The sequence below is a fragment of the Hippocampus zosterae genome, chromosome 9 (genome assembly GCF_025434085.1).
Source record: "Hippocampus zosterae strain Florida chromosome 9, ASM2543408v3, whole genome shotgun sequence".
Classification (NCBI taxonomy): domain Eukaryota; kingdom Metazoa; phylum Chordata; class Actinopteri; order Syngnathiformes; family Syngnathidae; genus Hippocampus; species Hippocampus zosterae.
Window position 1 is genome coordinate 13,022,748 of NC_067459.1, and position 1,104,378 is coordinate 14,127,125.

The following is a 1,104,378-nucleotide window of genomic DNA, read 5'->3' on the forward strand; positions in this document are numbered from 1 at the left end:
CTAGTGAACATGTAAGCCACAAAACGCCCATAGTTCACTAGTAAGATCATTTTGACGCTTGCTAGTGAACATGTAAGCCACAAAACGCTCACTAGTTCACTAGTAAGATCATTTTGAGGCTTACTACTGAACATGTAAGCCACAAAACACCCACTAGTTCACTAGTAAGATCATTTTGAGGCTTACTAGTGAACATGTAAGCCACAAAACGCCCACTAGTTCACTAGTAAGATCATTTTGACGCTTACTAGTGAACATGTAAGCCACAAAACGCCCACTAGTTCACTCGTAAGATCATTTTGAGGCTCACTAGTTGACATGTAAGCCGCAAAACGCCCACTAGTTCAATCGTAAGACATTTTGAGGCTTACTAGTTGACATGTAAGCCGCGAAACGCCAACTAGTTCACTAGTAAGATCATTTTGACGCTTACTAGTGAGCATGTAAGCCATAAAAAGCTCACCAGTTCACTAGTAAGGTCATTTTGACGCTTACTAGTGAACATGTAAGCCACAAAACGCCCACTAGTTCAATAGTAAGAGCATTTTGAGGCTTACCAGTGAACATGTAAGCCACAGAACGCTCACTAGTTCACTAGTAAGATCATTTTGAGGCTTCCTAGTGAACATGTAAGCCACAAAACGCCCACTAGTTCACTCGTAAGATCATTTTGAGGCTTACTAGTTGAAATGTAAGCCGCAAAACTCCCAATAGTTCACTAGTAAGATCATTTTGACCCTTAGTAGTGAACATGTAAGTCCATAAATGTGCCCACTAGTTCACTAGTAAGATCATTTTGACGCTTACTAGTGAACATGTAAGGCCATAACTGTGCCCACTTGTTCACTAGTAAGATCATTTTGAGGCTTACTAGTTGACATGTAAGCCACAAAACGCCCACTAGTTCACTCGTAAGATCATTTTGAGGCTCACTAGTTGACATGTAAGCCGCAAAACGCCCACTAGTTCAATCGTAAGACATTTTGAGGCTTACTAGTTGACATGTAAGCCGCGAAACGCCAACTAGTTCACTAGTAAGATCATTTTGACGCTTACTAGTGAGCATGTAAGCCATAAAACGCTCACCAGTTCACTAGTAAGGTCATTTTGATGCTTACTAGTGAACATATAATCCACAAAACGCTCACTAGTTCACTAGTAAGATCATTTTGAGGCTTACTAGTGAACATGTAAGCCACAAAACGCCCACTAGTTCACTCGTAAGAGCATTTTGAGGCTTACCAGTGAACATGTAAGCCACAAAACGCTCACTAGTTCACTAGTAAGATCATTTTGAGGCTTACTAGTGAACATGTAAGCCACAAAACGCCCACTAGTTCACTCGTAAGATCATTTTGAGGCTTACTAGTTGAAATGTAAGCCGCAAAACTCCCAATAGTTCACTAGTAAGATCATTTTGACCCTTACTAGTGAACATGTAAGTCCATAAATGTGCCCACTAGTTCACTAGTAAGATCATTTTGACGCTTACTAGTGAACATGTAAGGCCATAACTGTGCCCACTTGTTCACTAGTAAGATCATTTTGAGGCTTACTAGTTGACATGTAAGCCACACAACGCCCACTAGTTCACTCGTAAGATCATTTTGAGGCTTACTATTTGACATGTAAGCTGCAAAACGCCAACTAGTTCACTAGTAAGATCATTTTGAGGCTCACTAGTTGACATGTAAGCCATAAAACGCTCACCAGTTCACTAGTAAGGTCATTTTGACGCTTACTAGTGAACATATAATCAACAAAACGCTCACTAGTTCACTAGTAAGATCATTTTGAGGCTTACTAGTGAACATGTAAGCCACAAAACGCCCACTAGTTCACTCGTAAGATCATTTTGAGGCTCACTAGTTGACATGTAAGCCGCAAAACGCCCACTAGTTCACTCGTAAGATCATTTTGAGGCTTACTTGTTGACATGTAAGCCGCGAAACGCCAACTTGTTCACTAGTAAGATCATTTTGACGCTTACTAGTGAACATGTAAGCCATAAAACGCTCACCAGTTCACTAGTAAGGTCATTTTGACGCTTACTAGTGAACATATAATCCACAAAACGCTCACTAGTTCACTAGTAAGATCATTTTGACGCTTACTAGTGAACATGTAAGCCACAAAACGCCCACTAGTTCACTCGTAAGATCATTTTGAGGCTTACTAGTTGAAATGTAAGCCGCAAAACTCCCACTAGTTCACTAGTAAGATCATTTTGACGCTTACTAGTGAACATGTAAGCCACAAAACGCCCACTAGTTCACTCGTAAGATCATTTTGAGGCTTACTAGTTGAAATGTAAGCCGCAAAACGCCAACTAGTTCACTAGTAAGATCATTTTGACGCTTACTAGTGAACATGTAAGCCACAAAACGCCCACTAGTTCACTAGTAAGAACATTTTGACGCTTACTAGTGAACATGTAAGGCCATAAATGTGCCCACTTGTTCACTAGTAAGATCATTTTGAGGCTTACTAGTTGACATGTAAGCCACAAAACGCCCACTAGTTCACTAGTAAGATAATTTTTAGGCTTACTAGTGAACATGTAAGCCACAAAACGCCCACTAGTTCACTCGTAAGATCATTTTGAGGCTTACTAGTTGAAATGTAAGCCGCAAAACTCCCACTAGTTCACTAGTAAGATCATTTTGACACTTACTAGTGAACATGTAAGCCACAAAACGCCCACTAGTTCACTAGTAAGATCATTTTGACGCTTACTAGTGAACATGTAAGGCCATAAATGTGCCCACTTGTTCACTAGTAAGATCATTTTGAGGCTTACTAGTTGACATGTAAGCCACACAACGCCCACTAGTTCACTCGTAAGATCATTTTGACGCTTACTAGTGAACATGTAAGCCACAAAACGCCCACTAGTTCACCAGTAAGATCATTTTGAGGCTCACTAGTTGACATGTAAGCCGCAAAACGCCCACTAGTTCACTCGTAAGATCATTTTGAGGCTTACTAGTTACATGTAAGCCGCGAAACGCCAACTAGTTCACTAGTAAGATCATTTTGACGCTTACTAGTGAACATGTAAGCCATAAAACGCTCACCAGTTCACTAGTAAGGTAATTTTGACGCTTACTAGTGAACATGTAAGTCCATAAATGTGCCCACTAGTTCACTAGTAAGATCATTTTGACGCTTACTAGTGAACATGTAAGCCACAAAACGCCCAATAGTTCACTAGTAAGATCATTTTGACGCTTACTAGTGAACATGTAAGCCACAAAACGCCCACTAGTTCACCAGTAAGATCATTTTGAGGCTCACTAGTAGACATGTAAGCCGCAATACGCCCACTAGTTCACTCGTAAGATCATTTTGAGGCTTACTATTTGACATGTAAGCTGCAAAACGCCAACTAGTTCACTAGTAAGATCATTTTGACGCTTACTAGTGAACATGTAAGACATAAAACGCTCACCAGTTCACTAGTAAGGTCATTTTGACGCTTACTAGTGAACATGTAATCCACAAAACTCTCACTAGTTCCCTAGTAAGATCACATTGAGGCTTACTAGTGAACATGTAAGCCACAAAACGCTCACTAGTTCACTAGTAAGATCATTTTGAGGCTTACTAGTGAACATGTCAGCCACAAAACACCCACTAGTTCACTAGTAAGATCATTTTGAGGCTTACTAGTGAACATGTAAGCCACAAAACGCCCACTAGTTCACCAGTAAGATCATTTTGAGGCTTACTAGTTGACATGTAACTGCAAAACGCCAACTAGTTGACTAGTAAGATCATTTTGAGGCTTACTAGTGAACATGTAAGCCACAAAACGCCCACTAGTTCACTCGTAAGATCATTTTGAGGCTTACTAGTTGACATGTAAGCCGCAAAACTCCCACTAGTTCACTAGTAAGATCATTTTGACGCTTACTGGTGAACATGTAAGGCCATAAATGTGCCCACTCGTTCACTAGTAAGATCATTTTGAGGCTTACTAGTGAACATGTAAGCCACAAAACGCCCATAGTTCACTAGTAAGATCATTTTGAAGCTTGCTAGTGAACATGTAAGCCACAAAACGCTCACTAGTTCACTAGTAAGATCATTTTGAGGCTTACTACTGAACATGTAAGCCACAAAACACCCACTAGTTCACTAGTAAGATCATTTTGAGGCTTACTAGTGAACATGTAAGCCACAAAACGCCCACTAGTTCACTAGTAAGATCATTTTGACGCTTACTAGTGAACATGTAAGCCACAAAACGGCCACTAGTTCACTCGTAAGATCATTTTGAGGCTCACTAGTTGACATGTAAGCCGCAAAACGCCCACTAGTTCACTCGTAAGACATTTTGAGGCTTACTAGTTGACATGTAAGCCGCGAAACGCCAACTAGTTCACTAGTAAGATCATTTTGACGCTTACTAGTGAACATGTAAGCCATAAAACGCTCACCAGTTCACTAGTAAGGTCATTTTGACGCTTACTAGTGAACATATAATCCACAAAACGCTCACTAGTTCACTAGTAAGATCATTTTGAGGCTTACTAGCGAACATGTAAGCCACAAAACGCCCACTAGTTCACTAGTAAGATCATTTTGACGCTTACTAGTGAACATGTAAGCCATAAAACGCTCACCAGTTCACTAGTAAGGTCATTTTGACGCTTACTAGTGAACATATAATCCACAAAACGCTCACTAGTTCACTAGTAAGATCATTTTGAGGCTTACTAGCGAACATGTAAGCCACAAAACGCCCACTAGTTCACTAGTAAGAGCATTTTGAGGCTTACCAGTGAACATGTAAGCCACAAAACGCCCACTAGTTCACTAGTAAGATCATTTTGACGCTTACTAGTGAACATATAAGCCACAAAACGCCCACTAGTTCACTCGTAAGATCATTTTGACGCTTACTAGTGAACATGTAAGGCCATAAATGTGCCCACTTGTTCACTAGTAAGATCATTTTGAGGCTTACTAGTTGACATGTAAGCCACACAACGTCCACTAGTTCACTCGTAAGATCATTTTGAGGCTTACTATTTGACATGTAAGCTGCAAAACGCCAACTAGTTCACTAGTAAGATCATTTTGAGACTTACTAGTGAACATGTAAGCCACAAACGCCCACTAGTTCACTAGTAAGATCATTTTGAGGCTTACTAGTGAACATGTAAGCCACAAAACGCCCACTAGTTCACTAGTAAGATCATTTTGACGCTTACTAGTGAACATGTAAGGCCATAAATGTGCCTACTTGTAGTGCTAGTGACATTACACTGTACTTGCATTACATGCAAATAAGGATGATTACGAAAACATGTATCAACAACGGTATCCTATTGGCTGTACGTTTCAAAATAGTATCATCCCACCAGTCAGGGCTCATGATTTTGGACATTCTGTGCCCACTTAGTTTTTTAGAACAACAATGGCGGACAGCGTCCTGAGACGTATTCGGCGAAGGTGCAGGGCAATAGAGAGTGCCTGTCATCAAGGGTCTGCCGGTGAAAGTGAAGCACGCGCGATAAACATTTCAATTGCTAATTTAAGAAGAGTTCGTGACCAGTTTAGCGCTGATACTATTCAAAATTTGATTCAAAGTCTAATAGATCTCCGATCTGTCATCATTGCGGGACCCGCTCCTAATGGTGGACGTGTTTGTTCCCATGTGGCACATCGTTTGCACACAGGTAAAATGGCTACCATTTTTTGTCATTGCTTTTTTGTATGTATTTTTATTCGAACTACACACGAGTTTTACTGACGACTTGCTGTGACTTAATTTCTATCACCCTGTCAAACGTCGTTTTATACCGGTGGTTTTCCTGCAAATCAGTAGACTATTAAGTAACACGATGGCTATACACTTTTAAGCAATAACTAGTGATCTTTTAGTTATTCAATTAAGTTTGAATTATTGTTTTTCTTGAGTAAAATGGTTAGAGAAAATAGCTGCTCGTGGTTTTGAAGCTGCATATATTTTTATGTACATCTGTGTCTATATGCCTGTACTGTATACAGTATATAAAAAACACGTAGTGATTCATTTGCTTGAATTCCTTAATCCTTTTATTTCCATACTTTAGGTAGACGAGGAAAACCAGCACTTGACATTACAAGGGATCAAATTGAACTGCTCCTCACTCAGGGCTTTACAGTGAGAGCCATCACTGGGATGTTGGGTTGTTCCTCTTCGTACCTGCATAAAAAAATGAAGTTTTTTTTGGTTTCAGCCAGAAATAGATTTACTCCCATTCATGATGTTGACCTGGAGGAGCATGTCAGAAGATTGCACAGCCAATTTCCCAGGTCAGGCTCGGAAGCAAGTGTTCTGCTACATACTCTTGTCCCTTCATGTATATATCATTATATTCATTGTGAAAGTGTACTTTCTTTATTGTGTTGTTTTATGAACCTGTTGCAGATGATGAGGGCATACCTGCGTGCTAATGGTATTGTAGTACAAAGAAAAAGAGTTCGAGAAATCCTCAACCGTATTGAGCCAGCTGCTGCAGCCCAAAGATGGAGCCAGACTGTGGCTAGAAGAACATACTATGTGCCATTCCCCAATAGTTTATGGCACATAGATGGGCATATGCGTCTCATTCGGTAATAAGGGATCATCTTATATTTGTACTCGTGGGAGCATTAGAAAGCCATATTGTATGGACAGCACAGATTAAATTGAATTTTATCATTTGTATATCCAAGTTACACAAACTCCAAATTGCCTCCATGTAGTCTTAAGTGCACAGCAATATCATCTCTACCGAGATGATATTTCAAACAAGATATGAAACTTGATTGTTTTCTTGTATTTAATCATTATTCTTTTCATGTTTGTTTTACAGGTGGGGGTTTGTGACACATGCTGGCATTGATGGGAATTCCAGGCTAATAACGTACCTCAACTGCAGCACAGACAACACAGCTTTGACAGTGTTGAAATATTTTGTCCAAGCCACCTGCCTGCATGGGTTACCCTCCAGAGTAAGATCCGATCATGGTGGTGAAAACACTGGTTGCTCTTTTAATGAACCTACTGCAGGGACAAGCGCACGCAAGGCAATGTGCCAGGCCAGTCTGTGCACAATCAACGTATCGAACGCCTTTGGAGAGATGTTTTTCATCAGGTTGTGCACTACTTTTACAAGCTGTTCTATTCGTTTGAAGATGAACAAGTACTGAACCCTGAAGATATCATTCACAAAATGGCACTACAGATTGTATACAAGCCAGAAATTGAAAAACGACTGTGTTTATTCAAATGTGGTTGGAACAACCACAGAATGAGAACAGCAAACAACCGCACTCCAACACTCTGTAACTCCTCTCGGCAGGTACAAAGACAACATGCTTGGAGACACGTAGGGCAAACGTCGCATGCCCGCAGCCTGGTCATAAAAATCGATGCAGATGTTGTCGCGGAAACCCAGGACAGGAACTTCATCTGCCCTAGAGATGAAGACGAGAACGTCTTCAAATCTGATTTCAACCATTTTCTGCCATTGGACACAAAAAAAGTCAATCAAACATAACATCTGGACAGTATTTCACCATCTTCTCGTGTAACAAATTTAGGGTATATGAACATAATGTAAGGAAAAAGATTTGCATTTCATTAAAAGTTTCTAACAACCCTTTCTTGAGTGAAGACAATTAAAAAATAATTGTCTTCAAGTGGTAAAACATCCGACTATAGCACTTTATCAGTCCGTCAAAGTAGTGAAAATTTTAAGTGTGCCATTTTGTTTGTGCAAGGTATTTAATAATTTCTGCAACAAAGGCTTGATTAAGTTACCCTCAATCATATTCAAAACCATTTCCCAGCTGTAGATGGTATCCTCCTCTGTCTGCCGATTATTGGTTCCTCTGTCACTAATTATAAGTGAGAATGGCTTTGAAGGCTGCCTTTGACAGAGGTTCCTGCATGTTGGTGAACAGGGGCAAGAAAGCGATCCAGTTTTTCTTGACTAGGTCCCACAACTTTCCGTATGCATTCATTCCTCCGTGAACTGGTGTTTCATCTTGGCCGTTCTATAATGCAACAGTGAGAACATATGCAGAGTGTATTAGTCTATAACAGTTTTGAATCCCTGATATACATTTGGAGTTTTTCATAAAACGCATAACTGGGCCCAAATTCATATGACCGTAGGGTATGTAGTCATAATTATGTTTTTACAATAGCTTTCCATTTTTAGCAGTCATGACCAGGTCAGAAAGAGGAAAACCCCTATACGCACACCTTTTCATGATTTAATTTCATCTGTCTCTTGTTTCAGCAATGAGAAACACATTTCTAACTGATATTCAGCTGGGACCTCTGTCATTTGTAAGAGCAACATTATTTTTGTCCTGAGAATTGGAAACACGAGTATTGCCGATTCTGCAAAACCGGAAATGTTGGAAAAAGTAAGCATTCGTGATAATTTTTTACTCCTCTAGATGGTACTCTTGATTTGAAGATAAACACGAGTGCAGTGGAAATTTAATATATTTCCACTGCATCTTTATGTAGTTCCTGATTGGTTTGTGTGCGCCTATTGGGTAGACGGAACTACCCAATAGGCGCACACAAACCAATCTGGGGCTACATTTAGATCGTGAGTGCCATATAGAGGAGTCAAAAAAATAATTACTTCATGAAGATTCATTTGTCCATCACGATTTGTTGTTGATTCAAAACTAACATTTCAAAATATAAGTTAGTCAAGGCAGGGTCTGATTGAAATCTACATATTTACATCACCTCAGTGACACTATTTCGTAGCAGTTAAAAGTTGAAATCTTTCTTTCCTTTGCATGTTTTTACCTGCGGTAGATGTAATGCTTGACAACATACGCATAGATTTTTGGCATGTCTTCAACTTCGGCACTAAATATTCCTGGGATGCCACACTCAGAAATCCAGTCCCCCAAGTCACATTGGAGTGCTATCAGGTCCTCATTTGTCTTGCGCTGTTGAATCTGAGAGACAGGAGTGGGAACAACGCAGCCGAGTCACAGACTGAACTTTCTTTTCATAGAGATAAACAGCAACTGGTAGCAGTTTGTTTGTTTGTTTGTTTGTTTTTATTGAGCATATGTAGTACACACAATAACAGGTTGACAAAGGTCAAACAAAATTATAAAAGGAAAATTAGAAATAGTTAAAAGAGAAAAAAAACACACATCACAGTTATATGCTCAAAGGAGTAGGAAGAAGTAAATAACTTATCTAGTCCTACCCCTTATTATGTAACTGAATTGTTCATTTTTCAAAACAAAAACATGAAAAACTACATATCATTAAATATTTTTACCCTTGTGTATACTATGCTATTCTATTTCTACACCTTTTGGTTTGTATATATATAGTTATTCTTTCTTCTTTTGTATTTCAATTTTCTGATATTCATTATAATTAGCATTCCTTGAATACAATTGTTAAGTTGATCAAAATCCAAAACAAGAACAAACAGTTATATTACTATATTTTATAAGTATATCAAATGTATCTATTTTAATTCAGATTCATGTACCGGTAGTTATTTTGGACTAATCTTTTGAATTTGTTTTTGAACTCCTCCAACGATTTGCTCATTTTCAGATCAGTTTCAGGCTTATTCCATAGATTGACACCAATTACTGATACACACCTTTGCTTAATGTTTGTTCTTGTTCTGGATTTTTTGTATTGATTAGTGCCCCTTAGATGATACCAGCTCTCTCTAATTTCAAAAAGCTGCTGGATATTTTGGCAAAGGAGGTTGTTATGTGCTTTATACATTAATTGAGTAATTTTGTAGTCAACCAGGTCGTACAATTTCATTGTGTTTAATTTGATGAATATTGGATTTGTGGGTTCTATATATTTCGACCTGTTGATTATTCTGATTGCTTTTTTTGTCATTTTAAAACAGGGAGTGTGTTCGTTTTACAGGCTTTTCCCCATATTTCTACACAGTAGGTCGGATATGGGAGTAATAATGAGTAATATAATGTATACAAGGAGCTCTTATTCCACAGATCTTTCGTTTTGTGGAGTATCCCGATAGTTTTGGATACTTTTCTTTTTATGTTATCTACGTGTGGCTTCCAGGATAGTTTGGTATCTATTACTAGTCCAAGAAACTTATATTCATAGACTCATTCTATTTCAATTGAATTTATCTTTATTTTAATTTGGTCTTTAATTGGTCTTGTGCCAAAAACAACTAGCTTAGTTTTTGTTAAATTTAAAGATAATTTTTTTTTGTCGAACCAGTTTTTTAATTTTGTCAATTCGTTTTCTACAATTTTCAGGAGTTGTTTTATATTTTTTCCAGAGCAGTAAAAGGTTGTGTCATCAGCGAAAAGGGCGCATTTGAATTGTTTTGACACACTACAGATATCATTAATATATAAAATGAACAGTTTTGGTCCAATCACTGACCCCTGAGGCACTCCATGGATAATCTTCAGTAAGTTGGATTTTTTGTTTTTGAACTGCACATACTGATATCTGTTTTCTAAATAACTTTCAATCCATTTATGTGCTGTGCCTCTGATACCATATCTCTCTAATTTTTTCAATAATATAGCATGGTCTATAGTATCAAAAGCTTTTTTTAGATCTAGAAAAATCCCGGCCGTGTATTCTTTATTATCTATATTAGTGGCTATTGCTTCCACAAACTCCATTGCTGCCAATAAGGTGGTCCGTTTTTCTCTGAAGCCATGTTGATTTTCACTTAATAGCATGTGTTTATCAATGAAGTTATCGAGTCTGCGAGAAAATAATTTTTCTAATATTTTTGAAAATTGTGGTAACAGTGATATAGGTCTATAATTTGTTATGAATTGTCTTTCACCATTTTTAAAAATTGGAATAACTTTAGCTGTTTTCATTTTTGATGGAAAAATACCGACTTTAAATGACAGGTTGCATATATATGTAAAGGGTCGCACTACAAGTTCTATAATATGTTTTACTATTGACATATCAATATCAAAAGAGTCGGTTGACTTTTTACTTTGATATGTTTTTACAATATTTAATATTTCATTTTGATTCACAGCAGTAAGAAACATTGTGGAAGGATTTTTTTCTATGTGTTTATCTATTTCTAAAGAGTTTATTGGATCGGGAATTTGTTTTGCTAAGTTACTGCCGATATTAACAAAATATTCATTAAATTCATTTGCTATTTCTGCTGTTTCCTCAATAATGGTATTTTTGTCTTTCATAAAATACTCCGGATAATCTACTTTATTAGAGTTATCTCTAATAACATGATTTAAGATTTACCAGATTTCTTGAGTGTTGCTTTTATTTTGCTCTAATAATGCATGAAAATGGTGTTTCTTACTAGCTCTTATAATATTTACTAATTTGTTTTTATAAGTCTTATATTTTGTTTCAGCTTCATTAGTTCTGGATAGAAACGATTTGTATAGATTGGTTTTCTTTTTACATGCATTTTCTATGCCTTTTGTTATCCATGGCTTACTTTGTCCATTGAACTTTCTGGTGACTTTAATTACTGGGAAATGTTTATCGTATAAGGAGGTTATGGTTGACTGAAATGCTTCAAACGCAGTGTTTGGATCATCATTTGTGTAGACCTCAGACCAATTTTGCTTGTCTAGGTCGAGCTTAAAAGCTGCAATGGAATGTTGGGTTCTGAGTCTTATTTCTGATGTATGGGTTATTGGTTTTGTTTTTCTAGCAAAGTAATTGTGTAGGACTACAAAGACCGGTAGATGGTCACTTATATCAGTTATGAGAAGTCCACTTTCCTTTTTGTGATCAATCTTATTTATAAATATGTTATCTATCAATGTGGCCGTATCCACTGTTATTCTGCTGGGTCTCAGAATGACTGGGAATAGACCGTTGCTATACATTGTATTTATGAAATCTGTTGTTTTTTTGTGTCCATTTGGCTTTAATAAGTTGATGTTAAAATCGCCACATATTATTCGTGTTTTCTTGTCATTAGAACAACTAAGCATATCTGTCAGTTTTTTATTAAATGTGTCTAGACAGTATCCTGGTGTCCTATAAACGCAACTTAAAATAACATTTGATGCATTTTTCATGTGTATTTCCAAAGTTAGACATTCCATTAGATTCTCAGTTGTGTTTGTCAAGCTCTCAATTTTGCAGCATTTCAGTGTTTTATCTACATATATTGCAACTCCCCCTCCTTTTTTGTCTTTCTTATGAGTTGCATACATTTCATATCCATCAATTTTCATTTCACTTGTTTTTTCATTATCAAGCCAAGTTTCTGATCTGGCAATAATTGTAAATTTATTAAATGTAGTTAAATATTCTTCGATTTTGGTGAAATTTTTGTATAGACTTCTACTATTTATATGTATCACTGAAAATGTATTTTTCAGTTCTACATTTGAGTTGAATTGTTCATCAGTATAATACTTTGAGTTTGTGATGCTGTGATTATGATTGAAGAAATTATTGTCTGGATCCAAGTTGTTCTCTGGATCGAATGTCTTATGTTCAGCGTAATCAAAGATTTTAAAGTCCATGTTTGTGTTGTTTGTTTCCTATATGTATTTAGTCATTAAGTTTCGTCTGGTGGTAATCAGCTCTCAGCATCTTGAAGTGGAGCCCTTTGAATTGGAGTACTGGTGCGGGGGTGGACGATGAGTTTGTCGTGCCTCAAGTAGGCAATTTCCCCTCTTTCACGTGCCGCTTTTAGTTTTGGAAGCAATTCTTTTCTTTTTTGACGTACAGTATCTGTATAATCTTCATTAATGTAAATTTTGGTGCCTTTTAAGTATTTTGCTCTCTGTAGTATCATTGTTTTGTCCTTATATTTTTCAACCTTCACCACGACTGGTCTTGGTCGAGGTCTTCCCGATTCGTATCTCCCCGTGCGGTGGACTCTTTCCACCTCGATTGTCTCCTTTAATTGCAGTTGGTCCTTGAAGATTTTCTGCACTTTTTCCTCCGTTTCGGTCCATGTTTCTCCTTGCCTTTCTTCAATTCCATCGATTATCAAGTTATATCTTTTAGATTGTCCCTCTAAGTAGTCCATCTTGTCAGTTAAAACCAGCATACTGTCACATACTTTATAGATTTTAGTTTGCATGGCTTTGCAATGGTCAGTTCCATTCGTTTGTTGTTTTTTAATTTCATCAACCTCCTTTTGGGTAAAATTAAGACTTGTTTTCAGTTCTTGAACTTCCCTGGAAAAATTGTCGAGTCGTGTGTTTGTTGAATCCAGTATCATCTTTACAAATCCTTTGAAGTGATCCTGTTGTTGCTGAATAAGTGCTGTGAACAGTTCTTTTTGTTGCGTGAGTAGTTCGTTGACTTGCATAAGTGTCATGAATTCTTCGTCCTGTTTAATATCTTGTCCTCGTTCGGGCGGCATTTTTCAGGTTTTGTTGCTAGTCGGCTAAAAGTTTGACTCTTTACAAATACATCTTTAAATGACAATCATGATGTACCCTTTTGACTTTGCTTTGCACATCTTGGTCAGGCAGCACATGCCAGTCAAACTGCTCCAGTGTTGGCTCCTGGCCGCACATCAACTGGAAGAGGCAAGGATTCAGGGCCTTAATGCATGGACCACCATGAGCAATTGACCAAGCGATAAGGTTGCCACCTTTCAAATATTTTTGCTGGTCTAGAGCCGTTTGGTCATAAGTAAGAAAGACCTGGCCAGCCTTTCCTTCAAAAATTCCGAGGGAGGTCTGTACCTCTATCATCAGGAGTCTAGGATAAAAGTCAAAAGAAAAGGGTTTCTTTCAGCCATTCATTCATCTTATGAATTGCTTTGCAGCCGTGCTGGAGCTCATCCCAGCTGTCTTTGTGCGGTAGGCGATGTACACCCTGAACTGGTCGTCAACCAATCGCAAGCTACACTGAGACGAACAACCATTCGCACCTGCTTACAATTTGGAGCAGTCAACTGGCTGGCAACCAGTTTAGGGTGCTGTGCGCATTGCGCCTGAAGACAGCAGGGGTAAGCTCCAGCACCCCTGTGTTGAAAATGGAAAATTAAAACCGGCATTCATACCTGAAAAACTCCCGCTGTGGTCCCCCCATATCATCTGCATCTTCTCCTACAAACTCTATGTGTGGTGACTGCATCCAACAGAAAGTCACTCTGGAGATTGCTTTAATGGCACTCTCCAGAAGCTTACTCCTTCTGATACAGATGGTGGATACCAGATTGCCAGAAATGTGATCCTCGTGAAAATTCCTCAAAATAGTGGCAAGATCCACTTCTTCCTAATGTATATTAAAAGAACAGTATATTAGAATTGAATGGCAAAACAATGGCAGAGAGAGGCAACACATTATTTCCACTTATGAATATTTAAAATGCAGTGTCATAAACAACTCCTGGAAAAAAAACATTTTGGCCTATGTTATGTTTGAAAGAGCTCTAACTTACTGATGGAGGACTGTCATTTTCATAAGCAACTGCCATGAGGTCATCATCTGACCTCTCTTCTTCAGAATCATCAATAAAAAAGTCATCCTCACGAGTCCTAAAAATCAGATTACCCAAATCATAATTACATACTGGAACTCCAGACTCTCAAACCATTTGCATCATAGATGTACTGCATTTTGATTTATCTACAGATGTATTGTGATTTAATTCATGCAAGTGGATCTCCTTAATTCCTTATTCATTCACATTGGTGTGACAAATCATGTATTTGCTTTCTGTATTTTCCATAGAGTTTTGCTGGATAAAAAGCTTCTTATGTTCAAACCTTCATAAAGGACAAACCTTTCTCCAGATTGTTAATAAGAAAGGGCTGTTGAACTATCTGTCAATATACAGGGCACAGCACAAGTGTTGAGGACAGAACAGAAATTGAATAGAATTCCGTGTCACATATGGTACATGTTTCTAAACCTACAAAATACCTGTTCATTGATTCCAAGCGTGTCGCTCTGTAAAATACCTTCAAAAGTACAAATGGTGCATGTTATAATGTGAAAACATGAACATGTCTGCAGTCATATTTTCAGAACATATGACAGATTATCTATAATCTCCATGTGGGGATATACCTCTGGGGTCCCTGCATTGAACCGCTGTGCAGAATCCAAACTTGACTCTAAACTTGGCTCCTGTTGGAAAGAGTTAGACTTACATCCAGCTGTCTTTTTTGACGTGAACACCGAGAGGGTGCCTTTTAATCTCCAATTGTAACCATTTAGCTCACAATTGCCTCCAGTCTGAATTATTAAATATAAACTACAACATTGTGGACAAATACTTACTTGACAAGAGTCCAAGCCTGTGCTTGCTGAGCTTCCATCATGTTTCATCGATGAGGACAAATCTATGGCATTGAAGGGCAAAGACTGAGAACTTGCATCGGAATTGTTGTTAGATGTGACAAATGACAAGTGAACTGGTACTGCAGGAGCAGAGGGCATGACCTGAGGGACTGCAGGTGAGGGCAGAGATATGATACCTGATGATGCAGGGGGTCGAGATTGGGTACTGCGTGAGACCTCAGGTCTGGTGGCTGTTGAGGTAGCAGTAGGTGAAGCCATCAATGTTGTGGATGGTGGAGGAGGAAAATACTGGGGAATGCTCTCGTGTTCAGTTGGCTGGGATGTCTCTGGTACAGCGCGAGTATTTTCAAATTCAGTGATCTATGATGACAAGACAAAGTCTTATTAATCAGTCAGAGTGCTAATATCCAAAATGAATGTTTGATCAATACAAAGACTAACCTCTAACGGCAGTGTAATATTGGTCTGGGGAAGAATATATATTCTGCTTCTGCCAACTGTTGTTTTGAGGTCCTTTAAAGTGTTTGCCTGAATTCTAGTCAGACGCCTCGACTTATCAGCTCTTGCGAGATGAAATCCAAAAACATTTAGGCTAACTGATGAGAAGCTTTGACAGATGTAATTATTAAACTCTGCGAGACTCCATGAAAGTTGTGCATAACACTCGGGGGAGTTTGTTCCTTGCAGATCATGACTTGGGATCCCTGGAAAATAAATACCCATCCCCCAGAAAAAAAGAAAAATCAAACATATGAGCATAATATTTACAATAAAAGCACAAGGGTATGTACTGTTTCTATGTTTGAGGTCACTTATACCCTTACCCACCGTTTTATCCATGACAATAACATTAAGTTAATTGGAAATACCAATCTTGACATTGCTAGTGTTTTTTTTAAACAATACAAACAAACATTGCTTTTCTTTAAAGCATAAGGATTTTCTGAGTGACCTCGAACTTTTGAACATTAGTGATATGGCTGGCAACCAGTTCAGGACTACACATCCAATGAAGCAATAACAGTAACAAATGGGTGTGGGGGGTAAAAAATACAATCTCACTGTGAAAAACTGTCATGTGTGCATTACCCAAACCAATTCTGGTCAGTTTGCAGCATTCCGAATGAGGCGGGAGTACAAGATGATCGGAATTCGGCAACAGGAATAGCCTTACTCTCCAGACTCCGTGTATCCCATGAACAAGTGTTTGCGTTTCTGTATACAGGAACAGAATATGCAACTGTCAATTGTACCTTCAGCAAATTGGGTACAGGTATTCTAATCTCAAAATAGCCAAAGACGTTCGGGCATATAATCTTCGATTCCCCTCTCATTATTATATACTTACACTCAGTTACACAGTACCAAATGAAAGGCATATGGCCCAAACTATTTCATTTTTATCGTATTATTCATAACATTGATTGAAACTCATGCAATAGCAACATTTATAGAGCCAATAAGGTTTGTCAAAGTTAGCCTACCTGCCGTCGGGCGTGCTCTTCTTCGTCTCCGAAAAGTGCTTCTTGTGGCTCGCAATAGATTATTGTCGTCCATCTGCACCGACAATTCTCGTCTTGCAACGTTAAGAGCGTTCCAGACTGACACCACTTTCGGTGGCAGATTCAGCTGAATTGCCGCTCATATCTGCAAGAGGCCTGCCAAATAACTTCGCTGCTTATAAGACGTCTACTTTCAGCCGATTTGGGTGCCTGACTAATCCGGAATAGGAGCGGATCCCTCAAACGTATACCAAAAGAAATTGTATTATAAAAATGCTTTAGTTACAAAATAAGGTCACACGACCAATAAAGTACAACATAAAACGCTGGTAACAAAATTACCGGGATAAGAATGAGGGTAACAAAAAGTTCTTGCAAACAGCAAGGGAAATTGCAAATGAAAAATCACAACAAAATGCTTACAGTGTTTCTTATTTATTACCGAATTTCACGACCATAAGGCGCCATTAAAAGTCTTAAATCTTCTCCAAAATGGACAGGACGCCTTATGGTGCGGAGCGTCCTTTATATGCGCTGAGTTCCAAAATCTGACTGACAGCCGACACGCTGTTTATATAGAGAAAAGGCGGAAGTGACTGTGGCCAGGCATGCAGGAAAGAAGTCGGCCAATCAGGGAAGGGTGGGCGTGTATATATACATATATGGAGAGACAGAGAGAGAGAGAGAGAGAGAGAGAGAGAGAGATTACAGGCAAGCTGGGGAGCAGTCCGCCAATTGTGAAGGGTGGGCGTGTAAGTGGACGCTAAAGGGACGCCGCAAGCCAGCACCAACACTTGTATAGAGTGTGGCAATGTGCATTGTTGCAAAACAACTCCGGTTTTGGTTTCTAAGAACCCCTGAAAATAAATTCGACAAAGAGACACGCCTACGAAGCTCAGTTCAAACTTAAAGCCACCGGATATGCTTTTGGCATGCGTGCCCATCTCACAGCAGCGGTGAAAAACCAAGTCAAGCAAATGAACTCTGAGCTTGCCTTATTCCCGGAGGCTTGACTAAAGAACTCCAACCGCTGGACATTGGCATCAACCGGGCGTTCAAAGTAAAGTTGCGAACGGCATGGGAACAATGGATGATGGGTGGCAAACACAACTTTACAAAGAGTGAGAGGCAGCGCTTGGCGAGTTACACCACAATACGCAACAACGAGAGGGAACGCGGTGTTTTTGATGGATTACGGTACTTGCACAATTGTTCAATTCTTTCTACACACACACACACTGCCACCATGTTTTGCTCTGTTCTTTACTTTCAAATGTGGGAAAGCTTCACACGACAGAAATGTTGACTTTGCTGTTGCTGCTCCTTCTTTCCGCTCGGCAATGCGTAGCAACTCACACTAGCATGTGATGCATTCAATGACAACTGAGATGTGCAGTCCTCTGCTTCTGATACAGAGGATGAGGACTTTGATGGAATTCTGGATGATGATTGATCGAAAAACGTGAGAACATTGTACGATGGCTAAATAAAATACACCCGAACTCAGTTCTGCTTTCGTTGCCTTTTTAAAAACGTGTTTTTAGCTCGTATCTGTATGTCTTGGCATGCTACCGTGTATGCTTCAAGCTAACGTGCTAGCGTGCGCGCATGCATGCCGTATGTTTAAGCTGGCGTATGTTTTACCACTGTAAAACTGCGCCCATTGGTACAGTGCGGTCTGTATATGTGTAAAATACAGAAATGTCACCCATTAATGAGACTGCGCCCAACCGTACGGTGCGTCGAATAGTCGTGAAAATACGGTACATATGAGAATTTTAAATGTTGGTATATATTTTAGCAATCATCATGGATGTTGCCATGTTTGATTTGCTTTCACTGGCCACATAAAATAATGTGGCAGGTCAGATCTGGGCCCTTGACTTTGACACCTATGCTGTATAGCAGGGGTGCCCATTTGGTAGATCCTGATCGGTAGATCAGGATCTACCGATTAGGATCTACCGTTGCTCTATAAATACATCTACGTTGGATACGTAGGATCTACGTTGCTCTATAAATACACCAGAAACAAAACAACAAGCGCGCTGCAGAAGTCCACGCCCATGTCTGTTTTCCCAGCCACGGCTGCTCGAGACACCAAAAACGGATACTTAAAGAGTTTATGAATGGAAAGTTTACTTTTAAAAAGTTGCCAGATTGCTCCACTGACAAGACCAAAGTTACCTGTTCTTCTCTCTATATATATATCATACAGCACTGGGGAAGCGCTTGCGCTTGTTTGTACGGCCGGCAGTTTTGAATACAGTGCACATAACGAACGCTGGTGTCCGGTGTCTCGTTATTCTTCAACAAACATACAGAAACAGACTGCTGTGTTCAAAGCAAACTTGAGAAAAACGAAGTATGCAACCATGGTTTAAATCCACTATAGGCTGAGTACTAGTTTACCTTAGATGTGCACTTTATAATGTTATATTGCTCTGTTTTGATTTCATAAAAAAGGCTGTTAAAGCAGCTGTTGTGTAACAAAATATTTTTTCACTGTTGTTGATGGACAGTAATATTGTGTGAAAGATTATGTGTGAATAACTGTTCCACGTGAAAAATGTTCATGTAAAATCGAAAATCGAAATTGTTATTTCAGTAAATATTTGCATTTGGCACATAGAAACCTGATTCATGATTCCATGTTGATGAGAGCATTAAAATGGGGAAAAATAGGACAAAAAATATAAAAGGAAATTCAGAAATAATAAAAAATGTGTGAGTAATCATGATTAATTTTTTAGTTCATTTGAGTTAATTATGACAGTTGCATTTTTAATTAGATTAAATATTTTAAACGTTTGACAGCTCTAATATATATATATATATATATATATATATATATATATATATATATATATATATATATATATATATATATATATGTATAGGGTGTCCATAAAGTCTCTTTACCATTTCAAAAATGTATTAAAAATGCAATTGATTAGATATTTCATTCAGATTTGTTCTATTGTAACATAATATATATACAGTATATCCATCCATCCATCCATCCATCCATCCATCCATCCATCCATCCATCCATCCATCCATCATCTACCGCTTATCCGGGGCCGGGTCGCGGGGGCAACAGCTTTAGCAGGGAAGCCCAGACTTCCCTCTCCCTAGCTACTTCTTCCAGCTCTCCCCGGGGGATCCCGAGTCGTTCCCAGGCAAGCTGGGTGACATAGTCTCTCCAGCGTGTCCTGGGTCTTCCTCGGGGTCTCCTCCCGGTGGGACATGACCGGAACACCTCACCGGGGAGGCGCTCAGGAGGCATCCGAATCAGATGCCCAAGCCACCTCATCTGGCTCCTCTCGATGTGGAGGAGAAGCGGCTCGACTCTGAGCCCCTCCCGGATGACTGAGCTTCTCACCTCATCTCTAAGGGAGAGCCCGGACACCCTGCGGAGAAAACTAATTTCAGCCGCTTGTATCCGGGATCTCGTTCTTTCGGTCACGACCCATAGCTCGTGACCATAGGTGAGGGTTGGGACGCAGATCGACCGGTAAATTGAGCGCTTCGCCCTTTGGCTCAGCTCCTTCTTCACCACGACAGACCGATACAACGTCCGCATCACAGCAGACGCTGCACCGATCCGCCTGTCGATCTCCCGCTCCCTCCTACCCCCACTCGTGAACAAGACCCCAAGATACTTGAACTCCTCCACTTGGGGTAAGATCTCCTCCCTCACCCGCAGGGGCCACTCCACCCTTTTCCGACTGAGGACCATGGTTTCAGATTTGGAGGTGCTGATTTTCATCCCAACCGCTTCACACTCGGCTGCGAAACGCAACAGCACCACATCATCTGCAAAAAGCAGGGATGCAATACTGAGGCCCCCAAAACGGACCCCCTCAACGCTTCGGCTGCGCCTAGAAATTCTGTCCATAAAGGTTATGAACAGAATCGGCGACAAAGGGCAGCCTTGGCGTCCTACCCCCACTGGAAACGATTCCGACTTACTGCCGGCAATGCGAACCAAACTCTGACATCGGTGGTACAGTGACCGAACAGCCCGTATCAGGGGGTTCGGTACCCCATACCCACGAAGCACCCCCCGCAGAACTCCCCGAGGGACACGGTCAAACGCCTTCTCCAAGTCCACAAAACACATGTAGACTGGTTGGGCGAATTCCCACATACCCTCAAGGACCCTGCTAAGGGTGTAGAGCTGGTCCACTGTTCCACGGCCGGGACGAAAACCACACTGCTCAATCTGAGGCTCGACTTCCTGACGGACCCTCCTCTCCAGCACCCCTGAATAGACCTTACCAGGGAGGCTGAGGAGTGTGATCCCTCTGTAGTTGGAATACACCCTCCGGTCCCCCCTTTTAAAAAGAGGGACTACTACCCCGGTCTGCCAATCCAGAGGTACTCTCCCTGTTGACCACGAGATGTTGCAGAGGCGTGTCAACCAGGACAGCCCCACAACATCCAGAGCCTTGAGGAACTCCGGGCGGATCTCATCCACCCCTGGGGCCTTGCCACCGAGGAGCTTTTTAACCACATCGGTGACTTCAACCACAGATAGGAGAGCCCACCTCAGAGTCCCCGGGCTCTGCTTCCTCCAAGGAAGACGTGTTGGTGGAGTTGAGGAGGTCTTCGAAGTACTCTGCCCACCGGTTCACAACGTCCCGAGTCGAAGTCAGCAGCGCCCCATCCCCACTGTACACAGTGTTAGTGGTGCACTGCTTCCCCCTCCTGAGACGTCGGATGGTGGACCAGAATTTCCTCGAAGCCGTCCGGAAGTTGGCTTCCATGGCCTCACCGAACTCTTCCCATGCTCGGGTTTTTGCCTTGGCGACCACCAAAGCTGCGTTCCGCTTGGCCAGTCGATACCCGTCAGCTGCCTCTGGGGTCCCACAGGCCATAAAGGCTCGATAGGACTCCTTCTTCAGCTTGACGGCATCCCTTACTGCTGGTGTCCACCAGCGAGTACGGGGATTGCCGCCACGACAGGCACCAACCACCTTACGGCCACAACTCAGATTGGCCGCCTCAACAATAGAGGCACGGAACATGGTCCACTCTGACTCAATGTCCCCCGTCTCCCCCGGAACATGGGAAAAGCTCTGTCGGACAGTGGGAGTTGAAACTCCTTCTGACAGGGGATTTCGCCAGACGCTCCCAACAAACCCTCACAATACGTTTGGGTCTGCCAGGACGGACCGGCATCTTCCCCCACCATCGGAGCCTACTCACCACCAGGTGGTGATCAGTTGACAGCTCCGCCCCTCTCTTCACCCGAGTGTCCAGAACATGCGGCCGCAAATCCGATGATACAACTACAAAGTCGATCATCGAACTGTGGCCTAGGGTGTCCTGGTGCCAAGTGCACATATGGACACCCTTATGTTTGAACAAGGTGTTCGTTATAGACAATCCGTGACGAGCACAGTCCAATAACAAAACACCACTCGGGTTCTGATCGAGGGGGGGCCGTTACTCCCAATCACGCCCCTCCAGGTATCACTGTCATTGCCCACGTGAGCATTGAAGTCCCCCAGCAGAACAAGGGAGTCCCCAGCAGGAGTACTCTCTAGCACACCCTCCCTCCAAGGACTCCAAAAAGGGTGGGTATGCTGAGCTGCTGTTTGGTGCATATGCACAAACAACAGTCAGGACGCGTCCACCCACCCAAAGGCGGAGGGAGGCAACCCTCTCGTCTACCGGTGTGAACCCCAATGTACAGGCACTGAGCGGGGGGGCAATGAGTATGCCCACACCTGCTCTGCGCCTCTCACCGTGAGCAACTCCAGAGTGGAAGAGAGTCCAACCCCTCTCGAGAGAACTGGTACCAGAACCCAGGCTGTGTGTGGAGGCAAGTCCGACTATATCCAGTCGGAACTTGTCTGCCTCACACACCAGCTCGGGCTCCTTCCCTGCCAGAGAGGTGACATTCCATGTCCCAAGAGCTAGCTTCTGCAGCCGAGGATCGGACCGCCAGGGTCTCCGCCTTTGGCTGCCGCCCAGCTCACATTGCACCCGACCCCTTTGGCCCCTCTCATGGGTGGTGAGCCCATGGGAAGGGGCACCCACGTTGCCTCTTCGGGCTGTGCCCGGCCGGGCCCCATGGGTGTAGGCCCGGCCACCAGGCGCCTGCCAACGAGCCCCACCTCCAGGCCTGGCTCCAGAGGGGGGCCCCGGTGACCCGCGTCCGGGCAAGGGAAACCTAGATCCATTTATTTCAATCATCATTGGGGTCTTATACCTGTATATGGGAAGGGGCACCCACGTTGCCTCTTCGGGCTGTGCCCGGCCGGGCCCCATGTGTTTAGGCCCGGCCACCAGGTGCCTGCCAACGAGCCCCACCTCCAGGCCTGGCTCCAGAGGGGGGCCCCGGTGACCCGCGTCCGGGCAAGGGAAACCTAGATCCATTTATTTCAATCATCATTGGGGTCTTATACCTGTATATGTACATACATACATATATATATATATATATATATATATATATATATATATATATATATATATATATATATATATATATATATATAAAATGAGAGAGAGAGAGAGAGAGAGAGAGAGAGATTAATCAAAAGTATGAATTGTTTTTATAAAATCACTTCTGTACTTTCTTCTTCCGCCATTGAGACTGAACGGGGGCTATTTTTTTTAATCTCTCAACCTGTCCAAGAAGCCTCCTCCCCGGCCGCATTCGGCCGCCGAGCTGGCCCGCTCTCCGCCGCCGAGCCCGCCCGCTCTCCGCCATTGAGACTGAACGGGGGCTTTTTTATCTCTCAATCTGTCCAAAAGGCCTCCTGCCCGGCCGCCGAGCCGTCCCGCTCTCCGCCACCAGGCCGGCCCGCTCTCCGCCATTGAGACTGAACGGGGGCTTTTTTTAAATCTCTCAATCTGTCCAAGAGGCATCCTGCCCTGCCGCACTCGGCCGCCGAGCCGTCCCGCTCTCCACCACCAGGCCGGCCCGCTCTCCGCCATTGAGACTGAACGAGGGCTTTTTTTATCTCTCAATCTGTCCAAGAGGCATCCTGCCCGGCTGCACTCCGCCGCCGAGCCGGCCCGCTCCCCGCCATTGAGACTGAACGGGGGCTATTTTTTTAAAGCTCTCAACCTGTCCAAGAGGCCTGCTGCCCGGCCGCACTCGGCGGCCCCCTCTCCGCCATTGAGACTGAATGGTGGCTTTTTTTATCTCTCAATCTGTCCAAAAGGCCTCCTGCCCGGCCGCTGAGCCGTCCCGCTCTCCACCACCAGGCCGGCCCGCTCTCCGCCATTGAGACTGAACGGGGGCTTTTTTTATCTCTCAATCTGTCCAAGAGGCATCCTGCCCGGCCGCCGAGCCGGCCCCCTCTCCGCCGCCGAGCCGGCCCGCTCTCCGGCATTGAGACTGAACGGGGGCTTTTTTTATCTCTGAATCTGTCCAAGAGGCATCCTGCCCGGCCGCACTCGGCTGCCGAGGCGGCCCCCTCTCCGCCGCCGAGCCGGCCCGCTCTCCGCCATTGAGACTGAACGGGGGCTTTTTTTTATCTCTCAATCTGTCCAAAAGGCCTCCTGCCCGGCCGCACTCCGCCGCCGAGCTGGCCCGCTCTCCGCCGCTGAGCCGGCCCGCTCCCCGCCATTGAGACTGAACGGGGGCTATTTTTAAAAATCTCTCAATCTGTCCAAGAGGCATCCTGCCCGGCCGCAATGGGCCGCCGAGCCGGCCCGCTCTCCGCCGCCGAGCCGGCCCGCTCTCCGCCGTTGAGACTGAACGGGGGCTTTTTTATCTCTCAATCTGTCCAAAAGGCCTCCTGCCCGGCCACCGAGCCGTCCCGCTCTCCGCCACCAGGCCGGCCCGCTCGCCGCCATTGAGACTGAACGGGGGCTTTTTTTAATCTCTGAATCTGTCCAAGAGGCATCCTGCCCGGCCGCCGAGGCGGCCCCCTCTCCGCCGCCGAGCCCGCCCGCTCTCTGCCACCAGGCCGGCCCGCTTGCCGCCATTGAGACTGAACGGGGGCTTTTTTTATCTCTCAATCTGTCCAAAAGGCCTCCTGCCCGGCCGCCGAGCCGGTCCGCTCCCCGCCATTGAGACTGAACGGGGGCTATTTTTTTTAATCTCTCAACCTGTCCAAGAGGCCTGCTGCCCGGCCGCACTCGGCCGCCGAGCCGGCCCGCTCGCCGCCGCCGGGCAGGCCCGCTCTCCGCCGCCGAGCCGGCCCGCTCCCCGCCATTGAGACTGAACGGGGGCTATTTTAAAAAATCTCTCAATCTGTCCAAGAGGCATCCTGCCCGGCCGCAATGGGCCGCCGAGCCGGCCCGCTCTCCGCCATTGAGACTGAACGGGGGCTTTTTTTTATCTCTGACTCTGTCCAAGAGGCATCCTGCCCGGCCGCCGAGGCGGCCCCCTCTCCGCCGCCGAGCCCGCCCGCTCTCCGCCATTGAGACTGAACGGGGGCTTTTTTTATCTCTCAATCTGTCCAAAAGGCCTCCTGCCCGGCCGCCGAGCCGTCCCGCTCTCCGCCACCAGGCCGGCCCGCTCTCCGCCATTGAGACTGAACGGGGGCTTTTTTTAAATCTCTCAATCTGTCCAAGAGGCATCCTGCCCTGCCGCACTCGGCAGCCGAGCCGTCCCGCTCTCCACCACCAGGCCGGCCCGCTCCCCGCCATTGAGACTGAACGGGGGCTATCTTTTTTTATCTCTCAACCTGTCCAAAAGGCCTCCTGCCCGGCCGCTGAGCCGTCCCGCTCTCCACCACCAGGCCGGCCCGCTCTCCGCCATTGAGACTGAACGGGGGCTTTTTTTATCTCTCAATCTGTCCAAGAGGCATCCTGCCCGGCCGCCGAGCCGGCCCCCTCTCCGCCGCCGAGCCGGCCCGCTCTCCGGCATTGAGACTGAACGGGGGCTTTTTTTTATCTCTGAATCTGTCCAAGAGGCATCCTGCCCGGCCGCACTCGGCTGCCGAGGCGGCCCCCTCTCCGCCGCCGAGCCGGCCCGCTCTCCGCCATTGAGACTGAACGGGGGCTTTTTTTTATCTCTCAATCTGTCCAAAAGGCCTCCTGCCCGGCCGCACTCCGCCGCCGAGCTGGCCCGCTCTCCGCCGCTGAGCCGGCCCGCTCCCCGCCATTGAGACTGAACGGGGGCTATTTTTTAAAATCTCTCAATCTGTCCAAGAGGCATCCTGCCCGGCCGCAATGGGCCGCCGAGCCGGCCCGCTCTCCGCCGTTGAGACTGAACGGGGGCTTTTTTATCTCTCAATCTGTCCAAAAGGCCTCCTGCCCGGCCACCGAGCCGGCCCCCTCTCCGCCGCCGAGCCGGCCCGCTCTCCGGCATTGAGACTGAACGGGGGCTTTTTTTTATCTCTGAATCTGTCCAAGAGGCATCCTGCCCGGCCGCACTCGGCTGCCGAGGCGGCCCCCTCCCCGCCGCCGAGCCTGCCCGCTCTCCGCCATTGAGACTGAACGGGGGCTTTTTTTTATCTCTCAATCTGTCCAAGAGGCATCCTGCCCGGCCGCAATGGGCCGCCGAGCCGGCCCGCTCTCTGCCATTGAGACTGAACGGGGGCTTTTTTTATCTCTCAATCTGTCCAAGAGGCCTCCTGCCCGGCCGCAATGGGCCGCCGAGCCGGCCCGCTCTCCGCCGCCGAGCCGGCCCGCTCTCCGCCGTTGAGACTGAATATTGGCTTTTTTTATCTCTCAATCTGTCCAAAAGGCCTCCTGCCCGGCCGCTGAGCCGTCCCGCTCTCCACCACCAGGCCGGCCCGCTCTCCGCCATTGAGACTGAACGGGGGCTTTTTTTATCTCTAAATCTGTCCAAGAGGCATCCTGCCCCGCCGCCGAGCCGGCCCGCTCTCCGGCATTGAGACTGAACGGGGGCTTTTTTTTATCTCTGAATCTGTCCAAAAGGCCTCCTGCCCGGCCGCCGAGCCGTCCCGCTCTGCGCCGCCGGGCCGGCCCGCTCCCCGCCATTGAGACTGAACGGGGGCTATTTTTTTAAATCTCTACACCTGTCCAAGAGGCCTGCTGCCCGGCCGCACTCGGCCGCCGAGCCGGCCCGCTCTCCGCCGCCGGGCCGGCCCGTTCCCCGCCATTGAAACTGAACGGGGGCTTTTTTTATCTCTCAATCTGTCCAAGAGGCCTTCTGCCCGGCCGCAATGGGCCGCCGAGCCGGCCCGCTCTCTGCCATTGAGACTGAACGGGGGCTTTTTTTTAATCTCTCAATCTGTCCAAAAGGCATCCTGCCCTGCCGCACTCGGCCGCCGAGCCGGCCCCCTCTCCGCCGCCGAGCCGGCCCGCTCTCCGCCATTGAGACTGAACGGGGGCTTTTTTTTAATCTCTCAATCTGTCCAAGAGGCATCCTGCCCGGCCGCACTCGGCCGCCGAGCCAGCCCGCTCCCCGCCATTGAGACTGAACGGGGGCTTTTTTTAAATCTCTCAATCTGTCCAAGAGGCATCCTGCCCTGCTGCACTCCGCCGCCGAGCCGGCCCGCTCTCCGCCGCCGAGCCGGCCCGCTCTCCGGCATTGAGACTGAACGGGGGCTTTTTTTTATCTCTCAATCTGTCCAAGAGGCATCCTGCCCTGCCGCACTCGGCCGCCGAGCCGGCCCGCTCTCCGCCGCCGAGCCGGCCCCCTCTCCGCCGCCGAGCCGGCCCGCTCTCCGGCATTGAGACTGAACGGGGGCTTTTTTTTTTATTTCTCAATCTGTCCAAGAGGCATCCTGCCCGGCCGCACTCGGCCGCCGAGCCGGAACGCTCTGCACCCCCGAGCAGGCCCGCTCCCCGCCATTGAGACTGAACGGGGGCTATTTTTTTTTATCTCTCAACCTGTCCAAGAGGCCTGCTGCCCGGCCGCACTTGGCCGCCGAGCCGGCCCGCTCTCCCCTGCCGGGCCGGCCCGTGCTCTCCGCCGCCGAGCCGGTCCGCTCCCCGCCATTGAGACTGAACGGGGGCTATTATTTTTAATCTCTCAACCTGTCCAAGAGGCCTGCTGCCCGGCCGCACTCGGCCGCCGAGCCGGCCCGCTCTCCGCCGCCGGGCCGGCCCGCTCTCCGCCGCCGAGCCGGCCCGCTCCCCGCCATTGAGACTGAACGGGGGCTATTTTTTAAAATCTCTCAATCTGTCCAAGAGGCATCCTGCCCGGCCCCCTCTCCGCCGCCGAGCCGGCCCGCTCTCCGGCATTGAGACTGAACGGGGGCTTTTTTTATCTCTCAATCTGTCCAAGAGGCATCCTGCCCGGCCGCAATGGGCCGCCGAGCCGGCCCGCTCTCCGCCATTGAGACTGAACGGGGGCTTTTTTAATCTCTCAATCTGTCCAAGAGGCCTCCTGCCCGGCTGCAATGGGCCGCCGAGCCGGCCCGCTCTCCGCCGCCGAGCCGGCCCGCTCTCCGCCATTGAGACTGAACGGGGGCTTTTTTTATCTCTCAATCTGTCCAAGAGGCATCCTGCCCGGCCGCACTCGGCCGCCAAGGCGGCCCCCTCTCCCCCGCCGAGCCGGCCCGCTCTCCGCCATTGAGACTGAACGGGGGCTTTTTTTATCTCTCAATCTGTCCAAAAGGCCTCCTGCCCGGCCGCCGAGCCGTCCCGCTCTGCGCCACCAGGCCGACCCGCTCTCCGCCATTGAGACTGAACGGGGGCTTTTTTTTAATCTCTCAATCTGTCCAAGAGGCATCCTGCCCTGCCGCACTCGGCCGCCGAGCCGGCCCCCTCTCCGCCGCCGAGCCGGCCCGCTCTCCGGCATTGAGACTGAACGGGGGCTTTTTTAAAATCTCTCAATCTGTCCAAGAGGCATCCTGCCCGGCCGCACTCGGCCGCCGAGCCAACCCGCTCCCCGCCATTGAGACTGAACGGGGGCTTTTTTAAAAATCTCTGAATCTGTCCAAGAGGCATCCTGCCCGGCCGCACTCGGCCGCCGAGGCGGCCCCCTCTCCGCCGCCGAGCCGGCCCGCTCTCCGCCATTGAGACTGAACGGGGGCTTTTTTTATCTCTCAATCCGTCCAAAAGGCCTCCTGCCCGGCCGCCGAGCCGTCCCGCTCTCCGCCACCAGGCCGGCCCGCTCTCCGCCATTGAGACTGAACGGGGGCTTTTTTTAAATCTCTCAATCTGTCCAAGAGGAGTCCTGCCCTGCCGCACTCGGCCGCCGAGCCGGCCCGCTCTCCGCCGCCGATCCGGCCCCCTCTCCGCCGCCGATCCGGCCCCCTCTCCGCCGCCGAGCCGGCCCGCTCTCCGGCATTGAGACTGAACGGGGACTTTTTTTTAATCTCTCAATCTGTCCAAGAGGCATCCTGCCCGGCCGCACTCGGCCGCCGAGCCGGACCGCTCTGCGCCGCCGAGCCAGCCCGCTCCCCGCCATTGAGACTGAACGGGGGCTATTTTTTTTATCTCTCAACCTGTCCAAAAAGCCCTGCTGCCCGGCCGCACTCGGCCGCCGAGCCGGCCCGCTCTCCCCTGCCGGGCCGGCCCGCGCTCTCCGCCGCCGAGCCGGTCCGCTCCCCGCCATTGAGACTGAACGGGGGCTATTTTTTTTAATCTCTCAACCTGTCCAAGAGGCCTGCTGCCCGGCCGCACTCGGCCGCCGAGCCGGCCCGCTCTCCGCCGCCGGGCCGGCCCGCTCTCCGCCGCTGAGCCGGCCCGCTCCCCACCATTGAGACTGAACGGGGGCTTTTTTTAAAATCTCTGAATCTGTCCAAGAGGCATCCTGCCCGGCCGCACTCGGCCGCCGAGGCGGCCCCCTCTCCGCCGCCGAGCCGGCCCGCTCTCCGCCATTGAGACTGAACGGGGGCTTTTTTTATCTCTCAATCTGTCCAAAAGGCCTCCTGCCCGGCCGCCGAGCCGTCCCGCTCTCCGCCACCAGGCCGGCCCGCTCTCCGCCGCCGAGCCGGTCCGCTCCCCGCCATTGAGACTGAACGGGGGCTATTTTTTTTTATCTCTCCACCTGTCCAAGAGGCCTGCTGCCCGGCCGCACTCGGCCGCCGAGCCGGCCCGCTCTCCGCCGCCGGGCCGGCCCGCTCTCCGCCGCCGGGCCGGCCCGCTCTCCGCCGCCGAGCCGGCCCGCTCCCCGCCATTGAGACTGAAGGGGGGCTTTTTTTTAAATCTCTGAATCTGTCCAAGAGGCATCCTGCCCGGCCGCACTCGGCCGCCGAGGCGGCCCCCTCTCCCCGCCGAGCCGGCCCGCTCTCCGCCATTGAGACTGAACGGGGGCTTTTTTTATCTCTCAATCTGTCCAAAAGGCCTCCTGCCTGGCCGCCGAGCCGTCCCGCTCTCCGCCACCAGGCCGGCCCGCTCTCCGACATTGAGACTGAACGGGGGCTTTTTTTAAATCTCTCAATCTGTCCAAGAGGCATCCTGCCCTGCCGCACTCGGCCGCCAAGCCGGCACGCTCTCCGCCGCCGAGCCGGCCCCCTCTCCGCCGCCGAGTCGGCCCGCTCTCCGGCATTGAGACTGAACGGGGGCTTTTTTTTTATCTCTCAATCTGTCCAAGAGGCATCCTGCCCGGCCGCACTCGGCCGCCGAGCCGGACCGCTCTGCGCCCCCGAGCCGGCCCGCTCCCCGCCATTGAGACTGAACGGGGGCTATTTTTTTTTATCTCTCAACCTGTCCAAGAGGCCTGCTGCCCGGCCGCACTCGGCCGCCGAGCCGGCCCGCTCTCCCCTGCCGGGCCGGCCCGCGCTCTCCGCCGCCGAGCCGGTCCGCTCCCCGCCATTGAGACTGAACGGGGGCTATTTTTTTTAATCTCTCAACCTGTCCAAGAGGCCTGCTGCCCGGCCGCACTCGGCCGCCGAGCCGGTCCGCTCTCCGCCGCCGAGCCGGCCCGCTCTCCGCCATTGAGACTGAACGGGGGCTTTTTTTATCTCTCAATCTGTCCAAAAGGCCTCCTGCCCGGCCGCCGAGCCGTCCCGCTCTCCGCCACCAGGCCGGCCCGCTCTCCGCCATTGAGACTGAATGGGGGCTTTTTTTAATCTCTCAATCTGTCCAAGAGGCATCCTGTCCTGCCGCACTCGGCCGCCAAGCCGTCCCGCTCTCCACCACCAGGCCGGCCCGCTCTCCGCCATTGAGACTGAACGAGGGCTTTTTTTATCTCTCAATCTGTCCAAGAGGCATCCTGCCCTGCCGCACTCCCCTGCCGGGCCGGCCCGCGCTCTCCGCCGCCGAGCCGGTCCGCTCCCCGCCATTGAGACAGAACGGGGGCTATTTTTTTTATCTCTCCACCTGTCCAAGAGGCCTGCTGCCCGGCCGCACTCGGCCGCCGAGCCGGCCCGCTCTCCGCCGCCGGGCCGGCCCGCTCTCCGCCGCCGAGCCGGCCCGCTCTCCGCCATTGAGACTGAACGGGGGCTTTTTTATCTCTCAATCTGTCCAAAAGGCCTCCTGCCCGACCGCCGAGCCGTCCCGCTCTCCGCCACCAGGCCGGCCCGCTCTCCGTCATTGAGACTGAACGGGGGCTTTTTTAAAATCTCTCAATCTGTCCAAGAGGCATCCTGTCCTGCCGCACTCGGCCGCCAAGCCGTCCCGCTCTCCACCACCAGGCCGGCCCGCTCTCCGCCATTGAGACTGAACGAGGGCTTTTTTTATCTCTCAATCTGTCCAAAAGGCCTCCTGCCCGACCGCCGAGCCGTCCCGCTCTCCGCCACCAGGCCGGCCCGCTCTCCGTCATTGAGACTGAACGGGGGCTTTTTTAAAATCTCTCAATCTGTCCAAGAGGCATCCTGTCCTGCCGCACTCGGCCGCCAAGCCGTCCCGCTCTCCACCACCAGGCCGGCCCGCTCTCCGCCATTGAGACTGAACGAGGGCTTTTTTTATCTCTCAATCTGTCCAAGAGGCATCCTGCCCTGCCGCACTCCCCTGCCGGGCCGGCCCGCGCTCTCCGCCGCCGAGCCGGTCCGCTCCCCGCCATTGAGACAGAACGGGGGCTATTTTTTTTATCTCTCCACCTGTCCAAGAGGCCTGCTGCCCGGCCGCACTCGGCCGCCGAGCCGGCCCGCTCTCCGCCGCCGGGCCGGCCCGCTCTCCGCCGCCGAGCCGGCCGGCTCCCCGCCATTGAGACTGAAGGGGGGCTTTTTTTTTAATCTCTGAATCTGTCCAAGAGGCATCCTGCCCGGCCGCACTCGGCCGCCGAGCCGGCCCGCTCTCCGTAACTCGTTTTTTGTTTTTTTCCCCGCGTAATTAAGAAAAAGGTTTCAGAGAGATGACGGCGGGTGCGCACTCGGCCGCACCCGCCGAGCCGGCCCGCTCTCCGCCATTGAGACTGAACGGGGGCTTTTTTTATCTCTCAATCTTTCCAAAAGGCCTCCTGCCCGGCCGCCGAGCCGTCCCGCTCTCCGCCACCAGGCCAGCCCGCTCTCCGCCATTGAGAATGAACGGGGGCTTTTTTTAAATCTCTCAATCTGTCCAAGAGGCATCCTGCCCGGCCACACTCGGCCGCCGAGCCGGCCCGCTCTCCGTAACTCGTTTTTTGTTTTTTTCCCCGCGTAATTAAGAAAAAGGTTTCAGAGAGATGAAACAGGTGAATTGCTTTGACATTTCTTCCTGGCACCATCTCCTCGACAAAAAGTGCCACTCACCTTCTCCAGCGTAGCCACGAGGAGCATGGACAATGTGACAAGATGCAGCACGGTCAAGGATATGAGGAGGAACACCATGGCTGAAGTTTCTATAATAAAACCAAAAATACATCTTATTATTGGGCAGTACCTTGAGGAAGTGGCGCAAGTGGGCCCGTTTATGAATCACAGCTCAGCTTCCTCATAAAATGTCTCCAAGATGAGGGGTGGACTCCCGACAAAAGCCTCGATCTCGTGACTCTCTCCCCTCAACATGTTTTATTTATTCGGGTAGTTACGAAGACGCTTCCCCCTACTCTCTCATTTCACTTTGGTCTCCATGACTTCACAACCCACTTACTCATAACTTTTTTTTTCCACAAGGGCATGAGCAGTAAGATTGTGTCTTATGCGCCCCTCACCCCGAGCTTAAAAAAAACATTCTAAAAGTCCCTTTATTCCAAACAGGAACAGCGATTGAGACAAGCTGAGACCAGAGAGAAACTATCTTTCTCTGTTGTCATTTACAGTGCGACCATGGATTTGGGATTTACAGTTAGTTTTAAAATTGAGATTTTCCACTGAACTTCATATTCATTGCATTAAGTACATGTTATAGTGTTAGAAATGGATGTAAGTCAAGGTCCAACACATTTTTTTCCTTTTTTTAAGGAAATTACCTGCAAGCAGGCACAAACAGATATGAGCTTGCTGAGAGGGTGGACATTCTTGGTTTGCATTAGCATTTTATGGACACAAGGTGGACCTTCACTGAGCAGCATGGATCGCTGTATTGTGTACTGTTTAACCAATATATTTCCAATCTGAAAATATCCGAATATTTACCGGACCATGAGCGGTGGATCAATGTATTTTCTTTTCAACAAATCTATTGTGTTCGTTCCCACTGAAGAAAAAATGCTGGTCGTAATGTTTATCAAAAAGAATGTTCACACTCCCAGTCACACCAAGGGACAATTTAGAGTGTTCCATGAACCTATTGTGCATGTTTTTTGAATGTGGGAGAAAACTGGAGTACCCGGAGAAAATGCAAACTCCACCCAGTTGGGCCGGAGCCGGAATCGAAGCATGAACCTCCGCACTGTGAGGCAGACGTGCTAACCAGTTCACACCGTGACACCCTCATGTTCAATTTCATTTGAAAATAGAATGTACATGATCAAAATGGCTAATTTTCTGCTGGTATATGTGCAAAACTCAAAATCTTCAGCCACTTATAATTAGACTTCAGAGTTTCATTATTACAACGTCATCAGGCGCCGACAGGTATGGCATAGGGATGTGAATCTCAGCACTCAGGACGATTCGATACACATCTCAATGCACTACCTGCGATGCGATACTTAAACAATACATGGAATTTTCTGGCGACACGATGCGATATGTTTCACCGTCTTCACGATGTGATACGACGCGATACACATTTAGTTCAAATCAATGCGATCCGATACGATACAGTGCAATTTGTTGTGATATTGTGCAATTAAACATGATGCAAATACGCAAAGAAAAAAAGTTAAAAAAAAGATGGAATTCAGTATGGTATTGCAAAAAGTAGACCACTTTATTCCTTATAAACAGCAGAATGTGTAAAACAACTTATTTAAGCCCTTTCACAATTGGGTTTTGTGCAAAAGTGGTGCTGCCGTTGTATGGTTCGTAGTGCGACATTCTTTGCAAATTACGGAGCTTTTATCAATCTTTCCGTCTTTCTTTTCGAAGCCGTAGTATTTCCAAACATAAGATCTGAATGTTGCGGAAGCATTAAATACGGTAGTTGTAGTAGTTGTGTACTGGACTGTATGTGACTGTATGTGACTGTATGTGACTCGCGGCTTCCGTCCGTATTCAACACAGAATAGTGATGGTGCATTCATTGCGCCTAGGAAAGGGCAGATAGGTGACGTTTAACATGAATAAAACGGCACTTGAATCGGATTTTACCGATAGCCACCAATGCATCGTGATGAATCTCGATTTCACCCGTCAATCGCGTCGTACCCAGTGAATGAGCCGATGGACTCGCATCGCGCACGTGCGCGTCGATGCAGTAGCGGCTCTGGGGGGGGGGGGGGCATTCTGCCCCCCCCCCCCCCCCCCACCTCCGAGCATAGATTACGCAGTCGCGCCGAGTCGCTGAGGCGAAAGGTGGAGCCAAAATGCGTGTCTTAACATCCTCGTCGGACCCTTTAGTGCGCTGCACCCTTAAAAATGAGCGGGAAAATGAGAAGCAGTCTGCAGAGAAGCAAATTATCACGACACGGGTCCTGTTTTCGACACACCATTTATATTTTCGACATAAACTCACAAAACGAAAGCTCCCAACAGTAGCATTAGTTATTCCAATTCCTCTTCATTTAAACATTTAACTTTAAAAATGAAAAGAAAAACGGACATTACATCATATTTCTATATGAAAAAGAAACAAATTGATCCCGACACAAAGAGAGAGTCAGATGATGATGGTGGTGAAAGGTCTGAAGAGGAGCAAGTTGAAAGCACCAGAGAGGGAGAGTCAGAGGACACTAGATTCATTTATTTTCAGAGCGAGGACACAGAGCAGGAAAGATATCCAAATGAAGATCCTGAGAATGAGGAAGACGACACTACAATAGAAGTGGAGTGTGAGACACAGACAGAAGATATTTGCGCTTCAACAAGCACTGGACCATCAGGTATGTGATGCTAAAAAGAACACGATCCTGTTCTATGTGTGTGTGTAACTTTTTTAGTCCACGTTTTTATTTTTATTTAACAGGAACAATATATAAGACATTGCCATTTGCACCAGCCACTGTCTAAATTTGGTTCTTGGTCCTTTCTTCTTTCTACGTACATTCTTGCTGCTGGAGGCTGTAAATTTCCCCATTGTGGGACGAATAAAGGATATCTTATCTTATACAGTTAAAGCTATCCCAGAGGTAGAGCAGTTCTTCTATTTACTAGAAAAACTGTATGTGTTCACATCTGGATCAACTGTCCATTCTAAATGGCTTGCCATACAAAGAGATATGTATGAAGGTGCACCAAGAGAGCTCCAGCATTTAAGTGACACTCGATTTATCATCGCATGTCGATTTATAGCTCTATGTAACATCATGGATCGACTGCCTGCCCTGAAGCGACTCCTGCAAGAGATTGCCGCAGAACGTCATGGTGAAAGATCTGTTGAGGCTCGAGGTCTGCTAGCACAGATACATTTTGAATTCACAGTGCATCTTGTTGTGCTTCGTAAAGTGTTTGGAGAAACAAAACCTCTCTGATATGCTGCAGTCTTCAACACTTGACATTTCCAAAGCTGTAGATTTAGTTGAAGCATTAGTTAAGAAATTGAGTGATTTCAGGCAAGAGTCGTTTTTTGATGATGTGTGGGATGATGTGTTGAATGTTTTTGGGCAGTGTGATCCAACACCACCAGCTGAAAAACGACCAAAAACACTCAGCTCAAAACTCAGCCAGCACTGTGTACTTACCACTCTTGGGCAGATAGAGCCAGAAAGAGATAAGGACTGGTTTCGTACAAACCTTTTCTACCCAGTCATTGATCTTATGCTTAGTGAGCTTGAAAGATGATTTTCAAGTAAAAACTGCGAAATCATGAACAGCATTCCAGCATTCCAGCTCTAGATACATTCCTCAAAGAGAAGGATCTGTTTTCATTTGCAGAACTGTATAATTCAAATATTGAGGACCTGGGGCATGAACTACATCAGTTCAAAAGAATCTTGGAAAGAAAAATCCAGGCTGGGATGCAGAGACCCTCGATTACAGTGCAGCTCATATAGTTCATTGAACCATACAAAGACGTTTTTTGGAGCTGTCAGGTTGGTCCAATTTGACACTCAGGAATAACCAAAAGGAGGAGACAGGAGACTCGATTCTGGTACCAGGAGGGAACGAGGAGAAGCGTTGGGTTTCAGTTCTCGGCACGTAACCCTAACGATCTATCCCTTCACCTCCTCATTTATTGGGAAAGCTACTACATAGGTGTGTCCAACCTAAAGGGTGGGGGCTGTTGAACACACACTGAACTTGTTTGACTATGTGTGTGTATGTGAGTGCAATTTACGTACATGTGTGCAATAAGGGTGTGGAAAATAATCGATATTAATCGATACATTGATGCGCACGTGCGCGATGCATCGGCTCATTCACTGGGTACGACGCGATTGACGGGTGAAATCGAGATTCATCACGATGCATTGGTGGGTATCGGTAAAATCCGATTCAAGCACTGTTTTATTCATGTTAAACGTCACCTATCTGCCCTTTCCTAGGCGCAATGAATGCACCATCATTATGTTGCGTTTTGTGTTGAATACGGACGGAAGCCATGAGTGTACATACAGTCCAGTACACTACTTGCGAAACACTATGGAATTTCGCGCAAGCAGCAGCGAGGAAACTACTTTATTTAATGCACCCGCAACATTCAGATATGTTTGGAAACTACAGCTTCGAAAAGAAAGATGGAAAGCATGATAAAACCTCGGTAATTTGCAAAGAATGTCGCACTACGAAGCCATACAACGGCAGCGCCACAAATATGCAGACCACTTAAAACGATGGCAACACATCACCGACAAGGTTTCCGCCCCCTCCCCGTCCAGTTCCTCGTTGGACACCGGAGAACCTTGGCAAACCAGGTCAGGATCAGAAAATAATCGCCTCTTATTTTGGGGGTGCCCTTGCAGCTCACTGTGACCGCGCAAGGAAAAACTATATATGGATAGTCATCCATACTTTTGGACATTTCATTTTGACACTCGGTGAGAGTGGTCTGTGTACGCTACAATACACACAGCAGCTTTGGGGCTGTGACTGCCACATTGTTTCAATTGTATTTTTTTCTGTCCTATGGAGATGGATATTTCATATAAGACACTCAGTGAGTAGTCTGCTTGTGTTTACACTACAGCAACAGCTGTGAGTCTCAGGTGCCAAATTGTTTGTTTTCTTTGCACAAAACCCAATTGTGAAAGGGCTTAAATAAGTTGTTTTACACGTTCTACTGTTTATAAGGAATAAAGTGGTCTACTTTTTGCAATACCATACTGAATTCCATCTTTTTTAAAACTTTTTTTCTTTGCGTATTTGCATCATGTTTAATTGCAAACACAATATCACAACAAATTGCACTGTATCGTATCGGATCGCATTGATTTGAACTAAATGTGTATCGCATCGTATCACATCGTGAAGACGGTGAAACGTATCGCCAGAAAATTCCATGTATCGTATAAGTATCGCATCGCTGGTAGTGCATCGAGATGTGTATCGAATCGTCCTCAGTGCTGAGATTCACATCCCTAGTGTGCAAATGTCACATAAACATCACGTTGCAGCTGGTGTTGATGTCTCCATTCACTGTTCACCCTTGCTCACGGTTTAGTCTTAACAGTTATCTCTTCCCAACCACGTCCTCGGAAAGGTGGTTGCGACCCTAACCTTTCACACAGTACAGCAAGCAAAAGTGATCATATAATGAACAATATATAATGATTATAGATGTGAGTAAATAATAAAGGATATATCTTTATTGAAAGCATAAGCGTTCTTCATTGCAGGCAAAGCCAACTAATGATTGCAAGCATAAGCATTCTTCTTTGCAAGCAAAATCAAACTATCATGACAAGCAGAAGCATTCTTCTTTGCGAGCATAAAATGGCGACGCTATAATCAATCGAATAATACGCAAATGTATGATTACTAAAAAATAATAAATCCAACATTCCCCCCTGTTCATCCTACATTTGCTCGTATCATCACACAGAACCTTCCCGACGGACTTTATTCAGTGGAGTCATGCCGCACACGAAAACATAGTTACCCTTAGGGGCAGGGAGCAAAACGACCAAAAACCATCCATGACCCCCTGATGCCGAAGCGAAATCACGTCATCACCCGAAGAGGCATAAACAACCTCAGAATCACTGCCATCAAACAACAACAGAGGATACATCTCATTCACTTTAGACGTCGTGGGCGCGACAGCTGTAGTAATAAGCCGGATAAGCAGCACTCTGATACAGGGAATGCAACAGCATCCACACAACGTCAAGACAGCTGCAAAAAGAGCAAAAGAGATTAGTACATAAAACACCAAATCCTTGTACTCTCCGAAGGCCTTATGCCACCACTCCGCCCAGAAGGACGTAGTCACGCCGGAATGGGCCCTTATTTTGCGATTCAGGGTGCGGAGGCCTTCAATGGCCTTGGTGAGGGCGCCATCAGGAGCGGTGTTGTAAGGTATGAACGTACAACACTGGTCACCAAACATCGCACATACTCCATTGGTCTCTGCCAAGAGCATATCAACCGCGATGCGGTTCTGAAACGCCATCGGGGAGGTGGCCGCCAATTGCTCTTTTATAGCCAAAACGGCTTCCTCAATAAAATTTCTGACCTTCTGGACATTGTAGTGGAGGTAGTTGATCCTGTCAACATTCTTATTAGGGGTAACCCAAATGAAAATGGATTCCCAAACGGCAGCAATCTGGTTAACCAACTTATACTCATCTGGCACGCCACAAGGAACCCCAATTGCGTCTATATAGGTGGGATCGCCATCCCTCCAGGAGGCGTCACGCCGGAACCGGAGAAGGCTACTCTCCGTCATCGACGATAACGCAGCCCCCTGTATATCCTCCGCTGTTGTTGGAAACACAGTTACTGGCAAAAGCAGTGATACCAATGCGCAGACACCAGAAAATGAAAAACTATCGTCCGCAATAAGCATCATTTGCCTTCAAAATCAGTAGAAGGACACTACTGCATCACACTGTATCCGCAGTAACATAAAATAAAAATAAAATAACAAAAGAATGAAATATAGCTCAACTTTCAGCAGAGAATAACTATATTACTGTCGGGTTGTTTTCCTTTCTCCTTTTACCACCAAAGAAAAGATCCTAAACGCATAAAATCACCTAAAAAATGTATTTAAAATCCATATCTGAACCATTACTACCAAATTAATGCACCATTTGAACTAGAAATAAATCAATAAACGGTAATAAATTCAATTTCAGTACACAAATCACTTCAACCTCCAAAACAAACCCAAATAAAACAAGTTGTGCTCTTTTCTATCACTCATGGTGTGTTCACTTCTCAATTTGTATTTTTTATTTTCATAATGAGATCGACTAGATCGATTATAAATAAAATACTTTTGCCGCCAAAACAAAAAAGTATACAACAATTTGTGCCGAAATGTGTTTCTTCATTTCCCTTCCCTAGATCATCTAGATCACAGGTGTTAAAGTCGGAACCCCATGTACTTATGTGGCCCGTGAAAGCAATTGACGCGCATCAACTTCCATAAACCCTGCTAAAATCTGTACTGAAATGCCAAAATTCTATATGAATAATGTCGAGATTTTGTGATAATTTTGTTATCTGTTAAAACACTCAACCAAAACAATAATTGAACAAAATATGACTGGCTTCAGAATTGGCAGAATTCATTCATATGTAGTTGTTAGTAAATAATTTCATCATTGTATTTCTGATATATCCACTCCATGTACATATCTTTGTATACAGCGATGGTTGATTCAAGTTGCTCTATAAACACAGTTGAGTTGAGTTGTACAATTAATAAAATATAACCATTTAATCAAATTTCACCGTCGTACCGGCCCACCGAAGGAAGGTGTAACCCCAAAGCGGCCTATGACACAGATGAGTTTGACACCACTGGTCTAGATCTATTCGCAAAATGTAGGTTATTATTAAAAAATACATCTCCTTTCACATGTGCTAAAGGAGAGCACAAATACCATATAAAAAAGGAGAACAGTGTGATCATATAACAGGAAATGACATGCCACCACTGATATTCTAGCATGTCGACAGAAACACACCCTAAATGAGTGCAAAGGTGTCTTGAAACTTCTTCCGCCGGTCTTTTGATGTTCCCAGTAACTAAAATACTGTGCCCATCGCGTCACCGGACTTCGCTCACCTTCATCAGTGGATGTTTCTGTCGAGATGACCATTTTACAATGTCCATCAAACGGTGTGGTCATCAACACTTCAAAGAAGCACACTGTTTCTTCTTCATGTTTCGAATCAGAGCCATGTCTGCTGGAACCTGCTGTGAAAAAGCACAATCGTCCAATAAAGGTTCATTTTTTTTTTCTCTAAACGTTCTCACATATTGTCAACCGAATCAGCTTCATTTCCTAGTTCACAATTTTGTAGAAATTATCAGTAATTTATATAGTCTCCCAAACAATAGTTCAAACAAAGAAGAAAACACCATTCTCATAATATTAACATATAAGTCAATTCAATTTCTTTAATTGAATTTTAACCATATACTTCCAGACTTGCTACCAATCCTGCAGATTGTGGATGGCAGGAGCAATAGTGTCTCAAATAAAATGTGAAACATGCATTCTATTTTATCAATTTTCGACCCATTTTGGAAAAGCCTCAACCAAACCCCGGCAATATGGAATCCCCTCATTAATTCAACGAAAACCATGTACATTATCTGAAATGGAGATGTAGTTCAAAATGTACCGTATTCCAACATTGGTTAAAACCATAGGTTGTATCATGTTTCCGAACCAGAGTCACCATTCCCCTTGCCAATGCGTGAGATAATCCATGACACAAAAAAGAAGTTTAGGTTCACTGCCCAATTTGTTGCCGCATATAAAACAGAAGTGAACTGAACCCAAAACGTTATCATGTTGCTGTTAGTCAGCAAGTCCCCCCTCACAAAAAAAAAATCGCTGCCGTGTGAGCCGCGTAAATATCACAACTTGATACAACAACGAACAACATTCGTCACACTAAATTAACAATACTTCACGTGTTGTACAACATACTCTAATTCACAAGGCGCAGTCACAACAATCGCGACCTTAACAAAGAAAGTAAAAAGAAATTTTCCATGTCTTCGTCAAAAAGACCTTCAAGCATTAGAAACAAAAGCCAAATGAGCTCCTGCTGCAGGCATCGCACGTCAAATCTCGAGTCGCTCGACAGTATGGACCCTGACGACTTGGACATCAAGATGGCCGTTGGCCACCATGCTGACCAGAAAATGTGTGACCCACTTGCTGTGTCAGTCATTGGTTCAAAAAGAGGTTCAAAAGCAAACCACAAAATAACTATACAAATCAGTTCAAAGCCAACAGACTGATGAGATGTCGTAATGTAATGGGGCACTAATCTTGAAAAGAGACGCATAAATATGCTACCGTATGTGCTCAAACAGCATGTGCACAAGTGAAAGTTGCATAAACCTACCTAAAAACGCGTTTGTCCATATCTAGATTTCTCCCTTCGCCCGTCAAACCGAGATATATACAAAAAAACGACCCATCACTATACGAAGCAATTCATTCAGTCATTCAATGTCCGATCCGCTTTATCCTCACGAGGTCCGCGGGGGGGGGGGGGGGGCCTATTCCAGCCATTCCAGCCATCTCCGGGGAGTAACAGGGGGACACCCTGAACTGGTCGCCAACCAATTACAGGGTACACAGACAAGCACAACCACCCATTCCCATGCTCACACCTAGGGACAATTTAGAGTTTCCAATCAGCCCGCCATGCATGTTACCGCAACATTAATATTAAACAAATCAACACACACACAAAACGGGAGATTTGACGAGATGAGTTTGTTGTACTTCCCCCTACAACCTCTCAAATCACTATTACCTGTTTACATTCCAACAAACAAACAAACAAACAAACAAACACCCATCAGGAAGCAATAACAAGGTAGCACGGTTAAGCACTGTGCATTATTCCAGCGTTAAATGGGAACGACATAACAACATAGACACACAAAATAAATGCCATCCAGGCGACAAAAAACGTCATGCTAGTGTGCAACAGCTCATCCCTTTTTTTTCCCCTAGCACTCTTCCAGCATGCAGAGTCCGCACCATACACTGCTCAAGGCTGCCAAAAGGCTTATCTATGCCACAACTGTCTTTGGTAAACACCACCTAGGGTGCGTGATTCTCAAAAATGCCACTGTTGACCTTAAAACGTGCAGTCATACTAATTTAACGAAGCCAATTGTAAATTATTCACACGTGACCCTGAAACATGCTGATTAAAGCTGGAAGATTTTGCTCTTGTGACGAACGAAATTAGAAATCCAGCCCGTGTATGCACAAATGAGACATGTCTTAAAATCTGACGGGTTTTTTTATGACTCAAACCAACAAGAATCGCTGTTGCAATCCCAGTGAGCACTGCTGCTTGCGAACAGAGTTTTTCAACATTAAAGCTGGTGAAAACATACCTCAGGTGCACCATGAATGAGGATAGACTAACTAATCTTGGGATACTGAGCATTGAGTCTAAAAGGGCAAAAGCACTAATTCTTGACTCATTTGTTGATCGTTTTGCCAAAAATCATAAAAATCGCAGAATACCGTTACTGTAAGGGTAGGGCAGCTTAAGAATGTAATTATTATACTGTTTTTCCATTTCTCATCACTGTAATGTTATGAGTGCAATGTTTTCAAAGTTTGATTGAATAAAAAGTCAAATAAGTCTTTTTTTCCCTGGGTTGAATGTGCCCCCCTATCAAAACCCCTGGCCCCGGCATGGCCACCTCAGTGGAACTGATCTAGAACCGCCCATGCATCGATGTATCGATTAATGTCGATTATTTTCCACACCCTTAGTATGGCGGCCTCGGTCAAACGCTCCCTAGTATTATCCCTGTTTTTGTCATTTTCGTTTGTTTTTGGCGACCCTGAGCGGCTTACTTACACGAGGGAAAAGTTGCTGCGCATTGGGGAGTCTACGCTCGGTCTTTTTTCACCAGCACACGAAAAACCACAAGGTTTTTCGGAGCTAATCGCGAGCGGGGCGGCTGCGCTGTACGGAGCATGGAAACGCCGCCGGAGGAGGGGGAAGCGAGCCGGCGTGCTCGTCAAGCTCCGGCAGCGCGGATTTCGAACCCCGCTCCCATCGATCCATCTTGCTAATCTACGATCGTTGCCAAACAAGATGGATGAACTTCTTATCCTCACAAAGACCAACAAAACCTTTGCACGTTCTGCTGCGCTCTGCTTCACTGAAACCTGGCTCAGTGACCGCCGTCCGGATTCCGCGCTACATCTACCCGGCTTCCGCCTCCTCCGAGCCGACCGCGACACGGAGCTATCAGGGAAATCGAAAGGTGGTGGGATTTGCTTCTATATCAACGAAAAATGGTGCACTGATGTCACGAAGCACACTGCAGCCCGGACCTGGAGTCGCTCTCTTTAAACTGCAAGCCATTCTACTCGCCACGTGAGTTCACCTCCTTTTTACTAGTCAGTGTTTACATTGCGCCACAAGCTAACGCTAACACGGCGATACAAACGCCAGCCGAGCAAGTAATCAAACTCGAACTAAAATACCCAGAGTCATTTTGGACGATTTTAATAGAGCACATCTTAACCGTGAACTTCCCAGATATAAGCAGCACATCGACTGTCTCACCAGAGAAGGCAACATTCTAGACCACTGCTATACAACAATCAAAAATGCATACCGATCAGTCGCCCGGGCAGCATTGGGTCTTTCTGACCACAATTTAATCCACTTAATACCTACATACAGACAGAAACTCAAATGTGTTAAACCCAACCGGTTTAACACAAGACTGTGAAAAAATGGACAGATGAAGCAAAGCTAGCTCTACAAGAATGCTTAGACTGCACTGATTGGGGCATCTTTGAAACTTCAACGGGCACACTGGATGAATACACAGACACTGTAACATCATACATCAGTTTCTGTGAGGACATGTGTGTACCAACGAAGTCCTTCCGCTCCTTCAACAATAACAAGCCATGGTTTACTCCCAAACTCGGGCAACTCAGGAAAGAGAAAGAGGCCGCATTTAGAAGTGGAGATCAGGCACTGTACAAACACGCCCGAAACCAATTGACAAAGGAAATTAACATCGCTAAGAGAAGCTATGCAGAGAGGCTGAAAAACCAGTTCTCGGCTAACGACTCTGCATCTGTATGGAATGGCCTGAAAGCAATCACTAACTATAGAATGCCATCCCCCCAAACGGCGAACAATAAGGGTCTTGCTAATGAACTAAACGTTTTTCTGCCGATTTGAAAAGGACACCCCCATTTCCCACACACACCCACCTCTACCAGAAACCACTCTACCTACCCCCCCCCCCCCCCCCCCACCACCCTCTTTTTCTCCACTACAGATCCACCAACAGGACATGAGACGGCACTTCAAGCAGCAAAAGATCAAGAAAGCTCCGGGGCCCGACAAAGTGACCCCCTCCTGCCTGAAAGTCTGCGCTGACCAGCTCGCTCCGGTCTTCACACAAATCTTCAACAGATCCCTGGAGCTGTGTGAGGTCCCATCCTGCTTCAAACAGTCTACCATCATCCCAGTTCCCAAGAAATCGGCAACATCGGAACTGAACGACTATAGGCCTGTCGCCCTGACGTCTGTGGTCATGGAGTCCTTTGAACGCCTTGTGCTGAACCACCTAAAGAACGTCACTGGACCCATGCTGGACCCTCTCCAGTTTGCCTACCGGTCAAACAGGTCTGTGGAAGACGCAGTCAACATAGGTCTCCACTACATCCTCGAGCACCTCGACAGCACAGGGACCTACGCAAGGATTCTGTTTGTGGATTTCAGCTCTGCGTTCAACACCATCATCCCGGAACTCCTCACCCCAAAACTACTCCACCTCAGTGTGTCCCCTACGATCTGCCAGTGGATCCACAGCTTCCTGACGGGACGGACACAACAGGTGAGACTGGGAGCAACAACATCATCAATACGCACCACCAGCACTGGAGCCCCACAGGGATGTGTCCTCTCTCCACGAATCAATCCTGTGTTCTTCCATTACAGTTTGGTTTGGGGCCGCCACAAAAAAGGACAAAATCCGACTTCAACGGACAGTTAGGACAGCGGAAAAAAAATCATTGACACCGCCCTACCCACTCTTGAGGACTTGCACACTGCAAGAATCAAGACAAGGGCACGGAAAATCCTCCTGGATCCCCCGCACCCTGCCCACCACCTTTTTCAGCCACTCCTCTATGGCAGACGCTACAGATCCATGCGCACCAAATCCAGTAGACACTTAATCAGTTTCTTCCCTCTAGCCATTAACTCCTTAAACAGTCACTGACGTAGTCACTCTTCTTGCACTACAAAATGGTACTACAAAACTACTGGTTACTCTAAAATGGTTCAATGATTTTGTTGTTTACGATGATACTAGTGCAGCGTGTTATACCGGAGACAAATTCCTTGTGTGTTCTACATACTTGGCCAATAATGATTCTGATTCTGCGACATTTTTATGAAGTTTCTGATTACAACACCAAAGGCATTATATCGCGCTATCAACCCCTACATTATTATTATTCATATTTCAATGAAAAGACTGAGACAGTCTGGACAAATCTCTGATCTCATCACCATAAGTAGTGGCTTTTTCTTGCAATTTCTTGCATTATACGATACAGTGCCATGTGTTCACATTTAAGGTCCTGATAGTGGAAAGACATGGTCGTTCTGAATATGAACACATTAACCCTTTCAGGGACAGCGGTTACTACAGTGGACAGTTTATCGTGTTACTTGGTTACAGGGTGCATCAAAGGGTTAATTTGCAAGAGTAATAGAAAATGCATCATGTATTCTTACCAGTTTGCCGGTATGCTTCGGAGTTTTGTCCCAAGAGGTGATGTTAATAGACCTTCTGTGCTCTTTTCGAGGAGAGTTGGAATGTGTAGCGACATTGGAGGAGTACTCTACACCCATTTCCTCTATGCTTCACCCGTCCGTACCTCCCCTCCTCCCTCTCCTCATTGTGGCCCTCCCACTCATAACTGTGGTCTGGAACAAAATCAAATTCCCCCAGATAGGCGCAATCTGCGGCATCCGCTCCCCTCCCTCTTTTGAAGAAGTATGAATGCAGTTTGTAAGGAGAGAAACGAAGTCTTCGAAGACAGCCACAAGTCCACAGGGAGGTGAATGAAGGCAGGAAGTTCAAAGTGGTCGGAGGCGGCAGCCCATTTTGGATGGCCAATGTGCAGGAAGTATCGGCCCACCCAAGACAAAACACACGCGCGCGCAGGCATGCACGCTACTAATGAGCGAGGGAAAGTTGACAACATGATGCTCAAATGTACAGGCAGCGTCGAAATTGTCATGCAAGCATAACAAAGGAGTTGTGACTACAAATAGTACAACTAGAATACAGTAATCTACTCACTTTAGTTTTGCTTTTTTAAACAATAAAGAACATTAAATTGATTTACTTTATTTTAGCTTTATTCCACCTTTTTTTCTTCCTTTAAAAATGACTTACTCCTATACACTATATATAAAGTATTCTGACAATTTTATTTGATTTAAAAATAAAGTAAAATTATTAACCCCCTGACAGTTGACAAAGGAATGTTGCTGTGACATGGATAAAAATAAATAATTCGCCACTCGCAAAAGTTCTGATTATTGTTTTATTTTCTAAAAACATGTTGACAGTCAATCCTATGCTGATTTTGTGTAAGGACGTAAGAGGCTACCACAATAATAAACAGATTGTTAAACTGAAATCATTATCATCTTTGCAAAGGCAAATTATGGGAAAATAACTCGTTTTGGATCATATTAAATTGTACGGGTGTACCAAATAAGTCTTGCGTTGGCCCCTTTTTTCTTTCCTTATCAAAACCTAAGTGACCTCAAGAGGGAATGTGGCCAAAAAGAATAAATATCGACAATACAAAAACTCGTCACATAATATTTACATAAATGTAGGACGCGTACGATATATAGAAGATACCTTAACGAGCATTAAAAAAGTTAGGGAGCGTATAAAAAAGAACAATCTGTGACATCACAATAAATGTTATAGGTCTGTCCATTCCAGGCCTCAAAGTGCTCATTAGACATAATCCAGATGCGAATATATATATATATATATATATTTATAATGAATACAGAGGAAAGTAGTATTGTACCTCCTCATAAAGTATTAGTACACTCTGGCACTTTGTTTTTTGTTTTTTTGTTTTTGGTCGTACCCGAGTCCATCAGTCGTATAGTCATCGTCGTATGCTAAACGGAGAGAGAGAGGTGATGTCGGGACAAAATGGTGGCGGCGCTCAGGTCCGAGGCATCCGTCCGTTGGTGGAGGTGGGGGGCGTCACTCCTTCGAGGCCCCGCATGCTGTGCCGCCGCGTGCTTGCACATGTGCTTCATGAGGTAGGTCTCCTGCAGTACAAGATGTGCAGATGATGTGGTATGCTTTGGATGGTGAGTGAAATAAGATTAAAAAAGGTCAAAGCGAATTTCTGGGGCTTACAGTATGTGGCAGTGGGCACTTCGTCATGTTATTTGCATGCTGGAGCCTAGCCCAGCTGTCTTCGGACAGTAGGCGGGGTATACCCCGAGATGGTTGCCGGCTAATCACAGGGCATAGACGAACAACCGTCTGCGCTCACACTCACACCTCGGGACAATTTACAGTGTTCCATTAATCTGCCATGCATGTTTTTGGAATGTGAGAGGAAACCGGAGTACCCGGAAAAAAGTCACGCACGAACAGCGAGAGCGTGCAAACTCCACATGGAATTGAACCCTACACCTCTGCACTGTGATCTGTTAACCGCCCGTCACCCACCGCGCCACCATGATTTTTAGAAACTCAAAAATTAAAAACACAAAACAAAACAAAATTTAAGCATGATGGTCGTCATGGCTTTCTCACCGAGGTGTACGCTCTGTCGCACGTGCTGCAGCAGAAGGCCCGAGCCGTCTTGATGGCATGGGCGGAAAGGTGCATCTGCAGCGATGCTGCGTCAGAGTATGCCCGGAAACAGTTGTTACACTTGAACGCCTTGTCTTTGTTGTGGTGCCTCTGGTGTGACTGCAAACAATATGTCACAAAAACACAATATTTCCATCTATCCATCAAATTTCTGCTCCGCTTTTCCGCTCGAGGGCATCCTAAAGCCTATCTCGGCTGTCTTTGGGCAGGAGGCGGGGGACACCCTGAATTGGTTGCCAGCAGGGCACAAATAGACAAACAACCATTCACTCTCACACCTCGGGAGAATTTCGAGTGTTCCATTAATCTTCCATCAATGTTTTTAGAAAGTGGGAGGAAACCAGAGTACCCAAAGAAAACCCACGCAGGCACAGGGAGAACATGCAAACTCCACACAGGGAGGTCGCAGCCAGAATCAAACCCTGCACCTCTGTACTGGGAGGCCAAGGTGCTAACTATATACAGTATTTGATATATTTGATTATATATTTGGTGTTGTAGTGGCAGTTTACCTGCAGATTAGATAGTTGAGTGAAGGCCTTCTCACATCCGGGTTGGAAGCATTTATATGGACGATCCCCCGTGTGGATTCTGGGTGAAAATTCAAAATGTAGTGGTAACAACAAACCATGCCAAAATCCCTTTTTTTTTGGTGGTCTTTTACACATGAATGCCACTGAAACACTATTTCATTCGCGGAGATCTATTGCGGCGAAAAGAAGAAAGGTGGGAGCATCCAACCTGGTGTGCTGCTGCAGGTGCGAAAGCTGTCGAAAGCACTTCTCGCAGTAGGCGCATCGGTACGGCTTGAGGCCCAGGTGGATGCGCAGGTGCTGCGCCAGGTACGGGGCGTTGGCAAACGTCTTGGTACAGTGAGGACACTTGTACGCCTTGGCCTCCGTGTGAGTCTTCGAGTGGATCTGCATGTCCGACTTGGAGAAGAAGGTCAGCGGGCACACTTTACACCTGTGGATGGGATACAGACGCAACGGGTGATGCGGTATGCTTTAGATCACGGTCCATAATTGGACAAGATGTGGTATGCTTTGGATAAAGGTAGATAAGTGTAGCATGAAAGAATCATATCGCGATAACATGATGTGGCGAGCTTTGTTTGGGCAATGGAAGATACATTACATAGATAGCATGTTGCGGTATTGCTTTGGCTCATGGTAAACTGACTAGCGGACTGACGAAGACGTAACATGGGATGTGTTATGCTACGCATCTAGCTAGCTAGCTATACAGATAGATAATGCATGATGTGGAATGTTTTCAATCATGATGTGGTATGCTTTGGATCATGAGCTGATCCCTTCCACACCACTTGCATTGGGACGAAATACAATCTTTCAGAAAAGAAAAGGCAAAATACAAATAAAACGACAAAATAAAAATATGTGCTGGTCCGTGTAGTTTTGTCTTGTCTGAAAACATATGATGTGGTATGCTTTGGATCAGGAGCTGCTCCTCTTTATGGCTAAATACCATACCTGTATGTTTTCTCTTTGGCAGTGATGCTAATGGCTGACTGGTCATTGCTGGACGCCAGAATAGGGTACGGCACTACCAAAAGCGAAGAGCCGTTCTCTGCTTTGATTTTCCGACGTCCTTCCTTCGGTGGCTTGGATACTCCGAGTAGACCCATGAGACCTCCGTTGGTTCTTCCAGGCTCCATCCCGTGAGGGTTGGGGAAGCTGGAGAGCAGGTGGGGTGTGGAGGCGCCAGAGGGTGGCGTGGATGGGGAGATGACCTCAGAGTTGTTGAGGTTTCCCGTTCTGGATGCCAGCGAAACGCCTGAAGGACGAGAGGACCTGATAACAATGCTGTGTTCAAGGAAACTGGGAAATCGGATGTACCGTGTTGCATATATTTGACCACTCCACATCTTCAAAGCGTGAGTAGTTTTATTTTATTGCTGTACCGTCACCTGAGAGGTGGTTTGCCCGAGCGGGGTGCTCGATGAGCTGACGCCAGTCCTCCCACAATCCCCTGGCTTTGATGGCCGCTTTATCCTCCAGGTTTAAGTTAACGTCGCCGAGAATCCGACCTTGAAGACACGTCATCAGCATTTGTGGTGCACAGGCAGACAATTGATGGTTACAAAAAATGCACAGAAATAACAAATTGATCATGACTCAGTTAGTGCTTTGTTTCCAATGCAAAAGCAGATCTCACTTTGACTCATCAGTCGTCTCTCATTGAAGAATCCAGATATTTGCGAATATTTACTGTTGAGAGGCTGAAATTGTGGAGATAATTACGAATATATAATTCGTAAGGCGCACCGAAAAGTCTTCTATTTTCTTAAAAGCTCACAGCGCGCCTTAATATCCGGTGCGCCTTGTGTATGGTCATTACGGTAATATGTCGACCCCAAAATGGCTCCTTGCTGGAGACATGCTTACAATGTTATAACTTGCTGTTGGTTCAGTGAACTGTGTCGCTGCTTTATTGAATACGTTTTTGTTGCAGCTCACAAAAAAGGAGCGCTGTGGTGGTGTTTTTTTTAATGCACACTTTATTAATGGTTTTCACCGTCTCAACAAATACTGGTACGTCTTTGTTGGTCTCCGTGCCTTCTCTTCTTTGTTCGACTCGAGGGGCGTTCATGACCGCCTTGAAAAAACTTAAATTAACCATTCCTTCAATGAAACTACGAAAATTATAATAATGCATCAAAACAGAAAATCAAGCGAGGAAGTCACAAAATAAATTCTATAGTCCCCCTACAGAATTTATTTTGTGATTTCCTCGTTTGTGAATACATAAACACTTCTGAGGCAGTCCAGTCTCCTACATGTTACTGACATTTGATCGTTCTGTTGGAGCTACGCTTAAGGAAATGCCATGGGGGGCTATAGCATTTATTTTGTGAATTCCTCGCTTTTCTGTTTTGGTGCATTTTTGTCAATTTTTGTTGTTTCATTGAAGTAATGTTAAGTTACGTTTTTCGGAGGCGGCCATGAACGCCTCTCGAGTCAAAAAGAAGGAACATTCTTCCATTGTAGATTGCGCTTTATAAACCAGTGCGTCCAATATATATATATATATATATATATTTTAAACAGCCCATTCATTGAAGGTGCGCTCATAATCCAGTGCGTCTTTTCGTGCGGGAAATACGGTAATCAAATAACTCTTGCACCTCTAAAAACTACATCTTGTATTATTATGAGCCACAGTCATATCACGCACAATTTGAGCTTTACTCCTTGTGCATAAACGCAGGAAAATAAAACTTGAAATAATGATTCCATGAAAATGTATTCGACATAAAAGTTACATGCAAATTGGATCCAACGGCGAAAGCAAGTGCCACGTGGAAGTACAGTGACGTGTGACGTCATGGTGAAAAGGCGGATACTTAATGGTGACAAAGGTACCCGTGAGTGAGCTGGAGGTGGGCCGGGCGGGGCTGGCATGTAGGACGACGTCCGGCTGCTGGGCTTTGGACGTCACATGCTGGCCACCGTCCGGGGAGAGCAAGGGCTGCTGGGAAGGCAGCGTAACAGGAGCCGGATGAGACGCTCGAATCTTCTCCGCCATCAGCTGTTCCTTCATTCCATCAATGGAGAAGACTTAATAGGATATTGTACAAAAAGTCTCTTTTCTTTTTGTATTTTGTCACGGTTGCTATCCCTAAAAATAGTCCCGTTTGAATACAAAGCCTTTTTTTTTTGGTACGACTCCCGACTGAATTCTGTGATCACGTTGCCAGGTAACACTACATGAATAAACCGAGATTTATATGCACTGATGTATGCAAAAACACCTCATGACATATTTTTCCTCTGGAAAATGTAAAAGGCGAGCAGACTTGAAACACTCACCTGAGTGACAGCCATGGCGGGTGGCGGGGGCCAAAAATAGGGACTGTTAAAGCGAGGTTCAGCCATTCTGGAATACAATGAGAAGCGGGGGGGGGGGGGGGGGGGCAAACACAAGTTCAAAATGGATAGTTGTTCGAAGGGACTGCTCTGGGAATGGACTCAATTTTTTTTTAACTGAGCATCCATTCATATTTCATAAAGGTTGAATGGGCCCACGCACCTTCTGCAAACGTCATATGAGCCCGTTCAAAAGGACGAAATGGCCAACTTCGTGTCTGAAACTTTAAAATCGCCCATCTGCAATTTAGCACAACCCACTTGTAATTTTGCATCACCCGTCTGACATTTTAATGTCACTATTCCAATTTAAGCCTCACCCAGCTACAACTTAACATCACCCATCTGCAATGTTGGGTCACCATTTATAATTGAGCTACACCGACCTGCAATTTAACATCACCCATCTGAGATTCAGCAGCATTCATCTGCAACTACACCATACTTGAGTAATTTTGGGTCACACATCAGCAATGTGGCATAACCAAATGTCTCCAAGAGCGAGAAGAACCTTGATCTTCAGTTAGCTTCTTGCACGGACAAGGAGAAGAGACCAAGAGGCATCCATGCCTGTTAGATATGCAATCACGTGAGTGGCGCTCTTGTTTGTGGAGGAGGGGGGGGGGCCTCAGTGTCAAAGCGTTATCAGCGTAAACACAGGCATCACAGACATTATGTCCAATAACTGACGAGGGAACGCAGCAGTCAAAAAAGGTGAGTGAAACAAATAATAGCCTCGCCATAGCTTTCTATGTATTAATAGTGCATATTTTGTGGCCTTTAAAAAAGCATTGGTGATTCATGGTATTTTGACAAGAATGAAGCATATGCACAACAAGGCTATTGCAATCATGCAAATCCCGCGTGGAGGACTAAGATCACAGGACTGTACCGTTTTTCGTTGTGAGGCAAAAGTTGAACATTTGGATTTGAAGCAGCCATTTTGAGTTTTGTTTTTTTTTTGGGGGGGGGGGGGTTATCTTAAATGATGACAAGAGAAAATAGAACAAAAGTGACAGCTGTGTTGGCAAAACCTAAACTTAATTTCATTGGATTCATGTTAGTCAGCTACGTATGGTCAAGCTTTGCAGCTGGACCCCCCCCTACCACCTCCTCAACAAAAAAAAAAATGAATGGTAGTCCCCCCCAATCCCCGTCTGTGTGGGTGTGAACCATAAACATTATATTGCACCACGTGTAATCCTAATCTTAGGTTTCAATCATCCAAACAACACTTTTTAGCCTGGTCTGAAAGGCATGGTGCTCAAATTTGGCTGGCTAGAAAAGACAATACTCTTCATCATACTGTAACTCCATATGATTAACTTTTCTCCATTCAAGTAACAATGGAAGCGCTCACCCTGATGTAATCATCCAGTCCTATCCAACCAAGGTAAAATAAAAATGAAAATGAAAACATATTAAAGGAAAAACTAAAACCCAAATGAAATAAAAAAAGTATCATGGTTTCGTAACTCCAAATTTTCAACTTCCGTTGAGCGGATCAACGGTTACATTGGACTAAAGCCGTATCCTTGACAGAATTAGTATAGGTGACTTATAATTTCCCCACCTCCCTCTATTTTTAAATCCATTACACCAAAACCTAATCTCAGTTGTCATGACTGCAAAATTTTGGATGATGAGAAACTGAGTACATTCACTGTATTTCCTATGCTTCTTCAAATCGTAAGGGCAGACCCGAAGTTACCCAGTCTGTACACTACATCGCGTACTTCAAAAGCGTTTCAGTGGAATATGACAAGAAATGCACAGCGTCGGTGGAGAATTTTTAAAGTGTCGTGCAAGTCCCGCAAGTTATAGGAGCCTGAAGAAGGTGAAAGCAATCCACTGCGTCCACCATCATTAGACAAATATTTCATACAGGGGGTGGGGGGTGGGGTATAGGACCAATGTTTTTTTTTGTTTGTTGTTCTTGGCTGGCGTACGCAGCCCAGTGTTATGCCTCAGCTAAAGCAAACACGCGCAGGAATGGTCCAAGAGTGCCAAAGTATGCAATAGAAATGTTTCCAAAAGACTTAAAAAAAAAACTATGGAAGGAAAAAAAGGGGGTTTTTTTTGTGCATGCAAAAATTAGGTTCTGCACATCTGGACCAGATGTCAAGACAACCTCAGCCTACCATAGAATCGAATAGTCGTATTACCTCCAAGCATAGTGGAGGGGCAAGAGGTACAAGGGACCTTGGGTTATAATGGTCCCTGCATTATGATTGGCTACTAGAACTAGTTTACACAGCAGTATAAGAGTACGTCAACATACGGCACAAAAGGGCCAGCTCATTTAGCACACCAATTTCTGTTTTTCATTGGATTCTTTTACATTCATGGCTTACACGTTTTAAGTTTTTAGTGTAGTAAAGTCATAGACCAGTGGTACTCCGATTTTTTACACCAAGTACCACCTAAAAATAAATCTTAGCTCTGTGCCAAGATCATGACCAACAGTATTACACTTAAATGTTCATACAAAAAAAGAAAGACATTTTATTCCCATGGTGGTGCCTTTACGATAAGAGTGACTCAACTTTTTTTTTTTTTTTTAAATAATAGGAGCCATAAATAGTCTGGATTTTTTTGTTAGTTTTTTTTTTTTGCTTTAGTTTACAAGTGGAAATTTGAAGTTCAAGCACTGTGACAGTGAACTAAATTCAACTCACTTCAACAATGAGCACTACTTTGGCAATTAGTGATTAATTCATGAAAAAAGAAGCTTCCAGTTGTTTAATACCACTGGCCATTTAGGTTTAATGTCAAACTAAACAAAAAACTAAGAGGAATACACGATTTGTATTTTAAACAACATAGCTTTTCCTGGGGAAATTCTGCTTATCTTAATGCTAACAAACCATATAAAATGGCGAGCATTGATACGAGCTGTTTTAGAAGCAGCAGACAGTTGAACACAAACGGTGGAGCAACACAAGTAGACTAATAATCTAAAAGTACTCAAAATTGATTTTTTTTACACAAATTCAAGCCATTAAAAACACATGTATTAAAAACAGAAAGAAGGGAAATAAAATTACATGGCCTAAGTGTAGTGTCTTTAAATTGTATGACGTACTATCACGACTGTCACACGGTGACTACTGAGCGAAATAAATTTCCCACAGCACTGATAGGAGAAGCAATGTCACGTGATTACCGTTATGCAACCAGGGATGGCTAAGTGGGTGTGTCATAACTAATTGACATCTTGAGTCAGGTATGTCTTAACCTCCATGGCAGAGGCTCCGTCGAACCCCTGAGACAGATTCACCTAACCCCTAGGGTTCGACCGAACCCAGATTAAGAACCACTGCTTTATGCACTACGCTAAATGGGAAATATTACATCCTGAATGACTTACATTGGAAGTGGAAGAAACACGATTCTTCTTTCTAGGTGTCTGCATCACTATACTATAGTGCCCGTGGCCAAGGCAGCGACACTAGAAGGAGCTCCTGGTACTTTAATAATGATTCGATTAAAATGTATCGCACAGAAAAGCTAGATGAATATTCTAATTAATTGCTCACTAATAAACATTTCTTAAATATGAAATGTGAATGTGTGGAATTTAAAAGCAAAATATTGTATGCAGCGATGGCTGTCTGAAAGTGCTCTATAAATACAGCTGAGTTGAGTTGAGAAAATATAACTGAGCCGTACTAAAGCAGTGATTATTCTATGTACCACTAGAGGGAGCCTGTGGACCACATTGTGAGACTCAAACTATAATCGACCTTCAGTTAATGTACAAGTACGGGTTAAAACAATAAAATAAATACGAAAGTCCTGTCAGCCGAACATCATTTTGGTGTCTATGAATCAGGAAATAGCTTGTTTGTTTTTTTTTTTGCCAGAAAACGCAGAGGTTGAAGTCAAGGGGACACATAAAAAAGTTAAAAAAAAAAAACACTGTAAGAAGAGTAAACTAGGGTCAAATTATAATTAGGTTCTAACATATTTAATTGGCCAATATTAGTTAAAAATAATAACGCTCCCAACAATTTTTTGCGTTCTAACATCTCCCTCAAAACGGGTGGAAAGTTAGACAATTTTTGTCCAGTTTCCTCTCTTGGGTGCCGTGGGCACCATGTTGATGACCCCTTGTATAGTCTTTGACTAACCTAACAAAGGGGAGAAAGATGGACTAACCAAACGGAACCCTCACAAGAATGGAAACAACAAACAATAAAATAAAAAAAGAATGAAAAGTTGCAAATTAACTCAAAGTTACAAAAATTCCTGACATAATAATAATTAAAAAAACACCCATCCCTTTATTCCTTAACAAAAATAATATGGGATTACAGTAAAATAAAAAACACATTTAAAATAATTTATAGAAAGTAATTAAAAAATAGAACAAAAAATAAAAATGATAAGGTAAAAATAAAAATGATAAGGTAAAACTAAAATGATAAAATTAAATAGTAAAATAATACAAAAATAGCCACGGCTCAAAATAACTTATTTTTGAGGAGCAGTTGATAAGCAATTATTTAATTTGAGGAGATGCGATCTAACTTTGAGGAGCCATTTTTGGCAGGTTAATCCCAGTGACCTAAAGCAAAGGTTTTGTCAAACAACAAAAAGATGACATTATCACAAATTAATTTCCCTTTTCAATGTAATCATTTTTTTTAAATTCACATTGTCAATTGAAGTAAACTATTTTCTTGTCTAAAAACATTATCAGTCGGTCAAGTTCAAACAGGAGGATCAGTTTCGGGTCAACCTTAATATTTCTAACTGGGTTATAAGGTCCTATAGAAAAGTTAAATTGGTTTAAAAAATAAAAACATGAGCGTGCTGTCATGTAATTTTGAGAACATTTATTTGTATAAAAAGTTATAATAAAAACTCAGGCCTCTATTGTGAAATCAAATAACATTAGTGATGTCATATCAATTCAATATACTTCAGTATATTAAGATATACTTTTATCTTTCAAACTACTCATCTGGCTGACATGCACTGTAATTCATATTTGGTTTCTGGTCCTGTTTAGCTGTGAGTATAATATTATTAATACTTATGTGTTTAATTTTCTGTAAAGACTTTTTTGCTGTTCAAAATTGAATATGTTTCGTTTCGATGTGGTTCCAGCAAGACCTCTGTGAAAAGTGTATTTAATCAGTTAATTCTGCTGTTTCGCGAATACATGTGAATCTTGTGTCATCTTAGCAATTACCATGGCTTCTCGGTCTTCTGTTAACGACTACTCGTCATCCCTCCGTGAGAATGATACAGGTGTTGATAACTGAGTTGGGTGCAACTCTGCATGTGTTTAGCCGCACTAATAGCCAGCTGAAGCTTGTTGTAAGTTAGCGTCCAGCCCAGTCCAGCATTTTTGGGACAGTCTCTGTGGTTCAATTATTGGAAAAACGTAGACATCTATGATTCTATGTTTTTCTATTCTGTGTGTTTAACAAGGTCTGAAATGTGAATTTTGACACGCAAATTGTGATACAAAACTGCCTCAAATTGTACATATAGACATATTTAGATAGATAGATAATTGCAAATCATTTAAAATTAAATATAAACATAAATAAAGTAATAACATGACATAATACAATCAATAAGCGCAGAGGGGAATATATTTGTATTTAAATAAAACAAAATAGAGAAAAGGGCAAACAAAAACAAAACGTTATTTTTAAGGCTAAATAATATAAACGTAACAAAGAAAGGGGCCTAAAACAAACTGAAAAAAAATCTTAATTAAAAAAACATGGTATGGAGAAATAAAATCTGCTTGGTTTTGGGTTCCTGTTGTACAACCATCATCATCAATGCAGGAATACACAATAATTATTACTATTGCGAGGCGATTTGGAGAGAGGCGGTAATCTTTAACGGATATCAATATGAATAATAATCATCATGAAATTAAAATCTAGAGCGCCATCTAATCAAGCCGCAACGTTGCATCGTGATGCTGCCTAGTTGCAGCCTGCCGTCTCCTCTGCTTTGCTTTTGGGCCAAAATGAGACAAAAGAGAAACAAAAATGGCAGCCCCTTCCTCGCTTTTATTTTTATAAGCAGCGGGCGCCGTCCACGATCGTGAGTGGGCCCAGGCGAACATTTGTACTCGTGCACGTCGGGTAGCTGTTTTTTCTCTTTCGCCTTGTTGACTCGCATTTTGCAGCTTTAAATATCCCGGCTGCTTCAAGGGGGGAAAAAACAGCCCTGATGACACTTCCTCCCACAAACACGACGCCTTTCATGGAGGATATGCGGGATCAACATTCTTCATGAGCACCCACTGGATGCAATGTAATGTCATGAAGAGAAATAAATAGATGTTTTATCACACGGGCGCCGCAGGGTGGCTGGTTTTTTTTTTGGGGGGGGGGGCAACTTAGTTCTTGCACGACTTGCGTAACGACGATGCTAATCCAGCGAGATCAAGGCTCGGCGACGTCGAAGAGAGATTTAATTGTATATATGTATTTGTTTTTGGAAGGAGAAGCCTCATACATACCTGCTAGAGTGAGCGCGCAGGCGGTGATTCTTTGGGCAACAATCGCTACTCGTCTTCTTTTCGTGTCGATTTGCAGTCAGGCGGACTTCAAACCTTCCGGGTCGCCTGTTGTTCACTTCTGGGTCCTGTAGGAGGCGAACCCCCGGCAAAAAGATTTTTTTCCTCCTCGTTTTTTTCTCCCTCTCCTTTTAACCCATGTTATGCCAAATTTTGGGGGGGATTTTTGGGTTGAGAGGACGATGTGAAGGAACGTGAACGCGCTGCCTCCATGCAAGAAATTCTGGACGTGAACGCGCGCCCGTGAGCCGGGCTGATGCGCGCACATCAGCACCAGGTGGCGCTCATGACACGTGACCGACCGAGCAGGTCACGCGAGGAACGTCATCACCATTATGATTACACTGGTCAATCTTATTTTCTTCTAATGACTTTGAAAACGGAATTTAGCGCATTTTTGGGGGTACTGAACCCAAATCTGAGCTCAGATTTACTCAACTCAACTGTATTTATAGAGCACTTTCAAACAACCACCGCTGCATACAAAGTGCTGTACATGGAGCAATTCACATATACAACAAACAGTAAAGCAAATTGGTAACAAACACGATAGAAAGCACTCGTTTTTTTCACTCTATCAGGTCACGTTGTTTTGCAATCGGCATGTTCCATACTGATGGATTTGCTAATTTTGCTCATGAGTTGAATGCCACATAATCTTCCACAAAAAGAGATTCAAAAAAAGCAGCTTTAAACTAGGTAAACGAAACAAACAAACACGCTTTATCACCACAGCACGTCAAATTTGGCCTAATACAGTAAAGCAGTTTGTCTTGATTGATCTGGAGACTGGTTTGGCAACAGACAATATACTCAACTCTGCCTCGCCTTAGCTATGAAAAGAAAAGAGCAGGGATAATTGATGGTCCTCAGAGGAGAACATCACTTAAGAACCACCACTTGGTGACTACAATGACAGATTACTTGCGCAGCCACCTGAGTTGACTTTTCCCAATAAACTTGGCAACATAAGGCTGCATCCAATAGTATGGGAACGACATGGTTCCTTCATTTTTGTTGTGTACTAAGGACATTTGGGTTTATCAATCAAAAGGTGAATATGAGACAGAACAACTGAAGGCAGAACACCATTTGTTTGAAGCCACCCATTTATCAAATGAACAAAAGTTTGGGAATATGTGACCGAAAGGATGTTTACTAGTTGCTCTGGTGGTGATGTTTTAGATTTATTGCTTAAAAATTAGATTGCGCTCTTGGGCTTTGGGTTTCACCTGTGAAAACGGCATTCGCTGTGAAGCAAAAATGAAGACCAGAGAGTTGTGTATAGGAGAAAAGCAAACCATTTTGAAGCTGAAAGAACTGAGGAAAAAACAACCAGAACCATCGACAAACATTGGGCGAAGCCATTACAACAATTTGGAATGTCCTGAAAAATAAAGAAACTCCCGGTGTACTGAACAACAGACATGGAACATTCTTTTTTTGTTGTTGTTGCTTTGAAGTTTGACCTCTAAAAGCTTGCTCAATATGGATTTGTCATTATATTGCAATTTCTAACTACTGTATGACATTTCAGAAAAAAATCCACCTGTTCCAGAACCTAACAATTCATAAATATGACGAAATATATGACTATATTACACATTTTATTTCTACATTATTATTATTATTCAAACTATTAACTATTAAAATCTGCTAGAGAAAAAAAAACAAGGGCAGATTCAGAATCAATGTGAAAAAAATCAACTTGAAATGTTAAATTGTGTCTCTGAGAATCCATCCATTTTCTAGTCCGCTTATCCTCACGAGGGTCGCAGGGTATGCTGGAGCCTATCCACAGCTGTCTCTGGGCAGTAGGCAGGGGACACCTTGAACTGGGCGCCAGCCAATTGCAGGGCACACATAGACGAACAACCATTCACACTTAAAATCACACCCAAGGACAATTTAGAGCAGGGGTGCCCATTAGGTAGATCCTGATCTACCAGTAGATCTAAGACAGGTCCCAAGTAGATCCGAGGAGTGTCGAGGAGAAAAAAAACAACCAACCATTTGTGTCTTTGTACATGTTAGTAATATATTTTATGTGTTAATATACACTGCACACTAATCATCTTATCTGTCTCATTTTCACACAAAAAATACTTAAAAAATAAAACAAAGCAGGTGAATCTTAAATTTACGGTGGCGCGTGATTATGTCACCGGAAGTTGTTAGCGCTCAGCAGTTTGCAATTGCAGCTTGTGATCAGAGCTGTTGCGCTCCATCTTTTATCGTCATGATTCTCATTCAGAGTTTGCTTCGTGTACAATTCACCGAGGGCACGAGCAAAGAATAGGACTCTTGGAGGGCCCAGGGAAGCACTTTAAAACAGTACGTGTGAGCTACGATAAGTTAACAGGCTGCAAAAGGACGTTGCATGCCTCCGTTTCAGGCTGTTTCTCATCATGGCGTACGCGCGTGTGCGTGTGTGCGCGTGTGCGCGTGTGCGCGTGCCGGTAAGGGTAGATCCCGGGAGGTTAGTTGATCGAAAGTAGATCTTCGGTCCAAAAAGTTGGGGCACCCCTGATTTAGAGTGTCCAATTAGCATACAGGTGCATACTTTTGGAATGTGGGAGAAAACCGGAGTACCCAGAGAAAGCGCTTTCACAACAGCTTCAGCTGTAACAAAGCGCCTTACAGAAGATTTAACATAAAATAATGACATAGAACGAATAACCTAAGACATACAGTATGTTGACTTGATCTACAAGGGTTTTTCAAGGTTTTTCAAGGTATGAGATCTTCCGTCAATTTTGGGTTTTGCAAGCTAAAAACTTGAGATTCAAATGCTGTGTGGTGCCTATGCACTCGACTCATTTCAACAACAGCAGCAGTTTGATAGATGGTGAACAATTTCTACACACCAAAAAAAAAGATGTTTATTGTGGGAGGGTTTTTAAGACTTTTAAACCAAATTAGCGTTTATTTTTTAATTCAATGGTGTTCAATCTCATATTCTCCATGTCACACACAGAATTGGGCTGAGATGAATAGAAAGTAACACACTACGTATTTCTTTCTGCGACTTTGGAAAGAGCTTCAGGACACAACTCAGTCTGAGGCATTTACATAACGGACACACTAACTGGAAGTCATATACTGTATCTCACAAAAGCTCCAGAGAGAAGAAAGACAAGTAATGTTCTTTTAACTCATTCACTCCCAAAGACGTTTTTAAACGTCTTTTCAGACTTGGTCCAGAATTGGCTGGCACTGAATGAGTTAAAAAGACAATTGTCCGCAGCACTGTATTTCGCCCTATTTGGTTCAGCTGTACTCAAATTCTCAAAGCTCGACCGATTCTTGTTGCTTCGATATTTGGATGATGTATTGTCCTGTTTTGTGTACGTTTTATTCGGTAATTTGCTTACAGTAAGTCTGCTTGATGAGTTTCACCTTCATTTCAACGATTGAACATTTTACTGATACTAGATTTCACAAACCATTATTGAGAGATCATTCATTTTGTATTGTCTGTGAATAAAGACTAATATAACTGCCATACCAAGAAGCCAAGAGAGGAGCTGAGCGACAGTATATCTGCATGTTTGACGCAATCGTGAATCCCACGATTTCCAGCCAGGTTGCGCCTAACTGCATCCAGGCGAGAAAGCCTTAAAAGTACTTGATTGTGGCAGTGTTATCATTAATTGTATTTATTTTATACAAATGTGACACATACATATTTTACAGTTACACCTTTTTGTAAACAAACCCTCATTTGAAAACAATCAAAATGAATGGAAGAGACCTGATATTGCTTAAAGATTTTATACAGTAAAGGAAACCAAAAAAAACATGCAAAATTTGAATAATTACAATGTCTGTACATCAACAAAAATAGACGTGAAGAAGACAAAGAGATAGTAAAACCCTACCAGACCTGAGGGTATTAGCATGCAGTTGCTTGAACAAGTCAAATAATTCCCTCTCTCTGTTTCCCCTCTCACCTTGTTTGTCTTGACACGCTCGTCTCATGGGCCAGCGAGTTGCCCGACTGGTTCCCTGAGCCTGTTCAAACAGTGCCACGCCCTTCACTGCTCCAGGTGCAAGCGAGCAAGGCGCCCTGGGAGGCCACAAGGTAAGGTGGAGTGTAGGGGGCGGTCGGGGGGTTATTAGCAACAGCAAAAAGGGGGTGGGGAGAGAAGAGAAAGAGAGCGTGTTGAAGAGCTCCGGAGGGACATGCGGCTCTGAAGACTCCCACGGGGGCGACCAGGTAATGAAAACTCACAATGGGGGGGCATTTCTTTCTTTTTTTTTTTTTTTTTAGAGTTTGTGCATGTCCACTTGACAATGTTTTGTTGCTGATTGAAGTGAATATCACTTGCGGGTATGTGTCAACTTTGTGGGGCCGTCAAGGACATAATTCAGGATTAGCTTTCAAGCACACGCTACTGAAATGATCTTGCGGACATTGTTGACATGTTTTTTTTGCTTGCACACAAAACTAAAATCCTCTCACACCACTACTGAAATGCATTTTTCAGTGTACGAACGTATTTCAGGTTGATTTCGGAAAGGATTTCAGTAGCGTGAAGGAAAGTGCTTCAGTAATGTGTGAGAGTGTTTCAATAGTGTGTGAGAGTATTTCAGTAGCATGTCTAAAAGAGTATTTCAGTAGTGCATGTGAGAGAATAATACAGTAGCGTGTAAATGAAAGCATTTCAGTCGGTGCGAGTGTGTTTTAGTAGAAGTGCCTGAGAGAGCATTTCAGTACGCTTTGAGTGAGGTTTTTGGTAGTAGAACTTTCAGTAGTGCGTCTGTTTTAATAATATGCCCGAGCGCATTTCAGGAGTGCATGTGAGAGCTTTTCAGTTGCATTCGTGAGACAGTTGCAGTGGAGTGTATGACAGTCTTTCAATAGTGAGTGTAAGAGCTTTTCAGCAGCGTGCATATGGGAGTGTTTCAGTACAATGCGATAGCTATTCAGTTGCATGTCTGACAGCAATTGTGTGTCGTGTGATATGAGAGTATGTCAGTCATGCAAACAAAAATTTCAGCAGTGTGTATTAGCTTATCAGCATTTTTGAGAACTTTACAGTAATTTTTTCTACGACAGCATTTCAATAGTGTGTGTGCTTGTCAGTTGCATGCAGAAAAAGTGTTCCGTGAGTGTAAGAGCAATTCGGTGGCGTGCATGAGAGCGTTTCAGTTGTGAGGACCTTTCAGTTGTGTCTGAGAGCGATTCAGTAGTACATCTAAGTGTGAGAGCATATACATCGTGTGGAGAAGGATTTCAGTCATGTGTGAGCTTTTCAGTAGCATGTGTAAGAGCATGTCAGAATTGTGTGAGAATAACTTCAAGATGGCGCCGTAGTTGGTGGCCCACTGCAAGAGCTCTGCTTTTTTTCTGGTTGTTTTTGTCTTTTGCATTGTCGTATGGTGTTTGTTGTTCTTCGTGTGGACCCGTTGTGGACTGTTTTCAGCGTTTTGACCACGACATTTGTCAAAGAGAATCTGTGCTCGGTTAGTTGGGCCTTCCGGTACCAGCACTGGTTTTGATGGAGGGGCACGTCGACGCGATTAAACTGTCACTGCTTGATAGCCCCAGTGTGTTTTTGCCCATCTAAAGGGCATCATTTTTCACAGCCCTGCTTGGTTCAGCGGAGATGTCGACGCTGTTGGACAGTTTGCATTGGTCTGGCTGAATGGAGCGCAGATGATATTTGGAACTGAGAGTCGCCACTTGCAATTGAAGCCGATGTAAAATAGACAGGAGAAGTGGGCCGCTGCGGATTTGCAACTGGGAGTCGCGGCTTGGAATTTGAAGCGGATTACGTGGGACAGGAGAAGTGAACTCATCTCTTTTCGTCAATGGACGCTACAGCTTCGTGTTTGCTTTCAAAACTTAGCTTGTAACAGACATTGAGCACATTTTCAGCATGACGTCTCTGATCCACTGGTGAAAGGGCACTTTGATCCTCTCCTCTTTCATCTATAACTGCTTCAGACAACAAAGTGTATGCAGAAAAGTGGTGAAGATTGCACGACTGTCTGTGTCCTATGTGTTGTGTTGTGTTATTTTTGTTATTTTGACTTCAAAATGGCGCCGCGAGAGTGGCTCCCTTTCCAGCAGCTCCTTTATTATGTTTTCTACTTCTTTCTTTCATAACTTTGCTGCTGTGAATTGTGAATTTCTCCATTGCGAGACTAATAAAGGTTTTCTTATCTTATCTTATTTTAGCGTCAATGGATGCAACATCTTCTTGTTCGCTTTAAAGTAACTTGTAGCCGACGTGTGGGACGTCATGCTCTGATCCACTGGTGAAAGGAGACTTTGATTCTCTTGTTTTTTTCTTTCTTGCTTGCTTTGCTTCCTAAAAAGGCAAATTGTGTGAAGTATAAACAAGATGACTCTTGTTTAAGTCTAAGTCAAGTCACTTCGATACTGAGTCAAGTTGTTCCCATGTTTTTGGACAGCAAGTCACAATTCCTAAAAATAGTCTTACTTGAGTCCCCCTCACTGGAGTCTGTGAGAATATATAATTTTTAGAAAGGTTTCTACGTGCGTTTCAATCTTGGACATGAGACCATTTTAGTCTTGTTGACTAAATAATGACTCTGATGCTCCCTCACAGTAAACAGTGCAAAGTTCAAGTATTGATCTCCAAGCCCAGGATGACAAGTGCCGAAATAACGATTACCTTACTGGTCTGCCGAAGCGTCTGACACTCTCCAGATCGTGCACCTCGAGACGAAAGTGGCAAACCTGTTTCGAAGCTGCGCACGTGTCGTGTACCCGCAGACATGGACGGCGTGTTGGACAGTGCGTCGGTGTTGTGCGTCTTCAAGCTTGTGTGCAACCTCCTGTGCCTGCCCTCGCTGGCGACATCGCGCAGTCCCGTGGGATTTTGCAGCTGCTGCATCCTCATCTTCACTGACTTCCTACTCACAGGTGAAGATTTTAAAACTGTCCATTTACAAACGTACACGATAAATCGTTGAAAACGAAATTTCCTTCAATGCTTCCAAACACCAGGTCCAATGAAGACAACATGTGTCTTTGATGTTCACAAAACCCAACAGCAAACTTGCTGCTGCAAACTGAGGATTTGAAATTGTTCATTTTTGAGGACTAAGTTGCCTTCATTGCTTAAAAGAACACACAAGATCTACCAAAGTGTCTCCAAAACATAGTTACGGTGAAGAATTCTCTGGTCACAAATGCATGTTCGGCTCTTTGAGGACTAAATTACCTTCAGTGTTGACATACACAGATGACATTCATTGAAGTGTCTTGGATTTTACAAAAAACACACTTGTTAGATTTTTATAGCAGTGATTTAAGAAATGCTGCTGAAAATGCCATCAAATCAAATATCAGTTTAAATTTGTTTCAATTCTTACAAAAATGTGAGATTGACTGAAGTTCTTCGATTGTGCAAAATATTTCTATTCAATGAAGACTTAAAATCGTGTGCTTACAAATGTGAGTTACGTTCTACACACAAAGTGTCTTTTGCGTTTACAATACATATTCGGTTCAGATGTTTGTTTACAAGTTAAGCTTAGTGGAAGACTAATGTGTCTTTGATGTTTGCAAAAGACACGGGCCCTTCGAAAGTGGCTTTGATGTTTACAATAACTGTTTTCTGTCTCTTGTGGGTGTTGGCCTCTCCATCTTGAACCTATACTGGAAGTTGAGTGGAAACGTACAAATTGTGTCTTTGTGCAGTTTACCTGAGCTTCCTGGGCCTCTTTGAGTCGTGGCTCGTCGAGCTCGTTCCACCGCCGGGCGTCATCGCCCTGCGCTTCCTACTCTTCTTGAGCCACACCTATGGCGCCATGCTGATACTCATCACACCCCTTGTCGCTGTAGAGACCCTCGGCAAATTCCTGTGGAAAACGGGAGAAGAAGAAGACGACGACGACGAGGATGAAGGCAGGGAGGAAAAAGGTGGCTGGCAGTGTCACGCGATCAGTTACCTGTGCTGTTTGTCGGTGTGGGTGGCGGTGGCGCTCAGCTTGCGCTGTGGATGGAGGTTGGAGGAAGCCAGGGCAACGGCTTGTTTGGCTAGCGGCGGCTCTTTGATGCGGTGCCTGCCCAACCTGCTGAGTCCCCTGCCCAGCGCGATGCGCCCCTGCTGGAGTGTGGCTTTGCTCTACTTGATCCTGATCCTGCTCACCTGCTCGCTTCTTCTTCTCACACAAGTGATGGCGAGCGACAGCCGACAATGTTCGTCTAAGGAGACAGTTTGCATGACGGCGCCCCTTCAGATGCCGCGCAGGAATGGGCGGAGGGGTTCAAATTTGCCACTGGCCTTGCTGGCTGTGCTCGGCATCCTGGTGCTTCCGCTTTACCTTGGTGTCAATGTCCTCCTGCTAAGGAGCGTGGAGACCCTCCTGGAGGCCTGCATCAGCTTCTTTTTGGCGTCGGTCTCGCGAGGCTCCAACACAGATATCGTCACGTTGGTGTGAAGCGATCGCACGTCGATTGGAAACGGATTACGGGATTAAGGGACAATGTTTACATGCGGGGACTAGAATGCCGGTAAGATGCTGACAAGGAAAGTTGAGGGCGGCTTGCTGGCTAAAGCCTTGGAAGATTATTGGTCACTTTGAGGACCACAACGTAATGACACTGGTGTTCAGTAATAAAAATATGATTAGTATCATGCAGAACTTTGTTAGGTTGATTGAAGATTCTGAATTGTATATACATTTGACTGTGTGTGAATGGTTGCTAGTCAATATGTTTCATGTGAGAGGTTGGGGACCACTCTACCGTGTATTGAATAGTGTGAAGTCCTGCTCTGAGCAATTGCACTCCCCCTCTCTCCAACAACTGCGTATAGATGCCACAAAATGGTGGAAAAGCACTACTTTTAATAGCTAACATGGAACTCATTTCAACATAGTTGCTTTGCACCGAAGCATTGGACTGACTAACTAAAGCTCCTTCCCTCACTTCATCATAGTCCATCGGCACCAAGATTCCACAAGATGGTACCAAAACATTGGACGATCGAAATGAAGCTCCTCTTCTACTTCAACATAGTTCCTTGGCACCGAAGCATTGGACTGACTAACCGAAGTTCCTCCCCCTCACTTCATCATAGTTCATTGGCACCAAGATTCTACAAGATGGTACCAAAACATTGGACGATCGAAATGAAGCTCCTCTTCTACTTCAACATAGTTCCTTGGCACCAAGATGGCTCCCAAGCATTTGATTGTCAAAATGGAACACCTCTCCTCAATTCAGCAAAGTTCCTATGCACCAAGACCACTCCAAAGTAAAGGATGGACTAAATGAAGTTCCTCCACTCAGTACAACATTGTTCCTTGGCACCAAGATGCCACAAGGTGGCATCAAAGCATTGGACAGTCTAAATTAAGCACATTTCTTGACTCCAACATAGTTTTGGGGCACCAAGGCAGTGTAAAGCATTGGACCAAGTGAATGTAGCTCCTCTTCTCACTTCAACATACGTAGTTCCTTGACACGAATATGTCACGAGTTGACTACAAAGCACTACCACTCACTGAGACAGATTGTCGAAATGAAGCTCCTCTTTTTGCTTCAACATAGTTCTTTGGCACCAAGCTGAACTTTATTTGACAATAAAGTTGTACTTGACTTGAAAGCTAACTGTGATAGCATAATAGAAAGAGGAAGAATGAATAGCAATGATTAAAAAAAAACCCAAAAAATCCAGTGAGGACAAAAAGGGATAACCAGGACTAATTGTTCTGATGATGTTTTTGACTGTTACAACAATCCTATCAGAAAATATAGAAAAAAAAGAAGGAGGATGCGCTTATCACGCTGGACGACTGATTAGCACGTCCGCTTCACAGTGCAGAGTGCAGGGTTCCCTGCCTACGTCCCGAAGACAGCTCGGATAGGCTCCAGCATGAAAGTGGACCGATGCGCTAATTGTTCTGTTACAACTTCAAATGATACTGCTTTTGAAGAAAAACTCAATTTAAATAATCAATCAAAAGGTCACAAAAGAGAATGCAGTCAGAACTTAATTACATCGAAATCAAACACAGGCGACACTGATTTGTCTGACAAAAGAAGGTGTGGCCAATGCAATCTGTTTACACACACTGTAACTTAGTGAGTCACAGGTGCGCAACCCCCCGCACCCTCCAAAAAAAGGGTGGGGGGTGGATAAAACCATAGCACAGCAGATTAAAGACGAAAAAAAGTTATACAATACAAAATTAATGTCAAAGTATAACAATTATTTGGAAAAAAATAAGAATAAAGTGTAATCCATGATTTCAGAAATTAGGAAATGTAGTATGAAAAAAAATGATATTTCAAAATAAAATCAGACATCAGTTTTATTCATTCATTCATTCATCTTCCTAACCGCTTGATCCTCACTAGGGTCGCGGGGGGTGCTGGAGCCTATCCCAGCGGTCTCCGGGCAGTAGGCGGAGGACACCCTGAATCGGTTGCCAGCCAATCGCAGGGCACACAGAGACGAACAACCATCCACGCTCACACTCACACCTACGGACAATTTAGAGTGTTCAGTCAGCCTGCCATGCATATTTTTTGGAATGTGGGAGGAAACCGGAGCACCCGGAGAAAACCCACACAGGCCCGGGGAGAACATGCAAACTCCACACAGGGAGGCAGGAGCTGGAATCGAACCCGGTACCTCTGCACTGTGAAGCCAACGTGCTACCACTGGACTACCGGGCCGCCCAGTTTTATTTTACACTTTTTTTTTTGCTTCATAAAAAAGTGTAAACTGATTGAGCAACACAGTTTACTAGTTGTTACTAGTGGTTAGCACACCCGCCTTACCCTTTTTGAGTCGAGGTTTGGATCTCTACTGTGACCTTCCTGTGTGGAGTTTGCATGTTCTTTGTGTCGCTCCATCTAACCCATGTTCATTGAAGACTGCAGGTTTGAATGTGAGTCTTGTTGACATGTGACCTGTGATTGACTGGCAACTAGCCCGCTCGGAGCGGTTCCAGCTCACCAGTTGACCTTAATGAGGACTGAAGTGCTTTAATAAAATGGATGGGTGACTGGTATTTTTTGTATTAAATTTATTTAAACATGAAGTGTACTAGTTTTCTTGACTCTCCTCACATTTACTTGTATTTTATTTTTTTGTTCAAAATGTCAAACTTAATGCAATATTACGGTATAGGAAATTTGTTATATTATGCATGCCAATTTCGTATGATGTTAACTTATTGAACAGAAGGTTGTTTTTTTTCACCCCACACACAGTAATTATAAATTAAATTTCAACAGAATAAAAACATGCTGTTACATTTTTTTATTTCACCCATAAAGACCTCAAAACAAAACATGATCAGTATTTTTTTAGAATGCATGCCATTTAATATGTATACCAGTTTCAGATTAAATTTATTTACTTAACTCATTTAGTACCAACCAATTCTAGACCAAGTCTGAAAAGACGTTTAAAAACGTCTTTGGGAGTGATGAGTTAATTTTTAACTGAAGGAAATAAGATTCAAGATTTTTTTTCAACTGTAAAACAGTTTAAAATGCCACAACTGTTCTATAAATCATTGAATGCATTGAATTGGCAATACATTAAGGAAATGCGAATTGAATATGAACTCAGATGGGCTCTGAGGTCTGCAGACTCAGGTCGATTAGTGGAGCCCAGGTTTCAAAGCAAACATGGTGAAGCGGCATTTAGCTGTTCTGCTGCACGCAAATGGAATTGGAAGCGAAGTCAGCCCCAAGTGTAAGTGGTTTTACATTAGTTTTTCTCCTTTTGTTTGATTAAGCATTTTTAAAATCAATTTCACTCTGTTCTTCAAGTAATCTCAGAAAGCTACTTTTCATTTCTTTCCTTTGCTCTGAAATTTCTTTAAATCTTCTAGTTGCAAATGTGCTTCAATGTGGTCAATATGTAAGTATTTTTGTTCTCTCTGCATTGCGAATGTCTTCATTCTTCTGTTTGTTAATGCTATGTTGCACTTTTGGTTGCGTGAAGCACATTGAGGTGCCCCTATTTATGAAATGTGCTGCATGAAGTTGCCTCACCGTTTTTTTTTTTTTTTTTTTTTAGCAATCCAAAAAAAATAATCAAAAATGTAATTAGCAAAACTTCTTCTGTCTGATTGATATCTTCACCAATTTTGGATTCAATTTATGTAGCTAATTTTCAATAGTAAAACTGATTGCATAGTTTTTTTATTCTTCATAAAGAGCCCGAAAACGAAAAAGAAAAAAAAACATGCAGTTTATTTTTGATGAAAAGTATCCCTCTTGGTTTTTAGCAGAGTGGATTAAATTTCGAAACAAAAAAAGGAAATTGAATTCTACAAATTTTGTATGTTTGATTTTTGCGTCACAACTTGAATGTATCCAAATAAGGATTTAGCAAGTAATGTCAATACAATGTGATTTTTAAAAAAATTTTAAATAAACAATTAAAATTTTGAAAATGTCATGCTTTTAAATTGTGAAGTGCCGCAAGTAGCGTTTGAACTTGTTTCCATAGTGGCCGGTGCATGCGGTTCCTGGGCGATCATTGTTGCAAATGTAAACAAAGAAGAATCTGAACTCACCCATGACACAAACCACCAACTCCCAGCGCTCGCTAGCAGAATACAAATGTGCGCAGCAGAGGGCGCCACGAGTTTCCTCGGGAAGCCTGATGATGGAATGCGAGGGGCGACGGGGACACTGGAGATGGGAAACCGACAATTTCCTGTGTTGAACACAAACTGACATCACACGGGAATAATTGATGTCCTACTTCCTCTTCGTGGTTATTCCAAAGCATCCCACGCATCAACCTGATGTATTTTTAATGTTAAATGAAAAAAAGTAAAAGTTGCATCTCGCCTCTTCAACATAAATCACACATGAAAAAAAAAAAAGATGAAAAAGCGGACTCTCTCCCTCGGGACACCTTACAGCCATCAGACAGGAGTTACAAAGAGAACATCAGTGACTTTTTAATGGACAGTTCCCCCTCGGGTTAAGGGTGTGTGTGTGTATATATAGATGTGTATATACTGTATATATTGCAGGGTGAGATGCTGCTTCTTAGATACGGTATAAAAAGAATCGAGTCGAAGACGAAAATGAAACCGCTTGTTGAGTTGGAGTAAGAATGGCGCAAGACTGCGTTTGATTCAAGTGTGAAATAAGGCAACAAGATGTTCTCATCTGAAATGTGAGGCCTCAAATTTCATGTGTGTGCGCCCAATGACAAATCTTCACAAGTAATAAGATAATAACGATGCTGGGCCAGGAGACTTCCACAAGAGTACAAAGGCAGAAATATACCGGTATATCCTGACAAGTATATAACCTGAAAAGCATGCTGTCACAAGGATCACGTGTCCTCATTAGTGGCCCCTTACATGCACACATCCTGACAGGGACACTTCTTAAAAGATATTTAATCAGAATTATACCTTCCTTACAAGTACACAATTCTGCGTCTACGTCCTGACGAGGATGCATCTTGACGCATCCGTGCGACGAATAAATCCGAACAAGTTTATGTAAGGGCGCCGATAAGGATACTACGGTACTTTTCAAACATGTCCTGAGAAGGATTCACACCCTCAAATGTATACATTCCGGACAAGTACACATTCTAACAGCAAGTTGTCTAGAAAAGGAGGTATCCTAACACGATGGGTCCACAAAAGAACAAACAGGCACACAATGTGTACAACTCTATCCTAGGTAATATCCTGACAAAGATACATGTCCTTAAAATGACACATTGTCATTATATTATATAGCCATGAACTGATTTAAGATACTACGGGATGAATTTCCATGACAATTTTCACACGTGCACCAGGGACAGGGTAGCTAAGGGATGCATCCGAAAACGGTCTAATCCCTCATAATCCGTCCGCTTTTTCCTTGACGTTTGTGTCATTTAGTAAAACAGCTCGCTATAATCCAGACTGGAACGAGAGTTCCCGTTCCCGAGTCTCGTGAACTGCGCCGACACCAGACACTACTGTTCAAATTAGGTGATGAAAACGACAGACACGAAGTGGATTTTTAGCAGTCATTTATTGTACATTAAAATACATTTCCCCACAGTGGAGTGTTTACAAGCCGATGGGAGCACAGCGGCCATCATTCAAGGACACAATCATCAATAGAATCATAAAAGTGTCAGATGTGACATCATAAACCTTAAATGTTGATTTAAATTCATAAATGTTTGTTTTTCTGCCATCCCCGCTGCCTCCACAGCATCACACATTTAGCGCATTTTAAATAGCGAGACGCAAAATAGTCAACGGGAACATCGATGAGGTGTCGCCAACGTGCGGGTGCGGGGGCCTCAAGAGTCGTGTAACCTTTCAGCTCCAGCGTCCCGAGTGGTTGAGCCCCGTGTTGGTTTTTAAAGCAAACGCATGGTTTCTACTAATCAGAAACGTAAACCTGACAGATCGGTGCAAATCAACATCAGCAGAAGAAAAAAAAAGAAATAAGCAACATTCCAAACTGTCAGTCGGACTATCCTCGTGAGCTGACAAACAAAGGTGCAAGATGGCAAAAAGAACGATTGTGGACAAGGTTTGTTCCGTAAAATTCCAAAAGGTCGAGATGGGCTTAATGAAGGACACACACACACATCGAAATCAGCCAGCATGCTGGATTTGGCCCGTGGGAGCAGAAGCTCTTAGGACTCGTGTACACATTAAGCCTGTGGTGCTCGGGGGCACGTGGGGCCAACTGACATGTCCGAATCATCTGTGATTTTGTCACATGGATTAACGGGGATATCTCGCACCACTAAGCCACGATTAAACATAACGAAGACGGTTTTCTCTAGCTACATCAAAAACCACAGTTGGACCACAGAACTGGAAACGGAACTCAACTCCAACAAAGCCAAGGTTCTGTTGGATCAGTAAGCACAACAACTCATTAAATGGCACTGAGAAAACACCATGACGTGGTCCTACCAGGGTGAGTAGTTTGACTTCATTTCAACTATTAGAGTTGGTAACAAATCAATTGGCATTGTATTACTTCCCAAGGGGAATTTCCAGTTTGAAATGAGAGCAACTTGGAAGTCAACTGGCGCACCAGTTTTCAAAGTTACGAATGTCACGCAACAAACTCGAAGTACTCCCAGAACTTGGCGGTTTTTTTTGTGTCCATTTTATATTTATGCGTTATATATTTAAGTGTTTTATTTATTTTTTTGCCCACACAAATAGTTACTGTAATTAAGACTTGAGTAAGGTGCTCGCATATGCCGCATTCCCACTTATCTACCAATTCATGTTAGGGACAAGAACGGGCCTCTGTCGTAAACCGAGGACTCCCCCTATGTGAATCCATGGTAGAAACTCTCATGGGGTGTGTTGGTGTGGGGTGCGTACAGGCACCAGTGCATCATTTTTCCCTCAACAGCAGTGTCATTTTTCATGGAAAGTGCAGACGGTGGGCGACATGAGTGAGGTTCCACTCGGGGAAAAAAATAAATACCCTGCCACTAAATGGCCAACCAATCCAAGAAGTAGTCCGCCTTTCAAATCTGCTCAGGTCAATCGGTCGCAGGCCCCATTTCACAACCGGGGACATTGCTTGTATCCTTTTTGTGACACTTTCGCTGACCACCAGCAGAGATTTGACATCAGTGGAGTGCCACAAGGAAAAAAAGAAAGAAAAGTTAGTCCACTTCCCACCCGATGTTAGCTGGAATCCAGTCCAGCTTTCCCGCCATCTCCAACAAGTGGTAGGAAAGAGATGATCGCAGCCCCATTTCACCCCAGGGGAAATTCCTTTGCCTCCATTTTGAGACATCTTCAGTGACCACTCAAAAGGTATGTTAAGAGTCAATTTTCACAAGGGAAAAACTGACAACTCCCACTTTCCCATCACCCGAAACAACTTGAACAAAACAGATGATCAAAGGCTGATTAACCTCCAGTGACAGACCGTTCCCTTGCCTCTATTTTGTGTTCTCTTGAGTGACAGACAGCCATCATCGTCAGACATCAGTGAGGCTCTAAATGGGAAAAAAACCCCAACAACAAAAACACCAAAACAAAGCAGGGGACATCATGACTGACTGATGACCAATCGGCATTTTGGTCAAAGTCAGCTTGGATAGATTCGAATGTATTCACTACTTTAAACGCGATAAATGGAAGCGACGTGGATGATTGCAGCCCAATTTCAGCCACAGAAACAACACTTTGCCTCCATTTTGCGTCGGATCTAAAATGGAGTCTTTACATAGCAGATATACACTTCAAACGCAACATTTTCAATTTTGAAATCCACATCGGGTCAATCAAATGGAGGTCGGTCACACGGATCTCTTAAAGGCGCACAGTGTTAATCCGGAGCGGCTGCACGTTCTTGCCATTGGCGTGGCTCTGGCCCGGACTGAAGTAAGGGAAGACCTTCATGGGGAATTTCTCACGGTAGGTGTACAGCCAGGACATGTCGTCTGCGTTGTAAAAGGTTAGCAGGCCTTTGGGGTAGTCCAGGTACACACCCACCTTCTCCAGCTTGCTCTTGACATTGAGACGGGTCCAGGGCTCGGTGCAGGCACTGTACTGGTTGCCGTCGTGCATGACGATGCAGTAGAAGCCGCGGCCCGGTTGGATCTGGATGCTGCCCTTGCGGCTCACCGTTTCGCTCGCCACCCCGATCATCCACTGGGTCTTCTCCGACACCATCACCTCCCAGTAGTGGGCGCCGGATGCGAAGCCCTCGGCGCCCAGGACGGACACCTCCACGTCGAAGCGGCGCGGCGAGTCCTGTAGCGGCTGCGGATGGAGATTGCCGTAGGCCACGATGGTACAGTCATCGGACAGGATCAGTCTTTGGTGGGCGGTGATTGGGTCCAGCGTCAAGGCTGCGGGCACTGACAAATACAAACAGAAGGGTGAATTGAGAACTAAACCGTCTTTGCTCCAGTTGAAGGGGTCCCCCTACAGTTTAAACTCTACTTCATGGTTGCATTTTTTTGATCCCATCAAAATCATTTTGGAAATAAAATTAAAGTACATTACAATAACATTAGCCCACTGCGGTTCATGCAAAATTTCAAGCAAAGCTGAGTGCAACAGAAGACAAAGGAAGAAGGCAAATTTGAGCGCGAACATGCTAACAGACTGTTAGCTCCAAAGTTGTGTCTTATTGTGTAAAATTGTAAAAGGGCTGCAACTAACTCTCTGTTTAAGAGTTTAGCATAGATACTAGCAATACTACCAAAACAGAAGAGGTGTCCTGGCTTATTCCCAAAAATGTAAGAAACTGAAAATATGTATTGGACACTAACAATGCTACACACCATTCTGTCTTGAATTGTTTCTCTATCGTGTTGGAAAATTGTGTACAATCACTGCAAGCAATGCCCCATGGTAGAGTTCAGAACTAATAGCACAGCAAATATTGGTGCTGCCCTGGATGGTCCAAAATTGAAGATGATGAAAATGTATGCTAACATACTATAGTTGAGTTTAACACAGATGCTAGTGCTAATACGACACACAGTGTACTGGCAGCAAATAGCGAGAACTACGTGTTTACGTGCCAAGAAAGTCTGATGCGGAACCCAACGTTGTTTGACTTTCGGTGGAGTTTAGCACAGATGCTAGCAAGATAGCATAAACACAAAAAGTGTCATGTCTGGTCACCACAAAATAAAAAAATAAAAATAAGCGCAAATATTCTAATGGAACCATGTGTGCGGTAAATGTTGTACAAACACAGCAGGCAATTCCCAAAGGTAGTCTTTAAGACAGGCGTGAGTGCTAACACTGCACAAAAGGATTTCTGGCTGGTGCCAAAACAAATACAGTACTATATACAAACCACAACAGTGAGAGCTGAGGTGTTATTCTCTCTGTCAGCAACCAGCATTTTTTTTTACCCAGGTAGAATTACACTGCTCCATTCTGTGGCCTCAAACAAAAAAGATAAAAATGCAAATCTGTCGTCTGTATTTATAGTTACATTATCAATTACCTGTCTGGCATGTGCATTAGTGCAGGTCTGTGTGAAGGGAGGATCAATTTGGTTCAAAGTTTTTCTTACTGACGCTGGGGAATATGGTCTGTGAGAGTGAAGGGAATGATACATGCTGATTATACGCTGTTTACGCTGCAGGGAAACATTGTCCGCTATCGTCTTGATATTCCGTGCACTCTACCAGAAAAAGAGGTCTTCTCTTTTTCAGGGAAGTGAACTCACAAAAGAAAAACCATCAACATCACGGCAGCCGAAAAAGGCGATCATGGTGTACGCTTCGAGCTCAAAGATGACTGATGGCTTGTTATTGTGCAGCACACCCGCCTGGCAGCTTCACTTCTATGTAGCAGCATTGAGAGCCAAGTGCCATTTGGTGTGCGAGCAGAAACAGAAGTAGAAGTAATTGATGGGATGAGAGTCGACGCTAGGAGAGATTTGATCCTGCTTCTAATGTGGACAAAAGTGGTCAAGTGTCGGAGAGCAACACAGTTCGTGCTACATATAAAAGTGAATTCCCCCTCGTGCAGACGTTCCGCGTGAATGAGGCTGACATTGAAAAGTTCACGTGGAATATTCACTCTTTAAAGAAGAATCAGAAGTTTGACATGTGTTGACATGTCACTTTTCTCACTCTGTTGTGGAGAAACCAATTGTTGCTGCCCAACAAAGTCACTTTCTACCTCACACTAGACCACAGGCCAATTGAGGCCAGATTTTGTGTCCTGGAATTTTTGACACACTTTCAAATGATACAAAAGAGGCTCAGGTTAAAAATAGCTAAGTGGTAAATTGAAGTGGCTGGCACCCAGTCGGCGGACAAAAAGGAGCCTTTGCCACTTTTGCGATTTGCTCGGTGTTTGTTAACAGCCATTTATAATTCACAATCCAAAGCGAGTTAGCTGCTAAACAAACAATGGATGAAGGATGATGGCAGAGCGTCTTTGTCTCATCTCTGGCAACTGCTGCTGATGGATTGGAACCAATTGTTCTATTTTGCCGTCAGTCAAGGAGGGGGTGGGGGGGGGGATGCCTGGCCTCCTCTTTCGCTGGTAGCTGGTTGACTAACAAAAATTCCTCTGAACATGATTTGAATCATGTTCTGTTAGAAAGAGTGATGGAGTAGGGCAGAGGTTCTCGCGGCACTGTTACCCTCTGGATTCGACTGCCATTTCGCAAGCTAAGGTCGGAAACCACAGAGAGAGTCCAGGATCAATTCTTAATGGTGTGTATTTGTGTAGAACAAGAGTTTACAGCAAACTCAAAAGCCACAATTCCAACAACCAGTGTGATGCGGTACCAGGATTGAGGTCTCTGTTGTCAGATAGTGCAACTGTAACCGTTGTTCCCGGCTTATCAGTACCGAGACAGCACCTATGCACTGCTCCAACAATAGTTCATAACTTATTTTGACTCGTTTTCCAGACTCTGAGGCGTTACTGCCACAAACAGTTCCTACTTCCTACTGACTTTCATGACAACGGCGTCCTGAAATAATGTCCAATCGCGAAATAAGGTGCCCCAAAAAAATTAATTACGCTGGCACTGTATTCTATGGCGCTTGCTGCCAGCTGTCAGCAGCGGCTACGCTAATGGCTAGCAGCGCTGGGGAGTTGATATAGACATGATATCCCTTCTAGAACACTTTTTGAGCAGTCTGTTGGATGGTTGACAGCAAAGCATCACTTCCTTGCCCTGTGCTTTTGACGCTATTTATGTAACTAACAGAACAACGTTGACTTCACTTCCAACTGCAGCGTGGCGAGCTGAACCGTACATTCACCTTGCCTCTGCTTACCTGGAGAAATATCCTGAAAGAGCGACTTCCAGATGGTGTACTGCAAAGGCCCCATATATTTGGAGGTCGGGAAGTCCTCATAAGTCAAATTGGTCTCATGGATCTTGCCTTTGATCCTGTGACAGAAACAGATCAATGCCGGTCGAAACCAGCTCAATTGCCTCTTGCTAATAATGCAACGTCTCGCTCGACACTTGGGTGATTAATCTCCTGCATCGGTGTAATGCAATTCATCAGCATTAATTGATTTGACTGACTGAAGGGGGTTAGATGATGATCTCAACTCCTGTAGGACCTTGTGAGTGGGTTACTACTTCTTGCACTGAAACCAGGGCGCATAAGGAGATTCTGCATGTTTGGAGGGCTATAATGCCAGGCGTGAGATAAAAACTTTGGACTGTACATAAAGACCTGGAATATACCATAAAATAGCGGTGTGAATCTCTCCAATAAAAAAAAACAAAAAAACAATTCGATACACATCTCGATACTTGGGGAGTGATATGATTCAAGGACAGTTTAGCTGAACCCTTGCAGTGACAGCCGTCACTACATTGGACAGTTTATCAAGTTAACAGGTGCACGAAAGGGTTAAAGTAGAACGATTTGCTTTTGTTCAATCCAGTGGCATTACCATTAGATTTGATGTAGTACGGCTTGGTTTGAGAGAGGATGATGCGACAGGTTTGTTATTTTAAAATACGAATGAACTAGACCAGGGGTGCCCATTAGGTAGATCCTGATCTACCGGTAGACCTAAGACAGTTCCCAAGTAGATCCATGGCGTGTCGAGAAGAAAAAAAAACAAACAACCATTTGTGTGTCTTTGTACATGTTATTAATATATTTTTTGTGTTAATATACACTGCACACTAATCATATTATCAGTCTGATTTTCACAAAAAAAATATTTTAAAAATAAAATAAAGCAGGTAAATCTTAAATTTACGGTGGCGCGTGATTACGTCACCGGAAGTTGTTAGCGCTCAGCAGTTTGCAATTGCAGCTTGTGATCAGAGCTGTTGTGCTCTATCTTTTATCGTCATGATTCTCATTCAGTTTGCTTCGTGTACAATTCACCAAGGGCACGAGCAAAGAATAGGAATCTAAGAGGGCCCAGGGAAGCACTTTAAAACGGTACGTGTGAGCTACGATAGTTAACAGGCTGCAAAAGTGCGTCGCATGCCTCCGTTTCAGGCTGTTTCTCATCATGGCGTGCACGCGCGCGCGTGTGCGTGCGTGTACGCGCGCGCATGCGCGCGCGCCGGTAAGAGTAGATCCCAGGAGGTTAGTTGATCGAAAAGTAGATCTTCGATCCAAAAGGTTTGGGCACCCCTGAACTAGACACTAAGTGCATAGAGATGTGGTATTTCCTTCGAAAGATCTCTCTCTCTCCAATAAAGGACAATTTGATACGCATCTTGACAAATTTGAGAGTGGAACTTTCAATTTGTTTTGATTCAATGCACTCCCATCTTGAAAATCAAAACATATCTTCCAATTCAAATAATGTTTTGTTAAACTCCTACAACCTACCTCTTTCTCCAATAAATTTCAATTAAAAATCAATGCATGTTTCCTATTATATCTTATTTCTTTTACCAAGACATTTTGGATCACTCTAATATTCCCAGTTGGATCTCAAAAGAATCACATATATTTTCTTCTATTTGTCCTTCATATGAAAAGAAATGAAGTAGATAATGAGCAATATTGCCGATTCAAAATGTTTATAGAGACAATTTAATACTACTAGCTCGATAACTAATCTCACGTTGCTGCAGAGCGATGTGATACAGTTCAATTAAAATGTCTTCTATGAACCGGCCCAGATTAAACATGACAGCTGTTTTTCGGGGACTAAGACTCCATCTGTGAAAGGATTATTAGAATTTGTCACACAAATCACTACTAGATCCGAAATGTAAAATTTTGACAGGAGTCAACTGTCGGATAGATCTTCAAACGTGGACATTACCCTCACTCTTTGTTCTTCGGATAACGCTGACTGCCTTACCTCTCGGATGTGACGGACACCCCCTCGAGGAAGTCGTGTCGCCCCGCCTCGTTGAGGCGCTCCTGCAGGATCTGGATGCCCTCCTTGACGTCGCGCAGCTGCTGGCTATAGCGCTGGATCTTGTGCTCGATGTCCGTGAGCTTGCGCGCCGTGTCCATCTCCAGTTCTTCCAGCATGCTCTTTTGACGCTCGCGCAGGAAGCGGTGGAGGCGCTCAAAGGCGTCGCCGATGGTGGCGCGGAGACCTTTGGCTGAGGACTGAAAAGGAGACACAATCACAACTCACTCTTAGCTATCTACAATGAGTGTTCAAAACACTGGACGTGACTTCGGGCTTCAACAATTATGGCAAATTCGGCCATCAGAAAATGGTCACACAGCTTATCCTTGGTGAGGTTTTCAAGAGCTGCAGGGAAAAAAAAAAGACAGGCTCAAGTCATGTGGACAATTTGCAGCAGGTGGGAAAGCAGAACATTTGTGCTCACAGATTTGAGGGATAAAGGGATCTCAAGGAGAATGAGTCATCCGAGTGTCTGAAGCGATGAAACAAAAAGCAGCCAGGAGAGGTTGTCAAGTCTAAGTGGCCAGGAAACAAAACAGGATGCTCTTGATTAAATATTTGGTTTACAGATTTTTCGACTATCTTGCATTGCCTTCCAAAGCACTTTTTTTAAATGGATATTTATATGCCTGTCTTTTTATCCACCATGTCTCCAGCATCTGTACTCACAACAAAAACTTAAAATAAATCCCTAGAGCATCCAATTATGCACTTTCTTCAGCTTGTGTTTTGTTCAGGGATCCCTGCGAAGTGAGCGTGGGCAAAAATTGGCTATGCCCTAGTTGGATGACAGTCAACATCCGTCACTGAGCGGGATTCGATCCCATGCTGGTTGCAGAAAATGTAAATTATCACCACACCGACATTGACCTTCAATCTGGATGTACACCAATTTAATGGGCCCTTCTTTGGCCCCATGTGCCACCCCTTGACAGCATTTTGAGGAAATCAGTTTTCGTCTCGTGATGGGTGTTCACACAATCGTTGCAGCTTCACACGTTCAGATTATTCGATGCTCACATTTTATGCCTTTTGATGCTTGGTAGTAATTAATGGGGATGTTACTGAGATACCATACAGTAATCCCTGTCACCTTTGGAGTGCTGACAAGTAAGCCGTGTAGACATGGACCAGGTGTTCCTCCGATGAGACGTTCCAATGTCGTGTCATTATTCTTTGCAAGATTGCAATCATTCAGGCACTTTGTTGCAAAAAATCTACTCTGTCTGTAGATATTATCGATCTCTCCTCTGAACTTTAAAATGTAATTACAATCGCCAAATAATTCCCCTCTTTTTCTTTGAGTGGGGGCAGGTACGATCTCGGTGGGAGCCGGATAAATGCGGCAATTCGTCAAAGAGTGCGACAGTTATGACATGAGGGCGGGCTGCGTCCCAGCATTCCTCGCTTGTTGATGAGTGGAGTGGGCGGATGAAGCGGCTCCATGATCAGTCTGGCTGACATCCCGCTGAGGCCCAGCAGAACGCGATGGTGCCGAGCAGGTGTCTGAAGCCCTCGGAGATGAGACGCTGGCTAACTTTCGGGCGAGTATGCAATTATCGAGAGAATCCCTTGCGGGTAAGTGACGAGATCACGATGTCTATCCCTCAGAGAAGGACTCTAGAAACATGTTTTTGCAATGTAGTATGAGGTTGCCATCTTTTAAGCAAGAGTTCTCTTCCATCTCGCTGCATGCAGAAATAGGCACTGTCGGCAACAGTGAACCACACTGAGTGGAAAATGAAACAAGCGGTCCTTTTAGGCGAGGAAGGAAAATAAGGAAACAAAAGAGAGACTTTCCAAAATGGCTCAGAGACGAATATGGTGACGACGTGGCCAACATGCAGGCAGGGGCAAATGTATTGGAAATATAACGAGATTAGCGTAGTGAAGATTGGACGAAAGGAGCGCATCCCGCAGTTAAGGGACGTCAGTTGGTGTTGTTTGGACCGAGATGCTTCGGTCTTGATGTGTGTAGTGTAGTGTCGTGTGCAATTGCCACTGTCACTCCAAACGTCGAGGGAAGATGGCATTTCTTGAGGAAATCATGTATGCTTCTTTCTGCCATCGATGACACCAAACAACTGTGCACCCACAGTGTTCAAATGAGCATCACTCATGGCAACAAGTGTGTGGATGATTCATTATGTTTTTGGCTTGTTACAATGTCTGGTTGGACATTTAGCCAGTAGCAATTGAGCAAATCATCGGTTGATGGCGGGGACGAATTGTAATTTAGCAATCTGACGAGTGACGATTACAGTTTTGGTTCGGCTTGAAATCATGACGGGTGGCCCGGCCGCTGGCAAATGACGACCGGCAAAAATGTACTGATTTGCCCACGTCTGAACACGCTAACGTGTGGTCCATTGTCAATTATCATACAGGATAGCCGATTAATAATCCATCCGAGCTTCTCTTCTGTTTAAATTTGTTGCTTTGAAATTGAAGAGCGTGTTATTTGTTTGTTTGGGTTTTTTCAGGTTTAGTTCCGTTTTTTTTAAGGAGAATTGTCTCACCTTTGTCTCAGTGAGTTGTCTTTGCAACAGCTGCAGGGCCTCAGTGTGACCCTTCTCGCTGTCCTGCAGATTAGCCAGCTGCTCCTTCATCTCCCTCTGCAACACAAGCAAATGACAAGCAAAGGGAGGTCAGCAACCTAGGATCAGGCATAAGAGTCTAAGATGAACTAAAATATAATATAAAAAATAATAATCTGTGATTCATTTCTGGCTTGCTCGGATCATGCCTCCTGGTCAGCTACATTGAAATGTTAATGAGTATTTTCAGCTCTGTTTATCTAACTATCGTTTTGATTGTTGCTCTTGCTCGCTCATCTTCAGCACAGATTAAACCCCACAGCTATGAAACAAGGAATGCGGACAAGAGAGCCAAGATCGCGTGAAATCACAGGGGACGTCGGAGGAAAGTGGGTCTCGTTTCTCGTCGGGGCTCATACTGGTTACGCTCAGCCCTACTTGGGTCTCCTCACGCAAGGAGCGGGACTCGGCGGGGGCTGGCTGAGGCTGCTGTCAAAAACAATGCAGGTTTACAAAGATCCCAAAAACTGGAGCACACATCTGGGATGAGCAGATGTCTTTTCATTTTTTAATTGGTACCCGGTTAAAGTTGTTTGGTTCTGTTTTGTTATCTTATTGTGTATTCCACCTTTCCTGGTTGGATGGTTTTATTTAAATGCTTTATTGGGTTCAGAAACTGTACACTGACCATCATCCAAGTCTTTTACCCATCGTATGACTCTATCAAACAGGTGTCAGCCCATTTCTTCATTTCAGATGCAATTTCCGATAAGTGTCGGTGTCAAAACTGGAAGTACCAGGGTCTAGTGGGTGGAAAAAAAAACGCACATAACTAAGAAACCAAAGTCAGAATATTCAACTTCTTTAACCAGGCTGTATCCAAGCCTAAAAATGCCCTGTTCTAATGGTTCTACTGACTCAGCCAGCTTGGGGGGTGGGGGGGTTACTGCATAGGTGTAAAACAGTGCCAAGGGTTCTTGAAACTTGTCACTCCATAGCTAACCAACCTTCTTGACAGAATTTGTCACAAATGCCAAGGCAGAAGTAATTACATCACAGTCAAACCCATATCACATGTTGAAAACCTGCAACACAGACCAAGATACCAAAATAACCAGACTGTTTGGCAGGGGAGCCAGATCGCACATATGTCGTGAATGCATGTCCCATCTGGCCTATATCAAGGTTCTATTGAACAGAGCGTCACGTGTTCCGAGGTCCCGGTCAACTTGATATGACATTTCCAAAACAAACCGAGTGGTCCAGGGTTTACATTAGCGTGGTCACGGGAAAAGGGACAAAGTAAAATTGTATTCCAAGGCCCCATTTTACTTGTAATCAAAGGGATTGAAAAGAACCAGACTGAATGGCTGGACCAAAAAAAAAATCCCTCCAGACACACACCATATGTATTTTTTTCACAAATCTTCCTGAAAGAGTGAGCTGCAAAGGATTGTGGACACTTCCAGACTGGCCACCTGCCTCCTGGGGAACGTGAATTAATGTGCACGTTGGTGACGTCTAAGTTAGCATCTTTTCATTGAAGTGGTTCTAATTCCATTTAATTTTCCAAAGTTGAGGTAATCATACCGTCTCGTCTCTTCGCTCAGTTATCACCACCCTTCAACCCATGCTCAGGCAAATGGAGGGGCGGGGGTGCCGAAAATCACTGAAGGTACTCAGCTGAAATAAATGAGGAATAGATCTCTGCTGACAGAGGGAAACCATAACAATTTAAAACATCTAATAGGACGCATTCAATAAGAGTACTTAAAACACAAAAGCTATTAATTAACGTTTTGTGGAAACTGAGCTGAACGGCTCGTTACAAAATTCATAGAAACACGCCGGCCGACTATCGTTAAAAAAATGCTGCATTTTTCCCCTCAAGGACACGACTAGAGGAAAACAAACGGCTGCTATACAGGGCGGGGCGGGGCAGTGTAGAGCGTGACTATCCATGTTAATGATGCCAGTGCGGCAGCTGACAGACTGACCGAGAAAATGTGCTCCTCTGCTGTGATGTGATGTGAAACAACGAGGAACTGACTGGTGCAAAAAAAATTTGCAAGAATAACCGGGGGGAAGCAAATGGACTTGTTACGAGGTAAAAATGACTGAAATCCCAAACTAACTAATTTGTAACTTCATTTTACAGGTAAGAGCATTTTGATGTGTTGCTGCGATAGCCCCCACTAAAACACAGGCAGGTCATTTGTCTATTCACTGTTGACACTGCTGACCATCAACTTTGGCTTTGCAACCTGCCCGCCGCAGTCTGGAGGCTCATTAAGCAGAATTGTTAAGATGTCTAAAAGTAAGCTAAAATATTAATAAATTATTTTTATCATTATTTATTGGAAAATGAAAATACATGGTGACAATAGTAGCCCGGTGATCCAGTGGTTAGCGCGTTGACCTCACAGTACAGAGGTACCGGGTTCAATCCCAGCTCCAGCCTCCCTGTGGGGAGTTTGCATATTTTCTCCGGGCCTGTGTGGGTTTTCTCCGGGTACTCCGGTTTCCTCCCAAATTCCAAAAACATGCATGGCAGGCTGATTGAACACTCAAAATTGTCCCTAGGCGTGAGCGTGAGAGCGGATGGTTGTTCATTTCTGTGTGTCCTGCGATTGGCTGGCAACCGGTTTGGGGTGTCCCCCGCCGACTGCCAGCTGGGACAGGCTGGAGCAGCCCCCGCGACCGTTGTGAGGATAAAGCGGATCGGAAAATGAATGAATGGTGACAGTATTGAAAATTAAATGCTTGGTAGGTTAACAAAACCCTGAGAGCTATCAAGAAAGGCATGACTTACGGTAGCAACGGGTGGATACAGAAAGTGAACCCACCCAGACATTTTCTTTGGTAGCGCAAAGCTCTCGTTTTATTACGACGTCCACAAGGAATTGGATGTGAAGTGATGGTGCGCTGCAGATGCCCGGAGAAAGATAAAAATCAGGTGGCTATATCGGAAAAGGGACATGGTTTTTTTTGTGTTGACTTGGCTAGTTTGTCTTTTGGTCTGGTGTTGAACCAAGTCTCTCACCTGTCCGTCCGATCAGGCCCAACACCAATCTGAAGTGACACTTGGCCAGCATGTCAGCTTGCAGAAAAGGTGCAAAACAAAGAGGTAATTTTTTTTAATGCGGATGACAGAGCCGGTTAGCCTCACTAACTTTGGCTATTCCTATCTTCTTAGTTTTAAAAGACTGCAACCATGGGACTGGTGCTGAGGAACAAGAGTAGTGCCGTGAAGCGAAGCTTTATCTTGGTCGCCAAAATGTATGTCCAAAAATGTGCGGGCAATAACTGTGTGATAATGAGAACTTTATAACGCAACATTCAGTCACGCACCAACGTCAGCGCGTTTGTGTTGCTTTACATCTCTCGAGTTTGTGTGGCGGTGCGTTTTCTCCAGTTCAGTTTAAAACGCTTCTCTAGCATTCAAAAAGAAATATGCATCTCTATTGCCCCATTTACAGTACATCATGAGTACATCACTGTTGACATCCAAGAATAAGAGATGCATTCCTTTATTTCGAGTTTCCCTGAGACAAGATTACCGGGATGAGGAATAAATGCTAACCAATTGTCAGATCGCATTGTTTCATTTTTGGAGACGTGACGGTAATAATGTGGTCCTTCCCTGATGACTGATGTCAATTTCAAGGCTCACCGTCATTCTCGGCTCCGTGCTGAAGGGCTTTATTCAATATTTATAGCGTCTGAAAGTGCACGCTTCCCTGTGGCCATGCATTAAAAGCCAACACAAATCCCTCTCACCGTCCATACTGATGCCAGCTTTATTATTCTCCCCCCAGCACCTTCAGGAAGTATAGGAAAGCGTTGGGTCAGTAGAATGAAGAATCAAACAAAACATGCACTTTCACAGGCCTGAATAAGGATTTTTAAAGGCCGCCAGGGTGAGAAATGGGCTCTAAATATGATCTGCCATCCCATGGACTTAATTCATACATTCATACATATGTAGGTTGACCCAAGAGGATTGCTGCAAAACTGGCACACCACTAGGATTATTTTCCTTTTTTGGAGGTAAGATGGTTATTTAGTCGACTATACAGGGATGAATCGCTTTATAGTTTCCTGATAAACTGTGATTAAAACTTCAAATGGTTACTGTATTACTATTGAGTACTTTGACTCCAGTAATTATTTGGAAGACTACTCTTTCACTTGTGTCACCATTCGTAAAGCCTTTTCACACTGCACTTGGTGTTTGCATGTGCTTGCAGCCTACCAGGAAGTAACAGCGAGGCTTTTTCTACTGGTTGGACTACTGCTGTTAGCACTCTGAAGTTACTCTGCCATCCGCCTCCTATTGGGTGCGCCTCCTGCAACACCAGTCGCGTTTTGATTTGAACACTTTTCAGTGCAATGGTGCGGCAATCGTCCATCTCGACACAACGTTCCATCCTCAAGCCAAGCCGCGCCTCCACGACGAGTGAGTTTCTCAACCGTGCAGTGCACGCGGCTAGGTGCAGCGCGAAAAGGCTTTAAATGAGACTACTCTTCATTGAGAAACATTTTTGGCTCCTCGATGAACCTCTGCATTCTTGTGACCAATAAGAGGCCAGTTACTGTGGCTGGCTGTTACACATGTTCGGATCTTGCATGAAGAATGATTTTTATTGCTGCCATTAGCGATTTCTATTCCGAAAAAAAAGGGCCAACAGGCAGCCAGTTCACCATTAATTAAAAACAATAATAAAAATAAAAAATCTTGTCATTTTTAGGTACACGTTAAGTATTTTTTTTATTGGGCGAAGCATGATAATACCGATCCCCATTATAATTTGTCACTAACACTTAGATGTCAAACTCAAGGCCTGGGGGACAAATCCGGCCCGCCTCGTCATTTTATGTGGCCCGTGAAAGCAAATCATGTGTGTTAACTTACTAAAATCTAAACCAAAATGTCAAATTGTCGTGTGTAAAAAACAACGTTGATATTTTGTAATAATTTTGTTACCCGGATTACACTCACTGGAACAATAATTGAACAAACTATTGGAATTGACTTGACTGATTTCAAAACTAGTAATCTATTAATTTGTTGTGTACAAGTACCATATTTTCACGACCATTCGGCGCACCGTATGGTTGGGCGCAGTCTCATTAATGGCTGCTATTTCTGTATTTTACACATAGGCAAAACGCACTGTATTATTGGGCGCAGTTTTATAGTGGTAAAACATACGACAGCTTAACCATACGGCATGCATGAGCGCATGCTAAAAACCCGTTAGCATGAAGCATACGGTAGCATTCCAAGACATACAGATACAAGCTAAAAACACGTTTATAAAAAGGCAACGGAAGTAAAACGGAGTTCCGTTGTATTTTATTTAGCCATCGTACAATGTACTCACGTTTTTCGATCAATCATCACCCAGAAATCCATCAAAGTCCTCATCCTCTGTATCAGAATTGAACAATTGTGCAAGTACCGGTAATCTGTCAAAAACGCCGTGTTCCCTCTCGTTGTCAGAGTCACTCTCATTGCAATGTGGCTCCACAGAAATGATGCCGGCTTTGCCAAAAACTCGAACAACAGTGCAAGCAGACACGTTCGTCCAAGCAGCCACAATCCATTCGCAAATTGTGGCGTAACTCGCTCAGCGCTGCCTCTCACTCTTTGTAAAGTTGTTTGCGCCATCGATCATCCATTGTTCCCATGCTGTTCGCAACTTTATTTTGAACACCCGGTCGCAACTTTACTTTGAACGCTTTACTTGACTTGGTTTTTCACCGCTGCTGTGACATGGGCCCGCATGCCAAAAGCATAACCAATGGCTTGAAGTTTGAACTGAGCTTTGTAGAATTTATTTTCGGGGGTTCTTAGAAATCAAAACCGAAGTTGTTTTGCAACAATGCACATAGCCAGACTCTATAAAGGTATTGGTACCTGCTTGGGGCGTCCCTTTAGCGTCCACTTACACGCTCAACCTTCAGCGATTGGCCGACTTCTTTGCCGCATGCCTGTCCACAGTCACTTCCGCCTTTTCTCTATATAGACAGCGTGTCGGCTGTCAGTCCGGTTTTGGAACTCAGCGCATACACAAGAAACTCCACATCATAAGGCGTCCTGTCCATTTTGGAGAAAATTTAAGACTTTTAATGGCGCCTTATAGTCGTGAAAATACGGTAATCATTTTGTCGTTTCACTGTCATAACAGCCCTCCGAGGGAAGACACAACTCCAAATTGGCACGCAACTAAAATGAGTTTGACACCCCTGTCTTAACGGCTCTGGAACAACTGGAACTAGACCAGGCAGTGACATTTGTGCAGAAAGAGGTGATGAGAAGAGATGCTATTGCGGCCCCCATGCAGTCGTCAGTTTGTAGGGCGCACCATGCAAATGATGACCTGGGGCTCTGATGTTCTACTTCACAGAGTGAGGAAGCTCACGCGGTATGCAAATGCAACAAACCAAACTGGAATAGCCAAAGAAAACAACACTGTGTGTCAGTTTTTTTGCCATTGCTGAACTGCAAGAAGATATTTTTGAACTACTGATAAACTTGAGCCCCTTTCACACTACCTTTTCCTCACATGCTGCTGCAGAATGGAGTGCCATCTAATTATGGGATTGCGGGATGCTGTCTGTGAGAAAGCGCAAAAAGAGCTGCGGCAGCATCCTACTTTGCTGGGTTTGGCGGAAGAGGTTGAACTTGTGAACGGAGCTGTTTTAGCAATTTTGGAGAGCTCTGTGACTCTGTGTGAAAGAAGTTTATGATGCTGGACTGGAAATGCTATACACAATGATCTGATAATGTCACTGAACGCAAAAGCTGTATGTGGCTCATTATCCAACGGTTTAACCAGGTGTGTCAGATGGGTTTCAGGAATGGTGTCACAAAACGTAAAAAAAGCGGCATGTTTTATATAAGTGTTGCACCAGCTGCAGTGTTTGAGGAAATGCAATTTATCCTCATCCTGGCAAATAAATGAAGAAGAATACTGCCATGGCAGACTCTCACATTCCTGTAATGTATGTGTGAGAGTAGCAGAACTTGTATTCTAAGCAATTTCTCCATTTTCATCCATTGCTACAATAGATGCAACCACTATTAAAAATATTGTTGAGAATATAATCCAACCTCATCCAGTGTTGTGGCCAAGGACCGGCAACCAGAGGCCAAGGCCAAGGACTTGGAAAATTTTCTGGGGCAAGGACAAGGCCAAGGACCAAGGACTGATTTTGAAACTGAGGCCTAGCCAAGGACATTTATAAAACAATGCTATCATACCACACCCCTCCATCATAACCCCTTGCACTCCCTAACGCTTGAATGAAGTGTTTTTATTCAAATAGTAGAACAGTCAGTGTACGTGTGTTATTTATGCTGAGAAAAAAAATAAAATATGGTATACATTTATGAATTAATGTTTTAGTGCAATAGTTAATAGTAAATCAACACTCAACAGACATTACATGGCACAGAACACAAGTTGAGAAATTACTTTGCATAGAAGTCAATCACTGACTGCAGAAAAAAGCGGTAATCTCTCAGTGATAATTTTACAGTTTACCGGCAGCGAGTCCCATGGACTCGCTGATCAGAAAAGTATGAGTGTCATTCTGGATTGAGAGAGTCTGAAAGGGCCTACTTATTCAATTGCATATGATAATAACACAAACAACAACATACACATACAATGATAAACAAATGCTGCAAAAATTTAAATAATTCAGGAGCAGGCCTGAGGATTTCGGAAATTCATGGTAACCGTTTTTCGGTTCCGTCGGATTACCCAATGGGAAACCACGATAACAAATGTTGGGTTCCGTAAACGTTCATCATGGGAACCCATTTTTCTATTTTGACTGATATTGATAATCAAGAATTCCGAAATTCAAAAGTATAATATTTCAAGGGTCAATGTTCGAAAACTATGCATTAATAATGAACATTACATCAGCAGCTGTGTACTCCAAGTTTATTCCAAAAAATAAATGGATCAAAAACTGGTGTACTCGTGTGGCATCATCAGAGTATTTTTTCCAATCTCACACTGCAAAGATGAATTGACTGGTAATCATTAATACAGGTAAGTATTGATGTGGCTTGACATCCTCTTCCCAAGACGATGCATGTGTATTCTATGATCAATTTGACGAAAGAATTTAACACACGTCATCATGAGTTCTACCAACAGTTAACATTAGCATTACTACACCTTGTGACAAATGTTTTATTCATAAAGTTACCATGCTGCAACCAGTAAATTATAGAATAACCAATACTGTTTCATAATATTTTTCACAGCGATTAGCCTACAAATCTAATGACCAATTTGCCTCGTAATCGTCCTTGCGTCGTATTTCGCTCTCGCGTACTGTGCATACGTCACAGGTGAGTTTAGTGATACACCCTTTGGACGATTCATACGAAAAATCAGACAAGCATTCCCCATTTCTTAAATATCATAACGCAGAGGTAACGAGATGGCTAAATCTCTAACCATTATCCGAGTACAACTATTATTACCACTACCACTAATGCTACATCAAGTAATACCTTCAACTTCACAATAATAAATAATTAAATCAACCATGATTTTAAACTATGTATTATCAATATTCATTATTCCAAACATGAGAAAGCATTCAGCAAACATAACTGGAATCGAGCAAAAGGACTCCAAATCCTAACGGCCAAACCCAGAAGTGAAGTGCCGACATTATTGACTCCAGCTGTAATGCAAATTACTTGGTTAAAACAAACATTCTAGTGCGACCGCACAAACGTGACGACTGTGCAAAAGTAACTAAATAAAAGACACCACTGTTACAGAAAGGCTTTACACGCTATTTAAACTGCCGATCGCGAACGCAGCAATCCGTGACTGAAACTAACTGTGATGCCGCTCTTTACACGTAGCGCTGTTACCCGTCAGTGGCAGACCCGCCCCTCTTAAAGCGACAGAGTTAATCCATCAATATGGGTTTCCTTCGATGGAATTTATTAGAATTACTCGTGATTTTTTGCGGTCCTTATGCAAAGGGATTCAAGGCTCTAATTCCTCATTGTGTCAGAGGACCGGCATTCCGAGGCCAAGGCCAAGGCCAAGGACTTGACTCTTGAGGCCGAGGCCAAGGACCAAGGACTTGACTCTTGAGGCCAAGGCCAAGGACCAAGGATCGGTCCTCGAGGCCAAGGACCGGCTCGAGGAACACATCTCTGACCTCATCTTAAATTCACATGTAGACAGAGTTGTTGATCAGTGTCTGAACATAAAAGTTCATTTTTCCAATGTAAAATGTCTTTTAACAAAGAACCGAAGAGGTGGCCAGGTGAAGTCCACGTGGAGATGAATGCACAACATGGCTTTCATCTCACCGAGGTGGGGGGGCAAATGCCCTGAAAATGACCCTGAGATGCGTTTGACTGCCAGAGGAATTTCACAACAACCCAATGACTGCCAGAAACATATTTTTTCCCTGTAAAGCCTCTTAGGATTAGTCAGACCTCTAGTAGTCAGCATGTTATTAATATAAAACCATGTAGAATGTGTCAGGAACACAAATCACCCGGTGAGGAAGCGTGATGCTGCTTCAGCCTGATGGAATGGACGCAGCCAACTGGTCATTACACTTTAGTGGTCAGCAATAAGCAGGCCTCTGTTCCCACAGAAAGAGCTGACCAAATTAAGTGCGTGTCTGGCACTCCTGTCGCTCGGTTCCTGCAACCAGCCAATGCATTTTCATAATTAAGTTGCACTGTAAAATAATGCCATGTTGATATTTTCAGTGCAGCGTGCACTCAGAAATGTTAAAATACTGTGGTGACTTTTAATCATATGCAATTGTTATTTTGGCTGCAGTCATAAGGTACGACCATATGTCTACAACTGTTTTAGTTGACAAAATAATTCCTCACACCGGTTGGACTTTTCCACCTATAATTTTCCATGGGGATTCTTATTTTCTTAATTTAGTACATCCATCCATTTGTTTTCCAATCCACTTATCCTCACGAGGGTCGCGGGTGTGCTGAAACCCATCCCAGCTGTCTTCGGGCACTGGGTGGGGGACACCCTGAACGGGTTGCCAGCCAATTGCAGGCACACATAGACAAACAACCATTCACTCACAATCACACTAAAGGACAATTTGGAGTGTCCAATCAAACTGCCATGCATGTTTTTGGAATGTGGGAGGAAACCAGAGTACCTGGGGAAACCCAGCGCAAGCACGGGGAACATGCAAACATAACCCAGCGCAAGCACGGGGAACATGCAAACTCTACACAGGAAGGCCGGAGCCGCAATCGAACCCTCTACATCGGCACTGTGTGGTGGACGTGTTTACCAGTCGACCGTTATGCCGCTAAATTAGAACACTTCTTCTCAAGTACTGGGGCGGGATTCTCTGAGAGTACGTGATGCGATGCCAGGACGCTCTTTTTTTTTTGACAAACTTGAATAAAGTGCAATTGCACATCCAGTACAGTAGGTAGCAGTGGTGCTCTCATTGTCAGAGTGTAAACAGGAAGTACGAGCTCAAAAGTATTTTTTGCACTGTACACACACAGCATAGAGCAGGAGATGTGAATTGCAGTGAACTAACTCTCGCGAGACACCATGCAAAAATCTGTCCCAGTGACGAAAAGAAAGGTCAAAGGAGACAAAAACAATGTTAAGGAAGTTATTCTTTGTTGATCTACTGTATTTTTTTATAGTTAATCTATTCTTTTTTCTTTTCTTTAATATTACTAAGGACACAGTTTGAGGTAGAACTATACTTAGAACAATTTATTAGACAAATTAACTTTATAGTCGCAGTAGCAAGTTGGGGCGGTGCAAAATATTTTCTTCTTCCGAGGGTCCCGTAACAGAAAATAGCAGTGAATTAGAACAACTTTGAAGTCAGCATAATGGAACGGATCATTTTGGAGCATCCAATGGATTTGCCATATCAGTAGTACATTTGTACGGGCGACCCAGACTCACAGGCGAATAATTAGCCCTTACAGCGAGAGCTCATAATAAAATGCTGCTTATATTAAACTGCTGCATACATTTGAACTGATCGCTTGAACCATACCCATGCTAAAGAAATGCCTCGTACTCGCACTGCCGCAGGGGAGCTCATTTGTTATTCAATGACACTTAAGCAATAATTCACAGCCGCGTGACAGCCTCCACTTATTAGCCTGACCATCAACCTAAATGGGTATGAGTACCTAATGGCATTATGGCTAATAGGAAAGTATGAGGGACTGCAAAGCTCGTCAAATGGCAATTAGGACAAATTGGTGATTGAATTGCTACGGTTAACTTGGAAAATGCTGACTACACACAACATAAGGTACACTTTTGTCCGATGGATGTTAAATTTGGAATTCAAATTCATTTTTGGCCGGCAATAGCCCAGTTTGTAGTAACATACAAATGCAAAGCACCGCACTGAAAGGTTCCTGTAATATTTTGGCTCTCTGTTATCTAGCTATCACCTATCGACGGCATCTTTTGAATTGGCTCTTATTATTTTTTCTGCATATTTACCTCACGTGTCTGGCTTGTGGTGTTCAAACTAAGAGTAAAAAAAAAACCCGTGTTCCTTCCACGGCTGGTAATTAGCCCAACACTGCTCTTGCATAATGTGACAAGGTTTCCCCTGAGACTGAAAACAAGAATGCGGGAGCGCCCCGAGCTGTGCCCGAGTCATGCGGTGTTCCTCTAAAGCATGACTTGAGCTGGAAACACAGGTTGACAAGCAAACAGAAATTTGCCCTCACTCCCTCAGGTTGACAAAAGAGACGTTGAACAGGTAAACCACCTCCGGCTTCAATTGTGGAAGGAGACGGTTGAGCGACTGGGAGCCCGAGTGAAGACTTCCAACAGCAGCTGGTCAAATGAAATCATCTGCTGCAAACCACAAGGAAGGGGGAATTACAACAGATTACAGTGCGGCCTTGCCCACTACCAGGGAACAAAGGTCTCTCTAATCTGTTTTAATTCTCCGGCTAATCAAGAATTCAGCAGCGGGTCCGCAATCCCGAACAAAACATTAAGGTGACACGGGCAAAACTCATAAGGTACATATTTTTGTCCTCGACTTTCTTTACCGGGCTGTCCGCCTCAAAGGGAGGTAGAGTGAAAGCAACATCCCCCGCTGTCTGCTCACATGCATTTAATGTCATCCGGGCGCTGCTTTCGCTACTGATCTGCATCATATTACATTGAGGAAAGGCCTCAACACTAAACCTCGCTTTAAAATGTGAAACTTGAAGAGAACACACTGATGCTTTCCATTACGCGGTCTGTCGGGATTGACTGTAATTACAATGAAAATCACCCGCAAAGTGTTACATTTTTGGAGTTCAACATTTTGGGGAAAAATTGAGGACTCAACAAGTCTCCGGGGGTTTGGATGTAGCACATCGCACCAGGCAACAGCAAATCTGCTGAGACTTCAGCTCACACTTTATCTCAAAAGAAAATTCCCACCAAAAAAAGCATTTTTACTGCGTCAATGATGCGTGTTTTGATCAGCGGTGAGACGCAATTTCAGAAACACCGACACTACTGACAGTTTTGCTTCCCGTTCTTCCTCGAATATATGTTCTTGTAGGACTCGTTTTTAATGCGGTGAAATAACCCAAATTTGAATGCAAGTCGGAATGCGCCCGTATCCATCAATTAAAAAGAACTAATGTTATAATCACAGTAAATATTTGTAAGAAAAACACTTGCGGGCCATAATTATTTAAAAAAAAAATCAAATGATAAACTGTAAGAACCCACCTAACCGTGCCAAGTTGTACTGCATAACTATGCTACGCTACGTTGCTAAGGCGATAGTAAAGTCAGACCAATTAATATTTGTAAGAAACAGACTCTTACGCCATCAATATAAAAATAAAAATGGCAAATATAGCGACAGCTAAACATTCTTTCTTGTATCATTGCTTTCTTCTCCGTATTCTTGCACCACTGAGCAAACGACCATTGAGGCAATTTGTCACCTCGAAACATTGTATGTCATTACCGTGGTAAAATGAGACACCAATTGTGTCTTACGTTGACAAAGGTTTTACAATGGTGACAGACAAATAAATCCCCATGAAAAAGGGAAATTGCGTTGAAATTAAAACAGCGTGGAAGTCAACTTGTGCTGGACAGACCTGGGGCGCTTGTGTTTTTTGCGCCAGTAATGGGCAGCATTTTTCACAACCCCGATTTGTTCAGTGGATATGTCAGCGCTGTTGGACAGTCGACGTTGGAGCGGCTGGATGGATGGCCGCTGAAGTTGAGGAGGAGGAGAGAGGAGCGTTGGCGAAGAGCGCCGATGCGTATTTGGAACCGTGAGTCGCCGCTTGGAATTGAAATGGATTTCCATGGGACAGGAGAAGTGAACCAATCTCTTTTTTCGTCAATGGATGCTACAGCTTCTTGTTGACTTTGAAACTTAGCTTGTAGCCGACGTGTGCACATTTTGAGCATGACGTCTCTGATCCACTGGTTAAAGGACACTTTGATTCTCTCCTCTTTCATCTCAAACCGCTTCAAACAACAAAGCGTGTGACGGAAAAGTGGTTAGGACTGCACGACTGTCCGTGTTTTATGTTATGTTTTGTGTTTATTATTTTACTTTATGTTAACTGTTTTGTAAAGCGCTTTGTTACAGCTGCCGCTGTTGTGAAAGCGCTATATAAATCAGCATGTATTGTATTGTATGTATTGTACTAAATTGACTTGGGAGGTTACACATGCAGTACGCCGTATGATCAATATCCTCAGAGTGCACATTGGTCAGATGTTGCTTTTAGCTCCCTGCCGTCTTTGAAACCATCATAGCAATCTTTTATGCCTTCTATTAAAATGGCTTTCTAGGCGCATGCATGTTACTAATGCAATACGCAACATTTCTAATGCACAACAGATACACCAACTTCTGACTCTCACTTAAGCTAAGCTCGGGCCAAAAGTAATCATCTTAACAAGACAAAATGTTGCCTTTGATGGATGCGCTACCGGCTCCACTTTCTCGGATAAGTGCTTCTGTTTATCTCTTAATCTACGACGATACGTGCAGAGATAAACAGTCAGTCCTGCTACGCGCATCCTGTGTGTTGTCAGGAAAAACAACTTTTCACTGAAAGAGATCCTTACGACTTCAAATTTTCTCATGGGATGTGACTTTCTGTTCATTGGGATTCAAATTCTGTTAGATGTCTGAGTCAAGGTGAACAGTGGCGGTTTGGCAAGAATGGTCCCACATCCCACTTTTATTCACATTTAGAAGAAGCCAGAGTACAACCTGAAAATATTGAAATTCAATTAAAAAAAAAACTGATGTGCTGAACCACGATAAAATATCGGACGACTGTACATTTTTTTCTTGTGTAAGTGTGTGTGTGTGTGTGTGTGTCCTTTATTTATTTTTGCCTGAGCAATCTTTTTAACTCATTCAGTACCAGCCAATTCTAGACCAAGTCTGAAAAGACGTTTAAAAACGTCTTTGGGAGTGAATGAGTTAATACCGAATCACTGTCTGTGCCGGGCAAAGTCGATTGCTTTGCTAAACAGATAGGATTGAGATTATCTCATTAGTCACTGACATCTGAAAGAAATTCTCGCAGCAAAAAACGCAAAAAAAAGGGAGAAGACTAAACGAACCAGAGGTAAAGCTGATGAGAAAAAAAAAATAGAAGGGTAGGCAAGGTGATGCAAAACCCCAAGGGTGGTGGGGGCGTCATCTGTGGGTGCCCTTGAGAAGGCCTGACTCATTACTGCGGAGGCACAGCCAAGCGTGGCGGCAGCGGCGGGAGCAAGAGTCGGCAGAATGAGTGGCAGCCTGGAAGAACACTTAAAAAAATAGGTGTTGAAGACCGCCAGCTGCGGCTTTGATGCGGGTGGCAGAAATGCAAATGCGCTTTCATATTTCATGTGTCTGAAGGACTGGTAAGGAGTCAACAGCAATGGCGTTCAAAAGACATGACATGCGAGGTGCATCCGGATGCTTTCGATGGCAGAACCGCATGGGTGGATTCACCACAGCAGTCATTTAAGTCTCCAGAAGCGTGGGCTTTATTCTACCACACAGCTGCCTGATGCTCTTATTCCTTCACATGCCGTCCACTGGATCTATCTAACTCTCCAAATATGCTCGAATACGCAGCCCAGCCCACCCAGCCAACTCCATCATGCATCTGGTTGTTTACTGCTGTCAAGTAGAGAGCAAAGACTTTTTTCGGGTCAACGGACAGTAGGAGCGCTTGGTCACACACACAGTCTCAATCATACAATTAGGGAGATGGGACTGACAAGCGTCGTGCCACAAATCTTTTTTTTTTTTAAATTAGGAAAGCCACAGTCACCGAAGCACGTAAGCCAGTTGCTAAACTCCAAGAAAATCACGATTACAATATTCACACAGGAGCTGCTGCCATCCACGGATCACGGCCAGACACTCACCTTGCGTGTGTTTTCATTCGTTGAAAGTTCTTTCTATATTGCACATTTTCATCTGTTGCGGGTGGGTGTGGAAATAATTCCCCGCAATGAAAAGGGGCTCACTGTATACATTTCTGCCAGTAAAGCGTATATAACAGAGAAGGGGGGTTCGAGTTGCTATTTTTTGGACTTGAGAATAGCTTGTGAAAAACTTTGGAACAACTTGAGTTGACTTGGAACGGCATCAGTTATTGAAGCAACTCCAAAGGTAATGATTAATTTTAATTAATGGATTATTTAGTCCAGAACATTGGCGAAAAAGGGATGGCAAAACACATGATTTGCACCTCACGGGATGAAGACAACAACAATGAGAATGTCAAACTTCATTCGTCATTACAAACCCACAGAGGGGTAAGCTAATATCACAGATTAGCAAGCAAGAAGAATATTAGTTCAGGACCAGTACAAGATAAGTGTTGTTAAGTACAGCTAAGTCATGTAAATCACGGTGGGATGACTTCCGAGATCCGAACTACTCGTTTAAACTGTGGCGTTTCCATTTGCATAGTCATGCAAATTGCCCTTCAGCCCGCCCCCCCTACCTCCTCCACCCTCTATTTAATAACGAGTTGAAGCGATGATGCATTTCGAAAGGAGCTTCTATGTGCCGAAACACAGAGGTCAACAGCTGAATGCCAACGAAGGGCCTCCTTCATAGGTGGACATAAATTGGATATATATGCAGACTACTAACATTGTCCGTGAATCTGCAAAGTTGTTTTGAGTAACGGTTCTTGTTTCTCCATGTGACTTTAATTTAATCCTGCTTGAAACAGGAAGCATAAGGTAGACATTTGTGATCATAGAAATTCAGCATGTTAGAGGTTTCATTTATTATGCATGGCAATGATATGATTATGATTGAGAAGCGTTGGCTCATGTCTCGAAAATCACTCGTACCCAAATCGGGTCCTTGAGAGCCCTGATTAAATCTCCAAAAGATCTGAACCCATTTTTTCACTTGGTTGGTCGTGCTTTATTGCCAAAGTCTTTCACAAACTCTCGTAACTCAGCTCCAAAAGCTCTGTTCTTTAAGATATCCTTTATTTGTCCCGCAATGGGGAAATCTTTTACTGAATGTACCGTGGATGAAGAAGGGAACGCCCCGAGGGCATCCATACATCATATTCAAAAGGTTGTTTCATGTTCACCTTCTCATAATGAAATTACTGGATCTGTTCCAGTTTGAGGCAGGGTATATTTCATGTTCAGAGTTCTCACACTACACTGCACTGCACTGCATCACCCTCCCTTTGTGTTGAATTCACTGGCGGGTTACGCTGTGTCCTTTGCACTGGTATGATGACACACTGTTTACACAGCAGACAGAGCATCTTACTGTATCATCATACCACCTTGTATTATCAAAAAGACATATCAGGGTTGACCTTTCCAAACGGTACGGACTCTAGTCAAATAAATGGAACCATACCGTTGTTGGGATATTGGCTTTTACTCTATGTTGAGTAGTCAAGTGAACCTAAACAGTTATGTGATGGGTGAATGTCTGCCAGATGTGTTTATTTGTATGCGTTGCCATTGGGAGCTTTTGAAGACACGATTGAGCATTGTAAATTTGGATGCAGGATGCAAATCAGCGGGAGGCAAAGCCACCGCATGCAAGACGCCTCAAGGCCGCAGGTCAGCCGAGTGACATGCCAGGCTAAGGAGATTATAAGTCTGCTACAGAGCAACCCGAGGCCGCCCTCTTTGGTGGCCACCAGCAAGCATAACATGCGGTCAACGTGGACAAGTCGTCAAGGCAGGGGGGTCCTCGGTTTATATCGCCGTTCCGTTCCTATAGTGGTAACCTACATGAGTCTGTAACCCGGAACTGACCGTAGTCTATTACTAACACATTTTAACGTTCCAGTGTAGGCACGTTTAAAGTAGATGTCGGTTTGAAAACATTTATAGGCCGTATCCCCGTAAACTCCCCGCCCTCAAATTTGGTCTGAAACATGTCTTAACCCGATAATGCCTGACCCATCAAGGAATAGCAAGAAAAATTTGATTTTGGGGAACTGAGATGTTCATTAACACTTATAACAATATCCACACAAATACTTATGCCATATCCTGCTGCTTTTGATATTTGTCTTATCACATTAGATCTGAAAATGATAATTTGGGGAAAATCATATTTTAAACGTGCAGTCTAAAATTTGATACTGATGGTTTAATCTATATATATATTGCGCGTCGTCCCGCACGCGGTCTGTCCTTCCGTCTGTCCCTTTTCAAAACGTACCTACTTCACCGCGCCGCTGCGCACCGCCACTGCGCACCGCCACTGCGCCGCTCAAGCAGTGGCTCACTACGATCGCGCGGGCATCTTAGCGAAAAAATGTTGTCTACCCACAAGCATTGCAATGAAATTGTTAGTTATTTAGTGGAGCTATACATCTCTTTATTTTCGCGATATGCAATGAAGATGAACAAAAAGTTGAACCAAGCAACAACACTTTTGTGGGCCGAAGGCCCACCTTACCAGCCTTCCGCAGGAACTAGCTGATGAGCCGCCCGGAGGGCGGCGAACCACCACCTTACCAGCCTTCCGCAGGAATTAGCTGATGAGCCGCCCGGAGGGCGGCGAACCAGCTAGTGTAATATAAAGAATGAATTACATAATGAAAATGTAATCATGATTTCACCCCAGCATTTTCCTCATTGAGATGTCAGCTTCAACAAATTGATAGAAAGCTCACATTATTTCGATATTTGCGGTTCACATTTACTGCAGCGCGGTTTCTTCTGTTGCGTTTGTATTTGAATGCACCTTGCGTCTCGCTGCAGGCGTCAGGTGTCAATGTTTCATGTCACGTTCCCGTCATGACACTGTCCATTTGAACCACAAGGGTTGAACGTATCACAAACGACAATACAAATATGAGCTAACTGGCACCTGCCAATGACCCAAGAGTCCAGCCTGCAACACACACACAATAAATCCCCTCCTGCGTTCGCTTACAGTTTATAGATCGGCACCCAAGCGGCCTCATACATATTGTGTTTTACAACAGTAGTCCCATCAGCAATCAGAATACCACTGCGACTGAAAACAGAAAAACACGGAGTCTCTGTTGGCAAAATGTAGAACGGGCCATGGGCTGAATGGGAAGCTGGGCATCATAAAGCAAATCAATAAAGGCTGGTTAAGTGAGATGTTCGTTAACGTCGCAAAGTACACATCTAGACGTGGATATTTACTTATTAAATATATATAGTAAGGATTTAACCTGACATCCCTTCCGCCCTGTGTGTGCAGTGTGAAAGACGGGCCGAGTTGAAGCACCGGTGCTGTATGCACCAAGAGAATTATGCCCTCGCGCTGTGTGACCAGATGAAATTTTTACCAACACACGAGGGCAGTTGCGCCTATAATTTGTCGCAATATCGAGCCCTGATATTGCCTATGCATGTTTTTTTAATTATTTATGCATATTAAATAAATACACTTGTACAACCAGGAGAGAAAAAAAACATGTCACTGTTCCCTGCATTGATGGATTTCTGTCCTGCAAGCTGTTGTTCTTCTTTCTCTTATTAATTCGGATTTTATGGGAGCAACCTGCGCAAAACAAAACCCCGGGCCATGTTTAGACCAGTACAACAACGCCAGGTTTATTTTTGTTTTGTCTTGGAACAAGGCTTGCGAAAGGAGACCAACAATGGCACACGCCAGATAAGCAAAACCACAAACAGTGTCCGAACCTCTCTATCGTTCATCTTGCGCGCAGAGTAGATTGATTGGTCATAATGTCTGCAGTGTGTAGTGTCTACCGCATGCATGGAAATATATTTGCGGCCCTGATCATGAAACAAACCACAGTGAGTCAGTGGAGGACGTGCTTGTTGAGACGGTGATTCATTGAAATGATGATGCAAGCTCACGGCACAAAAGGTAACAGAGGACCACTGCTGCGCACATCAGTAGTATTCGCTCATAGGTATTCTGTTATATGGATGCTATACCTTATAAAAGGTGTCTAGAATCCTAAATGCATGTACCCATTTTCTATTTTTAGGGTCATACCAGCAGACCTTAGGCACCAGTTAGTCACAAGGCACATTTCCACATCCGTGGACGTCAGCCCTTTTCCGAGTCTTAAATAAACCTAACGGGCATCATGTTTTGGGAAAACAGGAGGAGGTTGGAGTACCCGGAAACCAAAGAGTTGGGATTCGTTTTTAATCATACCTGAAAAATATCAGAAATAGTCCGTACCTCCGAGCACCCCTCAAGAAATATTTGAACAGTGAGAGAATCTTATCAGAACCCCCACATATACCGTGTTTTCCGTTCTACACGGCGCTTCGGAGTGCAAGGCGAAATTTCAACGAATGGCCTTTTTTTAAAAACAGTTTTCATATATAGGGCGCACCGCATTATAACGTACATAGAACAGACGTTAAAATAGTGGCTCCAGTTGCATTGCGTATCCACTAGATGGAGATATGTCAAAGTGAAAACAATACAATATAGCTTTTTTTTAATGTAGAACTTTCACAACCACTCCCTTGTTCGAAGACAACTTCCTCCTTCAGGTAGCAACGCCTTGAAAAAAACCTCCACAAGGCATCAAGTGAGTTCCAAAAGCCAGACCATTTCGCTGTGAGAGCATGCCACTTACTATTGGTAATATGAACAGGAAAAAAATGCCATTGCTCCACAGCCTGAACATGTAATTCTGGCACTTGAGCATTGTTGATTGGTTGTGCCTGCAGGCAAGATGTTCTTATGCATGCTTCTATCCGACAGGCCGTTCCTATTCACTGGCTGGCAAGGATTAGGAAATAAAAGCAAACAAGCTGACCACATTTGTGATGTGAAAGATTTCTTCGAGATAAATCAACACTAAATCCAAGACTGTGCTTTGGTGTTTTTCCCTGTAGGAGAATTGCCACTTGAAGACACTTATCGGCTTAAAACTGACCACGGGAAATTGCTTTGTTCCCACAGTGCTCATACTTCCTTGTGCCGCAAATCTGGGACGCCTCCAAGGCTCCGGCCAGAATACAAAACGGCAGATTGTTGAAGAGCTTCCCGAGCTGCGGGACAAGCTGCTTGAATCCGAGGGAAGAGAAGCATCATCATGTGCTGCGCCTGGTGACATTTCCTCTACCGCTGATTGATTTGAACCTTTCTCTGGCTTCACACAAAGGCTATTCCCCGGGCTGTCCAGATGAGCACACGCCAGGGATGAGGAATTTCAAATCATTTCCTTGATCGACTAGGGGTGAGAAAATAATGTTGAATTCAAAGATTATTTTTTTTTCCAATGCTGATTTTAATGAGTAGCATTGCTGTTGGAAAGTTCAACGTTTTCTTTCGGACATAAGTAGAAACTGACCCTTTGGGGAAAATAGATTTGAACACCATCCTGACTAAAACAACCAGAGGAAGTACCTTGATATACAATTGGCCGAAATTTGCCCCCACCCTCCACCCAGCTTTTTCGAGTACAAGACATCGCTTGTATTTTCTTCCCGTACTGTACGGACCGATCGACTTATTACCAAGATACGTAGTGAGCCATGACTTTTGGTGGACCATTACACCTCGAGCAATTACACACTTGGTTTCACTGTTATAACCCACCCCCCCCCCCCTCCTGACCCCTCCGCTCCCTGGTTGAATAAAACCTTCGTGGATGAACAGTAATACAACACAAAACACTTGAACCAATTGTAAAAGACCATGTACAAATAAATGTCATTTCGACTTGGAGCAACATCGTGTGAAGATGGAAGCTCAGGAAATGTGAGCCTCGCCCTTGGGAATGACCAGTTCTGTGCATGCGTGTGTGTGCGTCCTACCTGGATCTCCTCATAGGCCTCGTCAATGGTGGTAACCTGATGCTGCTCGTGGAGTGCCGGCTCGTCGCAGAAAAAGCACACCAGGCTCTTGTCGGTGAGGCAGAAGAGTTTGACCTTCTCGTGGTCCTTGCAGGGGTACGAGCTGCGCTGAGCGTTGAGGATGGCGTCGAGCGGAAAGGCTGAGTAGCGCTCCACGATGTTGGACAGCTTGAGGCTGGGCGACAGCAGCGGGTCGGGAAAGGTGCGCCGGCACTCGGGGCAGTCACGCGCGCCGTGCGGCTCCTGCCTGCTCCAGTGCTCGGTGATGCACTTGCGGCAGAAGTAGTGCTCGCACCCGAAGCTGACTGGATCCTGGTAGATGCTGAGGCAGATGGAACACAGGAGCTCGTCCTTCAGACAGCAAGCCATTTGCAAAAAAAAAAAAAGGGGAATGTCGCACCACACTATGGCACGCTTTAATCCTCAGTTGTGTGGGTCATTGCCAGGGGAGAGGTACAATTTGCAATCCTTTGGTTTGCCGCTGTTTTTTTTTAATCTCTGTTCGAAGACAAGAAAGAAATCATTAACCATGGCACCATTTTTGGTTAAACATTACCTCCAGTTAAAATGTCAAATGTCATGTCAAATGTCACTGTCATTTTTCAGCAGCATGCGATCGTGTTCAGTTGGAATTCTACACCGTAATCCAGCCTGTAACCGAGCACTAAATTCAACAAAGAGGAACATGATACAATAAAGGACAATAATGGAGGACATTTGGTGTTCTTGTAGCCATACGGCTCTTCCATTGAGCAAATCGAAGAAACTCTTGTCCTCTCAGACATACACAATTCATGTGTTTGACAGTGGCATACTGTGCGCTAAGTGCAGTGTGAAAAGGCCTTTGCAATGGACCTCCGTATATTTGCAGAGAATCTGAACTCATACATCAAAGCAGTCGCATCACAAGGTGCCACTGTACATCGTTATATTGCATTACTCGTGCTTACTTAGTGTCAATTATTCGCAATACTTCACTGCTCGTGATCAGCCTCCGTCCCTATCCCAAAAAATAGCTGCTCTTCACTGGCGGTAATCCATTAAATTCAGTAAATTATTGATTAAATTGTGTATTGTCAATAACAACATAAAATAAAATACAAACATATGAAAACGTTTTGATAAATAGATTAAAGAATCGTAATCAAAATGATTACAAAAAAAGAGTCACAATTCAAGGCAGGGTAAGAAAAGACAGTTCATCGGGGGAATTGAGGCAGGAATAAACCTTCTTATGAAATGAGAACGATTTAAAATACCTGTTTACATGCATTTTTAATTACAACTGTCCAAATTCAACTTGCAGGAGCCAACTGACGAGCACCTGCAATGTCTTTGCTACTCCGCTATATATAATAAACCTGAAGTCCCTTTTTCGTGGAGTTTATTATCTTTGCTAAATCAAAGAATGACATACGCACGCGCAGGGGAAAAATTCTGGGTCACTTATTCGACTTTTGTCCGGCTTTTTCGCTAGTAAACCAGATTTGTCAACACAAGCGGGTACGGCCAGCAGCAACAGTGGCGAAGGGGGAAGGAGATGAGACCGGGCAGAGCACCTTTAAATAGTCCTTTAACAAGCAACACGTGAAGCCGGAAACCTTAAGAGGTCGCACAAAGGATTAAATACAATATCACTTCGACTGTTAATATTGGAATAACCCGGAAAAAAGAGAAAATATTTGCCTTACCACGGGATATGTAAAGATATCGACAGCTTCTCCGAGGCAAGTCTCCACCAGGAAGGAGAGCAACAGACAGCGGCAACAGGCGCAACCAACTGGCCGCAAAAACGAGGGGTGGTCATGGGGCAAATGTATTACTAGGACATTAATAGCTGAAAATTACTGTTAAAAACCAATGGCATTCAAATTATATATTTTAAAGTAAATTGGCCACGGAATTGTCCTTGCGAAATAATGCAATTCAAACTTTATTCTCCTATCACCCCCGAATATTTGAACATTCCAGATTACCTCCAGGTTAGTCTTCAGGTTTGCTGGTAAGAAAAATTAAACGTAGTGACACAGGCGAGCTCAAATTTATCACGACGAAGCAACGTTTTAACTTTTAAGACAGTTGGGTTGAGATATACAATGGGCAATCGAACGCTTTTCAAGTGCTTTATTCGTCACGAAGACTGCTGTTTGTGCTTTTATCCAGCAAGTGGCAGCATGATCATACCAAACCCGTATTTAAAGGGACAATGTGCGCGTGAGTTGCAAGGAGGGCAGGTTTTGTATTCACATCGATGGCTCTTTGGGGTGCCTGTCCACCTATGAACATTGAAATTAAAAATTCCAAGTTAAACATTAGTTTCTGAAAAAAACATTCTTCACTGTCTTGCACCAAACTGTGATAAAACACCGAAGATAATTCACACAATACAATACATCCTGATTTATATCGCGCTTTCACAACATCTGCAGCTGTAATAAAGTGCTTTACCAAACAGTTAACATAAAATAAAATAAACACAGCAAATAGCATAAAAACACGGACAGTCGTGCACTCTTAACCACTGTTTGAAATAGTTGTCGATGAAAGAGACAATCAAAAGTGTCGTTTCACTAGTGGATCAGAGACGCCATGCTCAAAATGTGCATCTGTCTGCTACAAGCTACCGGTACATAAAAATAATTTTTTAAAAAATTTAAACACTCACTGGTAATGAGATTTAGCATTGTTGACTTATCGGTGGTGGGTATTTGTGATCAATGACGTGAAGCTGCAATGGAATATTTTATGGGCACGCACTTGAAGTTAAAAACCAGTGTTTTCTTTTTATGGCTGGCAGGAAATAGGCTTCAAAGTATGTGTAATTCTTGATATTTGGGATATTTCAAGAAAACATCGAGCAGCTGTGTTAATAAAACACATGGGAACTGGATAAATTGGGGTTGAGGATTTGCTTGTCTTCTTTAAAACAATGGGTTTACTGTCACCAGTTATGCTCAACAAAATTAGACAAGGTGAACTGGGGGCTGCACATTCAAAAATTGAACATGACGAAAGCAGACTTCATGTACTCCATTTATGTACTCCATTTATAGACACACACACACACACGCGTGCGGTAAGGATAGTCTTTGTCTTCTATATTGCCTTGATCATAAGAGGTAAAAAAATATTCCTATTAGGCCCGATAGGCGTGTGCAAATCCCACTTTCGGAGGCGTTCACACATTTTATTCCATACTCTCCTGCTCAGGCAACTCTTTTTCTGCTTCCTGTTTTGGGATACTGAAAGTCTCTTCCTCCTGTCTAAGGCGGAGCACTGAGTCTCCTGGGGGTCAGGGTGAGCCTCTGTCACCTATATTGAATGTGATATTGACATTAACATGCGGGCCGGTGCTCAAGGGGCATAAATGGACACTGGACCCTGATGGGGAATGCTGAGATTGACAAAGGGCTAAGGTCAACTGAAGATCTCCAATGGACTCCTGGCTGCTGTGTGAAGAGCTGGCTTGTCGTCACCGCCATGGGCAGAATCACAACTGACATCCGTCTGTAGCAAGCTGCTTTGTTCCCCTGGCGAGTTCGCCGTGAAGGAAAGCTGCAGAGTTTCGACCTGCAGCAGATGGAGGGAATCAGCATCTCGTTGTTTCATGTCCGTTACAATGAGACACAAGATGAGAATGACTCACTTCATTGCCACTCTCATGGCTTTCATTCGCGGTGTCTTTAGGACGACAGTTCGCTGTGCCTGTGAGAGACAGAAGATCAAGAAATGTAATGTACCGCATGGCTTCAATTGTATGCTAAGCAAGCACTGAATGCAGCATTGTAATACAACCAGTTAGTCTTTTTTTGTTTTACTTATTTTTCAGGTTTAAAAAAAAAATTAAAATAGAATATTTTGAAAAATCATTTACATATTTAAGTGTTTTTAGTTTTTGCAATTTCCAAATAGTTTTTCTTTTTAATTTTCATCAGGTTGATTTAATTCATATTTTTAGGCTGTTTTTGTTTTCATCATATTTTTTATTGACAAAATGTGTTATTGAGTTTAACTTCTTTAAAATAAACAAACAAAAACAAAACAAAAAAATTAATTGCTGCAATTAATTATTATGAATTATTTTTAGTATTTTTACAAGTGTTTTATTTTCTGAAATTGTAGTTTTTAATAATTTAGTGGTTCTCAAAAATTTGCCGCAAAGCATCACGTACAAAAGAAATACTTGGCTCTGCAAGTTCCAGCAAAATGACCCACATTGAAATGCAGTAGCGTAGTAGGCCCAAGTGTTCATAAACTCATGGCAGGTTTTACTCCTACAAAGTATATTTATTTAATACAATCGTATGCCAACACTGAAACTGTGCTTGAATATAGGATGATTAAAAAACATTTCTTTTTTATTAAAAAAAAAATTCAAATCGTTAAATACTGGACCTAAATAAATGTTTGGAAACAAATCTTAAAGATTAAACGCAAATGTACATTGTATAAAAGGCAAATACTGTGCTTGAATAAATGGCAAATTTTAGAGAATAAATCCAAATATATTATACCTAAAAGGCAAATACAACAGAACTGTATTTGAATGCATTGTGCTGGATTAAAAATATTTTTAAAAAACGTTGAAGCCTCACAAAACAAACCCCAAAAATGTGTGGAATTGCCATTTAGTGAACTATTTTGCCAATATTGCACAGAAACTTTCCTACAAGACAGTAAGTTGCCATTTCCTGTTCTTTCATGAACACTGAATGCCCCAAAGGAAATGTCAAAGACAAAGCCCACTCTTTCACACATTGTGCAGTTTATGAAAACACTCACTGCAGGAAGATGTTTGTAGAGTGACATTATCTGGCAGTCTGTGGGTATTACTGGATTAATTTAGGATATAGTATGTAAATTTGGAATTAGTGTATGTAATTGCTATTTAATTAATTAGATAGCGCTTAAGACAAAAACTTTCCTAGGTCCCAATAAAGTGGTAATGTTCATTAGCCGTTTCTTCTTTGTCAGCAACGCTACCTTTCATAAAAAAAGACAAGAAAGGCAAATAAATACAGACCTTTGGTCCAGGTGGTTTTATAAAGGACCAGCAGGACGATGGCGACAATGATGAAGAACGTGACTGTGGCGACAATGCTGGAGACTGCTGCAACTGAGGTGAATAGAAAGAGGGACATATTTTAAAGGGGACATATTATAGAAAATTCACCGGGCAAGGTTGAGTGCCACACTGTCAAAGCCGTAAGGTAAGCAGAGCTGCATGGAGTTTTATCAGAAACCAAACACTAATCTGGTGTTTGGTTTCTCATCAACTCGCATACTGTACTGTTATTACTGTTCAGTGAAGTCGTCATATTTGTGTTGGACACTACTTAAGAACAATTGATGATGACTTTGGGGACTTTTGTGGGGGGAGGGGGGGGTTTATTTTATTTTATTTTTTTTAGACAGCAGTGTTAGCAGGTTCTTTATACTGTAGAAAACGGGAAAACAATAAGATTTAAAATGCGTCTGTAAAATATGTTAATTTATTTGAAAAACAAAATAATGCATTCATATATTTGTAATAGTCCTAAATCTCCCGCCTACTGCCCGAAGACAGCTGGGATAGGCTCCAGCACCCCCCGCGACCCTAGTGAGGATCAAGCGGTTCGGAAGATGAATGAATGAATGAATGAATTAAACTATGAATGAGTCTATGTAATGAAATAAAATTTTATGAATATTTTTGTTAATTATTTACAATAAATCAATTACATTTTTTACATTTAAGAGATGTTAATTCAAATGCATTTGAATTAACCAATTGTAGAGAAAAAAACGGGTGAAATTAATACAACAAAAAAAAATCCAGGATTATTGATAACGCAGATGCTCGCGAGACTGAATTGGAGAGCGGCATGAGCCGCATATGGTCTGGCTCACTTTCTTGAAACGGGGCTGCCCCCTCAATACAAATTCTGGGCTTTAATTCTTGAACCTTAATGTATTTTGACAAAAGCATGACACACACACACACACACACACACACACACACACACACACACACACACACACACACACACACACACACACACACACACACACACACATTATGAAATGTGTTCAATAATTAAATTGTGAAAAGAAATTAAGTCTCCTTCAAATCACATTTTCACAGGTTAGTGGTTACTGACCCAGTTCACCATCAACTCCTGTTTTTTGCGTCAGTGAGGATGACAGTGAACCCTCCAAAGTAGCTGGTCCAAAGAAAGGATCTACAGTCCCTCCTGAGACCAGGCTCGGTGTACTCGTAATCGTAGTCTGATTGCGATGTCTGCTCGTGTGCGTGAGTGGCAGCGGGCCAGGCTCGCAAACCGTATCCGACGTAGAAGTGCCTGCTCTTAACACAGGCCTTCCGTGACAGCTGCACACAAAACAAGAGTGATAAGCAAGCTGTGAAAGAGTCACACATTGTCGTGATCACGTTCCGCTAGTGTCCACCAGATGGCAGAGGCGTTCCTGGTTTTCCTGCTGCGAACCAGTCTGGCATGAAGATCGTTGGGACTATTTAAGGACCTCATGGACCCATGTCAAACTGTAGGATAAAGCGCTTGTTTTTCCCTGCAATATTCCCGGGTTATTGTCCAGCATCATTATTTGTACTTTGTCAGAACTTGCACCTATTTTTTATGAATAAATATTTTTGTTTGATCAACTTTCCTGAGTCTACGTTTGTAGGTTCCGATTCTGTCCGGAACCTTCCAGACTGCCCGTCACACATAGCCAAGGGGGCTCTTCACTCACTTTGTATGATGCCAACAAGGCTCTGTTGCGGAGGACGTGTTGGAGAATGTCCCTTCATGGCACCGTTTGCACTTGACATTTGAGTCAGCCGTACCTGCAAAGCACAACACAACATCATCCGATCTACAATTTCTACTGGTGAAGAACTGCATCATCTTACTGAGATATGTTTCTCATATTCTGGTTGCATGAAATGGCCACACTGCTGTTCTTTCATTGTATTTTTTAAAATGTTTAAAAAATGTTTTTGAAACAATTTGGTATATTTTAATATTGAAATAAAGGCAGTATACAGTAATTGGTGGCTACTATTTTCAAGTCTCTGGAATTTGACACCATTTTACAATTTTTTTCGGTTACTATTTTATTATCTACACAGAACTCAGACAATCATAAAAATTAAAATCAATAGACTTATATTGAATTTGCTATTGCAGTAATCCTATGCATATTTGCAGTTCACTAGTTGCAAAGTCTGTTTATTTTCCTGTGGGATCTATCCCCACCAATAGGATTAAAAACTCAAACCTATTTGTGTTTTTGTGGCCGTTCTCATACGCAATGGCACCAAAGCCATCTAAACAGGCAAATCGTACATGCAGTAATTTCTTCAAGGAAATATGTCTAAGTGAAACATCTCAATATAGACATAAGCTTTGTAAGTCATGGAGGAGCGAGGTTTAGCCTGGGTTGCTGTGGAGAGTCCTGTTCATATAAATGCACTCTTACGGTGCATTTTTTCCAAATCAAATAATCTATAAAACAGGTAGTTTAAGAGAAATGTTGCAAAATTCACTTGTAACTATATTTAAATGTTGTGACGACATAGATTGTGGTATAGTTACAATTTAAACTTTCATTCTTGGGTCATGTCACTTATAAATTATTTTCTCTCCGTTTGCAGCAGGGCTGGGAACCCTGTTACTGTATTCTCAAATTCCCCTCCCCTTTTTTTTTTCAACCCATGACTAGCACTAGCTCGATTGTATTTTGATGAGTGGCCTGTGTATAATGACTGTTTTGTCATGCACACAAAAAAATGGTGAGAATCATCACACCTAGCACAGAGACTCCATAACCAGCTCTGCAGGACGTGTGGGGTTGACAGGCAGTGCAGTGTTGCTCATCAGATTCCATGATGCAGTACATGCCAGGTCGACACACGCACTTGGACATGACAGTGGAGGAGCAGGCAATGGCAAACTGCAGGCCTTTGTCTTGTCGTACACATTGAACGAGAAAAAAAAAAACATACTCTACAACCAAGTAAATACCTAAAATATGGAGGACATTCGTAGCTACTCACGAGTTTTGCATTTAGCGCAAGGGAAGCAGTTTGGTGCGTAGTTCCAGTTCTCCATATACTGCTCACGTTCACACGGCTCACACACACTCTCTGATGTCCCGCTGCACTCGCGCGTCAGCCGCCACCCTTTTATATATACACGTGTGTTCAAAATGAACGTAATTTAAATGTAAAATACTATACAAGTAATTTAAATTTTGAAGTACTATAAAAAATATCCTTTATACATGATGATTGGAGCAAATGACTGCAGTATTATTATCTCATAGCTTATCAAGTGTGTGCATGTGTTCGTTTCCCGGGGTAGGCATTCCTAAACTTACCAGGAGGACACTTTTTGCAGCACAGGCCCAAAGACTCCAACAAATATTCTCGGTCCGGGTTGTTGCAGTTTTTATGAGAGTCTGCATGGTAGGGCAGTGATAACACCTGCTGGAAAGGACAAAAATTGTTTAAGTTCTGTAACTTGCTGTCGAGTGCAGACCTCTGCCGAGGCTGGACAATTCTCATTAAAATGAAAAGAAAATACCAAGAAATATGCTGTTTTTGCTCTTGCCGAGGTAATAAGACACAATAAAATAGGATGACAAAATTTCAATTATGGGAAAAATCCACAACTTCATTTAAATTAAAACACAACGTGCGGACCGGGACACGTTCTGCTTGGTATCTTAGTTACTGACCCATTTCATTAACTGCACATCCTATCTGTTTGCTCCATTTTTATTGATCAGCACTACGCAAAAGCCATAAAATCAATGTTACATCACAATCTGGAAATAAAATCAGAATGGTTCACTTGCAGACACATTTTTGAAAATAAGCTAACAGAGAAAAAACTATTTGGACAAGCAATTAAAAATAAATATTCCACCTAAAAAAAAATTGAATAATAGAATCTCTGAAAGAATGTGCTCTAGAAGTGGACACATTGAGAAAGAACACGTTTTCAAATAACCTCATTCATCCTTTTTTGTAGAGCTAATGACCGATGCGGGAGGGGCTTGAAACAGTAGCACACCATCTTACAAAAGCTAAAGGAACCGGCATAGAGGCAGCCTTTGTGCTTCACCTGAGGAGTCATTGTGAACTTTTTATCTCCACCATCTCTGCGACCCGGGAAAAAAAATGCTCAGGACTATTTCCTTGCTAACTTGCACCACAACAAAATACTGAAACATTTAGCTGACGAATGAATATGCTGACAGCAGCAAAAGAAATTGTCGTGTGACAGGAAGCTGAGGCGACAACCGAGAAGCCCTCCATTTACAGGAGTGCTTTTTTTTGGAGGGGGGTGCGGGGGGGCTGAATGCTGAAGCTCACAAGACTCCATATTTAAAAGATAAGCAAGTGCATTCCAAACTTTAAAGTGGACACCCGCAGTATTGAAATTGTCTTCATGACTAACTTAACCTGACAGACAAAAGTACCTAATTTTTAACAAGTCCAAAAAGTAAAGCAAGTATTACTTAAACCATATTTTAACGACAACAAACTTGCAAAACATCCAAACAAAAGCAACACACCTTGAACGCGTGCACATCCAGCAAAATCACCAGCAGCACAAGTGCGTCCTTCATCGCGTCTTGTCGGAACATTCGAGGGCCGGCGAAGTGGTGCAAAAACGTCTGCGGGTTCCTTGAAGTGATTGACTGGAGGAAGGAAATACTGTAAGGCTGCCACTCACAATCAGCCGCTCTCATGTTTGATCTCCCCTCACCCCACACACCCGTGTGTTGAACTGAGGGTAAAAATGGCACACATCGCTCTGTTAAAATTGCCAGAACTCAGCAAAGTGTAAGATTGCAGTTCATCTCATACAGCAATCATATTGCAAGTTTGCGATTGCAAGTCTCGCAAAATAAATAAATTAAAACCCAGAATAACTGCTCATATATCAAGTACAGGAACTTGAACATTGGATCACTCTAAAGGCACCCCTGTAAATGGATGTGCGACATCGGGGGCGGGAAAATATTTTTTGCGGTCATTTTACAGGACGTGCAAAATGGGTTACAATCAGAACTGGGTGACGGATGTGCCGGCAGCACTCAGCGGTTGACTTGGTTGGTGCACTATTATGATGACGACAGTCATCACTTCCTTTCGAAAAAGATGTTAAATTCTTCACTTAACCTTTCAAACTGATTATTTCTTCAAATAGCAGCCGGTCTAATGGGAAGTAAATCTTCTCCATCCTCCTATTTATATTCTAATTAGGTCATTTATCATTTGATTTGTGATTCAACTACAGAATACGGCAGTTAGCTGAGCAGTAAATCCCCTCCTCCAACCCCCCAGCTGCTGCGCCTCCCTTGAAGTCATCTTTCCTCCTGTGAAAACTTGTGACATCATCGAGGATTTACAGCACATTTACAGTGCGTATCTCGATCAAAAATAGTCAATTTTGTCTTGCTATAGAGGCCAACAGCACAATCAAGGATGTTTTGCTCCACTTACATCTGTAGTGTTTGCTGAGGGTTTAAAAAAATGAAAATAAATTCCACTCTTTTGAGCATCTCCAAAGATCTTACACATAGACCAGCTGGCAAAGCCACATGACAGAGGTTCAGTTATTTTTGTGCTGACAATAATAGATTGTCTTACGAACACACACACGCGCACACGCACACACGCACACACACACGCACACACACACACACACACACACACACACACACGTTTCAAAATGCCTCAACCCACTCTTATGAAATGTTGCAAGCCCCCCAAAAAAAACAAAACCCTGTGTCAAAATCGTTTTTTTTTTCTGTCTTCCGTTCCCAGAGTTTCATAACGCTCAGACGTTTTTGCTTCACATCCCTGAAGCTGCTGACACACACTACAATGTTGAGGATGTTGGTTGCACTTTTAGTGCAGTTAACATCTTATAGCTACTTTAAATAATTCTCAACTTGATCTACTTTAAAACTACTTCCTTTAAAGTGAGAGACCGTAAATTGAACCTTAGATGATGATAAAAACAATGATGATGGCATACTATCTTGAGTGCCATCTCAGGTCAGTAACCTCTTTTCTGGCAAGATCACATGACACAGGAAAAACTCAGGGAAATTGTCACCTATTTGCAGTTATGGATTCACAACTTGACCAATCTAAGTTCTGTATACGTATATGACTTCATTTTAATGGTAATCTTGTAAAAGAAGTTTGGAATATTAAAGCGTACAGGGATTTATAGTTGAAACTATTAATAAGATGTTGGGGACAATTGATGACCTTCATAATCTACTTTAGGAATCTGGAAGTCTGGTGAATCAGCCAAGCCACTTTCCAAGTTGTGTTAATGCTGGCTCCTGTGCTAATGCTACATTTGTTATCGTGTTTGTACAAGAAGCGGCACTGGTTAGCACGTCGGCTTCACAAACCAGAGGTGCTGGTTTCGATTCTGGCTCTGGCCTTTGTGTGTGGACTTTGCATGTTGTTCCCGTGCCTGCGTGGATTTTCTCCGGGTCCTCTGGTTTCCTCCCACATTGCAAAAATATGCATGGCACGTTGGGCACTCCAAATTGATAATGCGTTCGAATGATTGTTTGTCCATGTGTGTATGTATGACAACCAGTTCAGGGTGTCCCCCACCTGCTGCCCAGTGACAGCTCCGGCACACCCATGTGAGGATAAAGCGGATCGGAAAATGGATGAACTTTACCATGTTCTAAAAAAATCAGCATGTTTATTTGACTTGACATATAAGAATACACATTTATAATTTCTTGTAAAACTGACTATTGAGGCATGGTACAATAGTAGTTAACCTGTTTGCCAGGCAATGAGAGGTTCGGCGTTGGAAAGTTGGCTCGGGCCCTCCTGTGTGGAATTTTCACATTGTCTCCATGCTTGCATTGTTTTTGGATACTTCAACTTCCTCACACAGTCCAAATGTATGTTAGGTCAATAAGTCTCCACATTGTCCATAGATGTATGTGGATGTGAGTATGAATGGTTGGTTGTCAACATGTGCCCAAAGGTAGGCTGGGTTAGGTTCCAGCTCACTCGCGATTTGGCCAATCCAAGCATCTATCCATTCTCTAATCCGTTTAGCCTCACAAGGGTCGCGGGCGCGCAGGATCCTATCCACCTGTCTCCGAGCAGTAGGCAGGGAACTGGTTGGGAACTGGTTGCCAGCCAATCGCAGGGTACACATTGACAAACAACCATTCACACTCACATCCACATAGATCTATGGATCAATTTTTGGAGTGCCCAATCAACCTGCCATGCATGTTTATGGAATGTGGGAGGAAACCGGAGTACCTGGAGAAAACTCACGACACAGGGAGAACATGCAAACGCCACATAGGAGGCCAAAACCAGAATCGAACCCTACACCTCTGCACTGCGAGGCTGATATGCTAACTGGTAATCCACCGTGCCGCCCTGATGACAAGCATTCAAAAAAAATGGTTGAGGGAAAATACTTTTGGGGTCTGTCAGCTGTTAGTTGAAGGTCGAGGTCGTCTTTTTTTTCGTTTGGGCGTGAAGTGTTGGAAATGGTGACGGGCTAACGGAGTGAGAACTGGCGCTTGGTCCAACTTAAGACTTTTGGTCACCTGATCCTGAAAAAAAAAAAAAAAAAAATCAAAGGAATTGTACAAGACTGCTCTATAAATGACATTGGTCTTTTCAGATTGACCAGGCGTACCACCTAATGAAGTCAGAGTAGAAAGCCTTACTTACCTCTTGCTCAGTGCGCTTCTCCAGGTGACTTCGTAGGTCAAGGTTGCTGGGTGGTTTCAAGTAGCTCCGAAATGTGTTGGACCGACCCAAAAGGCAATGCTGTGTAAAAACAGGGACGGGACATGAAACCAGCTAATCATGCTGCATTTATACAATGTGCTAAAGAGTTTTTGGCAGACTAATTTAGTTACTTTACTGATTACTTTAAAAAGTAACTCAGATATAGTACTTCAGTGACTAATTGAGTTTAAGTTAGATTGCAAGATATTTGAATAGTTACATTCAGCAGATACCGACAACCCTGCTAAACATAAAAATGGCCTGGTTTTGTCACCTCGTAATTGAACGTGCATTTTTAACAGTGACATTTAAGAATCCTCTCCGTAAGTCGTCACCTTACCGTGGCGGAAGTGTTTTGTGTGCCAATGATCCGAGGAGCTACCGGTAAGATGTCTGCGTTGAGGGACCAGACAAAGCAGGGTTCAAAAAACCCCAATGATGAATACAAATAGTGGATCTAGCTTTCCATTGCCCAGAAGTGTAACGAGGGTCCCCCATCTGCAGCCAGGCCTGGAAACGGGGCTCGTTGGTGAGCGACTGGTGGTCGGGCCACAGGAGGATGAGTCATCAACGCACTGAAAACGGGCCCCGACGGATTTGTGACATCTATATTCAACCTACAAATATGAGTTTCACTTTCACGCGTGTTCCGTAATGTAGTTATTTGTTGAGAACCTTCAGTGAGTACCCTTGTGGTAGGAATCAGATGTCGTCCTGTATTTTATTTTTCATACATTTTAAATTTAGTTTGAAAAATTGACTGGAGAAAAAAAATAATGTGTAGATTTGTTTATGATTGAAAATGTGCACAATTTGGAGTAAAGCATTACTGAGTGATGCGTGACCAAAATCACTGGTGCTCAATCCATTTTACTTACAGAGGGTAACCCCAAACTATCGGTTGAATCAAAGCTGCTGCGGCGATGTGCTTTGTAGTCGTAAGATGGTAGCAGAGTGGAGCTAGGGATACTGACCCTGAAAAATGACCACACACACGCACACGAACGCACACATGCACACCACACCAATGAACAAAACCAACCACATGTGACATACATCATTTTGCCCCAAAATAACACCTTCAATGTTATGTTCTTGAAACTCTACTAGCATTATTTGCATTTTCTTTTCCTGTCGGTATGGAACACTTGGGCAGGAAAAGAGCAAACACTGTACATGTAAAAATTGTGTGATATTACCTGACAAGAGCTGGTTTCTTTGTAGTGTGGGGGTGTGAAGATTTTGGCTTTCTGCACACGGGACAGCATTCCCCAGGGTGAACAGGGACAGGGAACAGTCTACTGTTCAACTTGTACAAGAAGGTGCCTGGATAAAAAGTAGCAGGGATGAGCATTCTCAGCACATTGCACTCGTCAGTTGTCATAGCTGCAAAACAATGACGCATCTTACATTGATGATTATCTGCATCGGCAATCGGGTCATCAGTGTCTGCAAACAGTGACAGGACAGACTGCTTCTCTGGGGAAAATCTTTGAGGAGAACCGCGTGATAATCAGCGTCAGGTGAGGACGACAACAAAGGGAAAACCAGTGATGGCGGGATACAGGAACTCACTTGGCTTGGGACTTGTGCACGCATTCGCTTTCATTTTGCATTCGGAAATCTTGCAGTTCCTCGTAGAAATCATCCGAGCGTCCTTGCAGGGACTTCTCCACATCAAGGACACCTGACAGACAAAGGACAGAAGTCAAAAAGTTCAAGTCTTTTTTTTCAATTTTCCAAAATGGAGGTCTTGATGCTTAAAGGGGACAATCACTTTCTCCTTCACTGCATAATGTGCTGTTATGTTGTGTGCCCATGGCCACCTGGGGGCAATATAAAACAGAAATACAGATATACTGTATTGGAGTATCAGCTCCTCTTGGGGCTTCTTAGTACGGCAGTAATATATATATAGAGTGTGTGTGTGTATATATATATATATATATATATTATTTTTTTCCCCCTTTAGAGGATAGAGAATACATGCCTGCTAGAACTGTTTTATTGTCTACGCGTATCGTTTGTGTTCAGATACCCATTGCTTCAAGGGTAAGAACACTGCCACATAGACACGAAGGGCTGTGCTAATGAGTAAAAATGAAATACACAGCTTGCTTTTTTTCCTTGCTCATTCAAGGAGAAGCTGCACGAGTTAGAAAGTTCAGGCTCCACCTATGTTTTGTATATTATGTATATTGTGGTAACCAAAGCTGGACTTGCCATTGGCTCAGCAGTATAAGGGGCAGGTTAGGCACTTGCAAGAGACACAACCGGCCATTTAAAATTGGCTAATTTTAGCAAGACAAGACATAGAATTCTTGATCCTTGGGGTATTTTGACTAAAGCATGTTACAGACAAGTGATTAAGAGGTTTAAATTAGCAGGGGACATGCACAATATGCCTCCTTTAAACCTTATAACTGTGCTTTTAAAAAGGAACTAAACCCATTAGAAAGGCGTACCTGCTATCCAGTCATATCCAAGTAACGGCCGCAGTTTATGGCTGCTGTTTGAGGCCAGTTCCTCTGAGTGTTCACCATTCTGAAACGTGACCCGAGCACCCTTCCGCTGAACACAAATAAATAAATAAATATAATTCTTCCACAAAAAAAAAAAAATCTTAAAATGTTTTGAGACAAAACTGACCACATGGAAGTAGGAACTTATCATATTTCTTTCGGTGGAATTTCTATAAACAAGGCCCATAACAGTTTTATTTTTCATTTATCTAAGATATTTTATTTCTTGCTCTACATTTCAATGCCAGTGTTCAATATTCTTGAGAATAAATAGTTAATTGCTGTCCGAAAGAATGCACTTCAACTACTCTGCTTCAATATTATATTAGTAGCATAAAAAAAAAAAAACATCAATGATACTTCTATGACTATCATTTATCATGATAGTTTCTGAGAAAAGATAACATCCTTAAACATTTGTTATGGTGACAGATGTAATCATGACCCATCACCCATAAAAAAATACAATTAAAAAAAAAATATTGCGGCGATGTCATACGTATTTGCTCACCCGTTCTTTGTTGCGATGTGCAAGACATGACTTAACATCAGAAGATCCACTGTCGCCATCTTTGTGTGGTGATATTTCTGATGGTTGGGCACGTTGAGCAGCCAAAGATGGTGATGAGATCAAACCTCGAGTGCCCATTTGTTGCGCACACGTATCTGAGACATTCCAGATTTTTTTTAAATTCAGACCATCAGGCAGGAAAATGTTAGCTCTTTCCAACTTTGTGTTTACATTGTATGCAATTTTTTAACAACTTTATCTTCCCCAATGCCCAAGAGGATTGTTTGAATTGTAGCTTTGGTTGATTTTATGTTCGCATTGCAAAAAAACGTTTTCTTGCATCACCAGTACACAAAAGAGAGCAAGAGAGGCATGTTTACATTGATTCAACTAAGCAATGCAATTGGACATTGTTGCATAACAAGGTTCAAGTTTCATTCATATTTTGAAAAAGGGGCGTTTGTTTCAAAAGCATATTTGATCTGTCATGAAAATAAAACATTTATCTTATTTCTGCGTAAATTGTTGCGGGGGGGGGGGGGTGTTTTGATGCTTATTTTGGTATAAACGAAGCAAATCCCGGAAAAATAAACTGTCTGGCAACCAGGATACCCTGCCCACTGTCCGAAAACAGCTGGGATGGGCTCCAGCACACCCGCGACCCTTGTGTGGACTAGGTGTTTAGATAATGGATGAATGGATGGGTAACAAAAACGGGTTTTGAAAACCTTTGACAATTCCGTTTTCCTTAAGGGAAGACAGTTTTGTGCAGTATCGCGAAGTATATTTTTGTGCTAAATAACCACACTTGTTTTTAACGTAGCCCCATGTTGTATGTAATTAACTTAAGTGTAAGTTTCCACAAACAAGACATGCAACTCGTTGTCGATGCTTGATTTTAACAACGTACCTCAACTGCTTTCCACCTTTTCCCTCTCACTCAAACTTTCTGCCCACGAATTGTATGTCAAATGGTGATTACGTTATCAAAACGAACGTCGTTACACCCTAATGACATCATTTTTAAGGACAATACGACATCAAAATCACGTATATTTTTCTTCCGCTTTTAATAATGACGCCGTTGACTGCGCTTCGAACCGCAACCCCCTCACTATCACCATAGCAACGAGCGAACCCGGCCATCTGATTGGCTAACATTGACTAACAGAAGTTACCCATCATGCTTTGCTGTGAACGCCCTTAAAGATGCAGACGCGTTGAAATAAAAAATTTTTCAACGTCAGAGGGCACTCTTGCAGATGCCCTTGATTGATTCATTGATTTTATTTTACAAGAAAAGTATAATGATTTAAACATAAGATTTTTTTAATTAACTGTTTTATGGGCTATCATCTTTACAATACAATGCAATCTTTAATCCATATATCTTTTTCAGCCATTAATAAGATAAGCATGTCTCCTTTTCCTTCGTATGTTGAAGCCAGATGAATTTGCTCATTCTGAAAATATGACGAAAAAGTGACTTTGGTTGCCGCTGAATGTGAAAATGAACACTCTTTCCTTTGTGACATTAAAAGCTAAATTAAAAGTGACTCCTTCTCAACTGAATACACTCGTTTGGCTCCATGTCATGAAACAGTGTCTACCTAATTTATTCATTCATTCATTCATTCATCTTCCGTACCGCTTGATCCTCACTAGGGTCGCGGGGGGTGCTGGAGCCCATCCCAGCCGTCTCCGGGCAGTAGGCGGGGGACACCCTGAATCGGTTGCCAGCCAATCGCAGGGCACACATAGACAAACAACCATCCACGCTCACACTCACACCTAGGGACAATTTAGAGTGTTCAATCAGCCTGCCATGCATATTTTTGGAATGTGGGAGGAAACCGGAGCACCCGGAGAAAACCCACGCAGACCCGGGGAGAACATGCAAGCTCCACACAGGGAGGCCGGAGCTGGAATCGAACCCGGTACCTCTGCACTGTGAAGCCGACGTGCTAACCACTGGACTACCGGGCCGCTCTACCTAATTTATTGTATTTTCAAATGTATTTTATCGTATGACAAATTTGCAGTAGAAAATAAAAACGATCATTCACAGCTCTTCTTTTGATGGGTTTAGGAGTGATTTGCAACACTTTCTAATAGAGGCACGGGGAAAACATGCAAATTTCACACAGGAAGGCCGGAGACGCAATCGAACCCACGACCTCTACACTGTGAGGTCAATGTGCTAACCACTGTCCCACCGGGCCACCACAAGTATAATGATAATCTTATTAATTAGGACGCATGAAATTGCATTAAAACTCGCTGGCATATCATGGCAATTGTGTTTGCTTCGTGAACGGAGTGTGAAGACAGCAAGATACAGGCTTGCTGATCACTGGCGTGTTAGAAAGGGTGTTGTGAACTGGTCCATGTCCATGAATTCACATTAACGTTAGCAGCTGTCTTCCTTGCGATAAGAATGGGCATATTGATGGTTACGAAAAACATAACCTGATAGTGGTGAATTATGTCTGAAGGCCCAGGGCCTGCCACTGGGTGTCTGTATATTAGATGTTTTGTTTGAGGCAAACACTCAAGTCAATAGTACAGTGAAGTTCACGTCGGCGAGCAACACGTTGCTCTGCAAAACGTCTTGTAAAAGTGAGGTAGAACAGTCCATCATGGCTTCACCTACATTAAAGGCGTCCATCCGTGGCCTCACGAATAATATACTGTGCTGCAGGTGCTGCCGGGTCACGACCACATAATGATACGCCCCGATAGCCGCCCCTCCGCCTTCCCCGCTGAGCCACTGATGCGAAGCGGCGGGGCCAAGATGCCCACTCAATATTCCGGTCACGGTTCGCCAAGCAGGCCCAGTCCCGTTTTGATTAGTTGACCACAGCGGCGCCCGGTTGCACCCCATTATGAGGCGACGGTGCCAGTCACCAGGTTGTATATTCCTCCCTGTCTGTCCAATTAAACCACCCGCTGGTGGGCTACGAACAATTATATCCTGCCACCGTCGCTCATTAGGCACAGATGAACAACAACAACATAAATTTAAAAAAAAAAGAAAAGAAAAAAAAACACACTAATTTCTGTGAAGCAAGCATAGCAGAGTGTCATTTCAGTCGTGTGTCAGGAGATCAACAATGTCATATTTGAACATTCTATTGGACAGTCTAAAAAGGTAAGATTTGTTAAAAGTGAAACGACTCACTCTTTAAAGATGCTGCTCAATAAGGATCCTTTTCTCCTCTTGATATCACAAGTTTTTAACAGATGTTAATTTCATTATATTGCAACATTTTCCATACTATTAGACTTTGTTGTGTGTTTAATTTGTTTACATGACGATTGTATTCCCATACCATGATAACTTTTTTCCTCGTGCTACATTTTACTTGTACAAGTCCAACTTTTTCTTCACTAAAATTCTCATTTTCACTCTGTTGGTATTACGATTTGATTAGTAAATTTTAAATTAGTAAAATTATGTTATTTTTTTGTCATCGCACTTGACAAGGAAAAAAATATATAATTTTGAATGATTTCATTCACATCAAGATTCTTTCCCTTGTAATAGTACAACACTTTTCTCAGTATAATGACTTCTAATCTTAAAATAAAAATAAAAAATTCAAATTTGGGATTTTTTTTTCTTTTGAATGTCATGTTCGTGATATCAGAACAGGTTTCTCCGTAAAAATATAACTTTATTCTCTTTGTATTTTTCATTTTCATTCGCTCACCATTCTAATATTATGGTTTTATTTGAATAAATGACCATCTTTTTTCTCAATAATGCGACTTTTTTTTCTCAGAGATTATTCTCCTATTTTCAGAACATTTATTTTCGTAGCATTAAAACTTTTTCCCACAAAAAAAGTGGATGTTATCCTTTTAGTATTAGGATGACTTTTACCAAACAATACTGTATTGCTTTATTTTCATAAAATGCAATTTATTTTCTCTAATTGTCTGCTGTTATATTGCAACTGCTTTCTCCTGTATGCATTTTATAATATACTTTATTTTTGCAGAAAAACTTTTTTTTTTTAATTTGTAATTTTACAACAATTTCTCTAATACATAGTACCGGTAATGGTACATTTTGCCTACTGCATCCATATCCATCATGGCTTCACATACATTGAAGCCTTGCATCTGTGGCCGCAATCGTACAATGCTTTTAAAATGATAATGAATCCTCATCGCGATGTTTTTCTCAGGTAAAATTATATTTTTATCATTAAAATCAGTATCGCTACTTTTTCTTTTTTTAAATGTAGTTTTATTTTACATTGGGAGGAATAAAAATGAGGAAAAAGCCAAATACTGTGCAAATGAGGCATTTCCAATTCAGTGGATGAAAACACATTTCGGAAAATAACTGATGGACATCATTTCCCGAAAGCCTCACTTGTCATGGGCACAGAAGGAGGAACTTCAATTGTATTGCGTCTCCACACACTCATTTCCTTGGATTTATTGTGAGATGAGGCGGAAGGCCATCTGAATAATCTGAGGGAGGGGGGGTGCGGAGGGGAAGGAGGATGACGAGATGAGAAGGTTGAAAGGTTGGAGGAGCAGGAGGCAGGTGTTTGGTGAGCGATTGGTTGAGCAAAAGGTTCCAGTGAGATAACGAAAGGCGAAGGCATCGATTCTGCGCGCCGTCCTCCTGTGTTGGTGCTGTGCGGATGCCATTAGGATGAAGGAGATTAGCGCTGCCACAATGTGAGGAGAAGTTTGAAAGTGGAATGAGTCATACTGGGGGTTTTAAGACACACTTATTTCGCTATTGTCGTATTTCTTATTGCAGCAATACGTTCCTGGACATTCAAGCACTACCTTAAAAAAACAATATGTGGAGGAATGTTGCCGTTTTTAAGGTTTCTATGAATTTGTAAGCAGAACCTTGAACCCAGTATTTGTTGGTAAAATTGCATCAGCTCTGGCCACAAGAAAATTAACATTTTATATTAACAGATAACAAGCTAACAAATTGGGTGGAGCCATATTGTTAATTCCAGATCATCTTGTCTATCAACACAAAAAGTGTCGCAGCACTAATGCAAAAATGATAACAGTTGCTTAGGTAACAAGATGAGTTCCTGAGTAGCGAAAGCGCTCAGGCAGTGAAATAAGAATTTTACAACACACCCTCTAGTCGTGTCAGAATTTGAATGAAAATGGCAAAAATGCTAAAATGACAACACAGCAAGCAAGCGAACAAGAGGGGGTAAGGCAGATCAGTGAATGAAATCATCCTTCCATACAGCAAGATAGCAATCTGAGGACAGAAGGCGCTTGAGCAGACAGCAAGATAACGTAAGTACAGAGTGCGCTAAAGCAGAAAAAACAAAAAAGCATTTTCCATCATGCATTATAGAAGCGCTGCGTCATATTGATCAGAATTTGAAGATCATGGCCTTCAGCATGTTTGGAATGAAAATTGATACAACGCGAAAACTAAGCTAAGGCATAAAAGTTTTGATGTCTTTCCCTGCAGTCAGGTAAGATATCAAATAATTATTGATCAAATGCTATAAGTTGGCCTGCTAGCACGCAGAAAGCAATATTTTGGCCAGTGTGGTGCCATCACGACAGAAGAGTTACAACGCAAATTGTGATTAATGCACGCTCACGCATTTTCCCGCTGTGTGGTCAGCCATGTTCACTGCGCTGTTTTGTTTCCTGATTGATGGCGGGCAAGAGGAGGACGCTTGCTCGGTAGTCCATCAGTAGCGTGACCTCATTTAAGCTTTATATGCCACTGCGGGTCTGCTTAATAGGCCGTACGCCTCCACGAGACCTATTAAAATAGCGTGCAGTAAATCAGCAGAGGAGAAACACAACTGTTAATGGTGCCCTTCACTTGGTGGCTGAGGGCTGCACACAGACTTGTAGAAGGTCACAGGTGGGCCCATTCCTGCAACACTGTTATTCTATTCAGGCTGATAGTTGGGAATGCAAAATACAGTAGGGCCTTGACTTAAACTAAAATAAAATAAACCCATTTTACCCCAAAATAAACCCATCTTTACCCATTAAAATGAATGGAAATGCCATGACAGGGGACCACACATAGGGAATGGGCTGGTTTGCAAATAGTCATACCTGAGTTTTCGACCATAATCCATTCCAGAAGGCTGTTCGAAAACCAATTTGTTCAAAAACCGAAACCACGCTCTTTAAAAAAAAAATCTTGATTGAACACGTCTGCTCACAATGGAACGCTACACGAGGAAGCGTGTAAGGAAGGCGAGAGGAGTCAAGTGGCACATTCAAGTGTGCTCAGTTTGATTGAGAACCGATTTTCGTTGTAATCCAAGGTATAAAAAAAACTCAAAATTTTTGGTCGAAAAGTGATTTGGTCAAGTACAGAGATGTTCGAGATACGAGGTTTGACTGTAGCGAAAATTTGTGTGACAGCCAGTGAAATGCATTGGGAGGATTTTTTTTTCTACCGAATTCTTAAAAAAAACTAACAAAACAAAACACTGATTACCATTCAACATGCGTTTTCCACAAAAACAACAAAAAAAAATCAAAAAAAAGAAGAGAAAGAATGGGCAAAATCGACCCCCCAAAACCCCAACTAGCCTTCCCAAATATTTTAATTGAAAATTATTTGTAAAAAAATTAAAATAAAAATGCTACTGGTATGTAGTCAAGTCAAGTCAACAGTATTTATAGAGCACTTTCAAACAGCCATCGCTGCATACAAAGTGCTGTACATGGAGAAATTTAACATGCACAATAAACAGTAAGACAAATCGGTAATAAAAGGCGGTAGAAAGCACCAAGCAGTAAAATCAAGAACAAATCTAAGTCATGCTGAGTCGAATGCCAAAGAATACAAGTGAGTTTTGAGGAAGGCTTTGAAGATGGGCAGTGAGGAGGCTTGCCAAATGTTCAGTGGGAGGTCATTCCAGAGAGAGGGACCAGCAACAGAAAAGGCTCGATCCCCTCTGAGCATCAGTTTAGTTCTTGATACTTCTAACAAAGTCTGGTCCACAGACCTGAGGCGCCGGGCAGGTGTGAAGGGGTCCACTAAACTGTTAGAGCCAACAAACATTTTTGTAATGTGTATTTTAGAGATGCTGCTGTCGAATATTATTTCAATAGATGATTCAATCGAATTTTCTGTTGGTAAATTGATATTTATATTAAGATGTACTACAAAATCAGGATTTCACATTATTTTTGATCAATGGATTATTGTTGGTTTTTTGGCATTGTTTTATAATCAAAAAACTGATTTTTAAATTTTATTTAATTATTTCCATACTCTGCCTTTATTCTCTTTATTTGAAAAATATTACTTAATTCGAGTATAATTGCAGTGTTTTTCATCATTATTTCTTGAAATATTCCAACTTTTTTTCCCCCCTCATAAATATTATACCCTTATTTCTTGTAATATTCCGACTTTGGTCTAAGAGTCCTGCAAAAGTATTTCCCAAAAAACAAGATTTCATTCCACGATTGTTGCAATGTTTTTCACACAACATTCTCAGCCTTTTCTGATAAATGCTCGATATATTAGACAATGTTAGATGAGCAAAAGTACTTTTTTCTGCAAATATTAAAACTTTATGTCTCATACCTACCCAACTTCGTCATTAGATTTGAAAGTTTTTCCACTAATTGACATTGGTTGTTGTCGCTTCGTCATAATCGGCGATTGCTTTGCTTTGGAGAACGATACAAAAATATTGCTAGTTTACATAAAAATAAATAATCCATGATGACACTCAATAATAGCACGAGATGATTTTGCATCCAAGCTCAGTATTTTTCCTTTGTCCCCTCTAGCTTAACGTTTGGAAAGACATCATCAACATCCTAATTAAAAAGCTTTTAGAGTTTCTGTCCATAAACATGATTAGTGTTGGGATATTACGACAATGACCAACTGGAACAAGTGGCACGTGAGCAGATGCTGCTGCAAAGAAAAACACAGCTGGTCGCAAAGCAGCTGGAGGCAAAAAAAAATAAAATAACAATAAACAGTGAGAGAGAGAGTGAGAGAGCGAGAGAGAGAGAGAGACTTTTTAAAAGCACTCACGAGAGGAGAAATGCATTAGTCTGCAAGAAGAAAACAGCTTTTGATGTCTTTTTTTTCCCCCTTACATTAAAGTCATTTTTGATGACAGTGTTCCAGGAGGCCTCATTTCAAAAAGGACAATGCCGTTTAAAAGTACAGTATAGTGTCAGAAAATGCTTTTACCCAGCTGAGCACTTGAGCGGGATCACTAAGTTTTTGTCATTTTTGGATGAAATGCCACATGAAGAGAGAAACGGCTTATCTTTCAGATGAATACTGGTCAAAATCAAGTTTATATTCCAATTTTGACAGACGGATGGCAGACGTTTATTGCACCCAGTGGTTTTATTTGATTCAAGAGGGGGAAAATATAATTCATGTAAATGTAATATTTAAATAAATGGACACTTATGAAAACATATTGAGAGAATGTTATTTTGAGCATTTTGTGATGTAAGGCTTTATTCTCATATTTTAGAAAGTTGTTAAGACTTATTTAGGGATACATAAATTCATATTTTTGTATTTTCACAAGCAAATGATGATTCCTGAAAGAAATTAAAAACAAATTTGACAAATAATTTATTCTCAGGAGTTTATGACAGATTCAAAAAAATCAAGAATTTTAGTCAAAAATATTGGAAAACAATTCTCATAATATTAAAACGTTTTGTGTTAAACCTCAATAACTTGATTTGATGAATATAGTACACATGTCCCCCCATAAATTCATACAACTTAATTCTAATATATTGTGACTTTTTTTTTTTTTTTAGAATTCAGATTTTATTCCAGTAGTATTATTCTGCCCCACCCCTTGCACTATTAGAGCTTTGTTATTATATAACTATTATAGGGTTTTTTTTCCCCCGGGCCCCCCAAATTACTTTATCCTTGTCAAGACTTTTTTTTTCCCCTAAATTATTTTTGGACAAATACAACATGATGATAGCCATATGTCTTATGTTAAGAGTGACAAGAGATTAAATAATATCCAGAAGTGCATAAATAGTATATTTATATAAATATATACAGTATATTGATACATATACAGTATACTTATCATATGACAATATATTGCATCGCAGTCAACATAGGGTGGGGGTGGGGCGTGGACAGATCATTTACATCTCATATTATCCATCCCTTATCCAAACCGGTTTATCTTTACGAGGGTCGCGGGCGTGCTGCCTCCTATCCCAGCTGTCTTTGGACAGTAGGCGGGGGACTCCCTGAATGGGTTGCCAGCCAATCGCAGGCCACACAGAGATGAACAATCATCGGCGCTCACACTCACACCTAGGTACAATATTGAGTGTACAAATAGTCTGCCATGAATGTTTTTAGAATGTGGGAGGAAACTGGAGTACCCGGAGAAAACCCACGCAGGCCCGGGGAGAACATGCAAACTCCACACAGGAAGGCCGGAGCCGGAATCAAACCCTGCACCTCTGCGCTGCGAGGCAGACGTGCTAACCTGTAGCCCACCATGCCGGCCGACCTAATATTAATTCCAGATAAATGATGTAGGTGGGTATGTATATATTACTCATGACTGGAAGTCAAACAAAGGACTGGACACGATGAATATTTGAGGAAAAGCTTCCCCTCTGCTCAATGAAATCCAGTCATCAAATATTAAATGTGTTGCAAAGCTCCACTTGTCTTCCCGCTGGGCTGCTGGCCATCACTCATCATGCCGCGAGCTTACAGCGTTCACGTCTCACCAATTCATACAAAGCGTAATGCTGCATAGTAATATACGATATGAACACTCGCAAGGTCGTTTCTCATCTGGTCTTCGTCTGAGCAAGTACTTAATCTTGATGATCAGCTAATTAGAGCATTTAATCGGGTCCCATCATGCCAGTCACAGGGGACGATGAAATGGTGATGGGCCAAATTTTCCAAACCTCTCTCCATATGATGCAGTGCAGTTGCACGCCACTGCAACCCCCCCACAGTGGTCTCTCAAAACTGAACATTTTTATCTTTATAAAGGCAGAGGATTTGGTCATAGTCTTATATTGCATCTCAAAAGATTGTGTTGGTGTACCTAATGCTGTGGCCATTGTGTGGAAATGTCGAAGGCGGGACGAGGTCAGTTTATTTGATGAACCTCATTCGTTCACAAGGGAAGTGTCATGTCCCTCGCATATATAAAACAGCAAAACAGGATTTAAAAAAAATGCAATCTGTTAAAAATATGATGCCTATTTTTTTATTTATTTTCACAATCATTGGTTAAAAATGTCCATGTGACCAATGCATGACTTTTGTGTTTTTAAACTATATGGATCTCATAATTAAAAATAGTGTTTGACATTAATTTTGAAACAATAATTCACAAATAAATATTGAGCAACGTGAGACAATTGAAAAGGTTGTGAACTCTATGCACAGACACAACATAACATCAATCGTTGCTTTCTACTACTCGTCAAGCTGGTAAAAATGATGGATAAAAAGGATGCGGATGATGTCAAATCTTTGTGAAATGAAACCACCAATCTGAAACGGCTGCTCAGACATTTTTGAAGCATTGACTGAAATCGAGTCAGTAGTAATTTGTTGTTTTTTTGCAGGGGTGTAGGGGGGGCTGGGAATGGGTGCTCAAACGCAAAGTCAACGTCAGTCAAAGCTAACTCCATGCGGACTTTGTGCTTGTAATAATCTTTGGAACTCATCCACGTTACATTTGAATAAATATTTTTTAGAAAATATCGGCAACATGTACTACTGTACGTGACAATAATGTGTATAAATATTAAGAAATTCAATTTAGATTTTTAAAATACCTTCTTATTTATGCATTTCAAATAAAAACAAACAAAAAAGACTGAGTTTTCACAACTCCTCCCTCAGCTCATCTGAACTGCACTCACATGCGTTGTTCAACTTAAGGATAAAGAATATCTGGCCGTGAATACTGTTGAACTGTCTGTCTATGTGTGTTGCTGCTCCTTTGTATTCAATCTGTGGCGTTGTGTTTTAGCACCGAAACATACGTGCTAATTAGCGTTAGCCTTAAGCTAAACGATGTGGTTGTTATAAATTGACAGTAATTTTCTTAGTTTCACGTTTCGGCTGAACTTCAACATGGACTGGCAACAAACAGCTTGAAGAATCTTTTTTGAAGAAGTGTTCACGATTTAAGCTGACATCGTGAAAAACTTGTACGTGGAGTTACTCTCGCCTCAAACACTAGTGCCTTAAAAAAAAAGTACACAATTGTTTATATGATATTGAAAATACATGTACATGTAGAAATACATTGACATAACATTTACCAAGAAATATTAACAATAAGAAAAATACGGACGGAAAAAGAGGTCTATTTCAACTCACCTGGAGTTACGCAAACCCACACCCTCACACACACACGCTCTCAAACACACACACACGGTCCCAGCATTCTTCTTATCAGTAACACACCTTCTTCCTTCCCTCTCCCTCTCTCTCTTTCTCTCTCTCTATCCGTCGCCTCCCTTGTCACCCCCCCGAGCGGCACACGGGCTCACAAGTAGATCTCACCCTCGAGAAAAACGCAGCACGGACTCATTTCTCCACGCACCAGCTCTGAGTGGATGCTCACTCAGCAGGGGTGTTTTGAGATATTAGCGCGCTGTGTGTGTATGTGCGCGTGTGTATGTGTATGACTGGGTGAGAGTGTGTGTGTGGTGCTGGGGGGAGGGGAGCGGCTCGCCCACCTTCACCATCCCCGTTCAAAGGTAAGCTGCCGTTCTTCGTTACCGGGGTGACCGCTAATAATGATGATAATGAGAGGAGTGTCACTGAAAGGTGGTTGGAAAAGTAAATATTAGGTGCTATTCTTTCATCTGGTCATTAAAAACATTAATTTATATTTGTGGCGCTTTCTAAGATTCATGGCCCCGTTTTGACGAACACTGAGTGGTGAGCTTACTTCATGTCGGAGAATGGACAACTTTTAACCTTGAAATATGTTACCGTGACATAAGTGCACTCAGACCGTTAAAAAAGGTCATTGTGCACACTTTTTCTTATTTCGATTTGTAGAAATGATCCTAAAATCGGCAGTTGCTTTTGTTTATTTTCGCCTGAAATGTCACAAAGTGGTAGAAGTTGTTTGTAGTACATGCATCCAAGTCCTGAATGTATTTTGAACAATCTATGTTGCCTTGCAAGTCACCAGGATCCTTAAAAAACACATTAAGAATGCAGATGAGTTTTTCATATATATGAACTGTTTAGAAATAAATGTGTGTGTGTGTGTAAAACACACACACACACATATACACATAGAGAGAGCCATGGGAAATACTGTAGTCTCTCCAGCATGTCTTGGGTCGTCCCCGGGGCCCAGAACACCTCACCAGAGAGACATCCAGGAGGCATTCTAATCAAATGCCCGAGCCACCTAATCTGGCTCCTCTCAATGTAGAGGAGCAGTGGCTCGACTCTGAGTCCCTCCCGAATGACCGAGCCTCTCACCCTCTTTCCAAGGGAGAGCCCGGACACCCAGCAGAGGAAACTCATTTCAGCTGCTTGTATCCAGGATCTTGTTCTTTGGGTTACGACCCGGAGAGGGCATTCCACCCTTTTCCGACAGAGGACCGTGGTCTCAGATTTGGGGACGCTCATTTTCATTTCAACGGCTTTGCACTCAGTTCTAGTGAGAGTTGGAGAGCACGGCTTTAAGATGTCAACAGAACCATCTGCAAAAAGCAGAGATGCAATAGTGAGGACCAAACCAGACGCCCTCAACTCCTTGGCTGCACTAACCCTCAGTGGAAGCAAATCCAACATACTCTAGGCAATGCCCACCAAATCCTGACATAATGGTACAGGGAATGAACGGTTTGGCACACCGTATTTGCAAAGCACCCCCCAAAGAACTCTCAAAGGGACACGGTTGAACGCCTTCTCCAAATCCACAAAACACATGTAGACTGGTTGGGTCTACATGTTCTTGGCACCCTCAAGAACCCTGCCGAGGTTGTAGAGCTGGTCCACTGTTCCACGGCCGGGACGAAAACCACACTGCTCCTCCTGAATCTGAGATTTAACATCTCAACTGACTCTTCTCTCCAGCATCCCCGAATAGACCTTACAAGAGAGGCTGAGGAGTGTGCTTTCTCTGTCGTTGAAACACACCCTCCGCTCCCCCATCTTGAAAAGAGAACTACCAGCCCAGTCTGCCAAACCAGAGGCACTGTCCCTGACGTCCATGCGATGTTGCAGAGGCGCGTCAACCAGGACAGCTCCACGACATTCAGAGCCTTTGGGAACTCCGGATCTCGTCCACCCCCAGTGCTCTGCCCCCAAGGAGCTTTTTAACTACCTTGGTGACTTCAACCCCAGGGATAGGAGAGCCCACCTCGGCATAAATAAATAAATGCATACAAACACACACACACACAAACAAGTACCCGGTATCTATGTGTATTATAGAATTATGTATGATCTATCAGCAGCAATAGAATTACATTTGAAATATCGGACTCCATCACCCATCAATCATCCGAACCGCTTATCTTTCAAATGTACACAGCTAAACTGATAGATTTCTATGCAGAAAGTCAATTTAAGTGCTCCAAGGTTTTTTGTTTTTTTTTAAACACAGGTGCTGGGCATTAAAAACACATTGTGACAATATGTTACACAAGGCCTCCATTTCATGTCTTATAATGGCAGACAGAAGCGTCTCAATGCATTCTGATGGCTCTCTAGCAAGAGTGCCCTTCCGGCTCACTTTTCATTACTAAATATGCGTCCATGAGTATACATGAGTAGGGCTGTCGAGGGGGATTGTGGGGTGAGGGCGCTAATGGCCCGGCACGGTGTGACCCTGTCATTTACTGTCAGGCCAAATGACAGTGGGCCGTGATGGAAAAACAGGTGGTGCACAATACAACAGAATCAATCAGCAGTGGCACACCGCTGATTGGCATTGTCCTTTCGTCCACCCCAGCCGCACATGCTTCATTGTAAAATTGACTTTACGCGCTTATAATTATGATGTATGCCAATGAACGCCATTGAAATAGGCTTATGGCTCAAAGCCTAATGCTAATGTGTGTATGTGTGTGTGTGTGTCTATGCATGTGAGAGAGAGTTTTAATGGTGAAATCAAAACATTCAATTCGACACCCAAACTATTCAAAGCACATGGAGGGCGGTGATAAGTATGTCATGTTCTACATTGGGAGCATTTGTCTAACCATACACTGAGAAAGGAACAAAAAACTCTGTACTTACTCCAATGAGAAGTAAAGTATATGAGTATAAAGTGAACTCAAGCGTTCCGGTCATGATGAAACTTAATTTACTGACCAAGGAGGCAATGCTTTAAAAAGTGACATTTTAGCTTCCATATGAGTAAAATTAAGTTACGGCTGAATGATATTGACAAATAATCTAATTGCAAAATGTTTTTTAAATGTCAATATTGCAATTGCTATTGAATATGCGATTATTTTTTTGAAGGTCCTCTTCCCATGTGTGTGTGTTTTTTTTAAACAAGCAATAAATGAATCTACATTACAATATACAATATTTGATTTATTATACATCAATGGGGCGGCATGGTGAGTGACTGTTTAGTACGTTTGCCTCACAGCGCATAGGTGCAAGGTTTGATTCTGGCTCCGGCCTTCCTGCGTGGAGTTAACATGTTCTCCCTGTGCCTACGTGGGTTTCCTTCCACATTCCAAAAACATGCATAGTAGATTAATGGAACACTCGAAATGGTCCCTCGGTGTGAATGATTGCTTGTCTCTTTGTGCGCTGCGATTGGCTGGCAACCAGTTCAGGGTGTACCCTCAGGGTGTACCCTCACGCATACTGCGTGAAGACAGCTGGGATAGGCTCCGGCACGCCAGCGACCTTTGTGAGGATCAGCGGATTAGAAAATAGATGGATGGATATAGTTTAGGTACGATTTCCGCTCAAATAAAGGCAAATGAACCACATGAATATGAAAGACTTAATAAACACTTTGACTTGCAGTCTTTTAGATGTTCATTACAACAATTTGAAGTGCGGCATGAACAAAAAATCAGTATGTCATAAACTAGATTACAACTCAGGGGAAGAACAGGAATCTTGAGCACATGCATCTGATAGCTATATAGAACACTAATAACGAAAGAATCCAAACAAATCTACGGTTATATCACTTCAATTTTTCACGTTTCATAAAACAATGAGACATAAACATCCGAAGCACTGAACACATCAAGACACTTCCTCACCCAATTTCCTCGCCCACCTTGGAACTGCATAACATCAACAGGATTCTTAAAAAAAAAAAAAAAACATCATCAAGAACTCAATGAGGCTGTGGAATACAACTCTGGAGGCGTGAGGCAGATCCTGAACAGTCATCTGAATGGCGAGGGCATTAACACCTACGCCCTGCCAGTAATCAGATACCCCGCTGGGCTGGCATAATACCCTGGCCACTGGAAGACATGCAAGCCACTGATATCAAAACAAGAAAGCTCTTTTTAATGCATAGACGGTTGCACCCCACATCCAGCATCCTGAGATACTGAGGTTAGACCCAAAGAGCAGAAAGAGGGATGGGGAGCGTGGACGAGTGAGCGTCATGGGCACCATCAGGAAACAACAAGCCTCCAAGAACACATCAAGATGATGGCCCCCGAGGGGCAACCTGCTTTTGGAATAACTTGGGGAACTTTGGGAATAATTTGGGAATAAGCCCAGTAAGGAGAAGGAGCCAGATGAACTGTCATGGAAAGACAAGCCTCCGCATGGCATGTACGAATAAAAAATTGCATGAATCACAGCAGGGTGTAAGATACTGGTGGACAAGGTATAGGAGCGGCATAAGCAGGTAGCAGGAATAGCGAACCGCAACATCTCTACCAAATATGGATCCAGACTGGTCAGACTCAGAAGACAACAGTCGCGATCGAGTCACGTAGAAATCCCAAATGATAGCAACATCCGGAAAAAGGAACATTTAAAGCTGAAGAAATGCCAAGGACTGATGGAAGAACTCGAGAAAATGTGGAGCGCATAGGAAACAGTGGGGCCACTGGTGAATGGGACTCTGGGGGCAGGAAGCCCCAAGCTGGGTGGATGGCTTCGGCAAATACCAGGAACAACATCCGACATTTCAGTGCACAAGAGCGCAATACTGGGATCGGCTAAGATCCTGCGCAGACCCCTCAAGCTCCCATCCTTTGGAGAGGACATGAACTTTAAAAAGATACTAACATAAAACTAGTCACTCCTTAATTGTTCCAGACCGACAGGGAATGTGAAAAGGAATGAAAAAGTGTGCCATGTACAGTACAGCGGTAGCATCACTTACAAACACCCCTACTTTGAGGTTTTTTTTTTTTGCTTCGTCAGAACTTTGTCTGATGAAAGTCCACTCGCTTAACACCAACACAGGCTAATGAAACTAGCATTGACATTGTCATGATAATGAACGTTTAAACAACTGATATTTGCACACAGACGGTTTAGCAACACATGCAGACAGATAATGTTATTTAGAGGAACTGGCTGTATTATTATACATGAGTTGTGAAACTGATTACCGTAATATTCCTCTGTCCAATTTAAAACCCAAGTTTAAGACTGCCGCAACATCAACAGGGTGGTATCTACAAAGGCCACTGGGAGAAAGCTGCATAACTTCTGTTTTCTTTGCATTTAAATTCAAGTCAAACCCAGTTCCGTCCAGGCCTTGATTTGCTCCAGGCAGGACAAAAGTGACCTTAAGGATAAAGCGTTCTTTCTGCTCGACCGAACATAGATCTGACTGTCTTGGTGAACGCTAGATCACAGCAAAAAAAAAAAATACAATCATGCTTGAAATATGTGACACACCAATTGGATGTGACATTTACAATTTGAAAGAAAGTACAAGTAAGTGTTATACATGGATGTCTGGAAGCCAACTTCATGAACCCAAGTAATATTTGTCTGACAGATGTTTGTAAACCGTTTTGTTTGTGAGCAGAGAATCCACCAAGAGATTCTCACCTCAAATGCTCCTTGCTTTTTCCTTTTTTTTTTTTTTTTTTTTTACAGAGGCTCCAGTTAGAGAATGGGCAAATCAGAAAGCCAAATGGACATCATGGAGAAATCCAGTAAACCTGGCAAACGTGGCTGGACGGTGGCAGAAATTGGTCTATCTGTGCTCCTGCTGCTGGTCAGCTGTGCCCTGGCCGGCCTGGTGGTCCTCTACACATCCGCGTTGAAAGGTACCGATAATACGTCACATCTTTCGCTCTCACTTATTGCTTGGAAAAGTGTATGTGTGTGTGTGAGAGAGAGAGAGAGAGAGAGAGAGAGATTTCAAAACAACAAATAGGTATTCCTCTACTCTGTATAAAATACTTGAAATAAAATAAATACAAGTAGTTCCCCCAAAAAATTTCAGAAAAAAAAAAGATAGCTTTTCAGGGAGTAACTGTTTCAATTCATTAAATTGATGGTAAATGTGTTTTAACATACAGCAGAAAGTTTTATAGGAAGGTAGTAGGTACTCTTGCATTCATTTTGAAATGAGTCACGACTCTGTATTAAATATAAAATATATTAATCACGAGAAGCACTTCATGGTCAAATTTTGTATAACGTTACAGGTGCATACAATATTAGATATAATTTGTATTATGTATCTCAGTTCAGAGAGGCCAGAATGAGTGTGACCGCAATAACGTTGATCAGACAAAAACACACCATGTTCATTTCATGTTTGCCCAAAATATGAGTTCATAAACTTTCCTTCATCGAACTCGTTCATGTACAACACTATAGTTCATGTAAATAGCTTGAGAACCACTGGGGAAAAAACAAAACAAAAACAAAAGCTACCATGCTAATTATGTGCAATCCTCACTTTGAGAATTTTAAACAGTTGTGCTTGTGAGATTCTCACAATTTATTTTTAAATCCCCCTTCCAGAACAATCTCAGCATTCGAGCGTTTCGCGGAGCTCAGCAGACATGGGAGGTGAGCGACTGTAAAGCCCAGACAGTGTGGGATAAGTGCTATCACACGGGGAAGCGCCACCGCGCTAAATACTCTAAAGTCTCATTGCTGCCAAGTCAGCAGCGCGGCACAAAAGTCAGTGCCGACGCACCAGAGTCCACTGTGCCGCCAATACTTCGCAAATGCTTTTCACAAGCTGTCTATGAGTTCACTCAGTGTTCCTTTTGGTCAAACGGCATTCACTACTTTAAGGGAGATATTTTGTGTGATTTTTTTCCATTTTTTTAAGAGGTCATATTACGTGAAATAGATTCTCAGGGCATTGAATTAAATGCAACTGGACAGCTGTGTTTTTCTTAGAAGACATTTCGCCTCTCATCCAAGGAGGCTGCATCAGTTTGTGGTACAAGAATTGGTAAGGCCAGCATCAACCTAAGATGGGATTGGTTGGAGGGACACCCTAAACACTCGTGTAATATGTTTTGGAGGGGGAATGCAAAACGAGAGTCATGAAGATGCCTTGAAGAGAGACTGTCGAGGCAGATGAAGCTTACTAGCACGAGACAAACAGAGCAGTCCAGTTGGGCACTTCCAAGACCCAAATAATAGCATAAAAGCCATTCAAAAGTCATTTTGACATATTATGCCCTCTTTCAATGAAAGCTTAACACTGTACTTTCAGAATCCCCCCCCCACACACACACACACACATTATTAATTAGAATCTCACCGAAAGTAAATATTTTTGTTTTAAGGCAAACTGGTACAAAGTTTGACCTTCCAAGGTAGCAAGTTCATTGTCTCCACCCAGGTCAGCTGCGTCACTCCAAACTCGACACCGTGTGCACAACTGCAGACTGCGTTACAGCAGGTGAGGCCTTCAAAAATTAAAAGCATGTCATACAAATAAGTCTTATTCCGACACCCCCCGCCTGTCTTCCCATCAAAGCGTCGCGGCTCCTGCAGAACATGGATGCGTCGGTGAAGCCCTGCGATAACTTCTACCAGTACGCCTGCGGGGGCTGGCTGGAGCGCCACGTTATCCCCGAGACCAGCTCGCGTCACAGCGTCTTTGACATCCTCAGGGACAAACTGGAGATTGTGCTCAAAGGTCAGGTTGTGGCCCTTCATTGGTTCGAACAAACCACGGGATTGCGCCATGGTCCTCAAGCAAGAGATTTTATTAAAGAGCAGGCTTTTCTGTGGCTCTGTGGGGGTGAGGAGCTGTGTGATAAAATGGGATAACATTTTTGGAAAAGGCTGGGTTGGTGGTCTAAACTTGAACAGGAGACAGCAAACGGTTGTCTTTTTTTTTTTAAACATTTTAATTCCTGACGGTGAATTAAATCCTAATCGAAAAACAGAAATGATTCAGAATGTTTAAAATTCGATGATATATAGTAAAATCATATGAATGAATACATGGTACTGTATTTGTAAATATGTACAGACCGTGCAAAGAGTATAGGTCGTCCAGTTTATCTCCAAATGAACTAAAGTGGGTTAATTTTTTTTATTAGACTTAGTAATTTCTTAAAAAATACAAATATCATACTGACTCTTGGAAATATTATTATTGTTCTGTCCTGTTTTTAAAAATTATGAACAATGTGTTAAACAATCTCATTGAATCACTGCTCTGCACATACATATTTTTAAATATGTCGTTTTCATTCCATTAAATTTGATTACCGGTACATTTAGCTCTGTTTAATTTTGAAGGGAAAAAAAGTTAATTATTTATTTCTTTGAGTTGTTTTACATATTGTATATTTAGCATTTTTAAAGGAATCAAGTCACACTGCATCACTGCCTTGCCTTAAAATTTAAAAAAGAATAATAAAATGCATATGAATATTAAAACTATGCCCCAAAAAAAGACCAACATGATCATTTTCTAAAGAAACAAATTATTTCAAATAACTGCTCTATATTAAATATTTGTAGTTTGTAGTTGTAGCCTTTTTTAGGGGGGGTCTTCTTGCATTAATTTAGCAAACGAATCACCTCTGAATTAAATATAAGCCCGATGCCAATGGTGATCGTTACTTCCCACGAAAACAAAGCCGGTGACCGTATGTTGTCGCCTGCCTTTCAGGTGCTTTGGAGACGCAGAGCGAACAAGACAGAGATGCCATCAAGAAAGCCAAAATCCTTTACAGCTCCTGCTTGAATGAGAGTAAGCTCATCAGTCGTCTGCATCTAAAAGATAGAAAGTGATTTTATTCCAGCAAGTAACCGGATGAAGCTTCTAGAGTTGAAAACTTCAATATTTGTATCAATAAAATCATCCTGATTATGATGACTGAAACTTGAAAGAGATCTGAGATGGAGGTCGTTTTAAAGAAAATATGTTGGGGACAGGTGTTGCATTGGAACTGTGCAGGTGTCCCTAATGTTTTGACCGCTTGATTTATTTAGGCCTCATCGAGCAACGTGATTCTCAGCCCCTCCTGAGGCTCATCGACACTATTGGCGACTGGCCTGTGACTTCTGATGACTGGAACGCCACCTCTGGTAAAAACAAAATGTCCAACTAGTTGACTCGAATATCATTTTGTGATTAAGAATGACTTTATCGCAAAGAAGGCATGTTGCTATAAAAATGATAAAATAGTTAAAACTGAACCTGTGCTCTGTATTAAATGGAAAAATGTGTTCATGAGTTCTTTACAAAAAAAAATAATTACTGGTCTGTATTTAATGGATAGAAAATGAATACATATTTCATATTAATTGACTTCTCAGAATTTAATTTAAAATGTGAAATTATAATATAAATGATAAATCATTGTTGGTTTGTGTTTTTTGTTATTGTAAAGTGTCCTTTTATTATAAATAACATGTATTATTATTATTATAAATAAATAAAGTCAAAAAACACTATATTGAAAGACTGATCCGTGTTAAATTTTTATATACATTTTAAATGAAGCAACTCACATTGAATCATAATCAAAATATTTTCATGACTTTTTTTGCCTTTTCTTTTTTGACATTTTGATTAAACCGATTAAAGTGCAATTTAATCAAATCAATTTAACAACTCAAATCAATCCATCCATTTTGTAAACCATTTAGCCTCATTTGGGGAAACCCACAGGACGTCCTGTGTAGAAATTTGGACCCTGAATCATAAGAACTGTGTGGCGGATGTGCAAATCCCGAGTACACCATGCTGCCTTACACTGCAAAATGTTCTTTTTAATTATCTGATACTCGCACGGTCCAAATCATCCGTACCGAATCTATGATCTCATTCTTGTCATTTTTATTGAACCTTGATAGAAATGTGAGCACTCTATGGGTTATACTATATTTGATTTTACTGCAGAAGAAGAATGGAACCTCGAGGACACTCTGGCCACAATGACATCTCGCTTTCACAAGAAGGCGCTACTGGACATGTACGTGTGGACCGACGACCGGGATTCTCGGCGCCATATTGTTTACGTAAGATCGACATCCCTTTATCATCGACATGTATTCGGTCACTTCATGATGCCAATTTCCTTAGTGAGCCAAAAGTAAACCAACCTACTGTTTAAAGAAGATTATTGCGCCTATTATACCACGCCCCAAAATTCAGACCGTTCTCAGGTGTATTAACTCATTCAGTCCCAAAGATGTTTTTAAACATCTTTTCAGACTTGGTCCAGAATTGACTGGTACTGAATGAGTTAAACACTTTTTCACTTGTCACACTCTCGTAGAAATCACTTTTTTTTCTGTCTCATGTAGAGTCTGGTTTTTAACATGTCCTTTGAATGCATTATTTATTTGAAATATTTTTTTTTCATGAAAGAAGACTTTTCTGACACATCAACTACTTATGTTATTTTAACATTTTGAATCTAGAAAAAAGGAAAGTCACTGTAACATTATGTTATGGTATATAAAAGTATATAATTTATTTTGTTTAGATTGACCAGCCAGGACTCGGGATGCCTTCAAGAGATTATTATTTCAATGATGGAAACTACAAAAAGGTGAGGCACTAAAGGGCAACAGCATACACGTTGTCATTACCATTACAAATGTCACCGTAGGTTCGAGAGGCCTACCTCCACTTCATGGTGGCCATCGCCAAGATGACACGGGAGGACAGGAATCTGACACAGGACGATGAACGCGTGTGGGAGGAAATGATGCAAGTGTTGGACCTGGAGACGGACATTGCCAACGTGAGTGCGACGATAAACGCGAAAAGGGAGGCGCTTTCATACCTCTGGAAAGCAGGAATGGATAGATCATAAAATCGACTCATACGCACTACTGTTACATTTTCAGGTGGAACAACAAGCTGTAAACATTTCATGGCACATGTTTGGCAGCGTTTGTACAATGACACCGATGATTTCCCTCCATCCAGGCCACGTTGCCGGCTGAGGAACGCCAGGATGTCACTGTACTTTACAACAAGATGACGCTGAACGAGCTGCAGAGCACATTCAGCTTTAACGTGAGTGAGGACTGTGGGTCTGGCTCAGGAGATAACACACAGGACGGCGAGAAGCAGTTGATTACAATGCTTCGCTCGGACAAAAGAAAGTAATTAACACGAATGTTGCGAGGGGAATTGTCGACAGCGGGCTGGTACACGTGATTAGATAATCATGTCTTTGTCTTGAGAGTTGCTGAAACAGCCCGCGGCTCATTTTCCAGTGTTTGTTTTGTCACCGACAACAATTAGATGTCACGGTCATGAGGCCGCGTGACAGCAGCTGCCGTTCGTCCGATGACTTTATATGCTGGATTCATCATGTCATTTGCTGTCGATCGCTGTATGTAACCTCTCATCGTGTTGCTAGAAAACATTCGCAATTTAGCATTACCCATTTGTGCCTTTTCTAACTTTCCAGCAAACTACAGGAAGAATTTGAGGCTTTTGTATTTCCGATGCCTAAAATGCATTCTCACCAGAATTTTGGGGTTTCTGTTGAAGCCTCTAAAAGGCGATTTATTATTCAGAAGACTAGGACTAAATAACGCCTGGTCCTTAAAAGAAACCTCTTTTTGCATTTCAGGGGTTTAATTGGAGACGGTTTATTCAAGGCGTGCTATCCAGCGTGTCTCTCGATGTGGAGTTGGAAGAAGAAGTGGTGATCTACGGCTCGCCTTACCTGGACAAGATGAACGAAGTCCTCGCCAGACATAGCGTTCGGTCAGCAAAAGGCACTCATGCAAAGAAAAACAAAGAAAGTGAAACACACCAATATAGTAATGCTTCATCTGTGCAGAACTATGCAGAACTATCTCACCTGGCAGCTGGTCATTGACAGAATTAACAGCTTGAGTCGTCGTTTCAAAGACGCCAGGGCCCGTTACAGGAAGGTAGACTCCGCTGCAACAAAAACCTCAGTTAGTGAATCACTTAGTTTCCGCTAATTTCACATTTGTGTGCGTTTCAGACTCTGTATGGAACAACAGTGGAGGATGCCTGGTGGCGAGAATGTGTTCGTTACGTCCAGAGCAGCATGGAGAATGCCGTCGGAGCGCTGTACGTACGTGAGACTTTTGCCGGAGAAAGCAAACGAATGGTGAGGAAAGTCTCATTTTCTCCCCACATTTACATTGGAAACAACAGAGAGAAACAATTTAGATGAGGACAACCGGAAGGAGTTTGCATTACCCATCCATACTTTTCAAAACCGCTTCACCTGTTCAGGGTCACGGAGCGCTTAAGCATATCACAGCTGATTCGGGGCAAAAAGCGGACAACACCCTGGACTGGTCGTCAATCAATTACAGGGCGTGTTGTCACTATCATCCTGGTTTGTTCATGTTCCTAGGTCAGCGATCTCATCGGGAAGATCCAGACAGCGTATGTAGAAACACTGGAGGAGCTAAGTTGGATGGATGCACCTTCCAAGGAGAAGGCCAGAGAGAAGGTAGTCTTCATCTGTTCATCACTGCAGGCATTAGCCTGCGCCCATGTGAGTCTTGGTCATGCGGGAGCCGTCCAAGCAGGGAGTGTTCCCCGTCTCTGGATGCCTCCTTAATCTTCATTGGACCTCAAGGCAATACAAGCCCCTCTATGCCTAAGTCTGCTCTGAGGTGTCCTCTTGTTTGGGTTTTCCATGGAATACCATCAACACGGAAGCGGAAATTTTTAAACTGGAATAAGGCCTCTTCCAAATGAGTGTAAAAATCGGATGCGTATCGGATACAGTGTGTGCCAATGCAAGCACAGTGACTTATCCTGTCCATGTGAGATTGATGGACAGTAATTCTTTGTTTATCGCGGGGGTTATGTTCTAAAACAAAACCCGTGATAAGCGAAATCCGTGAGGGAGTGATCTTTATTTTTCAGAATTGTTAGGTATATAATTTAATACGGTTTGCAATGAAACCAAAGATTAAACCTTTTTTCAGGCCCAAACATTTTACAAAATATCTCACAGTTTTTAGAAATACCGTAGAAAACGTTTCATTGACATTGTGGGTTTTGTCATGGAGAAAATTGGCAAGCTGAACAGCGATGAGGCGCGGACACTGTTGACATTAGTCTACAGTCCACAGTCAGGATGCAGAACACTGTTATTAAAATAATAATAAATATTATTTTTAAAAATCTAAAAACATTTTTTTCAAAAAGCAACAAAAAAAATCTGTTAAACAGCAAAGCTGTGAAAGATGAACCGTGTTATAGTGAGGGACTACTGTAATCGATACATAGGTGGGTGGCGAATACACAACTGTCTGCACAAATGACACACACAAAAACAACAACATTGGGGTGTTGTCATGTGTTGATTTACAGCTATGTCAGATATGGGTCATTTCAAATACTGTGTACTGTACAAGAAAATATATATTTTTTTAAACAGCCCCCCTCCTCACCCAAATAGAGTGCATACTGTACAACTCATTGACGATCACTACATGCATGCAGATGTTGAAAATTTTCAGCCTAATTGTGGTGTTATCTCCTGCAGGCCATGGCCATCAAAGAGCATATTGGCTATCCGGATCACATTCTGCAGAAGAGTAACCAGAAGCTGGACCAAGAGTATGCTCACGTAAGAATACAGACACTGTGTGTTAATGGAGAAAATTACTAATGAGAGAGAGAGACAGAGAGATGCTTGCATCCACTCATTTGTACTGCTTTCCCCACTCAGTTGAATTTTAGCGAGGAACACTACTTTGAGAACATTCTGGAGAACCTCAAGTCTGAAGCCCACAAGAGTCTCAAAAAGCTCAGAGAGCCAGTGGATCCCAACTTGTAAGTTAACACTCAATGAAAGATGAAGGCTCAAGAATGTTGTCTGGAGAAATCCTTGATGAGAGAATTCCAAACATTCCTTCTCAGGTGGATCATCGGACCGGCCGTGGTGAATGCTTTTTACTCTCCCAACAGAAATCAGATCGGTAAAATCTTTCATGATGATGGCTCTGAATAGCGTCTTCATTTCGGCTCATGTGCACCTTCATGTGCTTGCCAGTGTTTCCCGCAGGCATCCTGCAGCCACCTTTCTTCAGTAAAAATCAACAGCAGGCTCTGAACTTTGGTGGAATTGGAATGATTATCGGTCACGAGATCACACACGGATTCGATGACAACGGTAAGGCTTGCTAAATGGTGGCTACTTTAAATGCAGAAATGCCCCTAAAACATGTTGCTATCTCTTACTACTATTAAAAATATGTGGCAACCAAAGGGCTTGAATGGCAGCAGAGAAACTCGCACTGTTGCCTCCTGTTGCAATAATATCCCCCATTTTGATTCTGCCATGGATCGCTCTGAGCACCGCACGTTGAGACCTCTGAAGTACTCCAGTTTAGTCTGCATAATCCAGATTTTCATGGGGACAGCAATTTACTCTGGTTAAATCAGGTTTTCTCAGAATGCTTCAGTTTTCTCTGTGCGCTCCAGATTTGTTTGGGTAGCCCAGTTTCTCCAAGTAGACCACTTTTCTTCAGGAACTCACAGTTTTCTCCTTGTTTTGTCTGAAGAATCTATTTGGATGCGTCAACTCCGGGTTTCCTGGGTTAGTCTGGGTTTCTCTCTGAACTGCAGTTTTTGCCATGTAGTCTAGTTTTCACTGGCAAGTCAAGGGGTTAAATAGATCACTTTTTATCAGTGGACTCCAGATTTCTTTGGGTACTCGCGCTCTTTCTGTGTACTTCAAGTTTCCTTGGGTTATGGGTATTCCATTTTTCGCTGGTACTCTGTCACACCCCTCCCCCCGCCCCAAGTACTTAGGTCTACGGCCACTTTTTGCTTGTGGGTCACCGCTCCTTAGTGATGGGTTATATCAGGAGTGGGCAATTATTTTCCCGGGGGGGCCAAATGAGAAGCAGAAAATATTGTGGAGGGCCGGGCCAAAAGTTAGAAATAGAAATAGAAAATAAAGAAGATAGCACAATGTCTTTGTATGCCAGTAATAATGTAACATTCTCCTCCACCATCACACTCGGCACCCGTTCTCCTCAAAGATGTGTACTGAGCCCCCTGTTGTTCACGCTCTACACATTTGACTGCTCTCCGACTCTTATTAGCGGTCCAGTTTGCGGAAAGTTTTTAACATGGTAACAATCAAACCATTCTAGGAAATGTTCATTTACTCGAGCCACAAGCAATTCACTCTGAGCATGGAAATTGACAGAATTGGACTGAGTAAGAATCGCTTCCTTGTTTTTCAAAGTCTCATAGATTTGAGTATTTCCGACTCCCGGCGTCTCCTGAATGTTTCGTACTTTGTTACCCGCTTCGTTTAATCAGATACATATCACTTTCCCTTGCATGGTCATTACTCTCTCCCTCTTTCTTCATCTTCCCCTCCCTCCCAGTGCTCTGCAACTTGAAGTAACTGCGCCACCTGGTGTTGAAATACTTGTCATTACAAGTCCAAACGAAATGAATGCAATCAAACCTTAATTGTGCACCAATCTTCGGCGGGCCGGATTAAAAAGACCAACGGGCCAGATCCGACCCATGGGCCGTTGTTTGCCCACCCCTGGTTTATATGCAGAGACAAAATGTCATTGTGTATTGTACGTGTGACAAAATGAAATAATCTAGATGTGAGGATAGCACCAGCTCAAGATGTACTTGAATTAACGTACCATACTTGTTTTTTTCCATGACAGGGCGTAGTTTCGACAAGGACGGCAACATGCTCAACTGGTGGAGTAATTACTCTGCGGAGCATTTCAAGGAGCAGTCACAGTGCATGGTACAGCAGTACGGCAAGTTCAACTGGAAGCTCGCGGGTGGACAAAATGTCAGGCTTGTTCATGAGTATAGATCAACGACATCGGGGATGCGTTTGTGTGCATTCATGGACTTGTCATTGTAGGTAAGCGGAATCAGCACTTTAGGGGAAAACATTGCAGACAATGGAGGGGTGCGGCAAGCCTACAAGGTGGGCTGTGACATGAGTAGATCACCGCGTGATTTCGAGGTACACAAGACATGTGAGATGTGTTTTGAAAATTGACGATTTGTTTACAGGCTTACCTGAAGTGGGTGGAAACAGAAGGAGAAGAGCCTCGTCTACCCGGTTTAGACATGGATCACAAGCAGCTGTTCTTTCTTAACTTTGCCCAAGTAAGCAAAGAAAACAAGGATACATGATATTTTGGAGGTGCACCAAGAATCTGAGGCATTTAGCAGAGTATTGGTACTTTTGGACAAAAGGCCCATTCACAACGCGAAATGATCACTTTACTTCATTCAGGTTTGGTGCGGTGCATATCGGCCGGAATATGCCAGCCAGTCCATCAAGACGGACTCTCACAGTCCGTTGGAATACAGGTGAGACGTACAGTACATGCCACCACTGTTAAATAATTTATAGCTGGCCACAAAGTAAGATAAGTCAGTATTTGAAATCAGAGAGTTGTCGGTTGTGTCGTTTGTCAGGAATGAAGCTTTGTCAAATGGTCAAGTTCAGGGGTCATAGGAAGGTCTCTAGATGGTATGGTGAAAGAGTGGTTGGCGTTGTTTCGGCACAACTAGATGATCCCTAGTTCGATCATCCATCCATCCATCCATTTTCTGATCCGCTTGTCCTCACAAGGGTTGCGGGGGCATGCTGGAACCTGTCTTTGGGCAGGAAACGGGGTACACCCTGAACTGGTTGCCAGGAAATCGCAGGGCACACAAAGATGAACGACCATTCAGCTCACAATCCACCTAGGAACAATTTAGAGTGCTCCATGACCCTACCATGACAGCTAAGGAATGTGGGAGGAAACCGGAGTCTCGGAGAAAACCCACGCAGGCACTAGGAGAACATGCAAATACCACACAGGAGGGCCAGAATCGAACCCTGCACCTCTGTACTGGGAGGCCAACACGCTAACCAGTCGAACACTGGGCTCCCCTAGTTCGATTCAGTTTTTCATTTTCTTGTTGGAGTTTACATGGTCTTCCCATTCTTTGGTGTGGGTATTTCAAGGACTCCATTTTCTCAAGGGACTCCAATTCGGTTTTCTCCATTTTCTCCAGAAACTCCAGTTTTTTTTAGGATGTTCCTGGCTTCCTCGGGTACTCTGCGAAAGTCTGGGGATTTCAGTATTCTCTGTGAAGTCCTGGATTCGTAAAGTTTTCTCTGAGTGCTCCAGTTTTCTCTGGGTGTTTGGTTAATTTCCAGTCAGTTACTTTAAACAAGATGACTTTCTGTGTGCAGTTTGATGTTCTTCTCAAGCATGTGTGTGTGAAGTACAGGTAATTTGGGTTTTCCTCTAAGACTAAAGGTTGTAGCAACCTCTGGTTTTCTTTCGGGACACTAGGGCTCTCAGTTGACTCGGGGTTTCCAGGGAAAGAAAGTTTATTTGGGTACTCTGGTTTTCTCTGGATACTCTCTGGGTTAAATTTTCAGCCTTTAAAGATGGATATTGCAAACTCATCTTGATGGGTTTTTTTCTCCTTAGGGTTCTCGGTTCGCTGCAGAATTTTGAAGCTTTCTCAAAAGCGTTCCAGTGCCAGAAAGGCAGTCCAATGAACCCAGAGCAAAAGTGCCGCGTCTGGTAGAAAGTTTTACACTTCGTTTGTCATATTTCCTGTGACGGCGGGCTGAAAGGAGACACTGTTTTCATGCTGACTGTCCTGCAAAAGGCTCATTTATTTGAGGTGACACCATGTACTGAGGTCACTGTTCTCATATTTGCAACCGGTGACATTGTGAGTTCGTGTCATGGCTTGAAGGTCAACTCACGAAGCAACGCTAACATTTTGTGTCAAGCATTTTCTTCTGGGAATTGTCCATGCAAATCTGGAGAGCAGATCTTTGTGATTAATGTTTTCATTTGAGCGCTGCAGAGTGAATCACGGCACGCACTCGCAAAAGTAATGGAAACATCAGCGGCGACAAGAGAATTAGTTCCGCCCAGTGAGTTTGCCTAAGTGCAGCAAATTACCTGAGAGACTTAAGACTTCAGTCTTTGCAGCTTTTACCACAAATTAACATTCAAAATGAGCTGCAGCTTTTAACGATAAGTCAGCAAATATTTCAACTCTGCCTTTTCGGAAGCTTTCTGAGTGCTTCAGACATACTTCAACTTTAGGGAGTAATTGTAGTGAATCAAAATCGAAAGCACTAGAACAGTTCGAAGAATCTGTCTGACCCATGATTGGTTTGAATTTTAATCGATGGGTTGAGGGGAAAAAAATCTATTAAAATGGTTAACAGTACAACTCAAACATTTTCATACAGTACAAGTACCCGTTTTATGTAGTTAACTGTCAATTGTAAGGTAAAAACAATCACTGCTTAAAAGCAAGGTAGCAAACAGAATTTCCGTTTGCCTTATCATAACTGATTCACCACCAAAAAAATGTCACACAAAACCTAGTTTTTGTTACGATTGGGAGCAGGGCGTTGTGGATTTCTTGACTAACTTGTGCTTTTAGTCAAATTTTGAGTCGTCTGTGCATGGACCTGTCGAGTTCTAAGAGTCTGTTGTGTATTCAGGTTTGGTAACTGACTACTTTTTAAATCGTAAAACAAGTGAAACATTGATTGTAGCCAAGATGTCGTACAAAAAAAACAACAACAAAAAAATAACAACTGCTACTACTACTTCAACAACAACAGCAAACAACAACTCTTGCGCTAGTTATCGCAAGGATGGCTTTTGGGGATAAATTTCCTCCCTGCCGTCATTAACATCCCTTGTCGCTTATTAATTGTTGATTCACATCAAAAAACATCAACTACAAAGGACAACAAAAACAACTGCCTACGATTATAAAAATGGTGTCACTAAAGACACCTGAACTGTACCAATGTATAGAAAAAAAATGCTTTATTCGATTTTAAGTACCGCTTTTGGGGATAAAGTCCCTTTGTCGTCATTACCATTTTCATTGTTGGCTTATCATCGCCAATTCCCAAAGAAATGTCAAAGCAGCATAAAAAAATTAAGCAGACTATGACTGTCTTGTTTAGTCCCGTTTTTGTTAGAACTGGGATTGGGGATTTCAAGATTCTACTTTCCAATCATCCGTGTATCCACTGTATTAAAATATATAATAATAGTAATCATAATGGCAGTGTTTTTGAAGCACTGTTAGCATCTTCTCTCTGCTTCAACTACTGCATATGAGATGACAAGGCTACATTTGTCAAATTAGTACAACAAGACTAAGCTAATACCTGACTCTTTGCCTTTCGGACACAAGCAATTACACATGATGGGTGGAATGATCAGGCACAAGCCAGCAGATGACGCTCATATTGATTTAATAGAGATGAAAGGACCCCGAGGCCTTGTGACTGCCAATAAGAACCTGGACGAATGGCGCTGGGACTGTTATTTTCTATCTTTATTAGCCAGTAATGGAAGGAGAATCAAAGCCGAGCAGAGGAGGAGGGGTGAGAGCGTGTAGAGTGGGGTGATCAATGTTGCTTCTGTGCTACAGAGAGCTTGCAAGCAAGTAAGAAAGAAAGAAGAATGACATTCAGGATGCCTTGTGACCGTTTTATCTGAATGTGCTCTATTCTACAATATAGGTATTAGATATAAATAGGTGTTAGTGTCTTTGTTTGATGTTCTATACAGCATCACTTACATAGAGACGCATCAGGTTATATCCAAATGGTGAAAGTGTGTTGTTAGGACCAGCCACATACTTTTTTTTTTTTTTTGCTATAGTAACACACAATATACAGTACCTCCAACGGAACTACAGTATATCTGAAAATGTAAGAGGAATTTATTTATCATTTTATGAGATTGCATTGTTGCTTTGCCAGATAGAAAAAGGTATCATAAAATCATGTTTTATGAATGCTTGTGCTGTTGATTTGATTTCTACGACTGCTATTTTTGTGATGCTACTCTGTAACAATTGCCATTAAAGTGAATGTCCCAACAAAATGATTTCAGTGTGCCGGATTATTACGAGCGTGATCACGTGAAGGCCAACAGGCAAGCAACAGACTTTCAATGATGACGCCGGTGCTGTTAAATTGTGAAAAAGACCCACATACGTCACCCCCCCCCTCCCCCCCAAAAAAAATCAAACTGAAAGCAACCAACTGGGATTTGAAGCTATGGCCTTGATTTTATTCACATGTTTTTCAAAACAAGGTGAGACAATAATTTGTGTCCGGTGGAATGTCTCATTTTGCACTTAATTGGATGAGATTTGACTCACGCTTGATGAGTGACGTCCTCAACGGGTGCAAACGTCGTCATTGCACTGCAAAAAGAAAGTACAAAGTTGTCATTTACTGTATGTACAGTATTTACACATTACACATTGAATAAGAGCTTTGATTTCCCTCGCAACCTCACACTTTGAAATTCACTTTGATTTAGATGTCAGATTCATACATTCATTCATTCATTCATCTTCCGTACCGCTTGATCCTCACTAGGGTCGCGGGGGGTGCTGGAGCCCATCCCAGCCGTCTCCGGGCAGTAGGCGGGGGACACCCTGAATCGGTTGCCAGCCAATCGCAGGGCACACAGAAACAAACAACCATTCGCACTCACACTTTGAATGAATTAAACTATGAATGAGTCTATGTAATGAAATAAAATTTTATGAATATTTTTGTTAATTATTTATTCATTCATTCATTCATCTTCTGAGCCGCTTGATCCTCACTAGGGTCGCGGGGGGTGCTGGAGCCTATCCCAGCTGTCTTCGGGCAGTAGGCGGGGGACACCCTGAATCGGTTGCCAGCCAATCGCAGGGCACACAGAAACAAACAACCATTCGCACTCACACTCACACCTAGGGACAATTTAGAGTGTTCAATCAGCCTGCCACGCATGTTTTTGGAATGTGGGAGAAAACCGGAGCACCCGGAGAAAACCCACGCAGGCCCGGGGAGAACATGCAAACTCCACACAGGGAGGCCGGAGCTGGAATCGAACCCGGTACCTCTACACTGTGAAGCCGACGTGCTAACCACTGGTTACCGGGCCGCCCCAGATTCATACAGTGAACTTGAAATGGGACTTCCTGTGGATTAGACGTTTGTCTTCAAGTGCTTTCCCTCTACGACTGCTGCACAGTTAAGAGGTAGGGCCTGCAGGCTGAATAAAATATGCTACAGTCGACCACAATGCGCTCATCTGGCTTTCCAAATACAAATTCTGGACATATTTTACTAGAGTGAGATAGGCCTTACTAAACTAGAGATAAGCCTTTTTTCAACTGCTGAGTATAAAAGAACAGAAAAGGGCATATTTTCTTTTTCCTGGTGAAAAGAGCGAGCCTTTTTTTTGTATTTTGTAGTTTGGCGTCAGGTTTGGCGCTGGGTGACAAAATCTTTTAGTCAATGTGGGTAAACAGAATGAAAATCTTTGAGTGTAGTTAGCCCGGACTTTGCAAGTTTATGTGGTGGCGATGCCGCGTGTTTTGTCATTATCTTGCTCGTTCATGCATACACACGATAGCGACATTACAGCCCAAATAAACATAACACGTTAGCCATCTGATGAAAATTGACTGTTGAGCAGTGTACCAGTAATTCATGCATGTTTCTACATTTTCATCCATTCATCCATTTTCTGGTCCGCTTATCCTCACAAGGTTCGCGGGGGCTGCTGGAGCCTATCCCAGCCGTCTTCGGGCAGTAGGCGGGGGACACCCTGAACTGGTTGCCAGCCAATCATAAGGCAACACATAGATGAACATCCATCTGCGCTCACACTCACACCTAAGTACAATTTAGGGTGTTCAATCAGCCTGCCATGCATGTTTTTGGAATGTGGGAGGAAACCGGAGTACCGGGAGAAAACCCAAGCAGGCCCAGGGAAAACATGCAAACTCCACACAGGGTGGCCGGAGCTGGAAATGAACCCGATAGCTCTGCACTGTGAGGTCGACGCGCGAACCACTGGACGGAGAAAACCCAAGCAGGCCCAGGGAAAACATGCAAACTCCACACAGGGTGGCCGGAGCTGGAAATGAACCCGATAGCTCTGCACTGTGAGGTCGACGCGCGAACCACTGGACCACCCGTGGTTCATCCGTTTCTACATTTTATTCTTTGATTATATTATTCAATAAAATGCAGGGTCAGTAGGCACAGTATTATTGCCTATGAATCGTGGCGTAACCTAACAAGATGTGAAAAGCAAATATTTTCCGGATGAGGAGCATTAAAAGATTTTGGCTTTTTACTATAAATGAAGACATTTCAAGCACCCACAGATAAAACACATTTCACAGATGACTTAATCATGAAAAACAAATGTGTCAAGTTAAGTTTTGAGAAAAAGTGGAATTTTTCGGGATTAGCTGCTGACCTCTACACATTCACAAGCCCTCCCTCACAAGGCAAGCGTGTCCGCTAGCTTGTGACGATGTGACTCGCACTTGTTTTCTTTAGCATTTGGAGCGCACGCTGCAACAACGAAGTCTTTTGTGTTCTGAGAGGATGCATGTAGACCCTCAGAAAGGTCGCCGGGAGGGCGGGGGTGCTTGGAAGGAACATGGGCACAACGTTAAATCGGTGAAGGTCACAAGCGATCTGACGAAACTGATGGTCACAGGACTGACTAACGCAGCGTGTCTCAACCTTTATCAACAACGGGCCTCTATTTTACATTAGAAAAGTCCTACAGCCCACCACCAAACATAAATGCCACACGGTCTCATTGTTTATACGTGCATCATCGGAGAGAGAGAGAGCGCGAGAGAGAGATTCCTTTACAAAAAACTTTGATATCAAGGATATTGCAAATTGTATAAATTTGACCATGTGTTTGTTCTCAGCCATTTATCCAATATTCTGGACATCCAGCTTAAGGTGCATGTGCAAGAAGCAATGTGTCCTGGGACTAGTCGTGCCACTTTGTCATAATCGTGTGAGAACTAGTGAGGCCAAACTGTGCATTGGTTGCCAACTAAGTGATACCAGTACTACCAATGACAAGAATATTTGATGAGATCACAACAAGCACTTCACTAGTCGTGCTGTAGGTGGACATTCAAGTGAAATCAACATTTGAGCTTTCTGGGGAGGATTTTGCAAATATTGTTTTGTCCTTACTATCTGCATCACAGATATCGATCACAAGCGTTCGGTAATTAGCTCCTCAGCTGAGCACAATTACTTAATATTACTTTAGGCGTTTCTTCCACATTACCAAGCAAATCGCAGCTTAAATGTATAATGGGGGGGGGGGATTATTATCTTTCTGATGATTAAAAGCATGAAATAGTCCCATGCCTTGGGGAACGAATGAAAACAATGGACATTTAAAAATAAACAAATAAATAAACATCAGTATCCTGTTGAAAATTTTGTTTGTGACTTAGCCCAAATGTGTTTGTTCCGATAAAAGCATGTTGAGGAAGGTTTTTGTCAAGCAAATGCATCTCATTTTGAGAGAACCTGTTCAAAAGCTAGTGATGAGAATATGGCAATACAGTTGAAGCTTGGGCTGCCCACGGACATAACAGAATGAAAAAACCCATCGTCCACTGACCTCAACCATATTTAAAGGCTGTGGAGCACCCTCTAAGGAGAACTCAAGGTAAAATTTTCTTTCCAATAATGTAGGTCCTTTCTCGTTTTCAAAACGAGGATACGAATGATTGGCCGGTTACTGCGGTTCAGTGTGAGATAAGGACATCCGTCACCATCTCAATATCAATCCTTAACTTTGAGGAACCAACTTTGCACAAAATCTATTTCTCCATCTACAGTATCATGGATATAATGGCACTAATCCATTGAAGTAATTTCCAGTTTTTGTGGTCTGACGGGCTGTGACGAGTCAGTTGCGACCGTGATATTTTCTGTAGGGGAGGCCGGTGGATGCGTGCAATGGTGCTGACGTAAAACTTCACGAGATTGACGTGTGGGTTGTTGAACACATGTTTTTCCTGCTGTTCCATTTCACCCCACCCTGGGAAAGTCCCATCTAGGAAATCCACAATGACAATGACACTTTTTGTAGAAAAACCATAATGTGTCTTACCACTGGCCTCTTGCCTTCTGTCGCATTGGATGAAATGGACAACGCTGTTGCAATGTCCTCCAAAGGTACATAGTCTCCTGGGGAGTCTTGGATGAAGTGGAGCAAGGTCTTTTCCCCCCCTTGGCAATCAGAAAAGATATATCGGATGTGATCCATTCCATGACTTTTAGGGAATACAGTGAACTCTCGTTTATCGCGGGGGTTACGTTCCAAAATGGACACGCAACTGGCAAAAATCCATGAAGTAGTCTGTGTCACTACTGCTAAAGGTTTTCTTCCTAGTTTAGAACAACTTGACAAGTCGAGCAATGTTCAACAGCATTTATTTTCCACACGTCCAACGCTGATGAACACCATTTTTGGGGTGGAAAAATGACAAAAATATACAATTACACGATGTACCTATATACATATACCTATATACCATATACCTACATGCATCTCAACAACATAAAACACACATTAGTCATGGCTACTTACCGTTTCGCCTTCTGAACAGGAATTTAAGAGTAATTGGAAAAAAAAAATCAAAGCTCTTGCTGTATGCACCTCACACTTTCGTTTCTTTCCTCACGAAACTCCTTATCAACATGAACCACTTCCTGCCACACAATGCAACTCTCTAGTATAACAGTAGGGGCCACAATAACCTAAATAAACGTGGTGCCGTTGTCATTTTACCCTCATGCAGAAAGGTACATTACTACCACAAACTTGGCATCACGACAGTTACGGCAAGCTTTTTTTTTTTACAATTTCACAATGCAAAACAATAATATATAATGAAATGAAAGATCAAAACCTCTGTTTTTTGCAAACATAAATTTGGCAAGATGTACAGAGAGTAGGCACGGATTCTTGACATTGGTCTGCAGTCCCTTAGCCAATCAGGATGCAGAACACAATGCACTGTAAAAATAAATCAATAAATCCATCCATCCATTTTCCAATCCGCTTATCCTCACGAGGGTCGCAAAGGTTACTGGAGCCTATCCCAGCCGTCTTCGGGCAGTCGGCGGGGGACACCCTGAATCGGTTGCCAGCCAATCGCAGGGCACACAGAGACGAACAACCATCCACGCTCACATTCACGCCTAGGGAAAATTTAGAGTGTTCAATAAGCCTGCCCTGCATGTTTTTGGAATGTGGGAGGAAACCGGAGTACCCAAAGAAAACCCATGCAGGCCCGAGGAGAACATGCAAACTCATCAAAGGTGCATTCGGCAATACGCTCCAAGAGCATTGATTCATTCCAACCGATCAGAAACAATGTTCAAATGTGTCGTTTGGCTGTTCAGAGTCCCTAAAAAAAGGAGTACCTGGGCCAGAGGGTCAGGCCGTACAAGGAAATAGTTGAAGCACGAGTTACTGATTTTATGCTGCGTTCAGAAATTAATGTGAGCATGGCATGCTCTGGCCTCAACAGCACACAAGGACAACGAAACATCGGCTTAAAAAGTACGGTTTAGTCGTTTTAGTTTAAAATGGCTTAGCTTAATCACAACAATACAATCCTGGCAGGGTAATGCACCTTTTGTAAATCTTTGTTGTGGAAGGCGTAAGTTAGTTGCCATGACTACAGTTAATCTTTTAGTCTTCTAAATGGAAGACATGGTGGTGGGAGAGGAGTTACTTTGCTTCAATAGAGGCATAAATCCACCCCGCAACCTTACTTTGCCGAAATTCACCTATCGCAGGGCATCATGGAATGTATCGCCCATGATAAATGAGTGAACGTTGAGTCTCAGAGAGGTAAGGCAGGTTAAGACAATTTCAAGACTTAAAAACAAGAATCTTCATGCAGAATCTTGTAATTAGCTCTAAAGTGGACAGGCAGTCAGTGGAGGCTTACTGAATATAGTCTACCACCACCACTAGTTAGAACACATCCTCCAAAAGTGGTTAAGGGCAGACACAGTCGCCATTGCATTTTCAATAATTTTATTCAAGAAATTGTGGAAAAATGAGATATTCACCACTGAATTATTAGTAACAGTTTTTTGTTTTTCTTGTAGCATAGTCACAATATGAACTAAGCACCAATATTGGAAGAAAACACTTCTATTCATTTAGACTCTCATTTTATATGGAACAGCACTGCCCACTTGTGGCTGGACTTCAACACACTGTTACTCATTAAATGATATAACTATGCCTCCATCATTCCCCTACTCAGGCTGCCGTGTTTAGACGAGTGGTGGCGCATAGCACATATTCTTGGAATTAAAATGTTTGACTTGATTTGCGCTTTAAAGAGTTGACTTATTTCAGTGGTTTACTTTTTTACGTTTTTCATACTTGTTTTTAAAAGTTAAAATGCTCATTTGCCAGTACAGGTCATAAAGATTGATGATGGACATTTGAGTCCATAATTAATCAACTCAATTTATAACATTTCCCGTAGGGATTTTTAAAAAAAATTTGAATTAGAACGCTTGTGAACGTTTCTTGTTGCAGTGTACCTTTGGCTACGATGAGCATGCCTCCACTCTGGAGCAGGTCACCTGAAAAGTTGCCCTGGATGCCGTCAGCGCTGGCCTGCGTCGTGTGATGCAGCAGCAAAAGAGGCAAGAGTCAGTGTACGTGCCGGCAACGGTGGAAGAATTACACCAGCATGCAACTAAACACAGCTACCTTTGAAGCTACTTCTCGTACTTTCTTCCCCAGCGCAGCAGGACCCACGCTCAAAACTGTATACCTAGCAAGTTAATGAAAGTAGAGCATGAGTGAGCAGTGAGTGATTCTCAACTATGCAATGTTTAATAAAGTGGTAGCTTGATGAGATGATGAGCTTTTGCTCAGACACTGTTCAGCTTTGTCATCCGAGAAAAAAAAAAGAACAAAAATGAGCTTCAGATATTTCGCCTCGAGATGGCGGCAGAAACTTGTGAAAGTGTAGGAAACCTATGTTGACTGCCACTTCAAATTTAAAGTTTACAGCAAAACTGAAACAGGTGATTACACTTTACGTCTTGAACCCACACACATCATTGTGTCTTATGAAAGTCTGCGAGCTTCATGTTAATAAACTGAGGCAGTGGGACCTGCAGCGTTAACACAACCTTAGATTTTGTAGGATTACCAAACGCGTGGTGCAGCGTGTTCAAGGTCAAACTGGATCGACACACCTTTTGAAGCCCAAATCCTTGTAGCAATTCTTTTGCTCATCAACATAGATTGCTAAAAGGAAAAAAAAACATGTTTTGGTTATTTATTTCATGAGAGTCACACTGGGGGCAGTGTAATAAAAACAAAGACACAGACAAAGAAGAGTTCTACCATATCTTCAATAAGCGGTCATTTTTCGCAAAGGATAAAGACGACATGCTTGTGAGCTCTGTTATATTATGTTGTATGTGTGTTGCGACGCTTTTTGTGACCTGTTGCCTAAATATAATACATTTTATTTATAACGCTTTCAGAACAGCTGCAGTTGTAAGAAAGAACTTCTAACTGGTTACAACACGAAGCTATTTTTTGCCCTTATGTGGCGATTTGCAATTATTTTAACCATGAAGCAAAACAAAATTTATTCAGGCAAGACTAAATAATATGTACTGTACTGTATATACAAATTGTATTGGTGGCGTATTGGTTTCGCATAGTCAAGCGAGTAGTTAACGGTATGTTTGAAAGAGTCAAGTGACACAAATATCTCTCATGAACCAAAATATAGTCATGGGAAAAATTAAGAGACCTATAAAAAAATAAAAAGTATGTTACATTAAAACTACTCTGACAAGTACAATTTCTGTAAAAAGTTACTTAAGTAGTTGAAATGAACTAAATTGTGTTTGCTTTCATCAACAAAACAGTGCATGGCAATAACTCCAAAATAAACATTATAAAGGATAAATCTGCAAGCATTTGGAGCCCACATTTTAAAAGTTTATAATTGCCTATACATGTCAGAAGATGGAGACAAAGCACTGCTTTTGTCCAAATTAAGCCGCTTAATTCAACCAAGTCTCTTGGAACCAAGATCGCATCAAAATCATACTTCTGAATGACCGAGCCACAAGTGTGTCCCGTGAATGCCGCTTACATCCTTTAAAGAACCCCAACTTTTTGAACTCCTCGAGGCCCAACTCCTCAGGCCCGATGCCCACGAGCGCCACGCCGTTGGCGCTCAGGTCAGGCTCCAGCTTGCTGATCTCGGCCGCCGTCCAGCGGCACACTTGGCAGCCGAAGCGTCGCAGGAAGAACAAGACCGCCGGCCCGTCCTGCCACAGCGACTGTAGCTCCACACTCTGTGACAACACAGAAGCACAAAGTCCGATACCACTGCCATTTGTTCCCAGTGGTGGAAGGTACAAATATTTTGTGACGTTACTTGATACTTGATTTTTTTTGTCAAGTTAGGAAAAGAAGGGAACAAATTTGGGTGCAGAGGCGTTTCATCCTGCCGAAACATCATTATGGGTATTGAAAATGAATTCATCGAATGTTTCTCCTTTTTTATTCCAGTATTTCAACATATTCCTTTACTTACAGGAGTTGAATCTGTCGTTCTAAGTATACTGCAGTATTTTATTACAAAAGTGTGTCTACTTTTGCACTAAGTACAGAGGGTGAGTAATGTACTTTTGCTGCCACCTCCTGCCTGTTTCTATGCATGTGAGCAATACATAATCATGATAACAAGTCAACCCAAAGAAACACTTGACACTGATTATCCTCTATGTGAAATATAATAGCAACTATTTGCCAGCAGGACTCAAACGAGGTGGTGGCAAGTAACGTGGGTTCAATACTGTATCTTTAAATGGAAACTTAATTGAAATACAACCTGAAGAATTTACTCGATGTAGTTTCATTTTTTAATTACTTTTGTGTCTTACCTCTCCAGTGTCCGTGCTCTTCAACAAGTTCTTCCCGACGCGAACAAGATCGATGTTAGCCATGTTTTACAAAAAATAAAGAAAACAGATAAAAGCAGTGGGGTTGTGTCAGGGAAAATATATCACACACAGTTGTTGCAAAACAACCACTTCCTGGTATATATATACTGTATACTGAGTTGTGTCGTCCAATCGTATTAGGCTAGCTAGTAAACGTCCAATCATATTAGCCTATCTGAGAAGCAGTAGCAAATCAGAATGCAATGAAGGGGATGAAAAGAGGCGGGACATTCACAAATGATATAAATGTGAGCTCGTGAGTTGAGCTTAGGTAAGGTGGTTTACGACATGAAAGTACTGTAGGTCTCTTTAACGCAACGCCATTTTTGCAGTGTTTTATTATATTTTGTTATGGCTGGTTCGAAAAATATTTAGTAAATGGCAAAAGCAAGTGTTTTACGTCACTCACGGGGATCATTCATTCATATAGTCACAATCATTTTGTTATATATTTTTTATTTTTTGATATGCATGCTACAATGTGATGTACAACAGGTTCGATTTTTACCATATTTTTCTCGATTTTTTACGTTGTATATTGTGTTTGTATTATTTTAAAAACATATTTTGTTTTAAAATATATTTCCCCCAGATTAAAAGATGTTTCATAGATTTTTTTCTTTACAGAGCGTGAGAGCATAAACCTTTCAGAGTCAGAATCAGAATAATCTTTATTGGCCAAGTATGTAGAACACACAAGGAATTTGTCTCCGGTATACACACGCTGCATTAGTATCATCGTAAACAAGGACATGACAAATAGGTATGCAAGGACATTTCGTAATGTAAGTGAACTGTAGTGCGGTGGTACCACCCAGTGACAACTGTGAGACAATGTGCAAAGTATCAGGCAGAGCTAAAGTGAACAGTGGTAGAATACAATACTATGACAGTTTGTACAGTTGGTGCAGAAAAGCATTGAACCATTTTAGAGTGACCAGTAGCAGTATTTGTAGTACAAGATGAGTTACTATGTCAGTGACTGTTTAGGGAGGTAATGGCTAGAGGGAAGAAGCTGTTTCAGTGTCTACTGCAGGGGTGGGCAATTACAGTATTTTCCCGGGGGGGCCAAATGAGAAGCAGAAAATATTGTGGAGGGCCGGGCCAAAAGTTAGAAATAGAAATAGAAAATAAAGAAGCACAATGTCTTTGTATGCCAATAATAATTTAACATTCTCTTCCACCATCACACTCATCACCGGTTCTCGTCAAGGATGTATACTGAGCCCCCTGTTGTTCATGCTCTACACATTTAACTGGTCTCCGACTCTTATTAGCGGTCCAGTTCGCGGAAAGTTTTTAACACGATAACAATCAAACCGTTCTAGGAAATGTTCATTTACTCGAGCCACAAGCAATTCACTCAGAGCATGGAAATTGCCAGAATCGGACTGAATAAGAATCGCTTCCTTGTTTTTCAAAGTCTCGTAGATTTGATTCTTTCCAACTCCAGGCGTCTCCTGAATGTTTCGTACTTTGTTACCCGCTTCGTTTAATCAGATACATATCACTTTCCCTTCCATGGTCATTACTCTCTCCCCCTTTCTTCGTCTTCCCCTCCCTCCCTGTGCTCTGGAACTTGAGGTAACTGCGCCACCTGGTGTTGAAATACTTGTCATTACAAGTCCAAACGAAATGAATGCAATCAAACCTTAATTGTGCACCAATCTTCGGCGGGCCGGATTAAAAATACCAACGGGTCGGATCTGGCCCGCGGGCCGTAGTTTGCCCACCCATGGTCTACTGGATTTGGTGCGCATGGATCTGTAGCGCCTGCCTCCCTTTGTCTTGATTCTTGCATTGTGCAAGTCCTCAAGAGTGGGTAGGGCGGTGTCAATGATTTTGTCCGCTGTCCTAACTGTCCGTTGAAGTCGGATATTGTCCATTTTTGTGGCGGCCCCAAACCAAACCGTGATGGAAGATCACAGGGTTCATTCGATGACTGCCGTGTAGAACTGTCGTAGCACCTGCTGTGGAAGGCCATGCTTCCTCAGCAGCCTCAGGAGGTACATCCTCTGCTGGATGGAGATGGTGTTGACTTCCCACTTCATATCCTGGGAGACTGTGATTCCCAGGAACTTGAAGGTCTCGACGGTTGACACAGGGCAGTTGGATAGTGTGAGGGGCAACTGTGGAGAAGAATGTTTCCTGAAGTCCGCGATCATCTCTACAGTCTTGAGCGTGTTCAGCCCGAGGATGTGTCGGCTGCGCCAGAGCTCCAGCTGCTCCACTTGTTGGCGGTACGCAGACTCGTTGCCGTCTTTGATGAGACCGATGACCGTGGTGTCGTCTGCGAACTTTATGAGTTTGACAGCTGGATTTGTTGAGGTGCAATCGTTTGTGTAGAGGGAGAAGAGCAGTGGAGAGAGGACACATCCCTGTGGGGCTCCAGTGCTGGTGGTGCGTGTTGATGATGTTGTTGCTCCCAGTCTCACCTGTTGTGTCCGTCCCATCAGGAAGCTGAGGATCCACTGGCAGATCGTAGGGGACACACCGAGGTGGAGTAGTTTGGGGGTGAGGAGTTCCGGGATGATGGTGTTGAACGCAGAGCTGAAACAGAATCCTTGCGTAGGTCCCTGTGCTGTCGAGGTGCTCGAGGATGTAGTGCAGACCTATGTTGACTGCGTCTTCCACAGACCTGTTTGCCCGGTAGGCAAACTGGAGAGGGTCCAGCAGGGGTCCGGTGACGTTCTTTAGGTGGTTCAACACAAGGCGTTTAAAGGACTTCATGACCACAGACGTCAGGGCGACAAGCCTATAGTCGTTCAGTTCCGATGTTGCCGATTTCTTTGGAACTGGGATGATGGTAGACTGTTTGAAGCAGGATGGAACCTCACACAGCTCCAGGGATCTGTTGAAGATTTGTGTGAAGACCAGAGCCATCTGGTCAGCGCAGACTTTCAGGCAGGAGGGGGACACTTTGTCGGGCCCCGCAGCTTTCTTGATCTTCTGCTGCTTGAAGTGCCATCTGACGTCCTGTTTCGTGGATCTGTAGTGGAGAAAAAGAGGAGGGGGGGGGGGTGTAGATAGAGTAGTTTCTGGTAGAGGTGGGTGTGTGGGGGAAATGGCGGTGTCCTTTTCAAATCGGCAGAAGAACATGTTTCGTTCATTAGCAAGACCCTTATTGTTCACTGTTTGGGGGGATGGCATTGTATAGTTAGTGATTGCTTTCAGGCCATTCCATACAGATGCAGAGTCGTTAGCAGAGAACTGGTTTTTCAGCCTCTCTGCATAGCTTCTCTTAGCGATGTTAATTTCCTTTGTCAATTTGTTTCGGGCGTGTTTGTACAGTGCCCGATCTCCACTTCTAAATGCGGCCCCTTTCTCTTTCCTGAGTTGCCCGAGTTTGGGAGCAAACCATGGCTTGTTATTGTTGAAGGAAAGGAAGGACTTCGCTGGTACACACATGTCCTCACAGAAACTGATGTATGATGTTACAGTGTCTGTGTATTCATCCAGTGTGTCCGTTGAAATTTCAAAGACGCCCCAATCAGTGCAGTCTAAGCATTTTTGTAGAGCTAGCTTTTCTTCATCTGTCCATTTTTTTTAAATTTTTTCTTCTGTCTTTCAACCGGTGTAGCACATTTGAGTTTCTGTCTGTATGTAGGTATTAAGTGGATTAAATTGTGGTCAGAAAGACCCAATGCTGCAGGGGCGACCGACTCTGGTGAAACGGTCGATGTGCTGCTTATATCTGGGAAGTTCATGGTTAAGATGTGCTGTATTAAAATCACCCAAAATGATCAGGGGTGACTCTGGGTATTTTAGTTCGAGTTTGTTTACTTGTTCGGCTAGCGTTTGTATCGCCGTGTTAGCGTTAGCTTGTGGCGCAATGTAAACACCGACTAATAAAAACGAGGTGAACTCACGTGGCGAGTAGAATGGCTTGCATTTTAAAGACAGCGACTCCAGGTCCGGGCTGCAGTGTGCGTCGAGCTTCGTGACATCAGTGCACAATTCTTCGTTGATATAGAAGCAAATCCCACCACCTTTTGATTATTATTTCTAATAAAATATGAATTTCAATTTTACATCTGTTTCCTTGAACTATATTTGGTTTCTTTTGAAATGAAATATTTCCTCCAAATTATTGCATCTTAAAAGAAATCGGAACAATTTTTGTTTTTCAAAATTTAAATCAAGCAATTAATTTTTTAAACAAACAATTTGGTCTTGTTTCTCCAAGATAATTTTATATTTTAGAATATTACAAACATTTATTTATATATACCGTATCTATCATAATAATTTGGGGGTTTTAACATTTAGTTTTGTGGGTATCCCGCACTACACTGCATATATTTTTATATTTATTTCCTTCCAGCCTAAACAACTTGCACGGAGCAGTTATGTGTTGAAAACGCAAAGACAGACGTGCGGCGGTGCTGATGTTGCAGCGGGTGTGTGACGTCACGGAAGAGACCGGCAGGAAGAGGCTGGGGGCAGGAGGGGCGGCAGTTAAAGGGAGTGACTGCATCAAAGGAACCTAACAGCACCTAGCATGGCTCCCGTAATCCATCTGACACCTCTTTTTATAAACCACCATGGTCGCTCTGTAGGCGTCGCGCGGCTATAAAGCCTGACAAGGTAATTATCTATTTTTAATATACACCTCTTGTCTTTTTGCGTGGTCTCTCTCCTTTGCGTAACTACATCGATGGATTAATTTGAATTTGACCGGTAAACACGAGCTTGTCTTTGTATGGTGTGGTGCGCCATTAAATCCAGTTTCCTGCATGAAATATTGAAAAGGAAGCAGGCTTCGCGATGCCGCATACACACTGGGCGAGCACATGGGTAATGCGCAGCTACATGCGCATTGGTGTCTGCAGTGTCCTCCTGACCGGTGTACTGCCCACCCCCGTTCCCCCGCCCCCTTATGACCATGAGCAATGACTTCTGGAGCCGTCCCACGTCTCTATTTGTGCCAATAATACTTCTTAATTGATCATTCAAACACCTACTACAAACCAGTGGGGGCAAAAATACACACACTCGTTATACTTAAGTCGTACAGATTCAACTCATCTATTTACAGTGACTAAAAGTTTAAAAGTATTGCGTATGAAATGTATTTATGGTGGAAAAATATGTAAAAATATAATATTTTTCCTTGTCAGTTACATACAATACCCGTTTTGATTGCTTGGCACAGTGGAAAAAAATAAGACTTCTGATGATGACAATAATTTCACTGAACAGAGGTATTTGAAGGTGATAAAAATGTTTAAAAAAATAGGAAGTGGAATAATTAAATATTTAAACTATGTAAAGTGTGTAAAAGCTTCAGTAAAAATAGGGCAAACAAAAACTATCTTCATCTCAGTATGCATGTATTTTGTTGCCTGTACTGGGTCTTGTTTTTTTCTCTCTCTCTGTGGAACTGAGCTTCAGCTATTCAAACAGAAACGTATCTACTTACAGTACTTGAGCTTGTCCTATTATGCTCTAAGATGCCTCAAGCTGGTGCCAAGGCTCTGGCTAAATGGAAAGTTGTAGACTAATTGGTGTTTAGTAATGTTGTAAAATGAGTTTGAAATGATGAAGTGTTTTGGAATCAAAGTATGTGGTACATTTATAGTTTTTAAACAATTGAAATTATTAACATGTTTGAAGGGGGTGTCAATTAGTCCATTTTTTTTGTCGCAGCAGGACTTGTCTTTGTCCCCTGAAAAGAGACTCTGTTGACTGTTAATTCTCTTCAAGCCGGAGCTCAGTTGGTGTAGGTCTTGTGTCTGTTGTGACCTTTGCTCACTGTGCTGCAGAGTAAGCTGCGTTGAGAGCGATATGTCATCTCCGGGCATGGGTACCCCCAGCGATCCCCTCCTGGCCAGTCCCGGCATGGGGAGGCTACCCTCGACTCAAGATGGACTCTGGAGGAGCTCGTTGCCCAAGACGGCAAGCTTCCCAACATCCTCCACCCGACTCCTCAGTCACCGTGCCAACAACTTCCAGCGGCAGCCTAAGCGGCGGAAGCTGATCCGACCTTCCCCCCCTCCGCCACCCAACACGCCGTGTCCCCTGGACAGGCTAGACCTCAGCGAGCTGCCCCCAAGACGTGCCTTCCAGGACCTACTCTTCAACGGTTGCATCTTGTTCGGGATCGAATTCAGCTACGCCATGGAGACGGCTTATGTGACACCCGTGCTTCTGCAGATGGGCCTGCCTGACCAGTTCTACAGCTTGGTGTGGTTTATTAGCCCCATTCTTGGTAAGTTGGGATAAGGGCCGAATACTAGCTACCATTCATTCATTCATTTTCCGATCCGCTTATCCTCACAAAGGTTGCGGGTGGTGCTGGAGCCTATCCCAGCTGTCTTAGGGCAGTGGGCGGGGGACACCCTGAACCGGTTGCCAGCCAATCACAGGGCATACAGAGACAAACAACCATCCGCGCTCACAATCACACCTAGGGACATTTTGAGTGTTCAATGAGTCTGCCATGCATGTTTTTGGAATGTGGGAGGAAACTGGAGTACCCGGAGAAAACCCACACAGGGAGGCCAGAGCTGGAATTGAACCCAGTATCACTGCACTGTGAGGTCGACGCGCTAACCACTTGACCACTGGGCCGTCGACGAGGTACCAGAGTTTTACAAACTTGTGATAGCTGTAATCTACCTAGCCGAACTGTTTTTAAGCAGTAAATGGCTATACACAAGAGTTTAATTGCGTATAGCCATTATTGGCGAGAAAAGCAGTGGTCTACCATGGTCACATGCCAATCACAGGGCACGTAGTGGTATGACTTATCCCATGAATACATATATATTAGGGTTACAGATGATCTGGAACCAATCCAGGACTATTTACACTCCAGTATGTGCCCTGTAATTGACTAGTGACATGTCCTGGGTGTGAAATATTTTCAGAAATTGAACATTGACCAGTCCATGGTTTGTCACTGTCCTTGTAACGGTGACCAGTCCGGTGTTAGTCAATGGCAAGGATACCAATGTGTCTCTGTATACCATGTGATTGCCTGGTGTGCGGTCCATTGGTTGTCTAAATGTACACTGCTTCCGTCTGGTATGATGGGTCTTTGAAAGGTGATGTATTACATCGAAATTGTTATCCCAGCAGAGACAACACACCCTGGACTAACCGTCAGCTTCACACAGGGCAGATCCACACAGACTATTATTCATACTCAAATTCACACCAAAGGGCCAATGCAAGACGATGCAAACTGGACCCTAAATCTGCAAATCCCTGTGTCATGATTATTATTCTGCCTAATGTTGTGGCCTGTATTTGTTTTCAAGGATTCCTGGTTCAGCCTCTTATTGGAGCTTGGAGTGACCGTTGCACATCCCGGTTTGGACGCCGGAGACCGTTTATTTTCGCTTTGGCAATAGGTAAGACACACTAGTGTCTCTGTGATTTAGCCTTGCACTGTTGAGTAGGGACTTGAAAGAGATGTAGAGAGTAGGCGGTGTGTTGCTTTTTTAATCCCTCATGTGGATTATGGAATAGATCATCCATGAAAAGCACAGAGAAATCGTTTATTAAGGCTTCCTGTCGCATACGAGTGCAGATTTTGTGTGTGTGGGGGCAGGGGGTGGTTGCACCCCAAACTAGTATTCGTATTTCCTTCCAGGGGCGTTGGTCGGTCTAACTCTGGTGCTGAACGGGCGGGACATCGGAGGAGCGCTGGCGGACACGGCTTCTAATCACAAATGGGGTATAATACTGACGGTGTGCGGTGTGGTACTGATGGACTTCAGTGCAGATTCAGCAGACAATCCGAGTCACGCCTACATGATGGACGTGTGCTGCCCAGAGGACCAGGATCGGGGATTGAACATCCATGCTCTGCTGGCAGGTGGGCTTCGGGTTGACTCATACTTCATCCTAGACTAGCTCGACAGCTAGCGCAAGTGCGTTGTACACAATACGATTTTTAATATTTCAATGATTTTTAAGATATGGGAGAGAGGGCTAAAACATAGGTCAATTATTGGTGTGTGCGGTTTAGGTCTATCTCAGATTAGCTTTAAACCGTAGGTCATGAGTTGAGATTCAAACCCCTGTTTGCGGGATGCCAAACAAATTTGTTTCATTTGACACAGGACTCGGAGGTGGCTTCGGGTACATCGTGGGCGGCATTAACTGGGACCAAACCCATTTCGGAAAGTCAATGGGAGGTCAGCTGCGGGTCGTCTATGTTTTCACCAGCATCACCCTGGTGATCGCCACAGCCATGACTCTTACGAGTATCCCCGAGCGAGTGTTGCCAAAGAGCCAGCCCTCCAGCAAAAACCATCTGAAGAGCCCCAACCTTCTCCTTCCTCTGTCCCCGCCTGCTCCACCGGGATCTGAGCTGGCAGGGGACGACGAGAGCGAAGGAGGTCACTATGATTATTGCTTGTCAAATTCGAGCCACCCTGACTCTTTGGCGCATTCCTGCAGTGCCAACGCCCGCCTCTGCGCCGGCCTCACGAGCCCCATATCACCCATGAGCCCCCTTACGCCAAAATATGGCAGCTTTATAAGTCGGGACAATTTCCTCATCGGTATCAATGAATTTGCCTCCTCACTGGGGACTTCCTACATAGACTGTGTTCTCATAGACTGCTACGCGGGGCAACAGACACCACAGGGTCTCCTGGCCCCTAAATCTATATCCATGCCTCCGGGTGACGCCCCTCCCCCAGAAGAGTCCACCCAGGCAGAGAGGCAACTCGATAGGGTGTGTCAACCAGACACAGAAGGTGCCCCACAGTACCAAACAGCATCTCAGGTCACATCGGTGCCGCAGCCCGGTCCAGAACCACGTCGAGGGTCCACCACCGGAATCCTGAAGCGACCCCAGAGTCTGGCACTCACGGAGGAGCCTATAGCGACCCAGATCGTCGGGATGGAGAACGGACGTAGGAGAACTGTAACATTTAGCCACCAGGTAGAAATAATTCAAATTAAATTCATATCGTTACCAGTGGCAGTACCCGACTACCAAATTAGATTGGCAAGGCAGCATTTATAGGCTGTATCTGATCGGTTAAAAAAAATAGTCAATAGAAATTCTACAAAGTGAAAAAAATATATTTGTCAGAACAAATTAATACTTCGTACAGTTTAATGGTACAAATATTATAATTTCGAATGTACATGTCGGTCAGTGCTTCTGATAGTATTTAGGCCAGGAGGCAAAGCCTTGATTGCACTGACGGTCTGCTCATGTATTTTATCCACAAACGCACTTCTCAAACTCATACTATTTGTTTTCTGTGTATGTGTGTGTGTGTGATGCAGGTTGCAAACATTTTGCTGAATGGCTTGCGCCACGAGAGCGATCTAAGCGAGAATGCGGAGACGGGGGATTCTCACATGTCAATGAAACTCTTGTGTATAGCCATTTACCGGATGCCTCCCTCACTGCGCAGCTTATGCACTAACCATTTTTTGGGTGAGTGAATGAAATGGACAAAAAAATTTGCCGTTTAGACTGAAGTCCATCCAATTTCTCGAGCGCTTGTCGTTTATTAAGGTGGTTGGTGGCATTGAAGGGCTAACGTATAAGCATCATTTTCGCGGTGTTAGAATCCTTAAAGCATCACATCTGTAAACAGAAACAGTGACACAACACATAGATAATGTTAACATTCTCACTGGCATATATTCTTTATCCTCTGTAAAGAACAACAAATATGACTGCAGCTTACCGAGTTGTAACCATCTCCATGTACAGTATATCGGTATGTCTGTATTATACTACCCCGAGATGGCCAATATGTGCACACCAGAAGGAACAGCACAATGGCTATTGAATTATTGAAGCAAAACATGGGGCAACAAATGTTTCACTCATTTACCGGTACTTTATATTTAATATTATATATAAATTAGTGGACAGTGATCACTTGCTATTTTGCGGTTCGTTTATCGCGGCTTCAGTGCATTGCCGATTTTTTCAAACATATTCATTAACATGACTTAAAGCTATATACTAATAGATTAAAACATGTATAAGTTCGGTTAGGTTAGGGTATGAATACCAAAATACAGTAAACATATACATATAGTACTGTATATGTTGCTCTATGTGACTGTTTTGCTGACTTCCGCTGCTTCTCGCGGACCGTTTGGGGACTTTTTGTGGAATTAATTTATTTATGTATTTATTTTAATTACGACAAAATTTGCTTCTACATGCATGTATACCATTACATTTGGGCTACATGTACCTAAATGGGTGGTTGGGGGGGGGGGGGGGGGGCGCTACTTCGCGTACCGGTATTTTCATTTATCATGGGTGGTTTAGGTCCCCTTTAACCACGTTAAACGAGGGATTACCGGATACCATTGTTGTAAAAACTGTTTTTGGAAAGTACTATTAGAGAGTGCAAGCGGGCATTTCTCCTTCTATTCGCATAGCGTTCGGTTCGGAGGGTCCACTGTGACATTTAATTGTGAAGTCCCATTGAGGATACAGTACAGTATGTGTCCTGCTGTGTTCTTGCAGGCTGGCTGTCCTTTGAAGGCATGCTTCTCTTCTACACGGACTTCATGGGGGAAGTCGTATTCGAAGGTGACCCCAAAGCGCCCCACGACTCCGACGCCTACCAGCGCTACAATGCCGGGGTCAGCATGGGCTGCTGGGGCATGTGCATCTATGCATTCAGCGCTGCTTTCTACTCAGGCAAGTCTCCACACTCGCCACACCTCCGAGCCTCGTCATGTACACATTTTGATTTATCCTAATTCTGTCCTAATCTGCCTTGTTTGTTGTATATTTCCAGCCATATTGGATAAACTGGAGGAGCGCTTCTCTCTGCGCACGCTCTACTTTTTTGCGTACCTGGCGTTTGGACTGGGTACAGGTCTGGCCACGTTGTCCACCAACCTCTACGTGGTGCTGTCCCTTTGCGTCACCTACGGGGTGCTCTTCTCTTCGCTATGCACACTGCCTTACTCACTGCTGTGTGATTACTACCAAAGCCCTCAGGTCAGTCCCAGGATTGCATGGGTGATCTTATTGAAGATTCTTGTGCAGCAGACACACACACATACATACACACACACACACACACAAGCCAGAAAGCAAAACACACTTATGGAGTTTAGAACCTTATTAGTCTGAAGTCTAATGGGATTTGCTGACATCATCTGTGGTAATACTTTCAACTATGCGTAGAGAGTTTCCATTGTCCTGAGAAGGTTACTGAGTAATATGTAACCCTATTAAAAGGCATTCAGCGCATTTGCAAAAAGGTTGGTGTCAATTCCTAATTTCAAAAGCCAGTCAAAGCCCCTGTAAATGGAAGATAAATGTCTCAGGGCTCCAAACTGCCTCTACGTGGTGGTATTTTGCCCCTAAAATGTCAGACAGGGCAAGTAAATCTACTCGTGCTGTTCGCGCATGTGCAACCAGTAAATGTACTTTTTAAAAAATTATTCCTTTTTTATTCTTGATTTTTTTCCCCGACAAATCTCTGCTCAACACTTTGGTCCATTTATCAGTAAAATAGTAAAAAATAATGGAAATGTGAATATTTGGACATGGTTATTTACAGTGTGCGCAAGCATATGATACTTGCTCCACTAAAATTTCTGGTTGCCCTCCGAGTAAAAAAAAAACTTAGTCTGGAGCCCTGTGTCTTCTAAATTTGACACGCCACAGAAAATAGTGTTGTTGCCAAATTTGAATGATTAAAAAAAATCACCAAGTATATAAGATGAGGCATGAAAACTGTCAAATCAAACCATTTGTACCCCCTCAAAAGCTGAATGCATGTACCGGTAACTGCTCTCTGCTAAAGAATGGATGCTACTTCTTATAGCATCTTTCTCATGCCGACACATCACTATCTTTGAGCTGTGAAAATATACCGACTCAAAGCCACCAGGGGCCGGAATACAGTCTATAGAGTATTCCACTGGGTCGATGCGAGGCTTTTCACACCACAAGAGGCGTTAGCCACCAGCTAGCTCACCAGCTAACATGGGCCAAGTAATTATATCTACGGCTATGTTTTTACAGCAGGACGTAATGCCCAAATCGGATTTTATACAAACTTTTTATGTGCTGGTTTGCGTTACAAAAACTAATGTGAATCCAACGCATCCATGATATAAAATGCATGCGCACAAAGCACAATGATGAGTAATGTTCCCCCAAAATAAGATGTCAGGTTGTGCAGTTTTTTATTTTTAACAGAAGTAAATATTTCTACTTCATTTTATCATCTCATATCACTAGAGTCGTGAGACGAGAGACATATTTTAGGGATATGAGGCAAGGCTCCTCGACCTCCTCATTTAAGGAAGACGTCTACTAAACATGACTTCAAGTCATTATTGCATATGATCAATGAAACCTATATCAGGCTGAATTCCTGCGATCACCACAAATGTTTACTTTATGCTTCCCGTTTCTAGTAGGAAGAACCAAATAACTTAACCAATGGGTTAATTTTTATTACTCTCAGAACATTTGACCCAAAAATATGACCCAACAATTTGGTTACTCTTAGAAAAATAACACAGAAATTTTTACCCAACACCAACACCCCATGAATTGAGTTAATGAAATAACCCACCTGTTTTTAGAGCGTTTTCTCTGCGCCTCCACCTTTCAGTTCTGCGGCTCATCCGAGGAGGGCACCCGACGCGGGATGGGGGTAGACATCTCACTGCTCAGCTGCCAGTACTTCCTGGCGCAGATCCTGGTCTCTGTGGCGATGGGGCCCCTGACGTCACTTGTGGGCGGCGCCCAGGGGGTGATGTACTTCGCCAGCCTGATGTCGTTTGTGGGCTGCGCATATTCATCCCTCTGCGTTGTATATCAGCTGCCCGCCGCGGAGGGTGAGCCCGCCGAAAGCGAGACATGGCCGCTGCTGGCGCAAATTTAGTCCCGATAGGACGCATCCTGCCGCGCACTGTACAGCACAAGCAGGCAATTTTACAGCTTTCAACGACACAGCCAGACAGACATTGTGTTCATACAGTGTGTGCGCTCATGCTCATGCGTTTGCATTCACTTTTGCATTTTGTATAGCATCCCCTTAGGATGGGAATCACTACTTTACAGCAGGGGCGGAGAACGTATAGATAGACCGAAGCTGGAGCACGTAAGCGAGGCTAGCTGGCTGAGTACACAAAACCCACCTCACGCTAGTCACATAACCCAAAAATGGGATGGGCAAATTCCTGCTCAAGATATTCAATAGCTACATGTGATTTTTAAAATGGACAAATGGGTGAGATTATTTGTAAATGAAACTAAACAAAATTATCACTCATATAAATGTAAAATGTTCACTGTCATTAGCCTCATAGAATACTTGCCCAAATCTTTAATTTTTGGTGGGGGGGGGGGGGGGGGGCTGGGACAAAGAAAAAAAAACAAGTCAACCAATGGGAAGAATGCAATTGCCTTAAATCAAACTTTGTGAATTTCCATATCCTGGATGTCATATAATCTAGGACGAAAAAAAAAATCTGCAAGCAGATTGCCATTTTTCTGCTATTGTGACAGTAATTTAAGTGATTAAGGCAATCATACTATTAGGCTACATTCCCCCTCTCATGTTTTGATGACCGGTATTCCGTTCTGATGAACGTATTTCAACTTTTTTGTGTTGATATTTTATTGCATTATTTACAATAAATAATTCACAAAAAAATAAAAATGCAAAATTTTTCTACATTTTTCAATTAACCAATTATTTAATCAAATATATAACATGAATTGTATATTTGACATTTTTTATTGTACCATTTTTATTTCATTTACTATAAACTAACAAATTAGTTTGTTTATGGGTAACAATCACATGTAAATATAAAAAAATCTGAATGCAATTATTTAATTGGGTTTAGTACTTTTTTAACCACATTCATGCAACAAATACTATGGTAATGTTGATAATTCAACCACCCAACATGTATATTAAGGGAAAAAGTGGGCCGCACTTGTGTCCACAGACCATAGTTTGCCAACCCTGCCTGAGAAAGTTGGTTAGTGGACGAACAACAGCATACCGGTGCATATTGTTTTGCAGAAGATAAGTGACAAAAAGTGTATGTGATGATTCTGGACTGATTTGAATGGCATAACTTCATCCAAAGCCTGAATTGGGGTCAGCTCCCTTTCATCCATCCAACCATGCTCCTTTGCCATTGTCCTCATTCGAGTCACGGGTGAGCTTGTCGTCCCCCACCCCTGAAATATTACTCTTCATACATTTGTTTTTCTTTTCATTGGTTGTCTTGCATGAGCTGCAATGTGTTTGATTAGCATGAGCACAGCAAGACACAAACACACTTGGATGTGTGTTCGGGATCCTCCCCACCCTCCCAAAGTTTCTGTCACTCCGAAAGCCACAATGCTGCATACGCTGGTCATATGCTGTGACCTTCCCTCCTGACTGGCCAGTGTAATAATGGCAGTCATTCTTGTCATTATCAGGAAGAGGAGAAGTTGAAACTGGGGTGTGAACATCAACATTGAGAAGAACACACAGACATCCCCCCCTCCTCCACTGAAGGTGGACAGCACTGAGCGCCAAAGACTCTTTTGGGTGCATTAAAGCCAGCAGCAAATATCACATTGAATACCATTTGGAAGCCATTTTTTTCCTATTCAAACACAGGCAAACATCCCAATTCAACAATTTGTAGAAACCATCACTGATTAATGCTTCATCAGCAGAATGTCAATATTTGACTACATACACACAAGAAGCTTCCTTTTTTTTCTTTCATGAAAAAAAATAGTATTTCCTTTGTTCAGGATGTTTAAAAAAGCCTTTTGAAATTAAAATCGATCGTTTTTGGACTCGTGTCAACTGTTTCGTCATCCATTTTGATTTGAATGTGCATTTGAGCCTGAATTACCCATATGCGCCATTCGAGGGAGCCAAAGGACAATTGTAGTAGGCCCTCTTTGCCATCGTCACAATAGCGGTTGTGGGCTTGGAATCATTCCCTTCAGCCTACACCTTAATCAAAGTTTATTTTATTTTTTAATAAACTACAGGGTTAACCCAACAGTCAAATGAAAACTCGTCTCCAACCATTACTAGGAAGTGGTAATCACATCATTACAATTTACTGGATCAATATGGTTTACTTTAATATTGAGCGAATATCGGTATTTTAAAACGAGAATTTCACAAAATTAATACAAAGCACGTCTTCCAGTCCATCATTTTGTCCCATGGTAATGGCATAACCTATACCCATTACATTACAAGAGCAACATAAAATGGCAAACTCACCATATAGCAGACAAGGAGCACAGGATGTTTGTTTGCTCCTTTCTGCGTCTCTAGGACATTTTGATGAAGTGGGTCAAGTGACGTCATCTAAATGAGGCGCTGTCAGTCATGTCACGAAAAAGAGACACGCAGTCTCAAGACAGACACACTACTCAAGACATGCTGTGCACACACCATACATTCGCCCACTACACATTACAGTAACACATCATATACACTCTGGGCTCTAAAAACGGAGACACACACACACACACGGTGGACATTCAAGAAAAACTAAACCATACACACCAACACGCAAGAGTAGAAAACTAAGTAAAAAGACATTTTATTTGTTTGAGAATATACAAAGCAGTGGATGAAGTAACCCGATGTCACAGCTGGATGTTAAAGAGAGGCAGTCTTGGACACAAAAGCGGGTTACCCAGCCATAAATGTAAACTCCGTAAGAAAATGGGGAAAACAAACAAAAAAATGTAAATGGTACAAACCTGCGTGGAATGCATATAGAACAAACGAGACCAAAGCGTTAAGATTTAAGAGGGGTTAATTAACGTCGGCAAAACAACAGAAAGCCCACCCCAACCAAAACGGTAGTGGCGTGGAGGCCCTTAATTTCATGAGCACCATCTGTTATGTTAACAGGGCGGCCGAGGATTAACTAGCAGCTTAAACACCAACAAAAGATTACGCATCGACTAATAACGTTTATTATTATTAGCCCCAGCTTAAAACTTATCTTTGGTCCTTGACGTGAACGTGAGCAGCTGCCTGAACATTTAAGCAATCGGCTGGTCAGAGCTGACTTGAAAGAGGTTGTGCTTGCAAACAGAAACAAGGAAATGGAAATCAACTCGTGTCATAGAATGGCCCCGTTTTGCACACGTACAAAAAAACGCTCATTTTAAAGACCAATAAATAACATCTTGTAGAAAGAAAAATAGGGAAAAGAAAAGGGCCACAATGTTTCACAACTCCAGTGCAATGTGAGAACATGGGAGGGAAAAAAAGGGGGGGGGGGGGAGTTGGGGTAACCTAGAAAAAGCACAAGCTCTACAACACCATGTTGACCAGTAAGACTGGGCTGCATACAGAACTGCCAATTTTAAGCCTTCACTTCCGCCTCTTTTGAGTCTCCGTTTTCCTCTGTCTTCTGTTTTTTGGTGTCCACTTTCTCCTACCAAGCAAGGAGGACAGCGAAATGTAATGAATTGTTTAAAACAAAACTTGAAAAATTCCCAAGTGTAAAATTGATTGAAATGTGGAAGATGAAACCTTAGACAAATGGAAATGTATAATTGGATTGAGGTAAGCGTAGGAAATACCTCAATTTGGGAATTTTTGTGGAATTCTTCAAAACATATGATTTCTGGAATGTTTCATTTTGTGTGAAGTCACAATTATTTAAATCCAACTTTTTGTGTTTTTTTTTTTTATGTTGTACTCATCAACAGTTTTGAAAACAATTGACCGGACGGGTCTGGTCTGTTTTCCACAGCAAAAACAGCTGTTTGCAAATATTTTACTGTGACTAGACAAAACAAAATCAGGTAGTCTGCTTTCATGAAAGACTACAGAAATTAGATATTTATTGTTGGGGGCTGAAATCACCAGGTTTGGACAATTTTAAACTAAATAATGGTGCTAAATGATTATTCCATTGTTAAAATAGTTTATGATTATAATTGATGATAATTTACTTGTTGAATAATCAATTCATTTGACACACTAGTTAATAATTTCTTTCATGTATGTATAAGGAAATGTGCTGTTTTTTGAAAGATTTTGGGGGATTGGTGGATTAAGAGGTTTGAATTGGTTGAGAAATGTAGAATGCCTTTTGTAAGGATTAGGTGGGGTGGTGTAATTGAAGCAGTTTGAATTTGCCAAGAAATCTTGAATTCATTAAATTTCACCTGAAATATGGAAAATTTCTTTAGAAAAATTTGGAATTGGCATATTTTGAATTTTTTCGGGGCAGTGAGGTGTCAATTGGTTTCGAAACTGGGGTTTAAAAAATCCTGAAATATGGTGACGCTGGAGACCGCACACGTGACCCACCTCCTCTTTATCGGCAGCACGCTTCACAGGCTGTGCATCCGTCTCCTCGGCAGGGGGCGCCTCTTCCTCTGCAAAAAAAAGAAAAAAAAGAAGTCGCATTAGTGTTATTCAAACAAACTCAAATGTCAGTTCAAGGTAATGAGACTAATAACAGGAACAGATAGTAAAAGGGTACCATCTCCATTCTTGTGCTCTTCCTCTACTGCGGCATCCTCAACTTTGTCACTGTGGTCTGCACCATTCTGAGGGAGCAAAATGTAAAATGTAGTCCTGGTAGTTGGAATAATACTCCACAGAAACATGAAGGAAGAGAAAAGGGTGCATGGGGTGCCTTCTTCTCTCCAGAGGATTAAAAATCAGAAGCAGCAGGCTCTCTGGGAGGACACCCCAAATGGAGGAGTCTCGCTTGCCAACATCTGTGCCATTTTCCACAAGGCACACAAAGAGCACGCGGCCCAGGCAGAATGGCGACACCTGCACGACGAGGGGGCTTCTCGCCATAAGACAAAAGCACCCCGGCCCCGCCTTTCCCTCTCGCCCGGCGAAAGCTGCCAGCAAACTCACAGTTCCATTAGCAGGTGCGTCCCCGTTGTCTGTCTTCTTCTCCTCCTCCTCCACTTCAACTTCTTTCTTCTCTTTCAGCTCCTAAAAGGGGGGCGGAAAGACCATAAAAATGTGCCATCGTTCTTCTTTCCGAGTTTAAGTGCCGGTTTTACCTCAACCGTGCTTTAGGTCTGCGACGTTTAAAATCGATTAATTTGTCAGACAAATTAAGTGGGGGGGCGGGGGGGGGGTGTCTCGCCTCGCTCTCCGCGGCGCACGCGCGTGAGACGTCAAAGGGCTTCTCGCGCTTTTCCCGCCCACAGTAAAAAGCACCGGCTGCTTTCTCGAGGGCCCTTTTGTCTATGTTCAACACGAAAAAGGCAACATACACGCCATGAAACGCCTGGTTCTCGACTAAAAACGACACACGAGGCTTAAAAACACTCAAGAACAGTCCCTATTCGACGGAGGCGTCGAGGTTTATTTGTAATCGCCCTTTTAACACGATGCACTTGCCAAACCGCCATTTTATCTGTTTAAGAGCCAAGGGGTGACCCGTAGCTAACATTTTCAACTTTATCAACTTTTTAAGCATAAAAGGCGACGAGTCGGCGTGAGGACAAAATGAATGAAACGCACCTTGGCTGTAACCTCTGCAGTTGCGGTGGTGTCAACAGCTGTGTCGGCCATGTCTACTTTTACAGTGAGTTGATACGATTGTTTTATTCCTGATTTGGGGGGCTTTTGTCGTCGTCGTCGCGGATACGAGTCCAGTGACGCCGAGAGAGAAATGATGTCTGCCCGTCTTCGCTTTTTCAGTGGGAGCTGCTTGAAAACCACTCTTGTTGGAGGCAGAAGCTGAACTCGGCGCCTGATTGGGCCGCAGCAACGCGTCTGGCGTCTGATTGGAAAAGCGCCACGCCAATTCTCGGATAAGCACCCGCCTTTCAGGTCAAGTTATCGTTGATTGGTCAGTGATTTTAAAGCGCCGCTTTCCTATGACGGTTTTTTTGGTGGTTTTTGCGTTTTTTAATTCAAACAATGGATGCAAGTTGTTAAAGTCGCCAACCACTTATTGTTTATACGCACTTTTAACATTAAACGTTTGTTTTAAAGACACGATGAAGATCCAAAAATCCAGACCGACTATTTTGTATTTACTTTTTAGCACACTCTGCGAAGACTGGTGTCAAATTACACTTGAGGAGGAACTATGTAAAGCAGGAGAGTATGGTTTGAAGTTTGAATCTGTAGAACAATTGTTCATTTCTCTCTAGAATTTAGAATGTTCTCGCTGACAACGTGGACCTCTTTGAAAAGTTGTCTCTGGATTTTTTAAAGTACCGTAGTAATGGTTTGAGTTTTGGGAAAAATAGTGATTAAAAATATAAATGAATTCACGTTTAATTCAAACGCCAGTGGAAGATATTAAACGTTAATTCAGTTTACAGACCAAATGAAATGCCCAATATTAAACAAGCAAAAAGGTTTTTAATTGTGATGTGACCACGGCAACTTTTTCAATGCTAGCTTTCGATGGTTATTGGTGTCAAATTACACCAAAACAGAAAGTGTCTGCATAGATGTGCTGGTAACAAAAATTGGCCAGGGAATAGGAGTTGGTGGCAGCACTCACTTGGCTCATAATAATCATTTTATGTGTGTGTGTGTGTGCGTGTGTGTGTGTGCGCGCGCGCAGGGGCGGGGGTAAAGGCCGTAATTTACATGACTTAAAATTGTCAGCCAACCTTGCATTGTAACATTTCTAAAGAGGATGTTGCCAAATCAAATGTATCCCTAATCTTCCATTAATTATATGTGCATTAAATGTGTTTGCATTTCAAGGCTGTTATTTGTGGCATACGTGCTGAAAGAAATACAAATTTGCTACTTCAAAAAGTCGAACCTAGTTCTTTCTGTGTTCTTATAGAATTTAACGGCAGTGAAAACAAATGATCTTCTTCCTGTTAATGACTAAGCTTTATAACCCGACCAACCAGTTTTTTTTCCTTCCTTAAGTTTACTTCCGTTCTTCAACTGGCTCATCCAACTGTTAAACCAAAGGAAGTGACAACAGGCACACCGAAGGCCTTTCACTGTAAATTACCAAGCGGAACAAATAGCTTTCAAGGCAGATACGAATCTGCAAATTTTAATGCTGTGTCACCTGCAATTATTTTCTCCTCATAAAAAAAGTAAACATCTACCATTGTTTACCAGCTGTTGTTCAACTAAAGCCGCTTTCTCACTGCCTGTAAAATCCGGCCTTTTCTGTGTTGCAGCACTGATGCGGAAAGGAAGTCGACCCAGCTTCGGCGGTAGTATCAGAAGCCTCTTTCACACAAAGACCCAGCAAAACCCAGACTCTAGAAATACTCATGCAGTTGTAAACAAACACAAATATACAGTAATGTATTTTATTGATGGTGGACAGTCAAAGTGGAAATTACGTCTATTTGCGTCACAGCGTTAATCGCTTTTTGTGGTTTGGATCGGGATATTCCAATTGAGCACAATTACCATGGGTTATCCCAAAGGTTTCCCAAACCGAATTTCGACCTTGACCCGAATATTGACTGCGTGTACAGTAAATGTAGTCAGTGCTTTCAAAGAAAAGCCTATAACAGACAATATCAGCAGTCCTACGTAAAATATTGCTACATCACACACATTCACAAGCTGGTTGCAGTTTTTCCGTTTATGTAAATTAAAATAAATTAAATGCAAAATTCTTGGACTTTGGTTCGCAGGTTGGATTAGTTGGTATACTGCTAACTTTGGACACTGTGGGGATGGGGTTCAAATCCTGGTCAGGTCCTACAGCCCACCCATGGAAAATGGATGGGTTGCATTAGGAAGGGCGTCTGGTGTTCAAGATGTGCAAAACATATCATGTTACTTGTTTAGGTGAAAGTTGCTCGATTGTCTTTTTAACCACAGCTATCCCGATAACCTGGTAAGCCATTTATTAGTAACTTTAACTCATCATTGTGAGTAGTTTCTACCCCATTTGGATCAAAATCTTGACCTGGTGAGCTGGGTGAGCTAAACCACTCAATTTGATGAAAATCAATGAAAAGTAACACTACTATTCATTGGTTATTCTCATGCACCGGGCCTGCTCTGCGTAATATGTGGCAACAGACTTGAAGACAGACACAGTGCCCCCAAAAAATAAAAAAAATGCTACACGGTATACTCTGATTCCATTTCTCCTATCTTATCCTTGTGAAGGAAGATTATGGACTTTCGGGTGTAATTGTTTCCCATTTCCCCAAGATGAGAACAGCTCGTTGAAGAGAAACAAGTGCAGGGCTTTCACTAATTCCATCAATGACATTCATTCAGTTGTATATTGTTATATTGCTTTATTATAAAACCTATTGCTTGCAGAATTGCCTCTCACATAGCCCTACAAAGACCTTCTGGTACAACAAGCTCAGAAGCCGGAAATTCGGCAAGTCAAATTCCAAAACCCCATTCCATGTTTGTACCTTATATACAGATCACAGACACGAGGGTGGATGATCTTTAGATACACAATGTCTAATTACACCGCTGTTGGATGGCAACAATTGCGTTCACCACAAAAGGCCTGGGAAAATGAACGTTGGGCACTTAACTTCACACCCATGTTCCAACAATGCAGAATTCAAGTACGTATACCGGTACGTCAGAATCGCTAGGCTCTGATACAACCTTCAAAGAGAGAAAATTGCCTAATTGCCCCTCCCCACTCCCTCCTCCTCATTCCGTGTGACTGTAAGTTGTACTGAACAAAGGGCACGAAAGAAAGATGCAAACGTCAACTTTAACCGGCAATGTAAAAGCGACGAGAGGCCTAACAGAGGCAGGATGACACATGTGTGAGCATGCAAAATATTCAGAACAGACGCTGACAACAGTTAATTGAGTGCATGTTGCCATGTCACTGTTTCAAATATTCACTGAGTTCTGAGTTGAGGGCAAAGGCAGCCAATTTTGCAGGATGTTCATTTAAAAGAGGCTCATGCAGTATGTTTGTGCAGTTGACTGCAGCATTAAAGGCCACAAATTACGAGTAGCATGTTTCACATAGTATATTTGTTTCAAAATGTTTTTTTAACTTACCCCAAGCAAGATATCTTGTCAAAAGCGTCTAATTTTAGCATGTCTCCTGGGATCCTCACCACCCTTTTTTTTTCTTCCTAAATCTGCCGCCTCCCCGCCACTGCTGCAACCGCCCGCAGATTTCAAGGAAGCCTTCGGGGCCATAAGCCTATTTAGTGACTCACCTCGCCTTCAGAAATATAATGACAAAAAATAATTACATGCAGTGTTCAAAGGCGGCTGGCAGGCTCTGGGACCTCTTTCATCACTATGTCATTTGGATTGCTGACTTGTGCACAGTAAAGAATAATCACTTTTGTTTTTAAATATATGATGCATTTTTAGTCATCTGAAGGCCACGATACATTCATGAAAAAATATGATGCAGTCATCCTCGGTTTACAGCGGTCCTGACATAAAACATTTTGAGGTTACCACAGTAGTTTGTAATTTGATTACTTTACGTTAAAGGCCTCAGGATGTTTTATGTACCAATATCTACTGCAATGATGAATTTATGATTGCACTGCTAAGTAAATGAACAAATTGTGACGTCAGGAAAATTTGGGTTCTATCACCACATTAGGGATTGAAGTCTGCCGTAAATTGAGGACCCACTGTACATTTAGCTAAATGCAAAATGATTCATATGTTTGCCAGTTTTTGTTGTTGTTAAAATCCATTTGATCTGTTAATTGGGTATATTTTGGTTGTAAATGGCCCAAGGTGTTTTTAAATGTTGCCAAAAAGTTGTAGATGAAAATTATTTCAACACTCTCTCAAAACATGAATATCCAATGTCTTACAGTCTGTTAGACGTTATACTAGACTGGTGCAATCGCCAGGAGAAATCCATCCATCCATCCATCTTCTACCACTTATCCGGGGCCGGGTCGCGGGGACAACAGCTTTAGCAGGGAAGCCCAGATTTCCCTCTCCCGAGCTACTTCTTCCAGCTCTCCCCGAGGAGGGGAGAGCAGGATCCCGAGGCGTCCCAGGCCAGCTGGGTGACATAGTCTCTCTAGCGTGTCCTGGGTCTTCCTCGGGGTCTCCTCCCGGTGGGACATGCCCGGAACACCTCACCAGGGAGGCGTTCAGGAGGCATCCGAATCAGATGCCCAAGCCACCTCATCTGGCTTCTCTCGATGTGGAGGAGAAGCGGCTCGACTCTGAGCCCCTCCCGGATGACCGAACTTCTCAGCTTATCTCTAACGGAGAGCCCGGACACCCTGTGAAGAAAACTCATTTAGGCCGCTTGTATCCGGGATCTCGTTCTTTCTGTCACGACCCATAGCTCGTGACCATAGATGAGGGTCGGAACGTAGATCGACCGGTTAATTGAGAGCTTCGCCCTTGGCTCAGCTCCTTCACCACGACAGACAGATACAACGTCCGCATCACAGCAGACGCTGCACCGATCCGCCTGTCGATCTCTCGCTCCCTCCTGCCCTCACTCGTGAACAAGACCCCAAGATACTTAAACTCCTCCACTTGGGGAAAGATCTCCCCCCCCCCGACCCGGAGGGGGCACTCCACCCTTTTCCGACTGAGGACCATGGTTTCAGATTTGGAGGTGCTGATTTTCATCCCAATCGCTTCACACTCGGCTGCGAAACGCTCCAGTGAGAGTTGGAGAGCCCTGTTTGAAGGAGCCAACAGCACCACATCATCTGCAAAAAGCAGGGATGCAATACTGAGACCACCAAAACGGACCCCCTCAACGCTTCGTCTGTGCCTAGAAATTCTGTCCATAAAGGTTATGAACAGAATCGGCGACAAAGGGCAGCCTTGGCGGAGTCCTACCCTCAATGGAAACGATTCCGTCTCACTGCCGGCAATGCGAACCAAACTCTGACATCGGTGGTATAGTGACCGAACAGCCCGTATCAGGGGGTCCCGTACCCCATACCCACGAAGCACCCCCCACAGAACTCCCCGAGGGACACGGTCAAACGCCTTCTCCAAGTCCACAAAACACATGTAGACTGGTTGGGCGAATTCCCACATATCCTCGAGGACCCTGCTAAGGGTGTAGAGCTGGTCCACTTCCACGGCCGGGACGAAAACCACACTGCTCCTCCTCAATCTGAGGCTCGACTTCTTGACGGACCCTCCTCTCCAGCACCCCTGAATAGACCTTAGCAGGGAGGCTGAGCAGTGTGATCCCTCTGAACACACCCTCCGGTCCCCCTTTTTAAAAAGAGGGACTACCACCCCGGTCTGCCAATCCAGAGGCACTCTCCCCGTTGACCACGCAATGTTGCAGAGGCGTGTCAACCAGGACAGCCCCACAACATCCAGAGCCCTGAGGAACTCTGGGGGGATCTCATCCTCCCCCGGGACCTTGCCACCGAGGAGCTTTTTAACCACATCGGTGACGTCAACCACAGAGATAGAAGCACCTAAGCACCTAAGGGTCCTCAGACTCTGCTTCCTCCAAGGAAGACGTGTGTTGGTGGAGTTGAGGTCTTCGAAGTACTCTGCCCACCGGTTCACAACGTCCCGAGACGAAGTCAGCAGTGCCCCATTCCCACTGTACACAGTGTTAGTGGTGCACTGCTTCCCCTTCCTGAGGCGTCGGATGGTGGACCAGAATTTCCTCGAAGCCGTCCGGAAGTCGACTTCCATGGCCTCACCGAACTCTTCCCACGCTCGGGTTTTTGCCTCGGTGACCACCGAAGCTGCGTTCCGCTTGGCCAGTCGATACCCGTCTGCTGCCTCTGGGGTCCCACAGGCCATAAAGGCTCGATAGGACTCCTTCTTCAGCTTGACGGCATCCCTTACTGCTGGTGTCCACCAGCGAGTGCGAGGGTTGCTGCCACGACAGGCACCAACCACCTTACGGCCACAACTCAGATTGGCCGACTCAACAATAGAGGCACGGAACATGGTCCACTCTGACTCAATGTCCCCCGTCTCCCCCGGAACATGGGAAAAGCTCTGTCGGACAGTGGGAGTTGAAACTCCTTCTGACAGGGGATTTCGCCAGACGCTCCCAACAAACCCTCACAATACGTTTGGGTCTGCCAGGACGGACCGGCATCTTCCCCCACCATCAGAGCCTACTCACCACCAGGTGGTGATCAGTTGACAGCTCCGCCCCTCTCTACACCCGAGTGTCCAAAACATGCGGCCGCAAATCCGATGATACAACCACAAGGTCGATCATCGAACTACGGCCTAGGGTGTCCTGGTGCCAAGTGCACATATGGACACCCTTATGTTTGAACAAGGTGTTCATTATGGACAGTCCGTGACGAGCACAGAAGTCCAATAACAAAACACCACTCGAGTTCTGATCGGGGGGCCGTTCCTCCCAATCACGCCCCTCCAGGTCTCACTGTCATTGTCCACGTGAGCATTGAATTCCCCCATTAGAACAAGGGAGTCCCCAGCAGGAGTACTCTCCAGCACACCCTCCAAGGACTCCAAAAAGGGTGGGTATGCACAAACAACAGTCAGGACCCGTGCCCCCATCCGCAGGCGGAGGGAGGCAACCCTCTCGTCTACCGGTGTGAACCCCAATGTACAGGCACTGAGCCAGGGGGCAATGAGCATGCCCACACCTGCTCTGCGCTTCTTACCGTTAGCAACTCCAGAGTGGAAGAGAGTCCAACCCCTCTCGAGAGGACTGGTACCAGAACCTAGGCTGTGTGTGGAGGCAAGTCCGACTATATCCAGTCGGGACTTGTCTGCCTCACACACCAGCTCGGGCTCCTTCCCTGCCAGAGAGGTGACATTCCATGTCCCAAGAGCTAGCTTCTGCAGCCGAGGATCGTACCGCCAGGGTCTCCGCCTTTGGCTGCCGCCCAGCTCGCATTGCACCCGACCCCTTTGACCCCTCCCACGGGCGGTGAGACCATGAGAAGGGGGACCCACGTTGCCTCTTCGGGCTGAGCCCGGCCGGGCCTCATGGGTGTAGGCCCGGCCACCAGGCGCTCGCCAACGAGCCCCACCTCAAGGCCTGGCTCCAGAGGGGGGCCCCGGTGACCCGCGTCTGGGCAAGGGAAACTGAGTACCATCGATTTTATTTTTCATAAGGGGCTTTGTGAGCCGTGCTTTTTCTGGTCCCTCACCTAGGACCAGTTTGTCATGGGTGACCCTGCCAGGGGAATAAAGCCCTAGACAACTTAGCTCTTAGGATCAGGAGAAATGTAATGCACTATTTAAAAATGAACTCCAATCTAAAATCTGTAGTTTGACTGTGTATGTATCTTCATAATAAAACAAAAATATTTTAAATGTATGGCGTAGAAGTGTTTTTTATACAAATATTTACTATAATTATGACTTTACAGTGATACTGCATTAATTTAAGTTACACCATATTCCGACTTATGTACGTAATATATTTGTCGTTGTAAGCCGAGGAACCCTGTCCATGAAATTAGCTTATCGTGCCTATCATGAACGGACCCACTAAAATGCTTCAAGAAGCTATGCCTGAAAAGAAATGGGAAGCCGGCCATTTTGGTGTGAAACACCCATTTTGTGGTCATGTTGAGTTATTCTCATTGTGCCAATCTCTTTTTTTCGTCAATGGATGCTACAGCTTCTTGTTGACTTTGAAACTTAGCTTGTAGCCGACGTGTGCACATTTTGAGCATGATGTCTCTGATCCACTGGTTAAAGGACACTTTATATGAGTCTCTCCTCTTTCATCTCAAACTGCTTCAAACAACAAAGCGTGTGACAGAAAAGTGGTTAGGGCTGCACGACTGTCCATGTTTTGTGTTATGTGTTGTGTTTATTATTTTACTTTATGTTAACTGTTTTGTTAAGCGCTTTGTTGCCGCTGTTGTGAAAGCGCAATATAAACAGCATGTATTGTATTGTATTGTTTATGGAACATGATAGCAAAGATTAATGACTCATAATAAAACACAAATCTCTAAGAACTCAACTTCACGCTGTTAAAACATGACCAAAATGCAAACATAAATAGAGGACCTATCTATGATAAACATGAGTCAGGCTGAATATTTAGGGATTTATCGAGTAATTCTGATGAGGTTTTATTTGGACTGTAGTCCAAGAAAAGTCAAATCAATGATAAGATTGTCTCTGCAAATTTGAACCCTCTGAGGAAAGTGCAGATTGCGAAGCTTCTAATGGCCTAAGTGCCTACAATAGAGACACGGGAGTTACTCAGGGATGGCAGAAGGCATTACTCACTCACCAATCTGGAAGAGTGGAAAGTGGGCACCAATAGAATCAGGCGGATGAGTGAAGGTTTGGGGGAAGGGGGTGGGTGGGGTGTCTGGATGGATGAATTGTGAGATAATTTCCTCTCCTTCCTCCTTTGCCTACCGCAACTTGTTTCCATCCATTTTTGTGCGGCTCAATGGAGGCTCTGTGTGCAGTCCATGCGCAGGTAGCCAGCAAAGAAAGCAAAAGACATGCAATTGTACAAACAGTTTAACTGTCTACCGCTTTTTCCAGCTGCACGAGGGGAGGGGGGATGGGCGGAGGAAACATGGCAAAAGGCGAAAAGGATCATTCACAAAAAAACAAACCTCTCTATATTTGCAAGTGTGGAAATATTATTTCAAGACCCCGACTGTTCTCCCACGCAGTGACATGATCAGGATGGCAAGTCGGTTTCAAGCGCCGATATTTCACCTCCATTTTATGAGCACAAAATGCCTGACCTGACTTGTGGAATGTCAGCACTCCAAGCAAAGTAGGGGCCCGTCAAAGAGCAAGGGTCAGGATTAGGTTTGGGGGAAGGGAGGGTGTGGCCTGATAATTGGAAGAATTGGTGGCTGCAATCTGAGCTCTTTTGTTTTGAACTACGGGGGTCCTGCATGGTTCAGCGGCCTTTCTCCTGTCGTCAGGCGATTCCTGCGGTGCTCGGAGGACAACATAAAGTTGACTTCTCACTTGGGATCACAGGGGGCTTGACTGATAATGTCTATTACTATAATAATATCGAAAGTCAAAAATACATTCAAATATCCGTATGGAACAAACAGAAATTACACTCACAACAAGCAGGAGCGTGTTTCTCAACCTTTTTGGAGCCGAGGCATAAATTTCACATCGGGAACACTCCTCCCCCCCACCCACCATTTTAGGTCCAAATAACTTGAGATTGGATAATTTACTGAGGCACACCTGATGATTTCTCGATGCACACGGTGTGACACGTGACACGGAACACCGGTTGGGAATCACTGCAATCGACATTTAGACACGTGTCATTGGTTTAACATTGACCTGCGTGAAAATAAATTATTCAAACATAGTGCAGTGTGAGTTTTTATGGTTTTACTTTAATACACCATCCCTGTAGATGATAAAATAAAAAAAGATCAAGGGTGAAGAATCTCAGGCCTGTGCACCATATGCGCGTTGCGATGAACTTGACAGGGCCCACGACGCAATTCTAAAAACACATTAAAGCAGCGAGGAACGGGCACTCGCACTCCAAGACGAGGGTGCGCTAAAGTAGGGAGGAGCATCAGCGGGGACTTAAACGAAATTGGAGCTTCATGAGAACGCCTTTGAACATCTTCAGGGTGGAACCTTTACGTTGGTCTGAAGTTATGACCAGTTGTCAAACTTTGCCTCCACGCTCAACCCACACGCAGTGATAAAAATGCAAATGCTTAGCAACTATGCGTTGCCTTTCCGTCTAGTATATTAGCTTAAAACTTGGTGAGAATCAGGGCAACACAGGGTACTGGGAAAAGACCAAAGCAACTTAAAGATGTCACCTTCAAACCAAAATGTCAGCTTCTAATGTCTTTTCAGACATTCATTCCTGAGAATTTTTTTATGGGTTTATTCAGGACAGACATCCCTATCAAATATTATACAAATCTGCCAAATTTGGCGAGTTTACTCATGTTCAAAATAGGAGCAAATATTACTTAATTTTAGTTGTCTAAAATATTGCTTCGCTGGATTTTCAGCAATAGTTGCAACATGCGAGCAATATCAATTTTTCAACTAAAAGTGTGTTCTCTGAAAACAGATACCTGGAAACCAGACTATGTGTGGCTCAGGAGACGATGACAACATTCCCAAGGCGTGTGCGGCGGATCTTGCTGGTTGACTCTCTTGTTTCACGTTGCTTCCAAGGATTAATGCTTTGATGAGGATTTGCAGAATGCAAGAGTGTGCCTGTTTGGAACTGCTCCAAGAACAGAAAAAGGATTTAAGATATATTTGCTATCGACTTAGAAAGATTGAAATGACGCATTTTGCTTTTGGAAAAATGTGGTTGTATATAAACTTGTAGAGTCATGTTTTTGGCTTGGACACTCATCAATTACATGAATGACAATTGCAGTTTTGGGGCTGTTGATTGCTCTCTCCAATTTGGTTGCTGGTAAACCTAAATGAAAAACAAAAGGGTACGAGTGCTTGTTCTTTGCCTTTTTTTGTGTGATCGCTCCACCAAAGGACACCAGTGATGGAAAAGGGGGTTAATTTGACTGTGACCATGACGAACCAAAAATGAAACTGGCTGTGTTGCACTCCAGCAAATCTTGTGAGACTTCATCCCAGGGAAGATTTAAAAGATCAACTCCCTGCAGTTTTAGGTTTTATTTATTTCTTTATTGCTTTTGCTGTGTTGAATAATTTTGTGGAATCCGATTCCTTGGAATAACAGAGGAATCCTGGGTATCTTCCTCCTTTCCTCTAGGAGGGCAACGTAAAACACCAAGGAACATGCCACCGGGCCAAGTTTGTAGGCTTTGTGACCAAGGCAACAACCGAAAACAGCCATAAATCAAGAAGTCTCCTATGCCTTTCTGCCGTGCTGCACGTCCATAAATTGTGTGATTGTTGTTAGTTTTTTTCTCATGAAGAATTTAACTGGAAAAGTTGCGGTGAACTATGTCTTTCTCCTTTGTGAACTACTTGAGATGAGCGCCATCCACTTTCTTCACCTCTTAGCTCCACCCTCCCCGTGTCTGTGTGTAAGTGGAAATTTCCAGTAATTCTCCGAGCATGGCAAGAAGCGCTCCTCCTCCCAGTCTCCTCCCGCTTCTGCGATTTTCCCGCCTTCCAGCTTTTACCTGCCCCCAGACATCATGGCCCTTCACACTTGTGCAGCCACGTTGGAACAACTTCATGCTGACACAAAACTACGGTGAAAGAACAACTGTTTGTTTGGAATGGCTCACCAATCCTGCTCATAATTTCTGACACTCATAACAAACAATAATTCTGAATGTTTTTACAATTTCAAATGACCACTTTGATACCATTCCGATCCTATCACTGGTGGGGCTATTTGTAGAGCAGACTCGTGGGCTACTCATATAGTCCTCCTTCATGACAATTTTTGCGCACTTGCTGCTGCAAGAGGTTCAAGCATTCACCTCATGCAATACCTTAACAAGAGTAAGCGTGCCTTGGCTGTGCTGTACAAAAAAAAAAACTTCAGACAAGAGGCAGCTGGAGGAGAACTTTAGTGTGTGCGCTCGTGGCATGAGGCGCGCTGACCTTAGCTCCATTGTGCAACTCCAACAAAGAGCCATCTGCACAGCAACCATAGCAGCGACGCGAGGGAGTCGCGCACACAGAGGAGAGAGAAGGGGTGGGGGCTTTTGGAAGTGAAAATAAACAACAACAACAACATGAATTCATAGATGCTAGAAGTTATCAGAAAACAAAGACGGGACTTTCTTTCCTCTGTCAGAAGACAAGGAGAGCTGCAGCTGCAACTCAAGTGCATATTTCCTGTCTGCAGCCTGATACAAAGAAGTCAAACCGAAACCAAATATTACGCCACAGAGGCAAGGTTCTTGCTGAAACTCCAGTTACACGTGCAAATCTGTACACGCCACATGTTTGCACAAAGACAAAATGGTGCCGGGGATATCTGCGAAGATCTCTAAATGTTTCACAGGTAAAAACATGACAGTCGGGATTGCTTAGCAACAGCGGGAAGAAAAGAAATACATCGGGAGAAACCCGCCGTGCTGCCACCCAGCGGTCGACATTTGCCACATGTCGTAGAATAATTTATAGGAAAGAGATGCAGAACACGATATTTGCATAGATAAAGATTGACTTGATTTAGTAGGGCGGGGGGGGGGGGCGTTTGAAAATGTTTCCACCAATCTGATTGGCTGGGAAACGTGCTCATGGTGTGTGGTTGCCTAGCAACACCCCCTGAGATTTGGGTGAGAGGGTAGAAGGGAGGGTGGGAGTGCTGGTGGCTGCGGTGGCAGTAGCATTGGCTGCGGGGTGGGGGGGTGCTGTGTTATATACACGTCAAGGGGAGGGAAGGGCTCCGGGTGCAGGCGGAGGAAACTACCTGGCAACAATCCCAAATAAACAAACAAGGACGAGGGCAACGAGGGAGAACGACTGGGAATTTTTTTTTATTAGCCAAGATAGTAGGGCAACAAGGTCTTTTCCACTCCCCAACAACAAGACACTGCGGAAAGACGCATAGAGTTCATGCAAGGGTGCTCAGTCTCTCGCGCCTCCCCCAAAAAACACTTTTGGTAACTGGTGTGGTTCCACGGCAGAAAAGTGAAGAATCCAGACAATCAAGCCAATCAAGGTGTACAAATAGGAAGTTGCTGAGCAAAAAGGAGAGGATAAAGTTACTGTCGAGGGGAGTGCTTGGACCGTAGATTTCACTACTTTTGCTATAGGTAGAGCCTGCTGGAGGAGGAGGAGGTGAGTCCAGGCGGGCATTGAGGGCTCTTTGTCAGGAGCAGGAAATGAGACTGGTGTTGCGATTAACAAGGGAAGGTTTCTATGGAGATGCAGGGCCGTGTGCAGGGAAGGACGAAGAGGAGGAGGGGTTGGCGGCGAGAGTAGAATTTCAAAGACGCCAGTCTCTCTTCCATCACGTTTCTCTGCTCGCTGTTTCCACGGCGCCCCCTTTTATCTGATGTAATCTATTTAAGCCGAGGCTGCAAGTGGGTTGATCTTAAATAAGCCCACCAAGCCATCACTCCACCATTCAACCTAATGGTAGGAATAGTAGTTCCACATCCTCCCCAAAAAAAAAATCTTTAAAGCAACACGAGCTCCAGTCGATTACATCAGATTGACCCATTTATGTGCGCTGTCTTGTTTGAAGTATTTGATGCAGCATTTCAGTGATATTGTCTTGAATGCACAACCACGCCGCTCTGTTCGCTTGACCAGAGGATATTGAGGTACCAATTCAATATCCCGATAAAGTGACATGACTGAGTTTTTCAAGATACAAGCTGTCATTCTTCTGACACTTTGTTTTGACTGGCAAATGAAAATTTGAGATATTGTACGAGAACTGAAAGGTGGCCGCTCAACTCATTTCACGACAAGCATTCGTTTGGTAGTTCGCCCAAAAAGCTGTTTCAAACTGCTTATTTCGTTCCTAGTTGACATTAACTGTCGAACTAAGTCTGAAACAAAAAGAATAATGCCTTGCTTATTTAAAACAACCACATATCTTAGCCATACTTGAGTCCCTTTATCTTAATGCTAACAAATAATGTATGCCCTGTCTCACAGTTCTAAAGTTTGGTCTTCAAATCTTCACTTGAGTTTTCTCCTACATTCTCCCTCTTTTTCTCACATTCCACAAACATCCCTGTTGGGATTGATCAAAGAATCAAACTCTTCCATAGTTGTGAATGTGAAGGGTTGTCTGTCTATGTAGGTGCCCTGTAAAGGGATAGACACCAGCCCTTGCAACTGCAATCAGGACAAGCGGCATAGAAAATGAAAGATCAAGATTAATTTTTGAAAATGTTTATCTAAATGCAGCCAAAATTGGATAAACCAAACACAATCAACACACAGTGATGAAAACTATTGCATTGAATACCCAATTTTGATCCAAACTAAGACAATACTCCCCGCGACCCTAGTGAGGAAGAAGCGGTTCGAAAGATGAATGAACGAATAATACAATACTGAAACAATCCTATTTTAAGACTTCAAAATTAGGAGTTGTGGCTTTCATTTTTTTTCCTCGATTAAAAATTTGGCAACATTTTCCCCATTTTATTGTTTTCTACAAGAGTGGCTTATTACTGAAATACTAAGGTTATATTGTTTCTATTGTTGGAGGATGCCGTCAAATAATAAGAAGTAAAAATAAGGTGTGCATGTACATTATGTGTGTCTTTCACATCCAACTGCATGAGTTTTTGCTCTTAAAATCCACACTCGGGTCTGAACACAATTCTAATCCAAGCATTAGAAGTGATTAAAGCTGTGAGTTGACACTTCAATCACATTTTGATTATTCTCCCCACCTTTGCCAATTGTCATTGTCCAAATATTTTAAAACTGTCTGTGACCTTTAAATCCCAAAAATAGCAACAGGCTTGTGAATTGTTTCGCAAAGCCGGTGGTACAAATATAGCATCCAAAAATAAATCACTGCCTTGAGTTTTTCAGGAAGCTGCTGTTTGGATAAGATGACATTTCAAATGGCTGTAGAATAAAAGACCAGAATAGAGATTTCTCACACTGAGGTTCGACATAAACATTGTATTTACTCTCATGTATGCTACAGTGCAAAAAAACATTCACTATAGTTCCTGAACAAACTGTACATTAGCATGTTTCTTAGGAAAGTTTTTCAAATTGAGGCATGCCACGATAGAACCTTAGGGGTGGTGCAGCAATTTGGCAATAATAAAGAAAAACTATGTTTTCAAACCTGCGAAACTTCGGCTACACTCAAAGCAAACCAGTATATCTAGTATATTTTTAGACTATTGTGTTACTATTGTTTATCTGCACATTTTTTCCAAATGTGAGGCACACCGCAAAAGTTGCAGCAGCTTGAAAAAAACAAAAATTCTATCATCAAAACCTGTTAATATTTATTTATAATATCTCTCTATCCCTCCTCCCCCCATTGTTTATCTCAGTGGCTCTAGCGGAAGTGTGATAGTGTGTGTTTGCGCGCACGCGCGCGTGCGTGTGTTTTCACGTAGAGCGCATCAAAATCAAAATCTCAGCATGTCAATTAGAATGACAAAAGCTTTTTGCTGCCCCCAACCTTTGTGTTGGGGCATAGCAGCCAATGTCACGCATGAAACAGTGTACTTTCACAGTCTGGTCCAAAGCCAGATGGCCGCTTACACATTAAAAAGCACAGCTGGTTTCTGTAGCGCGTCTTTATAGCTCATATTGATATCTAGATTAGAATGAATTAAAAAAATAATAAGCACCAAAAAAATGGACGAAAATTATACTTTGAGTGTCGACACTACTCGTCAAAAGTTAGGGATATTGAGAATTTCAGGTGGAATTTCAAGACGAAGCTAAAATACACTATTACTTTTATAGGTTAGCTTCATTTGCCACTCTCTAAGCTTTTGAATGCCGTTCAGTGCTTATATCACAACTTGATGTTCTCAAACAAGGAGCTGAATGGCAAAATTCAGAGCAGGTAATAGATGCGTGAATATCTTCAAGGATGTCTGCTTGTCTTTTTCTGTGACACTTCCAGTCACTCTCAATTTCTGTTGTTCCAGTAGGTTCATCCTGAAAGTTAACGCGCAATCCAAAGATCACTAAGTTTTTGTGAGTACTGTACGAGTACAACACAGCGTCAAATCTATGGCCCGGCGGCCAGATCTGGCCCACGAAAGTAAATCAGGTGTCGGCCATGGTTTTGTTTTATATTTCAGCTCCCACTGGAGAGAAGGGCGTTTCCCTCCAGCAGGCGCACAGTCACTAATCTCCCGCGTTAACCAGCTGCCTATAACCAGTCTGGTGTTCTGTTAATAAACATTTGTTATCAACTCTTATCTCTGCCTATGTTTTTGGAATCTAATTCTGTTCTGGAGCATTCCAGACACCCCTGGTATACAAGCTACATTAGAAATGACCTTTTCATCAGACCTGACATAGGGAACTACCACTCAGATCTGTGCCGTCACTGTTTCCTCTTGAATACGTGGGCTCGTTTTGAAGATTTTTGTTGCCAACTTCAAGTCTGAATTCTCTCTTTGCGTAACCTGGAAGGAAAATGAAGACCATCACACACAATATAACCGTTTCCTAAGTAACATAGACTGTTAAAAAAAAAAAACAGTTAAAAAAAATCTGACTCACCCCTTCCAATATTCTTCTGCGGAGTTCCCCCTGAGAGAGCGGCCGCTCTTCCTCATCCGCGACAAGCAAGTCGTCCGGGTCACAATCCACACTAGGGAGGTCAGAAAACACATCTGTCAGCACAAAGCCTATAAATGAAACTGTATCTGCACAAAATGTGAAATAATCTTATTTGAAATAAAAATGTAAACCTCTGGACTGAAGGTTGAATGATAATATTCTCCTGGAGTGTCTTTGGGTTTTGGCCAAAAAGACATTTGGGAAGATTGGGATTGCATGGATGGTAGTCTTTGCCGTTTTCCTGTAATTGTAAATAAAACAATAGTTATGCTGCGCAAGTGTGCAGAGTGGTGATTTTGTACGTTAAAGGGTGGGGCGTAAAACACATAATGGGAAACTGACAGTATTTTCTCAAAGCGTCCAATTACTATACATAAACATTTATTTCGACTTCCTGCTTGATGCTGAGTGTGATTGGCATTGTTTTGGATATGTGTGAATATTATTCCACGAATCCCTGACTGTGGATAGAATGGTGATGAATGACGCACGTATGCAAGGTCACCCCTCACGAGCCATCTCACTGAAACATTTCTGGCTGTGCCTCTGCAAGTTGTTGACTGTCTCTCAATGTGCTGTGTGATGGACTCCCAATCAATCCAGAGTAGAGTCTGCCCTTTACCCGAACTCAGCTAGGATACTGTCGGTCCCAGCTCCCTTTGACCGATAGTGTGAAAAACACGTGTAGAAAACGGATGGATAATAATACAAATAAAGTCATTTATAAAATGTATTATTTCATTAAATATAGATTTTTCAACAGTCACGGTCCCTGGGCTGTTTGAATGACAAAGTATGGTTCCTTCACACACATTAATTTCACACTTTCACACATTTGCATTACCTTGTTATCGAGGAAAGCCTGTATGGTGAGGAGCTGGTTGGTCTTCTGCTCCACCAGACCCAAGTAGGGCATAATATTGGTGTCACTGATGGAGTCCTCCATGTCACATTCCACTTTAGACACAATACAACTCACTCCTGTGAAAATCAAACAAGACTCTTTCCTACTCTGTATTACATAAATGCATATTAACTGGTGACATTATTAGGTACACATGTAGGTTCAAGTTTAAGCCATTGATGTATTTGTGTGATGATATCTACAGGGGACGCCAGACCTGTTTTAACCTCTTCCAGCACTTTGCTTAAGACGGCGGTACGGTTTTCAAAGTCCTCAGTTTGCGACTCTGTGTCTTTCAGCCGTGCATCGATGTCCCTCAGCGAAGCGTGATGGTCCTGCTCTTGTCGCAAACCTCTCATTTGAAATTGCTCCATCTCTCTCTGGATCTGTATTCGAAACACATTGGATGATGTGGAGTAACACGCATATGGTGTGGTGGTGTGGCCATGGTTTGAGATACAGCTCACCTGGCCGATTTGATCCCGCAGAACCTCAGCTTCATTGTTTTGCTCATTTACAAAGTTGAAAAGTGCAAAGTTACGGTCTTCACCTGCACAAGAAAACAGCAAAATACCCTGTGAAATATGCAAAATACATGACACAAGCAGTATCAGACATTTTAAAAGTCACCAAAATATTAGAAACGGCTAGCAATATGATGCAGTCCAGCTCTACACAACTGCAAACAATGAAAAATAAATTAAACATTTGAAGCTCAGGAAACTAATGCATTACATTTCAGAACTTTTGGCTCATGTCAAAGTAACCAAATAGGGTTCCTTGCTTGAGTGAGTGCTACAAATATGCCCTGATCACATCTGGCTCTCGACTCAACAGTATCGCAGAAGCTGACGTTAGACATACCTTGGATGAAACTGTTGACAAGCAATTCCGGATCAGCCTCTCCTGTCACAGACTGAATTCTCTGGAAAAACGCCTCCAAGTCATCTGGCGACTCCTCACTCAAGTCTTTAGTTCCCTGCTCCTGCAGACCTAAGACTGATAAATGTAACAACAAAAAAAGTTAGATGAGAAGACACAATGAGGGAGAGTGATAGGCAAACTTTCACAGCATCGTTTCAAATACTGTATATCTCTGACCTTGCTCTGTCACATCCTGGCCCATCTTCTCATTGTATTTGGTGGTGATAAAGTCTCTGAGGCCAGACTCATGTGAAATAACCCTCTCCAGCTCCCTCATCTCTGTGTTGTACTGGGCAAGCTCCTTGTCTGCTTTCTCTCGCATCATCGCCAACTTGGACTGAGCCTCCACTCTAAATGCACAAAATATGACCACGACTATCACATCATGTGTGTTTGTTATGCATAGTCATAAGTAAGGGCTGAGTTGGAGTCCATGTGGCACCCGGCAAGGTTCAGTCCAACAGGGGTAGGAAAAATTATGTGTGTAATAATAAAATAGGAATGTATTCTCATTTTTAAATTGCATATTTTAATTAGTTATGATAAATGAACCGATTGTAGTATGGAGTGTCAAAAATAGTTTGTTAGTTTGTTAATAATGAATTTCAGTGACGTGGTTATAAAATTACCCATGCATCTGGTATCATAGTCTAGTATTTCTTACAAACAAATCAATGCCAAAATCGATGTAGAATTTGAGGAGTTATAATTACCAGTCATGTATTGGGAGCATAGCAGTGGTGAATGGAAGGACTCCCGCTTCAAGATGGCGGCTCTGTCGTCATTCCCTCAACCACACGAGGCTCACTTTACATTCAAAATAATCGGTGTGTTGAATTTAATCAATTCTATTTTGTCAAGTATTTGAACAAAATAAAATCATATAAATGCAGTTCCGTTTTTCAAAGTAGATAATCTAATTGTGATGAAATAAAAAGTTACATTCGACAAAACGTTTTTGTTTTTTCAGTGTCGTGGTTAGCTACAATATGTATATAGCTGTGCGCTCCTTCTACCATTGGGCCAATGGAGCACAACACTGCCACATGCTGGCAATGGCAAGGTACTTTCTTGACCCCATTGTGCTTTCCCACTTTTCTGGCTAATCAGAAAGACTCAATAAGTTACACATATGAATTAAGTGTCCTGTAATAGCCAGTTAAACGTCAACATGTGCAGTACATGTGTGATACAACATGTATGTTTGGCACTGCAAAGACAAACAGCAATGTTGGTTGTGTGAGTGCAACTGCTTGGTAATTTATGGAATGCAACGCCTGTTTTCCCTTCTCACAGGGTTAGGGTTAGTAAATTCAGTTTTTTTTCATGAGTTTTAATGATGAACTCATTGACATTATTGGATTGAAAAAACCCCGATGTAAAGCACGGACCAGATAATCACAATGGAATAAAAATGATTTGATCAAATCATTATCATTTTTTAAACTCGACACATGTATTTATTGTTTTTTTAAACTCTTCACATCTATTGGGAAGAGGACAGAAAACCATAAATTTTCCTGCTGTGACCTGCACGTTCCTGCTGAATCGATACTTTGCAGTGAAGAAACAGCTTTTCGTTACAGTTGGGTGAAAACATCTTAAGCCCAAATTTGGTCCATTTCATTTTTTTAAAAAAACAGATCTACATTATTGGTCAGTCCTCTGGTGGTGTGTGTGCAACTTTTACAAATTATTGACCAATCCAAAGTATTAAAAACGGACTCACTTTTTTGATGATGCAATGCTAATGGCTCAACAAACTTTTTTTTGATGATGCAATGCTAATGGCTCAACAAACATGGATTTCTTTGTGTTTGTTTTGTGAAAGTGATGGCTTTACACATGCAAATTTCATCCAATGTCAGCAAGATGATCTGGAGGGGTGAGAAATATCGTGATACAAAACCAGTTCCAGTATTTGCACCTTTTTCCCGATGCCAAATATATATTCCAATACAAGTGTCTGCATGGCCTTCGTGCCCTTCCTTGTTATACTTTCTATCAAACAAAATTTGTAGTACATCTAAAACCTTGTACCTTGCATCGTGGGCTGCAGTCGACACATTGATTGCTTGAACGGTCTTCTTCCTGACATCCTGGAGCTCCTGCAGCAAGCAAACAATTACAACTAAGAGCCAGGGAAAATGGTGTTTTATTTAACACCTGTGTTGCTAGGATGCTGCAGGTCCTAGGAAATATGCTGAGATGTTCACCTGGACCAGCCTGTCTTGTAGCCGCTGGAAACGAACACGCTCAATATGAAGAGTCTGCAGCTCCTCCCGAAGGTGACTGTTCTTGGTCAGCTGCTCATTAAATCGAGTTAAGGCCTTAGGAGACACATTTGAGTTGGTATTTTTATGCTAGTATGTAAAGGCACACAGCTAATTTGATATTTGATATTCACTCCCTGCAGTTTGTTCTCCATTGTGCGTATGGCCTCCTGATTCCGCCTGTGGGCAGACCTTTGGATGTCACTTGTGTTGGCATTCTCTTTCCTCAGCTTTTTCAGCTTAAACTCCATGTTTGAAATCTGCCCACATGACACACAAAACACAATCTGACTTAAGGGAGACAAGTCATGCATTCCCCATAATTTAAAATAGTTCTTGGATGTAAAAAGCTCAAAACATCAAAAAGCACACTGTTCACAATCTTTTTGTAGCCTCACTGAAACAAATCTGCTTTGAGATGGTGGTTATGTCTTATGTCACCTCTGCTGCGAGGACTACGTGAAGTACGGTAAGTTTGTTACAAGTGGCGGAACCACATTGTGAGCCCTAATTTAAAAAAAGCAAGTGTGAAATGTGAATCAAATGAATGAAACAAGTACAAAAAAACTCAAACTTCAAACTCACTTGTGAAGGCAGAACTTCATCACAAAGTGACGGAATTACATCTTGTCAATTAGTACGCGTACACATATTGCCAAAGACAAATACCCTCTCCCACCAATCAAGAATGTGCTGTTTCTCAACATTAATCACACTTTGATTAGCTTTTGGCTCTGTCATGAAAGTGTTTCATAGTTGTTCGTCTGTCGTTTCGAAAAGGCTCCGGATCTTCGCCTATCCTAGCATCGTAGTCATGGGCGGAAGAAATCAATGTGTATATTTATTTTGTGTGTGTGTGTGTTTATGTATTATGTAGCTTTGCTGTACCATTCGGTCAAAGTTGTGCTTACACAGGCAGCTCGGGAAAATGTTACTTAATTGTTTAATCACTCTTGACAGGTGAATAAGCACACCAGAAACTCGACTGTCATTCACCTCTTTTTGCAGCTCTTTTTGATGTTGCATTTCCTTCTCCAGCTCCCCCTCCAGGCGGTCTCTCTGCTCCAGCAGCACTTGAAGGCTCTCTGCATCCCTTTTGTCCTTCTTTTGACGGGACAAGCTCTTATAAGCACCAAGCTTATGCCGAAGCTCCTCCTGCTCGGCAGTCAGCTTCTCTATCTCCTGCCTTTCAACAAAAACACAGAGTCATTTGGATGAAAAAAAAAAAACACTGATGAAGTTTTCTTCTCACTGTTGTTTGCACATTTGCTGCCGGGCCTGAATGCTGTAGGCTTGCCTGTCTGCATCCAAGATCCGGTACTGTCTCAGCAGCTTAGATTTCTCTAATTCTGTTGAAGAAAATGACACCCAAGTTTCTGCACATACTGTATATTCATAGTGGATCTTGACGTGAGGAACACACATGAACACCAGCAGTCGCCTTTATACAGCACAGTACTGCTCCACTATTCAGTGAGATTTCATCCAAGAGTTGTCAAAATGTACATTCTAAAATAACAAGTGACTTTAACGGCTCTTGTATTAGATATCATTGTGCAAGGGTATGTGATGCTGTGACCTTAGAAATGTTCTTCAATATTTAGCTCAGTATTACCTGTACTATCAGCATCGACATCATTACTGTCTGAGCGGCCACTTCTGGTTGCTCTTCCCCTGGACATGTTTACACAATACTCTAAAGGACACAAATGGTTGAAAACATTAAATCATTATATCAAAAACACAGTGAAGCTGCCGTCTTGTTTCCCCCTACATATTTGAATTTACCGGGTGTTTATCTTCAAGTATGGCATGGCGGTATTGGTATGACGTTAAAATTACCCAGGTGAAAAAAGCTCATTAGTGTGGGTAGCTACAAACTGTACTACTAAAATACTTGGTTAAAAATTACGCTAACTGTCAGGGTGTTCGTTTGATACTCGAATAGAAGTAATCTTACCCGATTTAAAAAAAGTGAAAACCCGGGGCGTATTCTCAGTCGTATTTTCCTAGAGGAGAGCGGAAACTTGAGTTGTTAGTAACTGTCGCTACGTTGCTTGAAACTTCATTTCCCAGCAAGCACTGCGCGAGCAGCAAGCACCAATTTGGTGGGTGAACTTTTTAACTCGACCATTATCCTTATTTTGTATTTTTTGTTTCACTATCTGTATTTTGACTCATATTTGAAAAAAAATGGTTAAAAATATTCACATTCACAACTACACCAAATGAGGATTTATTTGTGCCAGATCCACGCAGTAATGGGTATTCGTGGAGTGGACAAACGTTGAAGGCTCCATGGGAAATTGATAAAGCAGCCCGTACACGTTTTGTTAAGGTGTGAACTGTGTCAAACAAGCAAAATCCAAGTACAGCCTGTTTGTTTTAGCCCACGTGATGTGAATAAAATACCTCACCGTATGTATGATGTGATCATCGATATATTTCACACATTGACAAAGTGGACACAAAGGGTTACAGTAACATTAATATTAATGCAATTGCCACATACAAATAGATGTTATTACAAATGTGGAATACAGTGCTGTTAATGGGCTTGCTGAGGCTGTGGGTCCTCATTCGCTGGCATTGCACCTTCCAAAAAAGTGCAGAAATACTCCAAGGTATTGAGCTCCGGCTTCCTCAACAATAGGTGACATTTTGGGAAATAGTAGGCTGCCACTAGTCCAAAGTTGCTGACCATATTAAAGGAAATCAGAATAGTATACCTGTTCCTTTCATTCATACCCATATAGATGGGAATAAACGTCACCCAAATCATGCAGTAGATTAGAGTTGAAAAGGTGATGTCCCGGGCAAGGTAGTACTGGTGTGGAGGTTTTGTTGCCATGAAGGTGCACATGAATGACATAAGGGCCATTAAAACGTTGAGGCCTTGCATCAAGGCCAGTCCGACCATTGGTATCACCGGGCATGACAAGAAAGCCCTCAGGAAATTTATTTCCATATGGGCCACATGCTTCGAGAGTGAGGGCCCTTCTTGGATGAACCAGCCACAGAAACCGGCCTGTACGGCACAGCAGATGATCAAAAACAGCCAGCAAGCAGGACCTCGCAGTGTCTGTAGGTGAGAGGCAGCCTTGTCGTGGAACTCTGCTATTATGAATATCTGCGTTAGGAAACAAGCGAAAATATAATTTTTTTTCAGTTCAAGTACAGTAAATATATTTTTTGATGATGGATGTGTTCACTGTTGGAAGTTCCACTGTACAATATAACTTAACGTCATTTTTCACATCACCTGTAGTGAAATGGCTGCGATAACAGAGAGGGCAATGGTTTGGAAAATGGAGATGAGGGGCAGCTGAAGGTGACACAGCGCGTCACCTGGCTGACCCAGGAAGAGCGCCAGGCTGAGGCAAGCTCCCACCAGGCTGAAAAGCACAACAAAAGCCAAAGGTCCGCCGGAGGCCGCGACTATGGGGGTCCTCCAGTGCCGCAGGAGCACAACAGCCACGCTGACCTGACACAGCAGCAGCAGTGCCCCGCCCAGTGCCAGATGAAGTGCGGCAGGTTTGTCCCAGGACAAGACATCAAAGGTTGGTTCAGTGCAGTTAGTGCTCAGAGTCTGTGACCATTGGCCTTTAGGGCATGGGGTACATTGGATGTCTTCTAGGTATTGGAAAGCATAAAAAGTAAACCCTCAAATATCAAGTTGCAGGGGAAACAAATTCCTTGACATGTGAACATGAACAACAATTCCACTTTATTTCCCTCAAATGTCGACAACAGGGCTATCGTGGTTATTGAATTCATTCCTAACATGTAATGAAATAAAAGCAACTGACCTCAACCCTTAAGTTACCTTGTCCGCTTGCATATTGCAATATGACTAATATTGACTAATACAGTATTGTACAAGCCCCTCCCATCCTTCCAAACATTCAACTTTCAAACATTTGGTACTTTTAAACAATTTTTTTTTGACAATACCTCCACAAGTCCAAGTTTTGAGTTGCACACCATTCGTGTAGTATGACCTTTTGATACATCATGCGAGGCAGCATACATTTGATATATTCATTTAAACATAACTTCAAATGTATTATCCAAATTAAGGATTGCAATTTATCTGTCAAAATATCCAACCTGGTTTAAGAAAAAACATGGAGAGAAGCAGGTTTTGCTCCATCTTAGATTAATGAAGTGGGAATCATTGATCCTCATTAAAAGAATAAGTTGAGTTGTATTTTAGTTTAATCGTTTCAAAGAATTGAGAGGGAAAAATATTACCTTTATTGGCCTGATAAGTGCCCGGCAGACAGTCAATGCAATCAAAACAGCACGAATGAAAGCCTTTGACTCTGCGGACTTGGCCGATCCCACATGCTGCTGAACAGGTGGACTCCGGGACCTGCAAAAGTGATGGCATTGCAGTTTTGTGTGTGTGTTTTATTTCTGATCTTAAATGGGAAATTTCATGGGAAATGTACTTTTCAAATGCTTCTACACAAATATTTGGACCTCTGGACTGTGATATGTGTTCTCATATATTATGTGTGTACCACATACATAATATGTCCGCTGCAAGGGTTTGTTTTGAATTACCTGTGAGTTTTCAGTGTGCCATTTGATAAGAGACTTGTTGATCGACAGGTCTTCATCAAAGCTTCCAACAACTCGAAAATCCAAATGTGAGTCGGTCCAGATCCACTCGATGACGCCGTAACCCATGTTGGGGTTCCCACTACTGTCAAAGACTAAATGTTTACCATTAATATCAAAAGACGTGTTCTGTAACACTCGTAGCAACTGCAAAAGAAAGGAGAATAATTAATAAAAATCATGAATGAGTTATTTAGGGGCAATAATTTGTTGGTATCAAAATCAGGTTCACCTTCCACGGAAGAATTCTGGTCTCGGCATCCCATTTGCAGGTGGTGGTGTTGCATCCCAACATGTTGTGCAATGACTGTGCAACACTGTAGATAGCGGCATACACACTAAAAGACGCTCTCTGCACTGCAGCGTTCATGACTAAGCTCATGTTTGCAGGTGATAAATTCCAACATTTCGGACAGGGATCGTTGGGAGTCGGTGCATCAGAGGACGTTTTCTTCTCCTCACTCAGTTTTGTAAAGAGCGCCTCCGTGTATGCTGGGAGCAGATCCAGGGTTTGCGTTTTGTAGGTGAATCCGATGATGGTACCGATGGTTTGGATGTCGGGGATGGATGTCAGGCGACTGTGAACGACCCAACTTGCGCTGGCGATCCACACGCCCTTCATTTTCCTCTTGATAACCTGTGAATGATCGCTACAAAATGTAACCCTTACATACAGTATGTCAGTTCGTACTATGGGTGGTTGTGCAAAATAAATAAATAAATATGGCAATTCAAAAGATCATGACAAACCACATTTAAAGTGCCGATAAATAAGTCATTAAATAAAGACAAATATCAGTAATTAAAAGCGAACGCCATGAAATACAGACATTTAAAGAAAATAATTTAAAAATATTTTTAAATAATTATGCCATATTGATGTAAAAATGAAAGTTGAAATAAATACATTCGTTTGATTATATTGGTTCAATATCATGGAGCCCCTAAAGTTACAGGTGGGGGAGGGTGGGGTGCAAATATGTTTCTCATCATGTTGAAAACATTTGTAGTCCGAACAAGAAAATGTTTTCTTCGAATGAGAAACTCTGAAAAGAAGATGTGAGGCACCATCCAAATCTTGTTAGCAGTTTTAAAACTGCTCACGCCCCTGTAACCCTTTCAGGGACAGCGGTTACTACAGTAAAGAGCTTATCATGTTATCAGGTTACAGGGTGCATAACAGGGTTAAATTACCGTAATTGATTCATTTATATTTAATAATGTCAATGCCCTTATATTCATTTATTTTGGTCACCAATAATGCGCCGGATATGACAACTGCCCTCAAAGTTTTGTTTTTATGATTCATCAGCTATGAAAAAAAATTAATTCACTTTTTTCCAAGCTGTTGATGATACGTCTACATGCATTTGGGTAAACGTTTGAAACACAGGGACGGGTGGGGGCAGTGATATGAAGTAAGGTATGAAATATGGTCTGAACAAAACAAAAGAAAAAAGAAGTCGTGGTGTCACTGCAGTTGGTGCGGAGGTCTGGTCACATTTACTGCCACCCACCAGGCCAGAAGTGTAGCCCCGCGAAAGAACATCTCTGTCCAGTAGGTGGCAGAATAACACTAGCATCCACTGCTGTCACTGATGCACTTTACCATCGAGACTCATTCATATGCAAGTTGGAGAAAATTGACTTAGAAAAGGAACGGATCGTTTATCATTATAGGTGCCTGTATGTTTTGCATGAACATAACTTGCCTCTTTAAAGAAGACCTCAGCTGGGTCTGGAAGAGAAAAGACCAACACCACTTTGACATTGGTGGCTTGGATGTTATCGACGATATTTTTGACTGCTTTCACGGGGTCAGTGTAGACTGGAATCATGCCCTGGTAGGCCACGCATGTCGACGTGGTCTCGGCTTTTTTAGTGAACTCTTGTGCGCCTTGTTGGCCGTACTCTTCATCGCTGCCCACGACCGCCACCCAGTTCCATGCGAACTCCTTCAGCAGAAGCACGATGCCGTTAATCTGCCACGTGTCACTGGGTACTGTACGGAAGAAGGACGGGTAGACTCGCTTGTCGCTGAACTTGTCGCTTGTGGCGCCAAAGCTGATCTAAAGTGGAAACAGTCATATATGACTCTTTCAGTATCAATCAAATGTTCCAACATGATCTGAACTTGTAGTTTATATCACAATATATATGAAAAAAACAGTTGGGTTGATGTATGACTAAAGTACAGACAAATGTTGTACATCTGCTGTCTTTAAATTGGTAATTTTTTTGGTCATGATTATTCTTAGGCCAAATAAATCCCAATTTCAAGGACTTTTTATTAATCAAATTTTAAAGCAGTTCATTGTATTTCAAATTGACATGTGGTAGTAGTTGGAAGCGTGATCCAACTTTTGTTTAAATGTAAAACACTATAACTGCCCAAAGCTTCTTGTGCAGTGTGCGGGATTTGGCAGGTAGATTTCCAATCTCTGTCTCTCACTATTCTTTTACAACAACATCTAACTATATTTATAATTTCACATACACATGTGAATAGGATACGTTTGGAATGCATGTCAGCTTTCACAGCGTAAATGATTGCAGCGCAGCTACGAATCAAGTACTTTCTGCCGTGGTCGCTTGGTGTGCGGCGGGCCTTAGCAGCATGCAATTTGGTCATGAGTTGACCCACACAATATTCTCGAAAGGGCTTGCCAAAAAGGACCCCAGGAAGGCTGCCATTTTGTTTTGAAGCGGCCTTTTTAGGGTCATTAAGATGCCTCCTCGTGGAAAATTTTAGGTGTCATCATTTTATTTGGGAGGAGCACAGAAGCAAATTTCGGGCCTGTTTATCACTGTGTAGGTAAGTTCACTGCACTGCATCATATTGCGCAACTTCAACACAGTTCAAAGAGAATGTTGATGAGGAGCCAAACCTGCGGCATCAGAAAAAATCCCAGAAGTTTTCCAATGACTGACACCATTTCAGAGTTGAAGGGCCCAATCACAGCAACCACGTTGGTCTCGTAGTCAGTGTAGTTGCACTCCACAGACAGCTCGCCGCTATTTTTTGCCGTCAGGAAAGAGATAGTGGGCCTTACAACAACGGCGGTCTGTTTGCACGTGTCATGAATTTCATAACCCAGCTTGATGCCCGGGAGCAGCGCTTGGTTGGCGTTGACGTCGTCCACCGTATATTTCATCACCACTGCAAGTCCCAGTTCAAGCTCATTCAAACTGGGAAGAAGGCAAATCAAAAAGCCTTTTTGTAATCCCTATAAAGTCCTTTAAATATTCACCCACAACACCAAATTGCTGGCTTCCCCAATACAAACTAATTTAAACTTGTCAAGCTTTTAAAGCCATTCCAGCCTGAAATATACATTACCAGTATAAAAAACATATAATTACAAAACGAATGAAAATGCCATTTTGATCCCACTCTTAACTTACAAGAATAACAATTGTTATTCTCTCCTAATCGTCCACCAGATGCTGCTATTTTCCCCGCACAATTTCACCTGTTACAGTTTTATTCAAGGGTGCCTTGCTCCTGGAACGATGAGTATGGATCAATGTATGCAAAAAGAAAGTGATTGCATATGTGACTGACATCTTAAACATTTTTTTTCCTTTGACGCCCACGCTCTGCACGCCCAACAATTTCATTAAGAAACAGCTAAAATCCCTCAAACAAGACAAGCAGATAGATTTCAGGCTGAAATTCTGCCAGAGATGAACATTAAAAATGTATGGCACGCTATCACCGCCGGCTCTCTTAAGTGGTAATCGCAGGATGTTGCATGTATTATGCCAGCCGAATACCTTTCACAGCTGATGTCGTTCGGTTCGGTCCTTTGGCTGAGGTTGCTGGTCAGCTGGTTAATGGAAAAGAGGCCACCCAGCATAATATCTCCAGATAAATTGAACAGGCTCGTGGAAATGTTCTGAAACCATACAGGTGAAGTCACGCAACACGCCAGCCTCAACGTGCAGAACAGAACCAGCAGATTCAAAGATACAGCCATGTTTCTTATAAGCAGTGTCGAATGAGGCTACAGGGATGAGGTCAGCACTTGCAGGTGTACCATGCAACCTTCTGGGATGCAAATTCACCTGTAAGATGAGTTGTAGCATTGTCCCCTCCTTTTTAACATGAAGTATTAGGTGAGGCCATAAAGTTGTTGTCTGGCAAACTAAAGGTTGCTGGTTCTACCCCCGAACTCCTAAGCAACCCTGTAAATTTTATTTCAGAAAATATTGAACTGGTTGAGTCCTGGACCTGCGAGTGACGAAATTTATGAGTTTTTCAAGAAAGATTTGAAATATAGGTACTATTTAGTGGCAGTCAACATTCAAAAATTAGGTCAAACACTCGTTTCAATCAATTTATTGCTAATCCCAGTTAAAGGTTACTGTCCCACTAAACATAAAATAAGGAGAATTAGGAATGTATTTAAAACTATCATATAACTTTGACTGTGAAAAACCCGTTAGCTTAATGCTAACACGAATGTAAAACCTTATACGTAAGATAACAAATAGTATCAATGTTGCAGTTTTATTAACCCTTTAAGCAATGGATATTTGACCACAAACGGTGAGGCAAAACATGTAGACTGACAATATAACCAACCCTCACATGCATATATTATTTATCCTCTATGAAAAACAACTATCTTGTTCTTTCCAGACACATCAATTCCACACAAACCACAGAATTGCTAACGATTGAGCAATCGATTTACTATGCCCATTTCTAGTTAGAATTTGTCACATGGCATCACATATGTCAGCATCACCAATCATTGTGTGAATATGTGCCCAGGGACAATCATAGAACGACTGTTGCTTTTGTTTATACAGCCGGTGCTCAACTCCCCACGACATTTTCCTGACATTTGTTTGTGGTTTGTTGTTGATTCTCTTCTCTCCCGAGAGATGAGCACAAGATTTTATTTTGAAATTATACACGTGACTACGCATCGTTGCCAATTACTGAAATGAGATTCCTGTCGAAAGAGCAAAAAAAAACAACAACAGAACAGATCAGGGCCGTGAAATAATGCAAATGTATTTGGAATGTCTTCTTCAATTTATTTTGTTTTGTCTTTCCTTTATTGTCTAGCTTTGCATGAATGTTTGCATATAATGCTCACCCTTGCAAGCAAAGTGATACATTTCCTCCCAGTAAATTTACATAGATATACACAAGACATAGTTTATTTTTCTAACAACCATATGCTTCCTCTGTTTTTTTTTGATCGCTCCAAGTATTCTTCATAGACATGGAGATTATTTTTCTTTGTTAATTTCATTTTCTCCAAGAAATTGCTGTGTGTCCTCACCTACGCACTTGTGACCTGCGATTGCAGTGTTTGCAAACAACCATTATGGTTTTTAATCATGTACCTTTTCGGCTGCTTTGAAGCTGTATCAGCTCCAGGAAGGGCTTATTCAGAGATATACAAAGAGGTATTCTACTCGCTATCTCATTTTGGTATCTTGACGTAAGCCAGGCGATGAAATTCAATGATTTTCTTTGGTGCAACTTGTCTGTCCTTTTCTCCTACTGCATTGTAAACCGTGAACCACAAATGGCTCCAGCCTTTAATTTATGTGCAGAAACGGTTTTCATTGCTCATCAACCTTTTTTTTGGGGGGGGGGGGGAGTGCCATTTGTGTTTTATTAGCATCGTGTTAATTCACTGTCCTTCTACACAACTGGTGATGGATTCTATTTAGTATCTGGTTGGTGTGTCTATCGAATTATCTACCGCAAGCTTAACAGTAAAATGATTCCTCTTTGAGGCCAGGTTTCTTTGCTCTCCATTTAAAAATAAAAATAAATAAATCAGAAAGTAGCCCAACCAACTGTTGTTGCATGAATGTAAAAAACCCCAATTTAAATCTGTATAATACTGTACAAACATATTTTGCTCTTGCAGTGAATCTCATTAGATTGTGAAGCCATAACTAACAATGACGCCGATAAATTGTCTAGAAAATAGATGGATGGAAAATAAAATTGAAAACATAACATTTACACTCGTTATAATAGAGTCAGAGAATATTCTGCCAACGGTATCTGAAACAAATAAAAAGTAAATCACCAAACAGTTTTTTTTTCTCATTTAACAATAAATAATTGAAATGTTAAACTTTGGTTTAAGCTTGGTTTTAATCTCAAACTAAAAGTGCAGGCCAGGGAGTTACGAGGGTCAGAAGCATCTATTATAAAATTAAGTGAAATTTTAAATCTCTTACCAGAGGACAGCTTGCAAACATTGCATGATGAACCACAGAAAACAGGTGAGCTGTGATGTAATTACCTGAACCCATTGACACTGTGATGTCATTTTCAGGCGACGGCAAGAAGCAGTATGGCCGCCCTTTGAAATGTATAAAAGCGGGTGGCTCTTGCTGCTTAAATCATATTCCATGAATGCAATATTAATCAGAATACCGTGATTAGACTCGTGGGAGCACATAGAAAATATCACTGTGGGATCTTGCTGTATAGAACTCAGCCACTAGGTGTCAGATGTGTGTCTTATATCTGCTTCACCTGCAGAGTTCACACACACTTTGCTGGTAAATTTCTTGGCTTAAAAAAAAACAATCAAAAACACATAGCTAGTAAATATATATTTGAAGAAAAGCTGCAGGCCTGACATTTTTGGTGCTGCAAATACCAGCCAAAAGTTGGTGCGGCTGTGTTTGTGCGGCCATGCAGGTACGCGGTGTGGCGATCTGATAAGAGATAATCACCTTGAATCTGAAAAAATATGTTTTGCCATACTGGTCTCTGATTGTAAACACTTCCATGCGTTAACCTGCCATAGAGGCAAAATGATTGCACAATACATCAAGATTGAGAGCACATTGATGTTCTATTGCAAAAAGGTAACATGGATCTGCTTCGGTCTTCGCAGAATGTGTCCTTCCATGAGAAACAACTAGGAAAACCAACTATTCTCTCTTTCTCTCTCTCTCTGACTTCCTTTTACCCCTCTTTCCTGTCATTACCCCCCCCCCCCCCCCCCCCCCACACACACACACACTGCCCGCCTAGTGGCCGGATCAGACTCGCTCTGTAATCTCCATCGCTGTCTTGAGAAACACTGGACCCGTTGTTGACATGCTGGCCTCATACCCCCACAGGCGCTGACAAATTATTAGCCAGCTCCTCTGTGCACAGTCGGGGCTGTTAGCTAGCCTGTTCCGGCCACAGAATGCTAATCTGCGCTCGGCTCTTTGCCGAAATCGCTGGAGGAAGCCTCCAAAAGACAAGCACCTGTTGTTGTGTAATGGGAAAATTTTGAGCAAAACTGTTCCGGAAAATCTGCCTCAAAAAGTCAAACAAATCTTAGAGTTCAAATCATGAAAGTTTTACTTGTTGCAAACAGTTTTTTCTTGTTGCCAAGAAAACCTTGACAACACTAACGAAAACCCAACATTCGCTACATTTGCCAACAACCAACACATTTGCCCCTCAGCGAGATACAAACTTTAAGTCATCAGCAGTGTCCCATAGGTTGTTTATGTTTCTATCCTGACTCCCTGATGTTTATGGAGGGGCTTGACTGATCATTGTGAGGATTGGGAAAATAATTGCTTCTCATCACTTCACTTACTTCATAAAGTTGTTCAGTTTTTTTTTAGTAAAAGTATCATATACTTCACGAGTTCAAGAAGTTTTGACTGCATTTGACCATTCAACAAAACACAATCCAAGTGACCACTGGGAAATGGTAAAGCCTTTAACAAAATGCACGAGGAAATAAAAAAAACTCACTCGCAGCCATTCCCTTCCCTTCTCAAACACACACGAGGAGGGAATAGATTGGAGCAAAATGGTTGTTTGTGACCTTCTTAGTGTTTTTAAACTATTACATCAAGCAGGAACATTTTCATCCGAATATCGGGCAAAATTAGCTTGCAAAGAGTAATTTCTTGACAGAAATACAGCTAAGATATGTGATACTGGCTCGCCACAGAGCTCAAATGTGGCTTTTTAATTTTTGTATTTGTCGGTGGCAATATATAGAATATGAAAAATCAAATAATGCAAATAGGTGATTTTTTTTCTGTGATACAACAGATGGATTTGTTCAAAATAAAACAAATCTGGCAATAGATGAATTTGCAAATGCCAAACAGTGAATATGTCGATGTCCACTTGTGTTTTTTCTCCCTATGTGAAGAAGCAATGCGTCCCATAAAATTGCAACAAATTGGATGTCAACCAGCTCCACATAATCGATTGTGTTCCACTCTATTGTGAAATGAGGTGCTACTCTTTAAAGCAGTTCATATGGTTTAAGATTATGCTCCTAACAATCTCGAACAGAGTCCCAACGCTTGTTTCGCACCTGCAAAGGGTTAAACAAAGCATCCCTCCACCTCCCCCTCCCAGCTGTAAAACTTGTTCTTCTTCGTGTCTTTTAGCCTGCGTGTGTGCATGTGTGCTTGGTGAGTGTGTTGCAACTTTGTGCACATATCCACATGTGCAGAGATGCCAACATGATATATGCACAACAGCTACAACATTCTGCATGACACAGTGAGATCTGATACAAAAAGCTGGATCAAATCTTTGAATTCAGTTAAAATTTGGTAAAAAATATGAGTAGCTCATGGTAATGAAGTACAGATGGACACCACAACTCCACGGGTCCTTTTTCCACAACAACTACTACTATTTCTAAAAGATTTTTTGACTTAATAGATAGTCAATTGCAAAAATCGACCAATGAACCCTACTAGACCAGTGTCAGCATTTTCCACGGCCGCACAATAACCTGAAGGCCAGGGAATGCTCTTCGTTGTCCTTGAAACCCTTTCTCAGTTAAAATAGGGATTAAGTAGTGTTGGAACTGATAGATGTGATCATATTGTAAGTGGTGCTCTCTGGGCTTTGTGCAGTGGGAATTTTTATGGGGCAGTTGAAAAATGTAAGTAAAAGGGAGCTCAAAGTTTTACTTTGAGCTCCAGCTCACAAGGACACTCCTGTCTTTGGGTAGGCCCTTAATTACTAAATCCGGCAATGCAGTCCATGTACAGCACTTTGTATGCAGCGATGGCTGTTCGAAAGTGCTCTATAAATACTGTTGACTTGACTTGACTTGACATTCCACAGTTCAATTTTTACATTGCTATTTGATAATGGTTTGACAGATTTTTGAAAATATTATTTATTTTTCTAATCATATTACCTGAATATAATATATATAAGCATAGATATAAATCTATCTATCTATCTATCTATCTATCTATGTATCTATCTATCTATCTATCTATCTATCTATCTATCTATCTATCTATCTATCTATCTATCTATCTATCTATCTATCTATCTATCTATCTATCTATCTATCTATCTATCTATCTATCTATCTATCTATCTATCTATCTATCTATCTATCTATCTATCTATATATCTATCTATCTAAATAAATATAAAACACAATATTTTATTTGTAACAAAATAATAAATAACATTTAATAATAAAGTCAATGAAAAAAAACAAAAAAAAAGTATAATTAAAACAAAAAAATTACCAGCATTTACAAGTAGGACTGCTGTCAGTTTTTGATGAACTAGGTGTCCTCCATTTCAAGATGTGCAACTGAAAATAAAATAAAACAGATTGGTTGCATGCTCATCGGATCGGCAACACAAATAAAAGAATGAGCATCACCCTTGAGCCCTCGCAGCACCGCAGTGATTAATTTGTCTGTCCTTGGACTTGTTCTCTTCCTGTTGCACAACACTTGTTTGACCTGCACACATTGGTACAGCAAAGGCATTAACTCTGACTTCCCATTAGTAACTAAGATGTGGTGTCCTCACTCACCTTGCAACGTACAACCCATTGAGGTATGATTTCAGATTTTTGCGATAGCAAGGTGAGGAAGTATAACGAAATGGAACGTTAACACTGAAACAAAATACATAGCTGTGATATTACTTACTTAAATTACTTCCCCCCCTCTTTTTTTTTTTACCCTTTCCAGACAGAACATATGCATTGCATCATCCAGGATGAGGCGAACAGATCCCCTTTATTGATGATACACTAACAGCACTTGAATTTCAAGTGATCATAAGTGCTCGAGCAGAGATAGACCTCGCTTTCTATCTGTCCTGTTTGACTCTGAAAGTGCCGGTTTTGCGTTACGTCCCAAAGCAAAATGATCGTTATCATCTGTCCTTCTCTGCTCTGTGACTCATCGGGCAACGAATGCGTGATCTCACAGTTAGTCTGCTTTACTGCGGTGATATTTTATTGATTATTCGATAATTACCAGCTGCAGCCATTCATATGAGTCATTTCCCGTGGATGGTAAAATGAAACTAAAAACTGTGCACCATCAAAAAAAAAATTATTTTGAAACGTTGATGTGATGCAACGAGACAGGTCGTGTGTTGTGTGAGGTGTACATTTCGTACAGGGCGATTTAAATGTGCTGTGTTCTGTTCCACAATGGGTCGCGAGAGGCTTTCTGGAAATTCTCCAGAGCAGTAGACAGAAGCCCCGAAAACAATGACATATAGTGTGTATCCAGATGAGGGACTCCCATAAAGGCGAAGTCTCATTTGAAGTGAGGCGGCCCCGGTTGTAAGCAGCTGTCAAAACATCCCCTGAGTGGGTGGCTGGATTTAAACAGTGAGAAATTGTTGTCAATGCCGAGGGTAACTCTTGAACGATGGCGGAGAGCGGCGCGAGCCAGCACTGTGGAATTTTACCAGGTCAAACCTTATGTAAGAACGACAACAGTCATAGGATGGAAGCGGAGTGTGGCGCAGTCAGATGGGTGTGATGCGATGATACCTTGTTCCCCCGGATGATATTTGTTGACGGAAATAATGAGTTGTCATTTATTGTATCTTGTGTCGAAAGTGTTGGCATGTCTTCCTTGTCCCCTCTTTTTGTACGTTGAATATTTTTGATTTATTTTGTTGTTGCTTGCATGGCTGTCAAATACGTGAGTCACACTTCAAGCCTGCCGGTAATCGGATGATTTGATGTGCCTTATAAATCAGATGCATGAGTCAATAATTGCTTCTTCCTGTGAACTGACAGAGATCAGCATCTGCTGCGCACATCACACGAGGACGGCCCGTCTGTTTATAGAAACATACCAGCTGCTGCGGTCCTGCCCTCGGGGTGTCTGTCCTCCTAAGCACAGGTTAGGAGCTGTCGCAGCCCGCATGCCTAGTCATCTCAGGCAAATCTGTCTCCAGTCTCCTGTCCTTTTCGTGCCTCAAAAAGCCAACATAAATACATGCTTTCACGTACACCGTTTCATCTTTTCGAAGTGAGTGAGTCAAAGCCAGTAATTTCAGTTGCAGTTTTTTGTATTTGGTATGTTCCGCTGCCCGAGTGCATTGTCTGGGTTAATTTAATACAACCAACCGGCGATCGCTTTTCTATTCAACTTATTGGAAATGATTCCCGTTGATTTGAACCGTTGTTCGACTTTGGGAAGTGACCTTGTGTGGAGTTTGCATGTCCTCCCTGTGCTTGTTCGGGTTTTCTTAGACAGCTCCAACAACATACACGTTAGAGTCATTGAAGACTCTGAATCCGGGGTCTCAAACTCAATTTACGTGGTGGCCGCTGGAGATAGACTCTGGGTTGCATAATATTCCACAATAAAGGGGTTGCATTATTTTTTAAAAAGTACAATTAATTCAATCTTATCAATATTTATCAATAACAGTTCAGAACATTAATGGTTCTTCAGAAAATAAACAAGATTGCTGACCGACCTTGTATCTCCCTGTTACTTTGCATACTCCTCAGCATGTCCAGTTGAGCACCGCTACTGAAAATGCCCCTTTTTGTGAGGTTTGAGTGCTGACATGGCAACCATATCCAGAAAATATGGCAACGGTGGTGACATCAATGATATAGAAATTGGAGCCATGAACCTTCAGACAGTAGCAAGAGGTTGACACTGAATGTAGGCTAGGCTATGTCCGTCCATCCATCCATTTTCGGAACCGCTTTATCCTCACAAGGGTCGTGGGGCATGCTGGAGCTTACCCCAGCTGTCTTCGGGCAGTCGGCGGGGGACACCCTGAACCGGTTGCCAGCCAATCGCAGGGCACACAGAGACGGACAACCATCTGCGCTCACACTCACACCGAGGTACAATTTAGAATGTTCAATCTGCCTGCCATGCTTGTGCACAAGCACAAGAACAGGGAGAACATGCAAACTCCACGTAGGAAGGCCAGAGCCGGGCTCGAACCCACAACCTCTGCACTGTGAGGTCAACGAGCTAACCACTCCAACACTGGCCCGCCACCTAGGCTATGTAGTCAGGTTCAAGGAAAAAGTACAATTCCACAGAAAAGCTTCCAAACATAGACTTTGATAATCCCACTGAACTTTTAGTTGTTATTTCTTCCTCTTCATTAATAGTCACAAGTTTTGTTCCTCTCGGGTTGGGGTGGGCAACTCGGATCTTCGAGGGCCGCTTTCTTGCATGTTTTAGATGGTTCCCTCTTCCAACAAACCTGATTCAAATGATCAGAATTGTGATCAGGCTTTTGAAGAGCTTGCTGATGCCCCCGCGACCCGACGCCTGATAAGATGAAGAAAATGCCTCAATGGATGTACAGAAGAATGGCTTGCTTGATAAATCTTGGTCGTGGTCCTGAATGATTAGCTAACAAACTAATGCGTCCTTATTAATGCACATTACTGAATTAGTGATTACATAAATCCGATTTATTAAATATCAAAATCAAATTTAGACCTGTGGCCAATTTTTCCTTTTTATATTTTTGATCAGAGTCAATCATTTAAATCTGAAAAATCAGGCGATTGGAATAAAACACATAGTCCAATAATCTGTGATATTCTCATGTCATTTGTGACTGACAATTGAAAACCGAAAGAACAATTCATATGTGGATGGACTTTTACTCACAATTTTGGCAAAATGTATTCATCGTAATCTATTTCTCAGACTGTGCCTTTCACAAAGACTCGAGCTCGATGGAATTATGAGCACAACTGTGTGCGCTCCCACAATACAGACACGGAATCCCGCAATCAGATCGTTACATTAGATGTCTGATATGTGCCAGCGCCTCATGTGACGTGCAAAATGCCTGTAAGGCGGCAACCATTGCTCTCAACATGACAGGGTGGAAGAAATGAGAGTAGAGTGTCAAGTTTTTTTTTCACACTGCACTTGGTTTTCATGGTGCTCGCGGTAGGGTGGTGTGCAGGAAGTCGCAAGGATGAAGGCAGCCTGGCGGAAGCATGTCTATATTTGGCGCTGGTTGCTAAGATACCAAACAAGTAGTAGCCTGGCACCTTTACCCGCTGATCTGTAGGTAAAGTTGGAAAGCTCGACCATTTTTATTGTTAAAAGTTCTAAAATCCAACATCTCTTAGTGCCTAATTTATCACGTGATAAGACGTCATTTTACTTTGTGTCCATTTGTCAGTGTCCCAAAGCTTGTTATTGTTTTGTCCATTTTCTGCAAGTTGTTTCAGCTTTCCGAAATTAACGTTGATCATTTCCTGCACGTTTCCCATTGTGAACCTTGCACGCAGCACCTACACAATGAATGGTTTGTTCGACGCTGCATTGCGCACTACTGAGTGCAGTGTGAAAAGGCCTTTATATTTGACATGCCTGTCCAAGCTTTTTCCTATTGTACTCCATTTCACACAGGCAGCCTGGTGCTACTATTTCATGGAAAAAAAAAGAAGCTTGCTTAAGGGGACAGTCAACCACAAATTTTTCTTGACAATATATTCCATGCAAGCCTACATATCGAAATGTGAAAAAGCGTTCTGATTGATCTCACATTTGTGGAAAATGAGTTATACAGGAAAATCCACCTGTTATTTGTCCGTCATAAGGAGTAGTAATTTTTCCAGTTGCTGTCCCCTGAAAATGGCATTATGTATAAAATGACACCCAGTTGCTCAGGGCTTAGGTAACAACCAATCATGGTTCAGCTTCGGAAAACAGTTGAAACCCGATGAGGACGTTACATATACTGTTTTGGGAACATTTTTAAGGGGCATGAAAAATTCTCCAAACCGTCCATGCAACACGAAAAGGGTTAAGTGCTAACGCTGCTCCCAGAAGGAAGATCTCCATCTCGATTCAAGCACGGGCTCCTCTTGATGCCTGAGGTTGGGGCCTTTTGGTGTGCAATTTACACGCTCTGTCAATGCTTGCATGGGTTTTCTCATGGTACTCCCCCCCACAAAAGTGTGCATGTGAAGTTAATTGCCAGTCAGCTTGATCGCCCCATGTGCAAACACAAGATCTGGCTTTTGTCTTCCCATGGAGGTCGAATGGGTTAAATGTTGAAAGTAAATGACTGTAAGATGTACATGTGACAAAATAAAGAATGGCGATCGTGAATTGTGAACTGAGTGGGAAATGATCCCCTTTACACTACCTATAGGCCACCCTCCTCAGCAAAGTCAAGGAACAAGCCATACATGCAGCATGTATAGCCAGCCTTGTTCTGTTTGCTGCCAATGTCTACTTGTAAACAAAAAATAGCACGGTACATCCAGAACAGAAAGATCCTTCTCTGTTGAAACCCGGTCAGCTGCGTTACAGTACTGCTGGCAGGAGTCTCCGTGTTGCTCAATGGAACAGCACTGTCACTTGACTATAAAAATCTTCAAACATGGAGAAGCGGGCTTCTGTTGACTTAGCTTTTTTTCTTCTTCACAACTGCTACCCAGTACCACACACATCTGAAAGTAATAAGCTCAAACATGGGTCTCGTAATTTATTCAGAAAGATGACTCATTTTGTGCTCTTGAGACGGAGGTTTTGCGTCACTCTGGTGATCTTACAGGAAAATCCACATTGCATTACTCTAGGCAGGCGACAATACCAGTCATCACCACGATTACACATTGGTAATAGCCCTCAGCATGACAGCCTGAGTACAGGTTGGTGTTGGGCAAAAAGTTCTTTGCATTGGACTGTCACTGAAGACTGTTGAGTCCATAAACATTGACACATTCAAGAAGAATTATCTCAAACGCCACAGTTCGTTTATCTTATCCAAAGACCCACGTATAACTTTCTATTTGTCTACTACGGTACTCGATATGACCATTATCAGTCGTCCTTATCCTCAGCCATAAGAATCACAAACTGTACTTGCATCTGCTATCACCTCCCATGAGGAACGAGTGTTCATATCTAAGGCAGCGCCAAATCTGTCACCGTGTAAATCATGGGTGCCTAAATCCGGTACTCGACAGCCCCTACCCAGACTGTTTTAGATATCTTTCTCTTCCAACACACCTAATTCAAATGGTCAAGAGCCTTATCGGTCTTCTGCAAAGCTTGTTGATGTCCTGATCATTTGAATCAGTTGTGTTGGAGGAGGGAGACATCTAAAACAGACCCGACAGGGGCTCTTGAGGACCGGACTTGGGCACCCCTGTTGTAAATCACGAACCCTCACTGCAAACCCTCCAACTGTCTTTCGTGTATGGAATAACAGCTTACACATCTTTCGATTTACAGCAGGCTTGCGTGTCAAGATGCATGCTGTGTCATTGCTATAAACCTAAAAGAAATGGGGAAGCGGGAGGTGTTAAGAGTCCATGCTTCAATTGCAAAACACCTGTATCTGACTCATGCAGGGTTAATCACACACACCTAACAGTGTGGTCCTGCTTAACACTAAGGGACAAAATATGTAGGCAAACTGCATGATTTTACGACACCGGTGTCTTTTGTCCGTACTTATTGGCTCCAACAAATGTTTTCATTGGTCTTTGCAGAGTTTTGCGAAAACTACACAATTTGCTTGAAACGTTTTGACATCTTGGACACGAAGAAAGAACCCATTAAATTGGTATGGATTTGGACAATAAGAGAAAGTATTGACTTGATAAATTTCCGAATCTCTGAGACTTAACTTGGTTTCTGATATAGGGTATGCACTGAGCAGCCTGGTATTGACAAGTTAAACTGTTCTATTTCAGTTTTTTTCCAATTGAAAATACTTCCATAGGCATTGCAACTCAAGATGACAAACTTTGAGAGGACTTTAATATTAGTGGGTTAGGCAAGGCTTACAGTAAACTTATACTAAAACGATCAGACAATGTTTATATCAGCACATGCTTTTCTGACAAGTTCTGGTTTCTTATCCATCAATCCATCTTCTTCCGCTTATCTGGGTTTGGGTCGCAGACTTTCCTCTCCCCAGCCACTTCGTCCAGCTCTTTCGGGTGAATCCCAAGGCGTTCCCAGGCCAGCTGGGAGAGAAAGTCTCTCATGTATAGCCTGGGTCATCCCCGGGACCTCCTGCCAATGGGACGTGACCAGAACACCTTCCCAGGAAGGCGTCCAGGAGGAATCCTAACCAGATGCCCGTACCACCTCATTTGGCTCCTCTCAATGCTCGCACTTTGGTGAGGGAAGGAACTTAGTTCCTTCTACACCATGACAGAAATAAAGAGCTGCACCGCTCCACCTATCTATCTCCCGCTCCATTCTTCTTTCACTCATGAACAAGAGCCCAAGATATTCGAACTCCTCCACTTGGGGCAGAATCTCATCTTTGACCTGGTGAGAGCATTTCACCCTTTTCTGAGTGAGGACTATGGCCTATGATTTGGAGGTGGTGGTTTATTATGACTAGGCATTTATTGCCTTTGTCACTTAACAGATGAATTTGTAGCGTCTACAGTAGCGGTAAAATTAATCCCAAGTCACCACTGCAGGGGGAGCCCCAGAGAAAAACCGGACAAAAGGATGTTTCTTCATGTTACTTTAATAGTCAAGTGAGTTTTGTTGTTAATTGATTTAATACAGCCAATTTTGTCCATTGTATTCACGCGATGAGTAATTAGTTTGGCCGAGTTACCAGTTGAGTTTGGTGACGCAACATCCACGTTGATTGAGGCTAGTTGCTTGACAAGGGCATGGCGTGCGTTCACCTTAAAGCGACCTGTATGAGGACACCAATTTGCTCTGGGCAAAAAAGCAAGATCCACTTCCTCTTTTGTTTGTAGAGTGCCACATCCGTTTCTCGTGTGACTCCGATTCCGATGTTAAATGGGTTAAAATCATACTACTTTACTTTGTAAAAATGAGGCTTGCGGTCAAGACCAGTCAAGATGTCATAGTGATGTCATCATGCGATTAATGATGAAGTTAACGTGTGTTACTTCAGCATGTATGTGGAGATGGTGTCAACTGCGCTCTTCCTTGAAAGACCGGTTTGGGCCTCAGTCTGTGAGTGAATAGATGACGGCCCTTGGTGGTTGGCAGCTCAGCATCCAGACATGCAAGAGCAGCTGCATGGGGATATGCTATACTGACTGTCATGCATTTTACATTTCACACAGGGTCTCTCTCGCTTGCTCTGGTTTTCTGAGACGAGAGCGCTTCCTCTCATGTTGCCCATGCTCATATTTCCATTCGCCCTTGTGTTTGCGTGTTGAATAAAATCAATTCAAACCTCATATATTTTGTTCGGAGCAATAAAAATAAAGTGTTACAGGAGGAAGGTGCACCAAGCAATCGGGTTCCGTACACATGATGAGTAAGACTGAGTGACAAATGCCATTATGGGAAGCAGTCGTTGCGGTTCATTAGATGGTAAATCGCAACACACCTGGATAGTGCACACTGTGACGGGGAGAAGCAGATTTAAGAGGTGATGCATATACTGTGTGTGCGTTTGTGCGTGCAGAGGGGTGCGTGTGCTGAGGGTAAAGTGGATGGGTGACTCCACTGGAATGTGGCGCTGAGTCAGTCCGCCTGTAAGCCACGGCCATGTTTGCTCTGTGGACTTATTCACACTCGGCGACCCAGTCTGAGGGTGGGGGCAGGGGTGGTGTTGGGGAGGGACGGCAATAGCCTCAAGCTGGATTTCCGGCAAGACCCTCAGAATTTCAGGGAATAGAACTCCAGGAAATTCATGGCCCACGCATCATGCCCTTGCTTTCGGATACTTTGTCCAATTTGCATAATTTGTGTGGAGCTTTTTGATAGACATTTGTGAGCTGGGTCAGGGGTGTGACCCACCCAAAGTCTGTTGGAATAGGTGCCATCTAAGCAGCGGATAGCACAAGGACAATTTATTCGGCATCATCAATGCCCATTCTTAACAATTAGCATATCAACATGGTGGGATGATATTGTAGCGGTGGTGACACCCTGCACTTCTCCACGTGCTTGTAAATAGTTGTATGAAGCTAAAAGTTGCTCTTTATTTTTCTGGTCATCAGTGTTTATGTGTTGTCTTTGAGATGGAAGCAAAGGAACAGAGATTCAAGGGATGAAAAGGAACATTGTTGATGAAAGGATAGAAGTGCCATATCAGCTTCAAGGTTGGCTTAGGCAGGCAGACAGTGTGTTGGCTGACTGGGCGGAAGCTGTGGTCGACAGCAGCTCCTGAATGACTGTGCATTCTGTTATCACTTGTGAGAATAAAGCAACTAAAGAGCATCTGCAAAACCTGTCGTCCTTTTAATGGAAATGAGGGCATTACGATATGCTTAATGTTGACTGCTGGCTAACATCTTAATTTAATGAAAAATCTGGCCATTTCTTTTGAATCCAATAATAATAATAATAATAATAATACGATAATATAACTTTGGTCACTTGGAAGCGAAGGCAACTCACAATTGTCTGCGTCTTTGGGATTTTTATCCGGGAGAACTTCAATCTCCTCAGAAAGTGGTCGGATCGACAGTTATAGACATTAAAGCTGTTCATAATTTACAAATTTACAAATGTGTGTGGTCAAAACCAAGTTGGGCTGAGAAACACACTACACATTAGCCAATCCGGAAGCTGCTTGAAGCTCGAGCTGTTTCTGACATCACAAGAGAAGCATGGTTGTGTTGATTGTATAACCACCCCAATAAAAATAATAGTGAGGATTGCAACCGTAATTTAGTTAGCATTCAAACTAACATTTAGCCAACATTCTTCAATTTCTTCGACAACTACGCTTTCTTCTTTGTGTTTACCCGCAGTTTAGGTGCAATGTGATGCTATGCTGCCTTTCAGAGGTCACTATTGGTACTACAACAGATGGTTTGGTGAAGGTGACTTAATTGTTGGCAGAGTTATGGTCATCTGTGTGGTGTGCTGTGTTAGTCATCTTGACTACACCACGCACTAAAATAAAAATAAAAACACACTGCTTTTTCCATCAAGTAAAAATTGCTGCACACAACCCATGATTGATTCACAAATTAAGAAGTAAAACAGCCATCAACCATGACAGTAAACCAAATCAAAATAGACATTCTGAATTGGATTCGCTCGTTTTTTAAAAAAAACGTGACAGACCGTTAGGTTAGTATTCAATAGTTATCACATCCATATGTCATATGAGAAGATGACGATCCACAAATGATCCTGGAGGACCCCACCATCAAGCCTCAAACATACAAATGTTTCAGCAGTGTTCACTTCCCAGCCACCCAGCGCTGTTGAAAGTACATGTGTAGACAGCCACGTTAATCACACGCCTGTATAACACATCCCTTTTTAGCTCTATATTTCATGTGTGAGTGCGCCTCTATCTGTAGGCAGTGCAGAACACCCCCGACACGAGTACACACACACACACACGCACACGCACTTCCACACTACTTGAACCCTACGGCAGAATGCCAAAGAGCTGGAGGAATGTGACCCCGTGACCTTGGCTTGCAGACTTCCACATGGAGACCGGACACTCGGATGGGTGGGGTATGGTGGGTTTGGGGTGGGGGGGCACTTGGAAAGAGGGGGCCAGAATAGCCACGGTGTCTGGTAACGGCAGACATACAGTGTTTGTAAACCACGGACATATGACACATGCAGTCTGCAGTGCATATAGGCACATGTCTGTGTTGGGTATAAGCGCAAACTTGCACAGGTGGTGGTGAACATAGTTGCTCATGTTTGAGGTTAGAAGGCAAGAGATGACTTTTCGGATCATAACGTTTGTTTTTAGTGGCAGAGTCAGTGCAGGATCACCTTGTACTTGCATGAATCCCGACTTTCCTGTTTCTGTACAGTACCTCAGATGATGTGGAAGTTTTAAGCGGCAAGCGTGATTGTTTCGTATAGCCCTCTGTGTGGTCAGGCCTTGGCAATTTCCATCAGACAAATGCCACGATGAGGCAGTAAGAACACTTTGTGATTTTTAATTTTTTCTTTTTTTTTGCAGCCAATCAACAAAGAAAGCGAATGATAGTAAATGTGACCAAGGTATGCGATCCTGGCATTCGATTTTTTATTTACCATTTGCAAATTTCTAAAACTCACATAAGATTACAAATATAATTCATAGAAATGATAGAAATCAAAATGTTTTCTGGGGTTATAATATAATGATCTATATTCACAGTGATGAGGTTTCCGGTCAAAACATACGATTTATGTACAATTCTTGCACTTGTGTGCATGCACGCTCACTCCTAAATGCATGCTTCAGCACTTGCACTTCATGAAGCACACAATGAACATATAGTGCCAAGCGGTTGCACAATATGCTGACCTGTTTTTCGTTCCTTCCACTGACTACATGCAGTGGGGATCCAAGTCATGCATCAAAGATGGTAAAGATTAGGTGTGCCCTTGTTGACAGATCTATCTTTATACTGTACTGCACAAAGAAGGGAATGCATGTTGATTGAGCATGCGTTCGCCAAAAAGCAGGAAAAGTGGAGCCATTCCATTCAGGCGGAGATGCGTTTAGAAAAATGGTGTAAATCAATTTTCTACACTTCTCTGAGACCTGCTACAGCTAAGCCCCACCCTCATCGCTTGGTGAAAGGATAAAGATACTTGTGACCGATCAGGTCCAACCAGTCACTGGTGACAAACATTCAGCGTTGCCCCACTATAGTCTGACAAGCTAGTCTCCAAGAGCCATTCAGTGTTACACTTTGATTTTATAAGTGAAATGACATGACTTCAGAGATTTTTTTTTACTTGAAACCATTCAAAGATAATCGACAGATCCAGTTTTATGTTAGTGTTTAACAAACTACAATTTGTTTTGAAGTGGCTAATGTGATGAAAGTCAATTAATAGATGATATCAATGCTATTATTCAGGTCGGTACAGCAGTTGCGAGCCTTTTTTGCAACATGGGCCATTTTCACGTTGATATATTTCAACGGATTGGCCTACAATTAAACAAAAGCCAATGATTAAAATTAAAGTTCACTATTAACGCTGAATGTAGTAATTCATGGGAGCTCTGTGTCTGTTTTTGACTTCCGTGAGCCGGCCAGTCTCTTTCAGTGTTCCATAGCATAGCTTGTTGTAGGAAGAGACATTGGCTCCCCCTCTCCAAAAGAAATTATTCATTCATTCATTCATCTTCCGAGCCGCTTGATCCTCACTAGGGTCGCGGGGAAGAAATTATTTTTCACTTATATTTTAGGACAGGCCTTCCTTCATATTTGGCAAGGGAACAGGCTACCAATTATACGGTTTTATGCTGCACCGTGCACACAATGTTATAATCTATTTTCTAATTTCTATTTTTAATCTATTTTCTAATTCTATCTTTTTGTTATCATCACACAGTTGCTGTCCGCTGATTATTATACAAGACATTTTGGTGTCGAAAAAGGATCTTCACAGACACTGCATCAGATGTATCAGTTAATCTAGCATGAAGAGGCCTGTGCCTTTGATCCATAAATTAACTCGATATTTCTCCTAGCCTGCGCACCTTCACACAGCGACACGACATCCCACAATCGGATAATTAAATAATTACAGTGCTTGATGAATACAACAGTGTCAACATCACAGGGCAGAAAAGGACAGTGAAGCTTTAAACTTCACATCCCTTTTCCAGCATTGCACCCAGGCGATCTCCCGCCTCCGTTACACATCAGATTGAAAAAAACAAGCTGGGAAAAAGACAAGCATTGTGAAAAGTGGTTTCAACTCAGAATTGGCACATCAGAGCAAAAACAGAGGGCCCCGCAACTATCCACCTATGGCTAATGCAGGCAAATTAAGTCTTTTATACATGACACACTGACGTCACCACACATCCAATTATCTGATGGTCCGAAAACCGTGTTGATGTGTGAACACGCAGAGACGCCAATGATCGACTTTGTTGAGTTCTTTGTGGAAGGCACAGGCAAAAATAAGTAAAGCTCTACTGTTAGTGTTATTGTGTGGAGAAAAAAAAGACAGGTCAGGCAAAAAAAAAAAAACCCCAAACAAACTCTGGTCGACTTTGTTGCTCCACTTTGCGACTGTGCCATTTCAAAGAAGAATGACGTGGTAAAAAGATGGAAATGTACATATTTTATTGGCAGCGTGAAAGGGGCCAGTGTTTTATAGGCCCACGTGATTGCAGACACTGCACTCAAAGTACTGAACAGCAGAGTGATAGAGTGACAACTCCTTGTGTGTGCGTGTGTGTGTGTGGTTAGTACTTGTGACCTGCTGGAACACAAAGGTGCAGAATCTACCTGAGGCAGACGGTCTGGTGCCAGAAGATTGTAAAGCAATCAGATGGAGGTAATACAGCTCTCCGTCTATCATATAGCTGACAGGGCAGAAAAGGAACGTGATGTCGATGCAGAGACAAACAGCTTTTGAACCCCCAACTTCTCTCGCAATCTGGCAGTCTGCATTTCGGAATCTCTCCATCACTGTCATTCCAGAAACAGACTCCCGATGTGGCTTCACACCGGGTAGAGTTACCAGTCGCGACCGTGACACTGTAATGGTGTTGAGTGTTGAACGACAATGCTTTATGTAGACTTGATTGTTTCACCTCCATTTTGTATGATCAACTTGTTGTGAATACCGGCGGGGCCATGCTAACAGCAGCCGCGCACCATCTATTCAGGTCCACTATTGAGGGATGCCACTGTCTCCATGGCAACGAGTCAAACAAACAACGTGTGGGTTTTGTATGAAACACTAGACTTAAATCAGTGGGCCTCACGAAATGCAGTTTGCGGGAAGAGACGGTCTGCACCCTCCCGGTGTTTCTGACCACGTTCCTGCCCTTGTGAGAGATGAGTGGGAGTTTGAGAAGCTGTCAAAACGCTAACCACACTGGGGGAAACTGTAAACAAAAGGCTTGGCCTTGCTTAAATCCAACACAGCAGCAAACTTTGATGGAAGGTTTACTGAGGTTGTCGAAGGGTGAGACAATTTATGGAAGCTCCTACTTTAAAGTAGGGCCTGACCGATTAACCGGCCGGCCAATTTATATGGCCGATATTAGCTCTGTTAAAATTGGTCCCATCCTTGACATACAGTACAAGATCCTTTTTTCCATGATCATGCTCATATCTCCAAACACGTGTATCTCAAATCATTTTTTGTCATTGAAATCAATAGAAATTCCATTATTCCATTCCATCCTCCCAACAAAACATTTTTGGACATGTTTGTTTTGTTTTGTTAAGAAAACTAGCACTCTCTCTCTCTCTCTCTCCCTCCCTCTCTGTAATGAAATAATTAAAAAGAATGAAACCCTTTTTGCCACATTGAATGCTTCCATTCACTGAATATTGCGGTGCTCCTTCTGATGTGCACACCTTGGTCACCCACAATACTGACATAGAGAGACACAAATGAAGAGGAGTTTCACAACTAACTCTGTAAGCTGCAGAAATAGTGACTACTTGATTCCAGTGCAGATGTCTCTTTTAATTGTTGAATCTTGGTGTTTTAAGCTGCTGTCTTGGCCAGGATACCCTTGAAAAGGAGCTCAACTGTCTCATTGGGACCGACCTGGTTAAATAAAGGCAAATCGCATCAAACAAATGTTTCCAACGATTCATTTTTGTGTCGCGCTTGTCCTCATTAGGGTAGCCGGTGAACAAACAAGCACTCACGCACAACTTAATGTTTTGGGAATGTGTGAGGAAGCCGGTTTAACCGCAGAAAACCCGTGCTAGCATGGAGAGAACATGTAAATGCCACAGAGAAAGGCCAAAACACAAATTCGATTTCTGAGCCTCAGAACTGTGAGACCAGTAGGACACTGTCCTGCCGACATTCATACTGTAATATAGATCTTATATTTCGTTTTATTTGATTTGACTTTTTGTGCTGATATGTGAAAATGTGTTTTTAAATGTTAACAAATCCAGTGTTTTTAAAAATGATTATTGTATGATTTTTTAGGGTCTCTCACACGCACACACACACACACACACGCACACACACAATAGGAGTTTAGGGTCAGAAGTGGGCTAAACCCTGGACTGGTCACTAGCCAATTGCAAGGTGCTTGTTTTTTTCGTTTGTTCGTTTTTGTTTTTTCTTTAATGGTCAGGGTTCTAATTGGTGAACAGTGCAGCTGCAACTGGTTGTCTGTACTTCCTTGAAAATAGTGATGACAAACATGGCTCCGCCCATGGTCTGTTGAGTAATCACTGCTCTGCTCAGTTCTCTCTCCAGGAAAGAGCGTGCGTGCGCTGCGTGCATGCATGTGTGTGTCTACGTGTGTGTCACTGTTGGTTTCTTTTGTGTGTCAGATTAGATTTCAATGTGTCCAATCAAGAAACACTCTGGAAGCTATGAGGCGATTTATACACACCCACACACACCACATGTATTTTGTTTGGGTTATAAGAGTGCAGGGTTGCTTTTCTATCAGGTGTAATCACAAGCGCTTATCTTCATGGGGTGGAAGGGTTGGAGGGACGGAGGGAGGCAGGGCGGTAGGTGGTGGGGTGTGGGTTATCAGCTTTGCTTGCACAGGCTGGAGGCGTGTACGCAAAGCGACCGGGGGACACAGTGAGATGAAAACAGGAAACGGAGGCGAGGTGCTAAAACGCACACGCAACACTTTTATGTTCACACACTTGTTATGCATTCTCTTGAGTATGATGATCACCATTTCTGCTTCTGTACATTCTGTACAGTCGTGCTCGTTTTGGATGGCATACTGCCAAACAATTTGTAGTACCACAAGATGTGTATTTTTTTCTCTTTTGAATTGGTGTAACCCTGTCTTGCATCATTCTGAGAGAATCTTCTCATATTTCAGTTACCTTCTGTTGCTTCCATGTGGAAAAAGTCTCTTAGTAAGAAGCTCCTGTGCTGGATGTCATAACATTGCATACATGAGGTGTCAGTAGCGTGGATATGCTCGCTATCGCACACATATGGAAATTAGACCCTACTTCAATCTAGGAGATGAAGTGGGGGCGGGGGGGAAATGACTGTGGTTAGCAAATACAATAATAATGGGAAAAATAACAAATTGCAGTGGGAGGAAATCAAATGAATCTTAACATTCTCTATGATCATTATGAAGTGACCAACATACCATAATCCTGCAAACTCCAACCTACAAGACAGTATAATTGTGATTAAATTAGGAAATACGTAGAGAGCCAATTCTCCAAATTAATTTCAACTCTCAAATTGCGAACAATAAACAATTGAAAAAGTCAAGTGAACATGTCGTATAATAAGAGGATGTTGCATTAGGCGGATATGGTTGTCATTTTAAATGATCAACATTTTAGGTGAGTGCCTGACAGAGGTGAAAACAGTTCACCTTCCTGAAGTGTTTTTCCATTCAGTGTGAGTGTTTGCTTGTTTTTTTTCCCCTTCCCCGACAATCACCTAGCAAGAACGGGGCTGTTTTGCAACATAGACGGGACGCGCTGTTCCAGTTGTCAACAGCGTGTATCCAAACAATCAGTTTTTATGAATGGCTCTCGGTAGCATCACAAACAGATATCTTGGCCCCGTTCAGCTATTCAAAAGTAAAAAATTTCCACACTGCCTCGCCCTGGCATGAGGAGTGACACTTGTGACTTGTGAGTCTGCTTTGGGTAAGCATTTCCTGCAAGAGGAGACCCGATAGTGTGTCCATGTCCCAAAAGCTAAACTGCCATTTGAAGCGCATGAGTCAAAGCTTTTGTGGTCACAGTGGGTGGCTTCCCTTCTGTGACTACACCCGGAACCATCCCTCTCAATCTCCCTCGTACGCCTCCTCCGTAACTCCCTTTTTCCATCTGAATCACCCGTCCAGTTTAGCTGAAGTATGTTTGGCTCCTTTAGAAATTCCTCCTCCTCCTGAGCCGACCATCATTTGGCCGAATTCATTAATCACACCAATACTACACCGGCTTGGCGCAATATGACAGGGCCGTGTTTGCCAATTTACAGATGTGTCACATGAGAGATCAGCATTACGTTATGTGGACACGTGCCCGTGCAAACACAAAAGGCCGGTAGATGACAGGGTGTGGTGTTTGCAAGGTGTGAGGGACAGGCCAGCTGGTCCGTTGCATTTATTTGCATCTTTCATCATGACTAAAATAAATTCCGACACTGCGTGTAAGCTGTCAGAGCTGCCGTTAGCCACAGTGAGTGTGAAGTCAAGAGTTGCAATTTGTTCAGCGCTGACGTTTACTCTTCATTTGGAAAAGACTTAACAAAGTAATATTTTATGTGGATTTGTTGGTATTCTAAAGGTAAGTTGCAGGCAATCTTTAAAGACTATGGTTGTACAAATGTTGTGACTTTTTTTTTTTCCATTGTGACGGCCGATAAACAATGTCCTTTTAATTTAAAATTGCTGGAGTTAAAATTCAAAGGCATCTAAAGTACTCTAACGCCTATTGAAGAGGCTGTTTTTTTTTTTTTTTTAATCAAGTCAAGTCTTACGGAAGTCCGTCTAACCTGAATAAAAGCGATTTTGAATTGGATGAAGGCTTGCTCCCTTTACATACGAAAACAGAAAAACACCATTGGCCTTTTACTCCCATGCACTGATTGTGTTCGAATTAATGTTTCGCAATTACCCAAGTCAAGGGTCAGAATCAGTCTGTGGGTTTGTTCAACGCTACAAGGCATGGAGATGGTGGATTTGTTTTCATCAGAATCCGCTCGCTCCGCGGTTGACTCGCACTCAGTACAGAGTGACCACCGCCTCTTGTCCAATGTCAGCTGGGATAGGGTCCATCTCACCCACAACCCTAATGAGGTCAAATGCTACAAAAATCGATGGGGGCGGGGGCATTAAAAAATGTGGATTTGCTCAAATTCAGAAGGACATTGCCAATGACACTAATTTCAGGTCATTTTCAAACAACTTCAAATGAGCTCCTCGGGCTACCAAACTGGTTGGCTCTCTCTCGAATTTCTGCGCATAAAACTATTACCATACCAACCAACTTCTGATTGAAGTTTTCAAGAATTGACTTCCTGGAGAGGAATCCGTTCTAGTCTTTTGAACGTGGCTATTAGAAAGGAGCACTGGTAGACAGGATGGCTCGGTGGTAATTGAACGGTTGCCTATTGTCACCTACAAACGTAGAACACGCATCACACCTAAGTGCTCATGGAAAATTACACGTTTTAATCAGAGGCTTTGTGGTGGTATATCCCTTCGAGCAATTTTCAGGGAATCAAAGCTGCTTTTTAATTGGCCGGGGTAATTATTAGGCAGACAGGCATCCCCGAGGGCCATCGCTTCCGGTTCATTATGTTGGCTCTCCTTGAAAAGTGTATTAGAAAACCCGACTATTTAGTCACTTTTGCTTCCTGTTCATTCTTTTTTTTTTTTTCGTTAGAGAGTACTAACACAGCTCTTTTAACTGGAGCAATGTATCACAATATGTCTAGACCGCTCGCCATGAGTCTCTATTTAAAGGCAGTCCCTCAACCCAAGCTGGCGTGAGGTCAGGGGGACACGTATGCGAGTGCGATATCTCTTGGAGATGTGTAAAAAGACACTCTCTTCCTGCACCCTTGAAATATGTGCCTTGATTCAGGACTCAGCGAACGCATGTAAAGCCCCTTTTTTTGTGTAAACGCATAAACGGTCACGTGGCTTATTACGGCATACCTTGTTTGCAAGTGTGCTTACGCGTGTTTCTGTGTACACAACCAACTTGGTAAAGAAGTAAAGAGGCACTTTGTGCTCCGGGAGCTCATTGCACACCTCCCTAAATGCCTTGAGGCTCCAAGGGGCCTCGCAGTGTTTGGTCTGGGGCGGCTCTGCGGCTGATCGATGTCCTGTCGAGTGACCACAACAGTGAGTAGGCGACAGCGTCTCCAGAGGTAGTTGGAGGGGCGCAGATGTGGACAGAGTAAACTGAGATTCCCGAGACAAAACATTGGCTCGACTCAGTGAAAGAGTGATCTTCCACGTGAACATGGACAGAAAACGGGTCGTGTTTCAAACGCTCTTTCCAATTTTGTTGAGCGGAAGCCTCTTGAATTTGCTTAAATAAAGAACAGATAACATATATACAGTAGATATACTGTATATATAATTTTTTTCCACAGTTGGGAATAATCTGCTGGCTCCAAGATAATTAAAGCCCTTCTAAACCCCAGACACTATGTTCTTGACACTTGCTTGATTTACAAAATGGCGACGCCTTTGTTTTGCTTAGTTTTTTTTCTTTTTGGTTCTCATCGTTAAGGTAGAGGTCACGGTAAAGCTTTAATCTTTTACAATGGGGGATCTGTACAGTCTCTTTCATGACCAAAAACAGTCAATGTCTCAAAGATAGGAATGTTAATCATCTTGAAATGCAACCATGAGGTTTGTAACAGTACATGTATGCCGTTGCATTTTTTTCTGTCCCAAATTTTCATTGCGGTCTAAAAGATATTAGGTGAGAGACAGCTTCACACTTTTGTCAAACGCTTCCAGTGTATGTCGTCGCGAGCAATGTGTTTTTGGCAGTACATCGTACAGTATCTCAAGAACATGAACACGAACTAATGGCTCTTAAACTGGAGCCAAAGCGCTCACAAATGTCAATGGCAATTTAAGTTCCACATGCTGTACTTAACCAAGTTTTCTGTCTTCTCGAGAATGTTTGGTGGGTTTCCAAATCACAGGGTGTTCAAATTTGTAGGTACCACAACACTACATTTTGCTGTTGTGCCAAGTGGTTGGCGGTTTCCTGATTTGTCAAGCATATAGCGGTTAGCGCATCGCCTCAAGGCTGTAACAGCCCTCAAATTCCAATGAGGGAGTTAAGGCTTGGGGTGCGCATTACCGCACGCGCTTGGTTGCCTTAATGGACTGTTCTTCTCAAATGTATGCATCTGCACAGCTTCTTTTCTTGTCAGACATGGAAAATTGCCGCCGGACCGCGTTGTAAAATTGCATGCGTAATCCGTGATGTAGATTGTTTCTGTGATGAGGAATTAATGCCCCTGCCACAGGTAGCCTGGTTTACCCCCCTCAACCGAGGCCCTCGTCTCTTGTTAGACTGGAACAAAAAGCCCTCTGACACGGCAAATAGTGTGTCCCAAATAATTCAAAATCCGCCATCCAGAAAATGTGGAAACAAGACGTATCTAGCTGACAGAGCAGACCATCCATCTTTTCACGTTTTCCTGCCCTCTTGCCTCGCCATGAAAAAGAGAGCAGTCATTTCTTAACCCTGTGGCGATGCATTTATACTGAACCGCATCACAAAAGCAACCACCCCCCCCCCCCCCGCCGCCCCCCTTTGTGATGGCAATCCTGCTGATTTCCTTGCTCCACATCTGAAATCTTTATCAGTTCCTCAAAGGAGGCTCTGGTCTCTGATGTGCGATTTTAACATCACCCATGGGAAATGGAAGGAGGATCGAGATCCCCCCCTGGCTCAGGATTGTTACTAGAAGATTGATTGATTTTAGGTAATTTTTTTTTTCCTTTGTAGGCAACATCAAGGCGACCGGAAGCCTGCGATAGTCATTGGTCAGGTGCCAGAAACTCCTGTTTTGGCTGTTTGAAACACAGGCCGGAGAGTGCATCTGTTCACGGTCCTTTTCAGGACTGTTCAGGACTGCTTAATTGCTAAAAGATGTTCGCGGTGCTGCTCAATATTAGCTGTGGGAAAAATGTGCCGGAAACAAGGCATATTTGGAGTCGCTTTCCATCTGCTTTTAATCCAGCGGCGCGCACACACAACAGCTGGCGAGTCGCAGAGCAGCGTGACGTCCTCCTTCACACCACAGCTGTCATTTTCACAGCTTTTCCCCAGACGTCAGGCACCGTAGGGAGGGTGTGCGGTTTTAGCGTGACTACGAATGGAATCTTATGTTCCCATGCACTTTTAGTGTCGCCCAAACCATTACGACGTGAACTCATCTTCAACGCGAGGATTACTAACGACTGTGATTCGCAAGACGTGCTCGCCACTAACTCCCCCGGCTTATGTCTTGGAGACAAAACACACCCTGTCATCATCAACAAGGCGGGCTGGCTTGGACCAACCCGTTTGTAACACTGTAAACCACTCAGTTTGACAATGTGGAAGGCATGATGCAACGATGAGTTGTATCAGGGCTCTGTTTGTATTTCTCTCTAGAATAGAGAAATTCTTGAATCGTGAGGCACTTTACAATCCGATCACTGCGTTTCCCATCAGCATTTGTTAATGGGGGGGAGGCGTGATTAAGAAGCGAAGCATCTCAATGAACTTGCTCACAAATGTGCTTTAACAAGGGTTTGCGTTTGGGTGAGCGATCGCAGCCCCCACCCCTCGCCTTGTGATTGGTTTCCATGGAAGGAAACAAATGTGTCTGTAGGAGGCTCTGCGAGACAAAACCACAATCGAGCTGTAATGTACTGCAATGTGTCATCAGCCTTGAAGTGCACACCTGCGCCTGTAGCTTGCATAGAGCAACTACTGTATCAGCGATGACAAGACATGAGCTCAATTTATGGTATGCTCACACCATTTGTGAGTTAATGAATGCAAGATGATATTCGGTGAACTGAGGATTTACTTTATTGTTGAGCAACTTTCTGGCAAGCTCGCATACGTTGTTTTGCATTCTCTGTGCTACGGTCTTCCTACTCTGAATGCAGTGGCAGCGCCAAAGTCGACAGCCTTGAAGTCATACAATTCGGAGTTTAAATGAATTGAATTGAATTAATTCAGTACAATTAAATGAGTGTTTCTGGAAAAAAAAATTTTTTTTTAAACTGCTTAAAATCGTCAGGGATCGAAATGTGATGACACATACGACTTTGTTACCGCGGATGGACTCAACTTCCAGGCACACTTGTCCATCTGCACATTCGGTGCAGAGTTCATGGCAAGGACATCGCTGAATGTTTTACTGCACGTAGTTTAGCTTATATTTACAGTTGTTAAAACATTGCCTGAGTATTTAATTAAGATTTATATGATAACAGTTCCATTGTAAACTGTGCATAGTAAAATCCACCCTCCACAAACGGGCCATTTTGTAGCTATTAAACCTTCAAATGAGGTGAGGAAAAAGGAAATGATTCCTCTGCATAAATGCTGATGTCACTTTTTGGTTGAGATTTTTTTTTTTAATGTCAATAAAGCCAAGATAAGTGGCAATCAGACGCCCGTTCACACACCGTGCTGCTCGATAGGCTCTCATGCTTGACGTCACCTTCTAAGCCTACCTGCTCGTGTGTTTGTATCTGCGTGGACTTTGGCCGTTGGCCGAATATGCATGCAATTTAATAACCTCGGAAGGCTGGGGCAATCGATGCTCTGACCTCCATTGTGAAGAAATCATTTACACTGGTGAGCCAACGAGACTCCACCCTTCCACAATGTAGCGCTGCATTTGTATTGGAATGCCACAAAAGGGAATTCCTTCCTGTGTGCCATCTTGAAAGGAAGCAAACTAAAAAGATGACATTTTTGAAGTGGTGAGGGAGGTGATGTGTGAGTCACAATGATGAAGGAGCTGCTTAAGTGTTGCTTCTTGTGCCATCTCACACTCCCTCCCTGTCTCCCCTTATAAGGTGCTTCCTGCGAGTGATTACATCATGATGCAGGCAAGTGGGCTGGTGAGCGAGGCTGCTGAAAAAAACCCAAAAAACCCGAACACTGAGCTGACATACCTCATTTTTGCTGGAATATGTTGCAATAACAAGAGCAAACTGTACTGTTATAACACAATTGCATCTTTTATATTATGAATCACACTTACAATACAACATTTACTAGCAGACTACAGCGCACCCCCATTCTGGCCTCTGAGGAATCCTAGAAACATGCTCAAAATTAGAAAGCGTCCATGTCAGGATCTTCAATGTAATGATAAGCCTTTGGGGTTTAGCCCCCCCTGTGCTTGAGTTGTAAAGCATTTACAAACTTAGACACAAGAACACTCTGTTCTCTCAACACATACACACACCTCAGCTTTAGGCCACTATTGATTCAGCACATGAGGTGATTGTCGCTATTGTTTGGATGTGTTTGAATAGCAAGCGTGTCACTGCGCGGGTTTGTTTAGCCTGGTTCAGTAAGGGCGACATAGTTAATAAACCACTGCGTCACTGCAAAGTAGGCTGCACGACTGTAAACTGACAGTATGGGAGCATTGCATGTGACTACGGTCACATTAGTTACACACAGACAAGTTAAAGAGAGCCGTTGACCAAAACTTTTTTTCATTGTGGAGGTAATATTTTAACATAACTCAAAAATGTCTACAATAATATGTTCTATGGTGTCCTACTAGTTTTAAAATGACATCACAATTTCTCAGGGCTCAGGTAATGATCAATCACAGCAAAGGTTGAAAACATCACATGACCAAACTAAAAAATAAAATAAAAATAACAGGTGGCAAATTTGTGCCAGCAAGTAGGCTGGACAAGCGTTAAGCAGATCTACGTTGTGGCGCAAGTTTGGAGTCATCGATATGGCTGGAAAGTGGATCACGATATAAGTATTTGATTTCAGTCGATATCGATAATTATTTTTTTCTAACCTATTTAAAATGTTTAAAAATCTCATCGATTTAAGGTATAATAAAACATAATTACTCAGATGAACTATACCATTCAAAATATCTAGTGGTAAAACAAAAACAATGCACATTCACTTAGTATTGCAGTGTCATGTGCACTGTTGTTTACATCCATGATCCCGGCTGAAGCGGTGCGGTAAGTGCTTATTTGAAAAAGACGCTATACCCCATCATTGCTACAGTTACAAGAACCTTCATTGTCACACAGACTCATGATCGGGAGTGGAAGGCGGTCTCCAAGTGCCCACTCCACAGTGGCCGACTTTGCATCATCCGCAAGTAGAGTTTTTGCAGTTCGACCAGCCACCAGCACGCATCTTTGAAAATACCAAATGAAAGAAAACTTCTCCCATGTGTACACTTAGACTGAATTTTGTGCTGGACTTAGCTAGGCAAAAAAAAAAAAATAATCAAAAATTGAGGCCAAAGTCTCTGCTGCTTTCCACCTATCTGCTTACTTTGTTCTTTCAACTCATTTGGACATGGTGTGTCTTAACATTAAATTAGGCCAATAGCAAAGAGGATCAGCTAGAGAAAAAGGCTCGAGGCCATCAGATAAGCTGCGCTGCAAAACAATGTAGGCTTTGTGCAGCTCGCAGCACACTGCATGTGTGCAGGTACAATAAGTGCGTGCTATTGTGGTTGTTTTCATTGTAACAAAGCCATGTTGGAGGGTAAAGTTATGCATCACATGCAAAGCTTGCACTTAGAGGAGAAAACGTATGTTAACAAATGTACGAATTTGAACGGTACAATGTCCTGTCATGCAAGCACTGCATACATGTGTGATGAATGAATATCATTAAATAAAATAAATTAAAAAACATTTTTTAATTTTTTTGGCGTGGTTGTCGTCTTGTATAAAGGGCACTGAACTGGAAGACAACGTGAAGTTTAACAAGCTGATACCGACCACCCCTGCCCGATCGTGCCCCTGGAATATTTTAAACATCTCACCAGAACCTAGCACGAACCATATCGACCTATCTGATTGTAGGATGCTGTATGACTGCACCAGGAAGTCCCATAAGGTCTATGCTCTCCTGAGTGCCATTCTAGTTATAAAAGATAAAAGTCAAGGCAAGACGGGTGGTTTTATTTACACAGCACATTTCATACACAGCTCAATGTGTTTCACAAAAGCAAAGGCACAACACCTAAGAGCATTTCCAAATACAACAGTGAACCACAGTCTTTTTATTTATTTATTATTATTATTTTTTACTTGAGTCATATTCTTCTAAAATAACAGTACCCTTACTTGAATACAGTTTTTGGCCACAGTAGTTCGCCTTGATTGCGTATAATACAACAAATATTAGCATTATCACTTTTTTTCTGTAGCCTCTTGCATAATTTGGCGAGCTGGATGTGATACCCCCCCCCACCCCCCGCCCCGCCAAATAAACAAATAAATAAAATAAAAGGACGTGTGCGCCTTTAAGGGTGAGCGTGCGACAGTGGGGAGGGCCAGGGCGTCTCTTGACTGGAGCTCCTGCCTGACAGCCTATAAGACGTCAGCTCGTTCCCATTCAACACTTTATCCAAAAGTGTCACAATCTGTACGGGTGGAGGGAGGGGTGGGGGGGAGCGTCAGCCATTCGTAGTCATCTACTGGTTCCCCGATGTTAACTCCAAATTATCTGTACGTTGCAAACCCACCGGAGCCATTTTAGGAGCCCGAAAAGGAGTTTTATCGGAGCATTACAAAAGGGCGCCTTTTCGGGTGTGGGGCGATCTTGGAGCAGTTTTTCTTGGTGAGTGCTGCAGTTTGAGTCGTGTAAAGTGCGCGCGACTTTGTCTCCCCATGTTCGTGTGAGTATGTGTGTCTTGATGCCAGGAGTCATCGAGTGATGCAGCTTATGAGGGGGTTCACCTTCTGCCCTCTTTTTAGATTTTTTTTTAATTTGCTGTGAATTTCGGAGATGGATTGGGACACTCAATTACGAGCGTCTTCCCAAGCTACGAGAACAGCCTTAAAATATTAATAAGAGATATATTCCGACATCACAGCGTGCTCTTGTTATTAACATTACATTGACTTGTTTAGTTTACAATTGATGCTCCTCAAACATTGCTGCAAACATCCTTGTATGTGCTGTTTATGATGCATTACAATTTAATTTCTCACAATGATGCATCTCAGTGTACGTGCGTCTCGCCAAACGTGAGTGTGTGTCTTTGCGTGTGTGTGTGTGTGGTGGTTGCGTGTGTTCCGTGGCGTGACTCAGCCTGGTTGCTAAAAGGCTTTTTAACCACGATTGTCTAAATCCTGTAAAGTGAGGGGGTGTGCGCTGCTGCGTGCTTGCCGCACAGGTAAAGCGGGTATGGTTGCTCGGAAACCGCTGCAGGGGTGTCGTGCAGCGGTGGGTGCGGGGGTGGGGGGTAACTCCCTCTCTTTCTGCAAGTCAGAGCGTGCCTGATTTGTGGTCACATTAGCTGCGGAGAGAGGGGTTTCACCATCCTTTTAGGGTATGGGGCATGTTTCTGGGCTGTTAGGAAAGGGTCTGCTTTTGTATCTCTTGTCACGCGACTATTACAAATGGGGAATACACCTGTCCATTTCGAAACAAGTAGCTCCAGGAGCTTCCTTCCGTTTTCTAAAATTGCATGCGCCAACAATGCATCAACTAACCTAGGCTCATGCAGGAGCAAAGTTATAATTACAGTCAATCTTTGCATGAAAAACATTTGTATTCCACAATAAATTTAAAAAGTAAACTGCAATTACGGTAGTAACTGCAGCCCGATGACGTATTCTTACCCCGCTGTGCAAACTAGTTTACTGTGTGCTGTTTGTAACCTCAAGCATGACTGTTTGTGTCTTATGTGTTGTGTTGTATTATTTTGTCATCTTATGTTAACTGTTCTTTTGATGGCGGTGCGGGCACCCGCAGCGGCTCCTCTTGTTGTCTGGTTGAGAGGGAAGAAATTTCTTCTGTGCTCTATGTTATATAGAGCACATTTGACACTAAACTTGTACTTGACTTGATGTTTTATGTGGGTAATGTAAGGAACCCCTATGTGTACATAATGTTAGACTTCGATGCCAATGTACTCTGAGGACCCTCTGTTTCTCAAATGTACATTTGAAGACCCCTTATCATGAGCCAAAAAGAGGCGCTTGGGATGAATAATTTTAGTACCTGGTCCACCATAATAATAATAGTAATGCATTTTATTTAAAAGCACCTTTCATGCCACCCAAGGACACGAGAAAGAAAATGCAACGTAAAAATTGGTTGCATGATTTTAAACTGAACCCCATAGACTCATAGAACACCTGTATTTTCACCAAAAAGACATTGTCGTGTGCTGCAGTAGTTGAACAAGGATAGTTCAAGGGCCACACAATTCCTCTAGATCAGTGGTCACCAACATGGTGCCCGCGGGCACCAGGTAGCCCGTGAAGACCACTTGAGTAGCCCGCCAGTGCCTGGACATTGTGATTTGCTAGTAGAAATTATGATTTAAAAATGCAAACATTGGCAGTACTGTGAGACATTTCGAAACACGATCAAAGTCTGACAATTTAAATCATCAAGTATTAAAAATAACACATCCTCATATTATTGAAGGTATTTTGGACAAATATGTTATTTCAGACGTGTATCAATTTGGTAGCCCTTCACACAATCGGTACACATGAAGTTGCTCTCACCCTCAAAAATGTTGGTGACACCTGCTCTAGATTCTAGACGATTAACATGCACCCCCCACAGCCATAGAATCTATCAGTCTATCTATCTATCGAGCTAGCTAGCTACCTAGCTAGCTGGCTACCTAGCTATTTGTATGTAATACGTTACACGGATAGACTCAACAGCAGACAACTTAGAACCCCTGTTTCTTCAGCATGTATGCCTTTGGCCATGCAAAAATGGTATCTGCAGGCCCAGCATTAAGATACTGAGCCTTATCACGTGGAATGTTAACACTGCAGTATCATACAGTGCATACAGTACAGGGTGGTACATCAAACACACAGATGGACTTTTGGAAATCCTACTTTTTGATCACATACGTCTTTGGCCTTGGGGAAGGAAACGTTCGAGTCCAATTCTCAGCCCTGATGAGATGATGTTAGTGTGGATTGTACCAAGGAACCCTAGCAGCTGTTCCTTGACTATGTACTGTACTCTTTTGGCATTGGAAAAGGTACTTTAGATATAATTAGCCTGATTGTGTGGTAGATTTGGTTAGGTCGTACCGAGAGTGACAGGGGAATCCCCATTTTTAAAAAGGATTGAATAGCTTCCTTGATCGGAACGCTTTTAATGGCCAATTTTATGTGTGGACTGTTTTTATTGATCCGTTCCTCTTATCTGTTGTTTGATTTGATTGCTGTTCTGTTTACTGTTGCAAATGAAACGTGCATTATAAATACAAAATTGCCTCTTGGGAAAATGTACTTCCAGCTCCAGTAATTATCTTTATGGGGTACAGGAGGTTAGCAACAAGGACAGTTATGGACTTCTTGAGTCCCTCTTGCATGACCGTGTACCTTTTGTGCTAAGGAAAATGGATCTTAAAGTACAATAACTCACACAAGGGGGTGATAAATTTACATAGCTTGTACTGAGAAGAGACCAAAAGTGTTGTATAATTTTAGCCTCAGAAAAAGGTCCCAGGTGGTCTAATAGTCCCACAACACGGTTCAAAGGGGCAGATTCTACCTACAGTGATGCTGGTGGACTCACGAAGTATACTAATCAGACGGAACGATATGGAATGATAAATTATAGCTTGCAGAACACAAATAGATTCCATCTAACCCCATTCTCTTGCCTAATGATCCAAATGAAGTGGTTCCGCACTCTGCATTGCCACGTGTCGTTTGTTTTAATCCTGCTGCCTGTAAGTGCTCCGGTGGTTGAGTGCCAGGATGAACTGTCTTTGCACCTGTTGCAAGAGGAAGCACAAGCCCCTGGGGTTCATTATCAAGGATCATATTGCTTCCCGTCTCCCCCTCCCTGGCCCGCCGAACCTTGTCAACAGACCTGGGGGGCAGCCAGGGGTGGATGGCAACGGTATGCCTCTTTGGCGTTGTTTGGCTCCTACCGATGCCCCCTGTGCTTCCTGTTGTTTTAGGGCTTTGTTTCCTAGCAGCTGTCATTGCTGCGCATAAATATGCCTCACGGGAGACAAGGAATGAGTTTTTACAAGGGTGGTGGTGGTGGTGGTGGGGGGGGGGGTGTTTGGTGATGTTATTCTCACTCATCACGCCGGCATTATAAAGAGGACTGCTCGTCTGTGGACGCTGCACAGGTGATGCCGTATAAACAGTCTCAAAAAGACATCGGCTGCTTTCTGTCCCCCCCCCCCCCCGACAGATTGTGAAATACTAAACAGGTTAATCCGGTCAAATCGCATCTGGATTTTGCCTCAAGATATATTTGTGACCCCAGTAAGTGACAGGGGGACAAAATCGACATGCTGTTCAGGTCTCCTTCCCCCAGAATATTGTAGACATAGTTTACTCAGCCCTGACACATACTCGACATGACACAAACATTCAGGTCATTTGACATAAGGAGTTGTTGCAACATCAGGTGCCGCTCTGGTAACAGGAGCCCCTTCCAATGCACTTCAGGCCCAGCCGGATTGCAGCAATGGAAGCACTCAGCTACTTTTAAAATGCTCTCTCCAGTCATGACAGGCAGGGATAGGGACAGAACTGACGTTATATTTGTCAACAGCGGTGACAGATGTCGAACGTTTGTTCAACCTCTGAAGTCATTTTTATTTTTTTATTTTTGCTAAAGTCAACTCATATGCCACCCTGGTCAATATGAATCAATATTTGCGATGTGCTTTCTCTCTAAACATGTCTTTCCCGCTCTTCAGTGTAACTGCTTTTGCATTCAGGTTTCAGTCTTTCCTCTGTGATTTATGGACTTGGGTGGGGGCTCCCTGTTGCAGGTACAAAAGTGTCAGTCAGCCGGGCCGACGATCCGAGAGTTTCCTGGCTTTGATGCGACCCGAGTGTGCCTGGAGCATGTCCACAGTGGGCCTGACTGCCCAGGAGACATCTTTTCCCGTAGAACACCCCTTCCTGCGGGGCAGCTACTATCACAGCATGGCTGGATCAAAGTCATCGTGGAGCTATACCCACGACCTGGACAAGTGAGTACGCTGGGAGAGTTCCGATACGGAGTGGGGGGCGGAATGTTACGTGGTTGAAGTGGGTGGTAGTAATCGTTTTTATCCTTGACAGCTTCTACTTCACAATGAAATCAGAACACACAGATCACAGCTCTCATCGCCAGCACAAGAGTCCGCCATCGCTAAGTTACGAAAGTAAGAGTCGTCTTTTTTCAATTGCATACTTTCTGCTCTGTCAGACAAATGCATCTTTGCTTTTATTCTTTCATTGGCTCACCGTACTTGTTTTTTGGAACATTGCCCACATTGAAATCGACTGAGTACAACAATAGGTACAACTGCACCATCCAATGAGATCTGAGAGCAAAAACAATGGCTGGAATGCCCACAGTCTCAGAACGGTTGTCATGAAACAATGCAATTATTATGATTGTGGTTTTAGGTTTGCTTTTCATGTTTTGGTGACCTTATTTAGTGACGTGATTGGTTAGAAACACCTCGAGGAATTTTAAACAACCACAACCACAATGACGGAAGAGAAAACTCGTGTGATTTTTCTTCCATCACACGAGTTTTTCTCCCGTGTGCAGTGAAGAACATGGGTCACAGTGTTTTTTTGTTTTGTTTGTAACGGGATCTCGATTCAAAAATTGATACCAAATTTTCCGATCTTGATGAAGTTATACATGTTGAAATTTGTATCCACAAATACATTGAAGCCCCCCCACCCCCACCCCCGAGACCTCAGTCCTATACAACCGCAATAATAAAATGATATCCCTGACCGTGTCAATCAGCACTCATTATCTTTATGAGGACAAAACTCTTTTGTTTTCTAACTGCGCACAGTAATCTCCTACATAGTCACCGTTCACCATTCAGGAATTCAACAATTAGATTTTTGTTCGTAGGTTCTCAGATATTTGCGGCAGAACTCACCTCTTTTTGTGGTCTTTATGAAACGCTCGAAGATGCAACAAGATTCCGCCAAAGCCCACTCCTTAAGAGGAAAGTAGAACAGTGATTGATATTAAAAAAGTAAATAAAAGCATGTTGAAGTGACAATCTTTGAGGCTAACAAAATTTAGCCTCGATTGTTAATGGAAGTGGAGAGTCTTTGGTACACTCACCTGTCCATTTTCAAGATCAAATCAACACCTAGCCGTTTATTTTTAACACTGGAGAACCTACGGGGTCAAAAATGCTGTCCTTAAAACCCCAAAGGGTCAGATTTGGGGCTAATCCTAAATTAGGATTAAAGCATTGAATGTTTGAAAAAACATATATTTTGGTGTTCAGTGAACATAGCAGTCATTAAATGTATAATTCATCATTTTCCAAAGAAGAAAAAGGTTCTTGGATTCTCCACGGTTAAAGAGGAAGCCAATTCCAAAATCTCTTGACAGTAACATGTTCTACACAGCCCCACTATTCTGATCTATCTATTCTGTTCATATCGTACACAAATTCATGTGTACTTTATGAATTAAGCAGCAAAATCGACCATTTTCTATCCATTTGGGGGTGTGGCCATCTTGCCACTTGCTGTTGACTGATAATGACATCACAGTTGAGCAATCATGATGTCATTTTCAGTCGACAGCAAGTGGCAAAATGGCCGCACCCTGAAATTGAACATATTGTACACAAAAGTTTGGACTTGACTTCCCATTTAAACTTCATGTTTTTAAAATGGGTTAAATTTGTCATTGAAATTCAACAATTTCAATGTGCCTGCGCAATACCTGAAAACACTCTTTTGCAGTCTTTGTTTTTTGTCTGATATTGTTGGTTTGCTTGTTAATTTTTCCTGTAACTTCTCCTTTTCCCATTCTCTTCTGAGTTTTTCTGATTAGACAAGATGTGGAAAACAAACTATTTCAGGATCATAGTGCGTTATATTACAGTTGAAACTATCAATGTAGGCAATTTTAAGCATTTCTGGAGGGCGGGGGGAATCAATTACCCATGGTTTTGAATTTTGGTTGTTAACTTTATAGGTTGCATTGTAGCGCGTATCTGTTTCCATGACTAAGGTTCGACTGTGTCTTTGTGGTTCTTCTGTCAGGGCATAAACACAGTTCCAGCATCCTGAAATTACCTCTCAAGAAGCTTCGGCCTTCCCATCTTTCCCTGTCCTGTAGCGCTGAACCATCCACGCCGAGTCCGGGCGATGACGACCAGGTGGTCTCCTCATTCCAACATCTCTCGATGTACGAGTGCAGCAGTCCGCCGCAGACTCCGGACAGGTGCTCCAAGCCTCTGCCGCCCATCCCGCTGCGTCGTGACATCTCATCCGAGCAGGCCATGGACAACGAGGTGGAGTCCTTCACCAGCACGGATGAGAGCTGCTGCCTGGTGTCGGATCAGTGTTCCAAACCCTCTCCTTTTCGGACCGGACTCCCCAGTCGGAGAAGCTTAAGGGACTGCGGACAGATTAACCACGCTTACTATGACGGGCCTTTAAGTCCGAGGCAACCCCAACCTCAGCAGCTTCCCGTGCATCGCCCCCAGCAGAAGGAAATGCAAGATCATCGGCTTCAGGAACTACCAGCGGTTTGCCAACGGCAGCGGGACAAAACTCAAAAGAAACTACATCGTTCTAAGTCCGGACCAGCCGGATCTTTAAACAACCCTTGCCAACTGCGCTCCAAATACTCCGCCCTCAACACAGGTCACAAAATGGAGGTTCCTCCACCGATTCCGCCGCGACCAACCAAGATGTCAGGTCCCGCACACTCTCAGAGAGGTAGTCATTCAACGTTATTCTAATTATGATGATTGTGTTTGCAGGTTTGTTTTTCATATTTTGGTTACTTTATTTGATGAAAGGGCGGCCTGGTAGTCCAGTGGTTAGCACGTCGACTTCACAGTGCAGAGGTACCGGGTTTAATTCCAGCTCCGGCCTCCCTGTGTGGAGTTTGCATGTTCTCTCCGGGCCAGCGTGGGTTTTCTCCGGGTGCTCCGGTTTCCTCCCACGTTCCAAAAACATGCATGGCAGGCTGATTGACCACGCTAAAAATTGTCCTTAGGTGTGAGTGTGAGTGTGCATGGTTGTTCGTCTCGGTGTGCCTTGCGATTGGCTTGCAACCGGTTCAGGGTGTCCCCTGCCTACTGCCCGAAGACGGCTGGGATAGGCACCAGCACCCCCCGCGACCCTGGTGAGGATTAAGCGGTTTGGAAAATGGATGGATGGATTATTTGATGATGTGCTTGGTTAAAAAACATCTTGAGGAATTCAAAGGACAACCACAGTTGAGAAGCTGTTCGTCTTGCTATGCATTATGGAGCACAGGTCATAGTTCTCATTGCATCCTGTTCATATGTGAGCGACATTGCTTGACTCTCAACACAGGCCAAAAAAAAAAAGTACGGTATATATATTTATGAAGATATGACATTTTCCCATTTGTGGAAAGTTATTACTGATGAGATGTTTTGCCATCTTCTGAACTTGGAGACACTAGGTTGAAATGACAATATCATATGCAAGGTCGTGTGGTGAGAAATCATTTTGGTGAAAGCGTTTCTTAATATTTTCAGTTTTTCAGCACCCATCGATCCATCTTATATACCGCGCTATTTATCCTCTCTAAGCTTCGGGCGAGTGCTGGAGTGTACCCTAGACTGGTCGACAACCAATCGCAGGGCACATACAGTGTAGACGCACAAATATTTATGGTCACATTAACACCTTAGGACAGGGGTGTCAAACTCATTTTTGTCGCGAGCCACATTGTAGTTACGGTTTCCCTTAGAGGGCCATTATGAACTTGACATGCTTGATTTGCTTTCGCGGGCCACATAAAATGATGTGGCAGGCCAGATTTGGCCCCCGGGCCTTGACTTTGACACCATACCATAGGACAATCTAGAGCAGGGGTGGGCAACTCAAATTCTAGAGGAGGCCACAATTTTTCATCAACACGACTGGAGGGGCCACATAGGACCATGCACTTACTGTTTCCTCATATTTGAATCGCAACCCCCTTTGCACGATATACTTTTTAAGACAAGTGTTGCACTGAGCTTAAGAGTGGGCATTTTTTGTCACTTTTGATCTCTTGCGAGTTGTGAATGCAACTCGTGAGCTCGATGCTTGCACAGGCTTACTACATAGTTATTCGAGTCGTGTATTCGTGCACGCCACACGCGCACATTTCTCACTGGACAGTCTTCGTTCGTGTTTGCCGGCTTCCGCCTCCGGGCGACCTTTGCCGTCCACCGTGCCCCTGCCGAGCTGCCGTGCCTTGACTCCGGTTGCTGGGAGGAGCTGTGCTCTGCACACACACGTTTTCTATCAATGCTACTTTTTGTGCTTCTTCTGCGCTGCTCACTCGGAATCAAAATTTAGCACTGACATTGTGTCCAAAGTAGCCGTGTCAAATTCACAGGCTATGTCCTCTGAAGGCCGCATGTTCGGCCGCATGACGTCATTTCAGGTGCGACTACACTGCACGTGGTTTCAGAATATGTATTAAGTCTGTCCAAATTCCCAACAATCAATGCCTTCCACAGAGGCTACAGAAGGAGGAACCTTTGAAGGTCTCAAAGGGCAAAGCCCACGATTTGTCCTTCTAGAATTTGGAAACCCACGTGCGGTCGACTTGCGCCGGAAGCGACATCATGCGGTCGAAAAATGTGGCTGAAAAGGCGGCCTTAGGACCTTGCAGCCTGTGAATTTGGCCACAGCCTTTGTTGCTGCGCATCGAGTGCAGCACACATTCTCGTTTGCGATTGGTCCGTTTCGTCACATGCTGCGATGATGTACTCAGCTTCACCTAACTAGACTCTTCAATACACAATAGCTATTGTTGCGGCCTTACAGGTATTTTGCACGTCACATGAGGCGCTGGCACATATCAGGCACCTAATCTGATTGCGGGATTCCCAGTCAGCATTGTAGTTGTGGAAGCGCACATGGATGGTGCTAATATTCCATCTACCTAGCTTCTGTGTCAAAGGCGGAGTTTGATAAATGGCGGGTCGACTGATACAGATATGATGTGAACATTTTGCCCAAACTTTGAAGCCTGAAATGTGGCAAAAGGCCAAAAAGTTCAAGGGCGGCAAATATTTGTGCATTGTACATTTAAAAACTGCATAAAAATTGGTATGCAATTAGAGGCAAAGTTACAAAAATGGTTGAGGAAGCAGACCAGGGTTTGAGTCCACGCCCGCCTGATGGCTATAATCATATTTGCAAGCAAATGTTCATTAAAATGTGCTGTCCCTCATTTAATAAATACATAAACAGTAAAAAGTCACTTAAACAGACATATTGTTGTGATCGGATCGGTGATCAGCTGTAGATTTTTTTGAAATTAGCTGATCGCCACCAAAAATCCTAATTGTGTGAAGCCAAGAAGCTATCCATTTGCAGTTTTTGTGCTCTTTTAGAAAACAAAAATGCCCCAAGATGTGGCCAAAGCCGCGTCTTAAGGAATTGGTGTCGAGGATGCGATACAGTGCGACTGAGAGACACTTTGTTTCAGGGAGGAGCTATGTTTAGCCTGGGTTGTTAGTGGAAGTTACACTGCCCCTGAAACTCACCTATTCACGTTGTGCTCTTTCTGGCAGACACCCGCCGCTGGTCAGCAGAAGTGTCATACAGCGATGAGGACAAACCCCCAAAGCTGCCTCCGAGGGACCCCTTGTCCTTGGGCACCTCCCGCACTCCTAGCCCCAAGAGCCTCCCGACATACATCAACGGCGTGATGCCCACCACCCAAAGCTTTGCACCGGACCCTAAATATGTCAGTCGGGGTTTACAGAGACAGAACAGCGAGGGATCGCCGTGCATCCTGCCTATCGTGGACAAAGAGGGAAAAAAGGCCAGTAGTACACATTACTACCTTCTGCCTCACCGACCCACCTTTGTGGACTCCAAGTCCGTTGAAAAATTCCTACAGACGTTGGACAGCCCGGACTCGGAATGGGACTGCCACACCAGGCGGAAAGCGCCCGTGGATCTAGTTTAAGGATTCTCGCCAACTGCTGCTTTTTAGTTTTGAGCCCGTTAGGTATTGAAGGACATAGGGTACGAGTGCACTGTATCCAGTTACTGCTGACGCGGCTCACCACGGGGTTGCGTTCAACAACTTTGAAAGATTCTACAGTCCGGAAGGTGCAAGCGGGTCTTGAACCATGTCACTCTCAGTGTTTTGCGTCCGGATGGTTGACTGTGATGGGTAGGGGCTTTTTTTTCCTTATTTAATTGTATTTTTTTTTTAATGCTGCTTTTTATCTCAACCGGGACAAAAGGTCAGTAATGTAACCACGTGACACTTACTAGGGATGGGCATAATAATCGATTTCTCGCTCATGAGGTAAAATGAATCACGTCTCGAAGCAAGTGAGGCAAAAATAGAGTGCGCTACTCCAAACATAAGGAAATTGAAAAAAAAATATTCAATGTATTGCACAGAAATAAAAATTGAATAATTTAGGTTCAAACAGCAATAACAAAATAATATATATCTACCTAACAGTTTAATACAACTGAAGAGTACTTAGAAATGTTCTGTACTGAATTAAAAAAAAAGGTTTATGCCACTGTAACTTCATGCACTGTTTGAATATTTAATTCAGTTATTTGGACAAAGTATGGATGGATCGAATTATTTATATACCACTAAGGGAAGTCTGCGAAATTACTGTCGTAAACAATATGACACTAACATGGAACAAGGAGTTCAGAACATTCATTTATTTGTGTGGCGGGGAGAAAAGGTACATTTTCCCCCCATTGTTGATCAATAAAATTGAGCCCATCCCTAAAATCTGAAGTTATTTTAGGGTCAGATGAAGGATTTTAGCACACGAGTATCTACTGTATGTTTGGGTATGATTATCATCATATACAGGTATATATTTTTTTGTTTTTGCTGATGTTTTGTTTTTGTTGTTTTTCCCAACTTGCCCGTAGCTTCGCATGAAAGTCAAGTGCAGTTTCTGTAGCCTCAAAAAAAGCCATATCACATCCGTAACAGAACTCTTCCTGGTTCATCTGCCACCTTTGCTTTGTTTTTTTGGGGGGGGGGGGCATGTGCAACCCAGCGAACGTGGGTTATGTGGCCATAACTGCGCTTTCACATAAAAAAATAGTTTTCGAATGAGAGTGTCAGATGTTAAAACTCAGCACCACCATGTCCCACCATTCAGGCTTAAATTATTTACAGTGGCTCTAAAAAGTCTACACACCCCTGTTCAAGTGCTAAATTTTTGTCCAAAAAAAAAAATAAAAAGAATTCAAAGCTGTGGCTACTGGCAAAACAATTGAAAAGAAGAATTTTTTTTTAGAGAGGAGAAGTAAAAAATAAACTGAAATGTATTTGCACAAGTGTGCACACACTCTTATACCTGGAGATGTGGCTGCGGTAAAAATGATCTCCCACCTTTTTGAAGTGCCTAAAGCAGAAGCTTGAACATTTTTATGCTCACACTGACCGCTGATTGAAACGGTTTATAACTACCTACACCTCGATTAAGGCCCCAGTTCCATCCAAAGAAATTATTTATCTTGGTCTCATTAAAAAACTAAATTTGAATTGGGTGTTTAGACTTTTAATATGCACTCCACATTGGCCCTTTTATGGTTCTGATACTACCTCCAAAAGGCAAAAAAAATGTTCAAATTGACTCCAACCACCCATTACAGCCAGTGTCCGTCATCCTGAGTGTCGTTTGCGTGGGTGTTTTTTTCCACGATCATATTTGTTACTGCGTTTTTTTTTTGGGGGGGTGGGGGGGTGGGGGTTGCATTTGGAGGTTGCACAGAGAGCGTCGCCTTGAAGCTGGACATACACTGTAAAATAAAGGCACATGCAACGCAGTTACGAAAAGCACATTGTTAGCGTTGTTTTTAGCATTAGCATTCCTTGCCCACCTATGGCGCAAAATGCCTTTTCCTGATTTGTTTTAATGGTCGGCAACAGTAATAAAGCCACTGACAGACACCGCAGGGCTTAAGCGGTACAAATGAACCCTATCAATTGTTTACTTTGACGTTCTATTGCGGGCACTTAACTCAGTGTGAAAGTTGCAATTTCAAATTAACATTTTATATAGTGTATGCCCAGCTTTAGTGAATGTATTCTTACTGAAATTCTTTTTTTTTATATTTAGCTGTCAAGCTGTGAGTCATTGTTTGGAACACATTTGCTACCTCCCTCGATACGAATCCTCCATTTCACATTGTCCGCTTTTTGGGGGGATGATCTTATCTTCTTCTTTTTTTTTAAGGAGTGTTAGGGCCACACGGAAAATAAATGTAATTTAGGAGTTAAAAGTAGTCATCTTCCAAATAAATTAATATTTAGTTCACATAAAGTTGAATACCTGTGATTGGCTGGCAACCGATTCAGGGTGTCCCCCGCCTACTGCCCGGAGACAGCTGGGATAGGCTCCAGCACCCCCCGCGACCCTAGTGAGGATCAAGTGGTTCGGAAGATGAATGAATGAATAAAGTTGAATACTGAGAGGATAAAGAAGCGGCGGGCAACTCCAGTCTTTGACTCTGCATGTTTTAGGTGTTTTCCTCTTCCAACACACCAAATCAAATGATCAGCAAGCTCTTCAGGAGCCTGATAACGATCCTGATCCTATGAATCAGGTGTGTAGGAGGAGGGAAACATCTAAAACATGCAGGATAGTGGCTCTTGAGGACCGGTGTCGCCCAACCCTGCAATAAAGTGATTTTTTTTAAAGTAGGAATATCGACAATAGTGTGATTACAATCAATCACATATAGCCGTTTTTCCTTCACAATGGACTCCGTGCCAGGAATGTGATTTTTTTTCTCCCTCTTTTTATATTTATTTTTGTCTCAGAAATATACCGTCTTTATTCTCATAATAGTGTTTTTTTTTAACTTTTTAAAAACTTCTCCCAAAAATAATTTTCATCTTAAACACCCCCCAAAACTTTTCACAAATTTTTGTTTTACATCCCCCACCCCAAAAAAAAACTTTATTCTCAAAATAGAGTGTGATCATTTTTTCTTGATATCCAAAAAAATTGAACTTTTCTTCTCGTAGTACTCTATTGTCATGTTGTTTTCCCCATTCCATTGTTACCCTAATACTCCTTGATAAACCAAAAAAACAACAGATGTATGAGGTTCATTGTGTGCTGTGAGTAAAGGGAGGATGACCTCTCTGAAAATGGACGTGGTCTGACTTCAACAATTGAGCAAGAGGATGAGTGTTTAGGGTTTACCTTCAGCGCGTGGACAGTCTTTCCAGTTCTGCTCATGCATTCCTGCCTGACATGATTGCAGTGGGTGTGGCCTGAGAGACTTTGGCTGCTGGCGGCCGACATAGAGAGACAAAAAGAGAGGAGAAAAAAAAAAATATATATATATATATATATATATATATATATATCATGTTGTTGCATTACCCAATGAACACATGCGGATGATATTGTAAATGTAGCACATGTATCGAAGAACACGGTGTTCACTTTGGGGGGGGGGGGACTGCTAACTAAGGTCAATCGGTTATCGAAGTATACATGTTTTTATTTTATTTTATCTGTTCACAAATATTGTTGCTTGGACTTCAAAAGTCAGCCCCACCCCTCCTCTGAGAAAAAAATGTTTACATCAAACACTGGTACTATTTAATCTTAAAAGGTATTCAAATGTCTTATAGGAAATAACGAAAACCCCCCAACTGTAGACGAAATAACGAAGCTGTGGTGAAGACATGCACTGGGAGAGTTCAGTATGCTGTGTACAGTATTTAACGATTCCATTTGTTTATTATACATAGATTTTTTTTCAAAGGAAAGCAAAATAAACTATTTATATGAATTGCTTTCAGTCTGCTTGGCCTGGACTAATGCACACATACACACACACACACACAAACGCATGCACGCACGCACGCACGCAAAAACACGCACACACATAAGCACACTTTTGCACGCACGCGCGCGCACACACGCAAGCAAAAACACGCACGCACGCACACACACACAAGCACACACACACACACACACACACACACACACACACACACACACACACACACACACACACACACGCCCTGCTTTACTTTATTGTGACTGGCCTCCATCCAGAAAACGACCGAACAAAGGCTGACTGACTGACAGGTGTACAACAGCATTGTCATCCACTTCCTGGTTCACGTCCCATCGGATGCACCCTCCACACTCACGCGCGCGCACTTTAAAAAAAGGATTCAGTGTGAAATAATATAATTTTCGTTTTGGACATGCGCACACACACGCCAGCCTTTCTTTTACTGGCCCCTAAAAGGATTGCTATGATAACCATAGCTTGGCCGGTTATCATCGACACTGCAACCTACTAAATTTTTGATTTGGCGATGTGTGGTATTAGAAGGTGAGGTTAATGGCTGGTGAGGCATTGATTGCGAACGAAATGCATATTTACTGTATTACTGTTGGGTAAAAAAAACCCAAACAACTATGGTGCATGCTTTGGATTACATTCAAAAGAAAACTATCAAAGTAATAATCAAGCGGCCTGCATAGTGTCCCTGCCCTCAATTCATGTATCGAAACATAGCACATGTACTTCTTAATTTGAACGTGCACGTGTGCAGGTAATTTGTTTCTCAATTATGTCGATGTGGGGTTGGACACAGTTAATATTTAACGGCGTTACACTGCAAACTGCTGTTGCCTGGTTAAACATTTTCCACTCAGGTCAGGAGAGAAAAAGATCGCAAATGACGTTCATTAGTACAAAATGCCTCTCACATTAGACAACCACTACTTACAGGACGCCGACTATCATGTTGACCGAAAATAAGTCATGAAACACAGTCAGTCCAGAAAGAAAGAAAGAAAGACAATTTGTACCATTGAATTCAGCTGCGTGGTCATTGTTTCGATGCTGTCGTTTCATTGGTCCAGTCTGCCCTCTAGTGTTTAATATTTGTTACGACAGGAAGGGCGCGCGCCAACACCATTTCTTTTCTGTTATTTCGAAATAAGAGTTTGTCCTAAAAAAAAAGACTTTATTCTCAAAATACAACTCCCCTGGAAATCTAAATTTACGTTATTTTCATATAATTTTGGTGTTTTATCAGAAAAAATATATGATTGCTAGAATACTGTGATTTGGTTAGCGTGATTTTTTTTCTTTATTCATATATTATGAATATTCATGTTGAAAAAAAATCAACCCCCCAAAAATAATTATTTTTGTTATACTAAATATTTTAAATGTAGGAAAGTATTTTTTTACAAATGTTTACTAGGCGTAAAAATGAAATTATTCATTCCTTCATCTTCCGAACCGCTTTATCCTCACTAGGGTCGCAGGGGGAGCTGGAGCCTATTCCAGCTGTCTTCGGGCAGTAGTCGGGGGACACCCCGAATTGGTGGCCAGCCAATCGCAGGGCACACAGAGACAAACAACCACGCACGCCCACGCTCACACCTAGGGACAATTTAGAGTGTTCAATCAGCCTGCCGCGCATGTTTTTGGAATGTGGGAGCAAACCGGAGTACCTGGAGAAAACCCACACAGGCCCGGGGAGAACATGCAAACTCCACACAGGGAGGCCTGAGCTGCCTCTGCACTGCGAAGTCGACGTGCTAACCACTGGACTACCGGGCCGCCTAAAATGAAATTATCTTAATATAAAAAAAGAGTGCTTTATTTTCTCACCCCTAGAAAAAAACATATTTGCACACATTTCAATTTAAATGTTACCCGATTCTCATGTGAAATTTTGTATAAGGGGATCTAAGGGGAAAAAAGGTTGCTTTATCCTAAAACAAAATTAAAAACAATACATAAAATAAATCCCATCAATACTATTAGTGCACTTTTGTTTAATTATTTTTCTTTTAATATGAAACCATTTAAATAAAAATATACTTTTATTCATGTCTGTTTTTATGTCAAAAATGATAATTTTACTGTAAAAAAGTACTGTACAGGTTTTCCTCACATCAAGAATTTTATTAACTAGTCACAAAATATGTGTTTTTATATGGGGAAAAATGTGGATGTTCATATACCAGACATTATTAGAAGTACCAAGGACTAAACTGAGGCTCAGAGGGGATAGAGCCTTTTCTGTTGCTGGTCCCTCTCTCTGGAATGACCTCCCACTGAATATTCGGCAAGCCTCCTCGCTGCCCATCTTCAAAACCCTCCTCAAAACTCACTTGTATTCTTTGGCATTCGACTCAGCATGACTTAGTTTTGCTCTTGGTTTTACTGTTTGGTGCATTCTACCGCCTTTATTACCGATTTGTCTTTGTGTTTATTGTGCATGTTAAATTGCTCCATGTATAGCACTTTGTATGCAGCGATGGCTGTTTGAAAGTGCTCTATAAATACCGTTGACTTGACTTCACTTGACAAAAATGGACTATTTTCATTTCGTGACTTCCTACTGTATGTGGGGAAAAATGTAACTTTATTCTGATAATATTATGACTTTGTGTGTTATCTTATAAACTAAAAACGTACGAGTTATGAAAAACATTTATTGAAAAGAAAAGACAATGTAAATGAATGCAATTTGAAGCCATAAATCAACAGATAGTTTGTGTCTTCAGCAGTTTCTCATAATCCATAGCTGAGGTTCTACACCTCGGGACGTTTTGTTGTCACCTGCAGGGACAAAAAGAAAGTATACTGATTTCAGCATGGCTGAATGTGACACTGTTATTGGTCTTAAATTTATTTCAACAAACAGAACCAAGAATACTGCACTTGCCATCAATAATTTCTGGATGCGATCTGAACCTTTCACCTGTGTAAGTATCTGCTCGTCCCAAATTGTGACGTCCTGCACACAGCCCAAAAACATTTGCCCTTAAAATTGTTCCCCCCCCCAAAAAAAGTAAGTCAAAATACACTTCCTGGTGGCTGTGAATAACATCGTGAGGACATCAGAGCTATTTGATTTATTGAATGATTGTTGTCTATGCTTTGAGACAACCATGACATAATTTTTTAAAGAAAACATCAAAATAATGGAAATACAACATTTGTAATTTCATGACAATAAAGCATTTCAAGGAAAGAGTTATTAATTTATACGACTAAAGTAGACAAAGTAGAGTTAAAAATAAAAGTAAGCGAGAACAATTCATATAACATTATTTATTTTTAATTTTTTTCCCCTCTCCCTACCCAGCGTTTTCCTTTCTGAAGTCTGATTGTAATTTCTCCATTGCGGGACAAATAAAGGATATCTTAATTATGAGAATAAAAAGGAAATGTGACAGGACTGAATCAAAGTAGTCTTCCCCAAAATCCAAAAATCCTCTTTTCCTGAAAAACCCAATTTCATCATTCTCATCAAGAAATCTCCCCTCATATCTTATCAGATGTTTTTAGGACTTGGATGAAAACTATACGTTACGATCCTAACCCACCAAGTTCCAGAATGCCTCTTTTTGAGCATAAAGTGAACCAGAAGGACCGTCATGACAATCAGCAGGGCCGCTGCCAGTGATCCAAAAAGAGCTCCAAAGAAGCCCGGACCCCAGCGGGAGCGGTCACACCTTAAGCCGCAGTACTGCCGTATATCTGACTCATAGCAACTACAGGGGAAACAAGCAAACATGCACATAACTCCTATCACTGCCAAAGGCATTTATTCACTCAACTGTACGGGGCATTTATTTGAGAGACTACAGGGATAAGGCGTTTATTTTCTTTCAAGTCGAGTATACGTGTCATTTGATTAAATAACATGGATTGGGGCTTTTTGTTTTTGCGTACTAATTCTAACTCAATTATATACGGTGGCAAGATAATTCATTGACAATTAACTACGAACTGAGGTTAATATCGGAGGTAAAGACATTCATTTGTTAAGTGGGCAAAGCACCCAGGTGATTAATGGGGGCACGGCGTCTAATGGCACTGAGGCCACGATCTGAGGTGAGGCGTTTGTTTTTTCTTAAATGGATGACACAGCAGATGATTAATTGAAGCGTGATGTCAAATGGCATGGAGGCTATTTTGTTCGGTAAGGCATTTATTTAAGTCAAAGAATCACGAGATGATTTAGTGAGGCATTGCTTCTGTTACAATTGAGGTTAGTATCTGAGGAATGGTGTTTATTTGTTCATATGGGCAGAGCACAAAGTGATGAAGTGAGGCACGGAATCTAATACTGTAGGGTGAAAGCAATTATCTGAGGTGAGGTTTTATTTCTGAAACTGGATGATGCACCAGGCGATTAATTGAGGCACGACATCGACCCCCCCCCCCCCCCAAAAAAAACAAACTCTGGTTATGAGATCACAGAATGTCGTAATAAAATCTCAATACTGCCCCCATGGGACAGTAAGCATCTAAAACTCGAACTCTAAAAAAGAATGTATAGTTCCTGTGACTTAGACAGTTATGGTCTGATCAACAGGTCAACTGAGCTTTTTGAGTCTTCAATGAGCCTTACAAGCATGCATTTGGAATGCGCGAGGAAGCCGGAGTACCTCAAGAACATGAAAACCCCTCATAGGCAGGCAGAAATTCTAACCCAGAACCTCAAACATATAAGTCAGATGTGCAGTTGATCAGAAAAAAAAAATCCCTACCTCCTTTAGCAACTTGTCGTTGAAATTTAATGACTCTGGTGAGAACAAATCATTATAAGCATCCCAAAAAGTGATCTTGATCAGAATCAGAATCAGAATCATCTTGATGTCCAAAGTAATATTAGCTTTTCAAGTAGGAATTGCTGCAGTATCTGGAAGTGAGGAAGAACAAAAAAGTACCCAGATAGAGGGGTATAAAAGCAAAACAACATACGCAAATACTCTGTACAGGGGGTCCTTGCTGTTTGACAGAGTTTTGTTCTAATGGGAGTGACATAACGTGAGGAACATATCGCGGTCTACCACTGCTAAAGTAGTAGTAAAACAATCAAATCAAAAGGTCTATCTATGGCAGTGTGCCATTGTTCACCAAGTATCCCCTGTAGTTGTACATTGAAGTTGTACAACAGAATCCAGAACATTTATTATTACTTTTGTCTAGGGTGGAGTACAACTGGGTGGATTTTTGATCCCCAAATTAAAGCCTTCATAGGAACGTGATACTCTGTCTGATGCTGCATCGCTCTGTAAAAGAGGCTCTCAACAGGAGTTGATGTATTACCTCACTTTTAATTATTAGTTGACTCTGTGCTTCAAACATAATATAGAATGTACAAAAACAGTCTCTATGCGCTGCGGTGACATCACAAGTCATCACGCTTCCGCCTCCACATTTTTTTCCGGTTCCGTCCGTGCCGCTTGGGCTCGCCGACGCTCCGCCTCCGTCACTGTCATGGGATGGAGGGGGAAGAATCCCGCTAAACCTGAGGTAATAGAAATGGTTACTTTTAGAAATGTCTTAAGAGTTGGGTACAATTCACGGGCGAAGAAATTTAAATAATTTGCGTATGGGAGACTTATTCGTCTGTCATATCATTCAAATGAATATATCCATCACCTTATATAGGTATCAGGTACACCAGAAGACTATTGAAAGACCATTTGCCTTGAATAAAGATGCCCTATTTTCACTGATGTGGTCAGAAGATTGAACTAATGTTTACTATGTACAGCCCTCGAGCTTTGTTGATTGATATCGTTTTATTTTTGACAATATTTTTACTTTTGTATATTTAGAGCTTTTTTAAAAAAAAATCAATCAACATGTTTATTGCTGCATAACAGTTTTTCGTTTTTTTTTCTCAATACAGCTCTCGTATGGAATTGTGTTACCTAACATTGTGCCCAGTCAGTATAAAACCCAACATGATCTCCAAAACGCTAGCAAACAGCGAAACATAGAGGCACCTAAAAGTTTGGCCACTGGCTTGGTAGGGTGCGCGCCACAGCCGATCCAGTACTTGATGCGGTCCGAGTTGAAGCTGACCAGCTTCTCGTTGTACACGTTGGGCAGCGGGTCGTAGGTGCCCAGCTGCTCGATGTACTTGCCGTCCCTTGCCCGCTTGTTGTACGCCGCCACAATGCGGTAAAAGGGTCGGTTGGCTTGCTTGTGGCCCGCCAAAGCCATGCGGAGGACCACATATCCACCGTGGTATCGCTTTAAGAGCTGCGAGGCTGCAACAGGAGATTGGGTTTCAAGTTATTTTTATTCCCCCATGAGGCAAACCATGTGAAGTACAGTGAACCCCCGTTTCTTGCGAGGAATATGTTCCAGATCCACCTGCAATATGTAGGTGAAAATTTACAACACATTTAATTTTTTTTTTTTTTAAAGCTGAGACCCTCCAACATGATTGATGGACATTTAAACTTAACACGCTATTTATATACATTGTAAATCTATTTGACCACACTCCAAAAATTGAAAGCTAAATGCATATATTAAAACACACACACACACATACATCTAGATCAGTAGTTCTTAACCTTGTTAGAGGTACGGAACCCAACCAGTTCATATGCACATTCACCAAACCCTTCATGAGTGAAAAACAAAAATATGATTTTTGACAAATTCAATACATAAAAAACACATTTATTAAAAACTGAAAAAATTAAATACAATTTCAAGACATAAGTATACGTTTTTTTAAAATTTACGACGTACTATCACGACAGTTACACGTTGATTACTGAGCAAACTAAATTTCCCGCTGCACTGATTGGACAAGCAATGTAATGTGATCATCTGCAGCCAGCGATGGCCAAGCGGTCGTGTCATAACTAATTGACATGTTGAGTCGGGTGTGTCTTAACCTCCATGGCAGAGGCTCCATCGAACCCTTGGGACTGATTCACTGAACCTCGAGGGTTCGATCGAACCCAGGTTAAGAACCACTGATCTAGATGAAGGGGTCTCTGGTGAGATGGGTATTGGCAAGTCTGTGCTTGAGCGCTTGGCCACGAGCTCTGATACAGCGAGAGACGTAATTACTGTATTTACCTCCATTCATAGAAAAAGCGATGAAACGATCAATTGCAGAACCCATTCCAATGCTGTTGCTACTTGTGGGGAGATGACATTGTGTGGGCCTCTTTTTTTGTTCTGGGGAGTTATACCCAGTTTACTCATTCAGTGCAGATTGCCTCACTTCTTGCCGTTTCTCTACATTTTTATATTAGGACCATTTTGCCTCATGTTTTTCTTTTGTTTATTGGCGAAACTGATATAAATCTATATAAGATATGGTTTGACAATATTCAAAGAAGGGTTCTTTATTAATAAACGTATCATGTTTTTATGCAATTCCTTTATTCTGGAAAAAAAACGGGTTGAAATTTCTTCATATTTGTCAGACTTTTTTTGGGAAAATAAAATGAATAGTATATATTTTGTGTGTCCGACAGGGATACTGACGGTTTCATTATGTATTATGCATTGTTCCAAAAGTGTAATGGTTGGTGTTATAGGCTTCCATGTCCCGATATGAAAAACAAAACAAAAACATTATTGCTTTGTAAAAAACACAAAACGCAAATGATGAACTTCTTGTTTTATCTTGTGTAACAACTGCACACTTTACACAATGCAGGGGGTCCTCGGTTTACGACGCTACCAAGACAAAGGCTCCGAGGTTGCGTTTGATTGCTTTTCATCATGCATTTATCATACAGAAAATCTAATGATATTTTGACTTTACATCTGCGTTAACGTATGCTCCAAAAAATCGAGTTTAAACGTCACATGTTTGGAAACTCAGGACCTCCCCTGTGGAGGGTCTTCTAGATTCTGTGTGCAAAATGATTCATTTTTAGAAACTTAAATACAATACTCACATAGATGGACCATGATACCTGCTGAATAGTTTGAAAATCCTGCAACAGAGGAAGATTATTTTTTTCAAATTCCGTTCCAACGGCGTATTGTTTACGTAGCCTATAGCTCTGCCGAGCTAAACAGCAAAAAATGAAGTGGAAAATTGAACGGAATACCTCTGAAGTCTTGAATGGCGTGGGGAGCAGCACAGTGTGTCCAGTTAATAGTAGAGTTGAGATTTTAGGCAATATCAACTGCTTGTTTTTGGTCGTGCTGTCCAAACCGAATGTGACATTTGTCAGGGCGCAGCCATGTTTCAACCGGAATTTGCGTCGGTCTTTCCGGAAAAGTGGTTTATAGGTTTCCAGGACGGTAGGGGGCAGTGTTGGGCTGCTAAACCACAGTGCTGGAAATAGCCCCATAATGTACACGAATAAGTATTTTTAAAAAATATTTATCCCGAATTATGAATAATATAAAATATTTTAGTGTATCAATTAATTCAAATATACCTTAAGAAAAAAATGATTTCAAGAGATTGGGTCCTTTTCATATTTTTTGTTTTTATATTGGTCAAATGTTATATTTTTAGTCAGAGATGCAAGTAAACTTTTCTGCGGGATTGTTTTGGGGGCGATGATTCAGAATCTGTCCTCTTTTTCTTTTATTTAGGACATAGGTTAATAATAATAATAATAATAATAATAATAATAATAATAATAATAATAATAATAATAATAATAATAATATGTAGTACAGAAATATCCATCCATCCATTTTCTGATCCACGTTATCGTCACAGGGGTCGTGGGCGTTGCTGGAGCATATCCCAGCTGTCTTTGGGCAGTAGGCGGGGGACACCCTGAGCCGATAATATATTTAGTAATATATATGAATCAAAGGTTAGGTTCAGCAACAGGTGGGATTGGTTTCTGAAACATCATAGCTATATATAATGGTAACATCCATATTGCTCAAGCTTTTACAGTTCAAACTTAACCCAAAAATATCAAAATCTAAAAAAAAATGGATTGCTATAAAATGAAATGCGTTTTTTGTTTGTTTGTTTAAATCTGACTCGGAATTGTTTTTCGGGACAAAAAGCCTCTGATAAAAATGAGTTGTTGACCTGCAATCTCACAGTGCAGAACAGCAGGGTGTCCTAAAGGTTAGTGCATCTGTTCTAAGGTTTGAGAGAGGCTCAAACCATTTCGAAGACTTGGGTTGCTTTATTAAAATAGGGGGATTCAAAGTGAAATTTGAATGTGAAGTGTAAATATTTTTCCGGAGAAGAAAAAAATAATTTTATTTTCCTTTCGCTGTTCCTTGTCATTCAAATTTTGTTTTCAAGGAAACATACCCGTTTTTTTTCCCCTTTGGCGTGGTGAAACAGAATTAAAATTCCAGTTTGTCATGTGGGTCCATTGCAAAATGAATTGCCCACCCCCGGTGAAAAGCAACAAGGCTAAACGAATATGGCAACAAAGACGGAGCCTTGTTCGGTTAACTGGCTCGATTTGGGATAGTATCTAGGCTTCACATTATCAGCATATTTTTAGATCCTCCGACATTCAAAAAAAACATGCATGTTAGGTTCACTGGAGGGTGAAGAATAAAATGTGGTTAGATGGGAATGAGTGCATGTGCACTGCGAGTGACCGACGGGCAGTACTGGGTGTTCTCTCCCCCAAAGTCAGATCGGTAAAACCACAGACCTGAAAACAAACTTGATAGAAAAAGAATAGCTGTGTTTTAAAAAGGGTCTATGGGAGTCCAGAAACTTCTGCGGAACAAACTTAAGAAAGTCATATGATTATTTAAAGTTGAAACCCTGAATTCCCATCAGACTTAATGTGCTTGTGTGCGCTCTGCAATGAGACCTGTTTTTATATTTGTGCCACAAAAAGAAAAGCCCAGTGATAGCGCTAATTATACAAAAGGCTGGGTGCTGGCACCAGGTTATTTCTTGCGTGCCTGTGAGCGAATCCAAGAAGCAGTGGTGATTAGCAGCATATGCATCTGGGGATCAACAGCAACACAGTACCAACCACGCCGCTCCAGCTCATTTCCATACATTAATTCACCCGTGTACATTTGCTAATTCTGTCCAGCGTGTAGCGATAAAGTGTTGGATCACACAGAGGAAATCTTTCAAAGTGGCCTGTGACACTGAAATAAACACAATGACTAATATTCTCGGGTTTTCGCTGTTTTAACTCACAATTTGATCCTGTCATTTCAAGCATGCTAAAATGCAAAGCCACACCCTAGCAGACGGGCCAATCACAGTGCAGAACAGTACACAGGTCCGAAGCTGACCTTGGCGAACACCTTTCAATTAAATTGACACAATTTAAAGGAAAAAAAGTCAGTTTTTTTTAATAAGTCAAGTGAACCGATAAAACGTGCAAATGCAACCCTTGAATTAAGCTATGCAACATTCTTCATAGTCATTTAAATTCAGTAAAGATCAACAGGCACACCTCTGTCTGCTCTGATGTAAACACTGTGTGTTATTATATATTTTTAGTAACACTGTCTTGTAACAATCAGATGCTGTCATTCGCAAAAATGATAAAAATATGCAAATAATGTGAAGCCGAGTTACTATCCCAAATTGAGCCAGATAAGCGAACAAGGCTCGGTCTTTGGTGCAATATTCGTTTAGCCCTGCTGCTTTTCACCAAGGGTGGGCAGCTAATTTTGCAGAGGGCCCACATTAAAAAACTGGAAAACTTGTCGAAGGCAAACTAGCCAACCTAAACTTTGTCTATAGTATTTATTTTGAAAAAATATATTTTCTTGTTTCAATATTTGAAAGAATTACTACAACTGTAGATATGGTATGTACTGTTAGACTTAGGAAACACATTAAAAAAATTGAACACAATTACATCTTTACGCATTACAATATTATATATATTAGCCGTTCCTAGTCAGAACTCCCAAATATATAGAAGTGGGTTGTTTAATATTATCACCAATGACCTATGATGATACAGTGATGACTTAGAATAAACGCAATGCGTACAATATATGAAATTAATTGCATTGAGAAATCTTTTTGACCCTGTTCCCTCCATCGTGTAGGAAATCAGAATGTTACTGGCGTTACCACTTCTGTAATTTTTTTTTTAAAGTCTATTTTGGGACAAATTGCTGCTCGAGGGTTTGGAAAAGTCACTAAAAGCATAGCAAAAACGATGCTCAGTTGGCAACACTTCAGCCACAAGTCAGAGCTGTTGCTCATTACCTTGTTTGTGCTATTGTCCACAGGGGTGCACATTAAAAAAAATAACGTACCACTCATTTTACATTTTATTTTGATTTCATAGTTACTATGAGGGCCGGTCAGATACAGTGGGATGGCCCCGGGACTGTTTTTTTCCCCCCAGATCTGCTTAAATAACAAAGAGAGACCTAAACAGCTTTACAGAACAAGTGTTTCTCTCCAGTATCTTCTGTGTCTGTCATCATGACCATGCAGTGGTTGACTTTTGCTCAGTCATCTGTAAATGTAATGGCGGGCATCCAAGACCTTTCCGACATGGCACGCACTGACCCAGCACCCTTCTTTGATGATTCAGAGGAGTGAGGGCATACTTCAACATCTTAACCGATCATTAAAATGTCAGAAACAACACAAATAATGAAGAAAAAAAATCACCATGTGCATGTTTTTCTGGTAGTGTGAGGTGCACACGAGATGACCAACACATCACACCACCACAAATTGATATCGCCAACCAACAGTCAACTGCATCCTTCCCTCACCAAAGTGTGGATATATCAAAGATAATAAGGATGACATAATGCTTGCTTTCTCGCAATCTCTCCCAGTCTGACTCTCCTTCTGGTGTACGTGACCCAAACCGGAAGGAATAATTACAAAATATTACATGAAAGAGTAAACTCAAACAAAGATGATATATTTCTGTTGTCATGGCAACCAATCAACGGTAATACCAGCAGCAGCGCATCTGCAAAGGTGTGGAGTGTAACAGTGTTGATCATTGACTTTAATTGCACTTGAAACATAAAACAAAGTGGACAGTCATAACACTGACATGCAGACGGTATATTCATGACACTTGTCAATGATGTGATGCCATCAAATGATGACATCGAGGAGCCATCGTCTCACTCCCCCAAAGCATTTCCACCTCCTGTTTCCTCACTGGAATTTCTGGTGGGAGGTGTTAGCATGTAAACAGAAGAGCCAGGACCTCTGAACGTGCAATTTGAGGAATCAGGTGAATCCACAAAGGTGGACTGGTGGTCCAGTGGTTAGCGCGTCAACCTCACGGTGCAGAGTTTGTGGGTTTGATCACGGCTCTAGCCTCCCTGTGTGGGGTTTACATGTTCTCCCTGGGCCTGCGTGGGTTTTCTCCGGGTATTCCGGTTTCCTCCCACAATCCAAAAACAAGCATGGCAGGCTGATTGAACACTCAAAATTGTCCCTAGGTGTGAGTGTGAGCGCAGATGTTTGTTCGTCTCTATGCGCCCTGCGATTGGTTGGCCACCGGTTCAGGGTGTCACCCGCCTACTGCCCGAAGACAGCTGGGATAGGCTTCAGCATGCCCTGCGACCCTTGTGAGGATAAAGCGGATTGGAAAATGGATGGATGGATGGAGGCGAGTCCACAGTCAATGCAGTCGGCTCATTTTTCACAAAACACGTCAGTTGTCAGCGAAACGTAAGTCATTGAGTGACAGATGGAAAAGATCAGTACTGTCGTGACGATTCCAATGAGGGATGAAAAAACACTTCCGTTCATGCTTAATCCATCGGTTTTGTTTAATTTTCGCACCATTTGCCCAGCAAAACGGGCATCCGTCAGTGATGGATTGACAGACCTTCCGTCAGCATTTCAGCTCAGCAGCTAAACACAATGGGGTGGCTGTCGTTATTTATTGAGACTTGTGAGATACATTATTTAAACATTCAACCCAGCTCGTTGCTACTCTGTTTGAATTGGGAGGTGTAACATTTACAATGTCCAGATCCTTTTCGTGGCAGACTGGAGGGGAAATAATATGTGCAGAAGCCCCAATCCAGCCTGTTTTAGATATTCCCATCGCTCCAACGCACCTGATTCAGATGAGAGATTATTAACTGGCTTGTGCAAGGCTGACTGACGTGCTGATCATTTGAATCAGATGTGTTGGAGCAGGGACACAGGACAGGACTTTGCTCTAAACACACGTCACGCTATCGGATAATCGATCATGATAATATTTTCAGAAACATACGACAATCAGACCTTTGCTGACTTGGATTGTAGGAGAGGAAATGCTCAACTCCTGCATTTCGCTTGAGGAACAACAACTACACGGGATAAGTCTTAGCAAACCAACACTGCCTATTATGTGTTGGGTCTTGGAAGCTAACTCTAGCTAACAATGGAAGAGAGGCGGATCCCTGGACAAATAGCATGTCAATATTTAGTATTAGTTATACATTGTCAAAATTTTTAGTTCCCCTCTTACTTTATCTGGTTTCGTTGTGAAAAACCGGAGGGCTTTCCGAAATCAAACCTAGTTTGGAGGGTCCCAGAATGCAGCAAGACGGGGACAAAGGAAGGAAGAAAATTCTTCCGCCGAAATGAGGGAATTCCACAAATTGCTGTTTTGTCGCAAAGTAATCCTGTTACTACTGCCAAGAATTGGAAACGGTGTAAATATGGAAATAAACCGTTCATGTGGCTGTAGCTTACCAAGCGCACACTGCTCGCTTCAGATATACTTTATAATAGGCTGCTGCAATACAGTACGTGCTATTTCCGTGAGCCCCTTCCCCAAGATTTTGCAACATTTTATACAAAGGGGAAAAAACACCACATTTTGCATCATGTTGAAGTATAAAAATAAACATTTTGTCATATTAAATTGCTCACTTCAGATACAGGGTGACATCTGTGCAGGTAACGTACAGTTAACATAACCAGTATGACCATCCCTAATTAAATGGCTGGCTTTTTTTGGGGGGGGGGGGGGCAACAAAGAAATAAACAACTCAAGTTAAATAATTTGTAAAAGTTATTTCTCCAATAAATTTGAGTTGTTAATCTTTTCAAGAAGGAAAGTGAAGGGGTTTCAAATTCTGCTCGGGTTTGCACACAGCATTTTTCAATCAGTGGTCTGTTTTCCTCCCACATTTCAAAAATATACAGTACATTTGAGATTAATTGCGGGAAAAATTCTCCATGCAATTATTTACACTACAGTAGTCTGTCTTTTCGTGCTCTGCAATCGGTAGGTGACCAGTCCCGGGTGTACCCAGTCTCTTACTCACAATCATCTGAGATGGGCCTCAACTCACTCACAGGTGATGACAAGCATGATAAAAAAATGGATGGACAAAATGTGCTGTTCTTGTAAACACTTGTAAATTATATTTTTGTTGCGGCAAGCTTTTTTCGTATCATTTCCGACTCATTTTAACTCCAACTCGGTCCATGTTGTTCCATTGCTTGGTATGGGAGCATTCCGTCAAATGTGTGCACGGGGCTTGATCTGACTTGATTTCACACATAGGAAAGCACACAATGAGTGGCAAGCATGTCATCAAGGCTGCATCTTGACGCTAATACCTTCTGTTGCCAAGCGCCCAGGTGACAGCTGGGTTGACTGTCTGGTGAAGGGTGGCGGGGCTGGCAGACGCAATTTGCGAAGGGGGTTTGTTAGTGAAAAGGTGACACTGCCATGGGTGCACCTGGGTTCCTGGTTCACCAAAAATACTATGCCATTGAGTGCGTTTAAATAGTCCGTTCAGAGCCAAATCTTTCTTGAAAAATGTTCCCTAAAGTTGGAACTGTCATTAAAACTTTTGTGCTTGTTTTTTTTTTTTTTTTGGTCCAGAGTGTTTCAAAGTTATACTCATCCCCCTTATTATTGCCAGTAATCATGCAGATGAGTGTGCTCTTCGGTAAGGCCATGTTCGGTACTGTTACTGGGATATTGCGATCTTTAGTAGGCTCATATGGTGTACAACAAATGACATTTTAGATGTTCAAAGTTCCTTTTGGCGCTTTGTCTATTGACACAAGCCGGATAAGGAAGTTGCTTGTGCTTATACTGGATTTGAAAACCTTCATTAGTTAGTTGTTTATTTTTTTGCTATTCACGGCAGAGCTGTTGATCCCCACAAATTCAATGTACACTAGTTAACTTATGTTTATACTTGAATGGCAATTCTCCATCTGTTTTGCATACCGCCGCTCCTCATTAGGGTCATGGTTCAGCTGGAGCCCAGCTGATTTCGGATGAATAGTGAGGACAGTGGATCCTCATTTGACGAGGTTCTTGACCATCTTTCTGCTTTCCATTTTATTGTTTAACCCTTTGAGGGACAGCGGTTACAACAGTGGACAGCTTGTCATGTTGCAAAGTGCATGAAACGGTTTTCATCCAAATATTTGCTGCAATTATGACTTGCTCAACAAAATGGATGGATGTGACTTGAAAGAACGTCTACTTCTACATGGCGACAGTTTGAACAAATGATTCCACACACAATGAATCTCAATGGGAACTTTTGTTAAGCCACCGCTGTCTTGCAAATGTGCAGTTCTTGCATTTGGTCAGTTGTACACAAGCTAAACTACCAAAAGGCACGTGAACATTCATCATCTTGAGTTCATTCCGCCGCGTAACAAATGACTGTCAGCTGCAGTCTGACAAACGAAGACAGCGCATGAATGTGTTGTACAAACGATTGCGTAGCAACACGAAGCCCAATTGCCTTAAAGTAATTTCTTGATGCAATAATCTGCCCCCGCCGTTGTATTTTACTCCACTGACTGCTTGTCTTTATTAGGAGCCTTAATGCTTGCTGATGTGGCCTATCTTCAAACAGGAATGCTAATGGTATGGCCCTCAAGCGGTGCGATCGGGCCCGGTCCCGGCCCACTCTACTGCATAGAAGGCAATAAAGACATAAGGAGGATTAGTGTTGTGTTCCTAACAAAGTGGATGCCAAAGAGCGAGAGGGCCAAGCCCATGGGCTCCACCGCGCCCCTGCTGCACTCATTGACACCCCGTCCCCCCGAACGCCGCGACTTGGGTTTCCCCCGAGGTCCGCTCTCTCTCGGGGTGCTCTGTGGATGTGCGATAGACTCTCGAGTGGGTGAACTTGTGTCGTCGCTAAAAGAGGCAGCGAGGACGCCGACAGATAATCCACGGCTTAAGCAGGCAGCTCTGCAGCAACTTTCCCCTCTAAAACAAGAGAACATATGTTAAAACAGTTCAAATTTAATTCAATCACAGAACCGCGCGGCACATATCTGCTGCGAAACACTTTCACACAAGCCGGGAGAGGAGGCTCCCACTCTTGACTAGGAGGTGGAAAAATAACATCCGCAAGCATCGTGGCGTGATACATACTTTATCGTCCAGAGGAGCAAATGAATGGATGGAATGGAACACACTACTCGAAAACAGCCAAACTCGACATCTTGATGATGTAGCTACAGTATTTGCGATAGATTTTTCGCCTTCGTTTGAATGAACGCGATCTGTGAAATTACACGAGTATTTTTATTTCATGAAATGACATTTTAAGCTTAAGAACTGCGCGCGTTGGAAGAATAACTTGTCACATGGTACAAGAAGTCACGCTCATTTAAGGCCGTGTTTACCGTTTTTCGTTAGATGGTTTGATTTTCGTAAACTAGAACAGTTTTTGCCCCCCCCCCAAAAAACAAAACAAAACAATTAAAAAAAAAAAAATATATATATATATATATATATATATATATATATTGCGCGTCGTCCCGCACGCGGTCTGTCCTTCCGTCTGTCCCTTTTCAAAACGTACCTACTTCACCGCGCCGCTGCGCGCCGCCACTGCGCCGCTCAGGCAGTGGCTCACTACGATCGCATCTTAGCGAAAAAATGTTGTCTACCCACAAGCATTGCAATAAAATTGTTAGTTATTTAGTAGAGCTAAACATCTCTTTATTTTCACGATAAGCAATGAAGATGAACAAAAAGTTGAACCAAGCAACAACACTTTTGTGGGCCGAAGGCCCACTTTACCAGCCTTCCGCAGGAACTAGCTGATGAGCCGCACGGAGGGCGGCGAACCAGCTAGTGTGTATATATATATATATATATATATATATATATATATATACATACAGTATTTATATACATACAGTGTATATATATAATCATATATATTTATTATGATTTGATGATGATCCAAATGGCAGGTAATAAACAACCTTAGATTGTGCAACACTGTAATATGTCATTGCGTGGACAGCTAATCATGTTGTCAAGTTACAGGTTATCATTATTGGTGCATGGAAGGGTTAAAAGTCAACCAAATTCTTTTTGTGTTACTCTCAACAAAAAAAAATGTTGAGAGGTTCCTTTGTCCACATGTTCAACAATAAACATATTTCCGAGTGTTAAAAGACAGCTGGGATAGGCTCCAGCACCCCCCACGACCCTAGTGAGGATCAAGCGGCTCGGAAGATGAATGAATGAATGAAATTGGCTTTGTAGAAGTGTCCTCAGCTTTTAACCGACATAAGAGATTTCGAGGCGACAAATTAGCACAACTGCATGCTAATACGTAGTCACACGCCACGAGAGAGCATGGTCGGTTGCCACTGTACTTACAAATTTTGGTTTGATTATTTTAATGTTTTGGCCTCAAATAGTAACTAATTATGGCTTTGCTACTGTGCTGGTGTAAGTTAGTGATACATTAGGACTTGCATTAAAATGTCGTGTTGTTGCCACCATAGGAACAAAACTTTGCCGTAAACAGAGAGACCCTCTGTATTGTCCAATGAAACACATATCAAACTTTTTCCTTGAACCTGCCATGCGCTCCTTGGCCTCTTTGGGGCAGTGTGATGCAGAGCATGCATGGAGACTCATGTACATATTTACATAGATAATAGGAACACATTATTAATAATTTTCAAAGATTCGGAAGAATATATGACAGTGACTATTGTTATATTACCTGTCTGTATTTGTTGCCATACCATTTGTGTATGAATATTCATTATTTGAAAGGATATCGCTCCTGCAACTTAACGCTAATTTTCTATTTGCCTGCTAATAGGACTTCGCAATCCTTGCTAGCACTAAGACCGGTAATGTTTCTAAAACGCTGTTTGTGTTTTATTTAAATATACAATGTGTGTAAATAATGTTGTGGCTTTAGCTTTACAATCAAATCCAACTGATTGAATCACTATTTTGTTATGTAAATGTATTGTAAATGAAATGTATAAAAAAAAAAGAAGATAGTGCCAGGCGAAGTAAGCAGCTGCTACCCACATTTTGCCTTGAAAAAGCTCGGCATGACAGATCGCTGTCTCGGGCTAAACGCCTCTTTAATGCTCCGTTTTGTAGAGTAGGTAATGACATTTACACAGCATACGCGCACATATGGAGGCTATTTATGCTCACTGGAAGGCCCCATCCCGACTTGTCTTGTTGTGGGTCGTCTTCACTCCTCGAGTTGCATACGGCGGCCCGAAGTGTTCGTTCAGAGAACAAAGGCCTCGCTTGGCTAATACTCGGCTAAGTTTACATGTTCATTCACACTTGATTACGGAGGAAGTCCTGACATACGCAATTGTTTCAGTATGTCAAGTGGTCCTCCATGAAAAGAGGCCTTCAACACGACACCAATGTGATGTAGAGCAGCGCTCAGCGGCGCACTTAACCTCCACCAAGGTTTAAACTGTGAACAAAAACATGGTGGGGAGTTGTGACTGTTTTATTTATTGATGTATTTTTTTTTACCCTGTCAAGAATAAGGCAGGAATAGGCTCGGAATTCCTGACGCAAAAACAAATAAATACTTAAATTCACAAGTTACTTTAAAGTGCAGTAAAGAGAAGATGAGGCCATTTGTTAATTTGCATTCTACTTCTTGGTTTATGGAAAACAAAGTACAACATGAGGATTTGCTAATAAAATCCAACAAAAAATTCATTTCAAATATGGATTCATGGCATTTTTTTGTAGAGGAACAAAAAAAACAACAACAATTTTTCAACTAAAAGCAGAAAAATATGCCAGTGCTATATTGTATCCGCTTATGGATGCATTAGGATTGGAGAGACAAAATTCCACTCGTGCCATGTGACTCCAAAAGAAACAAAAATTCGCTTTTGTGTCACTTGTTCCCCTCATCTCAAACGAACAGTTTAAACTAAGAAAGGGATATCATTCAATCTGCAACTGTCACGTTCCGTGCCTGCCTGCAGGGGGCGGGCTTTCTCTCCGCCGACTGCACACCTGTTGTTCATTTCGGGATGATTATGCTTCCTTTATTAGGAGACTCCGGCAGTTTACTCACTGCCGGAGAATTCCACGCCGTGCCATATTGCTCTCGCGCTCGATCTCGCTATTTTGTCATTTGACCAGTTGCCTTTTTGCCTTACGGCCGTTACTCTTGTTATTCGCGTTTAGCTCCTAGATTTTGTATTACTCGTATTTCCGCCAATTCAGGCCCTCCTCGCGTCGTTTTGTTTTCCGCGAGCGTTTTCAGTTGTAGTATCCTTCTTTGTTATTCCTGGTCCTTATTTGACCAGCGTTTTGTGTTACCGTTTTTCCCTGTCGGGCTCTTTCTGTTTCTTGTCATTAAAGACACTCTTTTTCTTTGACAAGATTTTTTCGTTGTCTGTTCTCCGGGGATCCAACCCTTTATTTCATTGTTCTGCACGGAGCGATAGTTATCGCTTCGGGCAGAACGTGACAGCAACACTGCAGTTACTTCATCAGAGTCCATTTATTCCAATTTATTTTTAGTTTCTGGCAACTCGGCAGCAGTCGTGGTGCACCAAATTTAGGCGAGAAATTCTCAAAGCTTTCCCCTCCCCCTGCAGCACCGAGGGAGTAAAAGGCATGCAGGTGTTGTCTATATTTACCTGAGTAAGCCTTTATAGATTAACAGCGTTTCGCAGCTCCTGTGCTCAACTCCCAAATTAAGTACAATGCATTTGCTTCATCCCGTCCTCTTTACAAACATGTATGTACATGTACAGATATGCTGAATGTCGATTATATTTTCAAACAATTTTGCTTAAAATATTGGAATGAAAACTGACTTTTTTTCCTTTGTGGTTGTCATGGGCTACACTGGCAGTGGAGGTTTAAAAAACAAATCCTACCTAATAATAATTTAGTCCTTTTTTAAAATTGTTATAATCATTAATATCCTTCATTCAAACTCTCGGTACACATTTGATTCCCACTTTAAAAGGGTAGTGTGATGTGTCCCTATGATTGGAAGTGTTCACAGTGCTCCCAGAAGTGGCACTACTGTCCTATGCAGATAAGAGTTGCGGGTGCAATTTGCTCACACTGCGGCCCCCTTTTTTTATGATTATTTTTTTTGAATATCAGTGCGGCTGTAACATCAGTGAGGTGACATTCGCGGCCGCCGCCATCAAGATCCAACGGTAGCCGTGCTGCTCCCGCAATCAATTATCCATGCATAACTCCCCCCTGCCAGTGTGTGTGACATGAATCAGTCTCCTCTGCCTTGATTCTCAAGAAAAAGACAGAGTCTTTCATTTGAACCTTTGGAGGAGTGGATGAAACTTATATTATTGATGATATTTACTGAAATATCATCAATACTGAAATACAAAAAAACTTTACTGAAATACACTTATAATGATATTTACTGAAATCATTCCAGTACACAATTAAAGAAGAATGCGTTCGTTGTCACACAGGCTTGGCCACAATGGGAAGAGGCCCCCAACCCCCCATCCCCCCAGCTCTGTGGGTGAGTGTGTGTGTGTGCGCGTGTGTGGAGGAGAAGGAGGAGGAGGAAATAGATTTCACAGCACATATTGCTCCTATCAGACTTTGAGACCACTTGAGTTGTTTTATGATTGTTATCATGCTGCAGCACACATACAGGCTCCACACTCGTGTCCCTCCCCAAATCGGGACCAAACGAGGCTAATTTGGATCAGCACCGCATTGTACACCTAAACCAATGAGACATGATTCCCTAAAAAGGCAGCATACAGCCTTTAACCCCCACCCCCCATTCCAACAGCCTGACAGAGTTGGTGCACCACCCGCTGTGCACATTATCCAAAAAGTCAAAGACACACACACACACACACACGTTCTGAATATTGTACACAAAAAATTAATGGATCACTTGTTCTGAAATCAGTCAAGTCACCGATAACAGTTTTGGTCAATTTTTGTTCAAGTGAGTGTAAACGGGGTCAGTAATCTCAACGTTAATTATTACACATGACCATTTGACTTTTCGGTACAGATTTTAGCAAGGAACATGCACGATGACACACATGATTTGCTTTCACTGGCCACATAAAATGACGTGGCGGGTCAGATCTGGCACCGAGGCCTTGAGTTTGACACCTGTGATTTGGAGTGTTCCATTCACCTGCCATGCATGTTTTTGGAATGTGGCAGGAAATTGGAGTACCCATAGAAAACCTACCCAGGCACAGGGAGAACATGCAAACTCCACACATGGATGCCAGAGCCAGAATCAAATCCAACATCTCTGCATTGTGAGGCGGACGTGCTAACTAGTCAACCATCTTACAGCCCTTGACTAATACACTTAATCCTAAATATATTTCATCCACGGCCACTCCTCTTTGACGCAAAAATCCACATAGCTTGCCTGCCCTTGACCTGTGATCTCCCTTGCTAACGGAGTGAATTTTGGGGTTTCGTAAGGGCTCCCGCAGGCAGTTTTTACTACTCCCACACAGTTTTTCTTGTCAAGAAATTATGAACTTGTTCAAAATGATGCCATACATTTTGAACAAGTTCAAGATAAAAACATTTTTCTTCTTGCAACCTTTCATGAACCTTGACAAAAACACCCACATTTGCTACAAGCATTTGCTGCTCAGTTTGAGTCTCCTTATCAGTGGTCCGTATTGAGTCTAGAGGTCCATAATGATGTGGTGGCAGTCAAAAACATGCTAGAATTCCATCATTTCCTTCTTTTTTTGACGGTCAGAAAGCTGAGCCAAGTGGGGGTGGGGGTGCGGGGCGGGCATGCCATTTGGAGCGGCATGTTTTGATATGGACCAATGCGGAGTGAGCAGGGAAAGTGGGCCCCTGTCTGGGAGAAAGGGCTGCGGCTCTGCTATGGAGCTTAAGTCTCCATCTCTCCTAATAAAAAACACTTAAGCCAAACAGCCCCCCTCTGCCTGCGTCTGATCCCGCCAGCTACCTGCAGGCCCTCCACACAGCACATTTAATAAGAATAATAATGTAAGAAGAACGCTGTCCTCCGTCAGCAGTGCAGGTCGCAGCGCAGTATTCCGGGAAGGCCTCTCTGGATTTTTTTTTTAAAAGACATTCCAACAAACTTCAAGCAACACATTTTGTTTATTGAGTTGGTTTCTTTGTCAACCAGCCTCCTCAAGCAGCCTTTCGCTTGTGTAATCCTCATCTCTGCTTCCACAAAAGCCAGAGCAGGGATGTAATGAAAGACTTTTTGCTTTTTCCACAGGAATATAAAGTGGCATTTTTATTTGTTTTGCCTCGTGTTTGATTCCCGGTAATGCAGACAATCATCAGGCATGGGGGGGAGTTAAGTGCATTATAAATCAGCCAAAGAGAGAGAGCGAGAGCGAGCCACCTCGCTTCTTCTTCTGCTTCTTCTTGGAGCTCATCCTGATGCCTCTGCCGCTGCCACTTTAGGTTATGTGAGGAGTAAAGTACTTTAGCGGAGAGCGTGGAACTGCTCCACGGCGGGGCTCCTTTGCATATCAAATAAACGGCGAGGCTGGATTGCGCTGCCAACCAGGACAGCGATATGTGCACTGAAAGGTGCCCTCAAAGAGGGAGAAGAATAGAGATGGCGGCGACGTGCGACATGCGAGCGCAATCGGAAACACTCACAGGCAGGTGAATATGCTAATTGCCGCCATTCAGCACTGGCACTGTCATTTGTGACTTTTCACGTTTTGATGAATGAATATATTTGACTTGCTTCTCCTTTATTGGGGGGAAAATAAGAAGCCAGATCTGGATTTTCCAGCGTTTTACAGTTCCCCCCACCACCCCTTCTTCTGTGTCCTCAATCCACGAGGTAAAAAAATTCCACACACCACAAAGCATCCCAGGGTCCGGCAAACAAACAGTTGTACGGATGTACCATTGATTTCACATTCACACGTCTGGACTTAAAGAGACTATGGGATTGCCCGTAGTGAATCCCCCAATCTTTGTGCGACTCACACTCTGTCAAGTTGACATCCTCTCCCTTCTGTAAACTCGCAAGATTATTCACTCAACAGGATCTCCCTCTGCCTTTCATCCCACCAACGACAGGCCAATGCGGCCGCTGACAGCCCAGCGATAGCATACACATGGAAATGAGCTGGGGTGTGGAGGGGAAATGTTGGGTGCTGTTTGTCAAGAACGCTGGAGGAAGCTTTCAGGGTTCAAGGAGGAGGCGCTAAATGCCCCTTTTCCACTGCGCGGTACCCACTTGCTTCGCAGTCGCCATTGTCGCCTCGTTCGCCAATTGAAGATACTAGAACTCAAGAACATACATGCGCATGCTACATTAGCTTGGCTGTGGTGCTCCACAGTCTCCACCCAGCTGGAGGGGCCCCATTTCTTGTTGTCCTCTCAGATAAAATCTGTTTCCTTACAGTGGCCAAGCCACCACTGCTAAGTGCTTATTGGTCGAGATGGTTGATCCTCAATGTATTTGAGGATGCACAAAAAAGAAAATGCATGCTAATATTAGCTTAGCCACAATATTGTCCTATACAGGCTACATTTTGCCGCACCGTCTTTTCTTGCCTTCCCAAGTCTTCTGGCTGAAATTTGGACACATGTCTCCTGCTGTTGGACAAATACTGATACTGCCAAGTGCTATAATGTACAGTTTCTCATAATCTCAAGCAGAATTGCTGCCCATTTTCTCACTGCCCTCAGTCTCCCCTTGGCATAAAATTTGTGTAATTACTGTGGTCAAAACAAAAATTCGGCAAGGTGAAGTCACTGCCGGTCACTCATTAGTGGAGCATTTGTCATCAGTGCCATATTGTCCAAAAACAAACAAACACTCGTGCTAGTGATGGATGTGGTATACTCCATAGTCTCCATTTTGCTGCAGAGGTCCATTCTTTTTTTTTTTTGCCCTCTCTGTCCACTTCAATGACATTTGGGCAACAAGTCCCCCTTTTCCACTGCATGGTACCTACTCGGTTTGACTTTCTATTGGCAAAAATAGAAACTGCCCACTACCGAGATATTGTTTCTAGTACCTTACGCCTGTTTTGCTGACGACTGACAGAAACATGCTCCGCCTGTCTCATGTATTTGTTCGGCAGCTGAATACAAGCAGGATTGCTTCCATCCACTATATATGGAAAAATGTTGTGCTTTTGTAAGCGATTTGGATTGGATTCTCCCCTTGGCCAAAATCCATCGCGGCATTCTGGTTAAGGTAAGCCATTTTAAACTTCAAATTAAAACTTATTGGTGTTTCAGGAGTTAAAACAGTAGCAGGAAGGCAACATCGTGCATAACAGTTCAATAGATTGGCCAATAAGGTGTATGTGAAATGTGTGTAAAGCTGTTTGATGAACCTGTGTCGGATGTATAAACACAGATTTGTATTGCACTCCATTTACCATTTTAATCAAAATTGATTTTTGATGTTTGACCGTGACTTGTTTTTTTGGGGGGGTGGGGGGGCTGACGAACTGACAAGAGACGGACTGGCGGACTGGTGAAATTTACTGACAGAAACGGAAGTGCGTAGTGGAAGTAAGCCTGGCTGACGATTACAGTTTTGAAAAAAAAAAAGACTGACAATGACCTATGAGTTCATACAGTTAGACTTATTGTGGTCTACAATGGAAAAAAAAAAACCCAACTTTGCATCTGCCTGGTCATCACTCGAGTGTGGGAACGAGCATCATCTGGCGGCAGGAACACCGAGATGGAAGGATGAATTCAGTTGAAAGATCCAGCTGTTAGGCCATCCAAACCCTGGGAAAAGTCCCCCGCTGCTTTTTTTTTCTCTCAAATGTACAACCGATCACCTCGTGTTGAACGTCAGGCCGACTTATAAATGCCTCCTAACATGTCGGAACAGGTGGAAGTGGGGGGTAGTGTCGGATGTGGGGCGGGGGGGGGGGGGGACTTCTTGGCAAAGGCTGTAAGCGTCTCAATGCCAGGGGACATCTTACTGCCAACATTTATGTGTCCGCTTTGCACCCTATCCCGTCCGCAGAAGCCATTTTAAAACCTCATCTAATGAACTACCGGTGAAATACTTTGCAATTGTAAAATTTGATTAACTGCTCAGGGTATATTTTAAGTAACACTCTTCACTGTCATATAAGTGTAAAAAGAAGCGAACGGGTTATCAGTAAAATGTCAGCTACAGAAAACATTTGTATATATCGTATTAGAATACAATTGGGACAAAAGTATTGGAACACCATATTGAGTTAATTAGACAAAGTTTTACTGTTATAGATATGAATCTGCTCACCTCATCTTGTTTTTTTTTTATATCTCAACGTTAAATAATTTACTTTTAGATCATTTTCCTTTCTGGTGTTGATGTTCTCTTTTTTTGCTTGTTGTTTAAAATTGCTTGTTAGTGGCTGTTGGAACACAAAGAAAAACTCAAACATGAAGATTTGCTGACATCATTGCGACTTTAAAGGCAATCTCCAAACCTCTCGAAATGTTTGAATTTGGAATTGTATGACTCAATGGGGGCGGCGGCAGGGTGTACAACTGGTTAGTACGTCGGCCTCACAGTACAGAGGTGTAAGGTTCGATTCTGGCTTGTGCGGAGTTTGCATGTTGCCTGCATGGGTTTTCTCCGGGTATTCCGGTTTCCTCCCACATTCCAAAAACATGCATGGAAAGTCAATGGAACACTCTAAATTGTCCCGAGGTGTGATTGTGAGCGCGAATGGTTGTTTGTCTATGTGTGCCCTGCGGTTGGCTTGCAAGCAGTTCAGTGGTTACGCCACCTCCTGCCCGAAGACAGCTGGGATAGGCTCCAGCACGCCCGCGACCCTCATGAGGATATGCTGATTAGAAAATGGATGGACGGATGACTCCATTGCATCTGACTTGAAAGATTTTCTCGTATATTTAAAATTGTCACCACCTTCATAAGTTCCTTGTGAAAGAAAAAGCGCACTGAGGTGTAATAAAAGTCAAGATGCAATGCAGAAATCTGCTTCTGTGGTGCAATGCGGTCGAGGCCATGTACATCAGCGCACGTATTGACTGTTTCTTTTCTGTAATGTTTCAATGAATACAACAAACAGCCGGGTCCTCCATTCCAGTTTTATCCATGACCTCTGAAATGAGACTTTATGTTTCATACAAACGGCATCTTGGTTACATCAATAATCCTGCAAATGAAATCGATTTCCCCTCCCGCTCTTGCAATTCTGATCACAGCTGGGCTCCCCATATGGAGTTTTAATGGGGTGGAGCACCCTGAGCCTGATCTAAGGCTGGAGAATTCTGGGCACACCACAACATCAAATCCCGCTGTAATTACCTTCATGCAAACATGGGGGTCCTCTCCCAGCACAATATGGGCTGAAGAAATGGGATTTGTGCTCATTGTTTTTGATGCAAGAATTGATCTTGAACATTGTTTGGTGCAATTTAGCCCGACGCTGAAGAAAATGGCATGCTTTGTGCGTGACACACAAATGGCACACAATGCCACTCGCTTCTGGGTGGCTCATCTCCATTTTTGACAGCAGTGACTCTACGGCTTATCGGTGCCTTTTCCACACGGCGACGAGATCATAGATCTTGACATGCGTGCATCGTCGTCCCCTCGTCGTCATTCATCTTTTTCAAAACGCCTTTTTTACACACGGCCCATGGTGCACAAGATAGTGTTTTTGTTGTTGTTGAGTAGATTATGCTATCTGACATGAGGCTATTGTCTTAATTCCCTTAAGGGCCTGCGCTGAAGCTCAATGACGGAACACGCACGGAAGGCCAGGCGCTATCCTGTCTTCCAGATATCCCTATCCCATCATGCACACCCCGGCCTCGCTTCTTCTCCAGCAGGTGGGGGTGGTCATGCACCATGCAACGCGGTTATGGGCTTAAGTCTCAAATCTACATACTGAAATGACTTGGGCTTTGGAGCACAATGCCAAACTTGCTGGAAGTCTGATGAGTTTATTTCATCCATTCCCAGAGCGGATGGAGGGCAAGCAAGCAGGGAGCGAAATAGAAGGTGTTGCATACGTTCCCGGGAAAGTTTGACGAGCGTTCCCGGCCCGCTGCCCCTCGGTGACTTGCTGTCCATCTGCTGCAGGGTATCAGGTGTGTTATCTCCCGACGCGCCCCTGGGAACTCCCGGCAGATGAGTGTGTCTACGCCGTTCGCCGGCTCTTGTAAATGACTCACTAAACAGCTCTGGCCGGGATTCCGCATGCGGGAAAAAATCAATTACTTGCCCGCTTTCCTCCCCAAGCCCCTACCCCACCGCCCCACCCTCCCCCTTTTACATTTTACAGTCCATTTTCAGCATGCTGGGGCCAATTACAGCTAGCAGAAAGACTACTCTTTATGTCAGGCCCGCGATGACCTCCATCTTAATGCGCCAACAACGAGTGTCAATGCGCCGCTTTCCCCGCGCCTTTCGCCACACACCGAGTGGCGGCGGCGTGTCCGGGGCCCCGCCGCTCCTCGGACGCCGCCCGACGCTTTGACAGGCCCCCTAATGAAAGCTGATTACCAGGAGGCATCTATTAATTTGTCCTTAATCACGACAAAGAGAGTGTGTGGCTAACAGCTGTGAAATGGCAGCCGCCGCGCGGAAATGAGGCTCGGGGACGAGGGGTTAGGGCCCCCGCGCCGTCATTAAGCGGTCGCCATTGTGCGCGGCGGCTCAGGGCTTAGCCACAGGTAACTCAATAAGATAACACTGGCACTCTGCTTTTGTGCGAAGAGCCACAGCTGTGAATCCCGGCTCGGCCCCGGCCATGAATAGAGGGATATTGCTTTGCATGCTCCGAGCGGGAGGCCGCAGCTCCTGTGATGCAGGTGAGAAGCTGACGGTAACACTTTTAAACCCGTGCGCTTCGGGCGTCTTAAGAGGTAAAGTCAATCAGCTGTACCAAACGCGCCACCATTTTGGACAATCATCCATGTCTATTGACATGCAAAATGAGAACCGCGATAGAAATTCTGCCATCTTTTTTTTTTTTTGTTGTCACAGAGGTGTCCATTTAACAATATGTTTGTTATTGTGCTCACCTGACCAAAGTAATAAGAAAACAATAACCGCACACATTTTCGCTTTTCATTGTTGATAATATTTCACTTTCCAGACTTTTTCAATTGAAATCAATAGCCTGCCCGGTATTTTTTTTCTATTCCTTCTGCTTTAGACACGGTAGTGGTACAATTAATTCATCTGTACTTAGATTAAAGTTTCTGCGACCACTCTCACAATCACGCAGAGGACCCTGTTAGATTTCTCATCTAATCACCAATACAAAAGGTATTAATAAAATACAACTATTTTCGAGACATATATTTTCTGTGGGATATAAATGTTGCGTTTTGGGGGGTAATTTTTTTAAAGTAATGAATTATAAAAGTGAAATTCCCAATCTTGCAATATGTGACAAATGGTTGACCGATTAAGCAAGGATCAAATTTGGATTCATATGTCAAAATAAAAATACAACAAACTGCATGTATAACCTTGACAAATATGTTATCTATTTATTTGTATTTTATTTTTTATTTATGTCACATAACATAAAAAATATGTATTTGATGTATTTATTATTTTTTTAAATAATGGATATGGGACCCGATTATTAGAAAATACAAATTTTTTCAATTCATGATTCATTTTGTTATGTATGTGTGTAATTTATCTTACATTTACCCTAAATGAGCAAAAAAAAATACATTTGAGCATCTTACTGACTGTATTAACTTATGTTATTGCAACCGTGTACTGGATGTGTTTTGACAAACATCCAAGCAAAGATACCATAAAAACACAAATTAGTTTAATTCAATTATGACCAAAACATACATATGCTTCCGAAAAATGTATGTTAGATTTAATTAGAAAAAAATATCTGCTTTCAAAAATGGCATCAGAGTGTGTGCGGAACCCCTTCCGTTAAACTTCCGGCTGCACTTGGGATATTGGTCATATTTTAACAAACTATTCGTGCATTGGTGGACGATCCAAGATGCATGTGATGGAGTGTCGGAATTGAGCGTTAATGTCACACTGATATTTTATTGGGGGTTGCCGAGTCCAAGAGTGTGCCTGCCTCGACAAGTTTGTAAAGTCCAATTTGCAGCTAATGTGGAGGTCGCAGCAGCAGGCGCAGAGGGCGTAGTACGACATAATGGCTGTGCTAGTGTAAATATTGCTTTTAGGCAGAGACACAATTGGGGGGCAAGCGGAGAGAAATTTCCATAGAGTAGATCTATATACGGCGGCGCCACTGGAGGCCTTTTGCTAGGGCAGAATAGATTTTCCATTCCGGTGTGTCACATTAGATTTTCGGAGGTGCTCAGTGGCACCTCCGTAATGAACCTTTTTATTTATCCGCCCCCTCTCTCATGAATGAATAAGGAGCTGCTCCCCAACTGTGCCCAGCCGGGAGGAGCGGGCAGAGGCGATGTAGAGCCCCGGGGAATGCAGGGGAGGGTTAAACCGCCATTACTGTGACACACACACACACACACGCACACACACACACACACACACACACACATGCACAGCCTCCCCACCTCCGCTCCCTGGGGTCCTGATCTGACACTCTATTTACACACACATTTACACAGTCGACTCCCTCTCTTTATAAAGCTGACAGCTACTTAAGCGCTACATTACTTGCAGGCAGCTACTGGCCATTGGCGGCCTGCCTTGTCCCTCGGTAATGACGGTGCAGAGATGAAGCAACAAGGAGAAGCTGTTAATGGCACAACAACGGACTTTGAGCTGGAAAAAAAACAAACAGACAAAAAAAAAAACCAACCAACAGCACATAAACGGGGTAACATTTCAACCAAGAGATTCAATTCGAATGATAGCTGGCATACATTGGTGCCTAAAGTTTCTCTTTGTCCACTCACACACAAATAAAAATGTTTCTAGCCATTGCCGAACACAATTTAATCACTAAACTTGTCGGCTTTATTTGTATAGACCATTATTCACAAGGGTCAACTCATCAAAGAGCTTCACAGGCCCACAGTTAACAAGGACTGGTGACACCCTTAACAACATTTAACATGAACTATGGCACTGTAGAATGTTAATTAAAACCGCATTACAGTCCATTTAAGAAGATGAAGTGCCACGGGTAGACACTTTTGGGGAAAGTGGTTCCTACTCAGCTGCATGGTCGGTTTAATCCTCCACGACAACACTTTCGGGGAAGTGGTCTATACCTTAGCACGAGTCTTGTCCTGGGGTCCCGGGTCGGTGCAGAATCTGTACAACAACAGCCTCATTATTGATCATTGCTACCTAGCCCCCTCTCTAAGCAGGAGAGGAGTGGGGAGGAGAGAGGAGAAGTGGCAGTAAAACAGGCCAATGTGTGGCTTAGCTAAATGTGAGAGTGTTAAAATAAGTCTTACGTCAAGATTTAAACATTTCTACTGAAGAATCCACTGTAATGTTTGGAAAGAAGACATTCCAGGGTACTGGAGCCCAAATAGAAGATACACGAGAACCTGCAGACTTCATTTTAGCTGTCAGGGTCACCAAAAGACAAGCATAGTGCAAAGAGAGGTGTGTGTGCGTGTGTGTGTGTGAGTGAGAGTGTATATGACAAACACAAAGCTGCATTTGTGGGACAAGCAAGAAAAATGTATCTATGTAACCATATGATATATGTATACTTGTACCTATGTATGTATAGCGGTGTATGTATGTATGCCTGTACATGCGTTCATCGTGTAAATATCTGTTTACCCATTAACACACAAGCAGATAGAAACACAATGCTTTGGCAACGTGAGCATGTTTATCCATTATGTAGGGATATCTCTGTCCACTGACAAACACACAATATAAACAATACTAACGGCCATATATTCTTTTTCCTCTGGAAAGAGCAATCAATATTAATCCTGGCCTGTTTATCCCTTAATGCAGGGGTGCCCATTAGGTAGATCCTGATTTACCGGTAGATCTAAGACAGGTTCCAAGTAGATCCGAGGAGTGTCGAGGAGAAAAAACAAAAAAACAACCATTTGTGTGTCGTTGTACATGTTAGTAATATATATGTTTTGTGTTAATGTATGCTGCACCCTAATCATCCTATCAGTCTAATTTTCACCAAAAAATGTTTTAAAAATAAAATAAAGCAGGTAAATCTTGAATTAACGGTGGCGCGTGATTACGTCACTGGAAGTTGTTTGCGCTCAGCAGTCTGCAATTGCAGCTTGTAATCAGAGCTGTTGCGCTCTATCTTTTATCATCATTATTCTCATTCAAAGTTTGCTTCGTGTACAATTCACCGAGGGCACGAGCAAAGAATAAGAATCTTAAAACTGTACGTGTGAGCTACGATAGTTAACAGGCTGCAAAAGTGCATCGCATGCCTCCATTTCAGGCTGTTTCTCATCATGGCGTGCATGTGTGCGTGTGTGTGCGTGGCTGCGCGCGCGTGCCGGTAAGGGTAGATCCCGGGAGGTTAGTTGATCGAAAAGTAGATCTTCGGTCCACAAAAGTTTGGGCACCCCTGCCTTAATGCGTACAGTACATATGCAGTCATACACACACTGCAAAATGCATTTTGTATCCAGTCACGCAGTGACCGTGTACATCTTTTTGTCCATTCACAGCTAAACAGAAAAATCAGTGTGAGAGTGGGGACCTCATACTGTTGCTGTCTGCATCCATGCTGATCACTGCATGTGAGGAGAGTTTCCACGTGTCCTTGGTTCAAGTCAATCCTCTCCCGGAGTCACTCACAGTGTACATATCTGTCTTGGCTCACTGACTTTGGGCATTGTTACACAGGTGGCAAAAACTCTGTCTCAGCACCTCCTCCTCCTCGTAGACTCATCTGAGTCCGGTGCAGCGAGGCGGTTAGAGTAGCAATGGCTGGTCAGGGCCCCCGTGTAACCCCCTAGCATCCACAGTGTTCATTTCCCTTTCATCTTGAGTGTGAAATTGCTGCCGGTGCAGCACTGACCTGAGCATTAAGAGGTCAACTATTGAAATCTGATGTGCGCTTCTCTGGCTGAGAGACTCTGACACGCGGAGGGCAAAGACAGGGAAGGGAGGGAGTGGGAGATGGGCATAAAGAGTCATCCCAACTTGTTATAAGTTGTATTTTCTCAACAACTTTTGGGTGAAAAAAACAAAAAACAAAGCACAGAATACATTTCATGTCGAGTCATTTTCTTGGCCCTGTGGAGAACTATTACTCTACCTCTACCATGGCGGTTTTCAGCGCCACTGTTTCATTGTACGAATGAGGCACGGGCTCCGGAGAAAGATTACCCGTGAACTATAAACAGAATAAAAGACTGGCCATGAATGAGCGATTGGAAATAATGATGGGCAACCGGTCCAGATTTTTACCTAACCAATGTTAGATGGAATGGATTCAAATTTACAGATTACCCTAATTAGGATTAATAGCAAAATGAAGAAATTAATGGTTGATAAATTGCCTGGTGACCAGTTCAGTCTTTATTCAAGTTGGCTGCTACAGACTCCAGCTCAAAAATTCCCAAAATGGGAGAATACAGAAACGAGGATCTTCAACCATTCCCATTCCTCTTTGCACAATCTCAATAAATCATCCAGCGACCTGAATCCTCTCCTCTGCACTCTCCTCTTTAGCCCACCTCCAAAGGGTTTTAATGGGTTGAGGTCTGGGGACTGACATAGCCATGGAAAAGCTTGAATCTGAATCATGTGTATAAGTTTCAGTATTTGAGTATACTTCACCAAAAAGAAATATATATATGTATTTCTGTATATAAAGAAATGTATAAATGTATATATAAGAAATGTATATATATATATATATATATATATATATATATATATCTCAATATATATATATATTGACTGCCGACCAATCCAAAATGTTTAAGTCACTTGGGATAGATTCTATTTTACCACTGACCTTGAAAAGGATTAACGGTGTGAACATATGATTGCAGATATTGACTGACGAAACTATCCAGACTGTATCACACTCCTTGCCCCAAGTCAACTACAGGTTAGAAATGTATCTTTAGACCACACTTGTTTGGTAGAATTTTGCGAAGTTGTCACACTATCTACTACTTAAGTCATGAGAGTCATAACTCAGCCACGTAGATCGCATTTCATTTTCCATGTGCAGCAATGACGTGACGTCATTTTTAGCCAATGTCTCCATGAAATGAGGAGATTGAATGATGTTACCTCCCCAAGACATTTCTACTTCCTCCCGCCTCGCTATTCTGGGAATTTGAGGTGATAAAATGAGGCCCGACACGCGGCACCATATTGATTTAGTTGAGTTGTTTTTTTGGTGCATGTCACTCAATGTCGTGCTTTTTGCGTATGCATGTCACATCGCGGACGCGTTGCATTCACATTAGATGTTGCATTTGTTTTGATAATGTGAATGATGACATAAAAAGATCGGATTTGGCAAGAAATCCAAATTTGGTGCTTAAATACTTAGCGCTTAAAAGACTCCAAGTCAAAGTGTTCGATAAATAAACAACTGTTCTAAACTGTCCTTTATCTTAATTCTTGGTTCGTTTAACTTTGTTTTAGCACAAGCCTAACCGTCAAGACAAAAACATCCATCCATCTTCTAATCCGCCTAACCTCATGAGGGTCGAGCGCGTGCTGGAGCCGATCCCAGCTGTCTTCGGGCAGTAGGCGGGGGACACCCTGAACTGCTTGGCAGCCAATCGAAGGGCACACATAGAACAATAACTAATCACAACTTGGAATGTTTCATTAATCCGCCATGCATGTTTGTGGAATCTGGGAGGAAACCGGAGTACCCGGAAAAAACCCACGCGGGCACAGGGAGAACAACTCAACACAGGAAGGCCGGAGCTGGAATCGAACCCTGCACCACTACACTGTGAGGCTGACGTGCTAACCAGTCGCCCACCATGCTACCCTAAAACCAAAACAGTTCAGCATATTCTGTTGCTGTTTATGATAATACAGATTAGTTTATTCCTTGTGCAATAAATAAATCACAGTCATAATATTGAGGGAACAAAATCGCAATTTGATATTTCAAAATGGTTCAATCCTCGTCTATGCACACTGAGTGGACATCCACTCAGTGTTTTCATGGGAAGAAGAAGAAAAGCAAATCCATGAAGGCACTTTATGAATGTTAATATTTGATATGGTTTAGTACGCAGACACATGTGTGTTGTTTGGATGCCACCACCAAGTTTGCTGTGTTGAAACATTGCGTCTGTCTTGCAAATGTTCTCTCCACAGCCAGGGCATTTGCATGTCTGCGTAAAAAGACAAACTTTTTGGCCGCCTTCCACCCGCCTATGTCTCCAACGCCAGGTTCTGCTTTTTTAAAGTCGATTCGACACCTCTGCTCAAATGCGAAGGCATGCGCGATACGACGAGACTCTTGTCTCATCTCTCCCATGGGCTACACTTTCATCCCTCTTTCTGCTGCGGACCACCCTAAGCCCAAATAAGGTGTTTGTGCCTTCAGTTCTGCCTTCTTGACTCTGAAGAGTTTAGAACGTGCCAAAACTTTGCACCAACCCCCCCTACCCATATCCTTCTGCACACACACACGCGTGCGCACGCATGCTTTGACTCAAAGGGTAATCACAAATAAATAGCATTTTTGGCGAGGAGCACAAGGAGCCTATCTCAGGAGCAGATAACTAGTAGATGCGATTCCTTAGATAAGAAGCAGTAATTTGGCTTTTAGAGATCGCCGCGGGGGCCGGCACTGATTTACTGTGTATACGGGAGCTCCCCCCCCCCCCCCACCACATTTTTATCTCTCCTGTTGAAGAGCTTTTCATCTGTGCCTTTTTTTTTTCCGTATGTATTTTCCCCCCAGAAGGAGGTGAGATCACAAGGCAACACAAGGCGAGAGAGTGGCGCCTTTTAAAAAGCGCACTGGACAAAATACAAATATTTGAAAATGTATTTCATGGCAATTATGTCAGGTTTCATGGCCTTGGCACAGCACTGAGGCGCAGCCTGGATGCCTTAATTTGTATAGAAATTGTAATCATTTGTTCATTTCAAGGTGAAAATTGCATTTTTTAATTTAAATTGTATCCTGCGTGATAGGCTATTATCTAGAAAAATTGTCTGTGTGTATGGCGCTCTGTGCCCCGTCGTCATGCCTGTTTGGTGCTCACTTCTCCTGTGAAAGGGCTTATACAAGCGAGTCTCCTGACTGAATGCGCCCAACTCACTCAACGGTGTGCTCATTTCCATTTGGGTTATTAATATTAATTAGTTGCAGAGCACAGAGGTTTTCCATTTTGAAGAGAAATGGAGCCAACCAGGATTCAGTGAGATTATTATTTTTTTAAATCTTTGCACTGATTTCCTAGATTTACAATTTTACTTGGACTTTCCACCCGCTATGTATAGCAACCGCAGGTCATAATATTAGGTACACGTGCACAGTCTAACGCGTGTTTCCTGTGCGCTTTTATAAAAAGTCCTGAGCGTGGTGGTGCCTCTTCCAATCATTTTTGTTTCTTTTACCCTTTGTAAAGACCTCATCAAAACATTGCCAATCCTGGTGGAAATTTACAATAGATTTACATAGCGGCATATTTAAAGGCACACGCGAGCATACTTTTCTGGCTGCGCCTATTTTTCCATTCACTTGTCATTGGTGCACCTTCGTGCCCATCGACTTAAGCACTTTTCTTCTGATACTCATTTCAGGAGGATCTTGATAGGTGAAAGAAACATCATACTGCAGTTGAAGTTTGAATGCCGTCACAATATACAACAGAGGCCCCCATTACGTAGAAACGTGTGCTACTAGTTTGCGAAGGGAGTGTCGGTAGCTTTCATGGCCTTAATTACTGTCGTTTTTATGCTAATAATATACCCCCCTGTCAACGATATGGAAAAAAAATTAACTCACCGCCTATCATACATTATGAAATTTGTCACTTGTGCAGCCATTCATTGTTAGTTGTAGTTATCTGTTGCATGTCTCACCGTGTATCCTGTAATTTATGGGTTCATGCAGTTATGCAAGGAACACTAAAATAATTGTAAGCATACAGTACTTTAAAATCAATCAATCAATCAAATGAAGCAGGTGGATTATTTGGACTTGACCAATTTATAAGTACCATAGCTCACATGCTCAAAAATGTCTGGGCACCCAGAATGCCACACATACTAATAATATTACAAATGAGACTTCCAGAAAGTTTTATAATATATAAAAGACAAGACTACACATTTGTGAAAAAAAAAATCTGATATTCAACAAACTATGACATAGGAGGTTTCGGTAGTTTATGATGCTCTCCAAACACTGCCAGACAGCATGAAAAAACAAGCATTTGGAGTTTTTGGAAAGAAAAAAAAGCTTACATTTAGATGGGTTCGGCTCGTAGTGAAGCGCGGTGTATCATGACCAGTATTATATTTAATCATTTATTTTCATAATGTTTCTATCCTGGTCAGGATATGACTCAGTGAAACTAAAAATGTTGGTCAACTGTAGAGCAGGGTAGTTTTTATTGATGGAGCTCCAAACATGCATTCAGTCATAAGCACAATGTTCTGCTTTTATTTCTTTTATCATTTGTGAGTCTGTTAGTTGAAATCTAATAAACTGTCTATTGACAGTACTGAGTGTTTTGTCATTTGAAAATGTCCAACATTCCAAGTAGAGCATCCTAATGACAATAAAACCTATAAGGGAAATGAAATGGCATTAATCTGTGACAATGCCTCACTGGAAGATCACATTAGCCCCCCCCCCCCCCCCCCACACACACTTTTTACTTTTTACATGACAGATTATCTATGTGTAATACTCAAGCGGGTTAACCTTGAAATTCAAAACATCCCGAATGGTTCCCGAAATAAGATTTGCTTGCCCGTATGCAAACGAGAAGCAAGCAGATATATATATGCGCGCCTGCACGGGATCCTCGGAGGTGACGAGCACAAAGCCGAGGCTCAGGTACATGGCATATGCTGGCATAATTACAGGATTTGTGGGGGATTATTATACTGTAAGTGCTTTCATGGCGACAGCTGGAAGCTTTTTTTTTTTTCTGCTCCCCACGACACATAATCTTGGAGAATAAAACCAAGACCCCCAGAGCATCTCTTAATCATTTCTTAGCATACCTGCACACGGCTGGAGCCTCTCACACTCGGTGAACGAGAATAGAATCAGAAAATATGATAGATCCGTCTGGGGCAAAACAGAAACACTTTTATTTGAAATTAAAATGTATCTGCATGACGCTGAGATAAAGTTTTACATGTGTCTACTTCCTGGTTTATTCCATTGTACGTCAGTTGAGTCGCATTAAAGCCTAATTTTCATGCAAATTTTGACCTATGGGAACTTTCCATCTGTCTGTCTGTCTGTCTGTCTGTCTGTCTGTCTGTCTGTCTGTCTGTCTGTCTGTCTGTCTGTCTATATATACTGTATATAACAAAACAATGAAATTGACCACATTCAGGGACATAAAGGGTACTATTTTCATCGGCTGGCGCAGATAAAAATCTTCATTTTAAGCGCCAGGGAAAGTCTAGCTTCCCATGTTTGGGAATTTGGCAGACTGCACTACACCTCAAAGCTATTTTTTTTATTACATGCCCTCGGCAAAAATGAAAATTTGATGATGGAAAGTAGACCAGAATTCAGTATTTTGAGCGGCTAATAGCTGATCTTAGTCGAATTGCAGGTGGTGTCACACACAAACGCACAATCAAAATTGCAAGGCGGTCTCCAAGTTCCCACTCCACAGTGGCCAAGTTTATGTCATCCGTAAGTGGAGATCTTCCTACCCTTCCTTCCAGCGCCTCTCTCTGCTCTGAATTTAAAGGGAATGAGGGCAGCCGCTTCATTGGATGGCAAACAATTCGGCTGCGTTCCCTCCAACAATGGCACACAGCAGTGCGAACGCCCCCTTTGACCTGCACCCGCCGAGAAAAACTCCATCCAAGCACACAGTTAGACTGCACATTGTGTTTATGTCATCACTCCATGTATTAATAAAATCAAATGTTATTAAATGCAAATGTTGTCATTCGAAAATACTATTTTATTTGTCGAAGGCTGGGAAGGTTACTGGCATCTCTCCATGTTCTGAGTTGTGAGCATGGTCATGGGACAAAACTAACTTCATATGTCAAGGCACCACTGTATTTAAATTTTTTTTTTACAATGTTGAAATGAGTCTCAGAAACAGAACCAGTAGTGGTGAGCTAATATTTTTTCTGAGCGCTTTATTTATTTATTTATTTTCACATGTTTTTTACATCCAGACATGGCCCCACTTCCTCCCTGAGTAGTTAGTGTCCTCCATGGCATGGCTGTCAAGAAGGCGGCAGGTTACTTATCGAGCAGGGCCAGGTTCAGGGGCCCCAAATGAGATGAGAATCACATCTCCCCCTCGCATGGATCATTTCAGAGTGACTATGACCGCGCTGAGTCTCCGAGCGATAGAGCCCTCCTGGCCTCTGCGCCAAGGCTCAGTACTTTTTTTTTTTTTTTACCCACACCATCCCACCTCTCATTTCCAGCCCTGTGATGTAAACAAACCCATTACCATCAGGGGCAGCGCAAGAGGCCCCCGGACCTGAGGACGCGGCCCCCAGCTAAGCTACCGTGGCACTGAACCACCACATCACCACTTCTTCAATGGCCACATGTCCACGTCGAGGCGGCAGAGGAGGAGTCAGGATCCCTGGGCACTTTTATCTAAAACCTTCCTAGAAGAGAGGCGAGGGGAAAAAGGGCTCTTGTTGATCCTCAGCTCCTGTAGTCAATCAATTATTGGATCAAAGCGGGCGGCGGGCCAAAGCTCTGTGGCGCAGTGACGCCTGAGCCGCCACCTCGTCCATTTGGAGTGACAGGCGCGCGGCGGAGTGGGGACAAAACTGCAGGGACGGTTAATCTGCTCAGGCACGACGCTAACTTTGAGTGGAAGAGATGAGGGGTGACGCGGGTGACAAACAATGCACGGCACCTCCACAAGGCCAACATTGCACATCTGCTTTGGACCTGCATCCATCTCCTTTCTGTAACGCTTGTCCTTATTCAGGTCGCGGGTGAGCTGGAGCTTATGCTAGCTTACTTTGCAGCGACACCCTCGACGAGTCACCAGTCAATCGCAGGCCTCGAACAGATATTCACACTCACGTTTGCACCTGTGGTAGGACAACTGGTACAGACGGATTTTGCCAAATCCTGTTTTGTCTTTTTTTGAAACAGTCCCGCCGCCCGTTTTTTTAAAGTCCAGTCAGCAAGCCAATTGTTCGGGCCATGTGTATGCCACTCACAAAGTTGTCATAGCGACACATAAGATCAAGCAATTAAAAATGAATTTAACTGTTAAATTCCTTCTGACTTACTTTCACATTCACGTTTTCAATATAACAAGAACAAGACTGCTTTCGTGTCTAACAATCATGGGTAATGTAGCCCTGCTAGCCTAATGCCGCGGTTGCTCGTCAGACCCAACTCGAGCTGAGATTTTGGGGTGGCATATTTCCATTGTTAAAATGTGAGAGCGACGCGAGGTAAATAGCAAAGCCAGCTTCCAAGAGCTGGCTTTTGGAGAGCTGTCCATGTTATGATTCATGTGACAATAAAATTCATATGAGCTCATCAGCAGGCCTTCATGCTAGTGCTATGACCTTCTTGTCTACTTAAGCTTATGTAAGCTTTTGTTAAATTGTTAATTATGATGATTTTATGTTTGAGCATTGCAGTATAGTCTTTCATGTTAAGGTTACCCAAATTATAGTCTCTTTAATAATTTCTTAAACATGTTTATATTGAGAGTGTCTTATTGGCTAAAAGAAAGCAGGAAGTGATTTGGTAGCCGGAAGAAGGTGTTCTCGTTGGTACTGCGGGGCAGACGTTGGAAAATAAAAGCTGCGTTCAAATGAAGTGCATCTCTCCTTTTGCCCTTTTTTTTTCGTAGAGCCATCCATTCGAAAGCTACAAAACCCTCAACTTACACTTAATTTAGGCTTAAAGTTTATTTTTTTTCCAGACAATGGTCTTTTTTTGGGGGGGGGTGAAGAATGGCTTCATTTTATTTTTCATAAATTATTTTTTTCTTCCAGAAAACTATACTTCTATTCGATGAAATTCATTCTTGTAAAAATACAACTTTTTTTCCTCAAAGTGTTATAACTTTTGACCAAACACGGGTCCTTAAAAAATAATGAGACAACAACACTTGAACTTTTAACACGCTGGGAATCATTTGTGGCTGTTCAAAATTCAAGCCAAGAAAACAAAGAAAGATAATAATTTGACTGAATAGAGTAACATTCTCTTCAGTTGAGGAGCAACAGGGGTTTATTTAGATAAGTATTTCCTATATTAGATTTCTCATCTCATATAAAGTGTTGCTTTTGCTCTGTTCCATTAAAGTGCAAATGAACAACAACACGCATTGAATTATTTCTCACTGCGGAAGCATCTCTCAGCCAGCAATCACAACCCGATTTGGACTCATCAACACACGATTCTAATCATGATAATTAGATAATGCAGAGCTAAGAGCACTTCAAGGATGATGTGTGATGCGGGCGACAAGCAGCGTTGGCGATAAAATAAACACTAAGTGAGCTCAGATGTTGGACATGCAACATAAGACGTGTTGCACTGACAGCATAGCAGACAGATTTGTAGACAACATTCTTGTGGTTACACGCTGACTGACTTCCTACAGCTGCAAAGGCGCTGCGGACGATGTTCTTGAAAACGCAGCGTGCGGTCCAACGCGCTTATATCCTTGTCATCATTTCAATGAGTCACTTCCGTTGTCATGAAATACGACCCACAATGACCATTAAAGCAACACATTGCACAAGTTAAATTGTCATCTCCCCCCTCCCCTCATCTTGCAATTTTGTTTTTTGTAAAGTTATCAATTGATTCTCATGATCAGATGTACATCACAACTTGATCTGGGTAACTTTGCAATTTTGTTGGTGTAAAATTCTTATTTTCCACTCCCTTTCCCTAGAAAGGAAAACTTTGCAGGTGTTCTGACAATTACAGTTTTTTTTAATCGGGTTTCCCTCAAAACGCTTCCACTTGACCGCAATTACAACTTTGAAAAATTCTGACTTCATAAATCTGTTTCTCATCAAGACACTCAGTCAAGTTGACTCTCCCCATATTATTATTATTATTGTTATCGTTATTATTATTATTTTCAGCATCCATCCATCCATTTTTCGATCTGCTTCTCCTCACAAGGGTCACAAGGGGTGCTGGAGCCTATCCCAGCCGTCTCCGGGCAGGAGGCGGGGGACACCCTGAACCGGTTGCCAGCCAATGGCAGAACACACACAGACAAACAACCGTTAGGGCTCACACTCACACCCAGGGACAAGTTGGCCAATTAACCTGCCATGGATGTTTTTGGAATGTGGGAGAAAACTCATGCAGGCACAGGGGGAGAACATGTAAACTCCACACAGGAAGGCCGCAGCCGTGCCACCATTATTTTCCACCCATCCATTTTCCAATCCACTGATCCTCACAAGGGTTGCGGGGGGTGCTGGAGCCTATCCCAGCCATCTTTGGGCAGTAGGCGGGGGACAACCAGAACTGCTCGCCAGCCAATCGCAGGGCACATATAGAGACGAACAACCCATACCAATCCACACACACATCCACATCGTCAGTGAGTGTGAACCAACCCCACGCTGCCCACTTACAAGACAGGGGAGTGTCATGACTACAACATCAGTGACTCAATTGATAACCCCGAAAATTGGAAATAAATCAGTATGTTACCGTGGTTGGCAGTTAAAAAAAAGTTTCTATCTATCTATCTATCTATCTATCTATCTATCTATCTATCTATCTATCTATCTATCTATCTATCTATCTATCTATCTATCTATCTATCTATCTATCTATCTATCTATCTATCTATCTATCTATCTATCTATCTATCTATATCTATATAATATAGATGTGCATACATATACATTTTTACACACACATAGACTTTTCAGGCAGATGTCACACAAAGTTGCAGTTTGATTTGAATCGGGATCTTTATTTGATGACAGTTACGCCAGTGTTACAGTAAGCACACCCACAGGCTGAAGGTCGTAAATACCAATACATGTTTTCCCACTAGTCTAATATTCATAGAGCAGAATAAATTATACCATGATAATATACACACATACACACACGCGCACACATGCCAAACAGAAAAAGCAAGAACTCAGAAAGCAACTAAACTGGTTAATTCAGCTCATCGGGGCATCGGGGAGGAATAAGACGCTTTAAATATCCAAATGTTTATTGAGAGTTAGAAATGAGTTTGATACACTAAAGACGACTCTAATTCATTTTTTTCTTGTCTTTTTTTTATGTATTCACAAGTTCACAGCAGAAGCAGGTGATTCGGTGAGTACGAATCCACGCCACTCAGATTTTGTTTTTGTTGCGTTGTTGTTGTTGAGCAGAGGGCGCGTAAACATGAAAAATGGTCCAGTCCTATCTGGCCAGCAAGTAAAAAGCTCCGCCAAGTGCTCCCGTCGGGGTCCATATAAGCAGTTTTTGGTCCTTTCATTTGGACCGCATCTCCAGGGGAATTAATTCCAAGTGTTGACACATTCTTCTTGCCAAAGCGGGATTCAAATGCAATTAAATACCAAGATCAAGAAAATTAACAGACAGCCAACAGACAGTTAAGGTGAAAGGTAACGTTTTGTTTTAGTATAAAACATAGTCTTGAGAAACAAAGAGACTGTACACATTTGAAAAGTTTAACACCCCAACCCCTCAAAAAAGCAATTAAATGACACATGAGGAAAAACAGTTGGTCCTAGATGATGACGGATGAAGGCTTTTTTTTCTCATATTCTTTTGTACATCGGACGTATGAAGATTTACCTATAAAAGGGACAAATTGGTCACAATAATATGATATTCCCATTTTTTCATAGTTTTATTTTCATCAAGTTGTGTAAGAAGATGACATCCTTTTCATGTAATATTTAAACTTTCTTTCCTCATGTTACAATTTTAGTTGTGTGAAATTGCAACTTTGCTTTTTTTTGGTAAAATTACAACAGAAATGTCAGTTTTTTTCTTGTCATATTCCAATTTAAAAAACATTCTTGTAGAATTCTTAACTTGTCAAGTTTTTTTTTAAAATTAGCGTAATGTAATGGAACCGGAAGGATGCAATCTTAGAAGAAAAACACAATGAAGAACACAAGAATTCCAAATTTCACGAGTCCAAAAATTTGGAAGACTTCAAGGAAATATAATTGCAATGTTTACGGAAACGTTTCCTTGGAATTACAACTTTTTTTTGCCCTCAAATTTTTTTATAATGTATAAAATTCATTTTCATAAAATTATGACTATTGTCCTAAATGTAAGTATTTTTTTCCTTAGATGTTAACTCTTGTAAATTGAAATCTTTTTCTGGTAACAATTTAACTGCATCAATTCAGATTTACAATTAACATATTTTAATAGAAACAAACTATAATAATAATTTATGGAGAATTATTTCAAATTTTTACCTCCCAAAATTGTCGGGATAAATTCGCTACGTTCCCAAATTGTAGCATTTTTCTCATGAATTTGAATACCTCTTTTGTTTTTAATCCTAGCAAATGATTTGTTATGTTATATTTTTATGTACATTAATTCTTGTTCAATTTGATCTTTCTTTGAAATCTAACACTTGATTCATTTTCTCCTGCAGCTATACTTTATTTCGGAAGAACTTTATTCTCACAAAACGAGCCTTGAACTTTTCTCTGACTATTCCACCTTACTTATTGTAAAATGTAACTTCGGTGATCACAGCTTGACTTTTACAAAACCATATCTTCAGAGTTCTACCCTGACAATAGTCCAAATGAATTCTCCTTAATGACGACTATTTTTGTTGACTTCGTTGTCGTAAAAAATGATGACGCGTTTCTCTCGTGGACTCTTTCCAAAGTGGAAAGTGTTGGAATGCTTTCGAGATGTTTTTCGGAATGTTTTGGAAGGAATGCGTGTCTTTTGCGGGGCCAAGTGAAGGTGCCTGATTTTAGATTGGTGTGATTTAATCTACTTTAACAATGGCAGATGGGATTTCGTGTCATGTGGTCTGGCTTCCATATTTCCAAACAAAATACATTCATGTCCCCAATTGCTTTTCCCCAAACAAAGCCCCCCTTCCACATGGAACGCAGCTAAGGATGGGATGGAGGTTGGAGGGGGGCGGGGGGTGGCTATTGGCCACCGAAACACTGCTTAAAATTCCCTGCAGAGTCCCTCCAGCCAGACTTCCCACAGAGTGGCCAAGTGCTTTTGGAATGTCATGATGGATATGAAAGCGGGAAGGTCAATTAACCCCCCACACAAAAAAAGAAAAAAAAATGGAGATTGGGGGTTGGGGGGAACAATCCTCCTCCTCCTTGTGTAATCAAAGAACATCATATTAACAACATTCATACAGCAACAATAATATTAACAGTATGAAAAAAGCAGAGAAAGTAGTTGAAATGAGATCGTTAACTACTATCAACATCATCAAAGTCATCAAAGTGGCTCCAAGGTGTTGGTCGAGTGGCGTGCCGCCCTCGGCGGGCTTGGGGGGGACAGGGGAGGGCTTCAATAAGCCTGACCCGTCTCCACCTGCAGCAGTCCCAACACGGCCGAGTGGTCACCCAGCTTCATCCTCCTCTGGGTGGACAAACTCACGTTCTTGGCCAGGTAGTCCACGGCAGCTTGTAACAAACACAACAACAAGCCACCTTCTTTGAATACATGATAGGGGCACAGTGGAGCAGAATGGAGGAGCAACTGAAATCTTAGCTTTGGAGCCACTACTAGAGCTGACTTGAAATATTGCCGTGAAAATATTTAAAATTTTGTATCAATCCTATCAAATGTTTCCATTTTTTAAACACTCTTGTCATATTGATATTACTTTTTTGCATAATTGTGCACATTTTGTCTTGCAATTTAGGATTTTATTTCGTAAAATTATTTTGTAAAATTTTATAATGTTGCAATTTTTAAAAAATCTGTCTCAAACATGCATTGTCCTTATTACGGTAAAGGTAAATTTATTTTAAATTATCTTATTTTTATTAGATTTACTAAATGTGTCACAGCTTTTGTAAATTATCGTACTTTGTACATTTTTAAAAAATGATTTAAAAACTTTTTTTGTAACATTGCATTCCAATTTTCTTCAGCTGACCTTTTTTTAAAACCTTTTTTGGACATTTCAGACCATCAGTGATTCTTCCGTCATCATTTCAGGCCGTTGCGGTTTGCAACAACCAAAATCGAAAACAGACTTACTATGTCAAATGGACACACAGTGGGGGGGATAGACACACACACACACACACAGCGTGGTCTGTGGGACTGAAAGTTATCCAACAATGTACGTTAAACTGTTTTTTTTTGTTTTTACAAATATGAACGCACCCTATTCTCAAGACCAGTTTACATCAAGTCTGTGGCAAAACACAACTGTGTGCAAGGTTTGAGTTTTCTCTCTTTTGGAATTTTCATAGGTTTGTGTCGATAGAAATAGGGGTTTTGTGCCGAGTGAACACAGCAGACTTGATTTCTTGCCAATCAAAGCGGCTACGTCTCTCCAAAGAGCGGATGATGTCAGTGCTGTGATTGACAGGTGACCGATCGGACATGTATGCTAGTCATCCGGGTCATGTGACATGCACTCTTCACTCTAAGGGATTAATGTGAAAAGAAATATTTTGTTTTTTAAAAAAATGTTGGCAGGCCGCTGGCATGGAATATGCGCAGCCTGGTCGAGCCTCCGTGCTGTCATTCAGCAACCCCCCTCCCCCCACAGCCCTCACCAGCCTTCACTATAGCGCGCGAGTGTGCATGCCAGTCTTCATTGCACTTGGCATCTGCAATTTCATGCCCTCCACACTCCACACACGGCCGATCATTTTCATCATCCGACGGCGGCTCCCCTTCCATTCATTAGCCACTGCGCTCAATCAGCGTCTTAATTAACCCGCCATCAGCTTGCATCCGCTTGACGCTACGTGATGCATCCGTGATGCAATGTGCATGCACGGAGAGGCGGGAGAGAGCTTGGAAAGGAAATACAAACCAATGGCGCTCGGGGAGGCGTGCTTGGTTTTTACCTTGGTGAATGGCTGCGACAGCATCAGTCAATTATGCTAATCTAATAAAGCTAACTCTTTCCTGCCCCCGGGCTGTACTAATGTGCGTGTGTGCGCGATGGAGGCGAGAGGAAAAGGTGGGCAAGAGGACATGGCGGCCCCGAGGGCGTGCCGCTCTTTGAAGTGGCCCTCTTGCGCTTTCCCATCCAAGTGGAGAGGGATGTGACTAAGGCATGATGGGGGGGCGAAGGAGTCAGGGGGTCCTTTATCAAGAGCATGTGTCTCGGCCTCCACTGGCTAAGGTGCAAAGGTCAAGGTGGTCTCTCACATTTATCATTTCTTTTAATTTTGCATATATATATATTTTTTGTATTATCTGCACTATTATTGTAACTTTTGCATTTTAATAGTATACTTGGTATTTTTGCATTCTACTTAACATTTGCTTTTTTAATTTAAAGTTCCTGTTCGATATTTTGGTTATTTGAAGTGGTTTCACGGCCAGCGAGGCAAAATGTAAGAAAGGAAATGTGGGCTGGAGAGTGCTTACTCTGGCCGTATTGGCTGTACTGGTAGCCGGCGGCGGCGGCGACGGGGTCCACGCTGTAGCTAGTGGCGCTGTAGGTGGGGGGGCAGTAGGACTGCGAGGAGGCCAGGCTGTCCACCCCCTTGATGGAGTCCGAGCGCTGACTGCAGCTGGCTGAAATAGGGTTGGAAGCGTCCAGGCTCCCGTGCAGCGGCGAGATGGAGAAGTCGTGCTGCGGCTGTGAGGGCACCGCGCTCCCATTGCTTAGGATACTCATCACCTGTGGGCATGCCGAAAATAAATATACATACATACATTATACATTTGATATGAACTCATTTTTCAAAATTATGGCAACACTGAGCTTTGAAGACTGCGTGTTTGCTATGTTTGGACCCGATACACCAACACAACATTTTCACCCAGGGTGAGCTGGAGCCGATCCCAGACGACTTTGGGCAAGAGGCAGGGGATACCCCGAACTGGTAAACAGCCAATTGCAAGGCAGATCAATCACTTCCCACTGGACATTCCTGTCGAAAGGCACCGCTTCCACTTGGAATTAAGCAAAAGGAGGACGAAGAGGCCCATCTTTTTCTTCAGGACGAGTCGGGGGCCGATGGGGGTTGAGGGAACAAGAGCGACTGTTTCCATGAGCTGGCGCTGGCACAGAGTGTTCCGCTGAGGGACACCGGGGACCGGGGGCGATAATAAACCCGCGGCCCGAGCCGAAGCCGGCGGCACAACAAGCGCCGAGGGAGTCTCTAATCCCTCGCCCCCGAGCCCATCGTCTCATGAATAGTAATGGGTTTGGAACTGGTAAATGATCCCCTCAGATCCCTGCGCGGAGTCGAAGAGGCCCAGTGATTCTGTAGGTTAGGGCTCGGCCCTGCAATATGACGGAGTGCGCATTATTTCCACTGCATAAAGCTTCCAATTCAATATTCTAGATTATTGTAATAGCATGTGACATTCGCCAGAGGAAGCGCTCAGAATGTGTTCAAATGGGAGAGATTACTGACGGTTGTGCTCCACCCTCAAGCACCTTGTTGAAGAGGCATAAGGAAAGAGGCTGGATTTTCAAAAAATGTATTGTGGTTTGGATATATTACTAAATAAATACAAGAAAAATATGCATAATGGAAAAAAAGAAAAAACTATTTAATGTAATGAAAAAATAATAGAAATTTAAAATAAAACAAAAATCATGTTTATTTTAATCACGTTTTAATTATTGTACTATTTTTTTTAAAAACTTCAATGGTGAATGCTGAATGCTGCTGAAAAATGAATATCAATAAATAAATAAAATGAGGAAAAAACAGGGAACACACAGGAAACAGTTAGGGTTTTTTTGAAAAAAAATTGTCGTTGTCCCTTTTTATGAAAAATTCAGGATTTGTACAACAATGTCGAAGAAAAATTACCTTCATTTGCATATTTCTGATGTACTAGCGTTCTTAGTATGGAAAAAGACATGTTTCCCTGGATTGGTATGCCAAAATCAAACAATGAATTAGAAAAGAAACCGCAATAAAAAAAAAAACTAAATAGAAAAAACACTATTAAACAAGAAGACACTTTCAATGTATAAGCTTTAGTCCTTATCCCTTTTGCCCTTCCTTAGTTCAAGTTAATGAGCAAAAATCTGGAATCTGGAATTTCTCCATTGCGAGACTAATAAAGGTTTTCTTATCTTATCTTAAAAAAGTTATCTTTTGTAAGTCTTTTATTACCTTATGGTGTGTTTTCCCTGGTTTATATATTGCATTACATTTATTTTCAACCATTCACTGGTTAAAAAAATATAATGTTAAGTATAACGTAGTTTGAGAGCTGGAACGGATTCATTGTATTTGCATTCTTTTCAATGGGAAACATTACCTTGATTCATGAATGTTTGAAGTTAAAAACAGGCTCGCAGAACCAATTAACTTGGTAACTTGAGGTTCCACATGCACATGTACATATAATGTATACACAGACATACTGTATCCACACATACAAAAATCAAACGAAAAATGTAGCAAAAAAAAATTAAGAAAACAAATTATCAAAAATTTGCTGAAAACACTCAATCCTATCCAAAAGACAATAAGTTACAAGAAAATTTCTCAAAAATTGCACAGCAGACAATGATTGTATGGCACTGTTTGAAAAAAAAAAAAAGTAAAAAAAAACCCAGACTCATGATCACCACATGCTTCCCTCCCATAGCGGGCAGGCTTTCCTCTCAACATCAGGTTCATGTTGAGTTTGGCTACGCTACGCTGACCTGTGACCCCTCAGCTGCTAAACCAATTAGGCCCTCGCGGAGGCCGCCGCGGCACACACACATATGCCAGCGAGCTAACACAGGAGGAATCGAGTCTTCACTAGATTCATCACAGCCTTCGGAACGCTGAAGCGTTCTCACAAATTGCTGCGTTCATTCCCACGTGATGGGCCATTACGCCCGCGTGCTGTCTCGCATCATGAAGAGGGAGATTCACAAGCGGTAAGAGTCCAGGAGACGCTTTGACAAAGTGTCCTGCAGGGAGAGTCCAATTTAGCTTTTAATTGAAGCTCGATTGCATCGCTCTCCTGATGAAGCGCAATGGCCAACAATTGCTGTAATTAATATTCACGCTCATAAAAGTTCTTCAAAAGAAAATGTATGGCTTATCTCCAGAAAGATTGCACTTTTTTTTCTTTTTTTTGCTATTTTAGTGGATCAGGATGGGTCAGACAGAGCCGTCAGTCCTTCTCAGGAAGAAAATTTTTGCCTTTAATCGATTTATTTTTTGTTGAAGCAGCAAAGATAAGCACTTTTTTCATGGCACCCTCAGGAACTTTCGGTGAAAAATACTAGTTGGTATACTCCAACAAGAATTGAGCAAAATTTCCAGTAAAAAGGCATCAGAATTCTGCTTTTTTCCCCCTTTTTCTTTTTGTGACTTAAAAAAGCAAATTTTATCCATCCAAAAATATTTGCGGTGGTGATATTTTCCACATTGATGATTTGGGAGCCCATTTTCGGTAAAAATCACAGGGGGAGCAACGATCTTACAAAAACTGAGCGGAAATTAAGTCAGCTCAAATCAACATTAACACTTAATCCACCAAATGCTGCATGTAAATAAAAACCAACATCGGGATTGGAAACAATTCCACAAAAACGAAAAACAATTCGTCAATGACAATGGAAGACTTACATTTGTCCATCATCAAAAGGGCTTATATTTAATACTGTACCAAATTGTTTTTGTCAAGTCAAGACTTATTCAAATGACGTCAATAATAATTGCTAGATTTGTCGTTGATGTGCTTTTGTGAAACATATCCAAGTTAAAAACATAAGTTCAAAGTAATTTTTTTGGGGGGCAGAAGTTGTGGCAAAATGTTTTGAGAGTTTGAGAACATGTTTTTGTGAAATGTCCTCATCATTTTTTTAATTGGAGACATTGGTTTAAAAAAAGATTGATCAAATGACTGAGTTGGAAAAATCACCTCATAAAAATGATTTTCGGCATACACTCAGTAAAATTCTCAGCAATGGTATACTTCTTGATATGTTTATGTGCCAATTTTTTAGCATGAAAGTTGCACCAAAGTATGACAACCAGATATTATTGTTCCTTTTTTTATTTTTATTTTTTGTCAGACTTATTCACAGCCCCAATCTCCTTCCTCTTCCTCAGCCACTCGTTTGTTGTTGGTGGTGGTGCGAGTGCTGCTTGGGGAGATAATGCGAGCCAGGACTTTAGTTTAAAGGACATTGCTCCGGGCTGTTCCCTCTAACCCCCCTCCCTCTCCCCTCTCTACAGATAGATTACTTTAAAAATAATAACAAAAAAAGTAATTAATTCTCTCAAGTTGTTAGCCCCGCAGCCTGCGGAGAATTGTAAATTGATACAATGTGCATCCTTTCAGATAAATAAATAGCGTACTTGAGGCACATAAAGAGCTCCTTTCAAAGCTCGCTTCTCATGTTTGCAACAGTCACGTTGCTTTTTTTTTTTTTTTGTCTGTGCAGATGTTTGACGAGTTGTTCTTTGTGTGCATTCTTGTCCCGAGTGGAAATTAACGCAAAATAAAGACACACATGAACACCCTGTCAAATACAATTCGAGAGTGATGTCAGAATTTTTTTCGCATCTGCAGCAGTGTGTGTTTTAAAGGTATGTAGAAAGAGGGCAATTGTGCTCGAGACATTTTTATTGAGCACTTGCAGCAGTGAGTGTCAAAAATATGGAAGACTGGAAATATAAGAAGGAGGACAGAGCTGCCCGAGCCACGAATAAAACATGACTTTGAAATGAAAGACGTGCAATGATGCTATTTAAAGTGGAATTTGCAATTATTTACTTATGTTCTCATACCTGCAGTAGTGTGTTTTAAAGAAATGGGGAAATGTGAAAACCAAGAGGAGGGACATTTCGTGTTTAAAAAAAAAGACGTAAGAGTGGGGCAAAGGGCAACAGAAGGAGGGCATGGGTCCTTGAGACGCAAAAAGAAAGTGATATTAAAATGAAAAACTTGTGAATTGCGGAGTGAAATCTGCTGCGTATCCACCCATACAGACACCTGCAGCGGTGTGTGTGGAAAAAGGGGAGAGTGGAAATTTGAAGGCCTATACAAGGAGGGCAGGGGTGCTCGCGACGCGAATAGAAAGTGACGTTGAAAAGAAAGACATGCAATAACACGATTTCCAATAGAATTCTGGAATGAAACCTGCAGCTTTTTCTCCCAATAAAACACCTGCAGCGGCGTGTGTGTGTATAAAAAGGAGAGTGGAAATGCAAAAGGGCAACATAGAAGGCCAGGAGTGCCCGAGATGTGAATAGAATGTGATACTGAAAAGAAAGACATGCATTTTGGGAATGTAAAACAGATTTATGGAGTGGAAGCTGGAGCATTTTCCAGCATCGACAAGCTATAAAAGAAGGGAGGGAGAAAATGTGTCGAGGAGGGCATTGGCATTCGAGACACGAACAGAAAGAGATATTGAAATGAAAAACTTGCAGAAATAGGGTTTAAAATACAATTCCAGAGTGAAATCGGTTTTCCTTTCTTCCCATTTGAACAACTGCAGCAGCGAGTTTCAAATAGGAAGGAGAGGAGACATGCAAAGGCGCTGGTACTCGAGGCCGATGGAGAAAGTGAGATTGAATTGAATTGAAAAACTTTGATGACCCATTTCATGCATCAATAATGATAACCTGTAACCTGATAAGATGATAGGCTGTCCACTGTAGTAACCTCTGTCCCTGAAAGGGTTAAAACTGTGAAGCAAATAATTCTGCAGTGATATCCTTATGTTCCCATCCAAACACCTCCACCAGTGTGTTTAAAAAAAAAGTGTGAAAATTGGACGGCTAAAAAAAAAAGTGCAGCAGGGATGAAAGAGAAAGTGATATTGACATTTTAAAAAATAAAAAACAAAACACTTGTATTAACACTGCTAAAAAGACAATTCTGGATTGAAATCTGCAACTTCTGCTCCCAGCTGCACCAATGTATGGCCTAAAGAGGCGACCAGTGGTGATCGAGATATGAAGAGAAAATGATCTTGAAAAGAAAGGCTGTTCAAAACACAATTCTGGAGCGAAAATCTGGAGCTTTTTTTTGGAGCAGCTGTAGCCGTGTGTGTGTGTGTGTGTGTGTGTGTGGTGTGTGTGGTGTGTAGAAAAGAAAGCAGAGAAATGTGACGAAGAAGATTACGGGTGCTCAGGGTGGGAATAGCAAATGGTCTTGAAAGAGAAACAGGCATTAATGCTATTAAAAATTCTAGAGTGAAAGCTTTTTTTTTTTAGAACCTGCAGCAATGTATAGCAGAAAGAGTATTTTATACCGAAAAGAAAACCATGGCTTAACACTTTGAAAACACAATCCTGCAATGAAATCTGCGGCTTTTTTTTTTGGTCTCGCACCTGCAGCGGTGTGTGTGTGGGGCGGGGGGAAATGGAAGAGTGGAAATGTGACAGCCTATTGAAGAAGGGCAGGGGTGCTCGAGACGCGAAGAGAAAGTGACGAGTGCGAGGAAGTGGAGGCTTTTTTTGGGAGGGGGTTGAGGGGTGGGGAGTACAAAGACTCCTGTAGGACTGCGCTGGCCTGAGGGCTCGCCTGCCTGGAGAGCTGATAGCGAGAGCCCCTCTGTTCCATCCAGCACAGCCGCAGCTCCACAAATACTCTTAATCTGCGCAAGACTGGATTAGTTCCCTCTGTCACCGATAGCTGCGGCGCTCTGCCCAAATGAAATGCCCCCGAGATGTACCTTTAAGTTAGGCAGAGGTCAAAGGAGGCCAGACGGGAGGTGGGGGAAATAAAATGAGCGCTGGCAAAATACGCAGCGGTTATCTGAACGCCCCAGAATGTAGCATCTCAGCACCTTCGCAGATGGCGAGCGATTAACTGGAGATCGGGCGCGGGTGATGCTTGAATTGCAGATCAATATTGGGAAGGGCTCGTCCTCGGGGCGTCACGTTACGGAAGTGTTTGACTTTGACAAGGGGCAGCGAACTATTCCTGAATGCACGGATGCAATCAGCGAAAGGGACATTAGCAAGTACAATGGCCCTTTACACTCAAAATGGTCAACTTTTCAATCCGTTTTTCGGAGTTGGAAAGAGTAGATGTCGCATTTTTGGGCAATTGTGCTTGATCAATAGTCGCTTTTGAGAATTACTCAAAAAAATTCAACTTTAGCATTAGCCATGACACGCTGACGCCATGACACAAAAAAACGGAAGGTTACGTATTGACGGATGCCATAAATAAACAATGACTATTTATAAAAGTTCATTTGTGACTTGTTCCGGACAATCATTCATCAACATATTTCAAATAATGTTTAAATCTATCGTAAAATGTGGTGTGATTTTTTGAAATATTTTTTTCCATAGTTGTCTTTTGTAATTAATCAGCCACATGTTTATAATTTGTGCTGTATTTATTCATTTTTGTTAAAATGTTTTCAAAATAATTCATGTCCTGTATAATTTATATACGGCCTCTATTTCGTCCTCATATACTGTCCCACACCCAATCGAATATATTTATGAATATATTCAAAGCATATTTATAATACCAATTTCTTTAATATTGTTGAAATGGCATATTATAAGAATTATTTGAACATACTGCATCATTGACATACAGACATCCATTTTGACTTATTATGGTTCCTTGCTCTCGACAGGGACTCATCCCGAAATGATCAAACGTAGGCACAGTTTCTCCGAGCGTCACCACCTTCAATAAGAGGCCCAAATGACCTTATCTAAGAACTCCCAACTATCTAGGAGTCAACTCCTGCTTCCCCCCATCTCCCCCCCCCCCCCCCCCCCCTCACATGAGATGAGGACGGCCAGCCCAGCAGGCACTCAGGCCCCTCATCTGAGCAGACAAAATGACTATTTAAAAATAACAGCGATTGCATAAATTGAATTAAAGCGTTTTGGTCACGGTGGAGGTGGCGCCGTGGCCGGGGAGGGAATGGGGGTGGGAGGGGAAGGGAGAGAGGGGAAGGGGGTGGGACATTGGCAGGCAGCAGATGATGGGCTTTGGCCCGCATGCCACTGCCTTAATTGGCCGCGGCACATTAATAACAAGTGAAAAGTGTCTTCCACCAGGAATGAGAGGTAGAGTAAGGGGGGTGGGATGGAGGGCTCTTTGAAGAATGCAGTGTTGGGGTGGGGTGCTAATTGTGTTCAATTAAGTGGCTGATTGGCACTGACAGAAAGTGGGCATTGACACGAGGGGCGCAGATGAGGATGATTAGCAGCCGCTGGAACAAGCCGTCACTCTTCACAACGCCTTTCCCCCCCAGAGCCGCTTCAGCCCCGCCCCTCCCCTCCAGTACTCCCAGACTCCCAACCACCCGACAAAAAAATAAATAAAAGTAAAACTATTTTATATTCATCTTCAATTAGATTGATTGTCTGCATTTCACATCTCCATATATTCTGAAGAGTGTAGTGCAGTATGGCGCCATTTTTCTTTTGAGCTACAATGCTGCTGACTATTCTTGCTGCTGCTCACATTCACCTCTGTATATAGAGTGCAGTTTCCACCGTATTATGAAATGTTGATAGCGTTAAGTGCCAAGAATCATCATTTATGCATTGCGTACCCTCCCTATGCATTTTTTTTCGGCGACGGTGCAGCTGACCATTCTTACCGTTGCTATCATTGACGCCTCTCGATAGAGTACGGCACCTAAGATGCCATTCTGTTTCTGCGTTATCATTCGCGAATCGCTGCTCTTTTTTTCCACCTGCTACCTATTCACGCCGGTTTCCACATTATTGCCTGAATATATATTACGCATACTGTAATGTGATATACGACTTGCCTATGATTATTCATGTAAGTTATCATATTCGTGTCGTTAATGGCTACATACAATGCCCTAGCCATGCCCGCTGCGACTCGCATTCACGTTTCAATGTGTCGTGTAGGACTGTTCGTGTTTATTTCATTCTCAACTGATTCTATTTATTTATCAACTGATTCTATCCTATTGCTCGTCATGCTTTTGTTCACATTCACATCTGTGTATATAGCATGACAAACTCTCTCAAAATGTGTTATTCATGCGTGATGTCTTATTTTAAATCTAGTTTGAAAAAAATCCCTCGCATTATACATTACACATACTGCCCATCATATAGTTTCTTTCATGACATCTAATCTTATCTGAAAAATAAAAGTAGAAGCAGGAAACAATTTCACTGCATTTGACACCAAATATCAACAAAACAATTATTTTAAAACTACAATTTTTTAAATAATAGCAGTATTTCTTTAACAAAAAATGTTCTTATTATTGTAATACACTAATGCATCAAGCACCTACATACCCGACCCCAAAACATTAAAACTAACACACATCCCTCTACCGCCCCACACACACACACGCATTTGTATCAACCTTTCTCGTAATGCCGTAACATCTGAGCGAGCACAGCTGTCCACTAACCTCTTAAACACACCCCAGTACGAGCTATAAAGTCCCTGCCCCGCACTAACCAGAGGTTAATGTCGTCTATTGGGCTGCAATTGGAGAATGTGTGAGGAGCAGTCGTCTATTCTTTGCTAGTGATATGCTTGAGTAACTATGGGATGGATTCAGCCACTGGGAACAAGAGAGGCCCCCTTTCAAGCGAACACGCGCGCGCACACACACACACACACACACACACACACACACACACACACACACACGCGCGCGCGCGTGCTTCTAAATTAAATGGCAGATTTTCTGATTCCAGGAGAGTGGTTTTGTCGTGTGTGTGTGTGTGTGTGTGTGTGTGTGTGTGTGTGCGCACGCGCATGTGTGTGCAGCAGCAGGAGGAAAAGTGAGGCGGATCGAGAAAAGGTTGGAGAAAGATGAGGATGATGGGGAGAAGGAAGAGGCGGGGGGTGAGTGGAGGGGGGGGGGTTGTTTGCTAAAACCAGCAGGGGCCAGGCTTGGTGAAAAATGTCAGGTCAAATTGTTCTTGACAGTGTTAATATCTGCACCTCATAGCCATAATTACATGTAAATAAATAGTGAAATAGCTCTCAGCTGGAGACTGAGTAGGGCGCTACCGCCGAGCAACAAAACCCAGCTGAGGTCCGGCCAAGTGGGCTCGTTTTATTGGCCGGCCCAACACTAGCTTTGTGAATAAACTTTGGCGCAAAGGGGGGTCGCCGCCATGAAAGTTTAGGTGAGAGAAGAAGGGGTAAAAAGTCAGGGCGCAGTATCAATCACATCAATGCACCTGTCAGAGTGGCATCTGGAACTAACAGGAAGCACATGAGGCGCGCGCGCACACACAGAACATCCGAGAGATGGGCGGCAGGTTCACAGCAAAACCAACCCTGTGGACATTCCCTGATAGTGTCTTGCTCACCTGACCTTTGAACCCTCAGCGGAAGAGAAAGGGGTCAGCGGTGACGCTTCACCTGCCTGCTAACCAGCCAGACAAGTGAATGCTGTTGGCTCTCGGTGCAGAAAGACTTCAAACATTCATTGAGTGACAAATAATGAGCTCGTATTTGTTTGTGCTTATTAGTTAGTGAAAAATGTAACCGGTAGAGCAGTCGGGTATATTTTGAACCTGTCTAAAAAATGGAAAACATGTTCAAACATAAGGGTGGGGTCCATACATGACAGATGGCACCAGGACATCCCTAGGCCACAGTTCGATGATCATTGCACTTGTAGCTGCTTTTCTTGGACACTCAGGTGAAGAGAGAGGTGGAGCTCTCAACCGATTTTCACCTGGTGCGCTGGTGCTCTGTTGCTTGTAATGGTGGAGAAAGATGCCCTCCCAACCTGGCAAGCCTAAACATATTATGGGGGTCATCTGGGAATGTCTGACCCAATCCCATGTCATAAGAACTCCCACCTCTGGTCGAACTTGGTCACTGAGGCAAAAACTCGCATGCGGCCATGGAGAACAACTTCCAGATGGCTTCATGGAAATTTCGGTCCACCATGTGGCATCTTAGGAGGAAGACGCAGTGTGCTAATGTGTGGAGCTGTTTTGCGCAGCTGACCTCAACTCGGGAAGTTATGTGGATCTCCTCAATTCCGCCTCTGAAGAAGGTGCTTTCCTATCTCTATAGTTGAAGTCACCAAGGTGGTTCATAAGCTCCTCAGTGGATGAGATTTGATCTAATACCACCCCCCAAAAAATCTGGTGTTTTTAATATGAGTAGTCTGTAGAAACTCTTAATAAAGGTCCTGATAGGGTAAAATGATGCCAGCAAAAGTCACCTTCAACCTCAAGCGTGCGGACGAGCCAGTTCGAGAGCACAGTATCACCGGCGTCTATTTTAGATAGCATCCAAGTTTGTGCCACCACTGTCAAAAAAAAGGCAGCAGTAGCAGGCCTGTGCACCTTATAGGCATCGCGGAGGCGTGGGACACACAGCCATGTGAATCAGTCGCAGTCATTTTGCTCCTTAAATCCCCATCTTCTAGGATTTACCCAAATTCATATTGGCTGCCTCGCTGAGATAAATGTAAATCACATTCCCCTTATATTTATTATTTATCGGGATGCGGCAGCTCACTTTCAGCGGGAAATATCTCACACTTGCACACAAACACCCTTGCATTTAAATAGCATTTTTATTGTCCGCCTTAGCCTTTCATCTGGGCGCTGCCTCTCCAGGGGAGAGACGTTTCGGAGCTTGGGAGGAAGGTGGCGGTGGAGGTGGGTGGGTGGTGATGGGTGGTGAGGGGGGGTCGGTAGTGAGCGCACCATGACATGCAGCCAAATGGAGAGGAAGGCAAGGTTGCTAGGTGAGAAATGAATGAATGAATGCGCCACGGCAACATCGGAATATTTGGGAGAAGCGGCTTCGCTCGGTTGCCCCGGAGACAAGGGGAGGGCTAAATCTTTTATCAAATTATTATTAATACCTTCAAGCATCCTCCACCAAACATAGAATAAAGAAACATTTGTAAGAAAAATTAGGATTACAATTTGGGGATGATCTGGATAAAGGTGAAGATGTGTTTATTTATTGAAAAAATTGTATTGCAAAAATATTCATGATCAGAATTTTTTTATTGTAAATTACAAAAAAAAATGTAATAAAAGCTATTTTCTGTTGTTTTAAATGTTTAGCCTTGGCGGCCTTCTCATCTATGCTAGGTGCCCTTTTAGCCATTATTATTTAATATTTTTTTTAATTTTGAGTGAATTTGTTTGTGTGTTATTTCACAGGATTACACTATCAGATCATATCAGATACTTTGTACAAAACACGGTGGAAGTGTGGTGCAGCTGATTGGCGGAGGTCTGCGCTCCATAGGCATCATTCTAGTTAAACGGGCTGATATTAATAGAAGCAGCTGTTAAATCTCTGCAAATGTGAGCATTTAGCCGACTATAAACATACACGCAAGCACACTACTTGTGTCGTGCACGTACGTGATGTCACAGTCAGCGCAGGTTTGCTCAGAGTTCAGAACTATTGCAAACATAACAGGCAGAAGTAATAATCTGTGCGCAAACAGTATAGCCACTGGATATGATTTACAGTCCCTGGATTCTCTTGGCAGCTGCCGACAGCGGGTGTCTTGTTTAGTCTTTTTTTTTTTTTTTACAGAAAGCCTCTTACATCTTCTGTTTTTTAAATCATTGCCAAATTGAAACAGCATTTGTTTTAATGGGACTTCTAATTAACCACTACGTACACCCCCATGGTTCATGCGACCCCCCCCCCCCCTAACCCTCACCCGCCCTCCTTGCTGAGAGAGCGGTGGTGCTGTGAATGCAGGCGGGCAATGTGCTCATCCCCTTTGATTTGTTGTCAGCGGCGGTTGCCAGCTGACACAGTGCCCGGTGAGAGGCTTAATGCCCAAGTTTTAATACTATGGGAGACTAGTCCAATTTACCCTCCCCACCCCCATCCACAACCCTGTCTCTCATTGGTATTCAGGTAGAGGGCGTCTTGTTCGAAGTAAGGCAGAATGAAGCATACTTCACCCCCCCCCCCCTCTTCTTCTCTTCTTTTTCCATTTTTGGCAGTGACAAGAGCTCTTAAAAATAATTCATCCCATCTTTTTTTTTTTTAAAGCGTCTTCGTAGGCTAATGGAGGAGAAGCAGCTCAGTTTGGAGTCTCCCCTGGCTTATCTCGCTCAGACAGTTGTGGGGAGTCGCTGGTGAGCACGGTGTCAGCGTGCGTTGGTGCGGTGCAGGCGGGCAGGCGGGCAAGCCCCGGGACATGGATCAAAGGGAGGCAGGGGTGAGAGCTGCACACTGCCTCTGATCCCGTGTACGTGTGTGTGTGTGGGGGGGGGGGGGGGGGGGGTGAATGCCCTGCCCACTCATACAGCCCAAAGGCCATACATCCCTGTCATTCCAAAACACTTTCATAAAACTCAGGGGAAATAAAAGTTCATTTCCATCAAACTTTGTCAAATTCCTTCATCAAGACTGTCACGAAATCTCGAATCGCTATGGTCGAATAGCGGTGTCGGATATGGACCTAGTAGTCACCGATGATGGAGTGCAGGTAAGGCATAACTCCGAAGTGGCCCGTGACAAAAAATGAGTTTGACACCCCTGCTGTAAAGCCCACTAAGATTTCGTTGAAACTATGTTAATTCCCAGTGGCTGCAGAAATAAAAGAACATGACAAGAATGAACTTGTGTGTGGGTCTATGTGTGTCGGTCGCCTGCTGTGCCTCCAAATGACCAACAAGCAAGACAAGGAAAAGACTGGGGGAGTCATTACTGTTGCCCAGCCATGTACATCCCCAAAATGAAAATGGCCAACACTTTCACTTTTTTGGGGGATAGCTTTTCCACTAGCTGTAATGGGGGACAAAAAATAGTGTGCTGTCGGGATAGGTTACGGGATTGGGAGAGATGCGGGGCTCCTGTCGGACCTTGCTAACGCTGCAGGATTCCATTACAGACTTGGCGACACGCCACCGCAGCCCATTTGCTCGGAAGCAGAGATTGTTTTTTGCAGCAGCATAGGGCCCGATAGTTCACCCTCCGCAACGCACATGCCTATCTCCTACCAACAGACGCAACAATACTAAACGCTGATTTCCATTGTAATGGATTGCTCGTCATATGTTTTCCTCATCAAGAGATGTAAATCATGACGAATTAGCTCAATTTGGAATGTATGAGAAAGTATCTTTAATTGTAAGCCAGCTGCACTAACTGGTGACGTGTTAGCACGTTTGTTTGCGCACTCGGCAGGACGCCGCAACCGCCGTGAACTTTGATTCCGCTGCCAGTGGGAAGGTTTCGTTCCCATGCTGAGAGACTGATGGGAATGCTGCACGGCCTTGCACACAAGCGTGGCTTGACGCATCAAAACATCCACCAAAAAATATCCAAAAATCCACATTTCAACACAGCAACGTAACAAGAAGGGAGCTTGGTAGAGCACAGACCACTGCCAAGGTCCAGCGAACCTAATTTGAAAACATTTAGCCACACATCCTGCAAATGCACAAGGTGGTTGGTTAATTAAAACTAAGCTACCGGTACATTTGCTGTAAATCATCAGCTCGAATAACATTGCTGGTCAGCACACGGTTTATTCTAACCACCTTTGAGCCCAATTTAGAAAAGTTTATTTTGTATTTGGGTTCGTAAAACAACGAAATGGTAATATCTGTTGTCAATCAGAAACTCAAAAATATTTGTCAGCTCTTGCATTATTAAAACAATGCATTGTCTTTGTCAATTATTTAAACATATTCCAGATTCAAAGATTTGTATTTTGTTTGATGAAACAAAGTAATGGCTACACCTATCGTCAAAAATAATTAGAGAACTATACAATCATTTTATAAAGGTTGTTGTAATGTGGGCCATTCAAACAAATGGTGACAGCTATTTTTACATATCATACATCTCCAAAATTGTCAATACCTCGATACAAAAAAGTTGTCACTCATTTGCTAGCTAGCTAGCAGATGGGTTAACTAACTAACTAACTAACTAACTAACTAACTAACTAACCTCTCTGGTTTGGGTTTTTAAAACAAAGTAATGGCTCAATTTATATAAAGCATAAATAGAACATAATGTTTTGGCTGCGGTAGAGGAAGGAAAAAGCAATATTTACTGTACATTTTTTAGCTAGTTAGCTAAATAAACATAAAAACAAGAAAATATACAAACATTATTCATTGACTAAACAGTGAATACAGTATATATATATATATATATATATACGCAGTATATATTTATATTAAAGTGCCCTTGGTGTTCCTGGTGCTTTTCTGCAGGTTTTGCAGTGGGAGCATTAGCAGCTCAAGCCCCCTGCGTCACGATTAACAATCAAACACGCTGTGAGCCGCCGTGTTATCCCCCTCCGTAGCTCCAGCAAGAGAGAAAATCTCCCTTTGTCACAAAATCCTCAATTCTTTCTTCTTAAAAAAACAGTAATACCAAAAATCTGCTTTGAGAAATATTTTAAAAGGGGTTGGGGTGGGGGTGTGGGGGATTCAAATAAAACACACGTGAACGATGGGGGTAATTGTGGACAAATGCGGCATTGAAATTCATTTTCAACTCTTTACGCACCATTTCAATCTTATTTTCTGCTTGTTAACCGCATCTTGTCGGCAAGGGTGGGCAAGGCTGGCCAGTCTTGATGGGTAATTGTGTATAATTCACTCCTTACACACGAACTGCATCATTTACAAATCATTTCTTTGCTACTCTGCGCCACTTAAAGCTAAACCAAGACCATGGCACCCGAAGAGGTTAACTCCTGGCATTCTTTTTTATGCAGGGAATAATAGGCCCCAAAATGGATTTAAATCGTAAAAATAGTACCCAACGTCTTGGCAAGTGCTTGAAAATAAAACAGAAAGGAAATAAGGGGGTCGGAAAAAAAGAGACTGGAGTCTTGCGGGTGCAGACAATTACACCAAGAAGATTACGGGTCTACATTTTTAAGCTTGAGCTAATTATTTCATCTCCATGTGCTCTGGCTGCGACGCTCAGGATTTAGACATCCCAGGAAAGTGGCTGTTTGGAGCGGCTCGAGCGCTCGCTGTCTACTATCAAGATGAATTTTAATTTGTTGATATTAATTCAATTGTTTTACCAATGTAGCAATTTGGAGACACTGGCATAAATCCAGGCGCTTTGGAAGACGGACATAAGAACCCACATTGGTAGTACATACTACCGAATATTTTAATTGCAATCAAATACAATGACATAATAATTCTTACAAGTGAGGAGAGTAGAAGGAGGGGACTGACCTGCGGGGAGAGCCCGTTGCCGACTGCGTTCATGTGATTGCTGGATGCTGAAGGGGTCATGAAGGAGTCGGAGTAGCTGGAGAAGCTGTGACGGTTGGATGACAGGCCATAGGCAGAGCTGCTGTCACTCAGGCCCCCTTGGTGCATGGAGGACGGCGGCAAAGGCTGAGGTCTGTGCAAAGTACTGCCCTCTGACGGGGATTAGAAAAAAAAAATCATGCACATATAAGCGAGGATATCAAGAGAAGGGCAAAGTAATGAAATGTAACGTAGTCACACCCACCCACACACACACACACACACACACACAAAAACACACACGCACGCACTACTTACAAAATGGGATATTTGTCTTTCAGGTTTAATTTATGGAAAGTAGAAGGATGCATTGGTGATTTCCTCATCTCAAACAATTCATTGAAACCAAAGTTAAAAACCATGGTGGGCACGGCACAACAAAAAATGTCAACAACTCAAAAGCTCGTCATGTGCATTTGAGCAGCAATTACAGCTTGACAACGATGTCTCATGCTGTTCACACGTCGACTTATTATCTGCTGAGGCATGGCATTCCCTTCTTCTTGAAAGGCAGCTCTCAGGTCACTGAGGTTCTGAGGTGCAGAGTTTCGAGCCTCTACATGTTGACTCAGCTGATCCAACAGGTTTTCAATTGGCTTTAGGTCTGGAGAAAGCGAAGGCCCTTCGATTTGAGGTACACCAGTCTCCAACAGCCCTTCCCTGATGATGCGATGAGCTGGGGCATTGTCATCCAGGAAGATGAAATCAAGCCCGTGGCACTCGGGTGCCTCTCGCCTCCCTCAAACGTGCCTGGAGTTGAGTGGCATTCATCATCCGTTTTCTCAGGGCATTGTTCACAATCGGCATGTGATGTGGCCAAAGAAGGTCCCCTTCTACATCTTCCTGTGACTCTTCCAATCTCTCGGTATCTCTGCTGCGACTTGCTGATGACATTCTGTGACACTTTAAGCTCAGTGGCCACTTCTGTCTGAGAATGTCCCGTTTGAGGCATCACAACGGCAAGGGGCCTGTTGATCCATTGTTGGGTATCATCTTGGCCTCATGATGTCAAAATGTGAACAGCATGATGAGGACAATTGTTTAAACACCAACTCTCATTGAACCAGGACATTTATTGGTCGATTCAAGGATCAAAATACCTGTTGGGAATTTTACAGCTCAGGTCCTCATGAGAGAACAGCAACTTGTGCAAAAAGAACTGAAACCTTTAACACTTGGACAAAAGGTAAAAAAAGATTTACCTGTGAAGGTTTGAATATATTTTAGTCTCTTCCTGAAATTTCACCTGAAAGCCAAATATCCCTCAGGTCTGGAGTTATTTGGGTGTTTATCTAGGTTCTTTTGCAACCTCCTGGATAAGTCGTCGTCACACTCTTGGAGAAATTTTAGCTGGAATTGTTTGCCACCGTTCATAGTTTTATTCATTTGTGCATAATGGCTCCTAAAGCGGTTTGCTGAAGCCGCAGAGTCTTGGACATGGCTTTGTAACCTTTTCCAGAATGAAAGATTTCAATTTCTTTTTTTCTAATTTCTTCTTCAATTTCTTCAGATCGTGGCGCGATGCGTTTGTTTATTGAGAGCCATCCATCCATCCATCCATCCATTCATCCACTTTCCAAACTGCTTTATCGTCACACGGGTCGCGGGTGGGAGGTGCTGGAGCCTATCCCAGCTGTCTCCGGGCAGTAGGCGGGTGACACCCTGAATCGCTTGCCAACCGATCGCAGGGCACACAGAGACGAACAACCTCCAAACTCACAGTCACACCGAAGGACGATTTCAAGTGTTCCATTAACCCGCCGTGCATGTTTTTGGAATGTGGGAGGAAACCGTAGTACCCGGAAAAAAGCCAGGCAGGCACGGGGAGAACATACAATCTCCACACGGGAAGGCGGGAGCCTGGATCGAACACAAAACCTCTGCACTGTGAGGTTGACACGCTAACCACTGGATCACTGAGCCACCCCGCATTACATATATTGGTTCATTAAAACAAAATAGGGCGGCCCGGTAGTCCAGTGGTTAGCACGTCGGCTTCACAGTGCAGAGGTACCGGGTTCAGATAAATGCTAAAATATGACAACAAAATGCACTCACCCTGCGATAGTGTGGTGCCGGGGTAGCTCGCCTCCGGGAGTTGGTACGTGGGTAAAGTGGGCATGCCAGTGGGTGGGAATCCGCCCGGAAGCAGGTGGTTGAAGGCAGCGAGCTGATTGGCCCCAGCCTGTTTACGCCATCTGGCACGTCTGTTGCTGAACCACACCTGAAGGAGATGTCAGGAAAACAATGAGATTTGAAAGAGCTTCTTTTCCCTATCAACTACAATGCATCTGCGTATGCTTGAAAAGTTTCAAGTCAATCCAGAAAAAAAATTCTATTGCTCTTGACAAAGTTACCAGTGAGGAAATGAAGAGACCACAGTAAGCTAGTTTACCCCGGCAGTTGGTGCCTTCATAGAAAGGTTGCAAAAAGTTGTATCGGTCATAATAATAGTGCTATTTCAAATGTGACCGCTATTTCGAAAGCCGAAAGAGAAGCCTCGCCAACTGTAGTCTAGACCAGGCATATCCAGCTCCGGTCCTGGAGGGCCACTGTCCTGCCTGTTTTCCATCTCTTTGGGCTGCAACACACCTGATTCAGACGATCAGCTCATCAGCCAGCTCTGAAGCAGCCTTAGAACAATCATGATTATTTGAATCAGGTGTGTTGCTCCTGGGAGAGCTGGAAAACAGGCAGGACAGCGGCCCCTGAGGACCGACTTTGGACACCCCTGGTCTAGACAGACAGCGCTCCTGAAATGAGCAGCGCACAATATCCTTTCCCTGAATGAAAAGCGCCCCCCCCCCAAAAAAAAAGGAGGAGTTCTTTAGAAAGATTTACACATTTTAAAAAGGCTTCTGCTTCAACAAAACATGAATATAATCAGGGCTTGTGAAAGGAGCCAGCAACCTGTTCCATTTAGCCGAGACAAGGCCCGGCCTTCCCTGCGTGCTCGGGGGTTGAAGGACATTGATCTATGCCTCGCACAGGCAATTCATCAGAGTTTAATACACTGTCAGCGCAGTTCATCTACTGTTGTGTTTCAAACGGCCCAGCCCATTGTGAGCGCACATGAAAAAGGGGGACAAAAGCCCCTACATACGCCAACCAGAACAGTGGGCACAAAGGGTGGGGGCGTCCCTTTTTAAACAGTCCTTCAAGAGGGACACTTTCAAGGGGACTTACACTTGCAGCTTTTTTTTCTTCAAGAAGAGGGGGTGCCTCTTTTTGTACACACAAACATACACATAACTCATAAAAAAAAGGGCCTACACGGGATCTGCGCCGCATTTGAATGTGTGAAAAAAGGGACTTTTCGAGAGGGTGAAAGAGGAGAATTCAGTGAAATCTTCATCTGCTGTAGCCTCAATCAGCGCCTGCAAAACAAATGTGATGTGCGGCTCCAGTCAAGTAGCTCCTATTGGGATGTAGTGAAGCGTGCTCGCAGGTCTGAACTATCCAAACTCCAACTGGGCCAGACAAACAGCTGCCTCGCCCACCCCTCGCTTCGACACACACTCCCCCCCCCTCCCCCTCTTCTTCATCCCGCAGTGCCACTTCACCTCCGACCTCATCCTCTCACCCCAGCCCTCTTTTATGTTCGCTCTAACTTCCTTCCCCCCTGTTGTCATCCAAGACAGAGCGAGGTGGTGTTTCATCATTCGAGCCACAAAAACACTTAAACGTTCCACTTTTGTTCTTCTTGCCACGAACGCCTCACGATGATGATGATGATGATGAGAAGGAGGAGGATGAAGCCCAGATTCATACATTCTTCTTCCATATGTAATCGGACACACCTATTGTTTATGCTTGCTTTCCAACTTTCAAACCGGATATCTAGGCTTCTTCGTTGCATGAGGGAAGGATTGACATGGCATATTTTTGAAATAAAAATAAAGTGCACTATATTTCTGTTTAATAAGAGCTATTATTATTGTTAACTAAGATGAGAGGTCAAATTTTATGTAAATTTCCCATTTATAGATTAACATTGGCAGGATAAATGTGCAAAACAAATTTAAATCTTAATCAAATTAAAAACAATTGATGCTTATTTATTTTATAATAATAATAACAATAATAATAATGTTTATGATGGTATTATTAATACTGATTAATTTAATATTAATTATATTATTATTATTATTTTAGTTTAATCTTGTCCTTTTGTACATAAGCTTGACAAAATGTTCCTTAACGTTCCCAATTAGGGATTCTATTTAATAAAATAATAGTTTAAAGAACACAAAAAGCTATACAGATAAAACCATTTAAAAATTTGATATTTTTACAATATTTTTATTTTTGTTACATCAAGCCTAACGTGTTTGTTTTTCCATTACGTGAAACAATATTTGGAAGTGTAAGTTTGCTGAGGTCCCATTAAAACGTGACTGAAATGATCCAAGTTCCTTTTCATCGCTTAAAAGTTCAACATGCAAAATGAAGGCGCCAAGAGATGAGCATGAGGCTCTTTGACACCACAAACCCACACATGCACACACAGCCCCAAGCCGCGGATTTGAAGCTGCTCTCTGGAACCGGATCACAAAGTCACCTTGGACCACGATTTCTCTGCTCGGCTCTCCCCAATCCGGTTTAATTCTCAGCAGCGGCGTGAGGGAGAGCTCCCTCGCCACTTGCGTATCTACCTGCACGTCGGGCCTCCTTCTCCAAAGCGCTAAGAAGGTTCCTGGCGTCTTTGCGCTCCGGACAAGGCGAAGACGGAAGATGGCTTCCGAGCTTAGCTCTGCTGCAGGAAGCGGAGAGATGGAGGCGGACCAAAGGTGAAGGTTGCAGAGCGCGTGCAACACGCACTTCCCATACAGTGCGAGTATCCTTCACTCTTGAATGCAGTTCAAAAGTGCAGGAAACAATGGCCACACTTGTTGTGGTTTTGTCTGTGTATCAACATGTGCTCTCGCCATGCCTTATGCCGCTGCTCCCTCACTCTCATCCACTTGCTACATTCTTAAAGGGCCTACGCACCTCATGGCACGAAAATTAGGGCACGAGAAGTATTTTATACACATGGTATGCTGACAATAATTTGGAGTGATCTGGCACATTTCCCCGAAAATATGGGGGTTCACTGCACCTGTACTGGTTGCTCAGTGCAATGCAACCATAACGGCAACAGTAATATAAGCAAAACAGAATGCCGCAAAGCCTCCTGTGTTAATGTAAAGAGACTCACCACCCTGTGGCAGTACAGTTGACTCTGCACGCCCAAATTGCAAAATATGACTTATGCGGAACGTCACAAAACCAAAGCGGAAAACATTTTGGCGGACTTCCTGTATGAGCATGCTATCATGCCATATCACCGCCATTCCGTCCAAATAGTTCTCAGTCCTTACATATGTTTTCGGCAATTATCTTGAAACAAGTATAATGTCTTTTAAAACTAATCCTCACTGAATTCACTCCACGGGGTCTTTAAAACATTGCAGAGGTTTTATGCTGGGAACAGTGCTCGTTTGCGCATGGCCTTAGCCTCCAATTCAAATAAAGACATTTGCCTTTCAATCGTCCATTCACCCTCAGCCAAAAGGATCGATTGATGGCAAGCTGCCTCCGTGTCTCCTTTGATATCGTCACTGATCTGAGACAGTCCTCGCGTTGTGCTAGCGAGCCGTTCGTCTTCAATAGACGGATCATACGTCCTCCCCCCCCCTGTAAATTCCCCGTTCAGCCGATCCTCCATGAAGGATGCTGTCAAAAGAAGGCAAGTACACAACCGGCTGTGTGACGCCTCTCAGGAGCCAATTTGCGACATGTTGCTACAGATGAATGGCGAGAGGCGAGATAATGACAAAACAAAATATCCAGCCCCAACACATGGGGTGGGGGGGTGGGGTGACGCAACAAGACTCAACACACAAACACTCTTTCAGTCTCCTACCACGCAATATCACTTCCTCACCCGCTTTCCCTCATCCCTCCCGCCTCCTCTCTCTTCCTCTCGCCGCCTTCCAGACTGCTGGCACTATGCTAATTAAAGTAGCTAGGAGTGTGAATTTGAGAGGAGAGTGGGATTAACTTGATAAGTATCAGAAGCACTGTACCAAAGTCATTTAAATTCTAATAATAAGAAAGTGTTAGAACATTCACTCTGACGCACGGCAACAATTTCTCCCAACCCCAATCTACATAAATCCTATTTGTGCCTTTATGAAACATAAACCCCACACTGGCGGGAATACAGTTTGCCTGTTGGGTTCGGCTGCCGCCACTCGACTCCATTGTGATCTTCTCTCTTTTTTCGCTGGTGGGCGATTGATAGTGAAACAATCGCTACTTTGTTATGCATCCCTTTTGGTTTATGTTGCATATGAATTTGAGTCTCAGCCGCAAAGCCGCACTTAATAAATGAATCAATCAGAGTTGCATTTGAAGTCTTACAAAGCCTTCCCTGAAGAGTGCGAGCTGAGGGAAGAATAACTGACATTCCTCAAGTTTCACATCAGGTGTGATGGCGGCGTAACGCCCAACGTTTTTTCCACAAAAGGTCAAAAACCTGTCTGATATGCATTCATGATGTAATGAACACATGTCCCAATACTTTTGTACACGCTGTCTTCGTGCGCAGAGGCTCCAGAGATGCAGTACACTTGTGTCCATTAACGTGTCCCAATATTTTTTTTGCACACACGCAGAGGTGCTTCATCACCGGGTGTCCCAGTATTTGTTTTGTTCCCCACTTAGTGCATACCAACACTTTTTTTTGGTCTATATCGCATATGTGTTGAGGAAAGTCATCGTATACCTCCCCCATTACCCGCCACCCCCCAGACAAACACAGACCAATTGGTGAGCACAAGCTGGAGATAAAGTGAGAAACTCCCCCCACACCCCCACCCCAAAAATTGATTTTCATGCTTCGTAAAAGGCGATGCTTATAACCTATTAGATTCCCCTAAGTATAATAGCGACATGCAGAATGTTTATTGGTAATGAAAGAGGATCTCTTGTGACAGACTCGGCGGCAGAGTTTGAACAGTCGCCCAAATCTGAACTGGCTCGATCTAAATGGAAGAAATGTGATTTGCTTCATCTATGAGACTTGATTGAATGCAGCTGATTGGTCTTCATCGCATCCCCCTCATTGGATGCGACACAAATGACTCTCAAATAACCACCTGATTGGCATTGACGGATTGATGATCTCATTCAAAACGTTTTTCAACAAATAATCCCTATGTTCAGCTCCCATGTGTTTTGAAATCCAAAAATCACACTTTTGCCCCGCTTCTATATTCATTTTTTTACCCGTGTCTTCCAGGACGTTTTTACCATGATCAGCCATCTAAAATGTTCTTTCCTTTTACATTGAAGTCTAAAATTCATCCCCAAAAAGCTACAATAAGTATATACGTTGTGATTTTTCCACTTGGTTGAAGTGGAACACACACACACACACAGCCGCCTATAAATTCTTGTAATCAACATGATGTAAATATGGATGAAATTACCTGGTAAACATAATATGTTTATCAAAACTGAATATGTTTTATCATTAAGATTCCTCAAAGTAGGCCCTGTTTTCTACCCCCACAGCTCGAAGTCTTTGATAATACCCGTGCTTCTGTTGACATGACAGTTGATATCTAAAGGGTAAGATACAGCAGGGGGCCGAAATCCCTCCCACTATTGCGGGCGTTCAACAGCTCGCACGGATCATATCCCACAATTTGTCAGTTGGGGTCATAAAACGAAGGAGCGCTGGTAGTTGCTGTTGAAAGCGACAGCAGAGGTTGATAAAGATGGATGGGAGAGGAGTGTGGGGGTGGGGGGACAAAATGACAGGCTGGGGCAGACACAAGGGAGTATGCTCCTGTTTATGAGGTGGTGAGTTTGTGTTGCGAGTCAAAGCCTAACACCACAATCCCAGAATATATTGACGGCTCAGGCCTCCAGAGTCACAATTACTTCCTGCGCTGGAAGGACCTCCGAGATCATCAACATGTAGTGGTTTGCTGTCAGGGACAGCGAGGCCTACTCAAAGGCAATGACATACATTTTAATCCTAAATTCTAATATCTGCTCCGTGTAATTGTAACCAGTTATGCATCTATTCTTTTCATTTTGTTACATTTCTTTTCGTTGCACTACTTCGACTATTTGAGAGCAGAGAGAATAGCTTTTCATGAATTTGATTGGCTATACTGATTTTGTTTTTTGTTTATTTCACCCTGACATGTACCCTGTAACCTGATAAGATGTCCACTGTAGTAGCCGCTGTCCCTGAAATGGTTAATCCTTCAAATTAAAAAAAAAATGAAGGTAGCCAAATCACCGCAAGCCACTTTTAGTATGTTTGATGACCAGCATACAACACGCTGCATTCAAACGTGACTTTGCCCGCCCAGTGATTTTGCTCTTAACCGTACCCGAAACAACTTTGGCACCCACTGACATCTGGGAGATGCGTCATTGCAGCTGTGCAGGAGAAGGCTGGCTTTTCAGGCCAAAGGGTCTCCTGTTTTCTCCCATCATTTGGGCACCTTTGCAAAGGCCCAGCTGGTGCCTTGCTTCATTGTGAAACGCACATGTGCTTTCCATCAAAATTCATATGTAAACAACCAGAAGCATAGCCCTCGGCAAAACTCAAACCAGGTCCCAGAGACTTCAGTTCGCTTGAGACATTTCGACATGAATTTTCTTGTATTCTGTTGAATTGAAATTTTGAATCGAACGTGTACTCATCATTGGGAATGTCAGTCTGAGAGAATAAAAAACAAAAAATACAGGTCTGGTAAAATTAGTTTACAAAGATTCTGAGGACAACTTCATAAACAAGCCTTGAAATGATTTCCTCAGCTTTTCACATGACATTTAAATTATCACTATACAAAATAATTTTTAGTGTGACATAGGTTTCCGCACGACGTTAGCAATATGTCAAAAGGCTTTATTTGTTGCAGTGAATGAACAGCAAATTTCAACAAATGTGTAGCTAGCAGCTAGTAAGCTAACAAAATATGGTAAAATCACCCATGTGAATATGAATAAGTAAATTATAGTTTGTCACTTAAAATAAAATCCAGTCCAGTTTTATGAAGAACAAAGACATATTTTGTGATAGATTTTTGGAAAATGTAGGCTCCAAAGCCAGTATCAGATGACAACATGCAAATCGATACAAATCTTCACCATAAGCAACCCTACAAAGCAAAACAACAACAACAAAAAACATCATGAAAATATGCCCGAAAACACATGGGACGTCTCTCATTGTGGTTTTAGGTTTTAGGGAACATTGTGAACAGCCCTTGGAATTGCCTAATTGCTACCAAATTTTGAATTGCATCTACTAAACAGATGTGCGACACTAAACCACAAAACATGTGAGTTTTTGTTATCGCACGTGGCTGTCGCATGGCAGCAAAGTTTGATGACTCTCCATAAAACGCTTAAGTCTAATAAGTCAACCCCGCAAGGCCAAACCAAATCTCGTGTGTTTGATGAAGGTCCACGCCCGGAACACATCATGAAATGTATTCTCTACAGATGCAGACAAACTCACATTGTCCTGCCTTTCATCCGTTTATTTATTTATTTGTTTTCAAACCAATGAGTGATTTCAAGTGGAGCAGCTGTGTCCTGCACATGGACATTCTGTCACTCTCACGACTAAAATTCAAAAAAACAAATAAATGCCATGTCACGCAATACAACAAAATGGACAAAGACATGTGTGCAAGCTGTTATTCCAACGGATGAACACTTAGCATGCGCTAACACACTTGGAGGGGTTCAGACAGAGTGTGAATGATTGTGGTAAGAAGAGAGGGCTGCCCCAGAAAGCCCCCCAACCCTCCACCCCAACCGGTGGCTGATTGATTAATGTTGTCGGGGCAAAGGGGTCCCTGGAGAGGATGAGGAACCCCGTGTGATATGTGGAAGGTTTTACGAGCAGCGGCGAGCTTGAAAGTGATGGGATGAGATCCTGGCCAAACGGCCGGAATGAGAAATCCATCAGGAATGCGTTGACTTTCTCTCCTCTCACCTCCCCCAACTATGGGAGAACAGCTGCCGCTATAACTCTACTGTAAATATTTTCCCTCGCTGACACACAGCTGCGTGGCACCCAAGCAGGCAGGCAGGCAGCTCGCAGGCTTTTTATCCAATTGGACTACAATACTGGAGGCTCGTGATAAGCATGGGAACTTCTTTAAAAGCAATGCGCAATGCAAGCTATACTAGTGTAACAACAATTGCATTTGTCCGGATTAGCATCCTATCAAACTACATCTACATACATAAAGCGAGAATTATGATTCTAGTGTGGAACTGCAGACATTAGCCTGGCTATCCAAAGCTCATTGTAGCATTAAATTAAAACTGGTACAATGGTCTGTAAAATCACTGTCATGGCGATTTTTTTGTTTTTACAATAGTATGTGTCCCACAATTCTAGACACAGTATTCTGATTAATATTGCAATTGTTGAATATCAATTAAGCAGCAAGATCCACCCAATTTTAATCTTCTCAGGGGGCGGCCATTTTGCCTATTGCCGTCGCATCACAGCTGTTCAGGGTTCAAAGTAATGACCAATCACAGCTCAGCTGTTTTCTGAGTTCTGTCATGCGATGTTTGCAATCTGAACTGTAATTGGTTGTTACCTGAGACCTGAGACAACATGCCCTTGTGACACTTGTGAGGCAAAGCGTATCATAAAATAGATGGATGGATGGAAATTATCACTCTAAAATATAATCCTGTATAAAATGTAAACAATCAAGCAGTTTGTAAATCATGATTAATTCATTGCGATTCCTTCTGGTGTGCGGGACTTAGGAACCAGTGCGTAGTAGAGTACATTCATGCAAATGACACAAACAAAGCAGGGTTTCACATCTACTCTAAGTGACTCGGTAAGCTGCAATAATATTACTAGTTTGGAGAGGATGAAGAATATATGGCTTTATGTGAGTTGTTATATTGCCTGTCTACATGTGTTGGTGCAACGTTTGTGATATCCATTGCTTGCATTACTTTAAACCAGCCAAGTCGAGACTGTTCATTAGCATTAAGCTAGCAGACTTTATAGCAAATTGTTACACAATGTGTAACAATTTTTCTTTCAGGTTTAGTTTTCCAGTAAACTTCGGCTGCCAGTAAAAATAAATCAATAGTAAAATAATCCTTCACTAACTGCCACACTGCTGCTAGTTGTTCATGTTGTTGTTGACATGTTCAAACAGATTCCGATGAGCGTACGACAGTCATGCAATTTGTCAAATGAGTAAATACGGTCTTAAAGTCTGAAATGGAAGGCTTGAAAATGCTAAATTAACCTCGGGTCTAATTAAGACGCATGTTCAAAATGGGTTAAAAGCATTCTTATGAGAATTATGTGGGAATTTTTACCCCCAAAATTAAAACACTTCAAAAACACAGCAGACATACCCTGAACATGACATGGTTATGATTCCCAGCTTTAGTTTATCCAACCATTCATTTTCGAAAGTGTTTGGCCTCATTTGGGTCACAAGCAATGTTCTCTCTAATTTTCCATGCGACTGAGCATTCACACAAACTCCCCGAGCTTTCCATGGACCACAGTGAGCAGCAACAGACATACACACGGCCAAAATCACACCTGTCCAAAACCTGAGATTCGAACACGTTAGATGATGTTACCCCCCACGACCCTTGTGAGGATAAGCGGATCAGAAAATGGATGGATGCATGGATATTCCATGAGTGCTGAGGGGATGAAAACAGTGCACAATTGTGCACACACACATGTTAGAGATAACAGTGGTCATACATTTACTTAAGTTGTCTGTAATTTTTGTTTTAGGATTTAGGTTAGGTTTTGGGCATTCGGGGATTTGGGTTAGATTTGGGATTTAGGGCTGGGATTAGGAACTCCAAGTAACTTTCATTGGACTTCAGGCCTCTGCCAATGCCAAATTTTGGATGCTCTGTTTTTTGATGATGAGAATATGTGCTTATTCCTAAAGGATAATGATCAGTCATTATGATTGGAGGGGATGGACAGCTCCAATGATGCCAGAGTGACTCAAACAGCACCTTTATCTTCATCCTCATCAATATCTAATGGCCTCAACTAAATTTTGGACAGCGTATTTTGTGCAAACCTAATAACTACGTGTGCCCTGCCATTTACTACAAAACATCAACAAAAGAACAAAGCTTAATATTGGTGGGCAGGTTGCACTCTACCTGCACCCTGGCCTCTGTCAATTTGGTCCTCTGGGCCAGCTCCTCTCTGGTGTAGATGTCCGGGTAATGCGTCCTCTCAAAGGCCTTCTCCAGCTCCTCCAGCTGCTCGGCAGTGAAGGTGGTGCGACTGCGCCTTTGCTTGCGCTTCAGCGGCAAGTCGGGCTCGGAATCCACGTCGGAGCCGTCGTCTGTGCGGCTACCTGAAGAAAAGCATGCAGGGGGTTCATTGGTGTCATCAAGGTAGATGAGCAAAAGACAAGTATGTGAAGGCGCATGAGGGACCGTAAAACAGTACATTAGGCATTGTAATGCCACTGAATGTGGGAAAGGAGAGCCACGGTGACTGATGCTCATTGAAGCCAACACCGGTAGAGCAGTAAAATACACGAACACAATGAGTACACGCCACACCACCAGGCCCCACCTCCGAAAGGCACATCTGTATAACATTATGCATCTGTGTGCCCTATACAGTTACAATGTTTTTATTTGATCATTAATTATTAGAGAAGGTTAGTTAGCTGTTGTTAATCAGGTACGTTATAATTATGCAACAACAGTGATGTAATTAAACATGTGCCCCAAATCGTCTTTGCAGATGATCTTTCATTTCATTCGCGAGTTGAACTACGTCATCCACTAGTTAAAAATCCCGACATAGTTCTGAGGGAATAGAGAATGACTGAATGATTCCGTTTGGAATTCTTCATCCATTCCCTACGTCCTAATCATGATATAAGGATTCCCAGTGTCTTTTATAGTTTACGACGAGGTCTATGTAGAACTAATGTAGAACGTCTATGCATTTTATGCTCGATAAAAAAAAAAAAAATTTAAAAAAATTGGAATCAAAAATACAAAATCAAAAGAATTCCCAAAAAAAACCAAGACACAAAAGTATCGAGCTGAAAGTCTGAATGGACTCACAAAGTGGAACATGACAAGTTCGCCAACAGAAGCAGTGACCTGACAAAGACAGCAAGAGACCAGAGAACGAAGTGCAAGCAAAGCGACGAGACAATTGGGAACACCTGCACAGGACACGAGCGGGAGCTGGCAAGAACAGGTAAAAACAAAACTAACAAGAAAGACTTGAAAAAAGCCCCAGGAGGACGCAAAAGAAAACATGACACCTGTTTTGGTGACTACATGTCATGACATGACAACACAAAGACATTACGACAAATAGCAGCCACAATCTCGCTTCATAACAGGGAAGTTGATTGCTTTTCAAAAAGCAAAAATGGTTTCTTCCATTTTTTGCTCCATGCCTAGCTCTGATTTGTGAGCATATCACATTCATGAGTCTAAAATAATTGCTTTCAAAATCGTCAGCTGTCAACAGAATGCTCTTGTTTTGGTTCTTACGGTGATTGTGCAGGGGTGGATCTATTCCAGTGGGATACAGGGCCATGACCACCCCAAAATTTTCCTTTTTTAAAGTTGCATCATCACCTTTCGCAGAAACCAGTGCTGTGACAGTTTTTCAAAATAGTCATCATATATAAACACGATATAAGAGCTTTATCCATCGACCTTAGTGTATTAAAGCATAAATGCAAGTCAGAGAATGTCACTGTCCAGTAAGCGGTCTTCAGAGGAAAAATTCTACCCGATCTCCCAGATCAGAAATTTTCACCTATCGTGGGTGTGTCTGGAATTTATCACTCGTGATAAAGGGGGGTTCACTACTCATAATCTGTGATGATTTATTTGATATAAGGCTCAAAGAGTGGGTGGGGGTGGTGGGGTTGCCTGAGGAAGTTAAAGCGGAATGCCGGAGCAGGGGAGGGGGCATAGCTGGGTAGTCGGGTTAATCTGCGCGGGCCACCTTGCTGCTCCTCGGCTCAACTTGGCCCAGGGCACACTGCTTATACACATCCGCAGTGTTTGAGTGTGTGTGTGTGTGTGTGTGTGTGTGTGTGTGTGTGTGTGTGTGTGTGTGTGTGTGTGCGCACGCGTTAACATGCAACACAATATCGCGGCAAAACCATTCAGCCCAACGCTTGTGTTTGCGTCTGCTGTCATTAAGTGAATTAGAACACATTTTACACGACTTTTCAGGCATTCGGCTAAGCCGACTTTTTGCTCGAGGAAGGGAGATACGGCACAAAGCGGTACAATCCGGGCCCAACAGGGACGTTTTTTGACAGCAAAACGCGCATTACCATCGCGCATTACCATTAGAACTGAATTTAGAAAATTGCATCATTTTCACCTCCTCTGCACGTCTATTCAGACTCCATGGCCCCTTTCATTTCATGTCACAAAATTCTTATTTTCATAATTTCCTCATTGAGACAGTGACAAGGCGCCGCTGACGTGCCAGTGTTGCTGCGGGCCTTGTTGGATTGCATCACGCACAGTCCAGAAAAGTGTGGGAGAGGGAGAATAAAAGGGAAGACGTGCAAGAGGAGACACCGGATTCTCGCTCATGACACCATTCAGCTCAAATCAAAGACGGAATGGTCACCTAAACCATTGTTTTCATTTGTGGCACTCTTCAGCGGCATCTTTCAGCACAGGTGGACAAAAGAACACTCCGACAAAAAACAACTGTGAGAACAAAAGAGCAACAGAGCTGGCAGAGTCTCAAGGCCGGCTCCAGAGTTTAATTAAACAAGGAATTAGGGGATTATATGGAGACTATCATCACAGGCCACTCCACCAACATTTCTTTTTTTTTTTTGTCCCCCCTGAGCTCGCGCTCGACGATTCTCTGCGGATTACAACGTGGCCGCCGGACATGAGGCCGCATTCATTAAATCAATTCTTCAGTTTTATCCGGTTTAATAAAAACCGATTCTTGGAACGCACGCCGCCCTTGAACATACAAAAGTTGAATATGTACATACACCGCGTATCCTTTTGTTGGTTTTTATGAGGATGCGTACATCCGTCGGCTCGCTAAGTTGCCGTGACGACACTTGAGACCGGGCCCGGATCGCTTTCCAAAGTCACCCCGACGTCCTACCGGGGGGACACGTCGTCGATGCGGACCCGGGGGGGGGACTTCAAGAAAAAAACCCAAGTCTCCTCACATCCTTTGTCTTTTTTGAGACTTTACTTTGCGGGGAACCTGCAGCGGGCCCCCGGTGTCACATTCAGCCTTACACCGGGCTAATGACTGATAACCCTCGACAGCTGATAGCATGTACGGCGGCTCTCCATTAAGCCCTTCAGAGCCAACACATCTGCTCTTAAACATGAAGCACAAGCGCAAGGTCAACAGGCCTGTCTGTAATGAGGACGGAGGGGAACGGGAACACGCTACACACCCACACACATCACGCATGCAGCCCCCAGCTGGGACTGCATGTGAAAGTAAGAATGGACTCCCAGCCAAGGCCTTGGTAATAAAGTGAAAAAAAGTTCCATTGACCCAATTTATGTATGTATGTATGTATTTATTTATTTATTTATTTATTTATTTATTTATTGTGGGGTAGCAGGAGGTCGCTGTCCATGTATGTCCAAGATTTTTGGAACGAAGTGTTTTCAGCTGAAAAATAACAAAAACAATTGTTGTATGCGCTCTCAAAGTTCCTTTTGGGACCAGGATGGGAGTCTAAATGTTAAAGGCCAAAGATAAGCATGCATCTCCAAATGATGCGAGTTTGGAGTTTTGATCAGAAAAACACCTCAAATGTGTTGATTTGTTGTATCGTAACTGTCAAAGCCTTGGTTGAAGGATTTTAGATAATAATAATAATAATAATAATAATTTTAGATGAAATATTGGATGCGCTCCTGGAGTTATGTTGCTTGTTTTTTAGTTAGAAAAATGTCACTGTCCAGTGAAAAGCATGTATTTCAATATGTTGATGTTTTTTGCTTTTTTAATCTGGAAAAATGACAAAAAAAATAGTTTTCTTTGTGTACTGTAACTGTCGGGTAACGACTATGAGTGAGTGAAAGGTCTGTATGTGCTCTCACAGTGCTATTTGTTTTTTTTTAGGGAACAAGCCATGACTGTCCAATGAAAAGCATGTAAAATGTCCATATTTCGTAATTTACTTCGTGTTCTTTCAAAAACTTGCATGGCAGGCTGATTGAACATTCTAAATTGTACCCGGATGTGAATGTGAGCGCAGATGGTTGTTCGTCTCTGTGTGCCCTGCGATTGGCTGGCATCAGGTTCAGGGTGTCCCCCACCTACTGCCCGAAGACAGCTGGGATAGGACTAATTTTTTTAGGGATTTTTTTTAAATTCAAAATTATATATATATTTTTTGTAATGGTATTTCACATAAAAACTCAAAGTCAGTTTGGAGATACATAGGTCCACCACCACCTTGCTACGTGACAAATTTCCTTTGCGGTGGTCACAACTGGCAATACAGTACAATGAGATAATGCCAGCGAACCGGCTACTGCTGTTACGACAGGACGTCTGCAGGCCACAACGCCTCCCTTTTTCAGTGTGTTTAACAGCTAATGACAACATTTTAAAATCACGTCTTGCGTTTTGTTTTGGAGCTCTACCCTCATTCACCGGTGGGAATCATCCCATAAGCGAGCAAACAAGACTCCCACGGGGGGTGTCGAGACCTATCCGTTAATGGTCCGCTGTGCAACAAAAAGGTACATACCGATTAGACGTTCACATAATACCAGCGCTCAAAGGGTTCATTGGATATTGATAAACCTCTCTAGCGTCTGTCGTTACTTACATGAAGTCCAATTAGAATCTAATTATGCACCATCCAGTGGGCATGATTACTGCACAGCGCTTTTCTAAACCTACAGGGGGCCCCTGTAGGTTTACCGCCCTGCCCCCATCCCCCAACCGTCGCCAAACATTGATTTCTAATCCCGGTCAACTCTTTGTTTTGCTAAATGCTTGATTAAGACAGAGAATTGACTTGGAGCTACATTAAGAATGTAAGGATAAGGGAAGTGGTTGTTACAAATCACATGTGGTGTAATAAAGCATTTACAGCTGGTGTATAGGGAAATTGATGAAAAAGACACATGTGTGAGCTAATTAAAACTACTGCTCACGAAGCAGTGTCTTAAAATTATGTCAAACGTGTTATTTCTTACAGAAAGTTGTCAACGGCAGTGTCTGCATTTTTTTTTTCTTTAACACACATTGTCGCTGAGAAGTGCTTCACTCCTGTGTTGCATGAAGTTGAACAACTGCCATTAAACTGCGTTTGCAACCCAGGACTCAAGATTACACTCCTCGATCAACATAGCGTTATTAAAACACTTTTTATTGTTTTTATTTTCTGGTATTACATTGTGGGGGCTTGCGGGGGATGAGGGGGTGATATTTGTGTCTCTTCACGGTTTCAGTGAGAATCGCGCAGCAAAGCTTGTTTAAAAAGGATCATTTGCAGAACTTGGGGCAAAATAAAATGAGGTCGTCCACATGCAGTATCCCAATTTTCTGAATTGAATTAAGGATTCATGTGGACAAAACAGTGAACAAGGTCCAACAATATGTGCAGTGCCACGTTTCATTTTAATTGGGCTTTTAAGCTCAGTCGGAGTCTTTTTGAAAGATTGGGTTTGCTAGTTCCTCTAGTTTGAAGGTGAACTTGACGTTTAAAGGAGCCCCCGCGGATTCCCCTACCCCCCACCCACCCCAGTCTCCTCACACTCCAGATGGGATTCTCATCATCTTCGATTCCTCAAACTCCAAAACACCCTCTGACACACCACAATAGTTGAATCAGCTCTCAGAATGATGTAGTGTTATTCCATAACTGTGTCAATCAAAACTCATCTTTTTTTTTTTACAAAGCCTGATTTTCTATTCATTTATTTATTTTACTATTCCATTGGCTCTCATCCCATTCTGCAAGTGTAGAGACAATGTGTATTTCATCTCAAGGAACTATGAAATGTCAGATCATCTATCATACGAACCTGGGTCGAAAGTGAGTTCCCAAGTCATTTATCTACAACCCAAAACTTACCTAATTTTACAGCCTGCAGTAGGGATGGTTTCTGACCATTTTAACTTTTTTTCTCCCCAGAATAAAACCAGGAACCATATCAAGAGATCAGCTTTGATAACTCAGACCTGCATTTATGGTCACCAACTAGATTGAAAGTACAGTTCTTTGACCATCAGGATTGAACCAGGAACTTTGGGGCTGTTTACACACCTCTGGTTTCGAGTCAGTATGGTCAACGGACTGGTCAGTTCATTTCACTGGTTGGGTTTCTTTTAACAGGCGACCCGGTAGTCCAGTGGTTAGCACGTCGGATTCACAGTGCAGAGGTACCGGGTTCGATTCCAGCTCCGGCCTCCCTGTGTGGAGTTTGCATGTTCTCCCCGAGCCTGTGTGGGTTTTCTCCGGGTGCTCCGGTTTCCTCCCACATTCCAAAAACATGCGTGGCACGCTAATTGAACACTCTAAATGGTCCCTAGGTGTGAGTGTGAGCGTGGATGGTTGTTCGTCTCTGTGTGCCCTGCGATTGGCTGGCAACCGATTCAGGGTGTCCCCCGCCTACTACCCGAAGACATCTGGGATAGGCTCCAGCACCCCCCGTGACCCTAGTGAGGATCAAGCGGTTCGGAAGATGAGTGAATGAATGAAGGTTTCTTTTAACTTCGAGCATATCAGAATGCACCGCAACAAACGGTGTGACATTGCGCCATAACCATCTAGAAGCAATTATTAGGTGGTTAATTAGAGCAAATGAATGACATGGAGGGGACAGGGGGTTGCGACTTTTGTTCTTTTACAAATCCATACGAATCGCTAAAGGGGGAAATAGAATAACTTGATTGACGAAAGCTGCGAAGTTGAAATCGTCCGAAATGTTCCAGGTGCTTTTGATCAAAATTTTGCGTTTGTTGTTTAGTAATTGTAAAATAGCATTTCATAATTTAGCAATTGCTTAATTAGACCTGAGCAACAAAAATCACCAAGGGAAAAAATTAACTTGAATTTGATAAAAATGAACCAAAGTGGCAGGTATTTTGGATCATATCCAAATATTTCTGTTTAAGTGTTTCTTCAATGGCCTTAATTGGCGACTTCAAGGTTGCTTATTAAAACCAAAGGAACCTCATAAAGGGGGAAATGCACTGAAAAACAGACTGCTTTTGCTCACAATGCAGCTTTTGTTGTTTGATTAGTATCATCTTCATAAGATGGATTTTTTTCTTTACAACCTTTGTTGGATTTTGCAGGCACACCTGTAATTACAACCTAAATTTGGGTATGCTGAGATGAGAGAGAGAAAAAAAAACAAGAAAAACATGTTGTTGAAATACATGAAAAAACAAGCTTGTGCCAGAGGCTTCATCTCGAGTACACCTGTGAATTAAAAAAAAAACTCCTTGTTCGCCAAGCCGCCATGTCCTCAGTATATCAGCCGCACCTTTTGCGCACTATCCGAAACGTGGGGACAAAAACAGACAGGGCTTTGGCAGCGCGGCATTAGCTCATAATGGCTCATTTTGAAAAGCATATTAGTTCCAGCATAATTACGACGAGGCCTTGCACTCTGTGTGTGTGTGTGTGTGTGTGTGTGTGTGTGTGTGTTTTGCAGGCATTCACAAGACCATCCTGTGAGCTCCGAGTCACACCAGTTGACTGTGACTGACAGCAGATTTAGCTCAAAATGTTTTCTTCCTGCCTCGTATCCCACAGGACAAAAATAACATGGCGTCTTTTCTCTCCCTTTTTATGTTGGCTTGTTTATTTTTGTGCCTACCTTTTGTCGTGCCTGATACCGCAATTATACTTTTTGTCAGTCAAGGGGTGGGGGGGGTGGTGAATATCAAAAGGCCTAATTATGCAAACAGGCACCAGATAAGCGATGGGATCTGCTATCTGTGACATGCATCTGTCTCTGTGCTGTCTCTGCTGCTTCGGGCCTGCATATAAACAGGCCCGCCTGTCCTCAGGACTGCATGCGATTCAAGCACACAACACTGTGGGATGTTTTGGGGGCGTGAGGTTTGGGGAGGCGGCATTGGCGGTGAATGGCGGTGGGGGTGAATCAACATCAAATAACTAACAACTTCCCCAATTTGCATTTTTGGGAGAATGGCATCGTCGGCGAAGGCACGTCATCCCAAAGGGGGTGCCGCAGAGTGAAGGGGACGGCACGATGCATCGCAGATAGCGACTTTGCGCCACGGCGACGAGATCGGCGATAAACGCGATACTTTGAAAGACAATTTTCGCCATGAAGAACCTCCCGCGGTTATCTTTTAGCGGGAGGGAAGACAACAACAACAACAAAAACTATCTCTACCTTGTCTTGTTTCAAAAGTGCTCAACTATTTAAAAGAGTTCAGTTGAAACAACTTTTTCTTCAAACTGTGAACACACATGCAATAGGTCAAAAGCCATCATTTAAAAAGGCCATATACAAAAAATATATATTTTAAATAATTATACATCTCCCACATAATTAAAAGAAATAAACTGTACAAAAAACACTGGATGCATTGTAGTAGGCTATCTGTGAGATATGTGCTTTTAAGTGGTGGGGCCTACTTGCGAGTGTCTGGGCGTGAGCTGTGGCCGAGAGCAGCTCCTGCGGGACTAAGCTCAATGTAAAGCAAGGAGTTTTGTTAATATAACTCAGTCATAGCTTTCTTCTTCTACTCTTTTTCTTTTATTTTAAGTATTGTACTGAATGGAATGAGAATTTTCCATGATATTTACAAGATCATTTTGTACAACATAAAAAGAATAGAGTGTCCAGGAACACACTGTTCAATATGCAAGGATCAATAGGTATGCGGGTATGATCGTAGTTTTGAGTAGTTGAGTTTTGGTAGTTGAATAAATTCTCTCTATCCATCCATTTTCTAATCCGCTTATCCTCAGGAGGGTCGCAGGCATGCTTTAGCCTATCCCAGCCGTCTTTGGGCAGTCGGCGGGGCACACCCTGAAGTGGGTGCCAGCCAATCGCAAGGCACACACGAACGAACAACCATTGGCGCTCATAGTCACACCTGGGCATACTAAACAGTCGACACGAGTACCGCCTGAACAAATACTAAGTTTTGAGATTAATAAAGAGTCACATTAATTAATTAATTAATTGCTTGATTGATTAATTAATCAATATCACTTAATATCATACTCGGCCAGCACTATTGGACATAGAAACATTTCCCTAGAATGACAGTCTGTAAAAATACTGAATCTGCTCAGAATGGTCACATCAACTTGATCATGATTTTTGAAAATTTGATGATGGATACTGGAGTTTTTGTCTGAAAAAAAAATTACCTTTTGGGAAACGTTTTCGTCTTATATTGCCAAGAGAAATTATAGTCAATACCCGTATTGTAATTAGAGTAAACCAGTAAATTTAATTATTTCTCAATGTATCTCTTTGACGCTTTCATTTTGACTGCTAATCAGGGAAAGCCTTTCCCAACTGCCTGACAGGTTTTTGTGAAAAATATCCTCCAATCAGGCCGTACGGACCAAAATTCCAATGTGACTGTTTCAAAAGGCATCATTTGGGCTAAAAAATTTGACTTAAATAGTGCAAATGGAACATTATTTATGAAAAAATAGGTGGACACTGGAATTGGTCGTGTACTTTCGCAAACTATTTTTTAATGGATTGACTGGTTATGCGTGATTGTTTTTTTTCTTTTGTTTTTTAATTATTTTTGAAAATACCAGACAGCCACTTGTCACACCTGTTCTCATCACAACGACATCTGCATTTTAAAATGAGCAAAAGTAGGACTTTTTACAGCAAAAATGTCCAAACTTTTCTTCTGTGGTACATTCTTTCGTCTGTCTTTAAGAAGAGAGGTAAGAACGATGGGAGTCTCTCTAATCTTCTCACAACAAACAATTGAAAAGCCCCCTGTTTCTGGGGTTTGGGGTCCGAAGCGGGAAGGGGGGAGGGGGGGTTGCAGTGTGAGGAGCAGCCTGAGCGATGCTCTTTTATGGCTCTTGTCAGTGGGAAGAAGGCGCGGCGCGTCCATGAGAGCGCACGCTAGCGGTTGGCGCTCACCCCCCGTTCGCTGGGCCTCCCTGCCTTTTCAGCCCGCTGAGACAAGCTCCTCGGGGGGCCATTAGAGCATGAATAGGTGCCTGACAGGCCTGTGCAGCACCGCAGGGCATCCATAAACGCTGACATATTGACTCCCCATGCCTGGGCGCTGCCCAAGTGTGAAAACGTGACGGCCTCGAAGGGTGGTGGGATTCTCTCTTTCTTTCATTTACAACCCAACTAATAAAAAGTATTTGAGCACCACCGCGGAGGAAAATGCTGTTTGTACACAGCGATGCCATTGTAAACAACGTTGTCTTTTCTATTGTTACGGAAGCGCTGCGCTCGCACTGTAGTGCGACTGCTTAGTCATTTTCCCTTCTGTTCCACTCACAAGAGTACAATATGCATTTATTCACGTTTGATCCTCATTTGAAAAGATATGCATTGTTTTAAAAAATTGAATTGTGGGATGGATATATGCTAATTCCACTCAATTCAATAAAGAAAGCATTCTATTTGGTTCTATAAACCAGCATTGCATCCACTCAAATCTGAATTCAGCTTTTTTAAGCCTCAATTATTTGCAATCACCATCTTATTAGAAGGTATCACATGTATCCTAAACGGAATGGAATCAAACGGAACAGCGATTGCACAAGTTCAACCCTCCACACATCCTTAAAAATATATCTACTGCAAAGATAATTTCAAGACATCCGGTGCAATTAATTATCATGAAAACACTTCTGAAATCATGAAAATCATTATTCTATTTTTTTGAGGAGTGGCGGGGGGGGGGGTGTTATTTGGTTAATTAATCAAATTCTATAAATTTCTCTTCGTGGTACAGAACACCTTGAATGCAAGGCGGCCAGCCCAATAATCCTCATACATGGCACACATTTGTTTCATGGATATGGTAAAATATGATTTTTAAAAAATGTAATGACATTTTTAAGCCCATTCCATCATATTTTGCATATTTGGGAAATTAGCCCAGAATTGTTTTTTTCAACAAAAAAAAACGTGTTTACCAAAAATTGGATTTACCATGAATAAAAACCCAAAATGCATTTTCCCTCAAAGATTATTAAAAGCTATTATACTAAAATTGTGCCACAAGTAATTTCCTGAAAAATTGCTTTTTTAATAAAATATTTCAAATTTTATAAACCTAGTGCAAAATAATTAACAGTGGAGTTTTTAAAAGTGGCTGCCTGTGGAGGTCTCACAGTTGCAGTCACCTGGCCAAAAGAGCTTCTTACAATACAAAATTACAATTTAAAAATCAAGCGGGCATTTCTCAAGAGTATAGAGGAATGCACACTGGACCTTCTTCTTTTTTTTTTGTCTGTGCCTGAAGTAGGTATTCTCAATTTCTGGGCAGGGAATTTTTGGCTATCAAAGTTTGACTGAGAAATTCAACTCAGCACTGCATGTCCATAAAACGAGGAGACGAATGTCTTTGAAAGCGATAAAAAAAAAGCAAAAAGGTAGTTCTCAAAAACCACCGATTCAAAATTGCATACTCAATTTTAATTCATCTCTTCTTTTATTATTTATAATTTTATGTGTGGTTTTATTGTTTTTGTTCATGGCTGTAAAATGTCCTTGAGTGTTTTGAAAGGCGCTTGTAAATAAAATTGATTCATATTATTATTATTATTATTATTTTATGTTTATGTTTGTTCCCAGCGAGGAGCTGATTTGCTGGCTGCAAATAGATGTGGCACAGCGCCGCATATTCTCCGGGGAGGCAATGAGTGATGATGCAGAAATAAGCCCATTAGTTTGGGAAAATTGGGGGTGCAGGGGGAAGGACAAAACAGTGCAAAGTTGTTGGACAATTTGAACACATTTGTGATTGGCTACACTCATGGGGGGGGGGGGGTCGAACGTGTTTGCAGTCTTTTTCTAGCGCACGGCCAATTAAAACAAATGAATATGGTGGCCCATCAGGAGCATAAAATGGAAAATGTTCTGGCGCTAAGTAGCATAGGCTAATGGGCATTTTTAAAGACTAGCGAAGCATGGTGGTGGTGGTGTGTGTGCTAAACCTAATTATTGTTGCACATTATGCGGCCCTCTTCCCGTATTGTAATAAAATTAGCCCCAAAACGCCTTTTGTCTGTTTGGAATGCAGCGTGAGCAGTCAAGACTTTGACAAGCCTCGGCGGCGAGGTGAATCGCTTGCAAAGTGCGCCGTCTTTTCAATAAATTACGTGCCTCCTGACCGGCTCATCTGATTTAACATGGACATCATAAAAGCCGGCGTGGCGCTGACTAATTTCGCCAAATCTACCATTTTGCCGGAATAACGACAGCTTAATCAGCACGACAAACATGCATTTGCGCCAGAGGTCCTGCTTATTATTTTTTATTATTACTACTCCAGAAGATTCCCTCAGACAGGCGGGGAAATCTAATGCCAGCGTCTTTTGATGTGCTTCGCGTTACACCCAAACAGCCACTTTCACGATAACAAATGTCGTACAAATTAAATAGACCTCTCTGTCTGTCAAGCGGCGCTCATTATTAAAGTCAAAGACAAGCATGATCCTTCTTGCTTCCGATTTTATGGATTCAAAAACTTTACAGTCATCTTCCCAGCAGGGAAGATCATCTTCGCACCTCAAAGAAAAAACAAAAACAAAAACAACAACAAAAAAGGCGTTTGTCATCGCTTGACGTCGACTGTCACCCACCAAACACGTCTGATAAATACCTCGTTGGTCGGACTGACTGTGATTTACGGAATTACACGGTGAATTAAATCGTGTTTATCACAGAAATTGCTCGTTGGCTGCAATGGAAACATGGTCAAAAGATAGAATGCGTTGTGCCTCAGAGCAAAAAATGCAAGATAATATTGTACATTTGTTTGTCTTCTTTTTTTATTTGACGCTGTGAAGGTTCTCTGTCTTTTTAAACAATATTCATGATTGTCTTTAGTGGTGATGAGGTCAATCAGTTCTGCTTTTTTTTTTGTAATTGCAGTCTAACGACGTATCTACATCAGCTGCTGTTTTATTGTTTTTAAAGAATGGATATTTCTTACTCCAACTTAACTCTAGAATACATAAACCCAAACAATCCATCCATCCATCTTCCGATCCGCTTATCCTCACAAGGGTCGCGGGCATGCTGGTGCCTATCCTAGTTGTCTTCGGGCAGTAGGCGGGGTACACTCTGAACTGGTTGCCAGCCAATCGCAGGGCACACAGAGACGGACAACCATCCGCGCTCACACTCACACCTAGGGACAATTTGGAGTGTTCAATTAGTCTGCCATGCATGTTTTTGGAATGTGGGAGGAAACAAGTACCCAAAGAAAACCCATGCAAGCCAGGGGAGAACATGCAAACTTCACACAGCGAGGCCGGAGCTGGAATCGAACCCGGTACTTCTGCAATGTGAGGCCAATGTGCTAAACAGTCATCCACCGTGCACTTAATGTTTGCTTTCTTCCGCAGCAATTTTGTGCCATCCTTGAATGATAATTATTCAAGCGAGCCCTTTGCACTTTGGGGACAAAAACACTATCGTAGGCCGTTATTTAGTCTGTTACAAACTACCTTTGTAGTTGGTTTAGGATAGTGGATCTGTTTGACATGCATTGAAAACGGATTAGCAAAAAGGAAATATATTAAGTGCATGTACAGTATTTTGTATTCATGCTATTAAAATAGCCATTTTATTGTATATCTGGTCCAGAGGTGTGTGATCCTATATGGCCCCCCCACAGTGAGTTTTGGGTTAAAAGCGTCAAGCAGACACTTCCAGTTCAAAACAGTATCTCCTAAGCGCTCCCTTCCAGCGTTCCCTCTCTAGTTTTCTCCCATTAAAACGCCATCTCCCCTTCACATGTCTCTCCTGGTGAATCAGCCATGAGAGGTAAATAAATGGCCTTTGGGGAGGCGTCGTCCTTCTTGTCAAGACTCATATCCACTCGAGAGCCGCTCGTTGTCAACTCATTCCTTCGGGCCATTTCCTCCTCTCACTGCAGTCTAATGCAGGCCAGCCTGCGCGATCGCAGTCGAGGTAATACTCCCCAATCAAGATTCATTACAAGGACAAGTGTGCGAGCGTGATGTCCACCGCAAGTGACACAAGACTGAAGAAATAAGCCTGCTCCCTTGTTGCAAATTGGATTGCCAATACAGCCAACAGATGCTGGGAGAAAGTGGAGAGAAAGACAATGGGGCAGAAAGTAAGCCACTGTAATGACTCCACTTGGTAAACTAACACAGTATTGATCGCCTTCTCCTTCTTGTTTGTTTAGAAAAGCCTCATCCCCGCTAATAGCTGTCTTAGAGTGTAATCTCTCCCTTGTCCTCCCCCCACATTATGTGGCTCTTTTCAGAGTGGAGGTCCAATGCGGTGCTGGGCTGCGCGGCAATGGGAGTGCCAGCCGATTGTTTGCTAATGTTGACACCTGCCAGAGCCGGCTCGCTCTATTCGGGGGCCCGCCAAAGCCTCCGGAGGGATGCCCCCCCCACCCCAACCGGCTCCTAACACCACTCCGCCACCCCTCTTTAGCCAGATTAAGAGCAGGGTTGCCGGGGTCACAAATCAGCGGACTCCCTCTGAAGTTGGGAGGCACCAAGCCAGAGAGCGAGAGGACTCAAAGGAAACGCTACAGAGGGGAGGGACACGAGGAGGCAAGAAGGATCAAGACTGACAGTCCATTGTCCACTCAAAAGGAGGCGAAGAATGTATCGTCTTGGCTGCTGGCCCCCTTCAGAAGTATATCAACACAGGCGCCCACTTGAGCACACTGCATGTTTTGTAAAGGTGTGCTTTTTAGTTTCTGTGTTAGTCCTTAACCAATACAGTATTAAAAAAAAAAAAAGACATGACAAGGGAATTGCAGAGACCAATGGATCACATCGGTCCACACACATATTGGTGCCAAGAGAGTTTCAACGATTATAGAGTATTTTCATTTCTCATTGTTTTTACCATTTACGCACATATTATTGGTTGACTCATTTCATCTTCTTTTTTTTTTTTTTTTACAATTTCTACTCCTGTCTTGTGTGTTTAGAAATAATCCACACATGAAGGAATATTTGATTGACTATGTCACAATATTTAGACCAACCAAAAAAAAATTTTTTTTTTCATCCACGTGACCATGAGAGACAGTGCCCATGTCCCTGTTGCTCTTCCTTTGCAGATGTACATTAATGCAAAATGTTACCCCCCCCCACACCCCCACACCCCTCAAAAGAGAAAGAGAGAGAGAGAGAGGGTTCTAAACTAAAGCAGAAGCGGCCTGTCCCCTTTTTAAAAAGTGCTGCTGTCCAGCCTTATCGTGTCAGTTTGAAGGCCCCCATTCAAAAGTATTCATGCATCTGCCTTTGAGGCACAATGGCCGCTAGTTTATAAACTGTCTGCCCCGGCAGCCAAAGGCTTTGGTTCCTATTGTTTTGGTCCCCTTAATAAACTTTTTGGAGGAGTTCATCAACTTGCCTGAATGCAAGATTCAAGACAGAAAATAACAGAAAGGCCTTTTCTTTCCTCCCCACCTCTTTCTCTCCTCCCGGCGCACAACAATGGTGAGAGGAGGCTGTCAGACATCACACAGCCTTTTTTTTTCCAACTCTCTCTTTCCATATGGCAATACAAGAAAAAAAAAAGCATTCACCCACAAAAGGAAAGAGAATGGAACCTCTTGAAATGGAGAAGAAAGACAATGCTACTGGTGTGTGTTTTTCCAACATAAACTGCTCAAGAAAGCAAGCCCAAATTTTCAAGAAAATGATATGTTTTAGCAAAAAGAGGGTGGCTATTTTTCCCCCCTGGGTGTGGCCTTCATCACGTGCACTGACCTTGTGGGGCTGAGTTGTAAGAATTTGTAGTTTGAGGGCAAATCACACACCATCCGACTCCTGAACAAATGACATCGCGATCTGTCAACCGGATGATGCAAGATTTTTTTTTTTCCTTTTGGTCTCCCACTCACTTGAACGTTTACACGGTGCAATACCTCTGCAACCCACAACACTTGAATAGTCAAATGCCTGGATCATGGCACATTGTATAGCGTACATATTTTTTTCCCCCCTCTAAATAGACAATTACTAATTCTGAATTCAAATACCCTGCTGTTTTTTTTAATTGTCACTGTTTTAATCTTTTTTTTATTATATAATTTTGGGTCAGTGGAGGGCAAGTAGCAAAGTAAGCATTTTGTAAACATTTAATAACAACAAAAATTCCCGAACCTTGAATCCAACGTTTGCTGCCATGCTATGCGCACACGTTATGACAAAAATGTATTCGCAATCAATCGATGTCCATCGGTTGAATGCATGCACATACTTCACATTTATGAGCAAATGGACAACATATCTGAGACAAATTCATTTTTGAAGGACCCCAAAAAATGTTTGCTTCAATTGAAAATGGCCGACTTCTCTAATGTGGCTTCCTGAAGCTTTTTTTGTGGGTCTACCCATGTTAGACATGCCTAACAAGTTGCTAAATGAAACTGGCTTCCGAGGCTGACTTTTCCAAATTGTGCAGCTTTACAATTATAGCAAGAAGAAAAAAAACTAAGCAATGTGTCATTTTGTTCTCAGTGTATAGAAAATGACCAAAAATTATACTTGTTGTGCAATAAAGTGTCATTTTGGCTGTAAGCCATTCATACTCCGTTACACCTTTAAACTATGTGGCCGATGTTAAAAGTCTTTAATAGACATCTGCTTTAATTAATTTAATAGTCAATTAAAACAAGGCTCCACTGCATGCATGCTGCCCTCTTCGCCTGCTGGCCGCCTGACAACCGTAATTGATCTAAAAGCCAGTAAAGCGGACGAGAAAAGCTTTTAAATAAAAGCCCACTGTGGTCCAATTCAACAACCCCACCCCACCCCCACCTCGCGGCCCTCCCGGCTCCTGCCTCCATTCCCCACCACCATCTGACCCAAAAATGCCTTGTTGGCTGGCCCCAAAACATGCCGCCTACTGTTTCCCACCGATGCTCCCAGCGCTCTTGAACACCCTAATTAGATGTGACAAGTTCAACGAGCCGGTTTCGCGGGAGGAAAAGCCGCTCAGGTTATGATTTCCGAGTCGGAGCCACAAGGGATCGTGTGGACAGCTGATTCCTGTCAGCCTCATTCATCTTCTCACAGCCAATTAAACATCAACGCTAACAAAGCGGCCGACGATTAAACGCCTCCGAGGAGGCGAGATGGAAGGCTTGGCGGCAGGGAAGCTGACAGAATCATACTCGGAGCTGTTTCTAATATGATGTCCCTCTCATGGGGCCTCAATAAGCTGCCCAAAATATTAGAAACAGATCTCAGCGTGACGCAATCCTCGCAACCCGCTATAACAAGCACGTTGATGAATTCATAGCTCTTTGACAGCGACAATCAAAATGGAACCTGATTATTTTTGTAAAAGCAGGACATTTGTTACAAGTCTTGCATTGTACTTCAGCAGATACTGCAAGTGTGTATGGATTATTGCATCAGTGGCCGATCTATCCACATAGAAGCGCTGTTCAAGGAACATTTTAGGACAGATTTAATGGTTGGGAATAACTTTTGATTAATCTTATGATGAATTTAAAATGTATGTGGGTTTGATTGTTGATTAATAGTATACACTAGTTGGCTGTGGCCAGCAGAGGCGCTGTTGATTCAGTTGCAATGGGAACGTTACCTGAAGAAGAACATAAATTCACCTTGGCTAATTTTTGAACACCACTTAAAGTTTATGGTTCATGTTTTTTTTAATTTGATGTGTGAAGAATAAAACTTGATATAATGGGCTTGTATTGTTATTGTTTTTTTCTTATATATAATTTTTTTCCAATGTGATGCTAAATACACCGTCTAATATAAATGTCTAATATACACACAAATTTTCATAATGTATCATCTATATTGACCAATATTTACAAAAAAAAAATTATGAAAAAAAAAAGAGAGTGATTCTAGAAATTGCATTAATTACTGACAGAGTCGTTATAAATGTTATAGTGTGTATTTTCTTTAGGGCTGTACAAACATTCATCACATGGACCTCTTTTCGGTGTACCAAAAAAGCAAACTTTAAATGAATCGATATGTAAGTGCAGTCCTGATCTGCTGTATTTTGTGCATGATGTTAGTAATCTGCTTGAGTGTCGTTATTTTTGCAAATTATTGACCCATCTAAAGTGCTGAAAGTGGGTCGCATTCTTTTAAGGATGTAATGTTAATGGCTGAAAAAATAAAAATAATTTGGAGGTAGAAGAATTGGTCCAAAAACATTTCTGCCATGACAAAGAGTAAAATAAGTGCTCTTAATGAAGGCAGTTTGTTGATTAATTAAGAATAACACGCTACTGAATGTTTCCACATGTATGATTTAATGTTTTACCAAAAAGCTGAACAGTGCTGTTTTAAAAATATATTTGCACATTTGGTGCCCATCCCGAACAGAAACACTCATAAAACCTGTGAAGGAATGCTTGCAAATCGCAACATCCTTTTAGGGTTTTTATTACGAAATTCCTCTCCCCGTTTTGATTGAAAGGTAGCGTTGACCAAGCGGTTTGCAGGTTTGTCTCACAGTTCTGAGGTTCTGGGTTCGAATCTTGCCTCAGGGCTTCCTGTGTGGTGTTAGCATGTTTCTCCCGGTATACTCCGGCTTCCTCTTACATTCCAAAACAAGCGTGTTCGGTTCACTGAAGACTTTAAATTGTTCACAGGTGTGAATGTGGGTGGTTGTTCGTCGATATGTGCCCAGAGATTGGTACCCTGCCTGTCAGCTGGGCTAGGATCCCTATCGAGGACAAATACTGTGGATATTTGGACTGTGGCCAGAAGAGCAGGTTGGGAAGTTCATCTTGCATTTAGTGAAAATTGGAAAGGAAATCAAACACAGGCTTATTTTGTTTTGCGACAGGATACCTGGAGGGGGCGTCACTTCCTATTTAATTGGTCTCACATGGCGTGAAGACCCCAAACACACTACTCCATCCAGAGTGTGCGAATTGAATTTTGGTTGGGAAATAAAACGATGCTCTTTAACATCATAAGGCTGGTGACATCACACAAACGTGTTGTGTTGTGCTTCTTTGGGAGCAAGAAGTGTTAACCTTCAAGTGCTTGCCGACAATACGCGATCACAAGCCACCTCCCCTCCCCGTCGACGAGGGGAGAAATTGAATCCCTTTAAGTTATTAAGCAGGAAAGGATTATAAAAGGCTCTTTATAGAAATGAGCTAGAAATCCCCATGTCTTCCTCTGTGTACACTTTTTAAATTTCCCACAAGAAGCCAGGGAAGGAAGATTGGCTCTTTTCATGCAAAGAAACCACAAGAGATTGAGAGGGGAACCTTTTTTTTCTTCTTCTTCTTCTAGTCGTCGTCCCACATGGTAAGCGTGCCACTTTAATTAATAGACAGCCTTGAGAGGTATCACTGTCAGCCGGGATAATGGCAGCAGAGTGTTTGTGCCCCCATGAATATTTGTGATGTGATCAAAGTCAAATGGCAGCGCAGAAGGAATCCAAGCCTGCTCCCCCACCCCCCTCTTTTTATTTATTTTTTTAGATATATATTGCTGTCGATGCTTAAGCCGCTGACGCTGAAATGTCACTCCGGGTACGTTGAGCCTGTACCCCCACTTCCCCTCTCACGAGTGCTCCTTTCATTTTTATGCTTTGCTGGACTCAACATACTAACACTTTTTCCAAAACAATGTTTTAATAAAGAGCTGTCATTGCATATGTTCAGCTGTCACCACAAAAAAAAAAAAAATCACATCCATTTCAAGCAAGGACAAACCTGTCCTCTCGAGACTATATTCTCATTTATTGAACATAGATATGGTGCAACTATCCAAGAAATGTTGATTGTTTTTATACATCATGAGCATTTGTGAATTTTTTGTCATCCGTGATGTTTTAGTGGGTTTACGAATCACACGGCGAGCCGGGCTAAATACGCATGTTGGCGCCACTTTTGGTCCACATGCCCTATGTTGAACTCTTACTTATGGCGTCAATTAATGAAACCACGATACAGACAGAGCACCCTTTCTCACATTAATCACATTGGAACTGCAAGAATGAAGAGAAGTACAGAATATGTATTATGTACTTTTTTTGTTAATTTAAAGCTTAAATGAGAAACATGAGAAATGAGAGCAAAACTACAATCTTTTCATTTTAGTTTATGCACTGGTAAATGTAGATACATCCAAAATAAGAACGTAGGCTTGATTACCATTGTCAGAAAGATATTAATGATCGTCATCGGTAGCTGTTACGGTACAATTAGCTGAAAGGAATATTTATTATTGCAGCAGTGATTTGACGTGAGAAAAAGTTCTTGCATTTGGGCGTGGTTGGAAACTTTAATTATCGATATGAAAGGAGTGAAAAATGTAAAGGTGCGTGTGAATAGATTTAATTATGACTGAAGTTCTGTAGTTCCGTTCAAAAAGTGAACTGCAACATTCTATACATTCACTTCTGGTAAAATGAAATATTTCATGGATTAGTGTGAATATTTAAATGTTGCACGATGTATGAATAATGTATACAATATATTGATATACTGAACACATTGTACCTTTAAAAATGCAGGTGTATGGGTTTATATATTAATGTATAATGTTCATGTACAATGAATATAAAAGGAATATTTCTGACTGTGTACTATCTCTTTTTTTTTCAATACTGAGCAGTGCATGTATTGGGTGTAAAATTTTGTCTTGAATCAAAAAAATCGTTTTCATTTGACAAACCGAATGGAACAATTTCAATTTCAAATCTCTGTACGACTGAATCAAATCGCATCCCGTGTATCGACGAATCAGATCGAATCGTCTTGAAAAGGAAGACAAACAGCAGCTATCAATCAGTTTCAAGATGCTGCTGATTTGTTCTTTCCTTGAATGAAATTAAATTGGATGGTTCGGCCTTTGGAGAGCTTTTTCAAGTTGTTGCATGTTAATAAACATGGGCAAAAGCTACAGCCATACCACATCGAATCTACTCGTAAAGTCACTAAATCGGACTGCATCGCATCGTTGTGTTTCAAAATCGTTACATCAATCTATTGTATGTATCGAATCGTCTTGTGTAGGGAGAAATATTATTATGATTATTGTTGTTATTATTATTATTTCTTCTGCTGTCGTTGTTGTGATTATTATGATTTTTCGGTGTCTGGTGTCACCGCATGGTGCGATGTAAATTCCAGTGCGAAGTGACTTGAGTGTGTGCGCGGGGCCAGGGGAGGTTAATCCGAGTTTAATGCAGTGAAGCACAGCGCGGGGTCGGCGCTATGATGGGTATGTTATCTCTGCCCACCATTTGGGTGCTCTCCCCTCTCCGTTCTCAGCCAAGCCAAATAGCTCGCGAGGATGAAGTTGTGCTCTCTCTCTCTTTCTCTCTCTCTCTGATTCCTCCGCGCCCGAGGAAAGAAAACGTTATTAATAGCTAAATAACTCGCCCATACTTTCACTGAATCTCTCTCACACACTGTTCCAGATGGATTTGTTTGAAGTGCGCTCCAGTCCCCCCCCCCAACCACCAAAACCCCTGCATGTGCCCACTCCCCTCCACCACACACACACACACACACATCATCGTTCTCCATTCATTCAAAATATAGCCAATGTTGACGTTTAGAAAAGGGAAGCTTGTGCGTAAAAAGGACAACCCGCAATCAAATAATACTTTGTTTGTACCACCCCCCAATTAAATTTCAACCATGCCGGTGTGCTCCCCAGCCCACCCCTCGCACCTTTCTGTCACTTGCCCTCCCTCAAACTGGGAAATAATCCCACCTGGCATCTGTTTAATTAGACTGAGGACCTTTGCTAATCCCGCGATTTGCTCGAGTGTCCATCGCCTGTCGCCGCGTGCGTCACTTGCGCGTATGGCAGATGTGCATCATGCAAAAATAATCGTAACAGTAACAAATAGCAGTAAATATATCAATGACAATAAAAGATGACTTTCTGTGATATAAATATACCGGCCAATATTTAAAAAAAAAAACAATGTGCACGGCAAAATAATAGAATTAAATAATGGAAATTATGAGTTATTTCATTATTGAATATGTTATATATATATATATATATATATATGTATATGTATAGTAAAGGTGAAACATGTAGACTCTTATGGATAGTCTAATTGTAGTTTCGTTTTTATTTCATGTTGTATTCTTTTTTTCGTGTCTCTCGATGTGCAGGGAAGTTGATATCATGACCAATAAATCACAATAATTTTTCACATTTTCAAGCACTTGCGTGCTGCATAAATTCACGTCTCAGATTTGTGGTGTAAATAGCTACTACGGTTGTCAGTGCCATAAATAAACCAATATATTAATTCATTTTTTTAACCTGATAAAGACAATATATGGAATATGTTTTTCAATCATAAACAGTAGATGATTTTTAGAGAGTAAAAATAAATTTTAACGCCTTTTAATCGATATAGTGTGCTGCTGTGCAATAAAGACAACTAAAATATTAATTACATTACGCACAATTTGGTTTTGTTTTTGTTTTTTTTTTACACACGGAGGAAAATCCAGTCGCATGTCATTTTCAGGGATTAAACAGGCCTGCATCTGTGCTTTGTGTTTGTGTTGTAAAACTGCAACATAAAATGTTTCTCCTGCATGGTAAAATGTTTTTGTTTCCTGCTTAATGTTATGATTATTTTGTGAATTATATTTTACAGGAAATCCTCGGGGCCATTCGAAAAAATAATAATAACAATAACATTTGGGAGCGCAAATGGCCCCGAACCCATATTTTGCACAGCAGCGCTTTCCACCCCTCTGATCTGTCATTAAAAGAGAATGACACGACGGTAATGTGGTTAGCAGCTTGAGCCGCCATTTTTAATGAACTCCAGATTAGTGTTGGGATAATTCCGTGATGTAACCTCCAGAACACGCACAACAAACAACTCGACAAATAAATAAAACCAATTTAAAATCTGGAGACGACACCCCCCGCACCCCCCTCAAAATATATATATAATAAAATTGTGAGAGCGAAAAGTGGATGGAGGAAAAAAAGAGCCCTCATGAATGTTTTGCGCCCAGGGCGAGCCACGATGTGAGCTCGGCTCTGAGATGAAAGTGAAAAGAAATAAAAGACTGCGTTTAATCTGCTTGAAAGCCCCTCTCCGCTCATAGAAGGGGGCCGCGCCGCGCGCCGCGCGCCGCCGGAGTGAGCGGCTGATTGGGGATAAATACATTTGAGAGCGTGCCTGCCAGCGATTACAGCCGGTGTGAACACGTCGTCACCTATTCAGACGAGCTGCGTCTCCGCTGCTCCCCGCTAATAAGTATTAACATTATGATTCTTATTAAAAGCCGTTTCGTCTGCTTTTTATAGCCACCTAATTCTCTCTTCTGATTTCAAAACACACGTATTGCACAACGGGGACAAAACAGCAGCCAAGGGAATTGGAAATACACGTGGTCATGCGTGCATGTGGACGCTTGGAGCAGAATCTGTCCTCGTGGAGAGCGGCGTGGGGCAGGGGGACCGGACTGTGCGGGCGGAGAGGGGGGGGGGGCGTTAAATAGCGAGCGTTTTCGCACCATCAACTGATTCCACTCCATCGGTCCAATACATAACATTACAGAACTATCTAACAGCGGGGCGTGTTGAATCATTTATCTCCTTTTTATGGGTCCCCCTCGCTGCTTTTATGCAAAGTTTCCTGGCGTTTGTTTGAAGGAGCGTTGACGTGCCATGCGGTGCGGCGCTTCTCGCTGTTCTGCTTTCCAGGATTTTGCTTTTTTTTGTGGCTCCGTGGAAAAAGAACAAAAATATGAATGGAAGGGAGGTTTGTTGAGGGTCATCTCCAAGTTGAAAAGGGGAGTGTAGTTGCTTGGCCTTTATTGTTGTTATGCGCATTATATTGAAATCCGGCCCCGAAACGCGCAGGCTCCAGGTGCACGCTTTGGCTTTGAGTAATTACGTACGCGTGAACCCGATTGAAAATGGAAAGATGACGGAAAGAAATATTCTGCATGAAAGATTTTAAAAATGGTATTGTAGTTATTCTATATTTTATTGATCATTCTAATTTTAGTCATTTCCTACACTTAATAAAACGATTTCATGAGATTAGCCGGTTCTCATAATGAGGAATACATTTTAATGCAACTCCTCTGCGTCGACTATGTTATCACGTCCAAATTTAGGACGTTTGCTTAATTACGCACGAGTGACCAAGAAAAAAAACAGTCGAAATCACCGAAAATTAAAATATGTATTCATGATGTTTTTGAATGCAGGACTTTTATTTTTTATAGGCATTTTGGGGCGATTCTAATTGAATAATTATGCGCATATATTCAGGTCCAAATGATTTTTTACATTTACAGTAATGTTATAAAATATAACAACGATGTCTCCTTTTGGCCGGAAAGAAAATAGAATACAAAAAATGTAAGCAAATTACATTATTTATATTTTCAATGTTCTTAAATAACTGTCATATGAGTACTTTTGTCCACAGATTGGCTGTGATACCTTTCCCTTCCTTTTCAATTTAATTTACTAAGTCGACTTCACCTATAAATGTCTCAAAAATTTTACTGCGAATGTAATGGAGAAAAAATAACATGCAGCTACATTATAAATGGAAGAATTTTTATGAACTACAAACGAGCAACTAAACGTCCATTCAAATGTAACAAGTGGTGAAAATGTGACCTTGGGTCAGCAGCCGTTTGGAGGGGCGGCGGGGGGGGGGGGGGGGGGGGGGCTTTCTTTGCGAGGGGAGGGGTGGTGGGTGGTGGGGGTCAAAGCAGCACACCGCGATGAATGGCTGACCGTGTGAATGAATGAGGCGCAATTGGCCAACACAAATTAATTTCCTGCCGCTAAATACCTTCCGTGCCAAGGCTCTCATAAATAATGGAGTGAATGAGCAAAAGGAATCAAGTCCCACGAGGACGCCTCGGAGGAAGTGCATTTGGACATATTTGGGCAAATCTTCCCCTTCCGAGCCAAGAGGAGGCTGACAAGACATGCAAGTGGTGGATAGAGAAGCCGTTAAGGGCCCATAAGGTTGCTAACTTACATTTATCACCGAGGATGCCATCGATGCTATGCTTTGTTTTCTTTTCTCCGTCTTCGTCCTTCTTATCACAGTCATCCTCGTCATCTTTTTTGCCAAATCGGGCCCTCAAAACGCGGCTGATGGAGCTCACTAATGGCAACAAGAAGGTAAATGGGTGATTAGCCCTTTTCAAACCCACAACACAACCAGATCATCTCATTTGAAGAAGGACACTAAACAAAAGTCAAGCATATTTTGTTGGTATCTTTTTTTTCTCCTCTTTTTTTCTTTTCATCAAGCAGTTATGACGACAAGCGATGCTGCACTTGTAGGCTCCTATGATAAGGTTATTAAAAGAAGAATTGCAGCTTACCAGATGAAGCCTCACCTGAAGGAACTGTGCTTCTGTCGCACACCCCGTCCTTCAGCAGCTTATCCCGGATCTCCCAGCTGAACATGCCCGGGTTCTCTCGCTTGTACTCCTCGATCCTCTTCTCCACGTCGGGAGTGGCCACCTGCTGCAAGTTGCATGGACAGAAGGGTGGGGGTGGGGAGCAATTTAATTGGAGCCATTTCATGGTAGGATATGGATTCATATATTGTTAAAAAAAAGTACAAGTTGTTTTTTGCTGATACCTTTATTCTTTGTTGAAAATGTGGGGAAGCATTTTCCCATTAAAAAAAAAACACCAGCCATTTTGTTGAATTGCCCAACTGATTTTTTTTCCGTTTTGTTTCCTTGAAATTTGTGTTCACGCAGATTTTTTAAAACCAGTCTATGTATGATTTAGCGTCAAAACACTTGTCAAAGTCCGTCATTTCAGCTAAACATTTAAGTCATGCACTATCACTCAATTTTTTTCATGCAAATGGAGAATTATACAGATATCATTCATTACAACCAAGGAATCATAGCTGATGGCTATGATTATTAAATTGTGTGGGTGTATCTAATATTATTACTGGTGACGATATAATATTATAACAACTATTATATATGAGCTTGACTTTTGCCACCAGAGCAATATTTAACCAATTACATTCTGAAAATATAAAAAATGAACACATAAAATCATAAAATATTAATATTTTTTTAAGAACACAAAATGTCATAGTCGATCGTGGACGTGCACGTATCATGTTGTACACAAAGACAGTGACCAGATCAATTCAAACTGTTATTACTTTTTACTACACCAATGAATAGGGCGAATAAAAAGGAGCCAGTGAAAGAAAGTTGCAATGAGGATGCAATTACAATCGTAATGATTTCGACTCGATTTCTTTATTCTCATTGTACGGTATATGGTCACAACAAAGATATTCTGTTGCATGGGATGCCATTGGAGTGCCATCTAAAATATATACATACGAATGAATATTTCTGATCTAATTGTCTAATGTAGCGGACGAATAAATAACAAGCAGGCTGCGAAGGAACGAAACTATTTTTTTTTTTAAATGCTTAATGCTTTTATATGCTTCCTGGTGTACCTAATGATATGGCTGGTCTCAACAAACGAATTACACAAGCAAATGTGTGAAAAATATTACAAAACCAGAAGGGGGGGCGGCGGGGGGGTGTTTCCGGTTGTTTCCCCTTATTAATTACACCATTATATGGCGTGGATAAAGGCTGACGTCACTGGTTACTATGGTCATAATGTTGGTAATAATATTGAATTGGATGCGCACAGGTGTACTTAATATTGTGTCCGCTGAGTGCACGCATTCCTCGATGGATTGGTATCCCCGCCCTGCTCCGCACACTCACCCTGGGCTTGCTGCCCCCGATGGCCCCCGGACGGATGGAGCCGGTCTCCTGGTAGCGGCACAGGATTTTGGACACGCAGCCGTGCGAGACGCGCAGTTGTCGCGAGATGACGCACGGCCGGATGCCGTGGTGGGCCATCTCCACGATCTTGTGGCGAATGTGGTTGGGCAGGGGTCTCCCGTTGATGAACACGCCGCCCAGCTGGTTGACCCGACCCTGGCCCAGTGGGGTGGAGACTGCGTGGGCAGCAACACACAGATGTAAATAAAATAAAATAAAATAAAACAGCACAAAAACAGCACATAAAAACACCTCGCTTGTTTAATTTCCTTTTTTAATTTTAGGCACAGATTCGGCGTGTCACGCTACATGCATGCACCCGAGCGCACTCCACGCGCTCCACTCCCACGAGTGGAGAGCCAGAGAAGAGGATGACACTTTGCCACCTTGATTATTCCTAGTCATGCTGTCCAAATATTGATGTGATCCTCCAACGGTTCTCCCGTGGCGTATTCGCCATTTGCTGCGGCGGCCCTCTCGAGCAAATCCACGACTAACTTGCGAAGCCAGACGCGCGTGTGGATGTGTGTGTGCGCGCGGGTGTTTCCCTTCGCCACTTGAGCACGAACTCGGCCCTAATGGGAAAACGATTGCCATAAATGCATGCAAATATAAAAAAGTGGTCTTCACACGCATCCTCCTCATCGCCCCACGGTCGTATGCTGTCGCCAAATTAACAATTAGATTGCCTCTTTTGGCGGTAACGTGTTTTTTAATGTTATTAAAACCGACACTTATTGTGATAGGTGCTTATGACACATCTACAACGGAAAAAATGGCTATTTGGGGTCAGTTCAAATGCTAGATTTGGGACGAAATAGAAGAATGTTGTATCACATAATCGTTGTTGTTTTAAAATTGGTTTACGATTTTAAAAAAAAGCAAACAGGATATATGGAGATTACTTATTTGAAATTATAAGAGAGTTAAAAAAAACTTGACCTTCATGCACATGCCACCCCCAAAAAAGACTGATGTGTCCCCAAAAAAAAGCTCATTTGTGATCCCTCACACGAAATCCACATGAACAGTACAAGAAATAACACCAAATGACGATTTTTGTTATGATTGCAAGCACTTTTTTTCATTCAAAAAACGTTTTTTACTATTTATATTATTATTCAATTATATTTAAATATATTTAAATATCAAATTATATAACCAACATTTTTCACATTTCTTTTTTTAAAAATGCAGTACTAATTTATCAAGTTCATGATAAAAAAAGACTTTTATGGGGATAGACAAGGCCTTTATGGACATGAGATAAATGGTCAGATGATGTCAGCATTAAAGGAAATATGGAATACAATAGAAGTTTTTAATGTGTTGTTTGAAATACAAACATGTTTTGTAATTTGTTTCCTTTTTGCACTACTCTTAATTAAACACGTGACCTTCATGTACTTGCGTAAAAAATTGCAAACATACAGGATATATAAATAGTTTTTTTTTCGTTTGGTTTACTTTCTTTCATTCGTTCTTATTTTAATCTTACTACAGTCTAAATAACTGCAAACGTGTGACCTTCACGCAAATTTCTCGAAACCACCCCACAAAGTCTGTCCACTCACCTTCCAGAGGGAAGCCGGTCCGAGGGTAGTTCTGACCCGGCGTGGGGCGCACCATCCGAGGCACTGTTCCGGGTAAAGTAGCCATCCTGCAGCTACTCGCTCAGCAGCACCGCCACACACACAAAAAACAAACAAACAGGAAGGCCTCGAAGCTGCTTTCACAAAGTCCAAAACGTCTTAGATTGGGTGTGTGGGGGTGGGTTATAAAAATATTCAAAATGAAAAACTATGCAGCGAAATTCCAATGCCAGGTGGGGTTCACGCGAGGTTCACATAAGATGAGAGAGGTGGGGTGGGGGGGGGGGGCAGTATTTCAAAAGAAAACAGCAATGGTCTTTACAAAATAATTCTCATGAGTCAAAAAGGCGATTAGGAGTTTGGCAAAAGCAGGCCCTCCTGTCCCGTTGGTGCATTTGGCGTGAGTGTAATGTCTGCTGGTTGCGTGGAAGTAGTTGAAGTGGGCAACTTTGGTGCACACGTCGTGGGAGGAGGCAGACGCGCGTTCCCATAGGCTGCCGCGGCCTTCTCCTTTTCGCATTCAAAGCCAGTGGGCTCAGCCTGCAGAGCCGCCGACCAATCACAGGGCCCCGTTGGACATTTCCAATGCACCGCTGCCACCACTACCACCATCCTCATCCTCATCCTCATCATCATCCCCAGCAGCCTTCTCAGCCTCCATCACATTAGAGCCTTCATGCACACAAGAAGCAACTATTCAATGGAAATATTATTTTGAAATGGAATTCGCTCTTTCCCAGTGTCTGCCGCCATGGCAATTAAACGTGGGCTATATCGCTTAAAAAGCCATTATTCGCATAAAATATGTAGTTAAGCACTTTTTGGGGGGTTAAAAGATTTACTATAAAACAAACACAAATTTTGTTGAATGTCAAATAACAAGTACAAAGAATGTATATGTGATATGAATTCATTTTGCATGAATTGCCCGTATCAAATGCATTATGGAGATAAAATTCAGGTTGAAAGTTTAAAAAACAACATTACTTAACACGTCATTATTCTATGTATAATATTTCTTACGATTAATCAATGAAAAGCATAAAACACTCAATAAAAGCATCTCGAGTAAATGAAGTCAGCATTTTAGGGCAACGCCAAAATTGTGCAAATTCACTTTTGGACTTGTCAATTATTTCAAAATCCAATTTTTATTCTATAAGAAATTGGATCATTTCAGCATTTAGGAGGGTGCGGCTATTGACAACGGGTTGATGTTTCCCTGGAGAGTAATTGCTTCATCATTGAATATGTATATACAGTATATTATTTTGTTTTGTACATACTGTATGTATGCGCGCGCGCGCGTGTGTGAGAGAGAGAGAGAGAAAGAGACACACGCACACACACGCACACACACACACACACATACGCACACACACGCCCGCGCGCGCGCGCGCACGCACGCACGCACGCACGCACAAACACACACACACACACACACACACACACACTCCGTGCAGTTGTGTGTGTCAATTGCCGTGCACAGGCACTCCTGGTGGAGGGCAAATTTCCACAAAACATTTTTCGCCAGCGACAATTAGGGGAGTGTGCTGGGGGTGAAATGGCGATTTCACATATGCAGATGCAGCGTGAGCCCAAGTGGGGAGGATGCAGGAGCCCCGTCCTGACCCTCCAAACTGTGTTACTCAAAGAGAGAAAGGGGCAGGGTCATCAATCATGTGACAACCATACAACAGTGCTGTCATGGCGAGTTAATGTTGGTTTTACAAACAAATACAGTTACATATTGTCAAAACAGGTACGTGCAGCCTACTTTTCCTTTGGAAGCTTCCTGCAAAACTGCTGACAATTCTTGCTGCTTAGTTTTTACAGAGGGCGACGATGCAACTGTAAATCGCTTGTCATGGAATAAGCTAAAAAGAAACTAACTGTTCTTTGTATTAAAATGTGAAAATGATCTAATAAGTGATGTATTCACCATGATGGGGGAGTGTAAAGGCAGGTCAGGTGGAGAATTGCTACGCGGAGGGGTGTCTCTTCACATAAACACAGCTAACATTGAAGTGTACTGTACATCATATTCTTATTGATAACATTATCTTAAGGTTGCTTTAGCCATATTGGAAAGTACTTTGTACAGAAGTATATAAAGAGAAAACAATGAGTTCCAAACAAACACATGTAGGATGAATCCTTTGCACCAGTGAGTTCTAAGCACTGTGCCATGTTATGCCACATTATGATCAGGTGTGCCATGAGAAACTGCCCAATTTTATCGAAGTAGGTTGAAAAGGATTTATTTGCTACAAGTAACGTATTTTTGTTCATCTCTCGATGCTAGCATCAAATCGAGAATAATGAAATGTTCTTCAACTGAATGGCAGATGGTATTCATTCACCTGTTGCCATTCATACAACAGAATTATACAGTTTTGTTCCAACGAAACTCGCTCAGATTTTTTTAAAAGAATGTCAGTAATTTGACATGGGATCATCATTATTTCAGTATATCTTATAATTTTTCTGACATTTGTGTTCATGTAAAATACATGCAGTATCTCAATAAAGGTTGGGAAGCACTGCTTTAAATTGGCATGCTTTCTCTTCTTCTGAACTTCATTATTGTTTGTGCCCAGCGGAAGCCTTGTGCGAAGCACAAGCTAATCGTGTGCATAGGTAGAGTTTTCTTTTCAGGGTATTTTCATGGACAGGCACAGTTAAAAAGGGGTATTTGTGCCGTTGTGGGAGTGAACAAAATAGACTTGCTTCCCGGCCAAAGGAAGGGGCTCCTCTCATTTTCTTTGAAATCATCTTGCCAGATGCCCTCACGCTTTGACATTGTAGAAGAATAGACTCTGTACGCAAAGTATGTTTTTCGGAACTGCAGGCAGACCACCACAGGTGGATGATGGGAAGTCAATGCCAATGGTGCACTTGGAGACCACCTTCCAACGCGCATCTATGACCATGTGGGAACATCACCCCACCAACAGCTGTATAATATTTGATCTATTCCTCTATCTCATTCTAAAATCCTCAGATCAAAAAGCCCAGAAAACAAAAAGCCGTCAATGCTACTATTTGATCATTAACATTTGCTTGGTCATGTTTCTCCTGGCCCTCAAAGGACTGATTTTAGATAATTACGTGTCCAAAGTGAGAATTTGTGAGTGTTTTTGTTCCAACTTTTGATTGGAATCAGTCAACAAATTTGGACCGTTTGTTCACATTTCCTGAAATAACATTTAAAAAAAAAACTGAGTGCTTGCATATAAAGAGAAGTGGTTGGGAAACCGCACTCTTATACATTTCACAGCTTGTTAGAAATGTTCCTTTCAAGCTCATCAATTCTTCTTCTAGTGGAATTGTGTCCACTAGTGGGCGACTGAGTTTTTTTTTTGTTTTTTTTCCCTTCCTTTTTCATCTTCCTCCCTCTTGAGCACACAAACACTCTGCAATCTTATCTCCATCTTCAAACGCTTGCGTCTTCTTATTTGCGTCACAGCAAATTAGCAAAGTTTCTTTTCATGCTTGTAGGTGTCATGTTTTATCTTCGTATTGTTCAGTACAAAGCAAAGTAGAAGAAAAGGGACACCATGAAAAGATTTGTGTCGTTTGCGAGCAGATGAAAAGGGAGAGATGGTTTCCATTTCTTAACTGTCACACAAATGGAATAAGGAGGGAACCGCTGTAAACATGAAAATGTAAAAACTATAGATGTTGTATTCACCATGACGCCTGGCATATGACTGTGTGTGCTTCATCTCAGCATGGATGAGGGGGATGGATCAGTTCTGTGCTTCTCGCACTTTTGTTGACTCTGTGTGTAACTCATTGCAATAATTGTAGTTTTTTTTACTCTTAATTGGGTCATCAGAATTACTTTGGGGTTACTGTTGGCTATATACCCCCAAATCACAATTCTAACAGGAGCTGGCTGGATTTCAGATTGACCCAGAAAACAGGCAAGTTTCCACGGATCAATTTTTGTGGGGAAAAAATAGACAAAAACATCTGAATACACTTGTTATGTTATTTTGGAAGGAGGAGACTGTTTTTCACTGGAGGGGGTGTTATCTTTCTACCCTCCTTAATTAAAGTTCAAGCAAAATAAGCACTTTTGTTTGTTTACAGTGCATTCAGAATAGAGTATATTTTCATTCATATTGATATTTTACTCATATTTATATTTACTAATTTTCAACCACACACTGATTAAAATTTGAAAAATATACATCATAGAATATTTTAATTTAATAATCATTTGGACGATGGAACAGGTTAATTGCATTTCCATTTATTTCAATGGCAAGAGTTAATTTGATGTACAACTGTAAGTATTTTTTAAATTCATTTAAATAATGTCTATATACATTTAGTGCTTAAGTGCAGTCCTCATGTTTACACAACGTTCTTTTGTGAGACACGAAAAATTGAAGTGGTAATGCTACGGGGTTGGTTGCATTGTTGCAATCTCAATCTTAAAACGGACTGACTTGGGTCCACTACACTTGTTCAGTTGAATTTTGTGATGTTCTGTGCGCTTAAAAGACTGCGCGTGTTTTTATGTCTAATAAATTAGACATTGATTTCATGCTTGCATGTGCTTGTGTTATGTTAAAGAAAAGGTCAGGATCACCTTGAAAAAAGAATTTTTAATCACAATAAAATAGAGGGGAAAACAACACCGCTAATAGATTCTAAATTGTTTAGGCCTATTTTATACTGCCTGTGGACGGCATGGCAGACATGCTAAGCACTAGTACACCGCGCCGCCAGATCAGAAATAGTTTGCTGCTTGGTGCTTTCTGCCGCCTTTATTATCATTTCGTCTTACTATTTATTGTGTATGTTAAATCGCTCCATGTACAGCACTTTGTATGCAGTGATGGCTGTTTGAAAGTGCTCTATAAATACTGTTGACTTGACTTGACTTGGCAATAACTCTGTTCATGTAATTTCTATGGTATTACTGTAGCACAAGAAAAGCTCCCTCTGACCCCTTCAGTCAAAACAAAAAACACATGAATTCTATCGATGAGCTGAAGTCTGAGAATTGCTGATGTGATGTAGGTTCAATCTCGAATTCTGCATTTTCCCCAAAAAATATTAGTGTGTTTCCAAATGGGACAAACTTCACATGGTTGTGAAGTTAGAGTGTTCACTTGATCTCAATGAATAGTCGTCCTCAAGGGATACCGGTAATTCCATTCGTATGAAAGACATAAATAGTCCTCCACATTGACCAAAAGAGACGGACTTGTGCTTAAAATATCAACTTGTAGCATTCTTCTCATAAGAATGCTAACTGTGATAAATTGGCACTCTAAAATGAGGATGTTATAATCAGGATGCAAGTTTTTGCCGCTCTTGCACTGACAAGAACGCTAACTACCATGCAATTTAAATGGCCAGACTTGTTTGCGCATCCTTGTTAACTTGTTGAGACAGCTTCACATCTGCTTGGAATTATCCATCACTTCCTTGTTGGAAATATATTATTATGACTGAGGGGAGGAGAGGCGTACAAAGGAGAAATGTCACTTTAGGTTGTAATTGAATGAATGAGACATGATAGGAGCCACGCAGGTGAGACAAGGGACCTAATGAGGAAATGTTACCCTCGACTACTTGAGGTCGGTTGCGCTCAAAGCTGGGTGCACTCACACGTTTATAAAACAGCAGCATATACACCCAAAATATGGCAAGTAACTGCCCTCAGCAAAGATGGATATGATAAACTTGATCAAAAATGGCCACCATAATTGGAGCATTACAAACAAGGCACCAACTCCAGGGTGGACAGTTATAATCCCAGGGGCCTGCTGCAGAACTCAGAGAGATCCTTGAGATGCCTGCTGCCAACATGGCCAAGGCATATGCCCATGCATTGCCTTTGATGAGGAAAGTCGCTCCTGCCAACATGGCCCCCACGTAAGACACTCCAGTCTTACTGCATAGCAGTGACACAATACACCAAAAACCTATACCACCCTCTGTTGATTGCACCACAGCACCAGTAAACAACAGCGGCTAATTTTGGAACTAACAAAAAATTACAAAAAAAAGTCCTGAAAAAGTTCAGACCAGGGGTCACCAAGAATGTGCAATAAATAGCTTCCGGTTCTTTGGTTGTCATCGCGGGCAGCACGGTGGCTTAGTTGTTAGCACAATTCGCTCACAATTGGGCTCTAGTGCATTTTTATAGCTCTTGTTATTTTCATTAGGGTGGCGGGTGAGCTGTAGGTGATTGGGCAATTGGAGGGATGCACCTTGGACTGCTTACCAATATCACTATCCCAATCAAAATCACTTGTTGGGCACATGGAGTTCAACAACCACTCACATCTATGGACAATTATTCAATTGTCCATGTTGATTTTTTTGATGGGGAGGAAAGTCATTTAAGAACTTGGGACTTTGATTCCCAAGATGGCGCCCGAGTAGGCAGCCTTCGGCAAGTGCTCTTCAAGAGCCTTGCTTTTTTGTTTTTTTTTTTGTTCTTTTTTGCTGTTTTTGTATTTTGTTTTTTCACATGTTGTTTGTTGTTTCATTGTGTGGACCTGATATGGACTGTTTTCAGTGCTTTTTGGCCACGACATTCGTCAAAGGAGCAGTATCTGTGCTTGGTGGTTGCGCCTTCTCGGCAGCACGCCTGTACCAGCACAGATTTTGATTGGGAGGAATGTCGGCGCCATTGACTGTCGGTGCTGGACAGACCTGGGGCGCTTGTGTTTTTTGCGCCAGTAATGGGCAGCATTTTCACCGCCCCGATTTGTTCAGTGGCTATGTCAGCGCTGTTGGACAGTCGGCGTTGGTGCGGCTGGATGGATGGCCGCTGAAGTTGAGGATGAGGAGAGAGGAGCGTTGGCGAAGAGCGCCGATGCGTATTTGGAACCGTGAGTCGCCGCTTGGAATTGAAATGGATTTCCATGGGACAGGAGAAGTGAACCAATGTCTTTTTTCGTCAATGGATGCTACAGCTTCTTGTTGACTTTGAAACTTAGCTTGTAGCCGACGTGTGCACATTTTGAGCATGACGTCTCTGATCCACTGGTTAAAGGACACTTTGATTCTCTCCTCTTTCATCTCAAACCGCTTCAAACAACAAAGCGTGTGACGGAAAAGTGGTTAGGACTGCACGACTGTCCGTGTTTTATGTTATGTGTTGTGTTTATTATTTTACTTTATGTTAACTGTTTTGTAAAGCGCTTTGTTACAGCTGCCGCTGTTGTGAAAGCGCTATATAAATCAGCATGTATTGTATTGTATTGTATTGTATTGTATTGTAAGAACAGGAAGAACATGCAAACAGTTGATTGAAATCACTTTTCAAACTGTTCGCTGCACAGTGTGTGGCGGAGTCGAAAAAAAAAGACATTGTGGGTGTGGGAGAATAACATGTGTCAAGTTGACATGTGAGTCTGCTGTTTGACATACGAGAGCAAAGCATAATTCAACGTGTTGATCAAACACGGTCAAAAGCCACTTATAGAGGGCAGCTGCCTGCAGATCCCCAGAAGAACAACAAGAGTGGTTTGTTTTACCGAGTGACTTGTTGGTTTTAGGACAACGGAAGTAAACACCAAAGGTGATTTTTGCCTTGCCTTGCCTTACCGCAGGAATACATGTAACCAGTTTCCTCACATCTAAGTATAAACAGAAGGTGTAATCTCTGTTCATATGAAAAGCAAAATCCGATGTCGTTTGACAGTTTTTGGACCAATCAGCAACTATTGCACAGGCAGGAATTATGTGCGTGGTTTTGATTGAGATCCAAATCCAAACAATAACAGATAGAAGGTGTTTGCCGTACATTCTGGCACCAGGTGATATGAAAAACTGAATCAATCTACTCAAGACTGATTCTGAATGTTGTGTATACAAGTTATTATAGTTAATGAAACGAATGAAACAAAAATTGAAAAAATATTTTTGTTAATGAAATAAATAGAAACAAGAGTCTTTCAAAAAAACAAGAATGACAACAAATTAAAACTATTAAACTGGTCAACACATTTTACATTTTTTTTTAAATCAGAGATCAGAGAGAGCAATTGTAATAGTAATATAATGTATTGTATATTTTATATGATAGGGTATAATTTTCTTTGTACCAATGAATCCCGATCAGTGCCATTGTGGGACCAATTTAGTACCTCTGCTTGAGTCTGGATCCGATCAATCCCATTTGTGCGAGCATGGTATCATCATATCACAACGATCTGTGACTTGAATAAACACATTAACACCCACAAAAAATCTAAACTACGGTGAAAGCATGGACCATGAAATACGATCTACAGTGTAAACAATATGCAAGGCTGACCAACACTACATTTTTAGCCCCTCCACCCGTTTCTTCACATTCTGAGAGACCCCTTGAATAATGAAAAAAAAATAATTATAAAACGGTTACAGTAGACCCTCTTATACTCACGGTTCAGCACCCTCTGATTCACCTATTTCGGGATTTCTTTTCTCCAATTTTTTTTAAGCTTGGTTTGGTTCAGGGCTCAGATCTTCTCCCCGTGAATAACGGGGCTTGGTTGAAACTAAATCAACAGCGCCTCGGGTGGTCATGCTTTCAACTGATTCAAAATGACAACATTCTCAATTAAATGGATGGAACAAATATTAATAGCTAATCAGCATTTTTGTCGATATGTACGGGTGGGATTAGCTGGATGGGTGCAGGGTGCTTGGGCCGTGATCTAAAGCAGGGCAGGGGACACATCCTGTCGCTGTTCATCACGTGTGTCCGTGTCCTAACGAGCAGGCCATATGTGCACCACCCGGTGGCGTGAGATGGAGGATGAACGGGAGCAAATCAAGGTTGCCCTGCACTGCGAGGCGGCTAGAATACAAGATGCTCTGATAAAATGATGCTCGGAGCAGCCAATCAGTTCATGCCAAATGTGAGCATTTGTCTCATAAGGAAGCTGGAAGGAACTAGGAGCCAACAAGCGGAAAATACGAGGCACATGACAAAGCACAGATGACAATGGGCTATTTTCGCTCCACAAAAGCAACAATGCCTTTTTATTCCTCAAAACAAAACAATATATTGTAAAATATGTTCATCTGTGTCCACACTTTTAACATCCCAGCAGAAGTACCTGTTCTCTTTTCTACAGTCACAGACAAAAACAATCTGACCTTTATTAAAAATGCATTTTTATAAGCATGGTCATGAGTTTCAAGTTTGATTCATAGTCTGATCTTGTGTCTTTGATGATTCGCCTCACGAACTTTTTAAAATGGTGAAGAATGAGTCACACCTGCCGACAACAACCCATAGATAAGAGAGCTCCAGCTACAGTGTCTTCAAATGGATCTAGGAAGTCAGACAAGCTACCAACTAGATGTGGCAGCGGTAAAATAAACAGCACCTACGGAAAGGTAAACCATGTTTAGATCACAGGGTTATAATAGTTTTGGATTTTCATTCATTGTTATCAGTTTTTATTTCATTTTGACTTTTTTGGGTGAATCAAGTGACCTGGAGGAAGGTGGCATCTAAAACATGCTGGATAGGGGTCCTCAAGGACCGGGGTTGGACACTCCAATTCTAAGCAGCTCATGTTTGAACTCTTTTCATTTGAAATACAGAAAACAACTTTCTAACATAAGAGGAAGTTGACACTTGAATTTTCAGCATGCCCAGTGGCATTGAGTAAATAGTTTTCAAGAATGATGTTTTATTGTTAATGTTCGATGTGAATTATTCACTTTTACAAGAGACAGAAGACTTGTGTTCATCCACCACTATTATTATTATTATTATTGAATTATTGTCCACTCACTGTTGGTGTATTTCATTCAACCCCGTTTAAAGTCAGTTCAATAAATTTTAAGCCAGATAGCCTTGACCAGTGTAATCACGAGTTGAAGTGCAGCATCTGTTCTGCACCAACTGTACAAACTGTCATCGTATTGTATTCTACCACTGATCACTTTAGCTCTGCTTGATACTTTGCACATTGTCTCACTTACATTACGAAATGTCCTTGCATACCTATTTGTCAAGTCCTTGTTTACGATGATACTAATGCAGCGTGTTATTCCGGAGACACATTCCTTGTGTGTTCTACATACTTGGCCAATAAAGATGATTCTGATTCTGATTCTGTTCACAGAAAATGCTTATGAGCTCAATATTCTTTATCATGTGCTTGTGACTAACATTATATATTTAACTCAAAACATATACATTCATTCAGACGTGGCGACATATGAATGCTTCATTTTAACTGATAACACAGACACGCAAGCAAAATAAAAAGGTGTAAAATAATTCAACGTCATCCGTTTCCTTTATACGTACAGTATGTCACAATAGTTCACACTGAACACCAACTGCTGACAACCGCTTTGGACCATCAAAACCATGTTTGGTTTTCCACTTTCACAAAGAGCACATTCTCTTAAATCCCAATGAAAACAGTAAGAACTAAAACAACGAGATTCGCAAAGAGCCTTTTGATTTGGTTATGACTTAGGACACAGCAAAATGTGTGACTAACTACGTCAAAAGAGCGGTCTGGGGTAACGGGGCCCAGTAAGTCAGCAATTACAAAGACAATAAATAGACTCTTACAGAAACTGTGTCAAACAATGCCCTGAACAGCCTACTCGTGGCCATGTGCTATTAAACATACAATTCCAGCTACAACACATAAGAAATTGATCTAAACGAACAACTCCTGTCACATCATAAAATAATATGTCAAACCGCATGGCTTAGGTTGTCCAAATGTCGGTTTTCGAACTTTGCACCCAATCCAGTTCAGTCACTGTTTTGTTGTTGTTGTTGTTTTTTTTAATTCATGTAGATTTGTACATGTGAGGCAAGGTCATCTCTGCAAATTTTTTTATTGTTATGACTTTGTATTATTTTTTTCATAAGCTTGGTCCCTGCCCCACCAAGGTCCAAAATCCCATCTGAATCTACTTTGGTAAACTAACTCCACTCTCTAAGCAGCCATCTTAATGCAAGCATTGTACGCCACATGAATGACCAAGAAACTGAAATTAATAGATGAAAATTATTATTAACTATTTACTATAATTACTATTAACCACTCTGCCCTATCAAAAGACATCCATTGCCTAGATGTCAAAACTGCGCAAATAATAAATCTCAAGCACATCGTCCAGCATATTTTTAAAGCACAAAATTATATTTTCAAGCTTTCCATCAGCCCTGAATCAACCATGGGGACTTATAGACCATTAAAAATATGCGTTTGTGACCGTTGTGTGGAAATGAAAAAGGAAGTCACAATTGCTAATGCGACTCCACAATTTGCATGTCAAACTGCAAATGTAAAGAAAAATACTTTGCTGGGTTTCACTGGGGGTTGCTGGCAACACTTTATTACAGCAGCTAGCGTAATAATCCATTTTACGTCCAATTCTGTGCCTGTGTGTGTGAGTGTGTGCGTGTTTGTCTGTCTGTCATGTGACAGGAGCAAGATGTTTGGGTATCACGCTCTGATGTGCATGTCAAATCCACTTGTCCTCACACACAAGCTAGCAGTGTACCACTTGGATAGCAGAGGTCCGACCAGAACGCCGCTGGGATGGAAGTCGCAACCTACCACAGACAGACTTTGGTCCTCTTACTGACTATAGAACCGCTGTGAGTTTCTATTCCAGCTATGTATGCCAACATTGAAAATTGCATTGTAAAGTTGCAAGTGGGAAGTCATGTTTAACAAACAGGCAAACAAACTATTTAACTCAAATCAAGGCTTTCAAACCTGAGTGAGAGTGTCAAATCAGGCAAGCCTGTGTTGCAGCTTCACACAAAAGTAAGAATGTTAAACAAGGTTTTAAAACGTGCGTTTTCAGGAAGGGTTAAGACTTTCAGCCTTAGTTAGGGTTTCAAAAAAGGGTTCGGGTTTGAAATCAGAGTTTTAAGACACTTTTACACAAGTTGCGGTAGAGGTTTCAAAGGTTTCAAGACAAAGTTAGGGTTAGGATTAGAAATCAATACTTAAGAGTAGAAAGGCTTTTTCCTCTTTCTTCGCCGTACAGCTGAACTGTTCACCTAAAAAGGGACTAAGTGTTGCTCATCAACAACGTTGCTGTTCACTGAAAACAATGGACTAGGTCAGCTTGAATGTCATATTTTTCCATTCGGTATTCACAAAAGCACAATTACAATGACTGAGTTTTGCTAACAAACTGGGATGTAAAACATTGTCTCGTGAACTCAGGCTGTTGCCAAGATATTTAAAGTGAACAACATCATGTCTCTTAATTTCATGCCCAAAAACTTCATTGGTGGTGTCAACTATCGTTTGCCTTCGTTGTGGATAAGATGTACTGTAGCTGTCAGCAGTCCTGACAATGTAATTATTTTTATTTATTCTTTTTTTTTTTTACAGTGTACACAACAAAAATGAGTGCGGTTTATAACAGACTGCGTTAAATGGTGCCAAATATAATACAAACAATAAAAAGATGGGCTGTGTCCAAATGTGCACACTATTCCCTAATAGAGCATGATTAAAGGGTCACACCATTTCGAAGGTGTGTCTGAGTGTCCAAAAGAAAAAAAAACTGTAGTAGACTGAAAATTACTCACAATGGACTTAGAAAAATAGTAGGCATCGATGGTCACTCAACAGTCGAATAAAAACCACAATGCACTACGAGCATGAAAACAACATGCCGTTAGTAGAAATATCAACGTGATACAGTTACTACACACCATGGAAACAATGAAATCATTTTATTTAATTGAAATATATGGACAGCAAAGAAAATAAAGTACAGTTTCAAATACATTTTTTTGATTGAAAACAAATAGTCTGAGATTTAAATGCGCTTATGCGTCATGACATGTACGAGAGCGATCATTTCAGTTGCCCATCTCTATAGTTACAGCTAAATAAGTGGGAAAGGGGGCACTATGGTCAAATGAGCTAGGTAGTTTTTGGCCCGCCAGATTTTTCCTGCTTCGTTTTATTGACTGAAGGGTGAGAGCACATGCTTATTCATTCCCATGAAAACAGTACATTTTTGCTTTAATCCTGCAGCTGCAAGATTACTAAATTTTAGCGCGAGGAAAAGAGAAGTCTCTTTGTTAATGAAGATAAAAGTAATGCATCCATTTGGCATGCTATTAAAATTAGTTTCACCACAACCATCTGAAAGATCACTTGATCGCCCCCCGCCTGTGACCAAATCCCATCTTTTCATTAGGTGCTCCCTGCGAACAGAACATCTATCAGACACTCAAGATGGACACAGATACTTAAAAAAAGTTTTAAAAAAGCAAAGGGCATCACAAAGAAATCACAGAAGACGAGTCACACAACGCCTGTTATTGAAAAGTGACATTCTTCTTACCAAGTCTGCTGGAGAATAATGTAGGCTACATTTTAGTTGTTTACCACTCCAAAAAATTCATACTTAAAGGAATATGATACAATAATATATGACCATAAATGTTGTTGTGCTCAGGCCCTGTTCATTTTTACTCCCCTTCAAGCTTATCCGCGACCTTTTTTAGCGACATAGACAATGATTTTCATTTTTACTGCATAAAGTATTAAACTATTATAAGTTCCTATTATTTGTACAAAATACTCATTACCTTGTATTTTTTAATTGTTCAAAGTCCAATTGGATTGCGCAATTTTCAAAACAACCTCAAAAATGTAATTTCTTTTTACAGTCAAACTTGGATTTTACTATTCGGGGCCAAGGGTTGTCCTATAGAGCCAATTGTACATAATGGACAAAATACTTTTTTGTGGCATCAATACATCCAATACAGTACAAAAATACTATGAATCAATCTCGAAACTGTTTGAATAGTTTTAGATTTATCCAAACATACCTTGTTGGTCGCGTTCTGGTCATTTCCATGAGCCACGATGTTAGCGATTTAATACCTCTGATCCAACTAGATGCCATTGATTTTTAAAAAACAACAACTGTGTACACTCTAGTGAACAACAAGGACTTTAAAATATAGTTGTAATCGGTTTCCTTTTGGTTAAAAGTGGGCACAGCAGAGGCAAAGCGTACAAGTTGATATAAATCTTATTTTATTTATGCAGTCAAAGTTGAAATTGGAAATTTCAGAATCAGGAAAACAAAAACAATCTTGAAAAGCTTCCTTTTATTTACATTAACCCAACTAAAATGTTTTTAGTTAGTGGCGGACACAAATGGCACTGAAGGTTGACTAACAAATGTTGATAATACAGAATGAACAAGTTTATTTAAAAAAAACTCAGCATTTAAAAAAAAATTGAGGTCAATCAAAACAAGCTTCAAGAAAAAGTGCATCTGCTTGTATCTACCCTATGCCATGAAGACATTCAGCCTTCCTCTGTGGGTTCATCCATTCTCCTGTTTGTTCGGCAAAGTAATCAATTCAACACATGGGACAATCGATCAGACTATCACGCACAATGACAGGCAGTGATGAGACTTACAGTAAAATACAATTTAACACTTTCCAGTGCTAAAATGAGAAAACATCTTGTGCGGTTATTTGTGGCGTGCAAGCACCATGCCCAATAATTGTTTGGGATTTTTTTTTTCTTATAATGTGCCGTAGAAAAAGTATTTGTTTGGTGCGGTGATGAGGAAGTAGCATCAATGAATAGCCGATTACCAAGGTTCGTCAAAGTTCGGGAGCCTGTCTGATACCTACTAGTAACACTAAGTGCTGTGGTAGGCCTCCATGAGACCAAAGGGAACATGGTTTTCATCAATTTTAAGCAAGCCACATTTGAGTCCATTTTTAAAACTCTTCTAAAAACAAATTTTAATTCTTTGGATTTCAATTCAACATCAGACATGATGTTATTTTTGTGTTTTGTTGCGTTTACTGGTTTTATGCTATTTATTTATTATCATTTTTGAACTGGCTTTTGTTTTTTTGCCGAATTTTTATTGTACAGCAATTTGTATGCAGTTTGGATGTTTTTAAAGTTAAATTAAGTTGAGTTGAGCTTAGCTGAGTTAGTCCTATGATTAACTTACTAAATGAGTTGTGAGCCCTTTTTTGAATAAGCTTTTTAATTGCTTGGGTACAAGAAGTTGTTGTGCCCCTGTCTAATGTGAAATGAAACAACCAAGTCAATCTTTTTTTGTTTGCATAGTTCCCAAAATGTGCCTCAGTGTCGCTCTGAATTTTGCCAGATTGTGATGTAACAGCCCTTACAAGTCCATGACTTGGCGGCTTGAAGAGCTGGCAATTTTATGTGAGTACAATCATGTCATAGTTAAAAGGTAAGCAGGACTGCAGCATGAACCTCTCATACATACTTGCATGTTTAAAGTCATATTTGTGTACTGTACGCTATATTCATGCGCGACATGTAGTGATCGGTACACAAATTTGTAAGTGTAATTCTACAGCTAGTTGATGAAGTGCTGCTTCCTTGGGAGAAAATACAAATGCTGCTTTTAATTTGTCTTCACGGGGGCTTACATTTCTTTTCAGAATGTGAGCTATGTGAGAAAAGGTAATTGCCCAACTGGTCCCAGCACTCGAACTCCAACCCAGACATCATGGCAATCAAAGTCACACTCTACATTGGCTCTATAGTAGGGATTGGCGTGGTGAGCAATGTCTTATTTACATATTTTACATAAGACACAGCCATCATCCCGGAAACTCTGGATTTCAGCTAATGTTCTATGTGGATGTTAAAAGGGGAATTTCAGACATGCATGACAGAAGTACATTGGCAAAACAATCAGCGAAAAAAAAAAGATCTGTCCTCTCTGGCATCGTTTTGGGCTTCTAATGTGATTTGCCAGAAACTACTACGCCTGAGGGAAAACAACCAATCAAAGACAGACGGCATGACCAACAAGTAGTCGATCATTTGCCGTGCACTCGCAAGCTCACTTGTGACAAACAAGCACGTCTTGTGCCGGGCTGTTATCTTGGACTTCGCATCTTTGCTGAATCTATTTTGGAATATCTGCATCTCTCAAATACGTGAATAACAGAAAAAAAAACCCCATTCATTATTCATGTAATTATACATGTGGTATAAGGCTCAATGCCCTGCAATTGGTGGGGACCTGTTCAGGGTGTACACTGCATACTGCATAGTAGGTAATAGGGATGTGAATCTCAGCACTGAGGACGATTTGATACACATCTCGATGCACTACCAGCGATGCGATACTTAAACGATACATGGAATTTTCTGGCGACACGATGCGATACGTTTCACCGTCTTCACGATGGGATATGATGCGATACACATTTAGTTCAAATCAATGCGATCCGATACGATACAGTGCAATTTGTTGTGATATTGTGTGTGCAATTAAACATGATGCAAATACGCAAAGAAAAAAAGTTTTAAAAAAGATGGAATTCAGTATGGTATTGCAAAACGTAGACCACTTTATTCCTTATAAACAGTAGAACGTGTAAAACAACTTATTTAAGCCCTTTCACAATTGGGTTTTGTGCAAAGAAAACGTAAACAATTTGCCACCTGTTGCATCACAGCTGTTGCTGTAGTGTAAACACAAACAAACTACTCACTGAGTGTCTTATATGAAATATCCATCACCATAGGACAGAAAAAAAATACAATTGAAACAATGTGGCAGTCACAGCCTCAAAGCTGCTGTGTGTATTGTAGCGTACACAGACCACTCTCACTGAGTGTCAAAATGAAATGTCCAAAAGAGTCATCCATATATAGTTTTTCCTTGCGCGGTCACAGTGAGCTCCAAGGGGACCCCCAAAATAAGAGGCGATTTTTTTTCTGATCCTGACCTGGCCAAGTTTCTCCGGTGTCCAACGAGGAACTGGACGGGGAGGGGGCGGGAACCTTGTCGGTAATGTGGTGCCATCGTTTTTAGTGGTCTGCATATTTGTGGCGCTGCCGTTGTATGGCTTCGTAGTGCGACATTCTTTGCAAAGTACCGAGGTTTTATCAAGCTTTCCGTCTTTCTTTTCGAAGCCATAGTATTTCCAAACATAAGATCTGAATGTTGCGGGTGCATTAAATGAAGTAGTTTCCTCGCTGCTGCTTGTGCGAACTTTCATAGTGTTTCGCGAGTATTGTACTGGACTGTATGTACACTCACGGCTTCCATCCGTATTCAACACAAAACGCAAAGTAATGATGGAGCATTCATTGCGCCTAGGAAAGGGCAGATAGGTGACGTTTAACATGAATAAAACGGTGCTTAAATCGGATTTTACCGATAGCCACCAATGCATCGTGATGAATCTCGATTTCACCCGTCAATCGCGTCCTACCCAGTGAATGAGCCGATGCACTCGCATCGCGCACGTGCGCATCGACGTATCGATTAATATTGATTATTTTCCACACCCTTAGTAGGTAAATGCTTAAAACCCATGCAACGCCTGAGAACAATGTAGTACCGATATTGTTCGGATTGTGTCGATTGTTCGGGGTTATTTCGTCCATGGATCTCCAATTGACATGAAGTGTGGCAAAAACCGCACTATGTATCTTACGTTACAATGTCTGTCGGTGTGTAAGCGATACGTTTTCGAACTTAGCTCAGCATTAAAGCATCCCTTCAATGAAACTATGGATTTGTGTTGATGTTTTACTGTTCATTGTTGTTAACTTCTTTTTACTGCTTACAATTAATGCCTGAGGCCTATCTGCAACACGGATGACCTTAAAACCTTTGACATTTGAATGTTTTTTCTTGTCTATGTGTTAAAACAGCTTTCAAAAGGTGTAACTTTAAAACTTGACTTTAAAATCGGATTCCCATTTATTCTTGTGGGAAATATTTGAAAACTGGAACTTAAAGGAGGTTGCATCCCAAATTGTATTGCTCATTGTGCACATAATATACACAACCAAATTTGAACCGACACAGTTTTACGAAAGCAAGGCCGAAGTGAATCAGAGCATCTCTGTTATATGTTTGAGAGTTATACGGCAGTTCAGCACTATGTGTATAAGAAGTAAATATAGTTTAGTTTATCACATCTTATTTGACGTCAATGACGTGACAGAGCCGCAGGGCCCATTTGCTGTTTTCCGAGTAAAATATCTGATCATCTGAGCGTCCCAAACTGAGCTGTCACAGGCGATTAGCGGAGGAACAATTCGTATTGGTATCCCAAAGAGCATGGGGTGCTCACGAGAGAGCGCCGGCCACAACTGGAATCAATGTCACCGTTCAGATCATCACGCATTGCAGATTCACCATGTAAGATGCATTTGGTGTGCCGCCTCGCCGTCTAAGACCTCCATTCATTTGCAGATTTTATTTTTTTCCCACAAAAACTTGGTCAGCCTAATAACGACATTTTCCTTAGGAAACTTCAGCCCTTGCCTTGCGGGGTCCAGAGCGTTGTGTGTGTCACGATGTTTATCGGGCCAGACAAAGAAACTGCGTCCATCCAAAATGTTTTACTAAACTCGCCTTGTAATCTTGTTATTCCTTTCGGTCAAACCCGTGTGTGAGTAATGTGTGAAAATAAGTATGTAAATAATGTAAAGCGTGTTTTGCAGCGCTGGTCAGTTGGATATTTTGACATTTTTTCTATGGTTTGTTGAAGAATCGCTGTTTTTACTCATTGACGGTGCATTCAAAAGATGCGAGGCCTCCTCCAATGGAGTCATCTCGTTACCTCTGCATGCCGCGTCCTAGACGCATAATTTCCAAATAATGTGCGTTTTTGGGACGCAAGGAAAATTCTCAGTCAAAACAAAACAAAAAAAACACTATGGCAGGCCTTAGGATTTTCACAGTTACCGGTAGCGTGTCGTTTCTGTGGCGTCATTTTGACAGGACTGAAAAATCGTTTCCCATAAAAGTCACCGCACACAATTTGACTGTACGCGATCAAATCTCACTGTGCCCGTATATGTGTTTGTGGTGTGGTGTTTGAGTGAGTTTCTTCTAATTTACTTTCGTTTTGTTTTGTTTTCAGCGTTGGGGGGGGGGGGGGGTGGGGGGTGGGGGGGGGGAGACCGATAACGTTATGTGCGCATGCGGGTTGCTATTTTAGTCCGCAAACTGAGAAATCGCGCAGATGAAAGTTTGAGATGGTGGCGAAAAAATACACACAAATGTCTACTAATTAAGACATGTAAGAAATGGGAATGCCAGTCTGATTTTTCGTATGAATCGTCCAAAGGGCGTATCACTAAACTCACCTGTGACGGCACAGTTCCGAGGCATGTTGTTCATTGTATCTACAGTCTAATCGCTATGAAAAATATGATGAAACAGTATTGTACTGGTTGTAGCATTGTAACTTTATGAATAAAACATTCGCCAAAAGGTGTTGTAATGCTAATGTTAACTGTTGGTAGAACGAACAATGACGTGTGGTAGATTATTTCGTCAAATTGAGTCGATTACTACGGAGCCCCTAAGGGGACATGGAAGGAAAAAAAAAAACTTTGCGAGATCTCGCATTACTTTGCGAGATCTGGCAAAGTTTTTTTTTCCCTTCCATGTCCACTTAGGGGCTCCGTACACATGCATCGTCTTGGAAAGAGGATGTCAAGCCACATCAATACTTATCTGTATTAATGATTGCAAGTAAATTCATCTTTGCAGTGTGAGACTGGAAAAAATACTCTGATTTTGTGGTATGCTATATTCATGATGCCATATGACTACACCATATTTTGATTAATTTATTTTTATGATTAATCCTGGAGTACACAGCTACTGATGTAATGTTCATTGTTAATGCATAGTTTTCAAACATTTACCCTTGAAACATTATACATTTGAGTCTCACAATTCTTGGTTATGAAGATCAGTCAAAATTGAAAAATGGGTTTCCATGATGAACGTTTATGAAACCCAAAATTAGTTACCTTGGTAATCCAACGGAATCGAAAAACGGTTACCGTGAATTTCCGAAATCCTGCTACAGTACATATTTTTTTCCGCAACGATCGCAGTTTGACAATCACCGCCATTGTTGTTTTAATCTCGTGTTAAGTAATCTCATGTGACGAGTTAAAGCAAGTGTTGCGAACAAGTGTTACGAAGGTTTATTGCGGAGATATCGCAGAGGAAGCAGCTAAAGTTGGATAGGTTTTTTTTGCGATAATAAGTTGACTTTGAGAAAGCCTTGCATCATTGGAAGCAGAGTAGAAGAGAGGAGAATTTATGAACTCAAAGACTGAACCATGGGATGAAATAAGAACCTATTTCTCAGCAAATCCTGTATGCCTGAATTATTAAATGTTTTGCAGCATTTGTTTATAAGAAATAAACCTATTATCAATGTACGTATATTGTTGTTGTTTGTGTAATTATCATATGCAATTGAATAAGGAGACCATTTCAGAATTTGAAATTTGGGACTCTCTAAATGCATAATGGGACTCATACTTTTCTGATCAGTGAGTCCCTGGGACTTTCTGGGGTTACACTGTAAAATTATCACTGCCTATGTTGATATATTTCATGAGAAATCTTTAACTGTTTCCATGGAGCTGTTTAAAGTGATTAAATATACTCATATGCACAATTGTTTCACACCACAGAACTCAACATCACTAAATAAATAATACAAAAATGATAAGTTACACTGTATGATAGTTGGCCCGGCATGACTCTTTCCCACACAGCTTTATAGTAAAAGAGGTTAATCCCCATGTTACACCACTGGCAGCAATTATCCTCCTTATTTAGTGATAGATACAGCGCTAATGTAACCAATTTCGAACATACATTGCATAACTAACTGTTTTCACAGCAGTTTTGATTTACATTGGGTCCTGTAAAATATAAAATATGTCCCGGAAGCTTGTTTTTTTTAAATTGAGGTTTGAGCAGACATGGCCGTATACGATATGCATCAGATATTTACCAAACTAATTAAACAGGCAGAGTTTATGTGCCAGTCAAATGGCAAAAGGCTATATTGCAAGACTTGTAGCTAATGCTAGTACACTAGTTCTAAGGCAGATTCTGTGGCCACAAGCTTTCACGAGTGGCCATGGTTTTGCGGCAATTCAAATTTCGAATCGAAGTTGCAAGATGTGGCGACGTTGCATGTTCTAGTCAGTCAAAAGAGCACGGACACTCTCACAGAAGCGAAAAATCCATTTGTAAGCACGCAAGACACGGCCACTCACCACGCAATGCCAAGTAATAGAAATAGAGTCCAATACACATATTGTATTGTACAAACAAACCTAACCATATTTATAATTTCATACATACCTGTGGATGTAAGTGCGAAGCTTGTGGTAATATTATACGACAGTGGTGTCTGTACTGCGTGGTTACATTTAAAAGAATGGGAGCGAGCACTGGCTTTCAATGCATCCCCCTTTTTCCATCTTTATTTTTGGCCATATTTCTTTCTGCAGCAACCTGCATCTTCCTTGACTGACACTCAGTCTTTTATTGATTCAAAAGTGATATGGTCCAACATACTGTTTAAGGAGGATGGTCGAGTTCGAGTTGGATCTGGAAGATTCACACATTGTGCCCCAGCCCTAAATCAGCTTTTTATTTTTTATTTATTTATTTGTTATGAACTAAACAACAACAGAAAAGACAAGTCAGTGGTGGTTTTCTATAATTGGCTCCACCGGATCCAGCAGCTGGCCCTCTGGTAAAAAGTATTTAGTCTCTTCTTGGTCAAAATGCAGAAAGAATGTGCATTGCAATGCTTATACAGCTGTTTTTGGTGTAATTTCCTTTGTGATAATGTCATGTGTTTGTTTGTTGTGCGGCAGTTTATTATTTAAATTGAGACCTGTAAAGTCCGCTTAGCAACTAAAGTTAAAAACATTTTCTCAAGGAATCTGTCAATTATCTGCCAAACAGCTTTTTTTCTCAAATCAAAGTATAAAATCGGTCAAATGATATGTCCGATCTCAAAACCCACATAAATTGAGGTACCGCTGTCCCAGACATAATCTGTCTTCAAAAAAAGCGCCCTGCACCCTGGATAACATGCAAACATGCTCATACTATGTCTTCTCTTCTCTCATCAGTTATTAATCATAACCACAAATTTCCACAATAGAAATAAACAGAACGAAGAAATAATCCAAAATCGATAATGCACAGGCACACGTGCAAACTATTTTATAAATAATTTGATCGCTTCTGCTTCCAGTTATCCGTGATTACCACCTCATTTTACAATGGAATGATTTGGAATAATTGAGGGTAAATAAATAAAGAAAGAAAGAAAATACAGTGTTCCCTCGTTATTTGGCGGTTCGTTTATCGTGGCTTTAGTGCATCGCTGATTTTTTCAAACATATTCATAAAAATAATAATAATAATAAATAAAGATTTTTTTTCATATACATGGAGTACATACTGTATATGTTGCTCTATGTGACTCACAGTTGTTTTGCAGCTTCTCGCGAACCGTTTGGGGACTTTTAAAAATATAAATACCTGTATATATTTTTTTTTTTACCTGTATATGTTTATTGGACGCTACTTTGCGGATTTTCGTTTATCGCGGATGGTTTTGGTCCCCATTACCCGCGATAAACGAGGGATTATTGTAAAGGCGGTGGCATGCTTGGTCCCTCATTGACACGTTAGTGCATTTTGCATGTGTCAAATAATTTATGCTATGAATTTCTCTCATCAATGATTCATGATGAGAGAATCATGATTTTTTTTACAATAAAAATCAACAGAATGACGAAAAATGATTAATAAAGTGAGATGTGCACGTCTCATAAGTAAAGTGGTTTAATCTCTGCCAGTTATTCATAATGGCCACCTTGTATAATAGAAATAAACATAGAGTCTACAACAACAATCTCGACTTGAATCATGAGGCCACGGGATTCTAAGTTCGTTCAAGTTCTTTATTCAGTTTCTAATGCTAAACACAAAATCTGTCCCATCGTCGCACCTCTGAAGTTTTGGGATCATCTTACTGAGACTTGGCAATGAAAACATCATGAAGGTGAGAGAGGAGCACAAAATTCAATATAAATAAATTTTCATATTTTACCATCCTGCCTGGATATGTTTTCATAAATCTATCCATACACTATGTATGAAGACAGCAGGATATTTTCAGAATGACAAAAAAAAAGGCCCCATCTCTTTTTGTATCTTGGGTGACCGCTCCTCACAGAAAACACACCGATGCAGAAAAACAAGCTTTACACAACACGAGTGTGAAATAAGCATGTTCCGAGATCGCATGGGTAGCTGAGCTGGTGGTGGGCACAAATGTCAACATCACGCATGGCAGTGACCCCTCTATTCACCATCATCGGCCAATTCTGGGAAAAACAAAAATCAGCCTTTCATTACCGCCGAGTTCCTGGAAGTGATTTAAAACGAAATCTGCTGGTGATATAAGGCAACACGAGGGGAATACAAATAACTGAAAGGGTTGATGTAATACATGGAATATATTCCTCAAGCAATCCACCACACAATATTCAATGATAAAAGCAATGTATTTCTTTGCTTCTTGTTTGTTTACGTACCTTCCATGAACACAACCGGCAGCACTGGACCGCAAACATTTGCTTTTAAGTACACATCGGCACTTTACAGGAAACAGCCCACAACAATTAACAGATTTAACACGATGAAAACAATGAATCTAATATATATTATATTAATTGTTATGAATATATGTGTGTACACACCATTTGGTCTCTGCTTTTGACTCATCAGAGTTGTGAACCTAGAAAACACACACCATTAGTGGCACACACTGGAGCGAGGGGCTACTAAAGTACCCGGGTAGCAGTTCGGGGTATTTGTGTCTTGCTCAAGGACCCACTAGTCGTGGGAAGTTGACAGTGGATAGTCTATTGATACATCATCTCAAGCGCTGTCCACACGTGATGAAGCAGGTTTGTTTCTGCCCACATTCTTCTGCTGCTTGATGAATTGAACTAGGATCCCTTCACGCTGGAAAGTGATGCATGTCGATCTCTCACTCCATTCTTCCTTCATTCAAGGACAACACCAAGATACTTAAACTTTTCAACTTGGGGCAAGATCTAATTTCTGACCTGAGGGCAATTGAGGCTATCCAACCTTGGACCATGGCCTAAGAATTGGAGATACTGATTTTCATACCACCCGCTTGACACTTTTCAGCAAGAGGTGAGGGATTTTGGATCAGTGAGACCCACAGATCCAAATCATTTGAAACATGAGACATACTCGTGAAGTCACCAAACCGGGCCCTCTAAGTACCTCAACTGAACCTAGACATTCTGTCCATAAAAACAATGAACAGAATCAGTAATAAAGGGCAGCCCTGGTAGAATCCAACTCTCACGAAAAACAAATCCGATTTTTCGTCCAGTAATCAGGACCAAACACTGACACTGGTCATACAGGGTCAGGACAACCCATATCAGAGGGGGGCAGGATCCCATGACACCCCACCCGCCAGAACTGAACAAACACACATGCACATTCAGAATGCTGCTGAGGACGTAGAGCTGGTCCACTGTTCCATGGCCAGGGCAAAAACCACATTGCGGCTCCTGAATCTGAGATTCAATTTCTTGATAGAACCTCTTCTCCAGAAGCTCTGAATCAACTTTACAAGGGAGGATGAAGAGTGTGTCCCCACTGTAATTGGAACACATCCTCCAGGACCCCTTCTTCCAAGAGGACCACCATCCCGGTCTGCCAATTCAGAGGCAATGTCACTGATGTCCATGCAATGTTGCAAAGGTCTATCAACTAGGACAGCCCCACAGATTAGCTGTACATGTTTCCTTTTTAGAGCTTCTCACTAACGATTATCTTAAAAACCATCTTTGTAAAACTGACACACATTTTAATGTCTCACCAGCCATGAACCTTAACCAATAACCACACGCCACTGCCTGGTGGTCACTGGTCATTATTGATTTTTCGTCAATCCATTAATTTTCTAAACCGCTAATCCTCATAAGGGTTGTGGGTGTGATGGACTCTATCCTGCTGTCTTCAGGCAAGGCTAAACGGGTTTCCAGCCAATCGCAGGGCACACATAAACGAACAACTGTGCGCACCTACACCTAGGGACAATTTTGAGTGCACCATTAACCTGCCATGCATGTTTTGGGAATGTGGGAGAAAACCGGAGTACCCAGAGAAAACCCACAAAGGCACTGGGAGAGCATGCAAACTCCACACTGTAAGGTCGTAGCCGGAATCGAACCCGACACATCTGCACTGTGAGACCGACGTACTAACCAGTCACACACTGTGACGCCATGAATGAATTTTTAATGCATTGAAGGCTTACTCACGGAGCATCCCCACGCAAATCATTGAGTACTGCCTCCATCTATCGAAATAAAGTGTGTATCGCAATCACGTCTGACTCAACATAATCACATTACTGTTACGTCTGCTCGCATATTTATGACTTTTGATTTTTACTCATTAGTAGTCTTTTTCATAACCAGATTTACAAAGCAAACTTTATTTTAACCGAGCACACAAAATGAATGAACGCTCATCTCGTATCCCAACAAACATTATAGAAGAATTTGCTTAAATGACAACAAAACAACGTGTCCGTTTTTACGATAATTTTTGTGTACAATTTGGAAGTAAAACGAGATGCACTTGGTTCCGAGTAGACTCAATTCACATTGGTAAGAAGTTAACAAAGGTCACATCGCGGCCGCAGTCGGAGGATAGAGTGGAATAAACTGGCAACCCAGTCCAACTTCACTGCTCACTGAAATTAGCTTCCTTCTCTCGCGTCATTTTTTTGTTGCACCTGTCGAGCTCGAAACTCAGTCATGGCCGGAAAGAGAGCCTTAGTTATCCTGTCCAAGGGTGCGGAGGAGATGGAGACAGTTATCCCGGTGGACATCATGCGAAGAGCCGGGGTTTGTAACTTTGTCCTTGGGATACTTTGATTTTTAGCGGTTAGCAAGCTAACGCTCGCATTCTGGAAGTTCTTGCAGCAGTTATACAGTGACTCCACTTGTCACAACGAAGCATACAGTGCACCGATTGAAACGTTTTATCGCGTGTATCTCTGCAAAGTGTATATTTTATGTGCAAGTGGCAGTTTATAGTGTCGAGCACTTGTTTTAATCCTGTACTATTAGTACGACGGAAACCCGAAACTGTCAAAGGTGAACGATACGCTGGAGTCCTTTTACGACTGTAAAAATAAATCTGTTACCATTATAGTAACACTGCCACGAAGCCACTGTATGCTATGCACTGTAACAATGCCATGACCACATACTGTAGTGTCATTGGCCAAAACTTCATGTGCGCTGAATAATGTAATATTAAAAACGTGAAGTGAGGGTAATATGATGCCAATTGATGATGTTTGCACAATACCATTACAGATTACAGTGACGGTGGCAGGGCTGACGGGTAAAGAGCCGGTGCAGTGCAGCAGAAATGTCATGATCTGTCCCGATGCAAGCTTGGAGGATGCAAGAACAACGGTTGGACTGAGCGGGTTCCTGGAAGTTAAACTATGTAAAGACTTTGAACCCCTGTTGAGTTCTTGTGTGATGTCTATCTCAGGGCCCCTTTGATGTGGTGCTTCTTCCCGGGGGAATGCCAGGTGCGCAAAACCTGGCGCAGGTGAGAAATCCGCAGAACGCAATTCATATTCGGTGACTTTTGCAATATCTTGAGAACATCTAGTAAAATCTGACTTTTGAAATCTTTGGCTCCAAAAGAGATTCTAATAAAATCAATGAGAAATATTCAGCTCTTTGTCAACAATGGAATCTCTATTTGAAAATTGTGCTCCATTCATAAAGTTGCCCAAAACTTGCCTCACATCATATGAAAGGTCAGCAAATCTCGCCAGACTTTTAGCTCAGTGACCATCAAAGGATCAATTCTGCGTGAACATTTTATGGGGGCTTTTTGATGTCTGTGGGGTTTTTTTTCTCAAAAGAAGCGGCATCAATATCAAATTAAAAACTACCGGTAAATAAAAATAGGCGTTGAGGAGTTCCCAAATTCTTGGGTAAGAAGTACAGTACATTACAATACATTTTAATTTACATCACACTGTCACAACAGCTGCAGCTGTAACAAGCACTAACAAGTACTGCAAGCTGAAAATGTGCATTGTGCAAAAAATACCGCCAGCCAGTGACTAATGAAATTTACAAACACAGCAACAACACAATAAAATAATTGGGGGAGTGGGCGAGGGGAGGTAATTATAAACATGTTTCTTCTACTTTGTTTTATTTTTCTCCCTTTGTTTTTTTTTGGGGGGGGGCATTTTGTTGTGGATCATGTATATGGGGGGTTTTGGGAGGTCATCTATTTATTTTGTAGAATGTTTTTGCAAAACAACTCACCCTCAACGTGCTGATGGAAAAATTATGGCCCACTCCATCATTTAAGTTGCCTAGCCCTGGTCTAGCATATTCAGACAACATGTACATGAATACACCCCATAGCACATATACAGTGAACAATGAACACCCTCATTAAAACATTAAACATTAAAACCCATGTTACATGATTGTATTTAGTTACTTTATTTCACACAAACACTTTCACTTAAGACTCATTAATAGTATGAGGTAGCAAACCAGCACACGATAAAAAATGTTCAGGAAAACAGGCAATTGTAATTTTAGAGTAGACTACAGGAAACTGCATTAGGAGAGAAGCCAAGGCATACTTTTACTTTTCCCGGTTGCCGGCAAACAGAAGAAATGCAAGACCATATGCAGACCAAAAAATAACCATTATCAGTGAATTTAAACCTAACAACAACATCAAGGATCCACCAGCTGGTGCCAAAGTAATAAGATAAGGTAAGAAAACCTTTTATTAGTCTCGCGATGGAGAAATTCCCAATTCACAGCAGCTCAAAAGCAGTGATTTTCAAAGAATAAGTCAGCATAGGTTCACCCTACAAAAAATGCAAATATGCAAATTCACAAATGTCGAAGTCACAGCACAGTGTGTTCTGCCTGTGATTCACCGTGCATCTGCTTTCTTCGCTGTCTCATTCTCTCTCTCTTTCTCTTGCAGTCTCCTGTCGTGAGCGAGGTGCTGAAGGACCAAGATGGCAGGAAAGGCCTCATTGCGGCCATCTGTGCAGGTGCAGTCAACAATAAACAGACAAACAGTTCGCTGGTACAAACATGGCCCCGCCAGTTTGTTGCAATGTTAAAAGTCCTTACGAAATTCGCTGGTTTGATGACCAAATTAGCTGCATAACTCATGGATCAAATTAAATCAAATAGTCTATCATTGTAGGCTATGTTCTGGTGTTGGACTGCAACCCCAATTCCAATGAAATCGGGGTGTTGTGTTAAACCGGAATAAAAACAGAAGAGAATGATTTGCAAATCATGCTCAGTAACTGTGCTCATCTCAAATCCAAAGTGACGCAGCACCTCAATCAAGAGGTATCCGTTAGTCATTGCAGGAGTTTACAAAACTAAAATTCAAACCCAATTTCATGACAAAAAATGTACAGAAAAATGAATTACTTTACAAATATGTTCGTCTGTGGCAGGAAATGATTTGATTCCAAATGACAAATATGAACATCTCCGGCAGCGAATGACTTGAAAAATGTTACGCTTTATGAAAACTATGATCTTCATTTTGCTTGTAAATGGCACTTTATGGCTAAATCTACCTTTCAAAAGTCTTAACATAATATAAACATTTGGATAATTTACAAGTAATTAAATAAAACATTCTAAAGTATTTAAAAAAAAAACCTTAAGAGTGTTAGCGGGTGAACAAGTTTCAATTACGCACTGTGCATGATGTGGCTTTGGCTAGTACAGTTTCGTATTTAGGCAGCATCAGGCACTTGGACTATCAGTGTGAATTCAGCCTATTTAAATGCTCCTGTAATGGCTTCCTTAAATACAAAGACACTCAAAGGACATTATGATTAGGGACTCCAGCGACCAATATGGCAAAGTAGATTGAAGAATGTCCTAGAAAATAGCCGTAACACTCACAGGAACTGACTGTATAATGAAGCTGCCAGTAAGAAGGTCCCATGCCAGAATGTATTCCTGACTGAAAATACTTTTTATTTTTTATTTTTTTAAACTGGGTGACCGTTGATGTTTGCATGCAAAAAAAAAATAATAATAATAATAAATTGCATATGTGTGCGATCAATCTAATGGTAAGCACTTATATCTGTCTGCCTTCCGTCCTTTTGGGCGGTAGGATTAGCCGTAACAAGATTTTTTTGCAGTCTGCAGTCCTGCCTGGAGAAAGTGTAATAATTAGACTGCATGGGATGGCCGCCAAGGGGCATAATCAATAACTTTCTATTTATTAACAGTTTTTCGATGAGCTCACTGCAGTGCTTGGCCTTTGCCGACGGTAATGCAGCAGCATTCACTGTCTTCTGCCACCGCCTCGCCCCCTTTTTCATATACGCACACACACACACACGCACACACATATGTGTGTGTGTGTATATATATATATATGTATATATATATATATATATATATATATATCATTGTGGTACATTGTGTAAAGTGGCTGAATTTCTTAAAACTTACCGATGTCCTATTGCTGATGACTTGAGAATGGAAAAAGGTAGAATCAAACTTTTTCTCGTGAAAGAAGAGTCTTATTTCATTTGGTGGATTTAATGTAAAAATAATCATAGAATACTATCTGCGGGTTTTGAAAAATCGGTCAAAATGCTCTAAAATGGCTGGCATTCTCGGGTTCTGATCAGTGCTAGTGACTGGCATTGAATAAGTGAAAAGGCTTCACGAGCCTGGAATAGATTGCCTACGGTATTTCTAGTGGGTAATATTGTTTTGAAATTGGAAGCATTTTCGAAGTCAGTCAGTGTCACGGATTGGATTGTGTTTGATTTGGAGGTTAGACTGTATTTGACTTTGGCAATCAGTACTTTCTGCTTCTATGCCGTTTGCCTTGCCCGCAAAGCTTGTATCCAAATGGCATTAGGATGAAGCACTGGAGCGATGCACATAACACAAATGGCTGATGAGTCATTTTATGTAACAGAACATTAATAAACCCTAACGGCTTCTCTTCCCCTCCCATCGCAGGTCCCACAGCTCTTTTGGCTCATGGCATCGGCTACGGCAGCACTGTGACCACACATCCGGCCATGAAAGACAAAATGATGGCTGGAGGTGAGATCATAATCAACAACCCTAATTCCAAATGCTAAGAAAACGAGCAGCTCGTGATGTTCATATTTTGCTGCAGAAAGTCATGCCCTACTCCACAAAACTGGAAAAGGGGAAAATGTCATTATACCATCGAAGGGGCAAGTCGATTAGCAAGGTGTCATGACCTGACAACAATGACAGCACCTACAAAAATGTATTACGGCCACTTTTTCCGCTCATAATCACACCATGGGACAATGTAGAGTGTTCAATTAAGCGAACATGTATCTATTTTATCAGAGAGGACAGGCAGCAAGAAAACGGTGTCCTGTTGTCGAGTTCAGACTGTGAAGCATAAAATATGCAGGGTCCATACTGAGGGTGTTTTTATTATTTGTAACCATATCTTCTCAAATATTACAATAAGTGATATTGGCAAACCTGCTCAACCGTGCACACAGGAGTTGTTTAGTCACCGTTATGATTACAAGCTTGGCACAAATAGAATTGCGACTAAGTACTAGTTTGGCTAATAGAATGTCAAATGCTGTTCAAGCTACCGGTAAGTAAATACCCTGCTGTGGAACAAGGTAATCAGAGATTATACAAACTGTACTGTATCTGTACTGATTGGTTATACTAGATACCGCTTAGTCTGCCCTTGGTGGTAATTGATGTGGAGCTTCTTTGCGGTATTCTATAAAACAGGAGTCTTGCACTCAATTTATGTGGCGGGGTCGCTGGAGATAGTCTGTGTTTGACCTGGGCTTCATCAAATATTCCATGGACAGCGTGAATGTGACGTGGAGCAAAAGATAGGCCATTAAGGATGGAGAATCTGATGAAATTCCCAAGAGTTCCCAGCAAAATTAATCTGGGGAATTTGGGAATAGTATGCATAATGTTTTTTTTTGTATATGTATTAAAAGACATAATGCAAAATAAAGCATGACATTTCAACAGATTTATTTCTAAGTACAACTTAGTATATATATACCAGTATATATAAGATTAAGATTACCTTTATTAGTCTCGCAATGGAGAAATTCCAGATTCACAGCAGCAAAGTTATGAAAGGAAGAAGCAGAACAACAAAAAAATATTTTTTTTGATTGAACGATCAGTTATTTCATTGAAGAAGAGAAACATCTTGAATTGCAAATTACTTATCAATGGGCACTTGCATGAAAATCAGGATTTTTTTGAGGAGAAATTATATTCCCCAACTTTTTTTTTTCTCAAGTTATCGATACTCATTCACTATCAACCCTTCCAGTGATTTGTTGGTGGTAAATAAGAGCCAAACTTGAGTTGTGTAAACCTCTAGTTTATTCACACAAATACCCATAAATAGCTGGCAGTTCCCATGTAAAGTTCCCAATTTTGCTATTTCCCGTACTTTCACAAAGCGATCCTCAATGCAGCAAAGTAATAGATAATGATCTTTAAAAAACAGCAGGTGGCACTGTCATACAGCAAGACACTGTGAATCACTCAGAGATGAAAGCAGTTGCTGAATTTTGACAGAACACACGAGTAAGAAACTAGGTCAGTTGCATTGGCCTGTGCCCATCTTTTCAGTGTGGTGGTCTCAGCCTGTTGCACGAGTTTCTCCCTTCCCTTCATCCTCATCCTAAGTATTTCCCTTTTGTCTGTTTTTAGATCACTATAAATATTCCGAGGCTCGAGTGCAGAAGGACGGCCATTACATCACCAGTCGTGGGCCCGGAACCAGTTTTGAATTTGCCCTGGCGATCGTAGAGGAGCTTCTGGGGGCTGAGATTGCCGCTCAAGTCAAGGCTCCGCTCATTATGAAAGAGTGACTGTAGACAGACGCTTCACCTCCACTCACAGACCACAACTTCTAGGCACACCCGCGCAATCTGGTACATGCGCTGTCATAAAATTGTGACCTTTGCAGCTGCTTTCGTCGAGCCATTTTCTATACTGCTTAACATGTTCAGGGTCACTGGAAGCTGGAGTCTGTCCATGCAAACATCAGACGAAAGGCAGACTACAACCTGGACTGGCTTACAGTCAGACATCATATGGTACATATCGTAACCATTCACACTCACATTCACGGCAACACTTAGTGAGATCTTAATTCATGCTGCCTGCATTGAAGTCAAGCAAATAAAATACATCATCGGTTAAAAGATAGACGAATGTTTGATTCAAATTTGAATCAGAGGTCTTTATTTGACAATTGTTTTTATTGATTTTTTTTTGTTTTGTTTTGTTTTGTGGTTGCACTTTAACCCCCATGCCCCCACAGCTAATTTAGGTAACAGAGAGATGACAGACCGCTCTTAGTTTGATGCAGTGCAGTTGTACACACACTGCAAACTACAACTGCAAGAAGTGAATCGATACTGTATATTTGTAAAGGCAATTTTTTTGCATTGGTGGTTCTCTTTCATTCCGGTCTGAAGACTCTTGTACAGTCATCCTTCGCCCAGTCATGGTGCACTATTCACCTTTTTCACCTTATCCCAGCACTGTATTTGCATTTTGGTATGCTTTCTGACTCACCCATAAATGCCACAAGATGCCGCCAAAGCGCTAGTTAAAACGGAATCAATCTCTTGGAAATATTTTAAAGTAATACATATTGCCGAGAAACAAGCCTTCTATTTGGGGAGGATCTTAGCCTGGGTTGTTCCTGTAAGTTACAGAGAGTTTTTGAATTGTATTCATGTAGATGCGCTCTTCTGGGTCATGCTTTCAAAATCAAATCTGTCCGCCTTTTATTTTTTTAAGGGCAATGTAAGTGGAGTTTGAAATCATGTTACACTGTTTTAATATCATAGCTTTTGGTCAATTTAATAACAGATTTCAAGGGGGATGTCAGTTACAGCATTTGCGATTCATGGGGGATTACTCTATGACCATACTGTAGAGAAATTGTTTAAGAAGCTCGTAGTTACTTCTTATCATTTCAGCATTTTCTAAATTTGTTTAGTACAGCTGTTGGAGGACTTCATAAAAACTGAAATTGTCCCTAAGGGGAAAAAAATGTCCAGATTTAATAATATAGTCTGTGAGAGAAGAGTGCTCCTCCTTGAAACCAACCTTGATTGCCCTTTCATTGTAAACTATAATATGCCTAATCATTGCACAGAACAGCACTTCTGAATAACCTTCAATAAAATCAGGGTTACAGCAATTTGTGCCACGTTGATGTTTTAGGGGGGGAGGGGGTGGATCAATGCACAATGCATTTTTTTGGAATGTGGGAGGAAACCAGAGTACCCAGAGAAAACCCACGCAGGCATGGGGGCAGAACATGCAAACTTCATACAGGAAGGCCGCAGATGGAATTCGAACAGCGCACCTCTGCACTGTGAGACTGGCCGGAGTGCCGCCCCAAAATATTCATATACAATCAATTTTAAATTAAACATTCCAAGCCCATATTTTATATCTCCTGTCATTTCACAACATTCCAAGACTAATTGCAAGGAAAATGACACAGATGGAAAGACCAATAGGAGGATGACTAGGCTGGGGTGGATGCTAATATGTTGACAACATTGATCATGTGAAATTGCACACCTAATTCAATTAAACACACTTCAAGCAGTTGAGGGTTTTAATCATATGAAACACGGCTAGGGAAGCGGTCCTCCTTCAAATCTTGTCCTGGTTGGTCGATACAAAACCCTCCTCATCAGCAGCGACAACCACGTCACTAAAACCTTTATAGCTGTCTAGAGGAAGAGAAAAGAAGTGAGCCTGACTCAGAGCACAAATTACATCATCAAACCAATTGCTCTGACCATGGGTCGACCAAAGGTAAATCATCTAATCTATTTTTCTAATGAAAAGTGGACCGTTGACCCGGATGAATCATTATAATAGTTAAGGGGGAAGTCGACCCATACATTTTCTTTGCAAGAATATGTGAAAAGTGGTAAAATGGGCACCTCCTGAGAGGGTTAAAAACGAATGGTTATTGCTGCTTAAATCATATCCCACAAACGAATACAAATCAGAATGCCATGTTTAGACTAGTGATGGCACATAGAACATATTGTGAAGAAATGTTTTGGGTTGACTTCCCCCTTTGATCACTTGTTTTTCTTGAAAACAAAAATACGAAAAATTTGTCAGGTTTTCAAAACAGTCTCCCACTTATTTCTTCACGTTTTGTTGAGCAACCTTAAAGCTATTGCCCTCTGCACAATGGAGGTCACCGCGTCTTGAGTTGTGAATAGCCTGCATTGGCACACTGGCTGTCGACGCCTAAATATAGGCTGCAGAATGCAACGTATTGTGGGGCGCCACTGAGAAACGCGGGAAGTGGAATCCAAATAGACTGACGTGTAGCCTGCCCAATGGTGAGCCTCGCTGCGGCTGCAGTTGTTCTCGTAACGGCCAATGACTGCTCGCCCGCAGCCTTAATGGGCGGGGCTCTTCACAGCGCGTGGTAGTTGTGTCAAGAGAGCGACGCAAACCAGACGCTCCTCCTCACCGGGAGCAGAAAGACATAAAGGGAGCAATTTCGCCAAAGGTAAACACATTTTACTATTTGCTTCTGTGCGTTGGGCGTATTCACGTTCTGTATGTGCTGTATGGTTTTGCTCCGTTTTAACACCGTCTGGGTTATACGCTCGAATTTACGTCGCGTTAATCACGGCAGGCGAAACGGTCGTGGCACTGCTCGCCCAACTGTAAACAAGTAACACGCGTGTTGTAGCCATTGAAACAACCACTGTTGGTCATTGAACCATTTTTGTTCCACCGTTCCGTGACTATCGTACCGTGTGGTTTCAAGCAGCCCCATCGTCATGGTTTGGCATCCTCTGCTCAGATCAGATGTGGGCAGACGGAGCGTAAACGGGAAGCCCGAGGTGGCGTCCACGTCCGTGAAACTAAAGGCACTCACGACGTGATGCCCCCTCCCCGTTCGCCGTGTATTACCCCGGGGAGAGTTGTCGTGCAGATGCGAGCTGACACGGAGACTTCAGCTCCGGGAGGTGTCCGTTCTCCGGACTGCAGAGAGGCCAGGTGATCGGTTCAAACGTCACCTTGACAACAGGACAACGCGCAGTCCACGTTGCGCACCAAAGCATCATTGCAGAAAATCTCCAGTGTTCAATAAAATCGGGGGTTACCTGCACATGACGAATGGTGGTTCATGGTGTGGCAAAGAAGTTCCAGGACTGGTAAAATACATTTTAAATCCAAAATACATTTTAAATCCAAAGTACACGTATCCCCTAGTAGTCTAATGAGTTTTACCAGTGCTCTAACCTGGAAGTCTCCTTATATTGGATCCTCCGCAGTTGCATTGTCGGCAATCTTGATGTCGGCCATATGGCAAGCCTTAACGGTTACAAGGTAAGTTTTGACAAACCAAATTACATTTCTAGATAACAATGTCTTGACAGAGTGGATGATACCCCTGCACCGAAGAATATCAGCAACATGACTATGACTTTGAACTTTTGACTGTCTTGCTTGCTTCATCGTCGGTGACTTCAGGCTCTTCCATTGAAAGCTCTGGCATCTGGTCTGCTGGGCCTCCTTGAACATATGATGCATCACTGCATGGTGATGAGTCTCCAAAGAAGTCTGCCCTCATTGGTCCATCATTACTCACTCTGGTCATTGCTTGATCGAACAAATATATGTGCCATATATACTGTAGAGGAGTACAGTGCTTAGGTCACAGTTATATATTATTTTTCAAATGTTGACTGTGATGGGGGAAAATGTTTTTAATTTCAAATACGTACCTTTGACTTTCCAAATGATGAGCATGATATGCGGCCTTGTCTCACATAAACTGCTTCTGTTAGCATTGCAGTGCCACCATCTTCTCTTACTGTGCACGTAGCAAGCAGGAATAAGACAGATTTTTTTTTTTTTTAAAGACATCACTCACAGTGAAACTCGCAATTATTCTCTTGCGGGTTGAGTTGCTGGAAACCACCTTCGTCACTATGAGGAGAGTTTCACTGAGGCATTGAACTGTATTTGCTCAGATCTTATTGTACATAAGGTAAATTGCTTGGAACGGAGATCGAACGGCAATTGTAAATTACATTTGAACAGATAAGTTAAAAATAGTACGCCTGAATTTCTCCACCAGATCTGTTCATATGATCATTACAGGAATGGCTAGTTCATTATTTTTCTTGCGCGGGTAAATACAATACAATGCATGCTGATTTATATAGCGCTTTCACAACAGTGGCAGCTGTAACAAAGCGCTTAACAAAACAGTTAACATAAAGTAAAATAAATAAACACAACACATAACATAAAACGCGGACAGTCGTGCAGTCCTAACCACTTTTCCGTCACACGCTTTGTTGTTTGAAGCAGTTGTTTAAATGCCACGAATGTACTCGTTTGACGGTGAAATTGACTGCAGAGATAAAATAAACAACTGAGATTTGTGCTGTTGTTGCTGTGTAAATGTATTTTGAGTGGTGAAAAATAGCAATTATGACAGACTGCCGTAATGAAGGCCTTATTTCATTGATCTGCTTGTGTCTTTTCAGCAAAACTGGTGAAGTAGGATATTGCCATAGTTAGATAGTGCTGACTGACGTCATCCAATTATGTACAAAATGCTTGTCGGTGGACAGCGACAATGGCCTTGAACACAACAGGCCCAGCTGTGTGCCCTATGAGGGAGCTGTGCCCCATATCGACAAAAAATAGAATACTAGTTTTCAGTTGGATATTTGTTGCACACAACATGTTAGAATTATTCTGCTTGAGCAGCTGTGCAGGGAAGAGCTTGGAGGCATGACTCCCTATTTCTTGATGGGGCGTGCACGGTGGGGGTGGGGGTGTAAAAGTCGCAATGACTGAGTCATGGCTTTAGCTAATGATGCAATTAGAACAGCACTTGGTGTTTCCTGATGAGATCCGCTACTTTCGTAGGCCCGCACACGAGGAAGCCGGGGCTCGCTGCATTCAGCGGACGCATTTCAAAAGGCAATTGGCAGTTTGCAAGCAAATGTTATTTCATCAAACGTCGACATTTTTATTGTCATCCGTCGCAAATTGGTTACTGACATTTTAGCGCCTTGCCGTTCTCGCAAAAGGGTCATGAACTCATCACTCGAGACGATGCATCATCTCAGACCATGTGGCTTGTCACCCAGCGGACGTTTTGAGGGTATTTCACAACTGCTTTTATTTATGGCTTGTTGGTGGTGGACATTGTTTCACTTGCTTAGATGACAAACTATTTGAGATTGGTTCCAGCCAATTCGTGCCCTCAGTTTTTACCTTAATTGCGTCAAGGCCTACAGATTTGGTACATAGATAGGATTTGAGTATTTAGCATTGAATTGTGCCCATTGTGACCTTTCAGTTTTCTCGCCACCGTCCTGTAAAACTAAAAGCTCATAATAGACACATTTACAATTGCAAGTAGGGTTTCGTAGGGTTAGCTGACATCATTTTGCTCTTTGTGAGCCACTGCACGACTTCCAAAACAAAAATAAGGAAACTCCCAACAGAGGTCTCCTACCCGACTCCCTACAAACATACATGGGAGAAAATGTTGAAAACAAAATGGGTGCCACCCAAACAGCTACCTCAAATTACTTTTTTAACGAATACAGCGTACAATTATCGTACTTATAGGCCCCAGATTGGTGACCCATGCCCCAGGCATTACTGCTGTCTAGGACAGTGTTTCTCAACCTTTTTGGAGCCAAGGCACATATTGCACATTGGAAAAAATTTAATGGCACACCACGAGGCAAAACGATTCACAAAAGGTAAGGTGTGTGCAAGTTTATTATGTAGGTTCAGTCATTTAGTGGAAGAGTATTTCATTGTTTTGCCTGTCATTGTGCGTGGTTTATATCGATAAATTAACAAAAAAAAATGTGAACTAGAAAATACTACACATTTTTGTCTACGTAATTGACTGGATAATTTTCCGCGATACACCCGATGCTGTCTCACGGCACACTAATGTGCCACGACACACTCGTTGAAAATCACTGGTCTCGGATATTAAAATCACACACTTGCGATCTATATTTTACAGTATTTCGGAAACAATTTATGCTTGAGCTATTTTAGGTGTTTAAATATGTTTAAGAAAAGTGATTTGTTTTAGTTGAAATGTGCCTAGTGTGGGAGAGGTGAAACCACACAAAAAATAAATGTCTCTTTTTTGCAGTTGTCACTAATTGCAAGTAGATCGATTCTTAAAAAAATAATGTGGGTTCGCTTTGTACTCAAATCTGCCCATCCTTCATACCGACAGTGGAAAAAGTGCTCTGATTTTATGTATTTCCAGTGACCTGAGCAAAATGGAACCTTCTTGCTATGTTTAGGCAAGACCACAAGCACCCATCGAAGCAGGCTAATGCAAATTGTTTTGGCAGTTTGAGATGTGATAAAAAAAAAAACACACTGAACGTGTCCTCCATATTGTCTCTGCCCATGGAGTTTTGTTCTCCCCCCCCCCCCCCCCCCAATAACCCAAACTGCATACCAGTAGCACCTATACTTCATCATTTTATTAGATGCAGTTGCAATACAAAGTAAGTGAACCCTTTGGAATTACCTGAAAATCTACATAAATTGGTCATAAAATGTGTTCTGAAACGATGAACTTTGGTTGGTTTGGTGTATGGATTGTTATCGAAACATTGCCAAGTCCATCCGATTGCAGAGGGTCCTCAGTCTACTGTGATGCCGACTAAGGCTGGGTAATTGTGGGTGCATTTCTCTGCTTAAAATTCACATTCCACAAACGCTAAATTAACCAGAATGGCCGCATAGAACGTATTGTGAAGAAAATGTTTGGACTTCCCCTTTAACTTCTTTGATTTGCCTTTGAGAAGATTTCCTGTTTTTTTAATTAAATGATATTTAATGGTGATTTTCATGTTGGCTTCTCTCCATTAGTGTGCAGAACGACGTGATGTGTTTCCAAATTGCCGGCATGTGAAAGTATTCTGAAAAAAAGTGGTCAAATAACGTATCAATGTGCCGAGATGGACAGGCATTGAGGGGAGATGACAGTTTTGAGTAGATTTGTGGTAGTTAATAAATGCTCTGTTTTGAAAGCAATAAATAATCCGCTTTATTCATCCTGATTTCAATATCCAAATAATTGTATCGCCTTTTTCCCCCAATCATTGTCTAGCCTGTGTACCGATAAGCTCCCTATACTCTTGCTGTTCTAGAAGACCATCAACCATAATTTTTGCGGCAAACCCTGCATCCATTTCAGAGGTTTGACTATTTTCCTTAAGAATTTTCCACACTGCATGGTGCAGTAGAGGCTCTTTAAATTTCAACTTTGCAGCAGTTGTCATGTGTGATCTGCAGGCAGCGATTCTATGTGCTCTGCTCATGGCGTGTACCATAACAAATGGTGGTTCATCTATCAATCATACTTAAGGCAAGGAGGTAGCTTTTTGTGGTGTCATTTTTTTTATTTATTCAAAGTGGGCAACTCAACCAGTAATTCATTGCTTGTTGGAGAATCAATCGGTATTCTATTTTTATTTGTACATTTTGAGTAGATTTTTCGTGTCCAAGATCATCAGAATGTTTAAACTGTCACTTGAAACATTGGCAGTAGAGTCACTGAAGGCTTCATGATGGCGAGAGTTTGACCCTGGAACTTGCCCTTTTTCCACGTAACCGAATCTGCACTGATAGTGATCCTGCAGATCAGAGCGTCCTGAATTGTGTGCGTATTTCTATCCCCCTCGTGACCTTGATCAACCTTCGGACACAAAACCATAAAAGAGTTTCCTGAAAAACACATTTATAATTAAAATAACAATTCGGTCATTTTTAGTAGTCCGGAGGACCACAACTGGATATTCGGGCATGTTCATTTTTACTTAAGCATCTTTGTGCCGAGTCACGGTGACGACGTCATCCAGCAAACCGTCTCAATATCCCCTTTGAATGTGTACCGTAGTTGCGAGGGACTATTTTGGACGATTCATTGTTTCAAAATAAACAATGGTTATTACAGACGAAATTGCTTACCATAATAGAAAGCAATTGGATATCAAACTTGATTATGCTGAATGAGTTTGTCGTACAAAAAAGTCTGCCTGTATTAATTACTCTGTTCATGTGTTTTCTCACCCGGGAATGATGAGTCACCACGCTGCGGGCTGTTTTAACTCTGATAAACTTCAGGGAAGTGACTCTAAATCACGCACACCATTCAAATGAATATTATTGGTGGATTTTGTTCCTCTTAAAACACCCAACATACATCTGTAAAAGACAAAAGTGAATGAGAGAGGTTTTGTGGTCATTGGGTTCTAGCTTTTGTAAGTGTCTTTCCTTCTACGCACAAATCCACTTCTCTTATTGATAATGGCAAAGAGAACTAACGTTCAACTGTCTGGTGATATCTTGTTCGAGTTGATGCTGATACGGCTTGTTTCCAGAAAAAAGCAGTTCTTTGGACGCAAGGGCAGAAACATGAGTGTTGAGGGCAAATGTGTCAAGCCCGTTCCCGCAGGAATTCTCTTTTTTTTCTTTCTTTCTTTCTTTTTTGTACAAATCAGCAATACACAGGAACTGCAGGTGCAGTCATTCCGGACGTTGCTGGAAAATAAAACTCCTCGCTAACATGGTGCTTAGCATTTTGTACAATTTCCAAATGAAGCATCCTTGAAAATTATATGTTGCATTTTAGAGGGAAAGTGTTGTTTGAGAACTAAAACAACATGCCATGGCGAACAATCAGAAGTAGGGATGCAACGATAGTATTAAAACCAAAAATCGCAAAACAGTACTTGGAAGATACAAACTTATTGTGTTTTTCTTAAATCACGATACAACCCTTCCAATTCTCAGAATTTTAGGCTTCAATCAAATACAGCCTTTTATGCTAACAGTGCTACCAAACTTAACTCATTCAATCCCAATGACATATAAATACGTCTTGAAAACCCGCTGCGGCTCCTTACCCATGACGTATTTATACGTAATTTGCTTTTTCTTTTTGCGCCATAGTGTGCAGACGGGTGTTACGCAGCCTCAAAGGATCAGGCTTGTCTGCATTGTCAATCGTTTAAAATCTGTCCAGCAGGTGGCTGCGTGTGAAGGGATCAGTCAGGATCACCATGCAGAGTAAGCAGTGGAGGGGAATGGATGCATGGGCGGAGTTGTGTCCGGTGGAGTAGCGTGTCGTTCGTAGAGGGTGCATTCGAACCACAGTGCTGATGGAGAAATCAAAACAATTAACCCATGAGGATTGCTTTTGGGGAAGAAAATCTTCCACTATGACTCGGGAGAGGATTTTTTGAAAGTATCAGGATGCTTTCGTCTGCCCAAAACATAAGAAGCAGCCCTCAAAAGAGGCTCCGTGTGCATGAACATCGTCTGCCTCATGCAAACGCCACATCGCAGCGAAAGTGCCTTCGCAAAAAGCAAGCGAAGTGAAACCAGAATGCGCTGTAAGACAGGTTGTATCGTGAGTAGGAGAGGAGGAATCATGGCAATTGTGACGAATAATCCTCAGATTGAGGACCCCCTAAATGTATTTAAATTAGCAGTATGGGAGCATTTCGTCTACTTGGTTGCCATCAGAGATGCAAGTTGTGTAGTTGACCAAACCCAGGCTATTCGCTGTAAGTGCTACAAAAGGTTTCTCTAAGTCACGTTCAAAACATTTAACATGAGAATGCACCTTCAAGGACAAAAAATGACGTATTGAACTGTGCATCAGAAATCGAGATACAAATGAAATCTTAACTTTGGTGTATCGTTGCAGCCTTAATTAGAACCAATCACTATATACGGTCGATGGACTTGAACAATGCTGCTCCTTTAAAAGAACAAACATTGTTATCCTCCAATGGCTGAGCACCTGATGGGACCTTGGCTCCGGGCCACTCCAAAAGCCTTGTCCCGGAGCCCAACTTCCCGTTCGGCCACCTGTCCAACTCATGACTACAGCAGTCGGATCTGAAAAATCAATTAATAAACTTCCGACTCGCGCTGGGACTGCCTGTGCCATCCTTTTCCACTGAACAATGCAGTCTCATTATGTTTCCAGTATCAAACATTTTTTTTCAAGGTTCCCAAGAACTGATCCATACATTTTGCCACTGTTTCATAGAGATTCTAATCACATGGTGATGACAGTACCAGAGGGTTGGCGGGAGACATGTTGCAACTTTGGTTTTTAATCAACAGAAAACACATTAAACCACTTTTTTTCCCAACATTCCTGAACCGTACAATGACTACCTGAATGAAATGATAAAGATTGATGAGAATAGAGATGACAATGAATACTTTGAGGGTCTTGAATTCGACAGGTCTTTTGGGTTGACTTTCAGTTAACCAACTGCCCTGTTCACACAGTTGCAACCAATCCCGCAAATACAGTACCGGTACTTGAAGGGCAGTGACAATTGCTTTCTGCACAATGGGGTGGGGGAAGTAAGTCTTGGTTTTCCCTGACTGACCCCAGGCCTGTCCTTTCTCAAATTTCTCACACGGTTAACAGGCTTCTTATACGACTTCAGAAATTGGGAAATTCACGGCTTACTTTTAACATAGCTTATTCTGTCTACTTTTCTTTCATATGTAACGGCAAAATCAAGCGAGGAAAAAGTTGTCTTTGACGGACTGGGAAATGGGCTCATGCTTCAAGCTGCGCAGTTTAATTTGACACGGTATGGGTTCCATAAATGTTTATCAGGCTTGCATTTCCACCGTAAGTTTTGTAGGTGGCTATCGATGTTACTTTGACGACATAATCACATATGAATGGAACCTTTTTTTTCCTTGTCATTTGAAGCTACCCTTACCATGCTGCTCTGACTGAGACGCCAGGCGCAGGCCTCTGAAAAGTGTTTTAGTATCGATTTGCAATTCGGGGACCAAAAATGCATACAGAATTGATCCAAACCTTGCCGCTTGGTGGACATGAAATGTTTGTTCTGATATTACGCTGGTAGCACAATGCCATCAATTTGTATGAAAATGGAGATGAAAAGGGGTAAAAGAAAGACCCTCTAATAAAACGGTGCATGGTTGTTTTTCCACTGGGGGGGTTGGGGGGTGTTCATATTAGTCAACTTTGAGACACTTTGGGTGAAAGTGAATTTCGCACCACAAGCTTTTCTCTTCGCTCTCCTGCCCACTTGTTCTTCCTCAGTCAGTTTCACTGAAAGCTTACTTCAGTGCTGACTGTGCACAGGGAGGTGTGTCCGTGTGTGTGAGGAGGGAGGGGCATTTCCTCTCATGCATATGCCCTCAGCTCACATTTATTCGTGGTTCTCCTTTCGCCTCTTTCTTCCTTACTCATTGTTCCGCATGCTTGTCTTGTCACTTGTTCCCATCTTGCTCGTGTCAGATGCTCACATGCTCGTCACACTCGGGCACACAATTTCAGTCGCACGGCATCATACGCGGCGCCCGCGAGAGTTGTGTCATTCATCGTCTCATCCCACCTCCCGATCTTCTCTCCATCTCCCCGCTCATTGTTGGCGAATACTGAGCTGGTGTTCCTCCATTGCTCGAATAATTTACATTTATTCCTCGCTTTCACTCACTGCGTCAGGAATCCGCCGCAACCTGAGGTGGGTTTTTACCCCCCCCCCCCCCCCAAAGCATAATTTCTGCCTCAGAGGCTGCATACAGCCACTGTCTCTCTCTCCCTCTCTCTCTCTCTCTCTCTCTCTCTCTCTCTCTCTCTCTCTCTCTCTCTCTCTCTCTCTCTCTCTCTCTCTCTCTCTCTCTCTCTCTCTCTCTCTCTGTCTACTCATTCTATGTATCTTCCTCTTTCGTCCCTCTCTTGCTTCCTCACGTAAGTCTGTCAATGAGAGTCAGGATGCTACGGCCTGCCCGTGCTACATTTGTACACGGCAACATTTAACGCTGGTGCGCAGTAGCAAATCGGAGTGGTTCTTCTTGAGCGGTCGGGGGTGTCTCTGTGGATGTCAGTACGCTTGGTAGGGCTGCTGCATTGAAAACAGACTTTGCATACCTTATTATGCTGCTCTGTACTTGTGTCTCTCTCCATCATGTTCCGTTTTCTGAATCTCTGTCATGTTTTATGCATGTGCTACCGTTTCAATCCTCACCAGAGACTTGGCATGTAGGCCTTATTGAACCTCCAAAATAGAGAAAGAGAAAGTCCACATGTTCAAACATCTGCATTTAGGCAAGAAGGCGTGATTCCTTCTCGCCTCAGATGCCCTCCTGATACTGCTGCTGCTGCTGCAGTTTTATCTGTTGCAGTTGCCAGCAACACCCGGAAAAGAAGCCCAAACTATTCTATATGAGACGGAGAAAGATCATTTTAGACGAATGGCTTGCTGTGTTTATGTTTTGGAAAATATCAGAGGCTGATTGTCGCAGGAGCTGAAAAGTGTGTGTGTGCGTGCGTGCCCACATCTTTCCGTCCCTTGTATGTGCTATTTTACTCACGGTTTCCAGTATGCCTACTTGCACTGGATGGGTTACGATCCAAGCAAAATCCAAAGGAGAGGCCGGCAGCAAGGGTTCTGTTTGGTGCAGGAAGCTGTTGGAAGCAACTGTATTAACAAGAGGAAAATGTTACATGACTACAAAGTAGTCGAGGGTCGTCATAAGAGTTTGGGAATGGGGATAAGGTCAGGGTTAATGTTTGGCTTATGTGTTAGAGTGGGCAGATGGGATGAGGCGTAGCTAATGGGTGTCAGGGCAGTCCTGGTTTTCAAGAAAGTCTTCACCTGTATTAATTGCTCTGTTCATGCATTTTCTCAACTGGGAATGATGAGTCACTACGCTGCGGGATGTTTTTAACTCTGATAAACTTCAGGAAAGTGACTCTATATCTTACTCACCATTCTAATGAATATTATTATAGTTGGATCTAAATAATTGGCATAGAAATATATTGAATACATAGGTGCTCTTTAGTGTAATTTTGAGAACATTTATTGTGTAGATCTCAAAACACAGGACTGTATTGTTAAACTCACATTCGTAACATTATATGCATTCAATATACACTATGCATCCATTTTTTAAATTCGATTATCGTCAATACATTTCACCTTCTAGGCCACTCCTCCCGGGTGACGGACGGGATGCAATAACATTTCCTATTTAGCTTTTTGTGTCGCATTATTTTGCATTAATGATCTCTCTGGATACTTATAAAGTGCCTGCTAGTTTGCTGATCAAAGTTGGATTCGCAGATCACAACTGACGATAGACCCAATAGTAGAAAAGTGACACGATAAAACGTTAATGGATTGTCTTCGCGATATAAATATATATGTACCGTCATATGGCTCAGCTCTACTTTCAGCTGTCACTTAAATACTGGCTTGTAGCTTTGGTCCTCATATTAGTGTCCTCATTTTTTAGCTGAACTGTTTGATGGACCAAAATTTGTCTGCAACGGATTTAGGTGCGCACCAGCGTTCCAATGATAATATTTGAGCCAGTAAACGAATCACGCCAGAGACGATCAAACCTCAAGTACGAACTGATCACAGTACTTACTGTTTGTTCCCCACCATGAGTCGTCAACACAATGAAGAGCATCTCTTAGTCATTTTGAGTGACCACTTCAATGTACAAGAGGTCTCTTTTAATACAGAGGCGGCTGCACGTATACCGTGTCAGATGAAAGCATAAAATAGTTATGGATGTCCTGTATGGATGACCACAAAATGAATCAGACAGAACACAAGGATTTGTTGTTTTTAGCAATTTCCGCGTGTCTTTATCAGTGAGGTTTGTTTTGGCTTGACTCTTTCACTTTGAGGCATTGCTGCGCCCGAAACAATTCATGCATACTTTATGAATTGTATGCAGGATATTTTGCTGGGACATTTCAAATGATTTCTGCAGGGTTTAAGGCAAACTAGCACAAAGTTTTGAAAATAGCATTGTGTCAACTATAAACAGAATTATTTTTTATTTTTTTTCAATAACTAGTCATACTACCCAAAGTGTTTTGGTATGCATCCTTAGTCACTCAAGTCTGATATTTCATACTCAAATTCAATGCCACTCTCTTGTACTTGTCGAGACACATTTTCAATCCAAAGTTACACTCTTACACACTGTAGTGTCTTCACTGTCCTTTGATCGGCAACATCATCCGAAGCTTGCTAATCGAATGTGTTGTGAGCCCAAAAACCAACGTATGGTATTACCTCAACTTCCTCTTCAGTGCATAACTAAGTCTAATCTTCGGAATTCATCAAAAATGTAAACATCATAAATATATCTCTTGGCCTCACGGGTCAGTATATTATTTGAATAACGCAAAATTTTTGTTGCATCGCCAGCTCTAGTACAGTGTAAAGACAAAATCCGTTCGACCGTAACTCAGTTCTGCTAGTGCTCATGCATTCAAAGTCAAGTCTCATGTGAAATGTCTAAAAATAAAGCCAGAGTCAATTGCAAGCTGTTAGCGATGTTAACCGAGGCTCCCTCCGATTGACGAGTGACGAGCGTAACTGAAACATCCATCGAGGTTTAATGCTCGAGTGGCAGAATCACTGGGGTGAGAGGCTGACACTGACTGGCCACTGGCATCTTTTGACATTTTCGCTCATCTCAATGCTACGCTAATGTAGGTCCTGACACTGTTTATGGCTTTGGTCTGCTGGATGCTCGAGTGGGGGTCTTTTCCTAAAGTGAGTAATCATTCTGCTGTTGAGATTTCATGTCCCATTTAGCTTCATTAACCTGTTTTCTAGTTCCCATGCGGCATCACCATCTCACAGACACACACTGGAACCATATTTTGTCACACTTGAATTTGGCAGGTGGGCTTCAGGCTTTAATATATTCAACACCTGCCCTTCCTAATCGTCTTAATACACTATACCTTGAAAGGAATTTTCTTAAATCTGCTGTAGGTTTTATCGTGTCCAAAAAAAAAAGCTGTTTTACACGATTAGGACTTTTGGGGCCAATCATCAATCAGTTCAACTTGCGAACATCACATGTCCAAACTCATAAAAGGAGGTCAGCCGCCGTGATTCGTCATCACTTGAGCCCCGAGCAAGTGGCAAAATGGCTGCCCCCTGCAAGCTATAAAAACAGGGTGATTTTGCTGCTTAAAGTCATATTCCACAAACACAATATTAATCAACACTAGCAAAGCCGCGTAGAACATATTATTGTAAAGTACATTTTTGAATTAACTTCCTCTTTAACACAATAAGCACACTCACGCAGGAGCGACTGCCGGCCACGGATCATGGCCAAGCCCTCACACGCAGACTTGTCATAACTTTAGCCCACCGACCAACTTCAATCAGGCTAACCACCATCACATGGGGTGGCCCACAGGGCCGCACCTCTAAAAGGCACATATCAACCACGCAGATGTTACATGTTTTGCACAGTATTTTTGAATAATTTTATTTTATTTTTTTTTATTCTGGCAATTGTTTTTTTCCATTGCTATGTTTAAGAAATGTTTCTTTTTTTAAGTTCAAATTCCACATTATTACAGTTGAAAAAAAAACTTTAAAGCCTGTGGGAGGAATAAAACTATGGGGGAAAAAAGTTTAATTTGGTCTCTCTATTGCAGAAACTTTTTCTTATAGCGGATGGGTCTGGAGCGTATCCCGTGTAGTCACCGCATAAGCAACTGACTGAGGCAATGGTTCACGATTACGGCAGCGCTCCTCCTAGCAGTATTTCACATTCTCATATTCCTGCTGTTGGTCTCCAATTTTATCAAGGTTAATGTAACAGCACAGATGGCATTGGCCGCCCACGACATGACCTGGACACGTTGCCCAGACACGGTGGATCAAAGTAAATGCCGTGGCCACGTTTACCCCAGGGTGGCATAAATCAGTCAACAAATGCGTTTATCTTCAACAATGATTGGTTTTGACACATACCGTGGGCAAGGCCCGCGGCATTTATTGAGACATGAATAAACAGCACCACGTTAACCCTTCATGCCTCAGGAAACCTGGCGCCCGCCATTCTCATGCTTGGCCGCACAGGCACTAAGGAGCTTCTGTAGGGCGTCTGATGTAACACGGGTCTGTGTGTACAGAAGAAAATAGGATTGTCAGCTCTTTTTTATAGGTCCTATAGAAAGTCAAAATGTAGCCGGCCGTGCTTCGATTCATATACTACACTCGGTCATTGTGCAGCGAATGTGACCATTAAGATTGTCCTACTTATCGACAGTAGGTCTGGCGTTTTTATCCATCGCGCTGTAGCTGCCCTGTTGGCATTGTTCGAGGCTAATACTCCACTCTATAGTGCACGGGATAGCGGTCAAGAAATACATGCTACTAAGCAGCGGCAAGAGGCAGGACCTGTCCATTTACTAAGGCCCGTTCGGTATCAAACTTTCTGTCGCTCTGTTCCACATAAAAGGGCATCTCTGCCAATGCCAACGAATACAGTGTCTCATGAAGGCGAAACGTGTGAGAAAAGAGCAGCTGCACAAGTCTCGTGTAAGTGTGGGAAACTCGCGACCCTGCTAAGTCAAGTGTGAGCGAGTCAAACCGCTGCTGCGCACACACGTATGCTGGATGTGTTCAGACGAACGGAAGGGAGCGTGTGCAATTGCTGCTTCTGAAGTGGAGGATTTCATCTGGCGTCTGCAACCGATCCAAAGGTTGAAGCGTCATGATTTGAACAGCGTGAATGCAAGTGGACAGTAGAAAATGTAATTGCTGTTCTCCTTTCTCTCGGGTAAAGCTAATCTTTTTCTGGAGAATCTGTTACTTTATTATAAATTTAGTTTCATGAAAAACTCAAGGTCAGTCAAGGTCCATTGAATCAATCCGGCTTCATCGTGGGGGGAAATGTTCCAGACTCGCCTGCCATAGGGGAAAACCTGCCATTTTGGTAGTCCATATGAAAACATTTTTAGTTTTTATCTGCCCACATGCTTTCAACAAATTGGAATTTATTCAAACACGCTTACACGCATGCTACACTAATTTGAACACAAAATGTTGCAAGTATGTATAGAACAGGGGTGCCCATTACATCGATCATGTTCGGCAAGTAGCTCATGGACTCGTCACAAATCAATCTGAGGGGTGTAGAGGGGGAAAAAAACCACAACATGTGTCTCTGTGCATGTTAGTAATATATTTTTTGTTGTAATGCACACTGCACTCGAATAATTCTATCATCGAATCATTCTCACTTTCACAAAAAGTATTTTAAAAATAAAAAAAAGCATGTCATCTTTAACCTACGGTGACGTGGAACTGCGTCACCGGAAGTTGTTAGCGCTCGGCAGTCTGCAGTTGCAGCTTGTGCTCAGAGTTGTTGCGCTAATCTTTCATCGTTATCATTTTTCTCATTCAGTTTGTTTTGTGCAATTTACAGAGGGGACGGCAAAGAATGGGAATCTGGAGGGCCAAGAGAAGCGTTTTTAAACGATACGCGTGAGCTACGATCATTAACAGGCTGCAAAAGTGCGTCGCATGCCTCAGCGTCAGACTGTTGCTCATCATGGCATGCGTGTGCACGTGCGTGCATGCGTGCGCGGTAACGGGTCGATCCCCGTTGATTGAACAGTAGATCTTTGGTCAAAAAAGTTTGGGCACTCCAATATAAAAAATACTGTCCGTGTTAGTGTCTGTGAGACATGAATGTGCCTTTCAGAGGTGGTGGCATGAGGTGTAAACGTCCGAAAGTCACCCAGGCTTCTGTGGAGTATTAAAAAAAAAGCATTGCTCTTTGTGTTGCCTAGTTGCAATATAGCTTGTTAGTAATTTGAGTGGAACAAGAGTGTGTTCACTTCGAACGTTTTATGAGAGCGGCGTCCCTTCTTAAAAGAAAGTGTTTTAAATAAGTGACTCTAATAGATGCTGACTCAGATGTGGTGACATTTAATAATACCCAAGTATTCCATACACTTTTCGAACATCAAAGTCAAACGGGGACAAATATGCACTTTGAAAGTGGAAACCTTGTCTGATTATTAATGGAGGTGGGTGAGCACAACACTCGGGATGCAATGTCATATGTTGAATGTCTATCTACTTATGGCAGGCTTGTCCGAAGTCCGGCCCGCGGGCCAAATCCGGCCCGCGGTCGAATTTCATCCGGCCCTCGGCCCCTGTCATAAAATCAGTGCCGTCTGGCCCGCAGGTTGGGCGCAATGGAACACGTGTTGCATTGACTGAGGTCTCGTAGACTGGTGAGTGATGTTTCATAGAGTACTGCTTCCCTCTAGTGGCTAAATGATTAATAGCATTCACTAAATGAGTAATAGCATTTAGACACTAGAGGGCATCACTCACGAGTTAACAAGATATCACTCCGTGTTTATATTGACTGATATGTCATATTTCAAATGATCCTTGCAGTTGTGGATATGTGTATTGCTTGTTCATTTCCCTGTTGTTCGAGTCAAAGGTTTTGTGACTATTGAAAAGTCATGGTGATACATTTTATGTTTCAAATCAATCAATTTGCACTCAGGAGACTTCTGTTTAAGAAAAAGTCAAGTGAATAAGCAGTTGCATGTGATATACCTGTTTCAAATGAACCAAAAGAAATTCTTAAGATTGTTGAAATTAAAATAAAAATGGAAATGTGAAACAGACTGGCTTACTAAAATTTGCTGAACAATATTGTTGTTCAATGTAAAGAATGTCAGCCAAGGTCGGCCCTCCGACATTTTACCACATAAAATCTGGCCCCCTTGGCAAAAAGTTTGGACACCCCTGACTTATGGCTTATTGTGTGTGTGTGAGTGTGAGGGCTGTCCATCCTTGACAAAATGATCACTTTGAGTGAGCAAAATAGCACGCACTATGTGAGCGAGGAGTGCTGTGTGTGGGTTGTTGTACAATTTTTGTAATTTGCTAGTTCATTGCATCAGTTTCCCTCTGTTTTACTGTGCTAGAGCCAAGCCAGGAGACAGTTGTCCAGTGCACAAAATAAAAAAGTAGTATTGCGGTATCTTCTTACATGGCGGTCGCAAGTCTCTTAAATGTGAATCATTTGAGAAATGCAACTGTCAAAATGAGGGTCTTTGGAGAATCGGGCCGGCTTTTGGCACACTTCTCAACGTGATTTCAGACAGCATCAACGGATTAAGACGTCTAGAAGTTTATCCTTTGAAGTTGAGCCACATGTTTTCTCAAAATACGATGTCCAAGTACTTAAGTCCAAGCGAGAGTGTTTCAGTTTCATCGTATTGTAGCTCCTTTACAACCGCGGCGCCGGCCACATGGCCAAAAGGGGTTGGAATGTGGTTGTAGACAAGCACTAACCAAAATGTATGCACTGGTAATGTTTTAATTACAGTCAGTAGTTGAATAACAAACAGCAAGTTCAGCTCTAATTGATGCATTATTAACAAGTGTTACATTATCCTGATGATCCGAGATAATCTGCAGTAGCCATGCGGATGGTTGAAAAGATGTCTTGCCTTGATGAAACGCGCTTCATTTTTCAGTTTTACCATAGCAGGCTTACACTCGTTTTGTTTTTTTTCCATTTCCTTTTCCATCCTCTTGATCTGACTCTCATCTGGAGCCGGAGCAGATGACGTTTTTGAATTTAGATTTGTATCTGATGGGACTGTGGTATGTTGATACGATTGTATAAACGGCGAGAACTGATATGTGTTAATGTATGTTGATTTCGTTCGTCAGTATCGCTGTCACCGTACGTGTTAGGGTCTGTCAAGTGAACGCACACAAACGCAAAACATATACTTGGAGTGGATTTAGACCTCGTGAGCATGTCGTGGTGGTCCAACATCTACATTTTGGGGGCCACTTTACATGACCGTTGATTGACAAAAAGCAGGTGTGCACACTTGGATGCTAGCTAGCTGCCGGATGCTTGTCAATTGTTATCAAAGGGCAGAGGAACGTGTGTGTGTGCGCACGTGTGTGTTTCAACTTCTTACAAAAGTGGTTGTTTTCCAATGCGTTTAAAGTACTCGTATGAGATTGGTCAACATCTGTTTGTATTTAACAATGACAAAAGTCCAAATGTTCCCTAAAACATGATTACCCGTATTAAAGGGATTTGAACCAACCCAATCATGGCTTACCTGGGGGTCACTGTTATTTAGTCTATGTTGACTACTTTTTTTCTCTTCAGTGAGGGTTTTATATTCCTGCTGCAGTGTGCTAATGTCCTGTCTTGGCGGACTGCAGCATTTTCCCCTCTCCGCAGTGAGAGCAATGGCCTACACGGGCCCTTAAAGCCATAAAGGCTGGCCTGTTCAATTCCGCTTCAGTCTTTCCGACTGTCCGTGTCTCTGTGATTTACACACGTATCGGATGGTGTTTCTGTTGAAGCGCCAGTTTGTTCTGCCGGGATAGGCTATAACTCTGCGCAAGAGCTGAAGAAAGCGAACACACCAAGTGCTGATTCATCTTCCTGCTGTCAACGGTACAAGCATCTTGGGATCATTCATCTCGTATTGTATCATAACGAGGAAATTGTGCACTCAAATTCAGGCGGTATTTCATGGATTATTATGGACACAAATTGGCCTCTGCTGGGGGGTTTTGTCGTGTGTGGTGTTCAAGTGGTGCGCCCTTTTGTCCATTTGGCCTTTGTTTCGCTGTTCTCTTGTACCTCTTTGGAAGTCGTACCACAATTTTAACAGGCAAGACAAAACCCGTGTGCAATTCTGTGACCTGAGTATGGAATAGAGACTCACATCTGCCTTAAACATTTCAGGTCGTCTCTGAACGGCTCGGGTTTGCCAACCACGGTTCAACAAGTTAATTTGTGTGGCGTTCGTAAACTCGACAACTCCTTTTGTCGGGACGCCTGTAAACCGAGGACCCCCCCGTAGGTGTTTTCCAAGCAGGAAGGCAGGATTAGGACTTTGTTGTATTTTCCCCTCTTTTGCAAGCAGCACAAATTCAGAAAGCAATGGCTCTACAACTTGAGAGAGTGGCATAAAACAACAAAACGAGGATTAGAAAGGCACTGCCACGGATTTATACGTTGGCATGTTTGACTTTGATCCTAAAAATGAATATCCCGGATTCTGTCGACGAAACAAACCCGCTGCGTTGTCCGACTGAACTGCCATGTAGGATATCCCTGGCAAACGTCTGTTCTTCTGCAGCCATCTGCTTGGATCGCTGCATGTTTACCGCTGCTGCCAACATACTACACAACTCCGTATGGTGCTTTCCAGGCCAGCACCGCCTGCCTGTTTGCCTCGCTCACGTAAGCCGCGTCTCAAGAGGGAACTCGCTCAGGCTGGGTGTGGGTGGATTTAGGGATGGGAGGCATGTGAAGAGCGGCCTTTTGTGACTCCATTTTGCATTTTGTTTTGAAGAGACAGAGGTGGATGAAACAATTTCTACGCCGCCTGCACCTGTGTTGTTCCTGACTTGTTTGTTTGCGTCCTTGTTTTGCGGCTTGCCATCCAGGCAGTTCTGCTCGCTCGCTCATTATTATTGTATTTGTCATCTTTTGCAGTAGCGTAACACTGCACTCCAACCATCAAGAGGGATGTTTTGCTCTGAAATGTGTAATCAGTTGTTGAACATAGAATAGCCATCTCTTTCTCTGGACTGAAATAGTTAACCGTTTCCAAGATTCCACATATACAGTTGGAGAGCAAAGCTTTCGGGGCCTCAGGCCTTCTTCAGATCAACAGCACCACTGTATTTATTAAAAGCGCACACGCATGCACACACAAGCAAAGACGCAGTGCTTGTGTGGGTGTGTTACGACATTTTTTTTACTGGTAACTGAGAGAAGATGCTCAAGATCAGTCAATGGTTGAACAGGCCGGGTCAACTTTTTTCAAACCTGGGTTAGGCTTTTAAAAAAGAGTTTGGGTTTCAAATTTAGATGTTAGTATTTATTTTATTATTTGAGTTTCACGATGTGTGATTTGGTTAAATATTAGGGTTTGAGGGGCTTCAAATAAGAGTACAGTAACAGCTTCATTTTGGGGTTTTAAAATGGGTGTGAAGCCTGGATTAGCATTTGAAACTTTTTTTTCTAGAGTTGTTTTTGTTGGAAAATACTGTGTGTGTGTGTGTGTGTGTGTGTGTGTGTGTGTGTGTGTATACACACACACATACATATATATATATATATATATATATTGGGCTCAATCAAAGGAATGTTTAGAATTAACATTTTTAGTCCAGGTTTAAAGTTAAAGTTAAAATGTGGGTTTCAAGACAGAGGTTGCATTTCAACCCTTGTGCGAGATTTGAAAAAAAAAGGATTGGGGTTTCAAGCCAATGTTAAGACTTCACAGTCGGTAGGGGTTCGAACTTGGGTAGAGTTTCCACTTCAAGTTTCAAGCCAAGGTTATGATTTTGAGTCTCAGTTTCAAATAATAATAATAACAATAATAATACATTTTATTTGTGGGCGCCTTTCTAGAAACTCAAGGACACCTTACAACAAGCAGTTAAAATCACGAGTACAATGTTAAAAACAACATCAAATAAGAAAAAATAAATACAACAAAAATAAATAAATAAATAAATAATGGCTTTATGGTCTGAGTGAATAGGCTTGTCGAAACAGATGTGTTTTGAGGCTGGATTTGAAATGTGTTAGTGAGTCTGAATTACGAAGGTCAGCTGGGAGGAAATAGGAGTTTGAAGCCATTTCATATTGCTCCACTAATGCTTGTGTGTGTGTGCGTGCGTATGTGTACTCTATATATGTTAAGTAATATGCTACTGTATTTGGGGCATGTCAACATACTTAATATATAGTCAAGTCTTTTAACTTTAAGTACAGATCAAACTGGTTTGACAAATGCATTACTATAATCCTACATTTGTACTCCCATCTCCTGTCTTCACATTTTTCTTCGTACCTAGTGTCTTTGTCAGTTTGCAGCTTTCAATTTAAGAAAGTGCACCCTGGCCCATTAGTGTGTTAAATCTGTAGCCTCCAACTTGGGGCCAAGATGAGTGTGTATTGTACCGCAGTGCTGCAGTCCCAGTTAGAAGCAGCATCAGCATCCTGTCCAGCTCTGCAGCTCATTCCAGGCATCTGTGCTGCAATGCAAGACAACACGCAACGGTCACAAGCTTTGGGCAACATCCAGATGAATGAAAACACTTAAGATGAGATGAAAAAAAATCATGCCCCACACCATATGGTATATTTCCGTATTCAATGAAGATGTGCATCATTTGTTACTATTTTGTAGTAACTATGAACTAGTAACTAAGCGCTATATAATATTGGAGTTGTCATGTCCCTTTTAGCAACTCATGTTAGATGCATAATATAACACAATATTCACAGGCATGTGTTTTTTTGTCTTTATTATTGATGACTAATGTTTCTGCACCTTTTACTGAGTTGGGAAGATTGATGAATGTATATTGAAGTCACCATTGACATTAGCTATTGTAAAAGCATGAGCTTTTCCAGGGGGTTACTCGACAACTTTGTGCTTTTGATGTGTGCGGAGTAGATTCTGCCAAAATTGGCAGGGGGAAAAAAAAAACAATTAACTTTTCAACAAAGTTATAGGCCCCTTCTGCCAGAGAGCCTGCTTTGATTTCTGCCAACACAACCCACTCCAACTCCTGATGCCTCCACAACGACAGATGACTTTGCAGTCCTTGTCGTAAATATGCTTGGAGGTCTTTTATCCATCAGGGTCATGCCATCATCATCGCCGCTGTCATCACCTGATGGTTGGGTTGGCCGCCGTCCCTTTTTATGCCCTGATTGAAATGAATGGGAAAGGGAACGTTAAAAGAGTCCTTGGGAACCTTGGACGACATATTTGCCATTCAGGGGAAAAATTGATGGGAGTGGAAAGTCACCTTTCGCGTTGTCGTTAGGGTTATGGTATGCGCTTAGTCACCGATGAAATAAAGTAGCACAAGATGCTCATCCCATGGCTTTGTCGGGGTGACGGATACCACTCTGCTTTGTCCTCTGCTGTAAGCATAAAGAAAGGTCAGGTGTCCCTGATGAGAATTTATGTGCGTCTCACAGCTCAACTTCCCAAGTCCAAAACAATCCTCGCGACCTTAGAAATAGTAATCTTGGAAAAGTTAAATGTACAGTTCAGATATGTTTAGATACAGGAAAATGCCAATATATTGGGGCATAGGGACAGAGTCCTACTGCGAATACAAAAAAAAACAAAAAAAAAAAAACATTTAACGCCCCACTATTTGCCTTCACTGTATAATAAATATTGGCATTAAAACAAATGGCAAATTATTTGATTTCTAAAAAGTTAAAAAAAACCCTAATGTGGTTGTTTGTATTTCTTAATATGCAAAAACAGCACTCTATAATACTGTATTCTATAAAATCATAGCGTAAATAACATATTTAAATCGAATATAAATAACTGTACTATTTGTGCCTCATGATTTAATATAATAATAATAATACATTATATTTATGATTGTATGAAACAGCTTGAACCCTCTTTGTTGATAAATTGTCAACTATTTGCCAAATTAGCTTGTGAAGTAAGTTTTTAACTGGGTTGCTGGCCTGATAGCTCAAGTTTGCGCTTGCAAATCAAAGCAAAAAAAATAATCTGAATGACAGGGCATATTAAAAAAAAAACTTCCATGTCGGGTCACTTCTAAGGCACTATTGTATAGTAAACAAGTAGAAACCTACCAAATTAAACCCAGTGACAGGGAACATAGCAACTTCCTCCTCATAAAACACAATGAAAAAAGCCAGGCTTGGGTGATGTTGGCTAAAATGCGGTCCAATGAGGTGTGCCCATATCATGCATTCAGAAAGTTCCATGTGCAATTTGTCTACTACAGTCACGGCGTATTTTCCCATATTTTACAAGTTTTGAGGTGGTGGAGAGTTGATGTTTAAGTGCATTACCTAACCAAACACTACCGTAGCAGCCAGGCACTTCACCCTCAGTAAAACCACCCTCTCAGCAGCACTGACCTGCTTCTATGGCTGACGCGTTGAATTATTCATTGCATTGTGTCACCCAAAAGCATTGTTAGCTGTAGTTCTCTCTGTTATGCACATTGCAACCATAATATAAAACTCATCAACATAGTGATAAATGTAGGTGATTCCTTGTTCTTGCTTTATACCTCAGTTTTGTTTTGTTTTTTTAAATATAGTTGGGATGTTCTTAAGAATAAATAGATATTCATGGTACGTATGCGTGTCCTTTGAAATCCAGGCACTTTTGGCTCTTGCTATAGATACACAGACCAAGCTGATGTTTGGCAGTTCCACTTGGATCTGCGGTGTGAGGAGAGGCCTCCATCTAGTGGCAGAAATGTTTCTGAGAAGTTATTAAGGGGTGATTTTTTTTTTAAATTTTAAACACATTTTTTGTAGTCATTTAGGCTCATGATGGAAGTTGCTCAATACCTTCTACACTTTACATTCTGCATTTACTCACCAAACCAATTTAGCATTATATCCTGGGATTGACACATCAACCATTGTAACGTCCATCCATCCATTTTCCGAACCGCTTGATCCTCACTAGGGTCGCGGGCGGTGCTGGAGCCTATCCCAGCCGTCTTTGGGCAGTAGGTGGGGGGGGACACCCTGAATCAGTTGCCAGCCAATCGCAGGGCACACAGAGACGAACAACCATGCACACTCACACTCACAGTTAAGGACAATTTTTAGCGTGGTCAATCAGCCTGCCATGCATGTTTTTGGAACGTGGGAGGAAACCGGAGCACTCGGAGAAAACCCAAGCAAGCCCGGGGAGAACATGCAAACTCCACACAGGGAGGCCGAAGCTGGAATCGAACCCGATACCTCTGCACTGTGAAGCCGACGTGCTAACCACTGGACTACCGGGCCGCCCCATTGTAACGTGTTTGTCCAAAAACAAGCAAAACAAATTTGAAGTGGATTTGACTTAATACTTAATTGAAGATGGAAGCGCTGACCTTTTTCTGTTGCTCTCTTTCCCTGGCAGAGGCCCACATTGGCGCTCGCGAGACTGTCTCTTGCGGTTGCCGTGAAAGAACAGCACCCTTGACGGGCTGGCCACGCTCCCTTCCGCCTGCTTCCATGTATCCTGAATCGACAACAGACTCCCCTGCTCGCCTCTCCCTTCGACAGACGGGTTCACCTGGAATGATCTACAGGTGAGTCCCGAAAGACGGTTGACTATATGTGCGTTTGTGCGTATGTGTTAGGTTTTCCTGTGAGGGCCACATAACTCTTCGCTTCTCTGATAGGGGTCAGTTTGTAAGAAAAAGTGTGACTGCAAAAGTACCTAAACATAAAAAAATTCCAGAAGCCTACACAAAATCAAATAACCTTTTCTGGATTTTTCATAGAACAAAAGTCAGGAAATAAATAATAACACTATTAATGAAATAAATAATAACTATATAGTATAACCCTCACCAGGTTCTTCACAGAAAAAAAGCCAATAAATAAATGACACCATTTATGAAATAAATAATAATCACCTTTGCTCTGATGAAGTTTATGCATGACACCACTTTGCAGCATCGTGCTTGCTGGTGGATTAGACAGTGTATCTGAAACCCCGTTCTTCCATCTCCCGGTTCGTGCGTCCCTATTAGAACCCCGAGACGCGCCCACCATACTCGGAGCCCCTTCAGTTGTGTTGCTGGCCAGCTTTGACCAACCCAGGTCTAACACTTCCATAGTTTGGTGCACTTTGCCGAAAATATCCTCCCCCCGTCGTAGTCCCTTTGAGAATTTTGAGGGCTGCCAGCTCCTCGCACTTTCAAAGTTTGCGCTAACTCCACGAATAAAAATTTGCATGGTGGCTTTGCTTGTTTTTTTTTCTGACCCCATCATGACGATGTAATCATTCACATTTGACACATTTGGTCCAGTTGCTGTTACTTATGCCGAGTCCAAATCCTTTTCGTCATGGGATGGGATTCAACTGTCAGGAGTGCTTTTTCGGTTCAAAATAAAACATACAGCAAATGCTTGATCATCCACATTGTCTTGCCATTAATTATGGGTTAGTGTCACAGTCACACACATGTACTTTGTCAGCATCAAGAGTCCACTAAGACAGTTTGCATGTTTGTGTGACACTTGCACTGTGGACTCACTTTGTTTGTCAAGATGAACCTGCACTCTCTTATTTGGATAGCAAGTTGCGCCATTGATTTTTAGACTGGAGCATTGAGATGTTGAAGTTTCAACTGTTGCTATTAGAGGGCCAGTTCGTCATATTATGATGACCAGTTTGGATTTTTGTTCGTCCCGTAAATGTTTCGACTTGCTGTATTGTTACTCTGAATTTCCGCTTGAAGCAACTATGCATCCTCTCTATCCCCGCATTGTTCACTCCACAGGCTCACATTACCACCGTAACTAACCTCTTTCCTTGCATGCTTACATTAACCGGCACCCTGACTTCTGCTCTTTTCTCCTGAATGCCTTCAGTGCTCGATATGGAAGTCCAAAACGACAGCTGCAGTTCTACAGGTATTTGTCTTTCTCTGTATCTATCCTTCACCGCCACTATTTCACATACATTTCCATTCCTAGGCCAAAATTCCATTCCCTACTATTGACTTTTTCTATGTGATCAATATATGGATCCGATAGGGCCAACCTTTGATTCAGTTAGTTCTCCCATACAACTTTTTCAAGTCGCGATAATTGTGTCATGGTTATGAGCGATCAAATGTTACTTTGACGTGTGTCTTGAAGTGACGCAGTTGTCACTTTTTTGTGTATTTTTACAAGTGTAAAAAGAAGTAAACCCCTGTAAAATCAGCAAAACATTGTCTTAACTTTGGAAGCAAGTGCACATCACGGTGTCTATTGGGTTTTGGCATTTGAAATTCTACATACAGGTATGTAATTTTTTCTTGGGTCCAAACGTGTCCTCCACTCCTTGCTGAAAATCTCATCTGGTTGGTGTTTTTTGTGCTCAGGCAAGAGAAATAAAACATTACTTTGGCGCCATCTGTTGGATTTTAATAAAATATCATTATTTTGCCCACTTATCCATCCTCGTGTGTGACTTGAAAGTCCGGGCCAGCCTTTTGAGGGATGCGGGCATCAGGCGAGTAAGAGAGTAAATTTGTCTGGCTGTCATTTGGCTAAAGCGTGTTGAGTGACTCATTCTCAGTTGTGGCCAGTGGCAAGTCGTATGTGAATATGCGCTTGTGTTTATTTTATTACCTTTGCTCAATAATACAATTGTAAGTGCACCGGGAGCTCTGTCTCTCCATCTACGAGTGGAGGAATTACAATTTGTTTTCACTAGCGGCGGTGTGCTGTATTAAATTCGCAAGCAATGTTTATTTTATTGGTTTATTTTGTAACTGCAGCCAGTTGCATGTTTTACCAGGCGCTTTGATGATAATGATGGCAATGAAATGATCTTTGAATGTTGTGTTTCCTCTACGCTTACCCTCCTTTCTCCTGGCTTGTACTTACTACTGCTCGGCAGTAACAGTATGCAGGCAAAATACAAGTCACAAAATCATCTCGGGCTGCAGCTATTGTATATTTTGGTATTTGAATATCCTACTGAAAATGCGATTGAATAATTGGACCCATGATTTTCTGCTCATCTGAATGATAAAAAGAGCAGACAATGGAAATGCTTGTAATGATCTCATGATTTCTAGCCTGGCGCCTTGCACTTTTCTGTCCTTTTTATTTCCTGTTTTAAGTGCACAACTGTCTAACTCGCTGCTTCCCCTTCTTCTCCAATCGATACAACTTTGTTCTCTCCGTTGCTCCGACGAGCCTGGTGGGCTAATGTTTGCTTAATCTGATAATGCAGTGATTGGGTTGTACTCACAGCGTCATAATTAATGTCCCACACCTTACATTAACCTTAACCTCAACATTCCTCAGGATGAGGAATATGCACCAGTCAAAAAAAAAAATCAATGTTCTGGAGAAAATAATACATGAATACTGGACCTCACAATTTCGGTTTGGCTTTCGTCAGTCAACCACTTTACAGCGACTGAGTGCTTCCCGATGTGAAATAGAAGTAGGCTGACCTTTGATCTGCTGACAAAAACACAGAATGATTCAAACTTCCAGATGATTCGCAGCTCTTTCCACAAAATGTGTTTCCATGCTGCCAAGATTGCCCAAAGCCTGGATTTCAACCCTTGACCTCTGAACTGTGAGGCGAAAGTACTAACCAGTCGTCAAGGAACTTGCACAGTATGTCAGGGCTCCACTGTAATTGATTATTGGGTTGGTACTTTGACATTCATTCTGAATCCAAACAAGTTGATTCTGACCTTGACCAGAACCTACGCAGCTATCTACAGTATCTTCACCAGTGTGGTTGTGACGCGGTTGGGTCATGTTTTGCGGTTTGTCAGTCTCTAGCTGTCCTCATCCGAGCGCGACGGGGTTTGCTCAGCACTTGTGTTTGTCTGTTTTCGACACGCGCTCAAGCCTGCGTAGCTTGATTATCGCGCTGCTCTAAGTAGTCTTTCCTGTGCAACAACAATCAGAAGCTTTTAAGCGCAAAAAGCTTTAGTGAATAATTCAGTGCTGATATTATTTGCTGAGGCTAGCAGAAACGGGGCAGAGCCTCTAAACGCCGTAAATGGATTTCTTCCACGAGATCTCCCCGGGAGAAGGGGGTGAGGCGAGGTGTTGCTTGCGGTGGTAGATAGTGGTCCGAGTGGTGAGGGGAGGAAAGGGATGCGCGCTCCCTTACTCACTAATTGGTTTAGACGTTTCCAAGTAAGACACTCCCAGTTTGGGTGGACCTACTTTGTAGGTCTGCAGTGCAGTGTGGCTTTATAAGCTCAGACTCGCACCATCCAATCTTGCTCATGAGCCGACCCCAAAGAAATCGGGTGAGTTTGAGGAACGATCTTTCCGCCAGAGGCCATCGTTCGTGAGCATGTGCGAAGGATGAACTTTTCCGCGTGGAGCGTGCATGCTGCCTAGTTTTCAAGTACACTTAAGTTTGTCCACATGGAGAGAACACGATTGATTCCATCACACGTGACAAGTGTCTTAATATTGTCGTCACGTTATAGTTCCTACTCAAAGAATTTCTGGCACTTTTAATGTGATTATTAGGACTTGATAGTAGATTCCATGTTAAATGCACATGTATAGTTGTAACATAAAAAAAATATATTGAATTCCATTCAGTCAACACTACATAGCGCTGTTTTTTTTTGTTTGTTTGTTTGGGTTTTTTTTAACTGATTCACTGTCAACCCATGGTAAACCAACGGACCTTTTCACTTCTATGGCTGTCAATGGTAGTGAATTAATAACCTTAAATGGAAAATACTACAAGTTTTTTTTAATTATCATTATTTTTATTATTATTGATAGCTTAGTACGTTGTGGTGCTTTTTCAAATCATGTACTTGAGTATGTGATTTAATCTGGTATGCGCTACGAAGTTCTGAATGTCCACAGCTTGTAAATGAAAGAATTGACATCCATTTGTTTGTACAACTGCAAAGTATATGTTCATTAAAATTCCAGTAGAGGTGCGTGCTGTTCCCATGCGTGATTGGCGTAATCAATACAGTGCTCTGTTGATATATAGAAAGTGTTGGATTCTCCTTGAGAATCAGATAGGCATGATTATTAAATGAGAGATGAAGAGATGTTAACACAAAGTGGTCTGCACTCAGCTTTTCAGCAAAAAAAAAAAAAACATCAAGAACAAGTGCAACATTTATTTTCGGTCTTGCTGTCGTTTGTGTATTTCAATCAAAATGTGATTCTCCCTTCTGTTGCCCACTCTTGAGCCGGATTGTGTTCACGTTTTCGCTTGCTGCATGTCTGGATGTCTTAAATGGCATGTGTCCTGTTTCTTGAGCACTTGAATGCTGCCTATCGGTGTCACCTTGCCCGTGGCGCACCTGTCAGGGGAGGGAGAGGCGGGCGTGGGGGGGCTGGGGGGGCCGTGTTGATTACAGGATGCATGGTCATTGTAAAGGCCGGAACACGAGAGCTCCGTTCTAATTGGAGCAGGTACTATTTAAGGGAGATGGACCCTTCACTCCGTCTGTGTAGCTGCTTCATAATTAGTCAAGGAGGCAAAACAGGGTTGACATGTTTACCGGAGGCTATGCCGGTAGCCCCCAAGGGGTCCCAAGCACGCTCAAGTCCGGTCACTGTCCTGCTGAAAACCTGCAGATCCCAAAACCGTCAGCGCCGAGCAGCGGCATTCGCAAGAGCAACAGCAGCAGCAGCGGAAAGATGCTGTCCATGACGTACAGTGAGAGCATCCGGAGCGGGATCAACCGCTACCACTCGGACCAGGGGCTCAACCAGCCCCCGAGCAGGACCGCCGACCAGGGTGAGCTGCAGCGACTGCGGGAACAGAGGATCGCTGCTCAAGTGAAGAACATGGAAGACTTCTTGAAGATGAATGGCCTGGCCCTGGAAGAGTGCGTGTCCTATCAGACGGGCATGAAGTACAGGTAAGAAAACAGTATTCGGGATCAGCCAAGTTTATCCTCAGAGGAGGCCAGATGTTTGAGGCTTGGCGACACACCTAGGTCTGAGTAGATTGTAGGATTTGGTTTAAAATGGAACTAAAATGTCACTTTTTGTGGGGGGGGTCTTCTGGTCTGGGCTTATTGGTTGTGGTTTCATGTCATCATTGGCTTAATTGCATATTTGCCAAACTCCCAGTGCGTATGTCTGGAAAAGTCCATAAAAGGAGCGGTGGCTTGTTCTGTTCAAATTTCTTATGTCGGCGTTAGAATGAAGTTCTGACGTTGGACTCATCGGATGAATGCCATAGTCCAATAAACTGCTTGTGACGTTTTGATTGTCGTGAAGATCCCTCCTTGCTGTTATTTTGAGACGATGCCTCACTTCCTCTGTGCAAACGGAACTGTCATAGCAAAAAGTGAAAATTACATTTTGAATGACTATTTGGCGCTGTTACGGAGCAACCAAATGGGAAGTAGCTTGGTACTTTTTCCCACTGGTCCAGTCCGATTCAAATGGCATGGTCGGATCTGGTGGAGTTCAGTCCTGATCGAGAGCTACAGTGCCATCAGATCACTTCGCAGTGTACTTCAGTTTGTGCCTTTTCCACATCACAGTACAACATTTGTCTGGGACAACCACCTTAACAATCATTTCCTCCATTTTTCTTCATGCTGTTTTGAAAGTCCAACTTTGCCAAATTGATTTGTTGTCTCTGCTGAAATCACTCTGCCACCATCTCTCCTAGTAGATGTGCCGAGAAGTCATCACAGTGCTCTGCCAGCCAAACTGAACACGCCACGCTGCCTCCTGATGCGGCATGACGCTGCACTGTGACAGTTAGACAGTCAGCAGTTTTCTACTTTCATGTGTTGCGCCCATCAGTGAATGCTCAAACTTCCGCTCTCGCTGTGGCTTCCTATATCCAGAATCAGATCAGTGCCTCATAAAACGGCACCAATTCCACTCCTGTTGGACTGTATAGAAAATAGCCGCGCCACAATTCGGAACATTTTTGCATCATCGCAAAGTACAACATTCTTTTGCACCCACAAACAAATGAAAGAGCAAACGCAGTTGAGTGGGTTTTTACGAATACTGTCAGGCATGACTGTTGCTGCTGCTGCAGTTGGTGTTCCCAGGGATCAGTGACCAGAATGTATATGTGCTCGACTGCACAAAGGGTCTTGAGTGGTCCTTGAGGCTTGTATGTCATGAAAGCTGGTTTATCTTTCACATTTTTACAACCGTGGATACACTGTATCAGTGTGTTACTGTCAGTATAAATCATTTACTCTAGTACTACCCTTCTCTCATTTTCTTACATTCATCATTTATTTATCACGACAAACCACACTCACTGGGCACAAGTTTGGGAACAACACATGTCCGTGAGATCATTTTACAACAATCTTCACAACATTTGGGGGGTTGACCTGTGCCCCGCCAACAAACGATGGTCAGTCAAATCATTGTCCGCTTCACTTTGTATTTTACACACATGCACTTACTGTGCATCCCCAAGCACACATACACACACACAAAATCCAAAGAAAATACAAACTTTTGCAATTTTTTTTTAACAATATATTTTCAGTTGACTCTTGCTATTCACACAACCTGCAAATAGTGAAAATCTGCATATAATTGACACCCATTGGAATTATTTTATGCATTACACTTTTTTTTTACAGGCCTCAAAAAATACATTTGGGTCGGCCCCTACGGCCCGGTGGTCCATTGGGTAGCGCGTCAACCTCGTAGTGCAGCGGTACCGGGTTCAATTCCAGCTCCGGCCTCACTGTGTGGAGTTTGCATGTTCTCCCCGGGCCTGCGTGGGTTTTCTCCGGGTTCTCTGCTTTCCTCCCACATTCCCAAAACATGCATGGCAGGCTGATTGAACACTCTAAATTGTCCCGAGGTGTGAGTGTGAGCGTGGATGGATGTACGTCCATGTGTTGCCCTGCGATTGGCTGGCAACCGGTTCAGGGTGTCCTCCGCCTACTGCCCAAAATTGGCTGGGATAGCCCCGCAACCCTTGTCAGGATAAAGCGGTTCAGAAAATGGATGAACGGATGGGTCGGACTGTTGATGTGACAAAGTGTTGCAGCCTAGAATTTGAGGTCAGGGGCTAGTCTTTTTGGCTGTTTGCATCTTCCCCATGCTAATTGTTGTCATCATCCTGAGTGTTTTCATTTTGTTTGTGAGTGTCACCATGTCCCGTTTAGTGCGACCGTAGCCTCCCCATTTTCACTTTCCACAACACTTGACACACAAGCTACATTAGTTGTTTAAACTTTGAGGCGCTGTCGCAAAATGCAGCCACGAAATTCCTCGCATACCAGTTACAGTTTATTGGGCAGCACCAGTTCTCTCCGGATCACATTTTTCAACGTATTAATAATACTCAGCTGTCATTATGAAACTGTTTAACTTACTGTGTGACAGTGGTTTGACAGTTTGTTCGACTGTGCATACAGTGGATTCAGACGCCTTGATTGTATTTTGACACCAGGGGGCAGTAGAGCATAGTCCCCTGTCTGCCTTGATGTCAGACAACATCTCTGATGGAAATAAATGCTGGCAGGTGACGTTTGGGTGTTTGTGAGTCGTCTTGGATTCCTCCTTAAGATTTTCCTGTCTGGATTAATCTGATAATTTGTCCAAATATTAAAGTCTGAAGGCTTTATTGGCACAAGAAGTGGAAAGTGCAGCAAAGTCGAACTGAAGTTGTCGGTAGACAATTAACATGTTTTGCAATTTCTGTGGCACTGCGACAACAGAGGCCACCTGTGATGGCAAGGACAGATTTTGACATGACATTGTCATTGTCAAGGTTTTGCACCGGAGTAGACTCAATCCGTTCTTAAACTGTGAAAAAGTCCTTATACAGAAATCCCCCACATGAGAGGGAACCAAAGTACCCGGAGAAAACCCACACAAGCACTCTGAGAAAATGCAAACGCCACACTGGAAGGCCGAAGCCGGTATCGAACCCTGAACCTCCGCACTGTGAGGCGGACGTGCGAACCATTCGATCACCGTGCCGCCTATCAACATTTTTATTTCCTTTTTTCGTGGAAACACTTTTAGTGAATGTTTTATCACTGTTTTTGGATCATTTGTAGTTTTTTTTAATTGCCTTTTAAATTTCTTTATTTATTTGTTGTTTTGTGGGTGGGACTTAATCATGAGGTCACCAAGAGTGTCGGCGCCTCACGGATCGCTAGTTGCCCATCCCTGGTCTAATATAAAATTATTACTTTGCCGCCAACTTGTGACATCATGCTGCCAAGAAACAAATATAAAGTGGGTTGAAATGTCACTAAGACTGCTCATTACTCTGCCTAATATTAAAGTAGCGCTTTGCCACTATCTTGTGGGATATATTAGTAATTATAAAACTTTTTTTATACAGTTGGTATCTTAAAAAAAACCCTCCCAAGTTGAGTCACTTAGAAGTCAAAGTACTACCGTATTTAATACACATAATTTGTGTGTATACATTAACTATAGGGATGAATCTTGGGGCTTTTTTTAGGTCCTTCCAGTTCACCCATTTCTGTGAATATGCAATATGTTAAAATGGAGTGCCAAAAGGCACGACTTACCTTACATAATTACATTATATAAGGACTGAGGTCTTCCCTGTCCTCTTTTTGCCTTTCTCGGTTCTCCAGCTCTATTAGGTATGTCATAGGGGACAGCGGCAAAGACGAATTCCTGCTGAGCTCTGCTGTACGCGTCTGCAGGGAGATCTCACGTGCTCTCGGGAGAGTTAGGAATCGAGTCAACGGCTGCTCACAGATGTGACCAGCGTGTCTCCCTCGCGTTGTATCAGGAGGTCCCGGATTTAGTTGAACAAAGACGACTGTTATTTGGTCTTTTTATAATGGCTATGTGACTTTGGAACTTGCAGATTAGCAATTAGCTACATTTAGCATTTAGTGTCAATAATTAAAAAAACATTTTTTTTTCAAGCCACTTTGGCAATGGCAATGTTATCCAAAAACATACACATTTACTGAGACCGGCAGGCTTTCAAAGCTGCGGCGACCAGAAAAGACCCAGTTTCATCATAATCAGAGAAGACAAAACCCTGATAGTGTGGGAGCCTTTCTCTGTGCAGCGGCGAGGCCCCCACTTTGCATCGAATTGAGGTGAAGATGTACTAATGAAGTAAGAATTTTTTTTTTCCCCCGGCAATTTACCGGGGAACATTGTGGTTATTAAATAATCGATCCATCCATCCATTTTCTGATCCACTCCATGAAATGAAGAGGAAAAAAATGTGGCAGTCAAGCTTGGATCGTATTTACTTCTGTTAAGACTGCTGTGTGTCGCCGTCTTTTGCGTGTCACTCGACATTGTGCTTTGTGCACACGTGGGTCATGTCACAGATGAGTTCAGTTAACATTAGAGGTTGCATTTGTTTTTCTAATGGGAAGGACAACACACAAAGAATGCATTTAACACAATAACCAGAATTGGGCATCACGCCCCGCCTGTCTGACCGCGACGTTTCGCTTCTGGCATGAAAACGACATGTCACTGGCATATTCTTCTGCACCTCGCCCTGAAATCAAATCACATTCCGCAATCGAGGAATGATGGATTGCTGCGGGGGCACGATAACAGCAACTTTGGGGAAAGATTTGTGCGCGTAGCAAATTCGAAGGAATTCCTAAGGGGTAAAGTACAAATTAAAAGTGATGACGAAATTGTCCAGATTTCATTTTCCTCTGCTGAAGTGATTCCAGGAATGCTTAGCAGACACTTCAGGATACGTTAGAACGTCTGTCAGTCATTTCTGTCATACTGTCATTCTTCACGTCACATTCTGTTAACTCCCTTAGACCCACTCACCCTTCCACGTTTGTTTGTATACACACACACATACACACACACACACACACACACACACACTGCTGTTGCCCCCCGCCCCCACCTCAAGAGATTCCCTCTTGCCGGGTTTCCTCAAATCCTGACTAATGCCCTTCAAATATACTCTGAGAAAGTCTAAGTAAAACCGTCAGTTGCACAGCTGGCAGACGCTCACACATGATAGCGCTTTAATCCAGAGCGTGTGCTGCGCTCATAATCACTTTCTGCCATGCTTGATGTCCTGGCCCATTCCTGTCCAAGCTTCCTGAGGAATGATACAAAGTAGGGATGCCCCGATCCGATCGTGTGATCTGAAATTGAGTTTGATCACGTTATCCGGCATCGAGTAACAAATATCAGTTTTATTATTTTCCAAACCAGCAGTACCTTAGTTTTATGTTCCACAATGTTCCAGTTAGTGTGACACGCACATGCCGCAGGCACGTCCTCTGCTGCGCACAGCTCTCTTGCAGGCATAGAGACAGAGCGATGGGTTTGTCTTCGTGGCTTGTTTGGAGGGAGAAGCGAGCTGAAAGATGCTCCGAAATAAGAGCCTTGTCTCATATGAAGAAGCATCCTCACTCAAAGAGGTGAGAGAGCTGAGCGTGTGACAGACAGGTTAGCGATCGTGACACGTCCAAATGAAAGATCTCCAAATAGAAGTTTAACGACTGGGCATTATTTGGTGACTAGCAAGCTTGTTCCCTGCTGGTTGCATTTTATGAGGTCCTAAATCAATGGACAGCGACGCAGCTGCATGGACACAAGTCTTTACACTTTCATAAACCGTCCTGCACGTTGATAAATTTGTGTATCACGTTAACATTCATTTTCGTGCATATATAAACAATGATCCATATTATATTAATCGGTTACACTTCAGCTCTGGACGCGCTTATTTTGTCTCCTTCCAATGTCAGGCTCCTTTTGGTGCTTGTGCCGACTGCAACGTTAATGCTAGCTAGTACCAATAGCCCATCTATGGCGTTTGGGTGTGGTTTGATTGAATACATATTGAATAGCTCTCTTGTGGAAGTGGCAATAAAGCCTGCCATGCATGTTTTTGGAATGTGGGAGGAAACCGGAGTACCCGGAGAAAAACCATGCAGCCCTAGGGTGGGGCGGAACGTGCAAACTCTACAGAGAGAGGCAGGAGCTGGAACTGAATGTCTGCGCTGCGAGGTTGACGTGCTAATCACTCGCCAATGCACACGTATTGTAAAAAAATCACGGGAAAATGTCCCCAATATGTATTGAAACAATGATGATCTTCATTGTACTCACACATTTACTTTGTGTGAAATCCTTCTGTTGTGTGATTTACCAGTCGATTGACAGATTACCTTTGGTACCTCCTAACATCTCGCTCGTGCAATATCATTGAATGGTTCTGCCCAATGCCTGGGACGGATACATAACGATACATTGTTTGTTGTAAATAATATTTTTCAGACAAATAAAATTAGATTCCAATTGTCCTTGGCATTCCAAATGGCGTCTCAGGGCACCGCAACCGAAAAGTTGCTGACGGCAACTTTTCCTGTCAAGTGTCACATGAGTATCAAACGTCATTGCTTTTTAAAAATATATATATTTCGTTTTTATTAACTGCACGTCTACCATCCTGACGCCATGGGTGCTCTTTGCATCAGTCCCACTCTTGCTGTTGGAAAACTGATTCCAAGAGCCAGTGTCTATTTTTAGAGATAATGCTGCTGTTGTACCGAAGGATGACTCGTCGTGACAGGGCTCCCTCTGTGGTCAGAGTGCCTTCTAAATGCCCCGTCAATTAAAGCGACCCATCTCCCTTCGCTTGCCGCTTTGCCGCTTGCACGGAAAAAGTGTCTGTGGGAGGGGGAGGGGTTGGGCGTCGGACGGTTGCTCGTCGGAGCCGTACCTCTTCCTGCATTGCCGACATGTTCTCCAGTGGCCTCATTATGGTCCAGCAAGCGTCGTCTTGCCAAACAGAGGCCGGACATGCAGCGTAACACAAGAGAAACCAAAGCGTTTGCCATGTAATTGTGCTTTTCATATATTGGTAATAAATATTTTGCTGTACACTGCATGAACTAGGCTTTAAAAAAAAACCCAAAAGGGAGTAATGACATTTTATGCAGCCTTATCTGTCAATAGAACAGGAAATTTGACTAGATGAGATTTCTTTGAAACAGGTAAACTAGCTAGTTTCCAACAAATGTTTTAAAAATGCTGCCATTTTGTAGACCAACACCGATGGAATTATGGTTTTATTTCGTATGTTTGAATGTCCAGAAAGTATTTGGTACAATAGATACAAGACTGTGTAAGCTGTAGCTGTGATCAAATAGTGTGTGCGCGTGTGTGTGTCCATACAGTATATAGACCTTTCCCATCTCTTCCTCCTCCACACTGTGAATAAAACGGGGGCAGGGGACCTATCGGCGCTCTGCATTTGCTCACTAGTGCGATTGTGAGAGATTTTAGGATCAGTAGATTTTCAGATAATCACCAAGTACTTACAGTAAAATAACAAAATTACAATACAGGTCGGAGGAGACTGGGATTTGATCAGTATCATTTCCTATTCCTCAGCAAAATGACAATGAGTTGTGCAATGGCCTGGTGGGAATTCGGAGTCACCTGACGCACGCGTGGCTAATAAGCAACTTAACACATGTACTCTAAGTGATTATGTCAAGATCAGATTCACATGAATATTCTCGTGTCAAACCGTGAATTCGTACCATGTTTCCTGCTGCAAAAGCATCTTTATTACTCGGCGTGAAATAATTTCCCAATAGTAGTGTTGTAAAAAAGATATTTTATTAATGTGTGCGTATCGCTGCCTGGGATTTAAAAAAGCGGAAACATACATTTTATTTGAGAAGGAGGTCGGAGATGATTTTATTATTGGTGCGTCACTAGCGTTGTAGTAGTTTACATGCCTGTCTTCTGTGGAGGCATCACGGGTTCACTTCCCCCACACTCAGACTGTGTAAATGCCTCAGCTCGCTGCAACCCTGAAAAGGATAAGCGGTTTATGAAAAGAGATGGATGATAATTCATGCTATAATTTGTTGCATTCCTGGCAAACTTTGTTTTTGTTATTTGTAAATGAAAAATAGCTTGTCTATGGATTCATTTAGGTGATTGATCACTTGCCCCTCGCATGCTTGTATTGATTTGTGTATCTCCCATTGTGCTGCGGCTCAATAAATGTGCAGATTCTCCAGATGCAGATGGATCAAACAAAAAAGGGGGATGAGAAATTATTTAGTCAATCATCACTTGGGTTCAGTATACTACATCGTATGTAACAAGACCAACACCTAGAATAGCATTTCATTTAAGACACATCATCTCAGGCTGGATTTAAGCCTCAAAAATCAAGTGAAACGGTTGGCAAAATATTTATTTATTTATTTATTTGCGTTTGAGTTACACTCGGGATGTAGGTCACGGCATCATAAATGGAACTCTGGAAATGTATCGTCCCAATGTGGATGCAGCATAAACGGGCAGATCATAAATCCAATGTGTACGGACACGTTAGCCACAGCTAGTAATACTGTACGTCCGCAGCATGACTTACTCGTAACTGAGTGTTACTATCTCAGTAAATGTCAAAGGTTTTATTTATCAGAATGTGCATTCAATAAAAATAAAAAAGTGTTTATAAATGTAATTGCCTGTGTCGCTCCTGAATCCTCTTCACTGCCGAAGTTGGTGGTTATTAATTTTCGTAAAGGTCCTGAAGCCCAAGGTCACAGGTCAGTGTGACCCATTATAAGTCTAACCCCGAGGGATAAAAGCTCACGTCAGTCATGCCTTCTGTCTCTGATTGGTTGTTATACATCAAGTGTGGCGGTTTCATAAAAGTCTAATTAAAATTACAAGGTAGGGTCATATCATTTTATTAATGTACTCGTCTCAGGTCAAACTGACCGTTTTAGCTAATGTAATACGTGTTTTTTTTTTTTTGGTGTTTGTGTGTGTTATTTTTTATTTTTTAAGTGCAAACTGCTCCTGATACCGTATTTTCCGCACTAAAAGGTGCACCTAAAAGCCTTCCATTTTCTTAAAAGCTCACAGTGCGCCTTAAAATCCGATGCGTCACGTGTATGGTCTTTATGGTCATATTTTGACCCCAAAATAGCTCCTTGGTAGAGACATGCTTACAACGCAGAGTTCAAACTTAAGGCGATCGATTACGCTGTAGAACACGGAAATAGAGCAGTGGCATAAGAGTTAAATGTTAACGAGACAATGTTATAACTCGGTGTTGGTGAAGTGAATTGTGTCGCTGCTTTATGAAATACGTTTTACTGACATCTGAATGTTCTGTTGGCATTTCCTTGAATGTAGCTCCATCTAGTGGATGCATTGTAGATTGCATCTTATAATGCGGTGTGCCCAATGCATGAAACAAATTCTAACAAAACTGTGCTGTTGTTTACATCCATGTTGTCACTGCCTCCTTGTGACACTTGTGTAGGTATTAAAACTTTCATGCACACTGTAACGTGACAACACGATAAGATGTCCACTGTAGTAACCGCTGTCCTTGATTGTGTTAAAATGCAATTTGGGATTCTGACTATGCAACTTGTTCCTTGCAGTCCGTCATCATAAACACAGACATACCTGCAGAGCAAATAGAATCCAAATACAGTCATACTAAGTGGATCTTTCTTCGATTACATTGCATGACACCACTGTGTCTGTGCAGCCTTTTGCTCTTGTCCGTGGCCTATTCCCCCCCCCTCCCCCTACCTCCACAACTCATTAAAGCTCCTCCATGCCATGACTCCTGGGGCCCTAGAGCTGAGCGGAATACAATGTGGCATTACGTTTCCACTGCCATTGTGGCGACTGCGTGCCGAGCTCTGGCGCTTAACAGCCTAGGGAGTGAATGCTTTTGTTCACCGAGATGTGATGTTGGCTGTTGATGTAATCCCTCATTCAGGAGGATCTATGGCACCCCTCATCTTGCTTGAAGGTAAGTGTAATGGAACATGCCGATGAAGTGTGGCTTCTCTGCACTCTGCATACTATGTTGAGTCCAAATTTTGATTTCAATCAAATTAAAGCTTTCATATATTGGAGGCCGGGCGCCACAAAAAAAATAGTTCCAAGAATAGAGCTGTCAGTTTCCAATCGTCTGTCTGCCAGATTCCATTGATAGGTGAACTCTATAAGTGCTTCGCTTGCCACATCTGTTCCTGATGGCATCGTGTTTAATTATCCGCTTGCCACACTAGCTGCTCCACTCAGATAAGCTTGAGTATGAGATAACTGGGAGCGTGCAGCTCATGCACTCGTCAGGTTTATGAACACAAATGTATATTCACAATATGCTGGTACGGGCTGTAAAAACAGATAAATAAATAAAATAATAATAATATACTGTCATCTTAATTGAAACACAAATATATATTCACAATATGCTGGTACAGGCTGTAAACAAATAATATACTATCATCTTAATTGACTTTATTTTTAATTTTGCACTTACCTGAAAGAATTCAAGCTGTAACCCGATGAAGTTTAGGTATGTGCTACGATTGACATATACGCCAATTAGTCGCAGCTATCAGTGACTACTCGATGAGCAAAAGAGTCGTTTTGGGTGCCTTAACTGGCGTCAAGCTGCCAGTTGGTAGAATGAATTAATTGATTCATTTATTTATTTTTACTTGTCTCGAAAATGCATGCCGTGCACTATTGTTTTGGAATGTGATACACAAAATGCCTTTCCGTTGCTAGCAAATGTCATGTTACACCCAGTAAAAAGAAGAACATTAAATTAATATCAGATGTAAACTTCATTTTTAACATTCAAATGAGTTAGTTTTCAAATATTTTTAAAATTGAGCAGGAAATTCATGTTGTACTAAAATGAGTGTAATGTAGTTTTTTTTGGGGGGGGGGATACCCCACATTTCAAAACAATATTGAACATTTGAAAGAAGAAGGAGGAAAAAGAATGAACATGTCCTGACCCTCAGCCTGCTTCTCAATGACTTGTTTCCTCTCTGGCTTGTTACCACAGAGTCTTTAAGTAAATGTTATATTTGCACATGAAGCCAAGGAAATATGACAAATATGGAATTGGAAAAGCGATCAGATCATGGCTGCGTTCGCTTTATCTTTGCATTCTGATTTCACTTTGAAATATTTTAAGCCAATTTGAGTTCTGAGAACGGAGTTTGGTCCATCGGAATCATGCAGTCTATAAAAGCTTTGGTGTGGGGTTTTTCTTTCTTATTTAGTTGTATTTCTGAGCATAGTTTATCCAATTTGATACGATCTTGTCACACACCAACGGCGGTCAAACAGCGACTCATTTCTGTCCGTCACCCCCGCCGCTTTTGGCATATATTGTTACAGATAAAGTTACATAATGAATATTTTATGGGCAGCTGAACAGTCCCTCGCGAAGCAACTGATGGGGCTGACCAGGGTGAGCCTTTTCTTTGGATGGGACACGGTTTGTGTTCAAGTTCACTGCAGGGCAACGCTCTGGCACAAAAAGTGTCCGTGCAAATAATGCTGCGCCTTTTCTTTGAGGAGTTCTTGTCAACGCAACAGATTTCAATGCCTTGCATTCTCACGCTGCCTTGACTGTTTCTCCGCGTCGCGCTCTTCATATCCCTCCCACCGGTTTCCCTCCCTCCCCCTCACTCTCTCTCTTTCCTCTCCCATCTCTTGCCTATGTGCAACGTGCAGCTTCACGGTCAGCACAAGGCGGGCAGATGTAAGTTGAGTCAAGGCGACGGTGAGAGAGGTGACAATGAGGTCGGGCGGGAGAATAGATTTCCAGCAGCCGGCCCGACTGTCAAGGTGGACACGGCAGATGTGAGAATCTTCTTGTGTTGCTTCAGTGTCATCGTTTGGATTTTTTTTTTTACATCGCCATCCCTTTTTAAACAGCAGGCAGCGTGGAGGTGTAAAGCTCCAGCTTGGAGCGAAGCCTCGAAAGGAAACAACCGCACTGTAAATCTGCCCATCAGCCTCTCATGAGCATCTGATTCAAATGCCGGAAAGCGACGTACAGAGGAATCCGAGAAGACCCTCAACAAGAAAATCATTCCCTTTTCACTTTATTCATACTTTGGATACGTTTTATCCGCACTCCCGTTCTTGCGCCTGAGGAATATTGTGAGCTTGTCAGTCCATTTATCGAGAGGGAAGTGATTTCTAACACAAGCAAGGCGTGTGACACTTGCCCCAGGGACGAGGCCACCTTTTACAACCAAACACCCTCATGGAGCAAATGAGACGCACAGTCGCAGCTCAATCCTAGCTCATCCACCTGATTAAAAAAAATCAAATAAACATTGGGTATATTGGTTACCTATTTGTTATTTGGTAGTGACGAATCCAGCATGCAAGTCTCTCTGGTTTGCACGGACCACCGCGGCGGAGTGAGCCGCACCACGGAGGACCGTCTCAATCGGCAAAACGCCAACAGCCCCGGTACGGGGACACGAAGCAAATTCCGAGCTGTGGCCATGGTGGCTCGAAGTCTTGGTCAGCTCTCTGTTCAGAGTGTGCCGTCTTCCAGCGAACAAAGCATGAGGACCGGCATGAAGTATAGGTAGGGCGCGTTCGAGAAAACATTCCTTTTGTTGGACGTCCCGAATTGTCTTTCATCATTTGTCGCGTCCATCAAAACTGGGTCACTAAACAGGGTGCCGGATGAGCATTCGGGAAATGGTTCCTTGCGATCAACCCAACTATAAAAAAGTCAAATAAACTGGTCAATATAAATATTAAATCAACCCCTTTTAAACATGATTTACCTAAAAGGGTTAGTTGAATGAAGACGTATGATTTTTTCATATCACTCTATAATTGTATGTTTTTACCTATTTAAAATGACAATTAAATTGATTAAACCTAAAATAAAAATGTAATTGATTAAAGCTAACCGGTCAAGAGGGGAAAATATCATTCAAAACATCAGCGAGTAAAACTCAAAAAATGTGCACTGCTTTTTTTGTTTTGTTTTTAAATACATTGTAACCTAACCCTACTGCAATGTTGTTTACATCCGTGCTCCGCCAGCAGTGCACCATAAATACTTATTTGAGGAAGGCGCGACTCCAACGCAGGATCATTGATGCAGTTACATTAAGTTAATACTTGCATGGGGCCTCATTTGATCAAAGGATTAAAAGTACAGGTTAAAAATGATTTTAAGTACGACTTAATTTGAGTGAGCCCAAGTACCAAAATGAAACGTGTAATGCGTGTTGAAAAATCCCACCGGTTCTTAGGTGTCCAGCTTGCGCAAGTCTAGCCTAATTTGCCTTGAGAAAAGCCCCTCCAAATAGATTGGCAGCATCCCTTTTTAAGAAAAATCATGGCAAAAAGAGCGGAAAGAACCTGCGAGATGAATGAGGAGTAGAAACAAATGAATAGGACTGTTTGGAATAACGAAGGCACGTCTTACCCAACGTGCCACGGCCCACGGAAGAAAATTGTCTATAGTTAGCTGAAGGACGACGAGCAAGTGATTTGGATCGGCATATTTCAAGCTGGCGACACATTAACGTCTTAGCTAGCGCCTTCTTTACCTCTACACACGGTATCCTTCATAAGCTTTGAGATCGTGTTCGTATGTACGGTATAATCTTAATGCCAGAGTTGCACCGAGGCAACGGGTCAGTCATCTCTTTGAACAAAGTTAAGTCACACTTTGATTCAGTGTACGTATGCCACATGCTCGTGCCTGCGCGGAAGCACTTGTTTGCTATTTCGGCACGTTTTCTTTGTTGATTTCACAAAATATGCTTCCGTGCTCCAAAATTCGTCTGACTTTTAATTATAGAAGGGGTCGGGGTTTGCTTCCTGATTTTTATTTATTTATTTTTTCTGTCGCAAACATTTTTTGAAAAACTTTTCCATTGCTATTGATTGCGTCTATCACGATCCAAATTGATCTTGAATTTTCATCCAATCCTAGAAATGTTCTTCCACTAGTTGAATCATATAACGCAAGTCTTGGTTTCCTGTGAATAAATTAGCTGTGCCTTTTACGAAATGATCCCTGATTTCACACTAGTACAATTAGATGATCATCATTATTTCAGTAAGCAGTACATCATTTTCATGACTTTTTTTTGGGGGGGTGTTGTTAAAATGGACGCCTTTGCTGAAGTTAGGAAAAACTGGACGAGATTATGCTCTACAAATGTACCTAATGAGGTTGCTCTATATACTGGAAAATCTATGGCAACTCTTTCTTTTATTTTGTCTCATGTAGAGTATTCCTCTTAATGTTTTTTTTACAGCATGCCATGCATTTTAATTGTAACGAAATGTTTAATTGGCTCTTGTCAATAGGATGTGCATTAGTCATCCTCCGCAGCCTTGCTGAATACTCATCACACTCCTTTGCATCTGATGCGCTCTAGGCAGCGATGCCACAATGGCGCAATCTAATTATTCAAGTTAATGATATTGAATGAGTAGAACCGCATCTGCCCTTGAGGGTGCTGTGCGCTGTTTCTGCTGTTTTGCTTTCACGCTTTTGTCCAAAGTACACAGCGTGCTGCGTGCTTGCGCGCCGGGATCGGAGTGAATGCGGCGCAGCCTTGTGTAGGCACCTCAAGGTTGCCAGCTCGCTGTGGGTGCAGCGCAATGCTCATAAGAATGAAAGAGCTCGAATGGAGAAATTGAAAGGCGAGCGTAGGCATGAAGAGTCATCTGTGGTCTTTATTCGCCAATTCATCTCGGGAGTTGTCGTTCTCTTGGCCGTCCATTCCTGGTTTATTCTCAAACAGAGAAGACGGTAGTGGGTCCCTGCATATTTCCCATCATGCATTTTTTGTATTGACAGATTTGGGGTTTTTTTGGGGCGGGGGTGAACTTATCCTTCATTCTTCACTGAAACCCACCTATTTGCTGTATATGTGTTCAGGCCAAAACCATGTCACATATTAAATTATGCCAAGGAACGACGGCAGAATCTGACTTTTCGTATACCAACCTTTTTTGTAGTCATCCTTTTTCACTTAATTTTTTTTTTCCAGCAACATTATTTCCAGTTTTTCGACCGCCGCCGAGAGGCGTCTTGGTCGGAATGTAGATCTGACTTTTGACAGGATGCGCCACCCCCAACTTGCCCACGTATTGCCGGGCATACAGGGATTGTTGTCAAATAAATGCTTGCATTGTACAATACACCTTGAGTCTGTTGAATATGCCCAGAAATGCAGCCAACTTTTCAATGTGTGGCAGCAAAAATGTCATCTAGTCACACAAGCGCGAATGCTTCTTTTAATGATTTTATCCATACTTGGGGGGTGTGGGGGGGGCAAAAATCAGCAAAGGTGTGTGTCAGACTGTGCACACAAGGCATCTTAAATCCTTCCTGTATAAAAATAAATCTATAAGTATCCCATTCTGGATGTGTACTTTGCCACATAAACGAATTCCCTTTGAGCTATCCTCCCATTGACTGAGACGCTCATGACCCGCTACGCATTTTGGCATCGGAGACTGCACGCTTGTCATCTTGTGTTTCATGTTGAATTATTGATACTATTATATTTTTTAAAAATGATATACATGTGGATGGTCTGGTCGCCAACTGTCAAGCTATGACTAATTTAAAACACGATTTCTTGTGTGTGTTGTGGGCTGATCACTTGTGCTATGTAACAGGCTGATGCTTGTTATTGAGTATTTGTACTGTCGAATTGTAATTCACTCAACTCAACCTTTGTGGTTCAAACGGATAGGGTCATAACAGGAACATTATATTGAACATTGACATCTCGGGTGTTCGGCGAGACTCTCGGAGCATTCAAATACAGTACAACATTTTAAACTCAGAAAAAAAGGTTCCTCAATGCAATAAACATTGATGGCTACAAAAATGTAAATGTGGGTTTTCTGTTAATCTACAAAAGTTGACATATGAAGTAGAATGTTGTGGGTGACATCCCTTTGCTCTTTTTACTTCATTACAATCAATGATCCATCTAGTCTCTTAGGTTACGATTAAAAAAAAAGTTTTTATCTATTGTGTGAAATGCACCCAAGTTTTCGATAGCTCTAAACTGGCACTGACAAAGCTGCATGAATATCGAATAAAGCAGGAAATTAACGGCGTTACGAATGCCGTTATACTTGAATGGCTTTATACGCAACCCTGGTGGTTGGGATGTCAAACGTTAAATATGTTAAAGATGGCATGCTGGCCAAAGACTTAAACAATGAACAACACATTTTTTGGTGGCCATTTGTCAAATCCTCCACATAAATAGACATTGTGTGTAAAACGTGATATAGTTTCCTTGTTGAATTGTTCGAAAATGTTTCAGATTTTTACAAATGTATTTTTAATATTATCTGAAGTATTCCAATTAGTGTCCTACGAGTATTCTGTTGAACTAATACAAATAAAACACATTTGAAGTTGTGTAGATCTCCGCTATGCCAGGCTATTATTTCTTTTTTTTTTAAAGTTTTTTTCTTTTAAAGTTATCTAAAATAATTGACCTGTTTTGTCATCCGCTGCTTGTTGCAAACAAACAATCTTGACATCATCTACAGTGCGACCAATAAGACAACTATACAATACATTAACAAATACGGTCACGCCGTACCATCCGAAAAAAAGGATGCGACCAAATCCTATGCCGAGTCAAAAAGTTGGTAGCGGCGGTTCCCGTGGACCCCTGTGACAGACAGATCCAAGTGTTTGCCATTCGAAAAAGAGTGTGAGAAACTTGATAGAATTCAAGAAGCATAGCAAAGTCCCAAAATAGCTTCCGCCTGCTCCCACCTCCACGTTTTCCATAAGCCATCAAGAATCTTCAATCAAGGAAAAAGTGCTGTTTTTATGCACTTTATTAGTCATTTATATTTATTTTACACTGTTTGCTTAGGGTTAGAGTGCTGTAAAACTCTATTTATTTATCATGAAAATAATGTTTCATATTCTGTCTGTAAAGGATTATTCGGATTCACGTTATTTTCCATGGGAAATTCTTTCCATGCAATTTGGTGTTTCCAGACTTTCGGAAAATGCATTCATCATGTAAACAACTTTACACTGGTACTTGTGGCATCATGGGAAAGACTCAACAGACCTTTTTGGACGGACGTCGGTTACTGGCGGGTTTTTGCTATTTCTGGCACGGCTCGGTCCCAAAGAATAGTGGTGGTTCACCGTACACTTTTGCACACTAATCCAAACGGTATAATAGCTGTGTGACATTCAAATGTGCCTGATTTGCATAAGGTCCTCTCCGTGGCTTCTTCAGCATGGCAGCCTCGAGCGGCCTGGTCGTGACTATTAGGCTGCATTTATGGGCGAGAGCGCAGGCTGGCTCGCAAAAGGACGTCCCCTGCAGGGTTGACGAGGGAAAATATCAACCTGAATGTCTTCTTACTCAGGCTCCAAGGCGACGTAGCTTCTCCCCATAGACAGAAGCATTTAGTAACGTGACTCTGGCTCTTGTTGATGTCCGGACCGCATTTCTCCTGCGGAACTAAATAGGTGCCTTCAAGTCCGGGCTAAATTAATAATGCACACAAAAGCTTTATGATTCGCGTATGGAAAGCAGTCCTGCCAAGGTGATGGAAAAATGCCTGTGAAATTGGCCAGGCCTTCACGTGATGCTGCTGTGATTTGACGCAACGCTCTCAACTCCTGTCCTAGTCTGTCAAACCTTTTTGAAAACATGACATACTTGTACAAGAGCATCTCTCGAACAAGTCGAGAGGTGGCAACAGCACCTGCTTCACATTCATCTATGTCACTGCTCGTGTTTTTTTTTAACTCAACCAAGATCTCAACCGCAGTTGATTATAATTTTTTTTTTTTTTACATTGTCAAATAGTTTTACATAACCCCTGATTTCTGTTTTCAAATGTAGGGAGTAAAAGTAAACAAATGTACTGAAAAACAAATATACTGTACATGTATAGATACTTAAAAAAGCTACTTTAGTGGCGTAAGAAAGTATTTGTACTTCCCACTGCTGCTGAAAATATTTGAATAAAACCTGAGGCAGACCTGAATATTTTCCATCAAAACACAATATTCCTTTTTAGCTACAGGGGGCATTTAAATTAGACTCTTAGCTCTTGCATCTCACTTGCTGCATATGCGAATGCATACACGCAACTCATTTAGAGTGGTGCTGAAGGGCACATTTAGAACAGAATGATCCCATCAGAGCAGGATTTTAGAGGGGGGTGTCTTTGTCGGGAAACCACGCAATGCACATTTTTCCACTCAGTCACTATTCTCAACATACACGTCAAGCCATCCAGCAATCCTCCCTGGACTGTTCATGAGGCAGTCGCAAGGCACATGCAGCCATTCAAATTGGACAAAGGAGGAGAATTTGGAGTCATTGAACCCACCAAGCGTGTTTTTGACATGCACGCGGAAGCTGGCGTATCAGGGGGGAAAAAAAAACATCACCAAGCACGCCATGAACATTGCAAACTCCATACAAGAAAGCCTAAACCGAGATTCCAATCCAGACTCTCTTGACTGCATGCTTGACATGCCAACCACTTGGCCACTGTACCGCCTCCCATCAGACAAGGCAAATCTTATTTTAGATATAGACAGCTGCATGCATGCATTTTTGAGGACATTACAAAGGAACCAGAAGTAGAGTCGAATTAAATATCCGAATGGCACAAATAAGGCCACAATGAGCCACTGACCCACTTGTTGAGAATCAGCGCTCAAATGCGCTTGTCATCCAAAAGCCTATTTGCGCACGCAGTGTTTAATGACAATTATAGTTACGAGAGAAAACGTCTCCACCGGTTACTGTCAACACTTGACTGCAGACACGTTCTGAGGCTCATTATCTTGAGCGGCACACGCGACAAATGTTCTGTCATTGTTGCCGCAACTTTGCCGTTTTTGAGTGTGTAACATGGCTTCATGCATTTATAGGAGTTTGAAGCAGTACATTTTGAGTGAAATGTAAAACGGGGCTCATGGTTTGCACGCGTGGCTCAGATTTGTGAGCTTCTGTGTTCACATTTCTTCTTCAGTCCACTTTTCATGTAGGCCCTGTGCTTTTGGAATACATACGTCAATTGATCATTTGGCTGAAAGTGATTGTTTTCAGAATATACCTGCTATACCAGAATATACCAGAATGTACCTGCTATGTAAACAGGACCAAGTTGCCAGTGAATCATAAGTACAGAGCTGATAGTGTCACGTGCCGTATGCCAGCACTTTATAACAACAACAAAAAAAAAATCACACCTCTTAGTAACCTAACAGCTGAAAAAAATTGAAGGTGCTACTCTATTATTATCTTCTGTTGCTGAGAATGACTGCTTACACAAAGGCAGCGTGGTGGCGACGAAAAGCTTGTGGGTGTGTGATTTTTGGGCATGATGAGTGCGGGTGCATGCTGGGACATTTTTCCACGTCATCGAGGCTTTCCGCCTGCACTCCCACTGCTGAACGATCAGGCCACGCTGATGAAAATAGGCCCTGACTCTTCCATCCACGGTGCTCATTTCAAGCCCCCCCCCCCGCTCCCCCCATCTTAAAATGTGCGCAACGCACTCTTCACCATCTGTTTGCTCTGGGCATGTGAAATGACATAGTTGTGTGTAAACGAGTTTTACATACATGGTTTCGTTCTTGTAAGAGTATGATCAGCACGGAATCTTTTTATTTCACTCTAGTTTCCTCAAATCATGGACCCCACTGTTGTCTTTCAAACGCTGAAGAAAATAAATTCCTTTCCCCGAATAGGCACTTCATTTATTTTTTTTTGCACCCTTGCATGAGCCAAAACAGACAATAAAACGTTCACATCTGAGTCCATTTGAACATCCCCGCTAACCAAAACAGCAGCACCAGCCCAACTCGGGAACGACCTCCAAGCGGTGTGCCTGGGCGTGCCTTCGAGCTACGAACAGTTCCCAGTCTACAGCTGACAACTGGGTCTGCAGGTACCCGGGTCGCTGCGGCTTTAGGAGCCGCTTTGGGGCCCAGTTGGAGGTTGCTCGACAACAACAGCAGCACCAAAGTACATAAAGCGTGTCAAGAACAAAAACAGGGAGTGTTAGGACTTCAGATCACTTGATCATACACATACGGACATATAAGATCCTGCAACACAAGATAGAATAAATATCTTCTAAATTCAATACATCAGAGCAGAGCGTTAGCAGTCCTGCCCAATTTGAATGATCAAAAAAGTTTCGCTTAACATGTATTGTTTATCATTATTTCAAAAATTTTGTTCAGTGGAATACCTCCCCCCAGACCCCCCCACACACACACTTTAGCAGATGAGTAAATAAATGACCACAACTGACACGAGGATGCCTGCATGTGACTGAAACGAGTAGCAGCGAATGAAATGGCAAACCGAGACAGCTGTTCATTCTTTGCCTCACTGTTTAATCGCCGCACGTGCATGTGTTGATTGTTTTCTTAAACGCACTACAAATAGCCTCAGTATTTATTAACGCTTCTGTTCCAGAGCCAATAAGGAGGCAAACTGTTTCTCCCATTAGTATTACGAGAAAGAAAAAAAAAAAACAATCAATTTTCACTGCTTCACTTTCTTGAGAGGTTCTCTCATTTATTCAATAACAGTACGACGCGCAACTGCCAATGTGGAGTATGACTGGCTAACTCGTATTTGCAAAGAACGTTGAAATTTCGGCTCAATGTTAAAAACAGCATTCCCCCCCATTCCCCCCATAAAGCGACTGGGTATTGACTTGCACCTGCGGAATTGTAAAAAAAAAAAAAAAAAAATTGCATTCAGCCTACATTATACCAACGCGCTTGAAAATTACGGTAAAAGTAGTCATTGACTATTCGTCATTTTTATGGTTTTATTTTAATGTCTGCAGTATAGGGATTTGCATTTGGCTTTTTTTGTTTTTTTTTTGCTATCATGTTTTTAACTTTTAGTCTACCGGTACATTTTATCAATACGGCCGAATGTACTTTATACAATTACATTTGAATGTGTACTGTATCAACATGTACCACGGGTAAGTCTAAACTAACACACGATTAACTGAAGGGCTTACTCCGACCCTCACTCCCCTCACAAACAGACACGGGGTGCAGCTGCAGAACAAACACTCCTGGCTGCTGGCGAACTTTTTCATGATTTTAAACATAAAAAAATAAATTGCAGGGGGTTTGGGGGGCTGAAGAGGGGCGAGACAGATTTCTGACAGGGGTGTAGCACGCGCTAGCCCTGGTGTTGCACCGTCATGGGGCCGAGAGAAAGGATAGAGGCCTTCACCATAATGTTGTTCAACTACGTTTTGACCAGTACCTTGATAAACTACCGGTAGAATGTAGTTAGCTCCCGCTAAGATAGGCTGCTGTAATTTTATTACTATAATTAATCGAAATAAATCCAGGGTCAGATCCCCCCTCCCCCCTCCCATGAACTCCATGTGTTCCTTTATACCAGCTGAATTGAATTGTTTTGTATTACGTAAACTGAAATGGAGGAAGAAGTGCCCGACACCAGCACAAGAGCTGCTGGCATTCTGCGTTGTTGTGTTGACGCCACGTCCGAGGCTGTATTAATAGCTGTGCTCCTGTGAAAATCTCAAAACACGTTCCACCCTATGGCTTTGTTTGCTCATTCATCAATCTGTCCTGTCATCTCTCCTGACTTTAGATGCTTGTCATTTTTGAACATGCGCAATTTGAAATGATAAAAATAAACGCATGTGGGGTGAACATTCGCTGGCCTGGAATCTCCCACGATGCTGCTGTCCACTGTCAAGCTAGCGTGGCTACCACTAGCTGCTAATCGAGTGCCTTCGAAGGAGCGGGGGTGTTTTGGGCACAATGATATGTCAATAGCTGCGAATAGGGTCTTCCTGCGAATAGTTTTTAGATTCGACAGAATAAAATGTTTGACCGTGTGATTGCTGAACCACCAATAGGTGACGCTTCATCATAGTACACTACACAGTGTCCATTTTGCTGCTGCGGCGGCCCTGAATCTCCTCTGGGATGCTGTTTGTCACCTGAGGGTGGTCAAAGTAATTACAGGAGACCCTTGTGGTTTGTCAGCAAGTCGTCATGCTTCCTGAACAGTCCATTTCCTGATCACTGGCTTTTCTCCTCAGTGCTGTCGGTGTCCTTTTTACCGGCCAGGCTTGTCTGCTTCTTTATTGAAGAGGCGCGAAAACCTTACTGTTGTGATTCTTTTCTGCTGAGGCTCAACATGACCCTGAACCCTGTTCTGCTGGCGTGAGGGCTACACCGGAGGGTCTTTTCAAAGTTGCCCAACACAATTATCGAATATGATGATGCGCTGACAAAGGAACAAGCCTGGTTTTGTCTGACAAGTGTCATACTCTGACAAGTGGGTGCTTGAAAAGGCTGGATTTTTAATATTGCTTTGTCAAGGCTCGGAAACGATCCTTCAGGCTGGATTTACATTGTCCAAGTGCCCAATTTGCGATTTCATGCCAATTAACGTTGATGTCTTTGTGCATCTTCAAGTGGCAGAAATCCAATATGGCTGTGTTTATACTGACAGAAAACAGAAAGCAATGAAGCAACAGAAACATAATAAATACGGTCAATATAACAAACACTCCACTAAAGCTTTCTTAACACACTGAAGTTTAATGAATAAACTATCTGAAACAATAAACAAACATCCCAGTCCATAATCTCAAACATGCTGCAAAAACAATTACGGCCCCGGTTCACTTTGATTTTGAGTGCACCATCCTCGGGGGGGTGGGGGGGTGTTCCACATTGAAATAAAAGGAAGCTAATTAAAGATTAGCCACGCTTTGCCAGAGGGGATCGTATTAACCTTGTCACTGCGTGCAGCACAAAGGTTCGCCGTCCCCCCCGGATGCTTTTGTCCCTCATCTTTGGATTAACCCTGTCAGCTACTAAATGTGACGTCGTCAGATAAGATAACCAAGCAGGAATTTTATACTTTTTTTTTGTGGAGGCAATGGAAAATCCACAGTATGCATATTGCATTTCTGGATTTGTTGAAGCAGTTGACCTGAGCCTTCAGTAGAGACTGAAGAGACCCAATGCATTCCTCAAGAGTTGCGTTATAATGTGGCAGTTTTACTAAATAATACACTAAAACATAATGCAACAATGTGTGGCATTATGAAAGCAAGAAACATATTTAGGCCTTTAATTTTTCATTCATTCATTTTCCCACTCGCTTTGTCCTCACAAGAGTCGCAGGGGGTGCTGGAGCCTATCCCAGCCATCTTTGGGCAGTTGGCGGGGGACACCCTGAACCGGTTGCCAGCCAATCGCAAGACATACAGAGATGAACAACCATCCACGCTCACACTTAATATAATATAAATCTAATGATAAATCAGAACTAAGTTGATAAATAGAGAAAGGTATTGAAATATCCATTATGAATACAAGAGAAAATTGACACAAGAGTGCCAGGGTGTGGATGTATATAATCCCGATACAAACCAAGTTGTAAAAATATCACGGTTAAGGGTAAAGTATGAGCCTTAATGGAGACTTCTTCTTACTTTTTTCTTTTCTGATTGATATAAAAATGATTTAGTAGATATAAATGCATAACGGTGTAGGACTAGATAAGTTTTTTACTTCATCCTAATCCCTTGAACATAATAACTGTGTTGAATGAAGACTGATTTCTTTCTTTTTACTTTTTTATCTACCTTATTTTCTGTCAAACTATTACTGTATATGTTTTATGTTCAATAAACAAACAAACAAACACTCACACTTAGGGACAATTTCGCGTGTTCAATCAGCCTGCCATGCATATTTTTGGAATGTGGGAGGAAACCGGAGTACCCGGAGAAAACCCACGTAGGCCCGCGGAGAACATGCAAACTCCACACAGGGAGGCCGGAGCTGGAATTGAACCCGGTACCTCTGCACTGTGAAGTCGACGTGCTAACCACTTGGTCCACTCGGCCGCCCTATTTAGGCCCTTTATCTTCTTCCAAATAACTCTAAACCTCTACTTCAAAATATCATTTGGAGCAGTTCGCACATTGAGATTTATTGACGAACATGACAAAGACATAAACACTTTAAATAAAACCCATTATACTGGCCAGAAATGCTGATTAGTCATGGAGAAAGTCCATCTCCTTTCTTTGCTTTTGCCTGCAAGCTTGCCGCCGCGCTCATACATGCTGCTCTGGAAGTGCTGAATATATCTTTTTCCTGGTTGAAACAAGTCATCCAGCAAGAGTGTTGCCGACCTATCCTCCCAACATCCAGCTTTTCTTGAGGCAGCTCACAAGGACGACAATTCCCCAGTGAAAGCTTGCCCATGTTTGGCTGTGCTTGCGTAGAAACAGCCTACCAGGAAGTAACATTGAGCCTTGAGGCCTTTTCACCTGGTTGGTCTATTTCCGTTTGGCACTCTGAAATCACTCTGTCAACCTTTGTCCAATTGGATATACACGTCTTCTGATGTCATTGCAACGTCACTCTCGGGTCGAACATTTTTCAATTCAAGGGCGTGCCACGTCGCGCCATACAGTATGCGCGCCTTGACGTGGCATTCCTCGCAGCACATACACAATGAACATGTTAAGATAAGATATCCTTTATTCATCCCACAATGGGGAAATTTACAATTTATTTACAAAAAATAATGTTCCTGGATTGCTTACGACTTAGCTCACAACACTACAATAACAAGGTCAGCGCTTGACCCGATGTCTTGTGTTGTGCCCCCTACTGGTGGAAATAAACACGACGCTGAATTTTTGGCTCGGCCCTCACCGGCATGAGGGAGCAAAGGACCGTTCATCGCAGCTCTTTGCTTTTATTTCCTTCTGCCATCTTACCATGGCTTGATAAAACTCTCCAAAGCATTGTGGTCTGTCTCCCAATTCTACTACTGTTTCGCCACTGCTGTATTTCCACACAAGCTCTGTTCCAAAAGATATACAGTAGTAGCTTTCCTCCCCCACAATCATTTCTTTCGACTCCTGCACATGTTACATCATCCCCGACGAAATTTTGTCATCCCCCCCCAACCCCCGCCCCACTTTTGACTGCTTAGCTTTGAGGAAAAGGCTGACCAGAGGCAGCACACGTCATTGTTTGATCATGTCTCGGGTCTTATCGATTGAAACGATGCCTCAAATCACCCTTCATTGGTGATATTGTATTGCGCTGACTCGCAAACGTAACCTTGTAAAGCACATGCGTGTAAGGAGGCACGAAGCTGTCGTTGTCACGAGAGTACTTTAGCTCCGGGGAGCTCGCCAAGCTTCCACATGAATGTTTCGCCGAGCCAACCAGATGAGTGAATTTTGCGGTGTGTCAAATTTGCCTTCCGATCCGTGCCTGGACTTCTGCGACCGCAATCTAAGAACGGCCCATCACAGTAGGCCGACTGCTACGTTTCATAATCGAGGCTTTGAACTCAAATGCACCGGATTGGCAAAAGAATCCATTATTGTAATCTTAGTGCAGCATTAACATCAGCGCTCTGTGTTGTGTCTTGACAGAAACCTCGGCAAGTCGGGTCTGCGCGTGTCCTGCCTTGGATTAGGTAAGAGCCAAACTTGCGAGAGAGCGGTTGCCGTGACCTGGATGCATTGTGCAACCGAGTTATGGCGGGAACTCGGAGTCCCTTCTCATCAAGTGGCTACAAAAGATGGTTATTATTTGGAGAACTCCAGTGGCAAGATGTAAAAAGGACTCAAGGGGATAGAAATGGGCTGAAATAATGCAATTTCTTCATAAGGAGTACTGAGCCTGCTTAAAACGAATCATTTTGAACGAATATTATGATGTCAGAAGTTAATCAGTTATCAAAGCAAATGTCCAAACCACATATGTAGACACTTTGCACATATTCATGATATTTCATCATTGGATTGCAAAAATGATGATTTCCATCATACCTCATCGTGGTTAGCACATCTGCATCACCGTTACTAGCATTGAGGATCAAGTCTTGTTTGTATGTTCTTACGTCTTTGTATGAGGTTTTTTTTTTTTAAAGAGTATTCATACATTGCAGCCTTATTCCGCTTCGACTGTTTCAAACGCAACATAACCTCGATTTGTTGAATTCAGCGGTTGCCAAATGCTGAACTCAAAATTAGGTCATATCACAAAATCATGTCCGCCCGTTACGAGCGCACAGTACGCGCGTACAGATCTCAACCACTTGTTAAATTGGTTCACGTTATGATCGCGGAGTCCGCGGCACTGATTTGACTGCACAGATAAGGATTTGTAATCGTAACTATTGAACAGGTTCAGCAGTTAGGATTGTTACCCTGACTTGAAAAGAGAGTGGGGAAAAAGTAACTCTGAACAAACCCCTCTCCACCAGATCATCGCCCAGGATGATCTTGTGCTGACTCGGAAGGGGGAAATGTTGACATTCGACCCAAATATTGGTGTGCCTTGTCTGCTTAACCCTTTCAGGCACAGCGATTACTACAGTGGACATCTTATCATGATATCAGGTTACAGTGTGCACGAAAAGGGTTCACTTTCTGCTTCCTTGCTCTGTTACTCTCTGTACAGGAACATGGGTGACGTTCGGCGGGCAAATTACGGATGAGGTGAGGGCCTTCGTTTACGTGTCAAACGAAGGACGCTTGTTAGTGTTTGTGGCGTCGGTGATCTTTCATCCCTCTGCTCCCTCTCTGGCTTTCCTTGCCCCTTTTGCTTTCTCAACAGATGGCAGAGCAGCTGATGACTCTGGCGTATGAAAATGGCATCAATCTGTTTGACACGGCCGAGGTCTACGCTGCGGGGAAGTGAGTGTGCGCCTTTGCCTCTTTTCTAAAGCCGCCGCCACGTGACTGATTCAGTCGGCGAGGCCATAATACAGCCCGGTCGAAAAGCGGCCATGATCTCAGTGATTCACCCGAGTAGGATCTTCTTACCATGCTGTTGGGTTCCCCCCCCCCAGCCCCCTCCTGTAACTCTCCATGATGGAGTAGTCCCCTGTGTCAATACAAACACATGAGAGGCGCAGCTGCAGAGGCTTAGAGAAAGGAAGCAAAAAGTGCAGAAAGCGAAAGTCAGTTGACATAAATGCAAGTTGGTTTGTTTATCCCGCAGTACGAGACTACAAATAAAGTCCCACTGTTGTTGTCAACTGTTTTTAGGAGAACACAATGGGGTTTAGAAATGATCAAAGACTTGGAGGTGACCTCCATTTTTGCACCGTTTTTGTTACAGTGTTATGATTAAAAAGCCGTAATCTCAATTTAATATCGACCCCTTGTTTTCCCTCTTGTGGATTAATCTGGTTGTAACTCGGCTGCTTTGATGTAATCTGAAGGATTAACTCTTCCAAATGGAGTTTCCCCCACCACTTTATGTGTGTTTTTTTTTAGATTCTTTCTTGTTCGAGTCCAGAAAGAAAGTCTTGTTTTCATGCGCCATGTCATTGTTAACCCCCATAAAACAAGCCCTCGTTTTTACACCACCAAAACACAACGACACGTTCTGTGCGAGGCACGTGCAAATGTCTGCCATACAGCTGAGAATGTGGTGTTGCACAGGTGTTAATCCTGACAGCTTCCACTCGCGAAAGCCGCATGGAGGCGATTATGTTGCACACATGACACACACACACGCGCGCGCGGCAACGACGGAGTGGAAAAAGAGCTTTGACTTGCGGCATGTGTTTGTTATGCCGTAATTTCAACGGCGGTTTTGGATGTTGTCTTCATATTTTTTTCGCACGGCTGAAAATAGCATAACAGCGTGAGTTGTGTTTCTCCAAAATGGGAATTAATACAAATAATCACATAAATAATAAACACTCGCTCGCTCAGCTCACTGGGGCTGCCGTTATCAGGAAGCCCATGTGGCACTCTTTTTTTTCTTTTTTCTTTTTTTTAATTACCTTCAGATGCGTCATAATTTGCCTGATATTGTGTGCGGAGCCAGTCACAAATTGGCAGTGTGATTGCAGACAAGTGTGAAAGCAATAACATATTATAAATTCATAGATACGGCATTTTCTTTCCCCTCTGTTTTTCTCTGGCAAGTCATAAGATGTCATGTGAATGGAAACCTAATTAATGGCGGGATGAAAAAAGATTATGAGCTCATGTTTTTGGGTCCCCACAAATAAACAATTTCAGGGAAGGAGCACGTGGTTGCATCGCGTGGGTGCCAGCAGAGGCATGCGCGTCTCTGCCTGCACGCACACACACACGCACACAATTTGTGCTTGCGCTAGCGCGTTGTGACAGTGAAGCATCTAGCATATTGTCTCTGTTCACAGCCACTACCACAACACTCTACGGCACCGCACGTAAAGACACGAATGCTGTGCTACTTCCGATTGTCATGAAGAAACAAATGCGAATATGATGACTGTGTGCGTGTCTTGTTACACGAGTGCATCCAATTAGTGTCTAACTCCAGTGAAAATGCAAAAGTGCAACACAAGCTGCTGTAGGATGCTGGTCGTCTGATTTGTTTGAATTTTGAACTCATTTTTCCCGAAAAAGTCATGGAAATACATTAAGACATTATTAACTGTTCTAGCACTTAAAAAAAAATTGCATTCTTAACGGGCATACAAGTGTAAAAATAAGTTAGCCACTGTTGACAGTAAAACTCCAAAAAATACTCAAGTGTACTCAAGACGAATGACAGTGGTGGGAATTGTCGAGTGTAAAATAATTCACCTCTGTAAAACAACGTTTTATTACAAAAAGGCTAATTTCTTGATGTTCACTGAGCTGATTTCTCAAGGTACTAAGGTTGAGTGAATTTTGTAGCCAGTGCCTTTTTTCCAACTAGAAGCGAAAAACCCCTTCACATTTTTGTCCAATTCCCAACAGTCTAACCTCCGCTTTTTAGTTTCTGCTGGACTCCAATTCAGCTTATCACAAATGATTATTGGAGTTCTTAACATCCAGTGGGTATAAAAAGTCCACACTATTTAAATGCCAGGTTTTTGTGATACCACAAAAATGAGAGAAATCTCAATCATTTCCGAAAGTGCTACACTGTTGTTTGAAGTGAGAGTGCACACACACACACACACACACACACACACACACACACACACACACACACACACAAATGACATATTTGGAGTGCTCTCCGAATGTTGAAAATTTCACTCCTTCAGCACCCATGTGGCTGCTAATGAGTGAAACGGCTTGCGCTCCGCAGCACAGCTGGAAGCTGGCGGCTCTTTGACACACATAAGTCACGTCAACATCCATTTTCAACACCACTTATCCTGAACAGGGTCGCGGGGAGTTGCTGGAGCCTCTCCCAGTTGACTTCCGGTGAAATCATGCCAAAATTTAATCGATAATTTTCTTCTATTGAGTTTTGCCAATTTGACCGTGTTGAATGAACAGCAGGCAAAATAGCTGAATGATATTGATTAAACAAAAAAATATAATACTAGTGGTCATTTGGTGTTAATTAAATACGCCTGAAATGTCAAAGTTAAACACACAAACACGCACAAAAACCCACAATTTGTTCCCCCTCACAAAAATCCACTGAAAGTGCCTTTATGTAACGATTTCTCTTTGTGTTGTTGACTTTTATCCACCAGATGGCACTACTTTTTCTTTTTGCAAGAGTGGCTAGCTATTTAAATATGAATAATTGTGTTTTGTTGAAGTTGGATAAAGGTGTGAACAAAAATGACCCCTTTCAATAATAAATAAATACTCCTTCATTATCATCCTTGAAAATTATTTTCATTTTATTGGGGATAACGACAGCTGATACTTTTAGATCTTCTTAAGTATTGAATCGCGCTGTCTTTGTGTGCCTGGCAGGGCTGAGGTGGTGCTGGGGAACATCATAAAAAAGAAAGGCTGGAGGTAGGAGACGCACTTCAATGTTGTTGTTTTTTTCCTGTTCTCATTTCCGTCACACCAGCCTATCTCTGATCTTGTCATCTAAGATCACACATATTGGGAAGAGTGTGAACTGGAACCAAAAGGTAGGACGAGGAAAGATCCAATGTGTCATGTCGGCACGGCCGCGTGCCTCCTTTGAAAAAGAGCCGCCTTGCAAGGGCCCTGTCTTCTATTTGGTCCGCCTAGGCTTGGCTCCACTACAGCTTTGTCAATTTATACACGCCTCCACCTCTCATTCATGTGTGCTGGCTGAGTTCCGGCACTGTGGGTGCATGTGACACTCAAAGGATGAGGTAGAACCGAGCGGGACTTTTGGTCCGTCTTCAACGATCGCCCACTCGCGCGGAGCAGGCTGTAACCTTTGGTGATGTAACACAAGCGCTTTCATTCTCCGCTTTGCAGACGCTCCAGTCTTGTGATCACAACAAAGATCTTTTGGGGAGGAAAGTAAGTTGAGAGAGCATCTTTAGTTTGTCACCGATGCTCCTGATAGTGGGGGAATGTCTCATTCACGTTGTTGTCTTTCACTGTTGGATCACATTTCGTGATCCTGGATGACACCATGGTTGTGTATCTCTCTGTGCAGAGCCGAAACTGAAAGAGGTTTATCTCGGAAACATATTATAGAAGGTGAGTGCTGACTTCTAATATACAGGGTTTCCTCAGTTGAGGACGGTCCCAGAATAAGGTACCGTATTTTCCAGACAATAAGTCGCAGGGGGGGGGGGGGGGGGGGTTCAGTTTGGCGTGGGGTGCGACTTATACTCTGGAGCGAGTTATGTGTGAAATTATTAACACATGATTATGTAATTGCACATGTTATTTTCACATTAAACCACAAGAGGGCGCTCTCGGCCTGTGTTGATCAATCGACGATGAGTCTGACGTAAGCGACGTAGAAGAGGAAGCGGCGCATCGTCTACCTCCCAAGTTGGGGGAGTTGTTTAAAAGTGACACAGAGGATGAAGATTTCATTGGATTTAGTAATTTGGAGTGAAACTGATAGTTTGGTAAACTTGTTCTTTATGCTAGAGTTATCTGAATAACTCTTAATATGTTACATCGTTGCTGACATTACCATGCATGTCAGTCATGAGTATACCGTACACTTATTCAGCCTGTTGTTCTCTATTTTATTTTTATTTTAAATTGCCTTTCAAGATGACATGCATGTTTTTGGTGTTGGATTTTATCAAATAAATTTCCCCAAAAAATGTGACTTATATATGTTTAGTCCTTCTTAATTATGCATTTTTGGGCTGGTGTGATTTATATTCCGGAGCGACGTATAATCCGAAAAATACGGTACAAGCTTTTTGAGGTTACAAAAGGCACAGTAGCGTAAAATTACACTGTGACAAGTAGCCACGCTCAGTTAGCGCATAAATTCATATTTTTATTTGTATTTTTTTGTTTTGAAGTAGATTTCACTTGTGTTTAATCAGTTGAGATCGTCGGCATATTGCTTTTCAAAATAGAACATTTAATTAAGGTGTTTTGTTTTTTTTAATGACGGCAACAATTTGAGTTTCATAACTATTTGACTTACGTTTGTCTCTTAGTTTCTCCTCAAGAAGAAATGCTAAAAAAAAAAAAAAAAACATTGTGCCAAAAGCAAGTTGTTTGTGTCAAGCTGCGTTACTCCTTCTGTTTTGCAGGTTTAAAAGCTTCTCTGGAGCGACTACAGTTAGACTACGTTGACGTCGTATTTGCAAACAGACCGGACCCCAACACGCCGATGGAAGGTAAGGCCAGTAGACTTTCTCTCAGTGAACCTTATAAATCACAATCTCAATTACTCCTTTTGGTGGAGTAGGTCTCAAACATGTCCAAAAAGTTAAAAGATCCATTTTTATGATGGGGCATGTTATCTTGCTGCTCTTGAGGCTGTCGTGGCCGGAGACCTTTTTGAAATAGCAAAGTGCAGAATGCTTGTTTATGTGTGAGGGCGGCTTGGGGGCTCAGATGGTCGCTCTCTCTCCATCTGCTCCTGTCAAGAGTTTCTCTTTGGTAATGAGTTCAGTCAGGGGTCGTCATGTCTGCCTCCGCTTCGGTGCTTCACCAGACTTCCACGACTCTGTGAAGATTCGAGTCAGAAATCACCAGTGAAGTTCAATGGCATAAGAGAAATAGGACTTCATAAAATCATGTGTCTTAGTCTTTGTCAGTTATAAACAAAAAAACACATTCTTTGCCAGTACCCTCAGTGAATTGCGCATGAAATGCTGGGGTTTGGGTTTTTTTTTCCTGTCCTGCTAATCGAAATGTGTGTCGCAGGCTATGAGGCAAATCCTCGTTGACAGAAATGTTGACATTTAATATTTATTCAACACATTTTAAAGCATTGGAAAATGTTAAGGATGTTTTTTATATATATATATATATATATATATATATATATATATATATATATATATATATATATATATATATATATATATATATATATATATATATATATATATGTGTGTGTGTGTGTGTGTATATATATTTCCCTCCCCCATCTTTTTCCATTTTCAAGTATTTTTGAAAAAGCTCCAGCGAGCCGCTAGTGCGGCGCTAAAGAGCCGCATGCGCCTCTGGAGCCGCAGGGTTGCCGATCCCTGACCTAGACAAACAAAGAAGTAAATCAATTTTCAGAAATCAACAAATAACTACAGACTTGGCTGTGTAATTTCACACTTGTTGGGTGGGGAGGCATGCTAGAAAATTCTGTTTTTTTTTTATATTGACCTTGAAAGAATTAAAACCTTTTCGTGAAGGTTTTATGATTCTCTTTTTTTTAACCGTGGAGAACCCAAGAACCTTTTTCTTCTTTGGAAAATGATGAATTATACATTAAATGACTGCTATATGTTCACTGAACCCCAAATATATTTGTTTTTTTTCAAATATTCAATGCTTTAATCCTAATTTAGGATTAGGGCCAAATCTGACCTTTTGGGATTTGAATGGCAGAATTTTAGGGGCCAAATTTGACTCCGTGGGTTCTCCAGGGTTAATATTGCAACTTTTTGGTAAGGTTTTGCAATTCTTTTCTACCTTTAGAAACCACCTAAAAGAGGGGGGATTTGTTGGAAATTTGACACAGCCTAGAGATTAAAGACTATTGTTCACAAGCCTTCCAATCTTGAATGGATTGTTTTGACGGTTTTATGAAAATGAGTTGAATCAAATTTGGAATTTGTGTATGGGATTGACAGACGCTAATGTCACCACGTCTCTTCTGTGCAGAAACAGTTCGAGCAATGACCCATGTGATAAATCAGGGCATGTCCATGTACTGGGGGACGTCCCGCTGGAGCCCCATGGAGATCATGGTGGGATTCATAACGCTCAAGACTGCAAGCTTGTGGAAGCCGACTTCATCTTGTTTATTTGTTGTTGTTGTCCCCCCGCCCACACTCCCCACCCCCCTTCGAAGGAAGCATATTCTGTGGCACGACAATTCAATCAGATCCCTCCCATTTGCGAGCAGGCCGAGTATCACATGTTTCAGCGAGAGAAGGTGGAGGTGCAGCTACCTGAACTTTTCCATAAAATAGGTAAAGGCAAAGAGTCAAGACAAAAAGTTCCGCGTCTCGCCACGATGATGAGGTTCTCTTGTCGTGCAGGTGTGGGGGCCATGACGTGGTCGCCGCTGGCCTGCGGGATCATCTCAGGGAAATATGACGGAAGGGTGCCCCCGTACTCTCGGGCCTCTCTGAAGGTAGTCACGTTCGTCTCGTCCGTTTTACTGTGCTGGTGTCCACCTCCTGGCGTGGTTCTCTGGATGTTGTTGTTGGGCCATGGCAGTTTGTTCGTTCATTGTCTCGTCACATGAGTACAATGCAGCGGTGCGTCCTTTGTGGCAATGTTCTCCCCAGTGACTGTCACTCACTCTGCATTTCGATGTTGTGCAGTTTCATTTCCTTTGTGGAATGTGCGTCTTCCTTGCTTGGCTAAGTGAATGTTTGTGTTGGTGTATTGATTTGAATTGTGTCTCTTTGCATTGGTTGTTGATCATTTTTTTCCTCCCTTCAAGGTCTCAAGGATTAGGGTTGGTAGATAAGAGCATGTAAAAGGGTTTTTGGTTGGAGTTGGTTTGAGATTCATGGAAGGCTTTGACGACAAGAGTCGGAAGTTGGGGTCCGGGCTGGAGTTAAGATTGGAAGTCATTTCACGCCAGGATTAGAGGTCATCCGTCAGGTTCGAGGTTCTAAACAAGGTTTACAGTTGACAGAGTTAAGTCAAGATGAGCCCAAGATTTTCTTGTTAGGTTTTGACATCAGAGTTAGAATGTGGATCAGTAGTCCGGCTCAGGGTTTTCAAGAAGGGGGTCAAGTTATTTATTTAGTAGTCAGGTTCAGGCAATAGTTGAGTTGAAACAAGTAAACTTGTTTGTCAAAGACATTTAGAATTCAAAGGGCTTCTTTTGGTTTAAATTCACACTCAATTTAGGACTGAGTAAGCCTTTTGGATGAAAGGTGAAACATCTTCAACAAGAATACGTACGAGTTCCTCCATTCAACCTTTGAGTCAGGTTGAGAATTTCACGTGAGGCTTAGGGTCAAGTTTGGGTTGAGTTGAAGGCATTCGCAGTACGGTTTGATTCCGGTGTTGCGTTTTGACGCTAGAAATAATGGGAATCAGCTTTGGTTTTCGAGTCAAGCGTAGTGTTGGAGGTTGAGGTTGCAAATTCAAGATGAAAATAAGTGTTGGCTTCAAGTAGTGAACCGGGATTAGCGTTTAAAGATCGGGTAAGGTTCAAGTTAGGTACATATTTTAATATTTGTGGTTAGAAGAGTTCGGGTTCGAAGCTAAGATGCGGGTTTGAAAAAACCCAACACAACAACCGAAGTTAGCAAGTGAGGTTTAGGGAGGGTGAGACAGAGTCACGTGTTGAAAAACAAGCCCTGGTGACACGGGAGGCGAGGCAGCCGCGGTGTGAGCAGGGCGATGTTTTTGAGCAGGTGTGCTGTGTTTTCGACAGGGTTACCAGTGGTTGAAGGACAAGATCTTGAGCGAGGAGGGTCGTCGTCAGCAGGCGAAGTTGAAAGAGCTGCAGGCGATCGCGGAGCGGCTGGGCTGCACTCTGCCCCAACTCGCCATCGGTACGCAGATGCATTCTGCTGCTCTCTCTCTTTCTGTCTGTCTGTCCGTCCCCTCTGGCTCCGAGGGGCCGAGGTCGGCTTTGTATTTTTATTTTTATTTTTTTGTCTCTGTATGCTTGTTCAGGCCAAGTGAGGTGTCATCATCACAAGACCAAAAATCAGTAGTTCATCTATCATTAAATCCCACAAGGGAGCTCATGATATGTATATTTTAACATATGATATCTACGGTAACATATAAGATAAGATAAGATATCCTTTATTCGTCCCACACTGGGGAAATTTACAGCCTCCAGCAGCAAGAATGTATGTAGAAAGAAGAAAGGAGAAAGAGAAAAAAAAAAGCAACAAACATCTTTCAATTAAATACAATATGAACACAAATGGATAAATCGCAGTACTATTTACAATTGTCCTTCACATAATTTAATTATTATTATTATTATGATTGTTATTTTTTATTCATGAATGATCTTGAACATTCCTTTAAATGCATTAGAAGTGTCGTAACTATCAACATAGGGCATGTCAGTGCCTCTGCAGCATATGTTCATTTATACATAGATATACAGTATATGCAAAGTCGCACAGTATTGCTTGGTCTCAACATGCATTTAGCGTTTTCTGGAGTCAGCAGCATGATGGCGTGCCAAACATAAATCCCACCAGTGGATCCATATTGATTCCGCAAGAAAGTGAGACTGAAAAAGGAAAACAAAAAACAATGAAAAGCCAAAACCACGTGGCACGCTTACGAGAGCCGTTAAAGCTTTTTCACGACTGGTCACCAATGGACTTCTCCGCTCTTGTCGCGGCGTCGATTTTTCATGCTGGCAGGAAGACGGCGTTTATGGATTAGCTTTCACGGCCCATTAACGCACGCTCTCGTCTCTCCCAATTACCATAAATCCTCCGAGCACTCCTATCGGGGAAGCGCACAGCGATTTATGTCCTCCAGGTGATCATATACATCACTGTGACACTCTACTATTAAATATAAACTATACAACAATGACTTCCTGCACCTGCCACTGCTTTGGGCTGCACATCCTCAATTCCAACACTCAGTGGCCTCCTCCATCAATACAAATGTTTAATCCCCATTTTAGTTTTGCACCTTTATCCTCAAAGATTCTGAGCGTCTCTGGCTAACAGCTACATATGGGCTTAAAAAAAAAGTCTGGATATTTTCTTATGTGGATGGATGGATGTTGATGTTCTTTGGATTTCTCTTCGTGTTTTGTGTGTGTGAAAGGTGCCCGTGATGGAAGAGAGGAGCAAGTTTATAACCATGGAACAAATGTATTGTGACTGATGTCATACAAACTGTCCTGACTGCTCAGTAAATAGTTGTTCGCGTCGGGGGGGGGGAAACCGTACATGTCCAAATATTGTAAATTTCATGCGCTTTCACACATCGATATTGATGGTTAGTTTCTACCTGCTGTTATTTTGACAAATTACGAACCAATCGTAAGTGTTTAAATAGCTTGAGAGCAAATTGATTCGCTTTGTACACTTCACCTGTCTTAGAACTAAAAATGTCCTTTTCACTCCACATGAGCTTTAAGATTGAAAGTGTAGATGTGTTCTAGATGTGAGAAAAGTGAGAAAATAATTAGGTAGTGTAAATGTGACTAAGCATAGCTTCTCAAATTAAATTGGCTATAATGCTTTGGTGCTGAAGGAACTGGTAAGCCCTGAGGGTACAGTAAATTTGCATGCAGATTCATATCTGCTTTTCATACTGCAAAATCAGCTCTTGCTTGCATTTTTCGTGTCATTCATCACTGTTGAAATAAGAGTTTGGGAAGATGACATCATTTCTGTTGTTAGCTTTTGTTCAGTATTGGAAAAGATTGCCACGGTTCCCCTGATTCAAAATAAAGAACGTGGTCATGATGAGGAGTTGTGTTGATGTGGTGCACAACAGTACATGATAGGTGTAATATGAAAGGTACGCATGGTACCAACTTGAATGATGCAGTGTTTGGGGACTCAAGCAAGATGGTGTTTTTGTTGTTATTTTGTTGGAAACGCTTGCTTTTGCCAACGTGAATTATCTGCCCCGTAAGAGACGATATGCGCATGGCAGAACATATATTCCACAACTCGACTTTAAAAAGCATTTGTATCATAATATGTCTGATTTTGTGTGTGTGGAAGTGATAACACAAATGAAACAACCAGAGAACATGGAACTTATGATGATGTCGGAAAGCAATAAACCTTGTCCTGAATGTAACTAAAATGCAGCAAAATAACTCACAACATGAGATGAAAATGACCAGGGAGGACATATTTACTTTCAAGGCTTCGTGGCCATTATGAAACATTTGAATACTGTAGTCATCGTGGCATTCGAACATGTATTAAGTTGACCACAGATCTTAAGTTGGATTCAATGACCAAAAAAAAAGAAAACCGATCTCTGCGTAAACCCGTGTATAGCCCATTCCACCTCTCGTGATTAGCAACGAGCGCTAGGTTGCTGTTTGTGACGGTGTTTGCATGTACAGTTTGTCAGCGGTGTCATCACTGTCCACTGGTCTCCTGCAGCATGGTGTCTACGTAATGAGGGGGTGAGCTCTGTCCTTTTAGGGGCATCCAACGCCGACCAACTGATGGAGAACATCGGAGCCATTCAGGTGAGTTTTAGGGGTGGATGATGATGTGTGTGTGTGTGTGTGTGTGTGTGTGCCTTGGATGAAAAAAATGTGTGCGTGTGAATGTTCAGGAGGCTGGTGCAGCCTCTTTCCTGGGAACACATGAGCCTCTGGGTATGCTTTTCTGCAGCATGCTCTGCTACCCCACCACTGGGTAGCAGCGCCACTGCCGCCTCCTGATAAGGTCAACACAGGAACGCGTGACTTGCCACAGGGGTTGAGGCTTAACGACACCACCCTCCCCTGCTGAGAAGATGCACCCGATGGGTGTTTCCAGTCGGTCGTGAGGGGGTACATCCTCTTCCTCATTTACACGCAGCATGTCCCCATTTTGAAATGTTACGCTCACATTTCCAGAGGGCTCGGCAGTTTTCCTTGAAAAAGACACGCTCTCTTTATGCTCTTGCTTTTTGCTGTGTGGGGAAATACAGTAAGTCTTGTTTTTATATTGACATGTGACCCAGCCTTAGCAAAATGAGTCTGAACTTGCCCGGTTAGATTCCGAGATATGAGGCAATAATTGATCAGTCGGTCAAATTTCGACAGCTTTCAGTGACTAAAAGTTTTGTTTTCATGAAAAATAATTTCATACTAATGTTAAGAATTCTACCCCTTTATGAACTAAAATGAGGCCAGTAATCAGCAGGTTTTTCTGCTTCACTTCCAAGCACCGATCTCCATTCCGACGCGCCTCTCTCTGCATCCTCGGCTCCAGCAGCCATTCATCCAACCGCACCAACGCAGACTGTCCCAACAGCGCCTACATCTCCGCTGCGCAAAACTGGGCTGTGAAAAATGCTGCTCACGACGGGCACAAAAAACACCAGCGCCCCGGGGCTGTCAACGGGCGACAGTCATGTATCGCCGACGTTCCTGCCAATCAAAATCAGTGCTTGTACACGCGTGCTCCCGAGAAGGCGCAAGCATCAAGCCCAGATTCTTCTCCTTCGATGAATGTCGTGGACAAAACACTGAAAACAGTCTGCAACCTCTCCACACGAATAACAAACACCATGTAGCAAAATGAAAGAAAAAAAGCAGAGCTCTTCTCGCACTCGGCTGCCAACTACGGCGCCGTCTTGACATCAAACGATTACTCACAGTTCCCTTGTAGCATTTGAAAAACGGCGTACGCAACCTTTTGCAACAAAATGTGCCCACATCCTTGTTCTTTTTGTTTTCTTGCCGTCCACACATGGTGATTCCATGTGGTTTTGCGTGCTTTCTCTATCAGCAAAGGGGATAATATTGTCTCACTTCAAAATCTGAAGTGATTAGAGGGCTCTGTTGTGCTTGGATCCTCATATCTGCTGGCGCGCATGATGGTGGAGTAACTCTTCTTCCTCCCATCTTCCTCTACAGGTTCTCCCCAAGCTATCCTCATCCATCACACACGAGGTGGACAGCATCCTGGGCAACAAGCCGTACAGTAAAAAGGACTACCGGTCTTAACGCCCGGTAACAGCAGTGCGTCCCGCCTTTTTGCCTGATCCTCCGTTTGCTTGAGCTTCAACCGAGCGAGGGTCCCTCAGCCCCCGAACCCCCTCCCTCAACCGCAACCCTCCTGGCGCATGAGTGTGGTCGCACCAAAGGGCCACCGGGGGATCCCTCGCTCACACTTCCAGGGATATAGAAAAAGGGGAAAAAACTGGCGTCGCTCGAGAGGTTTGCGAATCAGACATTCAATAGGAAAGCGAGTGAGAAACATAATAAGCACACGCTGGCGTGGGTGCTCGGATGTTATTCTGCCACACCCAGCGAGCTGATGGTCACGCGTGAACAACACGTGTTCTCGCGTAATCCTCCACGTCGTCTTGTTTGTGTCTTTGTTTGACAACAATCAGCACTTTAGTAAGGTCAGTGTCGCTACCCTACAGCATTCTCAGCCCCTGCACATTCACTAGAAAATAAAGAAGTGGCCTCCTGATAGTTCAACTTAGCATCCTCCACTTTAACCGTTTTTTTCCCCCTTTAATTGTGATGCTCCACTGTCCTGCTACCATTTTTTTAAACACCTCCTGTTCTATTATCCTCGTACGCATAGATCACACGCCTGTGTCTTTAGCTTTAACGTTAGCTTTAGCTGTAACATTTAGCTTAAGGAAAGCAGCTAGCTTTACCTTTAATGTTAACTGGGTGAAGCGGACATGTTGGCTCGCGTTCACGATCATGCGGTGTTAACATGTCTTAGTTTTTAACGTTCGCTTCAACGTTAACTTTAGCTTTAACGTTAGCCTTAATGTTAGCTAGAGAAGCAGCCATATTGGCTCGTGTTTGCCATCATGTTCCGTTGACGTGTCCATGTCTTAAGTGTGAACTTTGTCAATAGGAAGGAGCCATCTTGTCTCCTTTTTGCCATCACGTGTATTTGCAGGAGCGTGAAATGCCAATATGGCGTAAACATTTTGGACTGTGCTTTGTTGTTTAAATCTACTGAAAAGACATTCGAACATATTTGGTAAAGTCGTTTGAGCATATTCGTAAAATGTTGTTGAAATAGAACAAACAATATTTTTTCCCATATTGCCACGAGGTATTGTAGCGAAGTGTGGAACTGCTCAAAAACTGACGGTTGTCCCCATTAACTATGACAATATTAGCCCTTGTTCAGCATCAAATCGGGTTAATGTGCAACTGTCTTTCGGTCTAACATTGAGTTTTTAACCCTACTTGTACTCCATGGTTTTACTGCATTTGGATCTTTAGCTTTGCCATTCGCTTTTGTTACTTGACCATTTTCGCCCATGTTCTCCATCAGCGCTCGTTAGCACTTTTAGCTAAAGGAATCAGGATCTAGTTTTCCATTAAAGGGTGTTCACGTACTTTTGTGTTTAGTTTTAACGTTTTTACCACAGAGCAAACATATTGGCTTGTCCGTGAAAGGATGTTTGCACATTTGTGTCTTTAGTGTTAGCATTAGCTAGAGGAAGCGAGAGTCTTTGCTCCTTTTTTCTTGGCCTGAGATTTTGTCTTGAGTGTTTTGCCTTATTGTGTCCCACGGGCGGGACACGTCAGCTGCATAGCCCTTGACACAATGTTTTTGGTGTGCACAGAATACAAATCATAGTAGGGCTGAAACTAACATTAATCTATTTGGTCGATCTATCCCTTTATGAAAAAAACAATACCAAAATAAACATGACATTCTTTGATATTGACAGTGCAGAACATGCACAAACAAATTATGATTCAGTGACTGGTTTGAACATGAGCAAAAATGTTGAGCAATATACTGTATTCCAAATTAAAAGCAAATGCTTAATTTTGATTCAAGTGAAATAATGCTGATTACCCCATTATCAGAAATACTCAATTAAGGACTACAACGACTAAATTATTAAATTAATTATTGCACCTGTAGATCTGTAGAATGTTCCATGTTGGTAAGTAAAAAAATCAAAATGCCCCCCCCCCCCCCCCACACACACACACACACATTTAGAACCATTTTAGATTCATTTGAAAAATGAACAAAAACGGTTGTGCTTGTGTGCTGCAAATGCAATTGGAGGATCCCCACCGGGGTTCATTGGGTTCATTTAAGACCTACCATGCATATGTAGTTTTGAGTTGCAAGCGTGGCCTTGACATAAACAAGTTGCTAAGGCAACAGTCATTATGAGGAAGGGATGAAGGCATTTTTTTTTCTGTCAGCAGCTCAGGGAAGCAAGCAGGTGTTTTTGTTGGCTTTGGACATGTGCTGTGTGTGTGTGTTTGTGTGTGTGCGCGCGTGCGTGCGTGTGTGTGTTTTTTTTATTTTGGGGGTGCAAGCCAAAGATCCCACCAATAGTCCCGGTGATGATGGAAATGCGGCGATGACCTGAGAACAGTAAAAGGAAATTCGAAAAGGATACACGCGTCCCTCGTCTTGGCTGCTCAGTACAATTTCAACAGTTTATTTTCATTAAACACCATTCGCAATTGCAAATTATGTCACAGAACAGATGGTGGTATAAGTAGAATGGCCTGTAGCCACTTCTCAGTTAGTTCCCATTTTCAACAGAGAAAATGGAAGTGGCATCTTATAAAGTGCTGTGAAACACTTTTACACTTGACCAACCTTAAGTACCCCCAAAAAAAGCATGAATTAGCACAATGTTAATAGGTTTAGGTTTTGACTCTTGACCCCACCCCCACCCCCCACCACCCCTCTCCCGCTCTCCCTGGTCTCCCAAAAATTAAAATGGATCCGCAACCCCAAGTTCATGAGCCCTTCTTGGCTTGAAAGCACAAGTGGAGCCTCAGTCAAGACATCGATTGAGTCTGTGCAGAAAAGATGACTGTGTAATGATTTTGTGTGGGCTTGGGCGTGGTCTTAGTTGGCTGTGTGCTCAATCAGTTGCTTTAAGTGTCCCATCACACAAAGATGTATCACTGTCCTCATGGCGGAGGTGACTGACTTCATCAATGCAAGCGGAAAAAAGGAGAGAATCTATTTTTATGTTTTCGCCTGTAACAATTCGTCATGATTCATCATCTTGGCTGCGTTGTTTTTCCCCCCCTCTCGATAAGACTGACAAGTTGTGTTGTGATTGTGGAGGAAAGAGACAAAGATCTCATGTACGTAATGAGACTGGTGTATATATTATACATACATTATATTCCAGTAGTGATCGCCTCTGCCTTTTCTTTATTTTCGGACAATTTTCTTTTTAATGTTGTTTTGCAGGCGTTGCTAACTGCACTGTGCTTGAATCTGAATTCTAGAAAAGGATGTACAGCTTCATCATCATTAAAAAAAATAATAAAGAATGGCAAATGGGGAAAAAGTGTGTTCATCTTTGGGTGTGAGCTGTTTTCACAAAAGATTGTTTAAAAACAAAAGAGAGACCAAAGCTGAGAAATGGACTGTCAAGCAGACTTGCACCATTTAAATAGTATAACAACTGCAAATGTCTCAAAAAGAACATTTTTTAAAATATAATTTTTCACAATGATTTTTTTGGGAGAGGCAACATGGTTTTCAGCATTTCGTGATTTTTTTTTTACTTCTTGAAAAATTCAACAATATTCTCAATAATTTTTCACAAAATATGACATTCTCATAATTTATATGAAGAGCACACCGATTATTACTGTCCTCTCAATTGTTTTAATACATTCACTTGTAACCTTCGCATATTTTAATGAAAAATACAACTTGATTGTGATAATTTTACACAAAAACCTTTTTGTAAGTTTTCTCTCCTAATGGGACATCTTTGCAATTACTTTTTTTTTCAATCGTATTTATTTTCTAAAATAAATATGCTATTTTCAAATCAGGACCACATTGTGAAAAATACAATTGTTATAAGAGTATTTCCTTAATGACTTTTCATGAGTGTTTTTTTTATTCTCATGACATGACTAATGGAACTTTTATTCGTTTTCTCTGATGAAAAAAATATTTTTGTCAAAAATATATTCAGACTTCAGAATGTATTGTCCGTTTTCTTAGCATGGTCTGAATATTCCTTGAATACCAACAAAATTACGAGTAAAAAAAAAAGTATAAATTTTAGTGATTGAAACATCAACAGTTTATGTTGGAGGTGAGAAGTTGCCTGGTAAGTGTCAAAAAGGACAACAAATGGCAGCACATTACAATATAAAAAAGAACAATTATTCTTTATACAGTACAAAAGCTGCAAAAAGTATTTCAAAGGCAAATATACCTTTTTGGTTTTGTCACCCCCCCCCCCCCCCCCCCCCCCCTGCCAACACTTGTTAAAGCTCTGGTCCCAGAGTGGAATCTCATCAGAGTCTCTTGGAATTGTTCATCCAGTGAGCCACCAAACGTGCACAGGGGGGCGCTATAACGAGTTTTCCGAACTTCCCGTGCTGTTCCCCGGAGCGAGTTGTGGCGGTACTCCTAAAACACACACGGAATGAAGTATAGATTAAGAAGTCGATCAGATTTGAAGAAAATTAGCTTCCAAGAATGGAGCTCACCTTCCTGACAAGAGAATCCGATCCGCATGTCCATGCAGCTGCAGCGGCCATTGCGGGGGTTGCAGCGAGCGTCGTGCTGACATTGGCAGCTCTGCGTGCAGTCGGGACCGAAGCGATTCTCTCGGCATTCTGTCACAAGTTCAAAACTCTCTCAATATGTACGTCATGGAAGACGAGCCAACATTTGCTTCCTGTGCATACAAACCTGTGTTGCAACATCCACAGTATGTACATTTACTGAAATTGAAGACTGTGAGGTTGAATAAACTACAAATTCAATTTAAACTTTTTGTTTTGTTAAATTTGCCCAAAATAAACACTGAAAGTAAATCGAAAAAGTTGTCAGGGACTCAAACAAATGCGATCTCACCGAGGTCACATCTGGGTCCGGTTCTTCCGGGCTCGCAGAGACATCTTCCTGTGACGGGATCGCACGGAGCATCGCGCTCGCAGTCACACAAGCGAGCGCAGCCGTGCCCGTATGTGCCTTCTTCACACACTAGCCACAAACAATCGCGATGTCAATGAGCCACAAGGGGGCAGCTCTTAGGTTGTGTTTGTGTGATGGTGACTCACCTTTTTGGCAGCGAGTGCCTTGACGCCCGGCTGGACAAATGCACTGACCGGTCGCAGGGTGGCAGGAGGCCCCGGCCGCACAGTCGCACTTCAGCTGACACAGCGTCCCGTACAGACCGGATGGACACGCTGAGGAAAGCGACGTCAATAATAAGCTTCATTTTTACCACGTTGTGTAATGACATGACATGACTGTAAAGCTGTCGTTTAACAACAAAATGTTGTGATTAGACAAGCACCCTAAAACGTGGAACAGTTTGGACTTCAATTGAAATTTTCTGTCAAATTAAGCCTCAAACAAACATTGAAAAGATGATGTCCATGCTTTTCTCTTTGGCAGATTTGTTAGTTTGTTTGGTGTAGGAGTAAAAGCGTAAGAAATGTAATGATAATCATTGAACAGGAAATGGAATTGCAAAACATTATTGAAATCACGGGTGCCTATTACATCGATCGCGATCAACACGTAGCTCGCGGGCCGGTCCCAAGTCGATTGCAAGGGGTGCAGAGGAGAAGAGAACTAACAAGCATTTGTGTATCTCTGTGCATGTTAGTTTTTGGGGGGCTATGCTTTATGATTAGTTCATTGCAGCACCTACTGGTGTATGTAACTTGGCCACCAGGGGGCAGTATAAAACAAAACTGTAAATGTCATGCATATTGCAAGTGACGCAGTATGCTGCTGTAATAATGTTAATTTTTCACTGAGGAAAAAGAATATATGCCTTGTTTTGTTTGTCTACAAATGTTGCTCCACCATTGGTGTTGTGTGTTTATAGTCTTTATCCTTTGCGAAAAATGACGAACGTAATAGTGTTGAAAGCTTACTTTAGTTTTGAAATTCTTCTTTGTATATGTCTGTATCATACTGACCCCTGGTGGACTGACCGCAAACAGCGAAAATCAGTTTGCAATTGCCGGCCTTTAAAAATGCATTGAAAAAATATCGTAACCATAAAATAATGGATGGATATATATCTTAAACAATAAATCTGTAAATAGGTGAGCATTGTTATTTCCTACCCTAATATGGACCAGGCAGGACCTGCGGTAACAAGTAGTGTAATATAGTGTAGTTTTCTCACCGTGTTCACACGCATGTCCGTAGTATCCTGGCGGACAGTGACAAGTGCCGCTCACTCTGTCGCACGTGCTGTTATTTTGGCACTCGCACATCAGCTGACAGTCAGCGCCAAACGTACCTGCCGGGCATGCTAGGACGCAAGAAGTTGAAAAAGAAGAAGAGCGGCTGTCAAGTGACGCTCCCTCCGGATGGTTTGGGAGTGTGCGATGCGTTACCGGCGTCGCAGTGTCGTCCGCTCCATCCCAGACCGCACGTGCACCTGCCTGTCTCCGGGTTGCACGCGGCCCCGTTGCTGCAGTTGCAACGCTTCATGCAGCCCGAGCCAAACCAGCCTGGAAGACAACCTGACTTGCAAAAAACACACACGCGTTCACATATTGTCAATACAATACATGCTGATTTATATAGCGCTTTCACAACAGCGGCAGCTGTAACAAAGCGCTTTACAAAACAGTTAACATAAAGTAAAATAATAAACACAACACATAACATAAAACACGGACAGTCATGCAGTTCTAACAACTTTTCCATCACCCGCTTTGTTGTTTGAAGCAGTTTGAGATGAAAGAGTGTCCTTTAACCAGTGGATCAGAGACGTCATGCTCAAAATGTGCACACGTCGGCTACAAGCTAAGTTTCAAAGTCAACAAGAAGCTGTAGCATCCATTGACGAAAAAAGAGATTGGTTCACTTCTCCTGTCCCATGGAAATCCATTTCAATTCCAAGCGGCGACTCACGGTTCCAAATACGCATCGGCGCTCTTCGCCAACGCTCCTCTCTCCTCATCCTCAACTTCAGCGGCCATCCATCCAGCCGCACCAACGCCAACTGTCCAACAGCGCTGACATAGCCACTGAACAAATCGGGGTTGTGAAAAATGCTGCCCATTACTGGCGCAAAAAACAAAACCGCCCCAGGTCTGTCCAGCACCGAAAGTCAATGGCGCCGACATTCCTCCCAACCAAAATCTGTGCTGGTACAGGCGTGCTGCCGAGAAGGCGCAACCACCAAGCACAGATACTTTTCCTATGACGGATGTCGTGGCCAAAAGGCGCCAAAAACAGTCCATATCAGGTCCACAAACAACAAACAACATGTGACAAAACAAAAGACAAAAACAGCAAAAAAGAACAAAAAAGCATGGCTCTTGAAGAGCACTTGACAAAGGCTGCCTACTCGGGCGCCATTATTAATGACATAATGACATTATTAAGTACAGGTATATGGAAATAGCTTTTTTGATTCATTGTTTTTGTGCATCACTGTGGGCAACCGCCTCACAGTGCAGAGGTGAAGGGTTCAATTCCGGCTCCGGCCTTCCTGTGTGGAGTTCGCATGTTCTCCCCATGCCCGCGTGGATTTTCTCCGGGTATTCCAGTTTCCTCAGGCGAATGGACCACTCTAAATTATCCTTATGCGAGATTGTGACCTCTGTGTACTGTCAGGCGGACGTGCTAACCAGTCAACCACCGTGCCACTCGTGTGTGTATAGATGGATAGATGGATGCATAGGTTGATCTACCCATCTATCTAGCTAGTTAGCTAGCCATATATTATATATAATATGTACTGTATGGCTTGTGAGGGGTGACTCACTGTGTGTACAGTGCTCTCCTCTCCATCCCGGCGGACACACGCAGCGACCAGTCACCGGGTGGTTCCGGGTTCCGACTGCACAGAGGGCCACCTGAGCGCAGTCGACTCCGTAGCGGCCGTCGGGACACGCTGTCATTACGAGAACCATAAAATCTTCAATCTTCAAACACCTGTTGAAGTATTATTGTCGTTTTGTTCTTTCAGGACTCACTGATGTTGCAACGAGCGCCGATAAAACCTGGCGAACATTGGCAGGCACCGGTGGAAGGGATGCACACGGCACCGTTTTCACAGTCGCACTCCCGCTCGCAGTTTGGACCATAACGACCCATTCCACATGCTGAACACACAAAATAATTGATCTGCCAAACGCTTGCTTGTTGTGAAGTTTGCTGCCACCGTCGTGTTTGATCACAAGTCAAGATTACGAACAAAATTCATGTCATTTGAAAGTCGAGGGAACACTGTGTTATGCTGTGATGTCAGTGAGGTGACACGATTTTTCATATTTACTTTGATCACATTTGGGTCCGGAGAAGCCCGGGGCGCAGTAGCACGATCCAGACACCGGGTGGCACAGTTGGTTGGTTTGGGAGCACTCGCAAACCTCATTGCAGTCCGGGCCAAACGTTCCAGGGAGGCAAGCTGGCATCAGAATGAAAGCCACAGGTTGCCGTGAACTTCTGCAGTGCAGCCTCCAGGCAATGATGAAAACTCACTGTGCTCGCAGCCGTTGCCAGTGAGTCCGGCGGGGCAGCCGCACTCTCCCGACACGTGGTGGCAGGAAGTGCCTGGAGAACAGTCGCAGCGCCGCATGCAGCCCGGCCCGAAAGAACCTGGCAGACAGGCTGCAAACAAGCAAGTTAATCACATAAGATAAGAAGATAATGAAAACCTTTTTTTATCTCACAATGGAGAAATTCGCAATCTACGGCGGCAAGTTTTTCAAAGGAAGAAAGTAGAAAAACAAAAAGTATTTGCATGCACAAGAATTAATTTAAAATGAACTGTACACAATATAGAATGAATATAAAATATAAGATATAAGCATATATGCCTCTGCAAAGGTGCCTGTGCTATTTAAAATGGGTGAGTGGGGGTGAGTCCAGGTTTTTAGGTGCGTCTATTCAATAGCATATTGCCCCTCCACCCATTGAAAAACATAGCAATTTTCCTTTTGATTTATTTCCATGTTAAAATAAACGCCCTTCTAATTTTCCTTGATTCTAATTAGTTAAAAAAACAATCACATTAAAAATAAAAATAATAATAATTACAAGGTTCGTCATTGTTATGTATATTAATGTTTAAATGCATTTATTTTACAATTAAAGCCACAACTGAAAATGCACATTTTTCCTCGTTTTTATGAATACAAAAATATTTTCTTCATAATTTAAAACCAGAAAATTAAAGACATTTTTCTTTGGAGTACCTTTGTCACAGTGTTTTCCTCTCCAGCCGGGCGGGCACTGACAGTCGCCCGTGATGTGGTGGCACGACACCCCCCGCACACACTGACACCTCCCCTCGCACCCGAGCCCAAACGTGCCCGGCTCACACGCTGCACGTGCAAATGAAAGTCACGTAAGACACACAACAGACACACAAAGAAAAGCGTGGCTTGGACGCTCACGTTGGTGGCAGCGTTCCCCCGTCCAGCCGCCGGCGCAGCTGCAGCGTCCCGTCCGTCTGTCACATCGGCCGCCATTCTCACACTCGCACTCGCGCTGGCAGTCGGCCCCGAAGCGTCCATCCACGCACTCTGTGGCGGGACAAAATACATAATACACAAGTCATTGATGACAAAACGCGGACGGCAGGAAACGTGCAGAGTTTATCGGGTTCCTGCTGACGGCTCTAAAATGTTACCAGATAGGAACTTTCACTTGGACATTAAGGACATGGTACACAGAACACGTAGATCACACACAAGCTTTGGATGTAAGCTAAGGATATACTTAAATATGAGAAAAAATACATGCTGTTCTACACAACAACTTTTAAGAACTGATAAGGAGGATGTCATTTTTAGTTATTATTTTATTTATTTAGTACTGATCTACAAGGTTACCTGACATCATTGTTTTGAATCTATTTTTATTTGTCAATTTAATTGATATTTTTTCAGATCCTTTTGAGATTGATTTTTTTAATTCTAATAATTTTCACTTGTATTTTTTTTATTTTATTAATTCATGTGCCCCCTACTGTTTTAATGAATATTGATTTTTCTTGTAAATGTATTATCATTCAATTCTTTAGATTTTTTTTATTTTTACGTTTTCAACTTTTTAGTTTTTATTAAAGTGTTAACATGTAATTATTGTATGTATAATTAATATCATTAGTTTCAGTTAGATTTGTTTTTGTAGTTATTTTTATTTACAGTATTTTTATTTCATTAAGGATTTTAAAATGTTATTTTTACTATTTTTTAAAAACAAATTCTTACTCTAAATGCAAAACGTTTCTTTTAGTTTGAGATGCAAGTAATTATTTAAGAATTATATTTAGAAATTAAAGGTTAGGTTCAGTGGCTTTTTTTTCTTCAACGTCAGAATGGGAATTTCCATTATACTGTATATTGCTGACGTGACAGTTAAATAAGTAGCAACTGTTATTAAAAAAGTTTAATAAGTAACAACTGCTCATAAAATTTAACTGTGCTAGAACACACACAGAGCAAAGTAATGAGCTGAGCCAGAGGAGGTTCTGGCGGTTGTTGTGGAGCACAGCCACACTTGTTGGACGTCTACAGTTTATTCAGTTGGCCGGAGGACGGGCAAATATCTCCAAATAAAATGGAAATAAATCTCATTTCTATTTGGAGACTTCCTCGTACCCATTTCACAGGCGGTTCCGGTCCAGCCGCTGGAACAGGCACACTTTCCGCTGTTTGTATCGCACGTGGCTCCGTTCTGACACAAGCAGCGGTGCCGACAATCGGCACCGTAGAACCCCGCCGGGCATCCTGGGAAGAAAACACCCAGATGTTACTGAATCACAAGAGTGGGAAGGAAATCATACTCGGCCTCTTCCTAGCTAACTTTATCTCGTGATGGATTTCACTTAAGATACATTTTGATTTAAGGCAGTCAGTTTTGGCGTGACATGTTTAACTGTTCATATTGCCCTGGCAAAACCGAACATTTATCATGTACATATATATATATTCCATCTTCCGAACCGCTTGATCCTCACTAGGGTCGCGTGTTGTGTGCCGGAGCCTATCCCGGGGAGTAGGCGGGGGACACCCTGAATCGCTTGCCAGCCAATTGCAGGGGACACAGAGACAAACAACCATCCACGCTCACACTCACACCTTGGGACAATTTAGAGTGTTCAATAGGCCTGCCACGCATGTTTTTTGGAATGTGGGAGGAAACCGGAGCACCCGGAGAAAACCCACGCAGGCCCGGGGAGAACATGTAAACTCCACACAGGGAGGCCGGAGCTGGAATCAAACCCGGTACCTCTGCACTGTGAAGCCGACGTGCTAACCACTGTAGTACCGGGCCGCCCATGTACATTATATGAATAGTGAAAATGAAAACATTTGGGTACCCCATACAGTCACACACCCTTGGGGTATTTCTCTTTATGCTTGAATGTGTTGTGATCCATAAATCTGGGGGGGGGGGGGGGGGGGGTATTTTTAATATATGAAATACTGGTGGGTTTTTGAAGCTAAATAACACTTTGTCAACAGTAGAAAGTGTGCAAGTCACCTTACTATTTTCTGTAGCCGACCGAAAATCAACAAAGTGAATGCATTTCCTTTTTGAAAAGGCAAATTTCTCCCTTTCCAACTGTGGTCGAAACATGAAATAAGTCATATCTCGCTCCCAGACAGGAATGCTAAATTGTGAGATCTCAGAATGTTTCACTTCATGCTGTAAACATTGTGGTTCGCCTTCAGTTGTTTGCTCGGTGTTTATCAAGGAATGAGGTATCCTCCTGTATTTTATTATTCGTTTCGTTCCATGTTATACAGAAAAACATTTGATATCTTTTCAAGCGTTGTACTTACTGTATTTAATGTAACGTATGTAATGTAAATGTAGGTACCATACGTACGTGTGCTCACCTTGTGTGCAGTTGGGTCCACTCCAACCTGGCGTGCACGTGCACAGCCCGCTGGCCGGGTGGCAGAGGCCGTCGTTATGGCAACCACAGGTCAGCTTACAGCCATCGCCATAGAAACCACTCGGGCATGCTGCCAAAGTGAAGGAGAAGGGAGATGGTTATGTCCTCGTGAACTCTGGTCATCAAAAGTCCACTTTGGAAAAGTGATACACATGATAGAGCAGCAAAACACTGGATTTTTTTCAATTCCACCCATGAACCAAATGTTTTATTTTTTATTTTGCATCAAAATTCTTCACAAAATACCCCAGAATGTTGGTTTTTTTTCTGAAAATATATTGAAAATAAAACACAACATTTTAAAGAAAGAAAGAAAGTGTATACTGAATGGATTTTGGACTAAAATCCATTGAATGCATTGTTGCACACGTTTGGTGGCTTCACTCACTTTGGTTGCAGAATGGTCCAATCCAGCCACTGGGACACAAACACAGCCCGCTGACCGCATCGCAGCGGCCGCCATTTTGACACGCACACTTCTTCTGACAGTCCAGTCCAAAAAAGCCCTGAGGACACGCTGTGACATACTGCACAATGAATAACACGTACGCATTGCACAGTTCGAGGAGAAAAAAAAAACCTGTGAAAAGGGAGTCTCTTACGCTTTTCGCAGAAGGTTCCGGTCCATCCCATTTGGCAGGTGCAAGCGCCACTCACGTGGTCGCACAGCGCCTGATTATCACACTGACAGAGATGACGACACCCCAGACCAAACTTTCCCGCTGGACACTCTGTCAAATTAACAGCACAAACTGATTAAAATTTGTCGACGTTTATGTATAGTTACAATAATAGGAAGTATGTTAAAAATTGATGTTAGGCGCGACTACCGTATTTTCCGCACTACAGGGAGCACCTCAAAGCATTCAATTTTCTCAAAAGCAGATAGTACGGCTTATAATCCGATGCACCTTTATATGGATCCATATTCAGATTTCTTGGACGCAGTATTTTAAATGTTCTGTAAAGCCCTTTGTTCCAGCTACAGCGCTTGTGAAAGCCCAATATCTATACAGCTGTATTGTATTGTATTCCCTTTAGCGTAGCTCCATCTAACGCAACCGCAGGCACTATTGTAGCTTTGGTTTTAATTTTGGGGGGGTCATTTGCATGTAATACTATTGCTACAGACATACGCAAGATTGTGCAACGACCACACGGAATGAGAATAGCAGGAACAACATACTGGAGACATTACTACAAAGTAAATCCATCCATCTATCCATACATCCATTTTCTGATCCGCTTTATCCTCACAAAAGGTCACAAGCGGGGGTGGGGAGGGGTGCTGGAGCCTATCCCAGCTCTTCAGCTAGTAGGCGGGGGACACCCTGAATCGGTTGCCAGCCAATCGCAGGGCACACACAGACGAACAACCATCCGGGGACAATTTCGAGTGTTCAATCAGCCTGCCATGCATGTTTTTGGAATGTGGTAGGAAGCCGGACTACCCGGAGAAAACCCACGTAGGCCCATAAAGAACATGAAAACGCCACACAAGAAGGCCGGAGCCGGGATCTAACCCACAATCTCTGCACTGTGAGGTCGACGCGCTAACCACTTACCCACCGTGCCGACCGCAAAGTAATTTGCATCACAATAATCTTGAGTAAGACTCCACACCGCAATTCCTCTGAGAGATTGTACCTTCTGTAGGTAGGTAGCTACTGTTTTGTTTAGCCCCAGATTTTAATGGCCTTCAAGTCCAACAATGTTCCTGGTAGCACCTACTCTCATGGCACTGGGTCCCGGTGTAACCAGCCTCGCAGTTGCACTGGCCTGTCACCGCATCACAACTGCCGTCTCCATTTTTACAGTTGCAGCTCTCCACGCAGTCCATCCCCCAGTGCCCCGTGTCGCACGCTGGCACCAAAAATAAAAAAAAAAAACTGTCAAGAAACTCTTGAGTTTGATTTCAATGTTATTTATTGAGGGGGGTGCTACCTTTCTTGCAGTTGTGGCCAGTCCAGCCAGGAGCACAGGTGCAGCGCCCACTCACCGCGTCACAGCGGCCGTCGTTCTCGCACACGCATTTCATCTGGCAACCTCGACCGAAAAGGCCGCTAGGGCATGCTATGCGGAGAACATCACAAGGCACACGTCACATGAGAGCTTCTTTGGTGTGGATGTCAACTTGCTGCGAGGTATATATAAAATGCATATATATATTTATTTATATTTTTGGGTAGTTTTTTTTTTTGTATTTTCATGAGTGGTGGATTGAAAAGGCCACGGTACTCACAGCTGTGGCACAATGTTCCCATGAAGCCGGCAGCACAGTTACACGAGCCATTGTTTTTATCACAGACGCCGCCATTCTCACAAACGGGGCAGCTTTCTGAACAGCCCACACCCCAAAAACCATCTGGACACACTGTTGGGGAAAACAAAAAAAATACAAAATGTAGGATTGTTGTTGACAATATTATATGTTAGTGTTCAAATTGATCGGCTAACCCTTGTCACAGCGTGTCCCAGAAGTGCCAGCTGGACACTGGCACTGTCCCGTTACTTTGTCACAGGGGGCGCCGCTGCAATTACAAGGATGCACACAGCCAGCGCCGAAGCTTCCTTCGGGGCAGTCTAACGGACAGCACGTGGGATGGGTCGTTTACTCTCAAAGCTCAGAACAGTAGTGTGAAGTCACAAAGTGAAAAATACCATGCTACTGTACTTAAATTGACTTTTTCAGGTATCTATACTATCCTCGAGTATTTCTGTGGCCACATTTTACTTTGACTCTTACTGAAGCATTTTCTACCTCACACTACATCCAAAAAAGGCTTGTTACTTTAAAAAAGGTAACCGTATATCAGCGACGTGAAGCAGGTAGTATGAATGTTAGAAAAGATGGATGGAAACAGAGATATTCTGCATCAATGGTCTTATTATTGTCGGAGACTGGACTGTCTCAGAATTATTTGTTATTTATTCTTATTTATTTGTTATGTGTTCACAACCCCCCACCCCCTCCTCCATAGAATTTATTTTGTGACTTCTTCGCTTGATTTTCTGTTTTGGTGCATTAATTCCACTTTTCTTAGTGTCTTTGAAGTAATCGTTAAGTTACCTTTTTTCACAGGCGGTGTTTGAACGCCTCTCAAGCCTAACGGGAGAAGAGAAGGCACGAAGACGGACAGAGACGTGTCTATATTTGCTTGAGTGTAAAGTGTATGTTTAAAAAAAACAACAACAACAACACGACAGCACTCTTTATTTAGGAGCTGCAACATTTTTTTTCTATGTCAGCTATAAGAATGATTGGTGCAAGTGCAGTAGTGTCTTGTGTGAGCCTAAAAGCACTCAAATGTGTCATCTATTTTTTTTTTAAAAAGAGGACGGTGCAGTTTTAAAGATTAGCTATGATGAGCTTTTTCGTTATGTTGTTTTATGTTTGCTTAAGCAGAAGCTCCAACAGCTTCTGATTATTCTGTCAGAATTGAGTTTTCAGCAAAGCCGTTTCCAACATTTTTTTTTCCTTCCAAGTACGACCACTGAGGAGGTAGACTAGACGTTTGGTGTGCAAAGACTACGGGTATTGAATGTAATGGACCGGGGAAAAAAATCATTTTCACTTTTATACTTCAAGTACATTTCAGTCTGTAATTTTTTTTTACTGAGGTAAAGGAATTGAATCAATGCTTCTACTTTTACTCTGTATATTTCTGTACTTCTACTAACTAGCAGTAGAAACTGTGAGTCAACATTAAACTGAACGTTAACTGTGTGGGGACACTCACTTTGTTCGCATCTGTCGCCATGATGACCCGGCGAGCACTTTTGTTGGCACTCCCCACTCACGTGGTCACACGACACCCCGGTTGGGCACGCGCAAATCTTCGCACAGCCGCTGCCGTACGTGCCTGGGCCACATTCTGCAGCGGGGGAACCACAACTGCTCAAATGCGATAGCAAGTACAGTATGAATATTTTCCTTCAACAAAGAGTTTACCTTCCTCGCAGGCATTGCCTCGGTAACCGGGTTTGCAAATACACGTGCCGAAACGACGATGACACTCGGCAGTGTTGTGTTGGATGCACTGACAATCCTCGGAGCAGCCGGCACCGAAAGTCCACTTTGGACAAGCTGGAGGAGGAAAATCACATAGTGACGTGGATAGAACGCAATGCGGTTTTCAAGTTGCGCGGCCCAGTCAACGTCCTGACAGAGACAGCACACTTCGTTCTGATCCAACGCGTCAACTTTACTACTCCGCAATCTCGGTTGAAGCTTCAAGTCAACTCATCGTTAATCACATGTTTCAGCATTGAAATCACAGGCGCCTCATTGAAAGCACCGGAAGAGGAGAGTGGTGGGTTTGCACTAAAAATTGGTCTGGTACCTCAAAAGTGCACATTTTTTTACTGAAAAAAAATTGATCAGCAGCACGGTCACTTGCAAAATGAGCAGTTTGAGCCTCACGTACAATAAATGTTGTCTGCATGCCTTTTTCAAAAGGCATCTGCTGAGGACAGCTGAAGAACAGTCAAAATCGGGGATGGGCGAATTAAATGCTGACACACATGGTGCACCCCATCCCCCTTGGTCTGCGCTTGTCGAGAACCCTTTCATACACCCTGTGACCTGATAACATGATAGGCTGTCCACTGTAGTAACCAGTGTCCCTGAAAGGGGAGGTTAAGTTGGTCCTACAGAGGTGGCAGAAGCGTCCATAGAGTCCGGGGTCACACAGGCAGGCTCCATAGGTGCGATGACAGCGTCCGTTATTGGCGCAGTTACACCTTTTACGACACTGTTTGCCATAGAAGCCCTTCGGACAGCCTGCACACAGAAACAAAATCATTTGGATGATGTTTTTTGCCTGAGTGGTGGATTAATGAAAGTACAACTCACCGTCCTGGCACAGCTCCCCGCTGACGCCCAGCGGGCAACGACAGCTCCCGGTGATGGGATCACAACTGGCGCCGTTCTTGCACTTACAGGGGAAGGAGCAGTTTTGACCAAAATAGTTTTCAGGACACGCTGTGGCAATGAAAACACAACAGTTTGTTTCTGAAAAATTTCAAAGAACGCTTTTTGTTGCAACAATTTTTAAAAAATGCATAGTTTGACAGTATTCACGCATGTGTGTGTGTGTGTGTGTGTGTGTGTGTGTGTGTGTGTGTGTGTGTGTGTGCGTGTTTTCTCACTCTGGTTGCAGATTATTCCCGTCCACCCGTCGAGACAATCGCAGCCGTTCTTCCAGGCATTACATTTTCCACCATTCGAACAGTCCTCACACGTCAGACTGCAGTCATTCCCGAAAGTGTTGTCCAAACACACTGCAAGTCACCGCCAAACGGACTTTTGTAAAGTCGCAGCATTTGAACTTCCACTGACATTTTGTTAAACGGCAACACAAAATCGAGCCCTTCCTTCCCTTCCTGCTGCAGCTGCTGCTGCTGCTGTCACAGTGCGTTAGCCTCAGCACTCCTGTGTGCGAGGTGGCTTCCGTGTGTACCGATAGGAGCAAGAGGCAAGTTAATTGAACCCCGCTGAGAGATCTTGGAGTTACAAAGTTTACAAAGGCTACTCTAAGTACCATTTTCTTAACCGAGCAATAGCGTGTACGGTAGAGGGGGTGCACCTTGTTTGCGGGGATGTTGAAGTGGGGTGTGTAGTTTAAAAAGTTTAATGTCAGTGACTGCTCTATAACTGTCAAGAAAGGATCTATTGTCGTGCCCACCACAAGTCTGAGGCGCGGCATAAATCGGCAGAGGGGCAGGCTTGACTTTGTCTTGATATTTCTGCAGATGCACACAGCACAGTTTAAAATGGACATTTTCCGCCGTTGTGGGTGTGAATACAGCCGACCTGATCCACCGGCAACAGAAGTGGTTCGTCTCATTTCCCTTAAAATCGTTGTGCAAGAGGCATAAAGTACTTGACATGGCTGAAGAAGAAACCGAAAGAGTTTGATACAACAGTCAAGGCCGTGGATTAGCGAATGTTCAGTAACATGAGGAATACGCACCGAACTTCTCAGAGAGATTACTCTCGGCCCTCAGCTCGCCCTCATCGTCCTCGTAGTCATCGTAGCGCTCAAGAGGTTGACTGTAGTCGTGTAGCAAGGTGAGCCGGGGACGAATCAAAGGCAGCTCGGTGGCGCCTCCACTGTACAGGGTCTCAACTGCGTTGTCCAAAACTGCGGGAGAGGAAAAGTTAAGGTTGTAGTTGGCGTGCAGCTGGAAAATGTTGGCGCTCGCCCATAGAAAGCACTCACGGATGCAGGAGAAGCGGTCCTCGCCCAAACGGTATCCTCGTCGACAAAAGCACTGGTAAGAGCCGCCGTTGTTTTGACACGTGTGATCACAACCACCGTTTGCTGACAGACACTCGTTGATGTCTAAACAACGAAAGAAAAGAATGCCTGGAGAGCCGCTCTCTACTCACAAACACATCCAAAAGATTCTTCGATGTAAGTGTTTCGTTGGGTAATTGTGGTTACATTTTTTGGCTCATGAGTTTAAAATAAAGATTGATTTTCTTTTCTATCAATGGGTCATTATCAACATACTTCTAGTACACAGGTGTCAAACTCGAGGCCTAGGGGCCAGATCCGGCCCACCAGATCATTTTATGTGGCCCGCGAAAGCAAATCACGTGTGTCAACTTGCTAAAATCTGAACCGGAATTTCAAATTGTCATGTGTCATAAATAACATTGAGATTTTGCAATAATTTTGTTACCCTGTTTACACTCACTTGAACAATAGCTGAACAAACCATTAGAATTTACTTGACTGATTTCAAAACTAGTAAGCTGTTCATTTGTTGTGTACAAGTAATCATTTTGTGTTTCCACTGTCATAATGGCTCTCGGAGTCATAACGGGAAGACGCCACCCCAAATTAGCCTGCCACTAAAATGTGTTTGACACCCTGTCCTAGTTCATTCATGGATACCTACTACCTCCTGAATTACAAACTTTCTTCTCTAACCAACCTACCTACCGACATACCTAACAACATACGTACCTACCTACCCACCCACCTTGGAGTGTAAATTGTTATTATCCCACATTTTAAGTTCCGCAAAACTCAACTCATGAAGGTTTTGTGTCCTGCTAACTTATTTGGGTTCACAGTGTACCTATCACCCTATCGCGAACCGTTCCAACATTGTAGGGGCTTAAGTTCAATCAGCTCATATTCCAAGTTCAGGTAGAGTAAATATTGTGTCTGGAGTCTAAATCACCATTGCATGAACGTAATAGTGAGAAAGACAAATGGAATATTTTAGCTTTTTCGTAATGGTGTGGAATTTTAAACACACCATCACAGCTGCATCCATCCGAGCTGAGGCGGTAGCCCGCTGAGCAGTAGCACTCGTAGCCTCCGGGATAGTTGGCGCAGTTCTGCTGGCAGCAGGAGCTCTGTTGGCCACACTCGTCCACGTCTGCCAAACACAACACAAACATAGAGACCAGATTTTACGATTTGTTTTATTGCGGCACTTATACATATATATTTTTTTTAAACTGAAATAATGCAAATCATGCAGTTTGAGAAGCCAAATCTGGGTCACGCGAACAAAAGGAAGTGACTAAAATCTTGGCAATATAAAAACGCAGGGAAAAACCTTTGCAAGAGAGATGTATTTATTATCAAACCTGAAATTAAGGTTATTGTCACAGCTCCAAGACCAATCCAAAACTGTTGCTCTGCAAACTATACAGACTTAGTTTTCTTTGCCAAAGCGGACACCCGACCGTACTGATTTGGATTGACATCCAACCCAGGGTGGTCCAGATGGCTGAGGTCATATAACATTTGAAACGTCCTTCAATGGCGCGTACAAAAGTATTGATACAACGCAGCAATGTAATGCATCAGAATACCCATTAAAATCGAAACTATGCCCTTTATAATACATTTTAAAATACTTTTAAGTACTTTCTGAAGACATGTTTTTGAACCTTTCACTGCAAAAAAAGTACACATTTGACCCTTTCATGCACCCTGTAACCTGCTTACATGATAAGCTGTCCACCGTAGTAACGGCTGTCCCTGAAAGGGTTCAATTCAAATACAGTCAAGCCTCAGTTTTCGAACGTCTCTGTTCTCGACCAAATTGGTTTTCAACCAAAACATTCAAGTTTTTTATACCTCGGAATACGACCGAAAATCGGTTCTCGACCAGACTGAGCACACTTGAATGCGCCACTTGACTCCTCTCACCTTTCTTACACGACAAAGTGACGCTTCCTCGGGTATACGAGGAAGTGACGCTTCTTTGTGCAGCGTTCCATTGTGAGCAGACGTGTTCAATAAAGATTGTTTTTTTTAAAGAGCGTGGTTTCGGTTTTTGAACAAATTGGTTTTCAAACAGCCTTCTGGAACAGATTATGGTCGAAAAACGAGGTATGACTGTATTCAAATAGACAAAAAGTAGAATTGATTCCCGCATGCTCACAGTTCTCCATCTTTGGATTTGCATATTCACTGATTTTTTTCTCAATATTTTTCATTATTTTTTCTCTTGTTAATTTTTTTGTTGCTTTTATTCCCTCCACATTTTCCCCATTTTTCATGGAAAACATACTGAATGATTATCAACGTTTTTTGAAGAGTTTGGGGGGTTTGAAATTCCTCCTATGCCAATCCACTTCAATAGCTGCTAATTATTCGCACTGTCCGATCCCTTCCTTTGTGAATAGCGGGAGTCGTCTCTTAGCTCATATTATTTTATTGGGATTGTTTCACTAACTTCTCTGCTCCAGTTTTAAAAAAACAAATAAATAAACATTTGTGTTATCATAATTTACCAAAAATGTATACATGTGTACATACACAAATTGCAAGAATAGCTAGCATAGCAACCGCAAGCGCATACAATGACTTCTGACTTCCTTCCGTACCGCTTGATCCTCACTAGGGTCGCGGGGGGTGCTGGAGCCCATCCCAGCCGTCTCCGGGCAGTAGGCGGGGGACACCCTGAATCGGTTGCCAGCCAATCGCAGGGCACACATAGACGAACAACCATCCACGCTCACACTCACACCTAGGGACAATTTTAGAGTGTTCAATAAGCCTGCCATGCATATTTTTGGAATGTGGGAGGAAACCGGAGCACCCGGAGAAAACCCACGCAGGCCCGGGGAGAACATGCAAACTCCACACAGGGAGGCCGGAGCTGGAATCGAACCCGGTACCTCTGCACTGTGAAGCCGACGTGCTAACCACTGGACTACCGGGCAGCGCGCATACAATTAATATATTAAATATCGACCCACGTCTTATATGATGCAATGTCTTACCGACACAGGTTTTAAGGTCCTCATGAAGGTGGTAACCTTGGTTACAGGTGCAAACTGGGCCGCTGTTGGAATACTGGCAGTGATGCGAACATCCGCCATTGTTGTTCCCGCAGCTGTTCACGATCTCCATCTCGATTCCTTTCGAAATATTAATCACGTTGATCAAGCAATGACTTATAAGTCGTAGATCACACGAAGGAAAAACTCACTGTAACACTGTTTTCCGTCCGATCCCAGCTCGTAGGCGGCGTTACAAACGCAGGCGAAGGAGCCCGGCGTGTTGTGGCAGCCGTGGGCGCAGCTGGCCTTCTCCGTCTGACACTCGTCAATATCTAAGATTAAGAAAGAGTAAGATAGTGAGTAAAATGTTATTTATTTCGGTGTTTGGAAGTAAATCAGGCAAGTGACAAGCCACTGTATTAGACTTGAACAATATGAAAATGATTATGATATGCTGTAATTAGTAGAATGATACCACTCGTCTTAATTTGAGACTCAGGATTTGTAACGCAGCGAATTTATATAATTGAGTAATGTAAAAGTCTGCTTTTAATTACCTTGACATGTGCGTCCGTCTTCGGCCAGAATGAAGCCCGCCCTGCAGTCGCAGTGCGCGTTACCGCCGTCAGCCCGACACCGATGCATGCAGCCTCCATTGTGTTCGGCGCAGGGATTCTGCACTGTCAAGACGCAGGAAGTGTTGGCTGGTAAATGATACGTGGTTCCAATAATGGACCAAACACACCTCGTAACACGGTATTTAAGTGTCATTTCTTTTTAACTCGTGTCAGGAATGACAACCTTCTGCTCAGCATAAACAAAAGCAAATAGCCGACCAGGTCCAAAATCTGAGTAGTAACAGAGTGTCATTTTCAAAGACAGTTATTGTCTGCATGCCAAGAAAACTATGCAGAATCTTGCTGTCTCCCACACTGAAGGGTCCACATGCTGTCACATGCAGTAATTACATTTGGCTTTTGGCGCCATGTATATTTACATTTTCTTGAAGGCACTGTGATCATGATTAATTCTTCTTTCCAGGTCCGGGAACTTACATTTGCAATGCTTGCCGTCTTCTGTCAGCTCGTAGTTGGGCTTGCAGCGGCACTGGAAGTGCGTGGCAGACTGCTGGACGCAGTAGTGTTCACAGCCACCGTTGCTGAGGGCGCAGGAGTGGACAGCTAGAAGGTAAAACAAAAACAAAAACAAAAGGAGAGGAAAGGTGTTTTAAAAGAAAAAAAACACACAGAAATTTCCCTTGTGCTTCTTTGTGAAGAAAAGTCATGAATTATTTTGTCAAGTACAAACGGAGACGTTTATGTTTTCACTTGGGTTGTGTTTGCGAGAAATATAAATCCACAATTTCATGCACCACAGAAGAAACCATTTTAAACCTTTATAGATTTTTTTTCCCATGTCAATTCTGACATTTGGCAGGATAAAATTCTGATAATCAATTAATCAGTCAATTAATTCAGAAAAAAAATCTGATAACCCTAACCTTAGTTATAATACTATTTTTGGGCATTGGATAAACAATATATACACCGGGCGGCCCGGTAGTCCAGTGGTTAGCACGTCGGCTTCACAGTGCAGAGGTACCGGGTTCGATTCCAGCTCCGGCCTCCCTGTGTGGAGTTTGCATGTTCTCCCCGGGCCTGCGTGGGTTTTCTCCGGGTGCTCCGGTTTCCTCCCACATTCCAAAAACATGCGTGGCAGGCTGATTGAACACTCTAAATTGTCCATAGGTGTGAGTGTGAGTGCGAATGGTTGTTCGTCTATGTGTGCCCTGCGATTGGCTGGCAACCGATTCAGGGTGTCCCCCGCCTACTGCCCGGAGACGGCTGGGATAGGCTCCAGCACCCCCCGCGACCCTCGTGAGGATCAAGCGGTACGGAAAATGAATGAATATATACACCGCTATGCATATTGCATTGCCTGTGTTGTTTTGATTCTGATATCGGTTCCCAAAACATCCGTGCTAGTTTCATACCCCATATTGTGTTTTGCAATGTGTGTTAGCATTTAAGATAGCGGACTTGGGGTGTTTGATTGAACTCAAAATGTTATTTTCTTTGTTTAGGTATAGTTTAAGCACCACAATTCTCCCAGTGATGCCTCGATTGACATCCCTTTGATGTCGGTTACATGCCATCCGCACAAATGAGGCAGCTATCAAGGACTTTGAAGTCAAAATCATACACTGATGAGGCTGTGAACAGTAACAGCTCATTCATCTCGGCCAGGCTGGACTCAATCACTTTTAGTGAAAACAAGAAGCTGGCATTCAATGTTTTTTTTCACTGTGGAATGGCCGCAGTCAAGATCCATCCATCAAAGGTGCACGACAAACCTCACCGAGCCTTACAGTGTAAACATTTTGCACTTGTGGCATGGAACAGACCCCAGTGGTCAGATCCAGAAACGGATAAGATAAGCAAAGCTAAGATCGGGATCATTCAAGCGCATCTGTAGTTGTAGTTTTCCAGCCGCTGAATGCTGTGCTAATTGGAATGCTTTGCCCTTTAACTCATTCACTCCCAAAGACGTTTTTAAACGTCTATATCTAGAGGGGGGGGGGGGGGGGCTCTAGATATACAAGAAGTTCTCCATTTATTTGCGAGCATACTTTGAATTTTTTTCTGAAGGGCATCTGCACAGCTTTACCGCATGAGTCTGCAAAGTCTCACGGAAGGACTTCACCCCGGAGTCGCGCAACACGTGGACGCTGATTATCGGCGCAATCAGAGTCGCAGCGACAGCAAGGGCGGGGCTGACTAGTCAGGACCACTACTGATTGTTGGAGGTCAGCGGGACTTACACTTCTGTCAGGAAATAAAGCATATGTTCTGAACGGGTTTCATACGAGAGAAAGCCTGGCGTCGATCCTAATCACAGGTGCTCTCCAAGCCAGTTTTGGAGCTAACAACGTGCATCAGCAGATGGATTGTGTCCAGCTGTCATCAGTGAGTATGAGCGCTTCCCGCCGCTGGATGCTGAACCGATTCAGACGCTTTCATGCTGTGTGATTTCGCGGCCAACGTCTCCTTGAATTCATTTCAAGTGCAGCTGCCGACTAATGCGGTTTAGTCTGCGCAATCCAGTCCCATTTGCTGATTTGATGCAATGTAATGCCTCAATTAGAGTTTGTGGGCAGAAAGGGGAATTGCTGCTAAGTATGTTGGCGTAAGTTTGAATCTCCTTTTGAGTTTTTGTTTAGGTACCCCAGGATCCATTTTTTTGCTAACCGAAGACTAATTGTCCACAGGTGTCAATATGAATGTGAATGGTTGGTCAATGATACGAAATGTGTTCTGTGTGTGGCTGGTGACCAGTCCAAGTGCAACCCTCTTTTTGCCAAGGCATGGCAAGGAAAAGCAGCTCTATTTCTAGAGTGCATTTCACAATTAAGGTAGCTCGCTGTTCTTCATGAATTTCACTCAATGTAAACACGAGTTAGATCAAAGTTGATTTATTTATTGAACAAATACAATCCACAAAATAGTGGTAGTGTGAACCTTGGAACACGTGATGGAAGGGGGCCTGGGTACTGTAAAACTGTATGTGGCACATGGCCACTACGTGAGGCATGTTGAAAATGTACAGTGGTAGCTCTACTTATGAACGGCTCTTCATATGAAATTTTCAAGTTACGAAACGCCTCAACAGGAAAATATGGCCTCTTGTTACGAAAGAAAGGTAAAAATACAGAATGGGCTGCTAGTCGCATATCTGAGTTTCCTGAACGCAACATACTGTACTTATTGCTGCTTTGCCATTGGCTATTACCGATCATCGTCCTGGCATCCCATTGGCTAAGAGGGACCTCTACCGTTTGTGTCTATGCATGTAGGTAGATAGATATGTGTTTATGCAGCGTCCTCATCATTCGTTCCGATAGTTTCACGTAAATTTGAATCACCGAGAAAAAGTGATGGCTCCATATGCTAATGTTTACCTTTTTTCAAAGGATTGTTAAAAGCCTCAAAAAGCAAGCATCCTTGGATCAGTTCTTTACAAAACGCTAAGCAAAAAACACTTCTGAGAGAGAACATGAACTAAAGAGGACAAAAAAACGACGAGGATGCAGTTAAAAGTTAAATGACCATCATTTTTATTCTTTACTCTTTGTTTCGTACATTATCTCTCATTTATTGCACAATAATCTAATTGTCACATGTATTTGTTACATATTTTGATGCATTTTTATGTTTCATAAAACATTTATGTCTGAACTTTGGGGGTCTTGGAACGGATTAGGGCATTTACATGGAAAACGTATCCCTACTTACAAAATTTTCTACTTAAATAATTTCTTCCACAACCAATCAATTTCGTAAATGGAGGTACCACTGTATTGTAATCTCAGGACTTTGTCTTGCCCATTTTAAGAAAATCATGCAATTAATTGGGATGTGTTTTAGGGCATGGCTCCCCATCATTGACAATGTCTGAATTGGACTGCCTATACAGCACAAGGATTGTAAGAGAAAAAAAACATCAAACCAAAATGGCATTTTTAATGTGAACCGAATTGAAGGCATTCCAAGAGACCAAAGTTGTGATCCCATGTCGTATATGTACTTACGAAGGCAAGTGCGTCCATCGACATGCAAGCGGGATCCCATTTGGCATTCGCAGTAGAAGGAGCCTCTGGTGTTAATGCATCTGTGCTGGCAGCCGCCATTATGGACTTGGCATTCATCAATATCTGCGGGGAAGGATTTTCGGGTGGGATAAGGAAGCGGGAAGAGAGATGGGAGAGAAATCAGTGCAATGTGACCAAAGCCTGTCATTATGGCCAACGAAATTCCAGCTGAGCCGCCGAACTGGATGGAACGATTATTACCACAGGATTTGGAAGATAAAGTTGAGATGATGGATGAGCAGGCCAACTAAACAAGTAACTGTGATGCAAATCAAGCACAACAAATTTTCTCCATGTGGTAGCAACTATTATACAACTAAATTCTTTCCCCATGTGGGCAAAGCCAACAGACAGAGGCACACACATTCTTCTCAGCCACACCAGAATACTTGAAAGAAAATAAAAGGACGTTTTCATGTGAGGGAAGTCGCGGCGAGTCAAACATGACCGCAATTAGTTTCCTAAAGATGTCTTGAATTAAAGGTCACGGAGTGATAAATTGCTCGGCATGTCAAACTGACCTCCAACTCTCTGTAATGTCACTAAAGTCAGTGGAAATTTCACTATACAGCGGGAAGGAAGACATTACAGTGAGGGGCTTGTGGCCAGTTCATGACTGCAAACACAGGTACAGATCATAAATGACTACAGTTGCTCACTCAAGGTGCCTATTTGCAGCCAGAAAGTACGTGGAGAATTCAGTAGTGGAACGCAATCTAACCTTACTTAATTGTATTCATGTTTATTGGTAATCTGGTGTCGATTGATGTCTGAGGCTGTAGTAAAAAGGTGAGGGGAAAAATATTGGCTATGAGGGTGTTTTTGTCACATTGTGTGGGACAAAATGTGGAGAATGGACAAGTGCACCTTCATGCTCACACAGTGCACAGGAGGACACGCTGCAGCCACATTAGGTACACCGACGCAGGATGTGTTTCTTTCGTGGCAAACAACTACTCGTCTGTTAGACTTAGTCTACAGCCGTTAAAAAAAAAAAAAAAAAAGAAGCGGTCACTCAGTGCCCTACCAATCAACGGCTCAATCATTTCAACGGCACAACCATCTCTTGTCAATATTGCTTTTTACTTCGATTTATTCCTGCCGGTATTATGACTGTATTGAGCAAGGTTGGAACATGTCTGCACTTTGTTCCAGGAAACGCTGACAGTAAATGGTAGGATAAACATGACAGCTATGTTAGCTGTGTGCTAAGTTGTAAAAGTAATAATCATGGTTCATTTAAGTTTACCAACTTTTTAAAATGCAATATGCTAAAATATCACTCATTTTTACACTTTGATTTACACCGTGTCACATAAAAGTTCAACGATGAGGCTTCATTCACTGTTGTGACCGCTGTGCTAACAACGTAAGCTGTGTTTTCAATCAAGCTAACTCAGCAGACGGATTTTACTGGCTATAAAAACATAGCCAGTCAGAACCAAATGAGCAAAAGGGGAATAAGATCGGACTGCTTGTTTCCAGCAATAGCGTTGGACCACAGAAGTAATCCTGGACTTGACCCCATCTACTTCAAGTCATGTCCCGCATTTGATACCTTCTGTGGTGCACAAAGGGGTCTTTAAAACGTGTGTTTCTTTGTCTTCTGCAGCCAAACGTCAGCCTCGCTCCATGTGCGGCAGCTGGCAGGAGTCACTTCAGCACTTTTTTTCCCCCTTTTTTCCATGCATGCTGAACAGCCGCAAAGTGGTTTGTGGAAAAACAAATCCCGCTAACCACAAGGGTTGACGGCACGTCAGCGCTCTGCTTCAACGTACAAACTCCTTGCCAGTGTTGTATTTATTACGTGCAGAAGTGGAAAAATAGGTCCAAATATCATTTGACGTGTTTCCAAGATCAAAAAGATTCTTATCCTTATTCAACACTGAATCTGAGCAGTGTAGTCATTCTAGAAAATATTCAGGGTTGATAGCACGTTTTCAATGCGCATTCATCTCATGTCAGAATATCTGAAGACTCCCAGAGTGCTCCGATTGTCCAATCTGGACTTTGGCCAGGAAGTCCTCACTTACCTGCAGTCCTGTGAGGTAGGTTGTAGCCTTGGTAACCATAGAAACAATGTGGCCTGTAGCAACGCCTCCTATAGAAACCATACTGGTAGTTTGCTGCGGATGCAAAAAACTGCAACGTTTCCAGGAGCATCAGGAGTAAAATGCACCATCCTGATACCGAAACCATGTTGTGATGTTGTCCTTCAGCCAGTATAAATATACAATGAATCAAATTTACAAACTAAGTGAAAACTCCAGTTAGAAGAACGGAAAAATCATTCTGAAAAATTCATTGAGTTTAGACTGCCTCTGGAGTTTTGTGTCCTTCCATCTTCTTCTCACATTCTCACCCTCCCAAAACTTCAGTGTGTCCGTCACAAGAAAGACCCTCCCCCTTACATTCAGCTCTTGCACAAAGCACCTTCAACTTCTGACATTTAAATAACCGCTGCACTCTAACTCCACCAAAAATGGATGGGTTTATTGAATTTTCACTTGGAAACACATTTTATAATCTAACTATATGATATTCAATTTCACATTTTAATGATATCATATGTTTTCAGTTTTTTTTAAAGATACTAAGTTACATGATGTTTGCGGATACTATCTCGATGCAGTTATGAGTCATGGCTTGGGATGGGCAAGCACCAATACTAGGTATTGATATTGGGCTGATACTGACCATATAGGATTTATTTAGGGCAGCACGGTGGTCCACTGATTAGCATATTCGCCTCACAGTACAGAGGTCATGTTTCGATGATGGGCTCTGGCCTTCCTTTGTGGAAGTTGCATGTTCTCCCCCGTACCTGGAGAAAACCCACATCAACTAGAAGAGTTCAATCATTATTGAGGTGACTGTAAACAGGCTAACAAAATTTCAACATTATTTATTACACAGGACAATTTGACGTTTCGGCACAGATTTTTAGCAAGGATCATGGAAGTTGACATGCATGATTTTCTTTCGCGGGGCACATAAAATGACGTGGCAGGCCAGATCTGGACCCCGGCCTTGAGTTTGGCACATGAGATTCTGTATTTATGGATGGATACATTTGTTTATTTCAAAGTGGAAACTGCACAATTATTCAACATTACACCATGTAAATGTGCTCAGGTTACCGAAACTAAGCTAATTTTCACCAGTCGTCCATTGGGCAGATATAAACGCCAACCTAAAAATAAAAGCATTAAAATCAACCATTAAAGTATCGGGTACTGATGGAGGCTTCCAATATGGCAAAAAAATTGACATTGAGTCAGTTCTCCTCGGTCGTAGTTGGCGCTTTACGACCACAGTTTGCAAATCAACATCTGCATCAGAATGAAAGGTCTATTCACAATTTTTTTGTGTTAAATGAAATGTTATACATCAAAAGTACTAGAGATATTAGGACTCTGTGATTACTAAAAGAATAAATATCCAAACTGGCGTGGGTCTTAAAAAAATGTGGCGTTGAACATCTGTATTTATGAGACTAAAGAAACAACTCAGGAAAGGCACAGGTCTCAAAGCAAGTCAGCTAATTGCTTATGTCCTAGGACAGCATCTTGAATGCTGCTATTGTGTACCGCTCTCACTCCGTGCTTCTTTTTCAGGCTTTAGTATAGCCCTCACACAACAAGAGATGGCAGAACCTCTGCATAAAGTGACAGCAGCGCATTAAACAAAAGTGTGATGAGAAACATGAAGTGAGAGCATGGCAGCAGTCTGCAACATTAAATCCTGAAAAAGAAGCACAGGCTGAAAGAGTAACACAGTGTCACAGCAGTGTTCTGTGCAAAAATCTGAGAAAGAGGCACAGACTGAGATTGTGACAAAGTGTGATAGTGGTGTGGTGCACTTTTTTTTTTAATGTGACAGCAATTTGGTACTCCAAAGGGAAAAAAATGGGAAAGAAGTGCAGAGCGAGATTGTCACCAAGGGTCACAGCAATTTGCGACACAGAAGCCTGGAAAAGTGTGACTCGAGTGCAAAATGATACTTTGCACTTGCGTGTTTTGAGGAAGCAAACCAGTAGCCAGGTGCTCAGAATAGAACATAGGACGAGCCAATATGTTTCTGTCTTTTGAAGCTGACATATACATAAGGAAAAGAATGTGGGTTTTAAAATTAGCCACAGGTTCCTCTCCATATTTCCAATCCAAACATCTGAGAGAGGAATGAGACCGCCTGTGTCGTCTAAGGTCAATAGGCAGACATATTAGCCAGTCCAAAACAGGACTCTAGTAAACAGATCACAGAGCAAACGTAAACCACCATATCGCCTAACTGCATCTCTTCAGACTTCTGTTCTGTGCTGCGCTCTGATTGGCAACTCTCCATTTTTGGGGGTGTGGTTTAGCCAAAGGTGATTTTTTAAATATGGTACGGTGGTCTTTTCACTAACACAGAGCCACTGCAAGCTGTTAGTTCAGCTGCTTGAACATTGGCAGAGCATCAGTCACGCGCTCGCGTCAGTGTGAGCCATAAATTTGATTCGGCGTGACGACTGAAATGTTAAACTCATAACAACATGATGGAATCCATGCAAACATGATAAAAACTGACCAGGAGGCATGACCTTCGTTGCTGTCATGGAAGGTTCCCCAAACATAAGATGAATTGTTGGTTGGTAGGTTAACAATCCGTACACATGTACCTAAAACCTGCTATTTGAAGTTCCTGACAAGTGAATACAAATATGCCTTCTAAATTTGCCCCTTCATTTGGCATCTACATGTTTGAGGGGCGAAAACATAGCCGCCTAAAGCCTTCAGTGGCTGGAATACATCCCATGATGCAGTGACAGGACGTGCTAGCCACCAGCTAGCTTGCGAGCTATCAGTAATGGGCATGGGCCGAGCGGTATAGTAATTCGCAATTGAACTGGAATACCACTGATATGAACAGTAAGACTCAAGTATTTTATATAATGAAAAAATTATAATTATAAAATAAAATTATATACATGTTATACAAATTATAAAATTATATAAAAACTATACATTTAATTTTTATATAATTTTAATTATATAATTGTATATAATTAAAATTATAATTTAAATTTTTATATAATCATGTTGAGGTGGCCCAGTAGTCCAGTGGTTAGCATGTCGCCTTCACAGTGCAGAGGTACCGGGTTCGATTCCAGCTCTGGCCTCCCTGTGTGGAGTTTGCATGTACACCCCGGGCCTGCGTGGGTTTTCTCCGGGTACTCCGGTTTATCTCCCACATCCCAAAAACATGCATGGCAGGCTGATTGAACACTCCAAATTGTCCCTAGGTGTGAGTGTGAGTGCGAATGCTTGTTCGTTTCTGTGTGCCCTGCGATTGGCTGGCAACCGATTCAGGGTGTCCCCCGCCTACTGCCCGAAGACAGCTGGGATAGGCTTCAGCACCCCCCGCGATCCTAGTGAGGATCAAGCGGCTCGGAAGATGAATGAATGAATGAATAATCATGTTGAATGCCCAAGTGCGTCGGGTGAGCACCGTTTTAGCCATGCCCAAAATGGTAAAATGAAATGGTAAAAAGCAGTTTAAGGCTCAACAACTGAGTACTGCAGAGTTCTCAGGCTTTTCTCTCTTTTTTCCCCGCAATTATCTTGAAACATGCTGGATATATTTAGAAACGTATCTCTGAATTATTTTACAGGGTCTTTACAGACTTCTGCTTTAAAATGAGCGAGCCATGTAGTTATTTTCTTCCAATGGCTAAGATTTCCATCCGTGACAATGTTCCCATCCACACTTAATTCTAATTACCGTGATGCGGATAACATCTCTCAGTAGTCATCCAGTTGACTATTACTGATGATTTTGTCTGATCAAACCAACCGCACGCTGGCACGGCTTCGTCGCAAACATCAAATCGTGGCAGAGCATGAAAGGGAATATGATGTCGGAGAAAACATTCAGGGTTTGTCGGGAGCGGATATTTGGAGGAAGAACACAGCTTATTGATGCATTCAGACTCTCTGGTGGTGATTTTGCCAATAAAGCATCACAAAAAGACACTGCCAGGTTATTTTTTAAGGACTTTGTAAAAGTACAGGGGAGATTAACCTTTTGTTTGTTTGTTTGTTTGTTTTTATGAAGTCCTACGAAAAATGATGGTGAAATCAAATCTGGAATGTATGCTTAACAAGGGATCCTTTGAAGTGATCTATACATTTGCATACTTGGCCAATAAAGATGATTCTGGTTTATTATGAGCGGGGGTTGCTTATGAATCTCTTCAGGGTGTCGCCTTCATCAGAGTCATCAAAATTCACTGGCATGCCCGCCCACACACAATGACAAAACCTACAGATTTTCAAAATTTTGCATAGTCCACTGATCATGATTCCAATCCGGAAGCAATCAGGTACAATTAAACAAAACGTCTAGGACAAGTTTAGTTTTGAAGACCCCCAGAAAATGACCGAAATGGCAGACAGGTACATTTTACAATGTGGAGTTGAGGCTTTTTTTTGTCTATATAGTTATGATAGTCACGCCAAATTTGTAAGGATACTGGATGGATGGATGGACTGGGCTCCGGGGCTGATAGTTGACTCTTACCTTGACAGGTTTTGCCATCTTGGTTCAATTTGAGTCCAGTAGGACAGCGACAGTAGAAACTTCCAATGGTGTTGCAGCACAGTGCTTCGCATCCGCCATTGGTCTCTTCGCATTCGTTTACATCTGAGAGGAGGAACAAAATGAAAGTGTTCATATCCCGGTCACTAAATTGCAAACAGATAAACCACAAAGAGGTTTTGGTTTTTTTCAGGAACAGGTGCCAAACTTTTAGAGTTGAAATGGCTGCGCCAATGTCAAGAGTTGATTATAGCAGCAACTGGAAAGCACAAGCGACGATTCCAATATTAACATGAAATTACCAACCAAAGGAAATACGATTCTTGTAAATGTTGTTTCTGTCATGACTATGAAGCTCATTGCAAAAAGTGTCCTTCCAAAAATTACGAGAAGCCCCTTTTTTCAGTCAGTTTGCTCTCCTCGCTACCAGCGAAATGTCATGCCAGACTTGTCATCAAGTCCACCAGATCATATCAAAGCATTCCAGACAGCCTATAATAACAGTTTGGATTCAGGCGCTGACAGGGAAGCATTTGCCACTGCGACGTGCAACATGGCAAATTACAACAAAAGACAGGAACCTTTATCATCCATTGAGACGTGCAAATGCATTTAAAAAAACTTTTGAATGACTAGATTTGATGAGACCAGGCGGCGTTATAAAAAGGGATGTTGGCCTTAATCCCGGAGCGCATGGAGTCAATTAGGAAGCCGCATACACCCTCCACTCATTAGCCTGAACGTTTTCCTCAAAGCCCCCGAAAACAGCCAAAAATAGTTGCCAAATGGCAAGTAGAGTTATTCCTTCAGGTCACCATGTGTGGAAGTTAAAAAAATACTTACAACTAAATATATCATAGGAATTCTATATACGATCTTGATTTAAAGCTACAGTTTGTAATTGAGACAAGCAGTTAGTTCCATACTGGTGTAGTGGTTCACATGACATGATGTAATATGTCATGTGAACTTATTAACTATATAAAGGGGCTTATTCCCCTTTAGTGCGCATTTCACAATTGCCATGACGACTTGTCCAGTGTGGAATCTATCGTGCACGACGTCAGCAAATCTCATACAAAGTAGAAATCAACTCAATACGCATCTAGAACTTGTTTTTTTCAAGTTTATATTGCTTTTTCTTCTGCTTTATTTGGTTTGTAATGTCACTACATAAGATGTAATTATCAAATATGATGGACAAATGACCAGGTTTGCCACACAGAACAGATATCACATATATCATATCGTGGAACTGTTTTGCACTCTATGTCATATGCCCAGTGCGCAAGCAAACACAGTGCATCTCAACTTCTGGCAAGAGGAAGACATGTCGAACAATATGCATTTGGCAAAACATCAAACTTATTAACTCACGATCATTTGTTTGTAAACACCACAGAATCTGCTCCTATTTGCAAAACTGAGTTGGTCACAACCCAAATGCATTGATCACAGGCGAGTGGTGGAATGTAAAGGCACCCACGGGCGCATTCAGAGTGTAATTCTCAGCTCTGTCTTCACCTCTCCACAAGTGGAGCCAATCTAGGGAAAACCACGCCCCCTTTGGCTGTGAAACATACTCCGAAAAAGACTGTGGCAGGCAAACGGGAGAACGTGAGCCTAAGTCAAGGGCAGGGTGACGGGGCCCCAGAACCCCGAGGGACCCCTCGTGCTGGGAATTGTCCCATTGTGTGGGGACTGCCAGGCCAGTACATCCCCTCATCCAACCATCTGCCAACACACCTATGGGGAAAAAAACTCACCTGTGTGGCAGTGACAGCAGGGCCAATAGAACACTCCTCACTTGCCAACACTTTGTGCCCAGTAAGAAGGCAAACATGTGGAAGTTATTTGGGTCAGGAGAATTTTTAGGTTTTTTAAAAATTTTATGATTATTTTTGTTTTTGTCAGTGCATTTATAATACATGTTGATTATATGTGTATATTCAGTATTTGTGGGCCGGCCTAGTCCCTATTTGCTGTGAATAGCAGGGGTCCACTCTATTACTTTGGCACCATCTTGTGGTATCTTGGTAACAAGGAAGTATGTTGAAGTGAGTTGAAGTAATGCTTTGCCACCCTCTTGATCATCATCTATAGACGATTATAGTACAGTGTAAAGCTTTCTTGAGAGGGGGGGCAATCACTCAGAGGTTTTTGCTATTTGGCGCTACAGTGAGGGTTTGCTCGTTCATGCAAACCAGTGAAGGTGCTGAGCATTGTTCTGGGTGAATAGCATCTCAATCATCATTAGGAGTAAGTGCTTACTGCTGTTGTGTCTTCTTCATCACGAAAGGCAAAACAAACACGCGCCTGAGAAACGGCTCCAAAAATGTGAATTTCCTCACACTTGTACACCGTGTTCTGGAAAAGAATGAAAAATAAATAAGCTGAGCAAAAGAGATGCGATTGCACGACCCCCCCACACCCGTGCACGCTCAGCTGCAAGCTGAGAGGGTTTACATTGTGAGACTTCCTGCGATAAGGCCCAACGCCACCGTTCCCGCGAGGACCACACTCATGTCCCGATTGACCATGAGTGGCTAAGAAAGAGCTCACGGAAACCTCCGGAGCAGATATTATCTCAGGAGCCGCAGGGCGGAAAATTGCAGCATTCATGTGAGATGAGGAGTAGGTTGTGTGGGAACGTGGGGGGTGGGGGGGGGGGGGGGGGGGGACAACGCCATGGATACCCAAAACCTGTTTCTGCTTCAGGGTCTGATCTGAAAAAGTCTGCTGTGAGTTTGCATTTGGCGTGATGGCAGCTGCTTCCATTTATTTAGAAATTCGATGACAAGGTGAGGATGTTTCAAAGAGACAAATGATCATGTAGTTTATAATTTAAAACGTCCTCGGTGTGTAGATAAAATCCATTAAGGAACAAAAATTCACGCACACTAATCACCCTCATTGAACAGACCTGCTGAGAGCAGTCGGGTTGGGATGAGACGATCCTGTTCCAGATGAAAATGAGCAACTGCGTTCTCTGTGCCCCCGAATACGGGGTGTGCGGAGGTGAATCCTTGGAAATATGGCTTCCAGAGTAAGTGGAGCAGTCATACATTTTAAACGGATTACGGACCAGACCGAGCGGCGACTCAGGGGCAATTGGAAAGTCACGTTTAAATGCTGGATTTATAGAACCTAAGTGTATGCGAAAGTCAGAAGGAAGTTTTCGTGTGTCCTGGAGTCGAAGCGCGCTCCGGTCATCACAATCTCAGCAGTTTTACATCAGTCTTTTCCGAATCTGTACCTCGCAACAATAACAACCGTGTTTGATATAGTGTCACAATTCTTATAGTCTTTGCGGTGACATGACACAACCAAAAAACAACTGATTAGCTTGAACAAAACCGGAAACGGGAAACACTCTCTCAAGCGGCATGGACAAAGAGAAAATACTCGCCATAACCTGACACGAGGTGGGTGAAAAAAAATGCCAAAAGAATGTTGTTACAGTGTAGTAAATAGTGACTCTACAAAATTCACAGTCTTTGTAAAATCTCAGTCTGAGACAAGGCTCTGCCAAAAAGCGCGATCACTCGAGCAGGTGTGAGATGATTTCCACTGGTCTTTTCCAAATCTTTTCAAAGTCTTCTGATGTACAGATCGGAATGATGAGTGAAGAATTTTGCACTTTCTATTGTATGCTGGCACATACCGAAAGTTGATGCGAAGCAGTTGGAATGGTTCTCATAGATACCGACATCCATCCATCATTTTCTCGTGTCACTGTTCACAGGGGCCAACGCAGCAAGGATGTGAGTGGCAACCAGTGCAAGTTGTACCCCCAGTAAAGCCTTCACTGGTTTCCAGTCACATCACATTCAAATGGAAAAAAATATTCATTCAACCTAAAACACGTAATGTGGGGAAGTGAGAGGAAATCGTGGTCCCCAAAGAAAGCCCGATGGCAAGAGGAATGAGGTGATGCAAACTTCACATACACACTTTGAAAATGAGATTCAAACACAGATCTCTTGACTATGAGGCGGATATGCGAAGCACCAAGCTACAAAGATCCACCTTGCGCTGTTCTGATGCTGCGATAAGGCGGTTTTTTAAGGTGCGTCATGATCTGTGCATCCAACAACACTGCAGCTCAGCGTTTGGGTTGATATGACAGTGTTATTGGTTCTACGTATTAGAAAATGTGGTCTGTCCTCTTCGACTGAGCAGAAATTGTGTGTGTCATTTCATTCAAACCTGAACAGCGTGCTTCAAGACGCATGTTCTGACTAAGGCAGTTCACAAACATGTACCCCGGGGATGTAATTTCACGGTTGATGGGTGGGCAGGCACTCCAGAGACCCAAATATACATATACGAGCCATTAAAAAGTCACATAATCTGGCCCTGATGAGAAGCAGACTTTCCGTGAACTAGAGCTGGGAATTGGATTTACGCTCTCTCTCTCAGGAAGCACAACTCCTCGTCTGACCTGCGGTACAAGTGATCCACGAAATGTTTATTTCGACGGACACGATTCCTTACATTCCATCCAGCCGGCAGCTTTGCCTCAAACGCTGAAGTAATAAAATAAACAAATTATTGAAAAGTCTTCACAAAAAGAGCGCACGGATGTCAACCCGTGTGGATAAGCAGATGTTAATGACATAAAACAGAGCAGGCTCATGAGATGATCCAATCTGGAAATGACTGTATGGCATTATTTTTTTCTTTTTTTTTTTTTTGACCCCTTGGAAGACGTACATTTTAATTAAACATTGCCACCTGTTGCTACATTGACACACATGCAGAGTGGAGGCTGTCCTCAATAAATTCTAGTTGCATTTTGGAACAGAAATTTTTTGCCACTGTCACAGGAACAATGAGAAATAGTTTGCAGCATTTTTTTTTTCTCATCCATTTACCCTCACAAGGGTCGCAGGGGTGCTGGAGCATATCGCAGCTGTCTTCGGGCAGTAGGCGGGGGACACCCTGAACTGGCTGCCAGACAATCGCAGGGCACATACAGACAAACAACCATCCACGCTCACACTCACACTGAGGAACAATGCAGAGTGTTTCATTAACCTGCCATGCATATTTTTGGAATGTGGGAGGAAAACCGGAGTACCTGGAGAAAACCCACCTAGGCACGGGGAGAACATGCAAACTGCACACAGGAAGGCCGGAGCCGGAATCGAACCTTGCACCTCTGTACTGTGAGGCGGACGTGCTAAACAGTCGCCCACCGTGCCGCCTTAGCAACATTTGATATAAAAATGTAGGAAATATCAACTATTTTGATTAGGAACATTAAGTACATTCACATTGTGGTCGTATGTCTACACTGTAGTTTGTTGCTGTGCCTTTTGTATAATTCCCTCATAAATTCCAGTGAGATCATGTTGATGGTGTATTTAGCAGCACAAAGTCAAGACTTGGCGGTTTTTCCCCTTCACTGTTCTGAATTACAGCAAATTATTTATCATGCATAATTGAAAGCCCGAATTCCATCGATGCGGTGTTAAATGCCTCATGGGTGTTAATTTGTGTGAACCATAAAGATGTTTTTAAAATGTTCCCTTTAATAATTGCAGTCAAAACATTCCTTTTTATATTTGAAGACCCTCACTGCATAATCACCTTATGTAAAAAAGTTGTAAACAGACAATTTAAGGGTATCCGTGTAGAGCTTTTTTTGCTTTTAGGAGAAAAAAAAGGAAATGTGGAAATGTGTGCTGAGGCGCCACGGGATGTGCCAACTAAGCTCTCTACTATCAGGTCACTCGGATAAGCGGAGAATTAAAACAGTCATATTTGTGCAACTGTTCCCAACACAAGTGCTGCTGTTTTACAGTGAGAGGCGGCTAAGCAACTTGATGATAAAAGAGCAGGAATTTTGCTGCCTGGTTTGCCCCCAAGATTGAAGGCAGCGAGAGGAAATTTTCCACCTACTCGCGCCAGTGCAACCATTTCATTTGCTTATTACACAAATCGACATACTTCGCATAACTCTTGTAACCCAAAAACTACAGTGGGGAAAATTAACGCTTGCTTTTTTTTGTGTGTGTGTACTTTGAAAAAGTACTGGAGTACTCTTTTCATATTATTTCTTCCGGGATCAAGCTTCTGTTGTGTGCACGCAAGCATGTGCATGAACGTCATGTATCGATGTTTTCATGTAAAAAGGGTATTCCATTCCGAACAAGCAGCTGTCGTTACCTCACGTCTTTTTCTTTTTTTGTCTCCTCCTTTAATCCCACTACAGCTGCATACCTTTAATCCTCCACACACACCGACAAATTCACATCACCTCCTTCATCACACACAAGCTACAAGGTGCTTTCACTACATCCCAGAACACGTGTATGCCCTCAAAACAAAAAAAATGCAGCTCGCCAAAAGGTTCCTGAGCCCTCGCGCTCATTTTACAGTCGGTGAGAGTTAAAGAAGTCGGGCAGCTGTGAGAATCTCATTTTATGATGTGTGCAGTTGAACAAATGCCTGTGGACCCATGGGGGGTTGGGGGTGAGGGGTTTGCCCTCTGACCTGTTGCGTGTGCTCTGTCTGCACTCCTACCTGCTGGGACCTGCTGCTCCTGATTCCGACCCCGTAGGAGCTTTTGGAGTGGCTGGGACGCAGAACACATGGAAACCAGAAGGAATCCAAAAATGATTTGCTGTAAACCTGTCTCCGTCCATACGCCGGCTACATGCGCGAGATATACTGCGGCAGGCATTTTGGCAGATGAAAAGTGGCCCGCAAGATACAGGACGGACTGTCATGCCCAAATTGCACAAACGTGTGTCCACGTGTTCTTCTTTGCTAATTTTCAGTTGTTACACCCTGAAACGAATAACGCCTGTGGCTGTGTCTTATTTTAGAGGCGTACTATACCCTAGTGATGGAGATGGTCTTATTAAAAGCTCAGCCTCATCATTTGGTGCTGTAAAGATGCATTGATATCATCATATTGCCCATGAACAGGGATTCCCTGGTCGACGACGGGAGTTGCATTCTTGGACAGCGTCACACAAATTTTTCCTAAAATCGGAACGTGCCGTAGTCGATTTCAGTAACAGAGCAGTTCAGTCATGATTTGGTTTTGATTATTGATGACGTGTACTGAATAGAACATAGCAGAGTGTACTAGTGATTTTGTTATAAATACCCCCGCAAAAATATACATATGACATTGAGCGATATCGTTGCAATGACATTGCCATGGAAACGGGAGGTCAGAACATTCAGGATGTCTGACAAGAAAATACAAACTCCACCCATGATGCCAGTAGTCAAGATTAGAACACCGATGTCGGCAACACGCGGCTCCAGAGCCGCATGCGGCTCTTTAGCTCAATATAGCTCAAATAGATAAAGATACATTTTACAGCTCCGAAAAAGGAGAGCTGTGGTGTTTGTTTTTTTAAAACGTACATTTTAGTTATAGTTTTAATAGTTTCGACAAACACAGACACATCTCCGTACCGTCTCTCTTCTCGTTCGACTCAAGGGGCGTTCAAAGACAGCCTCAAAAAAACGGAAATTAATGATCACTTAACTGACACTAAGAAAAGCAAAAATAATGCACCAAAACAAAAAGTCAAGTGAGGAAATTACAAAATAAATTCTATGGGGGCGTTTGTGAAGACACAACAAAGGAATGAATAACAAACAATTCTGAGACAGTCCAGTTTCCTACAGACATACAGCATGTGTTTCCTTCATTGTAAGTTTTATCGAAGGCTTTTATTTTCTTACGGCTCCAGATATTTTTCATTTTATTTTTTTGTCCTAAATGGCTCTTTCAACATTTTGGGTTGCCGAACCCTGTACTAACCACTATTCCAGCATGCTGCCAATTCTCTATCAAATGAACAAGTCATTAATGGCTAGTTAAGAAGGAACTACACTTATGCCGTTTTCACCTACTTTCCAAATTATGACCAGTGTGACACACTGTGGTCATTTCTACGTCTTATTAGACTTGCTATTTCCTTGATGTATGGGTCCCAGCAAGTATGGGCAATGGATGTAAGGCAGAGCCCCCGCGTGACAGAGCTGAGAGTGAGCCGGTGTTCAAAAGTAGTTTTGACACGTTATTCTTTCTCAGATGAGCATCTCCTTTTCACGGCTGGCGAAACGTCAAAAAGAGGCTGAGGCTGCCAACTGAGCATTGCCCCCGATGTGGCCTTCCCGTGCCAGGTTGACATTGCGGATAACATCATAGGTGAAACAATTGGGTTGAGAAGCTCATCAGGAGAACAGAAGACGATGCGCGGACGTTTCCAGTCGTCCTGGTTGATTACTTCTAGAATGATATTTTGCAAACTGCTGTCAGGTCTGATTTGCACATACTCGAAGGCCATGACGCCTGCAGCATGACCGGGAGCGGCCTTTCATAACAGACGGAGCCGAATGAGACAGGTCGGCAGCCGGCGCGCAATTATGTCAGATTAGCTAGCTAGCTATTTATCCGCTGAGGTAGTGGTACACCCCAACTACTAATGGTCTCACTCTTTTGAGCTGCAAAACAACAGTCTGGTACTGTCAACAGCACTTCTCTGGGTGGAATTGTAAATATTCTTTTGAGTTGGGACAATGATTGTGGAGGCACCTGAAAAGGCCAAAATTGCCTGAAGTGTTTTTTTTTCTTCTTTTTTTTTTTTAAGAAGCGAAATAATTGAGTCTCTTGGGATGAATAGGACAGCATCGTATGAGGGGGAAATGGGGCTGTCATGAGCCCCCTCCTCTGTTTCAAAATGATTTCTCAACCTTAACCTTACAGGTGGCCTCTCTTACTCCTCTTTAAATCATCTGTCTTTTCAGTCAAGAATATGGACATTTTTGTCATATTCTGAATGCCATTACACTTTGCTTGCCTAGCTCTTGGTTGAAGGGCCAAGATTATAACACGCACCGAAAAACATGTTAAAAACAACCTTTTTATGTTTAGATGTGTGACTCTTCACAGATGTCATATTGCACACATCCTGGAGGTTGCTTGCACACCCCAAGGGGCACAAAGCAGTTTGGAAATCTCTGGTCCCAAAGGACTCAACCAGGTTGAGAATGAGAGTGAGAAAAGGTCGCCTCGGAGCTGATGCAGCACCTACAGCGCATTTGCGTGGCCTGCTTGGCTTCAGCTGCCTTGCAGGTCACGCTGCGCTGCCCACCAACAATATGCAGATTAAAGCTCCTAATGGCTAAAACAGACAAGAGGTCAGTGACTCTGAATGGTCCATTTAAGGCTGCGATTTACAGCGATTGTGCTCGCCAAGGTGAATAGTTACAAGCAAGCAACATTCATTCTCACCCTGACCTTGTCCGTTTTTCATCCTCTGTTTGTGTTTTTATAATTAAAACCCCCAAATGTCGTAACTCAAGCTAAGTTAAGTCAAAAAGCAGATGTCTCAGCTGGAGCCTGCTAAACCCATTCTGACGATCTAACAATGCTTTGGGACTTTCCCGTTATCTGCATTTTTGTTGCTTTTACGGACATAAAAACATAAATAAATAAATAAATAAATAAATAGCATAAGAGCCAACTGTGGTCCTTATAATGGCCTTTTCAAACCACACAACTTTTTTGTTTATAACGGTCACACTGTCAAACTACCAGATAAATATCGTTCTGTGTCCTGGACTGGGTGAGATGTCCATCTCACCCAGTCCATCACTGAACAATCGTTAAGTACTTTAGTCAATTTAGATTCAATTCATCAGCGCAGGTCCGTCGGGGAGGCGGGACAATCAACTGTCAAAGTCATGTCGACTGAGGCATAATGTGCATTGCTTCTATGAGGAAAAAAGAAAATAGAGTATGGACACATTCCTGGATGGTGGGGAGAGGACGGTATGGGCTGTCGATTCTCCAAAAAGAACGTGAGGTAACAAATTTGTTTTTGTCCCGGTTCGAACAAACCGAACACAGTGAAACTCCTCTACAACGAAACCTGCAAGGGCGGAAATACCCCCTAGTGTGAAAAAAAATATTCATGCATTAACACCATTCCCACTCTCCTGCCCCCGCCCATACAACGGAAAAAAAACCCTGTTGCGTTATATGAAATCGTTTTCTCTCCTCTTGCCTCGCGACGACATTCACTACAACGAAGTCTAATCCAACAGCGATCAATGCCGAACAAGCGATCCATGACGTTTCACACTATGCGACAAGACCAACATTAAATTCTGACATGCCAGACTTTCATCATCGTGGTCGTGAAGCGTCCCGGATGCCCAATGCCCAATCGTTGAGCCTGTCACACTCAATGGGCTACGACGCATCAAGAGAACTCAAAATTGGCTATGAGACATTACGTTTGTCTGCAATACATCTGTCGGCTCAAAATCGGGCTACCTTCATGCAGTCTGTCATCTTAAGGCAACCTAAGATTCTGAGGTTTTCGTCTCCAAGCAGCACCTGGGTTTGTCAGTCAAATCATGACAAAATGCTGTAGCTGGAAAGCCTCACAAGTTTACCAAAGCTTTCATGCTTACATTGAATTCTGGGCAGCAGGACAAAATGAAAGCTTGCACTTTAAAGTATTTCCCGCCTAATCCATGCTTGATGCGAAACAGGAACCGTTTCTATGAACAAGCTGCCATTGGTCTGCGTGCTTAAGAACTGGATGTTCATCATAATAGCCTAGTAATAGCACTTAACAACTGGCAATGATAAGAGACTGGAAGAAGTTGCACATATGGCTTTGATTTTCCTCCCAGTCCTCTGTCGAGTGCTAAGCTAGCTCAGCATGAAGGTTCCACAAATGTTTTTCTTTCTCCCAAGTAAGGACAAGATGAGTGTTTTAGGGGTGGGGATTTATTTTTATATGGAGGCGGGTCTAAAAGGCAGGCATACTGAAGGCATTGCTCTTATTACATTCCTTAGTGGTACTGAATTGGGATATTTGCAAGTACAAAAATGGGCACAAACTGGATTGCACAAGCAAAGCAGGTGTGGAGGCTTCTTCTAACTGGGTGCACCCACGATTGCGTGTGTCAAAGGTGCTAAATTGCCCCACAGTTCATTCTGAAGGACTATATGTTAATTTAATTTCTCAAAGTTGAGATAAATTGTGCTGGCTAATTTTGCATCTTTAAATAGCCCGTCTGAGAGGCAAGTTTAAACCAGCACGCAAAGTGGTGCCAGTGTAATGGATGGCTTCTGAATTATTCGAAAGTGGCCGACTTGGAGCCGGTCGCAAGAAGGAGTCATGCCATATCACTCATGACGACAACACTGCATCAACAATTACTGTATGTCTGGCTCGTATGTATGTGTGCCCTGTGATTAGCTGGCAACCAGTTCAGGGCGTCCCCACTACTGCCCGAAGAGATTTGGATAATGGATGGATGGCTGAGTTTGTGTTGTGCAATTGTCTTCCACTAACGGTTCCAATTCCAGCACTTCAAAACTTCATTTTGCACTTTCGATGCTCTCTCAAATGGTCCTAGTCACACGTCTAAACTGTAAACAAACACACTGAAGCTCATCCTCTTTTAATAATTCAGACTGCTCAAATTGTTACTACTTCACTCTTCTGCAAAAAGACAAAATATCGCTGTTACGCTTGGTTAAGAAGTAAATATTAACATGGTTTAAGCTTGCGTAGGACACTTAAATTCAAGATGTGATACCCAATCAGTTTATCATTCGATCCAATTGGAAAGTGTCATCATTGGTCTTCGAATTCCTGGAAGGTTGAGTCACATCGCGGCAGCCTTTGCCGAGTTCATCTCCCGCTGTGAACACTACGCACTATAAAAATGACCCACTCCCAACCTGGCATTCATGAACCGTCTTATCAACAAGGCCTCGGCAGATGTGAGGTCACGTTGACCTTGAAGCGCCACCTTTGACCGCCCGAAATCTAATCAGCTCTTCCTCGAGGTATGAATGGATGTCTCGAGACATTCTTCCGCCCTCAAGAGACCAGGATGGGCAACATGAAAGAGCCATGCCTCCGGCCACAGCAGCCAGAAAAACACATGCCTGAGTGGATAGGATTCATTTAGGCAAGAACTACGTGACGCATTGCAGGACCAGTTGGTCCGTCTGCATTGTTGAGCGGAGGGCTGGTTACAACAGGTTGAGAAACGTTTTGACCGAGGAGAGACCACTACTGTACCCTAAAGTCATTCTAGAGTAGAACGTCTATTTTCATATTCAACAGGGAAACATCTCAAATCAGACTCCCTGATGACAGCTACACTGTATGTGCAAGCAATAAAAAATTCTTTAAGGCATTACTGAGGCTGGCTGGCGATCAGTCCAGGGTGTAGGCTGCATGGGGCACCAGCTATCTAATGGCCCTACTTAAAAGATGCCACATGGAAAATGGATAAAAGAACATCAGACATGGCTCTATTGTGGTCCAACTGATTTGTTAAGAAAAAAACAACTATTAAACTCACAAAAGGCGGCACGTTTTCCTCCAGAATGTCATGCTCGTCGTGATATTTCGTGTACCCTGCAGAGATTCAAAACACCGCTTATGGGTGTAGCAAAGCAGCCCAAAACATAACCGAGCTTCTTGCATATTTTACAGTCGATGCAGTCTAACAAATAATTGCAAATAAAGAAATGCCTGACTTTTTATTAGCTAATTGTCTGTCATTTTTAAAATGTTTTCTATTTTGTTAATTTTGAATGATTTCCCTGACGACTGTGCCTTTTTCCATTATTTAAGGGAAAGGTACTAACAATTTTGTGTAAGCATTTAAAAAAAAAAGCAGAAATTTTACAACCGCGCTTTAGTTTCTCATGCCGACAAAATCCAAGTCAAGACCGTGAATGGAACCAAGGATCATTTTTCAAATACGGTACATGACTTTTGAGGAGAAAAAGGAAAAACACATTAATCAATGCTGAGATACAAATGGAATGTTCTCTCAACATCAGCAGTGCAACGTCTCAATCGAAAAGTCTCCCCATTTGCAATAAAGCCGTCAGTCAGCAGCACATGGAAGATAAACAGTAGTAAGGCATTCCATAAATCTGAACCCATAAAAGTAAGTACAGTCAAGAGGTAATTCTGTTCCCTTTTCACTAAAGTTTGAAAGATAATGTGATATTGTGGGATTGCAATGACTCTGGTAAGCGGCCGAAATAATGATTCAGACAGACATGTCATGATCAAGAAACACTAATCTGTTCAAACTGCAGCTCTGAGAATAGTATCGGATTACATTCTCCGTCATGACTAGAAATTTGTGCGAGCAACTTTGGTATCATCGCCTCATTTTCATGTCCCATAAGATTCTAAACGATAAATCTGTTTTAAAGCGCTTTTAGTTTGAGTATGAGGTCTAAAATCATTGCACGAGATTAATTGTCCCTCCCCCCCTCAAAACAGTCCTTACTTAGTGACGACAGGTCACATATGCGGGACAGTTTTTAGACTCTTAATGGACTACTTTTAAAATGATGCAAAATAATGACCTCAAGACAATTCGGCTTGAGACCTTGGTTCAGGCGTCATATAAAAATAGACTATCAGAGTAAATGTGAGCATTGGACTGTATTAATTGAGTTACAGCGGAGTGATCGCATGTTAGAGTCTTATGAGCACTTTGAAATAATAATTCATGTCTTCGTCACATCCCGGCTGGATTACTGTAATACATATATATGACTTTGGAGTTAGCTAATCCTCCATGAAGCGTCTCCAGTTGGTCCAGAATGCTGCTTTTCGCCTCTTGACTGGTACTCGTAACTCCTACTCTGGCATCCCTTCGCGGGTTCCCAATTCATTTGAGAGTTCTTTTAAAGATCCTATTAGTTGTTTTTATATCTTTAATTGGCCTCACTCCACCTTGCCTCTCTGAGCTCCCCCCGACACACCTGCCCGGTTAGCAACGGAGTGCAAAAGAGCGCAATAGTTCATGTGTGAACAATGGCACCTATGAACTCAGAAATTAAAGTGAACAATCATTTGGCAAGCATCTTAGGTGCATGAAGCTATCGAGTCCAAGTGGGCTACAATTGCCCAAATCTTTTTTAAGTGTCAGGGAAGTACGATAGTGCCAAAATGCCTGCCGACCCCAGGCTGAAGGGCCGCTCAAATGAGAGAGGGAGATGAGTTACAACCGCAGGGTTCATGGACAGCAGGCGTGTGTTTACTGGAAATAGAGTCAGTAACCATATTCTATACCACCTCCCCCCATACGCTGTGTCACATTAAAGAGGAAACGTCAATTGTAGACATGCGCTCCCATGGATAATGAAGCATGAAGTAATCAGAAGTAACTCAGCTCGGTTTAGCAACCGCACAGAGCTCTGATCACATAAACGGGCTGTCAGTGCCGGATTGCCGGGGCTTGATCACGAGCGCCTTAACAAGTATAGAGGGGCGAATTTTTGCAGTATGGTGTCATGAAGACACATCTGCTGCACCGCGGAGCTCTTGAGAAAATAGAGAAAGGTGGATTTGTCGCCTAAATGTGATCCTCACGCGTCTGAGTGGAGCGAGGGGGGTCGGGGGGGCTGTCATTCTCGGAGAGTGTCGACACTTGCAGGAATTTCCTGTCGTGTGGTGTGTTATCGGCAAAAAAACCAAAAACCAAACAGCAGAGACCTCCGCCGTTTCAGCTTCAGAGCTCAAATTCAACAATGGGGTCTCTGCAGATAAAATGTTTTCTCTGCTAGTCAAGAAGCCAAAATGCTGAGTTGCCAAGAATCCCATTCACAAGAAGAAAGAGGCTATCCATCCAGTTTCTGTTCCGCTAGGCCTTGTTTGGGTCCCGGGTGAGCTGGAGCCTAACCCAGCTGACCTTTGACAAGAGTCGGGGTGCAACTGGACTGGTCATCAATCTGGTCACCTGTAGACTAGCAACCGCTCATATTTACTGACCACTGCACCAAGGCCTAAAATGTAAAGCTCCTTGGGGCCTACATCTTTGGACTTTTTTCCACTTCAACCTGATGTATTGTTACTGCTAATTTAAAAAAAATGCAATAAACATTCAAAGAATATACTTTCAACACCTCGGAATGCATTCTTGTGAGATACCTCTACCATTCCACCTTTGTGTGAACAATATGGTGAGAATTTTATTTTCTGATGTATGGATTTAACTGAGGGCCAGACAGAGGAGGATTTTTTTTCCTAACCACAATACAACATTGGCACGACGTACCTGTGACCCTTTGGATGCAAAATAGTCTCACTTCATCATTCTGTTAATGTGTCATAAACAACACGTGTTACGAGTTGATCTTTCACCGTCATTTTCTCATTTGCGTGATTGAAAAGACCCGTACATGTGCACAACTGCAAGACACGCTCATGATAAAGTTGAGCGAAATTTCATGATTTAAGTCATGAGGTTCTACCCCAAAAATATGGATGTCTGCTAATTGAATGAGGACAAGCTCTGTAGGAAACTTCATTTCAGCTAGCATCAAAGGATTTTTGTGCGTGTTTTGCCCGCCTGTTCATAAAGGTGTCATCATGCTGATTGTTATTATGTAATACATATGTAATTAATTTCAATTGGAAATTCAGTTTTCAAAGTTAAATGAAGTTTGCTGAGGAGATTCTATCATTTTATGTATTCATATTATGTATTTTAAAAAAGGTCACCACTCACCATACTGGCAGCTGGGCCCGTTGAATCCAGCAGGACAGTCGCATAGCTGAGTAGATCCCTCTCGACACCGGCCCCCGTTAAAGCACACGCCATTGCTACACACAGCTGGATGACCAAAAAAAAACACAGGTAAGTGAAACACCTGGTTGATATCACAACATCGGCAAAGCCGCTGCTATCAAAGATTTATCTTCAGCCTGTTGACTCCTAACTAAAGCAAGACTACGAGACTCATCCAGAATCTTAACACTTGGCTGCAAATGCAACGTTTCCATTCCAACACCCCAAATGCTTGATAGCAACAGACTGGATTGCTCCCAAGCGAAAGAGCTTCACTTCCCACAAGGAGATTAGATATCAAATGAACTTTTAGATGAATGTCACTGACCCAGTGGTCACGGTAACATTCTAGGACATGAACTAGAGGTGACCTCAATCCATAAATATAAATAAAGGAGTCACCCTTGATTGGTTGGCAAACAACCATTTATATTTCCATTTCATTTACAGTCTCCGTCAGATTCCGACTGAACCAAATAATGTTTTTGGATTCCGAAAATGCAGGCTCAGACAAAAAGCGATACAAATATTTATTAAAGAAAGTCGCTCCGACCAAGTATAAACTGAAATCGCTGGAGCCAGGAAAAGCAATGCAAGAAACAAAAATCGCTGGCAAAGGCAAGGTTTAAAATCATAAAAGGCTCCTCCTGATGGTCAATTTAGAGTCTTAATGTGCATTTGAGTGTAGTGGTAATAAACAGCTTGAAGCTTTTTTTTTTTTTAAGTTTGTTTACGAGTCTTGTCTGTCAAACTGCTGCTTGCTGTGAGTTAAGTTTACTGCCACCTGATAGCGCTTATATCTTTTTAAGTCAAAGCAACAAAAAAAATGGCCACATGACAGCTCGTATCTTGAAAAACTACTCCAACTACTTTTTTGGTGGTGCTCCCCCCCCCCCCCCTCCTGATTAATCTCCTCTGAATTAAAAGCCCAAATGTGGTATTCAGGATGGCATAAAAGTCACTCTCATCCGTCACAGGGAAAGTCCGCTTTTGACTACAAAGACACCTTCTGCGAGAGGCTTAACGGCGTCCGCAGAGAGCAAAGGCAGACAAAGCGGGGGCAGCGGCTCGTGCTGAGCAAACTGAAAAGCCCAAAGCAGGTGTCGCTCTTCCAGTTCGCCGAGGGAATGACCACATCGTCACAGTGGCGGCCTGTTGTTTGTTTAGGCTGCGTCGATCTGTTGAACCCTCAGAGAGCGGTCCCAACAGAAGCCTGAATTTTAGGCCAATTCACAGACAGAAAAGGGGTTCCTAAATGGTGCCCAGACACCAACAAAGTACTTTGAGGTAACAAATCATCTTTTACTGCTTCAAAGAGTTTTTGTAAAGTGGTTATTTCATGTGAACTCGAAACAGGCTTCTTTCAAGTTTTAAACAAGAGTCTTTTGGATACATGGTCAGTTTGGCTAAACACAGCGACAATTGAGAAGTGGGCTTTTTGGTTTTAAAAGTGCTTGTATGCATTATCCTTATGTATTAATATGTCTGTGATATACTGTCGTCAAGATAACCCAAAGTTTAAGGACACTTTACAAACCGTAAAATCACTCCAGTCTCATGCAAACGAGCTCGCCCTCATTTCACCCTACATCATAATGGGCCAATGGCGAGTCCAGTTTTTGTTATTGTGATGACCAGCATCAAAGCCTGCGATTTGCAACTGATTTTATTTACAACATAGATCGCTCTTGCACCGTGCCATGACAGATTTTGTGTTGATTAGTGAAACTAGCATCAATGGTACATATGCATTCAACATATGGAATCAAGTCATGTCACGTTTATTTATGTTGCCCTTCACCACAAAACGTCTCAAAGGGCTCCACATGCCTACAGTTAACAAATATTAACGACATCACCTGCTCTTAAACCCCAGGAGGGCAAGGGAAAAAACATCTGGGAAAAATGAGAAACCTTTAAAAGGGGCCGCAGATGATGGTTGAAAGGTGAGGCAGGTTACAAGTTGCCATTTACGCTTATTTCAAGCTTCTCAGGAGGAAAAATAACTTGGGCTTGTATTATAGGAATACAGTACTCAGTATTTCGCTGCTGGTGCTTTCCAAGGTGGAAATGTCTCAAAAAGTGATTTTTGAAGAAAGCTTGCTCCTTTGGCTCTTGTGCCAGCTCTTCTGTTCAGTGATTATGCTCAGGTTTACATTTGAACACGTTTACCAGTGAGTTACTACTACAAAGGAGAAAAACAGTTGACGCATTCGACGAGACAATTTCACCATGACGACAGTGAATTAGCGACGGTGGAAGCTCAGTCTGTCTGTCTGTCTCGCTCCCTTACTCCCCAATCAACAAATGGGACACCAGCCAAGCTTCGGTTATGGGGAGCAAGAAACCCTCGAGCCGTCAGAACATCCATCCTCACCTTGCAGTTATGATTATGATTGTTATTTTATTACTGGTTGTCCTTTGCATTTTCAAAACCTCCTTTTTGCCACATCTGCAGCATAAAACATGACAAAGGCTTTTTATTCTATTCCCTTTGAAGCAGTTTTGGTTGATTTTGTGGTCTATAAACACAAAAAAAAAAAAACGTAAAAGGCTCATTAAATCAGATATAGATGCTTTGATCGCCCTGCCGACACTTGTTCAATAGGAGAGATTTTAAAGTAATACGTACTTCGTTTATGGTAACTTAAGGTCATTGCAGCAGACAGCGAGTATATTTTGAAGAGTTTGATGCTGTCAATTGAATGCTTTTCGCAAGCTAGCACACCATTGTAGCATAAACTTGAAAACAGAGCATGCAAAGAGGCGGTTTGAGCGAAACATTCCAGTGGCTACTTTGTTATGGGTGGTGGGAAATCGCATCCAGGACTCATAATATGTAAGATTTCAACAGGATGCATATACCTGACAATTTTGGCGTGCAGGCGGCTATCCTGGAAGGAACTGTGTGCTTGTCTGGTTGACAAAGTGAATTGTTTGGCAATTCCTTAACCAGGTAACATGTTTCCATTTTCAGCAATCAGCAACGACTCGGCCCTCATACCTTGTTTTTCTGGCAAATCCTCACAATGATCATTAAATTTTGATTCAATGCTCCACTGACATTACATTGCGTAGACCAAAAAGCTTGGCGACAGATTGTCACCCATCTGTCCAGTATACTTTCTTCCGATTGAGGATTGTTTCGTCAAATTTATCATTCATCCAGGTATGTGCCCTTTAAATTGCCCCAAATAGCTGTTTAAAAAACAAATTGACCAACTTCCCGTCCAAATGTTAACATTTTGGAGCAAAATCAGCATGTGCACACAAGTGGATTTGAGGAGTAACTGCATACTGTGTGTTCTCAATATTAAATTCAAAATGCAGTTTTTCGTCATTTAATCAGATACATGATACAGTATGTTTAGCACAGTGCTTCTTCATCTTGTTATCGGTACCGAACCCAACCAGTTCAAAACATTTCATCACATTCCAAGGGTTAACCTCCATGGCAGAGGCTCCGTCGAACCCCTGAGACCGATTCACCAAACCCCTAGGGTTCGATCGAACCCAAGTTAAGAACCACTGGGTTAGCATATGAATGGTTGAGCTGGGGTTCATTCATTATTTGACACTAATTGCAGTCTCGCAAATTTGTATACATCTGGGTCCGTGCCTATTGATGTACAACTAGGCCACACGGTCGCCCCGAGCACCGACATACACTATGACACCCACATAAAGACCACTCATGGCTATACACCGTACCATTGCCTTTGTTGTCACTCGACCCGTTTTGCATGTCCTACCTCTGCCGCCACAAAAGGAGGCCAGTTCACGTTGAGCATTTAATCGGGAGGACAAACCGGTGGAGCCATTGTCCCTGACCCCGCAGCCCAGGCCCCACCCAACCATAATCACCACCACAAAGCTATTGTTGCCATCAATAAACTTAACCTCTTGCATCCACTTCTGACTGACCCCGTTCATCTTGTCCCCGTGGCTGCGGACCGACGCAACTCATGGATGCTTTCAAACGCTCAAGTGGAAGAAGTCGCTTTCTCAAAGTCAAGTGCTCTTCACTCTTTGTCAGAAGCACATCCGGACATCGAGACAATTGGAGTTGACTCGGAAAAGGACAAGGGTCACCTGTCTGGAGGGAATGCGGAATGCACTGTGACGCCCCCCCCCTCCCCCCACATGTTTAAAAAAAGAAATAAAGTGACATACCTCTAAGAACATAAAATAATACATCGACATATGTTTGCTTGATTATCCCACACTCAAAGGAAAAAAATAAAGGGGAAAAGTCAAATCATGTGACACGTAATGTCATATTGTTTTTAGGAAAAAAAATGTTTGGTAATATAATTCCTTTAAGACCGAAGCTCTTTCTTCTTTTTACTTTGGAAAAAGTTATATTCATTCAAAATATTTTTTTTCAAAGTTTTTCTTGTAAAATAGACTTTTTGAGAGGTATTCAGGAATTATTATTAAAAGGATAGTCATTGTTGTGTTGTATGTACCAAATAAAATATTGAATATAGCTATATAGACATTGAAAAATTACAATTTTTTGTCAAAGTATTGGAGATGAAAAGGTAGAATTAGGAAAAAAAAAGTTTTAGTAAAAATAAGAATCTTACAAGTATGACTACAATTTCAATTTTATTTTAAAGAAAACTGGTGGTAATATTGGATAAGAATTGCCTTTATTGTCATTGTATAGCATACAATGAAATTTGGGTGCCACTCCTGAGTGCATTTCCAAAAAATAAAATAAAATAGAATTCAATAAAATACAAAAAAAAGTTGGAATAATATGAAATGTTTTTTTAAGAGAGAAGAAAACATTTGACTCCTAACAAGGATACATATTGACTTATTTTACAAAATTCACGATATCTTTCGGAAATCTTTTTTCTCATAAAATTAATTTTAAAAAACAACAACAAAAAAACGAATTTCCCACTCGCGAAAAGGACTCCAGGATTGAAGAGGTACCCTCACAGGAAACCTACATTTAGGGAACCAGAGTGAAGTCAAAGAAAATGCTTAGCTAATGACAGATGTTACTTTGTGACCTTCAGCTACTTCCCGGCCTTTGTGTGCCGGACCTAAAAACATGATTAGACCCTCAACTGCCTCTCAATAACAGCAGGTCATTTGCCTAATGAGCTCACGCAGATACTTTAGGAGGTAACACACACGCACAAACGGAAGAAAATTTCTCAACAGAAGGTGCACTGAAGCTAGCATTTACCCTGGCTCAGTGGCTCGAAGAAAAGGACGATTAGTTGGTCCCATCTCCAAGCGCTGCAACATATTTGGTTACGGAGATAAAAGTCCGTTAGGAGGGGAAACCATTGTGCCGTGAAAAGAAGAGATAACCCCCTCGTGTCTACTCGAATAAGGGAGACATTGGGAAGCAGACTTGCTGAAGGGAAGGGATAGGGATGCAATGTTGTAAGCCATTTGGAAAAGTTCTACCGTGGACACAAAGAGCCCTTTGAAAAGCAACGACAGGGAGAGACCACGACATCACAACGGCATAGAACTTTCCTCACGGGAACTCAATTTGCTATCCAGAAAGAATGAGGCCTAGGCTTTGGCCAAACTACTCACAAAATGTTTGGGATATTTGGCTTTTGTATGAGATTTCAGGCTGAATCTGAAAAAGAAAAAAAATACAGGCGAACTTAATTTTACCTTCTACGAACAGTCCTCCTACACCGTGCTGCCTTTGTGCACCCGTTCTATCCTAACGAACCTTAATTGGTGGAGGCGTGACTGCCATCGGCAGCATCACACCCAAACTGGAATATGGCTTTCCGGGAAAGTTCTTTCGAGAGTGATAGAAAGAGAAAATAGATAGTGATAGAAAGAGAAAGATAGAAAGGCATCTCAAAATGTTTCTAAATTAAAAAAAATAAATAAAAATGTTTGTCTTGTCAAAATAGCGACATTAGGTCATGCATAAAACACAGAAAGTCAGGTTAAAAGACCCAGCTGTTGACTAGGAAGCTTTAGTACATGGTATGCAGGCTATGCGAGTTGGATCCCATCAAAGAAAGTTTCTAGGTGGTGAACGCACGAAACTAAGCTGATCCGTCAGATTTGACTTTTTGCTGAACTGGCCGTTCACATTTTTTTTTTTTTACTATTTGTGTGTATCAGCAGGTGCCGTCTCCAGATCCAGCTGATGAGTACTGTTTTTTTTTCTTTTCTTCTTTTTTGTCGCCTGAGGCAATGACTTTCTGGCATAAACTGTCTTGTCTTTCAGTAGGTCCTGGCACGGCAAGACGGTTGTACATGACCCAGACCGAGTCAGGTCAGTTGACATCTGGGGGTCGTGACGCTATTGTATTGTCACACACAACACAAGTCAAACAGGCATGCTGCTGATTGACAACATCTCTGGAAGATAAAGCTCCTCTTGACCATTTTGACCTTCTGACTGAAGAGTTCATTCGGAGCCAAGGACCATTCCTTCGGACAAAACCAGGCTTTGGCTTTGGGCAACCACAGTCCTCATTAGCCACTTCTACAAAGTGATCCTGAAAAATTGGTGCATCAGAGTTGGAACAGAAGACCCGATGTTCCGTTATATTCAACCAGGTATTCTGTTCATGGCTGAAGTGAAGTCTATCCGAGCAGAATTGCGCGAGAGGCAAGATACGCCCTGGATTGGTCACCAGATAACCCGGCGGCACCTACACATAACTCATCATGGGTGAAATCGGGCTGCATCTGCGTATAACCAATGTAATTCAAACAGTCTGGTCTGTCTGTCAAACAGGTGTGAAGGTGTAAAATAGCTTTTGGAAAGAGACAATTGGCTTCAACGCAACAGGGTGAGAGAAAGGAGTGCTACGTGTTAAACTTCACAGGCAGCAATCCAGAACTTCATTAAAAACAGCGGCAGCGTCTCTTACATCTCCGAAATGAGGAAATCTGCCAAGTAGACATTGTTCCACTCGTTCCGTGTTTATACACGGGGCAGAGCTATGAGGTGGCCTGGGGGGGCAATGGACACCCTTTGTAAGGACTTTGTTGCCATTTACACATGAAAGCAGGATTTTTTTGACGCCTTCATACTCTGCCACACTCCATTTATAATAACTGCGTACGTAATGAATACATTTAATTGATCGGAATGCATCTTCAGCAAACAACATCAGTCAAAATCATGACTTTGATACCACAGAAACTGAATTTTACTTTTCAACTGGGGTGAAACCGCTGAAAAGCTAAATGCGACTGTGGTTTTCCCATTCTCACAAGAAGGCATTACAGGAAGAAAGTATACTATAAAAACCTAATGAAAAATAATCGCTCGATGGGTACATTTCACCTCCAAAATGTGTTCAACATAGCGGGAAAAACACTACTTACGGTAAAGGCAACCGGCTTCTCCATTAAGTTGAGACCATCCGGAACAGCACTTGTAGACTGTGTGATAATCCTGCCGATACACTTGTCTGTATGCGGTATAGTACGCCGTCCTGTCAGCGTGAAAAACACAAGACAAGCACTCATCAGACCCATGACAGTATGCGTAGTTAATAATAGTTGTTTCTTCTATCGTTTTCTTCAGCACGCATTTCCCAGGCGCGTCTTTGGAGAATGATGGCAGATCCCCACCCTGTACTTTTGGGACCCCTCTCATTGTCGCTAGGCCACGACTTAGGCCCGGTGACAACGTGCTTTGTTTGGAGCAAGTAATTGTAGCCCTCGGCGGTCTTCAAAGCAAGGAGTGAGAAACTCTGACGTGAGGTGAGTCAGGGACTGTGTTGCCATAAGGACTCTGGGTGGAATGTCGCTGCGGAGACTTTTGTGGGTTTAATAGTTGGTTGGGTTGAGTGGGGTGGGGGGGGGGGGGGGGTGGAGGTTACACCTTGCATTTAAGCATAAGACAGCTGTCATTAGCGGACAAGCCCAGGAGAGGAAAGGAGATTTGAGAAAAGCAATGATAAAGGGAGTAGGAATTGTGGCATCATGGTGCTTTTGAAGGATCAAACCAAACATGACTGGTGGGAAAAAAAAAATCAAAAAGGCATCCATTTAAAGTGTATCCACAGGCAGACGGGTCAGACTTTGCCCACATCTGGTCAAAAAAACAAAACAATATTTGCGCCGCGAGTTCCTCACCTCCTTTCGTATCCTAAACACCACGACTGCCCGGCGCAGCCTTGCTTCCACACTTTGACCATGCGCGTAAAAGCCTGCACGCACGGCTGCCTCTGGGCGACCAACATCATCTCCTGCTCCATACAAACATTGGGCCTGCAGGCAAGCGAGAAAAAAGAAAGTGATTTGGCGTCAAAATATACTAAAGGTGAACACATCTAAAAGTGAACTTGATGAACACTGCAGCTAAGTTAGACAGATGAGCTGGAGTGAGGCATCATGTTTATGTGGTGGCTGTGATATTTTCTTTTTAGCTGGTAGAATTTTAAGTCATCCAAAAAGTTGAGATTTTACTAATTTCGTGATGTTTCTCTCACACACACACCCAAAAAAAATCATTTCTTGGCATTAGTAGAAAAGTAATTTGGGGGGCACACTTCAAAAGGTCGACAAAGGGAGCATTTTTAAGCGCATTGCAACATTTCTAATTGAAATACTTCATAAAAGAGTGTGTCACGTATTTTCAACAAAATTTAAAATAACCTTCAGGAAAACAGTTGATTGAATTACACTAACAAAAACACTTATTTTGTTACTCACAATTAAAACATTTTTTAATAGTAAGGGGATTTATAAAATACTTATTTTCCAATTATCCAATTTTGTACCGACACAGACATGAAAACATGTTTTACTTAAAGGATCCCTAAGACCTGAAACACTTCTGTATTTTCATGCTGCTGATGATGGTAGTTTTTAGTCCTTTTTTTCAGCCTGTCCCAGCTGACTTTATGCAAGTAGGTGGACAACACGGAGGACTGATCACCGGTTAATTACAGGGCACATTTAGAGACAGACAAATGTTCACACCATCACTGAGTGCGGAAGTTAAGCTACAATGACTGCACTGAAGTCAGACTATGGTAACTTTCAATAGCAGTATTTTTTTCCCTGCACACACAGCAAGTAGGACAGGTGGCGGTCTAAAGTGAGAGTCAAGTCTTTTTATTATTAAAAATAATAGCAGCAAAGCCCAATAAGGAGGATTTAGTTGTGTGTGTGTGTGGGGGGGGGGGGGGGGGGGGGTCAGGACTCCAAAATGTGCATCCAAGAGGATGAAGACCAAAAGTGATACAATTTGGAGTTCATCCATTGCTGTCAGCAAATGCCCCCCACCCCCACGTGACCACAGAAAAACATCTCATTGATTGGTGAGTGCGATGATAGCCATAGAACAGGAAATGGTCAATCACAGGGCACCCATAGACAAACATTCACACATGCAGTACAGTATCTGGACAATCTAGTCTTCAGGAAAAAAAAGTTTAAACGTGCATGTTCAATCGTTTGTTTTCATTCATTTTCATGTAATGTTATTGTTCGAAGTTAATGCGCCAACCAGTAAGCTACAACTATAAGATTGCCAAACTATAAGAACCAATAATATACTTCTGAAAAAAAATGTTCGGTTTTGCAAAATGTTACATTTTACTGATGTATTTGTTTTATTAAGCCTTTTATATGAATACTGAAGAATGCTTTATATCAATATTGAAGAAAAAAAACTCATTGAACTCCCACGGCTTTGCACAGACTTGTTATGTTTGAAAAGCTCCTAATTAGTAATGCTGTTACTATAACACTAGCTGATCATGATTTGTAATTGTTTTTTTTTTTGTTATGTTATGGTATGTCTTGTGACTTGTTGCAACTGTCATATGCTTAATTATGTGCTAGGGTCTTTTTTTTATCCTGGACATGAATTATACTCAGAAGAGGATAGTTGGAGCGTGTTTTTTCCCCCTCTCCCTACCCAGTGTTTTCCTTTCTGAATTCTGACTGTAATTTCCCCATTGCGGGACAAATAAAGGATATCTTATTTATTTGTTTGTTTGTTTTGATGCCAGGCCCCAGGGAGTGCCCGTGATAAGTGTGCCAAGAATGGCCCGCAACTCGTAACTCACGCCTTCTGTCTCCCGTTGGTTGTTTTTTCTTCAGGCACGGTGGCGACCTCTAATTCGTAGGACTTTTTTTTTAATTTAGCAAGATTACCGTCAAATCATAATCTCTGTTTTAATACGTAGCACAAAATGGTATCTCTTAATTTATCTCCATTGTTTCCTACGTGGACAATTGTTTGGAAGTTGACTTCCACAATAAAGTTTGATTTGAATGAAAACATGTCAAAATACGGACTACAAATTAATTTAACACATCAACATCACTTTCATCGGCACCCTACAAAACACAGCTTGGGAGACAGCAAGCAATAACCGACCCATCGTCGTTATCATCATCATCACCAAATTCTCACTCTTAATTTGGACATTCGGCGGATCTGTTGACTCTTCCCATCAAAAAAATCTCAGCTGAATGAAGAGGCAAAGTGCAATCGTGTCACTTAAGAGTGCGTTCGCAAGAACTCGCCACTCTGACACGAACCTGTTGCATAGCGTGCAAAAACCATCAGAAGTGCATCAAGTAGAAGTGCACCGGTTACTCACATATACGGCTGTAGGCTGTTGGAGTTAGCATACCGGTAGACGGGAGATCCTCGAACAAACACTGAAAGCAGAAGGAATAAAAACACACTCTCCATAATCCTCCGGCTCTTTTGGGTTTTAAATACGCGATTCTCACGCACGTGCGCTCATGAGTATAAAAAATCACCAATTAACGCTACAAAAAAATATCGATTCAAAATATCAATAGTTAAAAGGCACGTGAGAAGTGATGATCTGCGTGGAAATGAGCCACTCATTCCAAAGATGACACAGCCAATATTTTCCGGGCATGGATCCGCTCTCTCGCTCTCCTTGTGTGTGTGCGCGCGTGACACGCTGCCAGAAATCACCCAGAAAAACAGAAGCTCAGCCACACTTGCTCCCTGCAGATGTTTCACTAAGGGGGGGAGAGAGACACAATGAGAGACATGGAGGAGGCTCCCTGCATTCACGTAATGTGTGCTCGCGTGTGATGTTCGAATCCCTCAGCACGCGGATACACTCCCGAGTTTGAGCACACAATATTCTGCAAACACTTCATGTGTTTTTCGGTTTTTTTTGTTTTTGCCCATTAAACCGTTTTTGAAGATTTTGTTTACCCTTACTTAAAAGTAAAAAACATACGAAAATATAGAGCAGTGGTTCTCAGCCTTATGAGAGGTACTGACCCCAACCAGTTCATATGCACTTTCACCGAACCCTTCATTAGTGAAAAATAAAAATTCGATTATTATTATTTTTTTTTTTATAAATTCAAGACATTAAAAACAGAAAAAAATACATGGCCCAAGTATAGTCTTTTTTTTATTAACTTGTGTGACGTACTATCACAACAGTCACACGGTGACTCCTGAGCGAACTAAATTTCTCGCAGCATTGAAACAAAAAAGCAAACAATGTCATGTGATCATCTGCAGTCAGTGATGGCCAAGCGGGCGTGTCATAACTAATTGACATGTTGAGTTGGTGTGTCTTAACCTCCATGGCAGAGGCTCTGTCGAACCCTTTGGACCAGGGGTGTCAAACTCAGGTCCTGGAGGGCCGTTGTCCTGCATGTTTTCCAAGTCTCCCTGTTGCAAACACACCTGATTCAAATGAACAGGTTCAATGTCAGGCTTCCGCAGAGCTTGCTGATGATCTGATCATTTGAATCAGCTGTGTTGCAACAGGGAGACTTGGGAAAACATGCAGGGCAGCGGCCCTCCGGGATCTGAGTTTGACACCCCTGCCTTAGACCGATTCACTGAACCCCTGGGGTTTGATCAAACCCAGGTTAAGAATCACTGATATAGAGCAAATATGAATCAATGATTCTAAATTGATGGGTTTGGGAGCCAAATCTTTATTACAGATACATTTTTAATGGGCTGTGGACAGCCAAGTAAAAAGTAACACATTTGTATTCTGAGTTTTTCAGAACAGTACAAAAGCATAACATCTGACAGTGCATGGACGAACTGACTGGCGATTGGATCCCACGAACGTAGACACCAACAAAATCTGCAACAAAACTATTCATTTACTAGAAAAAGCTCACCGACAGAGTGTAAACAGAAAATACTGGTCACAAGGAGCCAGGAAAAACATGGGGCAAAAAAAAAAGCACTTGCAAAAAACAAGGAAACAAAGCTGTGAACATAAATGAAACGACATGAGTCCAGGGTCTCGAGAACAAAACAAGGACAACATCAAAGACAACATAATGTCAATATGAGGGACGAGAGAGCAAAAAAAAAAAAAATGACAAGACCAAACGATCTCAAAAACAACACTTGAGCATGAGCAGCAAACAAGGTCGATAATCCAACAGAGCCTTAAAAATTTGGCAGTCGTTACATACATGGCTTACTGCTGAAACATTGGCAGCAGGTGTGCACGCTGGAGGGAAGGCCCTCCTCTGCCACCTGCTGGAGACACACAAGAACATAGTCACAACAAGTTACCCACATGGAATGTACAATAGTATTGCATAAACATAAGGATATGTTACTCACTTGCACTCCAGTCACTAGCTATTCTGTAAACAAATGCTCAGTCCTCGGCAAGCAGTGTCAAAGGTGGCAATATGCTTTTAGCAGTATGTCTTCGGGTCGATGAACCCGAAGATCCTGATCGTCTGAAGATTTCTACTACTGACACCGTGAAGCAGTTTAAACGCGCAAACGTCCATAAAGCGACGGGTCCCGACAAAGTCTCGAACCGTCTCCTCAAGATGTGCGCACAGCAACTCGGTGGAATCTACACAGAAATCTTCAACTGGTCACTTCGTCTTTGCAAAGTTCCTGCACTTTTCAAAGCATCTGTCATCATTCCCGTACCAAAACGCTCGCCGATAACTACTCTAAATGACTTCCGCCCAGTGGCTCTGACTTCAAATGTCATGAAGTCTTTCGAACGCCTAGTGAAGGATGTTCTCCAGTCGTTACTACCTCGTTCTATGGACCCGTACCAGTTTGCCTACAAGGCGAACCGGTCAGTAGATGACGCTGTGTCTATAGCGCTTGAGAAAGTGTACCGACATCTTGACAAGAGTACTCCGACCTACTGCCGACTTCTTTTCATAGACTTTAGTTCCGCCTTCAACACAATTCTTCCGTCCAAGCTTTTTACAAAACTTCTAAATTTAGGACTTCCGCTGAACTTGTGTCACTGGATTTATGACTTTCTTTGTCTGAGACCGCAGGTTGTTAAAGTCGGCTCCTCAGTGTCCAGTGAACTAATTCTGAGTACAGGCGCTCCACAGGGATGCTGCCTGTCTCCCCTTCTGTATTCCCTGATGACACATGATTGCGTGGCCTCATTTACTGATTGTCACTTCTTTAAATTTGCCGACGACATCACCGTTGCTGGGTTCATTGTGGCCAGTGAGCGCGACTACCGCCGCCAGGTCGACGAACTGGTGATGTGGTGCACCGAGAACAATCTCGAGCTCAATGTCTCGAAGACGAAGGAAGTAATCGTCGACTTCCGTCAGGACAATCCGAAGAAACCCTTGGCTCCTCTGGAGCCGATGGTTATCAACGGCACGGACGTCGAAATCGTTGAAACCTTCAAGTTCCTGGGGATTCACATCTCTAGTGACTTGACCTGGTCGGCGCATGTCGGCCACTGTGTAGCAAAAGCTCAGCAACGCATGTTCTTTCTGCGACGCTTGAGGAGCTTCGGGGTCGGCCAGCGCATTCTGACCAAATTCTACCGGGCGGTGATCGAGAGCGTTTTATCGCTCTCGATCACGGTCTGGTTTGGTCGTGCAACGGTCGACGACCGGCGCTTGCTCGAGCGAGTCGTTAAAACCGCTTCCAGAATTATCGGTCATGATGTAACGTCTTTGGACGAGATTTATGTTCAGCGCTCACTGCGGAGAGCTCATTCAATCACACAAGATGACTCTCATCCTGCTAACGAATTTTTTGAAGAACTTCCATCCGGTAGAAGATACAGATCGATACTTGGTAAAACTAGTCGCCATCGCGAAAGTTTTTTCCCTAATGCAGTCCGTCTTCTGAACAAAGATTTAAGCACAGAGTGTTTTAAGCATTTTAAGCATTGACTAGTCCAGTAATGTAATGTTTGATCCTAGCAATTTATGCATGCGTCCGCACCTGTTGAATTCTGTTATGTGTATACATATATAGCTAATAAATGATGATGATGATCAAACTCATCTGAAAAATAGAAGTGACTTTTAAGGGTATTTTCAGAGGCTATTTTGAAACAACAAAAAAACAAGAACATGTTCACACACATCAGACTTGAAGTGATGTTATCAGTTGCGTTGGATTCCGAGGATCCCGTGAAGTCCTCTAATGGCTTGCGTGTTGGGGTTAAACAGCTGAATGCCTGGTCAAGAGGTCGGCGGCCACCGCTGTTCTCGTAAACAAAGATTTCATTACTCACATGTGCGCTCGTGACCCCCTAGCAGTGGCAGGTTACTGCTGAACGGTCCTTGGAGGAGGATGCGGCGTCGGCTACATGACGTTCAAATTAGGACACAAAATATTTAATGACTGCTATTTGTACAAATTGAAAGCACTCGGTTTCCTCCATATTTTTTCATTTGATTGGTTTTCATAGAAATATTGTACTTACAGTAATTGTGGCTTCACTCCATGGTAGAAATTTGTCATAAAGAGGGTTTTTTTTAAAGTTCTATTTGTGTTTGAAAATTGTATGGAGGCTGGATCAAATGCTTCGACAGTAACAGGTAGCCCCACTTGAGATTGAAATGATCAGTCCGCTGCTTCCCTGATTGTCAAAAAAACTGTTGGTGAGTTTCCATTAGAGAAATACCAAATATGGACGAAAGGACTGTAACCATACCTGTCAACTTTTCGGAGCAGCAATCTGTATAAACTACCAAAAAAATCCTTATAAAGAGCAAAAAATCCTTATAACATACCAAAGCATTTTATATGTCAAAATAAAGGCAGAAAAAAAACCACGACATTTTCAATGATATTTATTGTAGATCTCCATAATACAATGTCTGGTTAATTTCTAATCATCATTCTACTTAGTGGCATTACTGTGTTCAGAGTTGTATTCCTGCATTCTTTTTTTCACCACCTCCAAATCATTTGGAGTTGGTGAAAATTCCAAAAAAATCATTTGGAATTTTCAGAATCCGTATGATTTGTGCGATACGGCCATATACGTAAGATTCACCACAAAATCCGTATGAACTATGGCTAAACCATATGAGTTGACAGGTGTGACTGTAACGTGCATGCGGGCGGTTATGTGGCAATTTGCAAAGAAAAATTAGGTCCAACCGCAAGGATGCCTGCTTCTACTTGGAGCTCATTGGGCATTTTAGCTCGTAATTGTTCATCAAAGGTCAGCAATTTGTACTTTGCACAAAATGGTTGCTTCAAATCAAAATGGCCGTCTGTCATAAATTAATTAAAAATTTAAAAAGTAATTTGGACTTTTTCATGCAATGTCAGATTCCGTAAAAAATAAAACAAAAAACTATACACGTGAAACATGAAGTTAATTGAATTGAATTGAAAAAAAATGTAAAGCACCCGTGAGAGGGTTCTATGTGTAGAACTTCATCCCAAAGTACCTCAAGGATGGTCGCAACTCCGCCACAACTTGTCTGGCTAAAGCATTGTACATCCCCTGTGAGACAAAGATCTTAGGTTATTTGAACCCTTTCTTTATTAAATTAGTTGAACACAGAATGTCGACGTTTAGGAGAAAACAAACAGTGTATGAAAGAGCCATACGGGGACATCTTTTAACATACACTACTATTTAGGGAGCAACACACCATTGCACAAAATGGTAAACACATTGCTGAACCAGAAAGAGAAGCTCCATTCCATCCCCATTTTGTCTCTCATTTTTCGCAGAAAACGCACATCGAATGTTTATTTGCATCTTTTTGAAGAACTATATAATTGTTCATTATAATTTTCTATGTATAGATTCTGGAGGGCGATTTTCCCCGGTGACCCAGTGGTTACAGCGTCAATTTGACAATGCAGAGGTCGTGGGGTCGCTCTGGCCTCCCTGTGTGGAGTTTTCATGTTCTCCCCGGGCACTCTGGTTTCCTTCCACATTCCAAAAACAAGTATAGCAGGCTGATGTAACACTCTAAATTGTCCCTCGGTGTGAGTGTGAGTGCGGATCTTTGTTTGTCTCTGTGTGCCCTGCGATTGGCTGGCAACCGGTTCAGGTTGGCTGAACCGGTTGCCAGCCAATCGCCTACTGGCCGAAGACTGCTGGGAGAGGCTCCAGCGGCCCCCGCGACCCATTGAGGATAAAGCGGATCGGAAAATGAATGGATGGATTTTCCCCACATGAATCCACAAGAAACGTGGCAGGTAAGTTGTGCTAAATTAAAAGATATTTGGCTCCTACTAGAGTGATTTTGGAGGTACAACAGCTTTCTGTCTGCACCAATGGAGGCGGAGTTACTCACGTCAAAGCCATTCCAACAGCGCCCTCCCACCCGATTTTTTAACTTTAGTCCCATGCATGCGTAATAACAGCGCGACGCCTCTCGCGAGGCAATTCACATTTTATAGCGAGCGCGCTGTGCGACAAACTTTCCTTTAAAATTGTTTCGAAGCGAAACATGTTTGCGAAGCGACCGGTTACCTTGCTGGGCACCATGGCCTTTGGAGGCCGTGCGGACGCCGAGCAGAGTCTGGAGATGGCCAAGATCTTTCTGGACCGCGGACACAAACAGCTCGACACTGCACATATGTACATGGACGGAAAGTCAGAGGCCATCATAGGGGGCATGAACCTCCCCAAAACAGGTCATATATTTTCATGTCATTGCTTGGGAGACGGAAATGGCACCAATTTGGTTGAATGGCCCGTGTAAGCATTGCCGTAGAATGAGGGATTGACTCCTCACCAGAGAACGACACTCCTGATTCATGACCAGTACCAAAGAATTTACACTCGTTACGCTTCTATTTGAAGTTGTGATTTGGAGGTGCCACAATCGCTAACCTGTCTGTCGCAATCTTCGCTCTCTCAACTCTTTTACGATGCAGATGAGCGAGGAGGCTTCTTTATATAAGGAAGCCTGTATGACTAAAACGTCAAATACAACTGGAGATGGCTAATGTGGGGTAGCAACATTTCCCTTTCGTCGTAAACGCGCATACTTGATATACAGTAGTCTCATAGGTTGTCATTTAAACATATACAGTACTGTATATATTTGTAGAAACTGAATACACTGCTGCGACTTTCTGTTGGAAAAATACTACTCATTCAAACAAACAAAATGGAAGACTGAAATGTTACGAAATGATTGACTTGTGTCGTTTCTTTCTCTGGATCCAGTCAGCATTGCCACCAAGGCAAACCCGTGGGACGGCAAAACTTTGAAACCGGAAAGTGTGCGCTCTCAACTGGAAACCTCTCTGAAGCGACTGCGGACCGACTACGTGGACCTCTTCTACCTGCACGCCCCCGATCACGTCAATCCAATCGCGGACACGCTCCGGGCTTGCGACGAGCTCCACAAAGAGGCAAGAGAACACCTTTTTATTCTGTTCAGACTCATTATGACAGGTCCCCGTGCATCTTATCACGATTCCTTCCTTCCATACTGTCTCTCACAGGGGAAATTCAAGGAGTTTGGACTGTCCAATTATGCATCCTGGGAAGTGTCTGAAATCGTGTGTCTGTGCAGGCAGCATAACTGGATTGTTCCCACAGTGTATCAGGTAATTTAATTGGTTTTGTAGATTAATTGAGGAGGCAGGCTTTTTTTTCCTTTTTGACTGTGTTGAATACAACCTTTTTTTGTTGTTGCTCCCATTTTTGCGGTTACGCATAATCAGCAGTTGTGAGGCTGGTTCGATGTACTGGCAAATTTAAGAGCTATCATAAATAACGCAATTCAAGCCTGTGGCATTGTATTGTCATGAAGTTACATATTTTACACTGGCCTTTTATTGTTTATTTTAACCTGAGGAAGATTAAGGCTTAAAAGATGTCCTAAACGTCAGCATGCTGTGTTATTTGAACAATGAAAGGGTTCAAATAACCTGTGGCCTGTGTGTCACAGGGGATGTACAATGCAACAACCAGACAAGTTGAGACGGAGTTGCTGCCATGCTTGAGGTACTTTGGGATAAAGTTCTACGCGTACAACCCTCTCGCAGGTGCTTTACTTTTTATGGAGTCTGGCATTACCTTTTCACATCTATGGTCCAATAAAAATGCATATTCTCTCACTTTTGTACCCATCAAAAAAAAAATCTCTGAAATGACTTGGAATCACATAATGGAACTAAAGTTCGGATTCTCTGTCTTAGGTGGCCTTTTAACTGGCAAATATCACTATGAAGACAAAGACACATCTCAGCCTGCAGGAAGATTTTTTGGGAACAATTGGGCTGCAGCGTACAGAGACAGGTAAATTTCAAGCACTTTTGGATGTCATCAGTCACAAACATTAACTTGTTTCATTAATTTGAAACTGCCCGACCCCAAAAGTATATAAATATGGGGGTTCAGTATGGGAGATGTTGCATCTTTGTTTGGAAAACAAGGAAAAATATGTACTCAACCACAGAGCACCAGGTATCTAGAAGAGATAAGACATTTATTGGGGGGCCTTCTTTGTAGTTTTGTCTTACCACCAGTGTTTATATTTATAGCATATTTTTTTCAAATATTTTACTATAATTATTTTTAACAATTTACTAGTTTCAAGAGACCTTTCTTTGCCCGTTTTTCTTTATTAATCTTCTAATCAATTTTCTATATTTTCCAGATTGTTAAAATTTCTAATTATTCTTATTTGTGATTTTCTGAATTAATATTTGTATTTATATTTTGTGGCAACACAAAAATATTACTTGCAATTTACTCCCCCCCCCCCCCATTTACCAGTACTAGTGAAGATTACACTTTTCTTCCTTCAATTTGTTAGTACGGTCATGTTAAAAAACTGTAAATCATGTGACTGACTTCCCGTGGCGACCCAACTCACAATATTTTTTAAAACATTATCGCATTTGGAATAAATGTGTTTTTAAACCCATCATTCACAAGTGTGTGTTTCTTTCTCTCTTGATAGTCTGATACACACTTGTGGCAAAAAAAATTAACTGTTGCTACTTTAAGAGGATATATTTGATTCAAATTAGGAATGAAGTGACTTTCTATTTTTTGTAGGTACTGGAAGCAGAGTCACTTCCAAGCTCTAGAAGTGGTCCAAAAGGCCTTGGAGGGGGCATACGGCCCGACGCCGCCTACTCTCTTGTCTGCCGCCATGCGTTGGATCTACCACCACTCCCAACTCAAGGTGCCACTGACACACGTGGATCACGGCTAACGGACGATGGCGTTGTTCCAACGTGTCTTGCTTGTTTGAAGGGGGACCTCGGCGACGGCGTCATCATCGGCATGTCCACAGCGGAGCAGCTCAGACAGAATCTGGCTGCCGCGGAGGAAGGTCCTCTGGATGAGAGGGTGGTGAAGGCTTTCGGGGACGCTTGGAACCTGGTGGCTCACGAGTGTCCCAACTATTTCCGATAGATGACGCAGAATGAAAAGCTGGGGATGATGGGCTCTCGGGGAGGGGGGATAAATATGGAATGACCTTTGGAGGACTTCATAAAGGTTCCAACTCCTACCTTGATCAAACCTAATTTGAACACACATTTTACTCCCTTCTCCCTTTAATTCTCATTTTGTTGTAAGATCAATTGTACAGCACACAGTCTATTTTTCTAAAATGTATGACACTTCATTTTCAGATTTTCACTGTGAATTACTTGCTTGGTTGGTACACGTTATACAAAACATTTCTCCAACCAAATAAGTAATCTTCTGAGCAACATTTCAGACCAGAGCTAAAGTCAACTTGAAAGATGTCAGTCCATGTATTTTGGGATGGGGGGGGGTGGAGGGTGCAGATGATTTCAAAATCCTGATGTGAGGTTTAAAAATTAAAAACAAGATGAAGAAACAAACAAAAACCTGCACAGTCTTATTTCACTTGTTATCCTTTTCCTTTTCAATCTCCTTGATGTCCCGCATAGGCTCTTCCTCGCCCTCCAGGATCTCAAAAGCGCCCGTTTCAGAACTCCACATGCATTTGATCGTCACTCGGAACTCTGCCATCTCGATACCTAACAATTTCTGTGAACAAAAACAACACTTTTTTTCCCCATTTCTAAAAACAAATGGAAATCCTGCCATGAACTCACCAGAACACAATTGTGTAAAAACAAAATTATAGTTACTTGTTAGTCAGAGTACCACATATTACTATTTTAACCATTATTTACAAGTGATAAATAAATTTATAATTCATTCATCTTCCGAGCCACTTGATCCTCACTAGGGTCGCCTATCCCAGCTGTCTTCGGGCAGTAGGTGGGGGACACCCTGAATTGGTTGCCAGCCAATCACAGGGCACACAGAGACAAACAACCACGCACGCCCACACTCACACCTAGGGACAATTTAGAGTGTTCAATCAGCCTGCCGCGCATGTTTTTGGAATGTGGGAGCAAACCGGAGTACCTGGAGAAAACCCACACAGGCCCGGGGAGAACATGCAAACTCCACACAGGGAGGCCGGAGCTGCCTCTGCACTGCGAAGTCGACATGCTAACCACTGGACTACCGGGCCGCCCAATACATTTATAAGCATTACTCAAATATATTAACATATAATACATATTTTTTGTCTCCTATAAAAATCAAGGTTCTCTGATAAACTTACCAGAATACGAGCTTGTTCAGGGGTGAGGACATCGCCGGCTTTGCAGACCGTGTAGTCCTTCAATAGTGTGACCACACCTTAAAAAAAATAAAAGCATACAGTTTTTAACAATCCGTAATCAAACAGACCGTGTTATTTGTTCCATGTTCAGATTCATACCCTTCTTGAGCATAGTAGGGAGGCCTAGCTGCCTCAGCTGAGGCTCCATGGAGTGAGTGAACTGCTCCAAAGGACCTTCGTCCAGAGTTACATCCATCTGAGCCCGATTTCCTGACCGTGCATAATCCATCTCTCTGTAATGACTGAAATACCTGTAAGGAAAAACAAATCTGCATTTAATGAAGTTGACTTTATTAAATTGTACGAATCCTTGATTAGTACTATTCATTCTAAAATATGTTGTCCCCATTATTTACTATGGTAATTATGTAGGTGGGAGTCGGAGCAATTATACTTTACGATTTTAATTTTAAATATCATTAATTTAAGACCTGTCAAAGTGCTTACTTACTCTTGCACCTCCTCCTTAGTTTTATTCGTGAAAAGCACTCCCACCTCACCTCGGAGATGCTTGCTGACCTGAAAACATGACACAAGGATGCCACAATGATTGTGAAATGTCAATCAACAGTGTTAACATTTTATTTCGACTGCTGATTCCTACCTGGCATAAGTTGTCCCTATATTCGTCGGTTTCTCCTTTCCCAATTGCGATTATCATGACTTTGTTTTTTCCAAAAAAAAATCTGTGGGGCAAGAGGAAAAAAATGTCACCTTTAAGAGTTTAATAAATTACGACGATCAGGAACACTCCGGTCTTAATATAGACAAATATATACCGTTGAAAAAAATAAAAGTATTCAGTTTGTTCGATACATTTTTTCCGTTGGATTTAATACATTACCTGCTGTGTTTCCAGGCTGTCCTGATGTCTTTCAGTTTATTATTCCTCATGTTAGCCACAGAGAAGATGAACAAATATTTGTAGGTATCGACACATTTCCGTAACTAGAAGGCAAACGTAGAGCTGTGACTTAGACACCGCAGCGAACATATAGTGCAGTATACATTCTCGTGCAAACATTTACCTCCTCTATTAGTTTCTGTTTGGACTCGAGTCCCTTCTTGGCTGTTTTCGTCAAAGAAACTGTGGAAAAATCAAGAGAATGCCATTGAGAGAACCAGAAGAAAGTAACAATACTTGCACTACTAGCTAACATATTCCCATGTATTCACACTTGCCACTTCAACGGCTCATCTTACTAACATATAGTGCGAGGCAAGTTTAGACATTTAAAGGCAAACGTTGCTTTTTCTTACTTTTCTTGTCCCTCTTCGACTTAGGCATGGTTGCTTCCCGCGACGCACACGTGAAGTAAAAGGACCCCACATGTTTCCCTCAAGTGAGGCTTGCCCAACTTGTGCCTGATTCAAAATCGTGTGCGTGTGTGTGTGTGTTTGATAATTCAAAATGACTCGTAAATTCAACGTCACTCTGTAACCTACTCAGCTAATGTCTTAAGATTTAAATTCTCCAACGTCATTTCGCTTATTTGTGCGGAAAACGTAACCACCGCCTTATAATTTGCAGGATCTCTTCGATTTACATGGACGTACCAGACGCCATCTGCCTGAGCGAAAAGGAAATAAATACTTTTACTAACTCAATTCAAGCGCCAGGGAGAGCTCGACTACACACGTGCACACATGCATGCATGTTGACCAGTGTACTGAACGTGTTTTAAATTAGTGGTTCCATTTTAATGTATTGAATTATTATAATGCACCGTGACTCCCGAAACAAAGGCTAGCAATAAATATCTGTCCTGTGATATTTTCAACTGATAATTAAAAAAATATTGTTAAATGTGGGTGTTTAAAAAAGAAACGTAAAATATTGTGCTTCCCTTCAAAAATCATAGTCTGAGGCAGTTTAACAAAAAGGTAAAATATTTGGTCTAGACAGTCAATACCAGAAAAAAATCCTCTGTGGTAAACATAGAAAGGTTGTTTTCTATTTTAGAATATTTTAATAGAATGTTTGAAATTAATTAAAAAAAAAAAAAAGAAATACAATACAGACCTTAATTGTAATGCACGGGGAATTAGAAAATCACCACAGGTTAACACATGGAATATTTGTAATTTAAATTTAAAGTTAAAAAAAGCAACACATTTGGGATATTAAAACAAATAAAAACTTGAACAACTTGATGAGACCGTCACTGCCACCTATTGTAATAAGTGTGCAACTACACATTATTTAAGTATGGCAAGACAAAATCAAAATGTTCCCTGAGGTAACGCGCCCCTCCCATCCAGGGACTGCCCCAATATTCGAGAAGGTCCTATTGAACAGACAGACCTGAAAACCTGGACTCACCCCACCCACCCATTTCTAATATGCTTAGATTTTTATTTGATCATTTATACATATATATAAGTTTTGTTCTTCTATTTCTCAATTTCATAATGTTGCTGCTGTAAATTGGGAATTGCTCCACTGTGAGACAAATACAGGTTTTCTTATCTTAAATAAACTAAAAATAAGTTCAAATATCACTTTAATGAGCAAGACTGGAAACAATCAAGTGATGTTCTGAACCTTAGTTCTAAATTAAAATGTTGAAAAAGAAATACAAACTCATGGAATCACAATTGCTTTTACATCACGCTAAAAGCTAGCTAAATACTATAATTTGCAGTTTATGAAAAGATCAAAAATGTTTATTAAATGTAAAAATATTTGACAAAAATAAGAGCTACAAGAAAAAAAGCCCGCCTAATTTGTATTTCAAATGAATTAAAACTATCCAACGACTAATTTGTATTTCGAATTAATTAAAACTAGCAAAACGATAAGGGTGAATGTGTATCCAATATTGTGCATGTCCCATGGCATCAGACAGGGAGTGAACCGAGATTGGAGGAGGAGAAGGAGGGGGTGTGGCCTGGATATGTGTGCGTGTGTGTGAATACTGTATATAGATATTTTTTTCAAGCGGCGTGCAACATGATCTTTGCACGCCGCTCAGAGGAGAGGGTAAGGCGGCCTCAGCAGGGCCGTGGCGACCGCTTCTAGAGCACGGCAGACGGCTTAGAGGAGGAGAATGTGTCCGGTAGTTGTGTGACGACTGTTCGTACAAACAGGAGGAGCAGGACGGGGAGTTGTCAAGCTTGTCTGCGTCAAATGTGTTGACCCTCCACTGGATGGTGATGATCATGATGCCATCGGTGCCTTTTATTTGACTTTTTTGTTGTCGTCTTTTTTTTCCTCGACATGAGCTCGCTATTCTTCCCGGATGCTGCACCCGCCACGGCCGCCAACGCGCCCTCGGCGGGCACCAACGCCCTGCGGAATGACCTGGGCTCCAACATCCACGTCCTCAAGACCCTCAACCTTCGCTTTCGCTGCTTCCTAGCCAAGGTCCACGAACTGGAGCGCCGGAACCGGCTGCTGGAGAGCCAATTGCAGCAAGCCCTGCAGAGGCCGCACTACCGCGGGCTGTACGGCCGCGACGTGACCGTGCAGACGGACGGAGGGGGCGAGTCCAGGCTGCCCGGCACGATCTGGTCCTTCACCCATGTGCGCAAGCAAGGGGAGCGCCTGGAGACGCTGAGCGGGCCCGGCGTGTCGTGGACGCACCCGGACGGGGTCGGCGTGCAGATAGACACCATCACGCCGGAGCTGAGGGCGATCTACAACGTGCTGGCTAAAGTGAAGCGGGAGAGGGACGAATATAAGAGGAGGTGAGTGTCACACCAGCTCTGACATCCAAAGCATTCCCCATCGTGCGTTATCGGAGTTATCGGTATCTATTAATTTGCGGGAAGGGATGATAGCTTATGATCGAAAGCAGACCACATCATCTTTTATTTGTCTGTGGAGAGGAACAGTTAGTCACCTAGTGCGTAAGGTGAATAAAGACTTCCCTTATTGAGGCATCCATCCCCCTCCGGGAAATACTCGCATTCAAAACAAGGAGTATCATCTTAGGATCCAAAGCATACCACAGAATGTATTATCAGCTTCTATGATGTGTTTCGCATGGAAAAACGTTTTTTCCTAAGGAGATTTAGTTATAATCCGATAAAACCAAGGTTAAACCTTTTGGCCAAAAGGTATGTTGTTTGCAAACACATCATGCTTTGGGGCCGTGTTTCATTAGGGGTAACTGGGAGTGTAGTCAAGGTGTAAGAAAATATGAACAGTTCCTAATACTAGTCAGTGTACGTACAAAACCCTGAGGCTTTTGATAGAAAGCAAATAAAATATCAGGAAAAGCCGACAAAGAACGGCTGAATTTGATTTATTAAGGATCACTAAGATGGTGGAAGATGTGTGCTGACTCCTATTGAATATGAGTTCTCATGTGATTAGTGAATTCTGAACATTTATATTCCAGTTATAAGAAGGTGTGCACTTTTTATAGGAGTTGCGAATTTTTTTTATGGTTTAATTTTTTTTATATTGCAAGGAGTGTGTAGACTTTATACCCATTCTATCCATCATCCATCCATGGAGGTTAGTAGGTTATTTTTGTAGGTTATTTTTGTCCATTCTGAAGAGGGTGTGATTGGCAGCAAAGTGTAATTAGGGACACTAGGGTCTTCTCTGTACATTGAAGTCAAAATGAGAGCTGACTCTTAAATATGGACACATTTTCCGTCACCTATGAAGAGTTTCCTTTCGGAATGAGCGTCCCAGTCTCACCCAATGGCGGGCGTCACCTGCGGCCCATTTGGCACGGGCTTGCCGGGAAGCAGGCCAAAGTGGTCCGTGCTGTACATGTTTGCCGACATGATTCAAATAGGGAGGCATTTGAACAGTCTGTGAGGTCAGTGATGACCAATGCTGATTTCCCATGTCAGACTTTGACTCACTGACATAGAATGTCAGCATAAGCGCCCCCCTTCTCCCCCACCCCCTATGGGAAACTGAATATCCTGTCCAGACCACTCCCTGAGTTCCACAATTTTTTATCGTTGAATACTGTTTCCTGACCAAAAATGTGAGCCTGCTGGGACAAATGATTTGAGGTGAATTGTGGTCATCCTCTTTCGTCAAATAAACGCTTCCCTCAAATAGATGCGTAGACTTTATCAAACAAACAAAAAACAGAAAAGCAACCACCTAGTCAATGGAAGACTGTCCTTCTAATATACACTGCATCAATTTAAGAAATTTAATTCCTCCCGCAAATAGGCGTCTCACGTTTTTCTTCCAGGAAAAAGTAACAGAACATATCTCATTTTATAGATGGAGATGAAAGCATTAACTGTGAAACCCATTTCAAGGCGATTGTTAAAATTGTTTTTTCTTCTTTCTTCTTTCTACCTATATTCTTGCTGCTGGAGGCTGTAAATTTCCCCAGTGTGGGACAAATAAAGGATATCTTATCTTATCTTAAAACAACACGGCAGCCCACATTTAAGCACTTAAACATTCTTTCAGATGCCTAATTAAGAACAAAAAAAAAGCAAGTGATTCTTTAATAGAAGGAACGTACTTCCATATACACTGACCATTTCTCTAAGATATTGTGTGCTGTTTTTAGTGAAGAAAAATAAATGACTCTCTCAAATAGACGCTTACATTTTTACCATGGGGGTGGGGGGGGGGGGGGGAATGTCCATAGCCATTCCTTCCTCCTTCACCACAAAACCATCCCCTCCCCTAAAACCTGCGTCATGCGGGCTTGCTTTGTAAAGGATGCTCGGACCCGTTGCCTCACCCCCATGTGTGTGCAAGGCACACTAGGCAATGGATGGATTGCATTCCTGGACCGTTTCAGTCCTGCATTTGTGCAGTGACGTATGAGCTTGTTTACTTTTCAGCACTTTTGGTCGCCTTGAAAATGTGAAGCACACTCACTCACGGGACACAAGATTAGGTACGCATGCAAAATCCATTTTATTCCGAGATTTCCCCCGTCCCTCCCATTCCCCCACTTTATAGAAAACCCCTTTTGAATATCTAGTAGTGTTTTCTGAAGAATCTATTGGATTTGTAAAATTAAAAAAATATTTGTTTCTTTATGGGAAAATTAATTCAGGGGCCACTCAGAGTGAGGTCGTGGACTGCCAGTTGCCCATCCCTGATCTAGAATGTCTTGTTGAGTGCAGGGTTGTCATCATCCTGATCGGATGGCATGGAGATTACAGAGTGAGAGAGAGAGAGAGAGAGAGAGAGAGAGAGAGAGAGAGAGAGAGAGAGAGAGAGAGAGAGAGAGAGAGAAAGAGAGATCAGAATAAACACCTCCCTGAAATAGATGCCTCATTCAACCCTTTAAAACAGCTGTAACTTTAATTATGACAATTCAATAAAGTGTTGAGTTCGTTTGAACTCTGTTGCAAAATAAAACAAGCATCTACCAAGAGAGAGTTAAAAACCCCTTCACCTCTAACGAAAAGACTAAAAAAAAAACCCCCAAGTGTTTCTGAAAAAGAAATACTGCATTTCCTGAACTATGCACCGCATCTTTAGATAAATAAAGACGTGGCATCAAGTTGATGCCTCCTTTTTCTGTTTTGGGGAAAAAAACAGGTATTAACTGTAAATCATGTCAGTTCATTGACGCAAATGTTGAGTAAAAAGTGAACTCTTGAGTCTGTTTGAACACCCCCCCAACTCCCATCTGCAGTTAAGTAAACAAACGGCCCATGCAGCGATATGAGGAAACACGGTATGTTTAATTTTATGGTTTGTGGGCGAATATACGAAAAATGGGGGAGGAGATAGCTTCGTACAGGGGTGTCAAAGTGATTTTCGTTGCGGGCCACGTTTTAGGTACCATTTTCCTTGGAGGTCCATTATAATTGAAATCGTATAAAGAAGTCAAGAATAATAGTTTATGGAACTATTGTTGAAGTGATTGTAATGGGGTGTTTGGCAACAAAACAATGCTTACAATGTCTCTCTCATTTATTACATATGAGAATTTGAAATTTTGGTTCATATTTTAGCAAGCTTCATGGAATTTGCCATGTTTGAATTGCTTTCGGGGGCCACATAAAATGATGTGGCGGGCCAGATCTGGCCCCCGGGCCATGACTTTGACACTCATGGCTTAGTAGAACAGGGAGCCTGGTCTTTTTATAGCTGGTTATTAGATATGATGTGTTTGGCTACATGCAATGTAAATTTCTGATAAATTTTATCCGTGGATGCAATTGATATTTATTTGACTGTATCGCTTACATTACGCTAAGCAGCCAGGACGTTGACGTCTTTTTCATTTTGCCGCATCATACCGTGTCCTCCCACAAGTGTTTTGTCACAGTAGCTGGTAACCCACATGATTTTTTTTTCGAGGGCTGACAACAAAGCTGCTGATTTATAACCCCAGATGTATAGCGGCACACGGGCTAATGCAAGAAAGCTGCAGGCAAAAACGACAACGCAAATTAAAAGTGCCCCAAGGACAGGCTTCCTAAGTCACACAGCGTAGCTAACAAGGCAAATGCTGGTGGGTGGCAAAAAAGTGTCAGGAGAATGTGTGACAATGTGCGCGTTCCATGTCAGTTTGTTGACATCGGTGCGAAATGTCACACGCTGCGGTCAATGAATTTAAGTGGCAGCCAGCATATGGGTGCGTTGGAAAGAGTCTTGACACCAAGCAAGACTTTTTACATGACATACAAGAGCAACAAATCGAACCGGGGGACGCTCACTGTAAGACGGACTTCCGTTTCTTCAACTCAAGTTTATCTCCATGTCGTAAAACACATCACTAAAGTCAAGAGTGCAACTCCTTACTTTGCCGATGGTTGATTTCCTCACTGGAAGGATTGTCAAGTATGATCCAATTTCACTTCATTACAAATTGATTGATTATTCTCATTCAAAGTTTGTTTAATGGACAATTTAACAATGACACTGGCAAAGAATGGGAACCTGGTGTGCCAGGAGAAGCATTTTAAAATGGTACACGCACATATGCGCATGTTGCAAAAGTGTCTCCAGGTCAGGTTTCTAACTAAGATAGGCAGTGATTTCCTTTTCACAAATTCAAAAACGATTTAATCTATTTTTCTCTTTCGTACGTTGCCCCGCCGTTATTCATCATGCCGTTTGGTTGAAATGAAAAGTAGATTGACGCTCAAAAAAGCTTGGGCACGCCTGTTCTGCACCATTGATGGATAGTCACAGGCAAAAACAGGTGGCGCAACAAATCTGTGCGTTCACTTGTTGAAAGTTTGAAGCATAATGTCTACCTTGAAGCTTTTTGTGGTTGTTTTTCCAGGACTAATGTGATGTGGTCTATGGATTTTCAAGGGCTAGCGACAATTTCTTTTTGCGTGATGTGACTATTTTTAGTCATGCCTGAGCAAGACTCCTATTGCTTTTAACACGGACAGCCGAGCTGATATCGCTGTGGCCTAATGGGTGTGATTTTCAATATGCAGTCATTCATTTTGCGTAGTGGCTTTGACAGGACTCACAATCTGAGATAAGCAAACCGTCAAATATTCTCAGTTTTTGACCAGATATACTTTTTTAAATACAGTCATCATTGCTTTCTACGGCTAATGCTTAGCTTGCTGTATTGAAAAAGTGAGATGGTAGGAAATAGTGAGTCGTGAACTCGAGTCTGCTCACCGCTTGCCTCCTGGCTGTTTTCTGCCTGCATGAATTATTGAATATGGTTGATTTTAGCTGTTTATTTGTGTTGATCAATAGCGGCGAATTGAGTGAAGAAACTAATTTCCTGTTCTTTTGAGAGGTTAACTTAACGTTCAGCATCTTTTTTGGAGGGAAAACTGCCAGCCGAGTATGGTTACACAGCAAAAGGGTCTGAATTTAAACCTGCTGCCACCCTGCCGATAATCCAGGCAGTTCTATTCAGGAAAGGGATTTTCTCTTAAGCCTTTCCCCCTCGCATTGGAGGCTTCAAGCTCCGTCCCGGCTGGTCCTGGAGCACCTCCTGCCTGGTACAAAGCTGAGCTCAGGCCTCAGAAAGACCTTTTGTTGTTTCTACCTTCTGTTTGTTAAAAAAGAAAACAATTGCATTCAGCGACAGTACAGTATATGCTGGATGCATGTTAGGATTGGGTAATATGGCTGAAAAATGTATGATAATTCAGTTCACATGTCTTTCGAAAATGATTGAATCATTATTATTATTATTAATTTCAAAAAAGAACCAGGAGGGGAAAAATAAGGTTGAATTTGGGTCATTTTAATTTGCACTATAGCATACAGTATATTTAACTCATAATGAAAAAGTTAAAAAAAACAAATGAAAACATGGTCAATACAGAGTATTGTATTTTGTCAACAATTGCACTGAAAATCAAGAATACTGTATATCTCAAGCATGCAAATCTAAATAGAAATATGTGTTTAGAGCAACGTATTTTGTAAATATGGAAACAAGACTTAACACGAAGCTGTCATAACAGTTGCAACATGAAACTAACCTGTTGCCAAGTCCAGTCATTCTTATACACCATATTGTATAGAAATATTGAGCCAGCATTAGAAAAAAAATAACTCTCAAACTCATTTCAACCTATTAAAAATTCCAAATATTGCCAAACTCGTAATGCCATCTTTCCTTTCTTATCAACAGGTTCTTTTTGCGCTGTTGTACACCTTTTTTTCCCTTTTGTTTAAGTGCACGGCATTTCTTTTTTAGATGATGAGACGTAATAGCAAAATATTAAGTCACTACTGTGCAAAGTTAGGGGATGCTCATGTGAATTCTTACCACGAGCTTAGCTAATATGGTTAAGTTTGGTTGTAAACATGGGAGCCACTTGGGTCCCATTCGCTTAAAATCCAGAAATTAATTTTCAGCACGTGCGAAAGCTTATGTGCATTTTATGCGCCAAATTCTGCGATCCAAATTTTTCATCCAGCTCATCCATTCACAAAAAAATAGTGAGTCAGTCTGATGATGGAAGCTAACGTCAAGCTAGGTCGAGAGGCGCGGCTGACGACGGCGGGGTGACAAAGGAAACACTTCAGTGATTGTGTGCGGAACGGGAGTGGCTGTGTTGAGAACAAACGCACCGCTTCCTCTTGCTTCCAATTAGGCAACATATCACGCCTCAAGCCCTATCCACCGCTGTGCCGAGAAAAACAAAATAAAAACAAAATGCTTATTATGCAAATGAACAGTGACAGCCTTGAATCTGGTGCACAATTTCATGTTTCCAACATGCAAAAGCATGTCGTGACCGAAAGAACGAGATCGCGGATACAAGCGGCTGAAATGAGTTTTCTCCGCAGGGTGTCCGGGCTCTCCCTTAGAGATAAGGTGAGAAGCTCAGTCATCCGGGAGGGGCTCAGAGTCGAGCCGCTTCTCCTCCACATCGAGAGGAGCCAGATGAGGTGGCTTGGGCATCTGATTCGGATGCCTCCTGAGCGCCTCCCCGGTGAGGTGTTCCGGTCATGTCCCACCGGGAGGAGACCCAGAGGAAGACCCAGGACACGCTGGAGAGACTATGTCACCCAGCTGGCCTGGGAACGACTCGGGATCCCCCGGGGAGAGCTGGAAGAAGTAGCTAGGGAGAGGGAAGTCTGGGCTTCCCTGCTAAAGCTGTTGCCCCCGCGACCCGGCGCGGTAGATGATGGATGGATGGATGAACATGCAAAAGCACCCTTGGTAATATAAAGTATATTCACGACGGCGATCCGCTTCTTTGATAAGAATCTCGCGGTGCTGCTTGTGGTGCAAAAAAATAAAATAAAATACAATTTAACCTGGAGAACCCAAGAACCTTTTTCTTCTTTGGAAAATGATGAATGAAATGACTGCTCTATGTTCACTGAACACCAAAATATATGTTTTTTCAAATATTCAATGCCTTAATCCTAATTTAGGATAAGGGCCAAATTTGAACCTTTGGGATTTAAGGGTAACATTTGAGTAGCAGAATTTATAGGGGCCAAATTTGACCACGTGGGTTCTCCAGGGTTCAAAAAATAAATACAGTTGTGCATGTTTCGCCTCAAAACCTTGCTTCTCGATGAGTTGCGGTTTTTCCATTACAGCAAGTTGACTAAGATTTAAGATATCCTTTATTTGTCCCAGAAATTTACAGTCTATACAGACTATAGGCGCGAGAGTCAATCGCCTGCTTTGTGGGTGTGAGTCACAGAATGTAATTTGTTTGGGATTGTCCAATCGTATTCGGCCATGTTGCTCTGCGTGCCGCAGGTGTCTGAGTCGCTTGTCGTCCTGTGAACATATGAAAAAGGTAATCCTCCAAAATGGGCTTATCTGTCTGCGCTACTGACCTGCACGGGACCACATGCCGAGCCGTTAATGGTCTTACCTCAGCCAACGTAGTTGGTTTGTGCATAAACACTTAAATATTCCTCATAGCGGCCCCCAAGTTTGATAGATGAATGAAAGTGTCCACTTTTCAGTACAGGCGCAATAGTTCACAAACACACGTAAAGCCAATTTGAAGCCCATTCGCTAATCAAAACAGCAGAACCTATGGAGTCGCATCACGAGTCTCTTTGATGAAGTAAAGTGTAAAGTCTAAATGAGTTTCCCGTACAGGGCCATGACAGTTGATCACTTTTAAAGTCAGTTGCTAACCAAAACAGTAGCACTCTCTTAGATGAGTCCAAACAAGTTTTCTGGGAGGTATTGGAAATAAAGCAGTCACTTCCTCAACTCTATTTTCCACACAGAGACATTTCAAAAGTTAATTGCTGAGCCCGTTCTAGTTGTGTTTCGAACCGAAACAACAGCACATAAAAAGTCTCTCCGATGAATTAAACATTTTTACTCCCTCCATTACGTGCTGTTATTTCATTTTGTGTAAAAGTAGTTTTAAAATAAGCCCAACTTAGATGTGACTCTGCCATTCCAGTCTCCACCTCTGACGTTGGGAGTGTTTAGGGATTCTGATATGTTTTTTTGGCACGCTTTTACCCATTAAAAAGTTATGTATACAAGTCGTAATCTTTGTCATGTATAAACTGACATCAATTAAATGGCTGTAAACAAATGAAATACAGTATGCCATCTGTGCCTTATGAAATGACTTTCCTAGGAGACACACAAAAATAAGTTGTTTGCGAGTTGCTAATGCACAGCAATTCCATTTGTTGTCAACTTCAGCTAACTCCCGCCACTAAATACTTAATCAGACCTTATTCAGATTTAAATCCCCATGTAAACGGCTGCGTGTGCTGATGCTGCATGCTTGTCTCCAGGACGATTGTATTATACTAAAACCTTTTTTTTCTGTGAGAGATGCTGCTGGGCAAGGCGCGGCCGTGATTGTGTTTGGCAACTGTGTAATGTCACTGCAAGATTGCGTCTGGGAGAGAAAGTCTCCGAAGGCTTTACATGCCCCAAACTACAGCAGATGTTCTTCTCCTCGGGGGTGTTTAGAAAGCTTCATGCGGAGTGGGATGAAGTGCATTCACCTCCTGTGTTGTCATAATGATTATTCCCAAATGTGATGACAAGAACCTTCGTTGAAAATGAAATAACCGGCAGGTCATGGCGTGTCGGTTCAATCTTACGTTTTGGAATTTGTGGTTCACGACTGACTTTTGTTGGAAAACACGCGATAGAGTTCGCCTCCAGTTATACATCCATTCATTCTCGACAGCACTGTTCATCATGGGAGTTTCGGCTAAGCGTGAACGTATAACAGGCCGCTCAGATCACGTAATACGAACGGTTAATTTTGATTGACACTGATAGATGATTGTGGTTGCAATTTACAGTGGTCTCACCCTGTGCAGCAGGAAATTATCCAATGTATCGCATCTGTTGGGGAAAACTATTTAATGACTACATATGATCTCATTTTGTTCATCTATCTATGCCAGCGACGTGGAGTGACAGCAGAACAATGAAATGCTTGTCCTCTATATGGCAAGAGGTACATAAGTGACCTATTAACATCTGGTTTTTCTCACGTGGAATAAAATATGTGCCTTGCCTTGGTTCAGTAAAGGTTGGTAAACACAATTAGACTAATAATGTGGCCAGTACATAAGAGTGATATTGTGTGGCCCCTAGTCCTCTTCATTGGGACAGGCTGTACTTTCTGATTGAGCGACATAACTGCGGTCATGAGAGGAAAACACCTCCTGAATGGAGTTGCTGTTGCCATGTCAAGTCATCCACAGGTGTGTGTGTGTGTGTGTGTGTGTGTGTGTGTGTGTGTGTGTGAGAGAGATACACACTCAAAATATGTTTTTGTCGTAACCGTGTTATTTGCTCCTACACATTCATGAAATGTATTCAAGACATGAACACCTTTATCTTCTTTTCATGCGCTCTAGCTGAATGTGGCACATGCACGCAGGCCTTTTCCTGTTTGCGCTTTGAATTTGAAGGAACATCGTGAATTCCTGGGAAAGGAAGGACCCTCCCTTTCTCCCCACACTCCCTCCCCCAAATTTGATCTTTCATGTCGTAGCATGACCAAAGTACGTTATGCACTCCAAAGTGTGAGAAATGTGATTTTTAGGTGACTTTAAAAACAAATAAAGGCCCTTTCTAGGTTTTAAAAGTTCTTTTTAAATGATAGTTTTACTTCAAGGACTCAGCTGAAAGTCAAACTGTAACTGACTGTACTTTTCAGCTGTTGACTATGATTAAATCATTAGTTTGTTCATCTGCGTGGTAGTCATGTCCCTGCAATGATGATGATGATTCAATCGGAGTTTGAAAGGGTGTGTTGGAGATAATTACCCCCACACACCTTGTTGGACATGTTTTGACCCACTCAAGCTCTCACTTGCTAGGAATGACTGCGTCCCCTGAGGGACAACAACAACAACAACAACAACAAAAGAATTGGGAATGTGTAGGTTGGATCGTCACAATCTAGGTTACGCACACGTTGTTATGATAAAGAATGACAACACGCCATCCCTGGCAACCCTTTAACGAGGTGTTTTTTTTCCCTGGCCAACCCACTGGAAAATTTCTGGCTCCGCCCCCTGGACAGATGTTAAGTTTAATCACTATGACTGTGTATGATAAATTATTATATATATATATATATATATATATATATATATATATATATATATATATATATAAGGGCGGCCCGGTAGTCCAGTGGTTAGCACGTCGGCTTCACAGTGCAGAGGTACCGGGTTCGATTCCAGCTCCGGCCTCCCTGTGTGGAGTTTGCATGTTCTCCCCGGGCCTGCGTGGGTTTTCTCCGGGTGCTCCGGTTTCCTCCCACATTCCAAAAATATGCATGGCAGGCTGATTGAACACTCTAAATTGTCCCTAGGAGTGAGTGTGAGTGCGAATGGTTGTTCGTCTCTGTGTGCCCTGCGATTGGCTGGCAACCGATTCAGGGTGTCCCCCGCCTACTGCCCGGAGACAGCTGGGATAGGCTCCAGCACCCCCTGCGACCCTAGTGAGGATCAAGCGGTTAGGAAGATGAATGAATGAATGTATATATATATATATATATATATATATATATATATATATATATACAGAGAGAGAGAGAGAGAGAGAGAGAGAGAGAGAGAGAGAGAGAGAGAGAGAGAGAGAGAGAGAGAGAGAGAGAGAGAGAGAGAGAGAGAGAGAGAGAGAGAGAGAGAGATTTATATATTTGAATCATCTGTCATTCAGAAGTGTTCAGCCACGATGCATTGATGAAAACATGCCCACTGACCATTTGATTTTGCTTCCATTTTTGCTAAGTGGCACTAAACGTAAGAAAAGTGAAGGTTTTGAACTCACCGTTTCAAAATTGGATGACTCCTTTCCCAGGAAGAGTTTGCGGCACAAATGTGTGACATCACCTCCGAGCGGCTCACTTCTTTAATCAAACAACATTCCTGGAAAATGGCATGGTGAAATTAGTGACACACCTATTCAACCAAATCGCAGTCAAGGCATGTAATTGCAGGTAATTGCTGTCAATAGAATTATCGCATGGCTCCTACGAAATGTTCTTTTAGGCTCAGTATCAAAAATAACAAATACACCATCAGAGAGATAAAGGTGCCAGGGCACTTTTGTGCCATCATGTCCAAAGTGGTACAGTTTGCTCATGCATGTTTTTTTGGACGCAGGCCAGCGGTCTTAACGGACACCATATGGCGAGTGGAGTACAGCACAGTAAATGCAATGAGAGACCCCTGGCAGGCAGACGAGGGGTCCCTGGACATCCTTATCCGTCCCATTATTGGGCGTCTCTCTGAGACTGTAATAGAACAAGGAGCGTCTTGACACTTAATCGATGACCCACTTTTGTCAGGGAAAGCCTTGCGTCGCTCCATGCGTGACACGGAAAGGCCGACAACCCGCATTAAGGAGCAGCAACGATGCAAAGGGCAACACTCTTCGCCGCATGTGCGATTTGTCAGAGCCGACTTCATGCTTCTGAGATGAATTGCAGTATTGAGCCATGCTTGTTATCAGATTACACTTCCTCTGTTCTGTTACCGGCCATCACAAGGATCATGACATTGAAATGAATACATTTTTTTCTCATGACATTTGTTTCAGTGCTACATGCTGTTTTATTGATTTTACCAATAGAATATTTGAATAGTTATAGTCGTTTTTATATAGTCATTTTTCAAACTTAAAATCACTTGATAGTAGGGACTGACGGATACCGGTAAGTTAAATCGGCTGGCCGATTTAATTTATTTATTGACACATGTAGACCATAGGAGAAAAATAACGGCATTTAAAGACACCCCCCCCCCAAAAAAAATTAGCACAGTCCAGATATCATCAAGTGAAAGCATCATATGGTATATCAAGTAGGTAAACACTCATGTTCATTGTGATGAAACGAGTGACGTATTGAAGGGTCAGAGATCATCACGGCAAGTTCCAAATAAAAAGCAACACACCTAAGAACATCAGGTTTGGATGTGTGCGCTTTGCCAAGACATGCGTATCCTCCTGTGGGGAAAACTATGCAGTGCAAATGTTACTCCCAGACACACACACACACACACACATGATGGGGGAGTTTTGTACTGCTGGAATGTTGCTGCTGGCCAGATAAGGCTGTGGGGAAAAAAAATACTTTTTCCATTTGAAACACATTTTTAAAAACCCTTATGACAGGCTGTTGTTCTGTGTTGTTAATGATGCTGCTCATACACAGTGGCTCAGAGAAATTGAACTACTGAACATTTAAAAGGCTAACTGAACATACTGTATATACATATAGATTGAGAGAGAGAGAGAGAAAGAAAGAGAGAGAGAGAGAGAGATAGTCTAGGGAATTTTTGGATGTGTTGGAAGGTGGGGAACACCCTGAACTGCTTGCCAGCCAGTTGTTGTGAATTGTTTCTTGAACACACACCGAGTGTGAACCGCGCCGACGCTGCCCGCATTCAAGTCAGGCGAGTGCACCACAACACCATCAGCAACTGCTTTTCTTTTGTGAAATATCAAATACAGAGCGCACCCATAGCTCTATTTCATGATGGTGGTTTATATTAGCCTGCCAAATGTTGCTATGTCTGGTTCTATTTTACTTTCCACCAGGCTCAGAGGTAGCACACAGATGTTGATTTACTGGAGGCAACTTACAGAGAATATGAACCGTGGTCAGGAAGACGGGCTCCGAGCATCCTGCTGATATTTGTCCTTGTAAGGAGACTCCCACATAGACAAGTCCTCACATAGTCACAAAGCACCGTTGAAAGGGTGACAACTCAACAAAAGTTTTTCTGATGATGCAGGCCACTCTGAGTTCCACCCGCCAAGCAAGGTCTTCTTTCAACCCTGAAAATTCCAATAAAACTGATGTCAGGCAATAGTTCTTGTGGATCAGACACGCAATAGTCCACAATGGTGTTGAGCAAGAGACGCAAAATACTGTATATGAACAAAACATGAGTAATGTTTGCTCTGGGTTCAGTCATAACTTCCTCTTTATCAAGCCTACTAAACTTGAGTGGCAAAATACGTGTTGACAGGAACAGGATTCAGACACTAAGAAAATGACACCAAAACAGTTCTATGAGAGTAATGACTTACTTATAAACCTGACCCCACGGAATGTGCGGCGCCCGACAAACAGGAGCTCGATAAATTAAACTGGATCTAAAATTGAGGCTCCTTTGACATCACGACTAGGAACCTCTTGGTACATTAGTTCCTGGAAATTAAATGTTCACGTGGCCACTGTTGTGTTCACATAGAATGCTGGGGTCTCTGAAAGGTTGATGTCATGTATAAACCATCCAGAACACGTTTCCAGGAACTAAAATGAGAAGTGGGTCCCACTCTCTCATCATGCGAGATTCCTCCAAAATTCAGAGCATTGGGGAGGATTCCTGCAGTCAAACTCGATAGGCCCATGACTGATGGATGAAATATGAAACAGCTTCAGATTTATTGGCACCTGTTGCCTTTCCCTCTGTCCACCGATCGTTTGAACTGCGCTTCTTGGGGATTGCAGACAGGATTAAAAATCAAGATGTTGGCTTTGTTGCCTTGTGATGTTCTGAACTCCCCAGACCTGAGCCAAAGTCCTGAGGCAGACTAAAGGAGGGAGGGTGGTGGTTTTTGTGGGCTCCCTAAAGCGGCACTGCCAGCTTTTTTTTTATTTTTTAAGAAAGCTTCACACTCTGCCAAGGAAGATTTCTCTTTAATTAGACAGAGCACATTGAAATGAGAACAAGGCGAAGTTTTGTTGAGAAAGTGAAAAGCCACTGACGCATCTTGTGTGGCCAAAAGTGACTTCCCAGCATGCCATTGTCGTCTCTGCATGGCTAAATAGCTTTGGGTTTGTTCTAGAATTCAATGGTGGTCTTCAGAACCTACCATTGCTGTTTTTAAATGGATAATTTTCACCGGATGATACTGTTTGAATCGATACATATTTTATTGTGGTGCCATTCGTGAAGTTAGAAATGACATCAGAACTCACGACGGATGCACTACAATACAAATTGTCAAAGCGCCACTTCGCAGAGTTCATACAGTTCATACCTCCCACATCGGCTGGGAGACTGGAAATCAGAAAGAGACACGCAAGCACAAGTCAGTCAGACAATATTAGAAGGGTTATAAAACCAGGTTATTTATACAATGACTGCTGTGTATTCATTATAAATTCATACTGGCCCAATAATACCCTTCCTGTGTTTCAATATCTGTGCATCATAACTCACGATCACGTGTGACCTACTGTACGCCACTGGCTCAGTCCATTCTTTGTCCATTCTCAACCTCTACATCTTTGTGTGTGACTCAGCCTGTGAGCTCACATCACACAGTGTTGTAATATAATGCAGCCCACTGCCTAAAAGCCACAAGTATGCCAGAGGGTATGGCCGCCGTGCTGCAGTTGATGAGTGATAGGAGGTGTCAACGGAGGGGGAAAGAGACAAGTGCTGCCAATTTTAGCACACAGCCACCATGAGGTCTGCAGCGTTATTTTTAGGGACAGTGTAAGGGTCAGTCAATGTCTCATAAAGAATGGACTGCAGTTTGAAAGCAACCTGCTGCCCTCAAAGCATTTACTGGTTGCAGTAGGTAAGTAGGGTAATAAAGTACCCTACGTCTTTAACAACTCTTAGTGTTATGGTCGACTGACATGTGGTCACTCTACAATGTTGTGCGGGTCCAAGCTAATTTTTCGAGGAAAATTTTGACATTTCGTTTCCAACTCGAGTTTCACTTGAGATAACCTGAAAAAAAAAGAAGCTTTTTTTGGTGTGTGTAAAACTGTTAACACGCCTCCCAAGCAGCAATTGATTCGATAAATGCCCGAAGCAACTATTTGCAGATGGTCTACAATTTGGCAGTCCTAAAAATTGTATGAAATGTAAAGTGTTCCTTCTAAACATCAACACTTCAGTTACCTTTCGCATGCTAATCTAGAAGAATCTACATCTAATTGTTGACTCCCTCGGAAACCATGATGTGATCATTTGAAATATCCATTCAATTCATTTTCTTCAATGTATCCAAGGTCAGGTCGCAGAGGCAGCAGCCTTTGCAGGGAAGCTCATATTTCCTCTTCTTAACCACTTGGTGAACCTCTTCCGGGGGCTCCTGAGGCCTTCCAGGCCAGCTGGGACACAGTGTTTCTCTCCATCGTGTCCTAGGTTGTCCCCGCCATAAAGCCCCAGACAACTTAGCTCTTCATTTGGACGGTTCAAGAAGGGGATAATTTTAAATCAAATTACACTATTTAATTCGTTGAATTTCTTGTAGTTGAGCTTGCACAAAAGGAACTGGGTGTGTTTAAGGCTCAAATATTCCCGTGCAAACGTTCACACTTTCGAAGCTATTGTGTAATCAGAGACCGCGGTATTAACTTGACATTACCTCTGTCTCATCGCCCTCGGGAACCCTGTCCTTGACCCACCTTTGTATTGTGTTCATAGATGGCAAGAGGAACTGTCCAAACGTGAGCTGCTGGATTCTGCGGTGGAATCCCTGCACCAGGTTGGAAAAGAAAGGTTTTATTCCACAAGCATATCTATGCACGAACATAAAAAGTTTACTGTTAAAAGTCTGGGACTAATCCATGAAACAGAACTCCATAAAACTTGACGAATGAACAAAGAAAAAATATTAGTGTGTTCCTTACATTGTGGCGAATGGCAATTTGGTCTGACAAGAATGACATTAAACAACAATCATAACTTAGCTCGCAGGCTACTTCTTGGTTCATAAAGAATGACGCTAGAATCACCAAATGCTAACATTTCGCAGAGACAAAAAGTGAAAATTAATCCCTTCATCAAAAGTGGAAAAAAATGTGGAGCTCCATATTTTTTGTTAGTCAGCAGCCTGTCATAGTCGGATAGCACTAGATTAAATGTTGACATTTGGATGGCAAAAAACAAAAATAAATCTCTTGAACAACAGCAGAAAAAGTCTAAATGTGCTAGCAGGTTACTTTCTGACTGAGAAATGGGATAGGTAAACAACAAACAAACATATTCCTCTATTTTTATCTCGTTTAACATGCTCTCTCTCGGTACATGTGGCACCACTCCATAAGGTTTCACAGAAATAAAAAAATGTTAGGTAAACACACCTGGAGGCAAAGGTCCCGGTCCCGAAGAGGCAGCTAGCGTGGTGACCTCTTTTTGCATTTGGTTCCATCGATTGTGCATGTTTGGATTGGTGGTCAGCAAAAAAAGAGGTTGAGTGGCATCCCACGGGGGCAATAACCTTTTAGCACAAAGAATGATATGTTACTGCATGGCAGACCTGGTAAAGCACATTCAGTGCAAAGACTCCAATGGTAGCAAATGGCGGATCAGCAACAGCAGTGTCACAGTACGGCCCTCAGGTAGAATACACTTGACTCAAAATGTTTATGGTAGCACCATACCTTCGTCCATTGTCAAAATACTGTAGTGAATGATGACAATGAGTCTTACAGTGTTGAGCTGCACATCATGATATAGTCTATACAAAACGGTGTGGCCCATTTGGCCTTGTTTATCTAATTTTGATTCCCTGGTTTCCACTCAGCGTGCCAAAGAGTCCTCCGAGATCCAAGATGACCTGAATGACAAAGTGGAGAGACTAAAGGCGGAACTTGTGGTCTTCAAGAGCCTCATGAGCGACGTAAGCACCCGCAAACTGATTCAACCGTCACACCCGTACTGCTGTTGTTCCCCCTCACACACACACGGACGGCGCTCAACTGAGAAACCATTCCGTCTTCAGAAGAATGCAGAGGCAAAAATCCAAGAAATGTTCCATTGAAAAAGAAGAGATGTAGCTCCCCAAAGCCCTTTTCCTGTCCTGTGTAGCGCTTGTATTGTTCCTTGCCAGCTGTGCTTCCCAGTGAGATAAAAGATTGAAGTACTGCAGTGGGCCGCTCCCAGTGTGTGCTTGCTCAGGGATAAATAGGCCTAAAAGCTTTCCTTGTTCATCCTGATTTGTTGTTTGAGGCTTTTATTAATAAATATATTTATATATTTTCTGTGCTTTTCATAATTCTACATGTCCAAATCCAGAGACGGGTAAGTTGTATGGAAGCAGTAGGTCATGTTGTTGTAGAGGTCTTGTCTGTACTGATTTGTAGACGTGGTCGTGTTCGAGATGTTTTGTGTCTCAAAAAAAACTAACTCAATCAACTTGGCATGAAATATACTCCTATGCTATGTGGTGTGACCAATCAAACCTATTCTAAAACCAAAATACATTTTGCTGTTTGTCGAGTCCAATTAAAAAAAAAAAAAATCGAAACCAAATGATCGGGCTTCCACATCTCTTGTTTTCATGGCAAATTCTCAATATCAGCTGTCTCCAAATGTTTTCCGTAGAGGGCAGCACACAGAAAAATAAATTATTAGATTTGTATTTTACAACAATTCCATTAGCCAATTATTGACTGTTTATATATCAGTTATTTTTAATAATTTAATATTTCTGGGGTGGCCTTCAGCTTTATTTCCTCCTAAAATACTGTTGATATGTGCCTGCACTGAGCAACAGCTGAAGTGTAGTGAATTTTTAAAACTTCACAAATTCAGAACCTGACACTGAGCAGAAGCATTTTTGCACATGAAACATCTTTATTGACTGTGATGAAGAGAAATGTGCAATATTATTTGTGACTAGTTTCTTTGAATGTAAAAAAATGCTATAGAAAATCAATTTAGTATTTAGTAGTTGTTATTTTCTGTTATTTTTAGTGTTTGCTGTGTGCCACTAAAAAAATGATCGTCAAAACTTTGACGCCATGCGCTTCTCACATTAGATGGCATGGGCGCCAAACCTTGGTAAAATCTCTGTCGAGATGTAGCAATTCAACATACTTCATCGACAAATTACTACTTTCATATTAGACGGGGCTTTGGCAACGGCTTGGGCAAATAGTTGGCTCCACAAAAAAACGCAAATTGGTGAATAGTCAAGTCAAAACACATGTACGGTATTTGTATAGCCCTGAATCACAAAAGAGTCAAAAGGGCTTCACAAAATAGGCGGGGGTTCAGTGTACGCTTGCCTGAAACACTCACCCAATCTGCATTTGTCATTGTACCCATTTAATCTTAAATACAGTGTATATTAAAAACAATCAAATGTATGTAGTGGACAAAGTACCATAGTAACATCAATGAAGAGTCATTGTTTAATCATTCAACATTAAATGGAGTTCACACTATGTGTGTTCCTTCCCCATGTAGCAAATGTCTGACCTGGACTCCAAGATTCAGGAGAAAGCACGGCGGGTGGACATGGACATCTGCAGACGCATTGACATCACAGCCAAGCTGTGCGATGTGGCACAGCAGCGCAACTCGGAAGACATGTCGAAGATGTTCAGCGCCAGCTCGCTTCCAGAGACGGTGTGTATCCCGTAAAGAGCAACTCTATTGAAAACGGAATGACATCAAAAGGGAAACATTTTTGGTCACCAACGTGGGACCCGCAGGCAACAGGTAGCGCCACATATACTCTGCGGCCCGGTTCTTAATGATTAGCTCACCAGTGAAGGGACATAATAATTTAGTTGCCAGGAAGATTGTAGAAGTCATCATACTTCCAGGAGTTCATAAAACGTTGCAAATTGGTATGTATCTGTCTCCTTTGATGTTAAATTGGAATATTAGTGATGATTATTGTGAAAGATTACACATGATCAGTCTTCACAAAGATAATTAATTATCAAGAACATAATTCAAGGTAATTTGAGTAATTTTATTTCAGAAGCCCACATCAAATTGATAACCCTTCACAGTAATGAGTGAGTGCCCAAAAAGTACAGTTTAGCTCTCAATTTCAAATACTGTATATTGGTGACCTGTAGTCTCGGTGCTTTCTGTTGGCATGTTAGCTTTTTATCAATTATCTTTAAAACAATTCTACACGAGTTCCAGCTGTTGATTCGTTATCTGTATGCCTCGGTGCTTTTGAACTTGCGATGCTGTCTTGCTATATGTTAGCATATCAACTGTCGGCTAGTTAATATTTTATCAATTTTTATTGGAAAGTGCATCGGCTGACGTGTGAAATCCGAATCAGTCCGCCTCAGTATGGTTTCTGCTCAGGTTGGCTTTTTAGTAAAGCAACCCTTCAGTTACCCCAATTTGATGCATGAAGTGTTGTTTATTCATGTTTTGGTGTTTTTTGGCAGGGTGCCTCGGTGGGCTGCAAAAGGAAAGAGCGTAAAGCGGTTTCCGACGAAGATGTTTCCAACATGGACGCAGAGCCCAGCCCTCTGGAGGAGGACACGCTCAATATCACAGACGAGATGAAGCGCATGCTAAACCAGTTGTAAGTGTGACTTTCACATGCCCGCACCCACCACAGCCATGTGAACACCGCTGCACCAAGACAGTTGGTCTTGTGATACACAGCGAATGGATTTGTTGTTGATGGTCACTCAACTCTCTCTAGTGTCCCCTTCGAGTATTGCACCTTCACTTGTCAACCTATTTCTTTCGTCATTGTTGATCCGAAGGTTAAATCACTTGATTATAGCCACATGAAAATACAGTTCTGAACTGTTATATCTTTAGTTAGTAATTTGGGGGAAATTAATGAGGAGTTCTAAACTCCCGTTTCAATGCCACATGAACCTGAATGCTGTCCGGGTCTGATTGGATGCACGCCTAAGCTAACATTATCATTCTACTTCTTTAGACAGTGAAGTTGTTAATTGGAGATTGAATTATCCAGAGGTGGAAATTTAAATGCCCAGCGACTGTATTAGAGGGCAGCACTTTGTGGTTCTCGTTTCAGCTTCTCCCTTCATGCGTAGACTTTGCATAATGTATACATCCTTGCATGGGCTTTCTCGTGTTATTCGGCCTTCTTCCCACAACTAAAAATCATGCATATTAGGTTCACTGAAGACCAAATTGTCTTTTGATAAACAGTATTTGCTCTGTAATTGGCCTGGCACGCCATTTTCTCATCCAAAGTCAGCTGGGATAGGCCTCAGGTCACCCGCAACCCTAATGGGCATGAGCATCAAAGAAAAGGGACTAATGGTCTCCTGGTTGACTCGTCTTTTTTTTTTAAATACTGCCTATACGAATCACTAACACTTCTGTTTCTTCTATGCATGTCATCTTTGCTTAACCTTGCATTACTAGTTTTCTCTGTCCTCCTTCCTTTTTCCCCCCTCTTTGTCTCTCGCTTCATCTCATGCAGACACTGTTCAGATAACTCCTCTGTTGCCAGGCGCGAGACGTTCGACCTGGACGACGACTGCGACAGTCTGACATGGGAGGAGAACGAGGAGACGCTGCTGCTGTGGGAGGACTTCACTAACTACAACGTGCCATGCGGCATCATGACAATGACGGCAATACCGTCCTGTGCCATCGCGCTCCCGAATGATGGAGGTGGCGAGGGCACAGAACCAGTGAGTCCCTCCCCACTCTGAGGAAAGACAGACCGTGGGTGATTGATCAGCCTAACGTCCAAACTGTTCTCTCCAAGGACTCCCAGGACAAAAGTCTCGGAAGCCTCATCAATGAAACAGAGTCCCTTTTCAAGAACAGAGAGAAGGAATACCAGAAGACTATCGGACAGATCGAGGTACAGTGAAACCCCTTGCGTATTCACAATTTCAGAAACAGTATCCATGTTTTCGTGCTTGATCTAGAACGCTCGAAGATGCCAATGCCCTGCCCGGCCCATAGCAAAGTACCGTATTGGCCCGAATACAATACGGCCCTGATTATAAGACGACCCCCACTTTTTAAAGACTCAAGTTTGAAAAATGATTTTTTTGAACACCAAATTAATTTTTATACAGAAAATAATTACAGTACATCTTAAACAAATTGTTATAAAAATATATTTGAGAGAAAAAGCATGTTATTTTGCCTCATTCAAATCTAAAGTGCAATCACATTCGTAAATGAATGGCTTCTGGTTTTTGAAATGTAAATTACATCATAACTTCGCCTCAGGATCGTTTGGCCCACTTTTCTCCAGATTGTCACAACGTTTCTCTATTTTCTGTTATCTCTTCTATTATTTTCTTCTTTTACTTCTTACCGCTATTTTTTATTTTATATATTCTTCGTGGCAGGTGTTCACTTCGGCCTGAGGAGTCAATGATATCTGGCGCCATCTAGCGTCGTGAATGGGTATAATGTTTAGAGCCCGAATATAAGACGACCCCCTTTTCCAGTCTGATTTCAATGCAAAAAACACAATTTTATATTCGGGCCAATACGGTAGTAGTTGCTATCAAAGAAGTCGGGTGAAGCGATGCATCTCCATGTAGAGAATAGCATCTTTGTTCAGAAATAGGACATTCAAGATTATAATGCGGAAAAATGCACAATCAAATTGTTTTTGATCCACTTTCTGGTTTGGTGTCTTTCCGCGATGGACTCAGATGGAGTTGGCCACAGCCAAGAGTGACATGAACCGCCACTTGCACGAATACATGGAGATGTGCAGCATGAAGCGAGGCCTGGACGTGCAGATGGAGACTTGCCGGCGCATGATCAAAGGTGGCAGGAGCTCACCGTCGTTTAGCTCCGCGGCCAGCAGCGACTCAGGGAACACCGACGACATCCAGGACGAGATCTCGGACAAGGACGTCAATGCCGAAGTTCCCGTCAGTTGATGACCACTCGGGAACGTGGTGTGTTACAATTATCACCAAAAAGTTTTAAAATAAATAAATAAGCTCACGGAGGTCAGCTCAGAATTTTGGTGCTTTTGGAACTATTTGGGTTAGTCACTGGTCAGAGTTGTCAGAGAAAAGGATGCTCTTTTCCTCTCTAGATATTCACTCGGATTCTAGGTCTTTTTTGAAGTCTGCCCCGTTCATGTCACTTCCACTGAGAGGTCGCTCTTTTGTTAGTTTATGCCAACACACGTAACCAATTTCTGCCGCTCTTCATGAAAAATCCAACAAGGTTGTGCCATGCATGTCATGCCATAATAAAACTGGCATCATTTTGCTCTGTGCAACAAAAGCAAATCTAAGTTCAAGAAAGGAAATCTACTCACCCTTGGAAGAGGCCTGGCAGTGACGTAAGAGAGAGAGGGAAAAGGAAAGTGTTAGTGACTGTTTCACAGTTTAGAAGTCTTCGGCTTGAATCCCAGCTCAGGTCCTCCTGTGTGGAGTTTCCATGTTCTCTACATGTTGGCATTGGTTTTCTGGGTACTCATCAGTCACGTTAGGCCAGTTAGAAAAAAAAGTAAAGTGTCCATAAGTGTGGATGACAGTATAAATGCTTGTTTGTATATAGTGTATTTGTCGTGTGATTGGCTGTTGACCATTCCTGGGTGTACCTGGCCTGTCACCTGAGTCAGCTGGGATAAACTTCAGATCACCCGCAACCCTAATGAGAGAAAGTGCCTAGATGAAATGGATGATTGTATAACTACAGTTAAAAAAAATAAAATTATATATATATAATATATATATATATATTATATAAATAAACTACTCACCCTTGCAAAAAGTCGAACTGACAAATGGAGAGGGAACAACGAGGATGATAGCCGTCACCTATTGGCGTTTTTGTAGGTATTGCTGGAATTAGAATGTTTTTTTGGTGGAGAAAAGCCTGAAAATGCTCAATGAGTTGAAATCATGAGATTTGTCACCATTTTGTGTTGCATTGAATTGTACAACTTGAGAGGCGCTCAACTTTGTAGCTGTCACTGTTTTTTCAGTGCTAACGACGCTAGTTTAGTGTCACAGCGTCCCTGAGCAGCCAATACCATTTTGTACTGGAAGCAGGAAAGCCAGGCCTAAAGTAATGAAGTGATTTGAAACCTGAAAGTGTCATGTCAGGGCTAAAGCACAACAAAAAAAGTAATTCAATAAAAATCCAAAAACGTATCAACTTGATAGGGGTGGAAGATTTGAGTCAACTCTAGTCACTGTTTTGATGACTTAAAAACTAAACAGACTAGAGACTCAATGACAAAATGACTTAAGACCTCCTTGAGACACGAATGTTAAGATTTACGGCATGTGTGAACTCATCCCACCTCTGGAAATTTGAGGACGTATCGCCAACCGATATAATCCACTTTAAGACGTTACAGTCCAATTGCACCGGAGGCCAAAAAGATCCACCAGATGTCGCTGGTGAAAGACATATTTAGGATGTTCTAATCATGGAAGTAAGTTACGATTGTTATTGCCGGGATGTTTTGCTGCTGAAATGAGGGTAAAGAGCACAGCCTTTTTTTCATGCATCAGTGCACTACAGAAGTTCTATGCAATAGAGCTGGCCTTGCATATAGATGAGCTTCTTTTCTTTTTCTCTCCTAAAAACCAATACAATTAGCCTTCTAACCGATGCAGGTGTTTTTCTACAGTGCATAATGCTTTTCTTCAGGTTTGTCTGTGTGTGTGTCTTTCAGTAGAAGTTAAAGCATTTTTTCTTATTCATGTAAATAGGAAGCACATTGTTTGCATCCTGATGTAAAAAGCCTCTCCAGCCTTGTGCGCAGTACACTTATACATGATTTCAAAAGGAAAGCACGCCCCATGACACAAATTCAGAAGATGATTAAAGCCAAACAAAGCCCTTGAACCTCCAATGCAAAAACCAAAGGACATATTTCAAGCGGTCCCGTCCAGAATTGCCTTCATGTTATTTTATTCTTGTGTTTTATTCCATTGCAATGTCAAGAGTTTGTGTGTACAGTACATTGCATACCCCAGAGGCCTTTTAGCTAAAACGGTGGACCCTCCAAAGTGGAACACAATCACATGTTATTTGACGATGGTTGACCTCCTTGTTGTCATTGCCAAATTTAAGCTGTTACTCAAGTAGAAAGACAAGTTAATGACATTATCACAATACCTCACAGGACGAAAAGCAAAACTGCTCCAATTTTCGGAGTCTGGTTTGACATACCTGTAATTGAATTCCAGACTGTGCAACCTTTGTGGTGTTCAGCACAGATTTTGATTGGGACGAATGTCGGCGCCATTGACTGTCGGTGCTGGACAGACCTGGGGCGCTTGTGTTTTTTGCGCCAGTAATGGGCAGCATTTTTCACAACCCCGATTTGTTCAGTGGCTATGTCAGCGCTGTTGGACAGTTGGCGTCGGTGCGGCTGGATGGATGGCCGCTGAAGTTGAGGATGAGGAGAGAGGAGCGTTGGCGAAGAGCACCGATGCGTATTTGGAACCGTGAGTCGCCGCTTGGAATTGAAGTGGATTTCCATGGGACAGGAGAAGTGAACCAATCTCTTTTTTCGTCAATGGATGCTACAGCTTCTTGTTGACTTTGAAACTTAGCTTGTAGCCGACGTGTGCTCATTTTGAGCATGACGTCTCTGATCCACTGGTTAAAGGACACTTTGATTCTCTCCTCTTTCATCTCAAACCGCTTCAAACAACAAAGCGTGTGACGGAAAAGTGGTTAGGACTGCACGACTGTTTGTGTTTTATGTTGTGTGTTGTGTTTATTATTTTACTTTATGTTAACTGTTTTGTAAAGCGCTTTGTTACAGCTGCCGCTGTTGTGAAAGCGCTATATAAATCAGAATGTATTGTATTGTATTGTATTGTTCTTCTTTAGAGATTCCACTATACGTTACATCACTTTTATTATTTTTCAGTGCTAATGCCATTAGTTTAGCTTATAGGTGAAACGACACATGGGGGAAGATATATTTTTTCCATGGCCTGTTTGTATTCTCGTGTATGAACTGAAATATCTTCCAGCGGAATTTTTCCCAGCGTGTTTGTGTTGGGGGAAAGGATTATTTTTTGGTAGCCTATTTTAGAAACTTGTGCTGTTTTAATCAAAATGGCATCGATGCTTATCACAGATTTGCAACATTTTTATTGTATTCATTTACCGTACTTTTACCATAATTTGACAAAATGTAAGTCACCTATGAAGATAACTACCATGGATTATGTGGAAACTGGAGTGTGCATCACTTGGAGGACATACACTGTATATCATATACTTATTGTATATGTTGATTTATTCATGTATGTGAACATGTTATAAATCTGATGCATTTTATTTTGTTTTCTATGTTCAATTGAAAATCAGCCTCTTTCAAAAGGCTGTTGCTTCATGGAGTTTCGCATCAAAGCTGTGTAAACGTGTCACTGTTAAACGTTCAAAAGCAGGGATGAGTGCTTGCGTTAACGACGTGCAAGGATGTGAATATTTCATACTAAAAAATGTTTTTTATACTAGACTTTTTAAAAATGGTTGTTAGTGTGTGTGCCCATCAGCTTGTTTTTAAGTAGTATCTCCTTTGAATGACCTCTATGATGCAGGAGGTGGTAAAAGTTGCATTATTGGCCTTGTGAGGGAACATCTCGGTGTTTAAGTTTGTTTCCATCCATGTGTATTTTTTTGTTGCTTTTTTCCCCTTCTTTATTAAAAGGAGTATTAACATATTCTTGTGGGTCTGGGGCAGAAATAATGAATGTAGTCAATGTAAGCGGAATAAACAGTGAGGGGGTAAAATTCTTGAACTCTTGTCTTATTGTGTGAATACTGAAAGCCGCATCAAAATAGCTTCCTCATCGGAAACATTGAATGAATTACCTAAAAATCTTGAACTGTACAGTTGATGTTTTAATGAACATTCTCATATTCCTGACTGTCATACAACACAAAACTGCTGTTCTAAAATACAATAAAAGTAATCTAAAACTACTCCGCCTAGTGGCAGAAAATTTACTTTCCAATTTGCTTCATGTACCAGTTGTATTTTTTTGACTCCTCGAGATGACACTCTCTGCTCAACATTAGTGTGAAAGTACATTGACTTGTCATTTGCCCTTTGTGACAAGTGAAAAAATATAACAATTGGTTCATGAAGCAAATGTGAAGCTTTATTTTCTTCATTACTAACTCCTTTGAAGACATGGAGAGGGAACAGGAATGTGTTTGCTAAGCATATGGTCACCTAGTGGCATTTGTGGTAATGGTGTACCCGCGCCCCAGCTTTGAATGATTAAAAATTATCCACCATGTTAAAGAGATAAGAGTAGTGCGAAGTTATGGTTTGAAGAAGAGTATTTAATGATTTAATATACAGGTATAGCTTACCGGTAATGAAAACCGCTTTAAAACGGTCAACAATTCTGGGTAAAACGCCAGACAGATTAGAGCATTGAGCTAAAAGCATCTATCTATCTACCAGGAATGCAAAAAAAATAAATAAATAAACCCAAACAAAAACAGGAACATTTCCCACTTTCACCGCTCTACCTTGAGGAACATGATCCGCTTGGCCACGGCAGCTTCACCGTGTTTCCTCTGTAGCCGCTGCAGGGCGGCAGAGTCGTCCGACAGCAGTAAGCGGTCATCTTGCCGGTCCCAAAGCGGTCCGCAGAAGGACATAGGATCAGAAAGCAGGCGCGAGGCGGCGGAGAGGTCACCGCTGGTCATCAGCAAGGCTTTAACCACGGACACCAAATCCTAGCAGGTACATTATCAAATCATTAGGAGGTTGTGTTTACTGAAATCAAAATATTTCAATCAAAACCATCTGGACAGAGCAAGTTACATTTTAACATAGGAGCTGTTATTTGAGAGCAGCTTTACAAGTCTTTATCCATTAAACTTGAGCTTTTACAAAGTCTTTGTTTCAATTATTTACAGGATATCAAAATTGACTTCCAAAGTTGCTGTTTGGGTGTCAACTGCCTCCATCTTCATCAGATCTTTTGACAAATTCTCCATCCCTCATAGGCATTTTGCTTAAGGACACTTCAACGTTTCTCAGTTCTCAGATGGCTTAATCATATGGACAGGATGGGGGACCACATGTAAGTTTGTCTCCATTTTTGCCTAAAGCAGCCCATGATACAGATACATTTCTTGCAGAGTCAGATGGTACGTTGTCACGCAAAGAACATTTATAAAAATCTGAGAAAGCCGTAATTTGCACAACAATTTGGAGCATGGCGTAGTGGCCGTGACTTTACGGTTATAAGAAGGGCAACACTGTGTGAAAGAAACAATCATACTTGATACGGCACACCTGGTTTGTCTGCTTCATCAGTTCTCTGATACACCGCTTGTCCTCCTCAAATTGGACACGCTCTGGAGGGATGACGTCTTTTTCCAGGGACTTGCCACCAACTCGGGCTTTGGATGCCACCCCGAGAGCGCTGCTGGGTCGCGGAGACAGACGGCCCTCTGGCGGGGTCTTCCATTCGCCGGGTTGGTGTTCAGGAAGGCGCGGATCGGCCTGGGCTGGAGAAACGGCCACGGAGGCCAATGGTTCCACCAGGGGAGTCTCGGACGCCGTTTCGAACATACCCTCAACAGACTGAGGGATGGTGAGAGGACTGGTGATTCTTCTTGGCCCAAGTGGATCATCCCAGTGCTAATGAGCCCGGGTCACATTTATGGGAAAACATTGTCCTTTTTATGGCTGTTTATTGCACCAAACATATTGTCTGAACGTTAACAAGGACTACCGAACAAAACAGCATTTGTTAAACAATTGTATCATGTAAACAAAGAAAAGTGTATCTTGGGCTAAACTGTTCTTAACTTGGCAGTCACGTTATGAAAGTGCTGTTTGATATCCTCTGAAGATGACTCAAGTACATACATTTATATTTTTGGCACTGGACAGCCCCCCCCCCCCATTGATATTTGTGCAATGTAAACAAAGAAAAACGAATCTTTGGCCAAAGTTGTAGAAAGTACATCTATCTATTTACCTCACTGTCACTGTCGCTGTCGCTGGAGATAGAAGTGGAGCTGGAGCTGCTCAAAAACTCCTTGGCGGCCCTCTCAATTATTCCCAGCTTCCTCCTGCTCTTCTTCTTCTTCTTCCTCTCGGCTCGCGGTGGCTCAGACACATCTGAAAACAAGAAAATGAAAAAATAAATTCAAGCAAGGGACTCGCATTTAGTCCTGCTTCAAATGTTGCTATGTATTACTCAAACAAGGGTTATGGTTATCCGGTTTTCAGAGAGTCTTACTCGGCTTGTTGACATGAGCTGGACCTGCTTGGGGTGCGGCAGCAGACTGCACGGCATCCTCTTGTCGAATCTCTGCTTCTTCATTTTCTGCGGCTGTTTCGAACTCCTCGGCAGCTTCGGTCTCTCCTTTTGCTCTCTTGGGAGGCGGCTCATGCTCTCCGGCCTCTTCTGGAAGGGAAGACGAGGCTGACCTGGTTCTGATGGGAGTAGGAGGGGAGGACGGCAGTTGCCTGACTGAAGTTTTTGATGACGATGAGGATGTTAACGAGGGGAGCTTTCTGGTGTACGTTGCTTCCTCTTCCTCAGACTCTTCTAACCGTTTGCGCACTGAGCGACGCACTGAGCGGCGACGCACACACAAAGGTTGCACGTCATCATCACTTGTCAAGTCCTCGCTATGGGGCTCTTTTTGGGCTTGTTCTGTGCTTTCGGGTGCTTTTTCACTCTGAGGCGAGGTGTTTGCGGGTGGCTGGTCTGTTTCTGGTTTGGTGCTCTCCTCAGACTCCAAGGAGTCACACATTTCGGATTCAGCAATCATCGCTGGTTCAATTTCATCCTGTGGCGGGGTAAAGATCTCCTCCTCCTGCTGGAGAGGGTTGGACGTTTGAGCTTCGGCATCACCCGAAGATCCTTTTTCAGCGACAGGGAGCAGGTCAATCTGTAGACACAAAAGGGACCGTGTTCATGAAGATTTCTAGAAACTTCTAGTGTGTAGATTTGAGTATAGATAAAAGCTGTCCGGAAAGAATCCCTTCAAAGTTGTGCTCATTTGATCCGTGTTTGAGTCTACTTCACACCTTCAGTCCAGTATGTATGGCAAGTGCAAGTGTCTTAATGCACACTCAAGATTGGAATAGCACGCCCCCCCGACATGCTTAGGCTAATGTAAACTTGTCAGACGATTAATAACGTGGTTGTTTTTTTTAACAGTAATTCTTAATAACCAGCCACTGTGCACAGGAGAAACAAATAAAATGGTGAAAAATAATAATAGAAAAAACTATGACATGCCTGATTACACAGGATCAAGGGCTTAAAAAAAGAAAGAAAAACACTCTCTAGCCACGTAAAAACTATTCAAGATAAGGAGGTATCGCTCAATCAGTTAGGGCTGTGAACGTGGTGACCATACCTGTGTTTGACCATCACCAGAGTTAGGCGATGGAGGGTCTTTTGGCTTCGAGTCCACCTGAGGAACAGCAGCTTCGTCTTCAAAGTTGAGCCTGTCTGTCGCTTCAGCTTTTTCGTTGTCCTGCACCCACATAAGGCACCATATTGCAGGGCTTTTCAACTACATCATGAAAATTGACACAGTTTGAAAAAATGTATGGGCCCAAAGGCTGGACATATGCTGTGCCATGATTATAACTTGACATAGGTGGATATATTTTTAATTACTTTACAGGGTTTTCACTTATCAAAGTGCAGCCAAAGACATTCAACTTTAGGTGCTTCAAACAAAGCTGCTTTAGTTTGACAGCATCTGGATTTAAAGTGGACACAAATGTGTATTTAGCATGGAGTACATAAGTCATATCAAAGGAGCTGTGCAAGTAATCAAAATAAATTGAATCACATTTTAAGTACCGGTACACTATGTCGCTGGCGTCAGGCCGAAACATTGTCAAAATGTGGTAAATCCCCCACACCTACAAATCTATATTATTGGTCAGTCCGTATGTGTGTGTGTGTACAGTATATAGAGTAAGTCTTATCGACATGCCTTCCAGAGCCAAGTCTGAGTGTAGTGCTTTGTTTGCCGCTCTCTGTTGGTAAGAGTGAAGAGGACAGTGTGTTGAAATAACCTGCGCGTCTTCCCCGGCTGCTTCTTCCACCCCGACGTCTTCGGTGTGTTTGTGAACCAGGTGATCTTTGTAACGGGCTTTCATTGACTGCCAACTGTGAGTGGTCACGCGCTCTTTTTCCATCTGCTGCCAGAGACGGTTGCCTTTAACTTCTGACTTTCGGAGGTGGACGTATTTCAGAATAGCGGCGTCTTCGCTGGGGTTGTACGCCTGCCTGCCTGATGGGAAGCAAACGGATTTGATTGCGGGATGCGCCATGCTGTGTCGCTCAGGCGTTAGTGACATGAGTATTATGTAAGGCCGCTTTTTTTCTTTTTTTTTCTTTTTAACAAGTTTGTGGTTAGCATTTGGGGTGTACCTCCTGAATTGCCGGGAGACATCCTGTTGCCCTCGTTAAATTTTGGAGAATGGTTTGGGCCTGTTCCGGCTTTCATTCTGTAGTCGTCGAGGTTCAGCTGCTCATCTTTTTCCACGCAGTCATGGATATACTGCATAGACACGTACCTAAAATAAAACACACAGTGCCGGTAATAGCGAATAAAGGTTTGTGAAACATCTTTATCCTTGGGAGTTAGTGAACCAAGACCTGTCACAAATGGCAAACATTCGCAAATAGTACACGAATCCCTCCTGCAATGTTCACAATTGCCTGCAAAAATAGTGTCCACCATAAACTATGATCCCACAACACGTTAACATAATTTCAAACTGATTTTCCAACATAACTCTAAAAAATAAATGGCTGTTTTTTTTAAATGCATTGTAAGCGGAATGATGCTGCCATACACCCAATGCGCAAAGCTACCGACCGATTGGAATTCACTTCCAGAACATTGAGTCTGAATTTCTAAAGTTTCAACTTTTTGTCAAGCCCCCGTTACTGTTGTATATTTTGTAATATGATTAAAAATACCAACAAAAAAAAAAGAACTGGAAAACATCAATTACATAACAGAATCATTCCTGGTACCGGTACTCAATATTCTTTATATTTATTGCAACAACCATGAGAGTGTAGTCATAAAATTAATGTGGTTCTTTAATTTTGTTCCCCATTCTTCAGAAGCCAATACCAAGTGTACCAGCGAATGTGCAAAGCACAAACAGCAATGTTAAGGATGTACAGTATAAGTTCTATATAATTTGTCATTCAGTCACGGATACAAGTTGTTGTTCGCCCAAAAATCCAATCCGGAAGAGTTGGCAGCGCTGCATGACCATATTCATATTAGAAAGATGATTTCAGTTTTTATTCAAGGGTTTCAGTTTACAAGTCACCATAAGGTGAAAAAAATTATTTCGTTCATTATTTTATGGACTGAATACTATATCACAAAAAACTGCCATTTGAACAGGGATGTGACTTATCACAATCACTGTATACTTACCGATGTGCTGTGCCCTCATTAACAGCACCTTTTTCTTCAGGGTCAATAAGCAAAATGGATCCAGGCTTCTGGACATTGCACATGGTGCCTCCCCCAGCTGTGATGAGAGGCTGGAGCTCTTTCTTGATGGGACCCGGGCGCAAATAGAAGGACATGGGCTCTCCTTCCACAGTCATGAAGAGAACCGGCGAGATGTTGCACTGGGTGATGTCTTGCCCTTTGGATGCCATCTTAGGAAACACAAACAGCCAAATGAAGAAGCTCAGGTGGTATTATGCTGTAGACCAGTGATTGACAACCACTTTTACTTAGCGATTGTAAAAATGATTGCTGTCCATGCCAGTGATGCAGTGACAGTCAGGACAATTAAATGCTTATGACGGTCCGAGTATGAGTCGTGGTAACAAGAAAGACTCAGCACAGTTGAAGTTAATCTTTGTGTGTGTCTTTCCTCAATTCCTGCGAGTACAACAACTTTGTGTTCAATAAAACACGACCCAAATTACACACTAAGTAAATACATTTGTGAGTAAATTGAGTTGAGTGAATGAGCAAAAGCTGCAATTTGAAAAAAAGTAAACCCTGCTTCTTTTCAAGATATATACTGTATATATTTTTTTATAATGTGGACATGAAAAAATGCCATCTACATGTTTACGTACAGTATCATTGATACATACATGATGAAGTTGAAGTGATAATCACAAATTTGTCTGCATTATTGTTGTAAACTGATTTATGATTTACTGATTTATTTTTGCACCACACTTGTTGGAGTTTTGCGAAGTTGTCAGAATTAACATTCAAAATAGTGCATGTCAAAGTGTTTCGTAATTGAAGTAAGGAAATAAATTGTTATTCATGACTTCATGGTTCATTTGTCTTTATTTTAGCTTAAGCCTGACCGATAAACAAATAGAGTACAGTCTTAAGTAGATCTAAATTTGACATTGTTATTGTAATACAGATTAATGTATTGTGTGTTAATTAAAAAAAATACATGGGAAGAGGAACTTAAAAAAATCACATTCTGTATTAAATTGCAATTGGATACGGATGAGTGGAAGTACCAAGTGGAGTAAACATTTTTCAGTGGCAAAATTCGCAAAAACGTTCAAATGCATTGATAAAATGTAGGCCACTTTACTGAAAAGTGCTTTTGAAGATGTTAGAATTTTGCCAGTCAGCAACGACGCATCGTATTTATTTGAAAATTTCCTGCAACTATACTCAGTACAGAAGCTAAAGAGGCCCCACAACTCACAATGAGTACAGGAAATACATCTAGGAATAAATAGAGGCAAGATCATCATCATTGTTGGTACAGAAGGGCACCACACTTGATGCTGTAGACTGTAAATTTCCCCAGTGTGGGACAAATAAAGGTCATCTTAATCTTAATTATCGCCTCGCCTATGTTTCATTTTGATTTTTCTCCTTCACTACCAAAGACGAGTTCAAACAGACGTTAGACCAATTTGGGATGACGTTTTGACGTTTTCGATGCCAAATTCGCTTCAAAGAACCTACATTTCGTTGACACGCTACGAAACAAATTTCACTTGTTTAACGTATATATCTACTGTTAAGTGAGTTGAACAAAAAAAATCTTACATCTTTCTGAATCTGTATTTATTTAGTTTATTTTACAAACTTACCATGCCGTCTATGCGATCGTGCTTCCCGCTCTACAGGACCATAACAAAACACATTTCCGGGTGTGCCGACTGCTTTCGTTTGTTCTTCTGTTTTGCTTTTGCGCTTGGTATGCGGTTGAAACATCACTACTGCACCCTAGCGTATTTTCTTGGATAGAACATTAAATATTTTAAATGAGTGAACTCTCGCCTATTGTTCCAAACTTGCATTCTTAGCCTAATGAATGTAATTTCCCCAAAGTAGAAAAATAGGTGAATAAGCAGGAACATGTCATGGATTTTATTTGGGGGCGGGGGGGGGGGGCGTTTTATTTAAATGTCCAGATGTGAATTGAGTGGGCGGACGTTGTATCGGTCTGTGGTGGTGAAGAAGGAGCTGAGCCAAAGGGCGAAGCTCTCATTTTACCGGTCCATCTACGTCCCAACCCTCATCTATGGTCATGAGCTATGAGTCGTGACCGAAAGAACGAGATCCCGGATACAAGCGGCCGAAATGAGTTTTCTCCGCAGGGTGTCCGGGCTCTCCCTTAGAGATAAGGTGAGAAGCTCTGTCATCCGGGAGGGGCTCAGAGTCGAGCCACTTCTCCTCCACATCGAGAGGAGCCAGATGAGGTGGCTTGGGCATATGATTCGGATGTTTCCTGAGCGCCTCCCTGGTGAGGTGTTCCGGGCATGTCCCACCGGGAGGAGACCCCGAGGAAGACCCAGGACACGCTGGAGAGACTATGTCACCCAGCTGGGAACGTCTCGGGATCCCCCGGGGAGAGCTGGAAGAAGTAGCTAGGGAGAGGGAAGTCTGGGCTTCCCTGCTAAAGCTGTTGCCCCCGCGACCCGGCCCCGGATAAGCGGTAGATGATTGATGGATGAATTGGGTGGTATTAATAAAGACATTTAGGCAAAGCAATGAAATTTTATTTGTATAGTACATTTAATACTCAAGTCAACTCAATGTCAAAGCCTTTGTGATCTTTTTAAGGCTGTGGCCGTGACGATGGGAACAGAAGCGCGTGCGTGAGTGTGTGCGTGTGCGTGCGTGTGCGTGTGTGTGTGTATGCGTGTGTGTGTGCGCGTGTGTGTGTGCGTGCGTGCGTGCGTGTATGCGAGTGTATGCGTGTGTGTGTGTGCGTGTGTGTGAACTGCGTCACTCCCATTGCCTTGCCTCTTTCACTGGCCTCGAAGCAATACACTACAGTATTATTATTGGCCTCTATTGTCTCTCGCTCCCTCATTTCGAATCAGAGCAGCTGAAACAATACGACCTCCATCGATCGAATGTTTCTATTATTTATTTAAAAAAAAAGATATGTGCGACGACTTGAACGTGTTGACTTGTTTTGTTGATCAGCCTTATTATGGCCACATTATGTTACTGTATTTGCCTCTGTCCATCAACAAAGTACATAAATCAGTGTTGTTTGGCTCTGAAAAAGAGAATTAACTACTCCTGCAGAGGGAGATATGACACCACTTTTCTGTACAGCAAACACATGAAAACGTCCTTCAAAGAAACGTTAAAAAGAAAAGAAAAAAAAAGATCCCTGAGTTCGGAAAACAAGGCAAGTAGCATGCAGCTTATGACATCGCCAAACACGAATACCCACTCCTATGCCCCCTTATGTTATTTAGGCAAATCTGCGTTTGCACTGCAGCTCTGCTTACCTTTTGCCTTTGACATGATAGTGCTTTGTTTTGTTTGTTTGTTTGTTTATTGAACATAAAACATATACCGTAATAAATTGACAGAAAATAAGGTAGATAAAAAACTAAAAAGAAAGAAATCAGTCTTCATTCAACCCAGTTATTATGTTCAAGGGAGTAGGATGAAGTAAAAAACTTACCTAGTCCTTTGGCCGCTTAACTCTGGAATTTTGACCAGCATATCTGCTTACCCATTGGTCTTTTAAATTTTGTGTGAGCGTAGTTGGTATATTTCTTAGTTCCGCTGTCTGTTAGTGAGCTTACTTTCTGGTTCATGGATGATTACGTCAACAGACCGTAACGTATTTTTCATTTTGTAGTGACTCAATTAGCTAGATGTAGAAATACAATCAAGAGGCAAAATCGAAGTGAACAATATTTTTTTGTTTGCTTGTACGTTTAGGAGTTAGCAGGCTGCCAGTTTTGATTCTGTAGAAAAGCAAAAACAGTGAAACAAGAAAATACATTTTCAAACCAAAGTGCCAAAATCGTGGAGAGACGTACTGTATATTATTTAGGTTTGCCATAAGTTTATTACAAACAGGCGATTTACTTGCTTGTTCATTGAGGAGGGTAAAAAAGATGACAGAACCGTGACATACCAGTAATCAAAACATGAAGTTTATATAGTCTGACTAACCAGTGGTCACATTCTTGTTGTACATGTATGAGATAAAATGTTGCAAAATGGGCCAGTATTTTTTTTTCTTATATGTGGGAGGGTCTGGAACGCTACTCCTGCGATAAATTGGGGTTCACTGAGCAGTATTTAGTTCCTCTTTTTATGATTTTATGGCTCTGAAGAATTGACCAGCTACCCAAGAGTACTCACACACAAAGTTGAGACACTTTGACTTGTGTGTGTGTTTTTTTTTTACTTGTTATCTTGGTGGTTGTATTAAACCATAAAGAGGGTTGGAGGAATTCCTGTGAGTTTCCATGCAAAGGCCAAAAGAAACTGTGTTCAGAGGCCCGGTGGCAGGTGTATTATTTCAGGAATGAGACTTGCAAAACAAAGGAGTGGAATTCCTTTTTGACACTAAAACAAAAGGCTGCGTTAAAGCAAAAGCTGCCTTTTCTTTCTTACGGAACTTCCTGGGCTAAATCTTCCACTCTATCTTTGGAGCGGGACGGAGATGCATGGCGCGGAGATGATTTGGCACATTGCCCTTCAGGAATCTTGGCAGCGCTCGGTCAGTAGAGACCGAGTTGTAACAAAGTGAGGATATGCTGAGTCGACGCATTTATAGAACCACCACCACCATCACCATCATCATCCTCCTCCATCCAAGAGGACCATCCGGCCCCCCGAGCGTGAATCCCCCGTCCTCTCCTGCCAATTCCAAAGGGTTATTTTCCTCTGTGCTGCTTTCTCACGCCGCCATCTTCTCTCCCATGTGACAGCTTGAAAGCGCTCCTCCGGAAAGAAAAAAGAAAAACTACTGTTTGGCACAAAATGACACACATCAAACATCGGCACTTGGGAATAACATGAGCGTCAAACAGGAGGGCGATGGAATTCTTCAGTCTTCATTCCCATAAATGTAATCCAATGAGAGCCGACACAAAAGAGGTATTTATTTGACCTCTACAATATATTTTGACCTTGTCATTTACTGTAGCTTAATAAAATGATGAAAGGTGGGAAAATGCGGTGATGAGTACAAAACAGGAAATGGAAAGTATTGCAACATCAGGAAGTAGTTGGCTCACCTTCCTTTCATCTCACGTCAAAGGGTGAGTCATTTACTTTCTATTACTTTGTCTTATTTAACAATATTTAATATATGATAAAAGCATGTACATAAGGACTCAATGTCCTTATGTGCATGTCTATCACACATGTGAGTGGTTTGGTGAGTGGTACAGTATATTAGTTTCATTTTATCTTATTTAACCGAAGGTTTGTTCAAAGGTGGGATGCAAGGAGTTGACTTGCTTTTCATCACACATCAGTGGATAATTTGACTTCTTTAATACTATTCCTCTGATGCGTCGTGAATTTTATTTTATAGTAATTCATTTACATGTAGGATTTTTAAATCCAGGTTGGCCATCTTATAAATTTGTTTGATATGAACATTTAAAAAAGTGTAATGCACAGATTCAATGTGTCTTTCTTTCATCACACGTCATCTAAGTGAGTCCTTTTATTGTAATTTATCTTTATTTTCTCTTATGGGATTCCTCACGGTCCAAATTTAGGGCCTCTACCCTTCTCCTTGTATTTGGTATGAGCATTACAAAGATTTAAAAGCTGGGTGTAGAGAGTAGACTCACCTCACTTAAGGGCAGTACGCTTGTATGACAGTGTGTTGAGGGCATTTTAATATAGTCTTTTAATGGAACATGGTTTAAAATATATATGTATAATGATAAGGGTCTGTGTCAACTCATTGGTGTGTGGTCTTGTTGGAATAACCTCACAGCTTAATGTGAACGTCCTCAGTATAACCCTGACGGAATTCATGTCATCCACCTCAAACACTTGCGCCTCACCTCTTCAGATGACGCATTAAAACCACCAGAACAAAAGGGGGGTGATTACGTCAACACCTGAATGTAGTTTTGAACTCCACAAAAAAAGGAGTGTTGCAATCACACCGACAGGGTGTGTGTGTCAGGGGGGGGGGTGCATTTGCTCAGCGGTGCTGATGTCACCGCCGTAAAACACACTTCCAAGATTTGAAGCTCTGAGAGAAGCTCTCTATGGAAATGTTTTTTTTCCTCCTCGTTTGCAATGTTCCACAGGAGAGGCACATGCAGAAGTTAGAAAATATCTTGATTTATTTACAGCGACCAATCAGATCCCTTTATCTGTTTCTATTTTCAAGAAAACATCACAACGATCGATTGATAAGGCACTGCTGTATTGACAAGTGAGTCAAAATAATTAGAACAAACAACTGCATCCATACAAAGATAATAACCAATTGGAAGTACTCACAATCTGTTTTATACAAATGTACAGTGGAACCTCCAAAGTTGACACCCCAAATGTCAAAAAAAGAGTTCAAGCGGTCATCTTGTGCAAAACTCATGGGACTCCAGTTCAACCTAAAAGGCCATTTCACATTGCACTTAGTTTTCTTGGAGTTTGCCACGAGGCAGAATGCGCAGACAACAACACCTGGCGCAATCTTGCCCAAATTTGGAAGAGCTTATGGATCATCCGCCCAGAAAGTAACAGGGCAGCTTTCCCCACTGGCTGGTCGATTACTGTTAGTTAGCACTTTGAAATCACTGCGCCAGCCCCTCTAATCTCGGATGCATCTTCTGAAAAATGTTCGGCGCATGCCAACCTTGCGTGTCGCCGTGTGAAAAATTTGTGAGTTGAGTCACTTGTATCGCAAAGCACCACTGTATGTATTTTCTTGCCCCTGGTGGCCAAGTATGAAATTGGGATGTAAATACTGTTTAACGCATTCAATTTGATGATGTTACTACTGTATGCTTTTATATAGTACAATACTGTAGAGTGTGATTATAGAGGTCATTATAAACATATTTCATAATATAAAACAGATTTTTAGAGACAGGCTGAGTTTTTTTCACTATAAAATGATGGTTTTGAAATGAGAGCAACCATGAAGGTTCCACTGTACTCTGTGCTTAATACTTAATACTTAGTACTTATTGTACAGCGCAAAGGCACAATAGTGCCAAGTTCATCTTGATTGTTCCTTGACAGCCGACACAGAAAATATGCGACAGCAACCAATCTGATTGTCTCGTTGTTTAGATGAAGCTGACAAGATGGCACCTTTCAGATTGCCTTGGTGGGAATGGGAACAGGTGAGTTATGTATTTGATCCTGTGACATCGCTGAACATCCTGGACATTCTCATGCTTTGCGTGTCTGTGTGAAAGCACGTAGATAAGCCGCACACAAACAAACACGTTGTGTGGCGTTCACAGTTACATTTGCCCTTGCAGGCGCAAGTCTGCCCAACATGTCAATCAGAACTCTCTCGGGTCAGAATCCGAACTGCACGCTGTGGTTTTGCAAGCCGGAACCATGGGAGGGATGACGGTACATAGTCTAGACGAGGCGTGAACAGTCCTTCCCATTCCTCCACGTCTCTTTCTCAATTGCCACTTGTTGCAACCTCCTCGCCTATCCGCTGTGGTCTCATTTCTAATACAAGTCCTTCATGATCTCTTGCAGCAGCGGGTGCAGCAACATATCCACCTCGGTCTTTTTGAGCAGCTGGATGAGGTGCACGTGATCGGTGACGATCTGTCGCAGGTCGGTCATCTTCTGGAGTAGTTTGGCAAACAGCTGCAGGGAGTCCGGGTGGCTGACTTTGAGCTGCAGTTCCAGCGAGTGCAGCACCGTCTCCTGGAGCTGCTCGATGGGCTTGACGTTCAACAGGCCCGGGCGGTCTGGGGGACAGTACAGCGAGACAGACCGACGGTCACGGGGGGGTTGGAAATCAGTACAGAAAGCAACGTTGCTTAAGTTCTACATTGTCAGCTAAATATGTAATTCCTCCCTGGCCCCTAATGTACATAAAAATAGCACATACGCCATAACATTGACATATGCAGTACATAAATTAACATGAACTACTCCCAGTGCTATCATCTTAGGGCCCGACCCAAAGTTAGTAGTTTGCAGGAGACCTGCGTTTAGTGCATTACAGGATAAACTTTACATGGCTTTTTCCTTGAAACATTAAATCCAACGTAAGATGGGAAGGAGGAGGAAAAAAATATCAATTATATGACATAAACAGGCTTTGTTTAAAGCAGGAATAATCCAGTCTTTTTAAAAGAAGAGTCTTGGGTTGTTTACGAGACAATTTTATGTGACAAAGCATGATGTTCACTTATTTTTTTTTTGACTGTAGATGAATTTTAATTTATTTCTATTGTGTATGGTGGCAGTTATCATGAATAACTGGTGATATCATATATATCACCAGTGGTATATAATGTTATATACTGGTGCATTAATTGTCAAACCTATGTCATGGAGCATGTGGTTCTTTTTTTGTCTATGTGGGTTGTTTTTTCAATATATATTATGCAAGGTGGCAGTTATTATGGTAACTGGCAAGAGGAGCCGTACATTTTACTTGCCTGTGTGATGCACTGTGGAGGGCTTTTATGATTGTGAATTATTTTTCCGTATTCCATATCATGCTCAGTGGTGGTTATCATAGATACATAAATTGTCAGGCACGTACATGTCATTGAGCGTGTAATGGACTTTTTTTTTTGACTGTGTGGATTATTTTGAGTCATTGAATGTTTATATATAATGTAAAATGCTTTTTATCATGAAAAAATCGTGTTCACTGTTAGACACGAACATGTGACTGAGTATGCAGCGAACTGGTTTTTGACTCCTAAGATTATATCTAGTTATTTTGCACAGCAGAGGTTATCGTGACTACCTTATGAAAGCGATCATTGCATCATTGATGACCTGCATGCTGCAGATCCACCAGTGCCTGACCAAGTGAGATCACTTTTTATTTTGTCTATGTGAATTATTTCTGTTGTCTACAACGGAAGTTACCACGAATAACTGAATAAAACTAACTGGAAAACATTTAAAGTGCAGTATTTTTAATTTTTTTGTAAACGGCATGTGAATGTCAATTACAATGAACAACTGGGGCACCATAAAAGTAACTATGGGTAACTGATCTATATGAAAGAAATGACCAGATTATTTTTTGAATAATCCATTTATCTTCATGGCTGGCGCTAATCACAGCCATTTAAGTTAATAAGCGATTTAAATGTCGGATTTGCCTTCTTATCGAGTTCAAGGACTAACCTTTAACACAACGCTAATCAGCACCATTACACAAAATCATTTGGATTTGCCCAACAAATATCCAAGCCAAAGAACTGTTAACCATAATTTATGATGTTTGTGCCATTTATGATGTTGAATCTCAGCTGTTTTAATTGCATTACTTTTCATGCCCCAAAAATAATACATATGCAATATTGCAGTGACTGGACACGTTGCCATCTGGCCACACATCTATCAACTAAACAAAATTTTACTACTATCAAAAATGTGATGAAAGAGTTCCACTGTTTGATGACTAGAATTGCTTATTCCTGACCCTTCTGTAAATATTTGAGACTACAGAGACTCTCTCTAAGGCCACACGCAACACACAAAAGCATTTGATCAGGCCCAACATGCAATTTTAAAACCTCAGGGGGGGAAAAAATGACAAAAAAGTCCCAAAATATCAAACCCCAAAATGCTTATACAACACTGAAAAAATGTCGTGTTGAATGTACCGTACTCAATTTTATTTACAAAATAAAATCATCTCGATCCAGATCATTTTTTAGACTACCGGTATAAATCTACTTAAAAAACTATTGAAATCCAGATGACTCTATTGTGTGCAGTCACATGACAAAATAAAATTTTGTTTATTCAACACACCGTTTTTAAGTGAATGTCATAATAAACTTTAGACTGTTGAATCGTTGCATCTTATTTTTTTCATGAATTCAACATGTCGGAGGACTTCCACTTGCACTATTACATCCCGAGCGCCCTCACCTCCGCTGAGAATAATGACGGCCAGGAATAGCGCCATGTCGCTGTCGTCCAGCTCTAACGTGTTGAACTTGACGGAGAACTCAAACTTGGGCTCCAGCAGGTGGCAAAAGGGCTTCCGAAGACTCTTGAGGAACTCGCGCGTCATGAATATTTGGCCATAAGAGATCAGGGTGCCGTCTTTGTTCATAAGGGGCGCCATCATGATAATGAGAACCTCTATCACACCGTACTTGAGCAACGTCACCTGGGAGGAACAGAAGAGAATAGAATCCAATAAGATGCTTGTGTTAGCCCCGCATTGGAGACATTCCACCCGCAATGTTTTGTATGTCGTAAAAATTGCAGCTGAGGGGCCCAATTAGATATAAAAAGACACCAAATAAATACAAGAGGAAGGTTTGCATCTCACTTGATCATTGAGATCTAGGTCGACGAACCCCGGGATGCTTTTGGCAAACTCTGTCACTTCCCTCACAGCCTCAGCTGAGCGGGACTGGCAGCTGTGGAAGAAACGCAGCTCGACGGCGTTGGTCGTTCCATGGTCTGTGACACTCGTCATTCCCAAAAAGCTGAACTCCGACCCCAGAAGAGCACCTGTGAATGATAACGACAGGTTTGGGTATAGGTTTCTAAATAATTTTCAGGCATTCCCCAAAGGAATACCGTAGTATTGTTTTTCAATGACATCTATATGCTTTCCTTTCAATGTTATTTGTTTTGTTGTATTTCCTTTTTGTCACTTTGCTATGATAGATGCAATCTTCAAAGTGGGGGTGCTGTGGCCGGTGTGTGGCAAGTCACCTCCATGTGTGGCGGAAGGGTCAGGCGTCTGCTGCTGGTGCTCTTGAATGGGCATCTGCCTGCAGTTGATAAACTGCTCTCCCTCCATTAGAGACTTCATGTCATGGATGACAAAAGGCTGCGAGACATGAGAGAGTAAAGATGAATGTTTGAGTGAGAAGCAGATTTACAGATGACCCGATGACATTAACACACAATTATATCTGGCTTGAGCGAATAACGGTCATCTCTACTGTTTATCGTATCTGTCACTTACACAAATGTGATTTTGCTTAAAATCCTTTGACCAAGTAATATTGCAACGATAAAGACACAAAAAAAATTCAAAAGTTCATGAAAATAAATTCAAATATAGCACATTCGTCTTATATAATGGTAATAATTGGGGATGGGTCTATACCACTTTTTCATATCCGATACGATACCAATATTTCAGCCGAGACGATCCTATGCCAATCCGATTTTTTGTCAGTCTAAAATTTGTTAATAATTTGTAGATGAAATTCATAGACATTTTTTAAGACCAAAAATGGCCCAAGTCATTTAAGTTGATTCAATTCGGAATACTACAGTTTCCGGGATTGTTTCGATTAAAAATTTCTAAAATGTTGAGTTAATCTGTCCAAGTGGTTTATCGTGTTTGGCCTGCGACTTCAGGGGTGCTTTGAGTTTGGCACTCTTGGTTGAACCGTGTTTTGTGGAATAAGCACAGCGAGACTCCCTGGCAACAAACATGATTCCAAGGCATTTGGCGGCTATCACTGTCATGAACAGTCATAACAAGCTAACCGACGAGCCTTGAATCTTGCCGACTTGGCAGAGACAAATTGTAGATAATCCTTCTGCTTTTCTTGGCTCTCTGCTACTAAGCCCCAAAATTAAATATTTCAGTCAAAGTGACTATATGTGAATTCACAATAGTAAGGACTACGACACAAAAGTCTGTATTAAAACACTCATCATGATGATGTGACACTAAACTTAGTGGCTACTTTCCTCTGAGAACATCCTATGTTGACCTTCTCAATGGCGAGGTTCTCTTGATTAATTATGAGGCATCGTCTTGGTCTCACAATATCAAGAAGAGGACTAAATACAAATCGTAACTGAGCCAGTCGTTGATTCATGGATTAAACACCTGTTTTTGAATTTTGCCATTCAGCTTGTTTTTGAGAACAGCAAGTTCTACAAAAAGTACTCAAACATTGAACAGCTGTAGATGTTGATGTAAAAATTGAGAGAAGGTCAAATTAAGTTCACCAGGAAATATTTTAGAATCATCGAGAAATGTCACTTTTTACACTTTTTTTTTCCACTAACTTTTTTGAGGACTTTGTTCAAATGTGACTTAAAACATTGGTTCAACGGACTCTGGAACTTGCCATTCCCAATGCAATTGATCTCAGTGGGATTTTTTAAAGATCCTGTCATATCAGAGGTATTCAGATTGTTTGGGACTTTACTGTAAAAGAAAATTAGCAAACACTGAGAGTGCTGCTTACCACATTGTCTCCTGTCTTGCCTGAGAGGATGGCCCTGGCCTTGGCTTTGGTAAGGGGGAAGTACTTGAGATAGGCTTCGTACAAATGTTTGGCCAAGGCCCTCAGATCAGCCGCCTCCGGGTGAATGTGCTCCATGTCTGACGAGAACTCCGCGAGCAGTTTCTCCTTCTCTGCCTGGGGCATCCGGCCAAAACGAATAGCTATGAAATGATACCAGCAAAGAAAAAAAACAACAACAACAACACAGGAACATGTTAAAAGCCAGACAGACAGATACAGATTAGAACATTATACAGTTGAGTTGAGAATTTTAAATTGAATGAAAACTGCAAGCAACGATGAACACGCTCTCGCTGTCCCTTGTAGTAAATCCTTGAAATTATCCCAGAATTTAGCCAAAAAAGCTTCACAAATTAAGGTTGAATATGTTTCATTCATTCATTCATTCATTCATTTTCTGTACCGCTTGATCCTCACTAGGGTCGCGGGGGGTGCTGGAGCCCATCCCAGCTGTCTCCGGGCAGTAGGCGGGGGACACCCTGAATCGGTTGCCAGCCAATCGCAGGGCACACATAGACGAACAACCATCCACACTCACACTCACACCTAGGGACAATTTAGAGTGTTCAATCAGCCTGCCATGCATATTTTTGGAATGTGGGAGGAAACCGGAGCACCCGGAGAAAACCCACGCAGGCCCGGGGAGAACATGCAAACTCCACACAGGGAGGCCAGAGCCGGAATCGAACCCGGTACCTCTGCACTGTGAAGCCGACGTGCTAACCACTGGACTACCGGGCCGCCCTTTGAATATGTTTGTAACTGGAAAATATGTGAGTACCGGTAGTTTGTTTTCGAAGCACCACATGGAAAACTATTCCCAAAATGATGGACTTCGACCTATTTTACTGCATTGGTACATGATTCTTTACATACCGTTCAAGTTTCCTGTTGCTTATTGCAACTGGATTTTTTAAACAAGTTTAGAGAGTGCGGAATCCATGGCAACGGCAATGTACTGTATTTTGACCGAAAAATAACAAGCTCCCGGTAATGAATGACACAACCTATTTCTTGTCTTTCCCTTCCAATGTTTACACAATCAGGATTTTTCATATGAAGGCGAGAGAAATGTCGTAATGAATGGTGATAAACATCTGGCAGCAAACATAATGCAAATATCATGTTACGAAACATATTTCAGTGTCAGATTGTTTTGCATTTTCTAAGTACACAGAGAATACATGGTGGCGCATATATTTAGGTTTGGAAGTGTGGCGTATCTTTCTACCAATGCAAGTTAAAATTCAATGCTATATGTTGGGTTCATCGAAGATGTGGAAATAAATTGTCCAACTTCTTTCACCCAAAAGGCATACCCGAATGAGGTATAGAAAATGGATGGATTGACATTCAAAGTCTGGTCTCAATGCATATTTAGTACGACAATGAAATGTCATTAAACATTCCTTCATTCAAGTCCGAGCAGTTTCATGTGACTGGGAGGTGAACGCTTTGTTGTCATATAAATCAACAACCCTGCCCCCCACTTTTTTTGGAACGGATCAAGCACCTGGGCAATGAGCACACAACAGTGACAAAGCAAATCAATGAAGGTTTATGCAACCTACATGTCAATTACTGACAATTACATCACATTAGAATAAATCAAAATAAAAATACATATGCACAAAGAGCAAGTAGCACCTAGGGGTGTTATATTAGTGGTGATTTCATATCAGAAGTAAATAAAAAAATATATATGAGCAAATGCAGCTCCCGGTAATTGGATTTGTGACAACTAAATAAAAATACATAAATAAAGCTCAGTGGCTAACGAGCAAAACTGAAGCTATTCAGAGTTACAGACAATCCATCAGATTCCCAATCCCAGCTATCTGAAATAGAGGGTAACCAAAGTTGTGATTAATTTGAATCGGGGCTCAGTAGGCCTAGTCCAGTTAACTGGAATATAGGTTACTTGACATTGTCCTACTCGTTGCATTTACGGAGATCCTATCTCACTGGAATAGAAACGACAGTTGTAGTTCACTTGAATGTGTGATATGTAAGGTCTCGGCTAACTGTAAAAGAAGCTACTGTTGGAATAAAATTTAAACAAAGCTATGTAAGGTCTAATGAACGAAAATAGTAGCTAATGGCAGTTGTGGTCTAATCTTACTCTTCACTAAATTATGATAGAACTAACACGCATAAAAACTAATTGGAGTTGTTTTCAGCCTTGATCAGGCCTAATGTCCTAGCTATGTGGAAAAGAAGCTAACAAAAATATAATGAACTAAGGAAGGTCCAGGTTAACTGGAATGGAAACTAAGTGGTGTATATTCGAGCTAAATAAAAGCTTAGTGAAGAAAAAAATTAACTGGAATATAAAATAACTGAAGTTATGCTTAACTTTAATCTCCTTTTGGGAAGTTCCGAGGTAACGGAAATAGAAGCTAACTAGTGTTATAGTTGAGTTAAATCAAGCTAAGAAAGCAATAAAAACTAACTTGAATAGAAGCTAATGAGTTGTTCAACTCAAATCTCAAGCGCCATTATTAGTGACATCTTATCGTTATGGTTTAGTAACTCATGATTGTCATCTTACCATTGTGTGACATGCCAACGTTCAGGCACTTCTGAAAGCGACAGTACTGACATTTGTTGCGGGACTTCTTGTGAATGCGACAGTGGAGGTCGCAGTGATCGTACACCAGCTTTAACCTGATGGTGCGCCTGAAAAAACCCTGCAAGAAACAAAGAATTACTGACTCCAAAATGTGTAAACAATAATGTCTATGAAGAGAGTAAATTACAGTTACTGTCCATTTCCTTCTGGTAAATTGAGGGAGGCATTTACTTTTCACTACTATATTTTAGGAAATATGCCATCATGATACTTTCTGGTGGTCCATATTGCAATCAAACGGCATCCTCATTCTTCCAGGCAGCAATAACATGCGTTATTTAAAGGCGGAGGAAGTAAAAGGGGGCCTGAATCCCCGCCTTAATAAAGAATGTTTTGTATTTTAAAACAATTAAAGTGTTTGCCTCCTTGGCTGACCTCCACATCTGTGCGAGTCCCCTCCTCCGTCCCCCCCGAGACTTCAGAACAATGACTCTTCCTTAGACTATGCCTCGGAACGCAACAAACAATACTTGGATCCGATTATTTTATATTGACACTGGATAATACAAAACACTCTGTTAGGTTAGCTGTACCGCGGTCAGAGCAACGGAAAAATCTATGTCTCATGGATGAAAAAACACAGACGCACCCAGATCGATCACATTTATTTCATGTGTTTCATCTGACAATGACCACAAGGGCAGCGATACGTAACCCACACTTTCACAGTAAAGTGTGTCAGGTCCTGAAATGACTAAGGCATAGATTCCCACATTTTCTCCACCACAGATCTTGTTGAGATACACGGGGAGATGAAAGATGATACTGGCTGACTTTGGGTGCTTGGCAAAATACACCCTTGATTGGTCGCCAGGCATTCACAGGCCCACCATGAAGACAGACAACCACTCACATTTACATTCACACCATCATTTAAATGGGAAGTGAACCCACAGTACCTGCAACAAATTTAGGCGAATATACCACAACACCATCTGCAATCTTAATTGAAATTAAATGTATCTATATATATATTGCGCGTTGTCCCGCACGCGGTCTGTCCTTCCGTCTGTCCCTTTTCAAAACGTACCTACTTCACCGCGCCGCTGCGCGCCGCCACTGCGCCGCCACTGCGCCGCCACTGCGCCGCTCAGGCAGTGGCTCACTACGATCGCGCGGGCATCTTAGCGAAAAAATGTTGTCTACCCACAAGCATTGCAATAAAATTGTTAGTTATTTAGTAGAGCTAAACATCTCTTTATTTTTGCGATAAGCAATGAAGATGAACAAAAAGTTGAACCAAGCAACAACACTTTTGTGGGCCGAAGGCCCACCTTACCAGCCTTCCGCAGGAACTAGCTGATGAGCCGCCCGGAGGGCGGCGAACTAGCTATTATAATATAAATTAGAATTTATTAACAGATATTAATAAAAACAATACTATTTGAGAGCTACTTTCTTTGAATATATAAATGGAAAAAAAAGAAATATTAAATGAATATTCATTAAAAAAAAGAATAATTTAAAAAAACATCTGAAGTAAAAAACTTCTAATCTTGGGGAATAAATACGGTTTTCGACTCTTTTCTTCATTCTGTATGTCTCTCCTACCTTACATCCCTCACAGGCGTGGACGCCATAGTGAAAGCCGGAGGCTTTATCTCCACACACGCGACATTCGATGTTGAGCGCAGTTGTCGACGCATCGTCCTGGAGCTTGGAGAAGACCGGACTGTCAGTGTTTTGCGGAGGCGATTCTGGCTCAAGTTTGATGGAATCTGTCGGCGAGAAATTTGGATGTTCCACTTCAACTCGGTCTCAAAAGAACGGCCAACCTAATACAGATTCAACATCAATTTTCTCCTGCTAATCCTGGTCAGGGTTACAAGCAGAGAGAAACCTACACTGGTGATGAGGGCATGTACAACATTTTTTGACAATTTGTTGAAAAAATGCCTCGCACAGATAGAAATGATGGAGCGGAACGCAAATGACTCCCGGGCCGGACTTTAGACACCACTGGTCTGTGCAAATCAGAAATCAGTTAGAACTTACTGTGTAGGTCTGCGTGAGTCCTGTAGCTGTGCATACTGGTGTAGTCCAGATTAGTGAGGTGTTCGTCACCCTGCGGCGGACTGGTGTCATAGGCCATGCCGACGGATGACATGGAGGACATGATCGAAGGCGACAGGGAGGAGGACGAAGACGAGATGGAGGCAAAATCCAACGTGGTCAGGTGCTTCATCTCCAGCGAGTGAGAGCTGTCGTCCAGCTCGGGCAGATCGGCGGCGCTCAGACTGAAACCCACCGGCCAGGCTAGGAGCTGCTGAGTGTCCACCATGTCTGCTGTGGGGAGAGAGAGAGAGAGAGAGAGAGAGAGAAACGGGATCGTTGACATTTTCGCTGATACAACATTTCCGTGTTTACTGCATGTGTCCTTGCATCAAAGAAAAACAGCAAAAAAGAATGTAAAACACGGAAGAAAGAATGACCGTGGGGAGCGGGCGGCTGGTGGTGGGATAAGAAAATAAGGAGGAAGTGTACTGCTGGACCTGCTCACATGCATAACGATCTCATGCTAACGATTCATGTTTTATGTCATGGGAAAAAATAAAAGAACGTGCATACGTACAATTACAGAGTAATTAAAAGCCCCCTCCGTCCTCGGGTTCATCCCTGCACTCTGCCCGTTATCTGTCCAACAGGGAGTTAGATTGGGACACAGTCGGAACAAGACGAACTCTGCTCATAACGTGCCTGTCTTTCTCCTGTTGATGTTTGGGTTGCTCGCTCAGAAATTGCCCAAGCAAAGAACACACAACCAGCAGCAGGCGCGCGCGTGTGTGTTTGTGTGCGTGTGCGTGTGTGTGTGTGTGTGTGTGTGTAAGTTTGTATGTATGTGTGTCTGGTTTGTGACTGTGACCTGTGAAATAAGTCACTCATTTTGTCTATTTTTCTATCTGTTGTGAAAACGCCTGCCTGAAAAGAACAACACACAATTTAAATAAAGGCAGTGGCCCCTGTGATAAAAACTGTTTTTTCCCCATAAAGATTTGAAGGTTACTTTAGAAGAAATGCCATTAGGCGAAGAGTTAAAATTTACTGTAACCAAAAAAATTAAGGCCATTATAGCTGCTGAAAAATACTTTAACAGTTTAACAGAGAGGCAGACAATCTGGCTTGTGCAATTCCACCTGTCTTAGGAAGACAAATTCTGTAAAAGGCTAACTTGGTCATCTCCGCAAACCTCACTCCATTCAATTTTGCCAAGTCTGTTTCATGTTTTTAAAGGAAGCAGTTGGTTAAATCGTTTACCAAAATATCGTCAACATTTACAATTAAACACCTTGTTAGGTAGAACAGAAAAATTGAAAAGCGACTTTACAATAAATGCTAACGGAAACTAGACAAATTAAGTACCGGTACACAAAAATTACCTATGTTACGAACTTCTCCGAAAGGTAAATACAATTCCTAAATAGAAATGTCATGAAACACTAAGTTGACCATCTTAAACCTCACTCCATTCAATTTCAACAATATTTGTGGTATACAATAGATATCTTAATCCAATGTTTACCCCAAATTTACAATTGAATGCTGGACCAAATCGTTAGGTGGAACCTAAAAATGGAATAGGAAGGTAGCCATACAGAGGCGCAGAACTAAATATCTACAAATCGATATATATATACAAACTAACTGTAGCACTAAAACCACAAATTTAGAAATAAAGTGTCTTATGTTGCCGCAGTTAAATCTGTATAAAAAAAATCTAATTAAATGCCCAAACACATCATTGAGCACATTCAAATGCACAAGCAAACACACAATAAACTTCAGACAACTTCTTTTAAGAAATGTAAACCATGTTGAAAAGGTCTTCCAAACGTATCTGCAGTTCATGGATGTGATAAACTTCACAAGCTCTGGAAGCCTCATTCCATTCAGCACCAACTCAGTCAAGTGTAGTTTTGTGCTATGTCCAGAGAAGTGTGTTCACATTGGGTTCTGTTTCTTTGTGAAATTTTGCAACAATTCTTACAAGGAGGAACATTTTAATAATTCAACATTTCATCAACAATCGACGATGGGTGTCTGTACAAATGAGTTCCTTCATTCCAGTATACAAGGATAAACGCATTTGTCAGTCCACTGTGGCTTTTTCTTGTGTTTTGCACAACTCTGAGAATGTCAAAAACTGTAGTGAAAGGTTATAAATAATCAATAAGCGCTGAAGACCTACAGTCTGAAAATAAACTTCCGATAAACAAATGCTTGAATGGCCCCTAAAAAACAATGAATGAGGTGAATTATGCAACAACTAAAATAAGACAACGGAGGTAGTAGTGCTATAAAAATGGATCCCACAGCGAAGGGCTGGAAAAAAAAACATCATCCTTTGTCAATTACTTATTGTTTCCGTTTTACTGCTTTGGAATGCGGCAACAAGGTTGGGACTACTTAGAATTCACATCACAGTGACATTGTTGCAGCTTGGTGTTTGTGTGGAACTTGTGGCTTCCACCACTTCAGAGGCTACTTCTAGGACAAAATGCCAACTATTTTTAGCAAAACAACCCTAGATATTTGTCCATTTTTGAGCTGTCACCCAGATCCGGATTGAAAATAGACACGTCCGAAGGTTGCAAATGCAGCATGGTTGGAGAGGGGGTGGGTGTGGTGGTGGTAGGGGGGCGGGGGGGGGGGGGGGGGCCCAGAGATGAGGAAGAAGTCAAAAGAATCACATTGCAGCCTGAGAACCTCATTAATAACGTTGCAATCAAAATAACAACCTTTCTGTTTACGAGTCTGTGACAGCATGAAGAAGCGAATGAATGAAACGTGCACGCGTCGGCGAGCTATGTGAGCAAACAAGCTGTCAAGACAGTATCAAAGATGAAACGTGATTTGTGAGGGTTTGTCATTTGTGTGGGTGTGTGTGTGTGGGTGTGCGAGCGCGTGTTTGTCGGAGCATGGGCGTGACTCCAGAGTTTGAGTGTGTTGCGCCATGTCTTGGCTTGCCACATGTCAGAACGAGTGCACCAGGCAGCATGTAGGAGGACTTTGTCTCAGGCATTGCATCACATCACAAAATGGCCAACAGTCAATTCAACTGCCACAACTTCGGTGATACCTTGACTTACAAGTTTAAATCCTTCCAGTTTCCCCCCACGAGAATAAACGGGTATGCAACTATTCTGTTCCAGCTCCTGAGAAAAAAACACCACCATTTTCTTGTTGTGTTTTTAATAAAGAAATATATTCTTGTAAAAACATAATAAGAGAGAATTTAAAGAAACATACGGGTATTATATTGTGTCATTAATTACTGTAAATACTGAAGTATTGCTGTGTCCTTAAGGGATGTGGCCGAGTGAGTTGGGTTGAACAATTAATCAAGTCAAGTCAAGTCAAGTCAAGTACAACTTTATTGTCAAATGCGCTGTATGTGCAACATACAGCACAGATGAAATATTTTCCCTCTCAACCAGACAACAAGAGGAGCCATGGCGGGTTCCCGTGCCGCCATAATTGAATTCAATTGGCCTTGCAGTATAGTATAGTATAGTATAGTATAGTATAGTATAGTATAGTATAGTATAGTATAGTATAGTATAGTATAGTATAGTATAGTATAGTATAGTATAGTATAGTATAGTATAGTATAGTATAGTATAGTATAGTATAGTATAGTATGGCCTAACAGTGCAGCGGTTGAGTTTGGATGTTCTTCCCGTGCCTGTGTGGGTTTTCTCCGGGTTCTCCGGTTTACTCCCACATTCCAAAAAAGGCATGGCGGGCTAATGGAACACTCTAAATTGTCCCTTGGTGTGTTTGTGAGTTCAGATAGTTGTTTGTCTATGTGTGCCCTGCGGTAGGGTACACCCGGAACTGGTTGCCAGTTCCGGGTGTACCCTACCTACTGCCCAAAGACAGCAAGGAGAGGCAAAAATGACTTGGCCGATTTTTAGGACATTTTACGACGGAAAAGATCATTCGATTTTGATATGGAGATGGATCCATCAATAAGTTAATAAAAAAAAAATCACAGCGAGCTGCTCGGGTTTGTCTGATTTCGTAGCTCAAAATCGAGCCTGATTTTGAAAAATAAACCCGTCACTTAAAGCATAAGTGATCTTTTAAGATGGCGGGCGCAAAAACGACAACACCTTGGTGTTATGTTTGTCAATTCTTTGTTTGTCAGGATTTCACAAAAGTAAAGCAAACCCACAGATCCAGAAAAAAGATTAGCGACTGAACGGGTCTGATTTTTGACGTTGATAAATTCCCTCTGGGTGTGAGTGTAGGTGTGGACAATCGCTACTGTTGACGCATAAGCCATGCATTCAGAAAGGGCATAAATGCCTCCCACACATACTCTCCATTCAACTATGGAAGGGACAATATAAACACGCATGAGAGTCAACACTAAAGCCTGATGTATATTATGCGAGAGAGACAAAAAAAAAAAAGAACAGGTCTTGTAGCATTCACCGCTGCCTTTATTGCCTCGCCTTTAATTATCAAAAACAATGCTTAGATCTATTAAGAGGAGAGGTGCACAACAGACAATCAAATGAATTCCTTTGCTCTACTAAGCCCTATTACATGTAATAGTGTTAAATTGCAGAACATCGCAAAAGTATTCATCAGGAAACAGCTAGGTGTTGTTTACAATGCAATATATATACTATACCGGTATATATATAAACTTGGCGGCATGCTAGATGACTGTTTAGCATGTCCATCTCACAGTGTAGAGCTCATGGATTTAATTTCAGGCCCTAGCATTCGAGTGTGGAATTTACACGTTCTCCCCATGCCTGTATGGATTTTCTCTTGGCACTCTGGTCTCCTATCACATTCTAAAAACATGCACGGTAGGATAACTGAACACTCTAAATTGACCCTCAGTGTGACTGTGAGTGGTCATGGTTGTTGTGTGCCCTGCGATTGGCTGGCATCCGGTTCAGGGTGTACCCCGCATACGAAGACAGCTGGGAAAGGCTCCAGCACACCCGTGAGCCTCGTGAGGATAAGCGGTTCAGTTAATGGATGGATGGATGAAAATGCAAGTTTAGGAGTGGCCAAATCAAAGTCTGGACATAAGTCGATTTGAGATACTGTGGTATGACATTAAATCAGCAGTTCATGCTCAAAAATCCTCTAATATGACAGTATTGCAAATGCTTGATTACTTTTTCACATAGGGGCAGTTTAGATTTTTCCCTTAATAAATAAAATCATGGTTTAGTCAAGTCAAGACTTGACTTGACTTGCATGACGGAAGCATGACAGAATGTCATGCTTACTCGTTCTGTTTGTGAAAAAAATGGTTTGATGATCTGAAACATTACATATAATAAATATGCCAACTTTTTTTTTTTACAAAGGGTGCAAATATTCTTAGAATTCCAATGAATGTGGAGTGCGTGTGAGGGGAAAGTGGAGCAATATTTGCCACTTCCTAAAAAAATGTTATTTACCACCGCTTGTGGTTGACAGTGACAGTGACTAAAGGCGCGTCTGCGTGTCCTGTCTGCGTCAGTCGTCGCCTTTGAAATGACTCAGCATTCTAATTTTTGCATGGTCAGTCCAACATGACACAACTTTCCAATGTTGCAAAAACAAACAAACAATTGATACATTGAACTGTGCTCACCAGCCACTTCATTAGGTACACCTGCACCAGACGCAATTCAAGTACTAAATCCAAGTCAACCCGGTTGGCCTTCTGTAGTAGAATCAAAGTCATAACAGATGTTGGCGTTGACGCTGTCTTTACCATAATTGTGAGATTGCAAGAAAAATATGAAACAGTGTACGCAGGTTTCTAAGTAAAGCATGCACTGGGATCCAGCTTTTGTGTGACCCTGAAACATACAAACAAGTCCAACAAAATTTCATATTCCCGAAGGAAATTGTCATGGGGGAATTGTAAGAAATCAAAGGAATCAGTAACGCCAGATGATGTCGGCCCTCTTCAGAAGTCAGATCTTCTATCTTTCATTCCACCTTTCCTTAACTTCCATGGAAAACGTCATCGGGTGAAAATGAAATATAACCCCTTTCAATGGTGGGGAAAAACCCAGCACTGTTTAAAACGATTGCGACTGCGTTAATGTCGAACTGAAGTCATCACGAGACGGCGAGCATTACTGACAGCAGTTCTAGGAGGAAGCTATTGTTTTTGGACTGTAAAAAGAGGTTCTGTGATCGATGCGTGTGATCAGCTTGTCGCCACGAGTGACAATTTAAAAAGCTAAACTGACACTAAGAAAATGACTGTTACAAAGTCTACCATTAGGACTGAACAAGTTACTGTTCTGAGGCCTACAGGTAACGATTTGTTGCTTCTTCAGGAAGTTTTGTTTTCTATTTTTTTTCCCTGAACTCTCAAACGTCTTCGCGTAGAATCGGTAAACTTTGTCAATGGCCACATCCTAGAAACTTAACATTTAGAGACTTACAGAGGATTCTTGAAAAAAAAAAGTAGTGCTTCAGCTTGGGTTTTAATGCATCTGCACATTAGTTGGAGTGAAGTTATTTATTGGGACTTTTATGGCAAAGCATTTAGGGGCTGGGGTTAGGGGGGTCTTCGAATCATAATGAAACAATTATCAAGAGGATCCTCGAAATGGCTGTTGTTGCTTTTATGCAGCTATACCTGACAGGGCCCCCAACCCCATCCACTCTTGCGCGATCAAACATCAGCACGACAGGAAAAAAAAAAAGCCAGCGAGAGGTCTGACCTGTCTGGCACCCACTTGCTGTGTTGGTACTGAATTGACTGTTACAGGCTTCAAAAGCTTGGCAAGAGGCGTGGTTTGGAAACCACCACCGACATCACCTCTGAGTAAAACTGTGCCGCGACCGTCTGATCTCTTTATGATTCTGATTGCCGTCATGTTCCGAAAAGAACAGAAAGGGATGCGCGGCAGGGTCGATTGGAGGTCGGGATGAGGGGGAGGACGCACTGCTTCGAAAGTACGCAGAAAGGGAGACTGTAACATTGGAATCATGTGAAGTCAGAACTTTCACATACCACAACGGATTGGAAAATTTTAAGAGTAGAGCTCTAATTAATAGAGGGACTAATTGAACCATTGATACATCAGGTTTTCATAATAATAAAGTTATACTATGTAATATAGAAATATATTTAGTCACATTTATGAATTAAGGGTTAGGTTCAACAACAGGTGGATTTTTTTTTCTTCTCAGAAATGTCATCAGAGCTATGAATTACACCGCACGCTAATTTCTGCATTGTGCAAGCTTTGATAGGTCGTTTTGAGTGCGGGGTGAGGTACCCCCCCCTGTACTGGTCACCTGTCAATCACAGGACATGTATGGGCAAACAACCACTCACATTAATGTCCACACTTGAGGCTAACTTGTTCACCACTATGCTTAATTATTCATTTGTACTGTTTGTTTCGCGGGTCAGCTTGCCGTGCTGCATGTTTAATCATCAACATCAAATATAATTAAAACGATATGTCACTCTAAAAAAGATGAATGCGCTGGATAAGAAGTATTACAACAGGATAACAACAGTTCAAGCAACAAATTAAACACTTGCATACATTTGGTATATTAATGAGAAGAAAAAAAAATTGCAAGGTGATCTGCAGGTCATGCCAACAAATAAGGTGAAAAAGGAAACCATAAAATCATAACACGGCAGTCGGAGCCGCCTGATTTAGGGATTAACTGTAATAACCGTAGGCTGCTCGTGACACTAAATTGACATAAAGCGCACACTCGATGTTCCACTCACCCTGTTTGTCCTTATCAATTCAGAGAGTGTTAACTATGAGCTCACTGGCCAACAACTGACAGTGAAGAGGTTCACCAGTGTGTGTGTGTGTGTGTGTGTGTGTGTGTGTGTGTACAGCGGTCATGCTTTTCCTCAGGAAGTGATGACCAATAGAAAGGGAACTACAGGCACAAACACACACATTTTCTCTCTCTGACACAGTCTGAGCTAAGCAGAAGTTCAGACAGCTCAGCATCATGTGCCCGGGCCATGACTTTATGATTACTCGTCTATACTATAAGCAGTGTGCATGTTAACCGCATGGCTTTGTATACAATGTACCGGTAATTTCATGTACATGCACGAGTGTTGAAAAAATGAGGACTTGTCTCATAAAATGAAAATGTTAAAAGGGCATGTGTGTGTGCCTGTCTTGTGTGTGTGTGTGTGTGTGTTGGGGCGTGGGGGGGGGTAGTCAGACATGAGATGCAGATGACTTCCTGTCGCTTCGGTCTGACAGGCGACCTGACGCTGCCACTCTGGTTGCACTTCTGTCCCGCCACACAGTCACTCGGTGTCAGTATGACAGGAGCGATGCCTCAATAAGACACCAGATAGTGAATGAGTTCTTTAGAATTAATTTCTAAAATGGATGAGTGATAAGGCCTTAATAAAATCTGCTGAAAAAAATTTAACTTGTTTTTTTTTTTTACTTTACTTAATTGACAAATTTATTCTTCAGAACAAATTGTATGTTCCTTCTGGGATTTGCTCTGTTTCTCCTGAAACCAAACATGATTTGGACCTTTCGAAGGAACAAGTGGAAAAAATATTTTATTACAAAAAAAAATAAAAAATCTTGGCAGATAATGTGAAAATAAGTGTTTCATCTGCGTCAAACCGCAGGGTCAATATGTTGAAGAGGAACACCACACGAGCGGTGCAACAATTAATCAACAACTAATTGATTCTCACATTAATCAAGACGTCTTTTTGACAAGAAGCTAATCATGAAGAGACCTAGTTTCATTTTAAATTGTCCAAATCCTCGGAATTTCAGCCTCTCGTCAGTAAATATTCCCAGATTTCTGTTTTCCAATAATGCAAGCTGATTATCTTCGTGTTGAATCAAAATAAAAAGTTGCTTTTGAAATGAGCAATATTGTTTTTCGATTTCCTGACACGGGACTGGCCAAACCAATTAATCATAATTTGTTTGTGTATTTCTGCAATGTTAATTCAAAATATAGTAATGTCCTGTCTTTGAATGAAGGAATTGAAATCAAAACAGGATTAAAAAAAATCTGAATGGTTAAAAAAAAATCAACAAAAGAATACAGATGTTTTGGTTGTTAAAATAATCATTATTTGCAGTCCTACTCTAGTCTGAAACTTCTTTATGATTCTCAAATTGTTTAAGTTGTCACTCGCTGTTGTTTTCTTTGGTCTGCCCGACCCAATTGACATTAGTTACTTAGTACACCGATGGTTTATTTCTTCTTCAGCACATTGTAAATGGTTGTACTCGCAATAGCTAATGTTTATGCAATGTCTCCAATTTCTTCTCTATTTTTACAATTACTTCTTTAGGATAGACGACACTTATGTTTTCTTGCTTCCCCCTGTCTAGTTCAAATCATCCAAAAGTGAAATTGAGCTTGGACATTAAAGCAATTTGAATCATAACTTTTGGAGAAATGTCAAACATCCCAATACTGTCGCTCATCTGACAATCTGTGTTGCATTTCAAATACCAACTAATGGGGATGTAAATGTACATTTATCAAATGATGTCAAACATGGTGATCGACTGGTTAGCACGTCGGGCTCACAGTGCAAAGGTGCAGGGTTCGATTCCGGCTACGGCCTTCTAATGCGGAGTTTACATGTTCCCCGTGCCTGCATGGCTTTTCTCCGGGTACTCCAGTTTCCTCCCACATTCCAAATACAGGCATGGCAGGCTAATGGAAAATTCTAAATTGTCCCTAGGTGTGATTGTGAGAGTGTATGTTTAGGGGTGTTCACACGGCAAGATTTGGTCCGGTGCTACGCCGAGGCTGCTCCAGTAGAGCGTTCACACGTGCAAATTAGCTCCGGCGTAGCCCCGGAAAACAGCTTACACCGGACCAAATTTGATCCACCTCAGGGAGGTGGTTTAAAAATTTGTTCCAGAGCAAATGCTTGTTTGCGAAGCAGCACCGATGTAAATCTGCACGTGTGAACGCAACTGGGTTAAATTTGCTCCAGAGCAAATGCTTGTGAAGAGTTTACGTACGGCGAGAATGAGTTGTTTTCGTGCTCTGTCGGACTTCCGTCATTCATTCATTCATCTTCCGAGCCGCTTGATCCTCACTAGGGTCGCGGGGGGTGCTAGAGCCTATCCCAGCCGTCTTCGGGCAGTAGGCGGGGGACACCCTGAATCGGTTGCCAGCCAATCGCAGGGCAGACATCCGTCATGTGTTTGTTTAATAACGACACAAGACTTGGCTGGTAACATCTTTCCTATTGTAGGAGACTGGACTGTCTCTGCGTTGTTTGTGTTGTGTGTTCACAACTCACCGCCCCCCATATAATTTATTTTGTGATTTCCTCTCTTGATTTTCTGTTTGACGCATTACGTGTTTGCTTTTATGAGTGTCATTGAAGTCATCGTTGATTTACAATTTCGGGGGCTGTCACTCTTGAGAAGGAGAAGGATGTGCCTGTCCAGTAGTTGCTTGAGTTGTGCATACGTTTTAAAAAGAACCAACACGACAGCGCATTTGTTTTCTGTCGTTTTGCTCCGCTGCAGAAACTACCGTGTGAACGCAAGTGGGGCTGCACCGACACTGTGCCGGTGCTGACACGCTCAGCGGCTTTGTACGTGTGAACGCTCCACACAATTTGCTGCGGTGCAAAATATATCGCAACAAAATACATCGGTGCAGCGCCTGAGCAAATGTGGGCCGTGTGAATACCCCTTTTGTTATTTGATTATGTGTGATTTGACTGGCAACCAGTTCAGGGTGGACCCCAGAAGACACCTGGGATAGGCTCGAGCATACCCGCGAGTGAGTGTAGATTTGACAATGAATGCATGGATGGATGTCAAACATTTTCGATTTGAAAAAAAAAATGCTGACTTGAAGTATTAATACTTCCTTGATTGTCTTTGTAAAGACAGAGAAACTCTTGTATTTGATCCCCTTACATTAGGACAAAACTAAAAAGACGCTGTTTTGTGTGTCAAATTATACTATGTAGTATTGTCAATTTCAACATAAAAACCCACTTCTACATCGAGTGTACTTTGCAGGTATGACAGAAAAGGATGAAAGTGGTCATGAAGAAGCGAACCTTTTGAGGCAGCAGAAGAGGCAAAAGAAGAGGCAGACTCACCGTCCGTCTCAATGGACCGCCACTGTCAATTATTCACTTGCACTGTTTTATTTTGACGCAGAGGGCAAAGTTGAACGTGTGAGTTTATCAGCTCGAAACACCAACAACAAGGGAGTTACAGTTTGGAAGAGAACCTGGAGTAATTTTTCGTTTTATCGCTTCAATCTATTGTCTCGAAGACCAAAAAAAAAAAAAGAATCTCTACCTACTATCATGGGAAAAGTTGCGCTTGCCAGGTTTAAACACACACAGACACACTCACACACACCCACGCACACGTGGCTTGACAGTGAGGTGTGTCCTCAGGACGGCTGGGTAACTGAAGTTCACCTCTTTCATGCAAACAAAGACATAAGAGGATACATAAGGACATTAGTGCATGCTTGGGCATGTGTGTAAGTGCAGCCAATCCTGTACTTGTCTTTTTTTTTTACTATGTAGATGTTAAATAACCCCACAGCCTGAAAAAAATCCCGCTCAGCACAGTCACACACTTATTTCCAGTAAACTCCAATATAAGCTTCAGCTTTACAGATGCCATGTGTGCTACAGCCCAGCACATGTTGTTGTTATTCATGACTCAGTAAAAGTTGCCATTTTTCCCATCTATTTACCAGGTTGAAATGTTAAGCAGCTTTTCTTCTGCAATGGCACAGCACTTTGGTTATTTCAACATTGTTGTAAATTTCAGCTTGACAGATTCCATGTCGCTCAAAAGAGCAACAAATAGCTGCAGCTCATTCAGAACACCGCAACATGGATTCTGACAGAACAAAGAGATCAGAACATATTACACCAGTTCTAAAGGCTTTAAACTGACTTTCAGTCAGACGTACAGCAGACTCTAAAGTTCTGTCACTGATCTATAAATCACTGAATAGTTTCGGTCCTGGAGATATTCAAGAAAAGCTAATTAAATATGCACCTAGTAGGGCTCTGAGGTCAATCTTGGGTCAATTAGTGGAGCCCAGATTTCAAAGCAAGCATGGTGAAGCAGCATTTAGCTGTTATGATGCACATGAATGAAATAAGCAGCCAACAGAAGTGAATTCAGCCCCATTTTAAATTGCCATATTTTCACGACCTTACGGCGCACCGTATTAAAAGGCGTAGTGTCGTTTACGGGTGCTATTTGTATATTTAACACGAACACAAGATGCATTGTATTGGTCAACGCACGTACTACATACGATATACACTTACTGGGAGCATGCCTTGTGCGTCCTCTTTCACGCCCACCCTTCCCACTTTAATGTCTGCATGTCGTCCTCAATTACGTCCTCCTTTCTTCAATATATGCAGTATGTCGGCACAACTTCAGTCAGTCAAGTGGACCCCTCATTGAAGTCACATAACAGCATTCACAGATTTTGGAACCCGATGCATACACAAGGTGACGGCATTATTAGACGCCTGGTCCATTTTGGAGAAAATTTCAGACTCATGAAAATACGGTGCTTTTAAAACTCCTCAAGCATTGTGAAAATATTTTTGTCTTCAATGTTGTTCTTGCATTGTATGTTATTTTAGTTGTTTTGCTAAGCTACTTTTTAATTCTTACTTTGCTATAAAATGTCTTTTGTTTCTTTTAAATGTTGAAATTGTAATTCATTTTATGAGATTTGAATAGTGTCAAAATCTCTAGCGTGTTTTATTATTATTAGTCTTGAACAAATTTGACAAGAGTACCTGTAGACCGCCACAGATTTAACTTGCCATTGTGTGCGCGCGTGTGCGTTAGCTCCATTAGCTGCTCGCGGGGAAACGGTAATTTTCACAATGATCTGAGGACATGAACTTTCACCCAATTCCTTTAAATAGTGATGAGTTAATGGTTGATGAGTCCCTTGAGTCACAATCGCTTCCTTCGATGGATAAGGGGAAGGAGTGGTGCACATCCTCAAGGTTACACAGACTCACAAAGCGGCATTGCACTGAGCAGTGTGTATCAGCACACACGTGTACTGTATACACAACGTAGTGTTAAATTCAGGTCAGTTTAGATGGGAGTAGAATCCAAATGCCACAATGTCTCACGATGCGAAGCGGCGAGAGGAGGCAATGTGGCAAGAATGGCCTGACGTAGAAGGCGGGAAGGCACGTGCCTCGTTCCTCGAAATGCTGAGGAAAAGCTGTCTCCCGGCGCGGGAGTGTGCTTACAGAGAATAACACGATGACAGATGACGAGATTCTTGTTAACAAAGCAGTGTGAGCTGAAACACATAAAAGTTCAAGGTAGATGTCAGCCAAAATCAATCCACCAAACGGACTCAGGTCTGCGTTGACAAAGACCTCGCTCTGTCCTACACCAACTTCACCAACATCACAAGGCAACACTCAACCAGGTCACTTCATAACTTGATGTTGATTTTCGCAAAACACAAAAGTCTTGCAAAGTAGCCACATCAGAAGCGAAGTCGCCTTTGCTTTTTACACAGAACTCAGCATGGTTAGGATATTTCTGCAACTGTGTTTGCTTTCAACACAGAATCACTTCATGGATAAATGAATGGATAAAAAAACATTTGATTTCAATGGGGATTTGATTTCATTTCAGATGCATGTAAATTGAGTTACTAGTTTGGTGAAAGGCATATGTGAATACATTTTGTTATGTCAGAGCATAACAAAAAATGCGGTCTGCCGCAACGCCCAGCAAGACGCAGCGCGAGCTTGCCAAATTCCCAAACACTAACAAACTAGACTTGCCCCGGACAAAAATGAAGATGTACCAGTTTTTACATTGAGCACGTGCGCCTGGCTACAAAAATACGCTCTGTAATCTTCGAGATGTCAAAAGATATTGCAAGCTGTCTGGGGTCTACCCATGTGTGTCTCGCCATGTGTCAGCTGGGATAGGCTCTAGCTCAATTGTGACCTTGAACAGGGTAAATGCTCAAAAATGGAAGGATGTCACGCATTCTTTGCAACACATGCATCAGTGGTGCCGTGCGCACACAAAATCTGCATCAGTCCCTGAGGAGAAACAAGGTTTGACCAGATTGTGAATTATTGTACTCCCATTGCTTTCCAAAGGGGAAAGTGGAACAAAGGCTACTGTGTATCATTCTACCTCTGTTGAAATTATGCTAAAGTGCACCGACAGAGAAATACTTCATTTGATAATATATGGTCATGTTGCTATGTGTATTTTGTTGCTTTACTGGTTAATGTCTCTAAAGCAAAAATACAACTGGTAGTTGTTGGATGGCTATGGTTAATTGACAAAGACTAACATTTGACGTTTGTGACTACCGGTAATTGCTTCTTTGTGTAAACAGATATTTTCGAAACCACTTATGTTCAGGTTTGATCACGGGATGTTTGGAGCCCCGGAAAAATTCGGGTGGGACTTAATACACACTCTTTACTGATCACGCTGCAAACATAGGACGAACATAAGAGCAGAGTTTTCACTAATTGGTCCAAGATGACGTTGGTAAAAAAAGTAACACGGTGACCCGCACCCAGTAGTAGGATTTGGGTTGGCCCATTTTCAACAAGAACAAAATAAAACAAATGCCAAAAATGAGTGTGCCAATTTTGCTCAATGTGTGTTTGTGACAACATTACAATATTGATAACCTCTATGTGTTTGTTGATCAATAGTCTACATCACTGGACTCTTTCACGTGCTCAAAGACTTCCTGTATCACTGCACATTTGTTGTATTATAAAACAGTAACTTGTACTGCGTGCCCACATCTTCGTACTTCCCTGCGCAAAATAGCTCATTGCACATCATTCGTAACACCAAAACCATGTACAGTTGATATGAAAAGTCTACACACACCTGTTCACATGCCGTTTTAGTGATATGGAAAGCTGAGACTAAAGATACATAATTTCAAAGCTTTTCATGTGCATTCATGTGACTTTTAACACTGTAAAGCTCACATGAATGATGGGGGGTAAATTTTGAAGTGGTGCATTTTGGTCTCATTTTTCTATCACAAACATCTGGCTTGAGAATAGGAGTGCAAAAGTGGTGTGCAGACTTTTTATATCCACTCCATGTCAGGACAGTCATTAAACGAGGACCCCCCAAGTACATAATGAAGTCAACCGTAAACCATAGTTGACCATCATAGTTGACACAAGCCTTTGAAGACAGACCGCGAGAAAACACTGCAAACACTGCACTCATGTTCTCACATGACGAAGCTAACGACGTACATCTTCACGCTATGGTACTTCATCAGCAAATGCAAACACCTTGGGTCTTACTTTGGTGTCGAGCGCAAAGTGCTGGCTAACTGTGAGCATGGTTTTCTTTCTTTCCTCGATTGTTCAAATGTGTGACAACACTCCCAAACACAGATATTCAGAGTGCTTTCAATTCAAAGATGATGATACTATTATTATTATTAATGGTCAAAGACAGCTGGAATACGCTCAACCAGCACGCCTGTGATCCTCGTGGAGGGATAATATTATTCTTGTTCATAATAATAATATTAATAATAAAACATTCAATGAATTGATTTCTACAATTATTCAGAGGGTTCAGTGTACGCTGATGTCATATTTAGCATTGAAATATGATGACATCGGCCACAGAAGCGGAGCCAAGAATTTGTCAACCTGTGTCTGGATCAAATTCGCCAAAATCGTGTTATACACTACCTGCGCAACAACTTAGACCTGCTTTCACCTGGTCTAAGATTTTGTCGACTTCCTGTCAACAACGTGGCATGTGTGTGGGGAGGAGGTGGATGAAAAAGAAAACGGCCTCTGCTCTTGTCTCACCTGAGTGGTCAAGCTAATCTTCTCTTTTTGCTGAGGCTACAGCTCATCGTTTCCTCTCGTTTCTAGCGAATTGACTTTCCTTGCTGGCTCCTTCCTTTGCTAGTCAGAAAAGAGTTCCACTTGGAAGGGACCGGTGGGCGTGCAATCACCCGGAGGGGGAACTCCAAGTCCACTATCCACCACTAACGCCGTAGACATGCTTGATCCTGCGTCTCCATTGATATTAAACAGATCAAGCGTTGTATTTTATGGGCTGTTTTTATGTATTCGTTTTTTTGAAGATAAACCCCTTTTCTAAATGTACAGGAAAGATGACACAATGGAAATTCTAAAGGCGAGTCCACAAATGCATTCAACCAAGCAGTTGCAAATGTAAATACACTGACTTGACACTACTTACACACATCTACAAAACACCAATAGGTCGAGGCCTCTTCAGAACTTTACGTTAGTTTTATTTTACAGGGCTTTGTTTTCTTTTTCACAACTGTTAAGAATGATGTTCCTTCACCAATTACCTTTACACCCACAGAGAAACAGTAGGTACAGTATGGATTCAGATCTTTAAGTGAGGGACAGGAAGTGTAAATGTCTTGTGCTTTTTCCATCAGCTCGCATCCATCCTTCCATCAAGAGAGTGAAACTCAGCCTCTGGTTAGTGGATGTCATGGTTAGTGATATGTTTTTGGTTCAACGTCAAATTAATTTGCAATGCAGGGACAATAAAAGTACTTCTTCCAATAGCATTTCAGCACAATAACAAATGATTAGTGTTTTTTATGAAGAACAATTCACACTTTCTTAAAATGCAAAGAAAGCTTTAAGATGTGATATGTATTTGTCTTCTTTTTTTTTCAACATTATAGTGGTTATTTGTAAAGATTTTAATTTGTTGTGGAATTCAATGAGAGTAGTTTGCAGATTTTTCATTTTGAATATCATTAAGACTATTCCCTTACTGTACCAAAAACTGGACCATGTGGTTAAAAGTCCGTATTAAAACATTGACTTAACATTACACTCCTCAATAACCAAATAAAAATACTGAAGCAGATATGAAATATCCATTTTCTCAGGCATTTGTCCTGATTAGGGTCCCAGGTGAGGTCCCTAATCAGGGAAAATCCCAGCTGACTTTGCAGCTTCATCCTCAACTGGTTGCCAGTCAATCGCAGGGGCCACACAGCACAAACAAGTTTAATTCTCTTTTAGGGTTATTGACCTTTTTTGTTTTCAATGAACCTACCACGAATGTTTTTGAAATGTGCGAAAAAGCCGCCGTACCTATAGAAAACCCATGCAAGAATGAAGAAAATATAAAAAACAAACAGAGCAAGGCGTGATTCAAACCCAGAACTTCTGAGCTTTAAGTTAGATGTGCTAACCATCAAATCTCGCGGTGGCATAATCATATCCTAAAATGTACTTGTGGAGCTGGCTTAAAATATGGCTGGACAATAGTCCAATAGGGAAGCTACTATGATGGCATTAGAAATGTAATTAACCACTTTTCCATTAAGACAAGTTTTTCACTCAAAAATGCTGTCGGAAGATGACCTGCAGAAGGTCACATGACTGGCCTTTACTGTTAATAATTACATCTAATTTAAAAAAAACAATACAATAAATAAAACGTTGACCTTAAACCTTCACTAAATCAACAAGAGCTTGTGCTCCCTGATAAAGCAAAATCAAAGGTTGGCTCCCAGCAAAAAAACGGTCACAATCTTACAATTAAAACATTATTAAGCGTCCGAGCTTGTTTGCATGCTATTAATCTTGCTTATCTGCAGAGTGGAAAAAATAGAAATGCAAACATGTCTACTGAAGCACGGCACCGCCGAGCCATGTGAGGAGGCAACATAAACATACGATGGTATGCTATCTGAGACACTCCCTTCATTTATGACGGCGGAGCAAAGTCTCAGTCATTCATTCACACCATTTACTCACACATCATAAATGACATTCATGCTGGAGCTTATTTTTTTTTCTAGTAGCATTCAAACTATTAGATAAAAATCAAATAAAATTCAATTGAATCTAAATAATGCACAAAAAAATAAATAAAATCTCACACTTTGAAGGACACCTTAAATGTTAAAGCAAAAAAAAAAATAAAAATAAAAAAACGCACAAAATTGCAACTTGACTGTAACTTGACGGCATCTTGCAAGACCTTCAGCGAGCAGAGTGAAGTTTGCATGCTTTTATTTGCCATTTTGGTCAACACAAGGGAATCGGCCGCTCTCAACCGAGAAAAAATGAACATGAGAAGAGAAGAACGAGACTATGCACCGCATGTTCTGTGAACTGCCTCGGGTCTACTGGAGCTTATTCCAACTGACTCTTGCCGAGGGAAACAGGACAAACCATCGCAGGGTACAGCTCGTCAAACAACCATTCAAACTCAAATTTGATTCTTTGGACAACTTCGAGTCTTCCATGAAACTAACGTGCAGTTTGTTGGGGAATGGGGTCGGTAGATGGATTATCTGGACCCCAAACGTCAGGACTGTGAAGCAGACGTACCAACCACTAGGGCATCTTGTTGAAACAATTCAGATTTTTTTTTTGTTTCTTTTTTTTTTTAACCAGCGTGTGTAAGATGCATCTGCATGGAAATTTTCATTATTAGACAAAGTGTTCTTTTCACTTTGGTTTACTTATTTTCACACTTGTACGACAGTTAATAATGTTAAAATGTAGTACAGGAAGGGGTTAAACCATGTAACTTTATCCTCACGATGGTCGTGGGTGTGCTGGAGCCTATTCCAGCTGTCGTTGGGTAGTAGGTGGGGAACACCCTGAACTGGTTGCCAGCTAAACGTGGGGTACACAAAGACAGCATTCACACTCACAATCACACCAAGGTACTCTATATAAAGCATTCAATTTAACTACCATGCCTCTTTTTGAAAAGTGGGAGGAAACCAGAATTCCCAAAGAAACCCCACACAGGCACGGGGGTAGGACATGCAAACTCCACACAGGAAGGCCGAAGCCGGAATCGAAACCTTCACCTCTACACTGTGAGATGGATCACTGTGCCGCCTCATAGAAAAATGAATTCTAAAAATATTCGGTAAGAATAATGATGGTTTTGAGACTGAACAACAACACAAAAGACTACAATTAAAATGAAAAATTCATAGGCAAGCACGTCGGCTACACAGTGCAGAGGTACCGGGTTCGATTCCAGCTCCGGCCTCCCTGTGTGGAGTTTGCATGTTCTCCCCGGGCCTGCGTGGGTTTTCTCCGGGTGCTCCGGTTTCCTCCCACATTCCAAAAATATGCATGGCAGGCTGATTGAACACTCTAAATTGTCCCTAGGTGTGAGTGTGAGCGTGGATGGTTGTTCGTCTCTGTGTGCCCTGCGATTGGCTGGCAACTGATTCAGGGTGTCCCCCGCCTACTGCCCGGAGACAGCTGGGATAGGCTCCAGCACCCCCCGCGACCCTAATGAGGATCAAGCGGTTAGGAAGATGAATGAATGAATGAATGAATGAATTCATAGGCACCTGCGGCTAAAAAGCAAAGCGTGGAGAGTCTACATTGCCAAAATGCACAGGTACAGTCAGTAATTGGGCTAATCCATCATTGTCAACAGCCTTTAAAATTATCCAAACACCCTCCTTATTCCCTGCCTGTTTCCTCTTTTTGTGGTCATTTGATTTTTTTCTTGAAAATCATACTCTTTCTGTGATTTCATAAATAAAAGGAAAAAAATAAAAAACAATATATTGTAAGCGGAGCCTCAAAACGCGATAGATCACAGTTTTTCTGTTGCAGCGCTTTGGTTGATGTGCTTTGATTAGCGGAAAGGGTAATTTTTTGGGGGGGCAATGGTCCACTTCAGATAAACAACCATTCACACTAGGGCTGAACGATTTTGAAGTATCATTCATTTATAGTTTCTTTGGGTCCTCAACACTGAAATTGTGATTTAATAAGGGAATCTTTTTCTAGGTCCCTTTCCCATTTTTGTTTTATCAAACACAAGTAAAAAATTGAAGCTGTATTACAATAAATAATATTAGATTTAGGGCGGCCCGGTAGTCCAGTGGTTAGCACGTCGGCTTCACAGTGCAGAGGTACCGGGTTCGATTCCAGCTCCGGCCTCCCTGTGTGGAGTTTGCATGTTCTCCCCGGGCCTGCGTGGGTTTTCTCCGGGTGCTCCGGTTTCCTCCCACATTCCAAAAATATGCATGGCAGGCTGATTGAACACTCTAAATTGTCCCTAGGTGTGAGTGTGAGCGTGGATGGTTGTTCGTCTCTGTGTGCCCTGCGATAGGCTGGCAACCGATTCAAGGTGTCCCCCGCCTACTGCCCGGAGACGGCTGGGATGGGCTCCAGCACCCCCCGCGACCCTAGTGAGAATCAAGCGGTACGGAAGATGAATGAATGAATGAATGAATATTAGATTTATTCAACATTAAGGTCTTGGTCAGATAGGTTAGGCCGGGGCTGCGGAGTCACATATGGCACTTTCATTCTTACGCTGCTGCTCAGCATGGCTTGGGAAAATAAATTATAAGTGTCCGATTGAAGTGTATGCAGTATCTCAAAAATGTGTGTCACTTCTGTTATGTTCTCTGACTGTACACGAGTTAGCAGTATTGCTATAAAATACTGTTGCGATACAAAAGGAAGGAGAGGAGTTCTGGAAAGGCGGCACGGTAGGCCACTGGTTAGCACGTCCGCCTCATAGTGCAGAGGTGCAGAGTTGGATTCCGGCTCTGGCAGTCCTGTGTGGAGTTTGAACCGTGAATGAACCAACAAATGACCCATGAACTAATCAACAGTTTATTTCTCTACTTCAGTCAACGTAATAAACACAAACAGATGTGCTACCCATACCAGAGCATTCCTATCCCCCAAAAAGGTTTTGACAAAAAGTTTAATTTTTCACTGAACCAGGGATGATCATTCTAAGAACTTTTATAACCTCGTCTAAAAAAAGATTTTCCTGCAAGATATATACTTTTAGGTTCCCCTAATTTAAAATAGACATGTTGCATCAGTGCTGAAATGTTCATTTTTTCCCCTTTGATTATTCTGACCAACATCCAGTTAAACTTCCCCATTTGTTCTTCATTTACAGGATTACGTGATACTTTAATTCCAATAATAATTAATCTTCCGGGGGGAAAAAACCAACATCCATGTGTGAAACAATGATTGTTTGATGCTGCTGCATGATGTCATCATTAACCGAAACGGTCGCGCCAATTGTCTGCTTTTGGCATTGCGACGTGCAAGTTTGAACGGCTCCTTTCTACTTTCTACAAAAACCGGCGGCACCCACTCATCATTGCGACACGCGACTTGAACAATTGCGTAAAAGCAGCACATCTGACAGAGTTAGGTGCTGGAGAGTTTGACTGAACCTAAGAGAAGAAAAAAAAGTCCAAATGATGCTTCTCTCTACCTTTTTTATTTCCTTAAAAGTAATTTTAACATCCTCACTCATCCCATAAACATCAATTTTCCCCGAGTGCCAGCTTCCCTGCACATTCCAAAACCAAAACCTAGTAAGTTTCATTGATGAGGTTCATGAGTGTGAATGGTTGTTTGTTCAACTATATATCTCAGGATTGGTTGTCGAACTAGTCCACGGGGGATCTCGTCTCACACTCACAGTCAACTGGGATAGGCTACAGTACATCCGAGATCCCAGTAAGGACAAGCGATTATTGAAGATGGATGGATGAAGCCAATTATTCAAACAAAGTTTGGGTTTTTTTTCCGTTCTGGGATTTGCTTTATTTCTCCTGATACCAAACAATCTTTGAAGCAGTTTTTTTCCAGCAGGTTTTCTTTCCCAGCATCAACTTGAATAAATGTTTTTTAAAGGAAAAAAATTACAAATAATGTGAAATTCAGTGCCTCCTCGGTTCCTTTAGTTAAAACGCATGTATAAACACTTTGTTTGACGGTGTGTTGTTCATGTAAAGCAGTGCACATCAAGATGGACTCACTTGAAACTAGGTTGCCACCAATAAAATATTTTAGAAAAATGGACTCAAAATAATCATTCTAACTGATTAATTGTCCAAAACTAATAAGACTAAAGTAAAACTACTCACTCTGTGAACACACGTGCCACGTTTGTTAAGACAGAAAAAAATGTGCTGGGAAACTTCTCGGGTGTTCGGCAGCTCATTATGCTATATGACATTTACGCTAGAATTTCGATCCTGTCATCAGAAAAAAAATCTATTTAACCAGTCATTTAGAAACTGAACCCTCACTTGATTCGGTGTTATTCGCGAGTAGGACTTTTGGGGCATATTTATCCAGAAAATATTTTGGTTAAACTCCAACTTGTATCCTTTTTGTAGAAAGGCTCAACTACTGCGGATGTCAGGTGCATGTATACAATATCAATTGCCATTTAGAGCGGGTTTTGTATTGTTTTGATGCTACAATAGTATTAGTTACGTTGTTTTTACACTTGAATGGCAGCTAATTGTGTTTCAAATGTTCCTTCCCCTTTGTAAAAGGGTTGCCCTTGGAATGGAAAACATTTTTCCTCAAAATGTTTTGCCATCCATGAGTGAATGGTCTCGGTGCTTGCAGAGTTGAAGTCTCACAAGACTTGTTGGCATCACAGAACATCATCAGCTTTGAACTTCAAACACGATGTATTTATCCAGAATGTTTTTTTTCTGAGCACTTTTAGTGTGCACAGCTGAAGACATTTCCCTATGCACTGTACTGTAATTTTTTTTGTCATATATAATGTATAAACACATACAGACATATACAATAAATATGTCTATATAAAATACATATTGGATGTGCTTTTTTTTAAGACTCAATGACTACAGAAACTGAACACATCCGTGGAAATATATCAGGTTTGACTGGTGTATTCTGTATTCTGTTGTACTCTGCTGTATTCTATAAAAAAAATTGAATTAGAGGATTTTCCATTTGTTGTTACTTTCCTTCTCAGTTCCTTAATGATCCAAACTTAAATTTAGTATTTTAAAATAGTAGTTCATAAATGTTTCAGAAAGCTATTTTGAGGCACTTTTTACCCCTTTTGGCTTGGTTAGACTTTTATAACAGATTTAGCGAGATGGGGGTCCCCTGATGGTGACCAGTTGAGGTCCCCAATATTTGATCGTCACCCTGTCACTCAAACGATGATCCTGATGTTGTCACATATGTTCAAAATAAGTAAGTTTCTCCATATGTGACATGAGGGAAAAAGTGTAATTTCACCACTCTGCAGTGACTCAGCAAATGTACATTCATATCCACATTGTGATGAGTCATGACAAACAAAGCACCTTTTCAACAAAACAATGTCGGAAAGAAGGTTGAGCAACATCATTCTACACTATATGAAAGATCATTGAATCACACCCACATGAGAAAAAGAGATTAAAACCCCCCCACAAAAACAGACAACTTACCTAAATAACTACGACCAACTTGATTGTTAAAGTCTCCGCCTGGTGTTTGCATGTCAAAGTCACAGTCAAAGTGTGGACCAAGAGCACCTGACTGGCTGCCACTGGGTAGTCCTTTAACCGCACCCCCCTATTCACCCATCACTGCCACCCACCACCCCCGTGTCCCGGTGGACGCCTCGCCCAGAGCAAGTGTGCAGCGAACGGTGTAGACGACCCGAAAAGTACCGCTCGGTTCGGTAAAAAAATTAATAATAATAAAGTAAAGGAAATAACTTGTTAGCAAACCCCACCCCCACATCACGCTACGGTGGAATAAAATTTACCCGTCTTAATTTTTAATCCGCTGCGGAGCTCTGTTTCTTCTCCCGGTTGTGGCTACCTCCGCTACTCCGACTGCCGGCCTCTCGTCAGTCTCTTCCCCCGCTCCTCCTCCTCCTCCTCGCATCCAACTCGGAGGTGCCATTGAAGCGCCAAATGTACTCAATTACACAACAAGCAGTCGTTGTTTTCCGGTAATATAAATCAAATGAAACGAGTTTGGCTTGTTAGCTCCGGCTTCGCTTTTCAAGTTGTGAAAACTCAACCAAACCCATCGTTTGCTCACCAAACAAGAATATGAAATGCTACTACTACTTTCAGTAAAAATACTTTTTACATGACTCGTTTTTGAAGATAACTAGCAAGTCGGCAGCTAACTTGGCATTAGCGAAATGTCGCTCCGTGGTTCACTTTATAACCACGTGGAATATTTGTGTCCTATAAAGTGGAAAAGTTAATTTACGATGCGTAAAAATGATCTATTTACAGTATATATATAAATACATGACATCGGGTAGGACTAGACGTTTTTTTCTTCTTCCTACTACTCCTTTGAACATAATAATTGTGTTGTATGATGACTGATTTCTCTTTCCTTTTTACTATTTACTTACCTTACTTTCTGTCAATTTATTACTGTGCATGTTTTTATGTTCAATAAACAAATAAGCGTTAGTTCCACCGACAACTGGCTACTTCCAGGACATTCTTAAACCAACAAACAGATATTTGATGTTCCCCACAAAATAGTCTGATCCCTCAAAGCCAGCTAAAGAAATGTTTCCCTAACTTTATTGAGCCAATCTCGTAGCACACAACCAAACAAATATACCAAAAATGTGGACACAGAGCCAATAATTTTGTACCTTCTCCCATCTCGACGAATAACTTTTGAAATTTTTCCGCCTAACACTACTGTATATGATGCTGACATTGATATTTGAAGGTAGATATAGTTTATTGTTATGAATATTTTTAAATGATTTTCATATCATATTTAACAACAACAACGATCTATCAATCCTTCCACTTTCAACACCGTTCATCCTTAACAGGGGAGTTGCTGGAGCCTATCCCAGCTGATTTCAAACGGAAGGCAGACTACACCATGAACTAAATCGTTTTATTAGTGAAGGAAAAAAGATCAGACTAGCCATGTCTAATTCCATATCTATTTTGTACTTTGGTCAGATAAATTAGATTATTAGAAATTAGTGACATTTGTGATGCCCCCATGGTCCAGCTAAATTATTTTTCAATGTCACTGATAGCTAGAAGTAAAAGTTTGACTATTTACTGCAACAATGGAATATGAAGAGCCCGCAATCATGTTCAACAAAAATCTTAATATTAATACTTGGTGCTAGTCCATTGTATGACTGTTCATGGAGTTCCACTGACTGGAATTAGTTACTCTGAACGTACAAATGTTCTCTCGAGAGGAATTAATCTGTAATTCCTGTGAACAAATCCCAGCAGTTCTTATTTCCCGTGGGTGGAAGACTTTGGTATTTCGAAATGTTCCATCATTTCCCATTTGCACGAGACTCGCCTACGCGGCTTTCAAGTAAGGCAGCGTGCACACATATCAGCGATCGAGCTAAAGTTGTGCATTCCTTCCAATCGAAGTCAGCAAAGTTTTGATTCTTGGATGCCTCCAAGATTATCCTTAACAGTTATTATCCCGCGAGGGTGGAGTGTGTTGAGAGTGATCGTCCATCATCGATCTGCTCGGAAAAACACTTAAAATCAAATATTGTAAATGTTAAACCTGTTCTGTATTTACTTATGTGTCATCAATTCAATCAATCAATTCAATCAATGTCGTCAATTCCCCCAAGCCATGGACATGTGGTTTGGGAGAGGAGATTTGTGATGTTTTAAGGTACACCACACACAGTGATAAGAACACAGTAAGATTTTTTCTTTGGGAACAACTTTGCAATTAGATGTTAAGCAACATTTCGGTAAAAAGAAGCAAACATCTGCTAATACGGTGGGTGTCAAACTCAAGGCCCGAGGGCCAGATAGACAGTGACATAATTTTAGGTGGCCCCCAAAGGCAAATCATGTACGTCAACTTGATGCTTCTTACAAATTATCTTCACTCTTGACAACACTGAAACATGAGATATTATAAGTATTTTTGTTACCAATCCTTTCTTGAAAATAAAAAGAAAAATAGTCGAACACTTATTTACTGGACTCTGATTTTACTAGTTATCCACCGTTTTTGTAGATGTGATAATATAAGGCCTTCATATATTTCTATGGGTTACAGTCATAACGAATCAAAAATATTTGGGTATTTTTGCACCTGGGGTTGTGCTTTTGAGCCCATTGTGTGAGTGCAGGGAGTGAAGATGTAAACTGTTAATTGGCCATGCTCGCCACCACCAGAGTTAGCAGCCATATTGAAATGTTATACCGCATATAATACTTGTGTGTTGTGTTTAACATTATAACACATAAGTTTAAGTCTCATGAACCACAAGGGCTGGTTGTCATGTAGTCGACTGTGCTGTAGTCGACTGTACATATACTAATGAATAAAATACAACACGAAATTTTCATACGCGTAGATCGCCATCTAGTGGACAAATGAGCAGGTACAAGCCCACCGCAGAATCAATTTGATTTCATCTGAGGGAAGTTGGAGCCACATCTTTATTCACGTGAATCATCTGTACATAAATGACAGCGTCATCAGTCACCAGGTCATGCGAAGCACGATTTTGCGGTTGCAAATATAAACAGTCACTACAAAAAACAAAATCTGTTACTAGATTGACGGAAATATAGAGCCTCCCAAAAATAAATCAATCAATCCATTTATTACAAAATAAATCAACTCCTGAGATGGCACATACAGATGGGCGACAAGTGAGTGTTAAAACCAACATAGCATAATTTCAACCACTGACAAGCAAACATGACGGTGGTATTAAGAAATCATAACATTACGGTTAGATTTAGCTGTCTTATTATTTCCATGATTAAATACTGGACACACCAGACTTTTCCGTTCTCTTGAACCAGATTTCTCCTTTTTTCGTCACCTGTCTGTTCATACGATAAATCCATCCATCCATACAGTACATTCACACATACAATAAGGTTACTTGTTAGCAACATGATGAGGGATATACATTTAATGACACATTGAAACGACGGTGCACACTAAAACAGAAGAGGATCCTGTCCGGGCAGCCATTTAATTCATAACTAGTTCACTCTTAATGGGCTAGCACCCTTTGGCCTGATTGGTTCTCATCAGACTTGAGCTTGTTTTCCACCGCCGTGAAGCGGGATACGGTTCTAAACCAATGATTTTCATATGCTTATGTTGTCATTTTTACTCTGGTCTGTTCCTTTGCAGTTTTCAAACTTGAGATAAAATGAACCGGACCTACCAGAGTTCACTTTCAATGCGGCCAAGACTACCTTTTCAAGTGGTTCCATTGATCTGTGTTCACACTTGATCAAATTAATTGTGCCAACAGAACAACCGCACAAGATTTCATTTTAATGGAATCAAATCTGACAAATGTAGAATTTATCCTTGACATTTGTTGAACCAAACAGCATCAGAGCTCGCTTGCAATGTGGCCGACATCACTTCAAGTGAGTCTATTGATCGCGGTCATAAATGACAAAACAGACAACAATAGTAGAGCAATCATACCAGAGTTCCTAACAAAGGGATGTGTTAACACTTGAGATATAGTGATCCAAACCATACTTGTGATTGTACGCGACTCTACTTTTTCAAGCGGTTCCATTGATAGATGTTGATACTTGACCAAGTAACTCCTGCTAAGAGATCCTCAGATGCTTGAGCCTAATCAAGCCATCATAAAGTTAATCAAACAGGACCAGGGTTCACTTGCAAGCGGATCAAGACAACCTCCCAAGCGGGTTTGATTGGCTTGTTCCTTGAGAACCAGAGTTAAGAAGATGTTCACACAAACAGAGCAATCGGACCAGAGTTCATCCAAAGCAAAACAAAATGTGTGAACACAACCAGAAGTGGTCACGGTGCGTTTATCTTGTGCACACCATGGGTCAAATAACCAAATGAACCACACTGAAATTCATTTTAACCCATCCAAGCCTGATTGTTGACACAGCCTTACTCGACACCATTCACTTGTGGTTTGAAATAGTTCTACGAATGAATTCCACCAAACTCGGGTTCAATTCATCTCAAGTGTGAACAGCAAAGATACGGTTCAGCATTACAACTTTGGTCACAGCCTTTGCAATGGAAGACCAAGAAGTTGACCTGTACCTGTTGATTGGTCGGTGACTGGATGAATGAACCGCACCAATGGGGGTAAATAGTTAGACTAGTTTAAATGAGACCAAAGACTGCTCGTGTCAAATCCCCCTTCTTCTTCTTTGTCAATTTCACTGTTGAAGCTGCAGTCGGTCCTCACATAAAGGAATGTCAAAGGGGAAGATGTCTAAAAGATACGCAAGTCTCACATGGATGTTCATATTTATATTGATAATAGGTTGACACCATTCAACAGTCATGTCAGGGTGTTATTGCACTACAGCCTCAATGTCTTCTTATGAGCATAATTAACAACTTACGATACCGTAGAAAGATCGACACAAGAGGTGAAACAAGAAAATCACCAATCACGACAACAGACATGCGTCTTTTTCCTATTTGAAATGCATTCATTTAATATTTGATAGGGTCCAAATCACCTTCACCACATTGCTTTAAATAAAGACTGCATTCTTATGGATTCATATGAGGTTTTGAAAACGTAACCTCTCAGATTAGCTTGCTTAGCTTAGCTTTGCTGGTTAAATTTGGTAACAAGAGAGATGGTCACTCCAGTAGTCCTTATCTTAAAAGTGTGTGTTTTAAGATAAAAACAGCATACCTTTTTTTACGTGTTATACAAGCAGTTTTTTTTACCTTGTAGCAGAGAAAGAAAGGATTCAAATGACTACGGTGATGAGTGCAGAGCTTTAGCCACATTCTCTGTTTATCTGTAGTTGATTAGCTTCTTGGAAACACAATACAATAATACCATACAATCATAAAATAAGCACAACTAACGTTTTTTGAAAAAGGTTATCTCTGAATTCTGTGCCACTCTGTGATTGGCCCTTCTGCGTTTTGAATCGTGGAGCTTAAAGGAGAAAGTTGAATAGGAAGCCTCGGTCTTGCCCCCTCGATTTTGTAATTAACCGATGAATGAATTTCAAGTTGACTCAGGTCTGCACAGCTAACAAAGCTGTGACTTGAATACACGATAAAAGGCTACAACATCGAGAGAGAGAGAGAGAGAGAGAGAGAGAGAGAGAGAGAGAGAGAGAGAGAGAGAGAGAGAGAGAGAGAGAGAGAGAGAGAGAGAGAGAGAGAGAGAGAGAGAGAGAGAGAGAGAGAGAGAGGCAACGAAAGGCAAAAGTCAACACTGGTAGGGCTCCTGGCAGACACTCCAAAGATCATGGCGGAGCCTCTGCAAGGAGCCATGCAAACACACACACACATGCACACATACATATACTGTATATAGATATATATTCACACTCACACACACAAAGAGAAAAATATCACAAATTCCCTCACATCGATAGGCAGTCGGCAGATGAGACACCAAGATTGGATTTACACAGAAACACGTTCGACGTGGGGTTTTTTTGTTTTCCTTTTTTAAAATCACACACAGTTTCACTGAGAGGGATCGAAAAATGGGTTTACTACGAAAATCACGAGGGAAGCCACCAAGTATATCACTAGTAGTTAAAACGCTTACACATCCAGCCACTCACGGGCGAGTTATGTCACAGATAAAAGCTTAAAAGCTACTGGCTTGATAGTTCTGTGCATTTTATATATATATATATATATATACTGTATATACCGGTATATGTGTGTGTGTGTGTGTGTGTGTGTGTGTGTATGTGTGTACTGCATCTATACTTTTATATACATTCTGTCAATATTGTATATTATGCTTTCATATAGCTCTGTTTCTTTAATAAGCTTTGGGAAAATAAACATTATATTCTGTAATATGCTGTTATGCTATCTAGGGAATATCAGTGACATAACTCATCATTCCGCCTTTTCTGGCACAGCGACATGCACTTAATATCCGAGCCAGAGTGCGTCACTGTTCACTCGCACAGACGCACAAACATGTTGACACGCAGGACGGACAGACATAGGCAGTACAGTACACTTAAAATTGAAAACACACATACGTCTCAGACTGCGTCACATTGACATGTCAAACAAGCCGTCGCTGGCCAATGAGGAGTGGGAGAGGGAAGTAATTAGAGGGCGGGAGATTGGTAGATGTTGGTGTCTAGTCAGAGAAAAGGCTGGCGAAGGACTTCCGGATGTTGCGAATGGTCTCGGCCTTGGCCTCGTCTTGGCCGTCGCCGCCTCCGGAGCCGGACACGCCACGGAAGAAGGAGGAGTCGCTGAAGGCGTTGAAGGCATTGGTCAGTGACTGGGACTTACTGGGAAGTGAGGAGAGAGAATGGGGAAGGAGTCAAGGGAGGAAAGGATGCACACAAGGGAGACAGGAGATAGGAAGTGGGATGAGGAAGGATGACAGACATTGGGAAACATTGTCACATTAAACGTAGAGGCTTTGACTATAGGAACTTCTAGAACTGCACTAGCATACTTTGTTAACCCAGACATGGACTTTATCAGTTGTCTGTGTTGGCAAGATTGATTAGTAGCAAGAAATTTGAGGGGAGGCATGGTGTTGTTCAACAAAGGAAAAAGATACATCAATAAAAACACAAGTTACAGGGATAAGTCAACATGCAATGAACAAAAATTGCAATGTTGTGTGAAAAGGTCATACGGATTACAGGAACAAAATTGTAATGTTACGACCAAAATGTTTTAGGCATGTTTTTGTAATGTTACAAGGTTAATGTCGTACTGCTGCAAGAAAAAAAAAAGCTTTACATTTTCGGGAATAAAATTGGATTACAGAGAGAAAAAAAATACATAACGTGTAATTGCACATCCACTACTTTAGGTGGCAGGGGCGCACTCGTTCAGTTATTTATTTTTTAATTTCAATCAAACTTCAAATAATTTGTAACACACAAAAAAAAAACATGTTCGAAAAAGTTTTTCTTTGTCATAAGGTGATCTATATTTCCTTTTTTATTTTAGTAATTATTGAATGGTATGTGGAGGTGTACTTATTACAATTTCTTTGACAACTTATGCTATTTATAGTTACATAGGACGCCATCATAATATCACAAAGAATAAAGTAACAACACTGTGTGAAAAAATTCCAAAGCGTACGAGAATAAAGTCTAACGCCAAGAAGCAAAAGTTGTAAAGCTAAGGTAATAAAGGTGCAATGTTACAGGAATATAGCTGCAGCATTGTCGGAAAATAAATCATAAAGTTGCAGGACTAAAGTCACAATAAATTAGGTACAGTATATTGGCCATGTCTACAACACGGATATATATTTATGACCGCAAGAAAGAAAAAAAGACCCTTCATGATAGGCAGACTTATTTTTGATTAAAAAAAGAGATAAAAAAGTAAACTTTGGCAACGGTCATTTTAGTGCCACTGTTGCCTCCACCAAGCTCAAAAAGTGGGTGTTAATCGTTTGTAGTGTGGTTGGGTAATTAGGCAAATTATGCAAAAAAAAAAACCCCAACAACAATGGCTTGATTTTTGCCAAAAGGTCAAGGGCTGTCTCAATAAGGTTGATTGAGAACCAATTCAGCTGTGTTGACGCCTTGCATTGGGTCCAAATTGGAGCAGTGAGCCACGAGATCCGTTAGATTGAGCTGTGGTGGGAAAAAGCTTGCTGTGCGTGACAGTGTGGCACCCACTAATCATGCACAATACTGCCATCTAGAGTCGTGAAGTAAACAGTACTGCCAAGTATGTCGAAGACTGGCCTTGGTGTGTTGGTCTGCACCCTATTGAATGCCATGCCGGTTTAGCTCATGTGTCAGATTAAATGAGGACAGAGCGCGGTCACAAGTGTGCTGACTACAAGGCTCTTACTTGAGCAGAGGATGGGATTTTGGCTGAGACGCTTGCAGGTCCTCTTGGGGCTCAGCAGGATCAGCGGCAGTTTCAGGCTCAGGGTTCTGGGATGGAGAGGCGGGCTTGGCCAGAGGCTGAGCCGTGGCAGGAGACTGCACATTAGGCGGAGACTCGCTGATTTTGGCTGGTGACTGGACCTGCCCTGCGGCGGGTGACGAGGCAGCGTCTGAGGCCTCAGCGGGCCCCGGGTTTTGAGGGGAGGCCTGAGGTTTGGGTGAGGCTCTGGGAGCAGGCGGCGTTTGGGGCTTTGGCTGCAGCTGCGGCTTGGAGTTCCTGCGGACAGGAGGTATGGGCTTGGCGGGCGGAGTGGGTTTGGACGGTAGCTCCTTTGGCTTTCCCGGAGCTTGGGCCGGGGAGCCCGGGGGCTGAGGCTTGGGCTGTTCCGTGGTCGGCGCTGAAACTGAAGGAGATGCAGCAGTTGAGGCTGCAGGAGAGCCTGGGCCTGCCGACTTAGCGGGGGAAGATGGTGAACCTTTGGCCGGTGCGGCGGTGGAGGAAGCAGAATCAGGAGAGGGTTTTGTGACAGAGGGAGCTCTTGTCATAGGGGGAGGCCTCTGCACTGGAGGCTTTGTGACTGAAGTGGACTTCTGGAGTGGGCTTGGCTTCTGGGCCTGACCTGTTTTCTGGGGTTGACCTGGAGAAGGTCTTTGGGACTGGGCAGCCTTTGATTGAGGCTCGGAAGATCTCATCAGTACTTCTGATGATGACTCCAGACTCTGTGCCTTAATTGATGCACCTAGAAATAGACACAGAAATAATAAGACAAGTTGTGCTACATTTACACCATTACATCTAGTCACATGAAATTAAAACTTTTTTGGAATGATTATGACTGTTCTCGCTAAGAAAAACAGAAATCTATCACCAAAGCGTTTCACCAGCTGGCACCAGAAGGGGGCAGCAAAACACCACATCAAAAATGGCTTCCAGTTTTCACTTTTAATTATGAAGACGAGTCCTGGCCAACATAAAAAAAGACATTGATTTATTTTGTCTTTTCGCTTATGGATGCTTATGTACGTGAAAATTAAATTGTGTTTCTGGAAGCTATGGTTTATGTTGTAGGCAGATGATGTATGAAGATGAGCAAAAAGCAATTGTAGCGTGACGCTGCAGAAAGTAAACAGCGTGCTTTGATAAAATAAATAAATAAATAAAAATGAGGTCAACTGAAACAGATAATCTGGACTGTGCTGAGCAGTTTATGATTTGTTTTATTTTAATGTTATATATTTGCACTCTTAATGAGGTCAACATTCAATTCTGGCTTGAACTGATTTATCGGTAATTTTTGAAAAATAACACCTACGTTTTTGGATAACTCGACACTTTTGACACATCAGTGCATTTCCAATGATTTTCTTTCAATATTAATACAGCAGCAAGTAAGATTATTTTTGTTGTTAAGTGCAAGTGTTCAAAGAACCTTGAGGTTGAGGACGCTGGCCTGTGGTTCTGCTAGCGTCTGCCACTCCGTCTTTAACAGCGCCACTCTGGCAGAGAGAAACAGGGAGGGAGGGGAAGAGCCAATGGGAATGGAATAAAACTGTCAGTCTTGGACTGAATAATCTGCAATGTCACCTCCTCTACCTGTGCGGGCGCTGTTGTGGCCGTCATCTTCTGGCCTTGAGGGGAACGAGCCGGCGAGCGGGAAGCAGCAGACGTCTTAGCAGTAAGAGCCTGGGTCATCTTTGCCAGCACCACTTCGGATATGAGTTGGCGATCCTCCGCCTGGTGATCGCCGACCAGCTGCATAGACGATCCCACCACCTGAGCACACGCAAAGGAAATGAGAGGGAATCAAGTCAATGTATGTATTGATTTGTCATATGCAATGCATTGAGATTAGGGCCAATGATGCCCTGCCTTATCCAACGAATTTCACACCATTACAAGTACAAATGATGCGACTTCAGGTTTTAGAAGCTTACCGGTAAATTAAAAAAAAACATTCATTCATCTTCCGTACCGCTTGATCCTCACTAGGGTCGCGGGGGGTGCTGGAGCCCATCCCAGCCGTCACCGGGCAGTAGGCGGGGGACACCCTGAATCGGTTGCCAGCCAATCGCAGGGCACACATAGACGAACAACCATCCACGCTCACACTCACATCTAGGGACAATTTAGAGTGTTCAATCAGCCTACCATGCATATTTTTGGAATGTGGGAGGAAACCGGAGCACCCGGAGAAAACCCACATAGGCCCGGGGAGAACATGCAAACTCCACACAGGGAGGCCGGAGCTGGAATCGAACCCGGTACCTCTGCACTGTGAAGCCGACGTGCTAACGTGCTAACCACTGGACTACCGGGCCGCCTTAAAAAAAACATTTTGGTATTAATGAGGGAGCATTTAAAACTTTCATTTGGTAGTTTCTGTGTTTATGTCGTCATAAAACACAATATTTTGTGAGCTTCAGTCAGAATGTTGAACTTAGCTGCCACTCAATAGGTTCTGTCTTTTTTTTCCTTTCAAATGACTCGTTTTGAAAGAGTTCGTATTTGTGGTACACTTGACTTGCAACTGAAGTCAGCTGGGATAGACTCAAGCCCTCCCCGCATCCTTCAACAGGATCAGAGGTACTGTATTTAAAATAAAATAAAAATAGTATTTATTTATTTACTCTTTCTAGTAAAACAATGAATATCACTAATCCATTTTAAAAATAAATCGCTATTGTTCTCATGAAAAAAAATGCCATCACTGTCCCTCTTTTTCAGAAGATGGCGTAAAAACAAACACAGTGATGGGAGAGGAAATAACTGAAGAAAAGGTCAAACCTCCTCCTCGCCTCCCACTTACACATGCTCTTATGGAGGATGAATGCATTGCTTTCAAATGTCACCGCAGCAACCAGGCCATTGCTGGAGATGAGGTGACTCGTGATCCACAAAATATGGGTGTGATGCCGTTGTGTGGCAATGTGTGCTCAAGTTCTTCTTCTGCTATTGGTCTCTTCTACTTTAACTGAATTTTCCGACAATTTTCACACCTCATTTCCCCACAAAATTTCCTTTACCAAATTTACCTTTATCTGGTTTCCCCCATGTTGCTGCTGGTTTACCTGTTAATGACTTTAAGCTCAGCGCTGGGCTGTCTTTCGGTCTGGTTTTACCCTGTTCATGGCCACATCAAAGGTTTTATGGCCTTCACGTGTGAGCCAATTGCTTTTTCAGTTATCCCAGTTGCATATATTTTTTTTGTGAGCAAATAAATGGCTAATTTTAGCAACACAAAAATTAGTATAAATGCATTACAGTTCTTGATCCTTGCAATATTTTAACAAAAGTGTGTCATAAATATTTGACTAAGATACGTGGGAGGTGTTTCAAATTCAGAAAAAAAAATTGAATCTGTCTCTTATGTTTAAGTCACTCCCAAAGACGTTTTTAAACGTCTTTGCAGACTTGGTCCAGAATTGGCTGGTACTGAATGAGTTTTAATATTACATTTTAGACTGTATTGAGGTTAAATTCAATCCGTTTATTCCCAGGCAGTCAACCTATTGGTCCCAGTGGTGTAAAATTAGGCCAGGCAAAATTAAACGAGGCAAAATTAAGCTTCCAAGACCATACTTGTCCCACTGATGCTCCACACACATTTTCATCCAGCCAGAATATATAAATACACTCAAGTGGCTTATAAATATTCCTATTGCTGTTTCGCTCACCTCGGTGATGTAGTCATTGCTGTCCTTGCCGCATATGGCCTTGACGGCGCAGATGTCCAGGCCGCCAAAAATCTCGGAACAGGTGTCGACCCACAGTTTAAACCTGACGTGGACGCCGACGTGCGACGGGACAATGTGAGAGGACGGTGTGACTCCGTGCTACATAACCAGACATACCACACCACAACATCGCTAACGCTGCGCTCACTTGTCAGTCATGGCCACTTGCTCCAACATGGCTGAGCCCGTGTTGCTCTTCCAATTACCAGAGATGGATGTTCGCCTGGCAAAGGAGGGGGACAGTGGAACGCGGTCACATTTCGAGTGAATGTCAGCTCCCATTATGTATGATGTCATGACACACACCAATAGTAGCCATAACATTAGGCACACTTGCTGCCTTTTAATGAGAGCCAGTGCAATTGTTACATGATAATGACACTTATTTTGATTGACACTGTAAGAATAATCAATAACAATTGATGTAGCTTAAAAAACAATTGTTACCTTGGGCATTTATTTACTTACCAGTAACTGGAAATAGAGGAGTCACTTATAATGAGTCATGCAATAAACATCTCCAACAAAAGAAGTCACATATAAGAAGTTGGCCATTTGTACAAATTCATACTATAATTTTATTCAAATTACATAAAATTATACTTATTACACACTCATTTAAGCTTTACAGATGCCTCGTTTCCTGTGAAAGTGCATGTGTGTCGTGTTCTCCTGAGACTAATGTTGCAGCAAGATGTCACATAGTACCTAGAATTACAATAATCACATGGAACAACCTGTTTATGACACAAACCAGCCGTCTATTTGGGGCGAGGTATTCATTATTCACCCATTGTGTCACACTTTGTCATTACACATACACAAACACCTCAAATAGGTGCGATTTCTAGCGAATATGTTCAATCAAGAAAAACGTGAATCGGTGAGTGCGACAATAGCACACCGTAAGTGTAAAAAACCTAAATACTTTCAAACCATTTTAAGTATCGGTACCTCCGATCTATCAAGGCAGAATTCAAGACTCATAAGTGTATCTCAACTTACATGTATGCCTTATAGTCATCGCCGATCTTTTGCACCCTAATATCATACTTGGCGTCGATGAACGGCTCTGTCGTGCAGTAGGTCTGCGTGATGGCCACCACGCTGGCGATATCCTGGAAGTCACTCAGGTTGTCCACTTTGACCTGAGAAACACGCGCTGTCTATCAGTATGCTTGAAATGTTTTTAACACCGTCAACGGTTCACGGATAGTCAGAGGATGAATGTTGACACGGCGTGTCTGTCAGCTCGATGGTGACTTTATTAGCGTCTCCCCCACACACATACAACATGACAGGACTACGTTGTGCACATATCAAAACAAAAACCCAGTCCATCTTAAAGGATAACTCACCTTTCCCATTCCAGAGTGGGCATGTCCGATCTTCACCACGACAGGGAAACTTGGCGTTGTGATCTGAAAGAGAATACAACAGTGCACAAAAGAAACAATAAGAACACCATGGCAACATGTGGATGTTTGGAAAATGAGGGCAGTCAGATGCAGAGTTCATTTTCAGAAGAAAATCAGATAAATATAAAAGGATAGCGCCCACAAACACCATATTGGGTATTTCCACCCTGGAGATATTTTGCTTTCTGTTGCTGCTTTGTATGTCCATCTTACTGCCTTCACTTTTACTTTTGTCTCATTGAAGAGAAATGCATGTTCTATGGGGTTGGGATCGGGTAACTAATTTTGCTAGCAGGTCTTTCTGCGTTCTCTTTTATGAATGAATAAATGAATGAATGAATGAAAGTTAGCGTTGCACGGAATTCACTTAACAATAAGACATCAAGAAGACGATAACCAACGGCAGGAGACAGAATTCCAATCTTTGTTCCTATAGAGCAGAGAACTCTTGTGACAGTGTACATGGAAAGGAGACAAAACTCAATATTTGCAAATTTGATAGGGGTGGCCGCTATCGGGTAGGGGGTTTGGACGTGAAAGCCTAGACCCACTGTCCAGCGGCTCGAGTCATCATCTATCTTCAGTGAGTTCATTATTGTCTCACACAATTGAAACGCATGCTCTATTGCAGGGGTGTCCAAACTTTTTGCCAAGGGGGCCAGATTTTATGTGGTAAAATGTCGGGGGGCCAACCTTGGCTGACATTCTTTACATTGAACAACAATATTGTTCAACAAATTTTAGTAAGCCAGTCTGTTTCACATTTCCATTTTTATTTTAATTTCAACAATCTTAAGAATTTCTTTTGGTTCATTTGAAACAGGTATATCACATGCAACTGCTTATTCACTTGACTTTTTCTTAAACAGAAGTCTCCTGAGTGCAAATTGATTGATTTGAAAGATAAAATGTATCACCATGACTTTTCAATAGTCACAAAACCTTTGACTCGAACAATAGGGAAATGAACAAGCAATACACATATCCACAACTGCAAGGATCATTTGAAATATGACATATCAGTCAATATAAACACGGAGTGATGTCTTGTTAACTCGTGAGTGATGCCCTCTAGTGTCTAAATGCTATTACTCATTTAGTGAATGCTATTACTCATTTAGCCACTAGAGGGAAGCAGTACTCTATGAAACATCACTCACCAGTCTACGAGACCTCAGTCAATGCAACACGTGTTCCATTGCGCCCAACCTGCGGGCCAGACGGCACTGATTTTATGACGGGGGCCGAGGGCCGGATGAAATTCGACCGCGGGCCGGACTTTGGACATGCCTGCTCTATTGGGTTATGATCAGGTGACTAACTTGACAACAGAATATTTGTCTGTTGCATTTGATCGATTGTACATGTGTCAAACTTCAGCCCCTGGAGCCACTATCCGGCGTGTTTTAGATGTTTCCCTCCTCCAAGTCAGCTCATCAGCAAGCTCTGCAATACAATAGTTGATGTTTTGACTCTCAACATGCTTGGCCACAGAGCAATATACGATCTTTGATGTTTTGTGGTGTAGTTTGGATCTTGGGGAGTCGGAAAGAAGTTGACCTTAGTTCTATCCATCCGTCCTTCGTCTCACAGGGGTTGCAATTATTTTTTGCATAGGGCCACATGAGAACCAGAAAATATTATGGAGGGCCGGATCAAAAGGGTGAACTAAATTCAACATCATATTAATTGGATTTCTTTATTTAAAAAGCAGTATTTTGCATTTCTTGGCATGTTTTTCAGTCTTCAAGAGTACATTATTCCGTCGTATCGAACGGGATTTGCTTGACTTGGCGCGACTGCGGATTCCGTATCGTCTGCCCCTTCCTCCCTATGCTCTGCAACTTCAAGTAACTGTGCCAACTGGCGGTGAAATTCCTGTCATTACAAGTCCAAATGAAATGAATGCAGTCATTGACATTGAACCTTAATTGTGTACCAACCTTCAGCGGGCCGGATTAAAAAGACCAACGGGCCGGATTTGGCCCGCGGGCCAGAGTTTGCCCATTCATGATACATGTCTCACCTCTGATACATACTCAGCCAGCACCATTTTTGACATGTGATATGGGAGACTTAGGATTACAAATGTTTTCCTGCTCATCAATCTATTTAATTACTGCTTTTTGCCTTGCAGATGCTTACAGTTTTATCTGCAACAAATTAGTCTGTTTCTTTTGACGACATTTAACACGCCTACGGATGCTCGTGGAGAAGAAAGGAGGTAGGACATCAAAACAGGAGGGGGGGTGGTATGATGCATGTTTTTTTTTCTGGTGGTTGTGAGGAGGCTGTGCCTAACTTGTCGAGTGCATAAGAGGCTCCCTGTGCGCGACCCTCTCAGCATTCATGACCAGAGTGCCAGGCGATCCAACTATTGTAAGTTTGTCCGTGTGTCGTCGTGTCGAGAAAGTGGGAGAGAGAGAGAAAGAGTGGGGAGGGAGGGTATTGCAGCTTCTTCTGAAATCATTTCTACCTACAGCTGCTGACACCCGTGGGTTGAGGCCCACTGGAGCTTTTTTTTAAAAAAAATACTTCCACTCTTCTCTTCAAATCTGAATTTTCATCAAGGGAACTTGGCAGGATTTGCACAGGGTTTGTTTAAGCCGTGGGAGCCAGCGTGAGTATCATCATGGCCATGTCCCACGAGAGGATTGTGCGTCTGGGGCTCTGGGTGCTCCTCTTGCTGGGAGCAGGCACGGTTGTGGACGCATGCAGCTGCCACCCAGCTCACCCACAGCAGCTCTTCTGCAGCGCCGAGACGGGTGAGTTGGAGACCATTTGCTACTGTTCAAGCAGAAAATTGTTGAAACACCCTTCAGACCTCAGACTGTTTACTGAATTGTCTTCTGAGCCCAATTAGAGGGAAGCAAAATACACAACAGTCAGGCGACTGGGTGGGTTGCTAATCTTGAGATCTTATTGGCATTGCTGCAACATTCTAATTACTCAGATTAAAGCGTACTCAAATTAAGACCTAAATACAGTAGCCAAATCTTGCAATTAAGTATATTTGATAAATGGGTAACTTTTTGGTAAAATGACAAGTGGCAAAAGACTGTCACACTAATTTTAATATATACTTTTTATATTTTGGCAAAAAGTTGCATGCGCAAATATTTTAAAACCTGTTTCCAACACGGGAATAGCGGTTCAGACACATTTCCAAACTGCTGTTTGCAAAAATAATTCATTCCCTCAGACTTGAGGAAAAATGTGGTGTCAGGAGATAAATGGGTTTCGCTTGGACCCTTAATGCTAATATGGGTTAAACTCTACAGATAGGCTCATTTCTTTTCTTAAAACACATTTTGCATTGTATTATTATTTTAATTCGGTCACAGACTGGAAAAATGTGGTAGGAAATAAAAACAACAGGTGGCTTGAATCAAAAACACACAACTTTGTGCAGTCCTCTTTCACTTTCCAAATACATTTTCCATTATTTAACTCAAAATGTTGGCTCATGCAAGGGTGATAATCAATTGACAATAAAATTGTGGTTGTTTGTGAACAATATTCCTCGGAACACAAACATGACCAAATAGTTGTTACAAAAGAATAAATCCTCTAAAAGTGCCCTTTAGTTTGCCCTACTTGTGCCGTTGCCTGGCTTTCATAATCCCCCTTTTTACTTTCTTCTTTCTTTTTTTTTTCCTCTCAGCACAAGCCAAAACCAACGCCGTTGAGTACTTGGCTTCAGCAGAAAGCCTTAGTATCTGGGGTCAAAATATGTTGCAAAATTGAGGCTGAGAGCTGCTTTTGAAAATCTGCACATGGGCTTAAATTGGATCTAGGTTATGAGAGCACAGAAGAGAGAGACAAAGACAGAGGAGTATTTTTTTCCCAGCATGGTTGAATTGCTTCCGTTGTGATTGATGGAAGCCAAAGTGTATTGGTGCACCTAAAGCAACGCTTGATCACATGACAGCCTTATATACCGGTAACTTCCTGTTTGTGGCCACCGTGCTCGACGAGAAATAAAAAGTGATTCGGAACGGATGTGACGCGGCCGATTTCACTTTACGCTTTTGGTGAACAGTTAAGGATCCTGTATATGTTGGGCTTCTACAACATATTTGAAATCATGAATATTCTTTAAGATTCAAAGAAGATGATTCAGTAAGCTTCGTATGAGGCACACAGAATATCCAAAGCAAGTTGTAATTATCTAGCAATTAATTAGACCGTGAACATCTCTGTACACTTAAATTAAGATGCTGCAAATACAGGGGCAGCAATGTTAACATTAACCGCAAATGGAATTCACTGCAATTAAGAAGTACAGTAATAGAATTTGACAGATTTGTCTCAGGGGATGCCCATTTAGACAGTAAACTAGTATGACCTGAATCAATGTTGGTGTCTCCTGGCCGATGAGGGCACTGACGATGCCCATAATTTCGATGTGTACCCTTCATTGAAATTATAAATACTGCTAAAAAGGCCTGTTTGCTTACTGCTTGACTCCATGTTTAGGAAGTGGCATGTTTAGGAAGCAAACCACACCGCCCGGCGTAATTCTTGGAAACCTGGTTAAGATGTGCTAAAAGCCTGCAAATCAATGTCAATTTTTATTGCATAAGCAAACTCTCAGACTGAAAATTGTAGACATGCTTCACCCGACACAGACTCAAGCTCCTCACATGGCCAGCTCAGTCCCCAGACCTCAACCCTATTGAAATTCTATGGTGGCAGCTAAAGAGGAGAGTGCAAAGCAGAAAACCCAGGTCACTGGATGATTTAGAGAGATTGTGCAAAGTGCAAAGTCATTTGTCAAAGTACGCACACAACAGTTTAGGGGGAACACATTTCCTTTGGGGTTCTGCTATCCTGGTTGTTTTTTTTTAAATGTCGACTGGTGGCGGCCTTTCGGTTGACCTGACAGTGTCGTGAGAGCCAGTGCGACTTTTGAATAAAGCCGAACATCTGACTAATATCTCATCCGTACAAACCTTGAAAGAATCCCAAGCTATGTCCGTGTGTGTGTGTGTGTGCGTGTGCGTGTGCGTGAATGTGTGTGTGTGTGTTGGACGGAGGCCAAGGCAGCTTACTCCATCGTTCTCCCCTTCCTTCCACTTCATTTCCATGTCTATAGGCTGGGCCCAATGGTCTGCATACTAACAATATCAGTGTGAAAGACCACTGACAGTGCAGCTTTGTGAGGATGACAAGGGTGCCGATTCATCTGGGCCGAGGGATGTTTTTTACTACATCAGTTCTCATGGTTTTCGAAGTTTGCAATATGATGTTGTTGCGAAGTTCATGCACACTAAATAAAAACGGGGAGGATTTTATTGATTCAAAAGAGTCCCGTACGATGTTTTCAGCTGTTAGTAGACTTAATTTGTTTTCAACGGTCCCACGCCAAACTTCGGCCTGTTTACTTTCTGCTTAACGTCTGTGGCAGGTGGCCCATTAAGGCAGCAAATCTGACACGTATTCTCAAACTTTATTTACAATGATTCCACATCAAACATCTGCCCATTTGGTTCCTGTTGTACTCTGTGTGGCAGCCCATTGATGCAGAAAACTACTCTGACCTGAAAACAAGACCCCAACACTCAAACTTTATTAGTTTAGAACGGTCCAGATGGAACTATTGTTTACTTCCTGTCAGGCAGTTCCGTTTAGGCAGCAAATTAAATTGACGCTGCCCTCTGCTAGTTGCTGTCAAGATGTAAACTCCATTATCCTCCCATTGATTTTAGAACTGCAAAAGTTGTCTTTTTTTTCCACATTTGCTTACTCTGGAATGTATGCCGTTTGTCTGTTAAAGGCCCATTAAATATCCAAAAGCAAATCTTCCCTGAAATCGATGCGATTCTTCCAAGTAATGCATATGCGAGGCTTCCACATCATGAACCACTCATTTATTCTGATGGCAAAGCAGTTGACTCTTCTGTTCTTTTGGCTAATTGCTTGGAGAATCTTTCTATCCCTTCCACATTTGGCTGCAGCCAAGGCTCAGGCTGCCAACCATTTTATCTGTACACACGGCAATGCGAAGCCAGGGTTTTTCTACTTACCATTAACAGGTGGCATCGAGCCACAATTGCGCTCACGGGAGAATATTTAAGTAGGCCAGCTCATTTGCCAAAGACTATTTTAAGGATCAATTGGAAGGGTGGGTTAAGAGAGCAGACTGATCGTCATTTTTCAGTGATATGACAAGATACTCGAAGAAGTGCCTTTAAATTTAAACTGCCGCATATTATTGTTTGACTGATTGTTCACAAATCAACCAACGAATCAAAATTTTAAGAAGGCATAAAGGACAGAAAGTAGTAGAGGGCAACCGTATTTGATGTTCTTCGAGTGTGCTGCCTCATCAGGCTGTGGTGGCATTAAAACAGAAAGTAACCAGGTAGTTTGGATGTGGGGGTATTTTTGATTGCTGCTGTTGTAAAAATATAAAATCTGAACATATTTATGTGTTATCTTTGTCAGGAATGAAATTTGCCACACGTATGTATAGTCAAAACATAAATCCGGTTTGGATCTCGATTGCATATTTTCGCATATAGATGGGAATGGTAACCATATTGATTTCAAATGCACGTGTTCTCAAATGTTTGTTTTTGGTTTCCAAAAGTCAAATTTTGTATGATCAATCTAATTTACCAATTGTGGCCATTTAAGTCCTGTATTAATCTGATTGGCAGCCCATTTAGGCAGCAGTCACAAACTGCCTTCACTGCTCCATGACATAGCATCAAGATAATGTGATCTCATAAACAAACTAAAGCTCAGAGCCGAGACTGTTGCTGATTTTTTTTCCACAATATTGCTTCAGAATTATACTCTATTACAGTCTAACTTTCTAAGTTTCATGACCAGTAAAAGATTTGCAGTGTTATTGACACACACCAAATCTTTACGGACCATCTGCTTGGCTGTGGCAGAACTGGGGGGGTGCGGCCGGGATTTTGTGTTCATGTAAAAAATGTATAAAAAAACACTCTTTTTTTCAACCATATTCTAAGCCAGCCCCTTGTTTTTTTCTGACAGTGATCAGGGCGAAAATTGCCGGGGAGAAGATTGTGTCGCCTAGCAACAGCTCCTCCCCCTACATGAAGATGATCCAGTATGAAATAAAGATGATCAAGGTGAGATGTGCCGTAGACTAATCCATGCTTACATGCTTCACAGCAGTGTGTAAAACTACAGAGAACATGTCCGATTTGTAGATTTATAGGTCTATTGCGGCATACCCGGTCCGAATAGACGACAAAGTCTGTCTGGATATAAAACATAATGGATCGGAACAATGACGGTACACTGCACTACAGTATGCCCATAACACCAAAAAGAAAAAAATTATATTTGGTACACACAAAGGTGTGGGGCTGGGTCGTGCTTTTAGGCGAGTTGACAATTATTGCCACCACGCTCCACCCATGCACGATAATGAAAAGTTATTTTGGGCCAAATTTAGTGCCGCCTATCTGTCAAGTATGAGTGCTTTCAATTTGGTAGAAACTGGACAAAGGCCCTGAAAAAATGGGACCAGGAAATAAATGGCCACTTACGGCCAAAATGGCAGATTTTCTGTGTCTTCTCGAGCATGTTTTCTTTTTTTTTTCTTTTCTTTTTTTTGGTGGGTTTCCTGACATGACTAACAAACTTCATGTTGCCAATTCAAATTGCCTTTAGGGGCTGAAACATTTATTTTACCACTGCTCATTATTAAAATTGCATCAAAAAACAACATGCTTTTGGCTGCATTACAGTACCGGTAACTGTATTCTCAGGCTGTAAAAAAAAAAAAAATCTCTGACCAGCTGGTTAATAATGCTACTACGTTTCAATCCGCCTGTACTAGTGCTGCCACACCAATTTAGAAATGAAAAAGCATCCAATATGTGGATTGCATGGTAATCCCGCACAACCACCCTGACCCTCTCCTGCGTCTTCTCCAAATGTGCCAGATGTTCAAAGGGTTCGACAAGGCCAAGGATATCCAGTATGTGTACACCCCAGTCTTCTCCTCGCTGTGTGGAGTCAAATTAGACTCCAATAACAAAGCAGGGTATCTGCTCTCAGGTATGAACATTGCTGGTTACACTGGGCAACATTTTTAAGAAACATTTTATTTATTTATTTATTTTTAAATCAGAGATGTAAGAAAACTTTTGTAGTGGATTTTTTGTTTGTGCTGACTCAAAATCTGGCTTTGCGGTTTCACCAACACATCAAATTTTCATAATATTAATAATAATAATAATTTGTATTTAGTAATAATGAGGAATTAAGGGCTAGGCATGGCAATATCCGTTTTGTGCAAGCTTTTATAGGTCAAATTTAAAAACAAAAATGAAAATATCTGCTAAACCTGGTGTGCTAGAAAAAAAGAAAAGCTATGATTGAAATCCAAAATATATTTAGGGACACATAAAAACATTTGACAAAAAGTTGCTATTCATCATTGTTATTGTGCCTAACTTGAAATAATCACTGTGTTTTGCAATGGCTTTTCACAGGAAGCATGTGGAGCGACGGGCGGCTTTCCATTGGTCAGTGTGACCTGGTGGAGTCCTGGGACAATTTATCACTCTCACAAAGGAAAAATCTCAACTACAGATACCAGATGGGCTGCGAATGCAGAGTGAGTCAGGATTTTTCATTCTTCCTACATGAATATTCATATCTGTCATCTGCCCAGGAAACAGAAACTATGACTGAAAGTAGTTTTCTTAATTCTCGTGTATCATCCTACCACAATCATTGTTATTAACTATTGATTTTCTTTTATTTTTACTTGCCCACGGTTAAAGGTTACATACAGTCTAATTGAACGGCATGTTAAATACAAATAAATACTAAAATATGGTTGGACGAGACCATTCAAAGATTTAAAGACACATTTTTAAAAAATCGTAAAATGAACTTTAAAATATACAAGGAGCCAGTGAAGGGATGCCAAAGTTGTAGTTATGTACTCCCTCCTGTGTGCACCAGTTAGGAGGCGAGCAGCAGCATTTTGGACCAACTGGAGGCACTTGAAGGAGGACTGGCTGACTCCAAAATAAAATGCATTGCTGTAATCCAGGAGAGATGTAGTGAAGGCATGAATTACTGTTTCTAAATGTTGTTGAGCAAGGAGAGGCTTTACTTTAACCAGCTACCACTAATCGCCACCACGTTTGCCGCATTTTAACCCGCTGTAATTTAAAATGCCTTTTTTCGGCAGATCAACGTGTGCTACACGGTGCCCTGTGCGTCCACGGGAGAAAATGAATGCTTGTGGACGGACTGGTTGCTGGATAACAGCCTTAATGGCGAGCAGGCGCGGCAGTACGCATGCATTCGTCGCTCCGACACAACCTGTGGCTGGTACAGGGGTGGCCATGCCCCAGAGAAAGACTTCCTGGACATGACTGACCCTTAACCGTCTCAAGATTCCATCTCCGTCTGACTCCTGTCATGCCTCCAGTCAGAGGGATGTCCTGCTTTGGCCCGTATAGCTGAAATATGGATGATTTATGCATAACGGCATGCAAAAGGGCTGATATCATTTCTGAAAGAGCTCCCACTACCAGATGGATGCTGCGGCAATGCTAATTAAAGTTTCATTGAATAATCGTTACAAAGCGCTTTTAAAAATGTGCAGAGGCATTAGGAAAGCTTGGCATTACCGTTGACCAGGATTTATACATTAATTCCGAGAACAGCTTGGTTTAATTTGCTTTATATTGCAATATCGAAATATCATGATGCAGAAAAACAAGTGGACGCGTTTGTGATCTCTAGGCTGAATTATTTCCCCTCTCTATGCTCAGTCTGCTGTTGCTGCTGCAGCAAAAAAAAGCCTTGAACCACCAGCTGGTTAGGTTTGGTGCTGCTGGAGTGCTGATTACAAAAAGAAGATATTACATTCCTCTTGTTCTAGCTTCACTATACTAATTTAGAACAGAATCAAAAAAATCACAAAATATGCAACAGCTGCTGCTAAAACAATTATGCTGCCAATGAACATTAAAAACAAAATTACTTCAGAAATCTATCTGCTTGCTTCTGCAATAGATTATATTGACCATCTATAGTCAGTCAAAGTCTCTAAAAGAATAGCTAACAATAACACCGCTGCTTAAGTATTGATTCGTCCTGCCCAAATTGCCTCAGCAATATTCTTGCGTTTGAGAAACCTACGACAGCCTTAAGCTTCCAGAGGCTTAACATAATAATTTTGCAAATTTTACTACGACTTGCTGCTAAAACAAATACTGTGCTGCCATTGGACATTGCAGAAATTGCCTCATAAATCTGCTTGCTTTTCTTCATACGGTATTAACTCTGGAAAGTCACACGGACCAGCTGGTTCCGAGTGCTGCCGCTCAAGTGCTGAATACAACAAGGACAAGAGCTCCAATTTAGAATAGAATCTAAAATGCATCTTGTCATCCTAAAAGCTGGTCAGAGCTTGTGGTCCCTTAGCAACTACAGTACTATGTTCGCAGAGCCTTTAAAAGTCATTTTCTGAAAATTAGGTTGCAGCTGCCGCTAAAACAATCACTGATCAGCTACTGAACATTGCAAATGTCAATTACCTATCCCACAAAAACAAATGAATGTTTGTCTGACTTCTGGGTTCGATTTTTGAAACTCTCGATGTTCAGGCAGCGGCAACAAGTCTCAAAAGACCAGCATTTGTAAAGTCATTTTTTGTAAACAGCTGCTATTTGCAAAATTGAAATGTCCTGTTGCAGAAAATCCATTACATACTTTTATGACCTCCAGGCAGGATTATTTTCACTCGCGTTGGCAGGCTGCTGCAGTCTCTAAAGTCTCTTCAGCTGGTTCAGAAAGCTGCTGCTCAAGTCAAATTTGCCATCAACCGTCTTAATTGCATGAACTCCTAGTAAACATATGAATCGCATTTTAAACACTTCTTGTCAGCTCAAACCACTAAATGCACTCCCAGAGCTTTTTAAAAGTATTTTTTTTTCGCAAATGGCTATAGGGTTGCTGATAGCACAGCCGCTGCAAATCACATGCAAATAATTTATCTTAGAGTGAGTCCTCCTCTCATCATTTGCATGCGACTGACAGTTAACACATTCAGTGTGGCAGCAAGGTTATTAGTCATGTAAAAATGTCAGGCATTGATCTGATTTGCAGAGAGAATTTCAAGTGGGCCGCAATTAGTGCCAGACTCATTAACTACGGTTACAATGGAACTTCCCCATGCAAATAAAAATGTGTGTATAAATAGAAAATCCAAAATAGGAAATATGTATGACAACAATTCCGGTGATTGTAAATATTGTACTTCATTGAACATTAAAATGTTTGACACTAACGGCATTTACTTTTAGAGCTTTCATATACAGATAGATGTGACGTAAATTTAACATCTTTCAAGCATTTTCATTTCATGATGTTTGCGATTAAATGTCTTGACACTTCAAAAGATAACAGTAACCGCACATTCCGTCAACTCCCTGATCTGGTTAGTGGTTTTATAAAAAAATACAGTATGGCTCATTAACTGTCACACCTGAGCCACCAATGAAGTATTACAGCTCAGTATGCTAATTTTACAAATATATATCGTTGCATGATTTGTTTGGCATGCATTAATTTTTAACACTAAATGATTATCATAAACTGGATGGTGTTAGTGAAGTGCCATGAAACAATGCATGTTTTATACTGAAGAAATTGTTGCGGATTTGTATTTATGCCTGTTTTTGTCAAAATAGTGCTGTTTTTGTTTTGTATTTCCATGTACCAAAAAAAGATTGTATATAAAATGTTGAAATGGAATCTTGTCTAACACACTTCTTTGATTTCTCCAAAAGGTTACAAAATGTTTATCGTTGCAGAATACTGAAAGTGACTGGTGGTTTCTTTGTTTTTTCGTCTTCAGAAACCTGATCAAGAACATTTCATGTGTAGTCGTAAAAGGTTACAAAATCATTAAAAAAATAAGATAGGAATGCTCACCATGTCCTTGTAGTTGGGGTAGAATGTTTGTTCGATCACAGGGAATTTGTCAGCACCCAGCCTCTTCTGATTGTTGATCAATTGGGAAAACTGCAGATAAAGACAAGAAATAAAGGAAAACATACAGTAAACACACGATTATGGTCTTGGGGGGGGGGGGGGGGGGGACATGATGAACTGTGAACTAAGAACTCGTGTTTACATTTTGTCTGAGATTTTAACCTTTTATTACTGTGCTAGTTTACAAAACGTCGTTGAAAATATTGCCCATGCTTTCAATGAAGAAGCGTAGCACCATCAGCTGGACAAATACACAAATTAAAATTTGAACATATGCGGGCCCTATTATCATTCCCAGTGGAACTCTAACCGGCGGACTATCTGAAAGGAAGATTTTCCCCATTTTCGGGGAGAGGGCAAAGCTAGCTACCAAGGCTAACTGCGCTTCACACGTGTGTTGGATTAACTGCTAATGCTCACAAAGTGCTAAGATTCTATAGAAGAGGCTTGACAAGGTCCAACATAACCTTTCTACTTGATTAATTCCTGTTTTAGTCACTGCAACAGCCCGTTTAGGCAGCAAACTACAGTAGCCGCTCCTCTGACAGCTGTGGCCATGTAGTCAAGCCCATTCTATCTCCATTGCTTCATGGCACAGCGGCATGATAACACAATTTTATTGATGTGAACATTACACTCCTTTAATTCCCCAGGACAGAAAAAAAAATCACATCTTTGTATACTTCATCTTATTCTCGCTATTAAATGCCAATTTCTTTGTTGATGTCTGTTTGCTGCAAATGTAAGGCTGTTAAAATGACTTACAGCCCAGGGTTTATCGCAGAGGTTGTAGATGGAGTCCAGTGAGTTGACGGAGGGGATGCCGGCATACTGCAGTCCAATGATTAGGTTTCGAAAGTCTTCGTTCTGGGCCATGCTGAAGGCATGTTGGCGGACCAAGACAAAGTCTGGCCTAAAGGATCTGATGGGGCAAGAAACAAGGAAATTAAGAGGAGAAGAATAAAATGTCGTACTGTTGGCAATAGATGTGATAAATGGGAGAAGAAAAAAAAAGTTTTGTGTTTTATGGCAAGACTCATATTTTGCCCACACACTATGAAGAAAAACTCAAAATGTTTCTTACTTTAAATCACTCATCTGTTTAGAATGACCGATCATAGCATAGATCAATTATCTTTTTAAATTGAGTGAACCTCAATGCAGATTCACATTCTCTCTTAATTTCTTTGAACGTTTTCATTTTGATTGAAAACGGAGTGAAACATTAACATTTCAGTTTGAGTAAAATTTTGGACAACTTTTACCAAAAACTCAAGGGAATTATTTATATGTTTAGGCTAATCAGAAATGACCTATACTTTTTGTTAGAATTTTAAAACAAAGAAGACAAGGGTGTCAAACTCATTTTTGTCACTGGCTACCAAGATTTGAACACAGAACTGAAAAAAATGAGGCAAACGTAGAAACCAATTTCTGATTTTTATTTTTCCCACAAGTGAATTAAGGAAATAAAATGTCCACCCCAGTGAATTTGTCCTCTGTCCGCCTCATTTTGTCCAATCAGGTTCCTACACGATGTTCTGCAGTCTGCATGGAGAATGAAATCAAATCACTCATAATGGAAGCTAAACTCAGTGGCAGGTCAATGTCGACTGAGCACGGCTCTCTTGTTCTTTCTTCATTTATCCCCGCGCATGAACCAAATGAAGGCTTTTTTTTTTTTTAATGCAGCGCTTAAAAGAGCAGTCTGGCTAAAAAAATCAATACAGGGATAGAAAACGTCTCACACAGTGTGACCATCACCAGCTGTTTGTGCATCGAGAATACTTAGCAGACACACGGAGGAACCTCAAGTGCACATTGGAGAGGACACAGCAATTAACGGGACAGCCTAATCTCCTCATTACTCATGAGAAGGAAAGGGCAGACCTACATTTTAATCAGATGTGACCCACAAGCGCAAAGTCATTCCAGTTTCCTTCTGATCATGGTTAAGGACTTTGGTGACAATTTTGTCAGGGTGAGGCAAAGTTGAATGCCTTTATAAATGGACAATTTGAAGTTTGAATAAAACCGGCTTGAAATGTCATAACCACCGCACCGCACCAAGCCTCATTTCAGCCAGCATCAAAGAACTGATTCTGTGTGTGTTTAGATTTTTTCCTTTGTCTTATTGGAAAACGTTTTTTCCCCAAAACACTGTAGTAAAAGAAGAAGAAGAAGAATATGAGAACCAGATGCTTATTTTGGGATGTTTCTCATTGAGTTCTAATTCCCGCTTTCTTGACAGAACTGGAGGTTGAGCAAGTACTGTGCAACTTTTTGCAAACAAAGGACTTTGATTTCAAGCCACCTGTTTGCGCTGTGTGTGTTATATTATTAACAACATGACACCAGTGGAAAACAATTGACTGTTTGTTCCGACACAGCTTTTCTCACTCAAAAACTTGCATCTCGAGCCTGTTAACGAGAGTTTTTAGGGCAAGTGTCAGAATTTGAAATGTGACGCTTATTTTGTCCCGTTGATAATTTGGAATGATCAACCTTGTGTTTGTCCAAAAAATGTTTACATGGTTCATACTTAGTGCCAATTAGATGATGTTCCTTGGTTGAGTCCTATTTGATAGCTCCATAGACAGACAGCTAGCTAGCTCGCTAGCTAGATAGATATATAGCTATAGCTAGCTACCTCGCTAGCTAACTAGATAGATAGAGATAATTTACACTCAAAGCTGTGTTTAAAATCATTACATTTGACTGACTGATGTCCAAAGGTTCATCTCTGCTCCAACAAAGCCTCTTTTCCCTGCACCCTTCAACATTTCTCTACCTCTACTCAACATAAACAGAGTGTGCGTGTGCATACCAAGCAGCCACAAAACATAATTGCAGTACTGGTGCCCTCATTTCCTGTGTTGGTTAGAGAAGTGGGCTCTTAAGACATGCTTTACCACCAGCAGGATTCCGAGGGGGGAAACTATCTAAACGGTGCAAATCTAAGATCATCATGATTTGATGCGTGCGTGGTATTCACCTGGCCGTTTTCACACCGCCTCTGATGACCTGCATGTCCACGGTGCAACTTCCATTTGAATGTGCAATGAGGTTGATGTCTGAGAACTCGGCCTGCAGGGAGACAGCAGACAAAATGAACTTAAATTATTAACACACATTGCGGTAAGACTGAGTTGAGAGCAACGTTATACTTTGCTACGGACTGCAGACATAATTCATCATGAATTACTGTATTGTGCAGGGAAGCAGAACAACACCGATTTAAGGCCTAATATCGTTAGCTCACTGAGTGATTCACCCCATAGGCTCTCACAAATTACATTAACTTTTTTTGTGTACTTGCAGGAAAAATATGTGTAATCATGTGTAAACGTATTGAAAATGTTACGACAATTCCTGTGAAGGATAAAACATTTATATATTATTTTAACTTAATTATATTATTTCATTAGTTTTCATCAGCAACGAACCAATTTCAAGATTTTCAATGATCAAAACATAATACGTAATATATTTAATGATAAAGTTTAAAATCATTTTTCATATATATAGATATAGATATATTTACATCATTTTATTTATTAGAAAGATATTTTAATTCCGATAAAATATGGTAAATGTTCTTTAAATCCTTTTAAACACCTGTTCCACTCCCCAAAGCAATTTTTTTGTTTTGATATTATTATTTTGTATTCAACATGATAATGACAATTGATAAATTTTGTTTGATAAACTTTGTTACAGCTGCAGCTGTTGTGAAAGTGCTATATAAATCAGCATGTATTGTATTGTATGCATTATTAGTAGTATTAATTTTATTATTATTTTAATATTATTAGTGTTATTATGACTATATTTGTTGATATAGATGTTGTAATAGCAGTTGTCGTGTCCCTTCAGTGGGATTATAGTACCTGCTCCACTTTGATGTCATACTCCCCAAAAATCTTCTTTCCCCGAAATACTTTGGCCCTTAAAGAGAAAAGAGGGGACAAACTTTCATTAGCAAACTGTCACTTGTCCACACTCCCCTCTAGTGGACATCCCAGACTCCTATTGAAATAATCAGAGAGAAAATTCAGGCCAGTTTGTGCATATTTAATTCGGCAAACTTTCGCTGTCAGAAGTAAATACCTATATGCAATGTGAAGAAGTGAAGTATTTGCCCCCTTCTAAAACTGTTCTTTTTTTGTTGTTGCAAATTTCCAACTTTAATTTTTAAGATCATCAAAGAATTGTAAAGGTCAAAAAAAGCTGAAAAAAAAAATCAAACCTACCCGAACCTGTGTAAAAAGGTACTTGCCTCACTTGTTGAATCATGAATTTACTGTGGCTAATTACAATTTTCAGTTCAGTTTCACTCCGGTTTCCTCCCACTTTCCAAAAACATGGCAGGTAAAAGGAACACTCTAAATTGACCATAGGTGTGAGTGTGGCCACGGATGGTTGTTGTCTATGTGTGCCCTGTGATTGGCTGACAACCAGTTCAGGGTGTTACCCCGCCTACTGCCGGAAGGTAGTTGGGATAGACTCGAGCACGCCTGTGAGGCGGATTAGAAAATGGATGGATAGATGGATGTTTACTTGTGTTGTCTTTGACTAACATTTAAATTTGACTGATGATGGGGTTGGAGAATAAGACATCAGGAAGGGGGCACACACCTTTTCACACTACTATATAAGGAAACAATATTTCAGTGTGAGTGCCACAATTTGATTGACACATGGGGTCTTGATGATAAACGTGTCCATTCAAACAGCATCCTTGGAAGCTGACTTCCTAAATTTAGCTGCCATTTTTCTGAAGACGGATGTAGGAACAGATTACAGTAAAGACGCAGGCAGATCGATGTGGATGATGAAGATGAGGCTGCCGGCCAAGCTGCTTGGGACATTTTTATTATTTTACGGAGCGGCGTAAAATGGAACGCAGATGGCATTCATTATATGCACCAGGAGCCAACAAACTGAGTCTAAATAAAGCAACCATGAGCCAGTTGGTGGGAAAGCTTTTTGTTTCTCCCCCTTCTTTTTGTTATACATGCACCTGAAACACTGTGGATTCATAATGTCTTATTACGAACCGTGCTTTTCTTAACACTGCACTCGAAAATATAAACTAACAAGTTTCTGTGCAATCATGGCAACCTGCCCAAATTAAAAATGTACAAAATATTTCCCTCCATAACAGCTCTTAGGAACTGCTGAGAGGCATCTTGCTCGTTAACGTGGTTCATTAGGACGATAACATCTGTGATTGAAAAACACCACAAGGATGAGGGGGGTTGGAAGAAATCAATATACAGCATCTAACACTGTAAATGTAGATTTACACGTTTCCCCAAAGTATTCCTATATTTCTGGTAATTTAGAGTGCCTATCGCAAGTAATGTCCCACAGAGGTCAATACCGAGTCCCATGTTATTATAAGAACTAGTGATTGCATGCAGCAGACTCATGAAATGCAGTGAACATTTTTTTCCTAACTCGTGCAGAAGCAGCTGTCACACTTACAAACCACATGAGCCGCTTATTTATGACAAACATACAGTTAAAAGGATACACAAAAAGAGTTCAAACTTAGATGGAGAAGTTGAGAATGGAACAGATTCACAAATGCAGTTTGCAAGGTCTCCTTCCAAACATAAATTCATAAGTTAACTTCATGATTTAAAGCTAACCATGCGTTTAATTGAGTTTAGTGCAACATTCTATTTTCAGGCTTTTGGAGTGGGTATCACTGTGGTTAGTGTTTAGCACGTTTGCCTCACCCCAGAATGTCCATAGGTGGGAATCTGAATGCTTATTTGTCTATTTGTGCTATGTGATTGGTTGGCCTTCAGACTGGAGTGTGCCCTTAATTCAGCTAGGATAGGCTGACAGGATTTTCAGCATGCTATTGGGGAGTTGTTTTTCTTTATTATTATTAATAGGCATATTCTAATTTAGTCAATAGCTCAGTGGTTGGTAAAATTGATTGGATGAGTTCTGTTTACTCAATTTTCAGGATCATTGCATGCAGCCCCACTTTAAATTTTGATCGGGGGTCGACAACAGGAGTCTGAGATAGCCATGGAAGGGTGTTTGGTCTGTGCCAGATGAATCGATGTAGGATGGAAGGATGGCAAAAATCTATGGATGTCATTGAAGAAATGAGAGCTTTTGACAGACTTAAGCATGTTCTCTGGTAAAATTTTGCATTGTTCCTTGTGGGAGTTTCACATTGACTTGAATGTGCACTGATGAGGAGAATGCACAATATGATTAAAGAAGCAGTACCACTGTTTGCATCTCAAATAGAACTAATGGAGAAGGAAATTGAAAAAAGTATTATAATACTTTTCAATACACAGCCCAAGACACAAAATTAAATTGATAATGAATTGAATGGGCTGAAGCTGGTGTATAAAGTTCCACATGTGTGTCAAACTGATGTGTGTGGCCACGTGGCAACGTCACAGGGTCACTGTTGATTGCAACGCATGTCCTTTAATGTCACTCAACGAGCGCTTGAGTGAGAAGACGCAGGGCTCTGATTGCTCACGCTTGTTTCACAAGGCTCAAATCAGCCATGTTGGCTTCAGTGAGCTTCCCTGGGGTGAGGACATTGCTTGAATTATTTAAGCGGTGGTGCAGTGAGCCCCCAAACACCTGTGTGTGTTTTCAGCAGCCATGCTAGTATTCCAAAAACAAAGTGTGTCACGACTCAGGATGAACAGCAGCTGTGAAACAAGATGCTTTAGCAACATGAAAGCACTTTTTAATTAGATATCATTATTACCAAATTTAGTGTGTGTCTGTGCGTGTGTATGTGTGTGTGTGGGGCTGGGGCATATGAAATCAGCCTTTTTTTCCAGTTCCCAGATGTCCGTGACACACTTCTGTCAAATATTTTCATTTTTTGACTCGTACTTTAATCGGCCTGTTTTGAGGGGATGGTGCTTTCTCATGCACATGAGCCACGGCTCACCCTGCCTCGGCTATTCTACAGGTAGTCTTATGTTTTGCTTAAGAATACAGGCAATGCAAAACACCATAAATGAGCGAATGAATAGCATTGGTGTATCTCAAGGCAATACACCACTTAGCATTGGTATTTTTGGATGCAATTGGTTGTGCAACACATGTAAACGAACAGTATTACAATACTGACAGGTAGGTATTTCTTATCCTTTTTGAAAATATTATGACTCATATTACTGCAGATTATTGAGTTGTGACCACCGCCGTCTCTGGCCAAAGCTCACGGACCAGAATACAATGTTTAGTGATTTATAGCAAAGAATTGTGAATAACACTTTTTAATTTCATTACATTCTATTCAGGTATGTATTTACTGTAGATTTTTATGAAACAAATATTCTAGAGTGTTATTTTTCTTAATGAAAAGCATTTTTTTTTGGGGTGGGGAATAATGGCATTTGCATTCAATGAATTAAACTCATCGCTGTACATTGCTTAGACTGAAGCAGAAAAGGGTGCACCCATTGGTTTCAAGTGACGAGGCGGAATACCTCATCTATTGGACAGAAGAATTCCCTCTGACGCACACGCTTAGTGAGCAGGCTTGTGTTAGCTTTTCCATTGGCTGTATTTGACTAAAGAAATAAAAGCATGCCAAGGGAAGATTTCGCTCATCGGGGTTTTGATTGTTCTTCCCGCATGCAGATAATGAGGGATTTGCAAGCGAGCTGTGTGAAGTTGTGGTTGTCAAAGGAGAGCAATTAGAAGACAAGCTTCATCTTTTTTCCTCATTATATAATTTGACGCCTTTGTTTCCACCATCACATATTCTTCGCCCCCACCTGCTCCCTAAAACGTCCTGCGGCACGTGCTTTTCCTCGTTTGCTGAGATGAGAAGGGGAGGCACATTGGAAAAGGTAAGAGGATAGATAATCGATTCATTTTACGGTGCCTTGAAACATAAGACAAAAAAAAAGGGTCACAAATGATTTTGTTGAATAAATAAATCAGTAATTTGAACTCTTGTGCTAATTTCTGGCAAACTGACGTTTTACAGACGTTGCAGCCCATTTTTGCGGGAGCTCAAGCACCACTAAAATTTTAGAGGTAGTTTATTAGCATTCAAACTATACACACAAGTCCCCTAAATTCATGTGTTTTGCATGTTTTATTTCATTTAAAAAGTAACACGAATAAGGTACATTTTGGGCGGGCTGGTTTTCTGCAGAAAAGATAGCAAACTGTTAACATATGTTTAAAGGAGGAAGTAAAATGAGTTGTCTTCCCCAAAAATTAGTAGCGTTACAGTATGTTGGTTTTTCGGAATCCAATTAATTTCTCTTTTTGCCTTGCTCAACATTCAAATAACCTTTACCAGATTCGACAGCTTAGTCACAAACTTTCCAAAAGGTGTAAAGCTTCTCCTTCATAAATATGTCAATTATAATGTGTAGAACTGTGAAATTTATCTTGGCACTGGATTAAACTATCCTAAATATTATTGATTTTAATGGAAAACTTTTGGTTTGGTTTGGAAAGCTTTGGAACACACGAACAAAAAAAAAAAGGATTTGATTTGGAATGCAGACAATTTACAGGCCTGTTAACGCCAAGGTACACCGGAGTACACTTTGTGCCTTTTTTCCCCACTTTACCATGATTATTAAATTTCTTCGGGAATTATAGCAGATGGACAATCCATCACGGGGACAAAGAGAGGCACAACTCACGAGCGGCCGGGAGCACATAACTCTAAAGTCCCGTTTTCTCTGATTGCGGTTGTAAGAGCACCGTGATTCATCTTTCAACAAGGTGAATCTAAGGTGAGCACGTGACTCACTGTGGCAAATAGAAATTCACTCTGCAGGCAGAGAAAGAGGAGCAGTCTACAAATGCAAACCATACAGTGGTCCTTTGGTTTACAAGGTTCCAAAAAGGTTTCATCTAAATACATTACGTAATTATGACTTAAATACCAAGCTACAGTAGGTTAGAGATACACAAGGGCGTATCCTGACTTGTGCATAAATTCAGGTCACCGCCATGGAAAAGGGACTATGTCAAAAACTGAGGACCCGTTGTAGTTTTGTTTTCCACACTTCGTAGCCTCCCTGTTCTGAGCTAAACAACCCATATAGTGCGCGAGGAAGCCGGAGTACTTGGAGAAAACTGATGGAAGCGCGGGGAGATCATGTAAATTCCACATTGGAGGGCCAGACCCAAGATTTGACATGCCAACCATATACAACCACTGTGCCAATATAACCGTGCTGGTCTCAAAAGATTGTGTTTACTCAGATATGTGCCCCTCCTCTAATTAACAAATGTGTCATCACACCCTCTATTGTATACGCTTGTATAGATCCATCACCCACAAGCAATTAAGTCGCTGAAGGCGACGGGTACAAAAGGGACAAGGGCACCAGAACTGCTGATGTCATTGTTGGCATAACGGCTGATAGAAATGAGTCACAAATTAATATTTCTGTGTGAGTGCAGCCGGCTTATTACGAGGCAAGAGTGGGAGATTTATGGTATGTTAGCGAGATAGGCCGGCCATCCTTTGAAAGCATTTATGGCAAGAACTTTCCACAATAAATGGCTGAGTACTGAGGTGCACAAAAAGATTTAAAATCATTTGTGTCTATTATATTGGTCGGATTTGCGTTTCACTAGAATCGCTTTGGATTGGCTGGAATCATAGGAGGCTCCCCTCAAAGTTCTGAAAACAGGCTTTGTTAAAGAAATCAAGGCATTTCATGAATTAATTGAACCAACGTATATTATTGTACAATTAATGTATTTCATTTTCCATAATACATTTCTCACCGCATATATGTATAAAAGATCCAGCCTTCAACAATAAAGGGTTTGTACAGTGAAAAAATAGCCGCATGCTGCAATTTATTTTTTCCAATGGAAAGGGCTCTTGTGTATAAAAAATAAAAAAAGGACAACACAAAAGTGCCGAGCAGCAAACCAACACTGAGTGTGAGAACTAATTTTGTGCATTAACTTTTTCACTAAAATCAACTCACTCAAAGATGTATTATTGATGAACTATGTTTGTCCCGCAAGTCACTCAAAATCTCCGCCAAATTATTCGGCCTACTCGCATGTATTGTCTAGGCAGGTTACATAAAACCTGTCACGTTGTGCCCGAAGCGATGGAAAGATCGCTTCGTGCACAACAAAATAAGGAGGTGGATTCCCGAAAAAGCAGACACGAAAAAAGGATTTTGTCAGAGAACAAAGGGAGTTTTTAATAAAGAACACAAAATACCCGACAGGGAAAAATAACAAAAAGCGCTGGTCAAAATAAGGACCAGGGAAGGAATAAAGGGAACAACCGAAAACGCTCGCGGAAAACAAATGGCGAGGAAGGTCTGATTAGACAAGTGTATAAATTTCATACGAGAGGAATAATGACGCGTAGTAACAGCCACAAGGCTAGGAGGCAACGAGTAATCAAGGTAGGAATCTGAGCGAGAGAATAATGGCACGGCGTGGAATTCTCCGGCAGTGAGTCGACTGCCACAGCGTCCTAATAAAGGCAGAGTAATCACCGACCAATGCGTAACAGGTGTGTGGGCGGCAGAGAGAAAGCCCGCCCCCTGCTGGCAAACACGGGACGTGACAAAACCTGGTGCAAGTGCAAATAAGCCATGTGTGTCATCTAGAGGTGAGTTGTGATATTTCAATTTATAACTATACAGTGGAACTCTGCTATTAGGAAGGTATTGGGCCAGTAAGCCAATGGGATAAGCCTGCGTACAATTGAAGTCCATTGAAATCAATTAGGTTTGGGTTTTTTTAAACGATAAAAAGTCTCCCAAAATGCTGATGAACGTCCAATATACATCCCATCCCCCAAACCCCAAAGCAAACAAAATATAGAAAGAAAAACAAACACATCCACTACTATACAGGTAACATGTTTCTAACCACGTGCAAATAAAAGAATGAAGAAAAATAAGTTATTGTTTTACTACTCTTAATTAATCAAGGGAATTCAGACTATGGTCAGTTGCCGCGTGCCCATCGCTGCTGTAGCGTATCTAATTCTAAATTGAAAAATATATAGAGAGATACTATTATGAAATGATGCATAAATCCAAAAATGCATGCAAATAAAGGCATCCTCCCTAATCAGCACAGTGCTTTTAAGAAAACAGTTTAGTGAAGAAAAGCCCCCCAGACACTAATTTGCGGTGATACTCTATTGCTCAACAATAACAAAACTCAATAACTGGTCATTTTCAACATGACAAGGTTTTTTAAAATACAACAAATGAGATTCACAAGCAGCATTTATGTAAATTAAAATGAAGTCTTTTGGACAAAGTGTTCCCAACGGCAGCATTTAGCTACACTGCACAAAAAACGAAACTGTCCACACCAAACTGCGCGCAGACCCAATTAGCAAACAGATGAAGCTAGCGACTTGCTGGTGAACACAGCAGAGAACGAAGCCGTTAAAAGCTTGATCATCTCTCCCCAGAGGGAATATTTGCCAACGCGATAACCATGAACTGCAATTAAACCCTTGGAGGTCTGAAACGCGTGTGATTGTTAACCGTTTAAGTGCCACCTAGATGCCATGAAAACAACATGACAACTTTTATCCTTCAGAGATGAACATGGCTAACGGGGCTTGTTTTCAGCAGTATGCTGTCCTGCACTCACTGAAGTAGTTTTGCTGATTTGGAGCACAAGGGCATTCCCGGGACACCAAAGCACAATCTGTAGAAGTAGCAAGATTAATATATCACACAGAGAGAGTGTGCCGCTGCAGCAGGACGAACGGAGCCAGCTGTCGACATGCCAGTGATGTAATTTTTGTAAAAGCACCTAGTTGATGTTTACTGTTCAAATTGTGATTAACACCCTCCAGAAACCGAGTGATGGGGCCAAACAGTTTTTCTGTGATTCAAAATTTGCCAGTGCATGGCATCCCAAACCGTGATTGACAATTTAAAAATAAATAAATAAACAACATGGTGCGGCATGGTGGTCGACCAGTCGACCTGCACTGTGAATTTGGCGTGCAGAGGTTCAGGGTTCTATTCTGACTCCGGCCTTCCTGTGTGGAGTTCGCATGTTCTCCCCACACCTCTTTGGATTATCTCTGGGTTCTCCGGTTTCCTCCCACATTCCAAAACCATGCGTTACAGGACAATGCTACACTCAGAATTGTCCCTGTGATTGTGAGTGCAGATGTTTGTTCGTCTCTATGCGCCCTGCGATTGGTTGGCCACCTGTTCAGGGTGTCACTCGCCTACTGCCCTAAGACAGTTGGGATCGGCTTCAGCACCCCCCCCCCCCCCACGACCCTTGTGAGGATAAAGCGGTTCCGAAAATGGATGGATGGATGGAAAAAAGGGTTGCATGTTTTAGAGTAAGTGAGAATATGGCTTTGTTTCCATGCATAAGAATACAGCTGATAAAGTATACATACTGTATTTTTTGGACTATAAGTCACTCCAGACTCTGGTGTGACTGATACTCTGGAGTCCAGACTATAAGTCACATTTTTGGGGAGGAAATATATTGGACAAAAACCAAGATCAAGAACAGTAGAGCTCTAACTGTCACTAAAATGTGTGTTCCTCCATTCAGAAATACATCCCAGCACATGTTTGAGTCTGCCTGATCGGAAACTCAGCGCGTTCAAATTTGCCGTGCGATTATTCAGAGGGCCCCAAAAAAGGAGCACTCGAGCCCAGTGCATCAAGCAGTAGAGTTTGGAAAAAAAGTTCCAAGCATGGGCTGCTGATTGCTTTATAACAGAGGTTCTGAAATGGGGGTACGTGAAAGCACTTGAGGGAGAGTGTGAGATTTAAAAATCTATTTAAAAAGTGGCATCAATGCAAAAAAAAAAAAAAAAAGAGCTTGAACACAACAGCTGCCTCCCTCGCACCAAAGATGACAAAGATCCTCAATTAAGCACAAATCTAAATGTCTCACAAAAATGAAAAAAGTAATAACTAACGCTCAGTTCAGTGCAGCAATGTAATATTCAGTGTTTACATTTGATAATGTCAGTCTACTTTTTAATCAAGAAAAACATCTGAAGATGATTTTTTTGTTGTTGTTGTCAGACGTTATTGCTATTATTTAAAAGTTCGTGATTTCTTTCTGCCAATCCCAATTTTAAACATCGTTTGTTAGCGGTTGAAAAGCCTGCGAGTTCATTATGTTTCGGTCGCCAAGATCTATCACACTGGAGTCCCATTCCTATCAGCTTTGTGCCTTTTTATCCCATTTGCAGGGTGCATGAGACAGTGGTGAGTTATCTCAGCACTTGTTGAACCCACGGGCATGTAACAGATACCCAAACCAATCACACAATTCGTCGCTATGGCCGAGAAACTAACAGCTGAACACCAGGGAGCTCCATTTTAATCAGCCATGGTGGAGGCTCTTCACTTATGGGTCACCTGTGCCGAGGGCCCTGTATGGCATATAGATGGAAGAGTATTACCCTTCCACCTGGGTTTGCAGCCTTGTCTGATGGCTTAAAAAACAAAAACTTAATCCGTGTTGTTACCATAAAAAAAAGGAGTCTCTTTGGCATGGAAGCCACATGGAGAATAAACATCTGTTGTTGTGTGGTGGGTTGCTCCATCCAAATAAAAAATAAATACATACAAGCTTTTGAACTGCATTATTATTTCAATGAACCATGGGAGTGTCACTGCCAAAAAGCAAAAAGACAATAAAGAGAAAAAAGCTTTTCCAGCCTTCAGGCTCCATTGCACACAATGCTCTCAATCCAGCCCCGATGGTCCACATCTTGACAACAGGTCTGGTTGCTCTACTAGATTTCTTGTTGACAATTTTTCATGGTCATGAGGTGCACGGATAAAATTGTGACACATTTTCTCATAGGAGAAAGAAATTACGGAGGACTTATTCAAAATATTATGCAGTACATAATCATTGAAAAGTTCAAATTCCAAATGTATGCTGTAGTTAGTGCAAATAGAGCTTGAGGGGATTGGCGGCATTTCAACGCCTGATTGGGATTCTGCTCCAGTAAATACTCCATGTATTTTTTTCCCCACAATTTAATTAAAGACAGACGTGACTTGAATGTACATTCATGCAGTACGTTTATTTGTCTTCAGTCAATTGATCACTGAAAACACTGAAAATGGTACTGTGACAACTGTTTGTTCTCAATAAGGTCCACAAAACTGCACTCCACTAACTCCACAACCAAAATAAAAATTCTCATGCTGCTTCTACACCCTTAAAACACCAAAGAAGCACAAAATAAACTCCTGACGATAGTTTTTGCAATGCTTTGCATCATACTTGCTGCTGTACACAGACATTTATATGATACCGTTCACATGCTTCTGATTTGGAAACAAGCAAGCTTAGATCACGTCGCAATTGCAATTTGGCTAAGTCTCAAAGATCCGCCTCCTGTATGTGCTCGGACAGAACGTACAAAGGGATTAGAGATTTTTCACTCACACCATGATGGTGAGATCATCCTGTCTAGCATGAAACAAAAATAATCTCTCTGTAAAGCCATCGAAGAAGTACTTTTCTCCAGAATCTTAGACTTGCACTGATTCGTAATGTGCAAGAGTACCTATCAATCCATCCATCCATCCATCCATTTTCTGATCCGATTATCGTCACAAGGGTCGCAGGACGTACTGGATCTGATTAATCCTAGCTGTTTTTGGGCAGTAGGTGGGGGCACCCTGAACCGGTGGCCAACCAATCGCAGGGCGCATAGAGACGAACAAACATCTGCGCTCACAATCATAGGGACAATTTTGAGTGTAGCATTGTCCTATCACGCGTGGTTTTGGAATGTGGGAGCAAACCGGAGCACCCAAGATAATCCACACAGGTGCGGGGAGAACATGTAAACTCCACACAGGAAGGCCGGAGTCAGAATAGAACCCCGCACCTCTGCAGATGGACAATCGAGTACCTAGTAGAAGGGAAATTTACCTTTTTATTTATTGTTGTTAAATAATAAGATAAGATAAGATATCCTTTATTCGTCCCACACTGGGGAAATTTACAGCCTCCAGCAGCAAGAATGTATGCACAGTTGATAAATCGTTTTCATCTCAACAAAGGCATTCTTTTTTTAAAACTACCCAATGGGGTAGTTTCACCACCACCGGGCCGTTTTGTGTTTTATAGCTTGTTCTCCAAGTTGCCAATTAGCTGAACAGATGACTCTGCTTCCCCCGACTGGCTCACTCCAACTTTCAAAGTGTCCAACAGAGAGCGCATGAGAGGATGCTGGAGACAAGACAGTAGTGGAATGAGAAAGCGGCATACTTTATGTCCTCAAGATGCCATGTTTTTCTTTTTTGTTCAGTTCAGGCATAAAGTTGCACCATCCAATTGTATCGTTGAGAAGTTGTTTTTGAAGCAGGAAAATCATCGACAACTGACGGATACTAATCGACTTCCTATTGGTGTTGTTTTTGTGGTGGCGATGAGTCTTTTTTTAAATTTTTGTTTTTAACATGGAACATGAGATGTACAGCTAAACATTTGTGACCATTTCTTCTCAAGTTGAACATTTAAAGCCAATCGAAACAAGATCTACAAGAGTGTAGATCTTCAGCAAATCTCACTTCATAGTGTGGGTTAAATCATTCAACCACTACGTTTCAGTGCTTTCCTTTTTATTTGGCTTTTTCTGCCAAGGTACGACTGGTGGCATAGAGCAAAAATGTGGTGATAACCATAGAACCAGAAATTAAGGCTATTGCCATGTAGTGAAGCAGTCCACGTAGCTCGGTGCTGTGTGGTCACTACAACATTAATATCACGAAAGTGAACTGTGTTTGGCATTCATGGGATGCAATTTAACTCCTCCTCTCCAACACAATTTTTGTTGGAATCGACCACAGGTTTCAAAGTCGAGGCATGCGGGCCAGATCTGGCCCTCCCCATCATTTTATGTGGCCCGCGAAAGCAAATCATGCATGTCAAGTTCGACGATGCTTGCTCAAATCTGAACCAAATTTCAAATTGTCATATGTCATCCACAATAACAGTCATTATTCTTGACTTCTGATTTTAAAATAGTTACCCATCAATTTGTTGTGAGCTGTGTATGTAATATGTGGAGGTGATTAAAGATATATATGCTTTCCCAAAATTCATAACGACACTCCAAGGGAAACCAAACCGTAAGTACAATGTGGCCCGTGACAAATATGAATTTGATACCCCTGGAATTGACCATCTTGGATCGTTCTTATGTATGGAAAAAAATAGTCTGTCTTTCTGTTTCTATTTATCGTCGGACGTCATTGAACTCAACGTTTCAAATCTTGCAAGACTTCGGCTCAGTTAGTAACAAAAGATTCATCCAAATGAAAAATGCTGTTTTGCAACCCCCCCCCCCCCCCCTCAAGACACCATCGTGGAAAATGTATGGCATCGAGGAAATATGTGATCATAACCAAAGAATCATGATTGGAACTTGGAAATGACCCACAAGCCCCTGTCCTTGCTTCTCAGTACAATATGAGAAAACAACAATAATGAAAGAACTAAATTTACATAAGCAAGTGAATTGTATTTGGTATTTATGCAAAGACACTCATCATTAAAGGCCACAATTAGTAGGTTTTGAGGGTTGGGTTAATTCTATTTACATAAAGTGATGATCTTCAAACATGTATAATGTAGCTGACCTCATCAGGGATGCAATGGCTGAAGTCCGTATGACATATACCTTGGCGTTCAGGTGAAAGTGGCATGTTGGCCTGATCTCCCCTTCTGCTCGCTGTCATTTGTGTGTGTGAGTGTGTCTCTGTGCGTGTGTGTGTGTGTGTGTGTGTGTGTGCATGTGCGTGTGCGTGTGCGCGTGTGCGTGCGTGTGTGTGTGTGTGTGTGTGTGTGTGTGTGTGTGCATGTGCGTGTGCGTGTGCGTGTGCGTGTGCGCGTGCGTGTGTGTGTGTGTGTGTGTGTGTGCGTGTGTGTGTGTGTGTGTGTGTGTTGAGCCATCATGACATGGCTGAGTGCAGCAGCCTCCCCGGGGCGGTCATGTGCCTTGGTGCTCAGTCAGACCACTGAGACACGTGTCGTAGATCTTTTCTGTTTCTGTACAGTAAGAACCCTTGTCTTTCGTCTTATACACATGCGCACTCACACACAAACACACACTTCTATTCCACACTCCCCATTTTTGCCTTGTTTCCAGGTGTGAATTCAGACAACCTCTTCTCACCATATCGCAATAGGGCAAACGACAGCGGTGCCTTGCAGTTTTTCCTCCCCCCAATTCATTTCTTATTATCCTTGACATCCACAAACACATTGTGACATCACAGGGAGGAGATGGTATCGTTCTTGCTGTTTGGCTTCAGTACACTGCTTCTTCTTTCCTTCGTAACCTCCTCTTTTCCCCATTGCAGTGTTTTCATTTTTCATTTCCCCATCACATTTTACGGCTACAAGACAATGATGTGCATCTAAAGCTTCCGTGTGAGTGTACTCTGATGTTAAGAGCATAAAAACGAATACGTACAGCAAATGATTCAATTCATGACCGGGATGACAATGACAATGACAATAATATTGTCGATTTAATGGTGCCGCACTTGAACATTTTACCGCCACATAAGCTCAAAAATATGAAATATCTTTTTGGGGTGTGTGGGGGTGGGGGTGAGAATAACCTACAATAGACAGCTGGAATTGACAGACAACTGAAACGGCGAAAAGAAAATCCACACTTACTATATAATAATTTGGAAAAACATCTATGGTTTCTTATTTCATGGAAAGATTTCAAGTATTAGCAGGGGTTGTATGAACGAGACTTCTAAACCATTAATATGAAGCAATAAAATGAAAAGCACAAAGTGCAGTGTACAAAGCATACTCAGTGTAACTGAGTATGCCTTGTGCTGCATGACAATGAGATGGGAATAAAATGAAAGGGCTATTACAGAAAATTGCAGCAAAATGACCAAACCTAAGGCAGACTCAAAAACGAACATCGTGGAGCAATTACTCGCATCAGAGTCCACCGATGCTAATCCTCGTTGAAGATGTCATGTCACAAAATCATCTTTAACCCTTTCCGGGACAGCGGTTACGACAGTGGACAGCTGATCATGTTATCGGGTTACAGGGCGCATAAAAGGGTTCATACTGCACAGGGAGCACAAAACGTGCCAAGACTCCATCCACATATTGATACATCAGAAAACCTGCTGACATGTTTTGATGGATGCTGCTGTTTTGGTTTGGGCAAAGTAGTTCTACGATGTTCTACAGTGTTTATTACCGTGCAAGTATTTCCATAATACGGTGACTAACCCGGGCATATCCTTCTCATGTCTCATATCATTTTTGAAATTACAGTAAGCATTTTAGTGTGCAAACTGCAGCTCCTCAGCAAGCTGTAAATGATTATGAATGTGGGTGTTTAGGGCTCAGGAGGGAGATTTTTTTTTCTTTTTGTCACGACTTGCTGGCTGCGCACACATTAAGGTAAGTGTAGGCTCATCGGATTCTCTTTGGGCTGTTAACGTGAAAAGGGCTTATTGAGAGTAATGTTGTGTGAAAGCCCCTCCCTCCCCCTCCCCCCGTAGTTGGTGAAATGCAAACACGGACATCACGACGACAAGAACGCAATGCAGTCAGGCAGCGTGAAGCCGCCCACGCTGGCATCGTGCCGCCGCCGCACATACGGAAACATACAGGCAGAAAAACAGCCACCCCGAATTGTTCCCTCCTCTCCTCTTAGTCTTTTTTGTGCGATGGAAATGATTCATCGAGAGTTTTCCAGCCTAAGGACAGCTATCACGGTGGTGCTTCAATTACTTAACCCTTGATTTATGTGGCCTGCGGCATGAATATGAGCGCGGCGCACAATGGATGTCAACTTGAAAAACGGCGGGATAATGCGGCGGGTGGAAAGGAGTGCAGTTGAAGAACAGCTGACCAATATTTCAAACAGATTACTCATTAATAAAAGTCATGATGAGGACAGCAAATTCTCGGAGCTATTGTAATAATGAAACATCAGTGATTACTGATTTGGGAGTGTGACTGTGTTCCCGATGCTACTGCTCTTATATTGGCTTAACAGAGTTACAGTGGTACAAAACTGATCGTTTTATACAGTGCATTTCAAGGGACTCAAGTATTGACAAATATTGGTGGCAGGGTCTCATTTTTGCTTCTTTAGTTCCATTTTTGTTGTTTTGGACTTCCATCCATCCATCCATTTTCCAATCTGCTTTATCGTCACAAGGGTCGCAAGGGGTGCTGGAGTTTATCCCAGCCATCTTCAGGTGGTAGGTGGGGGACACCCTGAACCGGTTGCCAGCCAATCACAGGGTTTTAAACTTCTGTTTCATATTTTTGTAACATTCTAGACCTCATTTATCTTTTGTTCTTTTGCATTCCGATTTTGACACGAATTTTGAACTTCTACCAGGAGTTGCCTCAAAAGCCGAGTCGGGCACTGGGTGGTGCCCCTTGAAGGGGGGGGGGGTACTTTTCCTTATTGTTTTAGTTGCTATGCAGTTGCTGTGGCTCTTTTATGCTTTGTTCTGTCAAACAGGCTTGATGTCTCACACAAACTTGGATTACTCAGTGTCAGGTTGTCAGTACGTCGAGCTTTCTACCAGGATAATCTCTCTTCCGTGTCTTCTGCATCCAGCCGTGCTCTCTGTAGCGACTTTGGCTTTTCGTAGATAAATACTTTTACTTTTAACTGCTGTGTGATGTCCGCGTCAGGGTTCTAATTCTGCTCCTTTTGTATGAAAAAAAATCAAGCAGTCAAATGAAAATCAGGAGTCGTTCTACTGTAGTTTGGTATGACAATCAGCATGTGTCTTTCATAACCTTGAAATGTCGGGACTGTTATAAACCGAGGACCCTGTGTATGTCTATCTGTTGACTAAAATGCACTTTATTTGAATTTAAAAACATACTTAACTGTGTCCAATATTGACACTTTCAGGGACAGCGGTCACTACAGTGGACGCCTATTATGTTATCAGGTCACAGGTTATCATTATTAGTGCATGTAAGGGTTAACTGCTTTGTTTTGCCTATTCTACGAAGAAAATGCAGCCTTTCCACAGTTTGCCCAAGAGGAGGTTTAAAATGCAGCAATTGCCTCGCATCCCAGTGTGTGTTGTAAAATAATGCCCCCGGGGGTAGATGCTGGGTGGGCCAAGCCGATAGTGAATCGTGTGCAGCTCAGATTGGCTTTAGACCAATCTGACTTGCTGATGTATTAGAACCTCTCATTCGCTACACTGAAGAGAGACCATTGGAGAAAATAGTGTTTTTTGATGTCTAGAAATTAGATTTCTTTCAAATTTGAACATCCTCTCGGCTCATTCTGGTTCTTTCTTTCCTGACGACTTTTCCGCTATTATTACAGCTCTCCCATGACTCCTCTTGTCGCTCCATTTTCATTTTCCTCCTTACTTACTCTCTTCTTATGCCCCCATCGCTAACCAGTAAAACAAACAGTGCTGATTCACATCGATTGTATCGTAATGCTACAGGATAAAAAGAAAGCACAAGGGGATACATGGGAGCTTCTTCCAGCTCACACACGGTCAGATTTCATCTCATTTTTGCTCTGTGACTGAAAGCAGAAGCTCAAAATTCATTTAGGAGGACCGCAGGCAGTAAACCTTTTTGCTATTAGGCGGCTACACTCAACACAGCGGGATCAATTTTGGAAGTAAACTCTTGGAAGACCAAGATACCTTTTTAGCAATGGAAGTAAGCGACCCTATCACCTGCTACGATATCCTCCCGGTCAATGTCACAGTTCAGCTTCAAAGCATTTACTGTGCTGCGAGAGTAAATTGTTTGGCAGGTAGGGGGTTTATTTAGTTGTATGATCCATCCATCCATTTTCCGAACCGCTTGATCCTCACTAGGGTCGCGGGGGATGCTGGAGCCTATCCCAGCCGTCTCCGGGCAGTAGGCGGGGGACACCCTGAATCAGTTGCCAGCCAATCGCAGGGCACACAGAGACAAACAACCATCCACAGTCACAATCACACCTAGGGACAATTTCAGAGAGTTCAATCAGCCTGCCACAAATGTTTTTGGAACGTGGGAGGAAACCGGAGCACCCGGAGAAAACCCACGCAGGCCCGGGGAGAACATGCAAACTCCACACAGGGAGGCCGGAGCTGGAATTGAACCCAGTACCTCTGCACTGTGAAGCCGACGTGCTAACCACTGGACTACCGGGCCGCCCTAGTTGTATGATATAGAAGTTAATTTCACTTTATGATTGCATGACAGTCGAGAATGTGACATGATGTTAAAAGGTCACCTTTACAGTTAATAACGGTTTAATACTCTGAAACGTAATGATCATTTTGAAGGCATCATGTTCTATGCTCATGGTTAGCAGATCTGCCCCTCAGTTTTAGCGGTTTAGCGTTCAAATCCGGTCTCTCTTGCTTCCTCCCCTGTTCAAGAAACATGTATGTTGGCTTACCTAAATACTTAGAAATTAGCAGTAGGGGTGAGCTCACAAGCTACTCAAACAAGGACACCATCATTGTGTTAAAAAGAGTTTAGGAAAATAAACTAACAGAACTACTTGGAAACTAACCAGAGACGTGGAATTGATTGTTTTGCTCTGGTTTCTCGCTGGCATTACAATTGTGTTGCCTCTGAGATTGAACCAACAGAGATTATACGGTAAATCTTAATTAGATACAGTATGCCGGCACAAGAGAGCATCTCTTTTGCCCCAGTCTTCTAATTGCATTGCACCACTGCAGAGCAGATCAAATTACCTGTACTGAAGTGTAGCAGGAGAATAACTTGATGGCTTGGCTGGATGCACATTGAATGTACATGAGAACATAAAAAGCAATTTGACGTCTACCAAGACAAAGCATTAACAGTGCAGCACATGCTTTTACACCAACGTCTGAAATCCCTAATGAATATGGCTCTATAGCAATCCGGACAGCAAAGTGTTTGTATGTGTGTGTTTGTGATGCTGTTAGAAATTTAATACATTTTCATTAAAAAAAAGATTGAAATGTGATGCAAAAGTCACATTTTAGTTAATGCCAAGAAAGTACCCCGAAGACCGTTCCACACTGGTATTCTTTCAGTTAATTAGTTCGTTAGTCTATTAGGCTCACACTGGGGGGAGTGATACCCAATTACTGGTAGTTTTTTTCTTTTTACGTTTTCATTCACATTACAAAAACAAATGTGACTTCTAGTATTGACGCAATGCGTCCGTGATCTGAAATGTCATCAGTTTTGCCTCAGTGTTTACGGAAGTAGATATGGTTCCGCCCGTAGGAGCTCATTTTATAGTCTTATAGTTTTATAGTCTTGGCAGAGTCGCAAGGCGGGAGGAGGTAGAAATATTTTGGGGATATGGGGGAACACTCTCAATGTCTCATTTCTCAATGTCTTCGCTTTGAGTTTCCTGTTTCAAGTCATTTATTTCAAGGTCTAAATTCAAGTCAAATGTAAAGACAACAACTGTTACTCTAAACAAATTTGCAGATTCACGGTCAATGTCATGAATCTTCTGAGCAGCCTCTCCCAGACGAACGGAGCACAGATTGAGCTTTTGATGACATATAGAGCAAATGCGTGTGGATGAGCTTTAATACTGCAGACAGATCACATACATATCGGATTTATATCCGCATACAAAAGAGGCCCAGGTCGGATTTGAAAAAAATCTACATTGTTATTTAGTAGCGAGAAGGACTTTGTGAATATGGTCATGAATGTGAGAAACTAATTAGTTTGTGTTGCTATAGTTGCTTATTGTGAGCGGTAATTTTCCATTTGCCACAAAAGTGTAGGGGAGTTTCAGGCATTTCAGCCATATTTGATTTATTAAACCGTCACGATTAAGTCTGACGATGAAGCTTCTGGAGCATGGTTTGTTGCACTGGAGGGACCTCATCTGCATAAAATATGAATTGAGACGATTGTAATGCAAATGCCAGCGCATCATGCCAATCCATCAACGGATCAGCCACTGAGAAAACTCATGCAAGCACACAGAGGACATGGACTTTCCACACATTAGGGACGAAGCCAAGATTGAGAGGAAGACACACTAAGTGCACTGTGTTGCCTTCAAATGCAGGACAGCACATGCAAGAGCATTCAAAATAAATTGGAATAATTTGGAAAAGGTCATTTGCTTATACAGTTTGTTTCGAAATGTGAAACTCATAAAAGTAAGCTGATCCAAAAGGCAAAACTCTCAATTCACCGGTAGATCTAAATCCCAGCCCTCACCTATAGTCACGAGCTATGGGTCATGACCGAATGAACGATATCCCGGATACAAGCGGCCGAAATGTTTTTTCGCCGCAGAGATAAGGTGAGAAGCTCGGTCATCCGGGCGGGGCTCATAGTCGAGCCACTTCTCCTTCACGTTAACAGGAGACAGATGAGATGGCTCGGGCATCTGGTTAGGATGCCTCCTGGACGCCTCCCTGGTGAGGTGTTCTGGGCATGTCCCACCGTCAGGAGACCCTGGGGATGACGCAGGACATGCTTGAGAAACTCTGTCTCCCAGCTGGCCTGGGAAGGCCTTGGGTTTCCCCGGGAAGAGCTGGAACAAGTGGCTGGAGAGAGGGACATCTGGGTTTCCCTGCTCAAGCTGTTGCCCCCGCGACCCGACTCTGGATAAGTGGGAGAAGATGGATGGATGGATGAATGGATGGATGGAAAGTCTTGCCTGATTTCTTTATTAAAATGAATTTGTATTGCTTTTCTTACTCTTTTTAGTCTTGTTTCTTTTAGGTCTGGGGTTTCATTTGGGGTAAGTTAGAATAATACCAATTATTTTTAAAAATTAAATCATAAAACACTGTATTTCACTCTGTGTGTTGTGAACATATTTAACATGAGATTTACTTTTTAACTGAATTCATGAAATAAAATGATTTTTCCACAGTGTTTCAGATTACTGAGATGCACCTCTACATATAAAACATATTTCTTTTCAAAAAACCTTAATTGAGTCATTATTCTGTGTTTCCAATCATCAAGAAATAATTTAACGTGCGATCAGTCTCCTGACAACACCATTGGTCCAATTCAGGAGAAAAAGATTACTTGTTGCCATGGTAACACCAGCGGTTGTGAGGCCGATCGGTATGCTTTACAGCCTTTTTCGGTATCTCTACGCCTCATGCATGGTAACTGCTTTATCTGCAGAGTGCCGCACAGAAAGCCGGACGATGCCTTTCTTTGTACTGTCAGGCCAAAGGTTGTCCTTTTCCACATGTCTTGAACTGTGAAGGGATGGGAGAAAAGGATTCACCACAAAGATACCTCAATATGTTATTATCGCTGGTCTTACTTGACAGAAGACGTGAGATCCACTGGAGTCATTTCAATTGCCCTTAAATGAATTTAAAAAAAATCACTGCTTTTTTTGCAGCAAACGTATCCATCTATGCAGGGCTGCCCTCTCTCTCTTTGAGAGAATATAATAGAGGCGAAGTGAAGAGGTCTGTTCATGCAATATCCAGCAATCTGGAAAAGGTCAGAGCTCTCATTCTGTATATTGGATAAAAAAAAAAACCCAGACACACACAACTGCATTATCTGCTGTCTGTTTCCACTGATCTGACCTAATGATCCAACTCATTGTCGAATCAACTGATTTTGCAATGATGAGCAAGTGTGGTACTTAACGCTGTACAGGTATTAGTATTGCATGAGGTGACCTTCGAAGTCAAATGGCAAAAAGCTGTAAAATTCTGACTTCGACCAAAAGGTTGGGGAGGGAGGGACGTGCCTTAAATGTTGCGGAAATTCAAGGAAAATTGAAGGCTCACAAATGCATACGCACTTCACTTCACCGCATTCCAGGCAGCGCCAAAGGATTAACTCTGCATGTGTGAATTGTTCGAGTGTTTCAATGTCGTAATAGTCAGAGATGCTCCCAAGTTGTGAAGTGGTTGACTGAGAAAAGCATTGAGCGAAGCTTGTCGACTGCCAAGGTAGCTTCCTGCCCTAGCCACCAACTAGCTAGCTAGCATCTGACTCGTGATCAAAACGTATGTGTGTTGGCCCTCTGCTGCGTTCTGTTTGTGATTCCCTATCACTGTTGCGACATTAGTATGCCATGCGAGATCACCAGGTGTTTGAAATTCTCGTTTATTTCCAAAAAATAAAGTATGAAGGCTCATCAATCTATGCCAGCAATGAATAGGTAGAACAAAGAAAAATGATTGAATAATAGCCTTATGTTTAACTAAACAGGCCTACACGTATGAATACATCGAGATGAGATCATTATTCCAGTCCTATATTTTTACTCTTTGTGAAATGTATCAAATGTAACATATGTGCCGCTGCTGACGATTGTAACAAAGTACAGTTGTGTAAAAGTAAAATGGCTACTCCCCATCATGTTCAAAATGAGCTAAAAGGCTGGAGGTAAACAAATAATGGGTAATCTGGCCGCAGCAGACCTTTAAGAAAAAAAAAAACCCTTCAAATGATACTGATTAGTTAGTAAGTATTGACTTAACCGCAGCCATTGCATTCACTAATGGCCCAGGCCCATGGGAGCGAGCACCAAGCCCCGCACAGAATAAATAGTGGGAGAAGAAGAACATACATCATGCAAGCTGTTCAATTAGCTGCGCAATCTGGTTGAATCTGCTCAGCAGCCATATTTGAAATTTGGTTTTATCAGAAAGCTGCATCAATTTATGCTAACGTCACCCTTTAAATTACATAACCTCTCTGGGTAATAAGCGGTTGAGTGCGGCGTGACACAAAGCGATTAGTTGTGTGGTGAGGGTCTTGCTCGTGTTCAAATCCTTTCAACACCAGGTCTACTTGTGGTGAAATATGATGCGACTGCATCAGTTCTTGATTGTGCTCGGTTTCAAAATGCACCTTGTTCACTTTCGATGGTTGCCAAGATTTCTTGTCCGATCTTCTATTACGACACCGATGAGGCAATTTTGCGGGATTTTTGTGTGAAAGAAGCAATTTGGAGACCTAGCGATATGCAATCCTCTTTTATATTGCTTCCAAAATCTGGCATTTTTCTCACCTCCTCTCTGGAACGTTGATTCGTCAAAAGCAGACACAGAATGAGGGGAGGTAGTATTTAACAAAGGCGAATGCCATCATGTGACAAGAGTGTGAAGTTTAACACCCGACTCTAACTTCTCCTGCCCTGTTGTGTTGCAAGCAATTGTCACTTGTCCATAGTATGGCACCAGATGGTGCGCTGACATCATCATGCATCCGACTAGCTAATTGCTGGGTGCCCTTTCACACGGTGAAGTGTCGGCAACTCGCCGCCTTGACTGTGTTCTGTCAAAAACACAAACAGTTCTGATGAGAGAATTTGGTGAGATCGCTGAGAATGAAGTATGACAGGAGTTTGGGCGTAGAAACGCAAGGGAGTTAAAACCAGGAGCTAATGTGAGGCCATTTTAACAGAAAGCTGCAATCAGGTGACCAAGCGGCAAAGACCTACTTAACCCCCCCGTACCCCCCTCAACATTCCTAGTAAGACAATGTCTTTGTTAACAAAAAAAACATTTTCAAACTCAAGTTTTGGACTGCAGGGCAATAAGCAGCATCCTCCACAAAACCTTCCAATTATGTTAAGTCACCAATTATTTGCCGCTAATGCGCACGGCGGGGCAGCAAACGGAATCACACTGGAGCTGACGCAGATACCGCAGAAATCCAGCAGAGAGGACGGAGGGTACAAAGGGGATGTGCAGTCCTGGTTTGGGAGAGCAAAAGGAAAGAGAACAGATGCGGCCTTTGGGCTGAAATTGCTGAATCACCACGTCTTATCATATTACTTCATCACTTCCTGAACCCGCAGCAGCAGAAGCAGCATTTACGGTAACGGCAGTTTCCTTCTCTGGAGACGCACACAAAGCAACTGTCATGATGAAAGGCACCCAGAGGCAGCAAGAGGAAAGGAAAGGGTGGGTGTGAGATGCAATTTTAAAACAAAGGTGTTTTACAGACTACCAGCCTGTTTTGTTTATCACCCCGACCCCCTCCCCCATTTTACCAGAATCACCTTGAACGTCCCTGGATGCTGTCTTCTCCGTCACCCGTCAACCCCGTGGGCTCAGAGTGTGTTACGTAACCGCTACATCTAACACGCTCGTCTCTGCGTCTTCCTCCTCTCTTTTTGGAGTGTGTTCCCAAAAGGCCATTCGCACGGCACAGTCGATACTAGCGAGTGAGGGACTCATAGCTCATTGCTAATATTTAGAGGGAAAAATTGTGACCATTAGTGTTTCTTAACTGCGGGCTCAATTCCCTCTTGAAACACAAGACTGAATGCCAATGTTTGTCTGTCAAATACGGTCGTAAGACGGAAAGCAATCCATGCCGGGGTCGTTAACTGGTTTGATGGATTGCCCAGAGTACTTTGCACACCTTAGCAAGAAGCTTTTTTTCTGTAAACAGGGAAATCAAAGTCCCCACGAATGTCAAAAGCACGTTGTTACAACACAAATTCTGCCGCTGGTTATTAAATCTCTAGACTAACCTTTTCAAACCTTTGAGGAGATTAAATGTAAGTCACTTTGGGCAAAAACAAGTCTCTCAAGTGAATAAATCACCTTGTAATATTTTAATACATCACCAGAAGAAAATCAGGAAGCGTTTAAAATAAAGTCATTGAATACTGCCAGACACAATTACAATTAATAGCTGTTTTTCTGTTTGAAAAGGAGATAATAGATGATAACGGTGGTGATTTATCATGATATGCTGTTGTGAAAGCGCGATATAAATCAGCATGTATTGTATTGTATTGTATTGTATATGGCACCACTGTTTGATGACATCTCATGGTACAATAATGATAGAAATGAATCTAGAGGAGGGATTTCTAACACAGTTTGTTGTTTTGGAAGGTAAGAGCATGAACGTCTCATGTGTTGTTCTTGGCCAAGTGGAAAATCAATAACATTAGTAGAACGTCTCTCTGGCTTATATGCCAGAAGCAATGATAGAAGTGAGATTTAATTTATTATCATATGGAGTCTTCTTAATATGAATTGTAATTTTCTGACGTTACCATTTTCTTTTCATGACGCAGAGTATATTTGCAATTAAAATTGCCCCTTCAGACCTTTAGGATCACAGATTTGCAACAAGTCACTGCATTCATCAAGCATAAATGATTGCAAACACATCCATATGCACAAGTAGCCTATATTAAAACGAAAATGACAAATCATCTAAATCAGAGCCTTTGCTTATTTTGCAAATGAAATACAAACAGCACAGATCACATAAAAGGAGAACTGCATTCTGTTCAGCCATCCATTCAAATGCAGTGCTTTTATGGATGCAGGCTGCGGCGTCTTCTCACATTTGGTCGTCACCGCATCCATGGGTGGCCGCGATCCAATCATATGCCACCAAAACACTCGCAGCAGGAGACGCAGGATTAACATACTGCAGAGCTGCCATTCATATTCGCATTCAGGCCAGCACTGTGTACTGGTACCTCCTTGAATAAAACACGCAGTCACATGCAAAATGTTGGAGGTTGTAAAAGATGTCATTTCTAGGAGTTATTGTAACAGTGAAAATGATTCCTCTTCAATTTCAACCGTTTGTTACTCACGACAACATTACGGTTGCGGGGTTTCAAAACACTTTTTTCATGTTTTCATTTTCAGTTTGCAGTGGGAGAGACGAGCGCGACATTAAGTCCTTGTTTCAAAATGGTCACCATGCTATGATGAAAGAGGGGTGCCGAGTAGGGATTCAACGACTTGAAGTTTTTTTTTTAATGGGCGGCCATCTTGTTGCCAAAACATGTCATTAGCAGGTATTCAACCTCAAGCCATAACCATCACAGCAGAGTGGTGAAGTCGACACATTGCCTACCCGTAGCACAGAGCATCTCTCCTCCCCCTCCCTCTTCCCTACTGACAAAGTCAACAAAAGCCTGACTCACTGATGCCTAAACGATTATTCAAAGCGATTTCTATGTGATGTGTGTGGTGTGTTAAAAGTAAAATTTCCTCCCAGATCTGAATGGAAAAAAAATAATTGTGGCTGACAAGTGTAAATGTTAAAACGGTTCAGCGTTTACGATCACAAATCCGTTTGTGTGGTCATCACCGATGTCACCTGAGCCACAGATTGTGACTGTGGCAGGAAACTGAACGATTCTATCCAAATATGGAGCGTTCAAAAGCTCGCGCTGATACTGAACACAAATGAAGAAGCAGCTGGTTGTGTTGCGTTTTTGTATACTTTAAAGTGCCCAGCAAGTCGAAGTATATCGTTATAAGAAGCTGACCTGTTATTTCTTTTTCCCATTGCTACTTTCTTCTTTTTATTTTCGGTAGTCTAGATACACAGTGGCACCATGCTGCAGCTCACAGGTCATTATTGGTACTACAACAGATGTGTTTTTTATGGAGAAGGCCCACGATTGCTAGTGGAGATATTGTGATGTGTGGTGCGCACGTCACACTCAAGAACAGCAATAAATAAACAACTTTTTCCTCACTTTTTTGAGAGATGTTAGAAATGAATGTGCTTAAAAATCCAAATGAATGATAGTTTAGCGAGCCACGTAGGTGACTTCAGGACGTGCTGTCTGACCATGAGATGAGAGTCCACCCACACAGTGGTGCCATTATTTATTTATTTATTTATTTATTTATTTATTTATTTATTTATTTATTTATTTATTTGACACCATGGGACCAGTTACCAGCATGAAAATAATTACATCGGCTTGTGGTGGGGATAGAGAACAAAACAGTCTGTAGGTTCGTGAAAACAAAATTACTTTTAAATTGTAAAAGTAGATCACTGGTGGTTTTGTAGTACGGGCACTGCGGGTTCACCCACTCGGTGACACTGTGAGTGTGAATGTTTGTTTTCGCTCTCTCTCGATATACATACAGTATATATAAATATATGCCATGTGACTGACTGGCGACCTCTCCAGGGTGTCGTCCTCCCTTTGCCGGGAGTCAGCCAGGGTAGGCTCAAGCTCCCCAAGAAGCTGAACAGGATGAACGCTACTGAAAATGGATGGATTTTGGAAGGCCAAAAGTGAACGAGGTTATGCTCCTACGATGTTGTTCAAATCACAATTGGTTATGAACAGCCCCGATACAGTGATACACATTTCAAAGCAGTATAGGAGCCACTGTGACTGTCAACTTCTGTTCATTTTTCCCTGAAAACACGGTTATTTGTGTGGGGTTTTTTTGGCTTCAAAAAACTGAAAGAGTAAGAGACAAGCATGTGGCCTAAATGTCACCATATTTTGATGGCAGGACCGGATGAGAAATTTCACATCCAACATTCAATTTTCCGCTTTGATAAAAAACAATTATTACAAGTATTTTTTTTATGTCACACCAGATGTTGTTACTAGAATCATCTAATTATCTGGTTGCAGGATGCTGTGTCTATCTGTGAAACTGGACGCCGTCACGGCTATGTCCCGCCTTTTTCTGAATTATATGCCGCGTACGCAGAATATAGGTAGGTGGCTGATTGTCGGTATTTCTGCTATATGACTGTGATGTACCTTCTAAAATTCATTGGACTGTTGTTTTTTTTTTTTTTTAACCAGTTCATGCACCCTGTGATCTGATAACACAATAAGCTAGCCACTGTAGTTACCGCTGGTTCACTTGGCTGTTTCCTGCCATGTTTCTCTTTGATCCTGGATTGCGCTGCGTGTTAAAATCTCGATGTATCCTCCTTTAACTGGGTCGGTGTTGTGTTTAAACAGCAGCAATGTGGAATGGAAGGCCCGAGTCTCCTCCACATTTAGCCGGCTGTTACAGAGATCCGATGATGCCTGTTTAAATTGCGAATGCTGAAATGGTGGGAGAGGGGTGTGAAGTTTCATACTTGACACTCAAGTCTCCTGCGCCGTTGTTTTGAAAGCATTTACCGCGGCCCGAAAAGTATTCATTCTATATGTGACACCAGATGCAGAGGCTAATGTTGACATATATTTAATAGACTGATTGCGAGATTAAAAGCTGAAAACAGTTCAGGCAATAGCTCTCCTTCATGGTGTAAATAGCATTGATGGTTTATTGCCAGATCTTCTGTTATGGCTGCGGTGTTACTATTTCGCTGTATTGCTGTGTGAAAGAGGCCATGATTACGCTTGCCACTAAGCTTGGTAGGGGGAATTGATCACAATCTGGTATGATTGTTCTGCCATGGTGGTGGCCTATGATCCATGAAGTGCTCCTGTTTGATGGATGGAACCCAGAAGAATGCATGTCGAATCCTGACAGTGAGAGGAGTGGCTCAATTTTCTCAGCGAGTGATCTAGTCATGGGTGCAGTCTGCCTTTTGATCTGATCTTAATAATAAAGGATAGATTCTGTGACTCTGAATGGCAAAGGCGGTATTGATAATTGATCAACTCATAGAACCGGTATTGAGCAACACAAAATGCTCGTGGACACGATGTCCACCAAATCACTTGCTCTGACACTATCACTAATAACACAATCTCATACAACGCATCACACAATCGATCTCCAACAACAGAGTTTACGATCCAATCCACGTACTTAACATGTGACATGAAGTGCCAGAAAGCCACCAGGGAATCACAAATGTTATTACACAATACATCCGTCTAGCGTGATGATTTATTCAGTGCTTACATGCCCCTTCAATGACAGCGGGTGATTTATGTGCTGTTAGCATAAGGATAATAACCCGTTCAACAATGTGAGCTATCCAGGGATGAAACACTTACTCACAGCTCTCTGACATATGCACACATACGCAGGCTGGTGAAAGCAAGCACTATACATGTGACCCCTTGAGGAAAAACTCAACTACGAGGCTTTTTCTATTTTGGGAGCTTATCTGGTGAGTGTCAAATGGAGCAACAACAAAAATGACAATAATATTCCATGTACGTGGTGCTGATTACTTCGGACTGCGCTTAGCTTTGCCAATGGTCAGTTTGGCATATGACTGCACCAAACTCAAAGAGCACACCATAAAGACCTACCTACCATCCCAAAAGTCACTTACCACTCATGTTGCAGCTCATCAATGACTAGGAGGATCTTAAACTTCTTGGAAAGGGAAGGAGAGGGAGCTGACTGTTCCACAAAACCGGCAGCAGACGCCGCCGTCTGCTTGACTACGTTGGTGATGGAACTGAAGGAGCTGAAGAACCCAGAGGAACCACCGGAAGAGGCCGAAGACTGGGCCTGTTGAGGCTGCTGTTGAGCCTGCTGGGACAGGCGGCGCTCCTGAGGAGCCGGCGAGCTGACGGGGGCCTGAGAGGATCCTTGGGTGGGAGACTGGGCAGGAGCCTGGGACGCGGCGGGACCTTGCTGGGATGGGGACGAGGTGGTCGGAGGAGGGGGCGCAGCTGGGTCTGGTCTCTGGAGGTCCGACATGTAGCCATTGGGCAGGTTGGACATGAAGCTACTGTCGGAGAGGCGGCGTCGGAGGAAGTTCATGGCGGCGTTCGGAATTCCTGATCCTTCTTTTGGTTAGTCGTCGAACAAGAACACGCACGAGCGGACGGAGAGGTCACGGTGAAGCGGAGAGGTGAGAATCCGAGGTCAAGCGAAGAATGGCTGAGAGCATAAGGGGCAATGGATGGAGGCGATGGACGCAGCCCTGCTCCAGTCTTCAGGAGACTGCTCTCCACGCTGTTGTTCCTCCTGCCGGGCTTCTCACGAATGCATGTGTGCGATGCGTATGTGTGTGAGAAAGAGAGAGAGAGAGAGAGAGAGCGAGAGAGAGAGAGAGAGAGAGAGAGAGAGAGAGAGAGAGAGAGAGAGAGAGGGAGAGGGGTGTCGTCGCCCCCTGTGGGTGAGATGCTGCTGCTCTTCCGTCTTCAAACTAAGGTTGCTGCTTCCTGACTTCCTGCGAGCCGAATAAAGGGATGCTGCTCGCTCAGCTTATCGCAACCCCTTCCTCTTGCGCTCACTCCATAACACGCCCCTCCTCCTCCTCCTACATCATACACCACTCCTGTGTGTGTATATTAATGCGTGTCGTGCTGCAGCCTGGCAGTGCTGTGTGCCGTGTGCAACCAGTAGAAGGGGTTTCCTACTTAGTGTTCCATCCATCTCTCAAACATGTAAACCGCCCCCCCCCCCCCACCACCACCTTTTGAGACATCATCCATCCTTCCTGTTCTGTATCAGATCGTTTCTTACTTGCAGGGGAAAGAGGAGAGGCGTGAAAACACCAATGGCAGCGATGCTTACTGGGTTTTTTTCTTCATACGATTTTATGTGTTTTTGTATCATCTCTTGCTGAGTCACTGCAGCACACACAGCACATGTGAGATATTTACCTCACAGCAGCTCTTTGTTGCGGTGTCACTTTCAGTCTAAAACAAACACAATACAATACATATTTATTAGCTCCATCTCTATCATCTCTATTCGAAAAGAAGGTGGAGATAATGAGGTGCACCTCAGAGATTTCAAAGGGAGAACCCTTCAGATGATGTCAACGACTATGAGCGTTATCCGATCTGTGTCGGCCATTGTTAAGAAGCTTTTCATGCAGTTCACCTCTATTCGTCGTTTAATGGAAGGGCGCTTTCACAGCTGCAGTTCACGATTCAGGGGTGCGAATCTGTTGATGGATGTGCAGAAAATGAGAGCTTGAGTCTGCCTGCTAGCTGCCAATGCTATTTCTAATGTTGTTGCCGTACTGCGCACGCAGAATGCAAAGAACGTTTTGGGGGAAAATCAGGACACTCACATCAAAGCTGCACACGATTGTTTTTTACTCTTTTGATTATTTGATTCTTCTTCTTCATCTGACACAGTGCTACTCACCTAAAGGGTAGGACGTGCTGTCGGCAGAATGCACCACATCTGTCAGAAGAGATGGATCACCTCATTTAAAATGCAAGACAAATACAACACAACCTTTTAAACGACACTAAGGTAGTTTTTTTTTAACTTAAACTCCCAGCCCGAACGAACACCAACAACAGCTTCTTGTCTTTTGAAATGCTTTGCTGATGCTGACTGGTGTCCCAGTTAATTTGCATGGTTTGATTGACCTCTCATAAAATCTTATATCTCTGTGGAGAGAAAATTATCAGCTAACAAAACAGGAAGAAAGCAACAAAAAAAACCCCAAAAGATATCTGATAGTGTTATTCTCACAGTTGAATTACAAATGCACTCCTTAGTAAAACATGCAAGTGTAGGTCTGCACATTCAAGCCGATCCTGGAACACCCCCCCCCCACCGTTGCTGTTCCGTGATGCGTGAGGACACTGGGGTGAGTCATCGAGCTTGCCGTGTGAACTGAAACGACATCCTATGAGCTCCTCCTGGCCTACATGTTTCATGGCACACATAGTGCATTTTCAAATCAGGGTTATATAATAGTCAATGCAAGCAAGCAAGTTGACAGTTGGCCGTCAAAGCAAAACATGGCCTAAATTTAGACTGTGTGCATTAGAAAGCTGGAGCTAGAGCTTAGTTCTTGAGATTTTCTCATAAATCCTGGGAAACACCAAGAATTGCCTTACTAAACGCAATGTTTTCAGACTAATACGGCACCTGCAGTGCCACTTACGTGAAGCAAAGCGCTGCCTCCTGACTACAAACAGAATTGTTTCCAGTTACTTGGAGTGGAGGCCTATTCAGAAATAACCTTGGATAATGAGCCGCATACTACTTCAACAATTCGAAAGATAAATGTGTTATTATCTGATCCTAATTTCCGCCTTGCTCTGGTAAATTGTCAGATGGAATTTTGGGGGAAAAAAAAGACCACAAAGCACTACGAGGACATAAATGCTCAGTCTAGATGTGTTGATATTTTGCTGACCTTAAATGAGAGATTCATGTTTGTTAATTATGGTGCCTTTTTTAAGGGTGGGGTAGAGCGGATTCACCTGCTTTGTCGCTAACAATGTTGGGGGAAGACTTTAACTGGACTCCAAGGACAAGACATTTGAATCACTCCAATAATGGACACATTGCTCATTTTATGGCGCTAGGAGGAGTAGGGGCAGTTGTATTTTTTAGCGTCATAATTGGCCCATAGGGCGGCCCGGTGGTCCAGTGGTTAGATGTCGACCTCACAGTGCGGAGGTCGTGGGTTCGATCCCGGCTCCGGCCTCCCTGTGTGGAGTTTGCATGTTTTCTCCGGGTACTCCGGTTTCCTCCCACATTCCAAAGACATGCATGGCAGGCTGTTTTAACACTCAAAATTGTCCCTAGGTGTGAGCGGGAGCGAGGATGGTTGTTCGTTTCTGTGTGTCCTGCAATTGGCTGGCAACCAGTTCAGGGTGTCCCCCGCCTACTGCCCGAAGACAGCTGAGATAGGCTCCAGCACCCCCCCCCCCCCCGACCCTAGTGAGGATAAAAGCGGTTTGGAAAATGAATGAATTAATGAATATTGGGCCATACTAGACTTAAAAATCTGAATGTATATAGAACAATTTTATATCAGTTCTTATCTTTTATGTGTTTTTAGAGTTGGGAGGAGGGGGGGCGGGGATCAAAAACTAGTCAGTGTTTCCATCTTCCCAGAGGGTTGTGCAGCATCTGTGCATCCACACAAGCCTGTGTGTATGTGTGTGCGTGTGGTTAATGACGGTGGTGCGTTTGATGTTCCATCACAATGGCACGGACAGCAATGGTAATCTCCATGGCAACGGGTGCAGCAAGCTGGAAGGATTCTTGTAGTTATTGTGTGCATGACTCCATTCGATAAGCATGTGGGCGGGTGTCTAATATCAGAGAAATTGCATAAGAATGTTTCATAAGAATTGCTGCAAATAAGGATGGGTATAAGAACCAATTAGTTGATTGAGGGAAAACGGACTGCACTTCTTAGCGGTCACCAGCAGAGGCGCTTTTGAAAGAAGCACAGTATGACATGAGTGGAGGTCAACATCCACAAAGAATGCAACACAGTGAAGTTGAGTAAATGTCTTTTTGCTGTTGCCATCATGCGAGTATTTTTTTTCCCTTCCCCGTCAGGGCAGATTGTCAAAATGTTACATCATGGCTGGAACTTGAAGTGCCGTAGGGCTGTGCAGCTGTGGTAAAACTGGCACAGCTCAAATAAGTACATTTAAGATTGACCCAAAAAGCATAGTATGAAACTGGCAAAGATGAAGACAAAGGTCATTATCGCTATGATGATACTGTAGTCCATTTTAATAAGTTTTGTAACCTAATTATGTTGTTTCTGATAGGTATTGTTTTTTTTTAAAGACTGCATTTTATTTCAATGTCAAAAATAAGTGTTAAAGGTGTCATTATTTTGTTTGTTTTCATTTACTTACAAGCGCTGTCTCCCGCACAAGGTAAGATTATTTTTAACACTGCATAAGCATGTGGTAAGTCTCTGCACATTTAATTTATTTGAGAGTTTCTGTGCCACAGTGCGTGCTGCTGTTTATGTTAGCAACAGAGTTCAAATGGTCTCAGCTGTTAGCCCCTAAATGTCTATGCACGAACGGCAGCTTCTATTAACTGTGGTAATGACAAGCCTCGATGAGAAAAGGGAGGCTTTTCTGAAGTGGATAGTGAGAATACTGGGTAAAAAGTATGTTTGAGTGGTTTAGGTCCTATCTAGCTGACAGGACCTTTTGTGTCAGCCTTGGCTGCTCTGAGTCACGCAATGCTCCCCTGTCATGTGGTGTTCCACAGGGCTCAATTCTGGGGCCTCTGCTATTCTCGCTTTATCTTCTCCCATTGGGTTCCATCTTAAGGAAACATGGTATTCCCTTTCACTGCTTTGCAGATGACTGCCAGATCTATGTCCCACTGAGCAAGAAAGACACCTTCTCATTAAGCCCACTCCTATCCTGTCTGGAAGAAATCAAAACCTGGATGGCACAAAATTTCTTGAAATTCAACGAAAAGAAGACAGGTGATATTGTCCCAGTGGCCCTTGTACATTCCATCCTGTAGACTTGGGCCCCCTGTCTCCTTATCTTAAGTCAACAATCTCAAACTTGGGCCTTAAACTGGACAGTGATTTCAAACTCGATCGGCAAATTGGTGCCGTTGTTAAATCCAGCTTCTTTCACCTTAGACAGCTGGCCAAAATAAAACCTCTCCTCTCACATGAACACTTTGAGACAGTAATTCATGCCTTTGTCACATCCCGGCTCGATTACTGTAATGCCCCCACTCCTGTACTTTGGAGTCAGCCCGTCCTCCATTACGCGCCTTCAGCTGGTCCAGAATGCAGCTGCTCGCCTCTTGACTGGTACTCGTAAGAGGGAGCATATAACTCCTACTCTGGCATCCCTTCATTGGCTCCCCATTCCTTTTAGAGTTATTTTCAAGATTCTCCTCTTTGTTTTCAAATCTCTAAATAATCTCGCGCCACCTTACCTCTCTGAGCTCATCCGCCCCTACACACCTGCCCGGCGCCTCAGGTCTGTGGACCAGTCTTTGTTAGAAGTACCAAGAACTAAACTGAGGCTCAGAGGGGATCGAGCCTTTTCTGTTGCTGGTCCCTCCCTCTGGAATGACCTCCCACCGAACATTCGGCAAGCCTCCTCGCTGCCCATCTTTAAAGCCCTCCTCAAAACCCACTTGTATTCTTTGGCGTTCGACTCAGCCTGATTTTACTGCTTGGTGCTTTCTACCGCCTTTATTGCCATTTCGTCTTACTGTTTATTGTGTATGTTAAATCGCTCCATGTACAGCACTCTGTATGCAGCGACGGCTGTTTGAAAGTGCTCTATAAATACTGTTGACTTGACTTGATAAAAAAAAAAATATGAATAACAATTAACGAATCAATTGTCAACTTTCCACAAATTTGATTCGGCGAATTTTACTGTCGTGTCGTGAATTACAAATCAAAGCTGCTAAATCTACAGTGAGAAAAAACACAGCAAAAATAAACACTCAGGTTGAGCAGCACTAATTTGACTCTGTGCTTTGACGCTGCGACATTGGAACATCACTGATTACCAAGGCACTTGCACACACTGTGGGAGCTCATTAGTCAATAGTTCTCAGTGACCTTATCAATATTTATTCATTGGTGAAGCTTCGCCTTTGGGAGTTTCCATTGTCTCATTCTTGAAAAGTAGTAATAGTGGACTACAGACACGACTTGAACTGTCAGCAGTGTTAGCATTAAATAATCATTCATCCAATGGAACAGTATAAAGATTCTCACAATGGCTACAACAGGTGCAAACCACACCGAGTAAAATCCATGCTAAACAGTTAGCACGGCCAGAGATAGACAGCTATGCTAAGGTTGGTTAAGGTTTGCCTTCTTTTATTATTTTCATGTTGTATATTTGCTAATTTTCAAGTGTTAGTCGTGGAACTCGCAATGGAGTAAATGCTCTTCTCTTCTGATTTGATCTTGGTGTGGTATTGTAACTCACACAAGGGACTACGGGTGTTTATGGGTGAACATAGGGGGTATAGGGGGTCATTTGTGTAGTATGGCAAACAAGCCATTTGAGCTGTCCCAGGAAATACTGTACACTTAAAAGTCGCCATCTGCCGGCCGAATACTAAACCTACATAGTTTTCGTACTCGTGTAGTAAAACGGAGCTTTAATTATATGGCGTATACATGACGCCATATCTTATGATAACATGTTTGATGCGGAGTTATTGAATATAACACGGGTATTGGGCCATAACAGTTATTAGGCCCGCAATGTCGGCGATTTTCGATCCAAGGGCTGTTGCGTGCGCTCATACTCCATTTCCCATGAGCCTCTTCCGCCACTGCACAACACTATGACGTTTTTACTATGCGACGCCGTCGGCGAATGATAACTGCAGTAGTAGACATGTTTCAACGTTAAAAACAACATCCATATATTTTTTTACACGGTAGCGGATTGGCTAGTAGTCTTATCAAACCATTGAAAATGTTGTTTAAGCTTTTTTGGAAGTGACTTTGTGAGTTTCATGTCAGCGGTCTCTTGTCGATAACAAACGTGTTGTCGATCAGTATCTAAATCGATGTACGGACAAAATGACTCTCCCAGCTTTGCACAACACCGGCGTGCTTTACAGAAGAATTTTGTCACAATTCCCACAGGATATCAGTTTAGCTTTCGCCTATGGATCTGGTGTTTTTAAACAGCAAGGAACCAGCCAAGGTCAAATGGAGGTAACGAGTGACAACTGTACACAGATTGTAAACAGAGCAAGGTGGTCCAAGTATGTAGGCCTATCTATTTTTCAAGCTCACTTATTGTCGACAGTAAAATCTATTATTTTGAGTCCAGAACAAAGTACAGTATATGGATTGTTAGGCGTGTTGTTAGGATTGTTGGAAAGGTGTGGTCGGAAAGACAGAAAAGTATTCAGCAAAGTAAAAAAAGATGCAAAAATAAAAAGCTGTGGAAACAAAGGAAAGGCAGAAAATAAAGCAGGAGGGAAAGCAAGAAAAGAAGCGAAAAGCAGCTAACGAAGACGGGCAGAAAAGCAACTTGAAGGGGAATGGATCAATACAGGCATGAATAAAAAAACAGATGTGAAGGAAGGAAGGATGTAAGGATGAATGAAAACAGGATCTGAGGGAAGAAGGTCAAGCACGTTCAGATACCAGGATAAAATCCTGAATGGAAGGAAGGCAAGAAAGAAGTCAGACAGGGAGGGAAGAGTGAAAGCAAGGCCAAAGAAATTTAAGAGCAAAACATACGTTATTTTATTGAAGGAATGAGTGAAGATGCAAAAATAAAAAGTAAAGCTAAATGAAGAAAGGAAATCAGGGAGGAAAAGACGTCAGGAAAATGTGTAAATGTTATCAAAATCAAACCTTTTTCAAATTCATACCTACTTCTGGCCCACTCGTTACATGAAAAATAGCTGATTGGTGTTGTGGTATACATGACATAGAAATTGGTAAAAGAACAAGAAACCTTATGCCTCTGTATCCAGTAAACTGTGTATACTAGATATTATGCTTGTGCAGTTTGCTTCAATAAAACCTTTTATTCTGTCAATATTTTTACATGCAGAAAAACATGCTGGACTTTGTGTTTGCGGTGGATGATCCAGTCACTTGGCACACCATGAATTTATTGCAGAACCGTAAACATTACTCCATCCTTAAACTACTTGGGCCTGCCATGATCAGCTCCATACAGAGTGACCACGGCGCTGCTATGTACTACAACACGCTAGTTCCCATGGACGGGAGGGTAAAAATATCAAGAAGCTCACTTTAAATAATTTTGAGTAAATACAAACATAACTGTGATTCTTCGTTCTAGATTATCAAATATGGTGTGATAAGCACTGAGTGTCTCATTGATGATCTCATGCACTGGAAAACCATGTATGCTGCAGGACGGCTTCACAAACCGGTCAGTAATTTATTTGTCACTTAATCTTATTTAATCTTTACACACTGGAAACATGTTAAATTATTGCCCATTTCTGTGGACAGAAACTTTATTTAGGTAGAAGTGTTTGGGCCTCAATGAACAGGGAGGAAGTAGAGCCATAGAAAACTGAATATAGTCAGAAATTAAGTTGTAGTTGTAATATGACAAAATTCCCATCATTTTTACATGATTTAAGTCATACTGTTGCGACAATTAGGAAGGAAATTGTAATTTTACACATTCATGTTGTTGGTACGAGACTTTGTAGCCGATGTCAAAGTCAAGGCTCGGGGGCCAGATCTGGCCCGTCACATCATTTTACGTGGCCCGCGAAAGGAAATCAAGCACGTCAACGTCCATGATACTTGCTAAAGTCTGAACCAAAATGTCAAATTGCCACATCTAATTCATAACAACAATATTTGAACAAGGCATTGTTCTTGACTTTTGATTTCAAAACAATTTATCCATCAATTTGTTGTTCGGTGTGTATGTAATTTGTGGAGGTGTTTAAACATTTATGTGGTTTTACAAAATTCACAGTCATAATGGCTTTAAAAATATGCGTGGAAGTCAGTACAAGAAAAAAGGTGCAATGTTTTGAGAATAAAGTTTGACGATTACAACACTAGACAAAAGATTGTTTTTTGTTTTCCTAGCCAAGTTGTTGTATCATTAAAATAAATCATACTTTTATGAGAGAAGAAGCAGTGTAATACGATTTTTTAAAAATAGTATTACCGTACAAGAAAGCACAATTTCGGTATACATTATAAAAGAGACACAAGTCGTGCTCTTACATTTAATTATGAAGCATGAACTTTTAAATTAAAACATTGAAATTAATTATACGCAATTAAAGAAAAAGTCAATACTACAGGAATAAAGCCATGACAGTTAACACGATACGCAAATAAGGCAATTTTTGAGAGAGAAGGTCCAAAAATCACAGATTGCAATGTAACAATAAGAAATTATCAATTATATGGAAATGTAATTTTACGAGACCTTACTCTGAACATGGAAAAAACATTTTTTTAAGAACCTTAATTTTGAAACACAGCAATTTCCCCTTAGATATGACGGTATATTTTTTTTCTCTAAATATTAGAATGTCCTCTCATAACAGTGACACATAACATAACAGTGACACTTGTAATTTGTAAACTTTTTTTCTCATGACTTTTGTGAAGATTGTAACTTTTTTGGGCAGTATTACATCCAGAAGAAACTTTGTCATTGTCATTAAAATTTTCATTTACCGGTAATTCTCTGTCGCCTTCATGCTGTCTGTATTGTTCATCTTGCATTTTCCCCCAAATAAATGCACTGCTTGTCATGTGTGCACGCATGCATCTCCGCTCCTCTGTAGGTGAAGTTACTGGGGCAGGCTGACAATGGGAAGCTGCGTGCCGCTCTTGTGGCCAACCTCAAGAGCGCTGTAACGGCTTCATTCCTTATGCTACCCGAGAGTTTTAGTGAGGAAGAGCTTTTCTTGCAGATAGCGGGCCTGTCTTATGCCGGTATGTTCCTAGTAATTCTCTCTATGTAGTCCAGAGTACTAGAGTACACTAAAGCTACTAAATTGGACAGTGGCAAACAAACAATGTCAAAAGTCAGCGTCTGACACCTGCCCGCCTGCCAATTGACACTTGCGCACATACCAATTCGCTGCAATGCAATAACTGTGACACCTGGCATTCTTATCGGGAAAGAGCTTTTTGAGGCTGGTATTAATTTTTTTGACCCAAAAACAACATAGTATGATTGTCAAGGAAACGCTTGGTTTTATTGAGAGGCTGTGATCACTCATGAGCATTAATGCTTTTCGGCTGCAGAGGCTCTCCATGCTTCACTTTTCATCCAAAGATACGTGTAAAATTTGAAATGTGCGACCCGTCAAGGCAAATATTTGGTGTGTTCCTTTCAAGGTGATTTCAGGATGGTGATTGGAGAGGATAAATCCAAGGTGGCCAACATTGTGAATGACAATATTGAGCAGTTCCGGATTCTCTATAGCAACATCTTACGGGACTGCCCGCAGGTGGTCTACAAGCCCCAACAAGGAAAATTGGAGGTATTATGCTCAGATAAATGCTATTTGAATCGGTGTCTGTTTGGTGTATGGGACCATGAATTAATTATGCGATTAATATTGTACTCAGCTGACACCCTGTGTTGCAATAAGATCCACTTCCCTTTCTAGAATTAAAAAAAAATTTCGTTTTTGTGTGCCCTGCAATTGGCTGGCGACCGGTTCAGGGTGTCCCCCGCCTACTGCACAAAGACAGCTGGGATAGGCTCCAGCACCCCCCGCGACTCTAGTGAGGATCAAGCGGTGCGGAAAATGAATGAATGAATGTGAGCAACAGTGATGTCATTTTCCATTGAAAGAAAGTGGCAAAATGGCCACCCCCATGAGATGGCTACAAGAGGGTGTGTGTTTTTCTGCTCAACTCATATTTCACAAGCGCAATAATAATCAGAATGCCTTGTTTAGACTAGTGGAGGATTATTTACATATTACTGTAAATAATGTTTTGGGGTTTTTTTTTTTGGTTCACTTCCCCTTTAAATTTTCAAGTTGAGAGTCTGATCTGAATTATGGCTTAATTTCAACATATGGCTCATATTTTACTGGGCCAACACTTTTTGTTGCAGTAAGTGCAGTTTCTTGTTATATGGTAATCACCCCCCACCCCCACACGGCACAAGGAAGACAACCTCTTTCAATTAAGTTGTGGTTCACATAAAGTCATGGAACTTCATGCAGGTTGACAAAAGCCCAGAGGGCCAGTTCATCCAGCTGATGGCGTTGCCTCGCACCCTGCAGCAGAGGATCACCAAGCTGGTGGACCCTCCCGGGAAGAACAGGGATGTGGAGGAGATCCTGCTGCAGATGGCTCAGGACCCCGACTGTGGAACAGTTGTGCAGCAGGGTAACAAATGCTACTTCTATGGGACATACTACGATAATTGGGGCAAAATGACTTTTTTATTGGCTTGTATAGAAATAATTGGGTCTGTAGCGTGCCTGCCTGCCTATCGCGACATTGAGTGAGAGGTGCTGCTCAAAATGAGTCAAGTTCAGCAAAGCAAAAATTCTATCCGATGCAAACACAGAGAATATGGTTCCCGTGAAAACCAGGGCGGAGCTATATTTTGTGATGAAGCGACTGCCTCATCGGGATTGCCAATTTAGCATCTTTTCTGCTGGCCACATAAATTATGTAAAAAGCAAAAGAAAAAACTAATGAGCAACAAAACTGGCATTTTTTTGAGCTTTTATTTGAGACTTCTGAAGACTCTGAGACATGGGAGAAGTTCACCCCTCTGTCCAGACTGCAAATGAATGAGGCTGCATGCAGGCCCTACTGGCAAATTTAACTATGTACTTTTGTTATATACTGTATGTTCATCAGGCATCGCTTCTATTGTGAAATCATCCAGTATTACACAAAGTATCAAAGGCATCGCAACAGCAGGTAAGCATCTCTTTCTTGTGTATTGCTTGACATGTGTAGATATTTTTAATGTAGAGTACAATTCTATATGGTCTGTCACTTGCTCACAGGCATGTGGAAGACAGTGTCCTACAGCTCGAAGAAGCTACTAAAGATGTGGAAGGGCTGGAGGAGGAAACCATCTGTTCCGCAGACTTCCTGAACCACGTTCCTTGGAATCTGTCAAACTTCTTCTTGGTTTAAAACATGAACTGAGACTAGAACATTCAATTACACTCTTCTCTAATTAACTCTACGAGTACGAAACATATTGAGACTCTAAGGTGAGAAACACAATAATCAGGAAATAAACTTGCCGTGAAACCAGTCCTCAAATAGTGGGGGCATGCCCACTTGTGGTGTGTGTGACCCCAGGGAACATGGTCCCACCCTTCACTGTATTAGAATAAAGTATAATTGCATATCCACTGCAACATGTGACAGTAATGCGCTCACGTTTTTTTTCTAGGCAAATTGATGGTCTTCAAATATTTTTTAATACTAAAAAAAACATGTTAACATACAGTAGTTTTTTTTGGGTAGTACATTAATCTATGTTTATTTTTCTTTTATGTTTTCCTCGATGTCATAAAAGATACAACGTTATGCAGCGTTGGACAGAACAATTTGATATATTATACTATTTATAGTTGTGGGGGAGTTGGGAGGGTAACAGAAAATAATTGAAACCCACTGCCTTAAACCGATTTGTACATTGACACATTTATGTCTAAATTTAAAAAAAAACAACCTCAGGAGATGCCAAGTCACACAAACGATCACAATATCAAATAATAAAACATTTGCTCGATCATTGCGCCATATTTTTTTAAATTAAAACAGGGCCCTTAATTATAAATAGCCCAGGTTTAGAACTCTGGATGAAGCCATCTTGTTGCATACCTGTCAACTCATACGGTTTAGCCATAGTTCATACGGATTTTTTGGTGAATCTTACGTATATGGCCGTATCGCACAAATCATACGAATTCTGAAAATTTCCGGGTTTTTTTCTTCCCCTAACAGGTAGTTCCGTTTGCTTTTGCCCAGAATAGTGCAAGTCTACTCGAATGTTTTCATTTCCGGCAACTTTCCAAAAAAGTAACGCAGGAATACAACTCTGAACACAGTAATACTACTAAGTAGAATGATGATTAGACATTAACCAGACATTGTATTATGGAGATCTACAATAAATATCATTGAAAATTTCGTGTTTTTTTCCCTGCCGTTATTTTGACATATACAATGCTTTGGTATGTTATAAGGATTTTTTTAAGTAGTTTATACAGGCTGGCGCTCCGAAAAGTTGACAGGTATGTTGTTGTATTTTCCCACGATTAAATATTCCTAGTCCTGTTACATTTTTTCATTTTCAGCTATTATCCGGTTTATGGTCACCTCAAATAAAACCATACTGCATTTATTTTCAAACTTGTGAGCAAAAGCAAACTACAGTATTTGTTCCAGAAGTCAATATTTAATGTGACATGCCATACCTTTGCAGGAACAATGCATTTGACTGCAAATGTTTGGGTAAAAGGCTAAACATGATATGCTTTGCATTCTATACACTGGTAAGAAATCGAAAATAGTATCCAGTTTGGTAGTCCGGTTTAAAAATTACAGTAGCAGCGGTGATGCCTTCAGAGGATGTGACGTCAATATCTACATAATTTATGATGATATCATGCCTTCTCCTGCTCCGCCAATCAGCATGCGTTACTTCCACCACCTGCTAGCAACTGAATTCCATCATTCCAGGCATTCCAGCCTCCTCCTTCCTCCTCCTCCTCCTCCTTTTTTTCTCGTTTACAACCAAGTTGGTCCCGACAGCTCAGTTACTAGTATTGTCCACCCTCCCACGGAGCCGTTTAGCTGCGGATTAAGCTTCGTATCTCTGTGGAATATACACGTTTCCTCCCTGACGGTTTGTTGCCCTATGCTTGGACGTTGTACTACCGGAAGATACCAAAGTGGCGCATACAGGAGGTATGTTTTCCTCAACGTAAACTTGGCACATTGTTCCGTGGGGCTTTGGATTCAAACATGTTAAAATGTTGGAAAATATTTCGATAGAGAAATAATGATGGAGGATACGGCCAAATTACGTTGGAATTTATTTTTGCGATTGAAAATGGTAGTGGCCAAACGTTCCCAAATAGTGGACATAGCAAGTGTGTATTTTATTTGTCATCAAATGACAAAGATCCGTCATTGGTAATAAACGTCAGAAAATCGTGGGATAGGAATGCAAGTAGGCTCCGTAGAAATGCAGACGCACTTGTTGTAGTGCCGCTTTCATTATCAGCTTCCAAGCGTGACAAAAGTTAAGTAAACTTATACTGTACTTGTAATTTCTTTTTTATTGTGAGAAATAATGAGGAGGAAGACATTTGAAGAATGCGCTCAAATTGGTCTTATAATACTTGTTTTCATCCACGAATACCTTGCATAGCTTTGCAGGACAGACGGCTCCACATTGAAGGACAAAATGCTTGAACAAGATATACTAGGGAGGAAAAAAAACCCTTAAAACCAGGTCGGACCTATTAAATTTGACCTGAATTCAATAAACGGGTGGTGAGATCCAATGCAAGCGGTGTGACATTACAAAGATGATGTTAAAATTTGGATTGACTGTCTGAGTACAATACATGTACATATATCTATGAATTAATTATTTTAGCTGAAGTTTGGTCAAACTCTCAGAGGTGTTCCTAGTATTTTGTTACTTTGTCCAGGCCATAATAGGGAAATAGAAGCAGTTCTCAGAATGTGGATTTCTTTCAAAGTATTCATCTAACATCCATTGTATATACTACTTGTACTCATTCAGGTGACATGAGGGCAAGAATTTATCAGTGCTGATTTTGGGCGAGAGGCAGGGTACACCCTGGAATGGTCACCAGCTAATGGCAGGGCACATAAACTGCAGACAAACAAGCATTTACACTCATATTCACACTTTTGAACTGTTTAAAGTCTTCAGCGAACTGAACATGTATGTTTTTGGAATGCGGGAGGAAGATGGAGTTCCCAGAGAAAACCTCTCAAGCATGGTGGATAACGATCAGATGCCACACAGGAAGGCCAAAGCTGCAATTCAAACCATAGACCTCAAAACTGAGGCAGATGTACTATTCATTTGTCCACTGTGCTGCTCACAATAAAGATATTTTGCATATACCTCACTGTCAATCAACATTTGAGCATGATTATCTGTAACTATTTTATAGTTTGTTTTAGAACAAGCTGTAGATTCCCCACCCCAAAACCAAACCCGAAAGATAATGACAAAGCCAACATTGTAGCATGCACATACACCATTTAAAAAACCCCAAACTCAAACATTAATGAAATTGTGTGGGTGTAGACATTGCCCACAGGGACTCTGAATCACCCACTTAAATATTTTGTTTGCAAACGTAAACTCATTTTTCTGTCCTACAGGTTACCCAGCATGGAGACGCCACTGGATGTTCTGTCAAGAGCAGCGTCATTTGTTCATGCTAATGAAGAAGAGCGTGAGTGTTTTATTTTTTGTTACTGTCACCCACCCCACCCGCGTTTGAATACCAACTTTTGTGATCTTATACCGATTTTATTTTATTTTTTTACAACTCAGCTTGCAAAAACCACATGACAAAACTCAGAAAACAGGTGAGCTGTGTTTGCTCGTTACCTGAGCCATGAGCAACTGTGATGTCATTTTTCAGTCGACAGCAAGTGGCAAAATGACTGCCCCCTGTGACAGATAAAAATGGGTGAATTTTGTATATACTCTACTGATTTTTTAACAACTCAGCTTTGCAAAGACCACATGACAAAACTCAGAAAGTAGGTGAGCTGTGTTTGGTCATTACCTAAGCCAGGGGTCCCCAAACTTTCTCCTGTGAGAGCCACATAACTTTTCCCTTCTCTGATGGGGGGCCGGTGTCAGTTTGTAACATCAACGATCGTAGGGGAGCTTTAAAAAATTATTGTTTCCCAGAAAGCCACACATAACCAAATAACCCTTTCCAGGTTCTTTACAGAAAAAAAATCAGAAAACAAATAATAACACTATTAATGAAATAAATAATAACTAAATAACCCTCTCTGAGTTCTTCACAGAAAAAACAGGAAATAAATAATAACTAAACAACTCTCTCTCTTTATAGCCCCTTGAAATCCACAAAAAAAGAGTTCTGCCATCTACAAGAACGCCACTTATCTTGTCTTGTTTATGTCTGCTACTGTCTTGTTCACGTGTTCTACTAATTGATCTGAGACACAACTAAAACACTGAAACATTCTATGGTGTGTAAATAACTTTGTGACCTTGATTTCAACCCTATTTGCGTCATTGGTAATTTTGCCCCGAAAACCACCTTTGTACTTTTTTTTGTACAGCTTCCATGGAAATGTGAATAAAAACGAGGCGGGGAAAAACGGTGGACTTCCCCTTTATTGATTCACCTGTCACTAGATGTCACAGTTATAGATGAACAAAGATAACATTATTTATAGTTAATATATAATTTTTGAAACAATTAAGTAAAAGTGGATGATTGTTCTTGGCACACCTGAGCTCTCATAGTGCACTCATTGGGAATTACTGCGCCATAAACATAAATTCATGACACTGAACACAATAAACATTCATTATACTGTACAAGAAGAGAAAGCACATTGCCAAAAATGGTATGCCTGCTATTTTACTTAAGACAAAAATGTACGTAGGACGCACAGTATGCGAAAAAGTGCTTCATGTGATTAGGGCTGTGTTGTGTATCACCAAGGTGCAACGTTCCCCTCTGCTGTAATCCTCAACGCTGCTTTGTGACATAACACAATAGTTGTCTTTGTCCATTTGCTCGTGGCAGTAAAATGAGTGATAACCGCACTCAACTGCCACCAATGCTGCCATTCAACCAGTTGCTTGCCAACACTGGTAGAGTCGAGTTACATCTGGCATGTTTTCATCACATCCGTCTTTCCCGACTGCCTTTTCCTTGCCATTGAGCAACACCTTGTTGCTCAATTTAAAATTCCTCCAGAGATTAAGGAAGAAATGGCCAAAATCCTTCTCAACCGGCCTCTCTGCTGCTGGATGGACCAGTGGGTTAACAGAAATCAATCGTCAGAATTCAGAGAATCTGGCTTATTTAGAACAAAATCAGCTTCGATTAGCTCTGCTGAGGGGAAATGATCATTTTTGCAGCAGCAATATGGGCACACATTCACGCACAGTGACTGTCAACCGTAGTCAGATTGAAGACTATTGAATACAGTACTGTACATGCTCAATAATAAATAGATGATACAAAAGCAAAGGGAAAAGGCAGTGGGCCTGTACAGTATGTGACAAGGATACGTAGATCAACAATCTTGTGCATACAGTGTAGGGGGTCATTAAGGTTAGTGACACTGACCCCTCGTTCGCGCTATAACTCAGCCCACCTGTCACGTCTAGACCAGTTTAATTAAGAACAACTTTGTGAGCGGGATCAAGTGGCTTCCTGCGAGGCGGGCAGGCGGTGACGAGAAGAAAGTTCAAGGAAGAAAGCTGAGTGAAAACAGACTGCCATTCTTTGAGAACAAGGAAATAGTATTAGTTCAGGTTTTTATATCTGGAAATAAAAATGGAATTCATCAATGTAGTGACTCAGTTTGTTTACTCTTTTACGGTACTTCTTTGAACAATTATTTGCATACACAAAACAAAAGTTACAGTTAGACCAGTATGGTTAATCCAGTTCAGCCTAAAAACTGTTGGGTTAAAAAAAAAACATTTTGTGTCAAAAAGGGACCGACCCACTAGTCGGGTTGTTTTGAGCCAACTTTCTGGTTTTGTCCAAAATAAATATTTTGTAGAAAACAAAACAGTGTCTAATATTCTATGTACAACAGAAAGTTTGCTCAAAATGACATTTCTCTTAGTGACCCAAATTAATTGCATACTCATTCAAAAGCACATGGATTAACAAAATAAGTAAAAAATGATCAACAAAGAAGTATTAACAGAATATTTGGCTGTGAGTGGGCGGTGACAAAATCTGGGCAATTAATTAACAACGCATGATATACATCTCTGTATGCTTTTATAAAGTACAATACCATGAGGGTGTAATTTAACTTATTCTTTTTTGTATTTTTTTTCTGGTGAGGGGAGGCTGGAATGGATTAATGGCATTTCCATTTATTTCGATGGGGAAAAATAATCTAAAATGCTCGTGTTTTAAATTACTCGTGTCATCACAGAAATTAAACTCGTTTCTCAAGGCACCACTGTATTTTTTCCTTTTTGAAGAAAATAGCTAATTTAAAGGCTTTTGGGCGTTTGAAATATTCTGTGAATAATCCCCGAACCTTCACGATGAAATTCATGCCTCGGGTAGACAATTTGGGTCTTTTTGTGTCCAAGCAACTTGGAATGTCTCAAGCAAAAATGCTCACTTGTGTAGTGGCAGCCTGGGAATGTTCAGACGCAGCTTGTCTCGCATGTCAGCAGCTGGTATCCCATCATGCATTGTCCCGCATCAACTGAAAACCAGCTCCTTGCCCCTCCTCCGCCCCCCGCTGTGTTTTTGTTTTGTCACATTTAGCTGTGCGGTCCCTTTTGTCTCATGACAATGCATGCACAATAGTGCAGGAGGAAATAAGCGAGCAACTTGACCATCTTGCTCGGCGACCCAGGCAAGCAGCCGGCCGGCTTAGAGCACCGACCAGATCGACGGGCCCCGACCAATTTGCTATCACCTGTGACGAGTGTTAGTTACTCTACTCTGGGTGCGCGCCATAAGGAGAGGCCCAAACCTGTCAGGGCCGATGCCGCACGTTACAACATTAACGCTTTGCAAACAGGAGCATTGCCATAACTTTTATTACCACACCCCGGCAGCTGCTGTGTTGTATAACAAAGTGACATGAAATAAAATGTTCGTTCGGGCTGGATTGACGCCATATGTGCAAATGTCCATTTTAGCTTTTAGGTCTCTATTTGATTTTATATAAATATAAATACCCATTATATGACCAACCCCCCCCCCAAAAAAAAAAAAACGTACTCATTATTAGGTCTGACAAAGTAGTCACTTAGCGCAGCGGTCTTGCAAGATAGGCGGGATTTTGTCAACAACTATGTGCATTGCACCTCGCCATCGGGTAATTGGACCAGGGCCAAAGTGGAGTTTGAATTATAAATTAGCTGTCGGACAAAGTATGAGCGTCAGGTGTTAAACTTCACACAGGTACCATGCCGCCTTTGTTAACGCTCGGATATTACCTATGAAGGCAGAAAATTAAACTGGCGGAACAACTTGCCCCCCCCCCCCCCCTCCTTCCCCCATCATTCTCTTACCATAACAAGTAAGTACAGCTGAATTTCCATGTCTTCTTTTACGGATACAGTATTGACGTCGGATGTCATGTGAGCCATATTGTACTGAGTAGCCAGGAAAAGAATTGTGCGCCACCATAAGGGATTGGTTGAAGCCTGATGTGAGGACAGCAGTTGACTTTTTAGGTTACATTTTCCAACTTCAGAGAAATTTGAAATTGCAGTTTCGGATTAATTGAGGCATGTTGATATATATTGTTCGAGTTGTAAGGGTGAAAGGAATTTCTTCACTCATTGAGCCGTACAAATACACAATGCGCCAGCCTGTGACTGCTTGTAAAGTCTGTCAAATTAATTTTAAATTGATTCCACTTCAACTCTTCCAACAAACACGCACACACACACACACACACACACAGACACACACACAGACACACACAGACACGGTGAGAAAAAGTTACACTTTTCTTGACCAGATTTGTTCACCGTTGACATCCACACAATTAACTCCAATCTGGACTGTTTATTGAGAGAGTGAGAAACAAAACACTGTGTCTCAGTTCCCCCTTTATTTACCTGGGTTGTTCAAACATTAGCAGATTTGGCCAGCTCTCGCTCGTGGGGTGGGGAGATTTGCAGGAAACGCTCTGTTGGCCTAACTTGTCTTAGTCATGCCCTAAGACAATGACTGGCTGACATCTTTGTTCTAGTATGTAGTAATATTTTAAGCATTTTTTAAGGTTGTCCGTCGAAACTAGTCGGAGCTTGCCAAGGGCGATACAAAGTGAAATTTGAGATCTAGCACGATGACACTCGCTCTAAACGTCACGTGGAAGATCATTGGATAGAAGATGTGTGTCTGTGTGTGTGTGTGTGTGTGTGTGTGTGTGTGTGTGTGTGTGGAGAGAGGGATTTTAGGGTTGGGCTGGGTGTGTTTTGGTGCTTCTTTCTGCCCTCAGGCCAATTGATTCAACCCGTGTAACATGACTCAGTCAGGTTCTAAACAGGCGGACAATAGCGGCTGCATATGGAAGATGTGCAGCAAATATCTGTTGCTCATCTTTTCCGCCTGCCTCGTGAAGGCATTTGTAACAAGTTGTGCTTGATTATAGGCAGCTCGTGACAAATTATTAAACCATAAGGTGGAGGATATTTAACCAAATGTTTTCGGACATTTTTCCTTGAAAAGGTTATTTGAAAAATATAGGCTCAGCTTTTTGTGATTTGACATGTATTCTTTGTATTCTTTTTTTTTTATACTGACAATGCATCAAAGTGATTGCTGTCATTGCTTTAAGGTGCTGTGACTACCTAACATAATTCCCCCCCCCCCCCCCCAGCCCTCCAAAAAAATGCAACATTTTGTTATTAATTGGCCTCTTCGGCTGTCTGCGGTGGAGAAATCCTGCTACGATCAGCACTGCTTTTATCAGGAGAATAAAGCGTTATTCATTGATAACTAGGTCACCGGCCGTTTACAAAGTCGCAGTCATTGCACTTAAATATTAACTTTGCGTTACATCTTTGACCTTTTTCTTGCGTTCCTTTCAGCAGGATAGTAATGCCAATGAGCGGTCTGTAGCACTGGTTGCCTTTTATTCATCAGGCAATTCATTTGGAAATTTGCCGGACAAATGGTGAGAAAAGAGAACGAACTTTCCAATGACATCACATAAGGTTGCCGGATTTTTTTTTTCTTCTAGTATTTTTTTTTAAAATAACCATCAAAGTGATCAGAAATGTTGGTAAATAACTCAGAGAAGCTCCTGAAATGAGAAACCTAATGGCGGTGTGCAGTAAAATGCTATTTATTATATCAGGCCCCCCCTCACCTTTGTGTGTTTTCAAATGTTTTTTGCCGTTTGCTCCTTTGTCAGCTAGGTTGTCTTCACAGGTCAGTGGGCAAGGAGAGTTTGAATTGTGTCACTCACATTTAGTCCCTTATTGTCTTACATTCACTCCTGTCCTCACAGAACCTTTACTTGTGTCATTTCTTCTTTCATGGTTGAGTGGGCGCCTGAGGACCCACAAAGGTGGCGTGTCAGAGGGTCACTGTCATGAGGTTCAATACAATTGAACTGTGCATTTTGCCAGCTCTTATTCTTTTTTTTTTTTTGCTTATGTCAGCTATTTTTGCATTAAAAAACAGCTCGTTTTGCTCAGATTTTGTCCCTTGTATTAGCTAGGAAGGTTTTATATTGACAGGTTGTAGAAATATCACAACAGAAATTTTGTGGCGTCCTAAGGCCTTCATCGCTTCTCTGTAAATGCCAAGCCGGGCCGTCTCATACCAGCTCGGCAGTCTAGGAACTTTCTCTCAGGACTGTGCTGACCACACATACTTGACATTCCTCTCTTTTTGATTGCCCTCTCCATAGTCACTCAGAATGAAATGAAACAGCACTGCTATGTTTCTCACAGAGCTAAATTTGAGTTATTTGCACTTTGAAGGAAAACATTCCGTTACATAGTGTGAAGGCTGATGTAAAATTATAGTGATTGCCGTTTTTTTTAATTGCTTTAAATGTACCCCCCCAACTCCTCAAGTTTAAGAGAAGTTTGTTTTTAAAAAACAAACAAACTGGTGTATCGTCCACTTAAATTAACACCTCTAAAATAAATGACTGCTTGTTCCCAATAATAAAAAATATATATTGTCGTGAACTCCCACATATTCCCAGTTCAGTATTTATGAATATACTTATTTGCAGATTTATTTATTTTTTGCGATTTAGCTAATATTATTCATAAGCATTATAAAGCTGATTTGTTTGTGTTGAATAATTTTTACTATTACTGTACATACTGGTTGTGCACAAGCTAGAAGCATGGGGTTGATGTATTATGATCCTCTCTGTTTCAAGTGCTTTGCCGTAATCTCGTGACATTTACGGTACACGCAACTACAAATCCGTTTATTTGTAGCAGGGGATCTGTCTCTCCCTGTGGCTCTCAAACATCAGAGGGTTACTGTAACCTAAATTTTCTAGTTTATAAACAGTAGGAAATCTTTTTCATTCTGCATCATTGCTAATCCACTGTTGAAGACTTTCAGAAGCCAAGGTGGAAAAATGACAGTACAGCATCTCATGTTGTCGTTTTGGTGTGGCAACCTGATATTTCCTCCCTGCTCAACTTTATCGATCGTCCCAACACCGCATCGACTTTCTGTTTTGGTGTTCTATTGCATCCGTGTCCCCTTGCGCCCGTATGGATGTCAGTCCGACGTCATGCTCATTAGTTGACGCTGAAAAACCAAAGGGAAATTTTAAATGTTGCATTCAGCACGCTTTATAATTACAACACCACTTTGTGAAATATTTTCCAACATCAAGGTTCTTTCACAGCTGTCAGCTTGATGGCAAATCCTGACAACTCAACTTATAGAGTGACATGTTTAAGTCATGATGTCACTCATGATGTCTCTATGTCAATGGTGTGTCTCACTGCGGAGTGACCCCCTCAAAGTCAACAAGTCAAGTCAAGTCAACAGTATTTATAGAGCACTTTCAAACAGCCATCGCTGCATACAAAGTGCTGTACATGGAGCGATTTAACATACACAATAAACAGTAAGACGAATCGGTAATAAAGGCGGTAGAAAGCACCAAGCAGTAAAATCAAGAACAAATCTAAGTCATGCTGAGTCGAATGCCAAAGAATACAAGTGAGTTTTGAGGAGGGCTTTAAAGATGGGCAGCGAGGAGGCTTGCCGAATGTTCAAATACACGGTATGTCGAGACTCATAATACTTATGTGCTAAAATTGAACTTGTAATTTTTTTCTTCTCATATGATGCCTTTATTTGTGTTTAGACATTCATCGATTTTCTGTTGCAATTGTCCTCAGATGTGCTAACCACTTGCCTTACTGTGCTGTCCCTGAGCCATTTTTCGAAGCAGACTCCCCCCACCCCCCCACACACACAAACTAAGCAAATAAATAAATAAATGCTGACGATTGTTTGATTCAACCTGCCGCAGCACGTTCATAAAGCATGCGGACGACTCACTGGTGAGTCTTTGCTGGGCTGACGTCCAGACGCAACCACTCCTTGTAGAGCGATATGCCTGGACCTGAGTCACTTCACGTAGGCCCGTCATCACCTTGTATTGAGAGAGAAGGAGGCAGAAAATTAAATGAGAGTCACAGGCCGTGACAAAAGTGGTGCAATTTGTGAAAATATCCTTGAAAAATCATAACAAAATTGGAGGGGTTTGTGTGAGCTCACGCACGTCCTAAGATAAGATATCCTTTATTCGTCCCACACTGGGGAAATTTACAGCCTCCAGCAGCAAGAATGTATGTAGAAAGAAGAAAGGAGAAAGGGAATCACTGAAACATTAACTCCCAAAGCAATGCTTTTGCGTTTTCTTTCACCGGTAATGGAAAAATGGAAATGTGTGATGAAACCCATAGAACCAGAAATGGAATTTACTGCAACATTGGAAATCGGCTGACCTGTAAAATTAATTAAATACTATACCAAGCAGGTGCTAACACACTTTTTTTCTTAAGCTAGCCTCCATTATTCAGTTTTTGTGCTCAGGCCAAAGTGAAAATACCCCAAATTATGTAAACCACCTTGAGGTGACAGTTTCGGACTGTTCCTGCTTGCTGTACTTGTTTATAGACACTTGTGGGAACCACATCTATCTCTCTTGATTGACAATTCAAAATGTTAAAAAAGTTGAACTGTTACCTGTGCAATTTCAATTCAATTGACATGATTCCTATAGGATGAATTGTTTTGAAATGAGAACAACTTGGAAGCCAACCAGCATCGCAGGATGTGGTAGTTTGCAGCTGTAAGGCACTGAAAGAAGATCTCTGTTCTAACAGAGGCAATGAGAGTGTGTGAAAGTGGACTACAAGAAGCTAATGCTAATGTTGAGCTCTCTTGATTTGGGAAAGCAATGGCAGGGGGGAGCCGAGAAAGGCTTGTGGCATGTTTGTATGTGTACGAGAACAAAGAGCAAGTGTTAAATGGAGCGTTTATGGGATAGGTTAGATGTGAAATTTGTGTTCTGTCAGTTTGCACGACAGTGGGGAGGAGGATATTAAAGTTGTCAGGGAATAATGATGATGATTAGAACCAGTTTGTAAAATCTATTTTTTTAATTTTTTACAAAATTCTAATTTCCCGTATTAACTGAATACTTGAAGTTTTCAAGGCAATTCCTGGTCTGTACAGTATTAATGAACAAAATCACACCCAAAAGTTATTTATAATATAGCGATATTTATAATTGTTTTTTCTCGTATCAATTTTCTCACTTTTAAACTGATATTTATTTGAAATCATGCTTTCTGCTTCCTTTGCCCTCTAAAATGATTTCATTTGAAATCATTTTTTTCTGCTTCAAGTGAGCATGTTTTATTGTGGACCCTAGAGGGCAGCAGACATACACATTTAAACGAAAGGTTTGGCTTTGCTGACGTCCATTGAACTTGATTAGGTATTTAACATCGAATCATCCCTAATTTATGTTCACAGCTTGTTGAAGGGTTATTGCAATAAAATGAAATACATGATGTCATTTGGTTTGGGCTATCAACTATCTTTCTTGGGATCTCTGATCAAACCTTCACTGAATCAATACAAACCCCCTTGTAGTTTAGTGGCGACCATAAGCACGAACTTGTCATTGTATTCGCCATATGCGCCCCCCCTACCTCATTATTATTTGATGTGATTAGGATCCTAAGTATCTATACTTTTTTCCACTCCTCTTGCTAAATTTACTACTGGATTACTGCGGTTTGAGACCCCCCCCCCCCTTCCCCCTCAACACACTCACACACACACACACGCACGCACACACACACACTCCTCCTTCCTCCTCTCTTGGGATATGTTTGGAGAGGCTGATCTGGCGCATAAAACATCCCTGAGATGTGAGGCCCTCTGGGGATTTAGCAAGCATGCCCAGTGCCTCTTGCGGGGCAGGAAACTCATATAGACCCTGTTCCGTCACATCAACCATTGGACTTGTCGTTATAGCATGTCAGCGTTAAACCCTGAAACTCATTTCGGCTTTGGTCTTCCTGTGTGCCGTTTGCATGTTCTCCGGAGTCTTGATTCCGGCCGTCCAATGTGGAGCTTGCATTTTCTTGTGCGGGTTATTTGAAGATTCCAAATTGGCCATAGGTGTGACTGTGGTTGTGAATGGTTATCTGTGTACATGTGCAAGACGATTGACTGGTGACCAGTCCAGGGTCTATCCCACTTCCTGCCCAAAGGAAGCGCTACTATGCTCCATCTCACCTGCAGCCCAGAGGACAAGTGTTATAGAAAATGGATGGCTGGATATTTAAAATACAAGGTGACTCAGTTGTTATCATCTCAGCCTCACAGTTCTGGTCTTACTTTGTGGAGTTGGCATGTTCTCCTTGTGCTGTACCCAGCCTACCTCCACATCCAAAGAACATACATTTAAAAAGGAAAAAACATAGAATTAGCCCCTTATATAATGTACCCCAACACTAATTGTTTATTAATCAAAGTTTTCTCCATTTGTTGCCCAGTGAGAGAACGCAGCCTTGTCATCCACTTCCGCATTGGCGTGACGTAACAGAGCGAGGCTCCATCCACTTGTGTGTGCTGGAGCTGAGCGGAATTAGAGTCATACTCGACATAGCCTGCGTGTTAGTGCAGTCTACTTACAGCTGGCTGTGAGCAGAACTGGCGCTACTTAGCTGTTATTATCTCACGCGTTTGCAAAGTCTTCCTCCAAACTCATTTTTAAGCATTCCTTCTTCTATCACGTTGATTTTTTATTATTTCTACGGAGACTAAATTAGTTGGGAGGCTGGGCCTTTTAACTTGGCTGTCTGTCGCCTAAAAAAGAGCAAGAGTGAGAGCCAACAGCGTGACTTATTTTTGTTATTGTCGGTAAGGGGGAGAAAAAGGGGTGATAAATGCTACTGACGAAAATGGACCTGTTGAATCTCCAGTACCTGGACAAGATGAACAACAACATTGGCATACTCTGCTACGAAGGTAAACTTAGAAGGCTTTTTAAGGGGGGGGGGGGGGGTGTCGATGGTTTTCTGCTAGTTTTTACAACTTCCAAGGGGTGTTTTATGTACTTTTACACTCGCGCTGTGATCTACGTTGCGCACTGTAGTCGATGGCCGCTTTTCGTAGTATCAGTAAAGCATTTTGTTTGTTTAATAACAGCATTTAGGCGTTCCCATCGAACTCTTTCTCGTTGTGAAATAAGAGTACTTTTCATCGAGCATAGCTGTTGGCTACGCAGCTAACGTTAGCTTCTCGTGTCATTTGGGCTAATTGGGGACAGTGTTCGCACGCCTTACTTTTTTGTCATGTCTGATACAATGCGTTTAATTTGTTCACTGCTGTAATTTGTCCACATTGTTCACACCCTTGCGCTCCACAATGGCTAATCAAACCGCTAATTTGAACACCGTTACAAAAACAAGCAAGAGCTTAGCTTCAACTGCTGGGTTGTTTCCTTGTCTTATCGTTACAGTAAAACATTAGAATTGGAATTGTAGAAATAAAGTATGCTTAATTTTTTTAAATCCATTAACACTGTTTTACATGGAAAAACATGTAATGGCGCAAAAAAAGTAATGCCCAACTTCATGATTATCTAACTACTGCCATCTAGTGGATAAGCAATACATAGTTCTGCCTGTCACGGTACGTCGTTGGCATAGATAGATGGAGAAAATATGCATTATTTTTAGGTTTGGTATTTTTTGGGGGAGGACCAATTAAGTGAAGGTAGATGATCCCCCACTGTCTTTTTATTTGATTGATACCCAGTCAATCAACATAAAATGTTTCATCAAATACCGTGGAGGTGCTGTATTTGACTATGTGTATAAAATGTTTGCATTACGCTAATCTGTAGGTGCATCAATGGAAATGTAACATTGAGAAACTGTTATGCTTGGTTTATTTAATCTGTTAAAGAACAGGAATCAATCTCCTGTCCTCGAACTATACTGCAAGTTTTGGATATTTTCCTCTTTCAACAAACCTGATTCAAATGATCAGCTCACAAGCAAGCTTGTAGGAGCTTTGATCCTGATCCCGATCATTTGAGTCTAGTGTGTTGGAGGAGGGAAACATCTACAGCCCGCAGGATGATGGTCCTCACGGATTGGAGTTTGACACCTGTGTGTTAAAGAATGTCGACATTATACAAAAAAAATCAAGTGTGTTGAATCCTTACAAATGCAAGTGGCAAGCCTTGTGGGCAGATCCAAAATGGAATCTACAAGGGCTTGCACAAACATTTTTTTTCTTTTTGCAATGGAACATACCATCGATTGCTCGGAATCGTTGGCTTTTTAGCCTTTTCAACGTCATTTGCCAAATCAATACACTATAGTGTCTACAAACGCCACAAAGTGCATTCTATCTAACAATTGAAGGATATATTACACATGATAATAAATTAAAAAAACAAAAATATTATCCTACCGTAGCCATTGTAGCCGTTTATTTCCTACTGCATCTTTCCTACCAGGTCACTTCTGAAATAAGATTGTCGTCGCACAATTGAATTGATATCATTGAAAAGCCTTTTACAGATTGGCGGAAAGCTAACTTGGCAAAAGATGGTTGTTGCTATCTAACCAGCAAATATCATGGTCACGGTCTCTCTGTAAGGTTGTGAAGTAAGAAATGTATCTTTTAGTGCGTTTAAACCTTTATTCATGATTTCATCATAATTTGTCTGGTGGCGGTATACCTATTTATATTTGTGTTTTGATGCATTTTATTCGAACAGATAATGGAAGTCACCGCAACATTGGAAAATGTCTGACTGCTCAGTACGAGACATGTATGGGCAATCTGACTGATTCAATAAATATCAATTGTCATTTTACCAAGCATGCAAACACAACTACCATAATGACTTGCATGGAAATAATCCAAAATTAAAACTCATCAGCTCTTTACGCTCTCATCAAATGACGAGTATTTTTAAATTGAGCTTTATTACACAGTGGTTAGCTTGTCTTCATACTTGTATGACCATTAAGAAATGCGAACGATTCAAAAAGTCAACCAACACCATGGAATGGTTCCACTGTCATCGGAAATAGCAGTCGTTTTCAGTCTTGTCTTAGCTTATTCTCCTGCCCTGGGACGAGTTAAAAGGATAAAAGTGCCACTGTCCCAGGATTGAATCTAAACAGAAGGATTCACTGTGTTCTCTCCCCTCTTGAGTTTCATGCCATCTATCCAATTACACCACTTGAAGAGAGAGGAGGAGACTCTTTGGTGTGTGTGTTTTTTTTCTTTGGATATGCGCTTATCCTCTGGGTGTCTCTCACATGATAATTCAAACACAAATGTTTTATTTATTGCCGGCAGCCGGATTAGTTGATTCAATTAGTTTTAGTTGCTTTTAGCTGACTAAGCAGAATATGCACCTCGTGATAAGAAATACAAAAAGATGCAAGGAAGGAAAGAATCAGTTGGAAGAGTGAAAGTCTGGACAAAGTGTACTTGTCCAGACTTGCTCACAACGAGCTGTAGGGGAGTTGTGACGTTGTCCTTGTGCTGACATGTTGCCTTGAGCTTCCGCACTTTAATATGTTGCTCATATGTGGATTGCTTGGAAGCCTTTGACTGTATATTGGAAAAATAAACAAGCACAATTTTTACGCCACGGAGATCATATTGCCTCACAATTGTTGGTTTGACAAACTCTTTTGGGACTTCAGCAGATTTTAACCCTTCATGAACCTCACTCGCCTTCGTTTTACTAAGCATCAAAGAAAAATGTTAGCTTTTTTTGTGTGGAGCCTACGCAAAAGAACAAGCTCAGAACATCAGAACAAGAAAAATGCACAATACGTCAGAAGCTGCATGAAGTGAACTCAAATTCAAAGCTGGAGGCGGCAACATAAGCGTTAGCTCATCATGATTGACATTGTCAGTATGGGCAATTTCTTTTATTTATTTATTTTAAGTGCTTCTTCAACTGTAGTAAAGTTAAGATTCCACCACATTTTTTTTTTAACTTTACATATCCGCGTACGGCAATTGGGAACAGATTCTCATTTGTAATGTCAACCTGGCCATTTCCCAGTGACCCCCAGCTTGTACATTTGCATCCGTAACGCGATTGTGTACGCTGCTGTATCCAAAACAATAAGCAAAGCATCCTGACTTTTCCTCCACGCAAGAATAATGAATGAAGAATGGGATGTGTTTTCGCACAATAGTTTCATTGTGTTCAGAGAAAAATGGAGTTGCAAATGAGAACAATAGCCGAGAACGCGCTGTATGAGAGCGCTGAAGTAGCTGTTGATGGTGAGTGTATTTTTTTGCTTTTGTAATTTTGTTGCTTTTATCACATTTGGAGTGAATTTGCCTTGCAAGTCTCTCTCTCTCTCCTTTTATCCAACCAATGTTGAACTTTCCAAAGAAAGTCTTTATTATTGATTCATGTTAGATATACTCTGGAGTGATGAGTGAGATAAAAGCATCACCCCAGGACTACTATCACGAGCACAGAGATAACAAGGCAAGCTTGGACTCATCTTGGAGTGTCTTGAGGGGGGAAAAGAGGGGGAAAGAGAGAGAGACAGAGTGAGTTCACCTCCGTTTGTAATCTAATCTCATCCAGATTTGAAGCCGTTTGAAGCGCTGTCAAGAGAAATAGACTTTGATCATGCGGACCCAATCGAATGAGAGAGGAGTTTGACTTCTACTCGAGTCTTTTTCATCATGTCACCCTCTTTCTGATGTTCCTAATTAGAAGTATGAAGCATACATGTGCGCAGCAGTGAATTGTACATGTTCACATTTACAAATTTGTATTTGTCTTAACTGTTCATATGTCTAACAACCATAAAGATAGGTTTAGTTGTACCTTACTCATGTTAAAAGGGATGCAAAAGCAAGTTTGAATGTGCAAGTGAAATGCCCAAACAGTGGCACAATTTGGCATTCAACCAATTTCTGAAACAATATTCCCTGAAAAATCTTGTAGTGTGATACTATACCCCATAGTGTGTTGATAACCACCAGGACTGAAACATTTGTTGAATAACTCCAATAATTCGATTACAAAAAATAATAATAAAAAGACTACACTGAATTTCAGCGTTGAACCTTCCCAGTGGTCATTCTTCTACACCCGACTAATGAGGAAAGAGTGCATCAATTGAAAGTGCGAAGTTTGGGATAGTTTCATCTGACCACTGCAAAGCAGAACTAACGAATGTATCACAAAAGCAAAGTTACAATTGCTAACGCAAGGTATCAGTGTTAGCTAATTTAACAGAGCCTACCTCCGCTAGTTAGAACGTATAAATAGTGGCGCACGCAATTGGGCAAGGATATACACAGCAGCTGGCGGTCTTTCAGTCGCTTTATTGAACAATTGGGAACAAAATAATATCGGAATAAGCACATTTATTACTTAGCTGCTACCTCCCATGTTTGGCCACTGGCGCTTAAGCACTCAAGAGCCAACATGCAGACAAGCTAACAGTTAGCCGGATCAGCCAGCCACTAACCCGAGCTGACAACAACCAACTCGACACTCTAATTTGCTGATTGCTACGTAACCCCAAGTAACAAGAGTGAAGTGATTTTGGGAGACTAATTGAATTGCAGAAATAGTGGAGGGCTGCAGCCGTAACCGTAGAACTGGAACCGGAAGTTACTGCGACATAGTAACTTGTATGGCTGCTCAAAATAATACGGTGATCACTTGCAAGGAGAAATAGCAAAGTGTTGCCAAACAGATGCTATTATAAATAGCATGTAGCTAAAACCACAATGGCTAATGACTAGCATGAGAATAACCAGAGAAGGTTGCCAAGAAACGCTTTTAACACGCTGAAAGCTCGGCCAAAGCGGGAACCATTTTCCTGCCAACTTGAATGTAACTGAAAACATTGACTGGAAAATTATTGAAGACTTGATAATGGTTTCAATAAATGTATTCACTTTTTTTCCCCCGATGGAATAACTGTTTGGAAATTAGAACAACATGGAAGCCAACCAACATCACTGAACGGATTGTGTTCTACTTTTGATGTTCCACTCTATAATCTCTGGCTTTAATTAATTTGGGTCGGAAACACGATCCTACCCAAACATTCTGCCCCTCCTGAACCTATGATGAGACCCCCCCCCCTTCCCCCCAAATATCCTGCATCCTGATTGGACGGTGTGCTGTCACAAGCCTCTTCTCCTTTTTATTGGCATCTATCTGCTTGGCCAAATATAATGATGTTATCCCTGTTGCCATGGTGCACGTTAGGGCGAGCAGGAGCATGCCACGGGGAGCGGGGCAGGGGGTGACGGTGTTTGGGAGGCCATGCTAAGGCTGCAACAATTGTGCCCACTGTCCAGTTCATTTGGCATACTTTGAATGACACTTGAGTCATTCAATATAATTTGATTAGGTAAAATTTATGAACACTGTTCACTTTAAAAGCACGTGTAGTGTTTTGTTTTAAATGATTCCGATGAATGAATTAAAAACGGCCAATTTTGAGATTTTGTTAGCAGAGTTGAATAATTGTTTATGTCGGTGTTTTTTTTAAAAACACGATTCTAACAAGGAGAGTCCAGTTGCTTCGATTCATTTATTATGCATTTCTGACATACAAATACATAAAAAGCTGGCATTTCCCCAACATTTCTGTGTGCATGTCCTGTATAAGTTGCACCAGCATGGTGGAATGGATGTTCAAAGTCCACCTCACAGTTTTCCACCATCAATACAGATGATGTCACCCATCTCAGAATCTGACTGCTGGATGCTGTGTGAAAGATTTGCCGGGCTCTGTGTAGAAGGCAATGGTTGCAGCTCTCGCCACTTCTGCAGGATCTCCGCATGAACGGGGGCTGCAGTTGGATATTGTAACGTGTCACCAGTTTGGCGTTAGCAACAAACTTTTTGTTTGTCTCCGTTTTGGGAGTAGTTATGGAGAGTTTTGCGTTGGAACTGACTTTTTCTTTGACTCGTGTGTTTTGTTTGGGAAAGTTCAGGCAGATACATGAATCCAAAGCAGTGGAAAGTCCCCGAGCTGAGACGGAGCCAGTGGTACTTTTCCCTCGTTCTCCTCTTTCTTTGCTCCCACTCACCGGCTACTCTGTAGGCCTTGTGGACTCGGACAAGACCGTGGGGGGGTGTACTCAATCAATCAGAGAAATGCACACAAATAGTCGCACGCAGAACCTCTCCACAGGTTTTCAAAACGGCTAGTCCACTGCTAATTCTAGAGGGGCAAACCAAGTCAACACAACTGTTGCCTAAACACACAGCGTACGGTAAATGGTACAAAATAGTTTGGGATTCTGAACTTTCCTTAAAACCTATGTTTGTCGGCATCCTGCTTTTCTTAGGAGAAGCAGCCTTGCGCGGAGACCCCCGACTGCAGGCCCTGTCCCTGTCCTCCTCGTCTTCCTCCTCCTCATCATCTTCCTCTTCGTCATCCATCTCCAGCCACAGGACGGGCCCGCCACCCATCAGCCCCACCAAGAGGAAGCTGAGCGGGGAGCAGGGGGACAGCGACATGGACGACAATGAGCACGTGGCCAAGATGAGTCGCCTCTTCGCCGCGCAGTTGTGAGTACGAGTGTCAAGATGTAATACCTTGCGTCTACAGTACCACATTGGGTATTATTAAAATTTGCCGTTGAGCATCGTTGTCAATTAATTTGAGTTGATTGCTCTGATTTTTTTTTTTTTTTTGTGAGGGGGCGGGTCAATAGCAGCAATAGCAACAACATTTTAACAATTTACCCAACGCTGACAATAGGAATGGAATCATTTTTCATATGAAATCTGGTCCTGGAGTCGTGCTTTACATTTTCAGACGTGGTGCCCAATAGTATGTTGCAGTTATAGGTGGACATTTTGGAAAGTTTTGACACCTGGTATGTGCTTCCAGGCTATTAATATTTTTGCCGAGGTTGCCTTGCCTCCAATGTAGTTGTTGTTTGTTTGTTTATTGAACATAAAACATATACAGTAATAATTTGACAGAAAATAAGGTAGATAAAATAGTAAAAAGAAAGAAATCAGTCTTCATTCAACACAGTTATTATGTTCAAGGGAGTAGGAAGAAGTAAAAAACGTATCTAGTCCTACCCCGTTATGTGTTTATATCTAATAAATAATTTTTATATAAATCAGAAAAGAAAAAAAGTAAGAAGAAAGAAGTCTCCATCAAGGCTCATACTTTACCCATAACCGTGATATTTTTACAACTTTTGGTTTGTATCGGGATTATATACATCCACACCCTGGCACTCTTGTCAATTTTCTCTTGTATTCATAATGGATATTTCAATACCTTTCTCTATTTATCAACTCAGTTCTGATTTCTCATTATATTTAATGTTTAGAATTTAACATTTTAACTCTGATTGATGTAGGTTGTTTGTACTATTTTTTGAATTTGTTTTTGAACTCAGCAAGCGATTTACTCATTCAGGTCCGTTTCGAGATTATTCCACAGATTAACACCGTTGATAGATACACTTCTTTGCTCGATGTTTGTTCTTGTTTTGAGTTTTTTGAATAAGTTGGTACCTCTTAAATCATAGCTGCTTTCTCGAATTTCGAAATACTTCAGAATGTTTTGGCAGAGCAGGTTATTGTGTGCTTTGTACATTAATTGGGCAATTTTAAAGTCAACCAGGTCATGAAATTTCATCATATTTAATTTGATAAATAGTGGATTTGTGGGTTCCTTTTATTTTGATCTATTAATAATTTGAATTGCTTTTTTTGTAGTTTTAGAATAGGGAGTGTGTTTGTTTTGCAGGCATTTCCCTATATTTCCACACAGTAGGTCATATATGGTAATAATAATGAAGTGTATAATGTGTACAAAGATCTCTTATTTAGCACTTCCTTGGTTTTGTAGAGGATCCCTATGGTTTTGGCTATTTTTCTTTTTACGTTATCGATATGTGGCTTCCAACATAGTTTTGAGTCTATTACTAATCCGAGAAACTTGGTTTCATACGCTCTTTCTATCTCAATTGAGTTTACCATAATTTTAGCTTGGTGTTTGATTGGTCTTGTGCCAAAAACAATTAACTTAGATTTTTTCAGGTTAAGTGACAATTTATTTCTGACGAACCAGTTTTTTAATTTGTTTAATTCGTTTTCTACGGTTGTCAGGAGCTGTTTCAGATTTATTCCAGAACAGTAGAAAGTTGTATCATCAGCAAATAGGACACAGCACAAGTCGTGAGAAACCATGATACTCTTTGACAGCGGACACACCAGCTGACCATGCAGTTAGACGACTCATTGTAATTTGTGGAATATTTGAATATCGTTATGAAAAAGGGACATTTTTTTTTCCTCAAAGGAGGCACTTACTTTCACCTTGTCTGGAAAAAATAACTTTCTGGATAAAAACAGTTTGAATAATTGTTTGGTATCGGGAGAAATAAAGCAAATTCCAGAAGCAGAAATAAAGATAAACTTGTTTTGAATGTCGTAGTCATTTTCTTTTTCTTTAGGTAAAGAAAGAGAAACAAACATAAACGTAAAATGGAACCTAGCACCATACAGATCAACTTTACACATGTATTTTGTAAGGCTAGTTCATATGCTCTTAAATTAATTTAAGACCCCTGCCCCCCGGCATGTCAAATATATTATATCCTTTCTGCTTAAAGAGTGCTACACTATGTAAACTTGGTTTTGCTTAGAACGATTAAATCCTTGAAACTTATGACCACTTACATGGCCCACTTCCCGTCTTGTGGGGATTCCAGAGATTCTGGAGGCGAGGGGGCAGCGATCCTGAGCTTGCTGCCTCTTAGCAAACACATTTTATGGACGGATTTGCACATCATTGCTTATGGCCGTAGACGATGCTTATGCAAGGAAAACCATCAAATGAAAAAAAAAACACAGAAAGCCGCTTCCAGTCATCCGTAGTACTTTCGAGAGATTTGTTTCACACAATACATGAATAATTGCATGCAGATTGTGTTTCACATCAGGTTGAGCCACTGTGCTATTCTTGGGGGGGGGGGGGGGGGGCATGGGAAAAAGGTCTTTTCTTCTCCAGTCTTGTGACTGCGCTTGCAGAACAAAGGATTAGCTTGTGCAACTTGACATTTGTGCACAGTCATCATGTTTTCCCGCTCATCGTTGTCAGGAATTCACATTCTAATTTTCACAGACATAACTAGACAGTCACATCTTCACACAATGTTGTTTTATAGCATGTCTGGGTTCCCCACCCCCCTTTTTTAACTGTAGAGAGTGTACAATTGACTTAACAAATCCAACAAGGCCTGTTGTCTTATCAGCTTTCAAGTCTGTGTCCCTAATGATTTTCAAGGCCCACAAAGTGGACCATTAAACAAAAAAACCCCAAAACAAAAACAAATAGTTGGTGACGCCTTGCTCCTGATAAAGCGAGTGAGCACCATACATCCATGACACACCGCAGCAGAAAAAACTGCTTCGCTGAATTGGCTTTTTAAGGTCAACTTCCATTCCACTGTATTATTCTTATTCTTTTAATAGTTCCTTTATTGAATGATTGTGTGATTGTTAAGAAAGTAAGCGTATAGCCGCAAACGGGTGGAAATTCGCAACAATAAGTAATGAGAGGTTGTTAAACTAATCAATGACCCCATTCTGAATAAAAAAATTAATACGTGAAAAAAACAGTAATAATTGTAAATAGCACAGCCACTATCTATATCTATATTTGTATTGCACTTATATTGAACTGTGTACAGCTCTCTTCTGAAACATTTATTTTTGTGCATGCAAACACTTAAGTTTTTTTTCTTCTTTCTATCCCCCACTTTTGCTGCTGTAGACTGTAAATTTGCCCAGTGTTGGACAAAAAAAGGACATCTTATCTTATTCACGCACTGCAACCAGGCATTTCGCTGACAAGTTCTCAATGCATTGCTTTCTAGTAACAGGTACATCTGAAATGATCGATATGTTTAAGTATTATTGCATGCATCACTTTGGGGGCTGGTCCGTTTCTTCCATTTTGTGTTTTCCTACAAGATACCTGAAAGCTTCTTTTACACAGAAATCCTGCCAAATAGCCACGGTAGAGTTGTTACAGGGCCTTTTAATGAACATGGAAATGATTGATGGATGCTTTCACACAGCCACACGGCATCCTGCAAATTGATGATTAGCTGTGTCTACAATAAATGTTGGACAGTGACTATTTCTTTCAACACCAGAGGGCGGGAAAAGTGAACATCCGGTGTTCTGGATGTCACCCTGCCTCTGATACTACCCCTGAATTGGGAACCTTGCTGGCCCCACCAAAACAAAGGTGGAAAATTCAGTTTTTTGACTGCAGTGTGACAGAGGTCATCACTTATCTATTTTTTTTTAAATTCCTGATGTACATGAAAGAACATTTTTTTGGATTGATGCAAATTGCCCTCTCGAACATAGAGATTACACAACAATGTGTTGTTCTGTCTATTCTAAGTGCATGCTAACAGACTACTTTTAAAAGTGGTTTACTACTGCAAGTACTGTTCCCACAGTTTTCTAATGCACAGAGAGCATTCGTTGCACCATCGGTGCAGGCAGACACCTGACACCTCCACCAAGGGGCGGCCCCACAGAAGGTCGCCTCCTCTTTTGTTGTCTACTCCAAAACAAGCTCGTCAGTGTCTTTTGGTGAGAGAATAAAGCAATAGTGTCCGGCCCAACTCCAGCTGCTTGTACACACACACGCTACTCACGAGACATAAAGGCTGCATTGTTGTGTGTTTTCACAGTTATTCCACAAAATGTATTTTCTTTTTTTTTTTTTAATCAAACCTGGAAATCTACATTGATTTCTTCACCATGCCATTTCTTTGGATTTGCTGCAGGCGGGCAGATTCGAAGCACATCTTTTCCATTTTGTGCTTTTTTTTTTTTTGTCTTTAAAATACTGATTTCCAAGCATCCACATGTAGTGGCTGTGCATGTAGGAGGACGTAGGCGGAGTCTGGAACAAAGAGTCCTTATCCCATTCACTGGAGCCTGCGGGCTGGAATCTTGCTGCTGCCTGCCCTCCTGGCCACCACTGAGCAGTTGTAAACGCTCCGGTGTAAAAGTCCTTATTGCTATTGCGTCTTGTTTGCTTTCAAACAAGATCAGAAACCCCATGGAGTTTGAATTGGGGACTAGCAAAAAAAAAAAGTTGCTTCGTCATACTGTATGTTGTAGGAAGCATTTCAAGTTGTTGGCCATCCTGTGACTGCGGCTTCACAGGCTTGAAATCGGCCTTTGTAGTACAGTTCAGTTGGAACTTCTTCACTTGTCCTCTTAAAAGGTTTCTCCAGGGGCCAAATGAGAGGAAGATGAAAATGAAAGAGAGGAAGCAACTGTGTGTCAGAACTTATGATCAAAGTTGGTCAAAAGCATGTGGGTTCCTTTTTTTTTTTTAAATCGGCGTGCTTTCATATAACCACATGTTGTTTTCATTGCGTCCTTTTTCGGGGTTCCCATATCCGATCTGTCGTAGCTTTGCAAAGGATTTTCTGTGCTTTCCTCCCACCTCAAAGCCAGAGTCATCTAGCTGGCTCTGAGTCAAACGTGTTGGATACCCATCGGTTCAGGTGCCCGAGTGAAAATGCGCGCAGAAGTTATACAGCTGCAGCTCGAGCGGTGTCAGGAATGGTCTCGAAGGCTGGCAGGACTAATAAGCATTCTGCTTTTGCTTACCTGTTATTCGACATACTGTACACAGTAGTTGTTGCCAGAGTAGAAAGAAACAAAAATAATACTGTCAGTCAGATTTCTCTCCCCTTATTCACCTTTTTTTTCGCGTTCGCTTAAAGCCTGGAAAGTAAACAGCATTTATGTGTAAAAACATACTCAGCATAAGCAGTGTGGCTCTCTTTCTATCTATATTTGTATATTTCCATTCTGTGGCTTAGCGCAGAGCTCGGGCCTGGTTGTAACCTGTGGTTGCGCCTTCATCCGCCCCCTCTTTCAGCTTTTTTCTTTTTTGTCTTTTCTCTACACACTGATTCTTCCCAGATGTTTCCTGTGTGTGTCATTCCCTCTCTCGCCGTCTCTGCGGATTGCTCTGAGCATATCAACATCTGCCCAGTTTTAAGATTTATAGGGAGGGTTTTCCTGGAGAACTGTTTGTTTTCCCTCCCCCCTGCAAGTTGAGTTTGAAACTGAAACAAGCAAACTTTTTTGTTCTATTATATGGCTTAAAGTAGAGCAACATTTGCCTTGAACTGAAACAGGGGGGCCGAAAGGACTATAATGTGTCTTTCTCTTTGCCCTGGCGTTGGACAAAGAGCGTCCAGCCTGTAATCTCTGGTCTTGATCGTCCCAACGGCGCTTGACGGCATCGGGAGCAAGTTTTTCCACACCAAATTCATCCAAGCATGCCTTGTATGGACCTTGCTATGCGCACAGCCAAGCATACAATTGTACCCAAAAGTCTTGGTAAGATGAAGGATTAAGATTCAAGGAGAATAAAGCCCAGTGTATGATTGAATACGTTTTAGTATTGGTCTTTGCCAAGACTCATGCATTGCACTTCCTGTTTTTTTGGATCCCAAATTCAGAATCTGCGAGAATGTGCATCCACTGGCATTTTTTTTATTTTATTTCAAACCCTGTCCTCAAGCTCCAACTATCAGTTAACATTAAAGATGGAATAGTAATCCAGTCATTTATTCATTCATTCATTTTCCGATCCTCTCATCCTCACAAGAGTCATGGGGGTGCTGGAGCCGATCCCAGCTGTCTTCAGGCAGGTGGCTGGGCACACCCTGAACCAGTTGCCAGCCAATTGCAGGGCACACACAGACGAACAACCATCCGCGCTCACACTCACACCTAGGGACAATTTGGAGTGTTCAATCAGCCTGCCATGCATGTTTTTGGGATGTGGGAGATAAACCGGAGTACCCGGAGAAAACCCACGCAGGCCCGGGGAGAACATGCAAACTCCACACAGGGAGGCCGGAGCTGGAATTGAACCCGATACCTCTGCACTGTGAGGTCGACGTGCTAACCACCGGGCCGCCTAATCCGTGACAGTTAAAAATTCACTCGGTTCAGAAACCACTTGCAGTGCTCTGAGGTGGTCCGTGCTGAGCTTCCGCCACGCAGACCAGGTAGCATTAAGGTGCTCCACAAAGTACTGGCAAGGAAACAAGAGTTTAGAACATGCAAGAGATTCTTCCTTCCCATGAAAGAATTTGCAACAAAAATAAACACTCAATGCCATTTTGTAGCCGTTCAGGCAGACTATTAAAAACTTTGGGAACCCGAAAGCGAATGAAGGACTTTCAGCTTCAATATCTTGATTGTCTTGGCCTTGCTTCATTCATGACAACGTTGCTTGAAAGGCTGCACTTAATGACATATGGGCCAATGCTGGAAGCGCAGTCGTCATATGGAAGCGGATCGTCCATGTGTTGCTGGTGGAGGCTTTGGCCTCTGGATTTAGAATGAAGGGATCCTCCTGTGAGCGCATGCCACAGCCGCCACCACTAATGCTCGGCTCCACATCAGCCGGAGCCTTGTAAAATAGATTCAAAATGACATCTGCTCATTATGTGATGCCCTCCGTGGCCAGTCACATGGTTCTCATTTTCACAACAAGTCGACCCAAATTAAAATCTATAATGTGTGTGATTGAAACCCACACATCCATCCATCCATCCATCATCTACCGCTTATCCGGGGCCGGGTCGCGGGGGCAACAGCTTTAGCAGGGAAGCCCAGACTTCCCTCTCCCTAGCTACTTCTTCCAGCTCTCCCCGGGGGATTCCGAGGCGTTCCCAAGCCAGCTGGGTGACGTAGTCTCTCCAGCGTGTCCTGGGTCTTCCTCGGGGTCTCCTCCCGGTGGGACATGCCCGGAACACCTCACCAGGGAGGCGCTCAGGAGGCATCCGAATCAGATGCCCAAGCCACCTCATCTGGCTCCTCTCGATGTGGAGGAGAAGCGGCTCGACTCTGAGCCCCTCCCGGATGACCGAGCTCCTCACCTTATCTCTAAGGGAGAGCCCGGACACCCTGCGGAGAAAACTCATTTCGGCCGCTTGTATCCGGGATCTCGTTCTTTCGGTCACGACCCATAGCTCGTGGCCATAGATGAGGGTTGGGACGTAGATCGACCGGTAAATTGAGAGCTTCGCCCTTTGGCTCAGCTCCTTCTTTACCACGTCGTGGTAAAGAAACCCACACATGCTCAATGAAAATATTTAAACAAAGGAAGGCCTTCCGTCAAGCAAAGTTTGATTGTGGAGTTTGCCCAGCTGGCACGGGTGACAAGCAGGTGGCTTTTTGGTTGCCCGATGGCACAAAATCTAGTCCAGTGTGTGTCGGGCCAACGCTTAGTCTCAGTTGGAGGATTTAACTGCTCCGCTATTGATTGGTTCTGTTCGTTGGCTCCCGCAACCGGCCCCCTCTGGCTTGGTGGTGTGGCCACGCCTGTGTTTTGGCAGTGGTTGAAGTTGGTAAGAACCCAAACACTCAGGTGGCGATGGGTTGGGCCTGCCTCCTCAGTTTACTGACTAAACTTCCCCCAAAATAACGATAATAAGAAGCATCTGGTTCATCATAGGTCACTGTTGCTTTGTGACTGCATCATGAAAACGACAAAGCCATGGTGTCTCCTCAAATCACTCCAGTGCCCCTCTCCCCCCGAATGGCACCTTCTCAAAGGGCTGCAAACAAAACCAAATGAGCAGAATTATTTGGAGTATTTTCGGATAGACGGACGTACGGCTGCAACACTTCCCTCGATCTACCCCTGAAAGGAAATTTGTCTTCTGACCGTGACCAAGTAAATACAGGAGCCCCCCTCGTTCTCCTCCATTGTTGTGGTTTGTTGGCCTTTTTGGAGGGGTTTCCGCAGTTGAGGTGGAAAGGCAGCATGCACGTCCTGTCGCTCGCAGCAACTGGGTATGCTTGGCATCTATATGGTTCACCCCTTTCACTCATTCACTCCCAAAGACGTATTCAGGTGTCTTTTCAGGCGCCACACATTTAATTCCAGCTCCTCATTTTATATTGGCTGTACTTGAAAAGGGTCTGAAAATATGATGTTCACACTCTTTGAAAAGGGTCTGAAAATGCAATTTTCATACTCTTTCAAACCCTTTTCAAGTACAGCCAATATAAAATGAGGAGCTGGGATTAAATGTGTGGCGTCTGAAAAGACATCTAAATACGTCTTTGGGAGTGAATGAGTTAACGAGTCTTAAGGTTCTACGTTCAATGTTCCCCATTGCATTTAAAGGTGAACGATTGCCTTCACATGCAACATGCATTCTCTAATTTGCTACGACAAGTTTTTTTGGTACGATGGACTTCAGAGCCCGAATATGGCAACCCGATGTCTTCCTATTGCGAGTGTGTGGGTTGGCTCTTTACAGGAGCGCTGCCAAATCACTCAGGAAGTTTGTAGCAGACGGTGAAAGAACAAGGAAGACAAAGCAAACGTGGGTGGTGAGGGGGTGGGGGAAGCTCTTTGCTCATGTAAGCTTTGGGCACAAACGAAGGAAACAAGTCTTTCTTGTAGGAGAGGCCTGGACCATTCACCCAGAAGTCCCCCCCTTCCAGCCTCCCCCACGTCGCCTTAGCCCTTCCTCTGTCCCCCATCTGTATTGTGGGGTGGTCCATTTATTTGTGGTTTAGATGCTGTTGTGGAGTCCAGATGCTTGAACCAGCAGTCGGTTGCTTGGTCACATGTCCCTATAAGTATTGGCATTCGCACCCAAAGGGTTTTTTGTTTTTTTAAAGCGTCTTCTGTTTTCATCGTTGTGCTTATTGACCCGCGATGTTCTTATTCACCGTTGACATAATGACAATGGAAATGCCTCAGTGGCACGGTGTCTGCTTCCAAATGAAGAGGCATTTTTTTTCTCCATGTTGTAATTTGTCAATATGTGTTAAGATCGATCTTCATTTTGAGGCGTTTTTCCTCCGCTGTATTCGTGCGGGTGTGATGGGAGTGAAAAAGAGATGGGGGTGGGGGGTGTACGCCAACTCCTGATCCCTTTGCTGGGCCTCAAATTGTAGGAGGGAAGTGGAGCTGCAGGAAGGGTGTAATACACAACTACACACGCACACACAGACCGAAGCCGACTGCGTTTGACTCACTCAACAACATAATTGCTACCTGTTAAAGTGCAGGCAAGTGGGCGCATAACCACTTGACTGCACATCAAACTGGGCGTACATCTGCAACACCCTCTGCGCTTTGGGAAAGTGTTGCGTACAGACAATGGCAAAAAATGTCCCAGTTCCGACGGAACTGCTTAAACCACAGTAAACGCGAGCATCTGTTACACAGCAAGCCAGTGAATGCAGCAGTAGAAGTGAGTCCCGCCATCCTGGTCTTCACCTCTTACACAGACGCCGTCTAGTACGATAGAAACATTTTGAAAATAAATGAAATTTTTGAATGTAGGGCCCCCCCCCCTCAAAATTGTGGTTGAGATGTTTTGTTGTTTTTTTCCCCACCAACTAAAACAAATGACTTGCAGTCTTAATTGTTCACTGCGACAACATGACAAAATACTACCAAACAATTGTTTAGTAGTATGTCAGATTACAACAATAATGCCAACAAGTCTGTGGTTTTGTTCCTTCCATTTGGCATGTTTCGTCCGTGAAACATGTGGACTGTTCTTTTTAATTGCTGACCTTCTGCAGACACAATAAACATAAATTAATCAAATATCAAGTCCAACTTTGTAAAATGTAACATACAGCACAGATGAAATTTCCTCCCTCATAAAACAGACAACAAGAGGAGCCGCTACGGGTGCCCATGTTGTATGTTAATTTTGGGGGTTCGAAAAACAACTGAACAATTTGACGGGCGAAGTTACCCATCACTGGTCTATGTCCCCCCCAGGAAGCCTCATGGAGACTATCGCAGCTCCTCCAAGGACCAGAGCCGGAGTCCCATGGAGCGTGTGGTGGTGCCCGGCGCTCTTGGCATCCACGGCAACCACCTGTACGGCCACGCCCACCTCCCGCACCATCACCACCTGGCCAGTTTAGCCGCCATGGACCAGCCGCTGGCGCTCACCAAGAGCAGCAGCATGGCGGAACGAAGCAGTGTGGCAACGCTGGTCGCCGTGCCGCACGCGGTGGGCGTCGCCGAACGCCAGCAGGTGATGGTCGATGCTCGGGGCTTGTTGAAGTGTGGTTCTTGCGTTTCTGTCTTTGAGGGGCGGGGAGGAAAAATGTCATGTGTATCCATCTCTCTTTCAGAATCGTCCATCAGTGATCACATGCGCCCCTGCTAACAACCGCAACTGCAACCTGTCACACTGCCCGCTTTCCCACAATGGCTGCTCAAGCCTCACTAATAACTACAGGAGAGTCCACAGTGAGTGCACACGCGCGTGCACACACACACACACACACACACACACACACACACACCGAATGATTTGTTGTGACGTTTTGTGCATTTCCATTCGTGATGACTACAAAGTTTTGGAATGGTTTCTTGATCAAATGGGACGAAATATTTAACTGAGCTTTGAAAACATAGGATGACATCGTGTATGACAGAGATTCACAGTCTGTTTTTGACCAAGGAAAAACTAATGAATGAGTTTGCTGCAAAGGTTTTGTCCACATTTTTCAGAGATTTCTCCTAAAAATTGCACTTTGATTCCAGATGTATTTACTGTAGCATTGCACAATTTCGGAGATTCCCAGACTTCTTTTGTAAAACATGTTGCACAAAAAAAAATCAAGAAAAAGCCAGCAGAGTAGCTGTACTACATTCTCACCAACAACTCACCGCAGTTTCATTTGTTTGTTCAAGTCGAGTATTATCAAAGAAAAAATCGCACTGTTTTATAAAATATGAAAAAACCAAAAATAACAAAAGAGAATGTTGAGCAATACAGTTATGACGTGTAATCAAGCCACGCCCAAAATCTCATCCGCACACGCAGTGTAGCATATTCACGTGTTGGGCATTTGGTGCCTTGTTTGCTTTCGAGTTGTCTTTCCCCTGCATGGCTCTGTGGCAGTGCTGACTAAGGAGAGCTTACCTAACCAGTGAGAGCTCCGCGGACGCTGCGCACACACACACTCCATTGCTTCAAAGCACAATATACAAAAATAGAAAACAAAAATACATGACTGGTGGAATAGCACCAATGCTTTTGACTTTGAAAGGCTTACATGTAGTTGTGGTGTGCACCTTCCTCGCAGCCAACACAGCGTGCGACCCCGTCATCGAGGAGCACTTCCGCCGCAGTCTGGGCAAAAACTACAAGGAGCCCGAAGCGACGGCGACGGCCACCAACTCTGTGTCCATCACCGGCTCGGTGGACGACCACTTTGCCAAGGCGCTGGGCGAGACCTGGCTGCAGATCAAGAACAAGAGCACACCGTCGTCGTCCGCCAGCAGTCCCAACTCGTCGCCCGACAGCCGCATGATCAACCACAACCACTCCCCTTCTCTGGTCTCTTGAGGCGGGCGAGAGAGGATTTCCAAGAGGGACTGGTCCCCGACACCGGCGCTCCTTGAGGGAGCGCCCAGCCTGCTGGTCTGCTTAACACAAATTACCCCGCTGAGGATCATTGGAGCAATAAGGAACTGATGAGGAACTTGAACGCGGCGCCCTTGCGAGCCTTCTGTAGTTATTTGTACATAAAGAAGCAGTTTTTCTTGTAGTTGGTTTTTGTTGTTGCTGTTTTGTTGGTTTAACGGTATTTGGTTATTCTGCATCTGAAAGACACAAACACGACCGCGCTCCCAAAGAAACCTCGAGCCCCTTTCACACTGCGCGTCAAAGCCTCGCCGGCCGCTCTGAAAGATCCCAGATGACACGTTTGATGGGGATGCTGGAAAGCGAGGATACGGGTGTGACCTTTGACACACGCCCTTTGGATTGGACTCTGGGCCAGGATTCGGGTGTTCAAGCCTAGTGTATGTTTTCAAATTTGGCTTTCAAAATTCCAATTGGCCGTGAATTTATTTATGAACAAATAAGAAATATGGTCACTTCTCTTTAGGTACCATACCGCTTACAACATTAAAGATATGAATTGCCGACAGAATATTTGACTCTTTTACAATAAGTATTGTTTCAGTATTTGTTTAACTTGGATTGTGGTTAGGGTTCAGGGTTCAAGTTCGGGTAATAGTTTCAAGCCTGAGTTGAGGATTTTTCAATTGGGGTTATACTTTCAAGTTCTTTTTGGATTCAAGATTGCGGTTGTAAATCTGGTGTTTGGTTAGTTTCATCATGCCACTGCTGAAGTTCCATGTTGGGATTTCAATGTGTGCATTGAAATCCCAACTTGGAACTTCAAGGTTTGACATTTCAGCTAGAGATTACAGTTCAGGTTTGGCTTTCACATTATCTTTTTCTTTTTTTTTTTTAAAGGTTTCAAACAAAGCCTGATTTCATGTCGGGGTTCGTGTTCCAAACCGAAGTTTCAACTTTGGTTTTCAAAGTGTGAGTGCAAAGCATACCAGCGCAAAAAGCAGTGTGAAAGTGTCCGGCGTTTCTCCCGGCTCAAACGAGCGACAGACGATGACGTGCTAACGATAACCGTAAAGAACGAAAAGCTGATGTCAGAAGGACGGCGCCTTGAAAAGAAGCCGCCCGATGCTCTTCACTTTGGCTCGGTAAAGTTTGAAAAGCGAACAAATGCTTTTAACCCATGCATGTGTTTTTATTTTGAATAGCTGGTATCTATTAGTAAGCATTTCAACTACTTTTAATTAGCCTTTTTGTTATTTTTTTCCCCCTGGACGTTATCTTGTAACACACGTTAGACAATATACACTCACTGCTGGATCAGTTGTACTCCATGTTGTTATATCGTTGATGTTACTATACTGTGCGTGTTTATTATTATTATTTTTTTCTTTAATTGTGTGCTAGCAAACATCTCGAGCTAACCGATAGGCTCTGCTTATCATTTTGCAAACAAAACTGAAAAACGTGAGCGTTGATGTTGAGACATCAGTGGGAGTTACTGCATGCATCCTTGTAACGCGCCATACTCGGACGCCCCGCTGGCATCTGTAAAGTGCTTGCCAAGCAGCACGGTTCGTTCGGTACGGTACTCAGTCTTGAGTAATGGCTAGAAACTACTTTTCGGATGATCTCATTTGAGCCCCGCCCACCCTCTTTAAAAAAAATGAGCAAGTGTGTCTCTTCAAATTGTGGGTTTCATATTTTGAGGGTTTCAAAGCAGTGGTTAGTGTTTCAAATTAGGGGTGTGGGTTTGTCCCAGGGTTAGGATTTCAAATTAGGGTTTTGAGTCAAGGTTGCAATTTGAAATTAGATGGGCACACTTAAGTTAGGCTTGTGGGCCTTGGTTAGGGTGTTAGACTGGGGTTTCAAATTAAGATTTGGTTTTAAATTAGGATTTCAAGTCAGTCAGAGTTCGGGTATCAAGCAATAATTAGAATTTCAAATTAGGATTTGAAAGTTAGCTTTCAAGATATGGCTACGGTTTTGTGTCAGGGTTACTTTCATTTAACTTTGGGTTTGAAGTCGGGCTTATACTTTCAAATAAAGGCTAGGTTTTTAAGAGTTTGGAATTCAAATTAGGGTTTTCAGCAACAATTGAGGTTTCAAATGAGGATTTCTGGCTACAGCCAGGGTTTCAATTTCGGGCTTCAAGCAACAATTAGTTTCTAGATGGGTTTAGGGTTTCATGTCAAGGTTAGAGTCGTCCCCAAATGAACTTTTAAGCATTGGTTATGTTTTTTAGTTAGGGTTTCAAACTCAATCGATGTTTCTAGCTCCGATTAGAGTTTGGATTTAGTATTTGAAGTTGTTTCAAACTCGGGGTTGAGTTTTAAATGACACATTATCCAAGCAGTCCAACATGAGATCCACGTTTGATTTTTGTGTGCCACAAAGGGGCGGAGTTATAAGCAATCCATTGATTTGTTGATGGAGAATGGAGAACGAAATTGCTTCCCCCTCCCATTGCTCTCGTCATTTCTCTTTTCGTTCAACATTCGTGAAAGGCTTCCGTACCGTACTGAACTGGACCGTTTCATGGAAACGCTCCCAACATGAAGCGTCTGCCACACATTCCATTCTTAGTGCGTAACAGAGGACTACAACTAAAATGGCCGATGTTCGCAGGAGCTGAGCTTCTGTTCGCGCTGAAACGTAATGTTAACGGCTTGCGCAATTTATCATTTCACGACCACGCTCTAGTTTGGAGGCTGCCTGTATGCTACAACACACACTGTAGGAAAGATGACTTTTTTTAAAATAGTAAGACCATCACTACGCTGTGCGTAACGGATGTACAGAGAAAACAAATCATAGGTATTTTTCAAGGAACAATAATTTGTTAATGATATGTAGCTATTTAATTGTTTTTTTCCTGTCATATATCTTTTTTTTTCCTTCATGTTGAAAAAGTTGATCTTTTTTGTTGTCTTGAAAAAGGTTCAAGTGCAGGAACACACACACAAAAAAAGAAAAGCCACTGGACATTGTCAGTGACAATCGCTACATCCAGCAAATATTTAAGTAAAACAAATGCTTGGCCCCAAAAAGTCCGGTGACTTTGCCACTAGGGTCAGCGCTGCTGCTGGCTGTTTCTTCATCCACGTCTCCCCCCCGCCCCCACCAAATCATTTGTCAAACAAATGTGTTTTTAATCAACGTGGGTGATGCGGTGACCAATCAAATATTTTGGGGTTTGCCACCCCCTCTGCCCTTTTTTTTTTAAATTTTATTTTTTACAAAGTAGCAAGTACTTAGTGCTAGGATCACTCTCAAATGTAAAGCAAAAAACAGTTTGTGGCTCTGTGTCTCCTACTGAAAAGGTTTTGGCAGGCCACCTTTTTTTGTACGTAAAGTAGCCTCGATGAACAATAAAGTGCTTTTAAATCACCGTCTGATTGACTGTGTGCTGCTTTGTGAATGATGGTCCCTTTGAGCAAAGACACGTCAAGACATAAGTTCAAGTTTTGCTCCAATATTTAGTTCCATACACACCAATTAAACTGTTAGCATAATTAAATGACATCCAATGCAAGAGGATTTACAAATAGGGAGTAAGTACAGATATTTCAATAGTTGTTTTATCACACATAAAAACAATACCGTGATTGAGTAACACACACACCATTTGGTCGCTGACGACAACACATAATTTGTCACTGATGTATTTTGCAAAAAAAAAAAAGAGATAGGTGAACATTCAGTGTGTAAATATCAGTTTCACTCTCAAAACACCAGAAATGATACATTCAAGGTGAAACTATTTTTTTGTGGGGGAAGGGGTGTCGAGTTTGCAGAAACTTGTCGTAAGATGAGTGTTTTGGTCTTCCCGCCTCACAGGTCTTCCTTGGTGAGTGATTTGTGGCTCAAACAGACATGATGGCTGTGACATTCCAATCCACAGGATTATGGGTTCCTTAAATGCTCTCGTCATCGCTCATATCCCAAATCTGTTGAAAAAAACATCAAAAACAAATTACGAATCAAAATTTGGGACAAAGTCAGAAGGAATTTAACACCATATGTCATAAATTAAAAAAAACTCAAAAGTAATTAAAACTAAGTAACTGTGAAACAACAATCTATCTATCTATCTATCTATCTATAGTACTTTATTTTATTTTATTTTTTTAATGGCTGGTCGACCAGCATGACATGAGCTACAGTACTACCTCGGCTATCTTGAGTCTGACCCAAGTTATGCGAAGTAGCTGTGAAGAAATTTGGTTGACTTTTTTCTTGTTTTTTTTGGCTGCCAGTGTGCAGACTAGAAACAGTGTGAGTGCCTGTGACACCTACCGCAGCCATCTTAGGTCGGACGAAGACTTGATTTTTTTTTTTTTTTGCAGCCAACGCGCCAATGACAATGTTACTTTTCACTTCAGCTACAGCGATCCGGAAAGTATTTATCGTGCTTCACTTTTGACATATTTTGCTCTTTTCCGGCCTCAGTCTCAAACAGAATAATTGTTTAACCCCCCCACAAACAATACCATACATCCTGATTTATACAGCGCTTTCACAACAGCTGCAGAAACAAACAAAGAAAAAAACACATAACTGATCACACTTTTATGACTTTTTTGGGGCTAATTTTTGGGGGTCTGCTAGCGCACCAACTAAAAAGAAATGTGTTTTGAAACCCCAATAAAATGGAGGATCAGCTTGTGTTCTACTTCAGAGGGTTCCGCTGTAATTACAATCATGAATGAAGCCTTTATTATCAGGAAGTGGCATGAGCATGTGACGCGCACGCACGCACAGACACACACGCACACACATGCTCAAGCTCCTTGGCAGCACTCTGTCGGTAAACAAAAGTGGTCTTTTCGTGGCAGTAGATTCTTCACATTCCCACTCGGTAAGACGTAATTCGCATGCCTCTAACAGTGCCTGGAATGTTACACACACACCCGCGCACACATTTGACACATCCATGCTGCATTCCTTGGAAAGCGCTGCTTCAAACCTCACAGCTGAGCCGTGGATTCCAGTGCGAACCTCGGTGGGGGCTCGCGACTCAAGTTTGTCGTCATGCTGACGCGAAGGCCTCATTCCATGCATTTTATGATTGACATTTTCTTTACGATGTTCGTACAAAACGCACACATAACATAAAACTAATTAAAACCCATGTTTTAATTTGAACATTTTTACTGTGCGTATTTTAGGGTCTGTGTACATGCATATGCCTTTAATTAAGGGGCGGGGCCTGGCACGTTGTCATGTCGGCGAGCGCGTGCATGTGAGCTGTGGCTAACCGCAGCTTCAGCGTTAGTTTGTAAATTGTCGGGATGAAGGGCAATTACTGTACATAGCGTAGCATTTTGTGTATATAGATGCCTTTAAGAGGCGGAGCTTGAGGGAGAACATCAGGTGTTAAAGTCTGGTTGGCCCGATGTAGCTCCTTGTGAGTGTTCTCGTTTTAGGGTACATAAACCAACTCAATTATTTCTCAAAATCGCTCAGCCTGAATATGAAAAACTGGTAGTCAAGTCAAGTCAACAGTATTTATAGAGCACTTTCAAACAGCCATCGCTGCATGCAAAGTGCTGTACACGGAGCAATTTAACATGCACAATAAACAGTAAGACAAATCGGTAATAAAAGGTGATAGAAAGCACCAAACAGTAAAACCAAGAACAAATCTAAGTCATGCTGCGTCGAATGCCAAAGAATACAAGTGAGTTTTGTGGAGGGCTTTGAAGATGGGCAGCGAGGAGGCTTGCCGAATGTTCAGTGGGAGGTAGCAGACAAGAGTGACCCTCAAGACAACTTCATTGTGGGCCTCCAGCCGGAAGATGAGCCACTCGGACGCGGGGCATCATCGGGATGTGGTTTTGGTGTGCGTGGTTGGCTCTGCATTTGCCCTCACAGTGTGGAGAATGAGGACAAATTCATATCAAAGGACAACATTTGTGCTGGCCAGCCGGCATCAAAAGGACGGCGGGCAAAGAGCTCTTTGAAAGGCAGTGAGCCTCTCAGGACGCCCGCCAAGATGCACTCATCCATGTGTGTGTGTGTGTGTGTGTGTGTGTGTGTGTGTGCGTGTGTGCGTGTGTGCGTGTGTGCGTGTGTGTGCGAGCTGAACAAAATAAAAGACGGGGAAGGGGGTTTAGTGGGGGCGGGGGGCCGGTGGGGGGTGTCTTATGTAACATGAATAGGCACAGTAAAGTGAAGCCAACAAGTTGAGTGAGCCGGAATACGTTAACAAATGAGTGTGAAATCATTTGCAAAGTAAGATTTGTTTAACACTGAAATATTTTTGAATATATCAATATGAGCTTCTATGCCATACCTCGACTTTTGGGATTTTTCATTGATTCCGTTTTTTCCCCCCACAGGTGGAATTTGCGGTCAACTAACGAACAAATTAACGAGGGGAATAAATGTTGACCGAAATCTTCAAGTCAGAGACAAAGTTTCATTTGGCCACAGCCACACTCCTCAACTGCGTTTACAATCAAAGTGGTTCAGTAACTATCTTGTTTACTATGAATTGAATATTTTCTTGGAACCTCATTAGCTTCTCATACATATATCAGCCACAGCAATCACGTTCCAGCCCACTGCGGGCAAAGCAGGATGTGGACGTGAGACAGCATGGAGGGACAGGGTGCGTAAAACTGACAGGCCGTGATTGCCATGGTTGCCCGGCGAGATGTCCAAAAAAAACAACCGTACCAGCAGTCCCGGTGCATATTCGAGATCCGGTCAGCTGTAATCAAACAACTTGAATCCAACAAAACGGGAACGGAACATGGATGGGGTCCGTATTTCTGCAGTACTTGTCACATTTTTGCCATGTTTGTTTTGCGTTTTGCTATGTTTGGCCACAAATATCTGAAAAGGCCGTGAGAAAACTGCCATGAGGGGGAAAAAAATTGGCCAAAATGCCACTCGTTTTAACTACTGGTTGAGTACTTTTTGGGTAAGCTAACAACCTAACGAACACACTAGCTAGCTAAATAATAAATTAGCACTCATAAATTAGTTAGCCAGTGAATTTACAAGCAGGCCAACACATTAAAACCGCCTAGCATCTTGAATCTCATTCACAAGATACAAACAAATGTCATCTTATTCATGGAACATATTAAACTTGTAGTTTGAGTAGCACACCAGACGAGAAAGGCATATCAACTGGACAGACGAATATAGCGCGATCACACACTATGGCGCTCACTAAAAAGATATTGGCCATCTCTAAACGTGAATGTGGCTTATCGCTGCTCCCTGGCATAAAGTGAATACGTCTCCCTGCTAAAGCTGCTAATGTGTCTGTGTTTACCATCAGCTGTGCGGCTGCTGATATCCCAACACTCTTAATCCCGAGATGGGATCGGACACATGAGCCAATTAGCCGGAAGCTGCCATCATGACCGCTTGCGGCCAAATCGACACCGTTGACGGTTGTCCTCGACACAAATACGACGTCTGGAAACACTGTGTTAGTATCATTGTTATTTTCTTTTTTTGCCATTGTCTGTTTTAAAGAGTTCACTGCAGCTCGCACTTTCGAGTCAAGCATGAGTCTGCATGTGTTAACGCCACCGCGTACTCTTGCATTCTGAAACATGTTTGCGCCATGATGTCTCGCGGTCTCGTCTCAAGTATCGATTTGATTGCGCTCGACATTGAGCGTGAAATGTGACAACATTGTCGAATTGCATGAAACAATCAAGTTGAAGGGTTGGATCAATGCATAATTGCAGTTAAGGTTAAAGGTTAGTTGACGAGAATGTAGTTCTCATACACTCAGCTGTATAAATAAAGGATATCTTAATCTTGTTATTGATTTGTATTCAAAAAGCATAATACTTGACATTTTGTTGTTATTTGAATAATTTTGGCCTTGTCTGTTTTTGAAGACTTTTTCAGGGAAGGTTTGATTATTTTTCCAAATTAGCCTTTTAATCGCTTCATTTATTGATCTTAAAATATCACATCTAAAAATGATCAGATTTTACAGTACACAAAAAAATAATTTGACCAAATTCACCAAAATTGAGATTTTGTGCGGGTGATTTTTTTGGCATTTCAAGTCTTCAAATATTGATTTAACGCCTGGAATTAAGCACAAGTGGAAAGAGTACAGATTCAAGTGAATGGTGCAAAAGTAAAAAAGAAAAGATTTCTTTCTTCGATGAAACGGCACTATGTTAATCTACAAAGAGAAGCGAGAAATCCATTTCGATTTTTTTTTTTCCGATCTGGACTCGGGACCGACAGCAGCTGAGTCTGAGAGCACTGGCAGAGAATAGAACCGTTGACATCTGCATGAAAGGCAACCACCACAACACTTCCAGTGTTAGCACAACAAAAACCATCAGCAATGTTTACGGTAAGAAGCCTTAGCGTACATGCTGGTGGGCTCCCGGTGGGCGCTCGACTCTCCTACGCAACCGCCGATGGGCTCGTCCATTAAACACACATCTGCTTTACATATTAAAAGTGACACCAAAGCACAAAGTAGAGCTTTCATCATAGAGGCTGGCTCCATGTGAAATGCAATTAGTGGGCCACACACGCTGATGTGGTTTGCGCTGCCTACCAAGAAAGAAAGAGAAGGACTTTTATGTCTAATTTTTCTTTTTTTTTTCCTTTTTTGATGACGCAAAGCAAACAGAGATGACAGCTTCCTTCTCTGTTTAATTGACATAGTTGAAATGTTGCAGGCTAGAAAAAAAAACATATGAGGACAATGCGTATCGGTTTTGGAGAGAAGAACGCAGAATAGGCAGCAGTCTGACCCATGTCAAAGCTTTAATTAGCGGTGTGGAAATATGGAGAGGGCAACAATGGATTCTATTTTCAGGGCTCAATATTCTCTATGTGTTGTTTATGACTCTTTCTTGTGAGGGATTTATGGAGCCAGAACACTGCCATTTGAGTTTTGGATCTGCAAACTAATTTTGCTATTGTACCCAGATTATTTATGTACACGTATACCGGTGTGTGTGTGTGTATATATATATATCTATATATATATAGAGATATATATATATATATATATATACTAGCTGGTTCGCCGCCCTCTGGGCGGCTCATCAGCTAGTTCCTGCGGAAGGCTGGTAAGGTGGGCCTTCGGCCCACAAAAGTGTTGTTGCTTGGTTCAACTTTTTGTTCATCTTCATTGCTTATCGCGAAAATAAAGAGATGTTTAGCTCTACTAAATAACTAACAATTTCATTGCAATGCTTGTGGGTAGACAACATTTTTTCGCTAAGATGCCCGCGCGATCGTAGTGAGCCACTGCCTGAGCGGCGCAGTGGCGGCACGGTGAAGTAGGTACGTTTTGAAAAGGGACAGACGGAAGGACAGACCGCGTGCGGGACGACGCGCAATATATTATATATATATATATATATATATATATATATATATATATATATATATATATATATGGAAAGAGAGAGAGAGAGAGACACACACACACACACACAGAGTGGCCAAATTTGCCATGACACTCAAAATGATGCCGTTGATGACCTCATGCGACACCCTGAACACAACCACATTCCTGGGGAGTATGGCGGGAATCTGCAATGCGGTTGGAGACGGTTTAAAATGGGGCGAGACGGTCAAAGGTGGGTCGCCCTATGATGCGCATGACCCGCAGGTGTTAAGTGAAGTACAATGCAGCCTTATTTGGCAGGTGCTTTTAGCAGCACCATGTGATTGGGTTTGTTTTTCTCCCCAAGTCAAAGTGGGAAAGCGTGACTTCTCTCGGTGAACAGAACACCCCAGAAACTCAGCAATCTACAAAAATAGAAGTTCAGCAATGATGGTTTTGAAAATGCTAACAGCTTAACTTCAACAAAAAAACATTTGTTGATTATTCTCAGAACACTTTTTTTTTGGGCTGCGTTTGTTCGGACTGACTCACAGAGAGCCACATAAGCGTCTATTCCCGAAAGGAACACTTGTTCATTTCCGCCATCGATTGTTCCCGGCCTCGATAGACCTCTCACGGGGGGAATGCCGAAGGGAGTGCACGACCTCATCGCAGGGACAGGAAGAGGATGGGTGTGGAGAGAGGAAGAGGTGGGTCCAAAGAATATCATGACCACCGGGGTTAAACCTTTGGGTCATTCCGTGTCATTTCAGCCACTGCCTCCTACCTGATTATCTCAGAATGTCCTCTAAAAATTCCAGTCAAAAGACATTTTGACTTGATAATCGGAAAAAATCCTAAATATTTCTGTCAATATTTTTCTCATTAAAATTTATTCCAAAATTGGAATGTCAGGTGCGCGATCTTTTGTGGTGACGATCGACCACAGCCAATATTCACGAAGCAGTGGCCTCCGTCGCTAACGGTGCTGATTTCATCACCGGCCCTTTACAGTGAGTGGTATCGGAGTGTTTAAAAAAAAAAAAAGCGATTCAGAGTGAATGTACAGATGCAAAGTATCGGTGTTCTGAATTTTAAGCTCCCGTTTTCATGCTTAGTGTTGTACTGAGCCCAAGAATGTTGGGCTACAGCAGAGGTCTACTGGCTGTCGCGAATGTCACGTTACGCTTCTTTAGACAGAAAACTATAGGAGCTAGATTGAGCTGAAGAGTCACACACAAACACGTGACAGAGCTCTCTCCGAGAGTCCTGTACTTCTGCTTCCCTAAATCGAATTATGTTGGACTATGGCGGAGATCTGCAGGGATGCAGCTGTGCTTTCTTTAGACAGCGAGAAAATACCAAATTGTTCCGAATTGTTCATTGGTGTGACTGTGTCTGTGAATGACTATTTGCCTATCGGCGCTTTGTTGTCGATTAATCCAGACATCGGGAAAAATCTGGAAACTCTAATCAGGCTCCTTAACTGCTACAAAAGTGAGGGGGAAAAAAACCCCAACAACATTTCAATTTCCTCTCCCAGTTCCTCATTGAGTGGGGACTATATTAGCCGATGATTTGCAACACATCAACACATTAAAAGATGTTATCGTCAAGAGTTGCTGACGTGCTATCGGTGACACAAGAGCGTGAGTCGTGACGTTTGAGTGCACTTTTTTTTTTTACTTCCTTTTGCTGGGAACAGAGCTTGTAAGGCAGTCCCAGCAAAGTCACGTAGACCCATCAAAAACACCCCTCCCTCGTGTTTTCATAAACTGGGGTTAATCCAACAAAGCACCTGCACACACAGCCCAAATCTCCATGCTGGACCTCGTCATCACAGAGCAAAGAGGGAAAAAAAGTGTTCATCTAACTTTCTGCGCATTCGCTCTTCATGTCTATTTTGTACCTTGAGTCCTGCCCCTACTCCCCACCTTGGCTTGTCTCTCGAGAGTTATAAAGGCCAGCTACAACAACAAACCGAGTGGCTCTCGGCCGGGTGTGGGGGCCTGTGGAGCAACAGCTGAGTCCTGTTGTTTCTCCTGGGTCTCCGACAGACAGCTACCCACAAGGACCCTCATTTTTTTCTTTTTTTTTCCTCAGCGACACTTTCCCTGAAATGTTTTGCTCTCTCAGGGGCCACATGATGGCTTTGCTCTTAGATGACCTGACTTCAATGTTGATTTTTTTTTCTCTCCTTTTTTTGTTGTTGTCCCTGACCGTACACATTGTGACAAGAAGAAACAAGACTGTGACACATTGAGCATAAAATAAAGGCCGATGTTACAAATTTGAAACAGCTTGTCAATATTCCGCTGTTATTTTGTTGACTTCTACGCTTTGGTAGACAACTCTACTGTCACACGCTTTGTCATGCTCACACTCTGTGCTTCATTGCCGATTAAATCGGGTGATTATGGCCAAAATAATCGGCCAGATGTACTCTAACCATTTACAGCAGTCTTACCCATGGAACACTGGCTTCATTGTTTTTCATACATAAATCTATACCATCACCGTGTATCCTTAAATTTGGAAAATTACATCTGTTGATAAGCACCTGTCAGTGAAAACAAATCAATCTTAATTTTTACAAGCAATGCAAGTTGTGGAAGAAATTGATCTGGATGGCACTATTTTACACACAACCACAGTTTGTAAAAATAAATAAATAAATACATAAATAAATATAAAAATAAATAAAACCAAAGTGTAACGTATACCTAAGATACAATTATGTTAAATATAATGCATTCAACTATTGGTAATGTCCTTATCAGTCGATATATTGCACCACACAATGCATTCTGGGAACTGAAGAGTAAATTTATTTTATTTAATAATAATAATAATAATACATGTGCCCTGCGATTGGCAGGCAACCGATTCAGGGTGTCCCCCGCCTACTGCCCGGAGTCAGCTGGGATAGGCTCCAGCATCCCCCGCGACTCTAGTGAGGATCAAGCGGTTAGGAAGATGAATGAATGAATGAATAATAATACATTTTATTTATAAGTGCCTTTCAAGACACCCAAGGACACTTTACAATAACAAAAAGCATATATTTACAGTTGACCCCCGATATTCATGAGGAATAGAGACCAGGCCGGCCCGCGAATAGCAAAAACCCTTGATCTAATTGAGACCTATTTAGATGCCTCGGGGGGGAAAACATATTTATCCATTCTAAAAAATAATAATGCTGATTAATCAGTACAGTGTATTTTTTCATCTCGATTGGGGCCTACTTTCAACACTGCACTCGCTCAGTGTGAAAGGTTGCGTCGCAGCACGGAATGACGGCAGCGCCCCGGTTGCCAGCATGGCCATATTTCGAACTGCTGACAAATTCGTGCCAGGAAGTAAAAATGGAGACCTTTTCAACTGGTATCGAGAAGTAGTACCTCAAAGATGTAGCTTTCATTTTTACAAAAGAAAGCCCTGAGTTTTCTCTTTTTAAGGAGGAGGAGGATGAGACAAGCAGCGATAAAACACAAGGGCATGGTGCAGTCTTTCCTAATGGCTCGGTGGGGATTATTAATCGTGTACGTGAGCTACAGTTCCGCCAAGACCGCTTCAAGGTACAGTATATTTCGGGTTGAGCGGCAAGCAATGTCTTCTCAAACTGTATGTCATCTCTAATTTGTCCCAAAAGCTCAGCAGACCAAATCACCACATTTATTAAGGCGGTCTCCACAGTCCGCATTCCATTACATGTAATTAAGTCCACCAAAATATCGCAAAATTCTCAAACAGATCATTCGAGGCACCTTGTAGTCGCGGCAGAAGTCCTCTTTCCGCGCTGTCCAGCAAAGCTTGATTCCGTGGTGATCACCGGTCACCAAATACACAATGAATAGGCAGGCCGACAGCATGCTGCACTGTGTTAAGTGCAGTGCGAAAAGGGCGCTAGAATACTGCAAGGAAACACAGGCCCAAATAAGTTTAGTCAAACTTCTCAAAGAGGCTTATGGAGACGGCACAAATGTTTCTAACCAGTTGCGTCACAGCCGCGTGTTACACAAAAGCCCAGAAGAGAGGCCACAAGAGCGACAAAAATCGACAACATGCAGCAGAATAGCTGAAAGATTCTTGTGCAACACGGTGACATCGACAATTGGCATTCAGACAAGTCTATGACTGCCACGGTCTTGTTTCTTTATTGTCACACCTCGTAATCTGCCTAGTTCCCATGTCCCTCTTCCTGTCCCCCTATCAAAGACCCCCAACTCCTCCGGTAACTTTTCTGACACACTTCCTGCACACTTGAAGGTTATCAACACATTTTCTGAGTCACATTCGCCAACATCACAATTTTCACAACCTAGCTGGAAACTAAATATTTACCTCCCAAGAGTTTTTATCTTGATCTGTGACCAGGATTGCACAAAAACTAACAACAGAGTTTGAGGTACTTCACAATCTTATTGACAGTGCTTTGACAGAATTGATTAGTTTCACTCCCATATGTTTTTGCAGGGGCAGAGTTGGAATCAGCACAAAATATTAATCTAGAAAAGTTACTTGCATATCTCTGATGAAAAAAATGGAGCAAAAAAAAAGGTTCACCAGTGTGATTGACTTTCGTTAAAAGACTTTAGGCCTCAAGAGCTTCTATTGTTCTACAGCTGTGGTCCGCAACCCCCGGGCCGCGGGCCGGTACCCGTCTGTGGGTCCTTTGGTACCGTGCCGCACAGAACGAATAAATAACTTCCGTTTTATTTATTTCAGAATCTGAAAGATGTTTTATTTTGAAAACTTACCGGATTGTCGGTTACATCCGTCTACAGTAGTGTGTCAAAGTCAAGGCCCGGGGGCCAGATCAGACCCGCCACATCATTTTATGTGGCCCGCGGGAGCAAATCATGTGTGTAAACTTTCATGATCCTTGCTGAAATCTAAAATGTCAAATTGTCATGGGCAAGAAATTATGTTGAGATTTTACATCGGCCCTCCGAGGAAAGCCGTGACTCTCAAGTGGCCCGCGAAAAAAAAAAGAGAAACGTTTTCGACATACTGTAGACCCCTGGTCTACGTTGTGTCACTCTTGACGCAGGTCAAGGCGCGCTTCTCGGTCACGTTATTGCTAAAATGAAACCCAGGAGCTAGCAAAATGAGTAAAAAAAAAAAAAAAGAACATGTTCGGAAAGTTTTTGGGGGAAGGGGAAAAGGCCCAGATAGGAGACGTTAAAGCAAAAGAAGGCTACATTTAATAGACACTATGAGGCGCCCGACTTAAAATATGGATATATCTCAACGGGAGATTCCCACACATCTGCATATGTGGCGATGGTGAGTCGTTATTTTCATTAACTTTGTATTCACGCTGTATCGTATTTTGAAGGCACATTTAAACATTACCATAGTGACCAGAGAGCATTGCGCCCAGGTAGGACATTCCTCGTGTCATGATTCGTGTTTATTATTAAGTTGAGAAAATATTGCAGTTTTCATGCGGGTCATATCATATTATTTTGTTGTATTTGCCCGCCACGCCTTAAAGGCCGGTCCCTGAAAATATTGTTTGTTCTACAGTATATCTTAGTGACCAAATGTAACCATATTTCTGCAAAACAGTGGCCAAATGAGCCCTTACTCAACTGCTGATAGAGGGGCGGCGTCACACATGACGTATCTAACCAAACCTTACGAAAGATTGCTAGCTTAACACAAACAGACAATAAGGTGTGAAATTCTGTCTTGATTGGTGAACCTTGGTAGACATCTACCCTTTATTGAATATAATTTTCAATGGTGATGTTAAAGACCAGACGAGCTTGAGGCCTCCCTGTTCTGCTGTGGTTGGGTAATATTAGTATATGTGCAGCGAGTCAGATGGCAATAACAACTTCAAGGGTCGGCGTGTGTGCAAGTGTTGCCAGTTGAGACCTGCCCCATGTTTAATTAGAGACGTGACCCAAAAGCCAAATGATGTGTGGTCCAATGAGCAATGCCTAGAAGGACACCCCCATGAAAAAACAAACAAAAACACAACAAAACAAAAAACATACATGCACGTACAGACAAACACACAAACATACAACAAAACCTCAAATGATGAAATCCTGAGAGCCGTTCCATCAGCGGGTGTTCTAAAAATCTCAAGGCCTAGAAGAGAACCATACACACACTGTTCCAAAGTTCCTGTTTAACCACGGAAGATGAAGAGCAAACAAGCAGCTGGCTTTCCACGACAAAAGACTCTTTGTGCAACCATTTTGGGACCAATCAAACATAATTTGGGATTGCTTAGGAAGACACACATAAGTAATCCTTCAATGGGACTTCAACGAACACTCACCACCTGAGGATTGCGGTTCACGGTGCAAAGAGATGAAGGAAAGTCCTTAAAATATGGGCTGAAGAGCCCAAGTTTGCTCACAAAAGAACCGAGTTGGATATAGTATGTTGCGCTCAAACTCATCAATATTGCCTATGAGGCATGTCTGGCTACTCAGAACAAAAATTGTTACTTGCTACGCTTTTTGGCTTCTCAGATGTCTCGTAAATACTTGTCAAGGTGGCCAGAAGAGTCAATCGAGTAGGTGATAATTACAGGCTGTCAAAGTGTTACTTATGAGATGGAGCATTTGTCTGGTTCAAAAGTCATGGCTGAAATATTTTTCATGACTGTAACGACTGTATTGTCATCTATATGTGTTGCTGCACCATTTGTGTTCCTGAAAACATTACAACAGTGCCACATTGTGTGTTGTATTTGTTAGGCCTTCTATGGCATTTCTATTATATGTTAGTATGAAGTTAGTAGATTTGAAAGCAAAGTTGTGTGGTTGTTTTAAAACATCCATCCATCCAGTTTCTGGACCGCTTAATCCTCACTAGGGTCGCGGGGGGTGCTGGAGCCTATCCCAGCCGTCTTCGGGCAGTAGGCGGGGGACACCCTGGATCAGTTGCCAGCCAATCGCAGGGCACACAGAGACGAACAACCATCCACGCTCACATTCACACCTAGGGACAATTTAGAGCGTCCAATCAGCCTACCATGCATGTTTTTGGAATGTGGGAGGAAACCGGAGCACCCGGAGAAAACCCACGCAGGCCCGGGGAGAACATGCAAACTCCACACAGGGAGGCCGGAGCTGGAATCGAACCCGGTACCTCTGCACTGTGAAGTCGACGTGCTAACCACTGGACTACCGGGCCGCCCAAAGCTTACAGCACCTGGTATTCCCAGGCGGTCTCCCATCCAAGTACTAACCAGGCCCGACCCTGCTTAGCTTCCGAGATCGGACGAGATCGGGCGTTCTCAGGGTAGTATGGCCTTAAGCTGTTTTAAAACACAGAATGTCAAATTCTTTGGTTTGGAAATAAACTTTGAGTGTCAAACAGCATGAAGCCTCTGTATTTGATGCTTTGTTCATGATGCCAACTTGCCATCACACAGTGCTCATATTTCAAGTTTTTGCCCGCAAGTAAAAACATAAATATCAACTGAACTATGGCGGCATCTAAAAAAAAAGTAGGAAGCTGGGTCACTTGTACCTCAAGGTATCGCATTGTTTTGCTATCATTTTTTCTTGGGGGGGGGGGGGGGTGAAAACAAACAACTTCTGCTCAGTTCTGCTTCAATTGTTCCTATTTTCTCATTTGAAACATGCCACCTCTTATTCTTCAAAGTTTGTTTGAAAGCGCTAGAAACTTCATGCCAAATGATAATTAATGTGATGGTCTTTTTTTTTGAGATAGTGTCGGTCAAGGAAATTATGCCCAAGATGTGTATCTCCTTGTCTCTATGTCTCTATGTTTGGATCTGTGTGTGTGTGTGTGTGTGTGTGTGTGTGTGTTCTTCATTGTCGATTTCCTATGGCTCGATGCTATCGCTATCCTCCATGTGCTGGACAGAACAGTGCCGGAGGAAAGAGATTAAGAGTTGGCATTATGGCCACTGTGTGTGTGTGTGTGTGTGTGTGTGTGTGTGTGTGTGTGTGTGTGTAAGATCTCCAAGAGCTGGGGAAAGTGTCAGGCATCCACTACATACAACCAATGTTTTCCCATCACTTCTCAGTTCTTACCCTGAAGCCGACTCCAAACCTATTCTTGCTTTCATATTGGAACCTAACACAATACAACACAACAAACTCAACTTTTCTGCACTCAGCTGATCACCCTCCCCCAAACAAAAAAAAAAAACACAATCGAAAGAGAAACAGAACACAGGCTGTTCTTCACATGCTGATGACATTTACGTAGTTCTGGAGGCATCAAATATATATATTTTTTTCATTTCTGGAGAGGAGTACAGGAAGACGTTTGCATTACTTTGACCGCTGTGGCATTCCACATCAATGTCCAAGCTATTCAGTTTTATTTTGCAAAGGCCTTTGATTGCATTGATTAGTTGGATATCTGCGTACTGTCCAGATGTACTGTATCAATTTGGAAGAATGACAGTAAATTTTGTTACAGTTGACTACGTAAGATTTTGCATGATTTATCAGCTGCAAACAATTGTTACATACTGTATATACACACACAGGGATAGAAATTAGGCCTCGTGGTGCATCTGCATTTAGCGGGTCTTTCTGAATGGCTTTCTGTCCGTGACTTCAGCCAGCTGCCAAGCCAGAAGAAGACATCTCACTGGGCTTACTGGCGCCAGTGAGCGGGAGCCATGTATAGGATGCATAGTTTCCTTGTGCGTGTGGCGAGGGAAAAGAAGGCTTTAAGGGTCCTATTTATGAAAATATCTCCCCTATGATTGACGATTGGTAATTCGGGATGAGTCCATTTTGGTGAGGCACAGCTGCTGTGGGTGCCAATGCGTCCCCGCTGCCCTCCACCCGCACCCCTTCATGACACGAACCCCATGGATGGATTTCTTAATAATAGACGGTACGGTCATAAAGTTAGCTAAAAACGTCTTCGTCTTCTCGCCTAATGGTTATAACATCACTGTCCAATTTATTCAAATTAACTTATCAGGATAAATTTGGGGGTGGTGATCCATTGCTGTCACACAAAAACTCATGAATGTGTCGCAAAAGCGGTGTTGTACTGACATGTCAACAAGCCAGAAAGTTTTTTGAAAAAAAGTTGAGAAAACACCATGAGAGAGGTGGTGAGGGGTTACCCTTCCACAAAACGCATACTGATAAACCAAGCCACGGAATTCAACAGCTCATTTTATGATATGAAACTGTTTCAAAGCTTCTTTGGAGAAAAAATAATAGAAAAAAAAGTAATATCACTTTCAGTTGTTTTTTTTCTAAAAACAAAGGGGAAACAAAATCTTTAAAAAATATATGAATAATAATAATCATATTTAGTGCTGGTATTTTATTTTAAGGCCATAATCGCCCGACTCAATTCTGACAAAAACTGTTCGTTTGCAATTTTGTATCATCCTTCAATCTAGTAGATTTTGTTGTAAGTTTCTATTTTCAATATCAGGAAATTTCAACCAAACCAAATATGGAGGACAAATTTGTCTTGGTCTTTCGTTGCTGCAAATAATCACATTTCCCGCAAAATGACCACTTCAAATTAAAATGTCATACGTCACATGTTTTTGCCAGGCAGACTCTGTGTGAGAACTGGCGTGCGAAATGTAACATGTAATATTGGGAAATGAAACTGGCTGCAGCAGATGGATTTTTGAAAAATGACAGAGGGATGCATACTCTTATTGGACACGGCCGATAATAACCATCGGATGGCTTCGGCCTCCAAATAGCTCAGCGAGGCCCAAATTGTTTGCATTGCATACCTCGACAGGGACTGACCAGGGACTCTGAGGAATGATGATGTCATTGCTTACCTAAGCTCTGACGCAGAATGCGTGCTAGTTACGTCTCATATTCTGGTTAAAAATAAAATCAATGGAAGGAATTATTTTGGTTTGATTGTATGCTGTGCTAAATGAATGTACAGTAATTACTAACCAGTTTAGAAGATAATTGATCTAGACATATATTCCACATCAAGTCTATCAAGGAAATTTAGTCCGATGTCCAATGTTCGCTAACACCTCAGTAATTATTACCAATATTCATAATCAAGTCGATGATTCAGTGTTGCCATGACAATGGCAACTGCTATTCTCCAAAATAAACAAGCCAATCTTCTATCTGAGTGATTGCGAAGCAGTTACATTAAAGCCATACTACTTTGCATTGCTTTACAGATGACAGAATCGTTAACATCCTATCAACAGTATCCATCCATCCATCCATTTTCCGATCCGTTTATCCTCACAATGGTCATGGGGGGTGCTGGAGCCAATGCCTGCTGTCTTGGGGCAGTCCGCGGGGGACAACCTAACCGGTTGCCAGCCAATTGCAGAGCACAGAGACGAACAACCATCAACACTCACATGAGAGACAATTTTGTGTTCAATCAGCCTGCCATGCATGTTTTTGGAATGTGTGAGGAAACCAAAGTAGACCGGAGAAAACCCACGCAGGCCCGGGGAGAAGATGCCAACTCCACACAGGGAGGCTGGAGCTGGAATTGAACCCGGTACTTCTGCACAGTGAGGTCAACGTGCCAACCCACCGGGCCGCCCCAATCGAAAGTATGCACCTCTAAAAGTGTTCTAATCTCTTCTAAATCTAAAAGCCAAAAACACAGAATTGGAATTCAAAAAGTTTCTTAGAACATTACAAAATCTTGTATGACAACAAGAAAACAGGATGCCGTGATGTTTTTCTTCTCATCATGGAATAGTTAAAATGTGAAAAAGATTTCGGCGACAAACTATTCCGTATTACTGGGAGGCTTGTTGTAACTCAATGCAGCAGCCACCCAGGAAGAAGAGGCATATCATTACACTCCACAATGGCCTCCATTGTGTGCTGCAAATGCTCAGCAGTTGAAGGATCGAGCAACGGGAGTTTAACTCAAGATAAAAATACAATCCTGGAAGGACAGCAAACTTCCAGCAGGTTAGCGAAGCAGGTTATAAGTCGAGTGCTGACTGACATAATGCTGCTGAATTTAGTGCGTGGGATGACGGAGGAGATTGACACCCCCACACTCCCTATGTATAGTTCTGAAAGCAGAATCCATGTGAAGAAAGGAAGCATGGTAGGTGAAATATGTCTGTGCATAGCAGACAAGCATTCTTTGCGAGTATTTATTAATAGCTTGGCGGGTAGGGCATTGTTTGCATACGCGCACCACACCAAAAATACACACATGCCTAGAAGCGACGATACAGTATGACAATGGCATGCATGCTACACTTTTCAGTAATATACAGAAATACAAAAGTGTGTCAAACATAGAGATAAAGTTCAAGTTGCTAAAAATTATCTATGAATAATTAAACGTGGTTAAAGAGAGCCGGCACGGTGACCGACTGGTTAGCATGTCTGCCCCACAGTACAGACATCCAAGGTTCGAATCTGGCCACACATCCAGGGTTCAAATCTGGCCACGGCCTTCCTGTGGAGTTTGCATGTTGTCCCCGTGCCTGTGTGGGTTTTCTCCGGATATTCAGGTGTGAGTGTGAGCGCGGATGGATGGTTGTCTATGTATGCCCTGCGATTGGCTGGCAGCCATTTCAGGGTGTACGCCGCCCCACTGCCCGAAGACTGCTTGGGTAGTCTCCAGCAGTCTCGTGTCTCTTGTGAGGATAAGCAGATCAGATAATGGATGGATAAACGGGTGGTTTCACAGTACATTGAAAAACATCGAAAATCAGTACACGGTTCGGTTCACATTAAAACCAAATGCAAAAAGCCCCAGTTTTTATCTAGTTTATTCCAAAATAAATCCTAATAAATCAATCTGCTAGCGCTAAATTCTCAAAAAAACAAACAAAAAAAAAACAATGTGCTTCCCTGCAAAATAACGTATACATAAAAATAAAAACAAATACTGCCGCAACCTGTCGCCGGCTATGTTTCGGTGCATGACGGCCTGTCAATGACAACTATTCAACGTAGGACGGCCGCACTGTCGATGAATATTTTTCGGCAAGTGACAGCTACCGTCGCCGACTATTCCCGGCCCGAATTCTGTTCCCGGCATGTCCCTGAATACCGGCAGTCATAAACCTTTTTTTGTGAGCTGTCAATTACTAGCATTTTTTATTTATTTAAGCTTGGTCGCTGTAGATTACTGTAATGTTCACTTTTGAGAGTAGTAGTTTGCACTGCATCATACTGAGACCTGTTTCTAATACTGTGGTTAGCATTGAGCTATACAAGCGAGTCAGGACCATCCAAGGACAAAATCTGAAATTCAAAACTAAGAACTAGTGTGCATGTGTGTGTGTCGGCTGCTAATGAAAAGGCAGCCCTAATGTGTTTTCCCCATCTGGTAATAATTGCTGCATGTAGCAACCGTAGCCGTGTTTGGATAAAGCTCTGACATACATGGGGGCCCTCTGACGCCGCTGTGTGTGTGTGTGTTTATGTGGGCTGAAGAGACAGGAAGAGAAGAGCCTTTGAGCGTCGACGGCCAACAAAACTAAATCAACTTTATCGTCAGCAGTTGTGTTTTGACGTTGGGGAGCTGTGACCGGAGTGAGTGTAGGTGGGCCCGGTGTCCTGCTGATGCTCCTCCTCTGAGGGGGCATTTGCAAATGACTCAAGTTGATGATTTAGTGGCACAGTGTTATCAAGCAAGTACACACAAACACACATCTGGTGATTACCTTGGATATCTTGTGATGAGAAAGTGACGCAGGAAGTGATGCAACTTTCATCGAAGCAGACTTAATAGCCAAAAAATGTTGTTACATAACTGTACCAGGGGACTTGGGGGGGGGGGGGGGATTATACACAATTATAGGAAAACAGAACAATTAATTGCACTTTTCTTTTCGGCGCTTTAAGCGACACAGAATTTTCCTCCGCCTCTCGTCTCCTAAGTGCTGGCAGACCAGGGAACACTGCTGTTCAATGAGCATGGAGAGATGTCAAGTTTATTTTTAAAAAGCTACCTGAGAGAAACTTGGAAAAGAGCAAATTTGTGAGAAATCTAAAAATGTATTGCAAAAGTTGACATTCGAATTAAATTTATCGTCCGCTGTTGCTGTACAAGCAAGCCGAGTTTGTCTTTGTACCTGAATGAGTAACACAAATCTGGTGATAAGTGATCTCTTACAGTAAAAGAAGAGTTAAGGCTGGATTTATTTTGATTTGATTAAAATAGGATAATTTGTGATCAATGACTTAAAGGACTCTCATCACTACGAAACACAATACCTTTCCCTTCATGCTCTGGTGTGCCCTCTACAGCTGCCAAGTGAAAGTAACGTTCTCATCGGTAAAAGTGAAAGCTCAATACACTAAATGAAATGACGAAACATGTAAAGAAATTAATAAAATGTCTGAAAAGTAACCGCTGCACTATAGTTGGTCCACTGTAACCATGACGATAACAAAAATTCTGGTCTCTCGCTCTCTCTTCTTTTTTTTTAATGGGCATGGAAAAATATGTATTTGAGCCCAGTGAGGGAAATACAGGTACCGCAAAAATAAACTTGACTTGAAAAAACTCACAGCACACGACAGAAAAAAAATGTCACAAAAAAGCTTGTTTATGTAACTTCTACCGTAAAATGGAAAAACATTATTTTTGTTCTATCATTATACGGCGCTGGCATAAAAAGTTGAACAAAATTAGTGAAATTCAAGTGGCAAGGCACAGTAGTTGGGAATCACGAGGATAGCTAACTGATAAATCGAAAGCTAAATAAATTGAATTTAAAAAATGCACATTCAGGCGAGTATTGTTCACATCTGTAAACCGTCTCATTTGAAGAAATGATGACTGCATTCAAAAGGGGGCTAGCGCAAATTCATGTCAGCAGACAAAACGGAGTAACAAAGTAAGACAGTCTTCTCAGAGATCAACCGTTTGGTCTTGTGACTTACTGGCAGGGCCACTCTGCAAGTGGGGGATGCAGAAAAAAAGGATCTTTGTATTGTGAGGGTCCTCTTGTTTGGAATAGCCACACACATACAGACAGAGAGATTTATGGACAACAAAACAAATCAAAACAAAACGGCAGTTTACTGGAAATGACCAAAACAATGGACTATAGAACATGGAGGACTCATCTTCCTGATGACGAGGGAAAGTGACTCATACCCAAGGAGATATGAAGCCATAAAGAAATAAATAAAATACAAAGAATATACATAAAGTGTAATTCCATTTTTTAGATGGAGGAACAAAGCTAAACAACAAAGCTAAACATAAGTATTTGCGCCCTTAAACCTGTATTCCTTTAGAGTTACAATTGGCCTTTTTTTTCTCTTAACGCCTTTTACGCGACCATAGTTGCTGACATTAGATCATGTGCTTAGCGGTCCAAAGAAATGCAGATTCGCCATTCACAGCACAGCACAGAAAATATCTAACTGTAACTGTCAAAAAAACAGCAGGCACAACTTCTGCTCTAAAGAAAGCAATGTATGTATATTATTCATTTTTTAAAAATGCTATTGCTAAGCTAGCTCGTTCATAGAAATGCTATTACCCCGATATGCTAACGACAACTCTCGCTTGAGGTATATTGTGCTTTGCCTTTTTTTCCCAGTATTGTGGCAGTCATTAGCCTTTTGGCATGTGGCATTTGTTTCATTACTTGGGTATTTTTGGGTGTTGTGGTAAACCACTTTGAGCTTGATTGTATAACCGGACGCCCGTTTTGTTGCTGATTTACGAATGACGGGAACCTGATGGACTAAGCACTGAGGGAGGTGGGTTTTTGTCCGTCATTATTTACCGTGTCAATTACCGACCGACATCTCAGACTGCCACTGACGGATGCCCGTTTTGCTGACGACAGAGAAACAACAAACCCATTCCGTGTTTGTTCACGGGGATGAATACAAGCAGGGTTGCTTCCTATGCCTATAAATGGAATGCTTTGCACTTCCTGTACAGGAGATTTTGGTATGCACCAAAGAGCTGTCATACACCAAAGAACCAAGAAGGAGGAGAAGCAAAAGAAGACCACAACAACTGACAAAATCATGAACCGGCAAAATTTACTGACGGAAGCAATAGCGAATGACAAAAAGTTGTAAATTGTCCACCTCTGCTCTTTAAATTTAAAGACCACTTTTGTTCACATCCGACTGCTTCAATGTCAGTCCCTTTTCTCTGTTGCAAAAACACAAAAAGGCTTGTAATATGAGCTAAGGCAGCAGAAGCTTGAAGAGCATGACGGTCGCAAGGGGAAATCGAGGAAAGCGCGCAAGATATAAAAGTCAGCGTACTGGCTTTAATAGGCAGTTACTGCCGAGCGGTGCGATCCAACAATAGCAAGGCTGTGACTATAAATCAAACCATGAACTCAAAGACCAAATCCAATTTGGACAGCGTCACTTTTTTTTCAAAAACCTGAATGATGCAACAAGTTTTGAAAAAGTACGCACCTAACTGGCCAGACGGCCGATTCACAGCACACATTTTCCATCCTACTGAGAGCTTCTAACCTAATCTCGAGGGTGCTGCTTTCACAAAGGCGCCATTCACACACTCTCACACACACATACACGAGCGCTCAGTCTAAACTTTAACCAAACTTGAACTCCCCCAAAAACCCTGCAGTGACCGCATGAAAAGCACTTCTCAGGTTACGATTCGCCCGAAATAGGCCCTAAGTGCATATTACAGCCCTCTGGTGACGTACATTAGTGTTTAGAAAAGTTACTCACACTCGCTACCATCTTTAGGAAAATAAGAGCACATACTAAGAACTTTTTTAAAATACAAATGAGCCACGCAGGGAACGTTACTATATTCATTTGGATTCCTACACAATTTTTGTCCCCAGAGGAAATAATGTGCAAATAATCTGAAACTGTGGCCAGGAGAAAACATTCACTCATTAATGTAGGTGAAGGCAATATTTTACGAACCACTGTAACACTCCTGTCCTGCTCATGTGAAAAGATGCTAATCGCAATGGCCATAGATTTTTGAAAATCAAATTTAAGACTTCTTTAAGGTGCTTGGATTTGCAGATGCTCGTGAAACGACTCGTTTGTTAAAATTCACACTTTTCAAGGGAAAAATTTAAAAGCTTGAGCATCATGATTCATTCATTGCGTGCCCTTCAGCTATACGAACACAAACAAAGAAAACTTTCACAACTGCTGTAGAATGACTCGGGAAGTTGCAGTCATCATTCCTTTTGGTAGGGGATAAAGAATATATGCCTGTGAGTAGTGTTATACTGTATTGTCAGTCTACATTGGTTGATACATTGTTTCTGTTCACATCTCAGTTGTTCCAAGGCATGATAACTCCACCACACTTTTCGTAAGCCCGTTTATGTGTTAGCATTAAGCTTAGCGGACATTAAGTCAAGACAAAGCTTTATGGATGTTTTAAATACACACCAAGCAAAATTCTTTGTTTAACGTATATTTTGAGAGAAACCCTGTGAGTGGCATTATACAGCTTAAAAAAAAAAATTTAAGAACTGTTCGCAGTCAAACTGCTGTTTGTCGCAGTGAGTTGAGTTGACCATGCGTCCAGCATTAATACCTTGAATTTTGCTAGCAAGTCAAAGCAAGAAAATCGGCAAAAAATAAATCCTATATCTCGCAAAACCCACAGGTTCCGTCACTCTTATCTCAAGGCACCACTGTATTTACTTTTGGGATTCACATGAAAACAAAATGCTTCTTCACTTTCTGTAAAACTACAACACATTTGACATTAAGTTTCTCCGTGTTTTGTCTGGAATATAATGTGTCATTTTTCCCAATACATTTGTGTGTATGGAAAAAATGAAAACCTTTTATCGGGATATTGACTACTTCTTTAAATACACGGCTATTATTTTGAACACTGAAAAGGAACTCAACAATTAAAAAAAGAAAAGCCGTGTCATAGAGTCGGCACGTGTGTCCTACATGACATAAGACGTTGTTTCAGGGGAAGTTAAAAGGTTTGGGGCCCTTAGTGGAATGGAGTAAAATAAGCCAAATTTGGTCTCAAGTGCCACGAATTTGGCTAATGTGTTTACCGGAAAAGACTTGCGGCGCTTGTGGGCTGAAAAACAATCGCTGCGTCCTCTGATTGAAGAGGGCCAGATTAGGCCATGGAGACTTTCCAAGGCACTCTCATAAAACAGCAGCGAGATAGATAGCAGCAAAAGGAGAGAAGGTGTCCCCAGGAGGATGGAGGAGAAAAAGGTTCTTTAAACATCCTTTATTTTTTCTCTTTCACTGTTATCTTTTCTCCTCCTTTCTTCACTCGACCTCTTCCTCCTCCTGTGTGTTATGAGTAGGAGTCGGGGAGGAAGTGCATGGGATTTTCCCACATCTTGGCAGGACCTGTTCTCAACCCCCCTATTTCGGTCTGCCCTTCTGTTTCAAGTCAGAGGGGAGTCTTGAGGAAAAACACTCATATTCCACCGGCGAGTATTCTGGGATGTTTCTCGGAACTTTACACCGCTCATTTCCGCAGTCGCATATATACTGTGTGTTGTTGTCACAACGACAGGGTGAGGCAACGCAGCTATATCTTCCTTTGAAGCTGGCTGTCATCTTATGGAGTCACATACAGCACATTTGAAAAGGTTTTTGCCTGAAAGAGGCACCGAGAGTATAAATAGTCTAATTGGGCAGACAGATAAAATTGAGAAAGAAAAGTTCAAATGTATGTCTATAAAACGTATGTAAAATTGTTATAAAGATTAAGAACATGATTATCGATGCTAATTGTTCACACATATCAATGGGAGTGAAAAAGTGCACTTAAACTAACGTGGTCTGTTCTTGCGGTAACATAATTTGGTTGTAAATATTCGTGTAATTCTTTTAGTTTTATTTTGTTTTTATTTTAGTTTTTAGTTTGACATTACCTACGAAAGGGTTTTGTCTTTTTTTTTTTAATTCTGAGCACAATAAATAAAGCCTTTTTACATTTACAGTACATTATCCACGTTGAGTGCCTGGACCTCAAATTCTTTTCAACTGCTTATATTTAACATTTAAAACTTCCAAGGGCACCACGGGAGACAGAGACAACAGCAGTGATCCTGCTCTCCTCTGCTTAGTCCAAATACAATTGATCTCAACATGGAATTCACTGATTTTGATGCAGGGGCCACTTAGCAACTTTATGGTGAGAGTCTGAAACTGTGTTTTACCTCTGCCGCTTGGGTCTCCTGGTGTAACAATGTCAATCCTGTAAGGTCCTCCAAGAAGGAGTGTGAAGAGTTAAACACTTTTGACAGGAAGTGGAAGCCTTCCCTTTCATAATGGTCCAGGACCTAAACAAAAAGAGAAACACACAATGTAAATATCAATGTAAGAAGTTGCGAGTTTAATTTGTTCTATGACGAAGATTAGGACTCAATTACTTGTATCTCTTTTATCAACTTTAAAATGAATTGAAATTAAAATACCGGTAATCTGTTCCAGACACTCCAAAAACAACAAAAAAACTGAAAAGAAATGTTCATTTTTTTGGGAGTAAATGACCGGTAAGTAAAATGATGACTACAACTTAAGATTTACCTCATACACAAGTGGACAACATGTAGTCACCTGAACATCGAAGCTACATCGAGATGGTTTTATAGCCTTTACCTTCAACATGCTAGTCTTTGCTTCCTCTGGTCCATGTTTTTATTGGTACACACCCTGTGAGGTACTTGTCACTCTTTTCATCGGCCGATTTGACTGATTGAAGTGAAGACACTTGTGATGCTAATTAGAGGACAGACCTAAAATGAACATTTTTTCAATGTGTTCGTGAGCTACCATTATTTTTGCCCAGGCCTTCTGTTTCATGAGTTTTTTTTAAATACTTCTGTTGAACCACAATTCAAATGCAATGTCTGACTTTCATTGGTTCATTTTCACAAAGTATTTGTAATTACATTTGTAAAATTCAAGTAATTTTTGAAACCACTGAGGGTTTTCCTTTCACAGAAGGATACCAACAATTATATCCACATGTGTATATGGCAAAATGTACTCGATTGATGTTGACATTGAGTAGGGAACAGAATGGGATTTTAATACTTTTAAGAGGCCACTTTTTAATGGGGCAGGGGGTCAAATAAGCCACAGATCAGTCCCTTTAAATGACACCTTAACTATCCAGCGTTGCTATTTTAATTCTCGACTTCACCCAATGGGAGGTTTTCATGCTGACGAGACGCGTTCTTAGCTGCAGTGTTGTCTATTAAATGTAACGGAAGCTAAGCCCCTAAATTGTGTTTACCCTGAATACTTTCCCCTCTCAAGTTCAACGTCACGCTTTCTGTTCAGCGGCCCACGATTGGCGGGTCTGCTGTGGTCTGATCTTTTTTTTGTAGGCGACGAGTAAACACCTCCCAGTGACTCAGTGGCTTTGACTGCCCATGTTAATGTATCCATGGTCTCCACGGCACATTTGCCGCTTGCTTTAAAAACACACATACGCACACAAACCATGCTCTGACTTATTAAGTAACCACTCAGGCTGAAGCGCATTTCCGAAGAACACAGGAAGTGAACGGCCATAAACAACAATGTGGTGCGAGACGCTGTAAATACAGGGTGTTGTTTTCATTGGTCAAAAATGAACAAAATTATTATTTTTTTAAAACAATTTAATGCATGATCCGTTTTATTGATGTCATCTTTTGGAAATAGAGCTGTAGTGTATCATAAAATGTCCATTAAGGAAGGTTAACAAAGCAGTAGGGTGCATGTTCCATGAGATCCATTTTAATCAAGAGGAAACTGAGGACTGCGAGTAAACAGACGACCCCAAGTGGAGACTGTGAAGTACTACACTGCAGCATCTTGAGCTAAAGCTCAAAATAGACCATGCAAATCAAGCATGTTTTAACCCCAAATAGGGGTCACGTTGAAGTCTTCCCGTACAACAGAGATGTAACTACACGTGCCAAATTCAAAGATATTTTCCCGTCAGTGTAGCAATGCTTGTTACCTTTGTTGTTAGCACTGCTTTTATTATTCACGAGCTGAAACGTCTTCTCCTTGACCTGTTTTGACGGTCAGTAACAGTTTGAAAGGCTCACTACTGACACCAACAGGAGTCAATTGGATTAGTACCTAGCAATTACACAGTCAGGATGTACTCAGGTTTGGGGTGGGTCGGCTTTCCACTTCAAAACTAGACCACAGGGCATTGGAAATACTTTTAGCCACAGCATTACCATATCTCTGATACTTTCAAACAACAATGTTTGGTTTATGTCAGACTTCCATTCCTATGGCGGCGGCATGACCTGAAGTTGCTAGTTGCTCTGTAGTCAATGACTAATCTATGCTAACGCAGTAAAAACTTTCAAATTATCTGGAAAAACTACATTGGGTCACTCATAACTCACTGAATGTGTGCTGATACTCTCCATTTTAAGCCATATTCTGACACGTTCAAATCTGTTCAGCCAATCAACACCCAGTGGAGGTTTACTTCATCCATTTACTGTATGGCACGAAATGCTTGGAATATCTGTACTAAAAATAGTACTTTATGGAGCCAATAAAAAGCGAATTACATAGCAAATTGTATAGCGAGTCGAGCCATGGGACCAAATATGAATGTAACCATGGAAAACCCCTACAAAATCTAATAATGGAGGGATCATATTTGGCGGTGTTAGCATCAGTAGCTCATACAAAGAGGCGTCTGGCACCATTTTAGACGATTCCACATCAGTAGTGTTTTACTCTGCGTCGTGTAGTTTTATTGGCATGCAGTCCCAATGAAGCACGCACACACGCACGCACGCACGTGTAAGGACGCCACTTGAGCAAAGCGCGCCTCAGCAGTCGATAGTCCGTTGCGCTCTGCTGTGCATGCGTCAGCACCAACACACACGCACGCACACACACAGTGAAAAAAAGCCCCAACACTAAAGGAACTGCTTCAGTCCAGACAGGGGCAGAATTGTTTTGTTTCCATAGTGACCTGGCAGCACACAGCTGACTGCCACACACAGACACACAAACACACAGACAGACACACAAACACACGCACACACACACAAACACACTCACACACACACTAGCGTGAAGGGGTTGTTGATTAGTCACACAAACGGAAGGGGGAAGGGGTGTGTATAAGGAGCAGGAACGAGTCAAAAATGTAAAACTGCAGATTGAGATGTGAATTTGGCTGGATAGAAGACAAAAGAGACGACTCAAAGGCAAAGCAGGGAGGGGAAAATGTGTGGGTGGGATTTAAAGCAAATGAAAACACACCAATTTTCTCTCTCTCTGTCATGTTCTTGACTACACTGGCTTGTACTGTGCTAATAATCTCATCAGTCACAGAAACGAGACACTTTGCAACGAAGGTGGAGAAACTTTTATCCTGATTCCCCCTCCCTGTGAGTCGGGTCTTCGCATGAAAGTGATAGATCTTTGGCTTTATGACCTTTTTATAGACACAAAGACCGCATTGAGATTGGGGGATAAAAGAAAGACTTTGGCGAACCCTTTACTTCCTCCCACTGTCTCTGTCTTTGAACACCCGAGCCACATTTTCTACCAGCGGTATACAGTTCAACGCGGTTCACCATAAAACGGTTTGAAACCATAATGGCCCGTAGCTGCCTTATGCAAATGCCTGATTTTCTGGTCTGCTAGGTTGAATACGTTAAGGCTTTTAAGACAGGTTTGGGGTTTTAAGCAGGGTTTCAAGACATGCCTGTGGGTTTTCAAATCAGGTTTTGTTTCAAAACAAGGTTGGGGTTTCAAATTAAGTTTTGAAGGCAGGGTTGAGGTTTCAAAATTGGAGTTTGGATTTTAAAACATGGTTGGGGTTTCAAGGAAGAGAGAGCAACTTTCAAACTAAGGATAGATTTACAAATTAAAAGTTTACTTAGGCACAGAGTTGGAAGCCAGGGTTGGTGTTTTAATTTCAGGTTTGTATCCAGTGCTAGGTTTTCAAATTGGGGTTTCAGGTTAGGGTTTTCCAATTAGGGGTTGAAGCTAATAGTTAAGGTTTCAATCAGTCATGCCTTCCTGCAGGAGTTACCGCTGGATATCTTTTTATTCTTTTTGTTCGAATGAAACGATCAATCAACCAACCACTTCCTTCCACGGTCCTTCATGTTCATGTTGTCTTCAGTGTGTGATGCAACACAGTGCAATGCTTCTTTGTGAAAGACCAACTGGAGGACTATTGCTCAAACACACACACGCACGCGCACACACACACACAAGCTTTTGCTATAGCCACAGACACAAGTGAGCAACTGCTGCCAGATTGATTTTCCAGCTTTTCTTGGCATTTCTTATTCCTCCTGGAGCAACATTTCAACATACGCTCTCCTGACTTTGCAGCGAGAAAGTAGGAATTATGGGAATTCCCCCCAGCAGCCTCTCCACACACACATACAGACAACACGACCCACCCCCTCCCCAATTCTGTATTTAGGGTCAAATGCCATCTTTAATCCTGATGGGACAATTTAAAAACAACACTGCCCACAGTGCCTTACCGCGCTGATGTAGTATCACATTCAGTTGTCGATGCATTTGGGTGGGAGGAGGGTGGAGGGAGGGGGGGTGCTACTTACAATAGGTGAGCAGGCAGTGCACTTGTCGAAGGCCAGGCTGGCAGGCAGGACGTTGTCGAATCTGGAGAGGAAGCCGCGGATCTGAGGAGAAAAGCATCAGAAACTAAACATTACTACTGACATTGTAAACACATCAAAACGCAATCCATTTTTATCCACACAACTCCTGTTAAAATGTCACCTATATATTTAGCCAAGCCATAAATCTGCCACTTGAAGGCCTCTTGAACAGCTTTTAATTTAATGTGCGTCCCATGGTTGAAATACTGTACATGCTCAGGGCGCCCTGTGGTGGCAGGGAGATGAATAGCATTTCACTGTACAGCTTGACATAATGGAATCTTATTTTGTATTTAAAAAAAAAAACATTAAAAAATGCTCAGAATTAAGTCAGAATGTTCAATGATTTCAAGAGTAATTTGTGAGAATAAAAATGTATTTTTCACAAGAAAGATTTCAGCCGTTTAGAATATTGAAATTAAACGTACCCCTGCCAAGAATAAGTGCAAAAAAACAAAATAAATTTATAATAATTTTAAAACGCTATTATTTATTTATTTAGAGTCATAATTTTAAAAAAATCTATTCACACGAAAAAAAATTATGAAAAGGAATAAAGTCTTATTTCCAAAATAAATCTGTGATAATAAAACGGTATTACAGTGTGAACGGAATCGTCGGCGAACGCCCTCATAATTTGTAAGAATCAAGTCGCAATTCTTACAGGAAAGAGAGTATTTTTAAGAATACAATTAAATGTACTCATTTGAGAGTAATGATGTAAATGCATATATCATTTTACAATAAAATGGTAATTTTAAAGAATGAAGACAATTCCATGAGGGGAAACTACATTTTTGACCAATTTACAAGGAGACAAGAAAAATAAATTAAAGTTGTATAAAGGTTTCATTTATGAAAATAAAAAGAAATGGACACTTTTGAGAATTAATCATAAATACTACGCCTCCCCAACAGTACTAAAACAATGTTCCGAGGAGGAAAAAAGTGACAGTTATATAAATAATTTTAGAATAAAAAGTAATTTGACCGGTCAAGTAAACATTTGACTAAAATAAAGATGCGATTTTACAATGAAGTTGTTGCTTTTATCAGAAAAAGAAATTCAGGGAAAAAAGTCAAAATAGAAATTTCACAATAAAGAATAAAGTCATGATTTTATATTGCAAATTCATAATGTCAAATAACGATCATGTGAAATAGTTTCCTTCCTTCACAAATCACATGACGTGTAGTTTCATCCCTCGGCCACAAGTGGTCACTGCAACATTACAAAACCGCAGCTACTTTTCGCGTTGCAGTGGCATACTGTAACTTTTATTCCCAGGGGGGGGGGGGGGGGGGGGGGGGGGAAGAGTTGTAAATATTCACATCACGTCAACCTAATCATCACCTCTACAAAACACACACGGCTGCACATTTTCATGCCCTCTTCATTCACGCTGAACATCATGAGCAGCAGATGTGTCGAGCAAATGGCAGAACTTGTCAGTGTGATGAATACAAAGTGATCAAGATGATGACGACGATGCAAATGTCATGTGAGAGTTAACACCTGAAATAGTTGCAAACGAGCACAGCTTGTTGTCTGCATACCCACTTGTCAGAAGTGTTTCGTTTACAAAGGATATCTAATTAATAATTATAATGCAATCTGTGAAATTGCTTTGTGCATATTTGTCAGTTGTTGTCTGACTAAACAAAAACAAAACAATGTGACGTGTCATCAGATCAGAGAATAGTGGTCTTTTAAAACACTGATCTATAAAAGACTTGCACACTTGCACAGGCAGAGCACAAACAGTACAATGCAGCACTTGGCTGAAGGAACTGTTGGTATTTCTATGGCAACCGCCATGGCAGCAAGTTGATACTTGCCAAAATACATTTATCAAACACACGGTGCGCACAACATTATGTTCATCAAATGGGAACAATAAAAATGTATCTTAAGGAAAGGTTAGATGATACCCATGAGCACATAATTGCACTGACTGCTACATTGGCGTGTGTCTGATAAGAAAAAGATTTGATGAAGTATCAATTTCCAACACAAATTAATTTTGCTGAGTAAATGTTAATACTGTACACCAGGGGTGCCCAAACTTTTTGGACCGAAGATCAACGAACCTCACGAGATCTACCCTTACCGGCGTGCGCGCGCGCACACACGCACGCACGCACGCACACACACACACACGGACGCACGCACGCACACACACGCGCCATGATGAGAAACAGCCTGAAGCTGAGGCAGGCGATGCACTTTTGCAGCCTGTGAACGTATCGTAGCTCACACGTACCGTTTTAAAGTGCTTCCCTGGGCCCTCCTAGGTTCCTATTCTTTGCCCATGTCCTCAGTGAATTGTACACGAAGCAAACTCTGAATGAGAATGTCGATAAAAGCAACAGCTCTGATCACAAGCTGCAATTGCAGACTGCTGAGCGCAAACTTCCGGTGATGTCATCACGCGGCACTTTAAATTCAAGATTTACCAGCTTTATTCTATGTTTTAAATAGTTATTTTGTGAAAAGATAACTGATAGGACGATTATGGTGCAGCGTACATTCACTCAAAAAAATACTACTAACATGTACAAAGACACACAAATGGTTGATTTTTAAGGCGTGGCGCAAGTAGCACGAGCGGTACGCTGGCTCGCTACAGTGGTACGTGGAAGAATTACTGATTTATAAGATCAAACTTTGCATGTCATAGTTGCTTCATTTTTTGTGTTGAGTACAATTTGGTTGTATTTAACTTTTAAGTACAACACATTTGCAGTTAAAATTTTAGAAACGTTTGAATGCCAACATTTAACCCTCCTGTTGTCCTCGGGTCAAAATGACCCGTCACTATGTTAAAAACGCCCCCAAAGCCCCCTAAATGATATTTTTTAACTTGGAATTTTATGACTTTTCCTAGATTAGCCCCAACTGCAGAAAAATGTAAATGTTTTTATTCACATTTCCATGGAAGCTGTACAAAAAAAAGTACAAAGGTGGCCTTCGGGTCAAAATGACCCATGAGGCAAATAGGCTTGAAATCAAGGTCACAAAGTTATTTACACACCATAGAATGGTTCAATGTTTTAGTTGTGTCTCAGATCAATTAGTAGAACATGTGAACAAGTCAGTAGCAGACATAAACAAGACAAGATAGGTGGCGTTTTTGTAGATGGCAGAACTCTTTTTTGAGGGATGTCAAGGGGTTATAAAGGTGCTACAGATGACAGGACTCCGAATTCTCTCTGTGCTGACGCCATGAGTGTGCGTTATGACATTGAAAAATCAGCTCTAGAGCTGATTTTTTTCTGATGTCCAGCAAGACAACTGACTCAGAAGAGGAAGTAGAGGATGTATCAGAAGAAGATGGGGAGGAATATAACCCAGAGTATGACGAATCATCTTCAGAACAAGAAGAAATCCCTGAATTTGAAAGAGAGACTTTCCTTTCAAAAAATGGCAAAATAACATGGTCCTCAGCAGCATACAACCAAGGCAGGCATGCAGAACAAAACGTACAGGAGCTCTGAGAAACCTGATGATCCACCTTCCACAGCCACTTCCCCAGCGAGGGCAAGTAAGAAGAAGAAATGCCAGTTCTGCCCTCAAAAGAAGGACTGTAAAACACATATTGTGTTCTATAGGTGAAAGAAATATATCTGCAAAGGCTGTGCACTTGCATACTGCACTACATGTGCTAATTAGTTGAATGGGTTATCTTATTTTTCATGTTTGTCTTGTATTGTATTGTCCTAAATAGTTTACTGGAGGAAAAACAAGAAAGAAACTTTAGTCATTGGAATGAATACAAATGCATCCATAACTCATTATCGCACATTTTTTTCCTTTTCTTAAGCTATAGAAATCAAAGTGAAGAGGGAGAACTATATCACACATAATGTGGTGAAGGACACGTTGTTTCTTCAAGTAATATGAAATTTGGTGTTTAAAATTCAATTTAGCTGCTTATTTCGGGGGTTTAGTGAAGATGGGTCATTTTGATCCGGAGGACACAGGGTGTGTACAGGAAATGAGGACAACAGGAGGGTTACCGGTAATTACTTTTTGTTTTTTAATTCTTCCAATACAGGTCAATGAGGCATCTTATAAAATTGAGCAGTTCTATTTGGTTTTGTTTTTTTTCTGAAACCAAAAAATTAAAATTAAATGACATCTTCATTCTTTTATAAATACGACTTCACCCCTCCTACCCCCAGAACCTCACAGCTTTGACCACGTAATATTAAAAAGTTTCATACAATGCTGAATAAATTATTGTAGTGTTCAAAATCTTTTAAAATTGTGTTTTATTAAAAGACACTCTGAACATGTCCTTACACTTGTAGACAGCTAAACTATCACCTCGGTACGGTTAATCAAGGCTTAACAGTACAGATTTTTAGTTTGGGAGGTTTCACCGTTTTCCTGAATGTGGTTGGAGTTCAAAGTACTGTGGGGGTCGGGGGGGGGGGGGGTCATCATTGAGAGTCAATGTAGCTTTAGTTGACGCTTACTAAAGCAACAAGTTGTCTTGAATAGTGCATCATGGAGGAAAAGTGAGTCCTTGGTACCTGATGGGGAACCAGGCCGAGCGACGTGGGAGGTTCGTTCATTCGGTCATCGCTGCTGCTGGCCACAGCGTAGCCTCTGTGTTTGAACACAAAGTGACATCCTTCATGTGAATGCCATGCGGGGATGATGAGCAATTTGCATCAAATAGATGAAGAAAAACAACACTAACGAACACAAGGTCATGAGCCCTTGCAGGCAATGCAACAGAAAAGTAAAACCCACACATTTGAAAAGTTAACATTTTCAGCTGTAATGGGTAGGTAACCATGGCTACAAGTCCAAAAACAACATAGCAGTACAGTCATGGAGATTGTTTTTTTTCTAGACAAGACTGACAAAGCGGCTACGTGGCGACTAATAACGTCATGCCAGAAAATAGTTGCCTTATCACACCTTGCATGCATTTACTTATTCAAAAAACTCTTTTTTTTAAAATTTAAAAAATAAAATAATTGCCCCCATATTGCGAGATTTTTATTTTTTCACACTGGCCCGTATATTACATTTAATATATGTAACATCATTTATTTGTTTACTTCAGTGTTGTTGCTGCCCAATGAGAGAGATTATTAAACAGGAAGTTTCTCCACCTACTGGGAAATACCAACCCTTGAAAATCCTTCAAATTTTTCACCTGAAAATATAGAACGGACAGATTATAAGACGACCCCCTCTTTTTCAAGACTCAAGTTTGAAATAGGACTTTTTGAAAACCAAATTAATTTTTATACAGAAAATAATTACAGTACATTTGAAACAAATGATTATAACAATATATCTGAGAGAAAAAGCATGTTATTTTGTCTCATTCAAATCTTCTGAACATTCAAATATGAAACTAAAGTGCAATCACATTCGTAAATGAATGGCTTCTGGTTTTTGAAATGTAAATTACATCATAACTTCTCCTCAGCTGGCGGTTAACCTGGCCAATCTTCGACCCACTTTTCTCCAGACTGTCACAATGTTTCTCCATTTTATGTTATCTCTTCTATTATTGTCTTCTCTCTTCTTTACTTAACGCTATTTTTAATTTTTCTTCTTCGTGACAGGGGATCACTTTGGCCTGGAGCGTCAAGTTCAGCATTCGCTTCAATATCTGGCGCCATCTAGCGTCGTGAATGGGTATAATGTCTAGACCCCGAATATAAGACGACCCCCACTTTTTGGGGGTCGTCTTATTTCAATGCAAAAAACACCATCTTATATTCGGACCAATACGGTATATGGAATGGAAACGCTATCTAAAATAACATATACTAAGAAACTAATTAAAAAATCTGGAAAGAGCTGGTATTGCAATTCATACGTTGTAATAACATTTCGGCATTGAACAGGCCACTTCCATTAATACACGGCTGTCATCACGTTCAGCTCAGTCAGGATAACGTTGCTGTGGCAACTGTGCTCACCCTTCACTGTGTTGCAAAATGGACACCATCATCTCCACCGCCAGAGCACCTGCAATCATGGCCAGGCCCGGTCGGCTTACGGTGCACTGCTGGTCCAGAGTCCGATCCCGGGTAGACTGTTTTATTTAAAAAATAAAATAAAATACTGAAAGATTAATCGTGGAAATTAAGAAGTTATTTTCTTACATTTGTTTCTATTAGATTGTACATGTTACAGGCCATTGTGATTTTCTATGAATGTTGAAGAAGTGATCATTTCAAAATGTAAAACACTTGCAAAGATTTACAGAAACAAAGTGAAGCATATTGGTAAGTTTCGAGACACATGTGGCCACGCAATGTACACTTCCCATAATGAATGCAACCTCGCCAGTTAAACATTGTCACAATGTAAAATAGAAATACATGAACATACCCAGAATGACAATAATGTATCCATTAAATTAATTTTAGAAAATCAGCCACGGCACAAGCATGCTTTAGAAAGCAACAATATATCATTCGGCATTTACGGTAGCATGGGGGCCTTTGGTTGAAAAAAAATTAAATCCATATCCTGATCATAGCAGGGGGCAGAGGGTTGCTGAATGACTGTTCCAGTTGTGTGCAACGTTCAATACCTCATGAATAAGATCTCTAAAATGACTCACACTGATATATTGTGTGGGAGGAAATGCATAAAAGAAAGCATTAGAGGTGAAAAAAAAGATGAAGACATTCTGTGAGATGTTTCAAATTGAGTAACCTGACGACACATGGTCATGATAATAAGCCCACACAGGGAAATGTTCCACAGGTCGCACTATATGTGGCCTGGCAATTTCACAATAAACAATGTGCTTGTATTTCGATTATTTCAGCTGCCCGTCAAGGTCCATGAATTCTGTTTTGAGGACTAGCTGAATAAAACCGCTTTTCTGTAAAGCGACATGAGATTTGCAAGAGTCACCGCATATCTGGCAAAAACTTATTATAGACTATTATTATTACCATTTCAATCCTTTAGACATTATTGGGAAAATGTTTTTTTCCAAACCATTTTAGCTGTGTTCAATAGATACAGGTTTCTGCTCGTTCAAATAGCCCAACATGCAGAGCTACAGTACATATAACTGACATGTGTGCCTCATGACATTAGTTTTCCAACCTTTCGAAAATTTCAAATAGCAACTAGTGGAGCTTGATTCTTATAATTTTCCGCCAGATAGGACTCATTTTTCAATATAAGATAACCTTTGTTACTCCCACACTGTGGAAATGAGCACTAGCATTAATGGCATGCAGCAGAATGTCACATCTCGATATTGAAATGACAAGTACATGCCGTTATGGATGTTAAATAGCGGTGTGCGTTTAAAATAAAAAGCATAGATTTTTAAAAAGCAGAAGCGTTGTTGTCAATAAGCAAAAATGGGTGATGATAATTAAAGGACCTATTAGGTAGGAAATGTACGTGCTACAGACTCTTACATCTCCTGGTGCCACAACATCGTTGCAAAAGTAGCAGCCCAGCTTGTGTCCGGGAATGTTGGAAAACAGGGACGATGCCGGCACAGAGGACATTGAGCCGGCTGGCGTGGAGGACGATGATGATGCAGATGAACAGGAAGGGGAGGAGTCCGCGTCACCACCGGCATTTTGGCGAACTTTCTTCAGGCCATGGCGCATCACCACGAATGTGTCAAAGCCGAGAGCAGCGTTGACCACCAGCTTCCAAAAGGAACAGATGACAATTTGTGAAGCAGCTTATGAAGTAGAATTGTGGGCACATCAACTCATCATGGCCACAAATTAATTAATTTTAACCCTTTCATGCACCCGGGAACCTGACAACATGAGAATCTGTCCAATGTAGTAACTGCTGTCCCTGAAAGGTTTCATTATTTAGTTCATTCATATAGTACATTTTATTTTGACTGGGTGAATGAAAGAATCTCTCTTGGCTCCATTTTCAATACTAGTTTCCATGACAGTATAGTATTGCATTGAGACAAAAGCTGCCTGGAAGAGTTGTGAAAGAGCAAGGATGAAAACCAATGTACAAACCTGACATTATTTTGACCACTTAAAAGACAATTCCAGCTGAAACAAAGTGCTCATAATAAAAGTAAAATAAAACGTAACACACAAGAATTAAATAAGAACAAAAATAATAATTGAACTAATCTGCTACTAATTTGCTATTACTTTGCTTGGAGAAAAAGATCTTGTTCGATGTTTTTTCAGATGAGGGAGGAGACCTCACCTGCAGTATGAGGACATGAAACTAAGCCACCTGCGATACCGCCATCATAACAATCCATCCTCACCTTCCTCTTACTCCCGGCGATCACGGTGGGCAGCCAGCGGCTCTCTCTTGTATCCATGAGTAAGAAGACCACATCGTGTTCGGAGATGAGCTTCTCCAGCCGCTCCACATCCTTCTGGGCCTGGGCCAGAGTGGCGTGGGAGAAATTCACCGGGTGGCCCGGCATGGGAATGCTCATGTTGAAGCCCTCTGCATTCTGACAGGATGAAGGATGAAAATATGAGGACGGGGCAGAGTGATTGAACATGTAACAAGCCGAGTGCATTCTTCTTTAGGTGTACTGCATTTGAGATTGGATATAGACATATTTAGCCATTATGATGACATAGTCAAAAGTCGATTTTTTTGTGGTAATGCAGAACAGCAAGTGTGGTGGTGGTGGTAACCATGGAATTGAGTCTAATGAAAAATAAATAATTAACAAGTCTTTAATCATTTCCCTTTATTTCCCTTTATCACCCTCAGACATACAATCAAACATAAAAACTCATACAGTATTATGTAGTATTCCATACGCAGAATTTATTCAAATTACTTTTTAGGTGAAAATATTACCAGTGGCTCTTTTTTATTGCTGTAATATATGTTGTGACTGAGCAAGATTATACGAGTTGACAAATAACTTGACTAAATCAAGCGATGACTTGACTCGACTAGCTCGATTTTTGCTACAGTAACAGTAACAATTCAGACTTGAAACTTACATTCACCTTTGACGTTTACACATTTCAGCATCTGTAGTTGTATTACAGATTTATGGATATTTTCCAGACATTTATTATCAAATATTAACTGAACTCACCACACCAGGAAAGATTTTGGTGAGTCGCTCGACGGCGGCTGTGGCTTTGGCCTTTCCTCCACCGAGACAGTCTTCAAACTCATAGAGAGGCTGCCGCACCGGATTTGAGTAGGAGATCTTTGCATTGTCCACAAAGGTGATGTGTCTTACTCCCCAGCCCTACACGAGTAAAGTAGAAATGAGCTTTTTAAAAGTGATTTCTTTATTTTTACAAACCACGGCCATCTATTTCAAACTCACCATCAGAGTCCTGGCCACATTGCAACCCAGTGTTCCAGCTCCCAGCAGAAGACATTTGGTGCTGACCACCTTGTCCAAGTCCAGTGAAGGGACCAGTCTCCATCGCATCAGTTTCAGGTTCAGATCGACTGATGACTCAGCAAGCCTGAAAGGCAAAATTACATCAATTTAGCAAACTTGACGAAGATCCCTAAAGGGACATTCAGTAATATGGAAAATGTATGTTTGAACTGCTCTTTTGTAAATCCAAAAATATCTGCTATGATGTCACTGTTAGTTTCTCCGCTGAAGATCTAGCAGCTACTTTACAAAGCCCCGCCCTTTTCTTTTCTCACGCGTGTTGGCCGGACTACACGGAATCACGATGATATTAAAATCAAAAGCTAAGTAGAGCTGCAATACATGCACAGATTAGCATATACTACATGCATGAGCTTCCCAATACAAATCAGTAAGTTTGTACTCCACTGAAAATGTTGTTAGTTCCATAAATTCGTTCTTTTAAAAGAAATATATGGTATTTATGTTGAAACACAAAAATGATCTATTGTAATTTAGCTACTTACTACTTTGGTTGGATGACCATCATTAGAGCATAAAGGGAAGTTCACTTTTCACTGTGGTGGTCCACTGGAATTGGGACCACATTGTGCAGTGACCAATTAAGGTTGTCCCATTATAACTGTTTAGCCTTGGTAGAATCCTGTGCTCTGCGATTCTATTCTAGTGGGTGTGTTCCCCCCCGACACATACACTACCTTTTAGGGTCCATACATTCACTGAGGTTGACCATTCGGGGTCCCATTGCTCCCTTGGCATTCTTCTCCCAACCAACACTCTTAGGACATGCTGTGGACATCAACAAAAGTGAAATAAAAAAGACTTACTATACTTAGATATGTGACAAAGAAAAGGGATGCAGTATGGCAAATGCTGATAAGTATTTCATTTCATAAAGAGACTTTGTCACTGGTTATGGTGGTACATACTTTACAAGACAATTGTGACTCGTGGGGCTGCGTAGAACATATTACTAGAAAGAAATGACTTCCCCCTTTCGCTATTGCAGAGAGAGGCAGTTGTGGTAAACTAAATCCCCTCATCTGAACACATCAAAAATCTTCACAGATCCCAGTGTGTCACTGTTCCCCTCAAGCTATTTTCATTTCATCAGCAGTTCATCCCTTATTCAACAGATGTGAAGGGAGAAGCGGAAAATCAAGCAGGGCAGAGGGTTTCATATCAGTTGAGACAAGCATGAAGACAACCATAAATGCAGAAAGATACAAATTGTAATTAAAAAAAAAGTCCCTGACAAGGGAAAGTACATCAGACAGTTTAAAGACAACCCCCACCCCTGTAAAACAATTACCAGAGTCAAATGGGACTTCGGGTAGTTGGACGTGAAAAATGACACTGTGCTGAATGGAGCGGATTCCCTGCAGGGTTCTGTCCCTGAAACACAGCACCTCTACTGTGTCCAACTTTGCAACCCTGACACACAAAATAGATACAAAATTAATGTTTATACAATATGATCTTAAGCAAGTGTGAACGTTTTTCTTGTACACTATTTTTCAACAAGGTATTATCAAAGAAAGTTCTCATAGTAATGCTTTCCCGAATAGGGTTGTAACTGGCCGTATTCACATGACAACACACAAATTTGAGTGAAAACACCTTAGCAACAAATGTGATGTTTCTCCTATTAGCAGAATCAAGAGTTACAATTATTCTATGTGCAGTATTAACATTGTGGTTGGGGGAGATAGGACAAATTAGATGACATTTGTTTGGGCTAAAAAGTGCCTGCAAATCAGGGATCACAACATAATACGTACTTGGAAGGTTTGCACTTGGTTTTGGGGCAATTTATCAGGTGTCAAGAATGTGCTGCTGGCCCACTATGATAATTCCTAAATCACATCCTATAATAGAGTATGACTTCAGTAAATGTTGTGAGACTTCAATTCAGTGAACATATAAAGCAGGGGTGTCAAACTCATTTTTGTCGCGAGCCAGACTAATTACAGTTTCCCTTGGAGGGCCGTTATGACTGAAATCATATAAAGAAGTCAAGAATAACAGTTTATTCACCCATTGTTTAAGTTACTGTAATGAGGAGTTTGGTAACAAGAAAATGCTTACAGTAGCACTCTTATTTATTACAAATGAGAATTTGAAATGTTGGTAGAGATTTTAGCAAGCATCATGAAAGTTGACATCTTTGATTTGCTTTCACGGACCATATAAAATGATGTGGTGGGCCAGATCTGGTCCCCAGGCCTTGAGTTTCAAACTTGTGATATACAGGATTAACTCTACATATGGGTACCCTTGATGCATACCAAAATGGGACCAAATGCCTTTCTGTTTGCTTTCCATTACCTCTCTGTTAGCCGTCGTCAAAAAATGAATGGCTCTGCTGTATTTTAGAATAATTGCCTTCTTATTATCCAGTGGTGAACACCTCGTCACACTTGTATGACAGTGAAGAATGCTAAAACCTAAGCCAGGAATGAATTAAGTCATTACACACACGCGCCGAGAGGAGTGAGTGCTTACCGCTGGCTAGCCAAGAGAACCAGTAGATTCCTCAGAGGCCATCCTGGATGTTGAGACAGAGTACACGGGTCATACACCCCGACGGCAACCTAGAAGAAAACATCCTTTTAACATGCTCGTGCATCATTTCCCCTGTCAGGATGATGGTTTGGTCGAGAGCTCCCCCTAAAGTACTTGATAACTATGACGTCAACATACGATGGAGCATTACTTTCGGCTGAATAAAGCATTCAGCCAAAAGCAAAGCTATTATTAATATTATATAGCACTTTCACAGCAAACTGAATACAACTTGCTGTGAAAGTGTTAAATAAATAAAAATATATTGTATTGTACAACCGGTCACTTTTGCCTACATGTTCATCATTTGTCACTTAAACCTTTTTGGGTTTCATGCGGCAATGTTAACAGACCATCATTTATTTTTACATTTGCATGACAGTTAAGAATGTCAACATTTTATTTGCATCATTTCCCAAACAGTACAAAGAGAGGAAATGGGCGAAAAAAAACGGAGAGGGTGTTGCGTGTGATGATCACATCATTCATTGTCTGTACATAATTCAGCGACAGAGACTCTCCACACTTCCCTTTAACGGCAGTACAAATGAAAATACGAGTCTACAAATTATAAGACAGTGTGCCATCATCTTGATTGTGAAGCTATTATTATGGGCAAAATTAAGACATAATGCTGCTTCAAAAAGAAACAAAATGTTACACCAACCTTTTGCGAGCCAGGAAAGAATGCCCTCCACTCTGCTAAAGGGGCCAACTGAACGGCGTCATCTGTGTACTTCATTAGGAAATAGGGAACTGCAGTGGTCTCAGCTTTGATACATAAGCCATCGTAGGCCTCCTGCAAAGCCAAGATCTGAAGCACAGACAATTAGAGGCCATAATTAAATGAGAACATTTTTTTCCACATACGGTGGCGAGATCTAATGAACACCCCTACTGCTCTATACTATATAGGTATCCAGCTTGAAAAGGGCACTCATGAATAAATTATTAAATCCTCTTAAGATCCATCATTTAACAAAGTATAAATGAAATGGGATACATTGCTCTATCCGGGAGAGGCCCTGAGAAATTAGTGATTTCTTTCAGATTTCTTTTATTAAAAGCCTGGACTCTACTACCCATTTGTATCTACTGTATCTTTGAACAATAAAATATTACAGACCGTGATATGATGACACATCAAAGAAACTGTAGAGTGAATTCAGATCTGTTAAATATATTTTAAGATATTTGCTGAAAACATGTGCACAGACTGAAAACTTTGTAGCAATGACTTGTGGTGATGCAGTCCTAAATTCTTTTTCCCCATTTCAGTTACCCGGATTTATTGGCCAGGGGCCTAAACCCAAGCTCAGTGAAACACTTGGGCTTCGGGCATGAGTCAGCCCTTCCCCACTATAGAAATACCTCAGCACCTTCTTACATCAGTTTTTGTGAGATTTTTTTTTTTTTTTTATTGCAAGGCCCATTTTTACCGTGACTCCTACGTATGCCTATAACCGAAAAAAATGCATATGTTTTCAATGGAGGATATGTTTTCAATGCATTCGACAGACACGCCCACAAGGTCAGAGATCTGAGAGAACGTCTCGCTTTTTCACTATTCTGAAGCCTGATTCCATATATTTCATTCAAACTTGGCAGGTTTGCCAACAACTCTTTTTCATAGTGTGTCAAATTTGCAAGGTATTTATTTTAACTTTACAGACACTTTAAGATTATTAGGAGTCAGCCTTGGCTTTCAAATGGTGAAAAGTCAATAGGTTGGGATTTTTTTCTCTCTTTTAAACGTTGAGTCTCTACCAAATAGAAATAGTGCACTTGTTGTTGCACATGTTGATAATTCCAACATGTTTTGCTATATGCTCTGTTATTGTGATGTCACCACAGAAGGGTGCTCACAATGGCAAAGTGGAACAGTGTGATCATAAGCACAGAATCAGAAATGAAACTTACCGCAGCACACTAATAATTCTGGGTGATTGTAGAATTTAGGCACCTTTTACACACAGAGAAATTTGACCACGGTGATTAATAATACCGGCCTGTTTTGCTGTGAAAACAGTCTCCAGGACAGAAGGCTCCTTTACAATCTTAAGCCCCTCTGGGAAGCAGAGAGCAGGGAAACAGAACCAGTAGTAGAAATGGTACTTCTTCAAATCCTGGGGGAAGTTGAGAACAAATTTGTCAACTAACCCAAATATGCGTGTGAAATGTTACAAAACGCCGCTGACACCTACTGCGAAAGTCAGCAGAATAAACCTGCAGAGGATGCTCGGGTCTGTGAGCGCATCGCCGGTCCGGATGGCATCCCAAAGCTACAAAACAATAGGTGTTAAGGTTTTCCACAATGCAACTACAGTACGTGCCACTTTAAATTCTCTACATGTGCTATGCAGTATTTTAATATTTCACCTCCTTCGACTCTCTGTCCAGCAAGGCCTTCTTGTCAGTACTCTTGAAGGCATCCAGCGTGTTGGTGTTGTACAGTTTTCCAACAGCCTCGCAACAATGCGCCGGGGTGGACCCATCTCTGATGTTCAGAAATATAAAGAGTGGTGACTCTGCATTATGGTTTTCTGATATGCCTTTTACATTTAATACAGACCTGTGAAAAATTTGGTTGAATATGTAAACCTTTTGAGTGCTGTTCTGATGTCAAAGTCTAATTGATTATGTAGAATGTCATCCAAACAGCTGAATGGGCTGGACGAGCTTGACTTTTTTTTCATGGATTCATTTGACAGTTGACAGACACTGTTTTTGATGGAGCCGCCCAAAGGTTCAACGTCAGTGTGATGCCGAGTGCGGCTGCAAGTTTCAAAATTACTGATGGCAAACTGGATTTCAATTACCCTTTTTGGTCAAAGAGGTTCTGACATTGCCTTGTGCTGCAAAGCCCACTTCATTGTCAGTCGCAGTCTAGAGAATGTTCATTTACAATTTGGACCAAAGCTGTTGACTTGACTCTCTTCATCTGTTCGAATCTTGCCATCTAGCTCTACTGGCATCAAAGACAAGTCCTCCGACTTACACATCAAATGCGCTGAACTCTAAGGTCAAACGGGTGGGCAAACCAACCGGATCACCTATATGAAATGGAAATGACAAGTGGTTATTTTTAGACATTATTCTTTTCGTCCACAATCAAAATTACCTCTTAGGTCTCCTAATGAATGTTGTCATTAAAAAAATAAATAAATAAAAACAAGTACCAAAAACTTCAGCACACCTTTCATTCTCTTTTATAAGATTACTGTTTTTACGGGGTGATCCACCATTAGGGAAGCCACTGCTCTCGCACTCCCCTCTAATTTTGGGTCAGTGTGCCTCATATTGGGGCTCCTTTATGATGGGGTGGACTGTTTTTTGAGTCTCTTTAAATTGCTCATGAAGTTGGCTGACCCTGATTAAATATTTCATTTTGATTTTCACAGTGAAAAATAAACTCTGATATTTTGAATCTCACCATTGTAGTAGTACCCTTTGATGCATTTGGGGCTCTCATCCAGCCTGTAGTCATTGAGTTTCCTCTGCGTGAGCTGATGCCAGAAGCCTGCCTCCAGCGCGCTGCTGAAGGGCGCAAACTGCAGCTTGAGGTCTGCAGAGTTGGACGCCGCCATCAAGACACGGGATGGCTACATAAAAACAGATGGCACATTAGCATTACCCTATTCATTATAGATAGATATAGTGACATTGGAAAAAGATTAAAAGTAGTGATTGGGTGACTGACTGAAAGTTGTTGTCGAGTTTTGTTCACCTTTATCAGGATTTACTGAAATGTTTCAATAGTATTTCTATTTCTGCTGCAGGACATTGCAAAAGCGTGTGATCGGTAATATTGCTGCAGGAGGACAATCTCAGGGTGGGCATTTTAAATGGAGACGGCAACAGTTTTTCCATCGGTGCTATAGGGTCTCACATTGGACCACACACACTTCTAAACCAGATGTATGACAAAAATGCTATTTCAAATATTTACACACTATGTGTGCATGTGCAAAATACTTTGTATGTGCTCATAATATATTTAGTTTTCGATATATGAAATATATTGAATGCATTGTTTAATGAATGTACAAAAGATCCACTATCTTAACCTATCAGTGCTCTGTTTTGTTTTTTTGGAGGAAGAATTTCTCAGGTTGTAAAGCTAAACAAAAAAATAAAAAAATATACTGCGATAATCTTGGAAAATTAAGGGGCCAATCGGAGTGTGGCCACCAGTTGGGCATCCCTACTGTAGACTGGTTACCAGTCAATCACAGGGCATATTTAGCACTCACAATCACACTTACGGACAATTTAGAGTCCTCAAATAAACCTTTGGTTGCACACACCAGCACATGTACAACAACAAAGCCGACACAGGAGGTACAGAGCCAAAACTTGAACACAGTCTGTGATGCAGTTTTGTTAATCACTACCCACTGTACTGTTCTAATATGAAAAGAAATTGTAATGTAATGATAAACAGAGGCGACTGGTATCCAGTACTTAGTAAGAGACTTCCTTCGCATCAGTGTCCTTTATGTGTTTTAAATATGGAATTTTACTGCTCGATGGCAAACTCAATCAAAGATTTGTGAGGATTTTTTTTAACCTCATTTTGCCAAAGTTCCCTAAATAAAAGTCAAATGCAGCGTTTATCAACGAATGCAGCAAGGTTAGGAAAGCAAAACGTCCCCACATTCTTCAAATGTTCGCGTGTCAAAAGCAGTCAAACAACGCGATCAAAATCCACACCCAGACTTGATTCACTTACCTTGGAGATGCTTACTTCCGTATTCATTTGGTCATGTGATTGCACAAGGCGTCACAAAGTGGTGCATCGTGGGTAATTTTTGATCGCAAGCGACTTTAAATTAAATGGTTGCTGAGTTTATGGTGCGTACATCATTGAGTAAAACACAAAAAAGAAAAACATAAACACGAATGCACAAACCACAAAGAACGAGAATACTGACAAAAAGCTGTAGGTGCCGTTTTTTTTCATCGTTAATTTGCAAACAGGTTAAATCGCGTGGAACTGCTGGTTCACTCAAATGCAGTGTAAAGCAAGCCGAACAATTAATCATCAGTAAAGGTTTTTAGTCACGTTTAATACTACCGTCGAATCAAGTCTTCAAATGAAACATCGTTGTGAAGTAACGTGTTAGTGTCCAACGGTGCGGAAGGAGCTGTTTTAAATGAAAACGATCCAGGAAGTTTGGAAATAGCCGCAAGACAAAAGGTTCTTTAGGGACAGTTAAAAAATTACAGCGCTAAATGAAAGCGTAAAAAAGAGAACTGAAAAAGAGACATCAAATATTTCACTTCACTAAATTTTAAAGAATGTGTCTTAATACCATGGCTGTGACATTTTCTGTCACAACAATTCAAAGATCAACAATGATAATAATAATCAATACTTATTTATTTTCATGTTGGTATTTTACGGAGCCCTTAAGGCAGGGGTCCCCAAACTTTTTCCTGTGATGGCCACATAACTTTTCCCTTCTCTGATGGAGGGCCGGTGTCAGTTTGTAACATTAACGATCGTAGGGGAGCATAAAAAAATTGGTTTCCCAGAAAGCCACACATAACCAAATAACCCTTTCCAGGTTCTTTACAGAAAAAAAGTCAGGAAACAAATATTAACACTATTAATGAAATAAATAATAACTAAATAACCCTCTCTGAGTTCTTCACAGAAAAAAACAGGAAATAAATAATAACTAAACAACTCTTTCTCTTTATAGCCCCTTGAAATCCAAAAAAAAAAAAAGTTCTGCCATCTACCAGAACGCCACCTATCTTGTCTTGTTTATGTCTGCTACCGTCTTGTTCACGTGTGCTACTAATGGACCTGAGACACAACTAAAACACTGAAACATTCTATGGTGAGTAAATAACTTTGTGACCTTGATTTCAACCCTATTTGCGTCATGGGTCATTTTGCCCCGAAGACCCAGAACAAAGGATGAGTTTGTTTTTCTATTTACTTTTTTCTTTGTTTTGTTTCCTGTCAGACAGTATTTGTTCTCAGTTTAATCCTCCATTTTCATGACCACAGATAAAACAATTAAGGCTTCAAACAACAAAAAAAAGTACAAAGGTGGTCTTCGGGGCAAAATGACCCATGACGCAAATAGGGTTGAAATCAAGGTCACATTTTTTTGTACAGCTTCCATGGAAATGTGAATAAAAACATTTCAATTTTTTCTGCAGTTGGGGACAATCTAGGAAAAGTCATAAAATTTCAAGTTAAAAAAATATCATTTGGGGCGTTTTTAACACAGTGACCGGTCATTTTGACCCGAGGACAACAGTGGGTTAGGGGGCCGGGTCAAATGTGTCCGCGGGCCGTAGTTTGGGGACCCCTTCCCTAAGGGGACATGGAAGGAAAAAAAATAAAACTTTGCGAGATCTCACAAAGTATTCCAAAGTATTGCGAGATCTCGCAATCTTTATTTATTTATTTTTAATGCTCGTTGACGTGCTTCCGGGTCATCGTACGTGTAACCGAAAACAACAATTATGGAGCGTGTTCAATCGTTCGTCAGTTTAATAGAATTTTACTTTGAAATTGGCTTGAAATACAAAGACATTAAATCTGTTCTTGATGTTAAGTACAGTTTCCAAATAAGCGAAAGACATTTGAAACGAGTGCTGAACCAAAGAGGACTATTTCGTCGGAAAAGCAGCATTCCGGACAACTACACGGTTACAGGTAGATGTACAGTAAGTGCAGAGAATATGGACTTCTTGTCAGGAAAGAGGACGTTCGTCTGGTCCTGAAAGAGTTGGATCCGAGAGGAGTGTCATTAAGGCAAGCAAGACGTCTGAGACGACAAAACTACTTCTCCAAAGGGCCAAATTGCATATGGCACATGGACTCCTATGACAAACTGAAACCATTTGGAATTTGTATCAATGGGGCTATTGGTGGTTTTTCAAGGAAAATAATGTGGCTCAATGCCTACATAACAAGTAGTGACCTGAAGTTGATTGGAGGTTACTATGTCGAAGTTGTGCACCATTTGGGGGTTGTCCTCGAATCATTCGAGCTGATATTGGGACTGAAAATGGTCACGTTAAAGGCCTCCATTATTTTCATTGAAAAACCATCAATACTTTGGAATACTTTGCGAGATCTCGCAATGTACTTTGCGAGATCTCGCAATACTTTGGAATACTTTGCGAGATCTCGCATTAATTTGCGAGATCTAGCAAAATTGTATTCTTTTTCCTTCCATGTCCCCTTGGGGGCTCTGTAGTATTGGATCACTTTAAGGGCCATTTTGTCTTCAGTTCAGAACTGAGTTAAGTTATTAAACCTAAAAATAAAATAAAAAAATAACCCGGAAAAAAAAAGGCACGGGGTTCCTACAGAGCACCTAACGGACATGGAAGGAAAAAAATAAAACTTTGCGAGATCTCGGAAGCACGTCAACGAGCATTAAAAATAAATAATTAATGATTGCGAGATCTCGCAATACTTTGTAATACTTTGCGAGATCTCGCAATGCTTTGGAATACTTTGCGAGATCTCGCATTACTTTGCGAGATCTCGCTAAATTTTATTTTTTTTCCTTCCATGTCCCCTTAGGGGTTCCGTAGGTTCCCAACTAAAACAGTTAAAAAACAATTCTGCATCATGGAATGGTTTGAATGGCCAAATATCCCATTGGCTTCTTTACACCCCCTTTAAATCTGTTCTACCACCCATGCTGATTTTCAGCAGGATCAGACAGTCCTTTCTAATGCAGAACGCGAGAACGTGATCTAAAAGAGCTTGGCGGCGCCTCCTGCTATTCAAATATTGAATCCGCACAAATTAACTTCAGCTTTCAAAACGAGAGGGAATATGAGAATAAAATAAATCAATGTACTGTGCTGCATACGCATGCTTATATTGTGTTTATTTGTTTTCACGTAAGAACTCACCCAATGTATCTCAAACATACCGTTAGATACTACAGGATCGTTTTTGTATGAATAATAAGGTTTTGTTTGAGTTTTTTTTTCTTTGTTTTATTTATGCATTCATTATAAAAAAAAGAATTTCCCTCCACAGAAAATGAACCATATCCAAGAAATTCAGGTTTCTGCTCACTTTATCATTAGCATAAAAATGTGTCTGTCTTAAACAAAACACAAACAACCCTGAAATAACACATAAAATATGTACAGTACATTTGAATACACATTGCCTAGACAAAGAAGCTGGCACTGAACTGATGCCATGCAGCCTCAAACGAGAAAAGGAGGCCCATGTACATAGACCGTACAATGTACCGTAGACCTTGAGATCGTACGATCGCAAATGGATTGTGGACTTGCATGCAGAGGATCACTTTGGCACCACAACGCATGCACGTGCAGACAGCTGGATCGTGTGCAGCAGCAGACATGCTTTGACTTCCCTCTCAAAGTTTAGTTGAAAACTGTGAGCAGCAGTAAAACACAAAGAGATATAATCTCTGACATTCTGACAATCTCTGAGATCTGACATTCAATTTCAGACTGTGTTTTCTTTTCCTCAACTCCTCAGCAGAGCGGAAGAAAGTGGTACCCAGGAAAAGTCAGTGCCATATTGGACCGCATATTTCCTTACCAGATCCATCCGTCCAGTTACTGAACCACTTACCCTCACGAGGGTTGCGGGTGTGCTGCAGCCTATCCCAGCGTCGACTGGCGGTAGGCGGGGCACACCTTGAACTGGTTGCCAGCCAATCGCAGACATTTACTCCATAGTCATGAAACTAATTTACTGTATTCGCTCTCAGACCTGGCTTTAAAAAAAAGGACTGTATTCTGGCTTCCAAAATGCCAGTTTCATGTGGACGAAATATGAAAACAATTAAAAATCAAATTCGTGAATACCTGTACACTTGAACTAATTTCTGCATTTAAATGGCCTCATTCAGATCTGACTGTTGCAGGGAGTTCACTTGTCAAGTGTGAGTTGCATTTCTGGACTCCCATTGACCACCTAAGCGCAGCTCCATCGCAGTGAATGAGTCACTGGCTGGGTGTTGGAATCACTGCAACACTTTCACAAATTTTTGTGGAGAATATTTTTGAAGACTCTTTTAAAATTCCTATTGCACAGTGGGTAGATAAAAGGGTTGAGGGTGGAGTTCATGTAACCAAGCCATATGGTGAACATGTGCAGGTCATGGTGCACGCAGTCTCGACAGAACGCCATGACCATGAAGGCTATAAAGTACGGGATCCAACACAGCAAGAAAGCTGCAATGATGAAGCCCAATTGCCTGGCTGCCTTGTGCTCCTTGTGGATCCTCAGGCTGTGAAGTCTCTCACGGGAATGTTCGAGGAACCTTCGCCATGTCTGCCGCAGAGTCACCTCATTGTCCGGCTCCAACTCTGTGTCATCGGCCGCTTTGGACCAGGGTAGAGAACGTCCGGAGTTGTTCTTGTTGCAAAGCACCGACGTGTACCTCTGCACCTGGCTGATATCACAAACACCATTTACCGAGTTTGGCACTGTGACGTGACATTCGTTTAAAGATGATTCCCGATTCCGTTCTAAAGTGACATTTTCTGGTGGCAAGCAAGCTGAACCGAGTGAAACTGCAGCATCCAGCCTTTTCTCCTCAGGAGCTAAGGAGTCCCTTCCTGGTTTTGAAGTCACTCTGCCTTCCTTTGTTGTCACGGCAAGCAAACCTGGGTTAGGACACTCCGCACCAATCTTTCGGTGTGATCGAGAAAGGGAACTTTTATTTTTATCAAATTCCTCAAGAGAATAAGTTTCATCTAGAAGTTTCTGGTCAAGCTGCCTTTTTATAAGTTTCACCGGAGCCTCGCATTCCTTTTGGACTGATTTGGAGTCGTTTGAGGACTCTGCATTTTGCTCATTGTCCTTTTCCCCAAATGAATCTGTTGGATGAATGATCCTCTCTCTGTCTCGCAGATGTTGCCTCACTGCCAAGTAGATGTGTGTATAAAACCAAAGCATCAAAATAGAGGGTACATAAAAATTGAAGACAGCGGTAAGAACTTTAAACCATGTGACAAAGCGAAAATCTGTGTCGCACTTGTTCTCCTCTTCCGGTTTAAGTTCTACATGGCTGAAGGATCTCCATCCTAAAATAGGGAAAATCCACAACAGCGACAGCAGCCAGGCTCCGGTTATCATTACGCTTGCTTTACCTCTTGTTCGATACTTCAAGTACTTCAGCGGCTGTCGAACAGAGCGATACCGATCCAGACAGAGGATAAACAGACTAAAAATGGATGCTGTACTTGCCACGTAATCCATAATTAACCAAAACTGGCAAACCGCCCTGCCCAACTTCCATTCGTCCTGTAGCAGATACACCAGACTGAGCGGCATCACAGAGGCACCGACGATCAAATCGGCCACTGAGAGACTGACGACGTAGAGATTACCGACCGTGTGCAAGCTCTTCTCTGTTTTCACGGCGTAAAGAACGAGCAGGTTCATGATAATAGTGAGGAGGGAGAGGAAGCCCAGAGAGACACCCAGCAAGGCGCTGTGCAGTCCGCCATGGACTGGGAACGTGTGATTGACTGTCAGGGCATGGGGATCATCCGGTTGGCCGCCGCAGCTGTTGCAACTGTCGCTGTCATCATAGCTGTTTGTGTTGAGGTGAAGATGGGCCGTGGAGAGCGACGCAGCAGATTCCATCCTTCAAGATGAATGCCTATCGATCTACTCCCATGGTGGTAAACAAACTAGTGGGCCCAAACGCGTGGACAAATAGCTTGGAATGGTACAACAAAAACAGTGGCGTCTAGAAAAATGGATAATTTTTGTGGTTTCAATCAATAGTCCATTGATTGTTCTGTTTACACCTGAAAGACATAAAAGAGAATACATATTAGTTGGCTGGCAGTAATTTTACCCCTTTGAAGTGGATGCTTTCCAGCATAATGATCCTATTCCAGTTGACTTTGGGTGAAAGATCACAACATCCCGAGAGTTTGAGGGCATTGAGTTGGAAGTGATACTAAACCAGCGATGGCAACCATGACGCTCACACCCATCCCCATGGGCCATTGCATGCACGGATCTGTCGTTCTTTAGTATCAGTGGTTGCACTGCTAAGATGTCACGCGAATTGCATTGTACATCCTGCCAAACGCACTTGACACTGAATAATGACCAAATCATGGTTTGACGACAATGCTGAACTGCATCGCTTGATGTAAATATGATGAGTCGATCCCATCATTTGGATGCTTTTTTGCTTCTATGCACCAAATGTGTCAAATGTAACACTTCAGGGGTGTTTTCACACTCGGCCGCTGGAGAGGAAAAGGTTTCATGGGCTCAAGTGTTTTCTTCTCTTCAAAAATATTTAAGATTGCGATGATATTTCATGCTAAGAAGTGCGGCCTTAATGAGTAGTGTCAAACATCTGAGACTTTTTTTGTTTATTTTTTTTTAGTTGAGTAAGAAAAGGTCTGAAAAGCGCATTTAATTGCCTTGAAGAACCCATGTCTGAGTGCTTTCTAATCAATCGGGCTTAAACACACAACTTCAGTCTGTCTGTCAGAAATGTTAATGTAGCTTGACATTTCCCGTAACATTTTAAGTGGCTTTGTCTTTCACTGTCCAGCTGGCTGGACAGTGAAACACCCAATCACACATAGAGACTCACGCACATGAGATGGTGGCAAATCCAGTCATCACACAAACTGTGATTTGAGAAGCTGAGACCTAATTGCCTGTTTATCTCTGCTTGAAACCATTTGCATTTATAAAATTCCACAGCACATGCAAATTCATGGCCTTTGTATATTTGCATAAAACAGCAAGACGCCTGACGTTGTCAGTGGACAGGCTCTTGTCCTCACTGTCTGTTGTATTGGGGAGAAGATTAAAATAGATTTATGCCCGTTGCCATGGCGGCAGGTGTATGGACTGTACATTACTTTTCGAAGCATCGCTTGCTCTGTAAACTGCAGTGTGTCATTTGACCTTATCATGACCACAACAATAAGTCACCGGCTGCATTGTTCCACTAAAAAGCCTCCTTCGAATGGATGCCTGCCATTTTCTCATCAGGAAAACAACAGTCGTAACTGTTAACATTCATTTATAAACGTTGTCATTCACACGCATATATAAAACTGGTCAGCCCATGTGAACTATGTTGCTAACCAAAACATTAGCACCTACGGAAGCGCATAAGAGTTTTAAAAAAAAGAAATTCCCTGTGCAATATCAAATATGGTCCTGCTTTATGAAGACACTGCCTATTTACCGGCAATTAGTTTTCTAGTAGACTGACATTGGAGTGGTCTCTCCACAATGTTGAGTGAATGTCCCCTAATTTCTGTTCCAAGGAGAGTTTCTATCTCGTTTCCTTATGTGCCTCGGTCTTTCTCCAAAATAATACTTAATATACATTTAATTTGTTTTAAACCCCAGTTTCATTTGACATAAATTGCAATTGACCACAAATGTTGTTTTATTTAATTCAGAAATAGCATTCTAAATTCCCCTGGTGACTGCTTGCATCCATCCATCCATCCATTTTCCGATCCGCTTCATCCTCACATGGGCCGCGGGAGTGCAGGAGCCTATCCAAGCTGTCCCCGGGCAGTCGGCAAGGGACACCCTGAACTGATTGCCAGCCGATCACAGGGCACACAGAGACGAACTACCATCCGCACTCACACTCGCGGACAATTTAGAGCAGGGGTGTCCAAACTTTTTGCCAAGGGGGCCAGATTTTATGTGGTAAAATGTCGGGGGGCCGACCTTGGCTGACATTCTTTACATTGAACAATATTGTTCAACAAATTTTAGTAAGCCAGTCTGTTTCACATTTCCATTTTTATTTTAATTTCAACAATCTTAAGAATTTCTTTTGGTTCATTTGAAACAGGTATATCAACTGCAACTGCTTATTCACTTGACTTTTTCTTAAACAGAAGTCTCCTGAGTGCAAATTGATTGATTTGAAACATAAAATGTATCACTATGACTTTTCAATAGTCACAAAACCTTTGACTCGAACAACAGGGAAATGAACAAGCAATACACATATCCACAACTGCAAGGATCATTTGAAATATGACATATCAGTCAATATAAACACGGAGTGATGTCTTGTTAACTCGTGAGTGATGCCCTCTAGTGTCTAAATGCTATTACTCATTTAGTGAATGCTATTACTCATTTAGCCACTAGAGGGAAGCAGTACTCTATGAAACATCACTCCCCAGTCTACGAGACCTCAGTCAATGCAACACGTGTTCCATTGCGCCCAACCTGCGGGCCAGACGGCACTGATTTTATGACAGGGGCCGAGGGCCGGACGAAATTCGACCGCGGGCCGGATTTGGCCCGCGGGCCGGACTTTGGACATGCCTGATTTAGAGTGTTCAATAAGCCTGCCATGTGTGTTTTTGGAATATGGAAGGAAAACGGGGTACCCGGAGAAAACCCACACAGGCACGGAGAGAACATGCAAACTCCACTTGAACCCACGACCTCTGCACTGTGAGGTCGATGCACTAACCACTGGATCATCGAGCCGCTGCTTGCGAAAATATGACATTTTAACAAATTTCTTATTGTACATGTAAGAGTTTTCAGAGTTGAAAAATGAGAGCAGTTCCGAATATTTTCCGGGGGGTCTCAGCAATTTGGCTCAGATGATGGACGGGCCTGTTCATCAACTGGATACGTTCCTAATGCTGCATCACCACTGAAAGAACCATCAATTTTCTTTCCATGGCAGCAATTGACACCATTCATTAACATGTGAATGAGATCCTATCCTGCGTGCGCACATCAATCAAGCGACTTGCGCATTGCTTCGTCTCGACATTTTTTTACACCCTGCGATTCCAGTTTACAAGAGCTGGGTGTAATTTCAGCATGAATCTCCGCAACATTTGATGGCAATTGTGTTACTTTCAGCTAAGTTTGTTGTTTTTTGTTTCGAGTTTATTTGGTTCGGGACTCTTGTGTAAATTATATTAATTAAGAAGCTTTACACCGTATAGTGCCTCATGCACATGCCAGAAATGACAAGAAAAAAAGGACAATCACTCGACAGTACAGGGAATAATACATAATTACAAACAGTATTGAGTTGAAAATGTTCAATATAAGCTGCCCCAATGCAGCAACCCAATTACGGCGTGCTTGATTTCTTAATGTCATGTTTTTGTTTCTGTGAAGAATGTTTTCAGAACAATGAAGTTGTTGGCTGATACCAAGTTTAATGAAGCTCAGATTGGGAATCAGAGAATACCTTGTGATACAATATTTTTCCAACACTCCTATCACTAGAGAGTGATGCGCATTAATTAGTAAACTGTGTACATACAATACACAGTGATATCGATGCAAATGAGGTGACCTATTAAAATGACAATTGTGATGTCAGACAGTGATGATGTGAATCCATTTATATTGATGATATATCACACGCGATACAGCGGTTACTACAATGGAGTTCCCAAATCTGTAAATACGTCACAACACACAGTTAAATTTTCTCACTAAAGTAGCAAAATCATAACTCCAGTCACTTTAACTTGAAAGGCACTTCTAGGCCATACATGTACTGTAGAAGATGACAGTATAACATGGTTTGTAATCGTTTTTTTGCCCCTTCTCATTTTTATTTATTATTATCAATGCATTTATTTTTTCACATAGACAAATAACCATCTGCACGCACACTCACACCTAGGGACAATTTAGACTTTAAATTTTAGAATATTCCATTGAACTGCCATGCATGTTTTTGGAATGTGGGAGGAAACCGGAGTACCCAGAGAAAACCCACGCACCGGGGAGAACATGCAATCTCCACACAGGAAGGCTGGAGCCGGGATCGAACCCACGACCTCTGCACTGTGAGGTCGGCGCGTTAACCACTGGACAGCCGGGCCACCCATTGTGTTATATGGTCAAGTAAATAATTATTTTTTCACAGCAGTTCTACCTTTCTCCTTCAGTGGAGCTGTATAGTCATACCGAAATAAATTAATACTCAACCATGACATTTGAACACCTGAATAGACATGTGGCTAATTTTATTTTTGGGCACTCTGGTCTGATAATTACACATGTGGTCACAAGGGGCTGAATGCACATTTTTAGAATTGCATTATATGCAACCTTAAACCATCCTGCTTAGTTACTGGTAGTGATGACACTGTCAACAGGAAGATGATAATAACAACATGGGAAAGAAACTGTTAAGTGCCTCAATGGTAGAAAAAAAACATGTGAATACAGGCATTAGCAGGTGAATTTATTTGGGGGGCACTTGGAGACGTGAGTCATCCATTGAGTCTTTCGGTTTCAAATAAATTATGTCTTCTCTCCGAGGCTGCTGTTGTTCTTGTAAACATGTAATTGCTTGATAAAAGGCTGTTTAATGAAGGTAGCATCCTGTCTGTTATTGACAGGGGGGTCGAGGTTCGTTAAAATCAAATCATCTTTAGGCTTATCACTGGACCCACTAAAATGTGGACCAGTTCTACAAGAAAAACAATTTAGAGGATTAAATGTAATCGTTCTCGATTCCGCTGTTAGTGATATTTTTTGGCATCCCCCCCCAAAAAAACTATAAAATCAAATCACCTGCTAATTCTATTATCCCCGATATAATTGTACGTAATGGCCATTGTGTCTCCCTGATATCATTAGCCATCAGCGGAAGGATTCAAATGAACGCGCATCTCATGTCCTGTTCGCAGACTCATTTCTTCATTTAAGAAGAAATGATAAACAAGGGTTCGAGCAATTGAACTGCACGTACCAACTTTTACGCACGGCAAAAACGCGCCCACACTTCGACTTTAGGTCACTAAAACATACTTGAGGAACCTTACAAGTAAGCAATTTGGCGTGGAGCGAAATAGAAGGTTTGGCTCTTACCAGGCGATGTAGAAACATTCCACGATGTATTCCGACCGCGGTTGTCCCAAAATGCGCCTCCTTGTCACCTTGTCACGCAACACCTCATGGAGTCACACGAACTCTGATTCACTTGTGAAGCACTGCTGCCACCGCCTCTTCCTAATGTGATGAAGTTGCGACCAGATGATGAAGTAAAATGGAGATAGAAACTGGCGATGGTTGGCAGATGCTCACGCCGAATGCTGTGCATTCACCAGGGGATACCCAGGTCCAGACTTGCATATTGCAGGATGTGTGTGTGTGTGTGTGTGGGGGGGGGGGGGGGGGGGGGGGTAATGGTCAGAATCTAATTAGTCAAACAGTTTCAGAAAATAATGGCATCAGTATTCAAATGAATTTATGAAATTAAAGTAGGAGTATAAATATAAAATATATTCCGTTTCGTGCAACCACTTGAAAATGAAACGAAATTAAATCAATTCCAGACACCAATTTTTCGGTGCGTCACATTATCTATCTTTTCTACAAATACAGTAATATCAAGCATACATTATTGGAAAATTGGATAATGTACCATAACACAGCTGGATCACTTTTTGTGGCTGCTGCAGTTCTGAGGTACGGCTACTTACTGTGTTTGGCATGTGCAACACGTGTGGCGGCACGGGATGGCATTTCTAAGAATGAGGCAGGGTGATGGTCGTGCCCCACACCGTGAACAAAGATTTGCTTACTCATAAGTTTTTCACCATGTAAATAAAGCATGTCACCGCATACATTTATGTATAATGCCATGTGAAGGCGCCCTCTAGTCGTATCCGGAGAAATACACAGTGACACATTAACTCAGTGAATGCTGATTTTTTTTTAGGTTTTGCAAATGTATTACAAATTTTAAAAAACGAAGAAATCACATGTTGTGCAGTTTGAGCTCAGGTTTATTGATTACCCTTGCAACGTTTTCACATGTTAAAAGTAAATTGACTGGACATGGATTTGGATGAGTAGAGAGTGGTTTATAAAATGTCCCACAGTTGATCTCACAAACAGCATCAAGTCAAATGAATTGTCTGTGGATCCTCGAGACAGGATCGTCTTGAAGCACAGGCCCGGAGAAGGCTTCAGAAAAATGTCTGCTCATTTGAAGTTCACACAGCACAGTGGCCTCAGTCATCTGTGAACATTCTGTAAACAGATCACACGATTTGGCAACAACAGGGATGTCGCTCAAATCAATCAGTGGCAGGTCCCCGAAGCAAACTAGCAGGGGTGCCTCAAGCATGTGGCATGATTAAACTAAAAATATGTAGACTGCATCACTTCCATGTACTTTGAACAGCAATTCCTATTGAAACAGGGCTTTGGTGGCAACTTGGGGCATTTTAGTGTTTGTTTGTTTGTTTGTTTGTTTTAAGTGCACAACAACAAAAAACAACTTGAATTGGTGAGTTTTTCAACAAATATCTGGGGACAGGTTTCACAGGAAGAAAATCCATCCATCCTATCCTGAACAGGGTCGCGGGGTGTATTCCAGCTGAATTTAGGCGGAAGTCAGACTCCACCCTGAACCGGTTGCCAATCAGTCACAGGGCACATATTGACAGACACAAATGACTATTCACACCCATATCCACACCGTCACTGAGTGAGAACCGATCCCACAATGCCAGTAAACAAGTCAAGTGAGTGTACACCATCAAAAAAAAAAAAAGTCAATTTGTGAATTGTGAAGTGAGGATTACTGTATGCCCATTTCAAAGTGAAGGAAAGATTGTTCTGACATAGATGGTACAAAGAGTTAACAGGACCCATTTATTCAGAAGAATGATTATTGTTTCTTACATAGAATGTGATCATGAATGCACTTTCTAGCACAGGGATGGGCAAGTTAAATGCAGGAGGGGGACACATTTTTTCATCAGTGCTACTGTATGACAAAAATGCTAGTTTATATGTTGACCGACATGCAAAATATGTGCTCTTAGTCCATTTCATTTTGGATAATACATTATTCAATTCGTTCAAAAGTGCCACTATGCTAACCCAACAACAAAGATTTTGAAGCTAAGAAGTGCAGTCCAGTGCAAGTGGCGTTCCTGCATTCAAAAAAATACTATACTAATATTATACTGATTCTAATACTGATCCAAATATCTTTTTAAAGTAGACTATACATTAATGTAAAAAAAAACATCCAGATAATTCTATCGTGTGCCACTACTTGATTAAATACAATGAAGTAAATTCAACACACCATTTTTTTCCAGTGCATATTGATATTTTGATATGAAACGTTTTGGATCTGAAGCAAAAACAAAACCATAGTTTTTTTGACCTCATTGTATCAATACTTTTGGAGAGAGGTATAACTCAGGGGTTCTGGTATATTTCGGGAAACATACAGTACCAGTCAAAAGTTTGGAAACACTTTCAAATTGAAATGGTCTCAAACACATGAAGAGCTCAAGAAATCCAATCAATCTCTCCATAAATTAGTATTTCTCTAGCAACTTGTCCAAATTGCCATATTGTTGTCCATATTTCACTTAGTACGTAGTTATCTCAGTGTCTGTATTGAAATAAACAGATGAATACACTCATCCAAAACAATGATTGATCATTTTGATTTCAGTTGACATTTAATTAATTCATGAATAAAACAGTAAATGAAGTCACATCTTATTGTTATTTCTATGCAATAAAAATTTAAACTAATATTAAATATGCATGGAGACAATTATTTATGGGTGACACAGTGGTCGACTAGTTAGCATGTCCACACCAGAGTGCAGAGGTGCCGGGTTCCATTCCGGCTCCGGCCTCCCTGTGTGGAATTTGCATGTCCTACCCGTGCCTGCGTGGGTTTTCTCCGGGTACTCCGGTTTCTTCCCACATTCCAAAAACATGCATGGCGGGCTCATGAAACGCCCGCAATTGTCCCTCGGTGTCATTGTGAGTGAGAATCGACGTTTTTCTATGTGTGCCCTGTGATTGGCTGGGAACCAGATCAGGGTGTGCCTGGAGACAGCTAAAATAGGCTCCAACGTGCCCTTGTGGGGATAAACGGATTTGAAAATGGATGGATAATTATTTTATTGGATTAATGGCAATTCTGACCACGTGTAAAATGAATTAATGGATAGTAGCATGTATTGAAGCATCTTTTAATGTATTCATTTATTTAATATTTTTTGAAGAATTAATTTTGAATAACATTAATCCACAAATAAATACATATCCGATTATTTTTCAAATGTTTATGAATAAATATACATTTAACCTCCTGACTACCAGGGAAAAAATGTTGTCCAATCACATTTATTTTGAAATTCTTACTCCTACTTTTTCTAACCCCTACAGATTTGGTATAATTGGAAAGCACTAAATGTCCTCTTTAGAGTAGCAAAAGGAGTTAATGTGATTGGATGCACTGAGTGGGAGATATTCAGGTTCACAAATGTCCTCTACAGAGGACAACTTTGAACTACTGTTAGTCAGGAGGATAATCTTTATTTTTTTAAACCACTTATATTCGGAAACTGGAACGAAATGGAAAACAGGCGTCACAGAAAAGCCAAAGCAAATTTATTTTGAAAGTTAGCACTGACCTCTGCTGGTTGTTTAGATCGTAGTGGACGTTTTACTGTAAATCCGAAGCACCTTCAAGGTTTCTTTGGTTATAGGCTATTAAAAATGTTACAATTAATTGTGACGTATAACTCGTGGTTTTGAATCCATTTATATTTTTCACATATATTTGAATAGCGTTTGTTGGATTTATTAAACATTTAGATACGTGGATAGAAAAATACACCACCGTTATATCCGACTCTTCCGACATCTCCTCCTTTTCCACCATCCTCTCCACCCTCTTACAGAGGGGGCCATCCGATGGCCACCAGGGGAAAAGGAGATTTGGGAGTGGAATTTTCAAAAAATTGGAGTAGTGTTTTTTCCCCTGCTGCGACGAAGGTTGACTCATCCGGGAGTGAGGTACGAGACGCTTTTCCCATGATTGAAGTTGCAGATCCAGACATAAAAGGTGAGTCGCCTGTCATTCTTGTTTATAGAACATGGACACAAGAAGATGTAAAAAAAGCCGTAGACGGCATTACATCACATAAAATTGACGTGGTACAATTTGTCCAGAAAATGGAGGATCTGCGAAAATCATATCATCTAAATGGAGCTGAGGAGCAACAAGTTTGGATGGCGGCTTGTTTGACAGTAAACTGATGGTGTATACTGTATCGATATTTGGATGCAGTGAAGTCTTCTCGCGGATGACAAAATTAAAAGTTTGGATGTGCTTAACTTGGTTGTGAGCGGTAGTAAGGTGAATATTTTGGTTTGTCTGTAGGGTTGTGTCTGCGAATATGTGTTGGATTAGTCTTTGCGTGTGGGTGTGTAGATATGCGTGACTCTTGGCGCGACTCATGGAGTCTTGTTTGTTTTGTTTTCTGGCTTTTGCAGTGTAGAAGGTTTGTATGGCATCTATTATAATTACCGGTACTTGTAATTGAAACTGTTTTTATTATAATTCCTAACACCACTTCAGCTTCATAATTTCAACCGGCGCTACATGAAGTATGTGTAAATCAGGTAAAGAAATAAAATGGTTGAGTATGGGTGTGGTGACACAGAGAGTTTTGGATACTTATAGTGGGTGACAGGCAAGTGAAAATATTGATGGTGAGACGTAAGGTGATGATGGAAGTTGAGTATGTTGAGAATAAAGAAAGGCACGGGCAGGTGAGGTTTGACACAGTGATGCTACGAATGAGGAGGTCACCGTGTGTTTAGGTTGAAAAGGGCCGGAAGGTCACGAGATGCTTAGATGGTTGTTTGTAAGTCGTAAACAGTGGACGTGTGTGGGACGTTGTTAACTTTCTGGGAGGAGTTAGAATGTTTAAGTGTAAAGTGAAGGCCTTGATCTGGATGATTTGTGAATGTTAATGTCTGTGGGTTTCAGTTATCTTATTTGTTTTATAAATGCTTCTGTTATGCTGCTAATTGCCAGGATGTTCCGATTATGTTCCAATGTTTTTTTAGATTACGTTCATAAGATGCACATTTCTCTTGAAACCTGAGAAGAGCCATCACGGCTCCTGATGTGGGAGGAATGATGGTCTTGTCTCATGAATTTGGAAAATTCTGTTACAACTTTGCTATCCGTAGATTGTGTTGTGCCTTCCGTCATTATGAAGTTTAATGACTAGAGTTGAAGCTATCATCGAACATACAAATTCTTGTTGGTTTGAGTCATAAAAAAACCCGTCAGATTTTACGACACATCTCATTTGTGCATACACAGGCTGGATTTCTAATTTCGTTTGTCACAAGAGCAAAATCTTCCAGCTTTAATCAGCACGTTTCAGGGTCACGTGTGAATAATTTACAATTGGCTTCGTTAACTTAGTATGACTGCACGTTTTAAGGTCAGTGGCATTTTTGAGTATCACGCACCCTAGGTGGTGTTTACCAAAGACAGTTGTGGCATAGATAAGCCTTTTGGCAGCAGTGTATGGTGTGAACTCTGCATGCTGGAAGAGTGCTAGAGAAAAAAAAAAAGATAAAGGGATGAGCTGTTGCACACTAGCATGACTTTTTTTGTCGCATGGTTGGCATTTATTTTGTGTGTCTATGTTGTTATGTCGATCCCCTTTAACGCTGGAAAAATGCACAGTGCTTAACCGTGCTACTTTGTTGTTTTTCCTTTACTTCCTTTCCTTTGTTGTACTTTCCTGATGGGTGTTTGTTTGTTTGTTTGTTTGTTGGAATGTGAACGGGTAATAGTGATTTGAGAGGTTGTAGGAGGAAGTATAACAAACTCATCTAATCTTATCTCCCGTTTTGTGTGTGTGTTGATTTGTTTCATATTAATATTGCGATGACCTGCATGACTGCCTGATTGGAAACTCTAAATTGTCCCTAGGTGTGAGCATGGGCTTGGGTGGTTGTGCTTGTGTCTGTGTGCCCTGTAATTGGTTGGCGACCGGTTCGGGTTGTCCCCATCCTGCTGCCCGGAGTTGGATGGAATAAGCTCCACTCACCCCCGCGAACCTCGTGAGGATAAAAGCGGATCGGACATTGAATGACTGAATGTATTGCTTCATATAGTGATGGGTCGTTTTTTTGGGTACATCTCGGTTTAACGGGCGAAGGGAGGAATCTAGATATAAACAAGCGCGTTTTGCGGGCTATATTTAGGTAGGTTTGTGCGACTTTCAGTTTGTGCACAAACTGTTTGAGCATATACGGGAGCATATTTATGCGTCGCTTTTCAAAATTGGTGCCCCGTTACATTACGGCATCTCATCAGTTTATTGGCTTAAAACTGATTTGTATAGTTATTTTGCGGTTTGCTTTTGGACCTCTTTTTGGACACAGCGGGTGGGTCGCACATTTTCTGGTCAGCATGGTGGCCAACGGCCATCTTGATGTCCAAGTCGTCAGGGTCCATACTGTCGAGCGACTCAAGATTTGACGTGCGATGCCTGCAGCAGGAGCTCATTTGGCTTTTCTTTCTAATGCTTGACGGTCTTTTTGACGAGGACATGGAAAATTTACTTTTGCTTTCTTTGTTAAGGTCGTGGTTGTTGTGAATGTGCCTTGTTAAGTGGAGTATGTTGTATAACACGTGAAGTATTGTTAATTCAGTGTGACGAATGTTGTTCGTTTTTGTATCATGTTGTGATAGTTACGCGGCTCACACGGCAGCGATTTCTTTTTTCAGGGGGGACTTGCTGACTAACAGCAACATGATAACGTTTTGGGTTCAGTTCACTTCTGTTTTATGTGCGGCAACATGAACCCAAACTTCTTTTTTGTGTCATGGATTATTTCACGCATTGGCAGGGGGAATGGTGTCTCTGGTTCGGAAACATGATACAACCTATGGTTTTAGCCAATGTTGGAATACGGTACATTTTGAACTACATCTCCATTTCAGATAATGTAGATGGTTTTCGTTGAATTAATGAGGGGGTTTGGTTGAGGCTTTTCCAAAATGGGTCGAAAATTGATAAACTGGAATGCATGTTTCACATTTTATTTGAGACACTATTGCTCCTGCCATCCACAATCTGCAGGATTGGTAGCAAGTCTGAAAGTATATGGTTAAAATTCGATTAAAGAAATTGAATTGAAATTGAATTGACTTATATGTTAATATTACGAGAATGGTGTTTTCTTCTTTGTTCGAAATATTGTTTGGGAGACTAAATATATTATTGATAATTTCTACAAAATTGTGAACTAGGAAATTAAGCTGATTCGGTTGACAATATGTGAGAATGTTTTGAATGAAAAAAAATGAATTGAGATTGCCGTAGGACGATTGTGCTTTTTCACAGCAGGTTCCAGCAGACATGGCTCTGATTCGAAACATGAAAAACAAACATTGTGTTTCTTTGAAGTGTTGATGACCACACCGTTTGATGGACATTGTGAAAAGGTCATCTCGACAGAAACATCCACTGAGGAAGGTGAGCGAAGTCCGGTGACGCGATGGGCACAGTATTTTAGTTACTGGGAACATCAAACGACCGGCGGAAGAAGTTTCAAGACACCTTTGCACTCATTTAGGGTGTGTTTCTGTCGACATGCTAGAATATCAGTGGTGGTATGTCATTTCCTGTTATATGATCACACTAACACATGGTCGACTGTTCTCCTTTTTTATATGGTATTTGTGCTCTCCTTTAGCACATGTGAATGGGGATGTATTTTTTTAATAATAACCTACATTTTGCAAATAGATCTAGACCAGGGGTGTCAAACTCATCTTTGAGGCCGCTTTGGGGTTACACCTTCCTTCCGTGGGCCGGTACGACGGTGAAATTTGATTAAATGGTTATATTTTATTAATTGTATATGGATGAATTGTGCCAATTCTGAAGCCAGTCATATTTTGTTCGATTATTGTTTGGTTGAGTGTTTTAACAGGTAACAAAATTATCACAAAATCTCGACATTATTCATATAGAATTTGGGCATTTCGGTACAGATTTTAGCAGGGTTTATGGCATTTGATGCGCGTCAATTGCTTTCACGGGCCACATAAGTACATGGGGTTTCGACTTTGACACCTGTGATCTAGATGATCTGGGGAAGGGAAATGGAGAGACACATTGCGGCACAAATTGTTGTATACTTTTTTGTTTTGGTGGCAAAAGTATTTTATTTATAATCGATCTAGTCGATCTCATTATGAAAATAAAAAATAAAAATTGAGAAGTGAACACACCATGAGTGGTAGAAAAGAGCACAACTTTTTTGTTTGGGTTTGTTTTGGAGATTGAAGAGATTTGTGTACTGTGCTCCTCTGGTGATGATGCTCGGCTGAAATTGAATTTATAACCGTTTTTTGATTTGTTTCTAGTTCAAATGGTGCATTGATTTGGTCGTAATGGTTCAGATATGGATTTTAAATACATTTCTTAGGTGATTTTATGCGTTTACGATCTTTTCTTTGGTGGTAAAAGGAAAAAGGAAAACGACCCGACGGTGATGTAGTTATTCTCTGCAGAAAGTTGAGCTATTTTTCATTCTTTTGTTATTTTATTTTTATTTTATGTTACTGCGGATACGGTGTGATGAAGTAGTGTACTTCTAATGATTTTGAAGGCAAATTATGGTTACCGCAGGCGAGTGTTTTTCATTTTCTGGTGTCTGCGCATTGGTATCACTGCTTTTGCCAGTAACTGTGTTTCCATCAACAGCGGAGGATATACAGGGGGCTGCGTTATCGTCGATGACGGAGAGTAGCCTTCTCCGGTTCCGGCGTGACGCCTCCTGGAGGGATGGCGATCCCACCTATATAGACGCAATTGGGGTTCCTCGTGGCGTGCCAGATGAGTATAAGTTGGTTAACCAGATTGCTGCCGGTTGGGAATCCATTTTCATTTGGGTTACCCCTAATAAGAATGTTGACAGGATCAACTACCTCCACTACAACGTCCAGAGGCTCGGAAATTTTACTGAAGAAGCCGTCTTGGCTATAAAAGAGCAATTGGCGGCCACCTCCCTGATGGCGTTTCAGAACCGCATCGCGGTTGATATGCTCTTGGCAGAGACCAATGGAGTATGTGCGATGTTTGGTGACCAGTGTTGTACGTTCATACCTAACAACACCGCGCCTGATGGCGCCCTCGCCAAGGCCATTGGAGGCCTCCGCACCCTGACTCGCCAAATAAGGGCCCATTCCGGCGTGGCTACGTCCTTCTGGGCGGAGTGGTGGCATAAGGCCTTCGGAGAGTACAAGGATTTGGTGTTTTATGTACTAATCTCTTTTGCTCTTTTTGCAGCTGTCTTGGCGTTGTGTGGATGCTGTTGCATTCCCTGTATCAGAGTGCTGCTTATCCGGCTTATTACTACGGCTGTCTCGCCCACGACGTCTAAAGTGAATGAGATGTATCCTCTGTTGTTGTTTGATGGCAGTGATTCTGGTGTTGATTATGCCTCTTCGGATGATGACGTGATTTCGCTTCGGCATCAGGGGGTCATAGATGGTTTTTAGTCGTTTTGCTCCCTGCCCCTGGGTGTAACTATGTTTGCGTGTGCGGCATTGGCTCCGCTGAATAAAGACCGTCGGGAAGGTTCTGTGTGATGATACGTGCAAATGTAGGATGAACAGGGGGGAATGTTGGATTTATTATTGTTTAGTAATCATACATTCACGTATTATTCGGTTGATTCTCGTGTCGTCATTTTATGCTCGCAATGAAGAATGCTTCTGCCTGTCAGTATAGTTTGATTTTGCTTGCAAAGAAGAACGCTTATGCTTGCAATCATTAGTTGGCTTTGCCTGCAATGAAGAACGCTTATGCTTTCAATAAAGATTTATCCTTTATTATTTACTCACATCTATAATCATTATATGTTCTTCATTATGTGCTCACTTTTGCTTGCTGTACTGTGTGAGAAGTTAGGGTCGCAACCACCTTTCCGAGGACGTGGCTGGGAAGAGATAACTGTTAAGACTAAACAGCGAGCAAGGCTGAACCGTGAATGGAGACATCAACACCAGCTGCAACGGGATGTTTATGTCTATTTGCACACATGTACGTAAATTGCACTCACATACACACACATAGTCAAACAAGTTCAGTGTGTGTTCAACAGCCCCCACCCTTTAGGTTGGACACACCTATGTAGTAGCTTTTCCCAATAAATGAGGAGGTGAAGGGGGAGATCGTTAGGGTTCCGTGTGGAGAACTGAAACCGAACGCTTCTCCTCGTTCCCTCCTGGTACCAGAATCGAGTCTCCTGTCTCCTCCTTTTGGTTATTCTTGAGTGTCAATTTGGACCAACCTGACAGCGTTCTAGGCTGTGAATTGTTGTCTTTGTGATATCCCTTTATTCTCCGCTTTAATCTGCCTTCATGCTATTCCAGATTCCTCCATACGAGGTCGCTAGTTAGCAATGTTTGAACCCTTCAAACGAATCCTGTGACATTTTTATCGTGTCCTTGAGCAGGATGCTTCATCTTTGCCAGATCCACTCATTTGGATTTGTACTCACATGAATCACACACGCTGACAAAAAGAGTCAGCATTTTATTTTGTTATTACTTATTTATTTATTTTACGACAGGCTCATAATAAGCACAAGAGAAGCTGGGTCCCCCCCCCCCCCCCCCCCAAGTCTGGCACATAATTGGTGTGGTTTTATTTTAATTAAAAATGTGCAGAATTTTATTTCAAAAATTATATAACCGGCTCAGTGAATAGGCTAATCAATGTTCAGCTGTCTTGATTTCTGCATTCTCTGTCAGCATTTTTCGACATGTGATGAGTGATCGCCCCCCCCCCCTCGTCGCCCCACCAGGCCATATATTGTATCACGACCCTCCTCATTGGAATGACAAGAGGCCCCACTTTATATGCCCTTTACATAATTTTCAGTTCCCTTTTTCTGAGCTATACACTTCCTCCTTCTCCTCCCCTTCTTCTTCGTCTTCCCGGGCCCCTCATCTCCCCGCTCCATCCCCTTTCCACTTAATTTTCTCCAATTTACTCCGCTTTCCTCCACTCACCGTCCCCCTCCACGGCGTGTGTTGCAGTCACACAGTCAGGCATGTGAGGTGAATGAAGGATTTATGTAATCTGCTCTGCAGTCTCTTCATGTCGCCTTCTTTCTCATCTCCTCACTGGTGTTAATTTGACAATTAACTGGCAGGCCGCCACCACCGCCGCCGTCCGATTTGCCACTTTTTTCCTTGGCCGAGGATTAAAGGCCAGACAAAACTCCATCTGAGTGTGGATTTGTGTCAGTTAATTACATGTCTTTACATTACATTTTGCATGTGAATCATACAGATGCACTGTCGTGCACAAGTCTTTCAAGGGCCAGCCAGCGAACAGTTTTCACAAAGAAATAATGTCACTGTTGTTTAAAAAAGCTGAGAGAGGAAGGCTTGCTGAAGGTCAGCTGACGTCATGAATGGATGCTGTTTGATGTTCTTAAAAGGGAAGTCAAAGCAAAAACTGTTCTTTATACAGCAAACGTGAGTGGTTCAGATCATGGATGGATGTAATATATGATCCCACTTGTCCGAAGACAGTATTCTGATGAAAATTGTGTTTGTGGAATATAAATTAAGCAGCAAATCGACCCTTTTTTAGCCATCTGCAGGGGTGACCATTTTGCCACTTGCTGTCGATAAATACATTTTTTTGTGTGGATCAAAGTAATTTCTCTTTAAAAAAAGTTCCAATCAGCAAACTGTTTGTAAACGGGGTTCGTTCTTAAAATTTTTTCGCCTTCTTTATAAAGTTATGTGTGTGTATGTCTACATGAATGTGTGTGTGTGTGTGTGTGTGTGTATGTAAGGATGGGTGCCTGGGTGGTGGATTGACTTGAACCCTAGGGCAGTCCGGGAATAGACAGAGGCACTCATCTGTTTCTAATGTAGAATAATGCACTGGACACGGACAAAAATCATGGCCTGACACCCCCCCCCCCCCACACCCCCACACAAACACACGCACACACACACACACACACGATCATGAGAAAATCATACGTGCATGCATATATGTACAAAATCAGTGCATGCAGTCAACATATGGCGATGGCGGCATACACAGTGAGACCACGCAGGCACCATTGACACTTTAGGAGGCTTAATAGCTCGTTGGCGGAAGCACATGCACGCAATAAAAAGCCTCATTGCTTTTAATTTTGATGTCTTCGTAGGCATAAAATAAATAAATAATAAAAGAGAAAAACAAATCAAGAATTAACGGGAGCTCATTAGTGCTAGTTTTGCTCCATCAGCGGTGGATTAACTTCATCATTTTTATTGCTGCATTTGGGCGTTGCAGGAATTATCAGCGCCGCGGGAGATGCCACAACTCAAAACCAACACCCTCACTGATCCGAAAATGTGGAACGAGGGAAAAAAAAAAATCCAAGTGAAAGAAACAAGACTGCAGGCACACTTTCCAAATATAAATGTTTGCTTTTTCTTTATTTAACTCATTTTTTTTGAAAGACCTGCAATTCGACCATGGAAAATGTCACACAGTTGCCTGGAGACTGTAATGAGTTTTCAGGTGAAAGGCCTGCAGCGACGGACATGACTAATACTCTTGCGTGTCGAACCGCGCTGATAATGAGGTGCTAGCATCATGGCCCAGTCACATGACAGCCAATAGCTGAGTTGTAAAGGGAAACTGCACATGCAAATAAGAGAAAAATGCAAGAATAACACACACACACACACACACACACACACACAGATATGCCCTTACACCATATTCAATCAACTGTCATTTCAGTAGCAAGTGACCTTTGCAGAAAACATTCTGCTGCATGCTGTAAATGCAGAAAAATAGCTCCATCTAAGGACAAATATCAACGTGAATTAGTTTCAATCCATTTCATGTCCTGTTTGTCACCATTAGGGTCGCGGGGACCTAGGGACCTGAAGCAGAACCCAGCTGACTTCTCAAAAGTTGGAGCGTACACCGGAAACTGGTCCCAGCCACTGGTTAATGGCTAATGGACATATATAGAGCAAAAACCACTCGCATTCAAATCTAAAGACAATTTAGTCTTCAATGAACCTAATGCATAACGTTTTAACAAAAAGAGTGAATTGGTTTAAGATACATCAAACACGACATTTTCAGTGGTCCTCAGTGGGACATTTTTGTAATTATATGCAACACGTGCCCCCAAAACATCCCAACAACAAAAAAACGCAAAGTCATGAAGATCAATATTTGTACCTATAACTACCCTAATGGTAATATTAAATAAAATCCTCCTTGAAATGTATGTAACTGTTACTCTTTGAAGGTGCTCCTTGTATGATATAATCCAAAAATGTCTGTTTGGATTGCATACAGCGGTGAGGCTAATCGTGGCAGGAATTAGCGCTTGGTTACATGTTTAATGTCAACTAGCTAGACAGGTGGAACAGGCTTACAATGAAAGCATGTCGGGTGACACTACGCATGTCGATGTCGAATGTAACCGTGCAAAATAGGAAAATTGAACGATGCCATTCATGCAAGTCGGTCAAATGCTTGATATCGATATTATGTATTTTTGATTTTTTTTTTTAAATCTTGCCTTTATCCCAACACAATTTCAGGTAAAAAAATGCCCATCTCACTTTTTGACATTCTTAACTGTCATTCAAGTGCTAAAAAAGGCAACCGCATTACTATCAAATTAAAATGAACTAAAACTATCCACCCTTTGCTGATTCGGGAGCAAGGGAGAGTTGCTGAAGGTCAGCTGACATCACACATTGCACTTTGAAGTCAGGTATGACAAATAGGACAAAAACTAAGTAAAAACGTTGATTATTCATTCAGGAAATGGAGAGAGGGAGGCTTGCGAAAGATGAGAGTTAATGTTACGCTTCTCGCATTATTAACATTCGTGAGGAGCGGAATTAGGACACAGAAGCAGACATGACACGGAAGTTGCGAAGTAGAAGGTCTTTCTAGGCAAAAACATCAAAGTAAAAAACAGAGAGCAGGGCTGGACGTAGCACAAAAGCTTACGTTCTGACAACGTGTGAGTGAGTAAATCAAACTTGGATTAAAAACAAAAAAAAACCCCAATGGCTGCCCTGCGTGACCAAATAGAGGATGAAGGACACAAAGAGTCAAACTGTCGCAGTCACAACACAAGTGGCTTGATTGTAATTAACATCGTCTTCATTTTTCTTTTTTTTTTTTTTTTTTATAAATAACTGCCCTAGATAAATAGTTTCAACTATAAATGCACCACAAACCATCATCCCCAATAAGTTTAATAACACTTACCACATTAACAGTAAAAATAAATGCCAGTTTACACTTGATTAGATTTTATTTTTTAAATGCACAGGAAGAGCGCATGTCCAAACACATGCAGCCAAGACCCTGCCACTTCCACGAATAACCCAGGCTAAATTTAGCCCCACCCCAACATGCGAAGATCTTTGTCTCTCAGTCAAGATGTATCACTTCAACAAAACCTCCTTGACACCAAATTGCAACATTCCTATTAGCCAGGGCTCCAGCATTGTTTGTTCGTATTTTAGGGCATTATAGAAAAAGCACAAAATGCAAGAATAGGTGATTTTTCCCACAAGTATTTTTTATTCTACTGAAAACTGCAACGAGATGAATTTGTGAATAGCAAACTGCAAATCAGTGGGATACTAACAAAAAGACGGCATGCACGTACATTTTGCGCGCGCGCACAAACACACGCACCGATTTTGAACATCAAAGTGTGTACTGTAATTGCATAGTCTTAAGAAGCAATGACCTTCAGTGCATGTTTTTTCTGTCACACAAATTGAGCATCCCGAGGCTATGAGACACTATCGGAGAGAGAAAGAGAGAAAGAGAAAAAGAGAGAGAGAGAGAGAGAGAGAGAGAGAGAGAGAGAGAGAGAGAGAGAGAGAGAGAGAGAGAGAGAGACTTGGCTTTGGGGGGCGTTAGATGGGGGCTGCGGCTGGGGGGTGTTATCTGTGCAATTCCAAGCCGTGTCCATCATGTGGCAGTGTGCAGCTTCTTAGGAGCTGCTGTCACAATGGAACACAGCCAGTCAAAGTCAGCCTAATCTCACACACACACACACACACACACACACGCGCACACACACACACACACGCTGTCTGCTCTTTATCTCTGTGTGCAGCTTGAAGCTTACCACCCTACCCCGAGCCCACCACCCTCCAGCCCCCACACTCAGTCAGTCCCATACCCCAAAAACCCTTCCTCCCTATGCATTCTATTGCTTTGAAGCCTCCGAGGAAACACGCAAATGGAGACAAGAAGGGGGAAAAAAAAGCTTTGCACCATAACTGCTTTACTCGTCCTCAACACCGAGTCATTCAAGTCACGTTGGGAAGAGGAAAGGGGAACACATGATATTGGCTGGCCTTGTTCGGGCAGATCGTGGTGACGTATTATTTATGGTTCAAATATGTTTAAATGAATAGGAATAGGGTGTCTGAAGTATTCCACAAAAGAGCATCAAATGTCTGTTTGTATTAAGGATTCATTAAAGCTTTGCTTTTGTGATACAGCATGTTGTTTTTTTAGTCTGGACTTCTCTACTCACAGTACCACCTGTCTTAGTGCTCATTTGTACATTCAAATCACTAAATCAAGTCTGAACTAATGGTGGGGCAAAATATCAATTATGGTAATGTTGTTTTATGGTAATGTTTTTTTAAGTCAGAATGCCACAGGTTTTTCCAGATGTGCCTTGTAATTGACTTGCGCCCATTCTAGCTTGCCATCTGTCTTTTGCCTGATGTATAGGCGACAACACCCCCACTTCCTTATCCTCACGGGGGTCGTAGGCATGCTGGAGCCTATCCCAGCTGTCTTTGGGCAGTAGGTGAGGAACACCTTGAACTGGTTGCCAGACAATTGGAGAACGCACAGAGACAAACAGCCATCAGTGCTCACACTCACACCTACGGACAATTTAGAGTGTTCAATCAGCCTGCCATATATGTTTTTGGAACGTGGGAGAACCCGGAGAAAACCCACGCAGGCACGGGGAGAACATGCAAACTTCACACAGGAAGCCCAGAGCTGCAATTGAATCCACGACCTCTGCACTGTGAGACTGACAGACTAACCACTGGACCACAATCACACCTAAGGACAATTTAGATTGTTCAATCAACCAACCCTGCATGTTTTTGGAGTGTGGGAGGAAACCGGGTTATCCACAGAAAACCCACGCAGGCACGGGGAGAACACAGAAAGCCAGGAGTCTGGATTCGAACCCTGGACCTTTGTAGTGTAGACAGACAGTAACCATTTTGAGGACCTTATTGAGCATACATCTCCTTTCGCACACAAACTTCTATATACAAACCAAAATGACGTGTGAAATGACTTTCATCCATTTCCACACAAATGCACATTAAACCATATTTTTCTGTTGCACACACTCACACACATATTCATAAAGACACACACACACACACACACACACACACACACACACACACATTCCCACGTACACACACACACACTCTTGTTGTTTTTAAAAGTCACTGATCCTTGTCTTGCCACCAAATACATCTTTGTTCTACAAACGTGACAGCATGATTTATGGTGTTTTTGCGGTGTTGCGCACTAATCTCTGGTGCATAAAAAAAAAAAAAACAACAACAAGCAAAGGCGCATCGCATTCGATTAAAAAAAAGAAAAGAATAAAGGCCTTTATTCCTCCTTGACAATGCTGTGCTATGGCAGCGTAAATTCAGCGTTAAAGTATCAGCACTTTTTTTTAGATTGGCTCTTTATCATAACAATGAGCAAGAGGAGGAGGATGGAGACCAGATGACCTTGTTGTGCTTTTGACCTTGTGACTACTATGAGGAGTCGGTTTGTTGGTATGAAAAGGGGCATAATTGGAAAATGTGGTTGGATATTTAATTCTTCCCGCACATGCAAACTTAACGTTTGCAAAGGATGTGAGCCTGTTTGTAACATTAATTCACAAGACTCACAGGAATCGGGATTATCATCATACTTGGTAATTACCGAATACTGGAGGAGGAGGAGGATTAAATAAATCAGATATCTTCTTACCCCTTTACAAGCACGTTGGAAAAAAAGGATATATCCAATGTGTAGGAAGTGTATGAAAAGATTTGTGCAGTTTGTATTTTGTTTATGTGGTTGTTGACATGTCTGGAAAAAATTAAGACAAAAACAAAAAGAACTGCATTCCCAGAAAAACAAGACAGAGACTTTTTTTGTGCTTCATATTATGATAGGCATGTCCAACCAACTCGGTGAAACAGGAGTCAGGGAAAGTATTCCCTTTTTTTCATTTTATGTATGGGATCAACTGTCTAGAAATGGACTTTCTCAAAATATGGAAATCGCCCATGGCTTGAGCCGGCAGATTTCCAGTTCAAATTGTGGATCTTTGAGACATTTTTGTGTTTCCTGTTAAGAGAGACATGGGTACCCATGTATCCATCAGTGTTAAGGGGTGAAGTTTGTTTTTAATTCTCCAAAGGGCATTACTGAGGGAGTTTTGGTGCCAAAGGGGGGTAAAAAATATCCAAGAATATTCTTGCGTGTTGTACCTTGTGATGAATGATGACTGTTTAGTGTATGGACGTCAAGAATGCATTAAGATAGAAAGGGGTCTGGATTAAATGCTGTGTGGAAAAATCATTGTGCCATTTTCACATTATTTACTTGACAACATGACAATCCTTTGATTAGTTTTGTTCTATATTAACACACTCAAATGGCTGTCACACCACACCATAATAGCACCACTGGTGACCTACTTTTATGCTGGGCCGCCATTAATCATAGAGGCTGAGAGAGCGGGACTGTTGATATCTACAAAGAGCACACTGAGTGGAGGCACCGGGGGAGATCCGAGTCCCCAACCCCTATGCACTTATTGCTAAAAGTTCTGCTTTGCAGAATGGTATATCATTGTGCTTGTACAGTGATTTGTGTGTTTCTTAAAACAACGGTTTACACAAATGATTTTTTTTTTTATGCTGATGAAAGTGACAGACTAATTGCAGGTTTCTTTCCTACGAAAATCCAGGAAGTTCGACAGCAACAACGATTAAATAAATTCAAAAACTCAAAGATAGTAATAAAAAAGGCAGTCAAATAAACAACAGATAAGAATATAAATTCAAATAATAAGAAATGAGACAGAAAATAATGTGTTCTTTTAAAGGCAGTCGGACCAGATAAATAAATACTGGACATATACAGCAATTAAAACAGAACAACAAAAATAATAATGCCCTCTGACCGAGGCAGTCTGACCCTCCCCCCGAAACATATCAATGACAATTCTATAAAAATAGAATAATAAAAACAATGATGAAATAAAAAAGTCAGCTTAAAAATATTGAAATCAAGGACTAAAAACAAATTAATAAAATGTTGAGCGTTAATTAGAAATAGTTAAGACCCCCCGCGCCCCCCCCCCCCCAAAAAAAGGAAATAAGCCAGCAGGACAAAAATAAATGAGTAATAATTATAACCCCCTCACCCCTCCCCAAAATTAAATAAAAGCAGGATGACTAAATTAATAAATCCATAAAGTAAATATTAATATTACAAAAACAATGATAAAACAAAAATGACCTCTTAAACAAAAGAAAATCTAAAATGGCCCAAAATATAGTTGTAAAATATATGCAATTTACAGAGTGACTTATTTACACTGAAACAGTCTCTTACAAAAGCATGTACATGCTCTCGATCTGAAAAGTACTTTGGAACCGAAATACTGAGTCATTTCGAATATTTTGACCCTGTTGTGGACAAATAAAGTGGCTTAAATCTTTGAAATAGTTCTTAAAATGATGCACAGAAATCCTACATGACTGCAACTACAAAACATAATAAACAAAGAAAACGTTCTCTCCACACTATTAATTGACAACCGAGCATTTTGTAGTGCCTCGAGGACTGAAAATGATCAAGTTCACGGAAAGCTGACATGAAATCATTACCCCGCCGAACGCTTCACAGCAGGGCAGCCCTCTTTTCAATTAGCGATCTCCTCGGCGCAGATGAATGAATCTCACGTTTCGTTTCATTAAGCCCCCGCCCCTGTAAATGGATACTCATCATAACAAACAAACAAACACGGGAATTGTCATGCCTTATTGATTGCACTCGCTTGTTATGTGACAACGACTTCCTTAAAACTTTACGGTTAAAGTCAATTAAGTTCAGGTAGTTCTGTAAAAATCTGTACTTAAGAATATAATGATCAGTCAAGATGCAGGCAGTGATAAATGGGACAGTGCAGCCTCCTCAAAACTATAATCAAATTTTGATGCCATGTTCCACTGACATTATTTGGCATAGGTTCATAAAAACAGAAAAAGGAATTTGGTGTTGCTCATCTGTCAGGGATTCATTTGACTGACCATCGACCATTCAGGGATGTACCCCGTCAGCAAGGACATGCTGCAACCCAAATGAAGACCAGTTCAATGGGGAATAGACCAAGAGTATCCAGCTGCAGACTCGGAGAAGGTAGCTTCAGGCAATGGTAGACATACGCCGGAAGTGGTTTAAGTTTAGGCAAATAGATTTTCAAAATAAAGTATATGTATACTGTATGTATATACAGTATAGGACTGCAAATGAAAGTGAAATGTTCATTAATTGTAATGGGGAATTGAAATTTTATCTTTCTTAAAACATTAAGATTAAGATTGTTAATATTTTTAATCAAACAAATTTGATATAGAATTACTTTTACTTATTTGTAGAGCTGTCAGTTTAGCGCGTTTTTATTGGCATTAATTTAAATGAATTTTAACAGGATTAAATTTTTTCTCGCGAGATTAACGCGGCACACGTCACAAGCGGATGTTACGTTGTCTCTATAAATACACCAGAACAAAACAACAAGCGCGCTGCAGAAGTCCACGCCCATGTCTGTTTTGCTTTTTGTTTATGAATGGAAAGTTTACTTTTAAAAAATTGCCAGATTGCTCCACTGACAAGACCAAAGTTATCTGTTCTTCTCGCTCTCTCTGTATCATACAGGTATACGATGTATGCCACTGACGCGATTGTTACTTGTTTGGAACTATTTTGTGTGGAAGGTTACAGTGGTCTGTGTCCATATAAATAGAGCGGGTGGAGCTTCTCTGTGTTCGTCTGACAGCGACAGTGCTCTACGGTGGTAGCAACCTAGCGAAAGTAAAACATCTCCAGTGTTGTCATCGAACCAAGTGTAGTCATTCGAAATGAGGTCTACACAAAACCGTAGAGAGACTTCCGCGCAAGAAGGACCAACACAATCAACATAGCCTGACTGTGTTAGGGGGAGTGAACCCCCCCCCCCCCTTCCAGAATGGTTTGCCCCTGCAGCACAGGGGAAGTGCGTGTGCTTGTTTGTACGGCCGGCGGTTTCGAATACAGCGGCACATAATGAACACTGGTGTCCGGTGTGTCGTTATTCTTCAACAAACATATAGAAACAAACTTGGGAAAAACGAAGTATGCAACCATGGTTTGAATCCACTATAGGCTGAGCACTAGTTTACCTTAGATGTGCACTTTATAATGTTATATCGCACTGTTTTGATTTAATAAAAAAAGCTGTTAGAGCAAAATATTTTTTTCACCATTATTGATGGACAGTAATATTGTGTGAGAGATTATGTGTGAATAACTGCACCAAGTGAAAAATTGTTCACGTAAAGTTGAAAATCAAAATTGTTATTTCAGTAAATATTTGCATTTGGCACATAGAAAATTGATTCATGATTAGATGTTGATGAGAGCATTAAAATGGGGACAAAATAGGACAAAAAATGTAAAAGGAAATTCATAAATGAGTAATCACGATTAATTTTTTTGTTCATTTGAGTTAATTATGACAGTTGCATTTTTAATTAGATTAAATATTTTAATCGTTTGACAGCTCTACTTATTTGATGACCTACTTTGCAATCCAACTGAAATTAGGTTCTGGTCAGGGTTAGGGTTAGGTTTTGCTGTTAAATGATCTTACAATTACAGGGCCTTTTAAACTTTTTAAGATCCACATGCGACTTACTTCAGACTCGGGCATCATCCCTCTGACGTCAAATCCGGCACAACATTACCTCCTAAACCTACCTTTCCCTGAATTGGCCTCCTCCGGGTCTGCAGCTGGACCATTCTCGAGTAGACGGCTTGATGGACACTGAGAAATAATTCTTTCATATTCTCAGGTCCATTATGGGGTTTGCTCATCATGATGGCAAACCTGGTAACTGTCAAACTGTTCTTTCCCACATGTGCCTGATTCAAACACACAAAACGGTTTCCTGCAAACAATCTATTAGATATTCCAGCTGAGGGCATCTGTGATGTTAATCTGAGTTAAACAGTCAGGTTGGAGTGTGCGCTAGGCCACACTGCACAGTCCAGGTCTTGTTACCCCCTCTACGCTCTCTCACCATGAGTCACGTCCCAAGTCAGGCTCGTCCGAATCCTCTGCTTTATTGCATTCTTAACATGCTCCAGAGTACCGTTTAAAAAAAAAATTAAAATACAACTCACACACAGACATAGGAAAAATAAAAGAGGTTAAAAATGCACTCTTTCGCAGTAGAGGAGACTGGGGAATGAATCAAAATGAGCGTACATATGAGTGATAAATGAGGCATTGCGCTGAGTGAGTCAAGGGGAAGCGAGGGCAAGGGAGTATCAGAGATGACCTTTCTGGAGGTGTAATAGACGACATCACGTCTTCAGGGAGGTCTGCAGTGTGTGGGAAGGTTGAGTTGACCACTGCTTGACATTTAAAGGACTAAGAAGCATGAGGATCGTTTTGGGAGGTAGCGCTTTGATCGCCATTTGTAAGGCCGGCCGTACAACCAGTGTAGTGGCTGTATGTGACTAAACTGTCTCACGTTGTGTAATAATTTCCAGTCATCCTGGACCAGTACTGTAGTATATATGACTATATTAGAGCTAGGACTCATATCCCAAATCCTGATTCAAGACCCCTTTGATCAAAATGGTAGATGGAAAATGGAGTGCACTTGTAAGGCACTTTATATACACCATCCTATGCCCATAGCATTTTACAATGCCTGACATTCACTTAATCTAGTGAAACCAAAAGTATAGCAGCAGCCACCAGTATACTCAATATGATGACATTTCCAACTCTGGAAATTTTTTTCATTTTACTTTAAAATGGCTTCGTTTAATCAGCATACTGAGCTGCATTGTGGCCAAAGGTAGAATCAAGGTTGTTTTGATGTGTGTTCTGGTGTTGTCAATTATAAAAAAATAAATCCTCGCTAACGGAGACCAGCTGCATCTTATAGCTAAGGCCTATGCTGGGCTGAAGTTGGTTAACACCTTGTTAGGTTTGAAACAGAACCGAATAATGTTGTAAGATCCTAGAACTGGAGGCTCGGACAAACAGGGATAACAAAAACGGATAAACAAAAAGCAAAAAGGAAGGTACAGTAACACCGAGAATACAAACAAGATGACAAGAGTCCAATTACACGAAAAACAAAAACAAAATTTTAAAAATCGAATTAAGACCAGCACTTACAAAACAAGGAACTAAGAGAGCAAAATGACTATGAACGAGATCAAGAAAACAACACGTAAGCCAACATGGACTTCACGAACTATTGCTGACCGAGGACCGGATTTTGACACCGCTGATTTAGAGTCTTCAAAGAACCTAAAATATATGTAATGGGGAATGTTGTTGCAGTCCATCCAATCAGGCAAGAGGTGACCTGAATGATTCAGGGTCTGAGACTTGATGAGGACCTCGAGCCACTGCAAGCCACCTCAATTCATATGTCTCATGTTTATTTATTTATTTACCCCCCGTCCATTCGCAATGAGTCCTTTGCATCAATGCTGCGATCAGACTGAGCGGGACAGAGAAGAAAAACGAAAAAGCCTTCAGGAGGCTGGCATTCAAATCTCCTGATTACATCATACACCTGAAGCTTCCCAGCGCCAAAACCTTTCAGGCGTATCGTACATCTAAACGACTTTAGCAGGTTTAGCTTTCCAGTCCGTTCTCAAAATCTCAAACGTTGAAGCAATATGTAAGAAGAAAAAGACTCTTTACAAATGACATTTTGGACCGAGCTGGACTCCAAATGTTTGACAAAATCTGATTATTGGAAACAGAAAGCAAAGGCTGCTGCGATAGGAACAGTTGAAAGCATGACTTGCAAAATATATAAACTGATTTAAATACTTAATGTCTTGCCATAAATCTGACATGTACTCTGTTAAACATAAATAATGATATAAAGAACACAGAAAACATTCATTTATGACAGCCGACATGAAAAAAAAAATGGAGTGCCATGCAGCCTCCCAAAATATACAAATGTTACATAAACATATGTTTCACAGGTCAAATGAAAAATTCTTTTTAATATTACTTTATCCTGACAAACAAATACTAATCATTTCAGTAGCAAAGCAAAAAAAACAAAACCTAAAAGCTGTGAACCTTTGCTCCATGCTTTGAATAGAAAAAAGAAGCACCATCTTTTTTAAATTCAATACTTAACATAAATGAATGCATTAATTTATGTTGTTACAAATGAGATAAAAAAGATTTTCTCCAGTGTTCAGTGAGGCAGTTTTTGTCAGTTGCAGCAAAGTTTTTGCGTAAATCATCATTACTAGGATAGTGCTTTTCCGTCTTCTTGAACATTTTAGACTACCGATAATTTAAAAATCTAATAATTAAAAATGTAAAAGTAAAATGACTTGTGCCTGACAAAATCTACTTAAAATCTACTTCAAGGTATTGAAATGCCTGGAAACCAAAAAGTGAATGTGTTAAAATTGCAAAATCCAATTTAAATTACAATCAAGCTTGCATAGAATGTACTGTTTGATGTGCACTCGCTATTTCAATATTAAAGCACCCTTGCAGATGAAGAGGAAATTGTGATTTTCGGCTTTTCTATGTCGGGGTGAACGGTAAAAGGTGTGCCATTTGCTTTCCAGCATGCATCGAATAAGAATGGCTCATTTTAAATGCAATTTAGACATTTCAACTAATTTCAAAAACACGGATGTCAATTCCAAAATGTTTTGCATCATGACTACTCTCTGGATGCAACTTGCACGTCACACTTACAGAACAAAGTATAAGGTTTTAAGAAATTGAGCTTCAAGCTTTGAATCAGGGGAACAAAATAATCGGGTAGACAAATATAACGTTTAAATCTTAAAAAGATGCACAGAATGGCATTTTTAATGGTTTTGTGACTTTTTTGACTTCTGTTGCACACATGTTGGGTTCGGATTTTCAGGGCCAAAAGACATTTCCTGGTTGTCTGTATCTGTAACATGCTGCTCAAAATGTAGGCACCGGAGAGATTAACGGTCCACCTATTGAAATTTGACTTCAGTATGTACTGAATTCATATGCTGTACTGAGATAACTCCCCTTTTTCATATACAAGCTCTGAACTCTTGCGGCTTGTTACCAAAGGTCCCGCGTGCCTGCAAGATACGTCAGCCTGAAAACAACAAAACAAAACAAACAAACAAAAAAAACCCCCTGCATAATAATGAGTTAACTGCAGCGTACCATCATTCAAATTAGCGGCTGCTGTGCCTCAGGCATTGGGAGGTCACTTTTTACAGTCATCATGATTGCCTATATGTGATGTGTGTCATAAATTCATCCAATTTAGTTGCTAATGAAAAACTGTGAATGTTTTTCCAACCTAAGGGCGAAAGCAAATGAGTTTGCGGCATCAACCCGTCCCCTTTTGGTTTCACATGTTAATGTACGAGTGTTTTCGACCCATTGCTCTGTAATGTGACATAGGTAGTACAATTGTATGCATTTGGAAAACTCTTGTCAAGGGCTTTAATATTAGAGTAGAAGAGTTTATGTCGTTTATTGCGGGTTGATTTTCAACCTTGTCGCTTGGACTCTGCCTGCCAAATCAGACCCAATTGTTTTTGCATAATATCGTTGTATGATGACATACTGACTAGCCAATAACACTCGTAGAAAGCCCTTGTCAGGACTTTTAATATGATGTATAACGTGATGGGGTGTGCGATTGCATCGCTCTCCCTGTGTGGAGTTTGCATGTGCAGGCAGGCTGATTGTACACTCTAAATTGTCCTGAGGTGTGATTGTGAGCGCGGATGATTGGTCGTCTCTTTGTGCCGTGCGATTGGCTAGCAAAATGTTCACGGTGTCCGCCGCCTCCTGCCCGAAGACAGATGGGATAGGCTACAGCACCGCCCACGACCCTTGTGCGGATAAAGTGGATCGGAAAATGGATGGATGGTTGGATGGATGGATGGATTTGATGTGGTTTGCTGCATCTTGACTATTGCCCTATTAAAGAGCAAGGTAGCTCGCCTTCAAAAAACAAAGAGACAGTAGACAAATAAACAAAGGTAGTATAGCCTACAGGGGACTGGGAATCTCATATGGGGACGATAAACAAGTGAGGTTAACAACTGCGCAATGACAAAGACGCAACTTGTAATTCCAAATGGTTTCCCCCCAAAAAAGTGTCAGAAAAATGCTGCAAACAAAAAGTGCAAAATGAAAATAGCCAAGTGTGTTACGTAACAATGTGTAGCATTTGAAGAATACACTTTGGAATGTACTGTATTTCCCGCAGTGCGTTTCATTTGGGCTGCTTGGCTGCCCTTATCTCTGCTCTAAACGTGTCTTTTCCATCGCCGCTCCCTTGTGTGCAGCAGCGAATGGCTGCGCATCCTATTTTTACATTCTTCACGTTGCTGAGACGATCCTAAACGCTTTCTAATGTCATGTGCATTTACTGCCCCCCCCCAACCCTTCCTCGGCAAACGGACATTTTTAGACCCACTGACCCATTGTTGCTGCAATCCTCCCAGCTAAAAGGCTTTCACACTCTGAGATGAGACAAAGCTGTGAAAGCTACCATCGAAAAATAGGGCGAATATGCACAGGCAACGTTCTGTGCGTCCAGTAAAATGAGCATATACTGGATGCCACTTTTACATTCCAATAAGACTTATTTGGATAATCAATTTTGTCCTGCTAACCATTTCCAATGGTAGCCGATGAGGCAAGATCAACAGAGCGTCAAGGGTTGTCGACTACTTAAAAAAAAAGTAATATCCCTTCTCTAAAAAAAAAAGCCCAAAATGGTTGAAGAACAAAGTTCAAATTTTCCAAGGAAAACAAGAGTCTTATCATGAAAATGTCAGAACAAAAGTTTTACAAAAAATAATATAATATATTTTTGAGGAAAAAAAAGTAATTTCCTTGAAAGCGTTTTGGGGTCGAAAGATTTTGTGATTCCAGAGACTAAAATTGTGTCTGTCATTTTTTTTTAATAGTGCAATCTTACAAACAAAATTGCATTTTTAGACCTAGTTTTTTTAGTGGGGAAATGTATTTTTATTTATTTATCCTTTCATTTATTCATGTTGAACCAATCATAATTAACTCATCACAAAACTGCCACAATTCAAACGCTTGTAATTAACCCCAAAAAAAGTTCAGATGTTCGAGGCGGCTTTTCAGGACAGGCTACAGATAACATGGAAAATGTATGGAAATGATTGATTGTGATCTGATGTTTTTTTTAAACCCCCAAATCGTAGGCTTTGAGCAGGTGTGTGTACACTTTTTCTGTCCACTATAAATCTTTTTCCTTTCATGAGCCACCTTGTTAAAAAAGGCCTTGTTTACAGTGACCAGGGTGAGTAGCTCTCCAAACACTTGGGGCAGCATGCATCAATGATCTGCTGACACAAGCTGGACAAAAAAAAGACAAAGAGCGAAGACCTATGCGGCCCCGTTGAGCGGATACGCCATGATCATTGCTGACATCGCCTCTCTGCATTCAAGAAAGCCCGTCCGGTTTTGTTCCTCAACAGATACCAAGGAGGAAGGAGAAGGCTGCAGTATTATGAAGCAGCCCGGCACGGCATAAAGGCATCATGGATCATCAGTTCCCAACGGTCTTGTGCTTTTCTCTTAACGCCACTCAGGGCATTCACTAACTTTATGAAAGGGGGCATGGATTCATTCCTCCGGGGTGCTTCAACCCCCCGGTGCCCGCTGCTCTATGAAATACACTAAATACTCAAGACTGAATAGTATCTGTGCTTTTCTTTTCAAATACTCACCACTGCCAGCTGTTTTTGCGTTATTTATATGGCTCAGTTCACAGAGAGCCCCGAGAACCTCGCAAACTCTGACACAGTGACACAGAAACCGTCAGCGTCAACTTGCGCAAAGACACGCCCCTAAAATGCACAGAGGCCAGTCATACTTTTGAATAAGCAGTCTGCTTGGGTCACCTGCACAAGTGGCACGCCTTGTTTGGCGAGATTGAAGGCACGCTTCCGCTGGCTACCAATCGTGGAGTTGAGTGAGACACAATGCAGCCTGCTTATTGGCTAACAGAGAATTGCGACTTTTTGGGAAGTTTTCCTGCAATATTAATGGACAAGTTAGACCACAGATTCTTGGGCAAATGGCTTTGTAATCATATGGAATGTTTCTCTCGCTCGCAATTCTTTTTTTTTTAAGAACAAATCTCTTAATAATAGTAAAAAAAATAGTAAAGTCCTATTTTTGGAGGGACAACTGGTTTGAATTTTACATGGATTGCCATTTTTTGGAGGAGTCGGAAAAATATTCTGAGAAATACTTTTTTTTATGAGAGTACAATTTTAATTTTTGAAGAAAAAGAAATGTAATCTTTTAAAAATGGAGTGAAAATAAGTCACAAGTTAGCCACTAAAGTTGTGGTTTTAGCGAAAAATGTCATTATATTTTCAGGAAAATTACATTTTGCAGGAAAAAGTCAAAATTTTATGAAATTGAGGAGTACATACAGTATATATTTTTAAGATTCTTGTTTTTAATCCTGCAGGAATATTTGTTTTTGTAATTTGTAATTTTAGCCTTTACTGTTTTGAAAAATCCCTCATTTAAAGATAAATATAAATGATATAAAATACTATATATGTATTTTATATATAGTATAGTATTTTATATATATACATATATATAAAATATATATACAGTGCACTCCGCTTAATAGAACATCGGTTAATAGAGTAATCCGCTTAATAGAGCAAAAGGCTCTGGAACAGATTTGCCTAATGCAATTTCCTATAAAGATACTCCGCTTAGTAGAACAGATCTCCGCTTAATAGAACAGGCCGTAAGCAATGAACATTGTAAACTAGTGGTTTTCGAAGTGTAGCTATTGCGATACTGTACCACTATCGCGAGAAAACGCGGTGGTTCTAGCCGTATACAGTAACAGGTAGCACGCGTCACTCCACACATAGACACACGCACGTCACAATGGCTTCAACTTCATTCAAGAGACGAGAGAGAGACGAAGTGTAGCTATCGCGATACTGTACCATTATCGCGAGAAAACGCGGTAGTTCTAGCCGTATACAGTTACAGGTAGCACGCGTCACTCCATACATAGACACACGCACGTCACAATGGCTTCAACTTCATTCAAGAGACGAGGGCTATCACCTGCGGATAAGAAGGACATACTCAGACGATACGATGCATTGCCGGATTCTCAGAAGGTACGCCCGCGGTTTCCAGGACTTCCCTCTTATCCAGCGCATTGAGAGGGAAGTCAACCGCAAAATTATGGACTCCTGTTTCCAGACAAAAGTAACGAAATTTTTCTCGTAATTTGAGATGTTTGACTGAAGTTGATTAAAGTTGTTGTTTTGTTGTTTGATTAAAGATATGGACGTCCACAGTGGAAATATCTCTTCTAACTCGTCAGCAGGGGGTTTTCTGCATGCATAACTTGGTCGTCGACGTGTCTGAAGGTGTACCTAATAAAGTGTCTCCGGTTAATAGAAACCCCGCTTAGTAGAACAGAAGCGCTTCGGCCCAATGGTGTTCTATTAAGCGGAGTGCACTGTATATAAATCCTCATTTCACCCCTCGGGTGGTGTCTGTCCTTCATTCAGCTCGGGTCCTCCACCAGAGGCCAGGAAGCTTGAGGGTTCTGCGCAGTATCCTTGCTGTTCCCAGCACTGCACATTTCTGGACTGAGATATCCGTTGTTGTTCCCGGGATCTGTTGCAACCACTCATCTAGTTTGGGGGTCACTGCCCCGAGTGCTCTGACCACCACAGGCATGACTGTCACCTTTACCTTCCAGGCTCTCTCCAGCTCCTCTCTGAGCCCTTGGTATTTCTCGAGTTTGTCATGTTCCTTCTTCCTGATGTTTCCATCACTTGGGACCACTACATCCACTACAACGGCTTTCCTCTGCCCTTTATCTATGATCATGATATCTGGTTGGTTCGCCATTACCATCTTGTCAATCTGGATCTGGAAGTCCCACAGGATCTTCGTTCTGTCATTCTCCACCACCTTCGGAGGTGTTTCCCATTTTGACCTTGGGGTCCATACACCGCACAGATGTTTCGGTAGACTATGCCAGCCACCTGGTTATGGCGTTACATGTAGGCTTTCCCTGCCAGCATCTTACACCCTGCAGTTATGTGTTGGATCGTCTCGGGTGCCTCTTTGCACAACCTACACCTTGGGTCTTGTCTGGTGTGGTATATCTGGGCCTCGATGGCTCTGGTACTCAAGGCCTGCTCCTGAGCAGCCAGGATGAGTGCCTCTGTGCTGTCCTTCAGGCCAGCCCTCTCTTGCCACTGATAGGACTTCTTGAGATCAGCCACTTCAGTTATGGTCCGGTGGTACATCCCGTGTAGGGGCTTGTCCTCCCATGATGGTCCCTCTTCCAGCGCCTCATTTTCTGTTCCCCATTGTCTGAGACATTCTCTGAGTACGTCATCCGTTGGAGCTGACCCACCAAGACTGGAAACTGAAAGGTACTGGAAAGGCATATGGGAGAAGGAGGTTGCACATAACAGCAGTGCACAATGGCTGGTGACCCTGAGAGAGGAGCACAGCAACCTCCCGGAACAGAACCCAGTTACCATAACAGTGGCAGACATACAGGAAAGAGTCTCAGATATGAAGAACTGGACAGCACCAGGCCCGGACATGGTCCACACCTACTGGCTAAAGAAACTCACAGCACTCCATGAGCGCCTAGCAGTACAAATGAACCAGCTGCTGAGGGATGGGACTCACCCAGAATGGCTAACCGAAGGGCGAACGATCCTGATCATGAAGGATCCCTCGAAGGGTGCAGCCCCATCCAACTATCGGCCAAGAACCTGTCTCTCCACAACATGGAAGCTCATGTCAGGCATCATTGCGGCAAAGATAAGTGGACACATGGATCAATACATGAACGAAGCACAGAAGGGCATTGGTAGAGATACCAGAGGAGCCAAACATCAGCTCCTGGTTGACAGAACAGTCGCACAAGACTGCAGGTCCCGACGTACCAACCTGTGCACAGCTTGGATTGATTACAAGAAAGCCTATGACTCAATGCCACATACATGGATCACTGAATGCTTGGAGTTGTCTAAGGTGAACAGGACCCTAAGAGCCTTCGTTGCGAACTCGATGAGGATGTGGAAAACCACACTTGAAGCCAATGGCAAGCCACTTACCCAAGTGTCCATCAAATGTGGCATATACCAAGGTGATGCACTCTCCCCACTGCTGTTCTGCATAGGACTGAACCCCCTAAGCCAAGTAATCACCAAGACAGGCTATGGATACCGCCTCAGAAATGGAGCTACAATCAGTCACCTCCTCTACATGGATACAATACAATACAATACATGCTGATTTATATAGCGCTTTCACAACAGCGGCAGCTGTAACAAAGCGCTTAACAAAACAGTTAACATCAAGTAAAACAATAAACACAACACATAACATAAAACACGGACAGTCGTGCAGTCCTAACCACTTTTCCGTCACACGCTTTGTTGTTTGAAGCAGTTTGAGATGAAAGAGGAGAGAATCAAAGTGTCCTTTAACCAGTGGATCAGAGACGTCATGCTCAAAATGTGCACACGTCGACTACAAGCTAAGTTTCAAAGTCAACAAGAAGCTGTAGCATCCATTGACGAAAAAAGAGATTGGTTCACTTCTCCTGTCCCATGGAAATCCATTTCAATTCCAAGCGGCGACTCACGGTTCCAAATACGCATCGGCGCTCTTCGCCAACGCTCCTCTCTCCTCATCCTCAACTTCAGCGGCCATCCATCCAGCCGCACCAACGCCAACTGTCCAACAGCGCTGACATAGCCACTGAACAAATCGGGGTTGTGAAAAATGCTGCCCATTACTGGCGCAAAAAACACAAGCGCCCCAGGTCTGTCCAGCACCGACAGTCAATGGCGCCGACATTCCTCCCAATCAAAATCTGTGCTGGTACAGGCGTGCTGCCGAGAAGGCGCAACCACCAAGCACAGATACTGCTCCTTTGACGAACGTCGTGGCCAAAAAGCGCTGAAAACAGTCCATATCAGGTCCACACAATGAAACAACAAACAACATGTGACAAAACAAAAGACAAAAACAGCAAAAAAGAACAAAAAAGCAAGGCTCTTGAAGAGCACTTGCCGAAGGCTGCCTACTCGGGCGCCATCTTGGAAAAAAAAAAAAAGCTTTATAGATGACATAAAGCTATATGCTAAGAGCGAAAGGGACATAGATTCCCTGATCCACACAACCAGGATCTACAGCAGCGACATCGGGATGTCATTCGGGCTTGAGAAATGTAGTCGGATGGTGACTAAGAGAGGAAAGGTAGTCCGCACTGAAGGGGTCTCACTCCCCGAAGGAACAATAGCAGACATTGAGGACAGATACAAGTACCTTGGTATACCACAAGCCAATGGCAACCTCGAACTGGCAACAAGGAAAGCGGCTACGGCCAAATACCTCCAGCGAGTGAGGCAAGTCCTAAGAAGCCAGCTCAATGGCAAGAATAAGACATATTCTTATTAACAGCAATAAACAGCTATGCCCTGCCAGCGATCAGGATTAATAAGGTGGCCAAAGGAAGAGATTCAGACCACGGACGTTAAGACCCGAAAGCTCCTAACCATGCATGGAGGGTTCCATCCCAAATCCAGCACCCTGAAACTGTACGCAAGCCGAAAGGAAGGAGGCCGGGGACTAGTGAGTGTGAGAGCCACTGTCCAGGATGAAACATCCAAGCTCCATGAATACATCAAGGAGAAGGCTCCAACGGATGACGTACTCAGAGAATGTCTCAGACAATGGGGAACAGAAGATGAGGTGCTGGAAGAGGGACCATCATGGGAGGACAAGCCCCTACACGGGATGTACCACCGGACCATAACTGAAGTGGCCGATCTCATCAGTGGCTAGAGAGGGTTGGCCTGAAGGACAGCACAGAGGCACTCATCCTGGCTGCTCAGGAGCAGGCCTTGAGCACCAGAGCCATCGAGGCCCAGATATACCACACCAGACAAGACCCAAGGTGTAGGCTGTGCAAAGAGGCACCTGAGACGATCCAACACATAACTGCAGGGTGTAAGATGCAGGCAGGGAAAGCCTACATGGAACGCCATAACCAGATGGCTGGCATAGTCTACCGTAACATCTGTGCGGAGTATGGACTGGATACCCCAAGGTCAAAATGGGAAACACCTCCGAAGGTGGTGGAGAATGACAGAACGAAGATCCTGTGGGACTTCCAGATCCAGACTGACAAGATGGTAATGGCGAACCAACCAGATATCGTGATCATAGATAAAGAGCAGAGGAAAGCCGTTGTAGTGGATGTAGCAGTCCCAAGTGATGGAAACATCAGGAAGAAGGAACATGAGAAACTAAAGAAATACCAAGGGCTCAGAGAGGAGCTGGAGAGAGCCTGGAAGGTAAAGGTGACAGTCATGCCTGTGGTGGTCAGAGCACTCGGGGCAGTGACCCCCAAACTAGATGAGTGGTTGCAACAGATCCCGGGAACAACAACGGATATCTCAGTCCAGAAATGTGCAGTGCTGGGAACAGCAAGGATACTGCGCAGAACCCTCAAGCTTCCTGGCCTCTGGTGGAGGACCCAAGCTGAATGAGGGACAGACACCACCCGAGGGTGGGTGAGACGAGGATTTTTTTTATATGTACCATATTTTCACGACTATAAGGCGCCATTAAAAGTCTTAAATTTTCTCCAAAATGGACAGGACGCCTTATGGTGCGGAGCGTCCTTTATATGCGCTGAGTTCCAAAATCTGACTGACAGCCGACACGCTGTTTATATAGAGAAAAGGCGGAAGTGACTGTGGCCAGGCATGCGGGAGAGAAGTCGGCCAATCAGGGAAGGGTGGGCGTGTATATATACATATATGGAGAGTGAGAGAGAGAGAGAGAGAGAGAGAGAGAGGGAGAGAGAGAGGACAGGCAAGCTAGTCCGCCAATGGTGAAGGGTGGGCGTGTAAGTGGACGCCTCAAGCCAGTACCAACACTTGTATAGAGTGTGGCAATGTGCATTGTTGCAAAACAACTCCGGTTTTGGTTTCTAAGAACCCCTGAAAATAAATTCGACAAAAAGACACGTCTACGAAGCTCAGTTCAAACTTAAAGCCACCGGTTATGCTTTTGGCATGCGTGCCCATCTCACAGCAGCGGTGAAAAAACAAGTCAAGCAAATGAGCTTGCCGTTATTCCCGGAGGCTTGACTAAAGAACTCCAACCGCTGGACATTGGCATCAACCGGGCGTTCAAAGTAAAGTTGCAAACGGCATGGGAACAATGGATGATCGGTGGCAAACACAACTTTACAAAGAGTGAGAGGCAGCACTTGGCGAGTTACGCCACAATACGCAACAACGAGAGGGAACGCAGCGTTTTTGATGGATTACGGTACTTGCACAATTGTTCAATTCTTTCTACACACACACGCGCTGCCACCATGTTTCGCTCTGTTCTTTACTTTCAAATGTGGGAAAGCTTCACACGAGAGAAATGTTGACTTTGCTGTTGCTACTCCTTTCCGCTCGGCAATGCGTAGCAACTCACACTAGCATGTGATGCATTCAATGACAACTGAGATGTGCAGTCCTCTGCTTCTGATACAGAGGATGAGGACTTTGATGGATTTCTGGGTGATGATTGATCGAAAAACGTGAGAACATTGTACGATGGCTAAATAAAATACACCCGAACTCAGTTCTGCTTTCGTTGCCTTTTTAAAAACGTGTTTTTATCTTATCTGTATGTCTTGGCATGCTACCGTATGCTTCAAGCTAACGTGTTAGAGTGCGCGCATGCATGCCGTATGTTTAAGCTGGCGTATGTTTTACCACTGTAAAACTGCGGCCATTCGTACGATGCGTCCTGTGTATGTGTAAAATACAGAAATGTCACGCATTAATGAGACTGCGGCCATTAGTACGATGCGTCGAATAGTCGTGAAAATACGGTATTTTATAAAATATAAAATACAAATATATGTATGTTCAACTTGAAATAATGCATACTAACCAGCATGGTGCAATGGTTGTTTGCATGTGTGCCACACAGTTCTGACTTTCACAGTTTGAATCTCAACTCAGGCCTTCCTGTGTGGAGTTTGCATGTTCACCGGGTTTGATATTTGCTTAGAGAAGAGGGGTACAACCTGGAATGGTTGCCAGCCAATCGTTGGGCACATAGTAAAATATCAGATAGGCTCACATTGTCACCTATTAGTAAAAAAAAAAACACGATTCTTCATTCAACTTCGCATGCATGATTTTGCAATGTCGTCATAGGGAGATTCAAAACCAAATTTCCTAACTGTGAGGCAGACCTGCCAACCACTGCCTCACCGTTCTGCTATTTCAGATGAATGTTTTTAATAATAGCAAATAAAAATCCCTTCTCATCCATTGTTTCTCATCCCATGTTTTTTTACCCATGACTTTAACACTGATGTTGTTCTTGGAAATGTCCCATAAGTGAGCTGTGTGTCACTGAAAAGCAATCATCCATCCAACAATTGACCATAGAGCAATGATTTTTAACCTGGGTTCGATCTAACCCAAGTTCGGTGAATCAGTCTCAGGGGTTCGACAGACCACTGCCTTCGAGTGTCATGTCTGTCTTTGTTGTTGTTTCTTCTCCAGCTCGAGTGAAGGGCGGTTCCCTCCTGCAAGCTCACCTGAGCCTTGTTTCCAATCAAGCCTGCCATGTATTTCAGGATTGCCAAGCCACTGACTCCCTGTTGCATTTTTGGCCTTGTTTGCCGCTTATGCTTAAGTGACGTTTTCTAGACCCCTCAGTCTCGTCATAGTCGTGTTTGCTCTCCAGTTCTTCATTTGTAACTATTGATAATATTTTGTCTTTGATCTTGCCCTTATTTTCTTTCGTGTAATTGGAATTGGCACTTTATTTATATTGTCTGCTTAACGATGCATGTGCTTTATGTTTATGCAATGTTTTTCGTGGCTCCTTGTGACCAGCGATTTTTGTTTGTACTTTATTGGTGTGTTTTTCTGTAAATATAGTTTTGTTTTTGCATTATGTCTGAACCTGCATTTCTGGGATTCAAAAAATATGATTCGGTTTGGTTCTGAACTTGACTTTTGGATGCGCTGAAACCTATTCCAGCTGACTTTGGTGAGACGTATTGTACAACCTGGACTGGTCGCCAGTCAATCGCAGAGCACTTACGGATAAATAAGCTTTCACAATCACATCTATGGATAATTTAGAGGTGTGGTGTGTGGTCTGCCTTTCAGTTGGGATCGGCTCCAACTCCCCCATGGCTCCAAAAAGGAGAGCAGCATCAAAAATGGATGATTGAATGGAAAAAAATGCATAACAATCATACACCATGCCAATCATACTGGAGCGACACCGATTGCATGAAAGTTGCACATGATTACATCATTGTAATCATTTCTAGACTTCCCCACCAAAAAATGGCAAACTTATGAAGGAGGTTGAAGAAATGCTGTCACTTGGATAGGTAGATCAATGATCAGCTATGTTGGGTACTTTTTGGTCTGGTGAAAAGTCTTACACACACTCAAGCTTATGTTCTGACCTTGTTATCGCTAAAGATGTTGACATTTCATCTGGTGATGTGAAGGACATAGCTGTTCTTTGAGCTACAAATAGTCACAAATGTTCAGGCAACTTCTGTGTCTATTAAAAAAAAGGGGCATGAATGAGAACAGCAGCACTAAGTTAAGAGAAATTATGGTTGCGTCACCAACGCTGAATGCAGTGACGGTTAATTAACTTTCACATGGAAAATCTCAAGTGTCCTGGATGCTGCTGCTCCTATTAAAAGTAGGACAATCTTCAGCCAACAAAAAACATCTTCAAGATGCACAACAATGACTGTGGTCAAGAAAAGCCTCGACATATTCAACAGCTTTATTTTAAGATAAGATAAGAAAACCTTTATTAGTCTCACAATGGAGAAATTCCCAATTCACAGCAGCACAGTTATGAAAGGAGAAAGTAGAAGAACAAAATATAGAAGCTGCTGTAAAGGCAACCACTCAAACATTATATCATTAGCGTGTCAAATTGGACATTTTTTCAGGATCATTTTTTGGTTTTACAAGTAAAACAATACATGTTTTTGAAAATATTTAACCTTTTTTTTCATGAAAATTTGAATTTTTCAATAAAAAAAGACTCCTCTCTTCTGTGAAACCGATTCATTCACATAATAATGCTCCTTCACATAAAACAAACTTGCGCGCAGGGCAGTATTGTTCGCTCCCGTCACAAATATGAATGTCATGCAAAATGAATGCAAATATATACTAATCTCAGCATCCTCCATAAAGATGAATAGAAAATTCTTTATTTATTTTTTGTTAACTGTGCACTGTACGCTGCGATTTGCATGCGTCTCGATACCATGTGACCTATTCCGTGTGACGCATGAATGCACGCTTACTTGAGGCGCAACTTCATCCTGAAGTCCTGTTTATTCCTCCGTGAATTTGATTTGAAATGGCCGACGCGAACTCTGCGGGTCGGGCCTTGACTCAGTGACATTACACAGAGGGGGTGGGAAATGAGCATCTCGGACAAAGATGAAAACGTTGCAATTACTGTTGTCTAATTGTTCTGCTAAATCAAAACTCCTGGCCTAGTTTTGCCTTTTTACTATGTGCATAATTGGACCGGAGCAGTTCTACATTGTCTCGGGCACAAACACGCCTGTAGGCTGGAGGCTGTCAAGGTTGATTTAAAGTTACACAGAGAGGAGGCTGCGTGTGCTGTATATTTTTCCTGCCGTTGCGTAACGTCAATGCGACTCTTTCCGTCTCTCCTACCGTTTGTTGAGCATGAGAAATAAGCTATAGGTCATTATGCAGCTGCACCTAGTTGCCGTGTTGTAGCGTGTGACATTCCTAATAGGGACATGGGGCGGAATGGATCCTTTTTGCTCGGTTGTCATGGAACGTCTTGCAATGGTTTTGTTGCCCACGGCTTACTTCCCCCTTTCTGTCCGACTACATCACTCTGACTTCTATTTTTTTTTCTGCCTTCTCCGGATTTGGCCAGGATACAAAAAGAAGGCGTTTAACACATGATGCTTCTCGCTTAGTAAAAACGACATTTGTCAGCGCCAAATCGCTGTTTGCTTTGGCTAATGTGCCATTGTCTCGCCCTGGCAGCAGAAAGATGGGATTTTTATTGTATTCATTTTTTTTTTTCACATGCCGTGAGCGAATAAACATGCATTGCCGTATGTGATAAACTCACCAGACTGTGTGATGCATAGCACCACTAGCAGACGCAAAGCTCCTGATACTATACGGATCAGGCTCTCCTTGAATATTACTTTATCCTTTTTGTAGGATTCCAATAAATTCATGGGGGAAAAAACCCCCACCCGACTTAAGTACTGTACATGAACTATTCGACTGCCCACATCGATTTTCTCCCAAGTAATATTCAAATCAAGTTTGTCAAATGTGCTCTAAATTTCTTCCCTCTCAACCACACAACAAGACAACAAGATGCGGGTGCCCGCGCCAGCATCTAAGGAACAGTTAACATAAAATTACAAAATAATACAACACAACACATAAGACACAGACAGTGGTGCAATCTTAACCACCTTTCCTGTATACACTTTGCGGGTTTTTTTTTTTTTTTCCCAAGATGGCGCCCGAGTAGGCAGCCTTCGGCAAGTGCTCTTCAAGAGCCTTGCTTTTTTTGTTCTTTTTTGCTGTTTTTGTCTTTTGTTTTGTCTCATGTTGTTTGTTGTTTCATTGTGTGGACCTGATATGGACTGTTTTCAGCGCTTTTTGGCCCCACGACATTCGTCAAAGGAGCAGTATCTGTGCTTGGTGGTTGCGCCTTCTCGGCAGCACGCCTGTACCAGCACAGATTTTGATTGGGAGGAATGTCGGCGCCATTGACTGTCGGTGCTGGACAGACCTGGGGCGCTTGTGTTTTTTGCGCCAGTAATGGGCAGCATTTTTCACAACCCCGATTTGTTCAGTCTCTATGTCAGCGCTGTTGGACAGTTGGCGTTGGGGCGGCTGGATGGATGGCCGCTGAAGTTGAGGATGAGGAGAGAGGAGCGTTGGCGCAGAGCGCCGATGCGCATTTGGAACTGTGAGTCGCCGCTTGGAATTGAAATGGATTTTCATGGGACAGGAGAAGTGAACCAATCTCTTTTTTCGTCAATGGATGCTACAGCTTCTTGTTGACTTTGAAACTTAGCTTGTAGCTGACGTGTGCACATTTTGAGCATGACGTCTCTGATCCACTGGTTAAAGGACACTTTGATTCTCTCCTCTTTCATCTCAAACTGCTTCAAACAACAAAGCGTGTGACGGAAAAGTGGTTAGGACTGCACGACTGTCCGTGTTTTATGTTATGTGTTGTGTTTATTATTTTACTTTTATGTTAACTGTTTTGTAAAGCGCTTTGTTACAGCTGCCGCTGTTGTGAAAGCGCTATATAAATCAGCATGTATTGTATTGTATTGTATTGTTTGAAACAGTTATAGATGAAAGGAGAGAATCACAGTGTCCTTTTCACCAGTGGATCAAAGACGTCATGCTGATAATGTGCACACTTCTGCTACAAGCTAAGTTTGAAAGCAACAAGAAGCTGTAGTGTCCATTGACGAAACAGAGATTGGCACTCATGTAAATCCGCTTCAATTCCAAGCCGCGACTTCCAGTTCCACATACGCAAATAATCAATCAAAACAAAATCAACTAAAACACTGATCATGACATAGAGGATATAAAAATAGAAAAACATCATGGAGAATTGAGGCTTGTCCACATTGCAGTAGTTTGGAACTGTCAAAGAAAAAAACATGATCACGTTTAGTCATATTGTCTTTTATTGTCTCTTTCAAGACTTTAAGATATGCAGACATTTCTTTTATAGAAAAATGCAAATTGTCAGTCAAAAGTTTTGGGAGGTATTACAAATTGGAGAATTTTTGATTATGGCCTGGTAGGACAGAACTTTCGTCCATAAAAAGATCAATACTATTGATCTTCTTATGGACTAATGACTCTACACATGTTGTATCCTCTGGTGGCAAATATTTAGACATGTGGAAGAGAAGCAAAGTGCATTTTGTGAAGCGTCTCTTTGTGCCCCTGCAGCTCGCTTCCCAAGCCTCCCTGTCATTCAAATGGTAAACCAGCAGCACCCACTCTGAATTCACAGGATACCATTAACAGTCTGGTCCTGCTCCGCGTACTTCGGCCTGGCTCACTGTTTCCCACTACTTTCTCTCAAACGTAGGGGAAAAAAAATATATAAAAAGAGGGCGAGAGGTGGGGGTAAGCCATTTACCATGAGAAAGGAGACCCGAGAGAAGAGTTAAAGAGTGGAGGTGGCACACTTAATCTGTAATCTGTCTCTGTCATTTCGCCTCCAAGCAAATCCGCTTCGGCTTGGTTCAGTCACACACATATAGTAAGACTGAAATTAACCTGACAAATTTTTTTGAGGGGCAATTTCACTTCGCAATTTGACAATTTCGGGCATGCTTATTGGGAGTAGACCCACACAAAAAATTTTGTTTTGTAAAAATTGCATTTTGCAAACTACGCGCAGACATATGCCGCATGATTGCAACCAAAATTGAACAATGTACAGTACTGTATATTACAGAACTAAATGACTTATTTTTGAGGCTTGTGAGTCTTCACCATGGTGTGTGGGCCGAGCGTGATGCCAAAATTACATGACTGGCCGCTAAAAACGAAGCTTGAGGTCATTAAAATTCTACCCCTGAGGCAATTAAGTTTAACTTGGTACACATGTCAATTAAAGGACCCATTCGGTACGCCGTACACAGGACAATATGCCCTTGTAAGCCGCAGCTTTTCAATTCACTTTGCAATGATGCATTTGGATTTTTATTATATGTTAATGTGGGTTTACCATTCGAAAAGAGCTGTTTAAAATAATAATGAGACAATAAAAGTTTATTTTTATTTTTTTCTGAAAAGTTAAGTATAGGGATCCCCTTGAGAGTAAAAAGGTTTTCTGGATGTCAAAGGTGTACATCTAATGTAGTTTAGGATTGCTTTTCCTTGAAGGAGGAGGTCTGTACTCTCCTGGCAAGAATGTTGAAGAACATCCGTGCTAACATGAGGTGTTGAATGGAAACAACCATATCAAGCAGTTTTACCCATGTTAATCTGCAAGCACCCCTCAGAACCATACCACTAATAACTTCCCATTCCCCTTTGAAAGACCCTCCCACCCCCAAACTTGACCCCCGGCAAAGTTGAAATGGAAGCATAAAGCAAAGGCACTGCCGTGTTCTGCTTGGCTAGTTTGGTTTATGAGAAAAGAGGGAGGCAGCACGAATAAGCAATCAGTTTGTCATCAACTGTGTATTTGCAGAGTGACTGGAACCAAAAAAAAACAACGACGCCGGTATCTGGCATATTCCAGCACATTTTGAAGTAGTAGCTGTATTTTCAATGCAAATAGATATGAAGAAGAAAAACGGATTGTTTCATCTTAATCTACTGTAAATAATGTTGAAATGTTGGTTTTCTTCTGGCTTCTGTGAAATAATAGTTCATGTTATGGGTGGTGTGTGGCCTTGATATGGAACTCAAAGATTTTGTGTTTCACATTATATATGTATATTTATATTTGAGCAATGTCCCTCAATCGCTGGATAATATTGATTGATGGGCTTGCACCGGAAGTGTCATGGAAGTAATTATACTGTAAATAATGTTGGCCCGTGTGTGTGTGTGTGTGTGTGTGTCAAAGGGCTTGACAGCCAAGGGCAGACAGGCATGACATCACATTTCTTCCTCAGTGCATAAGCTGTATTCAAGGAGGGGAGGGGGGGGGTGTGAGCAAGAGAGCTAGTTTGAAGGGTGTTGACATATGATGCATCATTGCCTCAATGTTATGTTGTTGAGCAATAACTTGAAGTGCCACATGAAGATTTTTTTAAATGTATAATTCTCAACATCTACAACATCTAATTCAGGAAACTGAGGTCTTTTGGGGTTCAGGGGTCACTCCTTAAGACGTTCTATAACTCGGTGGTGGCCTCGGCCATCCATTATGGCATTGTCTGCTGGTCAGGCAGCATCTCAGCCCGGGACAGAAAGAGACTGGAGCAACTGGTCAGGAAGGCCAGTTCTGTCCTGGGTTGCTCCCTTGACACTCTGGAGGAGGTGGGCAACAGAAGGATGCTAACTAAGCAAAAAGCTATGATGGCCAGTCCCTCCCACCCCCTCCAGCCTGCCCTAACAGCACTTGGTAGCTCCTTCAGCCAGAGACTGTTACACCCGCGCTGCAAGAAAGAGAGATACCGACGCTCGTTCCTACCGACTGCTGTCAGGCTGATGAATAAAAATAACAATCATGATAATAATAATAATTAAATGATGTGAAGGAAAATTGTAAATAGTACTGCGATTTATCCATTTTGCGTTCATATTGCATTTAATTGAAAGATGTTTGTTGTTTTTTTTCTCTTTCTTCTTTCTTCTTTCTACATACATTCTTGCTGCTGGAGGCTGTAAATTTCCCCAGTGTGGGACGAATAAAGGATATCTTATCTTATCTTATTCCCAAAATATATTCTGAGAACAACAGATGTGCACCGAATGAGGTGTTCTGTTTTCATTGGGGAACATTAAGTAGGGTTTAAGTTGAGAAGGTTTATAATTAGGTTTTTGGTCAATGGCCGGTGTTATGGGTCGGTTAGGGATAGCAATTTTCATTTGAATTAGCAATAATACATATTCAGGTATCATTTCCAAACTAGACTTCGCATGTGAGACTGTGTCATCACCTGTCTTGACCCCTTTTTCTTATTCAGTCTTCACAAGATAAAAATATGCAATGTCCTAGGTGCGACGCCCGTACTTGGTGAGGGATTGCAGTAAACCTTTCCAACAAACGCATCACTTAAGATAGAATTCTGTGATGCCATTGGCAGAATCCTGGTAAAACATTGCTTTTGATCCCCTCACAAATAAAATTGCTATCCAAATTTACCAGCACATTGCAGAAAAGTCCACATTTTCACTGTCTGATGAAAACCTCCACTTTATGATTTTGAACAGAATTTCCTTTATGTGCTATAAGCCGCAACTTATGGGGGGTTTGCAGACACTTTGAACCCTGTGGCTTCAATGTGATGCATTTTTTTTCTGATCAAAAGATAACAGGATTCATTGCTGCTTCATCTGGTGATGTGTGCACGGGTACTTAGTAGCGGCTAAGCTGCTAGATACGTTAGCAGCATGTGCAAACCCCTCTCACATTTTTATGCGTTGCACATCATTTGTGTGCTACTTATTGATTCAACAGGATTTTTGGGTTGCCTGTTTTTGAGGCGTCATTTACTCCACGTTGCTTTGGAGATACCTGTACCAAGCAACGCTGGGGAACAATCTTGTCAAAACGGTTTTATTCTGGAAAGATAATGCCGAGTCATGGCTGTCCATCAACTGCGCATTTAGCTGCGCATTCGGTCAACGTTTACTTCTTGTTTCTTTTAATTTCTGGTGAAGTCTCCAACTTGCAAACCACAGTAAAGAGGGAAAAGCTTCGGAATGGCTCCGGTCATGCACATTTTTGCCGCAGATGCTCACAACAAGTCACCGTAACACCGCAAAGCTCTATTTACATTGCCCTTTGTAAGGTAATCAACAAAGTGGAGGGTATTTTGGGGCTGATATATATCAAGGGTGTCCAACTCTGGTCCTTGCGGGCCCCTATCCAGCAAGTTTGAGATTTCTCCCTCCTCCAACACACCTGATTTAAATTATCAGCTCATCAGAAAGCTTTGAGACACCTCAAAATGATCCTGATCATTTTAAATAATATAAGGCCCCCCGAGTCCTAGTTTGCCCACCTCTGAATACAGTACTGTTTTTAGTTTGGTTTTGATGCAAGACAAAATACATTCTTCGTCATTGTCGCTCTTATGTTAACATTTAAGCATGACCTTTCCATGGAATCTTGGTTATGGGTAAAACGACAAACTTCTTCTGCTTTCTCTGAAGCCCTGATACCGGTTAAGGGGAATGATGGTGGGTTCCTTCTTGAGTTTTGAAATGCACAGTACCCCCAGTGGCTCTGCTGCATTTGGTGATAAATGTAGCGTAGCAAAAAGGCCCCAGAGACTTGGCAAAGACCGGATGGGTTCATTGGTTGCGTACCCGGCTTACTTCCCACTGCCCCTCATAGCAATCAGTCACCCAACTTTCAAGAAGAGAAGAAGCAGCGGAGACAAAATAAAATGGAAAGAAGGGGGAAACTGTGGAATGAGAAAGGCCATTGAGAGATCGCTGTGTGGTAATTAGTTTGTGTTGGCAGATTGTAACACTTTCCATCTGAGAGTTACATTCCGTGTGTGTGTATATATGTCAGAGAGAGCACCTCAGAAGATGAAGACCACCATCGGATTTTCTGCTTAACAGGAATTCTACTTGCTTGTTTCAACTAGGCCATTTGGGAACCATCTGAAACCATTTGGGAACCCCAAATCCTCAAACTTGCTGCTACCCCACAAGAAGTGAACTTCACTTTGGGGTTAAAGAAGTGTTATCCTTTAGGATTTTCCTTTATTTGGGGCTTGGGCACTCCCTATCTCAGAATTGGGGCTCTTGGTCAAATTGTAGATCACTGTTCAGGTGTGCGGTTTTGGCAATAATTCAAACGAAACATGTTTTGGGCATGTTGATACTTTGGTCTGTTCATTCAAGGTTATAGTTGCCCAGTTTGTACACCAGCTGTCAGGTTTTGGATGGAGCTACTCATACTTGAGTCTTCTCCAATTTGTGCTCTTGGGTTATGGTTTTGGCCAGAGTATCTTCTTGGCTTCTATAGTTTATAGCCCGTTTTCAGGAGTAGTCTGAGGTGATGTCATATTCTTGGCTTTTACAGTATACCGTATAAGTGTAAGGTCCATACATCAGTGTGAATGTTGTCCTCGTTGTACTCCTGAGTTTAGGGTTCAGCATAAGCAATAGGGGCAAGTCTTTCAAGTTTATTACCCAAGATTGGCGTTTGGCCAGAACTGGCAAATCCAGATCAAGAAAATAGGAACCCTGTCACAATTTTAGCCACAAGTGCTTCAACTCAAACGGCAGTTCGACAAGCTCATTGAGTATAAGCAACTGTGGCCCAAGCCAAACAGTGGTGACATTTTTTACTTTCTGGACCTGGAGCATCTCTGGGTTTGGCCTGACAATCATTTAGATTTGTATAATTTACACCACTGGGTTGAGAATCTGGATGGGGTTAAAGTTCTGGATGGGATAGCTTCAGTGATGAACATGAACAAGTACAATGAACTTAAGTTGATAAATCTATATTTTGGTGCGAACGTGAACTCAACGTAGTGTATTTCTGCCTGATGTACATTTTTGCGTACTCATGGCAAACTTGAGCGGGAGTACCACACTTGGAAGTTCCTTGTGTGTTAGTCTCTGGTAGACATTAGCCATCCAATTCCCTTTGTATTTCATGGGAGGGTGGACGTGGCCCACGAACTAACCTTAATTTGTGATTTCGAAGAGCATTAAAGCAGCATTTTTTTTTGGACACGGTTGCAGGGCTCCAAGTAAAATATTTGAGGATCAGCGACTGACAAGGCTGTGGAAAGAAAGCAAGGACTGGTCAGATCGTAGGCGACAGGCTGGAGTACACGCACAAGGACAAAACACACTGGCACCGGACAAAGGGAGACGAGGACCATTCAAACACAAGGTAAGGGGCGGGGCAAGATGTGAAAACAAACCGGGTGGGGGCTGACAAGCAGACTGGCACAGGAAGAAAGGTAAGTGAACAGAAACAAGAGAGAGGCATTCTTTCAAAATAAAACGAAGTAACCAGACATGAGATTGCAGGGTGAAATTAGGAGCGGCAATGGAAAGATTTTGCGGTAATGTCTCACTGTAATGTATTGAGAAAAAAAAAATTGAACTACAGGTTATTCATTTTTGGAACGATCAACTTCAATTTCTTTTGATATGAGCCATGAACTGAAACAAATCTATTCCCCCCAAAAAATTGTGAGCTGAAATTTTAACCTGTTCACTTCAAAAATGAACTTTCCTTGGATAGTTTATAGGGTAGTATCATCCAGTTGGTACTCTTGGGTCACGGGTTTTGGCAAGAATATCTTTTTGGGACAGGGTATAATATTTATGTACTTCAAGTTTATACCCTAGAAGTAGGGTTTGGTTTAAGTATATTGTGGGCTTGTACATTTTATATAGCAGTGCAAATATTTGGGATAGGGGATATATTACACTTCTTAGGTTGTCCAGTTTGTACTTCAGAGTTGGGGTTAATTTTGGCATCTACTCATTGTAGGCAAGGGTAATAGTTTTGCAAGGACTACTGTGTTCTAGGTGTGACCAAGGGGTAATGTGCCTCTGCAAAAGAAAATTGAAATAGCTGAAGCCACCCCAACTCATTGACCCCAATCTCTGGACGTACAGGTTGCTGGCATTTCAGGGTTACAAATGTTTTTCTTTCTCTCATGTTCCGAACCTGTTGCATTTTGAATGTCATGACTATGATAAAAAGCAATTACTGACTCAAATGTGACATTGAGGAGGAATTAAATGGAGGTAAAATAGAGTGAATATCAGAGATGTGTTCCTCGAGCTGGTCCTTGGCCTCGAGGACCGGCTTGAGGGGCGGTCCTTGGTCCTTGGCCTTGGCCTCGGAGTCAAGCCCTTGGTCCTTGGCCTTGGCCTCGGGAGTCAAGTCCTTGGCCTTGTCCTTGGTCTCGGATTGCCGGTCCTCGGACACAATGATGGATTAGAGCCTCGAATCCCTTACATAAGGACCGCAAAAATCACGAAGGAATCTAATAAATTCCATCGAAGGAAACCTATATTGATGGATTTACTCTGTCGCTTTAAGAGGCGCGGGTCTGCCACTGACAGGCAACAGTTAGCGCTAAGTGTAAAGAGCGTCATCACAGTTAGTTTCAATCACGGTTTGCTGCGTTCGTGATCGGCAGTTTAAATAGCGTGTAAAGCCTTTCTGTAACAGTGGTGTCTTTTATTTAGTTATTTTTGCACAGTCATCACATTTGTGCGGTCGCACTAGAATGTTTGTTTGAACCAAGTAATTTGCGTTACAGCTGGAGTCAATAATGTCGGCACTTCACTTCAGGGGTTGGCCGTTGGGATTTGGAGTCCTTTTGCTCGATTCCAGTTATGTTTGCTGAATGCTTTCTCATCAGTGTTGTGTCCAAGGACCGGCAACCCGAGGCCAAGGCCAAGGACAAGGACTTGACTCCAAGGCCAAGGCCAAGGCCAAGGACTTGACTCCAAGACCAAGGCCAAGAACTTGGAAAATTTTCCGGGGCAAGGCCAAGGCCAAGGACTTGAGAAATTTTCCGAGGCCAAGGCCAAGGACCAAGGACTTGCCTCCGAGGCCAAGGCCAAGGACTGATTTTGAAACTGAGGCCTAGTCGAGGACATGTATAAAACAATGCTATCATACCACTTGGCAGGTCTTCATGATTTGCAACACCCCTTCATCATAACCCTTTGCATTCCCTCATGCTTGAATGAAGTGTTTTTATTCAGAGTAGAACAGTCAGGGTTCGTGTTATTTATACTTAGAAAAACAAAAATAAAAGCATATGGTATACATTTATGAATTCATGTTTTCGTGCAGTAGTTTCTTAATATGAAGTAAATCAAGTCCTTGGCCTCGGGTTGCCGGTCCTTGGACACAACACTGGTGAATATCTTCAATGGACTGCAATGGTAGGAGTCGTTCATTTATGCCTTTGGTGATGAAGACTAATTCGTTAGTAGCTGTTCAGAGTTGCACCTATCATCAATTGCACGTCACATCCCCATGTTCTACTGACATTTTAGGGAAAAAAATGTCATTGTGTGTGCCGTTTCCATTTATTATTATATATATTTTTTTTAATGGCCTCATCGTTGCTTGTCACTATCATGTTATCTAACAACTTTGTGTATGTGTGTGTGAGAGATGAGATGGGGTGGGGTGGGGGTGCAGGCTTCACCAAGCAGGCAATTAAAGCACTTCATTAAAGCTTTGTTAGCTCATCCCATCATCATATGGCAGACAGTGATAAGGGCATTTCATGCAGTTCTCGCTCGCTCTCCTCCGTCTGTCTGTCGGTCTACAGGGAGCAGATATGCTATCAGAGAACTGTCTATCATAGGACGCCTCGTCACTTTGTACAGAGGTGCTCGAACCTACCGCATCACGGCATGGTTGGGAAAGCTGCAACTTGGCTTTCAAATGGAACAGCAAGACTGGTTTTGTGAAAACAGCAGTCGCCACGGGACTACTTCCCCGCCTATCATTGGTGGCATCTATAGAGTCTTTACCACCTGCCGGCTGGTACCAGATAAAATGTCCCAAAAATATTTGACAGGCTTGAGACCAGGTTTCACAAACGTTGTAGCGCTCCAGACTAATCCACCGCTGCTCATTTTTCTGTCTTCTTTCAGCACATCCATCATGCTTGTTTTGTTTGTTTCCTGTTTAATTGTGTAGTCACTTCCGCCATCCATGTTCCCATTGTCGTTACACCTGTGTCTCATTTGCAATCATTCCGGGGCCTGTGTTTGCCCAGTTTCCCAGCCAACTTGTCACAATCAACAGCGTGTACGCGCGTGTGTGTTCTCCAGCTGTTTGCCGCTGGTGTTTAGAGTCACTGTTTAGATTTTAGTTCGGTGTCCTTGGGTTGTTTACGCCTGAGCTGCCCAGGTTTACAACACCCAAATATCAAATATAACACATCTATTTCTGGAGAGGTGAGTCAAAGATACTGCAACATCATATTGAAGCGGGACACGTCCTTCCTGGTAGGCTTCTTCCAGTTGGATTCCTAATGACGCTCGCGTGACCATTGTAAGCCACTGCTAATGAGTCTTTATAAATCCAACGCCAAATCTCTTGGACATAAAATAGACGACTTGGAACTACAATTTGCTCGAAGTCACTTTGTTCATGACCGAGGTGCTTTGATTGTCACAGAGACTTAACCCGAGGGTATACAATGATGGTATGTAACTACCCCAACCTTTGATGGTGAAATTGTGAGGCATATACGCACAGTTGTAATTTCTACACCGTTTACCTGATTCGGATAGATATATCTCTATATATATATTTGGACTAAGAGTCTACGCATACTGAACTGAACCGAAAACCGTAAGCACAAAAGCGAGATGATTTAAATTGTGGATTTTTGTGAACCATTCCACCCCTACTAACTACGGATCTAAACCTTCGCAGAGTACCTACCTACCAATGAAGAAGGACAGCTAGTGATCCAAAGCATACCACATTACATGTCAAGTCTTTTATCTTGGATTAAAAAATTAACCTTATTTTAATGTAGCATGTACCTTCAGGGACAGCAATGGACTTCTATTAGACTCTTAATTTCTGACAGTGTAACTCTTACATAAGCAAAACAAAAAAATGGCACCATCGACCCCCCCCCCCCCCCCACCCTCATAGCCTCGCATTTGTAGCCCTTTAACCAAATGCAAGGAAAATTATATAACCACGCTGCGTCATTCACATAACCAACATGGTGGACTGGAAGTGGATTTTATCTATCTACATTCGGTGATCGTGATGCGCTTGGAGAGCATGTGCACAAACGGGGAGCAGGCTGGAGTTGTTGAGCATGAGCCGGGGACGGGGGTGGCGCCCCGGAGCTGACTTGTGACGCTCCGCTCTACCTCTGCTAGATTAGAGATGTCAGAGCAACTTCCCTCACGTCTGTGTCATCGGCACAAGTCACACTTTTGCAGCACCGCATGCCTAGATGAGCAAACACGTATATATTGGGACATGTTGACGCATCTCATGCATGTATAAGCGCACACACAGACACAAACACAATATATTAAATAATTGCTACAATGTTCTGTTTTCATGCAGTTACTCACACCAGTGATTTCTGAATTGTGTACGGGTGCAAACATAGAAACAAGATATTCATGGACGACAACAATTTACACAAGTCTTTCTTTAACACGAGCTGTCATCCGAGTCAAACAAATGAAGTCGACTCAAAAGTGCAACACTCATAGAAAAAGCTACCTCTGGACCACAAGTGACAATCATGGGGCAGCAAACCAGTCTTTGGCTAATTACACTAGATCAGTGTTCCTCAACTAGAAATGCTGTCGGTCCACTTTTTTTTTTTTTAATAAGACCAAGGTCCGGTCTCATGCACAGCGGTCATGGGTAGCAGGGCAATATGCCCATTTAGTATGGTCAAGCTAAGCTTATACAAATCAACACTCCTCACAACCAACCAATAATGGGGTGCATGAAAATAACAATTATTCACTTTGCCAGTACACAGCAAATAATGAGGGGTATTGTGTTGAGGCACACGGACTCTTTTATTTTGTTAAGTTGTGCCTGCTTAATAATAGAAATAGCCCTTTTAGGGAAATTAGACATCTTTATTTTAACTTTGTTAAACAGTAGTTGTAATTTTCCCATTAATTTAACAAAAACAAAACAAAATACTAATTTTACCGAAATAAATACTAAACATAAAAACAAAAATATCCTTTTCATTTGTACAATTCCCCTTTTCACATCCCTTCTGAAATTGCTTAAAAAATATATCAGAAGAGGAGTTAAGAACCATTTTAAATACTGACACAAGGGAGCACAGAAATGTGCAGTGCTGTTCTTCCACTAAAGGTGAATGCAATGTCTGAGGCATGCAAATATTATTTGAGGACGCCATTGGGATGTTCATTTACCATGGTGCGGTGTTCTGCTATTAAACAGCTGCAAAGTAGACGGCAGCAGAACTGCACACAATCGAAACCTCCCGCGATTCGTTTTGTCTAATTGTCTGTGTGCCGCTCTCCTGGGCTGAAGCTGTGAGCACACTGTGGCGTCGCGCATGCGTCCGTTTCCTGACACAATCATGAATTTTGAATGCGTGCTGACGCTTATGTATGGACACACCTTAAGTTCAGAGTAGCCAATCAGCGCATCGTTATCGCCGACCTGCCCTGCTCAGGCATGGTCTCCAGTGAGTCAAACATTATACACACAAAGTCGCGCTGCCGCGGTCCTCTGCTGCATTACATCTGTTAGTGCACGCAAAGAATACAACGGATAATTTTAACAAGCGATCGCGGTAATGCGCAGATTATAGTCCACAAATATAAAATGTATAACGTAAAAATCAATTTATAAATTATTTTATACAATTTGCCGAGGGTCCGGACAGAGGAGGTCCGGACAGAGGAGGTCGGCGGTCCGGACAGAGGAGCTCGGCGGTCCGGTCGTGGATCGCGGTCCGCCAGTTGAGGAAGAGGGCACTAGATAATCTAATGGTTTACGTCCTCAGGGAATAGGAAATGAAAGTCGTTTATTGACAAAAAAATTGGTCATTTCCAGCAAGAGCGAGTACTGTCAAGCAACCAGGAATGAAAGCATGATCTAGTTAGGTAAACCAACCTACAGTGTATCAATGTATGGAGAACCGCTGATGATCCAAAGCATTCCACATTACGTTTTATACAGTTAGCTATTTACACAGCGCACGTGTACTTTTAAAGGATGCTCTTAACGGATGGGTGGGGGGGATGTTGGCGCTATTTGATTTTCACCTGCTATGGGCAGAATTTTTCACCACCCCGTTTGGTTCAGCAGAGCTGTCGGCACTGTTGGACAGTCCATGTTGGTACGGTTGTGCCGATGCGTATTTGGAACTGAGAGTCGCCGCTTGGAATTGAAGCCGATTTACATGGGACGGGAGAAGTGAACCAATCTCTATTCGGACGCTACAGTTTATTTTTTACCTTCAAACGTAGCTTGTAGCAGCCGTGTGGGACTCCATGCACTTTTTGAGCAATGTGAAAGAAGACTTTGATTACCTCCTCTTGAATCTAGAACTGCTTCAAACAACATAAGGAATCTGCAGGAGTAGTCGTGATGATTATATGACTATCCATATGTTCTATTATTTTTGTTGTTTTATGTCAACAGTTTTGTAAAGCACTGTGTTACAGTGTCAGCTGTTGTGAAAGCGCTATATAAATAAAGATCTTGAATTATGTGGAATGATGTTGAAAGATATGAAATGACGTGGAATAGAATGTAATGATACGAAATGATATTGGCGAAAAATATGCAATATGATGGTACAAAGTATGGATTGCTCTCGAATGATATGGAAAGAGATGGAATTATGTGAAATGGTATTGAATTATGCAGACTGATAATGAATGATACTGTTGACAAATGTGCAATATGATCGTGAAAATACGGAAAGATATTGAATGGCAGTGTAAGAGATGCAATGACGTGGAATGATGATGAATAATATCAATTGATATGGAATCATGTTTGTTGGTGGTAATGTTTTTGGGATGTAGTTATGGTGAGAACAGTGAAAATTGTTTGCAAATTGAACATAGAGAATTGTAAATGATTTTTTTTTAATCTGTTCAGTGGCATTTGGAATTAATAGTGTTTTGGCGGGGGTAAAAAAAACGGGGTCATTGTGGTATATGGATCTAAGAAGATCATTCATGATGATGGGTTGTAGCATAGTTTTCACCCTAAGTATACGACTTTGGGGTCATTCAAGGGTAACTCTGTACATGGGGAGCCTTGGATAAACTCTAGCGCATTGTAATGCATTCTGACTCAAGTGAAACATATATTGCCATCTGCAGTGTATTTGCTAGAAGTCACCTGAAATCTCAGTTACTCATGCATCAAACTCAACCGCCGTGCTCGCTCTGTCCATGCGCATCAGCGTGAGCCCAGTCGGAACGTATCAGTGTTGTCCAAACGAACTAGGTCATGTTGGTGGGATGTCTTGGAGGCAAACATTTAGTTGTATGTTGGCCACATTGGAAGACGTGGTGTGAAGCGTGATGTCAAAAGATCACGCAGCCATGCGGGTCCGCTGGCTATTTGACTCAGCTTTCCCCGCAGGAGGTCATTTTAGACATTCACACTTCTGCAAATCTATCGAGCCAGTTTACACAAAGTAGGTATGTTTATTCAGATCTGTTGTGGTAACATAAATATTTTTAAATGACTTCAAAAAAGTTTTGCCGCACTCAGCACAATCATGCGTTTGTTTTCTTGAAACAAAATGCATGAGAACTAGCAATTATTACTACCGGATCATTTGTTCTGGTAGGTTTCCATGGCAGTGTTTTAAAATGGCTAACCATGTAAAGGGTGGAGCCAAACATGCTGTTGTTTGGTGACTGGGTGGCAGAAAACACTCCATGAGAATGTGGGCCAAGTTACACTGAGCAAGAATATAAACGCAACCCTTTTAAGACTTTTGTAAGGCTTTTTCTATGTAGACGAAAACCAGACTCTTTCAAATATTGTTCACACATCTGTCTAAATTCTGTGTTAGTTAGCTCTAGTTCGTTAGTTCTCATTTGCCAAAATAATCCAGATCAAGATTCTGATTAGGCAGCCTGATTAATTGCACAGGTGTGCCTTGGGTTGTATCAAGCCCATTCAAGAATATTTTGGTGAAGGGTCAAGCACTAAAATAAAAAACAGTCAGTACAGCGTGAGTTTTTTCTTTTAATTTGTTTTCCAATTCTACCATGGGTATTAATAAGAGGATTTCATTTGATAATACGGTATGCAGAGTTTAAAAAAATGTTTCCAAAAAGGTTAACGCTTCTTCATCTTGCATCGGTTCCTCGGTCCAGCACATCCTATGCAGTAATAACACCACACAGCCGTTATAATGTATGGTTCTTTATTTATTTTTTGCAGATAACATATATTGCAATCATGCTTTTTCATAGAACACAGAGACATTTATGATATATATATTTTTTACATATAATATTTTACATCAGGCGCGAGAAACAGCTAAAAATATACAAAACAATATTCTCTGACTAGACATTTCTATATTATTATTATTATTATCATCATATTAACTGCATTGTTACGCTATTCTGTTATGATCATTTGTAGAGCGGAGAGAGAAAGTTGTGCTTTAGGCTTTCCGAGATGATGATGATAATATTGCGGAAAACGACAGATCATACACTTTTTTTTTCCACAATGACTCGACAGAAGAAAAGAGAACAAAAAAAATCTGATTTGTACGGACATTCACAGATACATGTAGTACACAGTCTAGTTTACAACATCATTCAATAGAGAAACTGCATTACGGTAACTTTGTACAAAAAAAAATGCACCGAATCCTTCATCGTCGTAGTTTTCATTTACATACTGAATACATACTAAATAAAAATAACCTAGCAGGACGGATTCAACCTGATTCCTGTCGCATGTAGCTGCCACAGAAGCAAATTTAATTTTCATCAATATCAGTTTTTTTAAAACTCTTTCTTCACAGTAATAAGATAAGACAAGATATCCTTTATTCATATTGCCGTGCAAACTTGATATGTAATAATAGGTTTTCCTTTAGCCTAAGAAAAGGAGTCGCAGGGATTTAGATAAATCCCAACCACTGTGAAAGTCGCCTTGCTCGATCGTCATTTACAATTATGAGATAAAATGCGAACAAAGAAACCACACAAACGCACTTGTGCACATGCACACACACAGACACACACACACACACACACATACCTAGAGACACACGCACACAGGATTTGGATCTGTTTTTCCAAAGATCACAGGTGAAACGTTTTGTCGAGAAGGTGAAATTTCGATGACCGTGAATTTCCTCAAATAGCGGCCGTTCCACAAATGCCCGCTTGAGATGAATAAATGTCTTCCTCAAATATGCAGACATTAAAGCTAAACCTGTTGCTAACCAAAACAGCAATACTTACTAAGCATAATGATGGATAACAGTTCTTTTTATAATGATATAAATTTTATAATAATTTTAAATTTAATAATTTTCCTCAATCATTGTTAGTCATTATTGGAAAAAAATATATTTGTACAAATCAAGGCCTCTCTCTCCTAATAAACTTTTCTCCCCCATCTGCGGCCATTCAATTGAGGAACTACGGTATACATCTTTTTTTTTTTTTAAATAATAATATATATTTATATCACGCAAACTGCTTCAGTGTTTCATATCGGGTGAGCATTTGGTCACATCCACCTTAGTTCCTGAGCAGTGGATTATGAAACATGGTTCGAATATGTTCTAGAAACCCTTCAAATAGTCAGTCGCAGCCTCTCTGTCACTTTAGCTTATTGCTCGAGTACCCGTTCACCCTCTGAACTGAATGCTTTGAGGATCGTAATACACAATGGGATGTCGCCCTAACTGACATTCTGCAAGAGCTGATGACTTGACCACACTGCTCCGATGAATTTTGCACCTGTAATATTCAAACCGGCGTGTGCTCGCGTTTGGCCCTTTCTCTGTCTTGAATATACAAAACTACCTCAATTATTCTACAAAAAAATAAAATAAAGGATTCTAACAACACACTGTACATAGTTCATGTTATTGTTCAGTCAGAAAAACAAGACAAAACTGTCAACAGTGATGACAGTCTTTTGCTACATATCCTACTGAAGTGTGTACGTGTGTGTATGTCTATATATATGTATAGATATGTATGTGTGTGTATATATATACTGTATAGACAGTATATACAGTATATGTATTTTTTTGTATCGTTATTTTTGCTGTTGTCAATAGGTTTTGAACTCAGCACACTTGTGCTTTTCAAAGGCGTAAACCCCCAAGACGTGGCTGGTAAACAACTGAAATGAATAATGGTGATGTCTTATATTTTGCTCCATTCGCATTGCACTTCCAGAGATTTCATTTAAAATTCTCATCTACAACATGGCATCTATTTAAGGAAATTCTACAAGCCAAAATGCACCAGATATTTTGCCTTTGTACAGTAATTGTAGTCTAAAATATTTAATCAATACAGGTCTCCAAATTTAAGCGTTTTGATTTAATTTTACTTCCTAAGTCATACTTCTCTTACTAAAATGTATATATATATTTTTTTTTGCATAATGAACTTTAAAATTACACAACACTTTGTCTGGGTAGTTTCCTCTGTATAATACAACAATAAAATAAAAACAGATTTCATAAGAATAATCTTAAGAATAAATGTGGTCGGGTTGGTCTCACGTGTCCCCAGGAGGTAGGTGAATGAAAGCAGACATGGGCGTCTGGTGGTCGTTCCCAACCTTGATTCCGCTTCTCGTGGGGGTGTTTTCGGACCCCGATGGAGAACCGTTGAGACAAAAGAGACGCTCACGAAATTCTAGATGTACGCCTCCTCGGTGGCGGGGTTCTGATTCTGGGTTTCCGTCTGCTGCTCTGGGCCATTTTCCTGAGCCTTCACCAGCACCACCGGCTTGATCATCATTCTCAGACGCTGCAGAGGAGGGACGATAAATGGAGAACAGTCTTGGTTGACTTGAATCCATCAATCCATACTACTTTGAACCATAAAACAATCCATCCATCTTTCCAATCTTCTTTATTCCATCTATCATCTGTCCATCCTTATGTCTTTGATACATAGACTCATCATTGGTTTTCATTCTTGGATTCATCTCAAATTAATGCACAGTTCTCCTTCCTGTTTGTGCATTCATCTTTCCAACTCTGATCCAAAATATCCCGTCATCCATCCATTGCAATTCGATTCGTGTACGGTAATGATTTTTGTCACATTGTAGCTTTAGTTTTCTACTATCGGACCAGAATGACTGTGAACCCATTTATTGAATGAATGTAAGCCTCATATTATCAAATATGCACAACAAATGGGTAAGTAGTTAAGATGAGGGGCCAATAAAAATAAATGAATTAATAAATAAAAAAAATTCCTATATATATACCGGTATGTATATATATATATATAGGGCAAGCAACAGCAACAAAAAAAAGAATGCAACGTCCCAATTTTATTAAAAGTGAATAAACCTTTTATTTCAAGTGAAGTTGATTCACTTGAAAATCTTGGTATTTTGGCAAGAATCGCTGAGTTTGCACGTTCTCTCCGTGCCAGTGTGGGTTTTCTCCGGGTACTCCGGTTTCCTCCCACATTCCAAAAACATCCAACGCAGGCTGATTGAATGCTCGTGTTTCTCCCTAGGTGTGAGTGTCAGCTTGTATGCCAATGTGTGCCCTGCGACTGGCTGGCAACCGGTTCAGGGTGTCACCCACCAACTGTCCGCAGTCAGCTGGGATAGGCTCGAGCACTCCTGCGACCCTTGTGAGGATAAAGCGGATCGGAAAATGGATGGATGGATGAATGGATGGATGGATGGATGGCAAGAATCACTTATTGCAGGATACGTGAGATGAAGTGTCATACCCCATCTGGCCCCCCGTGCCTTGAGTTTGACACCCGTAATGGAGCCATTCATTTTGTTTTAATCCATATAAATTAAGATAAAATGTGACAACTCGTATTATTCCGACAACCACCATCCTCCTCATCATCAGCCGCGCAATTAAAGTGAAGACGCTTGACAGGCAACGCTGAGGCACCGTCCGCATTTCGTGAGCAGCGCCTGTGAGCCATAAAGTGCCTTCTGATTGCTACTATTAAGACAATCAGCTGCCACCGCGCCTCCTGACACCTGCGCATCGCCGCCGACAGCCTCTGTAATTAGCGCCCATTTCCTGCCACATCGGCGACTGTCAAGCTCAGCCGAGTGGAGGATCCATATAGATTTGTGCTCGCCATAACTGCACATCCTTGACGTAAATGATGCAGCCAAAAAAATAGACATTTACTGCAGTTCAGTCAGTCCTCTGAATACAATCTGTACTCGTCTCAAGTAGTTCAACAGAACTCATTATGATCTCCATTTTATAAATCCTTTTATCTTACGCTTAATTTCTCGGGGCACTTATCCCATTTTCACGCCGCATGCCCACATGTTTGCTTATTACAGTAGTTTGTGTCGCACTGCTCTGTTAATACACTAAATCGCATTATGCAAAGCTGCGGCACTTCAATATCAAATGTGAAGGGACTACACTCTTTGGCCACGCCGATGTTTTTTGCACATTCTCAAAATGTATGTGGAGGAGAAAGAAAGCTCGGTAAGTCAGAGTTTGCATTGTAAGACACTTAAAACGCTAGGTACTTTATTCCAGTGTGTTCAGAAAGTGTTCTTACTTTTTCCAAATTTTATTTCACCGTCTTCATCCGACCTGGATTTAATTTTGTTGAGTTTCTGCACATGTATTAAACTAATAATGGTCACAAATACATAAGTGCATCCGTATTCAGAGCCTTTGCTCAATACTTTGTTGTTAACCTTTGGCAGCGATTACAGCCTCAAGCCTTTTTGAATATATTGCCACAAGCATGTGTTTGGGCACTTTTGCTCACTTTTATAGCGCTCCTGCTTGGCTCACACTAGAACACCCATGTTTTTGACCATGTGGGATGTTGTGTGTAGAATAGAATTGTAAACGCTGTAACATTTAAAAAAAAAAAGGCGAAGCACTGTGAAGCTACACTGTATGTAGCTTGCATGTGAAGAAAAAATACAAAATGGAATTCAACCCGAATGTCAAAAGTCAACGAAAATTGCACATGGTGAGCTGCTTTCACATGACTTTTATGGTGTGATGATTGTCGCACCTGTCTGTACAAGATGGTGACCGTCAGTTTCGATTGATAATGCTGTTTTTCCAGTGATAACATCTATATAAATTTAGTTTATTTAGCTGACATTAACCCATAAAGAGGCTTGAAATGGTAGTTGCTTTGTTTTTCTTTTTCAATGATATCAAACATTGATTATTAACCAAAGGTTTGAACAGAGTCAAGAGTCTTCACCCTGTGCTTTTCAAAGAAAAGCTCCAATACTATTTGCCGTGAGCATTTTGAATGTATCTCTTTTAATTTCTTGGCTGCAAATATTATACCCCCCCCCCCACACACACACACACAGCCCCACCCCACCCACAACAGATGCAAAAGAGAGCCAAAAGCCAGACAGAGTGTTACCTCTTTGTATGTGCCTTTGAGTGTGAGGAACATGTAGCCCATGTAGCCAGGAATGAGGACCATGGAGGAGAGGGCCATTAACCACCCTACACCCTGGCCCCAGGCTGGGAACACATAATCGCCCATGGTGAGGGGTACCATCTGCACGGCACTGAACAGGAACACTCCCTGGAAACGAGACGCCAGGGTACAAATGTCATCATCTGCATCCTCACAAAGTCATCAACCAAATTATAGTCGGCCAGATGTCTGCGATATATGGTTCACATTTGGGTGTCAGTGGACCAAGGTTATTACAAATAAAAATAATTGAAAAAAAAAAGATTGAAAAAAAAAAACATTTTCGTTCATAACCAACCTGCTTTTAAAGAACAAAAACTAACTGAAACTATATCTTATGTGAATAAAAGTAAGTATAACGAACAATAATTAGAGCCAGAATGTTCATTTTTGTTTCTTTCATCTCACTTATCATAAATTTTCTGAATTTGAAATTTATTTATTTGGGTACTGCTGTACATCCGTATCTACAGAAGAACCAAGGTCAAAATATTTGTTTGAGAATTATAGTTACCACGATATTTACTGAAGTGATCTTTTTTTTATCTTGTCCTCGATAAATACTGCATATGTTTAAAAAAAAACAACTAATAAAAACAAAAGTAAGCACGAGTCAAAAAGAATTAAAAAAAATAAGATGAAGATTCGAAAACTACCATATTTTTCGCACTATAGACGCACCTTTCCTTAAAAGATGACTTGTGCGCCTTATAATCCGATATGCCTTATTTGTGGATCAATATTCTGATTTCTTGGACATAGTAGTTTAAATGTTCTGTAAAGCGCTTTGTTACAGCTGCATTGGTTGTGAAAGCTCTATAAAAATAAAGCTGTATTGTATTGGATTCCTTCAGTGTAGCCCCATCTAGTGGATGCATAATGCAACAGCAGCCACGATTGTAGCTTCCCTTCTCTGCGCCTTATAATGAAATGCGCCCGATATATGAAAACTGTTTTAAAATAGGTGCGCCTTATACTCCGAAGCACCTTAAAGTACAGAAAATACGGGATTAAAAAGATGCATTGGACAAATAGATAAGAGAGTGTCTTGGTTTACTGTGTGCAGGAATGGGAACTAACCTATGTCCCCTCAGTAGTAAAGTCATAATTATGGCAAAACCTTAAGTCAATACAGCAAGTACTGCAGTCATAACCGTTTTGAGATTTTGGCTCTTGGGCTGTACTTACGGCCACGATTAGCGGCGTGAAAACAACCCAGCAGGCCTTCCACCACAGACAGGGCCGGTGGCCGATCATTTCCTCAATGTTGTCGTAAAACTTATTCACGCCTGCCAAAGAATATTAAAGCATCGTCAATCCATAGCGTCATCTCGGAATCTCCCCTCAATACAAACTTCACTTTATTACAAATGTGCCTTACCGTAGAACCACGAAATGGAAACACACTCGAAGAAGACGAGGAAGAGTAGACACATCCCACTGGCTGAGTAGTAGTCAAATAGCTTAAACACATACAGGCCACCCTACAGAATGAGACGCAAGAGGACAGTGATGAAGGGACTCGGACAGAATCGTAACATAAACGAAGGCAATTAGGGTATGTGGGCAAGTCGCAGGCCAGTCAAGTGGAACAAGATCGGGAGAGCGACGTCTCGTTGGTGAGGACATCATTGCAAACATGTCCTGAGTAGGTCCATCTCGGCTGCAAATGAATGCTCATCAATTCCTCTGAAGCTTTTATTCCGAACAGTTTTCTTCTAGTACATGCTGCCTGTACACCATTTTTCCTTTCCAAGTGGAAGTGAGCATATACACCCTAAACATAATTTTTGCCTGCATCAAACAATTATCTCTGTGTGTTTTGCTTTTTCCTTTGTCCTTTTACTACACTTTTCTAGAAAGAACAACATTAATGATGTGGAATGACAAATCTTGATCATGGTTTTAAATCGAAAGGTTGTTGTTTCAGGTTTGAATCAGATTCCTGTTAGCATGATAGTGTGCGCATCTGGCATTGCTTTTTCTGGAACAATAGATTTTTCTATTGCACTGGTCCTCAATTGGGCTGCGAGTGAGTTGGAACGAATCACAGCTGTCTTTGGGCGAAAGGCGGTGTACACCCTGGTCTGGTTGCGAGATAATCACTGAAAACAAAGGACTGTGGTTTATATATTGTTGGGAGGCTGCATTTCAGTCACGACTGTTTGTGCCATTCGACAAGAAGGACGCAGAGTGCAGATGTAAACTGCTGTGTTAGCATGTCATGCTAGCTGCCATTGCTAATATTAAAGAATTAGGTGCGTGACTTTCATTTGGACTCAGATTTTGAAAAAATTAAAAATTTGTTTTGCCATTTTTAATGGATTAACTGTAGACCTAATTTTGAATTCATATTTTTAATAATACTCAAGTTTTACCACACTATAAAGTCTTCTCTATTCTTTATCCTGGCCCACCAACCATTGACAGTATCAAGAGTCCTCTAATATGTATTGCTTTAATTTAGATTTTTTTTGTCCCTAAAGTTGGTGAATTCAAATGTATTTTTTTAGTCAGTTAACTCATTAAATAAATGTAAATTCATATATTATAAAGTATAAGAGAGAGAGAGAGAGAGAGAGAGAGAGAGAGAGAGAGAGAGAGAGAGAGAGAGAGAGACCTGTATATTTCCTAACTTTTCAAGGATTTGTTCATACATTATATTCGATTCTTTTTCACTTCCTGGTTAATTAACATCATTAATATAATTTAAAGCACAGTAATAACATTAAAAGGTGATACTGAAATATTTTATTTTTGGAATAAACTATTTTTCACTGTTTTTCAGAGACATGTTAGCCATTTATTTTAATCTCACTCTTGCTTTTAACATTGCCTGAGAAGTTATTAAATGTTTGATGGGCACGACAGTTTGGACATAAAATGGAAAGTTCACCAAATGGTAATCCCACCGGATTGCTGTGTTGATTTACCTGTGTGATGTTGGACAGCCCAATAATGTAAGAGACGAGGCAGACGATGGCAATGAAAATCTCGCGACGCTTCCGCAGAATATGAGGGAACTCGTCTACCAGAGCGGTGATGAAGCCTTCCACGGTGCAGAACTGGAGGAGTCGCACAGTCAGTCGATTGTTTTTCATCGCAACTTATGCGTCATGGTCTCGTCAGGTTATGTCAGTACCTGGCTGTCAATTCCCAACATCAGCAGCATGGAGAAGAAGAGGATGGCCCACAGAGGGGAGATTGGCAGCTGGGTGACGGCCTCGGGATAAGCCAAAAATGCCAGGCCAGGTCCTTGAAACACGCATGGGGGAAAAGGGCATTGAGACCATCCATCTGGCCATTTTCTACACTGCTATTCCTGTTTGGGATCATGGGTGACCTGGACTCTATCCAGTGTGACTTGGGGCGAGAGGTCTGACTGGCCACCAGTCAATCACAGGGCTGCATTAAGAACATTTTTGTGTATAGCGCATGTAGTCATTAGGAATGTGTTTGAGCTACAGTCTAACCCAGCTGACTTTGGATGACAGGTAGGGTACCCTGAACCTTGGAACGGTTAGGCGGATGTGTTAACCACTATTGCATTGTGGGTATTTAAACCCTTCGTGTCAAATTTAACTAAGGATGACTTTTTTTTCAACCCTGAGTGAAGAGGGGAACAAGTAAAAAGTTGTTTTGGCTTAAGTTTGAAGACAGTGCTGCGACTGTAAGGGAAGATAATATGAACTAAAAGAAGATGAAATGGAAAAAGAAGACGCTGAAAATAAGTCAAAAGCGTCCTTGGGGGTGCTGAATGTCGGACTAAACTTGAGAGGATTTACAAAGGATGCAAAGACATGCGAAATCACTGCACAATTTTCTTTTTTGTTTTTCTAATTAACCCCGAAATCAAAACCCAGTCACAAGTTTCCCCTTTCTGACTCAAAGAATATCACATCTAGCGTATTCGGGAGCTAATTATTTGCACCATTCCGAGTGCTGTTGCCTTTTCTGATTGCAGAGTTTCAACATTGATTGCAATTACCTGAGGCTGCCACATCAGCAATGGGTCTCTTTGTCACGTTCGCCATGAATCCCACAATAGAGAAGATGACAAAGCCGGCGAACATGCTGGTGAAGGAGTTGATGCAGCAGACAATGACAGAATCTCTGTCGGGAGGGAGACAAAGCACAAGGCGGCTATTGTCACGCCGATATCAATTCCTTATCATCCCGTCACACATTGGTGAAAGCGATGGGGGTGGGGGGGGGGGGGAAATTGGGTGAGGAGCCATTTTGCATCCGGCGCAAAAGAAATGGCTGCTCCCCCCCCCCCCCCCCCGTTCCTTTGAAATTGGCAGTCATTTAAAATCGGACCTGGGGGATGCTGACTTGTGTTGTTAAAACGGAAATGAGATTGAATGAAGCAGTTTGAAAACAGCACGGCAGAAATACTGAAACACTTATGAAAAACTGGAAACCCAAATTTGCTGTTCGGGGTACAGTTAGAATCCAGTCCTGTTGCTAAAGGTATTGGGTGGAACAAAATAGCCATTTATCCGTCATATCTTAATAATTATCTGCACGCTGACATCTTTTATCATCTCTTATCTAATCTTGTTGCAGCTGTGATTATTATATTTTTTTTTTGGTACACTTCTCGGTGTCTTGTCAACAACAGCCTTTGTTTTTTAATGAACCAAATGTTAAAATAAAAAAATCATGAAAAAAGGCAAAGAGCTTTTGTTTCACTTTTGAGGCAAGTCAGTGTGAAGGTAATCATCATTATTTTGTTCACATTAATTTAAAATGTGGATGTAAATGGGCAAAAAAACAAAGACAGACTCGATCAACTGATATCTCGAGGTGGTTTGAACTCCATGTTTTGTTTGGCTTTTGAGACAACCCACAACAGCATTTAAGAATGAAAGCTGTCTGAGAATACTTTCTGTCAATAAACCAAATGTTAAACACACAAAAACGTCTGACGAGTAAGTACTTTGCGTTTATAAGCATGTGATTCAGAGTAAAATGTGATTTTCATTGCGGATCTTTGTCTATGTATCAAAACAGTACTTTGTGCTGTCATATTTTTATTGGCTAAGTAATGCGATCATTTTTTCATGGCAGGTTTCTCTGTAATCCTGACGCCTAATTGGTACGATTTTCACAGGCAATGCTAATCATTCAACTCGGACGGCTCTATGTGTCTTTCCCAGTACCAAAATAAAAGTACAGTTAAGTTCCCACGCTGCAAAAGTCAAGGCTTCAAAAGAGGTATCTTTAAGGTTATACATAGCTTTAGAATGAGAAATGTATTTCCTTGACCCGAGTTGTAATTTAGAATAAAAAGGTTTTTGACTAACGTCCACCAGAAAAATCCAAGCCAGGACCGAAACTGTGTCGGTAACCAGTGTTGGCTCACACAGAACCCAACAATTAATTAGCAGGATATATTAAACCTACCTGTAGACGTTGTTATTGAAGGGGTTGTAGCTTCCCAGCGCAATCAGAGAACCCAAACCCAGTCCATAGGAAAAGAAGATCTGAGTGGCAGCATCTAGCCAAACCTGATTCGCAGCGCAGAAAACAAAATAATTACATAACACTAACCGTAACCATCCAGAACATCCATTTTCTAATCCGCTTATCCTCCCGAGGCTCGCGGGCATGCTGGAGCCTATCCCAGCTGTGTTGGGGCAGTAGGCGGGGTACACCCTGAGCCAATCGCGAGGCACACAGACGAACAGCCATCCACGCTCACACTCACATCGAGGGACAATTTAGAGTGTTCTATTAGCCTGCCATGCATGTTTTGAGAATTTGGGAGGAAACCGGAGTGCCTGGAGAAGACTCATTCAGGCAGCACGAAGAGAACATGCATACTCTACGCAGGAGTTGGACGTGTTAAGCAGTTGTCTATCGTGCCGCCGGAGATGTAGCTATTGTACCTAGCGTACTTAATTTTAGGGCTTGATGTAAAGTGCACCTTAATTGTGTCTATGGAACTCTGCTAGTAGAAGTCCAACATCTTCTCTACAATATTTTCCAAGTTTACTGGGATGTTATTCAAATGTAGCATAGAAATTAGTAGCGATACCAACATTTTTCTAAGCTAACTAGAAAAAAAAACTGTCCTCGCCTCGAAGTGATGGAGTTTAGGTGACATAAATTCTTCACAACCAAATGTAACATTTTCAGAAGCAAAACAACAACGCACTGCTTGTACCTCAGACCGTGTCAGTTTGTCAAAGTCTGGCGTGATGTAGAAGAGGATTCCATCAATAGCTCCAGGCAGACTGATGCCGCGGCAAAACAGGATGAACAGCATAAAGTACGGATATGTGGCTGAAAAGTACACCACCTGAAAATGACGGGAAGTCCTTGTTAGACCAATTTGGTAATTTTTCCACAAACTAGATAACCATAACGCCAAGTGCTTCTGCTGTGGCAGTGGAGCACAAGAACCTATTCAGCCAACAACAATCCTAAGGTAATTCTAGGATGGGAGCAAACCGTGATTTAAATGGCCAACCCCCCCCCCCCCCAAAAAAAAAAAAACATTTAGCTTTAGAACAATTGTACAATAAAGTTGTTTGTGATGACACTATGCCGCAACAGTTAAACCAACACCTCCTCAAGTTGGATGATTGACGGAAGGGTAATGTGAAGTTATGTAATCCCCTACAACCCCCAAACCTCCAAATCCCCCGTACCCCCAGCACGGTATTCCGGCGTGTGGCGGTGACAGCTCGGCAACCTTCAGCGATGAATCGCGCGTCTTGTTTGCAGTGAAAGCTAAATGTTTCCTTTGTGCCATGTCCTTAGCCACTGACTCACTTTGCCAGTCCAGCTGACCCCCTTCCAGATGCAAAAATAGACCAGCACCCAGGCGATAGCCAGGGTGATGGCCAGGGGGATCCTGACCTCTCCAGGCTTCTCGAGGCCATCGGTCAGCTGGTGCATGTTGCGTCTGCAAGGGCAAGGGGGTGAAGTTTGTTTTACTGTAAGCAAAATGACTGAAATTTGTAGTACAGATGTTTGTGAAAAAGCTCAGGAAAGTAGAAATATGGCTGCAGATCCTGTACGTAACAGGGATATAATAGATTTTTCATAATAGTTTTTATTTTGGACTTTTGTTTTTTAAAATTCAGTTCGCTTCATATGGTTTTCAGACCAGGTTTGTAAATTTGTTTGTTTGTTTTAAGTGCTTTGATCAAGCGGTACTGAAGATGAATGAATGCTTTAGTTTGTTTAGTTGTTTTAGTTTTTCTTAGTTTTAGTATTAATTTTAGTTTTTTTTTTTTTAATGTAAGAACACCAGGTTTTTTTGTAATAATAAATACACAATCATTTGTTACAATTTCATTGCGGGCACAACATGGCAGTCGCAACTTGACCGGTTAATGTATTACACAACAAAAGCCCCCTCTTTTTATTTTACTGTTACGATAACACAAAATGTTATCTGTTTGAAGGCTGTTGTTTTTGCCGTGGGGGTGCTCCTGATGAGTGCTTCGCAAATGATCGACATATTACAAGTCATGCCTTCGGTTTCTGATTGATTGTTTTTCCGCGGGTGCGGTGGTTTCTTATTTATTAAGTGACATACGATGGGGTCAGAGATGACTGATTGGGTCAGAGATCACACATGCAGTTTGACTTTTTAGGCACATTATTCCATATATTGTTAGTTCAACTCTTAAACTATGTATTGTTATTTAATGAATTGTTAATTTGGTATTATATATATATATATATATATATATATATATATATATGCATGTACATATTAATATATGTATATGCAGTATGTATAAATATTGTTAGTATTGGTATGTAAAAAGCAGATGGCCTACTTCCTACCATGTCACAATTTTTTGCCATTGTTCGTCAACAACAAATTTGTTAAAAAATGTCTTTAGTTGTTCCCTGTTCATAGTGATCAGCATGATCATTTCCTATGTTGCATAATGTTGCATTTCCTGTTCTATGGTTAGCATTGTAATTTTTTCATTTTCTCATCCGTGGCACCCTTTAAAAAAAGAAAACAACAACACACAAACTCTTCTGGAAGCCATCTTTAAAAATACTCGCCGAGCTGAAATTTCTCAAATTTTGCACTCGTTTGACTTCTGTGGCATGTAAAGCCAGTTGAACTCTGACATCTGGGGCATTCAACTTTCGAAATCCCACAATATGGAATACTTGAGGTTAATTCAAACAATGTAAAAGGACTCTGAGTCTGCGCAACTTACTCCCAGAACTCTACCACGGCACTGGTGAGGTTCCTGGTGTCAGCGATGCTGTAGTTGGTGTAGCAGCGGTCTGTGTTCCAAGAATTACCACAAGTCTGCCATGGCAGGTCCTGGAGAGAAAAAAAATCTTTTGACTTGGAACTGCACTTTCCCACCTCCGGGTCCAATTCTGTGTGCCAAGTCCATGATAGTCTTTGAGGTGTGGGGTTTGAGGGGGGACATTGCGATTTCATGCTTCTCTCTATAAACAGGTTGACTCATCGCCAGAATGCATTTATCAATGGCTTACGTAAAGCGCTAATTATGTGGGAAAGGAAGTAGTAAATGTCATAGTCTATTTCATGTTTTACAACCTTTGTTGTTGTTTTTGTTTCTCTCGTGCAGTCTATTCGGCATGACTAAATAACGTCAGGTTTCTACGTTCACGTTGATATGTTTTGTAGATCATTCGGAAAGATACTCACGGTTGTGAAGGAGTTGTACAGATAGTAAAGAGCCCAGGAAATGATGACAATATAATATATGTTAAGCCAGAAGGAGAGAACAGCAGCGGCCAGACCGACACCTAAAACAATACGCAGAGCTTTGAATGAAATATTTATGAGACATTTTTGCATGGCCACACTCTTATTTATGCTCGTTATTTTGAACCTTTATTTAGAGTAATAGCACAATTTTTATTGCCGTTTTGGGCACTCAGCATGAAAAACAAATCAACCTAATTTTTTGTTATTATTAATTGCTGGAATGCACATTTGCTCTCCAAACACATTAAATAAAAAAAACACACACACAAACACAAGTATCAACACTAAATTTGATATGGAAAAAAAATGTGCTTTTTTTTTTTTTACCTTTGAACATGGGAGCCAGCTTCCACACTCCAAGCCCCCCTATAGACGTGTACTGACCAAGAGCCGTCTCCAGAAAGAAGAGGGGCATGCCGGCAAATATCAAGGTCAAAAAGTAGGGAATCAAGAAGGCTCCTGTGAGAGGTAAAATTTGAAAAAAGGGAGGGTTCAGTGATAGCAACTATAAAGGATAAATATTCAACAGCATATATTCCAGATGTTGTAAAAGGGGATGAATTGAGCACAGGACGCCTGTGCGTAATTACGCACGGCTACACATTTGGATTTAAGAGAAACTGAATCCGGGTATTGATTCCTTTGGAAGAAAAAAAGAACTCCTGATTACCTCCGCCATTCTTTCCACACAAATAAGGAAATCTCCACACATTCCCGAGTCCGATTGCGTATCCCACACACGAGAGCAAGAAGTCAAATTTCCCGCTCCACGTCTCTCGCTCGGGTATGTCCTTTTTGTTCTTCTGCACCTTTACCACCAGCGTTTTGGGTTTGTCGTTGGCCGTGCTCGTCGGCGCCTCGCTCACGGTCTCCGTGAGGACGTGGCCGTCCGACGCTTTGGTCCCGTTCGTGGCCATGCTCGCGTCGAAGGACGAAGGTAGGAGGAGAAGGAAAGGGGCACCACGTCAGTAGCACCGGTTCGGGTCGCGCAGCCTCTCCGTCCCGGTTCGCTGTCGGAAGAATGCGTAATATGTTCATTAGACTCCTAAAAAAATAACAACAACAACAACAACAACACTTTCCACTTCCAAGCGGATTCGAATGGGTTTCTTCGCTTCATGGGTGTGAAAAGACGAAAAAAAAAACCCAAACTACCCAATTAATCCAATAAACGAACAATGAGCGCTTGCATGCAGAGAAATGTGCAGGCTGCTCTCTAAAAAGCCATTTAGGAGCCAGACGCCACGCTTAGGTGGCAAATTGACACAACAAGGAAAAAAGATGAATGAATGAAGATCAACAATGAGAAATGAGACAAGTCATACCCTCGTTTTGGAGTATTTTATAGAAATGCAGCTTTTACTTTTTTTTTTTTTGCACTTCGCCGTAAAATAAATGCACGAGTGGATGATTGCGCGCAATTACGCACGAGAGTTGAATAGTTTCCTCTTTGAAGCACATACATTTACACGTAATTCATTTAGAAATCTCCTTTCTACCAAACATACGGTGAAATAATACACACATTTAGGTACGTTGACTATTTTAAATAAATAGCACAGCAAATATTGAAGAGGGGGGAAAAAGACAGTAGCATACTTACAGTTGACTATTTAGTCTTCCTGGTGAACATAAATCCCCAAAAGTAATTCCTTGCACTTTTAGTGTGCGTCTTGTCTGGAAAATTCGCATCCGATCCGCCCGCTGGCGAGTAAATGATCCCTAGGGTGGAGGATGGACGTTTGGCGAAAAGAAGAAGAAGAAGAAGCAGAAGAAGGAGGGATAGATGGAAGGTCGGCGGAAGAGGGTGTGCGCTGCTGTCCTTAAAGGAGTGGTGCTGAACGAGAGGCAGCCGACAGACGAGAAGACGCGACGAGAAGGAGCCGTCTGACTTGGAGCGAGCAGGGGCGTAGCGATGCGCAGCGCGGCTTCATCCACATAGTTGGTCGAGCGCCCCCCTCCTCCTCCACTCACACATACACACACACACACGCACGGACACACAAGGCAACTAGTCCAACATGTCCAGTTTGGATGGATGGCAGCGGCTTTGGGAGAGGAGCATCTTCTTGTCCCAAGGTTTTATATCCTTTCTCACCTCCCCCCCCCTGCAACTTCTCTCTCTTGCTCTCTCTCTTTCTCACTCCCAGACTCACCCGAAGGACATTGATGTTGTTTATTCCATCCAACATGATTAACCTGTGTTTGCTGAATGTGCAAAGTGTTGAATGTGTCCCCTGAACACCTCAAAGTAAAACTCTTATTTCTACCTGTTTAAAAAAAATAGGGCGGCCCGGTAGTCCAGTGGTTAGCACATCGGCTTCACAGTGCAGAGGTACCAGGTTCGATTCCAGCTCCGGCCTCCCTTTGTGGAGTTTGCATGTTCTCCCCGGGCCTGCGTGGGTTTTCCCCAGGTGCTCCGGTTTCCTCCCACATTCCAAAGACATGCGTGGCAGGCTGATTGAACGCTCTAAATTGTCCCTAGGTGTGAGTGTGAGTGCGAATGGTTGTTCGTTTCTGTGTGCCCTGCGATTGGCTGGCAACCGATTCAGGGTGTCCCCTGCCTACTGCCCGACGACAGCTGGGATAGGCTCCAGCACCCCCCGCGACCCTAGTGAGGATCAAGCGGCTCGGAAGATGAATGAATGAATGAATGAATGAATGAATGAATGAATGAAAGGAACAAAATAGCTAACGACTTCTTGGGTTTTCTCCCACATTCCAAAAACACGCCTGGCAGGCTGATGGAAAACTCTGAATTTAAGAGCGCGGATAGCTGTTTGTCTCTGTGTGCCCTGCGACTGGCAACCGATTCAGGGTGTCTTCCACCTACTCCCCGAAGATAGCTACGATAGGCTACGGCACACACGCGAGCCTTGTGAGGCTAGGCAGATAAGAAAATGGATGGGTGGATGGATTTATGGTGGCAGACTTTTTCCTGATTCAGAAGGACGACTAAGACAACATTACTTTGCCATTAAAGACGTTTTATTTAGATCGAAACTCATGAAATAGGTCTGGACCAAAGTGAGTCAGGTTCACTTGTTGACATGAGTAGAATAAAACACCACTCCATGAAGGAAGCAAAGACACCAAGTTGATTTTGCTAGCAAGGGAACGAGAGAAGGCTGCAGGATACTCATACCCAACTTTCTCCGCAGTTTCTGCGCTCATCTTGGTTTTTTTTTATTGAGTACAGGAGAATCCATATCATGCTTGTTCTGCAAAAGTTGATGCTTCATATGCCATGCAAGGTGAAACCTTTTTTACTTAATCATTTACTTTGCCCCCTTATCAACTCTCAGCAGCTGTCATCATTTGCCAGTTTGTGGATCTGATAAGGGTCTGCTGTGCCTCAATTTGTGCATCCAAAGTCGTCTCCACCCAAACGTCTTCACTGCAAACAGCCTTTAATATGTTCAACAAATGTATCACTTCTCACTGCCAACAGCTCTAACAAGACGAGCAAATGTATGATTGAGAGATGCATATATAAAATGATTCCTTCGCTAAGGAAAAAAATGGAAAATAATTTGACCATAGGCACATGTTTAGCCAAGGTGTGTCCTCAAGTTAGCATCGCATGCGCCTTCAAACTTGTAATCAGACAGCTGGCCCATTGAACGATTGACAAGTTGTTACTGTGCTGTTTGGTGACATGGTGTATACCACACAAAAGCGTGGCGGGAGCAAAGAAGGACGTCTGGGCTTCCCTGCTGAAGCCGTTGCCCCCGCCACCCAACACTGGATAAGCGGTAGAAGATGGATGGATGTTTGTTTTTTTGTTAAATTTCATTCACGGGGGGTAACAATAATTTTGTCCATGGGTTTAAATGCACATCCACCTATGAGGCTAGCCTGGTAAGTGTTTCAGCCAGGCAGGACGTTGGCACAAATGCCACACAGGTTTGGGTCATTCGGGAGGACGACCATGGGGGTGCCACTTGAGAGGTTTAAGTGGCCACAGGACATGTGCCTCCTGAGCAAGGTTTGTCAGGGTTATGCGGGACGTGTGCGGACGGAGTAATGTCTGGCAGCTCCTACAGGATGAACAAAAATTGCAGTGCTTTACATGTGAATTCATGGGGTGTGGCCTCGTCAGTGACATCAGTGTCTGGATTCCAATTAGCCAATGTCGCGATTTGGAACATCTATGGTTTAATGCAGCTCCTTGCAAGTTTGTGTTTATTTGATTATTTGCCCGGTTCAACACACGGTTTAAAGTACATTAGCATCTGTGGCTCTAAGCCACGCCGTATATGGAACCAACATATTAAATATTTTACACTTGTCCACCTTTACATCTATGGACACACCTTTCTCATATTTTTTATCATGTCATTTGTGGCGCTTGTGTGGCGGGTGAAAGTGACGCGGAGGCCCCGGCTGTAAGCCTTTTGCCTTCTCCCAGACTCTATTACCACCAACTTCCTCTGTAATTACAAGCTCCAGTGCACACAGGCTCGCTGTCAGGTGGGGTAGACCACAGCGGCACCAGCCCTCTAACCCATTCGTACCCACAACCGCCCCCTCCGCCGCAGGACTGAGGCGCACCAATCAGACCATCAGGATTAGAAATGCAATTTTTTTTGTCTTTCGGAGTATCACGAGACAGTTCACTCACCCCTCATTGGCTTGCCATCTGGCGTCGCTGCAGTAGTTAGGTGCAGCCTGCATCTTGGCACATGCAGAGAAGAAAGAAGAAAAGAAATCCAGCCATCCAGCCATCCATTTTCGAATCCGCTTATCCTCACAAGGGTCGCGGGCATGGTGGAGCCTATCCCAGCTATCTTCGGGCACTCGTAGGCGGGGGCACACCCTGAACCGGTTGCCAGCCAATCGCAGGGCACACAGAGACAAATAATCATTTGCGCTCATAATCACACTTGGGGACAATCTCAAGTGTTCCATTAACCTGCCATGCATGCTTTTTTGGAATGTGGGAGGAAACCACAGTACCTTCGCATTGTTTTACAGGGTTGCAGCATTCAAGGCAACATCAGTGCAATTTGACTTTTCTATAGGTAGACAGCCAACTTGACTTCCCTGATTAGAATATTTAAGATATGCCGCTTAAATTTGCCCTCTTGTATTTGCTCCCACAAATAAACAAAATGCCAAAAAAAGGGCACCCCAAAAGTTCAAAACATTCATCAAGAATTTATTTTTCCTTCCACACTCAACAACAAGATGGAAAATGTGTTCATGGAAATTACAGAGAGCACAATTGGTAAAAGTAGCAGGGTAAAAAAAATGCATTGCTTGCAGTAGCACCATCCAAAATCTTCCATTGTCATAGAAAAGGAAGGAAGGGGATTGAGTGACTGGTGCAAAAAATAGACTGATGTGAAAACACCAAATCATCATGTCTCTTTGGCTGTTCAATCCCCTTCTCATTGGCCGCAATCCGTGTGAAAACTCTTTATTCAGGATGTTGCATGACGGAGTTTCATTCTGGAAGACGCGGCATGACATTAAAAAGCAACATTTTCACTTGATCTCGCACACCCCGGCACCCTGTTTGGGGCCTGGGTGCTTCTTATCATGTTGTGCCAGAAGCTTTACAAAAAAAAAATTCTTCCATCTTCGGAGTTCAGGCACTCTTCCCTATCAAAAACAAATAAGGGCATTTAGTCCTTCAAAGGACACTAATTTTCCACTCTTAGCAATTACCCAATGTGCATGACTGAGATGCATAGTACTATCCGGTCTGTCCTAATTAGATAAAATTTGATTCCATTGGATTTTATTTTGGGGATGAATATACTTTTGCAATCTGTCAGGCTGATGAATAAAAAATAACAATCATAATAATAATAATAATTAAATGATGTGAAGGAAAATTGTAAATAGTACTGCGATTTATCCATTTTGTGTTCATATTGCATTTAATTGAAAGATGTTTGTTGTTTTTTTCTCTTTCTTCTTTCTTCTTTCTACATACATTCTTGCTGCTGGAGGCTGTAAATTTCCCCAGTGTGGGACGAATAAAGGATATCTTATCTTATATTTTTTTATTTATTAAAACAAAACAAAACACTTATAACTATGTGCCACTTTCTATTGGTAAGTTAATTGAACACTCCGACAGCACGCACGATCTTTGTGGGGTTGAGCGGCCCGCATAATGGATGGATGGACGGACGGATGGATGGATGGATGGATGGACATTGAGGCCTGCTGTTGTCCAATGAAATATTAGAGGAAAATCAATGGGTGGTGGCCTCTAGCTCGTGCTCAAATGTCTAGGTATTTTCTACATTGACTTTTTTTGTTTGTTTGTTTGTTTGATGTGCAACATTAATATTTAAAAAAAAATCTGTTGTTTTGTGTCAGAGTATGAAGCACAAAAAAATAGTGCCAGGTAATGTTGGGCGGTCGGTATTCAAGGTGACCGATTAGCCTTTATGGGCTAGTTATGGCCGACACTTGCATCCATCCAATATTAGGAGTCTATCAATGATGTGGAGATTTAGATGTCGACATTCTTTCCACCCTGCTGTTTTTTTCGCGACCACCGGTCAAACTAAGTGATGCCGACAGGCTGGGATCCCTCAAGTCAAGACTGATATTTGGACTTAATGAATTCCGGAGAACCACCTGAACCCTCGACACATGGCAAGGGTAAAGAAAGAGAGAGAGAGAGAGAGAGAGAGTAGGACAGACAACGTATTTATTTACGCTGTCTTTTGCCACATTCCTACTCATGTTTAGCTATAAGAAACACACTCTTTGTTGTTCACTGAAAAGGTCATCAGTGAAATAGGTTTAGCATTCGTTGCGTACAGTTCAAAAAAGCGACATTTTCAACAGTATACCCAGCAGCAAATGGAATCACTTCCACTCACCATTTGAATGCAAATCCCATGCTGTGATAAATGAAATTTGCCCTGATGTGTTGCTAGGCAACAGAGTGGTGAGGCCAGTTGGTTGGTTGGAGGCCTTTGACCATGTTAAAAAGGAGCACACGAGACCCAAAATTGCAGAGGAATTGTGATGAATTCAACCAATGAGGAGAGCACGTTTTGCATTTGGGGTCCAGGACTGAATATCATCATGAAGTTCACTGAGGGCAAGTTTCCATGAAGGGGCCTGTAGACTGGCATCAGACAGATGCGATCGGACACTGTGTTAGACCCAGGGGTGAAGGAATGACACTTAGGGCAGGTCGACAAAAAACAAAGAGCTTGTGAAAGTGTGAACTTGTTCCAGTTTGGGAAAGTTTCAAAAACATTTACCGTAGTGGTGTGCTATGCTCAGTGTCGTGCTGGCAACAAAATTCAGCCCGGGAATATGCATCGATGGCAGCCATCATTTGTCTAAAAATAATCTGAGACAAGGGTCTCATATTTATATGTCAAGCTTTTGTTGTCCTGCTTCCAGCTGCCACTTTTTTTTCCCCTTTTTATTTTTTATTTTCTTAATCCGCAAACAAGTCAGAGTTCTTTCCACCTCCTCATCACCTGAGATTCTTCTGACCAAACGCAAGTGCAAAGGACTTTGCAGCCCACTTCATAAAAGCCTCTTCTATTTTGGTGACAAAACAGTTTGTTTTATTGTAAACCCCCTTAATCGTTTACATGATTTTTTTTTGTCATTTACTCTTCGACAATCCAAAATTTGATGCAGTGCCCCTAGAGGCGAGCAAGTGTAATGAAGGCATTTCCCCACATCACGATGAATTGTCCACACTCTCGCAAGTGACACCCCTCCCCCACTTTCTTGCTATATCAACACTTTAATAGTGTCATTTGTCTACCTGGTTTACAGGTGCACACAAGATCCAATATGGTACGACGATATGATAACATTGATCTTTATGTCTGTAATGTTGCCGCCTTTTGCCGCTTTTATGGTGCATAAACAGTTTAGACAGGCTTTGTTTTGATAAGATTTTGAATCCAGTGAAAAGATATGCTTTTGTTTTGATTTTCTGCTTGCACACACACACACACACACACACACACACACACACGTTTTAAGTCAGATTCTCAGTCTTTGATTAAATTACATTTAAAATGTAAAATGCAGACAGCTTTTATGAATCACCGTATTTCTTCTGGCTCAATCTATAGTGCTAGCATTTCAGGATTGATCCTTGCAGAAGTCTGGATCAGCTGTTTACCTCTGGCACCATTTTGACCTTTCTGGTTCACAAAGCCTTAACGAGCCTCGATGTGAAGAACTTGTAGGGTTTTCACAAGATAGAGCCAGCAAAAACACACACACACACACACACACACACACACACACTGAGAGAGAGAGAGAGCCTTACTGTCTAAGTCGAAGTGTCGAAGTGATCATAATATTATTAGGCTTCAGGTCATGGCATAATACTGTACTACTACAGTGGCAACACGAGTCCAAGATGACATGCTCCCAATGACCTTCAACAGGATAAGCAGGATAGAAAATTGATGGATGGAGAATAAAATGTTAAAAGTAATCATAATGCATGAATACATGCCTTTTTTTTATTTCACATCTCACTTTTCATCTCTTTCTCGTCTCGCCTTGCAACTTCAAGTCTGGTGCAGGTTAGTTCAGCATAATTGGCTGTGTAATGAGGTAATCACACAGCTCCTGCACATCGCTAAGCCCCACCAGCACTTCATTTCCTGTAGGAACGCTCTAATAAGAAACCTAATAGATGATGTGTTGCTGAGGTCACTTTGAGTTTAAACAGGTGGATCCGGTTTGCCTGTCATGGATGGTGGGCACCTGCCAGTTTGCATGTTTTTCTAGGTCCTGTAGTATGGCCAGAGAAGAGATACAAACGCATCGTTTATGACACCCTTCTGACCTTAGTATGAAGAATGGATCAACCATTTCTGAAGAGCAGATAACATATACGAGATAACAGAGGTAGTCCGTGTGTGGCCGCGTGCGATCATGAGGCCTATTCAACTGCTCAAGTAAGTGCATTGGTCCTCAAAAGGCTGGAGGATTGATCATTTCTTCAATAGTGTGTGCGTGGGAGCCAGTGATGGACCTCCGCAATGACAAAATACTGTAAATCAGGCACACTTAAAATATTATTACTACATTCAGATATGGTAACTGTAGTCTTCTGCAAAAATATTTGTATTACTATTATATTTATTGTATACAATATACATATTAACACAAACAAATGAAATATACAGTGGCGTAAATGTCGACAGGGTAACTTGTGCGATGCACCAAAGCCCATGAAGTAAGGGGAAGAAAAAAAAAATCACCACACTGGGATCGAGCCCATGACCTCTGCACTGTGAGGTCGACTAGCATCCAAACTAGCATCCCGCTGGAGTCGAGAGGTAGTTTACCACCTACCTCCATCAGTAGTGGCATTTACCATATTGTCACATCCTGGGCAGTTAAAGGAGACTACCCTGTCAGCGCAGCCTCAGAGGATGAATTCGGCGGATTTGGCGGTGCACCTGTTGTAGGAACTATTTTGCCCATACTGTTAAATTTTACTCTGCCTCCTGATGCCACGTCAGAAAGTTACATAACAGCAGCTGGCTCATGTACTGTAAACATCTATCTATCTATCTAACTATCTGTCTATCTATCTATCTATCTATCTATCTATCTATCTATCTATCTATCTATCTATCTATCTATCTATCTATCTATCTATCTATCTATCTATCTATCTATCTACTGTATCTATCTATCTATCTATCTATCTATCTATCTATCTATCTATCTATCTATCTATCTATCTATCTGTCTATCTATCTATCTATCTGTCTGTCTGTCTGTCTGTCTGTCTGTCTGTCTGTCTGTCTGTCTGTCTGTCTGTCTGTCTGTCTGTCTGTCTGTCTGTCTGTCTGTCTGTCTGTCTATCCGTCCGTCCATCCATCCACCCATCCATCCATCCATCCACCCAACACACACACACATACACACACAGGGCAGCACTGTGGTGACTGGTTAGCACATCTGCCTCACAGTGCAGAGGTGGAAGGTTGGATTCCGGCTCCAGCCTTCCTTTGTGAAATTTGCATGTTCTCCCCATGCCTGTGTGGGTTTTCTCCGGGTAGTCCAGGTTTCCTTCCACATCCCAAAAACATCATGGCAGGTTAACGAGACACACAAAATTGTCCCTAGGTGCGATTATGAGCGCAAACGGTTGTTGGTCGATCAATGTGCCGCCTGTTACAAAACCAATGTTCAAAACACTGTGATGCAGTTCTGTATTTCTACATTCAGCTGTAGTAAGTTTCATTGGGGTTCAATGGTAAGCGGAGGGGCGGAAACAACAGGAGTAAAACTAAAAAGACCGATCTTACGCGAGTAGTGCGACTTTTGCGTGAGGGGGCATGCATGTGCGCGTGCTCTCAGTTACATAACGCATAACATGTGTTTATGAGGAATGTTATTGAATACGAGCGCGTGGAGAAAGGAAGGAGAGCAGGTGTCAGCAATCTCCACGCGCTCCCCCTACTTATCTGCTATTCACCCGTCCGGTTTCCATGGTAACCGTTGAATTGATTGCCACATGGATGATTGACGCCATACACCAGTCGCTGGCCTCATAATGGACGGCCACTCAAGAGAAATAATAGTACATTTAAAATGGAGCCCAGCCTTGTATGTATTAAATCCATCACTGCGCATTCAAGCTTCTTTTTTCAAGCTTTCTTTCCTGCTGGCTGCATGCTCAATTGTACTAAATAAGTACACATGCTTTTCTATGCATACGTATGAAGATATGAATGTCAAGTATAAAAACAATGGGAAAACATTGAATATTCTATGGTTGCGTTTGATCATGCACGCAAATCAACACTTTTTGAAGACAGAGAAATTAAATATTCTTGGAAGACTAGGTCAGCGAACGAATCTTAAACCCACAGAGCATGTTTTTCATTCGCTGGAGACACAACTGAAGTTCGAAAACATACAAACAAGCAGCACGTGAAGACTTTTTGAAGGCAAGGAAACGGAATATTCTCCACTAATATCAACTTGTGTTTCACTCACTGGAGACCTTTTAAAGGCAAAAAAACGGAATAATCTACACTGGCCATGTCAGTGGCCTGATCTTGCGTCAAAAGAACATGCATTTCCCGCAATCAAGACACAAATAAACAATGAACCAATTGAAGGCAACTACCTGAAACAGTTCTCAATCTCCAACGCCTGATGTCAACCAAACAGAGCATGCTTAACCGGACAAAAGTCAAAGGCAGAAATAAGCACTCACTGAAGACTTTTTAAAGGCAAAGAAGTGCCAAGCTTGTCAATCACAAGCTCTAGTCTTTGATTTTTTCCCACGTATGACTTCATTCAGATATTCTCTAATGCCGGGGAAGGATGGATTGACAGAGACAGAAGAAGAAAAAGAAGAAAGGCGAAGAAACGAAAAAAAGACACTTTCCTCATCTCTGCGATGGTAAACAGACATTTACATGTTCCGGGGAGCAGATGTGTTGTGACATGGCTCTCAGGATTGTTTTCTGGTGATGCAAAGTAGCAATGACAAATGAAAAAGGTTCTGGGCAGCTTGGAAAAAGACAAACACAGAGGAACACAAGGACCAAATTAACCTTGCAGTAGGTGAGAGGGAAAAGCTAGTCTGAACTTCCACCACCTAACATGATGGAGCAACCACATCAGTCGAGCGTCACACATATCTTTTACATTGACGTGGCTCGGTTGGTGCTGCTGTTTTGGGTCGAAACGGAATGCAAATGGACTCAACGGTTAACCTTCAATGTACCCGTGTGAATAATAACATCTAATCAACTGAGACCATTATAGTTGCGAATGTACTGTTAGTTTTCTTCTGATGGGAAAGGGCAGACGTCTATTTGAGGGAGGTATTCATTTTTCCAAAGTGGATGACGCCCAGCGATTCATGGGGGGCATCAATCAACGATTTGATGAAACACGCTTTTCCTAATTAATGTTCCATTTTTGTACAAAGGAAGGCCTCTTCCGATGTAAGGTACTCTCCATTTGTTGATATGAGGGTAGATAATGATCACCTGCAAACATATATCAAATGTTTTTTTTCGCTCTCTGTGTTGGTCGTAATACTGGTGTTTTCGTTTAGGTTGTCATCATAGACTGAGTTTATTATTTGAAGTGTTGATCTAAAAATGCATTTGCAAATCATTGCATTCTTTTTTTTTCATTTACATTTTACATAATGCTCCAACTTAATTGGAATGGCTGCAAGAGAAAAGACACAAAGGACGCACATCGCTTATCCAACGTCGATAATGACTCGCTCATTCCGCTTTCAGAAGCCAGGCCTCATAGCAGCAGACAGTCTAAAGTGTGAAATGTTGAAACACGCCTAAATTCAGAAAAAAAGTACCATAACGTAATCTGGTGGACAAATTTGAAAATTTTAGATTCAATACCGAGAGTCACATTGAAGTCCTAACAAAAAATGACTTGAGAATGGGTTTCAATGTCACCAGCAACAAATGAGTATTTTTGTTGTTGTCTATTTTGCAATCAATCAATCAATGCAAATGGCAATTTTGAAGGGGGAAAAACATTCAAGATGACTACACTGGTCAACATGGTTTATTCACAGATGCAAGTAAACTTTTCTCGATTATTTTTTTTTTTTGCGCTGATTCTGAATCTGAATTTATGTGTAGCACATTACTTTTTGAAATAATAACAATAATATAATATGTAATATAGTCATGCATGTTGTAATATTTATGAACATGTGGATTTTTTTTGAAACATCACAGGCATAAATTACAACACGAAATCAGCATTGCGCAAGCTTTTATAGGTCAAACTTAAAAATGACAAACATATTTCCAAAAACCTTATATGCTAGAAAAATAATCTGTCTAAAATAGAGCCACATCTGAATAAAATTTGAAGTGTTATCCTCTCACGCATATGAACTACAATCATCACAGACATCCAAAAAGGTCTGCAGAATCTTAGAAGGGTTAAGGACAAAGGGGAGAAAAAATAGTTGATAGATAAAAAGGATTTTGAGGACATTTTTCAGCGTCAGAAAAAAAGATGATGATGGAATGAACAAAAAAGGAATTAAAAAAAAAAAGATTTAGAGGAAGAGCTGAGTTGGCCTTGTCCGGTGACGACAAGACGCCTCACGGAGGGAGTCAGGGTCAACGATAGAAAACGGGTGGAAGAGTTGGAGGGCGGTGAGGAGCCTGTGGAGGATTAACGACAGTCAGGCGCCGCTGCTGGCTCAACTATTGCATGTCATCATCAACGAAAGGTTAACATAAACGCTAGTGACAGCTCGGCCACGGGCCTCTGAGCGCCTCGGCCTCGCTCGTGACATCGGACGAGATGGAGACGGAGGCAGGGGGAAGGATGGAGTGACAGAGACAGAAGAAGAAAAAGAAGAAAAAGAGAGGACGACCCAGTAAAAAGCATAACGTGACTGTCTGACTTTGGACATGGAGCTCGGAAGCGATGACGTGATGCTGACTCACGAGTCCTGCAGATACGGCGCTTGTCACACGACCCATTTCAAAGGTTGACAAGAGGACACGCGTGTGCAAATGCGTGCAAGAAGATGACAACATGGACTCATTGCACATGAGCGGGTGTATCTGCAGCAATTTTACGTACACCCGCAAAAAGTCGAGTTTAATTCGAAAGCCCGAAATCACAAACGAGGCTCAAATGGCAAAGGAAAAACGGAAGAAACCTAAGGGAGTAATCAAAGATGGAGAGCTCCGCCTTCCAGGATGCTGAGTGGGCAACATGAATCACATGACATGATGAAAGAGATTAAGCAGCATCCAGAGTCCATTTGATGAAGTAAAACACAACAGATAGACACCTCCAGGGAAGTGGTCCTCCTCAGGTCCTTTCCCAGCCAGTCGATGCAGAATCTCACAGTAACGGCCTCACTTAGCTCATCCCCAGTGGAAGACAGCTGGAGAAGTGGCAGTAGAACAGGCCAAAAATGAGATGCCAAGTACTGGTTGTGTACTTTAACCGATGAGAATGTCAAAATATGTCTTGTGTTGTTGCATAAGCTGTTCTGCAGAGGTAGCCACTCAAATTTCCACAGGTAGCGCATTGTTGAGCAGTGTCCATGGACGCCTAGTGGTCTGTAGTGTAATTTCAATGGGCCTGTATAAATATAATATCTTCTTGAAAAGATCCTGTGAGATTCATAGAAATCGGATTATTTTACTCAAATCTGGCGGAGACATTAGCTACCTAAACCACAGAGGGTAACCGTATGTATAGTTTCGATCAATTTACTTTGACGGTTGTTGTTACTGTATTGAACAACCTGTAACAGGAACGTATGCAACGGCAAATTGTTTGTTTGCAAAGAGGACGTTTCAGTTAGCTTTGCATTTCAGACAAGTAGTATATTTATGACTTGAATGGCTTTACATGTTCGCCCTTTAGCCTCCGCTAATATCAATGATTCCATGAAATGGCCATGATCAATACTGCGAACGTGTGACGTTTGACTGCAGATCAATTTCAATCGCAAGGTGATTGGCAATGGCTTTCTGCTGCTCTCATCTTAAATCAATTGTTCCACTTCAGTCTGTGCATTTATTTTAAAGTCATGACAGAATGATCACAAAATCCATTTCCATCTTCAGATTCTCATGTGAAGAGGGGCTTGTTTTTGGAGCAAAAGGTAAAGGGGGACTGCTTCATTTTTGAAGCTAGGTTGGGAGGCTAAAACTGTTCGACTGAAACTCTGGAACGAGTCGTGTCCAAAAATGAACATTTTAGAGATTTACTGATTTAATATTGTATGTCCTGATAATATTCCTTGACTAATTGGCCTTTTCAGCAGATGGTCAGGAGAGTAGACTGTTGTAGAGTTTAAACATAGACCTCTCAAGGTCTGCCGCTAGCAGACAAACAGTATCCAATGGTAAACAAGTCCGAAAATGTAAGCTAATCAGAGTATTGGAATGTGGTTTTGAAGGCCAAAAAGGACTTGAGGGGGGGGAACAAAGGAGAGTGTGTGCCATTTTGAAATCCTCTCAGACCCAAGCTTGTTAGCCAAAATAAAACCGGGCGAATCAAAGAAAGCGTCGTCACCGAAGCTGAAACAATTAGAAGACAACAAAACAGCCTCCAGCAAAATTAAAACCAAAAAAAATCATTGCAGCCTTTTACAAAAGACTGAATTCCTGGTCCAGTGAGAATCACCTAAAATGGATTGGCATGTACCAATTACATTCCGGGGCTCCTTCTAAGACAGCATGTTAGCGGAGGAATGGCGAGTATTGGGCACAGGGTGATAGCAGCTTAATGGAAGATTCCCAGCGGGTGAAGCTCCTTGTCGAGTTGACAACCGGAAGTCTTGTGAAAATAGTTCATTTTTTTTCCAACTAGTGTTCGCCGTAATCTTGCAGTCGTTCAATCCCTTTCACCGTCACGTATTTGCAATTGGCAGAGGTAAAACAGATCATGTTCCCGGTTCCGTATGTAGTGTACGTGTTCACCGAAACTGCGCCGAGATTACAGGAAACATATATGAGGGAATGTAGCTCACAAGAGCGAATGTCTCTGAAATCTGCTGGTTACATTGGTTGCAGCGTATCCAGCAGCTTCTAAAATAGCCTCGGACCATATTGCACTCGCAGGAGTGGAGAGCCACTTGATACTGTACGTACAAGAACAAAACAGATAAGAAGGCCTCGGGCTTTGAATTAGGACCGAATTAGCTGCCTCTCTTTCTCCTCCGCGTTATTTCCGCGCAGCCGCTCGTGGCATTGTAAGCCAAGTAAATCCACTCGTTATCGGAAAAGCACATCATTTTATGTTAATAGCCTATCCGTGTTCACACGCCATTAGGCATCGGGAATCTGGCTTTAATGTGCCACATCGTCCACGGAAGCCAACAATACATAAAAGAGCTGAAAGAATGACATTTAAAATGATTTATAACCTTCATTATTCCGATTTTTACTGGGATAGGTGAGTTGCGTTACAACAGGACTGGACTAATGGCGCTGGCACGTGATTCGCCATCGGATTAAGAAAGAGGAAATGGAAGAAGAGAAATTGGACACAAAAGCGGTAGCTGGAGTGAATTAAGTGGGAGAGGGGGACAAGAAATAGAAATCAAAGTGGCGGTGCAGGAAATTGAAATGAAGAGCAGAAAGGGAAAGTCGCGCATGTGTCGACGTTTTGCAGACCTGAGGCACCTTTGGCCTGATTCTTTTCAAACTTATCATAAATTGCTCCCTTTTGATGAGGACCGGGGTATTTCTTTGCTGCGGCCTCTATATGACTATTGAAGGACATAAATTAAGTTTTGTCCTAATTACAACAAAACTAATTACCTGCTTTACAACGAAAATAAAAGTCTTCACACCAATTTTCAAATGCCGGGGTTTTGTGATTAATTTTTTTTTTTTTAAAGACCAGAAATCATTGTCTTCATTGTGAATCTAATTCATTTTTGAAAAGCTCTTCAAGAAGGAAAGTAAAAACCACACCGGGACAGCCGATGATTAACGAAAATTTGAGTAGAATTCGCAGCCATTATACCTGCACCAATTTAAAAAAAAAAAGAAAAAAAGATCAAAAAATATCTGTGGGAATAAATGGAGATACAGTAAATCTGCATTTTCCATGAAAAAAAATGTTTAGCTGCCCCCACACCCCCCCCCCCAAAAATATTAAAAAAATAAATATTAAAAAAAAAATCTGTGACTAGGCAAATCCGTAGGTGCCAAGCTGCAACCATGCGGGTTTCACTGTAATGTTTTTGCAAAAGTGTTCACACCCGCGGAGAAGTGGTGGGCCGCTGTTCTGTCGCATGTTGAATTGGAGTCAGTCCACACCTGACACCTGCAGTGGATCTCTTTCCATCTGTGTATGAAAGAATCACTGAATTAAATGCAAATCGTACTTCGAACATTTAAATCATGTGATGCAAACAGAATGATGCGTGTCGCTATATATAGATTTTAACATCCAGTTCAGTACTTATTTAAAACTTGTATTTAACTTTAAAGTACCGTACAAACATTTCCATTTAATCTGTATTAACCACAATTTTTACATTTTATTTGAATCATTGAGTCCGCTTTTTTTTTCTTTCCTTTTAAGCACAGCGTTAATGCCCAAATTGGGCCTAATGTTACAGTAAGCTCACAATAATCAATATGCTCTTTTGAAACCAAACCCCATGCATCATTTCGATTAGGTTTGTAAACCACCGGTCGACACTATTCTCCCAGAGAGATGCGCTTACAGTCCATAGTGATTACCACATATGAATACAAAGATGCAACTTCAGCACCGTAGTGGCTCTGCATGCGTTTTGACTAAATGGATGGGGTGAGCACAGGATTGTGGGTGGCTCTCCACCGTCAGGCTATTTGTTCTTTCTCTCTCTTGTGGAGTCACCGTGGGTGGACACAACGCTTCTTATCTGCAACTCTCCCTGCATATTTATTTATTTTAAAGGTAGCAAAGTTAAATAACCCAGTTAAAAAATCTTCTTAGTGCCGTCTTCTCACAGGGAGGAGGGTTGGATTTGCAAAAAATGAAGCGTCTTATCTGACGTCCACGTATGAGATAGCATTAAGAGAGTAATTACAACCCATTTGCACGCATGTCATGGATTATTTCATTGGTTTTCTTGCCATCCATCCTTCCTCGCAAGCGCTTGTTCACATTAGGCTGATAGGTGAGCTGGGGCCTGTCCCGGGTGACTTTGGGCAAAGGGTACACCAAAGACGCTGACCCTTTGTGACATGCCAACACACCCGAATGTTTCAGAGTGCTTTATCAAGGTCAAGCTCAAGGTCATCTTTATTGTCAAATATGCTTTATGTATGACATACCCTTAAATGCATCACTTTCCGAAGCAGCTGTTACCAATAAACTGGCAGAATGTAAATGACACACAATACAGTTTATTCAAGTCCCTCGTAGTCCATAATGTGAGAATACGTCGCCGGTAAACATTTGTTTCGGTTCATTTCCTTGCGTTTCCTCCAAGGCACTATGTACGACTTTTATGTATTTTATACTTTCAAGAAAATGACTTTTTAAATTTGAATTGGACTAAAATACAATGTTAATTTTTTTTAAATGCTCTCTATCTACAACCACCACGTGACGTAAGTGTCAGGTGTGGGGTCCATTGCTATTGATAATGCACATTCAATAAAATGGTTCGATAAATGATTTTCCACGAGTTGCAAACACAATTTATTTTGACTGTTCCTGAGCTTGCTGGCTCATGCAACAGACAAAATAAATGTTTGATGTAAAACATATATGATTTTCACTTGGTTTTGAATCTGTTTATTTTGGGGTTTTCATGACACACTCTTTCTGAGAACCATGGTGTCACGTCATTTTAGTTCGAATCAGCAGCAATTGTGATCACAAACATTTGTTGAAAATAACTTGGAACAGAGAGCACTACAGCAAGATGGGACCAGGAGTCGCATGTTTCACCAAATCTCAATCGACGGACAATTTGTAACATGCTGAAAAAGATTTCCAGTGATATTTGGCACCTCTGACCTTTTTCGAAACCATATTGTTGGATTGATTTTCCTCCATTTTGACATAATCACCTCCATGTTGAGAGCATGCACACGCAACATACCCCCTCAGGTTGCTCAGAGGAACAACTCCATTTCATCTTTCTTCCCGCCTCCCCATGCTTTGCCACCGGTTTCTATAACATTTCTAAGCACGAGGTGAAATGTTGTGGGATAGAGTGGCAGCAGTATCAGCGGTGGCGGTACCTCACACGGAGGCATTCGACACACACCCCAACCTGCCCGCAGCCAACCTCATCAACATGCATGCTGCCAAGTCCCTATGGACATGTTGAAGGTCTATATACACTTGTGCATTTGACACAGTGTGTATTACTTGGAAGTAGGGCATCTGAAAGATGGATGTTTTCAGTCGTGTCCTACTTGTATGGTGAGTTTGCAGTTTTAAAATTGCGAGCAAGATTTGAATGTACTCACTTCACTGTGTAAAAAAGTAACTGGCATAACAGCAGATGTGAGTGTGCTCACGAGTGAATGGGAATGAGCGAGTCATGCCTTCTGTCTCTGATTGGTTGTTTTATCTCATGCCCTGTGGTTTCATGAAAAAAAAAGTCAAAATAAAGGTACGAGACGGTGCCAGAGAAGGATTTTTTTTCAAAGACTCCTCATTTATTACTATTGATTTAAATGACAACTCCCCTTCTAAGAAACTGTCTAAAAGTATTTTTTTATGACTCACAAATGATTGGGCTTGGTGGCATGATTGCAGTGGTTTTCTGAGTGTGAGGTATCATCAAAAATACAAAGAAAAAAATAATACAATGTATAATTAATGCCATGTGGTAATGGATTTTTGGAGGATGTTAGATTCAATGTGATTTGTTGCAAAAGTTCTCAGACTTTTTAAACTGTTTAAACATTATATATATATATATATATATATATATATATATATATATATATATATATATATATATATATACTGTATATATATATACTGTATATATATAATTTCTTTTAATTCTTAAATGGCGAAAAAAAATACATGAAATGCTGGCTCTGGATGAAAAAAAGGTAACCGTAGCTCGTGATTCAGTGATTTCACTCTATGAAGTATGGCCTGTGGATTATAATGCTCACTGGCTGTGACTCAATTTTAATACACTGTATCACATTTATGATCCCTTTGGACTGGCAGATAAGAACTTTCAAAAGATGGCTGTCTCATCCATATCCACACTTTAGATGGAAACATTTCAAAAGACGCATGTACACACACACACGCACACACACACACACACACACACACACACACACACACACACACTCGCATTCACACGGATCCAAGCCTTCTAAGGTCATATTATATTGTTAACCTCAATTACCCCATGCTTTACAACAGAGGGTAGAGGTCAGTTTTATATTAGAATAACTCTAAGTGCTTCAGACAGATAGTATATTTGTCAGTCTGCTTTCTAATTAGGACTTGACGTGTTTTTGTCCTGACACTCGTCATCACCTCCTGATCCAATGAGGCTGACAATCCTGCCAACAATGCAGTAAATCACATGGTTATTTTAGGATGAGCACCCAAATTTATCTCAAAACAAATGCAAACTTTTGTTTGAGTCAGTTGACTTTGAAGGGGTCAGCTACAATGAACAATTAAAAAAAACAAACAAAAAAAATTCCAGTCATGGACAACTTCGACAGTGGTGTACCAAAAGCCTTAGTGCTCGGCCTCTTGTTAATTTTAATTCTATTTGAGCTACTTCACCCTTTGGAAAGTGATGCAAACCAACCATGGAGTACGCTCAATTCATCTTCCACCAGATGCTCACCATCCCGCTAGATCCCTCCTTTGGTTAAAAAAAAACAAATAACAAGAGATATTCATGCAATCTTGGTTAATCCTGCCTGGAGAGAGTCTCAGGGCCCTATTTTTGTGGCTAGCACAAGTTTTGTGCAAAGTGCAGTCTAGCGTTGCGCTTGAATGGAGTGTTCTTTCTTTCTTTTCATAGAGAGGCGCAGTTAGAAATGCATGTATAATAATAATAATTACTGATTAGCACGTCCGCCTCACAGTGCAGAGGTGAAGGGTTCGATTCCGTGTCCGGCCTTCCTATGTGGAGTTTGCATTTTCTCCCGTGTGTCATGATCCGGAATGCTCCAGAGCAGAACTGGATTCCACAAATGTAATCAGAGATAAGAGATGATAACAAATGTTTATTAATAGAACGCAAGCCATACCAGAGTGTTTAACTTGCTTGTTATTATTGATGATTCTAGTGGGATACCTCATGACACATGTGCAGGCTGCAAAACCGTTGCGCTCTGGAGAAAATATATCAAGGAGCAGAAATTTAGTGGTAATCTTTGTTATTGACTTCTGTCCGATTCAAAAGAAAATGAAGGGTGAACTGTGAACCTTGCTGCACTGCCATTGACGCGCTCCCTTGCACAGATTACTATTCAAGCAGTAAAAAGTGTGATTATGGTGGCTGTGAGAGTGTAGGGAAAAAGACATTGATTTCTATTATCGTGGTGATCGATGGGAGAAGTGTGAGGAGAGGAGAGTGTTGAAAGTAATGGAGAAATAAATAAATAAGCCCTGGTGGAGATAGTGCCCTATTTTAAAGTGGGTCTTTAATGGGTTAATGTGCACTCGTGTGGTGGCTTTTGTTTCTTATTGGACTTCAAATCTGCAGACAAAACACATTTGGTTAAATCTTCTAATGGGGCTCTCCGACAGCACCGAAAAAAATAAAGCCTACTTGTTTGCCCTCACAGGAACACCAGACAGAACACTTTATGGTGTGAAAAAGGTGACATCATAAGTTAATCAACTTTGACTCTGACAAAGTTGACACTATAGTCCACCACAAAAAAAAAAGGATGACTCTTTCTACAACACAACATACAGTAGAAACACTAGTGTCATGACTGCTCTTCCACACAATCTATTGGGCACTCATGGACCTCTAGTGGTGCGCACATTGTGGTTCAGGACACCCTGCTTTAACAAATATAAATAAATAAATAAAAAGTGCAACCAGTGTAGGGTGTACCCGCCTACTGTCTGAAGAGAGCTGGGAGAGGCTCCAGCATGCCCGCGACCCTCATGGGGATAAACGGATTAGAAAATGGATGGACGGAGGGAGGGATGGATGGAGGATGACAAAGAATGAAATATTTAGGTGACTGCAACTTAACTGTCATGCAGTGTATGCAATTCTGTAAGTAATTTATGTGCGATACAAAATTTGAAATGCAGGTGAATTGCTTCGCAAGGTTGATAATGAAATGGTTTTAGTTACAACAAAACAGTTAACTAACTATTTTTAATTTCCTGTGTACCTGTGGCTAAAAAGCAAAGTGTGGAGAGTCCCTGTCCCATAATAAACAAATAATTACAATAAAAATACTAACCATTATTGATTTAATATTCTAAAAATACATGTCATAATAATAATAATGTTCATTCATTCATTCATTCATCTTCCTAACCGCTTGATCCTCACTAGGGTCGCGGGGGGTGCTGGAGCCTATCCCAGCTGTCTCCGGGCAGTAGGCGGGGGACACCCTGAATCGGTTGCCAGCCAATCGCAGGGCACACAGAGACGAACAACCATTCGCACTCACACTCACACCTAGGGACAATTTAGAGTGTTCAATCAGCCTGCCATGCATATTTTTGGAATGTGGGAGGAAACCGGAGCACCCGGAGAAAACCCACGCAGGCCCGGGGAGAACATGCAAACTCCACACAGGGAGGCCGGAGCTGGAATCGAACCCGGTACCTCTGCACTGTGAAGCCGACGTGCTAACCACTGGACTACCGGGCCGCCCAATAATAATGTTATTATTATTATTATTATTGTAAAATTACTTCATGAGTCGCTGATGGTGTAGCTGTGCATTCACCTTTACATTCAAGTTCTGTTACCATTGCATGGAAATTTGAGTGTAAATTCTACTTTTGCACAACGGTGTTCTACTTGAGTTCAGTAAAATCCCTTGCAACGTTTTTAGCAAATGAAAGTAAAAAGAACAGGATCAAATGTCACCGCTAGCCCGCCCTGAAAGCACTAGGTAGCTCCTTCAGCCACAGACTGTTACACCCGCACTGCAAGAAGGAGAGATAGCGTCGCTCGTTCCTACGGACTGCTGTCAGGCTGCTGAATAAAAATAACAATAATAATAATAATAATTAAATGATGTGAAAAACAATTGTAAATAGCACTGTGATTTATCCTTTTTGTATTTATATTGCACTTAATTGAACGGTGTTTGTTTGTTTGTTTTTTCTTCTTTCTTCTTTCTACCCATATACTTGCTGCTGGAAGCTGTAAATTTCCCCAGTGTGGGACAAATAAAGGATATCTTAGAATACGTGTGTATTGTCTATGTAATTAGTGATTATTCATTTTCACGCCAAAGGTCTTTCGACCTCATTAGATTCCTTGTCTACAGTTTAAATAAATCGGCAGCGTAATAATTAACTGTATTCTCGAGGCTTTTTTGTACGATGGCCCACCTAACCAGTGACCCATTCAAGGCAGCCAACAGCACTTGACAGGGAAATTAGTGACATTGTTGTTGGCTGGTCCCTCGATGGTTACTTGACCCACTAACACCAAGTGTGTGTGTGTGTGTGTGTGTGTGTGTGTGTGTGTGTGCGTGTGTGTGTGTGTGTGTGTGTGTGTGTGTGTGTGTGTGTGTGTGTGTGTGTGTGTGTGTGTGTGTGTGTGTGTGTGTGTGTGTGTGTGTGTGTGTGTGTGTGTGTGTGTGTGTGTGTGTGTGTAGCTGGAGAGTTATTGAGGGTGCATAATATGTGAATATGTGACTGTTCTGACCGGGGAGTGGAAGTAGAACTGCAAAGACAGTATGAAAATGAAACCGAACGAGGCCAAGGTAAAATGCTGTATACTGGCCACCGTAATTAAGCAGCCGGCATAATTTAAAAGCGGATCTATTCATAATATAATCGCAGTAATGCATCAATGTCCCTTATAATGTGAGAGTTTCCAAATGCATTTTTCACAGTTCAGTTCAAGTCAATTGTTTAGTACAAACGTGCAGTGTGTGTACGTGTGCGAAAGTTGGTAGTGTGAGTCGATTGCGCGACAGCAGGAGCATTATGGTATTAATAGTTATCTGTCAGTGGGGAGGGGGGGGGGGTCTCTAAAGCTCTTCAGAGTGAGACTTCGCCATTGACAAGACGTTTTGGTCGGACTCTGACAGTTCTGTAAAGCTGCTGATCTAAATACCGCCCAGAGAATTTGTCACACTTCTTATCAAGTTCATGAATATTTGCTAGGGACACGACAATTTTGCCATGGACAATAAAATGGATCCTTTTGAACATTAAATATATATTATTTTTGCGGTGTATTCATTTCAATATAGGTTGAGCATAATTTTCAAATCGGTGTATTCTGTTTTTGTGGAACACTTTATCCCAACTTCATTGGAGTTGGATTGGACTTCTTGTGTACTGATTGATGCGAACGGCTGCCAGTTTGATCCACATTTCGTCAGTAACAAATTTGCTCAAATTATTTAAAATCTCATCGTTGTTTCATCCACTTGCATTTCATGATGACCTTTGACCTCTGCTATTTTTCCCCCGTCCATCAATTATCACCCAATTTAGTTCAAGCGTGATGTAAAAACAAATGTAACAACAAATATTTGATACAGCATACTGATAAGTGGAGCTAATTTCAATAACATACAGAAAACAGAACAAAACCAAACCAAAAAAAACAGTGAGCTATTTTTAGAAGACTCACGTGGGCTACTCAATTGGTCCTTGCGAGTTACCTGGTGCCCGTCGGCACCGCATTTATGATGCTCGTGTTAATGCATGTTTGCACCGCAAATGCCACTCCACACAAGTAGGTTTTTTTTTCTTTTTCTTTCAAGGTCAGAATAAATCAACAGAAATTACACAGCTGCCAAAACCCATTACTGCACAATCATGCAAAACAGGGCCCACCCAGCAGGCAGTGTAAACACACACACACACACGCATGCATCACACTCCCACCAGACAAAAGTGCGCAGCGTGCACACGCAGTGGCTCACCATTCCACATATTTTGATGGTCTGCGTTTAACCTTGAATGTGTACAAAAACAGTGAAGATGAGTTAACACTCATAATGCTACATTTACTAATATCTTGTCAAGTTTGGCTTATTCAGTATTAACACACACACACACACACGCACACACACACACACACACACACACTGATGACTTTGAACTCCCACAGCGGACACTGAGCTATTTCACGCTGTTGGCCCATGCAGGCTGTACACAGGTACACGAATAGAACTTGTCACACAAATACACAGCCAAATGTCGTGGCAAGTGGTGATGTCAAGGTGACAAGAGTAATCCAGAGTTTATCAGGAAAAACAGTGTCCCGTAATCAACTTGTTGTATCTTCTAATGATGATGAGATCCTTCTTTACTGCTCCTAATTTCAAAGCCAAACCCTGTCTTGAAATATCGATTGCATTTCATACAGTTGTTTTAAAAGACAATTTGAAACCTGAACCCAAGTTTGAAACGATAATTTCAAATCAGATTTTGAAATCCTAAACTTGGTTTGAACCCAGAATTTAAAACCTTGTAGAGACTAATCACGTTTTAAAAACCTAATTTGAAATCCTACTTTAAAGCCATTTCATTTGAACCCCAAACACAAGTTTACCTTCATTTCGAACCATAACACCTGGCTTGAAAAGCTCATTTGACGACTGAAAACATGAAATCTTGTAAACTTTACTTGAAGCTGTAATTTGAAACCCTCAACTTGGCTTGAAAGTTGACTTAAAACAATTTGAAATGATAAAGTGAAACCCGAATTTGAAGCCCTACCTCCAATCCATTTCCCCAGTTTAAAACCTTAATTTGAAATCCTTAACATTTCCCTAACTACCCTCATGTCTTCATTGAAATTGTCAACTATCCTACAGCCACTTTCCATGTCATTGTGGCTTCCCTTCCTTGCACTCGGTGAACCCTTCCTTTTCACATCATTCTTTCCATTTTTTTACCTGCAACACAATCAATTTTACATGTCAGGATGGAAAAAAGAGACAAGGTTCTGTGCCTCACATTTGAATTTAGAAAAAAAAATGTAATGTATGGTTTTGAGTACACCGTCGATACTAGCAAAATCATGTTAAGGCAACGACATGAACAGAGATGCAAAATTCCATCCGGTCGAGAGCGTTTGCAGAAACGTTGCAATATGCTGCCCCCTGCCGAGACACTAAGGAACACTCTGGACTCGCATGGCAGAGGATCAAAAGACAAGAAAAAAACTCCCATTTCTTTGTTTCCATTCCATCCATCTTCTTACATGATAACCATTGTGCATGTGTAGTGTTAAGTGTGCAATGGCGATTTGATTCGGTTTGCTTGTGCCATTTTCTCTCCACACACAAGCCTAAAAAAAAGATTGCAGTCATCTCTGAGCAAGCAAGGCTGACTTTTTGGCTTCTTCTTGCTTGGCGCCGTCCCCGCAAGCTCCGCAACTCTGAAGCGTGAGTCAACTAATCCGCTGCTTTCTATCTTTTTCATTCTCTTCTTTTGCAGACTTGCTTCCTCATGTCTTCCCGTATCCGTCTCACTGCACCTGCATCCGCCCTGCAAATCCGCCATGAATGCGTGCGCCCGCACAATCTCTTTTATTTTGGTAAGACCGCAATGGTAAAGACTAGCGGTTCTCAAAAAAACTAACCAAAACAAAACACTATTTCATTATACTATAAAAGTGTATCAGTCACTATCCATTTAAATGGCAAAATTGATTTTTAAAAAACCTAACTGAACAACGAAAAGGGAGTGATTCAAACCACAACCTCTAAAATGGCCGAATTGCAACGTCTTCATACGTGGCTTATTGATCTTTTTGGACCCCCTCTCTTAATACATACCTCATATACGGAGCACAAGAAACTGTGACTTTGCGAACTTGAAATGAAAAGAAAGACCCATTGTGCACTTCCTTCAGAATATTTATTCTTAAAAATGAGTAAGCAGACAGTTCATGTGTCCTGTGAACACCAAAATTTGTGTAGAACAGTACAGAACACGGTTTTTTTCTATTAAAGTTCTATGATGACAAAGACATTTTTGAGCTGCATATCAAAAGTACCTTTTAATTTGACAGCGTGTTCATCTGGAGATAAAGAGCACAGATTGCTACAGAGTGAACAAGCGTAGATAAAAGTGATCAATGTCATATGACGTGGCTAATACATGTGAGTGAGAAGGGAGGTGGTGGGGGACTGAAAAGATTTATGTTGAAGAAGAACGTCACAGTTTGGACAGGAGGGGTTGAAAAAAAAAACACACTTCCATTCATTTTCGCCCATCACTTACTTTATCCCACACTAACCTTCAAATGTTTCTCTTGTTTTCTTTGCCCCCCTCCTGGAAAAAAAATTCATCCTCCCATCGCCCTCCACAGTCGCATTTTCATCAAGCACTGAGGACCAGAAGGCTCGGGGATTGAGCACGCATGGGGCAGGAAATAAGTGAGGATGGAAGGTTGAATGGCGTTACATGAGCGCTGATTGAATGATGCTGGTATGGAGCAACAATGAGGCCAGCTCATTTGCCTGAATTAAATGGGTGACATGGACAGACTAGCATTGTAGAGATTCTCAACCACTGGGGCATCATCAGGTGTGCCCTGGGAAATTACGGTATCCAATTTCACTGAATTAGTCCAGAAATCATACTGTTGATTTACTACAAATCGTATTGAGTTTTTTTTCTCATCTATCTATGCGCCACTCTAAATTGTCTCTTGGCGTGATTGTGAGTGTGAATTGTTGTTCGTCGATGTGTGCCCTGCAACTGGCTGGCAACCATTTCGGGCTACGACCCGTAGACAGCTAGGATAGGCTCCAGCACGCCCACGACCCTTGTGAGGATAAACGGATTTGAAAATGGACGGATGCATCTATCAATGCCAGTGACATACAGTTTAGTGACAGACAGATCAATTAAATGATCTGCGTATCCACCTGTTGGCATTTATATAAAAGAATAAGTCATGCCACACAAGCATAGTAAATGCATTGGTAAATAGAGTCGAGATAATAATTGTTTTTGTATATACTGTGTTTTTGTGCAATTTTTCTCACGGTAAAATATGTACCTTGGCTCCAAAGAAATTGGAATATAATGATAGAGACTATAAGAACGGGCATTGGAATTAGTCCACCGCTTAAGAATAGTGTGGAATTACACATTTTCACTCACGCTAGTTGACAGCCATTGGCAGAGTACGCTCTCAATTCAAGCTCAAAATGTTTGCTGCCCTAAAGAAGTGGGAGAGATTTCTGCTCGACAAAGAGATCCACTGGATGCGACAATGTGGATTGAAACAGAAGTTCAGATCTTTCTTTGAGAAGCTCGCGTGCGTCATTTGTAACCTGCTGTTGTCATGCTAGCGACATTAGCTTAGCATTGTCATGTAACGTTGCTCAAGAGCTGCAGGTATTTTATGTCAGGTTTACCTTTGACTGTATCTACCATTATCTTTTTTAAATTTTCATTAGATATGTGAAAAAGTAGTATTTTAACAAATGCATTTCTAGTTAGCCACTTATACCTTTTTTCCATGCCACTATTCTGTGTAAACACCTGTGACGTGCCCCAATTATCTCACACTGTTGTATTTTTTTTTGTTGCAATTGTCGATGTCCTACAAATACAGGACTTGCGGTATCAAAGCAGTGGTCATATCCCACCAGTAGAAAAAGTGTCAAATGTCAGAACACGGGTGTTAGCTATGACTGACAATCCCCGGTACATTGTATTGAAAGCAATTGACATTTTCGGACAACCACCTTCAATCAAATCATAGCCAATCCATTTAAGGGCCAGTCGTACTGATCCAAAAGCGATGAAATAAGATTATTACGATGACGATTACATTCGGTGCATTACGTTGATTTGTTTACAGCCTGTCAACCAAGATAGCTTTTAGCAGCCAAATTAGCACAACCACTGTCCACCGGATTGATTTACGATGTTTTAGCTTTTTTTTTTTTCTGTCGAAAGAAAAAGGAGGAGCCCTTCCTTTTCCCCACTTTAAACATCTGAAGCACAAACATATCCGCATACGTTTTATTCACGGGTGAAGTACAGGGGGCGCTACAATATTTCACGTTTAATCTGAACCTAACATTAAACACAGCCATCGCCATCCATTGAATTATCTATGGGAGTATCTAGTTTTTGTATGAAAGCTCCAAAAGCATCGCTCCATTCTGACACAACAATGCTTGGGTCTGGTGTGAAAGAGGAAAGGATGTGAAAGATGAGAAGGGGGTAGGTAAGAGCACAGACAGCCCTTGCAATTTTGGGGTGATGTGTGACATGTCCTCCTCTCAAAGCAGCACGGGGATGAGAGTGCAGGGGCCTATCTGTCCGTCAGTCACTCTGTGTTGACAGGCTCAGCATAATTACCGTGAAATGACACACATGCAGACGTAGAAGAGGGCAGAGAGAGAAGGAGGACGTGTTTTGATCTTTTTTCTTCTTCTTAAGACTCGGCCTGCCGGTCGCTCGCAGCTGCGTGAAGATTTTCGGAGGTTTTTAACCGAGTTTGATTTACCCATCGATGTCACTGTGAAGCTCCCCCAGCAGAGACGGGGGGAAATCACATAAGCCCCTGAGGACCCAATAAAGCCAAACGCCCCAATCGATATCCTCATCATATCTGTCTGTTAAATCCAATAATGTGATTTTTTTGTTGTTGTTGTTTCTTTAGTTTTTGTCTTTTGCAATTGTTGCTATGCGACGACAAATTCAATGCAATCCGTTCACCGTAAAAGTCTAATATCCAGTCAGAACTCGTTTACATTCTGAACGTTATTGGCATATTTAAAGTGAGCTGTTTGTCGTGAAATTAATCTTTTTGACATGTTTTTATTTGATTGTGTCAGATTTGATTAAGGTTAGCCACGAATAGTGCCACGTCACCTCACAAAGATACTCCAGCTGATCCTCTTGAATCAAATGCAGTGTCTTTGTGAGGTGAAGTGACACTTGACATCACATCTCATGAATCATCCATGCATTAATTTGCTCATCTAAGACCATTTTAGATATGCAATCATGTATATAAGCACAAATTGTATAATACAAACACAATAATGCATGTGTCTTTGTTTTAAAGTTTTGGTCATAGTGTCTAATTTGAAATGTTTTGACTAGAAATTAGACAACACTGAAACAGGACTTTAGGATTTGACAGCGGAATGTCCTCACATGGCATATTTTACTGTTTTTCGGTGCCCTCTTATAGTCTCACACCACATGGACCCAAAGCTGCTACATTTGAGACATTTGGGCACCTCGTATCAAATACGAGGCACAAGATGTGTGGACTCGAAGCCTTTTACGACACAACAGTATTGTTGTCAAGGCAGAGGCACTAATGCGGTCAGCTATCAGCAATCTCAACGTACGTCATCAAAATCAACTTTTACCTATTAAATGGTTAGCAAAGAAAGCGCCCGCTTTAGTGACGAGGTTAAAGGAACCCAACAAATGTGTTATCAAAGTTTGTGCAAAACATAAACAGTCTAAGTATCTGGTGATACTTTTTTTCTTTTTTTTTTTCTTTTTTACAAAATCCAAATAAGCCTTTGAATTGTTTCGTATTTTTGAAACGGCAGCCAATGTTTGCTGTCTTTTTTTTTTAGGGGTTGGATTTAATTGAGACCAGCAAGTCAGTTAGAAATGTGTTTCTTTCTCTGAGACAGTGGATATTTTCCCATCAGCCTTTAGCATGGCGTCATTGGCGGCACACGAACTGAGGGCGACGAGCTTCCCTCGCATCTTCAGGTCTGGGCTGGGTGTCGTCAACTTCTTCATTCTCTGCAAAGACATTAGGAGAGGAGAGGGAGGTGAGCTTCTGGTTCAGGTCGTTTGGTACGTCTTCATTGATTGATAGATTTTTCTATCGACTGTGAAAACTCAGAAGACGGCTGATGCCTCTTCTTCTTTTTGTGTTTGACAGTTTGGCACCTCTATGATACCCATTACTGCCCCTATCAGGACTGGAGTGGAATAATGTCAATCACAATTTTATGAACAGTACTTGTGATTCATAAGCTACAGAGTGGTGTTGTAGTTTTCATGGTTTTACTTCCCTGTGAGGCTCCATCTGCACACTGTCTGCTATTTAAAATATGCTTAGTCATAAACAGGTACAGCCAATGCTAAACATTGCACTGCCATTAGAGAGAATGTGAGCGACTCTACTTGTTGAAAGGGTTGATGGTAATAAACGAGAAATAGTGCAATACAGTCATCATCAACAACCAATACACGTTAGTGACAGACACATAATGACAATTTCTCTAGCAAAGACATGCATATTACCTCATTTAAATATGCACAATCTGCTTGAGACCGCAGTTAGTGAAGCATTTCACCATCTAAACGTGCTTTAAGAATTAGATATGTTTGCTCCATTTTGACCGGGTGGTGCCACACAAAAGCCACGCAATACTTAAGTGAATTTGCCCCTCAATTCTGCAGTACCTTGGGCTGAAGTTCTGTGTTTTTACCTCAGAGAAAGTTCCAGGAGTCTTCCAGATCATCCAGATGATCCCCAGAGGTATACACACCATAGAAGACATGGCCATTAACCAGCCGATGCCGTAGCCCCAGTCGGGATAGGTGTACACGTTGTTGTACTTGAGCGGTTTGTATTTGATCAAGAAGAACAAGAAAATACCCTGCAGCACAAATGATCAAGTATACTTGAAAAAGTGAATCATTTATTCATTAGCAGTGAGAAAGATCATTTGATAAGTCTGTTAGGAATCATTATGAAATTCCCAACATGAACTTCAGGGTGATGGCAACTCATTTGTCAGGCTGCTGTGCTCATTGGTTCATGAGTGAGCGGAGCCCTTGAGCAAGGTAACGACCCAAACAGAATAACCCTCAATACGTGGTGTCCTCAGTTAACGAGTTCTGTATCCAATATGGTGACGTAACTTAAGTTTGTATTCAGGTCGGGATCTAACCTAAGTCAATGTATAGTAGTAGTTAAATCATAATTAGAGCCATTACTTGGATGAAAAAAACCTCCCTGCGATAAATATAAAACAAATGAAAAACAAAGTGATGCGGCAACCGAGCGTGTCTTCTCGCACCGCATGACGACATATTCTTACACATGAAAATCGCAACCGGGGAAAGAGGGGTAATGCATGACATACACCGTCCTTTAATCTCATATTTTGTCCCATTTTAGTAAAAATAAATAAATACAATTAGGCTCTTGCTTTGACTGCCTGTCATTCTACATGGGCTTGGTCATCTCAGTAATAGAGTGTGCGTGTGTGTGTTTAGTGGACTCACAGCACAGATGCCGGGGGTCAAAATCATCCAGCACCATTTAATGAAGAAGACGGGCTTGTAACCAATCATGTCTTCAATGTTTCGGTAGAATCTGTCACTGCCTGAAAAACAGAAATATTGGCCACTCTTGTTTCCTCCTTCGGCTTAAAAATGAATGACACGAGGGATTTGTGATGACACTTCGAGGCCTGCTGAGCAAACTTCTCTGTGCTCTCCTCGTCTCCAGCAGAGGGCGCAGTTACCACTGGATTGTTTTTCCTCAGTTTTCTCTCGACATAAATGGTGAGCCCACAGGACTGGACACTGTGATGGAGATTACATAACAAGTTTCGAGCCATGTCTTACCATACACCCATCCGATACATATGGACTCAAAGATGGCCACAAACAGCAAGCACATGCCGCTGGCGGCGTATGAGTCAAAAAGCTGGAAGACGTACATCCCTCCCTGGAAGGAGACAAGGGAGATATCAGACGGTGGCACGCACATACATTTTTTTTATTTGATGTATATATATGTAGTGATTATTTGGGGAAATGTTTTGCAGGGTTGAACATATCTGATTAGAACCTTTTAGTTCCAGGAAGTATCAGAAGCAAAAGTTCCTGGAACTGAAAGTGGAACTACCCCTACATTAATCCCGAGAAGATCTGCATATACTGTATGTCCCCTAAGGGCTGATTGGATGCTTTGTGCAATTCTGTGTATAATCCTGCCTTTCATCTTTCGCGGGGGGGGGGGGTCCAATATAATAGAACTGATAAGGCAGAGAAAAATAATAGCTTTCCTATATCAAAGGAGTTGCACTTTGATTCGTTTAAATCCAGTGAAAATTAGAGAATTTTTTCTACCTGACTGGAATGAACACAAATCGTGGCGTATTTAGTTTCATTCCTGAAGAGCAGAGGTTGCACAGAGCAGACGCACAGCGTGCAGTAGAACAGGACTTCTGACACTCGGCCTACTATCATGTTAGCCACCTTGTCATTAAGTATATTAATGACATATATTTTCGTCAATACTGCAGTTGAGGTTTAATGAGTAATTATTTTTTCAAGGTCCTCTTCCAATGTGTTTTTTTAAACACTAGCAATAAATTCATCTGTATTTCAATACACAATTTATGATACTTTTATGATTTTATGATACTTAAATGTTTTGGTATCACAGGTTAGGCTTACACTAAACTAAAGCAAATGGAGCATGAATTATGACAATGTCCCTATTTCAATTAGTTGTTAATTTACGAACTACAGTGGGCATTGCAGTCCTATGTTGAGTGATATTCTTCTCCTCTGCACACTAAAATGTCTTATTTACAGTACCGGCGTAGATTCACTGATGTAAACTCCTCTGTACTTTTTCACTAAAAGGATACTCATGAATAAAATCTGCCATGAATCCCAAAGCAGTAGGATTCATAAACAGAAAGTCTCAGCAACGTGTCCAATATTTCAACTTGGTAATCAATAGCCTCCCGAGGGACCTTTCAAACATCCCACTGTGCAATTTGTGCGAGGCAAATTTTGTGGCAGTTCAAAGTGGCAAGATAGATGTGAAAAGGTAGCTCTAAGTATTGGACTTTTTAACACAATGGTGTCACTAGGGATGACATAGCTTGATGTAAATTGCATCTGTGGAGAAGGAATCAAAGGTTTGTCACAAGTATGTAACTTCGGCATGGTGCCTTTGGTTATGTTCTCATTTTTAATGGTACATGGACCCTGTAGAGTACAGAATAGTTTAATAGTGGGTGGGTGGACCAAAGCGCTTATACAAGCACGAGAAGCTTTTAGTGGACGATCTATGGAACGACTTTTGTTGCAAACTACAGTACAGAAAGATGGACTTAAAAAGCATAGGTGAGGGGCTGGCTACTCCAAATACACAGTATACATTGACGGCAAATAACAGTGTATTAAAAAAACAACAACAACAACAACGGAAATCAATGACAACACATTCAAATAGACCATTAGGGGCAGAAAATCAGACTGGATGATGCAATCACACATTTCTGTACCTGCTGGCTTTCAGCTGCTGGTGATGACGATGACAGTGATGATGACAATGATGATGATGTATCGTGGAAGTGAAAACAATTGAATTCTAGTAAGCAGCAGAAACGGGTTAACATCAATGTTTTTACAAGTATTGCATACTAATAGTGCTTTTAAATAAAATTGTGCCTTAATATACGTGTCACCTGACTTTCAGGTTTTCAAGGAAAGAGCCATGATATGGAGGGTTTTTTTTTTAACTTTGATTTGTGGGCAAAAATTTGAGACATGAGCGGTGTATGCTGGCAGCGAATTCTACTCAGCTCACTTCACATCAAACAGCAATGCTGTAGTGAACACATTTTCAAAAAAATAATTGATGGCAATCCCAAAGTTTGATTGTGAGAGCGAATGGAGGTCCGTCTCTGTGTGCCCAGTGATTGGCTGCCAACCAGTTCAGGGTGTACTCCGACTATTGCCCAATGACAAATGGAATAGGTTCCAGGATGCCCGCGACACTCGTGAGGATAAGTGGATTAGAAAATGAATGGATGGATGAATAAATGTAAATACACAGAGAACAACCAAATAACTTTGGGTATAAATCCGCTACCTTCACGTTGCCATGTTATCGGAATTGCCGTAGACGGGCTAACAAATACTGTAGTGTCAATGTGACAATCTGATAATGCTTCAAGTTATTGTATTTGAAAACAAACTGTGCAGCAACACATATAGTCAGACAATTGAATACTCACAGACATATATCTTCTCCTGAAAACTACTAACATCAGTGCAGATTACTGAGTAACTTATATTTGTTCATGAAATGAATCATTTGTCTGCATGAGTGTATTATACTGCCTCCTGTTGGTCAGGTGCCCCACACCATGAGGAGCCTAACAAATTAAACATGATGCTCATTTTTTTATATTTCATTCAATTATGTTACAATTTTCCCGTGCCTGCATGGGGTTTCTCCGGGTACTCCAGTTTCCTCCCACATTCCAAAAACATGCATGGCAAGTCAATGGAACACCCTAAATTGTCCCGCGATGTGAGTGTGAGTGCGGATGGTTGTTCGTCTGTGTATGCCCTGCAAGTGGCTGGCAACCGGTTCAGGGTGTCCCCCGCCTATTGCCCGAAGACAGCGACCCTTGTGAGGAAAAAGCGGATAGGAAAATGGGTGGATAGATGAATGTTACATGTTTTTCTAAAGTACAAGATTATAGAGTGTGCCTTTCCTAAACAAAAGGCAACCCACAAATATATTTTTGTAGAGGGTTGTGGGATGGATTAATTTCATATCTATTCATTTCAATGAGGCAAGATGATTTGAGATCTGTGTTTTAAGTTACAAGCATGGTCATAGTGCAAATTAAACTTGTATCTCTTGGCACCACTGTATCGACATTTGAGTGGAAAAGTCAAGTCTCACCTCTGTGCACATGATGAGTCCTATTAGGAAAGAAACTACAGACATGCCGAGAATCAACAATTCTCTGCGGTAGCCTCTCCTGAACGTCTCCGGGTACATATCCACCACAGCTGTCACCAAGCTTTCCACGCACACAAACTGGAAAAGAACGCAACAAGGTGTAGGTCACACAAGTGGGACTATCTCCAAATCTTTACTGCATTTCGGGCGTTATGACTGCATTTTTATAGAGTATTCGGTAATTGTTAAGATTCCACCGATTGCTTCGGCATTACGTAATAGCACCTTATCCATTGAGGCATGGATTAAATGTTGTGGGCCTGCAAATACTTTGTTGTTTTAATGATTACATGTGACAATAGTATCACATCCTGTGGTAATTTAAGTTTGATAAAATAAGAGAAGTTCATCTCATCATGGATAGGTGCGTGTGCTGTGTTTGGTCGTGTTCACCTGACTGTCCAGCCCGAGAAAGATGAGCATCATGAAGAAGAGACAGGCCCAAAGTGGAGACAGAGGCATCATGGTCACGGCTTTTGGGTATGCAATGAAGGCAAGACCAGGACCTGCAATGTCAATGTTACAACATTGTCATGAGGCAAAGACGCTTGATTCTTGCCATTACGCTACTAGTCTGATTTGATCTGGCCCCCTTTATTATTCCTTCATTATTGCGTGAAGCATCGTAGCTTTTTTTCTGGTTTCACATCATGCATGCATGCATGCTGCGTGCACATAGATGCTTGCATGTTCACAACTTAATGGCCCGTGAGCTCACTTTTTCCGTTTTTAATCCTCCAATGCAAAACAGACATATTCATCACTCAGCTGGAGAAACTGCGATGTATGACATTGATGACTTTCTCGCACCACGGTAGGGATAAATGGCCCAAAACTGAAATGCAGTTGACTGATGATGTTTCTGCATCGATTGTTTTCAAAGCATCACCCAGTGGTTCAAAATAAGATGCAGCAGGCAGTCATGTTATCTTGGTGCGACCTATTCTCGGAGAAGTGTTAAAACTCGTCTCCTCGCTCCCTCTGAGACAAGCATTTTAAATCTCTCACGCTGTCATTCTCACTGAATCATTCATACCAACTTGAATATATCATCAAGCTGTGGTCTGCAAGCCTGTGAGAGTGTGAAGTGCATTCACATTATGATAGATGAAGGAAATAGAGTCAGATGGGCGCCAGCCTACAGTACAAGATTTTGATCCACCCACATCGCAAACTGGTTGCTGCGACTTCTGTTCCTCACTCACCGGATTCCGCCACGGCCTCGATGGGAACGTTCTGTTCGTAAGCCATGAATCCCAGCACAGAGAAAATAGCAAAACCTGCTACAAAACTGGTGCCGCTGTTCAGACAGCACAACATGATGCAGTCCCTGAGGAGCAAGTCGGGAAGAGATTACTTTCCCAAATGTCATGACAAATTCCAATTCGGACAAAACTGAACACTCATTCTTACCTGTAGCAGTTATTGTTGTAGGCGTTATAACTTCCAAGGGCAGTAAGGCAGCCCAAGCAGATGGCGTAGGAGAAGAAGATCTGTGTTCCTGCATCCACCCATACCTGTAAGTAATGCAGCTAATGTTATTTACAAGGCAAACTACAATGGAAATTGCCTATCAAGCTCATTCCACTGCTAACTGTTTATTTAGTTCTGATATGCCAATTCTGTGACCGTTCCATTATATCTACGGACCCCTGATAAATCATTTCAAAATTGTTACACCATTATGACCCTTAACCAAACTATTTTTTAAAAAATCTTTTTGAGAAGGAAACAGCAAGTGAGATTATGTGGTTGCACAGGTGTACACACCAAAATCATCCAATCGCATTCAAACTCATGTTAGATGAGAGTCAGCTCGCACACGTCACCATATAGTGCCTCGGATTAACACCAAGCACATTTCAGATGTACTAATAGTCTTTTGGGGAGGAGAGGGAGAGGGGGGGTTCCTTGCTAGTACAGGCCTGAAGGTTTGGTGCTAACAATGACCGGATTTTCAAACTGCGAATTGCCTCCACGAAAGCGCTGACAAAAGGCAATGAAAAAGAAAATGTAACATTGCTTGCCAACTAAAAGGATCAGAAAATCCAAAACACAAGAATACAAAACCGAGACTACGCAGTAATGAACAACTACTTACAAGAGAAACACAATAAACTACGTGGCAAAGCTATGAGGCAAAAATCAAGAAAGTAGAAAATTGAAGCACTTGGAAACAGTTGTGAGCAAGGTTTAATAATCCGACAGCCAGTTGGCGGCATGGCAGGGTCCTTCAACGCAGCTAGTAACGAGGCATGATAACAAACAGGTGCAACTCATAAGGGAAAGCCCTCCTATGCCACCTACAGAAACAGCGTCAGGAATCTACCACTGAAATGAAATTATTGATGTATGTAATATCATCAGTAGTTGGTTCAGTTTTTTTGTGTTTTCTGAAAAAAATCATTTTAAATGACTTTGGCTAATATTATAAGAAGGGGGTCATCCCCCTTATGAGACGAGTTGTGAGCAAAATGGATATGAAGTAAGGTGGATGATGAAACCAGTTTGAAATTGCAGCACAGGACCTCGGAACCGGCAGGCCTAGCATGGTGTGCTCGCATATGCAGCACGGCTCTTTGAAAACTCTCTCACATCACCATTCAACCACTAATCTCATTTCACCGCCACGAAACAATACACAAACGCACAATCTTCACTCCCTCCTGCGAGTAACCACGGTAACTTCCGTGACCCCACAAACACAGGCCTGTTCCTGCGGAAGAACAGCTCTTTCTTTGCTAATGTTCATTAATGTTCCCTTTAGTTCTCCCTGGCCTGATGGCCGCACAGCGTAGGGAAACCTTAACGGCTCGGCCCCCGAGAGAATCTCTTGTTGATGTTGTGCCTAATTTAGTTGGCTTGTTTTTGCTAGTGTTGAGTCTTAAAAACATGTCCGCCATGCGAAAACTGAAGGACGGCAGGCCTCCTCTTACTATTACTATACGATTGCTGGTTACATTCCCATTCGAATATAGTGTATGGATGTATATTATGGTTGATTTCCTGTTCTGTCACGTGCGCTTATCCAACCAAGGGCCACCAGTGCGACCTGTGCATGCGCAAAGGGAGTAACCTGTGCTTTAAGCACTGCCTCTGGCCCGGGTGAAGTGATGTCATTGAAACAAAGTTTGCCATTACAGGACTTGTTCTCCTTCATATCAAAATATCAATTGAATTCAGTTCTGGAAATGAATATTTTACTATATTTATATTGTACTTTTTGACGATATTGTCACACAATTGTCCTGAGGTGTAAGTGTGAGTACAACTGGTTGTTAGTTTTTTGGGTGTGCCCTCCGAATTGGCTGGCAACCAGCTCAGGGTGTACCCTGCCTACTGGCTCAAAGACAGCTGGGATAGGCTCCAGCACGCCCGCGACCCTTGTGAAGATAAGTGGATTAGAAAATGGAAGGATGGATGAATAAATGAAATGGTGGAGTCCATGTTCATTCAACAATGACCCTCTAACATAAATGTAGCAATCTCATGAAGTTCTTCCCAACACAGGTGGACAGAAGCAAACAGTTATCGTTGCAGGAGGGTGGCAATGGTTGAGAGTGTGACAAGTTAGGAGAGGGGGGGGGTGATGCACAGTACTTGGGAGGGTAAGGAGATGAAGCTGAGCTAACACACACACACACACACACACACACACACACACACACACACACACATACAGCCTGGAAGTGAACAGAGCACTGATTGTCCTTTAACGAAGCCAATTTAACATCAGAGTCAAAAGTAATGTCTTCCTCTGCCGAACAGCTTAGCTTCTATATCACCCTCCTTTAACTGCCTCTGTTTGGGCCTTTCACACCCCCTGCCCCCACTCCAAGCAACCCCCCGCCCTCACTCACACACACACAAACAACGTCATAGGTGTACTGCTTTAGTATTTGTCTCAAATATGACAAGTTTAATAACTGATTACATATCCACTGAAACAAAAAGTTCTGGGGGGCGGGGGCGGCAACCCTCCTTCGCGGTTTTTCACTTATCGCCGCCCCTATCCCATTGACCGCGATAAGTGAGGGATCACTTACTTCCACATAAATTGAACAAATTTGTTATTTCAGAAGCACATACACAGATGGTAGCCTTTGCATGAATTAGTCCCCAACAAGTTGCTCTCAGTTTCAGACAGGTTGATAACTCCTTGATCTTTGCTATCTCGTATCTGTGGTGTCAATGGTTAGTATGTGTTTTGTGACTTATGGCATCCATAAATGAATGCTATCAATTGTATCCATGCTATCTATCTAGCTTTCTCCCACACAAGAGACATTAAATCAGTGGCCTCCATTCAAGCTGTCATGACTGCCTATCTCCTGTGGCTTCTTCTGCACTACCGCTCATTAGCCGTCTATTCCAGACAAGGTCAAAAAAGTGAATGTATGTGTCCGTTGTTTAAATGTTACATGAAAATCTCAATCTTTTTTAAATTCTCTATCATGTAAGCATGCAAATACTTGGCAGAACCAGCTCCAAATCAAATGAGCAAAGGTTGAGGAAAGTATCTCCGAGCCTACCTGGGGATCGGAGAGACGAGAGATATCTGGGTAGAGGTAAAACTTGATGCCGTCATACGCTCCCGGCAGAGTTACTCCTCTGATCAGCAGAATCAGCAACATGAAGTAAGGAAATGTGGCTGTCACATACACAACCTGCAAGGACAAACACAAATGCAATATTGATTTCTTTTTTTCATATACGAGATTACAGAACAAACACAACTAATAAAATGTCAATGTCTGATAACCAGTTGGCCATAACTGGTATTTACCCACCTCAAAACCCAACCCACACATCATTTGTAGTGATAGTAATAATAACTGCATGTTTCTATTAGCGCTCGTGGTAGTGTATTACTCATTATGCATCAATGAGACTCATTTTCTCAATTTCTTTCACCCAATGGGTCCATATGACTTAATTTTAAAATGCAGAAATAACACCGGCGCACTGAGACACAATCTGCTTGGCAGCGCAGTTAGTGAAGCATTTCAACATCAATGCATCCATCTATCCATTTTCCAATACGCTTTATCCTCACTGGGATTGTGGGGGGTGCTGGAGCCTATCCCAGCTGTCTTCAAGCAGTAGGCGGGGTACACCCTGAACTGGTTGCCAGTTCATTGCAGGGCATACATAGACGAACAACCATCCGCGCCTACACTCACACCTAGGGACAATTTTGAGTGTTCAATCATCATACATGTTTTTCGAATGTGGGAGGAAACCAGAGTGCCCGGAGAAAACCCACGCAGGCACAGGGAGAACATGCAAACTCCAGCCTGTACCTTTGCACTGTTAGCTGGATGCGCTAACCACTCGGCAACTGGGCCATCAACATCTGCATACTTTGTGAATTTTCAATTTCCTGCATTTTTTCCAATGAGCGCGCCATAAAAGTCACACCACCGTTGAATTAATTCCGCCCAGTTTCCAAATGGTTGAGGTGAAGCAGTGCATGCTCGCAGCGTATTCCTGAACTCGCCCGTGATTAAGGAACAGGAATTTCGTGTACGGGTCGAAGCTCTACCGTTCTTGATCTCAGGTTGTTTGAAATAAATTTCCCATAAAAAAGCAACTCACACTCCGGAGTGACTTATGTATGGTTTTTTCTACTTCATGAAGCATTTTCTGACTGGTGCGACTTAAAAAAATACAATATCTTAAGTATTGACATGAAACACTGACTATATTGGGGGTCGGCAACACGCGGCTTCAGAGCCGCATGTGGCTCTTTAGCGACACCTAATGGCTCCCTGAAGCTTTATAAAAAATGTTTGAAAATGGAAAAAGATTTTGACAGTATGCTAATATAACTCAAACATGTTGCAGCTCCGAAAAAAGGAGAGCTGTGGTGTTGGTTTTTGAAAGATAAACTTTATTTATGCTTTTAACAGTCTCGAAAAACACAGACACGTCTGCGTCCGACTCCGTGCCTTCTCTCTTCTCGTTCGACTTGAGAGGCGTTCAAAGACAGCCTCCGAAAAACGGAAATTCATGATCACTTCACTGACACTACGAAAAGCGAAAATAAACCACCAAAATAAAAAAAAATTCTAGCGAGGAAATCACAAAATAAATTCTATGGGGGCGTTTGTGAACGCACAACAGGAATGAATAACATAAACATTTCTGAGAAAGTCCGGTCTCCTACATACATACAGCATGTGTTTCCATCATTGTAAGTTTTATAGAAGGCTTTAATTTTTTTGCGGGTACAGCCATATTTGTTTTTTGTTTTGTTTTTTGTCCTGCATGGCTCAACATTTGAGGTTGCCGGCCCCTGGACTATATCACGTTAATCACAGTAGTAACCTTCCTTAAGGATAGCTGTTGAAGAGCAATTTGAGACTTAAGCTCAAGAAACCGCTTGGAAAAAGGCCGGGGTCGGCAACACATATCGCCTGGCTTTCTGGAACCCAGTCAACGGTCACCAATTGAGGGCAGGATGGAACAGAACAGAGCCGGTCGGGCCAGGGAAGTGAAAAGAAAGCGAGGGCTCCCTTGGCTCCGTCATTTAAACAGGAGGAGCCCACAGAAGTGATGCTGGCAGTGTGGGAAAATGTGCTTCAAAGAGACGCACAACAAGCGAACAAATACACAACTTCATTCACCACACTGAAGTACACTCTCTCTCACACACACACACACACACACATCTTAACATACACTGTACGCACATGGATTTTGGTCCTTATACTGCATTGGCTTTAAATATAGCAAGGCACTTAATTCCAGGCTGAGCATATTATTCAAACGTTTGTAAAGAAGCAAGAAAACACATGTTTTATCCTGCACAAGATTTACGAAGGCTGTGCGCTTTTAGATGTGCAAATCCCAACATGTCTGACATGAAAAGTGTGGGAAAACCCGGGTCCTGCCATGCGGCCGGCTTCTTTCAGATTGACAAACACGACGATTACACATCCTAAACCTCTCATCGCATTTTTCTCCTCATTTGGAGGCAACAAAAAGGGCAATATTCGCTCCCTGCGTGAACTTTTGAAGCACCGCGCGCTGCCTCCACCTCACCGCGGGGTAAACATTTAAGCCAGAGCAAATTTACGGGTCAAGCTTGCCGCTGCTTTGCCGTAAACCTTTACGGGAGGGCTTAAATGTGAGAATGGCCTGCAAACACAGTCACAAAGCAAACAGCTTAGCCATGTAGCAGCTGAATGGGCCCGTTGGGTCTGTGGAGAAGAAAGTGAGGGAGGGAGAGGCTGAGGATGTACTCTGCATGCTCCTCATGAACGCTCCCCCACTTTTCCTCCAGTGAATACAGGAATCAATCTTGGACCGGCTGCTAAAGCCCAGCCATGAAGGAGCATTCTCTCCTCTTCACTTCACAGACAGACAAAAGACACTTCAGGGGGAAATCAGCATTGCCGCCTAGTTGTTATGTTTTCCCTCTGTCATGTTGAATGTGAAGCCATTTATTCTCCCCTCCTCACGCACCTTTTTTTTTTTTACTTCTCTGTTTTGCCATTCTTGAAACCCTTTTCCACATTCTACCTTTATCTCACAACTCATTCTTAGACCACTGGGCTTCAGGGAAGTTTTCCTTAAAGGCTACTCGCGGGGTGCTTACTAACCCGCTCAAGGCAGCAGTAGGCTCTCGACCGCATTCAAAATTAAATGAGGATTCAACAGTGGTGCAAAGTCGTCAGTAAACAGATCTTAAGAAGGAGAAATCAGCGCTGTCTCACCTTGCCAGTCGATTTGGGTCCCTTCCAGATGCAGAAGTAGCAGATAAACCAAGCCAGTGCCAGGCACATGGCCAGCTCCCAGCGCATCCCGCCCATGTGCTCAATGCCATCGGATATCTTTAGGACTCTCCGTCTGTATGGGTCCAGACAGAGATTGAGGCTCAAGAGACATCCCAAAAGTGGAATCCAATGAAGACAGTGTCCGCTTGAGCAAGGCTAAGAAGATTTGCCGCAAGCCTTTTTAATTCTAAACTTTTTGCAGCTAGTTACACACTGATTATTTAAGGTGGTGAGGCACTTTGGTGATTTTGAGCCACCTACTGATTATTCCACAATCGCTACCAAGATCGCAAAGTATTCTTGGCATAATACTCTGATGCTAAATTGCAATTCTCACCTCTCCTGCTTACGAAAAGCAAGATTCATTATAAAACCAAAACATCGGGTTACACCATCATAAGAGAGAAAACTTAGGCAACTCCCAGGAAAGGCTCTTGGGCGTGATGGCCATTCGACAGTTTTTACTGTTGAATCCTGAGCACATGGTAAAGTTGTATTGGTTGTCTGCTTCACAAGAGAGAGGCTCGAATCTCAGCTCAGAAACTCACGTGTAGAATTTGTATATTTGGAATTTTTCTCTAAGTAGTATCGCTTGTGATTAGCATGTAGCAAATTTGACTTGCATTCATTCACCACAGCCAAATTGACCTGAAAACAAGTTCATGTTGACTGAAGGTTTCATTCCATCGTCGTAGGAGTCGACAAATGAACAGAAATGTCAGCGCAGGAGCAAATGTTTGGGGCTTCCAGCTAACCCAAAAGTTTTCAATCCCTGCCATGTTGCAGTGGAAATAAATAAATGAGCAGATTTAGTGGGAACATTGCAAGCCTACACATTGGGCAGAAGTCGCTCTTCCACAGCTAAAATACATCTTCGAAGGTCTGCAGGCGTCACGGTCAAGTTGACCCAGTTTAACATGTTTGCCACCATAGTTGGTTTGCAGTGCTGAACGACCACTCCGCTTCCTGTTTGTCAACGCATTTCCAGGCAACGGAATTGATGGAGGATGCGAGGTGGCAGAGCTAAACGCTGTTTGCCAAATCTTCGCCACCGAGTTCACCCCCAGAGATCCTGAAGCAGCTATTGATCATGGTGACATGTTCTTGGTGGCAGGCCACAGGCTAAGCCCAACTCAGCTACCCTGTGCCCCTGGTCAGCTACAAGGGCTACCTTGGAACACTACGATCTATCTGGATTGCTTTTGAATACTCTCAGAAGTGGCTCTAGACATGATTATTGCGTAGTATTTTATTTTAAGATTGACCTGTACACGTTGTGTTAGATAGCTATACCAAAGGGTGTTTCCGAAGTATCTGGAAAGGTCTAAATCCAGGCCAGGCAATTCAAACCAATTTTTGTTCTTTCCGTATGACATGTTGAACTGATCAGTGGTTGGTCCTTGCAGTAAAAATTCTAAAATGGTTTCAATGCAATCTCTTGGGGTGTTTAGTTAAATGGCATTTGTCACAATTGTCACCCTTGATGGCGTTCTCATGTCTCACGCGTGTGGGTGGTTTTCAGATTCATCACAACTTTCTCGGAACCCGCTTTTTCCCTGACACATTTAATCGACACTAACGGCAAATACTGAACAAGGTTTTACTTGTGTGGTTCTGTTTTTTTGTTTTGTTTGTTTTTTTTGCTAAAAACATTGTGGTTGTTTGTCTCCTTGGCTGGTGCTTCTCATACCTGACATTTGTTCCAAAATTCATCATCATTGATTACAATTGAAATGATATATAATCACTGCTAAAGGTTGTTTTTTCCCCCTTCTCTCAGACTATACAATGACGAGTTACATGGTGTAAAAACTGGATCGTTCTGGCGAAACCACAGGGACTGGCAACGAGACTGGAAGTGCGCTCAGCTTTGCCCGCTGACAAAAGGCTGATCTGCTGCCACATTTGTGACTCCAGCTGAGAGACAGCTGGCCTAGTGGACCCTGCTGACAAGTATGAAAGGAGCTGACTAATTATTTTGGGGAAGGAGGTTGATGAGGTCCCTGAAATCATCTTAGGCTGTCTAAGATTTACAATCAATATTACACATGAAGTTTTCTGATTGGGGCTCAGGAGAAAGAAATGGCTGCAATGTTGATCAGATGGAAACTCTTTCATTCATATTTGATACCCAGAGAGATGAGCAACAAAGTGTAAAGAATGGTGAAAGCGACAAGCGATGGGGTGGAAAAAAAAGTGGACTGTACTCACTCCCAGAATTCAATAACGGGAGAGGTTGCGTTGGGGTTAGTAATGTTGGTGGAATTTTCTCCATAGTAATCGACACAGTTCTCTGTGGAGACACATTGACCTCAGTCAGTGGCTTGTTGATGAAGAATAAACCTGAACATGGCCAAAGATGCTCCGCTCTCCCACCAGTATTCCAGTAGTGGCCACAGGCAGCCCACGGAAGCTCAGTGGTGAAGCAGTTAAAGAGGTAGAAGATGGCCCAGGCGAGGATGACTACATAGTAGACGTTTAGATGAGCTTCAATCACCTGCGTTGCATAGCCAATGCCTGAAAATGTTTTTAAAAAAAAGAAAGAAAGGTTTGTGAGATTACACACAAGTGATTCCAAACCATGTTGAAAGCACATGAGGGGTTTCTTACCCTCAAACAGGGGGCAGACTTTTCTCCAGCATGTGATTCCTCCCTCACTGGTAAACTGACCGAGTGCGGTCTCCAGGAAAAATACGGGGATGCCGCAGCATATGAAGAAGATGACGTACGGAACAAAGAAGGCACCTTTATACACCCCAGAGATGGGGAAAAAAAAGCAAAACAAAACACCCTTTTAGGTTTTGGAGCTTGGCTGAGGAAGAAAACTCATTTCCATGCATCTGTCAGACGTTTTGGTTGATGCTGGTCTTAGTTATGCACCCGGGCAACTGATTGGTGGTTCGGGGTGGCGCTCGGGGACACGTCAACATGGTCACAGGGACGCAGGTAAAATCCAGGACCATCAAGTTGTGCAACTACCAGTTTACCACCGAAGAGATGGCACCACATTGAGTCTAAACTGAGAGGAAAACTTGGAGCTAATCAGTCCTACTCACTCAGTTCAAAGAAGAATGTATATTTGGCAGCTCAGTCTAGTATCCATCCAAGCAGACCTCAGGAGTTCAGAGCAATCATGGAAGGTATTTTTTCATCCCATTGAAGAAATGATTGAAAATGACCACAAATTGCTACACCGATTGTTTATTGTCATGATGGTTGACCAGAGTCAAAAATCATAGTTGTGATTTTGTTACTAAATGGGTTGCATGAAGGCAAACTTACCGCCTCCATTCTTGTAGCAGAGGTAAGGAAACCTCCAGACGTTGCCCAGCCCGATGATTTCTCCGGCCACAGACAGGATAAACTCGATCTTGTTGTTCCACTGGCCTCTCTCGTAGTACTCCCTGTTGTCCAGGCTGGAAGTGGAGTCGTCCGTATCCCTGCTGTCCTCCGGTTTACCGTTTATAATCGGCCCGCTCTTCTCGGCTGTCATGTCGCTGCCGCTTCACGCAGAATCTCCAGCGGCCGAAATGAGGAACTTGTACTTCAATGCAGCAGCACGGCCCTCCGCCCTGAATAAATCAGGAACGGTGGGGGAAGTGGAGCATGATATTTCATTAACAATTCATTTCCATTTTGCTTGTGAAGGAATCAAATAAAAAAAACGACATTGCAAAACTGAAATAAAAATTCAGAGTTGTTGCCAGGTGGGGGGGATAAAAAGTTGAATTCAAAGTACTTACCAAGTCGTCTCCTAAATGCAACAGTGGCAACGCTCCTTTGGGCTCTCTCAGTGATGCTGCCTTGGAAAAACGTGAGGGGGCGAAAAAAGGAGCGAAGAGCAATTTAGGTGGGGTGGTAAATTTCTCGTTGACAAAATTTTTAAAACTCCCGGACAGGTTTTTATCTGCGCTGCGCACCGTGCAGTGGACGGTGTGCGACTGTGCTCCTGCTATCCAAGCGTGCCTCTCTCAAGCGCCTCCACTTGGACTAAAGCCACATGGTGGGAGGGAAGGCAAGGCCAGGCACACGAGGAAACATGGACGAATGCTTGCATGGTGCAGGTGAAACGATAGTGAAGCTCAGATTTATTTTATTTTTTTTAAGTACAGTATAACAGCAACTGGTGTGTCCAATGCTAAAGAAAGAAAGATAGATTGGTAAGTCAAACTTAACCAATCTTAATAGTGACTGTCAAAACAAATATCAGACCATCATCGACGACCTGAAGACTTTTAGTCCCGAAAAAGTGACATGAGTTTCGCATTAAGCTGCATTCATGGAAAAACCCAGCAACACAAAACAAGTTCAGACTTCTCTCTTCTGTACCTGGCCTAGTTGGAGACGGTGACCCCACGCTTGATTTCGTCAATTGATGTCAACAGTCTCGTTCGGTGACTCTCTTTCGGCTTTGCGCGCAGCATACCAAGTCACTGCTCTTTGTCTCCTGCAGCAGTCACTGTGCACTCGAGCATACCAATAGAGTCCTTTGTTCAAAAGAAAAGACCAAAAATTTAAAAAAGACACAGAATTGTCTTCATCAGCAGCTCATGATGAATGATAAACCGGACGGTCATAAAGTCCCATCACACACGCTGGTCGAGGAACAGCAGTTGTCTCACCAGGGTGATTCAAAGCTTTCAAAAGCTTGTAGGTGTTTGTTCATACACAAGTCAATTCGCTAGGTTTCCAGGCATGATATGCTCGCTGCACAAGGAACTCCCCTAACTCTAAAAGCCTGACCCAGTCTCTAAGAATCCCTTCACGCAAGGGTCACTTGTCATTAGAAGCCGGGAGGAAGTGTCCTGCATAAAAAGTTTGGCCACCCAAAGCGGCTGGCAAACACCGCGTGTGCCTTTCAGCCAAAGTCAAGTCCTTTATTTATGCTGTGGGATCTGTAACATTATCCGAGTGAGAATACTTCATTTAGGAAGTGGACAAAAATTGGTACCGGTCCATTTGTAGATGCGAGGGTTACGTCTTTCATACCTGGGAGGAAATAGTCAACTAATAATAGTGTAAATTATTACCGATTTGTTTTACCATTTATTGTATATGTTTAATTGCTCCATGTACAGCACTTTGTATGCAGCGATGGCTGTTTGAAAGTGCTCTATAAATACTGTTGAGTTGAGTAAAAAATAAAATAATTGTGAAAAAAAAAGTCAAAATCAAAATTCAAGATTCTATTGGGAAAACGGACAAATAGCATTCCTGATATGATACATATTTTACACGACAATAATACTTGTAAGTTTATAGGCCACTCCAGCCAGCTAAGATGCCGGTTTCAGGCCTGTTAGCTGTGTAGTATTGAAGAGTGAATAAGACACTTACTAAAGTGCCTGCAATTTTGCCGTTCAAAGTTGTATACTCTCCACCTTAATGCCAGTAGGGCCAGACTTGTGTGTAAAGTGTACACTAAATTCTGATGTTTCACACTTCATGTCAATCTCAGCCTAGCTTAGCAATTAGCATGGCTTCTCCACCTTTCTTTGCCATCCCTTCGTAAGAGCAATATTTGCCAGAACTGTATTCTTACTTTTGTTTATTCGCTACCAGGTAGGCAAATATTACTGACTTTGGAGTGACTTGTTTAGCTCAGTGGTGGAGCTAGACTTTTATCCTTGGGGTGACTAAAGCTAACTTGGAAACGTGATAAAAAAAAACAACAATTAAACTCACACATGCACGGACGTGTGTGTGTGTGTGTGTGTGTGTGTGTGCGTGCGTGTGTGTGTGTGTGTGTGTGTGTGTAAATGTACCTGTACATGTATACTTAAATATATATATATATATTTATAGGCGGCCCGGTAGTCCAGTGGTTAGCACGTCGGCTTCACAGTGCGGAGGTACCGGGTTCGATTCCAGCTCCGGCCTCCCTGTGTGGAGTTTGCATGTTCTCCCCGGGCCTGCGTGGGGCTTCTCCGGGTGCTCCGGTTTCCTCCCACATACCAAAAACATGCATGGCAGGCTGATTGGACGCTCTAAATTGACCCTCTGTGTGCCCTGCGATTGGCTGGCAACTGATTCAGGGTGTCCCCCGCCTACTGCCCGAAGACGGCTGGGATAGGCTCCAGCACCCCCGCGACCCTGATGAGGATTAAGCGGTATATATATATATATATAATCTATATATATATATGGGTTTTCTCCGGGTACTCCGGTTTCCTCCCACATTCCAAAAACATGCATGGCTGTCTGATTGGGCACTCTAAAATTGTCCCTCAGGTTAATTGTGAGCGCGAATGGTTGTTTGGCTATGTTGTCTATATATATAATTTTTGCTTCTTTTTTAATGAGTTGTTCAGTCAGAAATCTCTTGTATACTTAAACTGGGGTTCCTTCGTTCATGAATGAAGGGATTTTGTTTCCATAATTGTGTTATGAAATCTATTCATTTTAGACATCATCTTTCAGTCAACATCTTTCGCACACGCTAATTATGATATGTTTAATAAAAGTTACAGAGTCCTGGGTGCATTATCCTAAGTCACCCATGACACTAATGAGGATAAACACGACAGAAAATGGATAGATTTCTACACACTGTCAATTAATTGTGACGCTTAATTACTAGGTCATTTGCAGAGAAAGGACAGTGGTATCGAGTTGGAACAAACTGAGATAATCATCCCAAAAATGCATTGCAAAAATGCATTGGAAACACTGGGTTGAGGGTAGGAAACTTTTCTTTTTTTCCTAAGACATCACCATCTGCTGGATCTAGTGGGGAACAGCTCCAGTTTGTCCCTAACTAATGAAAAAATCTCGACACTCTTTACGCCGCTTGATCTTTAAGTTATGTATGTACCTACTGATCCCATGGAGAAGTCACTGAAATCTCGTTTTGGGTATTTGTGGACCATTTGGACTCGGGTCATGTTGAATTGGGACTTGAATTACAGCTAAGTTTATCTAAAATGAAAGATCAATGGAGACACCTCCACAAATCTTCCTATCGACTGTAATTTGCTTGAATGATTCAGCAGTTTCAACATGCACCACTTAGCTGAAAATGCTTTCAGGGGACACAAAAAAAAATGCAAGGCAGGAGAGGAAAAAACAGTGGGGAGAAAGACGACACAACGCAGATGCTAAGCTCACGTTCAACAAACTTGTCACTCGCCACTACATTGCATCTATTTTGAATTTCTTTTGGATTAAAAAAAAACATATACATACTTACATCCTCTGCAAGAAGAAGGCCACCCAGTCGTGAATCAGACCTGCCAACAACAAGGCTCATATTGGCATCCAGAATATTTAGATAGGCAAATGAAACCTCAATAGTGGCACAGTTTGCTGATAAACTCATCTATTTGCTGTTTTTGTTTTCAGGCCAAAGCGCTGCCTAATATAAAAGTATTGCTCTGGTGCAAGGTACTAAGTTAAAGTGTGGTGAAGAGCTCAAAAGTAGTGCGCTGCTTCCATCGTGTGGCACTTATAAGCAATTAGAAACCTTTTGGAGGAGTGGGGGGTGCGGGAGAGTGGGTGATAATTGGTGATTGGGGTTTGGGCATTTGGGGGTTGGGCGATTGTGCACCCACCTCTCATCCAAAGTCACCCATGACAAAATGAGAACAAATGCCACAGAAAATGGATGGATTTCTTCACACTGCCAACCGTTGAACGTTCTAAGCTATTCTTGTGAGCTGAAGTGCTCTCTGTCTTTATTATTTACTTGTCATCCAATCCTTCAATTCATCCTCACACACAGATCAAATATTGATCAGTCTGGCGTGAGATGACAAATCATCATCTTTCACCCACACCTGGTTAATTCATCAATTCCCTGATAGCCGGCTGACGTCTCCGCTTCTGAAGGAACCAATCAAAACTGATCATGATTATCTTTTGTATTAGATCTACTGTACCTCATTACGTTGTGCGGTCTCAACAACAAAGCCATCATGAGCCAAAAGCACTGCAGATTTTCTTTTTTGCATCACTGGGTCACAGATGACCCCTAGCGATGAGAGCATGTCACTGCAGCCCCTCACAAATACGCACTCACTTGTTCTCGCCGTACATTACCCTTCTTTGAACTAAAAACGTCATAAATGTCACAGGATGGTGTATGTACAGAGTCGCCGAAATTTAAATGATTCAAATACATTTAAAAAACGACTCTTGGCTTAGTTGCAGTCAATGTATTTACTTACATGCTAGACATGAGAGGCCTGATTAAAATCAACACTTGATTGTATCATCTTTTCCCACTGAAGCAAATGTATCTCCACTTATCCTGCATTTCCACAAACACATCACGCATGCACTAATATATGAAACGCGGGCATCCATGCGTACCCTCAAAAAGAAGAACTCCGTCCTCTCTAAAAACACCACCAATGTTGGCCCATTGTAAAGAACTGTCAGTTACGGCCACCTCTTTTTGGCCCAAAAGGAAAGCAGTGGGATTCAACTTGGGGGCCCAGTGGAGGGTTTTTCTTCCTGGAAAAGGGCCCTCGCTCATGGACTTGAATGCACTCAGGCGCTAATCTTCCAAGCTGTGGGAGCCCACTCTCCATTCACACGATGTAGCGAGCCCCTCCCCTAGCAGGCACAGCTACGCATGCTGATGCTACTCACGTGCTTAATGCTAACATGGCGATTGGAATTTGTGGATTTGAGAGATTTTCATTGCAAGTGTATGATGGTGATTGATCTGGCAAATTTTGCGTCATTGTTACTGTTTCCAATAGACCTGAGCTTGTTCTTCAGGGTTAGCGGCAAAAAAGTCACAAGCCAATGTCCACCAAACTCCATGGGTAAATATTTTTGGCGGCATGCCCATCATTAGAATAGACGCTTGAGGAAAAACCATTTTCTTGAACAACTGAAAAGATCATAAATGTCCACTTAACAAGGCCAATAACCACGTACCGTGTCATAAAAATCCACTTCACACAGTCAAAACTAATTATCTACTCAAGAAGTTCAAAACTCAATGTGCAGCAAACCCCATCACGTCCTTCCATCCATCCATTATCCAAACTACCATGCAAAGGGTTTAAGACATTCTAGTTCTCTTTTTTTGGTTAATATTACTTTTTTCTTAAATACGAAAAAAAATGTCATCCTCCAAAAATAAGAAACGTTCAATTCACAATTATATTCATAATTATATTTATTTATTTGTATTTATATTTATTATTCATAATTTAGAATACTACCAAATTAGTAAACCATCACATGAATTTGCGTCAGCAGCGTAAGTAAAAAAACAGGGCAAAAAAAATCAATTTGAGAGTGTCTACCTTTGGAAATATCCAAAGTATGCTCTTGTGTATGTTGATATAAACAAATCCAAAGCAATTTCAAGTGTGTGTGAAGAAGCTCCCATTCCACACTGTTAAATCAGAACAAATGACTGCACTTTTTCCATCACCATTTCTATCCAGCTTGTCAAAGGGTCTGTTCATGATTGGCGAGTGCCCTCCAGTGGATTTGAAATGTACAACGCCAGTTACACAACCAACGCGATGTGCTCGAGGCTGTTCTTTGTAGATGGATGACCCTCCTCCACTAACACGCGCTTTCTTGCAGTGACGGCCCGGCAAAGCAGCTCAAAATGCTCAGCAGATGTGCGCTTTGCACACTGCCACATCAGCAAAGCAAAGAAGATTAGGTCCACTTCAAATATACTATTTTTCAATTTATCACGCAGCGGCCTTTGGCAATGTTAAGTCCTCAGGAGGAATATTATGTGTCGTTTATAATTCCAAACACCGTATTTTGAATCAATCAATACACTTGTTACATTTTATTTTATTTATTTTTCCTAGAAATGAACATTTGAGCTCATGAAACCTGTTTGCCTTGGCGGCCATTTCCCAAGAATAGAATAAATTTATATATGCATTAAAAAAATTATTGCAAAAATGTTATGGGATTGGCTGCAGGGTTAAATTAAAAAATGACTCGATTAAATGACATACATAAAACAGCGTTTGAGGATGTAGCACACAGTTAACAGATACCACTTGAGTGGTTTATGACCCCCATCAGCCAAAAATAAAATAAAATGATAAATTAAATCCTATTTAGGACAAATTAGCTGATATCAATGGTGAGGCTGATGTTGCTAAATTATATCTTTTTCAAATCATAAAAGAAAGTAAAAATAATACTTTTCAAATATGGGTTTGGAGCTATTGCACCTCTGTTACATTGGTTTGAAGTTCCCAACATGAGGATGCGTTTTCTATTACTGGGCTGATACAGCACATGAATGGTAGATACTTATAGAGCGCTTTTATCAACATTGTACAAATCAGGATGTATTGTATGGTGCGCAATTGTTTTTATCATAATTTTATAACCACTCTTAAAAATCAAGACCCAGATTGCTTTCAAACCTGAGGTCGCACATTCTGACAGCTGAATTTCTCAATAACTAAAATCATGTGTCGAAACCTTAATCACGCCTTTGAATCCTGACCAATTACGGTTTACGTCTATGGTTCTCAGTGGCTTGCATCCTTAACTTTGGAAAAGGGGATCTTGAGACCAAATCCTGTGCTGGGATGTTCTCAAACCTGAAGTTTTGTAATCAATTGGGAGTCCCTTCGCCATGCCTTTGTAACCTTAAATGCTCCTTTGAAACCCTGAGTGATAAGGAACCTTTCCTGTCTGTGTGGCACAGTGGGTTGCACCCCACAATTCGGATGTTGGGGTTTTTCAAATCCAAAATTTTTTAACTCATTCAAATCTAAAGTTTTGTAACCATGTTAAAAAAGGGAATACCGCTCTGAAGCCAAACTCACCTTTTAAACCTTTGAAACTGACCTGTTTTTAAAACCAGAGGTCACACATTCTCATAATTGAATTATTCTTTTTTTCATCTTTTTAAAACCAAGGACCCTGCGTGGAAGCCAAACCCTGATTGGTTGAAACCTGGGTATTTCAACTAAATGTTTGTACACGCCCCCCCCCCCCCTTCAAAAAAACCCTATAAAAAAACAAAGGTTTTAATGGTGCTATCTTTTCAGTTCACAAGAGGTCAGCATTGCATCGCAGGCAGGCTGTTGCTCTCCTCACTCTAATACAAACGTCAAAATATTCGCCCACAGAAGTCCTGAAGTATAATTCATCACCTCATTTGATGCCGGATCTGGCCCGACGACCATTTTTGTTTTGTTTTGTTTTTATTTTTGGAGCGAGAGGGGGCGGGGGGGTCATCCAACCATCGAGTGTTTGGATGCGCATTACGCTCGCGGCTAAAGGGAATTGGTGCAGTGTAAACAAACAACTGCGGTAGAAACTAGTGGCACAACTATGAGCACTGGCTTTCAGATTCGTAAAAGATTCGTTGGTGTAAAAATGTCCATTGAATCCGTCAGATGGACCTCGCAACCGACGGCTCCTTAACCACCACTTGAGTCCCGCGATGACCGACAAGACGGAGGCGGAGGACGCCATCACCAACAGCGCGTCCCGCAGCGCGCCCTCGCGGCTCCGCCGGCCGCCCGGCGAGCGCCTCCCTGGCCCGAAGACAAATGTGTGCTCCCGGTCCTACTTCGTGGTGGTCATGGTGTTCTTCCACGTCTACATCATCAATGTGATCGTCCTCCTCTTGTACGTGCACTACAGCAGCGGACAAGAGGACTCCAGACCGGATTCTCCTCGCCATGCTCCGAGTAGCGACGAGCAGAACCAACAGGCGCCGCGTCCGCCATCGAAGGCACCGTTGCCGCGTCACATTTTTCTCCCACGCATCGAGGGCATCCGAGTGAGTACGCCGGGGCTTGTACTGCCGTGATGCGACACGAGTACTGCATTTACCATCACCGCCCCGTTATTCTAACCGCATCTCAAAACAGGCGGATAACGATAACCCTTTCCGTTTCACTGGCAGGTGGGCCATGTTCAGAAGGTGTCATTAGTGCCTGGTAAAGTCCACGAAATGAGAACCTTGAGTTTGAAACCGCTGCTCTTTGGTAAGCACAATTTCAAATCGCCAGAGCTGTGCCAACAAATTCAGTTTTCAGACACACACACACACAACAAAACTTGACGCTTTTATTCCTTCAACATGCATGTATATTTATTATTGTGGTTGCCGTTTGCAGAGGTGTAGAATTGAACTAAACTATGCTGGGAGCTGTTCTGATGTTTTGATTATTTTATTCGCCAAACTTTATAAAGATAAAATGTATACTGTATTTTTTTAAGAGCAATGTTGGCAATGTTGGCTTCTTTTGCACATCGGAAGAGATGTAGTCTTAATGGTCCCAAGATGAAGTTCAGACAAGTGCATCTGTTGGAGGAAGAGGAGCAGCAATGCATGAGCAAATTGTCAAGTGGGTCAAGTGTCCTGGAGCAAAGACAGTCCAGTGCATCTTTAGTTAGATAATTCTGCACAGTGGACCCTTCAGAGCGTAGTGCTCTAAAAGTGGTACGATTTGAAGTTCCATTTTAATATTCGGGGAAAATATCCCCTAAAGGTGAAGTTAAATCAAACATATTGAATATGTTTATGTGGCACCCTATGATCAATAAAAACATGATTTTGCTCCTTAATTCATAAATTCCACAAATGCAATACTAATCGGAATCCACGTTTGGACCATTGATGGCACATGGAACATATTTATGTCCGGTTTTTTTTTTTTGGTTACTTCTTTATAAAGTCATAAAAAGTATTTGTTTGACTTTCGAGGTTTCGTAACAATTCATTGGTGCTTTTTCTTCATACCTCTTGAAGTTCACATTGTGTTTATTATCTCAATTTCCAGTCTTGCCAAATTAATCCATCTCTCCCTACCCGCCCCAAAATGTACAAAATTGAAGATAAGAGCGTAATAATTGGAAGACATAATTTAAAAAAAGAAATTGTAGCTCCAATTTTGTGTCATTGTGCAGAGATCCCTGGGTTCTTGTCAGAGGATGAGTGTCGTATTGTGATGCAGCTGGCACAGCTAAAGGGTCTAATGGAAAGCCAGTTGATGGTGCAGGACGGCCAGGAGGAGCTGGCCAAGGAGCTCGATCTTAGCCCCGAGGAGATCTTCAGTCTTCTCGACATCAACCAGGACGGACAGCTGCAGCTCCATGAGGTGTATGTCACTTTATGGATCGTGAATGCGACATAGCCTCCAGAGTATCTTAGTACAGCCTTGATAAACTCATCCTTTCTTTTGCCTTTTTCAGATACTGACTCACTCGCGAGTGAGGGATGGTATTTGGCTCACGCCAGAGAATTTGCAAGAGATCTACGTCGGGCTCAACGCAGACAAAGATGGGAATGGTAAGAAGTCATGCAGTCAATTTAATTGAGCTAATGACGAAGAGTAAATTCCCCTTCGGAAGACACACGATTCACTAAAAGATAAGAATAGTTGGCTTTCAGACGACATTTCTGGATCCACCGAAAATGCCCGATAACATTTACAGGCCAACTTTATTTGACCTTTTCGAAACTTTTGAACGCATGTCCAACTGTTCAATGTTTTAGTATAGCTTTTATGCAACTTGCAGTTCTCTAAAAGCACTGAACGGCAAAATTCACAACAGGTGTTTTATTCGACCGATACATTTCCATTTGCCTTTCTGTGACTCTTCCAGTCTCTCTGTTGCGACCTGACGGTAATAACCTTCGGTGGCTACTTTTGACTGACACCAGGAAAAAGAGCCTGGAGTCAGAGCAGGTTTTGGTCATAAATAATTTATTTTTAAAAAGCAGAGGAACAAATTTATGAGCGTCTCTCGGGAGACTGAATCACAACGGACAAAGCATAGACTTATTGATGATGTCGTTCGGGACAATCCCTTTGCTCTGATTGGAGAATCCTGAATGGGCTGATTTCTAAAAGTGTCACAACACTGACCAAAATTGGCTGATCTGTTTAGGGAAACTAATTGTCAGGCTGTGTGCGGGTCGCTTGTTTTTTTTTTTTTCTTAAAAATCTTTATCTATCACACCGTCACATTTCACTTCGTTGAATACTTTTCCACATTCAACTGGAATTTACTTGACTATGTTGGAATCTTAATTTGAAATCAAACGTTTATATCTAAAAGCAAGTTGTATAAAATGTCCCTTTCAGACTTGATATCGGATCTCATTACATTGCGCAAGCGTACCAAATCTAAGGTGTGAATTTTATACGCTGAAGGTCTGCTGAGTTTAGAAGAGTTCAGGCTCCTGAGTGTCGACGCCTTCCAGCGCTTTCTGCTGCAACGGGGGGTTAAAAGGAGCCAGCTGGTGAGGAACAGTCAGCACACGTGGCTATATCAGGGAAAAGGAGCCCATCAAGTCCTTCAAGATATTAAGACGAGGTGAGAAAGAAATGCAGGAGAGCCTCGTTCTGTTGTGATTACACTGCAATGTCGATTTGCCACCAAATGTTAGCCTCCACCCCCACTCACATTCACACCTAGTTTAAGAAATAATTTCAGTGTTGATGCCCAAGGGTCACTCGTCTTACGCGTCTGCCATCAACATTGGTGGACCTAAGCGAGCCGCTGCAGGTGGTCCGCTATGAGCAGGGCGGGCACTACCATGCCCATCACGACAGCGGGCCCTTCTACCCAGAAACCGCCTGTACTCACACGCGCCTCGCGGCCAACGCCTCCACCCCTTTCGAGACATCCTGCAGGTGAGGCCGCTGGACTCATGTCCATTCGTGTGATGTCCATGTGTCCTTTTTTTTTTTTTTGTATTCCATCACAACCACTCCGTGCGTGTGCTCAGCACTTGTCTGTGTGTCTTGAACCATCCACCTGTTTGTTATTTTAAAACCTGTGTTGCACACTCAGGTACATCACTGTTCTCTTCTACCTGAACTCTGTTGACGGGGGCGGGGAGACCGCATTCCCTGTGGCAGACAACAGGACCTTTGATGAAGTGGTGCGTAATGTCTGATGGTCTGCAAATGTGAACGCAGAATCCGGGTCAAAGGAAATCACGTGTCTTTCATGTCGGTGTTAGCTTGCTTGTTTGTCAGGGAATGTATGGGACGGTGATTCGGGAAAAGTGTTATTATGAGGGGCCGTCAGGATGAGAGCATTTCAGTAGTGCATGTGAGAGGCTTTCCATTGTGTGTTTGAGAGGCAATCCTAAATTACGTCCCTGATGGCACCTCAAAGTGAAGCATGTTTTTTTGTTTTCAAGTCTCTCATTCAGAATGATGTCGATCTCATGGACACCAGGAGGAATTGCGACAAGAGTAACCTAAGGGTGAAACCTACCAAAGGGAAAGCTGTTTTCTGGTACAACTACCTTTCTGACGGAAAAGGTACAGTGTCCCTGAATGTCTTTTGCAGCGCAATCCAAATTCAGCCAAAATACAAATGAGTCATTTTCCCTTTACAAATATAATAATGCTCCGTTTTGACACATTCATTGAAAGATTAATTTACAACGTGGTCATTATTCGTGTCGTAATTTGCAGTGGTGTAGTCCCTGTGGCATTTACCGTATATTTTTCCTCTGCAGGATGGGTTGGAGAGCAGGATGAATATGCTCTGCACGGAGGCTGCGTGGTCACCCATGGCACTAAGTGGGTCGCCAATAAATGGATCAATATTGATCCAGATTACCAGCGTCAGGCTCGTTTCGAGCAGCTGGTGTCCCATCAGTCAGAGGATGAGGATGATGAAGATCTGATAATGAATTCTGATGCCCATCAGGAATTGTAGCTCAGAATTCAGCCCACAACACGTTTAGTGACCGCAAGCTGTATTCAGGGAATGAGGCCACGGTGGTTTTATGCAACTTGTAATGCACTTTTGTCAAACTTTGCTTGATATTGTTATCCTGTTATTTATTCTTTTTTTTTTTTTTTTTATGAATTGACGGTGTGGAGTTAGACTTCCCGTTTTAGGAATTTTGCATTAAAAAGTCAACCAAAGGAGCTGTGAGATCCCTTTGCATGAATTAGCTATAGCCTACATGTTTTGCCGTTGCTATGAAATTGCACTTGACAGGGATTGCTAACAACAACATTTTAGTCTAACTTATTGCTGCCGAGCACCAAAAAAATATATACAGTATAGGCACTCTGTGCAACGCATGTTGCCTTGTCTTTGTTCCTTGAATCCTTTATTTTGGATTGTAACACACAAGGTAATGTTCATCTCTTCTCTCTTAGTCATTGTTTATTTTAATATGTGTGTGTGTGTATATATATATATATATATACACACACACACACACACACACATATACAGTGTATAAACTGCTTTATGTATTTCCCATGTGCAAAAAACTAAATAAATCAAGCCTGTGTGTCTTTTATTTTATTTTTTATTTTTTTACTGTCACACCATCGTCACATTCATTGAGATTCCCATTATTAATCGACCACTAGAGTGAGTGAGTGAGTCACACCAATGAGTGCCGGAGCTGAAGCATCTGGCCCAGTCATGATGTACAACAACAATGACATAATTTTTGAAGACATTCTAAAATATTACACCAACCTAAATTTTGCCTCAAGAATCTATCACACAAAATATCTATAATCTATTAGTTCCTGGAAGGTCTTTCCCACCTTTGTTTCCAACCGGATGTCCTGATTGGCACCGGCTCCTAAAGCTTGGTGTAACTGTTCATAACCTAGAACGAGAGCTCATTATGAGATCCCTTGGTCACATACTGTTTATGGGAACTGCTACAGGCCATAAAATGTCACTCCCCACAGAACAGATTTATAACCGGAACACACTTACCAATGATGACTCCTGTCCGCGATGGTCCAAGCAGTAGAGAACGGCATCGTGGACGGAGGCAAATAGATGTTTCTTTGTAATCGACTCGGAGAAGAAGTGGCCACGCTCCAGCTGTTGGACCACAGAAGCTGAAGAGAAGAGCAGTTGACAGCAGGTACGGCGGCTGTAGAGTTGACATTGAAATGCTCTTTCTGGCATGTGTTGCACTTACCCTGACAACCTGCCAGGTAGACATTAATATCAATTTCACCGAAGTCTTGGAAAATCTGTCAACGGGTATTAGAACTGAATTAGTGATCAAGGGAGTCTGGATGGGTGAAAATACAAGATAGGGATGTAAGTGTAAGCTTATGTTAAATTATTAATTATTTTCATTTTATATTTGAGCATTATATTCTTTTGTGTTACAGTTACCTAGGTTATATTTCGTTTAATAATTGTTTAAACAGGTTTATGTTGATATTATCCCATTGGTTAAGGAAACCAGGAAGTGTTTTGTGTTTCCGGGAAGGAGGGGTCTCGTTTGACCGTTCGGAGGTGCAGACGTTTTTTTTCTTTCTCCTTTTTAAATAAACTGCATCCCTCCATCTGTCATTCGCAAAGAAGAGCTATCCACTGACAAACAACGAACCCCTCAACTTATTACACAAGTATTGGGACAGCTGAGCAATTCTGTCAGTATATAAAAATTGAGGAAAAATCATTTGTTCATCCAATATACAATTAGCCTCACAAGTTGACACTTTCCAAAGGTGTTTGATGGGTTTGAGTCACGCCGCTAAAGATGGGTATGCGTTTCAAAACATACCCTATGTCCATAATAGTCGAACAGCGTCACTATCTAGCCTTTATTTACCATTTCTTAGTCTGACTTTCCCTTTTTTTTCCACACCTACGTTTTTCATTGTCTTCGCAGCCACTGTGTCGATGAAGTTGGCCGTGGAGAGGTCAAGAATGATGGAATGGATGTCCCAGGTCCATTTGCCGAGAGACCCGAGAGAGATGCGCTCCAGGTCACGAATTTGGGGATCTTTACTGCTGGAGCCCCGAGTGGTGGCGTCTCCATCCATCTGCTCAGACGTCCATCCAAAACTGGTGCCGTCTAGATCTCCTCCCTTTAAGTATTCCCATCTAAGCTGACCATCTGTGGCATTGGGTTTTACAAAGGCTATGTTGATTTTCCCATCGGCCGAGTTTTCTGTGCCCTTCTTCTTCATGCTTGTGTCTCTCCAGGTTTTGGCCCTTTTCTCCACACAGAACACTGCTGTCTGGTCAGAAAGCTCCTAAGGAGTAGGTAGAAAAATGCATTCTGTTTCAAATTTTGCGATTGATTCAATGAGTGTGTTATTTCATGTGCTGTAACTGTGACAGAGAGTAAGTACGTTAATACAACATTACCTCTGTCTTGGCTTGTCTTTGAGCCCATCTCTCTTCTCTCTTTTGTCTGCGTTTCTCCTTGGCAGCCTGTCTCTTCTTGTAGATAATCATTTTCGTAATATCAAGTCCACTCTGAAAACGTAAGGAAGACAAAAAAAATAAAGACAGAAATGCTAGCTAGGAACGCCAAATGCATGATGTTATTCCGCTCGGTTCGAACAAGTCCAGAGTAACGGAAAAAAAGGTGCAAACCTTTTCTTTCAGCGCCTCGAGGTATAGTTCGGCATTAGCAAAGTATACTGTAGCAGAAGAGCGGAATATTGTAATACCCGGGATTTCTCTTGCCTGCAAAACAGAAATATGAATGACATATTTTGATGCGGGTACAGCGAGGTTTTCATTTTTTAATTGTATTTTTTTGTCCGTTCTACCTCTTCGTGAATCTCTATATCCACATACAGTTCTGAACCATCAACATTTCCGAGAAGAGAGTACGTTGGTCTAAAAAAAAAAAAAATAATCAATTCAAAGGCCACAAAATTAGCCACACCGGCATACTAAAATGAGAGCCAATCAAAGTTTTACTTCCAAACTTCTCTCTTCAGAAAAATGAGAATGCAGAATTGACTCTGTCAGGGGAGCCATGATTAGATTATCCATGTGACCGTTGTAAGAATCAATTTTCAGAGTCTTACAGCTGGGTCCTGAAGATAACAGTAAGGAGTGCAAACATAATGGCAGCTGCAAGGCCCAGATCCAGATTGAAGAGCAGAGTGGACACCCACGTGACCAACCACAACACCTGAGTGACACAATGCAGTAGTCAGTACAACATTCGACACCACAATCATTTCTCCCCAACTGTTGTTGTCCCCTCACCAAATCAGTCTTGTCGCTCCGCCATAGAAGAACAATGTCTGAGTATTGTTTGAACATCCCCTTCAAGTTCACAAAGACAATACATGCCAGAACTGCCTAAAACACATTTTGGAAAAATAATTCTGAAATCTGGTCAGCGACTTTTCAAAGGAGTAGATTTAAAGCAATTCGCAGCGTAGGAAACCTTTGGTAGTTCCTGGAAAAGTGGGCCAAGTTTCAGTATTGTCACCAAGACAATTATAGCCGATGCTATTCCAGCCATCTGCAAGCGCACAAGAAAATGTGAGATTTCTGTGCAAGATACCGAAAAAAATCCTAATAGAAATACTGCATCATCCTCTACAGACTTTGGTAGCTCTTTCTGTATACTTCTGTTTTCAGTTCATGTTAATGAAAAGGCTCATCCACCAGCAGGTTCGAGGATTGCTGCCACGACAGACACTGACTACCTTGCGCCCACAGCTCCAATCGGCCGCCTCAACAATGGAGGGATGAAGCATGGTCCACTCGGACACAAAGTCCCCTGGATACCCCCTGGGATGTGGACAAAGTTCTGCCGGAGGTGGGAGTTGAAACTCTTTCTGACGGGGGATTCTGTCAGGCGTTCCCAGAAAACCTTTCACGATACGGCTCATATATATTTATTTATTTTTTACCAATTGCTTCTTGTTGTTGTTTTTTTTTTTTTTTTTTCAATTTTCAGCCATCTATTTCGGTATGAAGTTGTTTGAGACGAAACCATACTTATCTGTAGGGAAATAAGGAAAGAGTGTAGCGCTATGCTAGTGAGAGCCCATTTACCATTTTAAAGTTAAGTCCCATGCGCGAAGGTCAAGTTGGATTACAGCTCGAAAACAAATGAAAAATATGATGGTACAACAAAGTCTGCGTTTCTACTATTCAAAACTGACTTGTGTTTTGCCACCAGTGCTCTCCTGAATGAGACTCCGAGACATGGATGCACATACAGCATAGGATTGGAAGAAAGCGCCCACTGTATTGCTGAGACCCAGAGCCACCAGCTCCTGTCGCAGAGCGAAGTCCAAAGTCACAAAGAGACGGTAAGAGACAATTTTAAAAAAAATTATCAAACAACCATTGAGAATCTGTTTCACCTGGTTGTTGTCCACTCTGTATCCATGTTTCAGTGCAAACGTTTTTCCGAGAGAAATTGATATGGCATACGCTACAAGGGCCAGTGCGAAAGCATCTCCAATAACTTCACGAAAAATGCTCACGTCTGGCACAATTGGAGAACTTAAACTGGGGAGCAGAAAAGGATAAGAAATCAGTCGAGTCAGTTATGATCAAGAAGAGATCATGACCATGAAAAAAACTGAAATAAAGATGCTTACCCACTCGGGATTTCTCCAACAACTGGAATTGAGTAATTTCTATTTAAGTGACCATAGTTTGATATCAGAGTTGCTGCTATAATCTGCAAACACAGATATGATTTTGATATTTATAATATCGCTCTGGGGGGAAAAAATGCACAGCAGAATTCTTAAGCAAAACCCAGTGAATCCTATTCGGAAAGAGGAGTTAATTATTGGTTTTCAAAAGATTTCTTTTTTTCTGCTGTCAAGTGCATAAATGTACAGGCCCTCATCTCTACCGCTGACTCTGCGTGTTTCCATTGCCCTTTTAAGGCTGCACGACCTAAACTGCTGATGTGCCAACATGAACACCCCAGAAAGTGTGACATTGTGTTAACTGACTGTGATGAGCTCCACTGGGATGGGAACTGGCAGCCTTGGGCTCAGGAAGGAGTTGATCTCCTTTGCCGCAATCAGCAACACCAGGGATACGAGACTGACGACGACAGTGGGGAGATGCGACTGCGGCAGCAAGAGGAAAATATCCTTAAGAGTCTGATTATTAGAAAGGGAAGGGGGGTGGGAGAGAGAGAGAGAGAGAGAAATAATGTTACTACAGATTCGACACTGGGTAACACATAGGTAAATTATTTCTTATTTTATCATTGAAGTTGAACATACAGTATCATAAAGGAGAAAGAAAAGCAGGTATGTACTTTTATTTTGAAAAAAAAAAAGATATTACATAAGTACACATCAGATTCTGGTACTGACATTTAAACACACTTACATTTTTAAAAAATCCCAACGCATACGATATTGAGAAAGCCAGAGCAATAGACAAATGTTGCACAAACAGTATGAAAAATAGGATAACAATTGTGATAAACATTTGGGGAAAATGGGGTCATCTGAAAGGCACCCTACGCCGACATTAACTCATACCATTTTCTTCACCATCACTCAAAGCAGGAAGCATTTATAAAGGAAATGCAGAGTACCCAAGTACCTCTTACTTACATACACCAGTGACAGCGGCCCATTAGAGCGTGCTGGCAACACCCCAAAGACGTATTTCAGTTGCGCCACGACAGCATGGAGCGCAGCAGCCGTTGTGTATGCACGCACCAGAGGTTCAGACAAGTACGTTCCCACAAAACCAAATTTGATCAAACCCAGCACAACCTGAGCATAAAAATACAACATGGACAGTATGTGCAGTTAAGAGGTTTGACTCCGCCAAAAAGGGGAAATTGTCCATTCTGTTTTTCAGACCTGAATAAGCCCTCCCAGAACGGTGGTAGCAGCAGCCACCTGTACCCTGTATGAGTCCCGAGCAGCTATGTCCACCTCGGTTGTGACATTGGTCCCGTTCACTTTCAGGAAATCAACATCTGGAGCAAGTCTCTCAGTCACACCGCCCACCATGATGCTAAGCACAGCAAATGTACCTGTAGAAAAAAAGGAAAAAAACGAGGCGCTATTTCAACCATCATAGACTGTTTTTCGACTCACCTATTGAAATATGGCGTGACGTTCCAAAAAAGAAGTAAATTAATGCTGGATAGAGAGAAGTGTAGAGTCCAAACACAGGAGGAAGTGAGGCCAGTAATGCATACGCCATACCTGGTGGTCAAATACGTGCTTTTTTAGCTTTCGAATAAAGAACGCAGCATCAATCAAAAATGATCAATAGAAACGATTATCCAACCTTGTGGCAAGTGCATGATTCCAACACTAATGCCAGAGATGAGATCCGGCATGCCATACTCCCGGATTGAGTATTTGGGCAGCCAATAGAATGCAGGAAAAGTGCTCAAAACACCACGTTTCAGTTTGGGGACTGTACACCTGCAATTTATATTTTTTTCTTTGAGTGTACATTAACTGACAAAGTGTCTCGGCATATTTGATAAACACATGACAATGAAATTAAGATTGCCTTAAAAAAAAAAGTAAATTCATAAAATGATCTTACCGGATGGACTCTTTAAGTTGGTTAATTAGAGATGGTTTAGCGTCAGTTTTTCTCTGCGCTAACTCTTCAAGTCTCTGCTCATTCAGTACTTCCCTTTCAATTCTATATTTGCGATATTTGTACGTTGAGTCCATTTGGCCTTAAATGTGTAAAAATGTCTTAAAGACAACACAAAACTAAAAAAAAAACACCAAAGGCCCTTTTCTTTATACACCTGAACTGTCAGCGGTAAATCGGATTCTGTGCTTCATCTTAATTTGTATGCGCACACCGGGCTGCCTAATGGTTAACCCTGGACAGGATGTTGTGGCAAGAACAGCGATTGGTCAGCTTGCTTTCACAGTGACATACCGTAATAAACAAAAGGATGTGATTATGTTGGTAAAGGAGAAAATATTAACTTAAGGGAAGTTTGAATGGAGTTTTTTTGGCAACCGTGTGCCGTGCTCGTTTTCCATTCGTAAGCAAAACTGAGGCGAATGAAGCATGCGATGTAATCCTCAAGTTTCAACCACATTACATATTATATGCTTCTAAAGTTACAAAAATATTGTGAAAGGTTTGTTTGCGGACACACTGAGGCGTACAATGTACTGGGCCTTTAATAAAGTGCAAGCATGAAATTTGAGTCCCAGCTATGAGCTTTTCATGGCAGTCATTCCAGAGCAAAGTGCTTGGGACGGAGGCAAATAAACACCAAATTTGAACAAATGATTCTCAAACAAAAATGAAACAGAACACGCTCAAATTCAATTCCAAAATGCCAGAGTACGTGAAATAACCTCTTAAAATGCTAATCCACCGTGACCAAACAAAGTGACTTTCAAAAGATGTAGGCCACCAAAACAATGTCTATTTTAGGGTGAGTAGCTCAGAGGCCCTGGGGGCTGGGGAGCGGATGACATATCTTTACCTCCCGCAGTGACTCAGACCTTCTCTCGAAGGATGGCAATAACACATGTTGTCCGATAAAAAATTTTTAAAAAAAAGATATATACTGTATATTTATACGGTATAGATATATATCCAATGTTCTTCTGACATGGCAGGCGACAAGGGAAGCTGATGAATTTGGTAAGGCTTTTATTCCTTCTCACATGTTAATCGAACAGTCCCTGGAGTGGACGTGCATGCTATCTGATCTGGTGAAAAATATCTGACAAGTCAAACATTTGAGTATTGTCATTCTGCTGGAATCGTATTCTTATAAATCGTGAGAATGTCTTTGCAAAACTGACTCCTGGTTTAACCCTTTCAGGGACCGCAGTGACTACAGTGGACAGCTTGTCAGGTTATCAGGACACAAGGGTGCATGAAAGGGTTTCTATACAACAATCGAGCTCCCAAACTACACCGCAAAAACGGATTCTAATATGACCACTCTCTATCTGTTTCAGTGACAGCCCACCACCCCTTCGCTAGACACAGTTTTTACATTTATTCATTTTTCCCCACTTCAACCTTGAAGCATAAATAAATAAATCAAATGGAGTTCACAGCCAAACATGGACAGGTTCTGCTCGAGCAGTTAAGGAAGATGAGGGAGACTGAGCACCTGACGGATGTGGTGCTGGTCACTGAGGGCGTAAGCTTCCCCTGTCACCGCCTGGTCCTGTCCGCCTTCAGCCCCTATTTTCGTGCTATGTTTACCTGTGGCCTCCGAGAGTGCAGTGATGGAGAAATATTCTTGCGAGACACCCCCGCGGACAGCTTGGCTCTCCTCCTGAACTACATGTACAGCTCCGATCTCCCTCTCACCAACACCAACGTGCAAGGGATCTCGATTGCAGCGTTTCTCCTGCAGATGGATGATGTCTTCGCTCAATGTCAGCAGCACATGACTGAGAACATGGACGCCTCCAACTGCCTCGGCGTCTTTTACTTTGCCCGAGATCTCGGTGCGGCGGAACTTGCCGAACGTGCTCAGCGCTTCCTGAGGCAGCATTTTGTCCAGGTCTGCCAGGATGAAGAGGTTGTAGATCTCGAGGCCCATCAACTTGGAAAGTTGATCGGATCGGACGACCTCAATATTTCAAGAGAAGAAACCATTTTAGACGTGGTTCTTCGCTGGGCCAAACACAACGTTTCAGTCGAAGGAGAAGTTCGTAGAAAGCACCTCCCTGAGCTCCTCAGGAAAGTTCGCCTACCCTTGATCAACCCGGACTATTTAAAAGAGACAATGAAGAGGAATACAGCTTTGCTGGCTGACTCTGAATGTCTAGAGATAATGAGGCACGCTTTAGACGTCGTCGAAATGCATCCCTCAGCTGCGCCGCGCAAACTCAAATTGCGGTACGGGATGGAAACAACAGACTTACTGCTCTGCGTCGGTAATGACGGCGGCGGGATTAGGTCGAGATACGGCAACTACGGCGAACGCAGCTTTTGTTACGCCCCCGCAACAGGTCGAACTTACTACATCACTTCGCCTCGATACGGAGAGGCCCTAGGGTATGTGTGCGCAGGGGTCGTGACTGAAGACAATAACATTATAGTGTCAGGAGAGGCCGGTGCCCGCAGGATGTCCCGACAAAAGGAGATGGATGTCGAGCTCTACAGGTGAGAAGGATCATACGTGCTGTAATACAATACGTCAGCGACAACGATTGTGGCTTATTTCATTTGATTTGCCAGGTACAAAGTCGAAGCCCAGGGCAGTTGGGAACGCCTGACGTCGGCGGAGTACCGAGATTCTTACGGGCTCGGTTCCTTGGGTGATACCTTGTACCTGATTGGTGGGCTGATGAAGATGAAGAACCAGCTTCTCATCACTAATTGTGTGGAGCGATGGTCTCTCCAGGGAGGACCTTGGCGCAGTGCAGCACCTCTCCCGATGCCGCTGGCTTATCACAGTGTGGTCAGGATGAAAGATCGCCTCTGTGTCATTGGTGGCAGAACTCCACAGGTAAAAATGAAAAGAATATGCATAAGCGTCAAAAATCCAAAAAACAATGTACATTTCAAATTTACAGCGGAAAGAAAGATTCTGATGCCAAAAGAGTTACTCATTGATGATAGCGTATATATTACTGTCAAAATCCTCTTGCAAACACGTACAACACAGCTTTGTCTTTGCTAATATACGGTATTACCAAAACATTACCGTTACAGCAGTACCGTATTGAGAAGTCTTCTGAAGGTAAATCTTCAACCAGTTTAGGGACCCGGGATGCTGGCGTTTATCTCAGCTGAGTTCAGGGAAAACAAAACAACAACAACATACACCCTGGACTGGCAAGACCGTAGTCAAGTGGACCTCCATCGAGTCCAAGTCAAGTCCGAGTCACAAAGTTGCAAGTCCAAGTAAAGTCCAAATTCAGACGAGATTAAGAATCAATTTTAAGATGGAAAAATATTCATATAATGACTACAATATTAGAGCTATCTCCTTATGCTCAACACTCTTTTTAAATTGCATGGAACTAAAAAGCCTTTGCTGTAGTAACTGTGTGTGCAGAAAAACAACAAAAACGATAATCTGTCTTTGTGATGCCTCTGCAAATCTCGAACAAAGTTTGACGTGCTGCACATATCTGTCCGAAATTGTCTTCTTTTAGAATCTGCGGGTTGTATCATGTTTGTTCGTTTTGTTTTAAGATGTGGCTAACCAAATTTTATAACACCGCTATTGGCTGACGTAACTGTCAGGTTAACCAATCGGATGGGTATCATGATAATCTGAAGGAAAAAAATCGATTTCAAGTTTCTTTTGAAGGAGACATTAATTTTCAGGAATGAAAAACATAGTTGGACTCGGTCGAATCGATAAAAATAGTTTGTGTGTCCGGACTCAAGTCGTGCAGTCCTGTGCACTGGTGGCCAGTCACTCACAGGGCAGATATAGAGACAGACAAACATTCACATTCACACCATAATTGAGTGAGAGTGGCAAAACACCGTCGTCCTATTTCCATGATAAGTTACGGAGAATGTCGGAAATAATTGGAAGTGGAACAGCTTCCTGGATTGTGGTTGAGCTCTGAGGGTCTGCAATACCATGTCTTGTACTTTTCATAAATATGAGATGTGTAGTCAGGCTCTGAATCTCCTGTTGTGTTTCATCATGCTCCCTCCCCCTCTCTTGACCAAGCAGTCATACCGAATGGACGATGAGCCAGATCGCCTGAGCAACCGCCTTCTTGAGTATGATCCAAACCTAAATCAGTGGACGGAGCGGCGTCCGATGAAGTATTCAAAATACAGATGTAGTGCTGTTGTGCTCAACGGGGAAATTTTTGTCATGGGTAAGAATTAGGATAAGACGGTGAAGTGGCACAACAAATGAATGCTTCTCGGACGATTCGGAAAAGGCTGAGTTGTGACGTTGCTTCTGTAGGAGGCATCGGATGTGAAGGTGTGGACCGAGGACAGTCAAGGCATTGTCTTGACGCCGTGGAAATCTACAACCCAGATGGGGATTATTGGAGGGACGGACCTTCTCTACCTTGCTCTCAACTGTCACTGCGCACTAATGCTGCAAACGCCGGTGTGGTGGGAGGCAAGATTTATGTGTGCGGGTTCTACAAAGGAGCGGGTAAAATTACTTTCACTGTCCACATATGAGCTGTATCAGAAAGGTACCAGGACTGGTGTCCCAAAAGATATATTTCAAATATCAAGGACTAAACGATGAGTTTTCCTCTTCACTGTGGCCCATCTGATCAACCAGCTGGTCTACAAAGAGATCCTAAGGTCTCTGCTTTATTCAGTGCGAGAGGAGAGACGACAGTTGTGACAGGACAACTAGTGGCTGCTTCACCATGACAACACGCCGAGAACATCATCGTGCTAGAACAATTTCCCGACTCACCTGACCTTGCCCCATGTGATTTTCATCACTTTCCCGAGATCAAGAAGGTCATCACGGGAACCTGTTCTAAATATGTGGATGATGTGGAAGATGCAAAATGATCCCGGAAGAATCCTTTCAGGAGTCCATGGCAGAGAAAGCCGGGAAAGTGACTTCAGAGAGATTTCTTTAAAAGGGAAAACTTGTAATATGGGTTTGAATTATTTCTTTCATACATCCGCCCTGGAACTTTTCTCAAACACTGCCTGCTATATACTAAAATAGTGCACTGTATTTTAACATACTTTTTTCTTCTGTTTTTGACTCTCAGATCGTCATGACGATATAACAAAAGACATCCTGGAACTCGATGCCTGGGAGAATCGATGGACGGTTGTCGCTCGGCGCGCTTTGATGCACGACAACTATGACGTTTGCTTAGTGGCAAGTCTGAATCCTAGGGGACTACTACCGCCACCTGCAGACCTATTGCGGTAAAGAATAAAAGGATGAAAGTCAGCTGAAGCTTGGTTGTGAATGAATCGTTATGCCTTTTTGCTGCATCTTCAAAATTGTACTTAGTAGGAAATTAGACATAAATATGCCTGCATGAGAACTATGCACACTTCCTGCGGGATGGTGGATATGCTGCAACTGAATATGTATGATATATAGCCTTTTATCTTTTCTATTTCTACTGCTTAAATGATTAAGGGGGACAGGCTATCCTAGCCGTGGCGATTTGAGGTGATTCCTTATCTTTCTTGTCAAATATCAAGGAATGCAGTGTCGAAAGAAATGTTTGCACAACTATTTTAGCAATAAACATGCACCTTTAGCTACATCACCAGTTGCTTTTGCCATTCTTGTTTCTTACATAATCGCAAACAAACTGAACTGAATCCCTTTGTTGAACCTTTTGAAGAAGTGTTAATGTTGAATGAAAACTGTTATTGAGATTCACCACAAACAAGAACACCAAGTCTAAATCGCTATCGACCATAACTTCTCGAACGAACATAAATCTGTGAGTGATGCTTTATTTTCAACAGACAAGGCAACAGTCCAAACACTGAATACTTTCAAATCAAATGTGAGCAGCGAAAGTGAACTTGTTACGTTTTTCTTATCAACGGGAAATTGAGAATAAACTATAATCATGACAAGGCTTGATAGAAAAGCATTTAGCATCAGGCACTACTTCACCCACCATTCTTATCCAGTCAAATAAATGACTTTTAACAAAAGTGCTTTGTTTTGAAAAAAAATAATAATAATAGAGAATAATCATCAATGACCCATTGTTTCCAAAACGGTATTTCACACCTAATCCATTTCAAACAGCTGCCAGAGAGCATCAGGAGGACTGGAGTCCAAAACCACAATCTCTGGGACGGGATTGACATTATTGGGGCTTTCGGGGTTGCTACTCTCATGAGACCAGCAGCTGAGAGGTGTGATGAAACATCCTCCAGTTTTAGTGGGTCTGCTTTTTGTATTTGGTTGTAGTAAACTCTCAGGACCGCAACTGCTTACTTCGCTCAGGCCAGGAGAGGCCCCAAGAGGGCACGAAACATTTTGCCCTTTGCTGCAGTCAATGTGCGGTTGACTGTTTTCATCCACGACAGTGAACTGAGATCTGTGGCGGACCAGAGGTCTTCTTGGTCTCCATCTGCACCTACTTGTAGGTTTCTTCTTTCTCTTCCTGGTGACACAGTCCGGAGCAGAAACTTGCCTGTCTGGTGTATCCTGTGCCGTTTGAACCCCTTTGTCCTGTCCTGGTGATGTCTGCATGGCTTTGTCAGCTGCTTCAACAGGACAGCGCTTATCCGAGTGTACTGAAACTAAGGCATTGAGCAATTGCAAGGCCTCCCCAAGCATGGTTTCTTGCTTCAAAGTGGCTTTTTCTTGCTCCCGTCTCAGACACTCCACATCACGTTTCATGTTAGCGCCGAGTTCGATATTGCAGTCTCCATTCTGACGGCACCCAAACAGGGAACAATAATCAGCTCATGTGACGCATATGCACTCACCATTGCGATGTAAACAAACAACACAGGAGTCACCTTTTGTACCCGTTCCCCCAATTCTGTCATCATTTCTTTTTGGGAGTTCACCGTGTTCAATAATGTTTGAAAGTGCTGTGAAATGTCGCTCTGGATACTGCTTACATTTTGCACTGAATGGATGAGAAGTATAGTTGAGTGAAAGGACAGAAACAATTTGATCTTAAAAGTCATGGCAAATTAGTGAGCAAAGGACCCCAACTCCTGGTCCACAAAAGAAAAAAGGTGTTTGCTTTTTGCCGCACACTAAAAAATTGGTTTCACGTTTCACTAGAAACTCTAAGACTACATACATACATGTTGAAGACAAATCGCTTAACTTTTGCAGGACGGTGGGGCATGCAGATGTGTTTTCTTCTGTGTTTGCAACGAGTTGCTGGATCTGAAATATATTGTTTATTATTTCACAAGTCAGCCAAATGTTGGAAATTATTTACTTACTTTGGTTAGGGTTTCGTGAATATGAAGGCATTCTTTTAAGAGCATATCACTGAAAACAAAAAGACATGACAAAAGATGAGGACTTGAATCATAATGATAAACTAAAGTCAAGCTCTGTGTTTCTAAAGATTTGTTTTATTTTGCTCCAAGAAACGAAGATGGGACGCTACCTGTCAGTTTTTTCTTTTGCTTTTTTCTTTTCCTCCTCAAATGCCTCCAAAAGTGTTTGGTTGCCCTTTGGGTCTCCAAACAAGAGAGGTTTGGACTGGTAACGCGTTGAAATCTTTGGGTCACTACACTGAAAGAAAATTCAACTTAATATCAAATCCTGTTATTTTTCTCGCTTTCATAAAAACAATTTAAACAAAAATGTGTTTTTTAAATTGCACTTTATGCACATTCTTACCCTAAATAATAGTGTTAAACTCATGGTGCACTAGCTATCTACTAACTACTATCTTCTGACTATCAGTGGTGATCATTCAGGCAAGAAAGGCTTCCGCGTAGAAGCACTGGCTTATACTGACAATATAAATTCAGATAATTTAGTCAATGGAATTGTGTTACTTTATTCTGAACAGTTTTTTCTCTCCAGTGTGTCGTGTTTCTCACGGGCTGCACTGCTTCCAGTACCTGCATGTGAATGTTACATTTTCTTTTTCTTTCTTTCTTTTTAGCCAGTCAGATGTCAAAACCCATATAAATTAAATCTACTATGCCAGGTCAGTGTTGCAATTACTTGTGCCTGCTGATGTGTTTTTAATGTACACCGTATTAGAAATCAGACTGCTTCTTTAACCAACACCAGCCAGATTTCAAATTAAGCTCACAATAACTGTCAGCATTTTTCCATCATCCCTAGGTTTGAGTGTGAGCGTGGATGGTTGTTCGTCTGTGTGCCCTGCGATTGGCTGGCAACCGATTCAGGGTGTCCCCCGCCTACTGCCCGGAGTCTGCTGGGATAGGCTCCAGCACCCCCCGCGACCCTAGTGAGGATCAAGCGGTTCGGAAGATGAATGCATTTTTCCATCCTCCAACTGGTTGGTCGGAGCAAAGGTTTTACGAGCAAAACTCATCTGCAGCAATCTGCACACATGGTCGTTTTTATTAAATATATATTTATTCTGAGCCGCTCTAGATGTTATACATTACATGGCTCAGTTCAGTGATATTATACTGTTTTTGTACGGTAGTGATGGCTTCTGTAACTGTGATTTCGTAGTGGTGGTATTCAGGAAGTTAAGTCTGCTAAGCACCCATTGAAGGTCAAGGCACCAAATGCACTGCCCTGTACTGCTGTGATAACACAAAATCATCTCCTTGCGGTCAAACTATACTATGAGTGAACCAGCCCAGCCACCTCATTGTGAACTTGTCCATAGTTACTGAATTATCTTACCTCTTGTGAACTTTGCTGGGAGTTCCTGGATGACAAGGTCATATCCTGAGAAAGACTTTGAGCATTTTCACGCCACAACTGGGATCCAAAGAAAAACTGAGACTCTGTGAAGTTGGTGGCTGCATTTCTGTTGATTATACAATGATATGAAAGCCAGTTTAGAAAAGTTGTTGAAAACTGTACTAATAAAGCCACTTGAGGTCACTTTAAGTCATCTCAAGTGAGTGAGTAAAAGGGTGTTTCCAACATACACTGCATGAAATGAATAAAGTCGATTGTATAAAAGAATCAACAAAAATCAAGTAGGGAAGCTAGCTTTGTTTGTGTGAGCTTATTTTCACCTGCATCCTGTTGACTGTGTGTTCAGCATTTCTTTTATGTTCGCCATGTGATTCATTGTTTCTGTTACTCCTGAGGACAAAATATAGAATATTTTTTTTAGGTTAAGCTATTCAATAGAACGTGTTAAGCATTCAGCGCTTTAGCTAAGCGGGTGTTAGCATTACCTTAGTAAGAATTAAACAGTCCAGAGACTGCTTACAGGTAACACCATTAAGCATATCACCTTGTAGTCATGTTAACTCTCACCCCTTGCTTACGTACTTGACTATAAAAAGTACAACTGTAATAAAGATATTCAAATCTGCCGCCAAAAAAACCGTCACAGAGTGCGAAATGAGATGCATTCAGGTACTCCCGTCGGAAGGGAAAGGCCCACTCATCCTCATACATAGACGAAGTCATTTCAAGAGTTCATTGCTATTAAAAATATTTTTAGTATGTTCAACCCGCTTTACAAAGAGGAAATAAATAGTACACCATAGTGACAGGAACAGTAAACAAAATTAAAATATTAATAAAACGCTGGGGTGGCAAAAGTATTCACTTGGGTTAAAAATAAATACATACATTAAGAATAATAACAGGAAAAATGAGAACAAAGTCAACATATATTGGCTAAAATACGAGTACTATACGATGGTGTGTAACTAACTGTAGAACTTTTATTACGAAGGATCCCCGCGGATGTTGACAATCAGTTCAAAACTGACTGCCTAGCTTTTATTGTGAAGGCACCCCACGGATGTTGATTGAACGCGATTGAAAGAGAGCATCCAAGGTGCTGCATTTAATGCCAGACCTAACTACGGAGGTGTGTCGATGACAAACCTAATGATCTAAATCTTTCCGGACAGATGACGCCCGACGTCAACTAAATCAAGCCTGGAGTTCGGTCCAGGCCGGATTCTTCACTTTCGCTCGTAAGTGAACTTCTTCTCCTCGAATTTAGCCATCCGCAGCTGATCTCTGTGTGTGTTCTTTTACGATACAATACACAGGAAATCGATCATGAGAGCTGTGGCTCAATAACGCCGTTGTAGTCTTTTAATTGCATTGACTTGATATAGCGACGGTGGCACTGGTTGATCAACTAATACGCGAGTTCAAACAGATGATCGAGTGCGTTATGTGCCCCTAGCGTCGTGTTTCCAAACCTTTATAGAGCCGGGGCACATATAGTATTTGAAAAATCTCTCGGCACACAACCAAACGAAAAACGGCGTAGAACTAGAATTATGATCACCTCGTCTAAATGATTTCAGAAATCGACTCTCTTCATGTAAATTCTAGCCCTGTTCAATAGAAAAATTCGCAGCCATGACTTCTGTTGTTTGAATGGCAACAGGTGTACACGCAGGTTAGTTGTACCTTCTGCCACCTAGTGGAGAGTATTTTATCAATCCGCTTGTAACGACAGTCGTCGTACGTCCTATATCGCAGTGTACTTTTTGACTTCATTGAATCGCAGATTTTTTTGTAAATCGTTACTGTTATCGGAATGATTCAATTTATCGCAGTATTTTGCGTTGGTTATCCCCCCCTATGCGGACTCTCTCTGCAGTCTCACTTGGCAATCAACACGAGCCAGAAGGAAAGGGTGCATAAAAGATAGAATGTCCCAAGTTTGAGATCATTCCACACAAAAAATAGAAGCTGAAGTGCAGTGTGCTGACCGCAAAATACAACTGGCCTAAGATACACAACTGTATGTCAATGGTAAAGTATGTTCGCTAATTTAATATTGCCTACCAGTAATACCCAATTTAGAGTGAATTATCTTCCCTCCAAATAGAGGGAGGACAGTCGCGGATTCACCTTTAATTCCTTTATTGAACAAATGCTAACAAAATACAGTAAACACAAGCACAATCTTAGATGGCCTCAACGAAAGCCATCACGCAACACGCAGAGTGGCTAAGGTTTAGCACGTTAACAGGCAGCAAAAATGTCACAGATACTACAGTGTAGAATGTCTGCAATCAGGATATGATATCGCAAGCCTGACGCTTCAAAATGTACTGAATATATGAAAAAAATTAACGTTTGATCGCTGTCTCATTGCTTTCCTCCAAGATGAATAAGGGAGTACTGTATATGTCACTGGCCTAGATAGATGAACAAAGATGTAAGATTGTTGGCACAAGATTATGGCGCCCTTCTGTGTGACATCAGAAAAAAGGCCAAAGAAAAGCTAAGCGCACTTGTTTAAGATGTTTACTGAGATTAAATCTCATGAAATTTGATGACGTCTTGTGTTAATCATTCTCAATTTTCTAGAAAATGTGGATCCAGTGTTGACAAAAGCATTTGATTTCGAATATCCAACTGCATCTTTACCGAGCCTTATTGTGGTTCACCTTATTGTTTGTTAAACGGGTGACTGCGCTGGCCTCGTTTGATTCATCTTCCTTTTATTTAAAGGGCTCAAACATGGCTCTGTCATTCCTTTTGGTCTTAGCAGCAACAGTGATTCTTATCAGACCGGAGACACCTGTAACCAAGGTAGAAAATTAACCAGTCCAGTGTACTTCGTTCAGCTTTAGCCAAGTTTCTCACCATTAACCTCGTTGTCTGTCCACAGGCTCTACGTCATAACTCACTTGAGTGCTGCAGTGACAAACAGAAGATAAACAGCTCGTGTTCAAATGACACTCGTTGCGAACCAGGTACCATGTTCTTGTTTGAGGCAGCCAACAGATGTGTAAGCATGTGTTTGAGGTTTTATTGTTTTCTGGCTATCCTACTATTTGGGGGGCGGGCAGATTAAAAGAAGAATTGATTTTTTTTAAAAAAGGAACAATAAAACAAGTGGTGCATACGTGCCAAAGTGTATAATGACGTCGGATTCACATTACTTATTGTGTATAAGTAATATTTTTTACAATTTACTTTGAAACCATGATGGTTCAAAATACAGTAACTGAAGCTGCGACCAATAAAGATAAGAAAGAAGCGATAAAAATGCCAAGCCGATGAATGTACATGCAAGACACAGAATTGTGTGACTTTTAGTTTGTTTGTTCAAGCTCAGGACATGTTATCATAACATGAAAAGTGTCCTGACTGGTCCACCAATTTTATAGACGTTTATAGGTCATCAAGTGTTGCTATGGCAATGTATAAATCAGCATGTATTGTATTGTGTAGTATTGTATTGTTCGAGACCCGTGTATTATATCTGTGATATTCAAACATGTATCCTAATGCCAAATAAATCGGCATTTTCGTGTTGATGGGCCTTTGAATGGGAAAATTTGCTCATATCATGTGATTTCTGTAGGCTGCTTCTTCCGTGTCCTCGAGGGCAGCAACACTGTTTGCATATTATGTGAGCCTGCCGCCATAGACTCGGAAAATGTAACGAGCTGCACCTACAGTAAGCCATTTAGAGTATTTGTGTGGTTTCTTTAGATTAGTAAAACTATATAATATTGCTGTTTAATTTACTGTACCTATTTGTCTTCGCCCTTAAGACTACACGATGGACAGGAGAAACTATACAACGGTCACAACTGTAATGCCTAAAATTGGTAAGTTATGTATTCACCTCCTGCTCTGCCGTTTCCTTCTGCTTGAATGTGCACCAATACCCTTTGTCTACTACAGTATTCCCCTTTAAATGTTCCAGTGAAGAACAGAATGATCGATTGTCAATTCCCAATGCGTTACGTGAAGGTACATCACAAATACTAACTTTTATTTATTCTTGCGTTGAACAATAATTGTGAAAAAATAGTACATTGTTTCTGAATTCTGATTGTAATTTCCTCATTGCGGGACAAATAAAGGATATCTTAATCTTGATCTTAATTCAGTTGTTTGCTTCTCACACAGTCGCCTTTAGATAGCATCATTTCTCCTATGAAACACTCAGTAGTTGCCATCTCCACAATAAGCATTTTGTGTTGCTTTTAAAAAGTAGCCACTTCATTTCAAAACTTTAACTCTGAATAAATTGTGCTATTTTACCAAGACATTGCATTCAAACACACGGCAAAATACCATGCTGAGCTTGAGCATGAGCTACTCTGAATGAAACGTTATCTAGAAAGCCGTCCCTGAGGGGCGTTTAAGATGGTTGTGTTGACACCAGCCAGCTGTGTCTTTTTTTATGCTAGCATACAAAGAGACCAACTCACAGAAATCACTTTCAAGTGCCTCCTTTTCAAATGCGGCCATACGAGCGAGCTCACAGAACTACCAAACAGAATATAATGGAGTATTAGAATTATTTTAGGTGAAAAAAAAACACCATCTGAGATTGAACAAACTTTTCTTCAGGGAATCTCCTCTAACTGTCATGTGCTTAATCTTTCTGGTCAATCCAAACTGGTTCCAAATACAATTCCTAGTTATTATTTTAGGCAACAAACTGTACTGCTGGTTCATTGTTATTCCGGGTGCCATCTGTGTGCAGGTGGCGCAGGCGTGGCAGTCTCCCTTCTTTTTGGAACGCTGTTGATCAGCCTGTTCTTGATCCTCTCTGTTGCCTCCTTCTTCTACCTCAAGCGCTCCCATCGACTTCCAAATATCTTCTACCGTCGCAACAAGGGTAAGCCCGTTCGCACTGTCGCAGCCGTACACCGAGTCCTTTTTAAGCGTTCCAATTTGACACAGGGTTCCAAATCACTCATGGCAACTGGTTAGGCATTCAGAGTGAGTGTGGTTTCATTGAGACCAAAAGATACCCTGAGTTCAAAATCAGACCAGTAGTACGATAGAGAACGGAAAACATTATATATAATGTCATCTTTCCTACAGCATAGAATAACTTATTTTAAAATGGTTTCACCACACATTCAATCTTATTTAATGGAGAATTAAACGGAAAGAAATATCTGCAATAATATGTTATATGTGCCCCCACTGGTCTGAACTCATTTTTATTTGCGTTTGTTTAACGTGAATTAAGCAAATTAATTAATTTCAGGAGCCATCGTTTTTGGCTAATACCGCCCTCTGCTGTTGGCTGAAATTAATGTCAAACTGCTCTCGGGGTCACATGACGTTTGTGTTGCCAAAATGGCAGCGCCCTGAGCTGGATGAAAGTGGATCGATTAATCTGCTTAATTCTTATCCCATGAATGCAAAATTAATGTGAATGCTATGTTTGGACTATTGGGAGCACATGCAACATATTCTTGTGAAGAAAGTGTATGAGTTCTTAAACAGAAAAAAAAATTATGACGAGCATAAAATGTATCGAAAGTCCTGCAAATGTTGTTGCGCGTGTCTATCAGGGTGCCGTGTATCTTCTGCCAATGCGCATACGAGTGTCTAGCTGTGAGCTGTGGTCGGCAGCAGTTTTATTCAATAAATGGTGAAATGGTAAATGTGGCTCTCCTTTCCCACATTTGAGGGCGTTACTGTTAAAAGAAGTATGCTGTGAAAAAAAGATCGCATTTTCACGCTATTGCGCAGATTGGGTAATTGCATGCTGTTTGGAACCTGAAAACGTCATCTTGGAGTCCCGTTTATAGTATTGTGATGTATTAGCCAGAATTGCAGTCCTCATGGCTTTTTTTTTTCAAATAAGAGTTTAAGATTAGTGACAGCATTTATTTTCATTCATGCCCATTTTAATGAGAATTCCAATTTGTATATATATATTTTTTTGTGTTGCATACAGTAAAAGCAGAAGTCACAAATCAATTGATCTTACGTTCTGTCCTCTTACAGCCTTTATATTCCAACCAAGTGAGACGGTAAGTTTGCTTCATTTATGCAAAACCTAATTAGGCATTTTGATTCATACACACACACACACACACACACACACACGCAATTTGTCACTATGGCAATTGGATTATTATTATTATTTATTCTTCTAGGCTGTGATGATTCCTTCCTCTACAGGTAAGCTAACTTTTACTCAACATCATTGCCAAACAGGTTTTACTGCACCAAACAACGGCAATCAAGCCTCGTTGCAGCCTGTCGCAAATACTTTCGACAGTAATTGTTTTTTTTTTTTTTTTTCGTTTGAAGCGAGAAAGCAACGATACGTCAGACGGGAGCGTCCCCCCACCACATCAAGTAGCAACATCACACCCACCGCAACCACCACGAGGGTCGACGACGTTTAGGAGGAACGAGCCAATGTGAGAGTTTGTCATCGAAAGATGTCCCGTTTTGACTTCTTGGGAGCCAAATTTGCACTGCAGCTGTTTTTATTCCATGTTGCCTCATGATGAAATACTGTCCGTTGTCACACTCCTTCCGTGAAATGAGGCGCATACAAAATGGAGTGGCATCATTGGGCCGCTTCTATACTAAGCTGTGCTAGTTTTTGTCCCGCTCGATTTTGACGTTTTTATCCATAATTGCTACAGTGCCGCGTGTGTATGTGCTATTATTTAAGTTAACCCTTTTTTTTTGGGGGGGGGGGCAATATTTGTACATCTTCAAAATACATATATACTGCAGTAGCTGTGAAGCAAGACATCTCAATCATTCCAAAACAACTTCCACGATCGTCACAGTATCGGTCACATTTATTTTTTTCATGATCGCAACGACATTGTGACATTGACGTTACAGTAATCGCTTTCACGTGACACAAATGAGGCGTCCCCGATGAAACAGCCAAGCGACGGATTGGATTTGTGCGTATTCATCAGTTTGAGGACTCATGTGCAGCAAGCCAGTGACCTCGTTGGCTGATGGTGACAAAGCATCATCATCGTAATAGCCCAGTGACATCTGGCCTATTCTTTAGAGGTGTGTGTGTGTGTATACACTGTAGTTTGCAATACTCTACTGTACTTTGCTATCTTTGACCACACGAGTGACATTTTTATTTTTTGTATTTATTATTTGTATCCAAACTGAATGTATTTTCCTCATACAAGCCAGACATCACAGTTTGGTGTGTATGTGCATTTTTTTTTTAATCGAGGTCTAATTTTTGCTGGAAAGTAAACAGGAAAATTGCTGAAGACTGTGAGATCATTCGCAAAGAAAAACAAATGGTTCCATGTTCCGAATGAGTCACGCGCCCTTTCAATCCAATGTTCTGAATGGTTAATTCAAATGCTTTTCCTACCATAGCCCATTAAAATGTTGCCAAGATAACCAATATTCTTTTAAAAATGTAACATTAACATATATCTTGCCACCTTTGCTATTGTCCGATTCAGAAGACAAATAAAAGGAAACGGCTCACTGCCAATGAGCAAAATATGAATAATTCTGGGATAACTATCCTACGGAAGAGGATTAGGGCCAACGAAGAAAGAAAAAATAAGGTTGGCAAGATTCTCACTTTAATCTCAGAATTCTGACTTTAAAGTCAGAATCTTGCCAACCTTATTTTTTCTTTCTTCGTTGGCCCTAATCCTCTTCCGTACTATCCATACGTTAAAAAATGGAACAATTATGTTAACTCAGAGAATTCTCTGTCACAGAGAAAAAGACCCCCCAGCATAGAATGAAGAAAATGTTTGATGTAGAATAACAAGGTCTTAGTGCACTTTATAAACTAATGTCAGGCCAGTTTTTTTATTTAAATCGAGATGCTTCAGGAGAAGATGTTGCTCACTTTTTCGTTAAATTGTATATTTATAGATACTCTTCATTATTAAATCCAGCATATACTTGTTTGCCAAAAGTTATCGAACAAATCGATTGCGATGACGACTGTGCCATGAAGCGCTTTAAATGTTGGATTCGTAGTTGATGCGTTTATCCGGTGGCCTTTTGCTTTCTGCACCACCTTTAAAATAAGGCTGCTCTGCAAGTTTCATTCATGACATGTCCACATTTTGAAGAGACTTGAGGTTTGAACGAGCGCATGTGACGCAAGCTGAACTAAATAAATCACTTTATAAACAAGAAACGGTCACGACTCGCCATGTTGCCTCATGTGTTTGACAATTGCGAGCGCAATACATGCACACTTTGTTTTATACAAATGATCTGTTGTTTTGTTACCGTCTACTCGTGACGCGTGGAGGACGGCCGTGGCGGCGAGATGAATGTTTGCGAGAAATAAAGCACCTTCCAGGAAGCCTTGTCTTTGTCCAACTGCGTGATTACTCGTGTGTACTGTTAGTTCAGAGAGAGGAGTGATTTAATTCTTTGCATACTTTTATTCTCCACTGATTCTAACTGAACGGAAAGTTAGCCTTGAAGTAAAACAATCCTCATCTTCAGGGAAAAAGTCATTTATATCGAAGTATAATATTGCAGCTCAATGTCATGATTGAGGGATCTGAAATGTTACACCTCTGCTCATAGAGGGCAGGACAAGTTCACCAGCAGCAGCAACAGCAACATGTGACCGAACATAGTCTATTTATAAAGAGCGGTCCAGGGCACCGGTGTGACATATGTGAGATTGCCAGACAACGGGACATTTTCCTGCAGGAGACTTCAGATCGGAACGTTTGTGCTTGTCTTCTTGCAGGTATGTTTTATAGAAGGAAATGGAGATGACCGAGAATGTGGTGAATGCTAACGAACGAATGTGTGCCTTTAGAATCAAAATAAGTCACCTGTTGAGTACTTTGTGGTCAAATTGGTTCATGCAGTGCTGTAAAATGTATCAAATATTTTGTCCTTGTTTGTACTAATTAATGTGGTGACTGGAATAAGCCCCATATTGCATGATTTGAGAGGTCTTAAAACTTTACCTGATGCAATAATGTCTACAGCTGGCAGCTTTCTAACTGCCCTATATTTAGCACAAACATGTCGCAGCCCAGACAGTTCAATGCTATCAAGAGGACAAATGGCAGTGTTGTGTCCAAGGACCGGCAACCCAAGGCCAAGGACTTGGAAAATGTTCCGAGGCAAGGCCAAGGACCAAGGACTTGCCTCCAAGGCCAAGGACCAGGGACTGATTTTGAAGCTGAGGCCTAGCCGAGGACATGTACAAAACAATGCTATCATCCCACTTGGCAGGTCTTCATGATTTGCAACACCCCTCCATCATAACCCCTTGCACTCCCTAACGCTTGAACAAAGTGTTTTTATTCAAAGAGTAGAACAGTCAGGGTACGTGTTATTTATACTGAGAAAAACACAAATAAAAGCATATGATATACATTTATGAATTAAATGTTTTAGTTTCTTAATATGAAGTAAATAAACACTCAACAGCCTCATGTGGCATCATCAGAGTATTTTTTCCAATCTCACACTGCAAAGATTAATTGACTGGTAATCATTAATACAAGTATTGATGTGGCTTGACATCCTCTTCCCAAGACGATGCATCTGTAATCTACGATCAATTTGACGAAAGAATTTAACACACGTCATCATGAGTTCTACCAACAGTTAACATTAGCATTACTACACCTTGTGACGAAGGTTTTATTCATAAAGTTACCATGCTACAACCAGTAAATTGTAGAAAAAACAATACTGTTTCATAATATTTTTCATAACGATTAGCCTACAAATCTAATGACCAACTTGCCTTGTAATTGTGCCTCTCGTCGTATCTTCTGTGCAAACATTTCAGGTGAGTTTAGTGATACGCCATTTTGGATGATTCATACGAAAAATCAGACTGGCATTCCCATTTCTTAAATGTCGTAATTAGTAGACCTTTGAGAGTTTTTTTTCACCGCCATCTCAAACTTTCATCTCCGCAATTCCTCAGTTTGCGGACTAAAATATCCCAGTGAGCAAAATTGGTCTGGCCCAGCTCTGGGGCAGACACGACACGTACACTCGGCTCACATACCTCAATGAATGACGGCCCTGCAGTGGCCCACGTCTGGCATCCATGATGTGGGCCGCATTCGGCCCAGATCTGAGCCGCATTGTAAAACCATATCTGGCCCTACTCCGACCCGACGCTGGGCCAGAACAGCCTGAATTCAACCTCAACTAAGCTACATCTTTCATGAGCCATATCTGACCCACATTAAAAAAAAGTCTCAAAAACGACTCATAATTGTCATAATTTGTGAACCTCAAACATAACTCCACATACACTGGAGAAATGCACTTTTCTTTATTTAAGAGTGAACACAAAGTCCAAATTGGAATGCAGCTTACTCTTGAACAGTATTTTTCTGTCCATCAAATTATTGTGCTCTCCATGTCCTCTTTTCTTCTCGTGCTCTCCTTCCTGCCACCATCCCGATCAAGAGCCAGATGTAGCCATGTTTTGATTGTGACGTCAATTTCCTGGCCTGAGGCCCAATATGTAAAGCTGTTAACTGTTAAATGTATTATTAATAATAATAAAAATACATTTCATTTATAAGCGTCTTTCAAGACACTCTAGAACACTTTACAACCAAAACTAAACTAGGTGTGATGCTGTGGGGCGGAATATTTGCCACCAAAAACTTTAATAACTTTTAAATAGTTTATACTGAATTTGAATTGCGTGAATTGAAGGTCAGTGGCTTGGATAATGGATGGATTTGTATATTTTACTCTGAATAATATTGAATAACTGAATCTGAGTTGTACAATCTGAATTTGAAACGATATACCTTTTTTTCTCTGAAATTGTATTTGATCCACACTGAAAATTAAATTCTGTTTATTTTCATGTTCAGTCTTACAAATACAAAACAACGTTTTTTTTCAATGTCAGATTTTGTTTTTGAATTGAGGTACTAAGTTTTAAATTAACTTTATGGTCACGTATGAAGTATCCGGTTTGTATTGCAGCAAATGGAACCGAAATTAATATCATTGTATTTCAGTGCAGAAAGGGTTCTTTTTGGTCCTTGGCCTCGAGGACCGGCTCGAGGACCGAAGGGCGGTCCTTGGTCCTCTGCCTTGGAGTCAAGTCCTTGGCCTTGGGTTGCCGGTCCTCAGATACAACGAGGGATTAGAGGTGTAAAGTGGGCCAGAGTACCGCAAAAATCACAAAGAAATCAAACAAAATCCATCCACATAACATTATCTGTTGCATCCCTGCACCCAACACTGAAAAGAAAAACAAAACCAAAGTAAATTAGAAGAAAGACACTCACACACCACAAACACACATTCAGGCACAGTGAAATCGCGTTGATCACACAGTCAACTCATGTGCGTTGACTTTTATGGTTAAACAATATTTCGGTACCGTTAAAATGACGCCACGGAAACAACATGCTACCGGTAACGATTGTTCCCGTGAAATCCTCAGGCTTGCCGTATTTTTTTTTGTTTGTTTATTTGTTTTGACTGAGAAATTTCCTTGCGTCCCAAAAACCCACATTATTTGGAACTGTGCGTCCCGTGGGCAAATTATGCGTCTCGGACGCGGGACGCAGAGGTAATGAGATGGCTGAATCTCTAAACATTCTCTGAGTACTACTATTATTACCACTCCCACTAATACTACATTAATTAATTAAATACCTTCAACTTCATGATAATAATTAAAAATAATTAAATCAACCATGATTTTAAACTATGTATTATCAATATTCATTATTCCAAACATGAGAAAGCATTCAGCAAACATAACTGGAATCGGCCAAAAGGACTCCAAATCCCAACGGCCAAACCCGGAAGTGAAGTGTCAACATTTTTGACTCCAGCTGTAACGCAAATTACGTGGTTCAAACAAACATTCTAGTGCGACCGCACAAACGTGACGACTGCGCAAAAATAACTAAATAAAAGACACTCCTGTTACAGAAAGGCTTTACACGCTATTTAAACTGCCGATCGCGAACGGAACGAGCCGTGATTGAAACTAACTGTGATGCCGCTCTTTACACGTTGTACTGACTGTCAGCGACAGCCCCGCCCCTCTTAATGCGCCAGACAAAGTTATCAACGTGGGTTTCCCGGGATGGATTTTGTTTGATTTCTTTGTGATTTTTGCGGTCCTCTGGCCCACTTTATACCTGTGGATGAAGGATTAGGGGCTCTAATACCTCGTTGTATCCGAGGACCGGCAACCCAAGGCCAAGGCCAAGGACTTGACTCCAAGGTCAAGGACCAAGGACTTGACTCCGAGGCCAAGTCAGAGGACCAAGGACCGCCCTTCGGTCCTCAAGCCGGTCCTCGAGGCCGAGGACCGGCTTGAGGAACACATCACTGACAAATGGGCAACCAAAACACTTCCAGAGTGACCTTTGCGTCGCCATTTCTACTCCCAGGAAAGCATGTGAGCTGTTGGAATGGATGACTTGGATCACAGCATGCGCATCGCCGAGGAGGACTGGTTCAACTTCTGCCAGGAGAGCAAGGAGTGCTGTGTGCCGCAACCTCTGCTCGCCTGTCCCGAGGGCCTCCGTTGTTCCGACCGCTCGGTTCCAGCCACTCAGTCGCCGCAGAGCTTAGAAGAAAATAGAACAACTTGTGTTAAACTGGAGCTCGTTCAGGATGTCGTAGAAGAGGATACAGCTGAGGACAATAAAGCCCAAATATGTAATGATACAGGAATTCCTCTTTTCAGTCGGGAGGTGCCTGTAACAGAGGAACGCATCCCCGAAGAGAGCCAAAAGAGTGTCATACAGACACCGGAGGTCAATGACGTCGCTAGGTCACCGCCGACTGAGCGTGAAACAAAAGTGAGATGTCTGGCTCAGCCTGGCAGCAAATTTCCTCCAAGAGAGGAGAAGGAGCGCTGGTTTGTGACATTGTCGGTGAATGACAGTCCAGTGTCGCGCCTGGCCAGTGCAATTCCAAGGGGAAAAAAAGCTCCACTTAAAAAAAAATGGCGCACACCCAGGCGGGAGCCTCAACACAATGAAAGTGCGCTGAATAAAAATATCAACGCAACACCAAATCAAAACAGAAGCAAAGAACGAGTCGGGCAGAAACCCTCTTGTGGTTCCGTCCAAAACGTTTGTATGGAAACCAGGCATGATGGCGATATAAAACGAAACGACAGACAAAGACCTGAAGGTATAACACATGACCGTGAAGACGGAACAATAGAAGATATTCAGCAAAACCGCCACGAAAGAACACAGCTTGTCGATATAGTCCAAAACAAGAAAGCAGAAACCTTGTACGATGGCGATAGAACGACACATCAAGATGACAGCATGCGGCAAGACAATGTCGAAGAAAGCCTACAAGGTGACGATATGGTGCAAAACAACAACGAAGGAGCCTTACATGATGACGGCGCGCCGAAAAACGATATCGAAGGCACCCCGCATGATATTTTTCCTTTGGAGAAGGTGGACTCAGATGAGTTTGTGGACTGTGTTGAATTCTTCACCCTTCCCAGTTCTGGTTCTGAACTCTATCTTTCAGCTTCTGAATCAGTGGCTCAGGATCTCTTTGAGGAGGACTCCGTTGAAAATCAACCAAGACCGTTCCCGTCCTACTCCTCATCATCATTACCACACAACTGTGATCCAATTCAAAGTTCTGGTGTGAGGAGTCTGCAGGCCAGAGAATCAGACGACGACAGTGGAGGTTCTAATAAAGCTTTTGTTGAGCCCACGTGGGCGTTTCCACCATTGATGGGCCAAAGAGGTGCCACAGCTCCAGCTGAGAGCTCCACCCAACAGAAAGCAGATCTGCCGCGGGTCCAAACAGAACCTCACCTGACAGGATGCGGTGTCGACGGTCCTCGGTCGGTTCCTGATGTCATCGTCACCCCCGTGGCCGACGGCCCCGAAGCGTACGCCCAGGCTGCGGGCCGCGCGCCGTGCGTCTACGCCATCTCGGACTTCTGGGACGAAATGGAAAAATTAACCATCAATGATATTTTACAGCTGAGGATGACGAGAAGCCCGCCTTCCACTGAGACATCCGATGTCCCGTCGCAAAGCGGTTCACTTGCGGACCCCAACGAGCTTCATTTGACAGATGGAGGCCTCACGGATGCGTCCGACGCCGCTGACTCGGATTATTTTACACAGCCAGACGACTCCAAGGTGGACAGATCCAGTTGGGATTTCTCTGTGTGTGACTTTGAAGATGACTATTGGCAATTTTTGGGCATGAGTAGGAACCCCAGTCCTGATCTGAGCTGCAAAACCCAACGGGAGAAAGAGGAAGAGGGAGAGGAAGAGGAAGGGGCAACTGGACTCCAGACCCCAGTACCAGTCGAAGACTCCGCAAGACAAAACCCAATGCCCAGAGCGATGATGAAAAACAAAAGTGTGCAGAATATACGAGCTCTCAACACGGAGGATTTATCTTTGCAGTCACATTTACACAATGATGAGAAGAAGTCCAAGAGAGACAGTCTGGGGTCAATCGTAGCCGCACCTCTCCAAGGAGACGATCTGGAATTTTTCCCAGAATCCCTCACCACAGAGGGAACGGGAAATAGGAATGTCATTCTCGTCTATGATCCCAAAGGGACCTCACATGCTCCCGGATATAATGATATGATTTGCACATGTGAGCATAAAATGTTCTTCCCAACTCAGTGGAAACCCATCCCGATTTTCTCCTGCTCACATCCGACCGTCAGAGAACTCCCGCTCCTCAAAAGGAATGATCCGTTTTTAAGCGTAGACTTTTTGGAAGAGGACGTCATTTCGCCTGTGCGAATTATCTCGCGCGCTCTCCAGGTAGCTGAATATCAAAGTGGGAGGAGCTTACTGCCATTCGGTAAAATCCGCTTCCAAGACAAAGGCAGCATCTGGTACAGGTCTGATGGGTGGGAACTGCCGACCCAAAGTGAGGAGGGCCGTGTTGTTGTTCCCACGGTAGAAGGAGTTTCCCTTCAAGCACTTGAGCAGCAGAGGATCGTGGGAACAATGCAGAGACCAGGTAATCATCGCAAGTGAGCAAAAACTGACGTCGCGAAAATTAACGACATCGATGAATGTTTCCTCCAGTGCGAGTGGGCGTCTTGTCTGCGCTACAGCAGTCTGACATGTGTTTGGTCTGCATCGCATTTGCCTCCTGGGTACTTGCATCATCAGATCCAGAGTCTGCTGATGCCTGGAAAGCAGGTAGGAGACACTTCATTAGGTACACATACTCAAGTCTCACGAGAGCTGTCTCCAGGTGTGTGAAATCCAGGTCCAGAAAGTAAAAACACACTCAAACGTTTTTAGATCACAGACACTCATCGATGACGTGACATCACTTTGAGCATCATCGAGAGATAATATCTGTCAGACAGAGTGAAGGCTCCGAGATCTCAGACACAGTTGTCAAAGTCAAGGTCCGGGTACCAGATCTGGCCCGCCACATCATTTTACGTGGCCCGCGAAAGCAAATCAGGAATGTTAAGTTCCATGATGCTTGCTAAAGTCAGAACCAACGTTTCAAATTGTCACATGTAATCCACAATAACGGTCATTATTCTTGACTTCTGATTTTTAAACTAGTTATCCACCAATTTGTCGTGCACTGTGTATGTAATATGTGGAGGTGATTAAACATTGATATGGTTTCCCAAAATTCACGGCCCTCCAAGGGAAACTGTAACCACAATGTGGCCTGCGACAAAAATTAGTTTGACACCCCTGTCTCAGACTGAAATGCATCAGTTCCGCAATACAAAGAAATTAAAGAACACATTTAGAAAAAAAAGAGGATAAGCAATTTGGGTAATGGCTGGATAGACGTAAAACAAAGCGATTCAAATCAATTGTTACTGTCAAAAGGTACAGAACCAGATATTAGGTTTCGGACAAATGACTTTTTCACCGAGACCACCAAGATTTTAGATTTTTTTTCCCTAAAATGCATCTTATATTTTATTTGTTATTATTTTTGTGAGATATTCAAATTGGTTTGACGATCTGAGACTTTAAGTGTGATACATGGGGGGTCTGAAATGAGTAAAGGGGAAACTATTTTTCCGTGGCATTCTACATCTTATATCTGCACAACAAAAATAATCAAATGTGCAATCTCTTTTCTAGCTGTGCTTGCAAACGTGAGCGCGCTATCAGCAATCCAGTACCTGCGACAGACCAAGTGAAGATGAAGAATCCTCAGCATGGCATTACGTTATGTAATTACAGTCATGTCATTTCCAGTCAGTTACGCACGGGTCCATCCATAAAATATATTTATTCCACCTAATGTTCAATCAAAATCGTGTGACAGCGTTTCAAGGTTAACAGCATTTTGAAACTAGACGCCAGTAAATCTTATTATGATATTGTCAATTTAAAGAATTATGACCCGTTCCAAGGTTTGAATAATGATTGGCTGGGTATGTGAAAAAAAGAAAAAAACGAGGATGAATATATATTTTTTTGTGTGTCGTTTCATGTGACGTAAGCAAGTTTAGTCTGAAATTTGCACAATCCTACCCATTGGCCAAGTAAGCCGTTCGTAATACCTGGACCATTACTGGGCAGCTGTAGACACGCTTAGCGATGGCAGCAGATTGTGGTTTTCACGACAAGCAGCGTCGCCCAGTCGAAAACGGATTGAATGATGGATGCCTAAAAGTGTGAAAGATACTGTAAACATAGAGTATATTTTTGAAAAATAAAATGAAACAAATGTGAACGAGAGTCTGTGTTTAATGTTATCGTCTTACCTTGACACTGACACAGTACATACCAGTACTGTACTATACTTAACACAACAGTTCTAAGAAAATTAAGAAAACCTTTATTAGTCTCGCAATGGAGAAATTCCAGATTCACAGCAGCAAAGTTATGAAAGAAAGAAGTAGAACAACAAAAAAATAGGAGCTGCTGGAAAGGCAGCCACTCTCGCGGCGCCATTTTGAAGTCAAAAATAACAAAAATAACACAAGACAACACATAGGACAGAGACAGTCGTGCAATCTTCACCACTCTTCTGCATACACCACTTTGTTGTCTGAAGCAGTTACAGATGAAAGAGGAGAGGATCAAAGTGTCCTTTCACCAGTGGATCAGAGACATCATGCTGAAAAATGTGCACACGTCTGCTACAAGCAAAGTTTTGAAAGCAAACACGAAGCTGTAGCGTCCATTGATGAAAAGAGATTAGTTCACTTCTCCTGTCCCACATAATGCGCTTCAAACTCCAAGCCGCGACTCCCAGCTCCAAATCCGCATCGGCACTCCGCGCCAACGCTCCTTTCTTCTCATCGTCGGCTCCTCAAGACCTCCATCCATCCAGCCGCAGACCGTTCAACAGCACCGATCTCTCCGCTGAACAAAGCGGGGCTGTGAAAAATGCTGCCCATCACAGGCGCAAGACACAAGCGCCCCGGGACTGTCCAGCAACGACAGTCAAATGGCGCCGACATTCCTCCAGTCAAAAACAGTGCTGGTATACCCATGCTGCCGAGAAGGCGCAACCACCAAGCACAGAGTCTCCTCCTTGATGAATGTCGTGGCCAAAAAATGCTGAAAAAGGGCCACATCAAGTCCACACGACGTAACAACAAACACAAAGTGACAAAAGAAACACAAGAACAACAACAAAAAAAAAAAGCAAGGCTCATGAGAGCACTTGCTGACGGCTGCCTACTCGGGCGCCATCTTGACTTCATTTCATTTCCATCAGTACATCCATTGTTCCATTTTCTACCGCTTTTGCCGTATGGGGTCATGGGTGCGCTGGAACTTAATCCCAAATGACTTTTGGCAAAATTGACACTCTGGCAAACCCAAAATGAACCCTTCGCAAAATTAATCTAATCTCATTGTAGTGGAAGGCTGACAGTGAAAGGAGTCAATCGGACTCACAACTAGAGTTGAGTGGTTTGTACTTACACTCGTTTTATCCCCCGCGCCCCCAAAAAAACACTTCAGAATGCAAGGTGTCACTGCAGAATATTTATTGAAATAAATATGCAATGAACAAACTTTATTGGATACACATAAATATGAAATTTCAAGGCCTTTTTTTTTAAAATTGTCAATCTTTAGTTTGTCACCAATTCTCTTGTTTTTATCAAATGCATTAATTCCACGAAAAACCTGCGGGGTACAGATCAAGTTCCAATTAATAATTGTCAATTATACATTATATAGTGTTAAGAGTTTCAGGTTTCCTGTTCAAACAAGGTTTACACCTACAACTAATGATACTCATTTATATAGAATATTGTGAACATTTAATATTTACAGGCTCAAAAAGGAGTGAATAAAGCTTAGGTCATACTGTGAAAAGATATCTTGGATATATAAAACTTTAGGATTTAGACAAATATTTAGCATAATTCGAGTAAAACCAAACCTCTATTATTTGTTTTTAAGCCTAAACAAGACGATGCCACTTGCTACTCTAGCTTGAGTCATGCTCGGTCGTTAACACTCGTTCATCTAGTTTGAGTCATGCTCGGTCGTTAACACTCGTTCAAACACTGGTTTTAATGCAATTCTGTACAAGCAACCATCATCTATACACGACAATATATTTCAAGGACACACCAAAGTCTGTTTCCAAATCTTCCAAAGGCTGTTTTAGCAAAGTTGTGTTGCATATGAAACTGTTGAACAGTAAGTTGGTGAAAGTCCATCACTTTTGAAACGCACGTGAATATCTGAGAGATTGTTCCGAAAACAATTTCAGTCTTGTGAAAAACTTCGGGCAGACTTTAGCGGGCCTGTGAAGTGCTGAAATAGGAATGCGCATAACGATACACAGATATGTTGTAAAATATATGAAAACAAAGACACACGAGTACTCTCTTACAGTATTCTACTGGGTGTACAGGCTTTTAGATGACAAATGCGCCATGCTGATCTCACGATGGCTTGTCACCTTCTTTCTTCAGACGGCTGTGCACAAACAGGAAAAATAACGTGAAGAAATGTTAATGTGAATCACACGCCGGTGCCTTGATTTATGGATTGCACAGTTTTTTTAAAGTTATGAGTCGTCACTTGGTCAATGTTTTTGCTTTGTTTGACGCACCAATATTTGATGTACAAGCGAACTTTGTAAACGCTGCTGTCAAGTGAAGAGAAAAAAAACCTGAGCAAATTCGGTACTGTAATGCCCTCGCTTGTGGGTAAGGAGAGCTACAGTTGCCAATGCACTCTAGTCAACAGCCAAACAATCAATCACCATCTCGGTTGAGGCCTATGGTGGTAAGGCAGCGTTGGAACTCTAAGCCCCAAGTTGTGACCCGTTTCTCCAGCTTCTCTACATAGAGGTGGTGACATCATAAACCGCCAGGGGTCACAACAGGTGGCAGACCAAACTGGAAGCACCAAGTTTTCACCTTCCCGGGGAATTGGGTGTATTCAATAAACTGCAAACCAGCATGACGTCCTTGCACAGTCATGTGACTGATAGCGTCCTCATTTCGATGTTAATATCTCAAATGTTCATTCAGATTTCGATGCGATTAAACCCTCGTTGGTAAAGTATAGTTGTTGTTTTATTTTTTGGGTCACGCCCTTACCTATGAAACGCTCATAACGGAGCTGGAATAAAAGGAACTAACTAAAGGTACCGTATTTTCACGACTATAAGGCGCCATTAAAAGTCTTAAATTTTCTCCAAAATGGACAGGACGCCTTATGATGCAGAGCGTCTTGTGTATGCGCTGAGTTCCAAAACCTGACAGCCGACACGCTGTTTATATAGAGAAAAGGCGGAAGTGACTGTGGACAGGCATGCGGCAAAGAAGTCGGCCAATCAGTGAAGGGTGGGCGTGTATATATACATATATGGAGAGAGAGAGGGGACAGGCATGCGGGGGAGAAGTCCGCCAATGAGTGAAGGGTATGCGTGTAAGTGGACGCTAAAGGGACGCCTCAAGCAGGTACCAACACCTGTATAGAGTGTGGCTATGTGCATTGTTGCAAAACAACTTCGATTTTGGTTTCTAAGAACCCCCGAAAATAAATTCTACAAAGAGACACGCCTACGAAGCTCAGTTCAAACTTCAAGCCATTGGTTATGCCTTTGGCATGCGTGCCCATCTCACAGCAGCGGTGAAAAAACAAGTCAAGCAAATGAACTCTGAGCTTGCGGTCATTCCCGGAGGCTTGACTAAAGAACTCCAACCGCTGGACATCGGCATCAACCGGGCGTTCAAAGTAAAGTTGCGAATGGCATGGGAACAATGGATGATCGATGGCAAACACAACTTTACAAAGAGTGAGAGGCAACGCTGGGCGAGTTACGCCACAATTTGCGAATGGATTGTGGCTGCTTGGACCAACGTGTCTGCTTGCACTGATGTTCGAGTTTTTGGCAAAGCCGGCATCATTTCTGTGGAGCCACATGGCAATGAGAGTGACTCTGACAACGAGAGGGAACACGGCGTTTTTGACGGATTACCGGTACTTGCACAATTGTTCAACTCTGATACAGAGAATGAGGAATTTGATGGATTTCTGGGTGATGATTGATCGAAAAACGTGAGTACATTATACGATGGCTAAATAAAATACAACAGAACTCAGTTTTGCTTCCGTTGCCTTTTTAAAAACGTGTTTTTAGCTTGTATCTGTATGTCTTGGCATGCTACCGTATGCTTCAAGCTAACGGGTTTTTAGCGTGCGCGCATGCATGCCGTATGGTTAAGCTGTCGTATGTTTTACCACTATAAAACTGTGCCCAATAATACAGTGCGTTTTGTCTATGTGTCAAATACAGAAATAGCAGCCATTGATGAGACTGCGCCCAACCATACGGTGCGCCGAATGGTGGTGAAAATACGGTACTCTTAATATCGTAGCTCAAGTGACTGCTCCCATGCACCCGAGTTAAGTTTGGAGAAACTTTTCAAACTATTTTTTTATTTTAAAAATAAATATTTATTGACTAATTGAGCACTTTTATGGCAATTTTTAAGCCCCCCCTTCCCTCCCAAAAAATAATTGTGGACTGTACTAGGTGTTTTTAGGCCACCAAAAAAAAAAAACAGACTATTGCCTCGAATGGACGACCTCAACCCTCAATTAGTCCGTTAAATTTAAGTTGCAGTGTACGAGTAAATTGAATGACAACCTTGGTCAATGAACAAATGAATGTAATGTGTCAAGGTACCACTGTATGTATAGTTTATCTTCTTCAAGCGTTTTAGAGGATTTAATGTCCGCACCTGTAATAATCTTCCTGGCTGGGCAGGGGGCCTCCATGCAGGTGATGTCCGTGCAGCCACTGCTGCTCCATGGCCATCCTCTGCAGCTCTGCTGACTGAACATGCATGGCCTGGAGCTGGTGTGCGGCTGACATCTGAGGAATTGGACCCTGCAGCTCTCGGGGATAGGCAGCCCCTACAGAGTGCACAAAGACCACATCGTGACTCTCAATAAGGAAGCAGTCCAGTGTTCTGCACCCGTCTAAATGCAGGGAAGGCAATGAAAATTGAACCATTCTGACAATCGCGATTCTTGATTGAAAACATCCTGAACCATGGAGGCTAAACGTGTGCTACCAAAAAGAGGATAAGGGGGCTAACCTGGTATCTTGTTACTGCAGAAAAGCACTCTACCTAAGAGTTTTAATATAAAGCGAGCTTTTTATGCATGTGGATCAGGCCTTGGCAGTGAATCTTTTATAGTTGAACCTAATATAAACCCCATACTTAAATACCCATCCATCCATTTTCGACACCACCTACCCCCACTTGGGTCAAAAGTGAGCCAAAGCCTAATCCATCTGACTTTGGACTTTGTTGGTACCCCTACCCTGATCCCCAGTCAATCACAGGGCACGTATAGACACGCATTCACACCCACGGGGAGTTTAAAGTCTTCAGTTAAGCTACAAATGCATGTTTTTAAAATGTAGAAGGACACCAGAGTACCTGTAGAAAAGTCACGCAAGCACAGTGGCAACATATCAACTCCAAACAGGCAGGTCCGAGCTGAGATTTGAACACAGAACCTCAGAATTGGGAAGCCGATGTGCTAACCACTCCACTACTATGCTGTCCCATATTTTTTTAAAAAAGGGGTTCACGGGACACCCAGACTAGTACTGTGACCCCAAAAGACGTACCAAACAAAGGGTGGCGCAGCATCTCATGGTCATGTGGAAGGTCAGCTAGCAAAGGATTGGGGATAGGGCCTCCGGGGAAGGGGAAGCGAGCCAGACGTGGTCCATTTGCCAGGGGGTCCACCAGAGGATGAGGGCTTGAACCTGTGTGAATGAACATGAACATGTGTTGTGATTCGGGTTGCATTGCCAAAAACATGCCTCAAAAGGTTTAGTCAAAGTAGTCACCTTGACCGAGGGGGTCCTGTTGGTGCAGGTGGAGGTGAGAGTGGATATGCGAGTGTTGATGATGATGTGGTGTCACGTTGAGCATCTGCAGCCTGGCTGCGGGGTCCGGCGCCACGGAGGCCATCCTCTCAGCGTGCAGCCGCTCGGCGGTGAGGCGCTCGGCGTAGCTCAGCTCCGGGCGCAGCTGAGTACCGGCCAGCACCATCCTTTCCCGCTCCAGATGGTTGAGCCCTGGGTGAAAGGGTGCGAAGTGGTGAGGAGGTCCGGGGATGTGGGGCAGAGCCAGGGCCCCGTGCCTGACGTAGTGCTCCATAGGGTTGGCCGAGGGGTGCAAGGTTTCCAGGTCGGGGGGCTTGACCTCGAAGCCCGGCTTCATCCTCTCGCGGAGCTCCCTCTCTCTGAGGTTCCTCAGCTCACGCTCTCTCAAGCTGGGCTCGGCACTGTACAGGCCGGGCATGTGGTAGGCCAGCATGGGGTCGCCGGGACTGAGTGACACATAGAACGGGTGGTTGCGGTTGGTGGGGGACATGACATGGGGTCGGGCGTACTCGCTCAGGGTGCGGAGGGCTGGTGTATCGGGCCCGATGTAGGGGGGCACTGCAGCGACAGTGGTGGGCGGCTGCTCGTACATGCCCGGGCGCCCGTGAGCGGCCATTTGAGCCTCGCTCAGGCGACTGTCGTGGGAGGAGCTGCATGCTCGCTGTAAACAAAAGACAGTGTAAGAAAATACTTCATGTTTTGTGCGACAGATGCAGGTCGTCAAAGTACTCACAGTTTGTCATTTAGTTGAAGTGAAAATGGCAAATGATTCAACTCCTTCACTTGAGTAAACTTAAAAAAAAAGTGCATACTCTGAAATCTATTTGTACAACATAAAAGGTATACTGCATACCTATTCTGATACGGTAGCACAGCGGGGAAAAATTAATTTCCCTCTTTTACAGTCTTCCAACTGAGGGAGTACAAAAATTCTGTTTTCATCTAAGCATGTATATATACTATACAAATATAGCAAAGCATCTAAGCTTTGCTATATTTGCTAATGAGAAGAACTGACTTACTTACATCTAGTGCCCGCTCGCCCAATATACTTTTATTTTTTTAGGCCAATGCCAATTTTTATATTTGGCAGAGTAAAATTCAGATTGGAGCATCTTGGGAAATGTTTGAATATTATCAATATTGTACTGTGCTGATGAGTTTAAAAAATAAATAAAAGTACACATAAAAAAAAAACAAAAATCCAATCTGCTTTAGTACAGAAACCAAGTACCGTATTGGCTCGAATATAAGACGTTTTTTTGCATTGAAACAAGACTGAAAAAGTGGGGGTCGTCTTATATTCGGTGTCTAGACATTATACCCATTCACGACGCTAGATGGTGCCAGATATCGAAGCGAATGCTGAACTTGACTCCCCCGGGCCAAAGTGACCCCCTGTCACGAAGAATAAAAATAAAAATAGCGGTAGCACGAAGAAGAAAAATAAAAAAAATAACGGTAATAAGTTGAGAAGTTATGATGTAATTTACATTTCAAAAACCAGAAGCCATTCATTTACGAATGTGATTGCACTTTAGTGTCATATTTAAATGTTCAAATGTTCAACATTTGAATGAGGCAAAATAACATGCTTTTTCGCAAATATATTGTTAGAATCATTTGTTTCAGATGGACTGTAATTGTTTTCTGTATGAAAATTAATTTGGTGTTCAAAAAGTCTTTTTTCAAACTTGAGTCTTGAAAAAGAGGGGGTCGTCTTATCTTATAATCAGGGCCGTCTTATATTCGGGCCAGTACGGTACTGTATATGTGTTCAGTTATTTTTCACCTTGGTGACAAACTAACACTGCAGAATGAATGCACCATTTTACTCACAGCGTTTCTGTCAGCCTCCCTTTCTCGCTCCCGATCCTTCTCTCGTTCACGCTCTTGCCGAGCGCTCAGCTCGGCCTCTCTCCGAGACTTTTCTAGGGCCTCCTCCCTTTTCTTGGCCAGCTTGGAGCTGGACAGCGGTGTGAAGAACAGGTCTGTCCGTGCGCAGGAGTTGTAGCCACGATCCAAGTGCTTGATGAACCTGATATCGATGACAGAGACATATTTCATTAATATTGGAGGGTTTTCCTTGGGTGCCGCAATTTTTTTTACCACAGTCATACCTCGGTTTTTGACCATAATCCGTTCCAGAAGGCTGTTCGAAAACCGATTTGTTCGAAAACCAAAACCACCCTCTTTTTTAAAAAAAATCTATCTTTATTTAACACGTCTGTTCACAATGGAACGCTACACTTCCTCGTGTAAGGAAGGCAAGAGGAATCAAGCGACGCATTCAAGTGCGCTCAGTTTGTTGAAGGAACCCAAATTTGGTCATCATTCGAGGCATAAAAAACTCGAAATTTTTGTTCGAAAACCGATTTGGTCGAGAACAGAGACGTTCGAAAACGGAGGTTTGACTGTATATGGACTTTGGCTTGTGCTACATTTGAGCAAACTTTATGTCAGCGCATGTCCTTTGAGTAAATCGATCCATCCAGCTTTCTATAGGGAAACTACACCCCTGGAGCAATGACTGGGTAATTTTGAGTTGAAGCATTCAGTAAAAATCGATCCCATGTCAGCTTGCGTGAAAGTCACAGATTTGAACAACTAAACTCTTGTAATCGATCTAACTAAAATGTGAAAGTGCTGTGTTGAGAGGATATATGTTTGCAAGCAAAATATTTTTGCTTCAGTGTTTGAGCTTATTGCAGGTGTCCAACACTCAAAACGGTGTTGAAATTCTTGATAAAAGATTTCCAAAAAAACGATCATTCAAAAGAGGAAATAATATGTTCAGACACATTTTACGGAGTCAAGACACACCGTGCAGACTGGCTGGCGTGGCTGGCCATGTTGATGATGGTAGGCTCTGGCGAAGGGCTGCGAGCTGGAGATGGTGGGCTCTCTGCTTCCTCCATCTCATCCAGCGGCTCCTCTTTTATTTGTATTTGAGGCGCTCCCATTGTAGCGCTCGGCGATGATCTCGGCCCAATAGGTGGGAAGGACGGCTGCCCGCTGGGGACGGGGCCGACCGATGCTGCCGAGGTAGCAGTGGGGAGAGCCTGCGAGGACGCGCTGGATGGATGAGGGGAACTGGTACTCTTTCCAGGGTGAGCGTGCGCCTGAGAAATCACCGGAAGCTGGCCGGAAAGCGTCTGCACAGCCAAAGACTGGGGCATCAGCTGAAGAGGTGGAGGGGGCGCGCCTGGAGGATGCTGATTGGGCAGAGAGTTGAGAGGTTTTAGAGCAGGTGGAGGAGGCAGGTTGGAGGGCATCTGGGGAAAGGTTGGAGCGGGCTGGTGTGGTATCTGCTTGTGGGAAGGTTGAATCGGGGTGGTGGGAGGAGGCTTGATTTGGGGGCCGGAAAGGGGAGGCTGAGGCAGCTGTGACTCCCTAAAGAAGGGTGGGGGTCTTTGGGTTGGTGGTAACTGGGAGGACACCGAGCTGAGAGCGGGTGGCACCTGAAATGCAGACGACAGAGGCGAGTCCTGCCCCACCGTGAGTGGAAGCGGCAGTGCACCACAGAGAGAATGAGGGGTGGGCAGAGGTCGGTTGCTCGGGGCCAAATTGGCAGCAGACTCGTCAGCAGCTGGCTGAGGCGGGTCTGGAGATGCAGAGGGCTGACTAGTGGGTGAGCCAGAATTGGGAGTGCTTTGCGGTGGAATGACAGCTGGGCCCTGAGAGGGAGGGGCCTGCGGGACCGCTGTGTCGGCCTGGGCGGCCGGCGGTGCGGCAGGTTTCGGGGGAATCGCGCTCGGTTGGGCCGAAGAGTCAGAGTCGCTCTCGTTGCCCTGCTGAGGGCTGGGAATGCTGGGAGAGGAGCTGCGGTTGTCCTGATCGATGTCTTTGGTGTCGCTGCTGCCATCGTCCTGAGCACTGCGGCTTTCTGAGGAGCTCTCCTCCTCCACCTCGGCCTCCACCTCAGAACGAGAATCCTGCGGCTCCTAGGCGCGGCCAAAAAAAAAACCCCAAAACATGTTTGACAGCGTCACACAACTAACAGTTACAGTACTACAAACAGGAGTCAAGGTTTCCACCTGTTTGCTGCTTGTTTCTTACCTGAGTCTTTGGCCTTTTGGGTTTGATTTTTTCAGGCTCGTGAAGCTCCTGAGGAGGACTCTCCCTGACTCGTTTCATTGTCTTTGGTGTGGCTGGCTCTTCTTTCACCTTCTGGAAAACAAGTGGAATACTCTTATCAGATGTTGACGGCTGTTCAAATCTGAATCTGATGACTTTGTGACCGTTACAATGTGTCAATGGTAGCCTCCTGGAAAGCAGTCAGGTCGGTAGTCATACCCATGATTGCGCTTTTGAGTCATGAGCGGGGCTGGGAGTTTTAAAAAGCCTCGGGAATGATTTGCGGGTGTTTAGAGTTAACTCGTTGATTCAGATGATTCAGTGAATAGCTCCTTTAGAGTACCTGTTCGTCATATGCAAATTTTTTTAGATAGGAATTTTGAGTTTTCATGAGCTGTATTACAAAATCATCAGTATTAAAACAATGAAAGACCTCCAATATTTCAGTTGGTGTGCAAGAAATCTAAAATATAAGAAAGTTGAAATGTTATCACTACGATATGGAAAATAATGAACTTTATCATAATATGCATTTTTTTTGATAGACTTGTATCTGTAGGTGGCCCAGTAGTCCAGTGGTTAGCACATCGGCAGCATAGTGCAGAGGTACCGGGTTCGATTCCAGCTCCGGCCTCCCTGTGTGGAGTTTGCATGTTCTCCCCGGGCCTGCGTGGGTTTTCTCCGGGTGCTCCGGTTTCCTCCCACATTCCAAAAACATGCCTTGCAGGCTGATTGAACACTTTAAATTGTCCCTAGGTGTGAGTGTGAGCGTGGATGGTTGTTCGTCTCTGTGTGCCCTGTGATTGGCTGGCAACCGATTCAGGGTGTCCCCCGCCTACTGCCCGGAGACAGCAGGGATAGGCTCCAGCATCCCCCGCCACCCTAGTGAGGATCAAGCGGTTCGGAAGATGAATGAATGAATGAATGTATATCTGTATGCATGTAGACCAGCAAGGGAGCACAATGTGCTTTGAAGGAGGCAGTAAGCCTGACACTATTGAATTACTTTGGTAATTGGGGGGAGGGTAAAACATATAAATGACATTTCCATTATTTTAAGAAGGTTGATTTGAGACATTTTGAGTTATGAGCATGGTCAGGAACCAATTAATATGCATCTCAAGACAACCCACGTATGGATTTCAGTGACATGCTTGATTTTGATTGTTTCAGTCCAAGACGGTGTTTACCTTGTTATTCTTCTTCGTGGAGTCATTCTTACTGTCTGTGGTCGATGCTCTCGTCCCAGTCTGGGAATTCTGGGGCATGTTTTGTTGATCCTCGCTCGTGGGAGAGCCGGTGAGTCTCCTGTGGCCGCTTCTTAAAGATGACAACTGCTGTATGTGTAAGGTGTAGGGGAAAAAAAACTCGGGTTACATTACTAAACGAGCAACATTTTTTTTTACCAGCTTCGTCCCACTATCACCTGTGTGTAAATGTTATTCAATGTTGACAAAGAGTGTCACGCTTACAGGTGCTCTGCTTCGCCGTGTCCTCATGCCATGTTTACTGTTCCCCTCCTCTTCGCCTTTGACGGGTTTAAACATGAATGACGCGCCCGAAGACTTCTGTGCCGGCGGCAGACAGCCGTGCTTGTTTTCATACGTGCGGCAGGTTGTACATAGCAACGGGTTGTATCTCCCTCCTTGGTGCCAATCCTTAGAACCTGTTTGAAGAAAATACACTCTTAAAAGCTGCAGTTGTAAATAAACCTTCCCAAGATAAGTCATACGCACGTGTTGTACTGCAGTGGCTGCAGCTCTTAACTTCCTGTTCACTATCTTCACTGTCAAGTTCGTCCTCACTGGCTGAACTTGCATCCACTGGAGAGGAGAAGCGACGTATACGACGTATACGTATAGAAGTATACGTGAAATTGCAACTTTGGGATGAATGGAGAAAGAGAATTACTCACCAGAGTAATTTCGAGACGGGGCGCTCACTGGAGCAGCGGCAGAGCGGGTCTTTGCCTTTCGAGACGACGGCTGCCTGCGTTGTTGTCGATAAGCTCGCGTTCCTGCAGCCTCTGGAGTTTTTTTCCAGTGGTAATAGAATGTGATCAGCTCTCCCTGGTGATGCAAAGGCCATTTTTTAAGGATGGATGCTATATTATTCACCAAATGGAATTTGTGTTCAGAAATTATAGCTTTTTCTTAAAGTGCTCACTTACAGTCTTTTTGCTGGGCAAGAAGTCTTTTCGAATCCGGAAAAAATTCTTTCCATACTGTCTGAGGCCTTTGATGAAGCGTTTCTAAATCATCATATATAAATTATATTATGAATATAATTCATTTTTAAAAAAAGATTATCTGCTACTACCTTCTGCTGTTGACAAAGTGCTGCTTAAAAGAATGTTTACAATTAACTAATTAACTAACTAGTTTTTACCAGAACGCCTATTTATATAACTTATGTCACAAAATGTAAGTGGTACTGATCAGCTGCAACCCACCACATCATCCTCAGACCAGCACTTCTCAATAAGCCTTGGTAGAGGCTTCTTCACCAGACGCTGGAGAGCTTTTGCAGCATCGTAATGACTTGCGTGCAACTGGGAGGGAATTGCAGTGCAACGTTAAGTCATCTTTTAATCGTACATGAGGATCATGATAAACACAAGTTGAGCTCTCTACCATGTTAAGAGCGTTGAGCGTCGTATCGTCACGAGAGGCGGCTAAACATCCATCCTCTGTGGATCCTCCATCACACATACCCGCAAACGCCGCCATGCTCCTTTGAAAGCAAATACGATACAGACGCTTGTGTCATTTTAGACCCACATGCTACAAGAACATGATTTTTTTTAAATCGGTCCCACCTAGGAGAAAAACGAATGTTTTATTATGTTAAAAAAAATTATGGTTGCCCCTCACACTTGATTGGAATCAAGATTTGCTCTCCACAGAATCAGGATTCATCTCTGTGGAACCAACACTTTTGCTCGGCAGATTCCTTGGGGTGACTAATAAAAAAAAAAAAAAAAGTGAAACAGGACTGGTATACACTATTAAGTGCAGGAAGTGCACAATTGCTTTGGGAGAACTGCCAGCCGTGGTGTCACAGCCGAAAAGATTTTCAGTATTTACAGGAAGTGATAATTTTTCTTCTTTCTTCTTTCTACCCACATTCTTGCTGCTGGAGGCGGTAAATTTCCCCAGTGTACGACAAATAAAGGATATCTTAATGTTAATTAACAACAACAATAATAATAATAATAATAATTAAATGATGTGAAAGACAATTGTAAATAGCACTGCGATTTATCCATTTTGTGTTTATATTGCACTTAATTGAACGGTGTTTGTTGGTTTTTTTTCTTCTTTCTTCTTTCTACCTACATTCTTGCTGCTGGAGGCTGTAAGTTTCCCCAGTGTGGGACAAATAAAGGATATCTTATCTTATCTTAACTACAGCATGGGCCTTGGAACTCACAAGGTAAGTTCATTAGAATCGATCGTGTCAGTGACACTGACCTGGCAGCTCTCAGGTACATGAGAAGGTCGCAGTCATTGACGCCAGGTGTCCACATGAGCTCCTCACTCTCCGTCTGAGAATGGGAAGCTGGTGCAGGCCGAGGCTGCAGCTCAGGAAGCTTTGCCTGCAACACAGCATCCAAACGAAGAATTCAGTAAAAAAATCTGCTTCCAGACCATGACCTCAATTCTGAATTGTGATGGAAAAATGGTCAAAAATGGTAAGGGTTCTAGAATTTTTTTTATTACAACTGACATGCACTGTATGTTTCATAGTGGTGTTAAAATCACTTTAACTGTAACACTAATGAAGTACATTGTACAATATAATGCCGTAAGATTTTTCTAATATATAATCACTCCATAAAGGTTGGGAAACGCACACGCACACAAAAAGGCTCCGTCTCTAAACAGTGCAGCACATCATAATGTAAATTGTTTAAGCAGTATTTAACACTCAGGGTATACCAACTGCCTAAGTCTGCCTTGCCTGATATCAAGTGGTTTCACTGAACTGCCTAAGAGTTGAGAAAGTCAGACAGGCAAGCTATCGTGACTCGTGCAAACGATCTCACTTCAAATACAAGTTTGATGAGTTTAAATTGTTTTGGTGACAACCTGGTTCCTCTCTGGTGGCATTTAACAAGGTCATAAATCAATCGTGTCGTTTGCAGATGAGAGAAGTCACAGATAATACCCACTGACAACATAGCTGCATGGATTTGTCATTTTAGCCTGTGCATGCCATTACATAACCATGTAAATGTATTGTTTATCATTAGATAAATCAAATGCCCTCAAACTTGGGATGTCCCACTCACGCAGTCGAATCACACAAGTCAGAATCCGAGGCTTAAGTTTTAAGTATCTGCCGATGCCGAGTCCCAATTTGATACTTTGGCAATGCATTAAGAAAAAAAAGAGCGTGTATCCATTTTTAAAAATGAATATAGAAATATAGATAGACATGTATGTGAATCAATTTGTTTGCACTAGTTACATAAATCATGAAAATAGGACATTAAAGTAGAAGGATGCAGTGGTGATTTCCTCATCTCAAACAATTAACTGAAACAAAAGTTCACAAAAATGGTGTGTACACCACAACAAAATGTCAACATCTCAAAAGCTTGTCATGTGCCGTTGAGCTTCAATTCCAGCTTGACAACGATGTCCAATGCTGTTTACAAGTCAACTTATTGTCTGCTCAGGCATGGCATCCCACTCTTCTTGGAGGGCGGCCCTCAGAGGTCACTGAGGTTTCTGGGGTGCTGAGTTTTGAGCCTATACAGTAGACTCAGCTGATCCAACAGGTTTTCAATAGGATTTAGGTCTGGAGAAAGCACAGGCCATTCCATTTGAGGTCCACCAGTCTCCATTTTAATATAGACTAAGGGCATGCTCTGTTAGATTGCATTTGATTTGTTCAATGCTAAACAATACATTTACATCGTTATCTAGTCCACGCAGTGACGTCATTGTTGGGTATGTGCATGACTTCTCTCATCTAAAAACAATGCTATTGATTGATTAATTATGCTATTAGTCTATGTTTTTATAAAGTACAATATTATAATGTGCTACTTTCCTTATTAACCCCTTGAGCGCCGTTGATGTCAACTGTCATCAATGGGAATCCTAACGAAGAGCGCCAGCGAGGGCAATGGTCGTCTACTCTGTGCTTTTATGGGGATGTGGGGAAAAAAATGTCTATACAAGAAAAAGACTTTTCATATGTTTGAGGTGTCACGAAGCAAAAATTATCAGCATAAAAGTCACTGTTGTACATAATATATCTCTTTTCATAAAAAGCTTGTTTGTGGGGTGGGGTGTACAAAATATTTGATTTTGGTGAAATCTACACAAGTTCTAGTGCCGATTACTACAAAAAAAATGGAACATGATAGAAGCAAAACTTCTTTGTGATAAAAGAAGAGAATCTACTTTTTCATTTGGTAGTTTCTGTGTTTACATAGTCATAAAACAATATTCTGTGAGCCTTGCAATACCAGTCAAAATGCTTGGCTGGGACTCAACAGGTTCTATTTTCTTTGATGGCTGGCATTGAAAGAGTTTTACAAAAAAATGACTCAAATAATTTAGCTTTTTGGGGTTATACTGTATATTGGAGCAGAATCAATGTTTGTATTCATTTAAATTGATGAAGATGTACTAAATCTCAAGGCACCATTGTACAGGGAGTTATTTCCAACACAGCCATAGTTTGTTTACCTGATGACTTGGCCCCACTCTTATCTCGCCTTGAGTGTTGTTCAAACTCCTAGAAGACATGTAAAAATTTTAAACATAAAATGGAGGGGTGAATGGGAATCAATGCGTTTGCTTCCTTAAATCCCCCATCATCACAGTGTCATATTGGTGAAGAAGAACACGGAAAAATCAGGTCGCACAGCGTGCGATTGCTGCTCTCAGCTGATTATCTCCTCTTCATCTGCACAGTCATCTCGTTAAAAAGGCGGCGCCCCGCCCACACGTCGCTTTCAGCCAATGGGAGCCGCCCCCAGCAGACGTTTCTTGACATTAGGCCAGGCGAAACCTGACGCCAGCGGCCGCGTAGGCCTGTCAATCAATCACGCCAGCACACGGGCTGTTAATTAATTCTCGCACCACAACTGGAGTCACCATTTCAGGAACAGAAGCTTGTCGTGCGTTTCCAAACGTGTCGGCCCTCAGACCTAGTCCGACGGGCACTCCACATTGCTTCTTGATGTTAGCATGCACTTAACATATCATAATAATGTGTATGTGAATCGCGTATGTAAATATATACCAACTGCAAATGGCGTTTTAACAGCCGAGGCACCCAACGTATGCGCAAACAACACACAACGCCACACAACACGGCGGACGTGAGCTAACTGCTCCATGTCGCCATTTGTATCGCATTGTAGCATCAAAAAACGGCTGGCTAGCTGCTGGGGACCGTGACATTAGCGCCCGAGCTGTTATTTTGGCTAGCTCGTTAGCCACAACTTCGTGACTGCCGACAAGCCGAGCGCTCCGTGCAAAGTGGCCGCTCGCCAATGCAAACCCCGAAGGGAATCCAGTCAACAACAAGACAAATAATGCAGAGGGGGATTATAAGAAGCAAGTTATTTACCTCCGTGGGCTGAACAGGTCGTCCATGTCGACGGCCGTTCGACTGTAGATTGTTGACACTACGCAGCTCAGCGGGGCGACAGCCGCGCACACGCACGCACACACACACACTTGCACTCACACTAACTATGCCAATCCCCTATTACATGGCTATTCAAAATGGAGGCGCTGTAGCGAAGGGAGTTTTTTTTTCTTCTTCTTCTCTGAAGTGCAATGACCTCGGCCGCCACACTGCGCAGCCTTCAAACTTGACGAGTGTACACAAACTGAGTATGTCGGTGCAGCCTCACTCGCACTTTAGGATTTGGATATGATGGCAGTGGAAAGCGCTTAATGCGTTGAACAGCAGTCAACAATCTGAATATGAAATATATCCCTGGCGTCAATTTGATTCCCCCCCGCCCCCACAAATCTGTTATTCGTCACTCCACACGGTTGGAAGTTATTTTGCCATCGTAGTCAGCAAAATAGTGTTGAAAATGAAAATGGCACACCCTGACGATGCAATTAATATTTATGGTTGAACAAACATGACGATTTTCAGCAACGTTGTAGCCATGTTGTTTGAAAACGTAAACACCTGCAAAAATGTATTGAAGTAAAGTATAGCATATTTATATTTATGCATTTCCTATCTTGTGTAATCAGTGTTTGTCATTATTGTAAGAGTTCATTAACATGTCCAGTGTCTTCGCATATACTGTATAAATATCAAGACAACGACAGGTAATATGAGCAAATTTGATATTTCAGAGGTGTGCCCTTCGTAATCATTACTTAGAGGCCGGTTTGTTGTTAATTCCTGCATTCCACTGGGCATTATTAGAGTAAGACTTAATCTTACTCTAAGAATCCTTTCATTTTATTTTATTGTTTTTAAGTTATGTGAAGGCAATTCAGCTCAATATCTTGTCAGGTTGTGAATAAGTTTTCCCTTTTTTTGTTTCTCTCTTCGACAGTGTCAAAATTGAACCATTATCTTAGTAGAGACAGGATTTGTAATACAGCTTCATTGGATCTCATTTCCTTACACATTGCAGACTTTGAGTTGATTGGAATGATAGCACAAAAACAGGGGATACCCAATTTTTTATCATGATGCATTTTATAATTGATATGACACTTTTATTATATTTATTGAAGATAATATAAATCATGTGTACTGCTACCCTTTATCATTCATAATGATATTTTTGTAGTCGAATACTAGGCTTTATTTCAGAAGAAAAATAAGGAATGCGAGTACAATGAATGGCAGGTGATAACAGCAGAAACCCTTTGGCCCGGGATCTAATGCTAATTTGACTGTGAAAGGGTTTTATAATTTATGCGCATTGCTTCTAACCCGATTTTTAGCACAAAATTGTCCCGAGACAATTTTACTCTTCATAATTAGCTTTTTGTGTGTATCATCAGGTTTTTCTGAGTATTGAGGACTCAGTTCACTACAAAGTACCAGCATCCATTCCGCAAGCAAATCTTATTTGGAATTAAAATATACCCACTTTCATTTGGTTCCCTTAAAAATGCATTCCTTTATAGTTGAAATCTTTCATTAATGTAACACAAATAATAAGTTAGTCATGGGACATATTAAACAGAGTTAAACACACACACACACACACACACACACACACACACACAAAACATCGTGTCATAAAGTCTTTTATTGACTATATCTCCAAGAGCGGGCATTCTTGTCACTAGTATATTGTAGCTGTGAAGAAATCTTAATTTACTACAGATGTTTTAAAAAAATAAAATAAACACTCATTTTGATTTTCAGCGCTTCATCTTTAGTTATTGTAATTTTTGCATTTCCTGGTTTGGGGCGTAAATTTACTCTGCCAATGGCTGTCTGAAGTTTTTCCCTGCAAAAATTGCTTCGTCTCCCAGCTCCTCTTCAATTCTATAATTAAAAACACGTCAAATTATTTTCACACACAGATTATTTGTGCCTTTGAGCAAGACATAAGCAGCAGAAGTTCACGCATGCAACACCGGTGAGCTGCGACACCACTCTGACAGTACTCTCCTGTCGGCATGTAGGCCATTTAGTTCTTTGTGGTGTTAGCGCATGAATGCACGAGGCATTGGATAACATGACATCTCTGAGTGGTGCTCAGCAAAGATATATTGTACAGCAAAGACAACAGTGAATTTCCCCTTGAGCAGTTAGATACAATACATTCAAATTATTTCATTAAATCCAACGACTATACAGTACAGTTAAACCAAAAAGGATTCATGAATTAGCAAAATGTTCAGTTAAAGCCCGTTTGTATTTGTTGTGTGGGTGTTCTTCAGCTGTAGATGGCACAAGAAAGGTCAAATAAAACATGTCAAATATTCCTGTGTCCAAAATAATTCATACTCTCTCCTCAATAAATGTCCAGTGTTCTAAATCTGTGATTCAGTGTGCTGCAAGTTCCACTAGTACTATGTGGGCTCCCTCTAGTGGGAAATGAAAGAATCCCTGAATTAAATACAAAAAACATTTAAATCAAACATATTCTCATATGCTGCTCATAGCTAAAAATACGGCCTATTTAAATATTATTTTTTAAATCCAGTACAGTGATTTTTGTTGTTTTTTTACTTTTCATGTATAGAACGTAAGTACATTTAAGTTGTACTTAGTTTTTAAATACAATATATTTGCATTTAATCTTCAACTGTTTGTTGAATTTCTTCAACTGAAGTACATTTTCCGTGAAATGCATTTTCAATTGAGTTGCTCAAGTAATTTAATTTATTTTCCGATATTTAAGTGCAGTGTTAATATTTGAACTCTGCATTGGGGACCCATCAGCCCCCACAAAGTTACAGAGTTGCATCCTGATATTTATTGTTGGTCGTAAGTGTGAGGAATCCATAACATGACCAGTGTCTTCACATAAATTATCATTAATTATTAATAATGACACTTTATTTGCATTTTTCCCCATTTTAGAAATGGTATAGATTTGGATGGATGGATGTTTACAGGAGACTCACCTGAGAATCTGATTATATTTGGCCAAACGCTCAGAGCGACAAGGTGCCCCAGTCTTGATCTAAAAGTGTGAAAAAAGTTTTGTGTCGGGGTATTGGGTTTGTTCCTTAAGACAGTATTTTGGAATTTAATTGCCCGTGGTGTCTCTACCTGTCCAGTGCACAGGCCGACCACCAAATCTGCGATGAAGGTGTCCTCAGTCTCTCCAGAGCGATGGCTGACCATCACTCCCCATCCGCTCTCCTGGGCCATCTTGCACCTGAAAGACCAGGAAGGTACCATTAATTCCCTCCAGATGATACGGCCTATTAGATTGTTACGTTGCATTACCTAACCGTTAAGTTACAGTCAAGGCGATGTCAACTCACGCTTGCAGAGATTCTGTTACGGTGCCAATTTGGTTGACTTTAAGCAGCAGACAGTTGCAGGCCTTCTCCTCCACTGCCTTGCAGATGCGAGTCGGGTTGGTCACAGTGAGATCGTCTCCGACAACCTGGATGTCAGTGCCGGCGGTGAAGTCATTCCAGGCGGCCCAGTCGTCTTGGTCAAATGGGTCCTCGATGGACACCACTGTGAATTGAGACATGTTCATAAATTTTGCGAGGATAGCAGTTCAGACAAGTCTGGTGGTTTTAAACCAGGGGTAGGCAAAGGTTAGTGCTCAAGAGTCACATTTGACTTTCCATGTACACTACATGAAGACTATTTTTTAAAATATATTGATCTTAATAATACAATAATATTGAATACTGTATAGATATATATGTGGGTGTGGGTGTGGGTGTTAACTATGGAAAAAATGTCTATTTTACTGCCAGGTGTTTTATTTACAATGTAACGGTTAATGCCAGTGTTTGTCAAAGTTTACTATCAAGCTAAATATAAAGCAAAGATGTGTTTTAAAAACAAATACACACAGCTTTGCCTTTTAAAAAAGTGCCTAGCTTAAACAAACAACGAAACATGCCGTAGACGGGCTAGCAACTAGCCAATGTGGCAGTGTTACAACGCTTTAAGCAACTGATATTTTAACACAAACAAGACAAGTTAAACAAACAATATAAGAATATTTATAGGCACATATTCTTTATCCCCTGCAATAACAGGCTAATGTTACTGCAGCATAATGAGTGACTGGTAATAGTTGTGAAATTCTTCTTCATTTTTGTTTGCATGACTGTATTATACTGCTTCCCAGTGGCCAAGTCATGCACACCAGAATGAGCCGCAAAGGAATAATCATGATGCACAAAATGTTTATTTTGTTACATACTATTTAATTATCTTACTACTAAACAATGTTTTGTTGTTTTGGGGGGTGTAGGCTGGAATTGCTGAATGATATTTCCATTCATTTTGGAATGGGGAAAAATGATTCGTGATATTGAGTCATTTCAACAAATTGCTCATAAAATTACTCCACATATGAATCACTTTTCCCAAGTCATCATTTGTCGAATGATCCGCCTTGGTTATTAGCAACAACACAACTGCTTTCTAACACAGCAATCAATCCTTTCTGGACAAATAAGCACCAACTACTCCCCAAAACGTGTGTGCTCTTGAATAGTGTGTAAACAAACATCGTGTTCAGAGGAGGTGACCTGGATAATCCTTCACAAAGCTCTTGTAGAGGTCAGCCAGCTTATCAGGAGTGATGTAGCGAGACGGCTCGTCGGGAGACTTGAAGTCCAGGTCGTATTTTCCCTCCCGGTAGAATTCTGAGGCTGCCACGTCCATGCCAATCACAACCTCGTCTGTGTATCCTGCTTTGGTAATGGCCTCCTTGATCAACTCCAATGCTGCGATGTAAAACAATGCATTCAAATATGAAGAAAAAGGAAAGGATATGACGTAAGAGGCTACAGGTAACATTGAGTCAAGTGCAGTTACCTTCCTGGTTCGCCAGGATGTTTGGAGCAAAGCCACCTTCATCGCCCACATTGGTGGCATCTTGGCCGTACTTCTTCTTGATGACATTTTTGAGATTGTGGTAGACCTCGGCTCCAATGCGCATGGCGTCCCTGAAGGTGCTGGCGCCAACCGGAAGGATCATGAACTCCTGCATGGCAAGCTTATTGCCTGCATGTGAGCCGCCATTGATCACATTGAAGGCCTGGTGGCGGTGACAAATAGAGGCGGTATAAAGCAACAACTACATAAAAATACACAATATTTCCTCCTAAAGTGGACAACAGCAAGAAGTAGCTCGTGTCTGTTAAAGCGACTGATTCCCAACCACTGTGCTGTGAGAGATAATCAGGTGTGCCTTGAGAAATTATTACATTTCACTCCATCTGTCCCAGAATGATTCTGTACTTTTCATCTCTCTATGCCAGTGGCATATAGTCACAGACAAAACAACCTCAAAACTCTTCCACTAGTTGGCAGGGAATACAATTAACATGTGTATCAACAATGCCATTCATTCATTCATTCCAAAAAAAAGGCCTGTCTCCTTTGAACTTGGTTAATTTTTACACCTCTGATTTAAAATGCGACCTCTTTCGAGCGAGAATATTATGAGACTATGAAATGATACGAGATGTGGGACGGCCTGTATCTGAGATAAGGTGTTCTTGGAGTAGCAAAATTGTTTGTCAATTTTGCAGCGTGGCTCGATATCAGTCAAGAGCAAAGGCAATTCGGACAATTACACCAACGACTGATTAATTATTTCCTGACGAGAAAAAAGAAGCATCCATTTGAGGTACACTGTTGATTTATTCAAATGGCAGACATGCGATAATTAATTGGGACAGAGTGTACATTACTGCACGGGCCGCTTTTTGGGGAAATACTGTTGTGAGCAAAATGCACAGCACAAAGTCTCACCGGCACAGGCAAGATGACCTTGGAGTTTCCTGCAAGGTCAGCAATGTGACGATATAGAGGGACTCCTTTCTCCGCTGCACCTGCCTTGCAAACAGCCAGCGACACACCCAGAATAGCATTGGCACCGTATTTCGCTGTTGGACGTAAAGAAAAAACAGTGAAAACAAAACACAACAAAAAAATAACAAAACACAAACTCTGACGGTAAATGAGGAAACATTACAGACATTCATTCATTCATCTTCCGAACCGCTTGATCCTCACTAGGGCATGTCAATTGAAATTCTCTATCTATCTATCGCATTCGAGTGGATGTTTTTCAGCGAAAAGAAACAAGCTCTGTAGTCCTCGCGTGACCTCAGTCTAACTACACGGGTGTTTAAGGCCATACTCAACGAAAAATAAAAGTTCAGTAAGTAAAATAAATAAATAAATGTTTAGAAAATGTGACAATAACAACTGCCACCTACATTTGTTCTCTGTGCCATCCAGGTCGATCATCAGCTGGTCGATTTTGTCTTGCTCGACCACAGATACATCCTGAAAAGGAGTGAACGAGGAAGGCGTCAATACCAAGCCAGTATGGTGACAATGAGAAATTAAGCAAGCAAATTCAATGAATGAACGATGAATTTCTTACTTGGCCAACAAGTGCAGGTGCTATAGATGAGTTGATGTGCTCGACTGCCTGTGAGACACCTGTGGTAACAAAGTGAATATCAAATCTTTGCAAAGAATACAGCCAAATAATCAGCATGACATTCACCAGTGATATTTGTGCATGACACCAACTGGAACTCTCGTGGGCCATGAAAATTTACTGTTTTTGTATTCCGCAAAGATTTCAGATTTCATTTATGCAGGAGAGTATGGTAGTGGGAATCACATCTGCCACAAAGTCAGGAGATCTGGGTTGGAATCTCTGATAGCTAGAACATCTCAATGTGTAGTTTGCGTGGCCCAAAAGCGTGAATGTGAGTTTCAATGGCCGTTTGTCTTTATTTGTCCTCCAAATGACTGGCGACCAGTGCAGGTTGGGCAGAATGTACCCCACTTCTTACCCAAAGTCAGTTGGATAGACTCTAGTTACATGATGAAGTGGTCTAGAAAATACAGTAGATGAGTGGATAGTTTTCGTACTTGCTCATAATATTGCATGCAGTCATAGTTCAGAAGCATTAAAAAAAACATGAAAAGCTTTGATGGGTGATTACGGAGAATATACAGAGTAAAGACAACATTCAAACAGTATAACTTCCCTTCACATCTAATATTTCAAAGCCGGAAAAGCTTATTACTACTATTGGTACTGAGTTCTTAGGCCAAGTTGATAAGAGAGAAAGACAACACTGAAAGGAGAATCTCTCTTTATTGGTAGCGAATTACTAGTAAATTAATACAGACTAATGTTTAACAATACCTCAAGACTCTTTGCCATGTGGCCCCATGAAGCTCTGGATTTATTCTTACCTCTTCATTGACGACAACAAGTCTTACCCCTGTGATACTTGTTTCAGAAATCCCTTTGGCATCATAAAACATATTCTTCCACGATAGAACTAAAGAGCACAAACCTTTGCCAAGATAGCGTGACTTGTCGTTATCCCGCAGCTCCAACGCTTCATAGATTCCAGTGGATGCACCGCTTGGTACAGCTGCCCTGAATAATCCTAAGAATAGCACAGAAAACAAACTATGAAGTTGTAACCCTCAGCAAAAATCACACCTTTCAGTCCCCTTACCTTTAGCAGTGCAAAGGTCAACCTCCACTGTGGGGTTCCCACGGGAGTCAAAGATCTCCCTGGCATGAATTTTGAGAATGGACATAACGGAGCACTTTGAAATAGACGAGAAAGAGGAATGAGTTATATTGACATATATCATCGAACTCTATCTCTTAACATGGACCTACACACTGAGCCACATGTCAAGCAGAAGCACAATAACTACATCAAATTCTATCTATTTCCTGAGAAAATATATCAGACTCACCTCTTTTATTTACTCCTTCCTATATGTGAGGCTTCCACGAAAAAAATACCTTGACCCAGCTTCAAGTTTAGCATGCTGCACCTTTCTTTATTGGATTAGATGTCCTTATCTGATTAGTCACATGACAGTTCAAGTGCACCAGTACAGTAGCTACATCTGCCTCAGCAAAGGTATGTGGGACAGTACTGTCGTTGAAAACCTCAACTGTCGTGGACTAAAAGTGGAGCCTTAAATTATAGTAAGGAACTCAAGAGATGCATACGGCTGTGGATCGTATTCCCATTCAATAGTAGACATACAGTTTTGCGGAAATGAGTAAAGTGTATTGCAATGATCACAAGTCAGTGAGAAATAGTTGCACGTTAATTTCGAATGTAAACAACATAGATCGCGATTATTATTATTTTTTGTAGTCCTTAAAACACATTGTAACCTCCAGCAAACCTGCCTTCATGAGTTGCTTATTTATATAAATAAAGGAATATCATTTTATAAGCATCTCAAACATATCACCAATGACTTCATGCCTGGGGATAGCCGCATATCTGCGCAGTCAGTACAAATCCTGCTGTTACATGAAACGAAATTAATGTAATAATAAATACAAATACTGTAGATAAATGTCTATAATTTTGTAAACTTTCTTTCGTTGTGAATTTGATGTTATGCCATTTAGTCTGTGTCCCTACGGGGGTCGCTATTGTCGAGTGATGTCTTTTGAAACCCGACGATGACGTCGAGGGTAGAGGACTGCACTATTTTTCCCCTTCGACTTGGACCCAGTTTGAGAGGCTTTCCAGTACAATGTTCATGCTCGGGCCCACGTACTTATATGATTACCGATGAAGTCTGATTTAACACCTTCTATGTAGCATGCGTCGAATTGTGCAATAAGGGAGAGGACTTCATGCTTAAATTCGACTGATGGCGGAAATGACGTTTTTACGGAAGCGGAAACACCCAGAGAGTGTTTGAATGAGCGTGCGTCGCTTGTTGTTAAACGAAGTGTGTTTAAAATTGTGTTATATATTTTTAATAGCTTGGATAATACTGTATAATGTCAGGTATACCTCCGGACACATGGCAACCTCCCACTGTTTCACTGGAGACGACGTATGTTTTTACGATACATTTACGACATCGCGCTAGTTTGCAGTAGTCTGTGCTGTGTTCTGTACTACTGCTTTCTATTTATTTTTACATTGTATATCTACCCTTTACGTCTCAAGTGTTTATTTGTAACTGTTTAGGTTTTTTAAGTTTTGCATAAACATTAATGTAACTCATACATGCTATAATTACATTACACTGCAGAATGGGGACAATTGTGTTGGAACTGTACTGGAGACATGCACCCAAGACCTGCAAAAACTTTGCTGAACTGGCTAGAAGAGGATATTACAATAACACAAAGTTCCATAGGATAATACAGAACTTCATGGTGCAAGGTGGAGACCCGACAGGCACAGGTTGGTTCGTCTGTCTTGCAATGTGTCTAGCACCTGGCCATGGACAAATGTCAAGTCACGAAACGTCCTGACGATTTAATTAAAGCTCATAATAACTTTACTCAAAGATGTCTTGATATATATTTTTCAGGTCGTGGTGGTGCCTCCATATTTGGGAAACAGTTTGAAGATGAACTCCACCCAGAACTTAAATTCACTGGTAAGTAGCACTTCAGTCAGAAATGAAGTATGAATAAATGATTATAAATTACGTCACTGTTCCAAAATATAATAATATACATTCATGACTTTAGAGTAACTGTGGTCTTTAATGAGCTGCATATTATGTTGTTTCATTTGGAATTTGTTGAGCACTTTGTCACTATTGTCTAAGATTAAAAACAGCTCAAGCATATGAATTAGGTTTTTGTGACAAAGTTGCATTAATATCGATTAGTGTGTTGCAGCACGCACGTATAGCTTTAGTTTAACACACAATTGCTCAATCTCCAAACACAAGTGGAAGATGTGGTGAACCAATGCCGTTTTGCAACACTAACAATTCAAAATCTAAAGAGTGTTGAAATTAACATCCTCAGTTAAGGTTGCACTGTCTGTGTTCTCTGACACCAAAAATTAGAGCTTTACATCTTTTTTTTACCCCTCTTCTTCAGGTGCTGGTATAATAGCTATGGCCAATGCAGGACCAGATTCGAATGGAAGTCAGTTTTTCCTCACCCTCAGACCCACTCAGTGGCTGGATGGAAAGCACAGCATTTTTGGAAGAGTGCACCAGGGCATGGGAGTGCTGAACCGGATTGGGCTGGTGGAAACCAAAGGGCAAGATCGACCTGTTGATGATGTAAAGATTATCTCAGCTTCTGTGTCCAACTAATTTTTGTCAATGCATACTTTCTAAAGGCCTGCCTGTTTTGAAGTAACTTTTTTGTATTTTGTTGAAATAAAATTGACAGATGTAAACATTTTTTAACATCTATTGCTTTTAAACAGAGTTCATTTACAAACAAAATATATTTGTTTCTTATTTTTTTTTTTTTACACACATCACAAACTACCTCTTGTACTATACACACCCGACATTTGGAACCTTTTTACCGTTAATAGTGAGGCAGTATCAATTGTAAGGACACCGCTAAAACTACCAAAAAAAATGTAATCATCATAAAGTCCAATTGAATCACTGAGAGGACACAAATCAGTAAGCACACAAAGTAAGCAAAATGATCTGTTGCCTCTTTAAAATGTATCTTGAAAAAATATATATGTATTATTTCCCAATGTTTCCGAACCTTTTGTTAAATCATCATTTAAAGTTTGTGCAAAGCATCATGCCACAGTGGAACCATCCAAGCGGTTCAGTGAGAGTGGTGACAAGACACAAAATCAAGTCGTTTGGTTTGATCCTGTAATAATAACTGATTCAAAGTTGAGCTAACTTTCATTACCTGCATGATGTGGAAATTACATGAACTCATTGAAAAAGCCAATTTTTAAAAAACATTTTAAGGCCCAGTAAACACTTTGTCCTCGTTACTTAGACTAAGATGGGAGGGAAAGGATGGAACAAACCATGTTTGTTGCGGGAGGGTGTTGCTGTAATTTTCCTGTTAAAATATAATGCTTCAGTAACGTACGGTATGTTAATACACTTCTCGATCTTGGTTAAAACGGATACATAAAAATAAAAAAAATCTCAAATTTTTGTGTGGCGGAAAATTAATTTAGGGGTGCTGGACCAGTCCCAAAAATGACGGTAGCTACAAACGTCCATGCTAGTGGGACAAAAAATGTTACTCGTTAAGACAAAGAACATACTAGCACATCTAAAGACTGATACGAAGAAATACTTAAACGCTTTTTAATGCAGTACGCTCAAGTAGTGAGACAATTCACCAGACACACTAGCAGAAAAACTGTTTAGTCAGGAGAATTTTTTTACATTACTGCCTTCCACACTACTGTATGAAATTTCTGCACACTAAAGCTGGAAATCAAGGCCATCGAAAAAATAAACCGCTTCAAGGAAAGCCACTTGAGCGTGTAGCACACAGCTAAGTGTGTGCACTTGTGTGCTCTTTCTTCCTACTCGTAAGCGCTAATCGTAAGCAGTTACAGACCACAAGTCTGCAATTAGTAGGACATTTCTCTTGCTTTGGGATACTAGAGGGACAGCTACATGTTACTAGTGAGGCAAAAGTGTGCACTAGTTAATGAGTGAAAGCAACTTTAGTGAACTTTAGCCAAGTGCCACTTTAGCCAAGTGGCTTTATAAAATTCTGCTGGTAATCATGTGCTTCAATAGTAGTTGTAGTGGGTAAAAATATTAGTAAGACCGTCTCTCCTTGTCATTCATTCTCCAGTTTTGTTCCACCCACGCTGAATTATCCAACCTCATACTCAAATCCAAGCCCACCACTTGCCAGCTCGATCCCCTCCCTTCATCCCTTGTTAAATCCCGCCTTCCTTCCCTGCTTCCTCTCATATCTGCTATTATCCACTCCTCACTCTCTTCTGGTATTGTCCCATCACTCTTCAAAACCGCTGCTCTCATCACACCCAGACTGAAAAAACATGGCTCCGACCCCAACAACTTCGATAACCTCCGCCCCATCTCCAACCTTCCATTTATCTCGAAAATCCTAGAAAAACTGTCGCTGCTCAACTCCACTCCCACGTGTCCCTTCATTCTCTCTATGAACCCTTTCAGTCCGGTTTCCGCCCCCGCCACAGCACAGAGACTGCCCTAATCCGTATTGTGAATGATCTCCTCATAGCATCTTATTCCGGTTTAGTCTCCATCCTCATCCTCTTAGACTTGAGCACTGCCTTTGACACAGTCTCTCACCCTTTTCTCCTCAATAGACTCTCCTCCATTGGTCTCTCCCACACTCCCCTCAGTTGGGTCCAATCCTACCTCACCGGCCGCACTCAGTTTGTCCAGCTCAAATCCTTCACCTCAAAGCCCTCCCCAGTCACCACAGGTGTACCACAGGGATCTGTCCTAGGTCCCCTTCTCTTCATCATCTCCCTCCTGCCTCTTGATCATATCCTCCACAAATTTAATATCCACTTTCACTGCTTTGCTGATGACACCCAGCTCTACCTCTCCTGCAAGCCAAACTCCATACTCCCACCCCCTCCCCTAACCTCTTGCCTCTCTGAACTCAAAACATGGTTCACAACAAACTTTCTTAAAATTAAATGCTAATAAAACTGAAGTCCTCCTTCTTGACACCAAATCCACTTTATCTAAAGTAAACAGTTTTTCCTTCAACATTGACAGCTCCTTAGTGTCCCCCTCCCCCCAGGTCAAGAGTCTGGGTGTCATCCTGGACAGCATGCTCACCTTCCACTCACATATCAACACCATCACCCGCACTGCTTATTTCCACCTCCACAGTCTTGTCACATCCCGCCTTGATTACTGCAAAAGTCCCTCCATAAAATCCAGCTGGTTCAAAACGCCTCTGCTCGCATCATCACAAAAACATCTTCCCAGCAGCACATCACCCCCGTTCTCCACTGGCTCCCTGTTCAACATCGCATCAATTACAAACTGCTTCAATATACATATATGGCCATCCACAACCTGGCCCCTCCTTACCTGTCCGACCTTCTCCGGGTGCATATCCCCTCTCGCTCCCTCAGATCCTCGTCCTCCCTCCGCCTGTCAGTGCCCCCTGCCCGCCTGAGCACCATGGGAGCCAGAGCCTTCAGTCACGCTGCTCCAAAGCTTTGGAACAACCCACCTCCGGACCTCCAAAACTGCACACCTCTTTCCACTTTCAAGTCCCGTCTAAAAACACACCTGTTCAGGATTGCCTACAACACGGAGCTCTTCCATTTCCTATGTTTTTATGATTTTATGTCCTGTTTTTATATAATATCTCGCTTACTCATTTTTACATTATATTTTGTTATTGTCTGTACAGTGTCCTTGGGTGGCATGAAAGGCGCTTTTAAAATGCATTATTATTATTACTAGTACATGGGTATCAATGATATTGAATTAATGCTCAACAGATTTCCATTCGTCTGCAGAAACTTCCTGACTTGCACAACTGAGGCGCTGTTTGTACCCAAACAGCACCTCACTTGTAAACTCAGCCACTACTCTACCTGCCCCCTGCTGTGTGGATTCTTTTCCGTAGCAACAGCTCCCAAGACCCAAAGCTGCATTTAGAGTCTTTTGTCACCACCTATTTGACAGACCACCATCATCACAACAGTGCACTTCCCAGATGAAGAAAAGGTAGAGCTTTAAATACCAAAAAACAAACGAAAGAATGCCCATTTGATAGGAAACTTATTTTATAGCAAAGTAGAAAATGTGCATAGGATTGAACTTACTATTTCATCTGCTTGTTTCATAGCGTGCTTATGCATGCTGTTTGGCTCACATTCTACAAAAGTGAGGGCAGCATGGAGAAGGTGCCAAAAGGGAAATGAAGTGGAAATGTCCAAACTGGCGCCATGACACCCAGCAGTGCGCACGTGGTCAAATGAGAGACGGCCTTAACTAACGAGATGGTGCAGGGAACTAAGCCAAGTATTGCTGCACCCGCTGTGAGTCCAAAAGAGGGAGTACGCAGGAAAGAGAGAGGCTCTGTTTTTAGCTCCAAAAATGGTGGAGCTATATTGAAAATGCACATAGTACACACATTTAGACAGTATGCAAAACAACAACATGTCCATCTCCGACACTAAGGCCCGCAAAAGATTCAAAGCGAAACAGGAATGGTGAAATTTAGGATGGTAAAAAGCAAGCAATATATCTGTGCAGAAACCGTGTGCTTTGATTACAAAAATCATGTTGTGAAAAAACACCTTATGCAGGGTGCAGCACACACATACTGATTTTTAACATCTTTCCCTCACATATAATGAGAACAACATCCGCAAGTGTGTGGTGTACAAAAGATAACCAGCGCAGCACCCCACACACAAACATGTATCTGGCTACAAACGCCCCTCTGCTCCCTTAACCCAAATGGCTGGCGTAGTACCAACACTGACCTGTGAGAGGCAGCATAGTGCCAAAGGGCATCTAGACTGCCTGCAAATTAAAAAAAAAAGAAAAAAGAGAGAGAGCGGAGGTGGGGGTGGAAAAAAGTAAAAGAAGCAAACTCTTCGCTTATTCGATCATCACATTTCAAGTTTTTCCATGATATCTCACACATACATGTCCTACATACATACACATCTACAATACAATACAATACAATACATGCTGATTTATATCTAGACATGTCCATGCCTGCCTTGTAGGAATTTGGCGCGTTGTTTTGTTCCGCTGCCGTGTTAACACATTAATTCCCAAGGTCCTCCCTTCTTGATTCCCCCTGGGCTTCCCCCTGGGATTCCCCTCAAGACTAGTCACAGTATAAGGGCTAACATCCAGGCAAAGATGTGAAAAACTGCCTTTGTTTTGTAAATATCGCCGTTACTGATGCACCATTGGGGGGCACGTGAGGAAGACACTACTGGCCGTTGTTTTACATTTAGACTCCCAAAAGACATTGGATCTTTCCTGATTTCTTGGCTGATTTCAAGTTGTTCTGTTTACATGACGGCATGGTGTGAGTGCAACCAATTTGGTCGCCTCTTACGTTCCAATTTCTCAATGGTGTAACGGTGACATGTTTTTGAAAAAAGAAGCGGTTGCATTGGTGCAACCAGCTGTTCGGTGAGTGGGACAGTTAATCATCTTTTTGCTATTATTGCCTAAAAAGACAGAGAGCTATTTTATAACAACTGCTGTTTTCATTGTATTTACTCCGCATGGGTTCAATCTTCAGAAAATATGGTATTTCCTCTCACTGCTATGCGGATGACAGTCACATCAATGTCCCGCCAAGCAAAAAGGACGGTTTCTCCTTTAGGTCACTTTTGTCCTGTCTGAAGCAAAATCAAAGCCTGGATAGGATTAAACTACTTAAATTTAGATAAAAAACAAAGCAGAAGTTAAGGTGTCCCAAATGGCCCGTATATTTTTGTTTGGTACTCTGAAGTAACACAGATTCTAAAATACATATTTTGCATTAGATATCGATTGTTGCTGTGGTATCACTGGACGTGTCAAAAATATAGGATTGTGTAATAACTGTAATGGCAGCGAACACCTGCCATGCAAATGGCTGTCTAAGTAGGCAAAATCAATGCTGTTTAAGATCAAGTAAGCCAAGGTGTCAACGATTCTAAGTTTTATTTCCACTTGTCTTTTGCCCACAGCTAGGTGACGAGTGATGTTCGAATGTATGACCGCCAATGTGTACCATTTCTCTATACTCTCAGCTTTTAGCAGTCAGCAGATTTAGCGAAACTGAAAACAATTATTACCGGTACAGTATATGGCTAATATTAACTGATTAAAGTTATACAGGAAAAGTGAACATAAGTTGGTAGAACATTCTCTGCATTTCAAACCTAGCTTATCCCGATCTTGACTTTCAACATAGCGGACATAAGCCCATCACGTGATGTAAAACTATCCACGCTAACACTCGACACTTATTCCTTTATTTTGTTGTCTGGCAACAGCACGAGCCTCAGGTCACGTCACAATCACGGAGTGCCTGGTTTGTCCAAAATCATTCTTGACCACACACATGAAGAGTTGCGATTGCAAATATTGAACAGGTTTAACATTTCCGGAAAGAGAAAAAAAAATTCCCTGTTAACACACCCCTCACAACAGGATAACTTTTCAGAGGCATCCAACAATCGCGTCTTTACTGACCTTTGATCAAAAGGAAAGAAAATGCTTTGTTGAGAGAGATCAGGTTATCGGTATGTGTGTACCCCACTTTATATGACACAAGGGTGTGTCAGTGTCTTTGGTAAAGGTTATATACATAACACAGAGATGAAAAGACCAAAACAACATTCTGGCCCAAAAAAGACTGTATTAATATTGTCTATATTAGATATAAATGTCAAAACAACAAAACACTCTGTTATAAAAAATACAATAAAAAATGAGGAGGGTGTTAGAGATTCCTCAAAAGTCATAATTTTATAACCGTCACACGGTAGTAAAATGAAGCGAAGCACCAATGCAACACATTGTTCATCCTTTGGTGCTGTCTGAACTGAGAACTAGCGAGGTAAAGTACATTCAATGCTGCATGCATGTGTATGCAGTTTTTTCTTTTTTTCTTTTGTGCAATTTCAGAAGCTTATTTTTGTTCCAAGATTCTTAGTCCCGATCCAAATGTGCAATACTAGTGGTTAGTAATACTCAAACGGCTTTCCAAAAAGTCCTTTGAGCAATGCTTTGTTCCAGTTCCAATTAACAGTTGTGACTGTTTGTAAAGACATATAGTTAGAGTGGTGTTTTTTTTTCTAGTTGTGTATTAAATTTTTGGTAGTTTTGGCATTAAACAATTACAACTTTTGGTGACAACCTTCCTAACAAAGTTTTTCAGTGCTACACTGACTGTATATATTGGAATGGGCTACCCATTCCATACAATGCGGAAATGTAGTTGTAAACAGAAGGCAACAACACAGCTCGAGCTACCAAAGGCAATTTGTTTGATGATTTCAAAATGGACCCAAAAGAGACTATAGTAGCAGCCCTAGGAGCCTAGCCCACCAGGTATTCCTCTGGTGTTCCAGATTAGACACTCTGAGCCTGGTTTTGCCTCAATAAGAACATGTAGTTGTCCTACAAGCATTAGTAGTCCTAAAGAATTCCTAGTAAAATACAAAACACTCTCTTACCTTTCATAAAGAATGAGAAGGATGTAGTAGAAACCTCACAAATGCCACATTAACTGTCACATAACTATAAAAAGAAGTTAAGCACTAATATGACAGATTAAATCCTTTGGTCTTTGGTATTGTCTGAACTGAATTCTAGTCAAATACATTGAATACGTGTACAGTATGTGTATCGCCCGTTTTTTTGTTGTTTTTTTGCGACTTCAGAAGCCTATCTTTCCCCCAATTTTGGTCCCTTTCCAAACTGTCTGACTTGGTTAAATAGGGTTAAATAACTTGTGGAGCACTTTTCCATCTAGAACAAAGGTTTCAAACTCAGTTCCTGGAGGGCCGCTGTCCTGCATGTTTTCCAGGTCTCCCAGTTGCAACACAGCTGATTCAAATGATCAGATCATCAGCAAGCTCTGCGGAAGCCTGACATTGAACCTGTTCATTTGAATCAGGTGTGTTGCAACAGGGAGACCTGGAAAACATGCAGGACAGCGGCCCTCCAGCAACTGAGTTTGAGACCCCTGATCACGAAGGCACTCAAGGTGCGTCACACTGACTCCTCGTTCAACTCCTGATGATGTAGCAGCAACTGGGGGTTCATTGTCTTGCACAAGGAAACTTTGATAGTCACAAGGGATAGAACCCACAACCTCTTAGTTGGGAGACAACCACTTTACCACTAAGCCATGCTGCCATGAACCTGGGATTGGCTTTCAAATTCTGACGTTGCACTCAATCATAGTTACATTTGGTGAATCGCAACTATTTGGGATGACAGGAAGCGAGCCCTGCCGCGTTTAATTGATGCCCATCCAAAAAGGTTTGTAATTGCGCATAAATGCCAGCAGATGACAGCAAAGCACTTATTCCCCATTAGACACGGCTGTGGCATGACTAAATAAAGCTCCTCCTCTAACTTCAATGTAGTTCATTGTCCCAAGATGCCAAAAGATACCAAAACAATATTTTGACATTCGAAATAGCTTTGGCAAGAGCACAAAACCATTTAGGTGAGTTTTAGAGAAAAATCTGCGAATGCCAAACCGCGAATTGGACAGATATTTACTGTGCTGTAGCGTAATAAGAACACTTTCAATAGACTAATTTGTAAAAAAGAAAAAAATAACCAACTTTCCAAATTTGAGTTTTCTGTCTACTCAATACTGCATAGAATGGATACTAATAGGTCATGTAATTTTTAGTAAGCAGCCTGATCTAGTACATATATACTGTATGTACAGTATATATGTATGTAGAATGTCGTTCAATGCTATTTTACCGAATATTACTGTTTTTGCCATCATCATGTGCGTTCAGTGCAATGCGGAGTGTCGCCATTTCCTTCGCCATCATTGGGAGATCATCTGCACACTGGGTACTTGTCTTCAGACGCTAGAGACACACAAGGACGTGACATTTCATTCAGTACCAAATATGTAAGGCGATAGCGGCTCACTGTAGCACGAACCTGCCAGAGACTCCCTTTTCCTTTGGCCACTCTGCAGATCATGGCGAAGGGGATCAAAAATAGCGAAGACAAAGCAAGGAACCAGCCAAACCAATAGGCCCACCAAGGATACACATAGGCGTTGTTGAACTTGAGCGGTGTGTATTTCAGCAACAAGAACACAAGTGTTCCCTGTCAAAAGAAAGAAAGGACATGTGAGACGTGAACGCGCATACGTCAACGGGGCTAAACGAAAGGTGCTTTCCTGTACTTACGCTGCATATCACAGGTGTCACGTAGAGCCAGCAGTACTTAATCAGCGGCAGAGGTTTGTATCCGATCATATCCTCAATGTTGTCGCTGAAGCGCTCAGCACCTAAAAAAGACAAACACTTCTCATGTACTGCCTCCAGTTATTACTTACAACATATACTGCATGCTCCATGACAAATATAGCTGTACAGAGTTGACATAGTGTAATGGATCCCGTGGTTATTTTTAATCAGACAGCATATTCTGTCTGATCTTCAAATTTCCGTTACCTCTCGTAACCTCAGATCCTCATCCTCGCTTCAACTCTCTGTCTCAACACGATGGGGTCCAGAGCTTTCAACCGCTATGCCCCCAAACTCAGTTCCACCCAACTTCCATAAGATTGATTTTCATCCCACATTCAAAAACCACCTATTCCAAATTACATACTCCTTTTAAATGACATCTCTTCTTTTATTATTGATAGTTTTATCGGTGGTTTGATTATTTTGTTCTTGATTGTAAAGTGTCCTTGAGTGTTTTGAAAGGCGCTTATCAATAAAAGGTATTATTATCATGATTCATCTGCATTAAGTAATAAGGCGACGGAAGCCTACACCCAGTGAAATGTATAAAATAATTTTTAATTATACAGTGCAATGTTCATTCATTCATTCATCTTCCTAACCGCTTGATCCTCACTAGGGTCGCGGGGGGTGCTGGAGCCTATCCCAGCTGTCTCCGGGCAGTAGGCGGGGGACACCCTGAATCGGTTGCCAGCCAATCGCAGTGCACACAGAGACGAACAACCATTCGCACTCACACTCACACCTAGGGACAATTTAGAGTGTTCAATCAGCCTGCCATGCATATTTTTGGAATGCAATGTAATAATTATAATGAAGAAGATTATAATAATAGATCAGTTGATGTTTCAGAATTCTGTCTATTGTCTGGAAGTTATTGATTTATTGTGTTTTGAAGCAACTGAGCGCACAACTGGGATGCCTCGTTTATTTTGTCACCTATGCATGAAAGACATGATTGTCAGCTCTATTTGTCACATCGTATATGAAGTATTTTCTTAGTCGAATTGATACTTTCTTTCGACAACTGACCACAACTTTAGCCCTATAATGCCGCTTGTATCATATTTGAGACATGCATTTTCATTATGGAACACATTCTTTATATTACATTAAATCATCTGTGTCAAATTTGATACCGCAGGTTTAAAATGTGATTTTTTCCAAATTTTCATTTTCAGATGTAACCTACATAATACTTATAAATGGAATACGACAAATATCTAAAACAACGTGATATGGCAAAAATACTTTTATGGATTTTGTTTTCAAAGATGTGGAACTGAGACTGTATAAATTTCACAGCTTGCAGTCATGAGAGCCATTCGCCTTAAACGTGTCTCACCATAAATCCATCCAATAACCACTGACTGGAACACTGCCATCAAAAGAAGAGTAGGACCACTGCAGACGTAGTGATCAAAAATCTGCAGAATGTATGAGCCGGCCTACAATGGAAAAAAAAAAAGTTTATTCTGAACCCATTCCAAAAAGGTTGAAAATTATATTTCAGTCAATTTATTTCTCCCCTTTAATCATGTTCATACAGTATGTGTTATACAGTATGTCACTGGAAAGCCCTTTCAGAACAAGGGACAACGTGTCAGGATTGTGCATTTGAGGAATGGCCAACACTGCTAAATGTGTTGGTAGAGCCCACTAAAATGTGCCAAAACTAATCATGTGGGTATTCGCTCTTGTGCCAGCCAGCCCTGTCACATTTTGCTGTGGGACGGCATCACATTCCTAAATCAGGAGCTGTCCAGTTGCATAGACCTTAATCGGGTGGTGGAAAACCTGGCATGTTGATACTCCTGCCGCATACAAATTCAGCACAGTTGCACTACCCATGTGCATAAATGCCAATCTGGCACATACCTGACACCATTTGAAGCTCAAAGCAAATCGTAATCCCAACAAGAAATATTGCTGTGGATTTTGTTAGTGTCTTGAATTAGTCACACGACTTTTACGTTTTTTTTTTTTTTAAATTAAGAGATGCGAGCTGTTGTTCGGCCTAAATTGGAGATGTGTGATGTGTGGCGGCAGTGAATTTAAGTCAGTACACAACAAACAGCAGTTTGGCCTATGGTGGGCGGTTCCTTAAAAAAAGATGCTTCTCGCCGTTTATTTGAACTCCCAGTTGAAGTTTACTGTAAAACAAAATGAAGAAACTAAAAATGACATGTTCTATTTTTAAATCAATCATAAAGCTTCACCTTGCGACAGTCCGTTTAGCCTTATGCTAACAAACAATGCAAAATGTCAAACAACAAAACAGCAGTAGAGCTGAGACTCCCACCCAAAACCCAGTTTTGCTCTTTGTGTTGACAGCAGTGAATGAGTTCTGAATGTATTCAAAGGGGCTTACTGCGCACTTTTCCGAAAAAATACATCATAGACCATTCATTCAGTCATTCATTCTCCGGACCGCTTAACCTCAATGGGGAACAAATGAAAAATCCAGTTTGATCAAAATGGCAAATGGAATCCACTTATATAGTGCTTTATCTCCCCGGTATGGTGCACAAAGTGCTTTGCAAAGACATTCACATATTTGAAAACGTATCTACAGAACCAGCTGGGAGCTAGACACAGCTTTTGCGTCTAACTTTTTGAAAGTTTTGTTGTTGTTGTTGAAAATGGCTTCCTCTAACCAGGATCTCTTGCCGCATTGCGCCCAAAAGAAGTATGTGGATCAGTTATCGTGCTTAACTAATTCACTCCCAAAGACGTTTTTAAACGTCTTTTCAGACTTGGTCTAGAATTGGCTGGTACTGAATGAGTTACTGGTGTTTTAAATGATAAATCCTAACTGACAAAAAACAGATACATCTCATAGCTAAGCTAGCTATAGGTGGCTGGGGAGATGGGCTGTCCTCGCCACAAAGTGTCCAACACTCTTTGTTAGGGAGAGAGTTAGTAGGAGGCCGGCAGCAAACTAAAGACAGAAGCGTAGATGCACTGCCGAGATGGGCTCCGTACTGCTTCACAGTTTATTTAATGTTCATTATTAGCTGGCTAACTATTCCCATATGCGTAGGAAGGAGCCTGCCTGCCTCCACTCGATAAATGTGCACACCTATTGACCTCATTATACAAGTGACAACGCACGCAACCAAATTGCAAGATTCGTTCTAATCCGATTCTGAAATATATGATTCACAAGCCATTTTTTGGGTCGGAGGGACGGAACAGATGAAGACATTTTCATTAATTTCATTGGGGAAAGATGATTTAAGAAGTGAGTGTTTTCAGTCAAGGAAGGAATACGACAAAATATTTTTTTGAGGGGGGGGGCTTCCCACACATGTTGGTAAATTGCTTCTTCAGCATGTTTTGGGCTTTTGATTTTGGTTAGCCTTTCCACACCTGAATAATGAGACTTGCCAAATAGAAATGACACACCCACAACACCCTGAGCTGGCAGGCAGTCAATCACACGGCACACATATCGTGAAAGACTACCACACTCACATCCTCTCACCTAGTTGGAACTGAACCCATGTTGGCTGCATCAAAATCATGCAGGTGTACCAAAACACCATTTCTGACTAATTGGTAGGATTAAAGGGTCCAAATAACTAATGGGAATAAATCTTATATCCTTAATATCATCATAGTTTAGTCTCTTCAGACTCAATTCTTACCTGACACACCAAAAGGTTGCCGAAGAGATAGGAAAAAAAACAGATAAACAATAAAATAAGCTCTCTCCGGTATCCTTTTTGGATCTGGGAAGGGTACATATCCGTGATAGAGGTCATGATGCTTTCAAGTCCAGCAAACTGAGGCATGATAAAAGAACAAGCAGTCAGCCAAATGGAGAATGATCATGTCTGAATATGCTGTATCTGAGGGAATGTCACAGAGGCTTTAACGCACCTGACCGTCGATTCCCAACAGGATGATCATGGTGAAAAAACACACAGACCACACTTGAGGCCATGGCAGGAGGCTCACCGCTTGTGGGTACACGATGAAGACAAGGCCTGGACCTGCAGAGTCAACTCAGCGTGAGGTTGAAACAGAGGCTGGTACTCTTCTACTTGTCATGCATGTTGAGTGAGGCCATACCTGACTCAGCTACCAAGGTGATGTCCACACCTTGTTTTTGGGACATGTAGCCCAGAACTGAGAAAATAGCAAAGCCACTAACAAAGCTGGTCCCGCTATTCAGCAAGCAAAGAAAGAAGGAGTCTCTGGAAATCACACACAAATAAAAATACTGAGTAGCTGTTTTATTGCCAGGAAACCATAATCGGGAAACAATATGATATTGTAGTCATCAAATTTAAAAACAAAACGCTGGGCATAACATTGTTGCCTAACTTTATTGAAAATGATAACTAGAAAGAGGTATGTGACCTTTGCGAAAGGAAACAAACGAGGAGTTCAAATGCAAAAGCAGACATTTTTTCTAAATTTTCAATACAGGTTTGAGGTTGAAGGTAATAAATTAAATGAAGTAAAAAGGAGGCTCATTTAAAAAATAAAAATAACATTTGTTGAAAAGCGCTTAGATTTCATCTCATCTCAAAAACAAACAACTCCAAGAAAATTATTTTCTTTCAAAAAACAATTTCACACAATTTTGACATGACGCTGAAATCATTCAACTTTGTGAATACAAATACATAAGAAGCTAGTGCGCGAGAACTTCAGTCTCTTTAACTAACCCTGCCCCTTAACTTAATTAACCCTTAAAAGGGATGTCAAGTCAATTTTTTTCTGAACAATAAATATTTTCTATGCGCCCCCACTAGTCGAAACATGGTATTCTGATTTATATGCACTTGTGAAATATGAATTCAGATGAATACTCTTCCTGTTTTTATTCATCTCATGCGGTGGCCATTTTTGCCACTTGCTGTCCTCTCAAAATGACATCACAGTTGCTCAGGGCTCAATAACAACCAATCTTTACGGCCCACCTGTTTTCATTTGCAAACATTTGCAAAAATAAGACATTTGCAAACATCTGCTTTGACTTTGGAAAACGATCACACACCCAGTAACTGAATCAGATTTAAAAAGTTGGGTAAGTGCACAATTGTTGGTTTGTTTTTTATCACGACTAAATACCACATATGTTAACAAACTCATTGGTGAATAAACAGGGTGGGATATGATGGTTTTGTAATACACCTTAATGCAAAATAAAATTGTAACCATTCGATCAATAAACCACTGGAATAATTTATTGTAAAAAAATGTCAACAGCGACATCTCGAGTGATGAGTTTGTGATGACATCAGTATGTACTGTTGGCGCTTGTGACAGTGTTAAATTACAAAGATGCTATCTGTAGCAAAACGCACGTGAGGCACCTGTCGGTTTCTGAACCCAAACCTTTATTTTCGAGGAGGTTTCTCATAAGACTTGTTTGGATTTGCAGGGATAGGTAGTCTTGTGGTCGGCATGGTTTTATTTTTGTCAAAATGGCGCTTGTCCGGTTTCACGCTTCAAAATTGTCAAATGGCGTCATATCAAATGTAAAATGCTCACCTGTAACAATTGTTGTTGTACTTGTTGTAGCTCCCAAGTGTGGTTAGACATCCCAAGCATATGGCGTAGGAATAGAATATCTGGGTTCCAGCATCCATCCAAACCTATCCCATGCACAACAGCAGTGTTTCAAAACAAAATAAGCGTGCGCTTATTTTGTAAGTGTCAACAAATGCATTTAATACCTGTGGATCAGCGAGCCGTGCGGGATTGGGGTACAAGTAGTACTTGATGCCATGCAGGGCGCCGGGAAGGCTCATTCCTCTGACAAACAACACCACTAACATGACGAAGGGAAAGGTTGCTGTGAAGTAGGTAGCCTAAATAGATGAATGAGGAGTTTATAAAAACATTAAAAAACAACAACAACAACGACTGATGCAAGTTGATTTTCAACAGCGAGCTGTTTTACGACTGCGCATACGCGATCAAGGTCTAAGAGGGTCGTGACAGAGCCTATTTTCAGATCACGTCTGCCTGTGTTTACCATCTAGCTATCCGCTGCTGTTGATATAGCTCAGGCTAGACAGTGAATGAGCCGCTCCAGTGTCTGCCATTCCTGTTTTGACAAGCATGCAGATGAACAAACTGTCCCCAAAGTACACAGATACTTTATCTATAACAGACTCTATCCGACAATCCCTTTGGCACACAAAATGTAGCTTTCTGGAAGTGAGGCGTTGCCAATTAGATACACTGTACGTAGTTGAACTCATCTGGGGCTGACCTGTCGTCCAAGTTACGTGGGAGCCGAGCACCCCATGGAGCACAACTCCGGCCCGACAAAACAGCCCATATAAACATGAAAGAATCCCCAAATCACATAGGTCGTTGTGAGGGGGATGACAAGAAAGGTTTATCCATGAAAAACACGTTTTTCTCCTTGTACCATTCATATTTGGGATAATAGTCTTTCAATGTCTATTTTTTTCCACATCCAAAACAATATCCATTCTGCCAAAAGCATAAACCTCATGTTCTTACCAGCTCTAGTATGCTAATGGATTCTGTTAGGATACCCGTACGGTTTGAAAAATGAAGCCACGACACATATTATTGTTTCCGAAAGCACAAAAATAAAAGACGGGCGGGTGGAAGACGTCATGCAGGGATGACCCATGAACATCTCGCAGCTGAAATGAAAATCAGGTGAACAATGTTTACATCAAAGTCCATCTGGCCACAGAAATCATGCAACAGGGCCAAAAAAAAGTCACGGAATGTTGTTGAAGTAACATTTGGCTAATTGCTTCACACTTCAATTTTGTGTTCAAACAATTGCTGAGAATTTGGGGCTGCACAGAAGAGCAACCAGAGTGATGCCGTCATGTTAAGCAGCAGGCGACAACTGCAAAGTTGCTGTATGTGGACCATAACCACTCCACCACCTGTGGCCAGCATACATACCTCCCGTCTCCGACCATACAATCATATCGTCAAGTTACTAAGATTTTTGTTTTCTTCTATTAAAAAAAAAAACAAAAAACTGTGAAAAATATATCAGAGGTGTCAAACTCAAGGCATGGGGGCTGGCTTCATCAATTTATGTGGCCTGCTAAAAATAAAGTGTTTTTATTTTCAAAGAAAATGCTGACTTTTCTTCACTTTTAAGTCATATTAAAATAATACCGTCACAATAATTAATGGATCGACTTATCGTTCGCTGAGAAAAAAAAACATGGTCATAACGGTTATTTCGGACTCGATAAATAGTCATTTGCATGGGCATCACTTTTCATAAGATATTTCCAATGAGGAAAATGCGTTTTGAATTTGGAACGACTTGGAAGTCAACTATCTCACAGAGAAGATTGTGGTCAACTTTGGAGGATGCAAAAACACCCAGGATGGAATGTCCATCTTCAATATTTGTAGCAGTCTTTCTTACCTTCCCGGTGGATCGCACCCCCTTCCAGACACAAAAGTAGCAGATGATCCAAGCAAGAAGAAGGCACAAAGAAAGCTCCCATTGGATCTTTCCCAGGACCTCAATGCCAGGAGATATGTTTAGCACGCGGCGTCTGTAAGGACCAATGAAGTCTTAGGTAGGAAGAGAATAATTAGGAGGCGTAGGCTTTTTCATTGGGAATAATACTCAATAAAACTTTTGCTATGGTGGCTAACAATGCTATCTCTCACCTTCATTCCAGCTCCTCTCTTTCTGTTCAATGTCTATTAATTAGCCCAGTCAAACTTCACAATAATAGCAGTTTGAATTCCTGACATGGATTTCCCTGAAATGATCCGGAACTTTTAATTTTTCCCAAATTTGGCTGCCCTGCACTGTTTTATCATACTGACGGTCAAAGAATAATAAAAAATATCTAAAAACTTACTGCCAAAACTCCACAACGGATGATGATACGTTCATATTGGAAGTCCAATTGGCACTATAGTTGCTCAATACGACGCAAGAGTCTGAAATATTTTCATATTGTTAAGACAGAGACATTTCATTTTTTGTCAACACAATAAAAAACAATGCAGACATTAGAACACCCCCCCCCCGCCCCACCCTTGCCCCTTCCCAAATGCAATTTCGGTACCTGTGTTCCATGTATTATCACATGTTGCCCATGGCATCACTCTGGAAAAAGAAGAGAACAAGTAGAGAAACGCCCAGGCTAAAATGACCATGTAGCTGATGCATCCATAGAAAAGGATGAGCTGGCCGGCGTATCCAATGCCTGAAAATGACAACCGGCGTTAAAACCATTTCTTTCGTGTTTCCTCCTAATGTTGTTTGGAGAGGAAAAAGTTCTTTGCCTTGAAACAAGGGGCAGATCCTCCTCCAGCACATGATTCCCCCTTGACTGGTGTACTGGCCCAGAGCCGTCTCCAGGACAAATAGAGGGATACCGCAGGTACCAAGAAACAGGACATATGGAATGAAGAATGCTCCTGCAAGCCAAGATACAAAGGATCAGCAGGCGGAGCGAGGGAACATGTATTTAATGGCGTAAGCTCAGCCCTGAGCAACTCCGATGTCATTTTGGCTTGTACTGCCACTCGCTATCGATAGGAAAGGGTCATGCAACGACTGTGCCGGCTCACATCTTTACTGGGTTCGGCCACGTGGCCTTCACAAGTTGTGCCTTTGACTGTGATGTCATTTTCAGTTGACAGCAAGTGGCAGTACAAGGCAAAATAAAATGGCAGTCCCCTGAGAAGGTTAAAAACAGGCACATTTTGCATCTTAATTCATAGTCCATAAATATTAATCACAATACCGCGTTTGGACGAGTGTGCCAGCTAAAACATATTATTGTAAATAAAATGTCTAATAAAATGTGACTTTGTCTCCTCTTTATTGTTGACAATTCCTTTTTATTAACGTGTAACAGCTTTACTCGACCTATGGTGCCGTTTGGCAACATTGATGCAAGTTTGGCTTATTTTTTGCTTAAACTTGCGTGAACATTACCAAACAACTGACTTGTCAACATTTTTTCAGCAGGTCTCACCTGATGACTCAGAGAAAAAAAAGGTGTTACAACATTATGTGCGGGTGGGCCTGGTTACCTAAAAAATTTTAGGTAACACTCTTTGCTTTATATCCGCACTTTTATTCGTAAATGTTTGCTAGAAAAATGTCTGTTTTAAGATATAAACTGGGGGGTCACATCAGTGTTTGTGCTCAACCCAGTCAGTCAAAAGCACGATGCTCTTTATCTCCTCACCTCTTGGGCACAAACTGGGGAAAAAAAGATTAAAAGCAGCTCATTTTCCGTTTGATGGGCAAGGGGATTTGTACGTGAAAACACAACAAACTTGTTACGTTTAACAAAATACCAAATGTAAGGCTTTGGTAAGAGATTGTAAAACAAAAAACCCGTAGTGTTCAGCCAAGAATGTGATTTTGACTCGTTATTTTCTTAATCGTTTAGAAGCTGTCAAAGCCATTTGCATCAAAAGCGAAGCAGAGGGCACGCACGGGGCGGATGGCTTCCAGGGACTTTGGCAGAGACTTTAGTTTACTTTTACCCATACATTGGTCCAGTGACAAAAAAGCGATTTATTTGTGAGCGTGATAAACTTTCCCCATTGAGAAAAAACTCGCGCTACGTACATAACAAGCAAATAAGGTGAAGTAAAAAAAGGGAAAAAAAGACGTGATTTAAGTTGAGATGCAGTGCAAAAAGCCGCACAGTAGATTTCTTTAGGTGTTTTCAACCGAAGCGTTACATACTACTCCAATTTAAAACAAACAAACAAACATTGACTCTTACCACCGCCGTTCTTGTAGCATAAATAAGGAAACCTCCAAACATTCCCAAGTCCGATAATTGCACCAGCCACTGACAGGATGAACTCGCTTTTGGTTGCCCACTTGCCACGCTCCTTAGGTCTTTGTGGAGACGTCTTTGTAGAGACGTAGCAAATCTTTCCAAGGGAGTCGGCCATGCCGCTTGCTGAGCAATTGACACTTATTTCTAGGTTGGACTGGATGGGGAACTGTCTCATAACCGAGCTATGTAATAGATGCATGGTGGTTTTGCCACAACGGGGACCTCTTGTGGCCACCCCCCCCCCACAACCCCCACGAATACACCCCCCTAAAAAAAAGTCAGGAATGATAGGCAAGACAATAATGTGTGTTTGGCTTTATGAAGGTTATTACGAACGAAAGAACTAAAAAGGACGTACGAAGGAACTAGGATAATTGGATGAACTCCGTTTTTGTTATTTTTAGGACTGAACTTGGAAAAATCAAACGCTTTCTCCCTTTCTCTGACGTACAACACGAAATTTATCCTTGTGCTTTTAAATATCCCGCTTTGTTCATTTTTACCCGATTCTCTTTGCGTACAAAGTCATTGAAAATCTTGTTTGTAATGCTCTTCTAATATAACTAACGTCATGGTGATTGGCAAGCTCTCTAGAAACGCGACCGAGGCAATGAGATCACCATCTCAATAAATTCCGAAATAAATGTATTTCTTACATGAGCATTACATTTATTCCAACGGGTTTTACGACCGCTGTGAGGTTGTACGGCACACCGATGTTGTAACAATGGTTTGTGTAATCTTACACAGACCATTGAACCGCTATGCGGCCCCGTAGTGACGTCATCGAGTGCCTTTCGACTGGTCGCCGCCTATTGATACTCGGGTCATTCACACGCTTAGACACCTCATTCATTCCTTCAACTTGTTATGACTTCCATATGTCTTTCTTAGGGCGGCACGGTGCGAGACCGGTTAGCACATCGGCCTTACAGTGCAGAGGTACGATTCCAGCTGCGGACCTCCTGTGTGTAGTGTTCATTTACTTCATCTCACATCCCCAAAAACATGCATGGTACACTAACTTCATACCTGTCAACTCATACGGTTTAGCCATAGTTCATACGGCAGAATGGTGCTCGTCTACTCGAATGCTTTCATTTCCGGAATACAACTCTGAACACAGTAATGCCACTAAATAGAATGATGATTAGACATTAACCAGACATTGTATTATGGAGATCTACAATAAATATCATTGAAAATGTTGTGGTTTTTTTTCTGTCCAGTTATTTTGACATTAAATACATTGGTATGTTATAAGGATTTTTTGCTCTTTATAAGGATTTTTTTTGGTAGTTTATACAGGTTGGTGCTCCGAAAGGTTGACAGGTATGTGTCACGTTCCGTGACTGCCAGCAGGTGGCGGGTTTTTCCCTCTGCCTGCTGCACACCTGTTCTTAATTCGAGGGTGATTATCAGGCCTTTATCAAGTGGCTCTGGCAGCTCATTCTCTGCCGGAGAATTCCACGCCGTGCCATATTCTCTCGTGCCCTATTTCGCTATTCGTTATTGACTCGTTGCCTTCTTGCCTTACGGCCTATACTCTTGTGATTGCGCGTTTAGACTCTCAGTATTGTACTTATTGTATTTTTCGCCAATTCAGGCCCTCCTCGTGTTTTGTTTTCCGCGAGCGTTTTCAGTTGTTTTCTCCTTCTTTGTTACTCCTGGTCCTTATTTGATCAGCGTTTTTTGTTACCGTTTTCCCCTGTCGGGCTCTTTCTGTTTTTTGTCATTAAAGACACCTTTTGTTTGACAAGATTTTTTCGTTGTCTGCTTTCTGGGGATCCAACCCTTTACTTCCTTGTTCTGGACGGAGCGATCCGTTATCGCTTTGGGCAGAACGTGACAGTATGTAACTTCTCCCTAGCTGTGATTGTGAGCCCGGGTGGTTATTCAACTATGTGTGCCGTGTAATTGGCTGGCAACCTGCATCTGTTGCATTTTCGTACAAATTAGTAATATTTCGCAGGTAAAGTCCGCAAATTTGAGATTTACGTCAGTAATAAATAATCTGCAAATCATCTGGAACGTGTGACAAATAAGGGTTAAAAAAAAAAGGGGAAGCTGCCAAACAACAACCGGATTTGCAAGTATATAGGTGTACGATGTACACCTTAAAGGTGTCAAGGCTTTTCTTAAATGATTAAAAGGCTTTATGCCTGAGGTGACAAAATGACAGGTGCCATGTTTAACTACTCATGGAATTTGGAGGGTTGAAATTGTAAGAAATTGTCAACATTGTCATAAGATTAAAAATATAAAATAAAAAAATATAAATATAGACAGTGACAGCGGTACTAAAATAGACAATGCAAATAAATTTAGGTATGTCCACTGTTGTGCAGTCACCACACTTCCGCCATGGTAGAATCTAAATTTGTAGAGCTGAACCAATGTCCTCGCGGGGTAGCACAAGTTAATCCAGTGGTGAAAATTACCCAATTCCTCTGGATGTCAACCATATTTACAATTTTCTATATACTACTGGAAGAAATAGTGAAGCTCGTGGTAAAACTTTCAGCGAACAAAGTGTACCGTTTGTCGCGTCCATTCACTTGAATGGGAGGTCTGCAGGTCTCGATAAGGACGGCGAGGAGCATCCCTTGGAACCTTCCAGGTGGTCTTGGCCCTGATGAAGATGTCTTCCGGCAGCAGTCCAGAGGCTCAGTGGTCCTTCAGTCCGACGGTTGCGGAACCAGCCATGTAGGGGGGGCGGCTTGGGGCAGATGCCGGAGGACTTCGGATGCAACTCGATGAGACGGCCAAGTGGATGAGAAGCTGCTGAGTGGATGAGAGCGAGCTAGTGAAAGGCGTGATGACGTGATCGACACGTCGCATTTAAGTGAGTTTGCTGGATGTAAGTGAACTTTTCTTTTCATATGTTCAACCAAACGTTAAAAGAGATGAATCACTGAATAGCAAAATTGAACCAATAAATTGTGTACTCACCCTTTAACTCTGATGATGCACAACCAGGTTCACTGTGATGAACATCCAGAGCGAGGTTGCTGAGAGGTGAATCTCTTCACATTATGACTGCATGTTCAGTTTTTCTTTTATTATTGATGCTTGAGCAACAAGGACAAAGAGTATACTGCTTTCATACGTTCCCCTAAGTTTAGTTTTACGGGCTTCATAAATTGCTTAATGCAGAAAAGCCACCGAAAAAGCTTTTTTTTTAAAGTCGGTGACAATGATGAATCTTATCACACATGAATGGCAGCTCAACCTCTGAGATTTTGTTGAACATTCGTCACATGTTCTCATTTTGTTCAGCCTCAGGGGCAACCGCTGTCTCATTCTGAAAAAGATATGCATGAGGGTGTGTGCATGCATGTGCGTGCGTGTCGTGTTGTAAAAAATAGGTAATTAATCAGTGCAACTAAGAAGAAAAACACATTGCCTGTCAATGTCTTTGACAGAATAGACAACTGCAATTTTAGACTCTGACAGTAAGATAAAAATAAATATCACAGAGGTGTGAAATAGGTGTTGCATGTACACTATAGTGGTGAAAGATGATATCCTCTACTACTTGACCTGACTGGAACATTGTACAGTAGTCACATTTCAAACATAGTGGAAGAGCAATTAATATGTAGGTTCCAAACACATTAGACTTGTTTTTATACACTACAAAACCCCAATTTGGTTGAAGTCAGGACATTGTGTAAAACGTAAATGGAAATACGACACAATGATTTACAAAACCTTTCAAATGACACTGATCTCGAAGAAATTACAAAGACTTGTTGTATGATGTTCAAACTATAAATTTTAAAAAATGAACAAAAACAATTTGAAATATGGACTTGTCAGACCACGGTGTCCCCCGCCTACTGCCCGAAGACAGCTGGGAAAGGCTCCAGCAGCCCCCTGCGACCTTTGTGAGGATTAAGCGGATCAGACAATGGATGGATGCATATTCTCTTTGTCATGTATTCAATTTGCAAATCAGTCAATTCTGTTTTCAGTTCCATTTTACACAACATCCCAACTGCCCTGGAATTTGGGGTTTGGTTATATGGCTTTCTTTCTATCAAACAATCAGTGTCAATATGTCAAATAATCTACTCACAAAATAATAGAGAGACTGTATTCAGCTTCTGGGTACATTTTTTTTAAGGTTCAATCTAAAATGTGCGCTAACTTTTACAGGTGAACTTCATTTGACCTTCTGAATACATTTGAATGCACATGTCCACGTTTTCAATATTTCAGTTTATTAGATTTTTTCCATAGTTGCTGTTCTCTAACAAAGAGCTGAATCACAAAATCCACAGCAGGCTTTTTTTTTCAATTACTGTTAATATCAATATTATTATGATTTAATTTTCATGGAAATCCCCTCATCCACGTTTTGCCTACCTGCCGATGACGCTTTCTTCTGAGAAGGTTCTGCGTTGCAGTGGAAAGCTTTTGATGATCCATTTCTTAAGTTTTGTCTCGGTCTCACAATGTCCAAATGACATCATGAATAGGATTCTTTAAATACCAGTTACATTTTGTCATTCGGGTCCTTGTTAATAAACTTGAAATTGTGCAAAATATATATTTATTGAACACCGAAAAGCTGATCTGCAACTTAAATACACATGTAAAAGTTATGGTGTATTTTTGGTTCATACCGAATTCCACCCGAAAGGCAAAAACAAAATAAAAGGTTGTGCCTTGATTGTAGGTATCCATAGATATTTTGGATGACTTCAGGCACTCATTCTCAACTGGAAGGTTGGGACCCATCCATTCAACAGCACATTATTTGATGCTTTACACAATTTGTTTCCTCCAAAATACACAGATTTTTTTCAAAATTTATTCTCATAATAGATCTCAACGTTTTTGTGGAATCACTCTGTAATCTTGCCCTCAACTGTATTTGTTTTGCAGCATTTCAGACAAGGATGAAAGATCAAATGACAGGCCAAAGGTCGATGCAACACCCCACAACCTCTAAATCAACTTTTCTATAGTGTGCACAGGATTATTTTAATGGTTTTAGTATTCTCAGACTTAGCAGATGTAAGCAAATGATACATAAAATGTATTGTATGGATATTTAAATGAGTATGTCACTGGACAGAGCTGTTTCTAACACAAATTGGCCGCGACCATACATCGACAAAGAGTGTACAGACAAAAGACAAAATGAAAATGTTAAAAATCACAAAAATAAAAGCATGTTTTAAGAATTCAGTAACATTAGATGAGTTGTATCGTTGAGGGTAGCAAAGCGAGATTAACACTAAATTCAGTCAGTAAACATCATTTAAAAGGCAGAGATGTGGAGAATTAACGAGTTGGAATCAAAAGATGTACAGTACATATGAGTGATTCTAATGCAACAAGCAATACTAACATCTGGTTTCGACAATGGACTGTATGCACAGGAATACATTGAGCATTTCCCAAAGAAAAATATTTGCGGTCTCCACATGTCAGGCTACTGGGACGTTATATTAGGTATAGTCAATAGTTCAGTGTCTTTGCTTTTAAAGGTGGAAACGTCATAAAAAATGGTGACCCATATTACAAAGGAGATGGAAAGCGTAAGAAAACGATGGTTGAAGCCTCCAGCTGATTGGATCCCGATGAGCGAGACGTTTCAATCAGCCGCGCCCGTCATGGGGATCGAGAAGCTCTCAAGCCACGAGGAACTTCATCCCGGCCTACTTGTCACAGTTACGTTATTTTTCGTTGTCAATTCTATATTGAGAGCCTCAATTTTGCCGCATCTGCTCCTTACAGTGACAGTAAAGCCTGTCAATTGTATTTGTGTGCACTGTTTTTGACCAGCACTTTGATACAAAAGGGGGTTGTTTTTGTGGTCTGCAAACAAAGTTGAGTGGAGAGTTGAGAGTCGCGAAGATGAAGCCGTGCAAGTCTCCGTACACATGGACCTGCATGTACTGCGAAACTGGAAATGGATATGGATGCTATGGAAAGGTAAGACGTCATTTACGGTAACTTGACATGATTCTAGCAGACAGTGAGTTGGATGCTGTCATTGTTATTGCTATTCGTTAGCCGAGCGACGGTGAGGTGGCAAACGTGTAAGCGGGACGTGCATACAGTCCATTCCGCAAACCTTTTTGGTACCAAAAACCGGAATTCATATGTATGAATTCATGCGTATTAAGGTATTAAAATTCAAACCAGCCGGTGCAAACTGTGCAAATTGTTGCACTCTTACAGAACAAATTGGCAGTGATGATGAGCTGGATAAACAAAACAGCCATAGGGGAGTTGAATCTCTTCTCACAAGAATTTTGTTCATTGTCAAGTGAAATTCGTCAAAACATATGTCGGATGTTATTTGAAGGAGCCAGAATATCGGTGGCATCAGGCCAAAACCTCATATGTCACAATTTTGTAAATGTCATATTTTTTTCACAATCTCAGTGATTCTTAACCTAGGTCTCAGAGGTTCGACGGAGTCTCTGCCTTGGAGGTTAAGACAAACACCCGACTCAACATGTCAATTAGTTATGAAGCGCCCGCTTGGCCATCACTGGCTCGTTCATTTTGTGCCCAATTAAAAAACGTATACTTTATACTGATACTAATTGTGTTCACATTTTTTTCTCTTTTTAATAGATGCATTTTTTTTGTCTTAAATTTGTAACACTAATGAAGGGTTCGGTGAATGTGCATATGAACTAGTTGGATTCGGTACCTCTCACAAGGTTAAGAACCACTGATTTTATATATATATATATATATATATATATATATATATATATATATATATATATATATACACAGTATGTGTGTGTACAGCTATAGATAGTGCTTCGATTTCTCATAATTTAATTATGAGAACATCACTGCAGAACCCCTATGCTCACAACTAACAAAGGAAAATGTTCTCGCCTGGAAATGAATTTTGGTGCACTTTAGCTAAATGTATCTAAACGCAATAACCACTAAGTAATAAACAGAGCCGTAATCAAGAGACGCCTCATCTAGTGGCACAAGAAATTGAAACCGTGCAGCTTGCAAAACTATGGTGAAAATGTTCATGGTCTCATACTTGCACCTCCATTTCAACTCCACCGCTTCCCTTGAACTCATTGGCCACAGGAGTAAGAGATTTGCTGGGGTTCAGTGGATATTGCTCAGGTTGCTTCGGCGAGTTGTGGGGCTTGTTTTCTGGGCGACAAAGCTGTTTGAGATTCTGTGAAGACACGTCGCCAAGGAACAGTCACAAAAATGCACAGGTGATATCAAGAACAACAAAGGATCAGATATCCTCAAATGGGATTCCAAATGTGGTTACAAACCGATGAGGAATCATTTATCCAACGCCAATGTGCATTTCAAAACAAAGGGAAGCTCAGATTCCCGTATCCCCTGGTGCTCTTGGAAGGGTTGAATGTTCAACAGAAAGAGTTTGGACAGAATTCCAGTATGATTGAGCAATACGATGGAGACTGCAGATATAAACTTCATCAACACCTTGATGTTTTGAGCCCTATAAATACAGGCGTTTTATATTTACACAGTAGGTGGGGAAAAGGTAATCCGGACTAACTCACTAAATGTCATGTAATGTTCATCATATCTTACTCTTAAATTTCCAACCGAAATCAAATTTTATATTCATAATAAATTTTGCAGACACACACAAGCCGGTCTCTTTGGAGATGAGCCGGACTACGGCGGTGTCCTCCGCAAACTTAATGATGCTATGAGAAGGATGAGTCAAAGTGCAGTCATTTGTGCTTCGGGAGAAGTGGAAGGGGCTCGATATACATCCTTGTGGAGAGCCGTTGCTAAATGTGAACGTGGAGGAGGGATGGCGGCCGACTTTGACGGTTTGTGAGTAGTTTGCCCACTGGCGGATGGGGAGGAAAGGTGCAGAAGTTTAACCACCATGCATTTGTAGTTTCCAATTAAAATGTCTTTGATGGGCCTCTCAATACCTTGAATCCTGCTGCAGTGAACAGTGGTAGTGAGTGTTGAAGAGTTTAAAGTATAAATTATTGGTGGAGCACAGAATGTTTTGTCAAGCCACTTTGCCGGTAGCCTGTTTACATATTTCTAAGCAGCCTTCACCTGCAACTTCTTACGATTTAGCGTCATTAGCAAAGTGTCATTCGGTGCCTTTGCATATTACCAATTGTCTGCCAGGCTTTGGTCACAACATTTACACATTCCGAGAAGACATGACAGTATCATTTGGCCATAATGTAGTGTGGTGATAGATTTTAGACTTTTTTTTTTTTTTTTTGCTATAGATCTTCTCATTGCAAAGTTGATGTGTCATGTATGGAGGGTTGCAACTGAGTCTCGGAGGCTCAAATGGGCACTCGTTTAGCCTATGGAACAGTATGTTCCCTCCCAGCCCGTCACATACGCATGTTTTCTCCATGTTTTCTCACGTTCTGTCAAGGATTTGAAGGAATGTAACATGGATACAGGTAGCTTTTGAGTCGGATTGAGCACACTCCAGAGTCATCATTAACGAGGGGGTTGGGGGGGTGGAGGTTAAATACGAAATCAACTTGTCCTCTCTGCCAACAGCTAATTAAGTAACCCAACCTCTTGTGCCAAAACTCGCAAAAGAGCTCATTAATCTAATTCTCTGTCGCTCTTTCAATATGACTTTCTTCCCTTGATGGTTAAAGAGGTAATATGAAAGTAGGAGTTGAAAGTCTTTGCACCCCACTATAGTTGACATCAATTCATTGATGATCTTACTGATTTTTTAAGGGCATCATTGATATATGCTGTATATTTTTTCGTTCCCACAGCCCCCACCCTTTTTGCATCACAGGCCACTGTATTGGTTGTAATTAGAGGGAGCACGGCACCTTTTTTTTCTTCAACAAGCAGTTAGTCTCATCGAGTGTCCCAGAGAATAACGTTTTGTAAGATGGGACATGGTTGCAGGGCTCCAAAAAAAATTCTGCATTTCTCGGTTTCATTGTATCTATTTCACCTGGGCTCTCATTGTATTGGCATATTTAGCGAGTGACTGTGCTGCTACCAGTCTCGTATTTAGTCAAATATTTCAGCATTATTATAGTCGTCCTTCACAGACCTAACCTCAAGCCTGAAAGTTTTCACAAATATAGGCCAGTGCCTCTTTATCTCCAAATTTCTTAGAAAAAAAAAACCAATCATAACACAATAGATCACTGATGACGTAGCTTCTCATAATCTGTTTGAACTATTTAAATGTAGATTCAGGGCAGATTACTGTAAAGGCACGGCCCTCGCCAAAGTGGCTAGTGGCTAATGGCTAATGGGGGCTTTTACTAATTTTACTGATTCCATCGATCATAACACACTACTAGATTGCCTTGAAATGTTTATTGTTTAAGGAATGACATTTTTGGCTCAGATTTGATCACTCAGAGAGGGTGCATTGTGTAATTCACGCGGTATTGTAATGTCACCTGCGGAGTCCCGCAGTTGACCGCAGCTTTCACTGTGATGATGACGATACTCAACTACCCACGCCCCACACAACTACTGTAATCTAAAGGATCATCCTGTTGAGATTTACCTCTTAATGACCTGAATATATTTTCTTTCTTAACCCTGAAAAAAATGAAATGCCCATTACTGGTCCTGCCAGGCAAAGGCGCCTGTCTGTGGTTTTATTTAAGTGCCATTACCCAAAGTGACTGTACAAAAAAAATCTGGGAGTTATCTTTTGTTCAACTTTTCTACCACCAAAGGCACATCAGGAACTTTTGCCAGAACATCTTCATCTTCACAGTAACGTTTAAGATTCCCTCAATACTTTTCATGGGTGTCGCAAAAGACCATTAAGTCATGTATTTATCCATCTCACCTTGACTATTGGAACATGCTGATTTCTGGTCTTCCCCATATCTATTATTATAAGTTTGCAGTCTGGTCCACCTCAGATGTCATTTTAAGGTTTTGTTCCATGGCTTTGCTCCTTCCGACCTTGATAACTTAGTGATTTCTTATAATAAATCCTGAACCTTAAGATCACAACATGTTTGTCTTTTGGAGTTGTAGAGAGCAAAAAAAAACATCAACAGGTTCAGGGGCATTCCAATTTTGGAGTACAGTACTCTACCCTGGGAAATTAAAGTAGCTGAGGGCGATCCCTACCATAACTATCACAGAAACCAATGAGCCGATATACGCTTCAGCATCAGTGATCCTAGAGACTCTTGGCTATAAGAGCAACCATGGAAGCCATGAGATACGTTACCCACCATGGAAAAGACGGTTGGAGGCTAAGATCAAGGCGGCCCGGAAAGATGTGAGTCAATTGACGGAGGCCCAGAGAGGTGTGATGAAAAGGCCGATACCCGAGAGGTACATCCAGATGACCATACCTGAAGCACTCGAAACTGCCAAACAAAGGCTCCAAGCCTTGTCCAGCCGCCTAAAGCGGTACAGGAAAGAGAATGAGACCAGACGAATAAACAGGCTGTTCACAACACAACCTGCGAAAGTGTACGCTCAGTAGCAGGGTCCTAACAACAGAGCTGACCCACCAAGACTGGAAACTGAAAGGTACTGGAAAGGCATATGGGAGAAGGAGGTTGCACATAACATCAGTGCACAATGGCTGGTGAGCCTGAGAGAGGAGCACAGCAACCTCCCTGAACAGAACCCAGTTACCATAACAGTGGCAGACATACAGGAAAGAGTCTCAGATATGAAGAACTGGACAGCACCAGGCCCGGACATGGTCCACACCTACTGGCTAAAGAAACTCACAGCACTCCATGAGCGCCGAGCAGTACAAATGAACCAGCTGCTGAGGGATGGGACTCACCCAGAAAGGCTAACCGAAGGGCGAACGATCCTGATCATGAAGGATCCCTCGAAGGGTGCAGTCCCATCCAACTATCGGCCAATAACCTGTCTCTCCACAACATGGAAGCTCATGTCAGGCATCATTGCGGCTAAGATAAGTGGACACATGGATCAATACATGAACGAAGCACAGAAGGGCATTGGTAGAGATACCAGAGGAGCCAAACATCAGCTCCTGGTTGACAGAACAGTCGCACAAGACTGCAGGTCCCGACGTACCAACCTGTGCACAGCCTGGATTGATTACAAGAAAGCCTATGACTCGATGCCACATACATGGATCACTGAATGCTTGGAGTTGTATAAGGTGAACAGGACCCTAAGAGCCTTCGTTGCGAACTCGATGAGGATGTGGAAAACCACACTTGAAGCCAATGGCAAGCCACTTACCCAAGTGTCCATCAAATGTGGCATATACCAAGGTGATGCACTGTCCCCACTGCTGTTCTGCATAGGACTGAACCCCCTAAGCCAAGTAATCGCCAAGACAGGCTATGGATACCGCCTCAGAAATGGAGCTACAATCAGTCACCTCCTCTACATGGATGACATAAAGCTGTATGCTAAGAGCGAAAGGGACATAGATTCCCTGATCCACACAACCAGGATCTACAGCAGCGACATCGGGATGTCATTCGGGCTTGAGAAATGTAGTCGGATGGTGACTAAGAGAGGAAAGGTAGTCCGCACTGAAGGGGTCTCACTCCCCGAAGGAACAATAGCAGACATTGAGGACAGATACAAGTACCTTGGTATACCACAAGCCAATGGCAACCTCGAACTGTCAACAAGGAAAGCGGCTACGGCCAAATACCTCCAGCGAGTGAGGCAAGTCCTAAGAAGCCAGCTCAATGGCAAGAATAAGACCCGGGCAATAAACAGCTATGCCCTGCCAGTGATCAGATACCCTGCAGGAATAATAAGGTGGCCAAAGGAAGAGATTCAGACCACGGACGTTAAGACCGGAAAGCTCCTAACCATGCATGGAGGGTTCCATCCCAAATCCAGCACCCTGAGACTGTACGCACGCCGAAAGGAAGGAGGCCGGGGACTAGTGAGTGTGAGAGCCACTGTCCAGGATGAAACATCCAAGCTCCATGAATACATCAAGGAGAAGGCTCCAACGGATGACGTAGTCAGAGAATGTCTCAGACAATGGGGAACAGAAGATGAGGCGCTGGAAGAGGGACCATCATGGGAGGACAAGCCCCTACACGGGATGTACCACCGGACCATAACTGAAGTGGCTGATCTCAAGAAGTCCTATCAGTGGCTAGAGAGGGCTGACCTGAAGGACAGCACAGAGGCACTCATCCTGACTGCTCAGAAGCAGGCCTTGAGCACCAGAGCCATCGAGGCCCAGATATACCACACCAGACAAGACCCAAGGTGTAGGTTGTGCAAAGAGGCACCTGAGACGATCCAACACATAACTGCAGGGTGTAAGATGCTGGCAGGGAAAGCCTACATGGAACGCCATAACCAGGTGGCTGGCATAGTCTACCGAAACATCTGTGCGGAGTATGGACTGGAAACCCCAAGGTCAAAATGGGAAACACCTCCGAAGGTGGTGGAGAATGACAGAACGAAGATCCTGTGGGACTTCCAGATCCAGACTGACAAGATGGTAATGGCGAACCAACCAGATATCGTGATCATAGATAAAGGGCAGAGGAAAGCCGTTGTCGTGGATGTAGCGGTCCCAAGTGATGGAAACATCAGGAAGAAGGAACATGAGAAACTCTAGAAATACCAAGGGCTCAGAGAGGAGTTGGAGAGAGCCTGGAAGGTAAAGGTCGTGCCTGTGGTGGTCGGAGCACTTGGGGCAGTGACCCCCAAACTAGATGAGTGGTTGCAACAGATCCCGGGAACAACATCGGACATCTCAGTCCAGAAATGTGCAGTGATGGGAACAGCAAGGATACTGCACAGAACCCTAAAGCTTCCTGGCCGCTGGTCGAGGACCCGAGCTGAATGAGGGACGAACACCACCCAAGGGGTGAGACGAGGATTTTTATTTATATTTATTTTTTTTAAGTCATGTTTTTGTTCCATCTCCCGCAGAACTTTTCAAAAAGTTTCCTGATTCTTGGAATGAGTGCAAGTGACAGACATCAAAAAGAATCAGGGGCATGAGATTGAACTAAGGCAATAGAATTGAGGGTGGGCTATTTTTCTAGAAAGCCATTTGCGTTTTCGTGCTTTGTTTTGTTCCTGGCACTGTGCAGCACTGGGACTAGAGCAGTGTCGGTTCTTTGGTTGAGTCGTCAAACTGGGCCACAAAAGGCCTGGTGGAGCTTTAATCATTCCTGTGTCACCAACGGAGATAGTGCCAAACCAGGGGAGTGTGGGGGTCATTTTTGGCTAGCCTGCTTGTTGCCGAGGCAACCGCCGCGTGCTGCTCATCCCGGGCTAGAATCGGCAATGGCAGGCCTGCCAACAGTCGGTTGTATGTTATGACTAAGGAAGCATGCTGGTCAAATTATGAAATTTTGCTTAGCGTGAAATAATATGCCCCTACAAAATCACTCTTAAAAAGCATTCTTTACCCCCCCCCCCCCGTACTTGTGGATGGTACGGTCCCCCGATTTAGTGGTAGCCTCATCAGAATTAATAAAATGAAGGAATAAATATTCAAAACACACCAATGAAGTTTAAAATAGAGGTTGAAAATTCAGCGTTTCCCCCCCCCCCATACCAATGATTAGGGTCTCAAGGTCTTAAAATCCCGTTTGTCAAAAAATCCCGCACTGCTTTGTAGATTTAGTAGTTTTAGTGAGCTATTTTATTTCTTTACATTGACATGAAATGTATTCATCTCTCTGCTTTGAAATGTATTGTTAATGACTGTAAATGAATCATATTGAGTTACGTGGTGTATAAAATAAGCTGTAAATCATTGAATTTATATATTTTTTACAACCCTGAGGTACTGCCTCGAAACTAGTAAATGTCAAGAAAATGTGAACATTTTTTGTTTTTTATGAAGCTCCCTAATAAATACTCCCCGTCGATCTGTTTAATAACGATAAGGGGTGGTACTGTGCTTAACAGTTTGACAGTAAGTCCGATATCATTGACCTTGATATTAGTTTCAAAGACCTGATGCTCATCATTCTTTGGTGAACTCTCAACATTTTACAGTTAGGAACAGGAAGACAGAATTTCAAAGTGAATTCAATTCTGAACCACATTCAAACCATATTTCAGTGACCAAAAATACAAACCTGCCACACTGTGCCTTTCATCTGAGTCACTTTAAACAGGATCCACAGAGGCACCAGCAGAACACAGAACAGTCCCAGGCACCAGCCCAGAGCGTAGGCCCACGTTGGATAGACATAGGTTTTGTTGAATTTTAGAGGCTTGTACCTCACCAAGGAGAAGACGAAGGTACCCTAGCAAGTAACAAAACAAAACACAGATAAAAACATTAAGACATTCAGTGTGCTTTCAGCATCACAACAGACAGGGTTAGTGGGATCTCTTGGGCTGGAAATGGTCCTGTAAATTTCTACAAACTTCCCCCGAGAAACTTTTGGAGAAACGTGGCATTATATCAAATCTGGAGAGGAGGCTATACGTCAGCAGTCATGATTACACAGCAAAAAAACCCAAATTTTTTTTCTCGGTTCCCTTTCGAGAGAAACGATAGAATTCGCATGAAAAATTTCAACATTTCTGGATTTTGCAACCACCGAAGTGCATTTTTAAAAACATCGTTTTAATTTAGCATGTTTGGCATACCACAATAAAGGACGATGATCAACACAGAATTTGAAATACCGCACACAATCCCAAGAGTCCGTCCCACTGCTTGTCCCGAAACTATTAACATTGTATTTTATTAATACTGTTTATAAAGTGTTTGTTTGGAGGTTTTTTGTTTGTTTTTGTTGATGACACAACTCAATACTGCTCTTGAGAATACCTCAAACAGCTTCTTATTACTGTGGAAAATGAATTAAACACCTTTAAAAAATCCTTTGGCAAGAACAAATTACACTGGGGAACAATTTGAAAAGAACAAATCTGTTGAGTTAGATTCGTATGCTGATTATAAATACAATTGCTGGTTGCATGCTGGTTCCAAAATTCCACTGATTAGCTGTAGTAGAACATGCCGGCTGATCTACAACTCAGTGGCAACTTCTTTGTGCAGTCACAATAGAGACAATGCAGTGAGAGGTGTGTGCAGCTCCCAATATATCAGTACGATCAATATCTGCAAACAGAAATCTAGCAAAGCAGTCTGTGAACCCTGTGGATTTATCGTGTCGTTTGACGACCCCGTACAGAGACGGGAGTCAAACCTTTATGAAAATATTGGAAAAATATAACTTTACCACCAAGGCTTTTCATACGCTGGACAGACAGCATACTGTATATGAATGTTAGGGGTGTAACAAAAAACGATTTGAATGGGAAGATCAGTTTTTGATTTGATGAACCAAATCTATAAGGCTGTAGCTGTAGGTAAGTGGCACCAAAAATGGACCTTTCAAAAGAATTGCATTCAAATTATTAATTACAAACAACGCAGAAATTTCCAGTGGAAAGGAGAGGAATAAATTGAAATCAATATAAACAATTTAAGAAGAGAAATAGGGGGAATCAATTTCTCAAATCCTGTCCCCGCACAGTGGGAGCTAACGCATCACTGTGCGTCACCTGCATGGAATTAACTCTTGGGTACCCATCGTAGTTGTTGCATATTTCTCAATTTATAATGGTGGTCGTTGCACTTAAAAAGTTAAATGAAAAAACAAACAAACAGATTCCATGGTTGTTTCTGCAGATTCCTCCTACTGCTCAAAGACCACTAGGATAGGCTCCAGCACCCCCACGTGAGGATAAGCGTATTAGAAAATGGAGTTTGGTTTCATTTCTTCTGACTCCCTTTCAACATGGAAAGTGGCCTGAACAAAGAAAACTATTGATGTTCTTTTCGTGTCTTTATCTTGTCTTAATAGATATACCGTAGTTTTGCCGGAGCCTTTCATAAGGTAAAAGAACATATTTGTCACTTAAATTTCAAACTGAGCCGCCACACAAACAGGTAGAAGAACCATGTGATTGCCCTAAACTACCGGTAGTCAGAATAATGGAGATGCTGAGATAAATTAAAAGAAAGAATATTATACTGTACTGACAACCAATATTAGTCTTATTATTATAAATACACGAGGTTCTCGGTTTTACAACAATACCCTCATGCGATGCCTCCAAGTAAGGGAGCTCCATAGAAAATCAAAATTTGAATAGTTTTTCATTTGAAAGAGCTGCGCCTTGGAAGCAGACCTTTTTGCAATATTTTCTGTGCCACTACATTATGTCACAACATTTACGTTACCTTTTAATTTATCACAGATAGTGTATCAATATGTATAGAACACCTTTATTCAACTTACAGGGCTCGTCTGGAAAAATGTGTGCACACTTTTTGGAGGGAGGGTGGGGCACTTTGCAGCCGGGTTTGCTTCAGCTTTGATCAACTGTTGCCAAACCATCTTAACAGGCAACTGCTCTTTAGTGGGAGTTTTTTTATTTTTTATTTTTTTTATGTTATGTTATGTGCCGTGGGCATGTTTGGGATATCTCATAAAAGCGTGTAACAACATGTGAATACAGAATTTTATGTAGCTTTACTGGCTTTTAAGAGCCATTGTCAGACACCAGTCAGCCCAAGTACCCAGCTTGGAGAACCAAGGGAACTGCTTGTTTTGGAGCCTCTGCATAGGCTTAATTGCTCAATGCACAAAAGCAAACAAACAAACAAACAAGAAGAATTTAGTTGCCTCGATTACACCTGAATGGATCGCTATGACGCTGCCCATCTTTAAAGCCCTCCTCAAAACTCACTTGTATTCTTTGGCGTTTGACTCAGCATGACTTAGATTTGCTCTTGATTTTACTGCTTGGTGCTTTCTACCGCCTTATTACTTATTACTTATTACTGATTCGTCTTACTGTTTATTGTATATGTTAAATCGCTCCATGTACAGCACTTTGTATGCAGCGATGGCTGTTTGAAAGTGCTCTATAAATACTGTTGACTTGACTTGACTTGACTTGACGTGGATAACTGAAACTCTATATCTTTCCATCTATTTCCAAAGTGCTTATCCTCACGACGAGCAGATCCTTGCTGAATTTGGACGGTAGGCAAGGCACACCCTTAACTGCTTGCCATTTTTGTTGAACTACCATAATTGCGAGGTTGAATGAACCCTGACAACGTGAGTCAAAGCGCATTTTACGAGCTAAGGCCAACAGTCCCAATTGTTTGCCCCCCCAGTGGGATAAGGCTGTAGCTGTCGGTAAGTGGCACCAAAAATGGACCTTTCAAAAGAATTGCATTCAAATTATTTATTACGAACAACGCAGAAATTTCCAGTGGAAAGGAGAGGAATGAATTGAAATCAATATAATCTCTCGGGTACCCATTGTAGTTGTTGAATATTTCTCAATTTATAATGGTGGTCGTTGCACTTAAAAAGTTAAATGAAAAAACAAACAAACAGATTCCATGGTTGAGTAGCCAAATTGGAAAATAATCCGATTTTTAAAATCAAATGATAATAATAATAATAATTCATACTAAAGGGCAATACTTAAGACCATGCAAATATGTTCAGCATTTCATGCATGTTCAACTAAAATGTTGAAACAAAAGTGACAGCCTCTTTTGTTGCGGAAAAAAGTGAAACATGAGTAAATCTAATGCTGTCAAAATTGTCTATTCGTGACAACTTAAAAGAAGATTTTCTCTTATTTTCTCTGTATTTTTCTCAAAATCCTAAATCGAATTCAGAAGCAATTCATTGCCATGGACAACTGTAAGGAATGAAACTACTCAATCTTAAAACAACAACAACAACAAAAACGTTGCTGATCATTTTAACAAAACCTAGACAAAATCTTCTGTGGATGAATGAATCTTTTTCAAGTGCGGAAGCAGCGCATATCAACAAAAACTTCCCAATGAGCCCTGAATGTGAAACACCAATTAATATAGTTTGATAAATGATAATACACCGAAAAAAAACAGTCTGTTGGAGTCACGTTAAACAAAAAAAGGATGGATATTGACTGACACGTTAAAATTATTTGTATTTGTCCTATAAATTTAAATGTCGCATCAGCAAGCCACTTGCATGATTTGTTTTGACAGTAACAAAACTGTCATTGAATTGAAAAAATGTTCCGTTTTGTAGTTTAAATTGTGTTATGTTGTCTTATGAATTAGAGGAAATGTTAAAAATTCAACTTCTGTAAGCATATGCAAATCATCGATGAGTTGTGTAATGGTTGCGTCGGGCGGGGGGGGGGGGCATATAAACTGAGCCTACGGAGCCAAATTGATCTACAGATTAAGCATTCTAACGTTGAAATTCAAGTGATGTCGCCGCCTTGGAACAGAAATCTGTCGTAAATCGAGGAACCGCTGTACATGTATCTTTAGAAATAGAACTTTCTGGAATTAAAGGTTTTCAATCCACCACCACGCACTCTCATGCGGGGCATCACGTTAAAGGCAATTCTTTGTTGGTTCGCATTGACTGAATGTCTGAATTTTCAATAATTACCACAACGTAACACAAATACTGCACACTGAAAGTCACATGAGTCTTACCCACTTACAGCAGACAGTATGAATATGTTTCTCAGTGTTCTCTTTGTTCACTTCATCCTAACCCACCTGGCACTGACACCAGCACCTTTCTCAAATTCCTCACGTCAGTTTAAATCCTGAACTTTCTTCTCATGCACCTCTTCCTTGTACCTCTTCTCATGTCATTTCAAGCATGTCATTTCAAGCTTGAGAGAAGAACAACAACAAGATGAAGCTTTGTGCGAAAACTCCAGACACCTGTATTACCGTACATGAATTGGATGGGTGAGCGTGTCGCCAAGGCATGTTCCATACACTAATTCATTGTCGTTGTCACAGAAATGACTCGCACCACCGACATGATTTCACTCACCAGACAAACAGCAGGGGTAACATAAAGCCAGCAAATCTTCATGAGTGGCCACGGACGATAGCCTATCATTTCTTCAATGTTGTCATAGAGACGATCTGCACCTGTTTATCGAACACAAAATGAGAAGTCTCTTTTTACATGAAATTTGGTAGCATTAAAAAAAATCTAGTAGTTTGCATGTTCATGTTATTACAATTTTATTTGTAAAAGCACTACCCAGGAAAATAAAGACTCCACATCGGATTACTGTAAATAGCCACAAAAAAAACCCACCGTCACTGAAAAATAAACGTTGTCATTAGGGTAAAAGCTAAATTTTGATAGAGCTCGAGCATTGGTTCTCATTATGTGTACTCATCTAAACAGCTGATGAGTGTATTTGTGCATCTAACAAAATATATTTCAGGTCCATGACATCAGCCCCTCTGAGTTTTTTTTTTAACAAATCCCGGTTTACAACAGGCAAGAACAAAGTATCCATGAATGTCAGATAAAGACTGCAAAGGCCTCCTTGGAATCTAATGCCCCCCATGCTTGGATGAGCTTAACCAGGCATGATGGGAAGAACAAAAGAGGACAAAATATTTGGTAGATGAAGTGCATAAGACCCGCGGGACTGTGGTACTTGGATAGAGGTCCACAACAAGTTGTCTAGACCAAGACACATGAAAGGAATGTATGCACTGTCAAGTGTCTTAATGCCCTCTTCTATCCATCCATCCATTTTCTAATCCGCTTGTTCTCACGATGGTCATGGGTGTGATGTGGCCATTCCCAGCTGTCTTCAGGCAGGATAACAGGCTGCCAGCTAATTGCAGGGCACACATTACACACACAGACAAACAACCCTTCGCGCTGACAATCACACTTAGGGACAATTTAGAGTGTTCTATTAAACTGCCATGCATGTTTGTGGAATGTGGGAGGAACTCGACTACCCGGAGAAAACCTACCCCAGGCACAAGGAGAACATGCAAACTCAACACTCCGGAATCAAACCCTGCACTGTGAAGGGGACGTGCTAAACGGTCAACCATCGTGCTGCTGCCCTCTTCCAGTCACGAGTTAACAACCATTAAAATCATTGTTTCAAGGATTATGATTTTTAAAAAAGTTAATTAAATAGATTTAAGTTATAATATTGGGGGTTGTACATAAAAAAACAAGTATAACTTTCTCACATTTACTCATTTAATAGACTTTCATCTTTTGTACCTTAACAAATACATGTGACCTCTTCCTTACATTTTATAACACGTTTTCTAAACAAAATCACAATTCCAGATCAGAAATCTTTTGGATGAGATGCATTGAGCAATGTTTTCCACAAGAGGGCAGAAGGCCCATTCAAAGCACAGCAAATCAAAGTCCCTCCTTTTCAACGTTGTCCACCAAACCACCGCTCACCGCCAGCAACCCCCAGCAACCTCCACCCCCGCCCAAGGTCAAACGTGGATACAAAACCGTAAGGGGTTTTTGGATAAAGGTTTAAAAAAGCAACTTAATCTGAAAACAAATGTTGATACGATTGCGAAATGGCAAACCCTCCAGCCTTCCGCGGCCACGAAATAATCAACGTCCTCAAACGAGGTCAACAAATTCAGGGCCAATCAGTGTCCATTCCGGAAGTAGAACCGGTAGGTAGCTATGAAAGATACAATTTGCAGAATTTATCGCCATCTAGTGGTGAACCAATAGAATGCTATGACCAAAGCTCAAAGCGCGTGTATTTTGAAGCACGTGAACCAAGGTGGCAAGAGAGACCATATTTTGCAAGACTACCGAAATATTTTTCCGCATATGTGCCATCGTAATGTAATCCCAATTCTAGAATTCCCTCAAGTAAAGGAGGAAGGGCATGGCATTTCTTTCACATGCGCTGTTCATGTGAATTCAAGTCAGTTTGCTAGGTTTTTTCGCCCCCTCGCAGTATCCGTAGGGGCGGCACACCACCTGTAATATAATTTGCGATTATTTCACTTACAATTACACAAAATATTGAAGTTGATTTCATTGAAATTTTTTAACATATTAGTGAAATGAATATTGCGTTTTTGAAATAATGAACAGTGCAAACAAATTAACAAATTGTTAATAGGGTCCCTTTAAATCGAAAAGAGTTCTCGAAGGAGAGAAGCATGAATGCTGCCATGGTAACCGTTTCATCACAATTGTCGACCGGCTTTTCTTGAAAAGAAGAGAAAGTAAACAGCAGTTCAGTTTCGATGTGCTTAACAGTGCAGTACTCTCATACAAGCAAGCGCCTGTATTTTTCCGATCCAAACCGCTGGCTATGAGCCCTTTTTTTTTCTTTTTTTTTCTTTGTATTTGTGCACACACAGTCATTGCCAAAAGTAACAGCTCATACCAATACTGCCTCTGTATCTCCAATGAGGGAGCCATAGCAAACTTGCCTGGTGTTTTAATTGCCCTAGACAAATGGTTATCAAAATTTACAAGTATAACCTTAAAAACGTTTTGAAAAAAGGTAGCTCTTCAAGTATCACCAACACAATGACTAACATACATACAGAGAAACAAAATACTCCGGAAAAAACGAGGCAGAGGTTGTATTCCTCTGCGATATATTTAGCACTACTGTAAGCCAATGTAACATAATGCACAGTTTGAACATTAACACGGCACTTAACACTGCGTAAAATAAAACACTACTTAAAATGTGACTCACTTAAAATGCGCACACAGACGTTAGGCCCAAATAAAAGTTTAAAAACTTTTAAATAAATGTTGGAAAACTGCCCCAAAAGATTAAATGCAAATGTACTCCGTCTGAAATTTCATACAAATTAACTGTACGGAATAAATGTGCTGGATTAAAAATGTTTGCGCTATGTCAAGACGCGTCAACATTTAATGGCTAAATTTGGCTGTCCAGAATTAACGTTGAAGGTATCGACAGTCTTTCTGATTCGTTTTAATTACATTGTGACAATTTTTTTTAATTAATTTCAATTTTTATTCAGGATGTACAGTATGTAACGTGCGGCACGGTTAACACGTCCGTCTCACAGTACAGAGGCCCAGTGTTCAGATCCAGGCTCTAGCCTTCCTGTGGGGAGTTTGCATGTTCTCCCCTTGCCTGTGTAGGTTTTCTTCAGGTACTCCGATTTCCTCCAACGTTCCAAAAACAGGCATGGTAAATTATTTGAACACTCTTGAATCTACACCCAGGTGTGATTGTGACCGTGAATGGCTGTTCGTCTTTGTGTGACCTGTGATTGTTTGGCAATCAGTTTAGTGTGTAGCCCTGCCTACTGCCCGAAAACAGTTGCCTGAAACACGCCCGCGACCCTCGTGAGACCCTCGTGATTAGAAGCGGCTAATCAATGGATTGATTTATTTGATTGATTTTATTTTGGGGCCCATTCAACAAACTGTGACGTCTCCAATTCATGTCTACCCCGTTCAAACTGACCAACAGGTATCTGCAACATCACTTCACCAAGGAGAAATAATGCCGCTTTTGTCATTCATGTGTGCGGGGTTTCTCGCTCCTGATATCTACAAATCGGCAACAGAGGTGCAACTGAATTGGAGATATCTTTTGCTCCAGTTTGAGATATCAATTGCGACTTCTAATGTGAATGGAACACTTCCGTGATGTGACACGCATGCGCACAAAGCGCGACATCGAGTGACGTGCACCAACAAAGCGACGTCACGTGGCACGGTGTTTCCGGAAATGTTTACATACAGTAAGTGAACATGATACTCCATGTAGGGGCTCATTTTATCATCACATATTGCCAGAGTAGCGAGGCGGGAGGAGGTACAGATATTTGAAAATGTACAATGACTGACAGCTACAAGGACTTACCATATATCCATCCAATTGCGATGGACTGACACACTGAAAGGAGGAGAAGGTTGTTGCCACTACAGACATAATGGTCAAAAAGCTGAAGGAAATATAGGCCCCCCTGGAAGAAGATAGCATCAACAGATCACGACAAAACATTTGTGGTCATTAAAGCAAATCGGCGGGCCATTGTACCATTACCTGATAACCAATATACACCGAGCACAAAAACAAAGCGGTAATCAAAAGAGCCATTCTCTCACCTCACTGACGAGAAGTAGACCAAGGAAGAAGCAAACGGAGCAGAGACATAGCAGCAGCAGCTCTCGGCGATAAGCCCTCCGGAAAACAGTCGGAAACATATCTGTCACGGAGGTCATCAGGCACTCCAAGCTCACAAACTAACAGAGCAAAGATCCATTAACACAAACCAGAAACTGACCAGAAGTTCCAGAAGCACATTTTCAACACACCTGTGTATCAGCTCCCAGCAGGATGACCATGATAAAGAAGCAGATGGCCCACAACTGAGGTAAAGGCATCATTGCCACGGCCCTTGGATATGCTATAAAAGCCAGGCCAGGTCCTGCATTTAGACACAGAGTCATCAATATTAAAAACAACAACAAAAAACACTCATACAGGTGTAACCCAAGCAAGGTCTCAATATCCACAGAACCATTTCATGAACTTGACACATTGTCCGTCTTCATAAGATGATTCAAAATGTCAGCACTGGTGTTGACTAAAAAACTTGAGAACCATTCGGCATTGTTATCATCGAGCAAATGCTCTGCATAAGTGAGAAATAATCATGAGTTATACTTGGATTCTTACCAGAAGCGGCCACTTCGGATATCGGCAATCCTTGTTCGTAGGACATGAATCCCAAAACTGAAAAGATGGCAAAGCCCGCCACAAAGCTTGAGCCACCATTCACCAAACATAGAACAAATGTGTCCCTATGGGGAAACAATGAAATAATTATTAGACAACCAACTTACAGGTACTTGACAACACACTGTGCATCATTTTATCTCTCTATCTATCTAGCTAGCTAGCTGGCTATCTGCTTGTGTTTTCTCTCTCTTTCTCAATCAGAAGCTGTAGTAGTACAGATCTGTCACCACTAGACAGCAGACTCCACTCCGTGAAGTTGGGTGGGAACAGTGTAAGGGTGGAAAAAATGGCATTTCCTTGTTGAGAGTGATGAAGCTTCTTCATACATTTCATATACAGCATAAAAGTCAATTGTTGTGCAACTCAAAAACGTCCTCGACAAGTTACTCAATTGTGGGTTTCGAAGGGAGAAAGAAGCCATTTCAACAATATCCTGAGCAGTTGGACTTTGGAGAGCAATGACCTTGAAAAGTCACATCCGTTCTTTTTATAAACAACTCGGAGCGTAGACCTTCATGTGCTAGGAATAAAAATATTGTTGAAGCAGAAAAGGCTAAACAGACAGAAAGTGGTGACCCGAGACAGGAAACAAACAGGGAAGAGAACTCACTTATAACAGTTATTATTAAACTCGTTGTAACTGCCAAGAGCTGTCAAACTTCCCTGACAAATCCCAAAAGAGAAGAGGACTTGTGCTCCCGCATCCATCCAAACCTGGGTGCAAAGGTCAGAAAATGAAATATGAACTTTACATTGATGAACAAAAATGAAAAATAAAATGTGAATTTAAGATGATACACAAGATTTAGCCTATGGAGCTGTTTCGGCATCCCATCATGGTACTTGGTTGATTTATAGTATGTATTTATTTATTTTCGCCTGGCACTTTATTACTTACTTGAGGGTCCACCAACCTTGTTGGGTCAGGATAGAGGTAGAAAATGATGCCGTCCATGGCGCCGGGTAAAGTGAGTCCACGAGCCAACAGAACAACCAACATTACATAAGGGAAAGTGGCTGTAAAGTAAACTACCTGTCAACAAGAGACACGTGAGGGTTAATACTCGTAAAATAGGTTTGGATAGTTGTATCTAATAAAAAAAGGATCAGGGCTAAACTGTGCTCAATGCACAGTAATAATCCATTTTTTTCCCCTACAGAGCGGAACTAGGCCACAGTTGATTGCATCCCAATGTTGGAGGATTACCTCTGCTGTAACCTTTTCGTCAGCTTCCTGATCTGAGTGTAATCACGTGGCTTCTTCTGAAACTCATATGTGTGCATGTGTTTACAAAAATAAAGAGTGTTACCTTTCCAGTGGATCTCACTCCTTTCCAAACACAGAAGTAGCACAGAATCCAAGCCAACAAGAGACACAAGGCTAGCTCCCACCTCAGGCTGCCAATCTCTTCTATCCCATTGGATATACCTAGAACTCGTCTCCTTGAAACAAAAACATCACAAGCCGACATGGTCAAACATGTAACGTGTCATGTTCTGCACCTAACTCAAGAGTTAAGAAATTTCAGTTCAGACAATTACGTCTTTTCTAAAACAGCTTGGGAAAGAAGTACTATGTTCAGGACAACAACATGAGAGTGGAGCACTCCAGCCAACCTGTAAACAACAGTGAAACAAAACAAACACCTCATTGTTAATGTTACTTCAGGCCAGGAAATTTGAAACTCCTAATGATCCAGGAAAAAAAAAATATTTGGTGTGATGACCTCTTTTAAATGATCTTTCCGCAGACTTTTCTAATCCGCTTATCCTCACAAGAGTTCCGGGGGGTGCTGGAGCCTATCCCAGCTATCTTCAGGCAGTAGGCGGGGGACACCGTGAACCACTTGCCAGCCAATCGCAGGGCACACATAGACAAACAACCATCCACACTTACACTCACAACATGGGACAATTTAGAGCATAGGTGTCAAACTCGGGTCCTGGAGGGCCGCTGTCCTGCATGTTTTCCAAGTCTCCCTGTTGCAACACACCTGATTCAAAGGATCAGCTCATCAGCAAGCTCTGCGGAAGCCTGACATTGAACCTGTTCATTTGAATAGAATTGACTAGGAAAATATGAAGGACAGCGGCCCTCCACGACCTGAGTTTGACACCTATGATTTAGAGCAGGGGTGCCCATTACGTCGAACCTGATCTACCGGTAGATCTAAGACAGGTCCCAAGTAGATCCGAGGAGTGTCGAGGAGACAAAAACAAACAAACAACCATTTGTGTGTCTTTGTACATGTTAGTAATATATTTTTTGTGTTAATGTACGCTGCACCATAATCATCCTATCAGTCTCATTTTCACAAAAAAAAACATTTTTTAAAATAAAATAAAGCAGGTAAATCTTGAATTTACGATGGCGCATGATTACGTCACCGGAAGTTGTTAGCGCTCAGCAGTCTGCAATTGCAGCTTGTGATCAGAGCTGTTGTGGTCTATCTTTTCTCGTCATTATTCTCATTCAGAGTTTGCTTCATGTGCAATTCACAGAGGGCACGGGCAAAGAAGAGGAATCTTGGAGGGCCCAAGGAAGCACTTTAAAATGGTACGTGTGAGCTACGATAGTTAACAGGCTGCAAAAGTGCATCGCATGCGTCAGTTTCAGGCTGTTTCTCATCATGGCGTGCGTGCGTGCATGTGTGTGTGTGTGTGTGTGTGTGTGTGTGTGTGTGTGTGTGCACGCATGCTGGTAAGGGTAGATCCTGGGAGGTTAGATGATCGAAAAGTAGATCTTCGGTCCAAAAAGTGTGGGCACCCCTGATTTAGAGTGTGCCATTAGCCTGCCATCCATGTTTTTGGAATGTGGAAGGAAACTGGAGTACCCGGAGAAAATCCACACAGGCACGGGGAGAACATGCAAACTCAGAGCCGGAATCGAACCCTGCACCTCTGCACTGCGAAACCGACGTGCAAACCAGTCGACCAGCGCGCCGCCCGGCTTAACAAAAATTTAATTTAAAAGACACTGAAGTGCATGAAAACCAACCAAATTGATTAATTCTACTTTAAAATATATCAAGCTCCCTATTGATTCATCTTTTATTGGAGAGAGATACTGTATATTTCGGGAAATGCCACATTTACAGTTAAGACAAGATCATTCATGACATGTCACACAGGGACGCACGCACGATCGGGGTTGAAAGGCAATCTCCAACTGCCCACATCAGATGTGCAGCCGACTACATAATCCGCACGGGCAGATCTTGCACTGTGCCAAACTGATTTTCCACATAGCCAATGGAGGAAATGTACTCAAATGCCTATCCGTAGTCATTATATATATGATGATGTGCAACGTCATGCTCATTGAATGTCACCTGTATCACAAGCTCCCCAATGACATTTTTGATATTCCAATGTCTTTTTTGACCTTGTCTCACATTCCGCTCAGCACATGTATGGTAGCGACTGAAGTGTTGACAGGAAGATGGATGATTCGTTTCCCGCAGCTCAACGGACTTCGAAACAAAGTAATTGTGTCACTGTACCCATGAACAATTTCTGAATGTTGTTGCTCGTCAGACCCAAAAGTATTCTGAAATGCAGCATTAAATCTGATTGTTAGAAATATTTCAGTTTTGAGGGTGCACGAGGACAGTTCTTATTGTGCAATAAGGATTCATATTAGTGGTAGTACAAACCCAACTCCAATGAAGTCGTGACTTTTTTTAATCATAAATAAAAACAGAATACAGTACTGTACAACGTTTTGCAAATCATGTTGAACATATATTTATTTGAATACACTGCACTACACACTATTTTTCATGTTCAAACTGATAAAAGGTATTGTCTTGAGCAAATGACCATCAACAACCAATCATAGCTCATCTTTAGAAAACAGGTGAGCCGTGATTGGTCGTCACCTGAACCCCGAGCAACTGTGATGTCATTTTCAGCTGACAGATAGTGCCAAAATGGCCATCCCATGAGATGGCGAAAAACGATTGGATTTTGCTGCTTAAGTCATATTCGGCAAACACAATATTAATCATAATGCTGTGTTTAGACGAGTTTAGGTTTATACAGTAGAACGTATTGTAAAGAAAATGTTGTAAGCATTAAGTAAATAAGTATTCAAAGAATATTTAATTTGACAAAAAAAAAAACAATTTTTTGAATCATCAGTCCAAAGTAAAAACAACTTATTGGAATCATATTACCAGTATGTCTACTTAATATATTGCAATTTTTTATTGAACTCATAACAACTGCGTTAGGACTACAATAATTCATCTTTGAGGGGTTTTTTTTCCATGAGTGATTCTAACTACATTCTCTTCATTCCTGCTATGTTTGACATAACAACAAGTTGACTTGGTGTGTTGCAATGTCCAACACAAACAATGTTGCAAAACCTTTCCTGACCCCAAGTAGCTATTTGCACAAGTGTGTAGTATTTTGTTGTCCAGCAGAGAATGCACAGGTGGGAGGCGAGTTTACATTCACGAGGGAGATTCTTTTGAAATGAAGCAGCCAAAAAAAGTTCCCATACTCCCCTTGACAATAAGCTTCTCTTTGTGTTCATTATTCTACATTATGGACACTGATCTCTCAATCAGCCACTGGCACACCGCACTTGGCCTTGGTCAATGTAATCTTGCTTCTCGGACAAAAGGATTCGGCAGATTTAGACTCATGAGAGGATGCTCGTTTTCAGTCAGAAACAAAGAAACACTTGTATTTCAAATAGTCTTTCCCAAATATGCTGAATCCACAACAACCGAAAATAATTCTAATTGAATCGGGTGCATTAAAAATGGCTACTGAAACTTTATGAACTGCCCTGATGTACTATAAATCTCTGTATAGAGAATCATGACGTTGCAAATGTGACATTCATTAAGTATTCTGCATTAAATTATAGCAGTTAATGAGTCTCTCAACATGCAGGGTTCTGCAAGGGTCGATGCTTGGTCCACTTTCATCTAGTCCTCACGCTATCAATGGGGTTTTACTTTTTGCTTGCTCGTTAATGAATAACTTTTTAAACGTTATTCTTAATGGGATTGCTAGAAGCCCTTCCTGAATTTTCTGCACTTCTGTTTTCTATGTCAGCATTATCTCAAGCACAATAATGTTGAGCGCAGGACCCATAGCAAGGCTCGATGTCACAACTGATGACATTTTCTTCCCATATAATAGTTGTGGCTAAATGAGTGATGCAGTCAAGTTGCTTCAAGAAACGATTAAAACAAAATTTCACACAAGTCAACCTAAAATAACAATCGAAGCCAAACCTACTTTTTTTTCAAAATTGTGGATCCATGCATATATTATGTTGCCTTGTTGCCAAACAATACTGGAGTTTAAGAGTCCATGGTATCGTTAAGGCAGGATTCTACAAACGAGATTTAGTTTTAGCCGTCACATTAAATCCACAACCAATTTACCTTTTTATAAATGGCAGAAATTGCAAATACCTGCTCACACGTCCACAAAGGTGAAGCTTTGGCTGCAAACAGTGTTTGATATTTCAAAGATCGTTATATGACATTTTGGTAACAATCTATAAAACGGTAATATCATAAAATATAGCAACGTTTGATCACAATTAAATGACACAGTTAATGAGTTAAAGTTGTTGTTGAAAAGTCATACAGTAACCCGGATCGAATACATTAAATACAGATATGAGTCCAGACGTCACATTGTGGCCTCTGACCATGCATATTTAGATCCAAAGTTGTATTTTTCACTAAATAAAACCCTTTTGGATAGTTACTGTACCCTATGGGTTGCCTCATAACTTTGTACAGTACATGTGCAATATTTTGCACAAAATACCACTCAAATAACTCATACCGTTGCTCACGACTGCACCGCTGAATGTACAGTACAATATCCTTCCAAATGAGACTACAGATACTCTTTTTTTTTCTAACTTAGTGGTGGCATTAAAATATGCATTATTCACTTATGCACTCCTCTTGCTTGGAATTTGCTGATTTTATTTTGCATTGCTGGATGCCACATGGCCATCAGCAACCACTTTCGTGCCAAGATAGGAAGTCTTTTCATTGGAACAACAAATAGACACCTTGAATCCTAGCCTGCACTTAATTAATTGGGTGAGCTTCTCTTGTTGTTCCAGTTTTGCATTATTTGTGTTGTGTTGTGCGGGAGAAATTTGAATAGCTTAACTTTTGCTTGAGGTCATGACATTTTTGTGGCCCAAATTACTAATACATATTTCAAAATGTACTTACTCCCAGAATTCTGTTGCAGGAGTTGTCGCATTCGCAGCTGCTGTCCAATTGGATGACGCATTCTTTTTGTCAAATTCAACACAATTATCTAAGGAAAGAATCAGATAAATGTTGCAACAATATAATAGACTTACTGTAGTTGGCCAAAGTACAAAGTATTAGAGACAGATAGTATTTGATATGCGCAGCACGATACAATTTCTTCACATAGCCTGCATGTGTTGAAAGGCGCGGTTTACCTGTGTTCCAGAGATTTCTGCAGCTGGCCCACGGAACCTCAGCACTGAAGGACGAGAAGAGATAGAAGAAAGCCCAGGCCTGGATGACAATGTACGACACGGCAGCGTAGGCAATCACTACCTGGGTTGCATAACCGATCCCTGGGGAGACAAGGTGACTCGTTATATAACGATCTCTCATCTTGCATGCCCATGTTAACCGAATGCCACAAGGTTCAGGGTGTTCAGGATCTTCCTGGCTCATGAGACGGTACGCTCCAGAAAAAGATGCCACGCCAACACGTCAGAGGAATGTGGTTTTGTTTGGCCATCAGTTGAATGGACCACTTTGTTCTCTATGTTTGATGCAGTAGTTGCCAACAAACCCCAGAGAAATACCAAAATAATGTGCTTCTCAAATCTATTACGGTGGTACCTCTGCTTAAGAAATTAATTGATTTTGGAAGAAATTTCTCAAAAAAAAAATTGTAAGTAGAGACGCGTTTTCCATGTAAATTCCCTAATTCGTTCCAAGCCCCCCAAATTTAGACAAAAATGTTTCATAAAGTATAAAATGTTACAATTAGATCATTGCATGATAAATTAGAGTTGCGCATAATGTAAAACACAAGGAATAGTTTTGAGAATAAAAATGATGGTCATTTAACTTTTAACTGTGTCCTTGTCGTTTTTTGCCCTCTTTAGTCCATGGTCTCTCTCAGAAATGGTTTTTGCCTGCCGTTTTGTAAAGAACTCATCCAAGGACGTTTGCTTTTATCGGCTTTTAACAATCCCTCAAAAACGTCCAAGGCAAACATCAGTATAGTGAGCGATCACCCGACCGGTGAACACTTTTTCTGGGTGATTCGCATTTACGCAAAACCTTCGAAACACCTCCGAGGCAAATGACAAGGACGCTGCATTGACACTTAACATCAATCTACAGTACATAACAGTACACACAAAGTCACATAGAAGTTCCTCTTAGCCAATGGGATGCCAGGATGATGCTCGGTAATACCCAATGGCAGAGCAGCTATAAGTATGTTGCATTCATTAAAGTAGAACTAGCAGAACACAAAACAAAGGACACAAAATTTCATCACCGCTAGATCCTCACTAGGGTCGCGGGAGGTGCTGGAGCCTATCCCAGCCGTATTCGGGCAGTAGGCAGGGGACACCCTGAATCATTCATTCATTCATTCATTCATCTTCCGAGCCGCTTGATCCTCACTAGGGTCGCGGGGGGTGCTAGAGCCTATCCCAGCTGTCTTCGGGCAATAGGCGGGGGACACCCTGAATCAGTTGCCAGCCAATTGCAGGGCACACAGAGACGAACAACCATCCACACCCACACTCACACCGAGGGACAATTTAGAGCGCCCAATCAGCCTGCCATGCATGTTTTTGGAATGTGGGAGGAAACCGGAGCACCCGGAGAAACCCCACGCAGGCCCGGGGAGAACATGCAAACTCCACACAGGGAGGCCGGAGCTGGAATCGAACCCGGTACCTCTGCACTGTGAAGCCGACGTGCTAACCACTGGACTACCGGGCCGCCCGAATAGCAGAACAGACTTCTATTTTTACTTTTCGTATCTTAACATTTCTTTCGTAACAAAGGCAATATTTTCCTTTTGAGGCTTTTCGTAACTTGACAATTTAGTATGAAGAGACGTTCGTAAGTAGAGTTACCACTGTACGGACTTACCGAGATATCCTCATTCCTTCCTGCTTGACTGCATGTATTGCAGATAGAAAGCCCCGAGTGATAGCCGAGTGGCATGTTTCTTTGGCAGCGCGAGCACGGACAATGTGCTGTTTGGACGCTATCCATCATACATCATCCCGGCGCTGTAAATAACCTGCCAGAATCACATGTCACAAGCTGAAACCAGCTTCCAACAAGCTCACTATTTATGAGGGTGAATGTCTTCTAAAAACAAGGCTAAGCTAGTTTAGTTATTTCCATAATCTTGTCAGGTATTAATAGCCTATTAAAACTTTGATGTGTTCAGTTGGAAGGAATGGACTTGGGCAGCATGCCACAGATGGAAAAGTCAAAGGAGTGTTGACAGACTTGCGCGTCGTCGGCTTTTTAAGAATAGAAAAAATATCTATCGACTAAAGCGCGGCCAAGACCACTCGCTTCCTCTTTGCCCACTATTGTGTGATAAACTTCCCTTGTGAATTTCAAACAATGACAAAGTGGATCAACTCTTTTTATAAGGCCATGAGGCCCACTAAATCCATCCACCACTTCAACTTTGCCCAGCAATAAATATTGCAGATGTGCTAACCACTAGCTCCCAGGTGTCAACTCAGTCCCAGGAGCCGTCACGTTATTGATGTGACCCGTGAAACCAAATCTCATGCGACTCGCACGATTATTCCCAAAACACTACCAAAATTTGAAATGGTCATAAGTAATAATTACAAATCTTCAGATATTGCAGCATTTGTTTTGTAACTAAACCCTGTCTTACTGTACAAATCAAACACGTATTAGTTCATCCGATGCCTTCAGCACCTCGATGGCTGCACCACCCGATTAATCGTTTTTTGCAACATTATTTGACTGAATATTGTAATCAGCTTAAAACAAAAAGTACCGGGAAGTACATTTCTGAGTAAACTGAGACAGGGTCATCATTATTCCAGTATACTTACTTGTGATATTTTTGCTTGGGGTGCGGCGCAATATTTATTTATTGCTAATGTAACATATTTACCTCGTTTCTATTGAGGCTGGGAAACATTGCACCAAACCAGTGCCTCTCAAACCAAAATTCAATATTGAAAGATATATTTAAATGAGTAAAGATTGGCTGTTTTACCAGGTTAGGGTGTGCGCCCCACCTATTACCAACAATGACAACAGGGATATGTTATACTGCGCCACCAATTTCGGTGACATTTGGCTTTGTAGCTTTTGCATCATCCCACTTGAAACACAAAGGTATACAAACAAGAAGCGGCTGCATAACCAGCACAGGTAATGAATCCTTAGAGAGAAAGATAGAAGCAACTGATCATCCTTCTAATGTGAAGCTGTTTCCCCTCGGTGGACTGAACGTTCCACTCCGTCCCACTGCACCCTGCAGAGGCAGCGTTCTGGTGGTGTGCATCAAGCCAATGAGGGATATTCTTCTTAAGGTTCAAAACAGGGTTGTAATGAATGCCTGTACTTTTAATGGAAGTCACTTAGCTGTAACCTTTTCTTGGTGCCCACCGTCTCCTGGCCAACAGCCACATGCTGAGAAGTAAATGCGGGACACTCTCGTTCTCCTCCCTTGTCGTTTGTTAGCATGTCTTGTTCTGACTGATGTGTTCAATCTGGAGTTGTTTTTAGAGTTTCCAGCAGTACTATTTTAAAGTGCAAAATCAACCACAATTGAGGCCATTAGCACTGAGTTGGGCATGTGCGGTGGAGAACTGCACATGCTGTTTTTGGAATAATAACGATATATTTTCCAATACCAACATTATATAATAGAAATGCAGTCAATGAAAGTTAAAAAAACAAAACAAAAAGGCAACATAAACAGAGGTACGGTGCCCGACTGCTTAGCACAGTTCTGAGGTCAGGGGTTCGAATCTGGCTTTGGCCCTTCCTGTACGGACTTTGCATGCTTCCTCCCACATTCCACAAATGTGCATGTGTGGTTCATTCAAGACTCTAACTCAGGGGTAAGGAACTTGCGTCCCTCGAGAGCCATATCCTGCCTGTTTTAGATCCCTCTCTACTTCAACACACCTGATTCAAATGATCATCCCATCAGCAAGGTCTGTAGAATTTTGAAACCATCATGATCAATTGAATTAGGTGTGATGGAGTCGGGAGAGATCTGAAAGACAAATACTGCAGGTGTCGTTTTTATTCACATTTTTGGGTGTTTGGAACGGATTAATCAGATTGACATGATTTGCTATTGGAAGTATTCCCTCGGATTCCATAGAATTAGGTTTTAATCATGAATACAGTGACCAATTTGAAGTACAGTCACAATGCTGATGAATAAAAAATAACAATCATAATAATAATAATAATAATTAAATGATGTGAAGGAAAATTGTAAATAGTACTGCGATTTATCCATTTTGTGTTCATATTGCATTTAATTGAAAGATGTTTGTTGTTTTTTACTCTTTCTTCTTTCTACATACATTCTTGCTGCTGGAGGCTGTAAATTTCCCCAGTATGGGACGAATAAAGGATATCTTATCTTATCTTGTGTACAGTACCTCAAATGAGTACGAGCAAATAAATCACTCATATACAAAATCAGCAACCTTAAGCACAAAATACTCTTTTTGACAATGGATTTAAAATGATTAAGATTGCAGTGATACATTTAACGAACCACTTCACAGTTAAAATTCCGTGGTGTAGAATTTTGTGTGGTGATCATGGGGATGAATGGCTTGTCATTTAAGACTCTCCCTTGCTGGTGTCTACATTCCCTGAGAGCAGGCCAAAGTATAGAACGTTTCACACCACTCCCATCTGCAGACTTGGTGTAACTGAAATATGCCCGCACTTGATTTATATCTTTGTTGGTGAGAAACTAGTCAGCATCCGTGTTGCCTTCTGCCATGTTTCCAGCATTGTAGGCTTATAAAGTTTGATGTCTTGGTTTTTCTTCTGATGCATGTCTTATTTTATTCGTGGTCTTCTTTCTGCATGTCTCTGTTGTTGCGCAGTACACTGTAATGGCCCAACAATAACAACCGTGCTACTCTCAGAGGCGTAAAATACGGTAGTAACGACAATTAAAATGTTAAAAGCGCTTAAAATGTTATCAATATTATTCCATAAACTGTTTCAGCCATTCGACTATCACAATTTTTTCTCTGAAGTCTAATTTCAAAACATAGTGTCTTTTTATTTACTCGTATAATGTTATGATTTTAGGATCATGTTTTGTTCGTTGTTTTATGATCCTTTTTATTTCCGGTGTGACCCTCATGTTCCTTGGCATTCAACCATAACTGTAATAAAGGTCAATTATGCAAAAAAGTAGATGAAAGGCCAAAGTTCAATGTTCTTATCATTTTGATTTATGATGATAGGGCAAGTAGGGCAAGGAGGGTGGCCCACATCAGTACACAAAATACAAAATATAAAAGAGAGTATTTGATATCCTTAAAAAACATGAAACTCCCAATATATATATTAAGTTAATATATATTTTGGGAGTTTTATGTTTTTCTCCAAAATTACCCACTATAGGCTGAATCTCAATACAGTATATAGGCTGAAGAACAGGGAGCAGCAGGAAGTCACAATGGAAATGACTTTAAAATCTCGAGGATTGCCTGCCTGACGAGTGAATCGGCCGATATTAGCTGTTTTAAAATCAGCAAAAATGTGTAGATTTGTTGGCCAATCTGTTTTGTTGTTGTTGTTGTTGTTGTTTGTTTATTTTTACACATAATGTAATACTGCAGTCAAAAATGTTCCTCCTGTAATTTATATCATAATTGATGTAAGCATTAAGAGGCCAAATAAAATGTTTTTCTGAGAAAATCATGTTTTACTAAATTGGGCGTTTACTTGTTTTACGGAATTTCATTCTGCCAAATATCGGAATCGACAATGGTAAGATATTGAATATAAAATACCTTTTTGGAAAGAAAGAAAAAGAGAGCCGTCAGCTTCCTCACTCTTAATGTACTTTCCCTCTTTTAAGTCGAATAGCTTCTTGGTGGGTATGGGGAATTGAACGCAAAAGCCCCTGTCCATCTGGATCACCTGTCAATCAAATTGATGTCTGGTCTGGACTCTGCCGAAGCTTAATTTGAACTTGTGGGCGAAGCGTGTAAACCTTCAACGAAGTCATGAAGGTGAAATATCTGAAGGGACATGCAGCATATCCCTTCAAAGCTAACTCCCAAGGCCAAGGCAATGTGAGCTTGAATGACTGTGACACCTGATAGTGTGTGTTCCCATTTGCTTGAGTCAAAGTGTTAAACCTGATAGTTTAATCGTAGAAAAATGGAAGTCAGGCACGTGAGGTTTACTCGTCTCATTGTCATCATTGACAGAAATGAAGAATCGGTTTCGATTCCAATTTGTCTGATGATGATGATGATGATGATGATGATGTCAAAACCAAAATCAAAAAGAAACTGTGAAATATAATTGTTTGTAATGAAAGGGCATTGTCTATGTGAGGTAAATAGGAGGGGAATTTCATTTTAGGGAACTATTTTATCTCCGCTCTACTTGCGAGGGCTGATGTGACCTCCGGTTTCCAGTGTGTGGCCACCGCTTTGTATTCCTGTTTGCCTTTTATGTTGACCATTTGCATGCAGTCTTGCCTTTGTGAAGGGCTTCAGCTTCGAGCGGCTCGCAGAACTAATAAAGTGCAATGGATATTTGTACAGAATCTGGCATGATGGTTCGGTGCGACATACACACGACTGTCAAATTTCTCCTTGGCGGGCGACAGAATGTGTCTGTTGTGCTGTATAAGCTCGAGGTCAACGTATACATGCATGGGAACTTGACACCGGTGGAGCTGAAGCAAATTACAGTATTAAAATGAGCAGGGCGAATGGCACCTGGTGTGGTCAGTCACATGGGTCCGTCAGGTTTGATGTGCATCTGCGAGAACGCGCAGGTGGTGGTTAGACGTGGACATTTTCCGGCACAATAGAGCTCTTTGAGTTTGGAGCATTTTTTTGAACGGTTCTCAGGTCACTGAACACTTTTAATCCATTAGGGAGGGTTTGGTGTTGTTTGTTTTGCTTTTGCTTCAGCTCCATTCCAACTCGCCGTCACTTTTTGTAGAGGTGAAAGCACTTTTTTGGGGGCCTGGGGGGTGGACAGGTTAAAGCACTTTTTTGAGGGGGGTGGTATTTTTGAGTGTGGTTTTTTTGGGGTGGTTTTCTTACCATTTTGAATGGAATGGAAATGGAAATGGAAAATGCAAAATGTTTTTCACAAGTGTCTCTTTACACAACTTCTTACATCCACTTCGATGTGTGATTTCCAGGTTATTCATTCAATAAGCAAAAGTGGTGTGTATCATTCCAGGAATTGTAGAAATGAGGGGGGGCTGCTTTCAGACCGCGTCAAACACCTGTTCAATTATGTAAATTTGTGTTTAAAAATTCAGTACGTATTCCAATACTAACCTTCAAACAAAGGGCAGAAGTGCCTCCAGCATGTAATGCATCCTTGAGATGTGTACTGGCCCATGGCTGTCTCCAGGAGGAACATTGGGATACCACAGGCCAGAAGAAACAGAACGTATGGAACCAAAAAAGCCCCTGAGTGGGAGGGGGAAGGGAAAAGAAAACAGAAGTCTAAGCATATTTTCTCACATCTTCATTGTCTGGTTCTTCCCCTTGACCTAGTGCTCCCCTTATCATTCAAATCGATGTTATGACTAACTGCGTTTGTTCAATGTAAAGCAGGAAACAGGAAATGAGAAAGTGCGATTAGAATGAGCTCACCTCCCCCATTTTTGTAGCACAAATAGGGAAACCTCCAGAGATTCCCCAAGCCCACCAGGGTCCCTGCCACCGCCAGCAGGAACTCCAACTTGTTTGCCCACTTTCCGCGGTCCAGCAGCTGAGGCTTCTTTGCAAGACCGTTGCCCTGACCGGCCGCTTCACGGCTGCTTCCTTTCAGGAATTCGCTTGGCATATTCAAAAGGAGATTGATTACAAACGGGGCGCAATCTGATCGCAAACATCCGTCACTCTCCTTCAGATAAGGATGGAGAAATATTTGAAACTCGGATGTACGCTTTCAAGACAATGTTACTCAGCTGACTACCATTTATTGGTTAAACTTGAGCTTGCCGGATTATCAGCAATGGAAAGTTTCCACCAGCAACAAGTGTTTCTGTGAAAGCCGTGGCAACCGCTAGAGCCAAAGCATGTCCTAGAATTAAAAGTCAAAGATGTAGCCGGGGTAGAATTCAAGGGAAATAGACCGAGTACTCACCCCTCCATCACAAAGCCCCTCTCCCCCGGGAGTTGCTTACAGCAACAACAAAGTGATCAGTATTCCTCTCAGATGGATGCACCGCAGGCTCTCTATACAAACAAAAAGTCATGAGAGGAGCCAGAGTGAGAATCAAAGCTGCGACGGTTCCTCTCCCAGAGCCACCTCGTTGCCAGACGCTGCGCTCCACACCATGCGGCCGCACTTGAAAAAGTGTTTGGCTCTGACAAAGGTTCAAGGTATACACCACTTCCCCTCTGTATTTTTCCACTGAGACAGGAGCAGCTCGAGTCACTGAGATTAGCACAGTTGCTAACAACTAAACCAAATCAGCTGAGCCGTCTCTGTTATGTCAGTGGCTGTAAACAGGCGGCATTTATCTGCCAAGTGGGAATTTGCCATGTTGAGCCCTAAGTTGTGAGAAAAGAAAATAATGGCAATCGCCTGGTCACTATGCAAACATCCTGCATGGCAAATAGCAGATCTTTATCATCATTTGATGTATCGCGCAGCCCTGGCTAGTCCATGGGATTTATTTAGATGACATGGAATCTCACTGTGAATATTTCCCCCCTTTTTTTTTTCATCTTTTCTTTAATCATGAACTATGTCATCTTAAAACCCACAGCCGCGAGGTTCTGTTTATAACCTACTATTTACTTCCTCTTTTCAACTTTTATGGTCATGAACTTTTCCCCTCTACCCTGGCACTGTTCCATTTGGCTGATCTTTTTCTGAACTGCCGTGTAACACATTTGGTACCAATGGCGTATTGTATGCATGATTACTGAGACGCACCTCAGATTTGTCTCGTTTGGAGACTGGTACAAAGCAATTTGTCATTAGTGAACAATTTTAAGAACAAAAATACACGTGGGTGTCTTTAAACTAAAACAAAAACACTTTGTGAACATTTCATGCGGAATGCAACAGGAGAACATCAATTATTATGGAGTCTTTGGATACTTACATGTCATGTCTCTGTTGATTGTAGTTACTTGTTATTGCAATCCTGTACTTGGATCCTATCCTACTGGAGACAAATTCCTTGTGTGTTCTACATACTTGGCCAGTTCTGATTCTGATTCTGGAATTAACGAACGCTATTTTAATTGAATGTCTGGTGAATCCAAGCCCTTTTAGATCATTTGTATATATAAAACTACCAGACTTTAAGACAATTTTAGACTTTTGACAATTGATTTGTTTGTTCAACAAAAAAATAAATAATAATAATAGTAATACAATCGGAAAAAATATCCAGATTTTTTTTTCATAATAAAATAAGCCGAATTCCATTTTTGGAGTCAACTTTTCAAAATCTGAACTAAATAGCATGCACATCTTATGTTGGCAATCTTTACCTTTGTAAACTTGAATAATTATCGCTGTAATCCAACTGTAAATTAGCCCATTTAATCCCACCGGTCACATTTGTGAAGGACAACAATGATTTAATTTACAAGGCTCTAAAAATGTTATTAATGATTACTTAAAAGGGCTACTAATGACGCCTGATTTTGACTTTTAAATGGGATTAAATTTGTTAAATTTGCATCCTTTTGGAGTCAAGTGTCTTTGTTGGATAATGAAAACAGAGTACTTAGTTCCTGTGTTGCTATTTGAGTGTTTCTGGTTGGGATATCAGTGCGGCAATCAAGAAATACGGGGCGGAAGTGCATTCACTTGTTTTCCTTGTTCGTAACCATGCAACAGCTGAGCTTTGAGCCCGGCTAAATTAAGAGAAGGCTATTAATTGACGATGCCGGTCCCAATGAGGGCACGTGCACATGTAAGGCACAGTTGACTTGACATTCCTGCTTTGGGTTTTTTTTTTAATTTAATTATGGAGATTTCAATGTAGAACAGGTGCACCACATGTATAATACATTTTCAGATAAAATTCCCCATAGAGGTCTACATGAGAAGCTCCTCCTGTCAGACACTGTTTATTCCACAGGGCTGTGACCAATCTGTTTGCAGTGCAAACTCCATTTTCTAATTTCAGATTATGATATTTACTGCAAACTGGGAGAGGCACCAGCACCTCACGACATGAACAATGAATGGACATGTGCGGGTATTGTTCCGTGGGCAAGAGGGTGCGGCTATGGTGGAAGCAGGCATTTGTCTTGAACCTCAGGTGGCAAAATTACTCACTCTTCTCCGAGACAAGCAGAAGTCCTGATTCAAAAGTAGAAGTTCAAAAGTGCAAACTTTGAAACATAATTGTGTATCACATCCTAAGTCTGCATATAAGGTGGCCTTTTCCCAACCTGCACGACGTGGGAAGTGATCCAATTTCACTTCATTAGAAAAATGGTCAATTCACAAAAAAAAAAATACTTTTTAACACTTTTTAACTATCTTTGCGAAAGAGAACAATTAAGTGCTCTTCCACTAGATGTCAGAAGATACATAATTAACCTGTGTATCCACTTTTTTGTTATGTTATGTTTTTGCTTCCTGTGTACTTTTACCTTGGCTCAATAAAGGGTTACAAACACTAATTTGTTACAAAAAACTAAGGGAACCGGTTGACATTTACAAAATCAAGTCAATTCAATTGGTACTGTGATTGTCTGTATACTGTGGATCTAACTTTCAACAGTTAAATCAACTCAGTCCTCTCCAGTCTTTTACCAGCCAAAAAAAAAACATTCAGAGTGAAGGGTTGCATGCTCCATACAGCCCAGGAGAAAATTATACATAATTTCATCGACAGCAGACTTGATTTTTGTCATCTTTTGACTTGACTCCCTCAGAAGAGAGCTGCAGATCATTCAAAAGGCTGCAGCACATGTTCTGACCAAAACAAACAGATCAGAAAGTAAAGGTATATTTTCAAATGTAGGGAATACAAGCAAACCCCTGTTAAATACTTACCGGTAAGTAGAAATGACTTTTTTTTTAAATCCATTTAGGTACAGAAATACAGTACTGTATTCATAGTTCATGACTTTCCACCTTTGTCCTTTCGACATGACATCCAATTAAAAATTGCACTTGTGCGTGACCATTTTCTGCTGATATACGCACACTTCTTCAAGTTCCAAAATGGTCCTTCTGGCTCTAAAAGGTGACTCTCTCTCACACACACACACACACACACACACTGACTCAGATGATGTGACATCTTGTCACAGCTGCAGTTGCATCATATGACAACGAGGACGGTAATTATGTACTGTACAGTCAAACTTGCTACTCCAAACGGAAGGGTCACTTCTTTTGGCCATTAAGGAATGCATATGACGTCAATATCACGTCAGTTCTGTCAGCGCGTGCTGAGAGGCAAACAGTGCCACAGTCTTGAGTTACAAGTTTAAATTGTTTTGTTCAGGCCCCCCCTCTTAAAAAAAACTACAAAACTGTTTGTAATTTTTTTTTATTAAAATGTTTTTTTTATTATAAAAAATAGTATTCCATAGTATTGTTCTTTCTAAAGCGCAGTAGTCGCATAGTTAATCAGTTATTGAATAATTGAATACTTTGTATAATGTAAAGAAATTAAATATATTTTTTGCTTCAATCCAATGTAGATTGTGCTGCTTCTTCTGGTATTCACCCCGTGGCTACCTGGGGGCAGCATCATACAGACGTAGAGATATGGAGTCGGTGTTGGCACCTCATTAATTCCAGTGATATCAGCTGTTCTTTGCAGAGGGTAAAGAATATATGTTAAGAGTGACTAAAAATTACTATTAGTTGTTTAATCTTTTGATTATGTTCTTCGTGAACTGATTAATTGCATTTAAAACAGTTTTAATTTCAACCACATTATTCAAAAACATTATTAGGTTGAAATGTTATTTTTTAAAATTTATGGTCAGTTAAAAATCAAACAGGTGATATGCACTTACCAATCGAGTCCATGTTGCTTCTTTCTGTCCGCAGTGGGCGCCCTGCACCTCCAATAAGGCAACATACATGTTCACCCTTGTTTTGTCGCAGGATCGGACTCATTCCAATTCAAAGCCAAGGTACCACTGTGCTTTCATGGTTTAAATGCCAAGGGATGAGTTCAACATTTTCTTCAAAACAGCAACTTAGAAATATGAATCTTGTTTAGTGCATATACGAATACATTATCTATAAAAGTATTTTTAAGATAAAAGTCTCTTTTTGTTGTTGCTTTCAGCTACCCTGGCTTGACTCATTCTGCTCTTCACATGATTTTCGTGGGCCACATAAAATAATGTGGTGGGCCAGATCTGGCCCCTGGGCCTTGTGTTTGACACCTGTGCTTAAATACATCCTTCAGAGGATGTTTTTTTTTTACTAAAAATGTTGATGCTTTCAGCCACTGGGAAAATATATACATTCGTCATTACTGGCCGTTTTGATTTAAGGCGTGATCTTTACACAAGGCCACCATTGTTTCCCTGCTCTGGTCTCAAAAAACACACACAGCAACTTTCATCAGTTTCTAGACGAAAAGATGGATGATTATCCACATGCACATGTTGAAACGAGCCCGTTTGGTCGGTTGGCTGTCCTGGATGTTTCCTTTGAAAACAATAAATAGAGCAAAGTAAACGAAGCATTTCATGTCCAACTGTGATCTGGTGTGGTTGTACAAACATTAACTTCCAAGACAAATTGTCTGAAACTTGTTTGGTTGCATTTCAGATGAGGGAGGAAAAAGTGCTTATTTTCCCCTACACCCAGACACTAGAGATTCACAGATAAGGTATGGAAAGCAAAGTTGACACTGTTTAATGCACAATAAGATATTTTCATGGCATCATTTTAATATTGGAATTACATTGACTTGTACATCTTGGACAAATCCACACTCTGTAAATGATTATAGTCCCCAAGTATCAGGCTCACTGTGTTCTGAGATGATCAACTGAGTGATGAGCAGACGAGTAAAAGTCATCTGCGTGTGGAATGATTAGCGAGGGCAAAAATCACCCTAAAGTCCATTTTGACAGTCCAACAGATGAAGCAAAGGGGGCTTCTAATGGCTATATCAGACCGTCAGCCGTGGATGCACAGACACATCAAACAAACACTTGAAGAAACCATTTTCTTTTCTTTCTTTTTTTTAAATTTGCAAACAGACAAAACAAAGATCCTTTTCCCTGGTGCATTTCAATGATTTCACGTCTGTGTTGCATTTGCTTCACGAGCCCCATTCCCAGTTCCCACATTTTACATGCTCAAAATCATATTTGGCACTCTTTCAATGGGAAAAGTAAACCCCGTAGTCAGAAAGCCTTCATGTACACACTCACACGCACACACTGACAAATGAGTCACCCGTACATGGACAGTACATCAGCCTCTGGCGGTGATGATAAGCTTGTATAAAACGGAACAAAAGAACACGTGCAGAATATCGCTAAATAGTCTTATCTGATATTTATTTTGTAGCATGACAATGAGGTTTTTGTCTTTTTGTGAGGATAACACCAAATGGTCAAAATGATGAAATTGATCTGGTAAGGGCGAACTTGGTTTTTTAAATGCTTTTCTCTCATGCTGACTTCATATTTCCACCAGGTTAACAGAAAACAACCTAAATAACAAAATGGCAAATCAAAGGAAATCTAGTAGTTGCTGACAAGGAATCAGGTATGCACAATGACCTGAAAGGGAAAGCCGAGTCAGAAACTGTCTTTACAATACAGTATGTTCTATGGGTCCCCACTCGTCTAATCACAGAATTCGGATTAACATTGCTGTGTTGGAATATGGATTAAGAAGCACTGTCTTTGTCTATCTCGTGGGAGTGGCCATTTTGCCATTTGATGTTGACTTAAAATGACATCACAGTTCCTGAGGGCTCAGATAGCGACCAATCTCAGCTCACCTGTTTTCTGAGTTTGGTTATGTGATGTTCACAAGCCGAGCTGTGATTGGTCATTACCTGAGCCACTCTGATGTCATTTTCAGTCGACAAAAACAAAAACGGGTAGATTTGGCCGTATAATTCATATGTTCCAAACGCAATATTCATCTGAATACCATGTTTAGTGGTTCCGCATAGAACATTTTACTGTCAAGAGAATTTTTGACTTGACTTCCTCCTTAAGACTCAAAACATTAAACGCTACAGTCTGCTAATTTTCTTGAGTCTCCAATGTAAGGCTGAGTTTTCCAGTCAGTTCCCAACCAATTTCACACAATGCCAGTGATGTATTATCACAGGGAGACCAATGAAATACTCTTCTGCTCGATGGCAGAAGGTACACAATTAACCTGGACAACCACTTTTTGTGACATTTTTCAAATTTGCCTTGCCTCAATAAAGGATGGGAAACATTAATAAAAGGGTTGCCAGTTGCCAGTCATGAAAATATTACATTTAGACCATGAAGTCAGTTCAGCTCAGAATTAGTTTTACCAAGTGTTGTTAGCAAGCTAATCTTCCTGTAAGATAACTTCTTAGCCAAATATTAGAAAATTGTCTTGTTCTTAAATTAACATGTTAGAGCAACCGCAAAAAATAAAGTAGAAAAAAATTGACTTGTGGTGCGTCACGTGTTGAGAGAAGCGACTTCTAGGCGTCTAACACTAAACTACTTGGTAGCAAGCTGTCGTCCAATAAACCAAGCATATCCTTTGTGTTTATCTTTTCTTGTTTACACTTACACAAACACAAGACAACCAGACTGGGGTCAGATGGGCTTTTACAGTGCAGACGAGCATGTTAAGTCTCCAAGTCACTCAATTAATCTGCTTTCAAAATCAACAAGACTGTCATGAGGGTGGAAATATAAATGAGTAAATCCCCAAATGTCAAACTGTTACCTTTAATTTTCTTTCTTTTTTTTTGGACAACAGGCCGACCCCAGAAACTGCGGTAGATGCATTTCCCCCAGCGTCCATATGAAAGGCACAGTGAGAAAACTCTAGAAATGGATTTCTTAATAATACAATTTCATGTTTAAACGGTAAACACAGAGCAAGCCCTTTTGGTTTAAAAACCCGCTTGATAAATTGAGTTTGAGGAACTTCGCAAGGAGAGTTATCTTGCCCTTCAGATAACACAAGCAGAAGCAATTGTTACCGCAGGGCCCTCGGGTGTCGCATGCCGAGGCATAAACACCCAAGACTGAGACTGTGACTCTGAAGTGACACGCTTTGATGGCCGTCAGCTGTCATCAAGAGAGCCACTTGGTGAGATCACGTACATAAGCTTCAACTAGTAATTCACATAGTCACTGGATAATGAAAGATGTAGCTGTGTGAGTGGTGGTGAAGTTGCTACGTTACGTACATACTGACATCATGGATAACATTTTGAGAACACAACCACTTCCTGACATCACTCAAGGCCAAAGATTAATTCAGGCAATGATGACCTCGTGCAGTTTCCACATACCTGTACATTTTCAGCTAAAGACCCAAATGACCAAAAAAAAACCTCAACACATACAGTGGTGCCTTCAGATACAAATGAGCCGAAAGATACAATTTTGTTTTGACTTGCGAGCAAAAAGGAACTCAACTCAACTCGCAACAAGCAGCAGTTAGCAAAACTGACCAAGTCTTCAAAAAAGACGCTTTTGGCATTTTATTGCCACTCCGAGTTGTCAAACTAAACATAAATCAAAGAGAATTAAATGTGTATTTCGAACCATCACGTGGCTTTAGATGAGTCTGTTGAGTTCAACGCTAAGAAATAATGCAAAACAAGTAGCATCAGCGTGATGGTGTTACAACCCTAAAAGCCACAGATGTCAAACTCAAGGGCCTCAAGGCCAGATATGGCGTGCCACCTCATATGATATGGCCCGCAAAGCAAATCAAGCATGTCAACAAAATTTCTAATTGTCTTACGTTCCAAATGGCGGTGGGATATAGCATTTGTTACCAAACCTATTTTTACAGTAATTTGAACAAACTACAGTATTTTCAACTGGTGATTTTGAAACAAGTTGTGTACTGTATATGTAACCATAAAATGAGGGGATGAAACATTTATATGGTTTCAGTTATTTCAGTAATTAATGGGCCTCGTGGGAAAGAGTAACTACAGTGTGGCATGGGATAAAAATGAGCTTGACACTATTGCTTTCAGCAATGGATATCTGAACACAACTGGAGAAACATATGTAGGAAGATAATATTAAAAAAAAACTCACAGGCATGTATTCTTTATCCTCTACAAAGAATGACAACGACCGTTTTCTCTAATCTTAAAGTGGCCTATTGAAGAGTTTTGACCAGCTCTGTGTACGTCTATTTTATACTGCCGCCAGGTGGCCAAGGCACGCTCACCAGCACAATGTCTTCTGAATTAAAGCAAAGAATGGGAGGTGATGGGGGGAATGCATCATTCCTTCCATTCTATATAATTATGTTATTACTGTGTGTTTTTATCAAGTACAATATTATAGAGTGCTACTTTTCTTGAGAGAAAGAATATAATTTTTTACGTTTTTGTGGGCGGCTGGAACTGATAGATGGTATTTGTATTTATATAAATTGGGAAAGAAATATTTTGAGATACAAGTGGTCATGGGTGAATTAAATTATGATCTCAAGGCATGACTGCACTGAGCATTCAATGACTAAAAACTGACTGTGACCATACATTTCGGAAACTCTGAACTAGTTTATGGCACTGTAGATGACAATTTACATCATACAATCATGACATGACATAACAAAGGCTGAAATGTGAACATAAAAACATGCAGCTGAAGATTGACAGAACGGGCAAGTAGGTAGATGATATGGAGCTCATTGCTCTATCGATAATTACTGGTAGTTCACTCTTCACCCAATGGTTTCCTTTGAATCAAAAAAATAATAATAATAATTGCAAATGTAAACACCGAGCCCCCTGATACGGGCTGTTTGGTCCCTATACTGCCGATGTCAGAGTTTGGTTCGCATTGCCGGCAATAAGTCGGAATCGTTTCCAGTGAGGGTTGGACTCCGCCAAGGCTGCCCTTTGTCGCCGATTCTGTTCATCACCTTTATGGACAGAATTTCTAGGCGTAGCCGAAGCGTTGAGGGGGTCTGTTTTGGGGGCCTCAGTATTGCATCTCTGCTTTTTGCAGATGATGTGGTACTGTTGGCTCCTTCAAACAGGGCTCTCCAACTCTCACTGAAGCGTTTCGCAGCCGAGTGTGAAGCGGTTGGGATGATGATCAGCACCTCCAAATCTGAAACCAGGGTCCTCAGTCGGAAAAGGGTGGAGTGCCCTGTCCGGGTCGGGGAGGAGATCTTGACCCAAGTGGAGGAGTTTAAGTATCTTAGGGTCTTGTTCACGAGTGAGGGCAGGAGGGAGCGAGAGATCGACAGGCGGATCGGTGCAGCGTCTGCTGTGATGCGGACGTTGTATCGGTCTGTCGTGGTGAAGAAGGAGCTGAGCGAAAGGGCGAAGCTCTCAATTTACCGGTCGATCTACGTCCCAACCCTCATCTATGGTCACGAACTATGGATCGTGACCGAAAGAACGATATCCCGGATACAAGTGGCCGAAATGAGTTTTCTCCGCAGGGTGTCCGGGCTCTCCCTTAGAGATAAGGTGAGAAGCTCGGTCATCCGGCAGGGGCTCAGAGTAGAGCCGCTTCTCCTCCACATCGAGAGGAGCCAGATGAGGTGGCTCGGGCATCTAATTAGGATGCCTCCAGGACGCCTCCCTGGTGAGGTGTTCCGAGCATGTCCCACTGGCAGGAGACCCAGAGGACGACCCAGGACACGCTGGAGAGACTATGTCACCCAGCTGGCATGGGAACGCCTCGGGATCCGCCAAGAAGAGCTCGAAGAAGTGGCTGGGGAGAGGGAAGTCTGGGCTTCCCTCCTGAAGCTGCTGCCCCCGCAACCCGGGATAAGCGGATAAGCGGTGGAAAATGGATGGATGCAAATGTAAACATCTTTCTCACGGATCATCTTCAACAGTCCTAACTGAGGCAAGTTGGCCTTTAAGAACAAAAACACAAATTCTAACTTTTGATTTGGGATTTTTAAGGCTTCTGTGTTGGGAATGTACAGCATCTCTCTCTGAAACTACATTGTTCTCATGAGAATTTAGCAGAATAGGTCTGAAAAATATTTATTTTGATTGATTATATATGGTTGGTTGGATATCTGTTGCATGCCTCAACTCTAAACGATTGGTATATACATTAAAAATAAATAGTACTTTCAACACCACATTTTCTGTGTTTCTGTGTTTTTGAATTTCCTTTAAACAATTTCCCTGGACAACAATAATGTGGCTTATTTTTTCATGTTTAGCTTTATGGATTCCGTAAACCAAAACAATTTAACATTATCATATAAAATGAATAAAATAAATAGAGATGTCTGAATGAGATGAGATGGCGGCCCGGTAGTCCAGTGGCTAGCACGTCGGCTTCACAGTGCAGAGGTACCGGGTTCGATTCCAGCTCCGGCCTCCCTGTGTGGAGTTTGCATGTTCTCCCCGGGCCTGTGTGGGTTTTCTCCGGGTGCTCCGGTTTCCTCCCACATTCCAAAAATATGCATGGCAGGCTGATTGAACACTGAATTGTCCCTAGGTGTGAGTGTGAGTGCGAATGGTTGTTCGTCTCCGTGTGCCCTGCGATTGGCTGGCAACCGATTCAGGATGTCCCCCGCCTACTGCCCGGAGACAGCTGGGATAGGCTCCAGCACCCCCCGCGACCCTAGTGAGGATCAAGCGGTTAGGAAAATGAATGAATGAATGAGATGATGTGTGGGTCCCATTGTCTAAAAATACAGTGGAACTTCCAAAGTCAAACACCCAAAATGTGATTAAATTACATTTTAAGGGAAAAAAATGCCTCATCATGTGATATGAAAGAAGTCTCACTCAGCAAATCTCAGTGGGACTCAGTGACCATCTATAGATTTTAATTGATAAAATATAATGAAAACAAGAGCGCAGGAAATGGAGGCAGAATGGGAACCCATATTGACATTCTGTATACGCGCTGGTTGTATAACACAAAAACGAGACAGATTGGAAAGAGAGCTGTGTTTAATCGTTAAGGCGATGCTCGTTTTTAAATATAACAAAACCAGCAGCACAATCAACTTGCTTGCTTATACAAACTAGCCACGTAAATTTTACCCCTCGTTTGGTACGTGCGTCTCTGTTCAGGCTGCTTCAGTACAACATGGCAAACTCAATGAGTGTTATTTTTTTTAATAGTTATTTTTCGTTCATAATTCATTTATTTAGTCCACACTTTGTAGCACTTGTCAACGTTGAAATGTAACTTCAAACCTGTCTGTACAGTTACTACAAATTAAATGGTGAGATTACGACTGTCCACCCCCGCCACCCCTTTTTCCAATTATACAGCAAATATATATATATATACTGTATATTTTATTAAGTCTTCTTACCCCTATTCAAATGAATGTTGAATGGAAGTCAGCACACAGTAGCACCATTGAAAGTGCATTTGATTAATTCAAAGCAAACTTCAGATATTCTATTGTGCTTTTGTCCCTGGTCAAAGGCATAAGTAGAAGAAAATTACTCACTGAGGCCCTCCATGCGGTTGGATTGACACTAACACTGAAGGAGCGGCAGACCTTTCTGGCAAGTACTGGCTGTCTCGGGCATGTGACAACAATGTCTGGGTTACGGGGTAGGGTGGCCAAACTAGCCTCGTGCTACAAAGAAAAATATCTAAACCTGGCTACATTTTGCAAAAACACACTTTCAAGGTCATTATTCTCAAAATTTGGGTTCAGCACAACACAACACTGGTCATCACCAACATTACCTACAAGTGAAACTTTCAACCATTTTTCTTCAGCTGGAACAGGACACCTAGTTGAGGTGAACCGTTCCAAATACAGCCACCAGCGTTACAGTGAGACTCCTCTACAACAAAACGTACTTGGGCGAAAACACCCCCTAGTGTGAAAAATGTTCATGCATGAAAGTCATTCCCACTTTTCTGCTCACCCTACAAAGAAAAGTCCCCTTGTTCTGTTAAACGAAATATTTTTCTCTGCTCTTGCCTTGCAACGAGAGTCACTACAGCGAAAATAAGTCTTCCGCAAAGGTCTTATCCAACCTCAGCATGCCACAGCGACCTCTGCTGCTTCGTTCGGAAATGGCAACAGCAAACACCACACTGGTTTACACATGCGCAGTAGTCTGAAAGTATTTGTTATTGTTAGTTTCAGACGTTTTTTGTGTGTGTTTGTGTTTACGTCTGAGATAAAATTTGCTACACTGAAAAGTCCCCTGTTGTGAAAAATGCCTTGCTGCAAACATGATTTCGTTGTAGAGAAGTTTTACTGTCGTACAAAATCTTCAGGCTTTTGCAAGAATGCAAAATGATCAACACATGCTTACTGAAATACTTGAATTCTATTTGGGCTTAGTCAGAAGCACTTTAACCCTCTGCGGGACAGCGGTTACTAAAGTGGACAGCTTATCATGTGATGGTGGAAGAAAGGGTTAAATGGTGGCAGACGAGTGCTGACTACCATTCAACATGAATTTGATTGCGATTGTTTAATTCGGAACACTTTCAGTTGAATTGCAAACGTTATAGGTCACAATTTCTTTTCTATTCTAACCCCCCCCACCCCCCAATTTTGCTGCTGTAGTCTGCAAATTTCCCCAGTGTAGAACAAATAAAGGTTATCTTATCTTATCTTAAATAATCTTAAATGGCAGAACATGTTTTGAAATTATATCAGAAATGCCAAGCATTTGAACAGGGGCGTGTGGACTTTTGTGGTCACAGAGCAGACTGTTTTCAACTTTTGAGGTTCCACTGTGTGCTGCTTTTGATTTATCCTGAATCAACAAAGATACAATGAGACCCTCATTTGACGGAATAAAGGGAACATTTGCATTTGTAGAAACAGGGATGGCAATGACTTGTGATGAAAAAAGCGGAAAGGAGCGTGGTCCGGACGGGGCGACCAATCACAACAACTAAGACATCATACACGTCCAATCGCAGGGCTGTTTACAATGGGAAGATGGAAAGACTGATCGGGAGGGCTCGTGAAAACTCGACGATAAGGTACCTGACCCCCCACCCCCTAAAATTTTCTCAACGGATTTAGACGATTCACAAAAATGATCAATTTAAGAAATAAAACGGCGGATTTAAGTGTATCCGCAGAAAATTGCCATCCCTGTAGAAAGCAAAAAAAAAAAAAGGAAAAAAACGCATGTCAAAGACTTATGAAACTGACACGCAAAAGGCATGTTGTCCTGTGTAAGATTTAAAGTTCTATAGCGGTGAGTCTTCCCGCTCATCAGCTAGTTTGTAAATAAAAACATCCTAAATCAACATTTCAGTTTGGGCCATAATGAGATGAAAGTATTTCTCTAAACTGTAACATTTGCACTGTTGAGTCAAAAGACGATGACAATGCTATAGAGCGTACCTAAAATTATATGTATGGCCAAAAGATTGCAAACACACACAGCAGGTTCTCATTGGGACAAGGACAGTCACCTACATGGACCACTGTCTATATGTAATCTGTATGTACACGTAGCAGCAAACAATTCCATACATCACTCCAATATGACGGTTGATGGACGGATGAGGTGAAATGTGCATTTTTTTTTCTCCGTTTCTATTCGTCTTTTTCTAGAGCCCTACTTGTATTCTACAATTGGCACCTTTGATTTCATTACATGTTTTTTTTTTTTACATTTTTGGCACTTAAAGTCTCTATTTTGTCAACATAGAATCACGCACGGAGTAGTCAAAAGTGAAACTTTGGTCTCCAGATAAACTGGATTACAGATAAAAAAAAATATGCTGGTTGTCACATGGAACGCAACCATTGGACAGGTTAAGGCGAGAAAGAATAAATAATGAAATAAATAAATAAATACCTCACTAAAGTGTGGCTAGCAATACAAAAAGATAACTTTGATTACCTTTCACGCAGGGCATTCATACCTGATGATGGGCAAAGTGTAGATTCGGCACATTTTAGGCGAGGCTAATAAGATTAATGCCACTCTGTCACGTTACAGATATCAGTCTCACAACCATTTGAAGTACTACAAATGCTGGCTATGAAATACAGTATGTGGCCCGCTCATGTTTTGTTTTTTTGTTTTTTTTTTTTTCCGAAAATGAGAAACCTGTGGCTCAGGTGCAGGGGATGTTGAAATAAACTGCGTCATCACTCGTCTGGGTTCAAAAGTGCATTATCGTACGGTGTGGATGGAGGTGTGATGGAGGGTGATATGCTACTTGGGCGAGGGACGAGGTTCACCGATTTCACTTTGTGCTACTTGTCCCTTGAGCTTAGTTGAATTCTCCCAAAACAACCTCTCAACCCCAGTTGTTTTTGTTTTTTGTTTTGTTTGTGATTGTGAAAACTCTCCCTATAACCCAAAGAATACAATTCCATAGGATTGTGTGCAAACTGCTCTACTGATGGACGACGGACGGAAACGTCATCAAAATAAGTGGTAAGCTACACCACGGTATGCGTTTGGCCTCTCACGAGGAAGGGAGGAGCTGTCACATAGATGTGCTGGTTGGGGAAGTACATGGACATAACATTAGAGGGGAAATGGTTTTGGGGGGGGGGTCATGGTTAAGTTACACAATGAAAATGCCTCCGTTCTCACTGCTCCCGCATATTGTCGATATGCGAAATCGTTAGAAACCAAGCAAACAGTATTTGCACTTGAAAGTGAAATTTCGGGGAGAACGTCACAACACAGCTAATAAATAACAGCATAAAATGGCAAAATTCTCCTTCAGAAGTTCCCTTTTATAGACACTGATACAGTAGGGTTCTAATCTGGTACCTGTACTGTTTTAGGCAGCGCCATAGTCGAAATGGACGGATGACAGTGAAGGGTCCAGTGTGCTAAAATGAGGATGAGCCTTTCATCTGTAGCCGTGTCTGCTCGTCACGGTCGACGGGGGTTTACAGAGGCAGGTCTGTGCTGTTGTGGCGAGTCTTTCTGGAAGTGCCATCATCCCTGGGCAGAGCTTTTTGCAGGTTAGACATGGCCGCCGTCTTCTTCAGGTCGATGACTGCGTAGCATTCGCTGCGGCGGGGTGCCTGCGAGCCACACTTTTGGAGCGGGAGGCGCTGGTGCGGCTGTCCGCCCCCACCGCCGCCGGCGCCGAGAGCTTGGCAGGGCGCTTCTCCCTCAAGGTCCACCTGGATGTAGTTCAGTTGCCGTGACGGAGGCATGTGCCCGTGCTCGCAGACTCCAGCCCCTGACCTTGAGCGTCTGCGGAAATCAAAGTTAAATATGCGCCCCCCTCTGTCGGGCTGACATGGTCGTGGATGTGGCGGGCAGCTGTGTCGCATTGTGGGCGGCTGCACCTGTTCTGTGTTGACGTAGTTCTGCAGGGCATCTCTGTGGATGCCCCGACCGTCCGGGTGGTACCCGTTGTCCGTCTCGGGGCCTTCCGAGAACTCATACTCGTCGAAGTCTTCCTCCTCCTCTTCGTATTCCTCCTCGTCGGCCTCGTCGTCATCGTCTTCTTCCTGCTCGTCGTCGCGCTGCAGGGCGCTGTACTCCCACACGGGGGGAAGCGAGGGCAGGTTCTCGTAGTTAAGCAGGGCCGTCCGGCGGTGACCTCCGGCCACGGGCCTCTCGCAGCCGTAGCCCTGCGGGGGAAGCGAGGACGGGCCGTGCGGGTGCAGGAGGGTGTGGGAGTGACTGTCCCCCGTGCTGCTGCTGCTGCTGGAGCCCACCGACTGGGACACGCTGCTGGGACTCAGCCGCTGCTTTCGGCCGCTCCTCAGGCCGTTGATGTTCTCGTAGGTGAGCTCGGCGCCTCGGCACCTCTCCGGGTGCTCGTGGCACGGGTGCCGGTGCGGGTGGTGATGGAAATGGTGATAGGAGAAGGTATTGCACATGTGCAGGGAGGGTTCGTCTCCGTCCGTCTCTGAGCCTGTTGTGCCCTCTACTGGTTGAAGGCTGTGGGTACCGTGAGCGAGCCGCTCCCTCTCCCGCTCCCTTTGCAGGAGGTGACGCTGAGCCGGAGTGGGGCCAAGCATGAACTTGACCTCCTGTGACGATGGCTGTAGGAACACCTGGGCATCTTGATGCTCCTCAAGGGGACAACGCCGCAGGTTTGGCTGTGTGCCCCCTTGTCCCCCCACTCGTGTGGTTTCGGTGAAAGTGCTGGGCCGCACCTCAGGTAGGGAGTGCACGCAGTGACGCATGGCGAGATCCCCCTCCATGCTAACTGTGTTCACATAAGTGTGAGTCTGGTAAGAAACAAAGCGGAGTTAAAATCAGCACAGATTAGAGAAAACAGGGCGGGACGTTATTTTAATATCTAACCTGGTCTTCCAAAGCCATCAAATTGTGTCCATGATCCTCAACATGGGACGGTTGGGAGGAATCCCCTCTGATTGGATAACCAGGGTATCCGTTGGGAAAAGTCGGCACGGGGAATGCTGGAGCTGTAGGCACATTTATGGAACCTTTGAAGTTTTTTCAAGTTCCGAAAACAGTACCATGTGATGTTGCACAGTATAAATAGTGTTTATACTGCCCCCCACCCCCCCAAAAAATCTACTCTAGGTTAAAGACAACTCTACATTGTCCATAGGTGTGAATGTGAATGGTTGTTTGTGTTTATGTGCCCTGTAAGTACAATAGAAAATGGAGGGATTGGTACAGAATGGAAAAGTAAGAATAAGTTCTTAGGAAGCAACTTTTGGGTGGCATTCCTAAATTACAATGATCAACATTTTTTTACGAAATGCTTATTTATTTATTTATTTATTTATTTGCACCGATTCTGAAATTGCCCTGTTTTTTTTTCTCTAGAACATCAAAAACAAATAGTAATAATGATAAGAAGAAGAAGAATATCACACCATAAATAATATGCAATACTGTACATATTACAGGGTTAAGTTCAGGAATAGGTGTGATTTTTTTTCCTGCCACGTCATAGCTATCATTTAAAACACGTGGTAGATCCGTATTGCGCAAGCAAAAGAAAATGAAAATGTCCAAAACCTGATGTGCTGCAAAGAAAGTCAGCTTTGCAATCTGCATCAAAACAAACACACTCCCTATTCTAAAACTACACAAAAAAACCCAACTCGAATTATTAATACAGTAGAACAAAATATACGGAACCCACAAATCCACTATTTATCAAATTAAATACAATGAAATTTTATGACCTGGTTGACTTTAAAATCGCCCAATTAATGTACAAAGCACACAATGACCTGCTCTGCCAAAACATTCTGAAGTTTTTCGAAATTTGAGAAAGCAGCTATGATTTAAGAGGTACCAACTTATTCAAAAAAACTCAAAACAAGAACAAACATCAAGCAAAGAAGTGTATCTAGCAAAGGTGTTAATCCGTGGAATAATCTCGAAACGGACCTGAAAATGAGTAAATCACTTGCTGAGTTCAAAAACAAATTCAAAAAAATGGTACAAACAACCTACATCAATCAGAGTTAAAATGCTAAATTCTAAACATTACAATACAATACATTAAATATAATGATAAATCAGAACTAAGTTGATAAATAGAGAAAGGTATTGAAATATCCATTATGAATACAAGAGAAAATTGACACAAGAGTGCCAGGGTGTGGATGTATATAATCCCGAAACAAACCAAAAGTTGTAAAAATATCACGGTTAAGGATAAAGTATGAGCCTTAATGGAGACTTCTTTCTTCTTACTTTTTTTCTTTTCTGATTGATATAAAAATTATTTATTAGACATAAACACATAACGGGGTAGTACTAGATACGTTTTTTACTTCTTCCTACTCCCTTGAACATAATAACTGTGTTGAATGAAGACTGATTTCTTTCTTTTTACTATTTTATCTACCTTATTTTCTGTCAAATTATTACTGTATATGTTTTATGTTCAATAAACAAACCAATACCAATTTCGAGACACATAAGCCATCTCTGATTACATTTTACTACGGACCAGTGTTATTAATTAGTTGGTGCGAAAAGGGTGAGCGTCCAGCGTCTGTCTCGTCTGTTATGTGGGTTTGACGCTTTTGCTGACGAGACTACTAAAAGGCAATCCAAGTACTCTCCTAATATGGAAACAGAAGGTCACTCAAACAGTGTGTTTGTGGCGGGCCGTGTGACTGACTGTTGGGCGTCTGTGGCGCGCGAGACATCTCCATCTCTGGCGTGTGGCCGCTGTCAGACATCATCATGGACTCTTCCACCACATTGATGCTATTACATTGCATCAGCTCCTGGAGCAGGTTGAAGATCTCCTCTGCCCGAGAGCACTTGAAGGCAAATATTCCTAATCGGGCGAACACAACAACAGCGCAATTACACGGGATGCAAAAAAAACAAAAACAAAAAAAAAACATTCAGATTCAGGCTGCAACAACAAAATGATGAAAATCGATTATTTTCATTGCCTATTCATTGTGCTGCACAATTGATACACTATTTCAGCTGATTATTGCAAAATATAATTTTGAGAACGTTATAGTAAAGACCTTAAAATTCAAAATCAAAATTCAGGACTCGATTGCGAAAACAAACATTAGTGGTATGATAAATCTTTGACACTATATTCATATATTTTTAACCTTATCGGCCACTCCTACTGGCTGATGTTTTCCCGCTTTTATCCGGTTCCAGGCAGACGTCTGTGAAGTGCACTTGATCACGCAACCACATTATTCCGGTGTTAACGCGCCATGTCAAACTTAGCTTGGCAATTAGCATGGCTTTGCTGTCTTTCCTCGTCATTCTTTTCGTGAAAACGGTACTTGTCAGAAGTGTAGCTTTTCCGCGTGTTTATCCACAGTAGAAGCCAACCAAAGCTCGTTGCTACAGAAAGAATTTAGAGTAAAATGTAGTCCAGCTAGCCTCATGCTGCTGCTGGTACTCGCCAGTTAGATCCAGAATCCAATCGCCGTTTATGACGTTTTAAGGAACCGCGGATACCCGTGATAAAAAAAAAGCCCCGGTATGGATAGAAACAACAGTTGATGAAGAAGACAATGAGCGTCACTCACCCTGTCCGGTCTGACAACGACGCCCGCTCTCAAAAGAAAACAGGTTGGAGTCGTAGCCGTAGCGGCGCAGGCAGAGGTACGGCCACCTGATGGCGTCCCTTTTGCGCGTGTGAAGAATGAGCTCGGTCTGGGTGAGCTCCATGATCCCAGAGCCCAGCTCGTTGCCTTCATCGTCCACATTGATGACCTGAGAATCGCATTACATGGCAAATGATACGAAGCACCCACGATTAGTTGGGCATGGGAGACCAATTTATTAAAATATTATATTTATTTACTCTATTATCATTACTGCAATTTCCAGAGTGTAAGACGCCCCCTTATAATATGAATGAATATTGATTCAAAACATCATCGTTAAACTGCATTTAAATTCACTTCAAAACTATTAATTTCCCACACTTTCAGAGTATTTAAAAACACCATCTATGCATTTTTGGAGAGGCTTATCCTCTTGAGGGTCGACGGTGTGCTGGAGCGTTTAGACCAAGGGTGCCCAAACCTTTTGGACCGAAGATCGATTTTTTGATCAACCAACCTCCTGCGCTCGACCCATTACCACGCACGCCCATACATACGCACGCCATGATGAGCAACAGCCTGACACGGAGGCATGCGATGCACTTTTGCAGCCTGCTAACTATCGTAGCTCACACGTACTGTTTGAAAGTGCTTCCCTCGGCCCTCTGGATTCCTATTCTTTGCCCATGCCCTTGGTGAATTGCACATGAAATGCACTTTGCCTGATAATAATAATAATAATAATAATAATAAAGGGTACATCGCAACAGCTCTGACTGCAAGCTGCAATTGCAGACCACAGAGCGCTAACAACAAATTAAGATAAGATATCCTTTATTTGTCCCACACTGGGGAAATTTACACTTAGTAACTTGCATGGAAAGCCGACATATAATTTAAAGCAGTGTTTTTCAAACTTTTTTGAGCCAAGGCACACTTCTTTCATTGAAAAATCTCGAGGCACACCACAAGCTGAAAATGTGAAAAAAAAAGCGGATTTTACCAATTTACGTGTTAGATTGTTACTATAACCGTTTTTTAACATTGAAGAATTACGTTACAAAATCTTGAATTGGAATCAAATAACCACAAAGAAAAAAATATTTTATAATCTTGTATATTTGTTTCACCGTCATCCTAAATTCATGCTCACAAATCCGCTTGTCTCTCGTCTAAACACAAGGCAATTGGCTAGCTGTCGCTGCTCTCTAGCGGTATGGAAGGGTACTACATGATTACTTTGCCGGGCACACCGCACAGGCATACACAATTGGATACAGTAATCCCTCGTTTATCGCGGTGAATGGGGACTAAAACCACCCGCGATAAACAAAAATCCGCGAATTAGTGACCGACAGGTACATTTGTATGTATTTTTAAGTCCGCAAACAGTCCGGGAGAAGCTGCAAAACTACAGCGAGTCACATAGAGCAACATACACAGTACTGTACTCCATGAATATGTTTGAAAAAATCCGCGATAAACGAACCGCAAAATAGCGAGGGATCACTGTATTTTCCCGCGGCACACCCGACAATGTCGCACGGCACACGTTTGAAAAAGACTGATTTAAAGGGACCATATTATGCTAAATAAGAGCCATGTTAGCCATGTTTAAATGTTAATACAGTATAGCAACAAAAACACCCTTTAAGTTGTGTATCTGGGAATTTGGAGCCATGATCGGTCACCACAGCCGGCTTGAGCTACACTGCTCTAAAATGTTTCCACCTTTGTGCGCTTGCCCGCACGTGTGTCTAATCAAGGTGCGCTCCAAGTAACCTCCATTCCCCGACTGGAGCTTTGCTTTTTAAAAAAAAAAAAATTCTAAGTAAATACATGCCCCTTCACTGAGCAGACATCGGGATGCCCGACAAGCGTATCAAGAAAGACGATCTATGACCGGACACCTCGGCCTAGGCGCCTGCCTCCCTGGCGACAGACCATTCAGCAGCTGTTTTTCTGATCGTCATTTCTCATAGGACTGCGTGGTGAACCTTGGCCAGGTGAAAAGTGGATTGGCCAGGAGATTAAACCTAGGGCAATTACCACAATCAAACCTGCTGGAGAGGCCAGAGCTTTAAGTAAATCAAACCGCTACCTAAATGACATAAAATGAGCATGAATGCACTCACATTAGCTTTGCTGTCAAGCACGATATGCAAGATGTATTTTGTTGCATCAAAAATAAACCTATTTGTTACACACATTAGCATGTGTGGGCTGCCTGGTGGTCCAGTGGTTAGCGCGTCAACCTCTCAGTGCAAAGGTATTCCTTTGCTGGAATCACAAGGTGATTCCAGCTCCGGCCTTTCTGTGTGGACTTTGCATGTTCTCCCCGTGCTTCCGTGGGTTTTCTCCGGTTAATCCGGTTTCACCCCATATTCCCAAAACACACACAGTAGGATAATTGAACACTCTAAATTGTCCTAAAGTGTCATGGTCAGTGTGAATGGTTATTTGTCTATGTGTGACCTGCGGTTGGCTGGCAACTAGTTCAGGGTATACCCGGCCTGCTGCCCGAAGACGGCTGGGAGAGGCTCCAGCACACCCGCCACCCTCATGATGATAAGCGGATCAGATAATGAATGGTTGGATACTGTTTCGTGGCCAATGCACTTCACGGACGAATTTAAGACGCGATGAAATGGGTAGAGCAGCCACACGCTAAGAGGCAGCATTTTAGGGAACCAGGTTTTTTACTTGTGGTTTGGAAAATTAGCCACCAAAAGAAGTCATACTTCATAAGAAATTAGATCACCATTGTGCAAAAGGTATAAGAAGATCATGTCTATTCCTGTAGTTAACTGTGGAAAGCTTAAAAATAGCATATGATATGGCCCCTTGAACACATATTCCACAACATTCCACATTACCGGTACTTAGCAAGGAGAAACAATCGACGTCAGGTGACTCTACAATATTCAAACAACTAACAACATGTCTCGACGCGAGTATAAGTGCTGCAAATGGCTGTTGCCAATACTAGTCGGCAAATGTGGCTAACTGATCCATGACCATATTACAACAATTATAACTGCAGGACAAAAGCACAGGTCATGTCCTTACTTTTCATCATTAGCTCAGTGCTGAGAAGAACATTCATGAAGTAAGTAATAAGGAGTTATAATGTAACAAAGCTCTTACTTAGCCAGAAACAGGAAACAAAAAAAATGTAGCAACACAAGACAACCAGATCTTATTAAATACATTTTAGACATTCAATATCATGTTGTAATGAAAGTATGCTTTTCTTTAACAGCCGCTATGTACTGGTAAACCTCTACACCAGGGCTGTACAACCTTTTTTGACCTAAGATCTACTTTACAAGCAGCCAAGCTCACCCTATCGACCGTTACTGCATGCGTGAGTGCGTGTATGCGTGCGCGTGGACCCATGCACATGCGCACACACGTACTAAACTGAAAAATGAAGTACATACAAGAGTTCGCGAGTTTGAAAAAAAAAGGAAATCACTGCCTACCTTCGTAGGGACCTCATGCGGGGGTATGGGACACACTTTTGCAGCGTGTTATGTGCATGAACATGACTATTGTAGCTCGCGTTTTACTAATGCTTCTCCAAGCGCTCCGGATTCCCATTCTTTGCCAAAGCCATCAGCCAATTGCAGATGAAACAAACTTTGAATGAGAGTAATAACATATACTTTTTTAAAGATATCGCAAGTCGCAACAGCTCTGATCGCAAGCTGCAATTACAGACTGCTGACCGCGAACACCTTCCGGTGATGCAGGTCATCAGCCACTGTAGATTAAAGGTGACTGGCTTTTTTAAAATAATTTAATTTTATTTTTTGCATACTTTTTTTGTGAAAGTGGAATTTACGGGATTCAGTGGACACTAACACAAAAATATATAATATTGATAACACACACAAACATACACCATCACGATCGACTTGGAACCAGTCCGTGAGCTTACCGGTCAATCGTGATCGATTGCTTGGGCAGCCCCGCTCTACAAAATGTTTTTTGTTTTTTTTCACTGGATCCTTAGAAAATACTCCCTCAGGATTTGGGATCATTTTTTTTCATAAAATGTTTTTATGGAAATAACAAAAATGCATATTATTCAGTGTTGTTATCATGATTATTAGTCTATTTCTTGTCGTTTGTTTTATGCTCAAGCGTATGCTTCGCACTTTGTCTTTAGAGAGTTAAATAAAAGGACATCTACATTAAAAAAAAGAAAAGAAAAGGGATTGTTGAGTGACTACTCCACAAAATTGCAGCAAAGCACTTTTTTTCTGTTGGGTAATATTATGGCTTAGTTTTTGACAACAAGTCACCACAAGAGATGCCATATTATTATTTCTAAATTATACATTGTTTTTGCCTGAGCACAAAAACAGCGAATGTCAGTTTTTCAGCAACAATAGAGGATATGTTCCTAAAATAAATCTGTGAAGAAACAAATTTACAAATACCAAACAGCGCACATGCTCGTAATCACTGTGCAAATTTCTGGATTATGCTAGAACAGTGGTTTTTAACCTGGGTTCGATGGAACCCCAGGGGTTCTGTGAATTGGTCTCAGGCTGCTCAACAGAGCCTCTGCCATGGTGGTTCAGACACACCCGACACAACATGCCCATTAGTTAGAACACATCCGCTTGGCCATCGCTGGATGCAGATCATCACATTACATTGCTTGTCCAATCAGTGCGGCAGGAAATTTAGTTCGCTCAGAAGTCAACGTGTGACTGTCGTGACAGTACGCCATGCATGATTCATTTTGTGCACAATTAAAAAAATGTATACATATGTCTTTAAATGTTATTTAGTTGTTTCTGTTTTTAATAAATGTGGTTTTTATGTCTTGACTTTGTTATTAAAAAAAATCATTTTAATTTTTGACTCATTCAGTGTTTGATGAATGTGCATTTCAACTAGTTGGATTCAGTACCTCCAACAATATTAAGAATAAAAAATATATATTTTTAAAAGGTGATAAATATAATTAGTGATATAAATTATTTTTGAAATATATAAAACAACTACCATTTTTAATATATTGAATGAAAATCGACCATTCCAACTTTCAAACAGTCTTTTGAAACCTTTCCTGTGTCATTTCCAGTAAAAAGAAACTCATTACACAAAGAAGAATGGCAATCACGGCCTTTACTCTATGTGTGATTTTACAATGAGTGACAGTGCATGAACCTTAAACTTGGTGAGATGGTTGTCTCGGATGGGGTCCCTGTAGAGACAGCTCCAACAGCTCCCCATGGCTTCAGCGGGCCAGCTGAAACCTGCCACGCATGGCCCACGCAACATTAACGACATAACCGTGTGCGTATGACAAACTTGTCATCTGATAGGCTCAGCTTACTCAGTCCAGGCCATCGGCGTGAAGGGACGCGTGCTTCAGTCCCAGGATCTTCTCCTGGGCCTTGTCGTTGTCACATGCCACTTGCTTTGTTGGACGGACATCTTCATGAGAAGCTTCATGTTCTTGTCCCTGAAAATATAATGAATAAAATTCGGTTGCTCCTCAATATTTCTTCTCCTTAGAAGCTAATTTCGTTCTGTTGCCCCTCGTTGTAAAGCTAAAAAAAACATTTCTCCATCTTTTATAGCATTGATGCAAACAAATAGCCAAGAAACCGAAGACGCAACACGGAAGAGAACACATGAAAAGAAGTTGTCTCGGGACTTTTATTTTGTAATAAAAAAAAATTTTTTTTTAGATGTTTCCCTCCTCCAACACACCTGATTTAAACAATTAGGATCTTTATCAGGCTTCCATAAAGCTTGATGAGGAGCTGATCATTTGAATCGAGTGTGTTGGAGGACCGAAATATCTAAAACAGACACAATAGGAGCCCTCGAGGACCGGACAACGGCACCCCTGATTTACACTCTTGCTTGTTCCTCAGATGGGTCGCTTCATGATTGATTCGCAGAGTTATGACTGGGTAGCCTTCAGATTTCCCCACAAACATGAAGATTTTTCATTGGAGAAATTAACCGCATTTAATATTCAAGATTTGATGCTCAGACTTGTTTTGGACCCAATTATAGGGACAAATGCACTCTTAACACACCTTAGACCACAGATGAATCTTAAAAGCTAATTTCATAAGACATAGAATAGCATTTGTCGTCCTTGCAAAGGGCAAGATCGAGACAAAAACAGTTTTATTGTCTTGGTGTGTGTACCTGGCCTAACATGCATGAATAAGTGTAAATAGTAAACATATGATTCAGGATGTGTCTGACATGTATTTATTTCCAACTAAAATAAATAACACTGACATTCCTGTCCAGTGTTGATAGCTGAACATGGTAGTTATCTAATGTTGAAAATATATCAACTGAGGCTGACTAAGAATGAAATATGAAATCACAAATCAAAGTGAAATGTGTTAGTACATGATCCTATACGATTGACTTGGAACAGGATGTGACAAATGTGGCATTTGTTATTTATTTTTGTATCATTAGTCTTTCCACTTAAGAAGGGCTGACTCAGTTCTTGACTCAGCAGCTAAAGTAAATGACTACAAACGTGTTGAGACATCAACTTCAACGGGAAGTAGGCGTTCAAATCTCAAAATCCAGACTGTGCAATTACACAAAAAAGCAAACTTCATGCGCAGGAAGAACAGCTTGTGTATCACTATGTGAGCAGCCGAGCCACACAATGCTGCACCTCTGGGGACAACATAAAGCAAAGCCCACTCACATCTGCCCTGGTAGTCACGCTGCAGATTCCCTTCCGCCGTATGTGCTCCTCGGCCCGGCCAGCAAAACACATGCCCCCTCGCCGCAGTGTGAACGCTCCTGGCCGGGCCTCCACATCTGACTAGGGTTGAAATCCACACGCATCCACTAGAATCTCTGCGCGCCCGAGCCTACGTTACACACTTGTCACGCAGCCAGAGACTCCATCCATCCATGCTCGCATGCATCCATTGGAGCACTTCAACCAGAGCCAGCTCGCTCCATTAGCCCCCACTGAGCTCCCAAAAGCACGCCGCCCGTGACGCTAAACGGCGCAATGAGCGTCGGTGTGAGGCTACAATAGCACCTAGCAGCACCGAAGTGGAGAAACGACGCTCCGCAACTCACATGTCTGCCACCGTCGATTTTGCTCTTTCCGAAGCCGAGCGCGCGTGAACGCGGCAGGCAGGTGTCGGCTGCGTCCGGTCGGCGGCGATGTGGAGCTCGGCCCGAGGCGACGGAGAGCCGAGATGCGGTGAAAGCCGTTATAATGTTGTTATTTTTCCTTCCCCCCCACCCCCCACCCCACTCCTCCACTCGCTCTAGCTCATTCCCCCCTTATGACGCCCCCCCTGTCCCCCCTCACCATCACCGCCACTGCAGCACGGGCCTCTGACTGGCTGTGTGACATTTGCCGAACAGCTACGGGTCAAAGTTGACAGGCAGACAACGAAGTGGAGGGAGCCGTCAAGAAGGTAAAGAGGTTGGAGGACCGCGGAGGTACGGAAAGGTGTGCCGGACTGGCGGGGCGGGAGGAGGGGCCACGCAAGCAGCCGCCATCCGCTGTTCTCACTGGAAGTAGTAGTCCTCTTCGCTCTCAAAGTCCAGCCCACGTTTAAAGGCAGTGATTCTCGAACTTTTTGGACTAAGTGCCACCTATCAGCAGGGATACGTTACTCATTTTGCAATTTTCATTCGTAAGAAGTTCCTATTTCTTCTCTAATTAATTCGATTATTTCTGTCTTTTTCATGCACAATTAACACCTTGAAAAAAAGCATTTTGCCACTTGCTGTCGATTGAAAACGACCTCACTTGTGCTCAGGGGTCACGTAGAAACAATCACAGCTCATGGGATGTTCGCAAGCTGAGCAGTTATTGTTCATTACCCGAGCCTTGTGTAGTGTGTACATGCACAACAGCATGACAACAAAAGGTTTTTAATGGTCGATGAAAAATAATATAGTTAGCAAATTCAATACAGAGCATTTAACTTTTTGCTGCAAAAATCAAAGAATACTTTGACTAAATTAAATACATTTAAAAGTATTGCCATATCAGAAACTTGGCTTCACTATGAAAAAAAACAAGTGATGAAATTGGAAGGATATGAATTGTTTGCAACAAAACTTTTGATGGCGGCGCGGACACCCGCAGCGGCTCCTCTTGTTTTATGTTGAGAGGGAAGAAATTTCATCTGTGCTGTATGTTATACATACGTACAGCACATTTGACAATAAAGTTGTATTCAAATAGGGAAAATCGAAAGGGAGGGGTTGCAATTTATGTAGACAAAGCTCTTGAATCGAGATGTTGACAAACACAATGGAGAATGACTGTTTAACTATTGAAATGCATATTTTTTTTAAAGCACCTAATGTCATCATAAGTTGCATTTATAGGACACCAGGATCATGTCTTGACACATTAAATAAAAAACTACCACCAGGCCCCCATCTCCAAGCATGCTCCTTTTTGGCTCAGTCTGGTGATATTGGAAGCTGGCTGTGAACCAGACCTCTTGGTGCCCACAGACGGAACTTATATAGTCCTACATCATTTTTATTTCACCAAAAAAAACTGATTAAATCAAACACTTGACCTCTTAGTTCAAGAGTTTTTCATTACCTGCCAAACTTCCAATTGTGAAGTTTCGCTGGCACCATAGCTAGCACTTGTAACTCGAACCAAAAACAAACTAACAAAAAAAAGGAATATTTTGAAAATCTTGGAAGATTAGTCACTTGTAGTTAGCATGTATTGTATTGTATTGTATTGTAGTCGTAACTGAAGGTACCATTAAACTTTGCATTAGAAAAATGTTACAAAAAGTCAAATTACCGGTTCATAACTATTGAGCGATACACGGACTACTGTTGGTGTGTGCAAACTACAGCCAGAGGGCTAATTGCTGCCTGCCTTTTTTGGCAACCTGCCGCATATGCTAAAATTGACAATTGCCACGGCCTGTGGAATTTGCCTGAATTGTACTACAGGACCGGCACTTGCTTTCTACACTGGGTGGTGAGGATGAATACAAAAATGTTCTCATCTCTCACATTGTTTTCCACCGGTTACACATAATTCGGTAAGAGCACCTCGGAATGCCGATTCTTTGCCCCAATTTTTGCTTCATGGCAAGGTTATCTTTGACAGCTTGCTCTTGTTTTGGTTCTAAATGTGGAGTTGTGTTGTCTGTTTAAGAGGGAGGAAATTTCATATGTACTTTATGTTATACATACAGCACATTTGACAATAAAGTTGTACTTGATACTTGACTTGATTATTCTATTGCTCAGTTCAAGGGTAAATCTGTTCTGATGGGATATAGGGCTGTTGAATTTTTGCTTTGTCACCTCAGTGTTTTTTGATAATATACTGTCGCCCTCCGGGCGGCTCATCAGCTAGTTCCTGCGGAAGGCTGGTAAGGTGGGCCTTCGGCCCACAAAAGTGTTGTTGCTTGGTTCAACTTTTTGTTCATCTTCATTGCTTATCGCGAAAATAAAGAGATGTTTAGCTCTACTAAATAACTAACAATTTCATTGCAATGCTTGTGGGTAGACAACATTTTTTCGCTAAGATGCCCGCGCGATCGTCGTGAGCCACTGCCTGAGCGGCGCAGTGGCGGCGCGCAGTGGCGGCGCGCAGCGGCGCGGTGAAGTAGGTACGTTTTGAAAAGGGACAGACGGAAGGACAGACCGCGTGTGGGACGACGCGCAATATATATATAGATATGTATAAAGACATATACTGATGTTATACATACAGTATGTACTAATCATTTTTGTGCTATTACACAAAAGCAATATTATGATGTTTATGCCCACTTTCCAGTTAAATTTGAGGTTTGTTCGCATTGTGATACACAAGCTGTTGTTCATGCACATGAAGTTTGCTTTTTCTGTAATTGCACAGTCTGGACTTTGAGATTTGAATGCCTATTTTACCGTTTAAGTTGATGTCTCAACATGTTTACAGTCATTGATCTTAGCTTCTGAGTCAAAAATTGAGTTGCCCCTCTCAAGTGAAAATACAGGGGAAAAAAGGCAAATGCCAAATTTGTCATGTCCTGTTTCAAATAAAATGACATCCCAAAAGCAACCATGTTAGGTTAACTGACGACACTAAGTTTTCGTGATATTAATTTACTCCATCACGGGGAAATTCTTTATGAATGGTTTCACACAGAACGGCACGGTGGGCAACAGATGAACTGAGTGTACAGTATTAGAAACTGGATGGAAGTAGCCTACATTAGTACAAATAATGCCGAAGAATGTACCATTTCTTTTTGTACCTTTTGTGGTAATTGCATGCGTGTGCGTGTGTGGTTTTAAAAGATACGACGAAGATGGTGGGAAAGAGTCGAACCGAACCAGAGTTAACATTTTCCCCATTTTACTCATCTTTGCTCTCTGAGTTGCGAATGAATGAAACGTTGGGCCGGAAGTAAAGGCAATATTACCAAACCGGAAGCACAAAGAAATAATCTCTTGGTCTGAGTGTTTGTCTTTGTAAACATGGTAGCTTGGGAGTGACTTGGGAGACAGTTGAGATAAGACTGCCCTGCCCAGTTGAGACATTTGTATCACACGACAACAGCCTGACGCATATAGAACGGCTGTGCGTGGAAGTAAGCGCAGTGTACAGGAGTGTAACGTATCGATTTGCAAAAGACCAACGACAGAAGCGAGAGCCGAGAGGTAAGGGAACCGGAACCCTTCTAAAAACATGTCTGTTTCCAAATGAACATAGATTCACACTTTTTGCACGGACGGAAGAATGCAGTCTAGTATTGAAAAAAATATATAATTTATGTAAAGCAATTAGCTTGCATATAATGTCCAATTGTGCAGCAGCGCTTTAATTTGAGTTATTTCACATTGTTTTGGTGAAATACGACAGGCTGGGTTTAACAATACGCAGGTGCTACTCTTGTCTGGCCTATCAGAGGTGGGTATGCTTTTTTGATCACTAAATGATAAAAGTCGAAAAAATGGCATGAGGTGAAACACCGTATTCTTTATTGCAATGTTCACTCCAAAAGATTGCCTTCTGTGCTTGTCGCATTATTTCGTACTTTATTTTGCATTGTTATGCAAGTTTTGCCAGTGACGTCACTGACCACGCTTTCGTAGAGTTACCTAACAATTAATGTCTTCGGTTATATTTTAATAATTACATTTTACCTGAATTACAAATGCAGGATATAGTTTTTGCGTTGTTTGAATGTGAGTGAGAACGCTTCAACTTTTCTGCTGCTACTCACATAATGGTCAGAGTGCCAGCGCGCCTCAGCAGCCCATAGAATACGACACACTACGTTTCGTAGTTCCGAACGGCGTAGATCTTTGTATTTTTATACAAGCATTTTATACAATTATGACTTAAGGCTGTTGGGTTACTATTATTTAGATCCTTGACTTAATTCGGGTAACGTTACAGCTGTAGCGTAGGATTTGAACACCGTCGTAAAACGAAAACGGCTGCATGTTTAATCAGGGTAGTTTTCTCGTACTGTATTGACAAGTATAGAGGACAGCATTCGCCTCAAGACTCAGACTGTGTGCGTGTGCGCGTGTGTGTCTAATTTTATTTATTTATTTTAGAATGTGGCTACCCTTGGTTGGATTCACCGCCCTGCCACACCTCGGGGGGCTCTATGGCGGTTACATCACCCGAACTCAGGTGAAGACCTGGTACCCCACCCTGCAGAAACCATCATGGCGGCCTCCAAATGCAGCGTTCCCCGTGGTGTGGACCTGCCTGTACACAGGAATGGGGTGAGGATCACTTGCAAGTGTCTGTGCAAAAAAGCCTCCGAAGTCGGTGACAAAAACAAGCAGCAAACCCATTCAGCCTATCCCAGCTGTCTTCGGGCAGTAGGCGGGGGACACCCTGAACCGGTTGCCAGCCACTTGCAGGGCACAGACAGACAAACTCCCATTCACGCTCACACTCGCGCCTAGGGACAATTTAGAGTGTTCAATCAGCCTGCCACGCACGCTTTTGGAATGTGGGAGGAAACCGGAGTATCCGGAGAAAACCCACGCAGGCACGGGGAGAACATGCAAACTACACACAGGGAGGCCGGAGCTGGAATTGAACCTTGTCCCTCTGCGTTGTGAGGTCGACACGCTAACCACTAGACCACCGGGCCGCCCAGATGAGTGTTCAGATCTGGATAAATGAAACTTCTCAACTCACTACAGCAAAGCCCTTGGCACCAAGATGCCACAAGATGGCGCCAATGTAACAGTTTTATATATTCACTGGACCCTTGCTTTTCATAGGTGATAGGTACTAAATCGTGAAAGTAACAGAAGTCTTTAAAAAAAACTCAGGCCTTTTCAATGAAAAACTGGTGTTTCATCAAAATTGTACTTTCATCTCAGAAAAAAAGCTAGTACAAATATGACGATTAGTTATTTTTCAGTGAATAACCGACAATAGGTTACAAAAACAAATTAACACTGAATTCATGAATGCCAAATCACAAACATGCAAGAATTGTATTGCCAATTTTGTTGCATTCCAAAGTTGCCACAACATGGCAGCAAATCGTTACATTGTTGAACTGAAGCTCCTCAAATTATTTTCAACATGGCTCCTTGATACCAATACGCTGCCAAAATAATAGTTTCACATGGTTGAATAGCATATCATGTTTCTTTTGTGCATAGCGGAGAATAGTTTCCCCAAAAAAATCCGTACACTGTACTGTCAAATTTTTTTTTTGTGCATTTCATCCTCTTAACTGAAACTCCACCACACAGCTACGGCTCCTATTTGGTGTGGAAAGAACTTGGAGGTTTCACTGAGGACGCAGTGGTGCCACTGGGACTTTACGGGATGCAGCTGGCACTCAACTGGGCCTGGACGCCCATTTTCTTTGGCGCACACAAGCTCAAATTGGTAAGCTCGACACACCCGTTTGATTCTTCTTATTTTTGTCTAAAAACGTACACCTTTCATCAGGCCTTCATCGAGATCGTGGTTCTAACTGGGACCGTCGGCGCCACCATGTGGTCTTGGTATCCCATCAGCCGAACAGCAACTCTGCTGATGGCGCCCTACTTGGCTTGGCTGTCTCTGGCCACTTCCCTCAACTACTGCATATGGAGAGACAACCCAGAGAAAAAAGAAGAGTAGGAATAAAAGGCAGGAGATCTTTACATGAGCCTTGATCAAAGAGCATCAGCATTTATGTGATCAATCAGTTAAGGGGCCTTCAAAATTATCTTTTTCTGTTACGTACATTTTTATTTGCACTAACATTTTGATTTCTCAGCCCAAAGTGATTGGCTTGATGATATCCCTCCACTGGATTGTTGATAGCACAGTCAGAAAGACCCTTTGGAAATGATTTTTTTACAGTTCTCTGTGCACATGATTTAGCTTAATAATTTCCCAATGTAATCATATCACCGTTTGACAGTCTACTTCTTGTAAAACAATGCTTCGTCAAGCACATTTAATCGAGCTTCTCATTAGAATGTTGACCAAATATCAAAGACGGAGCTGAATTGCAATCTAGGGTGAAGTTAGTGTTTCCTTGTGTAAAAACACTTACAGTATTTGCTTTTGTATGAACATTGCCATCCACACATGAATGAAGAAGAAAAAGATTCATGATGATCGTAAGCATATTAATTGGTTGTCCACGTGTCTAAATTCTTTAGTTTTTGTGGACTGTACTGCAAAGAAACGGGTGAAATAAATGTCTTGCAAACATACATAACAATGCTTCTTTGTTACATCACATGAAATATTTGTACCTCTATAGACTCAAAATTAAAATGATCCATTTAATCTGGAGCCAATGTAGAGGTGGAAAATTGATGCAACTACTCACCCGTGTTCAGATGAAAATTGACTGTGTGTGTGTGTGTGTGTGTTGCTACATAATTTGAAAACTATCCACTCTAAATGTGATCTATACAACCTGGAAATGGAAAAGAAAAATATTTGAGAGGAAGCCAAAAAAACGGAAATAACAATTGTACAAGAGTGCATACCCTCTTGTAACTGGGATGAGTCCGTCTCATCAAAACTATTAAATGGGACTCGGCACACACCTGCCACCAATTAAAGTGCCTCTGATTGATCCCAAACAAATTTCACATGTTTTAGTAGGCTTTCCCCCACTTTTTTTATACTCTATTAGCCAGTGCTAAAATTAACTGATCCTTCTTGTCCAATGCCCCCGTTCCAATGAAAGAAGACAGTTAGTTGGCATGGTGTTTTTTGGTGGTGAAAAAGTTTCAGTTCTTTTGAAAAACATCCATGGATTACAATAATGACATTTTGACTTCAAGCGTAAATACAATTAACCACCAGCACAGATAGCAACAATAATATTTATTTTCATACAAATTAACATAAGTACAGTATATAAATAGTTATTTTTCAGGGGCTTTCTCCGGAACCTCCTCTGTTGACTTGGAGGAAAACCTCTCTGTTAAGGTTTTCCACAAACTCTTTTTATCATCATCTGACTGCTGCGCACTACCTGAATGATGAGGGGGAAAAAAATAAAATTAAAAAAAAATCAAATGTTAATGTGAGCGTCACACGTAGGAAAGAAATGACTGTAATGTGTCCTGACCTGACAACATTAATTTGCACTCCTCTGCTGTGACTCCAGTGAAGCTTGTGTCTCTCACACGAGGAAACTAAAAGCAAACACACCAACTTTTTGGATTTTTGTCAATTAGCTGACAGCATCACATTCTTAAGACATTTAATGATCACAATTTACAAAAGAAGCCTGAAGCTGTACATCCTTTAGACAATTTTACAATATGTTCATAATTTTGGTTGAAATTTGCAGTATGCTACGTACAATACACTGCATTATATACAGAGCACTTAGTGTGTTCTGCTTCTTCCATACAGCCAAAATTCAAATGTAAGGAACACCTCTGTGTTATGATACAGTGCAGTTGGAAACTTGACATAAGATTTAAAACACACAGGCTGAGAAAATCTTTTTTTTTTAGTTTAGATTTATACTTACTCGCTGTTTGTACGTGTTTGCATTAATTCTTGCCAGACTTTCATAAGTCTGATCGCACTTTTCTGTGTCGGAGATCTGGAAACAGACAATCAAGAAAGCACACGAAGCCCAAATTGAACTGGAGGAAATCAAAATGCTCTTTCAATCTGTTAACAGGGAACCATATTTATTTCAGCCAAGCCCCCCCCCCCCCCCCAAGCACGTTTGAGTTTACGATGAAATATCTGACAAATAAAATTGTCCTCATGCTGATATCGTGAGCCTTGAATAACTATTTTCTACTGTTTATTTGACAATTTAAGAATTATGTTCGCATTATTTTCATTTTTACACTTATGTTAAACAGGAATATACGGTCGAAACATTTAAGATTAATCCCACGTTTGTCCTTAATAACATTTCATTTTATTCTTGGGGAAAAACGGGAGACTACACACTACTGCTCCTAATAACGCCGCTAATATTTTTTTCCAGTAATATTAGTGGAAATAACGCCACGGTTTACACAGTTGGAGGCAAATTTAAATGCAGCAGGAAAAACCATTACACTAATAAAGCAAATGATACATTACATATGCTATAGGGTATATTGAAACAGAATTGATAAAAGTCATTCTGTATAAATGACATCCATTAATTGGAATTAATTGAAGGTGAGAGCGAGCAAGGTCGACCGACTGCTCACTGTTTCTAAGTTAGCTTAGCGTCGGGTTAGGTAGCGGCGTAGCCGAGTCACCGGTGTTTTCCCTACCTGAGTATTTTCCCCCTCGCGGAAAGCGGCTGCTACTCGCTGCCGCAGAAACGTTCCTAAATCCCGACCTTTCTTGCTCTCGTCGCGTGGCCATTCCTCACATAGCTTGAGGAAGCGACGGTAGCGAGTGGCAGACATCGTCACGCGTAAACGCGATTGAATAACGACGCGATAAAATACTTTAAGAGCCAAGTCGCTCGCCGTAGTGAGCTCGTGAACGTGCTCCTTCCGGTGCGTTCTGCTTGTAGCTAAGCTAGTCTCGCCGCCGGGCGGTTATTCAGCATCATGAGTGGAGTAGGGAGCAAAAAGAGTTCGTCCGGCTCGTCAAGTGTGACAGATTGGATTAGTTCGGCGTGTAAATTCGCAACAGACAGAAATGATTTCAGGAGGTGAGTCAAAGTAAGTGCGAAGCGGTTTTATAACCATGTGTCAGGTAACATCTTTTTGCTAGCATTACCACCTCGTTAGCAGAGGTTTGTCCTTGCCAGGGGGTCTTCCATTGGCTAAATAAAAACATGTAATGTCATATAAAAACTATGATGGTAACCACCAGTTTGCAATGGGAAAATTTAAATTACAGGATCCGATATGTTCTAGATTTTTGTCTGGTAGAAACGCAGTTAATTTTCTGCATGTCACTGTAAGTCGCCGTCATGGATGATCACCAATTTTGACACAGGCTAAAATAATAAAGCTTCTGTAAATGATGAACTTTTGAATGATTTGGTGCCGTGGTTTGAATTTTGATTTTCAGGAATCTGCTGGTCAACTTGGGGTTGTTTGCAGCTGGTGTTTGGGTTGCAAGAAATCTCTCCGATTTTGACTTGATGGCCCCTCAACCTGTCACATAACCCTGTCACAGTCTCGAAATGGTGGGATTCCATTTGTGCTTAATTTGACATTTGCCAAATGCAGTTATGCACATTGATATTTTGTAATCACGTATTGTCATTTTTAGGTGTCTTGGACTCCAAAAGAAGAATCAAACAACTTAAAGAAAAAAAAACATTTGTTAAATCTTCATTTGAACTGTATTATCTCCTAATTCATAATTACTGTTTTGTTTTCATTGTCTAGACATAAGAACATTAAGTCTGCTCTTGTTGCCTAGCTTGTGAAGTACTTCGACTGCGCAGAAAGTGTGACATATTGAAATAATTGCGTTTGATTTGTCAAGCTATGCACACCCGGGAGCTCTTTGTTGATGCTGCTCGTAAATGTTTGTCCACTGGAAGGAAACATCTCTCCGTCCCTCACAGTCTGGATGTGGCTGCTCAGCTCTCGGCTGTTGATTCAGCTTTGAAACCCGCTCTGCTGTATGATGCCAACAGCGCCACTGCAGAGCAAGTTAATCGGTATTTGCGCTTGTGTCAATCGTCCCAACTCGTGTCAGACTCCCTTGTCACCTTGGACTTGCACGGTAACAGCCTCATTGTTAACCCAGTTGCGATCCGCTGCAATCTAGAGAGGATTCTTCACAATAGTGGCCCTGCAGTGATTGACATCAGCTACTCACTGGAGACGCCAACCATCATCGAGCCAGTCAGAACAGGCCTGAAGAGTATTGCGCAAGATCTCCTTTTTCTTCTTAGAGACTTAAATGCAGCAAAAGATGTTGACAAAGTCATTTGTGTGGCAGTGGGTTCAGATGAGTGGAATCTGAGTGCTGTCTTCGGACTATTACTGGGTTACCCCGCCGTCTACTGGTTTGACCAGACTGAGAGCGTTGAAAACTGCCTCGCCATGACCCCCTTGACAGTGACCACGGCATCTGCAACCTGGTTTGCAGGTGCCTCCAGCCATCAACTTTACTCATTCAGCATCCCAGCTGTCCTACAGAATAAGACTCTGTCCAGCCTGGTGGAGTGGAAGCTTGGCCTTCAAGAGAGATTCCAGCAGCAAAATATTCTGAAAGAGCTCACTGTTTGTCAATCTACAGTCACTCTACCGTCAGTCTGTTTGTGATCCAACATCACATATTCATGACTCCATTAAACTGTTAAAAGATCATTTTCTCCTTGTTTATTAACACAGCATGACATTTGCAACCATATTTACAAATGGGACATAATCAGAAAACGGTGGGGGAGGAACATTTGAACCCAGGTTGAATTGATTTTCCTGCTGAACTCTTATTGCACAAATGCAACATTAATCAGAATACTGTATTTAGACAAGTGGGGGGCTGCTCAGAGCATAATCTGACTTTGTGGTCGAATTTTCCTTTAAAAAAAAATAACTATTCAAAATATGAACTGATGTAAAATACTTATATCGTGATACACTTCAACCATGTTGCCCAGCCCTAGTGGCATAATAGGTCCAAGTGTGAACCGTGAGTATGTGGGGGTCCACTGTATTCCCAAGAGTACCTGTAAACTTTAATATTATTGAAAACCACTAACATGCACAGTGTGAACAGTCACACTGCTTAAATATAGGAAAACATGAACTGATTTAATTAAAATGTAGTCTACGCAGGTGAAAGGCAAAGACGCCTAGTTAAAAAAAAAAAAATTAACGACTTTTTAATTAAATCACTCAAACTTTGGGCAGTGTATTACTAATTTTACACCTAACCATACATATACCGGTAGTTGCTGTTCTCTTCATGAGGTCCACCTACAATTCATGTCGATAGATGCAGTGTCGACTTACAGGTTATCAAATTGTCATTGTAAATTTCCCCAGTGTGGGACAAATAAAGGATATCTTATATTTCGCTTCTGACCTCAACAATACAAAGTGAAATCATTTACATTATTTAAATTAATTTATGGTCTTAAAAATTAGAAATAAAGCTGTTAGCAGCCTGATACTTAGTGGATTACGATTACGGGGGACAGTTAGCATGTGATCTAGTATCAGAAATGTCGATACTGGCCACAATATTAGGCACACCTGCTAACAGGATGGCAAACAAAAGCTGCACCAGTAACTGCCTTTAAAAATGATAATGCTCAGTTTTAATTGACAGAATCAAAGAGGTAGTCATGTAACAACGTAGTACAGCATGTGACAGCTACAACCACAAAAAGAAACGGATGTATTTCTAAACTGAACAGAAGATTATTGCCTAATAAAGACAGATTTTTGGATATCACACTTGAATTGGATCTCATTTGAATAAGTGTAATGTTGCATTTGTATGATCCTGGAAGCGAAGTTGAGGTAGTTTTTCTCTTTGAAGACTGCATTTCATGGCATTACGTACGGTCAGAGGGGTTGAATGATTGACAGCACTTCAGCACAGCGGCCACTCAATTTCAGCTGTGCCAAATGATCTGCCCTCGTAGGCCCAATGTTCACAATGGCAACTGGTATCTTCCTGTCCTTGGCTGCCAATAAAAATCTGTATCCTGAGTAGACCTGTAGACACGTTGACAAAATTGTTGGTAACCCCAAAAACACAATGGTCACAGAAATATTTGGTCAAAAATAGCAACAACAAAAAAAAAAAGAATGACAATCAACTGCCTGCTTCTGAATCGTTATTTAACAAAATTATTTTAAATGACAACCTCATGAACAAAATTTTGGAACCCCTACAAAAAACTGAAAATAGTTTGACCACAGGGACATGTTCAACTAAAATGGAGGGCACATTTTAATTTGCATCGCAAGCGTTTTAAAACTTGTCATAAATCAGTCTGCACTGATTGAAGAGTGACAAGTAGTCACTGTGGAACTTGGTGACATGGAGTGGACAATGCAAAATATGGACCAGTGGAAGGAAAGGAGAGAGTTGTCTCAGGAGATTATATAGAAAATTATAGAGGTAAGGGCTACAAGAGCATCTCCAAGCAGCCAATTTTGTTCACGTGTAATCGCCAGAGAAAAAGTACCTCGTCTGGATTTAAATGACACTCACCTGCAGCGACGACCCGAGGACGAGCACCGCGTCTGACTCGGCTAATTTGTTGTGCACAAACTGCACTGTGTCTTTGTTCACCGTGTCGCCAAAGAAGGTAACCTCAGGCTTCAGTATTCCTCCACAGACCGCACAGGACGGAACCCTGAAATGGAGAGCCAGCTCGTCTTCCAGGAAGACGTCACCGTCTGGAGCGACGGCCCCGTGCTGGGCCCTCCAGTCTGGGTTGAGCTCAATGAAACGTCTCTGGAGCTCCTCCCTCGCCGAGATGCTGCCACATCCTAAACACACTACCCTAAAGGTAGAAACACATGTTCACATTGATTTTAATAAATTTTATTGATTTTTTTTTCAAACTCTTTAATAGCACTCCAAGTTTAAATTTACTGTCAAACTCAACAGTAAACAGAGAATTTCACCTTGTGGAGTTAAAACAACCATGCAACTTTACCGTAGAGATGAATGCTTACTTAATGATAGCAAACATTGCAAAACAACCGTAAATGAGTTGTGATGTTGGGACCCTTCAAGCAACGGATAGATGAACGCAAACCTGTCACATAAATCTATTACAACACTTCAGAAACGAGCATTGTTGTCACTGAGATGCCTGGTCACCTGTGGGCACATCCATGAAGCTCAGTGAGTCTTTTCTGTCTTGCCTTTGAATGGAGAGCATCCACATTCTGGGTGACCAACCAATACAGCTTTCCTCGCTCTTCCCAATGCTGCAGAACCCTGTGAGCGTCGTTAGGATGATGAGAAGAGAACTGCGGCCACCCCAGAAAGTTCCGCGCCCAGTAACGCTGACGGGACTTGGCACTACGGACAAACTCGACATGCTGCATGGGACGTCTGTCAGTGCGGGCGTACAGGCCTACGCCTTCTGAGCGGTAATCTGGGATGCCCGATTCCGTGGAGAGGCCAGCGCCGCTGATGACAAACAGCCGTGTGGCCTGAGAGACAAAGTCCTGGAGCAGCTGCAGACACCGTTTGTCAATGGAGCCACAGTCTGGGACGAACATCCCAGCAGGGGCTGTGGATGTCCTCCTCGAAGATGTAGTATGCAGTGTTGTAAGTCTGCATGGGAATCTCATCTGCATCACATTGGGCATATAAAAAATCGTCACTGAATTGGTTCCCCAAATTAAAGGTACCAAGTAGAGAAAATGCACCTTGTTCCACTATCCATGCCAGAGTTTTTAGATGTTTTTCAATAAAGGTTGAGATTTTTCCAAAGTAAAATATGTGCTTTGGCGTAGTAACGGGTATTTTGCCCTTCCATTGTTACAGTAAATAACGCAACCAAAAAATATTTTTTAATTGTCATTCTTCATTCAGGTCTGAGTGAAACGTACATACACGGGATGAGGAAACACAATGTTATGCAATTTAAGCTGATCGTGTCAGAATAACCATTAATTGCCTGGCTATTCTTTTCGTACACTACGTGTAGGTACACATCTGTAATATGATGCGAGTAAAACTCAACACGTAAAGAAATGTAAGCATGATACAGGAAAACTAGATTCTTCAGCAGATTAACCAAATATTAAAGGAGAAACAAACTACATTACCTTATAACAGCGGTAGGAAAACGACACTGAAGAAGCGTGTTTGTGACTTTCTACATGACTTGTCAGCCACCTCAGAAAAAAAATACCCGGAACCTCCTCATGTGACATTGAAGACAACCGGAATCAATTGTTGTGCAACAGCAAATAGTTGCGCAAAGAATTGTGGAACATGTAGTCACGCAGTCGAACGTTCGCAAAATAGCCTCGATATGGATACAAAAAAGATGACAAATTAAATGTTTTACGTCGAACTGTATCATGACCCAAAAAATATCATTAAGACCAATGTCCCTTGAAAAAAAAGCTTGAAAATGATAAGCAAACGGTGTTTAAATGTTGTCAATGTGTTAAGAATTTAAGAAGGTATGACATTTTGAAGACTTCAGAAAGCGACCCCTTGGTTTCAATCTCAAAACAATATAATGAGTTTTTAAGAACTGGAGAGTAACAACTGAAATGTGCAAAATACAGACGCCATCTTGAAAAATTAAGATTTATCAAAATTTTGGCAATGAATAATTCTTTTCGGCATGATACAAATTGGTCGTAACTTTATTTACATCAGCTCAAATATATCAAAATTACATGATATATAAATATATATATAAAAAAGCACGCTACCTTTCAACACTTTTTGAGGTGTCAACAAATGAGTAAACCAACGTGCTCACGAGAAATATCAAAGTATTGCATGCAAATCATCAAATCTAACTAATAGATCGAAAAACAGATGAGGAAAACCAATTTTTAACCAGCCAGATTGTATTTTTCTAAGAGGAATTCAAACAGACTTGGCGTGATGTGATCACCCAAAAAATGGTTCGCGAGACAAGGCAGAACCGGTTCATCGTCGCATTCCTAAATATGTAATTTACTGTAACTGGCACGTGCAGCATACGGTACATTTATTGTTATTTGTGTTGTTTCACTTACGGTCATCATATGGGCAAAATCCCTCATCCAGATTGTAAATATAGTACAACTTTTCTCAAATAGAAGAAAATATGTTGTATAGAAATTAACCTGATCCATTCATATAGCAATTATCTTTATTAGTGTTAGCCAGTGTGCTGGATCCTATCCCAGCTGACTGTAGCAGAGAGGCAGGGTTCAGTACATCCGGGGCCCAGATTGAAACATTACCTGTCATTTGTTGTACCTTCTGACTTGGGCTTTCACTGAAGTACTTCACAAAAGAAATAGGTTGATAAAAACATATTTGATTGATTCTCAGTGTCCATTAGACTGGACTGCACATATCCTGACTGCAGAACTGCAAGATGTCTGCTGTAAAGAAAATAAATGCATGTGCTAGTATTAACATTCAGTCGAGTTCATATCATGCATTATATTTGATATTAAATACGTGTTTTACTGTACCAGATTGGGTGCAGTTGAAAGCAGCTTCCACGCGGTTGTAAAACTCCTCACCCAGGATGGAGCGGCAATCCATGTGGCTTGTGCGGACAAAACACCGTGCCGCATCTTTGAACAGCAGATCACTTTCGCCATAGTGATGAGACTCAAAGAGCTTAAACTGAGAGCTTGCATTGGCCCCCAGCATTTCCTAGATTTTTAAAAAAGTTTTATATTTGAATATATTTAACATAGCTCTCAATATATCGTCCCCTTGTTAAAATAATGGCCTAAAATCACATTTTCACCCCCCGCCCCCCCAAAAAAAAGCAGTGTTATCATGATCCTGGCCACCTCTGCTAAAATCGGCTACAACCCTTAACAGATGATTTGATTCTCCCCCTGAAATGAAATTATTAAATATAGGTAGCGTATTTGGTTCAGGTTTTCGTGTTTACTGGGAAAAAAAATCATAGATGCAGATTTATATAGCACTTGTGCAGGTGTTCCTAATGTTGAGGCTGTGTATGTATCGCAGTACTCTTGTATTTTATTTACCTTGACAAGGCATTAGAAAACAACAACAAAAAGAAAATCAGTGGCTGCATTCTCACTTGAGACTTCATGAGGAAGTCGCGAACTCGCCCCGTGAGCACCGGCCGAGTCATGACTGTGTTAGGCGGGATGACTCCAAGATTACAGCCCTCCCACTCAGACAATGGGACCCGACGGCCGTCACCACACAACAGCTCGAAGTCTGATGAGGTCCAACCTTCTGCCCAACCTGAGGAAGCCAAACCTGACGTAGGAAATGCCAGATGAAAAGACCAGAGTAGAGCTGATGTCTGAAGTAACTAACTACATGGTGGTGACTTACGGAGAATATTGTCTTTCAGGTTATGCTGCTCAAGAAAGGCTACGTCGCCGTAATTTTTGCCACCGGGATCCCCGACCAGACACCTATGAACAGGAAACAGTCAATTAGTTAATTAAAGTTGCACAAGCGTTTCCAGGTAATTCCTGTAAATTCCCAAATATTCTCATAGAAAGTTGCACATGACACGCGTTTTTACCATAGCTGCATTTTCTTCCCCGAACTCATGTGGAATTCATTAAAAACTCATGAGAATGAAAAAAAACGGAATATTTGTCACAAGAGAAAAGAGCATACCTCAAAGCTCCCATGTTGCCATAGTAACGCTCATTGTGGTTATCAGTGCAGCGTTTGGTTGTAGCCTCCCCTGTGCCTCCCAGACACACTTTACACAGATTCCCCTCCGAACCGGGAAGACATCCTTTCCAAAACACGTCGCTGTACACTGCCCAAGCGGAAAGGGTAGAGTTGAAAGTCCAAACGTCACAAGATTAAAGAAGTTCCCGTGGCAGTGAGTGAGCAAATTAGCTAACGAATTAGACAGCACCTTGGTTTGGATCACAAGTTGCGCTGCTGCTGTTGAGCTCCCGGCTGAGTGTGTGCGCGTGCGGCAGCAGCCACCCTGCGGGGCTGTACATGTGACCGTGACAGGAACGACGACCGGCAAGGTTGCCCATGGCGACGCTCCTGCTGGACCGCTTTGATACTGCCACCCCCACAACTGAGGGCAACACTGAGCACAGACATACGCAAGATTTTTCTATGACCGGTCTGCTTCAAGTCGTTCAGACTGTGGATCTTACCGTGTACGTTTCCCTCGGCCGATACCTCAGGTGCCACACATTCTTTAGTGAGAGAAAACACCCACAATCATTCTGACATGTGTGAAAGTGTCAGAGGCAACACATTTCTATGACACTTTGTAAATGAAAAGCATGCTTTTGTAGTATATAATTAGAGGAACATGGAAATACCAATGTACCTTCAGCATAATATTCAGTTACTACTGGGACGAGGCCACATTTTCCTGCAATGAAGACATGGGTTGCATCAAGAGAGACGGCGTCCACTTCATCCCTCTGTCCACAAAAGTAGAAAACATTGAGTGGAATTTGCACATCATATTTTGGTTGCTGCACTGTGAGGTCGATGCGCGAATCACTGGACCACCCCTAACCTTATTCATTCATTCGGTTTTCAAACTGCTTTACTGACCTTAATTTTCTCCACGCAGTGGCGCATGGAGGCCGCTCTCACACACACCAGCGGGTCTGACTGTATACTCAGAGCCCATTGCTCACATTTGATCTGCTCTTTGTGGCTGATGCAGCACCACCGCACAACACTGTCCTCCAGTGTGCTTCCTGCCCACAAACACACATAGGGTCAGTCAAGTTACACGGATAGTAAACATGGAAACACAACACCCATTAGCACCTTCATGTCCAAGACTTTTGAGCAGCGCAACATAACCCAGTCCTAACACCTGATTGACGTCAGCGCCATCTGGCAGAGCAGCAAGTTCGGCTGTGGCATCTTTGAAAAGAAGATCCCTTTCCCCAAAAGGGGATGAATTGAAGAGTTGGAAGCGATGCCTCTCTCGGCCTTTATGACCAAACAGCATCTAAGTAAGGGATTACAAAATAGCGTTGGTGTAAAAAAAAACAACACATCTTATTCCATTTTACAATGATTAAGACTTTTTTCATATTGACAAGGAGAGTTTTGTATACTGTTAAAAGTAGTATGTAGGTTTCTGCTATAGATCACGCAATTTAGGCTGCGGGCCCCTCCTACCGAATTTAAAAAACATGCAAGGCTCATTGTAGACTCCAAAAACATATTGTACCTGCAGCGTATGCAGAAATTTGCGGGCCACCTTGCGAACGCTCATTCGGGTGACCACGGCCGCTCCTGGACCGCGGCCCAGATGGCATGCGTTGTAGTGGCTGAGTGGAGCTTGTGTGCCATCTGTGCACAGTAATCTCAAATTGTCCCTCTCACTGTCTGACGGGAAAAAATGGATTACCAGGAAGTTTATGTTGAGAAAGTATTACTTAATCAACACTTACTTTCAATAGTTTCAAGTGCTACATGGTCCACAAATGCAACATCCCCTGCACCGCTGCTGAGACATCTGTGGCACAGAAAAAAAGGAGTGTCACACGCATCTGTCTATCTCTCGACATCCATCCATGCCCAAAGTCAAAGAACCGATCTTAAAAGATTGTGACCTGAGGGCACCGTGGCTGTTGTAGAAGGGTTCGCTGTGCGATGTCTCACAGTGATAGTTCTTTTGCCGTATGTAGGACTTTTGGCCTTGGCACAAAGCGCACAGATGTGGCGCCATGGCCGCAGATCCGGGAACACAGCTGGCATTGAAAAAACTGCTTACCTCTGCCCGTTTGGGGGGAAAAAATAAGTCAAAGCATCAATTAACAGCTCATCCCCAGTTGTAGGCACAAAAGTGTCCAATTTGCCTTAAGTTACAGGGGAACTAAGGACTGTAAGTGACATCTGTGATTATGCTTGAAGGAGCTCTCTCTCCGGTCGTCGCAAGGGTTGGCAATGCCAGATTTGAATCTTTTTCATCACCCTGTGTTAGTGGCCTTTCCTTTGACCAGCTCAAGTAGTTGCGGGACAGCAGGAACCCAAGTGGAAGACTCCACCCTGCCGTCCATCGGAGCCCACTGTGACAGCTCCTGAGACCGCGCAGGGACCTCATGGCCAAGCTGCCGTTTCTCACCACTGCCACAGACAAAACACAGCTTCCTGCGAGCCACAAGACATCAAAACCGGACCAAATGGTTGTACGATGAGGAAACGTCCCAAAAAGTAGCATAAAATTACCATCGCTGTATATCTCCTTGGCGACAGCTGTGAGGTCAAATTCCTTTAGCGCAGAGTAAACATCTCCTGCGTCGAGAGTCACCAAGTCTGCACGGTTGGCCTGAATGCACAAATTGTTTGATTTGAATTTATTCAGTACCAGTTAATTATAAACCAAGTCTGAAAAGACATATAAAAGAGTTTTGCTGGAAAACGCTAATAAGATTTTTCGTCACCCCAGCTCAAAAGAGGCACTACATGAATTCTTCTGCATGCTGGCGGCAATGTGGATGCCTTGAAGCAAAGCATTTTCATATATTTTGGTGCTGTACATCATTGGTGCCGTTTTGGCAGGAGGTACAAAAGGTTCTACAGAGTGTTTTTCATATGGACATCCAATTTAAATTTGAGTCGTTATACTTAGGGGCCATTACATCAGAAAGCGTTTCTAATAATGTTAAATATTTATTTCAGATCCTAAGTGCCACTAGCAGAAAAGCTATTACAAGAAAGTGGTTCAAACCTGCAAAACCTACTGTTGAAGAATGGATCGACATAATCTATGATATGTTTAAAATGGAGAGGATTACCTTTGCTTTGAGATTAAAACAGGAAACTTTTTTTGAACAGATGGGAAAGATGGATAAAGTATATCATGCCAGTACAACCATCATTTGTTTAAAGTCGACTTCTGTGCCCCCCTTTACTCTGCTCTGTTTTATTTGAGTCTTTAATAGAAAGCGTAATGAGTCAGAGAAGTTTACCCCACTTCGTTTTTGTTGTTCGTTTTCATTTTACTATAGTTAAAAAATGGTTATATAGTTATACTCGGCGGCCCGGTAGTCCAGTGGTTAGCACGTCGGCTTCACAGTGCAGAGGTACCGGGTTCGATTCCAGCTGCGGCCTCTCTGTGTGGAGTTTGCATGTTCTCCCCGGGTCTGCGTGGGTTTTCTCCGGGTGCTCCGGTTTCCTCCCACATTCCAAAAACATGCGTGGCAGGCTGATTGAACACTCTAAATTGTCCCTAGGTGTGAGTGTGAGCGTGGATGGTTGTTCGTCTATGTGTGCCCTGCGATTGGCTGGCAACCGATTCAGGGTGTCCCCCGCCTACTGCCCGGAGGCGGCTGGGATGGGCTCCGGCGCCCCCCGCGACCCTAGTGAGGATCAAGCGCTTAGGAAAATGAATGAATGAATGAATGAATAGTTATACACTTTTTTTGGTCCTTAAACGTGATGTATTGCTTACTCAGTCCTGGTTATTTTAAATTGAGCTACTCTAGTGTAAGATCAGATGTATAAAGGAATTGTATGCTTTGTTCTTTCATTGACTGTATGGACCTGTGAAATCACAATAAAAAAATTGAAAAAAGAAAAGACATAAAAAAATGTCTTTGGGAGTCATTCATTCATCTTCCATACCGCTTGATCCTCACTAGGGTCGCGGGGCGTGCTGGAGCCCATCCCAGCCGTCTCCGGGCAGTAGGCGGGGGACACCCTGAATCGGTTGCCAGCCAATCGCAGGGCACACATAGACGAACAACCATCCACGCTCACACTCACTCCTTGAACTTAGAGTGTTCAATCAGCCTGCTATGCATATTTTTGGAATGTGGGAGGAAACCGGAGCACCCGGAGAAAACCCACGCAGGCCCGGGGAGAACATGCAAACTCTTTGGGAGTGAATGAGTTAAAACAGAACATGGTTGACTTTAAGCGGCTCAGCTGTACAACTCCTGTAAATTACTTACGTATACGTTTGAATTATTTTAAAACAGATCCAACTTTACAATGTTTCCATTGTCATGGCTCACCGTGACTCTGTTGATGCAGTCGGTCACGCTGGATGCATGGATGCAAGAAAGTCTGGCAAAAGCATTGACAGAGGCTGGAGGCAACACAGCCACCAAGGCTTTAGCCAACTCCGCACACTTCCTCTGTTCAGGATGGGACACTGTGCACCAGCGCATCTTCTTAGCTGATACGCAAGGAAGACTTTTGAGTCAAAAGGAATGAAAGTCAGATGTTGACTGTTGTGATCAGTTTTCGTGACACCTCGATGGCTCCAAACTATTCAATGATGCAGTCAAAAAATAAACCAGATGTTGAACATTGCAGTCAAACCACCTATCCCACAACATATGCATGTTAGCAGTAGTTGGGGAAACAATATGGACAACACTTCAACACTTACTTGAGGCACAGGAGAAAAAAAAGAAACACAGCAAGACGACATAAATCCCCCTCATTGTGTCCTATGGTCAGGCTGCTCTGCACAGGACTGTTTACGTCTTCCTAAACAAAAAGATCTTGAGATTCCTGCATTGCATGCCCAAAGCATTCAAGGTACAAAAGGCACAGGGTGTAACAGAGAAAACAGAAACACAACTGGGCAACATCAACCGCACAGTAAATCCTGAAAGTTTTTTTCTCACGCAAGTGGAAACATTTAGCAACAGTGGGAAACAAGACAACACCCACTTCAAGCTTTGAGGGAATGCCGTGAAAACATTTGAATTTAATGTGCTTCATTCTCCGAAAGTTGTCATGAATGAAAAGAATGCTGCATTACCAATTTCACAGTGCGAGTTGAATTCTAATAAGCACTCAAAACCTCACGCGCATGGCATTTAAAGCAGCATGATATGTCATTTAGTTTCACAATAACATGTTTTCATTTAAGATATCCTTATTTGTCCCGCAATGGGGAAATTACAAACAAGTCCGTTATGAAGTTGAGAGCTATGTGAAGTTCCTAAGAGGTTAAGGAACAAAAAGAAATCAACTGATGGTAACGATAATTCTATTGACTGATGAAATATGTTTGTGTCTGAAAAAAACTAATTTGGGGATTTATTGTGTTTAAGAAATAGAATGGAATCCTGCAACAGAAGTCACACACACAGAAGATGGCTGCTCTGCTTGCTTTTATTCACTGGTAAACAAAAATATGACATTTTTAGCAAATCCATGTCAATCACAATTGGAAAGAAACCTATCTGAAATATTTAAGAGACATTTTTTTTTTAAAATCGATACTCCAAAAATACATGCTGGAATTTAACTTTGTTCATTATAAGGATGTCCAGTACATGTGGAACTTTATATTCCAGTGCACTCAGTCTACAAAATCTACAGCCGGACATTGAAATAATAAAATCCCTGAGATTCCTGGACAACGTGACCCCGCCCCAAAAAATCAGACGTGTGCAGTAAATTGTGGGAGAAAAGGAATACACTACAATGAATTGACCTTATGTTAATTGCAGAAGGATGGCTTGAGGAGACTAAACCACTTGCAGTCATTGTGTAAAGTGTTACGTTTACATCTGCACCTGCCGATAAAGAGAAGAAAATCCTGAGCGGTCGAGGACGGCTTGTAAATGTTGGAGCCTTTCTGCATGAAATCGCATTGTCAGCCTTCGAGTTTCCAGGTCACAGGACAATTTCTCGATGCGCTCTTCCAGCTGTCAACACGCAAATCATAAAGTGAGAGGGAACGTTTGGTAATTGAGTGTGGAATAACCAACAAGTCTTCCCTTACCTCCTTCACCTCTTGGCAAACCGCATTTTTATCCATTTCCTGATCTTTTCCACTGGTTTGTAGCCAACTCTGCAAAACGTCTTTCATTCTCTGCCAGAGTCTGAGCAGCCAAAAAGCCTCCAGTAAACAACAAAGTCCATGAAAATAGAAAAGCATGACAAATGAGGTTCTTGTGCGCTGACCTGAGCTGCTTCCTGTCCTGCTGGAAGCTATTCATGTCCTGCTGGATGCTCATGAGCTCCTTCATTAGCGATGAAGTTGCATCATTTGCCGACTCTCCATTCGGTTCTCTTGGGTGTATCTCTTGAAGAAAAGCCACAACATTTTTTTTAGAATTTATATAAGCCAGAGAGTGGAAAGTCACTTTCGATGTACCTAAAGGTGTTGATGAAAAATGTTCGAAACTCCGTTCTGCTATTGGGCTGGAGATGTTGGCACGTCCCGTCTTGGACATGAACAACAAATAGAAGGCGGATGACTTGGTGATGAATTCATGCATCAAAGTCCAAGTGACGATTATTACCTTGTTTTCTGTGCTGATGAAAGCGGCGGGTGGTAAGAGCAGCTCACACGGTGTCTGAGGCGGGTCCAGGATGGGAGCTGGAGATTTCTGGGGCGACCCATGGCGCACGTCTCCGCTTAGGCACGCGGTGTCAACAGGGATGGAAGGCTGATGGATGGATGAGGATGACAGCGCAAGATCTGTCTGTAATGAAGAAATGCGCTGCCCAAGTTGTGCGTCTACTCCAGCAGATGTTTGGCAGCTGAACAAAAGAGACAAAAGCATTTACTGCCTAGATGAATCGTAAATAATTACATGGATCAAGCACTTTTCAGGATCTTGAGTATGATGAGCTTATTAAAAAATTCGGTCTTGTAATTAGATAAATATGATAAATGCTCCAGATGATGTAGCTCACACTGATATATTGTATTTCTGTATATTAGTGCTGAGTTCTACACGCACATGCTGTAGAGCTAAACCTGCCTAAATTATTTACAATTCAAAATAGGAAACATCTTATTAAAAAAAATCTGATCTGAAAGAAGTATGTCATACTTATCATACGGTAATGCTTTCAGTGAGGGCGCAAACACTTCCTCGCAGCGTCGAGGCTGGCGTCGTACGAAAGGATGCATTCTTGAGAGGAAAAGGCAAAATGCATACATTTGTTAAAGAAAAAAAAAATAGAACCATTTAAGGGCTGCTATGCACTCACGGCTCACTGTCATCTGTGTCACATTTCCCAGATTTCAAATCTGAACAAGGGAAGGTCACTGTGGTTTTTGGTGCTTTGCAGAGAGCCCGCTGCTTCCACTTCATGGCACAACACTTCACCATCCTCTGAATAAAGAGACTTTGCTACAGAAAAGAAGAAGACTGGTTGAAAGGGGGGCAGTTAGTTGAAAAAAAATAAATATGAACATAAACGCACCCGTTCTTCATCTCTCTTCATTCCAGGCTCAGCCAATCCCCAGATGCTATTCATGCGTTGACTGTACGTTGCAACCGCACTTTGTGACTCATCTTTGTCCACTTGAGCAGCTTCCCATGCCTCTGTCTTCTTTCGGCGCTGTGCAGTGACCCACAGCCTCCATGCATACAACACCTGCGGCAATTTTCAAAAAAAACAAAAAACAAAAAAAACCACTCGAACAGATGAAGTTTTAAAGCAGGAAGAAGACGGGTGGTACCTTGGCTTGAAGAGTGAGGGCCCAATGCCAGAGGGCCTGCTCTGTCTGCACGGACACCTTGACTTTCAACAGGAACTATGCACACACACACACACACATACACACACACACACACAAGTTTAGGTACACTTGCACAATAATATTAATGCGCCAACAAGTGCTGTATGAAAAATGTTGCCTAACCAACAGCAATACTAAAACCTCCTTTGCACTGGTAAAAACAGCAAGCCTTGGTCAACACTGCCAGAGAGATATTGGCTGAACGATAGGCTTCCAATCGTGATCTTGGGTGACAGTGTTTGTACAACTGCGCTGCAAATAAGTCAAGGGTGGGCTAACATGTGTTTAAGAACCACGTTTGGTTTTCTAGGTCCCAAGGGTCAAACTCAAGGCCCGGGGGCAAGATTTGGCCCGCGACGGCATTTTATTTGGCCCTCAAAAGCAAATCGCGTGTGTCACCTTCCACGATCATTGCTCAAATCTGTACCAAAATGTCAAATTGTCACGTGTAATAAATTTTGCAATCATTTTGTTACATTGTTTACTTGACTTCTTGATCACATCTTGTACTGGATCACGGTGGAAGTGCAGGCCAAGTTGGCAGTGAGTGAGCATAGTGACTGCATTAATAATAGTCTTATCGTCTTAATTTTTTTCCACAGGAAACAATGTCAAGGAAATTTATGTTTTGGAAATTAATAGCCTTGACTGTAGCATTTATAGTTAAAAAATATATATACCTGCATATAGTTGACTCCAAGTGTAAAATTAGTCAGTTACCTTCCTCCTCCAGAGTACAAAGTAGGTCTGGTACATCTTCAGTCTCAGCAACAAGATTCCTTGTCGTTTCATCACCTGCGACATCACTGTATTGTGATGCGGTACTGAATACTCCCATGGGTACAAGTTGCTGGGAAAGTTACCTTATATTTGAGACATGTGTGATGATGCTTTTTCCATTCTCTCAACGCTTTACTCAGCAAATTGGAGTCGTAATGCTTCTGGGCTTTTTCTGTGCCTACTCGTTCCCTCTGCAGCAGCTCCCCTAGTGATAGACAAACAAACAGTATAAGAGGTGTCACAAATGCACCTTCTTGTTGCAATACTTTTGATACATTGCAGTTATTCTTTTTAAAATGCTGTATTTTGAGTTTCCGTCATCACCAGGCTTGACTTTACACATAACTTTGTTATTGTGCCACCGAAATGACCCTTTTTGTTGGAACAATTGCATCCGAATTGACACATCCTCATTTCTTTTTCCGTGTGTTTTATTCTTGCCTGGATTGAAAGATCTTTCAGCCCCGGTGAACGCTTTTCTCTTGTGATGGTGGTCAGACATTGCACACTTTGTTTCTTCTCTCCATGCCTGGTTTTGGGCATAGTAGGCCAATCAATAGTCATAGTACAGTGCACCTCCAAGGGGTTGGCTTTGTTCACCTGAGCAGGTTTCGATGCCTCCACTTTCTTCCTGCGCTTTTCTGTGACCCATAGCCTCCACCCGTACAGTGCCTGAGGCAAGTTCCCAAACACCACATTGAGACAACTGTCCTCCTGCATCCTGCGCTCACGTTTAGTACAAGAAGGGATGAAGCAGGGAGGTGATACCTTGGCTTGAAGCGTAAGGGCCCAATGCCAGAGTGCTCGCTCAGTCGGATCTGACATTTCGAGTCTGTACTGGAGCTGTTGGCAGAGTTAAAAAAATAATAATAATAACGTTTGGGTCATACATAAGACACAATATTTGGTACACCAGCACACAAAATCTAGATCTAATATAAAAGCTGTATTAAAAATCAACCCTTTGCAAATATAATAATACTCAATTAATAGGTACTAATTTAAGAATATACTGTATTCATTGTGGAGGGCGTACAATTGCACTGATATAAATATACTGTTAAATGAATCGGTCTTTGACAGTGTAGATTTAAAAGGGTGCATGAGTATCGTTCTCAGAGCATAATGTGCATATTGTTCTTACATTTGCTCTCATTGTCTATAAAGTGCCTTTGGCGCTGAAACCGATTCATTCTGTTATTGTTATTTGTGTGTTGCTTATACCTTCCAAAGGCTGTGCTTGGCAATTTCTTTTTCGTGGCATTGCTGAAATTTCTGTCTCTGGACAAACTGAAACACGTTGCACATATGTCATTTCACCACAAGTACTGTAGATCACTGAGCTTGATATGAGCTGTTACCCCCCCCCCCCCCACACCCCACTTCTTTTCACATTATAGAAATGCAAAAAAAGATGGAGCAACAGTGAAGAGGACAGGCACCTTTTTCCAGCTATCCAACGCCCATCTCATGCAGTGAAGATCGTCCTGACGACCAGCCTGCTGCTCATTAGTCCTGGTGTGAAAAGAATAATTATCAATCATTATGATTTTAATTATGATTTTATTTCAAACAAGAACTTGTTTGTGCACTGCATTGTTTAAAGGGGGTGTAGTAGCATATTCCAGGCGTAAAGAGCAGAGTAAACAAAAGCTTTTTAACCCAACTTTGTACGGGCATAGGGGACTGAAAGCAACAAATATAACACACAAAACATGAACAAAGAACAAACTGATACATGTGGCGCCATTATGCTTCCGGTAATCAAATAAATCGGTAATTCCCTGCCTTTTTCGTCTACTTTGCCTCACCTGGCCTGTACCCGAGGACTGGTATCTTTTTGCTGTGCTAAAGGGGTGTGAGGAAGCCTGTCCTGGTACTGATCTCCTTGCACCTGCTGCTTCCCCTTCTCTTCTCGCTTCTGCTGCTCTGTCCGTTGCCTCCATCGAGCCCAGGCTCTCTGCACGTGACTCTGCTCTTCATGAAGAATGGCCTGTGGAAAACAACAACTCAAGATTGGCTGCGATGTTTCACAGTAATGTTCACACTCCAATGCTCAGTAAGCGTTGGCAGGTCAGATGGTTTGAGTGGTTTATAACATTACGAAAAGTGACAACATACTATTCGCAGCAACAGCATTTCATCCTTGTGTTGGTCTGACCTTTCCCGCAAGGTGCCCAGCACCCAAGTGCAGAGCCGCTGCCTGAAGACAAAAAGGGCGTGGCAAATAATTTTTGCACACTGGACAATATTAATAGTGTGAGAACATTGAGGAATCATGCTCACTTATTATAGACGTCTGCCTTCTGACTCCGGGCTTTCTTTGCTCTTCTCTGCAGAATATACTCACACCAGGAGTTGAAATAATGAGCCAAACAGTGCTCTGCAAACCAAACCTCAGCTCTCCACTCCAGCTCCTGCACAACAGCACATGAACATCCGATAAACTGTGCCTTGACCGCTCGATAGTACCCAGGAAAAAGACTAACATCTCTCCAGCATCTAGCTCTCCGTGTCCCTGAACAGGATATGCAACGCAGGAAAGGTTTGGAAAAAGACTATTCTACAATATGTCTATGTTCAACATTAAAGACCTGAATGTGTCTTTGCTGTGCAAGTTTCCGCCTCCAGTGGTCAAAAGTGCGACTCAACAGGTACGTTCTACAAGGGGGGGAGCCAGAAGTGAATTAAGCACGTTTACACCAAATGGCACTTGAAAAAAAGACAACTTGATAGCACCTGTAGTTTTTCTGTGCCATGCCTGTCAAGGCTTGTAGACGTTTATCTTCAGCCTCCTCCAGTCGGTCTTTCCACAGCCTCCAATGCCTATTTTGGACCTATTTAAAATACAACAACACAACATGTATTTAAATCAGCAATTCCCAACCATTGCGCTATGGCACACAAGTGCTGTGAGAGATAGTCAGATATGATTACGGTAATTATTCACTTTTTTTTGGACCCAACAGAGGTATGAGTTCCCGAATATTGTATGCTGCTTATTGTAAATGTGGTATGCGGTCATTCTGAGACATTTTTCTAATATTCTTAGGCACATGTGGCATAAAACGACATCTCATTAGATTGTCCAAAACAAAAAAAAAAGCCTGCTTAATCTGATGAGTGCAGTTAAGTAGTGCAAAGAGTCGAACACTTACAGTCTGGTTATGATGCTGGACAGCTGTATTTTTGTTCAGCCGTTTAGCTCTGTTTTTGGACACGTTTTGAGAAAGCACTTGAAATACAGCACGCTGCAAGTAGAACAGAGAGTCATCGGTACAGGACACACACTACTCGATGACGTTGGCTTAACTTCTAATGCGACCTGTAGGCGCTGGTGGTAGTGTTGACTTGCTATCTGGCCTCTGTCTGCCTTTTCTTTGCTGTGTATCACATCTGCTGAAGAGCTCAAGAATCTAAAAGTGTTGGTAGGTTGAAGCTAGTATAAAAGCAAATACTAATTTTAAAAGAGGATACACGCCTTCCAACGTTGCGGGACTCTGCACTGAGATAGCCGACTCGCCAGCTGCCCAGTGCCTTGCAAACACTCCTCTTTTCCCTGTTTGCGATGCCACTCGCTCCTCCACACTCTCCAGCTCAACCTCATCAGGTGAACGTGGGCGATAGCTGAATGACCGAGTGAGTGACAGATGAGCGTGAAATCCTTAAATGAAAACTGTAAACAATGTCTCCTTGATAACCTTGTAAGGCTTTCTTGTGCTGACGTCTGGAAACAAAACCTTGCCACTTGGTTAATGATTTCTTTTGCATCCCGTTGTTGAAGTGAAGAGAAGCTTTGGATTCTTTCTCTATCTGTGAACAAGCAGTAGAGTGCAGCTCATTCGACTGAAGAAAATTATTTGACAAAAGATAGGACAATTTATGTGACCACAAACAAGTGTTTTTTTGTCATTTGTCCCTTTTTACCCCACCAGAGTGGATTTGAAATAAAATTCATACATTGTCCTTGCAATGGGTATAATTTCCGAATGGAAAGGTCATATTTATGTGAAATCTTAAATTAAAGCTGAAAGTGTACTCTCCAGTCACATCTGGGCTGTTTTTACGTCATATCCATTGTGGTGGTGGTGTCCAATGGCAACATCACACAAATCCTTCAGTGCCCAAATCCATCAAGACAAACATGGACAGAAATGGTAAATATTCACCCTGCTCTGTATAGTCACTGCAGCGTGCTTCAAGGTTTGGTCCTCCATAGTGGAAATGTTTCGATGCTCTTGAAGCCTCGCCTGCCACAAGCACCAAGCTGACCTGCATGAGTTAAAGAATACAATTTGTTATTAAAAATGAAACCCCACGGAACAGTGCATCGTGACATACTGCAGGATTGTGCCCCTGTGTTGCTCTTGAGCTATCTGAAGTGCTTTGTTTTTCAGTCGACGTATTTGGATGAAAAGCTCCCACTTGTCCCAAATCTGACGCACCCGCCGCCTGTCAGCTGGTCAACACCAATACAATAGTCATTTGAAAATGCTACAAATTGAACGATCCATTCTCTGAATTGTATCCATCAAAGACATACCGAATGCTTGAGCTTTGTTCACTTTGCTCTTCTTTTCCACTTGCAGTGAGATAAATGTTTGCCATCTTCGAAATGTCATGAAGAGCAGATAATACCTTGAAGAAAGACACCTCATTTCAAGATCATCTTGACGCGTTATGTAACGTAAATGTCTCAAGAACCGACCTGTAATGACACTCAGCACGTACTGAAAGACTCCACTCCCTCCCAGAAGCCCACCACTCCGCTGTCCACCCCTCAAATGCTTTTCTCAGCAGCACACTGTCATAATGACACCTGTACATGAAAACAAACAGAATGGACATTTTGCACGATTCAACAATGCCCAGAATTTATTACTCTTGGCATGCAACTTAAATTGCTAAAATTGGTACTTGGCTTTATGAGGGAGGATCCGACCAAAGGTGTTCTGCCGCCATATTTTTAGGAACTTTCTTGCCAAATGTCTGTAGAGATTAAAGACGGTACACAAACACTGTAATATATTGAAGTAGAAAAATGGAAATGTAAGAAATGTTTCACCTTATTCTAAGCTCGTAAATTCTTCCGCATTTGTCCCAACTGTATCCAACGCTTTTTGGGACAGAAATGCTTTGAACTGCACACCCTTTGGTATCGACACTAAATCTGACGTTGTGTAATTTGCGTTTTTGTAGTCGGTGTTCTTTTTCCATTATTGGCAAGAATCTACTGCACACGACTATAGGTCCATGGTGCGGCGTTTGAAAGAATAACATGCAACATTGACACAGGTAGTCATTTAAACGGAGAATTCTATAGCCACTATTGCGAAATAAAGTTCACTCCGTTACTTGCTTGTATCGTTTGATGAACTACCGCGCGTTTGTTTTTCCGTGCCACGTGACCGCAAACGATTGGCCCTGGGTAGGTTTAATTTGGATCCTTGTCTGCGGCGATGTTTCCATTTTGACTATCTTGTGCAACGTCGAAAGGCCAAGCAGGGACAGCTGTGAACTGAGTTATTAAATCGAGCACACCCAAAGCTATGGCTGGCTGTCCAAATAGTATGCCTTGTCACAAATCAAAGGTTTGTGTAAATTGTGGCAACAGTTTTACAAAATAATTCAGATTTTTTTTCTACACATCCCTTATGTATTTATTATAAGTGAATTTCTGTTGTAATATTGATTTTCTCAAAGATAGATAGTAAATGTACCAAACTATTTCAAATTCTACAAAGGCGCCAGGGGCACCGTGTCAGTTTTCTGAGGACCTTCTTAAAGCGGCGATCAGAGAAAATTTGCTGTTACGACTCAGGAAAGAGAACGTGTAGATAAGAATTTCGAATTATTGTTTGAGAATATTCCAACTGTGTAGTTATTTCAAGTGACCCTAGTATAGTCCGTTTTCATAAATCACTGCAACAAGTCGGCCGGTATCAAATTTGGTGGGTGGGCATTACCCCATTCCCCCAGCTAGTTAGCTGGCTAGCTAGCTGAAGCTGCTAGATTAGCTAGCTAGCTGACATACGTGAACTACAGGTCAAGCACTTTCACATCCAGACGTCATACCGGGTAAGTAATTTCTTTGTCAATGTGGTACGTTTTCGGACAGCTGTGAATTGTGTTCTCAGCACGTGCTTTTAATGAGTTAAATTGCAGTCAAGAGTGTCAGACTTAAAATAAACATTCACGGACTCAAGAGTGTGCTATTGATTTAGTTTTATTCACTCTGCTTTCGACAAATTCAGATTAGGGTGCATCTTCTATCAGTTTGCCAAATTGGAATTGTACCGCCGATAAGTCTCCCGGCTGCAATCAATTAACCAATCAATTGGATGGCATCGTAGATTTCAGTGCCTATACTTTTTTCGGTCGGTTTTCGGTCGTTTTTTTTTAAAACCACTTCCACGTCAAGATTTTTGCATGTGTTGATTGACAAACGACCACCAGTGCCACGGCTTTAAGGCAAGTTTATATGTCGAGCAGCATTCATTGCTGGGGGGGATTAAATTCCCAATATAAAGGCAGGATAAATTGATGCATAGAGCAAAAGTGAAATGACAAAATGCCTACATTATCTTATTCCGATTAAATTACATCCAAGATGATGGAAGTTTTTTTTTTGTTTTTATCACAAAGTAGTAGTGAAAAAGACTTCTTCGCCCAGATGTACCTGTACATGTATTAACACTTTTCAGAAGGATTGAACCAGAATGCTGCATCATTGCAGAAGCATTCAATAAGAATGCACCTGATGTATTAAAGTTTCATAGGGAACTGAAGGTAGACTAGATGTTTATCCAAGACATTCAGTGAATTCTTAAAATATCTTATTTGCTTACGGGAAGGCATTGTGGGGATTTTAGGGATGGCCTGATGTGATCTGGTTTCCTGGCACACACAAGAAATTGAGCAGCAGCATTATGGAGTAGATACAGACACAGCTGTTGCGTTATTTGTTTGTTTCTTCATACCTGTTAGAACATTCTTAATATTTAAACTAGCTTTTCTGTGCCTTGTTTAGACCATAAGATCTTTGTTGTTAGAGGTGTTCGACAAGTGGTAATAGGCCAACTTTGGTCAGCACTTTCAGATGGCTTTTAAAATCTCGTCAGAGTCACTGACATAAAGATTTCTCTGTTTATTATGTTGATCATTGTATCAGACGGTATTGATTTTGATAGGGCCATAGCAACTGGGCTCATGGTGGCCCCATTTTTATCAGGTTACTTTGATGCAGCCACTGACTTATTTTCCTTGAAAATCACCCCCCCCCCCCCCCCCTCTGTCCCCTCCTAGCGGAGTCATTGCTTGGATCAAATCTGTGTTTCTGCCATGGACGGTGATGCTTGTGTTGAAGAGAAGAATGGCGGCGATGCTGCCGTGGACCCGGTTAAGAAAGAACCAGCAGCTACAACTCCACATAGATATACCAAGGTGATGGAAGGGGGAAAAGTAGTTTTCATTTTTGTTAGGTGCATTCAAAATCCTGGCAATATTTAACGTGTCAATTTTTAGGAGGAGCTTCTTGATATCAAAGAGCTACCAATCTCCAATGAAAGGCCAGACTGTCTGTCAGAGAAATATGACAGGTAAGAATGTATTGCAGGATGTACATGAATCGTGTGTATTTGAATTTTTGGAGTAGAAGGGGACTAATGGGCAGCACTTTGGAAGAGAAGCGGATAAAGAGGCAGCACAGTGGTACATGTACTTGGAAATGAAGGTCCTGGGATTTTGGCTCAGGCCCTTGTCTGAGGAATGCATGGTTTCTCCAGGTACTCGTGTTTCCTCCCCCGTTCCAAAGCATCAATGTAAGCTTAATAGCAGACTGAATGGTTGTGTTGTCTAGATTTGCACTTTGATTGGCTGCCTCATCCGCTGATTCCCAGCCAGGCGGCCGTTGCACATTAGTATGCCATTCAAGAACGTCAGGGGTGCTGTGAGAAATGATTCCATGTCACATAATTTGACTTAAAATTATTAATTGCAAATTAATCATCATTCATCGATCTATGCTAGTGTTATATAGTGACAGGCAAATCAATAAAAAGATTTTCCATGAGATGCAGGTTCCATAAACCTGTACCCATCTGCTGCCAGTTATACAATAGACTAATTCATGGCTTCTTGATCATATGTCAGCTTTGTCTCTGTCAGGTACCGGTATTTCTATTACTATAATTTCAAATGTTTTAATGCAGTGACGGTGTTTGGGACCCCGAGAAATGGCACGCCTCACTGTATCCAACATCAGGTCGTAATTCTCCAATAGAAGGCTTTAAGAAGGAGCATTTGGAGGACAGAGTTCCTCTGAAACGAAGAATCCCAGGTATTTATTTTTTATTTGTATTTTTTTAACAGAGCCACAATTTAAGGATTTATCCTTAAATAACAATTTATCCACAATGTGAAGGAAAATTGTAAATACCACTGCGATTTATCCATTTTGTGTTCATATTGCATTTAATTGAAAGATGTTTGTTGTTTTTTTCTCTTTCTTCTTTCTACATACATTCTTGCTGCTGGAGGCTATAAATTTCCCCAGTGTGGGATGAATAAAGGATATCTTATCTTATTTATAATCATCACAGACTGACAAATGGTGGAAGTACCATAATTAACATTTGTGATGGGGCCCTGGGTGAGGGGCCGGAGAAATCAGATTTGATTATGGTGTTATTGTTTCCGCACATTTAGCGAGTATGCCTACAATGCAGTCAAAAGTATAGCTTTATACCCGCCGGGCCCCAAAAGCTGTTGAAGCCTCTTTTAATATACTGGTACAGTGCACTCCGCTTAATAGAACACCGGTTAATAGAGTAATCCGCTTAATAGAGCAAAAGGCTCTGGAACATATTTGCCTAATGCAATTTCCTAAAAAGATACTCCGCTTAGTAGAACAGATATCCACTTAATAGAACAGGCCGTAAGCAATGAACATTGTAAACTAGTGGTTTTCGAAGTGTAGCTATCGCGATACTGTACCACTATCGCGAGAAAACGCGGTAGTTCTAGCCGTATACAGTAACAGGTAGCACGCGTCACTCCACACATACACACGCACGTCACAATGGCTTCAACTTCATTCAAGAGACGAGGGCTATCACCTGCGGATAAGAAGGACATACTCAGCCGATACGATGCTTTGCCGGATTCTCAGAAGGTACGCCCGCGGTTTCCAGGACTTCCCTCTTATCCAGCCCATTGAGAGGGAAGTCAACCGCAAAATTACGGACTCCTGTTTCCAGACAAAAGTAACGAAATTTTTCTCGTGATTTGAGATGTTTGACTGAAGTTGATTAAAGTTGTTGTTTTGTTGTTTAAAGATATGGACGTCCACAGTCGAAATATCTCTAACTCGTCAGCAGGGGTTTTTCTGCGTGCATAACTTGGTCGTCGACGTGTCTGAAGGTGTACCTAATAAAGTGTCTCCGGTTAATAGAAACTCCGCTTAGTAGAACAGAAGCGCTTCGGCCCAATGGTGTTCTATTAAGCGGAGTGCACTGTACTTGATTTCTCCCATTCATTCAAATTCATCAGGTCTCCTCTCTGTGTTGTGTGAAATTTTTATTCAGATCCTCGTGAGAGGTTAAAAGAGGACGACTTGGATGTCATACTGAGCCCACAGCGTCGCAGCTTTGGAGGTGGATGCCAAGGCAATGCTGCACCTGCACTCCACTCCTCCCGGCCAATCAGTCCACTTGAAAATAAGGAAAATGAGACTCTCCGTTTAGGAGGGTCCCGAAGAATTGGAAGTGGTCGTATCATTGCTGCCCGAGCCTTTGAAAGAGAAGCCCGCCTTGAGAAGGAAAGGGAACGGGATGTCAGAGACTTCAAAGATAAAAGATTCAGGGTTGGTTCTCATTGCGTTCATTCAGTAGGTCTACAAGGCAATATATTAAAGTGCCCATGTGTACAACTGAGCATTAGTGTGTGGATAATGGAGCAAAAGATATATACTGTTAGTTACCTCAAGATAATGCAATGGTGCAAAAAGTCCAACTTCAATTGCATGTCATCACTGAACTTTATTTATTGGTACACAAGTGTGCATCCGAACTTGGGATGTGTGCAGGCCACAGATGCAAGATGATAAAACTGGCCAAAGGTAATTACTCTTACTTTGCACAATATTGCATCTCGCTATTGTACTACTACAAATAACAAGAAGAAATTGGTTGATTTGAGTTGTTAGCTGGTGCAGTGCATCGGCATACAAGCCAATGGCGCGTCGGAATGTTTCATGGCTAAATGTCTTGTTGCTCATCGAAAGTACAAATACTTGCATAAAATACAAGGAAGTAGGCTGAAAAAGAACTACTCCACTCTATTATGTATAACTAGAAATTCTACTTGGGAAGCAAAATATTTGTACATAGTCACTTGACACCTCTGATGTTGCTACAGTATTTAATAGATCGAGTTGAAATTGTAATCTAGACAGAAGGAATATCAAATTGCCCTTTCTTTCAGGCCTACCTACATCTAATAGAGAGTATATAATCTCTGTCTTTCTACATACATTCTTGCTGCTGGAGGCTGTAAATTTCCCCAGTGTGGGACGAATAAAGGATATCTTATCTTTTCATTAGTATACAGTACAAACCAAAAAATACCCATGATTGTCCCACTGCAGCTATCAAGTATATTTGCCCATGAGGTCCTATCATCTGATTAATCTTTTTTTTTTTTGGTGTATGTGTGTGTGTTTTTTTGTCGCGCAGAGAGAGTTTGGAGACAAGCGTGTGTTTAGTGAACGGAGAAGGACTGACTCTTACGCAGAAGAGGAGCCAGAGTGGTTCTCTGGAGGTCCGACGAGCCAGTCTGAGACGATTGAGCTCATTGGATTTGACGACAAGATATTGGAAGATGATAGACGAAAGTCCAGGCGCTCAAGAAAGAAGGCGGAGCCTCTGAAAGAAGGCAAGTAAAAATGTTTCCAATGTGTGAATGGACTGCCGCCATGGACTTACTTGGCATTTTGTGCGTTTATGTGAATCCGTAGAATGTAACGGACAACCAGAGGAGAAAAGTGCGAGTCTGCAGTCTTCAGCCGATCAAGAGGTTCCTCGCCCTGATGTGCTGCCAGAGCAGTCCACTGGTGATTTTGACTTCAATGAATTTTTCAATCTGGAGAAGACCATGCCAGGACTGGCGTCTGTAAGTATTGGGATGCACAGAGGTGTTTTGATGGCAAAAGGTGTGGATGTCACAAATGGGGTGTCACTGTTTAGTCATGCCGGTGATACCTTTGTTTTATTCGAATCAAAGTTAACGATGCTTTCATATCTCCTCTGAATTACACTTGATTATTTTACCCCCCTTCTGGGCTCGCCTGATAAATAGTATGCGATAGTAAACATCCCTAGTAGAAAACCTTGACTGTTCTGACTTAATCTGAGGTGGTGGTTGCTTCATCACTGAATTGTCTTGATTCCAAATTTATGCCCATCATGATAGCTACATGTCATTCATCAAATAGTTCTATAAGTGTTGAGCCAAAGTGGGCAAGTTTTGGAGGGGTTTATGACCTTGTATTGTGAGTTGGTCTTTATGTTTGGACAATTGTCCTGTGCCAGACGAATGGCGAATCAAATGATGGAAAGCGGCCTAAATGTAAGTGCCACTATAGCGTTGATATCCTTTGCCTCTGCTCGTGTTTAGGGGTTTCCACTCACTGTCACAGCCTCGGTTTGTCTTTTTAGATGATAGAGGATGTTTTAGGGGAAGGTCCTGTGTCAGCAAGCCGCTTCAGTCAGTGGTTTTCCAGCAACTTGAGCCCTTCTGGTAGCCACTCCAGCAGTCTGAGGTCCACTCCGCATGAGGAACTAGAAAAATTAGCAGGTTAATTCTTTGTTGTTGTTTTTTTTCCCTTCCCCCAGTAAGTGCTGAGAAGTTTCAAGTTGATACTAAATCCTGCAATCTTTCCTTCTCTACCCCTTGTGAAGGGCTTGAAGCCCTTGGCACATCCTCCAGCCAAGGTCCTGCTCCATTTTTCACACCCATTCAGTCATCAGAGTCCAAGGAGAAGGTGGACATACTGGAGTTGCTGCACAAGGCCAAAGTAGACTTGAAGCCTCTTCTCTCAACCCTGTCTCTGAACAAGGCTCGCCTACGGGAAAACTGTGAGTATTACTTCATAGTTCGGCCATACAGTGCATTGATATCGTCGTGGAAATGGTTTGTTTACGATGGAATCGCAACATGTTATTTCATATTTTCGTCATTGTAGTCAAATTTAAGTAGGTGTAAGTTTGCGTACCGTAGGCTATTTCATGGGTAAGGCAGATGTTGGTATTTGGATTAAAAGAATTGTCTTAATTCATTTTATTTGATAACTACTCATGATGTAGTGCTATAACTTAAAAGCATTCTACAATTCTTTGTTCGTTTTGATAGCAAATACCACCTAGTCTATACCTTTGTCCAGGTACCAGGGTCAACTTTTTTTTTTAACTACACGGTAGAGAAAAATGTTAAGTGAAGTGACTGGCATTATTCCAACCATAGCTAACTCTGGAGCAGTGCTGTCCCTGGAAGAGGTGGAGGGGGGAATGAAGGGCATGAAACTGGCCTCAGAACCCCAAGTGCAAAAGGTACCACCTCCACGGAGAGGAAACGGGACGCCCTTCATGGCTGAGCACTTAGAGGAAGCTTTAACAGGTGGTCCCAGTGCTCGTCCACGTGCACATGACACTGATATGTCAGCCTTTAACAAACTGGTCAGCAGCATGAAGGCAAGTGGAACTCTGCCAAATCATCCTAAAACCAACTCAAGCAATGTAAGTATGATGTAAATGTTTGTATTAGACACCTAATGAATGGTTCACTGTTAGAGGGATGGCAAAACATTTGGAAACGACATGATAAGTGATGGGCATAAATTTGCACATCGGCCTGAATTTTTATGGTGTGAACTGTCAACATTGCGCTACTCATTCATGCAAGTGAAGCTTGTGCTGATGTTTCGGACAATGTATGCATTTAGACATTTGATTTTGAGGATTGGCTTGCCCAAAGTTAAAACCAGATGCATCATGAATGGTCGTGCATAAAAAACACTTGGGTTGATCTTGGAAATGTTCTTACACACACCTCAGTGGGCTGCAGTTTGAAGAGATTGCCAAGTAACTTGATGCCTTTCAGACATTTAGCAAGACCCTTATTTGTATTTGTCATACTCCCAAAAACATCTACCTCAAGCTTCACATAGCATGATGCTGCTGGGGATTGATGTCTTTGAGGAAGTAAGGGTTGCATTGCACATTCATGAATTCAATCTCCTTGTGTGTCATCGCAGCAACCTTCAGACCAATCTGTGGCGGCACTGACTGAAGTTTCGATGCCACCGCAGCAAACGAAAAACATATTCCAGGTATTTGAGATAGCACTGGGGTCTCCTTTCACAACAACAATCATTTGATTGAACACTGATGTGAAGACATAAAAATGTAATGGTTGTATGCTGTTAAATATCCATCCCACATTTTTGTTGCGCCTCTGAGTTTTTGTGTAATATTTTCTGGAAATGTGTGTTTTGCAACATAGGAGCTTTTGGGAGGGACTGCTCGTAGTCGCTCCCCAGTGCTACTTGGCAACCTTTTGGGCAACTCTGAGGTCTCTGCTCCTCCCAACTCTCTACCTGGCCTGCTGCACAAGGGTCCCTCACTACCTCTCTTCCCCCAGAGATCACCCTCCCCCGACTACTTCAACAGTCGCTTGCAACATCCAGCAGGTAATAATAAAAATGTTCCAGCAGCCTGTTAAAGAATCAAAATGCCTTTGAATCTTGTCCAGCGTGACCTGAGAGCACTTGAATACTTGGTGTATTTTTCTGACTAATTTGCTCCTTGGTATAAGTTGCGCTAGTCAAAAAATGCAATATGTTGAAAAAGAAAAACCCATAAATGTCTCGGAGTATAAGTCCAATTTTTTAGGGAAATTGTTTTAGCAAAAACAGATCACAAATAGTAAAGCGTGGACTCTCATGCAAAATCCCCGTTCCTTAGTCTTGAATGTGTTCGGAAATGCACTCCAAACTTGTGCTGTTTCACTTGGATGGTTTGTTAACTCGCAGCATTATTTCAAATGTGCCGCGAGATCCAAGGCAGAGCTGCTGATCGGTGGTTTATAACATTGGCTGCGTTTGGAAATTAATGGGAGAGGAATGCGCTCTGCCTCTCCAGACACACGCACTGAGTGGTGTTTAGGCTTCAAAGTGAATTTCTGAATGCACCCCTTGTTGAAGGCAGAAAACGAGTTCCAATTGATGACACTTTCGTTTATGGAAAAAAAAATCTTTAAAATGGCTTACCTTAACTAGAATTCTGCAACAGTGACCAAAGGTAAAATCCTGATGAGTTATTGTGCATTTTGAAACTATAAATCCTTGTTGTGGCATAAGGAAGCTGCATGCTAAACAAGCAATACGTATCACACATTAGTTGCCATGGCTATGATTTCTTCCTCACCTTCATTTCCTCCTCTTTTGATGTATTTGCATATCCAGGCCACAGCAATAAGACACCAAAAGTATTTGCCAATCGAAAGTATTTGCCAATCGATGAGAAAGTCAACACAATTGGGGAACTGGGATTTTGGGTCCTACTCCGAGCTCTAATTTCAATATTGTACAAGTCACACCTGAGGAGTGGTTGCAGGACCAGCCAAACGATGAAAAAAAGTGACTTGTCTCTGACTTCACCTATTTTTATTTATTTTGTATTGGGGGTGGTGAACCTCCTGTGTTGTGAATATTTGTTTTTAATATTCCCTCTTGGGGTGAGAATAAGTGCATAAATTGTAGACTTGTTGTAGAGAAATACTACAGTGTTCCAAGTCATTTTTGTGAGGTACCCTCAGAACAAAACTCTTGATGGGTACTTTTTGGGTCTTCCTCATGTTATCGCAAGGCTTTCCTGTTGGTGCTCAGCCCATGATGCCTGATCAATATGCTGACATGCACAGGTCGATCAGCCCGGCATCTGCAGCCCAGCATCAGGTAGCATAATTTTTTTTCCTTAGTGGAGGAATTGATTGCTGTATCATAAATTACATTGTGTACAGTTTGTTTCATGGATGTAATCCCAGGCCATATTTATATTTTGTTGTTGTTTAATTTGTTCTTTTGCGGAATGAAAGGAATCAATCACATTAGAGTCATGATCATTCAACTTGTTTTACTTTTTGCCAGATGAGGATGCTCTCAATGCCAGTGAATCATGCAGATCTTGAAGCGCTAGCATTTCAACAGGATCTTGCACTACATGGCCATCACCAATTCCCCTCTGGCTACAACAGGCTGCCACAAGACAAATCTTTTCGGAATCGGTGAGTGAGGGTTTTGTTTTGTCGCCCCCACCCCGATTAAGCTTAAATACTAAATGCTGCGGTATCTCGAGCTCAGTGAACTTCTGGAGCAGCACTTTGGCAGATGGCCTAAATTTTCAATAATTATTTGCCAATTGTTTGCTCCAAGCAGTTCATTGCCACTTAAGTTGATGTTTACTTTAAATATAAAACAATTATACGCATTTAACAAAAGACAATTAACTGTCTTACAAAAGGTCACTAGCTAAATGCTGGCATACTATTCAAATTGCTATAGACGAGCGAATGAAACGAGCATAAATGTTGCTGTAATTATAAACGGTTTAACATTAGAACACAAGCGGTGGCAATGTATGCAGGCATAATATTCAAGAATACGCGGGTATTTCCTCCTCAAAAAATATATATTTGTATATGTATAGCAACTTAGTTGACTATATGTGCTATTCTGCCCCCGAGTTATCAACTTGAACACACCAGGATTGTGAAAAACGGCAATCCATTTTTTCCACTTATCCGGGGTCGGGTCGCGGGGGCACCTGCCTGAGCAGGGAAGCGCAGCACTACATCCAGCTGTTCTAGGGAGGGTGGCGGGAGGGTGTCTGCTGGTGTTCCCAGGTCAGCCGGGAGACGGTCTCTCCAGCTTGTCTTGGGTCGTCCCCAGGCCTCCTCCTCCCAGTTCAATGTTCTTGGAACATCTCGCCAGAAGGCATCCAAACCACAGGTGGTGAGCCCTTGGGAAGTTGGGACCCACATTACCCTATGGGTTACGGCCCATCGACCAGGCACTTCCTATAAGGCCGCTCCACAGGAGCGCCCCAGTGATAGTAAAAACATGTTAGCCAAAAAAGTAGTTTAAACTTGCAAGTCAAGGCACCTCTGCACTGCATACAAATGGGTGGTGTAATGTGTTCATATTCGTAACTAAATTGTGTGTATCATTTAACCAACGAAGTGAAAGGCTAGGTAAGTTTTACTTCCTTGCTTAGATGTGGTGTGCTTGTTTTAGTCCGCAGCGTGTTAACCGCTCCCCTGGTCCAGGCTCACAGACTGCTGGAAGAAACTCACCAGGAAGCGCTGTCACCAGTATGGTAAGCATAAGCTTTATCTGCCTCAAAAATCTGTCCCACAGATGCAAGACGGCTTTGTTTTTTTCTTGCAACAGTTATCGCCATCATTTACACCTACATCAGTAATCCGTAAAATGTATGCAACAAAAGAGAAAAGCAAAGATGATCCGTCAAGCCGATTCGAGTCCAAAGAGGAGGCAGCAGCGCACTCTCAAGATGGTACAGAGCCTTCATTTGCCTTTAGTCTGAATTGGTGATGCCTACATTGAAATTGATTGATCTTATGATTTCAGAGAACAATTCCCCCAGTTTACACCTGGAAGCAACCGAAGGCAATGGTGCCCAGTCTAGTGGGGTAAAGTCCTTGTCACAGACCTTGCCGAGCAAAGACCAAGAGCGACTCAGGCCACTTTCTACCGGACATCACACACCCACCACGGCACCACCAGGACCATCCTCGACGTTCCCGCGTTCCATCTACCCGGTACCGCTGCTATCCCACGTACCAATAGTCCGCCCGCCTCCTCAGCTCCACCCCAGTGTGGTTCAACGAATGCTGGCACAGGGAATCCAACCCCAACAGCTTGCCCCAGCATTGGTCCAAGCAGGTAACGGTTTGCCCAGGCCATTCTTTTATTCCTTAGCTTGCTATATAAGCTCTCCTTTAAAATGTAGCGAATGCTGCGCCTCATTTTTTGAACAATTCTGAGTACCCTTTATTCTCAGGAATATATCCGCCACATGTTGAACTTGCGCAACTTCAAGGCTTGCCTCCAACAATACTGGGCCAAACCCTGTACCCTCTCAGTGCAACGGCAGGCCATCCGCTTCTACCTCCCAGAGCAAACAATCACATGCAGCTGGCAGTAATGCAGCAGCAACTTCAGCAGCAGAGACAAAGTGAGTAAAATCCAATCTTGTGATACATTGCGGCCATCTTCGCAAGTACATGCTCATCATCCATGTTAAGAGAATAAAGGCCACAGTGGTAAGACATTTAAACAGAGCACGCTATTCAAACATGCGTCGACCAATTCATTTGGAACAATAATTCAATATTAACTGGCTGACTGGAAAACTTAAAATGGAGAATTTTAGAAAAAAGAGAAAAAGCCACTGAACAAATGTATTTTTGTGGCTTGACTGGAAAACTTAAAATGGACAATTAAGCCACTGAACAAATGTATTTTTGTGGCTTGAAAAAGTAATTGTCTGATAAATCAAATTGTTTACATCACCAAAGTCAACTCACGAAGAGCTGATGCGCACCATTTTTCAAAATGGGTTCATCCTGGCCTTATGAACATCTTTAAGTTAAATCATTCAATTTTCTATACCTTTTCTCTTCAGGTAGGCTAGAGCCTATTCCAGCGGACTTTTGGCAAAAGGTGGACTATTCCTCAATTGCAGGGCTCACATGAAGACACAAATGCATTTACTCACATTCACACGGTCCTTTAAGTGGGAACCCAAACCACGCTGCTTGCACTGACATAATAGATCCTTCAGATTTCAAAACGTGCATCTATCCTCATGCGTTGGTGTTCGCTCGCCACAGAATGTATGCTGCATCCTTGTGCATGAAGCAGTGTGAGCTAGACTTCTTTGTTTTTGTTTATTGCGTAAAAGAAGCACGGACTTGTCTGTAGTGTGCACAATTTACAATATACGGTAATGAGGCGCATGGTGTGTGTGCTTGCACAATGTGGAAAGAGAACACAGACTCATGCAGATAATGAAGGTTCCATTTGTCATGTTGAAATCAGAAGGCTCTCTTATGTACCTAATGTCAGGAGTTGAGTATTGATTTCTGCCTTCTGGGTTTTCCGGGAATTGGTGAGGGCTGGCAAATCTGCTACTTTGAAGTCTGGCTACACGGTTATTATAGTACATTAGTTTTCTAACATACGAGCACTCACCTAAATGCCAGTGACTCGCTGTCGTTTTGTTTTATTCATCATCCATTGTGTTATCATTTGAGCATTTGTTTGAAGTTTCTTCTCCTCTTGCAGTAAATCAGAGCGTCCCAGGGGCACTGTCTCAGAACCAAGGACCCCATCGGACAAATGGCCCCCAGCGACACACCAGTCCCCCTCCAGGCCTGGCCAAGTGGTTTGGATCCGATGTGCTGGAACAGCAACTGCCCTCCATGCCGGCCAAGGTCATTAGTGTAGATGAGTTGGAGTTCCGGCCCTGAGGAACTTGATTCTGAGCTGGACTGTGAAATATATTTTCCCCTTATCTCACTGATTGATGCATTTAAATGTGAACTTTAATTTGAAGCCACAGCACACACCTGGACAGTTCTCTTGACTTCAACCTTTAGGTCAAAGCTCTTAAAGAAAAGTAAGCCAGTCAATGGAGATGTTACTGCAGCTATGTTTTTCTTTGTCCCCCGACCTTCATTTTTTGTCCCTCTTTTTCTATTGGACTACCGGTAGTAGTAAATTTTGGAGTAAGTTATGTATATTCACGATTGTACAGATGATGGGAACTTATCTTAGTCCCCATGTATATAGCAATGGTTTCTTTTTCTAGGTATAGGGGAAGTGAAATTATGACGTATAAATGCTGTTAGACGGTCACTAAGAGCTCGTAGCACTCCTCCTTGTAGACTGGTTTTCCTCGTGAACTGCACTGAGAGTTACCGCAAGAGATGGATGGGGAGGTTTGTCGTCTACTCTTCCCTTGCTGGTGGCTCAGTTCGATAGTTGTGGCGAGCAGGATCATTTCAAGACTACTCCAAGGGACTGCTGGTTGTGCCTTCTGTGTATTTGTTTTGTTTTGAACTGTATCCTATACTCTCCAAACTGCCACAAGAGGAGGCAGTCTTGACATTCCTGGAGGTGTCTGGATTCAGTTTTTTGTGCTATTAAGTTATAAAGCACAGATAGAATGAATAAAAATTGTGACAAACGGTATTGAATGTTTAAGTGTTTTTGTATGGTTTACTTTTTGTCCCACGAATTGTCAGTTCAATTTACAAATAAGTATGAGTTGTCTGGCATTTTAAACATCTTTCTGTATGTCAGTCGCTTAAATGGTTAAAATCGGCCAGATACTGTATGTTTAGGTGAAATGTCACTAATTTTGTAAACGGAATTGGCTTGAATGTGAAATTCTTGGATCCGGATCATTGTATTGTCAGGAAATTAAAACTATTGCAACTGTACTATCCCAACATGACCGGATCTGGGACATTTCGCCTCTCGCATGAGAAGACTTCATCAATTCATGCAAGAAGGCGAAATAGCACCACCCTAGCCGTGTATTTATCGTAAAAGTTGGATGTATTGCCCAAATTAAGAACTGTATCACATTTGTAGTTTTGTTTCGGTGGTAATTAATTTCGTCAAATCGGGTGTAACAATTGTGACGGCACCGCAAAGTCAAAATACAATTTGACTTTTGTCAGGGGCTAAATTATATTATTCTTCAGTGATTGCATCTTAAAAGCTGCTAGTGGGCTGGATTGCGGCAAAATGTTGATGCTCGTTAGGTTAATACTGTGGAACAATCAACAATGCTTAATGTAAAAAACACTTCATCTCCAAAAACGATCATCACCAAATGTTTGTATGCATCTAACCTCATGCCCACTTCAACTTCTGAAAATATTAAATTGATAGCCCAAATATTTTTTATGAGTGTTTTCCTCTCCATAGAAAAAGCGAAACATCACTTGATATCACAAATCTGTGAACAATCTTCAGAATAGTTATGTGGTTCCTGGTTAATGGACCAAGGAAATATGCACTGGGTTTACCTTAAATGTGAGACAATCGATTATTGTCGACCATAAAACAAAAAGACTGGTCAACGTTTTAAAAATGAAGCAACAGCAGACAAGTTATTCGTCTAGTGTGCCTAACATATACTGATTTTGCTTGCCGTGTCATCGTATGCAATGGTCTTTATCTACCTTAAACGGGATGAAACCACAGCTTAACAATTATTGAAATGTGTCGCCAGTGACCGTGAATTTTATTTTTGTTCGCTAAAATGATTATTGCTTTAAACTGACAGGTCACTGTAGATTCGTGACGTCAAATCAGCGTCACCTGGAGCCGAGCGAGTACCACGATGCTACTCAGGGCAACATGTCGATTGCCGAGCGGAAAAAGGCTTTGATGTCGACGCTATGTTGGGGGAGGGGTCTGTCACACAAACAGGAAGAGGAGACCTGCGCATTAGGCATCTGCCGACCGTGATTAAAAAAAGACCCCTGACGAGCCCATAATCCTCCTCATTGAGCTGCTTAAGTGACTCAAAACGCAACCACGCGCGCGATAAGGCCTTCTGAATAAACAAATAAGTGCGACCCCACCCCCCACCCGTCGAAAAACTCGGGTCAAAGTGCACAGGAAGCTGGGGGGCTGCCATCTTTAGCCGCGCTGCTAATGCTAGCGTCCAAACGATACAGACGCTACAACGACGGGGAGGAGCGGTCGTTTCGGGGGCATTTAGTAGCTAGCTGTCCTCCGCAGCTCCACTGCAAAATTGCAAACTCTGTCCTTTCTCCTCCGACCCCGCCGCTGGATGCATTCGGCATGGAGAAGCTAGCGGAGCCGTCTTGGACTTCTTCCTACACCTACCAGGTGAGCAAGCACAGCGCGGAGATGCTACACAACCTCGACGTCCAGAGGAAAGATGGAGGCAGGTTCTGCGACGTGATCCTGCGCGTCGGCGAGGAGAGCTTCCCCGCGCACAAGGCGGTGCTGGCAGCGTGCAGCGAGTACTTCGAGTCGGTGTTCGGCCGCCAGCCGGAGGACGGAGACGCCAGGGAGCTGGAGATGCACACCATCAGCCCCAAAGTTTTCAAAGACATCTTGGACTTCGCGTACACGTCGAGGATTGTAGTGCGGCTCGAGTGCTTCCCGGAGTTGATGACAGCTGCCAAATTTCTGCTGATGCGTTCGATCATCGAGATCTGCCAAGAGGTCATCAAACAATCCAATGTGCAAATCCTCGTCCCGTCATCGCGGGGAGGAAACGCCAGCCTTTTCCAGGCCGCCGGGTCGACCGAACTGGGCTTCCCGGTGACTCAACAGCAGGATTTGGTGAACGGGACGGCGCTCGTAGGCTTTGCTAACAATGGACATCAGGTGGATGGGAGCGAAGCCGCAGCCGCCGCCGCCGCACTCCTGGAGGAAGCCGCCGAAGGATCGATGCCTATCCTGCAGCCCGCCGACAGGCTGCCGGTGTCGCCCGAAACGACGACGTTGCATCACGACGCCGTTTCGAAGAGGGGCAGGGGGCGACCCAAAAAGGCTGGCGCCTCAGAGGAGCCCGTCCATTTCAATCACAACGTGCAGAAAAACATCGTGCTCTACCCTTGCGGCGCTTGCGGCAAAGCCTTTACGGAAGCCTCCCGCCTGAAGAACCACGAAGCACAACACGGAGCCAACATCGGCGGCCGCTCGACGCCGGGCGGCCTGACTCTCATCGGCCACGAGGATGAGGCGCAGTACCACGGGGGATTGATGCTGGATCACGGCCGCAAGCGTGAGAGGACCCGGCGGCACGTCGGCTGTGAAATTTGCGGCAAGGTGTTCCGCGACGTGTACCATCTGAATCGACACAAGCTATCCCACTCCGGGGAGAAGCCGTACGCTTGTCATGTGTGCGGTCTGCGCTTCAAACGCAAAGACAGGATGTCCTATCACGTGCGTTCCCACGACGGCTCGGTGGGCAAACCGTACGTGTGCCAAAGTTGTGGCAAAGGCTTTTCCAGGTGAGTTCAACTTCATCGGTTTGCTTTGTGAGTGTGGTGCCAAGACCGTAAACGTCTTTGGCCGGAGATGTACAGTAACTGTCATCTTGTTTTGACAGCAGCTTATGATTTCGTCCCCTACATGTAAACATTCGCGAAGAATGCTGCTTTCGTGTTTCTCGTTATAACACCCAACGTAAGGTAAATCGGTACCAACGTGTGCAGTTGCAGGCCGTGCATTTGGTTTTTCGATCTGCAGTGATCAACGGCAAATTTTAATCCCCGATGGCCCCATGTGTCCTCAATATGACCAATATTTTTGACTCTGTTTTTTTTTAAAGTATCCTTTGTAACACATCAGATGTTCGAGATGTATTTTATTTGAACCCTTTTATTCACAATTGAAGACAACCCACATCAGGATTTCTATTCATTAATTTTTTTCAGATTCATATAGGAAAAAAAAACGTTTTAATAGCTGTGACCACTTTTCTGTAAAGGTTTACTTTTGACCTGAAGAGGTTTCCACGATGCGGATTTCACCCTGCGTTGTAATTTCTAGCTGTGACCTTTCATCAAAAAAACAAAAAAGCCTGATGCTGAACGCAACCCTAAATTAATGATGATCATGATTATTATTATCATTTATAAATGGGGCCTTGACCGATACGGCAACTTTTGGGAGAAAAAAAATAATGACTGCTTAATGATTAATTGAAAAATATATCATGCATGAAATAAAATGTAACAAAAAAATACCCAATGCATTTCAATAAGAATCAATTCTACAAAGATTTGTGCTATTCACAGGAAGGTGGGGTGCCTATTCCTCATAAATAGTTGTAGTGAAAAAAAAAAGAAACAAACATCTTTTTTCGTTTCCGGAATGCGTCACATGGCACAGTGGATTAAAATTAAGAAGTTATACGGACATGAATCTTTATTTCCTTATTTGCAGGCTTGTATAATCAGACACAGAGTGCCATTGCACTTCAAAGGCAACGGCCCTCCAGCCTTTCCAAATTCCATTTGTGTTCATTCATTCCGTTATTCTCATTTGAATCTTTGAATGGTAGCCACAGAAAGAAGAAAAAACAACACTGAGATCTTAAATCATAGATGAGTGCTCTCGGCAAGCGTTTGTGCATTTGTTTGTACATCTCTCTGCTTCACCCCGTGTTTTAGCTTAGCCGCTGATATTGTTTTCAGTTATCCTCGGTTTTTACTGCGATAAATGACCGCACTTGGTGTCTGTTGATACCAATCCGCAAATAAAGTGACGCAATCGTCTATAAACGTCTCGTCCGTCGATATAAAACAAACGAAGCATGAAAATCACACACCAGCATTGCTGTTTAATAATTCTATTCAACCATGTAAATTGCTCAAGATGTTTTGCTCATTAACCTTTGCTGATCAGAGGCCAGAAAAGTGCTGGCCGCGCTGACTTTAGTCGCGCAAGACAGAGAAAAATGCCTACGTTTGTCTCGGTGAGCACACACAAATAACATATTTTGACCCTCCAGACCAGACCACCTGAACGGACACATCAAACAAGTCCATACAACAGAGAGACCCCACAAGTGCCAGGTGATATGAAGAATACTTCAACCAGAATTGAATAAGTCGATTGTTTTGAAACACTTCAGTGTAGACCTTTGGTTTGGTATGTTGCAGATTTGTAATGCCTCTTTTGCTACAAGAGATCGCCTCAGGTCACACCTCGCATGTCACGAGGACAAAATTCCCTGCAAAGTTTGCGGCAAGTTCCTCCGAGCGGCCTACATGACGGACCACCTCAAGAAACATAGCGAAGGAACACACAACTACTGCGGCATTTGCAACAAAGGTAAGTCATTCCTGCCCGGCCGTACGATCCTGACGCATGTTCAGAGTCGTGCCTGAAGAGTTCTGTTGCAGAGAACAGGCACTGACAAAAAGTGAAGCCTCTCTGTTCGTGGAGGTTACAGACCAAATTATGATGCGGAATAAAATAGCCATATTAGAGCTGTAACGGAAGAACAGACATTTATCCACTGGGGCTTTTTTGTTGTTGTTTAACCCTTCCATGCACCCTGTAACCTAATAACATGATAAGATGTCCACTGTAGTAACCGCTGTCCCTGAAAGGGTTAACATAGAACCCAGCACGGCAGGATATTGCCATGTTCTGTGCTTTTGTTTTCTATGTGGCATCCCATACTCGGTTAAGTAGAGGGGCAATGTGCTGTGGTATTTTTTTCAAGAGCAGGCTCATATTTCCTCTTCCTCGCTATTTAGTCGTTAACACAAAGCGCTAACGTGGCATCCATATTTCTACTTCTTTATATCCCCTTGACTCTTGGTGTTTTTCGTCCTCGTCGATGCACTCCTTTTACATCAAGCACAAAGTATTCCGACTGAGACACATTGTACCTGAAACGCCTCGTGTTATGTGAGGTGTGTTGAGACGATTAGAAAAACATGCGGTCGAACGTTAAAACGTCAATAGTGACTTGCCGGGGATCGAGTCACGGTTTGATGGTTTATCCTGGTTTTAAAATGTAACGGTTTCAATAACCACTAAAACTCTCTTGTCACTGGTAGCACGCTTTTCTTTAGTCAGTAGTACTTGGCTTGGCTCTTCTAAGCAGAGCACGTCCGTCTGTGATAGGATTGGCTGCTTGCAGTTTTGAGACTTCTCGAAATAAACAATTCCTCCGTTTTAAGTTAATGAAGAGAGGCCAGCCACCTTTTTTCTATTTTTTCTATATTCTCGGCCGAGCAGAGAGGGGAGGGATGAGCACTTCCAAACACCCAACATAGATGCTGGCGATTGATGAGAGGGATCCATCCATCCATCCATCCATCCATCCATCCACAGAGCTGCCAATTTGTTGCGGGAAAAAAAAAATCATGGGTCACATTGATAACACACTAGGGCCGAGCAATAATTCAATACCAATATGTATTGCGATAGAAACATGTTCTATTTAATAGTAAATGCCTTTGATAAAAAAAAGCAAACCCCCACTATGGCACTGTGCATGTTGCAGCACGCAACCTCTTCCTGATACGAAATAGAAGCAGTCAAACCAACGAAGAAGAAGCCACTAAACCAACGGATAAGAAGATGCTAACTCGCACGGAACGCTCAGTTCAAATAAATGACGAAAAGGGAGCGCTAGGGACATGGAATGTCATCACTCTTGCATCGAAGGAGCCTCGGCTGGTGTGCAAGGCAGAGAAGTTCCGACTTGATATAGTCGGACTTGCCTCCACACTCTGGTACCAGTTCTCTCAAGAGGGGGTTGGGCTCTCTTCCACTCTGGAGTTGCCCACGGTGAGAGGCGCAGAGCAGGTGTGGGCATACTCATCGCCCCCAGTCTCTTGGGGTCTCATTCACAAGTGAGGGCGGGATGGAGCGGGATTTCAACAGGCAGATCGGTGTAACGTCTGCTGTGGTGCGGACTTTCTATCGGTCTGTCGTGGTGAAGAAGGAGCTGAACCAAAAGGCGCTTGAAGCTCTCGATTTACCGGTCGATCTACGTTCCCACCCTCACCTATTGTCACACGCTATGGATTGCGATAGAAAGAAAAGATCTCGAATACAAGCGGTCGAAATGAGTTTCCTCCACAGAGTGTTTCGGGCACTCCCTCAGAGAGAAGGTGAGAAGCTCGGTCATCCGAGAGGGCCTCAGAGTCGAGTCGCTTCTCCTCCATGTCGAGAGGAGCCCGATGAGGTGCCTCTGGCGTCTGATTAGGATGCCCCCTGGACGCCTTCTTGGTGAGGTGATCTAAGCATTTCCCACTGGCAGGACGACCCAGGACATAATTATCCTTATTGGCTGATACGAAGTACTTGCCTCGTAATGACAAGTTGTTTCTCGATAAAGTGTTATTTAAGTCAGCGAAACATGTCCAAGAAGAGTTTGTGTTTTTTTTTTTAACAATATTTGATTCAAATAAGACATTTTCATCACACTTGAAAGACGTAACGGTATCGGCCTGTCTAATTTGTACTTGTATTCATACGATGCCTCAAATTCAGTGGCATTGGTGAATCCCTGCTTTTTAGTATTTGATGAACGCGTGGTGTAGTTCAGATGCTACGTACATTGTAAATGCCTCGTATTACAACTTTCCTCTGGATGGTTCTGTCCAGTCACTACTTTTATTGTGGTCACACCAATCCAAGTGATCTTGGGCTGAGCATAGCACCCCCCGCCCCCATCCTCTCCCATCTCTGTCGAGGCCTCCGGTTTGCAAACGACTGCCTTGTTTGTGCTCTTCCCGGTCGCAGGTTTCTCCACTGCCTCTTACCTTAAGGTGCATACAAAGACACACCATGGCTCGTCACTGCCACCTTCTGCCGCATTGCACACCTTCCCTGAGCCAAGCAGGGAACTTCAGATGCACAACGGCGCTCATTACCACATGGGACGTCAGTGCTCAGTGGAAGGCAAGCAGTCGCCGGGCCCATCCCGAAACATTCACGTCTGTGGCTTTCAACTGGCTGTGTTGCTTTTTCATTTATTGTTATTATTTATTTGAATCAAATGTGCTGTTGCATCTTCGAGTTCTTGCTTAAAACACAAGCGCACATCAGCCAAAGCTGCTCCAAGCTTCTAACTCACTGTGTGTGCTTGTCGATTGACTATCTGTGCTACATCAGTATGAATTGTCACAGACCTAAATGAGCAGCTTTTTTAAAAAAGATTTCTGGGAATAATCAGTTCCCGTTGCCATAATCAGCAGTTAATGCAGTTGTTTGCACCTTCTTTTGGACATGGCTTATTAATAACCATGTGGAGAGTTTGGCTGTCTTTTGTGTTTCCGGCATGGCCATGGCTGCGTATGGTTTGTTGCTTGGTTGGTCCATTGTCCACAGGGCACAGTGTTGCATGTAATGTGATAATGCGTTCTCAGTTTGCCTTGGTTTCATTGGACAAAACCTTTAAAAAAATTTCATGGTAGAGACTCAAGATTGTGAGCTAAAATGTGGCAAAAACGAATGTCCACGTTTCCTTTCGACAGTCAAGACCAATGAGAAAGGAACACAGCAATCCTGAAAGTGTTGCTGGGCACATGTATAATATAAGCTTATCCTCAAATAGCGGCCCGCCTCACTTAATAGACGTTTACTTCATCTGTCCATGTCAACAGCTCATCTCAAATAGATGCCAGAGGGAAACGTCACAGGTGCTGGCACAATTCAGATGTTTTGCTCTTATGGCAGCGTAAACACAGAATAAAATAAAATAAAACCATCATATGGATTTGAATATTTCCAGATTGGAATCGGGCCAACCAATTTCAAATGTGGATACACATCTCATACCTTCCGATATGAATGTGGTGTCAAAAAGCATATAGATCTTTTGTACCTAAAAGTAGTGATTTGGTACTATACAAAATATCCCCCGTAACTAATGACACAGCACTGTATGCTAAATAAGTCGTAAATATGTTAACCACGTACCATTTAATTGTTCTGCCTGTCAATGCTGACATAGATAGATGAACAAAAATGTTATTTATAGGACATGAGGTAATACTTTTCTGATCAATGAAGCGAAATTGGATAATTTCTCGCGGCCTACCTGATATCTTACGACACACAAATGGGCTGCAGTGCAGTGATCACCGCTTTTGATATAGCAAGTCATTACAGCTGGATTGAAAAGAAATTGCTTGATTTGTGACATTTACAAGGAATAAAATACACATCGGCATCACCCGCGTTGCTAGTGGGCTTGCGCTTTTCAGGCAGGTGGCATTTATCATTTGGAGATGATGCGGAAACTTAAGTGGGAAAGAATTACTTGCCCCCGCACAGTCAATTTATTAATTGACGGATGATGCATGGGTTTTTGCTGCCGCATCATTCAATGAGCATGTCGTCCAGCATGCTCCTGGCATGTGCATGTTCATTATGAGATGCAAATGGTTTGACTGTTGTATCCCAAAATGTGGCAAGGCTATTGCGGACTTGGGTTCATTTTTGATTGACGATCCTGAGAACATTTTGTGAGAAATATCCTTCGGAGGGGTTGAGAGATTTTTGGTGAAGCGAAAGCTTTTTAATTCCCCTGTCGAGCATGTTGTGTTTCCACTCTCAGCACTTCAGAAGGTAATTCTGTCGCTGCGGTGTCTGCTGCCCTGTTACATGTGTTTTTCCTCTTTTGGGATGGGTGGTTTTATAGACACCAGTCATCAGCTTGTCCTCTCCTCGCCCGAGGCAGGGGCTCGCTTTCATGGTCTCTCTGGACATCAAGTTCTCCCCCAGCCCGGCCCTCCAGCCTTGGGCCCGCAGTCTGAGCTGCTTGTAGGGAAGCCAGGCGGGACTCCGTATTTCTGGGAGTGTCGCTCTGGTGGGGTGCCCACTTTCCCCATCCATGGGCCTGCTGCAGGTCAGTAAAGTCCAGCAGGTAGTGGGTGGGGCGGATGCATGATGCGGGACCACCGTAACAGTTGTCCTGGCGCCACTAGACTTCATTCTCCCAAGAAACCGACTTTTACAAATCACTCGAAAGGAGCCTGTGGAGAGGCAATGGCAGAGTCAATCGTGTTAAACATTTCCAAAGGCATTTATACAGTGTATGTGTGTATATATATGTATTAGTTTTTTTTTGTTGTTGTTGTTACGAGCCCCATAAATGTGGCTCATGAGGTCACGTGACAAGAAATGTATGTTTTATTCAATGATATGTTTCCCATTATGTATGAGTGAGACAATGTGGGGCCGTATTTATACAGTTTGTTTTGTCCAAAGAATTCTCAGGAAGTTTGTGTCTAATGCTCACTCACGTGGATCACTAGCGGCAACATTTTCAATGACCTACATATTAATCTAGAATTGAACAAAATGACACCTGCCCCCTCCAAATTTAGAGGAAGTTTCCAAATGTTTCACTGGTACTGTACATACACGCGTACGCACATACATATTCTACATGCCAGACATACATATGCTCTAGTTATACTTTCATATGTACATGTGGCTAAAAAGTGAAGCATGGAGAGTCTCTGTCACTGATTTTCACAACAGCCTTTCACTTTACAGTTCTCCTTTACTTGCCCGTTTCCTCTCCTTATATTATTTTAATAAAACTACGTTGGCCAGGGCAATCTGCTTTTTTTTGTGGTACATTAAAAAAAAAAAAAACTTAAGTATACTTTATCTGGTGACCCAAAAAGTTTCCTCGTCAGAATACTAGGAATTGTGGGTTTTCTGATACAGCAAGTTGGTAAGTGTGTGAGGCTGGCCAGGTGTGCGGGTGAGAATCGCCGACTGTAAATTGTTTGCACTCGTCCTGTTCAGTTGAGTTTTGGCCCCATTACTACGTGTGCGGCGGGCCTTGCTTTTCAAAACATTTGAACCAGCTAAGGCAGTTTGATTCCTCATTTTTTGTGATTGCTATGAAAGTAAACCTGTGTTAAACATTTAAAATGTCAAAGTATTAAGGGTCCTGTTTACATACTGTACACATTTTGACAAAAGAAAGTCCTCAAGAGACTTACTTACTGCCCATCTTTAAAGCCCTCCTCAAAACCCACTTGTATTCTTTGGCGTTCGACTCGGCATGATTTTACTGCTTGGTGCTTTCTACCGCCTTTATTACCATTTCGTCTTACTGTTTATTGTGTATGTTAACTCGCTCCATGTACAGCACTTTGTATGCAGCGATGGCTGTTTGAAAGTGCTCTATAAATACTGTTGACTTGACTTGACTTACTTTTACATTTTCTACAAAGGGAAAAAAATCCTGTATATATTTTTTTCTTCCTGTGGAAGTTGATTCTGCGATTAAAAAAAATAGAAAAAAATATTGTGCACCAGGAATTGGGAACAAAAGAAACAAAAACCTGAATATGTTTTGAATGTAATGATCATTTAGCTTTAGCCTTAGTCAATAAAATGCATGCTGCAACCAACGGAACCGAAATTGAAGCCTCGGTGGAAACTTTACAGGTTCCACTTGACTAGATATTGATTGTGGTTTATGAGGCAGTTCTCCTAATGTACCCCCCCTACCCCCCTCAATCTCTTCTCATCCCGTTTCCTTTCTCTCTTAGACGGGCAGGAAAACGATGGAAAATGTCCTCACCTAGACTCGGAAGAATCGGATCCGTCATTTGGTGAACTGTCCAACTGTGAGGACATGAAATCACCACACAAATCAGACAGGCCCGAGCTGGAGATTCCCTCGCTGGCCTGCAACGGAACCTCCGCGGGGGCCCTGGGCTCTCCGGAAGGCCCCAAGGCCAAGACGGACCCCGAGAAGAAATTCAACTGCGGCATTTGCGGTCAGGCCTTCCGGACCAAGTCCTACCTCAGGAAACACCAGCACAGAGTACACAAAACCCCCAGATCCCAAGCGGGGTCCGCGTCGGGTTTGAGCGAGCTGGCCCCCTTCTCGCCTCAGCAGAGCATGTCCCTGCTGGAGTCGTTCGGCTTCCAGATAGTCCAGTCGGCCTTCGCCTCTTCGCTGGTGGACGCAGACGTGGGTCAGAGCGGGGTGGACTTTGGGGGGAAGTGACCCCCTCCCGCAACGCTTGGCTTCTGATGCTCTCATCCAGGCCCCGCCGAAGTTGCTCCATGTTTGACAATAACTTTGCCTCAAGACTACTTCTCTTGCTTACTGTGTATATTTTTGCCAGACTGCCATATGATTCCTACTTTTTCTACTTTTTCAGAGGATGGAAAGCGCATATACGGTGACATGAAGGTGATCTCTCCTTTGTATCGTTCGATGAGAAACTTTCAGTTGCTTTGATGGTTCATTGACCTTTCTTAGCCGCACGCGTTTCTGGACGTGATGAATCATTAGATGCTCGCTCTTTCGACTTCAGAGCAGAGGGCGGCGCTTCAGTTGCGTATTTATTTTGCTCTATTTTCCGTGACGTGTGTGTGTGTGTGTGGGGGGGGGGGGGGTTCAATCAGTGGCAGATTCAAGTCTTGGAATCTGTTCAATGCAAGCTAACAAACACATCCTCGTTCGCTTTTTGTCATAAAAAGAAAGTCAAACACCGACAGAAGACGAAAGTTAAAAGGCACTTTTTAGTTTGCGTTTGACATTTGCGTTTCAATCAGAACTTTTGTCCAAACAGATCAAGAATGAGGTTGTAGAGGAAGAACATTGTGTTTCTTGTTCATAGCTGAATGGGCGATGGGCTCTTATGACAGCGGCGAGTCAGTCATCAGCGAGCAAAAAAAAAAAAAAGGAAAATATGGAAAAAAAACAAACACCCCATGAGCCATCGGCAGTTATGTTCCCCGAACAACGGTCCCGAAATCTTTTGTGTTCCATCCTTGCGTGTTCACTGAAAGGGGGGTTGGGGGCAAGGTCAGGTAGATTATCGTTGATATATTTTATTAAATGTAGATTCTATTTTATTAACTTATTTATGCCCTTTGCTTTTGGGTGTCGTTTTGTTTCTTTACGTTGCGTAAATGTATTGATTTGACAATTTTGAAACTCGTGTAAAGTTACGTTTTCAGGAGATCGTGCGAGTGTTAGTACGTGCGTGTTAACGGTTTGTGATCGGGCAGCATCCGGACCAATCCCAAAAAAGTGAGCCGTCTTCTTCTGCGTCTTTGCATCCGAAACATTCCTCTGAAACTCGAGTGAGAGGTTTCTGCTGTATCGTCCGACGGAAGCTTGCCGAAGAAACACGACGGGAAGGATGAACAATTTCCTCATACGACAAGGCGCATCGTTTCGAGTCAGATTTCGGTTTTCTGTTCGTCTGCATCGACCAACGTGTTTGTCTCACCAAGTGAAGTGCGCGTGTTCCGTCTCCTACTTTTGTGTGTGTTTGTTTTGATTAGAGAGTGACTGTGTTTCTATATTATTTATGATTATCTAGTGAATTGTAACAAGTGTATATACCATCCATATGCACATTCTATAAATATATATAAATATCGAAGCAACCAATGAGGTTTGTTACTGGTGGACCTGTACATAAGCGAGCTTGTTTTTGATTTTGCCCATTGTCCCGTTGTTGTGCTCGATGCTTGTTAAGTTATGTTGCGTTTCATCTTTGGCTGAGTGTCAATCAACTACGTGCGAGCTCAATGGTCGCCCGCACGGCACTTTTTATTTGTTCTTTTGTTGTGATCCGTTCTGCCACGAAAGGCGCGTGTTGTTATTTGAAAGACAAAAGTGAATTTGCTTCACTCCCATTGGTACTTCATTGTAAAAGATGTTTTGGTTTTTCCCCTTCGCCCCCGAAACGTTTGGCTTTCTTCGTTCAGTCTGTTGCAAAGTGCCTTCCACATACTGATTGTGCACGGCAGTGGATTTAAAGGTTGTCTTTCGGTGAATTGTACCGTGACTTACATTGAAACTTTTTTTTAAAAATTAAACTCACAGAAAATGTACAGTATCTCAACGTGGTATTCCTATATCGTCATACGAAACAAAACACATACAAAAAAAAGCTTTTAAAACATGTGCGCTACATGTTTTGTTATAACGTCTTTGGACATATTTCAGTATAAGCAGCATACTTTTCTACTATATAAATCTTTGTTTTTGTACTCTGTTATTGAGTCTCTCTCGTTGGCAGAGAGACGAGGATCCAATAAATTTCAATGGAAAAGCCCTTGACAGCTGCACTGTTATTGCTTTCTCCTTCTATAATCCCACAAGTGGACCATTATAACGCCGAACCGCTTGACTGATTGATTATATGATTTAGTTTGTCTCCAACACGTTACAGGAGCTTCACACGTCGTGTGCCACGGATCTCACTCGCTACATACATTAAATAATAAACGGTTGCAGATCACACAACATCACACCATGGATATGTTTCTAACAAACAAGCAAGCTAGACGCATTTTATACTTGAAAGGGTTTTAGAATGCACTTTGTACAAAACCAATTGATGCAAAGCTATTTTGATTGATTTTTTTTTTGAGGGGGGGTCTCTTACTGTCTCTATTTTATTTTTGTACATTTCCCCCTGTGATTTCTCTTCTGTCCTACACACCCCTTTCCAATGAAGTTGGGATGTTGTGTTAAATAATAACATTCCATTATTTGAAAATCATGTTCAGACTTTATTCAATTGAATGCACTGCAAAGACATTTAATGTTCAAGTCACATTTATTTATGTAGCCCTTATTTACAAACAGGGCGGAAAGGTGGTCGACTGTTTTGCATGTCAGCCTCGCAGTGCAGAGGTGCGTAGTTGGATTCCGCCCTATGGCCTTCTTGTGTGGAGTTGGCATGTTCTCCCCGTGCCTCTTCACTATTTGCTCAAAACAATAAAGTTTGTCCGTTTGACCATGAAATATTTTGACTATGTGGTGTATTCAATTGAAAATATGTTGGACATGATTTGCAAATCATTATATTCGGGTTTTTATTTACAAACCCAATTCCAATTGAGTTGGGACGTTCTGTTAAACCGATCACATGGGTGGACAAGAAGGTAGTCTCTCTCTGCCTTCGGGTGTGGGTATGGGTAGGGGATGGGGGGGGGGGGGGGTCCTGACTGTAGTTTGTACCTATTTACCAAACAGCAGTTCAGAACCGACCCTTTTTGGAGTCCTTGGAGGGTGTGCTGGAGAGTGCTCCCTCATTCTGCTGGGGGACTCCCAATTCTCAGGTAGGCAATGACAGTGAGACCTGGAAGAGCGAGATGGGGGGGGCTTCCTCCCAATCAGAATTCAAATTATGTTTTGCTATTGGATTTTTGTACTCGGCACGGATTGTCCATAACGAACATCATGTACAAAAGTACAAAAATAAGGGTTTCCATATGTGGACTCGACGCCAGGACACCCTCGGCCGCAGTTTGATGATTGACTTTGTGGTCGTATCATCGGATTTGCAACCGCATGTTTCGACACCCGGGTGAAAAGAGGGGCGGAGCTGTGAAATAATCACCACCTGGTGGTGAATTAGCTCCGTTGATTAGTGGAAGGGGGGGTGCAAAATGCTGGTCGGACCTGGCAGGCCCAAACGTTTTATGAAGGTTTGTTGGAGTTTCAACTCTCACCTCCGGCAGAGCTTTTCTCATGTCCGGGGGCATTGAGTCCAAGTGGACCATGTTGCACGGCTCTTATTGTTGAGGCGGCCGATCGGAGTTGTGGCCATAAGGTAGTCGGTGCATAGTTGTGCCAGTATCTCCCGAAGTCACTGGCGGACTCCGGCACTGAGGGATGCCGTCAAGCTGAAGAAGCTCCTTGTATTTATTTACTGTGTATTTCAATGCCTTTTACACTTTTGTTTGTAAATGCTTTTATATGTTGTACTTTAAATTATGTCAATTTCCTTGTGTACGAAACGCACTGTATTAATAAAGCCGCTTTGCTTTGCCTCGCCTATGTCGAGCTAAATTAAAATTACGAATGAAACATGTTTTGGTGTTTTGCTCTCAATATGTAGTTCACATTAAAATTTGGTGGCAAGTTCAGTTTCCCTGTTCTTGTAATTAAGTTTGTTGAAGTCCTCCATAATCTCCAACATGCTCTTTCCTTTGGTCTCTGGCACCAAAAAGATCATGAAGGATCCACTGATGAGGCAATAGATCACGAAAATCAGGAAGCAGTACTGGCCCAGTCCATTCTACGTGGACACACACACACACACGCACAACGTAAGGTTGGATTAGGATCGAGACAATATAGGCAGACTGAGGTGTGGCATGTCTCACCACGACATAGCTGAAACACATGCCCACGAGGAACATGCTGAGCCAGCCAATAGTCCCGCTGACGACGAAGGCAGCGGGACGCCATGCTTGGAGGAAGAGGTCAGCAGGAAGGGCGAAAGCCACTCCAGCTGGAAAAAAAAGAATATGCACCTAAAAAAATTGTGTATTGAATTTAATCTATTTTGTTTTTAAGTAGACCATAAATCTACTTTGAAAAATATATTATCTGGCTCGAGATGATTTTATTGTGTCCAAATACCTGCCAAAAATAAAATAAATAAATAAATAAAACAACATTTTTAGGGGGTGTACTGTACTACCATACTCCCATGCATTAAAACAGGGAAATTGTAATACAGGGTGCTGAGTGCACTTTCATTTATTTTATTAACAACGCATTTGTCAATAGAAATGTTAAAAACAATTAGCGGCTTTGCCAAAGACATTTTCTCACTTTTTCTATGGATAAAATGTTTGGTTCGGTTGTCTTTGAGTCATTTAGCAAAACATAAGCGCTAGCCGGTTAGCTAACGTCATGTTGACAACTCGCTCTCCATTTCGCTGTCGAAGAAGCACCATTTTGACCATTTTAATCCAAGCAACAGAAAATACACTTAATTAGACAGTCACTCGACGATCATGTTAAGTTTTTCTGAATTTCTATTAATATCTATTTTGCAAAACAATGAGAGAAGAAAAGGAGTTCTCTTTCCCTAAAAAACAATTAACCTCATATAACATCTTGTTTTCGACTGACCCTTCACACATCGAAACCATAGCGCAGGAGAAGAACTTTTAAATCATCATTGAAGACATTTTTTTGTTTTCTCAATCACTCCAGCTGCGTCAAATCACATAAAACAGTTTGTTTTGAGGTGGTGCCTTCATTGTTTCTGCTACCCAAAAATGCGTCTGATGTTGTGTTTGAACAAAAAAAAAAATCTATAATACTCATTGTATGTCACATACATAAAATAAAAAGTGTATTTTTTTTTCACCAGAACTCACAGGGTCCAAGTCCATAAATACAGATGACGCAAAAAATCAGACCAATGTTCACGTATGGGATCCATGAATTCAGATCCTGCAAAAAAAGAAATTATTTAGTTCAAAATTAAGTCAATGCGCAGGGATAGTTTCGTGTTTAGTGAATCAAGGTCAAAGCAGCAGAGTGGGTACCTTGATGCACAACATGATCGTAAGAAGAGACATGGCGACAGCCATCATTAAATAGCCATACCCCATCAACTTCTTTCGGCCTGCACGGTCGATTAAGAAGGACTGGAACACAAACAGGAGGGAGAAAAAAAAGCTCTGCACAAAATATGCTGTAAACCATCCGTAAATCATGACATCAATAGGTGATAGGATGTGTACAGTACTGTGTATTCGATATCGGTTTCATTTGATCAAAGAGTTTTCAAATTACATTTTCAAACTCTACTACTGAATTTGCATAAGATATTACAAATGATGAAGCTTTTTTTGCTGTTGTTCTCTTCTCAGCTTTTTTTTTTCTTACATCATGTGGACACAATTTTGTTCTATTTCCCCCCGCCAATGTGTCTCTCTAATTTGCTTTGATATGGATTTTTTTTAATTACTTATTTAAATCGGATAATGGACATTAATTAACACGAGTACACTTTTTCTATTCAGATTTGTTTTAAATGCTGTTTTGTCACAAAAATATTAAATTGATATGGATTTTATTTTGTAATTATTCTTCGTTACATCATCGATTTGTAAACTGAAGAATTGTGTCACAAAACACATGCGTGAAACAAATTCACTGATCACTGACTGCTTACTATTAATCCTGTTTAAAATACATTATATATATTTTGAGTATTTTTATCTTGATTTTGTTTTGAATGAGCTTTTCGAAATCACACAAGCTTGGAGACTGAGAGAGAGAGAGAGAGAGAGAGAGAGAGAGAGATTGTTGAGAACATTGACAAAAACCTGGTCAAATTTAGATGTGATCCTGTGTCAAACTTACACATAGCATGACAGCAATAAACTCCATTGCTCCAATCCCAATAGTCAAGTACTCCCTCAGCTCTTCTGGAGCGCCTGACTCGCTGAAGATGTCAAAGGCGTAGAAATAGAGCTGATAGAGAGGATGGCTGATGATAAGCAGGATTCAATGCGGCTTAAGATAGAACTGTCCTCAGGTATAGGTACCGCATTGTAGCCACAGAACTGGTTGGCAGAACAGGTGAGAACCAGAGTCAGCAGCTGCCATCGGACACGACGACAAGTCAAGATGTCCTTCACCGTCTTGGCCTTCTCCCCTTGAGTGCTCTCTCGCTCCTTCTGCATGTCCTCCAGTTCCATTTTCAAGTTGTCCTCCTGCCACAGCCACTGCAATGCTTTCACATGACGCATGTGCAACTTGTAACTCAGCTACGCTGTCAGGTTTTCAATTTGTGTAGTGGCGCCTTATGGTACACCTATTGTACACCTTACACGGGAGATATTGGGACCTGACAATTTTTATCTTTTGGAGGCAAATATTTACCTGAGGGTCCTGTCTATGTCAGAGATGCACAAACGTTTTCCCTGCCACACCTGATCAGTGTTAAGTTGTAATGACATCATTCACAGCTAGATGGCAGACATGACTTAGGATCACTTCCACCTGTTCATCTCCATTCGAAAAGGAGAGCTAGTTAACGGAGACTCTTGGAACACAAAGAAGAAGGGTCCATCATACCACGTGAGGTGCAAACATGTTTACTGCTGAGATATCAGATGGCGAATACCTTAACTTGGCTTTTAAAGTGGATGCTATACAAGTCACGGTCACAGTTTTGTGTTCCCAACACACAACCTAAATTGAATGTGTCAAGTTACGAAAGACACACTTTGAATGAACTATGTGTAACACAAACAAGACGGAAAAAGTACAAAAGTATACAAACAACAACGATTTTTAAAAAAATTCTCCATAAGAACCATTGACAGTTCGTTGAAATCGCATAAAGTGTATTAAGTTGCCCATCCCTGGTTTAGATTGCTGCTACTGCTATGCAATACTTTAATTAAAATGCAGTCCGTATTTTAATTAAAATACGGACTGCAAGTGATTAGACATGATCACTTTGCCGATTTGAACCACAGTACCGGTACTTATTTGTACCTCAATTGCGAACCTCGCCGGAGACATCACAAAATGTTGTGCATTGGACAAAAAAAAAATGGATCCCTCCAGTACCCATCTTTTCTGGATTGGGACGCATGCACTAACCTTTCTTGGCACCTTCGCGGTCTCCTTTGTCGATGTAAAGGTGACGGGGCGACTCGGGGAAGAAGCAGAGTGCCAGGAACGGCAAAATGGCGGGAACGCTGCTGATGGCCAGAAGAAAAGGCCACATTTCATCGATGCCCATTATCTCCCTGGAGAGAGTGCGCGATAGTCACTGGTGAGTGTGGTTTTATCACAATTGTTTTAAGATTGAAAATATCGAGCGACCTATTCACTGTGACAAGGAATTATTTCATTGTCAAGAATTCATTCAGCTGCAAATAACACTTTTCAATGACACATGGCATTATCTCGACTCAGAAGAGTTTAATCTAAGAAAGAATGAAATGTTCTTCTTGATCCAAGCTTTTCTAAATATTTGGGAGTTCCTCTGCAAGGGAATCGGCAATCAGGCGGGCAGCACGGCGCCAAGTAGGTCGCACATCTGTGTCATTTTCTAGTGTTTGAAAACACTCCCTACTTGATGCCGATGATTTGCCCCATCATTTTCCCCAAAGCCATAAACATGGGCAGGGTCAGGGTCAGAAAGCCTCTGAGTTTCTTCGGCGAACTTTCACCCAAGTACATGAGATGCACGCTCAAGCCAAGACCTGCCAGGAGGACGAGGGAAAAAAGACGAGTGAGGAAACTAGGAAAAAACATCCCACGGGATGATCGTCCTCAACGACATACCAGCATTATAGCCGAAGAGTAACCGGCCAATCAAAATCATCTCAAAAGACTTGGCCTTGCGACTGAAAATCATGAACAAAGCCGCCACCGCGGCCACGATGCTGTTAAACAACATTGTTTTTTTCCTGCAACACAATGTCATGCAAATACTTGTTTTTGTGGGGTAACTTTGTCACCATCTAACAAACCAGGTGCGTTGATGTGACGTGTCCCCACCGGCCATATTTGACGGGGAGACTACCGGCGTTGATGGCCCCGACCCACGCTCCCAAACTCATCACGGCAACGATGAAGGACCAGATGAGCTGCTTGGTGGATTCGTCCACGGGCCTTTGGTAGCGCCACATCCACGTGTAATTGACAAACGTCTGAACGTGCTGCAACAAACGACAAAAAGCTCAGATGTGCTTCTTATTTTCAGGTACTACTTTGTCGCTATGGTCTCTCTATACAATGACAAATGTATGCCTTCTCCATCCAGTCTCATAATACGTTTTCCATATGACATACTCTCCCTGAACATTGAACTAAGCATGTGTAGGAGACCGTTTATGTTATTCACTTGATTTTCTGTTTTGTTGCATTATTATCGCTTTTCTGATTGTCAGTGAAGTAATCATTAATATACGGGTTTTCAGAGGCGGCCCTATAACGTCTCTCGAGTTGTACGGCAGTTAAAAAAAGGCACGTAGTGCAACAGAGACGTGTCTGTATTTTCTTTGGGTGTTACACGAATGAATAAAGAGCATATTTTAAAAACCAACACGACAGCTCCGTTTGCTTCGGAGCTGCAACACATGATGAAATACAGTAAGTATGACCTTTATATTCAGTGACATGGCCGGGGGTGCCCTGGTGGTCCAGTGGTTAGCACGTTGACCTCACAGTGCAGAGGCCGTGGGTTCGATCCCGGCTCCGGCCTTCCTGTGTGGAGTTTGCATGATTTCCCCGTACCAGTGTGGGTTTTGTACGGGTACTCCAGTTTCCTCCCACATTCCAAAAAACACGGTAGGTTAATTGATCACTCTAAATTGTCCTTTGGTGTGATTGTGAGCGTGGATGGTTGTTCGTCTCTGTGTGCCTTGCAATTGGTTGGAAGCCAGTTCAGGGCGTCCAAAGACAGCTGTGATAACCGCGACCCTTGTGAGGATAAAGCGGATCGGAAGATGAATGGATGGATGGCATGGCCGATTATGCGCTCCCTCTCCAATGACATACTCAACTCAACGACAGCACGAATGCTCTCTCTGTTTCCAGTACATAGGTCTCCACTGATGATAAGTATGCGCTCCCTATCTGTATATGCCTTATATGATGACATACACACGTTCTCCCTGTATAATCACGCAAGCATGTGTTCCCAAATTAAAGACGTAATACACTTTTCCTATCAAATGACATAAGTGTGCCAATCATACCATATGATCTCTCTATCCAATGACACAACGGTTAGTATACTCCCCCTAGACGATGATAAAGTCATCCTTCCTGATCTAATGATGTAGCATGTTCTGTGTGTCTATCTGACGACATAAATATGCTCTCCCTATCCAGGAACGGTATTATCTTCCAACGATGTAAGTATGCGCTCCCCATCTGATGACTTCAGGATACTTTCCGTTTCCAGTGACATCACCATTTCTTTCTACTAACTAATGTGACACGCTCTCTATCTATTAAAATGACATAAATATGCTTATATTATATAAAATTATATATATATATATACACACACACACACACACACACACCGTATTTTCACGACTATTCGACGCACCGTACCAATGGCCGCAGTCTCATTAATGGGTGACATTACTGTATTTTACACATATACAGGACGCACCGTACGAATGGGCGCAGTTTTAAAGTGGTAAAACATACGCTTAAACATACGGCATGCATGCATGCTAACACGTTCGCTAACACGTTAGCTTGAAGCACACACTGAAGCTCGAAGCTAAAACACGTTTTTAAAAAGGCAACGAAAGCAGAACTGAGTTCGGGTGTATTTTATTTACAAGGTACTCACGTTTTTTGCTCAAGCATCACTCAGAAAGCCATCAAAGTCGTCATCTTCTGTGTCCGAATTAAACAATTGTGCAAGTATCGGTAATCCATCCAAACCGCCGGGTTCCCCCTCGTTGTCAGAGTCACTCTCGTCGTCATGTGGCTCCACGGAAATGATGCCGGCTTTGCCAAAAGCTCGAACAACTGTACTAGCAGCAACGTTCGTCCAAGCAGCTACAATCCATTCACAGATCTTGGCGTAACTAGCCCGGCGCTGCCTCCCACTCTTCGTGAAGCTGTGTTCGCCATCGATCATCCATTTTTCCCATGCCGCTCGCAACTTCACCTTGAACGCCCGGTTGATGCCGATGTCCAGCGGTTGGAGTTCTTTCGTCAAGCCTCCGGGAATGACGGCAAGCTCGGAGTTCATTTGCTTGACTTTGTCTTTCACCGCTGGTGTGAGATGGGCACGCATGGAGTCGTGCTGGTCCCCTTCTTCTCCACAGTGTGGTTCACCGGGATGTCGAAAGTCAGCGGGACCTCGTCCATGTTGGTAATGTGGTTAGGCTGGATGCGTTTGTCGACAATCTTTTTACTGCAGTAGGTGCGGAAAACGGCCAGCTTTTCTTTGTAGTCCGCTGGAAGTTGCTGAGCCACGGTCGTCTTCACTCTCATAGATAGATGGCGCCGTTTCATAAAGCGAAAGCACCAAGACGGACCTCCTTGAAAATGTTCAATTTTCAATTCTTCGGCTAACGTTTTCGCCCTTAGTCGAATGGTGACCGTGGAGACGCTTCTGCCGGCTGCTCTTTGATCAAGAATCCACCGCTCCAGTTGGTCTTCCAACTCTGGCCACCTCGCCTTATTTCCACGGAAACTGCGCTTGGTCTTTTTGACTTGGCGAAGCTCGTTCTCCTGCTTCCTCCATTTGCGAACCATGGATTCGTTGATATTAAATTCTCTGGCGGCTGCTCGATTCCCATGTTTCACTGCATAACCGATGGCTTGGAGTTTGAATTGCGCTTCGTAGGCGTGTCTCTTTGTGGAACTCATTTTCGGGGGTTCTTGATAACCAAAACCGAAGTTGTTTTGTAATAATGCACATACTCACATTTTATACATGTGCTGGTACCTGCTAGAGGCGTGCCTTACACGCCCACCCTTCACTCATTGCCGGACCCACCCCCTGCGTGCCTGTCCTCCCTCACGTCCACCTCTCTTCATATATTTACATTTCTCTCTCTCCATAATTTACATATAAGTGCGCGGACGCACTTCACTGATTGGCCGACCGCTTCTCCGCATGCGTGCGTGTCGTCACTCACGTACACATTTTCTCTCTCTCCAAATTTACATATAAGTACGCGGACGCGCTTCACTGATTGCCCGACCTCTTCCCGCACTTCACTGATTGGCCGACCTCACTTCCGCCTTTTCTCTATATAAACAGCGTGTCTGGTCTCAGCCAGATTTTGGAACTCGGCTCATATAAAAGACGCATCGCATTATAAGGCGTCCTGTCCATTTTGGAGAAAATTTTAGACTTTTAATAGCGCCTTATAGTCGTGAAAATACGATATATATATATATATATATATATATATATATATATATATATATATATATATATATATATATATATATATATATATTCATTCATTCATTCATCTTCCGAGCCGCTTGATCCTCACTAGGGTCGCGGGGGGTGCTGGAGCCTATCCCAGCTGTCTCCGGGCAGTAGGCGGGGGACACCCTGAATCGGTTGCCAGCCAATCGCAGGGCACACAGAGACGAACAACCATTCGCGCTCACACTCACACCTAGGGACAATTTAGAGTGTTCAATCAGCCTGCCACGCATGTCTTTGGAATGTGGGAGGAAACCGGAGCACCCGGAGAAAACCCACGCAGGCCCGGGGAGAACATGCAAACTCCACACAGGGAGGCCGGAGCTGGAATTGAACCCGGTACCTCTGCACTGTGAAGTCGAAGTGCTAACCACTGGACTACCGGGCCGCTATATATATATATATTTATATATTATATATATATTTATATTTTATATATATATATATATAAATAAAATGCTTAGGACGGCGGAGAAAATCGTTGGCACCGCCCTACCCACTCTTGAGGACTTGCACACTGCAAGAATCAAGACAAGGGCACGGAAAATCCTCCTGGATCCCCCGCACCCTGTCCACCACCTTTTTCAGCCACTCCCCTCAGGCAGACACTACAGAGCCATGCGCACCAAATCCAGTAGACACTTAAACAGCTTCTTCCCTCTAGCCATTAACTCCTTAAACAGTCACTGACATAGTCACTCTTCTTGCACCACAAAATGCTACTACAAAACTACTGGTTACTCTAAAATGGTTCAATGATTTTGTTGTTTACGATGATACTAGTGCAGCGTGTTATACCGGAGACAAATTCCTTGTGTGTTCTACATACTTGGCCAATAAAGATGATTCTGATTCTGATTATCTAACTATGCAGCAATCATATTGTATATCTATATCCAGCTTCTGTATTTATCAAACGAAACTAAACAAATGCAAGAAGAGCCAAATGTGTGTTGTTTGACGAATGCACATCTTACCACGGCTGGAGCGGCAACAACGGACACTTGAATCCCATATTGAAAGGAGCCTCCGATTCCAAGCACCACGGCCATTAAATAAAGTCTCCAGTATTGCATCTGATGTGAGAAAGGACAATAATCAGTGTTTGGTGTTGACACTTGTTACGCATGACTTTATCTTGCACTCATTCCCGTCATGGTTCACCGAAGTGGGCCCAAACATGCGCTTAATGATTACAATTAAACTTGGAACTTTTTTCCACGTCTTTTTGTACATTCAAGAAATTAATGTTGCGCTTTGAACATTCTGTACAGTGGTGCCTTGAGAAATGAGTCACTCAAACACAAATTTCAGATCAGCTTTCCCCATTGAAATGGAAACGGCATTAATTCGCTGTTACCCAACAAAAAGAAAAAAATAATAATTGTACGAGTTTTTTTTTCCTTTTAATAGGACACCATAGCACTTTTAGATACAATCCTTAAATTGGACAGAATGTAAAGATATAAACAATTTGTACCTCATGATTACTTGATTGCAACTTGACTAAAGTGCGGGAGTATAGTTCAGTCGTGAAGACATAAACAAAGAAGACTACTACTGTAAATGCTATTGCATTAGTCGTTCATCGTATAGGATAGAAAGAATATATATCCCTGTGAGTATTATATTGTTTGTCTAAAAATTTCAAATGTTAGTTCACTGCCACGATACAACGTTTGTATCTCCAATTTTTGCTGGCAAGTCAAGGCAAAAAAAAAAAACGGAGGACGGAACAATGGTTTGTATCCCAAGGCACCTCTGGCCAGTGCAATGAATATTGCACACAATTTATAGCTCTAAGCATCCGTATTTCTTTTAATATTTTTTAATACAGCAGAAGGTTCCAAGTGGTTGTAACGAACAATGAAAATGTTGGAATATTCACGAGAGTAATTTCAAAATGGACTCTTCATGCAAAATTGCAGATGTGTTTGCGAAGGCACGTGTGATTCAAATATATTTTTCCACCTACCTTGTTTGATGTGCCGTCCATGATTTTGGTGATGCTGAGCACAGATTGGGTAGCAGTGCAGAATATATGGACGATGGAGCACTGAGTTACACATCGATAGACTTGAGTTGTCCATTAATGTCATAAATGCCAGATTTTTGTGTTATGACATGGAGTGTTGAACCAACCACTCCGGTTGAAACCTGGTTCATCCAGCATTATAGTTGAACATTAGGTTAATCCAGAGGGCAAGAGTCTACTCATCATAAAACACACCGTAGTCATCCAAACTTGAATTTGAATTTGATAAACAATATGTCCGAGCACTCCCATGTGAAGGTAAAGCGAGAACAAATCGAGAAAAGGACTCAAAGGATGAAACGATAAGCCAAAAATAAACTTGCAGGTCAACCCACATCATGGATGACGAGGCTGCAGTTTAGTGCAAACCAGGGGTGGGCAAACCTTTGTTGCTTGAGGGTTACATTCAATTTTGAAATTAAAGAGATGGGACAGATCTTCTGTGTATGTGGTTTAAAAAAACCCCAAATGTTTTCTCTCTCTCTCTATTTATTGATATATTCATTAATTCATTTTCCGATCCACTTTATCCTCACAACGGTCTTCTGGGGTGCAGGAGCCTATCCCAGCCGTCTTCGGGCTGTAGGCGGGGTACGCCCCGAACCGGTTGCCAGCAACTCGCAGAGCACACGCAGACGAACAGCCATCTGCACGCACACTCACCCCTAGGGACAATTTAAAGTGCCCCATTAACCTGCCATGCATTATTTTTGGAATGTGGGAGGAAATCGGAGTACCCGGACAAAAACCACGCGGACCCGGGGAGAACATGCAAACTCCACACAGGGAGGCCAGAATGAATACATGTGTGTGTGTATGCGTGTGTATATATACACGCACACGCGCACGCACACACGCTGTACAGTATTGTGCAACTGTCATTGGTCTGTTTTCTGTGTTTCCAGCAGGTGGCAATAGAGGGCTTCTCCTGCGGCATCGTGGCTGTTGATCATCTTGTCATCAGTTTTTTCTGTTTATTGCCACGCCGACCACTCGCCATAAAAAGTCAGACTTAAAAAAAAAGAACTATGATGCAGAAACAGCACTTATAAGGGTGATGATTATTTATACATTTTGTCAACTGAGATGCAGAAGGAATTTAGTGACCTTTGGGATGCCAGGTTTTGGAAAAAGAATGTCAAACTTCCCATTCAGTCTCTGTGTAATGCATAATTGCTGTGATTTAATTGATACATTCAAAACATATCTGTTGATAGTGAAAATAAAGTTTTTGCATGGTTTGGTGTTACAAATATAATACAATACATGCCGATTCATATAGCGCTTTCACAACAGCGGCAGCTGTAACAAAGCGCTTAACAAAACAGTTAACATAAAGTAAAATAATAAACACAACACATAACATAAAATGACATCAATTCACTGCACGCTGATGCTTGAATGTCTCAAAAAAGACTTGTTGCCATCGGTTTGTTTCAGTGGCATACAAATACAAGGATAACACAATATATATTTAATTGGTGTCACGTCGCGCGTCCGCCAGCAGGTGGCGGGTCTTCTCCTCCGCCATTCGGCACACCTGCCCGTAATTTCGGGCTGATTACCCCCCTTTATTTTGAGACTCCGGCAGTCATCTCACTGCCGGAGAATTCCACGCCGCGCCATTGTCCCTTCGCGAAAGTAAAACCTAAATTAATATTACTCATTGCTTCCTAGCCTTTTGGCAATTGTATCGTCGTACCAATTATTGATTGTATTTAAATTATTCCTATAGTCTATTCAGATATTCCTCGCTTTTGTTTTCCGCGAGCGTTTTCTGTTGTCACCTTATTTGTACCCTGGTCCTTATTTGACCAGCGCTTTTTGTTATTCTTCTTGTCGGGTATTTTGTGTTCCGTATTAAAGACTTTTTTTGTTCTTTGACAAGATCTCGTTTTCTGTCTGCTATCTCGGGGATCCACTTCCTTATTTTTTGTTGTGCACGAAGCGATCTGTCAATCGCTTCGGGCACAACGTGACAGAATTCTCCGGCACCCATGGATCCCGCAGACATGGAAAAGATCTTGTCCGCTCTGTACCGACAGGAGCGACAGATGAGTCCGCAGGGCCAAGCCCTTTCGGAACTCCGCAGCGCGGTTTCCATGCTGGCTCATCGGTTCGATAATTTCGAACCCCGTTTGGTACAGGTAGAGACACGGGGAGCACCCCCCCCCCCCCCCCCCCGTGGTTCGCCCTACCACCACTGAGGCTCTCGCATCATTCCCCACAATGATGAGGGAGTCCTCGCTTCCACACCCCCCACGTTACGGGGGTGAGCACGGGCAGTGTGGACAGTTTCTCCACCAATGCTCGCTCGTGTTCGACCAACAGCCTTCCGTCTATGCTAATGACGCCGCTAAAGTGGCATATATCATGAGCTTATTGACAGGTCCGGCGGCGTCATGGGCGATGGTGACGAGCGACGCGAAGCCGAGCCTCCGGTCTTCGCTCCACGAATTCGTTACGGCGTTCCGCCGGGTGTTCCACCATCCCGTGCGGGGCAGAGAGGCGGAGGGCCGGCTGCTCGAACTCCACCAGGGAAGGCGATCGGTGGCGGATTACTCGATCGAGTTCCAGATATTGGCCGCCCAGAGTGGCTACGGAGACCGAGCACTGTGTGGGCTGTTTCGCCATGGATTAAATCCCCAGCTCAAGGATGAACTGGCGACCCGTGACCACAGTTCCGACCTGGCGGAGTTGATCGATCTCTCCCTACGATTAGACAACCGCCTGAGGGAGAGAGACCGGGAACGTGGAGGTGATCGGTTCCCGTCCCGGCATACCGCGGAGGAGCCGATGCAGCTAGGTGGCGAAGACGCTGTTCTCGGCCATCCGGAGTCGCCGCCCTCCTCTTACACCAAGTACTGTGAGTCGCGACCCCGCGTAGTACCTCCCGAGCCAAGGCGTATCGACCCCCGGCCGGGAAATCCCAACAGACTGGAACTCGAGGGGGAGATATTTGGGGAATCCCGGTCGCTGCGGGTTAGAGCCCTGGTAGACTCGGGGGCGGATGAATGTTTTATGGACACAGCTCTCGCGTCCGAGTTGGGTTGTGGTATTGAGGAGTTGGCTAATAAGAAGCGGGTTTGTGATCTCGATGGGCGCCCCCTGGCGGTAGTTACGTGTAGAACAGAACCACTGAAACTCCGCCTCTCCGGTAACCATGTCGAGCATCGCCGTTTTTATTTAATGCGGTCCCGTAATGCTCCGGTCATTCTTGGGTTGCCCTGGCTCAAGACCCACAACCCCGTAATTTCCTGGGAGCGCCCAGCAGTAGGCAGTTGGAGCGAATATTGTTATAAACACTGTCTACGATCGGCCATCGGGGAACATGAACGAACCAGTGTCGAAACCCCCGAAGCTATCTGCCTTGACGGAGTGCCAGATTGCTATCGGGACCTTCGTGAGGTTTTCAGCGAGGATCGCGCACGCGCTTTGCCCCCGCACCGTCCCTACGATTGCGCCATAGACCTGCAGCCGGGCGCTCCGTTGCCGACCTCACGGCTGTATCAGGTGTCCCAACCCGAGCGCGAGGCGCTAACGGAGTATATAAACAGCTCGCTCGCTGCAGGTCTCATTAGACCCTCGCGATCACCATTAGGTGCGGGGTTTTTCTTTGTGGGGAAAAAGGACAAGACCCTGCGACCGTGCGTGGATTATCGTGGGCTTAATGAGATCACGATTAAAAACAAGTACCCACTACCATTACTGGACTCCGCCTTCGCCCCTTTACAAACGGCCACTATTTTTTCCAAACTTGATTTACGCAGTGCATATCATTTGGTCCGCATCCGGGAGGGTGATGAATGGAAGACGGCTTTTAAGACCCCGTTAGGTCACTTCGAATATTTAGTCATGCCTTTCGGGCTGACAAACGCCCCCGCCGTCTTCCAAAATCTTATCAACGACGTGTTAAGAGACATGTTGAACATTTTTTGTTTTGTTTATCTCGATGACATTTTAATTTTCTCCCGGTCGTTGCAGGAACACCAGCGACATGTCAGGCTGGTGTTACAACGGTTACTAGAAAATCGGCTCTTCGTCAAGGCAGAGAAATGCGAATTCCATGTACCCGTCATCTCTTTCCTGGGCTTCATTGTCGAACAGGGCAAGT

General features: G+C 42.2%; 53 protein-coding genes, 9 long non-coding RNA genes and 1 other non-coding gene across 120 annotated transcripts; 27 read left to right on the top strand and 36 right to left on the bottom strand.

The window, feature by feature from the left end:
• Nucleotides 1-13,407: 13,407 nt before the first annotated feature.
• On the bottom strand, nucleotides 13,408-15,282 carry LOC127607996 (uncharacterized). The gene is made up of 4 exons (XM_052076794.1): nucleotides 15,242-15,282; nucleotides 14,397-14,493; nucleotides 14,016-14,230; nucleotides 13,408-13,711 (listed from the first exon to the last, which is right to left on the bottom strand). Exons 1-4 carry the CDS (start codon nucleotides 15,280-15,282, stop codon nucleotides 13,408-13,410), a joined length of 657 nt encoding a protein of 218 aa, XP_051932754.1.
• Nucleotides 15,283-46,745: 31,463 nt separating this feature from the next.
• On the bottom strand, nucleotides 46,746-58,714 carry znf362a (zinc finger protein 362a). 2 transcript variants are annotated; one of them, XM_052075708.1, is made up of 9 exons: nucleotides 58,459-58,714; nucleotides 51,906-51,972; nucleotides 51,459-51,624; nucleotides 50,003-50,122; nucleotides 49,566-49,869; nucleotides 48,814-49,038; nucleotides 48,585-48,663; nucleotides 48,013-48,171; nucleotides 46,746-47,516 (listed from the first exon to the last, which is right to left on the bottom strand). In XM_052075708.1, exons 2-9 carry the CDS (start codon nucleotides 51,969-51,971, stop codon nucleotides 47,361-47,363), a joined length of 1,275 nt encoding a protein of 424 aa, XP_051931668.1. In that variant the 5' UTR covers nucleotide 51,972; nucleotides 58,459-58,714; the 3' UTR covers nucleotides 46,746-47,360. The 2 variants fall into 2 exon arrangements, with proteins under 2 accessions (XP_051931668.1, XP_051931667.1); XM_052075707.1 differs by having other exon boundaries at nucleotides 51,459-51,630.
• LOC127607431 (uncharacterized) lies at nucleotides 52,611-69,549 on the top strand. 3 transcript variants are annotated; one of them, XM_052075729.1, is made up of 4 exons: nucleotides 52,611-52,676; nucleotides 62,504-62,734; nucleotides 65,264-65,413; nucleotides 66,194-69,549. In XM_052075729.1, exons 3-4 carry the CDS (start codon nucleotides 65,266-65,268, stop codon nucleotides 66,934-66,936), a joined length of 891 nt encoding a protein of 296 aa, XP_051931689.1. In that variant the 5' UTR covers nucleotides 52,611-52,676; nucleotides 62,504-62,734; nucleotides 65,264-65,265; the 3' UTR covers nucleotides 66,937-69,549. The 3 variants fall into 3 exon arrangements, with proteins under 3 accessions (XP_051931689.1, XP_051931690.1, XP_051931688.1); XM_052075730.1 differs by lacking the exon at nucleotides 52,611-52,676 and having other exon boundaries at nucleotides 60,906-62,734; nucleotides 65,181-65,413; XM_052075728.1 differs by lacking the exon at nucleotides 52,611-52,676 and having other exon boundaries at nucleotides 60,931-62,734.
• A 2,949-nt stretch (nucleotides 69,550-72,498) lies between these two features.
• Nucleotides 72,499-105,315, bottom strand: trim62.1 (tripartite motif containing 62, tandem duplicate 1). The gene is made up of 5 exons (XM_052075703.1): nucleotides 104,168-105,315; nucleotides 82,842-82,937; nucleotides 80,263-80,519; nucleotides 78,246-78,361; nucleotides 72,499-75,341 (listed from the first exon to the last, which is right to left on the bottom strand). Exons 1-5 carry the CDS (start codon nucleotides 104,573-104,575, stop codon nucleotides 74,791-74,793), a joined length of 1,428 nt encoding a protein of 475 aa, XP_051931663.1. The 5' UTR covers nucleotides 104,576-105,315; the 3' UTR covers nucleotides 72,499-74,790.
• Nucleotides 105,316-105,897: 582 nt separating this feature from the next.
• On the bottom strand, nucleotides 105,898-115,774 carry tnfrsf1b (tumor necrosis factor receptor superfamily, member 1B). Of its 6 annotated transcripts, none has more exons than XM_052075711.1 (10): nucleotides 114,723-115,774; nucleotides 113,789-113,914; nucleotides 112,586-112,694; nucleotides 112,263-112,388; nucleotides 112,015-112,173; nucleotides 110,957-111,050; nucleotides 110,347-110,576; nucleotides 109,230-109,322; nucleotides 107,853-107,905; nucleotides 105,898-107,776 (listed from the first exon to the last, which is right to left on the bottom strand). In XM_052075711.1, exons 1-10 carry the CDS (start codon nucleotides 114,798-114,800, stop codon nucleotides 107,624-107,626), a joined length of 1,221 nt encoding a protein of 406 aa, XP_051931671.1. In that variant the 5' UTR covers nucleotides 114,801-115,774; the 3' UTR covers nucleotides 105,898-107,623. The 6 variants fall into 6 exon arrangements, with proteins under 6 accessions (XP_051931671.1, XP_051931670.1, XP_051931669.1 ...); XM_052075710.1 differs by having other exon boundaries at nucleotides 107,853-107,911; nucleotides 112,586-112,691; nucleotides 114,723-115,773; XM_052075709.1 differs by having other exon boundaries at nucleotides 107,853-107,911; nucleotides 114,723-115,771.
• A 159-nt stretch (nucleotides 115,775-115,933) lies between these two features.
• On the bottom strand, nucleotides 115,934-143,437 carry miip (migration and invasion inhibitory protein). 5 transcript variants are annotated; one of them, XM_052075733.1, is made up of 11 exons: nucleotides 143,283-143,437; nucleotides 143,145-143,199; nucleotides 142,086-142,184; nucleotides 120,051-120,205; nucleotides 119,483-119,588; nucleotides 118,593-118,704; nucleotides 118,428-118,507; nucleotides 118,217-118,343; nucleotides 117,896-117,992; nucleotides 116,958-117,056; nucleotides 115,934-116,836 (listed from the first exon to the last, which is right to left on the bottom strand). In XM_052075733.1, the coding sequence occupies exons 4-11, from the start codon at nucleotides 120,186-120,188 to the stop codon at nucleotides 116,711-116,713; spliced, it is 885 nt and encodes a 294-aa protein (XP_051931693.1). In that variant the 5' UTR covers nucleotides 120,189-120,205; nucleotides 142,086-142,184; nucleotides 143,145-143,199; nucleotides 143,283-143,437; the 3' UTR covers nucleotides 115,934-116,710. The 5 variants fall into 5 exon arrangements, 3 of the variants coding, with proteins under 3 accessions (XP_051931693.1, XP_051931691.1, XP_051931694.1); XR_007964075.1 differs by lacking the exons at nucleotides 142,086-142,184; nucleotides 143,145-143,199; nucleotides 143,283-143,437 and adding exons at nucleotides 117,358-117,592; nucleotides 120,961-121,660; nucleotides 122,044-123,571 and having other exon boundaries at nucleotides 116,727-116,836; XR_007964074.1 differs by lacking the exons at nucleotides 142,086-142,184; nucleotides 143,145-143,199; nucleotides 143,283-143,437 and adding exons at nucleotides 120,961-121,660; nucleotides 122,044-123,570 and having other exon boundaries at nucleotides 116,727-116,836; nucleotides 116,958-117,592.
• On the top strand, nucleotides 137,115-151,353 carry mmel1 (membrane metallo-endopeptidase-like 1). Its single transcript, XM_052075688.1, has 23 exons — nucleotides 137,115-137,288; nucleotides 137,995-138,042; nucleotides 138,833-138,892; nucleotides 138,971-139,132; nucleotides 140,120-140,200; nucleotides 140,443-140,538; nucleotides 141,356-141,474; nucleotides 141,945-142,010; nucleotides 142,071-142,205; nucleotides 142,394-142,483; nucleotides 143,049-143,185; nucleotides 143,262-143,355; nucleotides 143,433-143,561; nucleotides 143,814-143,912; nucleotides 144,960-145,043; nucleotides 145,146-145,249; nucleotides 145,337-145,395; nucleotides 145,470-145,589; nucleotides 147,118-147,251; nucleotides 147,327-147,392; nucleotides 147,482-147,577; nucleotides 147,708-147,784; nucleotides 148,906-151,353. Exons 1-23 carry the CDS (start codon nucleotides 137,132-137,134, stop codon nucleotides 149,003-149,005), a joined length of 2,313 nt encoding a protein of 770 aa, XP_051931648.1. The 5' UTR covers nucleotides 137,115-137,131; the 3' UTR covers nucleotides 149,006-151,353.
• A 162-nt stretch (nucleotides 151,354-151,515) lies between these two features.
• On the bottom strand, nucleotides 151,516-412,130 carry prxl2b (peroxiredoxin like 2B). 2 transcript variants are annotated; one of them, XM_052075738.1, is made up of 8 exons: nucleotides 412,121-412,130; nucleotides 160,263-160,382; nucleotides 159,467-159,671; nucleotides 158,550-158,601; nucleotides 158,056-158,119; nucleotides 157,884-157,959; nucleotides 155,422-155,540; nucleotides 151,516-151,678 (listed from the first exon to the last, which is right to left on the bottom strand). In XM_052075738.1, the coding sequence occupies exons 2-8, from the start codon at nucleotides 160,323-160,325 to the stop codon at nucleotides 151,652-151,654; spliced, it is 606 nt and encodes a 201-aa protein (XP_051931698.1). In that variant the 5' UTR covers nucleotides 160,326-160,382; nucleotides 412,121-412,130; the 3' UTR covers nucleotides 151,516-151,651. The 2 variants fall into 2 exon arrangements, with proteins under 2 accessions (XP_051931698.1, XP_051931697.1); XM_052075737.1 differs by lacking the exon at nucleotides 412,121-412,130 and adding an exon at nucleotides 197,323-197,336 and having other exon boundaries at nucleotides 160,263-160,381.
• Nucleotides 164,675-175,104, top strand: slc45a1 (solute carrier family 45 member 1). Of its 2 annotated transcripts, XM_052075687.1 has the most exons (10): nucleotides 164,675-164,909; nucleotides 166,088-166,533; nucleotides 167,588-167,680; nucleotides 167,923-168,147; nucleotides 168,395-169,224; nucleotides 169,578-169,731; nucleotides 170,788-170,964; nucleotides 171,065-171,270; nucleotides 172,904-173,129; nucleotides 174,736-175,104. In XM_052075687.1, exons 2-10 carry the CDS (start codon nucleotides 166,110-166,112, stop codon nucleotides 174,762-174,764), a joined length of 2,364 nt encoding a protein of 787 aa, XP_051931647.1. In that variant the 5' UTR covers nucleotides 164,675-164,909; nucleotides 166,088-166,109; the 3' UTR covers nucleotides 174,765-175,104. The 2 variants fall into 2 exon arrangements, with proteins under 2 accessions (XP_051931647.1, XP_051931646.1); XM_052075686.1 differs by lacking the exon at nucleotides 174,736-175,104 and having other exon boundaries at nucleotides 172,904-173,749.
• On the bottom strand, nucleotides 175,856-178,978 carry si:ch211-222l21.1 (parathymosin). The gene is made up of 5 exons (XM_052075741.1): nucleotides 178,787-178,978; nucleotides 178,169-178,249; nucleotides 177,780-177,846; nucleotides 177,605-177,672; nucleotides 175,856-176,720 (listed from the first exon to the last, which is right to left on the bottom strand). Exons 1-5 carry the CDS (start codon nucleotides 178,835-178,837, stop codon nucleotides 176,649-176,651), a joined length of 339 nt encoding a protein of 112 aa, XP_051931701.1. The 5' UTR covers nucleotides 178,838-178,978; the 3' UTR covers nucleotides 175,856-176,648.
• Nucleotides 179,128-187,139, top strand: LOC127607441 (uncharacterized). Its single transcript, XR_007964076.1, has 2 exons — nucleotides 179,128-183,068; nucleotides 186,371-187,139. It is a non-coding gene; the product is annotated as an uncharacterized LOC127607441 (long non-coding RNA).
• odad1 (outer dynein arm docking complex subunit 1) lies at nucleotides 193,680-201,129 on the bottom strand. Of its 2 annotated transcripts, none has more exons than XM_052075696.1 (14): nucleotides 201,054-201,129; nucleotides 200,703-200,787; nucleotides 200,435-200,624; nucleotides 199,573-199,698; nucleotides 199,382-199,495; nucleotides 199,206-199,273; nucleotides 197,343-197,515; nucleotides 197,106-197,240; nucleotides 196,709-196,791; nucleotides 196,459-196,627; nucleotides 196,182-196,318; nucleotides 195,469-195,578; nucleotides 195,278-195,368; nucleotides 193,680-195,180 (listed from the first exon to the last, which is right to left on the bottom strand). In XM_052075696.1, the coding sequence occupies exons 1-14, from the start codon at nucleotides 201,118-201,120 to the stop codon at nucleotides 195,085-195,087; spliced, it is 1,644 nt and encodes a 547-aa protein (XP_051931656.1). In that variant the 5' UTR covers nucleotides 201,121-201,129; the 3' UTR covers nucleotides 193,680-195,084. The 2 variants fall into 2 exon arrangements, with proteins under 2 accessions (XP_051931656.1, XP_051931654.1); XM_052075694.1 differs by having other exon boundaries at nucleotides 200,691-200,787.
• LOC127607440 (taste receptor type 1 member 3) lies at nucleotides 201,883-208,044 on the bottom strand. Its single transcript, XM_052075742.1, has 8 exons — nucleotides 207,842-208,044; nucleotides 206,953-207,253; nucleotides 205,777-206,133; nucleotides 204,297-204,701; nucleotides 204,008-204,211; nucleotides 203,693-203,813; nucleotides 202,701-203,071; nucleotides 201,883-202,568 (listed from the first exon to the last, which is right to left on the bottom strand). The coding sequence occupies exons 1-8, from the start codon at nucleotides 208,042-208,044 to the stop codon at nucleotides 201,987-201,989; spliced, it is 2,544 nt and encodes an 847-aa protein (XP_051931702.1). The 3' UTR covers nucleotides 201,883-201,986.
• On the top strand, nucleotides 238,179-251,113 carry errfi1a (ERBB receptor feedback inhibitor 1a). Its single transcript, XM_052075706.1, has 5 exons — nucleotides 238,179-238,524; nucleotides 242,690-242,893; nucleotides 242,985-243,067; nucleotides 244,941-245,621; nucleotides 248,453-251,113. The coding sequence occupies exons 2-5, from the start codon at nucleotides 242,742-242,744 to the stop codon at nucleotides 248,851-248,853; spliced, it is 1,317 nt and encodes a 438-aa protein (XP_051931666.1). The 5' UTR covers nucleotides 238,179-238,524; nucleotides 242,690-242,741; the 3' UTR covers nucleotides 248,854-251,113.
• mrps16 (mitochondrial ribosomal protein S16) lies at nucleotides 257,988-260,940 on the bottom strand. Its single transcript, XM_052075740.1, has 4 exons — nucleotides 260,771-260,940; nucleotides 260,615-260,653; nucleotides 258,686-258,952; nucleotides 257,988-258,201 (listed from the first exon to the last, which is right to left on the bottom strand). The coding sequence occupies exons 2-4, from the start codon at nucleotides 260,625-260,627 to the stop codon at nucleotides 258,092-258,094; spliced, it is 390 nt and encodes a 129-aa protein (XP_051931700.1). The 5' UTR covers nucleotides 260,628-260,653; nucleotides 260,771-260,940; the 3' UTR covers nucleotides 257,988-258,091.
• pax7a (paired box 7a) lies at nucleotides 295,154-356,334 on the bottom strand. Of its 4 annotated transcripts, none has more exons than XM_052075698.1 (9): nucleotides 355,878-356,333; nucleotides 354,244-354,479; nucleotides 352,858-352,987; nucleotides 352,491-352,619; nucleotides 327,468-327,667; nucleotides 317,322-317,487; nucleotides 315,186-315,376; nucleotides 299,482-299,737; nucleotides 295,154-297,545 (listed from the first exon to the last, which is right to left on the bottom strand). In XM_052075698.1, exons 1-9 carry the CDS (start codon nucleotides 355,960-355,962, stop codon nucleotides 297,430-297,432), a joined length of 1,509 nt encoding a protein of 502 aa, XP_051931658.1. In that variant the 5' UTR covers nucleotides 355,963-356,333; the 3' UTR covers nucleotides 295,154-297,429. The 4 variants fall into 4 exon arrangements, with proteins under 4 accessions (XP_051931658.1, XP_051931657.1, XP_051931660.1 ...); XM_052075697.1 differs by having other exon boundaries at nucleotides 352,843-352,987; XM_052075700.1 differs by lacking the exon at nucleotides 352,491-352,619 and having other exon boundaries at nucleotides 355,878-356,334.
• LOC127607442 (uncharacterized) lies at nucleotides 331,694-334,349 on the top strand. Its single transcript, XR_007964077.1, has 2 exons — nucleotides 331,694-333,641; nucleotides 334,023-334,349. It is a non-coding gene; the product is annotated as an uncharacterized LOC127607442 (long non-coding RNA).
• Nucleotides 381,479-389,087, top strand: park7 (parkinson protein 7). Its single transcript, XM_052075739.1, has 6 exons — nucleotides 381,479-381,676; nucleotides 382,154-382,255; nucleotides 382,338-382,397; nucleotides 383,820-383,889; nucleotides 385,853-385,939; nucleotides 387,581-389,087. The coding sequence occupies exons 1-6, from the start codon at nucleotides 381,587-381,589 to the stop codon at nucleotides 387,739-387,741; spliced, it is 570 nt and encodes a 189-aa protein (XP_051931699.1). The 5' UTR covers nucleotides 381,479-381,586; the 3' UTR covers nucleotides 387,742-389,087.
• On the top strand, nucleotides 390,302-458,651 carry kcnab2a (potassium voltage-gated channel subfamily A regulatory beta subunit 2a). Of its 9 annotated transcripts, XM_052075720.1 has the most exons (18): nucleotides 390,341-390,434; nucleotides 390,735-391,089; nucleotides 391,210-391,264; nucleotides 413,757-413,928; nucleotides 415,220-415,261; nucleotides 444,599-444,642; nucleotides 445,632-445,669; nucleotides 445,788-445,867; nucleotides 448,880-448,924; nucleotides 449,366-449,410; nucleotides 449,550-449,593; nucleotides 450,622-450,708; nucleotides 452,198-452,283; nucleotides 452,388-452,508; nucleotides 452,578-452,672; nucleotides 453,936-454,056; nucleotides 456,616-456,704; nucleotides 458,085-458,651. In XM_052075720.1, exons 4-18 carry the CDS (start codon nucleotides 413,852-413,854, stop codon nucleotides 458,172-458,174), a joined length of 1,104 nt encoding a protein of 367 aa, XP_051931680.1. In that variant the 5' UTR covers nucleotides 390,341-390,434; nucleotides 390,735-391,089; nucleotides 391,210-391,264; nucleotides 413,757-413,851; the 3' UTR covers nucleotides 458,175-458,651. The 9 variants fall into 9 exon arrangements, with proteins under 9 accessions (XP_051931679.1, XP_051931680.1, XP_051931684.1 ...); XM_052075721.1 differs by having other exon boundaries at nucleotides 390,355-390,434; nucleotides 390,740-391,264; XM_052075719.1 differs by lacking the exons at nucleotides 390,735-391,089; nucleotides 391,210-391,264 and having other exon boundaries at nucleotides 390,302-390,434.
• A 3,756-nt stretch (nucleotides 458,652-462,407) lies between these two features.
• megf6b (multiple EGF-like-domains 6b) lies at nucleotides 462,408-517,125 on the bottom strand. Of its 3 annotated transcripts, XM_052075677.1 has the most exons (38): nucleotides 516,735-517,125; nucleotides 514,252-514,386; nucleotides 513,496-513,605; nucleotides 506,098-506,202; nucleotides 490,531-490,653; nucleotides 483,910-484,032; nucleotides 480,377-480,502; nucleotides 479,879-480,001; nucleotides 479,531-479,653; nucleotides 479,322-479,459; nucleotides 477,338-477,460; nucleotides 476,287-476,409; nucleotides 476,038-476,208; nucleotides 475,214-475,345; nucleotides 474,918-475,046; nucleotides 474,717-474,845; nucleotides 474,015-474,149; nucleotides 473,803-473,937; nucleotides 472,520-472,645; nucleotides 472,305-472,436; nucleotides 472,007-472,135; nucleotides 471,794-471,925; nucleotides 470,665-470,793; nucleotides 470,451-470,579; nucleotides 470,004-470,132; nucleotides 468,759-468,887; nucleotides 467,550-467,678; nucleotides 467,349-467,477; nucleotides 466,633-466,761; nucleotides 466,427-466,558; nucleotides 466,125-466,253; nucleotides 465,914-466,042; nucleotides 464,532-464,660; nucleotides 464,318-464,446; nucleotides 463,233-463,361; nucleotides 463,027-463,155; nucleotides 462,657-462,785; nucleotides 462,408-462,576 (listed from the first exon to the last, which is right to left on the bottom strand). In XM_052075677.1, exons 1-38 carry the CDS (start codon nucleotides 516,827-516,829, stop codon nucleotides 462,518-462,520), a joined length of 4,794 nt encoding a protein of 1,597 aa, XP_051931637.1. In that variant the 5' UTR covers nucleotides 516,830-517,125; the 3' UTR covers nucleotides 462,408-462,517. The 3 variants fall into 3 exon arrangements, 2 of the variants coding, with proteins under 2 accessions (XP_051931637.1, XP_051931638.1); XR_007964072.1 differs by lacking the exons at nucleotides 462,408-462,576; nucleotides 462,657-462,785; nucleotides 463,027-463,155 and having other exon boundaries at nucleotides 464,532-464,664; XM_052075678.1 differs by lacking the exons at nucleotides 490,531-490,653; nucleotides 506,098-506,202; nucleotides 513,496-513,605; nucleotides 514,252-514,386; nucleotides 516,735-517,125 and adding an exon at nucleotides 486,003-486,313.
• A 5,595-nt stretch (nucleotides 517,126-522,720) lies between these two features.
• Nucleotides 522,721-525,957, top strand: akr7a3 (aldo-keto reductase family 7, member A3 (aflatoxin aldehyde reductase)). The gene is made up of 7 exons (XM_052075725.1): nucleotides 522,721-523,006; nucleotides 523,545-523,732; nucleotides 523,826-523,930; nucleotides 524,275-524,371; nucleotides 524,525-524,624; nucleotides 525,390-525,519; nucleotides 525,591-525,957. The coding sequence occupies exons 1-7, from the start codon at nucleotides 522,820-522,822 to the stop codon at nucleotides 525,750-525,752; spliced, it is 969 nt and encodes a 322-aa protein (XP_051931685.1). The 5' UTR covers nucleotides 522,721-522,819; the 3' UTR covers nucleotides 525,753-525,957.
• On the bottom strand, nucleotides 525,878-528,404 carry mrto4 (MRT4 homolog, ribosome maturation factor). The gene is made up of 8 exons (XM_052075736.1): nucleotides 528,268-528,404; nucleotides 528,036-528,094; nucleotides 527,852-527,955; nucleotides 527,612-527,693; nucleotides 527,459-527,526; nucleotides 527,107-527,258; nucleotides 526,948-527,024; nucleotides 525,878-526,358 (listed from the first exon to the last, which is right to left on the bottom strand). Exons 1-8 carry the CDS (start codon nucleotides 528,293-528,295, stop codon nucleotides 526,212-526,214), a joined length of 717 nt encoding a protein of 238 aa, XP_051931696.1. The 5' UTR covers nucleotides 528,296-528,404; the 3' UTR covers nucleotides 525,878-526,211.
• Nucleotides 528,405-529,907: 1,503 nt separating this feature from the next.
• Nucleotides 529,908-552,618, top strand: iffo2b (intermediate filament family orphan 2b). Of its 2 annotated transcripts, none has more exons than XM_052075701.1 (8): nucleotides 529,908-530,697; nucleotides 546,269-546,329; nucleotides 547,371-547,466; nucleotides 549,038-549,199; nucleotides 549,988-550,127; nucleotides 551,010-551,223; nucleotides 551,301-551,399; nucleotides 552,211-552,618. In XM_052075701.1, the coding sequence occupies exons 1-8, from the start codon at nucleotides 530,228-530,230 to the stop codon at nucleotides 552,442-552,444; spliced, it is 1,476 nt and encodes a 491-aa protein (XP_051931661.1). In that variant the 5' UTR covers nucleotides 529,908-530,227; the 3' UTR covers nucleotides 552,445-552,618. The 2 variants fall into 2 exon arrangements, with proteins under 2 accessions (XP_051931661.1, XP_051931662.1); XM_052075702.1 differs by having other exon boundaries at nucleotides 529,909-530,697; nucleotides 551,040-551,223.
• Nucleotides 552,619-555,524: 2,906 nt separating this feature from the next.
• On the bottom strand, nucleotides 555,525-563,713 carry terf2ip (telomeric repeat binding factor 2, interacting protein). Of its 2 annotated transcripts, none has more exons than XM_052075690.1 (9): nucleotides 563,617-563,713; nucleotides 561,959-562,188; nucleotides 560,929-561,074; nucleotides 560,571-560,788; nucleotides 559,898-560,017; nucleotides 558,766-559,423; nucleotides 558,509-558,644; nucleotides 557,811-558,159; nucleotides 555,525-557,245 (listed from the first exon to the last, which is right to left on the bottom strand). In XM_052075690.1, the coding sequence occupies exons 1-9, from the start codon at nucleotides 563,617-563,619 to the stop codon at nucleotides 557,024-557,026; spliced, it is 2,082 nt and encodes a 693-aa protein (XP_051931650.1). In that variant the 5' UTR covers nucleotides 563,620-563,713; the 3' UTR covers nucleotides 555,525-557,023. The 2 variants fall into 2 exon arrangements, with proteins under 2 accessions (XP_051931650.1, XP_051931649.1); XM_052075689.1 differs by having other exon boundaries at nucleotides 557,811-558,158; nucleotides 558,502-558,644.
• Nucleotides 563,714-568,083: 4,370 nt separating this feature from the next.
• pparg (peroxisome proliferator-activated receptor gamma) lies at nucleotides 568,084-602,277 on the bottom strand. The gene is given in 10 exon segments (XM_052076498.1): nucleotides 568,084-569,569; nucleotides 569,572-569,700; nucleotides 571,859-572,102; nucleotides 572,268-572,452; nucleotides 572,660-572,777; nucleotides 574,162-574,361; nucleotides 576,773-576,911; nucleotides 578,405-578,571; nucleotides 578,849-579,139; nucleotides 602,114-602,277. Coding segments are annotated over 10 exon segments (1,692 nt in total). The 5' UTR covers nucleotides 602,166-602,277; the 3' UTR covers nucleotides 568,084-569,402.
• Nucleotides 602,278-605,063: 2,786 nt separating this feature from the next.
• On the bottom strand, nucleotides 605,064-660,614 carry syn2b (synapsin IIb). The gene is made up of 13 exons (XM_052076484.1): nucleotides 659,647-660,614; nucleotides 631,554-631,611; nucleotides 630,659-630,750; nucleotides 628,429-628,585; nucleotides 627,604-627,693; nucleotides 615,595-615,657; nucleotides 615,242-615,384; nucleotides 614,385-614,459; nucleotides 614,177-614,279; nucleotides 612,096-612,275; nucleotides 611,932-611,998; nucleotides 610,464-611,241; nucleotides 605,064-608,923 (listed from the first exon to the last, which is right to left on the bottom strand). Exons 1-13 carry the CDS (start codon nucleotides 660,081-660,083, stop codon nucleotides 608,767-608,769), a joined length of 2,400 nt encoding a protein of 799 aa, XP_051932444.1. The 5' UTR covers nucleotides 660,084-660,614; the 3' UTR covers nucleotides 605,064-608,766.
• Nucleotides 612,081-614,168, top strand: LOC127607826 (uncharacterized). The gene is made up of 4 exons (XR_007964150.1): nucleotides 612,081-612,315; nucleotides 612,999-613,085; nucleotides 613,227-613,870; nucleotides 613,944-614,168. It is a non-coding gene; the product is annotated as an uncharacterized LOC127607826 (long non-coding RNA).
• Nucleotides 617,559-627,423, top strand: LOC127607823 (metalloproteinase inhibitor 4-like). Its single transcript, XM_052076506.1, has 5 exons — nucleotides 617,559-618,419; nucleotides 622,666-622,763; nucleotides 623,586-623,700; nucleotides 624,138-624,262; nucleotides 624,848-627,423. The coding sequence occupies exons 1-5, from the start codon at nucleotides 618,287-618,289 to the stop codon at nucleotides 625,043-625,045; spliced, it is 669 nt and encodes a 222-aa protein (XP_051932466.1). The 5' UTR covers nucleotides 617,559-618,286; the 3' UTR covers nucleotides 625,046-627,423.
• Nucleotides 660,615-660,805: 191 nt separating the features above from the next.
• On the bottom strand, nucleotides 660,806-673,093 carry LOC127607827 (uncharacterized). The gene is made up of 4 exons (XR_007964151.1): nucleotides 672,945-673,093; nucleotides 661,425-661,463; nucleotides 661,054-661,218; nucleotides 660,806-660,967 (listed from the first exon to the last, which is right to left on the bottom strand). It is a non-coding gene; the product is annotated as an uncharacterized LOC127607827 (long non-coding RNA).
• On the top strand, nucleotides 666,332-671,890 carry tamm41 (TAM41 mitochondrial translocator assembly and maintenance homolog). Of its 2 annotated transcripts, none has more exons than XM_052076504.1 (8): nucleotides 666,332-666,720; nucleotides 667,574-667,756; nucleotides 667,829-667,921; nucleotides 669,315-669,465; nucleotides 669,874-670,019; nucleotides 670,716-670,881; nucleotides 671,365-671,427; nucleotides 671,517-671,890. In XM_052076504.1, exons 1-8 carry the CDS (start codon nucleotides 666,583-666,585, stop codon nucleotides 671,606-671,608), a joined length of 1,032 nt encoding a protein of 343 aa, XP_051932464.1. In that variant the 5' UTR covers nucleotides 666,332-666,582; the 3' UTR covers nucleotides 671,609-671,890. The 2 variants fall into 2 exon arrangements, with proteins under 2 accessions (XP_051932464.1, XP_051932465.1); XM_052076505.1 differs by having other exon boundaries at nucleotides 666,635-666,770.
• On the top strand, nucleotides 672,819-707,619 carry vgll4b (vestigial-like family member 4b). 2 transcript variants are annotated; one of them, XM_052076501.1, is made up of 6 exons: nucleotides 672,819-673,437; nucleotides 674,899-674,972; nucleotides 692,127-692,349; nucleotides 702,629-702,890; nucleotides 702,991-703,108; nucleotides 703,951-707,619. In XM_052076501.1, the coding sequence occupies exons 1-6, from the start codon at nucleotides 673,001-673,003 to the stop codon at nucleotides 704,211-704,213; spliced, it is 1,377 nt and encodes a 458-aa protein (XP_051932461.1). In that variant the 5' UTR covers nucleotides 672,819-673,000; the 3' UTR covers nucleotides 704,214-707,619. The 2 variants fall into 2 exon arrangements, with proteins under 2 accessions (XP_051932461.1, XP_051932462.1); XM_052076502.1 differs by lacking the exons at nucleotides 672,819-673,437; nucleotides 674,899-674,972 and adding an exon at nucleotides 685,375-685,772.
• On the top strand, nucleotides 692,356-697,934 carry LOC127607825 (uncharacterized). Its single transcript, XR_007964149.1, has 2 exons — nucleotides 692,356-692,718; nucleotides 693,977-697,934. It is a non-coding gene; the product is annotated as an uncharacterized LOC127607825 (long non-coding RNA).
• A 68-nt stretch (nucleotides 707,620-707,687) lies between the features above and the next one.
• Nucleotides 707,688-753,246, bottom strand: atg7 (ATG7 autophagy related 7 homolog (S. cerevisiae)). 5 transcript variants are annotated; one of them, XM_052076488.1, is made up of 20 exons: nucleotides 753,116-753,246; nucleotides 752,771-752,881; nucleotides 751,472-751,640; nucleotides 751,037-751,091; nucleotides 750,418-750,535; nucleotides 750,243-750,320; nucleotides 750,048-750,164; nucleotides 748,706-748,852; nucleotides 747,979-748,067; nucleotides 746,786-746,907; nucleotides 746,172-746,262; nucleotides 745,414-745,558; nucleotides 745,174-745,332; nucleotides 744,373-744,567; nucleotides 743,534-743,773; nucleotides 742,064-742,179; nucleotides 740,651-740,726; nucleotides 736,052-736,132; nucleotides 731,654-731,776; nucleotides 707,688-708,178 (listed from the first exon to the last, which is right to left on the bottom strand). In XM_052076488.1, exons 2-20 carry the CDS (start codon nucleotides 752,795-752,797, stop codon nucleotides 708,146-708,148), a joined length of 2,181 nt encoding a protein of 726 aa, XP_051932448.1. In that variant the 5' UTR covers nucleotides 752,798-752,881; nucleotides 753,116-753,246; the 3' UTR covers nucleotides 707,688-708,145. The 5 variants fall into 5 exon arrangements, with proteins under 5 accessions (XP_051932448.1, XP_051932450.1, XP_051932447.1 ...); XM_052076490.1 differs by lacking the exon at nucleotides 752,771-752,881 and having other exon boundaries at nucleotides 753,116-753,239; XM_052076487.1 differs by having other exon boundaries at nucleotides 752,771-753,233.
• Nucleotides 720,736-720,854, bottom strand: LOC127608320 (5S ribosomal RNA). Its single transcript, XR_007964238.1, has one exon. It is a non-coding gene; the product is annotated as a 5S ribosomal RNA (ribosomal RNA).
• Nucleotides 753,247-756,497: 3,251 nt separating the features above from the next.
• hrh1 (histamine receptor H1) lies at nucleotides 756,498-764,175 on the bottom strand. The gene is made up of 2 exons (XM_052076499.1): nucleotides 763,889-764,175; nucleotides 756,498-758,829 (listed from the first exon to the last, which is right to left on the bottom strand). Exon 2 carries the CDS (start codon nucleotides 758,660-758,662, stop codon nucleotides 757,046-757,048), a length of 1,617 nt encoding a protein of 538 aa, XP_051932459.1. The 5' UTR covers nucleotides 758,663-758,829; nucleotides 763,889-764,175; the 3' UTR covers nucleotides 756,498-757,045.
• Nucleotides 764,176-816,993: 52,818 nt separating this feature from the next.
• On the bottom strand, nucleotides 816,994-833,057 carry slc6a1b (solute carrier family 6 member 1b). Its single transcript, XM_052076497.1, has 15 exons — nucleotides 832,596-833,057; nucleotides 831,663-832,002; nucleotides 831,320-831,451; nucleotides 830,930-831,030; nucleotides 830,466-830,575; nucleotides 829,048-829,180; nucleotides 828,437-828,571; nucleotides 827,674-827,777; nucleotides 826,253-826,377; nucleotides 825,407-825,519; nucleotides 825,198-825,329; nucleotides 823,646-823,748; nucleotides 823,453-823,553; nucleotides 822,205-822,372; nucleotides 816,994-819,603 (listed from the first exon to the last, which is right to left on the bottom strand). The coding sequence occupies exons 2-15, from the start codon at nucleotides 831,907-831,909 to the stop codon at nucleotides 819,490-819,492; spliced, it is 1,818 nt and encodes a 605-aa protein (XP_051932457.1). The 5' UTR covers nucleotides 831,910-832,002; nucleotides 832,596-833,057; the 3' UTR covers nucleotides 816,994-819,489.
• A 905-nt stretch (nucleotides 833,058-833,962) lies between these two features.
• LOC127607829 (uncharacterized) lies at nucleotides 833,963-839,959 on the bottom strand. 2 transcript variants are annotated; one of them, XR_007964155.1, is made up of 3 exons: nucleotides 839,268-839,959; nucleotides 835,617-835,669; nucleotides 833,963-834,389 (listed from the first exon to the last, which is right to left on the bottom strand). It is a non-coding gene; the product is annotated as an uncharacterized LOC127607829 (long non-coding RNA). The 2 variants fall into 2 exon arrangements; XR_007964154.1 differs by lacking the exon at nucleotides 839,268-839,959 and having other exon boundaries at nucleotides 835,617-835,841.
• Nucleotides 839,960-861,180: 21,221 nt separating this feature from the next.
• On the bottom strand, nucleotides 861,181-878,358 carry LOC127607814 (sodium- and chloride-dependent GABA transporter 3-like). The gene is made up of 15 exons (XM_052076495.1): nucleotides 877,888-878,358; nucleotides 877,427-877,716; nucleotides 876,755-876,889; nucleotides 876,521-876,661; nucleotides 876,356-876,437; nucleotides 874,085-874,217; nucleotides 870,896-871,030; nucleotides 867,777-867,880; nucleotides 867,569-867,693; nucleotides 866,757-866,869; nucleotides 866,304-866,441; nucleotides 863,210-863,312; nucleotides 862,865-862,965; nucleotides 862,063-862,233; nucleotides 861,181-861,367 (listed from the first exon to the last, which is right to left on the bottom strand). The coding sequence occupies exons 2-15, from the start codon at nucleotides 877,635-877,637 to the stop codon at nucleotides 861,224-861,226; spliced, it is 1,836 nt and encodes a 611-aa protein (XP_051932455.1). The 5' UTR covers nucleotides 877,638-877,716; nucleotides 877,888-878,358; the 3' UTR covers nucleotides 861,181-861,223.
• Nucleotides 878,359-885,128: 6,770 nt separating this feature from the next.
• On the top strand, nucleotides 885,129-890,387 carry p4htmb (prolyl 4-hydroxylase, transmembrane b). The gene is made up of 9 exons (XM_052076500.1): nucleotides 885,129-885,878; nucleotides 886,005-886,086; nucleotides 887,012-887,202; nucleotides 887,297-887,393; nucleotides 888,262-888,424; nucleotides 888,559-888,744; nucleotides 888,905-888,995; nucleotides 889,260-889,383; nucleotides 889,584-890,387. The coding sequence occupies exons 1-9, from the start codon at nucleotides 885,537-885,539 to the stop codon at nucleotides 889,784-889,786; spliced, it is 1,479 nt and encodes a 492-aa protein (XP_051932460.1). The 5' UTR covers nucleotides 885,129-885,536; the 3' UTR covers nucleotides 889,787-890,387.
• Nucleotides 890,388-890,509: 122 nt separating this feature from the next.
• slc26a6l (solute carrier family 26 member 6, like) lies at nucleotides 890,510-897,149 on the bottom strand. Its single transcript, XM_052076485.1, has 19 exons — nucleotides 896,372-897,149; nucleotides 896,105-896,244; nucleotides 895,909-896,019; nucleotides 895,669-895,844; nucleotides 895,414-895,578; nucleotides 894,796-894,948; nucleotides 894,430-894,512; nucleotides 894,190-894,337; nucleotides 893,986-894,099; nucleotides 893,259-893,336; nucleotides 893,075-893,170; nucleotides 892,891-892,997; nucleotides 892,627-892,696; nucleotides 892,448-892,540; nucleotides 892,217-892,327; nucleotides 891,715-892,101; nucleotides 891,030-891,084; nucleotides 890,819-890,946; nucleotides 890,510-890,705 (listed from the first exon to the last, which is right to left on the bottom strand). Exons 1-19 carry the CDS (start codon nucleotides 896,503-896,505, stop codon nucleotides 890,679-890,681), a joined length of 2,376 nt encoding a protein of 791 aa, XP_051932445.1. The 5' UTR covers nucleotides 896,506-897,149; the 3' UTR covers nucleotides 890,510-890,678.
• Nucleotides 893,332-894,747, top strand: LOC127607828 (uncharacterized). Its single transcript, XR_007964153.1, has 3 exons — nucleotides 893,332-893,636; nucleotides 894,003-894,135; nucleotides 894,727-894,747. It is a non-coding gene; the product is annotated as an uncharacterized LOC127607828 (long non-coding RNA).
• Nucleotides 897,150-897,303: 154 nt separating the features above from the next.
• Nucleotides 897,304-902,007, top strand: kbtbd12 (kelch repeat and BTB (POZ) domain containing 12). Of its 3 annotated transcripts, none has more exons than XM_052076492.1 (6): nucleotides 897,304-897,445; nucleotides 897,630-898,930; nucleotides 899,006-899,276; nucleotides 900,462-900,615; nucleotides 900,708-900,905; nucleotides 901,492-902,007. In XM_052076492.1, exons 2-6 carry the CDS (start codon nucleotides 897,858-897,860, stop codon nucleotides 901,656-901,658), a joined length of 1,863 nt encoding a protein of 620 aa, XP_051932452.1. In that variant the 5' UTR covers nucleotides 897,304-897,445; nucleotides 897,630-897,857; the 3' UTR covers nucleotides 901,659-902,007. The 3 variants fall into 3 exon arrangements, with proteins under 3 accessions (XP_051932452.1, XP_051932453.1, XP_051932454.1); XM_052076493.1 differs by having other exon boundaries at nucleotides 900,465-900,615; XM_052076494.1 differs by lacking the exon at nucleotides 901,492-902,007 and adding an exon at nucleotides 901,081-901,465 and having other exon boundaries at nucleotides 897,309-897,445.
• A 173-nt stretch (nucleotides 902,008-902,180) lies between these two features.
• LOC127607820 (interactor of HORMAD1 protein 1) lies at nucleotides 902,181-905,490 on the bottom strand. Its single transcript, XM_052076503.1, has 7 exons — nucleotides 905,408-905,490; nucleotides 905,067-905,193; nucleotides 903,838-903,965; nucleotides 903,668-903,716; nucleotides 903,524-903,608; nucleotides 903,227-903,339; nucleotides 902,181-903,137 (listed from the first exon to the last, which is right to left on the bottom strand). The coding sequence occupies exons 1-7, from the start codon at nucleotides 905,461-905,463 to the stop codon at nucleotides 902,487-902,489; spliced, it is 1,209 nt and encodes a 402-aa protein (XP_051932463.1). The 5' UTR covers nucleotides 905,464-905,490; the 3' UTR covers nucleotides 902,181-902,486.
• A 653-nt stretch (nucleotides 905,491-906,143) lies between these two features.
• Nucleotides 906,144-913,416, top strand: c9h1orf159 (chromosome 9 C1orf159 homolog). 2 transcript variants are annotated; one of them, XM_052076508.1, is made up of 10 exons: nucleotides 906,144-906,328; nucleotides 907,830-907,910; nucleotides 907,990-908,074; nucleotides 908,689-908,784; nucleotides 908,882-908,938; nucleotides 909,015-909,083; nucleotides 909,826-909,960; nucleotides 911,088-911,113; nucleotides 911,240-911,264; nucleotides 911,397-913,416. In XM_052076508.1, the coding sequence occupies exons 2-10, from the start codon at nucleotides 907,839-907,841 to the stop codon at nucleotides 911,492-911,494; spliced, it is 663 nt and encodes a 220-aa protein (XP_051932468.1). In that variant the 5' UTR covers nucleotides 906,144-906,328; nucleotides 907,830-907,838; the 3' UTR covers nucleotides 911,495-913,416. The 2 variants fall into 2 exon arrangements, with proteins under 2 accessions (XP_051932468.1, XP_051932469.1); XM_052076509.1 differs by lacking the exon at nucleotides 909,015-909,083 and having other exon boundaries at nucleotides 906,146-906,328.
• A 141-nt stretch (nucleotides 913,417-913,557) lies between these two features.
• LOC127607808 (PPARGC1 and ESRR induced regulator, muscle 1) lies at nucleotides 913,558-921,764 on the top strand. 3 transcript variants are annotated; one of them, XM_052076481.1, is made up of 3 exons: nucleotides 913,558-913,815; nucleotides 917,477-920,060; nucleotides 920,129-921,764. In XM_052076481.1, exons 2-3 carry the CDS (start codon nucleotides 917,498-917,500, stop codon nucleotides 920,326-920,328), a joined length of 2,763 nt encoding a protein of 920 aa, XP_051932441.1. In that variant the 5' UTR covers nucleotides 913,558-913,815; nucleotides 917,477-917,497; the 3' UTR covers nucleotides 920,329-921,764. The 3 variants fall into 3 exon arrangements, with proteins under 3 accessions (XP_051932441.1, XP_051932443.1, XP_051932442.1); XM_052076483.1 differs by lacking the exon at nucleotides 913,558-913,815 and having other exon boundaries at nucleotides 916,323-920,060; nucleotides 920,129-920,245; nucleotides 921,167-921,764; XM_052076482.1 differs by lacking the exon at nucleotides 913,558-913,815 and adding an exon at nucleotides 916,323-917,307 and having other exon boundaries at nucleotides 917,341-920,060.
• A 1,245-nt stretch (nucleotides 921,765-923,009) lies between these two features.
• On the bottom strand, nucleotides 923,010-938,368 carry rereb (arginine-glutamic acid dipeptide (RE) repeats b). 2 transcript variants are annotated; one of them, XM_052077333.1, is made up of 17 exons: nucleotides 938,094-938,368; nucleotides 937,205-937,253; nucleotides 934,973-935,097; nucleotides 934,133-934,232; nucleotides 933,952-934,050; nucleotides 933,670-933,750; nucleotides 933,415-933,568; nucleotides 933,236-933,322; nucleotides 932,972-933,165; nucleotides 932,690-932,833; nucleotides 931,482-931,592; nucleotides 930,246-931,366; nucleotides 929,262-929,460; nucleotides 927,384-928,083; nucleotides 927,159-927,299; nucleotides 926,257-926,431; nucleotides 923,010-923,977 (listed from the first exon to the last, which is right to left on the bottom strand). In XM_052077333.1, exons 1-17 carry the CDS (start codon nucleotides 938,117-938,119, stop codon nucleotides 923,944-923,946), a joined length of 3,540 nt encoding a protein of 1,179 aa, XP_051933293.1. In that variant the 5' UTR covers nucleotides 938,120-938,368; the 3' UTR covers nucleotides 923,010-923,943. The 2 variants fall into 2 exon arrangements, with proteins under 2 accessions (XP_051933293.1, XP_051933292.1); XM_052077332.1 differs by having other exon boundaries at nucleotides 932,690-932,836; nucleotides 938,094-938,367.
• Nucleotides 938,369-939,741: 1,373 nt separating this feature from the next.
• On the bottom strand, nucleotides 939,742-946,065 carry eno1b (enolase 1b, (alpha)). Of its 3 annotated transcripts, XM_052077335.1 has the most exons (13): nucleotides 945,915-946,065; nucleotides 945,665-945,758; nucleotides 945,497-945,592; nucleotides 944,563-944,621; nucleotides 944,393-944,462; nucleotides 943,923-944,056; nucleotides 942,981-943,203; nucleotides 942,692-942,889; nucleotides 941,456-941,657; nucleotides 941,238-941,346; nucleotides 941,090-941,148; nucleotides 939,895-940,001; nucleotides 939,742-939,864 (listed from the first exon to the last, which is right to left on the bottom strand). In XM_052077335.1, the coding sequence occupies exons 2-12, from the start codon at nucleotides 945,747-945,749 to the stop codon at nucleotides 939,932-939,934; spliced, it is 1,305 nt and encodes a 434-aa protein (XP_051933295.1). In that variant the 5' UTR covers nucleotides 945,750-945,758; nucleotides 945,915-946,065; the 3' UTR covers nucleotides 939,742-939,864; nucleotides 939,895-939,931. The 3 variants fall into 3 exon arrangements, with proteins under 3 accessions (XP_051933295.1, XP_051933296.1, XP_051933294.1); XM_052077336.1 differs by having other exon boundaries at nucleotides 939,742-940,001; nucleotides 943,923-944,002; XM_052077334.1 differs by having other exon boundaries at nucleotides 939,742-940,001.
• Nucleotides 946,066-946,836: 771 nt separating this feature from the next.
• ppil1 (peptidylprolyl isomerase (cyclophilin)-like 1) lies at nucleotides 946,837-948,347 on the top strand. The gene is made up of 4 exons (XM_052077337.1): nucleotides 946,837-947,027; nucleotides 947,229-947,383; nucleotides 947,514-947,582; nucleotides 948,037-948,347. Exons 1-4 carry the CDS (start codon nucleotides 946,972-946,974, stop codon nucleotides 948,255-948,257), a joined length of 501 nt encoding a protein of 166 aa, XP_051933297.1. The 5' UTR covers nucleotides 946,837-946,971; the 3' UTR covers nucleotides 948,258-948,347.
• A 7,781-nt stretch (nucleotides 948,348-956,128) lies between these two features.
• slc6a11a (solute carrier family 6 member 11a) lies at nucleotides 956,129-966,880 on the bottom strand. Its single transcript, XM_052075576.1, has 14 exons — nucleotides 966,622-966,880; nucleotides 965,159-965,293; nucleotides 964,939-965,079; nucleotides 964,729-964,810; nucleotides 964,281-964,413; nucleotides 962,578-962,712; nucleotides 962,393-962,496; nucleotides 960,962-961,086; nucleotides 960,770-960,882; nucleotides 960,535-960,672; nucleotides 958,230-958,332; nucleotides 956,822-956,922; nucleotides 956,568-956,738; nucleotides 956,129-956,491 (listed from the first exon to the last, which is right to left on the bottom strand). Exons 1-14 carry the CDS (start codon nucleotides 966,878-966,880, stop codon nucleotides 956,375-956,377), a joined length of 1,857 nt encoding a protein of 618 aa, XP_051931536.1. The 3' UTR covers nucleotides 956,129-956,374.
• A 4,767-nt stretch (nucleotides 966,881-971,647) lies between these two features.
• LOC127607286 (sodium- and chloride-dependent GABA transporter 2-like) lies at nucleotides 971,648-1,005,407 on the bottom strand. Of its 2 annotated transcripts, XM_052075472.1 has the most exons (16): nucleotides 1,004,772-1,005,407; nucleotides 1,004,607-1,004,698; nucleotides 1,004,111-1,004,295; nucleotides 1,003,790-1,003,924; nucleotides 996,668-996,808; nucleotides 996,429-996,516; nucleotides 991,515-991,647; nucleotides 991,103-991,237; nucleotides 990,815-990,918; nucleotides 990,142-990,266; nucleotides 989,778-989,890; nucleotides 989,568-989,705; nucleotides 989,323-989,425; nucleotides 985,485-985,585; nucleotides 980,724-980,894; nucleotides 971,648-973,861 (listed from the first exon to the last, which is right to left on the bottom strand). In XM_052075472.1, exons 2-16 carry the CDS (start codon nucleotides 1,004,612-1,004,614, stop codon nucleotides 973,712-973,714), a joined length of 1,830 nt encoding a protein of 609 aa, XP_051931432.1. In that variant the 5' UTR covers nucleotides 1,004,615-1,004,698; nucleotides 1,004,772-1,005,407; the 3' UTR covers nucleotides 971,648-973,711. The 2 variants fall into 2 exon arrangements, with proteins under 2 accessions (XP_051931432.1, XP_051931431.1); XM_052075471.1 differs by having other exon boundaries at nucleotides 1,004,607-1,004,827.
• Nucleotides 1,004,697-1,011,538, top strand: LOC127607328 (uncharacterized). Its single transcript, XR_007964055.1, has 4 exons — nucleotides 1,004,697-1,004,845; nucleotides 1,008,504-1,008,589; nucleotides 1,009,239-1,009,299; nucleotides 1,011,402-1,011,538. It is a non-coding gene; the product is annotated as an uncharacterized LOC127607328 (long non-coding RNA).
• frs3 (fibroblast growth factor receptor substrate 3) lies at nucleotides 1,009,310-1,030,837 on the bottom strand. 2 transcript variants are annotated; one of them, XM_052075469.1, is made up of 8 exons: nucleotides 1,030,653-1,030,837; nucleotides 1,028,911-1,029,039; nucleotides 1,028,742-1,028,830; nucleotides 1,023,534-1,023,720; nucleotides 1,022,645-1,022,806; nucleotides 1,020,838-1,020,959; nucleotides 1,019,868-1,020,761; nucleotides 1,019,541-1,019,772 (listed from the first exon to the last, which is right to left on the bottom strand). In XM_052075469.1, exons 3-8 carry the CDS (start codon nucleotides 1,028,805-1,028,807, stop codon nucleotides 1,019,689-1,019,691), a joined length of 1,515 nt encoding a protein of 504 aa, XP_051931429.1. In that variant the 5' UTR covers nucleotides 1,028,808-1,028,830; nucleotides 1,028,911-1,029,039; nucleotides 1,030,653-1,030,837; the 3' UTR covers nucleotides 1,019,541-1,019,688. The 2 variants fall into 2 exon arrangements, with proteins under 2 accessions (XP_051931428.1, XP_051931429.1); XM_052075468.1 differs by having other exon boundaries at nucleotides 1,009,310-1,020,761; nucleotides 1,030,653-1,030,836.
• A 3,195-nt stretch (nucleotides 1,030,838-1,034,032) lies between these two features.
• On the top strand, nucleotides 1,034,033-1,037,266 carry tspo (translocator protein). Its single transcript, XM_052075519.1, has 4 exons — nucleotides 1,034,033-1,034,225; nucleotides 1,035,132-1,035,305; nucleotides 1,036,299-1,036,437; nucleotides 1,036,501-1,037,266. The coding sequence occupies exons 2-4, from the start codon at nucleotides 1,035,133-1,035,135 to the stop codon at nucleotides 1,036,672-1,036,674; spliced, it is 486 nt and encodes a 161-aa protein (XP_051931479.1). The 5' UTR covers nucleotides 1,034,033-1,034,225; nucleotide 1,035,132; the 3' UTR covers nucleotides 1,036,675-1,037,266.
• Nucleotides 1,037,267-1,037,868: 602 nt separating this feature from the next.
• LOC127607318 (ubiquinol-cytochrome-c reductase complex assembly factor 2) lies at nucleotides 1,037,869-1,039,443 on the bottom strand. The gene is made up of 4 exons (XM_052075520.1): nucleotides 1,039,293-1,039,443; nucleotides 1,038,542-1,038,616; nucleotides 1,038,131-1,038,197; nucleotides 1,037,869-1,038,034 (listed from the first exon to the last, which is right to left on the bottom strand). The coding sequence occupies exons 1-4, from the start codon at nucleotides 1,039,428-1,039,430 to the stop codon at nucleotides 1,037,925-1,037,927; spliced, it is 390 nt and encodes a 129-aa protein (XP_051931480.1). The 5' UTR covers nucleotides 1,039,431-1,039,443; the 3' UTR covers nucleotides 1,037,869-1,037,924.
• Nucleotides 1,039,444-1,039,546: 103 nt separating this feature from the next.
• tomm6 (translocase of outer mitochondrial membrane 6 homolog (yeast)) lies at nucleotides 1,039,547-1,040,431 on the top strand. The gene is made up of 3 exons (XM_052075523.1): nucleotides 1,039,547-1,039,681; nucleotides 1,040,047-1,040,164; nucleotides 1,040,251-1,040,431. The coding sequence occupies exons 1-2, from the start codon at nucleotides 1,039,578-1,039,580 to the stop codon at nucleotides 1,040,141-1,040,143; spliced, it is 201 nt and encodes a 66-aa protein (XP_051931483.1). The 5' UTR covers nucleotides 1,039,547-1,039,577; the 3' UTR covers nucleotides 1,040,144-1,040,164; nucleotides 1,040,251-1,040,431.
• A 40-nt stretch (nucleotides 1,040,432-1,040,471) lies between these two features.
• c9h1orf74 (chromosome 9 C1orf74 homolog) lies at nucleotides 1,040,472-1,041,300 on the top strand. Its single transcript, XM_052075507.1, has one exon. It carries the CDS (start codon nucleotides 1,040,472-1,040,474, stop codon nucleotides 1,041,255-1,041,257), a length of 786 nt encoding a protein of 261 aa, XP_051931467.1. The 3' UTR covers nucleotides 1,041,258-1,041,300.
• On the bottom strand, nucleotides 1,041,284-1,044,892 carry sirt4 (sirtuin 4). The gene is made up of 4 exons (XM_052075497.1): nucleotides 1,044,741-1,044,892; nucleotides 1,043,782-1,044,260; nucleotides 1,043,164-1,043,458; nucleotides 1,041,284-1,042,661 (listed from the first exon to the last, which is right to left on the bottom strand). The coding sequence occupies exons 1-4, from the start codon at nucleotides 1,044,846-1,044,848 to the stop codon at nucleotides 1,042,509-1,042,511; spliced, it is 1,035 nt and encodes a 344-aa protein (XP_051931457.1). The 5' UTR covers nucleotides 1,044,849-1,044,892; the 3' UTR covers nucleotides 1,041,284-1,042,508.
• Nucleotides 1,044,893-1,045,566: 674 nt separating this feature from the next.
• Nucleotides 1,045,567-1,052,407, bottom strand: sxph (saxiphilin). 3 transcript variants are annotated; one of them, XM_052075461.1, is made up of 17 exons: nucleotides 1,051,991-1,052,401; nucleotides 1,051,611-1,051,774; nucleotides 1,049,821-1,049,920; nucleotides 1,049,566-1,049,742; nucleotides 1,049,205-1,049,367; nucleotides 1,049,043-1,049,107; nucleotides 1,048,820-1,048,977; nucleotides 1,048,408-1,048,594; nucleotides 1,048,186-1,048,334; nucleotides 1,047,953-1,048,049; nucleotides 1,047,774-1,047,815; nucleotides 1,047,518-1,047,703; nucleotides 1,047,268-1,047,415; nucleotides 1,046,974-1,047,056; nucleotides 1,046,711-1,046,895; nucleotides 1,046,121-1,046,307; nucleotides 1,045,567-1,046,024 (listed from the first exon to the last, which is right to left on the bottom strand). In XM_052075461.1, the coding sequence occupies exons 1-17, from the start codon at nucleotides 1,052,043-1,052,045 to the stop codon at nucleotides 1,045,981-1,045,983; spliced, it is 2,190 nt and encodes a 729-aa protein (XP_051931421.1). In that variant the 5' UTR covers nucleotides 1,052,046-1,052,401; the 3' UTR covers nucleotides 1,045,567-1,045,980. The 3 variants fall into 3 exon arrangements, with proteins under 3 accessions (XP_051931421.1, XP_051931420.1, XP_051931419.1); XM_052075460.1 differs by having other exon boundaries at nucleotides 1,045,567-1,046,027; nucleotides 1,051,991-1,052,396; XM_052075459.1 differs by having other exon boundaries at nucleotides 1,045,567-1,046,027; nucleotides 1,049,566-1,049,920; nucleotides 1,051,991-1,052,407.
• A 299-nt stretch (nucleotides 1,052,408-1,052,706) lies between these two features.
• On the bottom strand, nucleotides 1,052,707-1,061,426 carry sfi1 (SFI1 centrin binding protein). Of its 3 annotated transcripts, none has more exons than XM_052075437.1 (31): nucleotides 1,060,941-1,061,422; nucleotides 1,060,793-1,060,864; nucleotides 1,060,584-1,060,694; nucleotides 1,060,419-1,060,513; nucleotides 1,060,217-1,060,334; nucleotides 1,060,045-1,060,147; nucleotides 1,059,577-1,059,688; nucleotides 1,059,353-1,059,502; nucleotides 1,059,201-1,059,271; nucleotides 1,059,034-1,059,126; nucleotides 1,058,615-1,058,712; nucleotides 1,058,470-1,058,536; nucleotides 1,058,162-1,058,292; nucleotides 1,057,997-1,058,078; nucleotides 1,057,687-1,057,868; nucleotides 1,057,318-1,057,390; nucleotides 1,057,100-1,057,165; nucleotides 1,056,644-1,056,718; nucleotides 1,056,476-1,056,547; nucleotides 1,056,317-1,056,404; nucleotides 1,055,959-1,056,080; nucleotides 1,055,816-1,055,890; nucleotides 1,055,036-1,055,110; nucleotides 1,054,777-1,054,950; nucleotides 1,054,561-1,054,703; nucleotides 1,054,410-1,054,481; nucleotides 1,053,864-1,054,104; nucleotides 1,053,716-1,053,785; nucleotides 1,053,523-1,053,643; nucleotides 1,053,341-1,053,440; nucleotides 1,052,707-1,053,263 (listed from the first exon to the last, which is right to left on the bottom strand). In XM_052075437.1, exons 1-31 carry the CDS (start codon nucleotides 1,061,153-1,061,155, stop codon nucleotides 1,053,120-1,053,122), a joined length of 3,411 nt encoding a protein of 1,136 aa, XP_051931397.1. In that variant the 5' UTR covers nucleotides 1,061,156-1,061,422; the 3' UTR covers nucleotides 1,052,707-1,053,119. The 3 variants fall into 3 exon arrangements, 2 of the variants coding, with proteins under 2 accessions (XP_051931397.1, XP_051931396.1); XM_052075436.1 differs by having other exon boundaries at nucleotides 1,054,401-1,054,481; nucleotides 1,060,941-1,061,421; XR_007964042.1 differs by lacking the exons at nucleotides 1,052,707-1,053,263; nucleotides 1,053,716-1,053,785 and having other exon boundaries at nucleotides 1,054,401-1,054,481; nucleotides 1,060,941-1,061,426.
• Nucleotides 1,061,427-1,061,625: 199 nt separating this feature from the next.
• Nucleotides 1,061,626-1,075,205, top strand: eif4enif1 (eukaryotic translation initiation factor 4E nuclear import factor 1). 3 transcript variants are annotated; one of them, XM_052075450.1, is made up of 20 exons: nucleotides 1,061,626-1,061,953; nucleotides 1,063,181-1,063,318; nucleotides 1,063,400-1,063,473; nucleotides 1,064,086-1,064,213; nucleotides 1,065,460-1,065,737; nucleotides 1,066,609-1,066,807; nucleotides 1,066,890-1,067,044; nucleotides 1,067,590-1,067,728; nucleotides 1,067,833-1,068,009; nucleotides 1,068,395-1,068,666; nucleotides 1,069,185-1,069,259; nucleotides 1,069,433-1,069,619; nucleotides 1,070,797-1,070,885; nucleotides 1,071,078-1,071,214; nucleotides 1,072,224-1,072,305; nucleotides 1,072,380-1,072,503; nucleotides 1,072,578-1,072,892; nucleotides 1,073,011-1,073,184; nucleotides 1,073,635-1,073,672; nucleotides 1,074,297-1,074,441. In XM_052075450.1, the coding sequence occupies exons 2-20, from the start codon at nucleotides 1,063,217-1,063,219 to the stop codon at nucleotides 1,074,297-1,074,299; spliced, it is 2,748 nt and encodes a 915-aa protein (XP_051931410.1). In that variant the 5' UTR covers nucleotides 1,061,626-1,061,953; nucleotides 1,063,181-1,063,216; the 3' UTR covers nucleotides 1,074,300-1,074,441. The 3 variants fall into 3 exon arrangements, with proteins under 3 accessions (XP_051931410.1, XP_051931409.1, XP_051931411.1); XM_052075449.1 differs by lacking the exon at nucleotides 1,073,635-1,073,672 and having other exon boundaries at nucleotides 1,074,297-1,075,205; XM_052075451.1 differs by lacking the exons at nucleotides 1,067,590-1,067,728; nucleotides 1,067,833-1,068,009; nucleotides 1,068,395-1,068,666; nucleotides 1,073,635-1,073,672 and having other exon boundaries at nucleotides 1,074,297-1,075,205.
• Nucleotides 1,075,073-1,077,029, bottom strand: LOC127607331 (uncharacterized). Its single transcript, XR_007964058.1, has 2 exons — nucleotides 1,076,880-1,077,029; nucleotides 1,075,073-1,076,441 (listed from the first exon to the last, which is right to left on the bottom strand). It is a non-coding gene; the product is annotated as an uncharacterized LOC127607331 (long non-coding RNA).
• On the top strand, nucleotides 1,076,441-1,089,287 carry patz1 (POZ/BTB and AT hook containing zinc finger 1). Of its 3 annotated transcripts, XM_052075464.1 has the most exons (6): nucleotides 1,076,441-1,078,018; nucleotides 1,079,524-1,079,587; nucleotides 1,079,675-1,079,846; nucleotides 1,082,280-1,082,438; nucleotides 1,084,183-1,084,389; nucleotides 1,086,056-1,089,287. In XM_052075464.1, the coding sequence occupies exons 1-6, from the start codon at nucleotides 1,076,685-1,076,687 to the stop codon at nucleotides 1,086,517-1,086,519; spliced, it is 2,400 nt and encodes a 799-aa protein (XP_051931424.1). In that variant the 5' UTR covers nucleotides 1,076,441-1,076,684; the 3' UTR covers nucleotides 1,086,520-1,089,287. The 3 variants fall into 3 exon arrangements, with proteins under 3 accessions (XP_051931424.1, XP_051931422.1, XP_051931423.1); XM_052075462.1 differs by lacking the exon at nucleotides 1,084,183-1,084,389; XM_052075463.1 differs by lacking the exons at nucleotides 1,082,280-1,082,438; nucleotides 1,084,183-1,084,389.
• A 1,066-nt stretch (nucleotides 1,089,288-1,090,353) lies between these two features.
• LOC127607292 (solute carrier family 2, facilitated glucose transporter member 11-like) lies at nucleotides 1,090,354-1,100,338 on the bottom strand. Of its 3 annotated transcripts, none has more exons than XM_052075482.1 (12): nucleotides 1,100,205-1,100,338; nucleotides 1,099,207-1,099,305; nucleotides 1,094,812-1,094,972; nucleotides 1,094,596-1,094,720; nucleotides 1,094,384-1,094,513; nucleotides 1,093,906-1,094,054; nucleotides 1,092,840-1,093,027; nucleotides 1,092,655-1,092,765; nucleotides 1,091,832-1,091,933; nucleotides 1,091,661-1,091,736; nucleotides 1,090,656-1,090,780; nucleotides 1,090,354-1,090,564 (listed from the first exon to the last, which is right to left on the bottom strand). In XM_052075482.1, the coding sequence occupies exons 1-12, from the start codon at nucleotides 1,100,223-1,100,225 to the stop codon at nucleotides 1,090,391-1,090,393; spliced, it is 1,461 nt and encodes a 486-aa protein (XP_051931442.1). In that variant the 5' UTR covers nucleotides 1,100,226-1,100,338; the 3' UTR covers nucleotides 1,090,354-1,090,390. The 3 variants fall into 3 exon arrangements, with proteins under 3 accessions (XP_051931442.1, XP_051931440.1, XP_051931443.1); XM_052075480.1 differs by having other exon boundaries at nucleotides 1,090,653-1,090,780; nucleotides 1,100,205-1,100,337; XM_052075483.1 differs by lacking the exons at nucleotides 1,094,384-1,094,513; nucleotides 1,094,596-1,094,720 and having other exon boundaries at nucleotides 1,090,653-1,090,780; nucleotides 1,100,205-1,100,336.
• Between the last annotated feature and the right edge of the window lie 4,040 nt (nucleotides 1,100,339-1,104,378).

Coding starts and splice junctions, on each gene's coding strand:
- LOC127607996 (XM_052076794.1), bottom strand. CDS start 15,282: ATGATGGAAGCTCAGCAAGCACAGGCTTGGACTCTTGTCAA. Junction 14,494..15,241: donor CAGGCTTGGACTCTTGTCAA/GTAAGTATTTGT, acceptor TCTGATTTTTAG/GACTCGTGAGGATGACTTTT. Junction 13,712..14,015: donor CCACAGCGGGAGTTTTTCAG/GTATGAATGCCG, acceptor CTTTTATCCTAG/ACTCCTGATGATAGAGGTAC.
- znf362a (XM_052075707.1), bottom strand. CDS start 51,971: ATGGCTGAACCTCGCTTTAACAGTCCCTATTTTTGGCCCCCGCCACCC. Junction 49,039..49,565: donor GCCAAAGAGAAAACATACAG/GTATGGTATTTA, acceptor TCCCATCCACAG/GTGTAAAGTGTGCCCGCTGA. Junction 48,664..48,813: donor CACCTGCAGCAGCACACCAG/GTTGGATGCTCC, acceptor ATTTTCACCCAG/AATCCACACGGGGGATCGTC.
- LOC127607431 (XM_052075729.1), top strand. CDS start 65,266: ATGGACGGCGTGTTGGACAGTGCGTCGGTGTTGTGCGTCTTCAAGCTT. Junction 65,414..66,193: donor CACTGACTTCCTACTCACAG/GTGAAGATTTTA, acceptor GTCTTTGTGCAG/TTTACCTGAGCTTCCTGGGC.
- trim62.1 (XM_052075703.1), bottom strand. CDS start 104,575: ATGGCTTGCTGTCTGAAGGACGAGCTCCTGTGTTCCATCTGCCTCAGC. Junction 78,362..80,262: donor GTGTCCGTCACATCCGAGAG/GTAAGGCAGTCA, acceptor TTTCTGTCACAG/GATCAAAGGCAAGATCCATG. Junction 75,342..78,245: donor CTTTCAGGATATTTCTCCAG/GTAAGCAGAGGC, acceptor TGTATTTGTCAG/TGCCCGCAGCCTTGACGCTG.
- tnfrsf1b (XM_052075709.1), bottom strand. CDS start 114,800: ATGTGTAAGATCTTTGGAGATGCTCAAAAGAGTGGAATTTATTTTCAT. Junction 112,174..112,262: donor TTGCGCTAAATGCAAAACTC/GTGAGTAGCTAC, acceptor GTGTACGACAAG/ACAAAGGCCTGCAGTTTGCC. Junction 109,323..110,346: donor AGGAGTTGATGGTGAACTGG/GTCAGTAACCAC, acceptor TATTCACCTCAG/TTGCAGCAGTCTCCAGCATT.
- miip (XM_052075733.1), bottom strand. CDS start 120,188: ATGGGCACTCGAGGTTTGATCTCATCACCATCTTTGGCTGCTCAACGT. Junction 118,508..118,592: donor GTGCACAAGTCCCAAGCCAA/GTGAGTTCCTGT, acceptor TTCTCCTCAAAG/ATTTTCCCCAGAGAAGCAGT. Junction 117,057..117,895: donor ATAGTTTGGGGTTACCCTCT/GTAAGTAAAATG, acceptor GTTTTTACACAG/CATTGCCTTTTGGGTCGGTC.
- mmel1 (XM_052075688.1), top strand. CDS start 137,132: ATGGGCAAATCAGAAAGCCAAATGGACATCATGGAGAAATCCAGTAAA. Junction 137,289..137,994: donor CTACACATCCGCGTTGAAAG/GTACCGATAATA, acceptor TCCCCCTTCCAG/AACAATCTCAGCATTCGAGC. Junction 138,893..138,970: donor TGCAGACTGCGTTACAGCAG/GTGAGGCCTTCA, acceptor TTCCCATCAAAG/CGTCGCGGCTCCTGCAGAAC.
- prxl2b (XM_052075738.1), bottom strand. CDS start 160,325: ATGGCTAACATCGATCTTGTTCGCGTCGGGAAGAACTTGTTGAAGAGC. Junction 159,672..160,262: donor AGAGCACGGACACTGGAGAG/GTAAGACACAAA, acceptor GTGTTGTCACAG/AGTGTGGAGCTACAGTCGCT. Junction 157,960..158,055: donor TACGAGAAGTAGCTTCAAAG/GTAGCTGTGTTT, acceptor CACACGACGCAG/GCCAGCGCTGACGGCATCCA.
- slc45a1 (XM_052075686.1), top strand. CDS start 166,110: ATGTCATCTCCGGGCATGGGTACCCCCAGCGATCCCCTCCTGGCCAGT. Junction 169,225..169,577: donor CTGTAACATTTAGCCACCAG/GTAGAAATAATT, acceptor TGTGTGATGCAG/GTTGCAAACATTTTGCTGAA. Junction 169,732..170,787: donor ATGCACTAACCATTTTTTGG/GTGAGTGAATGA, acceptor GTGTTCTTGCAG/GCTGGCTGTCCTTTGAAGGC.
- si:ch211-222l21.1 (XM_052075741.1), bottom strand. CDS start 178,837: ATGGCCGACACAGCTGTTGACACCACCGCAACTGCAGAGGTTACAGCC. Junction 177,847..178,168: donor ACGCACCTGCTAATGGAACT/GTGAGTTTGCTG, acceptor TTGCTCCCTCAG/AATGGTGCAGACCACAGTGA. Junction 177,673..177,779: donor AGAGCACAAGAATGGAGATG/GTACCCTTTTAC, acceptor TTTTTTTTGCAG/AGGAAGAGGCGCCCCCTGCC.
- odad1 (XM_052075694.1), bottom strand. CDS start 201,120: ATGTCCAGGGGAAGAGCAACCAGAAGTGGCCGCTCAGACAGTAATGAT. Junction 200,625..200,690: donor CAGCAAATGTGCAAACAACA/GTGAGAAGAAAA, acceptor TTTTGTTGAAAG/GCAGGAGATAGAGAAGCTGA. Junction 196,628..196,708: donor TGCGGGATCAAATCGGCCAG/GTGAGCTGTATC, acceptor TTTCGAATACAG/ATCCAGAGAGAGATGGAGCA.
- LOC127607440 (XM_052075742.1), bottom strand. CDS start 208,044: ATGGCTGTATCTTTGAATCTGCTGGTTCTGTTCTGCACGTTGAGGCTG. Junction 207,254..207,841: donor AACGACATCAGCTGTGAAAG/GTATTCGGCTGG, acceptor CCTTCTTCCCAG/TTTGAATGAGCTTGAACTGG. Junction 204,702..205,776: donor CTGAGGTCTTCTTTAAAGAG/GCAAGTTATGTT, acceptor GATCATTCACAG/GTTATCAAGAGGAAAATGAA.
- errfi1a (XM_052075706.1), top strand. CDS start 242,742: ATGCGACCCGAGTGTGCCTGGAGCATGTCCACAGTGGGCCTGACTGCC. Junction 243,068..244,940: donor GCCATCGCTAAGTTACGAAA/GTAAGAGTCGTC, acceptor TTCTTCTGTCAG/GGCATAAACACAGTTCCAGC. Junction 245,622..248,452: donor TCCCGCACACTCTCAGAGAG/GTAGTCATTCAA, acceptor TCTTTCTGGCAG/ACACCCGCCGCTGGTCAGCA.
- mrps16 (XM_052075740.1), bottom strand. Junction 258,202..258,685: donor GCCAGTGGCCAAACTTTTAG/GTGCCTCTATGT, acceptor CTATTACCTCAG/GTTTAGCGGGATTCTTCCCC.
- pax7a (XM_052075697.1), bottom strand. CDS start 355,962: ATGGCTACTTTACCCGGAACAGTGCCTCGGATGGTGCGCCCCACGCCG. Junction 354,480..355,877: donor GACCGGCTTCCCTCTGGAAG/GTGAGTGGACAG, acceptor CTGCCCACGCAG/TCTCCACCCCACTGGGCCAG. Junction 297,546..299,481: donor GTACAGCCAATACGGCCAGA/GTAAGCACTCTC, acceptor GTTTGTTACAAG/CTGCCGTGGACTACCTGGCC.
- park7 (XM_052075739.1), top strand. CDS start 381,587: ATGGCCGGAAAGAGAGCCTTAGTTATCCTGTCCAAGGGTGCGGAGGAG. Junction 382,398..383,819: donor GTGCGCAAAACCTGGCGCAG/GTGAGAAATCCG, acceptor TTTCTCTTGCAG/TCTCCTGTCGTGAGCGAGGT. Junction 385,940..387,580: donor AGACAAAATGATGGCTGGAG/GTGAGATCATAA, acceptor GTCTGTTTTTAG/ATCACTATAAATATTCCGAG.
- kcnab2a (XM_052075715.1), top strand. CDS start 418,994: ATGCTGTCCATGACGTACAGTGAGAGCATCCGGAGCGGGATCAACCGC. Junction 444,643..445,631: donor CGTGTCCTGCCTTGGATTAG/GTAAGAGCCAAA, acceptor CTCTCTGTACAG/GAACATGGGTGACGTTCGGC. Junction 454,057..456,615: donor TCTGCCCCAACTCGCCATCG/GTACGCAGATGC, acceptor GGTCTCCTGCAG/CATGGTGTCTACGTAATGAG.
- megf6b (XM_052075677.1), bottom strand. CDS start 516,829: ATGGAGAGTGTGTTTTTATTCCTTCTGCTTTCAGTGTTTGTTCGAGGA. Junction 462,786..463,026: donor CGGACCCAGATGTGACCTCG/GTGAGATCGCAT, acceptor AACTTGTGACAG/AATGCCGAGAGAATCGCTTC. Junction 462,577..462,656: donor CGGATTCTCTTGTCAGGAAG/GTGAGCTCCATT, acceptor TGTGTGTTTTAG/GAGTACCGCCACAACTCGCT.
- akr7a3 (XM_052075725.1), top strand. CDS start 522,820: ATGTTTGCGAAGCGACCGGTTACCTTGCTGGGCACCATGGCCTTTGGA. Junction 524,372..524,524: donor CGCGTACAACCCTCTCGCAG/GTGCTTTACTTT, acceptor TCTCTGTCTTAG/GTGGCCTTTTAACTGGCAAA. Junction 524,625..525,389: donor GCTGCAGCGTACAGAGACAG/GTAAATTTCAAG, acceptor TATTTTTTGTAG/GTACTGGAAGCAGAGTCACT.
- mrto4 (XM_052075736.1), bottom strand. CDS start 528,295: ATGCCTAAGTCGAAGAGGGACAAGAAAA. Junction 528,095..528,267: donor GTCGAAGAGGGACAAGAAAA/GTAAGAAAAAGC, acceptor ATTTTTCCACAG/TTTCTTTGACGAAAACAGCC. Junction 527,025..527,106: donor CCCTACTATGCTCAAGAAGG/GTATGAATCTGA, acceptor ATTTTTTTTAAG/GTGTGGTCACACTATTGAAG.
- iffo2b (XM_052075701.1), top strand. CDS start 530,228: ATGAGCTCGCTATTCTTCCCGGATGCTGCACCCGCCACGGCCGCCAAC. Junction 549,200..549,987: donor CCAGCTCGCTTCCAGAGACG/GTGTGTATCCCG, acceptor GTTTTTTGGCAG/GGTGCCTCGGTGGGCTGCAA. Junction 551,400..552,210: donor AGACTATCGGACAGATCGAG/GTACAGTGAAAC, acceptor CGATGGACTCAG/ATGGAGTTGGCCACAGCCAA.
- terf2ip (XM_052075689.1), bottom strand. Junction 558,159..558,501: donor ACAGCGACAGTGACAGTGAG/GTAAATAGATAG, acceptor CGGGCTCATTAG/CACTGGGATGATCCACTTGG. Junction 557,246..557,810: donor TGATGAAGCAGACAAACCAG/GTGTGCCGTATC, acceptor TGTACCTGCTAG/GATTTGGTGTCCGTGGTTAA.
- LOC127607823 (XM_052076506.1), top strand. CDS start 618,287: ATGGCCATGTCCCACGAGAGGATTGTGCGTCTGGGGCTCTGGGTGCTC. Junction 618,420..622,665: donor CTTCTGCAGCGCCGAGACGG/GTGAGTTGGAGA, acceptor TTTTTCTGACAG/TGATCAGGGCGAAAATTGCC. Junction 623,701..624,137: donor AGCAGGGTATCTGCTCTCAG/GTATGAACATTG, acceptor GGCTTTTCACAG/GAAGCATGTGGAGCGACGGG.
- syn2b (XM_052076484.1), bottom strand. CDS start 660,083: ATGAACTTCCTCCGACGCCGCCTCTCCGACAGTAGCTTCATGTCCAAC. Junction 628,586..630,658: donor GGCGGTGTGAAAACGGCCAG/GTGAATACCACG, acceptor TTGCCCCATCAG/ATCCTTTAGGCCAGACTTTG. Junction 608,924..610,463: donor AAATCCCATCCTCTGCTCAA/GTAAGAGCCTTG, acceptor CTCACTTCCCAG/TAAGTCCCAGTCACTGACCA.
- tamm41 (XM_052076504.1), top strand. CDS start 666,583: ATGACTCTCCCAGCTTTGCACAACACCGGCGTGCTTTACAGAAGAATT. Junction 669,466..669,873: donor AGCGGGCCTGTCTTATGCCG/GTATGTTCCTAG, acceptor GTTCCTTTCAAG/GTGATTTCAGGATGGTGATT. Junction 670,882..671,364: donor TGGAACAGTTGTGCAGCAGG/GTAACAAATGCT, acceptor TATGTTCATCAG/GCATCGCTTCTATTGTGAAA.
- vgll4b (XM_052076501.1), top strand. CDS start 673,001: ATGCTTTGCATTCTATACACTGGTAAGAAATCGAAAATAGTATCCAGT. Junction 674,973..692,126: donor TCATGCTAATGAAGAAGAGC/GTGAGTGTTTTA, acceptor TGCTTTTCTTAG/GAGAAGCAGCCTTGCGCGGA. Junction 692,350..702,628: donor CGCCTCTTCGCCGCGCAGTT/GTGAGTACGAGT, acceptor TGTCCCCCCCAG/GAAGCCTCATGGAGACTATC.
- atg7 (XM_052076488.1), bottom strand. CDS start 752,797: ATGAATACGGAAGTAAGCATCTCCAAG. Junction 742,180..743,533: donor ATGTTGTGGCACCAGGAGAT/GTAAGAGTCTGT, acceptor TAAATAAAACAG/TCTACCCGGGATCGGACTCT. Junction 708,179..731,653: donor AGGAGACCCAAGCGGCAGAG/GTAAAACACAGT, acceptor TTTTTTCAACAG/ATTTGGGATATGAGCGATGA.
- hrh1 (XM_052076499.1), bottom strand. CDS start 758,662: ATGGAATCTGCTGCGTCGCTCTCCACGGCCCATCTTCACCTCAACACA.
- slc6a1b (XM_052076497.1), bottom strand. CDS start 831,909: ATGGCCACGAACGGGACCAAAGCGTCGGACGGCCACGTCCTCACGGAG. Junction 828,572..829,047: donor GGGTCAGCTGGACTGGCAAA/GTGAGTCAGTGG, acceptor CGTCATTTTCAG/GTGGTGTACTTTTCAGCCAC. Junction 827,778..828,436: donor ACAAACTGACACGGTCTGAG/GTACAAGCAGTG, acceptor GCTGCGAATCAG/GTTTGGCTAGATGCTGCCAC.
- LOC127607814 (XM_052076495.1), bottom strand. CDS start 877,637: ATGACAGCCGAGAAGAGCGGGCCGATTATAAACGGTAAACCGGAGGAC. Junction 876,890..877,426: donor CTGCTACAAGAATGGAGGCG/GTAAGTTTGCCT, acceptor GGGTGTATAAAG/GTGCCTTCTTTGTTCCGTAC. Junction 874,218..876,355: donor CCCGTTATTGAATTCTGGGA/GTGAGTACAGTC, acceptor GGACCCATACAG/ACGGAGAGTCCTAAAGATAT.
- p4htmb (XM_052076500.1), top strand. CDS start 885,537: ATGACCGACAAGACGGAGGCGGAGGACGCCATCACCAACAGCGCGTCC. Junction 886,087..887,011: donor TTTGAAACCGCTGCTCTTTG/GTAAGCACAATT, acceptor GTCATTGTGCAG/AGATCCCTGGGTTCTTGTCA. Junction 888,745..888,904: donor CCTTTCGAGACATCCTGCAG/GTGAGGCCGCTG, acceptor TTGCACACTCAG/GTACATCACTGTTCTCTTCT.
- slc26a6l (XM_052076485.1), bottom strand. CDS start 896,505: ATGGACTCAACGTACAAATATCGCAAATATAGAATTGAAAGGGAAGTA. Junction 892,998..893,074: donor GGAGCGACAAGACTGATTTG/GTGAGGGGACAA, acceptor TGTGTCACTCAG/GTGTTGTGGTTGGTCACGTG. Junction 892,697..892,890: donor GTTATCTTCAGGACCCAGCT/GTAAGACTCTGA, acceptor TTTTTTTTTTAG/ACCAACGTACTCTCTTCTCG.
- kbtbd12 (XM_052076492.1), top strand. CDS start 897,858: ATGGAGTTCACAGCCAAACATGGACAGGTTCTGCTCGAGCAGTTAAGG. Junction 899,277..900,461: donor TTGGTGGCAGAACTCCACAG/GTAAAAATGAAA, acceptor CTCTTGACCAAG/CAGTCATACCGAATGGACGA. Junction 900,616..900,707: donor CGGGGAAATTTTTGTCATGG/GTAAGAATTAGG, acceptor TTGCTTCTGTAG/GAGGCATCGGATGTGAAGGT.
- LOC127607820 (XM_052076503.1), bottom strand. CDS start 905,463: ATGAATCACATGGCGAACATAAAAGAAATGCTGAACACACAGTCAACA. Junction 905,194..905,407: donor ACACAGTCAACAGGATGCAG/GTGAAAATAAGC, acceptor TATAATCAACAG/AAATGCAGCCACCAACTTCA. Junction 903,966..905,066: donor CCCAGCAAAGTTCACAAGAG/GTAAGATAATTC, acceptor ATTTTCTTTCAG/TGTAGTGACCCAAAGATTTC.
- c9h1orf159 (XM_052076508.1), top strand. CDS start 907,839: ATGGCTCTGTCATTCCTTTTGGTCTTAGCAGCAACAGTGATTCTTATC. Junction 908,939..909,014: donor AACTGTAATGCCTAAAATTG/GTAAGTTATGTA, acceptor TGTCTACTACAG/TATTCCCCTTTAAATGTTCC. Junction 911,114..911,239: donor TATTCCAACCAAGTGAGACG/GTAAGTTTGCTT, acceptor TTATTCTTCTAG/GCTGTGATGATTCCTTCCTC.
- LOC127607808 (XM_052076481.1), top strand. CDS start 917,498: ATGGATGACTTGGATCACAGCATGCGCATCGCCGAGGAGGACTGGTTC. Junction 920,061..920,128: donor GGGAACAATGCAGAGACCAG/GTAATCATCGCA, acceptor TGTTTCCTCCAG/TGCGAGTGGGCGTCTTGTCT.
- rereb (XM_052077332.1), bottom strand. CDS start 938,119: ATGGACGACCTGTTCAGCCCACGGAG. Junction 934,233..934,972: donor ATGTACCTGAGAGCTGCCAG/GTCAGTGTCACT, acceptor TTGCTTTCAAAG/GAGCATGGCGGCGTTTGCGG. Junction 929,461..930,245: donor CACGCCAGCCAGTCTGCACG/GTGTGTCTTGAC, acceptor CATCGATATCAG/GTTCATCAAGCACTTGGATC.
- eno1b (XM_052077335.1), bottom strand. CDS start 945,749: ATGTCCATTCTCAAAATTCATGCCAGGGAGATCTTTGACTCCCGTGGG. Junction 945,593..945,664: donor TGACCTTTGCACTGCTAAAG/GTAAGGGGACTG, acceptor TGCTATTCTTAG/GATTATTCAGGGCAGCTGTA. Junction 944,057..944,392: donor GGATGGCACAGAGAACAAAT/GTAGGTGGCAGT, acceptor TACGTCCAACAG/CGAAATACGGTGCCAATGCT.
- ppil1 (XM_052077337.1), top strand. CDS start 946,972: ATGTCAGGTATACCTCCGGACACATGGCAACCTCCCACTGTTTCACTG. Junction 947,028..947,228: donor ACTGTTTCACTGGAGACGAC/GTATGTTTTTAC, acceptor ATTACACTGCAG/AATGGGGACAATTGTGTTGG. Junction 947,384..947,513: donor TGGAGACCCGACAGGCACAG/GTTGGTTCGTCT, acceptor TATATTTTTCAG/GTCGTGGTGGTGCCTCCATA.
- slc6a11a (XM_052075576.1), bottom strand. CDS start 966,880: ATGCATCTATTACATAGCTCGGTTATGAGACAGTTCCCCATCCAGTCC. Junction 965,294..966,621: donor ATGCTACAAGAACGGCGGTG/GTAAGAGTCAAT, acceptor CTTGGCTTGCAG/GAGCATTCTTCATTCCATAT. Junction 956,923..958,229: donor GGTTATTGGATGGATTTATG/GTGAGACACGTT, acceptor TGTCTTTTTTAG/GTGCTGAGCGCTTCAGCGAC.
- LOC127607286 (XM_052075472.1), bottom strand. Junction 990,919..991,102: donor CAAGGTTGGTGGACCCTCAA/GTAAGTAATAAA, acceptor CTTTGCACCCAG/GTTTGGATGGATGCGGGAGC. Junction 990,267..990,814: donor TTTAATAATAACTGTTATAA/GTGAGTTCTCTT, acceptor GTTTCCCCATAG/GGACACATTTGTTCTATGTT.
- frs3 (XM_052075468.1), bottom strand. CDS start 1,028,807: ATGGGGAGCTGTTGGAGCTGTCTCTACAGGGACCCCATCCGAGACAAC. Junction 1,020,960..1,022,644: donor CGCGCCACAGACGCCCAACA/GTCAGTCACACG, acceptor ATGTGCCTACAG/CTCCAGCATTCCCCGTGCCG. Junction 1,020,762..1,020,837: donor TGATGGCTTTGGAAGACCAG/GTTAGATATTAA, acceptor GTTTCTTACCAG/ACTCACACTTATGTGAACAC.
- tspo (XM_052075519.1), top strand. CDS start 1,035,133: ATGTGGCTACCCTTGGTTGGATTCACCGCCCTGCCACACCTCGGGGGG. Junction 1,035,306..1,036,298: donor TGCCTGTACACAGGAATGGG/GTGAGGATCACT, acceptor TCCACCACACAG/CTACGGCTCCTATTTGGTGT. Junction 1,036,438..1,036,500: donor GCGCACACAAGCTCAAATTG/GTAAGCTCGACA, acceptor ACCTTTCATCAG/GCCTTCATCGAGATCGTGGT.
- LOC127607318 (XM_052075520.1), bottom strand. CDS start 1,039,430: ATGTCTGCCACTCGCTACCGTCGCTTCCTCAAGCTATGTGAGGAATGG. Junction 1,038,617..1,039,292: donor GCGAGGGGGAAAATACTCAG/GTAGGGAAAACA, acceptor GTCTGTTTCCAG/ATCTCCGACACAGAAAAGTG. Junction 1,038,198..1,038,541: donor CAAACACGTACAAACAGCGA/GTAAGTATAAAT, acceptor GTTTGCTTTTAG/TTTCCTCGTGTGAGAGACAC.
- tomm6 (XM_052075523.1), top strand. CDS start 1,039,578: ATGAGTGGAGTAGGGAGCAAAAAGAGTTCGTCCGGCTCGTCAAGTGTG. Junction 1,039,682..1,040,046: donor GACAGAAATGATTTCAGGAG/GTGAGTCAAAGT, acceptor TTTGATTTTCAG/GAATCTGCTGGTCAACTTGG.
- c9h1orf74 (XM_052075507.1), top strand. CDS start 1,040,472: ATGCACACCCGGGAGCTCTTTGTTGATGCTGCTCGTAAATGTTTGTCC.
- sirt4 (XM_052075497.1), bottom strand. CDS start 1,044,848: ATGTCACATGAGGAGGTTCCGGGTATTTTTTTTCTGAGGTGGCTGACA. Junction 1,043,459..1,043,781: donor CTTCATGGATGTGCCCACAG/GTGACCAGGCAT, acceptor TTCTACCTTTAG/GGTAGTGTGTTTAGGATGTG. Junction 1,042,662..1,043,163: donor TCCTCGGGTCGTCGCTGCAG/GTGAGTGTCATT, acceptor ACGTGTCTACAG/GTCTACTCAGGATACAGATT.
- sxph (XM_052075459.1), bottom strand. CDS start 1,052,045: ATGAGGGGGATTTATGTCGTCTTGCTGTGTTTCTTTTTTTTCTCCTGT. Junction 1,049,368..1,049,565: donor GGAAAGGCCACTAACACAGG/GTGATGAAAAAG, acceptor CCAAACGGGCAG/AGGTAAGCAGTTTTTTCAAT. Junction 1,048,050..1,048,185: donor ACTGCGTGGAGAAAATTAAG/GTCAGTAAAGCA, acceptor TTTTGTGGACAG/AGGGATGAAGTGGACGCCGT.
- sfi1 (XM_052075436.1), bottom strand. CDS start 1,061,155: ATGTTATTCTTTCAAACGCCGCACCATGGACCTATAGTCGTGTGCAGT. Junction 1,054,105..1,054,400: donor AAAGCATTACCGTATGATAA/GTATGACATACT, acceptor TCTTTTGTTCAG/CTGCCAAACATCTGCTGGAG. Junction 1,053,441..1,053,522: donor CAGGACAGGAAGCAGCTCAG/GTCAGCGCACAA, acceptor TTGGCTGCTCAG/ACTCTGGCAGAGAATGAAAG.
- eif4enif1 (XM_052075449.1), top strand. CDS start 1,063,217: ATGGACGGTGATGCTTGTGTTGAAGAGAAGAATGGCGGCGATGCTGCC. Junction 1,065,738..1,066,608: donor TCAAAGATAAAAGATTCAGG/GTTGGTTCTCAT, acceptor TTTGTCGCGCAG/AGAGAGTTTGGAGACAAGCG. Junction 1,066,808..1,066,889: donor GGCGGAGCCTCTGAAAGAAG/GCAAGTAAAAAT, acceptor GTGAATCCGTAG/AATGTAACGGACAACCAGAG.
- patz1 (XM_052075464.1), top strand. CDS start 1,076,685: ATGCTAGCGTCCAAACGATACAGACGCTACAACGACGGGGAGGAGCGG. Junction 1,078,019..1,079,523: donor TGTGGCAAAGGCTTTTCCAG/GTGAGTTCAACT, acceptor TTGACCCTCCAG/ACCAGACCACCTGAACGGAC. Junction 1,079,847..1,082,279: donor CTGCGGCATTTGCAACAAAG/GTAAGTCATTCC, acceptor TCCCGGTCGCAG/GTTTCTCCACTGCCTCTTAC.
- LOC127607292 (XM_052075480.1), bottom strand. CDS start 1,100,225: ATGGACGGCACATCAAACAAG. Junction 1,094,514..1,094,595: donor ACTCTTCGGCTATAATGCTG/GTATGTCGTTGA, acceptor TCCTCCTGGCAG/GTCTTGGCTTGAGCGTGCAT. Junction 1,094,055..1,094,383: donor GGGCAAATCATCGGCATCAA/GTAGGGAGTGTT, acceptor CACTCTCTCCAG/GGAGATAATGGGCATCGATG.